A 1,153,433-nucleotide genomic window follows, 5' to 3' on the forward strand; every position below is an offset into this window, starting at 1 on the left:
AGATTCATTTAAAAAATCAAAACAACCATTGTTAAAATATATGTTGGGTTTTATTTTAGATCTTAATTTCAATTGAACATAAATAATAAACATTACACATTGTAAAGTTCCGGTTGCAGCACATCCAGGGAAAATCCGCGGTATTGTCCACTGTCGCTGGGGAAATGTTGTCTAATGGCAAGTACCGCACAGGCAGGTATTACTCTCCGAACGCGGTGTCCGAGCCTCCCGTGAAGCCACCAAGTGAAGCAACGATAGGCCACCACCTGTGAAAATGAAAGATGCAAACTGTATTAAAATGACGAAACCTTCTTATCACTGTCGATTCAGGTAAAAAATGTCATTCTGCTTTGAAAAAAAATCTATCTAGAAAATGCACAATATGGAACCAATTTACATGCATTCGAATGATATGTAGATGTAATTTTATATGTGGGAGACGACCATGACATAGTAGTGGCATCACTGACATCACAACCAGAGTATACTTACTCGTTACTCGGATTACGCGGACGAACAGTGCCGCGAAGTTCGTGCATAAGCACCATCATCATCCTCAACACGGTCCGTGAGAGGCAGGCTTCCCTGAACTCTGGCAGCTCGGTGATGCATTGCGGACTTGGCTCGCCTTCCGAAATGTAGGCCAAGCACCCAGAATTTTCACGGCAGCAGCAGTTCTCCTCCTCAGTTGGCATTAGCTCGCACCGATTGCACGTGCACCAGGTGGAGACGCCGTCCATGCGACATGGTCCAGGCTCTTCATCCGTTGACTGGTCCTCCCAACTGCCGTCCGAATCCCCATCGTTTTCGCGTGCTTGCCTTTCCAGTAGTTCTTCCTCGGTGTACTCGGGCTCGTACATATACGGCATTATTGTAGCCATTGTGTGGTAAAGAAAGTAAAATAATTTACAGAGATGGTACAGGTGTTCACAAGGCCTAGAAGCGGCGAAGGTAGCTGACCAGAGCACAGAAACGAGTCACAGAATACTCAAAGTAACACAGAGAGAGTAATGGAATCGAAAATCTGCTGCTGTGTGTTGTGAAACGGTGTGTTTATACTTATAGAGGAAAGAGGCGTCCTGCCATTTCCATGGCGACACTTCATTAGCTGAGGCGCAGCGATTGTTGACACGAAACGTGCTTTGGCGTTGGGAAATGGGCAGTACGCGTCTGCTGATGTCAGGCTCAGGGGCGGGGGATTTGATTTAGTGCCGCAAAAGCAGGTGAGCCAGGGCGATGGGGGGAAATGATAGGATTATTAGAAAATGGCGGCTGATTTCAAGTGCGTTAATGGACGAAAAGTCGGGTAAGGTCCATAGGAAAGTTTTCTACGATCTACCGATTTATGCTTAAAAACACATGGCCGAACTGTAGGGACAATAAAAAAAAAATCCCGGAACTATCCTTTAACACCCAGAATATCGACCTATGTGTCCTTTCACACAAAGTTCTGCATTCTCTGTGTTTCGTTTACAGGGGGTGGGTGTGCAGTGTTTTCAGCTAGTTTTGGCGCATTACTTGTTTTGATAAAAGTTCCTGTATTTTTATAGGACCTTAATTGTACATTGTTTTATTTTGGAACAATTACACTATAGCTGTTTGGGTTGCTACTGTTACCAGCTCACACCCCTCCTGAAGATAGAGCCTGCCCCCTGTCCATGTTGCCAAAAGAGGTGACGGCTGTGTACCTTTCAGCCCCAGGCTGTGCCTGTTCTATTATGAATGGGTTTAGTACTCGTGTGGAGCTGAGAAGGTGATTTAGCCACTACTCATCCTTGTACTCCTGTGAAGCAGCAGTAAATCTGTCAAGGTGTTCAAATTGGTCTTTTTTAATATCGGTGTGGATGGCTTCGCTGATACTTCTCAGAAAGGATAGAGTGTTTTTTGTGCCTGCTTTTTCAATGTCTACCTAAATTAGAAAGGTGATGGAAATGTGATAAGCGCTAAGGTGACTGCTGCACAATAAGTAGGTGAAGGAACCTCAGTACTGGTAGAAGATTATTTTTGGGTGACCTGAAGTGACTCAGATATTCACTAATTGATTGATTGATATTTTATTTCTATCGCGCTCGTACACGAGTGTTTCAGAGCGCGACAAGGCAAGGGAGGCGAACAGGGGAGAACAAAACAGCGATCGTACTAGGCCCAGTGACATTGAGAATGTGCAAGTGCATGGGAGAGGGGGGAGGGGAAAAGTGCATTGAAGGGGGAGAGGTGGAAAGTGCGAAGCAGAGGAGAAACAGATAAATAACAATAAATAAATAATAAAGGCAACAAACAGTGGTAATGCAGCCAGCAATTTGCAAGTGCTAGGTTTAAGGCAGCAGACAGGGTAGGTCTGATAAGTGCAGGAATAAAAAGGGGGGGCTGTATGAGTACAGATACAGACCCCAGTGCAAAGGGTGGCCCGGAGGCATTGTGGGAGGGTGGCAGGTTGAGCAGGTACCTGGGCCCAAAAGACAGAGGGTGGCCAGGTGCACGGTGTCAAGAGAGTAGCTGAAGGTATTTTGGACCCAGGCCCCAGAAAGCCTTGTGGACAATGCAGAGGGTTTTGCATTTAATCCTTGCATCCACTGGGAGCCAGTGGAGAGATTTCAGAGCTGGAGAGATACGATCCTAGGGCTTGAGGCCAAGGACAAGTCTTGCAGTCCTGTTCTGGATTAGTTGCAGAGGGCGTAGAGTAGAGGCAGGCAGATTTAGATAGAGGCTGTTACAATAGTCCAAGCTAGAGAGAACCAGAGTTTGAGATACCATGAGCTTCTGGGGGAAGGAGAGGAAAGGCAGAGTACCTCTGAGGAGGTGCAGTCAGAAATTTGACTTTTTAGAGACCTCAGAGATGTGGGCAGAGAAGGAAAGGGTGAAGTCAAAGATGACCCCAAGGTTCTTAGCCCCGCAGATGGGGGTAGGAGGAGGGCAAAGGGAGGCCGGCCAGTGAGTGAGGGGAAAGGATGATGAAGGTGTGCCGATGAGGAGGATCTCCATCTTGCTGGCATTCAGACAAAGATCATTGGTGGAACACCAATCTTGAATGGCAGTTAGGCAATCAGAGATGAGAGAGGGAGAGGAGGTGGCAGAGGGCACCGTGAAAATGAGTTGAGTGTCATCAGCATAGCACTGGAAATTTGAACAGAAAATGGCAATGCAGTGGGCAAGAGTTGCCAAGTTTCTGGTTCCACTGTTTGTGCCCAGAACCAATAATCTTGTCAATTAAAAGTTGTAAGGAGTGCTGTGGAATTTGCTCCTTGACCTTGGCATACCATTTACATTGATTTTATTATGGAGTTGCTGTTGTCTGAGTTTTGAATCTAAAGCTGGGTGAACTTTCTAAAAATGGATCCCCGGGCTCCAGCCAAACACCTAGGGAGATTCGGGCAGGCTTACAGGGTCCCCTGGGGTTTCCTTCCAGCCGGTATCTCCCCCAAATCTCCTTTAAGAAGCATAAATCTTTAGGGAAGTTTGGCAGAAGTTCGGACATGTTTGTTTGATTGTTGGAAAAAACAAATACCAAATAAATTAAAAAGCTTCAGAAAGGGAGAGAAAGTTTAGGGGAGAGGGAAGGGTTGAGGAAGGCCGGTTGGCGGTTGTGAAGAGGTAATTAAGTCCTGTGCATCTGTGAATGTTACCTAAGTAGGACCGTGCATTAAACTGTGCCGTTATATTAGTAGAAAAATGCATGTAATTTAGAGATCTATGTGTAACCTCAGATCACAGGTTTGAATCTAGGTAAGATGAACTCAGCCTTTCATCATTCTGAAGTTAATATCATTTGTAAAGTTAAAGTGGGGAACTGTATGATTGCATGTCAGTCTAATAACAATCAGGGAATATATGCTTGGAAAAACAGAGGATAATTATATCCTGGGGTGTTACGTAAGGTAACTGCTGTATCACACATCAACACTTCCTAGGGGTATATCAAAATGCATTCAACTCATTCAATTTCTGATAATAAGTGCTTACCCTATAGGTTTCCCTAGGCAGAAGCACACCATGTTCCTGGTGGGTGTACCTGACCTTAGGAGAGGGGTGTAGTAACGCCTGTCTAAAAGGGAAAGCGGGCGAGACTATCCCTGCTCCGACAATGTGTTTGTTCCCAAAGGTTGGGTGTGATTTAAAAAGGCAAGCGGTTGAACACGTTCTACTAATTCTCTCATGAAGATTCTCTGGAGGTATTTCCTAAATGTCAGAAACGGGATATCTTCCCGAGTCAACAAGCTTTACACCCCTCTCCTAGGGTCAGGTACACCCACCAGGAACAGGGTGTGATTGCATGTCAGACCAGCAGTCAGTCACATATCAGCCATGCCTGGGTCTGATTTCCATCATTCAGAGGTTGACATATTGATCATTATTGAGATTTATGATATTACAATATAGGGAATACATAATAGACACAGACCTCATAAAAAGCCTGTAGCGCTTGGGAAGAGTCAGTCATGCGTTGGGGTGCATGAAGTTTCATCCTACTGAATATGCTTCCATGATGACCATTGATGTTATTTATTTAATAATAGGGAGAGTGATTGCTGCAGTTCAGTGACCTCAGTTGCGCTGAAGCAGAGTCATTCACATGTCAAGCTTTCATGATGTAAAGTAAACTCTGGCATTCCTTAAAGGAATACCATTATGTGAGGTAGGATTGCAATGTTATGAGCTCTGTACCTGGGAAAAACACATAAAATATATTGCTTTGAATATGTGCATCATAAATGCAAAACTTCAGATTTTCTTTTTCATCGCCTTTGCATGTTTCGAGAAATAAGGGGCTGTTTCTGCACATTTCAAATTCCGAAATGGGATGCACATTAAAATGTTCAGAAAGCAGACACATTTCCCTTTGCCTCTATGGAACAAGTGGAAGGGAACTGCAATGCATGATAGGGTCATTTCCTATCCATTCCTGCATTTTAGTTTAAGTGTGGAACAGAAGCTGCATGTAGCGCTGCTGTCCCACTTACATTACTATCCCTTAAGAAGAATAGAAATGTTTATTTTTCTTCTTTCTTTACACAATTCTCAATGACTGGCCCTTTAAGGGCTCATCAAGATGAAATGCACTTTCAACATTCATGAGGGTGCAGGGAGTGGCATGCTTGCTCCTGACACTAATGTATGCAGAGGGGATCTGACCAGTGCGTTATATGCAGTGCAGCACAGCCCATTGGAAATGCACACGCCACCTTTGTGATTATGATGACCTGCACATTTCTTCAAGTAATACAAATAAAACGTGCTCCTCTGCACTTTTTTTGTTTACCTTCCTGATTACAAATTTGGAGGAATTACACCTGATAATACCGCCCGGTAGGACCACATGATTTCAAGTTATGCAGACCATACTGTTATGACCCATTGTGGAGTCCCATCTGGCTCACTGGAGGTCCCATAAGTACTGCATGCGACAATACTGCACCCAGTAATTACTGCATGTGGTACTGCTTTAGTGTGTCAGTAAAATCTGCCACACAAAACCAGCTAGAAAAATGAGTTCAAAAAATGACACTCATAATTTGGTGGAGTGGTAAAACGCCTGTAATGGCAATTACAAGTGCTATTTTAAAACAAAAAGATTACAATGTTTTGTTACCTGCAAACAAAGAACGAATTTTGATTTCTATATGAAAGAATTCGCCAGCTGCAAGCCATTAATCATTTACACACTTGCTTTCTTTGAGCATTCCAGGCAGGAAAGGCTCTGAACTTCTGACCTGTTTCATGAACTTGATACTTCATTTGCTTTGCAAATGGGCTGACCGGGGAAAGTCTGAATTTCCTCGACCCAAAGTTTATAGCAACATTTCATGAGCATATTATCTCTTAAATGTACGGCTTAACCCAAATCACCCGAATGTTGGTGATCTGGGGTTCAGCCAACATCATTCCACGCTTATTTGTAACACAATAATGGTCCTTCTGGAAAAAATGTCTAAAATAGTACATTTTACAATGTTGACGGGTTTTGCAGATGGCACTGGAAATGGGTCACATGTTTCATGCAGGTTTCTGCCCTGCCTGAGTTACTGTGCAAGGATATGCAGTGCAATGTTGGGTTTTAGAGGCTGATGTGCAGGTTTGAGGGCTGAATAATCATTATTATTATAATTGTTCATTCATAACACACCTACTGAGTGTTTCTAAGCACAGGATCAGGCTTCGAACCTGTGTTGCATTGCATTGTCTTGCTTCAAAGACAAACACGTTGCCCCTGAACTATCCTTCCACCATTCAACTCTTGATTCCTGCTTCCACCCACAGACGAATGGGAAGATCGAGAAGCTGAATCAGGTGCTAAAGCAATACTACTAATATGTTTTGACTACCAGCCTGTCCAAATGGAGTATTTGCTGTCCATAGCAGAGCTTGCTCATAATAATGCTTTACATTGGGTGACGTGGTAACATATCTTTCTTATTTCTATGTCTTACATCTCCTGGTTATGTCTGATGTTATTGCCCACAGATATTGATTTCTGCTTCTGAAATCAGCGAGGGTCTCACTGCCTGGCTCCGATGGGAAATCTAAAGGCTATGCGATCAGTGACAATCGTTGGTTGTCGGTCACATTTACACCCACTCAGCCTTTTCCTGTGAAACCTCACCTCACTGTTATGGTCCTTTTAGGGCCACTAGATTGAAAATCCTGTTTCATTTCATTTACAGATCTGTAGAACTTTAAACATTTAGACTATTTGTTTATGTCTTTCAGGATGAACCTTTTTGAGATGGGTTCTTTTGGATGTATACTGAGATCTTCAGCATTGGTTATGGAAGATGTGAATGAGGAATTTGATTGGAAAGGTTATCCTCCTGCTAGGGATATGTCTCAGAAGTCTGTTTATGTTCTTTTCTTCTTTGCTGAATCCTTGTTTCAATTAACAGTGTCCAACCTAACCAGACTCGGCAGATGGAGGGGCATACACTACAGTCATGCACAAGGGTTATCATGGTGGCCACTGGCTCAGGGGAGCCCGGCGGCTGCTTCAAGTAGATTCTCAAGTATGGCTATGTGGCTGGAGAAGTGTGTCACGTCAACAGATTCATGGGTTTGTGCTGCACGGCGCTGCGGTTTTCCCGCGCTGGCAGATCAGACTTGTGATATTCCAGGTTTGTATATCTTTCAAAAATGTATCATGTCTTAGATAAAGTTCCCTTGCAGTTGGATTTCGGGGAAAGCTGCTGCACACTTCCCTGAGGTCCAGTTTGAATCTGGAACTATATACGGGTGCCAGTCAGAACAACTCTAGCTGTTTCTACACCTTTTAATTGTTGTCTCTCCTGCATTGCAAAGCCACCGAGGGTCCTGTGATCGTGGACTGAATGACCTCTGCTTACTGGCATTTTTTCTGCATGGTGTTTTTCCCACCCAATAGGATTTCATCACTGGAGCATTTATAATAGATTTGTGTCTGGTCCAGACATGGGCCAATGGCATAAGGGAAAGAACCCCCATTTCAACACCCCAAGAGGAGCAAGCAGCAGACAGGCCCTTCTGTCCCGAAATTGACTGTATGTGGCTAGGAAAATGGCTGCTCCCTCCAGATTCTCAGTATTTCTCAGGTTACAACGGTAGGTCAGTGTTATTTTGATCATACTATTACTATTAGCCCTCTGTCCCCAGTATCGCTGAAAGGTAATGAGGATGTTAATATTACAAAAATCTGTGATGCTCAGCTATATCTAGGGCAGATGCAGGCTTAGGATGTCTGTGCAAGCTCTGCCCGCTAAGCACACAGTGTGGCTTCACCCCGGACATCCACAGCCCTGCCCACCTATGCCCAGTGGAGAACAACAACTATAGATGGCTGCAAACACACACTCACAAGAGATGACAGAACACACAAACGCACACACACACGAAGCAAAGGATGGCAGCACAGAAAGAGTCGCACACACAGCAACAATGGAATGCTGTACATATAACAATGACGGATGACAGCAAACACACACACACACAGCTGATGAAGGGCCACATATCTCCACCATCACATACACTCAGCACAGATGTGGCAGACCGGGAGCTAGATAAAACGACTCAACCATGCCAAGCGCCAAAACTAGCCAATTACATCTAGATTTGCATATGGTAATGGAGCAGGAAGCTGTCAGTTTTTAGGAAGGTAGCATGTTGACAACCACCAATACTGCACGCGGGTAATCCCAGCCCATAATATGGAGGAACTGGAAGATCTCACTTGGGGAAAAGGTGGATTGCACTGGAAATAGAACCCAAGAAGACAACAGTGTTATGCTAATAATGATAGTCCTCCTTACCAGACTCAGGGATCGTGGACACCTACCTACGGCTGCTCGCAGTCTGGTGGAGAGGAACTGAGGGGCAAGGGAAATATATCTCATAAAGGGAAGAGGAAAATGTGGCTCTGCATTCCAAAATGAAGAGTAAGAAGTGCGCTATAGGCATAGGCAGGGAACAGGTAAAACCTGGATCCAGATGAAAAGAACGAAGAGGAACAGCAGGTGGTAGCCTGGGTAGTCACCATACTTCTCAGAGGAGGAGGAGCCCTTTCTGTGTGGCCTGGTACGACTTCTCAGCAGGAGATGCCCGGATGAAGTTCAGAGAGTGGAGCGCTCTAACTGGCATGGTGGAGTGTCAAATGAGGAAGAGCCCTGTTCCAGGAAAGTGCTGGGCAAGAGAGTGAACTACACAACCCAAGAGTGATTGGAGGGGCCACAGGCTGGGCAAAATATGCAGAATAACTTACATGCCACCGAAAGTGCGGAGGAGAAGTCACTAAACTTCATAAAGCATTGAAAGCAACAGCCGGGTGAATGGCCCAAGCGTGATAGGGAATAGGGCTTAATTTCTCCAAAGAAAAGTCAGAAACCAAGGAGGAGTGAAAAGTTGGAATATCCAAATAACAGGATTCAGGGGCTGAGAGGCCAAGAACAAAGTCCCTAAAGAAAGGGAATATTCACAGGAAATACATCAACCAATACAGGCAGGAAGAACTGTTGTCGGCAACCATGTTCATGTTGCTCTTCTTATAAAGGAAAGGTCATCTTGACCCAGAATTGCTTCCTCTTTCTAGGTCTACCCAACTACTAAGTCGTCCCTGGGGGCCATTTTGAAAGGGAGAGCCCTGCGTGTTGTAGACCCAGGTATAGGTAGGTTCTTCTAAATCTCCCCCTCCTATCCATCTTCATTTATGCCAAAAACGCACTTATTTGCCTATTTTCTCAAAGACAGCTAGTTCCTTTTATTTTGGTTATTCATTGCGCACATACCCAGCTGTTGAAACAGTTTTGTGTTATACATCTGTAGGGATTACAGGCCTTCATTAGATGGCTATAGGGTAAACAGTTATTAGAACATAGCATTTATTGTTACTGGCATACCTTTAAGGGTAGCAGGGATAAGTTAACATTTATAATACGTGCCGAACATGCTGAAAGTGGGGCATACTGAGAGAGTGAGTTCATAGGATTTATCTTCTGGGTATGAAGAAAGTGCATCTTAAAGAGGACCGTTTTGATTTATTTTCTGAATTGTATGGGTTAGAGTGCGAGTCTGATGTTGATTGGTATTCTGGGATCATAGACTGAGAGTTCTATGTCCTTTCATGGACACCCGTTTTAACAACCGGTGTTTTGCCACAGGGTTTTTTCCGAAAAACTTCATTGACTTTTTAAAATTATTCTTGGATGTTCCCCCCCCCAAAACCCTTTAATTTAACTATTTTTTATTCCCTCTCCCAACCCTTTATTTGCCATTTCCCACCCTCCCCAAAAAAATTCAATGAAGTTTTTGGGAAAAAAACCCTGCGGCCAAACACCCGTCGTTAAAACGTGTGTCAATGGAAGGACGTGATACCAAACTGAGAACGCCTGCTTCCTTTTTTTGCATTTCTGTTGCTCTAGTCTGGCCAAATCCTGACTTCTGGTGATCAAATGGCAACCAGAGATGGTAACGTGGTTTGCTAGGTGTGAGCATGCATAGTGATTGCTTTGCATATGATGCAGCTGGTTTTGAAGCTGTGTTTGCAGAGACCTTTGATGAAAGGGGAAGACTTCTGGGGAATGCGTCTCATAGGTCGTACACTGGTGGTGAAAAGGTCAGTGATCAGGGTATTTCCTCCAGCTGAGTCAGATAGGATCAGGACTTGTATGGTGGATATAAAGTTGGTGTCTGGTAGGAATAGCTTGATTTTCAGAAAGATGTATAGTTGAAACCATAATGTCTGACTTTTCTTTGCCATGCGTGTTTTGAAGGAGAGGTTGCCAACTAAAGGTTTTGTGCAGGGTGTCAGCTGTGGCCTGAAGCCCTTAAGTTTCCTTGCTGACAGCTAGGTCTGGATGTGGAGGGTATTCAGTGTAGGCAAAGAACAGGGCTTCCATCTTGTTGGTTTTCAGTTTGACGGGGTGCTGGACATCCAGGTCTAGATGAAGGTGATACAGTCCTTGAGTTGATGGATGCCTTCGGTGGGGGTGGGGGGAATTTTTTGGTAGAATTGTGTATCTCTTGCGCTTTGTTGGATATGGGTGTTATGGATGGTGAGATGGGTGGCCAGGGGCTCCATGTAGAGACTGATAATCATGGGTGACAGGATGAATCATACTTAAGTTTGGCTTAAACTTCACTTACTTTCTAATGAGGGAGCTTCGCCTGCCCTCTTCCCATCCTCCATACATGCACACACCACTGCCTCCAGTGACTCTTAATAATGGCAAAAAGGTCTACTTGGCCCTGATAGACTTCTCCCATGCTTTCGACTCCATCGACCGAGAACCTCTGTGGACCAAGATGACAAACTGGGGCTGTCCGGAGAGCTTATTAGCCGCCATTAAAGAAATCCACACTGCAACAACCATTAGAGTGCGCCTTGACCAACGTGGAACTCTTACAGAAGAAATCAACACCTTTTGTGGAGTTAAACAAGGCTGCCCCCTGGCGGCAATCATATTTAATTTATTCCTCTCGGATATCGGCATTGCTATTGATAAGCCTCGATCCTTTTCCCCTAAAATACATGGCTCTGCTCTGAGCTGGATGTTGTACGCTGATGACCTAATCCTGCTAGACACTACTCCAATCGGCCTTCAGCGCAAAATGTATGCAGTAGAACGCTATGCGGATACCAACGGTCTGTACATCAACAACACAAAAAGTGAAATTCTGACGCTGCAAAACCTGCAAACGGGCAGTCACCGGAAAAGCAATACATTTTGTTGGCATTTAGGAAAAGAAAAACTAATTACGGTAGAAAGCACAAGATATCTCGGCATGCAAGTTAACACAAACGTAAATGACAGCCCTTGGGTGGAGATTGCGAAAACAAAATGCCGAAATTTTGCTTCCCAAGCCATGATCTTAAATAAAAGATATGGGAAGTTTTCGCTTAAGCCAGTGATATCCTTCTACCAACAGAAGGTTGTCCCAGCTCTCATATACGGAGCCGAAAATGCCTTTGGGTGTTCAGTGGAACTCTGGTCAACCCTAGAACACATCTTCTGGGTGAAAACCTTACACCTACCAAATAGCACTTCAACAGTGTGCTTACGATACGAGCTAGGCCTGATATCCATTGAGGCTCGTATTGCGTGGAACGCCCTGGCTCTATTTAGGAAAATCACGCTGCCTGACGCCGCTCCCCAATATAAAATATTGAGCAATCCTGGAAACGCGAACCCAGATGGGCTGTTAGGCATATGGTCAAAAAAATGTGAAGAGCTTTTGACCACGTACGAGACCAATATCAAAACGCTGCACGACAATCCATTGATGGTAAAGAAAATGATTTGGGAACTAGACTGTATTCAAACTAGCACAGACCGAAGGACTTCGAAAACAATGAGAGATGCCCCTAGTGAAGCAAGAGCGTTTAACAAACTGCAAAATGATGTGGTCTTATTCCCAGACAACAGGAGGAGGGTCACTTTCATGAGATTTCGCCTAAATCTGTTTAGAACAAAAGAACGAACAAAGAACTGGGCTGGAAAGGACAAGTCGGACACAGTATGCAGGTTCTGCAAAGCCTGCATTGAAACACTCAAACATCTTGTCCTATTCTGCCCTTTCCATAGATCCCTAAGAACTAAACACTTAGGCCAAATGTTAAATGAATACTCACTGAGGAGTGCTGAAGAATGGTGGCACTTGATGTTTACGGGCTCCAACACAAAACTGACAAGGGCGCTGACCTTACTTCTGCATGAGATTGAAAGTAGCCTTGAGTTATCTGACACCGCAGTACAGGGACCTCAGGGCAGTGCTTAACACTGTGTAAACTCTCAGATGAAGTACATTGGGACCTCCTCGATAAGGCTCCGCTAGTACCAACGGCTTGACCCTTGACAAAAGGATGGAACTTTATCTCATGCCTATCTCATGCTTATATGTTCTGCCTTGTCTAGTCTTGTCATGCTTTGTATTTACCATTGGACTCTGACAAACGATGTATTTTAAAGGTTTGTACAAACCAAAAAAAATAAAATAATAAAAGTAATGTTATTTTGTATATTTAATTAGTACTCCTCTTTAGTTTGAAGCACTTGTTCCATTAGGTTAATGTTACCTTTGTAGATCACCTGTTTTCTTATATACATTTTGTTTCTGTTTGTCTTCTTTTGCCCCTGGTAGATGTCCTAATGTTTTTATGCCCTCATAAACAGGCTCACTACTTGTTTTCATTGTTATGCTGTTGTACGGGCACCCTTTATGGGAAACCTTCGTCTATCTGTAAATGTGTAATTGTAAGTAATTTCTGATCAAAATTGACATTGCTGTTCTGCAAATAAATACAAATGCTTTGGCTGATCATGCTCCTCTTTTCAACAAAGACATTGTTGATTATGATGGATTTCATGATGGAGTGTGGAATGGAAGGATTGGGAAAAGGGTTAATGAATTGTTCAGATGAGGGTTGATGCACGGGCATCAGAGAGCCTTACTTACTTACTTACTGCTTCAGAAAGCCTTTCTTTCGTTGTCCGCTTTGGCTATAGTGTTCTGGTAGTAGGAGTCTTCTGCTGCAGTGATCTGTGGAAAGTCCAACGTTCTTTAAGTAGGTTTGGATCACATGGGGTTTTGGACATGCATGTGCCTTGTTCTCATACACTGCAGGTTACTCTTCTGCTGATGTTGGGCTGTTGCATGTACCTGGTAGTGGATGGGGACAGTTTTGTTATTGTTTTTCTTTTCCTGAGGCATATATGCTGGTTCTTAACTTCAGGGTGTTGTCAAGTGCTTCTGGTCGGGTGTTGCAGTCCTGGTTGAGGGATCCTGACAGGATTTTGGTGATTTTGATCTGGTCTTCTGCAACCCTTTCTGAAGGGAAGTCTTACAAATATTGTTATGGTTTGGTCGGTCAGGTTGATGTTCTGGACTGTTAAGTGATCTGACCAGTCAAGAGGTAGGAGTGAGTAATATTGGAGCTAAGAAAATAGACCACATGAGTCCCTTTAAAGGGGCTTGTGTGGTCGAAATCTTTAGCTGTGAAATGGCAATCGCAGTGCTCTTTGCCATGTTGTTTTACAGCATGGCAAAGAGCACTGTGAAAGCAGCTAAGGAAATAGACCACAGGAGTCCTTTAGGAACCTGTGTGGTCTATTTCCTTAGCTGCTTTCACAGTGCTCTTTGTTTCGTGTTGTACAACAACGCGGTAAACAGCACTGCGGTTACCAGGGACTCGTGTGGTCCAGTGATTAAGGGCTAGCCCCTTCAGCCACCCAGCTTGGGTTGGAGTCTCTGCCTGTGTTTTCTGGTGCTTCAATTATTGAAGTAAAATTTTATTAAGGCCTCGGAATTGAAGCCGGTTTGCGTGGTTAAAAGGGCTAACCATTCATCACTGGACAACAGGGTTCCATTTCCCAAAGCAGGCAAACACACCCTAAATAAACAGGATGGTCTTTACTCAGTCACACATTCACAGGACAGGCAGTCCTATGAATGTCATCCTAATGCAGTAAACAAATGATTTTCAGCAACATTATTTTGCTGAAAAGTGTTTGTTTGCTGTCTTAGAAATGTCATCCATAGGACTGCCTGCCCCGTGAACGTGTGTTTTAATGCCATGCTCTCTTCCAGGAACACGCTCAAGTTCCCAATAGGGGGGTTCTGCTTGATTACTGCTGCAGAGAATTTTTTTAAAGAAATATATATATATATATTTGTTAGTGTTTAGTTTACTACAAACTTTTCACTTTTATTCCAAACATCATATATTTCCATTAAAAAAATACTTTCCACATTACATACACTGTCCTTTCTTTGATACATTTTTCTCACAATTAATTAATGCTGATGGCTACCACTGTCCTTTTGTTTTTTTAAAGTCACTTCAGGGAATTTTACCAAAGCAGAAGTAATTCTCTGCTTTTGGCCCCCATACAGGAGCTCCCACCGTTTCTCAGCCTCTAAACCAACCCTTTCAAACATTTGTTCATAAAGCTGGATTGATTTTATGTCCTTCAAATTTGGCCAGAACAGAGTTAGATGTTTCAAGGTTTCCTTTTCGGAGCCACACAGGCTGCATTTATCATTTGCTTGTTCCCTTCCATACCTCGCCAGGGTGGTTCTGTTGTGGAGAACGTTCAGCCTGAATCTTAGAAACAAATCTCGCTGTTTGTTATTAGGGAATTTCTTTAGATAGCCTGGATTAACATTTAGTTGGCCATAGTTTATTTTGGAAAGAGTGTGCATGGCTCTCTTCTCTTCCGTTTCACGCCAGTCATCTGCCCACAGGATTCTTTTTGCTTGTGTTTGATTTTTGCATAAGGTTTCAATTGTTATCCCTCAGTTCTGGAGCATTAAGGTACACTGGAACCTCCACTGATTTAACGCCCAGTCATTCCTACCTGAGTTTTTTGATCTTAATCACTACAAATTGCGGCAGACAATTTAACAAACTTGCTTTCTAAATAAAGATAGTGCATTCAATGCTACTTTTACATATAGGGACAAAAGCCCCAATTCATGTTGAATGACTGCTGTCGGGATTGCTTTTGGGAGGTGTAGTTTGCGTTTCCAGAAGAAACCTTCCAAGTAATCCCACATTTCCCAAAGGAGACCAGGACAGTCCTCCGCACCATAGGTAAGCACCTGGTGACACCTTTTGAATATAGAAGGTTATAATTGGTTGAAGGGAACATTTCCTTTACAAACCTTCGATCAAGTGCCATGCCCTGGGCAGTTAGATGTTTAACTTTCCTCCTTAGGCAGTCAATCTAGGCATTTTCTCCTTTTGTTGCACTTAGCATGGCTCCGAGATATTTTACCTCGTGTGATGACCGTAAGCGTTTCCCATTTAATAACCAGGTTTCTTTTTGTTCTTGTTTCCTTTCCCTGCGCCAAGCACCATTATTTCAGTTTTAGAAGCATTCATTTTCAGGCCGTTTTTATCCAGATATTTCTCTAGCAGGCTTAATTTTCTCTGCAGTCCAATCATAGTTGAATCCAAAAGCACCAAGTTGTCTGTTTATAATAACCAGCCGAGAGCCATTGCATCGATCTTAGGTGGAAATGTCGTTTCTTCTTTCAGGTCCTTTTTCAAATCTTCAATAAAGAAGTTGAAAAGAGTAGGAGCAAGGGGACATCCTTGGTTCAAGCCATTTGATGAATCTATTTTGCTTGTTAGGTTCCCCTGCTGGTCCAGCTTGATCCGCATATTAGTCCCTGAATATAGATCTTTGATAGCTGTCAGCAAGCCATATGTGTATCCTTTTAATTTAAATTTCTGCCACAATAGATCACGATCAATGCTATCAAATGCTTGTTCCAAATCTATACAAGCCATATAGATTACCACTTTGTTATTGACAGCTCACAATTTAAGGAGACTAATTAACAGCAACCAACCTCTTTTACGAAGCCAGCCTGTCTACTGTCAAAGCTCCTTGTTGCCAGAATTAATTCATTCAAACGCTTTAGAAGAATCATTGCAAAGATTTTCCCTAAAACTTCGAGTCGGGTAATCGGTTTATAGTTCGTTGGTGACAAGCAGTCCCCTTTTTAAAATATCGGCACCACCATTGCTGCTTGCCATGATTTGGGGATTTTTCCTTTTTGCATTATTCTTCTGAAAAGAATTTGACAAAAGTCTGCCAATTAATCCGGGGCGGCTTTCAAGGTGGTGTTGGAGATGCCATCCGGCCCAGGTGTTCGCGACTGACTTGCTTTCTTTATAAGTGTTTGAATTTCTTCCCTTTCTAATTCAATGTTCCATCTTTGGGCTGATGGATCTTCTGAAGGGGCAAATATGTGAATTTGCTTCAGACAGATTCCCAAAATGCTCTGCCCATACTTCTTCTGGTATTGGATTTGATAAATATGGGCAAGCTGTTTTTCCTCTATCATTCAAGAGTTGCCATAGAGACTTGCTGTTATTATTGTTAAGGGCCTTTAACATGATTCCTGCATCTCTTTGGAGAATCATGGCTTTATGTTCTTTTAACAAGTTCTTATATTTTTGCCTCCTTTTTCGCATCAATTCCTTTTTATTGGATAGCACCAAGTTTTGCAGGTGTCCAAGATCCTTTCTGAGGAGCTTCTTTTGCAAGGTTACCTCCTTTATAAAATGGCTTTGAATTTTTCAAATTAAATTCTCTGTATGATGACAGGATTTTATCATACTTCACCCCTTCTGGTTCACAGTTTTGCCATATGAGTAGGTATTTTGTTATTGTGGGAATATCTTTAGGGAGTAGGCGCAGTCTATTTAGGCCTCCTTCCAATACCACATGCTCATTCCATTGTTGGGGGACTTTTTTGACCATTCCTGAGATCATCAATATTATAGGGTTGTGGTCACTATGAGGTACTCCTTTTTACGGTTAAGGAACTAATGTCAGGTAGAAGGTTTTCTGATGCAAAGAAGTAATCCAATGTTGCTTTCCGCGTTCCATTAGTCCAAGTTGCTGCCACAGGGATGTCACCCTTGATGTTTCTGTTAAGTAAATGGATACCTCTCAACTACATCTCATCCAGCTATTCACGACCACAACGGTTCTTTGGCCCCTTAGCTTCAATTTTTACTCCAGCTAACCCCTGTCCAGATAAAAAAACTATTTGGGGTTAAGGTCACGACAAATCACTAATCTTATTTTGGGATGGTCCAAATACATTTCCTCAATCCAGTCTGTCACTAGGTCTATGAAGGTTGCTTTCTCCCGGACATCTGGATTCCAATACAGGTTAAATAGAAGCAGGCAATCATCGTATTTCCGTGTCTTTGCTTTCATACACATGAGTAGAATCTGTATGTATGGATTTGGATTGACGTTCCGAGTTACGCTTAAATTACATCCATTACTTAACAGTAATAGTAGGCTGGAAGATGGTCTACCGGATTTTCCTCCTTTAGCCGGATTCATATACACTGAGTGACTTTCAAGGGTCAGTGGTTCTTTTAACCGGAATTCCTGGATGCATATTATGTCTAGTTTAGATATCTCCGGGGCCAAATCATTAAACAAATGCAAGTATCCTCGAGTGTTCCAAATCCCGATTTCCAGGCTTCTCGGATTTCCGAGCTTCTGGCTCTAATCCGAAGATCTTGCAGCTAGTGCTCCTGCCAGCCAACTCCATGATTGCTGATCTTGCAATGGTGAAGTTTTCTTTTAATCATGGGTCATTCTACTCTTTGGACTTATCTCCTTCTCCCTTCCTCGTACAGTAATTTTAACCTGGTTTAAGGCAAATGTTGCTTTATACTCAACTAATTTTCAAGTTGCCCTCTGCCACCTCCTCTCCCTCTCTCATCTCTGATTGCCTAACTGCCATTCAAGATTGGTGTGCCGCCAATGATCTTTGTCTGAATGCCAGAAAGACGGAGATCCTCCTCATCGGCACATCTTCACCATCCTTTCCCCTCACTCTCTGGCCGGCCTCCCTTGGCCCTCCTCCTATCCCCACCTGCGAGGCTAAGAACCTCGGGGTCATCTTTGACTCCACGCTTTCCTTCTCCGCCCACATCTCTGAGGTCTCTAAAAAGTCAAATTTCCGACTGCACCTCCTCAGAGGTACTCTGCCTTTCCTCTCCCTCCCCCAGAAGCTCATGGTATCTCAAGCTATTGTAACAGCCTCTTTCTAAATCTACCTGCCTCTACTCTCCGCCCTCTGCAACTAATCCAGAACAGGACTGCAAGACTTGTCCTTGGCCTCAAGCCCTGGGATCGTATCTCTCCAGCTCTGAAATCTCTCCACTGGCTCCCAGTGGATGCAAGGATTAAATTCAAAACCATCTGCATTGTCCACAAGTCTTTCTGGGGCCTGGGTCCAAAATACCTTCAACTATCCCTCCGTAAATACCTCCCCTCTCGAGCTCTTCGCTCCTCTACCTCCAACTCACTCAGGGTCAGTCGTTTTTCTAAGAAATGAGCTTGGGGTAGATCTCTGTCTTCGGCAGGGGCCTCCCTCTGGAACTGCCTCCCTGCCACTCTAAAACTTGAGGAGAACCATCTCCGGTTCCGGAAGCACCTCAAGACCTTCCTCTTTTCTTCTGCCTTCGCTCCCCCTCTCCCCTGCTGATCTGTTCTCTGTTGGCACCGTGCACCTGGCCACCCTCTGTCTTTTGGGCCCAGGTACCTGCTCATCCTGCCACCCTCCCGCACTGCCTCCAGGCCACCCCTTGCACTGGGGTCTGTATCTGTACCCATGCAGCTCCCCCTTTTTCTTCCTGCACTTATCAGACCTATCCTGTCTGCTGCCTTAAACCTAGCACTTGCAAATTGCTGGCTACATTACCACTGTTTGTTGCCTTTATTATTTATTTATTGTTATTTATCTGTTTCTCCTCTGCTTTGCACTTTTCACCTCTCACCCTTCCATGCACTTTTCCCATCCCCCCTCTCCCATGCACTTGCGCGTTCTCAATGTCACTGGGCCTAGTAAGATCGCCGTTTTGTTCTCCCCTGTTCCCCTCCCTTGCCTTGTTGCGCTCTGAAACACTTGTGTACGAGTGCGATAGAAATAAAATATCAATCAATCAATCAATAAGTCATCAGTAGGAGCAGATTTTCTATTTTGCTCATCTTTTCGGGTATCTGACTACTCTCCACCGCAAGGTTCATCTTTGCTTCTTTCAAATTGGCGGTTGTCGGGACGGTCTTCTCTGGCGTGCACTTCCTTTAAGTTTCACTTCTATTCAGTCAAATCCCAAAGCTCGCAGCTCATTATTTGAGTCAAGTAATAACGCAGTCAGGGCTACAGTGCTCATGAGTAAAGTTACTTCATCATTTACTCTTTCATCTGGAAAGTCTACGATCTTGATGTCCTCTGTGTTAACCACTCTTAGTTTTGGTATATGGTGTAGAAGGGTCATTATATTTGATCTGTTTAATATTAGACCGTCGGGTGCTCTCAAAATTCTTTCCAATGTGATTATTAGTCTCCGGTCCCATTTATAATCCACTCTGTTTATGCTCTTGGAGTCAATTCTCCTGAGGTCCATTTGACTGTCGCTTGATCGGACCCATTCTGTCTTCTTTGGTCGCGTCAAAAGGTGATCATAGTTTGACTTAGAAAGTAGTTCATTCATTATGGTTATCTGTTTTGGAGGACTTTTGTCCGAATCTTTGCTCAATCTTACTTTTTCTCTTCTTTCTGACAGGGTAAGGAAGGTAGGGAGGCTGTTAAGCTCCATTGGTGTGGAAGGGCTATATTCCTCAGGATCTTGGGAGGATATGACCTCGACTACCCTTAAGTATTCCTCCTGAGTTGATATTTCATCATCTTCATAGACCGATAGGTTCATCAAATCCATCACAATAGTTTCCGCTTCAACTTTTTGGATATTGAATGCTTGGACCTTGGGGGGAATCTCTACCTGCACATTTTGGTCCGTTGGCTCTGGCTTGCCTGCCTTTTCTCCTCTTTGCTCACCTCAAGTATGTTTTTCTGTGGTTTGGACCTTAACATTTTTCAAAAAACACTGTGAACCGCAGAGCATCCCCTGCCTTGATTTTTTCACATTTTTGGATTTCTTTATTTGTTTACCTGAATTACTTGTACTGGCCCCTATTCCATTACTTCTGACTTGGTCGAAGATAGAAAAAGGATTTCTACTGCTGGCTTTCAGATCGCACAACACGCCCCATTTCTCATTTTCAGAGTTCTCCATGATGTCCGACTGGTTGCAGTTTTTGTGGACTTGAACCCAAACCACTTTAACTGGAGGCCTCTGGTTGAAGGCTTTCAGATGTACATTTGTCCTGGTCCACTTCTTGAGCAACAAGCTCATGGCCCACGGTTTCCAGCACCCCCCACCCTTTCTCTTGCCATGTCTGAGGATCCACTAGCAATAATACCATCTTCATCGCATCCCTCTGCCTTCTTGTGAGGCCTTTTGTGATTTGGACCAGGAGGCAATTTCTGTTACTCCCTCCAAAAAGATATGCTTGTCTGTTTTCACGTCTTGCAGTAAGTCAATCAAAGATTTTAAAATGACACCCTCCATCTCTTTTTCCCTCCCTTTCTTCTCTTAAATAGATTCTATGCAGGATTCCACATAGATCATCTTTGAGTTCATCAATGCGATTAGTATTGTTTGGTCCTTGTAATTTTCTCTCAAATTCTCATATAGCTTTAGATAGGGTGCTAATGTTATAGTGACTGCTGAGAGAATTGAAGCTCGGAGATTAGTTGCCCAGATTGGTTGGTATTCTTGATACTCTTTCACTTGCTTTGTATTTTTACATTTCGGGGGGGGGGGGCCTTTTTGTTTATCGTCTGGGATTTCTGCTCCCAGTCAGAGGATTCCGTAGTCCCTGATTCAGAGGATTCTACTTCACTAATGGAGTCAGTGCTACACCTGTCCTTCTGCACTTGAGTATTCCTGAGGCAGGCAGGTTTACCATGGTCTAGCCTCTCTTTTAAGGGGCTAGTCTGTGAGTCTAGATTCTGGCAACCCCATAATCATGATTTTTCTGCTGGTATATATAAAGTGACTTCAAGTTCTTCTCGAGGGTCTGCCTTGAGGTGTTTCCCCTTCCTAGGGATGACATCCCGACATACTCTTGGTGCCAATTGTGGCATTTCTTTTGTGAAGCATGCTTTCTGCACAAAAGAGTGTTCAGGCTCCTCGGCTAAGGAACTCTTCTTGGGGCTAAATCTCGTGTCAACACACGGGACCCCCACGTCCGCATTTATGGCCTCCTGGTCTGGCATAGCGGGATCTTCACTCACGAACAGTCCTAGAAAAGGTCCCTCTTGAGATCCTTGTTTATGGGTACGAGCATCATGATATTGATCCTGTGAACAGTTCATTGCATGCAGCTCTGGGTTTATTCCAGCTCCAAGTGCAGACTCTGGGTTCTTTGATGAGTTGCCCTTGAGGGAACGAGCGTCTGTTTTAGAATTTGGTGAGAACAGTGTCTGCAGTGCCTGCAATTCCTCTTCAACTGGCTGCTCAGTTGAAGACACAAGATTGTTATTGGATTTGCCTTCTGTATCCAATTTGGAGGCCACAACTTGTAGTCGCTCTGAGACATCTGCTTGTGTTTCACTTCATCGAGTCCGGCAGAGAGAGAACGTATCTCGTTTTAACTGGACTTAAAACCATTGCACTACTCAAGACATCTTCATCAGAGGGGTCACCCCAAGATTTAACTGGGGTCTTACCTCCCTCCTGACTCTGCCAAATGGGTCTAGAGAGGTCTAGCATCCCTGAAGAATTCTTCCCGATTGGAAGAGTCGGCTGGGGTTCTGCACCTTGCACAGTTTTTGGCTTAAAATGCCATTTAAGTTTCCCTATATCGGAGATCGAATGACTTCTATTTTTGAATAGTAGAGCCACTATTTGTTCTTTGATTGTTTGGTTGTTTGCAGTAGGCTTCTTAACAGGAGCAACGTTGCTAAAAGCTTCTTGACAGGGAGAGCCTACTTTCACCAGTGGTGCGACCTTGGCTGCTTGGAGGCATTTGTTTTCCAGAAGTCCCAGTAGTTTAGAGGAGAGACTCCTCCTACCTCCAATCTGTTTACGGGATCTGCACTGCCCTGTGTTTTTCCCACGCAGAAGAAAGAGGTGATTTACAGACTTCCCCTTGAGTAATTGTACCATTTATATCTATGCCACTCGGATGAAGCAAGGAGGGGTTGCACGTGGGAGGCTGGTGGAACGTGGGGAGGTTCTGGGAGGCCACAGGGGCAGGAGCTGACTCTTAGAGGGAAGTTTTATTGGTTAGACGTACTTGCCGCCGGGTACGCCGAGTACCTCTCAGATCCTGCTCCGGCTCCATGCGTCTTCGTTCAGCTCCTCTCACTCTGCAAACACTCTGCAATGCTCTGCATCCGGAGTGGAGGTTTTATATGATTTTGAAGTCCAATAGAGAATGACGACAGACTTCTCTAAACGCCGCCACCACCACAGAAACAGAGAACTCCGGCAGACTCCAAACACTCTGCAAACACTCCCCCAGAGTATTGAATTAAAGAAACAGATTAACATTTTAACTGTACACTTCTTCCCCAGCTTCTCATGCACAGACCTCCAGCAACCTTGTACCCAGCCTGCACCTAAGGGTGGACACCTTGAGTAGCAAATTAAACACATTACCCACATCTGGGGCTCCCTTTTGGATACATATACCCCAAGTGCTCTCTCTTAATCTCCTCCTCTTCAGATCTACTTCCAACCCCATCCACATCCTTTCTACACTTTTCAGACTCTCCTTGAATGTCTTCTCCAAACACTTCTCGAATACACTCCTCCTCAAGATTCATTCCTATCTCCTCCTTAATAAATGATTTAACACACACCTCCACTTCTCCTCCTCTGTCACCTCCATCCTCCTCCTGACTATACTCGACTTCCTTCCAACCTCATTCATAATGCACCCGTCCTTCTTTTCCTTGATGTCATCTCCAACCTACTTTTTAATATTTTCCTCTTCTGTTCCCTCAATATCATCTCCAACTCCTTTCTTAACACCCCCCTCCTCTCTGCAATGGACACTCTCCTCTGTACACCATCCTTTCTCCCGTCTATAGCTCTCCCTCCATCTACCTCAGTCCTTCTAGTGTTCCTCCACAACCCTCCCTACTCGTTATCACCTCCTTACTCTCTATTACCTCCAATAGCTCTGAAAGACTCTCTCCAGCCTCCTTCTTCCTGTTCAAGCTACATCTACTCTCACCTACAGCCTCCTTCAGCGTTACTCAATTTCCAAACTTCCACTCTGCAGCTCCAATACTCCCTTCCACTGCTGTGCTGGGACCTGCTTTTTATTTTATCATGCTCAGTGGCACAGATGCTGGATAGTTCAGCCCCTCTGGAGAAAGACTTTAAAAAGGCAAGCTGCCATCTTGGTTCACAGTCCAGAATGTCCTCTCCATTAGATTTGTGGCAGCTGCTGTTCTCTCTCCAGGTCTGCTTCTGGAAGCTTCCTCTCTTAGGAAATCAAATGTGTCCGACTCCTGTAAACCCCAGGGGAAGAGGGGGTGCTAAGCCTTCCCCTTGTGAGGTTGGGAGCACGAATAACCTCTTTTCCTGCTTGTGGCTGGCTGGGGAGGTTCTCCTATGCATTCTACTGCAGGGAGGAGCTGTGCCTCTTTCTGTCCCTCCGAGATTAAACCAGGGAAGGGGTGCAGGTTCCTTGGAGGCACTCTGTAGGGGTTGGGGAGTACTCCTGTGGGGTACTCTGGCCTTGCTTGTCTTATTGCTAGGACAAAAGCAGTAAAAGTAACCTTCCAATCTGGTCCCAGTTTTCCTTCCAAATATAAGGGGATTGTATTGTCAAAGTTCTGATGAGCTGCGTAAGGGATGGGTTCTCTGATGTCATTTGACCCTAGAGACCTGTGTGGGAATTATCTAAAGGCCTTCTTCTCCTGGATCCGTAGATGACTCTCCAGAATATGGTCCAGGATGGCATCTCCAGGACCAGTGACCATGCAGTCACTTTGTCACAGTGATTGTCAGGATCCATGGCTACAACTCCTAATGTTGAGCTTGACACTGGGCAGCTACTTAAAGGAGGGTGAAACTACACTAACATCTGGTAGATACAGGTAGGAAGTCCCGAAGGGAGTTTAGAGAGCCATTGCTTTAGGGATACAATCAGTAGCCTAATCCAAGAAATAGACTCTAGGGGTTATCGAGCCATAGCACTAGTCAGGGTTACAGACAATGGGTTAGGGAGGGATCAATTTGGAAGTGAGAGAGGGGGACGTCCCTAGTGCTGACAAAAACGAAATAAAACCGCCTGAATCATCCTTGGGCGTCAAAGTGATTCTTGTGCCATCCGTGACAATTGTCACTTTCACTTAGGCATTCATTGCTTCTCCAGTAAGTGGATTTGTGGATACTGTAAGTGCAATAACAAATGTTTGCAAAGAGCTTCCTGAGCTTTAATATTTTAGTTAGTTCTATCCTAAGTAGCTTCTGAGTGGTACCCCACATTTAGTAATTCTGTATTAACCATCTTATTTTGGACATTCTGGCTATTAGTTTGTGTGCAATATTTATTTCTTTGCCCATGTTCTTAATGAATGCGGATTTCCTATATGACCTTAGGCACAATTGCCCTGCTAATAAACTATTTCTGGTGTCTCCTCTTGATAGAACACTTCATATATTGTTAGCATGGGTCAATTTCTATTGCAAGATTGTTGTCCGAGTGAGGTGATAGAGCATGCCATACTAGCTTCTGGAAATAAATACTAAAATGAATGATATTGGAATGAAACTACTGATGCATTAGAAACCCCCAGCTGCCCCAAGAAGCTCACCTCATGGATATTTGGCTACTCTACTGCTATCTGCGGAGCCAAATATCCAGTCTTCAATGTACACTTGTTTTCACAAAATGCTGAACCCAGGATTACTGATCAAAAGTTCCATTTAACATAGGGCTAATGCCTCAAAAAATCTGAGAAAAAAGGGGAATGAGATCAAATCAAAGAATAAAACGTCCTTGTGGTGACATTGCCATACAACCAGGGTTTTTGTATGAGGAGGAACACTTAGGGTGGTCAAAACTACTCTGTCCACAGAATGGATCATGCCCACCAAGAACTCTGGAATTTTGTTACACCAATCAGCTTTCTACAGGTTTTGTCCGTGTACCTATGTGATACCCCAGAGTCCAACAAGACAGAAGCTTCATGCATCTCTCCTCAAGAATAAAGTATTACCTTCCACATTACCAACCATTTAGATTTCAGCAAAACTACTGTGGCAGTCCTAATCTGATTTGTCGCCTGAATAAGATTGTGACATTTTAATAAAAACTGATGCTGTTAGACCGGGCATATCATTTAAAGATTTTATTGATACCATATTTTTTAGGTTGCATGGGTTGTGCGAACTGGCCTTACCACTTGCCCAACTTGCATAGTTGTGTTAGTCTCTTCACTCAGAAGATTTTGGTGACTGTATGCTAGTTTCCAATTGCTGATAGTTGGAGTTACAATATTTCTCTCTAGCTGTTTTTGGTTGACTTCAGACAGTAGACAGTGATTAGTTTCACAGTGTTCATCGCAACATCTACTGCGATCTTGAGCTTCAGTTCCCAGCAGATGTTTTAGAATCCTCTCTTTTTATCTTCCTCTGAAGTTGTTCTGAGACCTTGGACTTCAGCTCCCAGGAGATGATTGTTTCCCAGGCTACTCCTTCTCAGGGAAGTCTGGGAACAAATACTCCAGATCCCAGTGTGCAACTTTGATCTTTTCAGTCTCTTTCTTTGTGTGTTGTGGGGACATGAACCTGAGTTCCCTGTGTGTCAACTTGATTAATTTAGTCTCTTTTTTAACTGTGATGGGACTGCACATTTTAATTCTGAAAGAGTAATTTTTATTCACTTGAATGATTCTCCATAACATTCTTCTGGCCAACTTATTTGGAATACAGACTGTAGTTCGAACTATGCAATGGTTCTTCAGATGAATGATTCTCGCTCTAACATCTTCTTCTGAGGTATTGGGATTGTAGCCTTTGATTCCCACAATACAGCATTTGCCCACTTACTTTAAATAAGTAGACAACCTCATCCTTATATAGAATGGGAACATGGACTTTAATTCCTATAATGCAATATGTCTACGGTTGTAAAGCTTGAGACGATGCTAACCTCACAGACTGCGCTCAATCGTACATTTACCACATCTATGTGGCATTAGTTTGATAGAGTTTGGGATTTGGAAGATAAATAAGGAAATATGAGAGACACCTGGTAAGTGTTTAAAGAGTAAGGTTCCTGTATTTCAAATTCAACATAAAGGCAAAGGTATTATTTGCATACATTGCAATTTTGAACCAAAGAAAGGAGTGAAGAATCACGTTTTGGTAGTCAATAAATCATACATAGAAGGAACTTAGTCACACTTTACATATGTGCTAGATATGCATTCAAAAAAGAAGAAACTTGTTTTCGCCTCGCCGACACGTGTTTCAACCTATCTAGGTCGTCATCAGGGTGTAAAGTTAATAATGGTTGATACTGGTTGATACAATTCACATATTCAATCGACACTCTTTGTTGACAGAGAGAGTCTGGGGCGGGAACAGACACAGGCGGGGAGGGGTGGAGAAAACACAGGAGGAGACCATGTAATAGAAAAACACAAAAAAGAGAAAAGAAAAAAGTAATTAAGTATTAATGACTGGACAAGTAAATTCGACCATATAAGTTAACATTTTCAAAATTAACTGTATTTTTTTGAATTAGTATAATTCTTAATAGTCAACTGTAGGGCTTATATATAGCAAAGCACCGGCATTTGGCAATTTCCCAATGTGTTAATATTTAATATCCGCATAATGATAGAGAACACAGGGAATATTTAGTTTGTATTGGTCAAAACACCATAAATACAAGTTGCCGTGACTAAAAGGAAGAGTCTAAAAAGCCATGCTTATCGTGAGCGAATCTTGGAGAAAAGAAATAGTGTTAAGTTACCTTTGGTGCAGTTATGCCTAACGTCTTTAGATCATGTGCTTTCTTTTAGCGTCAATTTGTGAGTCACATTGGTAGTCCAGAATTAGTTGTTAACTGGAAATCAATTTCCTAAAGGGACAAGAAAGTTTGGTGTGAGTCTGAAAATTGCAAAGGTCCTCACTCTATTTCAAAATGCAAGATGTAAATGCTACAGCGAGTTTAGCTCTTTGATAAACGGTTTACTTGAAAAGTTACCTGAAAGATCAATGATTTTGTTGCACATAATTACAAGTGTCAACTTGGTTTCCCATTATATATTCATGCCGTATTCTGAAAAAATAACAAGTATAAGTGTGTGTAAGTTATAGGCATTAAGTTTATTTTGCCAGTTACGTGCGATTATGAGTGAAAGAGTGCCTGGTATATTTTTGGTCGGGGTTTACCGGCCGGAGTACAATCTTCTGAGCGTTCTCTTGCGCCATCGGGCCGAGACTGAAGCATCGGCGAATACTTGCCGTTGCTATAGCAGCTGTTTATGGTTGACTTCAGACAGTAGACAGTGATTTGTTTCACAGTGTTCATCGCAACATCTACTGCGATCTTGAGCTTCAGTTCCCAGCAGGTGTTTTAGAATCCTCTCTTTTTATCTTCCTCTGCAGTTGTTCTGAGACCTTAGACTTCAGCTCCCAGGAGATGATTGTTTCCCAGGCTACTCCTTCTCAGGGAAGTCTGGGAACAAATACTCCAGATCCCAGTGTGCAACTTTGATCTTTTCAGTCTCTTTCTCTGTGTGTTCTGGGGACATAAACCTGAGTTCCCTGTGTGTCAACTTGATTAATTTAGTCTCTTTTAACTGTGATGGGACTGCACATTTTAATTCTGAAAGCGTAATTTTTATTCACTTGAATGATTCTCCATAACATTCTTCTGGCCAACTTATTTGGAATGCAGACTGTAGTTCGAACTATGCAATGGCTCTTCAGATGAATGATTCTCGCTCTAACATCTTCTTCTGAGGTATTGGGATTGTAGCCTTTGATTCCCACAATACAGCATTTGCCCACTTACTTTAAATAGGCAGACAACCTCATCCTTATACAGAATAGGAACATGGACTTTAATTCCTATAATGCAATATGTCTACGGTTGTATTGACTTGACACAAAAAGCCAGAGGTTTTGGCAATATGGGCTTACTTTCAACCAATTAACTTTCTCCAGTTCATCTCCTTCAGAGATATTGGTCATATGGACTTCAGTTCCTAGTGGTTAATAGAAGTTTTGGAAATATGATCTTCAATTCCCATAATACAATGCTTCTCCAATGACTTTGATTGAACCTATCCCTCACTGCTAGCATGTAAAACTTCTCGTTTTGCAACATAATGATTCCCCAACCCTTCAGGCTAAATAACAAATATCAATGGCTGAGCTCCTCTGCATCTGGTTTTGCCCTCTGGTTATCCCCCACACAGCCAACCTTACTGTTCTTGTTTCGTTCAGGCAGAACAGCTCTTCAGCTCTCCTCAACACCACCACCAGCCCTCTCCACCATCTCATTTGCACCAAAACCTCTGTTTAGGTGAAACTCACTTGCCACCCTGTTGGCTTATCAGATGGGGTCTTTAGTTGGGTAGACTATTAACTATTACTGGACTCCGATTGGTGGCTCTGCACCCTGGCAGTCCACTGAATGCAGATGTGTGATTGCCTCTTCACCAGTCCTGCCTGCTTCAGTCTCGGGAATTGGCGAGCATGGCTCTACGAATGACATACTATTGCTCCATTTTGGCCTGCCTGCAGCTTAGCAGATTCAAGTTTGGTTCGGGCTTAATCTCCTGCTGCCTACTACTCACCCCCTTTCTCTGTCTCTGTGCCCCTTTGATTCTCCTGAGGTGCCATGGGCATCAGAACATCAAGTAAATGCTAGGAAAAAGACCTTTCTAAGGACACTTCTTCACAAGGTTAACCTCACCACCAATTCTGTTCTTCCTTATAAGAGATGAGTGACTTCATCTTCTAAAAGCCCCTGCGGGAAGAACCTGACACTCCTTTACCAAATGACCCTTTATGCCACAATGCAGACACAAAAACAGTTATTTTTATAGTATCGTCTCATGCTCCAAAAGGTTTCTAGGTACTTAGCCAATCTGCACTGGATCACTGTCATAAAGCACCAAAGTATTGACTGAAAAGGATACAGTACTCAAACGGATACAGATGGTAGGGTCTTCCGGATCCCTGTTCACACGATTTGATAGTTGTGAAGTCAAGTTTAGACCTTCCAAATGATACAACTCTCTGACTGATAAAACAGGCAGAGAGATGGATCACTGGAAAGGGCGTGGGTAAGGTATAGGAAGTCAGCCTAGAACAAAATAAAGTATCATAAGAAACTGCCCCAAATTGACTCTCTATGATAGAACAGTATTTGACATTAATTCACACACTGACCTTATGCCTAGGGCAGAAGAATCCAGCAGAAGTCTCTTGAGGAAATCCAGAAGTAGAACAAACGACAAGGAAGGGAAGATTAGTAAGGGAGACTTATCCCGAACGGAACGAGGCTCACGCTAGATACCGGGTTGATGCACCACAGGATAGCGTCCAAAGTACTGTTCACTATCACCTTCCAACAGTCCTTGAAAAGCTTCCTTCCCACGTAGAGAAAAGTATAGAAATGAATAAATCCCCCTGTTAATATCACAGGTGCAGGAGTTGGAAATAGCGCCCTTTTGTGGTATAAACAAAGTACACGCGGTTCTGAACAGCCGCGAAGAAAATAGTGTGCGCGTGGGGAATTACACGCGAATAGGATTCACGCAGTCTTGGAAGCAGGCTTGAAGACAGCGTGCGCTTGTGGAATTGCACGCGAACAGGATTCACGCAGTCCAGGCCAGCAGCGCTTGAAGACAACGTGTGCGTGTGGAATTTCACGCGAACAGGATTCACGCAGTCCAGGTCAGCCGCGCTTGAAGACAGCATGCGCTTGTGGATTTGCACGCGAACAGGATTCACGCAGCCCAGGCCAGCAGCGCTTGAAGACAACGTGCGCGTGTGGAATTACACGCGAACAGGATTCACGCAGTCCAGGCCAGCCGCGCTTGAAGATAGCGTGCGCTTGTGGATTTGCACGCGAACAGGATTCACGCAGCCCAGGCCAGCAGCGCTTGAAGACAACGTGTGCGTGTGGAATTACACGCGAACAGGATTCACGCAGTCCAGGCCAGCCGCGCTTGAAGATAGCGTGCGCTTGTGGATTTGCACGCGAACAGGATTCACGCAGCCCAGGCCAGCAGCACTTGAAGACAACGTGTGCGTGTGGAATTACACGCGAACAGGATTCACGCAGTCCAGGCCAGCCGCGCTTGGAGACAACGTGCGCTTGTGGATTTGCACGCTAACAGGATACACGCAGCCCAGGACAGCCGCGTTTGAAGACAACGTGCGCGTGTGGAATTACACGCGAACAAACAGCTCCAGGAATCAGCGTGTGGCGGAAAACACGCTATAGAAGGCCCAAGAAGCAGCTGAGGAAAACTGCAAGGACGCAGATCGGAGGTTCAGCTACACAACGCAAAATGATTCGATCAGAAGCAGCGAGTGAAGTTTCCACGCTACTTATATACGTAATGCCGTAGTTCACGTGACGAAGCAGAATACACGTGAATTTAGCGACGTGAAAAGTGCAGACGTTGTTTTCTCAGCAACGTATCGAACAACCGCCATTTGGAATAGAACGGTCTAGCTGTTCTATGAGCGTAAGAGGTAGAACCACGTCCAGCATGCATGACAGTGCCATCCCCCAAAGGGGCAACCTCTCCCCTTTTCGAGTGAAAACGCTTCAACAAAGCAGGAGCATGTATATTGGAAAGAGGTTCCCAGGACCTATCTTCGGGACCATAGCCCTTCCAATCCACCAGATAATACGGCCTACCAGAACGTAGCCTCATATCCAGTATGTCCTGTACCTCGTATTCATCTGAACCCCTCACAGAAATAGCAACAGGCCGTACAGGCAATCTGGTAGCTTCAGAACACGGCTTAACGAGTGACACGTGGAATACGGGATGCACTCGCCATCGTTGTGGTAAATCCAGACGGACAGCAGCCGGATTAATTACTTGGAGTACTGCATACGGACCAATGTATTTAGGCAACAATTTCTTTTTGCCTGGTATCCTCAAGTTCTTAGTGGACAACCATACTTTCATACCAGCTTTGTAGACAGGTGCAGGTACTCTATGAGCATCGGCATAGAACTTGTTGCGTCTTTTAGCTTGCTCCAATTGCTGCTTCACTTTCCTCTGTAGATTCTTAAGATCACGAAAAGTATGGCCTGCGGAAGGAGTATCCAAAGACAAACTGGAATCCAAAGGTATTGATCGGGGGTGTTGTCCATAAAGAGCATAGAAAGGTGAAGTGCCTATGGCACTATGATAGGAGTTGTTGTAGGCGAATTCTGCTGCCGGCAGGACCTTGAGCCAATCTGATTGAAACTGCAGACACAAACACCGCAGATATTGTTCCATAGTGCTATTGACTCTTTCGGTCTGTCTATCAGTTTGAGGGTGATAAGCACTGGACATTCTGTCATCAATCAGTAATGCTGAAGTTAGTGCTCTCCAAAAGCGTGACGCAAATTGTGAGCCCCTGTCCGTAATGATTACTGATGGTAGACCAAAGAAACGGAATATATGTCGAATGAATAGGTCAGCCAGAACAGCAGCTGTTGGTAAACCAATACAGGGAATATAAAGAGCCAATTTAGTGAAGTAATCCACTACAACCCATATGGTATCGTATTCCTGGTTTTGTGGGAGTTCCACCACAAAGTCCATAGATATCATGTCCCATGGTTTGTTAGGGACAGGTAGGGACTGGAGTAAGCCCACTGGTTTACCAGGAGTGTTTTTGCATTGGATGCATACAGAACAAGTTGATACATGATTTATGACATCTTTTGTCATGGATGGCCACCAGCACCATCTTTTAAGCAGCTCTAGTGTTTTCTTCTGTCCAGGATGTGCTGCGATCAAGGAATCATGATTCCACTTGAGGGCCTTATTCTGCGTCGAAAACGTTGGTAAGTAGAGCACTCCTTGTGTGAAAGGTAAACCGTTATGTACGTCTCGATTCATATCCTGGATAACTTGTGGATGATTTTTCACCCACTCCTGTACTTCGATTTTTAAGGATGGTTGAACAGAACAACTACATATTACATGATCTGCCAACAACTGATCTTGCACCTGTGCTTCTTCCTTCGCTTCCTCACCAATACGAGACAAAGCGTCCGACTTAACGTGTTCTCTGGCAGGACGATATGTGACCTGGAAATCGTATTGGGCAAAAAAGACATGCCATCTGGCCTGTCGAGCCGTAAGACATTTCATAGATTTGAATGCTTGAAGATTTCTATGGTCAGAGTACACCAACACCTGATGTTTGGCCCCAAGAAGATGATGTCGCCATTCTCGGAAAACATCCTTGATAGCCAGTAATTCCTGCTCAGTGACGGTGTAATTTTGTTCATATGGGGTAAGTTTGCGAGAGAAGAAAGCCACTGGGTGCTCCTCCTTGGTTTCTGTGCAAACTTGTGAGAGTACCGCTCCAGTAGCGACACTGGATGCATCCGCTTCAACGATAAACTGGCGATCTGGATCTGGATGTTGAAGCACGGGTGCAGTGGTAAATGCTTCCTTTAACATTTCGAATGATGCTTGGGCATTCTGGTTCCAACAGAAAGGAACTTTGTAACTAGTTAAAGCCGTCAAAGGAGCTACTGTTTTGGAGAAGGAACGAATAAACCTGCGATAAAAATTTGCAAAGCCTAGGAAAGACTGTAATGACTTGACATTGTGCGGAATAGGCCAATTCAATATGGCCTTCACTTTGGAACGACTCATTCGAGCACCTAGATTGGTAATGTCGTAACCCAGGAATTCCACTTCCTGTGAATGAAAGACGCATTTCTCGGCTTTCACAAAAAGAAGCTTCTCCCTGAGTCTTTGTAAGACTGTAGAAACGTGTTTGACGTGTTCTGAAAAAGATGATGAATAAATCAGAATATCATCCAAATAAATCACCACGAACTGGTCCATTATATCCCTGAAAATATTGTTCATGAAGAACTGAAAAGTAGCGGGAGCGTTGCACAGACCAAAAGGCATCACCAAATATTCGTAAAGACCATACCGTGTCTTGAAAGCGGTCTTCCATTCATCGCCCTCACGAATGCGAACTAAATTGTATGCTCCTCGCAAGTCCAATTTAGTGAAGTACCTGGAAGTACCTAATTGATCCAATAGAACGTTTATCAGCGGTAAAGGATATTGATTTTTTATGGTGATGTCGTTAAGTGCCCTGTAATCAATGCAAGGCCTTAGATCTCCCTCTTTCTTCGGAACAAAGAATAGAGGAGACGCAGCAGGTGATTGCGATGGCCGTATGAATCCCATCGCTAAGGCTTTATCGATGTATTCTTTCAACACAACGTCTTCTTTTGGAGTCAATGAATATAAACGACCTGTAGGAATTTTAGCTCCAGGAATAAATTCAATCGGACAGTCATACTGTCGATGTGGAGGCAATTGTTCTGCCTGGCCTTTATCAAAAACATCAGCGTACTCAGCGTATTCGCATGGTATGGTAGTATCGCTTTGATGTACCACACTAATAGTCGAAGCTCCCCCCATAGAGGCCAATATATGTGGATTGTTTGACACCTCCTGACTGGTAAAGCAATGTTCATTGCAAAAGATTGAAGGATAATGGAGCAATCCCGAAACCCAGTCAATGGCGGGATTATGAAGGGTTAACCAGGCAAGACCAAGTATTATTTCGTACTGCGGAGCAGCTATGACATCGAAGACGATTTCTTCCGAATGACTATTTGATAATGTCATCCGAACAGGTACCGTCTCCTGGGTTACCATACCAGAAGTCAAAACAGATCCGTCCACGGTATTAACCGTTTCAGGTTTGTTCTTGTTTACAAGGGGTATGGAACAATTCTTGGCATATGTGATGTCTATGTAATTGTTAGTGGCTCCGGAATCAACCATGGCCTTGGAAACCAATTCTCGGTCATCACAACATAACGTCACCTCAACAGCTATAGGTACGTGATTAGGAAAGGTACTGGAGTCCGATGAAACACTCGACACAGGGACTCCTGCTACTGTCGAGTTTTGGCGTTTCCGAACGCTTGACTGGTTTCTTAGGACATGTCGCTAATAAATGTTTGGATGAACCGCAATACATACATAAATGGTTCTTTCTTCGGTTCTCTCTTTCTGCATTGGACAACCGGCCTCTCACAGCGCCAATCTGCATTGGTTCAGGGTCGTTCGAGGGAACTGCCGGTGCCTCCGAACGAACCGATGCTTGTAAGAATGTTTTTTTCTCTCCTTTCCGAGCATTTCTTCGGGCATCGATTTGTAGAACCAAATCGAGCAACTCTGTGAATCCCGTAGGAACCACCGGAACCGTGGATAAGGCATCTTTCAGTTCTTCTGAAAGACCCTTGTAGAAAACAGCCGTTTTCTTGCCTTCAGGCCATTGAGTTTCGGCTGTTAGTTGATTGAATCGGGCAATGTAAGGCAAAAGGGGTTGACTGCCTTGTTGTAGATGAAGTAACTCCAGATCCATGGCTTGAGTAGCATAACGCATGTCAAAGACTTTACTCATAGCAGCCAAAAGATCATCACAGTCGTATAACAAAGGGCTATTTGTTTCCAACAAAGGGTTAGCCCAAGCAGCAGCTGTACCCCCTAAATGGGAAAGCACGAATGCTGCTTTTGTGGTTAGGTCAGGAAATGATGTAGGACGACAAAGAAAATGGAGTCGGCACCGATTAACGAAGGTTCTATAGGTTTTGGGGTCACCTGTGAACCGTTCCGGGGGAGCCAAGGGAAACTGAGTGGGCATAACCACATTAATAATTTCCCTGTGGGGGTGTCATAGTCCCAGATCCAGATGCAGTGGCCATTGGAACCTGTGCTCCCTGAGGACTAGCGTGCATGGCGTCTTGCATAACGTCCATACGGTGCCGTAACATGTCTTGTGCCGTAACCATTTCATTCCTCAAATCGCTGATCAACTGAGTCAAAACAGTTAAAGGATCCGTACCCTCCATGGCTTCTGATTCTGTCATAAAGCACCAAAGTATTGACTGAAAAGGATACGGTACTCAAAAGGATACAGATGGTAGGGTCTTCCGGATCCCTGTTCACACAATTTGATAGTTGTGAAGTCAAGTTTAGACCTTCCAAATGATACAACTCTCTGACTGATAAAACAGGCAGAGAGATGGATCACTGGAAAGGGCGTGGGTAAGGTATAGGAAGTCAGCCTAGAACAAAATAAAGTATCATAAGAAACTGCCCCAAATTGACTCTCTATGATAGAACAGTATTTGACATTAATTCACACACTGACCTTATGCCTAGGGCAGAAGAATCCAGCAGAAGTCTCTTGAGGAAATCCAGAAGTAGAACAAACGACAAGGAAGGGAAGATTAGTAAGGGAGACTTATCCCGAACGGAACGAGGCTCACGCTAGATACCGGGTTGATGCACCACAGGATAGCGTCCAAAGTACTGTTCACTATCAGCTTCCAACAGTCCTTGAAAAGCTTCCTTCCCACGTAGAGAAAAGTATAGAAATGAATAAATCCCCCTGTTAATATCACAGGTGCAGGAGTTGGAAATAGCGCCCTTTTGTGGTATAAACAAAGTACACGCGGTTCTGAACAGCCGCGAAGAAAATAGTGTGCGCGTGTGGAATTACACGCGAATAGGATTCACGCAGTCTTGGAAGCAGGCTTGAAGACAGCGTGCGCTTGTGGAATTGCACGCGAACAGGATTCACGCAGTCCAGGCCAGCAGCGCTTGAAGACAACGTGTGCGTGTGGAATTACACGCGAACAGGATTCACGCAGTCCAGGCCAGCCGCGCTTGAAGACAGCGTGCGCTTGTGGATTTGCACGCGAACAGGATTCACGCAGCCCAGGCCAGCAGCGCTTGAAGACAACGTGCGCGTGTGGAATTACACGCGAACAGGATTCACGCAGTCCAGGCCAGCCGCGCTTGAAGATAGCGTGCGCTTGTGGATTTGCACGCGAACAGGATTCACGCAGCCCAGGCCAGCAGCGCTTGAAGACAACGTGTGCGTGTGGAATTACACGCGAACAGGATTCACGCAGTCCAGGCCAGCCGCGCTTGAAGATAGTGTGCGCTTGTGGATTTGCACGCGAACAGGATTCACGCAGCCCAGGCCAGCAGCGCTTGAAGACAACGTGTGCGTGTGGAATTACACGCAAACAGGATTCACGCAGTCCAGGCCAGCCGCGCTTGGAGACAACGTGCGCTTGTGGATTTGCAGGCTAACAGGATACACGCAGCCCAGGACAGCCGCGTTTGAAGACAACGTGCGTGTGTGGAATTACACACGAACAAACAGCTCCAGGAATCAGCGTGTTGGAGAAAACACGCTATAGAAGGCCCAAGAAGCAGCTGAGGAAAACTGCAAGGACGCAGATCGGAGGTTCAGCTACACAACGCCAAAAGATTCGATCAGAAGCAGCGAGTGAATTTTCCACGCTACTTATATACGTAATGCCGTAGTTCACGTGACAAAGCAGAATACACGTGAATTTAGCGACGTGAAAAGTGCAGACGTCGTTTTCCCGGCAACGTATCGAACAACCGCCATTTGGAATAGAACGGTCTAGCTGTTCTATGAGCGTAAGAGGTAGAACCACGTCCAGCATGCATGACAATCACCTTCAGAAGATGAATTAGGTAGCCCTAACCTCAAATATGTCTTTCTCACTGCAGTCCTGTGTAGAAATAAAGATACTCTCCTATTCTTCTCCTTCCCCATCTCCCATTTTCACTCTTGTAGCAGGTAGTCAATCACTAGGACCAATTCAATAACTCCTTGAAATGTCATGGGTCGAACAAATGTTTTCATCTAATGTCTAACCTCTTCATTGACTGCACTATGGAACACAGCGTACTGTGTTCTATTTACTCTGTTGGTTTTCTCCACCTGGACCTTGTGAAGGAACACACATCTAGCAAAACAGTGCCCTAATGGCCTATTATTTATCCACAACTGAATCAAGAGCTGAAACCAAAAGCTATCCCAGGACAAAGAAATCCTGTCATGTTCCCAGTACTAACCCCAACCTTGGATCAATCGGAAGCAAAGTGATGTGGCAAAAATGCAACTGAACCAATCAGACATCAAGAAACTCTTTGGCCCTGCCTGGCTGCCCAAATAAATTTTCCAGCTGAGAAACAACCAATGGATTACCCTAACACACTCCTAAATGAGCATCAAATGAAACTCTAAAGCTTTCAATGTCATTCTTTACATTTTGGAAGGCTACCATCAAGATAGAAAAGGTGCCTGACAGTCCATGCCATTCGCCATTCCTGAAACAAAGAAATACAAGTGTTGCAAACTGTAAGCTTCTAGAGGCTCCTGTTTAACACCTTCCCCAATCATCACACGAGACATAATTTTGCCAAAGCTACTCTGCAAATTCGATACAAATGATGAAGCCTAAATATCGGCTAGAAGTTGTCTTCAACAGGGAAAAAAGCCCAATGGCAGATATGAGTTTGCTGTAAAATCCAGCAGGAGCCCGAGTTGAGTCATATGGAATCCACTGATGACGAGTTGGCATCACTTTGAAGAGACGAGGAGAAGAAGTGGAGTGCATTAACACGGATCAGCCATATTGGAGCAAGTGTGCACGAGGAACCAATGGGCATCATGGTGATGGAACTTGTGAAAAGTCAGTGAATATTGTAAGGAAGGCATGGTATCAAACAGTAAGACAGACACAAATGATCACAGTTCAAGGGTGTTTATTGAACTTCAACTGGGTTCGAAAAATGCATAATCTAATCCTAATTCTAATGATGGGAGCAAGCTACGAACATCAAATAATAATAACGCAGTCCTAGTCCAGTCTGTCAAAATAAAAGGGCCTATGCTAATAAACCTATTGCAAATCCTTACATCTAAATACAAATAGTGTGGGAAACAATGATATGCAAAAGTAAAGTGTTCAAGAAATGGTATGTCAGGATATTCAAGCCGTCGGCTTCCCTTCCCCACGTTTTCAGCACGAGGCAAGGAAGCGCACTCAAGCTTAGCACACTCCCTGGCTTCTCTAGCACGAGGATGCAGTTCAAGACTTCAACATCAGGGCCTTCTTTGCCTAAGTCTCTTTGTCATTCAAAGTCTCTTATTTCAGAGGGTCTGATGCAACATGACAAAACATTAAAGTTCCTTTCTTCTCAGGATTTTCACCTATACAAGTTTTCAGGTGATTTACTGTTCACCCCGGGTTTCCCTCCGCCGGGCGCAGACCCACTTTAACACAAAACCTTCAATTGGTCTCGCTCTGCTGGGCTCAGACCAAATTCAAGTATTTTTCCAAACTTTCTCTACTTCATCAAGATCAAACACCTTCGACTGTGAGCTGGATTTTGCTTGACCCGTCACAGGACCACTTCGATTCACATTTATTCCTTTTCTTTCAATTCGTCTCCCTCTTCCGGGCTCTGACCAAATGGTCTACGTTCGTCAGTTCTCAGCTGGATACTTTACAGAGACCTTCGATTGAGCACCCACACTGTGCTGGCCCACTCTGTCAAAACGATTGTAGCTTATTTTAAAGTTCAATCATTCGTCAGCAGTTCAACTTCACTTGCGTATCTTATCATATGCGTTTTAACAATGTTTGTTCCAGTGCTCGCCATACAATGTTGCTGCTTGCAACCTTGGCTTCAACACAGATGGTCTTGTATCAGTCTCCCCAATTCACTGGCTGCGTTAATTTCACTGAAGCGGCTTTGTTTTTGGAGCCAACAACGGTACCACAGCGGCGGGTGATTCTCCCTACCCTGGTTATTGACGCGGGAGGGCCCGGGTATCTCCAACACACAATGCAGGATTCTTCAGCCTGGTTTCCCCTCTTACGCTTTTTATTCTCTAAATCTCTGGAAAGTAACGGTTACCTGTTGAAAAGGTCAAGGGAATTTTCCTCCTTACGATCCCCTTCGGCTTTGCCGTCTTTCCTCTCTTGCTCAGCTGTTGTCTCGAAACTGTTATTTCCTCGCTGACAGCCTTATGTGCCTAGACTCAGTCTCATGATGTGTCCAGTACAGTCTCATGATGTGTCCTACTAAAGGTTTGTACAGACAACTTAGCCTACTTTACTCCCTGTGCCACCGCCCCTTATATTAGTAAATGTGCCTCATTATAAGTTTGCCGGACCCGTAACAACAGTACCGGTAAGCTTGCCGGTACTGTTGTTACCGGACCAACAAACTACGAGTTCTGCTTGCGGGTGCCTTCCCGCCCGCCAGGAGCAGAGCATGTCGGATGCACCGGCACCATTCTGAATCGTGCCGGTGCATCCGACCTCCCCATTCCCATTGAGCCCTATGGGGATCAAATGGGAATGGGGAGAATTTTTTTCCGGCGCACGCAAATGGGCATTACCGGGTCCGGCGGGACCGTGTTGACCCGGTAATTTCCCATTCGTGGGTGCCAGAAAAAAATCGCAAGTTTAGTGGCAGCCTGCTGGTTTTATTGGCAAGGCTACTGCCAAATTTGTAATGAGGCCCAATGTGTTTATTTAAAAACAGAAGATCAGTGACTATATGAACCCGAAAATGCATGAGATAAAATCATGGAAGAAGATACCCGAAAGTGCATTAACAAGATCATCACAAATTAGAGATACTCATTTAAAACAAGAATACAAAGGTAATAACGCAGTACGTTATGTTGTTGTTGCGTTCGAATTGCTTCGGCCCTCTCCTACCAATTAATCAAGGGCCGCAGTGACCTTTAATTAGACATGATAGCAGCACAAATCCTATTGCAACGCTACTCCTAAATAATGCATTAATGTTTAAGCAAGTATTGAAATTAAAGAATGGTTGGCTTGCACTGATGCCCCAGGGACCCACTGGAAGGTAAAGTGCGAATCTATGAGAGACGACCATAATTACCCAAGCGTTTCCTTCTCCGCTCCCGTGGGTTTAACCTCATATGCATTATAGTCGCAAATGGATGCTCTTTAAGCCGATGGATACTCTTTGGACCAGAGCCTCTGGGCTTTTCAAATAAAGCACACCATTGAATGAATACGCATTGCAAGCATGTCTAGACAAAGGTGCGGAATATATTTGATTTTGTTGATCTTCAAATATGTATTACCAAAAATCAATTCGTTCTTTCACTGACATTCATACGGAAGACAGCAAAAAGGAAAATAATGTAGCCTTATAGACAGAGGGATTGGTCATTAAAGAAATCTTGCCTGGAAATTGCGTGTTTGTTTCCCACACTGCTTTTGAAAACAGAATGTTCAGAATGCAGTCAATGCCAGTAGTTATTGACTACACTCGAAACATGCTGATTGGCTGAGAGGAGGTCAATAACAATGTCCATGTGCTAATAAGCATTACAAGTTCTCCATGCTCGGGGGCAGTTGCCCAGTCCATGTATAGCGGTTGCTAAATATGTGATAAGATGTAATGGCCCTAGACTGAACTATATATATATATATATATATATATATATATATATATATATATATATATATATATATATATATATATATATATATATATATATATGGCTTCTTCCTATAGACACCCCTTTATCATGATAATCTACAAATCCAAAAGCAGTTTATGGCAAAAGTTCCACAGCGCCATGTTACTGGAGACAGTGTTCTTTTGTAGCTCGCAACCCATAACTTTGGAGCTCTCCCATCCTTGAGCGTAGAGAGAGGGGGGTAAAGGCAATGGAACCGGGTCCTGCTGCAGGTTTGTGATGAGCTGGACCCCGCTGGCAGAGATGTTTGGGATAGTGAGCAGTGTTGCTAATTCATCCATCATCATCTTCCTTTCCACGCCTCCTGCTTGGAGGTTTGGAGCAGTGCCAGTCTGAGATCTTCCCCTGTGGTCGAAGTGAGCGCGAATTAATGGGAACTGATTTCCTGTGCGATTAGATTTCACTTTTTGTAGTTCCACTACTTTTTGCAACCATTTCCACAGTTCCAGAAGTATTCTTTTTGCAGTTAAAGCACACAAGGGGGGGTGAGGAGAGTCAGGGAGGGGAGTGGAGAAGAAGGGATTTCAAGGAGGAGCGGAAGGATGAGTAGGTGGGGGAGGAGCGGATGGAGAGAGGTAGGGAGTTCCAGTGGAGGGGGGCCAAGAGTTGGAAGGAGCGGAAGCGTGAGGCGGCACAAGGGGCAGGGTGAACTGTGAGAAGGTAGAGATCGGCGGACCGGAGAGAACGGGAGGGATGGTAAAATGAGAAGAGGGAAGAGAGATGGGGGGGCGAGGTCATGGAGAGATTTGTAGACAAGACAGAGGAATTGAAATTTCAGTTGTGAGAGGAAAGGAAGCCAGCCGAGTTGAGAGAGCGAGGTAGAGATAGAGTCACGAGGACCGAGAAGACATAGAGTACGAATGGAGGAGTGGTAGATGGATTTAAGGGGAGTCAGGTGAGAGGCAGGGAGACCAAAAAGAAGAGAGGAGCAGTAGAAAAGGCGGGAGAAAATAAGGGAGGAAATTAGGAGTTTAGAAGCGTGGAAGGTGAGGGAGGAGCGGATTTTGCGGATGTTGAACAGGTGGTGCCGACAGGCGCGAGAGGTTAGGGAGATATGGTTAGAAAAGAAAAGAGAGGAGTCGAGGTTGAGGCCAAGATTTCGGGCGTAGGACGAGATGGGGAGATTGGATGGGGGAAAGTGGATGAAGGGGGCGTGGGGAGAGAGTGTTAGGAGGGAAGAAAAGCACTTCAGTCTTGTCAGTGTTCAGGGAAATTCGAACATTATTGGGACATTATTGGCTTGCATTCACAATTCAGAATTTCCCTCCCACCGCAGGACTTGTCAAATGTGTTTTTTTTAAACATTTGAACTATTATGCATTGAAAAAGAGAGCATGGGTCTGTTGTACAACAATATGAAGTGTCGATAATGACAGAAACATCTAAATTGCAACCTCCTCACGCTTTTTTCAGAATGTCTTGAGTTTTCAGGAGGAAAACAGAAAGCCCTTATAGCACTTATATTTAAACGAAAATGTGTATTGACTATAGGGAACACAATAAAGAACAACCCATGAAGGCTTCCTGTCCCCAACCCACTCACTTATCTATCCGCCTGCCCCACCAGCACCCCCTGAACACATTTGTTGCGGTCCATGATCCCGCCCTCCCCCGCGCAGGCAGGGTCACAGTTCCACTACTTTCTAACCCTTGCTCAAAGGACTTTGGGTGGCACACTGTGCCAGGACAAGAGAAGCCCTGGGTAATGGGGCGCTGCTCTCTTTGAGAAGTCTGACACTGGACGACGTGCATTGGAAAGAATTCCTAGGAGACCTGCCAGGGCACACGGTAAATCCGCCGGGATACCGCCCACTGCAATTAGCGTTAACACAACTTGGTCCGGTGCTATTACCGCCGGATCACGGGTTGTGGTACCGCAGAAAATCCCCATTTATTTTTAGTCCATTGGACTCAACGGATCATTTTCAGCGCAATTATCACGGCAGTAATAGTGCTCCGTAATTGCGCCTAAACTCTGCAGAAAGTCAGGTTACTGCTGCATTTTTACCACTCCGCCCAACTCCTGATAAGGCTCCCAGTCTCCTGATGTCAGTAGGTCAGAGGCCAGTCATCCCTTCACTGGGCTCCCTCTCCAACTTGCAGGAGGAAAGGTTCCCTGACCTTAAGAGGTGGGAAAAGCGTGTGGGGGTTCTCCAACCCTCACCCCACCCTTCTCACCCTTCAAAATATTCTTTTTGCCACTGGAAAGGTAACCTCAGGGAGGGTCGTGGGATCTACAGAACGTAGGCCTGGTTTGTGGAGTGTCCTCTTTGCCCTCTGCCTCTGCGCGCTGCCCCAGTCATTTCTGACACAGCGGTTGGAGAGGTAGCCTCAGAGGTCACAAAGGAATCAAGCAGTGGCAGATACCACTGCGGCATCCCCCAACATGATGGCCCTGACCATGGTAGCACCCGGACAAGGAATAGACGCTGGGACCAAAAAGAATGCCCCACCTCTTTCGCTAGCAATGCAGGATGCTTTACCACAAAATAAGAAGTTCCTGTTGGAGACTTTTCCCGTTTAAAATGGTAACTTTTTAAAGCACAGTGCAACGATGGCCAACATCTGGATAGTGCATATATCGTCAAATATGCCCACATTGGCGCTCAAAACCAGTCCTCATTAGCCTAACAGAGGTGCACAACTGGTTTGGCTGGAGGGCTGGATCTACCACAGACGTCTCATACAGTGGACCGAAAGGGAGAGAGAAGGTGAGGGAGATGAGGAAAGGGGGACTGACTTTAGGACCAGGTTGTCATGCCTGCGCCGCTGGCGCACGCATTGGCAACCATCATGGACTACTTGGTACTCATTTATTCTCCTAATACTCCTTGAACAACTCCTTTTCACGCCTTGGTCTTTTATTTCCATTTGCTCAACTTTGGTTCTTTCTTATTTTATTCAATTAACTACATTTACCATAATGCACCTGGCTGCAGTCCTCAATTCCTGGCTATTCTCATTCATCGTTATTGGGACCACAATCCCCAGACGCCCTAGCAGCCAATGCTGCTTCCACCTGCTCAGGACCAGAGAGGGAGAAGGCAGATTGTCTTCAGGTGTGCTGCTACAGGTGCTGTCAATTAGCCTGCCTCAGAACAGGGCAGGGCTGTATATAAGCAGCTGCCTGCAGGAGCACAGTATCTCGCATCTTGAGATCTCCCCACTCTTGTTTGCCTTGACCCGCTGCTTTGTATGCTGTTCCTGTTGCTGCATTATCCTGTTTTGATCCAGTGCCCTTTCCGGGCTCCCTGCCCTGCAGCCTGCCTCACTCCGGCTGCCTATGGTCCTTGTCCTCTGGGCTCCCTGCCCTGCAGCCTGCCTCACTCCGGCTGCCTACGGTCCTTGTCCTCTGGGCTCCCTGCCCTGCAGCCTGCCTCACTCCGGCTGCCTACAGTCCTTGTCCTCTGGGCTCCCTGCCTACAGCCTGCCTTACTCCAGCTGCCTACAGCCCTTGTCCTCTGGGCTCCCTACCTTGCAGCTTGCAACCCTCTGCTGTCTCCAAGCCCTTGTCCTCTGGGATCCCTACCTTGCAGCCTGCACCTCTTCGCTGCCTACAGCCCTTGTCCTCTGGGCTCCTTTCTTGCTGCCAGCTACCTCCGCTGCCTACAGCCCGTGTCCTCTGGGCTCCTTCCTGGCAGCCTGTCTCCCTCCGCTGCCTACAGCCCGTGTCCTCTGGGCTCCTTCCTGGCAGCCTGTCTCCCTCCGCTGCCTACAGCCCTTGTCCTCTGGGCTCCCTGCCTTGCGGCTTGCTACACTCCTCTGCTTTACAGCCTGTATTACACTTAGCTACCTACGGCCCTGCTCCTCTGGGCTCCCTACCTCGCGGCCCTATTCTTTTGGGCTCTCTGTCTGTCGCCTACTACTAATCTCTCTCTGTCCTGTTCTTCTGGACTCCCTGCCTTGCAGCCTACTACAGACATGCGCAGTCCACTACAGTTTGCCTGCACCTAGTGCCACTCTTGATTGCAGACCTGCATCCCTTCTGTTTTCCTGACTGCTGCTCCCTTGTTCTCTTCCTAGAGTCCTCTGTACTCCACCTTAGGTTATCTACTTCAGTCTAACTGCCTTTCCTTCATTTCCTACTGCTAGATTGCTCATTGACTTCCTTTTCGCTGGATATTTCTGTTCTTGTCTTCTCATGTGTCTTATGTAATCCCTTTGTAGAGAGCTTGCCTGTTGGTTTCCGGCAGGCAACCTCTGCCCCTTCCCTTGTCGCGTTTTAAGTGTTACAGACACCCACTGCTGTTGTTCGCAGCCATGAGCATACAGCGTGGGCCTCTGTTATAGCAATCTGTGCAGAAGGCTGCAGTGTCCTAAGGTTCGTGGAACACTCTTTCCCATTTCAGCATACACCCCAAGAGGGAATCCAGTTTGTTTGTACCTTTGTATCTTTTGCCCCTTTTGGCTCACAGCTACTGTTTCCTATTCTTTCTTGTTGAACTTCCTGCTGTGTGTGCTTATCTGCTACCTTACCTCAGCACAGCCACCCAAACCCCACTTGGGTACCCTGTGCCACTCTTGACAGAGGGCCATTCCTGACACAGGTTGCACTTCATTTCAAACTTCATGTGAGGTGTAGAGCAACAAATAATGCCCTGAAAGGCCGCATCTGGCCCAAGGGTCGTATGTTGTGCACCACTGGCTTGTAAAGTCAGCGCACACTAACTGGTCTGGCCAGTCCTCACAAGCATTGCCCTGTAATCCAGTCCCACCATGGCGCATGAGAGGGACAGGCAGGGTTGGGTTTCTTTAAGAAGCAGATCAGCAAGACAGAATGGTGCACCATTTTGGTATGGTCTGCTGCAGGGACGAGGGCCTACTGGAATGGTACTTGCAGAAGCAGACAATATCAAAAGGATAGAAGTCGAAAAGCCCGGATGAGGTAATGGAGTTTTCAAGTATCGGGGTGAAGACAGTCAGTGACCTTAGCATGTGCATTCTAGAGGTATGGCATAGAGACCAAGGGCAGTATTATAATATGGCAAAATGTGTCTGAAATGGGATATTAAAGTATATGTTCGGCGGTGTGCTTTGTGGTCAACTTGAATTGTGTATGTACCGGCCACAACCAAATTCTGAGATTCATTTCTAAAAGAGGACAACGTGTGAAATGATTTTAATCAGGATTCTGTGGTGGGCGGAGGGGGGGGCTACACGATGGTCAATTGGAGGTTGGGAAAAGGGTCAGTTAGGACTATGTTTACATCTTTTAAGAGCTATGAGAGAGTATGTTGGGGCTATGTCCTGTTATGCCACCCGAAGGCTGTGCCTTGCAGTGCCAAGGAGGAACACAAGGGAAGGAAATAGGAACCAGGGGAGAAGGGTGTGCACCACCCAACAATAATAATGCAATAATAAAAGCTCCTTAGTCATCTTGAGTAGGTTCAACAAGAAAGCTTTATTCCAGTTAGACTTAACATGGTACGGATCGACCACTGGGTCCTATCACCCAGGCTGTGCCTCTCCAACTGACATCCCCTGGAACCTTCACGACAGGCATTCCTACACTCACAACCAAATATTCTCTCAGCCACACCAACATTCTCTCAAACATTCCCAAGCACCTGCATTCACACCAAGCACGATACAACAAATAAAATATGCTTTACAAATGCAACCTCCGCCACCCCACCTTTGCATGAATGCTGCAATCACGTGACCGAGGCAGCATCCATTTGGCATCTGGTCAGACCATTCCTGCCAGGCAAAGAAGGACTCGTCTTGTGGTAGGTTCAAATGCATTGGCACGTGCTGTGTGATTTCATTTGAGAGCCTAACGTTCACAAAACCAGGCATGGCCTATTCTACCCTTTGCTCAAAACTCCCTGTACTATACTGCCTTACTGGCCACCACTGGCTACTCACCCACACATCCTCTCTGTCCTACCCATTACACTCTCCCCAACCCTCAAATGTCCTGTAATTACCTAAGTAGTAGAGTTGCACAGTTACCTAATATTGTTAGATAAAGCCTAATTGTTATTCCAGTTACATAATTAAAATAATATTGTTACATAATATACTTTTATAGTCACCTAAGTAGGAAATGTTGCACAAGGAGTACGTTTCTTACCTGTAACTCCTGTTCTCCAGCATTGCTATCTTTCATAGATTCACACGTTCTGAATATTCCCTGTTGCCAGGCTGGGAATCCTCGGTTACTTTTTGATTCCACTTGCCTTTGGCAAGACTAACCTACATTTTGTAGCCTAACACCCTGTTATGGGTGTTTTTGGTGCCAACCAATGGGACCTCGAGTAGCTGTAGACTAGACCCTCCTCTTGCCCTCAGACGCTGACCCTGTGGTAATATATGTTCAATGGGTGCGAATGGAGGGCACATGTGAATCTATGAAAGATACCAATGCTGGAGAACAGGAGTTACAGGTAAGAAACATACTCCTTCTGCAGCATTGGATCTTTCATAGATTCACATGCTGTGAATAGACTATGTAGCAGTATAGAGCTACAGGAAGTGCATAAAGTTAAAAACACCACCTGCACACCTTACAGCAAATCCATAGGATCGTACATTATTGGAACAGGTGCTATAATACTGCTCTCCCTGCACGCACTTCTTCGGCATGCTGCTTCTCCAGGCAGTAGTGCCTTGTAAAAGTATCCAGCAATGACCAGGTGGCGACTTGACAGATGTCTACGATTGCTAACCCCGACCACCATGCAGCAGAATCGGCTGCTGCAGCTCTTTTGGAATGTGCATGTGGGGGAGCATGGAGGGGCTTCCCCGCTGACTTTGGGCAGAAGACAATAGCCGACGAGATCCACCTTGCTATGCTTTTCTTGAATAGGGCATTGCCTTATTTGCAGGCCATAAGCCACGAAAACGTTGCATAGATTTTCTGAAGTACTGCGGCTGTCAATGTAGTATTTCAACGCTCACTTGGGATTGAATGAGTGTAATGCCACTTCTGCCGGTGATGAGTGCTTGCTGAAGAAAACCGGTAAGGTAATTGTGGCATTCAATTGAAAATCAGTGGCGACTTTGGGGATGAATAGTGGGTTTGTCATGACAAGTACCCTGTCCTTTTGGAACCGCAGGTAGGGTTGATTGATTGCGAGGGCTTGCAGCTCCGACACACTCCTGGCTGATGTAACAGCCACCAGGAAGGCGACTTTTCATGACAGGTATCCTAGTGGTGCAGAGGCCATAGGTCAAACGGCTTCTTCATGAGCCCTGAGAGCACTGTGTTGACATTCCAGCGATATCCGTTTTACTGGTGGAAAACATCTGAAAAAGCCTTTGAGGAAATGCTTTATGAGTCTGCGTCCATAAAGAGAAATGTCTTTTTCCCGTCTGGTGTACCTAGAGATGGCTGCCAAATGCACTTTAAAAGAGTTCTGGGCCAGTCCCTGCTTGGCCAGACCTAGCAGGTATGGCAGTTCCTCCTATGGCGTCACCCGGAATGGCTTCCGCTCTCCCAAGTGTTGTTGTCGTTGGGCTTCACACCACTTGCAAAAATGCTACCACTTCAGGTGGTATGATTTGTTAGTGGCGGGGGCTCTCACCGCCGCTAGGACATGTCTACACTCCTGTGAATGCTCAGGCTTCTGAACTCTTTGAAGTCAGGAGCCACACCGTCAGGCAAAGTGATTGGAGATTGTGGTGCAGAATGTTCCCCTTGCCTTGTGTTATGATGTCTGGTCGCTTGCTGAGCCGGATGTATTTGTCCCTGGAGAGCTGGACCACATCGGAGTACCAGGTCTGGTGAGGCCAGTCTGGCGCAATGAGGATTACATTGCAAGTGTGGTGCTTGATTGTTTGTACTGTTCTGCACATGATCGGGAACTGTGGGAACACATATGCAAAGAGGCCGTCCCACCCCACAGAAAAGCGAACACGTTTCCCACTGAGACCTTTTGGGGCATCCTGCTGGCATACTTGGCACACTTTTTGTTGTGGATCATGGTGAATAGGTCCACTGTCAGTCGACCCTAGCAATGGAACAGTGATTACAACGTTGAAGAGTCAAGTTCCCATTCGTGGCTTTGGACATTTACCTGCTAAGGCTGTCCGCCATCTTATTCTGTATCACCAGAAGGTGGAATGCTGATCCCGTGGGCAATGGTCCAGTGCCATGTTAGTTGAGCTTCCTTGGACAATGTCCTGAACCTTGTTCCCTGTTGCTTTCGCAGATAATACATTGTGGTGGTGTTGTCTCTGAGGACTTTTTCTGTCTGGTTCTCTAGTATTGGGAGGAATAACTTGAGTGCACCCTAGACTGCTCTGAGTTTGAGTACATTTATATGCAGGGATGTCTCCCGGGGTTATCCATAGCCCCATGACGTGTAGTTGATCCATGTGAGCGCCCAACCCCTGGAGGCAGGCATTCGTAATCAGCATTTTGTCAGTTGTTGGATCCTGAAATGTTTTTCCCTTGCAACCACAGGCTTTGCTTGCCCACCACTGAAGCTGTGAACACATTTTCAGAGGGATGTTCACCTTGTCCCCCCATGATCCGGTGTTCTCTGACCAGTTTGCTGCCAGGAACTCTTGCAGTGGTCTCATATGCAGCCTGCAGTGCAGGACCAGCGGTATGCACGTCATCGTCCCGAGGGGTTGCATGCATTGTCGCACTGTTTTTATTTTGTTTGGCGTGAATGTCTTTAGCAGGGCCGCAAGGGTACCCACCCTGTCGCTGGTGGGACGCACCATGGGTTCCTGGGCGGAAAATTCTGCTTCCAGGAATATGAGCCTGCGGGATGGCTGTAAGAAGGATTTCTTGTAGTTGATGGTGAAGCCCAATGTTTGTAATTGGCCACTATCGCAACTATATAAGACTGTGTTCCCTGTCTGGATGGGGATCGCACCAGCTAGTAGTCTAAATAAGGATAGACGTGGTGTCCCTGTTTGCACAGACTGGCTGGCAACGGTTCGAGGCACTTTGTGACGGTGCAAGGAGCTGACTTTAGGCTGAATGGCAGGACTTTGAACTGGTAGTGTGATTTTCCAAACCCAATCCAGAGGTATTTCCGGTGCCCTGTATGGATGGGTACGTGAATATATGCGTCCGGGAGATCCAAGGATGTGAGGTAGTTGTGTTACATCAATTCTATCACTTGTTGTAACATGATCATAGTTAACTTTTGGCGCTTTATAAATTTGTTCAACCTCCTTTGGTCTAAAATGGGTCTCCATTTTCCGTCTGGTCTGCGGACGACGAAATACCGAGAGTATACTCCCTTTCCCCTTTGATCCATGGGTATTTTTTCTTTGGCCCTTTTTTGCTGCATGAGCTGTACTTCTCGTGGGAGTGTGGTGTTGTGCACCTAAGGTTGGTGGTTTGGGAGGGGGTGTTTGTTTGAACTCCATTAGGTGCCCGTATACTACCACTTCCAGCATCCATTTGTCTTTTGTTATTTCTCTCCAGTTTCAGGCAAACCTGGAGATCCTCCCTCCAAGGGCGCCGTGAGATGGATTGTTACTGTTGGGTTTTTCTGTGCTGTCTCCTTTGGAATCTGGAGGTCTGCTTTCAGTGGCTAAAGTATTTTGATTTGTGATAACCTGGTAAGTTCTTGCCTACCCATGGAAGTATTGACATCCCTTGTTGGATGAGGACATAGATGTTCTTCCGGCTGCTCCCCTGAACTGATGAAAAAATCGACGGTTCTGCAAGGATGTCAATGACCAGACACAGTCAGTGTCTGTTTTAATTGTTTTTAGAGCTTCGTCGATCTTGGTTCTGAACAGCTCATCACCCTCGAAGGGCATGTCCACTACCTTATGGTGGACATCAGGCCGGAAATCCGTGCATCAGAGCCACGCTTGCCTTCTTAGGACCACACTGTTGGCCACCTGTTTGAAACCTCTTGCCGCCAGGTCTACCGCCATATTGATCCCCAGGTTGGAGGACTCTTCACCTTCCTTCAGGATTGCCTTTGCCTCATTTTGCTTCTCCTCTGGGAGATGTTCTAGGATTGGAGCGAGTTTATGCCACATCTCTCTATCATATCTGGCTACGATGGCAAGTGTGTTGGCTGCTTTAACCGTCGTGGCTCCAATTGCTAGGATCTATTTACCGAAAGCGTCCTGTTTCCATGCTTCATTGTCCGGTGGTATTGTGCCTTTTTGTTTTCTGGATTTGGCCGTCATATCGTCAGGAGGACACTGATTTGCGGATTCTTCATCCTGGAGAAACTCCTGGGGGGAATCCGTGTCCCAATCATCGTACCTCCTCGGACTGGTTGACGAAGATCTGGTATTGCGTGGGTAAATGTATCTGTATCTGCTAAGTCCCTTACTTCTGGCACCAACCGTGCCAGTGGTGATTTGCTACGGCTCCTCTTGTGTGATGGAGAGGTCTGTGTCAGTGACATACTCCTGCCCCTGCGTACAGCAAGCAGCTGTAATTGCCAATGCTCTCACTGAACTCGGCTTCACTCAAAGAGTGATACAACCAACCCATGACAAAGGAAGAAAACTTGATTGGGTGGCAGATTACAACCGCAGTGCCTCTATCACGGCTATAATTCCACAGGTATGGACAGACCATTACCTCCTAGCATTCACTATAACAGCTAAAACTCCTACAACTAAAAACAACCTATCTGCCCCCCCATACTCACAAGGAATAAAAAGAATATTGCGAGTGATAAATTACTACCTCTAATATTACCAACACTTAACTCACTACCTGAGACCACTGATCCCACTACCCTAGTTAATTAATACAATAAAATTATGAGTAAAGCTCTAGACTCAATTGCCCCCCTAAAAATGAGAAAAAGCAAACCCACAACTCATCTGAACACCTGGTTCACCCCTCATCTCAAAACGCTAAGAATAGAAAAAAGGAAATGTGAAGTTACTTGGAGGCAACTACCCTCTGACAAGAATAAATGGATCCATGTGTTAATACCCCCCCAAAATATTGTGATACAAAAATATCACCATATTTTTGTGCCAATATTGACCCATGGACCCTGCGGGGGACACCCTCACATTATTTTAAAATGCACGGGGGACACGCTCACAACCCCTGCTCCCACAAATTATCCCCCCCCCAAAATATCACTATGGCAAGACAAACGGCCATATGTACGGCGATATTTTTGGTGGGGATATTTTGTAGGGCTACCGAATAGATCCAACCGTATTAATATTTCATCCCTCTAGAAGAAGGAAATACTTTTTGCTAAACAGGAAACATACAATAAGAGAATCCAGTAAGCTAACTCAATCATAAAGGAACTTTTCATAATCTTAAAAGAACTCGAAACCCCGATCCTTGTGCCAGACAATTGTGTGAAGGACAAAAATTGGTGTACGAATATACAAAAAGCCTTATCCAATAAAGTAGCTTCACTTCAGGACAGGATTGCTAATAAAAAAACGAACCAACCTCCCTAATATGATCCCTCTACCTAATAACCTCACGCAGGAACATAAACACATACTCTGCTTTAATTTCACCAAAGAAGCAATTCTCGAGGTTGAAAAAGTCATCCTCTCCCTCAAACCTTCAAATTGTCAAGGCGACAAATGTCCAGCCCAAATCATCAAAGATGCTGCCAGAGACCTATCACCATTCATATCTGAGTTAATTAACGCATCTTTCTCCTTGGGTACTAACCCAAGTAACCTAAAGGAGTCATGGGTACTCCCTCTTCTCAAAAAACAGTCACTAGATCCAACCATGCCCACCAACTACAGGCCTATCACCACAGTACCATTTCTGCTTAGAATTCTAGATAGGATAGCTTATCTCCAAATACAGGAGTACTTGGAACACAACCAACTACTAGGCATCCGTCAGTCAGGTCTCAGGCCCCAACACGGGACCAAAACGGCGCTGATAGATCTCAAGACCCAAATCAATGCACTTAGGGTCAAGGGGAAGTTGGCCCTACTACTTCCACTTGATCTCTCGGCTGCATTCGACTTGATGGAACATAAGGTCTTATGTAACCACCTGGACTCAGCAGCCCACTTCTCACAGGAGGCCATAGGATGGATCCAATCCTTCTTGAGTAATAGGACTATGTGAGTCTTCTCACCCTCAGCAGCTGCAGACCACATTCCCATTACTTGTGGAGTGCCACAGGGTTCATGTGTCTCACCCACTATGTATAACATATTCACTAAGCCCCTTTTCGATGATCTTGACCTTCTTGGTATCGCCTACAATAACTATGCAGATGATTCCCAGATTCTCAAACCACTTACTGGGGATTATGACAAGGATTTGGCCTTGGTGAATAGGATATACCTCATCATCCAGGCATGGGTGGCCATCCATGTTCTATGCCTGAATGGTGACAAAACTGAGCTCATCATCTTGGAAACCACCTGTAAACTAAATAAACTTGGCCACAAATACACCACCTTTAATATTGATGGCAATGCCATCAAAGTTGCCAAAGAGGAAAAAACTTTAGGTTTCTACCTAGACGACACCCTCACCTTTTCCCAAACAGATACATTGCATGGCTTCTGCCACTGCATACACATGCAGGCTAATTAGAGCCGGAAAACCATTCCTATCCAAGAACAGTTGTACCACTTTGGCCAGAGCTTTAATTTTTATTGAAACTGGACTACTGTAACTCCCTCTACGTGGGCGCCAATAAGTACATCATTAACAAAATTCAGATCCTCCAAAATAATGCCCTTGGAGCAGCTTTAGGTATTTCTAAAAAAGATCACATTTCAGAGATAAGGAGGGAGAATATCTAGCTCACCACCAGTGATAAAATCCTGCTTAAAACGGCCTCACTAATGTACAAATGCTTAAATAATGCTACTCCTCGCTATCTCATAGAGAGATTCAATAAAAAATCCTCCAATAGGCCAACAAGAACTGCCAACTCAAATTGCTGGATTGTACCAAGGTTTAAACTCACCAAAGCTGGAGGGAGTAGCTTCTCAATCAAAGCTGCACAGTTCTGGAATTCCCTAGAGCCTTCCTTAAGGGCGGATCAAACCTACCCGAACTTTAGACGCAACATCATCAACTGGATTAAAGAAAATGACCACTCATACAACTGGTTTCATTCCAGCACCTGCACTGTACATATTTATGCTATTCTATTGTATGACGACATTGCCTGTATAGTCTAGTCTGACCTTTTTACCACTGCATATATTGTCCTTGTTGTATATAATTATATCTATCACACAGCTGTGGAACCCTAAGCTGAAAGTATTCTTGTTCTTCTGCGCCCTGATACCCTCAGGTTTGGTGCGCATTACAAATAATAAAACAAACAAATAAACTGGTCAAAGAGCAAGGGGGGTCAGGGGGATGGAAAAATGAACATGGATTGTGACTGTCCCCTGGAGGACCTTGCTGCCCTTCCCCGTGAAGTAGACCTGGGCCTAGAAGGGGAGGACCTTGCTGATCTGCTAAGCGTAGTAGACCTGGGTCTGACCGGTGCCTGCTGTGGTACCACCGGTTGCGGTGGTGGTAAGGCCGGCATCACTGGTCTCATTAGAGCTGCATCAAGTTGGGTGATGACCCTCTGCTGGGAGGAGAGCACCTGCATGGATAATAGAGCATGTGGGTTGGTTAACAGTGTCCTTAATTCCCTTTGTTGGATTGGTAGGTGGGTGAGGCACGTAGGTGGGGCTGGGCCTGCTTCCTGTGGCGGACATGATGCCAGACCTGCGTCCTTTTGTGGCTGCCCAATTGTTAGGTTCCTTTCCTGAATATGACACCATGCCGTTTATGGTCTAGCTGGAGTCTCCTACTGAATTATCACTGACTGTTCTGAATCTGACTGCTGGCGCTGTGCCTCGAAGTCGGTATCACCCTCATGCTGTAATATCGCCTCTGGTATTACCTCGGAGTACTAGATAGGAGAGACATGGCCGATAAGTTGAGTGGGCTCTACTGGTTGAGTTGGTTTTACCTTCTGAGAAAGTTCCTGTCCCTCCGTCGACAGGCCTGCCGTCGATGGGGTCATTATCAACCGTGTCAGCGGCAGGCCCTACTTCCGTGGTTTCTGGGGCATGGGGGTATCTCTTTCCCTGTTGCCAAAGTTGTAGGCCGAAGTGACGTGACATTGCTTGTATGGTCTTTGTCCATGTTTTCTTTTCGTCAACGAGTCTGGTTTATGGAGTGTCATCGATGAGCCCATTTTGTGGAGTGTCTTGGATGAGCTGGACTTTTGGAGCGCAGTGGACGAGGCCAATTTGTGGAGCATTGTCGATGAGCTGGACTTTGTCCATGAGGTAGCCTTACGTGGCGCTGAGGAAGGGTCAGGTGCCTGGTGTTTCGTCGCTGTTGACGTCAACACCATGACTTTACGCAATGTTTGCCGCTCCTTCTCTGTGATGGTGGTCGGGGGTGCTTGTGCACCTTCCGCGCCTCGATGGCTTCCGTTAACACATGTTTAAGCACCTTCAGAATGGCCAATGATGAGGTACTTGTGCCTCTGACCGTGCGCCCCAGGTGATCTTTGCACCCCCCCGTCCACTGGCGGTGCCGCACCCTCTCTCACTGACATTGATTTATGTTTGTGCTTTCGTCCTTCTGTTGATTTGCCACCTTCTGCTGCCGACTTCCACCCCAGTGATAATTGGCCTTCTACAGGTGACAACGACCCGTTACGGCCCCTTCTGTCTTTCAGCTGCCGCTGACGGCTCATAGCCGTGGGCAATCCTGTGCTTCTTCTTCACCTGCCGTTCTTCCGATCTAGCCTTTTCCCTCGACTGTGATCATTTCCCTGCACGAGCGTCATGCTCTTGGTTGACCCATTGTCAGAGGGGTATTCAGGGTAGTTCCCCTCGTTGAGCCAGCAGACTACCCTTCTATTTCTATCTTTGAGCGTCTTGAGAGATAGTGCAGCTTTCAACAGTGTGGTGGGGGTAAAGGCAGTATATGCAATTGCAGTGCTTATCTCCCTCACATACATTTTTGAGGCCAAAAGTGGCAATGTTGTCATACAATACAATAACATAAATATGTACAGTGCAGGTGCTGGAATGAAACTGGTTGTATTAGTGGTCATTTTCTTTAATCCAGTTGATGATGGTGCTTCTAAAGTTCGGGTAGGTTTGATCCACCCTTAAGGAAGGGGGTAGCGAATTCCAGAGCTGTGCAGCTTTGACTGAGATGCTACTCCCTCCAGCTTTGGTGAGTTTAAACCTTGGTACAATCAGGCAATTTGAGTTGGCAGTTCTTGTTGGCCGATTGGAGGATTTTCTATTGAATCTCTCTATGCGATAGTGAGGAGCAGCATTATTTAAGCATTTGTGTGTAGTGAGGCCGTTTTAAGCAAGAATTTATCACTGGTGTGAGCCAGTTATTCTAAGAAGAGGTCTCCTTTTGCCCTCCATCTCCAGAAAAGTTCCTCACCTTGAAGAGTATATTTGATTTTGTGTAGAGAAAAGACTTCTTTTCTTTTGACATTTTTGCTTTGATGATTGTAACCTAAAATTCTGACTGTGGAAAACCAGAGGACTCCCTCAGCTGAACACGCAGTTAGAATCTGAGAGGAAGAGGAGGGACTATTCTACAGCTACTCGAGGTCCCATTGGTTGGGACCAAAAACACCCATAACGAGGGTGTTCGGCTTCAAAATATAGGTTCTTCTTGCCTAAGGCAAGGGGAATCAAAAAGTAACTAAGGATTCCCAGCCCGGTGACAGGGAATGTTCACAGCATGTGAATCGATGAAAGCTCCAATTTTGGGGAATTAAAATAATTACATAATATAGCAACATTGTATGATTTCACATTTAAAGTAGCATCAATGCCTGCAGCAGTGGGCTGTGCTGTGCCATAAACAGCGTGGCAGCTGAAGCCAAAATAGACCAGAGTGAAGCTAGGGCATCAGTGAAAGAAGTTGGCCGTTAATGGCAAAGCGAGCCTTCCCTTTGCAGGGATAATGTTATTAGCACAAGTGTGGAATAAAAGATGGGCAGCTCGTAGGTAGCCCCTCTTACATGTCAGTGACTGAAGGTGCTATGTATCACACTCAGCATGCAAGTGAATGTAGATATACACAAAAAACACTGAGCCTCAAGTACAGTGAACATTTCCTTTTAATCTCCTTTGTCTGCCCCGATACATCCCCTCCCTGTGTCGTCACCTCCTCCTTTCCTTTGGTTCCCTGATCATGGAAGAAGACAGAGGACTTTGCACTCCACCACCCCTACTTAAATAACAAATATTTTCAATTGATTGCCTTGGTTTTCATACAACTCGGATGGTCGACCTCTATTGAGAGGAGGAAAGTCTCTTTCATCACTGCAACTGTCCACAGAATGCCACTATAGTGTTGAACTATCGGTTTTGTGTTGTCTTTTATGTGTAACTTCATTTGACAGTCCTTCAATTTTCCAAGACCCAGAAATAGGGACTGAAATAATCTTATGATCATGTCCTTTGCACTTGATGTGTATGCTGTCATGAGGCGATATACAATATTGAACAGTTCCATTAGTAGTGCATCTTTGATGCTGAGAATACAGCCTTGTGGGACATTTGCTTCAATAGCATATATAATAGTGGCGTTTTTTTCTTTGTACAAGCAAGTTGTGGAAAACACACATTTGCACAGAAGTTCTGATCAAGAGCCGGCCCGTAAGGATAAATGTCTATGTCAGCTAGCTTTAGTTTCGAATGAGACAGGTAGAGATTTGTACACTGTTTCCCTGAAGGCATTTACAATTGGTCCAGTATCAAATAGAAATTCAAGAAGAGAATTTCCATGTACTTGCAGTAGGAGAACTGGACTGTGTTCAATGGGAGTAGGATTTCCTAATGCAAATACATAACCACATTTCCCCTCATCGCTGGATGAGGAGTCAGATTCTTGCTGCTGACAAGACGTGGCTTATAGATATTGCCCATTCCGATGTGATTGTTGGGCATGAGGTTCCAGTGACCTCTCTGTCTACATGGCATTGTGGTTTGTTTTGGTAAACGGGTTGCGGTGGTATAAGTGTGGGGTGGGTGTTTGTAGACTCTGAATTCAGATTTAAAATGGCTGTCTCTGCCACATGAATCACATGTGTTGCCTACCGGCGGGCAGACACCATTGTGAGGGACGATAACACGTATGCTTATGAGTGGTGTCTGAATTTTGAAGTGTGTTTAGTTGGCATCTCTGTGCTGTAGTAGTTGTTTGAGATAGTTTGATATTGTTGATAGTGTCAGCTTGCATATCAATTGCCATTGCGGTGCGGGCAATTGCCAATGTCTCTGCCCAAGTTTGAGTTTTTTGCAATAATTTCTTCATACATGTGGATGAATTCACATCCTCCAATTATTTGTGCTTGGATGGCCTCTTTGTTTGAGTAGTTTTCAAAGTCCCAATGTTTGAGACGTGTTTTAATCTCATGACAAAATGATCTGTTTCCCCTTTATTTTGTATGATAGAGTAAAATATGTGTCTTTCATAATTACATTTTTTAGAAGGGGTAAAATAACTCTAAAACATGTTTGTCATATCTTCTGACAGCTCGTATTATCTCATCTCGTAGACCCCTGACATCCATCGATACATCGAAATCCTTCATCCATCGAGCCTACCTGGGATCTAAATGGCTGGAGTCAGCAATTTCAAAATGCAGAAGAGCTCTGTAATTGGAGTGTCTCGAATGTGGACTCACACGTGCATGCTGAGGAGGGCATGGCATGCGTCGTTGAACAGACATCACCATCTGGCATCGTGAAATGAGGGCTCAGTATTTATTTTAAGCTGCTCAGAGGCAGTAGTACAAGTGAAGGCTGTAAACTTCACTTGTTTATGATAAATCAGTTTGTGTGTTGTGCACGCTTCTTGCATGTGAAAATGTTGCTTTGACAAATCATCAGTGATATCTTGTTGCAGAAGGTGTAGGGAACAGCGGTCTCACTTGATCTTGGTGTGGACGTGAAATAGGACTTCCGCTGGCGATTTAGAAGCGTACAGTATGCTTCACTGTGCGCGGATGTGGCTGTGCCAATTATCTTAATTATATAGACTTAATTGTTGCGTACAATGTTAATTATATGCCAACATCATTTAGGTTTGTATTTTTATGACTATTAATGATATTTGTCACATTTGTATATGTCTTGAAAATAAAAATTTGAAAAACTTAATTATGGCCTGAGGCACGACTTACTTTCTGGTGCGTGGGTGCGGTCTGCATGTATGACAGCATAACCACCAGGTGTGCCCGGCCCGAGGGCATAGCCAAAGTTGTGTGGGGCCTCCACAAGATGAGAACTGCTGCAGGCCTCTGTTTGATGAGAACCGCCGTGGGCATGCAAATGCATCTGGACTGGAGGGTGTGACAAGCATAGAGTGGGGCTGTTGCTTGATGAAAACACTGCTGCAGCCACACATGGGTGGATGTCTGCCTCTTTGCCAGTGTTATGTATAGCACTCAGCATGCAGGTTGATGCAGCTATACAAAAAAATCAGGCAGCCTCAAGTGTAGTGAACCTTTTCTTTTAATCTCCTCCTGCCCCATTACATCCCCTTCCTGTGCCCGCATCTCCACTATCTTTCCATCCCTAATCATGGAAGAAGAGGGAACATGTTACAAAAAGGGGCATGTCCTCGGAGGAAAGCGTGGATGGCGGTTAATGAGTTGAAAAAGTCGCAACATAGTAGTCTAAGTTAGGAGGCCATGCATAGTGGAAGGAGTCTGTTGAGCGGTAGATGAATACGTCATCCATAGCTACTGCCCCACCCCTGGCCCAACTTCACACAGGTGAGAAACGTTACTCACTAAAGCAGCCATACCACCCATATCCCAGACAGGTACAGCAGAATATCGACACAATCTAAACTAAAGATGGCGAGAATAAAGAAACTCACAATGAAACAACACATTTGCATACATTAGACACGAAGCAAATGTGCATACAACACAAAGAAGGGATACAATAGGTCAAATATGCATTTATACCCAAAGAATATTAACATTGCATCCATAAGCCATGAATAATACTAACATAAGCAATATATAAGCTGAATGCAACATGAATGAGACGCCTGTATAGCTCACTAACATAGAAACGTGACAGTAATGGGCAGCCAATGGAAGCCACAGTACACTTTTAAGCAAATGAAAGGACTCAAGGATTCACAAGAACTCAAAATGCTGAATTACAGAAATACAGACTCATGCAGAGCTCAGACAGCAGCTATGCAGGCCAAGCCAAGGTTACTGAGAAATTAGGGAGGGTTCAAGCGCTGCAGAAAAGGCATGAGATGATAATTCCCAGAACAAAAGAAGAATGCTCCTGTCTAACATATAGGAGAACTGGCCACTGTGAGCCAGGTTCAGGATAATTATAAGCCCAAAGAATATAGCGAAAGGATCAAAAGAGTCCCTAGTGGGAGAGAAAACAGTAACACTTGCACTAATATTAGCTACAATTCCAATAAATGCAGGATGAAATAAATTCCAAACGTGGTCTCATCACACGTGGCCCATAGATGAAGAACACTGTCTATTCATTACCACTGAATACAGACAGGACACCTCCCTTACTCCTCGCACATATTCCAAGACACGAGGTGCCACACAAGGCCAACTACAGAGGAATCCCCCTATCTCATGACCTATGAATAAGGAATGGCATATTTTTTAATTGAAAGGAAAGCAGTCCATGGACCTCTCTCCCCCTACACCGGTCTATCTCATGTCTTGACAGCCTGTCAATTGTTCAAGGCTGGTCAGTAGAATACCAACCAATCAGACCCTCTAATGCTAGGCCATCCAGTATGTGTTGTGCCAACCAATAGAGTTATGCAGAGATGATGTGTATTCACTATTATCAATTTAGAGGTGTTCTCAGGAGGAGCCATCAGTTTGTGATTATCCAATTAGAAATTAAACCCATATGCAAAGATGTTGTTTTGTATGGATGCTCTGAGAGCAACAACGTTTTTGCTTTTATGCTGTCCCTGCTTTATTTGGATGTTAATGGAGCTGGGTTTTGCCTTTCACTTTGTCTAGTTCTGTTAATTGAGTCCGAACTTTCTGACTCCTGATCCTCTGTGTCAGTTTGTGGTTTGCCCAGGCCATCTTAACAAGCCAGTCGAGAGACGAGAACGCAGACGTTCACCGGCTGTTCATGACTGTAGTCTGAGGCATCAGATTGTCTGGCACGTTCCCCAAAGGTGCTGACCGCTTTCCTTTCAAAGGTGCTATTAAAGTTATTTGCCTTGTTCCTCAGTATTTAAAGTACCAGGGTTGACATAGTTTATAATACCAATTTAATAAAGTGCATAGTTGGAGTAGCTGCATGGCTAACTTAGTTCCAAATACAGTGATTCTGTAGTTGCTATCGATTCACAGTGTAGCTGAAAGCAGACTCATCATAGCCCATTGAGTTCTACATTCTCACGCTCACCCGCAGAAAGGTAAGACATCGATATATGCTAGCACCTGTGTCACTCTTTCGCAAAAAAAAAGAGAAACGAAGCAACACTTCATGCCTGTACACCATGATAAGAACTGTGCTGGTGTCAGTCTTTATGAATAATTCTTTTACAATCCCCAATACCCAAAATAGCATGGAGGGCGTCTATTGCATGTAACCAGCACAGCAAGGCCAATCCATATTTACAGCTGCGATCGGAACATTAGTACCATTAACTCGGGTGATAGTATTTGGGAGATAAACATCTAAACGTGGTTTAGAATATCTACTTATATACCTACGTGAAAGTCTGCTTATTATGTATGATCGTTTACCGACTTGTTTCTTGAATCTCGCTTTGCAATGTACGTCTTTGATTAAAATCAACAATAAAATGTTTATTAAGCAACAGCAGTAACATCTTCAATATATCCATGAAAAGGCTGTAGTGGCAAAAAGTGGGGAAACACGCGTTTTTATTGTTACTGTAATCTGTAAACAAGTCATTTCCCGTGGCAATGATTACATCGCTTTCCCGCCAGGCACACGAGAAGATGGCCGTACGAAACCCAGCGTGAAAGTCTCGTGACTGAGTCTGCCTGGCTTTCATCATCTAAGTGATGGTTTCCAGGCCCATGCTTAAATGTAAATCCTTTACCTGTCTCTGCGGCTGCCGGGATTAGGAGCAAAATGGACGCGAATTAAAAGAGCTGCCAATCACGGCTAAAGCTTTCACTGCTGTGTCAGCACGGGCAGATTCACGCGCGAGCTGGGAGGTTGCCCTCTGTCGAGAAAGAAGAATATGTATTAATTACACTGGCAGGGAGCCTTCCTCCGCTGCCCGCACCGTTTCGAGCAGCACCATCCGTCTTCCTACTTAACGCGCACAAGCAAACGCTAAAGCACTCAGGGCAACTGTTTCCTTCAAAGCCAGCCTCGCTACGAAGAGGGTGTTTCTACGGAATGCACACAACCCACACCAGCACCTCTGACAGTCTGGGTGTACACGAGACACAGCATGAATCTTTTTCATAAGTAGAGGCCAGGGTGTGAGGCCTGCAAGAGGGGACAAGCATACAGGCCTGTTTCTTGGCCAGGGTGAAGCGGGCGACTGCCCGTGGCACAATTGCCCACCCTGGTGATGGCTCGAATTGCCCAGGGGGCGGATTTACCTTAGGGTGGGCACCATTGCCTTGGGATGTGCGCGATTGCTTGAGTAGAGTAGAGGCAGCAGGTACTGGCGCTGCCTCTGATGTGCTCACGTTATGTGCGTGCCCCGGGTCACCATGCTCGCAGCTTTTGTACCGCAGCTTGGGGGCATATAAGGGTGCCTGGTGTTTGTGGTGGCTTTTGGATGCCAGCAGCAGTGTTGCCATGTCTGTTTATAATAAGTGACTTTGGGCTTGTTTTTCACCAAAGTCGCTTATTTTTTTTCTGGTCGCTTGTAGCGGGTTTTGAACGCTTATAGTGTTAACTGGCCGCTTATTATTGCGCTTGTTTCCTCATAAGCACAACAATAAAACCAGTTCAGTTGCCCCTGCAGCTAAGACCAGCCCCCCACCCCCATCAGAATGGAGAGCATAAAAATGCTAATGATGGACCATTAGTCACTGAATGTTTTCGTGCCTGCCTTCTGATGGGAAGGGAGGTGCACTGGGGTGTGGGTAGTGGGTGTGCATTGTAGGCAGCTTTGCCTCTGCAGGTGTGCGTGTGTCTGAGAATTCGAGGTATAACGGAAGGGTCCTGGGGAATGCTGAGAGATGGGTCTTTGTGCGCAGCAGCTGCAGTCTCATAGTTGGGGGCAGTGCTTTAAGTGGGCCTGTCTCCAAAAGTGGAGCCCTGGCCGTGCCACAGCCACGACCGCAACCTGGACAGGACATTTGCCCGCCGCCATAATGAAGATAGGGCGGAGCAGCTGTGACTGAAAAAAGCGCCAGCCCAACGCTGTGGTTGGCACTTCTGCACTAAAAGCAAACTGTAACTTCCTCTGGTGACCCCGTGCAAGGGGTCACCAGAGGAAGTTACAGTCCTCAGCCACGACCCGTTTTTTTTATACATTTATTTATGCAATGTTTGTCAGATACATGGACCCTGATTATTTATTTATTCATGCAATGATTGTCGGATACCTGTTTATGACAAACATTGCATACATAAATATACAGGTATCCTACAAACATTGCATGAATAAATAAAGACCCCTATTAACAATGAAACTATCCTATAGGATGCAGAACGGCACCACCCAACTGCTTTCAGAGGGGAGCTGCAGGAACTGTGCCGAGTGTGGTTCAAGTAAAAGAAAACGTTGCTCATGGCGAACAGAAATCAGCAGGTTTTAGGAATGAGGTTGCAGGAGAAACCCTCGGTTTAAACCAGGATTTCCCTACAGATGATCTGCTCTTTCACCATTAGCAAGAGTCATTGCTCATCTGAACGATTCTTGCATAGTCCGCCTCTGCATGAGCTCAGATCGTGGTGCAGACTAACATTGCTGTTGCTAGTTTAGGTGCACAAATGCCTGGTAAGGTTTGCTCCTGTGTAAATGTTCTGCCGATCATCCTGTGTACTGAGCATTTGTGGTCATCAATATTAATGACATGTTTCGTTTCAGGCAATGTTAGTATACGTTGTGATAATTTGAAAATGCTATTTGTGTATTTGAGCATACATATGTACACTTATTAGACCTATTTCTGCATGTGCAAACAACATTTGCACTTTCACAAATGTTTTCTTATGCTGCCGTTATGGTTCTTTGCCATGCAAATTAACGCGCGACCGAACATATCATATAGAAATTGAAATATAGGAAGATTTTTAACATCATTAGAGTCAAAAAACCATGTACTCGGCCTTGATATAAGTCACAGGCCTCTATACTGATAATTTGAAGCGCTGTACATCTACCCTCTTTACTACATAGTGTCCTGCACCTGTTGAAACATATCAGATCCCCCTGTCGAAATCAAAGCCTACATAGTGGGCTACATACCTACATAGTGAAGTAACTCATCAAGCAGGCCCACATTGGGCAAAACAGTGTGTAGCACATTAATCGTACAAAAACACATTGGTTGGGTAGGAGTTACTGAACTGCAGGGTGTAGTTTGGAAGCAGAGAGCGCGCCGGGAGATGAGAGAGCGCAATTTAGTATTTCGCCCTGGCCACCAAATGGACTTGAAACTGCCCTGCAAGCATATTGGGTCTGGCGCTGCACACTCATTCCTTGACATTATGACAGCATGATGGCGGCACCTGCTGAGCCTAATTGTCAGTAAGTGCCAGCAATACCCAATGGCTGTTAGAAAATAGATGGTACACACTCGTTGTGATGCTGCTGTGCAGCAGCTCTGTGCTCCTGGTAAGGGATAATGTTGGCGTGTAAAGAAGTAATGTCAATAGGGAAAATCCAACCCCCAAACAAACTGCATGGAAGCGGAAGCAGATGCCAGCCAGAGAACCACGTCTGGCTGAAGTAAAGCGCCCCCATGGTCCTGTTATTGCTAGCTCACACTCGGGGCTCAAGTCGAGGGTACACGAGGGTGGACGGAGTCGCCCCACTTTTTTCAGAGGATGGACGCTGTCATGACATGATGGCGGACAGGGGGTTATGCCAAAAGGATGTATCCCAACAGGAAAAGGTGGTATTTAGGGGCAAGCAATCCTTAGATTGATACTTTTTGGCGCCTTTATCTCTGCATTCACCCGCCCAACCCTGCCGACAGGGTAATGTACAATACATGTTACTTATGTTTGTTTTGCAGTCTTGTTATCTGGAGGTTGGCCACAGTGGATTTGCTTGGTGTGTATCTTTGGAAAAGTAGCACTAACAGGAACCACAAGGATACTTCTCAGCCACCAGTTTTGAACATCGGCTACAATAGGTGCAAGAATTATGGGAATCCCTGGAATTACAGAGGAGGGTACTAGAAGGGGTGAAAGTCCTGTCCACCCCCAAACCTGTGTCTGTGGGTTATGATATGATATGATGTGGCATTTATAACGCGCCTACACGCAAGTGTTTCAAGGCGCGACGAGGCAAGGGAGGACAGGGACAACGATCTTACTAGGCCCAGTGACACTGAGATCGCGGAAGTGCAGGTTGTGAAAAGAATAAGACTGCGCAAACAAAAGCTACTAAGAAGAAATGGGAAGAGAATCGTGAGGAAGAAAATAGAATCAAGTGTGTGTGGATTCAGACCACAAATGTGTTGTGTTGACGCAAAGGGGAAGCGAAGGGGCAGGTAACAAGAAGAGGGAAAAAGGAGCAGGTAATTAATGAAGAAGTATTGCGGGTGAAACTACCAGTGGAAAGTGTACTTGTAATAAATTGGCTAAAGAAACGGAAGGTGGGATCAAGAAGATAGAACAATTAAAATGCCACAATCTAACATAAAGAAAGAGAAGTAAATATGATAGAAAAAGAAATGGAAGAAAATCTGACGTGGAATGTTAATGTGTGGAGAGGTACGGTTAGGAGGATTGATGGGGAGCCCCCCTAACCCCTGCAAGGAACAATCATGTGTTAGCAGGGGGGAAGAGTACCCATAGGCGGTGGTGTGATACAGGGCACCCGCATGTTAACTTCAGCTAAATAGGGCATGTCGCAGCAATTTTCCCTGCCGACTCAAACAACTAGTCAGTTTGCTTCCTTTAAGGGAAGCTGGTCAAGAGCCCCCGGCTGGAGGGGGTGGGACTCGGGAGGCCAGTGGTGCCGACTTGGAAAGTGGGAGGGGAAAAGTGGGAAAGTGATCATTAACAGTATTTTCACCATTGCAGGTGGGAACATTAGTGGCCTGTAGATGCCATACACCAGCAACTAAGGAGGTCCACAACTCTGGCAGCACATGGAAGAAAAAGAGAATCCACGAGAAGGCGACTTAAAAAACGAGAACCAAAACGTGTAGGCCAAGGAATACTTAGTAGCAGACAGAGGAGAAAGACTGAAGCTGTTCCAGTATTTAGACAGGGTCAGAGAATGAGCTGGCAAGAGAAAGGACAAGGTCGAGACAAGCAGGCACCGGTAAGGCTGAGCATGCTTGCCCTTTCATAATAGCCTCCATTGTCCCCAAGTATTCCTCTATCGCGCGCAGACAAACTCCCGAAGGAAGGTAAAGCAAAAGCTAGGGTACTCAAGGAGGCAGACTTCAACATGCTACAAAAAAGAATAACAAAACAGGTTAGAGTGGAGGCGAACACACCAGTAGCACAATAACCCAACATTGATGAACAAATACCTATAAAACTGTGCCAAAAAGCAGAAGAAGACTGTGACAGGGCCAACAATCTGTCCCCGTCAGGTAGGGATAGGGACCACTCTCAGCCTGGGACGGGACGCCTACCAGCTTCTATGCCAGAGCCAGTTCTGGGGTGTGGTATTTGGGAATGTCCCAGTTGCTATCCCTTCCCCCTGTGCATGGTTGTGTAGCCAATATACCACTGTCTATCACTCCATGCCTGCAGAGCACCCTTCAGCCAGTGTATTTCTCTTTGTCTTGTAGAATCAACATCAGCAGCAGCAATGGGGCAGCCAGCCACTACTCAGAGATAGACCAAGCTGAGTGAGCAAGAGGCAGAACAAACCACACACTCAGCCTAAGTAAAGCGAGCCGCTGCATGACCCACACATCACAGCGGGTTCGAGTGTGGAGTGTTCTAGCTAAATCCACCAATCATGAGACCACCTGTGCCCGCTACAAGCCACAGCGATTCAGGGGGCTGAGCACCTGGCAGGGGTGACATGACCAAAGACATTAAGCACACCTGCAGGCGGCCGGGAAGGGTCATCCTCATTAAGCCAGCCTCCGTAATCAGCCTGGCGACTCTAACATGAACCGGAACATTAACAGTTGCAGGCCACCATTGCTGTTGACCGGCAGTCGCATGGAAGAGAAAGGGGTGGCTTAGTACCCCTTTTAATGTTATTATGTTTGTAACACCTCCCCAGGGAAAAGTACAGACAGCGGTTGACCCAGGGGTCCAGGTGAGGGAGGGAGCGGATAGAGAGGGAAAATGGAGGATAAAAGGAAGCAGAGAAAACAGGAGGATGTGTGTTTTTCGGGTGAGGGCAAGGGAGGATCAGGAGTAGAAATAGACCAAGCGGACAAAGGACAGAGCATGGAGAAGAATTGTTGAAAGGGTGTGCAAGGAGAGGTATTTGTTAGGGGCAGAGAGTGGTACTTGGGCTTGAATGGGTGTGAAAGGTGTGAGTGAAAGTGGTAGAGGGAGAGTAGGGAGTGAAAGACAAGGTGACTGGTGGAGTGAAAGGATGATGACTGTGGGACGAGGCGTGGGTGGAGTTAGTAGCAGTCCTGTGGGGGAACGGAGTAGTAATAGTGTGGCGAGGGAACGTATAGCAGTGAGACGAGGAAAGAATAGAGGTAATGGGGCGAGGCAAGGGAAAGTAGTAGAGAGTAATATCGGAGGGTGGAGGTAGAGAGGCGGTAGTGACTAAAGAGTGAAACATCAGAGGGACACAGAAGAGGTTGTCATGGAGAGAGAGGAGAGACAGAGGGTGGAGGGGGAGGAACCAAAGTAGGAGCCGGTAAGGGAGAGTGGCAGCTAGAAATAGGGAGGGGAATAGTCGGGCATGTAAGAATAAGGTCAAGTAGGGCCTGAGTGTCTGAAAGGCAAAAGACCATAACCTACAGCATCTTGGAAACCGTAGAGCATGGACCACTTCGATTGTTCCCTGATGCAGCATTAGACACATAAGGAGTTCTGCCTTTAAGCCAGCACACGTAAATAAGATTTCTAAATAGTATGGATTACTGATCTCTAGCGACCATCCCAGGATTGAGGGACACCTGGATTATGGAGGGAACATAAGTCTCTAGACGAGAGCAGAGGAACAGCTTTTAGATACCCCCTTTACTACATAAACAATAAAAACCTTTGAATGCTCTTTGAGAGTTGATGCATTCTTCAGGCTTTCTGTGACAAGGCCCAATCCACAGAAAAGAAGAGAATGTAGGTAGAGATACTAGAAAATGGGTCGAAGGGAACCTGAAGGCATGCAGACAAAAGGCAACAGTGCACACGTTCCAAGCATGCCACCTAGGAGATGCACAGAAAGCCTGAGATGGCTAGGGTTCCTCCACCCGGAATACCTCTAGACTTTTGAAGATGGAGCAGTCAATGGTAAAAAGGCTGAAAGGAAGGTACACAGGCAGCTTTAGTCCCGGTATCTATGTTAATACCCTAAAAAAGGAAATAGCATCAAATCTGCATGCTTAAGGGACAGAGTTGGAAGAAATTATTTTGACATGAATAATTCACAGGAGGACAATATCCGAATTCAACCTCAACACAAAGTAAGGCTTTATAATCATCGATTAACAATAAGAGTCTAGCGGGCAATGGGCGGAATGGAGTCCTCTGGGATCTCAATAACTATATGGGAGACGATATATCAGCATTTCAATGACCCCATTTGCTACACGAGATTAAATCATGATTCCCACAGGTAGGATTTTAGGTAGTCTTTCCAATATGGCAGTCGTCTGGCTATTCCAGGGCCTGTTCATCCAGGATGAGGTTGCATTTTATGTGACAGGTTTCCAACTGTTACGACTTACTAGTTTTTACCCAAAAAGCATTAGTCTAACACCCGCCTACAAGATAGATCAATTTTCTTCCACATGGGAACACACTCTGAGAATATGTCTGCATTTAGAGTGCTTGGCATCTTTCCTTATGTTAGTAAATGTCCTTTCTTTGTGAACAACTCACAAGACTCTCTCATGCGACTGAATAATCTGATGTGGGAGGAAGAATTCACTGCCAGAACGATGAACTCCCAAGCATTATTCACTTCCATCAAACCTAAAAATGTGCCTAAATGCTTGGAGAAATGTTTTAATCAAGTACTTTTCGAGTTAGTTCAAACATTTTCGTACATTGGAAAATATTGATTTCATCGTTAATGATGACTGCTTACTCCTAAAAATAAGGAAGAGCGATTGTGGCCTGCTTCTTTGTAGATTTTAATGGCTACTGGAGGAAGTGATTGTCTGAACTCAAGAGAACAAACAGTGCACATATGATGCTGCGATTAAGGAGGTAAATTGATAAGGCGCATACCATAAGGCAGTGAAGCAGATAGGTTAGATTGTTATGAGAATTCTAAACATTTACCTTTCGACTTTGAAATGGGCGAGGGCTCTACACACATTGGGCCAGAGTCTGAAATAATAGCCCAAATGAAAGGAGCTCAGGTGATGCACTTGTTTCACTTGTGCTATTTTGAGAAATGCTCAGGTCACCTTAGTCAAAAAGGTGACCTCAGGATTACTGGAGGGGCTGGGCAATAGCAGAAACATGTACTGTACAGCACCCAGGCATACATTAGAGTAGGGCGCACACTCCCAACACTAATGTATCGGAGGATCCCAGAAACCATGTGCTTGCTGGGAGCGCATTTCACCGAGACGGGCCGCTAAAGGTCCCGTCTGGGTGAAATGGCTAAAAGAAAGCGTTCCATTCCATCCCCGTGAATCCCTGTGAATTCGGCACGCGATTAAAATGCTCAGAAAGGCAGCCACATTTGCACAAATGCATAAAGAGGCAAAAAGGGCATCTGAATGAGTGCATCCAAGATGATCTAATTAATCACCTCACATGTGAAATTTTCTTTGGGAGAGTCTAGAAAATTGCATTGAACGTTTGCCTGTATAATTACCTTTACAGGAAGAACACTGAAAAAAGTGCCTGTAGGCAGGTAAGGCTATCGCTTGATCATTTAGCAGAGTCCAAATTGAAACTTACTGTTTTTAAATAATGAAAATGTTTGTCGTAAAATTGAAAATGTCTACTGTTGTGTGTTTTATATACGTCTTATTGGATAAAACAAAAGGTAGAGTTGCATGTATTTTATTCATGAATATGTTATGTTAGACAAAACAAAAGGTTATGGCTGGAACATTTAGAATTAACGTTAACCTCTGGCCCAGATCTGGGCAACCCTCCAAACATCTGTTCTTCCCACAGAAAGGGGAAAGTCCATATGCAAATCAAGATTAGGGGCCGTTCTGTAATGGCTGTAAAAGCTGTTTACCCTAAAAAATAAGTTTCCAGAATACCAGGGAATTAAGCAATGGTGGGCAGGACACAAGTCTGTTAAAATGCAGACTACTTGATTAGTCAAAATGTGAACATTGCAAACATAAATGACATAATGACTCCAATTCAGAGGCCAGCAAGCAAAAACGATAGGTGTGCTCATAGCGCACAATATCTGATCTTGCCACCAGCGCTTCATGCATAGGTAGTAAATGCATTCTAAAGCCCATGAATTGCTTTCGCCATTTTAAATCTGGAAATGTTATGGCTGCTAGACGCCCATGCTTCTTTCTTCCCTGCAGATATCTCGGCGTAATTTACTGCGCGTGATTTATTCTCACATAGAAAGCCACTCTAATTCCAGAGTTCTTTCTTAGCGATGGAATCGTTGTTGATTAAAGTGGTAGGGGCCACACCCACCCTAACTAGGAGAAGCTTGCACTTGGTCATGAGCTTATTAACAACTTTGGCTGATAGTTGCTTATATAGATCTATATACAAAGATAGAGGTGCAGGATCCAATAATCTGACAGAGATCTGGACTAATTTTCAGGTCACAAAGGTTCTCAAACACTTATATAGGCGTGTTATAAATGCCATATCATATCAAGGTACTAGTTCCAATTCCTACCGAATGACCGAAATTGGGACACAAGTTGGCAGATATAGACTTCGTCTCCACAGTATCTTTCCAACCTATTCAGGGAATCTCCATCGACTAGACGGGTAAATTCCAGGCAGTATATAAGGGATTGTGCCACTTTTACTTTGTAGTACTTAATGATTGGGACCAAGGAAAAGGCACTGAACTTCATAGCGATCCTTTTCATCTGGGCTGCAAAAAGAGAGCCTTATATCTTAGTTCTGAATATTCTTTTGGTGCAGAAGGATGTTATAAGTCTTAAACCCTAAATACATTTGATGGCTTACTGTTTCCAGTTTAAAGTTGGAGATGTGGCAAGAAAAACCATGATTCCTCCTAGATCGCGTGAAGGGAATGAGTTTCCATTTTTGAATCTTAATAGTCAAATAATTATGACAGGTAAAATGCTCAAATATCTATATTGATCGCTGCAGACCAATAGGAGTAACGTCGGAGAACATTAGATCATCGGCATAAGCCAAACAGTCTATCGTCAATCGACCCAGCCTGGGCAGAGTGGGGAAGAACTAGCTGTTTTCAGCACCTCTCTCAGGTCAGTGTACTGATAGCATTATATTCTGGTACTAACATACAAGTCTGTTTATATAACAGAGCTAGTCTGTCTTCTTCGATCAATCAGGGGCCTTATGCAAGGCTGTGTGCTTGCTCCATATCTGTTTGACTTATAATATATAGGTTTTGGAGGGAGTCCCCATTTTTCCAACTTACCCTACAGAATTGCTCTGTTTACACCATCAAATGTTGCAGTCAGATCTATAAATACAGCATAGATAGGCATGCTTCCTTTAGTTCGAGTATGTCCTGCAGGACAAGGCTGTTTAGAGATGTACTTAGGTACTTAGAAAAACCCGCCTGGAGCATATTGTGGAGAATCCAATGGGATTTCCCCCAGGAACCTGGTCTGGGGCCCTTCCCATGTGGCATGGGGAAGGCAGACTCTCTATATTTCTGGCCCTGGGGGAGGTGTACTGCGGAAGGATCACATGGAGGAGAGGGGATCAAGCCAGGAGGACTGGGAGGAACAACTTTTTAACTTTACCTAAGCCCGTCATTCTGATGGCATTTTGGCAACTAAAAGAAGTGGAAAACACTAATTTCCTTAAAATGAACTACATGTCCCAGAATCTCTCAGGGACTGTGAAAAACAAGAGGGCTGAAGAGGCATGCAGAGTTAAAGAACAGGCAAGCAGGCGCAGGTCTAATACCCTTTACCAGATTCAGGCAATTAACACAAAGAGCCTGCCTTTGAAGCCAATTGCCCCACCTGAGAGGCAGTAGTAGCAGAAGAGGAAGCAGAGGAAGCGGAGTACAAGGCTGGCAGTTCACAAAGAAGTGTGATCACTTGAAGGATGCCGTCATGAAAGAAGAGCAGATTTCATATGCAGGTACTGAGTTGGTCCTGTGCTCACAAATCCTATTTGGCTGTGGCTGCATTGGAAAGGACTGGGAGAAGTTATCAATCTTTCCAGGTGTGCCTACTTGCTGGGAATGTAGAGCTGAAGTTGTGCAACTACCCGAGGACCGTATGCAGAAGCAAGCCGAGGGAAGCCGAAGGGAAGGACAGTCTCTGCGGTTGATGCTAGATCAGAGACACCTGTACTGCAAAGGGGTGTGGGTCCCAAGAATGTCTGAAGCAGTAGAAGCAGAAAGAAAGCTGGGAAGTGGAAGCAGCCCACAACCGTTGTGATTTTGTAGCCGGTGAGTTAAGCTCCGTACTCCAATTTACGAGAAATGCCTTGCCGGTAACTGTAATCAACTTAATTCACACTCGTATAGAAGTGGGAGCGAGTAAAAGTTGTTTGCTGATGTGGGAAGTCTTTACAACAAAGGAATTGTATCCAGCACAAGTATAGCACAAGATAAAGTGCTTACATATAAGAAAAGTCTTTTACATTTCCATTGTTTTACAAAAACCATTACTGGAGTGGTTGTGTGTCTCTTATTAAGAGGGAGAACATTAACAGTAATCACTCAGGCGGTAGAAGCTGTCTTTCCCAAATGGTTACAAGAAATACTTACATCAAAGAAAGGTTGCGTGAAAGTAATTGTGATTCCTAATTCACGCAGAAGCGGAACTCAATATAAATAAAAGGGAAAGCAAGTCTTTACGCTGAAATTCATCATCAAAGAGGGGTCGCGTGTACCTAATGTCTTTCTCTAATGAAACACGATTCTTGTAAAGCTCAGAACAAACACTAAGTAGTTGTAGAAGTTGCTGAAATCGTGAGAAGAGCAAGCATTACCCAAGCCAGTAGAGCAATCCTTTCTAAGGCAAAACAAGCCCTATTAAGAACTAAACACAAATGTTTTGAAGTTGTTGAAGCTGTTATAAATCTAGTGTCCTCTGATAAAAGGGTGACAAGGGTATCGAAGGCTGGAAGTGTGGCAATACAGTTTTGGGGTAACTATTGGAAACAACAAGGTCTGCATAAAGCTGGGGAAGGGAGCGGGGTACTTGTTAAAAGAACTGATCAACAAGCTGTGAAGCTGAGACTGTTGAACCTGAGAGAGATTTGGAAATGAGTCTCCACAGGTGGGTACCTGTGTTTCCCATATAGGTCACTTGTGGCATTTTAATTTATTGTCATGCATGACAAGTCACATGATGCATTTTAATGTATTGCATGGTTTATCGTCCCCCGCTGTATTTTTTTATCTTGTTCCCACCACAGGCACCGGTAACAGCTGCCCGTTTTACTGCCAGTGAATCACCTCTTCCTGAGGATCTCTTTCCCTCCGCAGTCCCTGCATGTGTACCCAGCTGTCCCCGTCCTGTGACCTCCTCTTCCCCTTTTTCTCACTTGGGCTTTCCTGCTCCCCCAAAGGGAGCCTGCCTATGCCCCCTCCTCCCTGGACTCATGAGAACAGCTGTGATCACGGAACAAAAGTGTGACCTGCTGTATGCACTCCCAAAGGAAAGAAACTCCCAAATTATTTGGAAACGTACAGATGAGGTGGACTTATACGAGTGGGTCCCCTTGGGCCGTTATCTAGTTTGCAGGGTTGGAGGTTATTCAGTATCAGGTCTAAGGCAAATGGCTGTTACAAATATACATTCCTATTTCGCAGGGGACCTTCCACCAGAAAAACAATTCAATACTACATTCATAAAGAACTTCAGATTCAATAATTCTTTTCAGAGTATAATTTCAATGAGACAAATATCATAAAGGAAAGAAGTGACTCTCCAGATCAGTGATAAGAACATCAACATATATACATAAGATTGAGTTTGTACAATAATAGATTGTGGTATATGTGTCACAAAACAATTTGTAACAGTATCAAACTTCAACAGTTTTTAATATTGATACAATCATTCATATCCTAATGGGCTCCACTCATGATGGCAGTAGTTGCCAACGCATTTCGGATTCTTCCTAATTCCTCCTTCAGGGCCAGGGAGCCTATTATTCCTTGCTCATGTGATTAGACTTAGCTGCCTGGATGTGACCCTGAAAAGGTAACAAACAGAGGCTAAATTCGGAGGGAGGATCAATAGATCATAAATCATCATAAATCATCCACCAAATCAAGTAATAAGAAACACAAAGGGACACAGCCATGCCACAACTGCCAGCACTGCAATAACATCATAACACGGAACAGTATTGCACATCCCCACTCCAGCAACGCCATTTGGTTAAAACACTCATGCACATGTGACTCGAAGAATGTTGTTTAGGCACTTAAATGGCCCTGCTGTTATTATCATGTAGGCATAACGACAAGAAAGGTCAAACTCCGATGGATGGAACATAAGTCAAATATCCGTACCAAGAACACTAAAGCTCCTGTATCAATGCACTTTATGGAAGCAAGGCATACAGTGGCCCAACTTAAATGTGTGATTCTGGAGAAAGTAGTACTAGGGAGCAGAGCAGGTGACCTGCATAGGAGGCTAGTGCAAAGAGAAGTTCTGTGGATTGACCTTTTGGACTCCATCTACCCTAGGGGCATGAATTGTGAATCAGGTTTTGTGTGTTTCGTTTGAATAACAAGAACTGATTGGGTTGGGAGTCACATGGTTATTGACAATTCTTATGAGAATGTGATTGGGTTCTACAGCTACTGGAAACTGGCAGATCTTTGAGCACAATGTAATTGCAATGTTACAAGCTGTGTTATTCACAATGTGATACTGTTTAATCTGTTAGCACTAGTATATGTGATTATAAACACAATATATGACAATCCAAGTGGTACCCTGCTGTATTGAGGGTGAGCCACTGTCTGTAGTTTAGAGATAAGATGCAAAGGTTAACGTTCTATATTTGTATTTGTTTATTTGTAAAGCGCAACCAGGCCCATGGGCAACCGGGCGCATCAACTTACATATAGGTTACAGAATGTTACAGTTACATACAGTAGATAAGGAAAATAAGTTGAGACCAGGCAGGAGGCTCAGGCTCAATTTACACAGAGTTATAGAAATAGCAGACAAGTCAGTAAAGATAAGCAAATAAATAAGTATGAGTACAGTAAAGAAGACTAAAAACAGGAATCTAAAGAAGTTAGACTGTCATTGTGTCCATGTCCTGAAGCCAGCGTTTAGTATTACGCTTGAATAAGTGGAAAGAGGGTTCAGATCTTAGTGACGCAGGGAGTGTGTTCCATAGCTTAGATGCCAGTACGGGGAAACTAGTACCTCCGGAATTATGGAGTTTGAATCTCGGTATGGACATTGTATTCATTTGGGCCACTCTAAGTGGTCTTGAGGACGTGTGTGAGGTGAGTTGGTTTGTAAGGTAGGCTAGAGCGAGGTTGGCCCTATCTTTGTGTGTTAGAGCAAGAGTTTTAAGTGATATTCTGTGCTGAACCGGGAGCCAGCGCAAGTTGCGTCTGGTCTCCGAGATATGTACTTTCTTCGGGATGTTAAGGGCAGCCATGATGGCGTTATTCTGAATTACTTGTAACTTTTTCATGGTTTTATTGGTCATACCTAAGTAGAGGGCGTTACAATAATTAATTTTGGACAGAACTAGCGTTCTAGCAAGTGTGATGCAATTAGGTGTGGTAATGAACGGTCTACAACCAGTAATGAGTTTGCATGTATATGTGGAAGCTGATGCAACTGCATTGATTTGTTTGGAGAAGGATAAGGTAGCGTCAAGGTAAATGCCTAGTGTTTAGGAATTGTTGGAGACGGTGATGGAGTTGCCATATATAGTAAATGATTTGAAGGCAGTGTTTAGTTTCTTAAGTTTGGCATGTGTACCAAGGATTAGCAGCTCAATTTTTTCGTCATTTAGACAAAAACCATGTTGCGCCATCCATGCTTGTATCACTGAATAGATTTCGTTGAGGGTTTTGCTGTCAGTTGCTCCAGAGATGGGAATGAGTATCTGGGTGTCGTCCGCATAGTTAGTATACCTAACACCCAGATGGTCAAGTATGTCGAATAGGGGCTTAGTAAAAACATTGTATAGCGTAGGAGACACACAAGAGCCTTGTGGAACCCCACAAGGTACCGGGGAGGGTTCAGCAGAGTCAGTAGAAGAGAAGACCCTCCTAGTTCTATTGGCCAGGAAGGAACTGATCCACAATGTGGCTGAGTCAGAGAAATGGACAGCGGATTCCAAATGGTGACAGCGTTTGGTGATCGACCAAATCAAACGCTGCTGACAGATCAAGCATTAAAAGGAGTGCTAGTTTACCATTGTCTTTTATTGCTTGAATTTGTGTGGTGAGATCTTTCAGGGCAGTTTCCGTACCGTGTCTAGATCGGAAACCTGATTGCCTCAGTCCCAATAGATTGTTAGATTCTAAGTACATCTGTATTTGCAGGTAAGCTGCTCTATCCAGTATTTTTAGTAAAAAAGCTACCGTTGTTATAGGCATTTAATTAGATGGGTTGGCAGGGTCAAGAGTTGGTTTTTTTGATAAGAGGAATGACCCAGGCATCTTTTAAATTGTTAGACACTATTCCAGTTTTGAATGAAGCATTGATAAGGTTGGTAATAAATAGCGCAAGGTCGTGTGCAGCTGCTTTGATGGTAGTGGCGGGGCAGACGTCACCTTGGCAATTGGATGATTTGAGTTTCCTAATAATATTTTCCACTTCCCAAGTTGACAGAGGTGAAAAGCTGAATGGTTTGCAGGTAGGCTCACATGTGGAGGTCTTGCTAGGAAATTGCTTGTAATTAGGGTCAGAGAGTAGCATGCATTTTTTTGCGTTAATTTTAGATTGTAGCAAGGCGATTTTATCCAGCAGAGCCTTCTGGATGTTAGTGCACCATACTGCATCAGTGATACATTTGTCAATAGGGGCGATAGGAGATTCTAGTTCTTTTAGTATCTTAAAGAGTTCTTTTGTGTTTGATTCCGCTTGCATGATCCTTATGTTGTAGGTGTTTTTTTAGCAAGTATAATGGCCTTTTTGTAGTTAGAGGAAGCTAAGGTCAGCTCATTCTTTTTAGTTACTGAAGGACACTTTTTCCAGTGTGCTTCTGCAGTTCTTTTAATTTTGCGCAATTCCCTAAGGTGCGGCGTGAACCATGAATTCAGATGACGTGGGGGTTTAGGTTTCCGCAATTTTAGAGGGGCGATGGAATTCAGTACTTTAAGTATTACTTGATTGTAAGTGTCCACAAGGACTGTGGGGTCAGACGTAGAAGTATTGTTAAGAAGAGGGAGTATTAAGGGAAGAAGTTTATAGGGCGTAATGTCTTTCTTATTCCTAGTGTAAGTGGCTGGTACAATGATTGGTGCAGGTCAAAGAGTAGTAGATTTGATGGAGAAAGTTATTTTGTGGTGATCGGACCAAATACATGGTTCGTTAGATAGCAGATCGATCGTGCAATTAAGGTTAGTAAGCCAGTCCAATGTTCTTCCTTTGATGTGAGTAGGCTTGTGAATGATGTGGGCGTGACCAAGGTCTGATAGGGTGTTGCCTAGGTAAATGGCATTAGTATTCAAGGAGTCATTAAATCCAAGGTTGAAATCCCCAAGTAGGATACTTTGTGAATTAAGTTTGGTATTGGTGGATATAAGGGACACAATGTCCTCAGTGAATGTGGATATAGGTCCTGGCGGTTGGTAGATAAGGTGCACTGTTGCTGTATGGTTGGGCGATAATGGAAGTTTGATGGACAGGGATTCAGCAGAGGAGATTTGGTAAATCCTGAATGACTCTGATGTCAATAGAGTTTTTGAAGATGAAGGCAAGGCCGCCTCCCTTCACCTGTTTAGTGTTTCTGTCACATCTAATTATAGCATAGTCATTAGGTATGGCGAGAGCCAGGGAGGGGCCAGATGCTGCATTTAGCCACGTTACCCAGGGGTGGAGAGACGCACCCATAACGCCCTATATTTTTCATAAATTGACAGGAATGGGGCACTCAGCTGATCTATGTCGGCAAGTTGCCCCTCCTCCTGTCCACACAAACCATTTCCAGCAAGCTCCCAGCTTGTCAATCTTTTTTAACTATTGCAGAGTACAGTGATTTACTGACATCAATTCATACGCCTTTGTAGTCTGTATTCTGTCCCGTCTCTGGGACATGTGCAAACGCACTGCGCATTCGAACGGTATCCTATGGCAACAAATATTACCCCACACCAAAATGGGCATGCAATGCCCGACTGTGCATGCCTATCCATTCCCCTAGCAACCACATAAACTCTTTGTCTACCGGCGACGCGTCTTATAGAAGGCTGGCACGGCTGCATCACCGCAACATGAAGGTGAGTCCATAGACGGCGATGACAACCTTACATTACTAGCATGAAAACGCCTTACACATGGACCTAAGAGAACCTATATTTGTGCTTATGATTATCATAACACAGTTTGGGCACATGAGTCAACAATTCAGACGCTGGTATGTTCATTAACTTATACTATGCCTAGCCTAACCGCATGACTTCCATGCAAATATTAATATGCTTAGTTATAGAACACCAGTTCGTATAAGCCCACCAGAAAGAGATGAAATGATTACGCACTATTGTACAGCATGACTATTGTGCAATACACCACCATTTTATATGACATGCTGGATACGGACAATTCTGAGATGAAATTATCACGCATGTTCCAACAGCACAGTTATTATGTCAAATACCACCTTTTTGCACAATGTGCTCGACATGGGCACTCGGGGGACGGGTGCACATCAGCACTAATCCACCATCTCAACCTGCCTTTCTTTCTATTTACAGAGGACGACACTTTTTCCGGTTTAATTTACCGCCAGAAGACCTTTACCTTTTCCGTCGAGTGTCGCCCAGGGAGTCATCTGTGAAGTTGCATTCCAGCAATGCAGCTGCTCAACACACAATAGCGAAACCACTTCCATTACCTAAACTGTATGGGACTGCAATACCCTGGATGCACCCTAAATGTTGACACGAGGAAACCTGGAGGTTAGTTTCCTTCGTCTCTTTATACAGAGTACACGTTGGTTATTACTCTTTATGATCCATTGACTCTTTCTCTGAACTGGGCCTTTATGTGTTACCTTCCAGGCACACATCACAGACGATAACACAAAGCACCTAAACTGTATGAGATTGGAATACAGTTGATGGACACTAGGCGTGTACTTAAGGAAGAGTGAAGGTTAGTTACCTTTGACACTTTGTACATATGGCTTATTACTCATTATGATCTATTGATCCTCCCTCTGAATTTAGCCTCTATATGTTACCTTCTCAGGTGCACATCCAGGTAGTTAAGTCTAATCAGATGAACAAGGAATAATAGGCTCCCAGACCCTGAAGAAGGATTTAGGAAGAATCTGAAACGCATTGGCAACTACTGCCATCATGAGTGGAGCCCATTAAGATATGAATGATTGTATCGATATTAGAAACTGTTGAAGTTTGATACTGTTACAAATCGTTGTGTGACACATATACCACAATCTATTATTGTACAAACTCAATCTTCTGTATATATGTTGATGTTCTTATCACTGATCTGGAGAGTCACTTTTTTCCTTTATGATATTGGTCTCATTGAAATTATACTCTGAAAAGAATGATTGAATCTGAAGTTCTTTATGAATGTAGTATTGAATTGTTTGGACTGGTGGAAGGTCCCCTGCGAAATATGAATGTATATTTGTAACAGCCATTTGCCTTAGACCTGATACTGAATAACCTCCAACCCTGCAAACTAGATAACGGCCCGAAGGGACCCACTCCACCTCATCTGTACGTTTCCAAATAATTTGGGAGTTTCTTTCCCTTGGGAGTGCATATTGGGATTACCTGCTGGCACACAGCAGGTTACACTTTTGTTCCTTTTTCACTGAGTCTCGGGTGGCCTTGAGACACCCTACCCCTTTGCACCTGAAATAACCATACGTTTGATCGACATTAAAAACCTACTCTTACACTGACTCTACATAGACGTCCACTTTCTTAATTTTATTTGAATGTTAGTAGTGCCCCCTGAACCCATTTTTCTATGTGTATCTGTAACAGCTGTGATCACCACAGAGGTGGATAAGGGGAGATCTTCCATCTCCTTCCTTTGCTGTTGTCCCTGGGTTTTTACCTACCTTTCATGTCCCTGTCCCCTTCTTCCTTAGTTCCTTCATTCCCCTTCCTTGTACAGCTGTGGAGGAGGGGGCTGTGCATCCACCATTGTGTCCATCCTGCGATGTTTGCCCACCTGTCATGCCCCTGCCCCCTTGTTTCCTTCATTCCCTTCCTGTGATAGCTGTGGAGGAGGGGGGCTGTGCCTGCAAGTGTCAGCCTACCCTTACGCCCACCCCCTGTTAATCTCTACCCTTTTTCCTGTCACTTGGACCCTGGGAAATATGTTGACCTCCTGAGAAACTCTTCTCCTCTGCTGTGGAGGGAGGAAGTGATAGCTGTGAAGGGGGACCTGTGCCTGCATGTGTCATCCTACACCCTGTCATAATCCCCGCCCCCTTACTCCTTGGACCCTGTGGGCGGGCTCTGCAGGAGTGGAGCAACAGCCTTATAAGTGAACAGAGAACCAGGGTGGGGTCCCTTTCTGGGCTGCACTGCTGGACGCGTGTGTGGCAGCAGGGGAGCTACAGAGACCCAAGCAGGTACACTTCTCCCAATCTGGCTTACTCCCTTTCCATCCCCTTGTGCCCCTTCCTGCCCTGCCTCTACCACACTGCCTCTCCCCCCTCTCTCTCTCTCTCTTTCTCTTTCTCTCTCTCTCTCTCTCTCTCGATTCCCTCACCCTCAATCTCCCCACTCTCTCACGGTCTCCCTCGCCCTCATTTCTCCTTCTGGGTGTGCCTAGGCTGTATGCCTCTCATCAATGCCCCTCATTGTGTCAGCAGACTCGCTTTGAAACACAATTTACTTGATGTATATGCGCCTTACAAATGCACAATGAAATAAAATAGTGTGTCTAACCTACTTTGCTGGCAATGAGCCTACTTCGCTGTCTGTAATAAATGTGTTTCCTGATTTCTAAAAAGACTTTTGGTGCCATCTTTTAGTTCTCACTTTCTTGGGGAGCCTGCCTGTTATTGCAAGAGGGGGAACCCAGACCTCATAAACAATGAACACCTCACCGGGGTCTGTTAATTCCCTGACCTAAAACTGTGGCTCTGCCTGGGGTCTCCTCCACACAGCCTTCCCCATTTTGGCCTGCCTTCCACTTCCACAGAGAGACACAGTCTAGAAGCCAAGACAGATTCTAGTGATATCTGTAAAACAGACAGAAGAGGCAAAGAGGCTGCCCTTTCTGATGGCATAGTAAAGAAGAGTGCCTTGCCTACCTGTAGAGGTTGAAGAGTCTGGTCTAAACTGCCTGATACATTCCCAAATATTCAAGTTGCAGCACAAACAACAAAACTGTGATTTTCTATAAAATTGTCAGAATACTGCATATGGAAACTAGTTGAAGTAGTAATAGACTGAGAAGCAAAGGCGCCTTCTTTCACAATACCATTCTCAGAAGGGAGTTGTCAAGGAGAAAGCAGCCCCCTTAGAAGAAGCATCCTAACAAGTTATATCCAAGACGTTGCAGAGGTTTCAAAAAAAGGACAGTTATTGAAACAGAAATGGTAAATATTTTTTAAACTTTGTCAACTGTACCTTGGAATTAGGTTATCCAGGGTTACCATTGGTGCTGTTTTCTTTGTGAAGATTGGAAGGGGAACTTTTCAACAAAGTAGAAACTGTTGCCAGTGGATTTTTGTTTAGGTGAATTTTTGTTTCTTTGGAACTTTTCAAGAACTGATTTAAAATGTTACTTTCTTTGGGAGAAATTGACTTTGGACATTCCTGGGGAACGAGATCTACTGAGGACAACTAGAAGTCATTCAAGTCACTGGTTGTTTGGTAATCTTTTTATGTTGTTGATGTTTTGGTTTGACTGTTTTGCTGTTTAGTGTGACGGCCAGTTTTGTGTATGCTAGGTTTTTCCCTTAGATTCTAGACTAGGTAAGGAATACCCTGATAGAGTAGGTTTTAGTTATTGATATTTTATTTCTATCGTGCTCGTACACAAGTGTTTCATTATGTAGTTAGGTTTTCATTGCATTTTCTGTTTAAAATAAAATGTCAATTACTGAGAAAACTACAAGCAGGTGTTCGCCTGTCATTACTGATCCTTCACAATATCCAATCTATGTTGTTTCTTCATGTTTGCCCATATCTCCATTTCATGGAGGACGAGGCTGTCAAATATCTTGATGCATGCATCTAACAGCCTGATTGGCCGATAATTACTGGGATTCAATCAATCTCGTTCTTACAAATTAATCCAATATAGGACGTGATCACTAATATATTAATGATGATAACATTAAATCCATCATGGGACAGAGATTTCGAATTGCATGCAGATATTTGAACAAATTAGCATTATTTATCGTGGGGAAACCAACACAATTTCTTTCTGTGTCGAGCTGTCAAGTATGTAAGATTAGAGGGGGGTGCTGTTGCGCGGCCAGCAAGATGGCTGCAACCGTGTGAGTTCTGTGTGAGCAACAGGATCCCTGGCAAGAAGCTACCAGTTACTGAGGCGTGATTAGCTGGAAATGTATGAAATAGCTATGAGGCTCATGGGCAGCACTAGCCCTGATGCCAAGCGGATTGCCCTTAGAAACACTGAGATCCAGAGTGAAGACTGCTGGGGCCTGATTGGAGCGGGCTGTGGCGACGCACTGGCAAATTTTGGGCGGCCTTTCTCATGGAGGCAGAGACTGTGGTTTGAAGGGAGCCCCGCAGCCGTGGACACTAGCACTCAGACAGTCGAGGACAGTGAGGAGGTGGGGGAGCTGATTGCAAATAAAGAGGCGGACATGCCGTAGCGGGCTGTGGCAGCACCCGCAGCTGCATAAACACTTCACCGAGCGGGAAGCTGTCAGCATCCCTCATAGCCGTGTAAAGTTGCAGTGGGCTGAGGAGGAGCCTGTCGCATTAAAGATACGTGAAGGAAGGCGGCGGCGCTATCCCCCCCTCAGGCTGCGCTTAAACTGCGGCCGAGGGTGACGGTGGCCTTTGTGTTGCAGGTGGCCTCATGGACACAACGGCAGGCCCAGTCAATGCCCGCCATATTATAGGTACCTTGGTCTAAGTGGGGGCGAGGCCACACACAGAACGGCCTGATCCGGATAACGTACACTGCGAGGTGCAGAGGAGACTAGAACAGTGCTGCTGTCCACAATAGAGGGCTGCAGAAATTGTTCACGGGGAACAGTTCAAAGGGACGTGAGTAGACCAGGACATATGTTGCATCAGCAATTGGACTGCACCAAGATGTTCTCCTCATTGAGGCGACCAGGACTCCAGCATGCAGGTTGGTGCTGGCCTGCGCTGTGTTGGACTAAAGTAATTGAATTGGTGGCTCTGCTGTTGCTCCCCCTCTCCCGTCCATGAGCTAATTGTAAGAGGCCTCTCCCCATCCCAGTGGTCCCCCCTCGCTTTGATACCGTAGCAAACAGCATATAAACAGTCAAGTGGAGGGACACAGTGCACCACAGGAGCGGCTACTGCGCTAGCTGCTCCACTGTCTCGCCCCTGAGACACAAACCTCTGCTGCGGGCACAGGCAGTGCTCTCTCACCATTGGGGGATGAATAGCCATTGGAAAGACTGCAGGATATAGGTGTGAGAAATATTTGCTAGTGGATTGCCACTTACCTGCTTCCTTCATCCACTCATTATCCTTGCTGCACTCATGGGGGCTAGGGGGTGAGCAGACCTATCGGGGATTGTACTGGCGGCCTTTGTTTTAAGCACGTCCATCAGGGAACATTGAAAAGAGCTGAGACCAGTGAGGCCTGCTGCAGGACCCTCGGTCGCGGTTAGTGCACGGTTGTAGAAGGTTGGTGGGCCCTCAGACAGGGGCTTGAACAAAGTCGGTGGCCATATTGGCCAGTGCACTAAATACTTGCTTATCCTAAAGACACTTGCTACTCAAACTGAGCGCTGAAGGGGCGGTCTGGACAGTGCAGTGCCATACCTAAAGGTATGGGCCCCAAGAAAAGTGCCACAATGGACAAGTTTACCAGACCCACATCAAGGCAAGGAGAGGTGGCGTGGGAAGGGCCAAGTAATGTGGGACAGACGGAGGCCGTGGATTCAGTGGCGCCTCTTCATCTGCATGGAGTCATGGCCATTATGCAGCAGGGATTTGCTTCCATTAATACCAAGCTAGATGGCATTACCATCAATGTCACTACGATCTGGGCGCAGCTTGAGACGGCAACTCACCGTATAACTGAAACAGAGACACAGATCAGCACAGTTGAGGACACTATAGTTATGTTGCAGGGGACCGTGACAGCAATGGCCAAAGATCTAGGCAGCGTAAAGATGAAGTGTGAGGATTTGGAGGCGAGATCAAGGCGCAATAATGTTTGAAATATAGGGGTCCTGGAGGATGCCCTGAAAGGCCCTATGGAGACGGCGACGGAAGGACTACTGAAAAATCTGCTGGGGGATCCTGGTTGGTCTCCAATGTTTGTAGTGGAGCGTACACATAGGGCGCTGATTGCAAAACCAAAACAGGTGGATTCCCCCGACCAATTATTGCACGCCCCATGAACTACTGAGACAGGGATATAGCACTGAGGGCTGCTCAAGACAAGCAGGGGGTGAGGCTGGGCTCCAGCGTAATCCATATATTCCCAGACTATACACTGGTGGTGCAGCAGGAGAGATGTTCATTTGTGGGGGTCAAAAAGCTATTGAAGGAAAGTTAAATCCCCTATACTATGCTGTACCTTGCCAGACTGCATCTACAACACAACAATAAAATGTTTCCCGAAGAGGCAGCATCATTTGTAGAGGCGAACATACCCTTGATGGATGGGCAGGCATCCGAGGAGACCTGATTCTGGACATCATAGGTGTTCCGCACCCAAACTATGTTAAGTTTGATGTGTTTATGGTAAAGTATGCTGAATCATTATATCCAAGACGAGACAATGTTGAAACAGGGATCTCGCTCACTATGGAAGCAGTCGCCTCCCATGCGAGTACACGTATCCTTTGAACAGGATTGGGGGGGTGGATGAGGGTACAGGGCAAAACATAGTCAAAGTTTGGGGTACTATGAGGAAGGGGGAGGACGGGTTGGGGGAGTTTGGGTGAAAGAGTTCAAAGAAGGCACAGAATAAACATGGCATATTATACCTTGGTCAAGGGATGGTGCAGAGTTGTGTGGGAGGTCTGGATGAGAGTGGTAAGAGATGGCAGGCCACAACCCAACTGATGTTACGTTATTGAGCTGGAATGTGCATGGTTTGGGCGTCCCCATGAAGATGCGCAAGGTGATGGCATACATAAATAGACGGGAGGCCAAACTTCTGTTTCTGCAGGAAACACACCTACTGGAACATCAGGCACTTAAGGTGGCCCCCGGCTGGAGCGATCAGCGTTATTATACTTCATACTCTACTAGAGCATGAGGGGTTATTATATTGGTGCATCAATCCTTGCCATTAACGCACTATGCAACTGAAAGTGATGACTTAATTTGTGATCGTTCATGGGAGATTGGGCAGTGTGGAAAATACTCTTGATGAATGTATATGCCCCGAATGTGGATGATCCAGAGTTTTATGAGGCTTTATTCCAGAAGGGCACCAGGTATCCTACTGCATTGGTAATTTGTGGCTGTGATTTCAATACAATATCGGATGAACACCTTGATCTCACATGCACCACACCCCGCAGTAAAATAAATGCAGCACGCAGCATACACACACATATAGAAGATTTGGGATTGAAAAACATTTGGTGGACACTCCATGCCATGCAACGTGCTTTTAAATTTTATTCTTCAGTATATGACATGCACTAACGTATCGATTACTGGCTGCCGTCCCAGAGATTAGTGAACTGGGCAACTGCTTGTTGCATACTGCCCAGGACACTGTCTGACCACTCCCCACTGTTGCTCTCATTGAGCATTCCTGAGGGCGCGCCCCAACGGCTGCAATGGTGGTTTAAGGCCATGTCTCTGACAGATCCAGTCTTCCGGGCCAGCATGCCACAACATATAGATAGTTACTTTGAAAACAATGAGGGATCAGTAAGCACACAGGTTATTCTTTGGCAGGCATTTAAAGTATACATGCGGGGGGTGGCAATGTCAACCGAATTCGGAGTACTACGGGATATCAGGACGAAGTTAAAAAGCCAGGAGTGTGAACTGGCAAGGCTACAGGCAGAGTATGCTGAGAACCCCTCACCACACACTAGTAAAGATATTAAAACACAACTTGACAAATATCGAGAGGCAGCAGACAATGAACTGCACTATTGTAACAGGCCAGCAGCAGCTTGCCGTTACGGGGACCAGGAGAGAGCCAGGAGACTACTGGCACAGACAGTTCATTTTGAAAGGGGCACTACCAATAGTCCATGCATAATAAGAATGGATGGTTAATAAAACGGAAGAAGTGAGCAAGGTGTTTATCATTTTTACAGAAACATATATTCACCCCAAATTGTGGCTACAGACAACGGGATAGATGACTATCTAGCCAAGATACCCACTACGCTCCTTTCGGCAGACGCTCGGGCTAAACTCGAGGAACCCATAACACTGAGTGAGATAAAAGAGGCCAGTAGAGGTTTTTTTAGTCTGGGAATAAAGACCTACCATCGTCTTGCCCCCCCTGGGCAACCATGCACCGGTCTTAGACAATTTTAGACAATCTCCTAGAGGGGTGTGGATCACTATATCCCCACTGCTCTCTTATCTTAGGGCCTTTGTGCCCTGTGTTACTCCCATCTTACGCCTAATAACACACACCTATCTTACTTCTATGGACACAAAAACATAAGACACAAAGAAAACACATGAATCGATTCATTTATAACAATAGAATACATTTATTTATGCACAGCAAAGCATGATGCAAACAATGCTAAAAACTCTAGCCAATATCGAATTTGCACCTTTTATGCTTCTGGTGCAAATCTACCATGCAATAACCACAAGCCTTTCAGGTTTCTAATGCAAGCCTGTGATTCTAATGCAGTCTAATACAAGCGTCAAACATCCAGCAATCCTCTCCTTCATGCAGAATCAATCCTCTCCAATCCACACCAATACACACCATACTTCATACTCACTCTCTTAAGAGAATCCCTGTCTGATTTCCCCTTCTCCCAAACCCAAAACTAAACTTTTTGTGTGAGTGTCTGTTCTAATCATGGGCGCAATTCTAGGGGGGACAGGGGTGCCTGTCCCCCAAACTACATGGCACACCATTCTGTCCCTAACCATTTGGCTCGGGCACCTCCTCTTCAGATGTCATGTCTTCCCCAAACCCATCAGCAAAGTTACCCCACTGGTTGTAATCAATCAGTTTATCTAGGCCATAAACCATACTTCCCATTTGCTTGTGCCTCTCTCTGTCTCCAGCTCTGTCTTTGTCAAGTCTCTCCTCTCCCGCTACTCTGCAATCAGTCAGTCAGCAGTGGCAGGCCCCTCAAGATCTGGTCACACAAACTGCGTCTGCCAAGCTCTGCCAAGCTCTCGGATTCTGATGCACCAAGACATCTCTCCCTCATTCTCAGAAAGCAGCTCCATCCAAAACTCCATCAGCAACTAACTCGAACAAACTCCATCTGTATCTAACCCCATTCTCCAACAGCAACTACCAGCAACTAGCAAGAACTAGGGGCAACTACAGCTCTCCTCTCTCTTCACCTCTGCTTATACTAATCCAATGACGCACCCACTCTCCATGGTTACTTACTTTCTCTAAGCTAAGAATGTCTCTTCCTCTGTCAGAATTTAACAAATGCCTGCCAGTCTGTGTTATGCGTGTTTCATGTTCTGGTCACTACGTGTTCTGTGTCAAAGTGACATTGGACATCATATCTCTGCCTTGGCCTTCTGTGTCTGCGGTGCAAAACACCATCTATTCCTCCATTTCACCATTCACTCCACTGTTGGCTCTGTCTGCATCACAAAATCCTCTCTCCGTGCCTGTGTTCAAAGCATCTCCTTGCCTGAAAAGTCTTCTCTCCTATCTCCCCATGTCGCACTCCCTCCCACCTTTCTGTCTCCACAAAGCACAGAGCTCAAGCTGATAAGGCTCCCTTCGCCTTCCACTCGGACAAGGGTTCGTGCTATCTGTCTGCCAAGCAAATGTTTACGAATTCCTTCTTTCAGTGTACCATAACATCTCCGCACAGAGCCCAGTGGCGCTTCTGTGTCTCCATCAGAAATGGCTTTATATGCCAGCTAAATGCTTTCTCTATTCTCAAATGTAGTGCCTAACACATTCAAACAATACCAAGCACTATCCTCAAAGCATAATGCAAATTCTAAGTGCACACTCAACATGCCTACATGTGTACATGTAACTACAAAACATAACAATGTGTCATTCTAAATGGCTCTACGTGACATTTTCAAATATGACAGTGTGTCATTCAAGGCCTCATTCACTCTCTCTAGTGCCTAGCACATTTCTCTCCTAATGGCAAGCGCTATAATGGAAACATATCATTCTAAAAGCATCTCTTTCAATCATCATATGGCAATAACTTTACTAAGCAAACCCTTCATATAACAGGGCCTATTTCTCTCTTTAAATGCATAATGCAAATAGCTAATGCATACAAAGTGGCAGTCTAATAACGTGGATAGTATAATGATGCTACTTCTTCATGTACTACTAAACAGGATGCAATAATGGATAACTAAACATGATGCAATAATTCCTAAAGGGATAATACTACATAATGGTTCTCTAACAATGGGTAATCATGGGTAATGGTTCTGTAACAAAGAGTACTGATTCTCTAATGATTCTCTAATGATAACAAATCCATTTTATCAGTTTCTACAGTTTACCAAGTGGGAAAGCCCCTGGTTCGGATGGTCTTGGTGCAGAATTTTACAAAGAATGTATAGATGTTCTCACTCCGCGGTTGTTATTGGTGTGGGCAGAGGCATTGGAAGCTGGGGTTCCTCTGGACTCAATGCATGAAGTGGTCATTACTCTGTTATTAAAGCCGGGGAAGCCCCCAGAAGACTCTGGATTGTATCGCCCATTGTCCTTAATAAACACTGATGCAAAAGTATTTGTGAAAATACTAGCTTCTAGACTCAATACGCTCATGGCCTACATGTTGCATGAGGACCAGGCGGGGTTTGTGCAGGGGAGGTCGAGAGCATCCAATATTCGCCAGTAATATGATATAATGTCGCAGAACCCGGACGATGTCGAGGGAGTTAATGTATCTCTCGACATGCAAAAAGCATTCGACAAGGTATATTGGCCCTTCATGTTCAGGGTTCAACACAACTATGGGTTCAGCCCAAATTTCGTTAAATGGGTGCACATTTTATATACATGTCCATAAGCTAGAGTGTGCATGAATGGGGTCTTCTCACTGATACTGGCACTGGCAGGTGGCACAAGGCAGGGTTGTCCGCTATCCCCTTTATTGTTTGTGTTGGTGATAGAGACCCTGGCAGATCTAATGAGATCTCGACATTCCCATGCCGGCATAAGCATCGCTGGGCAGGTAGAGCTCATAACACTCTACGCAGACGGCATCATGATGCATGTAGAGATCCTGAGAAATATCTGCAATGGATACTGGCTGTAGTTCATGAGTTTGGGAATATTCAGGACTATGTTTGAATAATACCAAGTCAGAAGTCTTTCCATTAAAGGACAACATAACTGCACCAAGAAATATGTTTGGATTAAAATGGGCACCTCATCATATAAAATACCTTTGGATCATAATGGCGCAATCGGCAAGCCTTGTTCAGTCCCTCAATTATGAGCTGGTGGTTCAAGCAATGTGTGCCAAATTGGAGCGGTGGAATCAATTCCCCATCTCTTTGATGTGACGGGTGGCACTAATAAAAATGATTATCTCGCACAAACCTTCTTATCTGTTTATTAACACACTGGTGTGGCCTGGTAGAGCCTTCTTTACTAAAATTACCAGAGCACGTTCATCATTCATATGGAAGGGACAGTTAGGGGTCAGCTGGAAACGCCTTACATTGCCATACAAGCGAGGAGCACTGGGAGCCTCTGACTTCGAGCTGTACTATTTAGCTGTTCAGGCATACTATGCAGCACACTGGGTGGAGGGGGTTCCTCAAGTGTCACATGTAGAATTGGAAAAACGGGGGAAGACAAAGGCAGCTCTGCTGCACAAACCTGCAGTAGGTGTAAGTGGGAATGTTAATCAGCTAGATTCTGTCAAAGTCACGCAGGAAGCATGGTCGAGACTAACTAAGCAACCCAGGAATACTGTACTATACACCGAGAGCATGCCCATTTGGGGCGCGCCCTTCCTGGGCCTGGCAAGAGATATGCTATGCTGGCGGCGCATTGGCACAAGGCGGGCATACTGAACATGAGTGACCTGTTCCACGAAGGAGTGTTTGTAACTTGGGACATGATAAAGGAGCATGTAGGGGACACCCCACTTCAGAAACTTCAATATTGTCTGCTCCGCACAGCCGTAGTGTCGATGTGATCTGCTTTTCCACAGGAGCCGATCTCCCCCCAGAGTCTTGATTATATATTATCCACAGGGGTAGTGAAGAAATCTGCTGCAGCACTGTACAAACTCGCTCAAATCTATTTCCAGGGCGGTACATACACCGGACGTCAAAGGCGACTGGGAAAGAGACCTGGGTGTCACCCTCACTGAAACACATTGGTTACAACTGTGTTGGCTGACAAAACAAATATTGTTCAACTCCAGATATAGGCTGATACATTTTAAGATCATGAACAGAGTACACCTTACCTCAGCCCGTTTAATGAAAATGTATCCAATATAGAGGGGCGATGCCCCAGGTTCATGAAGAGAGAAGCTGATATATTGCATATGTTGTGGTCATGCGGGGCATTGTCCCAATATTGGGAAAAGGTATGTCATGCGTTGGAAGATATGGTAGACCAGCCCATGACGTGGGATCATACGACATGTGTATAAGGATATGTGGGTAAAATTAATCCAGTGAAGCGTAAATTGGTAAATATGGGTCTGGTGTTGGCTAAAAGGGTGATACTGATGAGGTGGAAAAGTAAACTAGCCCCCACAGTTGGTGACTGGCCTGAAGACATGACTTGGGCAAATGATAAGGAAGATTTGTATGCTAGCTTGATGCCCCTTGCAAGACGCCCAAGAGACATATGGGGCGGCTTTCAACAATATCTGATGGATAAAAGTATGGAGGAGAAGTGTACTGTAAAATGGTATGCGAGTTCATCCTGCCATCAGGAATTTTATTGTAGCAATTCTATGCGCTATGTATTCTATGGAAAGGATGGTTTGCAATGTACTGTTATGTACAAGTTAAATAAAGTTTTTTTTAAAAGTATGTAAGTTTACCATTCTAAGACAAACACTTTTAAAATTCCTACAATCATTTGGAAACATCATGCTCATCTTTGATGTCCTGTGTGTTAGTCTTAGCATTGCACGGAGGTGGCGTCAGTTATGGTTGCTTAGCATACTATAATGCCCCTTTAACAACGTTTTTTGAGTGAATTTCATGGGTTTTTGTCAGTGCTACCTAACCATAATGTCCCTTTAACAAAGTTATTTCAGTGAATTTCATAGGTCTTTTTTAGTTCACCTTTAATCTGCTACAAGTTACTTATAATATACTCCCTCCCCCAATCCCCCAATGTGGCAGCTATGGAGTCCATGAACAGTGTGGTAGTCTGCAGACATTGGACAGCATTCTCAAGGCTCAGAATCATAGGGGTGACCCAAAAAAGATGTACCCATCAAGCAACAAACAGATGTATATAAAATCATCACAAATAATGTTTACAACACACAAATATACCTTGTACAAACACTTACTTTAAAAAATACAAATTCTTTTTTTTATTTATCACACATTACAATGGAATGCCCCAATCACAAACCATAACTGTACACTACATATAATCTCCTCACTAACACTCTGCATACAGACTGGGAAACACCAGGTACTTATTGGAAAAAATAATCTCACTAAATAGTAAGTTCATTGTATTTATTTCTCTATTATTAGCTTTCATTATATAAATATGTGTTATAAGACAGAAGCACTTTTTTTCTCACAGAAATGGCAAACACACTTGAGTGGTTATAGGAGAACTTCCCAAAAGAAGAAATGAGTGACGATACCATCTCTTACGGTATACAATACATATTTTAATGTAAACAAATAATGTAATTTGTACACACATTACTAAAATAATAATTTCTGTTTTTCTTACAGTACATAGTTTTCATAAAGAAACCACGCCACAATTTAATTATACACAATCTCAAGCATCACAAAGAGAAGTCCTATCCACAACTGTACATAAGCATATCATGACCTTGTCTAAAAAATTGGATGAACTAAGTAATGATTTTAAGGAACCTTTACAGTATGTCATTAAAATGTTCCCTATCACTGTCCTTCTTGCACCTGTCCCCCCTATCCACAGCAATCATCCCCAATCATCACTTTTTTAACATTTCAATCAAAGACACTTTTATGAAACCTCACTCCCTTCCTCCCCTCATGATTATTGTACAAAAGTTCCTAATTCTCACATTTATGTTTCCCATTACTATACCCCATCCCTTTCTTGAATAAATATATTTTTTATATTATAAATGTTTTGTATACTGTTGTGTGAAATATTTTGTATTTATTTTATTTTTAAACTCCCATTATGAGACCGCAGACACTATGATTGTCTGAGCGCACTCAAAATGGAGGTGCCCCCGGACAGGCAAACTGATGATGCACTTTTAATTAGTCCGCGGACACCATGCCTATTCTACAGACACCTAGCGCATGCACCCTGCGATTCCCGCCCGATGGGTGTCGACGGATGGCTGTCGGAGCTCCGGACCGCTGTAGACATCATCATGTGACCACACCCATGCGGCATGACCGGTGTGTCTGCGAACGGTGTCCGTGACTGTGAACATTTTAAAATTGCTTCTCCAGCCAATCTAGTGTGTTTCAAGCAGAAACCTTACCCTTCCACAGCTCCCAGACCCATTCTTTGTTGATCTGGCAACTTTGTACAACTTTTCAAGGCCTGTTTCCAACTCAGTAGTCTGCTGACAGTACGACTGCCCACGGACGGTTCCTCTCGAGGGACCAACCCATTAATTTTCCTCATTCTTAATGTGGATGTCCAGGAGAGAGCATTTGGAAAAAAACCTGCTCTACAGATTTTTGAAAACCTGCTGCAATGGCATCTACAATGGCCATCTCTGCTTCCCAACGACCCCCACCACCATCATCATCTGGAGGACCTGGAGAGGGGAACAGGCACGCTGATACAGAAGATGAGGATCAAGAGGAAGAAGAGGATGAGGTGGAGGAAGTCCCTTTCACCAGTACTCAGAGTGAGTCCTGGGTGTGGCAATTCTTCATGAACATTGGAAATGTCCCAAAGGCTTGCGCAAACAAGGTTTGATGCATTGAGTACAAAGTTGTACTCAGTCGTCGGAAACCTGGCTTGTATTCCTACGGGTCAACTTCCATGAGGCGCCACATCAAATTGACCCATCCGACTGCTCTGAGAAAGACGATACCTTTCTCAGGTAAGAGTAGGTTGCCTTCCTACACCCCATCATCTTCATCTGCTTCTGTTACCACAAAGGATACTCCTTTGGGGTAGAGCATCCCAACAGCGGCTTCACATCCCATACAGAATGCTGTTGACCCTTACCTTTCAAGGGTCATGGTGCTACGTTTGTATCTTTAAGGGGGAGCAGTTTCAGAGTGCTTTCAAGGCTGCAGTCAAGATGCATGAGAAACACTGACACCTACCTGATTAAAGCCCACCCAAAATCTTCCTCTCTCCTCCTGCCCCTTTGTCCCTATGGTTGGTGCCCCTTCCCTCCCCTACCTGCCCCCCCAAAAATACAAAATAAAAACAACACAAATAAAGGTTTATACTGTGGAAAATGGTTTTTTCATATGCTAAATTTGACTAATAAAATGTGAATATGTACTAAAGAGTGTCATCTCTTCTCACTGATCCAATCTTGGATGTTTCGGTATTCCACAATGCTCAGCATACACCTTCAACCAATGAACCCAGGGGTCCCCCAAAATCCAAACTCTCTGCCTGCTGAAAGACATTGCAATGGCCATGTTCAATCGTCTCACAACCTCTACTAACAAAACTCCTGCTACCCTCTCTTCCTGTACACCACACTCAGGAAGCCTGATTGGCTGATCCTCCGATGTCTGTGGATACCCACGACTGTCCACAGTCTCTGGAGTCCCCTTTCCATGCCAGGCAACCATAAAAGACCTGGATGCGGCAACGTGCCGTCCGCGGACTATTGCTGCATCCGTGAACATCTCAGCCACTCAAAGTGGTGAGAGGGGGAATTAAACACAATTTCAGTTATTTAATCTTTACAATTTTCTTACAGGAACTTTTTCAATGCATTCCTAACATTGTAAAGGAAAATTGCATTTCTGACATCTGTGAAATGAACTGCAACTTGACAATAAAAATTCACACCACCAGAACTTATATTGTCATTCTCAAAAGATGACATTCCTGCAGCATTTAAAAAAGCAGATACAGCTTTATTGACAAGCTGCATTGATTCTTCCATGTATGGACTGAAAATGTTTGTTGCACATCTCCATATCTGCCTCCGATTTATTTCAGAAAAATACTCTTGGCAGCAGGAAACAGTTCAATTAGGCTTTTAAAGAAATCCTTCAGGGCAACTTCAAATACACTGGAGTCACAAACCCCAAACTGTCCCCTCCACAATGCACAATGACAATGTCTTGACATTTAAAGGGAGCCATACTCTCACAGAATGAAAGCAAGCTAGCCCAGTTTAAGCCACAAACTGCATGCCACAAAACGTCCACTTCTGCCAATGCAATACTTCTAAAGATGCCATGATTTTCAGCATATACCTTAAATGACTGAATTGAAGAGTACTGCAAAATCAACACAGTCTGCCTTCTCAAACACATAGCCATAGCCATTTTCAGTGCTCTCACAACTCCTGCAAACAAAACTCCTACTACCCTCTCTTCCTGTACACCACACCCAGCAAACTTGATTGGCTAATCCCCACAGTCCTCTTTCTATGCCAGGCATCCACAAAAGACCCAAATGGGGTACGTGCCGTCCGAGGACTACCGCGGTGTTCGCGTACCCTACAGCACAGGGGCAGGCCTTCTAGCCTTTCCACTTCCATGTTCTCAACACTCCCTCATTGGCTGCTTTCAAAGAGTCACATATCCATCCACCAATCACATCCAAAACCTCTGCACCTAACCCTGTCATGTCGCTTCAATGCTTCAGATGTACACTTGAGCTCTCAGAGTACGCATCACCTGTTAATGAAAGGCATCTACATCAAAAACTACTGTGCAAATGTCCAAGATTTCTATTTCCAGATTCAACCAGATCTGCATCTAACAATACAGAGTACAGGTATGCTTATATTTAAAAATATGTATATATATATATTACATGGACGCGGTAGCGTCCATGTAGTTATGGTTAAGTTGGTGTTTCCATAGGAAGAGCATTTTTTTGGGTGGCTTATAACTTCGCTCCCTCTGGACGAATCCTCACCAAACTTTGCAAAAAAAGTATATGGCCCACTCTGAATTGTTTTTGCAAAGTTTGGAGAGGTTTGGTCCAGGCGGGGCAAAGTTATAGGGGGGGTCCCAAAACTTTTGTTTTTTCCCATAGAGATAATGGGAAAAAAACTTGCGCATGCCTACAGCCCAAACCGCTGGACGGATTTATACCAAATTTGCGGCAGGAGCGGGGGCTTGGTCCCGAAAGCGAGCTTTTGCAAATTTGGTGTAAATCCGTCCAGTAGTTTTTTTTTAAAATGACCAAAATGTAAGGCAAAAAAATTAGTGATATCTCTGTTCGCTCCGCGGACGGACTTCCTGGTTCGCTCCAAGGACAGTGCCCTGATTGGCTGAGCGGCTTGCGTGATGTCCGCGGACATGCGACGTGTTCGCTGATTGGACGGCGTGGTGCGTGAAGCGCGTCAGATTTTCTGTGGCGCCCGCCATCTTGCATTCGCGGACGACCGTGGACAGCACGGTGAAACTTGGATTAAAAATTGTATTTAGTGGAGTGTGTTGGTGTGTAAGAGTGTTTGGGGAGGGTGGGGGAGTATGAGATAGGTTCAATCTTCTGTTTTTTAATGTGCCAGACACTTTTGTTGTGTTCGATTTTTATGCGGACAACACGGCTGTTCTGAAATGTTCGTAAATAAACAGAATGGATTCGGTGTCAAGTTGAAAGTGTTCTAAGAAGACTTGTGGGGTCCTGGAATGTTCGCGGGGGTGTCCTGAAGACGTTGTCTGTATTGTTCGTTGTGAAGCTGAAAGTGTTCTAAGAACACTCGCGGTGTCCTGAAATGTTCGAAAATAAACAAAATGGGGGTCTTCTGAGGACGTTCTTCGTATTTTGTGCCTACTTAGCTGTATCCAATGAGGGAATGGCACAGAGAATGAAGTCGAAATGGTAGAAGGGCTGTCTAAGAGTTATGCGGTCTGCGGACAGGGCGTACTACATCCGGGTTTTTCCAGCAAATCCAGCATGGAAAGAAGACTGTAGGGATCAGCCAATCAGATGTTGAGGTTGTGGATTTGTGTTCAAAGAGACTGTGTGTAGTGAAGATGGCAGAAGTGGAGAAAGTCAGGGTGTTGTTGCTCGGAGATATGTTTGTGCATGGTTTACAACAGTATGCTCAATCCAGGCATGTTGCAAAGAATTTTGATGTTGAAGGAGTGGATGTGGTGTGGAGCACTGTGCCTGATTGCAATGTACAGGGAATTGTATAAGTTTGTGAAGATATGGGCAGGATCAACAGTCCCCATGTGGTAGTTTTGCACTATGGTGCTTTCCATTTGGGCTATGTCAGTGCCCCTACTTTGTTGGCAGATTTGGAACACTTGGTTCAAGCAGTGATGAACATCCTTCCAAATGCCAAAGTAATTTTTGCTGGATTAGTACCTAGGGCAATATGGCACAATAGTTCAGTTTTTTGTCCTCAGCAAAACAATGCTAGGTGTGTAATCAACCGAGGCATGTGTGCCTTCATGCTTAGAGCTGGTATGTTCTTCTGTAATAATGAGAATATTGATTCCAGTAATGCTGTTTATTTTAAAGAAGATGGCATTTCCTTATCTTTTATGGGAAATGCCATTCTATTTTGGAATGTAAGGGTTGCTTTGGAGAAGGTTATGTGAAGATTTTAGGAGTAAAGTAAGAAAAATAAAAAAATAAAAATACAAAATAACAGGTGTCTGTCAAGCATCTGCAAAAAAACCCCCAAAAAACGGCTCTTTTCAGAGCCAACCTCAAAGGGGAAATGGGGCACACTATTTAAATTTACATTCACCACGCTCAGATTTTCGATATGTCCGCGGACATGGCGGTAGTCCGCGGTCATCGAAATCACTAGCTAGGGGTTCAGTATGTTCTATGTTACATGTATATAAAGTCAGGGATATTATGGTTAAGTTGTGCTACTAAAAACATATGAAATTCAGTAAAAAAATGTTGTTAAAGGGACGTTATGGTTAAGTTGCGCTACTAAAAACCTATGTAATTCAGTGAAAAAACTTTGTTAAAAGGGACGTTATGGTTAAGTTGCGCTACTAAAAACCTATCAAATTCAGTAAAAAAACTTTGTTAAAGGGACGTTATGGTTCAAAGTAAAACCGAAAAACCCCTGAAATTCGGCAGTTATGGTAAGATAAGCAACCATAACTCGCGTCACCGTGCACTGCTAACACTAACACCCAGGACATCAAAGATGACATCACAAATGTCATCACTGATGACATCACATGTGCATTTACTTTTCATGAAAACTCTGTAGGAGGGATTCTTATAATGTTGACCACAAAGTGTGAAGGATCATTTGAATAAATATCATGAGCTAATTAGTGAATTAAGCAATGCATTGATATAAATAGCATTCTATTATGTATACTAAGCAACTCATGCAGAAACCTAGGCAGTGTGTGCAGTATACATGATGAAGGTGCAATATTCATAATCTAACATGTAATAAGTAGCTAATAAAACCCACTTAATACATAATTACACTTAATACAGACAAAACACAAAGAGACAACAACACATACAAATATGAGTATATACAGGGACAGAGAAGTAAGCAAAAAAGCAGAAGTAGTAGCAGAAAGAGTTCATAACCTAACTGATTATCTTTATGCAGAGAAATGATTGCTCTGTTTCAAAGGTGCTACTTACTGTATGTATGTGTATCAAATGATGTCAGTGAACCCTAAGGAAAGGAGTGTGAGTACAAAGTATACAAATATGAGCATATACAGGGAAGGTAGAGTAATAAAAATAAAACTATGAGAAAGTGCTGATAACTCTAATGATTATCTTCATGCACAGAAAGGATTGCTCTCTTTCAAGCCTATGTCTTCCGCTATATATATGTTTCATATGATATGACTTGACCCTAAATCTACAATTATAGTACCTTTTCAATTTTTACTTCCTGACTGTTACTGAAGAAAACTATGTGGCTTAGATATGTCAGTAAAGGAAAAAAAGGGAGAGCGAGCCATGTGATGTCATCAGTGATGTCATCAATGACATTTGTGATGTCATCTTTGATGTCCTGCCGAATTTCAGGGGTTTTTCGGTTTTACTTTGAACCATAACGTCACTTTAACAAAGTTTTTTTACTGAATTTGATAGGTTTTTAGTAGCGCAACTTAACCATAACGTCCCTTTTAACAAAGTTTTTTCACTGAATATATATATATAGAGGGTTCTTGCTACTTGCCCTGTAATAAGCTTCTCAATAAGCATAGTCTCTTTTTTACCCACTCTAGCAAATGCCATACATTGCAGCATTCATCACCTGCTCACACAAAGCAGCAAACAATTACAATGCTCTGCACTTCAACATGTTTATATTTACAATCATTGTGATGAAAGTTAAACCATGCATATGTGCATGCATAGAAGCACTGTGTCACTTTCTTTATAAAAGAAAACAAAAGCAGATAAAATAGATGTGCACACCATTTTTATTGGCACTCAGTGTGTGCCAGTTTAATATATTGACAGTACAGGTATACTTCATAACCTAACCCATTCCAATCTTCAGCTACTTATGCAGTCCACATTTATTCTCTACAATCTGGGACTTGTACTCCAACCTTTATAATGGGAAACGTGGAACTACAAATCCCAGAACGTAAACAGGACTATATAAACACCTACAGATTAGAATGCATCATGTTGGCAAGTATGCATATACTTCTAACATATTACACTTCCACACACCAACTGCCATTTAAATGTGCACCACAAATCTTTTCCATCAACATGTCTTCTCTTTTACAAAACAGAGCTTCTATAAATGCACATACGCATTTCTGAACTTTCATGAAAATGCTCCTAAAAGCAAACCTTTTTAACTGTCCACCAATGTTATTAACTGTTTTCCCTCACCACTCCTCCTTCCTTCATAAATAACAACCTTGCTAATTAAAAGTACTTCACCATTACCACATATCCCCACTAACCTTTTACAAATACAGGAAAGAAGCACATTATCGAAGACAAGAACTGAAAAAAATACCCTCCACATCCGACAAAGAAAGTAAATTTACGTACCATGTATATGTATGTAATTACAGCAGCACAGTTCCACTATATATTACCCCATACTACCATTTTCAAACCAACATTGCCTTCACTCTAAGCCATTATATTCCACAATTCACACTCTTCTTATTCCCATCTAAACACCACCATTGCAACACCCACTCTGTTCCTCAAAACAGCACAATGTCCGTACAGATTCCATCACACCACCATTCCCTTAATCACTAACCCAACACCATCACACCTCTGCAGACTCTTACCCTCACAACCTTCCCAACCACACCTAAAATACCACCTGACAATCAAACAGCACTCTATTCATCTCTACAATCACACCCACAAACCCATGCACCACACATGCATATACATTGCACAACTTTCCAAGCAAAATGTTCTCTTTCCCAACAGACAAAACACATGTCTACTAAAAAGCAGCTCTGTACAAAAGAAAGAAAAATTAGAGCAGATAAGAATACAACTACACCCTATAGTCATCCCCCTCTAAAACAATGTATAGAAAACATTAAAACAAAGCAGCTAGTTATCTCACTCAACAGACCTAAAGCAGCCACGACTAAAAAAGGTAAGGGCCCTCTTGCAAAAACTAAAAGTAGAAAAATATGTGCAAAGAAAAGCAGACCTACTAACAGACCTAACACTGTATCTACCAGTGTTAACGTAGTGTAAGGGGGGGCGTGGCTTGGAAGCCATGTGAAAGGACGTGCCTGTACGGGAGCTCCCGCTGATCCGTACATAATCCGACTGATACCGCGCAAGGACCACTGTGATTTGGCAGAAAGTGGGAAGACTGTGAACATGAAGTCCGGCTGCACGCGAGGACACATTTTTACACGGGTTCGTGGTGCGCACGTGTACTTAAGAGCCGAATGAAGCACTGGTGGCGAGATCACGATTGACGACAAAATGGCCGCCGCTTGACGAGGGGACAAAGGAGCGGTGGATTGGGACCACAGCATACGAGCGCCCTCACAGCGGAACGAAAGGGGCAGCGCGACCTGGTCCATCTGGGGGTGCGCCGTACAGCAGCGGTGCCTGAGGCTGTGGGGCGAGCTGGGACTCTCAACTGAGTCGTGGTGTATGGGCACGGTGCCTCCCTGGCCTGGACCGGAGCGCGGCCAGAAGGACGCTCCTGACTGGAGATATGTCGAGCAAACCTCTGAGGGCGAAGAATAAGCAGCCTACGCTCGACGAATACGCCAAGACGTCGCCCGGCCTGGAAGGTGCCAGGAGCAGGGATAAAGCTCAGACCAAGGAGATGGCCGCCGGGGGTGCGAACCAAGAGGTCCTCGCTGCGATCACGGACCTGAAGGCGACGTGGGAGACCAAGCTCCAACTTGCTGTGGTCGAATTGAAAACTGCGTTGGAACTACAGGTTGGGGCGGTGCAGGAGGACGTGAACCTCCTGAGGCAGGATGTACGAGCCCTTGCTGAGCGCACGGACACTCTGGAAAAGGAGATGGGCCCTACCGTGGCGGACTGCACTGCATGTAAGAGCGATATCCACGCCCTGGTGCAGCGGGTGGGTAACTTGGAAAGCAGGGCCGAAGAGGCGGAAGGACGCGCTCGGAGAAATAACGTTCGCATCGTGGGCCTGCCGGAGGGGGCTGAAGGCCAGAACCCCACGGAGTTTGTCGAGAACTTGCTGCTGCAGGAGATCACTGGGGGAGCCCTGTCGCAGGGGTTTGCGGTGGAGAGGGCGCATAGGGCCTTGAACAGAAGACCACCGCCGGGGAACCCACCTAGGCCTGTGATCGCCAAGATCCTTAACTATCGGGACCGGGAAAGGATCCTTGAGCACTTTCGTAAGGGGGTACCATACAGCGAGGAGAGGCGACCATCACTGCTTACCCCGACTACACCCTGCAAGTGCAGCGCAGTCGCATGAACTTTGGAGCGGTCAAGAGGCGATTGCGAGCAGCGGGGTATAAGTATATGTTGCTTTACCCGGCCAGATTGAAGATATTCTTTAAGACTAAGACACTGTTTTTTGACACTCCGGAGGAGGCCATGGAATGGCTCGATGCACAAAATTGTCCTCAAGAGCCAGATGAGCGGATGGCGGATGGAACGGGAAGAGATAAGTGACGCTGCGGGCCCGGTTGGGCGAGGAATATTGGGACTGGAATATAGTCGGTGGGACTCTGTTTATGGTAGTGTATGCGTCAGGACTTCGAAACATGGTCCATGTGTGCGGATACGGTAGTGTGGGAGGGGAGCCTCCGGGGACTGTTCTTTGTACCCCAGTTTGAGTTTAGGTTAGTCACGGTGTGTAGGGTGACACCCTGTCGGGTTCTCTACTTGGGTTCCAGAGAGAACCGAACACAGGGATGCCTGAGATCCAGGGATGGAGCTGGGCAGTTGGTTGGGGTAGGTGGGTGGGGTGGGTCAGTTTTTATATGAGCCTGGGAGAGAAACTGGGGATGGGGGCCCTTGCGGTAGGGGGGAGGCGAGTGGACCTGGGAGAGGGATGGGAGCTACTGATGCATCATGGGGGACCTTAGGATACTAACGTGGAACGTTAGAGGGCTTAACAGCTACCTTAAGCGTAATAAGGTCATGTTGTACTTAAAAAGACAAAAGATAGATATCACCTTGTTACAGGAGACACATCTGACACGGGATAAACTGGAACTGGTGGGGAGAAAGTGGAGAGGGACTGTAGTTGGATCTACATATTCTGCCTATGCTAGAGGTGTGCTGATTTGGGTTGCACCACATGTCCCGTTTAAGCTACTTGGGGAGGTTGTGGAGTCTGATGGGAGGCTGGTCATGGTAAGGGGGCTTGTGGAAAATAAAGTAGTGTGCGTTATAAATACCTATGCCCCCAACCGTGACACGGCGACATACTTCAGGACACTGACCACTAGACTGGGAGAGGGGATGGGGGGTCCTGTGATTTGGGGAGGGGATTTTAATTGTGTACTAGACCCCAAGGAGGACAGGTCAGATGACAGGGTGGACAGGCCCAGCCCGGCGGCTAGGGTACTGCAGGCGCTGTTGGTAGACCTTGGCCTGGCAGACGTGTGGAGGACGAGACACCCTGGCGTGAGGCAATATTCACATTACTCGGCCCCGCACCAGTTACACACAAGGCTGGATTACTTTTTCGCCACTCCGGACGTTGTCGCGGAGTGTGACCAGATAGACTACAGGGCGACAGTCCTTTCGGACCACTCGCCCCTGGTCATGCGTTGGCAGCTTTGTCCCCCACGTGCGCGTATTCCAACATGGCGCCTTAGGGCGGAAGCGCTCAGGGATCCAGTCTTCAGAGAGGAAGTGAGGGAGGAGATTGTTGCTTATTTTGAAGCGAACACAGGCAGCGTCAAGTCGGCTGGTACTTTGTGGGAGGCCTTTAAGGTTGTAATGAGGGGGGTTGCCATTGCTAAATCCAAAGGATTAATGGGAGGAGTCCTGGCAGATCTGCGTAGAGCCGAGATTGAGTTGGAGAGAGAGCTGGGGGAGGGGGGGACGGACATGGAGGAGGTCATTAATCTGCAACAGAGGTGCGCAGAACATTGGGACAGGCTTTGTAATCTGAATTACAGGAAGTACATTGAGAGGTTGCATGCCGGGGGAGACAAGACGGGCAGGCTTCTTGCTTGGCTGTATAAGAGCGAGACCCCAAGATCCCCGATCCGATCAGTTATCACTGAAAAGGGAGTGGAACAGGACACCCAGGAAGGGGTGAATGTAGCATTCGCAGAATATTATCAAGCATTATATGAGGACCGAGAGTGGGGAAGCCGGGAGGAGATAGAGGTAGTACTTGAAGATATAGGCCTGCCCAAGATAAGTGACGAAGAGCGAGAGGAGATGGATGCTCCGATCACTCTGGAGGAGCTGCAGGAGATTGTGCGGCAGCTGCCCACTTGTAAGGCCCCAGGCGCAGATGGGTTCCCCAGTGAATTTTATAAAGCGTATGGGGAGGAGGTGCTCCCGCCCATGCTGGAGATGTTTAATGAAGCGTTCGAGATGGGGCGGCTGCCGGAATCACTCAGGGAGGCGATTATAGTACCGCTCCCCAAACCCAATAAACCGGGGCATGATTGTGGCTCCTACCGGCCCCTGTCGATGCTGAACCAGGACAGCAAGATCCTGACAGCGGTCCTGGCGGCCAGAATGCGGAGGGTAATAGGCAAGCTGATCCATCCTGACCAGACGGGCTATGTCCCGAACAGGAATATCACTCACAATCACAGGCGCCTTCACAGGGTGGTGGAATGGGGGGGCAGTGAGGACAGCGAAATGGCAATAGTGGCGCTGGACGCGGTTAAAGCGTTCGACTCCGTCCGATGGCCATGGCTGCTGGCGGCTATGGGGCAGTTCGGACTGGGACCATGCTACATGAGGTGGGCCGAGCTATTATATAGTGCGCCTCTGGCTAGGGTCCGTACGGGTGCAGTAGTGTCAGACAGATGGCAGTTAGGCAGAGGTACCAGGCAGGGATGTCCTTGGTCCACAATGTTGTACATACTGGCCCTCGAACCCTTAGCAGTTTACCTCCGGCAGCAGTATGATCTGGTGGGCATAGAGGTGGGAGGAGAGTGCCATCTTATATCCCTGTATGCAGACGATATGCTGTTATACTTGAAATATCCGGAAGAGAATTTGCAGTATATCTTGGAGGTATTGGAGAGGTACGCCTGGTTGTCCGGCATAGCGGTTAACCCTCAGAAATCCGTATTATTCCCGCTGGGCAGTTATGTGGGGATACCGGCGGAGAGGTTGCCGGTGCTGCGGATTCCGTGGGCGACAAGCTCCTTCCGGTACTTGGGTATTGACGTGTATCACACGACCGAGGAAGAACATAAGTATAACACTGAACTAGCTGTGGGAAAGATTGAGAGGTGCATGAGGTTCTGGGAAAGATTGCCTTTAGCAATGATGGGTCGCGGAGCCATGCTTAAAATGGTTGTGCTGCCCAGGCTCCTGCATTACTTTAATAACATCCCGTATATGATACCTAGGAAGTTTTTCGCTAGGTTACATAGCGTGTGTAGGAATTTCCTGTGGCACGGCACGCGCAACAGGGTCGCATTATGGAAATTGCAGAACTCTTACGAGAAAGGTGGCGTGAAGCTGCCGAACTTTGAGGCCTATTATATCGCGGCGCAACTGCAATATGTGGCCAGGTGGCTTTCAGATAAAGAGACCCCCGAACATAGGCTGCTAGGGAGAGACTGTTCCCTCTTCTATCTGCGGGAGGTGATTTGGGTGACTGGCTCATGGATGAGAGAGCGTCCTAAGATGCTGGCCCTTGGCAGGAACATATGGCGGCGTGCCTGTCGGATGATGGGTGACCCCTCGCCGTGTATGCCGCAGTTCCCTCTGATCGCCCTGGCAAAGGAGGACGGGCAGCTGAGAACTATTATCCGGACGTATTGGGAGTCAGTGGGATTGATTACAATGGGCGACATCTGGCAGGATGGGACCCTGATGGAGTTCGATGAACTGGAGGCAGGGTCGGGACTACACAGGGGTCAATATGTAACATATCACAGGGTGGTCCGGGAGGTCCGGAGCACGTGGCCCGAATCTACTTTGGCCGATGAACCGGATGCCACGCTGGAGACGATGTATGACGCATCAGAGGGCGGACACGAGGTCTCTAGGTTGTATGAGATGTTGATGACAAAGGTCGGGAAGGATTTAGGGCACCTGAAACTGGAGTGGGAAGCGGAGATGGGGGCCCCGATGTCGGATGGGATGTGGGAGCGCGCCCTGGGGTACCACAAAAAGGTATCGAGGAACGCCAGGTTTAAGCAGATACAGCTCTATATTACGCACAGGGCATATATGGCCCCCCTTAGAATTTCCAAATTCCCAGGTAGTGGGCGCCAGGCGTGCCCCAAGTGTAACGAAGAGAATGCGGACATGATACATATGTTCTGGGCGTGCCCAGTGATTGCAACTTACTGGGGTGAAGTGGCGCGGAGGCTGGCAGGGAGGGGTATCACACTTAAGGTGGATTCGGCTTGGGCTTGTCTGCTGGGAGGGTATCCCAGGGCGCGTAAGCTTCGACATGTTGATAAACTTAAAGATCTGGCCTATGTGCTTGCCAAACGTAGGATAGCCATGGAGTGGAAGAAATGTCACAAGCCGCGAGTGGAGGTCTTGTGGCGGGATCTCCAAAAATGGGCGGATGCCGAAACGACAGCGTGGCAAGATGGCAGTATGGCAGGGGATGGGGAAGGAGCAGGCTCTCTCACGGCATGGAAGTTGTCGTTAGATGAGCTGTTTGGTGCGGGATTGGCCTCGGCTGGACTTGAGAGCGATGAGGCCCCACTGCACGGAACGGACACTGATGGCGAACACTCTACAGGCTCATAGGGGGGAGGGATGGGGATTGCAGTGCCTTACTTTTTGTTCGTTTGGTTTTGTTGTTTGAAGTGTTTTATTTATGTTTTATTGTAATGTTGTTTTGTTGAGATAAAATAAAAATATATTTTAAAAAAAAAAAACGTAGTGTAAGGAAGGAATGGTATTAAACAGTAAGACAGACATAAAAGATCACAGTTCAAAGGTGTTTATTGAACTTCAATTGGGTTTGAAAAATGCCTTTCTTATCCTAAATCTAAAGATGGGAGCAATCTACGACCATCAAATAATAATAACGGAGTACTAGTCGAGTCTGCCAAATAAAAGGGCCTATAATAATAAACCTATTTCCAGTCCTTACTTCTAAAAACAAATAGTGTGGCAAACAATGTTATGCAGCAGGTAAGTGTGACATGTCAGGATATTCAAGCCATTGGCTTCCCTTCCCCACGTTTTCAGCACTGGACAAGGTGGCACACTCGAGCTTAGCACACTCTCTGGCTTCTCTAGTACAAGGATGCAGTTCAAAGGCCTCAACATCAGGGCCTTCTGTGCCAAAGTCTCTTTGCCATTCAAAGTCTCTTACTTCAGAGGGCATGATTCAACACGACAAACATTAAAGTTCCTTTCTTCTTAGGATTTCACATACACAACTTCTCAGGTGATATTCTGTTCACAACGGGTTCCCCTCCACCGGGGTCGGACCCACTTTAACAGAAAACCTTCAATTGGTCTCCCTCTGCCGGGCGCAGACCAAATTTATCTACTTTTCCAAACATTCTTTACTTCACCATAATCGAAGACTTTCGACTCTGCGTAGGATTTTGCTCTACCCATCGCAGGACCACTTCAATTCTCTTCTTGATATAACCTTTTTCTCACTTTCACTTTTGTCACTTCTCAGTTGGATGCCTTACAGAGACCTTCGATTGAGCACCCATGTGGCACTCTGTCAAAGGTATTGTATCTTGCTTTTAAAGTTCAATCACTCATTAGCAGTACTTTACTTGCGTCTCTTATCACACGCATTTTAACAATGTTTGTTTCAGCGTTCGGCCCAGCGCTCGCCACACAATGTTGCTGCTTGCATCCTTCGCTTCAACACCGACCGGTCTTGTATCGGTCTCTCTAACTCATCGGCTGAGTTGATTTCACTGACGCCGCTTTGTCGCTGTAGCCAAGGACGGTACCACAGCAGCTGCTGCTTCTCCCCACCTTGATTATTGACGCAGGAGGGCCCTGGGTTCTCTGACACACAAATCATGATTCTTCAGCCTGGTTTCCAGGTTTTATGCTTTCTATTCTTGAGGTTTCTGGAAAGTAACGGTTCCTTGTCAAAAAGGTCACGGAAACTTCCCTCCTTGCGATCCCCTTCTGTTTTGCTGTCTTTCTTCTCTCAGTCAGCTGCTGTCTTGAAACTGCTGTTTCCTCATGTGCTTTGCCTTCCTCACAGTGTGCTCTTGTGCTCCGCCTTTTATCCATGTTATGAAACTTAACGGAAGTCAGGTGTGTGTGATGGTCAGTAATTGCCTGGCCTCGCTTGACTATTGTATTGGGAAACTTCAGGTATACTGCTCGGGTGTTAGTCTGTTTTCTCTCATAGAGGGCTGTCTGTGTGACAGTGTTCATGTTGTAAAAGGGGGGGTAGAGTTCCTAAATATCCTACTTGGTAACATGGGGTAAAGGTGTTATAGGGAAGGGGATACTGCGTCTCCCCATCCGGTGTCCCACTCCCACTCCCCGAAGACCCCTCACCCAGGTGATCCTCCCACACTGGTCTACCCCCAGGAACTGGATCCAAAAGCGATGGCTGTGTCCTGCCTACCTGGATGACAGATCCCCGAGGACTAGTGGGTGAGACACTTTCTAGTTTCTTACAGTAGTCACGGTAAAGCAATGCAAAAAATGTATGTTACAGAAAATGTTCCACCGTAGAGCTCTTCACAATCTAATAAAAACAGCTGAAAAGTCACGATTTACCCTTAAAAACAACTGCAGGAGACTAATCCTGCAAGCTCCAATTGACAGCGCTTTTCTACTAATGAGAAAATTGTTTATATTGATTTTAAACAGAATGAAACCACTAACTAAATTAATCAATACATTACAAAAAGTACTTCTAAACATGCGCAGTGTCAATATACAGACCGTTTCAAAATTCTGTGATGGTGAATGGATTCACACAAGCAGTGCAGAACCATATGTCAATGAAGAAGCTTATAAACAAGAACAACAAAAATCAATTACCATAGACAATAATGGTAAAGAGTATGAAATGGTGGAAGATAGCATTATGGCAAAAGAAACCCTTATAGAAAAAAGTCCCCAACAAGCTTTGAACCAAATGCTCCTTTCACCCAAACAAACCGTCCAGTGCACAAATGGACATGCAGCTCAATGTGTAATGCACTCCAACAATCCTTCAATTCTTTATGACAATTCCTCAATCACTATGTGAAACTAAAAGACAAAAGTAGAATGACAATTCATTAGCCTGCATTTTAGGAAATGCTTGCAAAAGCACTTTCCACCACTTCAAAATGTTAGCAACACACCATTCTACTATACGGAATCTTGTGCATCGACTATACTATGCAAAAGGTCTTGTTCTAGAACTGCAAAATTGAAATAACATTCTACTACATGGAACAATCAAGAACTGCTTCAAGAAATAGAACACATCCAACGTAAATACTTTGGAACTGTAGTTGACTTATAAAATTCTGTACCTTCAGAAAGCATTACCAAAAACCTTATAAACAACAACATCCTAATAAAGACATACAAAAAAGAAATAGCTAAGTTTCAAAACACATCTGCTGAAATACCAGACCAAATATGTGTCTGTTGTCGCAGAACGTTTTATAAAAAGAGCACAAAAATAGTAGATATAGCCTACAAAATAAAAGACAATGAAGAATCCCAATGATTCCAATTAGCTTTATATCTAACAGCAAAAACAACATACATAATAACTGACCCCTCAACAGTTTGCATGTACAAAACACAAAGCTTGACAATAAACAAATGCCATCATGTGCTATCACTAATAACTAAATAATATTCCCACTTCCGAAAGCTCTCCACCAACTTAACTTGTATGAGAGCATTACAATCCAAACAGTGCCTCATTTCCAGCTATGGTACACCTTCAACCGAAATCAGCCAAATTACCTCCATCCGAGTTACCAAAGGGTATCCCATGGCAAAGTAGTATATTTGCCATTAGATCTGAAAGAAAATATACAAACTCGAGGATTACAACGACCAATAGATCAATCTTTGATTGTACTAGTTAATGTTGTGCCAACAAAAGACAAAGGGCCTCATTACAAGTCAGGCGGAATGAGTTAACGGGGTCCGCTAATGGATGCGGACCCGTTATTCCCATTCTGCCTGATTACGAGGTCTCCTCGCGGGACCCGGTAAGGACGCCTGGATGCCTGGTTAAACCAGGCGTCCTTACCGGGTCCCGCGAGGGGACCAGGGAGCTAACAACGGACCGGTCATAATCGGCCAGTTGTTAGCTCCCTGTACCAATTCCCATTGAGCCCTATGTGGGCTCGAATGGTAATGGGGAAGGTCTGGGCCCGTTTTCCCTGAGGGAGGAATTACCGGGCCCACCTAACTCGGAATGGCCCGGTAATTCCCCATTCAGGGAACCCGGACCCGGTTTTGGCTACCGCCAAAGCCGTAATGAGGCCCAAAAACATTTGGCAAAAACTAGTCAACTTAAACAAAGTTAGACAAGCCCTATAATATCTCAAAGAAAACAATGAATACTACAAAGATATAAACATAGAGGAAAACTTAAGAGAAACCACCCAAATAATTCAAGACTCACCAGCAACTGGGCAATTTGGATGTGTAGATCCTGTAGATCCTGATACTGCAACCAACATTTTAGACCAGTATACAATTCACCCACTACACTCCAAAGACACCATTGATGATGCATTAGAAACATATCAAATGCATCAAGCCAAAGATCCCCAATGAGCACATGGGGAAAATGTGTAGAAGCACATTTGCAAACCAAAATAAAGACGAAATAGATATAAAAATATCAGGAGAACTCTGTTCTCTTGATCCTGTCAATGTATCAAGATACTTTCACCATCGCTTCATTGTTATGTTGTACTTTATCTGCAATTAAAACTACCCCTCTGCTCGGAGAAGTGCAACACTTTTGGAGAAAAGAAAATCAATCCACAGGAGCACCACACATAGACATGCTTTTGTGGATAAAAGATGCTCCTAAATCTGGCCATGATAGTTATGCCACTCTTTTACAATTTATAAAAAAATACATAACCAGCAACATCCCTTCAGAAACCCAGTGAGTGACCTACATACACAAATCGTACACTTCCAAAAACATAAGTGTGGCAAATACTGCTGATGTAGATATCAAAATAAAGGCAAATACTATACCAAATGTCGGTTTGGCTTCCCTAGACCAGTTTGCAAAAAAGGACAAGTAAATAACTTGATGTCTTCTGTTAGGCACAGCGTAAAAGGCAAATCCCCTAAAAATACATACAATATTAAAAGGGATGAAGCATCCAAGTACATCAATGATTACAATGCAATCATTGCCCTCTTGTGGAATGCAAGCATAGACATTCAATACATTGCAGACAAGTCCACTGCAGTTGCAAGATATGTCACAACCTATCTCACCAAAGCTGAGAAAACAGAGCTAAAAGACATCTGGGATGACACATCATTTGACAGAACACTATCACAAAAATTGTACGGCTTCTGTATAAAAATTCTCTTCCATAGATAATGTGGGTGCTACAAAGCTTTAGACCGTTTAACAGGTACAGCCTTATATGGCAAATCTGAACACAATGGCTTCATTATGAGGTGGAGGTAACCTGCTGGTGGGACCGGCGGGTTGCTGCCACCCTCGTAACACTGAATCTGGCACCTGACTTCCTGGTGCAACCAGGACATTACCAGGACATTAACTCCCCATTCCCATGGCATCCCATAGAACACTATGGGAGTGGGGAGACGGCAGCACTGGCACTGTTCCTAACGGTGCTGGTGCTTTCATGACAAGTCTGCCTACCGGGGCTGCTGTGCCCGGCAGGTCAGACCTGTCAGGCTCAGCGGTCCCGGCAGGCAGTCTCTTAGTGTGGTGGTCCAGAACCAAGGGTAACAGTAAGTTTACCGGCACCCTTGTTTCCGGACTGCCACACTTGTAATGAGGCCCATTGTCTGGCTGAACCTTGGACCAGCTTCATCCCGAAAGAGTACTAAAGAGTACTAAAATCCTACCAAGAGATACAAAACATAGCCACAAATAATCCCAACAGCCAGGACCTTTTAAAAAACAATTTAATTATCTGTATGACATTGCCCAAAACTACACCTACAAAAACAATGTCACACCAAATGAGACAACTGGCAAATATTCAGTCTCGTCTTGTGAAGGAAGTCTAGTGAAACTCATCAAGCCAAGTCGAATTAGTCATATAAAGTTATCATTTAAATCTCTACAACATAGAGAACTGTATTACATGGCCCTACTCCAACCTTTTAAACCTTGGGAAAAAGAAAAATAATTGTTAGGTGTCTATGACTCATTTGAAGCTGCATTCAAAGCAAATGAAAGCAGTATAACAAATGACAATTTCAAACAATACAAACAAATGTTGGACAATGAACGCTAACAAGAGGAAGAAATTGAAGCTCAACTAGACAAAGATACTCCTGAGGAAGCCAAGAACCACTTGGTGAACCACTCATTCTAAATGAAGCAGTAATAGACATGACCGAGGTAGAAAATACCATGCATCAATATAAACAATCTGAAGAAGACTTGTCAGTGCTCGAATCACAGCTAAATGATGAACAACTCACCATTTATCTAGAAGTCACTTCAAAAATTGAACATGGTTTTAAACATGAAATTGAAACCTGTATTAGTAAAAATGATAAACCTCTGCTCCTGTATGTAAGTGATGAAGTTGGTTCAGGTAAAGCATTCTTTTTTTAATGTTTTTATTTTTATTATTTGCTTTAGTTGAACATGCAACTTTTCAAATATGTACAATTACGACATTAAACATGTAGAATATAAGAATTAAACAATTAAGTACAGTATATCAGCAAATTCATGAAAGTACATTCAGGTGCATTTTCCTTCTATCTGATCATCTCAAACTGTAAGCACTTTGGCACGTAGGGAAAATGCATTTCTTCACACAATTATGCTTGATATCCAATTTCATTAAAAACCTGATTGTACTTATATTTAGAGATATATGTTTAGCACTAAAAATCATTATCCACATTTGGTGGGATGTCAATAGGTGATAGTCAGAAAGGAATTTATGAAAATGATTCCCACTTAATGTGCTTAACTTAGCACATTCGACCAGGAGATGTTCAAGTGTTTCAGGATGACTCGTGAATTTACAAAATCGACAGGTGGCTTTCGATCTATTGCGGGATCTTAATGCAACTGGTGCATTTGTAGGCCATAGATCGAAAGGTAGTTGCATTAGTTGGGTTCGGTATAGTTGATCATGGAACTTCTCCAAGTATCTTGGGATCTGAATTGGTATTTTTAGAATAAAGTGTCCAGTGGAATATTATCTATCAGAGTCTATGAATGTCCACTCGGGACACCTGAGGGGTGTTTTCTAAAAGAGTGCCTAATATTGGTATGAGAGAATCGCAAAACATGTCTTTGTTCATGCATTTGTTATATAACATTATGGCATGCACCAAAATATGATTGCTTTCATCAATATTAGTCCTAGTTCATATCGGACTATTTGGATAGGGAAGCTTTTAGGTATTGGCAGTATATTCTTCCAAAAGACTCCCTCTAAATAGCAGTCTGGGTGGTTTTCTGGTAGCTTAGTATGGGTACCATAGGTTACAGCAGGGATTACCTTTTCTTTGTAAAATTATATTATGGGCGAATAGGAACATTTTACATACTCCTTATGGACAAATTTTGCTTGCGAGCACATTGCTTGCATTTTATACTTTAGATCTTTTTGTATGGCAAGTCTACTTTATTATCGTTCGTATTTATGCCTAAATATTTGTACTCATGTATTATGTCAAGTTTCTGTGCTCCTATTGTTCATTTGAAGGAAGGTACGTTTTTTGTTCTACTATTGGATTTCAATCTCAAGATATTTGATTTATCGATGTTAATAGTGAGCATCTTTTCTGCTGCAAATTTCATTAGCCCCCGCAGCTGTCTCTGTAGCCCCATCGGCGTCTGGTCAACTATAAGTCATCAGCATAGAAGAGATGGTGGATTGGGTAACTATCGAGGTTGGGCAGAAAGGCTCTCATGTTTTGCAGGTGTTTATGCATGTCTCTAATGTAAAAGTTTAAGAGAGTTGCAGCCAATATACAGTCTTGTTTCAGGCCCTGGTAAGTAGGAATGGGCTGTGATAGTAAGCCTTCTTGATTCAATTTACCTTGTACAAAGGTGTTAGAATACAGTTGCTGTAGTACATGTAAGATGTACTTTGGGCATCTTGCTTCTATTAGTTTTTACCATAGGATTTTCCTAGATATTGAATCAAAAGCCTGTTTGAAGTCAATACACGCTAGGTATATAGGTTTTTTAGATATCCATACTTGATTTTTCAAGGCTGTTATGATTAGTAAATTGACCGCAGTGCCTACTCTAGCGACAAATCCAGATTGATGACGGTGTATCATTTTTGCTGCTTTGAGCCATTTTATTAGATCTTTCAGTATCAGTCTTGCAGAGATTTTCCCAGGGATGTCTAATAGGGTAATCGGGCAATAGTTGGATTGTAGGCTCTGATTTACCTTCTTAAATATTGGAATCAATATCGAATATGTCCATGTTTCTTGGATAAATCCTGTGCTTATCACTCTTTGAAATATTACATAGAGAATCGATGCTCATTCATGGGGATACGCTTTTAGATCGGCATTTGATAGGCTATCTGGCCCCGGGGCTTGTGATGCACTCAGTTTTTTTAATTTGGATCAGGATATCTGTATGATCAATTTATAGTTAGCTAAGCTTGTTTTTTTGTATGTTTGTCATAATGGGATTCACCGTAGGGTCAGCAAATAGATTTAAAAAATGGGTAGCCCATGTCTCTTCTGCTATTGTATTTAAAAGAAGCCACCACCTACTAGTATTAGTTTCTTCATTGAGGAGTTTCCATATGTTTGCTTAGTGTGAATCTTCGAGGCTATTTCTTTATATTCCTTGAAATTGGCAGGTTTTATGTCTTATTTCGGTTCTCATTTACGCTCTGGTGGTCTTAATCACAGGATCAACTGGGTATTTATGCCTAAAAGCAGGGGGAAATCAGGGGTAACGAGTCTCAACAAATAACAAGAGAGCGTGTGTATAGGCTTGTTGAGGATATAAAGCTACGGCATGTTTTTCTTTTTGTAAATTTGCTAGAAGATCTTTTAGTTTTGGAGCAGTCCATTTAATTCTATTTCGGCCTTCTGTCAATTGACATTCAGGTGTATAATATTGACTGATAGGAGAAGCTACTTGAGCCCATGTGCATTCTAATATGTTATGGTCACTGTGTGTCATAGGCACGATTGTAAAATGGTAAACAATGACTATAGCTTGAGATGATATAAAGACATAATCTAAAATTGCAGTTGACTGTTCTCTTTTCCATGTTGGTTGAGGTGGAAAGTCTCCTTCTACTGTCCCATTGAGGATGGTAAAATCTCTTTCTCACATTAAATGTAACCATCTCATTGCCTTCGTTTTTAGCATGATGCCGTTCTGTGGAATACATGATATGTTCAGATCTCCTGCAATTAATGTTTTGTATGAGTAGGTTTCATTTGCAATTAGAACTAACATCTGGTTTATGAAATCAAAACATTCATCATCATTCAACAAGGCAGGGTTCCAGTACAGTTTAAGAATGGCTATGTGGGAAGCCTGGGGGTCTAATGAATTTGGAAGTATCAGTTTTTCTAATTGAATGCAAGGATGAGGGGAATCCCATGGGGTTAGGCTACCATTTGTGTCTAATTTAAGGCTGATCAACAGACCAGCCATAGGTCTGCCTTTTGACTGTTTGATGGCAGCGATCCAAACGATGTTATAGTTCAGCCATATGGGTTGTATTGTTATCCAGGTCTCCTGTATTATGATTATATCATAAGATGACAATGGGTGGTTATTACTAGTATTCGTAAGATGTTTAAACCCCCTGGTGTTCCATACGGCCATCTTAACACTCAGTCGAATGGGATTTAGTTGGCATTAATGGCTTGAATTGTGATTAGTGTCTTTTATAGCTTTCTTAAGCTAGGTCCATGTCGTTTCCAGATCAGAATGGTTTGCTTTATCAAAATAAACTGTTTATGTTAGTTTACTTCTGCTGCCCTCAGAGTCCATAATTAGAGGCTCACGATTTTCTGAGGAGGGTTGTGTTTCTCTGTGAGATTTCAAGGAGGTATTTTCACTCTCGTATTTTTCACTGAGAGTTTGTGTCTCTCTCGTAACATCCCAGTTTTTGTTAATTGATAGTGTGAACCCTAGCTTTGCTAAGGTATTTCTTTCTGCCCAGATTGCTTCTTTAACAATTTGTAAGGGAATGGTTAATCTTCCTGTGTCCATTTTATGAGTTCTATCAAGGTAAACTGTTTTGGATGTCTTGTGACTCAATTAATTTGAAATTTGGGATTTTCTTGAAAATGGTTAGAAGAATTGCTCGATTTGGATAAGGGTCCCCTCTTTCTCTTTCATTCATTATTATGTTTAAAAGGTATCGTGACAATGTAAAGTTATTTCAGTCACCCTACTAGAATCTCCCTTAGGAGAGATGGTAAGATCAATATTTTTGGCGTTTTCTCCAGTATATGGACGTCTTCTCAGGTTCGGGCTTCGGTGTAATCTATCTTTTGGCGACCGGGAATGGTCTCTCAATTGTGTAATGGGTTTCTTCATGGGCTCATAGGTTACTTTATCCTTTCTTTGTTTGTCAAGTCCGATTTCCTTATTATTTGGAGTGATAGTTCGAGCCCTTTTTTTGTTCCATAGTAACAAAAAAACGCTGTTTTCCGGAGAACTCATTTCCAGATGAATAGAATATTTGGGTGTGCTAGATGGCAGGTCTGAGTGATCTTGTTTATGCCCAATATTTGGTAGGGAAGTGATAGAATAAGTTCGGTAGTTAATGAGATCTTAATTTTCTACTGTCATTTCTTCATCTCCCGCTAGTAGCGCAGTATCAGGCTCTTTGTTTAGGATAGTATCAGGGCGATTTGGATTGTTGATTCCAAGTTGTTCTTTGGAGACGGTTGTATACTAATTGACCTTTTCACAATTGACCTCGGGAGAATTGACCTCGGGGGAATTGACCTAATTTAGAAGGTCAATTAGGACATATATGCAGGGGGAAACCCCTGCAAACCTCCACCCAGTCCAAAACCCCCTGCAGCCCCCCACCCAATCCTCTTATATTATTTATAATCCAAAACCAACCCAATACATATATAAAATAACAAAAATAATATAAAGGTCAATTGTGCAGAAGGTAAATTAGGACCATTATAATTAGGTCAATGAGGACAAAAGGTCAATTGTAAAAGGTCAATTTGGGTAATACCTTGGAGACTCCTAAATTAAATGTGGTTCTCATATTCGTTACCCTTCGACTTGGCAGAGTTGTTAGAGCCTCTATGATTTTTTTTCGATTTACTCTTAGATGCTTTGTTTACTATTGATTGATTCTTGGATTTTTTCTTTTTAGTTTGGGTAACCAATTTCTTATTTCTTTCTTTACCATTTTGGTATTTGGAAAACTTTGTATATTGGCTCCTGAGAGTCGAGTATTTCTACTATATACATCTGTTGGGCTAAATCAGTTTGTACAGTATCATCCTTGATCATTTCTGATACAGGTTTTTCTTCTAACAGTGGACTCACCCCGATTTATTCCTTTGGATGCGAGTTTTGCAAATGGCTGTTATCAAATATGGATATAGGGTGAGATAATAATTTATCTTTAGAAGAGCTTACATTTTTCTGCGTTAATTCAGCAGCTATACAATCAATTTTGGCAGACAATAAATTTAACAGTATAGTATGTGCTTACATCTTTTTGTCCAAAGATTCATAAATGTTTGTTCATAGTATAGAGACCATTATTCATGGCTGTTAGAGTGGTCTCATGAATTGGAATCGGTAGTTGCTTTAACCCAAAGGATGTTCTCTGGGTGGGTTTCACGACAGACATCACTGAAGAAACAGAGGAAGTAGTAGAAGTATTTGGTGATTCCAGGTCTAGTATCAGCAAATTGGATACGTTTGTCATTTGCAGCCCTGATAATAGTTCTTGTTGTGTTTCGGGTATTGTGTCCTCTTTGTTATATTGCAGGGATACATCATCTTTCACAGGATTGTGCTGCACGAAACAGGTATCTAACATGACATTTGAGAGCCCTTGTTTATCAATTTTTCGTGCAGGAGGATTCAGTTGGGCACCGTTTTGGAGAACTCGAGAATATAGCGTAGGAAAGTTCGCGCTTACACAATCATTTATTTGTGTGTGACATGTCGCTGTATCTTCTGGTTGTTTTAGAGTTTGTGGTGTGTTCAGTTAAAGATCTGTTTCAATCAAGACCGCAGAGTCTCCTTGCATTGACTGAGCTAAAAGTTCTGCATCGGTAATATGATGTAAAGGCAGGTGATTTAGCAGGCAGGCAGATCCCTGTGTCTTTGATTGGTCTGTAATAGGAGGCACAGGAGAGTTTGCAGCTATGGCTTGCAGGGTCAGAACTTGATTTACTTCTGTAGTTTTATGATGCCAGAAATTTCTAATTCACAGGTTCAAAGATTTTGAACGCTTAAATTTTTTTCCGAAACAGCTTTAGGCTTTTTTTCGGGAGGTCACTTGCAGTGCTTGAATTGAAGTATAGACGGCCATGCTAATGTTTGTAAGGAGAGTGGCTTTCTTGACAGATCAAGATTAACTTTATTAACATGCAAGCACCAAGAAAAAAGGGCAAAGTGAGTAAGGAAATGTGCTTGAGTAGTGGGTCGGCTGGTCAGCTGAACAGCCAAAGAGCACTCTCGAGCACTCCAACAAAGTCTTGCTGAAAGAAGTGGGCAGAGCTTGCTTTGCCACACAGAAACGATGGATTAAAGTCACGGGTAAAATTATTTTTACGAATCTCGTCAAGGAGATACAAAGTATCCAATACAAAGCAGGAGCATGGTGAGAGAAAACCAAGCAGCTCAGCACGAACAGCACTCTTAAGCACTCCCACAAACATTCTTAATGAAAATAATCAGCACATTTCTACAACATGTAACAAACAACAGCCTTTCGAATGTAGTAACGGCCCCCATAGGTTTAGCTGCCTACAACATTGGAGGTGTATCTTTACACCGACTACTGCTCCACCCTGTAGAACACCAAAACAAATTAGAATACTTCAAATTATCTGCAGAAGTTGCTACTTAAGTACGCAGAATTCTTAAAGAAATGAAATTGCTCCTGATAGATTAAGTAACCATGGTTTCCAACCTCATGTTGGTTTTAATTCATCTCAGGATGCAAGTCCTAAAAACCAACTACGAAGAACTGTTTGGAGGAAAACATGTTATTGTTTTCGGAGACTTCCTACAGTTAACACCAGTGAAAGGTCAACCTATTTTCAAAACATTAGGACACAAACAATGGTGCAATACTCTCAGCAGCATTGGAAATGTAAATGTCTGGCAACAGTTTCACTACAGAGAAGGAACTCAAAACATGCGTCGGGGGTGTGGCTTGCCGCTCCGTTGATGCGGAGGCTCTGCTAATGGCCTCCACATGAAGCCTAGGACTGTAGCAGATTTCGGCGTCTCGTGCTGATTGTGATGGCTCATAAGACTGGGATAATGTGAGGGAAGCTGTCGTGGTCAGGCAGAGCGACATGGAGGGCTGGACTTTGCTCTGAGACCGAGTGGTCCACTGATTGCTGCGGGCCAGGGCTGCCACGGCGTACTCTCATCATCTAACTGCCCTGCCTCCTGTCGATCATCTACAGACGGGAGGCAGACAACTTCGCCAGAGGTATGGTCCGATCAGAGGCGAGTAAAGAGCTCACTCCTCTCTCTCCCCTGTTGCGCTCATCCTTGTGAGCGTCGGGGCTCAGCAACCAGAGGGACGAGCGAGGAGACCAAGGCCCGGAGCCTTTGAAGTGTGCTACCACTTCAACTACAGCAGAGCCTGTTCCTCTTTCTTTCCCCTTCGTGCTCCTCCACCCCCTGTTAGCGCTGGAGCACATTGTTGTGAGACACGAACAATGGGACCAAGGCCCAGAGGTCTGCAAGCAGAATACCTCCTCCAGTTTGATTAGCAGGGAGTTCAGCAGGACACCATGATACTGCTGCTGTGAGCGATGAGCGACTGTGACGCCTCCCTGCTTTAAATCCTGGATGATTGGGAGTCAGCAGAATATAACAGCAATCAGGTGAGTGGATTAGTTGCCCGCCCTCCATCAACAACAGACTGGCCTATTTCCTCTAGGCATGGGAAGCTATGTGGGGGAGTGGGCACGCAACATGTAACCTCCTCTTGGGGAAATGTTTGCTTGGTTCCGTCGACCAGATCCCTCGGAAACTGCTTAAATACACTCACCCACCTGCTTCCTGGGCCCTCTGTTCACTTTAGCTGTCTGGAACCCAGGGTGGAAGTGGCACCCCTTCAGACAAAGGGAAAAGCGCAGATCTGGCGAAGTCCCCGTCTCAGACCCAGGATCGCTCTACTGGTCAGTTGGCCACCAAGGAGGACATCCAATCCTTTATGTTGGACATTAAATCTGAGTTTCGGAATTGCATGTCTGAAATCACCACTAAATTAGTGCGATTGGATTAGAAAGTGGTGGAAGTGTAACATAGAATGGGGAAAACAGAGGATCATGGTCTGGACCACTCAAATACACTGATGATCATACAACAAAAGCTTCAAACCCTGCAGAGAAGGAGTGAGATGTTGGAATATAAGCAGAAGGGGGCGCTGTTGAGCAGCCTTAAAAATGGCTGCCTAGCTTCCTTGCTCCGTGCGACACCGGACAGAAACATAACCCTATAGCGGCTCTACCGACCCTCTGGTCGTGAAAATGTCAAATCTGGTTGCCGACAGTGCAGAGCATTATCGGATAAAGTCCTGGCGAGATTGGCAGTCCCTGAGCTGCGATCTGACCGGACAGTGACCCATGGCGGGAGCCCTCACGAGCCAACCCCCCACCATCAAATCGCCGTGGAGAGGTTAGCTCCTGGAGACTTGGAGTGGTGGCTGATCGGGCTGCGTAGGAGTGTGTGGGTCTGCCCCTTAGGCGCTGGGGGAACCTGGGGGCCGCCCAACCTTGTTGTCTGTCGAGGAGGTCCCCGCTGTGAGGGGACTGTATTTCCTCCCCACCGAAACCGCTCATAACTGCTGCCAGCCCTGGAACCCTGCTACACCCCACCGGCTCCACTGACAACCCTGTGTCCCGCTTCACACGGACATCCGACGCCATACCTTGTTCCTATCCCCAACTAGGAGACGCAGTGAGGAACCAGCCCGCGTTGCTGGCTGACCCCCAACTCTCTCTGCCATCTCCCACAGTGAACGCCTGGATCCAGCCACCAGCCCAACAGCAACCATCTGCGCTGTCCGTCAGAGCGGAGCAGTGAGACCCGCACTGCGGGCAGATCAGGGAGTGGGGTGACCTGAGCTCTATGCGGGAGTGCTGCATTTGGCATTTAACCGACGAAGCGCACTTAAGAGACCACATGTGCTTGTGACCGGTGGAGAACTGTGCACCTACTCCAGCTACACGCCAGAACATCTCAGTTGCCGGGGGCTGACATTATAACCCATGTGTTCCTGTGAAGACAAGGGGAACAGCAACAACACTAGGCCTCTTTTCCGGGGTGCGCCTCTCCCCACATGACACCACCTGATGCAGCGCCCTCACCGCTGACTCAGCGACTGCCTTCTACAGTCACTAACCAAGTAAGTGCTAGATGAAGGAGGCCCCCGGCCGATACTTCTCCCAGTGACAAGCCAGGAAGTGACAGCCATGGCTGGCCCTGGTGGCCCTCCACTCTCCTCTTAGCAACCAGCTGTACTGGCCTAACCAGCCCCCCTGTCCGGGAGGGGACTGCTACCCGACGTTGTAATCACCCGTGAGACACGCATACTGGGTGGGATGCCGTACTGATTACCTCCCTGCAACTCCATAGCCCCTGGTGGGGCATCCTTCTATCTGCTGCAACATTGGTGTGGTGGTGCCACTCACGTGCACTCACTGCTGCCCGGATCTGATCGGGAGTGCACATCATGGCCCTGCCTCACCACTGCCACAGAGCCCCACTGCTGCTCTGCCCATACTACACCTGGTGATCTCTGAATCCCTCTGAATCACGTGCTCTGCCTCCATGGGGCTCCCGGTTGTGCCGTAATTCACCAGCAAATAGAACGCTTAACTAAGGGCAGCTACTCACCTCGCTGCTGATCAGAGCTCACCATCTCAGGAAAGGGAACCTAAGCCTGACCCTGGGCTGTGACCTGCAAAAGAACACCATCCACATATCATGACCAAAGCTGCCCAGGGGGAAGGAAAACCGGGCCCATGGACAAGTTTACAAAGTCAACACCCAGACCTGAACAGGGGCAACCAGCGCTGGACCATGGCAATGCGCCCACACAAGCCCCAGCGTCCGCCCCGGACCTCACCAGCATGATGGAAGCAATGACCAAGAACTTTGCGGCCGTTCACGAAATATTAGATGATACCAACACCAATGTGGTGTCTATGCGGTCCCGACTGACCCATGAACGTGCCAGAATCACTGAAGCTGAAACCCGAATCGGGGCCACCAAAGTCGGTCTGTGCACACTTACAAACACGGTAAACGTCCTCACCCGATATATGAAGTTAGTTAAAGGCAAGTGCAATGATCTTGAGTCCCGCTCACGAAGGAACAATATACATATAGTCGGGGTACCTGAGGACGCACTTAAGGGGAGCATGGAGCGGGCCACCGAAACCCTGCTTAAAGATCTCCTGGGTAATCCCGACCTCTCCCTCTTCTTTGCGGTCGAGCGCACCCATCAGGCACTAGCCACACACCCCAAGCCTGGAGATTTTCCCAGGCCCATTATAGCAGAAATACTGAGTTACCGGGATAGAGACCACCTTCTTCAACTTGCCCGGGAAAAAAAAGAACTTAGGTTGGGCGCCCAGGTCATCAGAATTTTCCCTGACTTCTCAACCGGAGTACAACAGGAACGACTGCAGTTTCTGGGACTGAAGAAGCTGCTCAGGGAAAGAAACATTCCATACACAATGCTGTTGCCGGCACGCCTGAAACTTACCTTTAAGGAGAAACTTTACATTTTCACTGTCCCGGAGGAAGCAGTGAAATTCATTGAAGTGCAAATACCTCCTATCAAGCCTCCCGGAGACCAGATGGACGACATGTATGCGGATTAAGGATACCTAACTCACACCACTACATGAGTGTTTATTATTCTCTTTATTGGCATGAGCCCATAGTGGCATACGAAGGTTGTATCCGCCTCCCATATGCCGTTGTAATGGATGCAACACCTTGGATCCTGTTACGGTGGTTGCACTGCAACAACGTACCCCCCTTGCAACTGCAATCGTTATGTTGATGTTGGACCTACCGAGTTGGTGAGCCAAATTGGGGTAGGCTGACCGATAGTAGTATGGGGGGTGGGATGTATACACTGCTTGGTTGGGGAGGGCATTGAGGGAAGGGGAGCCCTTTGTTGGGGAAAGTAAACACGAAAACAGCAGAGGCAACACTGCAATACACATGATTTGTAAAGCAGAGATGAATGTGACAGACGCAATACCCAATGTACAAGCGCAAGAATGGTGGGATGTTCCTTAAAAAGCAGAATGACGATCAAACTAATGTCATGGAATACAAGGGGAGTAAGTAACTTCACCAAAGCATGCAGAATTACTTCATATGCACAATGACATGGGGTAAAAATACTCCACTTGCAGGAGACGCATGCTACGAAACATATAGCAGCGGGTTTTGCACCTTTCTGGGGGCCTCACTGGTACCTTCTCAACTCAGGCAAGGGGTGTTCTGACATTAATTCACAAATTGATCAGATCCACATTGAAAAAGTCTTACATAAACCCTGAAGGCAGATATATAATCCTATATTGCATAACTGCGGGCCAGGAATACCTGTTGGTGAACACATACTGCCATAATATCGCTACCCCTGAGTTCTTCGACAAAGTGGCCTCTATACTAATGGGATACATAGGAATTCAGATCATCTGCGGCAGGGACATGAACCTGATACTTGTCACTCTAGACAGGACAGGGTTGGCACTACTCATCGGTACACAATAGTTCATCACGGATTGATATGTTTCTGCTGTCTGGTACCCTGATTGCTAGAATTGAGAATACTGATATACTGGCTTGCACGCTATCAGATCACTCCCCGGTGACACTGTCAATTGTATTGGGACCGACACCGCCCGCCCACACCATCTGGCGCTTCAAATCGGAAGCACTACTAGATATATAGTGTTCAAAGCAGAGATTCGGTGCGATATTGAAACTTTTTTTTAGCTCAACACCTCACAGGACACGACCATGGGAATCAGGTGCGAGGCCTTTAAGGTATACATACGGGGCATGTCCATATACAGAGAAGCAGGCATACTCAAAGCGATCAGAAGTGATCTGCGACGGTCGGAAATCAAACTTAAGGAGCTGGAGATGGAATGCACGTCTGGATCGAGCCCTGACAAGCTTGCACAGATACGGGCGGAACTGGAGGTATTTGAATCCCACGCCCTAAGGGAAATCCGCTATTTCTTGTGGCCCCAAGCAGTGAGAAAATACGGTGAAGGGGAGAGACCAGGTAGAACTCTAGCTAAATTGCCCAATTTGGAGGGAGGGCAAACCCAAGTGGAATGCATAGCCGATGAACATGGCACCCTACAATGGACGGATTGTTGACAGATTCTTGAGGTATTTTCCAAATTTTACAGCACCCTGTATATATCAAACCAATCACATGATATGTACACCATCCAGGCCCTGCTTGATCAGATCCCCATGACCTCCATTAGCCCTCAGACCAGGAATGACCTTGATAGACCGATCACCCTGGATGAACTAGTGGAAGCCATAGCCGGGCTCCCGAAACGTTAAGGCCCCCGACCCAGATGGACTCATGCCTGAATTTAACCAAAAACATATATAGCGCCCCTAGCCCCGCGACTCCTAGAGGTCTGGAATGAGTCACTTTGTGACTCAACCCTCCCCCCTCCCTACGTGAGGCCCACGTTATAATTTTACTGAAACCTGGTAAATCAGGCACCGAGTGTGGATCATATAGACCCTTGTCACTCATGAATATAGATACTAAAATCTTTGCAAAGACATTGGCAAATAGATTCTTACCTCTCATGCCTCACCTGATAGATGATGACCAGGGAGGATTCGTTCCTGGGCGATCAACGTCCCTAAACATTAGAAGGCTTTTCAATGTGATGTCCAGAATTGACCAAAAGGCAGATGCAGTGGGGGTCACCTGGATGCTCAGAAAGCTTTCAACATGGTCTCCTGGCAGTACATGTGGGAAGTCTTGGACAAAATAGGTGTCAGAGCAGCAACAATTAGATACATCAAATTATTATACACAGGCCCCACAGCAAGTGTTCTAGTCAATGCCCAGAGATCCACCCCTTCACATTGAGCAGGGGCACCCGGCAGGGCTGTCCGTGCTCCCCAGTTCTCTTCGCACTAGTCATAGAACCCATGGCAGACTATGTTAGAGCCCGGCACGCCCAAAGGGGAATACGACTAAAAGATCAGCCTGAGATAATATCGCTACATGCAGACGATGTGCTTTTATAGATCAGAGACCTGTCCAAAAATCTAGACCCAATACTCAGAGACATAATCTGCATGGGCACCTTCTGGGGATTTACCATTAACTACAGTAAATCGGAAATATTCCCACTCACTGCATCAACCCAATGCCCCACATGTGAATACCCCTTGTGCTGGTTCCCAGAGGGGATTAGATACCTAGGGGTTAAAATATCCAGGAGAAGGTCCACCCTGCTGGCCGATGACTACCTTACCACAGAAAAATATGTTGAGATCAAACTCATTTGGTGGCACCCTCTCCTGATCGCTAAGGCAGGCAGATTGTCGCTAGTCAAAATTATCCTGGTCCCAAAGCACCAATATATCTTTGCGAATGTCCCTGCTGGCCGGGAAAACTATACTTTGAAAGGCTACACACCACCTGCGCACAATTCCCCTGGCATGCTGGGGAATTGCCATAGCATTTCGGTGCTGGACTGCCCATGTGGGCGGGACAAAGACTGATATGCAAATTGATATTTCCCATCTGTGAAAGGTACAGTGAGCAAAAAGCGTGTGCTGCAAACTCTCATCTCAGAACAGGTTATCATGCCATGTTGTTTCTAGAGAGGAGCACCTGCTACCTTGTTTGAAATATTTGCAAGGAACTTGGGGTTGGTCACCCTGAGGTATCTGGGGGCAGCCAGACGTGGATTCCCTGCTCACTGTGCTCAGAGAGGCACAGCTTCACCTCACTGATGAGGCCCAACAAGGCTGAAACACATGTATGGGGTTGCTGTTGGTCCTCTTGATCAGAGAGCAATAGCCATAGCATTTCGGTGCTGGACTGCCCATATGGGCGGGACAAAGACTGATATGCAAATGGGTATTTCCCATCTGTGAAAGGTACGGTGAGCAAGAAGCGTGTGCTGCTAACTCGCATCTCAGAACAGGTTATCATGCCATGTTCTTTCTGGAGAGGAGCGCCTGCTACCTTGTTTGAAATATTTGCAAGGAACTTGGGGTTGGTCACCCTGAGGTACCTGGGGACAACCAGACGTGGACTCCCTGCTCACTAAGCTCAGAGAGGCACAGCTTCACCTCACTGATGAGGCCCAACAAGGCTGAAACACGTGTATGGGGTTGCTGTTGGTACTCTTGTTCAGAGAGGAATTGCCATAGCATTTTGGTGCTGGACTGCCCATGTGGGCGGGACAAAGACTGATATGCAAATGGATATTTCCCATCTGTGAAAGGTACAGTGAGTAAAAAGCGTGTGCTGCAAACTCTCATCTCAGAACAGGTTATCATGCCATGTTCTTTCTGGAGCGGAGCGCCTGCTACCTTGTTTGAAATATTTGCAAGGAACTTGGGGTTGGTCACCCTGAGTTACCTGAGGACAACCAGACGTGGACTCCCTGCTCACTGTGCTCAGAGAGGCACAGCGTTGTCTCACCGATGAGGCCCAACAAGGCTGAAACAGGTGTATGGGGTTGCTGTTGGTACTCTTGATCAGAGAGCAATTGCCATAGCATTTCGGTGCTGGACTGCCCATGTGGGCGAGACAAAGACTGATATGCAACTGGATATTTCCCATCTGTGAAAGGTACAGTGAGCAAAAAGCGTGTGCTGCAAACTCTCATCCCAGAACAGGTTATCATGCCATGTTCTTTCTGGAGAGGAGTGCCTGCTATCTTGTTTGAAATATTTGTAAGGAACTTGGGGTTGGTCACCCTGAGTTACCTGGGGGCAACCAGACGTGGACTCCCTGCTCACTGTGCTCAGAGAGGCACAGCTTCACCTCACTGATGAGGCCCAACAAGGCTGAAACACGTGTATGGGGTTGCTGTTGGTACTCTTGTTCAGAGAGGAATTGCCATAGCATTTCGGTGCTGGACTGCCCATGTGGGCGGGACAAAGACTGATATGAAAATGGATATTTCCCATCTGTGAAAGGTACAGTGAGCAAAAAGTGTGTGCTGCAAAATCTCATCTCAGAACAAGTTATCATGCCATGTTCTTTCTGGAGAGGAGCGCCTGCTACCTTGTTTGAAATATTTGCAAGGAACTTTGGGTTGGTCACCCTGAGTTACCTGGGGGCAACCAGACGTGGACTCCCTGCTCAATGTGCTCAGAGAGGCACAGCTTTGTCTCACTGATGAGGCCCAACAGGGCTGAAACACGTGTATGGGGTTGCTGTTGGTACTCTTGTTCAGAGAGCAATTGCCATAGCATTTCGGTGCTGGACTGCCCATGTGGGCGAGACAAAGACTGATATGCAAATGGATATTTCCCATCTGTGAAAGGTACAGTGAGCAAAAAGCGTGTGCTGCAAACTCTCATCTCAGAACAGGTTATCATGCCATGCTCTTTCTGGAGAGGAGTGCCTGCTATCTTGTTTGAAATATTTGCAAGGAACTTGGGGTTGGCCACCCTGAGTTACCTGGATGCAACCAGACGTGGACTCCCTGCTCACTGTGCTCAGAGAGGCACAGCTTCGTCTCACTGATGAGGCCCAACAGGGCTGAAACACGTGTATGGGGTTGCTGTTGGTACTCTTGTTCAGAGAGGAATAGCCATAGCATTTCGGTGCTGGACTGCCCATGTGGGCGTGACAAAGACTGATATGCAAATGGATATTTCCCATCTGTGAAAGGTACAGTGAGCAAAAAGCATGTGCTGCAAACACTCATCTCAGAACAGGTTATCATGCCATGTTCTTTCTGGAGAGGAGCGCCTGCTACCTTGTTTGAAATATTTGCAAGGAATTTAGTGTTGGTCACCCTGAGTTACCTCGGGGCAACCAGTCGTGGACTCCCTGCTCACTGTGCTCAGAGAGGCACAGCTTCACCTCACTGATGAGGCCCAACAAGGCTGAAACACGTGTATGGGGTTGCTGTTGGTACTCTTGTTCAGAGAGGAATTGCCATAGCATTTCGGTGCTGGACTGCCCAAGTGGGCGAGACAAAGACTGATATGCAACTGGATATTTCCCATCTGTGAAAGGTACAGTGAGCAAAAAGCGTGTGCTGCAAAATCTCATCTCAGAACAGGTTATCATGCCATGTTCTTTCTGGAGAGGAGCGCCTGCTACCTTGTTTGAAATATTTGCAAGGAACTTGTGGTTGGTCACCCTGAGTTACCTGGGGGCAACCAGACGTGGACTCCCTGCTCACTGTGCTCAGAGAGGCACAGCTTCGTCTCACTGATGAGGCCCAACAGGGCTGAAACACGTGTATGGGGTTGCTGTTGGTACTCTTGTTCAGAGAGCAATTGCCATAGCATTTCGGTGCTGGACTGCCCATGTGGGCGAGACAAAGACTGATATGCAACTGGATATTTCCCATCTGTGAAAGGTAGAGTGAGCAAAAAGCGTGTGCTGCAAACTCTCATCTCAGAACAGGTTATCATGCCATGTTCTTTCTGGAGAGGAGCGCCTGCTACCTTGTTTGAAATATTTGCAAGGAACTTGGGGTTGGTCACCCTGAGGTACCTGGCGGCAACCAGACGTGGACTCCCTGCTCACTGTGCTCAGAGAGGCTCAGCGTTGTCTCACCGATGAGGCCCAACAAGGCTGAAACAGGTGTATGGGGTTGCTGTTGGCACTCTTGATCAGAGAGCAATTGCCATAGCATTTCGGTGCTGGACTGCCCATGTGGGCGAGACAAAGACTGATATGCAACTGGATATTTCCCATCTGTGAAAGGTACAGTGAGCAAAAAGCGTGTGCTGCAAATTCTCATCTCAGAACAGGTTATCATGCCATGTCCTTTCTGGAGAGGAGCGCCTGCTACCTTGTTTGAAATATTTGCAAGGAACTTGGGGTTGGTCACCCTGAGTTACCTGGGGGCAACCAGACGTGGACTCCCTGCTCACTGTGCTCAGAGAGGCACAGCTTCACCTCACTGATGAGGCCCAACAAGGCTGAAACACGTGTATGGGGTTGCTGTTGGTACTCTTGTTCAGAGAGGAATAGCCATAGCATTTCGGTGCTGGACTGCCCATGTGGGCGTGACAAAGACTGATATGCAAATGGGTATTTCCCATCTGTGAAAGGTACAGTGAGCAAAAAGCGTGTGCTGCAAACTCTCATCTCAGAACAGGTTATCATGCCATGTTCTTTCTGGAGAGGAGTGCCTGCTATCTTGTTTGAAATATTTGTAAGGAACTTGGGGTTGGTCACCCTGAGTTACCTGGGGACAACCAGACGTGGACTCCCTGCTCACTGTGCTCAGAGAGGCACAGCTTCACCTCACTGATGAGGCCCAACAAGGCTGAAACACGTGTATGGGATTGCTGTTGGTACTCTTGTTCAGAGAGGAATTGCCATAGCATTTCGGTGCTGGACTGCCCATGTGGGAGGGACAAAGACTGATATGCAAATGGATATTTCCCATCTGTGAAAGGTACAGTGAGCAAAAAGCGTTTGCTGCAAACTCTCATCTCAGAACAGGTTATCATGCCATGTTCTTTCTGGAGAGGAGCGCCTGCTACCTTGTTTGAAATATTTGCAAGGAACCTGGGTTTGGTCACCCTGAGTTACCTGGGGGCAACCAGACGTGGACTCTCTGCTCACTGTGCTCAGAGAGGCACAGCTTTGTCTCACCGATGAGGCCCAACAGGGCTGAAACACGTGTATGGGGTTGCTGTTGGTACTCTTGTTCAGAGAGCAATTGTCATAGCATTTCGGTGCTGGACTGCCCATGTGGGCGAGACAAAGACTGATATGAAAATGGATATTTCCCATCTGTGAAAGGTACAGTGAGCAAAAAGCGTGTGCTGCAAAATCTCATCTCAGAACAAGTTATCATGCCATGTTCTTTCTGGAGAGGAGCGCCTGCTACCTTGTTTGAAATATTTGCAAGGAACTTTGGGTTGGTCACCCTGAGTTACCTGGGGACAACCAGACGTGGACTCCCTGCTCAATGTGCTCAGAGAGGCACAGCTTTGTCTCACTGATGAGGCCCAACAGGGCTGAAACACGTGTATGGGGTTGCTGTTGGTACTCTTGTTCAGAGAGCAATTGCCATAGCATTTCGGTGCTGGACTGCCCATGTGGGCGAGACAAAGACTGATATGCAAATGGATATTTCCCATCTGTGAAAGGTACAGTGAGCAAAAAGCGTGTGCTGCAAACTCTCATCTCAGAACAGGTTATCATGCCATGCTCTTTCTGGAGAGGAGTGCCTGCTATCTTGTTTGAAATATTTGCAAGGAACTTGGGGTTGGCCACCCTGAGTTACCTGGATGCAACCAGACGTGGACTCCCTGCTCACTGTGCTCAGAGAGGCACAGCTTCGTCTCACTGATGAGGCCCAACAGGGCTGAAACACGTGTATGGGGTTGCTGTTGGTACTCTTGTTCAGAGAGGAATAGCCATAGCATTTCGGTGCTGGACTGCCCATGTGGGCGTGACAAAGACTGATATGCAAATGGATATTTCCCATCTGTGAAAGGTACAGTGAGCAAAAAGCATGTGCTGCAAACACTCATCTCAGAACAGGTTATCATGCCATGTTCTTTCTGGAGAGGAGCGCCTGCTACCTTGTTTGAAATATTTGCAAGGAATTTAGTGTTGGTCACCCTGAGTTACCTCGGGGCAACCAGTCGTGGACTCCCTGCTCACTGTGCTCAGAGAGGCACAGCTTCACCTCACTGATGAGGCCCAACAAGGCTGAAACACGTGTATGGGGTTGCTGTTGGTACTCTTGTTCAGAGAGGAATTGCCATAGCATTTCGGTGCTGGACTGCCCAAGTGGGCGAGACAAAGACTGATATGCAACTGGATATTTCCCATCTGTGAAAGGTACAGTGAGCAAAAAGCGTGTGCTGCAAAATCTCATCTCAGAACAGGTTATCATGCCATGTTCTTTCTGGAGAGGAGCGCCTGCTACCTTGTTTGAAATATTTGCAAGGAACTTGTGGTTGGTCACCCTGAGTTACCTGGGGGCAACCAGACGTGGAGTCCCTGCTCACTGTGCTCAGAGAGGCACAGCTTCGTCTCACTGATGAGGCCCAACAGGGCTGAAACACGTGTATGGGGTTGCTGTTGGTACTCTTGTTCAGAGAGCAATTGCCATAGCATTTCGGTGCTGGACTGCCCATGTGGGCGAGACAAAGACTGATATGCAACTGGATATTTCCCATCTGTGAAAGGTAGAGTGAGCAAAAAGCGTGTGCTGCAAACTCTCATCTCAGAACAGGTTATCATGCCATGTTCTTTCTGGAGAGGAGCGCCTGCTACCTTGTTTGAAATATTTGCAAGGAACTTGGGGTTGGTCACCCTGAGGTACCTGGCGGCAACCAGACGTGGACTCCCTGCTCACTGTGCTCAGAGAGGCTCAGCGTTGTCTCACCGATGAGGCCCAACAAGGCTGAAACAGGTGTATGGGGTTGCTGTTGGCACTCTTGATCAGAGAGCAATTGCCATAGCATTTCGGTGCTGGACTGCCCATGTGGGCGAGACAAAGACTGATATGCAACTGGATATTTCCCATCTGTGAAAGGTACAGTGAGCAAAAAGTGTGTGCTGCAAATTCTCATCTCAGAACAGGTTATCATGCCATGTCCTTTCTGGAGAGGAGCGCCTGCTACCTTGTTTGAAATATTTGCAAGGAACTTAGGGTTGGTCACCCTGAGTTACCTGGGGGCAACCAGACGTGGACTCCCTGCTCACTGTGCTCAGAGAGGCACAGCTTCACCTCACTGATGAGGCCCAACAAGGCTGAAACACGTGTATGGGGTTGCTGTTGGTACTCTTGTTCAGAGAGGAATAGCCATAGCATTTCGGTGCTGGACTGCCCATGTGGGCGTGACAAAGACTGATATGCAAATGGGTATTTCCCATCTGTGAAAGGTACAGTGAGCAAAAAGCGTGTGCTGCAAACTCTCATCTCAGAACAGGTTATCATGCCATGTTCTTTCTGGAGAGGAGTGCCTGCTATCTTGTTTGAAATATTTGTAAGGAACTTGGGGTTGGTCACCCTGGGTTACCTGGGGACAACCAGACGTGGACTCCCTGCTCACTGTGCTCAGAGAGGCACAGCTTCACCTCACTGATGAGGCCCAACAAGGCTGAAACACGTGTATGGGATTGCTGTTGGTACTCTTGTTCAGAGAGGAATTGCCATAGCATTTCGGTGCTGGACTGCCCATGTGGGAGGGACAAAGACTGATATGCAAATGGATATTTCCCATCTGTGAAAGGTACAGTGAGCAAAAAGCGTGTGCTGCAAACTCTCATCTCAGAACAGGTTATCATGCCATGTTCTTTCTGGAGAGGAGCGCCTGCTACCTTGTTTGAAATATTTGCAAGGAACTTGGGGTTGGTCACCCTGAGGTACCTGGCGGCAACCAGACGTGGACTCCCTGCTCACTGTGCTCAGAGAGGCTCAGCGTTGTCTCACCGATGAGGCCCAACAAGGCTGAAACAGGTGTATGGGGTTGCTGTTGGCACTCTTGATCAGAGAGCAATTGCCATAGCATTTCGGTGCTGGACTGCCCATGTGGGCGAGACAAAGACTGATATGCAACTGGATATTTCCCATCTGTGAAAGGTACTGTGAGCAAAAAGCGTGTGCTGCAAATTCTCATCTCAGAACAGGTTATCATGCCATGTCCTTTCTGGAGAGGAGCGCCTGCTACCTTGTTTGAAATATTTGCAAGGAACTTGGGGTTGGTCACCCTGAGTTACCTGGGGGCAACCAGACGTGGACTCCCTGCTCACTGTGCTCAGAGAGGCACAGCTTCACCTCACTGATGAGGCCCAACAAGGCTGAAACACGTGTATGGGGTTGCTGTTGGTACTCTTGTTCAGAGAGGAATAGCCATAGCATTTCGGTGCTGGACTGCCCATGTGGGCGTGACAAAGACTGATATGCAAATGGGTATTTCCCATCTGTGAAAGGTACAGTGAGCAAAAAGCGTGTGCTGCAAACTCTCATCTCAGAACAGGTTATCATGCCATGTTCTTTCTGGAGAGGAGTGCCTGCTATCTTGTTTGAAATATTTGTAAGGAACTTGGGGTTGGTCACCCTGAGTTACCTGGGGACAACCAGACGTGGACTCCCTGCTCACTGTGCTCAGAGAGGCACAGCTTCACCTCACTGATGAGGCCCAACAAGGCTGAAACACGTGTATGGGATTGCTGTTGGTACTCTTGTTCAGAGAGGAATTGCCATAGCATTTCGGTGCTGGACTGCCCATGTGGGAGGGACAAAGACTGATATGCAAATGGATATTTCCCATCTGTGAAAGGTACAGTGAGCAAAAAGCGTTTGCTGCAAACTCTCATCTCAGAACAGGTTATCATGCCATGTTCTTTCTGGAGAGGAGCGCCTGCTACCTTGTTTGAAATATTTGCAAGGAACCTGGGTTTGGTCACCCTGAGTTACCTGGGGGCAACCAGACGTGGACTCTCTGCTCACTGTGCTCAGAGAGGCACAGCTTTGTCTCACCGATGAGGCCCAACAGGGCTGAAACACGTGTATGGGGTTGCTGTTGGTACTCTTGTTCAGAGAGCAATTGTCATAGCATTTCGGTGCTGGACTGCCCATGTGGGCGAGACAAAGACTGATATGAAAATGGATATTTCCCATCTGTGAAAGGTACAGTGAGCAAAAAGCGTGTGCTGCAAAATCTCATCTCAGAACAAGTTATCATGCCATGTTCTTTCTGGAGAGGAGCGCCTGCTACCTTGTTTGAAATATTTGCAAGGAACTTTGGGTTGGTCACCCTGAGTTACCTGGGGACAACCAGACGTGGACTCCCTGCTCAATGTGCTCAGAGAGGCACAGCTTTGTCTCACTGATGAGGCCCAACAGGGCTGAAACACGTGTATGGGGTTGCTGTTGGTACTCTTGTTCAGAGAGCAATTGCCATAGCATTTCGGTGCTGGACTGCCCATGTGGGCGAGACAAAGACTGATATGCAAATGGATATTTCCCATCTGTGAAAGGTACAGTGAGCAAAAAGCGTGTGCTGCAAACTCTCATCTCAGAACAGGTTATCATGCCATGCTCTTTCTGGAGAGGAGTGCCTGCTATCTTGTTTGAAATATTTGCAAGGAACTTGGGGTTGGCCACCCTGAGTTACCTGGATGCAACCAGACGTGGACTCCCTGCTCACTGTGCTCAGAGAGGCACAGCTTCGTCTCACTGATGAGGCCCAACAGGGCTGAAACACGTGTATGGGGTTGCTGTTGGTACTCTTGTTCAGAGAGGAATAGCCATAGCATTTCGGTGCTGGACTGCCCATGTGGGCGTGACAAAGACTGATATGCAAATGGATATTTCCCATCTGTGAAAGGTACAGTGAGCAAAAAGCATGTGCTGCAAACACTCATCTCAGAACAGGTTATCATGCCATGTTCTTTCTGGAGAGGAGCGCCTGCTACCTTGTTTGAAATATTTGCAAGGAATTTAGTGTTGGTCACCCTGAGTTACCTCGGGGCAACCAGTCGTGGACTCCCTGCTCACTGTGCTCAGAGAGGCACAGCTTCACCTCACTGATGAGGCCCAACAAGGCTGAAACACGTGTATGGGGTTGCTGTTGGTACTCTTGTTCAGAGAGGAATTGCCATAGCATTTCGGTGCTGGACTGCCCAAGTGGGCGAGACAAAGACTGATATGCAACTGGATATTTCCCATCTGTGAAAGGTACAGTGAGCAAAAAGCGTGTGCTGCAAAATCTCATCTCAGAACAGGTTATCATGCCATGTTCTTTCTGGAGAGGAGCGCCTGCTACCTTGTTTGAAATATTTGCAAGGAACTTGTGGTTGGTCACCCTGAGTTACCTGGGGGCAACCAGACGTGGAGTCCCTGCTCACTGTGCTCAGAGAGGCACAGCTTCGTCTCACTGATGAGGCCCAACAGGGCTGAAACACGTGTATGGGGTTGCTGTTGGTACTCTTGTTCAGAGAGCAATTGCCATAGCATTTCGGTGCTGGACTGCCCATGTGGGCGAGACAAAGACTGATATGCAACTGGATATTTCCCATCTGTGAAAGGTAGAGTGAGCAAAAAGCGTGTGCTGCAAACTCTCATCTCAGAACAGGTTATCATGCCATGTTCTTTCTGGAGAGGAGCGCCTGCTACCTTGTTTGAAATATTTGCAAGGAACTTGGGGTTGGTCACCCTGAGGTACCTGGCGGCAACCAGACGTGGACTCCCTGCTCACTGTGCTCAGAGAGGCTCAGCGTTGTCTCACCGATGAGGCCCAACAAGGCTGAAACAGGTGTATGGGGTTGCTGTTGGCACTCTTGATCAGAGAGCAATTGCCATAGCATTTCGGTGCTGGACTGCCCATGTGGGCGAGACAAAGACTGATATGCAACTGGATATTTCCCATCTGTGAAAGGTACAGTGAGCAAAAAGTGTGTGCTGCAAATTCTCATCTCAGAACAGGTTATCATGCCATGTCCTTTCTGGAGAGGAGCGCCTGCTACCTTGTTTGAAATATTTGCAAGGAACTTAGGGTTGGTCACCCTGAGTTACCTGGGGGCAACCAGACGTGGACTCCCTGCTCACTGTGCTCAGAGAGGCACAGCTTCACCTCACTGATGAGGCCCAACAAGGCTGAAACACGTGTATGGGGTTGCTGTTGGTACTCTTGTTCAGAGAGGAATAGCCATAGCATTTCGGTGCTGGACTGCCCATGTGGGCGTGACAAAGACTGATATGCAAATGGGTATTTCCCATCTGTGAAAGGTACAGTGAGCAAAAAGCGTGTGCTGCAAACTCTCATCTCAGAACAGGTTATCATGCCATGTTCTTTCTGGAGAGGAGTGCCTGCTATCTTGTTTGAAATATTTGTAAGGAACTTGGGGTTGGTCACCCTGGGTTACCTGGGGACAACCAGACGTGGACTCCCTGCTCACTGTGCTCAGAGAGGCACAGCTTCACCTCACTGATGAGGCCCAACAAGGCTGAAACACGTGTATGGGATTGCTGTTGGTACTCTTGTTCAGAGAGGAATTGCCATAGCATTTCGGTGCTGGACTGCCCATGTGGGAGGGACAAAGACTGATATGCAAATGGATATTTCCCATCTGTGAAAGGTACAGTGAGCAAAAAGCGTTTGCTGCAAACTCTCATCTCAGAACAGGTTATCATGCCATGTTCTTTCTGGAGAGGAGCGCCTGCTACCTTGTTTGAAATATTTGCAAGGAACCTGGGTTTGGTCACCCTGAGTTACCTGGGGGCAACCAGACGTGGACTCTCTGCTCACTGTGCTCAGAGAGGCACAGCTTTGTCTCACCGATGAGGCCCAACAAGGCTGAAACACGCATATGGGGTTGCTGTTGGTACTCTTGATCAGAGAGCAATTGCCTTAGCATTTTGGTGCTGGACTGCCCATGTGGGCGAGAGAAAGACTGATATGCAACTGGATATTTCCCATCTGTGAAAGGTACAGTGAGCAAAAAGCGTGTGCTGCAAATTCTCATCTCAGAACAGGTTATCATGGCATGTTCTTTCTGGAGAGGAGCGCCTACTACCTTGTTTGAAATATTTGCAAGGAACTTGGGGTTGGTCACCCTGAGTTACCTGGGGGCAACCAGACGTGGACTCCCTGCTCACTGTGCTCAGAGAGGCACAGCTTCACCTCACTGATGAGGCCCAACAAGGCTGAAACACGTGTATGGGGTTGCTGTTGGTACTCTTGTTCAGAGAGGAATTGCCATAGCATTTCGGTGCTGGACTGCCCATGTGGGCGGTACAAAGACTGATATGGAAATGGATATTTCCCATCTGTGAAAGGTACAGTGAGCAAAAAGCGTGTGCTGCAAAATCTCATCTCAGAACAAGTTATCATGCCATGTTCTTTCTGGAGAGGAGCGCCTGCTACCTTGTTTGAAATATTTGCAAGGAACTTGGGGTTGGTCACCCTGAGTTACCTGGGGGCAACCACACGTGGACTCCCTGCTCACTGTGCTCAGAGAGGCACAGCTTCGTCTCACTGATGAGGCCCAACAGGGCTGAAACACGTGTATGGGGTTGCTGTTGGTACTCTTGTTCAGAGAGCAATTGCCATAGCATTTCGGTGCTGGACTGCCCATGTGGGCGAGACAAAGACTGATATGCAAATGGATATTTCCCATCTGTGAAAGGTACAGTGAGCAAAAAGCGTGTGCTGCAAACTCTCATCTCAGAACAGGTTATCATGCCATGTTCTTTCTGGAGAGGAGTGCCTGCTATCTTGTTTGAAATATTTGCAAGGAACTTGGGGTTGGCCACCCTGAGTTACCTGGATGCAACCAGACGTGGACTCCCTGCTCACTGTGCTCAGAGAGGCACAGCTTTGTCTCACTGATGAGGCCCAACAGGGCTGAAACACGTGTAGGGGTTGCTGTTGGTACTCTTGTTCAGAGAGGAATAGCCATAGCATTTCGGTGCTGGACTGCCCATGTGGGCGGGACAAAGACTGATATGCAAATGGATATTTCCCATCTGTGAAAGGTACAGTGAGCAAAAAGCATGTGCTGCAAACACTCATCTCAGAACAGGTTATCATGCCATGTTCTTTCTGGAGAGGAGTGCCTGCTACCTTGTTTGAAATATTTGCAAGGAATTTAGTGTTGGTCACCCTGAGTTACCTCGGGGCAACCAGACGTGGACTCCCTGCTCACTGTGCTCCGAGAGGCACAGCTTCACCTCACTGATGAGGCCCAACAAGGCTGAAACACGTGTATGGGGTTGCTGTTGGTACTCTTGTTCAGAGAGGAATTGCCATAGCATTTCGGTGCTGGACTGCCCAAGTGGGCGAGACAAAGACTGATATGCAACTGGATATTTCCCATCTGTGAAAGGTACAGTGAGCAAAAAGCGTGTGCTGCAAAATCTCATCTCAGAACAGGTTATCATGCCATGTTCTTTCTGGAGAGGAGCGCCTGCTACCTTGTTTGAAATATTTGCAAGGAACTTGTGGTTGGTCACCCTGAGTTACCTGGGGGCAACCAGATGTGGACTCCCTGCTCACTGTGCTCAGAGAGGCACAGCTTCGTCTCACTGATGAGGCCCAACAGGGCTGAAACACGTGTATGGGGTTGCTGTTGGTACTCTTGTTCAGAGAGCAATTGCCATAGCATTTCGGTGCTGGACTGCCCATGTGGGCGAGACAAAGACTGATATGCAACTGGATATTTCCCATCTGTGAAAGGTACAGTGAGCAAAAAGCGTGTGCTGCAAACTCTCATCTCAGAACAGGTTATCATGCCATGTTCTTTCTGGAGAGGAGCGCCTGCTACCTTGTTTGAAATATTTGCAAGGAACTTGGGGTTGGTCACCCTGAGTTACCTGGGGGCAACCAGATGTGGACTCCATGCTCACTGTGCTCAGAGAGGCACAGCTTCACCTCACTGATGAGGCCCAACAAGGCTGAAACACGTGTATGGGGTTGCTGTTGGTACTCTTGTTCAGAGAGGAATTGCCATAGCATTTCGGTGCTGGACTGCCCATGTGGGAGGGACAAAGACTGATATGCAAATGGATATTTCCCATCTGTGAAAGGTACAGTGAGCAAAAAGCGTTTGCTGCAAACTCTCATCTCAGAACAGGTTATCATGCCATGTTCTTTCTGGAGAGGAGCGCCTGCTACCTTGTTTGAAATATTTGCAAGGAACCTGGGTTTGGTCACCCTGAGTTACCTGGGGGCAACCAGACGTGGACTCTCTGCTCACTGTGCTCAGAGAGGCACAGCTTTGTCTCACCGATGAGGCCCAACAAGGCTGAAACACGCATATGGGGTTGCTGTTGGTACTCTTGATCAGAGAGCAATTGCCATAGCATTTTGGTGCTGGACTGCCCATGTGGGCGAGAGAAAGACTGATATGCAACTGGATATTTCCCATCTGTGAAAGGTACAGTGAGCAAAAAGCGTGTGCTGCAAATTCTCATCTCAGAACAGGTTATCATGGCATGTTCTTTCTGGAGAGGAGCGCCTACTACCTTGTTTGAAATATTTGCAAGGAACTTGGGGTTGGTCACCCTGAGTTACCTGGGGGCAACCAGACGTGGACTCCCTGCTCACTGTGCTCAGAGAGGCACAGCTTCACCTCACTGATGAGGCCCAACAAGGCTGAAACACGTGTATGGGGTTGCTGTTGGTACTCTTGTTCAGAGAGGAATTGCCATAGCATTTCGGTGCTGGACTGCCCATGTGGGCGGGACAAAGACTGATATGCAAATGGATATTTCCCATCTGTGAAAGGTACAGTGAGCAAAAAGCGTGTGCTGCAAAATCTCATCTCAGAACAAGTTATCATGCCATGTTCTTTCTGGAGAGGAGCGCCTGCTACCTTGTTTGAAATATTTGCAAGGAACTTGGGGTTGGTCACCCTGAGTTACCTGGGGGCAACCAGACGTGGACTCCCTGCTCACTGTGCTCAGAGAGGCACAGCTTCGTCTCACTGATGAGGCCCAACAGGGCTGAAACACGTGTATGGGGTTGCTGTTGGTACTCTTGTTCAGAGAGCAATTGCCATAGCATTTCGGTGCTGGACTGCCCATGTGGGCGAGACAAAGACTGATATGCAAATGGATATTTCCCATCTGTGAAAGGTACAGTGAGCAAAAAGCGTGTGCTGCAAACTCTCATCTCAGAACAGGTTATCATGCCATGTTCTTTCTGGAGAGGAGTGCCTGCTATCTTGTTTGAAATATTTGCAAGGAACTTGGGGTTGGCCACCCTGAGTTACCTGGATGCAACCAGACGTGGACTCCCTGCTCACTGTGCTCAGAGAGGCACAGCTTCGTCTCACTGATGAGGCCCAACAGGGCTGAAACACGTGTAGGGGTTGCTGTTGGTACTCTTGTTCAGAGAGGAATAGCCATAGCATTTCGGTGCTGGACTGCCCATGTGGGCGGGACAAAGACTGATATGCAAATGGATATTTCCCATCTGTGAAAGGCACAGTGAGCAAAAAGCATGTGCTGCAAACACTCATCTCAGAACAGGTTATCATGCCATGTTCTTTCTGGAGAGGAGCGCCTGCTACCTTGTTTGAAATATTTGCAAGGAATTTAGTGTTGGTCACCCTGAGTTACCTCGGGGCAACCAGACGTGGACTCCCTGCTCACTGTGCTCAGAGAGGCACAGCTTCACCTCACTGATGAGGCCCAACAAGGCTGAAACACGTGTATGGGGTTGCTGTTGGTACTCTTGTTCAGAGAGGAATTGCCATAGCATTTCGGTGCTGGACTGCCCAAGTGGGCGAGACAAAGACTGATATGCAACTGGATATTTCCCATCTGTGAAAGGTACAGTGAGCAAAAAGCGTGTGCTGCAAAATCTCATCTCAGAACAGGTTATCATGCCATGTTCTTTCTGGAGAGGAGCGCCTGCTACCTTGTTTGAAATATTTGCAAGGAACTTGTGGTTGGTCACCCTGAGTTACCTGGGGGCAACCAGATGTGGACTCCCTGCTCACTGTGCTCAGAGAGGCACAGCTTCGTCTCACTGATGAGGCCCAACAGGGCTGAAACACGTGTATGGGGTTGCTGTTGGTACTCTTGTTCAGAGAGCAATTGCCATAGCATTTCGGTGCTGGACTGCCCATGTGGGCGAGACAAAGACTGATATGCAACTGGATATTTCCCATCTGTGAAAGGTACAGTGAGCAAAAAGCGTGTGCTGCAAACTCTCATCTCAGAACAGGTTATCATGCCATGTTCTTTCTGGAGAGGAGCGCCTGCTACCTTGTTTGACATATTTGCAAGGAACTTGGGGTTGGTCACCCTGAGTTACCTGGGGGCAACCAGATGTGGACTCCATGCTCACTGTGCTCAGAGAGGCACAGCTTCACCTCACTGATGAGGCCCAACAAGGCTGAAACACGTGTATGGGGTTGCTGTTGGTACTCTTGTTCAGAGAGGAATTGCCATAGCATTTCGGTGCTGGACTGCCCATGTGGGAGGGACAAAGACTGATATGCAAATGGATATTTCCCATCTGTGAAAGGTACAGTGAGCAAAAAGCGTGTGCTGCAAAATCTCATCTCAGAACAGGTTATCATGCCATGTTCTTTCTGGAGAGGAGCGCCTGCTACCTTGTTTGAAATATTTGCAAGGAATTTAGTGTTGGTCACCCTGAGTTACCTCAAGGCAACCAGACGTGGACTCCCTGCTCACTGTGCTCAGAGAGGCACAGCTTCACCTCACTGATGAGGCCCAACAAGGCTGAAACACGTGTATGGGGTTGCTGTTGATACTCGTGTTCAGAGAGGAATTGCCATAGCATTTCGGTGCTGGTCTGCCCAAGTGGGCGAGACAAAGACTGATATGCAACTGGATATTTCCCATCTGTGAAAGGTACAGTGAGCAAAAAGCGTGTGCTGCAAAATCTCATCTCAGAACAGGTTATCATGCCATGTTCTTTCTGGAGAGGAGCGCCTGCTACCTTGTTTGAAATATTTGCAAGGAACTTGTGGTTGGTCACCCTGAGTTACCTGGGGGCAACCAGACGTGGACTCCCTGCTCACTGTGCTCAGAGAGGCACAGCTTCGTCTCACTGATGAGGCCCAACAGGGCTGAAACACGTGTATGGGGTTGCTGTTGGTACTCTTGTTCAGAGAGCAATTGCCATAGCATTTCGGTGCTGGACTGCCCATGTGGGCGATACAAAGACTGATATGCAACTGGATATTTCCCATCTGTGAAAGGTACAGTGAGCAAAAAGCGTGTGCTGCAAACTCTCATCTCAGAACAGGTTATCATGCCATGTTCTTTCTGGAGAGGAGCGCCTGCTACCTTGTTTGAAATATTTGCAAGGAACTTGGGGTTGGTCACCCTGAGTTACCTGGGGGCAACCACATGTGGACTCCGTGCTCACTGTGCTCAGAGAGGCACAGCTTCACCTCACTGATGAGGCCCAACAAGGCTGAAACACGTGTATGGGGTTGCTGTTGGTACTCTTGTTCAGAGAGGAATTGCCATAGCATTTCGGTGCTGGACTGCCCATGTGGGAGGGACAAAGACTGATATGCAAATGGATACTTCCCATCTGTGAAAGGTACAGTGAGCAAAAAGCGTGTGCTGCAAAATCTCATCTCAGAACAGGTTATCATGCCATGTTCTTTCTGGAGAGGAGCGCCTGCTACCTTGTTTGAAATATTTGCAAGGAACTTGGGCTTGGTCACCCTGAGTTACCTGGGGGCAACCAGACGTGGACTCCCTGCTCACTGTGCTCAGAGAGGCACAGCTTCGTCTCACTGATGAGGCCCAACAGGGCTGAAACACGTGTATGGGGTTGCTGTTGGTACTCTTGTTCAGAGAGCAATTGCCATAGCATTTCGGTGCTGGACTGCCCATGTGGGCGAGACAAAGACTGATATGCAACTGGATATTTCCCATCTGTGAAAGATACAGTGAGCAAAAAGCGTGTGCTGCAAACTCTCATCTCAGAACAGGTTATCATCCCATGTTCTTTCTGGAGAGGAGTGCCTGCTACCTTGTTTGAAATATTTGCAAGGAACTTGGGGTTGGTCACCCTGAGTTACCTGGGGGCAACCAGACGTGGACTCCCTGCTCACTGTGCTCAGAGAGGCACAGCTTCGTCTCACTGATGAGGCCCAACAGGGCTGAAACACGTGTATGGGGTTGCTGTTGGTACTCTTGTTCAGAGAGCAATTGCCATAGCATTTCGGTGCTGGACTGCCCATGTGGGTGAGACAAAGACTGATATGCAACTGGATATTTCCCATCTGTGAAAGATACAGTGAGCAAAAAGCGTGTGCTGCAAACTCTCATCTCAGAACAGGTTATCATCCCATGTTCTTTCTGGAGAGGAGTGCCTGCTACCTTGTTTGAAATATTTGCAAGGAACTTGGGGTTGGTCACCCTGAGTTACCTGGGGGCAACCAGACGTGGACTCCCTGCTCACTGTGCTCAGAGAGGCACAGCTTCACCTCACTGATGAGGCCCAACAAGGCTGAAACACGTGTATGAGGTTGCTGTTGGCACTCTTGTTCAGAGAGGAATTGCCATAGCATTTTGGTGCTGGACTGCCCATGTGGGTGGGACAAAGACTGATATGCAAATGGATATTTCCCAACTGTGAAAGGTACAGTGAGCAAAAAGCGTGTGCTGCAAAATCTCATCTCAGAACAGGTTATCATGCCATGTTCTTTCTGGAGAGGACCGCCTGCTACCTTGTTTGAAATGCTGGGGCAGTATGCAAAAAGTGGACGCATATGACTTTGCCCTATGAGAGAGATGGCTTCACTGCTCCCAAACTCCACTTATATTGGATAGCGGCGCAAGCTCAATATGCCTCGTACTGGTATGCTGACTCTTGGAACCCCCCTCACGTCAAACTGGAACAATTATCTGCATGCGACACTAACCTCAGAACGCTGATCTTTCACCACAGCTACAGAGACGACTCCCCACTGGACCCCACAGCTGCTACACTTTTAGCGCAGAACCAAATCCTACACCCGCGGACGGAAGCATGCCCTTACTATAAGTAGCTCATGATTTTCTGGCCTTGAACCAACACATAATGTAGCACTGATACAACATTGGCAGGGGCTGGGATATGAGTTGCTCACTGATATGTTCCCCAAGGGGAAATTCATTACGACTTACACATGGAGGGCTGGGCACACGGGTTCAGCGTTAGAACTCCTGCAATACTATAGACTCTGCGCATCCTTCCGCGCTATGTGGCCCTGCTGCACAGACGAACCCCCTGACACACCAGAGGTACACTATATTGCCAACTCCAGTCGATCTCGTGGGATAGTCTCCTCCTTATACAAGATACTATTAAAGAAACCCCCGGACCAACCTGCTAAAGCGTGCAAAACCTGGGTGAGGGAGCTGGACCTCGTGATCTCAGACCCCATATGGAAAAGTATGTGCTCCCATACACATAAGGTCTCCATCAGCTTTCAGTTCCGTTGCATGCAATACAAACTCTTGAATAGGTTGTACTACACACCTCACAGACCCAATGGTTTCTCCCACCACCCGACTCATAGCTGCCCACGGTGCAACGATGTGGAGGCTAATCACACACATTTGTTTTTAACCTGTACGAAACTCCAGGTTTCAGGAGTAGGATTCTGGAAGCACTCTCCGAGATTGTGGGAGCAGAGATAGATCCGAACCCTGTGGGTATCCTCTTTGGGCTGTGGGTCATTGTCAGAAATAAGAAAATGCTGGCTTTTGTGAACGTGAGTTGTATGGCTGCCAAGCAATGTGTCCTCCAACACTGGAAACGGTCCTGCCCGACAACATCCGCAATGTGGCTAACAGCACTAGCCTGTACTCAAACATGCGAGGAGGAATACCTGACCTTGCTGCCCCTGTGCTCTTGCCCAAAAAATATATGGTCTGAATTCCACACCTACCTGTCCAACCACTCTGACAACCATCCTCGACCACCTGAATAACACTGCAAGTTACCACTGTCTAACTCTAAGTATATAAACGAACAGTGACACTCTATGACATAATGTACTTCCTGTATCACCCAAATGGTCATGTAAAACGTGTCTGTCTGTATGCACTGTAAATGTAATCCAATCATGTATGCTGTAGACCTTTGCCAATAAATAAAAGTTTTAAACATTTTTTTAAAAAAAGGACTATAAGCAGAAGGACATAGAAAACAGGGCTCAAAGGAACAACTTGCACATTAGAGAAGAGTCCTTTTCGGTCTCGGACCAAGCCCTGGGTGAATATATGGGGGATTTTTTCATACGCTCTTGCCACGTCTTGACAAGTCAATATTCCTATTGGATCACACTCATAGATTGCGCACTCGCAGAGGTTCAGTGCCTGATTCTTATCCCAATGTTATTAATCGGATCCACTTTTTCACAACTAAGCACAACATTTTAGCAATGGGCCGTACCCAGGATGAATTGACGTTTCAAGGTTCTGCTCTTCAGATTTACCAAGATGTAGCGGCTGTCACAATTCAAAAACGTAGAGCTCTCCGGCCACTGACCTTATTTCTGTGGGATCAAAACATCAAATATCGCAGGCTATTTCCTACCTCCCTTCAGTTGACATTCAAAGGGACATTCATATCATTGCTAGCTTGGAGGATGCAGAAGGGATTCTGAGCCTTACCTGGCTCTCTGGCAGGAGGAGAAGGTGATAAACCAAAAATGCAGCTAACCGCCTGGTTGAGAGCCCACAAAGGCTGCAATCCAGGGAAACCCCCACCACACTCCTGAACCATGAGTAACGCTCCATCAGGAACCTCTCAGCATTTGTAAATTAGCAACGAATTGCAAGGAGACGCCGAGCAACGTTAAATCAATGGTGGGCTTCTTGCAGTTCATGCCTGGCCTCAAGTAAGATGTCACCTGAGGATTGTTGGGGGCGATTTACCATGCACGTTTGAGTTCTTTTTCGTGGTTTTGTTTTTTTGTTGGTTAGTTCAGTTAAAACCTCAGTTGGAACATGGTTTTGGATATTTTTTAACTCTGGAAGGTGACTGATGGTCACTTGGCCTCCCCCTTCCCATCTCTATGGAAGACACCATCCCGGGAGACTTTACATGACCTCATCAGAATTTGTCATGGCCATTGGGCAAGGGCCCAGGCCTTCATCACCCTCAGGGTCCAAATGGACGCAGTCCTGGTGCCTCTGGCACCAGGCTCATAGAAAAGTGTGCTTTGCACACTCTGTGCCTAAGGCACGTGCATCAGGGCACGTGCGTGGCCATAGAACATCATTGGGAGGCACGTCCAAGAATCCCTGGGAGGGGCAAGGTGGAGCCACAAGGCGGGGCCAAAGGGAGGGTCCAGAGCCAGCCTATTTAAGGCCAGCCCAACCACATGCCCCGGCTTTGCATTATTCTGCTTTGCAGCGTGACGCTTCCCGCTGTTCCTCGGCTCTGTTCCTGTTACTCCACCTCTGAAGCAAGCCAATGTTCAATAGGAGCACACCAATGTAATGATACTCTGTTAAATTCTTAAAACAACCTTAAATATATTCCGGGTGCTGGGGAGGTACAAGCCCTGACACGGAGCTCGTGCCAAACATAAACAAGAAAAAAGTGTCTATTTCTAAAGACACTCCTGTCCCCTGCACACCATTAAAGCTGATACAAAACCAGTCAAAACACTCTTTGAGTTTTTACAACACTGTAATCAAATTTTTAGATGAACAACACAAATAATTACTTCCAGTAACTTCTGGTTAAAATATAAATATAAAAATGTAATAGAAAGAAAGCAACGGCCAGCATGAAAAAATAATTTTTACAATGTTCTTGTGATGAGATGAAGATTCCAGCTCTACAAGTTTCGGGGGTCCACCCCTTCCTCAGGAGCAAAATGATCTGTAATCACATATATATATGCAGAGATATCCATCAGCCTATTTTCCAACAGTTTTTGGATGTACCTAAACAGTTCAATATCAGAATTATTATTAGACCAACATGCCCAAGATACCAGAATTTTTACAAGTGTATAAATGATGTTATAGTGCACCCTATATTCATGCATAGTGCAGCCAGACTTCCATATGGTGCGACTCCAAAAATAAGAACTAAAAGTGAAACCTGTGATTTCATTCAAAGAAACTAAACTATGGCAAGGTCAGTATGCTACCTGTTATGATGTACCTGTAGGGAGATCACAATCTGGAGAGTTAGATTGGCTGAAAATGCCAACCTCGCAGACTAGAATGTGTTCAAGATGGAAAAGGGCACCCACCAAGGGGAGTCCCCTGTGTTGTGTCAGATCTGAAGTAGTCCGTATTGATTACCATTTCTATACCCCCTTTCAGCCATCAAATAACCCCAAATGTCTTTTCCAAGCTGTCTGTTCACAGCGCTGTCTGTGGACTACCGTGGGGTCCGCAGATCACTACGACAACTGCCCGACCTTTTTCCACCTACAAAAATAGCCCCATATCATCTTTTTTCCACTCCCCCACCCTTCCCAGCCACTCTTTCGGCCATCAAATAACCCAAAATGTGTTTTCCAGGCGCTACCCCCACCGCACTGTCTGCGGACACCGGTGGCTGTCCGTGGATGCAACATGGCAGGGGCTTCCGAAATTCTGACGCACCTCGCGTTGTTCACCATCCAACCAGTGGCTGCGTGCGATGTCTGCGTAGGCCTGTCCCCGGTCTAAACAGGGAAGTGAGTCCACAGACCAAACCCAGATATCACTAATTTTTGTTAACTTTTTGGTCGTTCTATAAGAAACTACTGGTCAGCATGTACACCAAATTTACAAAAGCATGCTTTCAGCACCAATCTGCAGCAAATCTGGTGAAAATTCATCCAGAGGTTTGGACTGTAGGCATGAGCACATTTCTTTTTCCATTGCAACTATGGGGAAATCCACACATTTTGGGACCCCCCTATAACTTTGCCACCCTGTATGAAACCTCATCAAACTTCACAGAATCAATCACCAAACTTCACAGAATCAATCAGAGGGGGCCATATACTTTTTTTTACAAAGTGTGGTGTGGACCCGTCCAGAGAGGGCGAAGTTATAAGCCACCCAAAAGGTGATCTTCCTATGGGTTGAGCAACTTAACCATAACTGCAGGGGTGCTACTGCAGGCCCTGTAATATATATATTTTGTATTGTAAATGAATATCTGCATTTTGTCTATTTTCCTGCAAAATATTGGAGTGCAGCTTAATAACAGTGGCATTTTGCTCTGATTTCATGGTTTAAAAATACTATATGGAATCAAAATACCTTGTTTAATTAAAGCATTATACAGTGGCGTTATGAAGTGAAATTGCTGAAATATTGGGTGATTATCAATTATTGAGAATGATAAACATAGGATTATTTTTGTACGTTTTACCACAAAACTGGAGCTTTCAACTGAAAGCATTTCTTCTGTGTCTTTAATCTAATAGGAACTGTGTGGTTTGAACAGTAGATCCAAATTCACAAGTTGACTCACTTTTCGTTTAAGAAAGAGAAGTGACTCAGTCCTTCTATTGCTTATGACTAAGCCGGGGATACTAGAATGTCATGCTGGTCACTGTTAAAGGCACATGTGGGAAATCATAACTTAAGCTGTAACCCACCGCCTGCTGTGGTTCCTCACCATAACACCTGCAACTATGGCCCTTAAAAAAAAGAAAACAACAAAGAATCAGACTAGCTGTACCCAGCATATCAAGCACTGATCTAGGTCTGTCTTTCTCTCTATAAATATCTCCTCTCTCTCCCCATCTCTCTCGCTCTGTTTTTCACTCTCTCTCTCTGTCTTACTCTATAGGCCTCATAACGAGTTTGTCAGTACCGGCGGGTTATCTGCAAACTCGCCTTACCGTTACTGGCCCCTGATTTCCTGCTGGTATCGGGATGTTACGGGTGCCGGCAACGGTGGTACGTTCCCATTCCATGTAGTCCGACAGAACTCCATGGAATGGGTTAGCCCCAATCACTGGCACCAGTACTACCGGTGCCAGTGATTGGGGCAATTCTTTGCGGGTAGGCGCCTGAACTCCTGGCAGGTGAGGCCTGCCGGTAGGTCACTGTCCCTATCGCCAAACTCGGAGTGTGCCAGTCTGGTAAAAATGCTGGATCCGTTATTACCACCATTTGTTTCCCCATTTTTACCGGACCGGCACACTCGTAATGAGGCCCTATTTCTCTGTCTTGTAGTTAGATAATCAGGGGCGTGTTTGCTAGAACCACCCCAGCCGTTGCTGACAGACACAGACCAAAGAAAAATCAAGGCATCAATGCCACTATAAGGTGCCAAATATTTTCAGAATTTATATATTTTTCATATTGTCAGTTGTCCGTCTGATTTATTTGCAAATACCCATTTGGTTTGCAAATATGTTATTGGCAGTAACTGGCACACACCATTGAAGAGCAAGTCTGAGTTGTTTTGATGTCTACATCAAGCTCCGCAAAACATGCAGAGTGCATTCTGTTGTCCAAAACATACTCTGAGACCCTTAATTCCTAAAGTGTGCACTGATTCCTCTTTATTTATTGTGTGCTATCTGAAAGTATGTACAAAAGCTGACTTTTTCTCTTTGTAGCTTTGTCTTATGGTGTGCACTTTTTTTCTTTCAGCGGATGTGGAAACGTTGCCTGTATTTGGAATTACTATTAAAATCCCTGCTGCCATTGCATTTTAGGGGGAGACGATATGGTAAAGAGAAATCTCTGATGCTGAACATGAATTCTCCAGAACTGCTGCTAGTGGTGTAAGGAGAGGGTGAATGTTACGTGGATGAATAGATTGATGGAAGGATTTGTGAGTGAGTGGATATACGTTGTATGGGTGTATTGTTGAGTAAGGGTTTGAGGGATAAATACCAACTATATGGATGAATTGTGAGTGAGAGGGTGAATGTTTGGAATGAGTACATGGACTGATGAGTGAAAGGTTGAGGCATTTATGGATGGATTGGTGAGTGCTGAATGGATCGTGTCGTTAGTGAGTGAGTGAGTGAGTGATGGATGAATATGATGGGTTATTTATAACGTGCTTAATACCCAGAGGTTTCTAAGCGTGGACCGGGAATCGAACCTGTGTTGTTTCATGTCGTCTTGCTTCTAAGGAGAGCACATTACCCCTAAACTATCCTCCCGAGACAAATTAGTAAGAGATTCATTGTTGGTTGGATGCATTGGTGAAAGAATGGATGGATTCATTGATTAATTTGAAAGTTAGAGGATGTCTGCTAGCTAGATGGATTGGTGACAGAGTGTGTTTGTTGGATAGATGCATGGTTTGATGAGAGAGAGTATGAGGGTGGATGAGAGAAGTATGGATGGATGAGTGAGTGAGAGATAGAGTGATGGAGTGTGAGGCTGTGGGATGGATGTGATTCATAGATGTATAAATGGATCAATGGATGAATCAACGGATCAATCAATTGCTGAGAAAGTGTGCCAGAGGTGAGAGTTTGATGGTTGTATTGATGAGTGAGAGAGTGCATGTTGGATTGATGTCCCCCGCATGAGATGTCAATGTGGGGGAAAGCTGTAGCAAGTGTTACCCTAAGTAAATATATGGAGCAGAACAAAGTATATGCTGCTGTAGAATATTGAAAAGGACAGTGAAACTGTAATGGTGTGGCAGGGGAACAATTAGCAGTCACCTCGGTTACAAGCAAGAGGAACTGGGCCCTAGAAATCCACTGCCCCAAGAATGGAAGACCCAGTCATAGGGCAAGGTTCACTGTCTTTATTAGAAATTAAAATGACAGGGATCGCAACATGAACAATGCAACATTCTCCAAGTGCTCTCTCTCTCCAGGCTCCTGCCATTCCATTTTGTTGACTAGTGACGTCACAAAAACAAAGTTACATCTCAAAAACCTAACATGGGAGAGGATTGGTTAGTGAGGCGAACTACATATATGATCTATAAGGGATTAGTATGATCACTGGGTAAGCAGTATCTGGTGGCTCCTCCTGGGACCACCTCTATGTGTCACAAATACAAAGTTACTGGTTAGTATAAAGAGGATTGGCTGGTGAAACATAGTGGGCCACATTACAAGACTGCCGGTCTGGAAATAAGGGTGCCGGTAGCAACGTACCAGCACACTTTCTGGACCAGCAGACTACAACTCTGCTTTCCGAGGCCTCTGCGCCCGGCAGGTCTAACCTGCCAGGCGCAACCTGCCCGGAAAGCAGAGTTGTCATGGAAGCACTGGCACTGTTAGCAACAGTGCCAGTGCTTCCGATTCTTCATTCCCACAGGAATGGGGCCTAACATTTTCCGGCGCCTCACTTCCCGATCCACCAGGACTTGTAATGTCCCAGTAGCACCAGGAAGTCAGGTGCCAGAAAAGGTGTTGCAGGACTGGCGGAAACCGGCCGGTTGTACTGGTGGGTTACCGCCAACCTTGTAATGAGGCCCAGTGTGCGCTTAGCGTGGAAGTCAGTTAGCGATTGGACAGAAAGGGTCTTCTCAGCCTTGGTGCTTTGGAGAGTTACCATGTCGATCTCCTAGGCCCTGAGACAGAACATTCGGCTTTGAACCTGTATAACTATTATATCCTTCTGTCTTTGGTTCAATGAGAACATCTATCTATGTCTGCCTCAAATAAATAGGCTCTGTCTCATAGATTCAGGTCACGTGTGTAGGGACCACAAAATGGAGCTCTCCTGCTTACAATTAAGAGGAGTTTTGACTGTGTCCCTCGCAGGTGCCCTAGCTCTTGTGTTAACTGGAAACTATCCTTCCCTATTTGTCCTTGGCGACGCTGTGCATGATGTCTGCGCTGGAAGTCTTGGCTGCATGCTTCAGCAGAATCAGTCTGTCAGCCTTTCCCTGTATTCTGAAATTCGTCTTGCTTTTCCCATTCACCCCAATGTATCTATGGCTTCCATCTTTATTCGCATGGCTGTCCATGTTCGTTGCGATTAAGCTTAGCCAAGTTGTTCATATGAATTCTTAGGCATCTTGCAGTTTCCGCATAGCGAAATGTGTACATCTGTCAGTCCTCTATGTGAGTCATAAGCATTCACTTCGTGTCTATCAGCAATACAACTAAAGTGTTTGTGTAGCTTTGTGCAGGGATGCCTATGTGCTTTATATCTAACGTATCTATGAAACAATGTCAGTCATGATGTCATCGGCTTTCTTTGAGGTGGCAGTAAGTCGACTTGTTCAATCGATGACAGCTGTATCTCTTTAATACTGTCACCGAGGTATGGCCTAAATGGTTGTCTGAGCGAGTAGCACTTCTCACACCTGTGATACATCAACAATGAAGAGGAAGGGCCTAGAAGCGACATACATCTCTTGTTTTTTTGTCGCTGAGGCTGAGAATGGGAATGGAGTCAGGAGGGCCATGTTTGGGTCTCCCTCTTCATTCCCCCCCCTCTGGTCAACAAGTGGACCACACTCCCCAGATGACGCTCTCTATTTACGTGTAGTCTTGGGACCTAGACCTTTGTCCATCCTCCCAGATGTCCATGATACTGCACCTGCTCATCTAAACTCCAGGTCACATAGCTGCAATCTCCATCAGGGTTTGCACCATACCCATTTTCCCAATAGTTGCGTGGATCTGGGAGAAAAGAGAATGCTGTATCTGGCGGGAATAGAGGGCACTGCATCAAGTATGATTTCAACAAGTCAAGAGTCTGTGTCTCTCCATCTCTACGTACAACATATGTTCCTCCCTATCATCTTTTCAGTAGTCTTCTTGCACTATGCTATAGCTACTCTGATAACACAGAAGGCAAATAATACTAGTACTAAGGCAGCACCTTCAGTTCATTAGCCATCCATGATGGTATCCAGGAAAAGATGTATGTTAGCCAATCATTGTCATATCCTATTGGGTTTGAAGGTCTGAAAATGGCATGATTGCCTCTGTTACTGTTCCATTCTCTTCATCGTGGGAAGGCACATGCATACAGCAACAAACCCTGATCTTGGTGCAAATGCCTCCTTCCATAGCTGTGAGAAGGTCCAAGATGTATCTCTTCTGTAAGGTCAGCAAACAGACAGCTCTCAACTCTTTTTTGATGGCGTTAACCCCCTTGACGGTCGAGTTTATCATCAACAGTTCCCATCTGGTGATCTGGAGCCACTTGGCATACACATTGGTCTGGATTGCTGGAAAGAACATCTCTGTCCTACTGGATAATCTGTGTTCTAGTGGTATTGTGTCTAGTGCATCTTCCATCTTTGATGACACATAGTTTCCTCCCTTTAATCTTGTCAGCTCTACAGATCTCTTCTTCCTCTGGAGTGTATCCATTTTGGGGAATCCATCTACTTGTATGTCTTTTTGAGGCACTACTAATGTGGGTGTGTTCAGCTGTACTAAAGATCATGTCCCTCCCCAGTTTGGCGGTAGTTGCATGTATGCCTTGGATCCGCAGGCCCAGTAGTGATCCATTAGAACTGTGGTACTGACCCTCATGCCTGGTATGTTCGATATTCTTTTGCACCCTTTATTCTCTCCAACCTTTACTGGACCATCATTCTGGAAACACAAGGAAGCATTTTCGAGTGGTATGATTGGCATAGGACCTGCTTTGTTTTCCACCCAGGTGAGCAGTTTTGCCCTTGCTGCCCACTCCTTGAGGCAATCATCATTTTCCTTCTACAGCACTTCTACTGGAACTGTTGCGAGTGCATGTGCTTTGCTTCCTACCATTCCTTCCTTCCATCCTTCTCCTGTGAATATCTGTCCGTATACTAGTAGCTGTGGGCTCCTTTTGTTTCACTAATCTGGCTTTGCCTTTGTTTGGGCCATCAGGAACGTTCTTCATTGTCTTGTCAGAGCTCCAATAGTCACCTATCATTTCTTGAGTCTTGATGTAGCTGTGTTCATGCGGGAACATCTTCTGCGACATCCATTTTAGTGTAGCCCATCTGCCTTGGAACCAACCTCTTGTCATGCAGAGCGATAGGTGCATAAGGCATTGTGCTCTGGCTGTTTGGATTTATGTTGCAATCAACGTTCCTGAAGTACTCATGGCATAGGGGATGAGAGAGCACGCATAGCAGCTCTCCTTCACTGTCTCTTTCCCCACCTTGTTCATGTGCTTGTACCACATGTTGTTGGCCACGTGGGCCGAATAAGCTAGGTATGAATTCACATGCTCAAAATCTATATCTGCGCTGCCCCTGACTCTTTTCACTTCTTTGGCAGCATTAGTCATCCACCCAGATATGGCTTCAGTAAGGGCAGGAATCAGGGTTGTGTTAACAGTGTGTGGAAGTGGGAAAAATGGAGGGGGCCGTGTGGGAGATCCCAGTCTGGGCCACGGTTTTGGGCCAAGGAGTCAACCAGCCCAGTAGGGGTGCTGTGTGTACGCAGATGGACTGGGTCCCCCCTCTGTCAATAACAGGCAGGCTACACTGAAAAGTGGGAACGCAATGAAGGCACCAAAGTCTTTGTAGAAACAAGGTACATATTTATTACAGGAAGAGGAGTAAACTCATTGCCAGCAGGATACATTAGACACACTGGACACAGGTGATTGTCTGCACTGGTCTGCCGGCACAAGACAGGGCATTGATGGCAGGCATACTAGCTAGGCAAACCCACTGGCATAGAACCCAGGGGGCCGGGGAGTACCCTTGAATGCAAGGGGGGGGGAGACTGGACCACAAGGGAGAAAGGGAAGTAGAGATGGTGGGGGGAGAGAGAGGCAAGCACAGAGATACACTCAGGGAGAAAGACACACAGGGACGCAGACACATAGACACAGGGAGAGAGACATGCATGAGGAGGGAGAGGGAGACAGGGACAGAGACACAGGGAGAGGGGGACAGAGACACAGGGAGAGGAGAGGGACAGAAACACAGGGTTAGGGAGAGACACACAGAAACACAGGGAGAGGGAGAGAGACACAGACACGCAGGGAGAGGAGCACCCACACAGAGACAGAGAGAGAGACAGACAGACACCACACAGTTGGGGTAAGGCAGACAGGTGAAGGCAAGTCCCTGTTTATGCTCACGCCAGAAAGAATGCAACCCTCTAGGCAAAAAGGCCAAGAGATTGCTTGCAAGGATAACACAGTTTATTTGTACAAAATATAAAAGGTATCAGCAAAGAATTCTGCTGCTCGCGAACGTTCTGGCGAATGTTAGTACAATCAGAAGCTTAAAAGGCAGTACATCGTCATCACTATAAAGTAAAAACTAGCATCACTGGCTGGTGAGACCGTCTACATGGGTCTGCTCCACAGAAAATGCCAGGCTATGATTGGTTCTCTTTTCTGCCATCTGTCTGTTCCCACGTGGGCCAGCCGGGCTCATCTCTCCAAGAAGTGAAGGCCAGGATCCTCGTAAATTACAGTTTCTAGACTGCTATAATACACTAGGACTGCTACTACATCATTGTGGCATGCACCTGGGATGCTCCGGGCTGATGCCAGTGGGAAGGGAGGAAGGAAGAAACACAGTCACGCTAACCCACACATACTGTGCTTTGTTGATATCGCACCCCTCGCACCCAAGGCTTTCACTCTCATTTTTATCTCTAATTTATCCTTCCCAGTACCTCGTGTTACAAAGGATGTATTTATGCGAAGAGGTAAATCGGCCATACATGCTCAGATCTTTTATGGCCATTGGTTTTATGTCTGGGGCTGGGGTCACTCACTATCGTGGAATGCAGGTTTTTTGGACCAGGTCATTGGTGGGGGCCATTGCTCTGGGTAGGCTTGGTGGGGGTTAGAGGTCTGCTGATAGTTTGGCTGTGATGAATGGGCGCTGGGAGGAGCCTGGTGTTGTCTCATGGCCTTGCAGGGCACATTCCTCTCAGTGATCCTAAGTAATTGCAACAGTGAAGGGACAAGGGGAAGCTTCCGTGAGAACTGGCCGTGCAGACTCATCCCTTCTTAGTATCTCGGGGCCTATTCAGATTCTTCCATTGAGCTACAGTTGTACTGTGCGGCCATGCAGGGCTAAGCATCTACCATGACTACAAGATGGTGTTTCTTTCCATGTGTGCATCGAATCTATGCATCTATTATTCTTGCTTACATTATATCCGTGCTGAGTTTCTTAGCCCGGTTCCTTCCCCCATCGCACATTACACTGCTACTTATGGTATTCACTTCACTCTAAAGCGCCTAGGGGGAGGGATAGACTCATTTCCATTCCAACATTCCCAGGAGCCCTACTGGTGGAAAAATAGAACTGGTTGAGGAAAGGAGGGGAAGGATGGAGAGGGAATACAAGGGTACCTGTGGAATGTGCCTCCTGAGTTCTGCTGCCCCCCGTCAGCACAACACTGCCAGCTACCAAAGAGAGAAGAGAGCCCCAGTCCTCTCTCCACAGGTTTATATAAGGCTGTTGCTTCCGCCCACTCCAGGGTCAGCCCTCCACCCAGGCAAGGGTTTGTTTGGTTGTTGCCAGGGCACATTTTGTCACTCCAGTCTCCCTCACCCAGGTAAGTGTTTGTTTGGTTGTTACCAGGATTCTGTGTGATTCCCAGGTCAGGGGAGTTGAGCCCTGAGGGGAGGTTAATTGTAGGGTCAGGGGAGATGAAATTATAGAGTGCAGGGCTGTTGGGCCCAAAAGGGGAGGTTACTTGTTGGACAGGGGAATGGAGGTGGTTCCCAGAAAGGGTACATGAGGTCAGGGGCTAGCTTGGTGACTTGGCAGAGGGCAGGATAATTACAGGACATGGGAGAAGTGGCCTTCCACAGCCCCCCACCCATGATGGACACAACAAGTAGAACTCGTTTTGCAGTGTTCAGAGAGGCTTCATGCCAAGACAAAGGGGGGATAGAAAATATAGGGTGGGGAGAGTGGGAGGAAAGGTTAAAAGGGGTTCAAGGCGGCAACAGGTAGAACTGGTTCTTGGAGGGATTATGTCTTGGGTCCACAGCCCCCAAACACAGTGCAAGGAACACAGAGGAAAATACATTTGGGAAAAATAAAAGTCACCCAATACTTTGGAAAATGAAGTTGTGCGATACATTAAATACAAATGGGACATTAAAAGTCATGTACTGCATTGCAAATACAGAGGGACACAGAAACTGCCATTTCCACAAGGGACCAAAGCATGTGCATGTGACAATACAACCTGTTGTAGTGCAAAGAGGGCAAAGAATTAGAGACAACAGAAGACAAAAGATATCAACACAATAGACCTTGTCACAGCCTCCATTTTCTGTAATGCTGGATGATTTTTATATTGTCCATAAAGCCCATGAGACTATTTGAAAAAGTCATTACTGTTTTAGTGTGTTGGTCAAGCTCTTCTACAGTAATATTAAGCAAGTGCAGCAAAAAACAATCGCTCCCAGACAAGTCTAACCTTGGCACTATTGAGCAGATTGATGATAGGCGAGTCGCCTCAAATCAATATGGGACAAGTGTGCGCCACATAAAGAAGAAGAGGATAAAAGAATAACTTAGTAGGTATCATTTATCCAGATGTGGCTGTAAGTTTGGAAAAAGTGATTCTCAACGTTTGTGCATGTTAAGAATCATTAGCCAGAATCAGTCCAAATGTTCACAATGATTACCTAGTGTGAGGAAAAGATAGTGTGCCTCAGCTCTACAAACATGGGGTGTATCAGCCACTACTCACTGAAAATAGGCAAATACTCCCAAAATTTAAATAGGAAGGAAAAATACGCCCCAAGAAATGTGGATCCAACATCAGAGCTTTTGTCCCTGTTCCCCCACACAGTTCCATGGATATGTTTGGACCAGTAGTGCATGCCGTACCATAGGAAGAAACTATTATTATTGCTATCTGAGCCAAAGACGTAATAATTGATCTTTCAATCTGTATAGAGTAACTAGCTACAAAGAAATACTACAAAACATTTTGTTTTACAATAAAAATATATTTTTTTACTCACTTATAAAATACTCCTATTGGGAAAGGGACTTACTTTTTTATTCCCTAAAAAATCATTTTACTCTCAACTTTCAAAAATAGGGAGTAAAATGCTCCCACTTCAAATTCTTATCTGGAGCACTGGTGTGCCTAATCTAGATTTTCATTTTCTTCTTGTTTAGCTTTAGTCGCCGATCGCATCTGGATTCGCTGAGGTGTTTCTTCTCTTTCTTGTTCTTGCATCAAATCGTCTGCGTGTTGGGCCGAGGAGGTCCCACCTCTGCAGGGCTTGATGTCTCCAAGGTAATTCCAGCCCTTTTTCCCCATGAGTTTGACTGCCCTATTTGTGGCTTGTTCTGCGGAAAAGGGGCCCTCAAACCTGGGCTTGTACCAGCACCGGATGAAGTTACATAGATAAACTTGATCTCCTGGATAAAGAGGTGGTTTCTTGAGCAGTTCAGAGTCTGTTACTGGTGCATTATCTTCCTCATCCTTCTTCAACCTCCCCCACCGGGATTGAAGCTGTCGAGAGATAAAAGAAGCACTAGCTAGCATTGAAATGAGATACTTGCGCATTTCATCACCTAAGACAGTGGCTGTACTTTGGGCATCTGTCAACGCTCTAGTGGGAGGGGCAAGTGGGAGTGGCATGCGTCGTCCTTTCACCACCTCAGGTTAAATGGTGGTTGGACCAGGTTGATTGCGCAATGTGAACAAGGCCAGGGGTAGGCAATGTAACCATCCCTTTTTGAATGTTGCTTTTATTTTTTGCTATTTATTCCTTCAGCAAGCCATTGAGGCGTTCACAAATCCCATTCGCTTGTGGGTGAAAAGCACAGGAAAACGTATGCTTAATAGCCAGCAGGGCTGTGATGTGCTCAATGTTTCATTTACAAAATGAGGCCCATTGTCAGAACACAGGATCTCGCACAACCCCCATCGTGCAAGCACCTCTCTGATGAAGAATTTCGCTTCACTGGGGGCATCAGGGTGTGAGCATGAACCAGCTTCGATCAACGAGAAAAAGGGCATACAACCATGATCATATAGCGGTACCCTTGTCAGACTTGGATCATGGCTATATAGTCTACATGGAGATGTTGGAAAGGCCCAATAGGATGCGGTATTGCTCCTCACACAATGCGCAACATGTGACCTGCATTGTATTTTTTGCATACTATACAATTATCCATAAATGCGGCGATATACTCTGCCAGATTGGGACAGAACCAAACTTCCCCATAATGTGCAAGCAAGAACATTCTTACTTAGGTGAGTGGGGTAATGCAGCTTCGGGAGTGCAATCTGCAACAATATCGTCGGAATTACTGGCTTTCCTGTGCTCTCCTGTCACCATAATGCATCCGTAGGGAATATTGAACCTCGTCTCCTCACCCATAACTCCTTCTCTTCTAGTGGTGTTCTCCCCTAAAACTCTACTATTTGGGTAACGGGCAATGAACTATACCCTTCTCTCAGTAACATATTACGTACTCGTATGCGTGTGTTAGATGGGGAATCAAACTCATTTATTTCTGTGAAATATGCTGCTTGCTTAGCTTCTGTGTCAGTGGCTTAGTTATTGCGGGAGATTAAGTCCGCCCCCTTTTGTGTGCCTTGCACTTCACGACCGCTATAGCTGATGCGAGCTGGTGTGCGTCAAAAAGTCTAGCCAATAGGTCCGCGTGTTGCACTGGTGTGCCGTCAGCAAGTCAGACGAATCTCTTCCACAGTGACAGTCCGGCATGTACTGTGGCATCACGTAGGCGGAATCAGAATACATAGTAATTCCCTCATTCTCATGCGCTTCTAATGCCATTATAAGAGCCACTAAATCTGCCGCTTGCGCTGAAAAATGTGAAGCGAATCTCATGCTTGCTACTACTTCAACTGTCCCACGCTCGGCTTTAATTTTAATACTGCCGTCCCAGTATGTGTTTCTCCTGTCACCTGGTCTAAAGTTGATGACCCGTCAATAAAGAGTACTTCTCTTCCCTCAACAGCATTTTCTCCTACAGTCGTGTACATGGTCTCCCTCCTCTACTGGTTCAGCTATGAATGTCACTAGCACCTAACTATTGTTATTGCTGGATTCAAGATCACCACCTCGTATACGGATTCTCTCTGCATGGTCAATGTGCTCTTGGGTTTTTCAAGGATAGCGAAAAGGGCACGCGCCACGTAAAGTGCAGTACTACACCCCATTGTGATATTCACGGATTTCTCTACTGCAAATGCAGCAGCAGCCAATCCTTGTTTGCAAAGTTTTCCTTTCATAACTGCATCCAAATGTCCACTGTAATGTGCCATTGGTTTGTGCCCTGAAGTCATCTTCTGTGTGAGCACTGCTGTCATCACCACGCTCTTGGAGTGCGAGAACAAATAGAATTCTTAATTCTAATTGAGAATGGCTAACACTGGGACCATGCATATTGCCCCCTTCAATTCCCCAAATGCTTCAGATATCTCCTGTGTCCATGTCAGGTTACTGTTCCCCCTTTGGGCTTCCAAGAGCCTGCTTAAAAGGAGTCTCGTTTATGTGCTATAGTCGAACACCCAGGCCCTGCAATAATGACAGAGACCTAAGAATTGCTGCATCTCCCTTACCATTCTTTTTGTGGCGTACCAAAGATTGCATCCACACTTTCTGGGGTCACCTTCCTACCCTCCCGTGATATTAACTGTCCAATGTACACAGTCTCATCTTGGCAATACTGCAATTTTGCATTGTCCACCTTGTAACCTTTTTCGATAAGACTGTCAATAACTGCACTGAGTCTTTTCAACATTGTTCTTCTGATTTGCTGCAAACCAAGATATCGTCTACATACTAAATAACTGTGCTGTCCAAAAATATGTTCCCTAGGTCCATCTGGAGGACCCTATTGAATATAAAGGGTGATTAACAGTACCTATGAGGTAATCTTGTGTGTTTCCACTTTTTATTTTTATACAGAAAGTGTCACATCCTGTAATTCTTTGTGAAGTGGTATAGACAAGAACGCGTTCTTCAAATCTATGACAATGAAATGGCTAGCTTCCGGCAGAATTCTACATAGTATTGTTGCTGGATTGGGAACTGAAGGGAATTCTTGCAAGAATCTCTTGCTGTACTAACATGGAAATTGTCACATAAATGCCTTTGTCTGCCTCCCTGGACAAAGGGCATTGTTTTGCCATTGGTAAAATAGCCCCTGGCTTGAGTTTTATCTTGACAGCTCCTACCCCCTTTAGCAGACCAGCTTCATATGGGCTGTTGGTCCATAAGACACTCAGTACTCACACCAGGTCTTACTCAAGAAATGGCAATGGTGCCTTTTTCAGTAAGGCCATTCTCTGTGGCACTTCCCTATAATGGATTCTCACCCAATAGGTAATGCTTATAAAGAACACTGTCTCGAGGTCTGACCCGGTCGTCTCAGAATAGTTCTTCATATGTGAAGTCAATCAGTCTGTGCCGTTCTCCTACTGCAACTACTGTTCTCCATGCCCATCCTGTGTCATCAGTCCCATGCAGTACTACTCTCTTGTCCCTCACTATAGCAGTCTCCAATTCTAGTGGGAACACCTGCCCTTTCTTCTCATCCAAAACAGCCTTTGGTCTGAACGAAAATTAATTGGGTATACAAAGAAGTGTGTCCTGTATCGCTGGAAGCCATGCTAATAGTACTTCCACTCCAAATTGGAACAACTCGTGGTTCACTGGCACACTATCTGTACAATCTGCCCGCTATATACCTGAATGAGTGCTTGCACATTCACGTAGTGAATTCCTGGGGTCGAGCATTCTATCCCCTGATCAGTGAATGAGATGGTCATGTTAATTCGGCTCATCATATCCCTACCCATTATGTTGACTGGTGTCTGTCGAGAATATGACAACGATATACAATCATGTTGCCCTATGAAAATCTGAAGCTTGCCAGTGAAAGGAACCACGTCTGTAGCCCCAGAGAATCCCTGAGAATTCATGTCAATGCCTAACATCGGGTATCTCCCTTCCCTAATACAGGATCAGGTCGCCCCCGTATCTACGAGAAAAAACAATGTGTTGTCACCTATGGTCACACCTACCATGGTTCCTCGTTCGGGTCAGGTGTAATGGATAGGATTGAATACATCAGGTCTGTCCGTGGGCTGTCCCATTGTGGGTACAGAGTCATCCCTCTCCCCTTTGAAGGGGTTGTCTCCCACCACAGTCGCTCCCCCTAGTTTTCATACAGGGGTCTGCATCGTAGAGTTTGTGTGTCTTGTGGCCACCATATTCTGCTGCGCTTGTGCTTGCTGTGCTGGTTGTGGTGACTGAGTGTACTCCTTTTATTTATTTTATTTTTATTTTATTTAATATTTGTAGTGCGCCGGTAGCTCGCGAGCCTCGGGGCGCAGAGATAGGAACACGATAGACAGACAAACAGTAATGACGTACATCTGAGACGGGAGGGAACTACAGAGATTATTCCGGCTGGGGTTTGAACATGTAGAGTTTATTTGAAGATGTGGGTTTTTAGAGATTTGCGGAAACGGGTGTAGTTAGGCTCTATTCTTAGGTGGTCCGGGAGGTTGTTCCACAGGTTGGCTGCAAGAGTCGGAAAGGCTCTGCCTAGGCCGCTTTTAAGTTTATGTGGGGCTATAGCAATTTTGCCGAGTAGAGATGATCTCAATGTTCTGTTTGGGACGTATGACCTGATCTTCGTTTTTAGGTATGTTGGTGCCTTTCCGTGAATGCACTTATGAACAATGGTTAGGGTCTTAAAGTGCACCCTATCTTCGATTTTGAGCCAGTGTAGCTCCCTTCTGGAGTCGCTGATATGCTCTGTCCTAGATTTAAGTTTGACGGTTCTTACTGCGTTGTTCTGTACAACCTGGTAGCTTTGTATGCACCGTTTAGAGGCACCCAGGAGTAGGGCATTGCCATAATCGAGTCGTGATAGAATGGTAGCTCTAGCTATGGTCGCGCAATTGTCTTCTGATATGAAGGGTCTGATAGCTTTTATTAAGCGGAGGTGGTAGGCACAGTTTTTCTTAACGTATTGTGCTTGGGTCTCTGCCCCTAGAGATGCTTCAAGCTGCATACCGAGAGTTTTGACTTTGCCTAATACTGGAATGGGTGTGTCTTTGATCTGAAAGGATGCGTAGGATATGGGTAGCTTAGCTCGGGCGTATGATGAGCCAAAGATCATGAGCTCCGTTTTTTTCCCATTGAGGCACATCCAATTGGAGTCCATCCATTGCTCTACGTAGCTATAGATCATGTTGAGATGCTCACTGTCCTTTTGATAATCGCCACTTAGCTCAAATACCAGCTGCGTATCATCAGCGTAGTTGGTGAAATAGGTGTTGATATGGTCAAGAACTAGGCATAGGTACCTCAGGTAGATGTTAAACAGCAGTGGTGACATGCTAGCCCCTTGGGGGACTCCACATAGGATTTCTTTTTCCAATGAGAACTTGTCTCCCCAGTGCACCCTGGATATTCTATTTTTTAAGAATGACATTATCCAGCTTATGGCTTCATCAGAACAATTGGTAGACTTTTTCAGAGCAACCTGGAGTAGGTTGTGGTCCAGAAGGTCAAAAGCGGCACTGAGGTCGAGTAGAATAAGAAGGCCTGTCTTACCCTTGTCTATAATGCCGAGCATTTTGGTCTGGAGATCTAGCATGGCAGTTTCGGTGCTGTGGGCGGGTCGAAAACCAGATTGTTGTGGGTGAAGGGCGTTTGACTCCTCAACGTATGTCTGGAGTTGCATGGTGGCAATTTTGTCCATGATTTTGAGAATGAAATTGCAATTCGTTATGGGTCTAAGGTTGTTTGGGTCTCTTTGGTCCAGGTTGGGTTTTTTTACCAGGGGGGTTACTCTCACCTTTTTGATGACATCGGGCACTTTCTGGTCTCTAAAAGAGGCATTTATGATTTTTGTCAAGGTGGGGGCGAATATGTCAATGTTATCCAGTATTATTTTGGGTGGGATGATGTTCTCTGCACAAGTCGTAGGTTTCATTGTTGTCAGTACCTTGATCATGTCGCTACTGTTGATCTCTGTGAATTTAAAGGTTTCAGTACCTGGTGTTGACATCTCGACTGGCAGAGTCTCTGTCATTTGTTTGTTGGATAGTGAGTTAATGATTGAATCCCTGGCTTTAGCGATTTTATTGAAGAAGGCGGTCTGAGTAGAGTCGCATTCTTCTTGGGATGGTAGAAAAGGAGGGGTAATAGCTTTTGGTTTTTCTATAGATTTGAGAATTTTAAACAATTTGCTGGTGGAGTTGGCTGCTGTAGAGATCTGTTCATTATAGAAATTCTTTTTGGCCGTGATTATCATGTGTTTGTATTTTGTACACACTCCTGTGTCTGCGGTGTGCATACCATGGATTGGTGTGACTGTACTGGTGTACCTTGTGTTGGTGCCGATTGCAGTGCTTATGTCTGCGTCTCAGTGTGATCTTGGTCATAATAGTCTGGTTGTTCTGTCGGATAATTTGGCTGGTATGTCATCCCCCCATTCTGCTGCATTCCACCCCTGCTTCTGCACAGTCATGATATGTGACCCATTCTACTGCACGTCCAGCATTGTGGTGGACCCCCATCGGTCTCGGCTGTCCTCCGTTAAACCCGTCTCCACCCTGCTGCATTGGGTGTCCGAATCCTCTTCCCCGGGGCACTCCTCCCCATCCTCATGGGCAATAATTGGCGTCACCTCTTCCTGCAAAGCTTCCCCCGCTACCTGTGGATGGTTTTGTGCATTCTGAGTCACTACTCCCTCTCCACTCAACAACATTACCCCTTCCATTGTATACTTCTATAGCTTCTTCTGCACTAACTTCGCCCCTTCCTGCTTCCTCTCCTTGTGCTTCTTTCTCGCGGTCTCCTGCATCAATCAGCAATAATGTACTAAAATCAGCTGAATTTCTGACCCTGGCTTCGCTTCCATCGCCACCAATTTCTTCAGTTGATTCTGTACCTGCTTTGGTAACACTTGGATTAACATGTGATAAAAGATCACCACTGTTTTATCCCACATCTCTCTTGTCTCGAGATGCCAGCGTTCTTGTATCGCTTGAATATATTGAAGTGGGTCTTCGTCCTCATGCATTTTGCGTGCAATAATCATACTTATGTCAGATGTGCCTGGGCACCTTAGAACCTGCCATACTGATGCTCTGCAGTTATTGAACGGCGTACAATCATGTGCCGTGTTCTGTCCTGCCACTCCGGGATACCCTGCCCATTTTCAGACATTGTTTGTTACCTCCCCAAGAATGGCTGAGAGCAAGCTCTTCATGTCACCCTGCCAGTGTGGTCAATCTATCTAACTCATAAATCAATTTCCCCGCTCCTGCAGTCAACAAGGGTAACTTACACCTCAAATTATCCTTGTCCATCTGTTGCCTTGGTATATATTGTGGACGTCCGCCACCCTTTTCTAGCAACAGATACTGGGCCTCATTATGACCCTGGCGGAACGGGTTAAACGGCGCCGTATAAGGTGACGGTGCCGTTCAACCCGTTCCGCCACATTACGAGCTCCTCTCGCGGGACACGTTAAGCACACCTGGGAAAACCAGGCATGCTTACCGGGTCCTGCGAGGGGAAGAGGGAGCAAACAACGGCCCATCTCGTTATGGCCCGTTGTTTGCTCCCTCTCCCATTCCCATTCAGCCCTGTGGGGGCTGAATGGGAATGGGGAAGGACCGTGTCCAGGTCCTTGAGGGAGGAATTACCGGGCCATCCGAACTCAGAATGGCCCGGTAAGTCCACATTCCAAGAACCCGGACACGGATGCGATTTCGGCGGCAGCCATGCCGCCAATAGCGGCATGGCTACCGGCCGAACTCGTAATGAGGGCCACTGTGTCAATTGTACTCCCCTGTCATGTATCCCTACGTCTTTGGTAGTTGTGAGCGCTCTGATCATACCCACTCTTTTCTGTCCCAATGAGGCTCTGAGCCTCTGTGCAGATGGAGTAAATATGTGAGCTATCCCTGGGCTGGGACCCTCAGGGTGTCCTTTGGGTTCTCCCTTATTTTTCTACGTGTCTTCATGTCCTCCCCAAACTGTCTCTCTTTTGGGGCTTATTTGCCTTAAGGGTGGCAAGGCATCCTTCCTTTGTCATCGTAACTTGCCCCAAGGTCGTCGGCTGTCCCCATGGTCCCGATACTGTCCTTGCTGTCCTCTTCTCACTCTGACTCAAAACGAAGTCTCCTTAACATGCATTTCCCCTGTTGTTTCCCCATCACCTTGTCCCATGAATTACATTCCCCCCTCAATAGAAACCCCCCTATACTCATGCTTGTCTTCTGGGCAGATACAATATCACTCCTGCTCCTATAAAGTCCCCTATTCTTCTTTGTATTCCCTCTTCCTCCTTGGCATTTAGAGTGTTGGTCCCGTCATACTGTCTGCTACCTCCTTGAGGTGTCACTCTTTGCTTCCCTCTCTTTCCGTTCCTGTCAGCTATTCCTCTCTTCTTCCTCTCCGTGCCGGTGCTCTTTAACAAGTCTTTCAATTTACAAATTTCTCTTCTCTCTCTTCACTTGCAATTGCTCCTCTTTTTCTTCCTCCACTTTACTTATCGCTTTTTCCACCTTCTGCCTTTTTCTCTCTTTCCTCCCTTTCCTTTTCTTCCACCTTTTATTTTTCCCTTTTCAGCCGCTCTTGCTCCTCTTTCTCTTCCCTCTCTCTTCTCTTCACTTCCTCCATTATCTCTGCCCATTCTCTGTCCTCTTCCTCCATCTCCTTACCTTTCTGAGCTTCCTATTCTGTACTTCTATGCTTGTCTGTTGCCCTAGTGTCCAATTTGAGCAGCATTTGTTTTTCGATATCTCAATCCTACGTCCTCCACTTGCCCCTCGTCCCCTTCCACTGGCCCTTCTCCCCTTTCCTCTCCCCTGCACTTGCGCGATCTCAAAGTCACTGGGCCTAGTAAGATCGTTGTCTTGTCCCCCCTTGATCCCCTCCCTTGCCTTGTCGCGCCTTGAAGAACTTGTGTATAGGCACACAACAAATAAAATATATCATATCATAATATCTGTCCCCCACCCACGTGTTTGTCAGAACTGTCACTTCGTTATCCTCACTACATCCTGATATCCCTTTGTCATCTCCCCTCAGTTTCGCTTGCAGGTTGCTGCTCTCTTTGCGTTTGTCATTTATAGCCTCTATTCTCTTATTTGCCTGCTTCGCACCGCTAAGCTTGTCCTCACTGCTATACGCGGGTGGTGCATAGATGCGGTTGATATATCCTGCTTCTGCTTTTAATTCTTTCAAGTGGGAAAATCCATGGCTTTCTGTTGTGGGGTCTGTGCCTGTGATTTGAGAAGGAGAAGGAGGAGTCATGGGTGCTTGGCCCCCACATTGCGTTGGCTCAGCATCTACTCTCTCTTGGGTGGGTCCTCTTTGCCATCCTAAAACATTTTCCAACACTCCAATATAGCTAATCTGTTACTCAGTGTGTTCCCTTTATAGGTAGCATGTAGATACATGGTCACGTGTTGCAGCACATATTTGGAAAGACTGCTCTCCGGGGGCTATGGCTTTGCCATTTTGACCTCTGTATCGCAAGTCAATTCCGTGTTACACTTGCGTATTTTGTCTTGATATCATGGAAGGGACTTGCACAAATGTTGAAGGGGTGTGTCCCCCATGGTGGCACATTACCTTCTGACTGCCGATACTTACTTGACCTCAAATTGGGATTTTGACACGATTGAATACCTTGTCAATTTGTAAATGTCACAATTACCATCAATTTTCAGTTACATTCTCAAAAACCAAGACAATTCTCAAACCATTCCACCAGCCTCTCAGGCTCACCACCATCAGCAAGAGCGTGCACCACGCACTGCCCACACTGTGCTCTCCGCCCTTAAGGCCAAACCACAATTCTTCCTGTGCTCCTCAAGTCCAACCCAAATGGTATAACACTCTTTGATAATCACAGGGAATACTAAAATCATGTGGTCCTTCTTCTATATTGCCACATATAGGAATATATCTCAATGAGATAAACTAAGAAACCACCTTCCGCGACCTAAGCAAGTGCCTAGACATGGATTCATACATAAGTCATCTGTAAACCAAGCTCAATTGCCTAGAAAACAGGTATCCTTTTTATTGTGTTTTTCTTATTTCTCATCCACAAACTAAGCTAGCGCCTGGATAACAGGTATCATTTTTATCATATTTTGTCTTTTTCAACTGTAAGCTAAGCTGACTGCCTAAAAACAGGAATACTTTTATTGCAATTTCTGCGTACCGAAATGTATACATGTGTCAGTCCTCTAACAATGTGAGTCATAAGCATTTGCTTTTTGTCTATCAACAATAAAACTAAAGTATTTGTGTAGCTTCATGCAGGGATGCCTATGTGCTTCATATCTAATGTATCTATGTCATGATGTCAGCCATGACATCAGTGGCTTTCTTCGAGATGGCAGTCAGCTGTATCTCTTCAGTACTGTCATCCGGGTATGGTCCAAATGGTTGTCTGAGTGAATAGCGCTTTGAACACCTCCGATACATCAACGATGGTGGGGGGGGGCCTAGAAGGGATGCACATCTCTCGTTTCTTTGTCACTGGGCTGAGAGTGGGATGGGTATCTCCCTCTTCACAACCAATAAGAAGTCCTGGCAAAAAGGAATAGACCAGGCAGCTGACATTTGGGGAATGATACCTGGCAGGTTAGTATACCAGGTAATCTACAAAACCCCATAGAAGGATTCCTAGCAGAGGAGTATGCCTGGCAGTCCATCAAAGTTGTATAATGATTCTAAAATTGTGGGTGATACCTGGCAGGGGAGTATACCAGGGGATTTAAAAGGTCCATAAAAGAAGTCCATGAAAGAAGCCCTGGCCGCCAGATATACCAGGCATTTGAAACTGTATAAGAACTCTTAATGTTTTTGGGGGATACCTGGCAGCGAGGTATACCAGGGGATCTGAAGAGCCCATAAGAGGATTCCTGACAGAGGAGTATACCAGGCAATCCATCAAAGTTGTAAAGGAAATCTAACATTGTTGCAAGATACCTGGCAGGGAAGTATACCGGGGATCTGAGAAGCACATGAAAGAAGTCCTTGTAGGCAGGTACACCAGGCACTTGAAGTTGTATAAATATGCTTACATTTTGGGAATATACCTGGCAGGGGAGTATAACTGGAGATCTAAGAAGCCCATGATAGAATTTCTGGTAGAGAAGTACACCAGACACTCCTTCAAGGTTACAAGAACAGCTAAAGAAAGATTATTATGGAATGTATTATTTGAACAAGAACGTTCTGAATCCAGTATACAGACCCAAAGAAACTGTTGGATGAAGATGCATGTGTGTGCTACAAAGAAACTGTTGTTCAAAAGAACCACTTTTGCCATCCTACCTAATAATCCAGGGGAAGGGAACCACCCTCTGGATACAAGAATTTTCCTTTGGAAAACACTTTTGTTGGATTTATATTTTTTTATTTTCATGAAATTTGTTTACTAAACATCAAGTCAAAGAAAAGTCCTTGCGCCCGTAGTTGTTTGTATCTAGTGTGAGGGTCATATTGGAGTGTTTTAGACATAAGGATGATGTCTAAGTTATTAACTACTTGACACAGACTGATCTTTAGTTTTAGTTTCCTAGGTAGGTTTAGTTTCCTAGGTAGGGAAACTCTTCTTTCGGATAGGGCGAGAGGTGTTTTTCCAACCCATTTCTGTTTAATAAAATGTCTGACATTGAGAACATTACAACTTTGTGTCCGCCTCTCAAATCTGACCGCTCACACAACATAAAGGAATACAACCAAGGTTCTATAAAAATAGGATACTTTAGTTAAACTAGGAATACATACAACTACTAAAAACACTAATGATCCATCCCTATAAGATAATACACAGCGAAGGCGGACTTTTGAATAAAAGGGCACTCTGGGTTTGGATAGCCAGGCAAACAATGTCTGCAGCAAATAATTCAGTTAAAGGTATTGGCCCTCATTACGACCCTGGCGGAGTGGGTTTACGCCAGCGTTATTCGCGGCGGACCCGTCCGCCCTACTACGAGTTCCCGTAGCGCCATGGAACGTTTTCCGCCTGGTTTTTCCGGGCGGAGAAATCCATGGCGCTACGGGACCTTGATGTTAATTACGTCACCGTATTTTGCGGTGGCGCAATTAACGCCTTCCCCACTCCCATTATACCCTATGGGGCAAAAATGGGAATGGGGAAGGGTAAAATGGGGAATGGGGATTTACCGCCCCGCCAAGGTCGGCATGGGGCGGAAAATCCGCCAACCTCCATGGCGCTATCGGCAGCTTTCCGCCGTGCTCCGCGGTGCATTTAGCACCGCGATTTCCGCCAGGGTCGTAATGAGGGCCATTGTCTTAAAAAGGTAGGGAGTGGGGTCTGTTGGATATATTGACCTAACTCAGCAGTACTTCCCCACATCACCAAGCTGCACATCTACAGTCACCAGCAAAATGGCTGTGCTGGCTCCTGTGCGCACCATGGCACCAAAACTGCATTTTGCAGCAACAAAAAGATAGCTGCATCTTCTTGCCAAGCACATATTCGGCAGGATGGAACAAGGGGGCACACTGAGGGAGCTTAAACCGAATTTGAAGTGCAAGGGTGCACAGCTATTTCTAATTGTTAGTTTTTTAAGTAATGTATGTCCAACTTCCAGATATCAGTCAACCGACTTTCTCTGTCTCTAGTTATTATTTCAGGTGCAGACGGGCTAGCGTCACAAGGCCACTTGGGACATGGAAATTGTCAAAGAACAGAACTGTGTATTGCTACCCAGTAGGCCCAAATGCACTCCTAATGGGACCAGACGTCCCAACATAAACTTATTAATACTCGGAAGAACATTAGCCTCTAAGGGCTTATACTTTGTGCATAAACATTCATCAAGCCTTTAAATCAAGTAAAATACAAATGTTATTTTGTGTGCTTTTTCACGAGTCATCGGATAAATCATTAATGTATCGTAGCAAATAGATCCAGTCCCCAAACACAATAGTTAGAGAATCAATTCCTTTTTAATTCTCTAGTCTTGAAAATATTGAAAATATTGAAAATATCGAGATACAAATTCAAACAGAGTTGTCTTCTATGACAATGTATCTAAGCATCTATACATCAAACAAAAAATAGATGTGATAATATAAACATAATTATTTCTAGTGCATAGCCTCTTATAGGCAATTGTCTTTCGGAGCGGTTAACTCCCTCCAGGGAAACCCTTTAGGTATTGAACAAGTAACCAACGCGTTTCGGATCAAGGATCCATCTTCAGGGTAGGGGCTTCTCTGTTTCTATACATAGTAGAATACATGAAGTTGTAAATTCCTTAGTTCTGAATCTGTGGGGAATTTGAAAGGACAATCATTTCAATAATATTTTCGAATTGAGTAAGGCTAAATGTGAGATAAGGAAAGGCCAATGTTACTAACCTATCCCAGAGGGCTGAAAAAAGTCCAGAACTTGACCTATCATGGATAAAAGAGAGAAAGAGTAACCAGGGTAAGTATGTTGGGATGTAAAGAATACTGCTCGTATGGAAATAACGTAATGTAATCATCAGTAGCACCAAATACTTCTCTGAACTTACCCAGCCTTCAGATGTCATTCATAAGAGACCGGGGGCGGCCACATACAGTGCGGCAGAACTCCTGAAATGGATTAGTAGTTTTTGGATCTCAAAGCACCCTCGTGGGGATCAAGTTAGTTTCAATTTAAAATTTTATAATTTTATGTATATATATAATCTCGATCTGGCAGCGGACAGTAGTCCAAGCAGCGCCTGATCGTCAATGGGTAGTTGAGAGGGTAATGTCTCTACCAAAACGAACTCACAGAGCGACTCGCATACACTTTACAATTTGGCCAAGAAATAACAGGTCATACTCGGAAAACGGGTCGTAATCTCCACTCACCAGGAAGTCGAGCTTCTCTCTCTGTGCCGACTGCTAGACTGCGAGCAGCGTGGCCAAGGATAGCTTTTGACATTGTCACGGCAACCCCGCGCATGCGTGCCTAGTTCCCGGTCCTAGGCCATCTTGGTGTGGGCATTTTTCCGAAGCATCGGTTGTCATGGGGATTGTATCAACGTGTAATAGTACAATGCTGTCATACGGCCGAACTCTAAGCTACACGATCCTTGTGGTGAGCCGAGATCCCCAAATTTATATTAGTAGTGAAAGGGAAAATGATAAAAAAGGAGTGAGTGAGAGCTTGATGCGCGTGGGGGCGCAACCGCGGTCTGTAAGAATCCGCGGGGTGCCCCCACGTCGCATCATTCATGTAGCTTTAACTGGACAGTATTTCTAGAGGGTCGGATGCGGACCATAAGTCAGAGGTGTCGGGTATACTGATGTGTAAGCTACATCATAGCGCATGTTTATTGAATTTAGTCAGCAGTATAGACTCTACCTCTATGTTGTGTTACTTCCTCACTCTATATAGCTATACAGATGGTACTTTTGTAAAAATTAACGCAACAGATGGTACTTTTGTAAAAATTAAAAGACAGCAATAATAATTGCTGTTAAACAACATCATGTTTTACATCAAATGCACTACTGGGGAGCCATTATAATGGCGCCACTGACTAACCACATGTGTGTTACAGTCTTTGATCACCGTTTTACGGCAATATTCACATTAAGGCATAAGAATGTAATATCATCCAGACAGTGTACCCAAGTGCAGGCATCAATCATAATCAAATCAGAAACACAATGATTCAAGAGGATATGGTTACAAATCTGTGCAGTCATCAGCATGAACAACATTTATATCATGTATGATATACATTCCAGATTCACAAGAAACACATTAGGTCGAATTCAATGTTCATGCCTCGAGGGCTTAATGAGTCCAAAAGGTCGATCCATAGGATCTCTTGCTGTGATAGTTTACGCTGTATATCTCCCCCTCTGCGTCCTGCTGTTAATTGCTCTAAGATGACACATTTTAGCTGTGCCACAGTGTGACGTGCTTCTAAAAAATGGGCTGATACTGGTGATTTTTGATTTCTGGTGCGAATATTGGACAACTGATGCTTCGGAAAAATGCCCCCACCAAGATGGCCTACGACCGGGAACCAGGCACGCATGCGCGGGGTTGCCGTGACAATGTCAAAAGCTATCCGTGGCCGCGCTGCTCGCAGTATAGCAGTCGGCACAGAGAGAGAAACTCGACTTCCTGGTGAGTGGAGATTACGACCGGTTTTCCGAGTATAACCTGTTATTTCTTGGCCAAATTGTAAAGTGTATGCGAGTCGCTCTGTGAGCTCGTTTTGGTAGAGACATTACCCTCTCAACTACCCATTGGCGATCAGGCGCTGCTTAGACTACTGTCCGCTGCCAGATCGAGATTATATATATACATAAAATTATAAAAGTTCAAATTGAAACTAACTTGATCCCCACGAGGGTGCTTTGAGACCTAAAAACTACTAATCCATTTCAGGAGTTCTGCTGCACTGTACGTGGCCGCCCCCGGTCTCTTATGAATGACATCTGAAGACTGGGTGAGTTCAGAGACGTATTTGGTGCTACTGATGATTACATTACGTTATTTCCATACGAGCAGTATTCTTTACACTCCAACATACTTACCCTGGTTACTCTTTCTCTCTTTTATCCATGATAGGTCAAATTCTGGACTTTTTTCAGCCCTCTGGGATAGGTTAGTAACATTGGCCTTTCCTTATCTCACATTTAGCCTTACTCAATTCGAAAATATTATTGAAATGATTGTCCTTTCAAATTCCCCACAGATTCAGAACTAAGGAATTTACAACTTCATGTATTCTACTATGTATAGAAACAGAGAAGCCCCTACCCTGAAGATGGATCCTTGATCCGAAACGCGTTGGTTACTTGTTCAATACCTAAAGGGTTTCCCTGGAGGGAGTTAACCGCTCCAAAAGACAATTGCCTATAAGAGGCTATGCACTAGAAAGAATTATGTTTATATTATCACATCTATTTTTTGTTTGATGTATAGATGCTTAGATACATTGTCATAGAAGACAACTCTGTTTGAATTTGTATCTCGATATTTTCAATATTTTCAAGACTAGAGAATTAAAAAGGAATTGATCCTCTAACTATTGTGTTTGGGGACTGGATCTATTTGCTACGATACATTAATGATTTATCCGATGACTCGTGAAAAAGCACACAAAATAACATTCATATTTTACTTGATTTAAAGGCCCGATGAAGGTTTATGCACAAAGTATAAGCCCTTGGAGGCTAATGTTCTTCCGAGTATTAATAAGTTTATGTTGGGACGTCTGGTCCCATTAGGAGTGCATTTGGGCCTACTGGGTAGCAATACACAGTTCTGTTCTTTGACACTGAGGGAGCTTGCCAGTGTGTTCTTACATATACAAAAGAAATAGAGTGAAAATGCAGCGCTGCCTTGCTGCCACCCCAAAGTCCCCATTGAAAAGGGGGTATTTTACCTTAAAATGATGCTGCTCTGACAATATTTTTATCTGTTCTTCCTCAAACTACTGTTAGTAATAAGGCCCTGCCATGCCCATTCATATCCCCATTGTGCTTCAGCAAAACCAAGCATGACCCCTGAATGACAGGCTCTGTCAAACCAAATCTGAGAAAAATCAACAAAGAAACTCAATTTTCTGCCGCACAGGAAAAAGCTTCACTTTTAAGTTACAAAGTATCAAGGATCATTAATTCAAAGACACTCCATCTCTGGGGGATGTCAATTCCACTGCATAGGTGGTTCAAATAAACTACTGCCTAAAAGAAAATAACCATAGCTGCAAAACAGTGTGGGAATCCAGATGGAAAGTCAAAAAACGATTTTGAAAGCAAAGTGCTAGCAGCTTGCACCAGATGTGTAAAAATGGGCTTTGCAAACTAAAGGAGAAAAATGCTTGTTTGAGAGTACTAGGTTGAACACAAACTTCTTCCTGCCTAGCAATATGAAAGGGGATTGTACTGTGAAAATACAATGTATGAAATTGTTCTGTTCAGCAGATTTTCCTTCCAATTCCGAGCAAAGATAAATGGAATTAAATCAAACTTCAATGGCTACATGGGGGGAGGTATCAGCCAAAGACAGGTTTCTACTGAGAGGATGACAGAAACAAAAGGGGCCCTCTCAGTAGATAATAACACCCCAGTGATAATTACTAGGTTGGATAGAATCTGGTCTGGGCTGAACCCTCTGACAATGGAACTTCCAGGAAACGGATGTGCGAAGTGGATAAGGGGCAATCAAGCTGGGAAAACGCATCCTCCCTCTGGGGGAAGTGACAGTTGGTGGTAGCTGAAAAGGAAACATAATGGGCCAGTGTAGGACAAAGGATGACCATTTGTTTCAAAAGACTATTTTATTAAGAAACTTTGAAGATGGTTATCTTTGCAACAGGACTTGGCAAAAATATACAATTTTTGTAATTTAAAGGTGATTTTTGTGGCTTTCAAATAAGAGGTCTTGGCTGTCAATAGCATGTATGGGACACAAACGCAGAAGAATGTGAATCATGGGGCAAGGACACATGATGGAATGTTAAACATTAACAGAAATAGGCCCCATGATAGTATGTACACACGTGCAAAGTCACAGAATTTTAGGCCGAACATTTCACACTGAAAATGACCAAAGACTATTAAATGTACAAAACAATGTCTAACAGATTGCAGAGTTGGACTGCAATGGTCTGCATAAAATATGTAACCTGTTTATGTAATTTGCTAAGAGACTTCAACTGTATAAATGTACTATTTGTGGCAAAACCTATTTTAGCCAAAGTAACTGTGGGAGGTTTTTGAACATTGTAAAACTCACATCATAAATCTGACACCCTGCCCTTGAAATTCAACCAGCTGTGAGTGAGGCAGGGAATAGCACCCCTGACCAATCCAGTGGGTTAGAGGTGTGTTTAGCTAAGCCTGCCCAGCCATACACTTCTATGATGTCCCTATGCAATATAAATAAGAGTCCATGACAGGACTCTAGACACACTCTTCCTGAAGTTCCTGCGCTGCGTTCCTGATCTGCTCCGTTCTTCTTGCTGATCCCAACTACAAGGCCAAAGCATTGCTGACCCTACTCCAGAACCCACTGCAAAACCCAAGCATAGCTGATTTCCAATCTAGCAAGGCCAGCAATCCAGAATCAAATTTCCCATTAAAAAGGGGAAAGCTGTGGTACCTTTTGCATCCTGAAATCAGACCGGCTTGCTGCCACTAACTGCTTGTCCACTGACTGCATCCAGCGGTACCTGTGCCATCCAGTGACCCGAATTGCCCAACTGTTTGCTACCCGGTGACCAGACCTTGCCCAGCGGACTGTTGCCAGGCATGCCGCCGTGTGGTGACCATACCCTGTTGACTGTCCAAAAATCCCAAAACCAAAAAGTGGACTGTGGGTATAATCCCCACCCCATAGAAACACATAGCCTATCTTGTCTTGCCTTTGTCCTTTTTCCCCCTCGCTAAGTAGCCTATTTATACCATGGTAACTTATTAGAATTACACTTGTATCCTGTCCTTAATGTTTAAGTGCTAGCTCCATCTCTTTTCAATTTTGTCTGGTGTAAATTATAAGTCCTTAGTTATATTTGGAGTAATCAAACTAATTCCCATATATTTTATTGTTGAGGTTGAGCACTGGGGTGACAAGGTTGACCTCCCGAATCAACCTTGGAGCTTACTGTGTTCCTCCTTAATAATATAGCCTAGATCATTTAGTGTAAGTAACATTTTCCTTTCTTTCAAAACCGATTTTCTCACTTTTAACCGCTCCATTTTTCCTAAAAACGAACCTCACTCTACCTTCCAAATCTCTATCAATTCACTAGCTAGAGACCTACTTTCAACTCTATAGTGTCCCTGTGATATACCTCTATCCCCATCCCAAAACCGCACTAAAAAACGTGTGGGTAATTTAAAGCGGGACTTGAGAAAATTGCATGTTTTCCAACATGTCATTCGGCTGCAGCATGCTCTAAACTTTCCACTCGAATTGTATGCCTTTTGCTGATCCATTGCCTTGTGATTGCCAGTGGTATAACATACCTGCTATTGTGATAAAACATATGTGTATTGTAATTTAACCACACATTAATTAATTATTTGTAAATTTTGAGTGTTAGTTTATGCCTTTGGTAAGGGTTTAAATTCAGCTTTTGCCTCTTATTCTGTGAGGTCGGATTGTGATTCTGTTTTCTCCCTCTCATTCATGACTACCTGCTGCTTCTTTCTATCCACTCAGATTCTGATTATTTGTGGTTTGAGGAAACATTGCAGGGGGAAACCTTAACTTGGGTGCTATCGTTCATAAAATCAAAAAGTGCTCCTATTCAATTGTGCAGTGTATATGTTCTGGGAGAAGGTTAATTAAGTGCATTGCTTACATTTCTATTGTAATTATCACCCCATTGGTGATTGCTGCCCCATACTAAAAATGGTATGATTTCCTTTGAATTTTAAAAATAAATAAATTTTGTATTTTCACCAACCGGCCTGGTTCATGGTCCATTGCGACCCAGGGTATTTGAAAAAGGGTGTGTGATACGAGTTGTGTACCATCTCAAATTGAATTTGCATAAAATAAAGAGAAAGGTATCTCAGTTGTGCGCTACATCCTAGGCTGAGACCAAGGTGTGTGTCGCCTGATTGAAATCCTTAACAGGTCTTAAATGTAAGTAGGGTCATTTAAAGCAAGCATGGCGACAGAACCACTATCAGCACCTTTAATCTTGCACTGCATGCTTTTCGGCATTAACCTGCAGTCCTGGCACTTTTATTACCAAGCTGGGGTTCAGTCGGGCAGCGACATTGACAGGATTCAATGATGTTGTTCGAAAGAGGTGACATCTTGAGGTTCGAAGACACTGGGAAATGGCAGGTGGTGTTAAGTCGGCGGTGCAGTGAGACTCGGCAGCCTCTGAATCTGTGAGGCAAAGACTTGCCTTTGGTGGCAAGTGGGCTCAATTAGCTCAACATATCGTCATACTGCAGAGGCAACAGCTCAGGCCTAAATAAACTAGTAAACATTTGGCAGTGTCGAGTTGGGGACTATAAGACTCTGTGGGTCTCAGATGCAGAGGGATTGGGATTTCTGTGTCGAGCAAAACTCAGGTGCATGAGGAGGTCGAGCATCAAGGTCAAAAATGACTCTGGTGGTTTTCTTGCAGCAGATTCCATGGCATTCAAGGTGCCCAAACTGGTATTTACAGATTTTGGGTGGGACCTGCCCGCTCAGGCCCTACCCTGTTTACGCCACAGCTTACCAGCCAGGAAGGTTTTTATAGAGCACTTGCAGGGTTCTGTGGACTCAGGTGGGCAGGTTCCTGGGTACCAGTGGTCTCAGCTGCTGTCAGCCTTGTCCACCCAGCAGGTCACACCAAATCTTCATCAGGGATGGTTGGGTGAAAAGTTTTTCCCTTTTCTTGGAGGTCTCAGTCTTCACCTTTATTGCACCCTGGATGCTGATCAGAATCTTCTTTCCAATGGATATTATACCCAGAGTGCTTTGTCTGCAGGAAGTGGAGAGAGGGTACAGGACGTTTGGAAGCGCTAAGAGAATCTAAGCTGGTGGAAACCTTATATTGACGAGGTTTCTTTCCTGGCTATTCTAACTCCATCTTCTTCTCCTAGCTGCCTAAATCAAAATGTCTTTGCTAATTTCAACCCTGGTAAAGGAGTTCTCTGGCCTTGGAGAGTCTGCCATTTGAAGAACTGGACCTCTCCCTGCCCCTTAGGGCAGTTTTGTCTTCCTGAAAGGTGACAACCCTTTCCCCCAGAAGACAACCCCGTTTATTGGGGCAGAGCCCCAATGGTCGGTTTGGGAATAAAATGACTCCAAATGATTTTGGCCAGTATAATTGTGGATTCCCAGAGACCACCATGTCATATAGTGACCTGCTGCAGGTTCTGGGAGCACACAATTATTTAGGATCTGGCCTGTCCATTGTTAAAGGCAGATTCTGGCTGTGTTAACTTGGATTCCAGCAAGTTGCCGGCAAGAATGTACGTGTCATTTTGTATTCCCATGTTGTCAAATCCCTACTGCTCTGCAAGAGTAGAGGGATGAGTAGCGGCAAAACTGCCAACTCAGCCGCACACTGCTACTAAAACCAGCAGTAATCCCATTCATAAATGTGGAACAGGCACAGCCCGAAAGGTATACCATCTATGGCTCTCTTGGTAATGCGGGCCGAGGGCAGGCTATATCTTCAGGAAGCAAGTGAGCTGATAACAGTAGCAACCCAAAAAGTGTTAGCACAATGGTTCCAAAATAAAAGAATGTCCAATCAGGATTCTATACAAATAGGGGCTTTAATAAAACAAGGGATGCAATCAAACTTACTAAAAACCAACCCCTGTAAAAGAAACCCAAACAATGCAGACTTTAATGAGAAAGGCCACTCTGGATTGATAAGTATTAATGTGCAGACAAGAGACTTAGCAGCAATGTCAATTGTTCAAAGATATGCCTTTGGTGGGGACAGAAAATGGGCTCAAAGGTCTCTGGGGTCCTTCAAAGTGGACCAAGGGGACAGGCCCTCTTCAAATACCTTAATTATTTGTTTTGGGTGCTTTACAGCATTGGGCCAGGCTTCTAGGCACTTTCACTGTCGTCGACCCGATGTCAAGATGTTCGAGTTGTATGTTGTCACACTGGCAGGTTGGTGTTGAGTTGGTTCGAAGGTGCAGGCTCATGTTGGGTTGAGTCAACATTTGAGACAGTCAAAACGATGGCTTCCAGTGATTTGGGGTGGCAGAAGAGTCAACAGTGAGACAATGGCTCTGCTGGATTGAGTGTGCGTTCAAGATGGCCAATCAATGGCTTCCAGCAGATCTGGTCATCACTCAAGTCAGTTGCCCCCACGAGGTCTAGCCAATGATCGGGTTGATTGATGTGGTCTGCGACAAGGAGTTACATCAGTGCCTGGATGGGATGAAGTGCAGCAAGAGGTTCAAAGTGAGTAGAGTGGCAAAAAGAGCACCAAGTTCCTGTGGGAGCTTGAAGTGCGTCGAGCAAGGTTGAGCTGGCTTGCAGATGTCTTGAGGTGATAAAAAAGGGTCCAAGCTGCATTTTGACTTCTGGGTTATCGGGAGACCCAAAACAGGGTCTCCAGGACAAGGTGAGTCCTTCAGTTCTGCACTCCACTCCAGGAAATTGACTCACACCTATGGGTGGTCTTTCACCTTTGGCGGACAGGATCCTGATTCGAGTGAAGTCAGCAGAGAGGCCTTCGTCTACAACGGTTCGCCCCCACTGTTTCCTGGGGATAGCTAGGTGGCAGAGCTCTACTCTTCCTTTCATGCCTTCTGTCTTCACCTTTGGGGTAGAATGTTCCCCCAACAGATATCCATTGAAACCTTTTTCTTGTCTTGAGAGCCCAAACATAAATCAAAGATGGAGGGGTGCCCCACCTTACAAAGGCAAAATATCACAGGAGATTGATCCAAAGCAAGCCTGCTGTAATAGAGGTCCAGTCCGGGCAGTTTTTTACAAGTGCTTGTTGCCTTCAGAAATCATACCCCTAGAGCCTCATCCTGTAGAAAATCTGGGGGACAGGACTATGGCGAATCAACTTTCGGGGCACCAGTGGTCCAGGGATGAATATTGGTTTCTAAAACATCAATCAGCCCCACACCGCTAGTACACCGGAAGGTATCCAAACAGATTGGAAACACAAGTAAATTACAAACCTCCTTATCCAATTTTGGTAACATGGACAGAACGGCAGGCTTATCTCTGTAAGGTCGTGGATCGTTGGTTAGTTGCAACACAGCGAAAATACAATTCTTACGCAATGATAAAAGGGACAGTCCACTCAAGGTTGTATAAAAACATCTACTTTATTATTACAACAGACAGTTCTAGCACACTACAAAATACAACCCACCCTGTAAAGGAACAGAGGACAGGCAGTTTCACGAAGGAAAGGGATGAACTCTGGATACTGACAGGAGGGTAGTCGGTAAATCAATCAGTCTTGACTGTTCAAGGTTATTTGGTTTTAGCACCAAGGGAGCAAGGTGTCATAGATGTCACTAGGGGGACAGAACCACAATGCACCTGGTGCTTGAGATGATCTTGATGCTCGACAGCATCAAGTCAGTTCCAGGGTGCTTTGCAGCTCCTGCGACAGAGTTCAAGGCAGGAGACAGCTGTGGGTATCAGGAGGCAGGCAGTTCGGCAAGTGAGTCTCGACGGACGGCTGCAGGCTGGCCTACACGGCGCCTCAAGATCAAGAATCGCTGTCTCTGTGCAGGTTGGTGGATCTGGAATGCTGGTTGAGGGTCCGTGGATGGGTTTAGTGACTGCAGCCTGACAACAGTCAGTGGTGCAGGCAGTCGATGTTCGAGGGCTCGACTGTTTCAAAAATGTTCTTAAAAGATGGACGCCGGTTGATGCTTGTTTTGGCACTCCTCCAAGCTTTTTCGCAGGGCGTGTATCATCCTTTAAGGCAGACGGCCCAAAGCTGAGGAGAGTGTTTGCAGACAACGGCCTTGTCCTTTGTTCAGAGGCTCTCTGGCCCTTCCCACCTAGGAAGCCTGCTGACAGAACCTAGCAGGGCATGCTCTGTGCTGGCTGGGTATCGGTTCTGGGGCTGCTGGATGGGTCCTCTGAGTCCCGGTATCTCCCTCTGTTCCCTGGGAGATATTTAGAGGCGGGCTCTTGCTTCCCTCTTGGAATTCCTGGCCTTCCTTCACTGGCGGAGCTGTTAGGCAGACTGTACCTTCAGCCAGGGTCCAAATGAGTCCTTCTTCTTACTCCTTTCAAAGTCGTCCGATGATCTGCTAAGTGTGGGGCTCCGCCCTCTTTAAAGCCAAATGGGCTCCAGTGATTGGTGTAGGCTAAGTCTAAAGTAATGAACCAATCATGGGTCCCCACCAACAATCTTCTGTTATGCGTGAAGTCATAACCAGAGTGCTTTGCAACAGGAAAGGTAAGGGGTGGCAACATGTACTACTCATCTTCCTGTCTGTTGTGGATAAAGTGTTTCTCTGGTTAATTGAGCTATCGGTGACTCCTGATCAAAACACAGGTCTCCCTTCAAGCTTGTGGCGAGAACAGACTTTGTCTCCATCAAATCACATACTTCCTCCATCTGAAAGCGGGTTCCCTGCAGGGGTTGCCAACTGTAAACAGTTGTCCCAGACATGACATTCACTGCCCTTCATACAGAGGGGTGAGAGCTAGCTTCAAGCTGACACATTGCATATCAAAGAGGCGTTGGTGTTTCCTGTCACTTGTGTTAGTTCTGTGAGCAGGCCTCTTTGCAAGGCCTGTTTTCATTTAACTCTCAGCAGTATGCGCTGCCACCACACAGAACTTTGGCAATAGAACAGGGCATATCCATGGAGCTTTTCATATTTCAATTAGGCTGGCCATGGCCCAGAAAGGTGTTTCCTTCCCCTTTCAGAAATGCTTTGATGTACCCGTGGCTGACACATTCCAGCTAAATGTGACAGGGAGGACTGTACCTGTAGGCTGTGTCCCCGCAGAGTATTCTTTCTTTGTGTTTGTTGTGCGGCGAGCATAGGAAAATGTGTGTGGATTAGCCGCACACATTTTCTGATGTTGATCTCCCATCATTCATTTTAATTACAAAACATCAAAAAAGTCCAGGCGAGGGCACACCCCCCATGAGGATGCTCGAATTCCTCACAAGGACTTTCTAGGGAGCCCTAGCAAAAACCAAGCTGGTGGAACCCCTCTCTCAGCCTTTCTCTTTCCTCCAGCTACTCTAATTCTGCCCTTTCCCATGTCTGCTGACTTCAAAGGGAATCCATTGTTTAGCACTCTGGTTTGAGTTTGGCTTTGTTATGTCAGTATTACCTTTGAAGCGCTGACTCCCAGGAGATCTTCTGGTGAGGGTTCCTGGGCCCTGAGAAAGGAGTTGCCCTTTCTGCAAGAGGACGAAAGAGGCAGCTTCCTGTCCATTGTCCCACGTGGCAGCTGTGGAGACATCCAGACCAGACAGCTAATACACAGTGCCCTGCCATACATGGGCCCTGCTGACAGAGCTGACACTAGTATGAAATCAAATATCTGTGGCTGTCTATTTGTGACTAGCAGCCACAGGCCACAACGAGTCATGGCTTATATTTAAATGTTAACGTGCTACCAGGGTGAGTAGGTTACACAATTATTATACTTTGGGTCAGAGGTGCAGACAGTTCAAAAGCCACCTCTGCCGGCTTTCACTTTGTGCACCAGCAGCTGTCAGAAATGCACACCTGACCTTTAAACTTGCCCTGTGCCACTGTAGGGCCGGTGCTGAGGGTGTATCTCTGGAAATGTTTATGTTGGCACTATACCTTTGGCATGGAGCATTTATGAAAGGGCGTCTGTTTAGTAGACCTACCTTTCAGAAACAAAATTATCTTCATCATTTCAATTAATACAAATAAAAAGCTAGGGTTTGTACACACTCGCAAATGGCAGTCCGTCATACTTGCACTATGCTTTTCAGAATGGAGCATTATGAGAGGTGGGTCCTAAGCAGACCTCATTTTAAGGGACACATCAACAGGCATTAGTAATCAGGTAATTAATCAGGATATTAATTTTAAAAGAATTCTCAAGCTATTCCACCTTCTCAAATGACATTCCATCACATTCACCCAACATCCAGAGTAGGGTCTCCTCCTGTTGCGTAGCCTTCACGTAGGCTGGTGCTGTGAACCTTGCAGTGCGCCCTCATTGGTGGACCTGGTCATAGGATCTCTGCTGCTGCTGCTCTCTGCCAAGAAGAGATGACATGCTGGGGTCTCAGTCATGCCATCCTTTTTCTTCACTCCTGCAGTCCCTTTACTGTGTCACTTCATCTGCTCATTTCCGTTAGCGGGCTCCACCATGCATGGGCTTGGGAGGGCTAAGGCCCCTCCACTTTGATGCAGCAGGCATCACTCTGCTATGATGCCCAGTCCGGGCTCAGACGGCAAGACCTGTGACTTGTATCACCTCGGAGAGCAGCGTATTTACTTACGCAAACACACCGCTCGCTCTCCAAGGTGGGAAAACAGTAATTGAAGTGAATTTAGAGGCAGAGGACAAAAGCCAGCCCTGGGGATATTAGTAGACCCCCACCTCACGGCCCTATGTTGTAGCTAGCAGCTTAACTGCTGGCTCAACTTTTACTGGCTCATGCTTTCAATAATTAGCATTAACTAAAAAAAAGGTGTACTTGTGTGCATGTGGGGATTGTATGTGTGAAGATATGCGTGCATCCATGCGAGGGAGTGTGTACATGGGTGTATATATGCTAGGAGGGGTCTGCAAGTGCACTCATGAATGAATGCAGCGTGAATGGTGTACATGGGTGTGACTGTGCGTGTTAATACGAGAGCAGTGTAAATGTTCTGAGTGCTCATGTGAATGACAGATGGGGGGGGGGGTGGTGTGTGTGTGTGTGTGTGTGTATATATATATATATATATATATATATATATATATATATATATAAGCATGAACATTTTTTGACAAGAGCATGGCATGTTTTACTGCCCATTTCTGGGCAAAGGAAAGCCAACTTGAGTGCTATTATGTGATGGTGGGATTGGATTGGGTGGGGCAGAAGGGGCGGTACTACAGTAGGGCTGGCCTGGCTGGGACTTACTGTGCCTTGGAATGTTTCACTTGCATTAAAAGGCAAAGCCAACATGATGAGTGCGCAAATAGGGGAGGGCATGTTTCTTTATTTTGACTTGTCTTCTTTTTTTTACTGGTGTTAAGTCCAAAGGCAACATAAATATTCTTACAAGGGGAGATATAAAATGATGAGTGCAACATAAGTGTTTTTATATGGGGGGATTTGTGTAACGATAATATGCTATTTATATAGCGCTTTCGCCAATGCACTGTACTGAGAACATATTTACATAAAATGTATCACCCAACCGAAGTTTACACTCATTTAGCTAGCTTTGAAGCATGAAAGGCTGAGTTGGCCCTGCCAGGATTTGAACCTGCGAATCACACTCAGATCGCACCAATGAGCGCTCAGCCCGCTCAGCTATCTTACTGTCTAACCAGCAAGAGCATATTTTCTTATTGTGGCATTGCAATGTATTACTGGTGTTATGGGCAAAGGCAACATAAGTGTTTGTTCATTGGGGCAGGGGAATTTGTGCAGCCATCAAAGCGATGTTTTTTCACTGTGGCATGACATTTTTTACTGCCGTTAGGGAGCTAATACAACATGGTGAGAGTTCTTATATGCGGAGTGGGGGATTTGTGTAGCCAGCAAGGATATGTTTTCTTACTGTGGCATGGCTTTTTTCTACTGACATTAAGGCCAAGGCAACAGGAATACGTTCTGACATGGGAATACTGGCATGCATTGACAGAACCAGCATAAGCATGTTTTGTTCTAGTATTGGTACTGGCATTATGAACAAAGCAAACATGAGTGTGGAAATAGAGGCATATATAGATGGACCAGAATGGATATGTGTGGGCACAATCAATATGAAAATGCTTTTTACACTTGCAGAGTACTGGCACAGAGTGGGCAAAGGCATTATGAACATGCGCTTGAAATTGCTTCTGTGCGTTGTGGATGACTTGGCATCTAATGGACTTTTTATGTCTGACACTACAAAACTGATTATACACTGTGTGGCTTTTTACCTAATTTATCACAGAAAATGTACTGTAAAATGCACTATTTTGACACATTATTTAAAATCTTTTCTCAAGGGGACAACCCCCCTTGATTGGTTCGCCCTCCCTCACAAGGCTCTGTCACTCCTGGGCATTTGGCCGGGGGCAGAACAAGCACCCTTCCTTCTGTGGGCTCTTCTTAATGTGGGCCCTACTTCATTAGGACCAGGCCCCACTTGTGACACAATCCTGGCTGCGCCTCTGGTGAGTTGGGGTGAAGGATGCATCTAATGGGCCAAAGGCAGGCGTAACATCTACTCAGCCTCCTGGGTTTGTGGAGGGGGAGGTAGGATAGGGGGTGGGGGATGCATCAATAGCGCAATAGGTTTAATGGCCCCTCTCACTAACAGTTTTCAAAACTGCCATCCAGCCCCCCCAAAATGTCGAGGCTGGCTCCGCCCCTGGGTCTCCATACTGCTGGAATGAAGTGTGACATACAAAAGAGTATCCTGCTTCGGCCCAGCAGATCAGGGATGACAATCGGCAATGGAGGTGGGGCCGTCACATAGGGAGGGTACCATGGAAAGATGCGGTGAGAGGGGCACGGAAGAGGGGTGGTGGGACAGCGCAGAGAGATGGCGTCTGTGGGGCACCCACTCCAAAAAATGAGCAGGGGGAGATAGGATGAAAGAAAACAACTTGAGGAGGCTGCCTTGTGCAATTTTTCTTTCATAATAGCGACGTTTAGTCCTAGAGCCCTCATTTCATGATTGTTTTAAACCTTTGCAGACCCGCTAAAATTGGGTTCATGTAACCATTTACCAGAAGTGGCTCTGAAAACCATCTTAACACCATCTTCTGTTGTCACCTATTGCCACTTTTGGCAGCGTTTACTGCAGATGTGGTGACTTTGTAGGTCAGGACTAGGAGATTTGTAGTGACTTAGAATCTGCCCTTCACTCCCAATAACAAGCAGCGCTTATGACAGCTCATTCTCCATAACCAAGTAAATGCGCTTATGCACCCACTGTAATTCCCCTATGCTCCCACTACCCCTTGACAACTTTGAAGCAGCCTCAGTTTAGTGTTAAGCAATGTAATGCAATGTGAGCTTATACAGTGGCCATCCGCCAATAATGTTAGCCTCGCTGCGCGCTAAGGGCTACATCAGAAAACTAAGATTGAGGTTGCCTGCTTTTCTGCGCCTCTCTCTCCCCATCACAAGTAAAGGATGGTAGTAACAAAACATAAAGCTTCCGGTATCTTTTTCCTCACTCTCAAGAAATAGATGTTAGTGTTTTAATTTTAAAAAGCTTCCCATGTTACCATGTGGGCCCAGTTGATCCACCCCCGAATCCTCTAGTCCTGACAAAGTCCAAGATACAATGTGAGGATGCATCCCGCGAGATCTCTGGGCTCTGAGATCTTGCGAGAAGTGTGAACGAGGGACAGAAAAGCGTGAGACGCTGAGCGGGCAGAGAGGCAGACAGTCGTGCCCCAGCGCTCCTCCTGAGGTGAGGCCTGAAGCCTCCATTAAGCAGCCAGACACCCTGGTGCTGCTCCTTTACCATACAGAGCGTAATTCCATGGCTAATAGATGAAGCCTTGTGGGAGCTCTTGTACATAGTTCAGACATTGAGACAGAGACCGAGACTTCAGTGCTGTGAAGCCAACTGCACTGACCTCATAAGGACTAAATTGTGAGTACAGCTGTACTCTGTATTATTTAAGGTGCTCAATAAACCGCCTTACCACCATCCTGGTGTCCTGTGTTCACTGGGCCACCACATAATTGGCAACAATGACCAGTGACCAACCCACGCAGCAATCATGCAAGGCTCCATGCCTCCTCGTGCCTTCCTCTAGTCCCCAGGCAGGCCTGCCATTCCCTGGCAACAGTGGGAGCTATTATTTTCTACTTACTTTGAGGCTTTGGGAAGTACCGGCTATTCAGCAGCCAGGACAAAAAAACATGCTACTAAATGCCCTGGGTGTAGAAGAGCAATGCATTTTCGCGCGCTTAAAGACTGAGCTGGCTGTAGGTGATGCGGACAACGTGTACAAAGAGGCACTTTGTCACATCATAAAGCGTTTCTCCAACAAATAAAACGTGGTCCTACACAGGTTCAAATTCTATACAAGGAAGCAAGAAAGGAGTGAACCGGTTGACTACTATATCACCCACATGAGAGAGCTGGCGGCCCTGTGCGGATTTGGGGAAAATGTGGAGCAGGTAATTTGTGACATGTTAGTTGTACACACAAATTCCCGCAAAGTTCAGGACAAATTCATCCAGGAGAAGGAGCTGGGCCTGGAAGAGGCAACTCAGATAGCAAGAGCCGAGGAGGAAAAGTCAAGCAGATGCAAGGAAATGGGCGGGACTACCCCAGCTCCCAAAATGGCGCAAGTCCAGTGTAAAGTATACAAAGACAAACATTCTCGAGACTCCACCAAAGAGAGAGGACCCAAGTGGAGAGAGCCCCAGAAATGCTATAGGTGGGCCAGCACCAGGCACTTGGCCAATGATAAGGACTGCCCTGCCAGGAACAAAGAGTGCTCCAAGTGTAGGAGGTTTGGTCACGTTGCCTGCACCTAGAGAGAAAAGAAAGTTTCATACATCGAAGGTGACAGAGGTACAGGTGATGAGGAGGAAGCAGAAGACAGATCCACAGTGATCATGGCAAACTCGACTCGTGCCAGGAGGAAGAAACCCCATTGCATTGTGAAAGTAGACGGGAATGAAACCTGTGTAATGGTTGACTCGGGGTCAGATCTGACTACCCTCGCCATACAGACCTACAAAAATATGGTGGGTCGTAACTTGGCAGAGATCAGAAGCACCAAGCACATGCCCAGAGTCTTCAGAGGGGCCAAGGTGACCTCTTGGGATACATCAAGGCGAAACTTGAATTCAAGGACACTCACACCACGATGAAAGTTTTTTTTTGACTGAAGGCCCTGCAGTGCTGGGATAGGATGATCAGCATAAATTGAGTATTTGGTTGTACCCCAGCACTGCCGACCAAGTGTTTTTGTTCTGCTCAGGAGGAGCGTTGAACTTACGTAACGATTTTCCCGAGTTGTTCTCTGATGTGCCTGGGAAGGTAAAGAACTATGTCCACAAGATCCGGCTGAAGCCGCATAGCGGGCCAGTGAAGCACATAGTCAGACCTGTCCCAGCGACGGCGAGGTCGGCGTTGGATTCTCAACTCCGCAAGATGGTTAAATAGGGCACGATTGAGACTGCTGAATCCTCAGAATGGCTAATTCCCGTTGTCCTCATCAACAAAGAGTTCATCAAATGACTTAAGAATGTGCATTGACCTGCAAATCCTCAATTTAGATGTGGTCCCGGACAGTTTTCATCACACCGCTCGCAACATACCAGTATACCCGCATGACTTTTGGTTTGTCCTCAGCAGCATCGGCATTCCAGAGAATGATTAACTCTCTGCTCCATGGCATTGACAATGTATCTTATTTCCAGGACGATATCCTGGTGTATGCCAAGGACAAGAGGACCCATGATGGGGTGCTAAGACAAGTTTTCAACAACCTCCAAGATGCAGGACTCCGCCTGCGCTATGAAAAATATATATTTGTGGTGCAGGAAGTGGAGTAGCTGTGCTACCGGATCTCGAATGAAGGGGTGAGCCAAAAAAAAGACCTGCTACAAGCCATTGTTGACGCTCCAGCCCCGACCTTGAAGGATGAGCTTCGGTCATTTTTGGGACTCGCAGAGTATTATGCTAAATTTGTGGCCAGATATTCGGACACGACTTCTCCATTGAGGGAGCTGCTAAGGAAGGGAGCGGAGTACACATGGGACTCACAGCAAGTGGCTGCATTTAATGAAGTCAAAAAGAGGACCCTGCACGTCCCATGTTTGAAACCTTTCAACCCTGAATGGGAAACATATGTGACAACCGATGCCAGCGCCTACGGGCTGGGTGCCACACATAGTCGCCTTTGCATCCAACATGCTATGCGAGTCCAAAAATAATTGCTCCATGGTCGAGAAAGAGATGCTTGCGTGTGCATGGGCCGTGGAGTACTCCAGGTCATATGTATGGGGCAGCAAGTTTTGCCTGGTCACTGACCACAAGCCCTTGGTGCACATGTTCAGTCCCGGAGGGACAAAAACTGCAACGCAACGACCGGCTAGAAGAACGCCAAGGCAGACTGTGTGTCCAGATTACTTGATCACAAAATCCCAGGCACCACGTTCCTTGAGGATGAGTGCATTGTAGCATCCTTTGGGGACCTAAGGAATAGGGAATTCATGGAAATGAGCGAGTCCCATTGGAAGGATGAAATGAGGCAAGAAAATTCCCTGAGCAGAGTAGCGGAATGGGCTTGAAATGGGTGGCCAAGTGAGAGGGCGGGCCCGAAAGTGCCTACGCCCATTCTGAAAGGTCAATGAAGAAGTCTCAGAGATGGACGGTCTGGTGATGAGAGGGGATCAGGTAATTCCACAAAGAGGTCTGAGGAAAGTCAGACTATGCAGAGCCCATGCAGGTCATCTGAGCAGCAACATGACACGACGCAGAATATGGGATTCCTACTGGTGGCTGGGCATGGACCAAAAAGTAAGGACAATGATTGAGAGGTGCCACAAATGTGTCAACAGTGACAAAAGATTGAAAGTGAGGCAAGCACCCATGATTCCCACAGAAATTCCCTCAGGAGTGTGGCACAAATTAGGGTTGGACTTCATAGGCCCATTGAATGGCATGTCGATCGACTACAAGTATGGAGTGGTCATGGTGGACTATCTGTCCAAATGGTTGGAGGTAGAGTTTGTACCAGACATCACCAAAGCCATCGACGTCCTCAATGGAGGCTTTCAAAGAGAGGGTTTTCCCAAAGAAATTGTGACAGACAACAGAGTTCAGTTGGTCTCGAGAGACATGGAAAGGTTTCTCAAGAAGCACAAAATTCAGCAATTGAGAGCGAGTTCTACCACCCACAAGCAAACAATTTGGTGGAAAAAGCAAACGGTTCATCAAAGGAGCAATACACCTAACGAATGCAGTAGGGACGAACCCCTATAAAACTGTCAAAGAGGCGGTGGCAGCGCACACCGGCTAATCTCCAAAGCCATTACAGGAGTCTCAACGTTACAAATGTTAAGACTAAGAAGGGCTGCATCTACATTAGTACCCCCGTTGCTACACAAAGTTAGGCAGGACGATGACAATGACATGAGTGAAGTAGTGTGGAGAATACAGAAGAGCAAAGATGTCATGAAAGCAGATAGTGACGCATGGAGAGCCATACATTGTACTGAAGTCAATGAAGGGGATCTAGTAGAAATATGACTACCCCACAAGGATACCACAACTGGATCCAAGTATAACCAGGCCATTGAAGTCACCCGAAAAGACACCAATCACGTCTATACCCGCTACGGAAAAAGGTGGAGTCTAGAGCGGCCATAATCAAGAAGAAAATGCCATCAAGCCGCACTTCTACAGGAATAGGAGACACCAATTAAACGGGGGAATGTAGCGACGGTCTGGAGCTGCAAAGGAGGACGGAAGATAGGGAAGAAGAGAACCAAGATGAAAGTAGCATGATGAGCCCCCTGCCTTCAGCAAGAGAACACCAAGAAGTAACTCCAGCTGCCCAAGGCTCAGGTGAGACATCAGGCATGAACACGCCAACCCCAAAACCAGCGATCAGCCAGAATCATCCCCGATGAGAATAGAGAAGACCAACCAATTTGAGAGACTTTGTAATGCAGTGAGCAAACTTGTTCTAACGAAAGGAGGTATGTGAGGATGCATCCCGCGAGATCTCAGGCCTTTGAGATCTCGCGAGAAGCGCGAAGGAGGGACAGAAAAGCAGGAGATACAGAGCAGGCAGGGAGGCAAACAGTCGTGCCCAGTTCTCCTCCTGAGGTGAGGCCTGAAGCCTCCATTAAGCAGCCAGACAGCCTGGCGCTGCTCCTTTACCATACAGAGCGTAATTCCATGGCTAATAGATGAAGCCTCGTGGGAGCTCTTGTACATAGTTGAGACATTGAGACAGAGACTTCAGTGCAGTGACGCCAACTGCACTGAACTTATAAGGACTAAACTGTGAGTACAGCTATACTCAGGGCTCAAGTCGAGGGTACACGCGGGGGACGCAGTCCACCCACTTTATTCAGGGGGTGGATTCAGCCCCCCCACCTAAAATGGGAAACATTGATGACCTCTTTGAATTTATGAATTAAAGATGACCTCGGGGATCAAACCGCAGTCGCCAGGTTTGCAGGCCGGACACTTCACCACTGCACTATATAACCTGATGAAAAAGAACAACCAACTAAAGGTGAAATGTCGCATTCCAGTACTGCAAGTCCCAAGGAAAATATTTGAATTGGTTCTTGGAGTTTTAAAACATGCACAACTTTTAATATTTTCAAAAACACTATTAGAGGAAAATATCCTCTCTCGGTTGTGTGTGTATGTTGATTTTATGAAAGGCAAATTCCATTCGTCCTGTGCAATTTGGTGGTTATACAAAGCCAATTTAATGAAATGTGTATATTTCACCTTGATATGCAAATTTCTGGCGACATTGCATACAATACCTAATCCCCCGCACTATCGTGAGTGGGGGTTTAGATTCTATTAAAGACAAGGAGGCGAGTATTATGCCAACAATCTTTACTACTGACATAAATAGCAGCAAGAAAAAAAACATTTGTTTAACATTAACTTTTTTCATTTATAACGAGAAAAAAAACACAAAGTTGAAAGAACACATTGGAAAACTCCCAATCCAAGATGGGGCTAGCCCATAGTCCAACATCCAATCTGGATGAACCCACAACCATAAATGTCCTTTCCTCTAACGGCAACTCCTCTTCTGAAGCTGCAATGACGCTTGAACAGCAAAAATAACACCACCAGGAACCAAAGAAACAGTCCAGCTAACATCCAGGCGAGGTCTCCAAAGAACCTCAGTCGAAGAAGGCACCCAAGGTAATCAACCCGAAGCTGAAAAAAGGAGATAGATGTTAAAAACAACCTGGGTGGGTGGGTGTGATAATACTCGCCTCCTTGTCTTTAATAGAATCTAAACCCCCACTCACGATAGTGCAGGGGATTAGGTATTCTATGGCAGGACAAGGTGGCTCATATTATGCAAGTTTAAAGCCCTTGCATCACATTAAAAACCACATGATCAATCCGTTTATGATAAAAAGTTATAAAAGTAGATTCCCTGGACCAGTCAGCCGCTTTGAGAATGTGCTCCAACCCTGCCCCAAGGAGAGCGGTCTTAGAGGCCATGGCGCCTCTAACTGAATGAGCCCCGAAAAAGGAAATGTCAATACCAGATTCCTGCATTATCCACCTAACCCACCTAGCTAGGGAAGCAGAGGACACTGCCTTGTAAGGCCTACGATATGAAATAAGCAGCTGAGAGGTACCAAGGAAACGCAAATCCACAGTTCTATCTTCAAAACATTTCAACCAATGAACTGCACATAATTTAACATTTTCAGGAAATGCTGGATATGAAACAGAAGAAATCATATTTTTAGTTCTCCTAGTAATAAAAAAGGTTACTCCCTGTGGCGAGAAAATCTTATTGTCCACATCCAGTGCTCTAATATCCGACACCCTCTTAATAGAGACCAGGCACAAGAGCATTGTTAACTTTGAAAAAAGCTGTTGTAGGGATAAATCTTGATTATGAGGCCATGATATAAACAAATCCTGAACCTTAGTAACATCCCACAAAACTGAATACCTAGGTTTAGGGGGAACCTTAACCCTAATGGACTTAAGAGCCTTCCTGACCAAGAAATGTTTACCCACTGCTTCTCCCTTAACAAGAACATGGCCAGCGGAAATCGCTGACCTAAACCCATTAACCTTACCCTCCTTAAATAATTCTACCAGAAAGTTTACTACGTCTACTGGAGGAGCAAAAACGGGATTGAGGTGTCTAACCAAACACCAGCTAGCCCAGCGGCCCCATGCTGATGAATAGCCTGCCTTGGTGGAGGCTGCCCAGGAATCCCTGATGACCCCAATAGAGTCCTGCGAAAGACCTCTGAAGGACCAGGACGTGCTGAAATCTTCCAAACCATAAGGGAAAGATGTCCCTGCAGGACCAGGTTGTGAAGGAGACCCGCCGGGTCCGTCAGGAGGAGGGGATGAGATGTCAAGAGGCGAGGGAAGTCCACTGCCAGTTCTAGGAGAGCGTGAAACCAAACCGGAGAAGGCCAGAACGGGGTCACCATTACCAAGGAAGCTCGCTGTCTGCGTATTTGCACGAGAGCCCTGGCTATCATGGCGAAAGGAGGGAAGGCATAGGGAAGATGGACCGACCAATCTTGAAGAAACGCATCGGTGGCCAGGGCCCGAGTGTCTGGTCTTCAACTGTAAAAACTGGGAACCTGACAGTTGAGACGGGAGGCAAAGAGGTCCATGTGAATGGGACCCCAAAGAGATTGAATCAATGCAAACACCTTCCTGTCCAGCAACCAGTCGCTGCTGTCCAGAAGGTAACGGGAATTCCAATCTGCTACAGCACTGTTCGACCCCGGAAGGTACTCTGCCTGAAGCAGAATGTTTCTGTCTAGGCAATAGTGCCAGAACTCCCTTGCTAGATCCGCTAGAGCCTTCGAGCGGGTCCCCCTCATGTGGTTGATATATCGAACCGCTGACACATTGTCCATCCGAAGGAGGACACAGCAATTCCCCTGATCCTTTAGCAGGCTCTTGACAGCAAAGGAACCCGCCAGTAATTCTAGGCAATTTATATGAAGTAGAGACTCCTGTTTGGACCATTTCCCCCCCGTGGAAATGTGACCTACTCTGGCCCCCCAGCCGGATCTGCTGGCGTCTGACTCGAGAACCACATCCGGAGAAGGCCCAAAGATCGCCCTGCCATTCCAGGCGTTCATATGATTGAGCCACCACATTAGTTCCAATCTGGCTTCCGGATCCAGTTTTACCCTCTGAGCATAAGACAGGCTCCTCCGCAGGTGTCTTCCCTTGAGACGCTGAAGCGCCCTGTAATGCAGAGGGGCTGGGAAAATCACCTGAATAGATACTGATAACATCCCTACTGCCCTTGCTAACTGATGAAGGGAAACCACCCACAGCCTGAGAATGAGGTGAATTTCTTTCCGAATCTTCAAAAGTCTGGAGTCCGGGAGAAGAAGGATGCACTCTTTGGAATCGATATCGAAGCCCAGAAATTGGATGCATTGAGTAGGACAAACAACGGACTTCCTTGCATTTAGAACAAACCCTAGATCTTGTAACAGGGAGATTGTGAGATCCAACTGGTCCTGAAGGACTTGGAGATCCTGAGCTAAGAGGAGAATATCGTCCAGATAAATTATGCTCCTGGCCCCCTTCAACCTGAGAAAAGGCATCACCGGTTTTATTAGTTTGGTGAAACACCACGGGGCTGATGATAGGCCGAACGGGAGAGCGGCGAATTGCCAAAGGCGACCCCCCCAGTGAAACTGAAGGAACTCCTGATGAGGGGGAAACACAGGGACTACCAGATACGCATCCTTGAGATCCAACTTTACCATCCAATCCCCAGGAAGTAGAGTATCTGTCAGAAGATGAATACCCTCCATTTTGAAGTGATGGTAAACCACAAAGGCGTTGAGAGCCTTGAGGTTTATCACTGGACGGAAACCCTCCTCGGGCTTTGGGACCAGAAAAATCGTACTGAGGAACTGGGAAGCTCTGAATGTGGCCGGGACCACCGCACCCTTGAAAATCAGATCCTGAATCTCCGCATCCACCAGTTTTTGCTTTTCTTGATTGAACACCAGAGGTGGAGGGGGAAAGAGCTGACAAGGAGGGGAGTAGAACTCTATCTGAAACCCCCGCACTGTCTGTAAAACCCAAGGATCTGCTGTAAGATTTTTCCAATGCCGAAATAAATCGCACCAATCTGCCCCCCAAACCTATGTGGGAAGAAACCCTTACGAGACGATTCAATACCTGGAGCGGATCTCGCTCTACCGGAACCTCTGCCATTCCGACCTCTCCAATGGTTTCCTCTTTGGGGATAGGTCTGCGCACCTCTAGCAGAGGAGGAATGATGGGCCCCCCGAGAGGCGTATTGCTGAGGTCTGTCAGAGCCCCTGAAGGAGGAACGGCCAGAGGAGCGGGCTCTTCCTCTTCTGGCCCTGTCAAAAATTCGGGGTACAAAAACCTTTCTAATATTCGTCTGGGCCTTGTCCAAGGCTGTGAAAGTATGGACGTAAACTGACAGGTCCTTTATAAACTTGTCTCCAAAGAGGTCCCCTTGGGCTTTGGGACCAGCCTCCCCCTCCGCCATATCCTGAAGTTTGGGATCAATGCACCTTAATAGTGCCTTGCGCCTCTCCGTAGAAATACATGAGTTAGCATTGCCGAGCAGGCAAATTGAACGCTGAACCCAGCCTCTGAGTGCTTCAATATCAATTTGTGACTCATGAACAGCCGCTTCTTCTGCCAGTTCGAAAATTTGGGTCAAGGGCCCCAATGCATCCAGAAGTTTATCCTGACAGTCTTAAGAGCCCCATCCACCCCCTTTTTAGGATCCTTACCCCTTTGGGACAGAAAGATCACCATGGACTGATCAATACTGGGGGTTATCGCCACCTTATCCGGGATGACGGGACGGGGGCATTCTGAGCGCAACTTACTCCTATCCTCATTGGGGAGAGCCCTCCTAACCCAAAGATGAAGGAAAGAGGATACTGCCTCTGATGGGCGCCACTCCGCTGAGCGTGGATGTTGTATTAGGGAGGGGTCAAAGAACGGAACACCACTGCCATCTAACAACTGTTCCCCAACAGGTTGTGACATATCTGGCGCGGCTACTTTTCTTTTCCTCCTCTTAGGAGGGGAATCAGAATCCTCCGAGGACTCAGGGGATCACAACGGGGAAGAAACCACTACAATAGGGGCAGAAGTCTGGGACACCCCCTCACCAAATGTACGTTTGAGGGTCCTAACCGGGGAACCCGGAGAAAAAGAACTTAAAACCGGACTGGATTGCCCTTGCAAATGCTTGGTTTTTTAAGTGCACTTCCTGGGGGCTATCGAGGGTCCCTGCACAGGGCCCGGATGGAAATCAGAAATTTTATTTATTAGCCTGTCAAAGGCTGAGGCAAGGGTAGAATTTAAATTCCCCAGAGCCAAATCCATAGAATCTCTTATCGGTCTACAGAGTGAAGGAGGAGGAGCTACTGAAAGGTCCCCAAACCCCCTCATAACCCTCCTTCACTGGGCTTGTCTGTTTTCTTCGAAGCAACCCTGACCTGGGTACACGCATCCACATAAGGAACTCCATCAGATCCCTTTGTAGACTGCATTATGAAAAGGGAAATATGTAAGAAAAAAAATATATGAAAAAACACCCAGCCACACCCCGAACTGCACTGTGACTAAAAGGAAGGACCTAGCAGGTCTGACAAACCTCCACTTAAATTGTGTGGAACGCTATAATTTGTAAACACATATGCCAACTACCAACTGGTACTGGAACAACCTGTGTAAACAGGCACAATTCAAAAAATGAAGGCCAAGCCCTCACAAACGCGCGTGTGCCACACGGTACAAAGTGAGAGAAAACGACGTCAAGCAACGCCGAGCAGGCGAACGCTTCAACAAGAGCTTCTGTCACCAGAAGCGGGACCATGCCACTTTGTTTCAGAACGCTTGGAAGCGAGCGGAGGGGAAGCACATAAATAAATGCACGCGCGCCGAGCAGGCGCGAACAATGCCCTGCTGGAAGGAGGCGCGAGCAGCGCTTGGCGGCACACCCCTCGCCGAGCAGGCGAGGCTGGAAATTAATGTCAGGGGAAGGAGGGGCGGGAGGCGGGCAGGCCGTATAAAGGGGGCCGACTCAAGGCGTGACAGAGGCGAACGAGAGCCTCACGCCGAGCGCCTCCCAAACACAACAAAGAACGTTCGAACGAGCTAACGTTAAAAGTACAAAGCACTTAACAATAGGAAACAAGTAACACTGTAACACTAAACTCCTCCACATTAAAGAAAGGGGAGAGCGTATCAAGGACTTATCTTGTTGCGTCAGCAGCAAAGAAAGAGGAGTTGCCGTTAGAGGAAAGGACATTTATGGGTGTGGGTTCATCCTGATTGGATGTTGGACTATGGGCTAGCCCCATCTTTTTTCCAATGTGTTCTTTCAACTTTGTGTTTTTTTCTCGTTATAAATGAAAAAAGTTAATGTTAAACAAAAAAATGTTTTCTTGCTGCTATTTATGTCAGTAGTAAAGATTGTTGGCATAATATGAGCCTCCTTGTCGTGCCATAGAATTGCGTTTGCTGAGGAGTCCCACCACTTTAGTTTTTAGGACTTGACCCCTGGCTATACTCTGTATTATTCAAGGTGCTCAATAAACCACCTTGCCTCCATCATGGTGTCCTGTGTCCATTGGGCCACCACATACAACCTCTTAAGAATTATTTCTGGGGAAACTTTTTCTCCCCAACCTACCCTTGATCTCGGCAGAGATCTGTCGCAACCCGAAGTCAAAGTTTCAAACCCCAATGGGCCCGACTCACTCAGCTACTCAAATTTCCAGAGGGAAATACAACCCATAATCGCAGCGCTTTGAGGCGAGTGAAATCCGTCATGGACAGTTTTACTATACAAAATCGTGGTATTGTTATTATTTACCTATGCAAAAATAACAAGAAATACAATCCATGCCGTGCAGCCTTGCACACTGCGAGCGCGCGTGCCTCGGTGACTTTCTTGCAGGCAGCCACAGGCCTGAACGAGCGTTGAGATTGAGAGCAGGAGGCGGGTTGCGCTGGGGAGGGCGGCGCCCGAGAGGCCAGCGCTCCCATCCCCCGCACGGCCTCCCCTCTGCGGGGTCTGTGCGGAGGAGAGCAAGCCAGGCTGTGCTGGACGAGCGAACAACGCTAGGTGCCACAGAGGACGCCCCAGGGATCCCCTAGGGGCAGCACACGCAGCAGACAGAAAGAGGAGTAGGAAAGAGGGTACCCGAGTTCCGCTGCAGAGAGCAGAAGCACACGCGTGCCCTGGATGGTCGGTCCACAGCTCTGAAGGAGGGCGCGGGATTGTGGTGGGGGAGGAACAGCAAGAACACACCAATTCCTACCAGAGGGGAGCCGGGACAGCGCACCAGCTTTGAGGAGAGGAGCAGCAGGAAGGGTCTCCAGAGGCACACCGGCCCCGGATGGTCCCCAAAACGGCACGAGAGGCTTGGGCGCCCACCATGTAAGTCCTTTTCTTACACCACGCATTTTTGTCTTGGGCTATCGTGTGGGCACGGGTTTGAGAGGGGGCGGGGTCCCCTGGGTTGAGGGGCGGTGCAGGATTTGAGGGGGCAGATGGGCCCCCAGATCTGCAGTACATGTGTATCGGTAGGGGGCAGTACGGCTCCTTCCCGTGCTAACCCTTCTGATTTGCCACTGTGCAAGGGGCGCAGATAGTACTGTGCTGGTTTGTTTTCTCTGCATGCCCTATGCTGCGATGCATGATTGCCTGGGTGTTGTTCAGGAGTATTGCTGTGCTGTTTCTCGATGCTGTGCCCTGTGCAGGGGTGCTATGCAACCACATTGATGCTCCGCTAGGAGTCCGTGTGGTTGGCCCTGGGCACCCCCAGCAGCAGCGGTGCTCGGAGAGGCGGTCCTTGAGTCGCAGCAGCAGCTCTCTTGAGACCCAGGACTGGCCATTTTCTGTTTTTTTTTCCTTCTTTGTCTCAGCCCATCGCTTTCCGGTGTGGCCTGACGCCGCTCGTGACTCCCTTCCATTTATTAAAAGCAGAGGGGGGATCAGGGGGGCTCTCCGGAGCAGTGCCGAGCCCCCGTGAAGGATGGGCTTCGGGGAAGGGTTGCTTTTGGGACCCGAGGACTGGGTAGGCTGTCCTGAGCTGTCACCAGGGGCGGCCTGGCTACATCATAGCGGTGTGGGTGGCAGACAGAATGTGAACCCTGCTCTGATGAAAGGTCGGGCAAATTGGCGAGGGCATAAACAGGCAAACATATTCTTTTGTCATTTTGACTGCTCTGTTTAAAAAAAGTTCAAGTCAACGCGCTACGGAAGAGCAATGTAAACATATTCCGTTGTAATCCGCTCACATTTCTTAAACTACAAAACGAATATCCTCGAGACCCGCAGGACGCCTAGTAGCCAAGACACACTAAACCCGGCCGGAGTTCCAGATGGCCGAACGAGAGGAATTAGATTCCGTTTTAACACCTTTTTGGAAGTGCAAATCTAGAATGCGCACATCCTTGAATAAAATAAAAATAAAAATCTAAAAAATGAATCTAATCGCAAACTATCTAATTGCTGTCATTTTCTTTATAAGTAAAATTAAACTGAAACGGTAGAATTTCACCTGCTTAACCTAACCTCTTCCGTTTATTTTAAAAGCTTTAACTCCAAGTACCCTCCTACCCGTGCCTTGCGCCTATTCGGCAACAAGGGGTGGACTGGGAACTAAAAGAGGCCCTGGACATCATTTTCAAAGTGGCCCCATATTACACGTTTTCAGCAAGCCCAAAACCCTTTTCCTACGAGAAAATTTGGCAATAAAATAGGTTACCACAGAAAAGGGTCCCACGGTGCAGAGGCCTACCAGGAAATGTCCAGAGTTCCCTATGGGCCAGTCCACCCATGCCCCCCACCCCACAGTCAGAGCGCTTCTGGATGCTGTTTATCTAGATTTGTGTTCTACTATTTGAGCATTTTATATTTTGAGTCGTTACTCTGGGTTCTTTTCTGAGCTTCGAAACCAAAGTTAAAGCCACACTCTTTGGCAAAGGTTGCGAAGGGTGAACATCTCCTAATGACAGCCTCATAAATAACTACCAGTACCTCTCTTAGTCACGAGGTGGTTCCAACATACTGAAGATGGCACAGGTTACATCATTATTAAAAAAAAAAAAAAAGCTAACCACCTGGATGCGTAAATGCTGAGCAATTTCCTCCCTGCCACATCCACATTCCTTCTATGTTTAGGTACAGCCATAGGCTAAGGTGTAAGTCATGTTGGGATTTGTACCGCACACCGCGGGCATGTGAATGCCCCCCCGGTGGCACTTGAAGACTGTGGGTGGGTGTGTCTAGTTGGGAGAACAGTGGAGAAAGTGAGATTGCAGTGTTTTTTGTGTTGGTGGTGCAGATCCTAAGTGCCCTGAACTCTGCGCGTGTGACAGCTTTCTAGGGGTGATGTATTGGGAGAATCGAGGGCTTTGTGTCTAGAGGGGAAGCCTGGTGCTTGAAGTGTGGTTGTGTGTTGGCCGTGGGCTAGGTGTGTCAATTGGTTCTAGAGGTGTACAGTTAGGAGTCTGGCGAGAGGTTCTTCTAAGAGCCATGTGCGGGTGGCGATTTTTGAGTGTAGTTAGGTGGAGAAATCTAGGGTTTGGCGATCGGGTAAGGGGCTCGGCTAAAAATCTAGGGTTTGGCGATCGGGTAAGGGGCTCGGCTAAACGGGCATGTGGCAGAAACGCCAGTCGAGCTTTCTACCGGTGTGTAGTGAGATGGCGACACTCTGGTGCTGAGTAGGGCCCGCTACATGCTTGATGGCGTAGGTGCCTTATTGCTCGGGTATGATGTATAATTTTTATTTAGAGCTTTTTTTATCTTGGCGACTCATCCCACACTCTATTCTTCTTTGACACTCATACAGCATACTGTTGTCCCAGTGGCACTCAATCCTATTGCAATATATAGGAGGAAACGGGTTAGCCCTCCCCAATAAATGTCCTTTCCACACCTGTACATTATAGAATAATTGGAATCCCATGAGAAAGGCTAGTGTAGGTTGCAAGATCTTTTTAACATCCTCTGTTTTATGTACTGGGTGTGCTACGTGTGGATCTGATTATATAAAATGTGTTAAATTGTCTTTCAATATTTGTTTTACCAATATAAAAACACATCACACCGTACTAACCCTTGGGCAAAAATTGTGTTGTCTGTTTGTTAAATTGATGTCTAAAGATGTTATCTGTATTTATTTAGGAACAGTGTATGTTAATTTTTTAGAAAACTTTTTTTTATGAAAAGCAATGAATAAATATATATTTTGATAATAAAAAACGCTCTGTCAATGCTGGTGACTTGTGAATCATCTAGCGGCCGGTACTATGTGCTATTCTGAACTGTGTCAGTCCGAAAGGGAGGGGTAACCTGTTTACTTCGATATATTGCATTCCTTATATCTTCCTTTCTTGAAACGGTTCACCCGAGAACAAAAAATTGCCAAGTACCCATATATTATACAAATCAATACTATTGGGCATACAGCAAGGCATACATTAGTTTTCAAAAATTGATTAGCAGAGTTTGCTAAAAATGTTGTTGATTAGCAAACGCACCCATTTGATTAACAATGATGTTTTAATATTTTTAATGTCACTAGAAGTTATTTGCATCCAAAACATAAAACGAGCATCAATACAGCATTTTGTGTACCGCTGAATTAAGATATTAGTGAGACGATTCAGGGCCATGCAATTTCTTTAAAATTCCACTAGACCTGCAGGTTGAATGATTTAGTTCACCTACTCGACCTAAAAGAAATGCACTCAACCCTAATCAACGGGTGACAAAAAATGTAAATATGCATTCTGTAAAATGGTGCATGTCACCACAAACCCACTTTATGTTTGGCACAATACTGCCAGCTATGCTCAGTGAAACCCATTTGACATTTACTGCAAAAAGTAAATGTTACATTAACGTTTCAAACCTCCCCTGCAAATGGTACTCTCCTTCATAAAATCTACTTGACTATGCGAGTGGGCGACAGGACTTTGCAAGCTCTGGCTGAGTGTCTGTAAAATGTAAAAGGTTAGCTGCATCAATGGACACAAATAAAAGGCTCTGAAAACAGTTTGGCCAGCTCTCTCCTGCAGGTGCTAATATATAATGCAATCAATCATAGAGCAAAGTGAGCTCTGGAGGCTAACCACACTGTGTGGTACTGCAGTATATGTGTCGATGTACAGTCTGGATAGAATTCTGATCATTCTATTGTGTAAACATCTAGTTAGCCTTGAGTATTCATTATGTAAGAGGAAAGAAAGTAAGAGACAAGGAAGAGTAGATGGCATAGCATGCAGAGAACTGGTCAAACTAGGTAGAATATTGTAGTTGGCTGCCATCTCGCTTTCAGGGTAACTGGTATAAAACCGCTCATGCGCTGAGCACCTGTTGGCCAGATAAATGCCACCAGCAGGTCACAGAACTAGATTTGCCATTAAAAGCAGTTGGCTGTGTAATCATGTGCATTTTCAAAAGTGTTTACTCAATGCCATGCATCTTCCGCAGCTAAAAAAATCTAGTTGACATGAGATTTAGACACACTAACCGAAACTTTACTTTAAACCATGGAGACAAAGCAGTGTTTTACATAAGCAATACTGAAGTTATGCATCAACTTTTATTAGGAATGGAATTGCATGATTGTTTTTAATAAAGTTACATATACTGGTCTTTGCCAAAGAGGATATACTTAGCGTAATAAAAGTATCAATAAGATTACTTCTGGTTTTCAATCATTTGAAAAGAAAACGACAATCTTGCCTAGCACTCCCACACATCCCTTTGGCACTTATGAGTGAATGTGATCATTACCATTGCACTCTCTCTTCATTAGCCCCTTTTGAACTTAGTGAACAGAAAAGCGGGTGGCGAGAACCAGAGAGGAATTCAGGGCGAGCAGTGCTTTCATTGAACAGGGTAACTTAAATAGCTAACTTTGCTACACGAGTGTCAATTTAATTAGCAAACCAACAGAATTGCATAGCAAATTGCTATGCAACACTGCTTATTTTATGTCTTGATATGCTTTGGTAGTATCGAAGAGAGCATAAGGGAGAATATGGTGCCATCCATGGCCTACTGGGAGATTCGACAGAACTGTCCTGTTCTAAAAGGGCATCTTCCCAAGTGTGCACAGACCAGTAGGAAGGGAAGCTCTGGGAATTACTAGGAAAAATGTTGAGCCTGGGAGTGAAGGGTGAGGATGGGAATGGATGATGGCATTAAGAATGTGCCTGAGTGTTTAGGTGCATGATATCTTTGTGACCAGGGTGCTCCCCAACTGTCTACTGCTGCCCGCTCTTTGGAGACAGTGCTGCACAGTCTCTCTTTCACACATTTTGGGAATTCATATAATCCTCTGGCAGCGGTATGTTCGGCAGGGCCTAGGCAGGCTATATTGGAATCTTCTTAGTATAGGACTGGGTAGTACATAAGGTCCTTATGAACCCTCTCTATAGCACCATGGAATAAGGTCTTAAACTTCTGGGTATGTACTAGGTCTTTCAGGCCCTTGCTCCTGTGACCAAGCCCTTTTGTTCCCTTTATTATCAAGAAACCCCTGAAATCCATCTCCTTTGCTTAATGGAGCTATTTCCTGTGTAGTCTACTGCTACCCCATGCAAGTTAACCACATACACCATGTGCCCCTCCCATCTATGTACCACATTCTTCTGCTTTTCTTAGGTTGTGCTCCACAAATACCTACATTGAAATGTTCCTGGGTCTCCGGACTGGCCATTGCAGGGATCGAAATAAGATCTGATTAGCAGGAGCTCAAAGCAGCTTCTCCGTATCCGGCATCATACAGTAAGCAGGAGCTACCTCTGGGAGCCAGGAGTTATTATACAGTGTGCTGCAAATTTAACTCCAATGTGAGAAGCTAACTATAATTGTCAATTATATATGACCCATTATGGTTTAAATGTCTTCTGGGTATGTCCTAATGTTCATGTACATTCATAAATGCACAAGAGTTAATACCATGCATGGCACCACTTGGCCTGTGGGGCCAAATGTAGCTCCTGCTAGCTGTTGGTGAGACGCCGACCAGGCTCTCCACGGCTATAACCAGGAGCTGATAAGAGGGACCACTTCTACCACCAGCACCCTCCCCAGATCCCCCGTGGATAGAAGACGCGAGTTAGGCACAACCTGAAAGAAATGATCTAATGGGAGGTGGGCTACCACCTAGCGCTATAATGAACACATAACTGGATATCATTTAACCCCAACAGGTGAATTCTTGTTATTTGCAACACTAAGCAGGCCTTGGTCACCCTTCATATGCTCTTACTTGTATCGGCTCTACACAATCCCACATCTGAGGACTTACCCAGGCTCCCTTCTCACCCTCAGGAAAGTTACAAGGGGGACCTCCAGTGGCAGGCATTCATAGCAGAACCCCTTTCCAAAATACATCATGGTGTGGTCAACCCTTGCTTCCGAACAAACGGGTAGCTCTGAGGAGGGACCTCAAGTATTTGTGGGGCCTATGGTAGGCCATCTCGGACACACCTCTGCTATGATTATCTGAAAGCTACTCTTTTCATGACACTCCACAATGTACATGACCTTGTCCTCATATATGATATGGAACATATATATTATAGGGCGGCGGTTGCCGCCTTCTAGTTAAGGTGTGTAGTGAGTTCCAAAAGAAATTGAAATCATTAATTGCTAATAACTTTTTGACTCGTGCAAAGAATTTGGCTGAAGTTTTGCAGACAATTGTGTACACCCCTCGCCCCCAGACTGGAAAGTTTGGAAAAGATTGATTAAAATGTTAAAAAGTGATTTATAAACAAACAAAAAAAGCATGTTCGGCCTACTCCCAATTCATTTTTCCATAGACAATAGTCAATTTTTGTTGCAACGCACACTTCAAACCATTGGACCGATATGGACCAGGTCCGAAAGACAACTTGGGCATGAAGCGTTGACTCTCGATCTTTTTGTGGGTTCGGGTTATTCTGTCCTGTCGTTTTTAAAATGTTTGACGGAGAAGGGGGTACCTCCTTCTCCCATAATTATAGCTATATCCCTGTGATGCATTGCTGCATGAGGTTTTCAGAAATGGAAAAGCCCCCATCTGTTTTTTTTTTCGTTTTTTTTTTTCTCGATGTGAGCGATTACTGATGGTATACTCTCGGTTATCGGAAAAAGAAACACAGAACAATACCATTTGCAGAGCATAAAACAATCAAATGCCACTAGGCAAGAGGTGGGGGAAGGCAAGAGGACGCGAGGTGAGCTAGGGACAGAGTTTGCAGCTCAAATCTTAACTATACACTCCAGTATTGAAGGAATAACTGCGGCTATCCGACTTCACAGATGAAACTACGAGTGTTGGGGAGGGGGAATGGGAGAAGGCAGGGGAGGTGAGGAGTATGGGGGAGCAGGCACAGGTGAGGGGGACACCTGGTGAGTGCCTGTGAGGGCCAAAAAGCATTTATTTTCTTGCTGTTTTCCCCTCATAACTGTGGGTATAATGACTACAAGTAACCAAGGGTATCTGTAGTTCATTACAATATAACCGCGGTAATAGAAAGTAGTTATTAGAAGTATATATTTTTCCAGCTACAGAGACGTTGAGGGTGGGAGGCGGAAGGGGAGAGATCGATGGCACAGGCCACTGGCTTGGTCGCGTTTTGAACGGCTGAAAGCCTGATAGTGCCCTTACAAGCTGCGATTGATAGAGCCCTTCTGGGTGTCACTTCCCTGGGGTATGCATAAGGGTTATCCCTCGTTGCCGACACTGGTTCCTCCACATCAGCCACTTTCTGACAAAGGAGGATTTAAAGATTTTCAGTGGGCATTTGGAGTTTCAGCTCACTGCTGGCACTCCTGGCTGTATTTCTTTGTCTCCAATATAATGTATGCACCCAACGGGTGGCTCAGACGTTTTTCCGCTCTAAGCAATGGGGGCCACCAACCGTCATGTTGAAATGGGTCCGCACTCATCTTCAGCCAGGCCTAGGTAAAGAAACATAAGTATTATCAGGTGGCTCGACTGGCCTACATTGAATGTTGACCAGTCTTGCCAGTAATAGCACATATCTGGTGTACAGCCAGTCTGGATATACTTTCTGTGGCATTGTATTTTTTGCTGGCTGTGAGTCCTTGTATGGTAATACTGGCATATATTGGTGCAGCATGCATGGACATGTATGGGAACAGCCAGCATAATAAATGTGTTTATATTCGAATTTGTTGTGGGCAAAGGCAGCATGAAATGCAATGGGAAATACTCCTGTTCCCTATTTCATGACTTGCATCTGATGGGTATTTCCATGTACTACCCTACAAAACCAATTACAAACTCTATGGCTTTTTAACCCAATTTTTCAAGAAAGTGCTGTCAAATGCTAAATTTTAATTTATTCCAAAACAATTTAAGGGCAAGAAACCCTCTCAAGCAGCCATTGTTTGGCTTGGGCTCCCTCACTGTGCTCTGTCAATCCCACGTAATTGGCACAAACATTTAAGCCTCTCCAGTTCAAAAGTTCATCAGCCGCTGCTGAACATCAACTACCTGTCACTGTGCATGATGTGTGTTTTAATGCACACACAAGGAGAGGGCGCTACCTAATGCTGGCATCACGCACCACATGCCATTTTTTATATACATATATTATACCAAATAGCCTTTCGGCTTTGTATATACAACAATAACACAAACATTATAAATACACCTTCTTCCACATACAATCTTGCCATAACCATCACCTGATCATCAATCGTTGCACATAATTCTACAGATGATATACAATACAGTTGTCAAAATGCTAAAACCACCCTTTACAAAGATATCATCGTCATCAATTCATTACACATAAATCTACAGTTAATATACAATAAGCTATTAAAATCCTAAATTCAAAATGTTAAAAATGTCAACTACACGCAGGTAATAAGAAACCATAAAATAAATCGGGTTACAATCGTTTCCATCCATGGGCATTTTCCATAGGATTGTGCTATTACCAATATCAATTTGATTATTATATGATTTTAAAAATGTTGTCCGTAGCTCTTGCAGGCTTTCACAAACCAGCACTATGTGGTAGAGTGACTCACTGACATCGCAACCACACAAACGACAATTCCTGTCATTGTGACTTAAACCCAAACGAGCTCCTCCCTTCTCAAGAAGCTCTGTTTTGTTGAACTTAATTAATAAAAAATGACGAAAAGTTGTTGAGCTTGGATATGCCTTAATGTATTTGTGCACAGGTGTGCGGCTCAAGTAATATAGACAGTAATGGGCGCTGTGTGCAAGTGGGGCTACCTTAACAATATGGCATTCTCTGTGATACATTGCCAATTTCATTTTAAGCCAATGTTTTAAGAGAGTGTGTGAGAATGTTCTATTGGCTTGTTTCTCATTGTGTAACCATTTATTATGCATACGTTTTAACATGCCAAGTGTCCCCATATCAGAGTTGTTGTCTATGGTCTCAAAGGCACGCATATGCCATACAACAATAGTATCATTCCTTAGTTCAATTAAATTCTCATAGCTCATAACCGATCTACTTGTGTATTCGGCCTGTATACACTTAATATCAAATTCCGGATACAAATATTCCGCCGATCTAGTAGCTGGGAGCCACATAAGCTTCCGAAGTAACACTGCTTCGAATTGTACTAGCTGGGAGATGTATTGGTGACCCCCACATCTCAATGGATCGTATTTTTGCTGTGTACATTAGTAGTATGGCATGGGCTGAATAGCCAACATTCCTCCCTATGAATGCACTGATCGTGTTAGCTGATATCAGGCACTTGGTTTTTATGGCCACCCAGTGTTTATCCCAAGTTAACTTATTGCCAAGTACTATTCCCAGATACTTGTAATTATAGCCCTGTTCTAAAGGAGTATCATTCATGGTCCACACATGTGTTTTCGGATTTACTTTTGCCGGGAACGCCATTATTTTGCTTTTATCAACATTTATTTTAAGGCCGTTATCATTAGAGTAGGGGGCACCAAGGCATCGAACATATTCTGAAGGTCAGCTGGAGTGTACTCGAGCGGCATAGGCTAACCATCCTACTGAGGATGAACTTAATTTGACTGCGTAGGTGCCAAGATTCATAAACGCTTGGACTATGCCTGCCAAGTGTAGGTTAAACAGGGTTGCTGCCACTATGCATCCCTGTTTAACTCCACAACTAGCAGGTATGCTGGCAGACAACTTCCCCGCTGCATCCAAACGGATCCTTACTGAAGTGTTGGTCTAAAGCAGCGTCAGCATTTTAAGAAGTGCTTTTGGTATGTGCCAGGCACTCAGTTTCTGCCACAACCTCTTTCTTAGAACTGAATCAAATGCGGCTGAGAAATCAATTAGCGCGCAATCAACGTTCAGCTTCCTTCTTTGCCGCGCATATTCAATTGCAGAGGTCAGTGCTATTAAATTATGTGTGGTACTTGAATGCTTCCTAAAACCAATCTGGTTTGAAGGTAAGATATTATTGATGGTAATTCACTCATTTAATTCAATCAGCAGAACTCAAACAAAAGTTTTGGACGGAATGTCGAGCATTGCTAACATTCTGTAGTTTTTGGGATCGTTCCATGGACCTTTTTTTGTATAATCCTAGGATATGACTTAAGATTGTGGAATTTTACCATGCAAGCCCATTTGGCCAAACAATACATGCAAGGCAGCTGCCCAAAGATCAGGATCCCTTTGCAATAGTTTGTTACAAGCCCCATCTGGGCCCGCTGTTCTAGAACTGTTAAGTTGTTCAATTATAGTAGTAATGTCCCGGACAGACACGTTACATTCCCATACCTCCTCGGGTAGCTGGATGGAATTGGTGTTACATTCCAATTGACCCAGAGTTGCGTGAATGTGATCACATCACACTTCCTCAGATATACAATTTATCGTTGTATATCCTGGTTTGGCACTACGCATCACCTCCCAGATCCTGGAATTATCATTAGACTTGGCCCTGGAGGCGATGCGTTGCCATCGCTCAATTTCTCGCCCCTTTTTGATGCAGTGTGACCAACCGGCGAAACTGTTTTATCGATTTAACCTCAATGGTTATTTGTGCATCGTCGTGCTTTAACACCGAGCCATATATTACATCAGAAATGGCTCTGTGCATGGATTTTTTTTTTTTGCGGCACTAATGGCTTTATCAATATGCCTTTTATTAGGTAAATTTTTGTTATACCTTTCTAAAGTTGGTTTATAGCATCCGACTGGACACTACATGGTTTTTAATCTGCTCCATCATCTCGGGGAAGATTTAATCCACGATCCTGCTCGTGTCAACTTTTTCGGAGGGGCAAACTTCAATACATTTCAAGAGTGACAAGTTTGCGCACCTATTCGCTAGGTCTAAGTTCTGTGCATGCCACTGTATACGGTTTTTGCCATTGTTCACATAAATCTGACCATTTCTATCCCAATCTTGCTCAGGTCTATCAGTATTGGGGAGCAATAATAGTGTACACATAAGTAGATGATCACTCTCCTCGCTAATGGAGATGCCCATGGCATAGATGTATTCTTTACCTTTTGGAATGTACAAATATGTAGTCTAGGGTAGCGGCTGAGCGCCCTGCTACTCTAGTTGCAGCTATGTTAGAGTCTCTAGTTGTACTCCCATTTAACTTTACTAATATGTGTGCTAACAGCGTAGTATACCAATGTTCCCCATGTTTATTATTATCAAGGCTCCTACTAGGTGAGGATGCACCCTCCACCCTATTAGGGTCATAAATTGGTATTGAACTAATCTTGGCATTAAAGTCACCGCTTATCCACACCGGATATTTGTGGTTGTACTGTGTCAAAATCTTATCACCCACCTTGGTGTTATTTTTGGTATTTACCAGGCTTGGTGGGACATATATATTAACAATTATTATTGTGATTTGTAGTTGTGACATCTTTGCTACTAATATATGAGGTGTGGACTCTTTCAACATTGAGATTTGCCATGGTGATTTAACCGTAATGAATAACGCCCCCCCTTTTGGTCTGCCGCTAGGTCCTTGCGAAGCCAATTGCTGAACAGTTGTGTGACCATCAAATAGGACCTGACTAGATAGCCAGGTGTCCTGCGAGGCTACATTCAGAAAGTGGTCTAGTTCTGATACTGGTCCCTCCTCTGCAAATACATGATTGTGTCCTCGTGTATTCCCGGATGACATTAAGTTATCTCAGCACTGGCCTTCAGCAAAATGCTACTTGAAGGCCACTGGTCACCATTGCCAATGCCCTCGTCCAGATATTGCTTTCGCTGGGCCTTCATGGCATTGTGTTACACCAGGCAGGCATACCTAGTATAGCCTGAGAGTTCGCTTGTGTGGACCTTAGGACTGATGGATTAGTTGGGACTGCATCTCTCAGTGAGTTGGTGTGAGGGATTTCATGTCTTCGCTCAGTCGGGCACACATATTCGTGCATTTTAGAGGTTGCTTTCTAGTTACATGTGCTGTTGTAGACGGGCACATTTCTCTGGCTAATGGCTCAGGACGTACTTTGATCAGTGGAATTTGTGTTGGCTTACATGAATAACCCAGACGTAGGAGATCTTCTTCAAACATCATAACAAATGTTATAGTCGGTTCGGTTTTGAAACCTATGTTAGATGTGTAGGTGCCCGTGATTTCCTCTCGGTCAACTAACACTATGTCCCTGGATGTAATGGACTTTATAGGAACAATCAAATGCAAAATGAGCAACACTGCAGATCTCTTTAGCCGAGGCACGTGAACATCCTTGAAAATATATTTATGCATATGACAAAAAAGTTAGTCTGGAATGAACTTGTCATCGGTACAGAAACATAACTTTGCTCGCCTCCTGTTTGTGGTGGTGCCGCCGCTGGCCCAATGCAAAAAGTCATAAGGGGGCCTCTGCAAACTTATTGCCCCGAGCCTTACCCCACCTTGTGACAGCCCTGCCTCCAGTTCCTCGTCTGGCCTTAGGGTGGGCGGTACTCCCCATAGGAGTGCCTCAGCTCCGCCCACCCCGACCCCCGGTGGGCTGGTAATCCCCACAGGCCATCTCCACATTCAGGTCTCCATGCTCATACGGCCTGGCGCACCACCTTCACCCGCACCGCTCATGCGGCCTGGGCTGGTTATTTGCGCCAGGCATTCACCTGGCTGTTTTATAGCCTGGGTCTTGTCAACACACGAGGGGAACGCAGGTTTCGGGTCTGATTCCCCAGCACTCTTCACCTACTCCCGAAGTCCACGGCACTTTGGGGACAGGGCCCTTCGCTGGTGCCGGTGGCACGCGTGGTTCCCATCTTACCATCCCATCCACCCCCCGAGACGACTACATCCTTGATGGCTGCTCTTTTCTTGCTCCTCCCTAACTTTCTTATATTCTCCTGCTGCCCTTCAGTCCAGCAAGGCCAGTCCACCATCCCAGGGCAAGGGTGGCCAGTCCATTGTCCATAACCTTCACCATTTCATTGTGCAGAAATGGTAGGTCCTGCAGCTGTTATTAACAGTATAACCCTTTGCACAGTTAAATAACTATATTGAGAACATGATGACCAAGTGCGTGCCTTTTATTTTCCTATGCAGGTGTTATTAATATATTTAGCCTCCCTTGCATGCAGCGGGCCCCACTCGGCCAGAGGTTACATATGGAATTGTTTCATGATACCATGACGGTAAATGTAAGCGGTAACAGGACATGCAAGGGAAGTAGTTAAACAAAAAAAAACAGTGAAATGCGTGAGTTGGCTGCACATCAAAGGCGCGTGTGGGGAGAGTGCCCCGTTTGCAAAGAGCATGTTCACTGTCGCTGAAGTGAGCTGGTTAAGACCACCTCTTACCAAGCTGGGGGCTATTTGTGGTGCTCCCCTGGGTGCAGTGCAGCCTTTCCTCTGCCTCTTGGTTCATATTGATTGTATTCTTGGATTTTTTTTTCTTAGTACATAGTTCTTTCTGAGCAGATTTTTTTTAAATTTTATTGTTTTACTTGATTAACTTGTAATGCGTCTGGCTTTGAATCGGAAGTAGGCAGGCTCCTTGCATTGGCGCAGGCAGCACTACTGGTTTGGCGGGAACCGTATTGATTGGTTAATATAAACTGCACTTTGTTTGAGGCGGGCATCTCCGAGACTTCTTGAGCACTCAACGCAGCCGTTCACTTCCCTCTTGGTGTCAGCCTTGCCTGCCCCCCCCCCCCCCCTGCACCTTTTGGGGCGAGAAGCAAGTGCCAAGAAATGGGTGGGTGAGGCGCAGTTAGAATGTGGATTCCGCTCTGGGAGTGACGCTGCGCACTTGGCATAGTCTGCCGTGCCCGTGTTCAGTCTCGACAGGGAAGCAGCCCAGGCAGCCCCCCCCCCCCCCCCGTTTCGCCTCTTAAGTGCGCACTCTTTCATCATTGGTGGGCGGGGGCAGAGGTTTGAGAGTAGAATCGCAAGATGTGTGACGTGGAGGGGGAGCCGCACCCCATTTTCGTGATATGGGAGCCGGGTCGTGGACTGCTGCTAATGGGGAGCAGTGCCTGTGTGAGCTGTTGGGGTTCAGTGGCTCTGTGATTGGTAACTAGGTAGCATCTGTATTCCTGGTGGCGGCCTAGACGCTTCTCAGTTGGCAGCTGGAGATGGGGTGCTGGTGCCGCCTTGATGGTGGTTGCTCGGTCTGATGGGAAGCGGGTGGCGGGAAGGTGGCTGATTTGTTGTGGTAGAGGGGGGGCGTGGCCTCAGCAAGGATGGACTGGGAACCAAAAGAGGCCCTGGAAATTATTTTTAAAGTGTCCCCATATCAGCAAGCCCAACCCTTTTCCTAAATAAATGTTGAAATAAAATAGGTTACCAGACAACAGAGGCCCAGGGTGCAGAGGCCTACCGGGAAATCTCCAGACTTCCCTATAGACCAGTCCAGCCCTGGGCCTCAGGGTTGTGGTAGGGGTGCAGGGTCAGGGGTTGGTTGTGTAGAGACGTGGGATTTCAGCAGGATGATGGGGTGCAAGATTTAAGAGGAGGAGGAAGTCTGCGCTGGCATTCCCTCTAAAATGCCGCCTCTGTCTTGATGTTGTGGTTTCTTTACTCATCACTGACTGCAGTAATTAGTTTACGTGTGGAATCGCTCTTTGTGAATGAATAAGTTATGTGTGTTTATTGCGCGAGGCTAAGGAAGCACTTTGCCACACCTACACATGCCACAATTAAGACACAGTGCGCGCGTGAGCGCCCTTTCCTTTCTTTTCCCCTTCCCTCACTTCAATCACCCCGTCTATTGTAATTATAGGGCGTGCACCAATAGTCTGTCTTACGGCCAGTTTATTTTTTTATTTATATGTGTGTATCGCACTGGAGCCCACAGGCATCCGGGCGCAGAAGAAAAAGAAACAGAAGCCAGAGTCGAAAACGCAAAGACAGATTTCTTCAAAATGAAGACCCCGTTCAACGCGATTGAGCTGTTAGTTTGATGTCTAATGACATTTACTTTCTTGGCCATTTATAAAGCGATGCCTCCACTACCAAAAGATGGTGCAGTGTTGTAGAGATGTGTGTGGTGCTCCACGTGCCGAGCTGGCAACTGGCCACATGAACTTCCACGCCCCTTTGACCAGTGCTGGCCCTTTAGTGCGCAGCATTTAGCAGCCTAGAAATTGTAGCTTGTATTTTTAATTGGGAGGTGAAGCGAAACTACAAGTCCCAGTGTACAAAGTGATGCCGGCTACACAAGTAAGACTTGTTAAAGGGCTCTGAAAGACATCGGACTAGTTTTCCATGCCGTACTGGGGTGTGCAGTGTTCCATGGGGGTTTGCAGCATCCCTAGATGAGGGTGCACATTTTGCACATTATTTCACTTGGCTATGCGGTGTTTCTACAAGATGCACAGTAACCTCCACCGTATGTTCCGTTGGGTTGGATTGAGCCTGTCTTACTCATTTGTATTCTTCCAGCAGGAGTTAGGTCAGGGGTTAGTCTCGTGGTGTTGCCGGTATCCGAGCACTGCTGGGGGGTCCTATAGTGGTTGTATAGAATTGTGAGTAAGTGGATCCACGTTCCTATAGGGTTCCTATAGGGAGGGTGTGTGGTGGAGAGGGCGGTAAGCTACAGGGGAGTGTGTGAGGCATTGTGGGTAAAGGCATAGATAGGTGCACCGTGCGTGTGAGGAAAGACCAGAGGATCTGGTCTAGTCTGGGTTCTGAATGGTTGTCTGAGATCCCAGGCATGTATGGTGCCCCGTGTGACATGGCTGTCCACTCGGAACTGCCCACTTGGTCGTAGCCGTTTCAACGCCTTTGGTAAAACAACAATTTTACCACATTTTTCACCGTGTTTTTTTAGGGGAGGTCTTGTTGGGGTACTTTTAACAGATTTCTAGGCTGGTGGGGGTGCTGGAGAAGGGGTAGAGGACGTGGGAGGCGAAATTGGGGGTCATTGCAACATAAACACAATGATAGTGCACGGTACACATGTCCTTTAATATTATCACCACCGGAGTGGTCCCCTGGTGCTCTGGCGGCTCTGAAAGAGGAGGGGAGGTTGAGTTAGTGGGAGGAAGCTGGAAAAGTGCAAGAGAGCAGTGATGTGCTGTTGGTGGCCTCAGCCCGATGGGTCAGTTGGCTGGGCCTGGGGTGTTTGCGGCCGGTAGTCATCGTGTACTGTTGTGCGAGTCTGTGTGTTTGTTTTGTTGTTGCAATGTAGTGAAGTTTGTGCGGTTTGTTGTGCTGTAGGTTTTGGTTGTGTTTGGTTTGGAGTTTGAGAGGTGTATGCAGAAAGGGAAATTGTTAGTGGGGTTGGTTAGTTTGCATCTCTGTCCTGAATTGAGGCGCTCGGCTTGCGTAGTCTCCCCTGATGTGCCTCTGTCCTGATCTGGGTCCGTCTGGCATACAAGGTTCCTTACTCCTCTGGCCCCCACCTCTATCATGCCCTCTCAAATGTTGTGAAAAATGTGGCAAAATGACCCAGGCAATGAAATCCGTAGTATAGTTTTGCTCTGTTGCCAGTTCTCTTTGATGGATTTGGTGGGGGGGGGGGTGGGATGGAGGGTGCTGTTTCCTCATTAGGAATGTACAACGATCTATCGGGGTGGCGTGGAGTCTCTTACCCTCATAAATAGCAATGTTAGGTTTTGTCAGGATCTCCTAACTGGACAGTACTGCTTCCAGCTGAAGAGCCCTCGCATTGGAATGGTTGGGGCCCCTAAGAGACTTTCTCTGGGTGGCCTGACAGTTATCAACTCATTAAATGACCTGATGGTGTATTGGCGGGGGATGTGAAAACCATTAAGAGTGTTCATTTGGTGAATTCGTGGGCCATTGGGTCTCCTCTCATTGGGTAGGTTTGGCGCTAATGTTTTCTTTCATTGTAAGGATCACTGGCCCATACAGGCTATATTTTTTGAAGATTTGAGGGCCCGTGTCGGGGTCCCCTCATTCAGAGGATTCTGCGCCAGTGTTGCGCCCCTTTCATTTGGATGTTAGGGAGTCTTTGCTTTCCCCTAAGAGGGAGGGTTGGATGTTTGTAGGTGGTCACACACGTGGGGGGGGGGTCTGGAGAGGTGGGTTTGAAGGACCCTTGATGGCCTCCTCCATGGAAGCATGGGAGCGGTCTCGGAGTACCATCATCGGCACGCTTGGAACACGCCTGTAGGCCTCCCCTCCATTCGATTGGATTGGTCCACGCGCAGTTTGTCCACGGTTGCGTCCTATGGAGCGTTACCTCTAGGTCGGTGTGGCCAGTCCCGTACCCAGCCGTTCCCGATCCCTGGTGTCCAGGCAGGCCGGCCGGCCAGGCGGCGTCATCTGCTTGTTATTGGGAGGAGTGTCCTAAGGACGGGAGTGTGCGTGGCTGGGGCGCTCTGTTACATAAGATATTTTCATAGCACTGACAAATCTTTTTTTAGTCTACGCTTTGAATGGTGACTCAAGTGTGAACATGTTTTGTGGAAAGTGGAAACGCAGCTTTGTTTGCATCGGATCACGAGGCGTACGTGTAGGCATGTTCTATAAGATGTTGTTTGCTTTACGTTTTTATAGTTGAACTTTCAGTATTTACCTGGGATATTGTACATTTATCAGTGGACAGGGTCAGTCTACGGGGAACGCACCGAAAATAAATCCATATTTATCTAGCTATTGTAAGTATTTCTGCATGTTGTTTTTTAGCCCTTATTATGTAGGTGAATTTGGTAAAATGTAAATTACATTTTTTTTAAATTGTTTTGTTTTTTGTTCGTTTTTCTTACTCCTGGGTCAATGTTAATACAAATGTGGATTAACTGTCTATAAAAATATAAACCGCTGCCCCACACTGCTCGAGGGTGTATTTTCCTTCTCAGACTCCAGGAGGCCAGAGGGGGCTGACCGGGTAATTGGTTGGCCGCAGAGGGGGCTGGGGGAGGGTGGGTGGTCATGTTCATGGTCCTTCATAACTTCATAATCCCTTGTGCCTCGTGAGCTTCTTTGCTGTTTTGCTAGTGGAAGTCGCTGTCTATGATCTGGTATTTGCATTCAGAGGCCTGTGAGGGAACTCTGGGGCTGTCCATTGGTAGAAGCAAATTCAACACAAAATCGGGAAAAACCATTGCTTAGATGAGCAATTCCGGAACGAAAAAACCTGCGTGATGAGAGGTAAACATTGCTTGTTAAGCCAAATCACTATTTCACACCGTTTTGTGATTTTCGAACCATAAAACCATGTTAAAAACCTGTTTTAGAGGAAGGGGAAAAAAAAGAAAAAATCAAGTCCTGGGTAAATGGGGCGGGGATCATAATCTTAACTTTCTGAAGAATGGTTAATCATTTTAACTAATCTCAAATAATAATGGAAAAGAGCGGCCACAGAACAGCTTCTGTGATCCAGAATGAGAAATCTTTCTGCACAATAATGTAGTAGGACTTATATTAAGAGAGACTGCCCCCGGCGCAGAGGAAGAAGGGATCGCTGGGGCATCGCGCGCCCAAAGTAGGTTAGGAAGCGGATTAAGAGCCAGCCAAAGTTTATCAATGTGCGCTGCTGGCTTCGCGAGGACTGCCTTCAGTTGTCCCCGAGGTCATGGCCTGAAAGGCCACCCCAGTCATTGGGGCCCGGGGCTGAGGGATAAATAATTTGGATGGAGGTGCATGGTGGCTTTCCCGTTCAGATATTCCTGCCTTGGATTGGCTCGAGCAGCGTGCTTGGCAGTTCATTTGGACGGGGGTTTGAAGCACCTAGAGAATGTGAGACCCATTATTTGCTAGTGGATATGCCCGTTCGAGGGATCGTAATCTGAATAAATCTTCGGGGCAGTGTTTGCTCCAAAGTAGTGTATATCTGCCGCCCAGATGATCGAGCATGACCATTGCACAAAGCCCACCGCCTCGCGTGACTGCGATTTCAGTCCGATTTGATTTTATAGCTTGACCCCTCCTGAAAGGTATTCAGCTCTCGTGAAGTGTGTGGCATTGACTACCAGAGTCTCTGACCACGAAAGCAATGGGCTCTTTCTAGCCCAATTTATAGGGACATGACAGGAACAAGAAGCCTACAAAATTCCCATTCTGCCTCGCGACTCGGGAGGTTGTCTCAATAACCAGCACAAAGATTGAGGGCGACAAGGGGCACCAACTCTGAAGTGCGCCTCTTTGTAGAGGGCTGCATGCCTGGAAGCCACAATTGACACGAATTGCCATCGTGGAGTGTTGAAAATCATCCATTAAACATTTTGATATAACGGGCTCAAACCCATATTTAGACGGGGCTTTGCCCAGGTAATGCCAATTGAGGCGGTTGAATGCCTGCTTGGCATCAAGTGCAAGTGGGGATGTTGCGAAAGGGTTGGTATTTCTATGAGCCAATTCTACCATGTTTGTCACTTTCCTCATCTGATCGAAATTCTGCCATGTTATGAATGGTTCCAGTGATCTGGCTAGATCACAGGAGCATTATATGGTTGAGAGACAAAGCCAACATGTGTAGAAAATACGTACATTCGGAGTCATTAGGGTGATAGGAAGTGCTCTCTGTTGGATCTTCAGCCATGCATTGCACAATGGTGCCAGTGTTCACAGAATCCTCAAATAAGTCAGTGAGGTGTTTAGCTGGGGCGTTCTTTGAATGTTTTCTAGAACATAGCCATGATGCCATCTGGTCCCGGCAGGGACGGGCTGGGGCCTAAAACTGTCCCGGGCACCAATGAAAAAGTGTCCCAGAGTTGCAAATGGCAAATTTGGTATACAGTGATGTTAACGATTCAGCAATAACCAATGTCTTTTATAATGAACCCGAAATAAAGAAAACCACCGCATTTTCTGTATATTTGGGGGGATGGGCTAAGGGAATGAAACTGGTGGGAAGGAGGTTGGGGTGGGGTAGTAAAGCTAGGGAAAACGGGGGTATGGGGAACCCAAACAAATTTAAAAACAACAATCTATATTTTTTCGTTAATTATAATTTGTTCAAAAGGTTTTTGTTATTATTTGATTTGTTATGATCATAGGGAACCGGCAATTCATTCCTTTTGTGACAGACCGTTTGAGTAGTACCCAAGGGGGAGGCTTTTGATAAAGTGTGATGCAAATTGTGTATTTTAAAGAATATTTATTCAGTAGCACGGGTCAAAACTACTAGCCGCATGCTAAAGTAACTTATCAAAGTGGCCCACATGGACCACAAAAGGGGCCCACTTGTACCCAGAAAACTGGCCCACACTAGCATTTTGCGTTTTTGGTTTGGGCATTGCCCTATATGCCAGTCCGAGCCTGGGTGCAGTGGTGTTCTTGTTAGGAAAGACGCATATAGCGGCCTTGCCGTTTCTTGAGTAATCGGGGAGTCAAAGGTGCTCTTCAAGAGCCTTTGGCCTAACCGCTATAATGATGTACTCGTTTGGGATCCAACTTGCTACAAGCCACCCGGTGCTCTGGCTGCCTGAGCCCTTCTTTTTGTCCCCTGCTCCTCGCCCTCCCCCGCCCGAGCTGTGTACTGTGCGCTGTCTTCTGTGGGCAGCATTTCCTATGCGGCCTCTTTTGAAGGCGACACAGGAAATGCACACAGACCTACCTATGTATAATGTTGTTCATTTATAGGCTAACGATCCATCAGCTTGGTTTCCTTCACCAGAATGGGGCTGCAGCATTGTATGTATTTTTTATTTTTATTTTATTTCAGAGCGCACTACAGCCCACGGGCATCGAGGAGCTATGAGGATACGTAAGCATGCTTGATTCAGGGTTACAATAATGCGGCCCAACACAGAAATACTTAGTACAGAGTGCTTGGTTACAGTTATTGAGGACAGTTTCAGGCAAAAATAAAACTACATATGGAACAAGTGCATTGTCACACAAAGAGCCTAGTTTTGATGGTTTTCCTGAAGGTTGCATGGGAGTCAATCATCCTTATGTGATGGGGAGGGGAGTTCCACTAACTGGCAGCCATGTTTGGGAAGCTGGTACCACCCGCATGCACTCTGCGGGTAAGGGGTACAGTGATTCTGTTAGTATAGGCGGCTCTTGAGGGTCTGGATGGGGTGTGGAGGGCAATTCTTTGAGCTAGGTAGGGACGAGCAAGACCGTGAAGACATTTGTGCGTCAAGGCTAGTGTCTTGAAGGTAATTCTTTCCTTGACGGGGAGCCAGTGGACCTATCCCCTGACCTCAGAGATGTGGTCCCCTCTTGAGATGCCAGTTGCAGCCGTCCGAGCATTATTTTGGGACGGTTGAAGTTCGGCCAGATTTTTTTGGGAGGTGCAACAAAAAGGACATTGCAGTAATCCCGCCTTGACACAATTATCGCCCTAGCAGTGGTGAGGTGCAATGACTTTTCTCTGCTTGATCCACCAGATGGAGCCCCAGCTGGCTTCTAGCATCATTTAATTGGTGCAACACTTTGGGAGCGCCTGTTGGTCCCTCTTCCAGGTTTTTGATGGGTTGGTGAGTATTTTTACGGATGCCACCAAGCACCCAACTTAAGCTCTGATATGCGCTTTACGTGCACCCCAAACCTGGCCTTCTGCCTCTGTCATTTGTTGGAGAATATCTCTCGATCACCCCAAACATGATCTCCTGTAGAACTGGGTTTTTAGGCAGAGCATTATTTAAGTTCCATCCGAAATCTTGGCTCTGAAAACGGTTATAGAGACTAGGGCATGGTTCAAAGCCACGATGGGTTGGATCTCCTGTCAAGGCTGATTCTAAGATCTCCTGTGATACTAAGAAAAAAGCCAACATAGTATAACACTTTTGTGGACTGGAGAAGTTCCCAAAAAATATTTTGAAGAGTTGTATAAAAAGAGATGGGATATTGCATGGAAACATGTTTAAAAAACATTTGTTACACCTTTGTTATGTCAAAACGCAATGTTAACAAATGGCAATAGGCTGCGGGAAATGTGGAGGCATGTTGTGATTTGTTAAACATAGTGTTTGAGTGTGTTTTTTGTTTTATGTTTGTACTTTCAATTGACACTTTTTTGTTGTTGTACTTTTTTTGTGAACTCCATTTTTGTTGAGACCTGTATGCTGAATTACCAATCCTGGAGGGTTCTGGGAGAATGCACGGAAGTGGGGTGGGGGGTGGTGTAAGGCACGGAGGGTGCTCTTCAGAAGGTCCGTGACTGTAGGCCTGTTTGGGGTTTCCATCCCATTTAGGACATTAATTGGTCATGAAAGTGATTGAACAAATGAACGCCTATCTGGGGAGTGGTGCAAGTCATTTTCACTGCGATCATTCACAGATTTGAGGTTGTTGGTTGATTTAATGTTTGAGGTGAGTAGCTCATTTGCGGTGGTCATTTTTCTGATGATGTGGGATGGTAAACAGTCATAGGTTGTCGCGGTGACCGTCGCATTAGGGGACCATATTGATTGGGTCCACCATTTTATTTTAATGTGCGACGCAGGCTTTGCCAGTAAGTGTCCGAATTGAGTAAAGACCATTCTCGTTTTTGCCCTTCGATAATTCCAAAAGTCGGTTATTTACCTGTCATGACCTGGAAAAAGAGAAACTGCGCTTTTCCGAGTTTTTGGGAAGCTGGCTCAATCATTTGACTTGCCGGAGCCATCGGAAGGGATGTGCAGGGCCGCTCGCTGCACGCCACAGCAGGAGTGGTTCCTGAACTGGTGGATTTTCTGACTGGTGCCGGTTGGGTACTCTTGCACCCGAGAATAGATGGGTGGCGCCGGGACAGCCTTGGCTGGAGCATGATTCCCTAATATTGAAAGGGGGTCCCACAGATTCTTCAAGAGATGTCACCTGTGACTAGTGGAAGAAGAAATATTGGCGCGGCGTTCCCTTCTTCCCCCGCCCTATAGCTCTGTGCTTCCATGTGGTGTCATTGCATGGACAGAAGTCCCTAGAGACCATGTCACACTGCTCAACAGTTGTTCACTTCTGTTATCTAAAGAGGGCCCCGAAATGTGCACAACCCTTTGATGAAGGAGTATAAGGAATGGTGCGCTGTGCACATGTGCAGAAGTCGGGGGGGCAAGGGACTTTTAATGCCTGGCTATCAGCTCATAGCTTGACATGTGTACCCCAGGTCTAAGGGGTGGAAACCAGTCTGTGCTCAGGCTTTCGAATCAAATCCTCTTGGGATGGTCGACTCTTTTAAAGTGGAGTGCGACGTGGAGAATTGTATCCCTGCTCTTGGTCCAGATATTGTAGGTGGCAGAGGGTAGGTTTGTGGGCCAGCTTTAATCTACAGCTATCCTGGCATCCTGTGTCTTTCTAGAGTACTAATCCCCGGGGAGTGGCAGGGGGATACTATTTTGAGGTGAAAGCATTTTATTCCCGACTATTGGAAGTTGGGAGTAAAGAAGGATTTTTCAGTGGTACACAATAATCCTTACTATGGAATTTGAACACAAGTTCAAATGCATTTTCACTGTCAAAACATGGGAACATTTGCTGTAACGTGCTTTCTTTGTGTCCATAATTATCAAGCATGAAAACCTGCTTTTCAGATCAGATGACGCAATAGTAGAGCGCCCCTGTGCTGTCGGCGCTGCTCATGTCCCTGGTCTGAACATTACAGTGCAAGGAGGAACCAAGTGCCAGGCACCTGCAGAGCTGGCGCTCCCCGTTTTTATTTGGAGGGAGTGTTTGCCTCATTTTAGCGGGTAACACGGCCCATCCTGCCCTGCACCTGGAGGGCTTGCAATCCCTCACTTCTTTCACTGTAGGGGCCGCCTCACCATCCTCCTGCCCCAATCCCACATTTTCTTTATCACCCAACTCATACATATGGGATAGGCACGTGCGGGGGCCCCTGGCATGCACCATATTGTTTTCTAGTAGACCTGGGCAGATGTCTGCTTGCCCAGGACAAGTAGCCCCGGCTAGGACCTTTTGGCCAGTGAAGTATTCTGGGGACGGTTTCGGGGGATTAGAAAGCGAGTCCTCCATAACCAGCTGGCAAGTTGATCCTCTGTAGGTCAGGTCTGGTTGTCGGCCATTTTTGAGAAATGCATTGCTGCTCAAGATCTCTCCCTTTCTGGCATGTCCCTCGGGGTCTGTTGCATTGGTAGAGTAGAGTGCGTGTGTACTGCCATTGCTTCATATTCTGAAGCCCCTTCTCCTTCAGCTATGCTGCAATAGTAGTTCATAGATAGTAGATGCCTGCTGCACTTTTTATTTTGGCCTGGTGGCGTCAATAATTATGGGAGATCTTTTGACTTTAGGCACTGCATTGCTTCAAAAACAAATGATATGATAAGCCATTTATAAAGCGCCTGTACACAAGTGTTTCTAGGCGCGACTGTTTCATGTTACTTGTGTGACTTGCAGGTGTTTACTGCTGAGGCCTGTGAACTTGTTCCATTTTTCTATACATCCAGAGTGCCGTTGGGCTGGGCTAATGTACAATGTGTGAAAGGGAACGTGTGGGGCTTGCCTTTTCACGTTTTGTTAAATTGCCAATACACTTTGTGGCTCTTGTGTTTTGGGGCTTCTTTTGTCCTAGGGCCATGACCATTTATGATCGACTGATCCCAGAGAAGGGATCTTATTGGTTCCCGAGGTTCAGGAAGAAAAAGTTCTTTTAACCTTAATGATTGTCACCGATGCCAATCGTGTAATGAACCGGTGCCATACCAACCTGACAAACCATTTACATTCAAGTGCCACTCAACGGCCCTGTGCAACCCCTTTGCATCCTTAGCCCGGCCCGGTTCACCAGTGCTCCTAGTATATCTGCCCAGCAAGTATCTGCCTCGAGGTAGAGCGTAATATCTGCCCAGCAAGTATCTGCCTCGAGGCAGAGCGTAATATCTGCCCAGCAAGTATCTGCCTCGAGGCAGAGCGTAATGAGCTTCATCTTATACTCTGGATTTTCCACTCCCTCCTTAATTGTAATATCACCTTTCAGGGTTGGATTGACATGAATAGGTTATCACTTTAGTCTAGCCGTGTGGGTTTGGTTCATGGTCCCAATCTGAATTGAGTCTGGTCCATAAATGGGATACTCTGGCTTCTCCCTTAAGATTAACCAATTAATCACCAAATGTACCATTCGCCGGCTTCCCCACCTGCACGGGGAGATCTTCTCAATATTTTGCTCAGAGCGATGTCTAACACTGCATGTTCACTGGCCCTCCTTTCTCTGGATCTGGCCCGGATGAGGTATAGTTAAGTTGAAGCTAGCAGGATCTGCCGCTGGGCAATATCTATTGTTGGATATGTGGATGCTGGCACTGGAAATGTGAACTATGGCAATATGTTACTGGGTGGGAGAGGGGGCATCAGTCGGTGGGAGTGTAGATGTGGGGGATGTTTGCCTCTGGCATGGGGAGGCTGGTAATATTAATTACTGTGCGTTTGGTCGCTGTCAATATCACCAACTGGATTTGTTCATTATTGCTACTGGGCTTGGGGAAAGCCAGCAATATTGCGCCATGCTTGGGCAAGCTAATAACATATCACTGAGCATGTTGAAGCAAGGAACATGTTTTTGTGTGAGCTGGGGAGAACTTTCTCTTAGCATGTGACAGCTGTTTATCTCCGTCACTGTCCATGTGGAAACTGGCAATATATGTCCAAGGGGAAACCAGTAGTACACATCTACTAGTCGGTGTATGAAACGTTTCAAGAAGTAAATGACCTCTATCTATTAACCCACTCGAACCTGGCTTTTGTTGACCAACATAGTCAGTTGAACGTTTTGGTAGAATGCTTGATTTGACAATGGCTTCTTAAAATGTTTCTTGAGCGAAAGAGTCCTCTATGGCCTGATTTTCACACGTGCCTTGTGCTTTACAATCTGTTTTTGCTTCTATTTTGGATTTTTCTGTTTTTCTAATCTTGGGATTCATGGACTACCAATTGCGTGTTGTTTGGCTGATTATAGCGAAAAAGGAGCAAACTCTGGTCCTTTAGGGATTTTGCTCACTCAGTGATCCAGTTTCCACACTGTATAGGAGCTGTGCGTAACCTTGGCTACTGAGGAAGCTCTGCGGCGTGAGGGAGAATCTGGAATGTTACTACCACCTGGGTGTTTTGGACACGCCCTGCCTCTAGCCCACCCAGTTCCTAGACGTCTGAAGGATACCTCAATAAAATGAGCTCTGAAATGGATAAAATCGACCCCTTGTTTTGTGCCTAGCATTGGGAAATGCCCCAAACGGAGAAATTAAGTGATTGTTTGCAAGATCTCCTGGTTCTTCTGCCACGTTTTAGAAGGCACTTCGAACTAGCAGATGAAGCAAGCTTCAGATGAAATAACATTCTAGCGCAAAATAGGCACACAAAAGACTTAATGTGGAAGTTATTGCAATTGTGCATCGACGTGCAATAGAGTTTTGGTTCTTGTGAAAGGTCCAAGGCTAGTGAAGGTGATCCATTCTGAGGGCGAGGATTCTTGGAGTGTAGACTGCTGGAAGGATGTGTGGCACTCCAGATCATTTCTCTATGTGGCAGAGCTAGTGCGGCCGCCAGACACTGCTCCATATCTTGGGGGATGCATTAGGAAGGCGTTGGTTTGTTCAAGAGCAGTTGCAGCCTTGTGAAATGGGTGGGCTGCCCGCAAGGATGGGGTATAATTCAGTATTATCTATGCTGGTTTCAGGGCAATGACTAGGAGGACCGATGTCTGCCTCCCTGTTTACTGAGCATACCCAGATCGGAGCATGCTCGGCACCAAGGAGAGGGTACTGCGCGTGCTCCACACTCGGACTCTGATCGTCTAAATTACTCACAGGTACTGCCCCTTTTAAATGGAACCTAAAGGTTTGGACGCACAGCAACTGGTGTGTCTCACTAATGCTACCACCGACCCAAGCCTTCCACAGGTAGTATGTATAGCCTGGGAGGGCAAAGGCCAACCGTGTTGGGGGCCCCAATCCTTCCTATGGCTCCCGCTAGATGAAAGCATGTAGGTGCTAGCTTAATCACACATTCAACACTGGCTCAAGAGAATACCTGAAGTGTTGCCAGAGGAGTCCTCAACCTTGCTGTATTTATGGAAGTCCGATCTGGTTGGCCGGGAGCTATTGATGACCTTTTTAAGTATTCCAAGGAAGCAAGTGTTCTTCCATTAACCGACCATTCATAAGGATTGCGCTGCAGCGTCCGCGAGGCACACCCTCGAACAAACTTGGGCCTGGACTCTGCTGTAGTGGGATTCCACGTTGCGAGGCATATCCCGAGGCCGCGCCATACAAACGATCCCCGAAATGATCGTGCCCTCTTGCGTGTTGCTTCTGCTGCGCCGTGCTTCCTGTTGATCCCGGAAGCATTTGAGTGGGTGCTGACCTCCTGTTTCACAGTGAGCGGCTTCTCGGATGGAGGGTGGCTTGCTGCTACACCTCCAAATCTTCCGTGTCGCACTTCATAAAAGCAGTCGGGCTCCACTTCTCTAGGTTGGAGCACCCCATTCAGCCAGGCACTTTTTTTGGGACCATGGCTTTCAGTGAGGCTAAGCTCTTGATTGGAAAGCCTGTGGGAAGGTGAGGGCACCACCATACCTGCCCATCGATGGCAGTGTTCTTCCCGTGCATGCTATCTGTGATGGGCACCTCCTGTGCCTGAGGGTTGCCACCTTCCTCCTGTCCACCTGTGGGCCGCTTAGCATTCGTGTGCATAGTACTGCAAATGTAAATCATGTCACGTGAGTGGAGAACTCTGCATTCCCCATTTATTGATCCTATCTGGCGAGGACGAGTTCCCTGCGAAAACTGTTTAGACAACAAAACGCTCTTTCTTCAGAAAGACATTTTGTTGGAAACGCAGCAAGACCACCGACCCTCCATGTTTAGATGTTTACTTCAAAAGTAAACATCTAGAAAGCACATGATGCAAACTGCAGACGCAAGATAATGGCCTTAGCCCATCTTTAAAAAAAAACGGAATTCCACAGCTGTACAACAGGCCGCCTTATATTTTCAGTTCCCCAGTGCCCCCTTTTACAGGGTGTTGGTCCTAGAAGAGTTTTGCCCCAGGGTCCCTGGCACTTGGTGTGGAAGGCTGGCACAGAGCTTACTTTCCACCCAAACTGTAACTCCATCCAAATTGGGGAGAGCGGGATGTGTGTGTGTGTGTGTGATTTTGAACCCGATATATAGAAGGTTACAATTTCGATATGCAAGCTGCTAGCCAGGCAAGAAGAGCCACTCGCCCTCTGTTCTCTGCATAATAATTCTAATTAGCATTTATATAGCTACAAACCCTCGAGCACTGCTTAATATTACCCACGGTGTGTGATGCTCATATTTATCGACCTCGGAAGGATGAAAGGCTGACTTTGGCCCTACCGGGATTCGAACCTGCAACAGCAGGCACTGCACGGGTGTCAAAGCGAGCGCTCTACTCACTGTGCTATCTGACCAGCTATCATTTCTAAGTTCTCAAGAGTCCATTATCACTTGCCAGTGGCTAGTAGTGAGGGCGCGCTTTGAGGCCTGTTATACGTTACTGGCGCGTCTATCGCGCACCGCTGCCATGTGGATGGTCTCCAGGCCTGCAAGCAGGAGAGGCCAGTCACCCCAAGCAGATACTGGAGACTAAATTAGCTGTGGGTTATCTTCATTGCCGTGATTCCGGTGCTCAGGAGCTTCTGAGTCCCAGATAATGCAATCCACCCTAACTGGCTTCTTCAGATAAAGTGCAGGAAAAAGAAAATACTACCCAAGTACAAGTGCGTCGTCATCTGATGGCCCCTCCCATAGTTCAAACCCGCCCTGCCGTAGGTGTGAGGGGAGCCAGAGGTTGTCCACTAGTGATGAGGTGGCAGGCAACTAGCCTCTGCCACTAATGCACAAAGTAAGACAACATTCACTGGTCGCCAAGTATTCTTCTTCTCTAATTGGTGTCAAAATTATTTGAAGTCTTTCTTCTATGTGAACTCAACATGCGTTTCTCTGCGTTGAAAGTGTAAACCCAAGGTATGTCGTGGATAAAAGGTAAATTCAAATCCTTAGATGTGTAGTTGTGCAGGAGAGAACCTCTAGTATGGCCAGGGACTGGCCTGGCTGTGTCTGATGGCGGGGGCGATGGAGCAGTAGAAAGGTGAAAGCTCTAACGTGCCATGAAAGTATGAGGGTGTAGCCTGGGGTGGGGTTTCTGCTAATGGTTGTTGGCATGGCTTTGATCTTTGGCCTAAAGAGAAAAGGAAAAAAGTTAGAAGAGAAATTGGTTAAATCCAAGGCATAAGCCAGACCATGCAAGGGAACCACTGTAGAGGGAGCACTGTGATCACAGCCCCTTCTGCCCATGTCATGATTTGAAGTCGGGGATCCATGCCGGCACATGGGGGCGCAATGCCATAGCTCGTGGGAAGAAAGGGGCTCCTTCTGTCTTCTTGCAGAACCTGTGGGACCCCCACCCCCCGAAGCATGCTACTGCAAAGGCTGCCCCTCACCACCTACCCATTCTGCAGGAATGGGTAGGGCTTCAGCACCCTTAAGCCTCTGTGTCAGTGGCAGCGCTACACAAATGTAATAAAGTAAAGGACAAGAGAGTATTCAACCAGTACCAGTAAGAAAATACACCAATGCAGGAACCAATTCTCCAACGGCCAGGGCTTTAAGTGGGCCGGAGCCTGCCGGGGCTGGGCCCCGGCAGGCTCCGAAATTTCATTTGAGGCTAGGCGTGTCCCCTGCCAGGCAAGCCTATGCAAAATAAATGCAGATCAGCACCCTCTCCCGCATAGGGGAGAGGGTGCTAATCTCTACAAAAGGCTGCCTGGCAGGGGTGCCAGTAGCCCATTGAGCCGGGGCTCGTCAAGGGGGCGTAGCCTAACGGCCCATCAAGACCCCGTTGTTAGGCCACGCATCCTCGATGGGCCCCGGCTCGATTTGTAGTGCCACTTAAGGCACTGCCAACGGCATGCAGGGATCGCTCCTGCAACGGCATGCAGGGATCCTGCTCGTCTCCACCGACCGCTCCAGTCAGTCAAAATATGGAGGTAATCATGTAATGGTCGAACTCTTTGAAAGACATTTGTTTTGTAAAAAGCTATTGCGTTCTAATGATATATGAAAAGAAACGTCAACTAGAGTTTCGACTGTTAAATGTCCTTTAATTCAAAACACGTGGGCCAGTCTTCTTCGGGGTGTAAACAACAATTACAAGAGACCCTCGGCTTTATAAACTCATTTGTACATGTAGTGGTTACTGCCAGTAATGCAGTTGAAATGAGGAAACTTAATGGGGCTTGCCGCAGATGGTCAAGTGCACATTTGCACGAAAGGTGAGAAAGGAGGCGTAGTCCTTCTCAAACCCAAGCAACAATCCATCTACTTGCGCGCGTGATTTAGAGAGACCCGGATACGGCAAACCACAAACGGCAAGGAGCTAGTGGCGCGAGCAGGTTAGAAAGGATGCATGCCTTCGCAATCCGAAACCAAAACTCGGCCACTTGTTTTGAATTAATGGCCGTTTCACAGTCGAAACTCGAATTGGCATTTCAATTTTTTGGGAAAGTCGGTATCCAAGAGCGTCTTGCACTTGGCAGTGTGTGTTTGATCCCACTTATAGGCTTTCTTTAATTTTAGCGGGTTGCCTCCCGTTGTTTTTGGTGCCTGCAGCGCCAAACACTGAACACCCTGCCTTAAACCCCCACTCCTCTGGAGGCTGGTTTGGAGAAACCTCCAGGCCAGACTCGGTAATTCAGCATACAGGTTCCAATAAAACACCTACAAAGCCATTGAGTTCACAAAAAAAGTACACTAAAAAAAGTGTTGATTGAAAGCATGAACATAAAACAAAACACACATCCAAACAGTAGGTTCAACAAAGTATAACACTCCTCCATGTCTCCTGCGGCCTATTGCCATTTGTTAAAATGTAGTTTTCACATAACAAAGGGTTTTCAGAAATTTTTCAAAACATATTTCCATGCAATTTTCTACGTTAGGTTTTTGGTGGCGTAAATGGGGGAAAACAAAAAAATATAGTGAAGGGAGAAATGAGAAAGCGAGTACTGGCATCTTAAATGTGGTGCTTCCCCCTTAAGGGACGCGCACGTGGCGGCGTGACGTTGCCCACCGCCGCGTGCATTTTAAATAAAGGGGGCGTTCACGGCCGCGATAGTGCGACCGGGGAGCCCGAGCTGAACCGACGTGTGTTCCCGAGTCTGTGGGGTTGGGGGCTCACGGGAACTGCCTAATGGGTCACGGAGAGACCCCCAACAGTGGCGACGAGGTCGTGCGTTGCCCGGGCCCGGCGGTGATTTTAATTTCAATTTTTTATCCGGATCGGATTACTGCATGAAATTCGTTCCACGCTGTAGGCCGAGCAGACGCTACGCAGCGAGTGGCCATTTTGAATCCCAGGCAGGGGATACTCACGGGGCCCCCGTAAGGCCCGTGCAGGGCACCCATGCCTAATTTTTTGAACAATTGATAGCGGACAGCTGTACCTGCCCACACATGCCCAGATTTAGAATTTTGGCCGAGTTACGTCGAGTGAAGGCGAGGAAAGGGGGGAAAGATGCCAAGGCCTGCTTAACGCTTACACCTCCCTGGCTCAATTTTTGGGACTTCCATGCTGGATCACAGCATCGTGCAGCTGAGGACTTCCATCTTCATTGTCACCTTCATCATCATGCCCAGCTGCTGTGTATGAGGCACACTGTTGGTCTGGAGATCTTCTGCTACCCATCATCATCATCATCATCATCAGGTCTGAACTTGTGATTCCTGTGTGTGTCCGGACGGGTGCACTCCAAGGCCCCTGGTGGGGACTGTGTTGGTGGGGTGAGTTGCGGCTCCCAGTTCACGCTGGGGGTGCCTGTGCGCTCTAGCCCATGAGTGCGCCTGGCGACCAGGACGGTGGGCAGCACGCGGACCTACAGCAGCCTCAAGCCCAGCCTCAAGCCCAGCCCCAACCTGTGGGACAGCCTGTTGTGCAGCAGGCCCCTCCAGTCATGGCACAGATGCGGGCCCCTGCAGCGCTACAGCCTGTTCCGGAGTTCGATGTCTCGGGCTCCCCATCCAGTCTGGGGCCCAGGTGGGAGCAGTGGGTAGACCGTTTGGACATGTACTTCAGGGCCACCATGGAGACATATGACGACAGCAAACTGGTGACCCTGCTGTATGTGACTGGACCTGCAGTGCAAGAAATCTTTGAGTCCCTCCAGCCAGCTAACGCCTCCTATGCGGCGGCAAAGACTGCTCTTCAAGATCACTTCCTGCCTCTCGCCAATGCTGATTATGAAAGGTTCGTAATGCTGTCAGCACGGCAGAAGGAGGACGAGACGCTGGACACCTTCTATGGCCGTCTCAGGCGCCTGTCCTTGGCATGTGCCTGGGATGATGCGGAGGACATGATTAGGACTATGCTGATTCAGGCCTGTTCGTCAGGAAAACTGAGATGGCAGGTGCTGAAAGAACTAGGCACTACACTTGCCCGCATCCTTGAACTGGGGCGTTGCCATGTGGTGTTGGAGGCCTGGGCGTCCAGGATGGAAGCTGGGTCACGCCCGGTGAAGACGGAAGAGGTATGTGCCATGTGGCGGGGTGGCAGAGGTAATACCGAAGGGTTTGAACTAGTAGACCAATACAAGGATGACGGAGTACACAGGTAGTTTGAGCTTGGTTTACAATTCCCAAGCTTGTTTTATTTTATTCAAGCAAATATGCTCTATCTAAAAACAAATTAAACAGTTCTTATAACTCTATGGCCCATACTCTTTTTCATTCGTTCACATTCATACTTTACTCATCAGTCTCTCATTTCACACTTCATTCTTTGAAAAACTGGTCTGTATATAAAAAACAGTTAAACATCTGTTATCTCTCGATGTGATTACAATTCATTGTAAAACATCCCCACCAATTTGGGGTATCACAAAAGTCTGTGTTCTGTTATTCCCACAGCTCTCACGTCGACACGTGTTTCAGTTGCTCTCTGCGAGCATCACCATTAATACTCTCTCTGTACGGCAACCTTCTTCAGGACAAAACAACCCATTTTTCAGGCACATATATTGACATGGGCCACACCATCTATAAAAAGACATAAAACACTGCATGAGTATTGTGTATCCCGGTCACTCCTTTTCAAGTTATTTAATTGCATATTGATATGATATGCTCTATAATTTATAGAACAACCAACTCGCCTCCTATCCTGGGGAGTCAGGAGGGGCAGTTGGAATCTGGAGGATAATTGTCCTCTGATCTAAGGGGTTAAAAATTGTATCCATTACCTTATATTGTCCCCATTTCGCTAGATCGCAAAAGCCAACATTATTTTTGTAACTTTACAGATCATGATGGGTACCCATCGGTAGATGGGACCCGGGTTAAAAAGGGCTAAATCACTTACTCAAGGTAGCAAGAGCCACAGGTTCCAATGTGGGTTCGTGGAAGACATATTGTTCGGTAGACGAAATGTGTGTAAGGAAGGCTTATAATTCCAAAGCTTCCCTTCTTTCATCACCTTCCTTCTGGTTCATATAGTGGTTGGTAATTGAGTCTGTAGAAAATATACAAACAACTTTGTTGATTATATGAGTTCCACCTAACTTGATATTATTCAATATGGAGGTGTATTACTTCAGAGTGGGGTGGCAGAGGTGTCAGAAGACAAGGTACCAGTCTCCATGACGGGCGGGAGAGCTGGCGAGTTGTGCCAGAAGTGTGGATATGACTTGCCACACCCTGCTGAGTTCCCAGTGGCGGGGAGAACTTGCGGGAGGTGTGGTCTGGCGGATCACTATTCCCGCGTGTGTAAGGCGGCCTTGCCAGTGATGGTGCCCAGAGGCCCAGTTTGTTCGGGGTTCCTCCGTCAAAATCGCCCCCCCGAACGTGGCCCAGGTCGACCAGGGCGAAGAGGGTGCCCCCGCGGAAGAGGAGGAGGAGGAAGAGGAGGAGAACATCTTCTTCGTGTACAGTGTGGGGGCTATCCAGTCAAAGAACAGGCATCAACCAAGGTGTGTGGTAGAAGTGAACAAGTCGCCCGTCCTGGTGCTCGTGGACACGGGGGCATCGGTCAACGTGATGGCCCGTGGACACTACAATGCAATGGACACACCATCCAAACTGGTCAGTCCGAAGGCCCGCATCTTTGCTTTCGGTGGGTTGGAACCAATTCCCCTGGACGGCGCTTTGCCTACTCTGTATATCTTGAGGACATACATGACCTGCTGGATAAATACTCCGCTTTGTTCCAAGGAATTGGCCAAATGGCCGGTGACCCGGTGAGGCTGCACATTGACGAGTCTGTGCAGCCCATAGCCCTGAAACATCGGAGGGTGCCGTTCCAGAGCGAACGCTTTTCAGAACTAATGGGGGGGTATGGGGTCCAACATCGGAAGATCACCCCGCTCTGGCCGTGGGCCACGGTTAGGCTGAGAGGCTGATGAGAACTCTTAATAGGAATTTCCGGATAGCGCAAGGCCAGGGGCAGTGCCTGCAGAGAGCTCTCTACCAGTTCCTACGAGTCTATCGCACTACCCCCTCCCCCCACGCTTCCACGGGAGTCGCCCCAACCGAGGCCCTGTTCAAACGGTGCCCCAGAGGACTACTGCCCGAGGTGGGGGATAAAGAGCTCAGAGTGATCGATGATCAGCAGGTGGAGTTGGATCACCGGCTGCGGACGGAACAAGAGAATGCGAGGAGAGGACTCCGCCCACACTGACTGGAACCGGGAGATGAGGTGCTCATAAGGAACAGACACCCCCATGGAAAGCTCTCTATCCCATATGAACCTGAACCACTTGATGTAGTGGCCGTCAATGGGTCCATGGTGACTGCCTCGGACGGGAGGTCGGCCGTCACCCGGAACGCGAGTTTCTTTAAGAAGGTAGGTGACCCCAGAACTGAGCCTCCCCTCGAACCTGACAGGATGGAAGTACCGGACGAGGGCGGAGGCCATCTCCCCATGCCTGCATCCCCAGCCTGGGGAGTGCTGCCGGATGTAAGCGGGAGGTACCCCCAGAGGGCTGGGCGAGGGAGACCCGCTTACCTCAACTATTACGTGCTGGGACATGTTCCGTAATTGGCCCGTGGGCCCCTTGTGATAGTTATGGGGATCCAGGGTGGTTGTGAATAAAGGGGTGTTGGGGGAGTTTTTGCGATTGCACTGTTTGTTGTTGTTGTTGTTTGAGACTGTTAATACACTGTTGTTTGTCCTCATGGAAAAGGAGGAGTGTGGTGCTGCCCCCTTAAGGGACGCGCACGCGGCGGCGTGACGTTGCACGCCGCTGCATGCATTATAAATAAAGGGGGTGTTCCCGGCCGCGATAGTGCGACTGGGGAGCCCGAGCTGAACAGACGTGTGTGCCTGAGTCTGGGGTTGGGGGCTCACGGGAACTGCCTAATGGGTCACAGAGAGACCCCCAGCATTAAGTGGATGTGGTGGCATCGGCCCCCAAGGAACAGCATCCTCAGGGAATCTGCTCCAAGTTGCCATGGCTGTATATAGCGAGTATTGGCAAATCCAACAGTTTGGACATGTACGAACGGAATGGGCCTTTGCCAGGAATGCCATAATAGGTACTGCCTGCCCATAAAATGGTAACAGCTGAAAAATGGTGCACAAGTACCTGGGCATATGTCAGTTTCTAATATGTATACATTAGCTAAAGGGGTTGGTTTTGTCAATGCTTTTTTTTAACAGGACTTCAGTGCATGGAACAGATGGAAGGTCTTATACATCAAGTGGCTGAATGCACCTTTTGTTTAGACCTTTTTATTACACCTGGAGCTCATTTACAGCTGCAGTTTAGCCATTCATTTTCAGAAGACTGCTTAGAAGTAACACTGTCAAGCCCTATACAGCACAAAGTTTGATTTTACTGCGCAATCGAGCTACCTTAAACCCATCTCGGCGTTTGGGGATGTTTGGCATATAGTGGGAGGGAATGGCCATAGACATTAGCATGGCCATGGGAGGTCAATTGGTGGGTAAGTAGCCAAACGCCACCCTCAAACTTGTGTCCCTTCTCCTCGCATTTTTTGTCCCTCCTATCTGTACTCCAGTGCGAAAGTTTTGCGTCTAAAGGTGGAGCTGAAGCACCACCGAATAGCCAAAATTAAAAAATATGTAGGCGATTTGTGGGACAATGGCCACTTTGTAGGGCATGAAAATGCACCCTAGGGGCATTCGGAAGGTCAAAAAATACTTTGCATTGAAAGAAAAAGATTTTAACTGGAGATAAATGCGGACAGTACAAGAAAAGCTGATATCCCTATCAACATTGTTTTTTTTTAATGTTTTTGAATGCAGACCTGACCTGGGAAAATGGATCGCTCTACAGGGAGCAATTGTAGGGAATAGTAGGGCATGGGTACAGGGCAGGAGGGGAAAGTGTGTCCTGCGCGGCTGTGGGGGTTGGGGGGGGGGGCCTCCAGGGAATGCTTCTGGATTGTGAGTATTGCAAGTAGGAGTTTGGCCGCCACATGGGGTATGTGGGTGCCTAGGAGAGTGGAAGTGGCCTGTGGTGGAGTTTTTTTTAAAGTGATGAGTCTTTCGGACTATGCAGAATGATGAGGGTATAAGGGGCTAGCTTGATGTGGCATAGGGTGCTGTTCCACGTCCTGTGGGTATAGTTGAAGGCTTGAATTCTGAACGGTTCTTGGTTTGAAGTTAATAGTTCATGAAAGAGGTTGCAGGCTGGGTAGAATAACAATGGGATGATGTAGCCCCGTGCGTTCTAGGCTATGAACTGGGGCTAGAAATCCCTCCCCCAAACAAAATATTGGGACACAAAATGGCTACAATGATTTTCTGACATCGGACTGCCTTTATGCATTGAACTTTATTTTGTTCACAAGCTCTGAAAAGGTAAGTACAACATAGGTCATACAGAGCAGGATCTTGTTAACAATTCAGGAATAATTGAATAAAAGATGTCCACTCGGGGCAGTATTGGAAATTAAGATCTTTAGCTGGTGAACGCGTTGTTGTCTGGCATCATTGGTAATGCATTAATGCCACATAAGCAAGTATATTGGTTATTTGGGTGGCAAAGGGCCTGAACACAGAGCAAAGAATAGCCCAAGTCCCTCTTCGCTCTCATCCTCTGCTCACTGTACACTTTTAGACACTATGCACCCTCAGAACAATGCCACACGCCACACACTCAGGTAGAGCATGTCGTTGGCCAGACTTAGTTATGTCGCACCACACTCAGGGACGCAGTGCATAGACTCGGGCACAATATGTACACCCCTACAACCCATCTCCAGTCCCCCCCGTAGACCCCAAGTCATGTTAACCCCCACCTTGCTACATTGTGCACTTAGTTAGCCAGGCCCTGAGCTGCCTATGCTGCCCCCCATTAATGTGCAGTGTCTACGCAGCCCCAGCTGGACTCTGTGCACCCTTGACCCCACTGAGGGGGCTGTCGGGAAGGGAATGGAAAGGAGTGGAGCACAGGGGGAAGCTGTCGCTTCTCCGAGCTGTCTGTCCGGAGATCACAGCCTGCTTGGCTTTCAGTGCATCTCCTAAGGTGGCACAGCAAAGTCTAGTGAGTCATTGCTTGCCTCTGACCCCAGGGTCTTCAGCTCCGATCAACTGTAAAGACTGGAAAATGGAAGGAGTGTGGCAGTCTACGTGCAGTGATGTAGCAGGAACCTAGTAGCCAATCAAGGGGCCTGACTTCACCTCCACTTACTTGATGCCTGTCAAGATAGCTTCCTTATTGGAAAATCTCTAAGGATAGCCTTAGTCAATGCCTGTTTTTCCAGAGGTTCACCAAGTCCGGCCTCGGATCCCCTCTGTAGACTGCTGGGTGTGGTGGTGGTGCATCCCTGCGCGTTGGCACAGATGGAGGTTCTTCTGAGTCAGTCCGGAGGGTGGGCTCGGGGCTGGGAGTGGAGCAGCGATAAGAGGCGTAGTGTCTGCCCTCCACGCTATCTGCACTCAGTCCAGAGGCGTCCGCAGCAGATGTTACACCAACGAGCTGAAGAAGGACTATAAGATATTGTTATAAGGCTTTTTTGCCGTGCCAAATCGCCATCGTAGTAATATTAGAGCGCCTACGACTTTAGGGTTTTATTGCTGGCAATATACCTATGGTGTAATGGTTATATGTGATTTTTACCGACCGCCCCCACCCCAAGCACCCCGATTTCCCACCCTTCTAACGCCACCCCATCCCAACCCATTTTAACCCCACTGCCCTTTTTATAGAAGCATGCAAACTACTCTCCTGAACATCCGTGAAGACCTGCTCTCCAACCTTGACTCTAACCTTCCATCTGTCCTCATTATCCTTGATCTTTCTTCTACTTTTGACATGGTCAACCATGCCACCCTGCTCAAGCCCCTCTGTGATGACCTGGGAATAACTGATCAGGCCCTGGCCCGGCTGACCTCTTTTCTCATTGACTGACCCTCTCATGTCCAACTAGGCTCCTTCCTCTCGTCTATCTTTCTTTCTACCTGTGGTGTGCCCCATGGGTCTAACCCTCTCTCCCTGGCTGTTCAACCAATACCTGGCTCCTCTCGCCCACTGCATCGCTGCTCTGCTCCAACTTTCAGTGTTATGCGGATGACACCCAGCTCTCTTTCAGACTCCCCTCGGCCACCTCTACTGCTTCTCTCATTCATGACTGTCTCCAATTCAGGAGTAGTGTGCCGCTAATGATCTCTGCCTTAAGTAAGTCAGAGATCCTCCTCATCGGAACACCAGCTCCCTCCTTTCATCTCTCTCTGCCCGCCCCCTCCGGGTCCTCTTCCTGCTCCTACCTGTGAGGCTAAGAACCTTGGGGTCATCTCGACTCCACCCTCTCCTTCTCTCCTCACATTTCCGACGTCTCTAAGAAGTCAACCTAAAAGCTGCACCTCCTCAGACGTACTCTTCCCTTCCTCACTTTCCCCCAGAGGCTCACTGTCTCCAGAGCTCTGGTCCTCTCAAGGCTAGACTACTGCAACAGCCTCTTTCTAAATCTTCCTGCGTCCCTGCTCTGTCCTCTATCCAGAACAGGACTGCAAGGCTTGTCCTTGGCCTCAAGATGATGGATCGTATCTCCCCAGCTGTGAAATATCTTCATTGGCTTCCAGTGGTGGCAAGGATGAAGTTCCAGACCCTGTGCATTGTCCACAAGCCGTTCTGGGGCCTTGAACCGCACTACCTCCAACTCTTTCTTCCTTAGTATCTCCCTTCTCGAACTCTCCGCTCATCCACCTCAAACTCTCTGAGGGTTAGCCGCTTTTCCAAGCAAAGAGTTGGAGGTAGATCTCTTTCTTCGGCTGGGGCCTCCCATTGGAACAGCCTCCCTGCCTCTCAAACTTGAGCAGAACCACCTCTGGTTCCGGAAGCAAATCAAGACCTTCCTCTTCACTTGCCTTTTTTCTCTTCCAGCATTATCCTGCTGATGACTCGTCTGTTCCACGCTTTGGTCACCTGGTCACCCTCTGAAAGTGGGCCCAGGTCCCTGCCTGTCCAGATGCACCTCACACTGCCTCTTGGCCCCCACAGCACTTGTGGTCTGTATCTGTAACCCTACCGTCCCCTCTATCTGCACTTATGAGCCAACCGCTGGCTGCACCCTCAGATTACTGGGATTTAGCCATCTACTGGTTGCATTCTTTTACCTGCACTTCTCCACTCCCATCCCCATATTTTCACCTCTCCCCTCCCCTTTTTGCTCGATCTGAATGACACAAGGCCTACTAAGATCGTTGTTTTGTCCTCCCTTTGTTTCCCCCTCCTTGTCCTGTCGCGCCTAGAAACACTTGTGTACAAGCGCGTTATAAATGCCACATCGTATCATATCCATTTAATGTATGCTGTGTTTTTCGGTGTCATTGTCTGCGGTGAAATGTGCCACTCTGTAATGTTTTAGATGAATTGACTGGGTACCGTTCTAGTGTATTTTTGCCTGCCAATAAGTTCCAAAAAGTACCCCAGTCGACGGTGAGAACTACTTTTTTACTCCCAGCATCAAAAAAGTCAGAAATCGTATCTGGAGCTGTACCTGCAAACGTTGCATCTAGTGTTCTACCAAAAAGCAGTCGGGATGCAGAGATGTGGCCCGCTCTACACTCTCTGGTGCTCATCTTGATGAAGAATGGCCTGCACCAACTGGGTATGACTCGAGGCAAGGGTGATATGACCCACACCCCCACTTGCGAGTCAACCGCCCATTTAACGGCTAAACCTTCATTTTGGCATCGGCTAGGAAGCAGCCAAGATGTTTCTGTTCTGAGGTGTTGTTGGGATAACCCTGGCCCTTTTCCTGGGTTTCAGTCTTGCAGAATGAGCAGCTTTTGGGAAGTATCTGTGGACTCAAGTCGCATCAGGACACGGAGGCCCTTTGGATCCTGGAGAGGCGATTCATGGACCTCCGCCCACATGACTTGCTTTCTACGGCAGTTTTTGAGTAGTTTCATAAGGGTTGCAGGCCTGGGGCAAAGGTGATTGGTGCCGCGCATGCAAATCTAGACATGAGGTGTGTACCCATGATTCTTGTATCAATGGACCAAAAAGCATTCAAAGGAGGTGTCTCGCCTCATAGCCCAGTCGCTCCAGGATATATTTCTACTTTTTCTGGTAGGGCTTTAACTGAACCCTCCCGCCCCGTTTACAGCCGGTCTTATGTATGAGTAACAGTTTCAGAGGGGATCGTTACTCATTGACTGGAACACATCGAACTGTGGGGACGCGGTTGGCAATTTTTCTCCCGATGATTTCTCGAATCTTGTTATCAACGATGTGTCCACCTATGAAAACGTCGGGAACCTGCCGTATGAGATCGAGGCGGCAGAGGTTGGTGGGAGTCTTCTCCGGAGGGTTAGGTGGCTTTTTGTATGATAGGAACGGCACTCTTGGCGGCTGCCTTCCCCTTTCTGGGCTTCTTGAGTTTATGGCAGGGACTCGTGAGGAGTTATTCTGATGGCTAGGGTTATTGACGTCTGGGGCACTAGACTCCCATTTCCCTCTGTACTTGTGTACTCTCTTTTCCTTGGGTGAGTGCCAGGGTTTTGTTGGAAAAGGAAGCTTGTGATGACCACAGCTCTGCTTTCTGTGGTTTTGGGTTGGCTTAGTTAATGAGATCCTTTTTCCTGAGTGGTTGGTACACCGTCCTTTCATCGTGGGATGAAAGGACGCTGGGTTTTTCCACTGTTGTCATTTTAACGTGAAAACTCATCGAATTTTGTAGGGGGGTCAAAAAAAATATATAGATGGGGGTGTAGGTGTTCGGGGATAGTTAAATAATTAAAGGGGATGGAAATTGGGGGGGAAACCCCCAAAAATAAACAATAAATAAAAAACGATGATTTTTTCGCGTTGAAATATCAACAGAGAAAAACTCATCGTTGTTTCATCCTGCAATGAAATGACATAGAACCGGAGGATTCAGGGTCCTAGGTACGTTCACAGCTATCTTGTCAGAGCCCTGTGGCGTGATCGCTGTCGAAGGGTCTATACTAGCAACGTATGTGTGTGTACCCGGGGGTAGCCTGTATTGTGCTTGATTTATTTCTGTGGAGTTCCTCGGCACGGTGTTGGCGCTCCTCGTGACTGGCCATCGTGGCTTTGTAAAGCTGATAGCAGTTGATCTAAAGCGCGGGTGTCTTGATAGCGCAAGCATGAAATAGCGGGAGGGGAAGTGGGAACGAGGAGTGTGGCGACATCATCTGCCCTGTCGAATTGACTCGGGTTTCCGGTAGATAAAGGACTGTTGGATAAAAGTCAGCCGCTGCGCATAAAGAATAATGAAAACGCGCCTCGAGCTCGTGCGCTGTAATTACCTCATCTCCGATTGAGGCAGGGGGGGATGGAGGGAGGGAATTAATTTCTTCTGTGCGAACATCTCAAAGGTATATTGCAACAATACCAGTCGGGAAGCAATCGCCACTTCTATTTATTTTTTTATTTGTTGTTTATTCTGTTGCTCTCATGCATAATGTGCGTTCAGTCAGTCTTCATTGAGCCTTTAATTCCTCATAAATAGAAGCTAGGACCTCTGACCAGGCCTCACTCTTTGCATGGGTAATGGGGTTGGATACCTACGAGCATTGATCCCTGAACTTGGCAAGTTCAAATCCCGAGGCAGGGCCCACTTAGCGCTTTACCAGTTTGAAGTCGATAAATTATGTACCATTCAAAATAGGGTGGTAGCAGCTCGTTTTTTTATAGCGCTTAGAAGATGGAGGAGTCTGGCATGAAGAGCTATGTTTTTATTAATATTTTAACCGAACCCAAGAAGAAGAGACATTCTACATTTGATCTTCAGACAAATGGAACATTGGGAGCACAGAGCAAAGTCGCTCTCCTTCATTTGCCAAGGTCTGTGCGTGAAGCGAGTGCATGCCCGCCAAACTTCCACAATAATGTACCGGCAGAGCGTTGGCGCTAACCATGGCCCAATGCACAATGAATCTCTTTGGCTTGGTAGGCTGCTGTTCCAATCTTGCTTCAGCAATCTGTTTTTGTATGAACTGGATGTATGAGATGTACATTTTTGGACCAGTCAACAATTGGTCCCAATCTCGGCTTCCTGCCATGATGAGAGCCGTACTATCCTGGGCAAATCGCCTCGTCTCTTTCTACTTCAGTCCACCTTTGTGGCAATATTGGTGTGCATGAAACAGTGACAAAAATAAAAAAAAAAGTAAGCCAACGCCAAAGGCGTTCTGTATAGCGGCCGACTGCCACCAGTAGAACTTTGCAGCGCTGTAAATTCCAGCTGTCGCGCTTCTCCAAACTATGTGATCCTGGGCCAATTGCCACTGCTGCTAAAATTGGGACCCGCTGATTGCATGCAGTCTTGAGCTATGCCGAAGCCTCCTCACTCCGAGGGAATGGTTCTGAGCAGACAGCAGGCTGCAAGGTTTGGCACTTCTGGAGATATGACGCATTACACAATACAGACTGGTTACAATTGGGATATCTTCCCTCTACTTTGTAGAGTATGCTTATGGACACCACACCTCTTTTTCATCCCACTGGAAGCATTGCTCAGGCACATATATCAGCATTCCGCTGATAACCCTGCGCTAAACAAAAGAAGCAAATGAAAAAATGCAGGGACCGTTGCATTTGTTCGCATGTGCACTCTTCAAGGAATCCCCGTTGGATCATCAGAAGACAAACATAGAAAACAGACTGAAAAACCTCAGGTAGAGTGTAGATTGTGGTGAGTTTCCACAGCCTAATTTGCAGTTCGGTAGAGTTGGGGGCTACTGTTCTCCATGCTCCCCGAACTCCTTTCCTGGAATAGTTGTAACCAGGCATACATTAACCCGAGACCCTCCCACCACTGCACCCCAAATAAGACACGGACTGTCCTGTCCTGCCTTACTATTGAGGGCCCGGGAACACTGTGCTTCGAGAATCTGGAGGGCCACCACCAAACATCACTTAAACAAGTAGAAATGGCATTCTCAAGTCCCCGACAGTGACGGGGCATGCACTTCCATTCCTAGACTGGCGGCTCTTTCGTGAAGAGCTTCGCTTCTGTGCACAGGACAGCAGGCCTGTGTGGCTCTTGCGCCCTAGCCATGCTCATCGGTCCCCCTCCAGGGACCCCGCCCCGCACGTCGAGGTGCTGCAAGAGCAGGGGCGGGCGGGAGCGTCTCCAGGACAGGCAGCTGTCCCGATTCCACTCTGCATCGGGTTATAAGAGGCGCCCGTGCAAAGACTGTGCACGTGGAAGCCGAGCACACATACTGGTTGCTAGCACCCCACATGCACGCAGTTCTGTACCTGGAAGACAGAATCACTTGCCAATGGCGAGGGGAAAGCACTATTGCACAGGTAACGGGAACGCATGGAATGATGCTGGCGAGGACTGCCAACACAGGCATAGTTGCAAGAGGTACCATAGATCAAGAGTGCATCTTGACCGGTTGCAGTAAAGGTATCGCTACTTAACATCCTAGACCATGACTGCGAATCAGAAAACCGCTCATGCTTTGGATCAAATCTTTGCACACGTATTTATTTATTTAGCCATTTGTATAGCGCGCCTAACCTGTAGGCATCTGGGCGCTTATCTTTCAAGATTATGATCCTTACTTGGTTACATATGTACATAGTACAAGGGTTGTTATATATATATATATATATATATATATATATATATATATATATATATATATATATATATGCTATTAGTGTATCGATTAGTGATTTCTTGGATGCATATAAACATGGTACAGGTTGTTAGCTTATATATATGCACAGTGCAAGTTATTCGCACAGTAATTACATGGTTGCAAATAAGCAAGTCCTGACGATGCAGTTTTTAGCTTGCATTCAATTCGCAGATCAGCCAGCCTGGTAGTTATGCATTTCATTGCATACATAGATGAGGGGGGGGGGGTTTATTTGGGGTATTAATAACGGGGAGAAGTGGAGGGACTGCAGGGGTCTCCACCATGTTCGTTAAAGCTATTGGGGGGGCACTGGGAGGAGGGTGTTGAGGGCAGTCTGATGGCAGAACGAGCACTGCTCGTGCGGGCAGCGGGAAGAGGGCTGCGGCGCGTGTCGCAAGAGCCGTTGGAAATAGGCTGAGTAGCGTGGGTTCACTTTGCTTCTCTTACCAGATCCCTACCTAAGTAATAAATCACAGACAACTTATGTGTATGAAAAAGTTGTAGGCCGTAGGCATTTTATTTTCTTACAGAAAATACAACACAACAAAATAATTACACTGCCATATGCTTTTGGGCACATTGTGTCCAGTCCCGAAGTTGCCCAAAGCTCCTCCTGAGTCCTTGTTATCCCTGGGCCATCGTTCCTGGGCACATGCCGCCTAAGACGTGTCTTGGACCGTGAACCGAAAGAGTACTCGGCGTTCCTTCTTCTGCTTGCTCCTTCTTTTCTTGGACCATGTACCGAAAGAGTACTCAGCGTTCTTACTTCTGCCCGCTCCTTCTTTTTTGGACCGTGTACCGAGAGAGTACTCGGCGTACCGGCTCCTGCCTGCACCCCTCTTCTTCCGTTATTATTATAGGGTGGGTTGGGTGGCAAACGTTTTTCCTTCCCCTTCTCCAGGCACTAAGGGCCTACCCGAGAGAGGTGAGCTCTTACCTGATTTGTGCCGCCTCTCCTTTTCCAGGCTTACTTATACCCCCCCGGCCTTTTATTCCTTCCTGGGGCAGCCGGGTTACCCCCCTGACCCCTTGCTGTCACATTTCGCACCTTCCCAGGTGCTGTTTCCTGCCCTTCCTGGGCTTTTGCTTCTTGTGGCGCCGATCGGATGCCCCTCCCTACGCTTTCGCGCCGTTTTCCCCCACCCCGCGCCTAAACTCCCAGACCCTCTATCGTCGCGCATTTCATGCGGCCCGGGGCCTGGGTCATAGGCTGAGTAGTGTGGGTTCACTTTGCTTCTCTTACCAGATCCCTACCTAAGTAATAAATTACAGACCACTTATGTGTATGGAAAAGTTTTAGGCCGTAGGCATTTTATTTTCTTACAGAAAATACAACACAACAAAATAATTACACAGCCATATGCTTTTGGGCACATTGTGTCCAGTCCCGAAGTTGCCCAAGGCTCCTCCTGAGTCCTTGTTATCCCTGGGCCTTCGTTCCTGGGCACATGCCGCCACACCTGAGCGGGTGTTCTTTACGCCCGCTCAGGTCCCCCCCAAAAGCACCCTACCTACAACCTCGTTCTTGGAGTGCCCTAAAAATGTTGTCGGGGAAAAAAACCCCATCCCTTTCCTTGATATGTGTACCCCGTCCTGGTGAAACATGTCCGGGTTGCTCCGGTGTAGCCATGTCTTATGAAGTGCAGACCTGTGTTCCTGCAGTACTTTTCTACTGATTTATTTAGTTTCTTTCTGGCTATTTAAATTGCGTGCCTCTTCTGTGCCCCATACCAGACCCTTCTTGGTATTATTTCTGACATAAAAGATCTCGGTTTTACGCCAGCTGCGGGCTATGCTATGCAGCGGCTCGCAAATGTTCCTCTGTAATTTACCCCTATTTGTGTTCGCCAGTTCGTTCCCTCCGAGGTGTATAATCAGGTACTCGGGGGTGGGGGGGGGTCCCTGAAAACTATCCGGTCCGACAGCCAGTCGTGAATGTCTTCCCAGTGCATCCCCGGGAGGCCTCACCAAGATGTAATCGCTGCCGTCCCTATGCATTAATAGCTGCCCGTCGACCTCTTCTCGGGGGTCTAGCAATTCTTGTGTGATGCATCTGGGACAGTGGTCCTTCTCTCTCCTGCCATTTTGGTCTGCTGCTCTCCCCCGTTAGGTCTGTTTTATCTTTCTCTAGCATTATAGACATCCCCTTGTCTCCCATACTAACATCCCTCCTTGCCAGGCCGTCTCTTGCCACTGTATTGCTGGCCCACGACTCCCCTACCCTGAAAGCCCCGTAATATGCCAGCGCAAGGTGCTGCCCTGAACCGCGTGGCTTTACCCGTGCTGCTACGTGCCTCGTAATACTTTTAACCGAATTATCAACTTCCCAAAGCTCACCCGCCTTCTGTTACCTGGTTTCTCCCCCTCTAATTTAGCCCATCCTCTCATAGCATATTTTATTCTAGCACTGTCGGTTGGGTTCCGTATGCCCGACCCTTTTGTGGTGCGCCGCCGCCCATCTTTTTCCCCTTGGCAAATACCTCTTTAAGAATTTCACACATTTCTTCAATTGCAATTTTACCTCTTTTACCCTGCTTCCACCAACCAGCTTTTCCTTTTCTCCTTTGGAAAATGCCCATTCGAGACATTCACACCTTTATCCATAAAAATGTTTCCACCTCTTTTACAACACATCTTTTTACCACTTTTCTTTTTTCCTTTTGGCAAATGCCCCTTTGAGAAATCCACACCTTTTTTTCCAATTGAAGTTTTTTTCCACCTCTTTTCCAACTGTTTCCACCGACCCATTTTTTACATGCTCTTCGTACTGCTTACCCGTTTTGTACGTTAGGGCGTTCCTGGTCAGCTTGTCGATGACCCTTTCTTTTCTCCGTTTTTTCTCCCACTTCTTTTGAGTCGACCTTGTGGCCAACCGTGCTTTCCTTTCTAGTGCCTCCAACGTTACCCATGCCTTCCGCGGCGTGGGCGGTCTTTCCTTGCCGGCGTCCGGTCTTAGCTCCCTGAATTTTTCCCACTGCAAGCGTGAGATTGCATCAGCCGCCACATTTGCTTCCCCAGCGATATGCCTCTATATCGATATGCCTCTATATCTATATAGATATGCAATCTATTCATTCTTATGCTTTCCAGCGTGATTGCCCTCCTAAATTCCAACACTATTGTGCATGACGCACTTCCTTTATTTAACACGTGCACCACCGCCATGTTATCTGATCATACTGCTAACTCCCTGTTCCCTAGCTCTCCCCCCCCCATGCGCATAACGCGACCCATATCGGGAGAGGCTCTAGCAGCGTTATGTTTTTTACCCATTCCGCCACCTGCCATGTTTTGTGGCCACTCGCCTGCACACCATTGTTTCCCCACAAACCCAAGGCCACCTGCTGCATAGGTGAACAATACCCTTTTAACTTCCTCGTTCACCGATTATCGCCATATCACCGACCCATTGAAGTATTTCAGAAGTTCTGCCCACACTTCCGGATCTTTCTTGATTCCTCCCCCTAACCTGACTCTGTGGTGCTCCCTTTGTAGCACCTCTCGTTTTCAGCTCAATACTTCTCTGAAACACCCTCCCCTGTGACGTTCCGTTTCCCTGCCAGCGCTTGCAATCCTCTCATTGTCGCTAGCAGCTCTGCCATCTTGTCACCGGGATCCGAACCTTCCTTTGTTTGAGTCAATTTCTCTTCCTAGGGATTGGATAATCTGCGTTGGGCCCACCGTTGTCTCCTCCGCCAGAGGAAAACCCGACTCGCTTGGGCCGTTTCTTGATCTGTGTATTTCTGGAGCCACCTTTCCATCTCTCGATTATTTATTTATTTTTTTGATATTTTTTTTTTTTCCCCGGTGTGGCCCCCTTCCTGCCCCAGTTCTTATTTCCGCATTTCTGCCGCTTGGAGCTGCGGCCCTTGTGCATTCGGAGCTGCTGTGGTCACCCTTACATCTCTCGCACTTGTGGCTGAACTTGCACTTCCATCCCCAGCTACATGGTACCCCCTTTTCAAAACTCCTACATTGTCCTGGTTCTGCTCGCGTTGTCCCCGTGCTCCCACTGCCCCCCCCCCCCCCATGTGTTGTCGGGGGCAGGCTGCTCTGCCACCCTCTTTGTGACCCATAATTTCTGCTCCGCAAACTCTGGTCTCTATTTCTGTCATAGCTGGATTCGTACTTACTGCTATTGTATCTATAATCCGCTTTGTAATCCTTCTGCCAATACTGCCTTCCCTGCTGCCCCCCTGTGCTCCGCTCCTTGGAATCCCATTTCTCCTTTAGCACATTAAATATGTAGAGATTAAAGTTTTCTTCATCCCAACCCATATCCGGAAAGCAGTCCATCTCCTTTCTGAACTCGTGATCGTACTCCAGCCATGCGTCACCTCCAAACGCTGCGTGCACCTTCAGCACCCTCTGTTGATACCTGCCCTGTGCATCTTTACCCATGGTCGGCCTGCCATATTTCGTCATGAGTGGCCCCCCATTTTCTGCCGCTACCGCCGTCGGTGCTGCCCCCGGTGGTGTGTCCCCTGCCACTACGTTTGGCCCTCCCGGTGCACCTTGTGGTGCTGGGATTATTGGTGCCCCTTGCGGCACCGGGACTACTGGTGCCCCTTGTGGTGCCGGGACGGGGGTTTCCCTGGGTTCTACTGGTGCCCCTTGTAGTGCTGGGACCGGGGTTTCCCTGGGTTCTGCCCCTGCCCCTCTCTGTTTTTCCTTGCTCACCACTCCCCTGCATTTTACCCAAGCCCTTAGATGATCCCTTTCTTCGTCATCACTGCTTGCTTCAGTTGAGGAACTCCCCTGCTGCTCCTCCCTGGATCCCTTCCCCTGTCTGCTCTTCTTGTCATTGGTTCTGGGCGACTTAACCGAAACCTTGACGCAATTTTTTAACATTTTTACAATTTTATTCCCCACATTATTATTCACAGTATCTTTTTTCTTTTTCTTGGTCGGTGCCTCTGTCTGTTCCTCTGCTCTCTTCGACTCCGCTCTTCCACTCTTCTGTCCTTGCAGTACCTCGTCTTCTCCTTCGCTGCTGCTGGGCTCTATGAACAGCAGAGGTGACGTTGTCTTCGCCCTTTCTTCTTTCTGCATTATCTCCAGCACCCATTGTGCCCCATATTCCTTCTCTGCCTTTCTCGCCCATTCTGAGAATTCTTGGGCCCTTTTTGCTCTTCCTTCCGCCATCCTTCTCGTCTGAATTCTGTCAGCCACGCTTCCCGTTGACCACGGCGAAAGTCCTTTGTTCGTTCGCAGCTGGTACTTCTGGGTCGCTCCTGCTCCGGCACCGTTGGGCGACTCGTAGTCACTGTGTTTAGGACGAATTCCGAGAGGTGAGAAAATGCGTGAGCCCGCAAGAGCAAACATTTTCCTCCCCCTTCTCCAGGCACTAAGAGCCTACCCGAGAGAGGTGAGCTCTTACCTGGTTTGTGCCGCCTCTCCTTTTCCAGGCTTACTTATAGCCCCGGCCTTTTGTTCCTTCCTGGGGGCGGCCGGGTTACCCCCTGACCCCTTGCTGTTACATTTCGCACCTTCCCATGTGCTGTTTCCTGCCCTTCCTGGGCTTTTGTTTCTTTTGGCGCCGTTCGGACGCCCCTCCCTACGCTTTTGCGCCGTTTTCCCCCACCCCGCGCCTAAACTCCCAGACCCTCTATCGTCGCGCATTTCATGCGACCTGGGGCCTGGGTCAGTGGCGTTGGTCAGGTTGAGGAGGTGAGGGAGCTTCCCACCAGCAGTGTGTGCGTGGGATCTAGAAAGGTGCACATCTAGCCAGGAAGAGAGGGGGAGCTGTATATGGGAGGGGGGGGGGTGGAGGAGGAGCTCTGGGGAAGAATTATTTAAGAGGAGCGATTGGTGAGAAGTTCTTTTGAAGAGACTGGTCTTCAGGTTCTTCCTTAAGCGGGAGGATGAAGGGGGAAGGGAACCAAGACGGTGTAACTGCAGAAGCCAAGAAGATGACCCGGAAACGCAGCAGTCCCTATTTTTAGCAAAACTCTTCTCCTCTACATAAAAATAGTCTGCCTGGTTTGTGGGAACGTGTTGTTTTGCTGCGTCGCCCCGTTGCTTACATGTGCATTAAGTAGCTCTGAAAGGCGACCAGAGAAAGCATTCCAGCGGCCTGTGTTGCAGTGCAGGGCCAGGGATCATGCTGGATTTATCTTGGGGTGCGCCCGTTTTATCGGCTCTGCTTCTATAAATGGCGGCTTCTGGGATGCACCAGGATGTTTACTAAGGAAAAGAAGTGCTTTTCTGAAAGGGACACGTTTATCTTTGAGGCATAATGCTGTCAAGGCCGGAAAACCTCGCCCACCCGCCCGGCATCCTGGCGGAATGCCCTCAGTTTGAGGGATGCCAAGAGTGCTGCTTCTGGCAGCCGCACTTTCACACAGGGGGCAACTTTTCCCCAGCGTCAACAGGTAAACTCGCACCTTTTGTGCCCAGCACAGCAGACTTTGAAGGTTCGACAACTGGCATTGGAGAGCCAATGGTATGTTTTTTCTAAAATCATTTGTGGAACGTGTCCCCATTATTCGAACATTGACCTCTTCTGGCAGAGCATGTTGAGTGTTCTGAAGAGTTATCTTGCTTATTAAGGCACACAGCAATCTAAATGATGTGACATATTTGAACACAATGGAGAAAACATCTCCCGCCATGATCTGGAGTAAAGAAGCATTCCCTACAGTCATCAGAATGTCTCGTGGTGCCCCGTAATGAGGGATCTCACCTGAGAGGCAAGCCGAGAACACACATTCTGGCTTCACTGGTTCCAAGAAAAAGCTTATGTGGTCCTTCTGTTGGCGGTCTCTCGAATCCCAACCACCTTTGAACTTGGAAGTACTTACCAGGGACGGGAACAAGGGCGGACTAACCTGCTCCTTGCCTAGTCGTTTAACTGAAGACGGTGTGGGCATCCACGTCATCTGCAAGACCTATGAATTGTGCAGGACGAGAGACGGCCATATCCTGTTGGCTCTGGCTATAATTGTGGGCAGTCACTGCAGCGATTGCTTACATAGGTCCCAGTGGGCAACTTGCGCCCCTCCAGGTTAAGTTAATGAAATGCGAGTGCCCCTGCCCCCCTTGATCCAGTAGGGTACACCCCCCACATCAAACAAAAAAAAAACTTTTACTAAGAAACTGAAGGCAGGATCCGAATAGGAGTATCAAAGAACATGTATGTAACAACTTCATATGACAATCTAGGGGCAGAAAGAACAATGCGCTTTCTCTGATGGGTTACCAGGAAGCCCTGCAGCCCAACAGCGCAATATACTTTCCTCATCCAACCTTCCACGGCCTAGCGATAGGGCTTTAAATATCACAAGCTTGCTGGTCCTGTTGCCGTGGTCTCTTTACCATTGCTGCCTATTGAGCCCTGCCTCCCGCCGCTGTTTCATACCCAGGCTCTTCCGCAAAGCGGGCCGCAAAATGGGTCATAAGTGGCAGTCTGCAGGCCAAGGCGCCAAGGGGGTTGGTGGTTCTTGAAAATATGTTTGCCATATGTGTTTGAACTTTTGGGAGGCGAAACTAACAGTACTCTAAGTAATATACGCCTATTGTTCTGGTCCAGTTGCTGGGTTTTATATTTTATGTTCTATTTTATCCCTTATGGACCTAGAGGCTGCGGGGAGAATTTCTCTTTGATCTAGGCACACTTTGGCAACATGAGACCAGGTCTCAGAAATCAAGTATCCCAGGCTGACAACCTGGAACTAACAGTCCCCCAATATAATGGAGGCAAAAATGCCCATGCGCTTTTGGAGACCACTTTGCCGGGCAAAGTTCACTCGTGTACTCGTACCAAACCCTCAAGACGAGTTGTTGGTGGCCGCTTTAATTCACAGCTTAAGCAGAAAATCCTCTTCTCCAGGGGCGACTACGGCTCGGGCAAAATCTGTTGGAAAAGAAGTATCTACTCCGACCATTAAATGCTCTGGGATACCACTCACTTTGAAGAAATCCTGCTTGGCTCTCAAAACACCAAGCCAAAATACTACCTTTTCACCTATTGCTAGCCAGAGAGTTATTGACCATTATTTTTCAAGATCCATAGGCACCAGCACCGAAATTAAATCTGTAGCTCCAGTTAAAGGAATTGCCATGTTGGATCATTCTCTTATGAGGGACCAAGGTGCCACGGCAGGGATAGAAGACCTTACGCATCTCAGTATAATGGAATTTGCTGATCTAACCCTGAAGAACAACTTGAACTCTGGCTCTGCCCCGGAATGCAGGGTGGGCAGCGTAGCTCAATAAACCTGCGATGCCTCCCACCCAGGATCTCCAACTGAATTAACAAACACCATTGACAACTATTCTATTACAAATGAACCTGATGGCCATTGAGGTTGGACTCCTCAATTGCGGCAGCAGATTATTCCGGGGATGCAGCCATGCACCATACTCTCTGTGAGGTTGATGAGCGAATTCGACTAACCCACCAGACTGTCTCGGCACTCAACATGGTGGTAAGTTCCTTTGTGGCCCTATATGACAATATATGGAGTAAGTGGAAAGCTAAAACTCTAATACTATCGGAGGTAAATGTTAAAATTGACACCTTAGGATTTTTTGGCCAGCTTCAACCACTTGTGGATCACTTGACCAATAACAGGGGGGATTGTCTACCTACCCACAAAACTGGTCCTGTCTCCTCAGATCCCGCAGAGAGGGATGATCACTCTGTGGAAATGGTTTCGGTCTATATTCCGGCAGTCAATGCATGTAAGTCTTCTTATCCAGAGGAAGTTCCACTGACACTGCACACCATGAATAGGGATGGATCAGTCATTGATTTGACTAAAGAATCGCCTCCTCCCTCGAAACCATGCAATCACAGTGAGGTTGCTGAGGTACGAAACTCGCTAAGTGCCAATGGTAATATAAATAATTCGACCAAAGTAAAAACGGCTTAAATTGTGAAGAAAAGACCTCTGAACACCCAGAAAAAGACTCCAAGTACGCTGAGACTCTACTCCAATGGAGTAGCTTATAAAATGTCCCAACCTTCTGTCGTGTCTCCATTACTCGAAGAAATTACCACGCATGCAACAACTACTCCCAAGCTACCCACAATGGATTTTTCTACTAGGACGGTCTCTAATCCCCAGCCAAGCGATCCTAGCTTCCTTTTGTCATCATTGGCTACATCGCCTCTAAGATCAAGCATTGGACTTATGTGCGATCTACCAGTGAAGATTCTCCCTGCTTAGGCTGTTCATTCTGACTCTCCCTCTACCATTGGAGCTGAGACCTCATAAATACAGCCAGAGCTGGTTTCAACATTAAATGAACTGAATCAAGACATCACATTGTGAAGGATTGCGAATAATCCTGAGCAGCTGAATCACCTACCATATAGTGCCAAATATGCCACTGCGGGAGATGCCTGTCATCCTGTTCGGTTGGATACTTATTCCTGACCACCATCTCTTTCAAAAGATCAGGAGACTTTGTTGAACAAACTCGATTGCCTAGAGTCCTCTGTTTTCCAGCAGCCATCGAGTATTGGTGCTGGAGGAACTGTAAACTCTAATCAATCTACTGATTCAGGGGACAGTTTGTAGGGGGCAATTGCGTTCAAATCCGTATCCGACGATTGCCAACACAGGAGTGGTGCAAATGTTGGGGAGGTTACATATGTCAAAGGTACAACCTGGACCAAGTGTGGGTATGGACGGCTTGGAAAAGGTTAAACCCAAACGGTTTTGTATACTCTGACAGACCAGGGAGTCTGATGATCTCAGGGGCCCGAATGGCAGAATCCAGTTGGGAAGTAGGAAAGAATTGCGACCAAATGAGAGTGAATTTAACCTGAAAGTAACCAGTTTACTGGGCTCTGATGTCCCGGTGTGTCTAAACGGGACTAATATTCTATTGATCTTTTCCGGAAAACCCGCTCTGAGTTTATTATTTTTGAAAATCGATTTTATTAGGTTTCCTTTGTGCATTACGTGATTACATTATTACATTGCATTTATTAATGTAAGTTAACATATAGAAAAAAACAAACGCAACACACCCCTTACCCCTCCCTCCTTTTCCCTCCCCCCACCCCCTTTCAGTTCGAGCGTTCATAGCATAGGTAGTTACTTGCGCAACGCGCTCTCTTAGTGATAGAGGCGTCAGTGCATTGTGCGTGTGGCACGTCAAAGTCATGCTGATCAAACGGGTTCGGTTCACAACCGGGTCCTTGGGCCATGGTCCCGTGTCCTTGGGGAGGAGGGGGATCCCTCAGCTCAACCACCAGGTCCTAGACCACTCGGCCGTATTAGTCAAAAAAGGGGAGCCAGATTTCCTCGATGTTGGACTTGGACTCATCAAGCAGGTGTGTGAGGAACTCCATGTCGTAGATGGCTCTTACTTTGGTCACCCAGGTTTTTTCCCCTGGCATTTTCGGGTGTTTCCATTTCTGTGCCAGGCAGCATCTAGCTGCTACCAGCATCACCTGGAGCATGTGGTCTTGAGTGCTATCCCGGTCCTCCCCGTTGCTAATCCCGAAAAGGAGGAGCCAAGGACAGGAAGCCCGTTCGATCCCATCCACCCCTTTAATCCAGGCCCGCACCTTGTCCCAGTATTTCTGAACCACTGGGCATCCCCACCACATGTGGATATAGTCACCTCTTTCTGTCTTGCATTTCCAACAGTGTGGGTCATATCCTGGCCGCATTCTAGCTATCCTTTGCGGGGGGTAGTGCCATCTGTGTAGTATCTTGAGGGCCTGATGGCGATATTGGAGGGAGGATGTGGACCGATTAGCCCGTCTACACATCTCTGTCCATCTCCCATCGATTTCCTCGCCTAGGGCCCTACCCCATTGCGTGCGTGCCGGTGGTGGGTCTCGGGGGATAGAGAATTGAAAGAGCTTGTATAGGCGAGAGATTATCCCCTTGGAACCCTTTGCGGTCAAAAGGAGCTTTTCAAAGTCTGTGAGTTCCCTCCTGAGGGTATCGCCCCAAGATGGCTCGGTGACACCCTTGAGCTGAAGATAACGAAACGGGGAAAGCGTACCTATTCCCAGGGCTTCCTCGAGGTCCTTCAGGGGGAGGAAGGAGCCCCCCACCCACAATTGGCCGGTCCTACTAAGGCCCGCCTCGAACCACGTCTGGTAAGCTGCTGGTTCCGCTATTTTGGCCAGGAAAGGGGGGGCCCATATACAGCTCAAGGGGGAGGGCCATGTCGTGAGCCATCTGTAGTAACCTCCCTCTCTCCATAGAGACCACAATACTTTCAGGATCGGGTGGTTCAAGACGGTTCTAGGGATCGTACTCCTTGGGACCCAGAGCCATTCCTCTAGTGTGACGGGCGCCAGGGGCCTATTATCCATGGCTACCCACTGTTTTTTCGTTCCCGGTGTGAAGTGATCAACCAGGATCCTCAACTGGGATGCCCTATAGTACGTCTCGAGGTCGGGGTAGCCCACCCCCCCATCCTCCTTGGTCCTAGTCAATACCTCATACGAAATCCTGTGTTTTTTGCCCTGCCAGAGGAATCTAAGGAGGATTCGTTTTGTTTCATCAAAAAAGGCCTTAGGGACCTGCACCGGGAGCATTTGGAAGAGAAACAGGAATTTTGGGAGAATCACCATTTTTATGAGATTAAGGCGTGCCATTCATGAGAGACCCGTTCCCGCCCACCTTTCTATGTCTCTCCTGATTGCTGACCAGAGGGGGGGGAAGTTGACCCCATACAGGTCTTCAAGGTTACGTGTGATTTGGACTCCCAAGTAACGGAACCCCTCATCGTTCCGCTTGAAGGGGAGGCCCTCCACAAAGGCCACCTCTGTGTCCGGCAGGTTCCCTCCCATAAATGCCACCGATTTGTCCAGGTTGACTTTGTACCCCGATAGTTCTCCATACCTTGTGAGGCCCTGCAGTAGCCGAGGGATTGTATGGGACAGTCTGGTAACGTAGAGCAGGGCGTCGTCCGCAAAGAGGCAGATTTTGCAGTGCATATCCCCCATCTGCACACCACTGATGGCCATGTCATTGCGGATCGAGATTGCCCACGGTTCCATCACCAATGCGTAGATTAACGGGGACAGGGGGCATCCCTGCCTCGTACCACGTTCAAGGGGGAATTCTCTAGATTCAATCCCATTTGCCACTACTCTGGCCGAAGGGGAGGAGTAGAGCGCGGATATCCATCCCAACCACCTTGGCCCCATCCCCACCGACATGAGAACCTCCCTCATGAAAGCCCAACTGACCCTGTCAAAGGCCTTCTCCGCGTCGAGAGCCAGTAGGAGTGTGCCTTCGTTTCTGGCCTCAGTTGTGGCTAGTATATGAAGTGTTTTCCTTAGATTATCGGAACCCTGTCTATTAAGGACGAATCCCGCCTGGTCTGGATGTATCAGGCGTGGGAGGGAATTTTCCAGTCTGGAGGCCAGGATCCTAGCAAAAATCTTGGCGTCTACGTTGAGAAGTGAGATGGGTCTGTAGGACCCACAGACCGCCCGGTCCTTACCAGGTTTGGGTATGACAGTGATGAGGGCCTGTAAGAAAGTCGGTGGGATTGTGTCGTTGCCCCTAATTTGATTAAACAATTTAGTCAGGGGCTTCACTAGGGTGGATTGGGTCTGTTTATAAAAATCCGCTGTGTAGCCGTCAAGGCCTGGAGCCTTTCCGGCCTTCAGTCTCTTAATGGCTCCCTCCACCTCCTCCTCTAGGATTTCCCCCTCGAGGGCCTCTAAGTCTTGGTCGGTCAGTTTGGGGAGGGGATGTTCTGCCAGGTAGGAGGCAATATCCTCCTGTGATTCACCCACTTGCCTCGAATAGAGTTTGCTGTAGTAATCAGCAAAACATTCCGTCACTTCCTGCCGGTTCCCATGAATTCTGCCTTCCTCGTCGGCTAGCTGGGTAATCCCTCTCTCCGCTCTACACCCCCTCGACCTCTGTGCCAGTAGAGTGCCTACCCTGTTGCCCTGTTCATAGTATCTCTGTCTGGTATATCGCATCCTCTTAACCACCTCACCTATGAGAACCGTGTGGAGCTCCTGTCTTTTGCCCTGCATCTCGTCCAATAGTGCCCTCCGGTCCACCCCCGGGACGCCCAGTCTGGCCCGCAGGATCTGTAACTCCGCTCGGAGTCTGCTCTCGATCAGGCCCCTTTCCCTTTTACGCCTCGAGCCCTCCGCTATGAGGAGACCTCTGAAGGTGGCTTTCCCCGCTTCCCATACCGTGGACATGTCCGTCTCCCCGGTGTCGTTTTTCTCGAAGTAGGCCAGCATTTCTTGTTTCATGAAATCACGGAATACTGGATCCCTAAGGAGCGTGTCGTTACACCGCCATCGAGCCGATCTCGGGGCGATGGGCAGGGACCAGTTAGCTACCAGTAGTTCGTGGTCCGACCACGTTATGGTCTCGACCTTTGGTTGGGTTACCGCCCCATCCCCCTCCTCTGAGGCCAGCAGAAGGTCGATTCTGGTGTAGGTGCAGTGTGGGGGAGAAAAGAATGTGTAACCACCCTGGGCCGGGTACGCCCTGCGCCAAACGTCTACCCAGTAGTGATCCCTCAGGAGGTTTTGCAAAGCCAGGTTGTCCTTAGTGATCCCCTTGGGTGTCCCACCTCTAGCGGACCACCAATCCAATTGGGGGTCGGCTATGAGATTAAAATCCCCACCGAGAATCATGGCCCCCTCAGCCCATTCATCCATGACGCCAAAGATCCGTGTGAGGAACTCTACTTGACCCGAGTTGGGTGCGTATACAGTGGCAAAAGTGACTCGTTGCCCCTCGCAAAGCCCCTTAACGCCTAGGAATCGACCCCCAAATCCTCTCTTGGTTTCCACCCCCGTGAGTTGGAGAGCCCTTCCCAGGAGAATGCCCACCCCCTCCTTCTTGGAGGTCGGATGTGAAGCCCAGTAATTGCTGCCGATATCTTTCCCCTTGATTCTGGACTCTCTCCCACGCTTGTAATGTGTTTCCTGTAGGAATAGGACCGTCAAGTGTTGTTTACGGAACATATTACCCGTGAGGGACCTTTTATTTTGAGAGTTTAGACCCTTGACATTCAACGTGCCCACCTTCCCTTCAATCATTGTCATCATTCCGGGCGTGCATTTTGAACCCCTCGTGGTGATTGAATTTTAGAGCCCATTGCCAAGCGTATTCCTGTGGTTTGAACTGAATTTCCCCCTGAACCCCTCTAACTGCCCCGTTGTCCCTCCTACCCCCTTATTCCAAACCCCCCTCCCTGTGCCCTCCCTCCCCCCAGCCCTCCCTTGAAACATAAGGCGTCCGTCCACTTTCCCCAACATATGTTGGGGTTGGTCAACGAACCACCAAGGACTCTAACCCCAGCCCCGGGGTTTTCGTGTGTTTGGAGAGTCCCAGATCGCAAACTTGATTCAGGTCGGCCCCTTCAGGCCTTCGGTAGACATGGCCGAGATAGAATTCTGGGACCCGGAGCCTCCCCCCCCTGGCCACCAACCCATAACCTGAACCTCAGACATGGGGCAACACAAATAAACAGTTAACTTTTTAACAAAACGCTCTGCCGTCCCATAGTCCAGCGGGCTAAACACAGCGCCGCCGCGGCGTCCATTCAAGGCAGTTCGTGGGCCCAGGGCCTCCATCGCCCGCACCCCGAATCATCTCTCACCTCGTGATTTTCTCCACCTCCAATCGAACGCTATTATCATGAATTTGGGTGGTCTTCCAGGTTCGTCGACGGGTGTCTGGTTTTCCGAAACTTTCGGGCCCCCTTGACCTTAGATTTCCCGCTGTGATTTCTTAGTCTGTCGGGGCCCCGGGGGGGGTCCCGTGGTCCTCCCTCCTGGGCGCCCGAGTGGCCCGCCTGGTCGCTCACCAGATCCTCCGTGGCTCTCCGTATGTCTTCCTCCGACACCAGGTGGTGTTTCTCACCTAGCCACTCAAACTCCAGGTAGAAGGGGTGCCCCCACCGATATCGAACCCCTTTTCCCTGCAACCATCTTGTAAGTGTACCACATTTCCTCCTCATTGACAGGGTTAGGGCCGATAGATCTTGAAAGATGGATACCTTCGAGTCGCCGTACTGTATGATGCCAAGATGTCTCGCCTTCTCCAGGATTCTGACCTTGTCCCTGTAGTAGTGCAGCCGAACCAGGACCGAGCGTGGGCCTCTGCCTCCCCCCCTGCTCGGTGCACCCTGTCGAAGTTGATCGTCCCCACGCCCTCTGTTCCCAGGGCGATCCTCACGATGTCGTGCACTTTGCCTTCGAGACCTTGTGTGGACTCGCCCTCGGATTCCACCAGGCCAAAGATTCGAAGGTTGTTCCTCCTCTCCCTGTTCTCCATGTCATCAACCTTAAGCCGAAGCTCTTCTTCACGCCTTTCCATGTCTCGGAGTCTCATGTCCATTTGGGTTTCGAGGAGTGTTACTGAGAGTTGATTATTTTCGACACCCTCCACGCGGTCTTCTAGGGTGGTGACTTTGGTGGTGAGGTCGGCCAGTTTGGCCCCCATGTCTGTCCTCATCCCTCGTATCTCCTCCAGAATCGTTTGGATGTTGTTCTGGATAGCCCCCAGGTCTGGGGGTGGGGGAGTGGGGCTACCGGTGGCCATGGCACTTTCTTTGGCAACAAACTGGTATTTCTGCAGGTTTTCTTTCCAGTGCATGGAAGGTTCGTGCCGGCCACTTATCAGCGGGCGCCGCCTTTTCGTCGACTGGGGAGCCGGGAAGGGGTGGTTGAGTTGGTCCTTTAGTGGCGGGTTCCCGGCAAGTCAACTGGGGGGTCGCCAAGATCTTACAACGCTGTCGGTGTGTTCCACGCAGTCCTTGGTGCCCTTATTCCGGCCCCGTCGTTGCTCCACGGGTGAGTGGGTGGCCCTCAATAGATCGAGTTCTGAGGCCGTGGAGGGGGCTGGTGGACTTGGGCCTCCCTGTGACCGGGTGTGTCTCGTTAGGCGTGGGGCCCCCGAGCACCGCGGGCCATCTCGGCGAGTGTTGTGATGGTGGGGGGGCGTGCTCCCGCGTCGGCCCCCTCGCAGTACCGTAGCTCCCAGGACCGGCGGATGGTCCTCTCCAGGTCGGGCCGGGCGGCTTTCCTCGGGTCGGGGCCCTGGGTCAAGCGGTGGGCCGTGGAAGATGTCCAGGGGAGGAAGCGCCGTGGGCCCTCCTTCTCGGGCCTATTCGTGGGCGGCGCGGCTCGTGCTGCTTCCTGCGTTGCTCCGCGCCAGGTCGTGGGGGAGGGGCAGCTGATGCCGCCTCGGTCCGTGTAACTCCGCACAGGAGCGTCGGATCGGGACCAGAGTTGGGTCCAGGTGGGGGCTACAGGCTCCAACGTCTTTTGGTGGGGGTCGCGTAGCGCATGGGACCCTCGTTCCGCCGGTAAATCGCAGTTCACCCGGGGCTGGGTGCGGAGCTCGACGTTCAGGCGTCCATCCTGCCCGTGCCCCCTGGTGGCCTAGCCCGCTCTGAGTTTATTAACATCCCCCAACATAGAGCAGGTTGCTTTTCCTGACTGCAGTCACCCTGAAACTTCAATTATATATTTCAAATCTAATCTGGTGAGGTTTACTCTGGTAGGTTAAGCTTACAGACCCTTGGTTCTGATGTTAGCTATGTAAATCTGCACAAGGGGCATGGTGGAGGTCTCTGGATATTGGTTCAACCCACTCGATACGATGTAAGATCTGTGGTAAATTGTAATGATGTTGTTTATGGCAATAATGTAGATTGGCCCACACTCGCATCAACACCGTGGCAAAAATTGATCCATAGTCTGTGCTAGAGGTGTTTCCAGTGAGAAGAGAGACCCGGTTTTGAGTGTTAAATCATGGCATACTAGAGGGAGTTTCCATTAGTTCAACAATCCTGATGCTATGTGTCTGTTAAAAGAATCTAATTGCATCCCGTAACAAGAGACTTAGTTGACTACGTCCCCGGTACTGGATGGCTTCCAGGTGTTCAATCCAATCAAGTGGCCAAACCATCTAAGGGGGTAGACTATCGGGGACAGGGGGCTTCTAATTGCCGTTGATGTGTCTTTAGGGTTGACAGTTGTACCCTTTCCCGACCTTCCCTTTGGGGTGATGGCAATTTCACTCATGTCTGAGGATTTGCAGTTGAAACTGTTATTGCTTAATGTGTACTGGCATCAGGGGCGACCAACCTCAACTCCTTTCTAAGTCTGATTGTCGAGTTTATTCAAATGTGGTCAACTAATAATGATAATGGTAGGGTCATTGTGGCTGGGGATCTTAATGCAAACTGTTCTCTACAAGCTCCTGGAACTGATACCTTTGAAAAGCCAGTGGACATGCTCCGACGTAACTTGAAATTTTAATCAGGGAGGACTTGGTGTATGGCCTTAGAGGCGTTGGGGCTCTACCCATTAAATGGGCTAGATTTTGGTCAAGAATCTAACCTGCATGCATGGTTTAGAGGAGACAGTTCCTCGATTTTAGATTACATTTTTATCCATGCTTGAATTTTTGTTCCTTTTTTTTCTGTTTTTAAGAATGTTTGGAGAGATTCTGATTATCTTAAAAGCTGAATTTAATATTTGTATTAGTACCCAGGAACAGGCTAGATTGTCAAATTTAAGACCGCCTCTGGGAACGCGATAGGGTGGTCTGATTCCAATATTGCAATTCTAAACCAGACCCTGTGTTCTATCATTCGATCAACTCCACTTGATTGGAAACTAGAGGCTTTTAATGTGAACAACTTTGATTTTATGTCCGATCTGATGAATGGGGTAAGATTGAAGGGTTGGTTAATGTCAAGGCAGTTATGAGGAAAGAGATTAGGCAAATAAAGGCTCTGGCACTGGGCTTGAAGGGAAAATTGACTGCATCAGGCAAATAAAACCAAAATATAAAGAATTCTGTAAGCCAAGAAGAGCATATATAATGCAGAGTGATGCTGAAAGCGTACTCCGAATTCTGGTCACCTCCAATGTGGGTAGGTTCTGGTCTTTGACTAATTATCAAGATGTTGCTCTTATTACCTCCCAATTAGTGCTCTTTCTGAGCACCAATGGATTAAGTTCTTTCGGGACCTCTATGGCGATGCGCCCAAGACTAGAAATTTGTTTGGATATGTCCAATATGACAACTCTTGCATCCCTGCACTTGATATTGCAACTGTTAAAAATCTATTGAAAAGATTCAAGAAGTCTCGAGCCCCAGGCCCGAACGAGTTTACAAATACCTTTTAAGGCAGATCCCTCAAATTGGGCAAAAGCGCTATTCTTGCAATTTGGGAGCATTCTTAACATTGGAGCTGTGCCAGATTCATGGAGTAGTGCCCTCACCGTACACATTTTTAGGAGAGGCAGCAGGTCAGAACCAAAAAACTATCGCCCCATCTCTTTAATCGATGCCAATTGTAAGATCGTTGTTGTTGACCCACTTGGAGAATTGGGCTGCCTCTAACCATAGGTTAAATAAATTCCAGACCAGGGTCCATAAAGGCCATGCTACAAATATCGATGGACTAACCTTGAAACATCTTCAAGAAAAGGCCTGGTCAGATACTGCAGGGTGTACCTTTTTGGCATCAATGGACCTCTCTGGCTTTTGATCGAGTGGATCACCATAGATTGCGGGCTAAGTTAGCTGGGTGGGGACTTCCGCAGGGCCTCCTCCGCCTAATGATGGCCCGATACGAGAAGTCTGGTATTCGGATCCACTCGAACAAAGAAAGGGACCTATCTAGCAGGTTATGTACCTATGTGGGTCTAAGACAGGGCTGTGTTTTGGCCCTTTGGCTCTTTCACCAATATGTGTCTAATGTGGCCGAAGCGGGTCCAATTCCTCCTAGAATAGGTACATGAAAGTATCGTGGTTGACTTATGCAGACGACTTTCTGCCATTAGATAATTCTAAAGTTGGTCTGTAGAGACTTCTCAATTGCTTTTATAAAAATGCTATAGAGAACGGGCTCCTAATTAATCCCTCCTAAAACTAAGATCTTGGCTATGTCAAAGGGAAAACAACCAAAACGAGTCAAGTCTGGAATTTGGAAAACACAGTGATCAAGACAAGTCTTCGTGTCACTTATTTGGATTTTAATTTCAGTGCACAACCAGGCCTGAAGAATATTCGGGAAATTTTGCTTAAAAAAAGCCTATATGCTTCAGAACCAACTCTCTAAACTAGATCGTAAATTTGGGCGAGGCTCTATTAAACCGGCATTTATATTATATGAAGGCAATATGACCTGGAACTTTACAATGAGGCTATATTTAAACTATTGGATTTGATAGAGGCCAAGCTGTGGCCTAGAGTACTGAAAGTTCTGAATGCTATTCCTTTAGCAGCCATTAGGTTCGATTTGGGCACTACTTCATTAAGAGCTTGTGTTTAGTGGCGTATGGTACTCTTATTTGCTAAACTGACATCCCCCATCACTGATTCTTTATATGAGGTTCTGGGAGGGGTGCTTAATAGGAAAGCAAGCTCTGTAAATATCTTTTTAGTTTTTTTGTTCGTTTTGGCTACAAGTGTGAAATCATAATGTCAGAAATTTCGATGGACAAAAATATATTAATGGTTAACCTGACTAAAGTAAAGAGGGCCCTGTTTGATCAAGACTGGGTTAACACGATTGAATTGTTCCACTCTTACCAATTGATGAGCCACCTGTCCCATGAACATAAAAGACTGGGTACTTTGTCCTTCTTGCTGACACTGTACCCAAATCGTTGTTATGGATCTATTCTGCTGAAGTTTCGTTGGAACTTGCTCTGAACAAAGGAAATCTTACTTGGACGAAAGATCATTATTTAAAGTAATAGTGGTTGCAGATTCTGTAATGTATCTCATTGAAACTATTAAGGATTTAATGACAGCCGGTCAGATAGCTCAGCAAGTAAGAGCGCTTGCTTGGACATCTGTGCAGAGCCTGCTGACGTGAGCGCCACACACCATGGGTAATAATAAGCAGCACTCGCATACCTGAGGGTTCGTAGCACTATATAAAAGCTAAATTACTATTATTAAATTATTATTATTTGATGCTCGACTGCAATTCCTTATCTGATCTAAAAATACGTTTTTGGATAAACACCTAGTGAATCGCACTGTCTTGGCAGCTGAACTCTTCTGGAGGAGATGTTTAAATGTCCAGAGTGTTACGGAAGGCCTAGCGGTGGCTGCTTTTATTAAGAGTATGAATTTAAGGTAATGTTTACTGTGGTTCATTGAATGTATTCTTATGTATTTTATGTGGATTTATTATATTTGCTATGGATAATTGTTTTTGTTCTAGCTCTTTCTGATCAGTACTGTTGTTTGTACTATTTATCCTATCTGATTTTATGTTTCTATTTTTAAAGGTTTAAAAATATATATATATATATATATATATTAAAAAAATATATCTGCATATATCGCAAGCTAATCCAAAACATAATCCCTGCTCGATGCGGGGGGTGGGACTCTTGCAGATAGGGTTTCTAGAGGGCTCTACCAACCAAAAAGTATCTAGAGTGATGCTGCTGTGCCTAGGGTACCCTCATCACTGACTTCCAACTCCGTGCTCTATCTCACCCTCTAGTTGGGGCGAGGCGGCCTTTAAAAAAAAAAAAAAAAAAAAGTACCCTTAATAACATGTTATGGTGACGACATCCAGACCACAATGTTGTTTCTGTTCTCTTCTGGGGTGACACCAGGTGGCTATACCCCTTATTTCATTTCTAGTTAACAGCCCGGCCAAGACTATTATTAACCATTTGTCCACTTCGATCCCTTCTTGCACGCAACCCACAGGCGAGGATGATCTTCTCGTTCTTGGTGAAAAGATCCTTCTCTAAAGATCTTTTCACCAAAATACTGGTTTAGAACGGAGCGTTCTTTCTAAATGGTACTGTCACGCCCCTGCCGCGCACTAGTGCGTGCAGGTGGTGACGGGCACGTCGGGACCCGGAAGCGCTGGACGAGGAGAACGGGTAAATGTGTGGGTGCATGTGTGTTGGTGTGTGTGTGTTGTGTCTATGTATGTGTTTTGGTTTGGGGGAGGGGGCTTGGGGCTGAGAGATGGGGGTTTCGGGCGGCAAAACCCCTGCTTTAAGGGAAATCCTGCAGAATGGGGGTCAACAATGGAGGTTCAGGGGGTGAAATCCCCCTAATATTAACCCCCGCACAAAAAAAACACATTTTAAAGGTCTCAAGAAAAAAAGACCTTTACAATGCTGGTTTTCCAATCAATATAAAATCAGGCATTGTAAATGGGTCTTTTTCTCTTGAGACCTTAGGTCTTTTCAGATAGAACCGATCTTCTGACTCTCCTCCACTAAAAGGGAGGCCGCCACAGCAGTATCAGTCTTCCACCAGAAGAAGGCGCTCTATGCCCTCGCTTCTCAAATGGCATCCTACGCCTACTCCTCAACCTTATCCCTCGTCTCCATATACTGGCATGACTCGTGATCACGTCTCATTACTGTAAGCGCATACAGGGTGGTTCTTACTTTAAAAACATCCTAATTCAATGACAACACTGAAGGATGTTGAACAATTGTGACCTTGAAGTGGTGCCCTTCATTCATTCGTGCATTATGAAAAATGTGCTTGGGCACGTGGGATTATATCAGAACTACGAGATGGCAAGAGGGCCATTTTGCTGATTGAAACATACATGCAGGGGGCTCATTTTGTCATGAAAGGTGCACTGGAGCCCTGGATCCCTCTAACTGGTTTCCTTTTGCTTACTATCTAGTGGAGGCATTGGAAAGAAAGGGCCTCCATGGTGTAAAATGGTTATTCTTTTTGTTATTTTATTGTAAACTGAGCTGTGCTGCCATATGGATGGTCTCCAGGTGCCGGGCGGATCTGAAAGGGAGAGGGTGTGGGGCGGGGGGGTGTGTTTGGGGGGAAGTTGGGTTATTGGAGATACATTTTCTGTTGCGCTGACTCATCCAAACCAGAGGTACCCTGATCTCTGTGTGCAGGTCACTTGCCAACTATTACGGATCAAGCGCTTGGAGGCATGTGTGTCCAAGTATGGAGTCTTGTGTGGCCGTGGTGCTAGGATGCAATGGTGGGAGGTGGGGGCCTATGAGTTGGTCGTAGAGATGTAGTGTTGCGATGCTTGTTAAAAGGAGGGTTCAATTGGCATATGATGTATAACTTAGTTGGTATCCGGGTTGTGTGCTGAAATGTAGAATTGGAGCATGGTCGTGCAGGAAGCAGTCGGAGGAGACCTTGATGACTTGTGAAAATGCACGACTTGAGAATGCATGGAAAATACCTTGCAAACTATTGTGCTTCCCGTGCTCCTACCACTGGCCTCTTGCAGACGGTCAGATTTGATTTTCTCTCCCTCCCTCTCTCCCTTTTTCTCGCTCTCTCATAGATATATTCTGCGCTATGTACCGCAAGGATCTAGGGATTGCTAGATGAGGGACGGGAACAGTCGGGAGATTCCATTTGTTACAATAAGATAGGTGCTTAGACTTCTGGGAGGCCAGAAGGTGTGGTTCAGAGAACCACTTGCCGAAGATATGAACTCCCCCGGCACACATTTCAACTTCTGTAGTATGTGTTCAGACATCACTGGTATCTATTGGTTTTATGTGTATTTTATGACTTCTCTATGCGAGATGCAAACATGGAGGTCCATATTTGGGTTTGTGGTCCGCAGTGATGCAGGTTGGCTGATGTTACCATGCAATCTGTTCTTGTGATAGCTTGTTCAACCCTGGTGGGTTTGTAGTTGAGGGGTGCAATAGGTCTAGGCAAAGCTGCTGATGTGATTGGAATCCTGGAGCCCTTCAGAAGGTGGGGTTTTCTGCTGTGGTTTGGATCTAGTTTCCCTCTGGTGCAGGGGGGCACTATGAACCCTGAGTGCACTCTCAACTGCCCTCCCCCGTTACCACACGGTGTGAATCGGATTCAGTACCCTCGTGTAACTGTTGAGGGGAGTGACTTATCTCCTAGTTACTTCCTGACCGAAGGAAAGATACATAGCCATTTTTCTTCATACTTGTATACAGTGCGGGTCCTACCCAGAGTATCCCGGAGAGCACTTTACAAAGTTCACAAGAAGGATGTGAAAAGAATTTGTAATTTTTCAGAACAAGGTAGGAAGATTAGGCTAGATGAGCTTTAGCAGACCCATTGGCTCAGTAAATCTGTCCGAATTAGTCCCACGGAGCAAGTGTGCCTCAAAGATCATTGAAAGTTCAGGAAGCTGAGTTGGACCCCACTCTGCTGTGATTCCTGTTCCCAGGATTCAGCCTCCTTTCTAGGAAGGAAGATGGTGATCAGCCACTGCTGCGCGACCTCTATAAGCCTCTGCGGGGTGGCACGCGACCACACAACGGGGAGGTCTGTTCAAAGAGAGGATTTTACTTGCTAGGATAATACGTTGCTACTGTAGCAGCAGAGGCCGGAATCTTCATGTGGGTAACCAAGTTGGGAAGTGGTTTAGTAGATGCTTTCGGTTGAAGGTGTCCATCGAGTTGGAGAGTTGTGCGCCGTGGGTTTTAGGATCCAGATCTGATGTACTCGGAATGATGGCCTGTAGTCCCGCCACGTGTGCCCCCTTACAGCACACTTATTCCGTGGTCTCGGTGCAGATCACTCGCCCTGAACTCACTTTGCAGTAGAGCAGACTGGCCAAGAGTTTCAGGGCGAGGCCTCTAGGAATTGGGGGTTTGAGGCATAAAATGATGCTGTGTGCTCTGCTGCATAGCGAGTACAGCCTGAGCAGATTAAGGTAGATTGAATGCCGCGTCTTGTCAGGCTGGGACTAGCCCATGTGGCAATAAGGCAATGGTCCAGCCCAGCCGGCTAAGGCTAGTGTGGGGCCGGTTGAATTAATTAGTGCATCAATCGGCTGGTAGTTTTGACCAGCAGTATTGACACAGCATGTATTTGTCACAAATGTTACCAAAAACGTGCCTCTACGTGCTAGTCAAATGGATTTGTGGCAATAAAGTAGTGGAAAGCACTTCACTGCGGTGGGCCACTTTTTTAATGGTGTATGGACCTTTTTTTTGGTTCCAGTTTGACACAGAATCTTATGTTGCCCGCTCCACATCGCTGCAGCTCCCTCCACAGCGTCCCAGACTTCCCTGTAGTGTGGTGTGCATGGCGCTGCTCATGGAATAGCATAGGGGAGTATGCACTCTGTGTACTCTTGATGGAATCAGAACTAAAGTTCGTTTTTCTAGATCTTTCCGCCCCATGGAGCTGTGCAGGACATCAGAGGCCTACTTCCTCCTTGTCCTAGTGTGTAGGAAGACGTCGTTTTGCACTTGTTAGGGGCGACATCTGCCCCATGGTGTGAGTAACACGGAAGATCCCACGCGTTTGTTCATTTAGGGCCCAAGGTTGGCGTGTGGGATCTATAGCGCAGGTAGGGGGCCTCATTCTTCTGTGCGTTCCTGCATTGAGACGCATCTAGCTGGAAGTGCGTCACAGTTTTACACCCGCTGGGCCAAATCTCTGCAGATTAATGTGTTCCCCGTTATTACTCGGTGGGTCGTTTGGGACAGGAATGTAATTAAACGTGAGTCTGTTAGGGAATGTGAGAGTCGGAAATAGGACAAAGTATATAACAAAAAAAGCGAACGTGCCAATTTGCTCCCGTGGGTGGATCTATGCTATAAGTAGCACCGTGGGCACACGTCAGGGCACCCGCGTGTGTCCATGGCAACTGCTGCCTGGCTTTGCACCGCGAGGCCCTGGCGTCATCTCACGTGCACTTGTAAACGTTCTTCGACTGGTTTGAGGTTCTTGGAAAAAGCCATCGTGTCTCACAGCAGCACAGGAGGTTTAGTCGTTATGTCCACCAGTGTTTGGGTGTGTGCAGCAGTCCGTGTAGCGCTTCCATTGCACCGCAGACACGACGTGCAGCCACCCTGTACTTCCAGCACTACGCTCGCCACCAGCGCAGCTCCATCCTGACCGGCAGGGCTTCAGCTATTCCACTGCAAAAGTTCTGATCTCGATAGGATAGCTCAGGGGTCTCGGGAGGATAGCCCAGGGGCAACGTGCACTGCTCGCCTTGGAAGCAAGATGACACGGACCAACGCAGGTGCGATCCCCGGGTCCGCGTTTAGAAACCTCTGGGTATTAAGTGCGTTATAAATCACCAATCCTATCTCATAATGCAGCTCGTCATTGGCTTCCAGTCAGTAGTAACCCTGGAGTTTTGGCAGCTGGGACCAACATGTGACTACCCGGAAACGTCATGCTTGCTTTGCCACGCCCACTGGTTCTCCAGAACTGTGGCATCCAGTGCTGGAAATTGACAAAATGTACGGGGGGAATTCCACTCCCCACCCCTTTGTGTGGGGGGGGGATAATTAGGTGAGCAGGAGGCGGATTTTCTGGGGGGAGGGTGGGACTGAGGCTGGAGCCTGGTGTTGAATATTGTGGGTGGCCTGAAAACTGGCGTTCGGGCCTACATGGAACAGCTCTGTGTGGCAAGACAATTTAGCCCAATTCCTACTCCGGTGGCATTCATGCAGTTCTGCCAATGTATTCATAGGTTTACATTGGGGGTGAAATTTAATTTCTCTGGTTTAAAATAATCGGAGAACGCACCATATCGAAATAGAAATATCTTACAGCTAACTTTTGAAATAAAGATGTTTTTTTTTTTTTTTAATCCTGCATTTTGCAGAGCGGATGTGGTCTGGTCGGAGGCACAAGTAGTGGGATCTCTGGCGCCGGCCCAGGCCTCTTTTCCATTCTCTGCCACAAATGGGGGCGCTTGAATGCGGATTAACCCCAATATTAAATGCTGTGAACAAAAATGCGCAAGACGTGTATTTATATGCATGTTACTCTGGGGCCGTGCACAAGTGTTTGTGAAGACCGATCCGTGGGCTGGGCTTAAAACTCCTAAATGCGAGTGATTTCAGTACTGTGGTGGGGCGGGGCGAGCCGGACGACCGCCCGGGGTGCCACGCCCCTCAGGGTGCCATTAGCCCCCACCACGCCAACTCAGGGGAGTCTTTCAAATGCTCCCCCGAACTAGTGTGGTGGCAGAAGGCGTGTCCGGTGCCTGATTGTCATTGAATGCACCTGTGGTGGCGGGCTCATTCAATGACCATGAGGTGCTGACACGCCCTATGTATATTATTACCTCCTGGCCAGAGCAAGGAGGTAAAAAAAATTAAAATAAAAAAAGTGCCCCATCTTGGCCCTGCCCCCCTTCCGCCCCGCCCTCTGTTAACCAGGGGCGCACGGGGGCGAGGGGCGCCAATTCGCCCACGGCGCTGCTGCCCTTAAGGCCGGTCCTGGGCAGAGGGTGAGCATTCAGCACCGCAGAACACAAACAGATGGATGAGTGAGCGGATGGATGAACAGATGAATGAATGAGTGCACCGTAGCGGTGAAGATCATGCTTCTTGGAAATCTTTCCTCTGAAACCCTAGAGGTGGCCACTGAATAGAGATTCACGTGACCTGCTGGATGGATGAGAAATTGTGGGCATTCTAATGTTCCTATAAGGCTCTTTGCTTTTATGCAAAAAGGCCAGTCTTGGGTTCTATGGAGAGATGCTGTGTTGTGTGACCTGGGACCACAACACTCTACCCCTCACAGCCGCCTGTCCCCCAGCAGAAGAGCGTTCCCCACCAGTGTTTTTTTTTTTTTGTCCATTTCCGGTACTGCCTCACATCCTCAGTGCAGGTGTGGCATGCCAGTAGTTCTGGAGTGTATTGCAGAGCGTGGATTCTGCAGACAGCACCCGCGTGGAAGCCCCACAAGCATGGGTTAAGTGTGTATATAATTGTGCTCAATTTAGTTTCGGTTTGAGAACTTTCTAGAATGTTAGATGTGACGCACCTCTAATTTGCAGAGCATGGCTCTCGGTGCTTATGCATCTCCTTTCTTCAGTTTTCAGCTCATGAATTGAAGAAGCATATGCTTTAGTCTTTCTCGCCTGGTGTTTTGCAATTGGACGGGTTGGGTTGAGTCTCCCAAGATTGACCATTGTCTTTGTGAAAAGTCATGTGGTGATCTACACCAGAATCTGTCCTTCACAAGATACCATCGTTGGCCGCAGGAACAGACCTGTCTGCCAATGGCGTATGTGTGGGTGGGTATTAAGAGTGGTGGCTGTTCCTGTCCATGTTTTGCTTATGCACTCCTGCAAACAATTGATGTCCAGGGTGGATGTGACTACAGACAGTTATGTGCTCGAATGGATGGGGGTAATCTGCTTGGCCAACAAAGTCACATAGTGACTGCATGTTTAACTGTATTTGTGACGGTGGCAGGGTACGATATTGCCAGGAGCTATTTAGCAACTGGTTATAGCCAAGGGGAGTCCTCTGGCAAGTGGAGCCATAGAAACCCTGCTATGAAATGGAAACTGTGTATGTTGGAACATTTGGAGCATATTAGACAGTAAACAATGGGCACAAGTTTAGAGTTTGCATCTGGTGCAAAGTTAGATTTGCTGCACACCATGTACTAGCTCCTGGTTCCACCAGAGGTAGCTCCTGCCTAACTGGTTATGCCTGATACCCAGGGGGTCAACACATCTCAATCTCGACCCCCGTGTTGGGGACTCTTGGGGCTCCCTAAAGGAGATGGGGTATGGATACTTACCGAGAGAAGAGCAGATGAACTGAAGATGTTCCTACAGGAGAAAACGGCCCCAGTCCAGTGCTAGGCTCTGCAGAACGCCCTCGTTTGGAGACTGCTTGCAATGCCACTCCGGGGAGGAGGCTGCAGTCCAGGCGTTCTGGGTTTTCTCCGTCATTTGACGCTAGCTAATTTGGCAGGGTGTATGTGAGGTGTTACCATTACCCTGTCCCTAATGGGCGAGATTGGCAGATTGAGATAATCGGGTTTGATTCTCCCCCGCCCCCTGGAATGTAAGGTGAGGGGTGGGGCTGAAGCCCGATTAGCTCAATGGCGTTGCACGCCATACTTTTCTGTTAGTCAGAGAGGGGAAAGAAGGAAGCCTTTGCTGAAACAGGTGGCTGAAGTTTTACTGTGTTTGTGCAGAAACATGTATTTGCACAAACGCAGCAAAACATTAAAGCTGCTAGTTCCAAGAAAAGGCTTTCCTCACATCTCTGCCTAACAGAAATCAAATGGACAAAGCGGCCCGCTGCCCACGGATGTGTACGAACATTATATGTTCCTCCACATCGGAGGGGAAGGGGCTGGCGTGCACACTTGCTTCTTGTTAGGCAGAGACCCGAGGAAAGCCTTTTCTGAAACTAGCAGTGCATATTAGCTCATTGTGTATGTATGCCTGTGTGCAAGGAGTGTGTGTGTGTGTGTAATGTATATGTTAATGAGTGTATGATGTATGGGGGCTGGGTGTGCATGGAGCGAGTGTATGGTAAATGGGATGTTTAAATGGGTGAGTGAATGCGCGCCTATGTGTAATGCTGGGCTGCTACCATTTGATAGTCGGGCCCCATGCCAGACAACCCTTGCGGTAGAACAGAGTGGGCGGAGCCTCCAAGTTTGCCACATCTGTTTCTAAAGTAGCCCCTCCCATCACCAGTTAACACCCCCCTCAAAATATAGGTTTTCGTTGCACCCCTGCTCCCATACCTACACAAAAGCCCAGACTGTTGGCTTTGCCAAAGTTATTAAGGCTAGTTTATTTGCTTCAGTGTGATTGTAGAGGTGTGTGCCTTTTTCTTTGCTATTTGTTTTGAATGCCTTCTTTGACCGGTGGTAACTAACATCCAAGACTTTTGGGTTACTGACGGGGGCGAGTAGACGTTCTGGGGGGAGAGGGTGTGGGTAATGTCCCTTGATGGACAGGTCATTGGATCTTCTTTAGGGTGCAAAGTCTGTGCAGGAACCAGCTTGAGTAGGTTGGTGGCGGTATGGGGTGATGCCAGCTGATACCCCCCCCCGCCCCTGTCATTGTGCCGCACGTTCACTGGCACCATCAGCTACCCGGGTCAAAGCGACCGGCTCCAGGTGTAATGCTAGACCTGGCCCTGCTTTGTGTATTAAGGTGACTTCACACACCCACGGAGGTTCTTTGAAATCCTGTGCTCTCTTGGAAACCGTGTTTGTGCTGTGGCACTCTACACCGGCCACATGTGCATTGAATAGTTTGTCTGTTTGTATCCATTGTTGTACACCCTTATACACTGGAATGCCAATGTCCAGATATCTATGTAGGTTACATTTCCTATACCCCGCAATTGCTTAATTTTTAAGCACTCCCTGTTTTGACAGAAAGAGGACCGAGTAGGGTGACCACATAAACAAAAAAACGGACAGGCCATAGACACATAAGAAGGACTAAAGTAAACACAAATAAAACTGTTGGGGGGCTGAGGAGGGGGTGTGCTCACAAACACTTTCATTGGAGGAGTGCGGCCGGGCAAGGGGGAGGAAATGGGGGCGTGAATAAAGCATTCACACCCCCTTTCACGCAGGAAGATTCGCGCCGGACAATGTCAGGATTTCGAAATCGGGTCCCCGCAAAAACCGTGACCGTAGCCACCCACACTGGCAAACCTGGGATGGGGTATATAAAATAAAAACAATCACTGGACCCCTGGATGGAGGGCGACTTCCCGGGACGGTACCTGGAAAACCGGGACGTTTGGTCACCCTAGGACCGAGGCACTGGGCTAGGCTTCGTGCACCCAGGATCGCACACTTCGACCAGTTGAGTTAAGCAGGGATTAGAGCTCCAATCTTCCTAGGTGCCAAATTACCTGAAAGGAAGCGAGCGCAAACAAACAACGCTATTGTTATCAGTGTGTGTCTCTACCTGGTGGGGTTGGGTTCACATTGTGCGCTTCCACTGGAAACAAAACCAATTCACAAGGGAGGAATTAAGCATTAAAAGAGGGTTGCACACGTTCATTTTTTTACCCCATATTTTCCAGCCACACAGGACATTTCCCAAATGTGCGGAACCTTGTCCCGTCCTCTGAAGAACACATCTGCTCTGTCAGACTCCTCCTGTAGAGCAGACTCCAAAACACTCAACAGCAAATTCTGCTGGTAGGGCGGGAAGGTAACCCTCGCTGTCGTCAGCCACCCCCTCCAGTTTTTATATATGTATGTACGAGTAATTTAAGTGGAGACAAGATTTAAAGTATTCAGAAGCAATAAAGACGTAACCCATAGGTTTGGATTAAAAAAGGCTACCTATTTTTTGGTACGCTGGTCAACTAGTTGGAGGTCAGGGGGACCCTTTTGATTATTTACCTGTTGGCACCCATCACCAAAGTGGTGGTCACTTGAAGGGATGGCCGGGAGGCTGCATTCTGGGACGAGAGCTGCCTCCCCCTTTGCCTTGGCTGACCCACCCCTTTTTGGCTGTTCGAACCGGTGTCCTTGCCCATCCCGTAAAAAGAGCCAATCAAAGAGTGACACTGTCAGCCATCTTGTGACACCAAAAACCCACATGGTTTGAAAAGTAGAAAGTCTTGTTATGCCCTGGTGACCCATGCATTCATTCCTAATGTTCACAGTTGGGTGCACGCTCCACAGCCTTCCCAGTGGTTGAAGCCTTCCCCCCCCGACCCCCCTCACAGCAAAAAGCCCTCCTCTGGGAGGAAAGGAAAAGAGTGAAAGGATAATTCCCCCGAGGCCCCTTGCAACCAGAATCAAAGGCTGTGTTGTAAGACCCTGCGAAATGAGTGACTCCCTGAAGTATCTCAGTTGCCGTGGTGACATATCCGTGGAGACATTTCCAATGCCGTCCTTCATGATCCCCGCTCCCCCTCAGGTAGCCCAGCCACCGCTGCCTCCGGCGCTGCACCAATCGCCTCCGTCAGAGAGCTTCTCACTACGCTGCTGAACTGGTAGTCCTTCAACGCTGGCCCAGCCCTGGGAAACGGCAAACTCCAATCTCGTCTACCCCCAGCCTGTAGGTAGTTTCTTGGTGACTCGCACCAGACCCATACAGCTTCACCTGAGCCGTTCCCAGAGCCACCCTTGCTCCTCGTCCACACTCATCCGGTGTACCCAAGGCCAAGGCCTTAATGCCAGGGTCTAGGCGTCCCAGAGGGGAGGTCCTTGCACCCAAGGGTTTCTGCTCTGCTTGTTGCGGTCAAACCTGAATTAGCTGGTTAGACCGGCCTTGCCTGGAGCCTCCTTTGTGAGTATACTGGCCTTGCCCCTCCTCGTCAGACTTTTGTTGATACGTGAGGAGAAGTTAACTATATTAATTATTACCCCGCCCCACCCACCTAGACTCAACAGGCTGTGAGGATGGCTTGTTAGTACCTTCTCCTTCATTGGCATCTCTCGCACAACAAGCTGTACGCACTTCACCACACTGCAACAACACATAAGCCGCACCAACAGCACACGCAGACTGACAGATCCAACACTTGCACCAAAGCTCAGCACCCAGTGTCTACAGAGTTGAAGCTGCCAACAGTATACCACCCCTCTCACTATCCTACTCCCTCTTCACCTTACTGATCCTTCCCGCCTTCTCATTTACAGATCCACCAGAGCGCCTGGGGACCAATTCCGTTGGTGACGGTGCGCTATATAAGTACCTTTAACATAACATGAAATCTTATAGCCCATTCTTTCTTGCTCCACCCAACAATCCTACCACTGCACTAGCATACCATCTTCCTCATTTCTCCCCTTTACTGCCAGCTCACTCACCCTGGTGGCACCATAGAAAGCCAGAAGGAATGCCGACCGGAAAGGCAAGCTTCCGAAGCCATTTTCATACCCAACCCCAGCCCCGCTGGGGAAACCCATGATTTCTTGCAGGGCCTTCCCTGAAATCCCTTTCCTCCTATCTTCCAACATCAGACATCTTTATTAAATTAAAGTGGTTGGATAAAAGCCTTCCTGTCCCTAGCCTAAAGAGTTTCCCTGTCTAGGAAACTAAAACTGAAGATCAGTCGGTGTCTTGTCGTCAAAATTATGCAAACTGTCCTTCTGTCCAAAACATATCTGACCCGCATACTAGAAATTAATAATTAAAGGTGTAAAGTAAATTTCTGATTTTGATTTAGGAAAAGGTGTGTAAATACCAAATATAAAAAATTCAATGAACAATACTTGAATCCGGGAGGTGGTTCCCTTCCCCTGGATTAATTATTTCAGGTAGAATAGTGAAAGTGTCCTTTTCAGACAATAATTCCCAGCATAGCAAAACTGTCTTTCACCCAACACTTTCTCTTCAGGATGGCAAAACGTGTCTTTTTAAGAAGAACAAGAGTCTCTTTCATACAACAGCTTTCAAGGATGGCAAAGGTGTCTTTTCTACAGAGCAACTTCTTGAATGGCTTTTTTTTATACTCTCATGCCAGGTGGCTTTTCTCCCCATGTCTTTTCTTTTCATGTGTTTTATAGAGATTACCTGGTATACTCCCCTGCCAGGAATCCCTCCCTCCCCGCCCCCTGTGTAATGCAGATCCCCTGGTATGCTGTCATGCCGGGTATCTTCTTCGCAGAGGCTCACTGCCTGACGTGTTGCCTTCACCAGGACTTCCTGCAATGTTCTCTTTCAGTATAACACTGTTGTACTCCTTCACTGTTTATACTGCTTTGCCTTCACATTTCATACATGGAGACTTATACGTGTACTGTCTGTTAACTTCTTCACTGGTAGTTTTTTTCTTGTGGCTATGCTTGCTCCAATTTTCTCCAAATTGACATCTCCTATATGGAGACTTGTACAAATATTGCCTTTCAACTTCTTCATGAATGTTCGTTTGCTTGTGATATTTACTCCAACTTTCCCCACATTGACATCTCGTATATGAGGACTTGTGTAAATCTTTTCTTTCTAATTTACTTGGTCGGTATTCAAAACTCTTTTTTATTGTCTGAATGCTTGTTGTGCGCTCTGGGGTCCACACCACCTACAGGCAGACTCACCGATGTTGATGGCATTTCCGACTCGTGGCACACTGATGCAGCAACGTTTTCACTCTGCGAAGGCTTCTACTTCTCGGCAGACCCTCCTACAGTTCCCTCGCTGGCTCTGCGTTCACCCCCCACGCCCTGGCAGAACTGCAGCTGTTCGGAAGACCGCGTCCAGAACAGCCTCGCTGCTGTTGCCAGAGGTGCAGCAGTCCTCTCATAGCGCCTGCTGTGCTTCTCTCGGTCTCCCGCCTCTCCGGTAAATCAGGCTCACAAACGGCTGCTTGAAAGAGCCTGCCTCTCTTAGCGCCATCCGTTACTGTGCGTCTGCCTTCAGTTCTGCTTCCTGCTCCAGCCACTCTGCATCTCTCGCCTCTGCCTGTCAATGGAAGATGTTTCTCAGGTTTAAATGTCCTGCGCAACTGATTTCCACCATTCCAACTAGTCTGCATGTTTTGCTTAGGGTTTCCTTCAATCCACGTTAACTCCTTCTTCCTTTTCCTCGTCTCCGTATTTGAGGCTTTGTAGGAGTTTAAGTCCATATGAACTTTAGGTTTTTCAAAGCTGTATTGGTTTGGATCTTTGAATCAAAATGATCAGAGACAAGAGATGTTAACTAAGCATTGTGAGTAATGGTGTTCTGCTCAGAATGACAGTATGCTATTAGCACTCAAGATGTTATAGTGTTTACTTCAAATGGGGGGGGCATACCGTGTCTCTGCTAATGGGGTGATCACCTCAATATTCATCCCCTCCCACATGATCCTTCCTCATAATACCACCCCCGGGGTCAAGGTCAGGTAACGGCTGCTGTCCCCTGGCTATGGGAGAGGAGATCACGGAATCAGTGATAACGCTGTAGGATGCATCACATTTCTTAAATGCTCATTGAGTGAGTTTACCTGCGGGTATGATATTTGGTGGCTAAGGCTGAATTCACCTTTCTCCTTTGTGAAAGGGCATCTAACCCTCCCCAGTAGTCTCTCTTTTTCCATCTTCTGCCATAGTACAAACGGGCATTGCTTTGCTGACTTGAGATTATTGGCCTTCATTCCTTGCCACCAAGCCCCTCTAAATCCCTCTGCAAATCCCTTCATAGAAACGCTGCCGCTCTCTGATCATGCTACCCAACCATGGCATCCCTTAATGTTGGGAGATTCGCTGGAGTGGGTAGCTGCTCGTCCACCCCCTGCTGACTCACCCATGCTCTTCCTTCCACTTTACTGCTCTGCCCCAGCTCTTTCTTGAACCCTACAGGCGCTGTTGGGCTGCCGCTGGGTCTCCCACCTACATGTGTGTGAGAATCTTAGGAGTGCTCCCTCAAAGCAAACTCCACAAGACCAAACTTTAAGCAGATTCCCTTCATCCGAAAACCCTCTCCTATCTTGGGTCCCACAACCCGCTTCCTGTGCCTATACAAAAAGGGGTCCATCGCTTGCTGTCACAGGTCATTGTGAGTCTTGCCCCACCGATGAGAGAGGGTGCATTTCCTTGTGTTGGCCGAAGCATTGATCATACAAACACCACATGCCCTTCATGTGCCTGTTGTGCATGGTCTGTATCACTTCCTAATACTCCCAGGTCCGTCCAGGATATGATATGATAGGTTATTTATAACCCGCTTAATACCAAGAGGTTTCTAAGCACGGATCCGGGGATCGAACCTCTATTGCTCCATGTCGTCTTGCTTCCAAGGCGAGCACGTTGCCGCTGAGCTATCCTCCCGAGACAAGGGGTCCGATAATGTTCTTCCCTCCAGTTCTCAATTGTATGGTAAGGCATGCCAAGGGCGCTTCTTCCCCGGGTCGACCCACGTTTCACACATTTGGTAATGTGCCCTTTTCTCCCCTTAAAAAAACATAATTGCCACCAACTTGTCCATGAGCTATCTAGACACGTGGCTGGCATGATTTACTCCTCCTGGTGAACAAGCCCATGGCCGCCATCTTGTTGTATAGGGTTCGATAAAGTCCCATATTGTCCTCAGCCCTATCTGTGGCAGTGAACCCTGCCCTTGTCTGAAGGTGTCCACTGCGGGTGTCGGCCCTGCAACCTGCACGGCTGGTGATGCAGCCCCTGGCGGCAACTCTATTAGGCATGGGCACTGCTTGCAATCATGGGCGGGGGGGTGGGAGGAGCACCGCCTTCAACCCTGGGAGGGGAAGCGTAACCACTGCCTGCAACATTGGAAGGGGAGGTGCAAGCACTGCTTGAGAAACTGCAACAGAATGGGCCGGGACTTCTCCACCTTGCCCTCGCCAACAATTCCTTGCTCACCCTGTTCAGCTTCCTCCACTCGACCCCTGCCTTACTTCCAAGCTATTTTTCTCCCCTTATAACCTATAGCCACATTTTTGGCTGGAGGGTATCTTCCTGAACTCTTACATACATTAACTGCAACGTGCCACTCCCTGACCCTCCTGCTCCTCCTCACACTTACCCATGTTTATGACATCCTCCAACCTCCTTATACCCCTCCTCCTCCTCTCCCTTCTCTCTCCTCACGCCTACTATTCCTTTGTCTCCTGTTCTCTTCTCTTAAATGGAACACCCCCTTCTACCTCATCCTTCCTCACTCTTTCCTCCCCCGAACAGCAGTGGTAGTATGGCCTTCTTCCTCCTTGCATCCCCCCACCCCCCTCTGAAATCCCCCTCATTGCGCTCTTATCTATTTTCCATGCTTTACCCTCACTATCTAAGAAAAGGTAATTCCCGGTAGAGTGGGGGGGTCCATGCCTGCTTTCCCTCTTGCCACTCCCTGTTGCCCCTGTATGGCTAACCATTGTGCCGCCTGCTACTCCCCAGAGACTTCCCTAGGTGCCGGGCTCTTTTGGTTGCTTTTCCCAGGTGTTCCTATTTTTCCATACGCCCCTCTCTGTTCTTCTCCAGCTTTTGACACTTTTCTTGCGTCCCCCTGGCCTGCACAGACTCCACTTTCAGTTCAACCATCTCTTTTAAGAATAGTGCGTCTCTAAACGCCCCAAAGCGGACCCCCACCCCCTGGGACAGGAGAAGCGGTCTGCTGCTCAGACGGTTTTTTTTTTATCTCTATTTTGGAGGGACCATTTTCCTGTGGGGACAGAGCTAATAAACACCTATTCACTGCATTCTCACTGCTCGAGGTCGCAAAATCATTCCCAACAAACTGATCCCAACAGTTCTTACAATCAATACGGGCATAACAACCAGTCAATGAAAAAACAGGAATTTGAAGATAAACAATAGGAAATGTGGTGCCAGAACAGCAATTATCAAAATGCTGACTAATTCAGGAAAAACGACCAAGTGAACAGAAAAATGGTAAAATGCGGCCAAGACCTGTAAAATGCAGTAAACTCTGGTACATTGTGGTGAACTGCCAGGCAGTTTCCCTGACAATACCCCTCCCAATTCCCTGGTTCTGTAGTGTAGGGTGACCAGATTTAAAAAGTAAAAAACTGGGACAGGGCAACAAACATAAAAGTGGGACTATCTCTTTAAAGTGGTTGTCAAGACAATACACTTCAGTAGAGGTTGGAGGAGAAGGGGGGTTTAAGTGTTACTGTTCAAATCAACACATATTGTAATTAATTTATCGCAAACTAACACTATCTTAAGTTGTAAAATGCAACATTTCTTCTGTGCGAGATTGTGCATTCATTCCTGTCTGCCAGCTATGAAGACCGACTACCAAAAACCGGGACCACTGCAGTTTCCAATGGAAACATAATCTTGAGAAAGGGGGACAGGGCACCAAAAACCAGGACATTCCCAGAAAAACCAGGACATCTGGGCACCCTACTCTATTGGCACGCCCGCCCTCCTCCCACGTTTCACACACTGATCCCTCATGGCTTAGTGGTCCTGATTTTTACAGTTTTTGGCTGAAAAAGATAGAGCCTAGTCGAAAACACTGCAATCATCTGTTGACCGAAAAGGTCAGTACAATCACTGAATTTTAAGCCGCCCCTATACGTCGTTTTTGTTGCTCTCTACTTAAAGCGCACATCCCTTTCCGTTCAGTGGCGTGTGGTGCCATATCGGGGGCATAGCAGTTGTAGTCACAACAAATATGGGGCATGCCCCAGTGTAACATGTGACAATGTACAATAAGATCTTGGTGCTCCTCTGCTGAGGAAGAACATGGCCAAGAAACTGTTACGAGAGATGGTACCCTTCTCTGGAGGGTCTAGAACCATGTTTCAGCTCACTGTACCATTCACAGAGGAGAAATAACTATTTGCAGATGAGTTTGATCCCACCCACTTGAACAGTACAACACGGAAATGCTTATACATTTGAGGTTTCCCCCTAAATCGTTATGGGTCAACTTACTCATTGCTACTGTTCACTGTGCCTTTGAGAGCTCAACTTCAACTCACTGAGGAGGCCCCACAAGGCTGAAACACGTGTCTGGGGTTGCTGTTGGTACTCTTGTTCAGAGGAGAATTGCCTAGCATTTCTGTGCCAGACTGCTCATGTGGGTGGGACCAGACTGCTATGCAAATTAATGACCCACCCGAGTGGAAGGAATTCCATAGGACAGGTTATGATGACCTATGCTCATTTTCAGTAGAGGGGCTTCCACACTCTTGTACATGCTGTCATATGTAAAAATGGATAGGCGTTGCTCAAGTGAGAATAAGTCGAAAAACAAGTAATGTAAGCACATAATAGGAAATGCTAGTCCCTGTGTATATATATCCTATCACATTGCATGTCTCGTCGGTCCTTTGCATCATAGGATGTCTTGTGCTTCAACACTCCCGTTTGAAAGTATCAGGCCCTCTGAATTGCAGAGAAGGGCTAAAAAGGTGATAGAGGTGCTACCACCAGTTGGCAGCATGAAGTTGGATATTATTATTATTTAATCACCTTTCTGGGTTTAGTTTGGTCGCACTTCTGACAATTGACCATATTCAGAGTTTAACACTGGCAGAGGTGGCATTTCTGGAATACCTCCGCAGGTGTTCCAGAAGTACAACCTCCTCCAGTGGTATTTTTTTAAAACCTGTTTGCAGCCATTTACCCCTTCAGTGTGAAAGTGGAAATGGATAATGTACAGTAGTGGTTCAGACCATTACTGTACATTTTTCTGTGCACAAGCTGTATTCTAACCCTTCTATGCATGTCACTGTATTAAGGGACGTGCCTGCGCTTCACTTCTGTGCAATAAGAGTTGGCAAAAAATGTTACTTCTAAGATGCAGGTAAAAGTAGGCCTTTTCTGCTTAAAGGGAGAGTAAAATACCGTCGGCGGTATTGCCGTGAAACTAAAGGTGAAATGTCACTTTTCGGGACTGCACTCTCCAGGGAAAACATTGGCATTCATTCTTAAGGTTTAAAACATTTAACACTTTTAACATTTTCAAACCCTATTAGAAGAAAATAGCCTGTCTTGGTGTTTTTGTGTATGCTGATTTTATGAAAAGCAAATGCCCCTTTGTCCTGTGCAATTTGTATGGTTATGCAAAGCCAATAGAATTAAATTAGCATATTTCACCATGATATGCTAATTTCTGGTGTCACATCCCATCGTGTATCTTAATGATCCCCCCTACACTTTTTTTTCGTACTTGCCCCCTGATTGAAAGTTTTCCAAACTCTATTCCCAACTAACAGAATCCCAATGGGAATGCAGCGAGGACCCCCAATAGCAAGTCGAGGTAGTGATGTCCAGTGTAGAGGGTCCTGTGGCTAGGAATAAGAGGGCCAATGAGTGACCAGGGGCGTTGCTAGGGGGGGGCTAAGGGGGCTATAGCCCCTGATCTTTTGGTTGTAGCCCCTGATAGAATCTCAGGAGCTACAGCCAAAAGGCTAGCTAGCCCCCAGTCCCAACAGTTCCAACATCAGCTTAGCCCCGGGTCTTTTCCAGACCTAGCAACTCGCCTGTGAGTGACTAAGAGGTTTATAAGACTCTGATGCCAGGCATCGGCAGCTCTGCTGACCCACCACCCCCGCTCACTGGCTACACTAGTGAGGGTGTTCGTGGTTGACCTCACATGCTCACTTGCTTTATTGCGTGGACTTCTCAAGAACATACTGTACCTTTTACAGGTGCTCCCCGGAGTCAGTCCAACTCATTTGCTGCCCCCATGCGCAGCCTCTGTGCCCGGACTACAATGGCAGCTTTGTTCCCTCGGTTAGGAACGTTCGAGGTGCAGCAGCCGTTCTTCACAGGATCAACTTGCGGGACTGACCTTAGTGGGTAAACCCCTAATAATCCGCATTCATCTCTGCATAGAGAGGGCCCCGTGGGCGGGAAGGAACGATCCAGCCCACAGTGACATTGGACGAGGAAGGGCCGGGAGAACAGGATGACGTGTGACGCCGGTCCTCACAGATTGGACAGTGGGACGGCATTGCGCGTCATATAGATGAAACGCTCCTTTCTGAGGAGAATGCGGAAGGGGAAAGACGCAATGGCGGCACGGGCAGTGATTACGTTGTTAGAGGAGATTGCGGCTGCCATTGCGGTACTGCAGGCAGCCGGACAGAGGTGGGAGGGTAGAGGTAGAGGAGGCTGGGGTTGAAAAAAAAGAATGGCAAGTGAGGGAGATGGGCCAGAATAGCCACCCAATGGGGGGAGAGTCTAAGAGGGTGGCCCAAGAGGAGAGCTGCATCAGCAGGTGTAGCTGCAGCTTTGTAGGCGTGTAGTCGCCCAAAGAAACAAAGAAGGGTGGGGATGAGAGACAGAAGGTAGGACGGCGGATGGGGGAAGGCACCAGTGAGCACATTATAAAAAGTTCAAAAAAAGAGGTACAAACAAAATGAAGAAGGGAACATGAGCAAAATAAGTCGAAGTACATTGACATCAGGAGATGAATGTGTGGTCGAGAGTGAGGGAAAAAGGGGAGTGATGATGAGAAGAGGATGGGATTTGGAGGATCGAGGGGAGATAACGAAGTGAAGGTAAAATAAGGGGTGCAAGCGAAGTGTGAAGGTGCACGCGGGGACAAGAAGGAAAAGAAAGGGGTGGCAAACGAGAGGGAGGTATGGGCACAGGGTGCGGAGCGGCCTCAGGAGAGGGGGGCAGCAGAAGGTGAAGAGGGGTTAAGAGTGCAGAAGTTACCAACCATGGACAAAAAAATGGCTGGTATGGCCTGGGAAGAGGATGTTGGAGGAAGGGGACATGCATGCAACTAGGCAGTTAGAAAAAAAAGAGAGTTTGGGAAAAAGGAGGTGTGCTATAGTTTTACAGATAGAAAGGATCAAAGGGAGCAGGGGAAAATTACTGAGGTGGAAGGAATATGCGGTGACCAAAAGAGACCAGAAAGGATGGGGGGACGGATCTGAAGATTGGGCAAGGTCAGAAGAAGGAATGGTTTGGTCGCCAATGGGAAGAATGGAACATCAGGTTGAAAGGAGAGAGGGGTGGGAGATACCAGAGAACAGAGAGGAGTGCTAAAAGAAACAAGAGAGGAGCACGACAATCAGAAGGACTGGTACAGAAAAAAGAGAAAATAGACAGATGGAAGGGACGTCTGCTCAAAGGCCACGGTTGTGGGAGAGTCCCAGAATGACAGCTATGAAGAGAAGTTAAGAGAAAAGAATGGGCAGTAAAGATGATGAAAGAGGTGAATGACATATGGTCATGGTATGTAAAGGGAGTGGGGAGAGGAGCAGGAAGAAGAAGAGTAAATGGAAAAGAGAGGAGAGCAGGTGGAGTTCGTGGGATGCTCTTGTAATGGAAAAGCGCAAGAACATTGGTTGTGATGCTGAGAAAAGCGAGAAGAATCAAAGGGGGCCCGATGGTGAAAGTGTAATGGGTAAGGAGGGGAGGTTCGTTGATAATAGAGGAAGAATAGAAAAAAAGACGAATTCAAGGATGAGGAGTGTGGAGGGGCAGCAGGCAAAGGAAGAGTAGGAAAGAAAGAAGTAAAGGATGTAATAGAGGATAAGGAAGGGGCAGATGCGGATAAGAAAACTAAAAAACAGAGATGGCCATGTATGGGGGGGGTAGGCAAAGCCTCTAGTGTCGCACCTCACATTGGTTACAAAAGAACACATTTGGAGGGGAGACTTTGTTCAGATATTTAACTTGCTACTCAAAGAAGAAAGAGGTGTTGTTTTTTTGTACCTGACAATGGAAAAGGGTAAAAGTAGGACAGGCGTTCGCAGTATTGAGGAAAGGTCTAAAGAGAGTGGGGGTTGACGCCAAGCAGTTTGCTAGACACTCGATCCGTGTTGGAGCTGCATCGGGAGGCGAGGGGGTTGATTTGTGCTTGGGTGAAAAGAAGGTGAAATTGCTGGGGAGGTGGAAGTCGCGCAGGTTTGGATTGGATGTGAGGAACATGTAGTGGAATATGGTGACGGTGCCCCCCTTTTGCCATTAATCTAGTGGCAATGATGCCGAAGGAAGTGTGGATTTGTGGACAATCCATTGTTAAATGGGCCGGGAAACAAGCAGAGAAAACATAGAAAAATGGAAAACAGCTGGGAAGAGCCCACAGTGAGGTGGAACTTGAGCGGTCCGGGTGGTGGGTCTGAGGTGGGGACAGTTGATTCTGATGTTATTTGAATTAAGGGACAGAAGACGGATAGCAGATTTGTTGATCATTCATTTGGGGGGAAATGACCTGATACAATGCACCGGGCTAGAAATAATAAAAATGATGAAAAAAGAACTGAGGCTTATTAAGAGATTATATAATGGTAAGGAAGTGGTATGGGCACAATTGATGCCATGAAGAGTATGGAGGGGTGCTCGTAAACCCGCGGCCATTGATAAAGCAAGAAAATATAATGAACCGAGACGTGTTCGGTTTTTGCAGAGCGACAGGAATAGCGATGTTGGGACATGATGACATTAAGTTTGGGGAGCCAGTATACTTTAGACAGGACCGGGTGCACTTGTCATTTTTAGGAGCTGGAATATATTTGATGGATGTAGTGGATGGGTTTCTAAGAAAAAAGGGAAGTGGGGTTGGGGCAGCGGGACACCATCTGCGGAAGGTCACGCTTAGTGTCGGAATACAGTATCAATATGAAACGGTTAACAATAGCTGAAGTGGTTTTAAAGGTTATAATTGGAGAACAGAAAGGGATGAAAAATAAATGAAAAGAGAACAAATATACTTAGTCCTAGAGCGGGCAGGTATGAACAAGAGAAAGAAAAAAGCAGACAGAAGAGAGAAAGGGCAGGGAGTGATAAACAGTGGGGAATAAGAAGGGAGAGAAGAAAAGAAACGAAGCAGAAGGAAAGGGAGATGTAAAATCAATATAGGGGGGGGGGAGAGAAAGATAACAATGAAGAAGGGGATTTGTAATGGTAAGGAAAGTTAATATGTTAATGATTGTAAGGGGACCTGCCTTGAATAAAAGCGGCCTTTCAGCTAAAAGAAATGAAGTTCGTTTTTTATTCAGGAACCATTCGCGCACAAATATGACAACTTTGAGTACCTGGTGAATCCAGGTGTGAATGCACTTGTCTCAAGGTACAGGTGTGAACGCGCCCATCTTCAAGTGCAGACGTGAACGCAGGTATCCATATATACGTGCAAAAGCGTGCGTCTTCAGATGCAGGTGCGCAACATGTCTTGAGCTACGTCAGCACGTCTTCATTCTAAGGGAATTCAGTCACAGGCGCGAACACACAGGGGCGTGTCTCTGCACAAGAGGGGACGTAAATACGTCTGTGAACGGTCTCGTGTTTTAAAGGCTTGAGCTCGCTTCTCCCGGTATAGCTGTGAAAAGGTGAATTTCTTCAGTTAGTGGCCACACAAAGATCTCTTGGGCCAAGAGGAAGGCACATGCCTTCAGGTATAGACGTGAACACACAGAGCACCAAATAGTTTGAGTGGATAAAACTATGCATCGGGCTCTGGTCTTGCCACCAGAGGACCATGGGAGAGCCGAGTGCTTGATCCAGTCAGATGCTCTTTTTAGGCTTTTCTTTGTTTTCAAAGAAAGGCAGCATGAGGGAAGAGTTGCCTGCTTTAGGTGGCGGCCCATCCGAGTGCTGGGTGCTTCGGCTGAGGAGTTTCATGGCCCTTAGCTGGGGCATGTTTTTAGTGTGTGGAATTGATTGGCTGGCCTTCAATAACGTCCTGTTTTAATTATAAACTGGGACAGGCAACCACCATAGAAGGACTACAGCTACTACAGTTTAGTAGTGGGGGGAAAATTAATCGGGTGGGGGGGGGATTCGCCTGGTTATAAACTGTACGATTTTGCTGTGACTGTATGCTAAAAACAAAGGCGTATTCACTCTGATTGCCGTTCCATGCTTCGCCATGAGGCCATTCATCTCCAAAGCAGGCCGGGGCACAATCGGGCAAGCTTGCCCTTCATGGCAGAGATGCGTGCATTGACCCAAGTACAGCCGGTATGTAGGTTTGTTGGTAAATGAGTATTGTGCCTGCAGTCACAATGCTGGGGTTCTTCAGGTTGCCCCCCTTCCTCTACCAAAAACAGGGATGGGTTGTTAAACTTTTAGGACAGGGGACAGAATGCCCAATTCCGGGACAGACCTAGCAAAACCGGGATGTCTGGTCACCAAATTCATGGGACATATCAATGTCTTTTATTCAGCATTAGAGTGGGACTTTACTGTGCAATCTTTTGTGGGTGCCACATGAAATGAGCCGTGTGTACTGCAGTACCGTGCAGTGTCGTTGTCACTTTGCAGCAGAGCGCACTGAATAATAGAGGGACGGGTTGACGCTCTGCTTTACTTGTGCCCACTTTGAGCATCAATTATCACTCTTGTGGCTTGGTTGGCAGAGGGGTTCTGTGCACTGTTTTGCAAGCTGAAGACCGCCTCTCCATATATTAAAATGTTTTGGATGGGTTAAATCACTCAGTCCAGGAATCAAATGGTTCCTGCCTGTCCGGCATTTCTGTCTGACGGGCAGTCCAAGTCTTTTCGTGGCCGTTTTGGGACCCGCTCTCTGTATTTTTTCAGAGCCTCTGTAAGTGCCGGCCTCTGCTGTAGTCATTGCCTCTTCCGTGAACTCTGTCCCCATAAGGGTGTGATGCATAACTTTTTTTCATTGTCTTTACTGGAATTCCTAAAAGATGTGGAAATATGAGATCAGCGAGGCCTTGGTTTTCTATCCACACGCCCTAAGAGTTTAACTACAACCGGCTTGACCTTGACCATAGCGTAGATCAGGAGGATCCTATAAAGTTCTTTTTTGTTTGTTTTCCGAGCTAGCATTGTGATCTGTTTTTGGTGTTGCTAAGTTGCAGCCATGTTTGAATTTTACCCGGGCTTACCCAGGTGTTCTATTGAATGCTAGGCCCTCCGTGGGGGCACGCATCTTGGTACAGTTGTTCTACAGGCCCAGAGAGAGACGTGTGCACGTATCACGTTTTGAATGGCCGAGTCGGCCACATCCTCCATGGATCTGGTTGCCGTTTTGACCCTGGCCTAGCTTCAGTACTGAAGTACAGAGCCTTTTGCTACACTGTTTATTATTTCACCACTAGGTGGCACCTTAATGTGCAGGCTGGGACGAGTGTGACGCACGGGCGTTCCGACGATGTGGTTCTCTTTAGCAACGGTGGTTGCGGGAGTGAAAGCCTCCCTGCAGCAACCATGGTAGATTGCGGCGCGGGTTGAAACCTGGTAGGAGCTTCACCAACTGGGCGAATGCCCCCTAAATCAACTAGGCCCCAGGATTCGATCCAACTTACTTACCCTTGTTACTTTTAATGCGTTAAGTAAATAGAACATTTTGCAGCCTTTGGCTTTAAATTCAGTCTTTATTATTTTGCTTTCCTCCTCTTTTTTGCTTGTGTTTTAAATACTCAAATTATTTGCGTGCAGGAAAATATGCATCAGAAATAAGCTCCAGTGAATCCATGCAGTTGTAATTTGGTGTTTGTATGTATCCCCTCTTACTTCCACAATACATTTCTATTGCACGGGGTCTACTGTATTGATATTATGCAGTACGTAGAAACTGACCAAAACATTCTGCATTGAGCTTCACAAAGAACTGGGATGCCCAGTTCAAGCTCGCCCTCTCTTGCCTCTGCTGACAGCTGCAGGGTCCCGTGTGAAAGGGTGCAGGATGCACGCACCTTACACGTGCTCAGAGGACGTGTGGGGCGCTCTGCAGGAGGCTAACATCTCTCTGGGAGTGGTGCGCTCGCACCCCACAGCCACCAAAACACACAATTCAGATAAGAAATGAGAAAATAGCCCAAATGTAGCGCACATTTTAATAACGAAGTCTCCGTGAAGAGGCGCCATTGCGATTTATTACTTTTCCCGAAAACGACATTGGTTGTGAAGTTTTTCCAGTCCTGTTCATTTGTTCACTGGACAGGGTCATTTAACTCATCGAGAACGTTTTAATGTACGGAGACACTATCTTCAGATCGCAAAACACTGCACAGATCCCCTCTGCCAACTAAGCCGCCAGAGTAATAATTGCTGCTCCAAGTGGGCACAAGTAAAGCAGAGCGTCAACCCGTCCCTCTATGTCTCGGTGCGCTCTGCTGCGAAGTGACGATGACACAGCACCGTACTGCAGTACACGTGGATCATTGCCACCCTGAGTGTCACTGTTTCTGTGGCTATTTTTACTGTTGGTAATTGTCAGATATTCCCCACGTGATTAATAAGGGAAACGCTTTCTACTCAACCACTAAAAGACCACTAGCCAGAGGCCGGTCCACGTTTTTCGGCATCATTACTTACACCACAGCTGAAGAGGCAGTGCTCTTTGTGTGTCTTGATGTCATCCCGCCCCGCCGCTTCCCATGCACTTTACTGCACATTTGCATTCTTTCCTTCCCACCTCTGACTCTTAAACCAAAGCAAAGCATTCAGACCCGACCTAATTTAATCTGCTCCCCTTTAGTAATGTAAAGCTAGGACGCTAGGATGCTGAGCGCCGTGGCGGCGGTGAACGCAGAGGATTCTCATGCCAGGCTAGGATCGGGGCTGCCGTCTCTCTACACCGGCACCAATCGTCCAGTTTCAGGACCGGTTTGTTATACTGGACTTCGGGCTGGTGGTAACCAACATAGTCGGAGTAAGGAGCGGTTGGTGAGTAGAGGCGGGTTGTCCGTACGATTCCAGCGCCCTATTTGTCCCTGCCCATGCCTGATAGAGGGAGTATGCTACACTCTGAGTTGTTGGACTAAGTCATACCACAATGCCTTATACTAGGGCACATGCTTGTAAAGTTCCTGCCCCTCCTGTGACAGCTAGTGATTTAAAATCTGCTAAATTGTCTCCTCAGTTGGTAACTAGTCCAGGGTCTGGGGGTTGTGTCTTGTCGGACATCCACCTCCTGCCTGGGCATGAAACACCAAGGAATAGCCATCTATCATTGGTCCTCGCAAGGAGCTCAAGTAGAAGACAGTGTCTACAGGTAGAAATAGGTCAACATTGGGAGCAAGATAAGGGAGCGCTAAAGGCTATGTCTAGAGCGGAGGGGGGCGGGGGAGTACTCGAGGCCGAGCCCGTTGGCCAGAAGAATGATCCGAATATGGATAAAGTCCTTTTAGCAGACAGCCACCTGGTAAATTGCTCCCCTTTAGTGGTAGCATTGGATAAAGCTTTTCAATCCCCAACTTAGAGTATGGATAAGGGTATTGCTGAAGCCTTGGGGCAGCTACCCCCAGTGGAATTCCAAATCTGAAGTGGTGGTGAGCTATAGTGAGTATTGGAAAAATGTTAAGGGCAGGATCATTGTCGACCTCATCAAATGCCAGAGCAGGCGAGATTTCACCCGGTGGGTAGAATCTTTTGACCATACCGGGTTACAAGCGCCCACTGGAACGATGGACAATCCGTCTCAAACAGTTCAGATCATCACCCAGAATGCTTCATGTATGTTGAGTGTATCCTGCCTAACGAAGCAGATTATTATGAAGGTACCGGTGGGGAGGGTGGTGAAGGTAATGGCCCCCGGTCCTCTGCGATGGCTGAGATTCCTAAATTGTCAGTGAACTCGGGAAGTGTGGGAAAATCTCCACTGGGAAGAACTAGTGATCCCAAGACTCCTATTAGGAATTGGCAAGCCACCATGTTGGTTAAGGCAGTTTATAACAATATGTCGTGCATGCCCCGTGATTCAAGATTCAAACTTAAAGGGGTGTGTTATGGACGGTAGAAATTTCATATTAACCAATGTCAACAGACCTGCTCATTGGGAATCGAAACAGTCTTTAAGAAAAACAATGTACCACTGGCTGCAAGAAAGAACTGGATCCGAATGTGTTAGAAAGTAGGACATCAGATTTTTGCAAAGAACATAAATTAAGGATTGGACTACAGATAGTAATGTGGACTTCGTCCTTCTAGGCTGCGGGCAGAGCAATCTCCTGGCCTTTTTGTGTCGTTGCAAACATTTTCAGAACTGTCCTCTCACTTCCATTGTCAGAAATGTACTGGATGACATACGTTTTAATGGGTGTCAAAATGTTTTAAATGATTGTGTTTCTGTAAGTATTGTTCAGCTGTATGTTTGTTAGCGCCTACATGCCTCCGGATCAATCTGTGTGCTATATAAATAAAAAATGTAAATAAAGGCATTCCAGTTACAAATAGTCGCCAATGTTTTTCATTCACCTTGCTAATGGACATTTTACAGCTCTTATTCGCTAGCATCTGTGGTTACAGATGGTGTGGGGTAAGACTTAGAGTTGAGGTTTGGGGTGTGGCCAAAACCAGAGCTCTTAAATGTTGATTTAATATAGACTACAGAACAGTGTTTTTTCTGCGCAGCTGCAGTACTTTTGTTTCCCCACATGTACAATATAACATTAAAAGTTGATAACTATAGGACAAGGTGGGCACTGTTGTTCCTATCAACAGATTGGTGTTGCTGCATAGCTGAATATGGCACTGCTCAGTGTTAGCAAGCAGGCAGCCTTTTAATGATCACACAGATACAGGACACCAGTGACACGTTCCTGCGTATGCTTTTAAATCGATAGCTGGTAACCTTTTTGGATTGCATTGTTTCATTGACAAGCTAGGACAAAGGGCAGAAATGCAGAACATGGCAAGCATACACACAGAGTATTATGGAATGTAGGTGTATTGTAGAGGTAAAAAGGAACATTTTGGGAATGTCTTCCCAACCCTAATTCCCAGTGCCCCAAAAAAGAAAGAATCTAAAAAGGAGCAAGAGTTGGGATGCAATGGAAATGAAAAGACAAAACGCACTTGCAGAGGCAATGGGCTGTGCATGCTTTGGTGCGATGCTCTGTGTTTGTGGAGTGCATTGTGATTGTGATTCGTGGGGTGGTGTTCTACGCTCTGCTGGGCTTCACCTTCACAATGTTGGTGGTGAAGTGGCGAGTGCGTCGCCTCCGGTGGCAGGAAGCCAGTGGAGCTGGCTTTGACTCTCACCCACGCAGACACTTTTTTGAATAGGCCTTTTTCAAATGTCTTTTTGTTCTATGTCCTAAGCAATTACAATACAAAAAGAAAGAATACGCATGTTATTCACAGCTTACAATACTGTGTGTACAGCAGCAACAGCATGTACCATCGCAGCCTGGTTGGCTGAGGGGTTCTGTGCACTGGCATGCAACACGAGGGGGGAGAGGGGCTACTCTCTCTTTTTATAGAGATGCCCTGGGATGGCTTGAAATTATCATTCCAGTTCCAAATAGCACCTGTTTGTAGCTTTTTGTCAGCCAGCATCGTTTTTGACTTTTGAGTAAAAAAAATGAATCGCAATGATTTCTCTTCATTGCAACATCTTTATTGAAATGTGTGTTCCGGTTTGGGCAGCCATTTTTCCTTTCTTACAGTACCCTCTTTACATTTTAGGTTTTGCTGGCTGTTTTGGTGTAGATATTAACCTCATGCGGAGAGCTTAGTGCCTTTGTTCGCACCTTGCACCTTTTCACATGGGACCCAGTTGATTTCAGTTGAGAACGGCTGGGGGATGGGCGGTGAGCCTGGGCACCACAGCTGGAGCACTTAGAAGTGCAGCACACATTTTAACACATCTCCATATGTCACCATACACTCATGCCAGTTACTTTGCTAATGAACAAAGGCTGTACCAGGCACTCTGCAGGAGGCTCGCCTCTCCATATCAGAGGGGTGAATAGCAATACAGTCCCAAATCCCCCCTTGCTTCTGCACTCCCTAATGGCCAACACTGTGCACTCCAACCTCTCTTCCAAAGCTCATATCCTATTAAACTGCATGGTTGTGCAACTCCTCCCACTATCCACTACTTGCAATAGACAAGTTCTCCTTTTTAGTGTTCCCTGTCTACTAGCCTCGTTGCTATGTGCAACTCCCATGGCATAAACCCTGCAGCCGCTGCTAGTGTTGGTTGGTAGGGGGCGGGGGGTGTCGTCACTCTACACTCACTTTCCCAGCATGCCATCTGAAGCCTTTGTAACAGTACCTTCCGGTTGTGGCATATACCCCAACTATATTCCCACCTGCTATTGGATATCCTTTCTCCACTTGCTGTGGCTTTGTCTTCCTACGAGCTACTTTTGCACCCACTTACCCTGCCTATTATTGGGCACCTATTTCCGTGCACCTGATCAAATACTCTCATCCTTGCCCTCTGGCGCAGCATAGACTCCAACTTTAGCATGATCGTGCAGGTGTGATCTTGACGAAGCTAGAAGTAGCCTCGCATGAAATGGGTCAAGCAGTCAGAGTGGTGGATATGGGGCAGGGGGTGAGGCCATGGGTGCCTGGGCTCTAAAATTGTCATTTTTTATGCGGTTCACAACATTGTCGGGTACTCTGATCACTCTGTCCCATTAGGATAGAGGAAGGGAGGACCAAGGACTACTCCATTGAAAGGGCTGCTTTATTAAGCTCTTTTTTTTTTTGTTTTAAAAAAATAGCCAGAAATGCAGATTTCAAGTTGCCTCCAGCAAGTATGAACATAGAGCACATTAGTGTCCTGACAGGAATTTATTTTACAATGGAACACAATCCCCCGAACACTCTACTGTGCTCTGTGTTCAGACCTCCGCAGTCCTGTACAGAGCAGGGGGTGACTTTTCAGTATTTAATCAGGCATGAGACGTTTTCCAAGACCTGGCTTTTTGCTCAGGTATTGCTTTTTAGCTTCCCTGCATATTCTTGGACAAGCCGTGTTCTTTTCTCACTATAAATGCAGGAACCAAAGTAACAGCATGCAAAGCGATGGAAACCAAAGTGGCAGGCCATCTTACCCCTGACATGCGACGGGCAATTCAGGATCTCTGGAAACTCTCCTCCAACTTCTAGCCGTGCGATAAAGGTCCATGTGTTTATTCAATAAAGTGGGCAGTCCTTCAAAAAACGAAACCGATGTCATTTGGGAAGTATAAGTAAAGGGTTTGAATTTGTAATTCGGTCTGTTTTTTAGCTTCAATGTAAGCAGTCCTAGAATAGAGCAGTGTGGGATTGTCCCTGGGATGTGCCCGTGATACTGCCAATTACCCAAACATTCACTACTGTGCCTCTCAGTATCAGCAAAGAGATAAAAAAAAAATGCAACTTCCAGCTGAGCTGTGACTATGGCACTTGACACTCCCAGTGGCAGCTGTGATGCCAACCTAGGGGGTTTCGCCCCACCCACTCTTGCACCACCTGGCGATTCAACAAAAGTGGGTCAGAGGAATCTATGATCTCTGCATGCCCCAAAATATTGCTTTTGGAAATACCAAATGCAAAAATGAAGGCACGCAGTGATTACATATACATCTGTGCCATTGTACAATGGCACAATCCCGGCTGTGCAAGTGCGGGGGACACCCACGCAACCCCGAGTCCCCTTGTGCGATATAACAGGGATTCAGCATTCTCGTCTAATGCAAATGCCCAGCAAAATTGCATTTGTTTTTTTTTCCCTCCGGTATTTTGGTATGATACCGGTCAGAGTAGGGGCCACTTGTAGTCCTTTGCAATTTCCCCAGCATCTCTCAACAGCCCGATATATAGTGCCTGGTTGTTGCAGCGCCTATTTCTTTGACTTACACCTTTTTTGGAGGGTTGGGAATGTAACCCAGTTGGGAGATGTCATATGCAACACTTCCCTCCCAAATAATCCATAGATGAGTATATCTATTGGTGCAAAAATTCAAGTTGCAAGCTACTAAGCAGCCATTAAGAAGTCTCTCGCCATCTCAATTCTGTACACGTACACAGCATGCCATTTTTTTTACTTGCCATGAGTCGAGTATTTTCTGCAGTGGCTAGTGGCAATTGCAAAATGTGAAAAAACATTCACACAGGAGGTAGCTATCTGAAGTGCGATTTATCTATTTATTTATTTATTAACTGCTGCAGATTCCAGCGCAGAACTTGCTCCATAGTGTGGCTATCCCACAGGTAAAGTTAATTTCAAAATTCAGCTATCACATCCTTGCTTTGATTGGTAAGGACATCCCCTGGGAAGGTGCCTGGCATTTCTCTGCTCTGACCTCTACCACAGAGGACACGTTCGGTTTCATCCTAGTACCTTGTTTCTGCCTTTTGCTCTGGTGCATTTCTCATGTGCCATCACGGGCTCTCAACCCCCACCTGCTCACCCTAATTGCCTTTGCCCTTCTACGGCTCTTTGGGGGTACCGGGATCTGTTGTGCACCAAGCAGATTTGGCACCTTGAGGATCTGCCTGAACACCATGGTCCTCTATTACCAGACTGATCAGTACTGACCTAATCTTCAAGACTGTGGACTTGATCGCTAGGCAGTGGGCAGAAGCCTCCCCCCCCCCAACTCTCTTTCCTTAAAACTCCCAAAACCCTTCTGCAGAAACTGATATTCGCTTGCCTGGACTGCTGGGCCAGCCTTCTTCTATGCCTCCCCTCTACTCCGCCACACTAGACAAAGCATGCAAGTTTGCCACACGGGACACTCTGCAATCCTCCCCACTCTACAGCCACCTCTAAACACTTCTTGCTTGCCAGATGGTTTTCCATTGAAAAACAGTGCCTCTCTGAAGTTCTACTGCTAGTTTTCAAATCCCTGCATGCGCTTGCTTCCCCCGCTTACCTAACACCATCTCTTCCGCTACTCTCCTCCCTGCACCCACCATTCTAGTACACATTGATTTCCTGATCACTCTGGCCCTCATCCAGCTTATTCCTCCTCTTGCGGCCGGCATCACCGGAACACTCTTACTCTTCTTTTTAAAAACACTCCTACTATCCACTCCTTCGAATCTGCACAAAAGCTCCACCACTTTAACCAAGATGGAGCAACTCCACTTACTCCCACATTGCTCTCCTGCCCTGCAACTAACTCGCCTGTATGTATTCACCTGTGTCGCTTCAGTCCCTTGGGACTTGTGTACTATGTTCCATGCACTTCCAATCATTCCCGCCCCGGCCTGCTGATCAATACCTCACTCCCGTATGTGCTTGGTGGCAGGAACTGTCCTACAGGTCTCCAGGAAGAGAGGGTTGTGGAAACCCTGCAACCCTAACTCCTAGACTTTTCTGTTGGAGTGGGAAACAGCTGTCTGCCACCACGAAGCTGTGGGCCCCTATAGTTGGAACCCCGTTCCCACATGGATTCATGTACCATCTTTCCTGCTGGTTGCACTGCACAGCCGTTTTTCCCAGCATGCTACTGCGAAAGGCAGCTCCCATTCCCCCCAGCTGCTTCCTGTGCGCGTCCACCCTATTTTTGATTGCATTCCCCATATGCCGTCATGCACCTTTGACCCCCACCCCCCCACCGGATGTGCATTGCCTGCTGTTATGCCAATGTTTTCCTCCTGCCTGATGACCCATGCCGTTTTCTCCCGCCGTGCCCTTTTTCTGCTCCGCTGTTGTGCAATTGTTCTGCTTTATTTTCCCACGTGCAGCTGCCCTGCATAATTATAATTTTCCAGCTTGCTGGTAAGCATTACTTTCCAGCCTGCTGTGCCTATTTTCCCCTTGTGCTTCTCTCTGTTCTTTTTCCTGTGTGCGCGCGTCCCCCTGTTTCTTATGCACCGCAGTCCATGTGTTCAGAACGTGAACTGCGTAGCTGGAACTCGGCTGTCTAATTGCCAATCTTTTAGTGTTGGGCCGTGCTGTACTTGCGTGCCTTGCTTAAAGTGAGCCCTTTTTTTTATAAGCACTCCAGTCAGTCGCGTTCCTGACCCTGTGCACAGTAAACAGATGGTAATGAGTAACTGCTGGGGGAGGGGTGCTGTGACTTGGCGCAGGTCCAGTCACTGCCTACAGCTCAGAATGCTTGCCAAAATGTGGGAATGTCCAAGAGGGGGTTGTTTTGGAAAGAAAGAAGGAAAATGATGTCTTCGAAGGGATTGTGTCCTCCGACGTATTCCTTATCTTAGATAGAAATCCTTCAGCTTTGCTGGCCTCGGAAAATTTTTTCGCCAGAGGGCGCTGCGCGTCGATGATCGCCGAGTCGATGACCCTCGACGGCCTCCGTGCCGACGTCGACGTCATCCTGCCTATAAAGGCCGCGCGCAGCGTCCGTTGCTCAGTTCCGTTTTTCCGCGCTTCGTTGTGCCTCGGAACACCGTTGCTCAGTTCTCGTCAGATAACGTATATAATATTTAACCTCGATATCGATGGCATCCTCCTCCGACCCGACGACCCCTCGGTCCGGTTTCAAGAAGTGCCGAGACTGCGGGAAGAAAATGTCGTTGACGGACCCTCACAGGGTCTGTTTGTGGTGTCTGGGAATCACGCACCAGAGTTCGGAGTGTGAGGAATGCCTTTCCATGACGGCGAAAGCCTTGAAGGAGCGTAGGGGGAAGCTCGAGAGAGGTAGGTCAACTTTAACTTCCTCGAAAGCTTCTTCGGTAGAGTCGAGACGTTCGTCTCCTCACCATAAAAAACACTCTCGATCTAGATCACGAAGTGGCTCCCACCACTCGTCGACATCGAGACACTCGAAGAAGAGACGTAGGAGATCCCCTTCGTCATCTTCGTCGAGTTCTCCTGAGAGAGTTCATTGCCCCACAAAACGCAGCTCGCAAGCTGAGTGGGAGGAATTCAGGAAAAAGATGCTAAGCGTCTTCGAGAAAGCGGCCTCGTCCCCCTCGAAGACAGCTGAGGGTGATACCCCGGGTAAAAAACCCAAAAAATCTAAACGCCGCGAGTCGCAGTACCCGGCGGAAAAGTCAACCCGAAAGCGCCTCGAGCCATCGGGAGATAAAGCATCATCGACGCCATCGTCGAAAACTCCTTCGAAACAGAGGTCGGCGCCATCGACGCCGTTGTCGAAGGATTCATCGGCGCATCAGTCGATCGAGTCGACGCCGACGTCGACGCCGATATCGACGCCGGTGAAGGAAAGAACCACGGCTACTCCACAGCCAACGGTTAGACAAAAGACCTCCGACTCGACGCCGAGAACGTCGACGTCGTTCTCGAGCAGGACTCCGATCCTTTCGAGTTCCTCGAGGCCTAGTACACATTTCTCGACGCTTTTCACGGCGCCTTCGAGTACTTTCACGTCGGTGTCGACGACATCGACGTTTTCAAGGCCTGTGATGATGGCTCCTTCTGCATTGGAAATGGGGTTTATACCATTCCAAAAACCAAAGTATCCCCCTTTAACCTCGATTTTTGAGGAAAGGGAGGATTCAGACCAAGATGTTGATTTACAGAGGACCACATCACCAGAGCCAGAGACTTTCGCCTCTGAGGAAAGAAGATTAAAAAATCTTCAGGATGCACTTCAGGAAGCTAGTGGCTTGGACACTTCTCCTGAAGCAGAATTTATCAAACCAGACCCAGGAGAACATGCGGAGACTCCATATAGAGCTCTGATGTCTAGAATCATAGAATTTATGGGTTGGTCTGCACCTTCTCCTGCCTTTCAGCAGGATGACCTCACTGACATACTGGACAAGGGCCCACAGGAGGATCCTGTGGTTCCATTTCACTCTGCTCTACAGAGAAGGATTTTGACAAACTGGGAAACGCCGGAAATTATCCCGGCAGTAAATAAAAAACTGTCAACAAAATACAGGGTGGCTAGTTCTGACCCTGAATATTTGTCAAAACACCCTACTCCTGAGAGCTTAGTTGTACAGGCTGCAACCTCATCAGGCAGCACATCTGCATACCCCACTGCTCCGCAGGATAGGGATGACAAAAAGTATGATGCCATGGCTAAGAAGGTTTTTTCTGCCTGTAGCATGGCGTTAAAGTCTATTAACGCGACCTGTACGCTCGCTAGGTTCAGCCACACCCTTTGGGAGTGCGCTTCATCAGCGGCTGACTGCCTCCAAGAAGGAGAGGAAAGGGACGCATTTTTAAACATCATCAGGGATGGTAAAGATGCGATGTGCGAGACCCTACAAACTGGCCTAGATTCTGCTGACAGTATCAGCAGGGCCATGGCGGCAAGTACCACAATCCGCAGGCATGCGTGGTTGAGGAAGTCTGGTTTTGCCTCTGACGTGCAGACCAGGCTTTTGAATATGCCCTTTGACGGTTCTACCCTCTTTGGAAAGAAGGCGGATGACAGTTTGGAGAAACTGCAAACGTCCAAAGCAGCAGCCAAGTCATTGGGAGCTGCTATCCGTCAGAATACCTTTCGTCCTTCGGGATCATCGTGGAGAGGACGGTCCTTTCGTTACTATTCCTCATATGGAAAGGGCAGAGGACGACCGGCTCAAAGAGGCCAAGGAAGATTTACCCGTGGTGGACGGGGTAGGGGAAAGAAAGCCGCACCCGCAGGAGCAGGAGCCACTTTACCTTCGGCAACTGCATCAGCCGCTTCAAAACCACTCTGAGGTCTCCCCTCACAGAACACCAGTAGGGGGCAGGTTAACTCACCATCTGACGGAATGGCAGGCTATTACGTCAGATGCTTGGGCTCTGGAGACAGTGGCCCAAGGTTACTGCCTGCCCTTCCTACATATCCCTCAGAGTCATCCACCGGGGAACAACACTTTGAAGCTTCCAGATCCGCTCCTCTTGCAGGAGGTTTTAGACCTGCTAGAGAAAGGTGCCATAGAACTGGTACCTGTAGCGGAAAGGAACAAGGGTTGGTACTCCCCCTACTTCATAATACCGAAGAAGGACGGAGGACTGAGACCCATCTTAGACTTACGGGAATTGAACAAATTCCTCCGAAAGGACAAGTTCAAGATGGTGACTCTCTCTCAGATCCTTCAGGCACTCCAGCTTCAGGACTGGTTGGTATCTCTAGACCTCCAGGACGCTTATTTCCATGTGCCGATCCATCCCAGGCACAGGAGATACCTGAGGTTCGCAATTGGCAGCTCTCATTATCAATTTCGAGTTCTGCCATTTGGGCTAACCTCCGCCCCGAGGGTCTTTACCAAGCTAATGTCGGTTGTGGCTGCAAGTCTAAGGAGGGAAGGGATTCATGTCTACCCTTACCTAGACGATTGGTTGATCAGAGCTGTATCTTCGGAACAGGCTCAGAGACAACTAGATTATGTTTGCCACTTCCTTCACAAGCTGGGCTTCTCCCTCAATTTAAAGAAGTCACAGATGATACCATCACAGAGACTCCAATTCATTGGAGCAGTCCTGGACAGTTCCCTGGGAAGAGCCTTGCCACCAGAGGTGAGGGCTCGAGATATTCTGCAGATGGTCATCAGATTTCAGAATGCCCAATATCTCCCAGCCTACGACTTTCTGAGGTTGCTAGGCCTCATGGCATCCTGCATATTCCTCGTGCCGGAGGCTCGCCTGAGAATGAGATCCCTCCAGTGGGCACTGAGAACTCAGTGGTCACAGTTCTCAGGAAGGATGACAGATCTCCTTCGGATCCCGGTCAAAGTAGCCCGAGACCTTCAGTGGTGGGCCTGTCGGGAGAACATCCTGAAAGGAGAAATGTTTTGGCAACCATGGCCGGAGATAACAGTAGTCACGGATGCCTCACTCACGGGGTGGGGAGCTCACGCCAACGACTTGACCATCAGCGGTCGTTGGTCTCCATCGGAGTCCAGACTACATATCAACCTGTTGGAACTGAGAGCCATCAGACTAGCGCTGAAGGCTTTTCTGCCGTCTGTACGGGGAAGAAACGTCCTAATAATGACGGACAATACAGTGGCCATGCACTACCTCAACAAAAGAGGAGGCGTAGGCTCACTACCACTGTGCAGAGAGGCGATGCAGCTCTGGTTTTGGGCAATTCAGGAAGGAATCTCTCTATCGGCAATTCACCTAGCCGGAGAGAAGAACTTGACAGCGGACGCTCTGAGCAGGCAGAGCACAGTCTCTCACGAGTGGGAGATAGCTCAGGAAGTCCTTCAAGAGATCTTCGCCCTTTGGGGAACCCCTCAAGTGGATCTGTTCGCCACCAGTATCAACAGGAAGTGCGACAGATTTTGCTCAAGGGAATTTCCCCCGAGAGGAGCTCTAGGAGATGCGTTCGTAGTGGACTGGGAGTTCCCACTTCTGTACGCGTTCCCTCCGGTCCCTGTCATTCCTCAAATGATCAGGAGGTTGAGAAGGTTTCGGAAGACCATGATCCTAATTGCCCCGGATTGGGCCAGGAGAACGTGGTACCCGGACCTTCTAGACATGTCCATCTGCCCTCCAATTCGACTGCCATACAGAGAGGATCTTCTCTCGCAGAAGGAAGGTCAGGTTCTCCATCCAGCCATCAAGACCCTCAACCTTCACGCTTGGTGTCTGAAAGGTTGAGGTACAAGGATTGGGACCTTCCGGATGATGTTATGGAGGTGTTGCTTTCGGCCAGAAGGCCGGCAACTAAAACTCTATACCGCTGCCGTTGGAACAAATTTTGCAGCTGGTGCAGAGAAAAGAATATTGAACCCTTTTCTTGTGGTACACCTATGGTGTTGTCATTCTTACTTTACCTGGCTAATTCAGGCCTACAGGTTGGCACAATTAAGGGCTATCTCGCAGCGCTATCAATCTTTAAGCGCACTGCAGAGGAGCCTTCATACTTCAAAATTCCATTGGTAATACAATACCTAAAAGGATTAACTAATGTTTATCCCCCGAAACCTTTTCAAGTTCCCTTATGGGATTTAAACCTAATTTTAAACTTCCTAAAGGGTGCCCCTTTTGAACCACTACACTCTTGTTCATTGAAGCTTCTCACCCTCAAAACTGTTTTGCTAATAGCATTGACATCTGCTAGAAGGGTTAGCGAGTTGCAAGCCTTATCGTGTAAACCTCCACATACAATCTTTTACAAGGACAAAGTTGTTCTTCAGGTGAAGCCTAACTTCCTCCCGAAGGTAGTCTCGGAGTTTCACATCACTCAGAAGATTATATTACCTTCTTTCTACCCTCCTCCTCATCCGGGGAAGGAGGAAGAGAGACTGCACAGGCTGGACCCTAAGCGAGCCTTGAGCTTTTATATCAGCAGATTGGCTAAGATCAGACAAGCAGACCAACTCTTTGTAGGTTATGCAGGACATAAGTTGGGCCTTCCAATAACAAAACAAACCATCTCCAGATGGATTATTTTAGCCATTCTGGAGTGCTACAAATTGGCAGGAAAGGAGCCTCCTCAAAATCTAAGGGCTCATTCTACCAGGGGTATCGCAACATCCTCAGCCCTTCAAAGAGGGGTGCCAATTCGAGATATATGTGCGGCTGCCACATGGTCGTCCGCACATACATTTACCAAATTCTATAGCCTGGATTCCTCCTCTAGTCAAGAAACTAGATTCGGCAAGGCTGTGTTACACTCTGTCCATTCTGGAAGGGTAACATAACTTTTATTACTCCCGCCTCCAGTCACAATACCACTGCTATGGGAGTCTATCTAAGATAAGGAATACGTCGGAGGACACAATCCCTTCGAAGAACTAGTTACTCTTACCTTGTAACGTTCTTTCGATGGGATGTTCCTCCGACGTATTCCTTATCGACCCTCCCATCCATCCCCGCAGTATGACTTCCTGTGGGTTTGCAGCCTATGCTCCTTCAAGGTGATTAGTCTAATCCAAAAACATTACTGGGGACTACAAAACGGAACTGAGCAACGGACGCTGCGCGCGGCCTTTATAGGCAGGATGACGTCGACGTCGGCACGGAGGCCGTCGAGGGTCATCGACTCGGCGATCATCGACGCGCAGCGCCCTCTGGCGAAAAAATTTTCCGAGGCCAGCAAAGCTGAAGGATTTCTATCTAAGATAAGGAATACGTCGGAGGAACATCCCATCGAAAGAACGTTACAAGGTAAGAGTAACTAGTTCTTCTCACTGACTTGGATTGGAACAAGGGATAATGTGAACGTTACCGCCTGCCACCTTCACGTTGTAAAAAAAAACAAGGTAGTTGCAGAGTATATTGTAAGGAGTGAATTAATTGCTTTGGGAATTATGGCGCGTGGTAACTACAAGAGGGAGCGAATTAAAGATGCGCCGAACGGGAGCAAAAAACAACTTCTAGCGACTGCTCGTTAAACAGGTTTGCAGGAGTACCTCTAGAGAACCAGGCGGGGGTGGACTGGGAAGCAAAAGAGGCCCTGGAAATAATTTTCCAAGTGGCCCCATGTTAAACATTTTCAGCAAGTCCAAACCTTTTCCTATGATTACATTTGAAAATGCCACACAAAAGAGGCCCAGGGTACAGAGGCCCACCGGGAAATCTCTTATTTATTTAGTCCACCCCTGGAACCGGGCATAAACACAGGGTGCCATGAATCCAACTTCCACGCAAGATCGGGTCTATTAGTACCCCATGCTTTGGCCGTGCAGTTGCACGTACAGCAGGGATGTGCTAACTGGGAGTGCACTGGCGAACTGGGATGTATAGCCTAGAGGGTATACTGGTTTGAACAAGGCACTCCTCTGTCCTCTGCACCACCTGAATCAAATGGGCCCGAGATTCCATATCTCAAGGCTGTCTTTACTTTTATAGAAAGTGGTATACTCCACTCGTTACTCATCCTACTGTTCATGTGAGGTCTCAGATATTGCTATAGTCCGATCTGCCATAGAGCAAAAATCCAAGTTCAGGCCTTCAATCCATCCGCGCGTCCACCTGTGGTGATGTAAGGTGCTCTATCCACCATGTTATATATGGTGGGGTTGATTTCCTGTCCACCCCAGCCCTGACAAGGAGCTGCAGGTCTATCCCTGCTCAGTTGCAAGCTCACTGGTGCCTACTCCTGGAACCCAGGTTGGGCCTGATGGATATCCCTTATTCACGCACTTAGGACCGATCGTGCAATCTGACGCTTTCTGAGCTCCTTCATCTTGGTGCCTCCCTTTTTAATCGCCCTCCAATGTGGGGACACCACCTGGAGGAATGCCCTGGGCGCTCAGGGGGTACAGCAGCCACATACCCCTCCTTCCTACTTTAGAGCTTGCCTCAAAATTGTGGGGGCATTGTCCGGGAACTGTGAGGAATTCGACCATCCAGACGGGGAGTGTGCGCTCACCTGGGTTTTTTTGAAATGTTTAAAGAAATGGAATGTTGGTAGATAAACCTCTGGAAAATGTGCGGGGCTAATCCGCACACTTTTCCCAATGCTCGCTGCACAACAAACACGTAGTTAAGTTTACACTGGGGGAGACAGCCTACCGGCGCAGTCCTCCTGTCATGTTCAGCTGGAATGTGAAAGCCATGGGCATGATATAATATGATTGGTTATTTATAACGCACTTAATACCCAGAGGTTTCTAAGCACTGACCCGGGGATCAAACCTGTCTTGCTCCGTGTCTTGCTTCCAATGCGAGCACACTGCCTCTGAGCTATCCTCCCAAGACATAGCATCTCAAGAAGGGGGAAGGCAACACCTTCCTCCTGCCATGGGCAGCCTAGTTAAAATATCAAAGGCTCCATGGATCCGCGCTGCCTATTAATTTCTGTGTGGTGGCAGTGCATACTGAGGAGTTAAATGAAGCAGGCCTGCAAAGGGGCATGTTCACAGAACTAACAAAGGGCAGGAAACCCCAATTTAATGCAACAGTTCTCTGATGAAACCGGTAGGTTTGCAGGGGTTGCAGGTAAATTGCAGGGGGAGAATGTGTTCCTGTTAAAAACGTAGGATCTGAACATAGACGACCATGTGTTTTTTCGCTCAATGGCACAGCTACTGATCAATCAGGTGGGCGCTAGAATTATTTTGGGGGGAAGATTTCAATTGTATAATGGATACTAAGTTGTACATTTCCAGATAATTATCACAGGCCCTAGATCAGTTTCAGCTGGCTGACACATGGCACAGTCTACGTGGTGATAAGCCAGGTTTCTCCTTCTGTTCACAGGTGCAGAACACCTTTTCCCGCATAGACAAGATTTTTGTCAGCGATTCAGTGTTGTGCCGGGTCAGGCAGGCAGTCTTTTTAGATAGATCAATCTCTGATTATTCCCCCCATGGGGTGGTGTTGGACTGGGGTGGGGGAACCTACGCTTCTCTGTTATGGAGGATGCAGGCATCCGCACTGTAGGATGTTGCCTACAAAGGTGCGATTGAGGATGATATCCATTCCTTTTTTGCCACAAATAAAGACTGTTGATTCATGGGCTGCTGTGGGATGCCTTCAAGGTCACAATTCGGGGTGTATTAATGTCTACTTCATGGGGAGTCAGGGGGTGGGGGGTGCTAAGCAGGGAAATGTTCGAGGTCTAGAGAGAAATAGAGCTGCTTGATGCCAAGCAGCATGCAGATCCATCGATTGCTCTCAGATTGACGCAAGTGCAGGCTAAGCTGAATGTTGCAAATGAGATGCTGAATACATTTTGAATTTAGTGAGCACACCAGGTTCCAACATGAGTTTGGGGACAAAGCGGGTAAGCCACTGGCCTGGATGACAACCAGATCCAGAGATGGGGAAACCCATCAGCCATATAAATGAGCCTGGGTGTCTTACTTCCTATGACCCAGAGTATATCAACAAGACATTTATGGGGTATTAGCAGGCAATATTTGATGAAGGAGGTGGGGTCCCCTAGGGAGCCATTGCACATTTTTTAGAAGGGGTTGCGCTACCACACTTGTTGCCCATCGACAGCCAGCAGCTGGACGAGCCCATTGCAGAGCAAGAGATTAGGTGGGCAATATCGTGTCTGGGGATGGGCAAGGCCCCTGGACCCGACTGGTTCTATAGTACATTTGTCAGGCTCCTACTGTTGCAGATGTACCATGAAGTGTATGGCAAGGGTCCTCAACCGTCCAACCTCACCGAGGCCCAGATCATGCTCTTGTTGGAACCGGGCAAGTTGGAAACTCAACATTGGTCTTATAGGCTGCTCCCCCTTACAAACGCGGATGTAACAATTGTTAGTAAAGTCCTGGCTGGGAGATTAGCATGGGTGGTGCCGCAATTGGTTGCCGAAGACGAGGCGGGTTTCATACCTGGAAGGAACACGACCCAGAGTCTGCAAAGGCAGAGTGAACCCTGTCCCAGACGATTATGTTTAGCTAGTTTGGACGCTGAAAAAGCCTTTGACTCGATGAGTGGGGGTTTATGATGGCAATGCTGCAGAAGTTCGGGTTTGGGCTAGGGAATATGCAAATAGGGTTCTCTGCTGTATAGTGGCCCAGTGGCAAGACTACGGACCAATTATATTTCTCCCCCGATTTACATCGGCAGAGACAACCCCTGCGGTTTGCCCTTCACGTTGGAGCCACTGATGTGTAGCGTCGGGGAGGAATCTGCAGATGGGGGAGGGGGGATATTGGCAGCAAGCGTGTCACACTCCATTTCGTTGTATACCCACGAGATTTTGTTGTATATAAGGAATACAGGTAGCGCTGTCCCAAGACTGCTCAGTTTGATAAAGCACTTTGACCAAGTGTGTGGTTTCAAAATCAATTGGACTATGTCACTTCTGTACCCCCTTACTGATGCCAGATGGACGGGTCTAGATGGGCTTCTCCTGAAGGTCACCACCAAGTAATTTAAATATTTGGGAGTGATGATTAACGTTGATATCGGAACCTATGGGATTTCCTGCCACAGCTAGACAACCTAGTCTCTACTTGGTCTAACTTACCGCCGTCACTTGTGGGAAGAATCACTGCAGCCAAAATGGTGATTCTGCCGCGACTGCTGCACTGCGTGCAATCGCTTCCAACTGCTATACCCACAGTGTTATTTAAGAGACTAAACTCGATTTTATTGAAACTGCTGTGGGGGTTGCGGGTAAGACACCTAGGGTTGCTCTTGCTATGCTGAAGCTGCCTGTGGAGAGCGGCCGGCTGGTGGCTCTGGATTCTCTGAGTTATTACTATGCAGCGCAGCACGTGGTGAGTTGGCGGGTGGGATGGAGAGGTGGACCTGCCCACCAGAATGGTCCAAGAGCTGATAGGAGAGCGCTACTGTTGGAATGTGCTGTGGCTGGAGGCGGTGTCCGATGCAAAGCTACCGTTGCCAGTGAGAACAATTCACGAGATATGTGCCAAACTAAGCTTGTGCACTGGTGACAAACAGGTGATGGCGTATGAGATCCCGCTTTGGGGCAATCTAATATTCAAGGGTCCTCCAGACAGCAGCAGGCGCAGAAGCTGGGATCAGAAGGGCTGTAGGACGGTGGGAGATGTTTGATGAGGAAAAAGTGCTGTTCTATCAGCTGGCATATGGGGAGTTGCGGCAACTATGACAGCGGTCAGAGGGGCCTGGGAGGGGTTCCCCGATATGCCTGACGAGCACCCTTTTGTGACAGCAATCAAGAGATTAGTAGATTGCGGCAAGAGAGTCTCGGCCATGTATAAGGCTCTTCATGGACAGAGTGACCCCAGCATTGGGGGAGAGAGAGAGAGAGAGAGAGAGCAGTGGTAAAGGGATTTAGAAGTTGTAATGGACGACGCTATGTGTCTGCATGTAAAGGTAGTGTCAATGAACTCGAGGGTGAAGCTGATACAGTACAAGTATGTGCATAGACTCCATCTATTGCCAGCGCGCATCAGGAAGTTCGCCTCGGGCGACACTGTGGTTTTGCCGCAGGTGCGTCATCTGGGCAACAGCCTTTCTGCATATGGTATGGAAGTGACCTCCGATAAGAGTCTGGCAGAGTATTTTCTCAGTTTAGTGCGTTGTCTACTTGGGGTCTGGAGCATAGCCGTCTGGTGTGTATTTTGGGCAAAATCCTGAAGCGTAAGTGGGGGGGGGGGAGTCACCAGAAAATGTATTGCCCTAGGGCTGATCCTGTTCATCGCAGTGCACTGGAAGACTGCCAATTCCCCGGAGTATGTTGACTGGCAGTGATATGGCCATCTGCTGGGAGGGAGTATCACATACAGAGGGCAGTAAGAGTGGGAGCTGATGGTCAGCCCTCCAGGTGGGATGAATTCCTGAACCAGCTTCAACATCCTGCTGACCTGCACCCACTATGAATCTGTAACTTGCGCACTGAGGTCGAGGTGGGGGCTGTGTGCCTCTGGGGAGAGAGATATGGTATGTTTATAGGGCTACTGTTAGTGCAGTTTTGCAGGGCAGTAGATCAGCTCCTGGATGGTTCTGAGAAGGACAATTGGGACTGGGCTGTAAGAACTGCCTGGCACCCATGCAATTAAGGTGCAATGGCTTTGCTTTGGCTACGCTGTACTGGAATCAACTCGCCAGTTATTGTTTTATTTATTTATCTTTGTTTTCACCAATGAAATGAAATGATAAGATATAATTTTAAAAGAAAAGGTGGGAGAGAAGGGTCTAAGCATCCACTCGGGTTTCTTTCTTGGCTCCAAGCCCCCAACTGACACTTCTGGGACCTCCAGGCCCCCAGGGTTCCACACACACAAGTGTTTTCCTTTTGCACCTACCTGGGTTAGACTGGTTGCTGCTCTTTGTCTTCTTACTTACCTGGCCCAGGGTCCATCATGTTGGCGACGAGTTGATCCTTGAAGCGTACCCAGAGGAGGGGGAAGAGAGTTCTTTCTGAAGTGAACCAACCCAGAGAGGAGTGCAGGCCATGGGAAGCTGAGTAGTCCATGGATGGAGGAAGAATAGAAGGGGCCTTCATGGTGTTTTAAAAGTCTCCTGGAGAGGACCGCAGGAAGAGGAGAAAAGTGGCGAAACTAAGGTGCATCCGTTTCGAGCCACGGATGCTATTTCATCTAATTATTTTGACACTTTACAGTTATAATTAATCTTTCATTTAAGGACATTGTTTTATAAAAGTCATACATCTCATTGTTGGTTTACCTCGTAGTAATATGCAATTTTGTACAGCTTTTGAACATAAGGAACTATGCAATCCGCTATAGCAGCTGTTCTAACATTTATGATGGAAGAGCTTAACAGTAGTCTCTAAAATATCAACCAATGTCATGTCGCTTTTAACACCCACAGCTGGGGTATATAATGCAGATGTTAAAATATGTGACTAAGGTTTAAATTGTAAACTCTGAATAATGTGCTAATATGTAACAGCTTTCTCTCAGGGAGCCACACATCAGAGTAATTGTAGTACTCTGTATCGTCCAGTTTAGGTTCACCACAATCTTGACTAGCAGTAGTATCACACAAATTAGTATCTCACACATTGTTGATTTCAGACATCCTTACATCGGTTATGTGACTACATTCTGTGGTTTGCCACTTAAGGTTAGTAGAGATCACTTCCAAGGTTCATGTGCTGTACGAGGGTGCCCGTCTTTTGCGGGTGTCATTTTGCCCAAATATCTTTAGATTTCCCACAAAGTTGCCAACATTGGACTTTGATTTAATTGCTTTTCAACAGTTGTATTCTTATGGTTGACTTCCTTCTGTATTAAATCAAATGTCCCGTTCGTGCTCTCAATATGCGTGAATTCCTCTGTGCATGTAGTTTGTTTTGGCCCGATGCTTCGGTTTAGCTTTTAATTCTCCACCTCTGTTTACTTGCCAGAGTTGTTGTTCTTTTCTTTTTATTGACCAGACCTGTTTCATGTCCATCGTGATCAGTTTCCTAAGAGAAGAAAATCCCTTTAGCGTCTTGTGCCGTATTTACGGATAATTCTGCATCTTGCCTTTTAGTGTCTTCAGGGATATTTTCTATTCTGGTGGTCTCTCTCTCTCTCTGCTACTATGTTTATTCATACGAACAATCACCGATTTATTCAACAAACTATTGCAGTCTGATTGCCAAAGGAGTGTTCAATCGTTTGTAATTTGCGGGTTTTGCAAGCCATTCAAATACCAACATGTTTTTTGCTAGCAAATCCAGTATTTTAATATTTGCACAATCTTGCTGAGAAAGTCATGTGGCTGTAAGCACTTCTTTGATATTGACTACCACCGGGGCTGGCAAAATGTACTAGCCCACTAGCAGTGGCAAGTAGTTTTTACGAAGGGCGAGTACCATTTGAATGATACTCAACAATGCTTGCGAGTATGGGGATGTTAGAAACTTATTTTCCATTTACTGCAAACCCACTTTGTTTGCAGTAAATGGCAAATACAAGTTTCACTGTGCATGCTTGGCAGCATTGTACCAAATATGACACGTGCTTATGGTGACCTGCACCATTTTGCAAAAAGCACTGGCAAATATTTTGTCACCAGTCACCTTGCGGGCGAGTGCGTTTCTCTTAGGTTGAGCATGTAAACTAAGGAACTTGCCCTGCAGGTCTTGTGGGGTTTTTAAGAATGTGCAAGGTCGTTTACCACAGCTGCACCAAGGGCTCTGAACAATACATTTAGAGCTGCTACTTCCGAGTTAATAACTAATGGGCACAATATCGTATATTGAGATAGCGCACAGTGACTTACTCCACTGTTAGAGCTCTCACTTTTTCCTGTTGGGACACACTTTCTTGTTTAATTGCAAGCAAGTTAAAAGCACATCCACCTGCTCTCTCCAGATTAAAACGCGGCACAGAGAGCAGATTGCTATGGCTTGATCTTAAAAGCCTAGCGTGCTGTTTTACACTCAATCTCTGCTTAAGATAGACTCGATTTCTAAAAAATAATCAGGCACTTATGCGTGATGGTGAATAGCCCAAACTTTAGTCTCTTCCCTCGGGCAGCCAGTGCAGGGCCCTTCTGGCCACGGTAATGTGATCTGGGCGCTTTAAGCAAGCCACTGTCCTCACTGGGTTGTTCTGCACTACTTGCAACTTTGTGAGATTCATGTGGGAGGTCCTTGCAGGCTACCACAATAATCCAATCTTGCTCCCACAATTGCACGAGCCAGGATGGCAGTGTTACTTTCTGATATGTAAGGCCAATTCCGTCCCAATTATTACAGATAATATGCTGAAGAAGAAGTCCCAAAATTCACGTGATCTTTCATGGACAATGAAGAGTCAATATATACCTTGATTGGACAACCATGTTTGGAAAAACTCCATAAGATGCATTCACTTCTATGGACCACTATGGGGGCGGGCGGGTGAGTGACTGGACTCCTTGGATGGTGACACCCACCAAAAGCATGTGATTTGAGGGGTACGCATCACTGCAGTTGAATATAAATGCCATAATCCTCTACTGCAGGGGTCTGCAACCTTTAGCTCTCCAGATATTTTGGACCATAACTCCCATTGTCCTTAACCAGCATAGTCACTAGCCAGATATCGTGGGAATTGTAGTCCCAAACCTCTGGAGAGCCCAAGGTTGTAGAACCCATCTCTACCGTGAGGTCACAGCAGGAGGACGTCACACTTTGAAAATCCAAAACTTGCTGATGGTTTCCTATGCGAACCATACACAGCAGTTATGGTTTAAATGATACTTGTATTTACATACATTTGAATTCCTATCATGCAGGAAGTGTGTACAATGTAAATACATGCCATGAGCATTCAATCCTCTACTTGGCACAGCAAGTAGCATTATGTGACTACATGTGATGCAATAGAACCGAAATGAGGGAGTATGAGGTCTGCTTTGAGAAGTTATGCACACGGCGATCTTTCAGCAAATCAACAAGTTGCTTTCAGAGGTGGCATGCAAAGTTAGTCATTTGTTTCTGGTATATTCAAGAAAGTGTAGCACGAGACAGACCTTGCTGTAGTTTTTGGTCAGGTTCTCAAAGTACTCCCAAATCCCATCCCCTTTCTTGCATGTTTGTGCCACGGGGTTGATCCATGGGTGGCGCCAGGCATGGGCTTGGGAGGGCTAAAGCCTCTCCCCGCCACTTTGAGGCAGCAGGCATCGGTCTGCTGCAACGCCCTTCCCGGAATCAGATGGCAAAAATCGGTCACGTTTCTCACCTCAGAGTGCAGTGTATTTACTGAAGCAAATCTACTGCTCTCCGAGGTGAGAAAACAGTCATTGAAGTGAACATAGAGGAAATCAGTAGACGCCCCCAACCCCTACGTTGTAGCTAAAGGGCCTCATTACGAGGTTGGGGGCAACCTGCTGGTGCTAGCAGCGGGTTGGCGCTGACTTGGAAACACAGAAACCACGGCCTGACTTGCCAGTGCCACTGGGACATTACAAGTCCCGGCGGAGCGGGAAGTCAGGCGGGGGATTCTGTAAGACCCCATTCCCGTGAAGTCCCATAGGACTTGTAGTGTGGCGGTCCAGAAACAAGCCTGCCGTAAGCTTAACAGCACCCTTGTTTCCAGTCAGCCACACTCGTAATGAGGCCCAAAGTCTTCCCTTTTACATGGCCCATGCTATCAATAATTAGCATTTACTAAAAAAAAAAAAAAGGAAATTGTGTGCATGCAGGGTTTGTACGCATGTGTGCGAGGGAGTGTGTAAGTGTGTCTATGTTTGTATGAAAGGAGGTGTCTGCAAGTGCGCACATATGAATGAATGCAGTGTGAATGGTGAACATGAGTGTGACTGCCCGTGTTAATGCGAGAGCAGTGTAAATGTTCTGGATGCTTGTGTGAATGACAGATCAGCGGTGTGTGTGCGTGACAGGTGGGTGAATGTGTATGAATATGTCTATATCTCTGCGTGTATGTGTTTTTTATATGTGTGTATGAAAGCTAGGGCCTGGAGAGGTTCATTTGACATGAACATGTTTTAACAGGGGCATAGCATGTTTTACTGCAGTTTTTGGGCAAAGGAAGGCCAAATTCAGTTATGTGATGGTGGGGTTGGAGTTGGGGGGAGGTGTACTACAGTGGGGCTGGCCTGGCTGGGTCTTACTGTGGCATGGAATGCTGCACTCGCATGAAGGGCAAAACCAACATGATTAGTGTTCTTACATGGGGGAGGGCATGTTTCCTTATTTTAAAATGGCGTTCAGGTCAAAGGCAACATAAATATTCTTATATGGAGGAATATAACCTGATGAGCGCAACATAAGTGTTCTTTTATGGGGGATTTGTGTAATGATAATATGTTATTTATGTAGCACTGGACAGAGAACATATTTACATAAAATGTATCCCAAATCTTTGGGCTGATGCGTTATCATGTCTATTTCAAAACATACTTATCACTGGTGAACTGCCATCTTCATGGTCCTCTGCCCTGGTAATACCGATCTAAAAAAGAGGTGAGAACTTGTCCCATACATTACTGACCAATTGGAATCCAAGATGCAGAAAGCAAGGTATTTGCCTCAATACTACTGAATCATCTTGAGTTGTGGATTGCGGACTCTCAGATATTCGGCAAATGGCAAACGGGCTTCAGGCGCCACTTGGGGACGACTCTATATGGTCTAACGGTGAATTGCTTACAACACCTAGCTTGGGGACGGAAGAATTAATCAATTTTGTTGCTTCTCTCGATCTTAGCGCTGCGTTTGACGCAGTTGATCAAAACACACTCTGGCTCAAGCTTCAGGCATGGGGTATTCCTCCTGGTCTCCTCAGGCTCATTGTGGGACTTTACACCGATACCAATATAAAGGTTTGCCTCAATCACACTGGTGGTCTTTCTAGAACAATTCCCACTGCATGTTGGGTTATGCAGGGGTGCGTATTGGCCTCCTGCTCACTTAATTTTTGCTGGTGCCAATGATGGCTTAGAATCTGCTAGATTTGTTTCACCCAATTATCGCACAAGACCGCAATCCTTTGCCGATGATTTTTTATTATTTGATTGTACTGCAGTTAGACTTCAGCGCCTTATCACCTCTTTTGTTTGTTTTATAGAAGCTCACTCCTTGCGGGTTAATCCTGAAAAGACAAAAGTGATTCAGTTAAGCAACTTTAAGATTAAGAGCTCATATCGCTGGAAGATATGAGATGCAAAAACGTATATTGCAACTTCCATGACCTATCTAGGTTTTGTGATGAACTCAAAGCCTATACAGGAAACTTAAAGTGTTATAAGGATCGTGCTCATGCTGTTTCTTACCAATTAGCAAGGGGTCATCAAAAATGCTGCACATTCTCTCTGAAACCGGCGATAACATTTTATGAGGGCAAACTTGTGCCAAAGTTACTTTATGGCACTGAAACGTATCCTCCCAGTGTGATGAAATGTTTATCACCTCTTGAGGCACTCTTTTGGAGAACAACACTAAGACTCACGAATTCTCTGCCAATTGATGCCATAAGGTAGGAACTTGGTATTGTCTCATTACAAGCAAGAGCAGAATTGAGAAATCCTATCGTTATTCCGAAAGATTTTGTGTCCAACTCGGGGATCTTAGTAGATTCAAACAAAATCCTTCAGGTTGAACGGTGTCCCTGGATTTGTTCCATTCCAGAAAGATGTACTATTAATTTAGATGTCATCAATTGTTCCATTGAAGATTTGCTGCATAATCCACAGAAGATTAAATTATCCTTGTACAATCATGATTGGATTAAAATGATATATTCTATGCACTCTTACTCTTCGTTGAATCATTTGTTCACTGCCTATAAGTTGGGGATCTTAGCACCTATTTTTAAGCATTTACCCGGATAAACTAACCAGGGTATTTTTCTACGATTTCGATGGAACGTGTTGCTCACCAAACAAATTCTTACTAGATATGGTATTTTATCCTCCGAACAGGTTACATGTTGCTTCTGTCTAGCACCAGACTCATTTGAATCTTTTAGGGTAACTGAATGCATGCTTCTGGGGAGTTCTCAGCTGCTCTGGTTTGAAACATTTTTGTTAACAACTTCCCCTGTTGGAACTGAGCAATTATATCTTTCATGTTTGGCTGGGCGGACAACTTCCATTGTAATTTCCGTAGTAGGTTTTATAAAATCATTGAATCTACAAAACAACACTGTAAAATGATCCTTTAGATAATGAAATTCTAACTTTTTTCTTAAGATTTTAAGATGGGACTTAATCTGTATTCACATGAATGTTAATGTAATTTTATATGTGTTGTCCTATTTAGTGTATCATTATTAAAGGTTGAATGTTTTAACCACATAATAAAATAAAAATAATAAAATGTATCACCCAACCGAAGTTTGCCCTCATTTATCGAGCTTTGAGGATTCAAGGCTGAGTTGGCAATCACACTCTGATTGTAACATCAAGCACTCATCTAGCTGAGCTATATTGCTGGCTAGCTAGCAAGAGCATGTTTTCTTACAGTGGCAGTGCAGTTTATGACTGGTGTTAAGGCCAAAGGCAACATGAGTGTTCTTACATTGATGTGAGGGCATTTGTGTGGCATGACATTTTTTACTGCCGTTAGGGAGCAAATACAACATGAGTTCTTATATGGGGAGTGGGGGATTTGTGTAGGCAGCAAGGATATGTTTTCTTAACTGTAACATGGCTTTTTTTAACTGGCATTAAGGCAGAGCCAACAGGAGTATGTTCTTACATGGGGATACTGGCATGTATTGGCTGACCAGCAGAAGCATGTTTTGGTCTAGTATTGTTACTGGCATGATGGAGAAAGCAAATGGGAGTCTTTTCTTATGTGGGAATAGTGGCATATAGAAGTGCACCAGAATGGACATGTGTGGGTACAGTCAATATGAAAATGCTTTTTACACTTGCAGAGTACTGGCATAGAGTGGGCAAATGCATTATGAAAATGCTCCTGTGCATTGTGGATGACTTGGCATCTAATGGACTTTTTATGTCTTACCCTACAAACCCGAAACTGTGGCTTTTTGCTTAATTTTTCTTGGCAGGATAGCTCAGCGGCAACGTGCTTGCCTTGGAAGCAAGACAACGGGGAGCAACACAGGTTCGATCCCCGGGTCCGCGCTTAGAAACCTCTGGGTATTAAGCGTGTTATAAATAACCTATCATACATCACAGAAAATGTACTGTAAAATGCACTATTTTAACCCATTATTTAAAAACATTTCTCAATGAGACCACCCCCTTAATTGGTTCACCCTCCCTCACTAGGCTCTGTCACTCCTGGGCACTTGGCTGGGGGCAAAACAAGCGCCCTTTCTTCTGTGGGCTCTTCTTAATGTGGGCCCTACTACATTAGGACCAGGCCCCACTTGTGACACAATCCTGGCTGTGCCTCTGGTGAGTTGGGGTGAAGGATGCATCTAATGGGCCAAAGGCAGGCGTAATACCTACTCAGCCTCCTGGGCTTGGGGAGCGGGTCAAGGGGGATGGATCAATAGCGCAATAGGTTTAATGTCCCGTCTCACTAACACTTTCCAAAACTGCCATCCAGCTCCCCCAACCCCCAAATGTTAAGGCTGGCTCCGCCCATGGGTGGAGCACTCGGTGCGACAAGCCATCGAACAAGTAAATATGAAAATGTTCAAAGAAAAAATATATTGCATGCATCTTTTCTCGCATAAACGGGGTAACTGAACTAGGAAATTACAAAAACCCATAGCGGGTAGGGGGTCTCATCTGTACTGCTCGTTGTCATGTTGTATCGAGTAGTAGAAAAACGTTTATTTTCATAACCAAAAAAAGCGAACTCCTGTTTAATATGTTGAGATGAGCATAATAAGCGGGAGGTGGCCGTCAGTGACAGACCGACAGAAGCAGCTTTCAACTCGCGAAACGACCCCGTTTAACCCTTCCATGGCCCGATTGGTCAACAGGAACCTGTGTAGTAGCCCCTCCCTCCCACAGTAATAAAAGGGCCTACTTAAAATATTGTTTCTTCTGCTTTTTAGAGCTCCTCTGCAGGGCACAGTAGAATGTTTGCCAATGTGGTACATTCTCACAAATGTGGCTGGGGGGGCGGCTTCGGGGATAGTAAAATGGTCTGGCCGGCCGTGCTCCCGCATCCCCCTCCCGGATGATGTGAGTTGGGGGCGCCCTGGGGCGTGGCTTGGTTTAGCAGGTTGTGCCAGGGCAGGGAGGTGGGCAGCACGGGGCATGAGTCACTCAGATATGCGGCGGCTGCTCGCATGATCGTGCCCACACCCTGCGAGCTTGGCATGCCATACGCTGCGGCCTATTTATAGTGGACGCTCGCTTCCTTTTCCGGTCTGCTGTGTGACAGCGCTGGAGGCCTCCGCCCCCTCTGACCAAGTCATGGGCAAATGCGTGCGATCAAATGAGAACACAGACTACACATTCTCACCATGAGGGAAGACGCAGAGATTGTGCATGCCCCATATTAATTGCAACCAAATTGAAAAAGCATGATGGATGATCCGGGTGGATGGAACATGCCCCCGTGTGTTCGCCATCATCAGCATCCGGCCCGTCACCCTTTTACTTCTGGCCCTAAGCTGCTTGCAGCCACCTGTTTGCTGAAATGATGTTGTGGAGATGGACACACACGGTATCGACCCATTTGAACTGTTGATGACCGAGTGCAGTTGGAGGCACGTTCGAATGCTGTATGTACTCACGCGGGCACACCTCAGAGCTATGACATCACAAGAGAATGACGCCTGCATGGCTCGCCGCATGTCAGCCAGGCCTCAAGTCGAGGGTACGTTCGAGGGGACGGGTTCCCCCACTATTTTCAGAGGGCACGTTGCTATTGCTAATTTCTGGTGACGCATTCGATTAGAATGTTAATGCGTCACCCCACTTCTTCTTCTTTGTTCAGGACTTATCTCCTGGAGATCACACATAATCACCGTTTTGTCTGGTGCCAAAGACCGGCCCTTTTTCAGGGCTGCTGTCAACTTCTTACTTAGCAGCTGTGCTACACAAAGCGCCCACTGCCTCCCTGTGCGGTGCTATACAGTGGCCTACTACAGTGGTCCCACAGCATTGTTACCACACCTCTGCTGCCTAATGGACGTAGTTCAAGCATTAGGCGCCTGGAAAGCCAAACTTCATGGCCCAGGCAAAATGAGGGCCTTTAAGAAGTGATGCTGTGCAGCGCCAGCAAATTCCCAGGAATTCTGCCAACCCACCCCCCAATGGGGACAAGGCTTTTAGTAACCTTGGGGGCAGGCTTTAAACCTAAACTTAAAGCATCCCTACCCACCCCCAGTCTATGAAGCCATGGAGACCTGGCTGCACTGTTGGACGCTGTGCTGGAAGGGTGCAGTGTGTGATGGCATGTGCCGTGCCATTGCATGCCAGAAGCACGGTGAGTGGAGGGGTAGCGGAAGACCAGCTTGTCCGCCACTACATCTGAGGAAAGGGGCAGGCAAGAGGGCGGTCAGGAAGAGGCACGGGACCGAGGCAGCGCGACAGGCCCTTGAAGAGAGGGTTAGGCCTTGAAGGGGCACAGACATCATGGGCTTTCCGATTGGCCCAGCCAGGAAAGAATGTGAATTTGCGAGCGACTGCCTGGTATTGGGGACAGGAATCCCAGGCAAATCCGTGTTCCTGATTGGCCGAGCAAATCAGAACATTCTACAAAGGGTACAGCTATTACTTCTTACCTCTAATGCAAAGTCCTGCAATAAAAGGTTGCACCCTGGACTGATTTTGTGAGTGAGGGCACATTTTATTCAGTCTCTGAGTTGGGCAAGAACTGCCGTTTTTCAGCCGGAAGGGCTTCAACAGGTTGAATGGTTTATTATTGCTTGAGGGGAGCCATCTTTGGTGGGGCGTTGCTCTGCTTCCCAGAGAGGGGTTGGTCATGCTCTATTTCATATTGGTGGCTTATGATCTGGAATGCCTACATTGGAGTTCCAATCTGCAATTTGGTGAATCTCGTTCAGGGCCAAGGTGGGCTACCCCGCAGAGGTGTAGACCGGGTAGGGCCTGAGCGGGCATGGCTTACCCAAAATCTGTAAATGCCCACATTTATCAGCACTCTGGGCATTTACGGATGTTGATGTCACTCTGGTGGGCATAACTACATTAGCTTCTGGCTCCACTTCTTAGACAATCCTGGCTACGCCTCTGGTGCCTACCCAGCAGGTAGAAATGCACCATGGTCCTCTTCCTGTGCCTGGAGTGTCTCTGCTTCACAGTAGATACTAACCACTATGTCTTACAACTCTCACCAGACACATTGAAGGGATCAGTAAGCGGAAATTGACTTCTCCTGAAAGAGAGATCCTATACCCTGCCTGCATTGCCATGGGCGATGAGCCTATTGATATGCAAAATTCAGTCCATTTTCCGGGCCATCTACACTATATACAGTGGCCAAAGACTAGCCAGGAAAAAAGATTGCTTCCCTCAGTCAACCGGAGAGGTATTGATTTGATTAACTCTCGGACTGACTGACCAAAGTACTCTTCAGGGCTGCCCCAGTCTACACCTGCAGGCAGAGCGTTACATGCCCATAGAATCCCATCGGTGGTGGTGAGCACACATCTCGCTCAGCCACATGTAGGGGCTTGCAAAGCAGCTGTCCTTGCTGGAACATATTTCAGTCGCTAGAGCAGTGTAGCAGAAAACTGTAGCGGAGGGTTCTGATGAGGTGGACGCAGTGTCTGCGGTGCGACAGGAGGTAAGTGAAAGCCTTTTTATTTGCGACTATTCGGTTAAACACCACATATTAGCCCAAACTATCGCATTGGACCACAAGGAGGAGGCACTTGTGAGGGTGGGGACATTACCCACCCATGGCCATTCTAAACCCTATGGCCGTTGTAACCCATTACCTGCCCTTCCCCGTCCAAAACACATCCTCCTGTGATCTCTTTGAGCTAACTCGATCAAGCAGCAACTTTGGCCTGTCAGTGTTATTTCTAAGTAATCTGCTGAGAGGTAATGGCTTAATGCATCTGTAAATGCAATAGGGGTGTAATGAAACTGTCTAAACCAATTGTGCCTTCAGCCATTTGATTTATATCTGTTTCTTGCACTGAATTCTTCATAAAAACAAACATTGGCAAAGCTAACAGTTTTACCTTGTGTGTCAGCATTAGAAACGCATTTGCTAGGTACTACTATTTTAAAAAAGAAAAAAAAAGGGATGGCGACTGCACACAAACTGTAATCTAATTCAAAGCTTTTCAAAGAAATTGTCCTCACAATTCAAATACAATCTATCGCAGGTGCAAAGTTGACAGCAGGGACGCCCTCGCCCCTTGCGGCAATAAACGACATAGACGTCCAGAACTTAACTGCACACTGTCCAAACACAAGTCAAAAAAATGACGTCAGCCAGTTTAAGAAAAATCATAATAAGAACTGTTTTAATGCAACACATCTAAGAAACTTGGTTGTTCAAGATAAAGAAAAAAAAGTACAAATACTTAAGAACAATGATCACGAAATTCAGAGAAGAGGTTAAATGAAGTACTAATTTGTGCAGTAACGGATTACAAAAAGGTAAAACAATCATAAAACACCCTATCACCTATTGAACACCTTGATGTTGAGTACAATTTACAAAGCCCAGCGCGTTTCGGGAGGCAGTCCCATCTTCAGGAGTGTGTCCTTGTAATTGTAGTTCAAAACAAATCCATTACTAAACGTAATAATGTCAAAAACACTCATGGAATATACTTTGGGACCCAACTGCCAGAGCATATAAAGAAAGATACTAACCTCCTCTCTAAAGGCGTAAACACTGCTATTGCGTAGCTTAGCCTAGAACCGAATATATGAATTGCCCGATTCCAATACGACAGATCTAAAAGTCAACGTGAATCTGTTCTGGTGTGAGCCCCTGGTAGTCTTAAGTACACAATAATGACTTGTAAGCTATCCGTACCGCCTCTAAAAAGAATGTGAACCTTGGTCTAGGCCCTCATGCCACTGAATATCCATAGTAACTCTCACTGGCAAGAGTTCTCACTAGAACGTACCGATATGTTGTTAGTGTGTGCCGTCCTGTGGAAGAACCACAGTGAACAAAATCACTAACTGCGAGCTATGCAGCCCGAGATGTAAAAAAGAAAAGATTAAAAGAAAGAGTAAAGAGCCCTCCAGCGACATCAAAACGTAACCCGCGATTAAAAAACAGCCGGTCAAATTCACGTTAATTTATTAACGGAGTCTGCCGTTCGAACTTGGGCGAGTTGGTTTTGCAAAGTGAATATGACCATCCACACCCACTACCTCCCCCTTCCCACCCTCCTAGAATCTCTTTTGACTGGGTACACCATGCAGTAACATTAAACATTGTGTTGCATAGGGCCTGTCTGCACAGCTCGAAGTGGGCGGAAGCTATAGGGTACAATGTCTGTTTCTTTCAGTGTTAACAGTATAGATTTTTTTTTAAACTGTTTATTGACTTTTTGCACGTTAACAAAGCATTAGAATAGTAACAGCACAACATGAGGCCGGTGGCCTCTAAACCACCCACCCCTCCCAACTTCTTCCATAACTTAGTTTTTTTTGCACCCATATAACCTCGGTTTCGTTAAGGACCTAGGATTGCACCACTACTAACATCAAGTCCATGAACTTGTTCACATCGTCTGACCCCTTCCAGTAGCATCGGCGTTGGCAGGCACGAGAGGCGACCCGCTGACAGGAGCAGGAGTGAGGAGCGTACCCCTCGTTCTCCAGCATGGGGTCTGGCATGGATTCACATGCTCATGAATATTCCCCGTCGTCAGGCTGGGAATCCTCGGTAAAGAAAAAATCAGTATCAGTTTCGTTTCTGATCTGTCTTTCTTAGTAGTAACCAATCACTGATCTCTGGGTCATACTGCCCCAGCCAATGACTGCCCTCTCCCTAAGCCCCGCCTCTGGCAGCCATCCTCAGATTTTTACCACACGCTCAAGTGTTGGGAGTCCTCGTGTTTAGCTCTCGAGTTTTTTACTGCGTTTTCACATTTTTTCAGGAGAATTTCTCATTTTTTCGGTTTAATCGAGCCTCAAGCTCCACCGTTTCTACTTCCGATAACGGGGACCCGTTTCGTAAATTCTTCTACGCCCCCCCCAAGGGTGAAGTTTTCGTCGAGTTTACACTTCTTGGAGGATTCCGGAAGATCTGCGGCCTACCTCGACGGACCTGGCCCAGGACAAGGGGAGCTCGACGCCCGGATCCAAGCTGTTCAGGAACTGCCCTTGATGCGGATTATATAACGTTTTCAAGGAGGACGAGCATTCGCGATGTCTCTAATGCCTCCATGGGGACAAGACGCACGTGGAGAAGGACTGTGCGTTCTGCAAGAACCTTTCGGAACGGACCAAACAAGATCGTAGTTCCCGCCTCGCCACCTGGCTGGAGAAGGGCACAGCAAGTGAGAAGGCGAAGAAGAAGTCTGAGCGGGCTTCTAAGTCCTTTGAGGGCGCCCCGGCGACGGGGGCCCAACAGAAGGCCAAGCACTGCGAGTCCGCGGGCTCCGGGAGCGCCGAAAGGTCGGGCTCTTCGGTTGCCAAGCAGGGCTCTACTTCCCCCGTCACGTTTGACCACGAGCCAGCCGGGTAGGCCGCTGGAGCGGACCCGGTCGATCTCGAAGGGGGAGCGAGGCGCTGACCCTCCCCCTAAAGCAAAGGCCCAGGACGCACCTAAGGTGGTGAGGGCCTTGATCCACCCGGCTAAGGCCTCTACCGAAGTGGTTGCTGCGACCCTGGCGGAGCCGGCTGAGACTATGCCAATGGAAACGGCCTCTGGTCCCAGAGTATCCCTGCTGCCGCGGAGGGAATCCTCTTTCCAGCCCATCGCTAAGACCCCCGTGAAGCCCCTGGCTGAAAAAGGGGGGGGCGGTGGCCATTACAGACTCGGAATCAGCCTCTGAGGAGGAACTGGTGGAGACCGAGAAGGGCCTCAACTAAAGGTCCATAGGCCTCAACGAGAGGTTCATAAACCTCAACGAGAGGTTCGAGAAGGTTCGATCCTAGGGGACGGTCCCTGCTGACGTGATTGAAGATAGCAACGACGACGACGACGAACAGGGCCCAGTGGAGCCGCCATCCGGTCCGTCGCAGCCATTGCCCGAGCCCCAGGATAGCTCGGCGGCCATTTTGTTGACAATCCAATCCTTATGTACCGAGAGAAGGACGAGATTACCACGCATCCCGACGGAGGAGCCAGAACCAGGCCCGTCGGGAAGCCCTCCGAACAAGCGGAGGAGAGTCCACCCCGCTGCGCCCTTCGTGCCTGCGAGACCGGTGGACCCCTCATCCCCCTCGCCGGGAGAGGATACGGATACGGCGACTGGGACGGACGATGACGGCGGCGATGACACAGCAGACATCCCGTCGTCACCCCCCCCCCCCCCGCCCCTGCGGGCATCCCCAGCCGACGAGGTTGGCTCTTTCCACGCCCTGATAACCAGGGCATCCGAGCTCTTCCAGCTCTGCCCTGAGGAACAGAAAAAGGAGGGGTTTCTGTACCAACGACGAGAGGCTAAGAGGAAGACGGTCCTCGCGGTGCCTTTACTCGACATCTGGGACGAGGGGCTTGCTGTCCTCAAGAACCCTGGCACGACACCCGCCAAGATGGACAGGTACGAGAAGAAGTACCGAGTCCCCGATGCCGCCCCCTTGTGCCTCAGGGCCCAGCCCACGCTGGACTCGGTCGTCTCGGCAGCGGCTAAGAAGAAGGCAGCGGGCGCGGCGGCTTCAACTTTCACTTCCCCGCCGGACTGCGAGGGTAAGAAGTTGGACTCTATGGGACAACGAGTCATCTCATCGGCGGCGACGACGATTAAGGCGGCCAATGCCTTAGCGATCGTGGCCCGCTACGACAGGGAGCTCTGGTTCAAGATACCTCCGCTGCTAGATTTCCTACCTGATGACAAAAGGGTGTAGGCCCTAGAAATTCTGCAGGAAGGCGAGGTGGCGTTGGATCACGCCATAACGGTGGCAACGGACATTGCCGATACCGGATTTCACCAACTGGGCAACGGAGTTTGCCTCTGACGACGAGGATGGCTCAAGGCAACAGACTTTCGCCAGGACGTCCAGACCAGAGTGTTGGACATGCCGTTCGACGGCAACAACCTCTTTGGTGGATGAGTCTCTACAGGCCATCAAGACCGACTCGGAGATGGCCCGGGCCCTTGGGGTGCTTCAGCAGCGACGGCCCTTTCGGGGGCCCTGGAGGCAGACAGGGTGCCTCCAAAGGATCCAGCGGTGGCTCCTCCACCTACCGCCAGGCGGCCCGCTCCTCTTCCCAGGAGGCCTACAGAGGTCGCGGCAAACAAGGGGGTTCCCGCTGTCGTCGCCAAGGAGGCCAAGGCGGCAAGGCCGCTTCCAAGCAAGGCTGACCCGGCCGGGTTGTCGGGCCCCCACCGAAGCACCCCAGTGGGAGGCCGGCTGACGAAGTTTGTCAGAGTGTGGGAGTCCATCTCCACCGATCGTTGGGTGTTGGACACCCTGGCCAACGGACACTGGCTGGAATTCCTAAAGAAGTGCCCTCGCATTCCTCCTGTGGCCAGGAAGGAGAATCACGTCCCTCAACTGCTGTTGGAAGTAAAGGCGATGCTCAAGAAAGGTGCCATCGAGTTCGTCCCCAGGAGGCTCCGGGGCTCTGGAGTATACTCGAGGTACTTCCTCGTCAGAAAGAAGACAGGCGGTTGGCGCCCCATCCTGGACCTGCGTCGGTTAAACAAATACATCAAGGCGCAGAAATTCAGGATGGTCACCCTCCAGCACGTGCTGGGACAGCTGGAGGAAGGCGACTTCCTATCGTCATTGGACCTGGAGGATGCTTACTTCCACATCCCCCATTCTTAAAAGGCAAAGGAAGTTCCTCAGGTTCGTGGTTCAGGGACGCCACTACCAATTCGGAGCCCTACCGTTCGGATTTATGTCGGCACCCAGGGTTTTCACCAAGTGCCTGGCACCAGTGGCGGCGCAGCTGCGCCTGCAGGGGATCCACATCTACCCCTACCTGAACGACTGGCTAATCCGGGCAAGGTCAAGGGAACTCGCCGTCGATCATACGGCGAGGACCGTCCGGTTGCTCACGGAGCTGGGGTTCTCCATCAACTACCCCAAATCCCACCTGTTTCCATCGCAAGTAGCACTGTTTTTGGGGGTGAAGCTCGATACAGTGGAGCAATTGGCCTCCCCTTCAGAGGAGAGGACCAAGACCATCCTGGGCAAGGTGAGGCGCCTGTTAGCCACGGACGTGGCCAGGGTGAGGTCCATCAAGTCCCTTCTCGGGATGATGTCCTCATGCATCTCCCTTGTGCCCCTTTGCAAACTTCGGATGTGTCCGCTACAGGAGTTCCTCGACGCCCGCTGGTTTCAGGCGAGGGGCTGCTTCGAGGACAGGATCCCCCTCGACGAGGAGTTCCGTCGGGCGATCCTATGGTGGGGCACCCGGGCTCACCTCACGACGGGCACGGACTTTCAAACCCTGGCGTTGCAGGAGACAGTGACTACAGACACCTCTCTGGAGGGTTGGGGGGCCCACACCATAGATCTCCACGCAAGAGGCCTTTGGCTCCCGGAGGAGAGGTCTCTTCACATCAACATCTTGGAGCTCCGAGCAGTGTTCTGGACGCTCAAGTCGTTCAACCCGTCCCTCAAGGACAAAGTGCTGAGGATCTTCACCGACAACACCACCACGATGTTCTACATACGGAAGCAGGGGGGCACCAGATCCCCAGCCCTAGCCAAGGAGGTCCAGGATCAGTGGCACTGGGCCGTCGCCCAGGGGATGTTCCTGGTTCCCTTCCCCCTGGCAGGAATAAAAAACACCATCGCCGACTCACTCAGCAGGGAGCTGCGCTCGTGCCACGAGTGGGAACTGCACCAGGATCAAGTGGATCGACTCTTCCAACGATGGGGCAAACCCCAGATCGACCTGTTCGCGACGGCGACGAACTCCAAGTGCCAGAGGTTCGCCAGCAGGTTCCCACAGCCGAGGAGCATGGGCGATGCTTTCTCGTTCCCTTGGGACGGCCTGTTTCTACACGCGTTCCCTCCATTGCAATTGCTGCTCCGCCTCATCAACCAGCTCAAGAAGTCCAGGTGCAGGATGATCCTCGGCGCACCGGCGTGGACGAGGCAGGTCTGGTTCCCGGACCTTCTGGACTTGTCAACGTCCCCGCCAGTCAGGCTGCCGGCGGACGCGGATCTTCTCTCCAGAGAAGAAGGCGCCATTCTCCACCACGACCCACAGTCGCTGAACTTGCAGGCCTCGCTCCTGCAGCACTAGAGTTTGGAGGGTACGATATCCCGGCTGATTGCAGAGAGGTTCTTGCAAAGGCCAGGGCGTCCTCAACTCTTGAGAGAGTTACGGTCATAAATGGAAGAGGTTCTCTGTCTGGTGCCGTGCACAGAAGATTAACCCTCTGTGAATTACGGCCCCTCAAGTGTTGCCGTACCTGCTGTCGCTGGCCAAGGCTGGACTGGCTCACGCCTCCATAAAAATGCATCTGGCTGCCATCTCCCGATATACCAGGACGACAGGACGGGCGTCCTTGTGGTCTCATCGCCTGGTGAAGGAATTTATGAAGGGACTATTCCGATCATTCCCGCCGGTGAAGGCTCCTGCACCGGCATGGGAGCTTAATGTGGTGCTGACCAGGGTCATGGGGGCCCCATTCGAGCCTATGCATTCGGCGCCTTTGAAGTTCCTGTCATGGAAGACAGAGTTCCTCGTGGCCATCACCTCTGCACGACGAGTGGGAGAGATTCAGGCCCTAGCTTGCATGCCTCCATACTTGACTTTTCATGACACGAGGGTGGTGCTGAGGACGCACCCCTCCTTCATGCCCAAGGTGCCGTCGGACTTCCACCTCAACGAGCCCTTTGTGTTACCAGTTTTCTTTCCGTCGCCTTCGACGCCGGCCGAGAGGACTTTGCACTCGCTGGATGTAGCTAGAGCGCTGAAGTTCTACGTGGACCGCACAAAGAGTTTTCGGAAAACGTCACAACTGTTTGTGAACTTTGGGTCTGTGAATCAAGGGAAGGCTCTCTCGAAGACTTCCATTTCCAGATGGCTCTCCGGCTGCATCATGCATTGCCACCGGTTGGCAAACCGACCACTGCCCAGCCGTCCGAGAGCCCATTTGACCACGGCGTTCCTGTCTGGTGTGCCCCTGCTGGACATCTGCAGGGCTGCTACGTGGAGGTCGACGCACACCTTCACGAGATTCTACTGCGCCGATCGGGACTCCAGGGAGGAGTCCAGGGTCGGCCAAGCAGTGCTGCGCAACCTGTTCGCTTAAGGTGAGCCTGGTGAGGAGGTAAGAGATGCTTAATGTTGAGTTGTTGTATTGCTTAATGTTGAGCCTATTGCCACCTGCCGTGGTTGTGCATGTGTATACTGTTATGTATTCTTTTATTCATGAGCATGTGAATCCTTGCCAGACCCCATGCTGGAGAAGGAACAAGTTACTTACCTGTAACTGTTGTTCTCCAGCATGGGTCTGGCATGGATTCACATGCGAACCCTCCCACCTACCCCTCTGTGGCTCTTCATTTGGTCATACTGCCACTTGGCGTGCTACCAAATCTGAGGATGGCTGCCAGAGGCGGGGCTTAGGGAGAGGGCAGTCATTGGCTGGGGCAGTATGACCCAGAGATCAGTGATTGGTTACTACTAAGAAAGACCGATCAGAAACGAAACTGATACTGATTTTTTCTTTGCCGAGGATTCCCAGCCTGACGACGGGGAATATTCATGAGCATGTGAATCCATGCCAGACCCATGCTGGAGAACAACAGTTACAGGTAAGTAACTTGTTCCATCCCCGCCCGAGCGGGGGAGAATCTGAAGTCTCCTTCCTGGATATGTCGTTCCTAAAGGTCCCCCAATAGTCCATTGGTTTGCTGTTGAATGGAAGTGTTAGATTATATTGAGATTCTCTGCGTTCACAATACGACACAAGGTTGAGCCAGTGTTGAAACGTAGGTGCTGCATTTGCCCCCCATGTTCGTGCCACAAGAGCCCTGGCGACGGCGGAAGCCATACCAACCAGCCGTTTCTCACTATGGGATCCAGAGTCGACCAGGGCCAGCAGCCATACCTCAGGGTAGGACGGGGCAGGGGTGTCGAGCATGCTCGACATGGCTTCTATAATATTCAACCAGAAGGAATGGACGTGAGCGCTCTGCCAGGCACCATGAAAAAAGTCAGCTGGGGATAGGTCCCATCTCTTGCACATCGAGGATCTAAGAGGGAACAGTTTATGTAACTGGAGAGGGCTGACAGTATAGTTTTAAATTCAGCTAAACAATGGCAACTGTTGTAGAGGGCACAACATGCTGCAGTAAGATGGGTGGTGGGGGTGAGGAAGTTTGCTCCTATTTCAGGATTTCGTCGCTCCCAGCATTGGCTATCTGAGAGTGACAGAATTGACTTTAAAGTTCTCCGCCTCATATTTAAATGTTTCAATAATTTGGCCCGGCTTATCTGGCAGATAAAATTCACAGATACCTTCCGACCCGCTGGCTCAGGTCTGAGGACACGCTGTTACTGAGAATTCCACCAGCTTCCTGTGTCTCTAGTGGCAATCAGAGATTTGCAGTCTATGCACCCAAATCATGGAACAGACTTCCTTTGGAAATCCAGGCAGTGAAATCATTGTTTCAGTTCCAAAAAGGGTTAAAAACCCATTTAGTCAACTGAATCCATCTTTGAGTTTGGGGGGCTTTTTGGAATTCTTAGGACTCTGCTTGTTACCTGCGCTGTATGCTAGTATTCCTGTTTTTCTGTGGTTAATTCCTGATCCATCTGTGCCTAAATGCAATTAGGTTTGTCCGGTGTGCTGTGCAAATAAATCAAAATCAAATCAAAACAGTGTTGGGGTTGATTGGAGGAAAGGCAGGAACCAGTTGCAGGCTTGTTTTGGGTATGTTGAGGGTGGGTATGTCGTCGGTAGGGAGCATTGAGGGGAAAGGGAGGGGCAGAGAGGAGTAAATATCTACAACTAAAACAAAAAAAATACACTTTGTCCCCTGCCTGCCAGTGTTGGGTCCAAGCAATCTGGCTTAGTTGCAGTTGTAAATGATAATAAAAATGTCTTAACCAAGTGTGTCTTTAGCCACTTGATTTTTAAGAAATGTGTTGGTGCATCTGTTCCTTATATTGATGTCCTGTTAAAACAAGAATTGGCAAAGTCAACTGTTTTGGCGTGTATATAGTCATTAGAGATGCATTTGACAGATACTGATATGATCCCAAATATTACCACCATTTTCCAGCTGTTGCCCTTTTTTGGCCAGATAGTACCATTATGGCAGTGCCTGGCAATGTCTATTCTATACCTATGCAAAGACCCAAACTGTCAGCTTTGTCGGGGCTTGTACATCGCTCTCTTTGCAACTTGTGGCCAGGTTTGCACTATACCAAATCGTGTACGCTTCCCCGGAAAGCCTTTCTGTCTTTGTTGACATGGTTACCTAGACACAACATGCAATTTATAGATGGAGACACAGGGTTTGAAATTGAAATTTGGTGAGCAGGAGCTAAAACTATTTCCTGGGTATCAGGCATCACCCGTTTATGAAGGAGCTACCTCTGGGCTGACAGGAGCTAGTGCATAACCTGTAGAAAATCTAAGCGTCCCATCAGATGCAAATGTCAACATTTTGTCTTTTATGTATGATCTGTTGTGCTTTAAATGTGCTCTAGGTTGGTCCTAATGCTACTTTATAAACATTCTCAAATACACAAAGTTAGTGCCACATAGCTATGATTGTATGACACCACTTGGCATGTAGCTCCTGGTAGCTGTTGGTGGCGGTGTGAAGGTAACCAGGCCCTCCTAGGCTAGAAGCAGGAGCTAAACATCTCCCAGCAGTTTCGTTTCGTAGCCTGGAGGCGTATCTCCCAGCAGTTTCGTTTCGTAGCCTGGAGGCGTATCTCCCAGCAGTTTCGTAGCCTGGAGGCGTATCTCCCTGCAGTTTCGTTTCATAGCCTGGAGGCGTATCTCCCCGCAGTTTCGTTTCATAGCCTGGAGGTGCATCTCCCAGCAGTTTCGTTTCGTAGCCTTGAGGTGATGAAATGGACTCTCTTTAATAGTTAGGGGAAATCTTTTTGGAAGCTTTCGTCCTGCTCCCCTTTTTGAGTAGTCGCACTATACGAATGTGATTTATTTGAGATGGAAGTGCTGTCAGAACTGTGTTGTCCAGATGCATGCAAGCATTTAGTGGCCTGGTTTTCCATAAGGCTGGATGCAGCTGGGTGCAATTATGCTGTTTGTGACGGGGAGCAGTTGCCAATTATAGGCATTTAATCATTGGGCGATGTTTTTGAAGGATGTTGAGCAACCACCAGGCGAGATTCCTGCAGACCATTGTAATTTTAGTCTAAATATGTGAATCCGAGATGGATGCCATTTTGTGATTTCGCTTTCAACAGTAGGGCTAATGTTTCGTCCAAGCGAGATTCAGGGAATCTTCTTAAACCTGAATCGCTAGTGTTCCGCAAATGGAGAGAGCCTTGGGATTGTGGACTGATGTGACAAGGACAAAGATGTTCATTTGTCCATAAAGTATTAAGACAGGCAAATAAAGAGCAAGAAAAACATCAAATTGAAGTCCATTCTTTATACACAGTAAGAACCAGTGCTGGAAATTGGCAAAATGTACTGACGGACGCCTCTCACCCCATCACGCGCGAGGGGGTTGCAGTGGTGGGGGCTGTATTGTCAGTGGTGTGGGAAAGAATGAGGGGTGGAGTGAGGTGTTGAATGATGCGTGTGCCCTGAATATAAGATGTTGGCTTATTTGCATAAAAACAAGGTGCATTTTGGGAACAGAAGAATGACTACCAATTCATCAAATATGTCTGTAATAGTAATTCAAACCTGCATTGCTTCTGAGCATGCAGTGCACATAGGGTATGGTGCTCATGTTATCTGTTTGAATAATCGCCATGACAGTAAAATGTCTGCAAAGCATGAGACATATATACAGCTTTGAACCGTTTCTTTGTTTGAGTTTGGGCTGTCCTGATGAGCAAAGGACGACTTTCAGAGGCAGTTTGTGAAGGGCTTTGGTTATCAATGCTGGCATTGAGATTTGCACAAAGCTGAGATTCGTGGCAAGCTCCAAACACACACCGTGTAGGACATTTGTGCAGTCTGGTACAGAGAGCTTGCACAACTTGGGAGGGTGGTGGGGTTTGGACCTCAGGTCTATATGGAATGGTGCTCCGGCAGCCACGCTGTCTTGTTCCGGCCCAATTCCTTCCCTGGTAAGAGCGAGAGTCTGCAAAAAGTTGCAACAAATGGGTCTCAGTGTAGGAACATGGCTTTTTGATTGCAGGATGTGTCTGCTGGTTTGGTTGGTCGGCCATGGTTATGGAAATCAGACCGGGGGAAGCATGGCTGGAGAATTGACTTTTTGGATGACTTTCCCACCACTTAGGTGCTGTTAGTAATGACGTGGGAAGATCCTGTGGAGAGGAGATGAAATGACATACCTTGTATATAAGGTGCTGGTACCTGAAGTACCTCTTTGACTCGTTGCTTTGGATTGCTGTGGATTTGTGCTCCACGACGTTTTGCAACGGTACATATAATCACTTCTAGACGGCAGAAGAAGTTTATTTGCACTTCCTGTGACTTAATCACTGATATCGCATTTTTTTTCCTTTTTTGTTTTTAGTGTGTTTATAAGCTGTTATACGGCTTTATTTTACAAGCCCCGCCCTCTCGGCAGGAAACAGTTGAATTTGGCAAGGCGCGCGCACTAGCGCGCATGCACCAGGCGAAGTACCTGAAGTACCTCTTTGCCTCTTCGCCGCTGAGTCGTGGGGGAGCGGCGTGGAGGTCCTTTGGGTGCTCGCGCCTCGTCTTGTGTGTAGGGAATGCAATTACGATCCCAAAAGCCTATTTTGTTACAGCCGCTCAGGGCAATCCATATTGTGCAAAAGGAAGGCATGTCTGCGCACAATGGGCGCCCGTGTGTGGCCACTCCCATTTCCTCTATTAAAGCTAGAAAAATGCCGACAACAACAAATAAAACATTCAAAGACGCGGATATTCGTGCGTTTTACAAAGACATCACTAGAAGGTCGCGGGCACTTGATAAACCAGTGTGCTCTATGCATCTTGACAAGCTGCTGAGAAAATCATCTAAGGATAAGAGTGCAGCAAAAGTGGACAAAAAGGTGGGCATGGACCTAAAATGTGGCCTCATGCGGTGGGGGGAGAGGCGTAAGTTGCCCTCTTCTTCTATTTCTGTTGTCAATGTTTCAAATGAGTTGAGTGTATTAAATGCAAGCAATGATGAATTAATGTCAACTAATCGTCCATCGCCAAGTGATAGTATCATGCTAAAAGCGCTCCCCCCCCACTGCAAATATGAATAACACAGGAAAATCCAAAGAGACCAGCATACAGGATGTTCTGTAATTGACCTCGAGGATGAAGGGTCGGGGTTTTCGGGGCAGACTTTACCCGATAATTTGTCTGCTTCACCAGTCCTTTTTGAAACACCGGAGTCTAACTACACAAGCTCTCCCACATCAGTGTCTTTTGTACATCCTACCCCAAGGAGACCTATATCTCCGATAGGGCAAACACATATAGAGCAACCCGGTGTAAAAAATGAGAGATTGGTGGAAGCTACTTTGCAGGCTATGAACTTTGCTATACAAACTTTGGGCAAATTGTATGAAGCAATTGACATTACATTAGAGAAACAGACTGTTTTGATGGAACATATGCATGTTGGCAAAAAAACATTGGGATGGGTATTGTCATCAACTCTGACTCATTAGGCCCTCAAAAGGACAGGGAAGTCGACAGTAGCTTTACAAACGTCTACAATATCACAAATATTGGAGTCTGTTCTCCCACATATTGAAGGTATTATTGTGGAAACTCCAGTAAATGTGAGAGACTCGCCTGACACTGAATTATAAGTAAGCCTGCAACTAATGTGACTAACCTTGTAATTGCCACGCTCAAAAAAATCAGAGTGCTCCTAAATTGGTAGCAAACTCTCGCTCGAAACAATTTTTTAAGGCCATAACATTGCCAAAGAAAAGTATAAATGTGGCATCGCAAGCAATAAAAAAAAATATATAAACAGCAGATGCGAGTTAAAATTAACCAGGATCAGGCATTATGTCAGCCTATAGACTATGAACCTCTTGAGGCATTAATGAAGGAAGTCAATTGTTATGATGCTGGAAGTACACACAAAAAAAGTGAAGAGACAGCATTAGAGTCTGATAATGTCTTCAAAATTAATTTGGCGAACATGAGAAATGAAGAAGCCATTCAGGCATACAGACGGGAAATTAGAACGGCAGTTGATGCATATATGTCTGGACAATATGCACCAGCTCCCGCAGGGCCAAATAAGGGGACTACAAAAGGCTCATTGGTTCCAAGTAAACTGAATGAGCTTGAGGACAGGCCTGAGGTACAGCAAAAGGCTCCGAAAAATATTGATCATGTGCAATTTGGTGGGAGTAATACTCAAGTGCACTTTCCCTTAAGCCAATGTCCTCTAAGCTCCTCAGTAGCAGGAAATGACTTAAATTCCAGAGAAAGTTTGTATTCACAAGTAATATCTAGAGTTTCTGCTCCACGAGATTGTGACAAGGCAACAGAAATGATGGAGTTGATAGAGACAGTCTTAAAACAAATACAGGCGAAAACAAAAAATGAGTTACTGAAACACAACAATGGTAATAATCCGACATCCACCAAAGCAGCAGGGGAAAAAAAGACCGGCATTGTACTCCCTAATCTTGGCCTGTAGAACAGCAGCCCATAAACAATATGATCTAAATAGGAAATCTGTCATGACCATATTCTCAGAAATATCGCAGCTGGAGGACATCCAATCAGCTGATATTGAATATGTTGAATTTGTGAGAGATGAGAATCTCAACAGCGTGAGGTTGTGGTTAAATTCTCGGGTGGTGCAAAATCTGATTTGGTCAACTAAAGTACATTTATTCAATTTGGGATTTGAGCTTATAGTAGAAAACACCACTACAAACGCACCCTCAGATAGTGCTCAATCACAATTAGCAACACATTCAGGAAAGTATGCTGAGCGGGATAGACATGCTGAGATTCCAAAGGGCGGTATCTGCCAATGTAAATGTGCCCATGAACAACTGTAACTAAATCCTGTAGATTGGCAGGATCAGCTCACTCTGTTGAGTTGGAACACCAGAGGGTTTACTCACCTCCTTAATAATGACCCTAACCAACTCGGAATGCATGATTTAATTCTTTTACAAGAGACCTGGCTCATAGATTCGCCAGTGTGGAATGGCTTTGATATACATGTCAATGCTGCCTATAGACCTTCTTTGGGCAGACATTCTTCCGGTCTACTCACAGCCATAAAAATTCGTAAGAGAGTATCATCAGAACTATGGGCTTGCCCAAATAAGCATAAGCTTTTGGTCAAGGTCAAAGTTGAGGGAACTGGCTATGTGGTCCTTAACATCTATTGGAATGCGACCGCTATAGATGATGTTTTTTTTGATGATATAACATCAGTACTTGATTTGGTTGCCATGGACAATGCAGTCTCCCACTTAATAGTGGCTGGTGACTTAAATTTCAATCTTAACACCAAGAAAAACTTACCAGGTGGGGCCAGAGCATATAGATGGAATATGTTTACCAAATTGCGTCATTTACATATGCTAAATGACAGGTTTAAAGAAGATTCCCCCCCGAGGGCAACCTGGCACAATGGCCAATTGGAATCAATTATCGATTACATTTTCGTGAGTGACAATCTGCTCTCAAACGTCGAGAGTTTTGTGGTTCATGATGTTGAACAGAGTGATCACGGAATTCTAATAATGAAATGGAGCCAGAAAGAACTGAGAAAGTGTGTTCATATTGGTAAACAAAGTGGTGGTGAACCAGGGATTTAATAGACTCTGATGGTCGGAGGATACCTTATATAAATGTAATCAATATATGGTCAACTCGATACGGAAAAACCCTACTGATGTAGATAATATGGCCTTGCAATATAGCAACACTATGCAACTATTTCAGAACCCACAAGTGAATTCTCAGTCAAAAAGTAAACATAGACATAGTTTTGACTTGGTTACAAAACTAAAGAAGGCCGAAAAACGGGCTGCATTGTGACAAGCTTGTAGGTATCCCCCGGACATCAGAAGTCTACTTATAAAAAAAATCAAGATGAGATACAACAATTGGGCAAAATCTCATTGTGTGAAGTTGTATCAAAATGATGGTGCTGCTATGTTATCTATTTTGGCGACAAAGATTACTGCAAAAATGTGGTCTGTAATCAATTCTGCCACAGGGGCTTCACAAATTGCTGCTCAGGCAAATGCTGTGACGGAACAAGCCTGGGGACAGCATTTCCGTGAGCTATATTCAGTTCCTCAGGGTGAGAAATGTTTTGATGCGAATGTTCTGGATGACCAGTTTGTGATTGAGTTTGATCAAGAAGATATATCTCTATTAATAAAAACAGCATCTAATTCCAAAGCAGCTGGACCAGACGGCCTCTCAAACCATGTCTTAAAGCTCGACCCTGAGAGGTAGAAAAGCGTAATTGCCCAAAGTCCTTATTAATCCCTTTGATGTTATTGCATGTAGGGACAACAATGCAGGTACGACTAAACTATGAAGGTACACTCTCTACACCCATTTCGACCATGAGGGGACTGAAACAGGGGTGCCCTTTGGCCTCGAGTCTTTTTAATTTTTTCATATCTGATCTGGGAGATATTTTCATAAACATCTGTTGTGACCCCCCCCCCCAAAATTGGGTAACAGTAAAGTCAGTTATCTTCTTTATGCAGACGACTTGGTATTACTGTCACAAACACAATCGGGTCTACAACAAATGTTAAATAAATTGAATAAGTACACATTGGAAAATCATCTACAAATAAATCCAGCAAAATCTCAAATCTTAGTATGCCACAATTCTGTCAAGCGTGAGATAAAGACCTATACTTGGACAATTCAAGAGAACACACTTAAGGTGATAGAACAGTACAAATATTTGGGCATCATTTTTACCCAATCCACTAAAATGAAGATTGAAAACTGGGCACTACAATCGAAATTGCAGACTCTGACGTCGCAAACGAAGATCCTTGTTGCCAGATTTGGACAATTCTCACTCAAACATGCATTTTCCTTCTATAGAATGAATTATTATTATTATATGGAGTGGAAGCGGGAAAAGCACAAATGCAGTTATACTGGGATAAAATTGAGGCCAAATACTGGAGGCAAGTGCTACAGTTACCAAATTGCACTCCTCTGCCTATGATACGCTTTGAGTTGGGCGCAGTATCATTTTATGCGCAGGTTGTGTGGAAAATGTGTGCTTTTCTTAGGAAGAGTTTGTTAGGACTTAACACCACGAATGTATTGGGCATTGTAGCACAGTATTTGCTCTCCAATGTAACTGAATTTGCAAGAGATTGGTGTACATTACTATATCATGAAATGGCTGATGCCACAGTGAATATCGAGACATTGGTAACAAATCCAGATCTAGCAAAAAAAAAATAATATGACTGGATTAGGAATTTAGCAGCCTGTCAGTTGTATAAGGACTTTGACATCTTAGTCTTTGGGGCAAAAAAACTTAGCGTGATGGCTGAATACCTTATCAAATGTCCATCTCCTCACATACCACGGCAATTTATGAGATTTAGACTCAACTTATGGCACACACGAGAGATATTGCAGAGGAGAAATCAAATTACACCAAACCAAAATTACTGTCGGCATTGTGCAGATAAACCGCAAAGAGAAACCTTGAAACATTTCATCGTAGCATGTCCTGGCCTAAGTTTGCTTCGAGCGAAATGATTTCAAAATATTTTCCACTATCTGGAAATTAGTGTTCACAAGCCCCAGATTGGCTGTAAAGGTCGCGATTGTGCACTTTCTGGAAGTTGCAGTACCAGACTTTGAGCCAAAATAACAAAGGCATCAATAAGTTTAATGACATCATAGGTAATTAGGGAGGTGAATTTAGCCACTAGATGGCATTCACACAATGTGTATATTTTTTAAAGGATTCTTTTGGTTATGTTATGTCCTTTGTCGTTTTATTCATTTTGTGACACATGAATTCATGGTGATCAAGGTGGTCAAGTTGTGTGAATGCCTATGTTAATATTTGTGATAGTTGTCATGTGTTTTTTTAGTTCTTCTGTCAAAACGAAAAATTGAACAATTGGTGTGATGCTTTGTAGATAAATGTTGTATTTTTTTTAATCTTTTATTGCTGGTTGTAAACATTTGAAAATGTGTTTAACAACTAACCAAATTAAAAATATATAAGGTGCTGGTTGAAGGCTGCTGGTTAGGCTGGCTTCATACTTTGATTTTGCAGATTAGGAATCCAGAATAAATCTGCATATTTTTGCTGGTGATGGTCCCAGGCTGTGAAACACATTTCCTTGGAGTTTAAGGCAGAAATCAAACATCAGTCACTTTATAAAGAATAGCTATGCGGTTGTGCCCACTTCACTTATTGTTTAACAGCCTTACAGGGTTTGACACCCACTTTTACTCCGTAATCCATAAAAGTAAGGAAATACTAAAATGCTCCCAACAGAAAATGGTTAAAAGGCACATAACAATTTGCACTCTTTTATATTGCGCTTTCTGCCCAATCCCTCCAGCTTCTAGGCGTTGTAATAACCGGTGTTGTTATCCCTTTTTAATGGTACTGGATTATCCGAGCTTGGAAGGGTAGACTGTCTGCCCTGCCGCAGGATTTTAACTTGCAAAGTACAGGCCGCCTTGGCTTTAGAGACCAGCGCGTTGCGTTACTCGTGGGCTGTCCTCCCGGGCATCGAAGCCACCGACACAGCTCCAAGGGTGCAATCGGGGACAAAGAAAGTACTACCTCTATTTTTTTCGGCTCTGGAGAGGAACTTGAAGTTACAAATTCAAATTTTGAAATATGCTTGAATTGCTCGGTGCAAATACGTGTGTATATATAGATTAAATATACATTTTACATAAAATATATTTTACTCCCGCAAAAACACCCCCATTGGGAATGGGAAGCACTTTTCTTACCCTCTGTATAAGGGGTAAAATGCTTCCACTTGAAGATCTTATCTGGAGCCCTGACTAAAATGTTTCCTTTTTTTTTTTGTTGCCCATGACCTTCTGTCCCCAGAAGGATTAAGGAAGGCGAGATTGGTGGGACACTTGCTTGGAGACGGGAGGCGAGGTGAAGGGTGCAACTGTGGAGATTGGCGGGTGCTCTTAAGGGTTAAAGGTTCAACTATTGCTGTTGGCTGCAATATAAAGTTCCCAATCATTTATCTCGCAGCACAGGTCCTGAACCCTGCATCGACGACTAGCCTTGGGTAAATGCTTGTTCCCATGCCTTGCATCAATGATTGGATGCAGCTTATCATAGCTTAGAACCATAGCGGATGATATAGGCCTTAAGTTGAGTCGTGACATGAATGCCATAGTGTTTTTTTGTTTTTGTTGTGAGGACGTGTGTCACGGTGATCCTCTCGCATCCTGAGACGGCGTAGTGCTGGAGAGAGCATTGCGGAACAGCAGGCCTGTTCCAAGCATCTTAGAGTGGCGTGCATTGTGTTGCAGGGTTTCTCTTTTTCCGTTGTGGTGCAGCATCCTCGGTGTGGCCAGGCAGTGTGGGTCATTGCTGCCTGCAAGAGTAGTAGTGGGGGGTTGGTGGGCGAGTGCTTGGTGAGCACGGTACTTTAGCGATGAAGGAAAGGAGTTTGTCTTGGGTGGTGTTTGCCAATGCAGCCCTCTCATTGCTGTCAGACAGGTAAATCCTTTCCGCTTCCCTTCTCCCCATTTCATGTTTCCTGGACCTAGTTTCTACATTGGACCTAGGTGTCCGTTTGGTTGATTTGAGGGAGTACTCCAGCACTGCAGGGATTTTCTTTTTCAGGTTGCGTAGGCTTTTAGTCTTCTTGTAAATAGGCAGGTTTGAGAGCTTTTCTGGAGGAGGAGTGTTCTTGGGAGGATCAGATTCATATGGGTAGAGAGTTAGTCACCACAGGGTTCGAAATTGCCAGGAGCCGGGAGCTATTTAGCTCCTGGTTCTAGCCAAGGGGAGCCCGGTTAGCTTGAAACCAGCTGCTCCCAGGAACTGCTTTTGACGACCCAGGTGTCCTCCTTAGTTCGTAGTGCTCGATTTGTTTTATTTTTATTTTCTGGATGAAATTGAATGCCTTTGGCCTGGGTGATGAATGTATTTGGCTATACTGTAATGCTTTGAGAATCCTGTGTCTGACCGCTAGTCAGTGTAGGGCCAGAGTGCTGGTGTTATGTGTTCCGCCTCAGTCCATTCGCAGTAGTCGGGGGCGCCCAGTACGCTCTGGGGCTCGGGCACCCCCCGGGAAAGGCCGTCTGCATACAAGTCCCTATACTTTAAATGGGACATTTTTTTTCGGGTGCCGACACCCCCCCCCCGGTAAAACCTGAAGTCGGTGCCCCTGGCAGTAGTCATCTCACAGTAGCGTTTTGTACTCTCTGAAACAGTCTCAGGGCAAGTTCTAGATGTCCAAGGTAAGCACTGCTTGCATAGTGTATTATAAGTGTATATAAATGTAAACCTGTATCAACTGTCTTAATGTAGTGCTTAACGCCAAGATTGTACTTGCTTTTGTCTGTAACTATGCCGTGATACCTCAGGGTCTGGGTGTACAATAAATGTAATAAATAAATAGTACAGCCTTGAGAGAAGCAGTATGAGAGAGGCGCGCAGAGAGAGACAGTGGCACAGAGAGAGAGAGGGTGGCACAGAGGGTGGGCTTTGAGAGGCACAGCGACCAGGAGAGAGAAGCAGGGTGAAGCAGGGGCAGAGAGGACAGGAACGAGAAGCCAGGGGAAAGCAGGGGCCCGGAGAATGACGCAGGGGGAAGCAAAGGCAGAGAGTCCAGGAGACCCACTAGTGGAAAAATGCAGGTTGGGGAGGAAGGAAACCACGGGAGAAGGCCAGACAGGGGGAAGGGTTCCTGCTAGAAAGGCCCCTGCAGCCTCTGCCCCCAACCCACACGGTCAGTACAGCACACCACCACCAGCCAAAAAGAGAAGAAAACTGTCCTCTCTTCACAGGCTTATCACTCTCATGCACTCAGAGTCAGCCCCGAACCCAGGAACACATGTGCACATGTTTTTTTGGGCTGTTGCCAGGGACATATTTTTGTGTGGCTTCCAGGGGAAGGGAGCTGGGATTGCAGGGCTGGGCACACATTTTCAGGTAATTACAGGGTGAGGGACAATTGTCCTTCTAGAGCACACCGCCAACCATTCCCACAATAGGAGAAACTAGGTTCTGTGTGTTTCCCAGTTCAGGGGAGATGACAATTCTAGATTGAAGGGCAATTGAAGGAGAGATTTTTTGCAGGGTGTTGAACTGGTAGGGATGGTAGATGACTGGGGAATGGAGGAGGTTCCCAGAAATGGGCGCAAGAGGTCAGGTTGGCAGCTTTGTGACCTTACAGAGGCACAAGTGAAACTTGTTTTGCAGGGCTCAGTTTGGATTGGTGGCAGGACAAAGGGTAGATAGACATTATAGGGTGGGAGCAAGTGGGAAGAAGAGTAGAAAGGGACCGGTCCCAGGCTGAAGCTGAGCAACAGGTAGAACTGTTTCTTGGGGGGAATCATGGCTTGGGTCCACACACGGCCCCTCCCGCCCCCACACACACAGTGCAGGGGACACAGAGGAAAATACATTTCGGAAAAATAAGTCCCCCCAATACATTGGAAAAGGAAGTCGTGCAATACATTGGGTACCATTCGGAAATTAAAAGTCATGTAATGCATTGAAAATGGAAAAAATACAGGAAACCCACAGTAAACAGGAAGGGGTAGTGAAGCTTGCCATTTCCACATCAGATATAGTGTTTGTTTCCTTTGTACTTTGTCAAGTTTGTGTGTTTGTGTATGTGTGCAATCATGTGTAGGTGCATGCATGTGTTTTGGTGGCACTGAACCCATTGAGCTCTCTTATCAGGATTGTTAAGGTTTACTTGCAAAATGCAGGGCCACTCTACCGGCCTATATCCTGGGAGAGTCTCAATCAGATTCTTTAGCTCACTATCCATTTCACAGAAGAGAAATTTCCATTACACATCAGTCTTTTTCCTGCCCAATGGCAGTCCAGCGCCGAAATGCCAGGCAATTCTCTTCTGAACAAGAGTACCAACAGCAACCCTAGACATGTGTTTTGGCCTGGTTGGGCCTCGTCCGGGAGGTGGAGCTGTGCATCTCTAAGAATAGTGAGCAAGGGGTCCATGTTTGGATGACCTTAATAATTTAGGGTGAAAACCCAAAGCTACTTAATATGCACAAACAAGTGGGGGTCCTGGGAGTCCCTCTCTACCGGCCTATATCCCGGGAGAGTCTCAACCCGATTCTTTAGCTCACTATCCCTTTCACCAAAGAGAAATATCCATTACATATCAGGCTTTGTCCTTCCCAAGGGCAGTCCAGCATCGAAAGGCCAGGCAATTCTCTTCTTAACAAAAGTACAAACATGCAAAGATGCACCTAGATCTGCTGCAGAAAACTTAAACGCTGGGCTACCTCGCGGTATTGAAACTTGTGACCGGAGGTTGAACACAATTGTCTGGACAGACACATTGACTACTGAGGTATGTGTAAACCAGTAGGTCACTATTTTCAATCCCGGTGAAAAAAGCTCTGTGGGTTGGATACTTACTAACTGCAACGATTTGTGTACAATGTGCATGCCACAGGATTCAACCAGAAATAGAACCGACTACTTTGATCACCCACTGCAGAGATCTGTGCATAGCCTCGAGGTAACAGGTTAAAGTCCCAGAAAAATAGCATTACAATTCAATGCACCCACTTCACAGGTCTGCCTGCAATTGTGCAGTAAACCAAACCACAACATACGTGGAGGCGATTATGATGGCTGTGGAATGGTATGGGTTAAGAGCCTGAGAATGCAAAATTGCTAAAACGACACGGGGCGCCCGGAATATATAGGAAATATTTGGCGTGTTGGGAAGGACAAAACAGATTTTAAGCAATCCGAGGGCTTGAGTTTATCTGATGAAGTTTGTGTCAAGTCCTAGCTCTACATCGAGGGGAAACTGGGGAACACGCTTGGCAAAGGGTGATCACATACTAGGTTTTGGTGGTGGGTGGATGTTTGCAAATGGCAGCTGCCAGAGAAAGAACATCTAGCTCCTTCCTCTGAGCCTTGAAGAGTGTAGCACAGGTGGGCTGAGTAGGAAGCAACTGATAAGAATATGGCTTTCATGCCCCAGTGAGAGGGCAGACATGGCCGGTAATGGCCAGTGTGCCCGAGCCATATTAGGCTCGACTGAAGCGTCTTCAGGCTCACCCACTTATCCCTAGCATAGGACGGGAATTGCAGGGTGTAAAGACCCTTCAGTGCTGCTCTTTGGGCACACTGGTGCTTACGCAGTTGGCTTGCAGCCTGGAATATTCCTTCCCCGGTCCTCAGTGCTGTGAGGTGGCCTGGCCTTACTGTGGCATGAAGTGCTATACATAGCACAAACCCGGTTTACTTTGCATCTAAGGCCTTACATAACATTTTGACTAGGCTAATTATGTCAATCTCACTCCCTTGCCTTTTGTTACTTCTCACGCTTTACTGTTGGATTAGGCCGCCTTCTGAGTTGGCTTGATAATAGAATGGTGTTGGAAATAAGTTTCACATTCTGTTGGAACCTACCAGCCAATTCAGTAAAAAAGGGGGACCAGTCCTACTAGCGTCATAAGCAAATGTAATGGATGCTCATGTAAAGCCTTGTTATGCCTCGGTTTTACTCTTTAACCCACCCTACAAGTCATCCGCCGCCTACCACAGCAACTTCAACCCAAACCACCTTCGACTCGTTCAGACCAATATCGAGAGACACATTTCTCAACCTTCTCTCTGCCTGGAAACCATCCGGCTCCCCCCTTGACTCAATCCTCAAAGAAATATTCTCATCCACCTGCGCAGGAGAGTACGCAAGAACCAACCTAAACGACTCCCTCTCCTCGGGAATCTTCCCGGATGCCTTCAAACCTGCACATGTTAAACGTCTTTTTAAAAAAAACTTCCCTCGACCCCAAAAACTACTGCCCCATCTCAAACACCAGGTTCCTTGCTAAACTCATCGATCGAACCGCATACTCCCAACTTAATGCCTTTGTCGAATCCAACAATCTCCTAGACCCTGCACAATGAGGCTTCAGGACATGACACAGAACCAAAACCACTCTGACCTCAATCTGGGACGATCTTAAGATCACAGCAGACTCGGCGGGATGCGCTGCACTAATCCTTCTAGACCTCTCTGCTGCCTTTGATACAATCAACCATTCAATCCTCCTCGGTCGCCTCCACTCCCTAGGAATCCGTGGAAACGCTCTCAAATGGATAGCATCCTTCCTCACCAATAGAAAACAAATAACCCTCCTCTCCACCTTTGCTTCCGCCGCCCAGCCAGTCAATACGGGAGTTCCACAAGGAGCATGCCTATCAGCCCTCCTTTTCAACCTCTATATGTCCACCCTCCCAGGAATAATCCGCCCGCACAATATCCTGTGCTATAACTATGCCGATGACACCCAAATAATCCTAAAACTCCTCAACTCAAACTCCAACTGTCAGCCCGACCTCGCAGCTTGCCTCCTTGACATTGATTGTTGGATGACTACAAACAACCTCCTCCTAAACCCCACTAAAACCGAAATCATGGTGTGCGGCAACACAGAGCTTCTCCCACAACCTCTACCATGGTCCACATCCATGGGCAATCCACCCACCACCTCGACCACAGTAAAAAACCTTGGATGCACTGTCAACTCTGACCTAACCCTCTCCTGCCAAATCATCGTCTCTAAATCCTGCCACTAGCACCTCCAAAATTCTTAGGCGCATCTTTCCATACCTCTCCTTTCCGAACAGACTCGCCGCAGTCCAACCTATTGTAATGTCGAGATTAGACTATGCCAACTCCCTCTACCTTGGGTCCAAGCATACCACCTCATTAAATTACAAAGAGCACAAAACGCTGCAGTCAAAATGCTTCTAGCACTTGGCCCAAGAAACCACACCTCTCCAGCTCTCAGAACTCTCCACTGGCTCCCGGTTGCACAAAGGGCGACTTTCAAAACCTTGTGCATCTCCCACCGAGGAGTGCATACAACCGGCCCTTTATACCTACAGGACAAGCTTAAACCCTACCACCCACTGCACACACCAAGATCAAGCTCTTCTCTCCTTTTAGTGATACCAAACACCAACTCGGTCAGGTTAGGAGGATCCTCATTCTCAACCTTGGCCCCCACTCTATAGAACTCGCTTCCACCCCACATTCGACTAACTGTAGACTACCTGTCTTTCTGCAAATTCCCATAAGGAATCGACACTTAGAGCAAATGGAATGAATAGTCACAAACCTAAATCCAAGGGTGTTTGAACAAAGAAAATAAAAGAGCAAAGCGAGTCGATGGAACAGATAGAAAGACAAAAACGGATAATGTAACTTAAAATGGATAGAACGAGTGAAACTGATAAGAGTGAGTGAAATGGACGGAATCGATGGAACGGATCAAGTGGATGGAACGGATCGAGTGGATGGAACGGAGGAAGGGATAGAACGGATTAAATGAATGAAGCGGATAGTACGGATGGAGTGGATGGAACGGATGGAGTGAATGGAACGGATGAAGTAGATGGAATAGATTAGGTGAATGGGGGAAGTGGAGTCTGGCATGAAGGCTGATTGGAGTAGGAGCTGGAGATGGAACGGATGTAGTGGATGGAACAGGTGGAGTGGATGGAACGGACGGAGTGGATGGAACGGACAGAGTGGACGGAACAGGTGAATGGATGGATCGGATGGTGTGGATGGATCGAATGGTGTGGATGGATCGGATGGAGTGGATGGAACGGACGAAACTGATGAGTAGATGGAACAGATGGAGTGGATGGAACGGACGAAACAGATGAGTTGATGGAACCGATTGGCGTGTATGCCACGAATGGATCGGATGGTGCGGATAGATCAGATGGAGTGGGTGGAACGGATGAATTGATGGAGTGGATGGAATGGATGGAGTGTACAGAACAAATGGATCGGATAGTGCGAATGGATCAGAGGGTATGGATAGAACGGATGAGTGGATGTAATGGACGGAGTGTACGGAACGAATGGTGCGGATAGATCAGAGGGTATGGATGGAATGGATGGCGGACACTGCGGATGGTGTGGATGCTGCGGATCCTACAGGTGGCATGGATGCTACGGAAGATGTGGATGCTGCGGACGGTACGGATGATGCGGCTGATGGTACATATCCGTATCTCCTATATATGCTACGTACTTGTATCCCCATGTTATCTGTATCACATGTTTATCCTATCCATTCTGTCGCTTTATATACGCATGCCGCTATGCACGCCCCTCTGTCCTGATTTCGTACCTGTCGCAGGCGCTTTACTGACAACCACCATATCACGCTACTAGACTTACGCTCTCCTATACACCATCACTCAACTAAAACACAGCTAAACCATGATAAATTCGGGCTAGCTGTTCCCATACTAACATGACCCCACGAACACCTCATCCTAATAATACACAGCTAGCTGAGCACATTCTGGCTAGCTTGGGCGTCTCCAAAGGCCTAACGCAGCCAGAACTCAGTCTGGGTGTCCACTCTCCAGACTGAACACATCCAACTGATTTCCTCAGCCCCACACCTACCGCTAAGAAGCAGCTATCATGCAACAACCACACCAGCTGCACACATATCCAGTGCGCCCACCCACTATATAACACACTCTCTCTCTCTACTGACTCGAACGGCTTTTCCTGAGGGCGTTCAACCTAGCACCGCTTTGAGGTCATACCAATGATATATAAGGCGCTATATAAATGCCAAGTAACATAACATAACATAACGGGGTTGCTCTTTGCTATTGTTTTGTAAGCTGCTGCATGTGTGCTGGAGCTGAAATGCGTAGTAATCTATGATATCTGTATTTTAAATGCCCATATCTAAAATGATGGCGCAAGAATGCGCTCCAGAGCCTCACACACCCAAGGCTACTAAACCTCTAGCTTATGATACTAAACCTGCCCTGGTATCCCAAAGCGTGTATGTCACCTCGGGAAGGCAGTTCATATATAAAAGAGGAACATGCATTCATAGTAATGCAGGTGTTTAGCCCTGCCGATCTCCCTGCACGTGTCTGCAGACTCCTCTCCCGCGTTCCACCCATCTTACGTCCTCCTTGCTCACGCTATTCTTCCCAGCAGACTAAGGTTTGGCTACCCCAGGCAGGGGCGCCATACACCTCTGACGAGGATTCAGCGCTTCGAAACTGCCACAGTGAGGATGTGGCACAGTGCAAACGCATAGTAACATAAAATACCTTCGCAGCTGTGCCGCAGTCTCCTTGGCCCGATCCTCCTTCTTCTGGAACTCAGAAGTGCCCCCCAGTTATTATGCGGGAGCCTACTGCTACCGCAAAGGTCGATTACTGAGGTCATAACGATGCATTAAGGTTCGAGGCCCAGTAACGACTGTAGAGCATCACAATCTTCGTCTTCGTGCAGCTTAAGGGCAAATCTCCGATGTTTCCGGATGGAAAGGTCACAGTTCAGCGCTCGCAAGCCGTGGCCAACTCAACATCGCATACTTGAATACTGTTAAATTGGGTAACATGAAGGGCTTTTATTACAGCGCTTAGGAGCGCGAGGTTCTGCCATTAAGCACTTTACTACTACTTACTAATAGAATATGCATGGATTATTATTTTGCAGATCTGGTGACCCCTTTCTGCCAGGCATAGATGTAGGCAGGCCTGCGAGTTTTGCAGCTTTAAGGAATTCTTCTCTGAGCCCCCCACACTCTTTCAGATCTGGGACAGTGCCCTAAGCCCATGCTAATGGCAGCGCCACGAGGAATAAGTCCCAATAACGGAACTCTCTCATTTTGTTTGACTCCATACCAATATTGCTGGATTTTAGTGCAGTTACGCACCATATAGGCACAATCTACCTAGGGCAGTTAAATGTGAATTGGGAGTATTTTTGCTCACTCTGCGCTAACCGTTGAAGTGTTTTGGTGATGTGGACTTTCGCTGACCCAGGTACTATGAGGTATACCCAATCCTTAATGTGCAAACATTGGATTGTGCACCTTAGTAGGGCGTAGGTCCCTAAAGTAATGTATGTTGCTATGGGGGGGGTGGTCCCACTTTAACAGGGGCATCCGTGAAACCTCACGGTCCAGAGAATTAACCCTATTAAATCGTGCACATACAGAGCGCTCACTCATTCTGAGCAGCGCCGGTTCAAGGTGCGCTCAGAGGGTGCAGCCGCACAAGGGCGCACCCTCGGGTCAGAAAATAAAGGACGCATTGCCTCCAGTTCAATATCATGTAAACAGAGCCTTAAAGAAGTGATTCTTTAATAGACGCTATTTACATGACACCGAGCTGGTGGCAAGACGCCCTTAAAAACACTTTAAAAAACAGCAGAGGCTCCGTTCTGTTGTTCAGCCGAGTAACAGAACTGCACCCCTTGATGTTAGCCACTTGTGGTGGGTGGGCGGCAGGGACGTCATTTCACCAAAATGCCAGGGGTAGCGGAAGTGACATCACACGACCCTTGACCCCTGATGACATCACAGGAACTGATATCATTTGACCCCACCCCGAAGTGATATCGCAGGAAGCGATGGAACACGATCCTTTCACCCGTTGCCAAAACAGGAAGTGACATCACAGCATTGTACAGTACGAAAAATATGGTTACGATATCACTATAATGTGATGTACATTTCATGCAAGAATGGATCGCCATATGTGGCGTTAAGGTCAGTGTGTATAGGCCCATATTACCAAATTACTGTGAATGCAAGCAGACGTCCATTACCAAATGATAATGATGTGTTACTATATAGCACTTACACTTAAGCGCTTTATATAGAAAAAATATACACCCAATATCACCCAACCTGTCTTGGTACTCATTTATCGACCTCAGGAGGATTAAAGGCTGAGTTGAGGCGTTTAAGAACAGACTAAATCAGTGACTCAGCCCCTGGCTGAAGTGTGCCTGAAATAAACCTTTAGTGAGTTTAGCAATTATTGTACAGAATTCCAGAAAGACACATTATTTGGTTTCCTATTCTTTCTTATTTAGGGTCAGTGCTGAAAGTGTTAGACTTGTGGCACTCCTGTTCTTATTTGTCTTATTTTTTTTTTTTTTAAAGGGCCTGAACATGAGAGCCAGCCACTCCAGGACCATGCATTACAAAAAACGGGAAAAAAAAAAAAAAAAAAAAAGAATTGTTTTTTTTTATTTCTTTTTTTTTAACAGAGGTCGCAAGGGAGACCACAGAGGTCGCAAGGGAGACCTCAGAGGTCGCAGTTGCGACCTCTGGCGACCCCCAAATGACGTCCCTGGTGGGCGGGCGGGGAGGTGGGTGCGCACAATCTCGCACAGGGCGCTGGCAGACCTGAGGCCGACACTGATTCTGAGTGCTAGGATACTATAAGAGTAAATGTCCAGTGTTGATCAAGGCCACAGTTGGTCGAAACACTTGTCAGCATAGGGGCGCCCTTTAAAATGAATGCACTTTTCTACATTCTTTTACGTTTGGTGGTGCATTACTTTAAGGAACTGTGCCGTTCTCAGGTACACAATCCAATTTTTGATACCTGCGGCAGGTGTTATGTCTTTGGAACGCCGGCGGGAAGTGCGACACTGTTGCGTGTTGGCTAGATGACCGGACTCGGGTGAGTATTTCAAGTGGCTCCTTTATTGTTCCTGTTTCATGTACCATGCAGTGCACAGCAGAGGTCCTCTCCAGATCACCGGCACCTTCTCCCTCTCTCCCCCAAATGTCACTCATGGAACCCTCCGCACACACCGCGCTCTCACCATTGCATGGATGGCATCCATTGCAACATCACTCTTCCAGCTGCTCACCACTGCAGCATTGTTATCAGGGCTTTAAGTGGGGTAAGAAATCGAGGGGGGGCCCTCATTTGGGGGCGTCGCTTGTCGGATGGGCGTGGCCTTATAATGTACACAAACCATAGTAAGGTACGCAAACATTTTTAAGCTTACCTTAATATGGTTTGTGTAGTATGCAAGCCATCTTTTATAAACATATTTCTATGTTTGTGAATGATAGCTTGCATACTACACAAACCATACTAAGGTACGCACATAAATATATAAATGCTTACATTTATATATTTGTTTGCGTGCCTTACTATGGTTTGTGTACTTCAATATGGCTTGAAGAGTACATAAACCATAGTAAGGTAGGCACACAGATATATAGCATTTATATATTTGTGTGCGTACCTTATGGTTTGTGTACTTTCCAAGCCATCTTTGTTAAACATTTCTATGTTTATAAAAGATGGCTTGAATTGTGCACTTTTCAAGCCATCTTTTATAAACCTCGAAATATGTCGAGCAGTCGTCAGATTCACAAAGGTTTAAAGACACCTCAGCGACCTGGGGAATCAAAGGCTTAGTAACTTCCTCTGGTGACCCCCACACAAGGGGAGTCACCAGAGGCAGTTACAGTGACTGACAGAAGTGCCAGCCAGCTACAGCGACGCTGTGGCTGGCTGGCTGCCTGACCTAATGGCGGGCACATCTCCGGTCTCGGCTGCGCCCGCGACGAGATAATGCATTCTGCCAATGTTGTGGTGGGACCGGGGGGCCCCGGCAGGGCCCGGCTCAACCCCACTTTTAGGAGACTGCCGGGGACCAGCCCGGGCATCTTAAAGCACTGATTGTTATGTAATCCCTCCGTTTTTTTTTTTTTTTGGAAGTCACGGCCGTCGGATACTCCCTGTGAATTCCATTAGACTGTCTCATTTTCCAGGATACTTTTTGGGTGCTCAGAGATAATGTTCCCCCACTAATCACGAGTGAGAGCTGAGCCCAAGTCACCCAATCATGTATCCCTTAGTCTATCTAGTTTCCATCTCTTCTATTGGCGATCTGGGGAAACGTTTAATGGTGTCCCCTTCCAGTCATTGCACCATTTCTGAACTCCCTGTTGCTCCCCATAGCCTCAGTCTTAAAACAAAGCTCTTCTTTCGGCTGCATCTGATGATATGATATGATATGATAGGTTATTTATAATGCACTTAATACCCAGAGGTTTCTAAGCGCGGACCCGGGGATCGAACCCGTGGTGCTCCGTGTCGTCTTGATTCCAAGGCGAGCACGTTGCCCCCGAGCTATCCTCCCGTGACCCGCTTGGGGGGGCCGTGAGGAACAAATACATTACGTCACAAATATCTTCTGGCCTCTTAAACCTTCCCTCGCTGCACTGACCTTTGCACTCTGTAGTAATAGGAGCGTTTAGACAATATGGGCGTGGCTCACGATCGTTTGTCTTTATATTGTGGCGTTTCTTTAGCACCTTCGCCAAGGTGCTTTACAGAAATTACATGAATTTGGTCCAAAGTGTGGAAATGGGGGGAAAATGTAATGGCGCAGATAAGACCAGATCAAACATGTTGATGAAGAGCGAACAAAAAGGAAGCAACCACAGATAATGGAAGCGGGCCAAAGATGTGTTCGCGCGCAATAGAGCAAAAAGTTCTACACATAAAACCAGACAACAGGGAAAAGGCCTAGAAGCAGGTAAGTTTAAAATGCAGCTCATTAGGGCATCAAACCAAGGGAAGTGCTGCAAGTCACTGTGGCAGCTGCAGAGGCAAAAACAGCAGATGTCAAATAAAGTCAACAGCGCCTGCAGCAGAATAGACATGGAAGATGGGCAAAATGCCCGTGCAAACAGGTGGCTATAGTCCAGAATCCGAGGGCAGCAGGCGGTGCAATATGCAGGCTGTCTCCGGCACCGCCCAGGGAGCAGCCAGCCTTAACACTTTTGGGGGGGGGGGCTGGATGACCGTTTTGAAAACTGTTAGTGAGACGGGGCATTAAACCTATTGCGCTATTGATCCACCTCCCTTGCCCCGCTCCCCAAACCCAGGAGGCTGAGTAGATGTTACGCCTGCCTTTGGGACATTAGATGCATCCTTCACCCCAACTCACCAGAGGCGCAGCCAGGATTGTGTCACAAGTGGGGCCTGGTCCTAATGTAGTAGGGCCCACATTAAGAAGAGCCCACAGAAGGAAGGGAGCTTGTTCTGCCCCCAGCCAAGTGCCCAGGAGTGACAGAGCCTAGTGAGGGAGGGTGAACCAATCAAGTGGGGTTGTCCCCTTGAGAAAAGATTTTAAATAATGGATTAAAATAATGCATTTTACAGTACACTTTCTGTGATAAATTAGGTAAAAAGCCACGTAGTTTACAATTGGTTTTGTAGGGCCAAGACACGAAAAGTTATAAACTGCACTGGAGCAGTATGCTCTTCCTGGCTAGCCGGTAAGATAGCTCAACGGGATGAGCGCTCGCTGTTGCAATCTGAGTGTGATTCACAGGTACAAATCCTGGCAAGGCCCACTCAGCCTTTCTTTCTTCAAAGCCCGATAAATCAGTGCAAACTTCGGTTGGTTGACGCATTTTATGTAAATATGTTATCTGTACAGCGCTATGTAAATAACATATTATCATTTCACAACCCCCCCATAAAAGAACACTTATGTTGCACTCATCTCGTTATATCCCCCCATTTAAGAATATTTGTTGCCTTTGACCTTAACACCAGTAACAAAAAAAAGTCAAAATTAGGAAACCTGCCGTCCCCCATCTAAGAACACTCATGTTGGCTTTGCCCTTCTTGCGAGTACACCATTCCATGCCACAGTAAAACCCAGCCAGACCAGCCCCACTGTTGTACCCTCCCCTCCCCCACTCCAACCCCACCATCACATAATAAAACTGAAGTTGTCTTTCCTTTGCCCAAAAACTGTAGTAAAACATGCCACGATCCTGGCAAAAAAAGGTTCATGCTCCAAATCCCCACCCCAGGCCCTAGCTTTTATACATACACATGTACACATACATACAGAGATATAGACACATTCACCCACTAGTCATGCACCCACACACCTGATCTGTCATTCACTCGAGCGGACAGAACATTTACACTGCGCTCTCATTAACACACGCAGTCACACCCATGTACACCATTCAGACTGCATTCATTCATATGTGTGCACTTCCAGACACCTGCTCGCATACAAACATACACCCACGCATGCATATAATCCCTGTATGAACACAAATATGCTTTTTTGTTTGTTAATGCTAATTATTGAAAGCATGGGCCAGTAAAAGCTGAGACAGCAGTTATATAACATAATATGGGGACGGGGAGGGGGGCTACTGATAACCCCAGGGCAGGCTTTTGTCCTCTTACTCTATGTTCACTCAATGACTGTTTTCTCACCTCAGAGAGCGGTGCATTTGCTTAAGTAAATACACTACTCTCCGAGGTGAGAAACGTGACAGCTTCTTGCCATCGAGCCGTGCTGGGCTTCACAGCAAGCAGAGTGTGCCTGCTGCCTCAAAGTGGGAGGTCTGTGGGGGAAAGGGGGGGGGGTTTAGCCCTCCCAAGCCCATGCTCACAGGTGACAACCTCTTGGGGTAGACGCTAAAGCCAAGTCAAAAAGCCACAGAAAATCCACACATTAACAGAATCCAAGCATCAGAAGCTCCGAAACAAAACTTGCAAAGAAGATCGGCCAAGCGTTCAGTACAGTAACAAGCAAAAATAAAAGCACAGCACAGCCAGGGCCCAGGCGACGGACGAGGCCACCAAACTGAATCCACGGGCAGGGCCGGAGTGAAGCCTCTATACAGTGGGAAGAGTGTGACGAATCAACTTCCGGGGCACCAGTGGTCCAGGGATGCATTTTGTTTTCTAAAACATCAATCAGCCCCACACCTCTAGTGCACCGGAAGGGATCCGAACAAATTGGAATACATGTGAATTAGAAACCTCTTGTTCAATTTTGGTAACGTGGACGTAATGGTGGGCTTATCTCTGCAAGGTCACGGATGGTTAGTTCCAACACAGCAAAAATACAATTATTATCCAATGATAAAAGGCACTGTCCAGTCAAGGTTGTATAAAAATATCTATTTTATTTTTATTACAACAGACAGTTCTAGCACACTACAAAATACAACCTACCATATAAAGGAAAACAGAGGACAGACAGTTTCATGAAGGAAAGGGATGCACTCTGGATACGGACAGGATATTAGTGGGTAAAGAAACTGGTCTTAATTGCAAGGTTATTTGGTTTAAGCACCAAGGAAGCAAGGGGTTGTAAACGTTACTTGGGGCCTTTGGAGAAGGACCAGGGGGACAGAACCACAATGCACCTGTTGCTGGAGATGATCTTGATGCTCGACAGCGTCGAGTCAGTTCCAGGACGCTTTGCAACTCCTGCGACAGAGCTCAAGGTGGGAGACAGCTGTGGGTATCAAGCGGCAGGCATTTCGGCAAGTGAGGCTGGACGGACGGCTGCAGGCTGGCCTACACGGCGGCTTGGGGGTAAAAATCGTCTCTGTACTGGTTGGTGGATCTGGAACGATGGTTGAGGAGTCTTGGACTGCTTTAGTGACTGCAGCGTGACAACAGTCAGTGGTGCAGCTGGTTACGGCAAGGGCTCAACTGCCTCAAAAATGTCCTTAAAGGATGAATGCTGATTGATGCTTGTTGTGGCACTCCTAGCTTCTTCGTTGGGGTTGTATCATCCTTTAAGGCGGATGGCCCAAAGCTGAGGCGAGTGTTTGCAGGCAACAGCTTTGTCCTTTGGTCAGAGGCTCTCTGGCACTTCCAACCTAGGAAGCTTGCTGGCAGAACCTAGGTGGGCATGCTGTGTGCTGGCTGGGTACCAGTTTGGAGTTGCTGGACGCGTCCTTTGAGGTTGGTATCTCCCTATGTTCCCTGGGAGATGTTTAGGGGAGGGATCTTGCTACCCTCTTGGTAATCGTGGCCTTCCTTCTCTGGAAGAAGCTGTAAGGCAGACTGAACCTTCAGCCAGGGTCCAAGTGAGTCCTTCTTGATACTCCTTTCAAAGTCGTCTGATCTGCCAAAAGAGGGGCTCGTCCCTCTTTTAAAGCCAAATGGTCCCCATTGACTGGTGCAGGCTAAGCCTACCTTAATGAACCAATCCTGGGTCCCCACCAACAATCTTCTGTCGTGTGAAGTCGTAACCAGAGTGCTTTGCAACAGGAAAGTTAAGGGGTGACATGTACTACTAGGTTCCACCATTCTTCCTGTCTGGTGTGGATCAAAGTGTGTCTCAGGTTAATTAAGCTCTATGTGGCTCCTGATCAAAGCGCAGGTCTCCCTTGATGTTTGTGGCTAGAACAGACTTTTCCTCCATCAAATCACATACTACTTTCATCTGAAAGGGTGTCCCTCTGCAGGGGTTGCCTACTGTAAACAGTTGTCCCAAACATGCCATTCACTGCCCTTCATACAGAGGGGTGGGAGCTAGCTTCAAGTTGACATACTGCATATCAAAGAGGTGTTGGTTTCCTGTACCCGTTTGTCAGTTCTGTGATCAGGCCTCTTGCAGGCCTGTTTAAATGAACTCATCAGTGTGCACTGTCACCAGCAGAACTTAGACAATAGACAGGCCGGATCCATGGAGCCTTTGATATTTAATTAGGCTAGCCATTGCAAGAGAAAGATGTTGCCTTCCCCCTTCCTGAGATGCTTTGATGTACTTGTGGCTATCACATTCCAGCTGAACTTGACAGGAAGACTGCGCCTGTAGGCTGTGTCCACCCAGAGTACATGTGACTGCGTTTTTTGTGCAGCGAGCATAGGAAAGTGTGTGCGGTTTTAGCCCCACACATTTTCTGAGGTGGATCGCCCATCATTCAATTTCTTTAAAAAATATCAAAAAAGCCCAGGCTAGTGCACACCCGCTCTGCGGATGTTCTAATTCCACACAAAGAGACAACACCCAATCTCCCAAGGGCGACACAAGTAACAATGTCACCAACGTCACCAAACACAGTCCATACCAGCAGCTGGCGACACTCCAGCCACTATAAGCCTTTTCTCAGCACCCCAGTTTTCTTTCCCTACCTTAGTTCTGGGTTCTCACCCCAGCTGTCCTAAGCACTGAGTAAAGGGGTACCACTATCTACCCTTGTAATATTCTGGCAGCAACTTTCTAACTGCTCCAGTGCACACCTCCGTGCCATCTGGTCTTCGGGTGTTTCCTGGTTGTCCCATTGCTCTGTATCCAACACCTGCTTCAATGGGATGCCCACAAAGTATCATAGGCGTCTGCCGGGCTTCTTTGATTTCCGCTATAATCTCTGCACCATACCCCACCCATCTCAGAACCTCGGCCATCACTCGACACATGGGGACTGCCATGCTGAATGCTTTTCCCAGTGCTGTTGGCCATCGCTGCCCAGGCTGGATGCCCATCACCTGCTGCTTTCATCAAGCGCAAAGCCCAAGGAGTTCCTAATAAATACATGCACGCGCCCAAAATCAACTCACAAACCAAATCAACACCATTGGTCAAAAAGCCTGGGGTGCACCAAAATCGACAGCTGGTATTGACGTCCTGATGGCCTATAGCATTCTGATTGGCCGTATCTTCTAACCCCCGTCTGCTAGCTGCCCCTACCAATGACCAATCAACTCCCGCGGTTTCCTTTGCAGCTGACATCCTCACAGGCCCGTTCTCCTGGGGTTGGGCGGCTGCACTTCTTTTGTGCTTGCCTTTTAGTTAGGAGTCGCTTGCGACACCTATAAGCCGAAACTATTGCATTAGAGTAGACAGAAATGGCATATGAGGAGGAACACACAGCTTGTAGGTGGTTTTAGGCAATTTTTCCATCCACTGAATTCCCATGGCCATGCTAATCTCTATGGCCATTAACATCCAGTTTCTGTCCCTCCCTGCCCAGAATACCTCCTCATGGGAACTCTTTGAGCTTGCTTTGTGCCTGTCAGTGATTTTCAAAGCAGACTTAATTTTAAAGCTATTTGTACCGCACACCGTCGCCACTGCAGTTATATGCAGGCGCTCTGGCAGATCTGAAAAGGAGATTGTGAAAAAAGGGGAAGGGAAGGGAACAGGGGTTAGTAGGGTTAGTGGGCATAGGAAAGTGAGAGTTGCGATGTTCTGTTGGCCACTTCAGTTCGGTTTGGACCGTTTGCTGTGCTTAAGTGTGGTTTATGGGTCGTGCAAAATTCCCATGTGCTGCTGTGCCAGACTGTGTTGTTAGTCTGTTGTTGCAATGTGGTAAGGTGCGTGTGGATTGCTGTGCAGAGAGGTGATTGTGTGAGTTTGTATGAGAGGTGTATGCAGAAAATGAGGTTGTACGGTTGGGCTAGCAGGTTTTTAAATTTTTGATTGGTTTGTTGCCGCTTTATGCGTTTCTGTGCTAAACCTCTATGGTTTCCCTGTGTGTTTGGTGTTGTAGTTTCTCCGCCTAGTTGTCAAGCATGCTGAAAAGTGTGAGTTTTACTCTGTGTGACTCTAGGGTGCCAGACACCAGAGCTGAGCCCTGCACCAACCAGCTCACTCACAAGACCCAAGGGAGCCAGACACCAGAGCCCAGCCCTGCACCAATTTAAAAAAAAACACACACACACACACACACCTCTTCCTCAGTTGCAACACCACTCCCGACCCCCCTGCCTCAGCTGCAACACCACCCCCCACTTCCCTTCCTCAGCTGCAACGCCAGTGTGGAGCACTCAACCACAACCCCACATTACACCTGCAAGTCCCCACCTACAGGCAACCGACATCCAAGGCACTGTTCAACCAAACGCCAGACTTGGTTCCGGCAGATACCCGACTGGTTGCAGCTAATGTACCGTTGGACACGCGCATATTGCTGCCCAGCCACCCCAGCGGAAGTTGTGCGCTACTCCACACCTTAGACCTTGACGTATGTAGAAAATGGTCGATAGCTGCCAAGTGTCCCAATCGCATGTGTGAATTCTTAAGACGGTCCTGGTTTTCCATTTTGCATTGTGGGACTTTTCGTTTCCCTTTCCCCATTGCAAGTATGGCCCTGCGAGCCTCAGCACGCAAAGCAAACAGACAGCCCATGTTGAATGCGTCACAGCTGATGTTGGGCCACCAGGCCGCTATAAAAACATGCACTGTCAATGAGGACGTCATCAGCGCAAAATAGGGGGGTTCGCCCACACGGATGTGGAAATGTCGCCTGGGGTTGATTAGTGCTCCTCGTGCAAGTTGCTTTGACATGCCCCACCGAGAAGTCACTTTTTATTAAATTACTTGTGAGAGCTCACCCCCACCGTCCCCCCTAGCACAACATCATTTAACGTTGCATCCTCAACGGGCATCAGCATTTTTAAGGGCAGATTTTTCTAAGGCTCCTTCAGGCATTGCACCTTTTCTTGTGGTCCTGGGGAGTGTGAGGCCGTGTCACAGGTCGCGGGAATCAAGAGGGCCGGGGTGTGCCCGTGGCTCTGTTCTCGCTCAGAGCAGCGCGTGCCCATCCACCGGCATGGGCCTGCCATGTGTCGTGGCAGCCGCCCGTGCGCATAGCCCGCTTAGCCCTTAATGAGGTCACACTCGCCGGTGACCTACTTACACCTTGCTCAAGTGTTGCTCGGGGGAAGGTGAGGCTGACGCAGCCCGGCTGGGATTAGGGAGCCTTCGGCTGCTGCGGCGGCGTGTCTCTGGCCACGGCCACCCTACCTGTGTCTCCCCCACCCTGCGGCTATTCTGGGGTACTCTTGCGCCGTAAGCACCGCACGCGGCTCCTGGGGCAGCAGCTGCCCGCCTCACGCGGCCCCTGGGGCAGCGACCTGTATAACGTATGATTAGGCCAGTGGGACGACTCCTTGCGCCCCACTGAACATCCCCAACAGCGAATCCGCCAATGGCGGTTGAGGACCAGAAGCCACGCGCATTCTTGTCCGGTAGCCCTCGTGTGGCTGTATGGCAGTCAGGGCCAGTCCTAGGGTGTGTGGGGGCAAGTTAAGTGCGGGCACCTAGAATTTGCATGGGATGACATCACGTGAAGTGGCGTCGCGGGAAGCGACGGTTACTTGCCTGTACAGATCTTCATAATTTGAATATTGCCTCAGACTGGGAAAGAGCTTCTTGTGGGAAGGAAAAACTGCCATCATCCTTAAGACTCAGCGAAAAACCCTCGACTAGTGAAACCTAAGAGTTCCCTGCATGTTGATATCTTTAAAAGACCACTTGGAGCAGACTTGAAACCTGTAAGGTAGATGCAGGCCTAGTTGATCTTTTCACAAAATCCTAGTTACTTTCCTTAGGTGAACTCCTGCACATGCTCTAAAGCAGCCACTTTACCTTTTTTGTTTTGTAAATTGAAGTTTATTGATTTTAAACACAGTCAGTCACAGACTTGGTTCTACAAATCTCAGGCTGTACTTACTGGGGATTCTGCTGGAACACGGATTTAATTTGTTGTGTGTGGCACAGCATGTGCTGTAATGCGCCCTGCAACCAGGTGTATGCAATAGACAATGCTGCACAGGTCTGGACAGGGGAGTTGCTAGGTCTGGAAAAAACACGGGGCTACGCTGATGTCGGAACTGTTGGGACTCGGGGCTAGCTAGTCTGTAGCTCCTGAGATTCTATACGGGGCTACAACCAAAAGATCAGGGGCTATAGCTCCCTTAGTCCCCCCCCCCCCTAGTAACGCCCCTGGGTCTGGACAATCATACATGTGTAGTCCTCCTTAGCGGAGCTGCTCTGGCACCGAGTGTCTAAAAGAAACCCTGCATTATAGGCTCTTGCTCCTAGAAGCTGCACTTCTAGAAAGAACACATGCTGGAGTAACCACGCAAGCCTTTGATTGGGATCCAGAGAAATCCAACAACAAACACAGGAAAGAACCTCTGTTGCAAATGGGGCACGTGTTGCAATCATCTATACAGATGTTATTTTGTTATGTTATGTTACTTGGCATTTATGTAGCGCCTTATGTATCATTGGTATGACCTCAAAGCGCTGGTAAGTTGAACGTCCTCGGGAACTGCAGTTCAAGTCAGTAGAGAGAGAGGGTGTCGTAAGGTGCGTGGGCGCACCGGATATGTGTACAGCTGGTGTGCTTGTTGTATGATAGCTGCTTCTTAGCGCTAGGTGTGGTGCTGTGGAAATCAGTTGGATGTGTTCAGTCTGGAGGGTGGACACCCAGATTGAGTTCTGGCTGCATTAGGCCCGAGGAGACGCCAAAGCTAGCCAGAATGTGCTCAGCTAGCTGTGTTTTATTAGGATGATGAGGTGTTCGTGGGGTCATGTTAGTATGAGAACAGCTAGGCCGAATGTGTCATAGTATAGCTGTGTTCTAGTTGAATGATGGTGTATAGGAGAGAGTAAGCGTAGTAGTGTGATATGGTGGTTATCAGTAAAGCGCCTGCGACCAAGCACGAGAGCAGGACAGGGGGCGTACATAGGGGCATACGTATATAAAGCGACAGGATGGATACGGTAAACATGTGATACAGATAACAAGGGGATGCAGGTACATAGCATATACATAGCATAAATAGGAGATACAGAGATATATCCACTCCACCCACTCTGTCCTTTCCATCCACTCCATCCACTCTATACTTCATATAGAGAAACATGCTGCTAATGAAGAGTTCAAGAAATGTCCTCTTGTGTTTGCGACGTTAAAATATGTAGCACCCACAAGTGGATTCTTGCACCCCCCTGATTCTGCTCCCTTGGAACCACAGAAGCTGTGAATGCAATTTCATGAAGCAAGGTCAGAGAAAAGGAATAACGGAAGACAAGCATTGGCAGTGCCAATAGTTTGGGCTTTTGTGTAGGCCTGGGAAAATCCCTTGCCAGGCACTGCCACAGTGCTATTAACTGGCTATTGATGGTAGCAGGTGTAAAATGGTGTGAGTACATGGGCATATGATGGCAGTGCCTGGCAAATACTTATACACAAGCCAAAACTGTTGAATTAGCCAATGCTTGTTTTTAACAGAACTTCAGTGATTGACACGCATAGTGCTTATAGAGTGGCTGATGATGGACCTGGTTAAAACATTTTTATTACACCAGAAGGTTGGTTTACAACTGCAATTACATCATTAACTCTCAGAAGACTGGTTTTGAAAAAACACACTGGCAGGCACTTCCATTGCAAAGTTTGATGGCAAGGCTTGATTAAAGCGAGTTCCCACTAGGGGGCTGTTTTGGGCGGGCAAGGGCAGGAACTGGGTGGGAATGGCCCTAGGGATTAGCACGGCCACGGGACATCAATTGGTGGGCAAATAACCAAACACCTACAATCTGTGTGTCCCCCCTCAAATGCCATTTCTCTATATCTGTCCTCGAATGCAACAGTTTTGGCGCAATAGGCCAAACTAAAGATGGACACTGAAAAGAATGTGGGAAAAAGAACAGAGGCTAGACATTCATTGGGACCAAGCAACATGGGAACCCTGGGACCTTTTACTGGTAAGACGCAGGTCTTGAGGAGCTTTCACCCCTGGTATTCCTGGACTCAGCGAAGTTCTGCAGGCTACGAGCCCACCACATCCTCTGTGTGGTCTCGCCTCGAGGCTCCCTGGTTCCACTCTCATCGGCCGTTCTGCATGGCTCCTCCCCCGCTGGCCGGCCTTGCGTCAGGGAATTGCCTCCCCAACTACAGACTTCTGTGTTCTTATAGGAGTCTTGGTCCCCTTAAGGAACTTGCTTCTGATTATTTCATATTAAGTCTGAGGAGGGTTTAGCATGGGTGCTGGACAAACCAAAAGGCTTTGACCTTTACAACGTCTGTGGTCCCAATATAGGCAGAGAAAGGGGAGTCGCTCTTGGTGAGGTCCTGCTTGCCCAGACCCCTAGGGTGGGTCTTGCGGAGCAGGCTCACCTCCCTAGCCTCAATGGGGATGGCTCCCCCTGGGAAGAAGGGACGAATTTCCCAGATTTGTGACCCTTCCCATTGTTTACCTCTCTGTCCTTTGCCCATCCTTCCAACATCTCTAACCCCAATTCCCCTGCTAACTGTATATATTTATATACCTTTAACCAGCCCCCACAAAACGCAGTTTTGACCAACTTGCCACTCTACCTCTTACATACAAACCTACTCATTTTTCCGGAAAGACAATCTTGGCCGAGACCAACACACAAGGTTGAGTGCCATTGGTTTCCTAGAGTACAGTTATCTTCTGGAATCTGCGATGGTAGAGTGCCTCGCTCGTTATCCCTGGCACAGTGAATGAACGAGACGGGGTGCCTTACCCAGAATATTACGGTGCAGAGATCGAGTACAAAATCGTCATAGAACATTCCCCACACAAACCTTTACCAGATTTTCTATCCAGTCACCAATAGCCCCTGATCAACATTGAAATGAACTCTCCTGCTCACGGTTTCAAAAGGCCGAGACTAACACCCAAAGAACAAAATTCCCCCCCAAAATGCTATGCTGTTTTTTTTAGTGTCCACTGGTTCTCCCACCAACGACCGTGTAGGAACATATCAAAGCCCCATTGCATGGTCCATCAGGGAATCTCCTTTTGTTCAAACAACCATTCTTAGTTAATTATTCATTCTGTAGAAGTAGTTCAGTATTAGATTTACCTTCACAGGATGCTATGTTTTTGTGCATTTGTATAGCGCCTTATGTACCATTGGTAGGATCCCAAAGCGCTGTGGGTTGACCGCCCTCAGGGACAGTAGTCCAGGTCGGTGGAGAGAGTAGGGTAGTATATAGTGCTTGGGTGCACTCGTTATATGTGCAGCCAGTGCGGTGTGTAGCTGCATTTTAATGCTAGGCATAGCGCTGTGGCTGTGTGGGGTCAGTAGAGTGTGTGCATCAAGGCCGATGACCTTGGACTCTGCATTCTTGCGATGATGGTGCTTGTGTATGAGATGGTGTGCAGCAAGGCCGATGACCTTGGGCTCTGCATTCTTGCGATGATGGTGCTTGTGTATGAGATGGTGTACAGCAAGGCCGATGACCTTGGGCTCTGCATTCTTGCGATGATGGTGCTTGTGTATGAGATGGTGTGCAGCAAGGCCGATGACCTTGGGCTCTGCATTCTTGCGATGATGGTGCTTGTGTATGAGATGGTGTGCAGCAAGGCCGATGACCTTGGGCTCTGCATTCTTGCGATGATGGTGCTTGTGTATGAGATGGTGTGCAGCAAGGCCGATGACCTTGGGCTCTGCATTCTTGCGATGATGGTGCTTGTGTATGAGATGGTGTGCAGCAAGGCCGATGACCTTGGGCTCTGCATTCTTGCGATGATGGTGCTTGTGTATGAGATGGTGTGCAGCAAGGCCGATGACCTTGGGCTCTGCATTCTTGCGATGATGGTGCTAGTGTATGAGATTGTGGGCAACTAGGCCGATTTGTTCCGTGGGGCATAGCTGCGTTCTAAAGAACATACGCCAGTTCCACCCTGTCTCCCAGTCCTCGGTGAAAGCAGCCAGCTCATGAGATAATGGAACTATATGGCAAATGTTGCAACTTTTCTCTATCCATTGTGTGTGTCCATCTCTCCCTCCCCATGTGTACTTTTCTCAGACACCCTCCCTCTCCCAGGATCTATACTCTGTGTGCGTGGAGCCATTTCAGCACTATGTCCCACACTTGCGCATAGTCCAACACAATGCTCGTGGTCCATCCCTAGCCATTTTGCGGTCATTCCCCTTTATCATTTCAATTCTCAATTACCCGGACTGCAATTGGCCCCTAATGGTGCCACGGCTGGTGTGGAACACCTCTCTTAATGAAATGTGTGGACTATACAGCAAGGACACCCTGAGAATCCACCAAGTCAGTTGCCGCACCATTTCTGTAGTCATTGTTGGGGAGCCACCCATTGGTTGTAACCTCTCAGAAGGCCACTAACTTGAATACTTTTTGAAGCGGGGTCTCTCCTTTGCTGTCAATTTTTCACATGTTCCTGGCTCTTCCCGGGGTCCCCCAGTGTATAGCGCACTGAAGTTGTGCCACTAGGAACTCTTAGTAGAAGCCAGGTACTGGCATTCCTTTATTCACATATTTCGGATCATTGTGTCCATGACTAGCAGCTTCCGGATTAACCCTTTGCATATCTTTAACAAACTCTTCTTCAGAGTCTCTGCAAATAAGTCTAGCAATTTGGGGTAGAACTAACATCTTCGTCAAGGAACTCCTACCTGAAAGGGCAACGGGGAATCCGAGCCACTTTTCAAACCTTTCATTGAATCGCTCAAGATCTTTGAGCTTGTTATGACGGAATACTTGCCTCCAAAGACATTTAAATGTATTTGTCACTATCGGGGAGGGGGGGGGGAGACGGAGGAGGGGATCAAGAGAGCAGAAGGGTATCCTGTCTTCTTTCATACTATTTAGAATATACAGTATAGACTTTGTCCACTTGACTTTCAGATCAGACATTTCCCAAGCTGACCAAATGTTCTCAGAGTGGCTCCTCTACACATCCATCAGGGGATATCAGAATGGGCCACTTGCTCCATCCCCCCAGACCCCCAAAGCCTCATTGAAAGTCATGCCCAAACTGCCATCCCTTCCGATCCTTGGCCCCTGTTCTCCGTAACCTCACTCGGTGGTGGGGCAGCAGCCGGACCCCTGGCATCACCAGCATTTTACATGCATGATATAAGTGGATGAGCAGACTCTTGTCCCGCTATATTCATCAGAATCTACACATTTCCCCCCACCAACCTGCGACCTCCCCTCACAGAATTAAATCCAGTTTCCAACACTGTCTGCCACTTCAAAGTTCCCGCCACCTTATTGGGTGCTAAAGCCCCCCCCCCATCCCCTCTTTCAAGGCTCCAAGCTCGTGACCGTTCAACTCTCCTCCTTTCAGCAAAAACATTCTTGATTTTTAAAAACTTGATGCAACCTGAAGCGTAACTTCATTCTAAAAATCAACTAAAATGCTCAGAGGGCACCTGAAAAAGAGCAACAACTGGCCGCCGCTACATCAGAATAAATCTTCTAGTCACGTCGAACGCATAGAGCCCGAAGCGAACGAGCGCGCGTTCTTAATATCACAGATTGCCGGTTTAGCTGCACGGCACATCTCGCGCCAATCCAACTGCCGGATCAATAATAGGGTTAGCCGCTGCACAGCTCTCTTCCCTGGAGAAACCATTTACTGACAACCTTTTCAGCCACGATGGGTTGTGCTTTAATCTAAACATCCCTTTGGGCATCTGTGGGTACCACCACGCGCAGCAAATTATTGTAAGATCCACAGGGCAATATTAAAGATCACAGAATCGAGTCCTGCACTGCCCGCTGCATGCATTGCGCCAGAACTAATGCAAGAACTGCATAGTTTTGACCCTGAGATTTGGAACCTGGACTATGTTATTTGCCCCTCGCCACCCCTCAAACACTGCACGCCACCCCAAAAGATCCACAGATGTGCACAATTTTCCACTGCGCATACAAGTTCCTGTACTCTGCACAGCAAGGTGCAGCCGACACTGGACTGCAGTTGGGTTTGTGTCTAAGCCCCCAACAGCACATATCCTACCAGAGTGACCATAGGCCAGGACGGCCCATTTATCATAGTTTGATTCCACTGGGGTTTTGAAAGCCCCAATTTCCGGGTTCTGTATTGTCCTGGCAAACCCAGTCAAAGAATTGAGATTCGGCTCCAAGAATCTTTTGTGGGCAGAAAAAATATTGCACACGTGATGATTTTGGAATACATTTGGAAAGGTGAAAAAAACAATTGTTAAAACTGTAAGGATAAAACATGAATGGGTAATATGCACGCAAGTACAAAAACTCCAATTTTTCCTTAAATTCAGTCTGCATAATGAATCCCATGGACAGAATTTGCAAACACAGTCTAATTACAATCAATGCGCTGCCAGCGGCGAGGTCACGTGTGGTCCACCATAACCGTTAGTTAGTCAGACCGTGCTGTTTCAAAAGAGATTCACAACATGTTATGGGTCAACCTTGGGCAGAAAGCTAGGGTTTAGGGAGGGAGCATTCATGGACCCCTCACCAGCCTCTACGAACCAGTTCATCCTGACTCACCCACAGCGAATATGGACCAACATCACATTTGGCATCCCCAGTCTACGTTCAAGGATCTGGGCCTAATCTTCGAGCCTGGTGACCATCGCGTTGCAATCTTCAAGCAGATAGCACATGGCATTCTGATGGGCGGCCATTGCGTCAGTCCTAAGGGTCCTCACTATTCCTGAACTTTTCCAGTGATTTCTGTTGAAGTCCCCAACTACAAGACTCTATATCTCAAAAGCTACTAACTTGTAACTTGAAACATTTCCATTTCTGCTGAAGCCTATATAAAGAGTACATTTCCCATAAGGGTTCTTCCACGCCTCTCTCTGTGAGAGACTTGAGCCTTCACTACTATGCTAAGTCTTAGTGCGGAATTTCAGGCATATACAAAGCAGCGCTGCAAACTAGGCCTGGATAGCTCTCCCTGAACCCTAACCTTTGGGTCTAGGAAAATCCTTTTAAGGCGCGCACCGGGAGGCTCCAGCTTCATTATCTCGCTCTCCGCTAACGGCAGGGCTCTCTATGCCCGGCTGGAACCATGCTAAGTTTAGGCCCTGGACCGGGCAAAAGACACGTGGCCACGGTGTGTCATGCAAGGGACTAGCAGCACAGTTCATATGGGCATCACCCTCCCAATATCGTACTCCCTCAGCGGTTTCCCATGGAGCGCGGCTGGGTTCCAGCTATTTCACCCGAGTGGGTCTTGCCGCTGCATCCTAGATTGCAGGGACACTTTCCTTCTTTCCTTCAGAGTGGACTGCCGCAGTTAAGCAACAAGGCCCATCTGCCGTTTCTGTGCCCCTGCAAGCATCCGTCTTCCCTTCAGCCCCCCACTGCACTCCCTTTCCTCCATGTCCACTGGCACTGCTGTCACCTTTGCTGATTTCCTCTCTGTAGGGTATTACTGAACCTGCCCTCCCCTGACCGCTCCAGAGTCTCCCCTCTTGCCGCTCTGCATCGCTATCTGAAATGAAGTCACTCTCCTTCTCCAGCATGGGGTCTGGCATGGATTCACATGCTCATGAATATTCCCCGTCGTCAGGCTGGGAATCCTCGGTAAAGAAAAAATCAGTATCAGTTTCGTTTCTGATCTGTCTTTCGTAGTAGTAACCAATCACTGATCTCTGCGTCATACTGACCACAGCCAATGACTGCCATCTCCCTAAGCCCCGCCACTGGCAGCCATCTTCAGATTTTTACCGCGCGTTCAAGTGTTGGGAGTCCTCGTGCTTAGCTCTCGAGCTTTTGCTGCGTTTTCGCGCTTTTTCAGGTGAATTTTCACATTTTTTCGGTTAATCGAGCATCAAGCTCCACCGTTTCTACTCCCGTTAACGGGTACCCGTTGCGGGATTTTCTTACGCCCCTCAAGGGTGAAGATTTCGTCGAATCAACCTTTTGGAGGATTCCAGAAGATTTGCGGCCTACTTCGAGATGGCCCAGGAGAAGAAGAAAGGGTCCGAGCGGGCTTCTAAGTCCTGTGCGGGCGCCCCGGCGACGGGGGCCCAACACCAGGCCAAGCGCCGCGAGTCCGCTGGCTCCAGGAGCGCCAAAAGGTCGGGCTCTTCGGTCGCCAGGCAGGGCGCGCCTTCCCCGGCACCATCAACCACGAGCCAGCGCTCCGGTTCGGGGAAGAGGACGTCCGAGACCCCGGGTAAGTTTCGGGAGAAGCACCGTGCGATCTCGGGAGAGGGGTAGCGAGGCGTCGCCCCTCCCCCTAAGGAGAAGGCCCGGGACACACCTAAGGTGGTGAAGGCCCCTATCCAGCAGGCAAAGGCCTCTATCGAGGCGATCACGGTGACTCTGGCCAAGCCGGCAGAGACCCCGCCAGCAGAGACTGCCTCCGGGACTAGAGTTTCCCTTACGTCAAGGAGGGAATCCTCTTTTCAGCCCATCGTCATGGCCACCATGATGGAAGAAGCGAGGGGGGCACGGTAGCCTCCTCGAGCTCGGAGTCAGCCTCGGAGGAGGAACTGACCGAGGCCGTGAGGAATCTCGAAGTCCAATTCGAGAAGGTTCAATCCCGTAACGAAGATCCTCGGGAGATAACCGAGGAAAACGACGATGGCGAGGAAGAGCAGCCTTCCCTTCCGGCGCAGCCGGAACCTAGGCCTCAGGATAGCTCGGCGGCCATTTTCTCTGCGATCCAGTCCTTATGCTCTGAGATAAGGACGAGATTACCACGGCCCAGGCCGGAGGACCCGCAACCTGGCCTGTCGGGAAGTCCTCAGAACAAGCAACGGAGGACCCAACCCTCTCCTCCACTCGCCCTCGTAAGGCCTACAGTTCCCTCCTCATCCTCCCACGAGTCGGGAGATGACGGTGCAATGGGCTCGACGACAGGTTCTGAGGGTGACGGCGACGACGGAACGGGTCTCCCGTCTCCTGTCGCACGGGCCTCTCTGCCCGACGAGATTGGCTCATTCCACGCCATGATCGCCAGGGCGTCCGAATTGTTCCAGCTCTGCCCAGAGGAGCAGAAAAAGGAAGGTTTCCTCTATCAGCGCCGGGAGGCCAAGAGGAAGACTGTCATCGCGGTGCCTCTAATCGATGACATCTGGGAGGAGGGCCTGTCGGTACTCAAGAACCCCTCCACGGCACCAGCCAAACGGGACCGGTACGAGAAGAAGTACCGGGTCCCCGAGACCGCTCCCCTGTGCCTCAGGGCCCAGCCGACGCCAGACTCGGTCGTCTCGGAGGCGGCGAAGAAGAAAGCGGCGGGGTCAGGAGCCTCAACGTCGAATTCCCCTCCGGACGGCGAGGGAAATAAGTTGGACGCCATGGGGCGACGGGTCATTTAGTCGGCGGCGACGACGATCAAAGCGGCCAACGCCCTGGCGATCGTGGCCCGTTACGACAGGGAGCTCTGGTTTAAGCTGCCCCCCATATTGGACTTCCTACCAGACGACAAGAGGTCCGAGGCCCTGGAAATACTTCAAGAAGGCGAGGTGGGGTCGGACCACGCCATAACGGTGGCAACCGATATTGCCGATACCGGGTTCTGCCAGCTGGGCAACAGAGTTTGCCTACGACGACGGGGTTGGCTCCGGGCGACCGACTTCCATCAGGACGTCCAGACCAGGGTGTTGGACATGCCATTCGATGGCAGCAACTTGTTCGGGAAGGCGGTGGACAAATCCCTCCAAGCCATAAAAACGGACACGGAGACGGCCCGCGCCCTAGGAGCCCTTCAGCAACGGCGGCCCTTTCGGCGCTCCGGAGGCAGACAGGGGGCCTCCAAGGGATCCAGCGGTGGCTCATCGTCCTACCGCCAGGCGGCACGCTCCTCGTCTCAGGAGGCCTACAGGGGTCACGGCAAGCAGGGAGCGCCTCACCGCCGTCTGCAAGGTGGCCAGGGTGGCAAGGCCACCACCTCCAAGCAGGACTGAACCGGCAGTGGCCTCGGGCCCCCACCGAAGCACCCCGGTGGGAGGCCGGCTGACGAATTTCTTCTGCGTGTGGAAGTCCATCTCCACCGACCGTTGGGTGCTGGATACCCTGGCAAGAGGACACTCTATCGAATTCCTGAAGAAGTGCCCTCACGTTCCACCTGTGGCCAGGAAGGAAAATCACGTCCCGCAACTGCTGTTGGAAGTACGGGCGATGCTCAGGAAAGGCGCCATCGAGTTCGTCCCGAAGAGGCTCCGGGGCTCCGGGGTGTACTCAAGGTACTTCCTCGTCAGGAAAAAGACGGGCGGCTGGCACCCCATCCTGGACCTTCGTCGTTTGAACAAATACATCTGGTCACAAAAGTTCAGGATGGTCACCCTCCAGCACGTGCTGAGACAGCTGGAGGAAGGCGACTTTCTATCGTTGTTGGACCTGGAGGATGCATACTTCCACGTTCCCATCCTCAAAAGTCACCGAAAGTTCCTCCTGTTTGTCGTCCAGGGACGCCACTACCAATTCAGAGCACTGCCATTCGGATTGAAGTCGGCCCCCAGGGTCTTTACCAAGTGCCCAGCACCTGTGGCGGCGCGGCTGCGCCTGCAGGGGATTCACGTCTACCCCTACCTGGACGACTGGCTCATCCGCTCAAGGACGTGGGAACTCACCGTCGAACACACTGCGACGACCGTCCAGCTACTCACAGACCTGGGATTCGCCATAAATTACCCAAAGTCCCACCTGGTGCCGTCGCAGGTGGCCCTGTTTCTGGGAGCGAAGCTCGATACAGTGAGGCGCCTGGCGGCACCGTCGGAGCAACGGACGAAGACCATTCTGGGCAAAGTGCAGCACCTGCTAGCCACGGACGTGGCCAGGGTGAGGTCCATCAAGTCCCTCCTGGGGATGATGTCCTCTTGCATCTACCTGGTGCGCCTCTGCAGACTACGGATGCGCCCTCTTCAAGAATTTCTCGACGCCCGTTGGATGCAGGCGGCGGGCACCTTCGAAGACAGGGTCCCATGGTCCCCCTCAACGAGGTGTTCCGGCGGGCGATTCAGTGGTGGGGCGTTCGAGCGCACCTCACGGCGGGCAAGGACTTTCAGACGCCGGTGTACCAGGAGACGGTGACGACGGACGCCTCCCTGGAAGGTTGGGGCGCCCACACCGGAGATCTCCACGCAAGAGGCCTCTGGCTCCCGGAGGAGAAGCTCCTGCACATCAACATCCTGGAACTCTGAGCCGTGTTCTGGGCTCTCAAATCGTTCCTCCCGTCGCTCAAGGGCAAGGTGGTGCGGATCTTCACGGACAACACCACGACAATGTTTTACATACGGAAGCAGGGAGGCACCAGATCCCCAGCCCTATCCAAGGAGGCACAGGATCTGTGGCGCTGGGCGGTCGCCCCGGGGATGTTCCTGGTTCCCTTCCACCTGGCAGGAGAAAGAAACACCATCGCCGACTCGCTCAGCAGGGAGCTGCGCGCGTGTCACGAGTGGGAACTGCGCCAGGATCAGGTGCATCAACTCTTCCGACGATGGGGCAAACCCCAAATCGACCTGTTCGCAACAGCGACAAACTCGAAGTGCCAGAGGTTCACCAGCAGGTTTCCCCAGCCGAGAAGCATGGGCGATGCGTTCTCGTTCCCCTGGGACGGCCTATACCTGTATGCGTTCCCTCCGTTGCCTTTGCTGCTTCGACTAATCAACCAGCTCAAGAGGTCCCGGTGCAGGATGATCCTCGTCGCACCGGCGTGGCCGAAGGCAGATCTGGTTCCCGGACCTTCTGGACTTGTCAACGTCCCCTCCCATCAAGCTGTCGGCGGACGCGGATCTTCTCTCCAGAGAAGGAGGCGCCATCTTCCACCACGACCCGGCGTCGCTGTACCTGCAGGCTTGGCTCCTGCAGCGCTAGAGTTTGGAGGGTATGATATACTGGCCGACTGCAGAGAGGTTCTTGCAAAGGCCAGGGCGTCCTCGACTCTCAAATGCTACGGTCACAAGTGGAAGAGGTTCTCTATCTGGTGCCGAGCACAGAAGATCAACCCCCTACGGATTACGGCCCCTCAAGTGCTGCCGTACCTGCTATCGCTGGCAAAGGCTGGGCTAGTCCATGCCTCCATTAAGATTCATCTGGCGGCGATCTCCAGATATACCAGAACCACAGGACGGACGTCCCTGTGGTCCCATCGACTGGTAAAAGAGTTTATGAAAGGACTGTTCCGGTCGTTCCCGCCGGTGAAGGCCCCGGCCCCGGCGTGGGAACTTAACGTGGTGCTGGCCAGGCTCATGGGGCCCCCATTCGAGCCGATGCACTCCGCACCGATGAAGTTTGTGTCGTGGAAGACTGCATTCCTGGTGGCCATTACCTCCGCACGACGAGTGGGAGAGATCCAGGCCCTATGCTGCAAAGCACCGTACTTGACTTTCCATGCCTCGAGGGTGGTGCTTAGGACACACCCCTCCTTTATGCCCAAGGTGCCGTCGGACTTCCATTTTAACGAGCCCCTGGTGTTACCTGTTTTCTTCCCGTCTCCTTCGTCGCCGGCCGAGAGGACTTTGCACTCGCTGGATGTGGCTATAGCGCTGAAGTTCTATGTGGACCGCACAAAGAGTTTCCGGAGGACATCACAGCTATTCGTGAACTTTGGACCTGTGAATCAAGGGAAGGCTCTCTCGAAGTCTTCTATTTCCAGATGGCTCTCCGGCTGCCTCATGCACTGCCACTGGTTGGTTAACCGACCGCTGCCAGGCCGTCCGAGAGCTCATTCGACCAGAGCGATCGCTGCTACTACGGCGTTCCTATCTGGTGTGCCCCTGCTGGACATCTGCAGGGCTGCTACGTGGAGGTCGACGCTCACCTTCACGAGATTCTACTGCGTCGATCGGGATTCCAGGGAGGAGTCCAGGGTCGGCCAAGCAGTGCTGCGCAACCTGTTCGCTTAAGGTGAGCCTGGTGAGGGGGTCGGAGATGCTTAATGTTGAGTTTTGTATTGCTTAATGTTGAGCCTTTTGCCACCTCCCGTGGTTGTGCATGTGTGTACTGCTATGTATTCTTATATTCATGAGTGAATCCATGCCAGACCCCATGCTGGAGAAGGAACAAGTTACTTACCTGTAACTGTTGTTCTCCAGCATGGGTCTGGCATGGATTCACATGCGAACCCTCCCGCCTACCCCTCTGCGGCTCTTCACTTGGTCATACTGCCACTTCACGTGCTACCAAATCTGAAGATGGCTGCCAGAGGCGGGGCTTAGGGAGATGGCAGTCATTGGCTGTAGGGGTGTCACGGTGTTAGTTTTTTGACGGTACAATAACCTTCTTGCCAAATGACGGTATATCATGGTTATCGCGGTATAGTAGGAGGAGTTAACTAATTTTAACAAATATTTTCTAAAAGGTCATAAATAGTCAGATTTATCATCACAAACAAAACCAGGGCCAGAATTGGGCTTTTCCACATACTTTCCACTGAAATGCCACCCCTTGCTTCCACCAAACACAAACACACGTGTGGAGAGGAGGAGGGGGGGAGCCCTGCTGCGACTGGCAAAGCAAACTGAATAGCGTTTCTTAAGTGGTTATTTAGGCTTTTAGCTCCCCCACTGGCTACTGGTGAAGATGAACATGTTGCCATCTTGATTACCTACATGCCACAGATCAATGGAGTTTGATGGTAGTATATGTTCTCTCCCTCTCCCTCTAGTTTACCTCCGGGCCAAAAGGTGTTCAGTAATCACAGACATGTTACCCTTTGGTATGGCAGCAGGGAATACCCACATAGATTAGTACATTTCGCAGTGTGACTTATATGTAAATTCAATGATGGAACCAGGGACATCCCCATCTTCATATGTTTAGAAAACATTATCCATTATAAATATATAGACCCCAAAGCCGCCAACCCAAAGTCCCGGGAGGATAGCTCAGCGGCAACGTGCATGCCTTGGAAGCAAGACGGCACGAAGCAACACAGGTTCGATTTCCCTGGGTCAGCGCTTAGAAACCTCTGGGTGTTTAAGCGTGTTATAAATACACAAATTACACAACTAAATAAACAATTTCTTTAACACCGCCTTGATGCCCGCAGGCTGTGTGAGCGCTTTAAAAAAAAAGTAAACCCTTTTCCTTCTTGGCACTGTATTTATTCTTCCTATTGCTAACATATTGATTTTGTGTCAGGCACGTGTGGTTTATGGAATGGCATTAAAAACTGCTGAAACTACTTGGCAGACGGCACATCCAACAGTGCAAGACCAAGACTGTGCAGCACTTGCTAACTGCAGCCTTTCCAAATCAGATTGAAAAGCACACTTAACGGTATACCGGTATAAACAATGTGACGGTTATTATTGTTCAATTGAGTGGTTCACGGTATCTTTAACGGTATACCGTAATACCGTTACATCCCTAATTGGCTGTGGTCAGTATGACGCAGAGATCAGTGATTGGTTACTACTACGAAAGACAGATCAGAAACGAAACTGATACTGATTTTTTCTTTACCGAGGATTCCCAGCCTGACGACGGGGAATATATTCATGAGCATGTGAATCCATGCCAGACCCATGCTGGAGAACAACAGTTACAGGTAAGTAACTTGTTCCTTATTATTATGCTATTGAGCGCAGACCTGGCTTCGAGAAGCAATGGAGCGCTTTACAGAGGTATACACCAATACAGATGCACAGCGGAGCGTTTGATCGACTGGTTCATTTTGCTGCATGTTTCACTGCATTCTTTTATGGGTGGCAGGCACGCCGGAACCACTTGCCAACCCTGCGCGCCTTCCTCGCCTCCCCACTAGCCTGAAAGTCCATAGGAAGTTTACCCTAGCCCATCTTCCACCCTTTAAAATAAAAAAGGCCAGGAAAAAGGCGGCAAAACAGGCATTTCACCAAATGCAGTGCAATGGCAGCGATCCAGTGGGCGTGTCCCAAGCATGTTGGGTCAGATGCAGTGGACATAGAATTGAAGTTTACATCTCTTGCAGAGGTTAGATGTGGGGCCTGCTGTGTATTTAAGTAGCAGCTCCCTGTTGCATGATGGTTCCTACCCAAGAGCTGCTTTGAGGCGCTGCTCATCAAACCTTGATTTCGATTCGGGCTTTTTACACGCCATGGAAAAAAGGATTTTCGTTCTATTAATTTTTTATAAGTTACTTTTTTCTTAACTTGCACATGCACTCAGTAAGTAGTTGTGTGTTCTACCAATCACAGTAAACTCGCATATTTTCGTTAGCAGAGTTAGCGGCTGACAATGTGCACGCTTTTCTGTAACGATTGGAACTATTGGTAGCCATGTTGTTGCTTAACATCGCTATGGCAACACTGCAGCCTGCACAGACTCCTGCATGATGAAGACTCTACTGCTGCTGCAATGTCAAATCACGGGTGGGGGAATGCAGCTTGGAACCTATTGGCCCACAGTTGCAAATGGCTACTCATTCCTTTTGTAACACTGTTTAAATACTAACCAAAAAGGGAGTTTGGGGTTAAAATGTGGTGCAAAACGTGCATTTTAAAGAAATATGTATTCAGCGACATTGCTCAAGACTATTAGCTGCATAGTGAAGTAACTCATCAAACTGTTCCACATTGGCTAAAAAACGAGCCCACTTTCACCAAAAAAACTGGCTCACACCAGCATTTTGCATTTTTGGTTCAGCCATGGGCCTATTGCCCTGTAGGCTAGTCCGAGCCTGCTCTCTGCAATGCATGCAATCTGCCACTGTGTTCTCACCACGCCCCTTAGAACTCTACCCTGCTTCTAGCTGAAAGAAATCCAGCATGGAGACGGGCATCTTTTTCCAAGCTGCCGGCAGTTCTCCCACACACCAGCAAGGCGCTTTGCTTGCTGAGCAGCCGCCTCGGAACAAATCTACATGGACCATTCTGTGGGATCTACCTGTATCTATTTGACCCAGATACTTTCAGCTGGATTCATGTCTGCCCTTAATGCCCTTGACAAGCACACATGGATTCTCAGTCCCCAGCATATGTGTCTGCAGAATGTGTTGCCTGCACGCAACACTTTACGTGTAAAGTTAAGGCATAGCAGCATCTGGACCTTCCTGATCTCCAATCTTTTTAGCTCTGGCATCCTTATTTAAGAAGTCTCTACTACTTTGGGCCTGGCAAGCCAAGCCACGTTATTAATGAGTCTTTCTTCTATGTCCAGTAATTTGCTAATATGATAATCCCTGGACTTCCATGCCAACAGATATGTTACGAGTAAGACTTGTTTTTGCATGTTAGCCCTCCACATCTGTCTTTTATTGTTGAACGTTGGAGGTATTTCCTTTTGTGCATAAAGTATGCAAACGTTGACTCTTTTCCAAATATATTAAAGTGAGGGGGAAAAAAGTAATATGGTTTTACATTCTAAAATTAAACTCTAGCTCTATCAATTTGCTAATTGTAGCATCCGTTAAATGTACTTGTCCACATAAATAGGAAAGAAACCCAATTCTGTTTGAAATTGCCCATGTTGCTCCCGGAATCAAAGTTTGCTTGAAAATAATGGTGCTTTCAATTATTTATATTTTTCTGTCACATGGAATAGGCCTCCTTAAAGTACGTAGAATTTGATCATCTCTCTGTTACAGATGTCCAGGACTTATTATATCTGGAGGTGGGCATCCAATGGCTGTATTTGACTTGGATGATTTATAAATATCCTCATTTTTTAATGAAGAATAAAGCTACACATGGGACCTGTGCGCTGTAATAGATAACGTTTTGGTTAGATGTTCTTACTAGAGGGCGAATAATTCTAAGCAGTGAGCAGAACATAAGGTTATAAATTGTCATATTTTTGAGTGAAGAACATTTTGGGGAAGTGTGACGACTCTTAAAAAGCAGTGTTTTAAAATTCTGCTTGCTTTTCTCGAAGTGTTTCTGGTTCCATGTGTTAATATCCCCACAAAAATATTGGCATATTTCTGCGGCAATATTGAGGCATGGACCCTGCGGGGGACACCCCCGCAACCCCCACTCCAACAAATTATCCCCCCCAAAAATATTGCCTATGGCGAGACAGACGACCATATATGTGGCAATATTTTTGGTGGGGATAATATGTAAGGATACCGTGTTTCTTGTTTTCATTTGTTTTGGCTTTGCAAACGTAATCCTGTTAGTTGATCGTTGCCTTTACTGTGTCGGTATCAGTAGTACACATATTTATTTTATAAGCTTCACAAAAAATCGCCAACATTCTTTCAAATTCTGCCCACCCCAATCTTTTCCTTCATTCTCACAATCAAGACACATCCACATTCATGGGTGGTGGCCCTTTCTGCAGCTACGCACACACCTTACAGGCCCATTTAAGAACAACCCATTGCCATACCAGCCTTTTCTATAGATCTGTGTTCCCAGAACTCCATTCCTAGATGGTACAATTACTCTGGCGGTGCAGGCAGAAGCCGGAGTGTTGGGTTTAGGCAGCATTTGGTCATCGGTGCACTCTGTTCACTCTTCCACACCGCCTCAATTGCACGGGCAATGTTTGAATAGCCCATACATTTAGTGTGCATTGTCAAGTTTCTTATGGGCTTCCCTGAAGGCATAAAGGGTGGTGGAGCAGCAGAAAGTGTTCCCTGGCTACCTTTTACTGGGTTATTCCCTGAGGAGACTGGATCTGATCAAGTATCTGCGTGGCCGCCCCTGGAATGGATGCAACAGTCCTATCTTCTGGTGCCCCGCCTTCCAGTTTCTTTCTTGCCACTTCGGATCATTCTTTGGTTGATCATACATTGTTGCATGAATGTTCTCCATCTAATGAATGCAGAAACCTTCTTCGAGTGATCCGCCCCATCCCTGTCCTGGAAGCGTGCCAACCAAACCCACATTCTCTCCAGGGAAGCCGCATTCGGGGCCTTCTCGCACAGTTTGCATCTGTCCATTCCTACTTCTATTTTCCTTGAAAGCGCTCGATCTTCGCCACCTGACTGGAGACTGGTAACTGGGTTCCCCCATTTCTATGCCCAACATGAGTTATTTTGCCTCTCCTGTGCTCTCGTCTCCCTAACGGCCAAGTTCCTGGTGGTTGGCCACAGTAAAGGCTGGTTCAGTAGCAGCAAGCCACCTGCTATGGGTGCAGCGGTTGATGGCCCTGCCTCATCAGTCGTCCACTGGAGCCAGCACGCCCCATGTTGTCAGCTCTTCTACTCCATCTTGACCCGCGCCGCCTTGTTTTTGTTGTTGTATTGCAGCCACGCCGGGCCCCCGTAGTTTTTCATCAGCGCTTTCACTTTCCTTATCACAGCCGAGTATTAGAATAGTGTGTGTCCGCCATCCCTGATGGAAATCGCAGTGTACACTGCCATGGATGGGAAATGCTGAAGTTCAAGTCGCTATTGTCGCGAATCCCTCTTGCCTTAGTTTACCCACTCCTCCTTCTTTTCTTAAGATTGCTCTTTGAACCTTATATCTTGATGCAGCTATTTAACTATTACCACAATCTCTCTTTCCAGATGTTTTCCTTTGTGGCTGCATCACCTAGGTTTGTCGCTCTTTTGTGATGCAGTGTATGATATTCATTGGCTATTCACGTGTTTTCCCCATTGCTCCTTGACCTTCTTTGGTTGTTGTTTAGAAGCCAGTTGTGACCTTGCCTTCCATTCTGGCCTCTTTTCTGTCGATCTTCTGTTCCTCTGCAATCCTTGCGGCCGCTCTCCACTACACCTCATTCCTTTCCTTGCCCGCACCTTTGGCCATTATTCACGATGCTGCTTTGCACCCCTGGCTCCTCATGCCGCGACGAGCATCACAGCTTGTTCCCTTTTGCCTGTGTGATCCGCCGCTCATCTCTAGGTAACCCTTTTCTTTTCCCGCTCTTCTGTGTGACTCGCTCTGTACTTCCCTCATCGGGTTTCTGCTGCCTCATTGCTCTGCAGCATCAATGCTTTCACTCCTCTCGGTTCTTCTTTCTCTTTAGCCTTTCTCCACATAGCAACCACCCTCCTTGTTGAACCTCTTTTTTTTCTCTGTTTCTCCATTCCTGACCTCTCTCAAACCTGCATTCTCAGCAAACATCCTACATATTGAATGCCATCCTAATATGGAATTGCCTTCAAGGTCACCAACTTATCCCTGCAATAGAACTGGCTGTTTGCAGTCGTTCTAGGCTGAGGGCCCCTGAATTGGAGTCCTTTGGACACACTGATGCTCACAGTGTTGGCATTTAGCCTCAAACCCTCCCTTCCTGCGCCTTACGCAATGTGTCGTGCCATGGCTTAACTGCGCCGTAAAGCCTGATACAAACAACAAACCTTTCATAGCTGTATGTGGTGACACTCATGTAAGATACACAGCCCCCGGTGCAGGAACCCTGTGCTTTGTTGCAACCACCCTATTGCTTCCCACCGCACTCGTCCTGCAGCATGTGACCATGCAAGTCTGGCACTCTTAGAGCCAGCCCTCCCCCCCCGAAGTCTCTTCCCACTCTCTGTCCCCCTCATTCACCTTGCACACCGTCCACTCTGGGCTCTACCAATTCTGACAGTCTGCTTGGTAATGTCAGATGCATCCCCCTGGGGTCTGTCAGGTAACGGTAACAACTAATGCACAAACAAGCCTTCGACGCTCCGCGGCTATGCCGGGGCATATCTCGATCCCATCACACAAACACTCATTAGTTTCAATGCTTTCATGTAAGCACGAGAAATTGTCCACACTGGTAAATGATTGTTATGATATGATATGATGGGTTATTTATAACGCGCTGATTACCCAGAGGTTTCTAAGCGGGGATCAAACCTGTGTTGCTCCGTGTCGTCCTGCTTCCAAGGCGAGCATGTTGCCCCTGAGCTATCCTCACAGGATCATTGAGCATTTGCCCCTTTCTGATCAGCACTGTGCTTTCATAAGTATACACTGATTCCACAGGCATGCGCACTATCCCAAACTGCATCTCCACCCTCTCCTTCCCTTTTTTACCTGTACAGATCTTGTGTGTGTGTGTGTTTAATCCCCATGTGCTGCCTGTGCCCTCTTCCCTCCTCTGCCCTTTTCTATTCTCTCTCAGATGAGGCTCTGGGTAACCCTGACAGATACCTTTCACTGGAGTGCATTCCAGGGGTGCATTTGAATAGTCCAAGTGGCTAGCCACGAAACCTCCACATGACAGTGGCATGAAGTGGCAACCCCTACATGGCCACCTCATCCCCTTAGGAATAGCCGTACCCTTTAGCAAATACAACATCTAAGCATTTATCCTGAGATGATAACTAGGCAAGTTTTCCAAAAAAGAACTGTGGGGGTCGGGTGAGAAGAATGATTCTTTCTTAGTATTAGTAGCACCTCCACCATCTCCCCCTGCTAAGATGAGCCCAGCCAGAGCCCATCCAAGCTTCCTAAATGTATGTTCAACCAGAATTCTATTTACCGGTATCGGCTACATGCTAGTAAAGTGAAGAGGTATGCTTTAATTTCACAAGGTACATTTCCGGAATGGTGAAATTGGCTGTAAGAAGGAGTGGAACTCCGTGCCTGATAGTGCCCGCTCACTTTGACCTCTGCTGATGGGTAACAGGGAGCTGAGGCTCAGGAGTAGGTTGGGGACACTACTGGGCTAGCTAGCTAGGGTTTGGCCGATGGTCCTCCAGAAAAATTGCGCTTCAGAAAGACCAACTTTGCCAGTGCACAGCTCTCTTTTGCTCCGGTCCTTTCCCCCTTTGGGGCTGGGTATATGTTGTGCAGCCCTAGTACATGTCGATTTAAGATGAGCAGCTTCTCCACTCGCCGCCCCCTGCAGAGCAGCCCCAGCAGCCGGCCTTCCAAGCACCCATCATTCCTGGTTCCGATCCTTCGCACCTCGCCTCCCCACAATCTTTCATCCAAAAGATTCCAGGAGTAGCCCACAGTCTGACCATGGATGTAAGGTACCTGCCCTATTAGAAGCTCGCATGAACGGCAATCTCAATAACCAAACACCAGACAGGAAAGAAGTCTGGCACGTTGCCAGATCAACTTGTACTCATTAACCAGCAAGCAGCTCCTACCTCCACCGTGGTCACCTGGAATTCCTTCTTCGCCCTGCGCACACAAACTTCAAACAGGACGTACTGCGCGCCGTGTTTATCCAAATATTGGGAAACACCCATAGATCAACACCTCACTCTGAGTTAAGCTCCTGGATAAACTTCACAGGGCCCCCGGCCTGTCCCATCGCACACTTAAATCCTTAGCCAATTGCAAACACATGAATGGTCAGAGCACTGACCAACACTTCCGGTTGTCTCAACATTCGACACCCGTTCCCCTCATGAGCTCAGAACAGAACCATTCTCCTGATCACATGCAGCACACATAATCTTCCAATGCAACTTGACATCTTGTGCCACCCCGAGGTTCCACTTCATTCGCAGCCCTATCTGACGCACTTGCCACCTTACTTTTCCGTTACTTTTTTCTTTAGCACAGGTCCCTTCTTTGCACATCTCAGTGAAATGCTCAAGTTTGCACATAACCCCTGTTCCAAGTCACGCTATAACCTTAAACTCTCTTCACCTCGAAGCCATCTTTTCCTTGATAGCCCTGTACACCGTTCCTTTATTTTCCCCTCTTCAACTTTCATCCACATCGTTGTGCCCAAAAGCACTTGGACGCCATCTTTTAATGTGTGGCTTTTACCTACAACATTGACCTCTTCCCCCATCTCTCAACCTTTCCTATTGTCAAGGGTGTTGGTTAGTAGGTTTAGCTAGGTATGCGCTCAGCTTGCATATCTCTCTGCTACCTGCAGTCATTGGTTTAAATCTTTGAAGGCCTGATTAGGTAATTCCAGTGTGAAATATTGTAAAAGTATGTATAATTTTTTACTTTACTTTTGTGAAGGGAAACCCCTCATTTTTGCAACAGTTTAAAAATGCATGTCGTGTATTTGAATATAAAAGTGATTGCTTAACACAGTGTATGGGTGTATTGATTAGAAAGAACTCCAAAGACAATGTGAAGTGACGCCAATAAAACCAATGAGTTTTTGGCTGTTTTGCATATTAAAGCGATTTTGGCAAGATAAGAATGAACAAAGAGCTTTGTATATATGTCTGTGAGAGTTGTATGACTGAATCACAAAAAACCTAATGCAAGCTGGGTTTGGTATGGGTTTCCTTTTTCAATTTTTTTTTTAAACAAACATCACCCTAACAAAGCTTTTATAAATATCAAGCATATATATGTTAGGCCAGAAAAGACTTAAGCTGTCGGAGTGCAATGACTGCTAACGGCAGCAGTGTTGTGGATGAATCAGACTTCATAAAATTCTTTCTATTTAAAAAATGACATCCAGTGAATTGAAAGAATGTTTTATTAAAATGACGCTCCTCTTGCATTATGCCGCCCTAGGGATGGTCCTAGTCAGCCATTTTCTTTCTGCAAATGTCTCTATGTCCAGCAAGAACATGTTCTTTCCACAGATTTCACACATCTGACAAACTCGAAGCCGCATTTCTCACCGTATCTAATAACTTTGCAGACTATTCCTCTGTGACCGTACACCATGGCAAAATGGGATAAATTAAAGTAACCTCCCCCCCATGCAGTTTCTATAACATTTCGGGTAACATGTCACATGAAAAGGTCAAGGCACACACAAAAATCGCCATACAAGAAACGCTGCTCAACGTGTACGCTGACATAAAAGGACATTCCATGCTGAGCGGTAAAGGCTGCGGACAAGTACTCACAGATCAGACATAGTGTCAGTCTGAGCAAGGGACATATGTACATATTTGATAATTAAAGAATCTGGGTAGTTGCCCTGGATGAGCCGAACACACACACATCAATATATATGAAACAAATTAAAATATAATAATGTAATACCAAAACAAATCAAGTAAACATGAAATATAATAATCAATTCATGAATTGGATCAATTTCTCAAAACACACCTTGGCTGCCTTGTATCAAAAATGAAACATGAAAGAATACATTAGGAAAGAAAAGATAAAACACAAATAAAAATATTTAACAAAATCAAGAAAATGCAAAGGAACAAATTGATGAGAAAAAGAGGACAACAAAGTTCAAGATGTACACTGGGATGTAGAGTGTAACCAATAAGGAAATGACCTGTGTCTAATGCAATTTAGCTGTAGCCAGTATTGTTTTAAGAGAAACCTCTGTCAAAACGCAGCGGGTGGATGGGTGACACTAGAGATTGTATGTTGTCGATTGTATGTTGTCGACTGTACTTAAGGTTCGGGCCAATGAGGGGATCCTCATTTTAACAAAAAGTTGACCCAGCCCTCTTCAGGACGAGAGCCGGACAAGTTCAAGCAGCATACAACGGTGTGTGGGTCGATAGAAATCGTCTGTGGTTCCCAGCAACAGTAGAGTACTGGAGTTTTCGGTCTGTATTGAAGATAGAATCCCACCATCAAATCTGTCAATGTGGAAAAACAGCACTGCACCTGGGAGTATGCCAGAGAAACTCCTTATTGTAAAGAGTGGCACATTAAAGAGACACTGGCTGACGTGGGTCCCAGTTTCTCGGACGCTTGGCGGGGTGGCCTAGCGCTGCGGGGTGGCGCGGGCAGTGCAGCAGTACGAGTAACCAGTAAAACACATGATCATAATCCTTTTTCTGATGTGCAGCACTTGACCTCTTAATGACGCCCGCCACCTTTAGAAATTACAGATGACCTTACATCTTTGTTCTACACACAAAGGACGTGGTTTCAAGTTACGCTAGACCGACCCTTCTACTTTTGTGACCAACTATTGTAGCGGCGGCTTCTCCTGGCACAATACTATGGATTCAGCAAGGGGACCGTGACATGCATAGGAAGGCCTTGGGGGATACCCACCTAGTGGGGATGGCCACCAGACACAGACCCCAGAAAAGGAAAGGGCATCAGGGGACAGGCGGGATGAGGTAACGTAATGGGGAAATTATTGGGGTAACAACCAGGTGCAAAGGGCAGTTCTGGGAGGAGGTGGGGTAGGGGTCAAGGGCCAAATAAAAGGGAGGAAGTATGGGAAGATGATTGGGGCATGATGGGAATACAGGTGCAACTTGGGTGGCACAGTGCACCAATGAACACCAGCTCAGCGTAGCTCCTGCAGGTGGGGATCATCAATACAGATCAACTGCAAGTTAAGGCTCGCCAATCAAGCAGCTGAGGCACTTGAGCATCCACAAAAATGTGTGGCTTTGGAATTATTAGGGGAATGTTTGGTTGGTGTGTTCAAATATCAAGCGCAAGGTGGACAGGTGGGAGGTAATCGAGCGAGAAGGTTGCAGCGGCAAGAGTGGCATGTCTCCACTAAGCTCCAGCTGTTCTGGACAAACCTCACAGCCACATATTGGAAAGGGGGGATGAGGACCGGCCCGGCAGCAATCCTCATCGCCACTTCTAGTTGTCGCATTTCACCGACTGAAGAGTTGGGACAGCAGCGTTGCCGCGCCCGCCCCATCATCAGCAACCTTCCATTACTTGGTCCCGATCACCCAACTTCTTGACTATGCAAAATTTCAGTAGTAGCACACCATACACACCAGGATGGAGAGATATTTAGAACAATAAAGCCAAGGGGCAAGCATTTCTCGTTTTTTTTTTTACAAAGCTGTACTAGTTTATTTTGAGAAAACCCAAAATATTTTCAAGTCTAGAGGTGCGCAAAAGGCAAATTAGAGAGCCAATATATAAAGGAAAATACAAAACGATCAAAATCCGATCAAATGCCGGAACAGGCCCTGACCGTTGTTGGAATAAGATGCCGCTGGCATCACAAGTGTGTACCCGTGCCGCTGGAAAAAGCTGGCGATTCCTTAGAACTCACTGTTCTAGGAATTGACACTGCAAGGCACCTCATTAGATCCTCTTGCCTCCTTGATCAATAACCAGAGAGCCCGTTCGGCTAATGAGTATCTGCACTGGCAAAGCGTGCCTGAGTACCTCAATTGCAGCAAGAGATGGAATAGCCGGTGCAGGAAAAGCTGGGTGAGAAACAGTAGCCTATGACCAGGTAGGCTTGGGTTGTGTGGCATATTGCGGTCTAGCTAACAACGCTGGATGAAAACCTGCTTAGCATTGTGTCATCACCTATTTTGGTTGGTTGCATTTCTTGATGCCATGACTGATGTTGTCACAGTGTGGGACGAACAAGAACATGGCGAGCATGTTGCCTGCGGTATAGGCTGATGCTGGCAATGTGAGGAGGCCTTTGAAGTGTTGGGGTTCAAGGTGTGGCGATTCGGTTGGCCTGTTACTTACTGACTTGGGAAGGCTTTTCCTCCAATGCTCCATTACTACAGTCAGTCCATCGGTTGCTGGCAATCGCCTAACTCGCGAGGCTTTTTTCTCTCGTCTCTGTTCTACAGACATTAGGGAGCAGGTGCTATCATGTCTCAAACCTGTCAAATGCACTCCCTGTTGAGGGGCCAGAAGCAAGCTAGTTCCTCATTCAAATTCAAAACAGCGAATCCTACAGAGTGCAATCTTGGGGCAATGGGAACTTTGACGCACATTCAAATGCACCAATCAGCTCTTGCAATCCACCTTGCCACTATCTACATATTCACATGGGATTGAAATAAGGAGCTGAATAAGGCCAACCTAAGATGGCCAGCAAGCGCCGAGTTTGGTTCCTTCTTCCCTTCATATTTGTTTATGGAATACTTGTAATGATTTACCATCATCTCTTGCTTCTCCTCACAAACAACAATCCAGCAGCTTCGACTTTAAAACAAGTTTTTAAATGTTCTATTTAGAATCAACTAATAACAATACAAACGTGCCCTTTAGAATAACATAGCCGGGAGCAGAGCTCAGAAGCACAAAAGATGGCTGCTCTTTGCCATGGCTTTGATATTTGCTGCTGTCTGGGGGTGTATCGCCGGCTTCAGAGATGCGGCATCTCGCAGACCTGCCAAAGGTGCCATGAGTCACCCTGTCCGAGAACTGTGGAGCTGCGCATCTGCCTCTAGGCTGCTTGGTTTGATTGGATGTCACTGTTCAGCCGGGTGGTAGCGCTGTGGAGAGTGTGGGGAGAACGCCATGTTAATGAGGAGCAGGGTGGCTATTACTTTGAGGAACGGGGCTGGCCTGTTGCTCTGCTAAATAAAGCACCACTGCAAAACCAGCAGCGGCCCTCTATTTAATTAAGTGCCTAACCGAGTTAATCACTGCAATAGAGCACAGCCTTTCAAACGCTCTCCCATGCTGGTTGGACAGTGCTGCCCTATTGCAATAAAATGCTCCCCCCTCTCCTGCTGGGGCACCTGCAGCGCCTTCACCCACTACCCCAGGTCGGGGAGCCCTTGAAAGAATCTCCCCAGCTGGCGTGGCAGGCGGTCGCCCTGATGGCCGGGCCTAAAGCCGGCCCTGTTGGGGAAACTGTTGCAGCGCTATCTAGCAAACTCTGCGGCATAACCCCTACTACTGGGGGAATCTTGCTGATGCCTTTAAGTGGCTGAACCGGTTACCCATACTACACGTGCTGTGGCTCTCCTCACCTCCCCGAGGTTGCCCCTGACTGTGGCGAGATGAGAGCAGACACACCTGGAAGGGGATTTCTTTGAGCCCCGAGCTTGATCACTAAAGGGCAGGAAGGGCTCGGAGGCCATGGAAAAGCATACCGCTGGGTCTCCAATGGAACCCAGCAATGCCGGTGACCACTGGAGCCGAAGTGGGAAAACTGGCCATATCAAATGGTTTGTAACATTTGTTGAATCGAAATTGGAGTCTATGGAAGGTTACATTGAAAACAATGATGAAATGAAAAAAAGGTCAAATGACCAGCTGAGGCTTTTGGACACTACAATTGCACACACTGAAACTCGAATTTTAAAAGTAGGAGGCCTAGTGCCAATTGGCTTCTCGATGAAAAGACAGAGAACGCGTAAAACATCGGGAGGGCTGTGAATATCTATGTACTGAGGATCCCAGGGGAGATTGCTGAGTTGGTCCTTTGTGCTAAGCTGCAGGACTGGTTGGTACACATTTCATAATATGGATCTGCTTTCATCAAAGGGGCATTCCACCTTCGCTCCAGGCTGCGTATGCTGTTGGGTAAGCTATTAGTGCTGCAGTTGTGGTGATCCTTCGGGGCCGTGACGACTGATCTTCCGCAAAAGCACATGGAAGGACACAGGATCTTCTTTGTAGTTTTAGCTATTAACTATGTGCCACCTCTAAGCCGAAACTATTGAACTGTAGTACAACTAGGTGGGAGATGACATGTGAGAAGGGGCACGAAAGGTCTTCTTTTGGTTATTTATCCACCCATTGACTGCCCAAGGCCGTGCAAATCCCCGTGGCCATTGCCAACCACTACCTGCCCCACTCTCGGCCAAAACGCCACCTCCTGGGATTTCTTCGAGCTAACCCTATCAAGCAGTAACATCACAATTTGGCTTGCCCGTGTTATTTAAAAGCAATCTGCTGGAGTTTAAGGGCTTAGTTGTGGCTGTAAACCTGCTACTGTGTAATAAAATGGTCACAACCAAGTGTGTCTTCAGCCACTTGATTTATATCTGTACTTTGCATTGAAGTCCTGTTAATAATAATATTTTCAAAGCCAACCGCTTTGGCTTGTATCTAGGTATTGGGCATGTGCCAGGCATTTCTATCATATGCTCAGGTAATAACATCAATTTCTAGCTGTTACCACCATATGGCGATGTAGCACCATTGTGGCAGTACCTGGCAAATGTCAATCCCATGCAGACACAAAAGCCTGAACTGTTGGCTTTACCAATGGTCGTTTGCCCCAGACTTGAGTCCTGAATCCATGTGATTCAATGCAGGTGGTGCAGAAAACCTTGGGTGGTCTGCAGGTTTAGGCTACCATGGGATCACCTTCGAACTTAAGTGAAGAGAGGTGGGTTTCACACCACTGTTTCAGCAGTTAGGCCCCTGATGGAATGTGCTTTCTAATCTGCCGATTTCTGAGCACACCAGAAAAGTTAGCCAGGTTTGAGCATGTTTTTCTTTTTCGTGTATTTTTATATAGCCTTTATTGGCTTTTTGGTAATAATGTAGGGGGGGTGTAAAACAAAAGGCTGTGTAGCTCTCCTTACATCCCCACCCTGCTTTTTCCGCTTGTTACCAGCATTTTCCCATATACTTCCCTTACTGCAGTATTGAGTTTTCCCCAGCAGAGTGGGCGTAACACAAAATGCGTGGACCGCTCACGTGATCCCTGCTAACGGGACCGCCGTGCAAGCCCCTCAAAGGGCCGCAGGCTTCTCCAGATGCTGCCACGATGATGATGATGATGATGCTGCTCGCGCGCTGCACTTTGTGAAAGATATCTTTCACCTGGCGAAAGAGTCTGCAACCTGCGGCTCTCCAGATGTTTGACGGACTCCCATTATCCCTCACCATTGACCATACTAGCGAGGGCTGATGGGAATAGTAATCAAAAATATCTAGAAAGCCAAATGTTTCAGACCCTTACCTAGTGTGAAGCCAGCACCTGGCACCTAAACGTACTATCTGCCAGTGTGCGCGGACAGTAACATTATGATGCACATGCCGGTGGCAGATGCGGCTTTGGCTACCAGGGGGGAACGGTGTGCTCCAACGGAGAACTGGCATTGTAAACCAATCAAGGTCAGTGGTGGTAGGTGAATGTTTCTAGCGGAGGGGCATTCACATTTCCCACAAATAGCATACAGAAAGGGCCTCAAGTAAATGGGTTGAAGTGGTGAATTTTACAGCGCGCGCTTTCAAATATGGCCCAAAAGGCCACACAATTTAAAATGCAGTAGATTCTATACAACCAACAGAACACAGGAACATTTTACAATATTTTCATATTTGTGTCTGCAACTTATGCCAGTATTGCCATTGTAGCTCACGTTCATGCAGCTGTGCCCAAAACATATGCCAATATTCCCAGTGTAAATCAATGTGATGTTGCTGCCAGTCTACACCAGTATGGTCACTGTAAATCACTTTACCAATGCTGTGACTACAATCGGTGGAGTCACTAGGGTTGGCGACACCCAGTGCGGTAACTCATGGGGTCGCCCACCCTAGTGACGCCACTGCCAATGATCCACGACCTTGCAGAGATAAGCCTACCTTTCCATCCACGTTACCAAAATTGGACAAGGACGTTTATAATTTTCTTGTGTTTCCAAGGTGTGGGGCTGATTGATAGTTTAGAAACCGATATTCATCCCTGGACCACTGGTGTGCCATAAGTTGATTTGTCATACTCGCAATATTAGAATGTTTTTATTATAGTGCAAAATAAATGTATAGCTAAAATATGTTTTAACAACAATATATTTTCTTTAGAAGAATGGCAGGAAATGTTGCAGGTGTATCTGAGCTGTGGCAGTTTTTGCTGGCTAAACAGGGCTCGATTCTCACCAAATGGCAGTGAAAGTATTGCCAGGTTCATGACCTAACATTTACATATAGCGCGTTATGCCAGCTGCTTCTTCCTTCTAAACATAGTAAACATAAGTGCTAGTATTACCCGCTTTCATCATAACCCTGCAGGCTGACCACAGGAATCGTTAGTGAACGGTTGACTTTATGTCTTGCTGGCAGCATAACAATACACTTAGCTGAATACGTTTTAAGTTGGTGGGTGCCAGTCTTAGAGTGTCTCCCTTAACATTGATTAAAAAATGCACTGCTATGCACACCCTTATTCCAAATGTTGCTGCTAGGAAGGGATTCTCCTTTGCCCTGATCCCTTCCACCATGCCCCATTCTTGCAGATGTCACGTCCCGCCCCCAACATGTTCAACAAAATGGGTAGATCTGGTGGAATGGCATGGCACGCTTTCATGGCTGATGAGGTGGATTGGCCACAGTGAAAAGTGGCCACCATCCTTGTGCCAGGTAGAAGCAGTAGCTTGCAACTTGAGAACCCTTTCCCCAAAGGTTTGATCCTCTAATTCAATGAAAACGAGATGACTACTCGCTTCTTTAAACACAAGCCACATGTTTGCATATTTCTAATCTCCGTGTGCAGGTATTTCTGTGTGTGCATATTAAATATAATGAGGTATGTGTCGGGGTGAAAGGGACATAGCTAGATAGGGGTCCATCCCCACTCCCACTATAATAGTTTCCGAAAGCACGGCTAGACTGGCTGGCCTATAGCGAAATCATGAGTCTCGCAGAGGTGGGTAGAACTGAGGGCCATGTCATTCACATGTCTTCATATGAGCCTGTTAGTAACCCTGTTTCCTTATTATCTAGGCCGTTCTGCCCGAGTGTACAGTAATGTTGCATGTATGAAAGAGTGCAGGCCTCATGCTCCCCGTCTCGCATTATTACCGAGCACCTCCCTCCCCACCCCAACACAGAAACCCAAGCAGCATTCACGGACGTCCCTCGCTAGCCCAATACATTCATATTCTATCTTCTTTTCTGGCTTCCAGGTTACTGTGTTATTTTAGCTTCATTTCGGCCTGCAGTGCCTAATAGGCTGCACCTTTGAGCAATACAAACCCATTTTGCGTTTGTATTGCTCAAAGGTGCAGCCTACAGTGGTTTCACTAGGAGAGTGGGGAGGCGTACTCGACATCCCTGGTGTTGACCCATGTGAGGGGTGTTACCCGGTGCAGTCGCATCCCCCTAGTGATGCCACTGGCTACAATCTATGCCAGTATGGGTCACTAAATCACTTTCATAAAGCTGTAGCTACACTCTTTGCCAGTATGGGTCCCTTAAGCACTTTGATTAAGCTGTGGCCACAATCTATGCCAGCATAATCACTGTACATCACTTTCAAGACGCTGCTGCTGTAATCAAACAGAATTCCCAATACAGCAGCACTTTAATGTTGCACAAAAAAAGCCTGCATTGTCACTATAAATAACTTTCATGTTGCAGTTACCAAACACATGCATGTGTCGCTGTTGCACAGAGATGCACACATCCATCAACTCACTCATACAAATATGTATATGTGTGCAGACATTCAATATCTTTCTTTCACACACACACACACTTTCTTTGTTTGAACTTACCTTCAACTTCACATACTGCTGCTTTGGTGGTCTTCTCTCTGTCTCAATTGGACAATGACAGCACTTTGGAACAGGTTGAGTGACTAGGCGTGCAGGATCCAGCTTGGTTGCCTTGCAACCAGTGGGCAACATTACACAGGACCTGAATGACAGAAGGCATGTACGGCATGCAGTTCACGCAGGCAAGCCTTTTTTAAGTGGCATTGCTTTGCTGCCAGGGCAGCACAACAGGAGGCAGTGGTCAGGCTGCCTCCATTGCCACAGGACTTCCTGCGCCTCAAGCGCAGCCTGGGCCCCTGCCTGGGCCAGTGCAAGCTTTGAAATTTCCAGGAACTGAGAACTATTTATCACCTGCTTGTAGCCTGGAAGATCCTAGTTAGCTTGACATAAGTGTTATGTAGAGATACCCTGTGTATCATAGTAATGTTTAGAGTGTAAGAGGTTTGTGATGTCAAAGGGGTTCTATGATTCGAATGTTTATGCTTGAGGGGAGGCAGTTGACTTAGGAGACCTGAAGGGAAGGTTGGGGGTCTCTAGTGTGTAACATGAAACTACAATAAAGCCTGCTGTGTTACCCAACGTGCCTTCAGATTGCATCTTTATTTTGGCGATGAGGATCCCAAGGAACCCGAGACCCCTGGCCTTCATGAAATAAGGTGGGACTGCCTTTCCCATCTTCCCTGCACCACTGGCTGGAGAAGAGTGTCGATGCGTTTTGCCGATAGCTACATTGCTCTCACCGTGTCCTAGTACCGTGGGGCTTCTCTGGATAAAAAGGGAAGGAAGCTATCTGGAGTAGTGGCCCGGAATTTGCTTGATTTAAGGCCCAGCTGTCTGTATAAGTGGTCCCGTAATAGGACTACCAGGTGATCGCTACACGCAAGCCTACGTCATAGCTGCAGACTGAGCTGTGCAAAGTCCATGGAGCGCAGTGCTTGGCGGTGCCCCACAACCTTGGAGTCTGTGAATGAATGATACGCAGTGTGGCGGTCGAGTAAAGGACCCGGTGCAATAGGCGTGTCACTTGACAGCGCTACTTCGTCAACCGGAAGGCTTCCGAAAGGAACAGACGCTCAGGGAAGTAAAAGCTGCGCCGCCCCCTCCGTTGCATCCTGTCAGTGCGTGCTGCCCTAAGGAGGTTGGACAGAGACGCAGAGACTTTCGTTGCAGGCCATATATTGCCTAGGGCCCATTTGGGGAGGCGATTCTACAGGCAAGCATTATATGTTCTGTTTTATGCCTCAACACGGTCTGACAATTACTTTGTGATATAAGATTAGGACATCCCAGAGGGGGATTGGCTGGCATATTATAACTTCTGGAAATAGTGTACAGTGGTGTTAGGTGCCATGTCAGCAAGACTGTATATTGTCCCAAAACACAGTTTGTACTGCAGACATCTCTGGAGTGTAGTCTCCCATCGTGACAATGGCTGGTGTTCCGGGCCCTCAAACGTTTATACCAACTCCAGGACATCCTAAAATCAAATGGGGCCCCTGGAAGAAGGGTTTTCTACAATATATGAAGGCGGCATGTGGTAATGGCATGTCTAAAGAGCTCAAAGAATCCATGCTAATGCACTTCATAGGTTATGAGGGACAGAATCTTTGAGACATTACCAGATTGCAGAACTGGATGTGGAGGGTGGTGGTAACTATTTTGACATGGCTTTGCTGAAATTGGATAAGCACTTTGAAACAAAGATTAGTACAGTTCTAGAACACTATCATTTTGGTATGAGGGCACAACAGGAAGGGGAAACAGTGTAAGAGTGTATTACTGCTTTGAGACACCTGTCCTTGAATTGTAAATCTGGTGTGAAGTTAGACGAGCATATCCGAGATCAATGTATGCTTCGTTGCTCCAATGATAAGATCCGGGAAGAGAGATGGTTCAAGGATGACCCGGATCTAGAGGAAGTCATAGGTGTGGCAAAGAGAATAGAACATACCTTACAGTGTGTTGCCAAACTCACAGTCAAGGAAGCAAAACCACCTGTAGGGGAGGTTTTTGAGAGTGGTAGATCAAGAAGGATTTTCATAAAAACAAGAAGTCGTCCAAGGATAAAGGTGTGAAAGGTAAGGAAACTGAACATGACAGGGGTGGTAGTAATAATAAAGTAATGCAAAGAGAAGCTGGGATAAAAGGTACAAAGAGGGAGGAGCGTTTGTGCTTTCGATGTGGCAGCTCTAGGCATTTATCTACCTTTCCAATATGCCCAGGGAGGAGAACAATGTGTGGAAAATGTAGAAAGTGGGGACATTTTGAAAATTGCTGTCAAAATTATAATATAGGCGATGGCAGGAGAGTGATGTATGTTGAGGAAAGTAACAGAGCCTCGTCTGATGAGGATGATGATGGAGAAGTTGAGATAGTTACAGTCCACATGGTGAAATACAGGGAGCAAGATGATTGTGAACATCCCATTGCATGGATTGATGTGAATGGGCGATCAGTGAGAATGATGGCGGAGTCTTGCTCAAAAATTACATTGATGTCCCGAACTGTGTATGAAAATGTTGTGGGTGGCAAAGTTGAAGATCTGCTGCTGTCTGATTTAAAAAATCCCTAGTGGGTACAATGGCAGCAAAATAGAGGTACTGGGATGTTGCGTGGCTAACTTTAAATTCAAAGGTAGGGTAACCCATGGAAAGATATGTTACAAAGGGGGGAAACGCTTTTGGGATGGAGGGAGCAAAGGGGTTTAGGCATAAGGTTGGATCCCAACATGGCGGAACAAGTTCTTCATGTGGGAAGTAAAATGGGTTTGATTGAGAAATGTCCCGAAGTATTTACCAACAAAGTGGGTTGCCTTAAAGGAATGGTTCACAAGATTGAGCTGAAAAACAATAGTGTTCCAGTGTGTGCTAAGCTAAGATCAGTCCCTGTTTTGATGTGGAATGCCGTGCATGAGGAACTTGAAAAGTTGAAAAGTGCCGGAATCATTGAACCAGCCAAAGCAGTGGAATGGGTCTCGCCTTTGGTGGTTGTAAAGAAACCAAGTGGTGAGTTGAGGGTTTGTGTAGACCTAAGAGAACTAAACAAGTGCGTGATAGCTGATCGCCATCCACTACCCAAAATGGGGGAATTGTTGAGTCGAATTGGAAACGCCAAGTTCTTTACAAAATTGGATATAGCGAGCGCTTACCATCAAGTTGATTTGGATCGGGAATCGAGAAAGCGCACTGCATTTATTACATATGATGGTATATTTCCGTTCCGGCGCATGCCTTTTGGTTTAATATCTGCCTCACCTGTATTCCAGAAAGTAATGGATAAAATACTAAAGGGGATGGATAAGGTCTGGTGTTTCCAAGATGACAATTTAATATGTGGTGAAAGTGAGGATGAGCTGGAAAGAAATGTGGAAAGGGTGTTGGGAGTCTTCAAGGAACGTGGAATAACACTGCATGGAGAGAAGTGTGTATTTGCTACCAAGGTGGTGGAATATTTGGGAAACAAAATATCTGAGGAAGGGTTAAAGACTAAAAGAGAGTTGGTTGAAGGAATCAAGAGAATTCATTCTCCGAGAGATGAAGCTGAATTGAGATCTATAGTAGGGACAATAGAGTTCTACCATAGGTTCGTAGAAAATGATGCTGATGGAGTGAGGAAATTGAAGTCTCTACTAAAGAAGGGGTGAACTTTGAATGGATGATGAGTGTGAAAAAGAATTTGGGGATATAAAGAAAAGAATTGATATGTCTAAGGCGTTAGCCATGTTCGATGCGAGCAAGGAAACCATCCTGGCTGTGGATGCCAGTGATTCAGGTATAGGTGTTTTATCACAGGTGGGTTTTGAGGGAAATGAAGTTGTGGTAACCCATGCCTCTAGGATGTTGAGGGGTGCTGAACAGAATTATTCGGTGCTTGAAAAAGAGGCCCTGGCTTGTCATTGGGGCAGCGAAAAATTGAGAATTTTTTTGTGCGGTAAGGAGTTTATATGAACAGATCACAAACCACTTAAAGCAATCTTTGAAAGTAAAGGGTTGGACACGTTATCGAGGAAGGTTGATTGCTGGGTGACTAGACTGCAATGTCTTAAGTTTAAAATTGAAGTGATAACCGGCAAAAACAATGTTCAGGCGGATCATGTTTCGAGGTTAAGAGCATGCGACAAAACCAAAGACATAGATAGGATAAGTGAAAATACTGTGGATATGGTGTTTGTTACAAATGAAGGAGTGATATCCAAGGAGGAATGATTAAGGGCACTGGAAAGTGACAAAATATGGAGACGGATTGTTGGGTTTGTGTGGGATGGATGGCCTGAAAGAAAATTAAGTGCTGAAAAGAGGGCGTTGTGGGAAGTGAGATTGGAGTTGAGGTTGAAGGAAGGATTGGTGTATCGTTGGGATCGGCTGGTGGTACCTAATGGATTGAGGAGTAGGTTGATCGAGATAGGACACCAAGGTCATATTCGGATTTATAATACCAAAGAAATAATAAGGGTGGATTATTGGTGGCCAGGATTTGATCGGGATGTGGAAAGGGTGTTGGAAGGTGCGAAGAATTTACTAGGACGGGGAAAAACGTTCAGGCTATCTAGCAGCCGATAAATAAAGTGGAAGTACCTGGCAGTGTCTGGCAAGATTTGGCTATGGATATTCTTGGCCCATTGGATTTGGGGTGTGGGCGTGGAAGATTTGTGGTTGTGTTGATAGATACCTTTTTGCTATGGAGTGAGTTCAAGGTGGTAAGGGATGTGACGGATCAAAGTATGGTAGCATTTCTCCAGACCTTATTTGAGAGGGAGGGTTTACCCAGAACCATACTTACCGATAATGGTCCACAGTTTGTAGGAGGTATGTTCAGAGAATATCTGGAAAAATGTGGTATAATACACAAGCGTACAACGTTGTATCAGCCTCAGAGCAATGGAATGGTTGAGAGACTGAATCGAAGCATAATGGATGCTGTTAGGTTGGTGGGTGCGTGTGGCAGCGACAGAAAAGTGGCTGTGAAGGAGCATTTGTATTCCCTGCGTATGGCTCCCGATGTGGAAACGGGTGTCGGTGCTTTTGAACTCATGAGAGGTAGGAAAGCCAATACCGTGTTTTCTCCTGCATGGTTGGGGAGGACAAGGGAAACGGGTGGTGTTGTGGATGAGATCAGGAAAAAAATGGACGAACGGAAAGAGCGGTGGGTAAGAAAAAAACATGAAAAATTTCCAAGGAAAGCAAATATTGTAGAAGTTGGTGACATGGTTCGAGTGAAGAAGGGTGTGGTATCGAGAAAAGGGGATCTTTTGTATTCGGACCCCGTGCGGGTTGTGCAAGTGCTCAAAGGGGCTGTCAGGTTGGAAAGTGGACAGGTGTGGAACATGTCAAGGATTGCTAAATCTAGGATGTCTAGTGATATGGGTGTATGAAGATATCATGTGCAGTGTGAGTACAATGCTAGAAATGGTGTAACAGTGTAACAAGGTCAACATATATAATAGTGCCATGATTTTTTGATAGTTTAATACTTAAAATGGTTTGACAAGTTATATTTCGATATTGCCCTGTATTTTATTTTTTGTATTTACAATTTTTAGTCATATTTGAGTTTTGTTGGCAGAAGTTTATATGGCATGGTTGTATGAATGTTGTGTATTGTAAAAAAACAAATTGTTAAGGGAAGGGGATGTGTTATGTAGAGATACCCTGTGTATCATAGTAATGTTTAAAGTGTACGAGGTTTGTGATGTCAAAGGGGTTCTATGATTAGAATGTTTATGCTCGGGGGGGGGTGGGGCATCTGTCTTAGGAGACCTGAAGGGAAGGTTGGGGGTCTCTGGTTTGTAACCTGAAACTACAATAAAGCCTGCTGTGTTACCCATCGTGCCTTCAGAGTGCATCTTTACAATAAGGAGATGTATTTGACTCCCCTGGCCAACTGGAGCGATACCAACATACATATGTGGCATGCCTGGGTGTTTAGGATCATCTCTAAAGGGAGCATTTGAACACATCTAGAAGACATTTAAAACAAAATGGGTCATATATAGTGAAAAAGGGGTATAGTTGGCCTCTCATGTTGAAGTTCGATTTTCAGCTCGCTTGGTACTACCCCCTTGTTTCCCAGAGCTAGCTCCTGCTTCCTGGGTGGTGCAGGATACCCAAAATCTCTGTTTAGCCCCTGCTCAAGAAATCCTTATTTCGATCCTTGCAATGAATACGGTTTGTGTTCATTTTCTATTTGTAACGAGCTGTCATTGCCCATTGAGTTTTGCGGTGGGTTTGCCTCACAACCCACATAACCGTAAAGAACAGAAACATCGTTCGACCCACGCTCCTACCCTTGGCGAGACAGCAAGCCCATCTGCTGCGATTATTCTCTTAAGCATGTGCAGGGCAGCCAGCCAACATATTGCTAGCAGCTGGGCCCCCTCACTCCCGCCCAGAGCCTTGTGAGGCTCGCCACATCTTATTCATTGGTGGGGGCCAAGATGGACTCGGCAGCCTCGGAGCCATCACAAGGCCCTCTGTTCTGAAAGAGGAGAAATGCGTTGCCCCGTTATCCCAGGAGAGGACCCCCCATATACGCTCAGCTGTAGAGGGTACGACCCCCACAATCCTCCAATTCGGTATTATTGCGGGGCCCTGTCCACTTTCCCTCGGCTGCAGTGTGCAAGAGCAGTGTTTTGCCCCTGCAGAAGACGAGACGTTTTAACCGCCTATAAAATGGGCGGGGACAGGGTTCTGCTAGGGGCTGCCTCATGTTCCAGCTGCGGCTGCATCCTTCAGTCTCATTCGCTGTGCCAGAGCTCTGAAGACTTCATCCTGCGCAGTATACTAAGGCCCCACGTTTTTAGCCACGATTCAGAACGTAATTCTGGGGGGCAGCAGTAACCTACAAATCCCATCTTTAAAAACTGAATTCCAACATTGCACTGTACCCTTAAACCCGCTACGCTTTTCTATCGCTGAGGGAAAGCTGCTGTGTTAACGGTATGATTGCACATGTGCTGTGAGCAGTGGCGTCACTAGTAATCCGTATTTGAGGAGGAGGAGGAGGGGCAAACAAGGGTTGCACAAATACAACAAGGTGGGGCGTGGTGGTGGCACATCAAATAAGGGTCAACAAGGCAAACTGGTTTAAATATACCTACATTTTACCAAGCGGGTTACAACAATGTGACATTAAACGTGCTCAGAGAAGGTTTACGACAGTAAAAGTTTTGCAACAAGTTAATATACATATTAAAAATTGAACTCGTGTTCAACTGTTGCAAAATGCCCTTGCAGTCAGCAAAAGACTGTGTTATTTTAACTCAAGCAGGCACCCCTCCCATCACAGCTTCAAATAATGTGTAGTTAGAGGTGGTATTTAGCAGACGAGACATTGCTTCCAGCTCAGCTCTCAGTAATAGCCCGTCAAAAAGAGTCCGTTTAGCAGAAAAGATGACACTCGTACCTCAGTTTCAAGTGATAGTCAAGGACAGTCTGTTTAACAGATGAAATATCGCATAAAAGCGCTGAGTACAGAGGGCAAGGAGGCAACTCCTCATGTGTTTCTTTAGCAATCGTTGCAGGAATCTCACTTTGGCCACATGCATATTGTTCAGTTTCTGGCTATATAGCTCGTGGCGGATGGCGCATTTTTAAATAGGAGGGCCGTAAATATTTCCCCCAAATATTCCAGAGTGACTGAGCGCAGCCCGAAGCAATCAAGAGGGTTTAGGTTGGCGGGGGTTTCTAACTCTTAAAATAATGGCTAGAAATTGTGCATTTTAAAGCACACTATTAAAATAAAATAATTGGGCAAAAAGCTAATGCTATTGTTTTTGTAGGGTAACTCGTGAAAAAATTAGATGATGCAAGTCACCAACAGTGAACAGGACCATTTCCCAAACACATTATTTTCATGATACTGTTGGCCACAATATATGCCAATATGAAAGCATTTTCATGCTGGCTGTGCCCATACATTTCCATGCTGGCTGAACCAATATATGCCAGTGTCCCATATAAGAACATGCTCCTGTTTGCTTTGTGCACTTTGCACAGAATTGCCAGTAATTACACTATAAGAAAACATGTCCAAGCGTGTTCTGCCAATATATGGCAGTATCCACACACAAGAACTTGCTCCAATTGGGTTTACCATTAAAAGTGCCATGCCACTGTATGAAAACATGTCCAAACTGGCTGCATCAAAATGCAGAGTTTAGCCACTTGATAACACTTATCATGCTTGCTTTATTAAAGATGCACAACCCAAAATGTCATGCCTCAGTAAGAAGTGACTAGACTAGCTGCACCAAAATAGCAGTCTTTTGCTATTACTGTTGCACTGTATGACTACTCACCGATTCAACTACTGTATGTAACAAATGCGGTGATACCCTTGGGTTTGGGCGTTACACATGCCATAAATAAGTGCTTGGTTTATTAAAGATGCCCAATACAAAATGTCATGTCACAGTAGGAAATTGCTAAACTGGCTGCGTTAAAATGCTGGTCTAGCTACATAACTACACTTACCATGCTTGCTTTACTTTATCATAGATGCCCAGTAAAAAGTGCCTTGCCTGCCCTCGAGACGCACAATGGTATTTTTAGTAGGCATCTATCATAAATGGTCATTACAAAAATAACCTGCCTGCCCCCTGTGCCCCGTCCCCCAGTGAGTCGCACGGGGAGTGGGGTGCTGATTTTGCACTGTGGAGAGTGGGGTTGTGCCACTACACCCTCCCGCCAAAATCTGTTCCACAGCCCAGCACAAGCACACCCAGACCTGCACACAGCATTCACCTGCAGCATGCACTCGTTCATTCACATGCACACCATCATCAAACTCACTCATTATAAGCATACATGCATTCCTACACATTAAAATTACTTTCTGCCCCGTCCTGAAGTTTCCTCCCAGCGCTACAGCTCTTGCATAGCACAAACAGGAACCAGGAAGCAAAGAGAGCGAGAGCTTCCTGGTTCCTGAATCTACGCACCAGAACCGGACTGCTGACGAAGCACCCCGTTCGTATGTGTGGGGAGGAGCAGGAGCACCCCCTTGCACATACAAATATGCAGTTTTCCAGCCAGCATCCCCAATGGACGATGCAAGGTTGGGGGAAGCAAAACGCCCCTGGCTTTGCATGGCCAATTGGACATGCGCGGCTGCTAAACAAAACTGTCCAAGAGAAATATTGTTTCCCTTTGACAGTTCAAGCCAGCATAGGAGCACCCCATGAGTTGCAAAAAGCAGATAAGAGAGCACTCAGGGTTTTCACGAGGCTGGCCCCCTCCATAATGGGCGAGGGTGCCCTTGGGTCAGCGCCCCTCCCCCATTATGAGCAGCCACTAGTACACCATCAATGAAACTATCCACAGGGTCAGTGTGGCTGGAGAGGAAATACTGTTGACTTTGTCGAGCAGGATTTAATTACAAATGTGCTGTAAGTGACTCCAATCAAGCAATCCCACTAAGTCAGTGCCTTGTCTGGGATGCCCAAGGGAAGCCCTTATTTATGTATTTTTATGGCAATTTATAATCTGGATGATGAACCCTTGTATAACACCCCTCTCTTACAATCCCCCTTGACCCCACTGAGCCAAGAAGTAGGCTTGTTTTGCAAATTTAAAAGGTTTATTTGAAAAATTAAACAATATATATATATATATATCACACTTCTATAAATAAATTGATAATGGATAGTACACTTGTGAATATGAGCAGTAATCAGCAAGAGGTAATCCTACAGTAGCACAGTTCTTGGTTACTTATGAATAGGAACAGAAGAATGAGGTGGGAAAGAATGCTTTATATGGTTCAAGGAAACGCAATGATGTGTAAAGCTCACCTGATTCCCACGGAGGCGCTGGTCTTGGCAGGAAGGTGTCTGTGACTCGAAAAGTGATGTGCAGGACTCGATTGGCTTCTGGGGTCGAACCTCTTCGCACTGTGTGTCGAACTCGTAGGGTGAGGTTTCTGCAGGTGAAAAAATATGGGGGTTAATGGTCTGGGTTGTTGAATGTCCCACTCTCTCTCTCTTCCTAGCTTCTCCGTAGAGCCCCCAGGTCAACGTGCTCACCTTAGATAGGTGAATGCTGGACTCTCCATCTGCGTCTGATGCAGGGTGCCGTTGCCAGTTCCTTCACTGGTGAAACATACGCCTCTTGAACTCAGAGGATCGTTACCGTCGTTAACTGCACGAGCGGTGAGTTTCCAGACACCTTTTTAGTCTTTATAGTCTTAAGGTGCGTGGCACGTTAATATTGAACCGGACTCTGTATAATGCTTTTCCCTTTTGTCTTGCAGGACTCTTGAGATGGAAGATGGAGTGAGCACCTGGAAATGCGTAAGTAAATGCAAGCGCTCTAACTGTCTTTTTCCCTTCCAGCTTAATTCGTGCTGAAGAGACGCCGGAGTATTGGCAGGCGTTCTATTGGGACGAGCGCGATGGGCGTAAGTAAATACCTGACTAATGTCTCTTCTTTTGTCTTTCAGAAGTTGGGTTGCAGCGCCGGAGTCCGCGGAATGCCCGTAAGTAATAACAATGCTTTTGTCTTCACAGGCGGCGATGCAGCGTGAAGAATTCCGGAATTCGCGGAGTGCCGGTAAGTAATAACAATGCTTTTGTCTTCACAGGCGGAGGTGCAGCGTGAAGAAAAGGCTGCAGCCGATGGATCAGGTGAGTAAGCACTGCGAGTAAAGGTTGCCTTGCTAACCTGTTGTTTCTTCTCTTTGCAGGTGCTGCTGTTGACTGGATACAGGAATGGTAAGTTTAATTCTTGCAGGTTCAGGATCGAAAGAAGAAAGGCTGGAACAGACTCTGTAAGCGTTCTGCTGCAGATGCAGAATAACGCGAAGCACGTTTCATCTATCGGGTGTGGTTTAAATAGCCTTGGAGTGATGAGGCGTCTTCCTCCACGGCCCCGCCTAGGTAAGAAAAGAGTTCCAGTTCCAGAAGAGTTCCAGTGCTGTATCCAGGGAGTGGAGCTTGCCCCACCCAGGTAAGAAAGTAGTTCCTGTTCACAGAGGACTTCTAAGTGGCTGGTAAGTAAGCAGCATGGTCTGCTGCAGGTAAGTCCACCCAAGCATCTTCACACATATTATGAGCCCGGCGCTTCCAGTGCCGGGACCGATGGTTTTGATGAGCCTGGTGCCACCGGTGCCAGGACAAGGTCCAAAAGGTCCCAGTGAGGACCGGCTGGTGCCTAGGATTAGGGTTAGGGGCCTGCTTCCAAGGACGTTGGGCTGGTCCTGGCTCCTTGGAAGCAGTGATCATGACAGCACCCCCCCTCAAGGCCCCTCCTAAGCGTGTCTTCTCCAGCATGGGGTCTGGCATGGATTCACATGCTCATGAATATTCCCCGTCGTCAGGCTGGGAATCCTCGGTAAAGAAAAAACCAGTATCAGTTTCGTTTCTGATCTGTCTTTCGTAGTAATATCCAATCACTGGTCTCTGCGTCATACTGACCACAGCCAATGACTGCCCTCTACCTAAGCACCGCCTCTGGCAGCTATCTTCAGATTTTTACCGCACGTTCATGTGTTGGGATCCTCGTGCTATTGCTCTCGAGCGTTAGTGCTAATTTTTCACGTTTTTTTCTCAAAACTTTGTTTTTTCCGGTCAAAAGAGCCTCAAGCTCCACCGACTCTCCATCCGATCAACGGGGACCCGTGTCGGATTCGTCTGCGCCCCTCAAGGGTGAAGATTTCGTCGAGCTACGTTTTGGAGGACTCCAGAAGCTTCTCAGGCCCGGACATGGCCCAGGAGAAGGGAAGCTCGACGCCCGGAAAGCTGTTCAGGGTCTGCCCTGGATGCCAGCTGCAGAACGTCTTTAAGGAGGACGAACACTCCTTTTGTCTCTACTGCTTACATGAGGACAAGACGCACGTGGAGAAGGACTGTGCGTTTTGCGGCAATATGTCGGAGCGGACCATGAAGGACCGCCACTAACGCCTCGCCAACTGGCTGGAAGGGAAGAGCCCGTCAGGCGAGAAGAAGAGGAAGAAATCTGAGCGGTCTTCTAAGACCTTTGAGGACGCCCCGGCGACGGGGGTCCAACACAAGGCCAAGCACCGCGAGTCCGCTGGCACCGGGAGCGCCGAACGGTCGGGCTCTACGGGCGCCAGGCAGGGCGCACCCTCCCCGGCACCTTCAGCCACGAGCCAACGCTCTGGGTCGGGTAAGAGGAAGGGCGAGCACCCGGCGAAGCTCCTGGAGAGGCCCCGGTCGAGCTCGAAGGCCCCATCGGAGGGGGAGCGAGGCAGTGTCCCCCCCCCTCAAGGATAAGGCGGTGAGCGCACCTAAGGTGGTGAAGGCCTTAATCCATGCGGCCAAGCCCTCTATCGATACTGTCGCGGCGGCCCTGGCTCAGCCTGTGGAGGCTACACCAGTGGTGGCGACCTCGGGGCTCAGAGTCTCCCTGCCACCTCGGAGGGAGTCCTCTTTTGTGCCCATCGATAGGACCCCGTGAAATCCCCGGCGGGGAAGAAAAAGGGGGGGCAGGGCGTCGTCGTAGATTCAGCTTCAGAGGAAGAGCTGATCGAGGTCTTAAGCCACGGCCTTGGCGTGGAAGAAGACCGGCCCGTCGGGATGGAGCCCGACACAGGTGACGACGACAGCGTCGAGGGTGCCGACGGGGCCCCTGATCGCCCGTTGGATTCCCCTCTGCCAGTGCCGCAAGACCACTCGGCGGCCATTTTGTTGGCTATACAGTCCTTATGCTCAGAGATAAGGACGAGACTACCGTTGCCGACGGAGGAGCCTCTCCCGTCGGGGGATCCTGAACCGGGACCTTCGGGTGTTCCCCCTCCCAAGAAAAGAAGGATTCACCCTCAACCTCCTTTTCAGCCGTCGCGACCCGTCCAGCCCTCCTCCCCGTCCACCCGAGGGGATGATACGGGGACTGACACGGCAGCGACGGGTACGGACGACGAGGTATACGACGAGGATCTCCCGTCGTCACCTCCCACCAGGGCCTCTCCGCCCGACGAGATCGGATCGTTCCACTCCAGGATCGCCAGGGCATCCGAGCTTTTCCAACTCTGCCCTGAGGAGAGTTGGAAAAGCTCGAAAAGCTCGAGGCCAAGAGGAAGACGGTCCTCGCGGTGCCTCTACTGGACGACATTTGGGATGAGGGCCTCACCCTCCTCAAGAACCCTTCCACGACGCCAGCTAGAAGAGACCGGTACGAAAAGAAGTACCGGGTCCCGGACGCGGCCCCCCTGTGCCTCCGGGCGCAGCCTACCCCGGACTCCGTCGTCTCCGCGGCGGCCAGGAAGAAAGCGGGGGGGGGGTGTGGCCTCCACTTCGACTTCCCCACCGGACGGCGAGGGAAAGAAATTGGACGCTATGGGACGCAGGGTCATCTCGTCTGCAGCGACGACGATTAAAGCGGCCAACGCCTTGGCTATCGTGGCCCGCTACGACAGGGAGCTATGGTACAAACTGGCTCCCCTGCTGGACTTCCTACCGGACGACAAGAGGGCGGATGCCCTGGAGATCCTACAGGAAGGTGAGGTGGCGTCGGACCACGCCATCACTATTGCGACGGACATCGCCGACACTGGGTTTCGCCAGTTGGGCAACGGCGTGTGCCTTAGGCGGTGTGGATGGCTCAAGGCTACGGACTTCCGTCAAGACGTACAGACCAGAGTCGTGGACATGCCGTTCGATGGGAACAACCTGTTTGGGAAAACAGTGGACGATTCCCTTCAGGCCATTAAAGCGGACACTGAGACGGCCCGGGCCCTTGGTGTTGTACAGCAACGACGGACGCCCTTTCGGAGCAGCGGAGGCAAGGGCGCCTCCAAAGGTTCCGGCGGCGGTTTCTCTACCTACCGTCAAGCGGCCCGCTCGTCGTCTCAAGAGGCCTACAGAGGACGAGGCAAGTCTGGAGGACCCCGCCGTCGTCGCCAAGGAGGTCAAGGCGGCAAAGCCTCATCGAAACAGGATTGAACCGGCCGTGGGGTCGGGCCCCCACCGAAGCACCCCGGTGGGAGGCCGGCTGGCGAGCTTCGTCAGCGTGTGGGAGTCCATCTCCACCGACCGTTGGGTGCTGGACGCCTTGGCCCGGGGCCACCCGCTCGAGTTTCAAAGAAGGTGCCCGCGCGTCCCCCCCGTGGCCAGGAGAGAGCTTCACGTCCCTCAGCTTCTCCTGGAGGTAAAGGCGTTGCTCAGGAAGGGCGCCATCGAACTCGTCCCAAAGAGGCTTCGGGGCTCCGGAGTTTACTCGAGATACTTCCTCGTGAAGAAGAAGACGGGAGGATGGCGCCCCATCCTAGACCTGCGACGTCTGAACAAGTTCATCAAGGCACAGAAGTTCCGGATGGTCACCCTCCAGCACGTCCTGGGTCAGCTGGAGGAAGGAGACTTCCTGTCGTCGTTGGATTTGGAGGATGCCTACTTCCATATTCCCATCCTAAAGGGGCACCGAAAATTCCTCAGGTTTGTGGTCCAAGGGCGTCACTACCCGTTCAAAGCCCTCCCCTTCGGACTACGGTCGGCACCCAGGGTATTTACCAAGTGCCTTGCACCGGTGGCGGCGCAGCTGCGCCGCGAGGGGATCCACGTCTACCCTACCTGGACGACTGGCTCATCCGAGCCAAGACGAGGGAGCTCGCCGTGGAGCACACGGCAAGGACCGTCCAACTTCTCACGGACCTGGGATTCTCCGTGAACTACGCCAAGTCCCACCTGGTACCCGCGCAAAACGCACTGTTTCTGGGAGCGAAGCTCGACAGTGTCCCTTCTGGCCTCCCCGTCGGAGGAAAGGACCAGGTCCATCCTAGGCAAGGTATAGCGGATGTTGGTTTCCGACGCGGCCAAGGTGAGGTCCATCAAGTCCCTCCTCGGAATGATGTCCTCTTGCATCTACCTCATTCCCATGTGCAGGCTCCGGATGCGCCCGTTGCAGGAGTTCCTCGACGCGCGCTGGATCCAAACAACGGGCGGCTTCGAGGAGAGGATCACACTCGACGAGAGTTTCCGCCGAGCGGTCCGGTGGTGGGGCACCCGCGCGCATCTGACGGCGGGCATGGACTTCCAGACCCCAGACCACCAGGAGACAGTGATCACGGATGCCTCCCTGGAAGGGTGGGGAGCGCACACCGAAAATCTGCACGCGAGAGGCCTGTGGCTCCCGACGGAGAAGTCCCTCCATATCAACGTCCTGGAGCTCCGTGCAGTGTTCTGGGCCCTCAGGTCCTTCCTTCCGTCCCTCAAGGGCAAGGTGGTGAGGATCTTCACCGACAACACCACCACCATGTTTTACATCAGGAAACAGGGCGGAACCAAGTCCCCAGCACTGTCCAAGGAGGCGCAGGACCTGTGGCATTGGGCAGTCGCCCAAAGGATGTTTCTGGTGCCGTTTCATCTGGCAGGGATAAAAAACACCATCGCCGACTCACTCAGCAGGGAGCTGCGCTCGTGCCACGAGTGGGAACTACGGCAGGATCTAGTGGATCGCCTCTTCCGACGGTGGGGCACACCCCAGATCGACCTGTTCGCGACGGCGACGAACTCCAAGTGCCGGAGGTTCGCCAGCAGGTTTCCCCAGGCGAGGAGCATGGGCGATGCTTTCTCGTTCCCCTGGGAGGGCCTGTTCCTCTACGCGTTCCCTCCTTTGCCACTGCTAATCCGGCTCGTCAACCAGTTCAAGAGGTCACGGTGCAGGATGATCCTCGTCGCACCTGCGTGGCCGAGGCAGATATGGTTCCCGGACCTTCTTGACTTGTCAGCGTCCCCGCCAATCAAGCTGCCGGTGGACGCGGATCTACTCTCCAGGGAAGGAGGCGCCATCCTCCACCACGACCCGAAGTCGCTGAACTTGCAGGCCTGGCTCCTGCAGCGCTAGAGTTTGGAGGATACGACATACCGGCCGACTGCAGAGAGGTTCTTGCAAAGGCCAGGGCGTCCTCGACTCTTAAATGCTACGGACACAAATGGAAGAGGTTCTCTGTCTGGTGCCACGCACAGAAGATTAACCCTCTACGGATTATGGCTCCCCAGGTACTGCCGTACCTGCTGACGCTGGCCAAAGCTGGACTGGCACACGCGACCATCAAGATTCATCTTGCTGCGATCTCCCGATACACCAGAACCACGGGCCGGACGTCCCTGTGGTCTCATCGTCTGGTGAAAGAGTTCATGAAGGGACTGTTCAGATCGTTCCTGCCGGTGAAGGCGCCGGCCCCGGCGTGGGAGCTCAACGTGGTGCTGACCAAGCTCATGGGACCTCCGTTCGAGCCTCTGCACTCGGCCCCGTTGAAGTTTCTGTCGTGGAAAACAGCGTTTCTTGTGGCCATCACCTCCGCACGACGGGTGGGAGAGATCCAGGCCCTTTCCTGCAAGGCCCCGTACTTGACTTTTCACGACACGAGGGTAGTGCTCAGGACGCACCCCTCCTTCATGCCCAAGGTACCGTCGGACTTCCATCTCAACGAACCCTTGGTGTTGCCTGTGTTCTTCCCGTCTCCTTCGTCGCCGGCTGAGAGGACTTTGCACTCGCTGGATGTGGCTAGAGCGCTGAAGTTCTACGTGGACCGCACAAAGTGTTTTCGGAAGACGTCACAACTCTTTGTGAACTTTGGACCTGTCAATCAGGGGAAGGCTCTCTCGAAGGCTTCCATTTCCAGATGGCTCTCCGGCTGTATCATGTACTGTCATCGGTTGGCAAACCGACCGCTGCCTGGTCGTCCGAGAGCCCATTCCACCAGAGCGATCGCAGCTACCACGGCGTTCCTTTCTGGTGTGCCCCTGCTGGACATATGCAGGGCTGCTACGTGGAGGTCGACGCACACCTTCACGAAATTCTACTGCGTCGATCGGGATTCCAGGGAGGAGTCCAGGGTCGGCCAAGCAGTGCTGCGCAACCTGTTCGCCTAAGGTGAGCCTGGTGAGGAGGTAAGATGCTTAATGTTGAGTTTGATGTAATGCTTAATGTTGAGCCTTTGCCACCTCCCGTGGTTGTGCATGTGTATACTGCTATGTATTCTTTATTCATGAGCATGTGAATCCATGCCAGACCCCATGCTGGAGAAGGAACAAGTTACTTACCTGTAACTGTTGTTCTCCAGCATGGGTCTGGCATGGATTCACATGCAAACCCTCCCGCCTACCCCTCTGCGGCTCTTCACCTGGTCATACTGCCACTTCACGTGCTTTCAAATCTGAAGATGGCTGCCAGAGGCGGTGCTTAGGTAGAGGGCAGTCATTGGCTGTGGTCAGTATGACGCAGAGACCAGTGATTGGATATTACTATGAAAGACAGATCAGAAACGAAACTGATACTGGTTTTTTCTTTACCGAGGATTCCCAGCCTGACGACGGGGAATATTCATGAGCATGTGAATCCATGCCAGACCCATGCTGGAGAACAACAGTTACAGGTAAGTAACGTGTTCCTTCTCCGGGGTTTTGGCTTGTCGGGGTGATTCAGATGGAATTTCTTGACCAGACGAGGTGCGTGGACATATTCTGAGGGTTCCCAAGACCTTTCCTGGGGGCCGTATCCTTTCCAATCAACCAGATAATATAACTTAGATTTGGAGATTTTGGAGTCTAGGATGTTCTTTACTTCGAATTCAAGTTCTCCATCTACCAAAACAGGTTCTGGGAGTTCAGTCAATCGGGTTTCTGGTTGTACTGGTTTTAATAAGGAGACATGGAATACTGGATGTATTTTCATATGCGCAGGTAATTCCAATTTGACAGCCACCGGATTAACTATGGTAGAGATGAGGTAGGGTCCAAGGTATCTCGGGATGAAGGTGCGGGGTCCTTTTAGAGGCAGGTGCTTAGTGGATAACCAGACCTGATCTCCTACTGCGTAGTGAGGGGCCTCTTTACGGTGTCGATCTGCTCCTTTTTTTAATTGAGCTTTAGCTCTTTGCAGATGGAAAGTGGCTTCCTTAAAAGCACGGGTGATCTCCGAGTGCAAGTGATCCACAGCAGGTGTTTCGAATTCTTGGGGAGGATCCAGGTTAGAGGTTCTAGGATGGTGTCCGTATAATAGGAAGAAGGGAGTCTTTCCGGTTCCAGAATGAGTCGAATTGTTGTAAGCGTATTCAGCGATCCAAAGAATATCCTTCCAAGGGTTTTCAGTTTGTTGGAGCATGCAACGTAGATATTGCTCTAGAGTCTGATTTGTCCTCTCGGTTTGTCCGTCAGTTTGGGGATGGTGACTGGTTGAAAGTCTTACATCAATTTGGGCTAGACGACAGCAACTTCGCCAAAAGTGGGAGATGAATTGACTTCCCCTATCGGAGACTAAAACCGAGGGGAAACCGTGTAACCGAACGATGTTTTCTAAGAATTCTCGGGCCAATACTGAAGCTGAAGGTAGGCCCTTCAGAGGAATGAAGTGAGCCATCTTGGAGAATAGATGCACGACTACTGGAATGGTATTATACCCTGAGCATGGAGGTAAGTCTGTGATGAAATCCATGGACAGGGTATGCCATGGACAGGGAGGAATGTCTAGAGGGTGTAATAGGCCGGCTGGTTTCTCCTTCTGACTTTTATTCTGGGCACACACACCGCAGGAGATTACAAAGTCTCTAATATCCTTCTTCCATGATGGCCACCAGAAATGTCTTTTGATCTTTTCCATGGTTTTGGTAATGCTAGGGTGACCCTCCATTAGAGAGTCGTGATAACAGGAGATTACTTGTTTTTGTATTTTCTCACAGGGCAAGTACAATCGTCCTCGGAAATATGGTAGGTCTTGATCCACTGAGAATTCTTTTCCCTTTAATTGCCAGTCCTGCAAATTGGCCGGAGTTGGGAGTGATTTGACTGTAGTCTTGATGTCTTCAAAGGATTGAGCGCTGACCAAACCCAAAATCCTTTGTTCTGGGATTATGGGTATTGGTTCTGGATTGGTCAAATGTTCATCTACTCCCATCCGGGAGAGGACATCTGCTTTTCCGTTTTTACTGCCTGGTCGATAAGTAATTATAAAGTCAAACTCAGCCAGAAACAGAGCCCAGCGAAGCTGTCTGGAAGACTGAGCTTTGGCTGTCTTCAGATATTGTAAATTGCGGTGATCAGTCATTACGGTGACTGTGTGTCTGGCTCCCAAAAGATAATGCCGCCAGGCTTTAAAGGCCGATCAGATAGCTGAAAGTTCCTTGTCTGTAATTGAATAGTTGATCTCGGGAGCCGAGAATTTGCGGGACCAAAAGGCTACAGGATGTAATTGGTGTGTGACCGGATCTCTTTGTGATAAAACTGCCCCCATAGCAAGACTAGAAGCATCCGTTTCCACGATGTAGGGGAGTTCTGGGCGAGGATGTTTTAGAACAGGTGCAGAAATGAATTTAGCTTTTAAGTCCTGAAAAGCTTGTTCTGCTTCAGTAGACCACTCAAAACGTTTGTTCTTCTTTAACAGAGCGGTGATGGGCTGGACTATCCGAGAGAATTCAGGAATGAATCTGCGGTAAAAGTTAGCGAAGCCTAACATGCTTTGAACTCCTTTTACCGAGGTTGGTGATGGCCACTTGATGATTGCATCGACTTTCTTTGAATCCATATGGACTCCGTTAGGTGACGATATGAATCCCAGGAACTCAACTTCAGTTACGTTGAAAATGCATTTTTCAAGCTTAGCAAAAAGGTTATGTTGACGCAATCTCTCGAGAACCTTTTTAACGTGTCTCTGATGTTCTTCTTCAGATGATGAATAGACAAGGATGTCATCGATGTAGACAACAACACATACATCTATGAGTTCTCTAAGGACATCGTTCATAAAATACTGGAAAGCGGCAGGAGCGTTACAAAGTCCAAAGGGCATCACTTGATATTCAAATAGCCCATACTTGGTGCGGAAAGCCGTCTTCCATTCATCGCCCTCTTTTATTCGTACCAAGTGGTAGGCTCCTCTGAGATCCAACTTTGTATATATACATGCGTCTTTGACTTGGTCCAGGAGTTCAGGGATCAAAGGTAACGGGTATCTGTTTTTAACGGTGATTTGATTCAGGGCGCGGTAATCTATACAAGTCCTAAGGTCTCCTTCCTTTTTCGGAACGAAGAACAAAGCCGATGAAGCTGGAGATTTTGAAGGACGGATAAACCCGTTAGCTAGGTATTGGTCCAGATATTGTCTGAGGTGAAGATTCTCTGGCTCGGTGAGGGCATAAATCCTACTGCAAGGAGGAGTTGTTCCGGGTATCAGATCTATTTGACAGTCGTAAGACCTATGAGGAGGCAGGGTGTTAGCTTGATCCTTCCGAAAGACATCTTGGAATTCCTGGTATTCGGGAGGTAATTTGGGAACCTCAGAAGAGATTGCAGCCAGTGAAACATCAGGCCGAGGATAACAAGTGGTAAAACATTCTGGAAACTGAACCGTCTTTGCTCGCCAATCGATCTGAGGATTGTGCTTCTCTAACCAAGGGATTCCCAGAATGATCTGGAACTGAGGGGCCTTGATCACATCGAACACGATTTTCTCCCGGTGTCCATCTTGGCTCTCTAGCGTCACTTCTTGGGTGGCGTGCGTTACTGGTCCGGAGGCTATCTCCGTGCCATCCACTGTAGTAATGACGTCTTTTACTGCCTTATGGACAAGGGGTAGATTCATCCTTGATACCATTTCACGGTCCACATAATTACCGATTGCTCCGCTGTCGATATAAGCTTCAATTGCATGCAAACGATCCGGACGTTCAGGACTAATGAGGACCATGGGCACCATGAAATGCGAGGTCACGGGACAGATCTTAATGCTCGGCAAGAGGACCTCTACACTTGCCGGGCTAGGTCGTTTCCCTGCTGAGAACTTGTGGTACAGGTATCTGCGGCTCCTACTGCCTTCTTAGCTGGTTTCACTGGACAGTCTCGAAAAAAGTGCCCTGAGTTCCCGCAATAGAAGCATAATTGCAGCTGTCTTCTTCTTTCCCGCTCCTTTTGGGTTAAAGGACCTTTCATGCCCCCTATTTGCATGGGTTCCACAGTGTCAGCTCCCTTAGTAGAGGTCTGTGGTTTAGAAAACACTCGGGTATCAAATTTAGAACGATCAGCCTTCCTGTTCTGTAATCTGTGGTCCAATTGGACAACTAAGTCAATATAGTCTGAGCATTCTTGTGGAGGGTTCACAACTTGAGCTAACACATCCTTGAGCTCTCCACGCAGGCCTCTGTAGAAAAGCGTTATTCTCTTATCCTCGGGCCATTGAGTTTCCACTATAAGTCTGTTGAATGAGGCTATATAAGTCAAGAGGTCTTGATTACCCTGTCGTAATGAAAGAAGTTCATTGTCCAAGGCCTGCCCTTGTGCATGTCTTGCGAACAGTTTCTCCATGCTGGACTGGAAGGCCTGGAAATCATGTAAAACCGGATCATCCTGGGTGACTAAAGGGATCGACCAATCTGCGGCGCTGCCACTGAGATAAGAAAGCACGAAAGCCACCTTGGTCTGGTCTGTTGGGAATGCAGCTGGTCGACATAAGAAGTGTAGGCGGCACTGGTTGATGAACACTGCAAATTTCTTTGGGTCACCAGAAAAGCGTTCGGGCGGAGCCAAGGGCACATTACCGGGTAGATTGATTTGCACTGGATTTAAAGATGATGCAGAAGGATAACTTCCTCCTGGAGCGGGCAGAGGTGTCTGCCCTGCCTGCATTTGTAGCAATTGCCTAGCGAGGTCCTCTGTTCGCTCCTTTGAAATTATCAGTTCTCTTCTTAGAGAGTTTGTTTCCTGACGAGCTGCATGTACTTCTGCTTTTAATTCCCCGAGCAACTGGGCTAATTGATCAGTGTCTGAGGTTTCCATTGCGCCTGGGTAGGAGTTTTGCGGTGGGCTTCGCGTTCTGTAACGCTCACCTGATTCCCACGGAGGCGCTGGTCTTGGCAGGAAGGTGTCTGTGACTCGAAAAGTGATGTGCAGGACTCGATTGGCTTCTGGGGTCGAACCTCTTCGCACTGTGTGTCGAACTCGTAGGGTGAGGTTTCTGCAGGTGAAAAAATATGGGGGTTAATGGTCTAGGTTGTTGAATGTCCCTCTCTCTCTCTCTTCCTAGCTTCTCCGTAGAGCCCCCAGGTCAACGTGCTCCCCTTAGATAGGTGAATGCTGGACTCTCCATCTACGTCTGATGCAGGGTGCCGTTGCCAGTTCCTTCACTGGTGAAACATACACCTCTTGAACTCAGAGGATCGTTACCGTCGTTAACTGCACGAGCGGTGAGTTTCCAGACACCTTTTTAGTCTTTATAGTCTTTAGGTGCGTGGCACGTTAATATTGAACAGGACTCTGTATAATGCTTTTCCCTTTTGTCTTGCAGGACTCTTGAGATGGAAGATGGAGTGAGCACCTGGAAATGCTTAAGTAAATGCAAGCGCTCTAACTGTCTTTTTCCCTTGCAGCTTAATTCGTGCTGAAGAGACGCCGGAGTATTGGCAGGCGTTCTATTGCGACGAGCGCGATGGGCGTAAGTAAATACCTGACTAATGTCTCTTCTTTTGTCTTTCAGAAGTTGGGTTGCAGCGCCGGAGTCCGCGGAATGCCCGTAAGTAATAACAATGCTTTTGTCTTCACAGGCGGAGGTGCAGCGTGAAGAAAAGGCCGCAGCCGATGGATCAGGTGAGTAAGCACTGCGAGTAAAGGTTGCCTTGCTAACCTGTTGTTTCTTCTCTTTGCAGGTGCTGCTGTTGACTGGATACAGGAATGGTAAGTATAATTCTTGCAGGTTCAGGATCGAAAGAAGAAAGGCTGGAACAGACTCGGTGAGCGTTCTGCTGCAGATGCAGAATAACGCGAAGCACGTTTCATCTATCGGGTGTGGTTTAAATAGCCTTGGAGTGATGAGGCGTCTTCCTCCACGGCCCCGCCTAGGTAAGAAAAGAGTTCCAGTTCCAGAAGAGTTCCAGTGCTGTATCCAGGGAGTGGAGCTTGCCCCACCCAGGTAAGAAAGTAGTTCCTGTTCACAGAGGACTTCTAAGTGGCTGGTAAGTAAGCAGCATGGTCTGCTGCAGGTAAGTCCACCCAAGCATCTTCACACATATTATGAGCCCGGCGCTTCCAGTGCCGGGACCGATGGTTTTGATGAGCCTGGTGCCACCGGCGCCAGGACAAGGTCCAAAAGGTCCCAGTGGGGACCGGCTGGTGCCTAGGATTAGGGGCCTGCTTCCAAGGACGTTGGGCTGGCTGGCTCCTTGGAAGCAGTGATCATGACATGATGAATGAAATGCAGTACAGAAAATAACTTGATATGGCTTCAACAAAAGACAATGTAATCACTTTTCCTTGACAATTCACCCCCCCCCCCCCCTTATGCAATATAAGGAGATGGAAAGAAGACACACAGTTCTCAGGAATGCAATCAAATATAATTCAGTTCCCCCCTAGCAAGCTTAGAGGAAAACAGGTATGAGTTTTAACACAGGCAAGATACTTTGATGTGGTTGCAATTAAGTGAAAAATATGCTAAAAAGGCTTTTAATTCCCTATAAGGGAGTTCAGGGTGGGTGGTATATAGTTTAAATTAGTTCAGGCTCACTTTAGCAATGCTCTATGAGTAACTAGCAGGTTAAAACGAATTTTAGCAAAGGAAAGCAAGGAGCTGCTGATTTTTACACGTGGCTGAAATTGTGCAAAATGTCAAATCGCGGCAAATTTAATCACGTGCGTCGAGCGTAATTACGGAGGCCATATAAGGAGTAGCAAGTCGGTTCTAGGTTTGTTGGAAAGCCTAGAATCTTAGCTTTAAGATGAGTTAAAACTCGCTCCTAGCACAAACGGTTCCGGAGATACGGCCGATTTAGTCAAGGTAGTTTTTCGGATTTGAAATTTTAAAGGTCAGAATGACAGATGACAGTTTTCAGTTTTAAAGATGACAGAATGACACGATTCTAGGAGGCAGTTCTAATAGGCTAAAAAAAGTTTGGATTAGATTATTTTAAACTAAGAGATTGGTTTTGGCACAGTGAGTACTCACACTATATTTTTGAAATAAGCCGTCAAGGTCTGGTCAGGTTGGAGGGGACTTCCGGCGGGTGGTTCTGAAGTCCCGGCTATCTGGGTCAGCTCTGCTCTCTGGGTCTGTCAAGCACCGGTTCTGCTCACAACGGTCTGGTTTGTGGTTTTCTCTGGTTCCAGATACAGTACTGCTTTCTGGATACTGCTACAGGTTCTTGCAAAAGTTCTTGGCAAAAAATTCAAACAGCTCGCCCGGCTGTTGAATAGTTTGGTTGACAGGGTACGCTAGGCAAGGCGCTTGTGAGAGGCTTCTCTTGAGTTGTCTTACTGCCTCAGATTGTTCTGGACCCCATTCCCACTTGACCCCCCCTTCAAGAGATGAATCAGGGGTCTGGTGAAGTCTGCGTAGCCCTCAATGAACTTTCTGCTGTAATTAGTCAGTCCAAGGAGGCTCCTTAGTTCCCGCAGAGTTGTGGGATCCTTCAGTTTCTGGAGTGCTTCCACTTTCTTTTCCTGGGGACAGAGACCCTGAGGAGTAATCTCATGCCCCAAGAAATTAACACGGGTTCTACACCACTGTGCTTTCTGAAAGGAAAGTTTTGCTCCGGCGGCCCTCAACTGCGTCAGAACATAACGGATCTTCGCTATGTGTTCCTCCACAGATGAACTTTTGATGAGGACATCATCTACATAAGCCAGGTTACCCCTCGCACCCAGGTCGGGCATGGCCTTATGTAGGAAAATGTTGAATTCATTGCCGGAGTTGAGGTATCCGAAGGGAGCCGGGTCCATGTGTACTGCTGGTCCCCAAAGGTAAAAGCCAGTTTGTATTGGTCCTCCCTACTGACAGGCACGGTCCAGTATCCAATGGTCAGGTCTATTGCTGTGAATACCTGTGACCCCTGAATCTGGGCCAGCCCTTGGTCAATGTAGGGCAGAGGCCATCTGGAAGTATGGACCCGTTTGTTGAGCTCCCTAAGGTCGGCGCTGAGTCTCCACTGGCAGTTTGGCTTCAATATTCCCAGCACCGGATTATTGAAGGTGCTGTGTACTGGACGTATTATTCCCCGGGACTCAAGGTTCTTAATTATTTCAGTAAGGGACTCCATGGATGCGAGAGGCAAACGATATTGCTTCACAAACACTGGAGTCATTGCAGGGTCCGTGGGAATTGTTGTGGTGTGGATGTCGGTGCGACCACAGTCATATGAGTCTACCGCAAAGAGATCTTGGAAATCCAAGAAAACTTGTTTCAACTTTTGCTTCTGTTCCAGAGTCACGCAGGCATCAGCTAGGTTGACTCTCTCTTCCACCATCTGCCTGAAGCTTGGAAAGACTTCTGGTTTTGCTATCTCAGCGGCCTCCTCCAGCTGGGTGGAGAAGTCCCTGGTCAGAGTACTGATTTGGACTGGAGGCTTCAGGTGGGAAAGGCAGCCCTCATGGACCTGGAACATCACCTCATCCCTCCTGAAGTCACAAGTCACATCTTCCTTACCATAAGGGCAAGAAGTGTACACCAGGAAGTTCCCCCCATGCCGGGTGAAAATCCTGTCTGGTGTTGTATTGTCATCACTGTCACTGTCAAAACAGTCCTTGGGGATTTGTCCTAACAGTTCATTTCCTAAATCAATGGAGAAATGTCGGTCATCAACCGCCATTCCAATGATGGTGCCTGCGGCTAGAGTAATACTCTGTAAATCGCTGTTATCCACCCCTATTGGAATGGTGTCATGTTCTATGTTGACTAATGGTGTTGGGTTTACCCCTAACCCTTGCTGTTGGAGAGAAGCATTTAGATGAATATAAGCATCAGGATTTTTCAATTTTTGTCCTCTTTTAACTTTCACTTCCAGGGAGAATTGTCGGGTCCTTTCTGGGATGGTGACTTCCTCTTTAAGCTGAATGTAACGCCCACCTGGTTCCCACGGGGGCGCTGATCTAGTCTGGATTACTGCGGCCTCTTCTAGCGTGATGCGCAGGACCCTGAACATCGATTGGACAGGACCTCCTAATCGTGCTTCCTTGGCCCGTAGGAATATCCTTCTGCGATGAGAAAGGGGATTAACAGTCTGCAGAATGGTGTGCTAGCTCCCCCCTTCCCCCTCCGTTCCTCTCTATTCCTCCTAACCCGGTTTAAGCTCACCTTATGGTTTGGAAGGTTGAACTCTCCATCCTGCTTCTGGTGCAGGGGCGCGCGTTCGTCCAATTACTTCACTGTTTTTCAGAATTCCACTTGACTTTCCTGAGCGATGCGCCGTAAGTATGAAAGTTCAAAGTTCAAGTGAGGCCCCCTTTATGCTGTCTTTCTCACCTGTGATCTGTCCTTTATTTCAGGTGCAGAATGAAGGCGATGCGTCGAGGGGTTAACCTGCCGAGGTGAGTAGTAATGAGGGCGATCCCTCTAGATGTCCTTATCATTCCTCTGAAATGTCTCTAGTCCTTTCCCCATAGGGGCCGGGGTACGGTACCTGCCAACGGGGCGGCGCCGACCCGAAATGTGGAAGAAAAGACGGTAAGTATTATGGCTGTTAATCAGGCTTTCCTTCTGTGTGTCCTTCTGCTCACCTTTTGTTTCTTCCTCTCTCCCATAGGTGCAGAGATGTGGCATCCGATGCTGACAGCCGCGATGGAGCCAGGAGATGTCTCGAGGACAGGACAGGTGAGTGAAGCGTGGCGCTGCAGCGAGCAACGCAATGCTTTTAAATTGAAGTCTTCCTTCAGGGATGCTGGCGAGAAGATTCCGGATGCAGGTAAGAAACTTGAAATAATCCTTGGTTTTCACCTTTCTCTTCTCTTCTCTTCCTTCCTTGCAGGTCTTCCAGGTTCAAGACGGGCGTGGCTGTAGTCCAGGAGCAGGAGCAGACACGGTGAGCGTTAAGCTGCAGGAAGCAGAACAACGCGAAGCATGAGCTGCTGTCTGGGCGTGGCTTAAATAGCCTCCAAAGAAGTCCCAGGTATGTATCCTTCCCCAACTAGGTATGTATCCTTCCCTGGCCACGCCCAAGTGAAAAAATAGTCCCTATGAAAAAATAGTCCCTTTCAGGTCTCAGGGAGGCCTGAAGCGTGCAGCATGGTCTGCATCAGGTAAGTGCACAAAACACCTCCCTTTATGAGCCTGGCGCCTATGGCGCCAGGACTGATGTCCACCATTAGCCTGGCGCCAAAGGCGCCAGGACTGAGTCCAAAGAGTCCCTATAAGGGGCCGCTGGGCTTTTACCCGAGGGCATGATGCCTGCTTCCGGGGGTGCTGGGCCTGGCCTGATGCTCTGGGGGTAGGCATCATGACACTGAATTTCAACTGCATAAGGTAGCAATTGAGCTGACCTAAAGGCTTTTTCTTGATGATCAAAGCCCATGGGATTATCCGCTAATCGGGACCAAGCTTTGAAGTTTATTAGGTCCAAACTAATGGCGAAGCGATTGAGAATGTCACTGCCTAAGTAAAAGGCGGCAGGGACGTCTCGCACGACCCAACAATTGTGGACTATGCTCTTGTTGCCAATGGAGATTTTGAGCATAAACCTGCTTGGCAGGAGATGTTTGGAATTAGGTGCTTCCAGGTCCATTTCCCATTTGTCTATCAGTTTGAAGGTGGGAATGGCTGGATCTTTTGGGAGTTGGCGAAACATGGCTTCGCTGATGAAGCTCTTACCGTTGTTCACACACACTCGAGCGAGAACAGAGTCCTTCCCATCATTTAACTGAACAGGGATGAACAACTGCTCTCCAATTTGCTGAATATCAGCCAGGCTCTGAGCTGATTTCACATCTTTCTGGACTATAGGAGTGGGAGTTTCAGATTGTGGATTGGTATAGAATTTCAGAGTGTTTCCTTCCAGCGTGGAATACCACCTTAAACTGGAAGGAAGGTTGATTTTCAGAAATAGAGAGGACCCCCCATCACCAGTCTGTTGTCCTACTGCTATTACTGTCACGTCTGGAATTTGGTTGTTCTGGAAGTGAAATTCTACTTGGTCAGATATTTGTTCAACCATGTGGCAGGTGCCGTTTAAACTAACATGGTTGACACTCTGTTTTAATTTTATTGGTCGGCTAGTCTGGGTCCAGAGGACCTTGTTTACACAATCTATTAGGGGTGACAACCTTCTCAGGAGGTCGTTCCCTAGTAAACAAGGGGTGCCCTCTGGAGTCACTACTATGACCGGGTGTTTCAACCTGTGACGCCCAATTTTAATGTCCAAATCTGCCGTCCCCTCGACGGGAATTTCCTTCCCGTCAAAGTTCTGGAGTTGTCCAGGAAGAGAGGTGAGAGTAATACGATAATTCTCTCCCCTTCCTAAATTCAGTTCATCAAAGGCCCTTCTGGACAGAAGGGTAGCTTGAGATCCAGTGTCCACCAGCGCTGAAATTGTACCCTTCCCCTGTACTTGTACCGGGGCATATTATCTTCCCTCCTTCTCCTCAAGGGGGCACAGATAATGCACATTTTTGGACAACTGGTGGGCTAATTTTCTGGTTTTGGACATTGCGAGAAAAGAGATTTGGGCAGAATTCTGTGAAAAGCCTAGGGAATCTGAAAGAAAAAGTTGACAACTGGAAATGGTTTCGGGTTCTGGGCCGTCCCCCCCCCCCTTTTTGGAGGCAGTCATCAGGATGGGTTTGACCCTTGGGATTTTGGTATTGTTGGTTCTGGGATAGAATGATGGGCGGCGACAGCTCAATCCCCACATCTACCCAGTCTGTTGATTCGGTTTTAGGTTCCCCTGGTTCCGGTTCTGGGCCGCCCCTGCCTTTTTGGAAGCAGTCACCAGGATGGGTTTGAACCAGGGAAGTTTGGTTTTGTTGGTTCTGGGATAGGATGATGGGCGGTGACAGCTCAATCTCCACATCCACCCAGTCTGGATTGGAATCTCTTGGGACCCATTTTTCCTTGGGAGGAGTTCCCCCATCTCTGAAGGAGAAGATCCTTTTCCCAGCATCCTCTGAGGATCCCTCTCCCTCAAATTGGAAGACCTGTACCTCCTCCACAAAGTGGGTCTGTTTGGGTCCTTTGTTTCTCCTACCTCCTCTTTGCTCTTTGGGTGGCAGACTTTCAGGGGTAGGAGATTTTGTTTCCGGTTCTTGGTTTTCCAGGGGCTGTTTACAAGTTGGGAAGGAAGCTTCCTCCAAGGCTTTACACCCACCTTCCCCTTGTGCCTCCTACCTGGGAACCGGTGGGTTATCGGGGTGCTGCCCCCGTCATTGTTCTGGAGCACCAGGCCCAGAGTTTGGGTGGCATGCTCATCTGAGGGTTCTTTTGAGCCCTCAGTATGTGACCCAGATCTCGTGCCATATTTTGGACCTGGTGCTCAAGTTGTGAAACCCGCTCAGGCTGATACGGGGCTCTATTTTCTCCCCTGGGCTGATACCGGGAAGGGTAGCTATCCCTTCTCTGGTAATACCCCGGATTGGGAAGATTTGGGTACCCCTCCACCCTTGGCCTCCCCTCTCCCGGATTAGGTTGTCTGGGCTCAGGGAATTGGGGAAAGAAGGATGGATGATTTTGGGGCTGGAAATTGGGTGGATACCTGGGAAAAAAGTTCTGCCCAGGATTTGGTGAATTTCTGCCCTCCTGGGGGAAGTTAGGAGGGAAGTTCCCTGGGTCAGGTGCTTGGCTGGATCCCCCCCCCTTGGGCTGGAGGAGTCCACACATAACCCAGGATGGGTCCGTTACCCTTGTAGCGGAGACTTACATAATCAGGGGAGCGGGGGACCCCATTTGTGGGATTACCTCCTCGACTCCCTGTCTGTGACTGGCCAGAGGGCCTTCTGGGCTGTGAATTATTTGGTGCAGGCAGGTTTTTAGGCCCCCCCATCTCCAAATCTAAAACAGGGGCAACCTTTACATCTGCCACCTTGGCAGCAGCAGGGGTGCTGTTGGTTTTGGGGTTTTTCTGCACATTACTTTTATTTTCTATGGGCTTCTGCACCTCATAGATCCGGGTAGCCTGTTCAATGACCCAGTCTAGTGACCTCTTCTCGTGAAAATCTCTCACTAGCTGGGTCATGATGTATTTGGGCAAGGCATGGAAAAAAGTATTGACAAATTATCTGCTGTCCGTGTGCACCCTTCTGGTGGTCTGCGCAAAGGCATGCTTCAATTCTTGCACAAATTCTTGTGGGGCCTGATCCTCCCCGCATTGCAAATTGTAGGCTGCCTTGCGAGCCTCTTGAGGATTTCTGTGAACAGAAAAATGTTTCAAGATGGCCGCCCTATATGCGGACCATCTTGAATGGTTTTGGTCCTCCAGCACTGCAAAGAAACTGGAGTATTCTGGGGAGAATGTCCATTTGACGTACTGGATGCAGCTACTGCTGTCCTTCAAATCGAAAGTCTCCATCATTTGCTCATAGAGCTCCCTCCAAGTGTTCCCAAACAGAATACTTGGCGTTCTTATGATAAGGCGTGATGACACTCCTTATTGCCTTTATTTGTTTCAATGGGTCCTTAAGCAAGGCCCTTTTTGCCTTATTGGCCTTTTTTGTTCGGGTAACCCTGGTCCATTCATCCTCTGACTCCGAAGCACTGCTCCCAGAGGTGCCCGTCTGATCCTCCAGGTTTTCCCAGATTCTGCGAGCCTGGGAATGGCTGGCAGAATGTGGGGACCTGGTCTTCTGTGTCCTGTAACGCTCAGAGGAGTCTTCATATCCCTCCTTGCTGCCAGGATTTGATGGGTACCCCCCCACTGACCTAACTGGGCAGAGGTTTTCAGGATGCCCTTAATGGGCCTACTCTCCTGGGGTTCCCCACTAAATTGCACTGTGCTTGGGTGCCCATACCCGGATGCCCGCCCCTCCATTCCTGGGTGGTACTGGTCTATGAGCCCCATACTTTTGGCTGGATAGTAATCTGCCATCCCTGTGGCCATGTGCTCATGTGCGCCAGGGGACATGGGGGTGACAGAGTCCAGGGACTGAGAGAGATGAAGGCCTCCGGTACTAGGGCTCCTGAGGTTATGCTCAGGCGTTTCCCTTTCCCAGCGAAATTCATCTCTGTCAGCCCCTTCTCCGTGTTGCAATGCAAGAGCCTGCGCCTTCAGTTCCTCAGTTAAGGCCTTACTACACTCTATCAGTCTCTCCTGCATCGCTACCTGTTGCTGGAGCCTATCATTGTGCTGGCAGATAGCCTCATTCTCTCTCTGTGCCTCCTGATTGGTCCTGGAGTACTGGGCCAGTATTTGCTGAAGGAGGGCTACCTCCTGCGTCCCATCCCTACTGGCCTGCTCCTTTCTTGCCAGAGCCTCTTCCACCCTCCTGGTGTGCTCTAACAAGTTCTGATGCTCTTTTTGGAGGTCACCCAGCCCCTGGAGGGCCACGTGATTTTCTGCAGTTTTTCTTTTTAAATGGTAGACTTCCTGGCCTAAGGTGTCCCTTTCCTGACTAAGAGTCTGCATCTGTGCCGCCAGGTCGTCCCTTTGCCTTTGGAAGGCACCAGCTTTCTGGCGCTCCTGATCAAACTCTGCCTGGGTATCCAGGTCTTTCAGAATCAATTTATTGCTTTCCTCTTTCTCTCTGTCTAATCGAATTTGCAGGGTGGCTACCTGCTCTGTGCATGCCCTGTTGAAGTCCAGTTGTTGCTCCAGCTTTTTCTGGCTCTGCAGTAGGGAGTCCAAACCTTCTTGGTACTCCTTCTGCAAGGCCAAAAATCTGTTATCCTGGTCAGCCTTTTCCTGTTGCAGCATATCCATATCCTCCTTTATTTTAGTGATGTACTGTCTGCTGTCATTTTCGGACTCCTGGCTCCTGAGCAGCCTCTGCTCAGAAGAGTCCAGATCAGATTGGGCCTTCTCTAACGCAATCTGTCGCCTATTTGCCAGATCTTGGCCTTCAGCACATTTATCCTACATGGCTCCCATATATAGATACAAATATGTTGCTATCCTAACAATCTTATTGTGTTCATCTTTGGCCTTAGAAGCCATATATAGTTCACTCAGGGCCACATGTAAGGGTCCCTGATCTCTCCACATATCTGACCCAGTTGTAGTGACCTGTTGTGTGATCGCCTGCAACCCTACATTTTGGTCCTGCTCAGACCATTTACCTCTCACAAACAGTTCATGTAAGAGGTGCTCCCTAGCTATCTTCATGTCTACCAAGGTCGTCATTCTGGAATTTGAGTTCCTTCCTGACTTACCGAAGTTTGTATTTTATTTTGCAAAACAGACCGTTTCCTTAGAGCGTTCTTTTGAGGGGTGCTTTCACAGTGTAAAACAGCGTGGTGATCTAACCGGATATGTGTATCCGGTCAGTTGGCACACTGTATTAAGCTCCAAAAGTGGTAAATCTAACCCAGAATATCCCAGACGAGCCCCCACTCTTTAAGTGACTCCAATCAAGCAATCCCACTAAGTCAGTGCCTTGTCTGGGATGCCCAAGGGAAGCCCTTATTTATGTATTTTTATGGCAAGTTATAATCTGGATGATGAACCCTTGTATAACCCCCCTCTCTTAGAATCCCCCTTGACCCCACTGAGCCAAGAAGTAGGCTTGTTTTGCAAATTTAAAAGGTTTATTTGAAAAATTAAACAATATATATATATATATATCACACTTCTATAAATAAATTGATAATGGATAGTACACTTGTGAATATGAGCAGTAATCAGCAAGAGGTAATCCTACAGTAGCACAGTTCTTCGTTACTTATGAATAGGAACAGAAGAATGAGGTGGTAAAGAATGCTTTATATGGTTCAAGGAAACGCAATGATGAATGAAATGCAGTACAGAAAATAACTTGATATGGCTTCAACAAAAGACAATGTAATCACTTTTCCTTGACAATTCACTCCCCCACTTTATGCAATATAAGGAGATGGAAAGAAGACACACATTTCTCAGGAATGCAATCAAATATAATTCAGTTCCCCCCAGCAAGCTTAGAGGAAAACAGGTATGAGTTTTAACACAGGCAAGATACTTTGATGTGGTTGCAATTAAGTGAAAAATATGCTAAAAAGGCTTTTAATTCCCTATAGGGGGTTCAGGGTGGGTGATATCTAGTTTATATTAGTTCAGGTTCACTTTAGCAATGTTCTATGAGTAACTAGCAGGTTAAAACGAATTTTAGCAAAGGAAAGCAAGGAGCTGCTGATTTTTACACATGGCTGAAATTGTGCAAAATGTCAAATCGCGGCAAATGTAATCGCGTGCGTCGAGCGTAATTACGGAGGCCCTATAAGGAGTAGCAAGTCGGTTCTAGGTTTTTTGGAAAGCCTAGAATCTTAGCTTTAAGATGCCAGTTAAAACTTGCTCCTAGCACAAACGGTTCCGGAGATACAGCCGATTTAGTCAAGGTAGTTTTTCGGATTTGAAATTTTAAAGCTCAGAATGACAGATGACAGTTTTCAGTTTTAAAGATGACAGAATGACACGATTCTAGGAGGCAGTTCTAATAGGCTAAAATATTTTGGATTAGATTATTTTAAACTAAGAGATTGGTTTTGGCACAGTGAGTACTCACACTATATTTTTGAAATAAGCTGTCAAGGTCGGGTCAGGTTGGACGGGACTTCTGGCGGGTGGTTCTGAAGTCCCGGCTATCTGGGTCAGCTCTGCTCTCTGGGTCTGTCAAGCACCGGTTCTGCTCACAACGGTCTGGTTTGTGGTTCTCTCTGGTTCCGGATTCCGCACTGCTTTCTGCTTACTGCTACAGGTTCTTGCAAAAGTTCTTGGCAAAAAATTCAAACAGCTCGCCCGGTTGAATAGTTTGGTTGGTTTTGAGGCCTGCTGAAGAGGATTCAGCTTGTGAATTCAGGCCTGTGCTACAAATTCTGGAGTTAATTTCTGCTACAGGTTCTGGAGATTGATGGATTTGAAGTCTGGATCTCTGGATGTGAAGTCTGAAGTCTCCCGGCGAAGCGTCCCGCAAGAAAGTGGAAAGTGAATGTCCCCACCTGTCCTGCACTGCCTGCTTTTATGTGTTTAGAAAGTGGGTGTGTGCGTGGCATAACTGAGCCTGCCCCTCTCTACTTGTCATTGGCCCAATTCTCCCCTCTCCCATGATTGGGGGAAGGAAATGGATTGTCATCATGATGAGGTCTGTTTATGGGTCAGAGGATCCTCCTCTGGTCAATTTGCCCACAAATCTATATTTGATTCAAATACATATTTCCCAGACCTTACATGTACATATTACAGATGAATTAAGACAGGTCTCTGTTCAAGCCCCATGTTCCTGCGAGCTGGGATTCAGAAATGACAACATTTTGCGCTTTTTGGTCGGTTTACCAATATCGGACATTTACCAAAGATTACACAAATGTGCGCAAGGAGTATGGACATTAATTGATGAAGTGTCCGATTTTTAACATGCGGACATTTGGAGTAAGACCCTATTTTCCGCTAGCAACCCCCCCAGAATACACCACAGGGTCCTAACACCATTACTTATATAATTCTGACAAGTCCGTACTATGAATTATCCATCTTTTTTTTAAATTATGCTCTGGCCCAAAGGGGTGTGGTTTCCCCCAAGCACATGGAGTTTCTGGTTTATCCACTTCCCCCAAGCTCAGCTGGCTCTCACAGGCACTGCCCCTCCCAGTTTCTCCAAAGAGGAAGCCATTTTACGACCCCCCCAATATAACATTTGCCTGAGTCCAGGACAGGGCTTTGTTCAATTTCCTGCAGTCCCCAGGTGCTCCTCCCCTAACCCAATCAGAGAGGTGTCATCTCCTTTTGGCAGGGGCAGCAGGATGCAGCTAGGCCTGGGAAGAGTGGCTGAGCAGGTTTCTCCTGTCGGGGGTAGTTGTCAGGCAGAATTCAGCTAAATGTCACTTTAGTTCCAAGTTTTCTACATTCAAATCCAACTTACATGCAGCTATTTTTTTTATATATAAATTAAATAATTACTTCCTTCAAGTCATTTCAGAATATAGTTTTACATTGTATCCACCTCTTAGCAAGTCTTTCCTTGGCCTGGTTTGGGTTCATTTGTTCAGTTTTACACAAAAGTCTGGTGGTTTTAAAACGCTGGCTTTCTGATAGTGGTGAGCACCGGTATTGCCTCCATTTTTGACATTAAGAAAATGAATTCCCCACAGTTCTGGGTTGCTTTTGGCAATCAGGATTGCCATTCCCAATGGTTTCAGGCTACTGTGTGTGTAGCCCAATGGTGGTTTTAGGCAGTGCCCTCCTGTGCTCACAACATAGGCAAAAATGGGTGGCAGCCTATTCTTCATGTTTTCCCTGTGCACTCTCTGGGGAGTTCTGGCCATCATGATGTTTTCTATATAGAGCGAGCCTCCAACCCTCAGCCATTGAAATATATGAAGATATCGACACCACCACAGGTGTGGCCCTCCCCAGCTCCCTCGTACCCTGCTAACCTTCCACCTCTTTTCCCACTGAAATGCATGAAACAAGGCCACCAAAATGCCAGAAGTGAACTACAGAAGACTTCTTTACATTACACTAATGGTGCTTAAATGAGAGTACTGGGAAAGGGGTGTTCATTTACGCCAGAAAGACTTAAGCCATGTAGACTTATTTAAATTTGTCAGGAAGATATAATTGAAATCGATATTTGCACGTAATTGCACCAAAACAAATCTGATAACAGTAGAGCTACCCATTGCGCACGTAGGAATTCCAGATATAAAAGGTCTTCAATTTTGTCCCCCTCACCCTTTAAACACAGTCCTGAACCTTTAAGTTTAAAATGAATATTGACACTTCAAGATTAGAAAGGACTTACAAGAGACTTAAGTTCACACCACAGACTTTGTATGACATCTTACTGTTGATCTTTTGTTTTTTTCGCAGCTGTCATGACTCATCTTTAGCATTTATAGCATGTAATCTATTGGAAGAGTTACAAATATAACAGAACTGGATGGTGATGTACATATGTAGAAAACAACTGGCTGTTGGATGAGGCACAAGTAGGCTTCAGAGCCATAAGAGGAACGGAAAGTGTACTATCTATATGGGACGATCTGAAGACCAATGCAGACTCCAACGTCAACTAGGCACTAATACTACTCGATCTCTTCAGCCTTCGACACAGTCAACCAGGATACGCTCATCGAAGACTAGAAGATATTGGGATCCGCAACAGGGTATCCAGTCATAATTTCGAATACAATATATTCGAAAGTAAAAATGTTGAAAATATTTAGTCGAAAAACAAAAATGTCGACTTTTTTTCGACTTTTTTCGATTTTATGTGTTAATAATAAATATTTTATTAAACTTTTTTTTAAAAAATAATTAAAGGTATTTCCATGGGGGGTGGGGTGATGGGGAGGATGGGGGGGGTTGTGGATAGTGGTTTGGGATGGTTTTTTAAATAATTAATTAATTATTTAATATTATATTAAAGATTTTTTTAAAATAATTAAAGGTATATCTATGGGGGGTGGGGGGGATGGGGAGGAGGGGGGGGTTGGGGTAGGGGTTTGGGATGGGGGGGTTGGGGGGGGCCCCCCCATAATAAATGTTACTATCTGGGTAAAAAAAAAGTGTTTTGGGTTTTCAATTTTTTTTCGACATTTTTTTTTCGAAATTATGACTTTTCCTATTATATGTATGTTTTTTCGACTTTTTTACATTCGACATTTTTTTTTCGACATTTTTGCTATTCGACATTATGTTTTCGACTTTTTGACTATAAACCCTAAGCTCTACGCTGGCTAAAATCCTTCTCTATCTCTGCTACTCTTCAACATCCACATGACCCCCTGATCAACCTTATAAAAAACATGGCCTCACCTGCTATAACTATGCAGATAACACTCAAATCTATAAAATCAATGCTAGCGAAGAACAAAATCCAATACTCACAGACTGCCTCTCTTCTCTAAACCATTGGATGAGAACCAATAGCCTTAAACTTAACCCAGACAAAACCAAAATCATGATTGCATCCAACGACCAGCTTAACAGTCACATTCCATGGCCCACCGAGCTTGGAAACCCTCCAGAACTATCCAAAGTGGTCAAAAATCTTGGAATCCTAATGGATAACAAACTAACACTAGACCCATAAGTCAACGCAGTAGTAAAGAAATTCTTCTTCCACCTAAACACGATCGAGAAAATACTTCCTTACCTCTCCTTCACACACAGAACACTTGCCGTCTTCACTCTCGTCATGTCAAGAATAGACTATGCCAACAGCATCTACCTCGGAATGCCAGAATACCTCATGAGGAAGCTACCATGAAGTCAGAAAGCAGCAGTAAGACTACTCCTTAGACTCACTAGAAGAGAACACATTATCCCAGCACCAAGAACACAACATTGGCTACCAGTCAAAAAACGAATCTTCTTCAAAACTCTCAGCAGAACAATCAGAGGGATTCATGGCCAAGGAGTGGAATTCATACAGGAAAAATCACCATCTACGAACAAACTCTGACACTAAGATCCAGCAACGACATCCACCTCGAACCAAAACAATACGCAAAACTTAAATTTAGGGAACAGTGTTCTCCTGCGTAGCGGTGAAACTCTGGAACACAGTCCCAAAGTAAATACAAATGGCAGAAGATCACCTCCAATTAAAGAAGCTATTAAAAACATATCTCTTTAACATACTGAGCTGAAGAAATCATCAAAGAGAGAAACCCCACCACGGCAGGCTGGACTGCAAAGCAAGAAAACACTATGAAACCAGACCACCAGAGGAAAGATCGTATGCTAAATCCAAAAGAAACAAATTAAGCCAAAGGGTCAAACCAGAGGCATTGCTGAGGTGGCTATAGCCCCAGGTTTTTTTGGTTGTAGCCTCGGATAGAAGCCTAGGAGTACAACCAAAAAGCTAGCTAGCCCCGAGTCCCCACAGTCTCAACATTAGCGTAGCCCCAGACCTATTCCAGAAGTATTGAACTTTATGAGAAATTGTTGTGGTACATACCATGTGGATTCACACAATACATAGGAAGGTTCCTTGATGTTGGTTTAATCATTGTGTTGTCCACTGTCCCATGGTAGATTACATGTCTTCCCTATGGGGATATGGGTTCACTTAAAACAGCCTTTCTGTGTATGGGCTTGTGGTACAGTATTTCCAAAGCTGTACTGTTAGCCCAGGTAGACTAAAAAGGCAGTCTCTTACTGTTTTAAGGCTGGTGCTGAGATCAAGTACTGGCAATTCCTTTGAAAGACGAGAGCCCGCCGGGGGATATCCAGGTCTTCAAGAGCCAAACCCATTCCATAGTTTCAGGATACCCACACATCTATTTCAGTGCAGTGGTTCTAAATGGGAGTTCTTTGTAATCTGTTTCAGTTTTCTCTTAGGGACCATGGTTGGAGATGTTCATGCCGTGGACACACTTGACACCTCCTGCCAATGGATGTCTCCACTAAGGGGAAGGTTGATATTGAGTGTTTCAGGGCGTGACAAGGCAAGGGAGGGGAACATGGGAGAACAAAACAACGATCTTAAAAGGCCCAGCGACATTGAGAACACACAAGTGCATGGGAGGGGGGGTGCATGGAAAGGGGGAGAAGTGGAAAGTGCGGAGCAAAGGAGAAACAGATAAATAAATAATAATGAATAAATAATAAGGGCAACAAACAGTGATAGTGCAGCCGGCAAGTGTTGGGTTTAAGGCAGCAGACACGGTAGGTCTGAGTGCAGAAAAGGGGGCGGGGACACTGTATGGGTACAGATACAGACCCCAGTGCAAGGAGTGGCCTGGAGCAGTGCGGGAGGGTGAAAAGGTACCTGGGCCCGGAGGTCAGAGGGCGGCCAAGTGCACAATGCCAAGAGAGAACAGATCAGCGGAGGAGAGGGGGGGCGAAGGCAGAAGCAAAGAGGAAGGTCTTGAGGTGCTTCCGGAACCAGAGATGGAGCTCCTCAAGTTTTAGAGTGGCAGGGAGGCTGTTCCAGAGGGAGGCCCCAGCCAAAGACAGAGATGTACCCCGAGCTCAGTTGAGGCCAATCGAACCACTCAAGTGGACATACGTTTCCCCTCCTTGACCCACCTCCAAAAAGTCTGTCAGCAAAGTGAATAAATGGCTTTGACCAATTCATATAAAGCATATATTGTAAAGTTCCAACCCCATTCTGATGGCACATGACCTTCGTACAAAAACCTGGTACAGGTTAGTACTAGTGATTATTTAGGTTTACAAAATATTTTGCAGCCAAATTCAGGTTTGGGGGATAGAATGTGTCACTAGCCTACCCAAGGGCCTTCCCTGGGAGCTGCAAATTCACCTTTCCCCAAGAATTGGCAGGAAACTATATTCCCTCTCCAGCTCTGCATGGCGGTTTTGAGAAGCCTGGTCCCAGTGGCTCAACGATCATTGGGCAGATTGGACTTCAGCCACTCCCACCACCCTGAAATGCTGGGTTATGGTGACTTGACCTGGCTGACCTACAGAGCGTGGCAAGACCGGGTCGAGCACAGGCAAGAAACCGTGCTCATTTCCTCGATAGCACCTGGATTCTTAGGCATACGTTTTAGGCCATTGAAATCGCGATGGGGTGTTGGTACTTGCATGCCCGGGAAGTGGTTGGAAGGTTAGGGAGGGAGACAGCTCATTGTCCCTGCAGACTTTAAGTTTGGGGTTTCAGAGGTTGTATACTAATTGACCTTTTCACAATTGACCTCGGGAGAATTTACCTAATTTAGAAGGTCAATTAGGACACATATGCGGGGGGGGGACCCCCCGCAATCCCCAGCCAATCCAAAAACCCCTGCAACCCCCCACCCAATCACCTTACATTTATAATCCAAAACCAACCCAATACATATGTAAAATAACTAAAATAATATAAAGGTCAATTGTGCAGAAGGTCAATTAGGACCACTATAATTAGGTCAATTGTGCAAAAGGTCAGTTGTAAAAGGTCAATTTGGGTAATACCGTTTCAGACGTGGAGATAATGAACTGCTTGTAACATTGAAGCTTCAACAGAAGTCTCTTTAGAATGTGTAAAGAAGTTATAAACCCTCAAGCAAGTATGTTTTCCCCTCCCCACAGTCTCTGAAGTTAGCCCCTCTACCAACATTTGAAGGGTTGGCTTCTCCCACCCCCTCGCCCCCTGAATATTTCACCCAGTTGCACATCTGCCTGGCAAAAACGTAGACCGGTAAGGCCTGAGCAGGGAAGGGCCACACACACTCTAAATGCCTACTCAGCAGTGCGGTGTGGGCATTTACAGATGTTAATGTCACTGCAGTGGGCCCACTTGTTAGACAATCCTGGCTACGCCTCTGCTGCCTGGTGCCATGTTTAGACCGGTCTGTGACTAAGCCCCATAGGCCGAGCCTCAAAGTTGCCCCTGTAAATCCGTCAGCGGCTGACGGGCCGATCTACTTCAAATGAGCAGTGCCACTCCCCTTCATTGTCTACCCAAGACCAGGATGCAGGCAGTTGGCCAAAACTAGCGTGGGCCCCTGGGTTTACAATTATGTTGGCAAGATTTTATTACCCAGTAGGCACACTAGACGTGTTGCCAAAGTTAGGCCCCTCCCCGCCTTAGGTTTCAGCCGATATCGCTCTGTGTGGTGTTTTTCATAGCGCAGCACTGACTGGAGCCAGCAGAATATGAGGGGGCAGTAATAAACAGAAAATGCTTACACTTGCTGCAGAAAAGGGTGTACTGCAAACGATGGCATATAAAGAAAATATGTGAGGGTTTACTTTGATGTGCAGACTACCAAACTGATCTACTTGCAACCCATATACAAGGAGTCCAGGACTACTGCAGTGGCGAGTATGCACGATCCAAAAGCATATCAGCATAACATGACACACAAAATGTATTTCTGTACTGTCACTTCAGAACACAGTATGACACCATAGATTTCTGGAGCATTACACCAAAAGGGTTACCCAAAGTATGGATGCCTGGTGGGGCCAGAGGGTCCAGATCTGGGACTTTTGGTGATGCCACAGTCATTTTCTGGGCATCGCCCCAGCCTCTTGAGCCTTTCTGTGGCGTGCCTCGAAATGGAGACACTTCGGTCTTCCTGTAGACCCGCAGCACTCTGTGTCAAGTTAGAGGCGCGTGGCCCCAGCAGTAAGCGGCATTCTCTCCCGCGCTGCGTCCCCATACTGCTTTCACCACAGGAAATGAAAAGCAACGTTTGTACAGGCTAATTTTGCCCACCGCGGGTAGTCGTGCCTATTTCTAGGGGTAGAGGCTATCCTGTGTGGTCCTAGGCAGCTGTGAATCTAGCGGCAGCACTACACTGGGCCGGCATGAGGGACCTGGCAACACAGTCCGCAGAAGTATCGTTGGCAGTGCTGGAAATGGAAAACATTTGTTGGAATAGGGTGGGGCCATGGGAAGGAGAAGGTGGCCCCGACCTTGTTTCGTAACACAGTATCTTCCTAGAACCCAATACTAGCGATTTGCATAAAAGCAAAGAGGATTATGGGAACATCATAATGTCCTCAATTTTAAATGGTAAACACTTCTTCAGTAGGAAAGCCTTTTTTTATTAAGTTTTATTAACATTGAGTAAGAAGGCCTTCTAAGTGAATAATGTACTCTTCTGTTTTGATTGGTCACAATATTCACCCTAATAAAGAGATGTCTGTAAATTGCAGGACATCTATACTAATTTGGTGGCTGAGCTGAGTGGGAAGGCTTTGCTGGGAGGTAACGGGGTGAGAGGCAGGAGGAGGAGCAGTGTGAAGTTGGATTTTGTGAGGCAGGGGCGGTGGGAGGAGTTGTGAGTTTGTGAACTAAGTATTGATTGGTGGGTCTGGTGCACATCATCCTTTAGCATGGGGAAGTGCCTGCGTGCGTCCGCCCACGCATCCGATAATTAAGAACAAGACAGCTGCACCACTGCATGGGAGCATTTGGCAGTTTGTCTGCAGTGCCGAGCCTTCCACTAGTTGAAAAAGTGGTTGTGCGTGTAATGTAACGAGCGGACTGCTTTCAGATGGCACTTGTGCCGTCTCTTCTGCAAGTGGCCTGCTCGATACTCTGGGTGAGTCATGTGGGGACCCCTGGGTCTGGGGGACGGTGAGCGGCGCTCCGGCAAGAACGTTTTTTGCTGGAGCGCCGCTCCTTCTTGTTCCAGCCCATTCCCAAAATCGTTGGCGCTTTATCCTGCGTTTCTTCTATCAGAAAACAAAACTTGTTAGTTGCGCCCTCGAGTTGATTGGTCCAGGAAGCGAGCCGCCCTCGCCCTGCTGAGAACTGGGCTAGGGAACTGCTCTGGCAACCTCCTGTCTGGGGAAATCCGCATCAGCGGCCTCGTGGTCCCACCGAGGCGACATCATAAGAGCCTGGAGTCAGGCTGTTCCCGCTGGGCCTGATAACCTCTGCGTGACCTCGGGAGGAAGGTGGTGTGCCTGCCCTGCTGCCTGGCAAGATGTGGGACCGGAAAGAGAGTGAATGGCGACAACCCACTGTCCTTCCTGGCCCTATGTTCAGAGACACGCGTTTACTGAGATACCTCAGTGGGTCGTTGAACCTGCGGCTGAGATACACATGTATAGTCTGATGGTCACGAGTTACATTTTTAGTGGTTGTCTCCACCCTTTTCCCTTGCTCTCTCCACCGCGCATAACATGTGCACCATTGTTACATGTGCAGGGGATGCTTTTATTTACAGGCGCATGAAGCGGTGACGTCAAGACTGGAGTCCTAAAATATTTCCAAAAGGGGGGGGGGTGGGGGGGGAGTTCAGAGGCAGTGAACGTAAATGGAAAGAAATGAGCATGTTTCGTTTTTTTTATCTCAACTCAAGGAAGTGCACAGGGCAAAGATGCATTTGCCAAGATGTTTTCTTAAAATAGTACTGGCTAAATAGGAACGGTGCACACTGCTTGTCTTAAAACGTGTAAGAAAACATCCTGTACAGCAAAGATTCAATGGGCGTTTTATAATCCCATTTGCTTAGAGATTCTTAACTCATGCACAGTTTCGTGTGTCTCAACCACAGGGCCTGGGTTCGAAACCCGAAAACGGGTCTCTTGATAAGTGACGGCGGCACTTTTTAATTTCTTAAATTAATTATACACAGGGAGGACGGCGTCCACCCTTTGAAAAAAAGTGGGCGGACGCCGTCCATCCGCGTGTTTCCTCGACTGGAGCCCTGCGCCACGCGGTATTCTGTAAGAGTAGGTTGGTTATGGAATTTCCTGTCCATCACCCACACATGCTGTCTGTCCGGATGCGGCTCATCCTGCGCTTTCACCCCAGTTTCTGTCCGCAGTTATGATGATCATCCTTGTGACGAGTCATGAGAAAAAGACACGCCCCCTATTGCGACTGTTATTTAAAATATTTCAATGTATTTTCTTACTTAGTCCTGTTTTTGTTTTCATTTGCTTCAGTTCCAGAGGCTGGGCTGCGTCTGTACTGTTCTTATGCCTGGCTCCTTTTCTTTTTCCAAAGGTTTGGTTCACTGATCTTTTCTCATAAAGTGTCAACTCGGTGTTATTTAGACAAACGTGATAGTACTGTAGACGTGTCTGCCAGATTATTGCCACTCCAGTGAAAGCAGCTCCGAGGGTGACGTCATGGATATGAAACGCAGCTCCCAGTGTGATGTTACTGCAGCAATAGCGGCCCCTAGCGGGGTGTCCCGGCAGAGAGCCGCTGCCAGCAATAATATCACTGCACTAAGAGCAGCTCCCAGTCTGACGTCACTGCAGAGTGATCACGGGGTGGTATCCAGTAGAAATGACCGCATCTTATTTCTCCAATTTTGGGGAGATTTTTAAGAAATATTGGGGATTGGGGTGTGGGGGTAAGCGGAATAGTAAGGGTGGGGGGGGGGTATCCCCCCGCATTTTAACCGGAAAAAAAAGATGTAGTCTTTTCCGCATGCAAATTGTGAACGTATATCCACAGGGGTGGAGCCAACCCCAACATTTTAGGGTAGCTGGAAGTCAGTTGTATGAACTGTTAGTGAGATGGGGCATTAAACCTATTGAGCTATTGACCCCCCAAGCCCTGCTCCCCAAGCTCAGGAGGCTGAGTAGATGATATACCTGCCTTTGGCCGCATCTTTCATCCCAACTCACCAGAGGCATAGCCACGATTGTGTAGCAAGTGGGACCTGGAGCGAAGAGCCCACAGAAGGAAGGGCGCTTGTTCTGCCCCCGGCCAAATGCCCAGGAGTGACGGAGCCTAGTGAGGGAGGATGAGCTGATCATGAGGGTTGCCCCTTGAGAAAACTTTCAAGGTAACAGGTTAAAATAGTGCATTTTACAGTACAATTTCTGTGATAAATTAGGTAAAAAGCCACACAGTTTACCATCAGTTTTGTAGGGTAAGCGATAAAACGTGCATTAGATGCCAAGTCATCAACCATACACAGGAGCATTTTCAAACACATTTTCATAATGCTTTTGCCCACTATATGCCAGTACTTTGCAAGTGTAAAAAAGATTTTCAAATCGATTGTGCCCACACATGTCCATTCTCGTGCACCTAATACGCCACTATTCCCACATAGGAAAATACTCATGTTTGTGTCCATCATGTCAGTAACAATACTAGATCAAAGCATGCTTCTGCTGCTCAGACAAAACATGCCAGTATTCCCATGTAAGAACATACTCCTGTTGGCTTTGCCTTAATGCCAGTAAACTAAACAGCTGTGCCACAGTAAGAAAACATATCCTTGCTGGCTACACAAATCCCCCACTCCCCATATAAGAACTCTCATCATGTTGTATTTGTTCCTTAACGGCAGTAAAAAAAATCCCATGCCACAGTAAAAAAAAAAACATTGTCTTGCAGGCTGCACCAATGCCCCCACCCCAATGTAAGAACACCTGTGTTGCCTTTGGCTTTAACACCAGCAATAAGCTGCAATGCCACAGTAAGAAAACATGCTCTTGCTGGATAGCCGGTAATATAGCTCAGCGGACTGAGCGCTTGCTGTTGCAATCAGAGTTTGATTCGCAGGTTAAAATCCTGGCAAGGCCATCTCAACCATTCATACTACAAAGCTTGATAAAGGAGTGCAGACTTCGGTTGGGTGACGCATTTTATGTAAATATGTTCTTTGCACAGCGCTTTGGCGAAAGCACTATATAAATAGCATTTTATCATTATACAAATCCCCTCATATAAGAACACTTATGTTGCACTCATGTTATATCCCCCATATAAGAATATTTATGTCGCCTTTGACCTTTAACACCAGTAAAAATAAGCCAAGGTAAAATAAGGAAACATGCCCTCCCCCATGTAAGAAAACTAATCACGTTGGCTTTGCTCTTAATGCGAGTGCAGCATTCCCTATAACAATAAGAACCAGCCAGGCCAGCCCCACTGTAGTACCCTCCCCACCCCACCACTCCAACCCCACCATCACATTATAACACTCAAGTTGGCTTTCCTTTGCCCAAAAACGGTAGTAAAACATGCCATGATCCTGGCAGAAAATGTTCATGTTCCAATGCCCCTCCCCAGGCCCCAGCTTGTGTGTGTGTGTGTGTGTGTGTATATATATATATATAATATTCACACACCCACACAGCTGATCAGTCATTCACACGTGCACCCAGAACATTTACACTGCGCTCTTATTAACACTCGCAGTCACACCCATGTACACCATTCACACTGCATACATTCGTATATGTGCACACTTGCAAACACCTACTAGCATACACCCACTTGCACACTCCCTCGCATGCATGCACACATGCATGCATGCATGCATACATACAATCCATGCATGCACACAAATACACTTTTTTTAGTTAATGCTAATTATTGCTTAAACATGGGCCATGTAAAAGCTGAGACAGCAGTTAAGCCGTTAGCTACAGCATAGGGGTGTGAGGGGTCTACTGATATCCCCTGGGCAGGCTTTTGTCCTCTGCTTCTACGTTCACTTCACTTACTGTTTTCTCACCTCGGAGAGCTGTGTATTTGCTTACTAAAAAGTAAGTAAATACACCGCTCTCCGAGGAGAGAAATGTCATAGGTTCTTGCCGTCTGAGTACAGGCTGGGCCTCACAGCAGAGTGATGCCTGCTGCATCAAAGTGGGGGGGACTTTAGCCCTCCAAAGCCCATGCCTGGCTCCACCCATGAAAGAGAGCAGCTGCCAGCATAATAGCACTGTACTAAGAGTAGCTCCCACTCCATGAACGCTACCAAGTGTCATACTTGGATGGAATTGTGAATGTTGGCAGTTGCCACATGCGGACAGAGTTGTGGACGTTGGCACGCGCCGTGCCGGACGGAATTATGAATGATGGCAGATGCCGCGCCTGGACATAGTTGCGAGTGTTGGCATGTGCCATGCTTGGATGGGAATGTGAACGGCAGCCTGCGTGAATGACTGGATGGGATTGTTAATATCGACCATTGCCGGATCTAGATGGACGTGCAGAGATTCACGCGTCACACCCAGAAAGAACGTGGAAATTTAGCATATCACTTCTAGAAAGCGATGCCAATAACCAACCTACTAACAATTTCACCCCTCTGCATACACCTCTCAAACTCTAACCAAACACAACCACAACCCTATAGCACAACAAACCGCACAAACTTCACTACACCGCAACAACAAAACAAACCACACATGGACTTGCACAACAGCACACAACGCCTACCTATCGGAAAACACCCCAAGACCAGTGAACAGTGTTAACCGGGCTGAGGTTGCCAACAGCACACCACTGCTCTCTTGCACTTATCCCGCTCGTTCCCACTAACTCGCCCCCCTCCCTTTTCAGAGCCGCGAAAGCGCCAGGGGACCACTCCGGTGTTGATAGTGTGCGGTACAAATATCCTTTAACATTAACAGTGTGATGTCACTGCAGCAATAGCAGCAGCACTCAGTGCGATGTCACTGCAGAGAGAGCAGCTGCCAGCTTAATAGCACTGTAGTAAGAGTAGCTCCCAGTGCGATTTCACTGCAGCATTAGCAGCAACCAGTGCGGTGTCACTGCAGAGGGAGCAGCTGCCAGCATAATAGCACTGCAGCTGGCCAGTAGTGCAGCTTGAAGAGCCTGATGTGGCTGCGGTAAGCAATGCACAGCATACTGTCACTGCAATGAGGGCAGCTTTCAGTGAGATGGCAGCTGGGCTAAGGTCTGCTCTTGGTGTGATGTCACTGGCTTGCAAAGCTCAGCGTCATCGATATGGAATGAACCGAGCCCCTACATAGGTCGATGCCAGTGTAGCGGGGAGAGCTCCTAGTGCGATGTCAATGGAGTGAGCAGGGCGCCTATTGTGTCATTGCTACAAATGGAGAGCATCCCCAATAACACGGCCTTATGTCCTGCCGCCACTGTATCACTGCTCTGAAAGCATCGGCCAATGTTGGTGTGATGTCATTGCAGCAGTGCAGTGAGGGCAGCTTCCAGTGTGAAGGCCCCACAGTGGGAGCAGTTACTACTGAAACTGTCCATGACATCCCACTGTGTGCTGGTTCCTGCGAAGATCAGGGGATGCATCCCATCCCCTCACTGTAAAAAACGAAACCAAACTATTATCATTAAAAAGACAACCCAAAGAAAAAATCTTCTGCTTAGAAGAACGTCTAGGCCCATCATGTCTCCCCATCCTCCTACTGGCTTCAAAACTGTTGGTGCCCCTTAGCATCCAACTGTGGTGTTGTTTTTGCGCTACACTTCCTTCCCTCTGGCTATGCGACGGATCAACTTCCTGGGCACCAGTGGTCCAGGTATGAATCCCGGTTTCTAAACCATCAATCAGCCCCACACCTCTAGTACACCAGAAGGTATCCGAACAGATTGTAAACACAAGTAAATTATAAACCTCCTTGTCCAATGTTGATAACGTGGACGGAATGGCAGGCTTATCAATGCAAGGTTGTGGATTATTGGTTAGTTGCAACACAGCGAAATACAATTATTACCCAATGAAAAAAAAGGGACTGTCCAGTCAAGGTTGTATACAAATATCGACTTCATTATTATTACAGCAGACAGTTCTAGCACACTACAAAATAAAACCCACCCTGTAAAGGAACACATAGGACAGACAGTTTCACGAATGAAAGGGATGCACTCTGGAAACTGACAGGAGGGTAGTCGGTAAAGCAATCAGTCTTAACTGTTCATGGTTATTTAGTTTCAGCACCAAGGGAACAAGGGGTCGTAAATGACACTAGGGGCCCTTGTAGAAAGACTAGGGGGACAGAATCACAATGTACTTGGTGCTTGTGGTGATCTTGATGCTCGACAGCGTCAAGTCGGTCCCAGGACGCCCTGCAGATCCTGCGACAGTGTTCAAGACAGGAGACAAATGCGGGTATCAGGTGGCAGGCAGTTCGGCAAGCAAGGTGCGACGGATGGCTGCAGGCTGGCCTACACAAGTGGCTCGGGGTCAAGAATCGTTGTCCCTGTGCTGGTTGGCAGATCAGGAACGCTGGTTGACGTGTCTCGGACGACTTTAGTGACTGCAGCGTGACAACAGTCAGTGGTGCAGCTGGTCGCGGTTCGAGGGCTTGACTGCCTCAAAAATGTCCTTAAAAGATGGACGCTGGTTGATGCTTGTTATGGCACTCCTCCTAGCTTCTTCGCTGGGCATGTGTCATCCTTTAAGGCGACGGCCCAAATATGAGGAGAGCATTTGCAGGCAACTGCCTTGTCCTTTGTTCAGAGACTCTCTGGCACTTCCCATCTAGGAAGCTTCCTGGCAGACCCTAGCAGGGCACGCTGTGTGCTGGCTGGGTAGCAGTTCTGGAGCTGCTGGACGGGTCCTCCGAGTCCTGTATCTTCCTCTGTTTCCTGGGAGATGTTTAGGGGAGGGATTTTGTTTCCCTCTTGGAAATCCTGGCCTTCCTTCACTGGCAGAAGCTGTAAGGCAGACTGTACCTTCATCCAGGGTCCAAATGAGGCCTTCTTACTCCTTTGAGTTGCCGGGTGATCTGCTAAGAGAGGGGCTCAGCCCTCTTTTAAAGCCAAATGGTCTCCAGCGATTGGTGCAGGCAAAGCCTACCTTAATTAACCAATCCTGGGTCCCCACCAACAATCTTCTGTTATGTGTGAGGTCATAACCAGAGTGCTTTGCAAGAGGAAAGGTAGGGGGTGACAATATGTACTACTAAGTCCCACCCATCTTCCTGTCTGTTGTGGATCAAAGTGTCTCTCTCGTTAATTGAGTTTTCTGTGACTCCTGATCAAAGCGCAGGTCCCCCTCAAAGTTTTTGGCGAGAACAGACTTTTTTGGCCTTTATCAACTTGCATACTACTTCTCTCTGGAAGCAGTTGACCCAGACATGACATTTACTGCCCTTCATACAGAGGGGTGGGAACTAGCTTCAAGTTGACACATTGCATATCAAAAGAGGTGTTTGGGTTTCCTGTCCCCTTTTGTCAGTTCTACAATCAGGCCTATCGCAGGCCTGTTTCAATTAACTTCTCAGTATGCACTGCCACCAGTAGAAATTAGACAATAGAGAGGGCGGATCCATGTAGCCTTTGATATTTAAATTAGGCTGGGCATGGCCAGAGGAAGGTGTTGCCTTCCCCCTTCTTGAGATGCTTTGATGTACCCATGGCGGTGACATTCCAGCTGAACATGACCTGAGGACTGTGCCGGTAGGCTGAGTCCCCCAGAATACACTTGACTATGGGTTTGTTGCGCGTTGAGCATTGGGAAATGTGTGCAGATTAGCCCCACACATTTCCCGGAGGTTTACCTACCAACATTCCATTCCTTTAAGAAAATATATAAAAACAGCCCAGGCGAGTGCACACTCCCTATGCAGATGGTCGAATTCCTCACAAGGACGCAGAATGAAAGGTTTAAAGCTGTAGAAGGTGATGCATTTCGGAGATAAGGCTTTCCTCCACACAAGCTAACCGTGGTGAACCGTGAGGGCCATATTATGGTGCGATTCAGGCCTGATCACTCTGGTTTAGTGGCCTGCTACTGGCTGCAGGTTTTACCCTGCTCTTCAGGTACCAGTCCAGCTGGGGCGTGTGGCATTATCCAATTGTGGCAAGCCAATCTTGAGATTGTAAGAAAAAAAAGTGCTGTGTGGAAGGCCTTGAAATGATCTTAACCACTAACAATGCGCTTGTCAAACTTTCATACCATTTGCTTTTTAGCCTGCCTCCGCCATGGCAGAAGGGGAAGGCCATAGGCAAACCAGTTTGGTACTGCCACCCCAATGGTAGCAGTCCAGCCTAGAAGGGTAGGCCACGTCCCCTCTGCATGGAAACGCAAGCATCCCCAGCCATGCATTGGCCATGCTGGGCCTCATCAGTGATGTGCAGCTTGGTACCCTGTGGCACAGTGGGCAAAGAACCCACGTCTGGGCATAGCTTCTCTCACTTGGGGAGACCAACTATAAGAAAAAAAAAGGGGCTGGGTGGACGGTTTCTGAATTTTAACCATTGGCACTGCTCTGGGAGACCTTTCACACGATCGTGTGATCCGCCAGGAGCATGAGCAAGATGTGGGCCCTGCCACCCTGCTAGATGCTGGCCACCCTGCTAGATGCTGGCCGCCCTGGCTAGAGGTAAAGAGCTACACATGTGTCTTGCAAAGGTTGCACAGATTCCAGTTGTGTTACCAAGTGTGTGTGTGTGTGTGTGTGTGTGTGTGTGTGTGTAGTTAAGGGGATGGAGCAGAATTGGTAAGGGGACATGGAACATGAGTTTTGTTAAAGCAATCTGACCCAGCGCTACCAATAAGGCCAGGCAGTTATCCAAGGCGCCATCGGCGGAGGGATGCAAGGTTTGCACTAAAACATGGAATCTGAGCTCATTGTAAAGGAACTGGCGTGCCAAGATGGCGCCTTGATGTGGGCAGCATACATCCCTGCTCCAGTTCTTAAACCAATACTTTTTAAATGCAATGTTATCAACCACAAACCCGCAATGGGTCCCCCGAAGCACTGCAGCGGTATGGGGGAGACGGGGTGGGGGGGGGGGGAGTATGTCAGCCCATTTACAGAACAAAGGGCCCGGTGGGGCTTGGAAAGCTTAAGGTGGATCAGGCAACGCGGCCAGATGGGAGACATCCTAGGAGATTAAAGAAGTTTACGGTGGCCGTGGCAGCACAGCTGTCAGTCAGTCGCTAGGGCCCAGTTGTGGACCTTCTCCCACTTCACTAAAGACTGGGTAGGGAGGGGCTCAGTCAGCCTGTCACCAGGGAGGATAGTTCACGGTAGCAGACTTTCACATGGGTTGTGGGGATTGCTCCCATGGCTAGTTAGCTTCCAATGCATTTATGTACATACTGCTGAGGAGCTGGGAGCCACGTCCAGCCATCTTGCGGGCAATGCACAAATCTGCCATTGAGTTGATAACGTTGTGCATGTTCACAACATGTGCATCTTATAATACTGCGGGTTCCTCAACTGCAGTCCGTGCCTCCGTGGTTAGGTGTGTTCATAGACGCTGCCCGCGTCGCCTTCATTGCAGCGTCCCCATATTAGGTTGCTGAGTCCCACACCTAGTTCCATCAGTGCCAGCTCACCACATATTCACTGACCGCAAAGCGCACATCATCCCACACCCAAAATATACAATTGCTAAATATAAGGTTGGTCAACTCTGCCAAAAAAGTACAATGTGCCTGCAATACCAAATGTATAATATCCATCATGTACTGTCAGTCTGCATTAATGCAACGTACTGTGCATCCTGTATGTCCAGACCTCTGTAGCATGCAGTTTAAACATGTTATGATGACCACATTTGTGCAAAATGCACACGCAGTGTGAATGTAATATACCGCAGAGCCATAAACTGCAGTCAGTTGCTCAAGGGTTAGGTTGTCACGCAGATTGATGTTGTTCGCTTCACTTTTAGTGCTGTGTTTCCATGTTATTTGCCGAGCCCAATTGTAATTGTTTATTTGTATAGCGCTTATACACAAGTGAAGTGCTTCAAAGCGGTAAGAGAACAAGGGGATATCGATGCCAAGTTCCGTTGATGACAACAACCACACATTTTGCTGGCAAACCAATTGCAGAGCAGTCCACACGCAACACATAACATGGCTACATCTAAGGTTACAGCTCTAGTCATCTTTTCCAAAAGATCTCATTTGAATGTAGTATAAAATGTCTAGTAGCATGCAATGTCCTTTCCCTGTAAGACCATGTCTTGTTTATTTTGTATTTTCACACTATGGTCTGCAGAACTCCTTGACACCCTGAAATGCGTGGCGGTTGTGACAAAGGCAGTTAGGTTCTACACAACTGTAACACAACATACCTCTGAGGAAGAGCAAGCCGGCATTGACCAAGCCAGTAGGTCTGACTTTTCTTAATAATGAAAACTTTGTGTGGTGAGTATGTAGATCTATGTGTAGCTCTGCATGGTCGTGTGGGGGGCGCGGACAGTGCACTTGACGTTGTGTGTGCGTAATATGTGTTTGCAGAAGAGGTCGTGCTCTTAGTACTAATGTGACTTATGTTAGTGTAGTCATTGACTTAAATGGTCTGGCCAGTAAAGCGTCATTATTTGCACCTTTTTATGGCTGGTCTAGTGAAGTGCTGTTCGGTTAAGTGTTTGATTGTGTTTGTCCGTAAACGTGCTGTCTAGCGGTGCGGTGTTTATTGCATGTTGTTTCAAGGGACCCGCCCAGTGAACTCGTGTTTAGTGTACACTTGTTCAAATGGTTCTGTTCAGTAAAGTGCCAGACAGCCATGATCTCAAGGATTGACTGTGATCCCGTGTCGTCGTGCGCCAGAACAGCGGCAGTTCACTGGCGTGCGTGGTGGCGTGCATTCTTCTCAAATGCCTAGAGGCAAAGGGTAAAGTGTTATGAAGCTGGCTTGCGGTAATGGCGACGCGTGAGGGAGTGGAGCTTGCTGTAGGCCAGAGGACTAACAGCTGCTGGCGCTACACCCCAGTTCGGCTCGGCCAGTCCGGCGCAGGGATCTTTTGCTGCGAGCATGTTTCGGCGCGGCAGTGCACGGTGGCTTCAATCTTGTTCGTTTCACCTTCTCACTGACCGGGAGACAGAATGGGGAGCGTTATTTGGAGAGGGGTGACAGAGAGGGACCCGCTGAACTGTCAAGGACATCCTCCCTGTCAGTGCACAAACAATAGGAGGGCCGAGGCGGAGGCTGCTGAGCGGCAGAATCCCGTTACATCTGCAGAGAGAGTAAACATAATGTCTGTCTTCACTTTCTCACAAGTCCCATGTATGCCAACCTAATAAAACAACAAAAGGAATGAAAATGCATATTTATTTTTTTTACAATGCACTATTTCATACTGGGGACAGTTCCCGTTGCTTAAAGAGCCAGTCTTCCCGTTTCCATCCTGCCAGGTCTCCCGTTTCCCAGCCCATTTCGGTACGGCCACTTCGGCGCGGGCGATTACACTGACACTGTTTCAGTGAGAAATTGCGCCGAACTGGCCGTGCCAAACCGGCTCCTGCAGTGAACTGGCTGCACCAAAATGTCCTGCTCCGAACTGCTGGGCAGACATGTGCAGGCAAGAGCACCAAGGCGGGACTGCCGTCCATGAGGCAGTGGTAGGGGGATCTCAGTGATACACTGGCCTAAAATGGCTGCACCTTGTTGAGTTTGCACACTGCACAATTGGCTTACACCTGGGATTTGTGGTAGCACGTCGCCCTGTAGGTATGAGGGCCGCCCTGATGATCTATTACCCTCCGAGCAATGGGAAACATTGTGCATACTGCGTCCAAGACCACGCGGTTGTCCAATCCAAGATGCCATTCACTACGGAGACATTTTTTGAGCCTCCCACATGCCTTTTTTGTGCAGGAACATTTTAGAACGAGGTAGCATTGTGGACAATATTTGGACTAAGTCCTTTTGCCCTTTTTTGTGGGATTCTGCACCAAGCCCAAAACCACTGTAAAAAAAAAATAATTAAAACCAGCATTTAGAATGCCAATAGTTTTTGGACTTTTGTGTAGTGAAGAGAAAAACACTTGCCAGTCACAGCCATAGTGGTATTATCTGGGCATTGACAGTAGCAGGTGAGAAAATGGTGCCAGTTCCTGGGCATCTAATGGCAGTGCCCGGCAAATGCCCAATACATATACACAAGCCAACACTGTTGGCGTTTCCAATGCTTATTTTCAACAGAAATTCAGTGAAGGACAGACATGGTGCTTCTAAATCGAGTGGCTGAAGGCAGACCTGGTCAAGATTTTTTTTTACACCAGTAGCAGGTGTACAAACTCCAATTAAGTAATTAACTCAGGAGACTGCTTGGAAAAAAAACTGGCAGGCACTTTGAGTGAAACGTTTGATGGTGAGGCACTTAAGCTAGCTCAAAGAGTTCCCATTAGGGGGTGCTTTGGCCGGGGAGGGGCAGGAACTGGGTGGGAATGGTCACAGGGATTAGCATGGCTATTGGCAGAGAATGGTTGGGCAGTAACCAAACAACACCTACAAGCTGCGTCTTCCTCCTCCTATGCCATTTCTCTCCGTCTGAACTCTAACGCAATAGCTCAGGCTTCTAGGTTTCGCACACGCCCCCTAATAGCCCAAACTAAAAAGGAGACCTAATGTTTCCTAAATGGCCCACTTGCCACGAATGGACTGGAGATGGGGGCAGCGGGGACAGCTCTCTGTATAGCCGTATTTTACTCGTATCCAATGTTACCAATTGCCTTGAGCTCCAGTGTGCTTCAAAATACGCACTTTACTAAAGATTATCTAACAATTGCTTGGAAGAGAGCCTGCACCAATGTGTACGACTTCCAATTCTGTCTAGTCTTGACCACTGTTCCTGGCCCAGGGTGCTCGCAAATGTACCATTTGCCTGAACCCATCCCAAAATGTGTAAAGTTTTTTTTAAGTGCTGTTCAGTTTCAACTGTTAACAGCACAATGTGTTTTAAGGTGACCAATTTGAGACAACTTTCCCCAGAATATCTTGAAGGCAAATGTAACGCACCAGGCCTTTATATAATGCATCCGTACAACTGTAGTGGCCTCCTGCCGATATCCCGGAGTGGCTAGTTTCTGCATTGTGCCCTCTGCTGGGTTTCCAGGCCTTAGTCTGTGGTAAACTTTTCGTAAAGTCAGGTCCACTATTGAGTGATGCTAGGATAGCCCAACTACCCCCATAAAGTTGACTTTCAGTCTTATTGAAATGAGGCTAACGCGCTTAATACCCAGAGGTTTCTAAGTGCGGACCGGGGGGGCTCTGTGTCGTCTTGCTTTCAAGGCGAGCATGTTGCCCCCGAGCTATCCTCCCGAGACTAACATTAGCACCTGTATGCATTGTCACACTGTAGGAGCTATTTAAATAGTCTTAACAAGGAAGGATGGGGCTAATTGGGGGAATGTATAAATACATGTACTTGAATAATATGCAGGAAGGGGAAAACGAGGACTGAAACAGTGAAATATAAGGGAGGGGGAGGTGAATAGGAGCAAAAGTAGTAGTAATAAGAGATTTTCCTTCTGTGGCAATAAAGGGGTGGGGGGGGGAATGGAAATTTTGAAAAGTGAAAAGAAAAACGAATCCAAGCATTTGGTGAGATTGCTTGAAGCCAACATGGCGTGCATAGAACTGGGCAAATTGCGTGGCCTTGAATTAAGATGGCTTTCCTTAAAGTGTCCCAGATCTGCCTGGGAACTTCCCCTCCCACTTAGGGAGGCTCTGATCGAAAGCTTTCAAATAGTTATAACTACTGGCATTGCTCTAGACCTCTTCTGTTTAATTGTTTACGGTCCAGTCTTTGCCATTACCGAACGGGACAGCCCTTATGCAAATCACTTTCGGTCCTGCCACCAATCTGAGTAATGCAGCCCAAATTGATAGGCCATGACTCCCTCTGCTCGGCAGCACGAGCATCTTCCTGGGCCGCATCAGTGAGATTCAGCTTAACAGGGGGCAGAAACTCAAGTTGCAAGCACTTTGGAAGGAACTAAAGACCCTACCCTTCAGAGATCACTTGAGATCTGCTGCTCCTAGGTAGGGTGACCAGACGTCCCGTTTTTGCTAGGAAAGTCTGGGGAAATAACCCTCCATCCTGGGGTCCTGGGAGTTTTTCATTTTGGAAACCCTGTCCGGGGTTGGCATGGTTGGGTGGCTCTGGTCTCTGGTTTTTCTGGGACCCGATTTCGAAATCGGGTCCCAGCGCGACTCTTCGTGCGTGAATGGGGGCATGAAATGCTTTTCACACCCCCATTTCCTCCCACTTCCCCTCCCTGGCACTCTCCTCCAATGAGAGGAGTGTGCCGGTGAGCACACCCCCTCCCCGCCCCCAGAAACAGGCCAGCAACATGTACGTAGGACTACAGTGTTATTTGTATTTCTGTTAGTCCTACTTCTAGGGCCTGTCCCGTTTTTTTTTTTGTTATTTTAATCTGGTCACCCTACTCCTAGTTATATACCATCCCTGTAGTATGGGATATCCAAGCTACTAGATCTTGTAATCTCCCTTTCCACCGACCTCTGTTAACCCCAAATTACTTATACAGCGCTCCATTACTTCCAATCTAGACTTGGGCCGTAGAACCCCAAATACAATAAAATACGGTGACGCACTCGAGCAGGCCAACTAATGAAGAAGCTGGGGACTGTGGGAGCGGCCAAAGGGCCTCCCTAACCCTATGGATGTCCCGCAGCTTAAAGAAGCAATACCTGCATTTTCCACAGAAACCGGTTCTGAATGTGCTGTGATGGCAAATGACTTGAAATCGACCCGGTAGTTTAATGCAGTGTTGGCAAAAATACACAACACTGCAGCCTTAAAAAGGTTGCTGGACCACTCCAGTCACTACTCTCCTATGCAACTTCAGGGTTTCACTGATAGGCCTGGTGCCAATGAAAGGGCAGGGCGTCTTCAGAATGATTAATCATCTGTCCTGTGAGGCGGGCTCCGTCGCATTCCTCATTTGACAGCAGCGTGCCAGTGGAGTACAAGGCGCGAGGAAAAGTTGCCAAAGCAGTCGCTGCGTCCGCCTTCTGGTTGCGGTGCGAGCACCCGGGTAGAGGGCCTTCTGGTTGCGGTGCGAGCACCCGGGTAGAGGGGCTGCTGGATTTCTTGTGAAAAGCGTGACATCGGATTCCCGCCTCAAGGGATGAAGTAGGCTGTGTTTTTACCCTGCTCAGTGGTACATTTAGTGACCTGATAGACATAGAAGAAGGACCGTGTTAACTCTGCAGTAATTTAAACGCATGACTACAGTTTGCAGATAGATCTCTGAAGTGAGTGGTTACATGACTGAGCGACCTTTTACATGTGTGACTTGTAGCCGTGAAGGCGTCATTTGGTGTGCAGTGCTCAAGCTGGTTCTTATGTAAGAAAGCGCCAGCTAAATGGGTGTGCATTGTATTGGAGACACGCAGGTTCGGGGTCATGCTAAGGTTTACAGGGGACACGTTCTGCTATGTTGGAGGTTGGCGATTCCACTGGCAGCGGAGAGATGCGACGGGCCCATCACACACTGAGCTATTTTCGTCTTGGCTTATTGTTGGTATGGCCAGAAACTGCCAACGGTTACCAGAAAAACGCTTAGAGGACATGAAGGGGAATGCCCGCCTTTCACACCATTGTCAATGCCCAGTAGGAATGGCTGTAAATGCTGCGGCCCCTCCCTCCCCCCTGCCCTTCTGACTGGGGTTTGACTTGGTCTGAACTCTCCTACCCGCAGATTTCAAAAATAATGGCCAGGACAACTAACATAAAAGTAGGACTAGCTTTCGACAGTGGCTGTCCAGGCACTACACGTAGATGGTGCTTGGATGAGAAGGGTGTTTAAGTGTTACTTTTCGAATAAACACATATAATCAATTTATCACAAACTACCAGGATCTTAAATTGTAAAATGCAGCATTTCGTCCGTGCGACATTGTGCATTCCTGCCTGCCAGCCATGAAGACCTACTTCCAAAAACTGGGACCACTGAGCTTTCCAATGGAAAAAATAATCTTGAGAAAGGGGGACAGTGCACCCAATTCCGGGACAGTCCTGGCAAAACGGGCACATCTGGTTATCCTAGCCTCCCCACAAGTCTGTGTGGCTTGGTTAGAACGCCGAGTACCCCCCCCCCCCATGCCTCTCTCTCCCTACTCCAAAGGTTAGAGAGCAAGAGAAGTAGGTGGGGGCCCAGTGAGCACAGGTCCTCCCTACCCCTCACCCTGGGCCTTCTAAATCCTCATCATCACATGTTTAGAAAGCACACTGTTCACCACCAGAGTGCCATTTTAGAACTGTGGCCAGCATAGGGATGTACAAAGCGACGGCATGGTTACTGATTTAAGGGTGAGGTTTAGGTGGTCAAGGATAGATTGCGTTTACTTTAGGATTGAAGGATGGCGGGGAGTGGTCCCAGAGCTGGACAGTGAGGTTAGATAGAGAAGACAAGGATACGCAGAAGTGAGGAAGTTGAGCAGATTGAAGAAAGGCAGAGCTTTCTGAGTGGACAAGAACACCGAAGGTGGAAGAGGTGAGGGGGGGCTCCTGGTTTTTGAAGCCTCTGTGCAGCATGGAGAGTGATCTAAACTCAGACTGGTTGTTGCATGGACAACAGTGGAGTGCAGGGTCGGACTGGGGCGTAACGTTGTCTCGGACACCAACAAAAAAGTGGCCCACAGTTGCAACTGGGAATTCATTCCTTTTGTGACGCTGTTTGAATAGTACCCAGGGGGGAGGTTTTTTTTATCAAATGTGATGCAAATTGTACTTTTTGAAGAATGTTTATTCAGCAACACTCGTCACAACAATTGGCTGCATAGTGAAGTAACTAATCAAACTGGCCCACATTGGCCAAAAATGTGCCCCACTTTGATCAAAAAACGGGCCCCTTTGACCCAAAAAAACTGGCCCACACAAGCATTTTCCGTTTTTGGTTCGACAATTGGCCTGTTGTCCTATAAGCCAGTCTGAGCCTGGTGGAGTGTGGCGAAGGTGATCACATTTCTTGAGGACTGGAAGGAGAGGAGATAGTGGGTCTGGACGCATTAGAGCTTGCGGATGAGGGAGAAGCGGAGGCCAAGGTAGACACACTTACTATAGTCCAGTCTTGAGAAAATGAGGCAATTCCTCCAGGCGAAGCAGAGGCTGTATTTGAGCGAGTGAAGGTGAAAAAAGTTGGAAAGGACCACGTGTATCCAAGGGAGTGAGGGAGAGATCAGCGTGCAGTTTGAACCAGAAGCTAAGGCTATGTTTGTTCGGGAGGATCTCCGTTGTGTTGCTGTTGACTTTGAGCCGGTTATCATGTTTACAGTAATGGATCATGCAGAGATTCACATGTTCTGAGGTGGAATCCAGAACGTTGCCTCATGTGAACGGGGTCTCTGTCTTCGGCATATGAGAACCAGTACAGATGGATGTGGAAAAGGAGGGAAAAGAGAGGGAACATGCTTGGGCAATGACGCCATTCCGTAATTGGAAAGAGGGAAAAGCAAGGAAAAAGTGATGCCGGGGAATGTATATTGCCATCAGAGTAGAGGCATGGGCAGAAGACGGGAGAAGGAGGGCAAGGTGTTCACCAATTTCAAAAGCAGGCTTTTGTATATGTGGAGGTGTGCAAGGGAACTGGCTTCATCATCAACCAGCGTACGCAAGTTGTCCACAACCAAGGGGATCACAGATTCAGTTCCACGTGGGGGGCGCAAGCGGGACTGCTCGCATGGTAGGTGGTTGCCCTCAAAGTAAGAATGGAGTCTGGCGGAGGGGTCATTCTCTGTTCGAGTTTGGTCAGGAAGGGGAGAATCGAGGCGGTGTGTTGAAGGCAGGAGAGGGGGTAGCCTCGCATTGGGGGCCTTGAGAGTGGGGAGGATATCATTGTGAGTACCACACTTAATAGCAATAGCTAGCAATGGCGCGAGCCCCTCAGCGTTTGAGTACTACCCCGGGCAATGCCACTGCATATCCATTTAATAGCAATATCAGGAAGGCCATGTGATGAATACACGCGCACGTGAATGCAATTCCTGGAAAATGGTGCAGGTGTCTGGATATTTAACTAAAAAATCTGCCATATAAGGTGAATAGGCGGGCAGATGATCGCAATACAGAGTGCCTAACCCCACCCATACATTAGGACTCAGTAGATGTGTAGTTCACTTGAAGTGTAGCCTCCCCTAAACCTGAAACCACTGAAATCTTCTGGGCGGACCATCACCGATGGCGAAATAATATTGTCCAGTACCAGCAGATATAAGAAGTTCAGTATGAGCCATAAAACCTTATGAGACTCCTTACCATTGAAAAGCGAGCACAGCCTCATTGGGGAAAATCTAAACGAAATAATAAATGGTAGAGAGACGGAAGCCAAAAAGGCTATGGTCATCCAACATCCCACCAGACAACATGGCCTGTGTTGAGACATTCCAGGGGCAAAGGAGAAGCCATTTAAAGAGCCACACACATTCCTGCAAACGGGAACCTTGAACCACAAAACAAAACTGGGGAACTGTTTGCGATACTGAAGGAGTTATCAAACCTGTACCACACCAGTAACTCACTGGAAAAATGTTTAATTTATATATTATGAATATTGAGAGCATCCAGGAAACATAACATGAAATACGGCTCACAGGGTCTTGGTCATTCCAAAAAGCCACACCCTCTCAAGACTCTTCCAGCCTACGCCAGTGGCTGACGATATAAAAAAAAGGTAAGAAAAATGAAAGCCCCGAAGAACAATGGACAGTCCCTGCCCAGCTTTAATCATTAAAGTGCACATCTAGTGCCAGGCATAGCAGATGTGATCTGGGGCGATACTCGCACACCTAGAAAAGGCCACCATCCAAACACTCTTAAAGAAGAGTACAAAAGACCCAAAGGTCATGGCCAACCACAAACCTATAACAAATGTGCCTTCCTTGGCGAACATTCTAGAAAAACTAGCTGACGTCAAACTGCAAGAATGCAGTGAAGCCTTGCTCCTTCTACATGGTAGGAATCGTGCTTCTGGCCAAACAGGGGCCTAGAGGGCCACGTCCTGACATAGAAGACATTTAAAAAATAGTAGGCCAAAATGGGAACACCGTGCTCAACCTCTTGGCTCTGTTGGCAGCACACAACACGGTTGAGCACAAAGTCCTCCTAGATCGATTGCACAATCACTGGGGAATTCAGAGAAAATATACACTACACACGTGGGTGGCATAGTTTCATAGCAATATGTCTAGACACGTACAAATTGGACAATTCGTGAATAAATCCACCTTTCTGAGGAAAATCGCGCAACCATAGCAGGTGCCACGATACTATCCCGACTCGATTATTCTAGTGCACTCCTGCTAGGCGCAAGCAAGGGGTGCTTAACAGGGTGTCGGACTATTCAGAATAATGCTGTCCTAATAGTACAAGGAAAAACAAGGAGAGAGCACATTACAGAGGACAGAAAGGCCCTCCATTGGCTGGCCATAGAGGACAAGATACATTTTAAGACTCTGTTGTTCACAGATGGACTATTTGGACAGGCCCCAGCCTACATGAAAGAAATGATCACACCGTATGTACCAAAGGCGCTTATTAAGATCAGAGACATTAGGACAGATTACATGTCCTGCTTCCAAACTGTCCAACGGCCTGACCCGGCCATTTCCGGTGAAAGCGGCCCAGAGATGGAATAGCCTACAGACGCAGCTAAGACTAGAAACAAACCACACAACTTTCAGAAAAAGTCTGAAAACGAAGTCCGACCCCTAAATGACGTCCTTGAGAAAATCTTTGACAAAACCAGCGTAAAAGGTGATTGCGGCTTATTGCTCAAGTAAGTTGCATTATTGTTAAGCATCAGCGATTACAGCACTGCGCATCTAATGAAGCTTGTGATTGTAACCAGCATTTCTTATAGCATGAGAATGGTGCAAACAATGAAAGAAAGCGGAGCGAGGGTAGGCAAAGTGTGCGCATGCTATCTTGTGACCTAGGTTTCATGTTCTAAGAAAGGGGTCTACAACCTTGGCACTCGAGGAGTTTTGGACTGCGGCTCCCATGATCCCTTACCGTTGGCTATGCTGGCTAAAGCTGATGGGAGTTATAGTCCAAAACATAAGAAGAGCCAAAGGTTGCAGAAAGGGGTGTTGCTTGGTCTGGAAAAGGTCTGTGTCTTTGCTAATGTTGGGACTCGGGGCTAGCTACTCTTTTCTATGCAGCCCAGGCCCAGCATAGGAGGCAGCAGCGCCCTGGGCGAATTGGCGACCCCCCCCAATTCGCCCATGAGGTGGGGCGGGGGGTGTACAGGAGCGCCACATTTGTTTGGTCCCTCCCTACTCCGGCGCCTCGCAGAGGGTTAATCATTGGAATAGGACGCACATGCTAATGCATGAGCGCCCTATTCCAATGGCTCGGCGCCGGAGCAGGGAGGTAATCCTCATGTGAATGTGAATACCCTATTGTTGTCAAATGCGTCCCACCACCGTGGGAGCATCTAATAACAAAAGGGTGCCTGCCTCACCTTTTCTCTCAACGCCACCTCGGGGTAGCCCTTAAAAGACTTCACCGACCTGGCGTGGCGTGGTGCTAATGGCACCCTGGGGGGGGCATGGCGCCCCAGGCGTTCGCCCGGCCCGCCCCCCGTAAGGCTGGCTCTGATGTAGCCCCTGAGTTTCTATCCGGGGCTACAACCAAAAGACCTGGGGCTACAGCCCCCTCCGTCTCCCCCCCACCTAGCAACGCCGCTGGTTGTACACCACTACAGGGAGGGAGCCATACAGAGGCCTGGATCGCTTGTGGCTCATGTTGTACGTGCAGAGAGCTTGCATCCATTCAAATATGATATGTCTTTAATCAAACACAGAATTTAAAGGAAAACAATAGAATCAGGGCCTTAAGTGGGCCAGGGCCAGCCATTGCCGAGCCCCAGCAGTCTCCAGAAAGGTCTCCCGAGCCGGGGCCCACCCCCAACTATCCCTAGCCAGCTGACGCCTCATGCAGCTGTGTAAGAAGCTGCACGGTTACACACGCTGCCTGCAGGTGTCAGCACTTAGTTCGTGCCTTCTCTTTTTTTCTAAACCGAAGTACTGACAGGTGTAAGTGTGCAGTTCAGGCTGCCTGGTGTTTATGTACTCGAAACAGGAGGAGGGCAGGACTGGTCAGCTCTGAAACAAAAGGAGAGACTGGGCTCTCCAGCACTCCTACTGTTTCTAGTACATAGACACCAGCAGCAGGCAGACCTTTCATTCAAGGAGCCGTGGTTAAAGCCTGCCTGTTGGACTGCCTGCTGCGTGTGAGCTGGAGCACACTGGTATCACACCTTTTGGTGCGCTCAGCCCCTTCTTTTGTTTAAACAAAAGAAGGGGCTGAGCGCATCAAAGGTAATGATGCCAGTGTGTGCCAGCTCCACCTCTTTTACCAGTCGCCCCACCCTGTTAATCGAGGGGGGAACTCTCGTCAGGGCCGTGTCCCAAGGATACAACCCCTAACTATAGCCCCCCTCGATTTCCAATCCCGCTTAAAAGCACTGACTAGAATTATCAGGGTCCAGAATGAAAGTGAGCCTTAGACACTGACCACAAATAAAGTAACATGCAAAGATGTAGCACTTCTTCCATCGCGTGTCTGAGCGGCGTGGGCGGCAAGTGACCCCTTTAGAGAGGTTTAAGTGCACCGAGTACTGCCGGGTTTTCATGATCACGTGTTCCCGCCAGCGCACGGAATAGCAGTCTTTCTATTGAGATAAGTGAAATGGGGGAGGTAGGGCTCTCAAAGTGTTCTTTACTCCCACTCGCCCCGCCACAAAAGCGGCCCATTGTTTAAATGAAGAGCATTTTTAGGGCGAACACCAGGCCCTGTCAGTGTGCGGACTTCACTGAGGCCAGCTTCCAGAAAGTCCCCGTCTTCGCGTTCTCCGCCCTCCAGTCTGCTTCCTTCGTCATGCAATCAGTTTCTGGCCAGTTCTCTTCATCTGTCTGTCACTCGTATCCCCCCGTCCGCTCTCCTGCCCTGCAGCGCTCTTCCTTCACACCGCGGCCCCCTTCCTTTGCCGCCAATCACCTGCCTCCGCCCTTCTTAGACATGTTTGTCCAAGCGCCTCAGCCTCCTTCTGATTAATTTCCTGCCTCTTCGTTTAGTCTCCGCCTCCTTCTTTCCCCTCACTTCAGTCCCAATCCACCGCTACCCCCCCCACTACCACAAATGCACTTTATTTCTGCTGTGACTTGTTCCCTAATCAGTCCAAGATTAATTTTTGTTGCTCCCAGGCAATACCATTTTTATCCGGCAGGGGGAACCGTTGGCAAGTATACGGCGTCGATCCAGCTCATTTTCAGATGAAGAAAAAGAGACATTAAAACGGTGTTGTGTCGTACCTGCTATCCCTCTCTAATAGATTATCGTCTACATTTCGTTGTCTACCAAAAATAATAATAATAATAATCTCCTCCAGGAAAAGAACAGACGGGAGCGGCTGATCGGTCCCTCCGAGAAAGGAGCAGCAGTGACGCGCCTTGCGAAACCAGGGCCGCATTGAACTGTTCGTCCTCCAGCTTGTGAGCCACGGGACTCTGCTGCAGAAACTCGTGTTAGGGTTACTATTCAAGTACCACTTTACACCAGCTGCTTGCCAAAACGATTGCATTTGAGTCCAGCTAGGAGGTGGATCGGGTGCGATGTGAGGCGGGGCAGGATGTGAGGTGGGGTGCAGCGTTTGGATGTTTGCCTTTCTAACCACCCATTGATCACCCATCCATGACCATGTCAACGCCTTAGGCTATTCCCTCTCAGTATCTGCCTCAACCCACCCAAAACACATCCTCCTGGGAGCTCTGGGAGACCTCTCTTTTACACAACAAAATCAGACCTTGTGCTCCATGTGGACTACCAGTGTTATTTCTAAGCAGCCTGTGAGAATCAATGTCTTTATTGCCGCCGTAAAGGAGCTCGTGGTCTAATATATCCTAACCAAGTGTAGCTTCTGATACTTGATTTAGAAGCAGTGCCTGTGTCCTCGCATTTTTGCCGTGCACCAAAGTCCTGTTAAAAACGAGCATTGGCAAAGCAAACCGTTTTAGCTTGTATATCAGTGTTAGACATTTGGCAGGCACTGACATCATGTGCCCGGGTAATCACACCATGTGCCAACTGGTAGTACCATTGAGCCAACGCATAGCAAATACGTATGCCAGGCCTACACAAAAGCACCAAACTGTTGGCTTTGTCGATGCTTGGTTGTCGATGTTAGAAGCCTTTTTGAATGTTCTCAAAATGGACAAACTTCAGGCGCTCATTGCAGCGTCGTTCACAGAACCTAACAGCCCATGTTCCTCTCCCTACTCCCTGCCCTGCTCATCAACCCTCATACCCCCTCATTAGGCTGTTCCGTGAGCTGGGCCTGCACTTCTCCAAGTGCCCCTCCGCTGTGCCCCTGAGCCTGGTTTTGGTTGCAAAGAGCTCTTCCCTTACGCCACCTGTTATGTTACTGGGCTCGCGACCATGCACCCCTGCCACGTGGGTGGTCCGCGGGTGCTCTGGTGTCTGGGACAGGGCAGGATATTGGGATAGTGGCAACATGCAAGAGGGCTCTGCTGTGGTGATGCATGCAGGTCAGAAGTGTGCAGGCACTGCGTGCAGGGCTGCTTCTAGGCGGCCTGTCTCGAGGGCGAGGAGGCACGCGTGACCAAATGGGAGCCCGGTGTGTCTGCAGCGCTAGGGGGCATTGGCCGTGTTTGCTGTATGCAAGATGGTTGTAGTGGTGACGTGTGGAAGGAGGAGTTAAGAATCCACCCCTTTGCTGCCCCCCTTTTTGTATTCTCTTTCCTCCAGCAGTTAGTGATATGGGGACGCGTCAGTGTGCGCATCTTCTCAGCACAATCCTATACACCACAGACATGCCACTGCTAAAGACTCGCTCTACTAGAGCCCTGTAGCACCGACAGGGCCCCTGCCGCGCTGGGGTCAAGGAACCCCAAACGGGTTACTGCTGGTCTGCAGGACGTTCACGCTACCGAGGCCACGCATGGCCAACTAGACACTGCTAGCTCGTGCGGCAATGGCTGGAGCAAGCATGAGCAGTGTGGGGCAGGCAGGGGCGTCCTGGAGTAAGCCCGAGCAAGTATACACTGGAGAGGGGGAACAGGGGGCCCTGTAACACTGGGGGTCATGCTGGAGAAAGCATAGACTGGAGTGGGGAACAGGGGGGGGGGGTCTATAGCTGACAGGGTCATGCCGGAGAAAGCCCCCACTGCTCTAGGCGGGAGCTCACCTTGCCAGAGTCCGCTAGCGGGGACTTTGTACCACTGGAGCAAGCGCTCACTAAATTCCTGCGTCAGCTGATTTATGAACCCCCGACCTCTCAAAACGTAGCCAGGCCTTGGCTTTCATAGCACCTACCCAATCAATGCCCTACCGGGAGGTATCCCCCCCTCCCCCTGACCCCCCTGTATTCCAGTGCGCCGTAGGATCCGCAAGCCGGCTTTAGCCACAGCGCACGCGGCTGCTATTAGAACCACGCCAATACGCGCGCTCCACCCCAGTTACCCATGATGCATGGCGTCAGTATTATTAAAGACAAGCTGTGCGTTTGAAACCGCACATATTCGCGCTTCTGTATAATGATGGCCAGACCCCTCCTGGCAACCTACTTTTGTCTGCATTAGGTGCTTTTTATGACTTATTCACCAACCTAATGCTACCCACTTTCAGCAATAAGGTACATGTATGTACCCGAGGGACAGGTCACTACAAGCGTCAGAACTGTTGGCTTTAAAACCATTTTCGCGTTAAACACACGTGGGACGGCACCACACTCGCGTTATTCAGCCGCTGTCACTGCAAACACAACAGTGCACTCGTGGCTGAGTGCAGTCGCGCGCAGGAGAGCCATGGGTGAGCTACAGAAATATATATATATATATATATATATATATATATATATATATATATATATATATATATATATATATATATATTCTGCTGCTCTTCAAAAACCTTTTACCCCCGCATCATGTGTTTGGTTTCACCTTTCTCCTTTGTGTGGCCAGCGGGTTGAGCGCTTGCTGCTGCGATCTGTGTGTGATGTGCAGGTCTCAGGGTCGAATCCTGGCACGGCCAACTCAGCCCTTCATCCTTCTGAGGTCGACAAATGAGTACCAACTCCAACTCCGGTTGGGTGATATTGTATGTATATATGTTGTAAGTCAAGCGCTTAGGCGTAAGCACGATATAAATACACAGCATTATCATTAGATCTGTGTAAAATGTCTAATCTTGGATCTGCTGCTTCGGGTGAGGTTCTCGATTGGACAACATCTGTCATCCATAGGGAGTTGCACTGACGCACACCTCTGGAATCTTGAGGGAGACCGGTTTCTCGAGGTTGCTGCACCAACACGCCTCGGTTTCTGGATTATTCCATCGATGGTGTACGGAAAAGGTGTTGTCCAGTGTTGTTTTCATGGATTCTCCCTGGCGGCAGGGAGGAAATGATAAGGCTGTTTTTGAGAAGTTGCCAGTGGAGAGTTTCCAGCAGCAGAAATAGCCACAACCTGTTCTCGGCAGCGGAGCCCCCCGGTTCCAGAAAACTGCGACTTGTCGGCTGGTGGTGCAGGGACATGGAGGAGAAACGGGTTTACCCCTGGGGTGGCGGTGGATGAGCGAGCCCGTTCCCAGCTGAGGGTGGGTGAAGCAATGTTAATGTTAAGGTATTTATATAGCACACCGTCACCAACGGAGTTGGTCCCATGGCACTCTGGCGATCTGTAAACAAGGAGGGCGAGTATGGATCGTCGGGTGGAAGGGGGAGTAGGAGAGTGGGAGAGGTGGTGTGCTGTTGGCAGCTTCAGTTCGGTATACACTGTGCACTGAGCTTTGGTGCGAGTATCGGACCAGGCAAGACCTTGCGTGCTGTGGATGCTGTTTGTGTTGTTCGTTGGTGCAGTGTGGTAAAGTGCGTGCGGTTTGCTGGACGAGAGATGGTTGTGTGAATTTTTGGATGGGTCTGGTATGCAGAGGTTTGAAAGTTGGGTTAGTGGGATCTGTATCCTGGTTCTAAAACGTCTTGTTCCATTTGAGTTGTATTCCTGGGGTGCCCACCAGGTGCCAACCCTCTCGAGATTTTTAAGATTTGTGCTGGGTAGCCCCACTGATGACCCCTTCCTAGAGACAGCAATGCTTTTGGGGTGGGCGGCAGAAAGGTGGACATGCTCTAACCCCACACCGGTCAAAAGTGGCGGTATAGAGCATGGCTGGGGGCCAGGATGGCGAACTGTATGAGAGACTGTTGACAGGTGGGGGTCTGCCACTTGAGTTCACTCTGCGGCAACTGGAGTAAGTGCGCTGCCAGTCCTCAGCCGATGGATTACAGTATAGTGAGCGGGGGACACCCCCTGCAGCTCCCATAGTATGTACGCGTGTTCGCATGAGAAAAGTGCAAACTTTTGGTCGTTCACACCTTTCTCATGCGAACGTTCCGACCGCGGCCAAATCAGCCGCGGTCGGATCACTGGGATTCGCCTCATCAGAGGTGGCTGGGAAGGTGTTTAGTGTTCGGGGGTGGACTAAAGGTCATTTTTGATGTCTTCGTTGAAGAGCCAAGTTTGAGTGTTTTGCAGAATGACAAGAGTGAAGAGTCAGTCCTAAGCTCCGGGGGCATAGCATACCAGTAGTTGGCTGCGATGGCAGGGGGTATACAATGGGGACCTTAGAATTCCCAGAGGGCATAACAGAGCATGTTAGCCCAACTTGTCTGAACTGCTGCCATCGATGTCCCTTATAAGAAAAGACCCCCTCCCCCCTGCATCCTCTTCCATCACAGTCAGAAGGCCATGAATGTAGGTGGTCACTTGCCTTACTTTTGAGTAAGGCCCTTGAGAGGTAGAGTTCATGCTCCTTGCAGGTGATGGCCCTTAGTGTTCTACATCAGAGCCCAGTTAGGGCCCATTAAGAGCAATGCATGACTGCCATGGGGTGGGGGCTATGGATGCGCCCCCTTTGAAGACTGTAGATGAAGAACTTTTGAGAAATAGGAGGGCTCGTCCTGGGATGTAGGGGAGTCGTTTGATGGCTGCGGACGTGAGCAGACTCAGGGAAATGACGTGTCTTCATATTGGTCCGTGCCGGTACGCGTAAGACCTCACTGTAGAAACATAGAGTAGAAGTAAGGCAGCTGTGGGCTCGGGGGCATTAAGAAACCCTGCCACGCAGAGCAGAAATTGAGCCGGATTACCCCTGATCTAGAATGCAACACAAATGTCTACATGGATACTGGGCCCAGGGAAACCAAAAGTCCCTGCACAGTGATCAGCTGTTGGGCCACTGCTTGAAGGCTACTCTTTCCCCCTTTTTGTTTTGCATTTAAGCACATGAACATATGATCAATGGCTATTGGCTGTAGACACAGCAGTGAGTGGGTAAAGAGGAGTGGCTGTGCTCTGTGGCATTTACCTTAAGTGTTGCGAATGTTGGGTGATTAGAAAAAGGAGGGGTGCAATGTAGAATTCAGAGGTGATTTTTTTTAGTTTTATTTCAGCCCTGTTTTTTTAAAAAACACTTCTTTCCAAGCCTATTACTTGCTTGCCATGTCTCCACCCGCTACTTCAGGCACTATTGCTCCAGCCATTGCCCCCCTCAAGAGGAGATGGGTCCTCTAAGAACATTTTCTCCATTTCCAGCACTGCCCCCCCCCCACTCCCAGCCCACTGCGCCAAGGCGGTTCTCTGCATCCCTGCTGTGTCATACCGTTAGATCCCCCCACCCCTGACCCCTGCCTTTGAATGCAGTTCCATCTTCCCTGCCTTCACATGTTCCCTCATCCTTTGCATATCTCCCTGGTTTGAACCCCCACCTACCTGCAGGCCTTTCCTTCTCCTTAGTGCCCTGTTAGGCGTGTTGTCCCCTTTGCTCCACCCACTTATGTCTCCTCTTCTTCCACCTAGCTGCTGCCTCTCCATCTCTGGGGCTCTCTCCCTCTCCCCATCTCTCCCTCTGCCCCTCGCGCCCTCTGCCCCTCGCGCCCCCCCCCCCCTCTCGCCTGCTTCACTGTGTAATAGTGCCTGCATCCGCCATGGTCTTTCGCCTTCTTCCTTTTCCTGCCCATAGGTAACCCGCTTCCGTTGCCTGTGCTGGACTGCCGCCTGGAACGGCCAGGCCTTTGCCATGCTTGATGCCTAGTACTGCAACCCAGTGCCTTCTTGGGGTTCACTACGGCCTGTCTCGGGGGCGTCTGTCTGGTTGGAGTGGCTGTGCCTCGTGGGGTGACTATTGCCCGACTGTGCGGGTGTGTAGTGGGTTTGGGGGGGAGGGTGGTCCTAAATTACTGAATAGGAGTCGGGTTTAAGCGGGCTCAGCAATATACTTTTCTGATGTTTTATCTTCTAAACACTGAACATGCCGCTTACCGATCTCCAGCAACCCCCACTTGAGATCTTGATGCACCTATGTGTGAAATGGATGTGGGACGAAAAGGCAAAGGTCAGGATTCCCCAAACCATAGGGAAGAAACCCGAAGTTATAATAACTTTAAACGCACACAAAAATGCTGCTGTACCGTTCCTTTACTTTGTCTTTACATCCTTCCTTTCTCACAGTACACCAACAGTGTATAAACCTTTCTTATACAAAGGGGAAAATCACAAGACACTATATACAAATCCTATCACTATACCAATGCAGCTGAGTAAATTAAAAAATAATTGAAAGCACTAAAAAGAGTAGTTGTAAAATATAAAAAGTTTCATAAAATACAGTCCTTAGAAATATGTAAAAAGAGTCTTTATACTGTGCACTGTAATTAGATATGTTAGGGAGATTTTTCCGTGTTATGCCAAATCCCCTTTACCTGTGAGACCCCCATCACTTTTTTCTCGACTTCTGGATCTTTTTCTATTTCTCCCGAATGAGGGGAGCCTTTTTCCCCTCATTTTGCTCTGACCATGGGACCCTGCTCATTTTGTTTTTACTTTGTTTTGTGGAGCCTTGCTTTCCTCCATACTTTTTAAATGCATCTGTGTTTCACTTTTGCCGCACACAGCACCTTTTGTGCAGAGTTGCTGGGAGCCCTTTGGGCTCTTCTTTTTATATTCTTTTATTTTCCTTAGGAACTACTGTTCGAATGGTAAACGGGGATTTTTTTAATCTTTCTTAGCTTTTCCTTTTGTGAGGTCAGCGCACACCACCCTATGTGGAATGCAGAGGGATTACCTTGTATCCCCTTTCTCCCTGCTCCTGTAACATTTCAGTTACAGTGACACGCATACACTTATGACTGGTGGCAGTGCACGTGTTCAACCAACCTTTGTACACTTTTTACTCTCAGGCTGTCTACACAGCTGCAGTTATGCACAGATGGGTCACAATTGACCCTAAATGATGTCTCCTTTCTTTTATCGCCATTTCTTGTGTTCATGTCCTTTCTTGGTCCCAGGGCTTTAAGTGGGCCGGGGCCTGGCGGGGCCGGGCCCCGCCAGTCTCCAAAAAGTGGGACTGAGCCGGGGCCCTGCCGGGGCCCCCGTCCCACCACACACAACATTGGCGGATGCATTATCCCGTCGCGGCAGCAGCCGCGACGGGATATGCGCCTGCCATGAAGTCAGGCGATCTGACAGAAGTGGCAGCCAGCCACAGCAATGCTGTGCCTGGCTGCCACTTCTGTAAATCATAGTAACTGCCTCTGGTGACCTCTCGCGCGAGGGGTCACCAGAGGCAGTTACTGTCCCTTTGTTTCCCCAGGTCGCCGAGGCGTCTTTAACCCTCGGCGAACCTGGGGATTCCTTGATATTTTTCGAGGTTTATGAAAGATGGCTTGAAAAGTACACAATTCAAGCCATCTTTTATAAAGCTTTGACTACGGACAATTTTGTCCGTAGTCAAAGCTTTATAAAAGATGGCTTGAATTGTGTACTTTCAAAGCCATCTTTTATAAAACCGAAATGTTTTTTTAAAAAAATGGCCTGAAAAGTAGGCAAACCGTAAGGTATGCACACACACATATATATGCATGTTATATATCTGTGTGCGTACCTTACTATGGTTTGTGTTCTTTGCAAGCCATCTTTTCTAAACATAGAAATACATATTTCTATGTTTAGAAAAGATGGCTTGCAAAGTACACAAACCATAGTAAGGTACGCACACAGATATATAACATGCATATATATGTGTGTGCATACCTTACGATTTGCGTACGTTTTAGGCCACGCCCCCCACAAGCCACGCCCCCAAATGAGGGCCCCCCCTCGATTTCTTACCCCACTTAAAGCCCTGCTTGGTCCTTCTACCATTCGGGGTGGGGGAAGTGTGGGGGTCCTGGTTTGAGTTTTGTCTTCGGTGGTAATCCTTTGTGTAGCCCGCCAAGGCTCCACTGTGTCTGCAAGGATAGGAAACCGGGGAGGATCCCGAAACTCTGCTCTCCCTTTTCTTCTGGTGTGTCTGAGAGAAACCAGTTTCCACTGGGGGAGTGGGGGGGTGCTGGCTGTCCTCACTGGACAGCCACCTGCCCCTTTCTGTAAACTGCAAAGAGAGATTGCAGAGGGATGGGTATGAATTCTTGATAAAAGCCGAGAATCCTGAGGCAGAACACAAGTCGACCACTGGAACAGAAGAACCGAAGAAGACGGCCAGAGACGCCTGCAGCCCCTTCCAGCAACCACAAAAAGACAGCCGCTATCCTGACCCCGTTTTCGAGCTTCAAAGAGGACAACTTCTTCATTTTGGCTGGTGGGACTAAATCAGCCATAAGACAACCTGCAAGACGTGCCATCCCACGACGTGCTGCGACCTTTCCCGACTGAAAACCGCCAATACCCTCGGACCTCCGAGTATATTGCTGTGCATAGTTTGTGGAAAGGCGCCAAAACTGCAGACTTTCTTTGGAGCACGAAGAATCCTTAGCTGGGAGTCCTTTCACTAGACTTCTGCTGCAACATTCCTTCCAGAGTCCTTTTTTTCGTCACCACAACCAAGGAACAGGAGATCCATCGCTGCTGCACCGGGAAAGAATCAAGCTGCATCTTCTTCACCACTCCTCTGGTACTGTGGGACTCATTGTAGTACATACCTTCAGTCATTCCGATGCTCCTTTGCTGCTGGAGTGCTGATTCCAGTGTTTGGGTGGTCGCCCATAGGGATGCTTTCCCAAGGTCCATGTAACCTTTCTGACCAACAACAGTCCTTACTATTACGCCCCGTCCCCTTTCCTCCATACTGCATGGGCGTCCCTTCCTAGGGATGGGAGACGGAACCTTGTTCCCCTGAAAAACCCTTCTTCCCCTTTAAATTTAGAGGCGCGCGGGGGTGCTGACTTTGAAGAACTCATACCTAGATAGGGATGGGCTGATAATGGATAAGGTCTCTGAAATGTCTTTAAAAGGACTGACCGGATATTGTTGGTGTGGCATAACCTTTTTATTCCTACAACAGAACATTTGCTATAATAAGTGATTTTACTAACCTTTGAACTGTGTTCAATTACATGTATAATTCTAAACATATGGTTTACTCACCTGAAGTATTGCTTCGATTTTATATTGTTACTTATTTTGTTATCGTACTAACCTGAGATTTAACTTTAACCATATGTGAATATAAAATAAATAACTATTTTTTTTTTTCCAACAACATTTTATTGATTTTTACAAGATGGGATATTACATGCAGCAACGCAATACAGGTCAATATGAGCATTAATTAAAGCCTTTATAGTCTATTTCGAGTCGTAGAGTGGAGGAGCAAGTGGGTGGTTCCTGGATTTGGCAGTTGGGCGGGCGAGAACTGAGTGACTGTTCCCCTATGTTCTGGAGTGTTCGGGGACTGGTCGGGGGTTAGTAGAGGGGGCTGCATTGGAGCCATCTGGTGAGTGGCGGCCTCCTGGTGAGGGTTGGGTATTTGGCCACGTAGTCAAGGAAGGGGTCCCATATATTTAGGGTTCTATTTAAGGAGTCAGAGCGGATTGCAGTGATTTTTTTCTGATACTGTAATCTCCCAGCATTTGGCCCACCATAGGGCAATTGAGGGGCCACTTTTGTCTTTCCATTATCGAGCCATTGCGATCTTCGCGGCCAGCAGTAGATGGTTGCAGAGGCGGGAGATATGGCCTGAAATTGGGAATGCTCCATCGCCGGTTTCGCCCAGAAGGACGATGCCTGGGTCCCATGGAATTGAGAGGCCAGTTATTTCCTTAATGTGCTTCAGCACTTCTTTCCAATATATTTCTGCCTTTGGGCATGTCAATACTAAGTGGTAGAGGGAACCGGGGGTTTGACAGCCTCGCCAGCATGAAGCGGGAAAATCCGGGTTGGCTTTATTGATTTGTGTGGGGGTGATGTAGTATCTGAAGCACAGCTTGTAGCCTCCTTCTTTATTCGTGACGCATTGCGAGCTTTTATGTAGTCTAGTCCAAATTTGCTCCCAGCTTTCTACTGCTATTTCCCGGCCAATATCCTTTTCCCATTCCGTCATATATCTTTCTTTCTTTGCTGGGTCCGATCTGTCGAGGAGTCGGTATATGGTGGATATTCTACCTTTGTTGGTCGGGGATGTTAGCGTGAGTTTCAGGGCTGTTGGCTCTCTTGAGCATTTGTCCCGAGTCCTTCTGTGGGACATCCAATGCCTAATTTGCGAGTATCGGAATCTTTCCCGTTCACCCACTCCGAATTTTGTTTTACACCTCTCGAAGGTGATGGGGGAGCCCTCTTCCATGAAGTCGCTAGTTTTTGCCAGGCCCCCTGCTATCCATGCGTGGAAGTCTCGAGGCGGGTTACCAGTGGAGAAGTCTGGGTTGTTCCAGATGGGAGATATGGGTCCCAGGTAGCTGCGAAGTCCCCATTTCCGCGCTGCGGTTTTCCAGCAATGGGTTGTGGTAGTCGTGGCCGATAGTGGCCCTGAGTTGGGTTGTGGTTTTAGTGTTGGCAGGTGTGGGAGATCCTGTAGTGGGACCGGGCACCAGGATTCTTCGATTTGACGCCATAATGGTGGGTCTGCTTCTTGCACCCAGGCGAAAGCATGGGATAGTTGAGCCGCTAGTGAGTATCTGGCCAGGTCAGGGACTCCCATTCCACCTAGGGGTTTGCTTTTCATCATGATTCGTTTATTGATCCTGGGCCTCTTCCCTCCCCAGACAAATTCCATTAATTTCTTCTGTAGTGCTCGTATGGCCGGGGGTGGGATTTGCAGTGGTAGGGATGCACATTGATATAACCATCTGGGTATTAGGTTCATTTTCACGGCTGAGATTCGACCGAACCATGAGATTTCTTGTTGTTTCCATCTTTTGAGATCGTTTTGCAGCGCCCTGAGTAATTGTGGGATGTTTTTTGAGTATAGGCGCGTTGGATTTCCGGTGATCTGTACTCCGAGGTATTCTATGGCATCTTTGGCCCAGGGAATCGGTGAGAGTGGGGCGAGCGCGGCCTCGTCTAGGTGAGATAGATTGATGGGGAGTGCTGAAGATTTTGTTAGGTTGACTTTAAATCCTGACATGTTGCCGAATGTCTTAATCTCTTTCCATAGGGTCCCCAGGGAGGCTGGGAGGTCTGTCATCGTTAACATCACGTCGTCAGCATAGACTGCAATTTTAAACTGGCGGTTTCCCACCTGGATGCCTTTTATGGTTTCGCTTCGTCTGATTCTGGCGGCGAAGGGCTCCATGGATAGGGCGAAGACCAGGGGTGAGAGCGGGCAGCCCTGTCTAGTGCCTCTAGTGATACGGATTTGGTCGGATCTCGTGCCATTAACTTGGAGTTGTGTAGTGGGGTTTTGATAGTTGGCCATGACCCATGCTGTAAAGTTAGGGCCGAAGCCAAAGCGTTGGAGGACTTCGTGTATGTATCCCCAGTCCACTTGATCAAAGGCTTTGTGGGCATCTAGTGAAATTACAGCCATTTTTGTTTTGGATTTGTGAGCACCTTCAATTAGATTTAGTACTCGCCGTATGTTGTCGTGGGTCCCTCTGCCAGGGATGAATCCTGTTTGGTCACGGTCGATTAGGCTTGGGAGAGTTGGGCCCAGTCTTCTGGCTAGCACTTTGGCAAAGATTTTCCTGTCATTGTTCAGGAGCGATATGGGCCGATAGGAATCTGGCAGTTCGGGGTCTTTTCCGGGTTTGTGCAGCAGGATCGTGATTGATTCAGCCATGGATTTAGTGACGGTTTTCGTAGATAGGAAGGAATTGAATAGGGTAGTTAGTTGTGGGGCTAGGACTCTGGCGAATCTTTTGTAAAAGGTTGTGGTTAGGCCGTCTGGGCCTGGTGCGGAGGGTTTGAGAGCTTTGATGGCTTCGATAATTTCTTCTTCGATGAGGGCCTCCAGGTGCTCCAGGTGGTCGGTATTGCGGGGCCGTAGTGTGTTTAAGTATTCTGGTAGGTCTTTTAGATTTAACGGAACGCTGGACATTATAGAAGTATGGTATCTCAGTAGTTCGCTTATTTTCTCCGATTGGGAGAAGAGCAGTTTTCAATTTCCCCCTCGTAATTTGAGTATGTTGTTCCGACTACGGAGCGCTCTTAGCTTCTGTACTAATATTCTATTTGCTTTATTTCCTTTGGCGTAGTAAAATTGCTTTGTGTACGCTAAGGATTTGGCTGTTCGGTCGGCGCAGTGCATTTCCAAGGCTGTTTTTGCCTTCCTCAGGGCTCGCTCGGTTTTCCTTGAGTATTGCTTTTTTAGCTGTGACTCATGGAGGGCTACTTCCTTTTCTAGTTTGGAGGAGGCTATGTTTGATATTCTTCGCTGCTCCGCTCCGGCCCCTATTAATACGCCCCTAACTACCGCCTTCATTGCGTCCCAAATTATGCTGATGGGAGATGTTTGTGTGGTGTTCTCTTCAAAGTATTTTATCAATGAGTCTTCAACTTCGGCCCTTATACTCATGTCTAGGAGGAGTGAGTCATTCAGTTTCCATTACCTTTGAGGGGGGGATTTCTGGCCTGAGCTGGCTACATTGACATATATCGGGGAGTGGTCAGAGATCATGCGTGTGTGGATATCTGTGTTGGTGACACAGGGGACGAGGATGCCGGGGATTAAAATTAGGTCAATTCTTGAGTATCCCTTATGAACGTTGGAGAAATGTGTATAATCTCTTGTGGCGTTGTTTTGTTTTCTCCATGCATCTACTGTCTCTGTTTCTCTGAACAGTTTAAGTAAGGCGAGGGCCTGTGTGTAATCATTGTTCGTGGCGGGAAGAGATTTGTCTAGCAATGGGTTGGGGATGGTATTGAAATCTCCGCCGATGAATAGTTGGCCTTCACTGAAGGATAGGATTGTTGGTAAAATGTTGTTTAAGAACTTGCTTTGGGCGGTATTGGGGCTGTAAATTGAGGCTAACGTGATGGGAAGTTCTTCGAAGATGCCTTTGAGAAGCAGGTAACGGCCTTCTGGGTCTCTTCTTATTGTGATGTTGAGGAGAGGAATTTTGTCGCTGAGCAGGATTGCCACCCCCCTTTTCTTTGAGCCAGAAGTGGCGAAGAAGGACTGTTTGTATCTCTTGAATTTTATGCAGCGTTCATCCTCTGCGAGTAGATGTGTTTCTTGCAGTAGGACAATGTCTCCGGCCAGTTGTCCCAGGCGGTGTTCCACCGATCTGCGTTTTCTTGGAGAGTTCATCTCCTGTATATTCCAGGAGAGAAATCTTAACTCGTTTATGTTGGTCATCTCTGGCGACGTGGCGATGACGATGCATCATGGGATTTATCCCTGGGCTGCTCTGTGGGATTTGAGTAAGGCCTGTTGAGTGTAATGAGTTGTGGGCTTGTTTTCGTATGTTGTTGCATGTTGTATTGCGGAGTCTTTGAATGGCTCTGGGGACGGTGAATAACCGTGCTGCGTGAAGCATTCTTGTAAGTTTCCGAACTTTTCCTGTATCTTTTACTTTTTTCCCAACATTAAACTGGTAGATGGAACTTCTACCTACTGCCACTGGGGAACTTGTGGCACCAATGCGCTCGTTGTGGCCAACTGGGCCGTCGAGACGAACCGGGTGCAAGCTCGTCAAAAGACCTGCCTCTGTGTGTGAGCGTATGAGTTGCTTGCGATGATATCAGAGGGTCTTCATGCTTCGTTTGGTCTTGGGAGACCACTGCTTGAGGAAACCATTGTTTCATGGACCGGGGAGATGCCGCTGTGTGCTCAGCCCCTGTCGCCGTCTTTTTTCCGGGGGCCTCTGAGTCTGCGCCGTCTGTTGGACTTGGACCATGACCCTCCTGGGGAATCGTCTCGGGGAGGGTGAGCTGGTTCTTCCGGCACAGCGCTGGGGTCGGCCCTGCTTATGCCCATGAGTTTCTCCGCCTCTCTCAATGACTGTATTTGTCTCTGCGTTCCGTCCCATTTGAATTTCACTGAAGTGGGAAAACCCCAGTGGTATGGGATTTTCTTTTCTTGTAGCCAGGGCCGCATTGCTTTCCGTTTCAGGAGTGTTGCGCTCGCCAGGTCTTGATACAGGGAGATCGTAGACCCTCTGAAGGTGATCTGTCTCATTTGCCTTGCTTCACGCATAATGTCCTCTTTTATCTGAAAGAAGTGTATTCTAGCCAATACATCCGGGGGAGAATGGAAGTTTTCCTTGGAGTAGTTCTGTGCACCCGGTCCAATTCTAGGGGGGAAGCGTCTGGGAGGGTGATGATGAATCGAAAAAGATCTGATATGTAAGCTTTCAGGTCTGGTTCCGGAATAGTGGTTGGGATGCCTCGGACTCTGATGTTGTTCCTCCTTGATCGATTTTCAAAATCCTCCTGTTTTGCCTCCAGGATGTTACATCTTGCTTCGAGGGCAGCTATCCGGTCCTTGTTATGTTCATCTTCGAATCTTTGGTCACAGACTTCGGCTTCGATTTCGGCGGTCCGATGTTCCACTTCCCCCATTCTTTTGTCAAGTGTGTTTATTTTCTTAGTGATTTCCTCAGAACTTTTTTGGATTTCCCTGGTTAGGGCTACCAATAGGTCTTGCAGGTCCGCTTTGGTTGCAGCTTGAGGCGAAATGGGCTCTGTTTCTGCGGCTGGTGGAGTGCTATTTTTCATAGTATCCTCCGGTGGGTCGGCTTTCTTAGCTCTTTCGATAGCAGCAGACGACATGAGGGTGATAATGTCAGATTGTTTAGGTGCCTTCCCGCTTTTAGACATTGTCGTGAGGGATTGAGGAAAGTGATGGTGCCTCAGAGTTAGTGAGGTGCTGAGAGCTAAATGTTGTTCGGGAGATTTTAGGGCCGGGTCTCCGAGTTTGAGCCAGTGGGGAGAAAGAACTGGGTTTGGAGGCGTGAAGGCGCAACAAACGGAATGGGGGCTGCGTCGGAATCCCAGGTGGATCAGGAGAGATTTGGATATATGGGATCACGGAGAGTCAGGCCAGCGGGTCCGTGGAGCTTCAATCTGCCACCCCCCAGTGCGAGTAGATTGTCCTCCCTCACTCCCCCCGACTCCTCACCTCCTGACTCCGGTGCTGGGGTGCTGTGCGGCTGTAGTGAACACTTGCGGCCAGGAGCAGCCTGCGGAGCTGTTGGGGGGACCAACCCCAGCAGGACTGTGGAATGATGCAGGAGGGGGGCCGGTGTCATGGGGAGCAGGAAGCAGTTGGCCTGGATGTGGTTGATGTGGTGGCTGGGGGGAGGCGAGCCAAGGCGTGTTCCGGTGTTGTTGTGGGAGGGTTGGGGGGGCAGGGGCCCCGTTGCTGCGGTGCTGCGGTGAGCGGGCTCTGGCGGAGGTCCTCAAGATGGGCGCCGGGCTTGGAAGTGCCGGAGCTGCAGGAGTGGCGGATCGGGTCCTAGGGCCGCTGAGTTAGTCCAAAAGGGTGGCGCTGTGGTGAGCCGGGAGTCCCACCGGGGGTGCCCCCGTTTATGTAGTGCTCTGATGAGGGCGAGGGAGGCCCGGGAGTCGGGGCCTCAGTGGATCTGATGGAGGGATTGGAACGTGAACCCCCCTGGCGGGCTTGATAGCCGGCCGAAGTGCGGGCCCTCGAGCTCCGGTGGTGAGGAGGAAAGCTGGTGGCCTCCTGCAGCGGGCTGAATGTGTGGGGGCCGGCTGGCCATGCGGTGAGCGGCACCGCTTGATTCCGGGCACAGGAGGGAAGGGGGCTGTCCAGCGGCTGCGTCCCGGCCAACGGGCGAGAAAGAAGGGATAATTGTACCTGCTTCAGGCGTGTGCGGGGCTCGCTCTCTTCGGATTCAGATGCCGTGGGTTCGTTGGTGCCGTTAGGAGCTTGGAGGGTGCCTGTGGTTGTGCGTGTGCAGGTCCTCGGCGCGGAGCAAGGCAGATCCGCTCCACACCAGGGCTCGGACGAGCAGATGGCGTCCCGGCAGGCGAAGAGGGATAAGGGTTGGCGCCTTCGTTTCCTCGGGCGCAACTCTGCTTCAGGCAGTGCTTAATAGGGAGGTTGAGAGATGGGTCCAGGGGCAGTGTGATACCACAGCAGGCGACGAGCAAGCGGACACCGGATCATCACGGACGGGTGCCGATCGGCAGGGCTTCTGTGTTCGTTCCGCCCCCTCCTGGGTAGGCTCTGGCTCTCACTGTTGCGGCGGCCATTTTACCACCGAGTGGGCCCCGGGGCTGTTGAAAGGTCTCCCTCGGCCGTTTCGGCATGAAACCGGGACCCACGCGGTCGGTGGGTGCTGGGGAGGTTCCCCCACCGGTGGCTTCAATCCCGGGGAAAAACGGAGGCTGGAAACGGGGCTTTTGTGGAAAGGCGCTTTGGGCCAGACGGGAGAACTCAGGAAGTCATTCCAGACGAGTCGGCTCCAGGCCACGCCCCCCCCAATAAACAACTATTTTACTATAACTACCAGTGTGTAAGAGTTTCTTTGGGCCTATGTATTTACTGGGTTCATTGTACTTACCTACAGCTAACCCCCCTATGCCCCCACTTCTCCTAAAATAAGCCTGGCTTCTCTGCCATACTACCAGAGCCTTGAGTAGTACAGAGTTGTACTAGAAATTGGTATAGTTTTATACAGTCTTACCACGGGTAGACTTTAGGACAACTCGCCTAACAATATACAAAATTCTTACTTCTGCTGCAGTTCTTGAATTTTCTGCTTCCAGATGGTCAGCAGGCAGGCAGACTGGGCAGCAGCAATGTGTGGAGGGGCCCAAAGTCCTTGAAAGCTGGGATGCGTATGCTAGAAGCAGCTGACGGCAGCGTAGTGGGAGTCCCTTTAGTTTTTTATTGAAGATCGGGCTGCTTATGCCAGGTACAGCCTGGCATTAATTGCAGCGTGTGGGGGGGGGCGCAATCTATTCCTTAATCCTGCGGTGCTGTTGATGGACGCGGTCTGGGAGTCACTGAGGCCCACCTTGGTAGGGGGCAGGCCTAATCTATGTATAGAGCGCTCACCTTCCTTGGTGGGGAGCGCCACATGTTGAAGGAGCAGCCCAGGCAGGGCAGCAGTGAGTTTTGGGTGCACCCCGAGCGTCGGTGAGCCAGGCTGCTGTAGTGAAGCACAGAAGGTTGCCTCTTAGGCAACGGGCGCCGCGTAACACGGGTGGCTGTGAGCACAGGCATGATCACCAGGTAATCTTTTGTCAGCACAGTGCTCAGTGGAGCGCCTCTCCCACAATTTGATGTGAGGGCTAGGATTCAACTGTCAGCCTGCGCTGCGAGCAACATTCTTTTTTTTTTCCGTGTATGAAGGGTCTCCCACCCAGGTTCATGCACCCAGAAATCCTTCTTTTTTTTCTTTTCTCTCTATTCCTTCTCTTTGATATGTTCATGTTAAAGGATATGTGTACCGTGCACTATCACCACCGGAGTGGTCCCCTGGCGCTCTGGTGGCCCTGAAAGAAAAGAGGGGTGGGGGAGTTAGTGGGGATGAGCTCTAGAAGCACCAGAGAGCAGTGATGTGATGTTGGTGGCCTCAGCCCGGTGGGTCTGTTGGCTGGGCTTGGGGTGTTTTACGGTCGGTAGTTGTCGTGTGCTGTTGTGCGGGTCTATGCGTGCTTTGTTTTGTTGTTGCAGTGTTGAAGTTTGTGCGGATTGCTGTGCTGTAAGTTTGTGATTGTGTTTGGTTAGAATTTGAGAGGTGTATGCAGAGGGTGAAGTTATTAGAGTGCTGGCATTCATAACGCGCCTATACACAAGTGTTTCAAGGCGTGTATAGAGGTGACTATTGTATGACGTGCATGTCCCCTGCTTAGTGGAGTGATTATTCGTTTGCTGATGTGGGTACGCCATATGGCGTGGGCAGTACCCATTAAAGGTGATTTTGTGTTTTTGAATGTATGTGTATGTCGACTATAGAGCGGTAGCGGGGGGTGGGGGCAGGGCAGACAGGGCTTGTGCCAGGCCGGGTCTAATGGCTGGCTCAAAGCTGACCCGAGTGTCAAGCCACTGTCTTGCCAAAGCCCGGAAATACGGTACATTTTTGTCTCCCCTGCTTTCACTACATAAACATTCCAGTGCGTTGTCTCCCAATCCTGCACGAATCCTTGTACAATCCTAGCAAATCGCCAAAACCCCAAACCATTGCAGGGGTGGGTGGGCGGTTGCCATCGGCTCACTGCCTGGCCTTCCAAACAAGAGAACGGACAAACAAAATAGCTGCTTCAAACTGTCAGTCCTGAGGCCCCCCATGCAGCGCTGGGTTGGGCTTGCAGTTTAGAGGGTGAAGATTCCGCGAGCACCATGCTGGCATTGCCCATCCGTGTCCCAGGCAAACCGGAAGATAATTTCGGGGATTGTTGTCCCAGACAAAAGCCCCTAATTGGTGCTTAATTGGCAAATCCATGCAAATACAAAAAAAATAATGAGAAATGACGTAATTTATTTGACCAAAAATAGTAGGTGATATATGTATGGTAAACAATAGGTGGGGGTGGGGTAAGGATATAAGTTAGGGGTAGTGGAGTTGTACAAAAAGAAAGTTAAAAAAGCAAAAAGTAATTTTTGCCTTTTCGGTCAAAAAAAGGTAATTTCTCAATTTGTATTTTTTTTCTCGAAAACATCACAGGTGTTGCTTAATTGATGCTAGCGCAAAGAAAGTGGCGTCCCTAGCCCCTGGTTTTAAACTCTACTGTTTTTTTTGGGAACTTCATATTTTCTTGATATTTTCCTTGAGGTCAGTCTGCATACCTGTTCCAGAGCTGCTGATATTGCCATTTGTCTTGAAAGTGGAGTTAGCAGACCCAGGGGTGTTTTTAGGCTCACTGTGCTTTGCATTTGGGTACTTGGAGTATTCCCTTCAGGAAGGGGACCTTAGAACTTCAGTCATAGATGTTTTGCTTACCCTGATGTTTCTTTGGTATATGTGTATTTGTTGGTTAAGTTATTCGTGTAAAGCGCACTATTATTTTAGCCCATGGAAGCCAAACTTGACACATGTCTGTGCCGAGAAGATTTGTGGTCAAGTGCCTGGGCTATTGACTCAAATCCCTGCTTCACTGCTTAACTGGATTGTGTGATCCTGGCCAAATCATATTATTTGCCAGGGGTGGAGGTTCCTTTAAGTGCTTTAATTCACAATGTCCCCTTTTCAAGCACAACCTCAGTCATGGTTTGTGTATCGCGTTACTCTCTGTTTAGGGGTGTTAATATAGCCTTGGAGATCGAGGGAAGTGTCTTGTAAGTTGGGGAAGGGTCATTATCCCAAGCTATAATGACCCCTCCCAAGGTTCATAAGGCTATTCGCACATAATGGTAGTTGCAATACATGTTTTGGAGCTTTGGTGCTCAAGTAAAAAACTGATTTTTTTTTAATGGGGAAGTAAATTGACAAAGTGGGTAAGAAAATTAGTGTGGTTTTATTTTGTATTATTTAAATATCGCGTTTTCCTTCATACGTTAAGCATTTCATTTGCACACTCAGTTAAACTATAGCAAGTTCACCGTGAGCATCCATAAAGGGGTTGTGTAAAAGTAACCTGTCTCTATCGGAAAGTGAAAGCATTTCCCCATGTTTCAGCTTTCTTGATGGTGTGCTGAACAAGATGTTGCAGTGTAAAAAAAGGTTCTCTTACAGAGGAATTGTGCTGGTCAAAGACATCTTGCCAGTAAACTGAATTATCATTTCCCTGTCTGTGTTTGAAGTGAGGACATTGAGAGTAGTCAATACCAGTGGTTATTGACTGCAATCTGAACATTCCGATTGGCTGAGAGGAGGTCAATAACGATTTCCATGTGCTAATGGGTGCTAATTTACTGCACACCAGTGTCTCTTGCCATGCGCATGATAGCTTCTTGCGGTGTATCATCCCGTTGTGCCCCCGAGTATGAAGGACCAATGTTACTCCATGTGACGCCATTCTTGGTGATGTCACTTTGGGTGCATGTGCAAGTTGTGGGGTCCACACATCTTACGCAACACGTGGCTTCTGTTGAGAAGGTGTCTTTTCGGGCCCGTTTTCAAGCCTGAGATTACACCATGAGGGTGATGGTGTTGATTTGGGGTAACCGTTTGCTGTTGGTAATAATTCTGCAAGGCTGATGGGCGTAGCCCTGCCTATTTCAAGCAGTAGCGGTGGGCAATGCTATGTGGTCTGGCTAAGGCTCTCCTCCATAGCGAGTTATTGTACCTCCTCCCCCACTCCCATTGGAGCACTGTGTATAGGGGGTACCGGCACTTGTCGAGAGTGGTAAATTGACATTCTTTTTCTCCATTGAAGCCCCGTGTAAAGCGCTCCTGATAGCGGTGCCAACCTAGCGGGTATCTTGCTGTGCCCCCCGCCTGAGTATGCCTTCAACCTATTGGTTAGAATCATGTCATGACCAACTTAACCAATCTTCTGGCTCAAAAAAAAATATTGGAGGAGTGACTGGCCACGTGGTCTAAACTTCCCTTTTACCCCAGTGAGAGCGGGCATCATTGAGCAGACACGTGGGCTGCGAGTAGAACCGTTCTGTCATGCATCAGCATGTGGGCTATGCTTCTGATGTTACACTGACAGTATTCCTCCGCAGGGTTGCGGTAAGCTCTTGTGATAGGGAAGTGTCTATGCTTCTCTGCAAGGCAGCTATAATTCCGTTTCTACCTCCCAGAAGCCGCTAGCCCAATTCTGTTTCTACCTCTCAGAAGCCGCTAGCCCATAGAGGCCGTTCCTTTGAGACTGGAGTAGGGCGGGGCCATGCTTCTCTGGAAGGCAGCTATACTTCTGCTTCTACCTCTCAGAAGTATCTAGGTCATAGAGGCCGTTCCTTTGAGACTGGAGTAGGGCGGGGCCATGCTTCTCTGGAAGGCAGCTATACTTCTGTTTCTACCTCTCAGAAGTCTCTAGGTCATAGAGGCCGTTCCTTTGAGACTGGAGTAGGGCGGGGCCATGCTTCTCTGGAAGGCAGCTATACTTCTGTTTCTACCTCTCAGAAGTCTCTAGGTCATAGAGGCCGTTCCTTTGAGACTGGAGTAGGGCGGGGCCATGCTTCTCTGGAAGGCAGCTATACTTCTGCTTCTACCTCTCAGAAGCCGCTAGCCCATAGAGGCCGTTCCTTTGAGACTGGAGTAGGGCGGGGCCATGCTTCTCTGGAAGGCAGCTATACTTCTGCTTCTACCTCTCAGAAGTCTTTAGGTCATAGAGGCCGTTCCTTTGAGACTTGAGTAGGGCGGGGCAGAGTCACTCACAATTTGGCTAAGCCTATGTGGCTTACATAATCCCAGCTCCTCTGAATTTTGAGCTGTGCTGACCTGTTGCGCAAAAAGCGCAGTGGCTTCATGGGCCTGCTCCGCAAAGTAATTGTTCCACCTCAAAGGATGCTTGTATGTAAGCCGAGGCCACGGGTTCGAATAACGTTTGACCTCTGAACTTGACTGGAATACCTATTTTTATTTTAAACCATTAAGTCGACATTACCAAACGCTTTAATGGAACAATCACCATATATGTCGACAGTGGAGCTGTACTCAAATTCAGACAGGAGCAGGACTTCTCAGTACAGCTGCTATGTTTCTATTCAAACAGTACTGGCCCTTCCTACAGTCCCGCACCTAACACACCTTCTGGATGAAGGTGTTGCATTATGGGGTCTGTCCCTGCACTAAGGCCATAGTCTGTCTGCTGGGTCTGTCTCTGCAATGATCCCTCCTTCTAGTTGGGACTGTACGGTTGTTATGATCATGTGTTTTGCTTCCCTATTTAAGCAATATACCCCGTGCAGCGGGGGGGTATTACTGAGTCCGGTAATACCCGGGGGCCCATAGTTATAGGCCCGAGTGAAGCGAGGGCCTGATCGAATGCCCCGGGGCATTACCAGACTCGGTAAAGCCCCCGCCGCAAGAGGCATATTGCAATTAGTACCTGGTCCGCAAGAGCGGGGTACTAAAAGCATTTTTTTTCTGCCCCGAAACGCTTCAGCGTTTCGGGACAGAAAAAAAAATTATAAAGAAAATGGCCGCCGGGAAAGGGAAAACAGTCAGTTTTCCCTTTCCATGGCAGCCTTCGGGAGCGGATGAGCTGGGAACAGAAGTGTTCCCAGCGCGTTCGCTCTTGAAAAAGGAGAAATCAGAAGGTAAGTGGGGTTAGGAGTGCGGGGAGGAAAAATAAAACATACCTGAGTCCGCGGCAGGGGGCAATGGCAGCTTCTCAGCCATGTTGGGCCTCGCAGCGTGGAATCCCGGCCGAGGGTTTCCCGGCCAGGTAACGACCCGGTGACAGACAATCAGAATGTGTTTTACATTCTGGTTGACTCTCGCTGGGTACTGATATTAAAAAAAAGTTTGCAGGTTTCGGTCTGTCCTTTTTAATGAATAGAATCACCTGGAAACAATTAGGCAGAATGGTTGGCTCTGCCCTGAACACTTCTCCAGTTTGATGTGCTCTTTCCTTTCGTAGGGCCCCTCCTGTAAAAAAAGAAAAGATTTGCTGCAAGGTTGTCTGTCCTTGTCCTGAGCACCTCCCTTAGAGGAAGAGATGCCCCAGTGTTGGATTTGTTTCTGTACTGAGCACCTCTACTGGATATAGAGGTGCTGCAAGGTTGTCCCTGTACCGTTCTGGTTCTGGGCGCATTATTGGATGAAGAGGTTCTTTTTGACAGGATCTCTCCATGCATTTTGCTCCTCTACTATAATTGTACTTTGTATTTCATGCATCAATTGATAAATTGTGAATAGTTCACGAGTTAAGTGGTGGCCTCTCACATGGGACCAGGCTGCACTTCACAGGTTTAAATCACACAGCAGGTCCGACTCAGCCTTTCATCCTTCAGAGATCCATAAATTGAATACCTTTCAAATGTGGCAATAGTAACACTAGTTTTTACAGCGCTTGGAAGCAGAAGAAATCCAGCATGATGCGCTATATAAAAAAAAGGATTTTTTTCATTATAAAGAGCATAGTGTCTAATGCAGAAACTCCTCACAAAAGGTCACTGCGTAGGTCGGAGCAGTGCTCTGATCATGTAACTTGCTTGGGAGTGGATTAGTCCTTTTAGATTGCATCCTAGTTGGAAATGGGGCTCAAAGGAACAACACAATGTGAGCAAAACAATCAATCAGTGTTACAATCTATTTGTGTTTAGGGGTAGCAGGGTTCGAAATAGCTGGGAGCTATGCAGCTCCTGCAGCTACCCATGGAGAGCCTGGTTAGCTTAAAACCAACAGTTACCAGGACCTACTTTTGGCCCCGCTGGCCAACTGGTGCCTTACAAGCATGCATATGTGACATTAACGTTGAGTGTATGAGAATGTAAATACAAAATAATGAGGACACATCTGGGACACATGTATTTATTGTTCGCTTGTAAGGCGCTTATTTAAATGTGACGGGTCATTCAAAATGGGAACAAAATGTAAAGCGTTGATATCATGTGGAAGTCAGATGTGCTCCTGCCTATCGCGTGATGCCTGACACAAAGGAGCTGGGTTTAGCTCCTGTTCTTAATTTTCGAACCCTGGGTAGTAAGAAGGATATGATGAGCAGGAGTTAATCGTAGCTATTGGGTATTGCACATGACTTAGTAAGCAGGAGCTACCTCTGGGGGGGGGGGCTGTCAGGAGCTGGAACATAGTGTGCCACAAATCTTCCTTCTGCATGAGATGCACACTAGAACCCTTTGTCCATTTTATATACAGCCCATATATATATATATATATATATATATATATATATATGTGTCCCGTTGCTCCTTTGTACGTGGGAGTCTAAAGTAGCTCCTGGTAGCTGTTGATGTCAAGCTTACCAGGCTCCTCTAAGCTGCAATTAAGAGCTAAATCGTTCCCAACTCCTGGCAAGTGCGTCGCCTGACGGAAAATGTATAAAGTCAAAACCTAGCTGGGTAGCATCAGAGTGCTGTCCATAGGGGACACACCCAGGGGCTTAGACATATGTACATTGTAGACATAATACGGAGCGGCTGCTAACGTTTTATAGAGAGGGGAGTGGTATGGCCATCACAGCGGTTGAGGGTGAGACTGGAGGGCGCTGGGCTTCCTTCAAAGGAGTTATGTCATTGTTTAAGGCAATATTTCAATGAAGTAATGTAGGTAATGTTTTTGAGGTTGAGGGGCCAGTGAGTTCCCATAGTAGGGACCAAGGATGGTGAAGGAGCAAGAGGATGTACAGGATGGGTGGGAAATTGAGAGATTGGGGATTATATCCAAAGCCATCAACCTCAGAATCCCATCCTACCATCACAACAAACTGAAACCCACTACTCTCACATAAACCCCAGACAAGCAAGGACAAATACAGTACACATTCTATGACAAGACTGGAGGCGAGCATTATGCTTCATCTTCATTTATTTCTACTCTTCAGCAGTTCAACAAAACACATAAAAACCATGAAAAAGTGTAAACGTCACTTTTCTCTTTTTCTTTTTTTTTTTTTTTTTTTTTTTTCCAAGAACTACAACATCCCTGAGTCTCGGTAGTCCATGCCCTTTCCACCAGTCACAACCCACTTCCTGTGCTCGGGTTCCTCCTCTTCTTTTACTGCTCTTCAAGCAGATAAGTACAATTTCTTCCCTCTCCGCATGTCAGTGAATGTATTGACCGGGTTTGAATGGGAGACTAATATTAAAGATAGTTAAGACACGGTATGTGTGGTAAAGAGAGGAGGCGCCGATATAGCGCATAAAAAAAAAAAAGAAAAAATGTTTATATACTGAGTAACTGTAATAGTTTTCATAATGTATGCGCGTAATTTATAGAACAGGCGACGTGTTAACGTAGAAGCTTGGGGCGCTTATGACGGCACGAGGATTACGCGGGAGAATTCCCGAAGGGTTTATCAGGCAGGAGTCTGTTCGTCAGGCGGACGGCCCCGTGTCGTAATTTCGGCACGCTGGGGGTTTAGTCAGCCTCGCGAACCACACAGCACAGGCCTCGCCGGCATCCGAGAGCAGGCGCATAGACGGAGCCAGCTCCCGCGAAGCACGTAGCGCGGCCAGAATGCTCCCCAGGCAGCCCCCACCCGCGGGTGGGCGGAGCTACCGCAGAGAGCACGACGATCTTGAGCGTTAGCCCCCACCCGCGGGTGGGAGGAGTTAGACGCGTAGGACACGAGTTTCAAAACGTCGCATTGAGGCGCCGTTATCTGCAGAGCACACCGGCATCAGTACGCTCGTGCGAGCAGGTCGTCATTAGTGATCGCAATTAAGAGACCTTTTCATAATCAGCGGTCATAACGAACGCAAGCGCCGTGTTTCCTAAGGAGCAAGTAGAGAGACAGCAGGCCACGTGATAAGGAGCGGCAGAGGTCAGGAGGCTGCTGGGCTCTTACACTGCTAATTAGCAGAGGATTGGCGCGACAGAGAAGAGGGCTTCACAGGAGCCACAAAGCGATTACGTCTAGGTGCAGCCACTGAAAGAAAAAAAAAAGGGAGTGCAAAGAGTAAAACGACTTTACTGACTCCGAATCATCAAGAGGGACAGTGGGCGTGCTAAGACACCTGGCTCAGGTATTTTAGGCACAAGCACAAGAATGTCAGAATTTGAGTGGAGCGAGGAGGAGCAGTCTCAGGACCTCGCGGCCAGCTTTAAGAAAGTGCTAGGAAGCTCCCTTATTGATGCAGTGGCAGAGGGCGTCAGACCCCTACAGGAGAGGCTGGAGACGCTGGAGACTATGCTTTCACAGCCTAGTAGCAGCACCGAAGACTGGAAGCGCACGCCCGCGGATCCCGTGAAAGAGGGACACAAGGGGAGTATACTAGCCCTCAAGAGGAAATCCTCTGACGACCCCCGGGGCTTTTTGGAAGGGGCAGAAGATAAGGCCCCAGAGGTGCCTGACGCGTTCGCGAAGCTGAAAGAAGCGTATCTGCAACGGCAGGCAGTGCCACACCTCATGACCCCCACTCCAGGGGATGAAAATATAGGAGATGACCCTGACTCGTAAGATGAGAAGGATGACTACCAGGCCTCGCAAGAAGACGAGGAGGTAGAGGATGAAGACTGGGCGAAACCCAGTGGGGGTAAGAGAGCTCGAAAGGAGAAGCACCTTCTGGAGCCGCAGGAGGACATGTTTGACCCAGATAGTATACGGAATCCGAGGTCCTCCGAGTGGCAACCGTCCCCCCGAGTAGCACAATACATGGCAGCAAGATTACGCAAGCCTCTAGACAAGGAGGTGAGACAACGACTGCGAGCAGAGTGCCCGCTTCCGGTTCTTCCGGGAAAAGTAGCGGAAGCTCCCGAGCTCGATCCGAAGATGCTGACATTCGTGTCGAAAACAAGTAAAGACCCACGCAAGGGTATTGACAGGTCCTGGAAAAGCTGCCAGGAAAAAGTACTCGACTTAGCAGGCCCTCTCGCAAAAATCATGGACCTAGCGGAGAGAGCAAGGGATTCGGGGGAAGAGGTTGACCCCGAGGCTCTCGCAGGATGGGCGCAGAGAGCAGTCTGCCTTCTTGGGAATGCGAATTGTGCCATTGCTTCGGAGAGAAGGAAGGGTCTCTTACTCAAAATTGATTCTAAGCTCAGCAATCTTTCATCGTATGAGGCGGGAGAAGGGGCCCAGGGCCTCCTGTTCGGGGAGACTTTCGGGAAGGAGATGGGCCGATTCGTAGGGACATACGCTTCTCTCGAGAAGGCCCAAGCATCGATTCGCAAAATATTCCCGAGTAGAGTTTTTGGAGGGACCGGCCGCTCCAGAGGCCGTGCAGCCGGTCGTACTCAAGGAAGAAGGCCTCAGAACCCCAGAGCTCAATACTGGGAGAACAGGGGCCAGGATACATTCTTGCCGTCCAGAGGGAGATTCCCGAGAGGCCGCAGGTCCAGAGGGTCAGGACGAGGTCAAGGGTTTACGCCAGGTGAGAGCGGTTCGGTATCCTCCTGTAGGAGGGAGGACGCGCATGTTTTTAGAGAATTGGCGCAAGCTTTCAAGCAATTCCTGGATATTGCAGATCGTCAGTGGTCTGAGACTAGATTTCATAGAGACTCCAGTGCAGCGGAGCAGGCCACAGAGTCAGAGGCTAGCGCAAGCGGAACAAGCACTCCTAGACAGCGAGATAGCGCAGTTAGTTCGCAAGCAGGCAATAGAGAGATGCGCGACCACACCCAAGTTCGTGAGCAATATGTTCCTGGTGCACAGGAAAGAGAAGGTACGCCCGGTTATGAACCTCAAAGAGCTGAACTGTTGGATCATATATCGCCACTTCAAGATGGAGGGCATACATCAGCTCAGAGACTCAGTAAGAGAAGCAGACTGGCTGACGCGCCTAGATCTAAAGGACGGGTATCTCACGGTACCCGTACTCAAGGAGTACAGGCCATATCTAGCTTTCCGCTGGCACGGACAGTTCTGGCAATTCAGGACAATGCCATTCGGACTCGCCTCGGCTCCCTGGGCTTTTACGAAGCTGATGAAACCAGTAGCGGCAGCGATCAGAGAGAAGGGCGTCAGGCTGATCATTTATCTGGACGACCTTTTACTCCTAGCAGAAGACCGAGAAGTGCTGGTATACCAAACGAGATGAGTACAAGACCTTCTAGTCTCCCTAGGATTTCTAGTGAATACAGAGAAATCGGACACCATACCGGCTCAGAGGTTAGACTTCCTGGGGTTTGTACTAGACACAAAGAAAGCAACCCTGGAGCTGCCAGCTCGGAAAATGAAAGACATAAAGAGGGAGATCAGATTATGCCTAGAGAAACAACTGATATCTCTCAGGACATTGGCAAGGATAGTGGGGCTATTAGCAGCATCTATTCAGGCCATATTCCCAGGGCCCCTGCACTACCGGGCGCTACAGAGGTTGAAGATAAAACAGCTACAGCAGGGTCTGAAGTATCACCAACAAGTACCTCTAGATCAAGACTCCATTACAGAACTAGAATGGTGGTTGAAGAATATGGACGCCTGGAATGGGCGAGCCATATTCGGAGACAAGCCAGATCTGATAATAGAATCAGACGCCAGCCGGAAGGGCTGGGGGGCCAGATGTGGGACCCTACAGACTGGGGGCAAATGGAGCGAAGAGGAGCTCCGTCTACACATAAACTGCCTGGAGCTACTGGCAGGATCGTTCGCGATCAAGGCCTTCACAAGAGGAAGAGTGAAATCTTGTGTGCTGCTGAAGATGGACAACATTTCTGCAGTAAGGTACATAAACCACCTAGGCGGTACAAGGTCCAAGTTGCTAGCAGAGCTAGCGAAGGACTTCTGGCATTTCTGTCTACAGTCAGAGACGTCAGTGACAGCAGAGTACCTGCCAGGCTCACTGAATGTAGTAGCAGACTGGAACTCTCGTTACCTGATAGACTCCAGCGATTGGAGACTGGACCCAGCAGTGTTTCAGAGGCTGGACAGGAGATGGGGACCGCTACGTATGGATCTTTTCGCCTCTCGGCTCAACGCACAGACGAGCCTCTATTACAGCTGGAGGCTGGATCCGGAAGCGCAAGGAACAGATGCGTTCCTGCAGGAGTGGACAGGAGGTCCACATTACGCTTTCCCCCCCTTTGCGATGTTGAACAGAGTTCTAGCGAAGTGTCGGAGGGAGAGAGCGGAACTGGTGTTGGTTGCACCATTGTGGAAGTCACAAGTGTGGTTTCCAACGCTGATGGAGCTAGTAGCGGACGTACCTAGAGTACTCCCTGAAGGAGAGCGATTGATCACGGACCCAGCTGGGTTGTGTCATCCTCTGAGAGCGAGAGGGACACTCCCGCTAGTCACGTGCAGGATATCAGGAGACGCTGGGCCCTGCCAGGAATTTCGGCGCAGGCAGCTCAGCTTATCGCAGAATCCTGGGCTCCTTCCACTAGGAGGAGCTATGACGCAGCTTGGGCAAAATGGACAAGCTGGTGCAAGAACAGAGGTGTTCATCCTGTTTCAGCACCTGTAGTGGAAATTCTAAATTTCTTAGCGATTTTACTGCAGAACGGAAGAGCTTTCCGTACGATAGGAGTATACAGATCAGCCATATCGGCGGGACATATGCCAATAGAAGGAGTGCCAGCAGGAGAGCACCCCGCAGTAGTCAGACTCGTTAGAGGGGCGAAATTCAGAGTGCCACCTGTGCCCAGATATAACACAACATGGGACGTGGTGACAGTATTACGATTATTATCAGATTGGCCAACAGATAAATACCTTACCCTTAAACAACTATCTGGTAAACTAGCTATGCTATTATGTCTAATCTCATGCAAACGAGTGTCAGACGTTAAAGCTCTAGAGGTTAACAGGCAAGCTTTCGGACCGGAAGGAGTCACATTCTCCATAGCCAGGAGAACTAAAACATGCACCTCCACAGTGCATTATCCGTATTTTCCGAAAAATTCGAAATGGTGCGTAGCACGATGTATTAAAGAATACGAGAGTAGAACAGCAGAGAATAGAGCAGCAAATATTACCCAGTTGTTAATAGCGCGCAGGAAACCCTATCACGCAGTAGCATCAGCTACCATAGCCAGATGGGTAAAGGAGATCATGCATGCAGCTGGTGTGAATGTGGACACGTATGGAGCTCATTCAGTGAGAGGTGCAATGGCATCGTCAGCCGCGAGAGCGGGAGTGCCCGTGAGTGAAATAATGCTAGCAGCAGACTGGTCAAGCGATCGTACATTTAAAGAATTTTACTTTAAACCAACAGAGAGTCTGGCTAGTACAGTGTTGGGGAAGCTTTGAACAAGCATAACGCTCGCCTCCATTCTTGTCATAGAATGTAGATTACCCCTGCTATCTGCGCAGGGAGTATTAATTCTATTAAAGACTAAGGAGGCGAGCATTAAATTCCCTCCTGAGTAATGTACTATACAAAATGTCGATGCATTATATGAGTGAGAACACTACAGGCGCACCACCCTAAGATTTTCTATTTATGTTTTCATAGGGGAAGATCAGAAGAATAGCTGAAGGCAGTGCCGTAGCTGAGAGTATTGGGAGACCGGGAGTGCACCGGCAGTGGAGTTTAAGAGTTCAGAAGAGCCTCCGCACCGTTGGCGAGGATTAGTTAATGGACTTGAGCGACTATCAGAGCGAGTAAAAGCAGAGGAGGAGCCCGAGCACAGGAAGTGGGTTGTGACTGGTGGAAAGGGCATGGACCACCGAGACTCAGGGATGTTGTAGTTCTTGAAAAAAAAAAAAAAGAAAAAGAGAAAAGTGACGTTTACACTTTTTCATGGTTTTTATGTGTTTTGTTGAACTGCTGAAGAGTAGAAATAAATGAAGATGAAGCATAATGCTCGCCTCCTTAGTCTTTAATAGAATTAATACTCCCTGCGCAGATAGCAGGGGTAATCTACATTCCACTCTACAAACTATGCACACAAACACGCATTCACCAGGGGGCGCCCAAGGCCTGGAACAGCCTACCACTTCACGTCTGCACAACACCCCCCATCACCGCCATCCAAAAAACCCTCAAAACATACCTCTTTCCCCACACCTAATTCAGCCTCAGTGCCTCCCCTGACATTGCCCGTTTTTTTTTTATCTCCACCTCTTTAATTTGACATACTTTGCTGATAGTGGGAGCAGCTTTTGGACCTCGCATGCCATCCAATAGGATTTTATTTGCTATTCATGTCTCAGCTCCACACACACACGCGCACGCACACCCCCATTCATATGTTGAGGCATTGAGCGACATGTTTACAGATGCTCAATCAGGAGTCTTTCGACTGGTTATGCACCTGTATGAATTAGAAGTAAAACATGTTCAGTGCGCTTTCCACTTGGAGGGGCGTAGGGGGGGGGGCATTTCCACTTTGTGATTTCTGTGCAACCGGTTTTTGGATGATAACAGAATGGAGTCATTGGCGCGAGGGGGCGTGGAATGAAGTGCTGGAAGGTTTCCTTTTCTCATTTACATTTCGGACTGGATGTCTGCCTAGTACATGTGCGCTTGGCAATAGGAAGGGCCTTGGAACGTCTGTCTTTGGCTCATTATGGGTTTAGCCTCTGTGGGTGCTACTTGGAACCTGCGATCCTGGGTTCTCCGTCTGGGGTCTTTTGTAGGGGCTCCTGGAGGCAGCACGCTTGGTGCGACCGTTCTTACAGAGAAAATGTCCGGGTGGGTGGCCCATCCTTGCGGTATGCGGGCAGTGTGGCCTCTGCGCTAGGTCGTCAAGGGAACTGCATGCCCAAATGTTTGCTTAGGTGTTTTCTCTAGAAGCTGGCCCTCGGGCACGCTGCAAGCAAGGTCACATCTGACCCGCACTCCTAAAACTCCTTGCTATGTCCCCCCCCCCCTTCCCTGGACTCTCCTGCGCTCCAGGGCCTGCCTGCTTCTGCTGCATCTCCCCGGTGCCCTCTCTATTTCCTCAGGCCTCCGGTAAGAGGAGCCAAAGTGACCGGCAAGGCCCCTTCCTTCCTGCCTCCCCCTCTGGCCTTCTCGCTGCCTGATGCTCCCCTCCCCGCTCCGCTCCACGCCTGCCTGCCTGCCCCCCTTCTCTTCCTGCAGCGCTGGGTTTTTCTCTTCAGTTTGACTCACGGCTCGGGAAGCCGCAGCAAGCGGTGATGTTAGGATCTCGGCAGCGGGGACCGAGAGCGGGCAGTGACTGTGCTCCCGGCCTGGCACAACCCAAGCAGTGGCTCCATCCATGGGAGCCCAAGCCAGCGCTGCGGCCCACTGCACGGCGGGCAACGCTTCACGACCACTGACGTCAACGCAAGATTGACAGGCGCCCTCTAGACCCAGGGAACGGTGGCCTTCGACGACCAGTATGGCCCGGGGAAGCCCCTGACCAGAGAGGAGGGTCTGGGAAAGGTGGCAACCCACGAGGGAGTAAGACCCAGCTAGGGTGACTTCTCCCCTGCCAAGAGTGGTAGCCTACGAAGGGAATGAGACGGCACAATATTGTGTTCTGCTGCCAGCTTGTTTAGTGCTCCATAATACTGGCAGGCAGCCTCAAACTGCTGAGGTGGAGCAAGAGAGAGGGAGGTGTCCAAGGACAAGGTGACCAGCGAGGTCCAGAGAAAAGGTGACTGTCCCTTGCTGGCCACCATCGGAACCCCGCATCTTCAGCATGACATGCCATCTGCAAGGTAAGTCCCCACTTTGTGGTTATTTTGAATGATGGAATGAGGCTGCTCCTTGGTGCCTGTATCATGGGAAAGTGTGGATGGCCCGGGCACGCCTATGTAGCAATGAGGTGGTTTAATTAGTCCTTTGCTCTCACGGTAGCTTGTGCTGCTGTTCTCGTGATGCCGCACAGTTCCTTCAGATGGGCCTTTGGCTGGGGTGGTGGTCCTGTGTGGCCTTTTACCAGTTCTGATTGCAGTGAGACTCTCGCGCAACAGGAGTTATGAAACGGGATGTCTTTTTGCTCCCTGTCTTCTCGCTTTCCTCCCTACCCCAATGGATCCTCTCCAGGGGACACTCCCAAGAACCCCCGTCCATTTCCCCATCTACCAGCTCACATGATCAGGGGAAACCTGGAACCCAACTGCCCCTCACCCTCTGCCCCACTCCCCCGTCTCGCTGCCCAACTTCACTCCCCAGTCTCCACGCCCCCTCTCTGACTGAACACTCCCCACCCCATAATTAGTCACCAACTCCTCCTTCAGTGGCCCGGCCTGTCCCCTTTCGCGCTCCATGACTTTTCATACTGGATTACATGTGAAACGTCCTCTACGCAATACATGGCGCGTACGGTGGTGGTGGTAACTGTTTCTCCCGTTTTAACTGTTCTAAATGGTGAGGTGGAGTCTTGCCTGTTGAAGCAGCTGCTGGGCCTGCTCAAACAGTGCCACGGACATCCCTCGTTGGGGCCTTGATATGTGCCAGTGGCTATTGGGCATCTTGCATCACTGGCATATGAGGGATTGGCTTTCGGGTTTTACGGTAGCATAGTCTCCTTTTCCAGTGTTACCACATGTGGGAAGGTCCTTTGACACCGGCGGTAGCTTGTGGCCCTGTTGCAGTTTGGGCGGCAGCTGCTGCTGCTGTTGGTCGGGTGGTGCCATACTGGAGGCAAGTTCCTCTGCTCTGGCTGTAGCATTGGAACCTGGTACGTTGCTCCCATGCAGTGCTTCAGCTCTGCGAGTAACTATTGCCCCTGTCTTGGCAATGCTGTCTGGTGTGGTGGGTTGGTCTTTTGCTTCTGGCTGCAGTTATTGATCCACCCTGCCCCCTTGCAGGTCGTGCTCCTTGTCTGTGGCTATGGTGGTAAGGGCTAGGCCTGCTCAACCTGTGTCGCGCAGTGGGCGGGTTCTTCAGATCTGGCAGAAGATGCTTCTCCCGCCCCAGTCATGCTTTGAGGTGCTCCCCATTGGACTCTCTTCTTTGGTTGTAGATCCTGCGCCTGTTGTCTCGCTGCCATATGGTGATGTGGGGCTTAGCCTCCCCCCGGAAGCGGACATACCTTGTGTCAGCAGTGCTGCATGGTTCACAAAGGTCCAGCTTGGTTGACAAAGTCCAGAGAATCTTTCCGGGTGCTCCCGGGGTGCTCGCTTAAACAGCACCCTATTATATATTGGATTTTTTGGGCAGAACCCTGTGATGTTTATGCAGTACCCTGATATCAGTGGATGAACCATGGCACATTGAGCAAGTGGTCTAGATCTCGATGAGGTAGCAATTATGATTCCTTTATTTTTAGGCGCAAGACATCTGATGCATAATCCCAATGCTGCGTAGGAGCAGTGATGGGTGTGCCTCTCCTAGCACACCCGTGTTACATTGACTCTCAATGTCCTGCAGAACTTCTCATGTGGTACAAACTGTTATTTGCCACGCATCCAACCTCGATAGTGGTCACACGCTTTTCAAAATGGACGCCAAATGCATTTCGTGCTGCAGAAAATGACTCCTGGGCACTGTGTCAAACCATGTGCTATTGAATCACTTCAGGAGCCTCACATTAGAGCTGTATCTAAAACATGTAGACTCAAAATGCATGTAAAATGTGAAAACAATGAACCTCATGGTCCTAGAATTCTAAACCTTTCTGAGCAGAAACCCTGATTTGAAAACGTTTCCTAGGTCACTATATTGTCTGGTAATGGGAGGGGGTGGCCTTAACCGCTTGGTGAAGTAGTAGCACCAGTTGCTGAGTGTGTGTTGTTGAGTGGAACAGGCTACAGCAGTGTGAATCATTAAGACTTTAGTTGGCAACTGATTGGATCCTTCAGTCAGCTGCAAGGCAGAAAATGGCAACCCCACAATTCAATGTGTACTCGTGGGGTTCGGATTACAGTAGGCTGGAGTAGTAGCAAAAAATGCGATGGTTGAAATAAACTGGCGATTGAGAGGGGGCGGCGCCTGGTGTCCAAGCGACCTTCAGAAAGTCACGCAAATTAAAGTGGCAAGATTCAATTTAATATAATTTACCAGGGACCAAAGGTTTATCTCGGGCGCCCCTAAAGTGGCGTTCCTCGCTTCCCATAGGCCAGATAATGGTCTTGCTGTGGCATGATGTGTCTTTGAATGGGGGTGAAGTCTCCCGCTTCTGGAATCTCCCAGATGTTGGAATCCTGATCCTCGTCTGGTCTGTCTGTATTCCAGGAGCTCTGCGTCCTCAGGCAGAGCGCCCCCTCTAACCAAATGATCAGTGTGGGAACTATGTCACTCTTCTATTTAAAAAATGTAATCTGATTACAGCTGCTTGCAGAACATCCTTTGATGTGAGCAGTGCAGTGCCTCGCCAATCTAGGCTTTAAGTGGGCCGGGGCTCAGCTTGGAAGGGGTTGAAAGTCGCTCTTACGAGCACGGCCGAGACTCATTGCCCCATTTCAGTTCATCTCAGACTGTGCAACACACCATTTTCACAGTTCTCTTGTCTCACTTTCTATGTGTTTATCGCTCTTTGTCTCATTCTCTCATTCTGTCCATTTCTATGCGTCTCCTTCCCCACACTCCCACTCTAGTAATGTTGTTGCGCTCCCTTTAATGTCCTGTGCAAGTCGTAATTTTGTCTGAGCCTGGCCTTCAGCGCATGCAAAATCTCAGTAGAACGGTTTACTATTAAGTTATCAACTTTACATTTCATTCGGTTAGCCTAATGCAGCCATCTCCCAAAGATGCTCATCAATGAAAGACTGATTTGGTCCTGTTTTGACTCCAGTTTTGTGATGTATAAATGGTGGCAGGCTTTGAGAGCTCCCAGTGTTTACAGGCAATGCACAGTGAAATTAATCATTTGCCATGGACCCCACACTTTGTTTAGGCAGTGAATCTGGGATTCTTTCTGGGAAACCTCCAGTTTGTTGCTATGCATTGTGTTAAGAAAATGTTAATGGCCATATAAAATGGAACTTTCTTTTTTGTGTGTCCAACTATCAAGCTTCATGGATGTACATTTATCTTTAACGGGGGACTTTTATTATGGCTCGCTTTCATTGTCTATGGATAAGGAATTTTGTAGGAAATGGTGAGATGTGTGTTTTTTTTTTGTACAAAATGTTTATCACAATTCCAATTACTTAAACATTTGCATAACAGAAAAGTCACTGCGTTGATGAATTAATTGCCCAAACTCAATCTATGCTCCATATGAGAAACTCTCAGGGGACCCCTTGAGTAACAGGTGCAGCATAATTAGCGAAATGGTGTTGCTTTGCTGCTTTGCTGGAGGCTCTGGTGCTCGATGCTTTTTGGTTGCAAGGTGGGCGCTGCAGGAGACATTATGGACGCTGTAGGCTGGGGGAGAGAGGAGAAGGAGGCAAGCACAGGTTTTAACAGCAAAGGCTGCAGGAGCTGTTTAATTGCAACCCGCTTTAATAAAAGGCGTCGGTTTTATCTCGTGCTTGAGTGGGTACTGCCTTTTTGACCTTAAAGAGTGCGGATACTAATTTTCTCAAAAAATCAGAAGTACGGGTGCTGCGGCCCACTTAAAGCACTGGCGGCGACTGTGATGGTTCCTAGTGGTCGAGCCTAAACCCTTTCCCAGTATGGGAGCAGCTCTGCCCGATGGGGAACTTCAACCCCACAGTACCTGTGGGGTTGGCGCATGCCCCCGCTGCCAGTCACCTTTCAGCAGTTGCCCCCCCACCCGGAGGCCTGCCACCCGCGGACAGGCTTAGGATCTGAAGGTGTACAGGCCTCGGAGCCGGTTACCTATGGGAGTCTGCGTGTAACGCCGACGCCAGTGACCTGCATCTGACCTCTGCAGTGTTTGTTTTGCTAGTGCCAAACGCCACCGGTCACTGCTGCAAACAGCCCTGGCAAAACCAACATTTTGTATTTTTTTTTTTTTATTTTTTTTTTTAAGGCCGACGTTTTCCGCCTATTCATATATTTTTTTGAACATTCCATTTAGCATTTTCTACAAGCCTTCTCAATAACATTTGGCAACCGTTCTTTGCCTTATCCTTATACCAAACAAATAGCAGATTACTAAGAGTCTGTACCTCTCCTATGCAATAGAGGAAAAGCGAGGCACGGTAAGTTCTTTGCTTCAAGGGGAAGTGCTGGGCTGCTGCATTGCCTAGAAATGAGGGCAGGTCACTTTTGTGTACCAGAAACTGCTTGATGGAGGCATTGCCTTTCCATCTGATGCGTCTGCGGGCAGACCTGGGTGTTCTAAATCCCCACAAGGTAACAGAATTTAGATAAGGAGAAGCGAAATGGCTGCAAGTAATTCATGACCTTCCGGACTGCTGTTTTGCAGACACATTTCTGTTTTAAGTCACCTTGACGTGTCAACAGCGTAGATGACGAGCCTGCTTTGCTACTGGTCACACAGTACTGGCGTCTGTATTTCCCCGACGTGTCAGTTGACTTTGTACTGGTCTGCTCTGTAGAGCACACATGCATCCTGTAATGAATTGACTTTCCTGGGCAATGTTTTTGGTTTTGGCTTATTGATTGGTACAGAAAGTATATCTGGAATTGTCCTATTTTGACAGTTCTGGAAGGATATATGTATATGGTGTCCAATCCTGACTGGTGTTCGGAGTTTGCCCTGCTGCCATACCCAGGGTGCTTTGTCAGCAGGAAGTGGGGAGAGGACATACAACGTGTGGGAGCCCTGGGAGAATCCAAGATGGTGGAACCCTTCAGTGGACTGGTGCTTCTCTCTTGGCTACTCTAATTCTGTTCTCTCACCTGCCTGCACTAATTTAAGGCTCTGTGAATTACCACCTGGGGGAGAGCTTTCCATGTACCCAACAGGGCTTGCCTTTGAAGCAGTGGTTGCTAGTTTACCCCCTGGTTTCCTGCTTTATGGCGAAGGTGATGGGCTTCCCCAGTGAGATCAAAATAATGGTTTCCTATGCTGAGCCCAAATGGCTGTTTTGGGTGGAACCCAGTGCCCAGCTTCTGATAAACATAAGGCCTTGGCAGTGGGAAGTAGTGACAACCAAACTGAAAATAATGACACCAATTGGATTGGGCAGTATAATTGTAGATTTCCAGAGACTACCATGTCAAAAGCAGACATGGCTGATTTTTAGAGTTTCATCAGCCACAATGCTCTGAGAGCGGACAATGATATTATTTAGGATCAGGATGGTTGAAGGCTGACCCCTGACTTGTGTGACCTTGGGTACCATCCCGTTGTTGGTGAGAATTCAGACATCACTTTGCAACCGCCATGTTTCCGAACCACAAGGCAGCTGCTGAGAGGTGTCAGTAGACCAGCCTAGCAGAGTTACGTGCTTGCACTATTCTTTTCAGCATGGTGCATTATGAAAGTGGGGCCTGACTAGCCGACTTCACTTTCAGAGACTGATTTACCTACATCATTCTATTTTATAAATAAAGCACCGGCTATTCCGCCCTCACAGATGGCATTTTGTCACACAGCGTCCAACCTTTCTCTGTGAGGTACCGAGATGAAGAAAACAGGACTGCGTCGCAATCCGTGATGCAATATCACGTGGCTGGTCAATACTTTCATACTCATCCGGGGGAAGGTGCAAGCTGATTCTTCAAAGAAAATGCACCGCACGCCGCCACGTCATCCGCTTTTTTCAATGCATTACCTCTCCCACCCCTTTCGCTCAATTTTCCGACTTTGCTTCAATGAAGTGGAAGTCGTTACTTTATTTATTAATTAAAATGATTCATGATCTTGTTCTCTGTAAAGTTCAGTTATTTCAAGTTTCTCTTATTACGACGTAGAAAGGAAATGATATGGGGAAGCAATCAGGGACACGTTTGAAGGTGCCCACAGTGTTCCTGAGCCCTAATCATCTTGATGGAAAACCGAGTTGTGGCATGCACAAGCATTCGGCTCGATTCCTGCTGGCAGCAACACGATGCGCTGTGCGTAGTCTACAGCTCTTTCTTGCCTTTAACGTAAGGAATATATTAAGTATTCACAGCTGATGAGTTCGCTCCTGGGTCTCGGGCATCACCCAGTAGCCAGCCACTAGTGTGGGGGAGCCAAGAGCGAGTACACAGCACACCGCAAATCTAACTTTCACATGAGTTGCAGACTGAGTTTTTGCTCATTTTTTATGCGCCGTTATATTTAAACTTGTCCTAATGAATCTTGAATTACATTCTAAACCACTCAAAGCTAATGTGTCATATGCATGTGTGTAAGGCACCAGCTGTTGGTTTTAAGCTAACCAGGCTCTACTAGGGTAGAAGTAAGGGCTAAACAGCTCACAGGATTGGCATTTCTCCTTGGCCTCTTACCCTCGATTTTCCCCATTTTGTTGTCCGCAGTGTTCCCTGAGATGCTATTTTTATATGCTGGTACATTACAAGAGGCCAATAAAATGTACACAAAAAAGACAAAATGAAAAAATCTATTTGAAAAATGCACCACAAATATGGGCGAGCGGCATGAAGCAGAAGGTCCAGCTAAACTGCTGGTTTCCTTGCCCGCCTTGCAGTCACAACCTCCATCTGCACAGCAGTTCGGACTATAACATGAACATAACCCTGGCGATCCCAACCTAGCCAAACCCCTCCACTTTACACATTATAGACATGGAGACCATCAAACAGGCTCGGAGAGACATGGTGTACTGATATAGACTAGACCACGGTGACGCATGCATGGGGCCTTGATTTAAGCCACCTGCTACATCGGCTATTGCATTTTCATTTTTTTGTGCTTTTTTATCTGCCTTTATTACATTTCAGCCAAAGCGCTGTACGTAATTGATGAGATTGTGCAATTTAAGAAATGATGAACAACACAATTGCAAATCTAGAACAGAGAAAAGAGCAAGACACAGAATCAACCATGAAGCCAGAAACGATAAGATGATCCGGTTAACTGTTAGGGTGCAGGCTTAGCACACAAATTCAGCTAGGCAAATTGGAATTAAAATAAGTAAAATACAAGGGGAGAAACTAAGCATGAAAGAAGGTGGGAAGAAGATGGACATGGCATCATAATAGCAATATCAGGAACCAGTTGAGGGGTCAGTAAAGGAAGTCCAAGCAGCCGTAAAGCTTTGACAAGGAAAGCAGAATTTTCCACAGGGAGGGCCAACACCCAACATCAGTGCCTGCGGCACTATCACCGCCAATCCAGACCCACTGCCAGTCCCCAGAGTCTGAAAAAGTCTAAGGGCGGCTGCAAGAACACCAGTCCGAACCCAGATGCCATGAAGTGCTGCTATACCCACGCTGCCATTAAGTCCAAGTGGCAAGGCAGCACAGACCACGCCTTCCAAACCCAGGAGAGAAGGGGAAGGCCCACCAGCCAGCATCGGACATCGCCAGCCCGCCAACAGCAGTGAGGGAGAAGATGGTCCCTAAAGCAGCAAGCCACCAGCGGCACGTCTGTGCACGGCTTACAGTGCCACGGCCCGCCAGGGAACGTGGCACAACATCCACGGCTGCCAGGTGCAGGCAAGGCCCACACTACCATGCCAACTGCCCCGCCATGGCCAAGGCTGGAAGTGCCATTCCCTGCAGCCGACTGCTCTAGCCTCAGCAAGAAGGGGCTGCATCAACACAGATGCCCACCACCCGCCGGCAGCAGCAGCCGCCTCCACGTACACCGCCTCATCTCGCCCCGCCTTCAGCCCACCAGTTCGCCAGCGACGCTGCCCCTATTCACTTGATGTTCTTTCAAGAGCTGCAGGAGAGCGGGCCAGTCTTTCAGTTGTCAATGATTGTCTCGAATGTGGCCAACTCTTCCCATGGAGGGCGTGTGCTGCAGATTGGATACCAAGAACGTAAAGGGCCATTACAATAATTAAAAAAATCAGTTCAATACAGAAAATGCATTTGTCAACCAAGACTAATTGAATTTGCAAAGCATGTGTAGCAATTTTTGTAAACTACTTTATGCTTGGAATGCATAAGCATTTATTTGCCTAAAAAATATTCCCACTGGAAATATCAGTGTTTTGCTCCCTAAAAGAGCATTTTCGCCCAATTTCCAATAAAATAGGGTTGGAAGTTGGGCGAAAATGCTTTTTTAGGGAGCAAAATAATGATTACATTTCCAATAGGAATATCTTTTTCGGCAAAGAAAAATAAAATTGAATTTAAAAACATGTTTGTAATACATACTTCTTTGCACCTAGTAAAGATCATAAGGTGCATTTTTACCTTAAAGTTCCTCTTCAGGTAAGACAAGAATAATAGAACAGCTACTTCTTCGCAGGCAGCACTGATCCAAACGTATCCCTAGAGCTGTGTGGGTGGAAGAAAGTTGGGGGGAGGGGTCGGGTGGGGGCTATGTGTAAGTTGTTTCTTATTTCGCGCTGCCGCTGCCGGTAGTATACCGCTTACGTTATGGTTGGGAGTATTTGCCCGTTTTTAGGGAGTGCAAGTGTCTGGTACACCCCTATTCGGAGGGCTGTCACAAACCAAATATGCTCCTGCATCTCCCGGGCAACTCTACTCGGTTATTTGGACGCGGGATGACGTTTTCTAATGGCCCCTTGCATTATGGTACAGTGGGTAACGCCCAAGTAGAGATGTATTTCTTCTGGGAAAACTATATGCACTGTCAGGGCCGTGTCATTAATTGCAAATTACGGCAATTCCTTCATGCTTACGGATTCTCATCCAGTTTCACTTACTCAAAAGGCGTGATCTCCTCTGCGGAGCATGCGGGGAACCTCCCCGCTGTAATGGCCTCCCTCGGATCATCCCGCCAGCCCCCACAAGCAGCATTCCAACCAACCACAAGTGTTTCCTCTGCGATTCGATCACATCTCCCCGCCAGCCCGTTCCATCGCGGCCGGTGGAACATGGAGGCCTTTGCTTAATGCCATTTTTCTCCATGAAATTCGACATTTCCTTTGAAGTGTTTGCGCTCCATTATCTGCGATTAATTCAGATTGACAGTTCTCCCGCAGCCACAGGACGATCTCAATGAAACATATTTCTGTAGTTTTGACCCCGCACTGCACACACGTGTACTTTTCAGACTTCACCGTTAAGCCACCCACTAGCACTGTTTCTTATTAAGGCGTTGCTGCCTGTGCCGCAGGGGGGGGCTTAAAGTAGCCGAGGTACCCGTGAACTTTCAGAAATGTCAGCTGCACCCTCGAAAGAGGGGCTAAATGGCGTGTGGATTGGATCGCTCTTGGTACATTCTATTAGCACAGTCCGTGCTCCACAGCCGGTCCCCCCCCCTACCCCCCCCCCTCCCTCCTTCCCGGCCGCCGCTTGCACTCTCTAATCCTCCTCCTAAATCGCAAATGTTCCTCAGGGATTGTTTGAGCGCCAAATGCCTTCTCCTTTGCGTCACGCACTCTGAGGGCATCAACATAATGGCGATCCTTTCATATTCCAACGTGACGTTTCTTCGTTTTTACGCAAACACGTCCTGAGTCGTCATGTAAAATGTGTTCCCTCACTAGTGGCAAAATACCTGAATTCTCTGCTGCCCCTAATGCCCCTGGGCTCCTACACTCTGCATCACGCACAGCTTGTTTGCTTTCTCAGCAATGATCGCCAGGGCCCTACCCTGGTCTAGACAGACAACCCCCTTTTGAATACTCACCAGAAACCTTAACTATTACATAATCAGGTACTTAACCATCCCCTTGCTTAGTGCCCACTCTAGCCAACCAGGGCACACACTTGTGTTTGATTTCTTTTACCAGCTCCACAGTGGAGAGAGGTGTCCGATAATTAGGCAGACATCTCTCAATCCTTCACAGCAACCTTCCAGTCTGATCCGCTCGCTACTTTTGTTTGCATGCAAGTACTATGCCTAGCCTGTCATTTAAGGATGGTAACATATATTTTACATTTTATCTCAGTGGCGTTTGTTCTTCCATCTCCTCGAATATCATTATCGGTCTGAATGATTTTGGGAGAGGCCTCTCCTAGAAAAACTAAAATCACAACTCCACTTCCAAGTAACATTCTGTCACTACCACCCGCAGTCCTACACTGTGTTCAAACCGTGCCTTTAATCAGGAACATTTAAGATGCCTTCTGGTGCGACCTCAATCTAGGTGGCCACCTTAGGCGGAGCTTAAATAGAATGGAATTGTCCTGCAGGGCACAGCTCCTCACTCTTCTGTGAGGAATTCTGGTTTCGTTCGGAACAGTTTTGCAGACCTAGTACATTTGTTTTCCAATATGTGTTTGTTTTCCAGAAGTCAGTGTTTGCATTCACACTGTAAGGTCAGTGGCACTAAAACTCCATATCTGCTGCCCCTTTGACAAAATGCCGTGAGCCTCTTTTCTAGGAACATGAGCACCCAGGAGAGTCTACAATCACATTTTAGCTTCCTGTGCCGTTTCAGATGAGAAATTTGCATTGGTATAGCTCTCTGTCCTGCCCACTAGGACAGTCCAACATCGAAATGCCAGGACATTCTCCTCTCAACTAGAGTACCCCAGACGAATCTATGTGATTACTGCGCTGACGGAAATGTTGACGCCAATTACGGTGGGGCGCAGTGATCAGATAGATCACTTTGCCGCCCGCATCTCCCGGCCTGTATTCCCTTACCCGCTCCCCCCACTTACCTTTACGGCGGACACCCGCTCTGCTTGGGCGCAGTAATGGGGGTCGGCAAAAGGAAATGTACCAAAGTCACCGTAACTGCTTAGTCGCAGTTACGTGGTCGACATTTTGGTACAGTGCCCCCAGACAAGTGATTCTGCCTTGTTGGGCATCATCGTTGAGATACAGTTAAGAGTAAGCATCCATGTCTAACACACCACGCATTTAAACGTTTTCCAAAAGTGAGAGCCATCTACGGAGAGAACGTGGCCAAATGACCTTTTCTGTGTGATGGACCATGTTGATAATTGTCTTCATGGCCTAGCAGGGCCAGAGTACTCCGATATGTACTGTTTATTTAAAGGAGACCTGACTATATGCCTCGCAACACAAGCATGTCTGCTTCTCATGCTCTCACAGAATGATAATTCTACCAACATTCTACATTCCATCAGCACAGAGGAGTGGGGGAGCAGCCAATTATATTGCTCGGAATGCCTGTCTTCTGAGGAAGCAGTTTCCTGTTCTACTGCTCCACGCGGACCGTCTCTGCCTCCCCGGCAGTACACCTCACTGCATGGCCCCACCGCCAGGGGCGTGCTAGGGGGGCGCAAAGGGGGCTATAGCCCCTGATCTTTTGGTTGTAGCCCCGGATAGAATCTCAGGAGCTACAGCCAAAAGACTAGCTAGCCCCCAGTCCCAACAGTTCCGACATCAGCCTAGCCCCGGGTCTTTTCCAGACCTAGCAACTCCCCTGCCCACCGCTGAGACATGCCATCTGCTCTGGGACTCTATCAGCATTTTGCCATTTACACTGTGTCCATCTTGAATGTAGTTTTTCTTTTTGACAGAAGAAATGACCCACAATCAGTTTCTTTTTTCAACGATAAAAGCCAGTAGTACCATGGGCAGTATGCCGGTTTGACTTTAGCAATACTCCACGCTACTGTTCTCAGGCCTGTTCACTCGGGCTGCAGGCCTTTACCACAAGGTTCAGCCCACCACAGTGTAGAGTATCGCTAATCCTTGACCACGAAGTTTACACTGAACGCTCCATTATCTCATCGGCCTTTACACTACTCCTTCTCCACCCACAGAGAAAAACAGAAGCACAGAACCAAAGGAATAGTTTGTCCCTGAACAATGTCCATGCGACTGATAGGCCCTACTGTATTGCCTCTCCTTTTGAGCTCCTCTTCCTGTTGCCCTTTTTTACGCACCATTAGATTGCATCATTGTTTCTGAAGATGTTTGCCTGGAATGTTGATCACCTGGTTGTGTTTTTTCGATCATTGGTATTAATTGCATTGTTAAGCTCTTCTGCACACTTATTGGTTCAGAAAATCTAGACAACCCCCTTTTGCATACTCATCAGAAACCTTAATTATTTCATAGTCGGGCACTTAACCATCCCCTTGCTTAGTGCCCACTCTAGCCAACCAGGGCACACACTTGTGTTTGATTTCTTTTACCAGCTCCACAGTGGAGAGAGGTGTCCGATAATTAGGCAGACATCTCTCAATCCTTCACAGCAATCTTCCAGTCTGATCCGCTCGCTACTTTTGTTTGTATGCAAGTACTATGCCTAGCCTGTCATTTAAGGGCGGTGGCATATATTTTACATTTAATCTCAGTGCCGTTTGTTCTTCCATCTCCTCGAATGTCATTATCCACCAGATAGGGTCTGCTTACCATCTTTTCAGCTTCTGCCCTCTCTATTTGTGGCTTTGAACTTTTGGTTGAAACATGTACCCTGGGTAGCAGGCATAATACCTCTTGGTCTTTTTTGTAGCTTTAGTTAATGATTTGCTTGATTAAATGTGATGTGTTTTTTTTTTAATTGTGGATTCGTTTCTATATATAATATTGTTTCTGGTTAGAATGCTTGTTGGAATTGTGTTTTCCTAAAACCGAAAAAAACCCTCTTTTGTATGCTCATCAGGAGCCTTAATTATTTGTGTTCCATTTTCCTGCACCAGTTGTGTTGATCGTTCTTCATACTGCAACAAATCCAAACCAAAGTACCCCAGGGCGCATGGGCTTGTCTGAGAGTTGGTCTAGTGTGACCCCCACACAGATCCAGACCTTAGTCTAGGGAACGAAAAGGAGCAGGGGAAAGATGGGGGGTGGGGGGGATTGGAAAGGGAGGATACGTGCCACAGACAAAAGGAGGTAGAAATGAAGGGCAAGAATACATGACCGTTACCTTATACAAAATCCACCAACCCGATGTACCGCTCATCCTCGGTATGGATCGCACAACCCACAGCACTGCCAACATTTTCAAAGACTTTCTATACCTCGTATCACTTACATAGTCAGCAATTGCACCTTGTATTTAGGGGAGAATAGTACCTTTATTTTAGAAAGAGGGGCATATTTTAAGTGCCCCAATTGAACTTAAATTCCCACTTTCAACTAAAATACAGAAAATTGGGCGTTTTATGCGAAGCAGACATACAATATACCATTTCTCTAAAGTGGTGAATGAATGTTTGTCATTTCTCTCCTTAATTGTTCCCTCTAGTGCAAAGTTAATATACCAAAATGTATGTATGTTTTTATCGATTCCCGCCTCGCTGTAGTAAACTTTCTTCATGGCATCTGAAGGAGCTACCAGTTTTACAGAAGGCCATTTTGCTTAATTTCAATGTTTTGTTGTGCTTATGAACAGAGTACGAGGAATTCTATACGTTGACATTGACCTGCTGATGTACGCGCTAGACCAGCGATTCCTTGGTGAAAGTGAGATAGCGCTATTGCACGATAAGTGTTTAATAACATTGCGTGAGAGAGGAAATTTCCTGGTATGATAGGCGAGCCTCCTAGCTATTGCAGTCCGGCAAAGGGAGGAGTTGGCAAGAGCAATAGCAGATACTCCCAGAACAACTTGTTAAAGAACCAGGATAGCTCTTTTCTGGTCTCCTAGAGAATTGTGTACCCTACTTAAGAAACATTTACACAGTATGTGAGCAAACAGGGAATTGGTTACCATGTTCAGAAGCTTGGTGTAAAAGTCCCTGGGCACCTAGGAATACACTGCGTAGGAGGGTTAGAGTTGCACTGATGCAAATTCAAAAGAGGAACGAGAAATATTCTTCCCATTACTGTGAAAAAGGAGCGTACCCGCTAAATTAAAATTGGTCCGCTCAAGTAGGTTTTTCATAAGAGTTAACATGCAATGTAGGTCTATGGCGGCTAAGGACCACGGACCGTTTCCATTAGCCATAGCACACAAAACATCTTTAATATTTCAGTGTTTTTTCTCATATTTCTGCTAGTACTTTTCATGCCCCATGTAAAATAAGGCAAGCATTTTGTTTTTTAATTGTGATCATGTACAAACTCTCCATCCTAGCCTTTTAAAATGTATGCTAATACATCGCTTCTGGAACCATCTATATTTCTGCCATAATTTGTGGTTCACACACGGTTTATATTGAACACACTTCTCCAATTTTTCTGATTAAAATATCCATGTGTGATCAGGGGCGTTAGGACACTTTTTCTGAAGTCCAATTAAGGGCTTAGTAAAACCATTCAACTGAGGCACTACAAGACTCCACTCTTAGTAGAAGGCTGTACCACCTGAGTTCAGGGTAGCGTAGACTGAGCAGCCAGGCTTATCTGCGGAGGGAGAAAGGGATGTAGAATCAGTACAATGAAATTGTAATACAAATGGTACAAAGAAACACTGACGCACTATTTATTGTAAAAAAAAATGTTTTGTTTAAATAGAAGTAGGAACAATTTATGAAAAAACAGATCGACTACCCCTCTCTTTAAGTCCTGTATGGGTCACAGGTGAAGATCAAGGTTAACCTATACACTATATTAGTAAGGTTATCGCCTTTTTGGGAAAAATTGCAAAAAAATGCAACTAAGTACAAAAAATTCTATCTTTTTAATAGTCATAAAAATACCTAAAAAACATTACAAACTTAACAAGACGTAACAAACTTAATACATTTTCAATCAAACCATTTAGTCATCATTCATCTATTCTAACAGGGGAATACTACAACTTAAACAGCATTATGCATAACAGTAAATCAAGATATGCATTAGTGACAGGGGAAAAAAACCATTAGATTTTCCCTTTAGCAGTCGACATATGTTTCGGCCCCTTGTAGTGTACCACCTCTGTCAACAGTGATCACTAAGATGAATATTGGGCCATCTTCAGGACAAATGGTTACTTTGTGGTAGATTATTCTTGTTCCCCATTGGGCACACTAGCACATCTAAAAGGATAAATATACATGTATTAATGTATGAAAAAGAAATAGAAAAGAAAGTGAAATAGAAAAGGAAGAGTTGCAATTCCCAACTGGATTGGATCAAGGCGATGGCTAGGTTACACTGTTCTAGACACACACACTAAACCCACCTATGGTCCATAGACTGAAGTTAGGACTATTGAGCTTGGTCAGACTCTCGGATGTGGCCAGATGTTGCCATCTCTGGTCTTGGTTCCTATAATTAATTAGAAACGACAATTTCTTAGTGTTATGTTCCTGCTACTACAGGCTATTTGTTGAGTAAACTAAATTGACTTACAGATTAGCAACTTCTGTGGCTTTAATTTCGAGGTTGAACTTTGTATTTCTGGATTTCACTCGGTACCATTCATTGGCAGGACATGAACAGTTATTCTGGTGGTTATAGTGCTGCCTAAATCAAAGGAGAAAAGAAACTCGCTGTTGAATAGATATATTACAGCGTGTAAGGATAGTTGTCATTCTTTTTTAGCTTTATTGTTAGTGTGGTTATTTAAACGTGGACTGTAGGCCACGGGTTGTTATCAATTTCTAAAAGCCTGTGATTTAATATAATCGGCTTTTAATTTTCTCAAGCGGCAGTCAAAGCGCCTTTTGCATGATGGCTTGTGAAAATCTGTAGCCAAAAAGATGCATGACGTGGCTGTGGTTGATTGTTCTATTTTCTGAAGTTATTTTAAATGTACTGCTGTCATGAATTACAAAAGTGGGCAATGTGCAAGCATTTTAGCACCGTGTTCACCGCCTTGCAACCTGCAGCTTGACTTTTACATGTTTATTTAAAACGCACGTGTTTCTATGACCTACTGTAATCATTGCCGTTAATGTCAGATTTTACGAGCAAGCTTATCAGTCATTGTGATCACTGTGCCATGCTGACAGTGCGGTTGAGGCTTGTATAATTTAAACCCCTAAGTTGATTGAAGCTGTTCTAACGCTTACCTTGATCTATGTTGTTTGTGTTCGAGTGAAAGCTGGAAGTCTGCGAAACCGGCAAGAGCTCGTTCTGCAGAGTAATGGTGTGTTTTTGAATCGAGTCACGTGATATGACAAACAAAGGCCATATTTTGTATTATTGCATATCAAGTGCTAGACAATGAAGGCTGGGCTGTGTTCTGCATAATAAAAGGAGTCGGTAATCTCGAACACAGTAGCACTAAAAAGACCACCAATACAAAGAAGCACTCCTTCTCCCGACACACTATTGTAAGACCGACAACACAATCTATAGGTCTCACTTTTTGAAATTAAAGGAAAGAGGGCCATGCAAGTGCAAAAATATTGTAAAATTAACCCAATTCAACCACGGTACAACCGGGTAATATAATAGGTATTTTTTAATATATGATGCCTGCAGCTGTTATAAATCACTTGGGTATATATTATATTTCCAGGTGCAACATTACAAAAGATGTCACTCATACGGCCGTTTTTCTATTTGCAATAATACAAAATATGGCCTTTGACTACAAGTTCCAGCAGCCCTATAGTCACGTCCTAATGGCTACAAATGTTAGGCAAGCACGGGTCTCATATCACGTGACTCGATTCAAAAACACACCATTACTCTGCAGAACGAGCTCTTGCCGGTTTCGCAGACTTCCAGCTTTCACTCGAACACAAACAACATAGATCAAGGTAAGCGTTAGAACAGCTTCAATCAACTTAGGGGTTTAAATTATACAAGCCTCAACCGCACTGTCAGCATGGCACAGTGATCACAATGACTGATAAGCTTGCTCGTAAAATCTGACATTAACGGCAATGATTACAGCAGGTCATAGAAACACGTGCGTTTTAAATAAACATGTAAAAGTCAAGCTGCAGGTTGCAAGGCGGTGAACACGGTGCTAAAATGCTTGCACATTGCCCACTTTTGTAATTCATGACAGCAGTACATTTAAAATAACTTCAGAAAATAGAACAATCAACCACAGCCACGTCATGCATCTTTTTGGCTACAGATTTTCACAAGCCATCATGCAAAAGGCGCTTTGACTGCCGCTTGAGAAAATTAAAAGCCGATTATATTAAATCACAGGCTTTTAGAAATTGATAATAACCCGTGGCCTACAGTCCACGTTTAAATAACCACACTAACAATAAAGCTAAAAAAGAATGACAACTATCCTTACACGCTGTAATATATCTATTCAACATCGAGTTTCTTTTCTCCTTTGATTTAGGCAGCACTATAACCACCAGAATAACTGTTCATGTCCTGCCAATGAATGGTACCGAGTGAAATCCAGAAATACAAAGTTCAACCTCGAAATTAAAGCCACAGAAGTTGCTAATCTGTAAGTCAATTTAGTTTACTCAACAAATAGCCTGTAGTAGCAGGAACATAACACTAAGAAATTGTCGTTTCTAATTAATTATAGGAACCAAGACCAGAGATGGCAACATCTGGCCACATCCGAGAGTCTGACCAAGCTCAATAGTCCTAACTTCAGTCTATGGACCATAGGTGGGTTTAGTGTGTGTGTCTAGAACAGTGTAACCTAGCCATCGCCTTGATCCAATCCAGTTGGGAATTGCAACTCTTCCTTTTCTATTTCACTTTCTTTTCTATTTCTTTTTCATACATTAATACATGTATATTTATCCTTTTAGATGTGCTAGTGTGCCCAATGGGGAACAAGAATAATCTACCACAAAGTAACCATTTGTCCTGAAGATGGCCCAATATTCATCTTAGTGATCACTGTTGACAGAGGTGGTACACTACAAGGGGCCGAAACATATGTCGACTGCTAAAGGGAAAATCTAATGGTTTTTTTCCCCTGTCACTAATGCATATCTTGATTTACTGTTATGCATAATGCTGTTTAAGTTGTAGTATTCCCCTGTTAGAATAGATGAATGATGACTAAATGGTTTGATTGAAAATGTATTAAGTTTGTTACGTCTTGTTAAGTTTGTAATGTTTTTTAGGTATTTTTATGACTATTAAAAAGATAGAATTTTTTGTACTTGCATTTTTTTGCAATTTTTCCCAAAAAGGCGATAACCTTACTAATATAGTGTATAGGTTAACCTTGATCTTCACCTGTGACCCATACAGGACTTAAAGAGAGGGGTAGTCGATCTGTTTTTTCATAAATTTTTCCGTCATAGAGAATCCCTTCTTACAGTTTTGACCCCCCGTAAACAAAAAATAGGGATTACCCATTTTTACATACCTAAATAGAAGTAGGTCCAGATAAATCTTGGGGGAAATAAGTACTATCACATTATATAACCACCATTATAAAAACACAACACTATGCTTCAAGGTGCACAGACCAAAGCATATAACCTTATTTGCAAGACCTAACAGTATGATATATGATAGGTTATTTTTAACACGCTTAATACCCAGAGGTTTCTAAGCGCAGACCCGGGGATCGAACCTGTGTTGCTGCGTGTCGCCTTGCTTCCAAGGTGAGCACGTTGCCACTGAGCTATCTTCCTGAGACGATGGGGAGTTCTAGCGAAGTCAATCCTTTTCGTACACGTTCAGTATAGGTGACACTTATTCTTGGAGTAAAAACCAATGGTTACTTTCCGATTACATTCAGTAATTCAAGGGTAGTAGAACCTACCAGTTGTACCCTGACGCTCAGCAACAAATCACATAATCAGTCAACTGGAATATACATTTTGTGAATAGTGGAACACTTATTCTAGGTACAGTTAAAAAAAACGATGACTGCTTTTGTGATAACACACAGTTATACTACGGAAGTAAAACCTAACAATGTAATATTCAATTACAGGTGCTTTTGAGATCAGTGAAACACATATTGAGACAAGCAGTAACTCTTGTAACTTATTTTTGGATGGCACACAGCTAACCCAAGGTAAGTACAACCCATATACTTTTTCAAGGAGCTATCAGCAACTTTGGGCAGGTATAAACCTAAGACTCTTTTTGTGCAGGTCTAAAACAGACCATGGAAAGCAAAACCCAATGTTACACTTTATGAATGACTCAGTTATTCTAGGTTGGTAAAACCTAATGCAGACTTATTCTGGACAGGCTAACAGCAAGTCAGGGGAAGCAAGACCCAGTTGGGGGACACTCCTACAATTATCCTACCAGGAATAATAAAGTTAAACCAAAAGCATTACTTTTGGGAAGACGCACAAGCAATCACAGGTGAATAATATACCCTTACGTCTACCTTCTGTTAGAGTGGCAAAACGGTTTCTAAGGAAAGAAAGATGTTACATATTTTTGAGAATAGTGCAACTCAATAAAGGTAAGAACTTTTTGTAACTGTTCACTCTGAGTTACTTGTAAAAGAGTTGGTTGGTAACTGTATGTAACTTTTTTAAACACGTATTCTCTTTTCTAGGCAACAGGCCCACTCCTTTAAAAGTCTTTCCGTTATTCTTGGAGCATGGGTGTTCTCAGTGGCAGAAGGAGGCGGTCACTAGGATCTAGTGTCCAACAGGCAGTGTCAGGATAGGTTCTTAATTAGCGAAAGTCAGAGTTCCTAAGGAAGATTATTCAAACAGATGAGTATTTTACTTCAAGTTAGTTGAGGGTCCAGGGGCTTCACAGAAGACACGCTAGGAGGATTCCAGCAGTGAGCATGGGTGAACTGGACAAGAGGCCTCCCAATCGCAGAAAACACCCCAGAACTGCACAGGAATCACAAGAGACTTAAGGTAAGTAAATACCCAAGCCAGCACAGTACCTCAGGACAGAAGATTTTGCAGCAGGAGGATTTCAGGATCTGCAGCCAAAAACCCGGTCAGTGGATTCCTTGTGGTGACTGAAAACAGGACCTTGGAAGGGACTTTGCAGGAGGGATCAACGGGAAAAGTTCTAGGCAAGGTTTTCCTTGCAGCTGGGTGCGGCTTTGTCGATTTGGTGCCTTTTTCAGGAGCACAGAAGACCACCTAATATCCCTAGTCAGATTCTCGTTGTTACAAAGGTCCAGCACTCTGGGAGGGGACTTTTCGGACTTGATTGATTTGTGTCTCCGGAGATCCAGCAGGATGCCCACGAAGTTTCAGTGAGATTCGGAATTCGGAAGACCGTGCACTGCACAATGGCTCAAAATCCCAGGGTATAGGGGTACTGCAGCCCTGCAAGGTCGCAGCACAGCATGGGATCTCACAAAATGCAGGTTTTCTTGAGTCTAGTGGGTCTCACCAGTCTCTGGGTTGGAGTCCCCAGGTGGTCGATTGGAAGGAAGGGCTACAGCAGGCTCAGGTTACACAGCAGGCTCTACGGTCGCTGTAAATCGTCTCAGACGCTTTTCCTTCATCATCCTCTTCGGTTTTGGTTCCAGTGGTCGACTTGTCTTCAGCTTCCAGGTTCGGAGTATTTAAAAGGAACTACAGCACAACCTCTGCATTTTACAACAATGGGCAGTTTGGTGGTCCAATCAAGACAGCCAGCCCTCCACTGGGATGTTTCCCCATTGAGGTAAGGAGGATGACAAAGGGCTGTGCGGTTTTGGATTCCTTCCTCGCTTCCTGCCTTCATAGGCAGACTGCAGCCGAGGCACAAATGAATTTCCCACCCTGGATGTCAGGGGAAGGAAGAAGGAAGGATAAGAAACACTAAAATGGCAAACAAAAACAAGACTGGGGCCATTTTGGTAAAATGTATTTTGGTTCCTTTACTGCAGCTGCCAACACAGCCTGCAGTAAAGGTGCACTGAATTAGTAAAAGGTATCGCTGCCGCCTGCCATTGAAGGTAAGCTTGTCCCTGTAACAGAATTGTTACAGTTTTAGTGCGAAAGGAGATACATTGTATCTCCCCAGCACTCCACAGAAGGTGGAGTGTGCTGGTTTCACCAAATAAAATGCAAAAGGGATCCAACTTGGGAACTGTAGTTCTCTCAAGGTTAGCCAGAGAAAGTTAAAAGGGGAGCCCATAGGACCACCCAGCAACACAAGTTATCAAAGAGGATAACTTTAAAAAGACACTATGGCGAGTCTAACAAATGTCACCCATAAAAGAGTAAAAGATTCTGTGAGTGTGGAAAAAGATTGCCACTCACTGAGGTATAAGGAAAAATAATCCACCAGTAAAGCAAAAAGTTCTGGGATTGACACAGGTCAGGAGGATTTGCCATTACTATGAAATTCTCGCCTCTGCAGTTCTCAACATGTACACAGCACCCCGTCTCTTCGTCGTGAGTGCTAATTCTGAAGCTCGTTTGCGTTTGTGTTCCCATTTCTCATCATGTGTACTGTAACATGGTGCCTCCCTCCCTCGATGATGTAGCTTTGTCTCAAAATCACTTCTTACCTTTATAGTAGCACCACCATTCCCCTCCCAGCTTAATACCAGAAGCATACAATTTGATTTTTTCAACTGTTAAATACACAATTTACGGCCTGCAGTACCCCACCAAGCATGGCCTGTGGCCAATGCACAGCTGGGGAAGAAAACCCCCTCTGGCCTTGCCTGGTCTTTTGGGCATGTGTAGCCTCTGCTTTTCTGGCGCTGGTCTGGGGCAAGGGTATATCTCCCTCATCTCAGGCCATCCAGGGATAGGCCTCACAGGAACCAACCATCCCCACCCCTTAGACCAGCCTGATGGGAATGAGCGTGTAGTGGGTCTCAATCAGGAGACGGACAAGAAGGCATGGTTTTCAAAAGATTTATTTATTCTTCTGATTCAAAAGACCTAATTGTTGCCTAACTCTGTGATACTAAGCTTTTCTCTATAACTCCTCGTCCTCCTTGACCTCTCGGCTGTATTCAACACTGTCGAACACCGCATCCTTCTCTCCCTCCTTGTTGACAGGATGGATTCTCTGGCATTGTCCTGAAATGGTTTACCTTCTACCTCTCCGGCAGACACCCGACTCAAATTAACCTGCTGTGTTCTAACCGACTCCAGGTCTCCTGCAGTGTCCCCCAAAGCTCCATCCACTCACCAATCCTTTTTAACCTTTACATGGAACCTTTGGGCACTCTCCTCAAAGATCTCAATATAGACATCCACCAATATGTGGATGATACTTAGTTGTATATGAGAGTGAATAGCATGCAGGACATCATTCGTCTCCGCCATTACCTAGCCATGATTATGTCCTGGATGTCGACTACCTACCTCAAACTAAGCCCACCCAAGACTGAATTCATCCTCATCAGTCCACCCGCTAAAAACAACTTGTCCAACAATGGCTGAATGATATGCGCCTAGAAGGATTTGATCCACAACTCTCATACTCCGCAAAATCCTTAGACTTCACCATTGACCACTTAGCCAAGAAGGACCAAATAGCCTGGCTCAGAATCTCTACCCTTTGAAAAATCAAACCCTTGTGCCCTCCGCAGGACTTCCCGACCATAGTTCAGGCCCTTGTGGTCTCACACATTGAAGAGGGAAATGCTCTCCTGACAGGGCTCCCAGCTGCTAACTCAGCTCTCCTAAAAGCAGTCCACCACGCTGCAGCACTTCTTATTACAGGAGCACAGAAATTTGACCGAATTACCCCCAGCCTAAGCGAACTACATTGGCTTCCACTCCAAGCCAGGATACTGTTCAAGACTGCATGTATCATCTACAAAGCAGTCACGAGTAGCACCCAAGCATACCTGGCAGCTAAGCTCCACATATCTGGTGGCACACGCTCCTCGCGCAGCAAATCGACCAACCGGCTTGAATTGCAACTCGTCCTCAAAGAGAGGACCTGCAAACAATCCTTCTCTTGTCATACACCCACCCTCTGGAACTATCTCTGGGCTCGGAATGCCCCTACATTTCTCCAATTTTGCATATCTCTGAAAACATGGCTCTTTCAACAACACCTGACCAAGGACTCATTCAAATGGACGCACATACCGGCACACAGACCTCACAGTTCTGCACTACTGTTAAAAGATGGCAGCACAAATGTAGGCTACTCACACTCTGCACAGCGCTCTGCTGCTCTGGAGCTAGGTCCACGCTTTAAGCAATTAAAAAATACAATAAATCTCAGGCTTTGTCTTGTTGGCAACTGAGAGACTGTGAACCGCATGTCTACTTGCAAGAGACTTGACGCTTACCTTGTTGTTAGCAGTATCTAAGCTGACCCTCCCATGGTTCTGTCTTCTCTCACCATGTTCTAGCAGATGAAACTGTGATCTTGGGCTGTGCTCAGGAAAGGGAATGGCTGAGCAGCCACTTCAAGAATAGTAGGAAGTTGTTTTGTTTCCCGCTACCGGAGGGTTAAGTGGGTTATTATAATGTATAATATTATTAGGAATTCATAGCAATCACTGACCTCGGGGAAGCCTAGAGGGCTGGGGAAGTGTCACTCATGCATTAGGGGTACATTAAGTTGCATCCTGCTCAGTTTGGGTAGGCGCAGACTCTTCCCTTTCCCTTAACCTTTCTTCTCCCATCCTGAAGCATTTCAACTTATTATGTGCGTTCTTCTGAAAGAATCAGTCGAACCTGCTCAAACTTCCCCTAAACTTCCCAGAAGATGTAGGACTCTTAAAGGAGATTCAGGCCTGAAGAAAAATCTGTGGGAACCCACAAGTCAGCTCAAATCTCACTAGGAGATTCTGTGAAGCCTGCGGATTGGGAGGAGTCTGCTGAGACTGGGGAAGTGGGGTTAGGAAGAGGAAATTGAGTCCTGTGCATCTGTGCATGTTATCCAAGTAGGACAGCACATTAAAATCGTCAGTAGATTAATGTACCCACAACAATGCAAAATAAATAAATAAATACATGAGCACTATTGGGGTTATTTATTTAATAATGGGGAGAATCCATTGCTGCATGCCAGTGAGCTCAGAAAGGTCAGTAGGACTGAGGCAGAGTCAGTCACATATCAAGAATTCATTGTGTAGACTCTGGTGCTGCTTCAAGGAATTCCATTTAGTCAGGTAGCATTGCAGTGTTATGATCTCTGCACCTGGGTGCACATTGTGTGCCCTGATCTAGAGTAAGATGCGGATTCTCAAAAACGTTGGTGCAAGTGATGAGATGCACTTGTGCCCACAAAATGTGTGCCCTATTCACAAAGTTCCTTTGAATGTGGACATCTATGATGCCCACATTTAGGTTCCTCTTTTCATCCCTTTGCACATTTGCACAAAAAGGGTGTTTCCGCACATTGTATTTCTCATCCTGAATTCAGAAAGTGGAATGCCCATTAAAATGTGCAGAAAACAAGCGTGCTCTTGTACCTCTATGGAACAGGTGCATGGGGACTGCAATGCACGACAGGGTATTTTCTGACTTTTTCATGCATTTTTTTTAAAGTGTTGAACAGCCACGGCCTGAACGGCTGCTGTCCCACTTAGATTACAATCCCTCACAAACGCTTTTTCTAAACACATTTCACAAGGGCCTGTAATGATGACATTTACTCAAAGCATCCACCTGGGCCGTACATGGTCTGGATGCCAGTGTTTACAAGGGGGGTGGCCATTCCATAATTTGTGCTACAACACAGGCTCCTGGAAATGTGCAGGCCACCCTTGTGAAAAATGTGATCTGTGCATTTCTCAAAGTAATGCAGATAAAAAAATGCATCCTCTGCCCATTTTCATTGGCATTACTTAGTTGCAAATGTTGCACTTTTTAAATTATTTTTTTGTTTCTACACTAGGGAAACAGCCAGCTGCAAGCCATTAGACATTTGGACACCTTTCTTTCTTTGAACAGGAACGGTTCTGAATTTCTGACCGATTCCATTAACTTTATTCTTGGTTTGCTTTGAACATGTGCTGGCAGGAAAAGGACTGACCTCTTCTTCAACCCAGTGTTTACAGCAACATTTCATCAGCATAAGTGTCATGAGCTTCACCCGCATCCTGTCGCCTGAATCTCTGAAAAGACTGAACCCAAATCGCCGAAATGCGGTGAAAATGTAGGTGTTCAAAGGTTCATCTGAATGTATTCGCCCGGCGCTATCCCAGCCACATCCCAAGCTACGGATGCTTCATTCATTTGCAGAACCTGGCAGGGGGTTAACACGTTGCCGTGATATAAAATCGCACTGCGCATTTCTGTCTGTAAGCATGATGAGCTAATACTGGTGCAAAGGATCACATTTGGCAGAATGCACTTGGCCGCATTTAATGTAGAGGTTTCAACAAGGCAACATGTTCCATATTGCACACTGCCTCACTCAAGCAAAACACGCCTCCGCCGTGCTATTTTACCCACAATATACCTGCCCCAGAAAAAGCACGTCCCAGTGTGTACTTTGAATGACCAGGTGAGTGTAAGGGACCCGAATACCTGTCTGAAAATGCCCCATTTCCCAGTCAATAAAAATGCCCCCACATGACGGTTGTCTTGTGCCAAGCATGTACAGAAGCTGGTGGAAACTGCCAGAGCCCTTCAACCGTTAAGCTTACCGGGCAGAGAGCACCGCTTTGGCATTAATTATTAATGAGCACCTGGAGACTGCCCCTGGGTGGTAGTGGTGCGCGGTATAAACCAACATAACATTAAGAAGTCTATTCCCATCTGGAGGGGCCTCCGAAGTCTGGCTGAGAGCTACAACTCTGTGTGGCCGGATCTAAAAATGAGCTGCCCATTTGTTTTCGTAATTGAATAGGTTACAGACATTTCCAAGCGCTCAGAACTAAAACGTGTTCAGTCCCAGGAACCAGGTCGCATTTGATGTAAGCATCCACGTCATATAGTAGTCGTCTCTGCATTGTCTCGCTTTCCTGCATGGGCCTTGGGTCTTATGTATTCCCCGGTGTCCCGGGGGGCGGCAGGCAAACACACGGTCACATTCGCACACACGCACAAGGAGACGCGGGACACGCTGCTGGTCTCTGCGCGTCCCGGCGCGAACACCCGCACGGGCGCGGTTTATTCTCTCTGCGCATGCGTGGCCGAGAACGAGGCCCACGCATGCGCGATAGTGGCGCTGGGACGTCACATCCCTTCCTTTTTCCCAACAACAGAACAGAACCAAACTCTGGTGCAAAGCATGCTTACAGTGGAACATAACAGTAACCAACCGTGGTGAGCCCGTGATCCCAAACGTAACTCACCCTTCGCTCAGTCCCCTGAGTCCATGACATAGTCTTTAAGATGGGCTGGAGGCCTCCGACTCCCCCGCACTGGATATCTCGACGTGACCGTTGGCAACACCCGGTCAGCCTCCGTGGTGGAGCCAGGATCCGATGAGGGGACGCGGTCCTAGCCTTCTGATGTTCCTTCCTGGCTCGAGGAGTCATTCGCTACCTGCGGGTCCGCCGGGACATCCACTTTCTTGAAAAAGGATCTATTTTGGGTAACGGTACCCCGTTCACTGGCTGCGGTCACCATCGTGCCCTTCACGTGAGTCACTGTCCATGGACGTGGTTCAAACGGTAAGGACAACTTTCCTTCTGGATGTCTATTCTTTACTAGTACGGAATCTCCAACTCTTACTTCTTTTTCTTGCAGTCCTCTACGTTCACTCTCCTTCTGGTTGTGTACCGCTCTGTCCTCACGAACTTTACCGTCGTCGATGATCCCCGGCCTCCTGCCTTCCAATTCTGGAAGCATCCCTCTCGGGCACCGCCCAAAGAGCGCCTCAGCTGGGGCAACCCCTGTGGACTGATGGGGGGTTGAGCGATACACACGAAGGAATTCCCCCACTCTTTGGACCAGATCCTCGCCCCTGCTGGCCGAGATCCGCGTTACCTTGTTGAGCGTTCTCATCATCCTTTCGGCTTCGCCGTTGGCTCGCGGCCATAGCGGGGAAACTCTCCTGTGTTTTATTCCCCTCTCGTAGATACTGCGCAAACTGGCTGCCGGTGAACGGTGGCCCATTGTCCGAGCAGATGATCTCCGGGAATCCATGTGCCGCAAACATCTTGTCCAATGCCTCCGTGGTGAACTCGGTCGCCGTCGATTCAACCACCTCTACTTCCGGGTACCGTGACCATTGGTCGACAGCCACCAGAAAGTATCGTCCACGGCCTGTCGACCCAAAGTCCACATGGACTGTACCCCATGGCTTTTCGCTGCGCTCCATCGAACTGATGGGTGGCGCTTTGTCACCCGGTGTTGCCGCCTGGCAGGCCAGACACCTCTTCACGAAGCTTTCCACTTTCCCTTCCAGATCGGGAAACCAGACTTTTGCCCTTAACCTGGCCTTCGTCTTGACGACGCCCTGGTGTCCAATGTGCGCCAGCTCCAGCACGCGTATCCTGAGTCCCCTCGGAATGATGATTTGCTGCCCCCTGAGAAGCAGTCCATCCTCGGAAATCGACAACTCGTCTCTCACCCTCCAGAGCGCCTGCAAGTCCTTCTGTGCTTCCTCCTGGCGCCTTGAGTTGTTCCGTAGCACTTCTCTCCAGTCCCCGCTCCTCACTGCTGCCTTGATGATGCGGAAGACTTCATCATTGGAGGACTCCGTCGCAACGGCGAGCCTCGAGAGCGCCATGGGAAGTGCATTTTCTACCACTTGACACAGCAGACCCTTACAGTCCACTTCTCCATGTTCCACTTCGGCATTCTCTTTGCTCGGGTGACGCGACAAATAGTCTGCGGGGTTGTTGGTTCCGGGTCTATACACAAGCTTTACCCCATATTCGATTAGAGCCAGCATCCACCTCTCGATCCGGGGCGGCGGTTTGGATGAAGCTCCCGCCAGTATCGGCAACAGAGGCTTGTGGTCAGTGACCACCACGACTGGCTTGCCCAAAATGTACAGGCGGAAATGCCGGCTCCCCCATAGGATGGCCAGAGCTTCCCTTTCGATCTGAGAATATCTCATCTCAGTAGTGGAGAGCACTTTGCTGGCGTAGGCAATGGGTCTCATCTCGCCGTGCTCATCGGGTTGCAGTAACACCGCACCTACCCCCACAGGGCTGGCGTCTACCACCACTTCCGACTCCACGGCCGGGTTGAAGTACGACATGGTGTCTGTGTCTGACAGAGCATTCTTGAGGGCCTGAAACGCCTCTTGTTCTCGGGATTCCCATTTCCATACCGCGTCATTTCGTGTCAGCGCCCTGAGAGGCTCCGCTATCGACGCTAACCCCTTGATAAACCGCCCACAATAAGTCACCATTCCTAGGAAGCTCCTTACTTCCGTGGGGGATTGTGGAGCTGCCGCCTCCTTTATGTCTCTGACTTTTGCTGGGTCCGGTGACACGCCTGCAGCCTGAAAAATGAAACCGAAGAATCCTATCCGGTCTTTGAAAAATTCGCATTTCTGGCGATGTAGAGTGAGACCCAGTTCTTTCAACCTCCTCAACGTACCTTCCAACCTTCTTAGGTGCTCCGTCTCTGAATCTGCGAATACTAAAATGTCATCACTCATATTTATGACGCCTGGAAGGCCGGCCAGCGCCCCCCTTATGGTGTTCTGAAAGACCTCAGCCGCCGATGAGACGCCAAAGCTTAGTCGCTTAAACTGGTAGAGGCCTTCGTGGGTGGTGAAGGTTGTAATAAATCTGGAGTCCGGGTGAAGTTCCAATTGGTGATAGCCGGCTCGTAAGTCCAGCTTTGAGAACACCCGTGCCCCTTGGAGTTCCCCCACAATGTCATCAAGTGTCGGTGTTAAGTGCCTCTCCCTCTTAATCGCAGCATTGGGGAGGCGCATGTCAACACAGATCCTTACCGCTCCTGGCTGTTTAGGTTTGGGAGCGACCACTATAGGCGATACCCAGGGTGTGGGCCCCTCCACCCTTTCAATTATGTCCATGCTGATGAGCGACCTCAGTTCTTCCTCAACCTTCTCCCTGAGATGAAACGGGATTCTCCTATGCTTGAGGGCCACTTGTCTAATGGTGTCGTCGATGTGTAGCCTTATCGGGGGCGCTTTCAACTTCCCGACTCCTTCAAAAATGTCCGCATACTTGTCGAGTAAGCCCACAATGTCTACTTGATACACCTCCCATGCAAAATGCACCAAATCGAGGGCTTCAGACGCGGCACAGCTGAGTAACGAATGGGGGCTCACGTCTGTGACAAAGAACCGCGCTCTGATGACCCTGTCCCCCTTCGCAACTGGTGTGATAAACACCCCTTTGATAGGCAGCGGGGCATCCCCACCAAAAGTGAATATCTTTGCTGCCGAGCTGTCCAGTGGGGGCGGACCTGGTAGCTTCTGATAGTGGTCCTCCGCCAGCACACATACCGATGCGCCCGTATCAATCAGGACCTGAGTCGGCACCCCTTGAATGTCCACCATGCATTTCGGTTGTCTTTTCTTCTTAGCCGCTGAGGCCAGGTTTGAGATGAAGAACACCTCTTCTTCGTCCTCATCCTCCTCTTCTTCGGCCAGCTGCAGTTGCTGCAGTTCTTGTTCCAGTGCCGCAATGCTCCTTAGCCTTCTGGTCCCACTGTTCCTGCCTCGTGCGGGGCCTCTCGGCACCGGAATGGGAACTGGAGCGCGACACATCCGGGCGTAGTGCCCTGGCTTACCGCACCGGCCGCACGACCTCGACACGGCTGGGCATTCCTCTGCGTGGGGCAGGTCATACCCGCAAGCCGGACACATTGACCCTGACTCGGGAGGCTGACGCGACTCTTGCCTTTTTTGTCCCCACTTGTCCTTTGTTCCGGGTCGTCTACTTATGGCAAATGCATCTTCGGACGCGCTTGGATGCCTTGCTGCATCCATCTTGGCTCCTCTCACGTCCGCCAGCTCATGTATTCTGCCACTATCTAGGATCTGCAGCAAAGTCCACCCCGGTTCCCTTAGCACTTGCCTTCTTAATTTTCCAGAGTTGCAGCCTTGGATGTGTTGGTTCCGTATCATTAACTCGTCATTGTCCCACCGACACGTGGTGGCCATCGATCTCAACCTGGCGCAGAACTGATCAAGGGATTCACCTTCTTTCTGCTTCTCGCCACAAAAGAGGAACCTCTCGTAGTCAACATTTGAGAGAGGAATGAAGTGGTTCTCCAGCGCAGTTTTAACAGTATTGTACGTCACCACCTGCAGGTTGCATGATTCAAAAATACGTAAGACGTCCAACCCCGCAGAGTATAGCAGCGTGGCCCTCTTCGCATTATCATCGCTAATGCCAGTTGCAGTAAAGTACATCTCAAGTTTCTTAATCCATAGCAACCACCTCGGCCCCAGCTTGGATGGGGGGCCAGACACATCAAACTCTTGCATTGGCAGCAGAGACCCTTGTTGTGGCCTGACTGCACCTGCCGCAGTTCCTTCCTCCCCCTCGCTTTCTGCCATAATTACAGGTCGCACAGGCACCTCCTGGTGTTATAGAGGCCGCAACCTTACTTGGGGATCTCGAATCTGCTGCCCGATGGATGTCCACTATGTCTCCTCACTTCTTTCTTCCCAGGAGGCGTCAGCGTTTGGGAGGGGGAAGGAGAAAAGAGTCGTCCCCGTGTGCTGGGGACAACCAACGTTCCAAAATTTTTCGCTAATCAGCTGTGCAGCGGCGCACGAGCGCCTATTCAGGCCGCTACCGCTGCACGTGTCTCGTGGGATCCGCGTCGGGTCTGTGACACGCTGCGACACAGGAGCACTGCCGATCGCACTCTCTCGCAGCTGCCGTGCGTACGTGCACAATGTTGCCGTGGCGATCGTCCCGCCTTGTCGCCAGTTGTTATGTATTCCCCGGGGTCCCGGGGGGCGGCAGGCAAACACACGGTCACATTCGCACACACGCACAAGGAGACGCGGGACACGCTGCTGGTCTCTGCGCGTCCCGGCGCGAACTCCCGCACGGGCGCGGTTTATTCTCTCTGCGCATGCGTGGCTGAGAACGAGGCCCACGCATGCGTGATAGTGGCGCTGGGACGTCACAGGTCTGGCGGCTTTGCAGAATTGTAGGCACTGCCATATTGATGTCAATCTGCCAACCTAAGTTGTGACCCATGAGGCACTAGGCGAGGATGACTAGTTTAGTGTTGGCAGTGATAGTCTGGAAGAGGGTGGACACGAACATGCATGGTATGGCGCCATCGTGGCCTGCGAGCACTGTGTGACGAGCGGCGTCATGCAAATCAATGAGACGGTGACTCAGTGGGCAGCCAGGCGTGTCTTCTAGCTGCAGAGCCGGAAGTGGCTATTATGCTGCCTGGAGCTGCTCCGGCAATTGTCTCGATTTCCGGAAGGCGCCTCTGCCCACGGCTGACTTGCGGCAGGGTCGGGCGAGCCGTCTAGTTATGCTCCGTGCAAGCCTGCTTTTCTGGGAAAGACGATGCGAGACCCCCTTGTTTTAGCTGCTCGTGTAGGATTGTGGGCACATGTGGTTAGATGTAATGCCGATGGTAGGATCAAAGGCGTTGTTTAGCCCCTTATGTCCATGGGGGCACCGCGTCTTTCACGGAGTGTTCTCTAATCACCCACGTGACACGATAAGGGATGGGGAAAGAATAATGTTTTCAAACTGTGTATTACTGTGTTTACTTAAAATGAGATCTTTCTTTCCGGAAACCTTGCTTGCTGACAAGGTGGGTGAAACATCACAATAATCTATGAATGCTTTAGAGCTGAGTTGCCCATGCAAGGTCTACAACCTTTGAGATGTTTTGGACTACGGCTCCCAGATACATCACTATTGATAATGCAGGCTAGGGTTGATGGGAGTTGTAGTCTAAAACTTGTGGAGCGCTTTCTGGAGAAACCTCTGCAGACCGGTGACCCTGAGCCAAAATACCGGGGGGGGGGGCGGTGGTGGGGAGGGGCACAAGTACATGTTTGAAAATTACATTGACACAGGTGTTCATGGTTTTAAATACGTTAACCTTCTCGGTTAGACCAGTGAGATTTAACCAGTTGGCTTTTGGTGGATGACTTGATCCTCACAGGTCTTTTGAAATGGCATTTTGAGTGGCGCTTCAGTATATTATTTTAGCGGGAAAGTATTGTTCTGCATGGCGAAGGCACCTGTTAATGGAGAAATGTGACATAAGCAACAGTGAATAAAAAGGTTGCTGCAACGTTTTTAAAGTTTGTGAAGCATAGTCCTGGGTTTAAGGTTTAAAAGTTGCATCCCTAAAAAACTGAAGTATGATTATTTGGAAATGACCCTGAAGCCACTGAGGCATGTGCTGATAGACTGTTCATACATGTGAAATAGGGCGCGGTCTGGGGTACAATGGTGCAATGATATGATATGATAGGGTTTTTATAACACGCTTAATAGCCAGATGTTTCTAAGCATGGACCCGGGGATCGAACCTGTGGTGCTCCATGTTGTCTTGCTGCCAAGGCGAGCACGTTGCCCCTGAGCTATCCGCCCGAGAATGAAGAATGGCCTAAATTGAAGATGATTGATGAGTTAGTTGCTAACACGCGGGGAAGCAGATCCCTCATGAATGTCAGTGAAATCTTTCCAATTGATTATAGGAACGTTTTAAATACAAAGAAGCCTCTATGTGTTGCAGCTGATGGTGCAACATAAGAGAAGCAGGCCAACCCACCGAGGTCTTTTTCCCCTGTGAATATAGCAAGGGCAGCCCACACCCCCTTGTCTACAAGAGGATAAAATGTGTAACCCCCTTTCTTAAAAATTAAGTGCAGAAACTGATATCACAATCTCACCCGCTCTCTGAAGGAGATTCTAAAATTCGGGCAGCTTCATGGGGAGAAAACTGCAGGCAGTGGGCAGTAAGAAGCCAGAAGAGGCTGGGCGCCCATCTTGGTTTTCACTAATATACTCTGCCTCACGATGCCCAACCTCCGGAGTGTCACAGGAAGGAAGTGGCCACATCCAGTCTCAGTGCAGCGCTCCCTTAAAGTCACAGTTGCAACCTATTGCTTTGGAGAGTTTTTGAAGGAGAGGTAGGAGCAGCATGGAGAAGAGTTGCAAAATCACAGGGTTGGTAAAATCTTAGAGGGATAGAGGGAGGTGGGAAAAGTAGTTGTTGATGTTTGAAGGGTGGAAAGGATTGGAGGAGGGATTATAATCTGGCAAGAAGGGGGATTGTGGAGGACAATTGTCGAGGAGGTTATGAGAGTTAAGGAGGAAGTGTGAAAGTTATCGGAGAAGGTCATAGAATTCGAGGTGCAGGTGACAGCATCAAGGAGATGGTCAGGAGGTTTTTGGAGTGGGTGGGCAAGTTTGAGGATGCTGGAGAATTTCAAAGGAGGTGGGAGGATTGACGGAGGAGGCTGGAAAGCAGCAGAAAGGAGGCGTGTAACCTCAGAAGATGGTGAAGATAAGGAAGTGAGGCATTGGACGGTGGAACAGAGTCCTAGAGGAGGAGCAAGGCATTGACGACATCACTGAATTGAAAGGAGTTGGTAGGATGGAGATTAGTTGGAGGTGATGAAGAGCAGCCAGAGAGTGTGAAGTACTTTAGGAGTAGGGGGAAAATATCAGTGGGAGCAAACCCCTAGGGAAAGGGACTGAGTTAGCCATGGTGAAGCCCAGTGTGATGATAGGTCAAAACATAGTCAAGTAGTGCCACTACACTGAGAGTACCTTCAAATCTACCGAGGTAGAGTTTATACTCGACAAGGGAAGAGGTGTGGTGTGGTGTGGTGAGGAGGCAGGCAGCACCAGCTGAGGTGTCGGGGGGGGGGGGGGGGCATGGGAGGTGGAGAGGGGACCAGGGGGCCACACTCTGCTGAAGCAAAGACTGCACTTCAGGTGAACCCAGTGGCCCTCTGGACCATACATTCCATACCCGATAAATTAGCTTGATGTCATCCCATACAGTAGTTGTGATTTACCATTTACCCTCAAAGCCAAAGGCCATCATTTGTGTTCTCAAGACGACAAACTCCCTTGAACTATCTCTTTGAGTCTGTCTCGTCTGTTGGTCCTGATGCCTGCCCTAGCAGGAGATGCAATTTGCTAAATCGGCTTCCAGTGCCATTGTTGGATATTTCTGATGCTACGAAGGTGTGTGTTTACAGTTGTTTAGCACGCCCTGCACAGCAACGCCTTTCTTGATGCCGACCACAAACAGTAAGTGCAGAAACTGGAGCAGTTTATGCTAGGTTTTGGAAGCGAGGCTTAGGCTACGCCACGTTTCCTTCAGGTTTGATTAATGTGGAATATTAAGTTGGAAAAGAAATTGACACATACGGATGTAAAGTGGGGTATGTGCAGCACCTCTTTCCTTAACTTTGGTATTTAATGAGCCTGGACAGCGCAATGAGTGGAGGTGGAAATGGGTCATCAACGAAATGAGGTCATTCAAAATAAGGATGTGTAACTTAATTCAACTTAAAATCCGATCAAAGATTATTTTCATGTACTATGCTTGCAAGGCGGAGCTCTCAACCTTCTTTTTTCTGTTAAATAATTGTATTAAAATGTTTTAAGTATAATGTATAGGTAAAAACAATAGGCTAATTATAGCATACAATTAAGCAGATATTATATAAAACATCAAGTCTATGAGAACAAGAACTATAAACTTTAACCATGAATCAATAGATACATATACTTATTGAATTGAAGTGAATTGATATGGAATATGATAAAAGCAAGTAATAAGACTCACAGGGCCGGGCGGTGGAGGGACGACAAAAAAGACATAGTAAAAGAAACAGTGGGCAGGGGGAGGTAAGCATATGGGACTGAAGAACAATTATTACTTTTGATCCATTTGCTATTAAATTTAGAAAGGACTCCATTAGAGATGGCATTCTTTTAATCATGTATAAAGTTTAACTAAAAGAGGGGCTCGAGGGCAATAATAACTAAAATATTCTGTGATCTCCACAGATTGTAAAAATACCTCCGATTTAAAATGGCTGTAATCATATTTTGTGTGGAAATGGTCTTTTATCCTGAAAACATTGACTGGTTTTAGCCCTGTAAGACCGGACTTGGTGACCCTTGAAGCAAGGCCCTGTTTCAGTACTCTGCTGCTGCACCTTCGGTAATATAGGAGAATGATGAGATTATAATGCAAGCAAGCAGAGCTGATGGAATATAATGAGTGCGATTGGCTACGAAGGAGGAGTATGTGACTGTGATATTTGATCATTGGAAACTTGGCAGCATGCAGTGTAAAATCCAAGGATCGATTGGGAAAGATCGATCCAAATAAGAATAAGATTTTTGAAACCTCAGTGTTAGCAGTGGGAATGCGGTTCAGATTGGTGTCATGGGGCATTCTGTTTAGATGAGGCACTAACATATTACAGTCATAAAAAAATAAAGTTATGCAACCCGGGTTTTAAATAGCTTTGTACTACAAATAATTAGCCCACTTGGGTCACTGTGATTGTGAAACTGTTTTTGTTTTGGTGTAATGGTTTGTATAGTAATGACATGATTGTGGGAAACAATACATTATTAAATTGAAGGAAACGTTTTGCATGGCATTGCGGTCGGGAGTGATCATCTTTGACTCGGTGATGATCTTTGCTCTGCATTTCTCTTAGGGGGGGGGGGGTCTGCTGGGGTGTTCTCTAGATTCCACACTGGGCTGGGCTCCAGCAGAGGGGATCTCTCTTCTGGATTTTCCTTGGCATTGCGGTCAGTCAGCAGTGATCCTCTTTACCTTGCATTTCTCCTAGTAGGTGGGGGGGGATCTACTGGGATGATCTTTAGATTGCACACTGGCCTGGGCTTCAGCAGTGCTGACCTCTCCTCGGGATTTTGCTTAGCATTGCTGTAAGGAGTGATGATCTTTGCTCTGCATTTCTTTTAGCACAGGGCAGGGTCTGCTGGGATGCTCTTTAGATTGCACACTGGCCTGGGCTTCAGCAGTGCTGACCTCTCCTCGGGATTTTGCTTAGCATTGCTGTAAGGAGTGATGATCTTTGCTCTGCATTTCTTTTAGCACAGGGCAGGGTCTGCTGGGATGCTCTTTAGATTGCACACTGGCCTGGGCTTCAGCAGTGCTGACCTCTCTTCGGGATTTTGCTTAGCATTGCTGTAAGGAGTGATGATCTTTGCTCTGCATTTCTTTTAGCACGGGGCAGGGTCTGCTGGGATGCTCTTTAGATTGCACACTGGCCTGGGCTTCAGCAGTGCTGACCTCTCTTCTGGATTTTGCTTAGCATTGCTGTCAGCAGTTATCATAGCTGCCCTGTGTTTCCCGTACCTGTGCAGCATGGAGTACCTGCCCCATGTCACTTTAGCAATGCAGCTAGCAGCGAATTAGGGTTCTGCTGAGACCTCCCCTCCTACGGGAAGAAATCACTGTCTGACCCCACATTGGTCATATCTCTGACAGTAAGAGCTACTACTAATCGAGTTGACATGCCGCGTTTCCGTTAATTTCCATGAGCTGAACAGATACCACTGCTGTAACAATTTACCGCTTGCAGTAAGAATACTGCTTGCCATCATTTGCTTACATGTCATGGCCTAGTTGGAGGGAACCAGGTCTGAGCCCACGTTTCTTCAGCTACTGCTCATGTTTGGGTGAGATCCGTGACCCGAGGAGGGCAGGGGAGGGTGTACGACAGTCCGGTCCTAAAGGCATGGGTGGTTGGTCTTTGGTAACCTTTCATGGCTTTTCTTTGTCTGCATGTTTAATTCTAGCACCGCAATTGCAGGCTCGTATGCCTTCTCTGGAATGTGTGTGTGCAGGGAAATGCGCAGGGGCCTGTAGAGAGTGAGGCAGTGGGCATGGACTGCGTGCCAGTCCCTGACCCATTAGTGGGGGCTCTGAAATTCCTTTTCAAGCTTTTTGCAGGCTAGACCTGTGGCATCATTAAACTGGGCGGATCATCACAGTGAGGATAAGTGTGTGTTTAGTGTACCGTCCGAGCATTCCCACAGCTTACGCCTGTTGGTGATCCTTCTGCAAGGCGCCCTACATGTTGTCTGCGACGGCGATGGTTCTGAACCCCGTAATTTGAATTCAGTATTTGTATGGCACATGTTCTAGCTCGCGCCTAGAAACACTGTGTACAGGCGCGCTAGAAAAGCCATATATCGTATATCACTTTGCCCTCTCCACTAACTATAGTTATAATTGGCTCTTGGCAAATAAGAAACGGCGTGCCTGTCTGTATGCTTAGAATTGAATTGGTGAGGACTTTTTTTATAGCTGGCTAGTAGGTTGCAACTTGAAATGTAAGTGCATATATAATCTGCAGTCTGTTTGTTTGAGGCTAAGTTTCATGTTGTAACACAAGAAAATCCCAAAGGGGAAAAAAGGAGTTCACATGGAAGAGTACTGTATTAGTTTGAGTACTCAGTTATGGAGAATAGAGGCGAAAAAGAGAAGGAAGCCCAGTCATAAATATTCACATTTTCAATAGAAATTTATTGCCATTATAAAATTGCATAATAAACAAACATCAAAACCACAATAAAATAGATGAATTAAATTTTAGTATAATCTACTTATCAAATCTAATACTTTAAACCATTCAATCGCAATTTAATTGCCACAATTCATAACCTCGTATAACTCGAGGTAAAATATCACTATCTCATTTTAGAATTTCATTCAAATAGTGGAAATGCTGTAGAAAAAGCGAATAGTTAACAATTGGATAAGGTACTAAATACAACCAAGTGCTAAGTACCAAGTTGTTAACAAAGGAATAAGGTACTGGAAGCAAAAAAGTGCTAGGTGCCTACTGTGCATACATGATCTTCAATACTATGCATACATGATCTTCAAATATCATAACAGTTTCGGCGAAATCAACCTATCTGGCTCAGTTAAACGAGCCAGTATTCGCCTTCTTCAGGGCGCACTAAATATTGCCAATATAAACCTGGAACATACTAATGCTTAAATTTGTGTCTATCATTCAGTAGTTCTCACAGGTAAACCTTTGTGCAATTCATGAGGGCTTGATTGTAGATCTAGAAGTCTGTTAGAGACTTTGACCCTTAATAAAACACATTAAAACAGACAAAATAGAAAAAACAAAGAAACTTTATGTTAAAATACAGAATATAATGAGTGAGCCTCCTAATATTCAATGCCTCAAGCCATAAAGATAAAACCTGGGGATATATATATTCACCTAAGTTGGTCCAAATGTGGTGCCGAAAAAATGTGTTAATTTCGATCCGCCACCCAAGCAGGACTGATGATGCAAATGAATTTACATCTGAAAAGACAAAAATAGGAAGCTAAGAGAGATATCCCAAGATTATCTCAAACTTCAATTGCTAAAGCACAGTGTCCCCTGTCTCCACAGCGAGCAGATCTGGGTATTGCCCCTTCTATTACTAACCTTAAAATTTTGGATAATTCAAACTATGGTCATAACCGCAATAGACTCAATTGTGGTGAATGTTCCAAATCCAAGATTCTTGGACGGTGTGGGGTCAAGCCGGAAGGAGAGGCCAACAAATACAGGACCATAGGTTCCTAAGTGAAAGATATGGAACAAGTTTGCATTTTAGTGATTGCAAAACATTAAATGCAGCGGTTAAAAAGCATTTTAAGAAGAAAAGCAAACTGTATCAATATTGGTTTTTTAAACAGCCGGCGTACATTCACGCCGTCCTATGTGGTCTCCTCGACTAAATATATAAAAATACACGCGGGACTCAAGACATGAATAGTACTTCATGCATGCCCTGTGTCCCGTTGGTACTGTAATGGAGACTAAGTTCGCCTCGGAAAGGGGAGAACCTATGAATGTATACACAAATACCAAAATTCTCACCCGGAACGAGCCTTCACTCTCGTCTCTAGAAGCAGCCGCCTGGGATGCACGCCGTCCGGTGTTGCATCCGTGGCCGTGTTTATAAACACATGCGGTGCTGGAAGCAGAAATAGGACTGTATGTGTGCTCTTAGTCCCATGAACACTAAAAAAGGACTAGGGGCGGCCTCGCAACGAAGAGAAACAGCGAGTGTATGCTAACAAATGTAGCATACTCGGAATAAGCCAGTGATGTTACATAATGGGGCTATATTTAAAAGACCGGCGTGAAAAGACACGATTGGGTGTTATAACCGCGGCTTTGTTCATCAATACACGCGGACGACCCCCTAATCAAGATAAAAATGCCTGCATCAATTTTAGGTTACTTTAGTACTCAGAAGGGACTTAATCTCTAAAATACAAAAACAAAGGCACGGTTGGCTGGTATGGATATGTTAAATAATCATGAGCGAAAACAAATAAGAGAACGCCTACAAGGCTCTAATAAAGAAATATTTATTTATGTTACATGTTAAGGTATACAGTGGAGCCATTCTTCTTGGCGGTTTAATCCTGTCTCATAGCTATTGGTGTTATACATCCACCATTGTTCCCTTTGCGCCAATCGGACTGCTGTGTTGTTAACATCCGTGCCGTAGACTTTTTCCAAGACGCACCATTTCAAACTGTTCAGATCATGATTGTTTTCAACAAAATGCGACACTAAAGGAGCAGACACAATTTTGTTTCGAATTTTAGATTTATGTTCACCAATTCTAATTTTGATAGGCCTGGATGTTCTGCCAATGTACGTTAAGGCACAGGGGCAGATAATTCCATAAATAACATTTTTAGTGTTACACGTGGTGTGATGGTTAAGGTTCCAATTTTTACCATTAATCACTACAGAAGTTCCAGTGACTGTGGAAGCACATTGATTGCAAAAACCACATGAAAAATGACCTTGGATGGGTTTACCACCCCACAATCCTGTCACCGTATTTGATTTAGGTCCAGTGCTCGACCTGTCAGCTTTAGTGAGCCAACTTTTAAGGTTCTTGCCTTTTTTGAATGCAAAAATAGGTTTTGCAAGGCCTGGATTGTTTAATTGGAGCAAATGCCAATGTTTCATAATGCTTTGTTTGATCTTGTGGTGAAAGGTGTTAAAAGTTATGGCACAAACTAGCCGCTCCTTAGTGATGTCTTCCCGAGAATGTTTCTCAAGGAGGATATCTCGATGTTGAAATCTGGCTCTTTTACGAGCCTGACGAAGTAAATATTTAGGGTAGCCTCGCTGGTGCAGTCTATCTTCAATAATGTTCGCCTGTATCTTAGTCTTCAATTTTGGTACAATTCCGTCTAGCCCTAAGGAACTGACTATATGGAATGCTCTTGCGCAATGATTCGGGATGGAAACTATCAAATCTTAAAATAGTATTTCGATCCGTTTCTTTTCGACACAAGTCGACGGTAATGTGGCCCTCAGAATTCTTGATTAATAGGTCCAGAAATGGCAAAGAGGTACTGTTGGCTGACATAGTAAATTTAAGGTTCGTATCCATCGCATTTAGCCATGGAAGAAATAAAAGGAGATCTGCCTTTGTTTTGTCCCAAATTATAATTATATCATCGATATAACGTTTATACAATTTAATAGCGTCTCTGTAGGGGTTAATATCTGACAAGATACACCGGTTTTCAAAATTCCACATAAAAAGTGTGGCGTAATTGGGGGCAAAGGCTGCCCCCATCGCTGTTCCTTTCACTTGTAGATAATAGGTAGACTTGAAACGGAAATAGTTGCGTGAAAGAGCTATCTCCAGTAAATCTATTAATATTTCAGTTGGGACTACTTGAATACCTGGCCGTAAGTCCAAAAAGTCTTTCATTACTTTTAAAGATTCCATTTGTGGTATATTAGAGTATAATGACTCCACATCTAGAGTCATAAGTATGTCGGAATCATGATTGAAAGGAAAACCCTCAAGATGTTTAATAGCATCAGTGGTGTCAGCCAGGTATGTTTCAGTAGAGGCCGCCAATGGCTTAAGGAAATAGTCTAGAAATTGACCAATGGGTTCTAATATAGATCCGCATAATGACACTATGGGGCGTCCCGGCGGATTAAGAAGATCCTTGTGTATTTTGGGAAGTACATAGATAAGCGGAGTCCTGGTTCCCTTAATAGTAAGGAAACGAAATTCCTTATCATTGATGGCTCCACTTTCTAATGCTCGTTGGGCAATAACTGCAATTTGGGCTCTAATGCTCTCTGTGGAATCACTCGGAAGTTTCCTGTATATAGCTGAATTATCAAGCTGGCGCAGAATTTCATTGTCATATTGAATAGAATCCATGACAACAATTCCGCCACCCTTGTCTGCCTGCTTTATAATTATCGAGGTGTCTGACTTGAGTTTTTGAAGGCTGGCCCAATCTTGTCTACCAAAGTTGAAACAAGGACCCCTGCTATGTTTGTAAGGGGTACTATAGCAGGAGTTAAAATCTTTAAGGACCGCCTTTTCAAATACCGCTGTCTCGTCAGAGACCATTTGTAAAGTAGGAGTGAAGGTCGATTTACATTTCAAAGTGGTATGGAGGCCATCGTCATCATTGTCATGGGTCTGATTCCCAAAAAAATCACGCAATCGTATTTTACGAAATAGACCGCGTAATTCTATCTCTACCTCCATTTTGGAGGGGTTTCTCATGGGTACAAACGAGAAACCCTTCTCCAAAATTCGAGTCTCATGTTCACTAAGTTGTCTCTTAGAAATGTTATATACTGCCGATGGTGGGGCTACCTGCGGTATGCCCTTCTCCTGGTTTCGAAATAGTTTTGTAATGGGGGCGCCCCTTGTGCCGGGGGCGGAAAAGGGAGGTTGGGTGGAGGAAAAGGAGTGTCTGGGCCTTGGGGCCAGATCTGCTCGCTGTGGAGACGGGGGACACTGTGCTTTAGCAATTGAAGTTTGAGATAATCTTGGGATATCTCTCTTAGCTTCCTATTTTTGTCTTTTCAGATGTAAATTCATTTGCATCATCAGTCCTGCTTGGGTGGCGGATCGAAATTAACACATTTTTTCGGCACCACATTTGGACCAACTTAGGTGAATATATATATATATATATCCCCAGGTTTTATCTTTATGGCTTGAGGCATTGAATATTAGGAGGCTCACTCATTATATTCTGTATTTTAACATAAAGTTTCTTTGTTTTTTCTATTTTGTCTGTTTTAATGTGTTTTATTAAGGGTCAACGTCTCTAACAGACTTCTAGATCTACAATCAAGCCCTCATGAATTGCACAAAGGTTTACCTGTGAGAACTACTGAATGATAGACACAAATTTAAGCATTAGTATGTTCCAGGTTTATATTGGCAATATTTAGTGCGCCCTGAAGAAGGCGAATACTGGCTCGTTTAACTGAGCTAGATAGGTTGATTTCGCCGAAACTGTTTTGATATTTGAAGATCATGTATGCATAGTATTGAAGATCATGTATGCACAGTAGGCACCTAGCACTTTTTTGCTTCCAGTACCTTATTCCTTTGTTAACAACTTGGTACTTAGCACTTGGTTGTATTTAGTACCTTATCCAATTGTTAACTATTCGCTTTTTCTACAGCATTTCCACTATTTGAATGAAATTCTAAAATGAGATAGTGATATTTTACCTCGAGTTATACGAGGTTATGAATTGTGGCAATTAAATTGCGATTGAATGGTTTAAAGTATTAGATTTGATAAGTAGATTATACTAAAATTTAATTCATCTATTTTATTGTGGTTTTGATGTTTGCTTATTATGCAATTTTATAATGGCAATAAATTTCTATTGAAAATGTGAATATTTATGACTGGGCTTCCTTCTCTTTTTCGCCTCTATTCTCCATAACTGAGTACTCAAACTAATACAGTACTCTTCCATGTGAACTCCTTTTTTCCCCTTTGGGATTTTCTTGTGTTACATTGTTGTTCCCCAGTTCCATGGTTTAGGGGTTACCCATCCGCTGTGATGTAAGTTTCATGTTGTGTCTGAGTTGAAAGGCATCTGCAGTTCCTGGCTGCCACGCCCACAAGGTATGAACCTCACAGGGAGAGCACTTTATCATCTGAAAGCTTAAAGCTCTGTTACATTAACTTTGTTCCTTTTATTGTTTGCGTTCAGAGTGTCAGCATAACTAAAGTGGCACAGGGGCGGGCTGGAGGAATGTTCACACCCCAGCTGAGCGCACTTGTCACAGGGCTGTGCTGGGTTAAGCAGACGGCTAGACAGTCCCCGAGGGCACTCGTGCCACTCCTGCCACACACTGTACCCCTTCTGCCATCTTGCTCGCTAGAAGCTAAGACAGGTTAGAATGAGAGAATGACAGCAATGGCGGTCTCTGGGACACCTCCACAAGACCCCCCCCTTCCACTTGGTCTCCCTTCAGAATGGAAGATTGAGGGCCGGAAAATGTGCTTCTCTTGAAGTGGCTTCCCTGCCAGTTTGAGGGCTCTCCGCTTTGGCAATGGGTGCAGCGATGGCAGACTCCACCTGCATCTACCCCCAGGCCTCGGTCGCTGGACACCAGTGGCGCCTGATGGCCACAATGTCTTGAAACTGAACCTGAAGTTGACTTTGAGTCGGCTGTGAGCTCTAGCTCCCTAGCTGAGGGGCACACCCGAGGGTGGCACCCTGACCCTATTTTCCTTGGGCAATTCTGGCAGAGGCCGGGAGACTCTGCTGCCTCTGGGTACCCTGTCCCCGATGCTGCAGGTTCCTCTTTGGATCCTTCAGACTCCTTACCAGAATTGCGGTGCCCCTACGAGGAGGAATGCCTCATACAGACTCCAAAGGATGCCTCGCTGTAAGTGTCCCCCTCTTTGCCTATGCTGAGCACTCCAGGCACCATCCATCGCTACTCCAAGATTCAATTCTTAGTGCTTCTTGGTTGATTGTGAACTTGGCCATCACCTAGAATTCCTTTGTATTGGTGTCGGGAACTGATGCACCCAGGCCCTGGCATATAACCTGTACCCCCGTCGGGACACAGAGGACCTTGATAGACCACTCACTGGAAAAGGTGCAGCAACTCACTACTACAAGGCTCCGTCCGCCATCGCTGTCCAGCATGCGTAGTTCTAGACAGCCTAATCATAGCCTCCAGCCCGACCAAGGCCAACCGCCTTGCAGAATTCTCCTAACTTTCCTACCCTGCTGTACGTCAACGGTTTGGAGGTAAATGGAACCAGCCAGTCAGCATTTACCACGGGTACTGGGACGCGGGGTAGTTGAAATGAGGACTGGTCACCATCCATGCGTTATCAGGTAAAGTAGAAGAGCACCAGGAAATCAGGTAACATGAGAATTGAGTTGGCCAGTGGTCTTAGGCAAACGCAGAAATCTGTATAATTGCCTTTACAAAATGTAAATGTTCTTTCCTGACATGCACAGGTGGTGTTGAAGGGCAATTGGTGCTATGCAAGGGTTCTACTGGACACCTGGCAACCCATTTCCAGCTGTCCCAGTAAGAGCAAGTGGGTTGAAGAAGCTGAAGTTATCCATTATATTAATAGTTCAAATGTGTGTCACACAGGCATACTTGGGAACTATTGTCACCCACCTTCTACTCGGTGCACGCTGCTGCATTCTCCCTGTGTATTGCACCCCACCCCCGACCCGTGTACCTCCAGTCGCTGCACACTGTTCTCTGCCAGAAAGACCAGCCTACATCAGGGTGCCGCGTCATTACATTGCCTCACAGCTTCCTTGCATGATATGCGCCACTACTGAGACGTCGCCATGGCCACTTAAGATGGATGCTCTGCCCTCAAGCACACTACTCCCAACTAAGCCATTCACACACAGCAATTGAACAACTCTCTCAACAGACATCAAACAGAATGCAACGCCACCACAATGCGCTGCACTCGCCCAGGGCTGGCCTTAAGGGCAGCAGCGCCCTGGGCGAATTGGCGCTCTCCCCTCGCTCTTTCCGCACGCCCCTGGTTAACAGTTGGCAGGGCGGAAGGGGGGGCGGGGCCAGGATGGGCCACTTTATTAATTTAAACCTTGCTCCGGCGAGGAGGTAATGATATGAATAGGGTGCGTCAGCACCCTGTTGTCATTAAATGAGCCCGCTGCTGCGGCTGCATTCAATGACAATGAGGCGCCTGCCACGCCTTCTGCCCTTGAAAGACTCCCCCGAGTTGACGTGGTGGGGACTTGTGGCGCCACGAGCAGTCACCTGGCTCTCCACCCCCCTCCCCCCCCAAGACCGGTTCTGCACTCACCTTACATGTGCCAGTTCTAGACCAATCCATCCTAGCACCGCAAGCCTGCAAGTCTCTCCTCTGGACACACATGCCTCCATGCTCTCGACACAGCACCTAGAAGCAGACCCACGCACACAGCTCGTGTTGCGTCCGGTCTCCACACATCAACACAACAGCAAAGCAATCTTGCGTTTTCCCTCGCTCCCAATCTTGCGTTTTCCCTCGCTCCCCGCTAGCCCAACCCAGTCCCCTCTCTTTCAGATGCTCCAGACTGCCTGGAGACCAGCCACATGGCCAAGGTCCGTGGGATTCCAATGACGTAACATAATTCGAAATCGGCTCATTACCTTGCACATGCACACAGATTTGCAGAAGAAACCGAAAGGGTCAGTCTTGGGTGTAGACCTCCCCGCCCCTTCCATTCGCTGAATTTAGCTGCATGGCTCCTGGGGTTAGACATGTGCAGATTACCCCCACGTAACCCCCGCCCCCCGCACCCCAGAATGCTGCATGCACAGTTAGTAAAATGAGAACAACATGAAATAAACGTATTGCTCGTCCAAATGGAAAGAGCTTGCCAAATGGCCGCCTCCGGGGATCCCACATCATTGCAAATGATGCTTAATTGTGCATGTTCTATCTGCCGGAAAAGGGCTTGGCTTAAGCTACTGTCAGAATGCACCTAGCAACATCACACAAGAAAACAACCAGTTTCTCGAATTTCAGTAACTAGGGAAGTCTTAGTGGGTTTATAAAGACAACTACCAACAACGATCTTCTTGGTTCAGCCTGGCTCCTAAGGTGGGGCATTCATTTGGTGCTCTTGTGGGCAATGGGCATCTCCTTTTACCCACTGCATAGATGTCCTTACGAAGCGTGTATGGCAAGCTGCTGCCTTGACAGCGACTGCTTTCTGGGGTTCACTAAGTGAGGTGCAATCAGTGTCGATAGAAGAGCATTTAAAGCCATTCCGTAAACATAATCATGGTATGGTAATCTCTATAAACACTGCGCCTTGCTTCGGTGGCGGCGGCGCACTGATCATAGAGAGAACTTCATTCAAAAAAACATGCAGATCTCTGAACTCGGTGTAATATTTTCTCAGCAAATTTTGCGACCTTTCTGTAGATATATACTGCCAAATTTGCAGAAGGGAGCAGCGAGTGTGTGGTCGATCAGGCAGCTGATTAACATGTTCTCGAAGAAGCAGTCTTTTTAAAAAATAAATAAATATATATATATATATATATATATATATATATATATATATATATATATATATATATATATATATATATATATATATATATATATATATTGGAATGACCCAACCTTCCAGCCCTGCGCAGTCTTTGGACAGCTTTGGAAACTAAAATGTGCACTCCAGGGATCTGAGGGCCCAGCACTCCAGCAGCGGGGATGCTTAGGATCTACTCTAGTCCAGCAAGGAGGAGTCTATTGAAATGCCACCAGGCAGGATTTCATCTGATCACCACGCTCGCCCTTATCTCTTTTCAAACCTGAAATCTGTCTCCATGGAAACACTGGGGCACTTTTTTGGACTGCACACCTAGCTTCCAGAATTAAAAATAACCTATGGAAGACATCTTAATTTGGTAGACCAAGAAACCTTTTCTCACCCTGAGAATAGAGACCGTCTTGAACCAAAAAGAGCCATTTCGGGATCTAGATGAAACAAAATGCCCATGGCTAGTAAACATCAGTCGGTAGTGTAACAACCATTAAGAAGGGGCAAGCTCTGTGATGCAATGGCTACTGCTATGCAGGAGGGTGGGGAGGAGTAGTGAAAAAAACTCCTACTCTGCCCCACACTGCTGCTAACCCAGCAGTGATCCCAATCCTAAAGGTGAAACTGGCAATGTCCGGCAGGAGAACCTCCATCACTCTTGTGGTAATGTGGGCCGAGGGCAGGCTGCACTCTTCAGGAGAGATGTGAGCTAGCACAGAAGCAGTCCAACAAACAATAGTACTGTGATACCAAAATATAGAGGGCCAACCAAGCTTCTATAATAATGGGACACTTTAATGAAACTAAAAATGCAAACACACTAATCAAAAACACTACAATTCCCAGGCCTGAGGGAGAAGATGCAGAATATACTGACTTTGTGACCAAAGGGGGCCCTGTGTGTCTGAAGACAGGGCGTCACAGGCAATACTTTAAGGAACAAATTCAAGGTCAATGGATGTGTCTTTTAAAAGGTTAGATAGTGGGGTCTTTCTAGTCCCTAGAGCTCTTTAAGGCAAGCCAGGTGAACAGAACCGCTTCAGGTTCCTTTTAATCAGCTCATTTTTGGAGCTCAACAGCGGCGAGCCAAGCTTCCAGGTGCTTTTCAGTGTGTCGATTCAAGAGATATTTCAAGTCGGTTGTTCCCGATTGCAGGCATCGGGACAGTAGTCAGCTCGAGATCGTCCAGTGAAATGGTGCAGTCCTGTAGCAGTGATAGGCTCTAAATGGGGAAGAACAGGTAGACAGACGATGGCCGAGTCGGTGCCTTGGGTCGGTTGAGTCATCTCAAAGGGTTCCAATGATGTGATGCTGTTCTTCAGTGGCAATTGGCTCAGATAGATGGAGCGCAGCCAGGCAATGGGTCAGGTTGATGGCTTGAAAACAGTTTCAAATCCCTGAGTGCCAAAGGCAGCTTTGGGTGATTGCAGCAGCTTAAAAAGCACCTCGAGCAGTTGAGCCGACTTGAAAACTGATGAAAGAGGGCAAATGGTGCCCAGAGCTGGTCTTGACTTCTGGTTGCTGGTGGAACAAGTCCAGGGGAAAGGAGGATCCTTGTTCTGAACCCCCTGCCAGGGAAGTTTCCAGAGAGCACTTGCAGGGGCTCTCGCCTTCAGTGAGCTGGTTGCTGGCTGCCAGTGATCTCGGCTTGCAGTAGATCTTTTTAATTCATCAGATCACCCCAGATTGTCCTCTGGGATCGTTGAAGGAAAGGGCTTACACCTCTCATGGCAGTCTTTAGCTCTGCCTCAATGGAAGAAGACTTTGGTGCAGACTTTCACCCCCAACAAAGTATAGAAGAAATGCTTCTTATGTAGCCCAAAGATGATTCAACCGACTGGGTGGTCGCACCCCCTCCAATAGGCAATATGCCACAGTGGATTTTTCTCCTAAAATACTTCTGTAGGGGGTCCAATCCTGGCTGCTTTGCTCAGAGTTGTCTGCCGGATGTCAGTCCCACATGTGCTTTGCAGGAAGTGGGGAGGGGGACACTGGACGTGTGGGAGCTCTGGCATAATTCAATGACTCTTAGACTACTCCTACTCTGCCCCCCACCCTCCTGTCTGCTCTATATCAGAGTTTCTAGTAATTGGTACCTGGGTGTGAGTTCTCCATTGCCCTGGCAGGGCTTTCCTTTGAAAAGGTGTTTCTGAGAGTTCCTGTCCTCTGGCAAAGGTGACAATCCTTCCCAGAAAGATCAAAAGTGGGATTCCTGGGCCAGGCCCCAATGGTGGTTTTGAGTGAAACCCTGTTCAGAAGCTGATGACACCCAAGGTCCTGTCACTGAAATGAGTCGCTAGCAACCGAGCTGACAATAATGACATCAGTAGATTTTGGCTATTATAATTGCAGATTCCCAGAGTCCACTATGTCAAAATTAGACTTATGTTTAGGTTTGAATCTGGCCCCAGGCTCTAGGAGCACACATTTGTATATGTTTGCATCAGAGTGGCCAACGGTTAAAGCCAATCCCTGGCTGTTGGAACATTGGTGTCCATTAAGCTGTTGGCAAGAATGCGCGTCACTCTGTGCTTCTCATGTTTCCACTATAATGCTGCTGCTTAAGGGTGTGAGTAGACCGGCTTGGCAGAGATGCACGTTTGCGCTATACTTTTGAGAACTGGACATTATGAAAGTGGGGTCTGATTAGCAGGCCTCACTTTCAGAGGCAGATTCTCCCATGCTATTTTATATTAAAAATAAAAAAAGCTCAGGTTCTTCCGCCCTCACAGATCTGTCACAAACTCCCAGATTTTATTCCTCTGCTAAATCACCAAACTAAATATTGCTCAAAACCAAGCTTTTCCTCACACACAAATCCTTGTCACTAGAGTTCTCTCCTCTGGATATAGGGCCCCTGGCATATTGTTTAAAGGATACTTACTAAGCCTTCAGTAGCCTGGCATCTTTACAATCTAATGAAAGTAATTCAGCTCAATCTTAGATTATGCAAAGCCTTTGTTCCTTCCCCATTAATGGCCAGCGTCCGTCCAGATGGACACAGTCAACCAGGATATCCTCCCTCAGTGAATATATAATGCTACCGGTGCTCTGCCAAGATCAGTCTTCTGACAAAAGTGGCAAGACAGAAGGTGCTCCCGGGGGCACTGTTCATACATAAAACCCGCAATAACTCTCCAGATACATTTGTTCTTCTGCAGGCATCCTTCAATACTATATTACACGAAGATTTTCCCACAGGGGATAGCGAACTCTGGCTATGGTGTGGCACGGAGGATGCAGGGTTCCTTTCTAAGTCTACATTAAGAGCAGCCTCTGCTTGCATCGCACGCAGGCAACATACTGTATGGAAGCTAAGTAAAGGCTTGCAGAAACCTAGGATTGGCTTCCATCACAGCCAGTGGTCTGATGTCTGCCTGCGCTGGGCACAACAGCCCCTTTTATATAGAATGCACATATACCGAAACTTTTCTTTTATAACGAAAAATGTTGGCCGGTCCCCTCCCCCGATGCATCATTTACCCACCTCAAAAATCCCACCCCCACCGTTTTCCAAAAAGATTTAACCCTGTACCCCACCCAGGCATATATTATCAATATGTGTTTTCGTTTTATATAAAAGTTTCGGTATAAAAGCATGTCTTCATAAAAGATTCTTTATAAAGACTGCATACCCAGCGTTGTGAGTGAGCCTGCACTGGATTAAGACCCACAGAGCATCGTAACCATAGAAGTACTGTGTGTGGTGTTAAGGATTGGGTGTGTTGTTGGGAGGCTTGTGGCTGTGGTTGGATGGATGTGGTGCTGGCTCATCGGAGGGGATAACATTTAGAATGTCACTTATTAATGCTTGGACATAAGCTTCTGCCGCTGTTTGAGCCTCTTTTCGAATGCACCACAGACGTTTTAACTTGGACAATTATTGTAGAAGTCCTCCCATGCCCCCCCCTGGACCACCTGATGAATTGGGTTATGGTCCTACTGTGGACATCTTTAGAATTCTAGAGAGCCCCGTAACTTGTATCATAATGTGACCAGGATCCCCTGTTACAGGTTGGAGACTATTCCAGTAGGAAAGAGAAAACGAGAACTGGGGGTGAAAACAAGCACGGGAGCCGGGATAATGGTAACGAGCGGGCAGCAGGGACCGTAGAACAATCCCGACCCAATTCTCCCCCCTTCTACCCTGGTACGCCACAAGTCCCATACGCCCCCTTCTCTGCAGGTAGTGGTGAAAACGGTTGGATCAGTTTTCTGTCCGACAATCGGGAGGACTGGACTTACCTCGTGCAGCAAAGCAGTATCCCTTGCTCAGGGCCTACCTACCCTAACGGCTTCTCTTCTGCTCGGCCGGTGCATGGCTCGCCGGATTGCTCCTTGGAGGACCACTCTCTTTCCCAGTCTCAGCTGAGCTCCGTTTTTAAACTCCTGCATTGGATAGTGGAATTGCTTTGGGCCAATCGCATACCGTGAGAAGCTGCAGCTTCTCCAGAGTGATTCTTGGACTCCTCGTCATCTTTCTCTCAGTACTCCAAATAGTGCCATATGCCGCATGCTTGGTATTCTCTGATGTTTAAGTTTTGTGAAGCATATTAAGTCTCCCAATACTTGAAATAGTGACATAGAGCCATCTGCAGCATACTTTGCATTCTCTGATGTTTTGATCTTGTCTAGTGCATTAGTTTGGCTAAGTTGACAATAGCACCTATTGGCCTTATCAAAAGAGAGTGAAGGAGGATTTGGAGTTGGAGAGGGTTTAGGTGTATTGACGTGGAAATGCTGTGTTCTCTAGTATGATCGTCCCTAGTCCCATAAGGGGTTTCCACCCCCATGTGACCCTCCCTCGGTGCACCACCCCCAGGGGGGGGCTATTGTACTGTGGACGCACCACCCTGGCCCCATGGGAAAGGATCCCCCCACCCCCCTCAGGCGAATAGGGACGACATCCTCAGATTCATCAGTTTAAAAAGTCATTCACCTTAACTTGGAGTCAATGTGGTAAATCTTAAAAAACTTCAAAACTGCAATTCAAACATTCACAACCTGACTCTCCAGCCAGTTCAAGGTTCAAGTGCAGTTAGAAAACAATCAAAAAGAAATGGGTTACATTTGCAACTGAAATAGAAACACTGCCACACATACCACTGTAGTGCTAATCCAAATACACTTTCCATTTTTTCTGAAGCGCTTCATGCAGAGTTTGCCCAACTTGGAAGCACCGTTTTCCTTATTACCCTCAACTGATGGTCAGTTTACCAACCTCTGAAGGTTTACACGGTCCAGCCACCCTTTGATCATGGCCTTAGATATAGATTTTAGCGTTGTACACTGACCTCTGCACATTTGTATCACAAGGGTATTATGTGTAGAAGCACTAGTTCTGCGAAATGAGGACATTTACATTATTCACGAAGCAAAAACTATTCTGATGTCAGACCCTAAAACACATAATAGAAGCCATGTTTGCTTTACCAAGTAATTGACCAGATTTATTTTTGCTCTTAAAAATTAAAATATGTACAGAAGAGATCAAAGTTGCGGAACCGTGTAACAGAATAATGAAAGGCATATCGAGTGACCTATCCTCCTGTAAAAATAACATCCCCTTGTGTAACCTGGTTTATGATATGATATGGCATTTATAACGCACCTGTACACAAGTAAAGCAGCTGTACCGCGGCTAGGAATTAGTACCCAAATACTTTGTTGTTCTTGTGTTGAATTCCTTCTTATTACAGTTTGCATAATTCCTACTATGTAGCCATCTTCTGATTCCAGGAGCAGAGTTGGCCTACATGTCTGGGTGCGTCACTATCACTGCTTTATCCGTCCTATCTGTGAGGAGTCTGCACAGCAAATGCAGTTAGCTGTTCCTGTTCTGTGTGGGTGGTGCTCCCACTGCCGTGGTTATGGTGTTGCTAATGTATGTGATGTGAATGGAGCTTGGATAGCCGAGGCCCATGCTGGGAATGTTCTTTGAGGCTCATCATGTACCTGTTCAGTGTGGGGGGGGGCTTGTCCTGCTCCATCCCATGCAGCCCTCTATGTGAGGGGAACTGATACTGTTGTGACCCACGACTTGTCTGTTCTATGTATGGTCATCTTGCACTGTTGAGGCCCACGACGTACCTGCTCTGTGTGAGGAAGGCATGATGTACTGAGGGACATGACATACTTCTGCCGCATTAGGAGGCGAGTGTGCCTTCCTGAACCCTACATTTCACCTGTTCCATGTGATGGAGCTCCTACTGCGGAGACCCGTTCCTTGTGTGTTCTAATTGTGGGGATCGTCTACCCTGGCTTTACCTGTCACCTGTCCGCTTCACCTGTTCTACATGATGAAAGCTTGCATCGCTGTTGTCCTGATGCGCCGTTTCGGTTTGTGTGGGGGAGGCTTCATGGCTTGTTCTGTGAGCGCCAAGCCATCCAAAGCTTATGCTGCTTGTGTGCCTACTTCCTGCATGCGAGGGAAGCTCGCAGTGTTGGGGGCTCATTGTTTCCACCTGCAGGAGGGTGCTTGTGCTACTGCGCACTGTGCTGTATCTGGTAATTGTGAGAAACCTACTTTTCGATTACAAAGAGGACTGCTGCATGATAATGATTTAAAATACACTTTACATTTTTTTCCTGCATCGGCTGGATGTCTCATACTTTTTACTCTCTTGCAAAAGAGAACATTTCTTTTCACTCCCTTGAAATAGCATTTACTCTCAACATTTAAAAATACGTAGTAAAATACCCCCACCTCAAAAACGTATCAGAAGCACTGTGTGGATGCACTTTCTTTGTAATTGCTGTGTCACTTGGGTCTGGGATTCTTCTTGGGGGGGTAAGTCGCTGGGCCTTGCTCAAGTGAAGGCAATAGTTTATTTCTTCAAATCCTTTGAGGGTAACTTGTCCTAGCTCTCAGTGTTCTGTTTGAGTGGCCGACTAGCCAGTCAATTGATTGCTCACTCTTTGAAACAATTGGGCGGCCACTTCCTTGTGCAAGATGGCCAACAGATGTGCTGCTGTAAATGATCCCCTCCCAGATTACCTGACATCACTGATTCAACATCCTAAAGTGGGCACACAATTTATTGCGGGAGGAATCAATGTTTTTGCTTCAATGTAGGTTTCTCTCGTTTATTTTTCCCTTTCTATGGGGGCGCATACTTCATGCACCCCTTTTTGCCTCAGACCAAAATCAGCGTTTACAGTCCCCATTGAGATGTCCTGTGCTACTTCCGGAAGATCTTCGTCTCGGCTTCATGCCTGCATGGCCCGTTTCTCCTCTCCAAAGCTGGCATGAGGTTCTTGGTTAGAGATTGGCATTGTGTAGGCTGGTCAGTCCGGCACGATGCCATAAGCTGGGGATTGCGGTTCAAATGATCCCTGGTGCCACTTGGCTGTTGGGACTTTGGCTGGAGAAAAGATGCTCCAGCAGCATCCAGAGTGGGCCTCTCTGAAGGTATTGATTGGGGTATTTTATGATGGATTTCCTTTGGTACTGCGTCCACCAATGAAGATCACTGGATGTTACTTAATACCACAGATAGCAGTGATCTCTGCTCTGGATGTTCCCCGGTAGTGCGGTCAGCAATGATGTGCTCTGCTCTGCAGGTTCCCTGGTAGTGCAGTCGGCACTGGTGATCTATGGCCTGGATGCTCCCTGGTAGTGCGGTCAGCAATGATGAACTATGCTCTGTTGGTTCCCTGGTAGTGCAGTCAGCAATGATGAGCTCTGCTCTGTAAGTTTCCTGGTAGTACAGTCAGCAATGATGAACTCTGCTCTGTAGGTTCCCTGGTAGTGCAGTCAGCAATGATGAGCTCTGCTCTGTAGGTTCCCTGGTAGTCCAGTCAGCAATGATGTGCTCTGCTCTGTAGGTTCCCTGGTAGTCCAGTCAGCAATGATGTGCTCTGCTCTGTAGGTTCCCTGGTAGTGCAGTCAGCAATGATGAGCTCTGCTCTGTAGGTTCCCTGTTAGTGCAGTCAGCAATGATGAGCTCTGCTCTGTAAGATACCCTGGTAGTGCGATCAGCAATGATGAGCTCTGCTCTGTAGGTTCCCTAGTAGTGTGGTCTGTAGTGGTGATTTCTGCTCTGAATGTTACATGTGCGTTGTATGCCCCATGGTATAGTGCAGTCGGCACTGATGAGCTGTGGCCTGGATGCACCCTGGTAGTGTGGTCAACAATGATGAGCTCTAAAGGTTACCTGGTAGTTTGGGCTTTAGTAGTGGTCCCTACTCTGGATGTCACCTAGTAGTGTGGTCAGTGGTGATGAGCTTTGCTCTGTATGTTGGCTATTAGTGCGGTCAGCAGGGATGATCCCTGCTCTTAAGGTCCCCTGGTAGTGCGGTCAGCAGTGATGCCGCGTGATTTGGAGTTGGGCATTCAGTGGTCTATTCCTGCTTGTCTTTGACCGTGCTGGCAGCAGTGAGGGCCGTGGCAGGCTGGTTCGCAGCGTTCATCTCTGGATGCTCTGTAACCGTGCGAGCAGCTGGGATTATCTCGACTGTGTTGATCATGTTCACTGTAAATCGCGGTGCTCTCGCGATGCCGCTTGGTGCTTGGGTGGTGTGTGCTGCAGGACCAGGCGATTGCTCCCTCTCCCTCCAAACCCCCCCTCCATTCTAGCCCCCCCCACCGCATGGACTCTCATTACTTCGTCGCAGATGATAACCTCGGAGGAGCCCCCTCCCTTCAGTACCAGCCTCAAGCTGTCTGTGAAATGCCAGGAATGTGCAGCCTCGGGTGCTGGCAGGCTGGGGGAGGCTCCTTCCTCGTGCTGTTGCTGGCTGCCTGGCGCTTGGTTAGAATTGCATCAGATGGAGCCTGGGAGAGGATGGCATCGTTATGCTGGAGGCTGTCCGGAGCAACTGGTTGGAAGGATGTCTCATTCACTGCTGCTGTTTTCAAGGAGCAAGTAAGTTAGCTCTGTGAGTTAATGTGCCTGCTGCTGAGGTCAGTGAGGGGGGCACGTGCCACCCTCTCCATCCTTCTGGTGTAATGCAGGAACCATCACTGTGCTGGCTCACTGTTGCTGTAGTTAATTTACCTGTTGTGTTTCAGAAGGTAGGCACTGCTGCCACCCTGGATGTGCAGGCTGTCTGTGTGTCTGGGAAGCTTGCCCTGCTGCCACCAGTACTGTCCCTGGTCTCTGGTTGAGGAAAGCCTTTCACTGAGGCTTCCTGTGTATGAGGGTGCCCAGATCAGCCTTCTGGCAAAGTGGCCAGAACATGGAGGCCACGTTAGGGAAACCACAGCTAGGTGAGGTAAGTGGCCTTGCATAGTCCCCTTCTTCCATAAGGGTGGCCTCGCTGTGTGTGGCTCTGTAAAAAATGTTAATGTTAAAGGTATTTATATCGCGCACCGTAACCAACGGAGTTGGTCCCCAGGCGCTCTGGCGGATCTGTAAGAAGAGGGTGGGTGGGGGTTAGGTTAGTCGGTGAAGAGGGAGTAGGTGAGTGAGAAGAGTGGTGTGCTGTGGGCGGCTTCAGTTCGGTTTCCACTGTGCGCTGAGCTTTGGTGTAAGTATCGGATCAGAGTGAGTCCTCGTGTGCTGGTTTGTGTTTGTTGCGGTGTGGTGAAGTGTGTGCGGTTTGCTGGGCGAGAAATGGTTGTGTGGGTTTTTGGGTTAATTAGGTATGCAGAGATTTGAAGTTGGGTTATTGGGTTATATGTCCTGGTTCTAGCCAATCTTGTTCTATTTAAATATCATTCCTCTGGGTACGCTTGTAATTTAGGGATACTAAATGAAAAGGCGGGTGGGTGTGCTAGCAGGACAGATGGAAAAGCAAGGGCAAAATCCTGTTGAATTGATGTGCGTAAGTTAGAAGCACACCTGTTCCCAGTATGTATTCTCTTTGTGCGGGGAGCATTCGCTGGAACCGGTTGGCTGTTGAGGTGGCCCCAGGATTGAAAAAGCAGCGATAGGTGCAGTGGGGCTGCTGATAGCAAATGTACAGGGAGTTGTGTGTTTGCTAGACCATGTGGGTCATTTGTTGGGGAGTAAGTGTGGTGCAATGGTGAGAGATTTTAGTAGTGAGGCATTGGCGAGGGAGGACAGTTGGGAAAGGGGAGAAACAAGAGGAGGCATGGGCTTCAGCGACTCATTTGATTGTAGTGGTAGAGTCCTTCCTTGGTTTCGGAGATTGTGGTCTGGGTTGGAGAGTTGTAAGAGAGCAGATGGGCATTTGAACTGGTACCGCCTGATGGCTTGCAGTGGTTCCCTTCACTGGATCTACACCTTACCAGCTTATTATTAATATTGATTTGTTGGATATAGCGCCTACTGATCTTGAAGAGAGGTGGTGAAGTTCTGTTTAGGTATGTATGCAGGAATGTGGTACTATAAGCCGAAGGTCCATCAGTCCAGATTCCATTGTAGAGGTTTTTTTCTTGGCGGTGTAGGCATCTACTGCCTGTAAGATCGGGGTACCAGGATTGGGTTCTGTTGTGTTGAGTTGATCTTGGTTTATTGATGTTTATCCAGTTGAGTGAGTTGAAGAGCAATGGGTTTATTTTCCTGAATGTCCAGTGGTGGTCATCCATGCAGAGGTGCTTAGGTAGGGAGTGCCAACGTTTGGTGGTTGGTAGGGAGAATGACCTGGCCTGTTGAACCTAGTGACTACGACTAGAGGGGTGTTGGTCAACCTTAGGATCCTAAATGCTGCACAGTAGTAACATTTCCCTGTAAAGGAGACTGGGCCGTTTCCATGGTAAGCGCAGTGGGTTTTGACATTCATTTCTTGATGAGGGGCCAGTGGTGCGTGCATAGTGCAGGGGTGGTGTGTTCATACCTTTTTATCCTCATCAGTAGTAGCCTAGCTGCCGGGTATAGGCCTTGTCGTGGTTTCAACATGAGGTATTTCCAGAGTCCAAGATGGAGGCCGTTTCCGTAGTTCAGTCTTGTTCGCACTAGTGATATCACGATTCTAGCGTGAGGCTACTGTCCATTGTACTCTCCGGGGTGTCTTGCAATGGAGGATGACACTGCATAAAGGCAGTCTCAGCAGGACATGGGATTGTGATGGTGTTTGAAGGAGTCGCACTGCAAAGCATGGGTACTCTTTTGGTAAGGTGGGCTTTAGTCTGTTGGGTCTTCGTTTGCAAGGGATCTCTTTGGGTCTGGCAACATCAATGAGCTATTGTACTTGAGTTTATAAATTGTTTGCTTCATTTCTGTGGTTGTAACAGGTGAGGCAAGAGTGTGGCGAGGTCTAGTAGGCATGTCATATAAATGTTGAAAAAAGAGGCAACAGTGTGGGTCTTTGGGATACTTCACAGGTTGGGGGTCGCGGTTGAGATTTGTAAGGAGCCATGCTGGTAGCTTCGGTTACGAAGGTGATCCCGCCTAGTCACTTTGTATTCCAATGTCTTCCGCTCCCTTTCTTGTGGCTAATGATGTCAAAGTTTGCCAAGATAGTGTGCTCTCCGATTTTTCATCCGTGTTCTAGAGAAATGAACTACCGCCCTTCAAATGCGTTTGACATGTGACAGGAATAACTTCTATAAAACACCAGGCTTTACATAGCTCATTTGTTGCAGATGGGCCCTTAGTGGTCCACACTATTCTTTCTAGGGGGGTTCCTTTATAATTCTGTATTATGAGAGTGCTCACAGCTTGCATCAGTGCCTGGCATTCTCACAGTACTCCATTGAAGAGTCGCATGGTTTATCATACTGGAATTGGCTGCAATCAGCGAAGCTTGAGCAGTGAACAGCGACTCCGACAGCCAAGTACTGTAGTAGACCATCTCCTAGCCAGGGGAAGGCAGCTTCTACCCGATCCTGACCCTGGGGGTGGTATTATGTGGGAGGAGTCTTCTATCAGGGGGAAGTGGTGACCTCTTCAACTCATGATTCCCCTACGCTCCCTGAAGTATTAACGGCATACTGTAAAGTAGAACGCACCAATGTAACTGCTGTGCAATCTATTCTGGGCTTCCATATCCATAATGCTTGTGGTACTGAGACAAGGAAGATGAACTCAAGAGTTGCTAGTGATCCCAGATACCATTGAACAGAATGTATGGTCTAGTTGTTGTAAAACAAGAACTTGAGCAGGACTTTTAAACCCAGGAATGAGCTTCAGGTGAGGAGAGGTGTGAAAAGCGTAGTAGAGGCAGAAGCAGTACGGAGTCCTAGAATTGCAGCAGAAAGCAGAGTGCCAGCTAAAGTGGGGAGAGAAGGCGTTTGACATTGCAGAGTACGCACAGCATGAAGCAGCACTGTGAACGGCAACGAGAGAAGAAGCCCAGCCGTATGGAAAACATGTACCCAAATCGACATGTGCTGCATAGTTGAGCAGGAAGATGCAGAGTTCCAACAGAGCTGGCAGAGGTCCGGAGAAGAGGTGGGCAGACCGCTGAAGTTGCGCGCAAGCCGGCAACAGAGTAGACCGAGTGCAGGAACTCTGTGGCAGAAGCAGAAAACAGACCGGTGAGTTGACCTAAAGTTAAAATTGTCCCTGGGGCCCCTGAGCAGGACATTTGGCAGAGGTTGATACTTTTTAATATCGAGCTAATGAAGTGAAAAGGTAAAAAGGGCGCGATTCCCCTTTGCATTACAAACAGCCAAGAGGCTGTGAAGGAGTAGCGCAATTCTCCTTTCTTAAGTGTCCAGTGGGGAAACTTGTAAACCACATTGCCAACAGACAGACTATTAAAAGAAGCAGCCATTGTTCAGCCCTCCTCACATTGGGATACCAGTTTGGAGAATCTTGGAACAAATATTGCCATTGAAACCATTAGTGTGGGAGTTTTCGTCCTGGCAGGCGAATAAGCTAGGAAAGGGATCAATAGTAGATAGTCCTGGCAGGCGAGTATAACAGGATAGAAGATGATGTTTTGAAGAGGTGTGGTTGTGGCAAGAAGGTGTGATGGAAAGAACTTGTTAAACATATTATTATTCTGACAAACTTACATCACCAAAGGTAGTTGCTGGGCTGTCCTGACAAAGGTATTCCATTTGAACAGTAAGTGTGATATTCTGAAAATTGCTTTGCATCTTGAGGAAAACAATTGCCTTGGTTTATGAACTTATGTTTTATGAGATACATTTGCCTTACCAAGAAGTATATTGTGGAGAACAACAACTGCTTTGAGTTTTGAACAAGTGTTTATGAAAGACACTTTTACTTTGCCAAGTGGAAGGTTGCATTGGAAAGAAAGGATCTTTTGTGTTAAACTGAACAGAACTTTGTTGAAACAGAACTTTCCCAAGAGTAATCCTGTATGGATCCAGGGGAAGGGAACCTAACCCTGGTCACAAGGAGTACTCTAAAACCTATACGTTTGCACTTTTACATTGTTGTGTCGAATTGAAGACAGCCAAATATTCTGTGTTATTTTGTTGTATGTTTTAGTGAGAGGGTCAGAGACTTTTGGAATGTAGGTCAACTTCCTTTAGGTTAGTTTGCTAGGTAGGAACATCCTCGTTAGGATAGGGAAAGATGGGCTTTTATTGCAGCCTTTTTATTTTAATAAATGGCAAACGTTGAAAGAACGATACCTTGGTGTCGGTCTTGCATTCCTGACCCCTCACAGGTGGCCTTGACTTTTATCTTTTTGACAGGCGGAAATAGGGCAGGTTTTCCCTGCTGCGCCACCACATTATCCTCGAGCAAAAGTATTTGAAAAGAAAAAATGGGCAAGGGCAGAAGACAAGTGACAAGCAACATGTGGATAGAGAAAAAGGAGCGAGGAACGCAGGTGTTAATGCCAGCCTCGGGGAACGTAAACCTGCTACACAGACAAGATGGGCGACATACATCAGCCCTCCAGCAATATGAGCAATAAAATGTGATAGGTTTTGGCCATCAAAAGGCAAGTCCATTTGATCCCTCAGTTAACAAGGTCCTTTAGCAAACCAAAGCCAGCATGGTTCCAGCAATGTTAGCAAGTACCAGTCAGACTGCACATATCTTCAGACATATTTTCAATCAAATCAAGCTGTTCACCTTCAACGCAAGATAACTTTGTTTTTGCTGAAACACATTATGGTCGCCTCTGCGCCCTTCTCTGCTCTACATTTAAAGAAAGAAACTACCAAAACCAACAATGCCCTCTTAGTGCCATCATCGTCATTGAGTCTTCATGGCTTCATAGTCAGATAGTTGCTTCCTATTGACCTTGGAGATCACCCAGTTGTATGGTGGTGAAGGTGCAGCCCAATGGTTATCTATTTACAAACATTACTGTATGCAGTAATGCCTATTTTTCTTCACACTCCTATTCAGCCCTGCTGCTAAAGGAGGTTCAAGTAATATCCCTGTGTGCAACGCAACATGTCCCTCTGGATACCGCCAGTTATTGCCTAGTAAAGGATAGAGTCAGTAGGCAACCTATCGGCGCTCTCGGTTGAAATTGTTTCTCCTGCAGGAGAAATTCATGATGGCCATATTAACTTTCATCCTCCTGGCAGTAAAGCAGGCTGATTGCAGGGTCATGATGAACCTGCAGGTGACATGCTTGCAAATTCCTGCCGGCAAGTTCCTCAGTCAGTACCTGAGATTGTGTGAACTTCTACTATAAAACACTCGTTCTGCCCCGGTACCCGTGCCCACTGCGTTTCACGCTGGTATTCACTCCATTTGAGGCCTTTCTCACTGCCAAAAGGCACCCATCCATTGTTATTCAAATGATTATTTGGCTCTGGCGATCTCAGAATTTGGACTCAACCGTCCTCATCATTGCTCTCCAACTTTGAGATGTAGATTTCTTAGTGAATGTTTCAAAGTCTTCTCTCTTTGCGAGGATTTGCTTCATTATAGCTGTTTTGGGCAATGCTGGGGCCCTAATTTACCTCCACCCGAACAAATCGCTGTTAAGGTTTGATTTAACACTATCCATCCGGCCGGTGTCCAGTTAAAGGATCGAATGCCAAAGGATCGACTCAAAAGAATCGAATACAAAAGGGGTCGACATTTTTTTTTTTTTTTTAATATTTTATTTTTTTGGTTGTTTTGGAAAAAAAGTGGTTTTTACCACAAAAAAGGGGGTTTGAAATGAAAAAAATAAAAATAAAAATTCGACCCTTTTGGATTCGATCCTTTTGAATCGATCCTTTTACCAGTCGATCCTTTATTTTCGATCCTTTGACCTACAACCCGGTCTATAGAAGACAGCTTGATAGTTGCAGAGATTGCTGGACTACAATAACTGTGTATTTTCCCCATACAACCCTTAAAATTAGGTTGACACAATTTCACCAATCGGAACACGAGTACCAGCTGGATGACGAGCGACACAGTCTCCTCTTCTCCCTACTGAGCTGGTGACCTTCTCCACTCTAACTTTGGGTGTGCGGCCCTTTTCCTCAGAAACCTCAGAGCCAATGCACTCTTCTGATTAACGTTGGGCATAGGGGGCAAAGACTCATCAAGGGACACAATAGATCGATCTTCAGTTGAATTATGAAAATGTCAAGTTGCAAGCAATTATCCTGGCATAAAAAGTCTTTCGCCCCCTTAGGTTTCCACAAGCACAGCATTTTTTACTCGCCAAGAGTCACTTATCACTAGCCAATGTTAACTACTGGGTGCAAATTGTTGGCCATGAAAATGGGAACTGAACCAGTGGGTGCATCATGGCTTCCAAGCCTGTAGCTTCCCATCAGTAGGTCGGGTTTGCTTCCAGGCAGAATGTGAGATGCCCTTTCACCACCTGCTGTATGTGCAGAGGCCAACCAATCGATGCTTTAGGATCACTTGGCCCGGGGACTTCCACTGCGCTTTTGCCTCAATCCTGTGATGGAGTTCTTTCAATGCACATCACCAAATGATGTTCTTCAGAAGTAGCGGGTTCCAGCGATTCTTTCCTAGTTGAGCAGACCCCATCCCAGGTCCACCACGCGTCCCACCCATTAAGTAGCTTTTCATGGCAACTTGCCTTCACACACGTAAACGGGCATACAGATCAAATCAAAGTATTGGCAACTGGGAAACATTCAACTATGGGGTCTTGGTCAAAGAGGCATGTCTGCTCTTCTGTTCAGTTCATATAATCTTGTCTGCCAACAAGTACTTTGCAGAATCCTTCCCATTTTAAAATGGTCTACAACACCATCTGGTTGTCCTCCTTCCTTTGTTCCTCACCGCTGTGGCCTCTGCTTGGCCCTCGCCCACCTTATGCAGAAGCCACTCAAACCATGCCTCCTGGCAAAACTGTGCTCTTTTTCTGGATGGTGAGCCTTCCCGGTGTTAAAACCATCGGCCATATATACAAGATAACCCTAGGCCTTTCTGCATTAGGGCTGTACACAACCTTATACAAGTTTTAGATGTTGTGTGTGTACCGCATATGTGTTGCTTGCCTAACCAAGAAATCCAGAGGCAAAGGTACCCTGCTCCCCGAATCAGCGACATGGGTCACCCACTGAACAGAACTACCATATTCTCAAAACTTGAACAGAACAAGTTGTGTTGCCATTTGGAGCTGAAACTCTCCTCTGGATATATAACTTTTGCAACACATCTCGGTCCTTTCCAATATAAAAGATTGAGCTTTGGGGTCTCCTCCACAGTATCTTGCTAGAAGAAGTGCTTAAAGTGAGCACATGAGGAAACGCAAGCGCGGCTGCATGGCACGGAAGGGGCGTGCTTGACAGGAGCAGGGGCGAGATATGAACGTTGCAACAAGGCCAGATGGTCATGCCAGTGGCTTAACATGTATCAGATATGCGGTGGTTTTTGGGGATGGCATGCTACGCTGCTCGCTACAGTCACGCCTCTATTACTCCACCACTTCACACTCTCAACCAATAGGATCAGAAATTCATTTGGACAAATAAATGTCAACATGCACTAGTAATAAGCAGTGAATTTCCAGTGGTTTCTGCGTGGCCTACTTAATACGGGTGCATACATGTCCAGTAGGCAAGGGGTGCTAGTCTTGTCCAGCATAGGCCGTGCCCAGACACACCCCAAAATATAGTTTTAGATCCCAGTAGTAGCATGAGTGATACAGAGAAAAATATTCACAATCGGACAAGGAACGCTTGGCGATTGTTTGGGTGATGAGCAAACCCTGCATTACGTCAGATCGGAGGGTAGTAGGTGACACAAGCCCGGTGGCGGTTACTTGGAGAACATTGCAATTCAATGGAGGGGCGCCCGTCAGAAGTAATGTTTGGCAGAGCTGTAAGAACTTTAATGACGCACATCATAAATGCCTCAGGACTGTGAGGGACACACAGGCACACAGGGGGAAAAAAAGAGGCAGGACGGAAAAGTGAAATGAAAAGGTTTGTAGAATTGTCATGGAAGGGCTTGACTTCCACAATTTCAAAAAAGGGGCCTTGGTATTAGTGAAACAAGACCGGGCTAGCTTTTGACCTTCGACATCTAAGGATCACCACGGTGAAAGGGCCTATAATGTGATGTAGGATCAACAGATCACACGAGAGATTAATGACATTAATGTTACTATTATGTATTTTCCTGATGATTTATGATTGTGATTGTTTATTATATATTTATAATATGTCGAAAGTTTATTTATAAACTGTATCACATTAAATAAATAAATTAATGTATCATTGAACAAGATGTATTAACCTGGTCAGGATATAGGGGATTCATGCCAGAAGCGTTCAGGGTTTCCAACTAAAACAATAAAGAGAACTTGGACTAAACATGTTACTTCAGGGTTGCAGTTTTAGAGGTTGCTCCAAAGGGTGCAAGGGTTAACCTAAGGGTCTCTGTGATATAGCACAGGAACTAATTTGGGGGTTGCTAGGTGTTGCAACTATGACCCCTGGCAAACCCTGTTCGCCCCCCTGGCACTGCCCCTGTGAACCCTGGGGGGGGGGTGGGGAGGGGGCGCGCTCAGATTTCAACAGTAAATCATTTCTTGGATGGCTCTGGCTCCTGTGCTCTGCTGCGCATGACAGGAACCAGAACTGGCTCCTTGCATGTGTGCTGGAGCATGGGAGCCAGAGGCATGCCTGCAGAGGAGGGGCAACGGATTCTGGTATGTAAGGAAATGTATTTTTAAATGTAAAAGTTAATGATTGTGTGTGTATTGGGTAATGTACGTGTGTGTATACATCACACTGGAATGCGCTTCCCACATACCTTAGGATGATTGACTCTCATTAAGCCTTCCGTAAAGCTATTAAAACAAGGCTATTTGTCTAACTGTTCGACTCTGTACCGGCTCTTACATGCACATCACGCCGTACTGTGGCAGGATGCTAGCACCATTTAAGAACGATTGCTACCTTTATGTCATATACTTGTGCTAGCAATGATCACTGCTTTTATTTCCAATGTATTTGCAACCAAGAGACCTTACTGTTTTCCTATGTAACCCTTGAATCAAGCTTACTTACAAATTCCTGTAACAGCGCCTCGATGCCTCTGGGCTGTTAGTGTGCTGTATAAATACAAATAAATAAATGTAATGTGTGTGAATGAGTGCATGATGTTTGGGTGGCTGTGCGTGCTTGAATGAGTGAATGGTGAATGAGTGCATGCGTAAATGAGCAAGTAGTGTGTGAATGTGTATGCTTGTGTTACCGGCAATCTTTATTACTCCTAGTCCCACTCTTCCTTGACCCAGTACTTGCCTATACTATAAAGCCCCTTGCCTCATACATAAGTACTGGGACGAGGAAGAAGGACATTGAGGTAATACTGGGCCGAGGGGTTAATTTTGGGGGTTGGTGGAGGAGATTAGGAGTGAGAGGGGGCATGTGAGAATGGTGGGGCAGTTAATACCCAAAGGTCATCAATGATCAAGCAGGCATGATGTGTACTAGTGGCTAGACTGGCATTTTTGGTACAGCCTGTCAAGTCATTTGTTACTGTGGCATGATATTTTTGCTGGGCATAGTGAGGGTGCAGAAGTAAGATCTGACACAGAGGGATAATGGTGATTATCTCGCCCTAACTCTAAGAGGGGTTTCCCTGCCTCAACTGAAATAACTAGTGTCAGAATTTCGAAAGTAAAAGATCACACCTCTACTCACTCTCTGTAGGGGAACCCTCATTGCACTGTATGATATGTTTGTATGATGGGTAACTAGTAAACATCCTTTGTAAACCTCTACATTCTACATTGTAATGTTTGTGCGCCTCACTGTATCCTTGTAACTAAAACACTTTCTTGCAACAGCGCCTCGATGCCTCTGGGCTGCTAGTGCGCTTTACAAATATAAAAAATACATGTCCGAATCCTAACTCTGTCCCACCCATCTTAGTTTAAACAAAAAGTAAAAGTTTGGTCTTTCCAGTCCAAAGGGAGTGGTATTCTTCTCTTGGACAAAAGACAGTTCTGGAATCTTCAAAACTTGACCAATTGAGGAATATCTCCCTTCCCTGGCCTGGTTCAGACTGTTGAGGGAAATCCCATCCCCTCGTTCGGCCTTCTCGGTTTCCTTTTCTGTCCCTGGGTCTCTGACCCCGATTGGTAGACTGGGTTCCTGTTCACAAGACACAATTTGCACACACAAAAGGAGCTTGGATGGGTTTCCAAACTGGTGGGCAGACCTGGCACTGCAACAAAGAACAGCAGCCTGGATGCTCTCCCAAGCTGTAGTGTCACATACAGACTTGATTTACTCGCCTGCCAAGTATTGCAGGTAGTGTCTGTCAGTTTCACAGTTCTTTTTATATGGGTGCGGGTCCGAGACTTTAGTTTTCCACTTTGTAGGCTGGTTCACGCTCCTGCCAAGCCTTAGTACGAGCCCATGTCCAATCAACTGTTTCTCCCACGGTTGCATGGTCCTAGACCCTCCTTTCCTAGCCTCTCAGCTCCTGCCACCACCTCATTAGGCTTTCAGCACCTCACCGGTCACCCTCATACCTTACTGCGTGGTCTGCGCGAGTGGTGGCTCCTCTGGAGCAGCTGGGCTCTGTCACGAGGCTCCGGTGGCATTCGGGAGCCTCTCACTCTGCGGCGGCTCTGCAGTCTTTTTGGCATTCCTGGCAGTGCGGTTCCTTCTCTGTGCACTCCCTGGGTCTCAGGGATGCCCAGAGTTTCTGCCCGCCTTCTGGCCATGTGGTCTTCGCATCCTGGAGCAGCCCCAGACCCTCTCTCTTTCCGTTCTCAGCATCCTGGTCAGCTTCCACATTCACTTCCAGTGCGTGCTTGCTCTTGCGGTTCTACCAGGGAGGGCTTGACACTTTGTCAAGTCCTTCTTTACTTTTAACGTAGCTTCTCTATTCGGCTCTTGAGAACCACTCGAATGCACAAAGTGGTTCTGGTAAATATTCTGTCCTGCTCAGCGCCCCCTCCTCGTCCCAGTTCTGAGTGAGGCATGATGTTGTAACTCACTAGAGATCTTCCTCGTCTCAGTACGCTCTACTTCTCCTGGTCTACAAAAGTACATGTTATATGAGGGTAGGGGTGGAGAGGGAGGTGGGGTTATAGTAGGGAAGGGGTCTAGGGTCAGGTGATTGACAGGGCTACTGCATTGTCCCGATATGGTCATCACTGGTCCCAAAGGGGGTTTCCCCTCCCATGAGATCCACCCATTGAGTAACACCCCCAGGGGGGACTAATGGGTAGCGTCTGCACCACCCCCCCTTCGGAAGTAGTGACAACGTCTTGCAATTCGTCACATAATCTATAATAAAGTAAGCTTGATAAGTGTTATTTCCTGTATAGCGTGGCATTTGGGTGCAGCTATTATAGCCTTTTGTTATTATGTGGCTAGACTAGCATTTGGGTAAAGCTAGTCTTGCAATGTCTTACTGTGGCTTGACATTGTGTACTGGGTATCTCTGATAAAGCAATCATGATATGTGTAATTACCTGGCTAGACTGGCATTTGGGTGCAGCCCGTCTAGCCTTTCGGGAAGGAAGGATAGCTCAGGGGCTATGTGTTTGTCTTGGAAGCTAGATAACGCAGCACAACACAGGTTTGAATCCTGATCCCGCACTCAGAAATCACTTATTGGTATTAACCGTATTATAAATGAACAATTATAATTTTCTTATTGTGGCATGGTATATCTTTCTGGGCCTCTATGATAAAGTAAGCATGATAGGTGTTATTACGTGGTTAGATTGGCCTTTTGATGCAACCCATCTAGGTATGTCTTACTGTGGCATGGCATGTTTTACTGTGCATCATCCAGGCTACAGGAAACATGATAAGTGTTATTACGTGTCTTATCGTAGATTGTGCAGCCAGTTTTGACCTGTTTTCTTATAGTGGTATTGCATTTTTAATAGCAAAGCAGTAAGATATCTCAGTGGGTTGAGCGCTCGCTGCTGCGATCTGTGTGATCAGCAGGTTGCAGGACCTAATCCACTACTCAGCCTTTTATTCTTCTGAGGTTGATAAATGAGTACCAATTTCGGTTGGCATGATAATTGTATTTAAATATGTGCTATGTATAGTGCTTTGGGTAAAGCACTATATAAATAAATCATTATCATGAGTCAAACTATTAATGCTCCTGTGCCTTGTTGGTGACTTGCATCTATTGTATTTTTGGATACTCTAATATCCCTGCCAGTGGCAATGTAGGGGCTCCACGTATCATATAATGACAATACCCCGACATGCAGCTATAACTGGCAGATCTATGGCAGTGCCTCGGCCTATGTTGATTCTATTGTGTGTAACCCTGTCCTATCATGTCAACATCCATGGTATATGACGGCAGCACCCTTGATAAAATGTGATTGGTATCTAAAATATTCTTGCCTGCTTTAGTACCTATTTGGTATTTGAAAAATGGTACATTTATGTACTTTTTTTAATGTTTGCACGCTACTTCTGGTGATGTCACCAGGGTTAAAGAGGAACTGATGCCATGCAGGTTAATATTCATGGGACGTCACTTCTTGTGATGTTATCGGGTGTGTAATGTCACTTGCACTACCCCAGGCATTTTGGTGAATCGGCATCCCTGATATAGCACCCATGCTCGCTTCTTGACTTCACCTACCAGAGTACTTCTCCCCTCTTGCCTTAGGGTGCGCGTCAGGCTGAGATATAGTACTTCTCCCCTCTTGCCTTAGGGTGCGCGTCAGGCTGAGATATAGTACTTCTCCCCTCTTGCCTTAGGGTGCGCGTCAGGCTGAGATATAGTACTTCTCCCCTCTTGCTTTAGGGTGCGCGTCAGGCTGAGATATTTTCACACCACAGCCACGGCTTGTGCACCCCGATCAAGTGCTAATACCTTTCACACATCTACCAGCACGTATCTCTTCCCCCTTTGCCTAGAGCTTGTGATGGGCTATGATCGTGTTACCCTCTAGACAGGGGTCACCCATCTGGGCTAATGTCTCCTCTTTTCTCTTGTTTTGGCTGTTGACAGCATCCCAGGGAGCTTTATGGTCGCCCCCTCTGCTTGGTCTAGTCTCGGCCATTCTCTGGGAAACACACCCCTGAACAGGCTCTTAGACTAGACTGGCTTGCCAACCCAGCCCTATTCCTCTCTAGCTCCTTCTCTCCTCTGTCATTGCTCCCGGTCAGTGACCATCTCTGCAGTGTCCTGTGCTCTTTTGTCTGTGTCCAATCTCAAATCTAAAACATTCTTCCCCTTCTCTCTTGCCTCCTTTTCTGTGATTGTCTATTTCCCCTCTTCAGTTCTCTGTCCACTTTATTTCCTACTCTAATAATGCATGTTCCGTATTACCCAAATTGACCTTTCACAATTGACCTTTTGCACAACTGACCTAATTATAGTGGTCCTAATTTACCTTCTGCACAATTGACCTTTATATTATTTTAGTTATTTTATATATGTATTGGGTTGGTTTTGGATTATAAATAACGTAAGGGGATTGGGTGGGGGATTTCAGGGGGTTTTGGATTAGGTGGGGGTTGCGTGGGGTTTCCCCCCCACATATATGTCCTAATTGACCTTCCAAATTAGGTAAATTCTCCTGAGGTCAATTGTGAAAAGGTCAATTAGTATACAACCCGTGTTCCCAGTTCTGTGGCTGCTTATTAGCCTCCTGTTGGTAGAATTTGTTAATTGGGTGTTGCGTGGTGGCAGTCAAAGGCGGGAGTAGTGTGTCAGGCATGCAGCTCCGTAGCGTGCGCCAGAGGCCCTGCTCGGACTGGGGGAATGCTGCCTGTCTTCCTCGCATCGCATGGAAGAAGTGGACTTCTGGCTATGGAGCATTGACTGTGGCCTGCCTGGCTGCACCAGTACACATACCCCCGGCTGTAGAATTGATTCTTATATCTACTATTGGGGGCCAAACTATTAGATGGTCTGAGGGGTGGGTGGAATGAATGGACCCATATCCAGGAATATGCCCGTGGGCTGGATAAAGACAGACTTGCTAAACCCCTATGTACTATAGAGACTGTGCAGCAGCTACCCCTCTTAATAGAGACAGAGTGGCGTTGGATTGGGATGGTGGCACACACTCCCGCCTTAATGTTGCATGAGCGGGACTGGAGAATGTATTGGAGGGGCTCTGGGCATTCCTCCAGGTCGCTCTTCACACAGCGACTGGGTATCCCTGCTCCTCAATTCCTCTCTCTGCACAAATGAGCGCTACCACCTGTGATTTTATTGCAGTGCTCAGGGCGCAAAGAGAATGAAAAATAAGGACTCCACTCTTGATTTTAAGCAGGTGGATGGCCTGCATGACATACCACCTGACACTCGGATGTCTGACGAAGAATGTTCTGGTTAAAGAGAGCCGTTCAACGACTCAAGCCCAGAGCGAGGGTATGGTTGAACCAAGATCTGGTCATATTCACACTTGCTAACCGGCTTGTATGGTGGATTTAAAAGAAACGTAATAAGACAGAGTACTGTCTTTGAAATCTCAGGGGAGGTGGCCGGTTTTCTCCACATCGTGTGGACAGAATTATGCTAAAAAAGAAAGTGACCGGCAATGTCCGGGGTTTGTGGGCGGGCGAGAACGGAAAAACACAGGAGCAGTGTTTGTTGTCCCTAATCGTGTGCCGGTGGGGGTCACTTTACAGGACTCCTAAAATGCAGGAAACTGACCCATGTCCACAAGGACGGCGTCAGGGCCTTTCAACTTTTTTTTTAAATGAAATGGTTCGGTGGGAGGGCAGCAACCACACCCATATTGCCACTCAGCAGAACTGTAACACGGCAATATATTCCTTTTTCTATTTTCATTTGGGGTTTAAAATTTGCACTTAGCAGCACTCGCATTACAAGCTGCTTTTTCGCAAGTCGAGTCCTTCAGGCCGTCAATTCTAACGGGATACACAGAAGTGTTATCACCTCAGCCTTCTAACACTGATTCCTCCACAGCCTCAGTCACTTGCTGACAAAGAAGGGTGTATAGCTCTTCAGTGGGCATTTAATGTTTAAGACACCGCACGCTTGCCGTCTCGTGGTAATTGGCGGCCATTAACCGTATCTTTGTTGCCATTGCAGTGCATGTACCACTTGGGAGCATCTGGCTGGTTTTGCTCTGAGCAGGGGCCCCCTCCCCCTCGCACATCTTCAGCCGGGCCTGCGTGTCCAAAAGCACAAACGTGCAAAAAGGTCGCATTGCATGCAATGTTTGTCCTTTCCCAAACGGAGTGGAAATGTGAAGAGTAAAAAACAGCCTTTATTCTTCACTTTTTTGGTCCGTTTTGGAAAAAAATGTAAATGCCGCCTGCAAATAACGCTTTGCATTCAGCATTTACAACGGATTCCCTATGGAATAAGTCTGCGTATAGCAGGTGCAAAAATCAAGCCAATTCCATAGGAGTCCTGAGGCTTTCTGCCAGCATGAAAATACATGCTGGCAGAAAACCCTAGTGCAGTTAGGAGGCGGGGCGGTAGAGCAGCCTTGAAACGTATATCCTGTTCCGTGCCCCACTCTAACCACCTGGGGGGTTTCAAGTAACCTGAGGGCCAAGTGCTGTTTAAACGGCATTTGCCAGACCCTCCAGCTTATAGCGATTTTGCGATCCTGCAAAATGCCACGAAAACTGCCGTTTTGCGCAAAATGTCACAAAAACTGCCGTTTTGCGCAAAAACAGCATCTTTAAAAATATATATATATATTTTAAGTAATCTGCAAAAATTACTGTTTAAAAAAAAAATGATACTCAGGGTGCCAGGTTCTCAACTTTTTTTTACACAAGAAATGAAATGCGCTAACACATCTCATCACTTGCGCCCCAAAAAAGTGCAGCCCAATCCACAAGGGACACATGAATGGGCACATTTTATATGTGCGCCCATTCATATGGCCTTTTTCACCTCCTTGATCATATAAAGTGGCGTTACTGTCAATTTAAAAGTGCATCCCTCATTTCCAAACAAGATGCACTTATAAATGTGCAGAAATTGTAAGCAACCCTACGCGCACGGGATGTGGGGCTGCCACTGCATGACAGGGTCTTTCCTGACCCTGTCATGCATTTCTTTAAAGGTATGAACCGCTGCCGTGTCGCTTGCATTTCTGTTCGTCAAACAGGATAAAAATGCATTTTTTGGGTCGCATTTTACAGCGACAGGCACCTGGAGGGCCTGTCCCTGTGAAAGGCGCTGGGAGCTTGCAGAACACTGTCGGGAGAGCAATTCTATTCAAAGTACTGCCCATTTTGATGACAAAAATCTATGGAATGTTACAATTTGACCTATTTCGTGCACTACTATTCGTTTGATTTTTATAAATACTGAACATTTGTTGGGGGGGTGTCACCCGCTCCCCATGTTCAGTATTTTTGGTGTAGGTGGTTGCAGAAGGGTTTTCCCCTTTTTCCTTAAAATTGGAGGCGGGGACAGAAAAAAAGAAAATGATGAAAAAGGGACCCTGCGGAGTCGGATCCGACACGCGTTAGAGGGACGGATCTGGCACCGCAGAGTTGCAGGGGAAGCAGCAGCGACCAAGCAGTTAAGTAGGGGAGGGGATGGGGTGGTGGTGAAAGGTACATTTTGGGTTGTTTGGCTGAAGTGCAAATCAATTTGCAGCAAAATTGACTACGGTCAACAACCCAGAACACCATTCAAGGCAGCTGGCCAGTGCACAATTTGTGCTGCAGCTCAAGCCTGTGGAAATGCGCCGGTCACTTTTGAGAATAGGGTGACCTGCTCATTTCCAAAAATGGGTTGTCTGGAAATAGCATATCCTCTGTTCTTTTTTTTAAATGCCCCATTATTTGAGGAACTGGGACAAAATCTACATTTAAAAAAATTTAAAAAAATGGTTACACAATGAGAGAGAGGGAGAGTGATGGGTGAGATGTGAAGTGATAGGCAAGAAAGCAGAGGGAGAGCAGTGGGTCAGAGGAGGAAGCGCTGCACAAGAGAGCAGAGGAAGCAGTGATGCGGTGGGCCATAAGTCTGAGAGCGAGCAGAGGTACAGAAAGTAGAGGGAGCGTGTGGTCAGTGAGCCAGAAAGCAGAGAGGAAGCAGTTGGCCAGAAAGAGGCAGTGAGCTGCAGACTGGGAAAAAGGGTAAGGGAAGAGTGCGATAGAATGGGAGAAAGGATGCAAGATGCAGAAGCAGCACAAAGGAATGAAGGACTGTATATTGCGGGAGGAATTGTAGAGTGTAAGGTGTCAGTTGGGAGTATGATTTGGAGTGTGGCAGGAGCTGGGCAGTGCAAATTGTGACTTGACAGTGTGACATAGCATGTGAGTATTTGTATGACAGATTGAGAGGTTAAGGAATGTAATTTGTGATGGAGAGTTGGTGAGATGTGTGTTGGCGAGAGAGGTGTGTGGGTGTTTGGGGGATTGGAGAACATAGAAGGGGAATATTTTCAGCATTACAATTGATAATGATCAATTTAGTTTATACTATTAAATAGGCATGAACATTAAACCAGAAATGTAGCCAAATCAAACACTGTTCTGCCAAGCCAGAGACATCTGGGACTCTTACTATTAAATTAATACAAAAGATACATAATAATGATACCCTGGCTCTCTTGTAGCCTTGCACTCTGCCTATTTCCTGCAATGTGGCAATCTTACTCCCTCCAATTAATACAAAATGTCCTGCAAAAATGCTGCAATAAATAAAGGTTTGTGCCGCAGAATTTGCCATTTCATGCTGCAAAATTTGCCATTTCATGCCGCACAATCCTGGAAGGTCTGATTTGCCTGACTTTAATGATATGGGGGTTGGGAAAAGGCCACCCGTGTCATTCATTAGCCCATCTGTCTTTCAGCATTATTTTCAGAGCTGGTCATTTATTGGGATCCCGCCAATCATCTTCGTGGGGCTCTGGGGCCAGGTGAGCGGTTCATCTGCCAATTCCTCCATACAGCTCAGGAGCGTCATCAGGTCACGTGGGCCTGTGTTTACCATATGTGGACCGTACCGATAACTGGCATATGATGGCAGTATCAACCTTATTTGTTAGTTTTGTTTTATTCGTATTTATATAGCGCACAACAGCCCGAGGACATCGTGGCACTTGTTACAGTACAAAGCTTAGTTACTTAGTTACATGGTCATTAGCAATATATATACAGGTTGCAATATAGTTACATAGTCCTTAGAAGTACATATACAGGTTACAATATAGTTATATTACATTTGTGTTATATTACAATATACATAGCAGAAGTAGAGGAGGCAGTCCTCCACTTGCTAGTTGAGGAGAGTGGCATTGAGGTTGTTGCGGAAGACAGAGATGGAAGTTTCAGCTCTAAGGGTGGCAGGGAGTGAATTCCAGAGTTTTGGTGCAATATAGGAGAAGCCTAGACCTCCCGCTGTGGCTCTCTTTATGCGTGGTATGTGTAGCTGGTTGGTGTACTGAGCTCTGGTGGGGCGAGTGGATGTGGTCCTTGATATTGCTTCAGATAGGTATGCTGGAGCGGTTTTGTTGATGCACCTGTGAGTGATGGTGAGGATTTTCATAGTAATACGGTCTTAGACATGGAGCCACCGTGCTTCACGTCTGGCGTGGCCTATATGGTCTCTTCTAGGGATGCTCATGGCGGCTTTGAGGGCATTATTTTGTGTGGTTTGTAGTCTGTGAATGTGTTTGGCGGAGGTGCCAACTAGGAGGGCGTTGCAATAATCGAGTTTGGCTCCTATAGTTGCTCTAGCTATGGCCAAGCTGCTGGGGCTGGATAAGTAGGGTTTATTGGCATTGATGAGTTTGGTGCTGAATGCTGATGCAGAGGGTATGGCTCTGACTTGTTTGTTCATCGATAGATTTGCATCAATGTGAACACTTAGAGTCTTGACAGAGGATGATACGGAGATGGTTGAGTTGTCTATGTTGAAGTTGTTGTATCAGGGGCTTAGTTTTGATAATGTGTTTGTCTGGCCCAGGATGAGAATTTCAGTCTTCTCCCCATTAAGACAGAGGCCATTGATTGCCATCCAAGCTTGGATAGTGGCATAGATGTTGTGAAGGGCTGTGGCGTCTTGGTGATAGAATCCAGATAGGGGTAAAAGTACTTGAGTGTCATCTGCATATTTTTTTATGCAACACCCATGGAGTCAAGTAGGTCGAAGAGGGGTTTTGTGAAGAGGTTATAGAGGGTTGGGGCTGTACAAGATCCTTGGGGGACACCGCAGTTTATAGTGGTAGGATCTGCGTTAGCTGTGTCGGAGTAGACCTTCATGGCTCTTCCTTCAAGGAAGGAAGTGATCCAGGATGCTGCTTGATTAGAGAAATGGGCTTCATGGGTGAGGTGGGTGGTGAGTGTTTGGTGATCTACCAGGTCAAAAGCAGCTGATAGATTGAGGAGGAGGAGCAAGGCAGGTTTGCCTTTGTCCATGATCTGTTAGATTTGATTTTTTAGGTCTAATAAGGCGGATTCTGTTCCATGCCCGACACGGAAGCCAGATTTTCTTTTGGCTAGTATGGCGTTAGCTTCTATGTATGATTGGATCTGGATGTGAGCTGCTTTGTCCAGGATTTTTAGGAGGAACGGGACTGTCGTTATCGGTCTATAGTTGTTGGGTTGCGCTGGGTCAAGTGTGGCTTTTTTTTTTTTTTAGAAGTGGCCGCACCCAGGGTTCCATGAGATTGTTTGGGACAGTTCCTGTTTGGAAAGATTAGTTAATCGAGGCAGTAATCAGGGGTGCTAGGTCATTGGCGCATTCCTAGATGATTTTGGGAGGGCAAATGTCTGCTTTGCAGAGGGATGGTTTGAGGTTTTTGATGAGATTAAGGTCTCAGGTTCAGTGATGTTTCTGAAGGAGAATTGAGCGTGATTGAGATTACTACGCTTGTCTTGTGTGAGGCGGTTGGTTTTTTGGTTTGGGAGGGCTTTGCAGTGGTTTTGGATTTTGTTCTGGAGGAGTTTTATTTTGTTGAGCATGGCGGACTAAATGCTGGCACACCAGGCTTTGTATTTAGTTATCTCATCAGCGGTAGCCGGAGGAGTGACTAATTTATTAAAGATTGTGAATAGTTCTTTAGCTTGGGAGTTGGCCTTTGAGATCCTATCATTGAAGGAGTTGGATTTTGCTGCTAAAATGGATTTTTTATATTGGAGGGCTATTTGTTTGAAGAGGCTCTTATTTAGATCACTCGGATCCGTTTGCCAGTTTTTAAGCGACTGGCGCTTTTGAGCTCGGAGGGTTTGGAGAACCAAGAGTTGCAGTGAAATATTTTTTTTCCCTTCTTGCTTTCAAGTGGGGCTATAGAGTTTATGGCATTGATGAGAGTATCATTGAAGATAGCTGATAGTGTACCGGCATATGAAGGCAATGTGTCGTGCTGAGTTGGACCCCTGTCACGTCGTATGACCCCACCCGTGAAGGCAGCATGTGTCATTAGATTACCCGTAGACTGGCGATTCAGAGGGAAGGAAATGTTTGGAAGCTATGCAGTGGTGTTTTTGGTGGGGCAGTGTGCGCCTCTGTTTGGAACTGCGTCGTTATCTTTCTCCTCAGTTGAGGGCCTTGCTAGGGTGGGGCGGGGTCCCTCAGCGCAGAGCCCCATCACAATGAGCCTTGCTTATGAGGAGGAAATGATCTTTCTTCCTGAAACGCACCCAGCCTGCTGAGGGAGCCGGAAAAATCCCTCCCCAAAAAAACATGCGTGTTTACATGAATGAAAAATCTTTTTTTTTTTTGTTAAAGTACGTTCCTCTATCCAAAACCATTGCGAATCCTACCAATTGTTATAGACAAAGGAAATGTGCGTGCACAACACACCCTGCGGTAACTGCATGCTATTTGCTACTTGTTAGGAGAAAATGTGCCTTGTACGTGTGTGTTCAGGTCTGTGCCTCCATTGCCAAGAGCGCACCATGGTGAAGCTGGGGTGGCATTCGCCCCCTCGCAGGGTGGAGGGCTGGAACCGTTGGCACCCACATTATGCGCAGTCCTAATCACGTACTGCTATTTCACGTCATTTTCTCTTTTCCAAAACCATCTTGGCCAAAAAAAGTTAGTCCACCCCAGAAAAAAGGGACGAAGACAAAAAAAGCGGCACAATGAAGACGGCTGTGGCACTGCATTGAAAAGTGAGCCTAGAGTACATTTTTTATTTATTTGAATTTATAAACTGCACAAATCGGGCAGGGGGCATCGTGGCGCTGTTACAGCAGTGCTTATGTGAAAGGAGCCGTCTGTGGTTCCTGGATACAATTAGACCATATCCAGACAGGTGAGAAATCAAGTGATGTAAGACGAAAAGTAAAGAAGACAGGGGTTGGTGGGAGGTGCAGGGAATGCAGTCAATACCGTCAGTGAGAAAGAGTTGCACGGCCAAGAGCTAGCAAGGCCAGGAGACCTCCCAAGTATGCAAGGTGGGTGACTAAACAAAGACCCGCATAACAACAACTACAGAATCCATTCAAAAGTAAAATTATTTCAGTTCCGTTTATTTGCTGGTTTTTGTATCACTTCGGGGCTGCAAAATGTGTTTGCATTAAATGTCAAATAAGTTTCTAACATGCAAACGGTACTTGCCCTTCATAAGATCTCCTTGCCAATACATGTGGCCAAGTAGATTGTGCGGCCTCTGTTTGGCATCAATGGATACACTGGGAAACCCATGTACGTATTTAGTGGTAATCCAGTTGTGCACCACTGCCCATCCCATGCGAGGGGCGCCGGGCTGCGTGCATTGGTGGGAAGTAGGAAGTGTGCTTCGGCCTCCCTCCCTTTTGCGGGCAGAGAAGGGCATTGCACTTGTTTCAAAATGTTTGCACTGCATGCTCACGCACCCTTCTTTGGTTTCTGATGGTATTCAATGCTGGCCACAGGATTCTGTGCATTCTGCTAATTTGTACACGTGAGAGGCATATTAAATGTTACTCTGTATTTTTACCAACTTGCACACAAACATGGCCCCTTCACTATGTCACAGTGTGAAGTGATCATAAGCCATCAGTGTAGCGCTTAGCCTGCTGGATCTCGCGATGTGATTGTGTTCTTTCTGGGATCACCTTTTCCGACCCCTACGGGACACGGGGAGGGGTGGAATGACTGTGCCTCTATAGGCACAGGCTGTTCTGTGCCCGAGGCTGCCTGGGCTTATCCTTCTTTTTTGTTTCTTCTCAGGGAGCTCCCCCAGGACACACTCCACGATGTCTCTCTCGGTCAGGCCTCAGCGCCGGATTCTCTCCACGTCCATCAATAGAAGCCACTCGTTTGGCGGAGTCAACTCCTCCAGGGAAAAGCCCTACAGGTGAGTTCCTCTGGAATCTGCAACAGTGTATGGCAGGGGGTTCTCCCCTGGCATGCCATCTGGCTGAGTGTGCCATAAATGCATCTTCTGGGAATCGTGGAAGCTGTGGTATGTGACTGGCTGGTTTGAGATTGCGTCAGGCAGCTTGGAGGGTGTCGTAATAGTGCAAGAGTGCAAAGGGGAGGGGATACGGTTTTTCAGCAAATGGAATGTTTGGAACAGGATATCTTTTTTAGGTGCGGCGGATGAGGGCCCAGCATTGGGTTTTGGGGGGGTTTCAGGGGGCAATGTGAACATTTGAGGGAATGCTTGAGGCTGGAGCAGTGTAAGGATTTAGGGACTGCAGGGCTGAGTAGAAGGCAGAGCCTTTGGAGTACCCGAGGAGGCGGGACCGCTGAGACTCTTGAATGGTTTACACACATGGCTGCAGGACCTGAGGGCTGTGCAGAGTAAGGGCCACACATGCAGGAGGGCATTTGAGACTGGGGAGAAACAATGGCTAGCGGCATTTAAGGATTGGGGGCATGCAGGCCACTGTGGTCTGAGGGTGTATGCATTCTTAGTTGGGGGCATCAGCTTTTTAATTTAGACCTGCGTCCACTAGCAAATTTAACTGAGGCGTCTGGCATACGTTTTTATACATACGCCGTCGACGCACAACTCATTTTCAAACTAAATGCCCTGGTATCAGATCCTCCTGCCAAATTAAAATCTTGCCTAGCTGAGATCGACTGTTCAATGTCCCAAAATTGTTTGCAGCTTATTGTTTGCATCATTGAGATTATGATGATGGATCCCCCCCCCCCTTACGCTCACTCTGTCTGGCATGCTGACTTCTGGCCCGATTCTCGTCCCACCCCTGGTACCTCGGTTAAGAGTTTAGGGGTTAAACTCCTTCCGTCTGAAGGCAGAGAAGGGAAGATTGCAGCAGTTTGTAGCTTGGGTTTCTGCAAATTGAGACTTCCCGAAAAGTGTTGCTGTTTGTGCTGCCGCAGCTCTGCGCGAAAGTGGCCAGTTTCGATTGTGGGTGTGCTAAACTACTGCAACGGCATCTGCCAGAATTCCTGGTCCATCGACTCCAAATCCTGCAAAATGCAATGCCACTGCGCGCTTGACACTGAATGCTTCGAATCGGTCCTCCCATGCTCTTTTCCTGGCCAAACTTCATTGGCTTCCTGATAAAAGCCGGATAAAGTTGAAGGCACTCTGTATTACACATCCTTCTTTTTTCCACACTGGGCCTTCGGTCTGACAAGCCATCTCCCCACATGGTCTCTGCGGTCATCTTCTGCCAACCTGCTGGAAGTGCCTCGTTTTTATGAAGTCTGAGCTGGAGGGCGCTCCTTCTCGGTATTAGCCCTGACATTATGGAACTCCCTTCCGGCTTTCCTGAGGGAGATCCCGGACCATCTGTGCTTCTCTGGCTTTTTTCTTATTTGATGGTCAGCGCCGAGATGCCTTTTCGGCCTTGGCTTGCGCTAAATAAATAGTGTTAGATTACAGAGAATGGAAGCCGACGCCTGGTGGTATCTGAGTCTTGGGGTATGCAGAGGTTGGTGGAATTCTGAGGATATCAGAAACATTGGGACTTGCTGGTCTGAGTGACATGCAGACACCTGTGCCAGGCAGCGATGGAGGGATTTTTATTCTTGGCACTGAAGGGCGTGCTGGGCATGCGCAAAAATGTTTTCTTTTCAGTTTAAACACCCTCTTAAGCTCGGAAGCTAATATTAGCCCTCCTTCCTGTGCCACTGCTCTGCTGGTATCACTAAGCAAATATACCTGCAGAGAGCAGGGGCAGGCTTTTTTGTGGCCTTTATTTTGTTGAGAGTATTTGTACTCCTAATTCTTTTTCTATTCAGAGTATTGGCCCGTTTGTAGCGAGTGAAAGTGGCGGGTTATCTGTACGGCTGGGAAATATTTTTCAGTGATCCATGTTTTGGGGAAAATGTTTTGTTTGAGGGAAGATTTTGATGAAATGGTGACCCCTTGCATTCTCTAAGTGGCAAATATTTTTCAGTGATCCATGTTTTGGGGAAAATGTTTTGTTTGATGGAAGATTTTGATGAAATGGTGACCCCTTGCATTCTCTAAGTGGCAAATATTTTACAGTGATCCATGCTTTGGGGAAAATGTTTTTGTTTGGTGTAGGCATTTGCAGGGCGGGGTGCCAATGAAGGTGGGGAGACCCGAGTATGGATTGAATCCCCAGCTAGTGGGGTGTACGGGGTATTGAGTTATTTGAGCCATGCACAGACCCTTTTCATAGCACACAGAGCAACAGACGGCCAGGGAGAGGAATTCATATAGGAAAAAATTGCAATCTACAGACCAAAACGAACACTCGGATCCAGCAATGGCATACGCCTCGAACCAAAGCAATATGTGAAAAGGAAATATGGCGGATCAGGGTTCTCTTGCACGTCAGCGAAACTTTCAAACTCAACCCCCAAGGAGCTGCGACCAACAGAATCACACCTTAAATTCAGAAAACGACTTAAAACCTGGCTCTTTAACTCACATGACTAAACAGGAAGTGCTACTGAGAAAAAAACCTGACTGCGAAAATGGGAAAGCTGCCACAAACAATTCTAAAACCAAATCGAATGAAAATGAACTGGAATGGCCCAACGAAAGGAAAGCATTTTTATCAACAAAAAACAAAATAAGGATTTCATCCTAATCAAAACAATGCAACTTTGAATTAACCCTACTAAAAACCTTAAACGCTCCTACAAACTTGCTGTTTAACCACCAAATGCAACACACACATACCCCTACCACAGCACAAACTGGAAATCACACAGCAAATTGCACCACCATCCTTCCATAATCTCACTCAACCCAACACACATAATCCCCAGCACTACGCGACCGACACACAAAACAATCTCATATAGACCCACACACCAAAACGACAACTAACCCATACCATGCAGAAGCAAACCCAACACACAGTGGCCAGTTTTTCCTTTCTGAAGCTACCAACAGCACAGCATAAAGCTCTCTTGCGCTATCACTCTCCGTCCCCCTAACTAACTCTCCCCAGCCTCCCTTCTTTTTCAGCTCCCCCATAGACTGTGAAAATGGCATTGGTGCCGGGAGGAATCTCAATAACATAACATAACATCACATAACACATTTGAGGATTGGTGAATATTTGATGATTGGTGAATGCATAGCAATGGGAGGGATTCAAGGCAGGTGGGGGTACCGGTCTGGGCCATGCATGGTGAGGGTCATACGGGAAAGGAAGTCATTTGAGACTGTGAGTCTAACTATGTTTTAAATATAAACCACTACTCCCTCCATGTATTCCCATATTTCTCAAGTCTAAAGGAGATTCCTTACATATAAACAGTCGGCAGGCGCACAACATATCAGTGAGGAGCTTTACCAGTTCTTTTGGCCCAAGCCCTATAAGAACCTGTTACAATGTTAAGCCACAGCCCCGGAGAAAAGCTTTCACTAGAGCCCTGCAAAAGAAGCTTTGGATTTGAACTCCTGAGCTGTTGTCGTGAAGCCATGTCATCCAGACCATGTGCCATTAATGTCAGTACAGTCCCGCATAGGCGCATATCTCCATATGTTCACCATAAACTTCCAGTACTTTTATTTTTCATTAAAACCAAAGAAAAGCGTGTCTAGATAAACCGAAGCGGAAAGGTCCATGTTGCAGTCCAGAGGCATATTGACTTCAGAGCAAAGGCATAGCCTCCAAAACTATGCTTTTTGTCGTAAAGGTGAGTAACTCAGTCAGCGATCAGCGGTGTTGCTATGGAAGCTCCATGCCCCCTGTGTACCAAGACTGTCGGTACACAATTTACCTGAATTGGAAAATTACTTCTTGCTACAGAACACACGCCGAAATGTTCAACTCATTAACATGACAGTAAGTACACTTATAGTGCATAATCAGCAACAAGCACACCCTTGGCTTTAGGTAGGAGCCCTGCAGCCTACCACACAAGGCCATAGGTTCCAAACTCAGAAGAAACGCCAGATGTCGTGCTGCCACATAAAGTCGCTGCATCAAATTCCTGAGAAGGATCCTCCGTATCCACTGAGTTGCCAAGGCCGTGCTCATCGACCGTTGGCACCCTGTATGCAATGTTGGATGGCCCAACCATTCATGATGCAGGAATTCTGGGTAGTTTTCTCTGGGAGTGGCTAGAATGTCTGCCTTCTTGTGGCCAGTCATACCTATGTCTTCCCTCTCCATGCCTCCACATGGCGCAACTCGCAGTCCTTAGCCGTCTTCGTCTCCCTCTGCTGTCCTGGTCCTGCGGCTTCACTCTTGCCTGAGCCTCAACGCTGCCTCGGCGTACTGCACCCATCCCTTCCTGATTTCCACGCGCCGCTCATTAGTCTTCCCATGATCTGCCCCTGTGCCCTTGAGCATGCACCTCTCTTACCATAGTTTCCTCCAAAAATCTCCGAGCTGCGTTATCATGCTATTGTGGCCTGTTTGTGTGTTTCCTCCTCGCTCTTCGGCACAGTCTCAAGCCAGGTGGTACACGCCTTAGCACTGGTGGGCCTGGCAATGGCGGTAGGTTCCACCAGCCCTGCATAAGGGCCATTGTTAATTATCTCGTCTGACTGCCTCGACTGACTGCGGTCTGAAACCGGCTTTCTGACATAGGACACAGAAATCCAATGCGTCAACAGGAAACCTAACAAAAATCGTAACACTGATAGCCATCATCGTCATCACACCATAAGACTGCAAAGGTTTCCGACACATTGCAGCCCTTCATCCAGGATTCATCACTCATTAGAAAAATCTGTTACACACTCTGAGATCCATCAACTGCGGGTAGCATTGTCTTCAGTGACATTGCTTCCTGTTTCCTTAATGTCAGGCGAGCTGAGGGAAACATGCCTCACCGAAAGCGGTGATGAAAGTAGTTCTGGGCATGGAGTTTGTGTCAGAGCACACAAGGCTGTCTCTCACAAGTTGAAAACAAAAATACACATTACAAGTCCTGAGTGACGCCAGTGGCTGCACAAGAGACTCTCACTCGGTGACAAAAGAAAAATCAACCATTCAACCATCGCTCCAGCAGAATTCCGCTGAGGTGATATGACCCCAGGCAGCGGGCAAACCCTGTTGGTAACAGCCCACCACCCAAGTTAGCACGGGTGGTGGTGTCGTTACTAAGCAAAACAAAAGAGATGATGGCTGGAAGGTTTAGAATTAATCTTAGTTCTGGCATTGCTCTGGGCAACCCTCCAGACCATCTTTCTTTGCCTGCAAAGCCACTACTAAAGGGGAAAAGACCATATGCAAATAAGGCGTGGTCCCACCTCAAAAGGGACAGTCCAACCCAAACTGCTTGGTCACATCCCTTCTGCACGAGACCACAAGCATCCCTGTACTTATCCCAGCCTCATTGGGCCTAGTCAGTGAGGAGTAGCTTGGTTCTCTAGCCCCAAAAGACACAGAACCCACTTCTGGGCATACCCGTCAAACTCACTGTGACTAAGCTAAACAAAAGAGGTGATGGCTGGAAGGATTAGAATTAATCTTAACCTCTGGCATCGCTCTGGGCAACCTCCAATGGCGGTGCATTCCTGACAGGGTCATCACGCTGTCTAGGGTCATAATGTTAATTAGCAACCACATAAGGGACTACACGGATGCTAATGGCGAAACCATTCCTTTACAAGAAAGATACAGTGACCCCAGACCTACTTTCCCCTACCAGCAAGGTTTCAATGTGATATAAAATTGTCCCAGAGATGTTGCCATACAAATTATCCCGCTATCAGCCCTGGCGCCCACGCTGTCCCTTAAATCAATCATCCCCACAGATAAAGCAGCAACAGCGAGGAAGGTACTAAGGGAACCTGGTGCAGCTGTAGAAGCTATGAAGTTCATTGGCGCACTTGCCCTGCAACTATCTGCCATGAACACACATCGTACCCAGACCCTTCCAAGTATGCCTGTGTAACAAGCTGAAACCACCAAATGCAACCTTTCAAATCCATTCAACGGTCGCCAATTTCCAATCTTCCGTTTGTAAGCAAGATGGTGGAAAGGGAGGTAACAAAACAACTCTGAGAAAACCTGGCAAATCGGGTTTCAGACATGGGAGGGCATCGACATCCTCGAAGACCCCCTATCTGCCCGATGGATAAAGAGGGCCCAGCCCTCTAAATGCAATGGCACAATTCAATCCAGCTTCCACCTCCTCCAGGAAGGCAGACTCTCTGTAGTGTAAGTAGGAGTTAGCGTGCGGCTGTACCTTTCTGGCTGCAGGAAACCCCTTTGGGGCGAACAGCTCACACCTTGTGCATATGGTAATCCATTACAGCCCCTCCCTCCCCTGTGTGGGACCGCCCTTAACATATGGCTGAATAAAGCATGGCGGTTTGTGCACTGGTTCCATCCTTTATCTGTGGCACAGAGCTTTGTAAGGAAATCGTCCAGAGACCTTTGCCTAGTAAGAGGCCAGAAAAGCTGTAAACTCCATATTTCAGTGTTATTGGAATGCCCCCTCACCAAAATCCCTTCCTCTGTCACTGCCAGCATGCTTTTCTTCACCTTCCTCCAGCTGCAACCCCCCCCCCCCCCCCACCTTAGGCCAAGGTGCTGCACTTTTGAGGGCGCCTCATGCCACCTTCTATCATCACTGCTCCTCAATTCATTGTGAATAACCTCCTGCAGGGTTGCAGCATCACACTGATACCAAGTCCTGGGGTGCCACAAAACTTGGTGAGTTGTGGCTATTGAGGGCGGATGGAATGCTAGCGCATGACAAACACCTCATAAACGCCTTGCCCTGGCCCGACTGCCAAAATGCCCAGCAGGTCTCTGAGCACAGCATCTGTTCATGCCGGGGTAAGGATGGAGGCATCCCTCGCCCTGCTATAACCAGCACACTAAGGAATGGGAAAAGGGTGACTTATGCCCTCAAATTTCAAGCAGCCCTTTCTATGAAGCAAACGTTCTTGTATCATACAACCGTTAGCATGTACAACCCCCGCCACAGGCCTAGCCAGGTCAACACTAACCGAATCATGACTAAGCTCTCCTCTTTAGCCCCATCACACTTGTCATGCATTAGCAGCTAAGCAGAGCTAAAGCACTGCAGTCCATCAGATATGTGGCTCTTCCCTGTGAGTAATACACTCCCATGTTTCACCGCCGAACACACACCAATCAGAATGACGCACAGGAACCAGGTTCTTCAGACTGGGACTCATCTGCACCACAGGTTTTCCATCTGCCTCTTCCACTGTCCCACCAGCCCCCATTCTTATAGAGCTACACACAGGGGCCCCAATAATGGCACAAGTGTGCTGTACAAGGCCACTTGCATTATATTACTGAACATCAATACTCATCCGGTTATAAACCGCCTAAAGAAACTCGAGGGAAGGATGGAAAGCCCTGACAATCGAATGCACAACAGTAGTTTTGTGGACCCGCCCACCTGCCTTTGCACGTGATCTGGGATCTGCTGCTGGGGGTGAAGTTGATGACCCGATTGGTCCAGCAGTAGTTGTGTTCGTGTGAAAAATAAATGTGCACAATTTGAGTCAAAAATTAAAAGTGGGCAGATATTAAAGCCAGGATGATTCATGGATCCCAAAAATAGTTTGTTTTGGCCTTCAAGGTTCCGTCCGGCCTGTTATGAAGAACATAACAGAATCATGATGCAATGGCGAATATGCGTTTTTCTGCTTGTGCCGCTTGCACAAAATGCACCTCTCAAGCAGGGGAGGCTCTCGCTGCAGTCAGTCCTCCACGCAGGAGCAGGAGCAGGAGCTAGAAAGGGGCTTTAAAACCGATCGTACACATCGCTTTACAGCGTGCCTGCTCAGCTGGAGTCCAAGTGATGCGATTACCTTCAAAGAGCCTATCACGCGAAATGGAGAGATGTAGAAGCGAACTCAAAAAGGAACAGTGAAGGTGGTTGCTAAAGGTTTTAGTTTCTGCTGAGCATGCATGCCCCAAAAACGCCAGACTCAAATGTGTGCGCCCCCCATGACTGTCCACTAACCCAACTTATTGAGTCAAATCAACTGCAATTCCAACTTTATGGAGACGACACCCAAATGCACTCACGCTGGGAAGACACAAAATAATACCACTGACTGCTTGTCCCAAGTCCATCTTGGTATAAACGGACGTTGGTTTGTGCCTTGAAAATAGTGCACGGTTTCTTGGGTGCTATGCCAAAGGCCGCCCCTTTCTGCTAATTTTTCCTACCTGGCTGGGTGACACCCTTGAGCCCTCATCCCTAGTATGAACTCCGAGCATCCCTTCTTCAACTCAGAACTTGCCTTGCATATTCCTATGCCCCTTCTGCCCTGGCCTCCCTGCCCTTTCTAATTATACCTCCCCACTCGTCTTCCCCTCATAGTGCCCCCTTCACTAAAACGCCAGCCCTCAGCAACCCTATCCTTGCAAAAACAGCTCCAACTTCCTTCCTTTCTCCCCATTGTTCTCCATATAACAAGTCATAGCCGTGTCTAGGTGCAGGCCAGGTGTGAGGGCCTTAGTCTTTTTAATTGAAAAGTTTCAGAACGGCCTTTGGCCCTGTGACACTGGCAACAAAACCATAATCACTTCCGTATATGGTAATTTAGGGTTTCAGCACCTCCCTGGCCACCTTTCTTTGTTCTGTAGTGCAGAACCCAATACACTAGTCCCGCTATAATCTGCAGCTACTCACCCCTATCCCTTTTGCATTGCTTAATTGAAGATATTGTCACTGAATGAAGCTTGGGGGTGGGGCTTATGGTGTGCGCATGTTCCCCGAGGAACCACCAGTCTTCACAAACTAAAGGCAGTGTCACTTTAAATGTTTACTTGCTGGCCAAAAGTCAGGCTTCTTTTAAAAGGTGGTAACTTACCACAGACGTGTGTTACCCTGCTTCCAGCCCTGAGGTGTTGGGGGAGTAAATCTAATTGGAGATTGGGACATTTATGGTGGGGCTCAGGTTGTGCAGCCTCTGTGATAAAACCAGTGACATTATCCATTGGAATGTTCTTAAGGAGACGTCTCCATCCCACTCCAGGCATCATGCAGCAGCGCTCTCCAATGGGCGTTCCCAGCTGAAGGGAAATGGGCCCCAAAACATCATTTTGAAATGGACCCCGATGGATCTTTACCCGGGCGCGACCGTGTGTTCTTTATATCAAAGGCGTGCCCCCTCATTCCACGCTGTTCGGAACACTAATGTGGTGGGGGTGGGGGGCGTTGGTGGCTACTTGGCCGCGGCTCGTTACATCATCCGCCCCCCCCCCCCACCTTCCAGTCCTACACACACTGCGCGACGCGCCGTGGGTGGGGTGCACGGAGGCCTCCCCTCCTCCACAGCGTGTGTTATGATTTTCGCAAGAATGCTATGTGCGGGGACTGGAGCTGAGTCAGGCGTTGCTCTGTTCCCAGCAGAGCGGCAAAGGGAGATAAACGGTTGCTCCTGCTTTGCTTACACGAGCAGAAAGAAGCGCTGCCTCATAACACTTAGCCCCCCTCCCCCGCCCGCTGAGGCGGACTCCACGCGTAGGGATCAGTGGCGGCGTCTTCCCGCGCAGGCCGCAGTGCCTTTCTTAGACCCATCAGGCAGGGCCCTCTTTTTTAATGACCAGGTAATACCACAGCAGGGATTCTCAGTGGAAATTGTATTTCGATTTAAATGCAGCGTCCCAAACGCACAGACAACAATTATTAAAGCGAGTTACACGTCACAGCCACACGAATGAGAGACCCATTTCCTCACGCATGTTAAATGTTAAAGGTATTTGTACCGCGCACCGTCACCAACGGAATTGGTCCGCAGGCGCTCTGGCGGATCTGTAAATGATAAAGGTGGGATGGGTTAGTAAGGTGAAGCGGGAGTAGGATAGTGAGAGGAGTGGTGTTCTGTTGGCAGCTTCAACTCGGTATACACCAGATGCTGAGCTTTGGTGCTGGTATCGGTCTGTGATAGACCGCGTGTGCTGTTGGTCCAGTTTGTGTTGCAGTGTTGTGAAGTCCGTGCGGCTTGTGCGAGAGATGGTTGTGTGAGTTTGAGTGAGATAAGTATGCAGAGTTTGAGCTTATATTGGTTAGTGGATTACCTGACCTTTCGCATGCTAGCATTGCAGTTCTGTCCCAGTGTGGCACCAGCTGGTCCCCATAACTCTATACGGATGCGGCGCGGGCCAATGTCCAGAATTCTATCTGGGTGTGGGCAAGCCAACAATTCACAGTCCCGTCCAAATGTGGCGCAAGCTAGCGTCCTGAAATCTGTCCAGGTGTGGGCATGCTAACATTCGCAACCCCATCAGGATGCTGCGCTGGCTGGTGTTCACAATTCCAAGTGTGGCACACGCCAACACTCAAGTTTCATCCAGGCGCGGGCTTGTTATCCTTCAATTAATCCCATCTAGATATGACGTGTGTGTGTGCTAGACGCGTTCTCTAACCTATGGTCCCACGTGCTGGACTAGTGCGTGCTTGATGAACCGACGGCTTTCTTGAGTGTTGGGATAAAAGGAAACGTGGTGCCCTTTTTTAGTCGCCCATCCCGGGGCTGTAGCTCTCCAAGAGGCCCCCTTCCTCTCACCTTACATGCCCGAGCCCCTGCCTATCTCTCTGCCGCTTGGTTGGCAGGTATTGCAATCCAGGTGGCCTCTGATTGGCCGATCTGGTCATGTGCCATCTACACACTACCTGCCCTCCTTGTCATCCATGGACACAGTGAAGGGCGTCCAAGCGACGTGCAAGAGCTATTTGGTCCGGTTAGGGCCAACTAGTGCCCAAGGCCCCAGTTTCTGCCCATTCCCTTCTCCATCCAGTTTATCTGCAACAGACTGCATTGTCAGTGTACATCTCCATTGCATGTGCACTACTTGATCTGCGCTCATGGTCCTTCTGGGTAGTCCCCTGGATGTACTCATTGTGCGATGCTTCTAAATGTGTTTGCGGCAGGCCCTGTGATTTAAAATACTACTTTGCACGTTGCCTCTTTTCTTCGCCCCAGGCCATGTAATTTGAAAGTGTACTTTACACCAGGACTCGTTGGTCACTGTAGGCCCACCACTTTCCGGCAGCCTTACATTGACAACGTACCCCCCTACACTCGTTCCTCTCTGCGTCCTCATCCATCCATGCACGCCTCACTACTCTTTCTTCTACTTCATCCTTCTAGCCACCTCCCGCTATTCCTTGGCCTCTCAACCACTCTTTACAGACTCTCTACCCATGCAGCTAATGTCTTCCTCCCCGTGCTCTTCCTCCTCTCATCTTGTCCCAGTCTTTCGGCTCACCTACAGGAGGTCTCCAGGCTCACCAAATCCCCTGCTTATCTACCCTAAAGTTCTCCCACTCTCCTCCGCCTTCTTCCACTTCTCTCAGGCTCTCGAATTTTACTAATCCATTTAAGATGAAGCATTATTCACCATCCGTCACCGATTCTCATACCCCTTCTCTGGCAGCCATGGGCATCCCTGAGACTTTTCCCTCCCTTGCCCAGGCATCACTAGACCCCAAGATTGCCACTAGAGATGGATGACCCCAACTATCTCAAATCTGACTTACTGATTGTGGTGCCCTGAAAGCAAACACATCTTCCCGGAATCTCTTTGAGCTAGCTTTATCAACCCTTACCATTAAACTGTGTGCTCAAAGGGCCTGCAAGTGTTTTTTCAAACCACTCTTCTGAGAGTTAATGACTTAATTGGAGTTGTCAGCACGCTACTGGTGTGATAAAATGTCTACACCAGTTCTGGCTTCAGCCACTCGATTTATAAGCACTCTGCATGTCATTCACTGAAGTCTGGTTAAAAACAAGGATTAGCAAAGCCATCAGTTTTGGCTTATCTGTAAATACTAGACATTTGCCAGGCACTGAAATTAAATGCCCAGGCATTCACGCCATTTGCAGATGCTACCATTGATTGCCAGTTAATACCACTACAGCAGTGGCTGTTAGATCAATTTTCAGTGCCTACACAAAAGCAAAAACTGGTGCCATTGTCAGTGCTTGTTCTTTATTTCTAAAGTTTCAGGTCGAAACACTCTGTACCTGAAATAAATAAATACTAATCCTACGTTTTCTGATGTTGCGATTTACACCTGTAATTATTTGGGACGAGGAATTTGATCAGAGCTGAATTAGTATTTTTATTAGGCATTAAATATCTTTGTTCTTATTTTTGCAGGGCCAAGTCCAATGTCATAACTGACTTGTTTTTTAAAGTTTTTTGTTATGGTATTAACAATTTGTAAGAATATACAGGATAATGGGCACAATCCTAGAACAACCGTTTCAATGCAGAGCAAGAAAATAAAAATAAAAACTCGCACCCATATACATATTCAGGCCCCCCCCCCCCCTCAAAGTAACTGACTTAAGTGGCACTTTCGACTGACACTTTTTGTCCATTGCAAAGCAGTTCCAGTTTTGGCCGATTTGTGAACTGAGTAATCAAAGAATTTGCTCAGGAAAAACACACACTGTGGGCAATTCTCGAAAAATATTTGGATGCAGAAAGCCCCTTGCATCCTGTCCTTAGCCCACTTATAGCCCTGGGGTGGGGCAGGGCCGCTCGGTCCACTAGGCTCCAGGCAGCAACTGTAGAGTCATGGATTTGATGGCGTGGGCTGCGTTGCTTTGTTTTTCGTTTACTCGGTCGTAGTATTTAGTTTTGGCGGGGATTGTGATGTGTAGGTTAATGTAGGGTGACCAGATGTCACTGTCCCGCAATTGGGGCCTCTGTCCCGAGAGTTTTTATGTTTTAAAAACCCTGTCCCGGTTTTGGGCAAGGGGGCTGTGGGGAAAGGGCGTGTGTGACAGTCCTGTTATTTTTTTTAACACAAACAATTATCAACTATATAAACAGTATTAGATGTTAAGTATGTCCTCATTTTAGGATGGGTTCGAACCCCCAATGTTCCAGGTACAAGTCTTATGCATTAACTGCTTGCACCACAGAGACAGGCTGAGAGGAAAGCACATAACAAAGGTGCTTTTGCTCTGTTTTTTTGCTATTAATATTTACATGTGTTTTTTTAGTGCGTTATAGTTGAGATGCTCAACATTTTGACACTAAATACCAATAACAGTCAAGTTCGTTGTTCAAATATAACATTAAAATATATAACTCAATCAGTATCATGCATGGAATTTACGTGCTTTTATCAACACTCAAAGCTGCACAATGTGTATGCATATACTGTGGGAATGGAGGCCGGGGTTGGGTGGGGAGTCCTTCTTTTATGTTGTTGGCTGTCCCGGTTTTTTGTCTTGAAAATCTGGCCATCCTAAGCTTAATGCCTAGTTGGTGGTTTGCTTTGTGTATACTTCTGATGTAATTCTCTGCTTTGTGTATGTTTGTGCTGTTGCCCTGTGCTTTCTGTCATGTGTGCTTTGTGTATGCTTCTGGCCTGTATAACCCTAACCCCTTGCTTAATCTGGGGTTAGTAAAGGGGTGTGAAGCTAGATTTTCTGGAGGGCTGAATGTACTACTTAAGTCCCATACAGTGTGCTGAACGCCCCCGGAGTGAGCCGGATGGTATGGGCGTTTGATTTAGAGAACACGGTCAATTTCCAAATCTACCAAAAATCAGTGCGAATTTGTTTGAAAAACAGCATACTTTTTATTAATTACTCTTTAACTATAACACATGATGCATTGTCTTTTAATGCATTACCACTTCGATTTATTTGTATTTTAGGACCGAAATCGTGTTTTTAAATAGCAACACACACCTGACATACTAGAAATAGTGACTAACTGACAGTAGGCCAGGCAACTCCTCATCATTCATCCCATGGGACTTGGAGGGCCGTGAATAATGTCCTGAAGGGTCCCACCGGGATAGTAGTTGCTCTGTTGTGTGCGTTTTCCGCCTCAGGGCTTCTGTTGGCAAGCAGGGGCTAAATGGCTTTCCTCTTTACCTGTCACATGAGTGCCCTTTTGTTGGCCATCTGCTGTGACTGCCATGGTCCATTCTTCACAGCAGGGGGCATAGTTGCCAGTGCCTGCATGCAACAGGGGAAGGACCCGGATGCGAGTGACACTTATGCGAGCAAATATTTTTTTATTGTAAAAATATTTATTAAAAACTTCAATTTTACATTTACCTTTATCCTATCACATTGTCTTTACCAAGACTCAACCAAAACATGTATGCATCGCAAAATAAAAGTTGAAACGACAACAAAAGTAAAACATCAAGATAGTGAACACAGATCACCGACTATGTCGACTAATTGTGAATTTGTTGTGTCATAAGTCTCCAGCATCAGAGTGACTGCGTGTTATTATTTTGCAGTTATATAGTCGAAGAAATCAATTACGGCACATATTAACATGTAATCCTCCCTGAAATCAGACACTGCCACCATTCGTCCATATTGCCGTTTTGTGGAGCAAATCTGCCAGGGAAATGGGTTCTTAAGATTGCCAGATCTTTGCATTTGGTGCCCAAATGTTTGACCGACTCCACCTCCCTTTTACAGCAGCAGCACTGTATGTCTCCTGTTTCTGATAGATGTTTTAGAACCAACAATTCCTTTGTTACATACAGATTTAATCTTAGTCGCAAAAATGGATCCCTGTGGTATCTGGATGGAAATTTTACAAGCTACTTCCAGAAAATATTCAGTGCTTTTGCTTCCCCTTTAAGATTTAAGGCTGTCGCATATTCGCGTCTTTTGTTTTGTGGAGCGATCCAATCACTAGCTAAGAGTTTTTTCTTTGCTGCACACAGATTTTTTTTGAAGAGTTTCTTAATCAATATTTACTGCAGCTAATTGAGCTTGTATTTTTGTGGACAGGCTTTGAAGTAACCCTCTGTCAGGTTTGTCCCCTTGGGGGGCTAAGAGCTGATATGATGATGCTGTGGGCACTAACATCATTTTTCTCCACATCGTGATTGACTTCCAGAGGACTATAGAATATAAGGATTGAAGGACAAGTTCATATCTTATTGATGTAATGGGTTCGCTGCGTTGGAGTTGCAAAACTTTCCGCCAGAATTGTCCTTCTAGTGCTTCCCAGGTGACACGCTCGATATTAAATCTGGCTTCACTGCCAAATGTTATTGTCGCCATCATCTTTTGGCGATAAAACATGATTATTGGTTTCGCAGTGAATTTCCAGTAGGTAGCATGTATTTTCATGCCTTCTAAGGCTAGATTTTTAATTCTGGTTTTAAGGTCCTGGGTCCATGGCCATTCTCGCACTGTTTTATTAAACATGATACCCAGATATCTGATGGAATTAACCTTTTTCAGTTGTGCTCCCTCTATGTAGCACTTGAATTGTCTGCCTTTTTTGCCCATCTTTATGCCAAAAGCCATGATTTTTAATTTGGCAACATTTATTTGTAAGTTGTTATTTTAAAGAAAAATCGCCACGTCCCTTAATAATAGCCTCTGGAGGCCGATTTGAGTTGTGCCCATCAGCACAAGATCATCAGCGTATATGGCCCATTGAATTTGGTGGTTGTTTATTCTTGGTGGAAATGAGATGCTGTTCTTAAAGGCCATTTGCCAGTCCGCAATGTAGAGTTTAAATAGTAATGCAGCAAGTGGGCAGCCTTGCTTAACTCCAATCTCTGTATTGATCCTGGCAGAGAGGTCTCCCTCCGCATTGAGTCTCACTCTTATGGAGGTGTTTGTACGAAGTGCCTTTATTGCCTGTAGCAAGTCTTGTGGGCAATTCCAATGTTCTAATTTTCCCATAGTATGTCTCGGTTTACATTGTCAAATGCTTGACGTAGATCAATGAAGCACAGGAATACATTTTTCCCATCCTTGATGGCTGCCAGCTTCAACAATTTGTCCCGGGAGGATAGCTCAGCGGCAACGTGCTCGCCTTGGAAGCAAGATGACACGGAGCAACACGGGTTCGATCCCTGGGTCCGCGCTTAGAAACCTCTGGATATTAAGCGCGTTATAAATAACCTATCATATCATATCAATTATCGCGAGGTTGAGTTCAACTCCGACACCTTTGGTGAATCCCGTTTGCCTGGGGTCCACTATTCCTGCCTCCTCTGCCCATTTTGCTAGTTGTTTTTGAAGAAAGGAGGCAAATAGCTTGGCTATCACGTCAAGCAAGGCAATCAGCCGGTAGTTGTTTGGATCACATCGGTCTCCCTTTTTGTATATAGGCACCACTACTGCCGATTGCCAAGATGACGGAATGGTCGCCGAAGCACTTATCAGTTTAAACAGGATTTGGATGAATATTGCACACTCTTCTTTGTTCTTTTTGAGGATTAGGTTGCTTAACACACCAGGTCCAGTGGCACCTGAATTCTTCAATTTACTTATTGCTTCCAAGATTTCAGATAGACTTGTTTCTACTGACCAAGCTATCCTCTCTTTACAGTAGTTAGTATCTTCTCTCGAGGTGCAAGCTTTAAAGACAACTAAATAATGTTGTTACCGTTTGTCTGCACTGATACTATTTGTCAGATGCACCTGTTGTGATAATGAACCTTCGTTCAGAAGGGTCCATGTGTCTCTGGAGTCCTTAGCAAAAATAGATTTCAACATGATCTCACCTCGCTCTTGGTCTCGAAGCATGTTTAATGCAATTAACCAATTCCACTATCTTTGTCAGCGTTTTTTGATTGCATTCCCTAAATTCTGTCTTTGATTGATATTAACAATTTGATATCCTTTCTCATTTTTTTTTCTGCTGCTTTTGCTTGCTGAAACAATATTTAGCAACTTGATGTTCAACGATGAAACCTCTTTTTGTTGTTTGGAATTGTAATAAAAGTGACATAGTTGACTGCTTTGCCTACTTCATCATTGAGCACTGCTAAGTCGTTGCATAATAATTCTGTGTCTCGTCTGTTGAGCCGCAAACGACTTAATCCTTGATTTATTTGCACGTTGCTCTTGTGACTACTTAGCGGCTGATGCATTTCAGTTGACCAGGTTAGTTTAAGGGTGTCATGGTCACTGTTTGACATCCTTATTACTTCAAGTGATTTTATTATTGAAATCAAGTTTTTTGAAGCCCAAAAGTAGTCAATTGTCTTGTGACTACCATCTCTATACCACATCGGACGGGCAGGAATGTTGCCTGGCATGGTCCTGTTCAGCATCTCGTATGTTTCTAGATGCCATTTCTTCATCCCAGCAACGCTGTCGTTCCGCGTTTTTACCAGGAGAATTTGAATGACGTGTTTTCCTCGCCCCATTTTGGTCAAACCAACAAAGGTTCAGATTGCCGCAGATAATTGTTAAATCCTAATATGTACCAATACATTAGTCAATTATCGATGTGACTGAGGAAACAAATTTCTTCGTCGAGATCATTGCCAGGTTCCTACATAGGTTTATAATAGAGAGGTACCTTGATTTACAGCACCTCCTTCTGACTGATTTAATAACAGTGAATTGAACAAACAAATTAGAGTTTGAGGATTTTCTAATTTTCCAGTTTGAGTTGTGCTTAATCAACACTGTTTACTGTATGTACATATATCGAATAACTGCTAGATTAGATGTTTTTTCTGATACTTCTGTAATCAATGTAACCTATTTATCAAGCTGTATGACTTCTTACTGCCTGTGCCCTGATACCTTCGGGTCTGGCGCGCATAATACATTTTAAACAAACAAAGTCGGTAGACCTGAAAAAGGGCGCCCTAATTGACCTTTTCCTGCAGCTTTTAATAGGGTTATATACCCATCGCAAATCGGTGATTCTCATAACCAGGACTCCCGGAGACAAATTGGGCTACATCTTTTGTCGAATCCACCTTCGCAGCAAGCTAATGGTGCAAGCGCTTTCTGCTAGGGCTGTGACAGATAGTGGGGTCAGAAGAGAATTCTCCCAGGCGATTGGGCGACAGGATCCTGATTGGCTTGGAGGTTTCTGGTAAGGGCAGCACAGATAATGTCCAAGCACTGAGGGGGTTTCCTTGTAAAACTGCCGGGGCGCTCTCCTCTTAGTGTGGCCGGAGCCCCTAAAGCATACGAAGCCAGAGTGCACTCTTTCTGAGTTTGTGTGCTTACTGGCAAGTAGGAACACTTCACCTCAGTAAAATGGCTCCTGACAAAGTTTGGTACCAGTTGTCAGTATCAGGAGTACCCTGACTTTATGGTGGACTGTGAGAGATACATTTGTTGCTTGGCATTTTTTTTCTTGAGTTTGCATGCTGTGGTCAATAAATACCCCTACAAATTTGTTTTGAGCCAGAAAAAGCCCTTTGCAACTGTGCCTCAGCAGACTTCACGTTTGTTGCAAAGTGGCAAACTCTGAAGATAGTCTGTTTGGGTGTCTAGCGCCTTGCCTTTGAGTTCCAGTATGTTTGGGTGTCTAGCGCCTTGCCTTTGAGTACCAGTCTGTTTGGGTGTCTAGAGCCTTACCTTTGATTCCCAGTCTGCTTGGGCGTCTAGCGCCTTGCCTTTGATTCCCAGTCTGCTTGGGCGTCTAGCGCCTTGCCTTTGAGTACCAGTCTGCTTGGGCGTCTAGCGCCTTGCCTTTGAGTACCAGTCTGTTTGGGCGTCTAGCGCCTTGCCTTTGATTCCCAGTCTGTTTGGGCGTCTAGCGCCTTACCTTTGATTCCCAGTCTGCTTGGGCGTCTAGCGCCTTGCCTTTCAGTCCTTCAGTACTTCTTTATTCAGTATGCCTGAGCAGGTGCCCTGTATAATTGTAGTTCTTATATCTAAAGTGTTAGATCAGTGTGTTGTACAGCGTGCCATAGCTGTGCTGTGTTCTCTTTTTGGTGTTCCCCGTCTGAGCTCTAAATAACCTCGCTCTTTTTTGTGACAGCGGCTTTGGGGGGTCCATGTTCAGGGAGTTTGTGGTGTGACAAGAGTATCGCAATCCAGCGCTTTTCCCCAGGAGTGCCTTTAAAGTTACTCTGGGTTAAGGGTGGCGTGTGGGTTGGCAGTACGCTGTGTACTGGCTTCACTGGAGTGTCATCCAGGTGCTTAGGCTAACCTAGAGCCATGGAGCCTTCCCCCTTTCCTAGCTGTTTTCCTGAATGGCGAGTTTCCTGGTAGGATTATGCGGGGTGAATGACTGTAGTAGTGCAGGACCAAGATTGCCTGCATCTGATTGCACTTATGAGGGTTGAAATCAGCCCATTTGCCCCACCTAATAACGAAATGTGATGATAATGAAATTAAACCCAAGGCTGGTTTCAGGTAGCCTTATCCTCGGGTTTAGTTCTGCTAGTTTAAAAATAGTTAAATGCAAAAATGGTGCCCTTGGGATCTTCCACCAGTTAGGGCTCTTGCAGCAGGACAATAGAGTTTGCAGTTATACTGGGTATATTGGGGTTCCCTTCCACAAGCTCTGACCCCTCTGGTTCCTTTCCCCAAGTCTAGGCCTCTCTCTTTTCAACAATGTCTCTCATAGTTTCCTTTGGGCCTCTCAGGGTTCCTTTCCCCAAGCCTTGGCCCCTCTTGCCTCAAAAAGTTCACTTAAAAGTTCAAAAACACAAATCACCAAAAGTTCACTTTGTCAGGATTCTCTTTCCAAAGCACAGTTCTTTCTTGTGACCATTCAACAGCCTTTTCTGCACTTTGGAGGGTTTCGCTCCTACTTCATTCTTTGTAGCTCCACCTTTTTCCACATTCTATCAAGTGGCACTGTACACCTCTTAGGTCAACACCGGGGCAGTATCACAGACTTTTTGAGAGTGCAGGGCTTTTGCTCCTCCCCATGCGCGACCACTCTGATACCTGACCCCTCTCCTTACACTCGTGGTCTTCCTTCTGGCACCCTTTTCCCCTCTGTTCCTCTTCAACACTTTTCTGTTTTGCCGTGCCTCTTGCACGCTTCCATAACCTCGCTTTGCCTCTTGCACTCTCTCTGTACCATGCTGTGCCTTTTGCACACTTTTCTGTTTTCTTCGTGCTGCCTGCATGTTGCACATCTTTTCCTTCTTTCTTTTGGACGACTCTCACTCTTTTATTTTTGTTCTTCTCAACTCACTGTTTCTGCTTTTTCAGCTTTATCTGCTTTTGGGCGGCTTGCGCACCTTTTTCCTCTTGCTTTCTCTCACTTTTTGATTATCATGCCGCTTGCACCTGTTACTGCTTCCACTCCAGCCACCCGCACGCAACTGAGTCTCCCTCTTACTTTCATGAAACTCACTTTATGTAGACACGGCTCCCTCTCCACGCTGCAACCCCTTTGACACAGCTGGTCAGCGTCCTGGCATCCCGTTCTCCTTCGGGCCATCGGGCTCCTCCTGCTGCAGCCTCCTGTTCCCTGGCTTCCACGATCCATCTAGCAACCCAGCCCGCTCTTTCACTCTGGCAGAACTCCACTTTTTTATAAAGTAATTGAGGGTCAGTTGGAGTCCGGTATGTATGGTTAGTGTCAAATGCCTGCCCCTGCCTGACTCTATTAAAGGGACAGCATAGTGGTGTAGTGTAGGTCGCTCAGTCATCTTCTTCTGCACAGTACATTTCCTATAAGTGATCTTTCTAACTCCCAGCTGCCTCTTCCTCGTCCCGGTACATGTTGGAAATGGGGAGGAAGAGATGGGATGAGACTGAAAATGCCCCATAAAGGCTGAGGGAGAGTGTGTTGAGGTACAATTGGGAAAGGGGGAATACCATGTCTTGCCTTTAGGCATTCTTCTCTCAAGCTTCGCGACCCTACACTCGGGTGATCCTTCATTGCTTGTCCACCCCCAGGGCCTGAATCCAAAAGCAATGGCCCTTCCCTCGCCACGTGAATGGAATATCCCGGGGGAGTAGGTAGGAGAATAGCTTCCGGTTTCTCACAATGCATGGTTCGGTGTGTTCAACCTTCTTGGTCATTTGTACAGTATTTCATCTGGTAAGGGTGGGATAGAGTGAAACCTTTTTATTTTTATTAGTAAAATTATGCAGGTCATTCTGTTTCTAAAAGGGAGGTCTGCTAATCAGACCCCCCCCCCTTTCATCATATTCCATGCCAAAATGACAGGTAAAGGAGTTCTAGCAATTATGAGCTAGCATAGTAGGGGGGTCGGGGAGGTACCACATCTTCCACAGGAAGTTGTTCCAGGTCTTGACAAACAATGCCTCCTTAATGCATTACTTCAACAAAACAGTTAACCTGGATTCTCTACTTCTGTGCCACCAGGCCAGGTGCAACTGGTTGCGCCCTGAGAGTGTCGGTTTTCTTCTTGGTGGCCCATCTGGCAGGGAAGAATGTCTTTCTCCATAACGAGCAAGTAAGGCATGGTATTTAGTGCTCCTGGCCATTCAGTTTTTCTTCCAGAGAGGCTTCCTTTTAGGCAGAATATTCTGTTTATCCAAATCTAGCCATCCTACACCCTTTCTGAATGGCTATAAGGTTACCAAATTTGGATCGTATTGAATATGTACTGGATGTTATCAACCCATATGCACTCTGCAAAGGCATTTTTAGATTGTAAATGGAAACGGTTTCCGGGGATCGAAATTATGATTGGATAAGCAGGCGGTAATAGCAGCTCCTGGGTATCTGGCATTAACCAGAGACCAGCAGCTACCACTGTGGAACAAGGAGCTAGTACACAGCATGCGCAAATCTAGCTTACATAAGATGCAAACATAGCATTCTGTCCATTATTTATGCCCCTTTAAGCTTTACATGTCATATACATGTGTCCTAATGCTTATTTATATATCGTCCAAAACGCACACAGTTAAATTCACATTGGTGTGATTATGCTGCATCAGTTGGCCTGGGGAACCAAAAGTAGCTCCTGTAACCGTTAATGTGACGATAACTAGGCTCTTCTATGCTACAAGCCAGAGCTAAACAGCTCCCCGCTCCCCTCAGTTTTAAACCCAGCAGTTTTCCAGTTAGTGTCAAGGGTATCAATCCATTGTGCCTTCCGGATATGTTGGTGCTTTTTTATTTCTCATTCAATATTGTAATAATAAAGGCCATACAGCTGTGGAGAGGTGCTGCAAAGTGCAGTGGAGGAGCATTACAGATAGGATAGAAAAAGTTACCAACCCCAAAGGAGTGATGGGTATTTAAGGGAGGAACGGGAAGTGTGATTTTCTTTTTCAGGTGAGGTGCAAGGTGGAATATGACCAAGAGGCCTGCAGGAGGAAATGAGCGGCATCTTGTTCAGGCGATTGTTGGCGCAGGTACTCTATTGGCATAGGAATGAGAGTGGTTCTGCAGTTTGAGTGTGCGTGTTTGTGTGGCAAGCGAGTTGAGGAAGTTGGCCTAAAGAGGGAATGTGAAGTGGTTGGTAAAGAAGGGTGTTTGTGTGGCTTGAAGGGAGGGGTGTAGTAGTGGGAGGAGGAGTGTGAAGGGGAGCAGTAGCAGAGAGAGGAACAAGTGAAGTGAGAGGAGTGGTTACATCAAAGAGTGGAGGCAAGGTGTAGGAGGAGTGAAACATCTGAGGGACGGAGAACTGGTGGGAGGCGTACGTTGGAGGGAGTGGTAGTTCGAGAGAAGAAGAAGAGGTTAGTGGGTGTGATTGACCTAGGCTGAATAACACAGAGCAAGTGCAAGGCTCTATCACAAATCTGATTAGACTACTAACCTTTGGTTACAGTCGGCACAGCTAGGAAGTCCCGGAGGGAGATTAGATAGCCTGCAATTTAGGAAGTCATCTGGAGTCGAAGTCATTTACTAGACAGTAGAGGTTACCATTCGGTAACACTAACCCAGGGTTACGGTCGCCCGGAACTGGGCAGGAGGGTTGTGTGCAGAGAAGAGACAGAGGGACGGCCCTCGGCCCCACAACCAAAACAAAAACCCTTCGACTGTCTCAAAGACTCAGATGTGTTAATGTGCTGTGTGTGACATCAACCATCAGGCTATATGCTCCACTTGTTTAATATTGCCAAACAATTGTCATAGGTCCCTGAACAGGAGCATAAACATTTTCCCATAAAATGCATTTCTCATCCATCACTAAATCAAGTATTTAATGGGAGTGGAGACTTGGCTCACCAGGCTTCAGCCACAGTCAATTCATCTAGCTTCCATTGGTACACTAAATAAGCAATGTTGGGCATTCTTAAATGAACAACCTTGGTCGTTGCTCATTTCACTCACTGTTGTTAACCAGTTCGGATTGTATACGGGCAGCTCATGGATTATGCTGTTTCTGGTTACTACGCAGTTGAATATGAAAACATTACCCACAAAGATGATTCCTTGAGGGCACTGATGAGCGAATAGCTTATATATGCATACCCCTTACTGCACTGCAGGCAGTCTACCGAGTTCACCCCCCCCCCTCCATTAATGTAGCCTATTTGGTTGTAATACAGATCGGTAAACGCACCGGGGGACTGGGGATGGCTACCAAGCCCTGTACGTAATCCCACAACGTTTTCAAACAACCGTAGTACAGGTAAAATCGATACAGGTATAATCGACTAATGATGATTTAACAAATCTTTTCATACATTCTAATATGAACCTCCATCCAAACTGAGTCCTCAGCGAGATGGTAATCCCTACATTTCGGTGGTGAGCCGCCTCTCTAGGGTGAGGGGACAGAGGGAGACGAACCTTATTGCTCAGAACGGTTAATTAAAAAGGCACAAGAACACTTTGCGCTGTGTCCAATGCACTACGTTCCAACAAGGACGTTAATTCCTTGTATTATCCTCCTTTCTTGAACTTCAACAGTAATTGAAAAATACCATCAACTATAAAGGAGTGCATTTGTCTTGTGCACATATTGTCAGCCTCTCTCTGTCCCCTCACCTTAGATAGGCGGCTGACCACCGAAATCTAGGGATTACCATATATTGTCATGCAGATCAAACATAGTTTTATACACCTGTAATCTGAAATGTGAGGGCTTCAATGTAGTTCTCAGTAATAAGCATCTGAAGATATTGCCCATTTATTTGATCGGCTGGCAATGGCATCTTCTAACGTGCTACTAAATACATAATATACATGTTACCAGAGAGCTGCTCCAGAGTGGAGTCCATATTTAGCAATTCCAGCAGCCAGGCAGTTTCTAAAGTGGTTGCTCAATGGCTTGCCGCTGGAGGGCTTTGTCAGGCAGGAGTGAGGCCCTCCTTTATTCTGCAAGGGCATCTGCTAGTAGCTCTTCCACGCCATTCACAAATGGCAGCGGTTTCAGTGCCATGCTCCAGGCTGGGTGCTTGGCTTCTGTGTAGCTATCCCGAGTGTATCCGCATGACCATCATGGTTTGTTGGATGAATTTGTTGCCCCTCGGAAAGACCAGGTCAGTAGGAAATGGACCATCTCGCGATGGACGGTCCTGCGCATAAACACCTGCAATAAGCTGGCGAAAGAGGAGTTTCTTGAAGACATCCGAGTCCATTTGGCCTGGAGTGGGGCAGCTATTACCATCTTGCAGACCGGTGTTTCATGTTCTGGCCGGCCTTCATGCTAATCTCTGCACAGCTTACCAAGCCTCAATGCCTGGACTACCCAGCAGCGCAGGCCCGTGTCGCATGTTACAGTAGTGCCCCCTCTAGGACCAGTGCTTGTAATGTGATACCCATGTCCAGGATGATGGGACCTTTCTGCTAATCGTTCAAAATGTGAGGAATCTGTGAAAGGTGTCCGTTTCCCTATCGGAAGAAAAATTGACCTTTTGTAACTTTATTTTTGATGGGTGTGGGCTTCCTTCCCCAGATTTCTTCTTTATTATTTTTATGGTATTTATTGAGCGCAGATGTAGCCTTGAGAAGCAACGGAGCACTGTACAGCGCTACACAACAGTACAGATACACAACGGAGTGCTTTACAGGGGTATACAACAGAACAGATACACAACGGAGTGCTTTACAGAGGTATACAACAGTACAGATGCACAACGGGGCGTCTTGCAGAAGTAACAGAACAGCTATACAGCGGGGCGATAGGATACAGTGGGGCACAGAGGAGGGTCGTGATGGACTACGTGTTGAGGAGGAGGATTTGTTGTTTTTTGTTGAAGAGGATTTCTTCCACTTTTAACTCCTCCCTCACTGACCACACCCTGACCCACTTCACCAATTCCGCCCCCGTCCCCCTGCTTCACCCCATCTATAACCAGAAGGAAGTTGAAACCTTACTACGCCTGCTGCCCTCATTGCGTTCTTCCCCTCCATGATCCTAAAACGCCCCATTGCTTCCCGAAGCTAGGTCCGCGCTCAATAAATAACCTAATAATAGCCATTGAAGTGCTCGCTCCCCTCCAATCACAGACTTTTCCCGCCCGCTCCTTCAACCGCTCCGGCCCACACTCTCCACTGCATATGACTCGCCAGCAAGTCATCGGCTGAGGAGGCGCATGCGTCTGGTGCACAGGTCACGCCGCCTACAAAGATTCACTTCCTACTCGCAGTACTGCTCCTGCTGCTGAAGGGATCTGCTGTCCTTCCTCATCCCACCGGTCGCACCCGCAAAGCCTGTCCATTCCACGGCATGCTTTCGCCCCCAAAAAGAATGCACCACGCCCTCCTCTCTTTCAGCCTTCTGCTTCTCTTCTAAAATCACTGAAACATGCAACTACTTTTCCTCCCTTCTATCTCTCCCACAGACTCCCTCATTCCGCTCCCCTCCCGTCTACCCACCCTTTCCTCATTGTCTTGTCTCCCAACGACACTCTTACCCACCCTGCGCTCTACCAACCCATACTACACTCCCACTGACCCCTCTGCACCCTAAACTATCAAGGAGCCAGCGCCTCTCCCCTCTTTTCACCTTTTCACCCTCTTCAACCTCTCTCTCAACTAGCTTTTTCTAATCTGCTAAAAGATGGCAAGTCTTACCCATAATTTAAAATAAAGCACTGCCAATCCCAAAATGTCCTCATTCTACAGACCTGTCTCTCTCCTACCACATCGCTAAAAACTGCATGGCCAACTCTCTCAGGGTTCACAGACTCCTCGACGCCCTCCAAAATGGACTGCAGCACAAGCATTCCACGCAGACGGTACCAATGTTCATTGCTATGCCTTCGACTCTGGCCCATCCCGCCCTCTGCCACACTCTTTCCACCTGTTGCCTGTACACCCTCATAGCTTGCAGACTGCGCATTGAGCTCTAGGCCCCCTCTGCCCCCAAAACCGCTCCATACAGGCTTCATCCAAGCATTCGTCCTAGCCAGTGCTCCAGATGAGATTTGGAAGTGGGAGTATTTTACTCACTATTTTTTAAAAACATGAGTCCCGTTTCCCATGGGAGTATAGTATTTTTTTAACATGTAAAAATAGAAATATTTTTGTGCAAAATACTTCTTTGCACCAAATTCATGCACATTAATATACATTTGACCTCTTACATAATTTAGTTGTTTCTTCCTGTGGTAATGCGTGAACTGCTGGTCCAAACACATCCATGGATCTGTTTGTGTGAAAGCAGGGGCACAAGTACTTATGTGTCCATTTGCCATTTTTTATTGATAGTAGTTGTACTCCCTGTTTTTATTTTTTGAAGTATTTGCCTATTTTTAGGGAGTAAAACTGGCCGATACACCCCTTATCTGTAGGGCTGGTCCTAGCTCCCCACCCAGTCTATTCACCGTATACACCTGCTCCCTGGCCTTACCTATTTCTTCCTTTGGCCAAGTTATTTGGCTTGAGATGCATGACTGGCAATGGGTTTTCCTCGCTGGCCGACACACCCCTTATCTGTAGGGCTGGTCCTAGCTCCCAACCCCGTCTCTTCAACGTCTACGCCTGCTCCCTGGCCTTACCTATTTCTTCCTTTGGCCAAGTTATTTGGCTTGAGATGCATGACTGGCAATGGGTTTTCCTTGCTTGGAAGGCGGCCTACTTAGAGCCATAGTTTCATGAGAAACGCTGCCTCATCTTGCAGCAGGTTTGATTTTCGTTCCACTGCTTGGTCACAACGGTTCAGTAACCATAGATCGTCGGTTAACCATTGGGTGTCATGGGTTTAGATGGTTCAACCGTTCATTTACTAAGAGGGCCCTCCTTTACCAGTGCAAGGATCTGTTGTCCATGCTCAATTGCTGTTAACGCTTGCAGAAGGGTGTCGGCTTCCATCTTGTTTAGGTTCCTAGCCAATGTAGAGGAATACCCTTGGTTGTGTGCTTTGACATTCTTGTTTGGTCTGATGGTTATCTGGAATATAATGGCATGGAACGACCACAGTTGACGAAATACGATGGCGCGTGGGGAAACTGAAAATTGATGGATAGAATGTTCGGGCCAAGCCTGATTCGCACAGGGTCTTTCCTCTTTTAGGTTGGCATGGCAGGTTGAAAAACGATATCCTGGAGGGCTGCCCAGAGCTGTTGCCATTGGTTGATATCCCTTTATAACCTTCCAAACATCAAAATGTAGTGTTGCATTTATCGTATACGCCCAAGCGTGCATCCCAAGTCTGCTGTGCATAGAGTACCACGCTGCACTTCACTGATGATGCCCAATCAGGCCTGGGGTTACCCATGCAAACGGATAGCGCCATCGCATTTTGGGCTGAACCGCCCTTTCCCTTTTTGGGTCGGTCCGAGACAGATTTCCTTGTGGTCCTTTCCTTTCTGCAATGGAATGGCAGGCTAGAGATGATGGTCCGAGCATTTGCTAGGAGCAATTGCCAGAGGCTAAGATGCATTCAGAATCCCGCTTTGCAGAATAATAGGTTTATCCTGTGTTCTATAACGTGTGCAGAGTTTTGACCCTTGGGAGAAGCCCTATACATCCCAGTAATGATCTCTTAAACGTTTGCTATCAAAAAATGAGTCTGCCCTGACATTCAAGACTCTCCCATGTGTTGAGATGGTGATCAGCATTTGGGGGAGGTGGGCCATCAGCGAGGGGCTTGGTAGACTAGTAGAGAAGTGACTAAGGCTGGTCGACTGGTGACATGTTTAACAAGCAGGTGTCTCCTTGCAAGAGATGGGGGGGGGGGGGGGGGATGAGGTCTGCCTTTCCCTTCCACCATGACTCCCATTTGTCAGTAGGAGGATTTCATTGGGATTCAGTAGGTCCTGGAATGCGAGTTATCCCGAATCGGCCCAGGTGTCTGTAAAGGCAGAACGTGGGAAGACGTCATCGTTAATGACGATGATGATGTCCATGGGGCGGACTTTCCATAGAGCAGATGGACTTGTCTAGTAGGGCTTCGAGAAGGCGCTAGGATATCGAAGCGATGAGCTGATGCATACGTGGGTTTTGTGGAATACACACATGAGCCTCTGTGACGGTGAGAAGATTACAGAGGGCGATGGTTTCTGATGAGTGGTGAGGCCAACTCTATTGTGCATTACTCTGTGGTTTGGGATTCTCTGTTCCTCTGCAGTTGGGTGCTTCTCGTGCAGTCTGTGACTTTATTTGGTCATTTGGTGTTTACGCCCTATGGAGGAGTCGATGGGTGTGCTCTTACGTGCCGTGCTACTCGCTGTGATGTCACTGTGCTTGCTCGGCCTTTACTCTTTGGTTTGGGTATTTGCCCATTCTATATGTACTGTATTTCCCTGTGTATATCTTCATCGGTGCTGCTATGTTTTGTACACGTTCATGGGGTGACTCTGTACAGCTGAGTTCTTGTTTTACTCTCATCTTGTTGTGCTTTGTGTGTACTTTGCATGCTCGTTGGTTTATGCTTGGGCTGTGTGTTGCTCTGTACACTGAACAAAGATAACCGTACGGCAAGGTCCATACTGGGTTCTATGTGATAATTCCACATTTTGAAGAACACATACAAAAAAGACTGATTTATTTCGGCCGATTTGTGTGGTCTTCAAAAGGCCGAATTATCACATTCTACTGCCCCCCCCCCAGCTAAACCCACCCAAGAAGGTGATCCCACCTAACCCCACACTCCCCCAGGCCCCCTCCCACGCTGTTTCCTTCCTTAGAATTCAGGGGAGTTCCCTCCCTCAACGCCTCCGTTCCCCGCCCATAGCATTCACCCTCACCACGTACACACCCAGAGACATGCAAACAGTCTCATTTGCCCTCTCCCTGCCCCCTCCCTCCCCAGATGCAATGCAAGAGGGGAGCACAGATGTAGTGGTACACCCAACCCAAAACGATTTTTATAAATTGAGGGACAGATGCAAAGCAAGAGCCTCTGTCTCTCAATTTATAAATATCGTTTTGGGTTGAGTGTACCTCTACATCTGTGCACCCCTCTTGTCAAGAGGTGTGCACAGATGTACAAATACACCCAACCCAAAACTATTTTTAGAAATTGAGGCACGCACTTGCTTTGCATCTGTGCCTCAATTTCTAAAAATCGTTTTGGGTTGAGTGTACCTCTACATCTGTGCACCCCTTTTACCAAGAGGGGTGCACAGACGTACAAATACATCCAACCTAAAACGTTTTTTAGAAATTGAGGGACAGATGCAAAGCAAGAGCCTCTTGCTTTGCATGTGTCCCTCAATTCTGAACATTGTTTTTTTCCCCCGGCTTTTACCCGGGCCGCCAGAGAGACACAGTATGGGTAGAACAAATGGCCATCCATACTGCGTCTCTTCTCTGCGGCCCGGTGGGGGCGGGGGGACTCAGCCCCGACTTCATTCTGCCGGCGGGTGCACGGGCCCCGGAGCTCCCGCGTACTCGGCTCCCCTGCTGTGCATGTTAATTCTTTTCTTCTCTGCGTGTTCTTGTGGTGTGATGTGATGTGCTGGTTGGCTTTGTTTATGCTGGTAGTTCCTCTGTTCCGGTTGTGCTTGTGCATGCTCATTGCTGTTTGTACTCTTTGTGAACTTTTCTGTTACTCTGTTAATACTCCTGCAGTTACTCTGTGCATTGTGTTTCTTCAGTTTACACACGGCACCTATTTCGCTACTGTGAATGCTGTGCTTCGTGTACCATAATAGTTGACTATTCTATTGCCCCCCCGCAGATTTTGAAAGTTGTAAAAACCTTGGAAGTTGGTACCAACTACCCTTTATTGGCATAAGTGGCAAATGCAATTCTGAGCCACTTATGTTCGGGAATAGAGGGGAGTCCCCACAAAAGTCAGTAGGGCGGACCAGGGGGTATAGCTTTGCTCTAAGAGCCAAACATAGCTGAGTCAGTAAAAAACCCATACCCGACATCCTCACTCCCCACACACACCCTGTACCACAGAACCAGTTCTTGGCAGCAGTGGTACAGTGAGATAAGAATGATTGGCCCAGGATCACACACTTTATTTAAGAGATGGTGTGGTATGAGCCCATTCTGCACTTTATACATGTGTTGGGCCTTAACCACTGGCTAATACAAATGTGCTTTGTTGCATAGAGGACTTGTATTATTATTATTATTGTGTTGTGGTTTACAAAAAAAGTTCACATTTTACAACCTCTAGACACATGAAAGAAAAACAAAAAATGTATATAGCATTGCACAACCATACATAAAGTAAAGTACATGAATAACTAATACATTTAAAATGTCATATTGCAGATTACTTAAAATTAAACATAAAACCTAAATTCAACGCTCAAGAGTCAATGCTCACAGAAAACCTCAAGAAATGGATAGAGGACAAGTACTAATGGGTTTTTTTTGCCCCATATAAGGCGTGACCTAAAACATATCCCCCAAAAAATCGGAGCCTTCGAGGCGGTTTCCTTAAAGTGGTGCTTCCTAATGTTGCTGAAGTGGGGGCAGGCGGTAACGGGGTTTCCAAGGACCTTTACAGAAACGATGGTCTTTATAGAGAGGACTTTGAAAGTTCACAATCCACATTATACACCAACCTGACAAATATGTAGTTTGTATTTCGTGCAAAGAGTAGGATTGTAGATGTATTTTCACCACCGCGGATGGAGAATTATTATAATAGTTCTTTTATAATTGCAAGTACAAGCAATGTCGGTCTAAAAAAAAAATCAATGTTTGGTTTTACAAATATACTTTCAAGATTGATGCACGCATCAACAAATACAACTTCACTTGCTTGTAGTCATGGCAACTTTTCATTGTGCATGATGTAAAGAAAAGGTGAGATGCCGCAAAAAAGCAACGCCTTTTTTGTTCCTGTGAAACCAGTAGGTGGCGTGGCAATAAACCTAGATTATTTAAAAAGGAGGACATTTATTTTGTGGCTTGTTTTCATCGTCAAATGGGCCGTTCGAGTTCATACCAGCTAAAGTCCTCCCTTGGGCACCGATTGACATCCTGCTCAGCGCTCTCCTAGCGGGCACATACGGGGCTTCTCCCTATTGAAATGCGCTGCTGGTAACGGAGATGGCTGAAAGGGGTCTGCACTGCCCCCTGCCAGCAAGGCTCCCGTAGGCTTCAGCCCTGATCTCCCCGACTCCTCCCAGCGTGAAGGTTGCACGCTGGCTCCCTTGGAGCGAGACTGTGCTGGGGGTGGGATGTTGCTCGACCCCATCCAGGCAAGATTTATTTTTTCTGTTCATTTTACAAACAGGCAGGGAGGAGCCGGCACGATCTCTTTAGGGAAAATACTTTTTCTTTATAGGGTTTGCCAAACGCCCCCGCCCCTAGGACTATAAAATAGCTATAACTTGGCTGCACAATGTTTGCAAAACGCAGAGTTAAAACCTCCGAGTCTTAAGCGCATTCACGTCGCCTGTACGGGGGTGCCGCTGCAGTGGCTGCATTGAGAACGGGGTGGCGTTGCGCGCTCTCTGGCCTGACCCGCTATTCCCGCACCGACATCTCTGCCGTGCCGGAGGTCTGCTCTGCTTCTGCCTTCACCACACGTCTGTGGGACACGCGTGCCAGAGCAACGTGCAGGCAGGAGGGGAGTATCCAAGTGGGGGTGGGGTCGACCCACGAAAAACGTCCTCCCACCTTCCCCCCAAAAGGCAGTGCGCGCGATTTCATACAGCCCCATTCACGCCCCAGCACTCCATTTTTCTTTGGTAACATTAGTGGCAGGTTGCGTTTTAACTCGTATAAGAAAACAATAAGACTGCAGAATCCTTACAGATGCAGGAAACTCATCTAGTAAGAGCTCTGTCCATGATCGGTGGGGCAAAATGCATGCAAATCTCTTAATTTGCATGTGGCTTGCACCAACAAAAGTACATCAAGGAGCATCATCGGTCTTTGATACTTGGTGGCACCAAGGAAGTGACTTTAGAATAAGATGCCATAAGTAAGCCCAGTGGTAAATAACTGTGTGGTACATAATACCTAACATTGCACTATTACTATACATGGAGCAATGATATAGTCAGTAGGCTTTTTTTTTTAAAAGCATGATATATTAACATAAGCTATGAAGTATACCACGCACAGAGCTGCAGACAGTGATTTGCCCAGGATCACACACTTTGGTTAAATGGACAAAATGGGATGTGGACAATTTAAGCAACTGAAAACATCTTCCCGGGTTTAGTTGATATTAAGGTTTTGCTTTGCGTTTCATGTGCTTAAATAATACTTTATATCAATGCCTGGGAAGCAAAGCACATTACATAAAAAAACTAGCCTTCAATAATACACTATATACATCATCATAGAAATATGTTGAGCATTAAGAGTATGCGTTTAGTTTTATTCTCCCCATCCTGCATGCAAAGTCCCAAAAGCATCCTGCAGATTAAGATGAGCCTAACAAACCCCCCTTGGGTTTTAAAGCCATAGTAATGATTGCATAATGCATGCAGCATTATGCACACTTCTCACCCTCATTCACATGTCTTAAGGGACAACAGTCCCCGCTAATAATCCCCCCTTCAATCTCTAATGACCCCCATTCTAATGCTCTGTACCAGGACAGTGAGGGCGCTGAGCAGGGTATGGTGCTCAGCACCCTCAATGTCCTGCCCGCAGGACACCTTGGTACTGAACTGGAGAGGTGTCCCACTGCCAATTGTCCCGGCCTGGCTGTAAAAGAGCCCCCACCCCTCGGTACACCACTGAGTGTAGGCCTCTTCCCCCCTGTTTTTTCAGCTTATTCTGTGTGGCATGCAAGGTCATTTTTTAAAGTTTTTGTTTAGTAAGCATTGGCAAACCCGGTGCGTTTGGCATGTGTGCATTGCGTTGCCAGGTACTGACCTCACATGCGGAGGTTCTCACACTATTTAGCAGCTATTTTTACTAGGTCCTTTGTGGAGTGCGTGCCGTGCCCAACAATGATCAATGGAGCGCTGTTCCACATAGAAACACTTATGCACAAAGAGCACAATGGGCTGCCTAATACAATAAAAGCCAATATTCATTAAAATGCCACTCGCCCATCCTTAAATGAACACAACTAGCAGCAAAGCCACAAACCGAAGAAACAGAGTCAGTAAGAATTCAATCTAACGTTCACTCAGAGAATTTACAGGTTTTTAAATGTTTCCTAAACATAATCGCGGACTAGTGCAATAGGGAGACTGTTCCAGAAAGTGGGGCCTGAGCAAAGAAGGCCTGCCTTTGAGTCTGAGTTTGTCCGTCTCTGGGCCATCGTGTGAATGGGTAGTAGTCATATCTCTGGGGAAGGTCCCCTGCCTTTGAGTCTGAGTTTGGCTGTCTCTGGGCCATCGTGTGAGTCCTGTCTCTGGGGAAGGTCGCCTGCCTTTGAGTCTGAGTTTGGCCGTCTCTGGGCCATCGTGTGAGTGGGTAGTAGTCATATCTCTGGGGAAGGTCCCCTGCCTTTGAGTCTGAGTTTGGCTGTCTCTGGGCCATCGTGTGAGTCCTGTCTCTGGGGAAGGTCGCCTGCCTTTGAGTCTGAGTTTGGCCGTCTCTGGGCCATCGTGTGAGTGGGTAGTAGTCATGTCTCTGGGGAAGGTCCCCTGCCTTTGAGTCTGAGTTTGGCTGTCTCTGGGCCATCGTGTGAGTGGGTAGTAGTCCTGTCTCTGGGGAAGGTCGCCTGCCTTTGAGTCTGAGTTTGGCCGTCTGGGCCATCGTGTGAGTGGGTAGTAGTCATGTCTCTGGGGAAGGTCCCCTGCCTTTGAGTCTGAGTTTGGCTGTCTCTGGGCCATCGTGTGAGTGGGTAGGGGTCATGTCTCAGGGGCTGCCATCAGATGCTCCCTCCATGTGCAATCGATTATCATCATTTGTCTAATTACTCACCACTTTCCAGCGGTTGCCATCTTGTGCCAATATGCTACCATCATTCTCCAGGTACTGCCAAGGTATGGCCAAGGTAAGTTGCCAAGGTATGGCCAAGGTAAGTTCATCATTTGGCAAATCACGAATCCAGGGTGCCATTATATTGTAAGGTACTTGTTTCATGCCATTATATACGCAATGTACGCACGCCATATGCCTGTTTTTGCCATAAGATGCCTGTCTACAGAGCCCATATGTCAGGTATCGCAATCACTTGCCTCTGCCAACTCTTGTCATCAAATCGCAAGACGCTAACATAATGTGCTCCTGTACAGTACTTGCACCGTATGGCGGGTATTGGCATTATTAACCAGGGATGGTCATCCTCCGCCACCTCGCATGCTCTTTGTGCTAAATGTCATGTGTCGCTGACTTGTGTCTCCAGCAGGCAACTGCCCGTGTTCAGCACCCCCACCGTGTCACGGAAGACTGGCTCCAGGGTCAGTAGGATGTTCTCCATGTCGCACAAGTCCCCCCCACCCAAGGTGCCGCAGCCCGACCGACTGGATGAGGTGTACGAAGCACTCAAGAGGGGCTTGGGGTAAGAAGCTCCTGTGTGTACAACTGGCAGCGCGTAAGGGGCTCATCCCCCTCTCACCTCCCAAGCTCTTTGCAATGCCCTTGCCGCTCACTTTATCTCTAAAGCCCAGGACATCTTGTCCACCCTCTCCTCCGCTCCCCCTCCTCTCCCCACTGTCTCTGCTTGCTGTCCCTCCTCTAGCTACCCCCACCCTCTTTCTCCTCCTTCCCTTTTTTTTCCCCGATGAGGTTGCTAGACAAGTCCGATCTATGAAAGCCTCATCAAAACGAGTCCATCCCTGCTCCTCTAAAACCATTAAGGACCACAGTGATACCCTTTCCGATTTCTGCAACCTCTCCTTTGCCTCTGGATCTTTCCCCTCCCCCTGAAGCACTCCATTGTGCATCCTCTGCTCAAGAAACCCACAGCCGATCCTTCTTGTCCGGCTAACTATCGCCCAATTTCCATTACTCCCTTTTTTGGGTAAACTGGAAAAGCTGGCCATCTCTCAGCTAAACCTTCATTCCAATGCTGTTGGCTCTCTCCATGACCACCAATCAGGCTTCAGAGCTGCCAGAAGCACGGAAACTGCTCTCCTGAACATCCGTGAAGATCTGCTCTCCAACCCTGACTCTAACATTCCCTCTGTCCTCATCCTACTTGATCTCTCCTCTGACTTTGACACGGTCAACCACACCACCCTGCTCAACCGTCTCCGTGACAACCTGGGTATCACTAATCAGGCTCTGGCCTGGCTGACCCCTTTCCTTTCTGATCGACCCTCCCAGGTACAACTTGGGTCCTTCCTTTCATCAATCTCCCTCTCTACCTGTGGTGTTCCCCAGGGGTCTAACCTTTTGCCCTGGCTTTTCAACCAATACCTGGCAGCTCTCACCTACTGCATTTCCATTTTCTGCTCAAACTTCCGGTGCTATGCTGATGACACTCGACTCATTTTCAGGCTGCCCTCGGCCACCTCCTCTCCCTCATTTCTGATTGCCTAATTGCCATTCAAAATTGGGGTACTGCCAACGATCTTTGTCTAAATGCCAACACGACTGAGATCCTCTTCATCGGTACACCTTCACAATCCTTTCCCCTTACTCTCCGGCCGACCTCCCTTGGCCCTCCTCCTACCCCCACTTGCGAGGCCAAGAACCTAGGGGTCATCTTTGACTCCACACTTTCCTTCTCCGCACACATCTCTGACGTCTCTAAAAAGTCAAACTTCTTACTCCACCTCCTCAGAGGCACTCTGCCTTTCCTCTCCTTCCCCCAGAAGCTCACTGTCTCTCAAGCTCTGGTTCTCTCCAGGTTGGACTACCGTAACGGCCTCTTTCTAAATCTACCTGCCTCCACTCTCCGCCCTCTACAACTAATCCAGAACAGGACTGTGAGACCTGTCCTTGGCCTCAAGCCCTGGGATCGTATCTCTCCAGCTCTGAAATCACTTCATTGGCTCCAAGTGGATGCAAGGATTACATTTAAAACCCTCTGCATTGTCCATACAGCTTTCTGGGGCCTGGGTCCAAAATACCTTCAACTATCCCTCCACAAATACCTCCCCTCTCAAGTCCTTCGCTTCTCTACCTCTAACTCCTTCAGGATCAGTCGTTTTTCTAAGAAACAAGCTGGGGGCAGATCTGTCTTCGGCTGGGGCCTCCCTTTGGAAGAGCCTACCAGCCACCTTGAAACTTGAGGAGAACCATCTCTGGTTCCGGGAGCACCTCAAGACCTTCCTCTTCGCTTCCGCCTTTGCCCCTCTTCTCCCCTGCTGACCTGTTTTTCACTCTTGGCACTGTGCGCCTGGACACCCTCTGTCCTTCAGGCCCAGTTACCTGCCTACCCTGCCTCCCTCCTGCACTGCCTCCGGGCCTCCCATTGCACTGGGTTCTGTATCTGTACCCATACAGTCCCCACTCTTCCTCTGCACTTATCAAATATATCCTATCTGACTAATCTTGCACTTGCCATTTGCTGGCTCCACTACCACTTTTTCATTGCCTCTATTTATTCATTTATTTAACTTATTCTTTTCTCTCCTCTGTTCTGCACTTTCCACTTCTCCCACTTCCACGCACTTTCCCCCTTTTCCCTTCTCCATGCACTTGCGTGTTCTTAATGTCACTGGGCCTAGTAAGATTGTTGGTTCTCCCTTGTTCCCCTCCCTTTGCTTGGTCGCGCTCTGAAACACTTGTATACGAGCACAATATAAATAAAATATGTCATGTCATATACAAAAGCAAGGTTGCATGGAACCTAATGGAAAAAAGCTGTTTTTTACTCGGGCGTTCATGGGTGGTTGGTTTCTCTAGATGTGATCTTCTGCGGTAGGTTAGTCACTCAGAGTAAGGCCTTCCTGGGAGTTTAGTTGCTCAACAAGTGACTGGTCGGTTTGACTATGCTCAGCATCAGTGTGACAAAGGTGAATTTTCCCCTGGCCTCTAAGGCAGGGCCTGAAACCGGTCCCAGTGGTTAAGTGCATGGTAGCGACAGCAGGTAGGGCAATGTGAAAATGAAGGCCAGGTCCCAGGCAGAGACGGCCTTGGTGGGGGTGGGCCGGGCGACCGCCCAGGGCGCCACCTCCCCCAAGGCGCCATATGCCCCCACCACGCCAGGTCGGGCTAGTCTTTTAAGGGTTCCCCCGAGCTAGCGTAGTGGCAGAAGGAGCGGCAGGCGCCTCATTGTCATTGAATGCCCTTAATGCCGACCCTGGTCCCAAGATTGTTTGGCACCATTTCCGGCCCTTTCCCCTTTCGTAGTCTGTGCTTTCCTAGGAACTTTATAAGTAATACGCAGGCAAACTATCAAAAAGAGAAAATGATGTGCAGAGAAGATGCTGCGAGAGGCTAGAAAGGCAGGCAGAGATTAGTCGATCAGAGGGTCACAAATGCACGTCACTGCCATTAGTCCCCATGCCCCTCCCACTCGCATTCAGTAGTCGCTGCCTGCCACGTGTTCACATGCGCACTTGTTATCTCTTCCTGGTAGAGAACTCTGCTTGCGCCTGTAGCCGTGAAGTTGTAATTTCCGGTTAAGCGTTGACAAGTCGCAAGCATTCCCATGACGTATTCAAGGATGCCAGCCCTTCCCCAAACCCTGTCATGACTGGGCTGTGGGCAACCACACTGCAGATGCCTGTGCTGAGTAGTTGCCAGTACTTGGTGAAGGATGGCTCCTCAGATTAAGGTCACCGAAGGGGAGTGGCTTCGCAGACTAGAACCACTGTGAGCGGAGGAGGGTTCATCATGGGGGCTGTGGGGGTGGTTAAGTTCCTCTTTTTTGGCACATCAGTCTGGTGACTCTTAGCAGGTTTTGGGAAAGAAGCACAGATGGTGTAGTCCTTTTTTACTTTAAAGGCTTCAAAACACTACTCCACTGTCAGTCTTGACTGATCATGGCACACTCCACTTTTGCTTTGGAGATACCAACCCTTTCCTAGTTAAATCATAGTGCAGTCCTTTTTTAATTGTAGTCGTATAGATCTCGCAGTAAATGGAGGAAAGAGAGGGCTGAGGGCCAGTTATGGGAATAACTAAAAACGGGAAAAATGGAGGAGGGGTTAAGAAAACTAAAGGAGGAGGTGAGAGATACATCTGGAGAGAAAGTAAAAAATAAGTATTCTTTCCACTTTGTGCTCTCAATAACCTACAGTCCACTTTGTCCTAAAGACTGATCTCTTTCAAGCCTTGATGTGACAAATAATTGAACTGACTTCTGCCTTCCACAGGCGCCCAGGGTGCACCTGTCGTGATGAGAGCTGGTTACATGTTTTTAAGGGTGCTTAACTATTGTCGCAAATGTGGTGGTAGTTGGGATCGCTGCGCTGTTAATCTCTCGCAAAGTTTATTTTGGGGTCTTATCTTGATTTTAAATATGGAGCTGCCTAGAGCATTAACCCAAGACAAATCACCTGTGTAGACGTGTAAAGTATTAGAGGAAAAATTAAATAAACATGGGGACATTCAATCATGTTTTAATCTTTGGCCATCATGCTGAATTCAGAAAAACCCCTGAAGTGAGTGTCCATAGCGTTAATCTTACTCGGATCCCAGGAATTTAGGGATGCTTATTGCATGAATTGTGAACACGATGCATTCTATTTTGAAAAAAGTGCCCCTGAAGAAGCAAATTATTTTGGCCTAATCCCCTAGAGTAGTGTGAAACACATGGTGGCCTACTTTTTTTTCACTAGGCAAGGGAAACCAGGGGTAGAATCCATACTCGGCCTAGAGTTGTAACACACATTCTAAGATTATATGTAACAGTATATGGTTTTGAATAGGATTCCTTTTATGGACATACCTTTAGAAGTCTGGTTCTGAATTCAGTGTGACGAGAATAGATTAAAGCAAAAGCACACAGAGAATGTTTCTCTTTTTCTTCCAACCATCGTCTCACTTTGTCAAACTTCATGTTGTGTACATGGCCTTGAAGGCCTTAATGGCAGAGCACCATGCCATCTGTCTGGCAAGCCATGATGATTGCAGGAAGCTTCTCATGCTACTCTCTAAGAAAGACTAGGTTGAAATATGTCCGCCTTTGTCTAAAAGCATTTCCCTTTGTTTTTCTACAGGGCCTACTTGGAGGTCCACCAGCTCGAGCTAGACAAACTTTCCACCCAGATCCGCGAATCCAAAAGGAATTCCAGACTGGTAAGTTTGGTTGGTTCTGTAACGGAACTCGATGCTCTTTGCCATAACACTTGATCAGCGTTGGTCCTTTGTATCATAAGCTTTATGATGAGGAATCCATTGGGAACGTCTACACCCCAGTTGTTCGAATAAAGAGCTACCTGCGACTTAATGAATTCAAGTGTTAGTATAAGAAGTCTCATACCAAGGGCTGAGATAAGAAGCCCATTGTAACTCATCAACTCCTGGTTTATGACAGATGACCCTATGACCTTCACACACCAATTGTTAGGATGGGCTGCACACTAGGGCCTCAGGAACACAAGTGCTGGAAGTACTTGAATGATGAGATTGCATTGCATTTCATATCCTAACACCTGGTTGCGTGATGTTTCATGTTGCTGATTATCCAACCAATTGCGTTTTTAGAATCCTGCGATGCTTCTAGAGCCAATTGTATCTCCAAGATAATCCTTCTCCTAACGCATTAGGTGTCGAACGTACACAGTGCAAAACGCCTGGTGGTCAGAGATCCTAGGTTTGACTTACTGATCTGACCCAGAGGGTCCAGAGTGCTGCTTAGATGTGAATTATTGAGGGCCCCCTGTGCTCCTTGGCCTACCAGTTGGGATGCAAATGACCAGATGGTGTTTCATATCCTAAGTGCTGGGATAAGGGACATGTTGAACCACGGCACTCTGTTATGGTGAGATGCAGTAGTTTTCATAAGGCTCCTTGCTGAATGCTTGCCAGGGTTTCTGATGTTCCATGGAGTTGAACATCTGGGGTCAGAGTTTGTAGCATTTGCTTATACACGGGGTGTGGGTGGTAGTGGGAGGTGCTTTGCTTCTATTGATTTTGGGAGCCAGGCTTTCAATGTGGTTGGTATGTATAGTCTCCTATTCTCCAAACTGATAGGATCACCTTGCTGCAGAACAGTGTTACTTGAACATTCCTTCTCCATCTAGCAAGTGTAAGGGTGCAGAAGGAGGAGACCACAGGTGGCATGGTTGTTGGCATAAACCTTTTTATGCCAGAAATACAGAGAAAACCTAACACTCCTTTCTCTGAGGGGTTTCCCAACCTCCACTAAAATATGTAAATCAAGAATCCACGTCCTGTGTCAAAAACACTTAAACTAAACTAAAGATGTAGTGGGTCTTCTTGGTCCAGAAGAATGGCTCCCTTCTTCTGGACAACGGATCACAGTTCCAATTGGTAGGTGGGATCTTTACCTGAGGGAATGACTCCCCTCCCCACGTCTCAATCCCTTTCCAAGGCACTAAATAAAGTTGCGGGTTGTAATGCTAAAAAGTAGTAAAGTTCTCCATTCAAACTCAAAAGGTAAAGTTCCGGTTCAAATATCAACATTCCTTATTGCCCGTTGTTTCTTCACTACTGGATTCCTGGAGAATGCCTCCCTTCTCCAGGTATCTTGCTCTGTGTTTGCACAATGCCAGGGGGATGACTTCCTTCCCCATGCCTTTTCTCAGGCTTACTTCACAGTTCACAACACCAGGGGGAATGACTCCCTTCCCCTGGCCTTTCTCAGGCTTCCTTCACAGGACCAGGGGGCAATACAAGTTCACTTACTGCTATTTGACCTTTATATTTGTGAACCCCCTAAACCTTTTGCTTTTGTTTCAGGCTTCTGTCCTGACTTTGTGTCAGTAGAGCACATCCTTCAGCTGCACTCCAATGGGCTGTCCCCTCATCGTTACAGGGAAACTGACATGTCCTTCAGGTAGTCTGTACTGAAAAACGTTGTTTCTCTTAGTCGTACGAATTAGTTGCCACTTTTGGCAACTGTATTTCAGTGTGCAAAGTACATTACTGTAACGCGCACTGGGGCCCTTACGTTTCTCGGGCCTTATACATCCCTTAAGGATTTTTTGGCAACTGGACAATGTGCCTAGAAGTAGACGGGTGGCAGCAGAAGCTTTTTCATGTGTTTTTGCCTTTCTTTATCGAGCCATATGGTTCATAACTGTGGCTAGTGTCCATCATGGCCGTGCCACAAGGTCTTTTGTCTTCTTTTTTGGCCATTTTGTCGGTTGGCCTTTGTCCTGGTGTTTGTGACCCCCAGGGGGCAGAGGGGGAGGGTTTCCTTATTTGGGCATGCATTCACCTGTGAAAGCCGGCACCTTTTTGTTGGCTAATTTTATTTTATTGTTTTTTTTATAACGCGCTTAACCCCGGAGTTCGGTTTCTAAGTGCGGATCCGGGATTCAAACCTATGTTGCCCTGCGTGGGCTTGCTTCCAAGACCAGGGCATTGCCCGGGTGCTGTCCTCCTGTGCATGTTACATGTGTAGGTACACATGAAGTGGGCTGGGACTGTCTGGTCTCAATCCACACTACTGGTCGCAGGATGTCTGGTGTGCACAAGAGCATGAGAGCCGCAATGATCCCTGATTGGACCACTGCTGGCATGCATGAGTGGGGCAGACCTCATCATTGGCCAGCTGAGTGCAAGCACTCACTGGACTTTGGGATATGAGGAGGGGGGGCCTGAGTGCAGACCTGCACACCACCCATACAAATCGACCTATACACAGAGCCAAGTATCCAGAGAAGTAAAGCAGTTCCAAGGACTGTCCAAAACCGCACAGAGAAGGTTTGGCACCCTGAGACCGTTGTTGTCCCTGTAGAGCTCTGCTTTGCTCTTGATCTCATAAGACCTGCAAAGATGCTTCAACCCATTGGAGTGGTGGGACCAATCACACTCAAAGCCTCCTTGTTGCCCTGCAAACAAACCTTCTCAGAAGTGTCCCTGGGCCCTCCAGTGGACTGACCAGCTTGTACCTATGCACCTGCGTTGGAGCGTTGCTACATCGAGTTTTGCCTCGAGCTGTGGGGAAATCCTAGTTCACACTTGCCAAATTAACCCAGCTGCTTTGGGCCGTGAGAGACGAGCGTGCGTCAGACCACGAGACTTGGGTGCCCCTGCATCACTGTGTGACAGTCATTGCTGGTGACATTCCTGCATTTTTTCAAGTGTCCTGAGACCAGCTTTTCTTTGTCCTGCATTCATGACGAGAGATCCAGCTCCAGTTGTAAATCGAACTCTCATCTGCACCCAAGGCGCTTGTGCACTTTGAAGCTCAACCAAGGGGATTTCGTACTCCAGGCAACCATCTCCAAGCCTGCCAAGTTTGGACCCGGAGTGAGCTAAGGGCGGTGAGTAATCATACCACTTACCGGTGGCACCTAGTTCATCCAACCCGTTTTTACGCACAGAGGATCCCATCTGGTCCTTGCATTGTCTTGGGTGGCTCTTAGTTACTAAAGCCGTCCGAAGGTTGAGGACAGCGTTGTTCTCTGCAGCAGCTCCTCCTCTGACTCTCGGAACCACATTTTCACACTGCAGAATCCTCATGCTAAGTTTTCCTTCCCATTGAATATTGTCCTTTGTTAGCTTTATCACAGAGCGCTTTTACGTACAAACTTGACACTAAGCACAGGGATCCAATCGTCAGGTTTTGGTGGGAAACCGCACTTTACCGCTTTGACCGAAAAGGGATTGTATATATGTTTTCCATAGTGTGTGTTTAAGTAGTGATATTACTGTGTTTGCTATTATTCACTTATCTTTTTTCTGGGCCTAATAAATTGTATATTTTTGATATACTACTGTCTAAGGGTAATTCTTGTCCTACTGTGTGTGCTCATCCAAGACCTCAGATCACCCCCACTACTCCTGAGGCTTGGCCTTGGCTGCCCTGTAAGCTACCTTGAATTGTCCTGCCTAACTTTGCAGAAGTGTTCCCTGTTTCACTAGCTAGGGTGGCCTCCAAAACATCTGTTCAACAGAGCAAAGTTTAGAAATCCCTTCTAACATCTCCCTTCCCCTGGCCTTTTCTCAGGCTTACTTGACAATACCTGGGGTAATGACTCCCTTCCCCTGACTTCTTTCTATGATTTGTAAACTTCTCCCCAACATAGACCTGGCTCACAGTCTTGTGGCTGCGGGTCCTAGAGCCATAGGATGCTTTACTGATAGTACAGCAGACCTGGTTCACTAAACTGCCAGTTACTGCGGCTATGAAGATGACTGAACTTTCCTTCTTGTGGGAGCGGATCCCAGACCTGCATTGCTTCACATATTATTTTCTCAGTCTTTTTCCCAAGCTATTTTCTCAGCTCTGCTTCCCATGGTATCTCCACCCTTCTTATCTGGGCCACTAGCCTTTCTTCTGTCCCCACTGGCCTGTCTGTGTTGGCCCCTACCTCCAGGGAGCGTTGCTGTGGGCTCCAGTTGGTCCTGGAACTCACCTTTAGTCCTGGTATGCCTTCCGCCGACGTTGTTCCAGCCACGGCGGCTCTGCAGCTGCGGGATCCCTCTCTGCTGCTCTAACGTTTGGTCCTTCTTCCTCCGTCAGGTATGTCTGCTGCTTTCCCGTAGGGAAAAGGGTCTTTCCACTTCTGACCCATGAGAGACGCTTCACCTTCTCACCTCGCATCCTGGTCTGCCTGGCTTCTCTCTCGCCGCACTGCAGACTTGCCCACGACTCCTCCAGGGAGGGCTGAACTTCTTCTCCTGTTTGCTCTCTTCTATTCTGAATGTGACTTGACCAATAGGAACTCAGGAACCACTAGACTGTTCACTAGTGGTTCCAGGAGTGCTCTTCATGCTTCCTCATTGCCTCCTCGTCTCAGTACCTGTCCTATAGTCCGCAGAACTAGACTTTTCCTTGTCCCAGTATTTATACTATAATTCTCCCTTGGATTGACTAGGTTGTTCCTTGTCCCGGTACTTATGACTTTGGCTACATAACAGATGTAGATGCTGTTACAAGACAAGGGTGGGGGTAGGTGATAAGGATTGGAGTGGAGTATACTGCATTCTCTTTGCATAGTCATCCCTGCTCCCACGGGGGAGGATCCCTCCCCATTAGATCCTTCCGCTGAGTACCACCCCCACGGCGACTATCGGATAGCGGACTCGCTTCCCTGGCCTCATGGGAGGGGGCTCCTCCTCAGGGAGAAGTGACGACATTGACAGATTCGTCACACAAGATAGAATTTTGGAAAAGGAGACTTGGCAGGCATGCTCTGTTGTACATTTTGCTGCACATGCAGCCATAAGATGTCTGTATTTCAGTCCTTCAGCTTCTCACAGCTGGATGTTCCTTGCGTAGCTTCAGTCAGGGCATATTAATTGTTCATATTGCCAAGCAATTGGCTAATGAGTTCATCTTTTTTTTTTATACAGGCCTCTAACAAAAATGTGTCACCGGGAGGTGACTTTTGATTAGACCCATTGACCCTGCATAAGTAAAAGTTCCCCGCACATGCTCAGAACAACCCTAAACAAATTATCTTCATCGTGTCCCTGATGTTGGTTTTCTGCAGAGACGTGTTGTGAAGCCAGTAATGCAACACTCAGCCATGTCTTTGTTATTCTCCTGCAAAGAAACTCTACATCCAACATCCTGTACAGACCTGCTCTGTCAATATGCAGGTCTTCTACCACAAGGCTTCATCTACTAACCCTGACCTTTAGACAAAGCAATAGGAACAGGACCACACTTATCGTCAGGATCTGCTCTCTGTCCAAAAGCAGGTGCTAATATACATAGCCCCATTGCTGGTCACAGGTTCTGCTCGCCTCTTGCTTGGAGTCTCATGACAGTGTCTGTCCAAATCCTCTAACACTTGCAATCAAGCCCCTGACATTCTTGTTAGGAGTCAACCTATAGGGTCTCATTCATGATGCTGTGAATCAAAGATCACCTACTAGTCTAACACTGGAATAGCCTTCAGGGTGTTTTTTACTCCTATTGCCACAGGTAGCATTATTGCAGTGGTCTCAAACAGGAGTCCCAGCATTGGACTATGAGCCGTCTTCAAGAACAGTTTAAATGTGGTTGGTTTGGGTCTGAGAACCATGATAAGGGACATTTAAAAGTGGCATCTGCACTCCACACAGTATACCAGGGGATCTGAAGAACCCATAAAAGTATTCCTGGCAAAGAAGTCTACCAACCGAAGTTGTAGAGGAAAGTTTACTACTCTACGAAATGCCTGGCAGGGAAGTATACCAGGGAATCTGAGAAGGACATGAAAGAAGTCCGGGTAGGTAGATGCACCAGGCATTTTGTGTTGTACAAAATCTTTTAACACTGTGGCAAGATACCTGGCAGGGGATTATACCAGGAGATCTAAAGAGCTCACAAGAGGATTCCTGGTAAAGGAGGAGACCAGGCAAGACCCCTCTCTGAGCTCCCTCCCACCCCCGAAACATTTGCTAGTTTTAAATCTTTTAGTATAATAGGTAGGGCACAAACCCCCTTTCCTAGCTTTTCTGAGACCAGGACTCTTTCTTTGGAGGGGCGAGGGGAGTTTTCCCTTGTTAAGAGCATTGGCTCTAGACCAAGTCATCCCATTTCTCAAGCAAGAAGCGAAACAATTTCAGAATCTCTTTGGGTCTGATCAAATCCAGGATCTTTGAGTCAGATTGCCACCCGATGTGTCACTACAACAGGTCCTCTTTTTGGAGATAGGGAGGAGTACTCGCTGTTACCCTGGGGTTAAGCAGGACATCACTTGCACTAAACACAGGGCTATGCCAGACAAGCTCTCCTGTGTTTTCTCCTAGCCCATTGCATGGTCCTTCATTGTGTCCGCACTCTTGAGCAAAATCAAACATCCTGTCTCCTCTGCATTCTCTGCCATGTATAAATAAAGAATGCCTCTATTCTACTGCATCAGAGACATCTGATACGGTCATGGTTTTCATATAGGAGTGGCACGATGGCAACACGTTTTATTGTTCATGTTTGTTATAACATATAGAAACCGAATCCAGTAATACTTTACATTCATTGGTATTTATAATCTTTATTACAATAAGAAATCTGAGATTGTTTTAACCTATAGAAAATCCCATATTACATTGTGCCAGCACGTGCTTCACACTGCAACGCACTCATCGGGGCTCTGCTTATAACCTAATGGGAAGATGTGCCCCATGTTCGGCCATCTACATGTCTGAGAGAGTGCAAGATGCCAGTACGGTTTCCACTTGCTGTTCGGATGTATAAACTGCCTGCTGGCTCAAAATAATTGGGAGTTGTCACAGATGGCTGAAGGAATACTCTGAGTCTCAGAGATGGTTGAAGGGTTTTTATTTTATTTTTCAGGGGCCAAATGACTCACCCTTTCTACAGAATATTGACCTACTACTGATGAAGTTCTCACTTATGCTAGAAGGGACAATGCAAAGGCAAAAAAGTCCTTCTCTTTCTAATTTCCCACAGGATCTTCCTAGACTGACCCTACACTATCCAGTAGTTCGCTGTCCAAAAAGGGATGTTGGGTTTTGCCTTTCAGGCACTTTGTCCCCCTTGGCCTTCTTTATTCTACGCACATGTACTCCACTCCCTCTCAGTTTCCCTCTTACTACTCTCCTCCCTCCCACTCAACCCGCCTCCTTTTCTACTCCTTACATCTTACTTGGTCCATCCAATGTCTCTTACACTTTGTGTTTTGCCTCCACCTTTCAATGTTACTACTTCCTTCATGGTACTTCTACTCCCTCCACAGCACTACAACTCCCTCTTCCACACTACCACTCCACACAACCTTCTACTCAGTCACCCTCCTTTCACTCACACAATCACATCACATTCACTCCCCCGCCTAAACCTACTTGCCAGCTTTTCACGCAGACTCGGAATGCACAAACTACCACTTGCACGCCCTAACCAATGCCTCACCTTTTCCAATAATCACCACTCCAATGCCCTTTTTCCTGCTGCTCTTTTGGTCCGCCTCCTCCTCCTCTGACCTCACCTGAGCAACCTACAACTTCCTGGATTTACTTATATCCCCCTCCCTACCCCTTAACCTCTATCCCCTCTGGTTGGCCTGCTCTCCCGAGCAAATCTGGCCTTGCCTCTCCTGCCTGTTAGGTGTTAAATACAACAATGTCTTTGTAAAGTGTCTTTAGCCCCTCCCCCTTTCTCAGGACAGAGCCGACACGGAACAGCAATGGCAGTTGTACGAAGTTCGTGTTTGGGGTATTTGTCCAAACCCCAAGTTAAGTCCAGTGTTTGGTTGGGGGTGTTTTATTTCATGACCCTGTTAATCTGGGTAGCCACCCCAGTCTCATTATTGGGCGTGCTGGGGCTGACGTGCAGCTTCCGTATCTGCTGCATAGGAGCCCTGGCTCTGTTGCTTCCTCTCCCGTGGTGCTGCCTGTACACTGCTCACGTAGGATTTCTGACGGGAAAGCCACCGTCCGGCTCTCTTCAGATGAGCACACTCTCTCCCTGACGGAGTGTTCAGAAGACTTTGCATGAGATGCTGATGTTCTCTGTCTTGTGGGTGCTTTCCTTCCGTACCTATTTTTCTTTAGAAGGAAAAGGGAAAACATGGCCAGCATTTGGATTCATTGGCATGGGGTGATGCGAATTGGTACTGCACATATATGTAAGGGACAGGAATTGGGACACCACTGGGGTAGGGCTAGCTCAGGATTTCTTCCTGGTAGACCTTCCAACCCAGGCTGAGGGGGGTTTCCAAACCCCTTGAGAAGGCCAGGTTACTGACCTTGTCACAGGGTACACAATTTAAGTTGAAAGCTACAAGCCAGACATAAAAAGTAACTTTCCACCTGAATCCTCTACATGCACACAGCATGCCATTGTATACTTGTATACTTGCCAAGAGCCAATTATCACTCACCAAAGGCCTGATTATGGATTTCCTATGATTTCAATCTCTGCAGACTTCTTAGTCCAATAACGACAATTGGTACAAATGATCATCAAGCATTACTGAATTCAGTTTCGAGGGGATTGGGGCCTCCGACGTATTCCAGATCTATGACAGGTAATCACCACAGCTGTGCTGCTGTCAGGACGAGGTGGGGGGGTCTGTACTTCCGCTCTCTATATGGCAGAGGAAAGGCACAGAGGACCCCAGCCGAGATTCTCTGATATGGTAACGCTGGTCGAGCAATCAAGGCCTAGCTTCTCAGGAGGTGATGCGGGCTGGTTCTTAAGTACAGTGTATCCCCAAGCCCCCACAAAGGAATGTCCACACACTGTATTACTGAAAACACAGTCTTTATATAATTAATATTCAAAGGTTATGTACACTTATCACAATAACGCACTTTGTGCTCCGGAAAATCAACAATGGTAAATATCTACAATTCTACAGTGGTACCACTAATATTCGATTAGAGTGCATTCAACAAGGCTGTGAAAATGCCACACGGATCAATAGCAATGAAACCAGCAATAGAGAGAAGAGAGAAAGCAGACGGATGAAACAATAGGCAGACGACTGGTCCTCGCTACTGGACACAGCTCTGAGGGGAGATCCCCCCCACCTGGGCAACCTGTAAAATAACGATATATAAAACAAGCCCAGTCCATATATTGTTCAAGAGTCTCGTTCTCTCCCACAATGTTTTACCCCCCCAATGTACCTGGTGGAGTAGAGTTCGTCGGCGAGGCGTCGACCGATCCTTCTGGAGTGACTCCCTTTAAGGCAGGAGCCACGGATCGTCGAGAGGCGTCGCGGACTCGGGGTTCGGTGTCGGGGAATCGGCGGCCCTTCTTGAATGTCGCCCCTTTCAAGCGGGAGACACGGGGCGCCGAACGTCCGACCGTGAACCGGGTAGAACGACGTCGATGAGGCAGCAGGCTTTGATCCGAGCGGTGCTCGTCGACGACAGAGCGTTGGCGTCCTGCAAGGAAGAGGCGTGCGGGGCACCTCGGTGACGATAGTTCTGGACCGCAAAGAGATGAGGAAGAACTGTGGCCCAGCAAGGGCGTCGAGTCGTCGGCGTCTCTGCGGTCTTTGGGTTGCGGGAAACCCACCGGTGGATACTCCTCGGCGCGTCGACGGTCAGGCCTTCTCCCACAGGAGACGGCACGGCGATGCAGACGAGAGCGTCCGTTGATCAAGTTAAAGTTCTTAGGCAAACGGGAGCACGGCGGCTCCGGTCGGCGACGGCGGTTGTCGACAGTGGCGGACAACAGTCCGGGTGCTTCGCTTTGGGATTCCTCAGCAGTCCCCGTATCGGGTCGGCAGCCTGTCGTAGGTCTGTCTACCAGGGAGCGTTGGCAAAGGTCAGCTGTGCACGATGGTCCCTCGTAGCTCGGGAAGAGGGCGCCTTACCAGGTCCTCTCTGGGTCAATCCTTGGAGACACAGCAGCCTTTAGATCGTGAAGGAGAGCCACGGCAATCCTTTTCTTCCAGCAGGGCCTCAAGGTCAAGCGTCAGTTACTCCAGTTACTCGTCGTAGTGGACTTCAGCTTCTGAACAATTTCCAGTGGTGAGAGGTCCCCAGATATACTATTTGGTCTCTCATCCACACTGCTGGCACACACTCAGCAGCCAATCGTACAGAAGGGCATTCATGCAGTCGGTCAGCCAATCAGGCACGCAGGGCATTCAGGCCACTCTTCTCCCGCTCAGACACTCACAACAAGGAATGTGGATTGAGACAAGTACTCAGCCATTCAACTCTACATACTGCATTCAGTCCAGTTTCGGGCAGGGCTGTCTCAGTCTTTGTCTCTCATGGCAGAAACCAGACAGCCACAACACGGAGTGCATATTGGTCACACTCCCCATTCACCCAGGTCCCACCCACAGGCGGTACCCACAACATACAGTCAGCGGGAAGGCTCCAGTAAGTCTAGCTGGGCCTTCACAACAACACCATATACGGAACTTCCACCCAACAGCCAGTCAGGGGGAAGGGACAGTCAGGGCTTCCCAGGACTTTGGGAAAACAAGGTATCAGGCGATAGAAGGCAAGAGGCCACCGGGGCCATCTTGTTTCCTATCAGGAATCAACTGATTCCAATGGCAGGGCCGGGGTACCCTAAAATGGCGGATACCCAGCGCACCTGTCAAATTCAGCATGTAGCTGCCACCAGCCCATACCCAGCTCTGTGGGCCACCCACGGGTGCCCAAAAACATACACTAGGGGCACAGGGTTGCACCCCTACCCATGGGTGCCATAAGGGTATCCCATGGGTCTGTTCACCAAACCAAAAGAGAGAGCTGCACCGCCAGGAGTCCCGCATGGACTTCTGCGCGGAAAACACGACAGAACACACGATAAGCACAGAAAAAGGACAAGGATACGGAGGCCCTGTCCCTCCGATGCATTTCCAGCATCACAGTCGCCCCCCCCAGACTGAGGTTAGGGTGCCTAATCTCCCACGGGATAGACACCCTCATCCAGACGGTCAACATACCTTCTGGAAAGGCCATCTGCATTATCGTGACTCTTCCCTGGTCTGTGCTCTATGGTGAAGTCTAGCCCTTGCAGGCTAATGGACCACCTGAGCAGTTTCGGATTTTCACCCTTCATCTGCATAAGCCATTTCAGGGGCTTATGATCTGTTTGGACCTTGAAGGTGGACCCCGTAAGGTAGGGCCTAAAACGCCTAAGGCTCCAAACTATACTAAAACATTCCTTTTCAACAGTAGCCCACCTAAGTTCTCTACCCTTGAGTTGTCTACTGATGAATATGATAGGATGTTCTCTCCCTTTGTCATCTAACTGGGACAAGACAGCTCCAATTCCGGTGTCGCAGGCATCCGTCTGGATGATAAAGGGTCGGCTGTAGTCAGGTGCACACAACACGGGTGCCCTGCACAGACTTTCTTTCAAGCCATCAAAGGCCCTCTGACAGTCTTCAGTCCAATTAACCTTCCTAGGCTGTTTGGGTGAAGTCAGAGCTGTCAGTGGTGCGGCTATGGTCCCATAGTCCGCCATGAAATTGCGATAATACCCAGTGAGGCCCAAAAAGGCTCTCACCTGGGTTTGAGTAGTGGGAGTCTCCCAGCTCTGTACGTCCTGTACCTTACTGGAAAGAGGCTGGATTTGACCCCCTCCTACCTCATGACCAAGATAGGTAACTTTCCCCTGAGCTATCTGGCACTTGGTAGCCTTGATAGTGAGGTTAGCCCTTTTCAAGGCCTGCAACACTTTATCCAGGTGTGTCAAATGCGCTTCCCAGGTGGAACTGTAGACGGCAATGTCGTCTAGATAGGCCACACAAAAGGCCTCCAGCCCACTGAGCGCATGATTGACCAACCTCTGGAAAGTGGCAGGGGCATTCTTCAACCCAAAAGGCATGACCCTAAACTGGTAGAGTCCCTCTGGTGTGGAGAATGCCGTCTTTTCCTTGGCATGGTCCGTCAGAGCTATTTGCCAATAGCCTGAGGTGAGGTCAAAGGTGCTCACAAACTTGGCAGCACCTATGGTGTCCACGAGCTCATCAGCCCTGGGCAATGGGTGCGCGTCAGTTTTGGTGACGGCATTGACTCCTCGGTAGTCCACACAGAACCTCCAATCTTTGGTACCCGCCTGGGAACTTGCCTTGGGGACAAGGACCACTGGACTGGACCAGGGACTGGTTGAGGGTTCAATTACACCCAGATCCAACATCTTGGCGACCTCAGCCTGGATGTGGGTCTTAACGGTATCTGACATACGGTAGCACCTGCTTTTGACAGGTACACTGTCACCAGTGTCAATTTCGTGCTTACACCACGGTGTAAGGCCCGGTGTCAGTGAAAACAGAGAGGCATACTGCTGGAGCAAAGCCCTGCAGGCCCTCTGCTGCTCTGTTGTCAAATGGGGAGAGAGCTGTACTCCCTCCACTGAGCCGTCCTGAGGGTTGCTATGCAGCAAATCAGGAAGGGGCTCACTCTCATCCTCTTCTTGCCCTGAAGCTAGCAAGAGACATGAGACCTCTGCTCGCCTGTGGAAAGGCTTGAGCCTGTTGACATGGAATACCTGGGGGGCTACCCCAGAGGCTCCCATGTCAACCAGATAATTGACTTCGCCCATCTTGGAGATGATCCTGAAGGGTCCAGTCCACTTGTCTGCCAAAGCTCTAGGCTTGGTAGGCTCCATCACAAGGATTTCCTGTCCCGGAGTCCAATCCACTTGCGACGCTTTAAGGTCATGCCAATACTTATTCAATTCCTGGCTGGCCTTGAGATTTGCTGTTGCCTGACCCATCATCTGTGTCATCCTCCGTCTGAGGCCTAACACATAGTCCCCCACTTGCTTGGCGGGACCTGGAGGTGTGGCTTCCAAGCCTTCTCGGATCAAGGCGAGGGGCCCCCTCACGGGATGTCCAAAGAGTAACTCAAAGGGGCTGAAACCAACACCCTCTTGAGGTACCTCTCTGTAAGCAAACAGCAGGCATGGCAGGAGGAGATCCCATTTCCTCCGTAGGGGCTCTTCCAAAGCACCTAGCATGCCCTTGAGAGTTTTGTTAAACCTCTCAACCAGACCATTGGTCTGGGGGTGGTAAGAGGTGGAGAACTTGTAGGTTACCCCGCACTCTTTCCACATGGTTTTCATGTAACTCGACATGAAGTTGGATCCTCGGTCAGAGACAACCTCCTTGGGGAATCCAACACGGGTGAAAATGCCCAGGAGAGCCCGGGCCACCACCTTGGCAGTAATAGTCCGAAGGGGTATAGCCTCAGGGTACCTGGTGGCATGATCAACCAAGACCAGGATGAACCGATGTCCACCTGAAGTGGGAGGGTCAAGGGGACCGACGATGTCGATGCCCACCCTCTCAAATGGTGTGCCAACCACTGGTAATGGCTGCAGTGGGGCAATGACCCTGCCTCCAGTCTTGCCAGACAACTGACAAGTGGGGCAGGTCCTGCAGTGGGACTCCACCTCTACTCCCATCCGTGGCCAGTAGAAATGGGCAGAGAGCCTCTGCTTAGTCTTCTTGGTCCCAAGATGACCAGCCAAGGGCATCTCATGCGCCAACTGCAGAAGGAAGGGCCCGTAAACCTGGGGTACCACCAACCTCTTGCGGGCACCAGGTTCAGGCTTAGTGGGCTCGCTAACAAGGAGCTCACCCTCCCAATAAATCTTGAAGGTCCTAGGCACTTCACCTTGTGCCTGGGACAGGGCCTGTTTCCTCAGACCCTCGAGAGAGTGGCACTCTCTCTGTCCCTTACAGAAGTCTGCCCGGGAGGGTCCCCCTTCAGCTAACAAGCATTGAAGGTCGGGATGATCCTCCGGGTTGAGAACCTCTCCCACAGGAGAGTCTTCTGCCTCTTCTCCCAAAGGAGTTGAGTTTGGGTTTTCCACTGGACCCAGCCCGTCCGGAGCATGGATCCCAATGGGTGCAGCAGGAAGAGAAGGTGCTCCCTCCACAGAGGTGGCCTTCTTGGTCTTCCGCCTTCTTGCCTTAGGCCTCGCCTTTGGCTCGGGTACCTGACTCACAGCCAGACCCGGTGTCACCTGTGACCTAGTGACCGCAGCAGCAGTCATGGGAAGACCATCCGAGATCAACCCCAACTCTACTAGATCATTACCTAACAGAATGTTAGCAGGGACATTGTCCTGAACCAGGACAGGAAGCTTTGCTGTCTTGTCTCCAATCATGAGTGTGACTAAGGCTACAGGCGATAATTTGGGAGGCCCACCAGCTAACCTGGTGGTTCTCAGAGGAGCACTTACATAGTCCTCTGGCTTGAGCAGGGTCCTGTCCACCACTGTCATGCTTGCCCCAGTGTCTCTCAAACCAGTAGAAGGCTGGCCATTCAAGAGGACACTTCTCAAAAACCTACGGGTGTTCTGCGGGATAGTCGCCAGTACTTCTGCGTACTGGTCCCAGGCCCCAAGGGACACTAAGGAAATCTCTACTGGAGCACCAAATGTGATTCCGGTAGAGGAGGGGAGGACGGTGGCCTCCACCTCAGACACGGGGTAAGGGTAGGTCAGGCTGACAGCCTGTACTCCAAGTGCCTTACCTTTACACTTGGAGTCACCCCTTCGGTGATCCAGAGCCCCACAATCCCAACAAGTGCTAGGAGTGCGAGGTACGGTACTGGAACCACTGGGAGCCTGCTTTGCAGCAGGTGGACCACTACTCTTATTCCCACCCACAGAGGACTTATCCCCACTAGATTTTTGGTTCTTAGGAGAGGAAGGTTTTGTTTTATTCGACTGTGACTGCTTGGGGGACTCCTCAGCTTTCTGAGAGGCCCCCTTCTCTTTATCCTTGTCCTTCCCACTGGAGTCCTTAGGGGACACCCGGTGGGAGACCCACTTGTCAGCCAACCTAGCCAGCTTAAAGGGATCCAAAATGTTCTGGTCAGCAACATACTGACGCAGCTCTGGCGAACAGGCTTCAGAAAAATGCTCAAAAAACAACAGGTGGGATAATTCAGCAAATGTTTTCACCTTGTACCCATCAATCCACCCCATCATGTTCATGTGCGCAGCACTCACCCAGTCAACCCAAGACACATTCTCTCGCTTCTTAAAATCCCTGAACCTTTTAAGATATTGGGTAGGTGTCTTGCCAAACTTGGCAATTAAAGCAGACTTCATACACTCATACTGACCCCTTTCTTCCACACTCAGCTTCAGAATACAGTCATATCCAGTTTGAGGTACTCTACTTAACAAACACTTAGCCCAATCTCTTTTATCAACATCATGAATCGCACAAGCCATTTCAAACGCTTCAATCCATTGGAGGATATCTGAACCCTCCAAAAACACACCAACCAAATCTTTCATAAACTTGGTGGCTGGGGACCTGCCACTCTCAATTGGTCTAGCTGAAGTCTCCACTCGAGCTTTCTCTAACTGGATTCTCTGACATTCAGTGTCCTTATCTTTGAGCGCAAGATCCCTATTCTTGAGTTCCACTTGCTGTGCCAGGTCCTCTTTCTTAAGTTCAGCATCGATTTCCAACTTGCGATATTCAAAGGCTAACTTCATCCTTAATAACTCAAGTTCCATGGAATTGCTGGGGTTCGGAACAGAGGCAGCAGGAATGGCGGCATTCCCAGAAACAGATTCAGCGACAACCCCAGGGGCAGAGTCCTCACTGGTTGCATCCCCCCCTTCATCAAGAGTTTCACCATCAGTCTGGTAGTCCACCAGGGCAGCTATCAGCTCAGCCCTAGACTTATCCACAAAGTCTAACTCCCTGGCTTCACAAGCACTCTGGAGAGCCTCTAAGCTCATCCGAGTCAATTTACCATTCGCAATGGTCTCCATTGCTTGTAATGCAGTTATTTGGAACACACCTAAACCTTAATTCAATAAAGTGCAGATATTTTGTAAGTGGCACGGTTATACACTGATTCTTAAAACCATAAGCATCCCACCGCTGCCACCAAGCTTGTCAGGACGAGGTGGGGGGGTCTGTACTTCCGCTCTCTATATGGCAGAGGAAAGGCACAGAGGACCCCAGCCGAGATTCTCTGATATGGTAACGCTGGTCGAGCAATCAAGGCCTAGCTTCTCAGGAGGTGATGCGGGCTGGTTCTTAAGTACAGTGTATCCCCAAGCCCCCACAAAGGAATGTCCACACACTGTATTACTGAAAACACAGTCTTTATATAATTAATATTCAAAGGTTATGTACACTTATCACAATAACGCACTTTGTGCTCCGGAAAATCAACAATGGTAAATATCTACAATTCTACAGTGGTACCACTAATATTCGATTAGAGTGCATTCAACAAGGCTGTGAAAATGCCACACGGATCAATAGCAATGAAACCAGCAATAGAGAGAAGAGAGAAAGCAGACGGATGAAACAATAGGCAGACGACTGGTCCTCGCTACTGGACACAGCTCTGAGGGGAGATCCCCCCCACCTGGGCAACCTGTAAAATAACGATATATAAAACAAGCCCAGTCCATATATTGTTCAAGAGTCTCGTTCTCTCCCACAATGTTTTACCCCCCCAATGTACCTGGTGGAGTAGAGTTCGTCGGCGAGGCGTCGACCGATCCTTCTGGATCCTTTCAAGCCGGAGACACGGGGCGCCGAACCTCCGCCCGTGAACCGGGTAGAACGACGTCGATGAGGCAGCAGGCTTTGATCCGAGCGGTACTCGTCGACGACAGAGCGTTGGCGTCCTGCAAGGAAGAGGCGTGCGGGGCACCTCGGTGACGATAGTTCTGGACCGCAAAGAGATGAGGAAGAACTGTGGCCCAGCAAGGGCGTCGAGTCGTCGGCGTCTCTGCGGTCTTTGGGTGGCGGGAAACCCACCGGTGGATACTCCTCGGCGCGTCGACGGTCAGGCCTTCTCCCACAGGAGACGGCACGGCGATGCAGACGAGAGCGTCCGTTGATCAAGTTAAAGTTCTTAGGCAAACGGGAGCACGGCGGCTCCGGTCGGCGACGGCGGTCGCCGACAGTGGCGGACAACAGTCCGGGTGCTTCGCTTTGGGATTCCTCAGCAGTCCCCGTATCGGGTCGGCAGCCTGTCGTAGGTCTGTCTACCAGGGAGCGTTGGCAAAGGTCAGCTGTGCACGATGGTCCCTCGTAGCTCGGGAAGAGGGCGCCTTACCAGGTCCTCTCTGGGTCAGTCCTTGGAGACACAGCAGCCTTTAGATCGTGAAGGAGAGCCACGGCAATCCTTTTCTTCCAGCAGGGCCTCAAGGTCAAGCGTCAGTTACTCCAGTTACTCGTCGTAGTGGACTTCAGCTTCTGAACAATTTCCAGTGGTGAGAGGTCCCCAGATATACTATTTGGTCTCTCATCCACACTGCTGGCACACACTCAGCAGCCAATCGTACAGAAGGGCATTCATGCAGTCGGTCAGCCAATCAGGCACGCAGGGCATTCAGGCCACTCTTCTCCCGCTCAGACACTCACAACAAGGAATGTGGATTGAGACAAGTACTCAGCCATTCAACTCTACATACTGCATTCAGTCCAGTTTCGGGCAGGGCTGTCTCAGTCTTTGTCTCTCATGGCAGAAACCAGACAGCCACAACACGGAGTGCATATTGGTCACACTCCCCATTCACCCAGGTCCCACCCACAGGCGGTACCCACAACATACAGTCAGCGGGAAGGCTCCAGTAAGTCTAGCTGGGCCTTCACAACAACACCATATACGGAACTTCCACCCAACAGCCAGTCAGGGGGAAGGGACAGAGTCAGGGCTTCCCAGGACTTTGGGAAAACAAGGTATCAGGCGATAGAAGGCAAGAGGCCACCGGGGCCATCTTGTTTCCTATCAGGAATCAACTGATTCCAATGGCAGGGCCGGGGTACCCTAAAATGGCGGATACCCAGCGCACCTGTCAAATTCAGCATGTAGCTGCCACCAGCCCATACCCAGCTCTGTGGACCACCCACGGGTGCCCAAAAACATACACTAGGGGCACAGGGTTGCACCCCTACCCATGGGTGCCATAAGGGTATCCCATGGGTCTGTTCACCAAACCAAAAGAGAGAGCTGCACCGCCAGGAGTCCCGCATGGACTTCTGCGCGGAAAACACGACAGAACACACGATAAGCACAGAAAAAGGACAAGGATACGGAGGCCCTGTCCCTCCGATGCATTTCCAGCATCACAGCTGCTTCGGAAAAGTTTCGGCTTCCTGCGTCGATACGCTGTCCTCGAGGGCCTCCGTCGAGCCGACATCACCGGATGCTATAAGTAGGACGCACGACGCTCGTAGCCTCAGTTCGTTTTTTCCGCAAAAGTGTTCGCTTCGGAGATTTCCATGGTGTTTTGGTCGTCTTATACCCCGCGGCCGGGTTTCAAGAAGTGTCGGGACTGCGGTTCCAAGACGACGCCTGCCTCTGGTGCCTTGGTGAGGACCACGCCACGGACGATTGTGATGATTGCCAGGTGGTAACTTCAAAGGCCTTGCGCGAGCATAAGAAGAAGCTTTCTGTCGGTAAGGTGTCCAAGCCCCGGAAGTCGAAATCCACTGGGCTTTCGACTGACGATTCGAGGGGCGAGACTCTGCATCGTTGGCATAAGTCCAAGGGGTCTCGGCGCCAGAGCGGGTCCTGCCATTCCTCTGCCTCTTCGAGGCACTTACGGAAGCGCCGTCATCGGACGCCTTCCCCGTCCTCGTCCGAGGACTCCGCCCGTCGGCGGCTTGCTTGTCCCACCAAGCATTCCACTCCTGCGGAATGGGATTCATTCCGTAAGGAGATGATGGCGATTTTTCAGTCGCAGGGCTCCGTTCCGTCTGTGCCGTCGAAAGGCACCAGCAGGGAACTTGCTAGAGACACTGTTCGCACGCCTTCGGGCTCGAGCAGTCATTGCGATCACCGGGAACCTTAGAGTTCCCGGTCGGACAAGGTGGATTGCTCTAGCCATGCCCGCTCAAGTCCCGGTCCTCGACGCCATCAAGACTGTCGGAGCCTGTGAGGTCTTCGAAGAAGACGTCGGCGCCGAGGCTGTCGAAGGACATGCTCGGGGCTCCGCCCTCAAGGCCTGTGCCGGAGCAGTCAGCGCCACGCTCGATGTCGACGCCGATTCCCTCGACGCCTTTCGAGGAGGATTTTTCAGAGGTGCCCCAGAGACGGGTGGAAACCCTGAGGAAGGCTCTGGCCAAGTCCAAACACGTTCCCTCATCCAGGGATTTATTCCAGCCTCTTGACTATATTTCTGAGGTGGATGAAGGGTCTGATGGTGGTATGGTTTCTGAGGAGGTTCCTGATGACCTATTATCATAGCCAGTTAGAAGACCTGCGTCAGTCGTTGCACAACACCAGTGCTCTGGACACCTCCCCGAAGGTTGTGTTTGGCAGGCCTAAGCCGGGTACGCATGCTGAATCCTCATACCGGCGCCTCATGTCGAGGGTCACGGAATACTTGGGGTGGTCTGGGCCACCAGGAGATTTTCTGCAGGATGACCTGACAGACATCTTGGACCAAGGTCCACCAACTGACCCGGCACTGCCATTCCATATGGCCTTGCAAAGAAGGGTGGCTGCGGCTTGGACTGCTCCGGAGAGTCTCCCGGCAGTGGGCAAGTCTTTGCCGAAAAAATACCGTCCTGCCAGTAGCGACCCCATCTACTTGACTACGCACCCCACTCCGGAGAGTTTGGTGGTGCAGGCGGCTACAGCCACCGCAAAACAGGCGTCGTACCCTACCATCCCTCCTGATAGGGACAGCAAACGTTTTGATGGCTGGGCAAAGAAAGTGTTTTCTTCAGGGGTTATGGCTTTACAAGCAGCCAACTCTGTGTGTGCCTTAGCACGTTTCACTCATACTCTGTGGAATTGTCTCTCTTTGGCGGCTAAACATATTCCCGAAGGGGAGGAACGTGATGGCTTTCTTGCTCTTGTTCAGGATGGCAAGGATGCCATGTGTGAATCCGTTCAGTCGGGTCTGGACGTGGCAGATTGTGTCAGCCGGAACATGGCAGTGAGCACCGTAATGCGCAGATTTGCATGGTTGCGGAAGTCGGGGTTTGCTACTGATGTGCAAGCCCGGCTTCTCAACATGCTCTTTGGTGGTGAACATCTTTTTGGCAGCAAGGCTGACGAGAGCCTTGAGAGGTTGCCGACCTCCAAAGCTGCAGCAAAGTCATTGAGCGCTGCAGTTCACCAACCTCCTCCTTTTCGTCCTAGGGGACAGCAATGGAGGGGAGGTTCCTTTCGGTACTACTCTTCCTTTGGTAGATCGATAGGGGCTGCAAGTCAAAGGGGCCACCGTAGGAGTGCCAGAGGTGGAAAACAAGGTACTCGAGGTGCCAGAGCCGCTCGTGCAGTTACCTCTTTACCCTCAGGCACTGCAGCAGCCGCTTCAGCTCAGTCATGAGGCCATGTCCCATGGTTCGCCGGTTGGGGGGAAGGCTGGCACAGCATCTTGTAGAATGGCATGCCGTTACTTCAGATGTGTTGGTTCTAGAGATCATAGCCCACGACTACTGTCTTCCTTTCCGGCAGAGGCCTCACAACAATCCACCAGGGAATCTCTCTTTGAAGAGTCTGGATCCGCTCCTTGCGCAGGAAATCAAATCCCTGCTGGAGAAAGGTGCCATCGAACTGGTGCCTGTAGCGGAGAGGAATAAGGGATGGTATTCCCCTTATTTTTTTATTTCGAAGAAAGACAGGGGATTGAGACCCATCATGGACTTGCATGGTTTGAACAAGCTCCTCAGGAAGGACAAGTTCAAGATGGTTACTCTCTCTCAAGTCCTCCAGGCCCTTCAACTTCAGGACTGGTTGGTGTCTCTCGACCTCAAGGACGTTTACTTTCATGTGCCGATCCATCCCAAGCACAAGAAGTACCCGAGGTTCGCGGTTGACGACTCGCACTTTCAGTTTCGGGTCCTGCCGTTTGGATTGACCTCCGCCCGAGGGTTTTCACCAAGCTCCTGGTGGTGGCAGCGTATCTCAGGAAAGGGGGGATTCATATCTACCCCTATCTAGACGATTGGTTGATCAGGGCGCGCTCTCCTGAGCAAGTCCTGGATCATCTGTCCGTCACCTGCCACTACCTTCACAAGCTGGGCTTCTCCCTCAACTTAAAGAAGTCCCACTTGAAGCCAACTCAGCGCCTCCAGTACATCAGAGCAGTGCTCGACACGTCCCTGGGGCAGTATTTCCCTCCCCAGGTGAGGGCTCATCACATTCTGCAGATGGTGCACATGTTTCTTGAGGTTGCTGAGCCTCATGGCATCCTGCATTCTTCTGGTGCCAGAGGCCAGGTTGCGGATGAGATCTCTGCAATGGGCCCTCAAGATGCAGTGGTCGCAGTCCTCCAGCAGGATGTCGGACCCTGTTCAGGTGCCGTCCTCGGTCACCCAGGACCTTCTGTGGTGGGCCGTCGAAGGCAATCTGATGAAGGGGGCTCCTTTTTGGCTACCCTGGCCGGAGGTGACGATCGTGACGGACGCATCCCTCACGGGATGGGGAACTCATGCCAACGAGTTGACAGTCAGTGGTCGTTGGTCTCCGTCGGAGTCCAGACTCCATATCAATCTGTTGGAGCTGAGGGCCGTCAGGCTTGCCCTGAAGGCTTTTCTGCCGACTGTGCGAGGCAAGAATGTCCTGATTCTGACGGACAACACAGTGGCCATGCACTACCTCAACAAAAAGGGGGGACAGGCTCACTTCCTCTGTGCAGGGAGGCGATGCAGCTCTGGTTCTGGGCCATCCAGCAGCAGGAAATTTCGATCTCGTCAGTTCATCTGGCCGGAGACGAAAACGAGACGGCGGGTGCTCTGAGTAGGCAGAGCGTGATCTCTCACGAGTGGGAGCTGGCTCAGGAGATTCTCCTGGAGATCTTCGCCCTTTGGGGGACCCCACAAGTGGCTCTCTTCACCTCCAGTGTCGACCGGAAGTGCGATAGGTTCTGCTCGCGGGAATTTCCTCCACGAGGAGCCTTAGGGGACGCGTTCATGGTGGAGTGGCCCTTCCCACTGCTGTACGCGTTTCCTCCAGTCCCCGTCATCCCGCAAGTGCTGCAGAGGTTACAGAGGTTCGGTTCCCGGATGATCCTCATTGCTCCGGCATGGGCCGGAGAACGTGGTACCCGGACCTTCTCGACTTGTCCATATGCCCTCCGCGCCGTCTTCCCTACCGAGACGATCTGCTCTCACGGGAGGGGGGGTCTGGTTCTCCATCCAACAAAGTCCCTGTACCGTTGCCGTTGGAGAAAGTTCTGCGACTGGTGCATGGTTAGGAATGTGGATCCTTTTTCATGTGACATTCCTATGGTTCTGTCTTTTTTGCTTTCGTTAGCCCACAAGGGCCTGCAAGTGGGTACCATTAAAGGTTACCTGGCAGCGCTGTCCATATTTAAGCGCTCGTCTGAGGAGTGTTCTTATTCCAAAATTCCTTTAATTTCTCAGTTTCTGAAAGGGCTCACTAATGTGTTTCCACCGTCACCTTTCCAGGTGCCCGGTTGGCATTTGAACCTTGTTCTAAAATTACTAATGGGTGCTTCGTTTGAGCCATTACACTCTTGTACTTTGAGACTGTTAACCCTTAAAACTGTATTTTTAGTTGTGGTTACTTCCGCTCGCAGAGTGAGTGAGTTGCAGGCACTTTCTGTTAAGCCACCCTTCATGGTGTTTCATAAGGACAGGGTTGTCCTTAGGGTTCGTCCTTCCTTTCTTCCGAAAGTGGTGTCAGAATTTCATTTAAGCTAGAAGGTCATTCTTCTGGCATTTTATCCTCCTCCACATCCTGGTAAGGAAGAGGAGAGGCTCCATAGGTTGGATCCTAGGAGAGCTTTAAGTTTCTACATTTCACGCATGTCCCGGGTCAGAGTGGAGGATCAGCTCTTTATAGGTTACGCTGGAAGGCGTTTGGGACAAGCTGTTACTAAGCAGGCTTTGTCTAGATGGATTATCTTGGCAATTTCTTAATGTTACCGCTTGGAGGGTAAGGACCCTCCGTTAGGCTTACGGGCCCATTCTACTAGGGGTATGGCTGCCTCTACTGCCCTGAGAATCGCTGCCTGCAGGCAGAAATCACCGTGCAGGAACGCATTCAGGCGTGTCATGATGACGCTCGTATTTCACGGATATTAGACTTGAAGCTTAACACTAGTTTCGGGATAACGCTTTCCAGCACTGTCACCAGCGTTACACATAATTTTAATGTGCATACGCCCTGAGGACGGCCCAGAGAGGGCCGAAACACGTGTTGGCGTGTAGTGTTGTTTCTTTTTGTGAATAAAATACTCACTATATAACCCACGTGAGAGTGGCATTGGACTAACTACTTGTACAAGGCAAACCTTAGACCACTATTCTGATTGGGGAGCGCAGACTGGCAGGCCTCTTTTACCTGCCCTGCAGAGGGGTGTTCCTATTCGTAACATCTGTGAAGCAGCCACATGGGCTTCGGTCCATATTTTGTAAGACACTACTCCCTAGATTCTATCCATGGGCAGGATCTGGCCCTTTGGCAAGGCGGTCCTTTACTTTGCAATTTAATTGGGCATTCTAAATTTCTATATTCTAAATTCTTTTCCCTCCTCCATATGTTGGTACTGCTTTGGGAGTCTGTCATAGATACAGAATACGTCGGAGGACCCAATCCCCTCGAAGAACAAGTTACTTTCTTACCTGGTAACGTTCTTTCGATGGGATGGTCCAACGTATTCCATATCGCTCCCTCCATACCTGCCCCACTAAAGAATTTCTTATGCGATTGCAGCTTACATTTCCGCAAGGCTTTCTGTGGTCATACTGGCAGAAGATTGGTGCTACACGTTCTGGGAAAAAACTATAACTGAGGCTACTGGCGTCGTGCGTCCTACTTATAACATCCAGTGACGTCGGCTCGAGGACAGCGTATCGACGTCATGGACGTAGGACACAGATGCCGAAGATTTTCCGAAGCAGCACAGCTGTGGCGATTACCTATCATAGATATGGAATACGTCCTCGGACCATCCCATCGAAATAACGTTACCAGGTAAGAAAGTAACTTGTTCTTCTCTATTCTACAACAAATGTGAACTCTCTAAATCTGATTGCGAAAGTGCCACACCTATACTCAAATGTGTGTCAATTATGTTAGGCATGATGGCACCCATGTTCTGAACCTTTCCTATTCCACAATTACCCCAAAGAAATGTTCACCTGCTGTGTGCACGGCTCTGCAACATGTGGTGCTCCAGATGTTTTGCACTGTGACTCCCATGTTCCTTCACTATTTACTAAGCGGACTAAGGCTGATGGGATTTTTAGTCCATTACATCTGGAGAGCAAAAGGTTGCAGACCCCTGGTCTATCCACCTACAGCATATGGCAATGACTTGCAGATTTAGCCTGAGATATTCTCACATAGCGATGGGAGTGGAATTTCTGGCCATTGTTAAGGAAGTAAAACAGGCAGGCTTGTTCCTAATGAGCCCAGCCCTAGAGCATGTAGGGATATAGTCTAGTGCAGGGGTCTGCAACGTTGGCCTCTCCGGATGTGTTGGACTACACCTCCCATAAGCACCAGCCAACATTGTCAATGGTAGGGGATCATGGGAGTCATAGTCCAAAACCTCTGGAGAACCAAATGCTGCAGACCCCTGATCTAGAGCAATACATTTGAGGGTAGTCCTGTCCAGGGAAGTCCCCTCTCCAGGTCCTTCCTATTTGATAATTGATAAGAGAAGGTTCTAGACCTCTCTTCATTTGGAAGTCTCAACCAATAATTGGCTGACCAAATACAGTTCTGTTGTTCAGACTGCAAACTACCTGGATGTCCCCATAACAAAAGGTTCCACTTCTTCTTTTCATTGATCTAGTGCACATCCTTCAAAGATCAGGCAGGTCAATGCAGGAATGTTCAGGATTAGGGAAAATTATTAGACACGCCCTTGGTCCTTAGTGGCCAGATAAGAAGCACCTAAAGTCCTCAAGGAGTTGATACTCTTCCAAAATACAAGCATATGAATTGAACGTTGTCCACTGTGAATTAGGGAGCATTCTTCAGCCAAACCCCATGCATGCCTGGATAACAATCCCACAATAACCATGGGTCTTGCTCTGGGTATTTAATGTTTCAAGAATCCTCCCCTACCACCTCAAATCAGTATGCACCCATTATACCCATCCAGTATCTGCACAATGTCTCCATGAGTTTCAGAGGCATTCCTAATTAGGGGCGTTAGAGCAGCTCCAATGCAATGCTGAAATTTGAGTTATTCTTCACACTTTTCTGCACAGAAGAAAAGGGGTTTTCAACCTTGGACAGTCAAGCAGTTCCCTTGTTTCAAGCTGGTTTGCCTACCCTTCCTCCCCTCTTGGAGTTGAAGGCACATAGACATTTTACACCTCCCTTCCTTACCTTTCATCTCTTTACTCATGCATACACTTCATGCTCCCTCAGAAACAAAACAGTCTGAGGGACCACAACACGTGAAGGGCCAGGGGTACAGTACACGTCACACAAGGGATAGGATTACAAATGGGCACAGTCGACGCCCCTTTTCGAACTTTGTAAACAAGTCACACATTACTCTGCACCTACCACTAGATGTTGGCCTAGGCAAGCATGTGAATCTAAGCAGATACAAGCATCTGAAAGACTATTACGGTGAGTAATGTATGTTATATGCACTAGGGGTGGGTGATACATCGAGCATCATGGCAGTTAGTAACGGTCCTAGTCACTCAGCTACCCTGTGTTATAGATGGAGTACTGTTTCGGATCGGGCTCAAATTCCTTCATGATGGTATATGACTATGTGCCTGCCACGTGTCTTTACCTGCCTGCCAGTGTTTATTTAACAAAAGCAATGCTATTTATGTCGTACAGTCTCGGTTGTGCCTGTTGATAAGATTTCATGACATTACAGAGGAAAATTAATCAATTTCCACTAACCTTGGTTCTCATCCATTAAAGTTCATCGAATTGGGCATGCAACTTATCTGCCAGATCCAAACACACATGATAGATTTGTTGACGTTTCATCAACATTTTCATGTCCAAAATTATTTGTAAAAAATGTTGCACTGCGATTTACATAGAAGCAAATTAATCACATTTGTGCTGCATATCTCTGCTGGTAAACATTTCAAGTTGCAAGCTACTAGCCAGGCATACAAAGTCGCTCACCCCCTCAGTTCACCACATGCAGAGCACACCATTTCTTAGTCACAAAGACGTGCCAATGGCTAGTGGCAAGTGCAAATGTAAAGCCCGATTTATCTGGAAATTGCGAGCTTGGATATTCTATAATTGGGCACACGCCTAGCCTTTATTCTGCATGGTGGAAAATATTGAAAATATCAGTCAGACTTGACATACTCCCATCTTAAGATACCCATACAGCCGTACCTGCAGATTTGGGCCTGAGGGACCAAACAAAATGATTGAATGTACCTCCCCAAACAAATGAGTAGCTCCCAACACTTTAGAACGCACACAAACCCCCACACTACAACACACACACCCACCCCGGATCACAAACTCACCTGTGCATTATGCAATTTGCACAATTATCAGATCCAAAGAAATAGGTTATCAGCAGGAGAAAGCATTTTTTTAAGACCCTTACGCTAACTACCTACCAAAAGTAAGTCTAGAAACATTGTGAACGTGAGCTTTAAGGTTTAACTTATTATTAAACATTAACCATAAAATGCAACCCAGCATTGCTGAAACTTTACAGCACCAATGTATTTTTGATTATTGTTAATATCTTAATTGCGTTTTGTTTCTATATTTCTGTTGTATATGACCTTGTTTGTACTCTGCTGGTCTTGCCTTTTTTAAATTATTATTTGTGAGGTGGAGTTAAGTTGCCATTTATGTTAGTTTTATTCTATGTTTAATACTAGATTAAACCTTAACGTTCACCGTTTCCAACACACACACACCCACCCGGCCACCCCTGTACCCTTCTGTGCCAGCGGTACCTGCAACGCCATAACCCAGTTGGTCTGAAACGGCTTCATCGCCCCCTGGTGGTTGTGGAAAGTTGTCTGGGTCCAATCTTGGCCTGAGCTTTTTTAAAAGATGTGGAATCTCTGTTGTAGGGGCCCGGAGATTGTATCCATTAGAAACCACATTAGTGAAGGTAATTATTTCTTCTACGCTTTGGATCAGAGGACCTATAAGGGACTTCTGTCTCAGTTTGAGACCTCCCCGACAAACGTAGGATTCCGTCTCACATTTTTAGTTGATAAATGAAACTGGACGGTCATTTACTCGACTTGGGGGTAAAAGCTTGTGGTGTGTAGGGCCTGCGAAACAGCCTTCTCTTGCGTAGTTTAATAAACGTCTGAAAAATCATTTACTTCAATCTGTTTGTCCTGGATCTGTCATGTGAATTAAGAACTTTTACTTGCTGGCTTTCTATTCCATTTACTCATTTTTGTATGTACTGCGATTGTAATTGTTGTCAAGCGCTTAGGATAAAAGCTCTTGGTCTTTGGTCTAAATTGCAGAAATGAAGCTGCCCAAATGCTCTTTTAAACATGATTGTGGATTTTCATTCAGACATGACCATTAGGGTCCGGCTGAATGCTCAGGGCACACTCTCAACGGCCTTTGAAACTACTAGAGGCTTGAAACGGAGGTGCACCCTGGCCCCCCTTCTGTTTATTCTCTTTACCTCCGACATCAGCGGAATCTTTGAAAACATCCGAAGTTTCTCGCCTCGCCTATCTACATTAAATCTAGACTACTTATTCTATGGCGATGATTTGGTACTTTTTGATTGCACTCCAATCGGCCTCCAGCGGAAGCTGGATGCATTGGCGGCTTACGCAAGTCTTAACAAATTAACCATCAATTTGAATAAATCAAAGGTTTTGGTGCTACAGCCTGGCATGAGACAAAAATACAGGCATTTCCGTTAGTGTCTCAACAGGGAGGCCTTGGAAAATGTCCCGACTTTTTTGTATTACTGGGTACTAGATTGCAGGCACTGCAGAACACTGCAGAACTCCAGAGTAATTTATCCTGAAAGGTGAAAATGTTGGAGTCCCAGGCAGCTGCAATGAACCGAAAAAGTTGCTATTTTTCACTAGCCCCTGTCCTGGAATATTATAAATCGAAGGTTGTCCCCTCCCTGCTATATGGCAGTGAAAACCAGGGACTTCCAGTAGTAACGTGCTGGGAGATGCTTGAGGGTACCTTCTGGAGGAAAGTCCTGCTGCTTCCAAACAGTGTCCCTGCGGCGGTGATCCGCTATGAAGTATACCTTCCCTCTATTAAGTATCATCTTCTGTCTAAAATTCTCACAGTATTGAAAAACATCTTGTGTGCTGAGCAAGGTTCTATTTGGTGGGAATTGAGGTTGCTCCTAGACTCAAAAAAACTGGCTTGTTTCAATAAATGGGAATGGACATGTTCCGGTACTCCCCTTTGAAAACCAGGACTACATTAAAAGAAAGAGACTGGATCCTGACAATTGGAAAAGTAAGATCATACAAGCATTTTAAAGATATGCTCATTGATGTCCGGCCTGTCGGTAGGCCGCCTACCAATATATATAATTCCCTGAGCCCGATAAGAATGCCTATGAGGCTGAGACTCCATTTTTACCAACAAAAGAAATTGAGGGCGCTAAAGCCGGGATCTTGTGGGAGTCAAGGTCCTGTCATTACTGCTCTGAGCAGGGCTAGGTTGAGTCATTGCAGCATTTGCTGCTATACTGTGGGGCTCTAAATGACGGGCGTCATCATTATTTTGACCATTCGGTCGGCCAATCATCTATTGGAGGAGTAGGTGTGGTGTGACAGCGAGATATGGGCTCTCAATATACTAACCATTGGCTGACGGCAGCAATACTTTTCTTCAAAGAGATGTTGGCACCAATGTAAATGGTTTGCTTTTAGATGGATTGTGATTTCCATTCTAAGTTATTTTTCTTATATTTTATGATTCTGGGTAAATGTAATGAATTTTGCTGCTCCTGTTAATATTGATTGGTAAAATGAAGTGTTATGTAATTAGGACGATTTGTTTAAATTGAGTTATGCTATGTAATTAAGATGATTTGTTTTAATGAAGGTTGTTAAAGGTTATTTTATAACAATAAAAAATAAATAAAAAAAGCTCAATATAAGCACCATTAAATAAATAAGTTCAAAAAACTAAACCCTTGTGGAGGGGTAAAGCGAGTGGCCAGTGCCTCTTAACCTGTGGGAAGATGCCCTCTTCGCCCCTCAAGTGCACGGGGGTAGTCCTCCACAGGGACCGTGGTGAGATGGCGGGGCACTGGGGTGGTTGTAATGGGGAGGACGTGGGGGGATATTGCTCCCAGAGATGTTGATGCAATGCTGGAGTGCCGAGGTGGTTGTGATGAGTCTAACCTCCTCTTCTTCTTTCTTTGCAGGGCTTTCTGTATGACTTGGACAAGGTAAGACTCCTCATGTAGGGTTGCTGTGTGGATGCCGGTTCTTAAACTCAGTGGTGTGCACTGCCGCCCCGCGAGGTAATGGCGGGGTGCATGGTATTTGGTAAATGTGGCATGGAGTGGAGTCAATGAAAACTAGTGAATGAGAGGAAAGGAGAAGAAGACTCCATAGACATGGAGGGAGCAGAGATTAGGAGAAGAGCAAATGATAAAGGGTTAAACAAAGAGATGGGGGGTGGCCATAGGAAACAAAAGGGCATTGAGCAGAATGGGGGCACTGGGCATATACAGGGGAGGGTGGTTTGTGAAAGGATGAACGGGGAAGGGGAGCAGAGGTGGGTTTGGCACTGTGCATAGAGTTCACGCGGTGCACACACGATCCGCCCTCGGTTATTCAACAGAGGATGCCAGCACCTTTAGGGTGGCAGAGGGGCCATGCCCAGGCTCGTACACTAAACTCTCAATCCAACCAGGTATGTTGGTAAATAGGAATTGCAGAATAATTAAATAAAAGGGTGGATCTTTAAGGAAACCTATTTATTTATTTATTCGCATTTGTATAGCGCACTTGCAGCCCATGGGCATCGAGGCGCTGTTACAAGTAGGTGTTGGATTCTTAATTCAGCAGATATGCATGAGACCGGAGGTCTTATGGATACACAATTACAGGCATAGTTGCAGGTGAAGCATGATATTCATAATACAGTGACAGAATGCCGTCAGGTACGTTTCATACAAAGAGCTTGGTTTTAACAGCTTTGCGGAAGGCTTGGTGGGATTCAATCATTCTGATGTGGGGTGGCAGTGCGTTCCAGTGGGTGGCGACCCGAGTGGGAAACCTAGAGGATGGTGGAGTGATAAGAGGGTATGCTGTTTAGGGGAGCACACCGTGGGGTTTGGATTGAGGAACCATTAAGGGAAGGGTGCGTGCAGGGTAGAGGCTATTTATTACCCATTATGAGTTATTAGTGGAAACAGAAAAGAGTAACACTTGCAAGACAGCACAGGGTTCACAAGTCATTTGAATAAGGGAGCTCCTGACTAGATTAGGCTCTGCCCAGTGCAACGGGCACACACTAAGCAGGCTACTGTGGCACTGATGCCCAAACTCCCACTCCCAAAGGTGCACAAAACCCTGTGCCAACCTCGTTCCCCCATCCCCCATTGTACAAAGTCATCAAGTACATTGGACCGCACGATGCAGCTAATTTGTGCTCTGTCTTGTTTTCATAGTTGTCCCACAATCCCCAATCTCCTGAATGTGCATGGGCTTGAACGTCTTGTAGGTCATCTAAAGATGTCCTATGGCCCTGATTGGTTATTGAGAGCTCGTGCAGGTAGAAAGCACCACTGGTAGCGCACACTCCGCTGTGAGCCATAGGCATGGGAAGTACAATTGCAATCTCTCATACCATATATTTTCCTTTTTTATAGCAAGTAAAATCCATTGAACGGTTCCTGCGCCGGCTAGAGTTTCATGCCAGTAAGGTAAGTGGACACCAGGTTCTGTGGTTGATTCACTTCCTGTCATCAAGCAAAGTGTGCCAGATCTCCCACTCCCTCGCCGGTGTGCACCCACCTGCTAGCCGCTATGCCTGCTGTTATGCCACTGTCGTCTCAGTCCTCACTCCTCAGTCCTCAGTCCTCACTCTAACACCGCCTGCCTCCGGACAAAGTCCCTCCCCACCTTCTCTTCATTAGGTGAGTCCCTCTCCTGCCCTCTGACCTTAGTGTAAGTCCCTGCTTCACTGTATGTCCCTGCGGTACCTTCCTCTTGTCACCATCTGTCCTTAATGGGATTCCCCACTTCACCATTTATTTTTTCCTGGCATGTCCGCCGCCATTTGTAAACTGGGCTGATTCCCTCACCTAACTCTTAGTAACTAGGGAGGCTACCTCTCATCCCCCTGTATACCTAGGGCGTGTCCCTCCCCCGCTCTTGGTTGCACAGGAGGGGCCTTCCTTTTCAACGTTTGTACCTGGTGTGAGTCGCTCCCTTCCCCCAACCTTTACCACTGGCCTGAGCTCCTCCCACCCCTTGTCTGTAGACTGGGCCACTTCCTCCCCCACCACTTGCCTATGGTCTGAGCCCCTCGCTCACTCCAGCCCTGGTCCCTAAGCTGAGCCCCTTCTCCCATCCAAGAATCTGTCCCTGGGCTGGGCTGAGTCTCTTTCCCTCAGCCAATGTTCCTGGAATGGCGCAGCTGTCTGGCAAAGGAATACGGGGTGGCATATGAAAGATGGCATTGGGGTTTAGGCAAGTTAAGGGTGTTGCCGTTTGTTCATTGGTTTGGTGATGTTTTGCTCATAGTTTAGGATGTCCACGACATAAAGCTAATCAGTTCTGCACACTCTTGATGCTTCAGAAGGAATTACCAGTTGCATGTTTCCATGATCTCTCCGGTACATCTGCATAATGCTGGAAATGACTGTCCACTGTACTGTGCCAGGCAGATCTTAGAACTCGTGCCCCTTCACCTGGCCAGGCAGTTGTGAATCTGAGAGGGAGGAAAGGAGGGAGTGAGGGAGGGAGGGATGGATGGATGGATGGAGGGAGGGAGGGAGGGAGGGAGTCCTGATCCCTCCATTCACTATTCAGCCCATCTCCATGGGATCTGCTGCCATTGGTCCTTCAAGGTGCCACTCATTCGTGCTTGGATTCCTTCATGCCAAAAGAGATCACACAGACACACGTTCCATGTTATGCAAGCACTGAGTGAGCTCAACACTTATCAGTTAAACTATAGTGCTATACATGATTATTGTGACCTGGATAAAATTGTGATCGCCTTTATTTACCAAAAGTTATTCTGCAAAATGAACGAATGAGCACCTATGGGATGTTTTAATTTTGAACACCATGGCATTTTCGATGTATATTAATCCCATGTGGACATTGATGCAGCCCGGTGTAAATGCGTCCATGCCGAAAAATGTGTTTATTTGTGTAGCACCATATATATGTCATGTAATTCTGCGGTTACGGTACAGCTCAGCGCGAAGTTCTCCAAACGCGGTGTAAGAGGATTCAATTCAACACTACAGCTAAGTCAATGCCTAGTCTGGGATACTGAATGGAAACCCTTATTGATATATCTTTATGTCCAGTTCATGCATTCTGGATGACTACCCCTATATAACACCCCTCTCTTGGAATCCTCCTGACCCCACTGAGCCAAGAAGTAGTTCTGTTTTGCAAGTTTAAAGGTTTATTTGATAATTTAAACAATGTATATATATATATATCACGCTTTATAATAAATTAATAATTGAATATCACACTTAATCTGATCAGTAATCAATAATGGATAGTCTGGCACTAGCACACTTCTTTATAATCAATGATGAGTGGTTATAGGATGGATAAGATAGCAACAATACTTTATGGTTTCAAATGGATGCAAGGTGGAATGAAAATGCAGTACAGGAAATACTCAATATGATTTCAACCAACAATGTAATCACTTTTCTCTGGCAATCCCCTCTCCCCTTTATGCAATGCAAGGAAATGGAAGGAAAGCACACAGTTCTCAGAAATGTAATCAAATGTGATTCAGTTCACCCCAGCAAGCTTGGACTACAGAAGTTTAAAACACAGGCCCAAAATGCTTTTATATGTGCTGGCAATGACGTGAAAAATATACTAAAATGCTTTTAATTCCCTCTAGGAGGTTCAGGGTGAGTGGGATATGCTTTGAATAAGTTCAGGATCACTCTAGCAGTGATAGTTTTTATGAGGCAGACGATTTTTCTCAGAGGAAAGCAAAAGCAGCTATCTTTTTGCAAGTGGAGAAATTTTCAAATCGCGGCAAAATTTGCGAATGCGCCGGGCGCGATTACAGAGGAACTACAAGGACTATCACTATCAGCTTCCAGATGAAAGTTACTGCAAGTCTCTAGGACAAACGGTCACGGAGATATGAGCGATTAAATAAAGGTCGTTTTTCAGATTTGAAATTTTAAAGTTCAAAAAGACAAGTGCAGCTTGCAACTAGAAAATGACAGGTGACAGCTTTACAAATGACAGGTGACGGTTAGGAGGCAGTTCTACTTAGATTAAGATTGAATTATATTATTTTAACTAAGAGATTGGTTCTGCACAGTTCTGCTAGGTACTCACACTATATTTTTGAATTAGGCCTCGCCACGGATCTGGTCAGGTTTTGGACTGGACTCCGGTCTCTGCACTTCACAGTGATCTGGGTCAGCTCTCTCTGGTTCTGCTAACAGTGGTCTGGTCTGGGTCTGCTCTCTCTCTAGATTCTGGAGATTGATGGATTTGAAGTCTGGATCTTTCTGCACAGCTTTCTCTAGAGATTGATGGAGGTAAAGTATGGATTTTCCGGCAGAGCTTCCAGCTGCAAATGGATTTGAAGGTCCCTATCTGTCCTGCCTGTCTGCTTTTATGTGTTTTGAAAATGGGTGGAGAGGGCAGCTTCCTAGGCCCTACCCCTCTCCCCTTGTCATTGGCCACTTCATCCGCTTCCACTTGATTGGGGGAATGAAATGAAGTGTCATCATGATGAGGTCTGTTTATGGTACAGAGAACCCACCCCTGTCAACTTACACACAATCTATATTTTGATCCAAAAGGCATATTTGCACAGGTACACATTTGTTTAAAATTACATGCACCCCTCATGCATTACAGGAGGTATACCCTGTTCAAACTCTGCTCTTCCTGGGGGCTTGCATTCAGAAATGGTAATATTTTGCACTTTTTAACTGGTTTGCAATATCGGACATTACCCCAAATTTACACACATGTGCGCAAGGAGTATGGACATTAATTGATGAAGTGTCAGATTTTTCACATGCACACATTTTGAGTAATATCCTCTTTTCCGCTAAAACCCCCCTGAACATACCACCGGGTCCTAACACGTCTTAAAATGTGGGCAGAAAAATCACAAGAATTATGGTGTCATTTAAATAATTTTCACAAGTCCGTACTATGAGTTATTCATCTTTTTAGAGTTATGTTCTGGCCCCAAAGGGGTGTGGTTTCCCCCCAGCACAAGGTTGAATTTCTGGTTTTTCCAGTTCTGCCAAGCCAGCTTGCTCTCACAGGCAGTGCTCCTCCCCTGTCCTTCCAGGAGGAAGCTCCATTTACGACATCTGCAATAAACCATCTGCCTGGGTGAAGGGGTTGCATTGTTCAGAGCTCCTGTATTCTGTGGGGGCTCCCCTTAATTCAATTATCAGAGAGATGGCATATCCTTAGTGTGGCCAGCAAAAGGCAGATAGGCCTGGGAACACAGCTGTGACTCAAGTTTCACTCCTGATGGGGGTAGTTGCCAGGCAAAATTGGAATCTCTTTAAGCCAGTTTTTAGCTACATGTCATTTCTGTTCCCCAGTTTCTGCATTCAAATAAAACTAAACATTTTTACATATGCAGCTAGAATGCTGATTCTAAGTTTAAAACTATGACATTTAAACAATTGCAACCTATGTGACACTCAAAAGTAGGTCACTCATTTCTTTTAAACATTTAGATTTTTTAGTGTCTTTCAGTCCAAATTTACTTAAACTGCTGAAATCCACAGCTCAGCCAGTCTTGTTCCAGTCACTTCAGAATATAACTTTACTTTGGGTTCATTTATTCAGTTTTACACAAAAAAGTAAAATCTGGTGTTGTTTTAAAATGCCGGCTTTTTGATAGTGGTGAGTACTGGTACTGCACCCCTTTTTGGGATTTAAGAAAATGAATTCCCAACAGTTATGGGTTTGCTTTTGGCAATCAGCATTGCCATTCCCAATGGTTTCAGACTACTGTGTGGGTAGTCCAATGGTGGTTTTAGGCAGTGTCCTTCTGTGCCCATAACATCGGCAAAAATGAGTGGCAGCCTATTCTTCATGCATTTCCCTGTGCATTTTCTGGGAAGCTCTGGCCATCATGATGTTTTCCATGTCAATACTGCACAGTTTTGAGGTAGGGCTTGGATGCGTGGATAAAAACATCCCACAGCGGAGCCTGGGGACATCTGTGGTTAGTAGAACACGGGAAGGGAAGAAGCGTGAATCCTGACCTACTGATGTCTGGAGAAAAGATGAGAGGGGTTAGGCTTTGATGAACGCTCTGTGTGGCCACCTGGTGCATCTTAGTTGATTAATGTACAGAGGGGAAGGTGAAAGAAGGAGCGTGAAAGTTAGGTTTGTTGGTGGAAGGGGAGGTAGGTAGGCTTATCAAGGTTATGTCAAGGATGGTAAACCCCTAGCGACCATATAAGGGTCAGTCTGTCCCGAGTTCCTGAAGGTGACCTTGTGGTTTCCACACAATTGTATCAGACATTGATTGGCTTCCTGTTGAATGGTGATTATCGGGTACTCACAGTTGTTTCTCCCCTTTATGGGTGAGAGTATTTAGCATTTAGGTATTGGTGGGGGCTGATTAGATTAGGACCTATAGTTAATGACAGATCACCGTTTGGGTGGGCTGTATGGCGATGAGCCATGTAGCCCCACTTCCTATATAGATAATCGCAGATCTTTCATGCTTTTTTGTGCTTTTTGTGTGTGTCTGAGACTCTTAATATAATTGTGAAGTGGGTGGGATATCTGGTTTATGTACGTGTTGACGGTTTCCTTTTTCAAGCTGTTGGATGTGTCCTGGGCTTGGGGTGCCGTGTACTGAGCATAGAATGAGCAGTACCAAAAGGGCGTTGATACTTAATTTTGATCTGAAGCTCTTGCTTAGAGGGAGGTGGAATGTTTGTATTTAACTGGTATAAATGGCGTGTCTGGGCTCTGGTTTGTTTTTTGTCACGTACACTTTGATATTTGTAGCTTGCACTGCATGCGTTTGTGTTGGGAGGATGTGTAGCCACGTCAGGTGGCCCTCCTGTATGGGAAGATGGATAGGCATGTTGTCCCAGTGGTTGGTGGCCACCAGGTGTTTTGGTACAAGTGAGCGCTGGTTATTGGCATACAAACCCGTTGGTGGGGCGTATGGTGGCGGCAGTGACGCACATAGTTGCCACATCGGATGACTACGGAGTGCCAGTTCCTAGATGCTTCTTTGTTCTTGTTTATGTATATTTGGGCCTTGTGCTATCATTGGAAGGTTAGTGGGATATCTGTTTTTATTGTTGTCGATGGCCCGTGCCCACATTTGAGGGGTTATCCGAGGCGCGTGTGTCGGGTATTAACCATAGCGTACGCCGTGCTAGAAGGAATTCAAGTTTATTTGTTGAATACCTGACCACCTTCTCATCTGGAGTTTCATGGCCCATTGGGCTGTTTACCAATAAAGATGCGGTTTCTGGGCTCGTGTCTATTTATCCCGTCTCCGTGGTGATGTTCTTAGATGTCTCTGCAAATGTTAGTGCTTGAAGGATGCATCTGTGTATTCAGTCATTCCAGGGGGTTTACTGTCTTTTCATGAGAAGCTTTTATACTGCACCCATCACTACCGTAGTGGTCTTACCGTGTCAGGGCTGGTGTAGAAAGTGGCGCATTGTGCCCCTTTCAACAGTAACCAGATCTTGGTCTGTTGAGGAAAGAAAAAGGCACAGGTGAAAGCGAGTGAAAAGTGAGCGTAAGGCAGTGGTAGAAGTTGAAAAAAGGCACTAGTAGTACTCTGGCTGCATCCAAAAAGGAGGGAGTGGGATGGCCGGGCAGATGGGGGTGTGGGTGCTGGGGGGTGGGAGGGAAAAGTGCGGGTAAGGGGGACCAGGATCACTAACCTTGGCTGAACAGTGAAGCAGGGATTTTAATCTGCAGATTTGACCACACCCCTTCCAAGCTTTACTCGGTACAAATAGTTTGGATTTCAAGGCCTACAGTAGTAATGTCTTAGAGTTTACTTACAAAAAACACACATTTCATAATAAAGCCACATGTCAACATCTAAATCCTTACAGCAACAAAGAATATCACTGTGGCTTTATTTTCACATCCTGAATGGCAATCTGTAAGTCCCAGAATGCAAGATAATGCCAACCTGAAACATCTAGTTAACCCCACTGTACGTTCAGTGATTTAAAACATGTGATAAAAGAAGTTGTGTAATAAACTCAGATAGATATGGAGATTAATTTCAACAAACCTCCAGCTCATTGCTATTCATGATGTTGAAAACATTTGATTAGGGACATAAAGCAACTTTATTTTTTTGCATTTCCAGATAGTACTCATCATGGATATAAACAAAGCTTTAAATAGGTGCTTTGTGTCACTCACTTTAACTATCACAGGTGCTTTGTGACCTCTTTGAGTTGGAAATGTTCCACCGTGCATACGAAAGGCTCTGCCACTGATAAAAGAAATGTGTTTGCAACCTCAGCACCTTAACGACCTACAGAGTGTAAAGAACTCATAGTGGCTACATTAAAGACCGACACAAGTGATCACGGTTCAAGGGTATTTATCAAACTGCAAAGGTAGGTTGGAAAAATGCCTAATCTAAACCTAAATCTAAGATGGGAGCAAGCTTCCACCATCAAATAATAATAAGGGAGTCCTAGTGGTGTTGTGTCAAATAAAAGGGCCTATACTAAGAAAATCTATTGCCAATCCTTACGCTAAATACAAAAGAATTGTTGGATAATGTTCTCAAGAAAGAAGGAAGTGTTCACAAACAATAAGTCAGGATGCAGTACTTGAGGTCTCCCTTCCCCACATTTTCAGCACGGGACAAGGTGGGACTTTGGCGCACAGCACACACTCGAGATTTCGCAGCACCAGCTAACAGTTCCGCTCTCAGCAATCGGGGCCTTCGGGGGTTAAGTCTCTTTTTCTACCAAAAAGTCTCTGGCCTCTGTAGACCTCATGTATCAAAATAATAAACAAAGAGTTCCTTTTTCACATATACGTTGGGTGATGTCTTTTCCACCCCAGGGTCGCCCTCGTCCGGGCTTGGACCCTTCTCAATTGTTAGCCTCCGTCCGACAGGTTCACTATGGCTTTCGACACAACCCTCTTTTGGTTCTTCATAAATCTTAATGTATTTTTCAACAGTACTCTGTGGACATCCCTCGGCCGGGTTCACTCTTGTCAACGCACTGTATTTTGGGACTTAAGATTTCACCCCCTTTTATCAGCATCCCTCTTCCAGGTTCAATCTTGCACTCTTGTCGATCGTGCCTTTCTCATTCAATTCTTACGGTGCGAGATTCACTTCCCTTAACTTCACAATCCTCTGTCGGTCAAAGACTTTCGACTGTACAAAGGATTTTATAAGACCTCTGTATGTCCACTTTGACCCCCTTCTCGCCTTTCCCAAGGCCTTCTGGTTATCATAGTTTAAACAATCGGGTAATCGGCCAGAGTTTCCTGAGTGAGCACCCACGTGGTGCCGGACCCCTCTTTTGCTGGTTTTCCCCCCTTTCTCATTAGTAGTCATTTTAAGCTTTCACAGTTCAATTAGCCGTTTGCTACTTTTCGTACAACACAGTTCGGTTTCTTAACGACTCTCCCATTGACTCACCGGCTGTGATGAACTGCATGGCTTTCTTTCTCTTTGGAGTCAAGGTTGGTACCATGGAAACAAGCGTCTCAACCCAGTTTATCAGCGGAATAGGGTCTTGTGTACCGTTGACATCTTCTGCAACACACTGTTTGTTGTTCAGTCTTAGGATTCCTTCTGCAGAGATTCCACTGGCTTTGGTCAAAAGGGCAAGGACGCTTCTCTCCTTGATACCCTCTCGGTCTTTCTGAACTGCTGTGCTGTGTTAGCTTCCTGGACGTGCGGTCTGCCTTGCTCATAGTGTGCTCTCGTGCTCCACCTTTTATCCCTCTGGGGAAGGGAAAGGGTCGTCTGGTGTGTGCGGTTCTGGTCAATTGCCTGACTTTGCCTGACCCTGGTGTTGGGACATGTCAGGTAAATGGCTTGAGTGTTAGTCCTTCTTAATATGCGAAAATGTTTGTGTATCCTACGTGTGGGGAAAAGTTGTCATGCGAAGGGGGATACCGCGTCTCAACCGTCGGTGTCCCACTTGCACTCCCAGAGGACCCCCCATCCAGGGAATTCTTCATCACTGGTCGACCCCCAGGAACTGGATCCAATAACGATGGCCATGTCCTGGCCACCTGGATGACAGAACCCCAGGGACTAGTCAGGGAGACACCTTCAGATTTCTCACTTGGGAAACTGACAGTGCGTCCTGAGAGGATTCTATAACTGGCTCGGGAGAAAGAAAAAGCGTCCAAACGCGTGTCTTGAGCCTTTTACCTAAGGTACTTTCTGTAAAAAACAAACAAACTTGTGGTAAGCGTACCAATAATTTAATTTATATTACACTTCCCTATCTGGTATAAGAATAGAAAATAGACTAGTAGCTGCAGTTATACAAAGGGGTTGACGGAGAGGGTGTGTGATTGCTTCTATATGTACAATACTTATTATATGCTATAGATATCCTTTTCTAAAGTTAAATCAATGAACCTCATGTTGAAGCTTGGTTCGCGTTGGACGCATTCATTTTTCGAAAATATAGGACATCATTTTAATTTTGGCATATTATTGTGCATCACTCTTCCTGAATTGCCCTAGTCGGTACACAACTAACATCCTTACTGGCGTATTCACCCTTTTAGAAGCAGAGTGGGCTTTTTATCAACTCCCTGCATTTGATGCTGCTAACTGGGAGAGGGGTTGCTCGGTTCTGAGTCAAGGGAGAAATGGTGCAAAAGTCTATGTAATAACCTTCACTGACAATCTTCATAAAAGTTACAAAATGCTTAATTCTGCTACGCCGTCAGGAAGTGCACAATGCAGACGTCAGCTGGCAGACTGGAGCACACAAGGCAAATGTAGTCCTGATTTAGAGGGAATGTTGGACATGCAAGCTACGGGGGTAGGAACCTTGACCCACAGGCTACCTACGACACAGTTCTTGCATATGTTGAACGTACTGCAGGGGAGTCGGAATGGTTTGCGTGACTTCATGTAAGGTCACCACTGTTCCTTCCACAAAAAGGCATCACCAACTTGTGGTCTTCCCAAGCAATCAATCAAAATAAGACCATCAAGCTTTTATCCAAGCAGCTTTCACCCCAAAAGAAGGAAGATGCATTAGAATGATCTTTTGAATCTCAACAGCCTTTTACAATAATCTCAACCACAGATGCCACCTGGCCTTGATAAAACCCCAGGAACTAAAGCCATCAAACGTCCCATTTGGCAGTAGCCAGACTTGCTTGTCATCATTTCTAATGCAGCAGGCTGCAGTCCTCTTTACACGAATGCATAGAGGGACTGAGAATCTTTTTTCCTTAACTTTTCTGATTAACACCTAATGTACCTGTTCTCGGTGCAAAGGTCTTAGCAGTATTCGTTCACTTCACCGTTGCATTTACCTTGTAGTCAATGTTGGTCACTGTCTCGTCAACATCTGCAGCCATCAATCAATGAAATAACTTGTTTGACAGCAGGAAATGTACCACAACTGCCTTTGGAAATTCTGATAAAAAATGATTTCGGGTAAGTTTATCTTGGAGATGCAGCTTTGTCCACCTCTTTCCAGTCCTTTCGCATTTCCTCACGAACATTGTGGAAACTCAGAAGGGGTCGGATTGGCAGTGGAAGGGGTGGCATTTTCACTCAGATTTATTTAACAAAAGAGAAAGGAGCCTAACGCTCCCTATAACTAGAGGGTTTGCCCTACCTAAATGAATAATAACTTGGGTGTTCGCCGTCAGGGTGGATGTCAAAGTAAAGAGTCCGTCCTCTGTCCTATTCTCACCCTACCACTAATCAAAAAGGTTTTGACAAAGTGAAATAACGCCAGGAGAATTACTCCCTTCTCCTGGTTCAAGAGGATCAACTGCAGGGCTGCCTTCTAACAGTCTTGTGTAAATGTTTGTGACAACAATGCTGTGGCCAGGAGAATAACTCACTTTTCCTCGTCAACTAGGTCAACCTTTGGGCTGACTTCTGACAATCATTTGAAATAGCTTCTGATTCAACAAAGTGAAAAACCCAAGAGAATTTCGCCCTTCTCCCAGTTAAACTGTATTTGCTGTAGAGGCTGTTTTAGGACAGTCTCTAGTAACAGACTTTAAAAGTCTTTGTAACTCCTCCCAGGGACTTTCTCTGGTTTGACCCCCGATCCAACAGTTCTTCCTTTTTAACACGATATAAACTCCCAAGCTTCCCTGGTCTTCTCTTTGAGTAACTAAACCATGGAGGTCATTCCTGAAGTGTCCTTGGTTTCTTCCACTATCCTTTATAGCACTGTCTGCAGAGAGACCACTCTTGTAGCTTCTTTGATTCTGAATGTCTCTCTTCTGATTATTGTGATGAGGGAGATTACTCCGGAGACATTTTTCACTGTTGAGGGCTTTCTTTTGATTCCTCTGAGGATGACTATTATTCTTGATACTCTCCTCACTTTTGGTAACTTTGGCACTGTTACAGGGACGAGGGAGACTACTCGTGATGCGCTCTTTACTGGTGGTGTCTTTAATACAGTGACTATGATGAGGGAGATTACGCCCAATGTAATCTTCACTTGGCGTGTCTTTAGCAGTGTTAATGTGATGAGGGAAATGTATCCCGATACAATAGTCACCCTCTCCTAGGCCCCTACCGTAGCTCCAGTTACCTTCTGTTTGCTGGGGCCACATCGCTGGTACTTCCTGGGGAGTTGGGTTGGCTCATTCCCTTAGGCGGTTCCCTGTAACTCTCTTCTCGCTCCACTGTGCTGCTGCGGCTGTGCAGGGTCTGCGGCCTCTCTGTATCAGCATTGTTGCAGGACCACACAGTCCACCTCCCTGAGGTCATGTCACTGTTGACCTTTCTCTAGCTTCTGCTCAGGTCATGCCTCCCTCTGGCTTTAAAGGATTCCTCAGACCTTTCTGCGGCGTCCGCTCGACTGCAGGATTCCTTCTACTTCAGGCTTCTTCGTTCCCAGGTTCAAACTTCCAAGAGTTGACACGCTTCCCGTTGGCTTCCCCCTTCAAGGAGTCCTTCCTTGCTTTTTATGTCCTGAAGCTGGGCCGTCCCAAGCTCGACTGCAGGCTTCCTTCTACTTCAGGCTTCTTCGTTCCCAGGTTCAAACTTCCAAGAGTTAACAAGCTTCCCGTTGGCTTCCCCCTTCAAGGAGTCCTTCCTTGCTTTTTATGTCCTGAAGCTGGGCCGTCCCAAGCTCGACTGCAGGCTTCCTTCTACTTCAGGCTTCTTCGTTCCCAGGTTCAAACTTCCAAGAGTTGACAAACTTCCCGTTGGCTTCCCCCTTCAAGGAGTCCTTCCTTGCTTTTTATGTCCTGAAGCTGGGCCGTCCCAAGCAGAGTGCAACTGTCTTTTCTTTCTGTCTCTGAAGTGCTCTTAATGCCTCCCCAGGGCCACTTCTTCCTAGAACTGTCTGGAACTGTCAAGAGTAATTTGCATAACTCCTTCAGTCTTCTTCCTCGTCTTGATTGACTCCACCAAGACGATACAATGTTTCTACTTTCAACCTTGGCTTCAGCACAGACCGGTCTGGTGTTACTGGGATTTGAATCCTATATAAGGAAAGGGGGGTGTATTACAATAACAGACAGTAGGCTTCTCGGATTGTTTTTTGGAAGACCTAGGGGATTGCATGGTCTCAAAGCTAAGGGGGTTAGCGAGCTCCCTCAAAGATTGGGCATCCTTGACCCGGTGAGTGGAGTCTCTCCCTGTGAGCGCCTGCATTCTGCCACCCCTAGGGGGGATTGTTGCATAGCGAGCTCACCTCCCTAAACTCACAGGTGAATCGTCATAACATCCTGATGCAAAGGTAAGGGTGCTGCAATTGGTTCCTTTTATTTACAGATTATTTCTTTCTCATTGATACCCATAAACCCCATAATTCCACAGGCCACACAGAAGCATAAAACTATTGTATCCAGGCCAGTCACATGACCAAGACTCTGAAGCATTTGCAAAGAACACTAGCATGCACAGCGCTCTTCGTCCTCACCTACACACATGCCCATCTTGGTGCTGGAGCGACCCACCATCCCCCAGACAAGGCTGAACTGGAGAACCATTGGGTCCTGACCAGCCACGTGTGGGAGGTCCCGCCTCATATTGTTTCCACCAGAGCGTCTAGCCTTTTGGGCAGTCCGGTAATGGGCAGTTAGGCAAAGGCTATATTGTCACCTAGCTCGCCCTATAACAGCATAGCCACCACCACCTTCACCTATGCCCTATTGTTGGCCCACTTTACATCAGAGTAAAGTGTTTCTTTTTTGGGTACTACTGGCCTTCTTTAAAGTCATGGTTGTGTTGCCCTTTTTATGCTATTTCCGGTCACCATTGTCCCCATTCAATCTGTTGTTGATCACTACTGGCTGGCATATTTACTGTATTGCTTGTAAAGACTCCACTACCAGTGCATCCCATTGACTGGTCTCAACCAGCTTACTGTCTGCAATACCCACCATCTGCTCTTAGAATGGGACCCTCCAAATGCGAATTTCACGCAGGCCCTATCTACACACTGCTACCACGTCTCACCTCTCCTCAATTCTGTCCTTCGTATCTCAAAGGCATTCTGGCCGCTGCCCCTCACATACTCCAACTGTATGTACTCCACTTGTCTGCCCCTTGACGCAATCCTCCCTGCTGTAAGGAAGGCATGGTATCAACAGTAAGACGGACAAAAGTGACGACAGTTTTTAAGGGTGTTTATTGAACCTCAAATGGAAGGGTTTGAAAAACACCCATCTAATCCTAAATCTAAAGATGGACGCAAGCTACTACCACCAGATAATGATAACGCAGTCCTAGTGATGCCTTGTCAAAATAAAATTGCCTATACTAAAAAATACCTTACCTTTCAATACAAATGGTGTGGGAAATAATGTTATGTAAAAGAAAAGTGTTCAAGAAATGATAAGTTGGGATGTTCAGGCCGTTGGCATCCCTTCCCCACGTTTTCAGCACGGGACAAGGTAGTACACTCGAGCTTAGCACAGTCTCTAGGTTCTTTGGCACGAGGGTGCAGTTCAAAGTTTAACATCAGGGCCTTCTGTGCCAAAGTCTCTTTGCCTTTCAAAGTATCTTCTTTAAGAGGGCTTGATGCGATAAACCATAAGTTCTTCTCTTCTTGGAATTTCACATGTAATTCAACTTCTCCGGTGATTGACTATACATCTCGTATCCCCCTCACCTGGACTCAGACCCCTTTAATACAAACTTCGTAGAGTTTTCATGTGTCCAATTTCTTGGGTTATTCACTATTCACCTCGGATCCCCCTCAGCCGGGCTCAGATCCAGTTTAACACAGTGCTCAATTAGTCTCCCTCTGCCGGGCTCGCACCAATTTAACTCTTACTCGTATTTTATCCCAAAAGCTTTTAATTGATCTCCCTCGTTGGGGCTCAGACCAACTTAATTCACTTTGTCTTTAACTTGTTCAATTGATCTCCCTCGTTCGGGCTCAGACCAGCTTTCTCTTTTTTGTCATCTATTCCTTTGGGGGTGTCAACATCAAAGACTTTAGATTGTGCGTGGGATTTAGCTTGACCCGTCGCAGGACCACTTCTATGCACAGTTCTTTGCCACTCTTTCTCCTTTCTCCACTCTTAGTTGGATACCTTACAGGGACCTTCGAATGAGCTCACACGCTGTGCCGGACCACTCTGTCAAAGGTATCGTATCTTGGTTTCAAAGTTCAATCACTCTGTTATTCAACTTCACTTGCGTTGGTTATCGCATGCATTTTAACACACTGTTCATTTCAGCCCTCACCATACAATGTTTCTGCTTTGAACCTTGGCTTCAGCACAGACTGGTCTGATATCAGTCTCCCCAACTCACTGGCCGTGTTGATTTCACTGGCACTGCTTTGTTGTAGAAGCCAAGGACAGTACCACAGCGGCAGGCGATTCTCCCCTCCTTGATTATCAACGCAGGAGAACTTGGGTACCTCTAACACACAATTCAGGATTCTTCAGCCTGGTTCCTGGTCTTAAGCTTTCCACTCTCGAGGGTTCGTGATAGTAAGGGTTCCTCGTGGAAAAGGTCAAGGACACTTCCCTCCTTGCAATCCCCTTCTCTTTTGCTGTCTTTCTCCTAGCATTAAACTGCCATCTTGGAACTGCTGCTTCCTCGTGTGTTTTACTTTGCCCAGGGTGTGCTCTCGTGCTCTGCCTTTTATCCGCCGGGGCCTTGCACCAGATGCATAAGCGTCAACCTCAGAGATCACTCTGGTAGGCGTGAGCCCTCCGCCAGCCAGTAGTCAAAACACCCTGACTCACGGCCTCGGAGCGAGCTCCGGTAGGCTAGACAGCCTCGACACCTGTGCCGGTAGCTGTGTTGGAACGTGCCAAGGACAGACTCTTGCAGGTGGCACTCGACGATCCCTTACCCCATTGGGTCAGAGAAGAGGATAAACTTGGATTCAAAATGGCGAGAGGCACGTGCAGAGCTTGCCAGACCAGCAGCCATCTTGGATCCAGTTCAGGGCCCACCCATGCTTTCCCCCAATGAATGGGCTTTGCAAGATTATCCCAGTCCCCTTCCCTCTGTAAGCGGCAGCAGATTGTACGGTACAGGCATCTGGTCTCCTCAGGGATACATCTACCCATCACATCCTTACTGCTACACGCCCCAGGTGCCTCAACGCTTTGGCCAAGAGCAGAGGGCCAGTGCCTTGGAGGGCCGGGCCCCAAGCACCCGGCGGCTTGCAAGGACTGCTTCTTTGAGCACATCCTCTTTCTTTTGTGTTCCCCTCAGATGAAGGGGCTCTTGAAGGATATCGTGAAGGTCGTCATCTTGGGGTTGGCGCCGGCCAGGCCCACTTCTCTGGGTACTCCACCCGTTCCTCTAGCACTGCCGGTTCCAGTGCCAGTCCCTCCACCTGGCCAGGCCCTACTGGTTGTTCAGACCCCTCCACCTCCTCCTGTACCACCAACACCTCCTCCTAAACAGCCGTTGGACCTGTCGTCGGTGCTGGACTTAGGGGGGGCCCTGTTGCCTTGTGGAAAAGACCCCTTTAATACTTCTGTGTTACAGGGCCCGGCTTCCCTTCGGTCTGTGAAGGGGTGGGGGGGGGGCGATGAGGGGCATGACGCCCAGGAAGATGAAGCCTTGGCATCCGTTAAGGCCTTTCTTGACCACCTTCAGGACCTGGCGGAGTCTCTGGGGGTTCCTTTGCCCACAGATGCCCCCCAGGAGTCGGGAGTGCTAGCAGAGGTCTTGAGTAAGCGCGAAAGTGCAAAAAGAAATTGCACACCCTATATTATAAATAAATTGTTAGTCTAAGTTAAAGAAATTCTAAGCTCCAATGGCTTGTTCAGTCGTTAAATACTCTTTAAGGGAGCGGGGGAGAAAACCAACCACCTCGGTATCAAAGGTAAGTAATATAATGGAAAAAACATGGAATTCCTATTGATAATAGGAACTCCCGTCCCCTGCACACCTCTTGATATTGGAATAAAGATCCAACCAAAATTTAAATAAATGTCACAATTTTTCACTAGTTTGTTTTTAGAAAGGCTAAATTCGTAAGTCAATTTTTTGTAATTCTTAATTAGAAAGCAAGTTTCAATATACACAGTGTTGTACAACAATTATTTTATCCATATGATATTTTTAGTGCTTATTTCTAAACCAAAATCAGAGTTCAATTCACTCAGGGTTACATAAAATACAAAACATTCTTGATATGGACCTCTACGCGTTTCGAGAGTGTGCCTCGCTTCTTCAGGAGCAATAACTATTTCATTAAACACAGTATTTCCTAATAATATTGATAATTCAACAATACTCTAAATAGAAATTTCAACAAATGATTTCTCTTCCAAACACAAAACAGTGTTTTTCTTATTCTTTAGGACTTCAAATGTCCATTTCGATGTGGAATGATGGAAGCGTCATCTTATGAGACAGTTCTCATATGTTCTGAAAATAATAATAGTGATATGTGTATTAGATAATGGTTAGATCCAATCGTCACTATGGTGTTAGAAGGGTAAGTATCCTTGTTCCTACCTGTGTATTGTTGTCAAGGCCTGTGTGTTTCCAGATTCTGTAATACACCGTGTGTCGTCGTGTTTATCCACCGTAATGCCTAGTCAGCTTACATTCTATATAAAGTATATATGTGTCAGGCTATAATAAAAAGCTTTTCCAATTCTACAAGTTTAGATTCAAAAGTCAGTGTGTTACCTGTGTGATGCAGCAGTATCGGGTAATAGCTATGTTAACAGTCCCAGCACAGAAGTAGATTCCCGTTAGTTCTCGAAAAACTTACACGAAGAATAAGGAGTGCAAGTGTTTTGAATGATCAACTAAGTATCAGTCATTTTTAGATACTGGTCCATCCACATTCTTACCTATGTCAGTGATTTCCTCGCCTCAAAAGATATGTCCTTCAGCCTTCTCGCGGGTAACACTGTTCACTCGCTACCTATGGTTATTTAAAGTCATGTGACGTGAGATTTAATGTCATGTGACATATCTCTGTCACGTGATGTCCTAGACTTCTGGGAGTTGTAGTACCCACGGACCTGCAAAAGACATTTAATCTCTCACTTTGTTCCACACTTTGTCCCACACTAAAGCTCGTGTGGTTTAATCAACGCGGGTGGTATAAAACATCTAACTGTTGGGAATAATAATGTTCAACGAGTGGTGTCTCAACACATATTAATTGTTCGTACTGTTTTGTTGCAGCGATGTGCATAATATATGCAGGTTATTAAGCTCCAGACTGTCTTTCCATTATTCCACATCATTTCACCTTGATTATTACTTATACAACAATATGAAAACAAATATAAAGGCAGGTATATTAAACAAATATTGACAACAAGGGAAAATTCAAGGGAACATCAATCAACGTTTGCTAATCATATCACTATTTCGTTGTTGTTTTTCATAAGAATACATTCAGAGAATACTCTTCGTTCATGCCTCTAGGTTCTAAGGCATCTAATTTGTGTACCCAGAACATTTCTCTACGGGATAGGATTTGTTGTAGGTTCCCTCCTCTGGCTGGTCGTGTAATGACTTCAAGAACAACAAATTTGAGTTGCGAAATTGTGTGTTTGTGATCTCTAAAATGTCTTGTAACCGGTGACTTCAGATTTCCTGTTCTTATGTTCGACTTCTGTTCCGAGATACGGTCTTTCACCCGTCTCAGCGTCTGACCAACATAATATTTGCCACATGGGCAAATTAGTCCATATATTACACATTTGTTCTCGCAGGTGGCAAAGTGTCATCCGCTGTCACGGCCATTGCCATAATTGGCGGTTGTATCCGCGTTGGAGCTGGAGACATAGAGGTAGAGTGTTTTAGTCCTTTCTCTGTGTTGTTGTCACCAGTCCCTGTTACGTGATGCAGCGCCGCTGGAAGTATTTAAACTCCCCGCCTCCGGGTAGTCGCTGCGTTGCATCCCACTTTGGACACTTCCTGTTTCCGGGTTTTCTCGCTCCGATCCTCTGCCGATCTGCCAGAGGGTTTCCTGTTTGTTCCTGTGTTTTTACTGTTCCCTTCCTCGGAACGCCTCCATTTCCTTACGCTACTCTGGGCGGTTCTCCGGTGTGCCTATTTTCTATTTCTCTTTCTCTTCTTATTTCCGGGAATCCTTCCCGTTTCTCTCTTTCTGTCAGCTACAAGAAACCGTCAACTCGGTCAAATCAGGTGAGGAGAGTGTGCTTGTGGGGGAGAAAGAGTTTGAATTGCACCACTCATCACAAAGTGTTGTAAGTTGATCTTCTGACCTGTGTATGGATGTCTGATTATTGGACCTTTCTGGACATTGTTACACTGGCTACAGTTTAAACATGGAAATGTTCCTTTTTTTAATTTCAACAATAACCGTTGTTGTGTTGTACTTGTTCTCGCTGCCCTTACCAGTGAGTCCCGTAAATTTCTCCCTCTTGTATAGGCCATTAGCGGTGGTTTTGGGAACAGAGTTGTGGGTCCAATCTAGTAATTTTCCAATTTTTATGTAATGTCCTTTTAATTTGTGTACTTTTGGAGGAGTATTGTGACAGGTAGATCAGTGGAGGATTATCCTTGTCTTGTTTAGTTTTTGAATCAGAAGATCTGATCTGTTCTTTAATTGGCACTTCTCTTTAGCTTCTGTTAGAATTCTTTCCGCGAATCCTCTATCTTCAAATTGTAGAATCAATTCACTCTCTGCTTCCGCATATGTATTTTCATTTGAAACAATCCGTTTAATTCTTTGCAGTTGACTTAGAGTTAAATTGTTTTTAAGATGTTGAGGGTGATGGCTCGTGAAGAATAAACTGTTATTCACATCCGTGGGTTTCTTGTAAACCGTTGTTTGCAATTTCCCATTTTCTGGGTAGATCTTTGTATCTAGGAAATGTACTGCCGGTGTTCCAATTTCAAGGGTAAACTTAATATGGCTGTTACATGAATTCAGGTATACAATGAAACTTCCCACTTCTTCTGTTGAGCCTCTCCATATTGCAAAAACGTCATCAATATAACGTCGCCACATTATCAGTTTGTCTGACCATCTTGGATTTTCTAGAACATGCTGAGTTTCAAAATAAAACATAAAAGTGTTTGCATATGCCGGGGCCATGGCTGCCTCCATTGAAGTTCCAGATATCTGTAAATAATATTGACCTTGAAATCTGAAGTAATTGTTATAAAGAATCATCTTGGCAAGTTGAATAGCAAAAGTTTTATTGGATGGAAAAAAATCTTGTTGAAGTAACAGCCATTCTAGAGCTTCCAGTCCTTCTTCATGCTGGATTGATGTGTACAGAGATTGTACGTCAGGTGTGAACAGTATCCAATTTTCTTCAACTTGATCTAGCATGTTCAAAATATTCAATAGGTGAGTGGTATCCCTTAGATAAGTTGACCTTACTTGAATAATTGGTTGGAGTAATTTATCCAGGTACCTAGACAGTGGATCAAAAACACTTTGTCGCTGCCACAATCGGCCTGAATGGAGGATTTGTTCGATTTTTGTGAACTTTAGGTAATCCGTAGAATACTGGAAGAATTGGATTTTTATTCAATAGAAAATCCTTGGTTTTCTCTGTGATCCACTTTCCTTCTGCTGCTTCATTCACCACTTCTTCAATCATACGTTGGATCTCTTTTGTCGGATCATGCTCAAGAGTCATGTAAGTGTTAGTATCTTCGAGTAAGGACAGACAGCCTTGTTTGTATAAGTCGGCATCCATTAGACTATTGCGCCCCCCCTTGTCAGCTGGTTTAATCTCAATCGTCCTATCATTTGCTAATTCTTGAAGTATTCTATGTTGATGTTTCTGAAGGTTTTGTTGTCTAACTTCTGCAAATTTCATCGACCTCAGATCTTTCTTCATTTTCATCTCGAACAAATCTAATGTCGAATTTCTAACATTAGGGATGAAACTACTTTTGGGCTTCATTTCTAATGTGTCAAATGATGTTGATCTCTCTTGCATTGGTGGTATAGAATCAAAAAATAATTTCAATTTCACTTTCCTTATTAGTTTAAATAAGTTCACTTCCTCATTAAACAGATTTGTTTGATTTGTTGGTACAAAGGATAAACCTAAACTGAGCAGGTCCAGTTGTTGTTTATTGAAAACTTTGGTCGAAATATTTATGGTCAGGTTCGAGTTTTCTTTTTGCTCCTTAGCTTTCGTCCTTCCTCTTCGCGCTCGCCGTCTTCTAAAAAATTAGGAGCGTCTAGTTGGACTTCTTCAATCTGGGGTGTTGGAGTTGTTCCTGTCGGGGTAACTCCTGATGTTGATGGTAATGGTTGTGTAGATATTGATTCTCTTCCCTCACTTGATACGTCACTTGATGGATCTGTGCTTTTACTTCCTCTTCTCGATGTTTTGTGTGGAGGTGTTGTTTGTTTTGAATTTTTAAATTGCTGATTCTGCTGATGGTAATGTTCTTGCCACGTGTATACTATGTCCCTTGAATAAGCCAATGTATCTCTGCAGTATTTTCGTATCTTCCTCTGTTCTATGTCTTTCTTATGAGTCTAGTTTCTCATTCGTAAAGGCCAAAACATTCTTCAATTCATCTACAGAGGTTAACAAAACTAGTTGATCTTTCAATTCTGCTATTTCTGTATCTAATTTAGATAATGATGATGCTAGTTCTTCAATTGTAAGAAGAATTAGGTCCAGTGAGCATTTATTTAAAATGCGTTCCCATCTAGCCACAAAGTCGCTGTTGTCCTTGCAGGGTGTTGGCTTAAGATAAATTCGTAGTCCTCTCTGTATTTTTTGTGATTTATAATATTCAGTTAGGGTTGTAGTTTCTGAGCTATTTCTCTCCTAATGAGTTTTTCTAGGTTATTGATGATTCTATCTGGTTTGTCCTGAGTTGCCGTTGGTTTCCCTGTACTTTTTATTAAGCCCAATATCCGTACAGCTTCCTCTTCTGTAAATGCTAAAGTTTTTGCATGTGGCAATATTATGTTGGTCAGATGCTGAGACGGGTGAAAGACCATATCTCGGAACATAAGTCTAACATAAGAACAGGAAATCTGAAGTCACCGGTTACAAGACATTTTGGAGATCACAAACACACAATTTCGCAACTCAAATTTGTTGTTCTTGAAGTCATTACACGCCAGAGGAGGGAACCTACAACAAATCCTATCCCGTAGAGAAATGTTCTGGGTACACAAATTAGATGCCTTAGAACCTAGAGGCATGAACGAAGAGTATTCTCTGAATGTATTCTTATGAAAAACAACAACGAAATAGTGATATGATTAGCAAACGTTGATTGATGTTCCCTTGTTATCAATATTTGTTTATTATACCTGCCTTTATATTCGTTTTCATATTGTTGTATAAGTAATAATCAAGGTGAAATGATGTGGAATAATGGAAAGAGAGTCTGGAGCTTAATAACCTACGTATATTATGCACATCGCTGCAACAAAACAGTACGAACAGTTAATATGTGTTGAGACACCACTCGTTGAACATTATTATTCCCAACAGTTAGATGTTTTATACCACCCGCGTTGATTAAACCACACGAGCTTTAGTGTGGGACAAAGTGTGGAACAAAGTGAGAGATTAAATGTCTTTTAACCATTTAAGTCTTTGTAGGTCCCTGGGTCGTGGGTACTACAACTCCCAGAAGTCTAGGACATCACGTGACGGAGATATGTCACATGACATTAAATCTCACGTCACATGACCTTAAATAACCATAGGTAGCGAGTGAACCGTGTTACCCGTGAGAAGGCTGTAGGACATATCTTTTGGGGCAAGGAAATCACTGATGTATTTTTTGAGGCGAGGAAATCACTGGCATAGGTAAGAATGTGGATGGACCAGTATCTAAAAATGACTGATACTTAGTTGATCATTCAAAACACTTACACTCGTTATTCTTAGTGTAGATTTTTCGAGAACTAACGGGAATCGACTTCTGTGCTGGGACTGTTAACATCGCTATTACCCGATACTGCTGCATCACATAGGTAACACACTGACTTTTGAATCTAGACTTGTAGAATTGGAAAAGCGTTTTATTATAGCCTGACACATATTATTATACCTTATATAGAATGTAAGCTGACTAGGCATTACGGTGGATAAACACGACGACACACAGTGTATTACAGAATCTGGAAACACACAGGCCTTGACAACAATACACAGGTAGGAACAAGGATACTTACCCTTCTAACACCATAGTGACGATTGGATCTAACCATTATCTAATACACATATCCCTATTATTATTTTCAGAACATTTGAGAACTGTCTCATAAGATGACGCTTCCATCATTCCACATCGAAATGGACATTTGAAGTCCTAAAGAATAAGAAAAACACTGTTGTTTTGTGTTTGGAAGAGAAATCATTTGTTGAAATTTCTATTTAGAGTATTGTTGAATTATCAATATTAATAGGAAATACTGTGTTTAATGAGATAGTTATTGCTCCTGAAGAAGAGAGGCACACTCTCGAAACGCGTAGAGCTCCATATCAAGAAGGTTTTGTATTTTATGTAACCCTGAGTGAATTGAACTCTGATTTTGGTTTAAAAATAAGCACTAAAAATATCATATGGATAAAATAATTTTTGTACAACACTGTATATTGAAACTTGCTTTCTAATTAAGAATTACAAAAAATTGACTTACGAATTTAGCTGTTCTAAAAACATAAACTAGTGAAAAATTGTGACGTTTATTTAAATTTTGGTTGGATCTTTATTCCAATATCAAGAGGGGAGCAGGGGACGGGAGTTCCTATTATCAATAGGAATTCCATGTTTTTTCATCGTCTTCAGTAAGCGCACTATGATCTGGTCTGGCATTCGTCTCCAGAAAGATGTCCTGCAGGTGGCGAGAAGAGTCTGGGAGAAGCCCAGGGCCAATGCCCAGATGAACAAAAAGTTGGACAGCAGGTCCAGGCTGACGGACGGGGAGCCAATCTTCCTGGCCTCCCACTCGCAGCCTCATTCTTCAGTGATGGCGGTGGCCTCCTTGTATTCTAAACCATCGTCTTCATTATCTTCCTCCACAGGATCCACCTCATGTTGTCTTTACAAGGAGGACAAAGTGCTCAAGTCTTTGGGAAAGCACTGTTATTCCATCTCAGGACTGTATGTGTGGCAAGCCAATGCTGACACCCTCTTGGCTGCGGCTAACCAGAAGCTGTGGCGGGAGCTCAGGGAATTTTTCCCCGGCTGGACAAGCAAGGCTCCTTCAAGGCCTGTCTTGTAGATGCCTGGGCCATTGCACAGGACCTCATGGAGTCTTCGGTCTCCCAAATCAACACAGCCAGCAGAGGGCTGTGCCTTAGTATTGAGATGAGAAGGACGGTGTGGATGCACGCCACTAAGTTTTCACCTGACGTGCAGGAGCGAATCCTGGATCTGCCCTTCGAGGGCGTCGACCTTTTCCATTCGTCAACTGATGACGAGTTGACAAAGAAAACCTCCACTCAAACCGCCAAGTCCTTGACCATCCTGACAAAACCTGGACAGAAATCCTTCACTCAGTCGCAGGGCAGGACTGAGTTCAAGCCCAGCGCTTTCTCCGGCTTCAAGGGATTCCGGGACTGCGGTACACAGAGGCCTGACGGGTCACCCAGCGACAACAGGAAGAAGCAGCAGAGGGCATTTCGTGGGTTTTTCTGCTCCTCCCTCCTCTGCCCCCACCTCTGATGCCAAGAAGCAGTGACGTCAAGGTCGTGGAAACAGAGCTCGCCTGTGGGGGGCCGTTTGGCTCTGTTGCAGGACACCAGCATCTTTTCAGCAACCTCTTCCATCCTCTCCTCTTTGTCAGATTAGGTGACCTGCTCTTTTATGGGAGGTCCTTTTGCTCTTGGAGATGCAGGCGATGGAACCGGTTCCTCCTTTAGAGAGGGCTTGGCATACTATTCCAGGATTTTTGCAGTACTCCAGAACAACCAGGCTGGCCTGAGGGTTGTTCTGGACCTGGTCATTTCTAAATCTGTCTTTACCGCTGGAACGCTTCAAGATTATTACTCCCAGGCATGTAGCCGAGTGTCTGTATGCAAGGGAGTGGACGTGTTCCCTAGACATCATGGATGCGTCCCTGCATGTACCCATCTACCAACCGCATCGGAAGTTTCTGCGGTTCACGATTATGTTGTACCACTTTCAGTACAGGGTGCTGTGCTTCAGGCTGAACTTGGCCCCTCGTGTCTTCACGAAGTGATGAACGCAATGGCAGGCCTTCTACGCTTGGAGGGCCATCATCTGTACACTTAATTGGACGACTGGCTGGTAAGGGCGGGGTCACCCATACGGGTGGTGCACTCTGATATCCTTCATCAGCTGGGGTTCTCCCTCAACCAGAGGAATTCACAGTTGTGCCCATCTCAGGGACTGGTCTTCCTAGGGGTGCGTCGGAACACTACCATTCAGACGGTGCTCCCTACGCCTGAGACGCTCCGTCCCTCTGCGAGGCGGTGGGGCACTTTCTGTCCAACTCATCCACCTCGGCATGGTAGTTCCAGCACATTCTGGGCCTTATGGCCCCCTGCGTGCTAACTGTACAGCACACTCGCCTCAAGATGAGGCACCTCCAGCTCCACCTTGCAGCCAATTGGGATCAGGAGACGGGATCTCAGTTTGACAGGGTCCAAATGCCATTGCTCTTACTGCCCGATCTTTGCTGGTGGCTGATGGATGGCAGTGTTTCAGTGGGAGCCCCCTTCACCTGACCGGAGCCTACCCTGGTGGTGACGGATTCCTTCCTTTCAGTCTGGGGGGTCTACTCTGGAGGGCTAAGCGATTCATGGCGCATGGTCCAGGACAGAAGCCCTCCTGCATATCAATCTGCTCGAGCTCCTGGCAGTGAGCCTGACCCTCAAGGTGTAAGAAAGGGTGAGTCCCAATTTTTTGTTAAAGGGGGATTGAGCTTAAATAGGGACTAATTTGTGAAGTAACAAACAGAAAGCAAAACTCAATTACCCCTCTTTTAGTCCACCTAACATGTGGGTCAGGGACAAGGAGAGCAAAATGATAGATTATCTATTTTTTCTATCTAGAGGTCACATAAAACACATATTATTGTACTAAGGATAAACAAAGTATAAACACATATTTTAATAATGTATTCAATTAAAAAACATACAAATGTATATAGTTAGTGCTTTCCACAAGACACTTACAAATATTTAAAGCAGGTTAGAATCACACAAAAATTAAAAAGTCCAGCAAAAACACATATTTTACTCGTAGTGTCTAAAGTTAGTAAAGTGACAGGTATAGTAAATCACCTTGACAAATTAATTTTCAAAGCATTAATTGTCTTGTTATATTCGGGGGAACATGCTTGAAATGCACAGCACGGGAGTTTTAATGCTGTATAAAGACACATAGATTTTCGTGTCTAGATGTCTACATATGTTTCGGCACAGGATTTACATGAACACCATCCCTGGTGTTCTGCTGTTATAGTTCTAGCCCTCTTCAGGAGGAAATCTTGTTCTTCAGAAGTGACAAAAAAGTTCAACAAAATCCCCGGATTTTGCACACTTTCCAATTCTTTTTATGCTCTTGTGGTTGGACTCAAGTTTTAGTTGATGTAACGAAGGAAGTGGGAACACGCTTCCTTTTGCATGTATAGTGTAATACAACAGACTGATTCTGTGATATTTTAGCAGACTTTACACGATTTTTCTCTGCCATCATGTCATTTGTCTTGTTGTTCTCAGCAGGGAAACTCTTTTTTTCTCTCTAGACCTGCAATTTCTTTAGTCCGTTTTTGTTCAATTCGGCACTGGGTCGCTAAGCAGTTTCACGTTGGGCCGGTGCACAATTTTGCGAGTCCAAAAACTTGAGTCCAACCACAAGAGCATAAAAAGCATTGGAAAGTGTGAAAAATCCAGGGATTTTGTTGAACTTTTTTGTCACTTCTGAAAAACAAGATTTCGTCCTGAAGAGGGATAGAACTATAACAGCAGAACACCAGGGATGGTGTTCATGTAAATCCTGTGCCGAAACATATGTAGACATCTAGAAACGAAAATCTGTGTCTTTATACAGCATTAAAACTCCTGTGCTGTGCATTTCAAGCATGTTCCCCCGAATATAAGAAGACAATTAATGCTTTGAAAATTAATTTGTCAAGGTGATTGACTATACCTGTCACTTTACTAACTTTAGACACTACGAGTAAAATATGTGTTTTTGCTGGACTTTTAAATTTTTGTGTGATTCTAACCTGCTTTAAATAATTGTAGGTGTCTTGTGGAAAGAACCAACTATATACATTTGTATGTTTTTTAATTGAATTCATTATTAAAATATGTGTTTATACTTTGTTTATCCTTAGTACAATAATATGTGTTTTCTCCAGCATGGGGTCTGGCATGGATTCACATGCTCATGAATATTCCCCGTCGTCAGGCCGGGAATCCTCGGTATAGAAAAAATCAGTATCAGTTTCGTTTCTGATCTGTCTTTCTCAGTAGTAACCAATCACTGGTCTCTGGGTCATACTGCCCCCAGCCAATGACTGCCCTCTCCCTAAGCCCCGCCCCTGGCAGCCATCTTCAGATTTTTACCGCACGTTCAAGTGTTGGGAGTCCTCGTGCTTAGCTCTCGAGCTTTTGCTGCATTTTGGTGCTTTTTCAGGAGATTTTCTCATTTTTTCGGTTAAATAGAGCCTCAAGCTCCACCGTTTCTACTTCCGATCAACGGAGATCCGTTTCGGACTTTCCACGCCCCTCAAGGGTGAAGATTTCATCGAGTTACGCTTTTGGAGGATTCCAGAAGTTCCAAGGCCTACCCCGGACATGGCCCAGGAAAAAGGGAGCTCGACGCCCGGGAAGCTATTCAGGACCTGCCCTGGATGCCAGCTTCAGAACGTTTTCAAGGAGGACGAGCATTCGTTATGCCTCTACTGTCTCCATGAGGACAAGACGCACAAGGAAAAGGACTGTGCGTTTTGTGGAAACATGTCGAAGCGGACCATGAAGGATCGCCACCTCCGTCTCGCCAACTGGCTGGAAGGTAAGAGCCCGCCAGGCGAGAAAAAGAAGAAGTCCGAGCGGTCTTCTAAGTCCTGTGAGGGTGCTCCAGCGACGGGGGCCCAACAAAAGGCTAAGCACCGCGAGTCCGTGGGCACCGGGAGCGCCGAACGGTCGGGCTCCTTAGCTGCCTGGCAGGGCGCACCCTCCCCGGCGCCATCGACCACGAGCCAACGCTCTGGCTCGGGTAAGGGGAAGTCTGAGAACCCGGCGAAGCTTCTGGAGAGGCCCCAGTCGATCTCGAAGATTCCGGCAGAGGGGGAGCGAGGCTCGGACCCTCCCCCCCAAGGTGAAGGCCCCAGGCATACAGAAGGTGACGTTGGCCTTAATTCACCCTGCTAAGACCTCGATTGAGGATGTCGCCGCGGCCCTGGCTCAGCCTGTGGAGGCTACGCCAGTGGAGGCGCCCTCAGGTACCAGAGTCTCCCTGCCACCGCAGAGGGAGTCGTCTTTCAGGCCCATCGAGAAGACCCCCACGAAGTCCTCGTTGGAAAGGAGGGGTGGGGGTGGTGGCCGTCGTGGATACGGACAGGACCTCTGAAGAGGAGCTCATCTAAGTTGTGGAGGAGACCCAGCCCATCGGGAGGAATCCCGACGAGGGCGACGACGAGGGCGACGGTGACGCAGACGAGGCTCCTCAAGAGCCCTCGCTCCCATCGTTTCCGGCGCCGCAGGACACCTCGGCGGCCATTTTGTCAGCCATCCAGTCCTTAGGCTCGGAGATAAGGACTAGGTTGCCCCTTCACCCGACGGGCGTGCCTGAGCCAGACCCGACGGAGGAACCGGAGCCAGGACCTTTGGGGAGCCCACCACTTAAGAGGAGGAGGACGCATCCTAGGCCTCCTCTCCTGCCTCTGCGGCCTTCTCTGCCTTCCCCCCAGTCCACTACCCACGGGGACGATACAGGCATGGACACGACTACGACGGGTATGGATGACGACGGAGGCGACGACGGGACGTGTCCTGCGTCGCCCCCTGCCCGGGCGTCCCCGCCCGTCGAGATTGGATCCTTCCATGCAATGATCTCCAGGGCATCCGAGCTCTTCCAGCTCTGCCCCGAGGAAAAAAAGGAGGGGTTCCTTTACCAGCGGCGCGAGGCTAAAAGGAAGACGGTCCTCGCCGTACCGCTTCTTGATGACATCTGGGATGAGGGGCTCGCCCTCCTCAAGAACCTTGCCACGGCTCCTGCGAAGAGGGACCGGTACGAGAAGAAGTACCGGGTCCCCGACGCTGCCCCCTTGTGCCTTAGGGCGCAACCTACCCCGGACTCGGTCGTTTCGGCGGCGGCCAAGAAGAAAGCGGGGGGGGCATCGGCCTCGACTTCAACCTCCCCTCCGGACGGCGAGGGTAGGAAGCTGGTTGCGATGGGACGACGGGTCATCTCATCTGCAGCGACGACCATCAAGGCGGCCAACGCCCTGACCATCGTAGCCCGCTACGACAGGGAGTTGTGGTTCAAGATCGCCCCTCTGTTGGACTTCCTTCTGGATGCCAAGAGGGCTGAGGCCCTGGAAATCTTGCAGGAAGGTGAGATTGCCTCGGACCACGCCATTACGGTGGCTACGGACATCGCCGACACCGGTTTCCATCAGTTGGGCAACGGCGTTTGCCTGAGACGACGAGGATGGCTCAAGGCGACGGATTTCCGCCAGGACGTGCAGACCAAGGTTTTGGACATGCCCTTCGATGAGAACAACCTTTTTGGCAAGGCGGTTGATGAATCCCTTCAGGCGATCAAGGCGGACACAGAGACGGCCCGTGCACTGGGTGTGCTCCAACAGCGACGGCCGTCCTTTCGGAGCTCCGGAGGCAGACAGGGTGCCTCCAAGGGAGCCGGCAGCAGCTCCTTCACTTACCGTCAAGCGGCAAGGTCTTCGTCGTAAGAGGCCTACAGGGGACGCGGCAAGTCAGGTGGATCCCGCCGTCGTTGCCAAGGTGGTCAAGGAGGCAAAGCGGCCTCCAAGCAAGATTGAACCGTCCGTCGGGTGGGCCCCCGCCGAAGCACCCCGGTGGGAGGCCGGCTGACGAAGTTCGTCGGCGTGTGGGAGTCCATCTCCACCGACCGTTGGGTGCTGGATGCCCTGGCCCTGGGGCACGCCCTCGAGTTCCAGAAGAGGTGCCCCCGCATTCCTCCCGTGGCCAGGAAGGAAAATCACATCCCTCAACTGCTGTTGGAAGTACGGGCGATGCTCAGGAAAGGTGCCATCAAGCTCTTCCCGAAGAGGCTTCGGGGCTCCGGAGTTTACTCAAGATACTTCCTCGTGAGGAAGAAGACAGGAGGATGGCGTCCCATCCTGGACCTGCGACGACTAAACAAATACATCAAGGCACAGAAGTTCCAGATGGTCACCCTCCAGCACGTGCTGGGACAGCTGGAGGAGGGCGATTTCCTGTCGTCGTTGGACTTGGAGGATGCTTACTTCCACATCTCTATTCTAAAGAGGCACCGAAAGTTCCTCAGGTTCGTGGTCAAAGGGCGGCACTACCAGTTCAAGGCCCTCCCGTTCGGATTAAAATCGGCACCCAGGGTGTTCACCAAGTGCCTAGCACCGGTGGCGGCGCGGCTGCGCCTGCAGGGGATCCACGCCTACCCCTACCTGGACGACTGGCTCATGCGGGCAAGGACAAGGGAGCTCGCCGTGGAACACACTGCGAAGTCCGTCCAGCTGCTCACGGACCTGGGGTTCTCCATCAACTTTCCAAAATTCCACCTGGTCCCGTCGCAAGTCGCTCTGTTTCTGGGAGCACAGCTCGACACAGTGGCGCGGCGGGCTTCACCGTCGGAGGAAAGGATAAGGACCATCCTAGGAAAGGTGCAACGTCTACTGGCCACTGACGTCGCCAGAGTGAGGTCTATCAAGTCCCTCCTCGGAATGATGTCCTCCTGCATTTATCTGGTGCCCCACTGCAGACTTCAGATGCGGCCCTTGCAAGAATTCCTCAACGCCCACTGGATCCAGACGACGGGCAGCTTCGAGGACAGGATCCCACTCGACGAAGCGTTCTGTCAGGCGATACGGGGGTGGGGTATCCGCGCTCATCTGACAGCGGGAACAGGCTTCCTAGCCCCGGCCCACCATGTGACGGTCACAACGGATGCCTCCCTGGAAGGTTGGGGAGCGCACACCGGGGGTCTCCACGCAAGAGGCCTTTGGTGCTCTGAGGAGAAGACTCTCCACATCAACATCTTGGAGCTCCGCGCAGTGTTCTGGGCCCTCAGGTCCTTCCTTCCGTCCCTCAAGGGCAAGGTGGTGAGGATCTTCACCGACAACACCACCACGATGTTTTACATTCGGAAGCCGGGCGGAACCAGATCCCCTGCCCTGTCCAAGGAAGCCCAGGATCTGTGGCATTGGGCCGTCGCCCAAGGGATGTTTCTGGTACCCTTTCATCTGGCAGGGATAAAAAACACCATTGCCGACTCACTCAGCAGGGAGCTGCGCTCGTGCCACGAGTGGAAACTGCACCAGGATCAAGTGGACCGACTCTTCCGACGATGGGGCGAACCCCAGATCGATCTCTTTGCAACGGCGGCGAATTCCAAGTGCCGGAGGTTCGCCAGCAGGTTTCCCCAACCGAGGAGCATGGGTGATGCTTTCTCATTCCCCTGGGACGGCCTGTTCCTTTATGCATTGCCGCCGTTGCCGTTGCTACTCCGGCTCATCAACCAGCTCAAGAGGTCCCGGTGCAGGATGATCCTCGTCGCACCGGCGTGGCCGAGGCAGATCTGGTTCCCGGACCTTCTGGACTTGTCAGCGTCCACACCAGTCAAGCTGCCGACAGACGCGGATCTTCTCTCCAGAGAAGGAGGCGCCATTCTTCATCACGAACCAGAGTCGCTGAACTTGCAGGCCTGGCTCCTGCAGCACTAGAGTTTGGAGGATACGACATCCCGGCCGACTGCAGAGAGGTTCTTGCAAAGGCCAGGGCATCCTCAACTCTCAAGTGCTACGGACACAAATGGAAGAGGTTCTCTGTCTGGTGCCGTGCACAGAAGATTAACCCTCTGCGGATTACGGCCCCTCAAGTATTGCCGTACCTACTGTCTTTGGCCAAGGCTGGCCTATCTCACGCTTCCATCAAGGTACATCTGGCTGCCATCTCGCGTTACACCAGAACTACAGGACGGGCGTCCTTGTGGTCTCATCGTCTGGTGAAGGAATTTATGAAAGGACTGTTCCGATCATTCCCGGCGTGGGAGCTCAACCTGGTGCTAACTAGGCTCATGGGGGCCCCATTCGAGCCTATGCATTTAGTGCCGTTGAAGTTTCTGTCGTGGAAGACAGCATTCCTCGTGGCCATCACCTCTGCACGACGAGTGGGAGAGATCCAGGCCCTGTCTTGCAAGCCTCCATATTTGACTTTTCACGACACGAGGGTGGTGCTGAGGACGCACCCCTCTTTCATGCCCAAGGTGCCGTCGGACTTCCACCTCAACGATCCCTTGGTGGTGTCAGTTTCCTTCCCGTCGCCTTTGTCGCCGGCTGAGAGGGCTCTGCACTCGCTGGATGTGGCTAGAGCGCTGAAGTTCTACGTGGACCGCACAAAGAATTTTCGGAAGACATCACAGCTGTTTGTGAACTTTGGAACTGTGAATCAAGGGAAGGCTCTCTCGAAGGCTTCCATTTCCAGATGGCTCTCCGGCTGCATCAAGCACTGTCACTGGTTGGCAAACCGACCGTTGCCAGGCCGTACGAGGGCCCATTCGACCAGAGCGATCGCTGCTACTACGGCGTTCCTGTCTGGTGTGCCCCGGCTCGACATCTGCAGGGCTGCTACGTGGAGGTCGACGCACACCTTCTCGAGATTCTACTGCGTCGACCGGTATTCCAGGGAGGAGTCCAGAGTCGGCCAGGCAGTGCTGCGCAACCTGTTCGCCTAAGGTGAGCCTGGTGAGGAGGTAAGAGTTGCTTAATGTTGAGTTGTTGTATTGCTTGATATTGAGCCTTGTGCCACCTCCCGTGGTTGTGCATGTGTATACTGCTATGTATTCTTATATTCATGAGCATGTGAATCCATGCCAGACCCCATGCTGGAGAAGGAACAAGTTACTTACCTGTAACTGTTGTTCTCCAGCATGGGTCTGGCATGGATTCACATGCGAACCCTCCCGCCTACCCCTCTGCGGCTCTTCACTTGGTCATGCTGCCACTTCACGTGCTACCAAATCTGAGGATGGCTGCCAGGGGCGGGGCTTAGGGAGAGGGCAGTCATTGGCTGGGGGCAGTATGACCCAGAGACCAGTGATTGGTTACTACTGAGAAAGACAGATCAGAAACGAAACTGATACTGATTTTTTCTATACCGAGGATTCCCGGCCTGACGACGGGGAATATTCATGAGCATGTGAATCCATGCCAGACCCATGCTGGAGAACAACAGTTACAGGTAAGTAACTTGTTCCTTATGTGACCTCTAGATAGAAAAAAATAGATAATCTATCATTTTGCTCTCCTTGTCCCTGACCCACATGTTAGGTGGACTAAAAGAGGGGTAATTGAGTTTTGCTTTCTGTTTGTTACTGACCCTCAAGGTGTTTTTGCCCCTCACCAGGGACAGATCTTTTCTGGTCAGGACGGACAAATCTACTATGATGTTTTACATGAACAAGCAGGGTGGCACCCTTCCTCTTCTTGGAGGCGGTATCGATCTGGGAATGGGCCCTGATGGAGGGATTTGGATTTCAGCAGTCCACCTTCCGGGGGATAGCAATGCAGAAGCGGACCAGCTGAGCCGCTTGGGGTTCAACACCTAGTGGGAGTTGCACACCATCCTGGTTCGTGACCAGCTGACTATTCAACATGCTTAATTTTCGGGTGACAACTGGGACATTGTTCAGCTGGCCAGTATAAGAGTAAATGGACTAGGTTCTGCCATTGGGCTCTTGACTGGGGTCTGGACCCTGTCACCTGTCCTCTAGATGACGTACTGGCTTTTTCAGCACACCTGGCTCGTTCTGGGGTTCATGTGGATACTTGCCACACTTACTTGGCAGCAATTGGGGCTTAGAAGAATTCCCCTGATCATGTGTTTTCTGCGGCCAACCTTAAGGGGTTGTCTAGGCTTTTTCCACCGGTGCATAGGCTGCACATGGTCCTGAACCTCAATGTGCTTCTGGCAACTTTGCTGCGCAAGCCTTTCGAGCCTATGTCTTCTGTGGACATTCATTTGGTGACACTAAAGATGGTTTTTCTGGTGACTCTCACCTCTGTGCACAGGGTTGGTGAGCTGCAGGCATCGTCCTTGTGCAAGCCCTTCACAACGTTTCTCAACGACACGGTCATCTTGCGCACTCACCCAAACTTCTTGCCCAAGTTGGCCTCTCCATTTCATCTGAATCAGGAGGTCTGCCTGCCGGTTTTCTTCCCGAACCCGCAATCAGATGCAGAGATGGCCCTGCATTCCTTGGACCTTAAGAGGGTCCTCAAGTTTGATCTCTCTCGGACGAAATACTTCGGGAAGTCTGAGGCATTGTTTGTGACTTTTGGTAGCTCCTCCACCAGCTCTCAGGCTTCCAAGGCTTTCATCACCCGTTGTAGGGTCCAGGCCATTTCGGAGGCGTACAAGGCCATGGTCAGACCTGTCCCTGAGGAGATTCCTGCCCATCTGTTCAGAGCCAAGGCCATTGTCGTCACGTTTCAGAGACCTGCTTCTTTGGATGTCATCAGCAAGGCGGCTATTTGAGCCACTCCGTCGGCCTTCTGTAAGCACTACTGCCTTGAGACCAGCTCCAGGCGCGATGCTAAATTTGGTCAGGCGGTTCTGAAGAACCTTTTTGTTGCAAGCTAGATATGAGGCTGGTTATCATGGCTCCACCCTATGTTCTTGTTGGGTGGAATCACCCACAAGGATGGAGGAAAGGGGACGGAACGTATGTGTAATTAAAGTTACTCACCGTAGTGACTACAGTACTCATAATCCTTAGTCCCCTTTCCTCCATATGTCCCACCCGCCTTCCCCTGCAAGTATGCCAATGGCTAAAATGTAATGGGCGTAGCCAGGTATCTAAGCATCCGAGGTGTTCTATGTTGCCATATGTGAGGCACCGGAGGGTGGGGCTTCGGCGGGGTGTTTCCGAGGCTGCGCCCCTGTGCGCTATACTATATTTAAAGGCGAAGCTCAATGTTTTGCTGCCAAAGGTTCCAGGACCGTCCCCATGTTGGGGGACGCCCACAAGGATGAAGGAGAGGAGACTAAGGATTATGAGTAGCCACTAAGGTGAATAACTTTAATTTGCACCATTTATGGCTAGGACCAAGCATGCAGCATTCGGTGTAACACAGGAAGACATCCATCTTATCATGCCTGCTTTTCAACCTGTATTAACAACTCTTTGCTGCATTGATATGGAGATGTGACGATTTCTTTCTAAATTAGGCAGATGACATGTAGATTTTAGTCAAGCTTTCCTGCAACTGCCAATATAGGGCCAATCGACTTAAGCTGTAAGTGATGACCGTAAAAATGTTGGATGTTGGGAAATTGTGGGGAACTGAATGGTGGGAAAACGGAAATGTTAGTCACCTCTGCAGATCAAAGTCCCTGGAATTCCCTGTAAAACCAGGCTGGATTGCATCCTCCCAGATTCCTTCCCCCCCCCACCACCACACCCACTGCCAGCATCTCAAGTAAGAAAAAAACAACCTCTCACTTAAACGTTGTTTGTCCACCCTGGCCAAGTCCTGTTTTTTTCTCTCTTCGAACTTTCAGGTATCTTCTCCTACTGTTGTTTCTTGATCAGATTTTAGCCACAAATGCTTTTCTTTTACCCAGATTTGATTGTGCCATTAGAATTTTCCTTGGCCGCTGTGTTGCTTTCATGCACTAAATTCTGTGGAAATCGTTCCTATGTGAATTCCAAGACTCCAGCCTTGACCTCCTGTCATATTTCACTAGATCATCTTCCTGTCGCTTAAATTATTGATTTTTTTTTTAAGTGCCTTTGTTTGTTTCATAATGCTGCCACTAATCATTAATTCTAGATCAATTACTCTTGCCTGCAGGATTTCCCTGTATCATTCTTGACAAAATATCTCCCTCTCCCCCTACTCCCCCCCCCCCCCTCCGTACATCCCCTTACCAGTTATTCAGCCATTCAGTAATTCCTGAATCGGCGAGATAAGTTATTTTAGCCTGACAGCCAACTTGTGGAATAAATATCTGTCCACTTGGGGACCTAACCATTTAAGTTTTAAAATACCTGACTCCTCTCTAAGCTATGCTTGCTCTAACTGTACAGCCCTCTCTACACTTCCTCTGTCCCTCTCCTTACTGGCAATATACCCTCCAGCCCCCAGGCCAATGTCTGTGCTCTGAACATTGACATATACACTCCCACTCCTAATGAGAAGACTTCGATTTAGAACAACACCCTCCAGTTTCTTGTCTATACAAAGAGAGATAAACTAAACCATTTGTAGAGTGGGTTAATTGGGTCTTGATACCTGTGACGAATCAACTAACAGGGCACCAGTGGTCCAGGGATGAATGTCGGTTTCTAAACCATCAATCGGACCCACACCTCTAGTACACCAGAAGGGATACGAACAGATTGGAAGCACAAGTCAATTATAAACGCTCTTGTCCAATTTTGGTAACTTGGATGGAACAGCAAGCTGCTTATGATAAAAGGGACTGCCCAAGGTTGTATAAAAATATCTACTTTATTATTATCACAACAGACAGTTTTAGCACACTACAAAATGCAACCCATCCTGTAAAGGAATGCAGAGGACAGACCATTTCAAAGAAGGAAAAGGGATGTACTCTGGCTACTGACAGGCGTGTAGTCGGTATAGTAATTAATCGTAATAGTTCAAGGATACTTGGTTTCAACACAAAGGGAGCAATGGGTCGTAAAATGTCACTAGGGGCCTTCGGAGAAGGACCAGATGGATAGTACCACAATGTACCTTGTGCTGTAGAAGTTCTTGGTGCTCGACTGCGTCAAGACGATCTCAGGGCGCTTTGCAGCGTCTGCAACAGAGTTCAAGATGGGAGGCATCTCTGGGTATCAAGCGGCAGGCAGTCGGCAAGCAAAGCTGGACGGACTGCTACAGGTTGGCCTACACAGCAGCTCAGTGTCAGGAATTGTTGTCTCAGTGCTGGTCAGTGGTTCTGAAGCACTGGTCAAGACATCTCAGATGGCTTTAACGACTGCAGCGTAACAACAGTCAGCAGTGCAGTCAGTTGCAGCTCGAAGGGCTCGACTGGCTTGAAAATGTCCTTTAAGGCAGATGTCGGTAGATGCTTGTCGATGCACTCCTCCTAGCTTCTTCACTGGGCTTGTGTCAGCCTTTAAGGCAGATGTCCCAAAGCTGCGGCGAGTGTTGTCCTTGATTTGGTTCCGAGACTATCTGGCACTTCCCACCTAAGAAGCTTGCTGCAGAGCCTAGCAGTGTACGCTATCCGCTGGCTGGGTACCGGTTCTGGAGCTACTAAAGGGTCCTCTGGATTCGGTATCTCTGTTCCCTGGAAGATGTTTAGGGGAGGGATCTTGCTTCCCTCTTGGAGCTCCTGGTCTTCCTTAACTGGTAGAAGATGTAATGCAGACTGTACCCTCAGCCAGGGTCCAATGCTGAGTTATTTCGGTTACTCATCGCTAAGTCTTCAGATGATCTGCCCAAAATAGGGGCTCAGCCCTTTTTTAAAGCCAAACGAACCACAGGGATTGGTCTAGGTTACGCCTACCTTAATGAATTAATCCTGGGCCCCCACCGACAATCTCCTGTATGCATGAGGTCATAACCAGAGTGCTTTGCAACAGAAAGGGTAAAGGGGTGAAAACACATAAAACTAAGTCCCACACATCTTCCTGTCTTTTGTGAATCAAAGGGTCTCTCTGGTTAATGGAGCTCTGTGGTTCCTGATTAAGCGACAGTTCACCCTTGAAGCTCCAGCGAGATCACATACTTGTACCTTCTGAAGGGGGTCCCCCTGTGGGGATGACTACTGTAATGCACGCAGTCCCAGACATGACATTTCACTGTCGAAGCGATATTGAGGGCGGGAGCTGGCTTCCGGTTGACACAGTGCTTGTTGTTGGGGTTTCCTGCCTCCTTTGTTAGCCTCTACAGCCAGGCCCCATGTGAGCCTGTTTTGAAGTACTCTATTAGTTATGTTATGTTATGTTATGTTAAAGGTACTTATATAGCGCACCGTCACCAACGGAATTGGGCGCTCTGGCAGATCTGTAAACAAGAAGGAGGGTGGGTAGGGTTAGTCAGGAGGAGTGGAGTAGGAGAGGGGGAGAGGTGGTGTGCTGTTGGCGGCTTCAGCTTGGTATACACAGAGTGCTGGGTTTTGGTGCAAGTATCGGATCAGGTGAGGCCTCGTGTGCTGTAGGTGCTGTCTATGTGTTGATGCAGCGTGGTAAAGTGCGTGCAGATTGCTGGGAGAGAAATGGTTGTGTGAGTTGTGTGGGTTAAGTATGCAGAAAATTGAGGGTTGGGTTAGTGGGGTCTGTATCCTGGTTCAGGTACTTCTGGTTCCATTTGAGCTGTATCCCTGTGGGTGGGGTTGTTGCTGGTTCCTTATGGGCTGTCTCGCTGTGGTGGTGCTGCGCGTATCCCGCTGCGTCATAGGGAGTATTGTATGAGGTGATGGGTGTGTCTGAACCATTTCTTTGGGTGTGGAACTGGGTTGGTACTATCTATTCTCTTGTTATCTAGTGTGACGCTGGTCAGTGGAAGCTTTGAATGGTTCAGGGTCAGAATGCTGTTGAGACATCCTAGTGCGACCGTCTGTTAGCCTGTGTATTCTGTCGTTAGTTTCCTCCTGTCATGACTACCTTTCATTTCTTCAGTTTTCGTGGGATTACTTCCTTAGGGCTAATGCTTAGTTGTAGTTTGTGTGTGATGGCGCATTGTACTTCCCGCTGTATCTTGATGAGCGTTGTGTAAAGTGGGTGCTTATTCTGTTTCTCACCCTCTGGGTTGGGGCTAATGGTAGTTGGTTTCCTGTTCCCTGGCTGTCTGCTTTGATTAGGTCAGTTGGGAATGGCTATAGTTTAGGATAAGCGTCATATTGATGGGTTTTCCTGATGTTTCTGTCTTCGTCTTGCTAAGTATTACGTCTTTGGTCCTAATACTGCTGTCTCTCGGTTAGTCGTTTGGTATGTCCTGGGATTTTCCCTTAGGGTTTTTCTGTAGATTGCTTGGAGTGAATCAGATTCTGTCTCTTCATTCATCGATGTTTTAGTTTCGTGTGTGCCTCTGTGGCCGGTCTTTCTAGTTATTACGTGAAGAGCCAAGTTTTGAGTAATTTCATGAATAGTAAGTGGTTTCTTGTGTTATGTATGTGCTTTGGAAGGTCGTTCCAGGTTTTCGGTGCTTGGTGAGAGAAGGAAGATCCTCCAAGTTTTTTTGTTGTTGTAGGGTTTTGGTTCCAGGCGGATGTCAATGCTTGATCTGAGCGTTCTTGTTGGTTGATGTAGACGCAGTTCGTCTCTCGGGAACTCTGTGCCTTGGTTGTGTACTGCTCTGTGCGTGATGCACATTGTTTTGAATTTTATTTGTTGTTTTATTGATAGCCAATGTAGTGTTTTCAGTGCTGGCGTGGTGTGTTCTCTTCGGGGTAGTTTCAGAAGCAGTCTGGCTGCCGCATTTTGTATGCGTTGTGTTTTTTTTTTAAAGTCGTTCAGACATACCCAAGTATAGGCTGTTGGCATAGTCTACTGTGGACATGACGAGGGCGATGATGGTGGTTGCTTTATTGGCGAATGATAGGAATGGTAGGATCCTCTTTGCCGCTCGCAGGAAGAATAATCATTTCTTGAGAAGAGCGTTTACTTGTGACTCTAGCGTCCGATTGTTGTCCATCAGGACCCCCAGGTTTTTTACAATCGGCGAGGGTGCTGGGGTTAGTATGTTAATTATGTTAATCGCTGCCACCATCTACAGGGCTAAACAAAATGACAGGGCAGATCCGTGGAGCCTTTGTTAATTAGGCTGGCCATGACAGGAAGAAGGTTTTGGCCTCCCCCTTCTGAGATGACAGGGTTCACTCCTGGCTGTCATATTGTGGAAATTGCAGTATCTATATGTGTGTTGTTGTTTACTGTGGGTTGTCATTTTACCACTGTATTGCGTGACTTGTATTTTTACCAAATGTATTTTCCTCTGTGTCCCCTGCACTGTGTGGGGGCATTGTGGACCCAAGCCATGATCCCTCCAATAACCAGTTCTACCTGTTGCTCAGCCCGCTGCAGCCTGGAACTCGTTTCAACTCTTCCTCCCACTTGCCCCACCCTATCATTTCTATCTCCCCTTTGTTCTGTCATGAAGCCTGTCCGAGTCCTGCAAATAGAGTTCCACTTGTTGTGTCCATCATGGGTGTGGGGGCTCTGGAAATCCGCTTGTCCAACACCCAGCAATTTTCCTTTGGCCCCAACTACCTTGCACTCTGTAATTTCCATCTCCCATTTGTCCTGTCCTCCCCGAGCCCTGCAAAACAAGTTCCAATTGTGCCCATCATGGAGGTGGGCGGGATCTGGCAGGACACTTGTGCTACACTGTGTAATGACCTGAGAATGAAGGCCCACCTGCCCCTGTAATTTCATTTCCCCTCACCTGGAAATCACACAAAATCTAGTTTCCCCCATTGTGGGAATGGATGGGGGCGGCTCTAGAAGGGCACTTGTCCTACCTGAAAATGTGTACCAAGCCCTGCGATCCCATCTCCCCTCTCCTGTAAACCATACAAACAATGTGTCCCTGGCAACCACATGTTGTGTTCGGCCTTATATAAGCCTGTGGAGAAAGGATTGTGGCTCTCTCTTTCTTGGGTGTTGGCAGTGGTGTGCTGACAGGGGTGTCAGCAGAACTCGGGAGGCCCCATCCAGGGGTAACCTTGTCTTCCCTCTCCATCCTCCTCAACCTGCTCTATATTTCCATCATTGGGGCTCTTGGCTGTCTGCCACCCCCTTGTCTCTCCCCGTGTCTCTGTGCCTGTCCCCCTCTCATTGTGCCTGTGCCTTTCCCCCCTCTCCTTGTGCCCCTATCTCTCCCTCTCCGTGTGCCCCTGTGTCTCTCTCTCCCCCTCTGTCTGTCTCCCTGTGCCCCTGTCGCTCTCTTGTCTCTCTCTCTCTCTCTGCCCCTGCCTCTCCATCCCTTTAAGCCCCCTACTCCAACGCCCTCTCCAACCCTTCCCTTTCTCTGTTGGTTCACCCCTCCGCCCCACCCCCTAACCCCTGCATCCAAAGGTACTCCCCAGGCCCTGAGTTCCATGCCAGTGTGTGTGCCTAGCTAGTCCAATGTGTCTAATGTATCCTGCTGGTAATGAGTTTACGCCTCTTCCTGTAATAAATCTGTTCCTGGTTTCTACAAAGACTTTGGTGCATTCATTGTATTCCAACTTTTCAGTGTAACCTGCCTGTTAGAGCCAGAGGTGGGGGACCCAGTCCAACTGCGTACACAACGCACCCCCACCAGGTCTGTTGACTCCCTGGTCCAAAACTGTTGCCCTCTCTGGGGTCTCCCTCACGGCCCCCCCCTTTTTGGCCTGCCTCACACTTCCACAATATCCCAACTAAATATGTCGAGGGGGGGGGGGGACTGCGCCTGTAGGCTCTGTCCACCCAGAGTACATGGGTTTATGGGTATTTTGTGCAGTGAGCATAGGAAAATGTGTGCGGATTAGCCCCACACATTTTCCAGAGGTTGATCTACCATCATTCAAATTCATTTAAAATTTAAAAAAAGCTCAGATGAGTGCACACCCACTGTGCGGATGGTCGAATTCCTCACAATACCCACCTGTTTGGGGGTGGGGGGTGGATTTGAAGTTGCATTATAGTTGTAGAGGCAAGAGCAATTTCATGTCTCATGTAGGACTTGCCCTCATTTAGTGAACATTTTGACAAGGAAGAGGGACATAGGTGATTGTGACTGGGTGCAGTCGGGCACTTTACCCCCTTCAGTTGGTGGGATGACAAGTGCAACTCAAGGATGTCCCATCTTCCTGCGCTCTGTATAACATGCAATCCCGGAAACTTACAAAGGGGCGATCAGCAGCCCCAGCAGAAAATGGAGTTACCATTGCTGAGCATGGCACATGTGACCAGCCCTTACACCAATCTTGTTTGATGGAGTTAGTGATAGTATTAGCGACCTAGCAAAGGATGCCACCTCTTCACTGCCCGCCCGTTTGTCAAATGGCACCAGGCAGCGGTCTTCATATCCATGTGGTGGGGGTCTGTAACTGCTACTTCTTGACAACTAACATGGTCATCCTTCCCCTGGGCTGGTCGTGGGCCTCCTCTATCTCACCCCTCCCCATTTCACCTCTCCCCCTTTTTATCCCATTCCCTGTTCCTCCTTCCCCACTTATCCCTGCCACATCTGTGCTTCCCTCATGCTCCTCCACCACCGAGTACCGGTTCTAGCACCTTCCCAATGGCCGCCGCCCCACCTTCCAGGTGCCTACCCACTCTTGGGTTGGCTTCCTTTTTCCAAACCTGCATCTGTCTCTGCGCTAATAGTCTGTTACTCTTTCCGCTGATTAATGTTACCATTACCCCCATCACGTACTAAACTGTAAAGCCACTAGAACAAATAAATACAAATACAAATGCTAAATGCATGCCAATGCTATGTACACAGTTTGCAATGGGGACCCGGCACCGCCCTGCAGCCAGTTTCCTGCAGCTGTTGTACAGGGAAAGCGTCAGGGCCCCGCAGACCGCCGTGTATGAATGTCCTGTTTATCAGATCTCACATCAGGGAGGACAGGATGCGGCTAGACTGAGAGACCAACTTTGTTTACAGCCCGCGAGACTTTCCCATTAGAGCTGGGGTGGGCTCAGGCTTAGAGCGAAAACAGTTTGCGGCACATGTGGGGTGCATACATTATAATGTAGACAAATACAGCCGAGGGTTAATACCCGCCAATTATCACGAGGCCAGCAGGGAGCGGAACCGCTAAATGGCCACTGACTGTCAATCGGTTCCTCCACATCAGTCCCTTGCCGACAACGAAGTATCTATAGCTATTTAGTGGGATTTAGTGTTTCAGCTTCCTGCTGGCTGTTCCCCTCGTGATAATCGACGGCTATACGCTCCCGGGTGTTTTCTTTACTTTAAATGTGCACTTTGAAGCGCTGGCTTGCGTTACAAGCGTGTTTGCTGAGGGCTCCAGCAAATAAAGCGCGCATTTAAAACGCCAGAACGAAAATAATGTAGAAATGAATCTGTTGCCGTATTATAAGACTGCTGATTGGCAACACTGGGGCCGTTGCTGGAGGACCCGTTGAGGCTGCAGGTACCTTTCATTTAAAAGGCCCTAACGCTTTTTGTCCCTCGGTGGGTTGCTGGGATAATGGCTGAGGGTCTGGGGAGCTGGGGTATGCTGGGAACTTGGATGCTGGGGGTTCTTGTGTGTAGATTCTCATGAGGCGCTAGCTGCCTCGGTCTCTAGGTGAAAACAACTCACTCTGCACTGTGTGTTCTCCTGCAGCGTTCACTGTGTCCTTTTCCCTTCAAAGGCGCCATTGCATGCGTCGTTCTTTATTGCCCATGATTGGGTTTCAGATAGATCAGTCTGAAACCTAGGTTAGGGTACAGCCGGCATCCGCTCATCTGGCAAGGAGAAAATACTCGGGTAAGATACCGAATGTCAGGGTTTTTGACCGTATTGTGTACAAAGCATGGATCATTGACTTGTGTGTGTACAGTTTCACATGACGGAGTTACATGGCATCACAGTTACATCCCCAGTGGATTGGCAACTGCCCGCGTAAGCTACCTCCCGAGGCCTTCGTGAGCAGAAGCGTTGCATTCAAAGGTAAAAGAGGACCTCCTCTTCTGTACTTATGAGATTTGTGCGGCCCTTCCCGCCTGCAGAGGTTTTATCTGCTGCGTCATCGGGCCTGGAGAGATGTCTGCGCGGCCCCGGCCAGTACAGGGGCGTATGTCCAGGAAAGAATGATAGTTGCTTCTGGGTCACCGTGGGGTCTCGTCGTTCTACTTTAAACTCTTAACTTTCGGGTTCTTCCCAGGCAGCCCAGCCCTTCACGAATTAGAACCGCTTCCAAAAACATCCGGAGTGGGAATTAAAGGCGGCGCCTGGGAAGAAAGCCAGCAACTTGGGGATTTCACTTTGTCTTCTCCGAGAGAGCAAGACGGTAACTCTGGCCCCTGGGGTCTACCACTGCTGTATGAGAAAGAGGAGCCCAGGTAGGGTTTAAGTGGCCCCATCTGGGCTTCCTAACGTTATGTCCCAAGTGAGCTCTTGAGTCCGGGCTGTGCCGACCGAATTTCCCCACCTAAACATTCAATGAAAGGCGGATGAGTGGCAAGCCTCTTCCTCATCACTTCCTATTTATGTGGCCATGTTTGTGGTAAAGATGTACACACATTACAAGTCACGTTATTTTGGTTACTGCATATAGGTGTATTTAGGACACACAAAAATGAATCCTGTGTAATTTCTTTCTCAAAGCAATGCACTGCTCTGATAATGTGGGAGCCGATCGACCCCCCCCCCCCACCCCACCAGGGAAGTTTCTAGCCAACTTTATGCCCAAGGCGAAATATCAGAATGCACTCTGCCCACCCCCCTCCGACTGGCACACGTCACTCCCATACTACACCTCTGTGTCGTGCGACAAAAGCCCTCCTCAATATGAATAAATAATTGCTATATGAATGAAGCTGGTTTCATTACATTGTAATTCAAGTACTTTACAGAATAATTATTTTCTGATAGAAGGTTATCATTCCAAGATGGACAGTCTTGGACACTCTTATTGTACTCTTTCAAAATACCTCTATGAGAGTGGAAAAGGGGACAAATAACACTAATGAAGATTGCCAAAGCGCATAGCGCAGGAAGTCTTGATTCTATTAAAGACACGGAGGCGAGCATTATGCTTTATCTTCTTTAATTCTGCCTAACAGCTTTTTAAATCTTCATATTTTTATAGTATAGATCTTCCTTTTTTTTTTATAAGGGTGCCCAACTGGCACAAAAAATAAACAACAAAAATACAGTAGAAACCAAACAGACTATCAACTACATCCCCCATGAGTCTCTGGCTCTCTGGTAGTCCTAGCCTCAATCCTGTCCTCTAATGAGGTGTCATCCTCTAGTATAAGTGTCCCTCAGACTGGGTGCTTTCCTCTTCTTTAGTCTGTCTTTGAACTTCTTAACTTTAACAATAGTCTAGTAACAGTCTCATAAATTGAACTTGCCGTCTTCTCTATTCTGTGTGATTCTTAAATCCTCCCAGCTGATCTGCTAGGTGGTTATTCTCGAGGATTCTTCTGCTCCTCCCCTATATGAAAAGAAATCACAAGTGTAAGGGGTGGGAATTCGCTGCAAAACACAAGATAGATATACATTCAACGCCAATGGCTTCTGATATAATGCATAAACAGCTAAACTCCTGTATAGCTCTCTTGTCAGGAATAAAAACCTTGTTACTTACAACCGAATTCCTTATGGGAGGGATAATGCTCGCCTCAGTGTCTTTAATAGAATCAAGACTTCCTGTGCTATGCGCTTTGGCAATCTTAATTCTATGACAAGACCGGAGGCGAGCATTATGCTTGTTCAAAGCTTTGTATTACTGCTGCTGCAATATTCAGTACTGGCTTAAAATAGAAAGTTCTGAAAACTGAATCACTGGGCCAGTCTTCTGCCTTCATGATCTCCTGCAGCGGAACTTCTGCTGCAAAAGCTCCCGAAGCCATGGCTCCTCTGGTCGAGTGAGCCCCGAATACAGAAATATCTATACCTGCCATGTCCATTATCTCTTTCACCCATCTTGCGATAGTAGCTGGGGCCACTGCTCTATATGGTTTTCTGTGCGCTATTAGGAGCTGCGTTACATTTCTAGGCCTTATGTCCGCTGTCGCTGCCTCATATGCCTTTATGCATTGCGCTACGCAGAGCTTGCTATTGTCGGGGAAATAGGGATAGGTAATAATTCTTGAGTTGGTTTTAGTACGCTGCGCTATGTTAAACGCCACTCCCTCCGGATAAAAAATCATCCCATCTATCTCCAGGGCTCTGACATCTGAAACCTTCTACAAGAAACCAGGCATAGCAATGTGGCCCGTTTTCCTGAGATCTGTCTGCTTGATAAGAGGGCATTTTCTGGCCATTGATCAGATAGATGTAGTATCTTATTAACAACCCAGAGGGATGAGTATCTCGGCCTTGGAGGCTTGCTTGCCTTTATCCCTTTTAGGAGTCTGGTGACCGCAGGGTGCTTTCCTACTGGGACCCCGTCTACTAAATCGTGCCCTGCAGAAAGGGCTGACCAGTAAACTCCCACTGATCTGAAGGCATTCCCACCGGAGGTCAGTGATGCAAAAAAGTTTACCACCTGCACTATAGGGGCTGAAATGGGAGAAACACTCCTCCCCCTGCACCATGCATCCCAGGCCTGCAATGCATAATTCTAACTCCGTATTGTGGATGGGGCCCATGAGACCTTGATAAGTTCAGTAGCTTCCTCTGAAAGTCCTGGCAAGCACCATCTGTGCCTGAAATTCTGCAGGCTAAGAGGGTCAGCATCTGATTCTGAATTAGAGGGTGAGGAGCTCCTGCTGGATCCAATAGGAGAGTCTGTCTGTGAGAAATCCTCTGGGGGAAATCTGTGGAAAGTTCCATCAGAACTGGAAACGAAGCTTGCGATCTCCATTCCGGTGTCACTATGACAATCTCTGCCTTGTCTCTGCGCACCTTTGCTAGTGCCCTCGCCAGCAGCGCGAAGGGGGGTAAAGGCGTAACGCGTGTAATTTCCCCCCAGCAGTGTAGGAAGGCGTCTGTGCCCAGAGCATCTGGGTCCAGCCTCCAACTGAGGTATCTGGGTAGTTGTGAATTCAGCCTGGAGGCAAAGAGATCTGTATGTAGAGGTCCCCATCTCTGCTGTTGTTTGTCGAAGGATGACCTGTGAAGACTCCAGTCGCTGGAGTCTACCAGGTATCGGGAGTTCCAGTCTGCCACTGTATTCCACACTCCCGGAAGGTATTCTGCTCTGACTTCTATCTGTCTCTCTAGACAGGAGTGCCAGAAGTCTTTGGCTAGCTCCGCCAGCATCTTGGATCTCGTGCCTCCCAGCTTGTTGATATACCCGACAGCTGAAATGTTGTCCGTCCGCAAGAGGATGCAGCATTTCGCTCTGTCCTTCATAAATGCTCTGACTGCAAAGGAGCCCGCAAGGAGCTCCAGGCAGTTGATGTGCAGGTCGAGCTCTTCCTGAGACCATTTCCCTCCTGTCTCTGTGTGCCCGCACCTGGCTCCCCATCCTGATCTGCTGGCGTCCGACTCTATGGTGAGCTCTGGAAGATCTCCGAATATGGCTCGACCGTTCCAAGCTTCCATATTGTGGAGCCACCATCTGAGTTCTGCTCTGCTGTCCTTGTCCAAGGGTACTAATCGATGATATCTCCAACCCTTCTGTAGGTACCTGATCTTGAGCCTCTGGAGGGCTCGATAATGTAGAGGCCCCAGGAAGATCGCCTGAATGGAGGCTGCTAGGAGTCCCACTATCCTGGCTAGATTCTGAAGCGATATAACCGGCTTCCTCAGGGCCATCCGCAGGTCCTTCTTTATTGCTCTTATTTTGGCTGCCGGGAGCTCTAACGTGGCCTTCTTGGTGTCTATTGTGAAGCCTAGAAATTCTATTCATCCAGATGGAGTGAGTACTGATTTCTCTGTGCTGATAGGAAATCCCAACCCCGATATGAGAGATGTTGCCCATTGAATCTGGCTCTGTAATCTCTCCTTGTCCTCTGCCATGAGAAGGATGTCGTCTAGGTAGATGATAATCCGTATCCCCTGGCTCCTCAGGGCTGTCGCTAGAGGCCTCAAAAGCTTGGTAAAGGCCCAGGGTGCTGAGGTGAGACCAAAGGGCAGAGTTTCGAATTGCCAAATCTCCCCCTCGAACTGCAAGTAGTGTCGAAACTGGAGTGCTATGGGTATTGTGAGGTAGGCGTCCTTCAAATCTAAACGCGCTAACCAATTGTTTTTCCTGAGAAGGTCTGAGAGCAGATGGATTCCTTCCATCTTGAAATGCCTGTATCTCAACCAGCTGTTTAGCTCCTTCAGGTTGATAACAGGACGTACTTTGCCCTTTCGATGTACAAGAAACCTGTTGCTGAGGAAACCTATACAATGCGGCCGAGCTCTCTCTATGGCCTGTTTGCACGCTAGTTCCTGAATCTTTATTTCCAGTAGGTTCTTTTCTGCTAACGAGATATGCATGAGCTGTGGGGCTGCTAGCTGATCTGGCTGTGCAATAAAATCTAGGTGAAAACCCTGCGCTGTCTGTAACACCCAAGCGTCTGATGAAAGCTCGCGCCAATTGTGCATGAAAAGCAGGGTTCTCTCGCCTACTGGTGGGTATGCGACTGGCTTCTCTCTCACCTGTTGTGGTGTTCTGTCTGTAGTATCCTCTGCCTCGGCGTCCCCTGAATCCTCTACTTCTATTGGGAAAGTAGTCTTGCTGCCGGGATTCCCAGTACTGGGCTCTCGGGCCCTAGGGTCTCCTGTTGGAGTTGTATCGGCCGGTCGATCGACCTCTATAACGGCCGGCCCCTGCAAAAACCCGACTGGGAAATACTTTTCTTATGGAAGACTGGGCTTTCTCGAGCGCTGTGTAAGTTCCCACAAACTTATTAATTTCCTTGACAAAAGTATCGACAAACAATGGGCCCAGCGCTCCCTCACCAGCTTCGTATGATGCTAGGTCTCCCAGTTTACTATCAATCTTTAATAGCATCGATCTCCTTCTCTCTGCAGAGATTGCGCTATTTGCGTTGCCGAGCAGGCAGACGGCCCTCTGGGCCCAGCCTGCTAGAACTGAGGGGTCCACCGGCTCCCCCGTGTCCCTGGCCCTCTCCGCCAGGTCCAATATTTTAGCAATGGGTCCTGTAAGGTCAAGAATCTTGTCTTGACATGACCTTCATACTCTATCCATGCCCCTCCGAGCATCCTTGTTGGCTTTCGTAACAAAAGTCAGCATCTTTGGATCCATTTCTGGGTCTCTGCAACTTTGCCTGAGAGTTCAGGTCTTGGGCATTCCGCTCTGAGGTGAAATCTGGTCTCCTTCTACAGTGGTCTCCTGATCTTCAGTGACATATGGATTGCCACTCTCAGAGATGGAGTCCACTCTGTGGATCGGGGGTGTCTGATTGTCTCAGGCTCAAACATGTCTGACATGTCCTCATCTGGGGAACTCTCCACTAAACTGGCTTTGCTTACTGGCTCTCGGCTGTCCTCCTTATCGAGGTTGTCAGCCTCCTCCTGTCCTTCCTCTTGGTCGAATTCTTCCGAGGAAGAGAGCGCTTCCCCTATATTATCAGCACCTGGGGTAGGGGGTAAGAGGCTGGACACAGCTGATGTTTTTGATAAAAAAGCGTCTTTAAGTCTCTTGAACGCATCAGCCGCCTCCTGGGGCCTTTCATTCATCCCCATATCCGGGCGGGTGGGGGGGTAGAAGAGTGCATTCTCTTCCGGGGCAGCTTTACACCCCCTTGAGGTATTTTCTAGAGGCTGTCTAGTGGAGGTACCCTCACCTGCGTCATCCTGCTTACCAGCTCTGGTGCCCAATATCTCCTCCAGGACCTGTAGTCTGTCCTGTATAGGCTGCACTCCCTGAGCCACAGCTTTTACGAGAGTCTCCCATCACTCTCTTAAAGCTTTGTGAGAGATCAATCTCCTCCTCCAGGAACTCGGGCTCCTGGTCACTATAATCACACCAGTACTCTTCTGGTCTGTCAGAGGCCATCTCTGTAAATTAAGTAAGGGAGGTGCAGCTGCAGGCTTGTAGCTCTGCTGTAATGACCTGTATATCTTGCAAAGTCAGGTCTAGCATTTCCTCGTAATCACGGTCAAACTTATCATACAAATTCATTTAAAAAAAAAAAAAACCCGTAATCCAGGTTCAGCCTCTGTGCCTCTGAGGAAACGCTGCAAAATCGTGAGGAGAATGCTCTTGTTGGCCGCGTTTATGGCTCCGACGCGGCAATATGCTTTTTGTTTGTTTACGAGTGGAACGAAATTGGGAAGACGTTCCTGTCAGGCCAGCGAGTTCTCTCTGGCTGCAGTAACGTCCGCGCCCGTTTGTAAAACTCTCCGGCCCTAGAGCAAGCAAGATCGCCTGCGGGCCTGGTTTGTACTGTAAAAGAAAAACCGAAATGCTGCCTGTTGATATAGATTTACATATTTATAATTTAAATATATACAGCCTACGCTGCTTATTCTACAACACTAGCGTGCTCGCCGTGCTTTTCGCATCCATTACGCTGCACATTAGGAACGCTTTCATGTTATTTGTCAATAAATCAGAAATGAGAGTAAAGGGGTACTTAGCTGTCGAAAGCAGCAAAAAGGAAGAGGAAAGCACCCAGTCTGAGGGACACTTATACTAGAGGAGGACACCTCATTGGAGGACAGGATTGAGGCTAGGACTACCAGAGAGCCAGAGACTCATGGGGGATGTAGTTGATACGGTCTGTTTGGTTTCTACTGTAGTTTTGTTGTTTCTTTATTTTTTGTGCCAGTTGGGCGCCTTTTAAAAAAAAAAAAGGAAGATATATATTATACAAATATGAAGATTTAAAAAGCTGTTGTTAAGCAGAATTAAAGAAGATAAAGCATAATGCTCGCCTCCGGTCTTGTCAGAGAATGAGGATTCCTGGATGCTTTGGATTAAATCACTGGGCATTTCAGGACTATAACCGGGATCAAAGAGCTCTACATTTGATAAACAAGTCTGTGATAAAAGGATTGTATGTGTGAATTTCTAAATTCATAACCGATGCATGGCTTGGTGCTCACATCACGGTTCACAATACTCGCCCCAACATTAAAATATTTGTAACCAGGAACCATACATGCTCATTTGGACAGCTTAAGTTATTGGATGTGATTATACAATGGTTGCAACATCAGCCACTCAAATGGGGTACACAGGCTTTTTTGCTTCTTGTTTCTGAAGAATTCTAAATGAGGAGGGGCTGGGCCTCAGTGTGGGCATGCCCAACCCAATACAGAAACATCTTTATGGAATTATATATCTACCACCTGTCACTATGCCCAACTTTAACGAAGAAATCACAAACCAGCTTAATATGATCAAAGGACCCAATACCGCCACTCTACTCTTAGGAGACTTCAATCGGTGGCAGGGGGACCCGAAAGACAGAGAGGCCATTAAATTGGAGAAATTCCTGAACAACATAGACTATCAAGTAATGAATACCGCTCCCACCATGGACAATGGCCATCTACTTGACTGGGTTGTTACCAACAACCTCATATCCCAAGATTACAAAACTGACCCATGTATATGGTCGGACCACTACAGTGTGACCTTTCATATCCATCCCCCTGCACAAAGGCCCAAACCTCCCAACCTTCCTATCAAAAAAACACTGCGGAACTATAAAAACATCAACGAAGAGCACCTGATGCAATGCCTACATGCTCTTGAAATAGAGGGAAAAAATGAGGATACATGCGAAATCACCCTATCCAACCTACTCGGCCATCTACAGACACTAGTGGACCGTGAAGCCCCACTCCAAACCAAAACCTCTAGACCTAAAAAAATAAAACAAGAATGGTTCACAGAGGAACTTCTCGAACAGAAGAAGCTCAAAAGGATTAGGGAAAATGAATGGAGAAAAAAACCCACAGTGGAAAACAAATCTCTCTGGAAAACCAAGGAGAAAATCTACAAAGGGATGATAATCGAGGCTAAGAAAAACTACTACGATAAACAGATCTCAGTAGCAGCTAACTCCACCAGCAAACTTTTCAACATATTAAAATCTATAGACAAGCCAAAGAGCTTAATCCCTGCCTTTTCGCCCACCCAAGAAGAATGCAACGCAACTCAGATCGCATTCTAAATTTAAAATTAACAAGGCTAGGGACATCATAGCCAAATCCCAAGCAGCCTCTAAGTCCTCCACTAAAAATATCCCAGAGGAACGTGTACACCAGACGACTCAATTCAAGTTCCATCCCATCACTACCAATGGCATGATAAAAACCCTAGCATCCATGAAACCCACCACGTGCGCGGAAAACATACTCCCGGCCAACCTGATCCTAGACCATCCAGCTATCTTTGCTCAAGTTCTAACCAAAGTAATAAACACATCATTTCGTGATCAAAATGTACCTAAAAGCATAAAAAGGGTAACAGTTACACCCCTTGTAAAAAAACCTAATCTAGATCAAAGGGACCCAAACAACTTAAGACCCATAACTAACTGCAATTTCATACTTAAAATTATGGACAAAATTGCCACCACGCAACTTCAGGAACATGTAGAAAGCTTTAACCTCCTCCACCATCAACAGTCAGGATTTCGACCAGCACATAGCACAGAAACAGCCATGCTAGACCTACAAACTAAGATGCTTAACATTATTGATCAGGGAAAAGCTGGACTGCTGATACTTTTAGATCTGAGCGCGGCTTTTGACTTACTAGACCACAACTTACTTAAGTCAGCTCTAAAAGAAACAGCAAACTGCTCAGACGAAGCAATAAGTTGGATCATGTCCTTCTTACAAAATAGAACATCTAGAGTACATTGGGGAAATCTATTTTCAATAGAAAAAGAAATTACTTGCGGAGTCCCCCAGGGCGCTAGCATGTCCCCACTCCTGTTCAACATATACCTTAGATTCCTATGTATAGTCCTCGATAACATCGACACGTTCTTTACCAACTATGCTGACGACACTCACTTGGTAATAGAACTAAGTGGAGACCATCAAAAGGACAATAAAAAACTTGACTCAGTGTACAATGCAGTGGAAAAATGGATGGACCAAAATTGGATGTGTCTAAATGGCAATAAAACCGAGCTTATGGTCTTCGGTTCCAACTTGGTCAGATCCAAGCTCCACCCTGCATATACCACCTTTACCATCAAAAACACTCCAATACAAGTCCTTAACAAGGTTAAAACTTTGGGGATGATGTTAGAAGCATCCCTAGGATCCGAGGCTCAATCCCTCTATGTGAAAAAAACATGCTCCTATCACCTCCGCTTATTGAAAGCCATTAGACCCTATCTATCGGAGGAAAACAGTGCCACGATCGCAAGAGCCACAATTCTATCTCGCCTCGACTATGGCAACGCGTTAATTTTAGGTTCTAACAAAAACTGTTACCACAGCTACCAAGTCCTGCAAAATAATGCAGTAAGAATCATCAGACAAATTCCTAGGAACCAACACATTAGCGAAGCTAGGAAAGAACTACATTGGTTGAAAATTGAAGAAAGAGTCCAATTTAAGTCGCTCACGCTTACACACAGATGTATATATGGCAAAGCTCCAGCTTACTTGAGAAGTAAAATCATCCCATATAAGCCTTCCAGAGAGCTAAGATCAGCCGAACAAGGTCTGATTAAGAAAGCTCCATTCAGACTCAAAAACGGAGCGGGCAAATCCTTCCCTGTCACAGTAGCAGGCCTCTGGAACAACCTTCCGGGCCAGATAAGGATGGAAGCCAACTACCAACGTTTTCGTAAACAATTGAAAACTTACATCTTTAAGTAAAGCATATAAATTTTTTTCTGGCCCAGTTTCATATACTACATTTCGAGGGGATTGGGTCCTCCGACGTATTCCATATCTATGACAGTAATCACCACAGCTGTGCTGCTTCGGAAACTTTTTCGGCGTCTGCGTCCTGCGTCGATGACGTCGATGCGCCGCCGTCGAGGACCTCCTCCGACGTCCGACGTCATCCGATGTGATAAGTAGGACGCACGACGCCAGTAGCCTCAGTTCCGTTTTTTCCGCGAACGTGTTGCTTCGTGTTTCTCGGTTCTAGCCTCGACTCTTTGGAGTTCTGTTCTTTCTGGTTCTTCGAGCCTGTTCGTTTGTGAATATTCCTTCGCAGCGATGTCTTCCACTTCGTCTTCAACCCCGCGTCCGGGCTTCAAGAAGTGCGGGGTGTGTGGGTCCAAGATGTCGGTGACTGACTCGCACGACGCCTGCCTCTGGTGCCTCGGGGAGGCCCACGACACGGATGACTGTGTCGACTGCCTGTCGCTCACTTCCAAGGCCTTACGCGAACGTAAGAAGAAATTGTCGGTAGGTCGGGTGTCCAAGCCCCGGAAGTCGAAGTCGGCGGGGCTTTCGACGGATGATTCGAGGGGTGACTCTCCGCGTCTTCGTCGGAGGTCTCGTCGGTCTTCTTCTAGGAGTCGGTCTCGCCACTCCTCTGCCTCTTCGAGGCGTTCTCGGAAGCGCCGTCACCGGTCGCCTTCCAGGTCCTCTTCCGAGGACTCTGCCCGGCACGTCGGTTATCCCACCAGCCGTGCGACGCCGGAGGAATGGGCTTCCTTCGGGAAGAAAATGTTGGCGATTCTTGAGTCGCAGGGTACTCAACCGTCCGCGCCCCCGAGTGGGGTCGGCCGTGTGAGGTCGAGAGACGCCGCTCGCAAGAGTGGTCGGCACGAGTCACGGGAGAGGTCCCGTTCGGACAAGGAGGCTCGTTCTCGCCGTACCCGTTCCAGGTCCCGGTCCTCGACGCGATCGAGACCGTGTGCACCTGTGATGTCTTCGAGGAAGACATCGACGTCTGAGGCGTCGAGGGCGTCGACAGGCTTTCTCGAGGCTCCGGCTCCGAGGAAGTCGTCGAAGCCGTCGACGTTCAGGTCGTCGAGGGACACGCTCGGGGCTCCGGCTTCGAGGGCTGTGCGACGCCGCCGATATTGGAGGCGCTGCATCTGACGTCGACGCCGATTTCCTCGACGTCGACGCCGATCCTCTCGGCGCCGTTGCCGGTTTTCTCGACGGCGGCGCCGATTCGCTCGACGCCATCGACGCCTTTCGTGTCGGAGGTGCCCCGTGTCTCGGGTGTACCCCCTAGGAAGGCTCTGGCTAAGAGCAGGCACTCTCAGGTGCCTTTCCACCTCTTGGATTATATTTCGGAGGCGGATGAGGATTCGGTTGGCCTGGTTCCTGATCAGGTGCCGGATGACATTGTCTCGGGCCATAGTCAATTTGACGATTTGAGGCAGTCGCTGCATGATGCTAGTGGTCTGGACACCTCTCCGGAGGTGGAATTTGGTCGGCCTGAGCCTGGCTCCCATGCCGATTCCTCATACCGGCGCCTTATGGCTAGGGTGTCTGAGTATCTGGGATGGTCTGCTCCCCCAGGGGAGTTTGTGCAGGATGATCTGACGGACATCCTTGATGTTGGTCCCCCATCTGACCCGGTTCTGCCATTCCATATGGCTTTACAGCGTAGGGTGGCGGCGGCTTGGACTGCTCCGGAGAGTCTCCCGGCAGTGGGCAGATCCTTGTCGCGGAAATACCGTCCAGCCAGTGGCGACCCCTGCTACTTGACCAGGCACCCCACTCCGGAAAGTTTGGTGGTGCAGGCGGCCACGGCCCCGGCAAAGCAGGCGTCGTACCCTACCATCCCTCCTGATAGGGACGACAAACGTTTTGATGGCTGGGCGAAGAAGGTGTTTTCTTCTGGTGGTATGGCGCTTCAGGCGGCCAACTCCATTTGTGCCTTGTCACGTTTCACGCACACTCTGTGGAACTGTGTTGCGTTAGCGGCTGAACATATTCCCGAAGGGGACGAACGGGTTGGTTTCCTTGCTTTGGTCCAGGATGGTAAGGATGCCATGTGTGAGTCCGTTCAGTCGGGTTTGGACTTAGCTGAATGCGTCAGTAGGTCCATGGCGGCGAGCACCGTGATACGCAGGTTTGCGTGGTTGCGGAAGTCGGGGTTTGCTCCTGATGTGCAGTCCCGGCTCCTCAACATGCCCTTTGATGGTGAACATCTTTTTGGCAGCAAGGCTGACGAGAGCCTTGAGAGGTTGCAGACCTCAAAAGCTGCAGCGAAGTCGTTGGGCGCTGCAGTTCGCCAACCTCCGCCTTTTCGTCCTAGGGGACAGCAGTGGAGGGGTGGCTCCTTTCGCTATTACTCGTCCTTTGGTAGAGCGAGAGGAGCTGGCAGTCAAAGGGGCCAACGCAGGGGTACCAGAGGTGGACGACAGGGTACCCGTGGTGCCAAGGCCGCTCGGGCAGTTGCCTCTTTGCCCTCAGGTAACGCCGCAGCCGCTCCTACTCAGTCATGAGGCCTTGTCCCATGGTTCGCCGGTTGGGGGAAGGCTGGCGCAGCATCTTGTAGAGTGGCGTGCCGTTACTTCGGATGTGTGGGTTCTGGAGATCATAACCCACGGCTACTGTCTTCCCTTTCGGCACAGGCCTCGCGACAATCCACCGGGGAACCTCTCTTTGAAGTGTCCGGATCCGCTCCTTGCGCAGGAAATTCAAGCCCTGCTGGAGAAAGGCGCCATAGAACTGGTGCCTGTAGCGGAGAGGAACAAGGGATGGTATTCCCCTTATTTTTTGATTTCCAAGAAAGACGGGGGATTGAGACCCATCATGGACTTGCGCGGTTTGAACAAACTCCTCAGGAAGGACAAGTTCAAGATGGTTACTCTCTCTCAAGTCCTCCAGGCCCTTCAGCTTCAGGACTGGTTGGTGTCACTCGACCTCAAGGATGCTTACTTCCATGTGCCGATCCATCCCAAGCACAAGAAGTACCTGAGGTTCGCGGTTGGCGACTCGCACTTTCAGTTTCGGGTCCTGCCGTTCGGTTTGACCTCCGCCCCGAGGGTTTTCACCAAGCTCATGGTGGTGGTGGCAGCGCATCTCAGGCAAGGGGGGATTCACGTCTACCCCTACCTGGACGATTGGTTGATCAGGGGGAGCTCTCCCGAGCAGGTCCTGGATCATCTGTCCGTCGCCTGCCACTCCCTTCACAGGCTGGGCTTCTCCCTCAATTTAAAGAAGTCCCATTTGACGCCAACGCAGAGGCTCCAGTACATCGGAGCAGTGCTCGACACTTCCCTGGGGCAGTGTTTTCCTCCCCAGGTGAGGGCTCTTCACATTCAGCAGATGGTGCGCAAGTTTCAGCATGCCCAGACGCTCCCAGCGTTCGAGTTCTTGAGGTTGCTCGGCCTCATGGCATCCTGCATTCTTCTGGTGCCAGAGGCTCGCCTGCGAATGAGATCTTTGCAGTGGGCACTCAAGATGCAATGGTCGCAGTCCTCCGGCAGGATGTCGGACCCGATTCAGGTGCCGCCCTCGGTCGCCCGGGACCTTCTGTGGTGGGCCGTCGAAGGCAACTTGATGAAGGGGGCTCCGTTTTGGCTTCCCTGGCCGGAGGTGACGATCGTGTCGGATGCATCCCTCACGGGATGGGGAGCTCATGCCAACGGGCTGACAGTCAGCGGTCGTTGGTCTCCGTCGGAGTCCAGACTCCATATCAATCTGTTGGAGCTGAGGGCCGTCAGGCTAGCCCTGAAGGCTTTTCTGCCGACTGTGCGAGGGAAGAGTGTCCTGATCCTGACGGACAACACGGTGGCCATGCACTACCTCAACAAAAAGGGGGGGGCAGGGTCACTTCCTCTGTGCAGGGAGGCGATGCAGCTCGAGTTCTGGGCCATCCAGCAGGAAGTTTCGATCTCGGCAGTTCATCTGGCCGGAGTCGAGAACGTGACGGCGGACGCTCTGAGCAGGCAGAGCACGATCTCTCACGAGTGGGAGTTGGCTCAGGAGATTCTCCTGGAGATCTTCGCCCTTTGGGGGACCCCTCAAGTGGATCTCTTTGCCTCCAGTGTCAACCGGAAGTGCGAAAGGTTTTGCTCGCGGGAATTTCCTCCGAAAGGAGCCTTAGGAGACGCGTTCGTGGTGGAGTGGTCGTTCCCGCTGCTGTACGCGTTTCCTCCGGTCCCCGTCATCCCGCAAGTGCTGCGGAGGTTACGGAAGTTCGGTTCCCGGATGATCCTCATTGCTCCGGCGTGGGCTCGGAGGACGTGGTACCCGGACCTTCTCGACTTGTCCATCTGCCCTCCACGTCGTCTTCCCTACCGAGACGATCTGCTCTCACGGGAGGGGGGTCAGGTTCTCCATCCAGAGGTCGGATCCCTCAACCTTCACGCTTGGCTTCTGAAAGGTTGAGGTTTAAGGATTGGGACCTCCCTGAAGACGTGATGGAGGTGTTGCTTTCGGCCCGAAGGCCCGCAACTAAGTCTCTGTACCGTTGCCGTTGGCGTAAGTTCTGCGACTGGTGCAGAGTTCTGAATGTGGATCCTTTTGCATGTGACATCCCCATGGTTCTGTCCTTTTTGCTTTCTTTGGCCCACAGGGGCTTGCAAGTGGGTACCGTTAAGGGTTACCTGGCGGCGCTGTCCATCTTTAAGCGCTCATCTGAAGAATGTTCTTACTTTAAAATCCCTTTAATTTCACAGTTTCTGAAAGGGCTCACTAATGTGTTCCCTCCGTCGCCTTTCCTGGTGCCCGGTTGGGATTTGAACCTTGTTCTTAGGTTTCTTATGGGTGCTCCGTTTGAGCCGTTACATTCTTGCCCTTTGAGGCTGTTGACTTTGAAAACTGTGTTTTTAGTTGCGGTTACTTCCGCTCGCAGAGTGAGTGAGTTACAGGCACTTTCTGTTAAGCCACCCTTCACTGTATTTCACAAGGACAGGGTTGTCCTTCGAGTTCGTCCTTCTTTTCTTCTGAAGGTAGTGACGGAATTTCATTTGGCCCAGAAGATTGTTCTTCCGGCATTCTATCCTCCTCCGCATCCTGGTAAGGAAGAGGAGAGGCTCCATAGGCTTGATCCTAGGAGAGCTTTGAGCTTTTATGTTTCTCGCATGTCCCGGGTCAGAGTGGACGATCAACTCTTTATTGGTTACGCTGGTAAGCGCTTGGGGCAAGCTGTGACGAAACAGACTTTGTCCCGCTGGATTATTTTGGCCATCTCGGAGTGTTACCGCTTGGCGGGCAAGGACCCTCCGGCTGGCTTGCGGGCCCATTCTACCAGGGGCTTGGCTGCATCTACTGCCCTGCAGAGGGGTGTTCCTATTCGCAACATCTGTGATGCTGCCACCTGGGCTTCAGTGCATACATTTGTGCGGCATTATTCCCTCGATTCCATCAGAGGGCAGGATCTGGCCTTTGGCAAGGCGGTCCTTTGCTCTGCTATTTGATTGGCTATTCTAAATTTTGTTTCTAAATTCTTTCCCTCCTCCTTGATTTGGTACTGCTTTGGGAGTCTGTCATAGATATGGAATACGTCGGAGGACCCAATCCCCTCGAAGAACAAGTTACTTTCTTACCTGGTAACGTTCTTTCGATGGGATGGTCCGACGACGTATTCCATATCGCTCCCGCCCTGCCTTCCCCGCTGCAGAATTTCTGTTGCGTTTGCAGCTTACGTTCCGCAAGGCTTTGTGTCGGACTGGCAGTTGACTATTGTCACACGTTCTGGGGGAAAAAACTACAACTGAGGCTACTGGCGTCGTGCGTCCTACTTATCACATCGGATGACGTCGGACGTCGGAGGAGGTCCTCGACGGCGGCGCATCGACGTCATCGACGCAGGACGCAGACGCCGAAAAAGTTTCCGAAGCAGCACAGCTGTGGTGATTACTGTCATAGATATGGAATACGTCGTCGGACCATCCCATCGAAAGAACGTTACCAGGTAAGAAAGTAACTTGTTCATCTGTCTTGTGCTTCATGTCAGTTATCCGTCACTTGTCTCTCGTGTCCCTGTCTCTGCGCCCCGAAGCTTATGAGCTACCGGCGCAATATAAATAAATAAAATAAAATAAAATATCAACAGACAGGACAGGATACCGTACAAGAGAGACCCAGTAAACAATGCACAGATATGCCACACAGAAAGGATTGTACCTCTTACAAACGTTAGCCTTACTATTAATAAACTGATGAAGCCTTTTGAACGAAACGGGCTTAAAATGCATGGTAGAGGTTCCACAGTTCCTCATCCACTACCTCCTCACTATTACGCAGGCCTCTGGTTATTTCTGCAAAAAAGAGCAGGCCCATGCTTGATCTAACAGAGCTGGCCTTAGCATCTCTTTTAGTGCTGGCCTGCAGCTAGTGAACAACATGGTGTGGCAATGTACAAAGGGCATTTGGCCTACTGGATGTACAATTTTAAGCAGGCAACTTCTTTGATTGCTTTATGTGTATGTGTGGGCACACTATGGTATGCTCATCAGAGCCACATACACAAAACGTTCCAGTGTGCTATTGTATGGACATTGGACACATCAGACAAAAACAGGCATATATGCTGTTACATACGGCAGCGCCACATAGACACCATTAACCAACAGGGTGGTGGTTTGTGCAGCGCACACAATATTGCTGCACAAATCACTGCATTGATTTGCCATGCACGGTCTGCATGGTGACACTGCTTTCCTAATCAAGGTGCCAAGTCACATTGAGGTGCCATCTGGTGTGCGCGCTAGACAAGTGGTTGGCTTCTTCAGAAAAGTAAATGACCATTGATGCTGAAGACCTTTGATGATGAGCGGATGAGTTTAGTCCATGTCCCAAAGCAGCCACTAGAATACTTAAGCAAGAAAATGACAACCTTCCCAGGGATGCGCCATATGGAACTAAAAAATAACATTAAACGTTTTGGTGTGTCAAAGAGACATGAAAAAATAGTTTAAAACTTTTTCTGTGTGGCACGTTTCTCTTTGAAGAATGCATATGTTTGGTCACCTAACTAATACTTGTGCTGGCCTTGTGAATAAAAATGCCCCATTTTCAGTTCTTAACACTGACATTAAGCACATACTGTGTAAAAACTATGGCTTGTTAACTGAGCCATCACTTATAAATTGCCCCTCTTGAAAGGCTGTCAGCACAAAGAATGAGGGGCACAAGGTGTGTGACTCCGAAGCATCTCACATGCAGCGTTTGGAACATGCATTCCTTTATTTGCATATTCTGAACGCATCCCAGTCATCTACAAGTCGGCAGAGAGCAGCCAACCGCAATTGCTGAGGGGCGCTCACCGGCACAGCAGGCTGCTTAATCTGTTGTCCTGCAAAATCAGACTCAGCTTTCTGGGTGGACCCCTTACTGTGCCCCCTCCTGAGCTATTTAGCTCTGCGCCTCAGGCCGTCGCCCGTTCCGCCAGGGCCAAGAAACTAGGCTGCTCCCCCAACAGCAATGACCTCTCATTCTGCACCATAGGAACTTATCAGTGTGTGGTTTTGCATCCATAGGATTTGATTTCATTTCAGTTATTTGCGTGCTAATTCCTCAGATGAGAAAACAGAACAGAGACTGTATCTGGGCACAGATATAATTAGAGATAAAACATGAGACCTAATATTGGAAAGATTTAGAGAACGAGATGGGTTTTAAGCTTCTTCCCGAAATACAGGAAAAGAGTCAAGGAGGCAGAGGAATCAAGGCACGAGGACTGAATACAGAAAAGCATCCATCACCACGATGGACAAAGCGGGATGTAGGTACCAACAGCAGATTTTGATTTGACGATTGTAAGGGTCGTGCTGGGAGATAAGGGCTGATCTTGGAAACAAGGTCGGTTGGGTCCAGGCCTTGCAGGTACTTAAAGACAAGACGGAGGATCTTGAAAAGGATCCTCTGTTGCACTGGTAACTAGTGAAGTGATCTTCGGTAAAGGGACACAGAGGCAGGGCTAGAGAGATTAAAAAGAAGTCTGGCCGCTGCCTTTTGGGCAATTTGAAGACGATGGATTTGACTTGCTGGGATCCCGGCAAGGATGACATTGCAATAATCAAGTTTGGAATTTGTCAATACACCAACGAGGAAGAATGAGTCGCAGGAGACTAAGCCTCAAGCCCAGGGACTGTATCTCTCCAGCCCTCAAATCTCTCCACTGGCTCCCAGTGGCCACAAGGATCAAATTCAAGACCCTCTGCATCATCCACAAGGCTTTCTGGGGCCATGCTATCTCCAACTTTCCCTCCGTAAACACTCCCCTGCTAGAGCCCTCTGCTCCTCTAACTCCAACTCTCTGCTTGTCAAGCGCTTCTCCAAGCAGAGAGTGGGGGGCAGGTCTGTCTGTTCGGATGATGCCTCCCTTTGAAACGGCCTCCCTGCCCCTCTGTCTAGTAGCACCACAATTGTCTATTTTCTATTTTTGACAATGTTATTTACTCCCCTTGTTCCGTCCCTGCTTTGCCTTGTGGCGCCTGGAAACACCATTCTGTTGTATAGGTGCCTAACAAATGCTCAATAAATAAATAAGCCGATAGTATATCGACCTTAGTATCTCGCTAACCTGCAAATTACAATTCAGATTTGACTGCCAAATGCAACCGCAATTTCTTTACTTCGTAAAAGAAAACAGTCAGATCAGATGGAGCAGGGCATGAAGGGGGCTGATGTGGTTCTGCCAAAAGGTGCTTGGGACAAGTAGAGTGACTTCTGTTTTTGAAAGATTGAGTTGCAATGTGTTTACCAACATCCAGCTTTTAATAGCTTCAGCACAGTCTAAAATCTGATTGATGGAGTCTAAAGATTTATTGACCCTGACTTATATCTGTGTGTCATTAGCATATGATTGATAACAGTGGCCGAAGTTGGAGAGGCTACTCCATAGAGGTCAAATACATTTTTTTTAAAACAAAGGTGGCAGAGAGGAGCCCCACGGAACACCACATGGGACAGGGAGAGAGCTGGAGTAGTAGGCTCGCATTTTCACCTTTGGGGTCCGTTCAGCTAAAAAGGATTTAAAGCATTTTACAGCATCTCACGACACTAAGCAAAACCTTGGTCAGTCTGGAAATGAGTGTTTCAAAATCGACTGTGTCGCAAGCCGCCGATAGGTCGAGCAGGTATAGCAGACTAGGATATGGCAAACCTGCCTGCAGACAATCTATCATTCCACGGAGGAAGGAAGCTGATGAGATGAGCAGAATAATAGGTGTCTTAAACATAGAAATATTGGCTAAAATGAGAAGGACGCAAAGTTTTTTTTGTGGAAAAGAACGGGTCAGATGATGTTTCAGTGGAGTGTGTATGGGAGGCATTTAAATGCTGCGTGAGGAGTATGCTGATTGGCCTCTTGAGCAAAAGGAAACAAGAAAGGGAGAATGAAGCAGTTAAATTGAGAGAGCAAAAGTGTAAGGCGTGACATCAAATGGTTGTCTGAAATTCACCACGTGCAAAAAGAACGTGTCATTGGATCCTGCAAAGGAGCAAAGCATACAAAGGTATTGAGAAAAGCATCCACAACATTCAAAAAGTACATATACTGTCACACAAGGGCAGAGTGCATCTTATTGAAGTTTTGTAACATTTCCTTGCAGCACAGGGAATGAATGTACAACAAGAAGATTCACAGCCTCAATGTTTAATCAGACTTGGGGTCCGAACTCATGACCCTGCATTTTAAAATGGAATGCCCTATCCATAGAGCTACACAAATTCTCAGTCGAACTCCCCTGACAAGGGTGGTCTCTCTGTGTATTAATGCCACAGTAGACGAGAAATATAGTGCACTTTTAGTAGGCAAACAAAGGGACAGAAGATCAGAGAACTCTGGGTAGTAAGATGCACGTCCCATTGAAATTGAGACCACGCCCTATTGACACAGCTTTTCTCGGTGAACTTGGAGAGACGTCAGCCACAAGGCATCATGCAGCAAGCCACTCACCACACACCTGAAGTGTAACCAGGTTACTAAGACTTGGGTAGGAATTATTAATATTTCACTTATCAAGTAACAATATGGAAAAAAGGACAGATCTTGGAAAGACCAGAGCCTTAAATCGCATGTGACAGAGGGGCTCCGTAATTATTGGATTCAACACCAGGATATGAAAGAACCACCATAGAATGTTGTCCCATATTTCAAGGGGACGACACCAAACTTGAGAGATGGTCCTTAGGAACTGCCCCGTGTAACATAAAGGTAGTGGGGAAACATACACATCCGTATATACGAAATGGAAAGAAACCGCATGCCTGTGAGAGACAAAAAGACTTGGCAGACAAATTTGCAGGGTAATGAGTGTCCCAATACCAGGGAATTGGCATCCTTGCGTGCTGTTGAACAGACCTGCTTCTGAAAACCTGAATAGAAACATTGTGCACAAATTGCAGAGAAAATTATAGCAACTACGTCGGACTCATGTTTGAGAAACTAGGGTATTGAAACCACAAGACTGACATTTTAAATCTCGTGGAGCCTGAACCCACGACCTCCAGCTACTAGTCTCAGGCTTTTAAAAAGGCCCAGACCTGGCATAGTTAACCACCCGATAATACGGAGAGGAAACTGCACTCAATAACTGGAAAGAAACACTCCTACACAACAGGCATTCCCCAATGTCCACCAAGAATGACATAATTTCTGTCCCGGCAGAGATATCATGCATAACACCAATACCTGGTGGATGGTCAAATCAACGAAGAAAAGAATGGTCCGTCCTTTCAAAAGAGTGCGCATGGAAGTAATGGAGACCGTGCATAGAAGCTTTTTAGGAACAATTTAGCAGCTATACGCTGAAACATGACAAAAGAAACCCTGCATCCTGCCCAGTATTACCATATCCGAGCTACTTTCCTTCATCCTGAATTGAGATCCAATACGTATCGAAGATCACAGCGGCGAGTCCACTTTCCCAAGGTGATCCGAAAAGAAAGCGGCTTGTCTCAGGAATACACGCTCAGAAATATCTATCTCATTGAAGCACCTCTCAGCCAGCACTGCAGGCCCTGCAGTCTGAACACTCTGACATCCTAGCCATGTCCATTCCACCCAAACAAGCCCCACCTGCCTCTTCTGGAAGGGGATGGGAGAGGGAAGAGAACCTGTGCTGAAAATTTTGACACTAAGATGACCTTCCACCCTCTTACCCCAAACGTAAATCCCCGAAAGGTAAGAGGGGATGGCGAGTATATTGGAACACCACCCCTCATCCAACACCCTACCCACCTCTATACCCCATAGACCCTAACACGTTATCTGGTACCCCTGTGTACTTGTGGAGGGCCAGTAACATAAGATCCACAGGGACGAGAGGGATTAGGGAATACCTAAGGATGACTCCCTCGATAATGACTTGGACCAGAAGGAGGCGCGGAACAATGAAGAACCATAATGAGAACTTCCATAGGCGTTCTAGTTGACAGTGCCCATTGAGAATAAAGAGGAAGGAAGGGCTTACGTGTCAGTCGAGCCCTCCCTGGAGCAACCATGAGCGACAGAGGAAGCGGTTCTGCAGAGTACAGAGCAGAGACCATTGGTCAGGACACAAGCGAGGGAGCCATGACGTTCCTGTTAGGTCCAGTGAGGAAGGACCAAACAGAAGACTGGCAAACCAAAGGTCCAGGCAAGCGAAGAGCCTGGACAGTGCTCGCAAGTGCATATGCGCACGCCGAGGGAAGCTGCATGCTGCAGAGCTGCCGCAGACCACCAGAGAATGAGAGACACCAGGGAGAGGCCAAAGTCCAGAGAATCCCAGGCCTACCAGAGAGCCAGCAAGAACCCGAAAGGTACCAGGGTTGCAAGGACGGTTGGTGAGAGCGGCAGGTAGTCGTGGAGGACTCCAAACACACTGAGCAGGGGCGAGGAGGGAAACCTTGGGAAAGCAGCATACCCTTGGGTCTGGGGCCCACCAAAGAAGAGCCAGAGAAACCAGAAACCCTCTTCTACAGGGCAGTACCTGGCAGGAAAGTGAACCAGGTCTGCCTGAAGTAAGCCATAGAGGAACAAGGGTCTGGGACTGTACTCCCCCCGCCTCCCCCCCAAATAGAAGACCCATCCGAAGACATCTTTGTGGCAGTACTTGGCAGGAGCGTGAACCAGGTCTGCCAAAACCAAGTATGAGAGAAAACCAAGGCAAGGCAATCTTTCCCTAAGGTTTTGTGAACTATGGCAACCAACTGTAAGAGAAGCCAGGGGAAAGGGATTCATTCCCCCTGGTGTTGTGAAATGTGGTAAAACAAGTGGAAGAAAGACCAGGGGAAGGGTGACATTCCCACCTGGCTTTGTTGAAGCCTGAAACCGAGATACCAGGAGAAGGGAGGCATTCTCCCGGTAACCAAGATAGACCAGGGGAAGGGAGTCATTCCCCATGGTTGTGTTGAACTGTTGAATCAAAATACTCAGATAAGGGAGTCATTCTCCTAGTCATCAAAACTGAAAAGACTTTCTGATACAGACCGTTAGAAGATGGGCAGTATATTTGCCAAGGAGAACTGCTTGAACACTTAACCTTTGTTGAAAGACCATTTTGACCCAGGGAAGGAAACCATTCCCCTGGGATGAAGCCAGCAACTGGCAACAAATGTGTGTCCCTAGTGCAGAAGAAGGGAGTCATTCTTCTGGACTAAGAAGGCCTACTTTGTCTTAAGTTTAGTATTAATTGTAAGGGACAGAAGTAGGGTTTTTGACACAGGGCGGTGGACTGTTGATTTACACGGACATTCTGTCAGAACCCTTAGGGTTTTAGTTGAGGCTGGGAAACCCCTCTTAGAGGTAGCAAAAGTTAGATTTTATTTTTTATTTTCTGGCTAAATAAGTCTCTAACAATCACAATGCCACCTGTGTGCCATTCTTCTCATTCTGCACCCTTACACAATGTGCAGGTTAGTCGATTCCCTTTGTTGTGGACCGTTGTCTGGCAAGCTAACTGAATGCAGTCATCTTGTGTACTAGCCTTTGAGAGGGGGTGAGCGCCATGGGAGAACATAGTGGCCTAAAAAGTGCTTGTGCCACTCAGATTCAATGAATCAATTTCCTCGGGTGCCGACGGTGGTCATGGTTGCCTGGTTGTGCGCGCCCTGCTAGTACTCTACCTGATATGGATGGTGCTGGTGCATCCACCTCTCTATGCTCACAGGTGGCATGGATGCTGCATTGTGGAAAATGCAGGTGAGTAGCTTGTGGCCGCAGGGAGAACAGATGAGCTGTGAGATACTAATGAAAATGTGGCATTTACACACTATTGCAAGTGGTTCTTTTTGTGTTTGGCAGTATTGGTGCCAGTGTGTGGCATGCATACACAATTGTGGCAACCTGTCCTACACTGGCCCTCCCTCTGAGTGAGACTTGTTTCGAGATCTGCCCGGCTGGCATCAATAACAACCTCAGTCTGGTTAGCCAGTTAAAAGGATGATAAAGGTGACATGACCTGTGAGCACTTTAAATCGAATGGCAAAAACTCTGTTCGTTTTTTGTCCACCTCCCTGCAGCATGTTCCTTTTTGTTCGGTTGCGTAGTCGTCCAGTGATGATTGCCAACTGCAGTATGTGACGCGGCTGGATTTTTGACATCATGTACTATTGCCAGGTCTGGTTAGACACTGTCCTCTAAGAACAAATAGCCAGAAAACCAAACGGCTGCAGATTATTGAAAACAGTCACTTGCCTTTTTGAGCGTGAGCCCACCCTCATGCAGTTGAGTGATGATAGTAGATGAGTATGGTATTCATCAACATATGGGCAGAGGGCAATATACCATTGCAGACATTTAGGACTCTTTGCAACCCTTAGAGGACTCCCCAACTCTATTTTTTAAACCTTGCCAGCTAACCACATTCTGAAGCTGTCTTCTTGGGCCAATGTGGATGGAGAAAGCGATTCTTTTGCAGCAGGCTGAGTTGCGTTCAAGTTGACAATATCCATTAGGATCTGTCAGGATGTTTTCCGGATGGCTTTGTTTGGATCCCTGATGTCTACACACATTATAATCTCTCCAGGGTGCTTAGACTTGTGACTTGGGATCCACTGTCCCTGAATTACCACCATTCCAGAACTATGTTGTAAATGTACCCATCCTATTTTGAGGCATGTGAAGTGCTCTGTTGCTCCTGAGCTAGGTTTGTGGTTTGCATAAAATGCAAAGGCTTCTGCAGGATAATGGGTGAGACCCTCCTTTATGTACTGGTGGAGTTTTATTGTTTATTACGATGGGTAGATGTATAGTTTTTGTGTTCGAGTTTTCCAAACCCTGTCAATAGTCCTGGGAAATTCATGACGACTTTCGCCATTACCAGATGACTGTCTGTTATTATGTGTACCAGATGAGTTGTTTTCCATTGGCGGAACCGATAAGGATTTAATGAACACAGTCTGCCATGGAAACATTGGTTTCCGTACCAAATCTTCATCTTTAGTTATGGTCCTTGCTGATGCTCCTATCTCATAGCAGTTCCCCATGCCCTTTGTTATCACAGCTTCCAACTCCTTCCTACCTCTTGCCCTGTCAGTATTCCTCATTCCCTCAAATGACTCGTCTGCCATTAGTCTGGCCTTGTAGCGCTGTGGGATTTATAAACAAGGCTGTAATACCAATTTTGGTTTCAGAGGGCTCGTAGCACAACATTTAACAAGTGGCAGAGTATACATACATTGCAGATCTATATACAGTTCACAGCAGAACAAACGTCCCATAACATTAACGAGCAAATAACATGCCATACAGGGGCATGCATAGCACACACACAAACACATGACAAAGGATACCAAGACCCAACAATATACTTGAATGCTATCTCCGAATATAACAACTCAACAATGCATGACCTAGCATAACAATGTTGCACAATGACTTAACCTCTCTTTTAACAGTGTGGGGCTGTTAACCCTGCCCCCTACTGTGTGGGCCTGGATTTTATAATTTGATGTGCAGGTTGCCCCCCCCCCATCCTAGGTGGGCTCTTAACTCATGTGCTGGTCACCCAACTTCTGGTAAGCCCCAGCGGAAGGCATTCCATGCAACCCACTTCCAGCAAGTCTGCAATGGTAAATGAAGGGGGTGAAAAATGTCCTCTCTCGGGAAAGTAAGTGCTTGGCTTGTTCTCACTCTGTGAAGGAGGCAGGCTGTAGTGACCTACAAATAAGCTGCACTCATGCTCTCCTTGGCCACTTTGCTCACCACCTGGATGTCCTGAGAAAATACACCCCACCTGTTCATCCTAGTAAATTAGGACTTGCCTTCTAGGGGAAGAGCCAAGCAAGCACCACAGCATTTGGGAGCTAGGTGTCAGAGTGGCAGAGATTCAAGGCTTTTACCCCGCTGTAAACCCATTTCCATCATAAATGAAGGAGTTTGTGAATAGAAGCCTGATGGCTGTCAGAAAGCATGTGCTGGCGTCAGGGACAAAGAGCCGCATCGTACTATGTTTGTGGGAAGGAACCAGGATTTACAGTACTGTGTGCCTGAAACGCATCCCTGTGCTGCACAGGTTCATGCATTGAGTTACTGTGAGGCCCAGGGTGATGTCTTCTCAGAAAAAAAAGTAGTTTGATGCGCCCTATATCTACCACCATCAGGGTCAGTTTAACACGCCATTATTGCCTTGACAAAGACCGAGTGTCGAAACACGTGTTGGCTAAAACATTTTGTCAAGTGTAAAACAATAAACCAAGCTTTTTGTTGACAAATCAATACGATTATTGTAATCGCAATTACTACTAAGGCTAACGCGAACAACTAGAACCAATCTGCCAGTATAAAACATGTTAACAGTCCACTAAGAGTGACCTTCTCTTGTATAGAGGGTTATGAAAGGATGGTTGATGGGAATTTTGATCGTCCGCCCTTGCAAAGAATGGTCCAAGACTGGTCATGGATACCTGGAGCCATAGACCTGTCACGCAACAAATAGGGTGAGGAGGTTCAGGCTTGTGGGGATGTGATGGTTGGCTGTTGGAACACGCAGGCTTGGCCTCGCCTCTCCAACTCTGCCGTTCACCCCGGAGGGTCGCTGTCATCCTTGAAATATAATGCAGTCTTCACTTGTGGAATCTGGCCTTCTCTGTGTGTCTTTCGCGAACCTTCAGAGGCAACGACCTACAGTAGAGAACCCTTTGGGTTTTCGGCCTGCTGCTCTCATCCCTTGGTCCGTTGCTCTGCTCCAGTAGGTGTGCCTTTGTCCCGGAAGTTCTGCTCGTACTCGTGTTCTGCCTTGCTCAATGTGTGTCTTTAGGTATTGCCTTTAATTCGTGTGCGGAGGGCTAATTGGTATTAGGTGTAGGCACTTAGTGTAAAGTGCCTGACTTTGCCTGACCAAATTAACGGGACATCTCCAGTACGATGTGAGCGAGTTAGTCTGGTTACTTCTAGTTACCCTCTTCCTCGGTCCAGTGTTTGTGTAAAAGGGGGGTGGTGGGGGAGTTGGGACTTCGGAAAATCCTACCAAATAGGATGGGTTAGATGAACAAAAAAGAGGGGAATACAATGTCTCACCATCAGCTGTCTCACCCCTACTCCCCGAAGACCCCTCACCCAGGTGATCCTCCCGCACTGGTCCAACCCCCCCCCAACCCCTACGAAATTGATCCAAAAGCGCGATGGCCGTGTCCTGGCCACCTGGATAACAGGTCCCTGCGGACTAGCGTTGGTTTCTCACAGTATGCTCTAATCAGATTAATAATTGGTTTTGATACTGTATGAGTTACATGTGTGTATGGTCCAGCTAACCCTGGCAACAGTTTAACATTTATTTTACTTAAATTGAACCTGTCTCTGCTTACTTTTGATGACTTTAATAATGTGATTGTTCATTTTTATGAACAGTAAATGCAATGCTACTTTTAAAACGTGCAAGGCCCATACAAAATTCTCATGTTGAATCTCTGAATTGAGAGTTGATTGTTTCATGGCAAATGGCGCATGCTCCGAATTTAGAATTCACTTTTCACTCACTTCTATGTGACACATTAACACCTATCCATCATATTTGGGTCACTAAATCCCTTGCAGGTGCTGTGATTGATTCCCTCTTTGAATATATTGTATTATCTGATAATGAACCTGTTACATCTCTAGGTTTGTATAATAAGGTTAATCGCTCTAGCAGATGGACGTTTAACAATACCCTGTCTGTAAAGAAAAATGTATACAGTCTGTCAGAGCTTGTTCTACACAGTTTTGTTGACGCTAACAAGGAAAATGATACGTCTTTAGTTAATAATTGAGGTTGTTATAAAGTGGTGCTTAGAGGCCACATAATTCTTCGTCACCAAAAGCAAAATAGATTCTAGAAGGATGTCCGATTCTATGCTGATACAGCCCAAGTCTGTAAAGAGCTTATAACAAAATACTTCAAGCACCTGGTTAAACTGTTAAATCCTTTACTTATTGAAAATTTTGTATAAATCACTGTATGAAAAGAGTGTGGACTACTATTTTCTATTGATAAAACCATCCAAGAAGTAGTCACAATTATTATACAGTGGTTTATACATCTGAAAATGATATATACAGCCATAACTTTGGGGAATTCTTTCTCTAGAGTGTTACCTTTAAACTCATTTGACGACTAACATTAATATTACTGACGCCCACAAATTCATTAAAGACCTTAAAAAGGGTAAGGCACAGGGTCTTGAAGTGTTCTTTTCCAATTACTATGCCTGTTTTCCGCCGAATTTAGCAACTAAACAACAATTTCTCTCTCTTTTTTCTTAGGATATAAGATATTCAGGTGTGTTTTCAGAAGCCACGATTATCGATTTTCCTAACCCTGGTAAAGGTAGTGAACTACCTATACCTTTCTGGCCAATCTCTTTGATAAGCTATCAAAGAGAGTGGGCCAAATTCTAGCTAAACATATTGATTCCTTTCTCCCCCGTTTAATCAGACTGCACCACACTGGTTATGTTAAGGTATGTGTCTCATCTGCCGATTTTAGATTTGTTTATATTCTTAAATTTGCCAGTAAGTCACCCAACAGTCTTGCAGCCATAGCTTTTGTGACCAATCCCAGGGAATCGTCACTGCTTCCATAGGGGGAGTCCCTTTCCATGAGGCCAGGGCAGTGAGGCTGCTACTTGTTAGTTCCCTTGGGGGTGGTACTCAGTGGGAGGATCTCTTGGGGAGGGAAACCCCCTGTGGGACCAGTGGTGACTACTGTGGGAGAACGCAGTATTCATCTAACACCTACACCTCTCCTTCACTCCCACTCTCTTGACCCCTACCCTCCTATCCCATATACTTCTATAGCATGCAAGAAGTAGAAAGAACTGAGACGAGAAAGAATATGGATGACTATCATGAAGATCCAAGCCAAGAAACTGGTACGAAGAAGAGGCGCAGATCTGCAGGGCTCACTCAGATGAACCTATCTAAATGGTCTAGTCTTCAGCCACATCCTTTACTGGATACCAACATAGAAAATGACAACTGACTCACCCTAAGGTCGGATGCTTTGGAGGGTTACTGCAAGAGGGACCGATGCTTGGTGAGGAGAGCAGCAGGAGCAAGTGCGGAGGTGCTGATGGGGCGGTCTCAACCGGACAAGCTGGGCAAACCAAGAGGCTGGCTGGAGAGACTGCCAGCGGCACAGCATTGCAGGACCACGTGGTCCGGCTGGGAGGGACACACCGAACAGAAGCCACAGAGGCGCTGCGGCAAGCCGAGAGGAGCCCCAGAGAGCCGGCTAAGCAGAGAAAGACATGGGGAAGCCTACAACGGACCAGAGGGCTGCAACGAAGACCCTAAAGGAATTTTGGCGACCGAGTCTATGGTTGGGGTGGTGGGGTTCCCCAGGGTACAGGAAACCCTAAAACTCACAGTGTATGGAAAATGGGGGAAAGAGGATAACCCCTACGGGACACAAACGTTATCAGCATACGGTAACAAAGGTAATAGGGTTTGGGACCCTTACAAGAAAAAGGTTGTATTACTTAACAAGAATACCTAATCATCTTTGTGACAGGACTTGGAGGGAAGGTGACCCAGCGCTGTCAAATAAGTGAGGGGAAAGCGAAGAGAAATGTGAGACTAAGATACACAAAAGCAGTACTTAGCAGGAAAGTAAGCCAAGTCTGCATGTGAGATCAAGGGACTGTGAAGAAAACTGAGAGTAAAATATATGGAGACAGTACTTGGCGGAGAAGTAAACCAAGTCTGTGTTTGGGACTAAGAGACCTGATGGAGAAGGGAACCAGGCTGTTTGGAGAAGCAACCAAACCCCTCTTATTTGTCGCAGTACTGGTAGAAGGAAAGCAGGTCTTACCAACCAGGGTCAGGGACCCACCACAGCTTGGAGGAGCATCCAAGACGCTCTTCTTTGTCACAGTGTCAGGTGGAAAGAAACCCGGTCTACCAACCAGGGCCTGTGGCCCCCTAGAGACTGAGAAGAAGCCTGAGAAAGGCCAGTTAGTGAAGGCAGATATTCCCCTACCAATTGTTGAACTGTGTTCTAAATCTGGCGAAGGGAGACCATTCGCCCAGCAGTTGATGAACTGCAGCAGAAGCCTGGGGAAATCTGGAAAAGGGAGACATTCCCCCAACACATGAGAAACTTGCAAACCAAGAACTGCCTTTCTGTCTAGGGAAAGGGAGTCCTTCCTCTGGACTAGGAAGATCTCCTTTTTTTATTTAGTTTAAAATAGTGTGAGGGACAGAGCTAGGATTCTGACATAGGACTGTGGACTCTTGCTTTTTGACATTGTGACTGTGGCATTAGTGATTTTGGTTGAGGCAGGGAAACCCCTCCTTAGAGCTAGGGCAAGATTGGGTTTTATTTTTTCACTTGAATAAAAGTCTATGCCAACCACGATGACCCCTCCATGTCAGAGTCTTACTTCTGCACCCTTACACTTTATACTTGGAAAAAAGCTTTTGACCATGCAGAGCAGGACTTTTTTTAATCCTTCTTTTTGCGCGGGTTTGGCTCCATCTTGTTTTTCCTTATAAAGCTAAGCTTTTAATTCCAGACTATCAGTTTTCTTTAATGGCCAATTTTCCTCCTGTTTCCCATTATCAAGAGTCACTAGACAAGGGTGTCCGTTGTCTCCAGTCCTATTTGTTTTTGCCATGGAACCCGTCTTAGAACTCCTTAGATTAAAAGTTATTCTTCCCGCTGCTAAGTGTAATAAAGCTGAAGTTAATTTGGAAGAGTATGTGAGTAATGTCTTATGTTTTTTAAAACCTGGTGCTCATATTAGTAACCTTCTAAACTCTGTGCTCTTTTTTCATCTGTTTATGAATATAAGTTGAATAAAAATTCTTCCCCTGAATAGATTGTCTTAAATATGGGGATCGAAACTCAGAAATTAAGTGGTTTACTGATAGCATTAAATGTTTACATGTCCTCAAAACTTGATTTATTAAGAAAACTATCAGGCTTAGTTCAAGGGCATTAATTCCAAGATCATGAGAAGATACCAGATCATTAGCCCCTTTTTAACATGGTTGAGAAATGTCATCACTTCTAGTATTATATTTCTTAAATATGCTACCACTCTCATTCCCTTTATCATCATTCAAAAGGATTGATTCCGTATTATTGAAATTTCTTTGGCAGAAAAAGAAAGCTAGAGTTGGACTTTTAACCTTGAGCATAATGTAGACAACAGATGTTCAATTCCCGAATTCTAGGCTATATGATGCTGTATTAATCCTTAAAGAAGCACAACTGTTTCACACGGAGTGATATTTGCCGTCCCCTGACATGGCTTATGCTCCAGAGAGAAATGATCTCTTTCCTCTCTGTACTGCTAATCTATTGCATGAAACTAATCATTCCAATATTCAAGTCCTTAAAACTATTAGAATGATTACTTCTCACCTCACAAATTTTCATTGTCTGCATGTTCGGACATCCTACTGTCAATGTGCAATAAATATGGAGTAATAAACGCATTCAAAGTGACAAGAAGTAATTGCTTTTGTTAAAGAAAATCCATCTGTATCTATTTTCTTTTTTTATTCTGCCTTGATGAAGTTACAGGTAAACTTACACTTCCCCCTTCTTCACTCCCTATAATACATTAGTAGATGCGATTTTGGAAACCCTAGCTTCGCTACTGGTTATTGAGAATTCTCTTGACTATGCTAGAATACAAGATATGAACCTGACTAATGTGTTTTACTCATTGTTGATTGATAAGAGAATCTGACATGTGAAATGGTCTTGTAATGGATTGGGAAACAAACTTCAGAATGAACTGGGATGGGTAGACGTGGCGCTGCATCTAGAAGAAGGTTTGATTAATATCAACCTTTGCTAGCCATACCAAGTCTTTTTCATTTCCATCACGGAGAGTTTTAAATTGTTTAGTGCTGACTCGTCAAATAATAAAAGTGGTCCATTTCTTTTGGAACTGGGCACATTCACTCAAATGTTTTAGAATTGTAAATTTGTGAATATATTCTGGAATGAAGTATGGTCGATATAACAATCTATTTTTGATGCTAGGTCTTCCTTCTGGACTTCTCCCTTTTGTGATCATTCAGGTACTCTGTTCGATTCTGTAATCATTGCGATGCAAACGATGGTAGCTAATTGGAAAATGGCTTCATAAAATTAATATCAGAGCTTGGTGGAATGGTGTATGCAATATTCCTAGTCGTCTAGCTAAACATGAAACTGGTGTAAATTCATTAACGTTTTGTTTACTTCTAAATCCATTTCGTTAATGTATATGATCAAGTGTCCCAATCAAATTTGACAAGTCTCTAAACCACCTTGAAATTCCTTAATTGTATACTGTTGCACATTGTTGATTGTCTTTACTTTTAAATGTTTTATGTTCTATTTTTCAAGGTGATTTGCTTCATACAATCACCCTGTGCTTACTGCTCTACCATATGTAACCTTAGAGTTGCATTGTCTAAACTTTTATTGCTGCCCCTTCTTTCCACCTGTCTACTCTTCCCCGTATTTTTTACACGCATGTTTCTGTTTCAACTCTTTATTTACGTTCAGTGTCGTAAATGTTCCTTCACCCTTCTTATTCGGTTATTGTTTTCTTGCTTTGCACTCTATTACTCTTCTAAATATAGTATTTGGTTTATATCCAAATATGTAATTATTCCATAGTTCTTTGAATAACTTGCAGTTCTTTACAACATGACACAATTAAAGACCATGGGGTTTATTTAAAGGCCAAGAGATTCATCCCCATTCAAGACGTATGTTTGTTTCTAAACTTAAAGAATCTCTTATGCCTGTGTGTTATGGTACCTTGTGGTCAAAAGAACCCCAAAACAGAGCATTTATTCAAGTAGAAAACTCTGTGGATATGTACCGAAAAGTATTTTAATTTTTTTTTTGTAAAGAAATTGATCAATTATTCATACATCAGAATGATAAAGTGCAACACAAAATTTCATGTAATTCTTTCCCTAAAAGTTTTTTCTATTCTGATATTCTATTTCTATGTCAACTTCTTAATTGCTGCAGTCAGGTATATGGAGGCGACACCCTGTTTGTTTTACAGAGTTGTAATACCGAGCATGTTTCGTTCTGTCTTTATAATTCTAGATTTCATGAGAACTTCTTCAGGGGGAAAAAACACTTAACTCAGCAGTTGATAGGTTCTAACGTTCTTTAAAGTCTTGAAAAAATGTCAAGATTTTAAGGATCTTCTTGACCCCGTAAGAGTAAGGCTGTTTCTGTCGTTCTTCGGTTGAGTAGAAGTGTCTTCTATGTAGACATCCAATTTGTTGTCTTACGGCGCTTTGTGACCTGAAGGAATCACTTTGTTAACTGAAAGAATCACAATTCTTCTTCGTGCACCACCGGAATGCGTGCGTGTTAGTCTACTCGTAATGGATCTAGGCTTATCCAGTATTGCCTTATTATCATGGATTTCTCCGTACTTTGCTGGTTTAAAAGGTATTCACAACGCTTGTATCGCTTGTTTTCTCTCGCGTGTAGGAGCATCTGATATGTGAAAGAACGTTATTCTGCCCAGTGTAGTACTTGCAGTTCTTTGTTTGTATAATGCTCGAAGTAGAACTACACTTATCACGGATAATTTGTATGTCTTTAATATGGACATTATTAGCCGTTAATTTGTCCTGTTAAATCTCTTAAACAGATTTGGACTGGAATGTTAATAATGTTGTTTTCTTAAATCTTAATTGAATATTTCTAATATCTCCTAATTCTAACATGTTTATTGTATTCTGGATTGCATAACCAGTTCCTATTTATACTTGAATTTGTAATTGTGTTACACCTTGAATTAACTCAACAAAAGTAAGTAAAATAAAAAATACAAGTGTAGTCTGGTATCTGGGGCCCCGTCACTCGTGTAACAATACGACAATAACCTCTGAAATGGTGCATACAATGATAAGATTAAGTTTAGTATGTAACAATAACATTTGGACCGTTATTATTTTTATTATTATGGTGTCTGAGTGCAAGCTTAACTTCGGGAAGCAACAGAGCACTTTACAATTGTAGGGTGAAGAACACGCTGAGGGGAGCTGAGAAACAACAAGGGAGCTAACAGTGGAGGGAGGAAGGGTGGGCATTTTGGCAGCTATGGATCTACAAGCAACCAGTTGAGGAGAGGAACCAGTGGGGAGAAGATACCCAGTCGCAGGTAGGGCGGGGAGTGGAGGGTGTGCAGACCTAGCTGTTATGTCTCCACCAAAAGGCATGTGGTGCAATAATTATTTGATAATAAATGGGGTCAGCGCCTCCTTCCTCAAGGATTCTTGAGCCCAGACTAGGTTTGACTATCACGGCGATGCTGTGCAGCATTGTGTGTTGCAGAAGTGTAACTGTACAGTGCTGCACTTAACCCACTGAAACGCTCAGTAATGCACAGATGTGTCACGTTGTCTGTTTCAGGTGATATAAATACACGTCACACCTACTTCCTCGTGCCGTCACCAGGCTGGATGGCTGATGATGCAAAACGGGGCCAGATTTAAATGTCTCCTCCTGGTTAACAAATCCATCCACTGTGAGGCACCACCGTTTTCATCCTCCTCTGTCCAACTCTACAAGCCTTCTCGTAATCTCCGCTCTGCCTCCTTGACTAACTTTGTGACACCTCACCCTCCCTGATCTGCCTCTTGCTTCTGCTCTTTCCTCTCTCATTGCTCCACTTGCATGGATTTCTCTTCCCCTGGATAGCCGAGAAACAGACCACACTGATTTGTTCAAAACCAAATTAAAAGCCTACCTCCTCCTCTGCCTTCTAGCTTAATTTTTTTATCGCCTCTAAACCTGCCTCTGCCCCTCACTTCCTCTGCCTCCATTCTAGCACTTTACCCATCATGGCCACATCCAGAGCACAGCTGGCCGTAAGGCCTACCTGCATTTAAAAGGGTCCAATGATGGTTGTCCTTAATCTATGTATGTCTACTCATGTATTGTCCCCGGTGACTGTTCCATTTACTCCCCTCCACAACCTCGTCAGAATGTCCCTCAAACTCACCCCATTGCAAGCTCACCACTTCCAGTCAAATCTGATTCCTTATCTATTTTACGTTCTTTTGTGATCAAAAGAGCATTGTTCCTCCCTGTGTATAAATAAATATTTTACATATTTTTCTGGGCAAATACATTTTTGTATTTCTGCAAAATAAATGTAGACCTTCAAGAAGTAGACGGCAAGGGGGATACAAATCGGTCACAGAAGAGCTTTTTGCTTCTGGCTTGACCTTTTTTAGCTGGCCCCGAAGTGCTACTGCTGAGACGTGTAGCAAGCAGCAGCCCAGAGCCCCGGCTGGCAGGGGCGCGGGGTCATTGGTGCAACTGCGTTAGTGCCCGCCAATTGTGACGCCTGAGTCCCCTCCCGCCGGTGCTGCCCCAGCCTTCAATCAATGCGAGCTCTACGTCCTCTTTTGTCACATTCGAGCCCATTAAGTGTCTTAATTAGCGGGACGCGTTCAAGTCCTTTCCACTGCGCTGTTTTCGTGCACAGCGTGCAGCTGGCTGAGCCAGAGCAGATATGTGTTCCCTCGGCTAGAACAAAGAGGAGTGGACTGTCAGAGTTAATGAGTCAGAGAAGAGTCAGAGAAAAGGCGGATGCGTGTGGAACATCGGGGGTGAGAGCGGGCAGGTGACATACTTGTCAACCCGACATACTTGTCAACCCTACTGATTTAGGCAGTAGGCTACTGCTTTTAAAGCAGTGCTACCGCCTACAGATATGGGTGACATATCCTACTGCTTTTTACAGAGGCAGGTAATTTATGTGACTCAAAGACAGGCTGCTTGAGACCGGCCCAGGGCAAAGCATGCAACACATTAGTTAGGCTGTCTGTGCGGTGGGTGTGGGTAAGTGATTACTTTGAGTGATGGGCTCATCCCAATCTAGTGGCTTGACAGCTACATGACTCTGCTGTTCACTCTGGCCAGGACAGGCCTTACGTGAACCACCAGTGAAGGCAGGTGGCAGAGTGTACCACCATCAGACTGAGCAGGGTATCAGTCTCCCTGTTGTTCAGTTATTTATCCTGCACTGCAGGAGTAAATATGTACTCCCTGGGCTGCTGCTGCTGCTACAGAGCACTGAAAAACGTTGCCCACCAGCTCTGTGTGATTACCTTCTGTGAAGTTAGGTAATTGAATGTGGGGTTAACTTACCATTCATAATTATACATTTTAAACATTTGAACATCTTTCCATGTTGTGCTGTTTCATATGTTGCTCATTTTAGAACGCTCCAGTGGTGCCAACAATGTATGTTTTCTATTTTCCTGTGATGTAATTGTTATGCAAAGTATTATTTTTGAAACTTCAAAAATCTTACATCTTTTTGGCCACAAAATGTTGGCAAGTATGAGGTGACTTGGGAAAAGCATGGCGTTTCTGAGGAGAAAGTCCGAATGTGAATACTATGTTGCTATTTGACGTGCACCTGTGTATTTACGGGTCAGTTTCCAAATGGAGCATCATTTTGGTCTGTTTTGCTGGTTAGCGAAGGTCCCCTTTGTAGGCCCCAGTGTGCTGTCCCCTGCTGCGCATGCAGTCGTGTAACTGCTCCCTGTGAAATCGGAGTTGCTGATCTCCGCCTGGCATTTTGTCTAGAAGTGCTTACCAAAAATCTAAGAAATGCAAAAGTAAAATGCCTAAGTTCCCTCAGAAGGCAGAATTTGAACTCCGGCAGCCTTTTTTTATCTTTATGCGGTTTGTTTACAGTGTAGCTGGCCAGGTCACGGGTGAAGCGCTCGCCTCTGACAGGATGGGAGCCTGTCCTTTTCAAGAGTTAATCCCAACAGCGCCTACTCATGAAACTGAGCAATAACGGATACTGTTGCACAACTTAAAAACTGGAGAAATTAGGCATGAAGCAAGAGATCAAAACCGGATTTTATGTGTATTGTGCTACATATCAAGACTGATGGAACCAGAGGACAGAGAAGCTTTAGTCTTGTGTCTGGATGAGTCGCCTGCCTGACCTCACATGTGGATCTGTGTGGTCACCAAGGGTGGCCTGATGCTACCACAGCCAGGGCGGCCGTGCATAGCCTGGGGACTGTGTGGGGAGGATTTCCCCCTCCATGCAAGGTGCGGGAGGCAGGGGCCTGGGAGACTGGGGCGGCGGGTGCCCAGCATGCTGAATAGAGAGACTGTGAAGTTAGCTCTCGTTACAGGATGTTCCTCACTTTTGCCGAATGGCAGCAACTTTACCGAATGGATTTTTGCAGAATTTCTTACCTCCAATTTTTTAACCACAGATGGTAAGTGTGTGTTGCGGGCTATGGTAGCGTGGGAATTCCCCCCTGCTTTCTGGAATAATAAAGAGATAAAGTCTGCAAAAAATCTGCAGAGTTGGCATTCAGCAAAAGAAATTGGGCAAAGCCTAACAGATCCGGTTATAGTGGTGTCGAAGGAGGAGGTTTTGAGAGAAGTTACGGAGGTGTTTGGGGCGAGAGAGGCTGAGACTGTGGTTAGAGTAACTACAGAGTAGGGGTGAAGAGTTCAATCATGAATGTAGCGGTGCCTACGGAAAAGGTGATGAATAGCGGGGATACGATTAACGGCGATCATAGGTGAGTGGTGAAGCAGAGTATCACTAGGAGTAGGGAGGAGGAAAGGAAGACCGGGGGAGCATAGAGGAGCAGGAGGACGACACCGAGAGAGGATGTACAGGTCCAAAGCAAAGAATTGATGAGGTGCAAGCGAAGCACAAGGTGACGGGCAGGAAGGCACACAAGAAGGTCCCCCACGCATGAGCTCATGGTGGAACATTGCTGAGGAGCGAGGGTTTGGGTTGGGGGGGCTGCAGAACCAGAACTCGGAGGGAGAGCGTCCTAGAGAAAACCCTGTAAACACCTCAGAGTGGCCTCTGTGTCTGTCTACCCGTGGCTCCAGGCCTTCGTTTAAGGGCCGCTCCACTGTGACATCAAATACGCAAACTTCCATCAAGCTCCAGTACAGACTCCGAAACCTGAGAGGAGCATGCACACCCAGCCCCCCCTCACACCTTTCTTCATACGCTAGCAAATCCCCACTGAGATTACCATATACTGAGCCATCATTATGGCAGGAATGTGTAGATCGTGAACAACATTTTTGTTTGAATACTTTAATACTTTGACACTGAGCACCTTCCTTCCCACTCTCCAATCCACACCTCCTTTCCATTTGGCTTTGCTTGTTAAAGCCGCCACAAGAACTGAAAGAACTTTCACTTTGGACTTTTGACCCTCCCGGGACACCCTTCCGTTTACTTCCGTGCACAACCATCCAGACCCCGCTTCAGTTACTTTTGTGTGGATTCTTGGCCCTGAAGGAATTGCTTTGATTTGTGCACATCAAAATACTAATTAGGCGGTCTTGGGAAACGTGTGATCCTTACATGCTCTGTGACATTGGTGACCCTCTAAATATCCCCGCCCAGGTCACCAAGCTCCCATTCCCTGGCCATCTTGCAGGATCTTAACCGCATACCTGTGATTTTATATGACGCCTCATTATTGCAACTATGCAGGGGACGCATCTGTCCCACTGGCCTCCATGAGTTGTAGAAAAATCTTGAAGCATTTTTTTTCCAAGTTTGGTTCCACCTCTCACACACCATGTTAGAAGGATTTCAGGGAGTTTGATGAACTCAGACTGTTGTCCACATACACTTCATAATTCCCTGCTGGCTGTAGTCCTCACCCCATTCAGAAACTACTCCCAGACGCTGCCTATTAGTACCCCTTAAAGTTACTGCTCCAATTTGCCTCGTGTTCTGTTCCTCAAAGTTTAATATGGTTGTGTCGTTGCTAAGCTAGTGCAACACCAGACCATATGCCCATGTTGCACCTGCTGGCAGGCAATTACAGACCTCTTGCTTGCAGTGTGAGTTGTAGGCTTTAATTTGGGCATCATTATCCCGATATTCACAGGCCCCGCCCCTCCACCCGTGCCCTGCCAACTTCCACCTGTTAAGGAAGATTGTCTTTCTGAAACTTTCCTGCCCGTCATAGTTTCCTATGGAACCCCTTTCTTTTTGCTCTGTTTGATCCTTTCCTGACTTTTGAAGGCAAGTGAAACCTTCAGCTTCCCTTCTCTTGCCTTTTGCTCGCTTGTTATGGGGAAACTGATCAGTCCTTTAGACTATTAGTACTGGGAAACTATTTCCCATTTGAATTCTTGTATTTTAACATTGCACACAGCATCTTACAGTACAGTGCAGTGCAATGGGGATACTTTTGTCTCACCCTATCTTTTTACACAGAGGATTGTTGGTCACTTTTATATGTGCCTAAAGGCAAGCTGGTGGCAGCAGTTACATTGTTACCGGTTTTGCATTATGTTCAGTGTGCACATTTACATTTACCGCTAGTGCCCTAAAATGGCTGTGCCACAGGATGTGTCCTTTGGCCATATTGTAGGTTGGCCTTCTTCCTGTCTTCTCAGATCCGGAGTGTCCTTTTTAAGGTCATGCACTTGCCCAGGAGTGATCCTTTGTGTATGTGTGTGATCCAGGAAAGGGGCTGGGACTGTCCAGTCCGGGTCTAAACCCTTGGTGCAAGAACGTCTGCTTCTATGGCAGATGTAAAACCAGTAGATGTCACTGATTGGACAGCTACTGGCTGTTTGGTGGGCTTGGTCTTGGTTTCAGCTCTGATTTTGGATAAAAGGAGGACCTCTGCAGCTATTATCCAGATCTACGTTGGAGCCAAGAATCCCTTGAAACAGAGCATACCACTGAATATCTGAAGAAGACTCCTGCAGTGGCCCAGCATTTCATCCAGTGTCCTGCCCGGAGATGCCCTGCTCCTCTGCCTGTTCTGTGAAGACCCTCATTGGTGCTTCAGCCCTTGGACTAGTGGGACCAACTAGTATCAATGCCTTCTCAAGGATCCAGCCCTTTCTAGTCTCCGGAAGTGTCCCTGGACAACCCGGTGGTCTGACCAGCTCTCTCTTGGGCTAATTTACCAGAAGCGTCACTGATTTGTTTTCGAGTCCAGAACTTTGGTGGTTGCCAGCTTGTGCCACAGGTTGCTTTCTCCCACAAATTCTAGCTTCCTACCTTCAAGGAAACCTGTCCTGGAGCAGTTGCTCGTACCACGACTGGAAAGCTGCTTGTCATTGTCTGCAAACGTTGAATGTCACTTGAACTCGCCTTCCTACATCTTCTGAAGTATTTCAAGGAGGCCTGCATTTCTTCGTTAACGGGGGTTGCATTTTGCATTTGCACCCGAGGAATCTGCTACTTGTGGGCATCTCTCACCTGGACAAAGGGCGGAACAACAAGCCCTCAGCAATCCCCAGATGATCCAGCGTGACATCTTTGAAAATCAGATTCTTGGGGGGAGGTGGGGATTGTAAGTAAGAAAAAGTGTGCATCTCATAACATTGAGGAAAAATCCCTTTTCCTCCTGTCTCCCCTCCACTCATCTTTGGTCGTCAAACCTGACACTGCCGCACTGGGTTAGCCTTGGGTCTGGAAGGAAGGAGAGAACTTGCCTATCTTTTGGTAAATTGTTGTGGAACTTTTAAATAGTTTGAAACTTATCATCACCACAAGCCCGTTGCATCCTTCTTACAGTGAATACGGACTTGTGAGAAACATTGTGTTGAACCGTGTGACTGTTGGACAAAGGCCCCACTCATCTTAGGGTTTGGACGTCTAAAGTTAGGATGCTGTTCTTGTGCTTGTTTCCCATCATTTACTGCGTCTGCATGACTTACCTGCATGGTTTCACCTGCATTGTTTGAGTTATTTCATGAAGTATAATAGGTGAACATACTGGTGATTGTATGTATTTGTATTTATAGAGTATTGTTATAGTACTGCATGCAAGGTTCATTTTTCAGTGTGTTTTAAAGGCCTTAAATAACTACTTTCATAGCTGACTGTCTAAATTGAATTAGTGTGTGCTAGTCTGTATGGACAGAGGGCTTCTGACCCACTCACACTGTCGTGAGACTAAGCCTTGACTGCTCATCCACGTACCTTCATTAGGTCATGGGTAACCTCTCAGACCTCCCCTTCCATCACAACTACGGTGGCCTTTGGAAATCTGTCCACCAGGTCAGATTCTAGAAATCCCTCTTTACACCATCCCCAGGGACCAGCCCAACAGATAAAAGGTGTATCGACCACTTTTACTGCCTAAAAATAGGCAAATGCTGCCGAAAAATAAAGAGGGAGTAAAAATACTCACAAAAAAAAGGTAGGAAACCAACACATAGGTGCTTGTCATTCTGCTTTCCCCAACAGAGCTTCATGGATATGTTTGGGCCAGTAGTATACATGGTTCTACAGGAAGATAATACTATTATTGCTGCCTGATGCTGTGAGGTAAGACATGGGGCCTCATTACGACTTTGGCGGTAGCCATGCCGCAATTGGTGGCATGGCTGCTGCCAAAATCGGGTGCGGGTCCGGGTTCCCTGAATGGGGAATGACCGGGCCATTCCAAGTTCGGAGGGCCCGGTAATTCCTCCCTCCAGGAACCCGGGCCTTCCCCATTCCCATTTGAGCCCCATTCCCATTTGAGCCCCAATAGGGCTCAATGGGAATGGGAGAGGGAGCAAACAATGGGCCGATTACGAGCAGCCTGTTGTTTGCTCCCTCCCTTCGCGGGACCCGGTAAGGACGCCTGGTTTGACCTGGCGTTCCTTACCGGGTCCCACAAGGGGAGCTTGTAATGAGGCAGAACGGGTTTAACGGGTCCGCCTCCTTTAGCAGAGCCCGTTAACCCGTTCCGCCTCGGTTGTAATGAGGCCCATAATCTTTTAATGTAAGGATAGAGGAGCAAACCTTGTTTCTAATGGTGCTGGACTTTGTTCGCATCCTTGGTTACGGATTGATTTAAGGGAGTTCAAAAAATCCTTAGTTTGTTCCAAGTTTCTTGATTCTTTGTTTAATGTATAATTCTTTTTGTGCACAAAAGTGCTCGTAGTTAACAAGCACGTATAGTGCAAGTCATATGTGGAAAAAGCCCAATCTTTTAATGTGCGTGAATACATACGTGCAAATAAATATTTATTAGAAGAAAAATTTGTTTTACAGTTAAAACATTTTGACTCGCGTATAAAAATACTCCCGTTGGGAATGTGACTTACATTTTTACCCGCATAAAAATAATTTCACTTCCAACTTTAAAAAATGGGGAGTAAAATACTCCCAATTCAAAATCTTCTCTGGAGCGCTGCCGGGGAGTTTTAGCACATGCTAACACTTGAAGGTTCCCTACTGCCAGGCCACCAAAGAGTGTAAAATTGGAGACCAAACCCACTTTAAAATGCAGCATGTGGCAGTTCTGGAGGATAGAAAGCAGGAAACCCAAGGTAAATTCTCCCCCTACCTCTCCTCTCTCCTCTCATTCTATTCTCCCTCTCACCCCTCCGATCTGCTGATCTTTTCCTACTCACTGTTCCCCCGCCTCCCTGTGCCCCTTCTCGTTTCCAATCCGTTCAGCTCCTTGCCCCCTATACTGGAACTCTCTACCTCTCTCTATCCGCTCCATTTCTTCATACCCCTCCTTCCGTTCTTCCTTGAAATCTCATCTTCTTCACCCCCGCCCTGTTAACCTCATTACTTCCCTCTTCCTCTGTTCTGTTTCTCTTTTACAGTCCTAGGTAAATTGTTCTATATATTGTTTTTGATGGTTTGTCTCATGTTTTGCATTTATGCTTCCAATTTATTCTATGTATCCAGTTGTGATGTAAAGCGCTTTGGATTAAAGCGCTCTATAAATGTAATAAATACAAATGAATGCTGAGCAAAGGCAATTGGTGGGTGATCAGGCAGGATATCTGCTGATCGTGCTTCACTCCTGGCAAGTTACCTGATGTTGCACCTCTTTTGCATTTGCCAATGTGCACCGCAGCCCACTCAGACGCTTTCTCTTTCGGTCCTAGATTGACGAGCTCTATGAGGCCTACTGTATCCAGCGCCGGCTTCGAGACGGTGCCCACAACATGGTAAAGGCCTATACTGCCTCCCCGGGGAGCAAGGAGGCCCGAGAGAGCCAGGCGGAGGCAGGCAAGGGATACAAGGAGTACACTGAGGTAAGGCTGAGCAAGGGATGGGAGGAGGGAAGAGGCAAGCAGTGCTATACACCGCTATGCTATGGAAGCCATACAGGGCACACGTGGAGTGGAAGGTGGGTAAGGGAGGCAAGGAGTACACCACGCTAGCTAAGTCGGAGTGTGTCAAGGCTAGCCAGTGCAAGTGGATGCATGGAGTAGGTCTTTGTAAGACTGACACTGGCCTGCCATTGGGTGGCAGACGCCCATTTTCTGTAGTTGCACTTAATGGTGCTTGAGGGACCTTCCTTGACCCCCCCCTCCCCTAGAGAAGCACCATAGGCTGGGAGAACTTTGCTTACTAGTTCATATGTGTCCTGGGCAATTGGGTGGGATACACCTCTCCTGTGCACCCCTCATTCAGGGTGGCTTACTCCTATATTCACCCCGAAGTCTTCGGGCATCCTGATTCCCAGTGCCACAGAAACTTCCTCCCCGAACTTCCCCAGTGGAAGACTTGCTTGGTCTTTTAACCCGCCCCCCTTGAGGCACTATATTGAACCCCAAAGTTCCCTGGGCAGCGGCAGAGCACTAGCAAGAAACAGGCCTGCCCCCCCCCCCGTGTGGGCAGGAAAACCAAATGTAACAAAACATAGGTGTAAAATGTGGACGTTTTTTATGTGTCGCATAGGGCGTGAAGCCACTTGGGATTCTTATGGTTGTGTGCACCCTGGCGCTTGATAATGTTCGTCACACGCCCTTCCTTGTTTGCTTCTGTTTCTGCCGCAGAACATGTGCGCGCTGGAGAGTGACCTGGAGACGCAGCTGGGGGAATTCCACGTGAAAATGAAAGGTAAGAAAGACGGTGTTTAGGTAACTGAAGTAATGTCCACGGTGGAGAAACTGCGCAGCGCTTCATGGAATCCCTGCCCCGGCCCTGGAGTGGCCCAGAGCCTCGGCGGGCCTTTGCCAGGGCGAACCTTATTCCTTCGTGTAGAAGCAGCACCCGTTTTAAAGGCACTATGATTACTAGGGCAAACGCCGGTTTAAATGAAAAAGGCGCGCGAAATGTAGCATACGGGCACCCTCGGGATGTTGCTTCACTGTGCTCGGGTGCCAAGATATCTTTTCAACCCAAATGCACGTGCACCGTCATGAATGTGCGTGCGTGGGACTGCCCTTTCTTGCTCCTCCCGCACGGATGCTGAAAGTGACATGTGTCGCCTGGTTAGTTTAGGCTGTGAAGCGGCAGCAGCGTGTTCGCGCGGGAAATGTCGCCGCCTCGTAAAATAAAATACATAATGCATTGTTATGAGTCGGGGAGGCGTTACCAAGATAAACATGCACAGAATACATAACACAGATGTTACAAGTGTGCGCTTTGCTGTTGCCAGGGTGATGTCTGGTTTGTGTTCCGCAGCTGTTTCTTTTCTGCGTAGACCCGCAGCCTTGTATTTCCTGCCACCTTGTGGCTAGATCAGGAATAATCCCATCGCAGGTCTCGCACACAACTGGCACAAGCGAACATGCACGACGTGTTCATGGTCCATACGTTATTTATGGGACTGTGGATACATCAAATAAGGTTTATCTAGAGGTGTTAAGTTACTGCGTTTGAGCGCTTCCTTTCTACTAGGTTTAAATGTCGTGACTACCAGGGGAGCCGATTTATGAATTTCGGGGGGGGGGGGGAGCGGGGGGCAAATACAGGAAGTGACATCACTGGCAGTTATATGACTGCAAATTTGCATGTAGTCGCCAACTTGGTGCAACGGCGCGTGGGGGTGGGGGCGCGCGCAGCGCAGAACAGTGGAAACATTGGCTAGCATGTACTGCATATACTAAAGTCAAGTAAGATGGAGATTCAAGCCTTCCAGTTGCATTCCGGTAAGCCATCACTGCCCCTACTCCACCCCAGGCTTGCACCCATGCTATCACCAAACATTCCCGCCCACCCCCTTACCATGGCCCACCTAACGGGACTGACATGCACCCCGGGCTTGCACCCATGCTATCACCAAACATTCCCGCCCACAGTCCTTACCATGGCCCACCTAACAGGACTGACATGCACCCCGGGCTTGCACCCATGCTATCGCCAAACATTCCCGCCCACCCCCTAACCATGGCCCACCTAACAGGACTGACATGCACCCCGGGCTTGCACCCATGCTATCGCCAAACATCCCGCCCACCCCCTTACCATGGCCCACCTAACAGGACTGACATGCACCCCAGGCTTGCACCCATTTGAAAAATAAATTAAAAGAACACATTACATTTAAATACATATCTACAATACATACAAGATAATACAAACACAAATACATTTAATTTCATAGGACTCATTTAATATCTTAAAGAGAATCTATGCATAGGTGCCTTAAAGTTTCATAGGACTCACTTCATAGACCTGATCTACATATTCTTTTCATCTTAATCATACCCTGCCAGGCCCCCACCTCTTCCCCGGTGTGCAAAAGATTGCAGTGGACTCGTATGAAGACGCTACATAGAGAGGCAGCTGGCCAGCAGCAGGCAAGACTTTCCAGCACTCCACAGGCGAGGGACATTCTATTAAAGTGACATAACTTTGATATTATTCATAGATGAGTATTTCACTTATATCTCTCTCATCCATGAGTAATATAAACCACCCTGCTCAGCATGTGCCCTTGAAGGGTGGACGGGGAATGCTCAGCGCAAATGTTAATTCCGTTTCATGCTCTTTCTCGGCCTCCAAATGGCTGTAAAATGCCCGGGAGGGTGAAAGTAAACACACCCGACTTTTGCACCTTACTTTTGCACTTGGGGGCTTCGGTAAAGGCCCAAATGTTTGCAGAATTAGATTGGCGGTCACCCTGGCCTAGTTGCAAACTGAGCCACGCCCTGGCCCAACAGGAGATTGGCCAACTCACTGTGCCCAACTCCATGCTGGAAACACCCTGTGCCATTACTTGGTATAACAACACCTTCTGCCAGCACCAGACTGAGCAACATTTTGCCCAGTAACAGACTGAACAACTCCCTGTCCCAAACAGACTGAACAGCAGCCTGTGCCCAGCACAACAAAGGGCATGGAGGTATGCCCAGAAGCAGGTTGAGCCGCGCCATGCGAGTCTCTCTCTCTCGCCCCCCTCTCCCTCTTCATTTCCCTCTCCATCTCCCCTTCCCTCTCCCTCTCACCTCTTTCTCCCCTCACCCTCCCACCTCCCTCACCCTCCCTTTCCCCCTTCCTGTTCCTCTCCCCCTCTCCCTCTTCCCCTGTCCCTCTTCCCTCTCCCCTTTCTCCTCATCCCTCTCGCTCTCCACTTCCTCCTCCCTCTCCCTCTACCCCTTCCCTCTCCCTCCCTCACCCCTCTTTCACTCCCTCTCTCCCCTTCACTCTTTCTCCCTCTCCCCCGCTCCCTCCCGCCTACCCCTTCCTCACCCTCCTGCTCCCTTTCCCCCTTCCTGTTCCTCTCCCCTTTCTCCTCATCCCTCTCCCCCTCTCTCTCCCTCTCCACCTCTCTCTCCCTCTCCACTTCCTCCTTCCTCCCCCTCTACAGTCCCTTTTATCATTGGGCAATAATTGTATTTTTGCTGTGTTGCAACTAATCAACGATCCGCGACCTTGCACAGATAAGCCTGCCATTCAGTCCACGTTACCTAAATTGGACAAGGAGGTGTATAATATACTTGTGTTTCCAATCTGTTTGGATCCATTCTGGTTTACTAGAGGTGTGGGGCCGATTGATTATTAGAAACCGATATTCATCCCTGGACCACTGGTGCCCCGGAAGTTGATTTGCCACAAGGGAACTCTGGAGATTTCCTGGTAGGCCGCAGCACTCTGGACCTCTCTTGTTTTGCATTTCCAAATTTTCCCATAGGAAAAGGGTGGGGCTTGTTGAAAATGTGTGATATGGGGCCATTTTGAAAATTATTTCCAGTTCCTCTTTTGTTTCCCATTCCACCCCTGCTTGGAGGCACAATTTGCAGATTATTTGTCATAGGAACTTTAAAAAAATGTTAACATATATTTTTCATTATGATCAATATTTTAAACAATAACATTTTTGAGTGAAGGTGCGATGGGAGGTCCGTAAATGAAGAATAGTAATAACTATACATGCATAACTCATTTGTCTGGGCTCTGGATAAACACATCTTGGCTGGCTTGGTTTTCAAGATGGCGGACAATTTTAAACGCACAGTGGGGCGATTTTCTTTTCACAGGAAAAGAAAAACATTGCACACATTTTAAAGTTCAAAACGCGGAAAGGAAAGCCTAATTTCAGCGCCAAATTGATTTCTAGCCATCATTAGACCAATATTTGTAAAATAAATAAGTGAACAAAAAGGTGCAACACAACTATCAACTTAACAATTGAGTTAAGCACTCAATGCGGGTTTGAATCCCAGGGAGCTCACACAGGCGTGCACCTTTCTTTCAATACATTGGTGTGCACACTGTCTAAAAGTCATATGTACAAAATATGCATTGATAAACGCACCCATACTGAGCTGCTGCTGTTTGTGACCTCGGTCATGTTGTAATCGCAGACTCTCAAAGTCCGGTCCACAAAAGACGGGCATTTTTAAGCGGTTGCCTGAAAAGCTTTGATTTTGGCCGATTTTAAAAAAATCAGGGACATAAGCGAAGCCAGCTGTCCAGAAGATATAACTAAATAAAACATTAGGTAGACCATTCTTTTTGTTGTCATCATAAACTGCTAATCGAAGCATTCGTTTTAAAATCCCTCCCAGAGTGGTTAGAACTCCCTTGCATGATACTGCTTTGCTGTGCACTGTAGCAGCGAGCACGCCGTTCCCCTTAAACAAGAGGGCCTGGCTTAATCCGACATTCTCACGCTTTTACCCGGTGGAAGAGGATTGATGCAGTATTGATGGAAAGGGCCATTGTTGCTGCATCACTTCTCTCCGGCCCTGGGGGCTCAGCCCCGACTTGATTTTACGGGCGGGGGCGGGCCCGGAGCCCCCCGTACCCAGCGCCCCTGGTGACTACATGTAATCCGAGGGAGACAAACCAGACCGCTGATCCAGCGCGCTGGATTTTAGGCAATTACTCCCAAGTGTCTGCACTTTGTTGATTAATGGATTTAACCTATTTTCAGTTTAAGGTTTGCAAAAATGCATTCGATTTCCCACATCACACCACGAGCGATGAACCTTGAGAGCAATTCCCACTCCCCTCCAAAATAGCGATGCATGTTCATTTTTGTTCGGATTTTTTTTTTCCAGTCATGAGGCAGAAAGGCGCGTGCGTTTGTCCATGACTGTAACAAAATCGCTAAGGTTGTGGCGCCCCTGGTATTCTAAACTCGTTTGCCCTTGTAATTGGCATCTTTCAGTGAAAGGTTGCCCTCACTCAAGCCAGTGCTGCCGAATTGAGGCTTTCAGCTTTATGCCACGTTGCACTCAGGCGGCCATAATCTCCCCACAGAGCTCCCGTGTGACACTGGCACGGCCATCTTTCCACGCCAGGCCATAATCTCCCCATAGAGCTCCCGTGTGACACTGGCACGGCGATCTTTCCGCGCCAGGCCATAATCTCCCCCTAGAGCTCCAGTGTGACACTGGCACGGCCATCTTTCCGCGCCAGGCCATAATCTCCCCCTAGAGCTCCAGTGTGACACTGGCACGGCCATCTTTCCGCGCCAGGCCATAATCTCCCCATAGAGCTCCCGTGTGACACTGGCACGGTCATCTTTCCGCGCCAGGCCATAATCTCCCCATAGAGCTCCCGTGTGACACTGGCACGGCCACCTTTCCGCGCCAGGCCATAATCTCCCCACAGAGCTCCCGTGTGACACTGGCACGGCCATCTTTCCGCGCCAGGCCACAATCTCCCCATAGAGCTCCCGTGTGACACTGGCACGGCCATCTTTCTGCTTCAGGCCATAATCTCCCCATAGAGCTCCCGTGTGACACTGGCACGGCCATCTTTCCGCGCCAGGCCATAATCTCCCCATAGAGCTCCCGTGTGACACTGGCACGGCGATCTTTCCGCGCCAAGCCATAATCTCCCCATAGAGCTCCCGTGTGACACTGGCACGGCCATCTTTCCGCGCCAGGCCATAATCTCCCCATAGAGCTCCCGTGTGACACTGGCACGGCCATCTTTCCGCGCCAGGCCATAATCTCCCCATAGAGCTCCCGTGTGACACTGGCACGGCCATCTTTCCGCGCCAGGCCATAATCTCCCCACAGAGCTCCCGTGTGACACTGGCACGGCCATCTTTCCGCGCCAGGCCATAATCTCCCCATAGAGCTCCCGTGTGACACTGGCACGGCCATCTTTCCGTGCCAGGCCATAATCTCCCCATAGAGCTCCCGTGTGACACTGGCACGGCCATCTTTCTGCTTCAGGCCATAATCTCCCCATAGAGCTCCCGTGTGACACTGGCACGGCTATCTTTCCGCGCCAGGCCATAATCTCCCCATAGAGCTCCTGTGTGACACTGGCACGGCCATCTTTCTGCGCCAGGCCATAATCTCCCCATAGAGCTCCCGTGTGACACGGGCACGGCCATCTTTCCGCGCCAGGCCATAATCTCCCCATAGAGCTCCCGTGTGACACTGGCACGGCCATCTTTCCGCGCCAGGCCATAATCTCCCCACAGAGCTCCCGTGTGACACTGGCACGGCCATCTTTCCGCGCCAGGCCATAATCTCCCCACAGAGCTCCCGTGTGACACTGGCACGGCGATCTTTCCGCGCCAAGCCATAATCTCCCCATAGAGCTCCCGTGTGACACTGGCACGGCCATCTTTCCGCGCCAGGCCCTAATCTCCCCATAGAGCTCCCGTGTGACACTGGCACGGCCATATTTCCGCGCCAGGCCATAATCTCCCCATAGAGCTCCCGTGTGACACTGGCACGGCCATCTTTCTGCGCCAGGCCATAATCTCCCCACAGAGCTCCCGTGTGACACTGGCACGGCCATCTTTCCGCGCCAGGCCATAATCTCCCCATAGAGCTCCCGTGTGACACTGGCACGGCCATCTTTACGCGCCAGGCCATAATCTCCCCATAGAGCTCCCGTGTGACACTGGCACGGCCATCTTTCTGCGCCAGGCCATAATCTCCAGAGAGTGACCGTGCATTGGCTGGTCGTCGACTTTAAAAGTGACCGGCTCCACAGGAAGGTCAAACAGCAGACGTGGCTCGTGGTATCTGTGCTGATTTAGCCCAGCCCACTTGTAATGGCCCAGAAAGCAATCTAGTGATCAGCATTTTTGCTGACTTGAAAGTTTGCAAAGACCCATAGTTGGAATCTCCGCTCAAATCCCGGAATCTCCAAACCACCCCCATGGATGCCACAGAGCCGCACTCTGCGTCCAGTGAAGCAATAAGTGTCTCCTTGCTGAACCTTTTCCCCTTGCTGAGCAAGTGACCTGTTTTTTTTCCTAAAGTTATGGAAAGCTTTATAATCTTGAATAAAAACCCTTCCTGATCAGAGTCGAGTGGGCAGGAAGAACTCGTGGAAGCGATTGGTGGGGTCTTAAAGAAAAGGTTTGCATTGAGATATAGAAATGCAATAGGTGCGCATGCGATGCCCCTTCCTCCAGCCCTTTGCCTGCTTTCGGATTGAGAGTGAGAACGTCCTCCGAAATGGCGGCGCGGTCTATGCCATAAACTTTACACATGTAAAGAGGTCACATAAGTGACTCTACTGGGATGCGCCAAAGGTCTTCTGCTTGTCCGTCTTCAGATCTGCTCGTACCAGGTATCTGGAAATAGCATGATAAAGGTCAGATCTCTGGAATTGAGATATCCCTCGGATAGACTGTGTTTACAAGTACTTGCCTGTCTTTGTCTGGATAGTGGCCTCCCCAAGTGTGTGGCTACTTGCAAAAACGCATGAAACCTATTTAGTTTAGTGTTGCCCATAGGAAAACTGATCCATCTTTCCCCCTTAAATATTAGCTATGTCCCTCCTCTTTACTGTCCTCCTTGAAGAAATTCCTCTGTGCTGCTAAAGATTTCTGTAGCTGTTGGTTTGCATGTGTGGCCAATGACCATAAGACTCTGCCTGCCCATCTAGTTTGTGATCCGACCTTTGTTCCCTCTGTAAAGAATCTTGGTGCTCTCCGAGATTTTATTTTGCCATAAACATAGCACAGGAGCAACGCACTGGCCTTGGAAGCAAGACCACACAGAGCAACAGAGGTTCGAATCCCGGATCCGTGCCGAATTCGGTACGGTATTAGGCGCGTTTAAAAAAAAAAAAAAAAAGAAATAAATTAAATAAGTCTTTAAAGATATGTGCACTACACCCCATGACCCCTGTAAACACATCACTGGCATTATTTTAACAAGGTACGCTTGCCAAGGGACACCCTGGTGTACATGTGATCTATAAAATCACCGGGCATAAACATTTCGTTGAGTTAATTCTGTTCACAAACCATTTAGTTCCTGTCCTCTGGATCTCAACAAATACCTAGAAAGACTCCATACTTTGTCAGGAGTCCCGACTACCTGGGGCAGCAGTGCGTCAAACGTTGGGTCTCTTCCCGTTGAAGGGGGCAAGGCACCATACCTAGGAGGACGCGAATGCCACATCTTCAAACAAATTTGCACGGTCACGTGTTGCTGGAGTGCAGTCTGGTTCCCTGAGGTGTTCTCCGCGTGACCTACACGTTGGGTTTCTGTGAAATAGATGCGCGTTTTAGGAAATAAACACGGAGTGGGCGCGCACTCGCACTGTGTGTTTTCTTTGTGGAGTCTGCCACATGCTGCTCCTCGGGGTTCCATGTCGAAATGTCCCCGGAAAAAGGCAGTCATGACAAAAAGTCGCCGGGAAAAGGACGCGGCGAACACCCCCGCAATCCCTGCTCACTTTCTTCCATACATGGAACTCTGCGACTTTGTGTGACCACGGCCTTAATCCTGCGACTTTTTGTAATGGCTGCCTTTTTTTTCAGGAAATATTTCACTGGATACGGTACTAGGGAGAGGCGCACTGTGCACTCTGCCCCCTCCAGACACAAATGATCGGTGTGCCCCCTGTTCCACAAAGAAGAGACGTAGCTAGCTGGAGGAAGAAAAGAGCCCCCCCGCCCCCCGAACATGTGATAGGGACAGGGATAGATCTCGAGAGTGGGAGAGGTAAACAAGAGAGACGACAGCGAGTGTCGGAGAACAGGAGCGAGAGACAGACACAGAATGGGGTAAAGTCAGAAGAAAGAGAACAGTGGGTGAGCAGAAAGTACAACAGAACTGGAGCGGGAGCTCTGCTGTCTAGAGAACTAGGGAGAGAGTGAGTTACACCTGCAAGTCCGCTAACCCTTTCCCCAGCTCAAAAAGCAATGCTGAGGCAAAGAATCAAAATGCTCAAGTGGCTCAGAAGCGTCAACGCGCGAAGCTTCAGGGTTGCACATGTGCAGATGGGTCACGGCTCTTTTGAAATGGTCATAGGGCACCACATGACCTCTGGTCTTGCTCCTCGGTGCCGGTGGCCAGCAGTTGCCAGGCCTTTAGGGTAGTCCAGCGTGGCAGCTGTCTTTACCTCTGCCACATTGTTGCTGTCCATGCTCTCCCTGGCTGATGCTATCTGAACACTGGGTGTGCTTATCTATGATTTGCGCTTTCATGTCCCTGTGACAAAGTCCCCTGTATGAGCCTTTAGGTAAGAGGTGGGGGAGCCATGAGGCCAGGTGGCTCTGCCGTCTAAAGGGACGCTGTACATTTGGCAGCGAAGGGAGGGTCCTCTCCTTCCCCTACCATGGCCCGGGGGCTTGTCACAGTACACCAAAATGCCCCCCGTCCCTTTAATGGAAGCCTCTAAAGCGGCAGGAGACACTGAGCCCTTAACAGCCCTTTGGTGTAATGAAACCCAAAAGACACTCCATGTGCAGTTATGAGGAAGGCACTACTGAGGCGAGATTATGGAATAACAGGACTTCTGGGAGAGTAGGGATCCCAAAATCCCATTTCTAAAAGGGAGCACTGTACAGAGTCTGGGAACAGGAGAAAACCTTTTTTTTTTCAATAGACCAGTGCCACGCATGTGCAGGAGAGCCTTCCAAAAGGGTGAACAGCCTATATACATGCTTGGATTGCATTACTGAGAGGGAATGGTTGGGGCGAGAAAGGTGTGCAGCAGTAGGAATTGGCCAATCTTATTACACAGCATCAGATCAAGTTCAGCACGGGATTCGGTCTCGCGAGAATAGCTCAGGGGCAATGTTCTTGTCTTGAAAGCAAGAAGACGTGGAGCAACACAGGTTCCATCCCCGGGTCTGCGTTTAGAAACCTCATGGTATTAAGCGTGGTATAAAATAGCCCATTACAATTACATAACCTATTACAATTGTCAGTGGTTGAGGGCATGGCTGGACGACTACAAATAATGCTGGGTACTGGCGGAGAGTGTTGGGTTCAGAAGGAGGATGAGGTTTGTGGAGCTGAGAGAAAGAAAGGTGGCTGGATATAGGAGGCCAGAGGGCACCAGAGAAGATTGGAGGTTGAGGTGGTGGTAAGCAAAGAGCTGCTGAGGAACCAGGATGAGGCAAGGCGTGGAGAAGAGGAAGAATATCAGGCAGAGTGAGTCGACTAGCGAGAGTAGGGGAAAGAAACCCAGGCACATCAAATGCCCGACGGAAGGGAGTTGTAGAAGGGTGGAGGAATGTCGAGGAGGGGAGAGAGGAGTAGAAGATATCCCCATAGATTTGTGACTGTTTTGACCCCTCAAGGAAGTAGATGAGGACAGGGTATTTGGGACCTAGAGCCAGAACCCTGAAATGGGAGCAAAAATAACATTGCCTGACCCGGCCTATAGACCAGAACAGGCTGGGCTTTAGCTTGGCAGTACACGGTCATATCCTGGCCATGTAGAGCCCTGTACCTTCTGCTGCTGTTGAGGCCTGATCTGCAGGCGCGCATGTGGCCACGAGACACAGACTATGGTCTCTCCAGCAGCCCACAATGAGAAGCAGATGATCACCCCAACAGAAAAACGAGAAGGATGTGAACCAGGGCGGCACTGCCGAATTGAGGACTTTGCAAATGTATAGACTTTGTTATTTGAATTTTTCAAGGCAGAGCTAGTCTGATACTGAGAGTACTAAAACTTTGCTGCGCCCCAGAGAAACCATCCCAGAGTTGTATCCCTGTTGCTTCAGATTGAAGGAAACTGGGAGCAGAGGAGAGGCCGTGGAGCATTAGTTTCCATTTACTTTATTAATGCTTTCTTACTGCTACCTTGAATAAGTAGGCAGGTAAACCTTTATTTTGTCTTTGTGGTGTTGATCCTCTCTGCCTCATGACAGTCCCTCGCTGTTCTCCCTTTCATCCTTTAAGCATCAATACAAAACCAACCCTGATATCTAATTGCTCATTGTGTCTGTTGAAGGGCTTAACATTCCTGTGGCTGTGTGTGGAGAAAAGAGGCTGCTGTTTTGAGCAGGAACAATACAACAAAGTGAGCTGAAAAGCTATCTGAGAAAGTGAGCTACAACGCTGCTGTAGTGAGTGAGCTGAAAAGCTACCTTAGCGAATGAGCTGAAAAGCTACCGGAGCGAGTGAGCTGAAAAGCTACCGGAGCGAGTGAGCTGAAAATCTACCAGAGAGAGTGAGCTGAAAATCTACCGGAGAGAGTGAGCTGTAGCACTATTGGTGAGGGAGCTGGAGTGGGTCTGAAGAACGAGCTTTAACGGTTTTGGAGAGAATGCTGGAGTACTACTGCAATGTATGCAGTAATGGTACTGAAATACCTGCAAAGAATAATGTAAATGTTGCTGGAAGGTGCAGTCTATGCTGTCCTGCAAAGCATGCTAAACCGATGCTCATGTGCCACTCTCTAACTGTGGTTCTCTTCCAGGTTTGGCAGGTTTCGCCAGATTGTGTGCTGGAGACCAATACGAGGTTAGTTCTACCGGGGGAAGGGAAGCAATGAAGATGGCGAGAACAGAGACTAGACAATGAGGCTCTGGGCAGTGGGGGGTGAAAAGAGGACATTGGTTGGAGCGAAGCACCACAAGAGTTAAGTGAGCATTGGTGTGGAAGAGAGACCGTGATGGAGGAAGGGGACAAGTCACAGAGAAGGGGGTGGAAACAGAGGGGAAAGTTGATGGGTGGATAGCACAGGAAATGGAGAAAATTGTAAAGAATGGAGATGCGGTAGAGATGGTACACGGACCGAGAACAAGGTAGATATGAGGATGAAAGGCTACAATAAGGGCTTGAGGAAGAGGACTAGGTCTGTTGAGATGAACAACTGGCCTTACAAAGTAGCAGCTAGTGCTCAGGAGTGGGAAAGAGGGAGGGTGGGGGCAAAGAGAACAGGACCCCACAAGAGAAGGTTCGAGTTTGGGGCTTGGGGTCAAGGGATTAAGAGTTTTTAAATGGGAGAAGAAAGGGACATCTCCGTTGGTCAAAGTAAGATGCATTACATTTAAATGGCACAAAAGACTATTCTGTCACCCACAGTGTCTTATGGCATGACATCCCAGGGAAGAAGTAATACAAAGAAAATAACCCACTACTGAAAACATGTAGCAAATTGGCTATGGTTAGCAGGTAGTTTCAAGTGCTAAATGTTTAGTTCAGGATTCATATACCTTTCTTCCTGTCTGACTGCTGGTATGTAGGGCCATTTATCCAAAAGCTTGACGACTTTCACGCACAGATATGACAACGGGCCCCTGCCTGTTGCAAAGTCTTAACTGTGTTCTCTTGCTTTGCTTTTAGATCTTCATGAAGTATGGGCGTCAGCGCTGGAAACTGAAAGGGCGCATCGAGGGAAATGGCAAGCAAGTGTGGGACAGTGAAGAAATGCTCTTTCAGCCACTCATAACGGAGTTTCTGTCAATCAAGGTACTGCCTACAGTGAAGGGGAGAACTTCTTCTTTGATTCTGTGCTCTCCGCGGTCATTGAAGCGGCGATTGCCAAAGCAGGGCGTGTGGAATCTTGTAGCAACGAAAAACATTACTCTTCTCCAAAAGTTGGAGGTGTGCAGAAAGGAAGTAGAGGAGAACCTTACTCCTACCCCAAGCTTTTGAGGTAAAAGCCGATTAGAACGGTTCTCTTCCTCATAGCGATAAATGATTGTGACACAAAAGAAGAGGAGACAAAGAAATACAGGCCTTTGGGATACAAGTGCTGCAGTAACTGTGCCATCCTCAAGGGATGAATTTCTGATAGATGGTTTGGGAGGCGGTCCTCTCAAATTCATGAGAGTTGAAATGCAATGGAAAGGGTTGGAAAACAATGTTACACGGTGAGATACATTTGGCAACTTTAGAGTGATGGCAGAACAGGGTAGTCACCACTTTCCATACTCTCCATTGTTTCAAGGCTGCAGGACATACTTTGTATCTGATCACTTTGGTGACCCAGGAAGGAGAAGCCAACATAGAGGAGTCATGTTGGTGGTTATAGACTTTTATTCAAATTATAAGATGGTTGGGAAATGCCTCGCTGTTCCTCGCTGGTTTTCCCTACCTCAACAAAAACTAAGGGTCTGGCCGATGTCAAGATGTCCAAAGCAAAATATTCTGTGTCCGAAATCCTGTTCTGGCCCTCATATTCTAAAAGTAACTCTTAAGGTGCTAAGGATAATAATGCCTTTGGCTTGAAAAGTGCACATGTATTCAAGTTCAACAAAACTTGCAACTCCAACGAAAGGCTTCCACTTATATGGTGTGCACAGTTCCTGGAAATGTCTCCCTTCCCCAGGTATCTTTCCAGCAAAACAAAAAGTTCCAAAAATATAACCGTTCTTTGTAGCTCAAGAAGATAGCCCCCTCTTCCTGATATTTGCAATTTTACTTCAGACTTCACTCCGGCTGGTACACACTCCTGTCAGGATTTTCTTACAAAGTTCACTCAATTCACAATCCCCAAGGGCATGCTGTTTCCTTAGGTTTTTCTGTCTCACGAAACACATAGTGTACTCCCTTGGCAGGTTCTTTTGTCACAATTTGGGTGGGAGTCCCAGTGTTGCAAATGTCTGGTTTTCAAAGATTCTCAAGTCTCTTAATTTTAGGTGTGAGTCTTAGATTCATATTAAACTGTAGGCCTCAGCCTTTGCCATGCTTTTATTATCCTGTTTGTCCCTTAATCACTTCTACAGGGCTTGCCGCCCTGCCCACGGTGCGCGGCACTCGCCATGAAGCGCCCCGGCATCCCACTTTCTCCAGCTGAGCTCACTGGTTATTTGCAGCAGCTTTGGCGTCCTTTGCGAGCTTCGGTGGTTGCTGCAACACTCTGGTAGAACGGGATAGTGTCCTGTCCTTTCTCTGCTCTTTGCCTGGCTTCTGAAGTCCAGAGGCAGTGTTCCACTGTCACTGCCTGTACAACGTGAGGGCCCTGGTTCTCCCAATTCTCCTCAGCGGGTCCGGCAGATCTTCCGCGTTGCACTGCACCCGGTCTGGACCTCTTTTTTCTGCGGGTGTCTCATGCATCCGGGCTCTCGCCGAGCCATTTCTCCTTTCAACAGGAGCCGCCCGATTCCGTCTGTGGCTACATCAGCTGTTGGGGATTTAAAAATCCCGCCACAGTGGCACTCCATCCAAAAAGTAGAGCAGAGTGTCGGCTTCTATGCTCTAGTGATCTTCATAACTCCATTCCTCCTCCTCGTCCTAGTATCCTTAAAGGCCAAATATATGAAATTGATGGTCAATCTTTGTCATTACAAGATATTGTGGGATGCCATCAGCAAGTCTTGTGGGAGGTGAAGGAAGTTACCACAATATGCCATTAAGGCATGCGGAATGGAGGGGACCTAACTAAAAGGGTCAGAGGGATAGAATGTCTCATCTGATGATGCCAATCTCTCCCCATGAGGGTCTCCTCTCCTCATGTGGTCCTCCCTCACGTAGCTACCCCCGGGGTCAGGATCAGGTAGTGGCTGCCGTCCCCTGGCCACATGAGAGGCTAGCTCCAGGAAAGGCGTGATGACATCATCAGATTAATCACATTACACACGTATTTGTTCACATTCACGATTTTCTTGCTGTGTCTTTCATCCTACTGGTTTCCACTTGGAGTTTTACATTGGCCAAGGCCAGGCGCCTGCTGGGTTTAAGATTCTGTCTTGGGACAGGACCCTGCTGGGGGCACCCGACCACAGTCTTTCAGTAAAATTAAAGTTGACACTCTCCTTGTCCCACAGGCTGATCAGAATACGTAATAATTGCAAACCATGCAGCAATACAAATTATACTATGGACATCCCTTAAAGAAACAGGCTTAGCATGGACACGCTTCCAGTAAAAAACCTCTGCCACTGAGCGGGCGCATGACGGGGTGGTCCAGGAGATCCCCCATGTACTGTCTTAGGGCCCAGCTTCATGCTGCAGGTGGTGGCACCTGGCCCATGTGAAGCACCCCATTGAACAATCTCTGTGGCAGGCATGGGACTTTGTCGCACTCCATACCTCCTTCTGGAGCCACACAGATGCAGGCACTTGCTTTTGAATCTGGAATTGGTCATCTCCTTGTTGCTACTCTCCCTTATCCCAAAATGTCTTACTGGTTTCTTGCACCACTTTGGACCGTTCTGGGCCTACGCCGAGCCTAATCACACCACCCCTCAAGTTCTAAGTAGAGGCTCTGGGTCTGTCTTGGAGACCTCTTCCTGCAACAGCCATGAATCCTGCGTCCCACCCACAACATATCCTCCCTCCCTCTCTGACACTAGAGACCCTCTTGGTCACAGAGGCGACTGCCTGCCCCTTCGTCAGGCATTCTTTTGAAACCCTTCCAAAAGCACCTTCCCTGCAACAGATGATCGACTTTCGCAGGTGGCATGCACACATGGTTTTCGTTCTGCAGAGGATTTTACTCAAGTGTGCAATGCAGAGTATAGATTGGAACAATGTAAATTAAATAACTTGATTAATGGACATTTCACATCTGTATTTCAGGGGCCATAGAATGTGCAAATGGCAGGGTGTATTTGCGTGGTCCCTTGCTTAACTGAAAATCCCCTTCTCTCTACAGGTGACAGAGCTCAAGAGTCTGGCTAACCATGTCGTGGTGGGCAGTGTCTCCTGTGAAACCAAGGATCTCTTTGCTGCACTTCCTCAGGTTGTCGCTGTGGACATCAATGACTTGGGGACCATCAAGCTTAGCCTGGAGGTGAATTGGAAGTAAGTAATTACTGATGTAAAGACAACAGGGTATATGTAACCGTGCCTTCCCTCTGTAGCAGATCCAAACTGTGCTCTTACCACCTTTCCAGGTGTTTACTCCTACAAACACCTGCAATTCTTGTCTTTTCCCACCCTGCAACAACTGCCACTATTTTTCTCCAAAGTTTTATTTTTGTTCAGCCATTTTGAGCCCTCTCCTGCTCCATGTTTGGCTTCCCCACTGCATTTAAGAACTCATGTCAGTTCATTTGATAATAAACGAATCAGCTACCTACCTTCTCCCCTTGCCCTCTCCTTTCCCTGCATAGTGTAGGCACTCTTCTTTAAGCAGCTGTTCCCCAATTTAATCCAGGAATTGTGCAGGTAAAAAGGGTGAGGATAGTCATTCACTAAATAATAAAATTGAGCCAACCAGTCCAAAACTGTACGCGCAGTAATTTTCCTTCTAGGAATGATGGCATCATGCGTAGTCCTCATTCCGTTTGCACTCCTGCGCATGTGTCGTCCGCAGGAGTGGCTATCCAGTGTTACAGGGTCAGGGACGTGACCCAGCCAAGAGGTGTGATGGTGACCACTCTCAAACAGGGGCAGGAGGCCTACTAGGGACTTGGCCAGAGTCAGCCTGTAGGTACATTGTTGATTTTTATGCCAAATATCCTCCACCTGTGAAACCCCAGCACCTTTTGCTGGGCTCCTGGATTTTTTTGTCTGTTCTTCTGAGTGAGTGGGAGACTTTTTCACACTCAGTCATTCTTTTGCTCCGACTATGGGAACCCTTTTTCATTATTTATGTACTTTATTTTATGGAGTCATGCTTTCCTCCATTTCCACGGCATATGTAATTTACCTTTGTAGCACACAGCACTTTTTGTGCAGTGTTGCTGGGAGCCCTTTGGGCTTCCCATTTTATTTTATTTTATTTTCCTTGTGGGAACTAATGTTCCCAATGATAGGGGGATACTTAGTATCCTTCTTACCCTTTCTTTTGTGCAAACTTATGTGGAGTGCTGAAGGGTTACACTGTATCCTCTTTCTCACTGCTCCTGTAATGTTTTGGTTACAGCGCCAAGCTAATCTGAATGGCTGGTGGCAGTTAAAATATTCTACCTACCTTTGTGTATTTTACCTACCCTGGCTATGTTAACAGTCACAGTAAAGTACAGGATGGTCACCATTGACCCAAAATAGTGGCTTTTCCTTTCTTGGTCCTTCGTCTGCCGGGCTCGGTGGGGAGGTCCTGGTTTGACTTTTGTCTTCAGCAGGAATCCTTTGTGAAGCCCGCCCGAGGCTCCATAGTGTCTGTGAGGACAGGAAGCTGGGGAGGAGCCAGATACTCTGCTGGTCTTTGTCTTCTGGCATGCCTGCCTGGAACCAGTTCCAAATGGGAGGCTGACTGTCCTGAAAGGATATACAACGCAACAAGAGTGACAGGCCACCCCTCTTCTCCTGTAGAGTTTTTTTTTTTTGCAACTTAAGAAAACCATGCAGAAAAAAATGGATGACTGCAAATGGACCTCTAACTCTTTGTTTGGGCAAAACCACAATGTGTTCATTTCTCACATTGATTATGAAAATAGTTTTCGGTCCACGGTACACACCAATATATCTAATATACAATAACAATCATCCAAAACTACTTAAAGTGCAAACATATTATAGTGTGGGCTTACTTTTGAAGTGCGTTTGTGCAATACAGTACATTTCCAAGGGTTATTTCTCTTTTTTCATTCGTTTTGATACTGTGTGTAACCAGGAACCTTTCCATCATGGTTACATTTTAATGAAGATAAGTCTTTTTACACTGTGGTTTACTCACCTGAATTATTGCATTGGTTTTCTGTTGTGTTTATTAGCTTTGAAATAGTACTTGCCTATCTGAAGATTTATCTTTGCCTTGTGTGTATATGAAATAAAGAACTGTTTTGATATAACTCCAAGTGTGTAAATGTTTCTTTGGGTCTATGTATATTCTTTCCCATTCTATCTAGGACCACACATACCAGGATTCCTAGCAGTGGAAACTGGACCGGCAGCTCACCTGATAGAGGCAGCAACACACAAATCAGTATGCATCTGCCGGGCATATTAAACCAGCAATCCAGACTTTCTGTTTCAATTGAAAACAAACTTTGAAATTGACCATACTTTTAGCAGGCCGCCTTTACCAGAAACTGACACCTCCTGTGTACAAAAAGGGGGCAGACCGTAACGGCTGTAACATCTTCTCACGCCTGTAACCCTGTCGCTGGGGAAAAGGATGCCAGTAGTTGGCACGGGAACCCAGTTGAGATGGGGGAACCAATGGAAGGAAAGGGGCAAGATAAAAAGGGGCAGATGGTGTGACAGTCTGTTATGGTACCCACTGGTGACGTTGTGGGCAGGCGGGATGGCCATACTACATTTGTATGTGTATTTTATGAGATTTTATATAGCACTTTTTACCAAAGCACTTCACAGAGAACAGTCAGCAGTACATCATAAGGTGGTGTTCAACATCAACCAGTAACAGATGACTGACGTAAATGAATTTTTAAGGAAGAGCGAAACAGAGAATAGGAGGTATTGGAGCGGAGAGATGGAGAAAGGAGGTTCCAGTGAAGGGGGGCAAGAAGTTGGAAAGATCAAAAGCGGGATTGCGCAAAGGTGGCACGAGGAACATTAAGTCGGAAAAGTCGAGCATAACGGAGTCCATGCAGTAACACCTCGGCTGTTCCCCGGGGAACTTACCTGTGTGCCGGTTGGCTCCTGCAGCATCTGCCGGTCCCGGCCTGGGGGTAGCCATGTCCTTTCTTTTGCGCATGTACGGTGGACCATAGTATTGGTTCTATGCATGCGCAATTCGAGATGATTGAGCAGTTGCCGCAGCAACGTATCCCGAGGCTCAGCTTCATGCCACTTCCTTCAAAAGTGAAGCAGCCCTTCAGGACAGTGCGTGGCAAACTTGTCTGTTCCCTGGGAAGTTTTGCTGTCCTATTATTCCTTGCACCCTTCCTGCCCGGTTTATCTGTCCCATGACCTTCCCTAATCCTGTTCTCTATTTATTCTCTCCTGGCCTTTCCTTGAGCCCCTCTCTGCTTTCTAATTCCTCGTCACCTGTGCTCCAAGCTTGCATTCTTCCTCACCACGTTAATTTGTGGGTGTGACCTTCTGTTCTGTGATGTTGGGTGACTTGCCCCGCACACCGCCCGTATTGGATTGAAGGTGTTCCTTTAAGCGCTTGTCTGGGAATTGGAAGGCCTCCATCCTGTCTGCCTTCAGACCGGCAGACACCAGAACGTTTTTTCCAGGATCCTGGACTGAGCAAGAAGCCGCCTAGTAGGTACTAAGACTCAGCAGCTTGACACAGTGTGCGTTCTGCAGGTTAGGCCAACGGAGGAGTAGTCAGACCAACAGATCATCCGGGGAAGGACTTTGCAGAAGAGCGCGGAGGAAGATTACAGAGATTGTGTGCACAGTGAGGTATTAATTGGTGAGAGAAAGTGGAACTTGGATGTGACTGTGCGTGCAAGGTAAGTGTCACAGAAGCTGGAGGGGTGTAAACCTTCCCCGGATTACACCCGTGCCAGCAGAAGACAACCACTCTTTGTCCTGCGAAAAGGTAAAGGTGTACTTCACAACTCTAAGTTTGATGCTGTCTTAAAGATTATCACGTTTATCAAGAACAACCAATTCCAAGATTTGATGCAGTATGGTAATCCAGGAAATGCACTGCAAGCAACATTAGTAAATGAACACTATTTTGGATACAAAACCCTTTTTCTCAACCACCTTCTTATGCTTTTATCACTTTCTCTTTTAGTACAGCTATGTGCAGATTTGACCTTCTGTGATGCGTGTGTGTGAGTTACACTGGTTGTGATCAATGTAAATTTAGAATGGGATGGACTTGCCTGCTGCATTTTACTTTTTGTTGTCTTCTGTGAGGAACCGGAGGACGTCCTCACTTACTTCTCCCCGATATCCTCTGCTCAAGTGGCCAGGGAAGGGCCATCACTTTTGGATTGGGGGTGGATATACGAGGGAGGATCATCTGGGTAGAGGAGACTTGCCGATTGGAATGGGGAAGTCCTTGGGGCGAGACACAGTATCCCCCTTTTCCATTCAATGGTGAACCTTCAATCCCAGCATCCTTTGTGGGATATTGTCATCATTTCCCTTTCCTTCTATCCAGGATGATCCTGGAAAATGCCATCAAGGTAGCGACAGTAGGAAGAATAGGAGGATGTCTTTAGGCAAAGCGTGGTATCCCCCTTTCGCTCGTGTTAGCAAACCTTGCTATCCCCCTACCTTTCTAAGTTGGTGCCAGTCACTTCCTTTTATTTTCCCCTCAATCACACCACTACAGTACTCGGACGAGGAAGAAGTGACTAGGAGTTGTGCACACGGACATTCAGTTACACCTTTCTGATACTGAGACGAGGAAGAGGCCTGGAACTATTGCAGAGTTCAGGCATGTCCCAAGAACATAAGTAATTGGAGTCAGGCAATTGAGTTGAAGGGCTCAACCTGTTAACAGATCGAAGGTGCATAAAAGGAGGAGCCACCAGTGGGGAAGGTGAGACCAGCAGCAGAGAAGCCAGGCTGGGTGTTAAAGGCCTGAGAGGGTAGAAATCCTACTGACGAGGATCCTGCCTGGAGGCCAGGACACCGGCAAGTATCATGGGGAGACTGCAATGCTGTGGCTCGAGTGGGCTGTGAGAGGGTCAAAGCTGTCCTTGGTCGGGTGCTCACAGCCGGAGCTGTGGTGCACAGAATAGTCACCAGTGCTGTAGGCCGAGGGTAGCGTCTGCGAGTGATGGGCAAAGCTACAAGTAACCCACACCGAGATTTCCGAAAGGCGAGCGTTGCACGCAAAGCTACAGAGATGTGTGCGATTAGCCAAGTACGAAGAGAGAAGCAGCCCGGAAGAGCCATCAAGGACCGGTGAGTGCATCAGAGGGAACACTCGTACCGGGGCACTCCTGGGGCTACTGCAGGGCAGGTGTGACTGCTGGATGGACGGACGGAAATATATGTGTAATTGAAAGTGAACCCAAAGTAAGGGGTTTTATTGAATAATCAGAATAAGTTGAACTATAAGTGAAAGAACGTGAATCAAGCATTATTGAATACCAAACTAATGGAAAGCGTTGATGAGCCTACGAATGGAACTATATGATATGTATGATAAGTCATTTGTAGCGAGCTTGTACACATGTTTCTAGGCGCGACAAGACAAGGGAGGGTACGGAGGGAAGACGAGACAAACGATCTTACTAGGCCATGCATCATTCAGATCGTGCAAGTGCAGTAGTACAAAGAGCAGGGGAAGGGGACTGACGAAAACACAAATGGAAGCGATTCAAGATATGATGCAGAGCCCAAAGGATCTTCCTCGCACCTCCACAACTTCTACCATACCTGCCATTGCTGGCCAAGTCGGGCCTGGCTCATGCATCCATCAAGGTACATTTTGCTGCCATTTCCTGATGCACGTTGTTTTGGTCACACAGGCTAGTCAAGGAGTTCTAAAGGGCCTCTTCAGAGCGTTTCCGCTTGTCAAGGCTCCTGCCCTTGCAAACTCAACATGGTGCTTACAAGGCTCTTGGGGGCCTTCTTTCGAACCTTTGCACCAAGCTTCTCTGAAGTCTCTCTCATGGAAGACTGCTTTCCTGGTGGCCATCGCGTCGGCCAGGCGGTTCAGGGAGATCAGGCCTTATCCTGCAAACACCCACTCCTATCCTTCCATACTACATAGTTGTGCTGCGAACACATCCATCCTTCATCCCAAAGGTCCCTTCTGAATTCCACCTTAAAGAACATTTGGTGCTTCCAGTCTATTTTCCGAATCCTTCCCCACCCGCTGAAAGGTTGCTAGCCGTTGCTTGTGCTGTAAAGTTCTATGTGGCACGCACAAAGGCTTTCAGGAAGACGTCTCAACTCTTTGTTAGTTTTAGTCCTGTGACTCATGGGACGGCTCTATCCAAAGCCTCCACATCCAGGTGGCTCTCTGGCTGAATCATGCACTGTCACCGCCTGGCCAACAGACCCCTTCAAAGCTGGCCGAGAGCCATCAGTGCTACAACAGCGTTTCTCTCTGGGGTCCCCCTGCTGGACATTTGCAGGGCTGCTATGTGGAGGTCAACGCACACCGTCACGAGATTCTACTATGTCAACAGGGACTCCAGGGAGGAGTCCAGAGTCGGTCAAGCAATGCTGCGCAACCGGTTTGTTTGAGGTGAGTCTGTTCCAGGGGTAAGTGTATTGCGCTGTTGATCCTTGCCACCACTTGTGGTTGTGTATATGTACTGCTGTGTAATCCTATTCATGAACATGGGAATCCATGCCAGTCCCCATGCTGGAGAAGGAACAAGTTACTTACCTCTAACTTGTTCTCCAGCATGGGTCTGGCATGGACTCACATACGACACTCCCACCTTCTACGCTGTGGCTCTTCAGGGTTGATACTGGCACCTCGTGTGCTTTGAACCTGGAGATGGCCTCCAGGAGAGGGGCTTAGAGAGACGATCGCCATTGGATGGGTGCAGTATGACCCAGCATACAGTGATTGGTTATTGCTAGAAAGGCAGTTTTGAGTTTTTCTTAAAGCACAACTGCTTTCTATTTTACTGAGGATTCCTAATTTGACGACAGGGAATATTCATGAGCATGTGAATCGATGCCAGACCCATGCTGAAGAACAACAGTTACAGGTAAGTAACTTGTTCCTTCTTATATCGTCTTTGCCCTCTACTCTCACTCTCTCCCATCTAACACATCCTCTCTGGCTACTATGACTCATTCTAACTCCCACTCTCCCAACAAACATTCCACTCTCGCACGCTTGGTAGCACACTCTCGCATACACTATAATACTATTTTCCAGTATCTCAGGCGGGCGGATACGCCGGCGGCCACTGACGAAGGCCAGACAAAGGCCCCGTTTGCCGCTGTTCGCCCCTGGATGCTGCGGACCTGCGGCCAACCACGAACATCTACCGTTACCATTTGAGTCCTCACTCCCTCAAGCTCAATACTCCCACACCGATTGATCACCTTTGCTACTCCGGAACGCTATGGTGTGCACCGGGGTCAGCGCAGGAGCTCCCCCACCACAATCCATGCTGTTGATGCAGCACAGACACACCTCTGCCCTTAGGGTAAGCCTGCGGGCTATATCTGTGATATGTTTATGTTAACACTGCAGCTCGCCTGCACCCGCTCCAATACTTCATTGGGATATACAAGGCCTCCCACTCGTAAATGGCGCTGTAAGCTCCTAATTACAAGCATAGCTACTGTATTTAACCTCTGCACTATCCCTAGTTGTGCATGCCATTTCTACTATGCCACCTACAGTGCCTTAGTCATACCACCAGCTATCCAACAACTGTATATCTACCTATGCTAGCCATTCAATGCTCTGCCAATCCTATGCCAAAACACACTCTGGTAAATGTGCCTAGCCTGTGCCTTTATCCCATCTCAGAAACTTGCTTCCAGCCCTTCTACAAAGAAGGTATCTATGCTTGTGTTAGCATTTCTGACTTTTGTACTTAGCCAATGTTGCACCCTTTACAAATACTGCATCTAGACTACTCCCGTATTTGCATTTTGAACTCTGCATTCAGCCACACAGTTTAGACCAGATCTAGTTAGCACACCAACACAGAATTTGATACAGGCTCCCACGCCTACAGCACTCATACCAACAATGCACACACCCCTGTGCATCCTGCTCCCCACCTCCTATACAACAAGTATCATACACATCCTGCTCCTAGTACTAGCAACGTACCAATACCACACCACTCACTACAACACCATGTCACTACCTCTCAACCACAGTAACAAACCCTGGCCAACTGACTGCCACCTACAACGCCAGACACAAAACACTCTACCTGGCAATACCCTAGAGAGGAACAGCAGACTCTGCTCAAGACTTGCAAACCTCTATAAACCACTAGCTAGAACCCTGGCATCCTCCAACAAACGAACAACAAAACACTGGCCCACTCCAACCACCACCAACAGCCCCCTCCAAGACCAAAACTACAGCTAGTCCCACCATACCAAAGATAAACAAACCTAGTATCAAGGGCGGCCTAATAAACTTTAGATCGCTAATTGCACACGCCACAGAGATAGCAGACATCATCCACTCTGAACAGCTAGACCTCCTAGCAGTCACCGAATCTTGGCTGCACGCCGCAGCAGGACCCGCCCTCTCACTGGCCATACCAAACAGATATACCATATTGCGATCAGACAGAACCGATACTCTGGGTGGAGGCATTGCACTCATAATGAGAAACAATCTACCTTGCAGACTAGTGCCATCCCCGGTCAGCAACTCATGTGAGCTCATGACTGCCAAACTAAACATAAATAACACCCAGACTCTCACAATATACTTGGTCTATAGACCTCCAGGCCCCATTGGGACCTTTGAAGATGACATATCAAATATCATCTCGAATAATCTAAAAAACTCCTCTCGTCCTACTACTAGGCGACTTGAACTTAGGTTATAACGACCCCAAAGACACATATGCATCTAATGTGGCTAGTATCCTAGCGGAACAAGGGTTTACCCAAAGAGTGCTCACCCCCTCACACAACAAAGGCAGAACCCTGGACTGGGTAGCAGACTACAACTGCAACACCACGATAGCCTCCCTATCCCCCCAGATCTGGACAGATCACCACCTCATAACCTTTACCCTAACTACCGCCAAACCCACCCTGGCACCCACACCTCTAGCTCTGTCCATTCCTACCCGGAACAAAAAAAACATCACCTGCGACAAACTGCTACCCCTCATCCTCCCTACACTCAACGCTATCCCGGAAAACCTGGACCCCGAAGCTATGGTTAAGGAATTTAACCACATGATGACCACATCTCTAGACTCTATTGCACCACTCAAACTTAGACAAAGCAAACCCAAAGCCCATCTCAATTCATGGTACACCCCATACCTAAAATCATTGCGCAAACAAAAAAGGCATTGTGAAACATCCTGGCGAGCACAACCTTCTGACGAAAACAAAGCCAACCTCCGCTCCATCACAGCCCTATACAAAAAATAAATCATCCTAGCTAAATGCGAAACTTACAACGCTAGAATTGCCCAAGCCAACTCTAGCACAAAAGAACTCTTTGTCATCCTCAAAGAGCTAGAAGCACCCATCCCGGTGCCAGACAACTGCATCAAAGACCAACTCTGGTGCTCCAACATACAGCAAGCTCTAGCCAACAAAGTCACTACCCTTCAAACAAAAATTGCCAAGAAAAAAGCCACACTCGCCGGCAACAAACCCATAAGCATCAACCTAGAGCAACCAAGTAACTCTACCAATCACCCCAGATTTAAGTTTTCCAAAGTCACCATAAAAGAAACAGAAAGTACCATACTATCTCTCAAACCCACCAACTGTCAAGGCGACCTATGCCCCGCTCAACATCTAAAGGACGCAGCCAGAGATTTGGCCCCCTTTATCACAAAACTTATCAACTCATCCTTCTACACCAATACCATCCCATCCAACCTCAAAGAATCTTGGTTGCTTCCTCTACTGAAAAAGCAGTACCTAGACCCACTAATACCCACCAATTACCGCCCGATTACTACAGTGCCTTTTCTCTTAAAGATCTTAGATAAAATGGCATACTCCCAGATACAAAAATACTTGGAAACCAACTCTCTACTAGGAACTAGGCAATCAGGCTTCCGGCCCCAACATGGGACAGAAACAGCCCTCATAGACCTCAAGTCACAGATATATGAACTCCGGGATGAAGGGAAATCAGCCCTCCTTCTACTCCTGGATCGATCAGCTGACTTCGACCTGGTCGACCACAAGGTCCTATGCAGCCACCTGGACTCGGCAGCTCACTTCTCCAAAGAAGCCATAGCATGGATACAATCATTCCTAACCAACAGGACTATGAGAGTCTTCTCTCCTGTGGCAGCAGCCAACCCCATCCCCATAACTTGAGGAGTGCCCCAGGGATCCTGCGTCTCACCCACCCTCTACAATATCTTTACCAAGCCCCTTTTCGATAATCTGGACCTTCTGGGTGTCACCTACACTAACTATGCAGATGACACTCAGATTCTCCTACCGCTTACTGGTGATTACGACAAGGATTTGGCCTTGGTGAACAGGATATATCTCATCATCCAGGCATGGATGGCCACCCACGGTCTATGCCTGAATGATGACAAAACAGAGATCATCATCCTGGGCACTCCCTCAACCCTCAAAAAACTCAGCCCCGAATATTCTGCATTCAACATAGACAATAATATTATCACTGTCGCCAAGGAGGTTAAAACTCTGGGTTTCTATCTGGACTCCACTCTCTCCTTCAACAAGCAGGTCAATGCCTTGGCCTCGACCACGGCATATACATGCAAGTTGATTAGAGCAGGCAAGGCCTTCCTGTCACAGGATGGTTGCATCACCCTAGCCAGAGCCCTCATCTTATCCAGGCTGGACTACTGCAACGCTCTATACATAGGAGCCAATAAACAAACCATCAAAAAAATCCAACTCCTACAAAATAATGCGCTGCGAGCAGCCCTAGGAATCCCCAAGAGAGAACATATCTCTAATACCAGAAGAGCCAACAACTGGCTCTCCACGCATGATAAAATAAAACTAAAAACTGCCTCCCTCACCCACAAATGTTTGAACAATGCAGCACTCCGTTACCTATCCGACAGATTCACTCTGAAGCCTACCACAAGAATCGCCAGACTCGCCAACACCAACTACCTCTGGGTCCCCAGATACAAGCTTGCCAAAATCGGAGGCAGCAGCTTCCAGGTCAAGGCAGCACTCGTATGAAACTCGTTACCATCCCCTCTAAGAATCGATCAAACCTATCACAAGTTCCGCCAGAGCATCACTAGCTGGCTCAAAGATGCCGACATTTAGGCATATACCTTGCTGACTTTGCCCGGCACCTCTCTCCACACTGCATGCACCAACCGCACCAACTACTTTGTAAAATATGCATGCCTTCAATGTACCTGCCTGTATATATCGTAACTTTATTGTGCTCACATGTAACCAATCGGCACCTGCACACAAATGTATTTCACATGTTGTAACCAAGCTTTGAATAGCCTTATGCCTTGCGCCTGAATACCCTCGGGTCTGGAGCGCATTACAAATAATAAACTAAACTAAACTCCTGAAATTCTCCAATGCTCCGCTCCAACTTCCGCCCTTCAACTCGTATCTCTGTGGACCATCTCTCATCCTGACCCACCTGAACACACTTCATCAGTGCTTGTGGGCGCAGGTCTTTTATACCCTTATCCTTAACCTTCTCCTTCATTACCTCGTCCCCCTTCCCGTTGGTCCCGACATCTGACCGTCTGGCCAAACTATCCCTACACTTTCACCAGGGGCAAGGTTAGACTAGCGCATCGTTTTTGAAGCTCCACTTGGCCCTGCCATCTTTTTCTCCCTGCATCCAACTCTGTTACTCTCTTGCCAAGAGAACATTGCCCTTTAAGCCCAGAGCACACTCAACTCGAGGTATTGGGGCAACTTTAGACTTCATAGCAAACATGCCTCTAGACACCATTTGCAAGGCTGCCACTTAGAGTTCAGTACACACCTTCACCCAACATTACTGTTTGGACACAAATTCTCGGCCTATGCAAATATGCAAAACATGTGAATCTAAGCAGATACAAGCATCAGAAATAAGATTACGGTGAGTAATGTATCCCATATATATATATATCAAAACAGTTGTGTTGTTGTATATAATCCACAGAGAGTTTATTTAATAAATGTAACTTAACCTGGCAAGATGCAAAATCTTATACTTAACTTTGCAACTTTGGGAACTACGCACAAAACCCCAGGTGAAATGTAAACCTGAATTATGTAGTAGCCCCAAGATTAGAGTGACAATAATAGATTTTGAGCTGAGAATGAGCCAAGATCCCCCTGTCATTGTTTGAAAATGTTTCTAATCTCTCTCACGCTCAAATTTTAACACCTTCATTGCATGCCTGCAGTATAACTCGCTGCTTCTTTGTTTTCACTTCCATGTATGGGTTTGCTTTCATGACACCCATCCTTGCACATCTCTGCTGCTTCAAATATATCTGTGGTCCATTTTCCCCGATGGTGAAGACTTTCTTTGCCACCATAACTTCCTTTGTTTGTTCCCTGAGATCTGCATATTGATGAAATGTAACTATTAATTTACAGCCCATTCGACAAAGATGACCAGTCATCCAGCGCCAGCACCGTCAACAAGTCATCCACCGTCAACAAACGATTTTCCACCTATAACCAGAGCCCTCCCGATACGCCATCATTGCGGGAGCAGGCCTTCTATGTAAGTGCTAATGGCTACTCTGCCCAGACGTGTTTCAAGATTGAAGGGAAGACTGAGAAAAGGTAGAACTTAAAAAAGGTTGAAGCCCAAACCATGCTATGTGCCCATGAGGGGCACAGTGAAAGAAAACAATTTGCAAGGAAGAATACAAGCATTTTGCTTTAGAAAAACTTCATAGTAATTCAAACTTTCACAAACAATAAAACACTGAGCTCTCACCTCCCCATGCCTTAATTGTTGGGCACTGCCCTTGTATCTCACTTTGCCCTAAGTGTGGTACACTTCCCTCCCAATTCAACATGCCATGTGTGGGACACTGTCCTGGTTCTTCTGTCCTGCATGGCCAGGACAACTGCCTTCATACATCAATCATTCTTGATTTCGGTGCACCTCCATCACAGAACACTTTGCCCTGAATATGGAACTTTGCCCTTCCACCTCGATAAGTGTCTTTCGGAACACTACCTGACACCTAGGTCTGTCCTGGCTCCTCCCTCGGTGCACAGTGCACTGTACTGAAACTCTTCTCTTATGGTGTGTTTCATTCTTCAAGGTATTTGGATTTGGGGGGGTGTTTTAGTGTCTGTGGGACTGTTTATTCTTGGTGTCTGTATGCTGCAGCATGTGCTTTTTTTGTCCATGTGGTGTCTTTGAAGGGCATGTGTTGCCTTTCCTTGTTAGGCCTATGTGGTAGCTTGTAGCTGAACATTTTGTAGAGAAAATACTACTAGGAAAATATTATGAGCTCCTTATGATGTGGATAAGTTAAGATGTACATAGGAAAATAGTACAATTTGGCTTTATATTCATCTGAGCCATTCAAATCCCACCATAGGTCAAAAATATAATTTTACTTTCATGCCAAAACGTATTTCAATTACTAAAATTACCCGTACATTACTCAAACTGTTTAAAACAAATAAGTGTAAAAAGGTAAATTCAGTTAACTGAAACAAGTGATCTGCCATGCTATTTGCCGTTACGTTTACTTGGTGTACAAGATCGACTTTACTTGCCTTTGTTTTTCATTTATGCAGGGGTCAAGTCCTAAAAATTAAAGTGGGGGGATGTGACGTCGCCAGAAATTCGCATATCAATGTGCAATGTGCACATTTCATTACACTGGCTTTGCATAACCACCAGAAATTGCCCAGGACAAATGGCATTTTCCTTTCATAAAATCAAAAAACACACACCCACTCCCACACCCACGAGAGGATATTTTCTTGTAATAGTGGTTTTGAAAACGTTAAAAGGTGTGCATGTTTTAAACTACAAGAACCAATACAAATGTTTTCCCTGGGACTTGCAGTATAGAAATGGGCCATTTTACCTTTGGTTGTTTGTTTTTCGTCAGGTTACATAGTGCCGTGGTTAAGTGCCCCGCCTACAAACCTGTGCTTTGATCCCCGTGGTCTGCTTTAATACATAAAGTCACAGACGACATTCAATGTTTCTCATTTTAGCTGGGGGAACCGAGTTCACCCTCTGAAAAAAGTGGGTGGACTCCGTCCCCCCGCGTGTACACTCGACTTGAGTCCCGCATTTATGTATTGCTGACTTTACTAATTGTAGTGCATTTTGGAGTTCAGTTGAGGAGTACAATTTCTAGCATCACATTTTTCAATTTAAAACCAAAGTTCATTACAATTCCTAAAATAGTGGTCACACGTCTTCATTTGTTCAAAAGATGTATTGCTAAAGGTTGCCACACAATGTGAAGGGGGGGAGGGGCGATTTGAAATCTGCTACATTTTGGTGAGTGTGTGGAGAATTGAGAAAAGGAGTATTTATCACAACGCTTGCTGTTTTGACAAAAAGGATGTCTTGGTGTTGCCATTGTGCTGCTAACAGCTGTGCGTATCCAGAATTGTATGCGTTCATCTAACAGTTTAAAATTGTGACAATCAATTTCGGGTTTATCTGTAATCAGGCACTACTTTAACACTGTCTAGAAACCCACAATAGACCACCTTTCAGATGCTGTTTTTCACTGTGTCTTTTGGTCCAGTATCCAACAGCAGGGCTGTAGAGTCAGTTTGGTGACACTAGACTTATTTGGCATACTCAGAATTATGAATGTGAATGATGCATACCGTCTGGCTGCGTAAGTTCCCCAGAAAATTCTAAACAGTTAACGGGCATTGGTGTGCTGTGCTGTTTGAGGTGGACAGCTGCTGCCATTGCAAGGCATTTGGTAATAGATTTCCTGTGGTCGTCACCATAGAAGATATTATGTGTCACAGACCATTCACACAGAGCCCGTTCTGACGAAGGACCATCTGGTCCAAAATGGATTGGCCAAGTGCTCCTCTGTCTCTCTGTAAATTGAATGGCGTACCTTATGAAGAAAAGATTAATACATGTTAAAACTATGATTGTTGTGTGATGGTGTACTACGTGTCGTCACTTCTCCTCAAGGGGGAGCCCTTTTCCATGATGCCAGGGAGGTGAGGCCGCTACCCGATAGTCGCCCTAGGGGTGGCATAATACGGGAGGATCTCATGGGGAGATACTCCCTCCCACCCCTCGGGAGGGCGACGACCATCTAGGGTACAGCCCTTTTGAGAACATCAGACCCCCACACACTCTAGCCTCTCCTTCGTCTACTAACCTCTTTGTAGAAAGTAGACCTATGTACTGTTGTAGAATAGACTACCTCAAGGTGCTGGAAAATACTGAAACAAAGAAGAACATCATCAGGAAGATGGCTAATCCAATATGAGAAACCTAGGGGTATTCTCCCATTAAGACCCGGGAGTCTTCTATTCAGGTGGCCAGGGGAGGGCCATCTCTCGTGGATCCCAACCCTTGGGGTGGATGAGCGAGAGAGGATCACCTAGGTAGGGGAATCCAGGGTCGCCCTTGTGGGAATGCCCCATCAGAATACTGCGTCTCGCCCGGGGCAACAGAAATAGAGAAGGAAGTCCCGGATGCCTTCATGGGATATGTTGATTCCCGTCGCCTTAATTCAGTTTTAATTTTCCCTAAATCTAATCCCGTCGTTAAACTGCCCAAGGTAGGAGAGAAAAAGAAACCAATTAAAACCAAACCAGGAGTCTGATGGCAAGATCCGTTCATCCACTACCAATTTAAACCCCAGAGAATACCATCAAAACCCAGGCTTGTATAATAAACCACCAGGAATATGGAAGGGGACACCCATCCCCTTGAGAGAAAACCAGGCTAAAGGATTTCCATATGTCCATGATCGGTTTCCTAATAGAATAGTGGGAAATAGATCTACCCTCCAAAACGGTTCCATTACCCCCTCCCCATTTATAACAAATACTGGGACGAAGAAGAGGCAACCGGGAGTAAAGATTACCCATAGGAATAACATAGGGAGTATAAGGGAAACCGGTTATAGAAAGAACTTGAGCTGTCCCATTGATAGTCAGGTACTTACCAATTATCATTCCACCTGACTCCACTTGACTACTTTCCCAACTGTAAAAGGTGTGGTTCTACACAGGTTTTTGAGCGTGCAGGGGATGATGTTTGGACCAGAGACGCCACGGTGCAGAGAGCAGCAGGATCTACGGGCCAGAGGAGAAAGGCGTGCCGAGACGCTAGCCCGGTGTTTCCGAGGGGCTGCAGCATGGCTAGCGAACTGTTTCTCCAAAGAGCCTAAGCGATGCAGGCTGCTACTAGTGGTCGGAACATAGCTCGTTCCTTTGGGACCTGTGCTGGCCCACAGGGTGTGTGAGGGCCAGATGGTGAGACCCTGACCTCAGGCCCACATAATCTGAAGGGACTGCTCGTCACTACGCTGCTGCCTGGGTGAGTCTTGTGAAAGTAAAAGAGAGAGAGAGAGAGAGAGAGATAGAGACAGACTCTGGAGCATGCAGCTGATTGAAACCGAGCGGGCGAATGAAAATGCATAAAGCAGCACAGATCAGAAAGAAGAAATGTTAGGCAAGATTGTGTGCAATACCCTTTAGGAGACTACAGCAACCATGACCTCTTGGCAATAGGAACCCAACCTTTGGTATAAGTCTGTACTACACAGGTTGGTAGTGTGGCTCAGCAGCCAGGCTTATCTCAAGAGGGGTCATTGTGAGCAGTAGGGTTTTTACACAAAGATTCACAGTGACAAGTATTCAAATAAACTCTTATACTCAAGATTTCTTGATTAAACAATTATTAATTTAACGGTCAGTTCAATAAGCCTTCTTCAGAAGGGAGCAATATAAAAGCAACACACAAATGCACTTCACAATACACACTCTTCGTTTCTCTAAATCAGCAAGTACCCATTTGGGATGGCACACAGATGTTTCCTACACCTGACGTGACTTAAATAACTAGGACACTGTGGACATTAATATATCACGGGTACATTTAGAGCAATACTGAGTTGGTGTCAAAGGAAAGGGTTTGGGAATAAAACAAAGGTAAAATAAATATTCTGAAGCAGGTAAGTACTTTTTAACCCTCCAATGCAAAGTAAATTAACCCTTTCCTAGAGGAAAGGCAAAACACAAAGTCAGATGTAAGAAGGGACTTTCAGGGAGCCAGGCCAGCCAAAGTCAGTTTAGCAAAAGTCTATGTGAACTGAAGCACTTCTTGCAGGTAAATAAAAGTCTTGCACAATGTTTTAGAAGTCTTTGTAGGAAAATAAAATCACTGTAGGGCCGCAAGCGGGAGGCTTGTGAGGGGCAAAGCTGCAAGCAACTATGCAAAAACGACCAAGACAAGTCTCATTTGAGAACCAGCAAGGCTACACAACGAGGTAAATCCGCTTAGTTTTACAGTGCCTTTGGTTAGAAGAAATTGGTTCCAGCTTGCTTCTGTTCCTGTGTAGGTCTGCAGATCCTGTTCCTGGGCCTCAGTCGTCGGGCCAAGAGGGAGGACGTCTGGGGACTCCAGCACTACAAATTGAAGGGCAGCGGCAGCAATGGGCAAACTTCAAATCAGCGACACTTCGCGGTTTCAGCTCCTCGCGTCTCTAGCAAATAGCAACAACACGGTTCTCGGATACCATGTCAGACCTTCCTCACATCTGGGGTCCAGCACTCTTTTGAGGTGGCAGAGGCTTGGTCAGTCCTTCCTCCTGGAAGTCCAGAGGATCTTCCTGGAGCTCGGGTCCGACTTAGACACTCACTGGATTCTGGTGTTCCTCTCCCTGGCACTTCGGTTACTGCAGAAGCAATGGAAGTACAGCTAGCTCTGAGAGGATTTCCAGATGAGCTAGTCTTGGGGTCGATTGGTCCCACCAATCCAAGGAGAGAAGTGGTCCTTTGCAGGTCTTCTCTAGTCGAGGCGAATTCGAAGCTTCAGCACAGCAGCAGGGCTTCACCAGGCAAACCAGCGGTCCAGCAGTTGCAGCAGGCATCTCTTCCATGTTCTTCCTTGGATTCCTTCGTCCAGTGGTCGCCTCTGCCGTCCAAGCCAAAAGCCTCGCCATTTATGCAGATTTCTCCCATTCTTTCGAAGCTTAGCTGTCAATCACACAGCAGGCTGGCTGTCCTCAGAGGACAGCCCTCCAGAAAATCCCCCTTGGGTGCATTCCTGTAACCAAGGAGACTAAGCACGGGCAGTTTTGGGCACCTCCACCACTTTGCCAGACATGCTGGAGCCAGAGGCAGGCTTCACTCATGAATCCCGCCAAAGGCAAAACAAATAAAGGGACCAAACCTGGTTTGGCGTGCATAGTGAATCTCAAGAAAGACCTTTCCAACAAGAAATGCCAAAAAAAGACGACCGGGGCCATTTTGACAAAATGGGCACCCATGGGTGCCTTACTGCAGCTGTGATTGCAGCACACGGTAAAAACACACAATGGTAGTTAAAAGTAAACCACTGCCACCTGCCATTAATTTTATAAAGGGTAATATAAAAATGTTACATGAGAAACTAGACAAAGGGGATACTAAGTATCCCCACCAGCAGCCTATTGTAAGATAGTGTGTGCTGGGTCTAGAAAGTTACAAACATAAGTAAAGTCAATTTCACTTCACGGCTCTTGGATACAGTAGTTTTACCAAGAGAAGGGATTTAAACCTTTGGGACATCTAAGAGACTTCCCTGTGCCACTGCAATGAAGGTGCTGTGTGTCAGTGTAAAAATGATGCCTATGGAGTTTGTCAGACTACACAGTCAAAAGAAACACAGACACCAAATCACAGAAAAATACATGATAGAGTGGGAAAAAGGTCTCACTCTCTCCAGGTTAGAAATTAAAAGTCCTAAAGTCCAGCAAAAAGAGCTGGGGGTCTCTAAGGTGGAAGGGAATTATCACATTTCTGAGAATTCTCCCTAACCGGAAAGAAATGTGAAGAAACCAGTGAAGCTATATAGACTGAAAGAGGAATGAAGAAAGGGAAAGTAAAAGAAAGCCAGATAGCAGAATGCGCAAAGTGATAGAACTTTGAATAAAGAGGGCGCAAGCGACCTGAAGCTAGAGAAGGGTGCAAGCGACCCAGTAGAGTGGGTAGAGAGTGCACGTTTGCATGAGAAAGCTGGAAAAGGTGCCACTGGGCATAAGAAAGAAGTCAGCAGAGTAGCGGCAGAGTAGCAGTCTCAGGCAGTGACTGCAGGCTACTCTTTTCTTCAGTCCGTTTACTGTGTTTGTTCCTGACCACCTGACCACCATTCAAAAGCTCCCTGACACCGCGGAGCGGCCGCGGAGCGGCCGCGGAGTAGCGGCAGAGTAGCAGTCTCAGGCAGTCTCAGGCAGTCTCAGGCAGTCTCAGGCAGTCTATGGCAGCCATGGACGCCGGGGACGCTACTCTGACTTCTTCACTAACTACTACTTTATGTGATAAAGACTCTCAGCAAAGGAGTTCAAGGTCCCGTACACGAGCTGAAGTGGGCCGAAAAACTGCCTTCAAACCCAGAGAAAAGCCCGCTATATTCAAAGCAGACCAAACCAACTGCTACAGCAACGACACAGAGTCCTGCTATGAGCCAAGTATCAACAATATCGACGCCTGGGAGTAGCAGAAGCTTCTGTCCGAAAACAACTTGGTCAAAAGAGGAGGCGACGGCAAAAAATACACTCCCAGTACTGGGAACCCAGCACACTGATCTGTGCACCAACGACAAAGAGTGGCGGGGAGTGGACATCTTCCCCGTACGCCAAAATCTGGTCCAAACAACTTCAAACTCACCTGGGTGACCCGCGGCTCTGCTGGAGATCCCGGGCGGCGTCTCCCACGGGCTAGGCCCTGTCCTGTTAACCGCGAACGCTCCGCCGCCTGTCGGAAGACGGACGGCGTCGAGCTCGGCGGTGATGGGGGGAGCCAGTCCGGGGGAGCAAAGCCGCTGATTGGGAAAAGCCGCGGGCTAAGGCGCCGGCGGACCTAGTGGAACTCCCGAGGGTGGGGCTCTCGGAACAGGAACCCACGGAGAAGGTCATGGACCACGGTGTAGTCTTGCCAGTAGTGGCCATCCTGAAGGGCCCCCTGGTGGATGATCGGTGTGAGACAATGACGGAAAATGCACAGGGTGAACTTTTGCAGAAAGCTCCCTGCCTATATGACCAACTGGCAGGCAAACCGGCAAGGGTGGCCGTGGAAATCCATCCGCTCCCTCCTAGCACGCCGACCACAGCAGGGTCAGCAGACACAGTTACATCAAAAGCCAATGAGACCATGGGCAACACGAGCCACCCAAACGGCGGCCCGTCATCAAAATCACCGGACATACAACCTGATGAAGGACCGTGCTGTAAAAAACTGAAAACCACACTGAAAACGAAAAAACAAACTTTGACAAATACATCATCGACAAGTGCACCAACACTCCCAGGCAAGTCTAAAGGACTTGATTCCAACAATGAGGGAAAACAGAGACCAAAAAGGACAATAAGGCGATCTATAGACAGTACAAAAACAAAAAGCCAACAAGCAACTAACATCTTTTCGCCTCAAAGTGTGGCAGACTTTTTTGTGAATCACAGAAAAAGAAAGTTCGAAAACATATGTGAAATAAGTGACAGCGAGATGCTGGAAGTGGTGCACAGCTCAGAAGATTTACAATCTGGGACTCCAGCCCAGGTGCCAGACCTGGGCGGACCCAGCATAGAAAATCACACAAATCTACCTTCCAGTGCTATGGATGAGAAAGAAGAAGTTGAACCCAATGTTTCGCCCACAGACGAACGGCAGAGGGCGGAGACTCCATCAATTACAACCGCAAAACCTGTTGTTGACAAAATACAAAACACTGATTATAATGATGAAGCAAGACCCAAATATTTTATGGAGAGTGGGGAACCAGAGGACTGGTTCCCTTCAGTCGAAGATGCAAACCAAATGGCAAATGACTTAAATCTATCTGCAATAACAACGCCAAGCAGGGACAAAGGAAAAACCCTCGGACAAAACCATTCGCCCGAGAAATCACCAGTAAAAAGACCGGATATGGTGACGCTTATGGCAGCGCTGGCGGTCGCAATGGCCCCCTTTACCAAGCTTTATGAAGCCATAAATGATTCATTAAAAGACAATTGCTCTCTACTGACAACAATGCATGCAAAGCTTGCATATTTGGAAGGGTATGTCACTGCGGTGGACCACGAAAAAAACAAGGCTGGTACACGACGTCCTTGGCCGATGGTGCCAGAAGGAATGAAAAAGACCTCTATATCGGCAAGCATCGAAAAGGGGTCTCAAACCGTGCTTTACGTCCCAAAAAAAATTCAATCCCCCCCCAAGTCGACGGAGGAGGCGGACTTGCTCATAATCGAGCAAACTTCACCAGTCCAACTGCCAACTAAATGGTCAAAGTCTACAAGTACACATCTGCGAGACAATCCACAAAAGAAAGATGACGCCGTCAGTGGACACAGACCAAAGAAGGCCCAAAACATCGCATCTGGAAAAAAAAGTCCCCAAACTAGTGAATAACTCAAAGAACTCACAAACGAAGAATATGGAAGCAGTTAACAACAAAGACTTCTCCATTTTTGCTGATCGCAAGTTGCCAACAACACCATTTGAAACTAAGGGAAAGCAACTGGTATTCTGCCTACCAGTGCAGGAAAAGAGCTTCAAAGATAGGAGGAAGAACTATGGTGATGGTGCGTGCCCAAATGCAAATTTAAATTGCTCAACTCCAATAATCCCAGAGGCTGCTTTGACCCCAACTGGCACGAATCAAATGGAGACTTCCAAAGTCTCTAACACTTCAAAATCTACAGAAGATCTTCTGATGGAAGAAGTTCTCGAAAACTTGAATCAATCTTGCGAACCTCCTTCCCTAGAACTTAGAGACATCAATGGAAAAAGGGACAAAAGGAGTCCACAAAGCGGAATCCCGATTGGAGCAAGGATCAAAATAAGTAAGAGGTAAACATCTATCTCTACCATCGAAGGATCATTGTAAGAAGATTAATCGCTCTGTTACCCGGAGTCCTGTCAAACAGGACGAGAAGGGGTGTAAGACCCCGAGTCAAGGTCTGCAAAAACCACACTCTACAAAAGCTAGTGATCTAGAAAATCGGCGGGGAGAGAAATATCTCCCATCCACATCCGGAAATGAGGCTCAGCACCAAGACAGACACAAGAACCATCTATGGCGAGAAGATCGGACAGCAAATAGAAATGGAAAAAGACAAGAAAGAGAAGATAAAGGACGATGGGTACCACTTAAAATGCGATCTAGAGATCTGCCTGCTTTCAAAATTGAACAAATCGGCCTCTGCCACAACTATGTCATCCTGAATAGAAGAACTGTGATGGAGTTGCTACATAGCATACCGAAACTAAGACCAGTGGAATCGAGAGATTTGCAAATAGTGGAGCCGATTCATGAAGGCCGCTGCGCAACTGCCTATCTATTTATCTCCTCAAAATCTTTCAAACAGAGGCTGCGCGACTCCTTGAAAGACTTCCTAAAAATAGGCTATGACATAAGTGAATTTGGTGACGAGAGAAGAGCTAAATGGGATGACCCAACTTACCCCAGTCCTAACTCCTCAAACGATAGATCCCCTGAGGCTAGGAGACAAAAACACCTTCAAGAGAACCGTAATACGGAATATCAAGAAGCATGGGCGAACAAATCGACGAGAAACTCGCCAAAGCGAAGACTTCATAAAGAAATTACCAGAAAACTAGATGCACGGGGTAAACCTTCAATGAATAATAAAGAAAGTGACGAGGTGGAAGTGACAAAATATGACAGAAAACCGGCTGGGCCATCATTGCAGACTAAAAGAACGAGTTCACAGAAGGTGCAACCGGAACAAAAAGGCAACGAAGACGAGGAAAAATCAAATCCTTTGCAAAAGATGTGGGCATGGCTCCCGAAAGCTCTTGGCCTCCAAGAAAAATAGCAATCCATTGTCAACAAGAACTCTGGCGACGACGACTCGAAAAGAGGCCCAACTACAAATCTAGCTAAACTCTGCTCATGGAATACTCGGGGATTTATGCACCTTACAGTACGGGGTGACGTGAACTTTGCCTCTTTCGATATCATGTGTTTTCAAGAGACATGGCTTACCACAAAACCCATCTTAGATGGTTTCGAAATAGCCTTTGCAACAGCTAAAAAGGGACCGAAAGGCCGACCCTCCTCGGGCTTGATAACTGCAGTTAGAATGGGCAATGGAATGAAAATGATTAGAATCCTGACACTTTCCTTCCTGATGATTTCAGTACAAGTAAAATGGAAGTACTGGGACGCACTATATAACATCTGTCTCGGCAACAGCAATAATCATAAACTTGTACTGGAACCCAGAAGCCATCTCAAACAAGGACTTTCTAGATATGGTCGAACAAGAAATCGACAAAGCATACATTGTACACTCTGAAGTCCATTTATATGTTTGTGGCGACCTGAACGCAGTATGCGGAAAGAAACCGACGAGAACCAAAGCTGAAGCAAGGGGTGCAGCTTGGTCAGTACTGATGAAATCTAAAGATCTGTTCAATGTGGCCGCCACTTTCGGGAATTCAGCTCAGTATCCAACATGGGAAGGTCATGGTTCGGAGTCAACAATAGATTACATCTACGCCTCATCGGCCCTACTGTCTATCATTTCATCTATCGACGTGGTTAAAACCAAGGCGAGCGACCATAACCTTCTATGCCTGTCCTGGCCATCCATTTCAACTGAAAAAATAGCCTCAGCCCCAAAGCTTGTAACAAATGCAAATGGAACTCGGCTTGCATTGAGCCTAAACAGTGTCATCTCTCTGACAAATAACTACTCCAAGCTAAAGCTTCAAGAGCACGTCTCTATCCTTCCCGACTACAGTGATCTTCTGAACGTCTTCAAGAAACCGAGTTTGAAGAATAGAACATCAACGAACAAATCAATCCATACTTACGACCAAACCTTGGTCGAGAAAAGACGTCAACTCAGGAAGGCTAAGAGAAGTTTTGTGAAAATTAGATCTGACTCTAACAAACAACTTTGGATCAACGAGCTAAAAGCTTACAAGTCATGGCTGCAAGACCATCGTCTCGCCATGTATCAAAAAGATTCGGAAGTCATGTTGCGAAGTGTGTCAACCAAAAACCCAAGAGTATTCTGGGCCCTGATAAACGCAACGGAACGGATCAATTCAGACGTCTTAATCAATGGCATTGCAGAGGCTAAATGGACAGAGTTCTTCGCAAACCTTTTCTTCGATCCTAAGGTTGGCACCGAAACTGCACAGGTCCAAAGCACAGAACCCTGGGTGGAGCTTCACGACCTTGAAGACATAATGTACATTCTGAAAAAATTGAAAAATTCCAGGGCCCCTGGGCCCAACGGTCTGACAAATAGGCACCGGAAAGAACATCCTGAGGCATGGCCTAACTTCATATGTGCGGTCCTCCGAAGATTGACAGTTGCAAGGGCTCTACCGAAATCTTGGACCACCGCAGTTGTGGTACCTATTTACAAGAGAGGGGCGAGAGACGACCCTAAACATTTTCGGCCTATTGCCCTGTTGAACGTAATTGGCAAGGTGTACGGTTCTTTACTTCTACAACACTTCCAAAGGTGGGCTAAAGACGCACCCTGTGAAGACCCCCTTCAATTTGGCTTCAAAAAGAATGTGGGAACAACAATTAACATTCTAACGGTCAACATCTTAAAATACAAAAGCCAGGCGGGCGGCATCCGTACCTACATGGCTTTTATCGACCTAAGACAAGCCTTTGACCAAGTTAACAGAGCGAGGCTCTGGGCAAAGTTAAGGTCTTGGAATTGCCCGGCGTCTATTCTACATCCAATTATAGCACTACACACGGACACAAGGATCCAAGTGAGGCTTGACAACCAAGGCGCACTTTCGGAGGAGATCCCAACCAATCAGGGAGTTAAGCAGGGCTGCCCGTTGGCCCCGGCATTATTTCTGAGCTTCATTGGTGACTACAAAGAATCAGAAGCAAAGGTCAGATCATTCCCTCTGCATATTGGCCAAATGAAAATCTCGAGAATTATATATGCGGATGACATCATCATCACAGATCAAACAGCAATAGGCCTGCAGAGACAACTTAACAACTTCGCTGAATACATCAAGGCAAATGGTCTTGAAATAAACAAGCCCAAGACCAAAATCATGTTCTTCGGGAAAGGCAAAAGCGACTCATATGCATGGTCTTTGGAAGGTGAACACATCGGCACAGTCACAGAATTTAAATATCTGGGCATTGTGGTGGACAACTCGCCAAGGGAGATTGCAATGCAAAAACATCTGCTGTCAAAAATAAAGAACTTAATATCGCAGGCTAAAGCGCTAGATAGAAAATACGGTCGCTTCTCCCTCATACCAATTGTGGACTTTTACAAGGCCAAGGTAGTTCCCACACTGATCTACGGAGCTGAAGCAATGCTGGGGTTACCACACACCATCTGGACGAAACTTGAAAGCCAATACTGGAGAGAGGTCCTAAATCTACCAAACTCAACTCCATTGGTTTTGATCAGACGTGAAATGAGCCAACTCTCGCTTGCCTCGATAGTGGAAAGAAACAGCTTGATGTTTAGGAAATTATTGCTGGAAAATCACCCTGAGCTTTTGGAAGCTATAAAAATAGAGGCAGAAGGAGGGCGCCTGTCTGTCCTGAACAGATGGTACAGAGACCAAGAAGAAAAATTAGACTCTATTCAATGTTCCAAAAAGGAGTTGACGGACAATCCGATGAAAATCCAAAATAAATTAAACGAGCTTGACTGGATACTTACTTTGGACCAGGCCGCTTCGTACAAGTTAACCTCGCACCCGCCACAGACGTTCCACAAACTACACGAATTACAAGCGTACATTAAAAGATATCCAAACCGCAAGCTGAGGAATACTTTTATAAGAGCCCGCCTCAACTTACTCCATACGAACGAAATCTTGATGATACGAGGCCTGGCGAGCACAAACGTTTAGAGATTTTGCAATGACCCGGCTATGGTGGAAACGACCAAACACCTATTGTTAAGATGCCCAGAAGTAGAGGCTATAAGAGGTCCATACTTGAAGGAGATATTATCTGCAGCCCACACTTTCGATGTAGAGACTTGGTGGGCGAGGCTAATTGGAGGCGGACGAACTACTTGGGTCACTGCCACAGCAAAAATTTTGGATACAATTCTGTCAACTATAGAAAAACGACCATAGGTAAACAATATTCAAATGGAAAGGATTGAAACGCAAAAACTTTTAAAAACCCTTTGGGTTAAACAAAGTATAAAAAAAAAAAAAGAAGTCAGGAAAACATAGAGGGGCTCGGCTTGGTCACGTTTGGGAGGAGTAGTCTTGGAAAGCCTCTTTTGCTACAAATTTCAAAGAACTTTAAAGGATTGTACATGAAAGAAAGGTACATCCTGACCAATTTAACTTGTATTTGAAAGAAAGGTACATCCTGACTTATTGAACTTGTATCTGAAAAAAGGTTCACCCTGACGAATTGAACTTGCATTTGAAACTTGGTAGAGGGGCATAAGCTTGGGTAAGGGAACCCTGAGAAGCCTAACAGCTGGACTTGTATTTGAAACGTAAGAGCGGCCTGAGTTTAGGGAAGGAGAGCCCGGGAAGGAGAGAGGGCTCAAAGCTGAATTTGTATCTGAACTTAGAAGGGGCCTAGGCTTGGGGAAGTGAACCCTAAGAGGCCTGTCAAAATGGATTGGGGAAGTGAACCCCAAGACATTAAGAACATTGCCATTGTTTGAACTATGAAGGTCCTATGAGCAGTCCTTTTTTTGTTTTTGTTTTTGAGTAAACTCGATCTTTTGAAGATGGCCAACCTACAAACTGGTGAGAAGACCACCGGAAACCAACCCTGGTTTTGCATTTTTGTTGAACCACTACTTTTTACTTTTATGAGACTTCCTAACACATTTTTGTTAAAGAGTGAGAGCAAGCATAGGTTTAGACACAGACACAGTTTTATTTTGGATTTCAAGACTTCGACAGCCCTTAGAAAGCTTAGTTAAAGTTAAGGGAACCGTCCCTTTAGTGTTAGGGCCAGTTAGGCATTCCACCAACCCAAGAACTTTAGTAAAATAAAGGTTTTGAAACGATTATCCTTGAGTCTTTGTCTCTTGATACCATGCTTTTCTCACACCAAGTACCAGGACGAGGTGGAACATGGGAACAATGCAGAGCAATACCAAGAAGGAACTGCAGAGATATAGATTTCTGCAGAGGCGTGGTTCCTTTTATGCCATAAGACCTATCGGGGAGACACAGCCAACCAGGACACTTCAGCATGAAGCCCGGGAAGCATGAAGGAGATGCAGGGAAGGCCAGGACTGAGCCGAGAGCAGTCCACTCCCGGACTCAAGAGGATAACGGATGTGTTTTCCCAACGGCGGTCAGATGGTAACTGGAGGCTGGCAGACGGTGACGCGAACGCAGGAGGCAGTCTCCTTACCATTGCTCAAGGGTCAGGCAGGAGATCTGCAAGGTGAAGGCACCGAAACAGAGAGATTCCTATGAAGCATGTGGAGTCTGAGAAAGACACCAGGAAGAACCGCCCACGCATCCCGGGAACAGGCAAGGTAACTGGAGAGGCGCAGTGACCGGTAGGGGGTGGGAGTTACAGGAGGCAAAAGCCCTGTACGGACATAATAGCAAGACTATCCCACTTGTGTCAGTACATGGCAGGCGAGGCAGCCAAGGGGACATATTGAGAAGGGGAGAGAAACAAAGGTCGGGACCCAAACCAAGAGAATCATACGAGTCATCTTCCTCATGGCAGTACTTAGCAGGGAAGTGAACCAAGTTGGCCCAACCAAAGAAGAAAAGAACCAAGGGTCGGGGACCCAAGCCAAGAGAATGGTAGAAGTCATCTTCCTTGTGGCAGTACTTGGCAGGGGATGTGAGCCAAGTTGGCCAAACTTAAGAATAAGAGAAACTAGGGTCTGGGACCCAAACCAAGAGAGTGATACGAGTCATCTTCCTCGTGGCAGTACTTGACAGGGAAGTCGGCCAAGTGGACCAAACCAAAGAAGAAGCAGACAAGGTGAAGGGAGTATTTCCTCTTTGTTATAAGAGATTTTGTCATTCCCGATAGAAGGGACTCCTGGTAACTCTGAGTAGGAGGAAGGTCCAACTGATGTAGGGAAGGGAGTAATTCCCCCAGGCAATTTTGATACTGAACACCAGGAGAAAGGAGGTATTGTCCTGGCCAACCAAGGAAACATTGTGTGGAACTTAACATTGCTTAAAACTTTGTGACCTGGGGAAAGGAGTCATTCCTCCTTGTTATAAGAGGTTGTTTTGTCGTTACCGGGGAGAAGGGAGTCATTCTCCTGGTAACTCTGCCTAGAATGCTATTTCGGGACCTAACGGCAGGAGAAGTGAGGAATTCTCCTGGCCCACCAAGGAATATTTGTGTGGAACTTTACATTGCTTTGAACATTTTGGCCTGGGGAAGTGAGTCATGCCCCCAGGCTATTTGAGACTGAAGGAGACATGAGGCATTCTCCTGGCCCACAAGGGAAACAGTGTGTGGAACTTTGACCCTACCCCAGGAGAAAGGAGGCATTCTCCTGGGACCAGAACAGTACGGTTTTATTCTTTAGTATATGGTGTAAGGGATAGAAGTAAGGTGTTCTTGACACAGGACTGTGGACTCTTTGACTTTAATAGACATCCTGACGGACACCTTGATATAGGGAAACCTAGGTTTCTTTCTTCCTTTATTACTCAAGAAAGGTTGCTAGCCCCAAACATGCCACCTTTGTGTCAGAGTCCTTCTTCACCCTTACAGGTGTCATAAGAGAATACATTGTATGAGAAGTTCATCAATTTATAGCCTTTTGTTGCTTAAGTGTGCAACCAGTTTTGAGGACATTTTCCTTTTATTTTATTTTTTATTAAGTCCTCAAACGCAGGTATGTCTTCAAGAATAGATTTATTTCATTATAACAATATACAGCAGCATCCCCAGCCTCTTCAGTTTCCAGCCCTTTCAACTTCTTCATTCTCTTTCAGTCCAATACATTATATCCTCTCACTCTCCAAGCTCCATTAGAACTGTTCCTTCTTTAGATTTCACTGAGCTGCTTAGATATGCACACACTTATTTGTTACACTAACCATTTCCAAAATACATCTATAACAATTTGGCTTGCCTTTGCAAAAACCAGCCGAAATTATCTTGACACATCCTCACCACCTTCTACTTCTTCTCCCACCGAAAACTCTAGGAACCTTTGCCACTCTTTCCTTAATCCAAACCTAGCCATTCTACAGGCTCACAGAATCCCACAAATCATCTTCTGATACCATTTCTCTTGATGACTTGGACCATGCTTTCTGCACATTTCTACCTAACTTCATCCTTACCACTGATTCTCTGGGCATGTTAATGACTCGTAGAAAATGCAGTCTATCATGCCGTTTCATAGCCTCTACACTCTTCCTCCTCGCTCTTCCTCCTCACTCTGCCCTTAATCTCATCTTCATCCACATCCGCCACCCTTGCTCTTTTACACCATCCTGGGCACAACCTTATGTTAAGCTTCTAGTGCCTCAACCTTTCAAATTGAGATGTTCCAATCATGTCATGAGGAGCCAACCTACACTGAAATACTCTCCCCATCACAGCAGTACAGTAGTCAAGCCTAGAGAGAACCAGGGCCCGGGTAACATTGAGTCTCTGGGGGAAAGTGAGAAAAGGGAGAATTCCTTTGAGATGGAAGAACTGAAAGTAGGACTTCTTAGTGTGAGGGAGGAAGGAGAGCGAGAAATCGAAGATGACTCCAAGGTTTCTTGCTTCAGAAGAAGGAGCAGGGGGAGAGCCCAAGGAGGAAGGCCACAGTGAAAGGAAGGGGGAGGGAGCAGGGGACCCAATGGGGGAGGATCTCAGTTTTACTGGCGTTGAGGCACAGCTTGTTGTAGTTGCCCCAGGACTGGATGGCAGATAGTCAGTCCGGGATGATGGAGGGTGCAAGAGGGTCAGCAGGAAGTCTGAAAAAAGCTATGTCTGACCACAACACTGTAAGTTGGAGGAGAATGAGGAGATGAGGCGTGCACGCTGGGCAAGGTAGATGCTAAAGAGCCAAGGGGAGAGGATATAACCCTGGGGGACCACAGGTGGAGGAGGATGTAGGCGAGGAGAAGGTGCCCACAATGACTTTGGAGGAGCGGTCAGTTAGGAAGGACGTCAGCCAGTCCAGTGCCCGTTCCAAGATACCAAGGGTATCATGTATGAAGATGGAATTGTTGACTTTGTCAAAGGCAGAGGAGAGATTGAGAACGATGAGGACAGCAACGGAGTTGGAGTCCAGAGATGCAAGCAGTTCTTCACAGGTGTTCAGAACAGCAGGTTCTGGATGCTCTGAACCCAGATTGATGGTTGTGGAGACAGCCAACAAGTTCGGTGTGCAAGTTAAGTTGGGGCATTTCAAGCAGCTTCCACAGGAAGGGGGTGATGGGAATAGGGTGATAGTTGGTAGGGCAGGTAGGGTCAGCTGATGGTTTTTTCAGGAGTGGGCACACAAGGGAGTGCTTAAGGGCGGAGGGGAAAGATCCAGTGACAAAAGAATGATTTCAGAAATCAGCGAGTGCAGGGGCTAGAGTCAATGTTATCCTTGATGGTCCTGGAAGAGCAAGGGGATACCTGTTTAGAAGAGACCTTCATGGAGCGGACAACTCTGGTAACATCTTAAGGTGTAACGGGGGGCGAAGAAGGAGGAGGCTGGGAGGTTATGGGGGTGTGGGATGGGTTGGGAGGGTGGTGTAAGGAAGGCATGGTATCAACAGTAAAACAGACACAAGTGACCACAGTTTAAGGGTGTTTATTATACTTTAAAAAAGGGTATGTTAAACGCCTATCTAGTCCTAAATCTACAAGCGCGAGCAAGCTACAACAATCAAATAATAACGCAGTCCTAGTTGTGTCTTGTCAAAATAAAAGGGCCCATACTAAAAAAAACTATCGCCAATCCTTACCTCTAAATACAAATAATGTGGGGAATAATGTTATGAAAAGGAAAAGTGTTCAAAATGATATGTCAGGATGTTCAGGCCGTTGGCCTCCCTTCCTCACGTTTTCAGCTTGGGACAAGGTGGTTCACTCGAGCGTAGCACAGTCTCTGACTTCTTTAGCACAAGGATATAGTTCAATCATTAGCATCAGGGCCTTCGGTGCGCAAGTCTCTTTGCTTCTCAAAGTCTCTTCACTCAGAGGGCCTGATGCAACCAAATAAACAATGTTATTTTCCTCTTTAGATTTTCACAAGTATTTACTTTGGGTGATTCACTATTCATCCCGGATGCCCCTCAGCCGGGCTTAGATCCCTTTAGTACAATGTCCGTCGCCTTGGATCCCCCCTCATCCAGGCTCAGATTCCTTTAACACAAAGTTCGTAGGATATTCTTGTTCGGGTGGCTCACGGTTCACCCGGATCCCCCTCAGCCGAGCTCAGATTCCTTTTTGACACCATTTGTCTCCCTCGGCCGGGCTCGTATCAATTTCAATTTACTTCAATTATCGAAGAATTCCGAATGTGCACAGGGTTTGGCTTCACCCATTGCAGGACCACTTTGATTTCACAATTCCTTTTATTTTAACATTTGTCACCTTTTAGTTGGATACCTAACGGAGACTTTCGAAATGAGCACCCACGTGGTGCAGGACCACTCTGTCTACAGTATCGTATCTGGGCTTCAAAGTTCAGTCATTCATCTGTTGTTTTAATTATATTTGCGTTGCTTGCCACATACGCTTCATACACTGTTCTCTTCAGTTTTCTTTATACAGTGTTGCTGCTTGCAACCTTGGTTTCCAGACAGACCGGTCTGGTATCCGTCTCCCCAACTCACTGGTTGTGGTGACTTCACTGGTGCTGCTTTGTTATAGGAGCCAAAGACAGTATAATGGCGGCAAATGATTCTCCCCGCCTTCCCACACCAATGCAGGATTCTTCAGATTTGATTCCTGGTCTTACGTTTCCTATTCTTGAAGGCTCATGAAAAATAGTCTTTCGGTGAAAAGGTCACAGGCACTTCCCTCCTTGCAATCCTCTCCGGTTTTGCCGTCTTCTGCCTTGTATTAAACTGCCATCTCGGAGCTGCTGTGTCCTCGTGTGCTTTGCCTTGCTCAGAGTGTGCTTTCGTGCTCTGCCTTTTATCCATGTGGGGGAAGTGTGATGGCAGTCAGGTGTGTGTAATGATCAATAACTGCCTGACCGTGCCTGACCATTGTATTGGGACACGTCAGGTGTACGACTTGGGTGTTAATCTGTTTTCACTCACAGTGAGCTGTCCGTGAGAAAGTGTGTGTGTGTTGGGAACGGGGATTGAGTTCCTAAGTATCCTACCTGGTAGGATGGGGTAAAGGTGTTACAGGGAAGGGGATACTGCATCTTGCCATCCAGTGTCCAATTTCCACTCCCTGAAGACCCCTCATCCAGGTGATTTTCCCGCACTGGTCCACCCCCAGGAACTGGATCCAAAAGCGATGGCTGTGGATCCGCGGGCACTAGCGGATGAGACATCTTCCGGTTTCTCATAGTGGGTAGCAAGGATGTTTAGGATGTCCTGAGTTTTGGTGGTGAAATGAGTGGCCAGTGCGTTGCAGAGGGCATGGGATGGAGAAGGGGAGGGAGGAGACTGCAGAAGGGTTGTTTAGTTCCCTGCAGATCATGAAAAGTTCAGCCGTATTGTTGAATGCACCGGAAACCTGTGCCTATGTGTGTGCTCCTTTTCCTGGCATGGATAAGAGAGTCTGTATTGCATTTGGAGCAGGCTGCAGGACAGTTTGTCAGAGGATGACCCTGAGGTTTGTCACTTCCGTTCTGCCGCCCTGCACTTCCGTTTCAGGGTCGCAAGTTTGGAGTCGTACCAGGTGTTATACTTAGAGGCAGGTTTCTTGCGGATCCTCATAACTGGGGCCAAATAGTTGGCTGAAGTATGCTGTGGGCAATCCTATTGGTATATTAGTCAATAAATATAGGAACCATGGTAACACTACCATTTTGACCAGGGCTATCCTACCAATCGGTGACAGCCGAAGACTACAGCATTTCTGTGTCGTAATCCAAAAATCTGGACAAGAATGTTGTGCCAGTAGCTGTTCTTTGCCCTTTGCAAGTTCAAAACCTAGGTAGTGCTTGTGCTCATAATGCCATAGCAGGCTGGCAATTTCCGAATGCTGTCCCTGTACCTCTGTAAGAGGAAATGGGGTTGATTTAGATTTTAGAGGCATTCATTTGCAATCCTGTGAGGTCACCAAGGCTTTTTTGGCTTGCATTATGGGAGGAAGATTTAAGCAAGGTAGTTGTATCAACAGCATTACGTCGTTGGCAAACGGGAATAGGAGCAACCTGTGTGTGTAGAATTGGAGGCCCCTGAGTATATGATTCTCACTGAGGTAAATCGCCAGTGGTTCAAGCGCCTAGCGCAAACCATAGTAGCAACAGCAGGCATCCCTCCCGGGTGCCTCTGCAGAGGTGGATTGGCCACAACAGCTGTCCGCTAATGAGGATTCTGGCTAGGGGCTGTGTGTATAGAAGTTGCACCAGCTTAAGCTAGGCGGGCGGGATCCCCATCTTGTACAGCACTGCCAAAAGGTATTGCCATTCAACGGTGTCGAAAGCCTTCTCTACATCGAGCAGGACTGCTGTCGGTTGACTATCTGGGTCCACAAAGTATATGAGCCCAAACATCCTCCTTAGGTTATATGAAACCGACCTTGCAGAGTGAACCTCGCCTGGTCAGTCTCAACACAGTGAGGTATCGGGCAACAGCCGATTGGTCAGAACGCTAGCAAGAAGTCTATTGTCTACATTTATGAGGGAAATTGGAGGATATGAGGAGCAAGCATGGGGGTCATTGTCAGGCTTAAGGAGAGGGTTAATGGTTGCCTCCTTGGTATTATCAGGGAGGACCCCGCGTTCTAAGGCTTTGCTGTACATGTGTAGTAGTTGAGGAGCCAGAAGGTCTTATAAAAGTCTTATAAAAGCTGGAGGTGAGGCCAGCAGGGTCTGGTGTTTTATCCCCGGGTAACTGTGATATGGCCTGCCGTACCTCCTGCTCAGTCAGTGGCGAGCACAATGCCTCTGCCTGCTCAGCTGTGAGACAGAAACATTTTTCTAAAAATTGATGGATTTGCTCTCTGAACCTCATCAGTTTGGATGAGTAAAGCACAAGTAAGAACATTTTTTATATGCAAGTCCGAATATTTGGCTTCATCGTTGTCATCCCGTGCCATTTGTATGGAGGAAGGCTTTCGATCTAATTTCAGCAGTCAAGCAAGGGTACTACTTGGCCTCTGCCCCTCCCCATACTTCTGGCCTGATGCTGCCGGGACACGAAGGCTGCTTCCTGAAATGTCTGTAGTGCATCTTTGGAATATCTAAGTAAAACCAGGACATTGCTTCTCTCCTCCTCTTGTTCCAGGTCCTTCAGAGTTGACTCCAATTTATTGAGTTCAGTCCCGATTACCTTTAGGATCCCGCCTCTTTAGCTATGTTCAACCCCCTAATATAGCACTTGAAGGTCTCCCACTGGTAGGCTTGTTTGGTCACTGTGCCAGTATACACCTCAAAATACTGCACTATTTCAACCCGTAGTTCCTCACCGAATGCGTTATCTGTGAAGTTCTCGAACTTGCAGCGCCAGGCGCTCATGTGGGGCTTCTTGATTGGGACCACCTGATCCATGGAATCTGAGTCCTAGTCACTATAAATCTAAAAGGTGGGTTGGTTCTTAGTTTACAAATAAAGTGTGAATGATCATGCATGCATTTCATGTGCTGGTTATCAGTATAGATATGTTCTTGAGTGTGCTCACTCTTCACTCTCCCTCCGGAGTTGTTGGTGTATCTCGAATTGTTTTAGCTATAATAAGTAGACACACTTTAATTCATTTCAAAATATGGTGAGTCCATATTTAACTTTAATTACTTCTTCATTAGTATATGCCTGACTTCTCAGTGCCCAAATCAGTTTTGCCAATGCATTTCGGAGAGAAGTCCATCGTCTGGGCTTTTAGGCATTATCCAGCCATCATCATAAATCAATATCCCACATGTTAAGGTACATATAATCATAATGGACCGATAATCAACATATCATAAAGTGTTCAATAATATGAAAATTAACAAGCAGAAAATAGGAAGCATGGTAAAACCCCAACCACAAAAAAAATTAAGAAATAAGAAATAAATACGATTTTCACATACCAGTCATTCGAGATACACCAACAATCCCGGAGGGAGAGTGAAGAGTGAGCACACTCAGGAACAGATTTAGGTCTGTTTCCTTCTTTTCGATCTATATTCAGTAACCTTGTGCCAAGGAAACAGGGTGTGCTCCCATCAACAATTTTTATTTTTGCTACAATTTCAATTTTCGAATATTATCAAGAACTGTGCCCACCCTACTCCTGTCTTTTGATCATATCAGTATAGATATACTATGCTGTGCCTGAAATCTTTAGAGGTTGTTTGTTTGGTCTCACAGTAGGTCTCAAAAACCCAACAGAACTTTGGCAAAGACATTGTTTGTGATCTTTTTTTTTTGGCAATAATTTGAGGGGTCGGGTATCGAAAAAAAAATAGCCCAGAGATTTCGCCACCTTTAGTACAGACTTGCTGCACAATATATTAGTAACTTCTTTTAGTTTTTTACTCCTCCCTGACCGCATTCCTGTGGGCATGCCCAATCGCTGAACGCTACCCTCTAGGCAGATGGAGGTGATTGGAGTGACCAATTCACCTGAGCACATTCGTTTATTTTGAATGGTGACGTCAGATCTTGAAGTCTCTTAGTGAGCAGATTTCTCAGGTTGTTCCACGCCTTCTCAAAACGTTCTCCTGCTCATTCTCTTCTCAATCCCCCTCTCACAGTTCTCACCCTTCCTTTACGTCATCTCATCACCATGTATCTCTTCCCATCCCATACCCATACACACACACACCCTACATCTCGCACAACCAAACCCTCTCACCAAGCACTTCTTTGCACGTCATTCTTTCTTCTTTTAGACATACCTCTTTCACCATCGTACTTCTTCTTACCACTGCCTTTCCCATTCTCCTCCCTCATTTATCTACCTTTGTTTTTAATCCCCATATCTCTTGTAGCTTACCTCCCACCTCAACATTTCAAACGTTGCTGCCTAGGCTTCCTCCCCCCAGCTTCCTTTCCTTATCTTATCTCATTTTTCTCCAAGTACTCTCTACTGGCCTTTTAAATTTAACCATTTTCATTCCAAGTCTACCTTTCAATCCATTTTACCCTTCTGTTTTATTTTCCTAATTTCCCTCCAACATCTGGATCTCCCACTTTATCTCCTACATGTATCTCCACATGTTGTTTTACCTTTCTTGAGTTCCTGTTTTCCTCCCCTCTCTCCATGTATATGTTTAGAACTGCTCCCCAATCTCTACCTTCCTGCTATTGCTTCCATTTCCAGCTCATCCCACTCACCTTCTCTCCACTCTTGTTCTGCTTCAGACCATGCATTTCACCTCTTGTCCACCTAGCTGTGGCTACCCTCCTCCAACCACTTCTCTACAGCTTTCTCTGCTGTAGCTTATCTGCTGTTTATTTGTTCTAATTGTTTCTCACTCGCCCTTTTTTTCCTTTGTTATTCTTTTTCCTCACCCTCTTGGTCTCTTTTCTCTCACTCTTTCTACCCCCCTGCTCTTTCTTATTTCACATTATTTACTTTCCTTATTTCAATCGAAACCATTATTTAATTATATGGGTCACTACCTGTCACCCTCCCCCGACTACTTTCATTCCCCACCTGTAGAGGAGCAGTTTTTATTTGGGTTATATTTTTTAATCAAGGGGCATGGAAGTGCTGCAAGACTTTAAAGTGGAATGAGTTCAGTGTTAACAGTTGCTAATTTATGTGAGGTGTTGAGCCCTCCCAAGACTGTGATCAGGTGCAGAATTAGCTGCAACATGAGGGGAGCTGATACAGTCCTCTTCTGCGGTCAATGTCCTCTTAGCCCTCATTGGTTGCTGGTCAATGTCCTCCTAGCCCTCATTGGTTGCCGAGCAGCATCCCTTCTGCATCCAGTAATATTACTTTAATTGCCTGCCGCTTAGAAACACTTTGATTTAAATGCCAGATAAAATAACCATTTGCTGATCAGATTATCCAAACAGCGATTTTACACAGGGTCCGAACTTTTCCCTTTCCAACATCCAAGTCTTGGACAAGTGCTCTGAAATTGCCTCAGTGCAACTTAGAGTGCTCAATAAAAAAACGAAATAAATTATCAAGAACTCTGCCATCCTCACTTTTTGGTAGACTATTTGACCCTGGAACACAAGATGGCTGTTTTTCTAACTCCAAGAGCAGTATTTCTGCAGACAGTGAAGGCCAATTTGTCCGTCATCCTGTTCCACTATCCTGACCCTTGGACATCCTCTGCAAAACAGTGGGCAGGCCACTTTGTGTTCTTCACTGCAGCAGATCTGATGCTTGAATTTGCAAAGCTCTTTTAAAGAATGTGTTTGGCTAAGCTTGCTATCGTTTGATTACCCCACTTTGACTGCCATGGGTGTTCCCCTAGTACAAATACTCTGGGTGCTGTTGGGAGAATTATACCAGTAGGGAAGTGTGTTTTGGGACAGTCCAGAATTTGCATACTTGGTGTCCACCAGTCGCAGATCTTGGTTAGAGGAGCAGCGGTACCATCTGAGTGTTAGCATTCACCGTTGGGACCTCACATTGCCCCGCAGCTGGTGCAAGACTCTTCTCTTACACAGTGAGTTGTTATACCTTCCCACTCTTGATGTGTTGATGGGTGTTGTCCGTTGCATAAGTAGTTCCCACTACCTCACCCTACTCGGACCTTTCTCCTGCCCGCTAAGCATGATTACCCTTCTCCGTTTCTGCCCCATTCATGCCCCAGCAGCGACCTGCTATGATGAACCGTGGTTGGTCATTACTGGACCTCTTCCAGGAGACGGTTATTGACAGACTGTCTCGGAGTTGCTCATGCAGTGATGTCGCCTCAGTCCAGCTCAGAAGACTGGAGCCAGATGACTATGTAAGTTGGCTGTAGTTTAGCTGTATAGCTCCTATCCCCTGGTACCTTTTAGTTTGTCGTAGAGCAGGACCCATGATCTACCTACTGCTTGGCACCATTTTCTCAATTACTTGTATGTGACCACTAGACAGCCATTTTAAGGTGTGCGCCATTAAGGAAGAGACTCTGTGATACGAGGCAGTATCAGAGGCCTGAGAATACACTGTCTCTGTCCAGCAGATACAGGTTGCAGTGATCTGACCTGGCATTAGAGTCTGGCCCTGCAGAGCTGCTGACTGTCGGAGACTTCGGCACTTCATTCCGGGTTCTATGACCAGCCCAAAATATCTCTACATTCTCAGTACCCCACAACACATGCGATACAGGCCCAGAGTGAACAGTGTGTTGCCTTGTTCGGTGGGATAAACGCAGGGGTGGACCGGCCTGCTGGGAGCTCTGGTGATTTCCTGGTGGGCCTCTGCACCCCGGGGCCTCTTTTGTGTGGGTACGCAGGTTGTCTGCTCCTCTAATCCTCTCTCCCATGCACCAAGTCCACCTTTCTTCCCATCTCTTCTCTTCCTCCACATCCCTTGGAAGTAAAGAATTTGTCATAAAGCTTACAGAGTGTTATTCTTCGCTCTTAGCAAATGTTGTATGCCTTTTTTTTGCCATGCCTAACTTCTTTTTGTATCCCGAAGTAAGATAAATGTGCTTTAAAATTAACTATTTAGATCCTGTGTTTACAAATTTGTGTGCGAGATCCCCCTGACCCCAACCTTCACCCCGAAATATAATTAGAAGGGTTGGGCTGGCTCACACAGCATAGGACTACTTTTCCAGGACCACTTTGGGTCCCCTGTCCCTGAGAGAAGGCTGTCCACCAGATGGATGCGGCAGCACCTTGTCTTTCCTCTTCCTTGCATCTTCCTTCTGATCATGTGCCCGCGCCTCTACTCGCTTATAGGCACCTCCTCACGCTATTGTCTTCCTTCCTGGGATCAGATTTGATAGGTTGCCAAGTTGACACTTTGTTTAAAAAAACCTCTATTGTATCTTGTTTTATTTACTGTACACCAATCTATTTGCTTAACATGTTATAAATAATGTAATTAAATGTATAAATAATTCCTCTTATCCAATTTTTGGTGCCGTGTTTAATGGTGTCTCTGAATGCAAGGGTGCAGTGTTTTCACTCAATTAAATGTCAGTCAGGTATTGGATTCTATAGAGTTAAGAGATGTTTTCGGATAATATTCAGGAAATCTGTGTAACAGGTGAAATATTAGCGTTCCCTCAACAAAAACATGTTAATCGTATGTGCTGTTTATTTCCAAAGGAGGATGATGCACGCATTAAAATAAAACCTCTGCATCAAAGCCCTAAAACCACTGTATTCCCATGTGTGTGTACATCTGAATGTAGACCTGTTTTCCCTAGGCAATGAGATATCTCAAGCTAGTCTTGCTGCCAAGGTCTTGGTTTTACCTTCAGGTCACTGGATCTGCCTTTGTTGCTAAATTCCTAAAAATGAATACTGTTGAGTTGGTTAATAGCAATACTTTTGAAAGGGCAAAAACCTGATTGCTTTTATAAAAAGAATATCAGCAGTATTTCTTTCACTGTCCTCTGCTTACATATTTTCTTCATCCACAATTCGACATGCATTCAATAGCATCTCAGATACAGTGTGGCGTGGTTATGGCCTTAAACAAGAAAGCAATCCTATACATTCTCCATGCGTCCCCTACCCTCAATGTCAATGAAAGCAGGTTGTTTGAAGTGGTTCTTCATCATAACCTTAAACATTATGTGCACTAGGGCATGCCTCGCAACTCAAAATGGAGTTTGTGGTCAAAGATCAGATTGAAAAACCAAAGACGGTCAACCCTTTCTGTCTTTTTCTAATAAGTATAGTGTATTACATCATCATCATTTATTTTATTTGAAACCATCCAATTAAAGATCCTGTGTGCCTCTGGGTTGCATATATCCAGCTGTATCCTTGTATCCGCACAGCATATTGCATGTTTTTCACAGCAGATAGTTTCAGGTTGAAGTTAATAACATTCTCAAGTACTCAATATTTGTATTACTATTCCCCATAAAATGCATGAGGATTTAAAGCATCTTCTTTAATGTCATGCAGTCGAGTGGTCAGTATTTGTCTTTTAATTAAATACAAATCAAAAATGATGTTTCTCAAATAGTCAATGGCATTATCTTAGCTTGTTTCCGTTGTGTTCTCCTTTCATACATGTAGTGGAGCAGTTATGGTAATTGAAGTTATTCAGAAGCTGTCTCTTTTTTGTTTTCTTGTTTGACAATTCTGTCCAGAGCTGAAATTCCAGCCTTGCTGACGAGTGTAATGAACTAATCATGCCTTATTTTGTTTCTATTGATCATTTCCTTAAACAGATCAGTTCTACCTAAATTCATTATTATGCAGCTAAAAAACATTTATTTACAAAGATAAAACTAAATGTATTAGCTATTCAAATCCAGGTAAACACCAAAATAACCATTAAGAAACTGGTCCTCATCTTAACATTTATGCTAAACATGTATGTTTGCTTATGCTTGGTATTTTCAGGCGTGTTTCTCTGCCTGCCATTATAATAAATGTTGATGAAGGACTATTTGTTAGAATTCTGAGTCAAGTGAGGGTTCCATCTCTAGAACATCTCCAGTGAACACTTTTTTTAGTTTCTTTTTTTAATTAACCAGGATAGACTACTCATTATACCACATCTAAGTTCCATAGGGGAACTCCATCTTAATGTGCAATGCTTCTAATTATTATAACTGATATGATAATCAAATTCACCAGGAGTAGGTCTATTGATCAAACCATTTCTGCTCACACCATTGAAGTTAGATATTTTTTGTGCTCGAATTGTTGTTGAAAAATGTATATGGTGAGTTGGGCTTAGCCAATATTGGGGGAGGGCACAACATACAGGGTCATTGGGGTAGGTGGGAGTGGTCTCCCTCCACTTTCTATAAAAAAAAGATTTGAACAAAAAAAGGCAAGCTAAAATGGTTTGAGCAAAAGAAAGAAGTCCAGATACATCCAATTCACCAATGTAGAGCTAAGCATTTTCCCGTTGTCTATTATTAACTTCTCTTACCAAACGTTTTACATTTTTTAACCACAAACATCATTTGAAATGGGATTTTTGTGATGGTAAAGGTTTAACCTAAAATATTCTTAACCAATTGACATATTGGAGATGTGCCATAGCATGACACACACAGCAATCCGGAATACTGTAATGAGGGTCTCCTTCGCACCAGACATGTGTGCACCATAATAGTTTAATGAGAGGGGCACAGGTGGTATTCTGTTGGCTCATGTGCGCACAGGCCTCTGAAATTTCTTACAAAGATCAAGGACCCCCCCCCCTCCTTTGAGGCTCTCGGATCACTCACACACACCTTGTTCCACCCAAAGCCAGTGACACTCCCTGGAAATGTTAATGTTGTGGACCAAAGATATAGAAATGCAGGTTAGACAGATAAGCCTCGAGACAGGTATGCGTGGGACTCAAAATTAAAATGGATAAAATGAGAAGCCCTTTGGTTATTGTCTATTAAGCTTTACCTTAATAAATACTGAGTGACAAAGTATAACAAATGATAAGGAAGTTGGTGCAAGCCTGTTAAGGAAGGTAACCTGGGTAAGAAATGCCAACATCGATCTGTCAATATAAGCTCCATCAAACTATTTTGAGGTTTGTGTCTGCATCTCGGATTGCAGTCTTCCAGACACTGATCTATTTGTGTTTTTTCTAGAACATGATCCGACGGCAGGATGACCAGGAGAACGGTGCGGCCTGGTCCATCTCTTCAGAGTCTTCTGACGATTCTTCTAGCCCTCAACTTTCGTCCAGTGGCCGCCACTCACAAAAGACAATCGTGCAGCCTGAAATACAGTCTGTGCCCCCCGCCATTGAGATTGCATTTGCTCAGCCGGAAGATGATTCTGCAGCCTGTGACGATCTGCTCACCCAGGCAGCAGATGATGGACAGGAACCACTAGCAAAGAAAGAGGTTAAGCGGGAAGTGGTAGCCAACGGACATGTACCCTACTCACGGACACTCAGCCATATCAGCGAGGTCAGTCTCGACGCTGCCATAGTGGACTCCAAAGAAGGGAAGATCTCTGAGGCTGCAGCCTGCATCACACCTCCACATGTGGTGGAGGATCTGAACAGCAAGGCTGTCAGTATGTCAGAGGCACCCTTACAGGCCCAAACTGTGGGCATCATTCAAAGTACTGTAAAACCTCAAACTTCTCAGGGTGTGGATTCTGCCATTGAACCTTTGTCCTCTGAACTGGATGACTGGGGGCCTTTGAAGGATGAGGTTCCAGTACAGACATGTGAGACCGCCACAGCAAGAACAATCTGTGTAACAGAGGCCCTGGCCTTTGAAAAACAGGGGACTTTGGAGTCGCATAGACTCATTGCCAATGTAGAAGCCCCCTCACCAGAGAGGCAGGACTTGGAGATGGCATCTCATACACATGCCACAGAGGACATCTGGTTGGCTGAGGCAGAGAAACCAGGGGTGGTGGTTTCTCACAGACCGGTCTCTAGTGCAGTCGCTTGTGTGGGAAAGAAACAGGCCTTGCTGTCATCTCATGGACAAAATTCCACTGCAGCAACTCCACTGAGTGAAAAACCAGAGGATGTTTTGCTCCAGGGACCATGCCCCGTCACAGAAACCCCTACAGTTTCAAAACCGGCACCAGTGACCTCTTATGAACAAGCTTTCACTGCAGACCAATCTGTAGCAGAGAATCAGAAAGCAGTTGTGCCACACAGAGAAATCACTTCTGCAGAGGGCCCCGTAGGTGGGAGCCATGCCTTGGTGGGATCGCACGTGCTAATCTCCAGACAAGAGGTCCTCTCGTCAGGGAAGGAGTGTGTGTTGCCTTATGAACAATCTGACACTTCAGAGGAGTCTGTGGCTGTTCCGCCAGAGGTGACTTCGAAAGTGGGAAACCAGCAAGAATCCAAAGAGTCTGGCACGTCTCGGCAAACAAGTGGTTTGAATCCGGTTGCATTGGCTGAAAGTCCCGGGGTTATGGCAGAGCATGCAGCTGCTAGCTCCCCAGTGGTGAAAGGGAGGCCAGTGGATGTGGGTTTGGAGGAGGCCATCAACACCTTGGATTCTGCTCTCGAGGACTACAGAGGGCAGTTCCCTGAGCTGCAGACTCTGGAGCAAGAGGTCAAACATTTACAGGAGATTCTCATGGTAAGCCAACAAAGTCTGGGATGAAGGGGGTGTGCATTGAGACGCAGATCTAGTTTATACTGTGAAGCGATTTGCCTTTAATCTCTCATGAGGTGCAAGGTTCAGAGGGAAGACCCCCTTTTACTCCTGTACTAGCAGTCTATGTTTTGAGCACGAAACACTCATGCAGTGCGAGGCAACTTTTGGGAGATGTATCACTTGCACACTTAAAGGATATCTGTTTGTGAGGATGACTATTGCACCACTGTGTGGTACACAAATGGTGCACTTCGAGGCTAGCTACGGTGGGTGAAAACATGCACTGTATGGGTTTGGTAAATCTATGAGACGCTGATAACTCATGTACTGACACAATAGCTGTTCTGAAGAGAAACATGCATTTGAGCTAATTTGAGAGTATGATCACCCGTTCACAATGCGGCTAGCGATCCAACATGGCCCATTCACACATAGGACTGAGAGGCTTCATGTGGGACCAAATCACTCATGTCTGCCAAAACGAGCTATGGGGCAATGGTGCTGCATAATAAATTATTGGTTTGCATACTTTTGATTCAAATAGTCTAAAACCTATTTAATCAATACTCTGTGGTTGTTGGATCAGCGGGTGTCCCGCAGTCCTCCTTGATTCGGCTTCAGCTGCGCTGTCACTCACATGGTGCAAGAGGTGGCTCCTGTTCACTCTTTTTCGAAATTCACTTTGATGATGCACATTGAGATGGTTTTTCAGCATTTTGATCAATGGCTTGATGCATTCATGTTTTTGTTGTTTTTTTCTTCTTTGGTCTAGAGAATTCCCATATTTTAAGCATTATATTTGATATTCTTCATTATTGTACGCCTCAAAGAAGTTCATTTCAAAATGTGTGTGTGTGTGTGCCGATTGTTTGCTTTTTCACTCCATAGTCTTGCAGAAAGTTCTTGCTCAATGAACCATTAGGTTTGCACATGGGATCCAACTGATGAGTAAGATGCTACAGGCCATCAGGATAATACCACAATAGAAGGGATTGAATGCACAATCTTGTGTTGCAAAGAAGGTAATGATGCCCTCCAAAAGAGCAAGCTTGAGATGAACACATCTGCAATAATGGAAGCATGGCATGTGTATATATATATTGTCTGTCCTGAAAAACACAGCAGCAGATGCACCTGCCATTTTGTGGTTTTTGGTTTTCATAAAAACAGAACCTTCATCTCCCTTGGAATGATCCTGTGGGAGGCAGATTACAGCAGTACCAGTTTGAAAAGCTTGGCGCCAGCTAGGATAGAGGCAGATGTTGGAGTGTTACCAAAAATCAATCAAGCCTTCTTCTAGATCAGTTGATGTACCTGCATTTTTTTCTTTACTGTGCCATTCAAAAGGGGTTGGGGGGCTTCTTTCCACATGATAGGTAAGATATCACTACATTGATAAATGGGCCTCTTCACGAGTATTAGTGTTACTGCAATTCGGTCCAGCACAATTTGTGAGTTGCAGTGGCGCTGTTCATCCCCATTTATTATGAGTCCATAGGCCTCTATGGGACTCTTCAGCGCTATTACTGCTGACAGTAATCGAGCCGGCGGTAATAGCACCGAAAATGGGCGGAAAGATGGAGATTTACCTCCAGCTAAGAGCTGAAGGTAAATCTCCATCTTCCCGCCCAAACTCTGGATTGGGCGGAGCTGTAATGCGGTGGTAATAGCGTTACCGCTGCACACAACCCGTGATGAGGCCCTATAGACTGATGCTGAATACAGTAGTACTGTTACATTGGGAGTTCTATTCAATCCAACCCAGCTCAAACCCACTCAAGATTCCACCCTAACACATGCTTAAAGTGGGAGTTATGTCTTTTATTAAAAGGGTGGCCTTGAAGCCACTGTATCTTAGTCAAGGAATGCCCCCCCCCCCCCCCCCACCTCCCGATATAGTCTGATTCCAAATAGGCAGCAGAATATATTCTGTCAAGGTGGTAGTCCTACCTTTTTGTTTGATTACTCACTATTTAATTTATATGGTCCGTATTTGAAGAGGTTCAGTATAGCCTTTATGTATATATAACCCCTGATGTCTGCAATCTTTGCACAGCTTTAATCACTGGATCGAAAAAAGGCACTACTTCCACCACACCCCCTCTTGCCATCTGTGAGAAACGCAAGGTAACAACAGTGAGACAGACACAAGTGATCACAGTTCCAGGGTGTTCATTTAACTGTATGAAGGGTAGAAAAAACTCCTAATCTAAACCTAAATCTAAGATGGGGAGCAAGCGCTGACCATCAAATGATGGTGTTGTGTCAGCCAATAAGTGCCTATACTAAGAAACCCATTGCCAAACCTCACAACTAATACAAAAAGGGTGTGGGATAGTTTTTAGGAAAAGAAAGAAGTGTTTGTAAATTATATGTCAGGAAGCGGTAGCCTGGGGACTCCCTTCCCCACGTTTTATGCATGGGGTAAACTGGGAGTCTGGAGCACAGCACACACTTTTCCAGCAAGAGTTGACAGTTCCAATAGCAGCAATCAGGACTGTTGATGACCAAGTCTCGTTCCTCTTGAAAGTCTCTTGCCTTCGAGGGTCTGATGTATTAAAAAATAAATAAATAAATAAAAAGGATCTCTTTGCAGTTCACATCGGGTGATGGTTTCATCCTTGGGTCCCCTCTTCTGGGGATGACCCTTCAAAAACTGTTCCTCTTCTGAATGGGTTTTGGGTGATGACTTCACCCGTGGATCTCCCTCCATCGGGCTCAGACCCGTCTCGACTGTTGGCCTTCCTACGTCGGGTGATCACGACTCACCCCTGTGTCTGCCTCTTCTGGGCTGACCCTTCTTTGGCAAGCGAGACAGTGTACGTCTCCTGTCTTACAGTGTCTCTTGGTTTCTCCCTCTGTCTTCCTTGGATTCCAAAACGACCAGCAGGACAGTGTACTTCTCCTGTACCCTCTTTATCGTCTCAATGTCTTTTCAAACAGTTCATAGTGGACATTTCTTGCCTTGGTGACGCACTGTTTCTCGGGACTTAAGACTTTGCCCCTCGATTGTTAGCACCCCTCTTCTGGGTTCACTCTTGCCAACTTCACATTCACTTCCACTTGTAATGTTCACAGGATTTACTTTCTCCTTTTACTTTCACCATGCAGGATTCACTTCCCGTACAAGTATTTTATTAGACCTCCAGTATGACCACTTTGACTTCTTCTCGCGGCTCACCTACGACCTTCTGGTTTTTGTAGTTTCATTCACTCAAACAGGGTTTGACCAGAGTCTCTCAGAGACTCTGGTCAAACCCACGTGGTGTTGCTTCCCTCTGCAGCTGGTCTCCCTCAATACTTTTACAGTTCTTTCACAGTTCCTTTAAATATTCAAACTTGCCACTTTGCGTTTCTCATTCAACAGAGCCCGGTTCCCATCGTTTCTCCCCACAACTCAGCGGCTGTGATGAACTGCTTGGCTTTTCGGCTTTTCTGGAGTCAAGGCCGGTACCACGATAGCAGGAGTTTCCCTTGCTTCCGATTATCAGCGTCGACACTCTCCGTGTACCGTTGACATCTGTTGCAAGATACTTGTGCTATTGTTCACGGTCTTAGGTTTTCTTCGACAAAGGTTCTGCGGGTCTGGGATGAAAAGGGCAAGGTCACTTCTCTCCTCGCCACCCTCTCGCTTTATGCCACCTTTCTCCTTCTCTTGTGCTGCCGCCTCTCATTAGCCGTCTCGTTTTGCTGTCTTCCGTGCTCGCCTTGCTCGTACTGCGCTCGCTTACTCCACCTTTTATCCCTGTGGGGAAAAGGAAGGGTTGTCGGGTGTGTGTGATTTCAGTCAATTGCCTGACTTTGCCTGACCCCCTCAGGTACACAGGTTTATTACAAGTCTGTTGTCTCTTATGTGAAAAAGTATTTGTGTCGGAAAAGGCGGAGGTTGGAGTGTCAGAGTATCTTGCGGTACGGGATAGGGAAGGTTGATGCAATGGTCGAGAATCGACGGGATGTAGAACAGAACACAGGTAATTGTGAGAACAGTAGTGTTTTGTCATATTAGAGTGGGTGTTCGGAAGATGACAATCAGAGGGACAGGATTGGTAGGGTTTGCGGGGTAAACGGGAATAGCTGGGATCTCCGCATTTTCATTGGCCGGCAGACCTTCCATGGTGCCTACCTCCATTGGACTGGTGGACCTATCCAATTTCATGCCCTCCATTGCTGCAGTCGTCCTCCTGGAGCTCTGAAGATTGATCGACTTGTAGCTGGGATACACAATCCGAAAAGGGGATTGCTCCTGTTGCAGATCCTTTGCGTAGCCTGGTGCTGTTCAGATGATGTGGTTGAATTTACAGAGTCCTTTGAGTGTGGTGCAGCCTGCAGGACACATCTCAGGGGTGCCAGGGTAGCTGTCAGAAGGCCTTCCAGAAGGGCATTGCCACCATCCATGTGCGATAAAACCAAGACTTAGACAGCAGATCTAAAATTGATTTCTTGGATGGGTGGACCTGGCAGAGCTACGGGCAGAGGAATGTTTGTAGAGTAATTCCTTCAAGGGTCCAAGACGAGGAAGGGAACAGGTTTTTCCCAAGTAACAAAAGTCGATGCACATGTTTGTTCTACTCTTTTGCATGACACGGTAGAACCTATGTTTTCTGGACAACTACCCCAGGCACATGTGGCTTGTTTTGAGCATCCTTTGCCCCATGAAGCAAGCCAACGACCTTGTACATAGAATAACAAACACATATCAGCAGGAACTGCAAAGTAATTGGAGCATCTGGGTTCCACAATTGTAGGGCAATAAACCTTTCATTGAGAATGCTGGTTACTTCTCTCGGAGAGCTGGCAAATCTGACAGACACAGTGGAAGTTTACCCTCAGGGAAGAATATGGAGCAGAGTAGATGGAGTAGACCAGACAGATCTGAAAAAGAAAATGTGAGCGAAAAACCCTGTAGAACAGAGGCCTAGAAGGGGCAGAAGCAATAAACTCTAAGGGAGACTCAAGCAAGAGTGAAACCCTGAGGAATCAGCATCCAGTTCTCTGGACGCATACCCAACGCTCCCTGGATCAAGTAAGATCTGGAGATGAGTGCCCAAGCGGTGGCAAGACCTGCTTTTGTTTATTCAGACTATCCCATGCCTCACACTCTGTAGCAATTGGTGTACACAGGGATAGTGAGAACATTTGCCAACGCAACTCCTTCCTCCTTTAGTTAATATGGTCAAAAAGCCACCCAAAATGGTAGCTCATGTAAACACCACACCCAAGTGGAGCCTATACACACACAGCACCCTTGGATATAGAAGGAACCCTGAGTGTGCACTCTTTAAACATATGTTAGAGTGCTGCCTCTATCTAGTCCTGGGTGGGGTTAACCATGAAGAAAAAGGAGATAGAGGCAGTGTCTGGTAGGGTGGATTACTGAAGGTTTGGGTAGCCTTTGGTAATTAAAATACATTTTAATCATCATAAATTATAACCTCAAAACATCATACATTAAATTTCCTAAAAACCGTTAAAACAACACCTGAATTGTAGTGGTTCAATGAAACATATATAAACTGCCAATTTCGTGGCCAGGGTATCTCGAACAACCTTCAATTATAACATTTGTTGACCTCTGGTTTTTATATCATTTCAATAAAACCTTGAGTTTGTGCATAACATTTGATGGTTAGTTGCATCCATTTTAGACAGCATTTCCATTATACAGTATCACTTCTCAACATGTTTCTGTTCATATAGGCGATCAATCCAGAACATTCATCAGGAGTGGGACCCTGGTAGTAACTAGCGTACAAACTATGCTAGTTTGTTGGTTGTTTAAGTCGGTGTGTTGCATCGTCCAAACCCTATCGGACAAAACAAAAACAAAGGCTGGAATGAGTGTCTATTACTCTTGATACCAGTAAAGCTCTAACACTGAATATATCACCTATTCAGGATTAATTGGATTACCTGTATTGGTGATTTGTAGAGGGCGATCCCGTTCATCTGAACGCAGGGAGGAGATAAAGTTTGTCCTTCCTTCTACCTAGTTAATAGAAAAGCATAGTGCAATTATGCTTGTGATTATCACTAAAAACTATTACCAAAATACTTTTCACTGTGGCATGCACAGGCACGCAGTCCCTCTTTAGTGGGTTGGACCTCACAATTGCTATCCCTGAGTGAGCAGTCTAGTGTGGGGACTTCAAGAGTGGAATCACGTCTCTGGAGGTCCAGCAGGAGGCCACCAAAGTTTCAGCTCGATTCGGAAGACTGTGTACCGCATAATGGCTCGAGGTCCCCAGGGTATTGGTGTATTGCAGCCATGCAAGGTCACAGCATGTCGTGGAATGGCTCAAAATGCAGGTCTTCTTGAGTCTAGTGGATCAGACCAGGCTCTGGGTCATGGTCGTCATTTTCGGAGTGCCCAGGTCGCTTGGAAGGAAGGGTGACAGCAGGCTCTGGTTACACAGCAGGCTCTCTGTCGCTGGAAATCTCAGCCACGGTTTCTTCAGCTTCCTGGATCAGACTTTATACAGGAACCCAGCCAATCAAACAGATATGCAACATTCAAACCTGAGGGAGGTGGCCGTTCTTTCAGGACAGCCAGCCTCCCACTTGGAACTGGCTTCTCGCAGGCAGGCTGGAATATAAAGGGCTGCAGAGTTTTAGACTCCTCCCTCGTTTCCTGCCTTCAGAGACACCCTGGAGCCTTCAAGGCTTGACCGAGGTCTCCCAGCCGAAGATAACATTGACACAATGGATTTTCCCACCCTGGAGGCCAGGGGAAGGACTAAGAAAGGATAAGAAATACTAAAATGGCAAGAAAAGAAGACGAGCCATTTTGATAAAATGGGCACCCTTGGGTGCCTTTACTGCAGCTGTGGAAACAGCCCATGGTAAAGGTACACTGAATTAGGAAAAAGGTTCAATGCCACCAGCCATTAAGTTTAAACATGTCACTGTAACAGAAATGTTACAGTGCTGGTGAGAAAGGGATACATTGTATCTCCCCAGCAATCCACATAAGGTGGGAGGTGCTGATTTCACCCAACATGTAGACGGGATAACACTATCCGTTCTACCCTTGAGAACTGTAGTTCTCACAATGTTAGCCAGAGAGAGTAAAAGGAGAGCCCAAAGGGCAACCTTGTAACAATAGGTATATACCAAAAATGTGTTAGATGATAAAATTAAAAGGACACTACATTGAGTCTTAAAAATGACACTCATTAAAAGAGTAAACGGATCTATGAGTGTGGAAAAAGGTTCCCACGCTGAGATATAGGGAAAAAAATCCACCAGTCCAGCAAAAGGTTCTGAGGTCACACAAGTGAGGGAGATTTAGCACTAAACTTAAAATCCTACCTAACAACCCCCTCAGTTAAGGATCTTTCCATTCACTCCTGTTTTGCAGCCAGTCTGTCTAGTCCTTACTCTCAACTCCTAACATCTAACCTGGGGCTATACAAGGGCTACTTCACAGGTTTTCCCCCTCATGAAATGTGTGCCAGCGAGACAGAAAGCCAAACCATTCAGTAACAATCTGTATAGTATGTTGTATGTTGGGAGCTCTCTCTCCACTGGGATATGGTGCGGGAGCAGGATCTTCGTGATGGAAACCCCCTTAGTCCTCTGACCAGAACCCACCTTTACTCGCTGCAAACACCTTCTCTGTCACAGGGACCCGACCGTCTCTGCTGCCAAATTGTGCAAGTTACAGTTGTTTCATTGGTCCTACCATTCACTATTGGTCCTCCCCTTATACATACTTTAATTATAGCCTCACTGTTCCCTGGGCGTATGGGCACTGTTGCTAGTGCAGGCAAGCTGACTAATGAAATACCAGTGATGTTATATCCAGATCGTTGGAGAACAGGAAAGCTAACCTTCTGTCACCCAGCCCAGAGTGACACTAAGCATGCATTGGCAATGCCAACAGTTTGGGCTTTTGGTAAGGCATGGGAAAAGCACTTCCCAAGCACTGCTATAGTAGTATTAACTGGCTATTGATGGTAGCAGGTGCAAAATGGTGCGAGTACCTGGCCATCTAATAGCAGTGCCTGGAAAATGCCTAATACATACATAAGCCAAAACTATTGGCTATACCAATGCTCGTTTTTAACAGAACTTGAGTGAAGGACACACATAGTGCTTATAAATAGAGGGGCTGAAGTCAGACCTGGTTAAGACTATTTTATGAACCCGCTAGCAGGTTTACAGCTACAATTAAGTCATTAACTCTCAGAAGACTGCTTTGAAAAAACAGTGCCAAGTTTGATGGTAAGGCTTGATTAAAGGGAGCTGAAAAGAGTTCCTATGAGGAGGTGTGTTGGGCAGGGAAGGGCCTGCACTGGGTGGAAATGGTTATAGTGTAGCATGGTCATGGCCATGGGCAGTCAATGGGTGGGCAAATAACCAAACAACTTCAAGCTTTGTGTCCCTCGTCATATGCCATTTCCTCCCTACCTCTACTCTAATGCAATATTTTCAGCTTTTAGGTGGATCTGCTACCTAATAGCCCAAACTAAAAAACCTGTAAAGGCTTAGCAAAAGCTGGCTATGGTTAAAGTGTAAATGACCAAGGGGCCAGATTCATTTGTGTGAAGAGGGCGAAATGACTGAGTTTAATAACAAATTCGTGTTGGCCCAAAGTTGTAAATAGTGTAGAATGACACGCCTTTCCACGCCAGTTTGTTTTGCAGTGTAAACTTGTTATGTGTTCATTTGCTATACACAGTTGCAACCTCTAGTAGATTGATCAGCAGTTGTAAACAAATGAGTGGGTGTTGTCTGTGTCATGTATCTCATTAGACCTTCCTGTGTGTATGGCAAAAGAAAATCCACAATGCCACATGTGTAAGAGTCATTTCAGATTATTTTTGTTGCCGCTGTGTTCGGTCAAGTGAAAAGAAAAAGGTTTGGGTGTCTTTGCCAGACTTAAAGGTAGGACTCTGATAACATCCGAGAAACACTGGAGACAAACTCATGGGTTTTTTATGATATTGTAGTAGTCCTTTATATAGCGCCTTTTCCCATTTGTATGGCCTCAAAGTGCTTTGTGATAGGAACACACTTGGGGATCGAAGTCCAGGCATGGGCAAATTCTAAGGGGAGGCTTAAGATGCATGCGTGAATTTGGGCAAGATTAGGATTTAGGAGCCCTGGCTAGGCTCCGGTAAGCAACACAAGAGTTCAGGCACGTGTGTGGGTGCCTATGGACGTCACGACAGACCGCTAGTGCAGGAGACTCGATATGTACCCAGCTAGAACAAATTTGTCGTAGCTTGTCGCTGTATTCTTATGGTAGAGGTGTTGTGGTTTGTTGGGACTTCGGCAGGTTGTGTATCTTATTACGAATTTAGAGGTTCCTTTTAGAGTTGGACTTGTTTTTCCAATGCAGAAGAGTCTCTGGTGGAAAAAAAACATGATGCAACATGTGCAGCGTGTGGAGGTCTGTTGAAAGGACACTACAATCTGAAAGTCATTACATGGTCATATTGCATCCTACTGATGTTTTTGCTTAGAAGCTTTCAGTGAACAAGGGAGCCGCTGAGGCAGAACATTTGATGATGAAAGAGGAGTGTTCAGTCAACTGAGAAACCCAAACAGGAGTGGAATTGAGAGCGGAGATCTCCAAAAATCCATAACACAGTCTCCGCTGAAGCTTAACTTACTGGATCAGCCCTAAATCACATGAGCCAACATGGTTAGTGACCTGGGGCTACGAAAGAGTAGGAGATGGTCTCATTCTAGTTGTTGCTCTTCAAATTCCTCTTCCTAAACACAGTGCATCTATGCACTGGTCCCATCATTTTAAGACTCGTGAGCTTGCATCCGGAAAAAGGCATGGAAAATGCTGCAACCTGGAAAGGCTCAGCTGACGCCTACTCAGGGAACTGCTAGAATCCGTCCATCTTGTGGAGGAGGATGATGTGGAAGGTTAACAGATCACATGACACTGAAGTTGATTTCCAGCTTTTTTATTGTGGTTGTCAAGACGAGTATAGGGTTATTGCCTATGGGCACCTTGGGGTTATATACAGATGAAGAGTGTTCTTGCTATGGAACAGGTGTAGGCTACGAATAAACTATAGTGAGCCAGAAGCTTATACTAGTGTCTCCTCTGTGCTCGTGTTGGTAGGGTAGGGACAAATATTCCCAGATGCAGTCCTGGTCAGGATGGTGAAACGGGATAACCTGACATTCGTTGCTTTAAAAATTAAATGGGTGTGTCTGTTTTGGAATAATCTAAGAAAAAGGTGTACAAAAAGGTGTCGGAGGGAGACAAACTATAGTGCGTTTGGGTATCCTTTGTCACAGATGGCCTCAAGAATGCAGCAACTCTCAAGACAGTTCAAGGGTTTTTATTAAAATGTTTGAGTAGGGTCTCCCTCTCTCATATCTCCCTTGAGCTGTTCCCTTCCTAGCCCAGGCATCTCTGAATCCAAGGTGGTTATTACTGTTCAGTAACGCCTACTATCTAAAACTCGGCTGGGTAATGGTGAGGGGCCAAAGGGAATCGCCTTATCTCTCTCACTACCTCTGGGGATTCCTAGGTAGATCCTAACCTGCAGAAGTCCTGGGTAATGTGGCGAACCAGAAGTAATACTCGGACCAGAGGACATAGTTCAACGAAAAGCCTTTATTCAACTAAAAGAAAATGCCTCACTATCCCTATTACTAAAAGGGTGTCCCCTTCCTAACAATCAAAAGCTAAGGTGCTCATCAGGATGTCAAATAACTATAAATTAGTCCTCCGTCCTAACATGCCCATCTAACTGAATCTACCACTAGATGAAAAAGGAAACGAAATGAGACAAAGTGTTCTTGTCACTGGAGGTTGTCAAGGCCTCCTAGCTGAACCCCTCTCCGGCAGAAAATATTAAAAAATCAAATGTTCGTCCCGGGCCTTGGTCACCATAGAGGCTTTCAAAAAGAAGAAATCAGAAAGTTCAAAATTCAAGACTGCCTGTTCCTCTCATTACAAAATCACTCGGTTCATGAAAGGTTTTAAGTGGTCAAAAAGGATTGATCAGTTCAACAAAGGTGTGAATGCTTGGATCCAATGGGATACGTGACCTATGCCCATCCAACAATTCTGTATCTTGAGGCACAACACGCTCACTCAAGCCTTCACACTCCGGGGTAGCGTGGCCGTTAGATTTTTTAAGTCACTTTTATGGCTTTCTTGGCCTTCAGTATTGGTATGAGTATTTCCATCCTTTGGGACACCTCAGCCCTTCTGCAGGCGGTGTCCAGTCATACTTTCGAAAAAATAGTTTTGACATACAAAAGTTCTGAATACAAAGGTTTGAGTGAAAAAGTTTCGAATGCATTTTGTTTTCATGTTTTAGGTTTTATTTTAGTTTTGTATAGATTTTTTTTTTAAAAGGAAACTGGGGGTTAAGGTGGTGTACACCCCCCCCCCCCGAATTACAAAAAGCCCCCAAAAAATGCATTTGAAACTTTTTTCCTGTGCTTTTGTGTAGGAACTTTAACTGTCGAAACTATCACTATGAACCCTGCAGGCTATTTACAGGTTTTCTAACCCCTGGGAGTTTCTTGTCTATCTTGGTAGGGGTTTGCATACCTTCCACCTCATGGGACGTTTTCGTATCACTCTTGACCCTTCGATCTTCACTCAGGTTTTTCACAGGATCACTAGACGGGCCTGGGTTTCCCCGCAGCAATCAACCGCCCGCCTCCACTCACCCTGTGTGGCCTGCACACCTGCTCTCTCACAGTGCTTCCTATAGGGAGGGTGGTGAAGCTGGTATTGGCAGCGTTTGTCTGTGTCTGGCGCATTGGTGTCTCTTGTCATGGCGACCTTCTCTGGCTGTTCGGTTACAGTGGCTTTCGCTCCTTCTGTGATTCGCTGCATGTGGGCTGTATGGCGTTCGCCCCCCAGCGTATCTGGATTCGGCAATGTTTCACAGGCTCTGGACCCACTACGTTTGCTCTGTGGTCTTGCCTCCAAGCGGTCTTCGTTCCACACTCTAGTGGCAGTGGCCGCTCTGTACGGCTCCTCCCTGCCGTTCCTCTTTGCATCAGGGAATCTCCTCCTTTAGGTGAGGGCTTTGTTGTTTTTAGGCAACGTATAGTTGATTACATGATATTGAGTCTGCAGTGAGGTCAGCAGTGGTGTCAGACAAACAAAAAGGCCCCTATATAGGCAGCGAATACACATTTCACAGGGGTTTTCATTACAACTTGGGGGAGTCCTCGTCCCAATAGAGGGAGTCACTTCCAGTGACGCCCTGCTTGCCCAAACCCCGAGGGAGGTCTTGCAGAGTGGGCTCACCTCTGTAGTCTCAATGGGAGTGGCTCACCCTTGGGGAGAAGGGACACATTTCCTGGATTCTTCACAGTAAAGTCAATTTTTGATCTTGCTTTATTTGGTATAGGTGAGGAAACATGTATTTCATTAGCATTAATGTTTTCATTGTAGCACTTGGAAAAAAGGTTCTTGGCCATGAAACGTATAGCACTTTAGGAGAAACTAGAGCATGAGTAATTGAACTTGTTTTTATACTTGAAATACATGTCAGTCTGAAAGAAATGTTGGAGAGCTACGTACTGCCTGTGTGGGTGTAAAAGGCACTAATAGAACCCCCATTTCTTAATGTTGACTCGCAGAGCACCTGCCCTTAGCTGCTGGTCTACAAACCCGTTGAGTCAAGAGGCCATTCTGTGAGGTGGGGTGAACTGCCTAGCCCTGCCCTATTGATCGCCATATGCGCATTAACCAGTGGCTACGATCAGTCCGAGACCATGCGCATGGGGGTGGGATAACAAGTTGTAGCTAGCACTGTGGCCTGGAGTGCTATCCCTGGTGTGTTTTGATTGAATGGGAGTGACTGGAGGTTCAAATTCTGCACCGTGACTGCCACAAAAATCACAGGAGTCGCTCTCCTGTGTGCCAAAGTGAACCTTTTGGGGGTTAGATAGCTGTGATCCGTCTGGGCGACCTGACTTCACTGCTTGCATAGCACTGAAAGGTCCAAAAACCTCATCATTCTGGGTCTTTGGGAGGTGCTCCCTTCTCTTTGTTGGACACCACTGTGCATGTTCCGTCTGGCATCTTGAGTGCCAAGGAGCTGCTAAACTGTAGTGGCGCCCACCTTCATTGCTGTATGTGGGGCGGTAATATGTGAATGCTGTAGTGATCTGGAGCAGCTTACTGGGAACAGTGAAGTACCTGCTTGGTCCCGGATCTGCCCTCATTATTCCTATGCTACCCATCCCTATTACCTAGATAAGTATGCCTTGCTCCTGATGCCGACAACAAATATAGGAGGCGTAAGGGAAATCTTACCCCCAAAAAGCGACCCCTCAATTAGGTTAAATAACCTTTAACAACAAACAACAACGCTTGGGGGCCGACCACTCCATTACATAGGGAATGAAGTCATCCAAATAGCTGGTTTAAAGAGCTCAGAGACTCTAACAACACTAAATGCAATAATCACTTTAAAACAATTTTTATTAATATCAGTACACAAATATAAAAACACAATGTTCAAAAAATGATAGAAGACCGCAATTAAATGTATGCAAAAAGTAAGCAGACCGTATCTATGTTGGAAGCATTCAAATTGCAACCTTTGTCTTTTTATCAGAAGTAAAGTATCTGGTGCTGTGCAAAAAGGTTAAGACAATTTTATTGATTTATTTATTTTATTGATTTGTTACACGCCCAGACCCTGGGGTATCTCAGCGTGGTTACAGACAGCTTGGCATTGCACATACATTTATACAGTGTACAGAGTTTAAAGAGACAAAAAAACATGCGATACATTCATAGACAATTTACACTCGTATTAGAGGCTAAAGCGGATTAGCATGATGATCTGCTAATATTGGTTAAATAACCACATTTTTAGCATCTTCTTAAAGCCAGGGAGAGAGGTCTCTTTTTTGATGAGGAGGGGGAGGGTGTTCCAATGTTTGGGTTCTAGCACAGGGAAGCTGCTGCCACCCGCTTTGGTGGTTTTGTAACGCGGAGGCACTAGAGAAGATTGTCATTAGATCTCAGTGTTCTAATAGATTCTTTTCTCTGTAAGGCATTGTTGAGGTAGATGGGGGGGGGGGGGGGGCTTTTTTAGCTAGACATTTATGAGTGATGCAAAGTGTTTTAAAGATAATTCTAGCTTTGATGGGTAGCCAGTGGGCATCCTTCCTAGTCTTGGTGATGTGATCGAACTTTTATATCCCCAATGCTGCCCTTAGGACTTTGTTTTACATGAGCTGCAATTTGGTGAGTTTGGATATGGATAAAACACATCAAGCACTCCATTCATACTATTACTATAACAATCGTACCAATTCATACATCATAAAAAAAACATGTTTCTTTCCATTATTTCAACGTATTAGTGTTCACAGGAAATTCATCAGGGGCTGCCTGATAACAACACATTGCACTGTTATCTATTTAAAATACACAAACAATCAAATCTATCAATAGATTTCTACTGGTTGTGTTGCTCAAGAAAAAACACAGTTTTTGCTGTAGTACTATTTCTTAAAGCACGCCAATCTTATGTTCTCGACCAGCATTAGGGACCATCCCCTGTAACAGAACAGACATTGGTATTATTTTCCATATATCCTATGTTAACACAAATGTTAACCTTAGCTTCAACTCTACCATTGAGCTGAAACCGAAGTATTCCCATTACTTCAATTATTATTGGTCGCTCACAGTCTCATGGCACCACCAAGACAAAAAAAAAAGCCTTGAGAATATTACATGCTCTACAGTAGAGTTTGAAACACTGTTAAAACCAAACCAGGTTATCACCATCTTAGCCCGCCTTGCACTACATGACATCTTGTTCTCTCGCTTTTAACGTTTCTTAGAGTCTATTAGAATATTTTGGAGTAGACTTACCACTTCTTAGCATGTGAATCTCCAAGATTTCATAATAATCACTATTGCTGTGTGGGGTCCATGTACCGTTCGAACATCACTGTCCAATTCAATGATTATTTTTAACTGGAGTGAACATTCTAAGAAACAACCAAAACCAATATTTAACCATATGTCATACTCTTACATCCCGTCCCCTTTCCTCCATACTGTATGGGCGTCCCTTGCGAGGGACGGGAGACAGAACCTTTTTTACCAGAAAAACCTTCTTCCCCTTTAAATTTAGAGGCGCGCACGGGTGCGGCCCAGGGAGCATGCGCTGCCCTGACTCTGTCCTCCAGCACCACACCTTAGTCCCCTTTCCTGCGTCGACCGGAATGGGCTGAATTCACCAGCGCTCCTTGGTTTGGCTTCGGCCATGTAATTCCACATGCGGATACTTCTTCTTCTTCTTCTTCTGCCTTTTGTCTTTTGTCTTTTACTTGATTACAGATACTTGGTCCTCGGGCGTCACGCTCCTCCCCGGCGCATGTCGACAGCCAACAGGTTTAGCAGGTGCCCAGCCTGTTATGGGCTCTTTCCAACTTCAGACCCCCACACTGTCTGCCTACGTTGCCTTGGCCCAGACCACGGTTGGCAAACTTGTTCAGCGTGCAACGCACTGTCCTCCAGGTCTCTGAAGAACAGACTAGCCAGGTGGAGGGAGCTCTTCCAGAAGTCGCCTCCAGGGGACCTGAAGAACTTCGTTCAGCATCGATCCAGGCTCAAGGTAGGGCCTCTATTTTCAATTGCACCCCGCAAGGGAGACTCCTTCCCAGGGACTCGCCCGCGCGGGAGGGACCGATCAGGTCCTTTTACCGACACGCACACTGAGGCTGCTGCAGCTACCGGCTTAACGGCTGAGGGATCCACGGATCCTCCCGGTGAAAGTGTCGAGAAACCAGAAGGTTCTTTTACCGGGTCTTCACCCTAGGGGCTCTGCCCTTTTACTGCATTATGTCCGAGGGGCCACGCCCTGATACCGGTGCTTCGGCCTAGGGGTGCCTAAACGCAGCTCTACCGGCCCTCGGGCCGAGGGTTCAACACCTACCGGGTCTAGGCCTGAGGAGCAGGGTAGGTCTCATGATCCACACTCAAGCGTCCTGGAGGAGGCTGGGTCCAGTGAGCCGAGCAACACAACGCAAGCACATGGAAGGCAGCTCAACAAGATGGCCGCTGAGCAGGACATCGGCACCCGTCTGAGGCCATTCCAGGAATTCGGCGAAGAACGCGTTTCGAGGTGGGACTGGCATCAACCAGGTACGTGGCCTATGGCCTACCCTTCATTTGCGCAGGGCAGCTTCCCCGTTCGTCCTTATGGGCAGAGTCTGCACTGGCCCCAGCAGCCTTCCACGACTCCGTCTATATTGTCTACCACCTCTTCAGAGTCTGAGGACAGCTTCTTCTTGAAGTTACTTGGGTTTATGAAATCGCCCCAGATGGGGCATATCCTGAGGGACGCCGTCAGGAAGTCCTCCCTACGATGCTAGCAGCACCACAAATGCCTTCGCCGACGCCCCAGGCCCCGGCGCAGCCTCCACCGCTAACTCCGGCCCCTCAGCCCCTTGTCCCGGCGGCTCCACAGCCCCTGCCATGGCCTCCGGCTCCAGTCTCCGTACCTCAGCCTCCGGCTCCTAACACTTCTCCTCCTCTGGTGCAGGATCTCCCTGATTCCCAGGATACGGACGAGGTGGAGGACCCGGACACTCCCTCGTTGTTGGACGCGAAATGCAGGCAGATGGAGGGGAATACACTTGCTCTCCGCCCATCCTCAGCAACACTGCTCGGTGATTGCTGCAGTGTCAGTTTACTCCAAACCGCAGTCGTCCTCCTCTTCCTCATCTGCGGCGCTGCTAGGCAAGGAGAAGACCTTGGAGGCGTACAGGAAGAAGCTGTATTCCAACGCCTCCTTGCATATTCGTCAGGCGAACGCTGATGCCATGCTGGCAGCCGCTAACCAGAGATAATGGCAGGAGATTGTGGACTTCCTCCCAGAACTCCCCATGCAGAGCCAAGCACGTTTTTAAGGCGGGGCTTGCTCAGGCCAAGCTGGTGGCTCAGGACATGAGAAGGACGACCTGGCTCCGGGCAACGAAGTTCAATCCGGATGTCCAGGAACGCATATTAGACCTGCCGTTCGAGGGGAGCGACCTCTTTCACTCCACCATGGACGAGGAGCTGGACAAGAAGAAAAACAGCTCCCAAACGGCCAAGTCTTTATCCATTTTGACAAAGACCACGCCCAAATCATACACCCAGTCACAGCAGTGTTCCGACAAGGGCTGCACGTACGGAGGGTTCCGAGGCTTCCAGGAACGTAGGTCCAGGCAGGCGGAACGCTTGCCGACTCCACATCGGCACAAACAAAAAAAAGGGGGCGGGGAGTAAGGGCTTTTTCCAGTCTCCCTCCTCCGCAACAGCCTCATAGGGAAAGAAGACATGCCACGCCCCTTCGGATCCACGTGTCTCCGGTGGGGGGCAGGCTTGCTCTCCACGCACATTTTTGGCACCAGAAGTTCGCGGACCCCTGGATCCTCTCAGTAGTCTCCACGGGGTACCGGCTACCCATCCCTGCCTCTCCGCCCTCTTCCCCTCCTCCCCTCCACTCCCTCAAGTTGAGACAGCAACTATTTTGGCAGAGATTCGGTCGCTCGTTCTGAGCCAGGCCGTGGAGGAAGTCCCAGCCTCCCAGCGAGGCTTGAGCTTCTGCTCCAGGATTTTCTCTGTTCAGAAAAAGAACCAGGCCGGCCTGAGAGTTGTGCTGGACCTTTCCACCCCCAACCTCGCCTTCCCCCTACAAAAATTCAAGATGGTTACGCCAGCTTTTATTGCGGAGACACTGTGCCGGGGAGACTGGATGTGCTCCCTGGATCGGAAGGACGCCTATCTACACGTCCCGATTTGGCAGCCCCATCATTCCTTCCTCAGGTTCAGGATCATGGGCTACCATTTCCAGTACAAGGACCTTCCTTTTGGCCTCAACTCAGCCCCCAGGGTCTTTACCAGGCTCATGAATTTTGGTGGCTGCCCTCCTCCGGGCTCAGGGCCTCCACATCTATCCATACCTAGATGACTGGCTCGTCAGGGCTACATGTCCGGAAGCGGTTCACCACTCTTACCGGGCTCTTATGAACACACTGCACGATTTGGGCATCTCGCTCAATCTCAAGAAATCCCAGCTGCAGCCCATGCAGACTCTGACTTTCTTGTGCCTTATGTGGGACTCGTGCCGAGAAAGTGTTTCCATCGGAGGACAAGATCACAGCCATCAAGAGGGCCACTACTCACTTCCTCAGCAGAGAGGTGACCTCGGCCTGGTGGCACCAACATCTCCTGGGTCGCTTGGCTGCGGTCCAACTAGCCGTCCCCCACACGAGACTCGGGATGAGGAGGATTCAGCTGCACTTCGCAGCATCATGGAACCAGGAGCGGGGGCTCTCAATCAGAGTTGATCATAGTTCCTCCATTGCTCCACCCGGACCTCACATGGCTTCCAACCCCGCAAGTCACCATTACCAGGGACTCCTCGCTTGAGGGCTGGGGAGCCACCCTGGGCGATCTCTCGGTCCACGGCACTTGGACCCGACAGGAGCAGGAGTACCACATCAATCGGCTGGAGCTGAAAGCCATCTGGCTAGCGCTCGGAGCTTTCCTTCCACTGCTCAGGTGCAAGGTCGTCCTCATCCAGACGGACCACTCGACCAGCATGTTCTACGTCAACAAGCAGGGAGGCATCAGATCCCCCCCACCGTGCTGATGGGCAATCAGCATGTGGGAGTGGGCCCTGGAAAACGACATCTACCTCACGGCAGTCCACCTTCCGGGGGAATCCAACCTGGAGGCGGACAGGCTAAGCAGCTTGGGAGCGGACAACTACGAGTGGCAGCTAAATTACCTCATTATTCAGGAGATCTTCAGCAGATCGGTCCCCCCCAGGCGGATCTCATCGCCACCTGGCACAACAAGAAGTGCCCTCAGTTCGCCTCCTGGCAAGGTCAGGGCCCTGGCTCCCTGAGTGACGCATTCCAGATTCAGTGGAACGGTAGGACAGCGTATGCCTTTCTGCCCACTCTGCTGATTCACAGAGTTATCTCCAAGATCAAGGAGTCTGACCGGCTCAACAACATTCTAGTAGCTCCATGTTGACCGGCCAGGCCATGGTTCTCGGAGTTGATCAGCCTCGTGGAGATGCCACAAATTCACCTTTCGACAGGCCCAGCACATCTGCTGGCGCAGCAGGGGGGCAGGGTCATCCACCCCGCAGAAACTAGCCCTCACAGTGTGGTTCCTGAGCAGGTAACGCTAGGGCATCTCCGCCTCTCCCAGGCAAATCTGGAGATCATGCAGGGCTAAAGGAGCAGGGCTACCAGGGCCCAGTATAAAAGTAAATGGACTAGGTTCTGCCACTGCTCAGACTCCAAGCAGATCGACCCCCTGGCATATACTTTGGACGACGTTCTCTCCTTCTCGGCACACCTCGCACACTCTGGTGTGCAGGTGGATACCTGCCGCTCTTACCTCGCAGCCATCAGGGCTTTTAGGTACTCGGAGGAGGGAGTCTTCTCCTCCTCCAATCCGATTGTCAAGAGACATTTGACGCGGTAAGCAAGACTCTACCATCCCATCAAGAGACCACACCCTGTGCCGGACCTTAACATAGTCTTCGGCGCCCTGGTGCACAAGCCATTTGAACCAATGGAGTCAATGGACATCAGACTGGTCACCATTAAGATGGCCTTACTAGTCGGCCTCACCTCGGCTCGCAGAGTCAGCGAGATCCAGGCGCTGGTCGCCTCGGAATCATATACTACCTTTCACAAGGAAAAGGTGGTCCTTTGGACACTCCTGGTTTTTCTACCTAAGGTACCGGCAGCGTTCCACCTACATTTTTCGCTGATCCTAAGGACGAGGCACAGAGAGTTCTGCACTGCCTGGATGTCAGGCGTGCCTTGAAATTCTACCTGGACAGGACGAAGAGCTTCTGCAAGACAGATGCCCTATTTGTCATGGTCGGAGGTGCAAGACCAGGCTTTCAGGCCTCCATATCCCGCTGGATGGTCTCGGCCATCAAGGAAGTTTACGAGGGCCAGCACAAGCCGCTCCCGGCTAACATGCACGCCCACACAGTTAGGGCCAAGGCAACGGCCATCGCATTCCAGCACCATGTCCCTTGGCAAGTTATAAGCAGGGCGGCCACGTGGGCCACTCCCTCGGCTTTCTGCAAGCATTACTGTTTGGAACCTATTTGCTTAAGGAGGGCATCCTCTGCACCCTGGGGTTAAATTCAGTTGTAATCACCATACAGTATGGAGGAAAGGGGACGGGACGTAAGAGTAATTATAAGTTACTCACTGTGGTGACTAACATACTCTTAGTCCATAGTCCCCTTTCCTCCATACGTCCCACCATCCTCCCCCCTAATAATACTGGTGTCATTAGGCAATGTTCAATCTATTGTCGATGCGTCAATGGGGACTGAGGTGTGGCGCCGGAGGGCGGAGTCAGGGCAGCGCATGCTCCCTGGGTCGCACCCCTGCGCTCCTCTAAATTTAAAGGGTAAGAAGGTTTTTCTGGTGAAAAAGGTTCCGTCTCCCGTTCCTCGCAAGGGACGCCCATAAAGTATGGAGGAAAAGGGACTATGGACTAAGAGTACGTTAGTCACTTATAATTACTTATGTTATGTTACTTTTATTTATAAAGCGCACGATCGTCCAAGGGCATCTTGGCGCTAAAGGCAACAGAGGGTCAGCAGCAGAGGAAGAGCCTAAAAGAGCAATGTTTTCAACAAGCGAGAAAACATGAGATGGTCAGCAGTAGCTCGTAAAATGATTGGCAGCTGGTTCCAAGACCTCGCTGCCACTAGAGAAAAAGCGCGTATTGGGAGAACTTTTCCTGAAGATATTCTGCTCCCTGTTTATAGAAGGCCAGGTGGACGATCCACAGAGACTTAAACAGAATTTGCTTCTTCACCGAGAGCCAGTGCAGCTGTCTGAGCAAAGGGGTCATATGAGCCCAGGGAGTGGGGGGCGAAGAATAGCTCTAGGTGCGGCATTCTGAAGCAACTGAAGTCTGTTTATCAAGTAGGCCGGTTGGCTAAGGTAAAGCGAATTGCAGTAGTCTGCCGCACTAAGAACCAGTGTGGCGACTACTGGGGCATGAAATTGAGGAGGAATGAAAGGGAAAACCTTCCTTAGCACTCCAAGTTTAAAATGGCTGCCTTTACTGATGGCTGCAACCTGATCAGCCCTCAGAAGGGAACCCCCAGATTTTTCACAGTGGTAGATGGTAACAGGAACGGGCCAAGGGACGTAGGCCAGAAGTCCGGGGTCCAGTAGTGCCCACTACCAGGACCTCTGTCTTAGTTCCGTTGAGTTTAAGCGAGTTGAATGCCATCCATGCTCCCAAGTCCTCAAGGCATCTCTGCAGCCTGGAGGCAGTCTCTGCATGGGTAAGATCCAGACGGACCAACAACGGAGTATCGTCGGCATAGGAGTAGTATTTAAAACCATGAGCGCGGATTAGAAGAAGGAGACATCTGATATATAGATTAAAGAATATGGGTGAAAGTGCTGATCCCTGAGGGACTCTACAGAAACCGATTGGGAGCGATCAGCCAAAAAGGATGAGAACCAACTAAGAACTTGGCCAGATATCCCAACATCCGATAGACGGGAGATCAAGATGGTATGATCAACCATGTCAAATGCTGCGGATAGATCCAATAAAAGTACCGCTCCCACTCCGCCATGGTCGACTAGGCGGGCAAGATCGTCCAATACAGAATTTAAGACCGACTCGGTACCCCTCCCTGGCCAAAAGCCAGATTGAAAGATATTGAAACATCCAGAAGATTCTAAAAAAGAGGACAGCAGAGGTGTGAGACAAGAGACTCCATAACCTTCATAAGGACAGGGAGAAGGGAAATGGGTCGGAAATTTTCCATCAACCCAGGGTCCAGTGTGGGTTTTTTCAACAGAGGCAACACCAGAGCGTGTTTCAATGGACTAGGAATAGAACCCTCTAGAAATTAGGCATTAACTGCGGCAGTAATATAAGAAATAACTACGCCAGAAATATCCTTGAGCACAATGAGCGGTATGGGATCTGTAGGAGAAGCTGATTTAAGGCGCTGAATAGCCCCTTGAATATCAGAGTCGGAAAACATGGGAAATCAAGACCAGGCACAGCTGGGCATACCAGAAGCAGGAGAGATCATGGGGGGTGAGGATTGACTAGCCAACATTCTGATGCCGCTGCAAATAGTTTCAATTTTGGTATGGAAAAATGACGAAAGTGAATCACAGAGGGCTTGAGATGGCGTGATAGAAGAACCAGTAGAATTAGGGGTAGACAAAGAGTGGACAAGTTCAAATAAGGCTTCGGGCTTATTGACTGCAGATTGTACCTTCTGGCTGAAGGTTTTTTTTGCCTCGCTAATCGCTTTATGATAGACAGCATGATGCGAAAAGCACGTTCATCCATTTGAAGATAGCCCGCGCGCCGCTTCCTCTCTGCTCGTCTGCAGTTGAGTTTAAGAGCTCTGAGATCATCCGAGAACCAGGGCTCAGAGATATCATTTCTTATCTTACAGAGCCTAAGTGCGGCCAGTGAATCAGAAACTACTAAGAAGGACTCTCCTAGGGTGCCTAATGAGCAGGGACTGTGAAGAGTAAGCTGGGACTGGAGAGCAGCCGCCAGATCCAGATTGTTTACTTTGCGCCAGTTACGCTTGAGGATGGCTGGTTTGATAGGATGAGGCTTACAATCATGCTGATTTGATCGAGAAAGAAATTAAGAAGCGATCAGACCAGAGAAGAGGAAGAGATCAAGATCGCAGAACGTCGATAGTTTAACTTGTTTGTTTACCATTCAGGTTCTCAAAAAATCCCTGTGGTCACAGGTCAGATTTCTAACGCCAATCTGTTCCTTTGCCGATTATTCGATGCAATCACACCCATAGTGGTACCGCATCTCGAGAAATCGATCTAGACTCGACCCTGTAAGCAACATAAAAAATGTTGCCTGTTAGATCAATTTGTGACCAAAGTTAGCCATATCGGAAACTGCAAGGTTTTTGCCAAAGTACCGGTTGTATCTTACTTGTCTAATGGAGTTGTCAAACTAAACCTCCACACTGCGGCCAAATTGGCACAATTTTGTTCAGCTCTGCTCTCTGCAGCCAAAACAGTAGATTTTCCCATGGTCAGGTTTTCCAAAATGCGCGCACACAGAAATGTGTTGCCGCGTAGCTGCAGTGTCCCATTTACTTTTATCCACTGCCGAATCTCGGCTTGTGCTCCGAGGACATAAAGTAACAGATACTTGCGTTATTTTGTGTTCTGTTCTAAAAACAGTATTTCCTATTGTGCTTGCGTAGCTCACTTACCAGATTAGCATCTGTTTCTAATTCACCAGGTCCCCGTCGCTACTCACCTGCCATGCAACGTATGGGCAGGCGCCTATTTATGTCTACAACCTTACGTAGGGCGGGGAAATGTCTCTCCCACAGTTGATCGACGCCAACATTGCATACAGCTGGACCAGTACGTTGTTTTCTTTCTTTTTTCTTTTTTTCGTGGATCCTCTTCTAATTACCGGGATAGGAAATTCCTTTGTCGAGAGATGGTATGCCCATAGTGGGTGATGGAGAAGGTCATTCATACACATACCTACTTAAAGCTGTGTTACGTGGGGCGATTCCAATTTAAATGAGCCAATCGGGCGATTCCAATTTAAATGAGCCAATCAATTTTGTCATTTAAACCATTTTGTGCACATTTTGTCAAAAATATCAGCTGTTGCTCTTTTCTAAACAGGTTGAACTTATCTCTATTTCTATCTGTGCTGGAGTTGATTTTGTAGGTAATAGACCATTTTTAAATCTTCAGGAGAGTGTAATTTTTCATTCCAGTGGTCTACCATTGGTGCATTCAATGTCTGGTTCTTCAAACAGCTCTTCTGTTCACCTATTCGCAATTTAATTTTCCTCTCAGTTTTGCCAATGTACTTTTTGTTGCAGGGGCACCTGATAATGTATATACCACCATTGATGAGTTACAATTGGTGTGTTGTTTTTGTTTCATGGAGAATGTAACCCAGTGTCGATCTCTGTACTTCTAGAGGTATACTGACAATAGGTGCAGTGTCCACATGGATAATGTCCGACTTTTTCTGGCATCCCCCATTGCTGTGGCAATGTCCTCTGTTTTTGTGGTTTGATGCGAACATCATTGTGAGTTAGGTGGTCCTTTACATTTTTGTTTCTCCTGAAAGCTGTAACAGGTCTTGGTACATGCTGTGCACTTTTCGCCAAAATGGACCCGTTTTTCAAAATGATCTTCTTAATTGGATTTGAATTGTGGCTGAACGTCTTTACAAACAAGAGTATGTGATCTTTTTCTTTATACGTTACTCGTTCCTTGTACTCTAATAAGGCCTCTCTATGGTTGTACTTAGCCCTTTTGAGGGCTTGGCCAGTAATTTCATTCGGATACACTCTTTGATGCAGCCGTTGTTCCATTCTACAGGCTTCATTAATGAAATCAGATTTTTTTTTTTGTACTGTTTCTCTTTAACCGCAGGAATTGTCCCAGTGGGAGATTGTGTCTCAGATGTTTTGGATGAAAGCTTGTATAGTGCAACATAGCGTTTCTGTCAGTTGGTTTATTGTATAGTTTTACAAAAATGGTTTTAGACCCCGGATCTACTGAGATCGCAATGTTCAGGAAGTTCAATGCTTCTGTTCTGTAATTGGAAGTAAATTTCAAGAACCTATCCTGGTCATTGATCCAATGGCAACGTTTCTGTAGGTCAGTAGTTGTCCCATTCCAGATGACAAAAATATCATTGATGTAACGCTCCAAGCTTGTATGTTCTTCGCATATGGGTTGTTTATTATATGCATTATTTTGCTGCGTTCAAAAGCCTCCATATAGAGAAGGGGTTGACTCATCCCTACACTAGGCTTGTCCAGTATTAGTTTCCTAATAACCTTTTGGAACCCAAATAAATCATGGCATCAGCAAGAGTTGAGAGTGGCAATATGGAGAAGGTTGCCAACCTTGAAAGTCTTCCGGGGAGGGGTACAAATCAGAGGTACGCCCTGCGGATGTGTAGAAGGAGCCTGAGGGGGGGGGGGGGGGGGCAGTAGAGGAAGGAGGACAGGGCAAGGTAGCCAAGGAGTAGGCAGAGGGGGGGGGGGCAAGGAAGCCAAAGAAGGGACAGCAGGAGAAGAAAGGAAATTGATGAAGTGCAGGAAGCCTCTATCAAAGAGAAGGTTGGCCTGAGGGCCTTGGACCAAGGCAGTGGCATTCAGGTCAGTGTTAATGATGACCGTAGAGGAGTGGAAGGGGGTCAGGAGGGACTCCCACCGGGTGCCACCATTAATAGGAAAAGAAGAGAAAGGAGAGAGCACAGAGACCATATGAAGAGTCCATAGGTCTGGCGAGGGGAAGGAAAAAGAGGATGTCGGTGAGGGTCTTCATGACTGGCGTTAAATCACAAGCTAAACACAAAAAACGAAGTCGGGGTCTTGGGCTACTATTAGTGCAGCTTCTATCTGGGTTATTTCCACTCATGGCCTGTTCCAAGAATAAATGTGTACAGGCAAAGCAAGGGGTCGTTTTACTGCAAGGCAAGCATACTATGGTCGAGCTCCCAAAATGACATGATTATAGAAATAATGTTCACTCATTTTGCAGAGTGCCTAAAATTTTGGTCACAATTTTCCACAGTTTGTGGTGTCTTTAGCCAAGCAGTAACATGGCTTTATTTTGGTTTGTAAGCTGTCCAATCACTTTGCTTATATAAAGTGACACCTCCCTCCGGCCATCCCACCTTCCGTCTCTCCGCCATCCCTCCTGCTGCCTATGTGTGGTTCATTGCTAAAGCATTTTAAAGGTGCGCTTGTGTCAATGCTAAGTGTGCTTCAACGATACATGTGTTTTTGTGCTCAAGTCTATCATTGTTTCAATGCTGCATGCGCCTCAATGCTGTGTGTCTTTCAAAGGTACATTTGTCTCATGAAATGTAACTTGTTGCCCTATGCTAATGTTATATTTGTGTTTCTGGGGATTTCAAGCAATGCTACTTTTTTCCCCCTTTTCCTTTTTATGTATCATGAGCTAGGCGCATTACATTGTATCTACACATTCAGTTCACATGTATTACATCATTTGTCAGGATAAAAGTGAATACCTTGAGTGCGGCTGATCTGATTTTTGAATGTTCTTTTTACATGAACAAACACAGAACAAGAGCTATGTGTGTGTGTCAAAAATCAAAGTGGGCAATTTCGTTATGCGTTCCAACAGCTGGACCATTGAGGGTCTGTGAAAAATTCAAGCCAAAAAACACCCTTCTGTCTACATTTTCTTCATGGACACCCTCATGGAACTTCACCAAATTTGGTACGAATGTACGGATTGCACCATGTCAATTGCATGGCAAATATGTTGAACTTCCATGGTCCGTGTCAAAAGTTAGAGGAGAGTGTTTTTCTCTCATTTTCCTATTTAAAGTGTTGTGACAATGGTACTGCTCTTCAGGAGTACAGGGATGAGTAGTGGCCAATTCATCTACCAGCCCCACACAACTACTAAACCAGCACTAATCCCAATCATAAAGGTGAAACAGGAACAGCCCATCAGGTATACCCCCTTTGCCTCTTTTGATAGCATGGGCTGAGGGTGTGGTTATCTTCAGGATTCAGGAGGGGTGTGAGCTGTAAAGGTGCAGAAGTACAAGTCTGACATAGAGGTGGCATATTTGTTGGCAAAGACTTTATTAAAAGTAAAAAAAAGGAAAACCTATCTTGCCCTATTTCTAAGAGGCATTTCCCTCCCTCAACAAAACGACTAGGGACTCTGTCAAGATGTCCGTAAATGTAAAATGTCCACCATCCTGTGTCCATCACCTATTTACATCCCTTACACCCTAAATCAACTAAGGAAAACGGGGTCTTCTTGATTCAGAAAGGAGGCTGCTCTCATTCTGGATTCCAACTTAAATGTTCATTTCTTGGAGAGCACACATAGCCTGTGTTTCTGTAATGTATAAGTATATTTATTTAACATCCTGACCGACCCTTTAGTTTATTGTTTCTAGGTAGAGCAATTCCTCTTAGCCACAGGGAAAGATAGGTATTTTCCAACTTGTTATATTTTAAATAAACGTTTATAGACCAAAACATGCCACCACTCTGTCCGTCTCTTACCTCTGCACCCTCAGTGTCAAAAGCACAACCTCCGGTTCTTTTGCAGCTCAAAGTGCATCAAGCACTATCAAACCAGCTCAAATGTGTCCTGAGGTGATGAAAAAGGGTTCAAGATGCTTCTGGACCTGCGAGTTGCTGGGAGGCCCAATCCAGGGTGTCCAGGAACAAGGTAATTCCTTAGTTCTGCACTTTCACCCCAGTAGGTTGTCTGGCCTCCACTGAGCAGGATCAGCAGAGAGGCCTTAGGCCACAGTTTTTTCACCCTCACTGTTCTCTGGGGATGGTTAGTGAACATAGTTTGCTTCTGCCTTGGATGCCTTCTGTCTTCACCTCTATGGCAGATGGATTTGGAATAGACTGTATTTCCAGCAGAGGCCCAGTGAATGCTTCTTTTTGTAGGAGTCCAAAGGTGAATCAACTAAGGAGAGGGGCCCACCCCTTATAAAGGCAACATGTCACATAGGATTGGTCCAAAGCAAGTCTGATGTAAGGGATCCAATCCAGGCTGTTGTAACAAGGGTCCTTTGCCTTCTGGTATCATACCCAGAGTACACTGTCTGAAGAAAATGGGATGGGCAGGAAGGATGTTGAAACTTATAAGGTGGAACCCCCACTCTCTACCTCTCTACTTTGGCTACTCTTGACTCTGCCCCCTTCCCATGTCAGTGGACTTCAAAAGGACCCCAATGGTTAGCACCCTGTTGTGTGTCTTTATGTCAGTGTTGCCTTTGAAGCACTGATTCCCAGGGATCCTCGTGGTGGGGGGGGGAGGGGCTTGCTGTGCCCTGGGAAGGCGGTGTGGTCTTCCTCCAGTAGGAAACAAAAGATGGCTTCCTGGCCATTATCCCATATGGCTGTTGTGGCGACACCCAGGCCAGACTGCCAATACACATTACTGTCATAGCTCAGCACTGCTCGCAAAGTGGACTAGTGTGATATCAAATTGCTGTGACTGTATAATTGTGTAGTGGTAGTAGCCAGTACAAAATTAAAATACCACTTCTGCTTGCTGGAACTTTGTGTTGTAGTAGCTGTCAGGAATGCCCATGAGACATTTGAACCTGCCCTGCTGCCACTGCAGACTGGCACAGAAAAGTCACATGAATCCAGTATGCTTTTGCCATAGAGCTTTGTCAAAGGAGGGTCCTTGTTAGCAGACCTCCCTTTAAAACGTAGAATTACCTACATTCATTTCATGAAAATTACAAAGGCTTGGGCTATTCCGCCGTCAGCAGATGGCATTCTGTCACAAGTGTCTTGTGAGTTTGATTACAGAGTCACAACTGTTATTGGGGTTTCCATACACCCTCAAAAACACGCTTTCAGGGCACAACTCGAAAGCCCATTTCAATTATTGACATTTTTGGCACACAGCTATCCTTTACTTTGAACTGGTGCACATCTCAAGACATTGAACATCTGATCAGCCAAACTTGAGATGTTCCTGAAAAAGAATGAGTCTATATATTCGTACATGCGCATACTGACTGCTTGATACAATATAATCTGCCTAGCATAGGACACATCACACGAAAGGAGGGAAACAAAGTGGTATTGCTCAGAATCCCCAGAACAAAAAGCATAACCTTAGCAACAGAATGAGCCCTCATCACTCTCATCCACTGTTACCACATGAAAGAAAAGGGAAAGAAACTTAGCATTTTATTGTGAAACAAATTCAGTTTTGAAACACACATATTATTCAAGGAAGAATGTATTGAGTGTTCTAGGAGTAATGTAGAGCGGGAAGGATGGGGTACTGGATGGATGGGGGAGGATGGAGTACTGGGTGGATGGTAATGTAGATGAATGTATGTGGATGAATGGATGTGCATGCAGATGGATAGATTATGACTGTTCTGCATATAACGCATGCATGCACACAACTGAGTGAGCTGCAACTAAAATATAGGGCATATAAGACAGTAACACAATTGATATGCAAATTTGCAGATGATGCATGTGCAAACGAATACAATACACACAGGAGAGATACAACCACACGTTTGAGGATGACGCATGCACAGACACACACCATCACAGCCCTGTAGGGCCATAATAAACATACACACGCAAAACAAACCGCATACACCCTCACATTTTTGTGTTATTCATGCATACATATATGCTGTAAGCCCATACTACACACATAATACATAACTACTATTCACACATGCGATTGGGGATGACTGTTGACATGGATTTTCAGAACCAGCCTTGTGGGAGGGTTCTGAGAGACCTTCCAAGTTATGGAACAGGGCAATTAACCCTCGTCTAGCCAAACTCAATCAAGGTTGTGTATCAGAGCAGTAAGGCGTAGACTTCAGGAAATATGTGGTGGTGTAGTGGTACAGTGAGACACACGCAGAGCATGTGCATAACTCAAATTAGACAACATTAAAAAACATATTATTTTATCAGGCCTTATCACACTCTATACAATATCAGTTAAGTAGCTATTAACGAAAGCAAACCTGTGTACATATATACTTAAACATATCTCACTAGAGATCACCCACACTTTACCCTAAAATAATAGAATGTAGACAATTAAGTGAGTTATAACTGTAGAAAAGCAATGGAACCAGTTACCATACCTCACAAGTTCCGAGGTAAATACACGTTGAAGGGATTCGGAAGTCTTTTTTTTGTTTTTTTTTTTAAATCTTTATTTACACAACATCCAGCATAAATCACAGGACAATCAATGTATAACATATAAAACAGTGCAAATTACAAAAGAAAATCACAACATTTTACACAAAACTATGTACAAGGCGAGATATACAATACACTAAACCCCAATAAATCAAATATATCTCCCAATTACCCTCCCACCCAACAGCTACAATGCCAAGTCAAAACAAGTGTAAAAATGTACCCCATATTTTCTCAAATAAACCTAGTTTACCAAGTCTCCTGTATATCACTCTCTCCATATTTGCCAATTGATGCATCTCAGACAACCACGTCTCAATATTCAATGTCAAAGAATTCTTCCAGTTTATCAAGATAATTTTCTTACCAGTCATCGCCCCTCGGAACAACCACTTCTTCTCACGCTGATTGAGACCATCCAAAGACTCATCACACCCCAATATGACCACACTAAAGTCCAATACAAGGAGACCAACAATCACCTCATCCCCGTCCGATCTCACCCCAGAATAGTCTCACCAGATGGGGAAGTCTTGTAGAATCGAAGAACAAGCATTGGCAACATTTTCCAGTAAGAAGAAAACAAATGTACGTTCAGTAAATATGGGGTACTCTTAGTTCCTTCCCTCCAGGGGCAAGGGATACTCTTTTAATTCCGTCCCTCCAAGGTAAGCCCAAGAGGGATCCTTGGCCTGACCTCCACCAATTACAAACAAGCAAGGAATATTTAGGATGAGGACTGTATGCCCCTAAAACACTATGCTGTAAAGGGGGTGTGGGAATAGGTAGGCAAGCTTCCCCCCTTACTCTGATTCACTGAGACTCCACTCCTAGGCTCCTCTAATTCGCTCAGCCCACTTAGCTCCGTTGATGTTTCCGTTGCAGTGTGTTTAGGGTCAATAGGTGCATTGGTAGTTTTCGGGTTCAGAATTGAATAGGCTAGTCAGCAGTTCCACGCTTCGGGAAAACTGGTCATGATACCTTGAAGCTGGATGACCCAGGCACCTCGAGACAACCACCACCACAGGTTCCACAATGACAGGGGACCGCCATGACTCAACTGAGATGGGTAGCAGCTATGAAACCCTGATCAGGATGCAGCAAGCAACACACATGGCGGCAACAAACACTCTGCTACAAAATGGCCCCTCTTACTGTTGGAGGTCAGCAGCTACAGGAGGATTGGTTTTGGGCTACAAGCTGGCAACCTGCAAAGTTACAAGCCAAAACTCGGAACAGGGCCTGATGCACTTAAGATGCCTTGAATGAAGCTGCTCAGCCAACACAATGGTTCTTTGACTCTTCCAAAGGGCTTTGAGGGCAGGATCTTCATGCAGGGGTTTCGGAATGGTTGGTTCCACTAGCCTAAGGGCTGAAGCACCGACAAGAGTCTTCAGGAGGTCGACACAGAGAGATTGGGTTTCACCAGGACTTGGCTGGAGGTGTTCCAACAGTCATCCGCAGACTGTAATTGTTGATAGTAGTGTAGGCTTCAGCAAAAATATGATAAACGGCTTCAGAACTCCCCCGTTCATCTCAAATTTGAGCGAGGATCTCTCCCAGGCAACCCACCAATGGTAAGGATCTGCACCATTCAAAATTGGCACGGGCTATCCAATCATTGACAGCCGCTTTCCCCACATCTGCCCAGCAACAGACATACCCCTGGTCAGTGAGTGCTTTGGGACTAGAAAGACCCAGCCCCTATATTGGCCAGAAGCTCGCACAGTCTCTTTGCCCAAGAAATGGCTTAGAATATATGACACTTCCTCACCTGAGAAGGCAGGACGAAGGCCAAGGAACAGAATGGCCAATTGTCTTGCAAAAAACATGTGGCACATCCATTTTAAATATATGGTAGTCGAAATGGCTATATGCGCCAAATGGAAAAGTGGATACATCAAAAATGGGAAACGTGTTAGAGAAATATCCGCTGCCACAAGCTTGTGCGTGTACCTATGGGCCCCCGGGACCATTACCTTAATAGGCGGTAATGGCCCGCTGTCTGGGGGCTTATTGCCTCATTAAAACAAGGAATCTCGTAAAGGAGGACAGGGCCCATGTAAAGTTAGGGACCTATCGGTGCCTTCAAAATAGATGAGATGAGCGAGGAAAGTAAAGCAAACGACAGGGTCCAAATCATAGCAAAATGTTGGGGGGGGGAGGGGGCCCAATTGATTTCAATGGAAGAAAAGATGTAAAAAAGCAAATCTTTCCTAATAATGATACACAACAGACGTTGGAAAACAATACCATTAACACATATACACATAGACCATCACCACATTTTAGGGTCGCCAGGTAACACTAAGCATGTAATGCAGGAACAGTATTTACACCAATATTATCACCTGATGAATGCTTAAAGACATACGATGCACATAAAACATAAGTCATTCACACACGCATTTGTTCATGAGACACGCGCAGACACGTACTGTACATAAGACAACCATTAACAAGTGCTTTTGCGATTGATGCATGCACGGACCCACATCAGCACGCTACTGGGCCACGATTAACAAATTATGCACATAATACATAAACACCATTGCCGTGTATTTACTGAGCATGAATGCATGGACACCCACTTCGCGATACCACACAAGTCTGAAAAAGAACCATTCGCACACCAATGCCACGCAAATAACAAGCACAAAAAACGTGCCAAAAAACACGTTTTTAAAAATAGTTACTACCTATGAAAAGGCGGAGTCTAGTAAGGTTGGGAATGCCAACATTAAGGTACAAAAACAGTGTCCAAATTAAACTATTTCCCTTACACAAACTTCATCGCACAACGATATACACCTTAACTCGCACGCTGTCCAGTCATTTGGTCGAAAGACAAATGGTCGACGGAATTTGGTCGAAAGCCAAACGGGCAAATTTTTTTTTATTATTTATATATATATTTTTTAGGTTTTCGTTTAGGGAAAGAAAGGGTTTTTTAGAAAAAAAAGGGGGTTGGGGGGGACCCCCCCCCCAAAAAAAAGGTGGAAATAGAGAAAAAAAAATTCGACCATTTGTCTTTCGACCAAATGGTGTCGACCATTTGTCCTGTCAACCTTTTTTGTTCGACCAAATGACTGGTAACCAACTCGCACTACACTCACTTTGAATTGTAGGTAACTTACATATAAGCTGTCGTTGAAATGAGTTTGTGAAGCAGAAGTCCATTGTGAGTTAAGGTTCACTTTGTAGCGTGATGGACTTTGTATTGGGGAAAACGTTCATTTGGACGGCGTTTCTAAATTAATGTTGGAATTTTCATATTTTATAGACTTCAAATTTGTATTTTTGATACTGCATGTTTCTACTGATTTCTGCTTATGTTGTACACACACATACATTATCTGCTGTCTGCATTTGTTACTGGCTGTTTAGAAAAAACAAACAGGACTATAACCCGGCCCCTCAGTGATGTGGGCCGAGCCCCAAAAAGTAATTTGATGAGGCACCGTCTTCCGAAAATGTTACCTTTCCAGTTATATTCATGGAGAAGTGGTTCCCACATATTGTTTTTTTAACATGTTATTCATGAAAAGAATTGTGATCTAAATGAATTGTGGTTGGTATCATGGTCGATGCTGGATGTCTCTGGAGCTTCGATGACTAGAAACCTTTAAGCATGCACAAGCAAAACATGTTTGCAATAACTCATACTTTGCCGAGCGATCGAAGAACATTTTTCAGAATGGAAAGCTTGGAACTGGTCATACAAAGGCGAGGAGGGGCATGTAGAACATCACCACAAGACCCTGAGTATGTCCGGGGTCAGCAGGGTGCATATTCCACGATTGGCGCCACAATTACAGAGAGGAGAGGACTGTATGTGTCTACGAAAAGACCACTCTTATATGTAAGATGAGAGGCTACATGCATTTGGCATGATAGCATCTACTGTGACAGCCCGGATACTTAAAACGTCAAACCCTAAGTTGGGGAGGGTAAACAGACTAAATGAATATGATCCTTGCTTTACCTAAAGACTGGTAGAAGGAGGCAGCGGATTTAGAAGCTAAAATCTGTGTCCATGCCACACTTCGCTTGATGTTGGGGGCAGTGTTTCACTACAAATTTAGACCAGTACGGTCATTTGAGCAGGCTGCAAAGGGGGCACTCTCCACTAGCCTTTGGCTAGTGGTAATTGGTTCTTTGTGGGTAAGAAAGGGTGTGCTTTGTGTATGTGTATAATTGAGGTGACGATTGACCTTTTATGGCTGGCTAGTTGCTTGAGGTCCTCTTTCGTTAATCATTCCTCGTTATTGGCATGAATTGCAAGTTCATGTTAAACATATCCTTTGATTGTAAATTTGCGTTGGCAAACGAGTAGAGGAATTATGCATACAATTACAGATTGGACTAAGGCATCAAAGGTGATGGGACTTGGCAGTGCAAAAAGCCTTAGTTGGCCCCAATGCAAAATTACAGTTGCTCAGCTATGCCATATTTCATGTGGTATATGCTGAAAATGCTTAGTGGAGGTTGCAGTGAACGTGTTTCAGAAGTTGTCCGCTTAGCTCGGTAGTGTAGGCGCGAGATGCTAGCAAGTGTAACTTGTGCTAAATAATTATGTTTATGATCTGTATTCCCACAGCAGAAGCAAGGAATCTTCCGGAGCCGCACCTCTAGCATCAGCCTGACCGTGGAGCACGCCCTAGAGAGCTTCGACTTCCTCAACGCCACTTCTGATATGGACGACTCAGAGTGTTCAGAAGAGGAGGGCACAGAGAGGTGAGTAAATCGTCATCCGCTCCAGCAGTGAGGAAGGCCTGACTACCATCAACATCTTCTAGTGTGTTCCGCTAACTGATTTTTCCCCAATATCTTTTATTTGTGTATGGTACTTTGCAGAATGATGCATATTCTTAAGGGCACATTTTAAGGAAGGTTAGAAAATGTATTTTTCCCTTACACCTGCCTTTTCCCCTTTCGTTGTTATGTGCCTTGTATCCACAATTATCCCTGTACTGTTTCTTTTGCATTTAAGGTTTGTCTCAAAAGCATATTTTTGCTTTTTCTGTTTAATGTCGTTTATTTATATAATTACCTGCAATTTCTCCTATGTATTTTCCTTTTTTCTGATTATGGAAAGTGTGTATGCCAGTTAAAGGAAATTAAATATTCAAACGTAAACAAAAAAACATTTTTAAATTCCTATTTGTTTCATTTCTTCAGTAATGGTCTTCGATGGACACTTTTATTGGTGACTGCTCTGCCGTTGCAATAAATACTGACCATCACAGACATTCTCTAGCAGCGGCGCTCAATCCTGATGTGCAGCACTGCTGCTACATACGTGACAGGATTATTTGCAGATATCAGTTGAAGAGTAACCTTTGCCACCCTGCTTTTCCACTATTTTCACTTAATGTTCTTCAGGAAATAACCGCCTCGCCCAAGTTTTATCTTACTTCTCAGTGCAATAACTTGCTGTTGAGGGTTCTCAATAAAGAAATTTGATGGAGATGGTGGTTGCTGTGTTAGTAGGGATCCAGTCGCAGACTATGGAGCTGGTTCTTTTTAGTGCGGGTTTGATCTGATTGAAAGGAGTGTGAGGTATCATTCCATTAATGTCTCTCTCAAATGAAAAACAAGTTTTACATTGGCTCAAGTGTCAGATGGTGGAAAAATGAGATCAACAACTGGCTTGAGTGGCAACAATAAGTTATGGTAAAAGGAGTATTGTAGATCTGTGCTGGCTGTTACACACTGTGATACCTTTATGATCATCTCCCGATTCTAAAAAATAAAAACATAATGGAACAGTTAGTTTTTGGCCACAGAATGAAGTGGGTACAGTGTTTCTGATCCTCCTTTCGGCTGTGTGGCCGGTGTAGAGTCACTGTGCATGCTCTGACCTTCCCTCATACAAATTAACATGCAACAAAATCCGGCACGGAAGTTTGTGTTCACATCAAACTGAGCGTACATGCATCCTGCCCTAAACATATATGCTGTGAGGCAATACAACCACCAGAAAGAAGAAATGCTGCTGCTGAAAAAAAATATTAAAGTTCTCGCAGTTCAGACAGTGCTCAGTGCTATCTTCCGAACCCAGGTCCCTTCCCCATGCTGAGAGAAGACAGACTTTTCCCATGCCAGCAGCGTTTCAGAACAAGGTTGAGGGCAGATTTTTGGAAAAGAATAGAGTCCATGCTCTGAGGTACAGTGTCCTTTGTAGCACAGGGTCCAAGCTAATTCTTAGCCCTGGGGTTATAACGGGGCTCCACTGGGCTGAGCCCCTGACCCTTCACGTCTGGGTGAAGTGGAGGACATGTTCCCAGGCTTATAGAAGGCAGCACTACTTCAGGAGCAGGAGAGGGCCTCTCCTTCTTGGTATGGGTGGCGTGAATTTAGGACTTTACATCTTGCTTCTTCAGAGCAGATTCTGTGGTCACAAGGACAGTAAATGGTCCCTTCCACCTACGCTGGAGACAATTTTCATGGGCAAAGTACTTGAGCATAAACACGTCTCCCTACGGCAGTGTAGTTTTTGCTGGCCTGGCACAGGTTGTGCCCCACTAACCTGGCAGTATATCTGTCTCATGACTGAAGTAAAGTGTTTGAAATATGACAGAACTGAATGAACAGTAAGTGCCAAAGGCAACCTGTTTACAGAGGGAGGAGCTCCAGCCTGCAGGGGCATTGCTCTTTCCATCAGGATCTCAAATGGAGTGAGTCCAGCAAAGCGGCTGGGCATTCCTGTACATGAGGGCGCAAGGGGCAGCGCATCTGGCCAACTTAGTCCTGTCTGTGCGCTCACTTTTGCCAGCTTTGTGGTCTGCATGATGCATGCAGCTTCTGGTCAATTCCTAGGGCCTAACACATGTAAGTCATTACCTGTTTGGCAGAATGTGGGCCTCTTGTCACTGAAAGGACAGAGGCCACTCCCCGCCTTGAACATATTTCCCTAAGTAATCTTCTGGTCACTGTGATAGCGTCATGGAAAGGCCTCCCCATATCCGCTTAACATGTCAACAAGGACCAGAACATACCAGTACTTAGCCATTGGTGGCAGTGTTGTGAAATCCATTTGGATCTCATACCAGGGTCCAACAGGGGACTGGTGAGCAGAGCCAGAGGCAACCTTCGCTGACTTCCCAATGTTCTAAAACTGGCAGATGTGACACTGCTGGCCAAAGCATTTCACTCTCTCTCCAACCCCAGGGGTGAACCAGGTACTCCTTATATAGCTAGTGATTGCATCGCTACCCACATGTGCGGTGTATGCCAAGTGAATCAGGTATGCCTTGCCAATGGTTGGAGCAACTAATATCCCCTCCGGGCAAGTGCCAGACACCTGATTCATCCTGGGTGCAACCTAGCTTCTTAACTTGCTCTGGCTCTTCGGTTGTCCGTAGGGCAGTCTGCAGTGTGTGTAGCAATGTTGTCAGTTCTGCTAAAGGATCTTGTACTGGCACATTGTGGAGAATGAGAACTGTTTATTGTGTCCTCTCAGGGGTGCTTTGGGTGGCCGGTTAAGCCAGTGACATGGGAAGCGTTCCTGATTGGGGTCCCAGCCGAACTGAGATATCCCTTTTTCAGCCAGATCGCGGCAAATTCTAGGCACACGCCTAGTGTATACCTACTATCAGTCTAGATATTAACCTGCTTTTCTGACATCAGTGTGCATGCTCTGGTGAGAGCTACAGACCCTGCGACTTGAGCAGAACAAGGGGGTCGGGGCACATATGCTCTGCTTCTAGGTCAGTGACAGTGGTGTTCACTTCATCCCAGGACAAAATGGCATAATTGTATATGAGAGCCCCATTAGACATTCACTGTAGGGTGGACTTGTCCACAAATAGTGTATGAGCCCCTGGGATTGGAGTGCCAGACAGGTCAGGGCGGATGGAACCTACTGTTGGACTACATGGAGGCAGTCATGTTCTTTGAGGTACTCATCACACGCTGGCACTAGGGAGGCAATGTTGAAATCGGGAGCCCTCTTTACAGTGATGTTACTGTTGAAAAGTGCCTCTTCATATCTCACTTTGCGGGCTGGAGAAAGATGTTAGCTCCTGCTTTGTGTCAAGAGAGCATGCACTGAGTGGGGTACACTAACGAGAAGCTCAAAGTCCAGGACAATATTCATACTCTTCCGAACCAGGGACACAGAACTTGCAACACACTGCATACAAGGAGGTAGGGCAGCGACAGGATCAAGCAGACTGCTGTAGTAGGCCAGAGGACACATTGCACCACAATGATCTTGAAGCATGACCCCTGAAGCTATTCCTTTACTCTCATGACAGTAGAGGATGACGTGTTGGAAGTAGTCCGGTAAGCCCAATGCAGGTTCAATGCACAGGGCTGCTTTTACACATTCAATGGCTTCCTTCTGCAAAGGGGTCCAGCTGATACGACAGGATAGCCTCCGGCATTGGTCTGACTAAGATGGCATAATCACGGATCCACTGCCGGTAGTAGCCAACCATAACTAGGTAGGCGTTCAGTTCACTCTGAGTCCCATGGGGTGGTAGGGCTGAGATATCATTCACTCTTTCCGGATCCAGGGACCTCCAACCCTTGCTGATGATATGGCCCAGATACTTCACCTCAGTTTTGTAGAACTGCAGCTTCACCTTTGATGCCTTGTTCCCCCTGCTAGCCAGCTCACTGAACCATGGCAAGAGTGCACAGTTCCTCTCGTATAAGCATATAACCAGATCATCCATGTAGATCAAAAGCTTGCTGGAGCCAGGCAGCACTATCTCCGAGAGGTCCTGCTGCAGAATTTGGGAGAACAACGTAGGGGCATGGATATACTCCATTGGCATTCTTTTCCAAATCTGGACGCTCTTAAAGGAAAAGGCGGTCAGATGCCAGGAGCCCGGATGCAGAGGGACACTGAAGAAGGCACTGAGAAAGATCTATGACACTCAACTGGGAAGCAGCCACAGGGATGGCAGCTACGAGTGTAGCAGATTGTGGGTGGCTGCTGTCAGGTGTTCCACTATAACGTTGATGGGTCTGAAGACCTGAACCAGGCGATTAGGTGTTAAAATTGTGCTTCTGCACTGCCATGATGGCGGTTTTAGCAGGGGGCCGTGCCACAGCCTGTCTTAACAAGGCGTTAATGACCGGAAACAGTCCCTTTTCAGCATCCGGCTTCATAGGGTACTGGGAAATCTGCGGTAGGGAGGACCCAGGGATCACCTCAACACGCAGGGGCTGAGTGGATTTCATCAGCTTGCTTCCATGCTCTGGGTGGCCCAGAGGGTGTCTGGTACTGCTGCCAGCATCTGCTCATTGTGAGGCGTAGGAGACTGACCAGGAGAGGTCCTTTTGTGGGCCATAGACTTCTATTAAGTAACTCAAGAAAACCTATCTCTACCTTCATCTAAGGGGCTTGCCCTGCCTCAAACTATGAAAACCTTAGGGAGCTCTCAGAATGTTCGTCAAATTGAAATGTTCTCCATCAGAAATCAACCAAACTAACCCTAATACTATTAACATAAGCCTTTGACTAAAGTGAAATGTGTGTTTCCTTCACCGGGAGAATGAGTTCCTTCTCCTGGTTTTTTGCTTCAATCTTATAATAGAAGTAACTCCTTTAATGTCCCATCAAAAGGGGCGAGGGGAAAGACTCCCTTCTCCTGGTCCTCCTATAAACGTTCTCCACAGTGGTCTTTAAGCACTAGTGCAGAAAACGTGGATTAGTCTCTTTAACGCCTTGCAAGAAGTAGAAAAACTCATAGCCTTTGTTGGCTTCTATTTAATATTCGGATTATGGATATCTTTTCCAGGGTACCCTGTACCTTTCTTGTATGTCTTTCTAAAGTCTACTTGAGCAGTGGTATTAGGTGGACCACTGCAACGAGGGAGAGCGCTCCCGATGCACTCTGCTTGGGCAGTGGTATTGGGCTGGCCACTGCGACGAGGGAGATGCCTCCAGATGCACACTACTTGAGTTGGGCCTCTTCCCGGTCCCCTCCCGGTCTTCCTGCCGTTCCCGATACCTGTGGTGCCTCCTTGGGGATACGACTCTGGTTCTTCAAGGGGTCGCAAAGGCCTCTCCTCCTCCTCCTCCTTACTTCCTGCGCGGCTCCATGGCAGGCTGGTGGTCTCGGCTTCGTTTCTGCACCTGGCGGTCCACCTTCCAATGGTCACGCCACCACCAAGGGAGTCTGTTCTCTGCCGCTCCCAGGACGCTCCAGCAATGTCCTTTTATTTTGGTCTCCGTCCTTGAGAAACACAACTGCTTCAGCTGCAGTCTTCAAAGTTTGAACTTCATGGGCTTTGTTCGCGTAGTCCTGGCTTCCGCAATGAGATCTCTGTAGTCCCTTCTCGCTTTCTACTTTATAATGTTGACTCCGCCCTGGCATAATGTCAACACCATCTTGGCAAGTCTCTTTGGCATTCTTAATGCCTCCAGTGAGCCACCTCATTACAGTACTTGGATGGCTTTTCACATGGGTATTGTATATGCTTCTCCGTTCAGTCATGGCTTTACAATAACACATGGTTCCACTATCAATGGTTGTAGAAAAGTGTGACCATGAGGGTAGGGTGTTAGGGAGGCTTTTCCCCAGGTGGACATCCTTAACCCCCTTCCTATGAGATCCTCCCACATATTACCACCCATAGGAGGGCTACTGGGTAGCAGCCTCGCCTCCCTAGCCTCATAGGAAACAGCTCCCCTCTGGGGAGAAGTGACTAGACCAGGTGAACGGTCACATCATCCACCTTCATCAAACCCATGGCAGAGAAAAAGCAGGGCAGATGTTTCTAAATGCCTCTGTTTGGGCTCTGGGTTTGCAGACCGCCATGAAGAACTCATCAGTATTGTCTGGGATACAGAGAGCGCATCAACCCTTTTTATAAAGGATCCCTGCACCCACTTTTCCCAGGAAATCCATCCCCAGCAGATGTTCAGGGGACGATTCACTCATCAAGAAGGTGGTACTAGTCAAGGGACCCAGCAGATCCCTAGTGGACAAAGTGACGGGCACCTCCGAGTGGATGCCCTTTACTCATACAGCTGTGACAGTCCGGCCCGAAACTGGGGCATCCGGGAACTCCCCCAGCCTCGGTGTGTTGAAGGGTGGCTCCTGTGTCCACCAGCATTCTGAGCCACTTGTTACCTACCTGGGCTGTCATAAAGGGCCACTGGATGGGAAGGAGTTGCGGTGCCAGGGTAATTCTTCTAGGTCCAATTCCTGTCAAGCTTGAGGGCACTGGAAGAGACTCAGACCTGGCTGCTGGGGCCAGGGTTGCAAGGCGTTGTCAGAAGAGGCACCCTGGTAATTCAGGCTACTGGCTGGGGTCAAGCCAGATTGAGTGTTCTGATCTGAGGGTCTGAAAGGGACCAGGCGGGTATGGTGCAGGTCGCTGTGTTTGGCCTTGAGAAGACACGGCTGCAGCCTGTCTCATGCTCAATCTGCTGAGGACAGTTGTACTTCCTGTGGCCCTGTTCCTTATGATAGGTGCACTGGTCCTGATGTACGAGGGTACCATGGGATGGGGACCGGGATGGGGCTGGATACTGGCTGGGGGATAGGTTGAGGCATGTACTGAGAGTTTGGATAGCCCCAGTATTGGGGGTTCAGAGTGGGCATCTGGGAGAGGTGAATGATACCTCCTCGCCTCTCCCTCTCCAGCTTAATCCATGCTGGCCTTTAGAAGCCCCATACTGGTCCCCATAGGGTGCGCGCATCCTCTGGAGGGCAGTGTCATGCAGGTCTGTGGATGCAGTTATAGCAGCAGCCGTATCAGCCTGCTTCTGCAGTGTCAAGCTTAAGCTGCATGATTTTCTCTTTAGTTTCTTCCTGCTCCTTCCTTTTCTGGCTGCAGTGTAGTGCCTTGCTTGGGCCATGATGCTGCAATCGGACATGTTGTCCCACCCCACACACATTTGCTTGAGGTCTGTGCTGACCTTTGGCGGTAGACCCTCTACAAAACTGGGTGACGATCAGGAGCCTTGTTGTCTTTACAGGGTCATCCATCCCAGAGTATTGCTTGAAGACCTGCTTTACCCTCTCGAGATACTCGGCCACATCCTCATTTTTATGCTGCTTACATGATTTGATACTTTAAAAATTGTTGACTGCAGGGTAGAGTTCTGCTATGACTTTGGAATTTCTTCTCACCTCCGGGACAGGGCAGGATTAGCTAGAGTCACTCTGTCATCTTCTGTCTTCCCAGGCAGATTTTGAAGGTCCATTTCAATGGTCCAGTTAGCTCTGGTCATAATGGTAGCCAACTGGTCTGATGACAGGTATTGTCCTCAGCAACTGGCGCATGCCATTCAGGTAGGTAAGCGTCATAGGTGGCTATCACATCACTCAGTAACACCACATATTCCTGAGGGTTCTTCCTAATGTTGAACTGTCCTTTTAGGCTGAGTATCTCTTCTGGGGACCAGGGCTGGTGCACCATAGCTAAGGTGAACCCCTTAGGGGCAGCCACAGTACTCATGGGTGCTACCACCACCCTACTTCTCCTCCTCCTCCTCCTCCTCCTCCTCCTCCTCTGACGAGGAAGAAGAGTCAGTGTCAGAATCCCTGGCCTTGTCAAACAGGCAATTAATAAAATCGGCCTCCCTTAATTTGGAGAAAGCCAGGGCTTGTAAATTCTTCACTAACCTTCGATCCCCTGCCCTCTTGGGGTACTGCTCAATGGCAGGTATTTCCACCTCATACTTTTTGATTATTGCTCTGGTCCTCCTAGTTTCTACGCAAGGGGCAAAGAGGTCTGACCTGTGCGCCTCTAACATCTGAAGGGCTTGCTCCTGTTTAGCGGATGGCACTAGGGGTAATGCAGGGGCCATGGAAGAAGGGACCTGGTCAGTAGACCTGGTAGCCACAGCCTGGCTCGCCAGCTCAGGGGCCTCAGGAGCGGGGAATACTACAGGAGGTGCAGCGGGGTCAGACAGTACATGGCCCGGGGGATACGTACAAGGGGCAGGGACTGGGAGGAAGCAGAATAGCTGGGTGGAGGAGCAAGTGCAGAAAATTCTAGGACATCCTCTGGGGCAGAAGAGTATTGGGGGTAACACTAGGAACAGACCTATAGGGATCACACCTATAACTTGGGTCATTTCTCATCTTCTCTAGATTATGCTGTTCTAGCTTTTTCGTGCAGGTCCCTTGTTGTTTCAGCCACTTCTTCCTAGCCACAGACACACATTGCTGAGGGCCATATGGGAATCAAGGCGGTGGGGGTAGGGGTTGTGGGGGGGTTGGCTCACTCCCTGGCTTGCAGAATTCCCCATTCTGACAGGCAAAAAGGGGTCGCACACAAACTTACATTTCTTGACAAGTTTCTCAGGACAAATACTAAAATACTGCAGGGCGCAGGTCAGCACCACCAAACCCTACTATGCTAGTCTATCAACCAGGTTGATTCTAGCGCACTCACAATCGCTCACAGGCACTTACAGATGCTCACTCACAAGCGCTCAACTAGGGAAGGGGTTGGGTGCTAAACTGTTCCAGGACAGGGGGCACAGTAATGCCAAGCTACTGGTCCACTTCCAAAAAGAGTGTTGGGTACCATTCCCAGGCGTCACTGGAAAACTACTTGGATTCAAGCAGGTCAGGCACTCTAGCACAAGAGAGTTCCAGGCAAAGACGATCTCTAGAGGCCCACTCTCATGGTCCTAAAGAAATACACGGCTCACACAACCAGTATATGGGCACAATCAAAGAGGGTGAGGTTGGGCCCTCTACTAGCCTTGTTCACTCCTATTGAGTGTCTAGGAGATTAGTTTGGTATAGACTAGGTGACCCCCGGTACTAGTAAACTGAATTAAGTGAAAGTTGGAGTACTCTAAAACGAGGCTCCATACATACCGGTCCCTTAATTGAGCAATGAGCTACAGTTATCCTTGTTCACCCTCCAGTATGGGCCTAGAAGGTGAGTTTGTTATAGTGTTGGGGTTGAGATCTGGAGGCTATGGCTAGTTGGGTAGATTATCCGTAAAGGTACACCCTTCAATTTGACAGTAAAATTGTGTGAGGTTGTGTGGGTGTGCAGGTCCTCCTCTCACTAGCACATCACCACGTGGGAGTGGGACCTGGTTTGACTGGATGGGTACACTGACCTACCCTCAATGTTACCATGACCCTCAGACACTAGGAGCCCCCCCCCCACACAAGCTACACGCTGGGAATGTCTGTGTGTGTGTGTGACTGGTGCTTGAGTTCTTACCTTACTACTTGATACGGCAGTCAGGCATCTTGGAGGGCAAGTACACCTCTTATCTTAGACTGGTAGGCTGTGGTCCGTAGCTTCTGAAAAAGGGGAAAGTTAGAATTCACGTGGATATAAATGGATGTTGCTGAATGCAGGCAATGCGGGGTGCAAAAACAGGGTTTGGTTCAGTCAGAGAAGGTGCAGACGTTGAGGTGCTCTTCACATAATCAGGGACCTAGGACAGGTTCTAGATCCAAGTCACGGCACCAGAAAACGGTGGACTTGGCTGGCAGGCTAAAATGGGAATGAGAGAGGCCATGTGGGAAAGCCCAGGCAGAGCCACAGCTTTGGGCCAGGGATTAACAGATCCAGTGAGGATGTGTTGTGTATGCAGGCGGACTGGGTCCCCCCTCTGGCAATAACGGGCAGTAAATGCACCAAATTCTTTGTTCAGGTATTTATTATTGGCAAAGAAGCAAACTTATTCCTGGCAAGATACGTTAGACACACTGAGCATGGATGGTTGTCTGGACTAGGCTGCAGCCACAAGGCTCCGCATCAATGGCAGGAATACAGACTAGGGCCACCCACTGTCATGGGTCCCGGGGCCTGCGGAGTACCCTTGGATGAAGGGGCGGGGAGGAGAGATGGGACCCTGAGAGGAGAAGAGAAGGGTTGAGCAGGAAAAGCTGAGTGGGTAAGGCTGCTGGGGGCTGTGTGGGAGAGAAAAGAAAGAATGGGGAGTGATGGGAGAGATGGAGTGTGGAGCAAGGAGGAAAAATAGCCAGTGGATGGTAGTGGGTGATGTGAGAGAAGGGGCTTGTAGAAAGGGTGAGGGCTGAGAGAAGGGGGAAAGAAAGAGGGAGAAAGAGGAGCAAGAAATACAGAGATGAGGAAAGCGAGAGGAGGTGGAGAGAGAGAGAGAGAAAGATAAAGAGAGCGAGAGAGAGAGGAAGAGACAGAGAAGAACAGGGGCAAAGACGACCAGTGGAAAAATAGGGCAGGTAGGGGAGAAAGAGGAACAAGAGGAGGGAAAGAGGGTGAGGGTAGACAGGGAAAAGGACACCTGCTAATGGGCCTCCTCAGCTTCTCTGCCACCACCCACACGTTCAGCACAGCACTGCAGGCAACCAAGAAAGAGCCCCAGGTCCTCTTCCCCACATGCTTAGACTTTTGCTCCCCCTTCTGAGCCCACCCACAACTACCCCCATGATGAACACAACAGATGGAATTGGTTTCTGGCTGTTCCCAATGCTCAAGGAGGCTTAATGGCAGAAAGGGAGAGGGAAATCACAGGGTGCAGGCCAAGTGGGCAAACACGTCCCACACCCATGATGGACACAACAGGTGGAACTGGTTTCTTCCCAGTGCTCAAGGATGCTTGGTGACAGCAAGCGGAAGGGAATTCCCATGGTGTAGTACAGGTGGGCAAATATAGGCCTGGCCAGGTCCTCTCTACAAAGGTATAACCCCCCACCCACCCCCATGATGAACACAGCTGTTCCCAGGGTCCAAGGAGGCTTTGTGACAGGAAGGGTGGTGGGCAAACACAGGCAGGGGCAGCACAATGTTACCGGGGAGGAGATGAAGTTCCCAGGAAGAGATGAAAGATCACGCCCCCCCCGGCTGCAGATTACGCTGGTTGTAAAAGCTGGCAACTGTTTCCTGGGCTGGCAACAGGTTTAGTTTTATGTGGAGGTTGGCTGGGCTAGGGAGGGAATGGAGTCACTTTTTCTGGGCAGGCGCATGGCTGGAGTTCCACACACCCCACAATATACAGTCACATACAGTCCAGTCGCATACAGTGCAAGATGAAAAATACATTTGGGAAAATGAAAAATCCAGAAAGTCTACAGTAAACAGCAAGTGACATACATGTGAAACCCAAGTGAAGGCTGTCAGGGGTCCACACATAGAGGCTGCCATTTCCACACTTGGTTGATGTAAGGGTTCCCCTCTCATATATAAATAACATTTATCCGAGGCTTGGCTGCCCTTTTGCTTTACAAACATTCTGCAGGCCCACTTCTATCATCACATTGTCACTTCATACCAATCTACTATTTGTGAAAACATTACATTAAGGGATTCCTTCTCATTTGTACATTCTAGATTCTGTTTGGTGTAAGCTGGTTAGGAATACATTCTTGTTTTTATGCCTTTCAAGGGACAGGGCCTATAATTATTTCAGTGGCCAATTGCTGAATCCCAGGAGTCAGTGGGATTGCGGTATGATATGATAGGTTATTTATAATGCGCTTAATACCCAGAGGTTTCTAAGCGCGGACCCAGGGATCGAACCTGCAAAGATCATCTCTGTCCTCTCCTGAGCAATTGTTTGACCATGCAGTTCTCTTTAGGGGGCTACAAGACTGGGATACCATGTCTAAGTCCAAATCTTTAAGCACAGTGATGGTCCTCGACACATTTGGCCATGAAATACACAAAGAATCTTCAAACCAAAGATGTAAAAAGCATATGCCCCCACTTAAATGAACACCTCACTTTTCCAATTCAAATGAACAAAGTGCTCACCTTTTTTACTGTATGTTTTCCTTTGTAGTTTTGGGGTGCTTTCTGTAGAAGGGTTTACTTAATAAACCGCAGTAGTCCAGCTCAGCTACACTTTCTTTCCTCAAGCAGAGCTATTGTAAAACACTACTGAGTGGTAGCACAGATCATATAATTTGGAAACAACTTGTTTAAAATGTGCCAGTTCAGCTCCTTTTAGGAGCGCTTAAATCTCTATATTGTTTGTTGGTCATCTCCCGAATAGTGACAAAAGTGATATTTCTGCCATTAGGTGTTGTTTATCAAAGACTCGTCCTTTAGCAAAGGGACTGCTAGTTTGGTATAAACATGACAGATGGAGATTGAGTAATGTTTTACCATTGTTGAACTCTGAGGTGTCTTCTGGGTAAAAAGCCCCCAGCACTAAAACAAGTTAGTACAGTCTCTTTAGGAGCTGGAAAGTCTGTGGGTTGCTTTTGTCCTAAGACCTATTCTATAAGGTGCTTTACGTTCAGAGAAGGGACTCTTAGGTATTATAGATTTGGAAAATGGATGGAAATGAAAATAAGAAATGGATGCATGCCAGAGACCATGCATTATTTTAATAACATTTGGACATATCACTTTTTGTTTAATGACAGAAAGGTGAGCACCCTGCGGCCTGACACGGGAGAGACGGCTTCAGCGGACACTAGCCGAGTGACAGTGGAAGATGCTGGTGTTGGCAGTGGCTCAGAAGGTAGCTCTGACCCGTGGACCTCTGGGAATGAATTTCTGGATGGCGCTCTGGTCCTTCACTTAAACAACTGCAACAGGCTGCTCCTTGTAAGTTTAATAAAAAGCCAAGGTTTTTGGCGGTTTGGTAAAAAACCTGTGGCATATCGTTCCCAGGGAGCTGTCAGTAAACGCATGTGGCTGTGGCTGTGAAAGTGGGATGCCTGTATCGTAGCAGTACCATTCATTCTATTACCTGTGAGCTGACAGAGTCTCTCCTGTTTCAGCGACTGGGCACTTTCGGACCGCTGCGCTGCCGCGAGATGTATGCACTGGACAAGCTGATGAGGGAAGCTCAGATCATGGAGATTATCTGTCGATTGACAAAGGAGAAATCTGGAACAGCAGTCTCCGCAGAGGAAGGTAAGCAAGGAACCTTTCATCATGAGAATATGATGGTAGGAGGTGGGTGTGTTTTACTAAGCAGTCTTATTATGACCCCTAATTTCCTTCCACCTTCTTCTAGTTACTTGACCATCTGCTGTGCGGGTTGATGGTTTTCATTTACCGGGGGGGATATATCTATGATTAAAGAACTGTGCATAATTGTCTCACATTGGTCATTTGATTCCTACTAGTACACAAGTTATCAGTTTACAATGTTAATTCTCGGAGTGATTTGGATTGTAACAGTAACAATAAGCCACAGAAGAGCGCCTCCGATCAGAGAACCAAATCACACAATTAACTCGGAGGTAAAGTTGGATCTTAGGAGTACAACTGTGGGAATTGAAATCTTGTAGCACAACGCCGAACAGTTCATTCCAGCTGTGGACTTTTTGAGTAGGTGTGTTGGGATGGCAATATCATTAGCACAGCTAGTGGGGGCCATTGAGAGATTGCCAATAAACCGCCGGTAGAACTTGTGGCTTACCGGCAATCTCGGCTTACTGTTTCTGCCACCCGATATCCCGGTATTACCAGGATATTACGGGTGGCTGGCTAACGGTAAGTTTCCATTCACGTGGAGTGCAGTAGGACTCCATGGGATCCGAACCACTGAAGCACTGGCACCATTGTTAACGGTGCCGGTGCTTCAGTGAATTATCTGCTGGTAGGGGCCTGAACTACTAGCAGGTCAGGTCTGCTGGTAATTCACTGCCCCTACCGGCAGACTCATATGCCGGTCTGGAACAGGTGCCAGTACACGTTGTTACCGGCACCTTTTTCCAGACCAGCATACTTGTAATAAAGCACAGTGTCTCTTTGGGGTGCTATGTGACCTAAAGCCTAGAACCTGAGTTATTAACCTCTTAGTGTCACACTAGGGGTTATCAAGCTTCTGCTGAGGAAGGGTGCATGTGGTGTTGAATATAGTGCCTGATTCGCAAGGATTTGCACTGGAGAAAATAGTGAGATTTCATGTGCAGCTCAGGCTTGCTCCTGCTACTTTATACCTGATTCACAAAGCCTAAAACTGGAGCAAACCTGGAACTGCTTTGAGATGAACATGTGAAAATGTGATTAATAAAGATTTACTCAAGCGCATGGCTGAAATATTGCAGGCAGCCCCGGTTTGCTCTATTTTTATGCCTTCTGTATCAGATATATACACCAGCAAGAGAGATGCTCCTGGCATCTCCCGGTTTCCTCATTACAAAGCTTTGTGAGTCAGGCCATTAGTGTTTTGGTTGTGGCAGGTGAGCTTTTTCTGCACAGGTAAAGCTTCTGCCATGCCCAACCAGTGTTACCCACGTTTGTTTCAAAATAAATCCGGCTAGCAAAGCCAGGGCTTTTTGTAGGTATCGTTATAGATAAGGTATAAAAGAGAAGGCCAGGACATGTTACACATGTTACCTAAAGCTTTTTGATGGCCATTTATGATTGGATTGATTACATTTATCAATTTAATCTGTCTTATTACATTACATTATGGTTAATGTTAGACAGCTTAGGTTAGGGTTGTGGCCCATGTTCAGTTTCATGCTGCTAACATTTGTAAGCTGCCAATCAAGACCAATTGTAAATGGCCCTCATAAACCACAAATAAGTACTCCCTTTCTCCCCCCGTTTGAATTGCTTCCAAGGGCAACATGTGAACGTCTGTTTCATTAATGTGATTTCCTTTGGGGCTGCAGGTTCCAGGCATTGAGCAAATTATTCTCTTCCTTTGTCCTGTCCTGACAGTGACAACACTTCCTGTGGTCAGTTTCATTGGGTAGCTAAGATAACTGTATGGCATGCTTTCCTGTAGGGAGCAGCAGAAAACTTGGGAGAATGTAGGGTGACTCCTTTTTGTTGTTCATTTAGTTGGAGAGCGCTTAAGTCTGCAGGTGTCGAAGCGCTTCCACATATAAGACAGTAAAAGGACCAACAAGACACAAAAAAGAACAGCAGAACAAGGAGCCAGTCCTCCGGAGTCAGACCTGGAAGGGGACATGAAAATTATGTTAAACTAGCAGGTGTACCCGTGCTTCGCGCGGTAATTGCCACTTCAGTCCTTGTTTGAAGTTCATTCAATGAGCAAATGTAAATGATGATGTTGCATGGTTTTTTGTTACCCGAATAACAACACAATCGGTTCCAGCTGCTTTAAGTTGGAGCATTGAGACTGCGCAGCAACATTATTGGTGTCGCTATCTACAGCCGAGGCAGCAGCAACCTCAACATAAGTGGTTTACGTATAGGGCTGAAGCGTGTAAGCTTGAAGTGCCGTACCCACATACGTGTGCGGTAAAAGCATGTACGCTTCATACTGTTGAGATGGCATACATTCGTCAACTTCCATGGAAAGGAAGTTCCTGTAATTATCATGAGAGATTTGTCATGATGTGACGGACAGCGTCATTGCGGACACTGTTGAAGAGACATGCACCGTTTCCTGTCACCCGCATCACTTCATAAGCACAGTTTTGTGTCACCTGCATGACTTCAGAAATATGGCAGCTAGAATTCGGATAGTGTGGAAAGTTTAGGAACAATGAACTGCTGAGGTTTACGTAGAACTACGACAGAAGTACGGTGCGAAGAACCATATGTCCGGGGTAAGAATTGCAGACAGCTTTTTGACATTGTCTACACCATGGAACCTACCCACATGCCAAATGTCAGGTTTGTAGAATGTTGGGAAGTATGCTGAACATTTTGAACGGGCACACACATAGCCACACATTTCCTTTTGATGTATATATAGAGATGTTCTCTAAAGAGATGTTTTCAGATGTTTTTTTTAAAAGTCAAAAAATGAGGGTGAAGACCCAAGCACTTTGGTAGCATGTTCCACAAAACTGAGGCTGAAGTTTGGAAAGATCTGCCACCAGCGCAACTGCACTTGTAGCGTTTATTAGTTAGTAGTTGGTTTATTATTTAGTACTTGTCTGCTTAAGCGGATGCAGCTAGATGGTTTATAGGGTCGTAATAGAGCCTTATGGTATGAAGGGACATCACCATGCACCATTTATGAATAATGATCATGGTTTTGAACTTTATTCTTTGAGCAACTGGCAACCAGTGCAGGCTTTTCAACGTAGGAGTGATACAAGATCTTCTGGGGATATTGGCCACAATCCAAGGGGCCGCATTCTGTAACACGTGGAGCCTAGCAGTCTCATATGTCGGTCCTCCAGCAAGCAAAGCATTGCCATAATCAAGTTTGCTCCAACATTGGAGTCAGAAATAAATGGTTGTATCTGACCAAGCAAACAAAGATAATAATGACTGAAATGAACAGTGTCGGAGGCATCCATATTCATCTGACTATTGAGATAGATACCCAGGGATTTAGCTTTCCTCAGGGATGGTGTGAGTGTTTATAGACATAGTCGCAGGAATTGCAAGGTTTCTCGATGGTATCAGTGGCCGCCAGCAAAAGTAGTTCTGTTTTATGATCGACCAAGCACAATCAGTTGCCTCTCACCCATAAGCTGATGACATTAAAGGTGGTGTTAATGTGACTCGTGTCTCTGACAATATCGCCTGATAGCATTAACAACAACTGGGTATCACAAGCATAATTTTGAAACTGGACCTCACTGTTATGCAGAAGATTATGAAGGGGTTTTATGTATAAATCGAAAAGAAGAGGAGACATGCACGCACCTGGGGGACTCCCTGCGTAATCTTGTGGGAATGAGATGAGTACTGGTCCAACACCACTGAGGCAGACCTTCCCCATAATAAGGAACTGATCCAGCTGATGGCAAGGTGGTCAGGGGAAGTCCTGTGTAAGCCAAGCCGTGACAATAAAATATCATGATCGAGCACATCAATTGCCACTGAAAGGTCCAGGAAACCTCAACAAACCAGCTTTGCCCTCATCTAGAATATCAAATATGCCGAACTGGATGTCCAACATAGAAGTTTCTTAACTATGTGCTGGTTGAAAACCTGACTGGTGAGTAATCAGCGCTTTGGCGTAAAGCGCTTTATAAATAAAATAAACATAATAAACATAAACCAGTAGGTTATGAATGGTGACAATGAGCGGCAGTGCTAAGTAATCCATTTTGTCCAAGATTTCTAGAAGGAAACTGATCGGAAGGCTCCAAAGAAACCTTTTTTAGGATGGGGAGTAACAGGTCTTTCGAGGGGATTGGGTCCTCCGACGTATTCCATATCTATGACAGTAATCACCACAGCTGTGCTGCTTCGGAAACTTTTTCGGCGTCTGCGTCCTGCGTCGATGACGTCGATGCGCCGCCGTCGAGGACCTCCTCCGACGTCCGACGTCATCCGATGTGATAAGTAGGACGCACGACGCCAGTAGCCTCAGTTCCGTTTTTTCCGCGAACGTGTTGCTTCGTGTTTCTCGGTTCTAGCCTCGACTCTTTGGAGTTCTGTTCTTTCTGGTTCTTCGAGCCTGTTCGTTTGTGAATATTCCTTCGCAGCGATGTCTTCCACTTCGTCTTCAACCCTGCGTCCGGGCTTCAAGAAGTGCGGGGTGTGTGGGTCCAAGATGTCGGTGACTGACTCGCACGACGCCTGCCTCTGGTGCCTCGGGGAGGCCCACGACACGGATGACTGTGTCGACTGCCTGTCGCTCACTTCCAAGGCCTTACGCGAACGTAAGAAGAAATTGTCGGTAGGTCGGGTGTCCAAGCCCCGGAAGTCGAAGTCGGCGGGGCTTTCGACGGATGATTCGAGGGGTGACTCTCCGCGTCATCGTCGGAGGTCTCGTCGGTCTTCTTCTAGGAGTCGGTCTCGCCACTCCTCTGCCTCTTCGAGGCGTTCTCGGAAGCGCCGTCACCGGTCGCCTTCCAGGTCCTCTTCCGAGGACTCTGCCCGGCACGTCGGTTATCCCACCAGCCGTGCGACGCCGGAGGAATGGGCTTCCTTCGGGAAGAAAATGTTGGCGATTCTTGAGTCGAAGGGTACTCAACCGTCCGCGCCCCCGAGTGGGGTCGGCCGTGTGAGGTCGAGAGACGCCGCTCGCAAGAGTGGTCGGCACGAGTCACGGGAGAGGTCCCGTTCGGACAAGGAGGCTCGTTCTCGCCGTACCCGTTCCAGGTCCCGGTCCTCGACGCGATCGAGACCGTGTGCACCTGTGATGTCTTCGAGGAAGACATCGACGTCTGAGGCGTCGAGGGCGTCGACAGGCTTTCTCGAGGCTCCGGCTCCGAGGAAGTCGTCGAAGCCGTCGACGTTCAGGTCGTCGAGGGACACGCTCGGGGCTCCGGCTTCGAGGGCTGTGTCGACGGCGCCGATATTGGAGGCGCTGCATCTGACGTCGACGCCGATTTCCTCGACGCCGATCCTCTCGGCGCCGTTGCCGGTTTTCTCGACGGCGGCGCCGATTCGCTCGACGCCATCGACGCCTTTCGTGTCGGAGGTGCCCCGTGTCTCGGGTGTACCCCCTAGGAAGGCTCTGGCTAAGAGCAGGCACTCTCAGGTGCCTTTCCACCACTTGGATTATATTTCGGAGGCGGATGAGGATTCGGTTGGCCTGGTTCCTGGTCAGGTGCCGGATGACATTGTCTCGGGCCATAGTCAATTTGACGAATTGAGGCAGTCGCTGCATGATGCTAGTGGTCTGGACACCTCTCCGGAGGTGGAATTTGGTCGGCCTGAGCCTGGCTCCCATGCCGATTCCTCATACCGGCGCCTTATGGCTAGGGTGTCTGAGTATCTGGGATGGTCTGCTCCCCCAGGGGAGTTTGTGCAGGATGATCTGACGGACATCCTTGATGTTGGTCCCCCATCTGACCCGGTTCTGCCATTCCATATGGCTTTACAGCGTAGGGTGGCGGCGGCTTGGACTGCTCCGGAGAGTCTCCCGGCAGTGGGCAGATCCTTGTCGCGGAAATACCGTCCAGCCAGTGGCGACCCCTGCTACTTGACCAGGCACCCCACTCCGGAAAGTTTGGTGGTGCAGGCGGCCACGGCCCCGGCAAAGCAGGCGTCGTACCCTACCATCCCTCCTGATAGGGACGACAAACGTTTTGATGGCTGGGCGAAGAAGGTGTTTTCTTCTGGTGGTATGGCGCTTCAGGCGGCCAACTCCATTTGTGCCTTGTCACGTTTCACGCACACTCTGTGGAACTGTGTTGCGTTAGCGGCTGAACATATTCCCGAAGGGGACGAACGGGATGGTTTCCTTGCTTTGGTCCAGGATGGTAAGGATGCCATGTGTGAGTCCGTTCAGTCGGGTTTGGACTTAGCTGAATGCGTCAGTAGGTCCATGGCGGCGAGCACCGTGATACGCAGGTTTGCGTGGTTGCGGAAGTCGGGGTTTGCTCCTGATGTGCAGTCCCGGCTCCTCAACATGCCCTTTGATGGTGAACATCTTTTTGGCAGCAAGGCTGACGAGAGCCTTGAGAGGTTGCAGACCTCAAAAGCTGCAGCGAAGTCGTTGGGCGCTGCAGTTCGCCAACCTCCGCCTTTTCGTCCTAGGGGACAGCAGTGGAGGGGTGGCTCCTTTCGCTATTACTCGTCCTTTGGTAGAGCGAGAGGAGCTGGCAGTCAAAGGGGCCAACGCAGGGGTACCAGAGGTGGACGACAGGGTACCCGTGGTGCCAAGGCCGCTCGGGCAGTTGCCTCTTTGCCCTCGGGTAACGCCGCAGCCGCTCCTACTCAGTCATGAGGCCTTGTCCCATGGTTCGCCGGTTGGGGGAAGGCTGGCGCAGCATCTTGTAGAGTGGCGTGCCATTACTTCGGATGTGTGGGTTCTGGAGATCATAACCCACGGCTACTGTCTTCCCTTTCGGCACAGGCCTCGCGACAATCCACCGGGGAACCTCTCTTTGAAGTGTCCGGATCCGCTCCTTGCGCAGGAAATTCAAGCCCTGCTGGAGAAAGGCGCCATAGAACTGGTGCCTGTAGCGGAGAGGAACAAGGGATGGTATTCCCCTTATTTTTTGATTTCCAAGAAAGACGGGGGATTGAGACCCATCATGGACTTGCGCGGTTTGAACAAACTCCTCAGGAAGGACAAGTTCAAGATGGTTACTCTCTCTCAAGTCCTCCAGGCCCTTCAGCTTCAGGACTGGTTGGTGTCACTCGACCTCAAGGATGCTTACTTCCATGTGCCGATCCATCCCAAGCACAAGAAGTACCTGAGGTTCGCGGTTGGCGACTCGCACTTTCAGTTTCGGGTCCTGCCGTTCGGTTTGACCTCCGCCCCGAGGGTTTTCACCAAGCTCATGGTGGTGGTGGCAGCGCATCTCAGGCAAGGGGGGATTCACGTCTACCCCTACCTGGACGATTGGTTGATCAGGGGGAGCTCTCCCGAGCAGGTCCTGGATCATCTGTCCGTCGCCTGCCACTCCCTTCACAGGCTGGGCTTCTCCCTCAATTTAAAGAAGTCCCATTTGACGCCAACGCAGAGGCTCCAGTACATCGGAGCAGTGCTCGACACTTCCCTGGGGCAGTGTTTTCCTCCCCAGGTGAGGGCTCTTCACATTCAGCAGATGGTGCGCAAGTTTCAGCATGCCCAGACGCTCCCAGCGTTCGAGTTCTTGAGGTTGCTCGGCCTCATGGCGTCCTGCATTCTTCTGGTGCCAGAGGCTCGCCTGCGAATGAGATCTTTGCAGTGGGCACTCAAGATGCAATGGTCGCAGTCCTCCGGCAGGATGTCGGACCCGATTCAGGTGCCGCCCTCGGTCGCCCGGGACCTTCTGTGGTGGGCCGTCGAAGGCAACTTGATGAAGGGGGCTCCGTTTTGGCTTCCCTGGCCGGAGGTGACGATCGTGTCGGATGCATCCCTCACGGGATGGGGAGCTCATGCCAACGGGCTGACAGTCAGCGGTCGTTGGTCTCCGTCGGAGTCCAGACTCCATATCAATCTGTTGGAGCTGAGGGCCGTCAGGCTAGCCCTGAGGGCTTTTCTGCCGACTGTGCGAGGGAAGAATGTCCTGATCCTGACGGACAACACAGTGGCCATGCACTACCTCAACAAAAAGGGGGGGGCAGGGTCACTTCCTCTGTGCAGGGAGGCGATGCAGCTCGAGTTCTGGGCCATCCAGCAGGAAGTTTCGATCTCGGCAGTTCATCTGGCCGGAGTCGAGAACGTGACGGCGGACGCTCTGAGCAGGCAGTGCACGATCTCTCACGAGTGGGAGTTGGCTCAGGAGATTCTCCTGGAGATCTTCGCCCTTTGGGGGACCCCTCAAGTGGATCTCTTTGCCTCCAGTGTCAACCGGAAGTGCGAAAGGTTTTGCTCGCGGGAATTTCCTCCAAAAGGAGCCTTAGGAGACGCGTTTGTGGTGGAGTGGTCGTTCCCGCTGCTGTACGCGTTTCCTCCGGTCCCCGTCATCCCGCAAGTGCTGCGGAGGTTACGGAAGTTCGGTTCCCGGATGATCCTCATTGCTCCGGCGTGGGCTCGGAGGACGTGGTACCCGGACCTTCTCGACTTGTCCATCTGCCCTCCGCGTCGTCTTCCCTACCGAGACGATCTGCTCTCACGGGAGGGGGGTCAGGTTCTCCATCCAGAGGTCGGATCCCTCAACCTTCACGCTTGGCTTCTGAAAGGTTGAGGTATAAGGATTGGGACCTCCCTGAAGACGTGATGGAGGTGTTGCTTTCGGCCCGAAGGCCCGCAACTAAGTCTCTGTACCGTTGCCGTTGGCGTAAGTTCTGCGACTGGTGCAGAGTTCTGAATGTGGATCCTTTTGCATGTGACATCCCCATGGTTCTGTCCTTTTTGCTTTCTTTGGCCCACAGGGGCTTGCAAGTGGGTACCGTTAAGGGTTACCTGGCGGCGCTGTCCATCTTTAAGCGCTCATCTGAAGAATGTTCTTACTTTAAAATCCCTTTAATTTCACAGTTTCTGAAAGGGCTCACTAATGTGTTCCCTCCGTCGCCTTTCCTGGTGCCCGGTTGGGATTTGAACCTTGTTCTTAGGTTTCTTATGGGTGCTCCGTTTGAGCCGTTACATTCTTGCCCTTTGAGGCTGTTGACTTTGAAAACTGTGTTTTTAGTTGCGGTTACTTCCGCTCGCAGAGTGAGTGAGTTACAGGCACTTTCTGTTAAGCCACCCTTCACTGTATTTCACAAGGACAGGGTTGTCCTTCGAGTTCGTCCTTCTTTTCTTCCGAAGGTAGTGTCGGAATTTCATTTGGCCCAGAAGATTGTTCTTCCGGCATTCTATCCTCCTCCGCATCCTGGTAAGGAAGAGGAGAGGCTCCATAGGCTTGATCCTAGGAGAGCTTTGAGCTTTTATGTTTCTCGCATGTCCCGGGTCAGAGTGGACGATCAACTCTTTATTGGTTACGCTGGTAAGCGCTTGGGGCAAGCTGTGACGAAACAGACTTTGTCCCGCTGGATTATTTTGGCCATCTCGGAGTGTTACCGCTTGGCGGGCAAGGACCCTCCGGCTGGCTTGCGGGCCCATTCTACCAGGGGCTTGGCTGCATCTACTGCCCTGCAGAGGGGTGTTCCTATTCGCAACATCTGTGATGCTGCCACCTGGGCTTCAGTGCATACATTTGTGCGGCATTATTCCCTCGATTCCATCAGAGGGCAGGATCTGGCCTTTGGCAAGGCGGTCCTTTGCTCTGCTATTTGATTGGCTATTCTAAATTTTGTTTCTAAATTCTTTCCCTCCTCCTTGATTTGGTACTGCTTTGGGAGTCTGTCATAGATATGGAATACGTCGGAGGACCCAATCCCCTCGAAGAACAAGTTACTTTCTTACCTGGTAACGTTCTTTCGATGGGATGGTCCGACGACGTATTCCATATCGCTCCCGCCCTGCCTTCCCCGCTGCAGAATTTCTGTTGCGTTTGCAGCTTACGTTCCGCAAGGCTTTGTGTCGGACTGGCAGTTGACTATTGTCACACGTTCTGGGGGAAAAAACTACAACTGAGGCTACTGGCGTCGTGCGTCCTACTTATCACATCGGATGACGTCGGACGTCGGAGGAGGTCCTCGACGGCGGCGCATCGACGTCATCGACGCAGGACGCAGACGCCGAAAAAGTTTCCGAAGCAGCACAGCTGTGGTGATTACTGTCATAGATATGGAATACGTCGTCGGACCATCCCATCGAAAGAACGTTACCAGGTAAGAAAGTAACTTGTTCTTTTCTACTAATCAGTAGAAAAAGTCTCATTGACTATTGCGGTGATGGCTTGCACCAAAAATGGGGCACATTCTTTAATGACTTTACCATGACATACATAATTGGCACAATTACTAGCTTTAAGCTCTTGGATAACTTTAGAGACTTCTTCAGTGGACACGGGTTTGGGGGGGAAAGTAAACTGGAATATAGTTTTCAGTGGCTCTCAAACGCAGAGAAGAGAGCCCTGAGGGGTTAGATGGAACCTTCGATGACTGTTTGGAGGGTCATTTAGCCCTGATTTTGTTGATTTTTTTGGATCGAAGTATACCATATATTTTTTGCGCCAGTCAGACGAAACATTATCATCATTAAACCTGTCAGAGTAAGGCAGTTGGTCTGGCAGGATTATGTTCTGAGGAGAAAGTGAAACAGGTTCAAGGGGCTAGTGAATTTGGTGGGGGTTCACTCAATTATGTCCCTAGAGTATTCTAAACTCCATGGGATCCCTGCCCCTAGCTATGAGAAGGCCCCCACAGCATGCACCTGCAGGGGTTCCAAAACTGCATTTGCATAACTTTCGGTATCTGAGTGCCCCTCAAGAGGGGGAAGGTCTCTGTGCTAGACAATGCAAGGCCCCTGGCAAGCTTTGGGCAATGATGATCAGGGAGATTGGCTGACTTCTTATCACTGACCAGGTCGACAACTGGTGTTATCTGGAGGAAGGAGGGCAGGGGTGGGGGCAATGGTTTGTCACCTAGAGGATTCAGAGTTTTAGCAAACTCCACTATCCAAGTGCATATTCTTCCCACAAAATAATAGAGCCGAGTGTCTAGCGACATGGCTAATAGAGTATCAAGGAGTCGCTTGTTTGAAACTTGTGAATTCCAGATTGAGCGTTTGCTTTAGTGTTACTGGGGGTTAAATACCCAGTGACTGCTTGTTTTGTCTGCCCGTCTGGTGCATCTCACCGGTACTCAAGGAAGAGGAGGATGGGGGTAAAGTGTTTCCCTCAGGCAGTTTTAGTTTGCTATAGAGTGCCACACCAGTACTCTGATGCAGAAGGAAAATAATTTGTTGTGTTGTGGAAACAGGTGTTCAATTGTGCCACGGCAACTAGGATGCCACATTTAGCAGGTGATGGGTGCGCATTCCCAAGTGAGACCCACGTTCAAGTGCTTGTTGAAGTGAAGCGCTATTGGTTTCAAGGCACTATTCCATAGTTAGTAAATTGTGTGTCTCCAATCTTCCCCACCAACCTGTATTCTTAACATGGTGGGAGGTATTAGATTCCCAGATCTGAAGGAATTCCGGAGACAGGGATACCATTAGAGAGACCCAGGTCCTTTGTATTCTGTCACAAACCCTTTACTACAAGGCTGAGGCTTTCTGGTATATTTTCCCTGGTGTTCACCCAAGGCTTGGTTTAATACAGCCTTGCTGGAGGTCTGTGGGGGTGGAGGGGTTTTGCCAACCAACCGTTTCATGCACGCCAAAAAACGATTATGCCAATCAAGTGTTTATTTTATGGGGCTATTATTACTGTTGACTTGGATCCATTGGTGCAACACATTCACACAAGTGCATGCACATTTACATATGTATCGTTTCCTAGTATCCTGAATCGGGTCTTTTATGGATGGAAGTTTGGTCTCTTTGCATATGTTCACAACACAGTCATAAACTACTCATTGCAAATGCCTGAAATCATAATCGGTAGTGTCACAGAACGTATTCCGAGTCAAGACAGGAAGCATCACCCTGGGCAGAGTTAAGTGGTTGTATTGGGCAATCACTCGATGTATTCAGCCTTCTCATCCATGCAGGACCGCTTGGGCCAGGCAAAATGTTGTTTTCTGTCCACTCGCAAACTCTGTTCAGTGACTGTCGCTGAAGCACTTTGGAGCCAGTGGTGCTTTGTAATGCCTCCCCATGACAGTGTCCACCTTGGAGGTATTCTCTGCTCACTATGGGTAGTATAGGCCATTTCCTGACTTTAATGGCTTGTTCCGGTGGTAATTGTCCTGCATGATGGTGTGGCGCATGTTACATTTGGGGTTGTGGGGGATGAGGATATGTGAATACATCAGTCCTGCAGAAGCGTTCCTTGCCATATGGGATCTTGTAAGAAGAATGTACGGGTGCAGTGAGACCATTTTATTTCTCCCTCCTGTACCTAGTTGTCCAGTTTTCAACCAACAAAGAGGGCTTCCTGTCATTCTGGAGCCGCTGCATAGAGTCCCCTAACATCTACACTACCACTGTCGAGAGGTTCCTGTCCGCGTTCATGGCACACTATGCCACACAGGTGAATGAGCGCCACCAAGGGCTGGCAGAGCCAGGTATGTGATATCTAATGAACAGACGAGGTGAGCTTGGTGCAGCACGTTTCATTTACACCAGCACAAGTATTGTCTTTTCAGGGCTTATGCTGGCTGCAAATAAAGTCTAGTAAGGACAGTAAAGGGGTTGTCAGGTTGCTATTCTAAGAGAGGGGAAGGGCAGGGTTCATTACTGGGGACTGGAGTATAGCCATGGGTGCACTTTGTGCAGGGATAGGGGGGCGGGGGGAGTGTAACGCAAGCCAGTATTGGTTGTAGGCAAAAGGCCTAGGGGGCAGACTAGTAGGGGTGTAACTCCTTACAGTACTGGCGGCATAGTTTCGAGCAAATCATGCATGATAATGTGGGGCCTGTTGCCTGTTTTCTTGGCTTATTGAATTAGCCAGGTCTGCATAGCTTGTGACTCACATGCCAACTTGCTGTTTTACTTTTGACGCCTTTTTTCTAGCTTGTGTTTAACTTGTTTGTTTAAATATCACTTGCTCATTGAAGGGCCCAGATCTATTTTGCCTCTGGTATGGCTGTTTCTGTTCAGTTTTCCTATTGATGGCCTGACCCGGGATTGAGTGTAACTGGCATGGTTAGGGCCTTGTACTGGTATGTTAACCTGACTGGTGTATGGCTGGCATGTTGACTTGCAATTTGTATTTGTAGGAGCCTGGCTCTTTATGGAGTGCGATTCATGTGTCGCCTTTCTATGAGGGAGTGTCACTCTGGCAAGTTTCTTTCATGTTGACAACATTTTGCCTGTTAGATGGACTGGCTTCAGCTGCCTTGTAGCTTTTCATATAGATATGCTGATTGTCTTTGAGTGGGACTGGTATTGTGGTTCAACTGTTAACATGCCGTTTTACTTCTTCTTCACAGTGTTTGTGAATCTGGCAGAAGATGTCCTTGACAGACGGCTGCCCAGGAGAGCACGCAGTGGACATTCTGGTCACATGACCCTGTTTCAGTACTGGAGCCACTTTGAGTCACTTGACGTCACAGTGTTGGACTCCTACATCCAAGAAATGGCAGAGGAAGGTAACTGGCATGTGTTTTTTTCTGATCTCACTAGTGCGTGCCACAGAGAGAAATTCGCTGTGCATCCATGACCATGGCACACAGAGTAAGTTTATTGATAGGGATGATGTGGACATATTCATGGCTTGTACAAAAAAGGTAGCAGGCGCCCCTCTCTCGAAAGAACAAGGCATGATAACCTGTTCAGTGGTTATTAACCACATTGAGAGTTCGCAGCCATTGCTTTTTGCTCACTGTACCTTCACAGATGGGAAATATCCATTTGCACATCAGTCTTTGTCCCGCCCACAAGGGCAGTCCAGCACCAAAATGCTATGGCAATTCCTCTCTGAACAAGAGTACCATCAGCAACCCCATACACGTGTTTCAGCCTTGTTGGGCATCATCAGTGAGGTGAAGCTGAGCCTCTCTAAGCACAGTGAGCAGGGAGTCCACGTCTGGTTGCCCCCATTTAACCTAGGGTGACCAACCCCAAGTTCCTTTCAAAAATACAAAAAAGGTAGCAGGCGCCCCTCTCTCGAAAGAACAAGGCATGATAACCTGTTCAGTGGTTATTAACCACATTGAGAGTTCACAGCCATTGCTTTTTGCTCACTGTACCTTCACAGATGGGAAATATCCATTTGCACATCAGTCTTTGTCCCGCCCACAAGGGCAGTCCAGCACCGAAATGCTATGGCAATTCCTCTCTGAACAAGAGTACCATCAGCAACCCCATACACGTGTTTCAGCCTTTCAGATTGGAATTGCCATTGTATTTCGGTGCTGGACTGCCCCTGGGCAGGACAAAGACTGATATGCAAATGGATATTTCCCATCTGTGAAAGGCACAGTGAGTAAAAGCAGTGGCTGCGAACTCTCAAGTGGTTAATAACCACTGAACAGGTTATCATGTCTGTTCTTGCGAGAGAGGGGCGCCCGCTACCTTTGTAAAAATATTCATGGCTTGTGTAGAATTTGTATTGGCTGTGAGTGATCACTGTCAAAGGCTGAGAAATGTAGAGGACTGGGGGACAAATAGGTTGCCCACAACTATGATTTATTATCACATATAGAAAGTGGGGCAGATCTAGTAGGGAGATGTGCTTCCAAAACTGGGATACATCTCAATACAACAGTGCAGAGGTTGAAGGAAAACACAATCACATGAGGGGTAGTCATATACTAATCTCTTTTATGGATGTTGCCCTGAGTCCAAGTTCCCTAGTTTAAAAAGTTCAGGTTCCATGTATTATCACCTTGAATGGTTTAGGAACCGGGGCCATTCTGTTGTGGTCTGTCGCAGAAGCTGTCCCTCCTGGACTTTGTAGATTGCGTCCAGATGATAGTAGATTTCTTTGCCTTTGTCTGTGGTGGAGTTTGATGCTGCAGTCATTATTTTCATGCCCCATCCAAGGGTGGTAGGCAGGTTCCATGGCTAGCCTCATGCTCAGGTGTATGGCAAGCGCCCACCACAGGCTGTGGTATCCTTCATTTATCTTTAGACATCCCAACATCTTGCTCATTCCAATTTAGCAACAGGCATGGATGTATAGGTGTAGGCAAAGAATTGTCCTTTTTATTTTGAGGAAACAATAAGTCACGGAAATCATGCCTCCTTGTTGATCTCCTGATTCTCACCTCACACTACCAATGTGAGTACCTACCTTGGGGACCTGATAAGGATGATTATTCAGGATACTCCCCCCTAGGTGTACCCCTGGTCTGTGGTTGAGATTCCTGGGAGCAGTGTCCTAACCGCATTTTCACATAGACTTCCATTGGGGGGAGTCCTGTTCTGCAACTTCTTCTGGGGTCCATCTTCCAACCTATGCAACCCTTCTTTGGGGTCTCCTGTTGCCTTCCCTGGGGTTGATCATCGCAGCCTCTGCACCTGTGAGGTAGAGAAGACTTGCCTCCAGTAGTGTGGATGGGCCTTTAACTTTTCCCATTTCTTCCCATGGAACTGTGAATTGGCACTGGAGTGACTCTGGGTTACTAACCTGCCCTTGGGCATTTTTCCTGAATCCCCTTTTGGCTCAGTGATCTCTGGACCAAGTTTCATCATTTCAGTACTTACTTGTGATTTTCTGTCTGTTTTTAAAGTCATCCCTTTTATTTATGCAATGGTAATTTTATTTATGCAATGGTAAATGTGTGTATTTTTCCATGAAGCTTAGTAGGAAGGTAACTGTTACTAAAATGTTTGATTCTTGGAAGCTTTTGCTATAGTTTACTAGGGTTTCATCCTCTCTGTGGCTAATGTGCATTAGTGGTGGGAAACCGGGCTCTAGGAAGTATAACCTTATGGTGAATTTTGGTTTGGGCCTTAGATAGTAAATCTATTTTGTCTGAGGATAAAGTTGTATTTTCTCTTTCTATCCTACACCCTACCGCATGTGGTAGGTGCTGACTATGAGGTCTAGGACCTGTGACAATTCATAGGATCTCATCACTTCTCCCCAGAGGGGAGCCATTGCCTCCTAGAGCGGGGGTGAGGCTGCTACCCATTAGTCTGCCTGGGGTTGGTAAAAAGTGGGCGGACCTCATGGAGAGAGAGACTCCCCTCGTGGGGATACAGACTCCCATCCTGCTAAAGACATCCCTAAAGCCTGGTGTTCAGAAGCCATGGCCCTGTTGACTCCTTTTTCCTCCCAACCTGAAACTACTACTGTGTGTTATTGTGAAGTCTCTACTATCTCACCTGTAAGACTGAGATGAAGAAGAACCAAAGAAACATACAGAACAACAGTAGAAGGGATATCCAAAGTACTGTGACTAGGTGGCCACCAGGAGGCATGAAGATAACTTCAGAGGCATTGACGACAAACATTGACGTACGCTGAAGCGGTTCCGGCAATATAAAGTAAAGACTGACGAAGGACTAGCTGTGTTCAGGAGCAGCAAGGGAAGCTGGCCTCTGTCCTGCAAGGCCTGGGCAATTCAAACCGTCACTTCCCAAAACATCCAGAGACTGTCTGTCTCTGAGGAGGAAGAAGCAAGGAGCCTCACAAGCCAGAGCAAACCCGTCATGCTGCAGAAGCAAGGAGAATCCAGCGGTGACATGGCCTCTCTGACGTGGACCGTGTGGTCCATAAAACATGCAGAGACTGCCGCAACAGCGACTTCATAGAACCGCACAGACCGAAGAGGAAAACGGGTATACACTCAGAATCCATGCAGAACCTACGGCGACCTGAGATCCGGGTAGAACCAGTGAAGATACACGTAACGGGAGTCGCAGGAAAGCTGGGTGGGGTCCAGGGAGCCCAAGAGTCAAGTATTCATCTGGAGTGATTTCCCTCATCATAGTAGTCATACCCAGAGACAGAGTCAATTATTCCTTGGTGTGAGAGCTCTCATCACAGTGGTGACACAAAAAACCATACATCTTAAGAGTGCCTTGACATTGAACTCCCTCGTCACAGTGGAAAACCCAACACCTGTGAAAGATATCAAAAGGGCCAAGAACTGTCGGAGTAATCTCCCGAATAGTCAATATACAAAGAGTCCTGACAAAGTGCCAACAAGATGAAGAGTTCATAAAGCCTGAATTCTGTTGTTCGCAAATCCTTGGGAGGACATAAAGAGACTTCTAAAGACTTGTACAAAGGACTATTAAGGAACAGTCTCCAAAACTCTTCCAGATAGACCAGGAGAAGGGAGTTATTCTCCTGGTCCAGGTGAATTTGGTAAATCAGACTGCTGTTAAGTCAGCTTAATACTGGATGGTTTCATCAAGAGAAGGGAGCCATTCTCATGGTGGCTTTGATAAGAAATTCATTAGATCCTATTTGGTTTAATTCTTACTGGCAGGGATAACGTAGTTGGCTTGGACCAGAGGACGGTTTATTGTTTTTTTACTTGCATCCGGATGAGCACCGGTGTTCTGTATTAAGGTAGGGAAATCCTCTCTAGAACTAGGGAGAGGCTGGTTATTTTCTTTATTTGAACGAAAGTCTATAGCCTAAATGATAACACCTTGCCAGCCTCCTTGCTCCATCACGCCACAGACTTTCCACATGTAGTAGGCTTGGGATGTGTCTTTAGGACACTGCACTTGGGTGTGCAGACTACTGGGTGCTTAGTGTAAGGGAGAATTTTCATTTAAGTGCTAAATTCCACCCACCTTAGAGACCCCCCAACTCTTTTGCTGGATTTAGGACTTTTTTAATTTTAACTCCTCAGTGAGTGGGACCTTTTTCTCACTCTCATGTGTTTTTACCTGATTGGGATCTTTGTGTTTTCACTGTTTTGGAGTCTTGATAAACTCCAAAGGCATCAGCTTTTTGTATGGTGATGCACAGCACCTTCAGTGCAGTGTCACGGACAAATCCTTTAGACTTCTCATAAGGTTTAAATACCTTTTCTTGTGTGAACTACAGTTCCCAAGAATAGTAAAGTGAAATTTACTTCACTTACCTTTTCTCTTTGTAGATTCAGCGCACATCATCTTATATGGAGTACTGGGGGTTACCTATTGGCCTCTTATCCTACTTTACGGTGTAACATTTTTCTGTTACCCTCATTACTTTAAATGGCTGGTTTAATTTTTCCTACCATTGGGCTTTTCTACCGCAGGCTGAACCCTCAGCTGCAGTACAGCACCCATGCGTGACCATTTTGTCAAAAATGGCCCCAGTCTTCTTTTTTCACCATTGTCTGTGAAGTCTTTCCTGGCTTTTACTCTGTTCGTTGAGACAGGTTTGAGCCCTTTGTTTGTCTTGCCTCTGGCGGGTTTTAGCACTGAAGCCCGCCCCTGGCTCCAGTGTGTCTTTAAGGACAGGATGTGAGGGGGGGTCCCGAAACTCCCCTGTCCTTTGTCTCTAGGAATTCCTGAATGAAACTAGTCCTGATTGGCTGGATGTATGTCCTTTTAGGACAGCCACCCTGTTGTGTGATTGACAGCCTAGGCTGTGCATGAATGGGAAAAACCTGCTTATAAGGCGAGGGTTTTTGGACTACAGGCAGTCGACCACTGGAGAAAACCTGACGAAGAAACCGTGAACGAAGCTTGCTGCAACCTCCTGGACCTTTGAATTGCCCGGTGCTACTGTGCTGACCTCCTTTTTTACCTCGACAGAGAAGCTCCGGGTGGAACAGCTTCTCCCCTTGGGTTAGTGGGACCAACTAACCCCGAGACAAACTCACTGGACTACCATCCCCGACTTAATGTGCCATTCCATTGCTGCGGGAGCCCAATGCCAAGTGTCGAGTGCAACGTCTGCCGCGGAACGAATCCGGCTAAAAGCTCCAGGAGCCTCCTAAGGACCCTACAGAAGCAGGACCTCCAGATCCATAGTCCCCTCACCAGAGTGCAGGACAGAGGGAGCAAAGATAGTCCAACCGGTGTCCGAGATCCGCATCAGTGCTGTTTGCTAAGCGCTGAAACCGCAAAGTGCTGCTGAACCGAAAAGAGAATGTAGTTGCCGGTGACTTCCCGGTACGGCCGCAGAAGCCCTCGAGCCATCCTCCTTGTCCCCACGACTGAGGCTCAGGAACCAGGGTCTGCACCGCTGTAGCAAGACGGAATCCAGCTGAACCACTCTTCTTCTAACCAGAGGTACTGTTAAGGCTTGAGGAACTTACCTTATTGACTGTAGCCACGCTTTTCTCACTTGAGAATTGCATTGGCTTACCTTTATCGAGTTGACTTCAACTCTCTTCCCACAGGCTTTACAGCTTGTGTCCCTACAGTGATTTTTATGAAACTCTCTAACTTTGTGCAAGACTTTTATCTAATAAGTGCTTCAGATCCATATACTGTGTCCCAAATGACTTTGCCTGTCCTGGCTCCCTGAAGCCATGCTTCTACTCCATTGACTTTGATGTTGTTTCTCCCTCATAGGTGGTAGCTTGTTGTATGTTATGTTACTTTGTATTTATATAGCGCCTTATGTACCATTGGTATGGTCTCGAGGTACTGGTAGGTTGAACGCCCTCGGGAACCGAAGTTCAAGTCAGTAGAGAGAGTCAAAGGTGCATGTGAGCACCGGATAGGTGTGCAGCTGGTGTGGCATTTGTGTATTAGCTGCTTCTTAGCGGTAGGTGTGGTGGTTGAGAGATCAGGAGTATGTGTTCGTTCTGGCAGGTTTTTATCCAGACCGATTCTGGCTGCGTTAAGCCTGAGGGGAACCCCTAGGCTGGAGGGTGTGTAACCAGCAGTGTTTAGAGTGATGTGGAGTATGAGGCAGATGATGGTATGAGAACAGCTATACCGAATGGTGTCATAGTATCGCTGTGTTCTAGTTGAGTGGTGGTGTAAAGAAGAGAGTAAGCGTGGAGGTGTGATATGGTGGTTTAGATTTTGTGTTTGAGATCGGGCCCCTCCGATAGTTCCATGTACTCCATTCGTTCTCGTTTCTCCTGGGTCATCCATTTCACCTGGTTCACCGATTCCACCCAGTTTATTCGTTCCACTCACATACTACACTTGTTCCAACCCCATACTTCCATACTTCCTTCGTTCTAATTACATTTTTCATTTAATCGATCCACTTGTCACGACCCTCAGCCCTGATCCCCACTGGCAAGCCCATTGGCCAGGTGGAATCAGGGCTCGGATCACCAATAAGGCCTGACATCCACTTCTCAGGCCCTCTTGGGGCCAGTCCTGGCGCCTTTGGCACCAGGCTCATCAGTAAGGAAAGAGGAACTACTTTATTTAGGCTTTCAGCCAACATGGAGGCATCCACATAGCTTGATTCCTAGAACCAAGCTATGCGGTCTAGTGTTTTGGGTGTGGTGGCCTAGGGACTACTTTACCTGGACTACTTTACAGTGGCCATTTAAACCACACCCGAACAAGACAACATGCTTCGCGTTACTTTGCTTCTAGCAACGTGACGCTTACCGTGTCCAGCTTTCTCACGAGCCTGGTGAATTCCGGACCTGCAGAAAAACCAAGAACATAGTTAGCAGCAGAATCTTACCTGCATTCATCATCCTTCGCTGCTCGCAGCTCCTGGGCAGCTCTGTTGGTGGAGTTCACCGCCCGGATCGAAGGACCTGAGAAAAGGAGAAAGACATCATTAAAGGAGGTAGTGGAGACATTACAACCACAAAGCGCTTAAAGACTTACCTGGTTGGTTGCTTTTCGGCCGGCATAGCTCCGGAACTCCATCTGCGCTGGGAACTCACCGCGACCTACGAAAAGAGAAAAGCACAGGTCAGTGAGGACAAGACATTGCTGCGCTACGCAAAGCACCTCCTTACCGCATCATAGCGCTATTGCGCGCTATCATCTTCCGGTGAGAACCTGCATATCCAGTTCTCCAAGCGGACACTCCACGCTCGTAGGGAGATAAAAAAAAGAGACATTTAGAACAGAGAAAAGGCATGCAAGAATTACGACGCCATCAATTGCAATAAGACCTACCTGAAAGACACTACAAGGGCAGCAGTCAGTGAAGTAACTGGACCCCCCGCGCCCACAAAAGACAACGCGCCCCTGCCCAGAGAGCAGGACGGAGAGCCCACTGATTCCGACAACCAGGTTAGAAGAGAACCTGGAGGGGCTGGAAACACAAGGGAGGTGGGAGAAAACTTACCTTGGTAGCCCAGTCCTAATATAGTCTTCATTTCCAGGCGAAATCCCATCGACACCGAGACCACTCCAGGGAATCATTGGGAAGGGCACCAACAACCAACTGGCTGGGTGGCGTCCCCGTGGATACCAGGTGAACGTAACACCACTTCACCCATTCCATCCACATACTTCAATCGTTCTATTCAAAATATTTGACCCATTTTGTCCACACACTTCACCCGTTCCTTCCTCATACTTTACTCGTCTCATCTATATACATTGCCCGTTCTTCTAGATCCATTCTCCGTTTCTGCCACCCACTACCCGTTTCCTCCCTTAACTATATCCATTCCTTCCAACCACTTCATCCGTTCATCCACATACATCACCCGTTTGCTCCACGCTCTACACCTACTCCATGCTCTCTGCCCGCTCCGCACTCAGCATTCGCTCCCTGCTCCGCCCCCTAAACCAGCTCCGCCCCCTACACCAGCTCCGCCCTCTACACCCGTTCCGCGCTCAATACCCGCTGCACACTCTACATATGCTCCGCACCCACACTATACTCTATCTGCTCAACACCCTACAATGGCTGAACACCACCGCACACTACATCCGCTCAACATCCTACGTTTGTTCGAGACCATCACGCCCTACATCCTCTCAACACCTTAAATCTATTTGACAGCATACATCCGCTCCTCTCTATTAACCACTCATACAACATACCTTCGCACCACAACCTACATCTGCACTACGTTCTTATCTGTTCCAGGCTCTCATCCACTCGATGCCCTCATTCATTTTGCGCACCCTTCCGCTCCACGCACCCTTCCGCTCCACGCACCCTTCCGCTCCACGCACCCTTCCGCTCCACGCACACATCTGTTCTACGCACTGATCCGCTCTATACACTCATCGGCTCCACATACACGTCCGTTCTACGCACTCGTCCACACTGCGCACTCATCCGCTCTACGTACTCATCCGCTGAATGCATCCATCCGCTCTACACACTCATCCACTCTACACACTCATATGTTCTGCCACTTATCCGCTCTACACACTCATCTGCTCAACGCATTCATCCGCTCAGCGCACTCATCTGCTCTACGCGCTTCATCCAGTCTGCCGACTTTATCCGCTCAACTCACTTCATTCATTTATCCTGCATTATCGGTTCAGCCCATGTCATTTGTCATACGCACTCCATCGGTTCTGTGCTCTCCATCTGTCTCATGCACTACACCCATCACATGTACTCAAATCGTATATTCTGTACTTTCCATTTATGCCATGCACTCATACATTCCATGCCATCTGTCAGTGTACTCATCAGTCTCCTGTATTCATCTTTTATCCTCTTATTATTCATTTCGTCCATTTGTAATCATTACATCCATTTCATTAATTTGAACTGCATTACTGTTTTCGTACGCTTTATTCTTTTTATCCACTTCACTGCTTTGCTCTAATTTACTCATTCTATTCTGTTTGTCCTTTTAGTTTACGTTAGAGGTCATTTTGTCAATTATTTGCTTGGATCTTGATGTTGTAATGTTATTTGTCTTGTTAGTATTAAGATCTATCAGTTTTTTCATTCATTTATTTATTCTTTTTTGTGAGATGCTTTCATTGAGATGCTGTTATTCAGATTGAGTTGGTTTGAGTACGGGGTCGGTTTTTAGGGGAAGAGCCAAGTTTTCAGTAATTTGCGGAAAGACCTGAGGTCTTCAGTGAGGCGGATGTGGGGTGGGAGTGTGTTCCACAGCGTGGGGGCCAAGGCTGAGAATGATGATCCGCCTAGCCTGACTGAGTTTGTTTTAGAGTCACTTGAGGAGAACCATCTCCGGTTCCGGAAGCACCTCAAAACCTTCCTCTTTGCCTCTGCTTTCTCTCCCCCTCTCCCCTGCTAAAATTACTGAAACTTTACTGAATCTGCAACTGGGCCACTCACCGTTCTCGGTCCTTGGCCCAGCCACTCTCCCCTGTAGTGCCTCCCTGGCAACCCCTGCACTGCGGGACTGTGTCTGTATCCCTACAGCCCCCCTTCCCAGCACTTGTCTACACTTACCTCGCACTTGCCACCAGCTGGCCCTTGTTATTTATCCTGTATGCTATAACCCTGTACTGCACTTTTCCCTCTACCTTCCCCCCCCTGCACTTTTCCCTTTCCCTCTACCCTTGCACTTGCGCGATCTGAATGACACCTGGCCTAGTAGGATCGTTGTCTGTCTCCCCTTGTTCCCCCTTGCCCCCGCCTCGAAACACTTGTGTATAGGCGCGTTACAAATGCCATATCATATCATTAGGTATGACTAGGAGGCCTACTGAGCTTGATCTTAGAGTATGTGGAGGGTGATAGGGTTTTAGTTTGTCTTGAATATATTGAGGTCCAGTTTTATGCAGTGCTCAGTGAGAAATGCATAAGATTTTGAAGGTCACCCTTCGGGCGACTGGAAGCCAGTGCCGAGTTTTGAGGGCTGAGGAGATGTGGTCTCTCGGGCCGAGCGCTATTAGCAGTTTGGCTGCCGCGTTTTGTGCTCTTTGTAGTTCATTCAGTTGGTATGCGTGAACTCCGAGGTAGAGGGGGTGAGCGTAGTCCAGTCTTGATATAACAATTGATTGGACCGCAAAGAGTCTGTTGGGAAATGAGAGGTATGGAAAGATGCGCCTAAGAGGTTTAAGGTGGTAGTGGCAGGACTTTGAGACGTTGTTGACTTGGCGCGAGAGTGTTAGGTCAGAGTCTAGGGTGCATCCAAGGTTTTTTACTGAAATAGAGGGAGTAGGTGAGTTGCCTGTGGCAGATGGCCAGGGTATTGGATGTGGAAGAAGTTCGGAGTTGCCACATACCATGATTTTGGTTTTGGTGGGGTTTAACAGGAGGTGGTTTGTGGTCATCCAGAGCTCTGTCGAGGAGGCAGGCAGCGAGGTCAGGTCGGCAGTTGGGCTTTGAGTTCAGGATTTTTAGAATTAGTTGAGTGTCATCAGCGTAGTTGTAACACAGGATGTTGTGTGTATGAATTATTCGTGGCAGGGTGGCCATGTAGAGATTGAACAGGAGGGCTTGGGAGGAGTAGGTGGAGAGCAGCGTTATTTGGTACCTATCTTTGAGGAACAAAGCTATCCATTTGAGAGCGGTTCCACGAATTCCTAGGGAGTGGAGGCGGTCAAGGAGGATTGAGTGATTGATTGTGTCGAAGGCGGCGGATAGGTCAAGAAGGATTAACTCGGCGCATCCCGCGGAGTCAGCCGTGTTTTTAAGGTCATCCCAGATTGAGGTTAGGGTGGTTTCAGTTCCGTGTCGGGCTCTGAAACCTGATTGTGCGGGGTCTAGGAGATTGTTGGCTTAGACAAAGGCATTTAATTGGGAGTAGGCGGTTCGGTCGATGAGTTTGGCAAGGAACCTGGTGTTTGAGATGGGGCGGTAGTTTTTGGGCTCGAGAGGATCGAGGGAAGGTTATTTTATTAGAGGTTTGACATGAAACGTTTTTAATGCGTCAGGAAAAATTCCAGAGGAAAGGGAGTCATATATGATGTATCTTGCGTGTTCTCCTGCGCAGGTTTAAGCGAAAAAATGTCTTTGAGGGTTGTGGCCAGGCAAGGGTCTAGCGGAGAGCCGGCTGGTTTGCGGGCAGAGAGAAGTTTGAGAAATTCATTGGGGGATATTGGACTAAAGGAGTCGAATGTTGGTTGGGTATTGGTCAGAGGTGGTGGGTTTGGCAGTATGGGGGATGGATTGCCTGGTGGGTGTAGGAGTGTTAGTTTGTTGGTTAGAGCATTTGTTCTTTCGAGTGCTGTGGTGTAAAAGTGGAGAGAGAGTGAGTCGCACAGTGATTGTGAGGGGGACGAGACGGTGGTAGTGCATGATGGTTTGGTGAATTCGGTGATGATTTTGTGAAGTTCTTTGCTGGGGTTTTTACAGTTTAGGATTCGGGAGTTGTAATGGGCTTTTTTTGCTTTCCGGATTTCGGCCTTGTACTGATGAAGGTGCCGGGCCAAGATGGATCTGCTCAGGGGGGTTTCGTCTTTCCGCCATTTGTGTTCTAGGTATTTACACAGTTGTTTAGTGGTCTTCAGTTCAGGTGTGAACCATCTAGGGAACAGGCCCCGGCGTGCTGATGGTTTGCACGAGGGTGTGAGCCGCATTAGTGAGGTGTTGAGCCATGAGTCAAAGGCATCGGGGGTTAGTTGATTATTGGGTTGGCAGTATACTGGTACTGCTGGGAAAGGATTATCTAGACTTCATTGAAGGAGTTTAGTTGTCCTCACATTTACAGATAAACTGTTTCGACCTTTTTATTTACCTAACCTTTCCTTTCTGCAAACTCAGAATCCACAAAGTATACTAGTGTCATATAAATGCCATTACTGTCCTTGTAGTTGAAGTCACCTCAGGGTGTAGCTGTAAAGATTATCCACTAACTTGTTTTTGATTCTGGAAAGTAATTTTGAAGTATATTTGAATTGTCTTTTTAAAGAATGCTTATTTAAAACTGAAGTTAAATAAATAACTATTTATAACTGTAACCTTGAGTGTAAGTGTTACTTGGTTACTTGTATTTACGAATTTCAATTGTACAGCTCACATTTACCCCTTTTGAGATCGGCCTGGCTGCTCAGTCAAGCTACCACCTTGTTTAGTACAGACCTATACCAAAAGGTGGGTTACCTAACACCAAGCAGATACGTGTTGTGTAGTCTCACACAGTGTGACTGCACCAATTCTCTAACACTTACCTACTTGCTAGGGTTTATGGTTTCCTGCTCCTGTGGTTTTATGTTGGGTGGTCACCTATGATAAGAGGGACCACATATTGGCACTGGGGTTAGTAGAGCAGTGGTCGAAGTGGGCGGGAGCGGTGCTCCTCTACTTTCTAAAATTGTTTTACTGTTGCTATACTTTTATTTTAAAATAAAAGTGTAGAAAGAAGTTGAAACTTGTATTTCATTGCACTGCACAGAATGTTGCCTTAAACAGCAGGCACATTTGCTTACAGGTTTATCTGCTTTTAATACTGTGTATTACTACTCAAAGTACTATTATTTGATAGATTTTACATGAGTAACTGTAATGAAGGGTTTCTTTTTCAGTATACCAGTGTGGTGTATTTTCTAGATTAGATTGTGTGGACTAATTGTGCATCAGTGCAACTACTACCCCTAACTGAGTTGAGTTTTGTCGCTCTGAACACGCTACACACGTTTGAGAGGTTTAACTTCCCTTTCTTATCAGGTGTTTTAGCCTCCTACGTGGGGTTGGTTGTTGTAGCGTCCTCAACATAGGGTGGTACAATAACTGCCTTAATAGTCACCTACACAAACGTGCGCTTGGACAGTGATTTAACAGTGAAATATTGCCGTCTTCCTACATGAGACCTCTGCTTCCGATACCTGTGGTCTGGTCACTACCATAATGTATAAATATCGAGACACAGGTAAGCCAGCCAACGTCACCTGTCCTAGACTTCATGAAAGCTCATTTTTGGAAGACCGGAATGACAAAATAGAAGACCAAATACTTGAACAACGAAGCAAGTTGTATGGGGAGGAAAAACAAAAAGGTTAATTATTTAACTCATTCTCATCTGATTTGAACATGAATGAAGTTCACTCTGAGCACACAGAAGTTGAATACTGGGGTGCCAAAATAATCTGTATAAGGCTCCATCCGATTCATCGTTGTTATCATGAACATTTAGAGCCTTTTGTTGACCCCACAGGGGTCTTGAAACCCAGGTTTGAGAAATTCAGATGTTGAGAAGAGTAAAGATGTGGCAGATAGTAAAATATCTGTGGGTTATGAATATAGTAGAGGGAGAAAACAGACATGCCAGCGATATTTAAAGGACTGGCATATACATATGGCAGACAATAAGGTGATATTTTAGCTGCCCTATTGTCTCGAAACAACCTGTCGTGAAACATGCCTTGGGGAGGTATTCAGATTTATACCGAAAGTTTAGGAGAAATATGCAGGAACTTTGAGGACAGCTGGTATCGATTTAATGAATTGTTCATCTAAAATGTGTTATTAGTTGTGTGGTATTATATGGTTTTAGTCTCCCCGTCCTTACTCGCATGTCTACCTTTTCTGCATTATCCATGTCACCCAGATAGAAGTAAAATGTTCATATATGCAGTATTGTGTGTTATGAATGTGTCACATAGGTGTAGATTAAGTGAAGACTTATGTTCATTATTTGATGACCTATGTTTCCTCTTGCTTTTATGTACCTCTCTTTGGGGGCTTGTGCTGAATGCAAACTATGTACCCATGTCTATATATTAAATTAAATTAAAAGCTCTTAAAAAAAAAAATCTTGTTATGTACAAGGATGTTCCTTTCTACACAAACGGTACTAAAAGCCTGGAAAAACTTCCCAGCAGGGGTTGTGGAGGAACATTTAGAAATAAAATTGTAAAATGCTTAGGACAGACAAAATGTCATAGTGTGATTTCAAAAATGAAGTTACTGGAGCCAATGAATGGCCAGACTAGATTGGAGTGATGGTTTATACATGCCACTGGTATCTGTGTATAACATTTCTTAAGAAGACTAATGTATCTACTTATCTTTCTCGCTGCAGTCCTGTTTGTGCAGAACCTAAACTCTGATGACCAGGATGTGGTGCTGAAGGCTCTGAAGCGAGTGCCCGAAAGCCGGATTCAGAGAGAGGGGCTCAAGGCCCTGAGTCTCTTGCTGACCAATGGAAACAGCAAGGTTATTGCGGCCGTGTCTACACTCCTGAGGAGCTCTGCAGAGAACCTCAAGTTCAGAGAAAGGGTAAGTGCTCTGCTGCAGAAATGCCTCTCTACCTTTAAGATCCTCCTCATATCTGGCATTGTTTTCTAGCACTGTTCCAGTCCCCAGAAACCATGTTCTTTCCTGTCAGTTGCTCTGGGTGGAAGGATAGCATTAGCAAAAATGGCAATCCTCTCAAAGTTGTGCTATTTGTTGACCTATATGTGAAATTCCCCTATCCCCCACTATAATCCTTCTTTCAGAGATGTAAATGAATACTTGCAAAGCTACTATGAGTTCCCAAAATCTCTGGCAAAGCCCTTCACACTCTATGCCTTAGATTTTAGGAGTCCACCCTAGTTATGGTGAACCGCGAGACTGACAGTTTACCCAATCAAGTTAATGTGTAGAACAGTCATGGCTTAGCCTCAGAGTGTGTGAGCCGTACTTTCCAAAGTACCCCATTAAACCATTTAAGGGGAGTGGGGGTTGCGGGGGTGTCCCCCGCTCACCTTAAATGGGACAAATGGTATAGTGGGTCCGGGGTGTCCCCTGTATCCTTTAGATGGATTGCGGTGGCAAAACCACTGCCTTTTTGCCGCGATATTTTGTGTCCACAGCCATTTTTGCCACGATTTTAACACATGGAACCTTGCCAACATGACCCATTCCAATCTGTAGGTGCTTATCCAGTCCTGGTTTTTACCTTTGCATTCTGGGACTTTTAGTTCCATCTTTCCCATTATGATACTCAGACTACAAGTCCCAGAATGCAAAGAAAAACCCAGGACTGGATTAGCACCAACAAATTGGAATGGGTCATATTGACAAGCATGTGAGCATTGTCAGGGGCCCCAATCAGTCCCCATATAGCAACACACAATAATTCAGCTTAGACAGTCAGTTATAAAAGGTTTAAATTACCTGTAACTATTGTTCTCCCGCATGGGTCTGGCATGGATTCAAATGCTCATGAATATTCCCTGTCGTCAGACTCTGAATCCTCTGTAAAAGAAAAAACTTTCACTTTAAAAATGCATTTCTCCTCTAAACCAATCATTGTCCTCTGGGTCATACTGCCCCCACCCAATGGCAGTCCTCTCCCAAAGCCCTGCCTCTGGCAGCCATCTTCAGATTTGGTAAGCACGTAAAGTGGCAGTATGACCAGCCACAAAGGGGCCAGAGAGAGGGTTCACATGTGAATCCATGCTAGGGAACAATAGTTACAGGTAAGTAACTTAAACATTCTCCAGCATGGCATCTGGCATGGATTCACATACTCATGAATAACAAATACACAGCAGTACTCATTGCACAACCACGGGAGGTGGTAAGGCTCAACAGAAGCAATTAACACTTACCCCTGGAATAGACTCACCTCAAGAACAGACAAATTAGTAGACAAGCTGGGTGCTTCCAAGTATCTTCGCACTTTTGATCTCATCATCTCACTGCTGGGTATTGGCAAATTTCCCTTGCAGAAGTTGCCAAGGAGAAGACTGCATTCTCCACCCCAGAATGGCTTTACCAGTTCAGGGTATTGTCATTTGGACTAAAGAATGCACCTGCCACATTCAACCATGTTTCTGAATTGGTTGGATTAATTCCGAATTTCATATCTGGATGATATAGCAGTCTTCAGCCCTACTTGGGGAGAACATGAGACACCCAGGGATAGTGTTGCAGGCTCTTCAGCAGGCCCACCTGATCATAAATGCCAGCAAGTGTCAAATTGGTCAGGTCTACCTTGGGCATGTAGAGGTAGAATTTTGCCTCTTTTCCGTAAGGTACACGCAGTACAAGACTGGTCTACTCCCACAATCCAAACCAAAGTGAGGGCCTTCCTGGGCATCACTGGGTATTAAAGGAACTTCATGGCAGACTATGGTGCCATAGCTTCCCCCTGACTGCCCTCACCACTCCAAAGAAACCCTATAAGATCTCTTGGACTGAGGATTATGAGAAGGACTCACTGTGCCTGGCCCCTGTCCTCGGGGCCCCTGACTACTGTAAATATTCTATTGTGCAGATAGAGGCCTCTCACACTGGGATGGGTGCATTTCTTTCACAGCTAGATGAGAAAGGCAGGGAACACCCTATTGATTTCATCAGTCACCAGCATAAGAACAGAGCTAAGGTGGTCCGCAGTAGAAAGGGAATGTTTTTCCATAGTGTGGGCCCTTCGGAAGCTGAGGCCCTACCTCTTTGCGACCCATTTCACTGTGCAGAATGAAGATATGTCCTTAAAGTGGCTGTTGTACATGAAGGATAAGAATCCTAAATTGCTCAGATGGTCCAGTAGCCTCCAAGGCTTTGACTTCACTATTAAGCACAGGCCAGGTGACCAACATAGTAATGCTGATGGGTTGTCCAGAGTGTTTAACCGACCTGAACATGAGACTCATCCAGGGGTGCATTAGTTCCCCCTCTCCTTAGTCTGGGAGGGGTGAGTGTTAGGGGAAAATGTCTGTAAAAGCAACTTTCCCTCTATACTTGTGGACCCCCCCAAACGTTTTGCTTTTGTTAAAGTATCCTGACCTGACTTTTGCCAGTGGAACACAGCCCTGAGCTGCGCTCCCCTGGGCTTTGGCTCATTGTTACGGGGGAAAATGACACTGCTTCATTCAGGCCGTCAGCACCGAGAACCTTTTTTCTCTTAGTCTTTCGACTTTGTTGCCACTTTGGTAACATTTTATCATTGCACAAAGTACATTACTGTACCTCGTAAATGGAGCCCTTGCTTTTTGGAGCCCTATTCATCGAATAAGGTTTTTTTGGTGACTGGACAATGTACATAGGAATGAATTGGTGGCAGCAGAAGCTTTTTGTGTGTTTTGATAACTTCTTACCAAGCCATACTGCGCTTACTGCGTTTGGCTCATGACTGTGGCTACTGTCCATCATGGCTGTGCCACGAGGTCTTTTGTCTATTCCTTTGGCCATTTTGTCCGTTGGCCTTCTCCCTGGTCTTCGTGACCCGGGACTTCCTTATTTGGGCATGCATTTGCCTGTGAAAGCTGCTTCTTTTGTGGGCTACTGCAGGTCACCTGTGTCTGTACCCAGGAAGAGAATTGGGACTGTCTGGTCGCAATCCACACTACTCGTGCCAGGATGTCTGGTCTGCACGAGAACTTAAGAGCCCCAGTGGTGCCTGATTGGACCCCTTCTGGCGTGCATGAGTAGGGCAGATCTTGTCATTGGCCTGTTGGGTGTGAGCACTCGCCAAACTTGTGGGTATGAGGAGGGGTCCTGAATGCGGACCAGCAGATCAGCAACAGGTCCAAATGAACCTGTGAACGAAGCCAAGTATCCTGAAGAGCTGAGCAGAACAAAGGACTATTCAGAGACGTTCTGAAGAAGGTTGGCACCCTGAGCCTGGTGTTGTCCCAGTAGAGCCCTGCTTTGCCCTCAATCTCAGAAGACCTGCAAAGGTTTTTTCGAACCTTTGGAGTGGTGAGAATAATCACTCTCGACGCCTCCTGGCTGCCCTGCAATAGTACTTGTTAGGAAGTGTCCCTGGGCCATCCAGCGGACTGTCAGCTCAATTCTTGGCGCCCGGGCAGGAGCATCGCTGCATCGACTTTTACCTCGAAAAGGTAGGGAGTCCTACCTTGCACTTCAAAGCACCTTTTTGCCCAATTTCGTTGTCCAAGCTGCTATGGGCTGCGAGAGAGAGGGTTGCGGTAGACTATGACTATTGGGTGTCACTGTGCATAGAGACCAGATGCATCAGTGTTTTCTTTGCTCTTCAACGAATTCGAGAGATTCGAGAGATACAGCTCCTGTTGTGACTCCCTTCTTCTGGACAATGGATTGTAGTTCAATTGTAGTTGATATCTTTACCTGAGGGATTGACTCCCTTCCCAAGGTCTCAATCCTTTTCCAAGATATAAAACAAAGTTCCAAGTTTATAGGACAAAAAGCAGCAAAACTCTTAGTTCAACTCAAAAGGGTACTGGCCACTAGGGGTGGGGCAGAGACGAACATGGTCCCTGCGTGAGCTCCGCCACCACGGCCCCGTTAAGTTGATTGAGCCCCCACTTGAAGCTCCCTCCCCCCCGCCTTGGATGCAATCGAGTGACAGACACAGGAAGGTCCCCCTCGTCCTCTGACTGAAATCCCGAAGAAAATCGGATCAGAATTCGTCCTGAAACCACCCCTGAAATACGAGCCCCCCTCGGCCCAGCAAAGCTTCAGGAAACTTTCACATGCGGTGCTACACAGAGCGACTGCCGAACCGGAAAACAGGCCCTGAAGTGGCCCTCGCAGCACAAATAACACAAGATCTTCCAAAGAGAGAGCAAGCAGAGGAAGGATTCTTTCTCATACGCACGGTGCCCAGCGTTTTGAAGACCGCAACTGTCATGATCACTGCTTCCAAGGAGCTAGGACCAGCCCAACGTCCTTGGAAGCAGGCCCCTAACCTTCATCCTAGGCACCAGCCGGTCCCCACTGGGACCTTTTGGACCTTGTCCTGGCGCCGGTGGCACCAGGCTCATCAAAGTCACTGGTCCCGGCACTTGAAGCGCCGGGCTCATAATTTGTATAAAGATGCTTGGGTGGACTTACCTGCAGCAGACCATGCTGCTTACTTACCAGCCACATAGAAATCCTCTGTGAGCCGGGACTACTTTCTTACCTGGGTGGGGCAAGCTCCACTCCCTGGATACAACACTGGAACTCTTCTGGAACAGGAACTCTTTTCTTACTAGGGCGAGGCCGTGGAGGAAGACGCCTCATCACTCCAAGGCTATTTAAACCACACCCGATTGATGAAACGTGCTTCGCGTTATTCTGCATCTGCAGCAGAACGCTCACCGTGTCTGTTCCAGTTTTCTTCTTTCCGATCCTGAACCTGCAAGAACAAATGCTTACCATTCCTGTATCCAGCCTTCAGTAGCACCTGCAAAGACAAGAAATAACAGGTTAGCACGGCAACCTTCACGCGCAGCGCTTTCCTTACCTGGATCCATCGGCAGCTACCATCTCTTCACGCTGCTCCTCCGCCTGCACTCTGGGAATTCCGGTTTTCTTCAACGCTGCAATCCTGCACCTGAAAGACAAAAGAAGAGACATTAGACAGGTATTTTACTTACGCGCCATCGCCCCCGCCACCATAGGGCGCCTGCAAATACTCCGGCCTTTACTTACGCATTTCCAAGCGCGTCATTTCAAGACTCTGGCTCGAACTTCGGCTTTCTTCACACCATCTTCTACCTCAAGAGCCCTGCAAGACAAATAGAAAAAGCATTATACAGAGCCCTGTTCCACATTAACGTGCCCACGCACCTAAAGACTGTAAGGACTTAAAAGGTGTCCGGAAACTCACCGCTCCTGCAGTTAACGACGGTAGCAATCCTCTGATGTCAAGAGGCCTACGTTTCATCCAGTGAAGGAACTGGCAACGGCACCCTGCACCAGACGCAGATGGAGAGTCCAGCATTCACCTATCTAAGGTGAGCACGTTGACCTTGGGGCTCCACGGAAAAGCGAGGAAGGGAAAGGGAGAGAGATACCCGACAACCCCAGATCATTAACCTCATATTCTTTCACCTGCAGATATCTCACTCTTAGAGTAAGACACACAGTACGAAGAGGCTCAGCCCCGGAAGCCAATCGAGTCCTGCACTTCACTTTTCGAGTCACAGACACCATCCTGCCAAGACCGGCGCCTCCGTGGGAATCAGGTGAGCGTTACAGAACGCGAAGCCCACCGCAAAACTCCTACCCAGGCGCAATGGAAACCTCGGATACTGATCAATTGGCCCAGTTGCTTGGGGAACTAAGAGCAGAAGTACATGCAGCTCGTCAGGAAACAAACGCTCTAAAAAGAGAGCTGATAATATCCAAGGAGCGAACAGAGGACCTCACTAGACAATTGCTACGAACACAGGCAGGACAAACACCTTTGCCCGCTCCAGGAGGAAATTATCCTTCAGCATCTTCCTCAAATCCAGTGCAAATCAATCTACCCGGTAATGTGCCCTTGGCTCCGCCCGAACGCTTTTCTGGTGACCCAAAGAGATTTGCAGTGTTCATTAACCAGTGCCGCCTACACTTCTTATGTAGACCAGCTGCCTTCCCAACAGATCAGGCCAAGGTGGCTTTTGTGCTTTCTTATCTCAGTGGCAGTGCCGCAGATTGGTCGATCCCTTTAGTCACTCAGGATGATCCGGTTCTTCATGATTTCCAGGCCTTCCAGTCCAGCATGGAGAAACTGTTCGCAAGACATGCACAAGGGCTGGCCTTGGACAATGAACTCCTTTCGTTACGACAGGGTAATCAAGACCTCTTGACTTACATTGCCTCATTCAACAGACTTATAGTGGAAACTCAATGGCCTGAGGATAAAAGAATAACGCTTTTCTACAGAGGCCTGCGTGGAGAGCTCAAGGATGTGTTAGCTCAAGTTGTGAATCCTCCACAAGAATGCTCAGACTATATTGACTTAGTTGTTCAATTGGACCACAGATTACAGAACAGAAAGGCTGATCGTTCCAAATTTGATACCCAAGTTTTTTCTAAACCGCAGACCTCTACTAGGGGAGCTGACACCGTGGAACCCATGCAAATAGGGGGCATGAAAGGACCTTTAACCCAAAAAGAGCGAGAAAGGAGAAGACAGCTGCAATTATGCCTCTATTGCGGAAACTCGGGGCACTTTCTTCGAGACTGTCCAGTGAAACCAGCTAAGAAGGCTGTAGGAGCCGCAGATACCTGTACCACAAATTCTGAGCAGGGAAACGACCTAGCCCGACAAGTGTAGAGGTCCTCTTGCCGAGCGTTAAAATCTGTTCCATGACCTCGCATTTCGTGGTGCCTATGGTCCTCATTAGCCCTGAACGTCCGGATCGTTTGCATGCAATTGAAGCTTACATCGACAGCGGAGCAATCGGTAATTATGTGGACCGTGAAATGGTATCAAGGATGAATCTACCTCTTGTCCCTAAGGCAGTAAAAGACGTCATTACTACAGTGGATGGCACGGAGATAGCCTCCGGACCAGTAACTCACGCCACCCAAGAAGTGACGTTAGTGAGCCAAGAGGGACACCGGGAGAAAATCGTGTTCGATGTGATCAAGGCCCCTCAGTTCCAGATCATTCTGGGAATTCCTTGGTTAGAGAAGCACAATCCTCAGATCGATTGGCGAGCAAAGACGGTTCAGTTTCCAGAATGTATCTCCACTTGTTATCCTCGGCCTGATGTTTCACTGGCGGCAATCTCTTCTGAGGTTCCCAAACTACCTCCCGAATACCAGAAATTCCAAGACGTCTTTCGGAAGGACCAAGCTAACACCCTGCCTCCTCATAGGTCGTACGACTGTCAAATAGATCTGATACCCGGAACAACTCCTCCTTGCAGTAGGATTTATGCCCTCACCGAGCCAGAGAATCTTCACCTCAGACAATATCTGGACCAATACCTAGCTAACGGATTTATCCGTCCTTCAAAATCTCCAGCTTCCTCGGCTTTGTTCTTCGTTCCGAAAAAGGAAGGAGACCTTAGGACTTGTATAGATTACCGCTCCCTGAATCAAATCACTGTTAAAAACAGATACCCGTTACCTTTGATCCCTGAACTCCTGGACCAAGTCAAAGACGCATGTATATATACAAAGTTGGATCTCAGAGGAGCCTACCACTTGGTACGAATAAAAGAGGGCGATGAATGGAAGACGGCCTTCCGCACCAAGTATGGGCTGTTTGAATATCAAGTTATGCCCTTTGGACTATGCAACGCTCCTGCCGCCTTCCAGTATTTTATGAATGATGTCCTTAGAGAACTCATAGATGTGTGTGTTGTTGTCTACATTGATGACATCCTCGTCTATTCATCATCTGAAGAGGAACATCAGAAGCACGTTAAAGAGGTCCTCGAGAGATTACGTCAACATAACCTTTTTGCTAAGCTTGAAAAATGCGTTTTCAACGTAACTGAAGTTGAGTTCCTGGGATTCATATTGTCACCAAACAGAGTCCATATGGATTCAAAGAAAGTCGATGCAATCATCAAGTGGCCTTCACCAACCTCTGTAAAAGGAGTTCAAAGCATGTTAGGCTTCGCTAACTTTTACCGCAGGTTCATTCCTGAATTCTCTCAAATAGTTCAGCCCATCACCGCTCTATTAAAGAAAAACAAACGTTTTGAGTGGTCTACTGAGGCGGAACAAGCTTTTCAGGACTTAAAAGCTAGATTCATCTCTGCACCTGTTCTAAAACACCCTCGCCCAGAACTCCCCTACATCGTAGAAACAGATGCTTCTAGCCTTGCTATGGGGGCAGTTTTATCACAAAGAGATCCGGTCACACACCAATAACATCCTGTAGCCTTTTGGTCCCGCAAATTCTCGGCTCCCGAGATCAACTATTCAATTACAGACGAGGAACTTTTAGCTATCAGATCAGCCTTTAAAGCCTGGCGGCATTATCTTTTGGGAGCCAGACACACAGTCACCGTAATGACAGATCACCGCAACTTACAATATCTCAATATCTGAAGACGGCCAAAGCTCAGTCTTCCAGGCAGCTCCGCTGGGCTCTGTTTTTGGCTGAGTTTGACTTTATAATTACTTATCGACCAGGCAGTAAAAACGGAAAAGCAGATGCCCTCTCCCGGATGGGAATAGATGAACACTTGACCAATCCTGAACCAATACCCATAATCCCGGACCAAAGGATTTTGGGCTTGGTCAGCACTCAATCCTTTGAAGACATCAAGATAACAGTCAAATCACTCCTAACTCCGGCAGAATTACAGGACTGGCAATTCAAGGGGAAGGATTTCTCAGTGGACCAAGACCTACCTTATTTCCGAGGACGATTGTACTTGCCCTGTGAGAAAATACAAAAACAGGTAATCTCCTGTTATCACGACTCATTAATGGAGGATCACCCTGGCATTACCAAAACCATGGAAAAGGTCAAAAGACATTTCTGGTGGCCATCATGGAAGAAGGATATTAGAGACTTTGTAATCTCCTGCGGTGTGTGTGCTCAGAATAAAAGTCAGAAGGAGAAACCAGCCGGCCTCTTACACCCACTGGACATCCCTCCCTGTCCATGGCATACCCTGTCCATGGATTTCATCACGGATTTACCTCCATGCTCAGGGTATAATACCATTTTAGTAGTCGTGGATCTATTCTCCAAGATGGCTCACTTCATTCCCCTGAAGGGCCTACCTTCAGCTTCAGTATTAGCCCGAGAATTCTTAGAAAACATCGTTTGGTTACACGGTTTTCCCTCGGTTTTGGTTTCCGATAGGGGAAGTCAATTCATCTCCCACTTTTGGCGAAGTTGCTGTCGCTTAGCCCAAATTGATGTGAGACTTTCAACCAGTCACCATCCCCAAACTGACGGACAAACCGAGAGGACAAATCAAACTCTAGAGCAATATTTACGTTGCATGCTCCAACAGACTGAAAACCCTTGGAAGGATATCCTTTGGATCGCTGAATACGCTTATAACAATTCGACCCATTCTGGAACCGGGAAGACTCCCTTCTTCCTATTATACGGAAACCATCCTAGGACCTCTAACCTGGATCCTCCCCAAGAATTCGAAACACCTGCTGTGGATCACTTGCACTCGGTGATCACTCGTACTTTTAAAGAAGCCACTGCCCATCTGCAAAGAGCTAAAGCTCTATACAAGAAAGGAGCGGATCAACACCGTAAAGAGGCCCCTCACTACGCAGTGGGAGATCAGGTCTGGTTATCCACTAAGCACCTGCCTCTAAAAGGACCCCGCACCTTCATCCCGAGATACTTAGGACCCTTTCTCATCTCTGCCATAATTAATCCGGTGGCTGTCAAATTGGAATTGCCTTCGCATATGAAAATACATCCAGTATTCCATGTCTCCTTACTAAAAGCAGTACAACCAGAAACCCGATTGACCGAACTCCCAGAACCTGTTCTAGTGGATGGAGAACTTGAGTTCGAAGTAAAGAACATCCTAGACTCCAAAATCTCCAAATCTAAATTATATTACCTGCTTGATTGGAAAGGATACGGCCCCCAGGAAAGGTCTTGGGAACCCTCAGAACATGTCCACGCACCTCGTCTGGTCAAGAAATTCCATCTGAATCACCCCGACAAGCCAAAACCCCCGGAGAAGACACGCTTAGGAGGGGCCTTGAGGGGGGGGTGCTGTCATGATCACTGCTTCCAAGGAGCTAGGACCAGCCCAACGTCCTTGGAAGCAGGCCCCTAACCTTCATCCTAGGCACCAGCCGGTCCCCACTGGGACCTTCTGGACCTTGCCCTGGCGCCGGTGGCACCAGGCTCATCAAAGTCACTGGTCCCGGCACTGGAAGCGCCGGGCTCATAATTTGTATAAAGATACTTGGGTGGACTTACCTGCAGCAGACCATGCTGCTTACTTACCAGCCACATAGAAATCCTCTGTGAGCCGGGACTACTTTCTTACCTGGGTGGGGCAAGCTCCACTCCCTGGATACAACACTGGAACTCTTCTGGAACAGGAACTCTTTTCTTACTAGGGCGAGGCCGTGGAGGAAGACGCCTCATCACTCCAAGGCTATTTAAACCACACCCGATTGATGAAACGTGCTTCGCGTTATTCTGCATCTGCAGCAGAACGCTCACCGTGTCTGTTCCAGTTTTCTTCTTTCCGATCCTGAACCTGCAAGAACAAACGCTTACCATTCCTGTATCCAGCCTTCAGTAGCACCTGCAAAGACGAGAAACAACAGGTTAGCAAGGCAACCTTCACGCGCAGCGCTTTCCTTACCTGGATCCATCGGCAGCTACCATCTCTTCACGCTGCTCCTCCGCCTGCACTCCGGGAATTCCGGTTTTCTTCAACGCTGCAATCCTGCACCTGAAAGACAAAAGAAGAGACATTAGACAGGTATTTTACTTACGCGCCATCGCGCCCGCCACCATAGGGCGCCTGCAAATACTCCGGCCTTTACTTACGCATTTCCAAGCGCGTCAATTCAAGACTCTGGCTCGAACTTCGGCTTTCTTCACACCATCTTCTACCTCAAGAGCCCTGCAAGACAAATAGAAAAAGCATTATACAGAGCCCTGTTCCACATTAACGTGCCCACGCACCTAAAGACTGTAAGGACTTAAAAGGTGTCCGGAAACTCACCGCTCGTGCAGTTAACGACGGTAGCAATCCTCTGATGTCAAGAGGCCTACGTTTCATCCAGTGAAGGAACTGGCAACGGCACCCTGCACCAGACGCAGATGGAGAGTCCAGCATTCACCTATCTAAGGTGAGCACGTTGACGTTGGGGCTCCACGGAAAAGCGAGGAAGGGAAAGGGAGAGAGATACCCGACAACCCCAGATCATTAACCCCATATTCTTTCACCTGCAGATATCTCACTCTTCGAGTTAGACACACAGTACGAAGAGGCTCAGCCCCGGAAGCCAATCGAGTCCTGCACTTCACTTTTCGAGTCACAGACACCATCCTGCCAAGACCGGCGCCTCCGTGGGAATCAGGTGAGCGTTACAGCAACCTGCCTCGAACGTACCAGAAAACCAAAGGAAGCCCAGCTCTTTCTGGGTGCATCTCCTTTGAGGCAGCGACTCAGAAGTAGAGCCTTTGGATAACGCGGCGGGCCGGACACCCCACAGGCCCCTCTCCGCTGGTAGGAAAGCGAACACTAAATATTTTTGCTTGTACTTGACTGGAACTTGCACCTCCATCGAACGATGTAGGCCGCGAAACAGGGAGATTAAACGCGCACTGACACTGTGAAAACGGGTGGCAACCCCGACAACGCCCAGAGTCCCATATCGGAGTAACCTCACGACGAATCGAAGGGAACGAAAAAGTACACAGTGGAGTACCCGACAAATAGAATGCTCCCTCTTTGGACATAGTAAAGCCCCGCTCCACTCCATTACCGAGCTTTGCCATAAACCTCCTGTGGACGTGAAACATAAATTGGCCCCGTTTGCCTACACCTCTATTCCCGCAGCTTCCGAAACTAACATGGCAACCAGTGAAACCACAGAGAATGAACTCGCCGCCACAAAAGGAGACATTGCGGCCCTACTGGGAGAAATTAAAAACATGAGCGCCAATATAGGAAGCAAGATAGATAAACTCACGCAAAGACTGGACAAAATGGAGGATAGACTTGAACGAGTGGAGAACAACCAGGCATCTATAGATACCTTAGAAGCACAACTTGATCACAGGATGACGGAATTGGAACAATGGGAAGAAGATTTTAAGCTCAAGTTGGACGATTTTGAAAACAGAGAGACGGAACAACATGCATATCTTTGGAATTCCGGAGAAAGCGGGAGAGACTGAAGCAGATCTGAAGGAAATACTCCATGATATCATCAAACTTTTGCTCGCAGATGATGCCATTGATGAGCCCCTAACGGAACAAATTCATAGGGCTGGTTGGCGCCCCAGGCGGAACGAGGTCGGTCCTTACCCGATTCCATCGCTTTCAAGACGAGGCCCGAGTACTCGAGAAGGCCAGGAAAAGCGACACTATTACGTTGGATAGTGCCCATATTACAATATACCAAGACCTCTCTGCGCTGACACTTGCCCTCAGGCGGATGTGCGGGCCTCTCACGAAACATCTAAAAGGGAAAAACATTCGATATAGATGGGGATACCCCTTCTCTCTCTCATTTGAATACGATGGAACCAAATTCAGACTATGAACCGGAAAAGACATCAGGTGAAGGTGAAGGAAGTAACCATGACGAACCCAAAAGAGAAGATTGAGAATGGCGAACCCAGGGCCCCAGAAGGAAGCAGGTGAAGGGATCAAGGAAATACAGGAGAGGTAACCTCTCCTCAGAGGCAGACAACTGATCAGCTGCAGCCCTGGTAAAATAGAACTCAAATGTAAACTTTTTGTGGAAGATGCGACAGGAAAAGTTGTCAAATCATGGACATCCCGCAAGTTGCAACATGAGACTTTGGGGGGACACTAAGAGGGCTCAATTGAAACTGTAATATCACAACAGATTAAGGGGTGTGACGTAACGGTCCCCACAGGTGGTTCGACGTAGATCTGGTGCAGTTAACCGGGCTCGATCGAACACCATCGACAGGAGATAGGAGGAAGGAGGGGGGGAGATAGAGGGAGGCGGGGGAAAAGGAGGGTTGAAGCAACGTTCATGGAAACTCGAAGCAGTCACAGCAGCGTACAATTTATAATGAAACTATACTGCCGGTCATGCAGTAGGAGCCATCCTCTCAGTAAAATGTTTAATAGCGTTAAAGACTAACTCAAGAGGGAGGGACTCTCTGCGGGTAGGGACACTTAATGTGAAGGGGCTCAATTCTCCAACGAAACGATCACTCGTGACCAGAGTATTTCAGAGGTCTAAGATGGACATCCTACTGTTACAGGAGACAAAATACGTGAAGGGTGAAGAACGGAGAGTCCTAGGAAAGCGTGTTGGAACAGTATTCTGGGGCTCGGGCCCACTTAAAAAGGGAGGTGTAGGTATTCTGGTCAGAAAAGGATTACAGTTTGTCGAGATGAAAACATGGTCAGATGCAGAAGGTCGAGCATTAGTGGTTACTGGCAATTTAGGCAAGGTGAATATAACGATCGCAACATTATACTCCCCGAATGCAGGACAAAATAGATTCCTTCGCAAAGTAATGCCCAAAATACTTTTAGAAGCCACAGGCCACATTATCCTTGGGGGCGATTTCAACCAGTGGGCGGACCCACTCAAAGATAGAAAGCCGGGGAATCCGGACGTTCGATGTCGGAGTAGAGATGATCCAACTGAGATGGCAAAGATGATGGAAATATATAATATGATAGATGTATGGAGGAACATGCACCCCAATGCACAAGATTATACATTCTTTCCCGCCCCCCACAATACATACACTCGTATTGATTACATATACCTGTCCAGAGAACTCGCCAACACCACAATACATACAGAAATAACCCCGATCACATGGTCTGACCATGATCTGGTGCTGGCTGAAATCCAATGGGAAAACTTACCAACTAAGGGGGGAAAATGGCGCTGCAAAGAGAGTCTTTGGAAGGACGCAGCCTTCAAGGCTGAAATGGAGACTGAAATCACTGAATTCCTCAAGACAAACGACACTAGTGAAGTCCCCAGGCAGACAGTGTGGGAAGCGCGGAAAGCCACTTGGAGAGGGATCTTAATAAGGGAAGGGTCAACAAAAAAAGGGAACAAAATATAATTGAGCACAGATTAAGATCCGAAATTTGTCAACTAGAAGGTGACATCAAAAAGGGCGGGGGAATTGACCATCTAAAAATCAAAGAGGCAAAGGGTAAGAGGGAAGAATTGAAATCACTGGAACATGAACAAATAGTCCGCAAACTCAGAATGTTGAAACAAACCTTCTATGAAAAGGGGGATAAGGCGATGCACTAATGGCTGCTAGGCTCCGAAGGCAGAGCGGAAAGTGGTGGAGATCGTCGAAGATGACCCTAAAATAACGCACACTCACCCCACCATTCCCGAATGCTTTGCTAACTTTTATGAGAGCCTATATTCCTCAGAAACAAACCACAACCAATCAGAAACACTCATACCTGTCCCTGATCAATATGCCCAAAATACTGAGACTATATTCAGAACAGCTGGAATCCCCTATATCTGAACAAGAAGTCCAAGATGCAATAAAGAGATTAACCTTGGGCAAATCCCCGGGGGAGGATGGCTATATGGCGGGATTCTATAAAAAGTTAAGCACAAAACTCACGCAATTTATGACCGAACTCTTTAATGAAGTAATAAAAAACTGGGAACGCCCCTGATTCCTTCACCGGTGCACTGATTACAGTGATTCCTAAGGAAGGGAGGGACCCCAAAAAATGTGGATCATATCGCCCAAGTTCCCTGCTCAACCTAGACGCAAAAATATACACGAGGGTCCTAGCTGCGAGGTTGGAAACATTAATGCCACAGCTAATACATTCTGACCAGGTTGGGTTTATATTAGGGAGACAGGGAGCAGATACAATGCGTAAGACCCTTCATCTTCTCCACACATCACAGACATTAAGTAATGACCCAGTCCTCTTTTCGATTGACGCAGAAAAATCCTTTGACAGGGTAGAATGGGGATTTCTGAAAGCAGTGCTACGTAAAATAGGTATAGGCCCAATATTTAGAAGAACAATACACTCAATGGACACGGCTCCCAAAGCATCTATTTTTGTGAATGGAGAATACTCCAGATTGTTTAACCTGGGACGTGGAACCTGTCAGGGATACCCCCTCTCTACTATACTTTTTGCACTCTCCCTAGAGCCCCTTGCACAAGCCATGCGAACAGACCCCATGCTAGAAGGTATTCTTCTAGGAACGGCGGAAAATATAAAGCAGCTCTCTACGCTGATGACATACTCCTGCATATCACTAACCCCATGACATCCATCCCCCGAGCACTATCAATGCTAGAGGAATATGGTCGGCTCTCAGGGTTCAAAAGAAATAAAAATAAATAGGTACTCTTTCCCTTATAAGGACAAAAAGAAGAAAATGAGGTAAAATTCTCCACACTAGGTCTTAAGATTGAACATACTAGATTACAATACCTGGGTATACAGATTACCAGATGTATAGACGATCTTTACGAAGCAAACTTTCCCCCTCTCCTTCAAATGTTTCGTGCAGACCTAACTAGATGGAACAAACTGACGATATATTGGCTGGGACGACTTAGCGCCATCAAAATGGTATGCCTCCCCCGATTTCTATATCATTTCCAAATGTTACCCATTAAGATGCCGAGAAGCTTTTTTACAGAAACCAAGAAAACCATTGTTAAATTCCTCTGGCAAGGGAAGAAAGTGAGAATCCCGTATGATACCCTAACACTCCCAAAAGATAAAGGTGGGGTAGGACTCCCAGATCTACGAAAATACTATGAAGCATCCCAACTCTGGGTACTGATCCCTCATTTACGTAACCGCAAAGCCATCCAGTGGGTTCAAATGGACAACCATTACCTGTCACCTGCCACAATATCTGAATGGCTGTGGTCTCCCAGGAAAAGGCTTCATATTAGAACCAAAGGCCACCCAATTTTGAGTGTCATATGGGACATCTGAAAAAAGGGCACAAACATGCATAAAATCACCACATGGCCATCCCCCCTAAGCCACTTATGGTCTCGTGGTATCAATAACCACATCCCTAATGTAGAACGATTTCAATCATGGTACAAGGCAGGCTTGGAGAGAGTGGGGCAATTACAAAGAAAAGACTCATTTATAACATTACCAGACTTGACGGAAGCTCTGGGAATAGGCCCTCTGTCCACATTCCAATATATACAAATAAAAGGTATCCTAACGAAACCAATATGGAAGCCCAAACTAATGAGACCTCACTACCCTTGAGAAGATATTGGCACTGTATAAAGAGTTGATTATTGTGGGTGGAGGGTCCACAGAAACGCTCAAAGGCCGATGGGAAAGAGACCTAGGCGAACAGATTAGCATAGACACGTGGGAAACAATATGTGACGCAGCCACCCACACATCTATTTCAAATCAGTACAAGCTACACGCTATCAAGCTCTTACACAGATGGCAGTATGACCCTGTCCGGCTTTCCAAAATGTTTCAAACAGCTAACCCAAAATGTTGGCGAGGGTGTGGGGAAAACACAGATTATTGGCACGTGTGGTGGGGATGCGCCCAGATAAAGATTTTTTGGGATGAAGTCCTGGGATGGATCAAGGACATAGATGGCATATCCCGGGTGGCTAACCTCTACCTTATACTGTTTAGTCTCGAGAGGGACGAGGAAGACTGGAATAAGATTAGAGGCCTAGCGCCTCAGCTGTTATTAGCTGCCCGAGCAACACTTGTAATGAAATGGAAATCCAAATCCACCCCCACCAAGAATGAATGGATTAATGTTGCCACCAATATATGTATAATGGAACTGATTACTGCATCATTGCATGGGAAGTCATCACAGTGTGAGGCCATATGGATGGACTACAAGAATGAACACCTCCCTAACGGGCTGTTCCGTTGACCAGCCAGCCAAAATCTACAACTACAATGTACACGAGGCGGCTAGGTGATCAAAGCGAAGAAATGCAACAGCCTCACGGACAATTGTCCTGAAACAAATCCATACATTTTGAAAACATTTAAAAAGACTGTGACCCTTTAAAAGAACACGCCAAGACGACCAAGAGCTTTGTTGTTCGACCTGTAGGGGAGAGGGGGGAGGGAAAATGGGAGTGGGGAAAAAGTCATGTAAGACTACAATAGCTGGATGGAAGAAACATGTAAAAATTATTCTGTAGCATTATTGGAATTCCTGTTTTCGCTATGTAATTGTGTTCTGTAATGTGACTTTCAATTTAAAAATGTTTATAAAACCACATTTACAAAAAAGAAAGAAAAGGGTAAAGTTCTAATTCTTAAGTTGGATCTTTATCTGAGGGAATGCCTCCCTTCCCCAGGTCTCGATCCCTTTCTGAGACACACAACAATGTTCCAGATTAACGTTTCAACTCAAATATCAACATTCCTTATTGCCCATAGTTTTCTTCACTTTTAGATTCCTGGGGAATGCCTCCCTTCTCCAGGTACCTTGCTCTCAGTATTTTCACAATACGAGGGGGAATTACTCCCTTCCCCTGGCCTCCTCTCAGGCAGACTTTATAGTTCACAATACCAGGGGAATGACTCTCTTCCCCTGCCCTTTTTCCAGACTTACTTTGCAATTCACTATGCCAAGGGGGATGTCGCCCTTCCCCTGGCCTTTTCGCATGATTGGTTTGCAGTTCACAATGTCAGGGGGCCTGACGCCCTTCCCCTGGTCTTTTATCAGGTTTGGTTTGTAGTTCACAATGCTAAAGGGATCTCAGATCCTCCTTTCCTCCTCTTTGGCTTGGCCCTCTCCTGGTACACTCTCCTGCTAAGCATTGCCATGAGGAAGACATCTCAACCTGGCTCACTCTCTTGCCAATCTAATCACAAGGAATATACCCTGTGTCTGTGAGTCCCAGACACTGCTTTCTCTTCATTTCGTTCTGACCAACTTGGCTACCTTTCTCACCAAGTACTGTCACGATGTACAAGTACTTGCACATGTTTTCTTCTTCTTTAATCTAAGAGAAATATGTCTCACGCCCATGACTTATCCGTCTGCCTCCCTTTGTGCTTCGCAGCTATTCCTCAAATAGCATCCTTGATCCCAGGCCTACACAGACTCTTCGTTTTGCACACAAAGTTAATTCTCCAACATCTCCTGACTCTGCAACCCTGGTCTGTTTCCGAGGTAGCTGGAATGAATTCTTACACGAGCTGTCGTCCATTTTCTTGTCATGGCCGTCCTTGCCACATTGCTTTTTCCTCTATAGCAAGCCTATATGTCTCCTCTATCTTGCGTTGCTGCGTATTTACACTTATTGCTCAGCAATTTACTTTATCTTCGTTTGAATACATGATTAATTTATCATTTTGTACATATTTATCTTGTCACTTCAGTTACATTGTCACTCTTAAGTATTTTCATATCGTTTCAGTATGTCCTCGTATATATCTTGTTCAAGACATCACTCTGCCCTGATCAGATTTCTCTCATCACTACATGATTTCCAATGGTGCGTGCTGACATTCTTCCACACAATATCCTTCCACTCTCTGTGCGAGGGTACATTTGAAACGGTTGTCTGAGTGCACATCGTCTCTTCTACACTCGATGCGGTATAGGCAGAACACACAGAGTCCCATATAAAGCTCTTCTCCTTCTGTTCCAGTATGATGGCGGTGAGGGGCGGGAGTTAGGGATAATCTGTCCACCCGCTCCTCTACAGCGTATTGAGTGAAGTTGAGCACTGAACTCACCTGCTTAGATCAGGGTCGTTTTTGTTAGGTCCATAGACTGTCTCGATTGTTAGGCGGAATAGTGCATATATTTCACTTCCGCTTGAAATCTCTCGTCAGGGCTCATGCTCCTATGTAGTGCCATGTCATATTATGAGTCACTGTAAGGCATCTGGCCTGCCCAACATTGGCATCACAGTGCCAGATGCCTATCATTTAACCAGGTGAACAAAATCATCTCATGTTGAGAGAAGATCTATCGTTTTGTATTGTCCCCCTAAATTGATAGGGGCAGTGTTTTGTTCCTCAGTGCACAGGTAGTGTTTCATTTGGGTAACGCCCAACAATGGGAAGACATTCATTTTTCTTGATCATGAAAGCAGGAAGCCACCGTTAGGAGGAATTGTGTGTAATAATTTGCTGATTGTGAGGGAAGATACCTGTTAAATCATTTCCGGAGGAAGAGTGGTGTTTGGAACTAGAAGCTCTACATGAGAAGCAGAACGCTGTAAATTGAACTTTGACTCCATTTTGCTATTGGCAGCTTTGGAGGGTAAGAAGGAGGAGGCAGGCTAGGGTAATAATGAGAAAATGCCTGACTTTCCCTAATCTAAGGGTTTACCTACCTAATACAACTAAAACTTTGGTGCTCGTTGTCAGTCCAAAGCAAATGTCTGTCCTCCGACCAATACTAGTCTGCGCTGACCCTACCACTTATAATAAACAACTAAAGACAAGGGTTGCTTTCTAGCAAGTTTCTGTCAATACAGGATCGTCATATAGCTTCTAGCTATCTCTTGTACCAGGTCTTTTAGTTCTCTTAGGAGACTTCTTCGTGCCCCTTTATCTGGTTCTCAAATTCCTCTCGCTAGGTGTTCTGACACCTGAATGTCCCTTTACTCTGTTCCTCTCCATTGGAGTTGACAGTCTTTCTCTGATACCGGTTTCATCAATAGTATATCTCTTCTTTATATCACTTGTACTCTTCTGATTGTTTCTTCACTAAGATCCCCATGATGTACCCAGTGACCAGTCTCACGCTTCTTGTCGTGTAACCCCTCTTTAGGATAGTTATACTGTATCCAGGCAAGATCCTCACTCTTCTTGACATTTGGCCATTCACTGGGATGAGAAGGAGGAGTCCCTGAATAAGTATTCCCTATCTAATACTGGATTCCTCACTGGGAGTAAGCTGAGCCCATGATGGATCGTCTCTCTTCTCGGTATGTGGTCTCTCACTGAGACGAGTATGATTACTCCACTTGTTATATTCGTTTTTCTACGTATTATTTGTTCTTTCACTGGGATGAGAAGGCTTGGCCCAGCAAAGAGTCTCACTGTTCTTAGTTTGTAGTCTCTCACTGAGACAACTACGATTACTCCAGTCTTTATATTAGTTTTTCTGTTTAGTATTTGTTCTTTCACTGGGACGTGGAGGCTGGGCCCAGGAAAGACTCACTCTTACTAGTATATGGTCTCTCACTGAGAGGAGTACGATTACTCCAATTGTTCTATTTGTTGCATAAACTCTGTTCCCCGGGTCTCCCGCTCTCCCCGTTATTGTAGTGAGGCTGCATCACCAAGTCGCCGTTCTCCCTCTGTCCTCCATGGTTGGTCAGTACTTCACCTCTGCTCACCTCCTCCAACACACTTCGGCGTCTCTGTGTGGTATCGGCGATGAAGGTATTTATTTTTTCCTCCCTTTTATGCCTTCACTTCTCTCTTTCAGTTATCTTCTGTGCTTTTCCTTTATTTGACAGACTCTCAGGGGTCTGTCCTTTGTGCTTCATCTCAGGCAGGGCGGTGTTGGAGCTCCTCTCTTGCCCTTCTCGAGTGTCCCTCCTGGGTCTATCACCAAGCTCACTGACTCTCTCCAGCCTGTCTCTTGGTCTGTGCACCTCACCTACCTCCTTTCTCCAACTGCTTGCTGGCTTGCATAGCAGAGTTCTTCCCGAGTTACCAGCTTCCCTCTGCCAGCTGGTTCAAAACTCCCGGGTCTCTATCTCTATGGCTCTTGCTCCTCCCACTTTTATTATGCTGTTCTGGGGCTTCCCCAGCTTCTCGTGGGGAGTCCTTTCTTTGTTTTTGATTTATACTCATTATGACTTCTTTGATTTTCTGTGTGCCAGTACTTAAGATACTTGTTCTTTATAACTCCTTGATTTCTCCTTGTCACAGTATCAGACAGGTAATTGTATTTCGTTCTGCCAACTGATATGCTCGTGATGGGTTTTCAAGTGAAATGAAAAGGGAGATCCTCCTCGAATCGGGAGTCCTTGTCACCATGGGGGAAGTCACTCCATGTGAGCTCCTGCTTGCTGCCACCTCCAGGAGGAATATTGCGTAGTTGGCTCACCTCCCTAACCTCACAAGGAAAGGCTCCCCCCTGGGGAGAAGTGACTGAATCCCGCAATTCATCACACAGCTTTTGCAGTGTAGTCAATTAGCAAGTAATTTCATTGTGTTTGTCCACCTATGTGGCAGACTATAAGCATCTAGAATTATGTACATGTTACAGACGACACCCAGATATAAACTGTTGCAGGAGTCAAGGCAGAAAGATGAGATTGTTTTATTATTAAACCGGATCAGTGACCCATTTGTAAGTCCCTGAAAATGAGCAAACCTGATTGTTTAACTTGAATTTCCATAATGCAGCTCAACCCCATTATTTCATTTGCTCTCACCCATCCCCCATCGTTCCCTGCCCCACCTTTTTGGTATCGTTTCCCTTTTTCCAGCCTAAATTAACTAATTTTTCCCTCCCAATCATATACATGGATGGTCGGCATGGAAATTCGTGTACTTAGGGTTGTCTGAGTGAGGTTCTCACATTTGGATTGGTTTCATATTGCATGCCAAAACAACAGTACAGAATGATTGTATCATTTACCCCTCATAACTGTGAAGAAAGGGCTTTCATCTTAGAGAGGGTAGGGGCTACTTTTTATGCCACTTGAGCATTTTCAGTTAGTTTGCACCTCTTTTGATGGGCAACAATCTGCCAGTCTTTTTTTCTTCTCATATTGACATTGCAGGGAATATCAAAGCATGGTATCTTCCTACTGTTCTCAGCGGTTCATCGTAATTACATTGCTTGCCATTGGTGGACTTGGCAGTCCGAATGCTGTTGATTTTTACAGAATACTGCTTGTGTTCTTTTGTGGCAGCTTGGTTGCTGTCTGCTCCCGCAATGCCTGTTGTGACAGGCATAAACTGTGTCGTTCTTCCTCTGCCCCACACTAATGGGGTGCATCAAGGCTAAAGTCTGTGCTCCATTTAGTGTCAAATGTTGGTCTTGGAAATCTGTTTGACTGGTCATTATTCATGTAGGTGTGGGGTAAAGTCGGGCTTGGGTTCACAGTCCATAAAGTTCACCCAAGCAATCTGTTGCCACTTTTCTTGTGCTTGTTGATGGACTTCTTGTACGATGAAGATATTTGGTGCATACATGTCCTTAGTGCAGGAGTGGGGAAGCATCGGCCCTCGGAGATGTATTTCGTTTTGGGTTATTAATGCATGATATTTATGATAGGACCCAAACCGCTGTGCTGATAATGGAAAGTATATATGAGCAACCATGTGTCTGTCCTCCCTGCAAGTTACATTTGCCTTTTAACAAGAAATGTGTCTTGCTGGGCAGCGATACTGTCCAAACCTTTAAAAAAAGAAAGGTGAACATTTAATTGCAGGCCGAGTGGCAATTGTAATGGCATTTGCCATTGAGAAAGGCTTCCTTGAACTTAATTCTCATCTGCCTCCCTCCCAAAACAGGTATCCCGCACTCCTAGGATAGTTGATGTCTGAACAGTGGTTGTCCTTTGAGCCATGTTCACATTTCTTGTGAATTGCTGACATCAGATCTGCATGTTGAACTTTCTGGATAGTAGTTAAACTTGGACCTGCCTATTTGTCTGCATGGCATTATAGGGGCTCTGTGACCTCCTTTTTAAAAAAAATGTTGTATTGCGCGATTGGTTTACAAAATAAACATTACACAAAGAACAACAAAAACCAATCGCCAATACATTTCAATCTATACGACACATGGCAATAAAATCAATACAAAGTTAATAACAATGCAATCCTATCATTACAACAATTCATTAATTCAATACAATCTAAACGAACCTAAAATCGCTCGGACAACCCAGTGTCCTTTAAGAAACACAGCGGAGCTAAAATTAGAGACATGGAGCTAGTGTTGTAACACTGTTGCAAAGCGCGCCACTCAATACAACATCCGTGGAGTGAACAGATCGTCCAAAATGGTATACACGCTTCACATTAAAATACACACATTTCAATACCAGATATTTAAATGTTTCGGCTTCAAAGGAGCAACATCTGCAACTAAGAGAGTCAGTGCCCGCTTTATTCCATAAATAGATTATCCTGAGTTTAAAGTTCAAGCGAAAGCGCGTATAAGTCGCTCTAGCAGTCGTGTAAGGAAAGCGTTGAAGATATAACAGCATTGCCCCCCGTTGCTTATGACAAAACAGCAGTTCGCTTATATTTAGAGAGGAGTCCGGGTATCACACCAATAGTGTTTCATTTTATTAAAATTAAGGGTGCGTAAAGCCGCCATTTCTTAAATCAAGTTTCGTCCCCACAAAGCCAGTCCTGTAGCCGAAACTTCTACAAAAGGATTACTAGTGCCACACGCCTGCTCTCCAAAAACTGCAAACAACGTTAATGGAGGGGAAACCAAAACTGCCTCTCCATGGGTGAAAGTTAAACTGGAACAAGGAAGAGTGTACACGTCTCCAGGCCATAAAGAAGAGCGGGAAGTACTTTGCCAGCATAGTATTTCCGAACTGTTAAAATTGTGAACTTTCCACATTTATTTAAAAAGTGCCTCATTTGAAAACACAGAGCACTGGCTTTGGTTTTTATCATATCAAATAGTGTTTGCTTATTAGGATGAGACATAAGTTTAAAACCCAATTATGGTAATTTCTCAACACTTTGCAATTTCTGGTTCGCTAAATACCAGCTTCTTTCTTGCCGCCTCCTACGGTCTGAAAACGGTAGAGTTTCATCTTTCTTTCATTAGCACTCTAGCTGGCGGAGCCAGCCAATCAGGTGGTTATGTGAAAGCCCGCATTCCATGCTGCCTGACGGCTAGCTTCCCCAGTTGCCATCTTCCCTCTGTCCCCCCCAACTTACCTTACTTAGCCACACCTTCCCCTCTGCCCCCGACGGCCTTTATTCCCTCTCCATTGTGGCCATCTTGGAACAGTATTTTCGTGCTGTGAATGGAACACCGCGATGCGCCCAGTTCACAGAGCAAAAATAATTGTAAATTAGCCCTGTCCCAGGCCATGGGGCGGGTGCTATAATGGCCTTATGTACCCCGTTCCACGGGCATCGCCGGAGGGTAACTGCCCGGGGCCCATGTTACTTTCCCTTGTGTGCAGTGCTAATTGGTTTAGAAAGGTGATCCAACATGTTTAACTCTTAATGTGGCATTCTGATGAGAATACTCTAGATGCAGTGGGGGGGAGGGGGAGGATGTTCCACTGTTTCAACTTCCACCAGAGGCGCTCGTGCTTAACTGTGTTCAAGGTCAAAGATAGGTCAATACTAGCGATGTAAATATCAGGCTGGTCCTTAATAACCAACAGATGGAACATACCTATGAGTGCCCGATGGGCAACAGTTCCAACCCCCATCCTGAAGTCTACCTGAAATGGTTCTAGGATATCATTTTCTTCTACCCATAACATTGGATCCCTTGGAACCAATGATGCTAATGTTTTTTGATTGGCATCTAACAGGGCAAATGGGCGGTAATTGCAGGTGTCCAATTTATTCTGTTTTGTAAAAAAAAAAAAAAAAAGTACGTGCGCGCAATGCCAGGTTGAGGGGAATTTCTGTACTGCAAGAATATTCTTGAATAATATACACAGGTAGGATGCCCACCTCGCCGGGTCAGATTTTGAAAATCTTCTCACATAGCCCACCCGGACCAGGGGCCGGGAGTCCTTTTTTAAATTATCATCTGGACATCCTCTTCATCAAAAGAGAGGGTCCAAGGGACCGGCACAAGGTGCACACGCGTTTTATTAGAAATGCAGCTGAATAGTGCTGTAAAATGGGACACCCACTCTAATTCAGATATCGGATTGGTCTGGGCATACTGTTGGGCTCTCTTGTGCGCATTAATAATCTGCCAGTAATCAATGCTGGTTTCCTCAATAACGCATTCAAGCATTTTTTTCACCATTATGTTGGAACAAAATACCTTTGACTTGATTCACTTTTGTTTTATACCATTGCTAACCGTGTCCTCCATGCCCAACCAAGCAGTACTTTCCCTTTTGCCGACCAGCCAGGACCTCGGTTCACCAGATATCTTGTACGCTTTCACCTTTGAGCCCACCTCTTCCACAATGTCATTGTAAGTTAGCGCCCCAGGTCTCTGTTAAACAATCCCATGAACAGGTCACTTGTCACATAAAGGGTAATTTTTGTTATTTTTATTAAATGATTTCGTTTTTTACAAACTTTTCATTCATTCATCCAAATTAATTTCTGTTCCAAAAAGCAAGAAAGAAAAGAGAAAAATATCAGAATATAAAATAAAAGACGTACTCGAGCTATCAAACCGTCCCATCAGATGGCAGTGTTATGGCTGTCGTAGTGTTAGCTCGTGCATTTAGCTAGATGCAGGTCGAGCCAATAATTTCCCTCCACAGTTGCACAACTCTGAATATAAGACTTTTGGGTCCTCCCAATCATCGAAGTGTCCCATCGATCTTCCGGGGATACAGAGGATGCAGATGCATAACAGTTATTTCCTTGTGTGTGTGTGTGTGTGTGTGTGTGCGCGCTGCAGCTGAAGATAACAGTATATGTCGCTCTTTCAGTGTGCACAGCCGATCACTGGCATTGTGCATGTTCGTGATCTCAACAAGTGCAGTTATATGAAAATGCTTTTGGGCCAATACAGTTGGATTGATCTTGTTTGCATTTCCTTTGCATTAAATCGTGCAGGCTTTGGTATGCTTCTTGGAACAGCTCGAGGATGAGGAGGTGCCGACACGTGTTGCTGGCTGTGCGGCCCTGGGATGTGTCAAGGTAAGCACCTACTAGACTGAGGTCTGTCCATAGAAGCGTGTGAGTTGTGACGGACTGAGGCAGTAGCACATTGAGCGCAGCATGTGGATGACGCGCACCCTCTCCAGTTCCAGCACCTTGCAGGGCGTTGTCCTGATGCATGAATTGGAAAACAGCCCATCTCTTGCACATGCCGAACACCAACGCTCTATCTAAAATCTTTTATTTACATCAGTCCTGCGAAAGAGAACTATGTTGGTAGTAACATTGACATACAACTAGTGTTAGAGAGAAGGGGGCAAAATTGCATGAGGTATGTTTTTTTTGTGCTTTTTTTTTAACTCCTGACTTTTTACAGTGAAGTTAAGCGCACTTGTGCTCATTTCTATGGGGAAGCTGACTAGTCCTTAAGGCTGTTAGTACTGGGAAACGGATTCCCTTTTTTAGATGCATGTTATCTATTATTTTGGTAACTTTTTATCATTGCACAGTGCATTGAACAATGCTGTGCAATGGGGTTATTTTTTTATGACCGTAGACTACACTCAAAGGGGTTTTTGGTTACTTTTGGATGTGCCTAAAGACATATTTTGTAATACTTTTCGTTAGGCCATGTGTGTTTGTTCTCAGGAGGTGGTCTGGGCTGGGACTGTCTGCTCCCAATCCACATACTGGTGCCTGCATGTCTGGTGTGCATGCTTGCATGAGATCCACAGTGGTCCTTGATTGGAACACTGCTGGTGTGCATGACTGGGGCAGGCCTTGCCATTGGAGGGCCTAGTTTGGACATTCACCTGACTTTCAATAAGAAGGAGTCCTGCAGCCATGCCTCCGAGATCCTGGAAGGAGCCCTCTATCCTGCATTGCTGACGACGAGTGAAGAGACCATGGACGCCTCCAAAGTAGGCCTGGTGACCAACTTCTGCAGCTGTCCTGGAAGAGCCTTGTCTGACAAGACATCTTTAGAAGTCCTTTATTGGAGTTCCAATCCTGGGAGCGGAGAGAACATTCATTCCAGACATCTGCTTGGTGTCGTGTGAACTAGAGCCTTCGGAAGTGCATCTGAGCCAATCTGTAGCTGACCAGCTCAAGGTTTGGGCTACCGTGCTGCAGACGTTGCAGTTATGCGTTTTGGCCTGGAACTTTGGGGATCCACAGCTCATCCAAGAGAGGTCACCTCTGCGAAATGTTGGTGGTTCAACATCCAAGGGACCCGAGATGCAATGCTGACTTTGACCGCAACAACTGTGTCCTCTCCTTCCACCCTATAACGGAGACAGTCGCTAGAAACTGCTTCCCCCTTCGAGTCATATGCCGAGAGGAGGCCTGCACCCGACTGGGCTGCATTCTTCAACTGGAACAAATTGCACCAGCATCAAACCTGGTCCAGAAAAAACAGCAGGAAACGCGGCTTTGTCGACCCTCTAAAGACCTGCTAAATCCCAAGAGAAACCAGAGTATGGGGTGAGTTAGTTATACTTACCTGAACCCCCCCCCCTCGCTCCCCATTGAAAAGTTGTCCTCACTTTTAAAACTTGTATTGTAGTCTGGCTTTGCCGTTGCTTGTTTGTGCAAGCACTCTGAAAGTTGGAGATAGTTTCATTCACTAGAATAGACACTTAACTGACTTCTGGAACTGTTTTCCCATCCACAAGACTCTGCTCCTAACTTTTTCCAGCCTTACAAAACTACCTGGAAATGTGTGGACTTTCAGGGCACAAGGCCCCAGTCAACTTAGTGTTGGTTAAGGTTAGGGTTGTTACTCTTGTGGATTGCCATTAAAAATCTTACCATACCTTGCCTTTCAGTATTGTGGGGTGGGGGTATTGTGGTTTTATTGCACTGGCTACTGGGATTGTAGATATGTATTTTACCATTAGTTTGTGTGCTAGTGCTACCTGCTTATGGTCATTTTTATAGTGTTTGCTTGGCCATAAATATAGTGTTTTTAGAACTACTGGTTTAATTGTAGTCTTTGATTACTTACCTTGTGGACACATTGTGTACCCTTGACCAGGCTCACCCCTTCTTGAGACTTAGCCTTGACCACTCACCATTGCTACTTTGAACAGATTTGGCTACAGCTCCCAGAGTTGTTTGTCACTAACTAGGTTGGTCTCCTATATAACTGTCCACCTGGCCACAGTATAGAAATCTAGTCCTAACAGTATGTCTGAATTCTCAACATCGTCTCACAGATTAATCAGCTATGAAAATACCATGGGGGTGCAGAGGAAGCTTTGAATAGCCTAGGTTGGATGGTGAGTGACAGCAGAATCGTTCTACTCAATGAAAAGAGGCCATTTATATTCCTGAAAGCAAAAAGCTGTACACATTGGGGAAGGGGTAAGTGCGAGACCCATGTAGAAGCACTTCCTTTTAACTCTGGAGATCAGCAGCCCATTTTCCCTCTTTGTCTCTGCCCCTAGACCCTGACCTCGCCTGAACAGGGCCCCAGTGGCCACTGAAAGGGAACTCACACTAATACTGACTCAAAGAGGTTTTGAGGAGCAGAGAGTTGCCCTGTTCGATTGACCACTGTTCTGGAAGTGAAGCGGTACAGGCCCTCCAAGATGGTGCCCACAGCTGTACACAATCCTAAATCATAGGAGGGCGCAGCGTGTTGTGGACCACAGTCATTGGTGGATGTGGCATGTAGAGCTTTGGCACCCCATCTTCTGCTTACCTGATTGGAGGATCATTGGAGTCACCAGACCCTGGTGCTGGATCAGTACTGAGTGGGATATCTGGGAACAGAGCACCACTCTACCCACAGCGCCAGTTTTGTTTGCTATAAGCTGGGGCATCCGATTCTGCTGATCAGGCATGAAGGGACTCGTGCAGTGGCAGAGGTACAAGAGGTCATCACCCTGTGACAGATAGATCAGATAACCTGTGGTGAGACCTATCCTGCCAAGGCTGCCCTTCCTTGGAGGCTTTCCCAAATGAGCTATAAGTGGATAAAGTGAACCGCTGCTGGCCCTGGCTGTCTGGTCGTTGGGGCAAGGAATCTGTCCCTCGCCACCATTAGAGGTCACATCTAAGTCAATAGACGCAAGTAGAATTGGTCAGGGTCTTAACTGAATTATTACTGCTGGCATGCTTCACTCTCCTCCTGTCATCACTTGGAGATGGCAACAATATCATATTCATGTTTCATGGCGAAGGAAAAAAATGTGAAGCACAATACTAGACCGGTTCATGAGGCTCCATGATCTTTTAAAACAGGGGATGTTATGTTATTGGAATGTGTTAAGCGCTCGGTCACCTGAAGGTATAATGGTGCTGGAGGAGAGAGACGGAGCAAGAGCGGAGGGACAGCTGCGTCAGAATTACTAGAACAGGTAGGTTTTTAATGTTCAAACAATTTTCAAAGTAGGCGAGATGAGGCAACCGAAAAAGCACGTCCTCCGATGCTGGAGCGAAGGGAAAGGGGGAACAATTAAACCCGCCGCTGCAGATCATAATAGCCACCAAGAGCAACCTGTAAATGTTGTTCCTGAAGCTGAAAGTTGATGTTCGGGGAAGCATTAACAAACTACCTCCAGCATTGTAAAGAGAAGACTAGGGGTAGTGAGATGACCATGCGCTATTTGATACCGCTATTGGTTATTGTTAAAGGAAATTAGTGAGGATTGGATCTGCAGCATCCACACACTTCCACTGGACCCCCTAGAAGGAACCAGGACAGGTAAATTGTATTAGGATTGAAGGTGAATCAGATGCGCTGATCCTGAGTAATCAGGTTTGACATAAATCAATAATGCTGGTAAAAAGAAAGAATGCTTCTTGGACTTCAAATCTTGAAACGATGTAAGTCTTTATCATGAAATCAAATGAAAGAATCTTGGAAATCAGCCGACACGTGTTTCGACCCTCACGGTCGTTGTCAAGGCTGTATGATTAGCAATACATAAACTCAAAATTAAAGTGAATACATAGACATGGTTGGTAAGAAAAAATATTCCAAAATGGGAAAGCAAAAGCGTTGTTACATAAAATCAAGAAAAATGATGTCGGAAACATTGTCGTACCATGATTCACTAGTGTAGATGAAACGAGCAGGTTCATGATGAAAGTAAACCACCAGATGGAAACATAGAGAGTAAAGTGAATACTTTGTTGCATTGACTTAATGGTCACAGAGATGTATAAAATTGACCAATTTTAAGTAAATGTATTGGCACGATTGAGACCCCAGATTCCCATACTGGTCAGAAGGAGAAGTAGTTGGGTCACCCATGCTAGAAAGATACTTTGAGTGAAAGAATGAAGAACAAAACCGGGTAATTATGAAGTGAAAAGGCATGTATAGCATGCCATGTGATGAGATGCTGCTGATGCAGAGCTGGGAGAAGAATAGTTGACTGAAGAAATGACAGCGTCACCTAGAGAATTGAATAGCATGGGGTTGAAATGCACTGAATTTGACGCTGTATGTGAAAATAATTGCCATGTGTTAGTATCTAAGGGACAGGAAATAGTCTACTTACCCTATGTGTTGAATCACAGAAAAGTTGAAGTGCAGCATAAATGCTAGGCAAGTTGTCAGTCTTTGTGCTAAAATAGCCAACAAAAAAGAAAAGATTAATCTGTTTAGGTTTAGTCAGTCTGCCATTGGGCAAAATATGCTGAGAGTTTAATTTAAATAAAGTGCAGGCTCAGCTTGTTGTAAATCAATTAGGTAATAGGGGGCAAGAGTATGCACTCATAGGAAAAACATGAAGTCTGAAATTACCTGTACTGTCTGTATTAAAGGGGTCCAATCCCCATGTGTTGACGGCGTGACAAGTGCGTCCTCCTCTGAGAACTGAATAAAATTGGAGGTCTGGTTTTTTAGAGCCTATTCTTCAGCGTTCATCCATGATTCCCATAGCCGCATCCTGGCACTTCGGCACTGTACATCCTTCTTGGTAACTCCCTTCCATTGCCTCAATGTGAGGGTGTCTTCTGAATGGCTGTCGGAGTGCATATCGTCTGTCATACAATCAAGGCGGTATGGACATGTCGCATGAACCTGAGCATGGGTTCCCAATTGTAGTCTGCTACTCCAATAGGACGGTTGTGAGGGGGTGGGGACTAAAGAAGAGGCATTCATCTGCATGGTATTCACCCATTCCTTGCCCTAATCCATCCTACCCACCCTCTTTGTTCCTGGGATATTGTCACCCAAGCCCCATCCTGCCCCTTAACCTTCCCTCACCAAAAGGGAAGATAAAAGCTTGTGGCTATCTAGAGATACCAAACCTTGTCCAGCTCTTAACACTAACCTTGTCTCTCCTTCCTCAAAACCCAGAAGAAATACTAGGAACTCACATTTTTCCTCCCAGATATCCTGCTCTAATAAACAAGGGGATTTATCATCACTCCCTCACCTTAATGGGCCCCAACAAGTCCCCACATCTAGTACTGAAAAGAGGATGAGACAAGTTCAGGCTTCCTCAGTCTGTCTGGGGTATTTCCAATCTCATTCTATCTCCCCCCCCCCATTTCCAACTAATACTTGGATGAAGAAGAGGCAACAGAGAGTAGTGAGGGTTACCTATGGAAAAACCATTGAGAAACAGGGGAAAGACTACTACCAACTACCATTGAATTGTCCCACTAATAGAGTAAGAAGGGTGGTTCTGCCAGAAGCATGGAGCTAGCAGGAATTGCGGATGGGACCAGGAGAGCCAAGGAGCAGGGAGCTGCAGTAGGAGAAGCCTGGAGAGTCCGAGGGGAGGGCGTATCGAGACGCTGGCCCGGCGGGTTTCAGGGGCTGCGGCGTGTCTGGCAAGCCATGTCTCCCGTAAGCCGGAGTGAGGCAGACTGCGACCTGCTGGCAGTGTCCGGAAAGATGCTTGTTCCCTTGGGACGTGTGCCGGCCCAAGGGTGCCTGAGGGGCAGGTGGCGAGACCCTGACCTCGACCCAATGTATCCTAAGGAGAACGCTTGCCAGCGCTGCGCTACCCAGTGAGTTTCGTGAAAGTGAAGAGAGAAACTCTGGAACATGTGGGAGGCTGGAGCGAGAGTGGAAACTGACAAAATTTACAAGCAGCACAAAAGTAGAGAAAGCAGAAAGCAAGAGAGAAGGCATAAAGGAAGATACGCTAACGGCGCGGAAATAAAGACAGATGAGGAAAGTGAACTTTAAAAAATAGAAGTAAAAGGAAACAGAGAAAAAGGGTGCAAGCCACCCAAAAGCAAGGAACGGGTGCGAGCGACCCTAAATAGAGAGAGGGTGCGAGCAACCCGAAAGCAAGAGAGGGGTGCAAGTGACCCGAAAGCAACAGAAAGATGCAAGTGTGCACAACAAAGTGAGAAGTCTGTAAAGAGCACAACCAAAAGAAAGCAAAGCAAGAAGAAGGTGCAAGTGTGCACAGTAAAACAGGAAGAGTGTAAAAGAAGTACAGATGAAGTAAAAAGAGGTGCAAGAAAAAAGGAAAGTGCAAGAGGCACGACAAAGAGAAAAGAGTATGCAAGTGTGCACATCAAAAGGAAAGAAAGGTGAAAGAGAAGAAAATCAACCAGAGTGGAAAGGGCATAGGAGAGAAAGGTTCCAGAAGAGAGATGCAGAGTACAAAGGGAGGGGAAGTCTCTGACACTACCCCATGAAGAGAACTGTGTGTTGAAAAGGTGCATCCAGACAAAGTGAACTTTTGTCCGAAACTAGAGGGGCCTACGCTTGGGGAAGGAAACCCGAAGAGGCCCACAAGTGACATTGCTGAACTTTGAGATGAAAGGCCTAGACTTGGGGAAGGGAACTCTGAGAGGCCTAACAAGAGCTGTGCAAGAGACAAGAGCTTTGTAAAGAGAGGCCTAGACTTGGCAAAGGGAACCCTGAGATACCTGACCAGAACTGCGTAATTATTGTTTGGAACCAACCCCAGGAGACCCAAAGCCATTGTGAACTTTATTGACGTGCTACAAGAGCCCTCTGTGGAAGGTTGCAAGGGCAACCCCTTTTGAGTTGAACTATTTTTGAACTGGCAGAACTACACCCATTGGTAAGATTACCTGAAACCAGCTGTAGTTTATTTTTCATTTTTAACCACTATTTTCCTTTAAGAAGACTGCCGGTCACATTTGATTTAAGAGTGAGGGCAAGCATAGGTTTGGACACAGACAATCTTTGGTTTTACGGACATCGACGCTCTTAGAAGCATCAGTTAAGGGAACACTCCCTTTAGAGTTGGGGCCAGTTAGTTATTACACCAACCCCGGAACTTTACTTTTGAGTCTGTGTCTCTCTTGATATCATGCCTGTCTTAAGTTTCTAAAAAGCAGTGGCCGAAGTGTACAAAAGGAAGTAGTGGAACTATGTTCCCTACAGGCCTGTTCTTGCTGCCCACACACCTCATCGCCACACCCCCTCCCACGCACCATACAAACCCCTAAACAAATGCTCCTGCTGTTTAAGGGAACATTCAATACAGTGCAGTGAATGGCAAGTTTCAACTTTTTCCCACGCTTTTATTTTAAAACAAAACCATTCCGGGGCAGTTTCTTTTTAAAATAAAAGTATTGGAACAGTAAAACTTCATTAAAAAAAGTAGAGGAGCACTGCTCCCGCCCACTTCGACCACTGCCAAAAAGAATAAGTTAATCATCCAAAAACGAATACTATCTGAAACTGTCACTTATAGAAACAAAAATAAGGGCAGGAGAATGACTCCCTTCTCCTGCTGGGTGCTTTCCGCACGTGTCTTCTTATTTGCAAAGAACTTCTTATTAATATACACTTTTTAAATGGTTGTTGACAACTCTTCTTATCAGTTCATGTAAATCTTTCCTCAGCTTGGTATATTTACTTTACACTGCCTCAGATTGACTTAGATTGATTTATCATAAAGGCTACATTGGCCTTCAGTTCATCATACTCTTTCTTTCTTTTTTTAATTTAAAATGGTCTTTGCAAAAACAAATAACAGAGAACCAGTACACTAATGATATAATAAACAATCAAAATACATGAAACATCAATTAACCCCTCACCCCCAATCATAGACCTTGAAAAAGCAAGATAATCAAGAAGTAGAAACCGAGGGAAAAAAAGGCACAAACAAACGTTGTTAGTCAATATGAATGAAAACAATAGCTTATCTTATCTTCCCGGTCCCTACCACATTACTCCATACTGCAAATTACTATAAATCACTTTCCAGTAACCACTCCATATATTCTCAAACATTTTGCTCCTCCTTTGCTGCTGCATAACAACTTTCTCAATATTGTATTTACAGTAAATTTCCTGCAACCACATAGCCTTATTTGGAAAAGTTGTAGATCTCCAATTTCATAGAATTATCTTTTTTGCGATCATCGAAGCTCTAAAGAATCCACATCACCTTATGGTATGACAACCTTTCCAGATCAGTGTCCTCGACTAAAATCATTGGTCCAAAGTTATATTCTCTGTCCACAATTAGGACCTTATTCATAACACTTGTTACATTGTTCCAATACGTTTTGACCTTCTGTCAATCCCATAACACATGCTCAAGTGTTCCAGTCGACCGACCACATATATATATTTCTAGAGATTGTCTTCCATCATGCCACTTTCATTTCTTCCTGAAGACGGCCTGACCACTGTTCAAGAGTTTATACATTGGTGAGGCCATATGCTCCTGACTTCTCAAACTGACGATTTCTTTCTTTGTTTCTTTCTTTATTTCTCTATTTCTCTCTCTTTCTCTCTCTTTCTCTCTTTCCTCCCAGTCTTCTGCTTTTGACAAAGGATTTGATTTCCTCTTTTCCCAGTGTAGAGATATACCTGCTTTATTATTCACTCGTTTGGTTATCTCTTATTCACCTTCTGTCATTGAAATTATTCAGATTTGTTAATGTTGGTTCTAATCTCTTCTCGCTTTCATTGAGATCATTCTTGATTAATATTTCACTTTCATTCACTTCCCTTCTAGGGAATGTTATTATTCTTTTTCTCACGTTATCACAGTTAGATTTGGCCCTTACAGAGAATGTTATTATTCTCTTGCTCAAGTTATCACAGTTCAGATTCATCAAGTTTGCTTTCACGTTTCTCTCATTCGTACTGAGACAAGCTTTCTGGTTCATATGATTGTTGGTTGGCTTCTCGGGCCTACTATGTCCTTTTACCTTCCTTATCAGGGAACGTCTCTGGGGTTATCACTGATCTTGCCCCTGTTATGTGCCTCCAACGCCCTGTCGAGCCATTCTCCTTGGTGTTCTTGTTAGGCAGTCCTCACTTTTCCTCTCGGCTTCTCTGTATTTCATTGGGGAGCTTCGTTGCTTGAAGCAGCTTCCCATGGCAGTATCAGCACTGTTATGAGAGCAGGCTGCCCACCACGACTCTCTTGGGGTCGCTCCACCACCAAATCTCAAGCCCCACTTGGCTTGGCTTATCTCAGGCTCTTGGCTATTGTTAGGCATGATTCCTCTTTATTGCACCTTTTCTTCCATTTCCATGGACCTGCAAACTTTTTGCTTTTATTTTTGTATCAGACCTGTTTTTTTTACAGTGCAGTGAAGCATTAGGCTTCACTGATTTGGCTTTTGCTTATCTGTTATGGGGAAACTGACATATGCTTCAGTACTGGAAAACATTGTTTCCCATAGTCTAGTTACTTTGTTACTACTTTTAGCAACTTGTTACCACTTGTGGTAGTTATCATTCTACAATGCATCTTACAATGCAGTACAATGTGGTACACTATTTGTTTTGCCCTAGACTAACACTTACAGGATGTTTGGTTACCCTAGGTGTGTTAAATGGACTAGCTGGTGGCAGCAGTGACTTTTTAGAATTTTTTCGTGCATTTTGTTGTAGGCTTACTGCGTTTGGTTACTAACTGTGGCTAGTGGTGAACCCTGACCATTCCCCCAAAAAGATTCGCTAGTCCTTTGGCCATCTTGTCTTTTAGCCTTCTTCCTGGCCTGTGGGGCCAAGAAAATCCTTATATGGACTTTCAGTGCCCGGGAAAGCAGAGGCTTTTGGCAGCTACTGGAGGGCTATGTGTGTTTGCCATCAGGAAGTGGGCTGGGACTGTCTGGTCCCAATCCACAAACTGGTGCCAGTGTGACTGAGTGGTATGCATGAGTTTTGCCACCAATGGGCCTGATTGAACCACTGCTGTGGTGTGTGGGGGTCAGATATGTCATTGGCTAGTGGGAGCTGCTGCTCTTACCTGGCTTTTATGATAATAAGAGGACCCTTGCACCCACTCTAGAGAGATCCTGGAAGAAACTAAAGGAGCCAAGACTCCTGTCCATCTACAAGACTTGGGAGGAGACAGTGGACACATCGGAAGGCGTCTTGGCGACCAACATCTGCTACTGCACTGGTAGAGACCTGTCCCGTGGAAGATCTCCAGCAGTGGAGCTGCAACCCTTGGAGTGGACGGAACATCCATTCTTGACGTCAGCTTGGAGTCCAACAAAGAAGAGTCTTTGGAAGTACCCAAGGACCACCCTTGTTGCTAGCCAGCTCTGAGTTTGGGCTACCGTGCTGCAGACGTCGCCATTCTGAGTTGAGGCCTGGAACTCGGCGGATCTTCAGCTTGTGCAACAAGACTTACCTCTGCGAAATTTTGTGGTCCTCGCATCAAGAGGTCCTGAGATAGGAGGTAAAGTCTGGCCCCAGCAAGTGAATCCCTTTGCTTTGCCGTGCATCGGTGCCGTTCGCCCAAAACTGCTTCCCTGTCTCTATTCCTGTCCTGAGAGGGGCCTTGCAAATAGTTCTGCTGCATTCTTCAACTGGGAGATCTTGCACCAGCAATAGACACCGACCAGAGAGCTGCTTGAACCTGCAACCCCTGAGAATCAAGGGTTGAGGCTGATGGTGGGAAAAGTGACCTTGGACCTTCTTCGATCGATCTGCCAAGTCCTGTGAAAAATCAGAGTATAGGGGGTGAGTTGTAGCAATACTTAGCAGAACCACTTTACTCACTTTTAAATGTTTGGTAACTTTTAGAAACTTTTAGATTTCTTTGGCTTTGCCACTGCTTGTTCACACAACTCCGAAAATTGGGAACACGTTAGCTGTTTTAACTCATCCCCTGACACTTGGAACTGTTCACTGAACCCCAGAGACCCTACCTTAATTTTTTTCCAGCTTCACAAAACTGTATGGAACTTTGCTGAACTTTTGGGTACAAAGCCACATGCATCTTAGGGATGGACCTCTGAAGTTAGGATTGAATCTCTGTGGACTAGCAGTGCTAATACGAATCCCTACTTTCCTTTTCAGGGGTTTGATATGCATTTTGCCCTACTCCAGTAGTTGTAGATATGTATCTAATTTGTAGTATTGAGTAATATTACCTGTTAGTAGTCATGTATCACTGTGTTATTTGGCCATAGGTAAAGAAGTATTTTTATACCTGTTTGTCAAAGTGTGTTCCTTGACTATTTCACTGTGTGTGCTCATTGTGGACCCCTTACAAGCTGACCGCCTCTTGAGACTTAGCCTAGACCACTCGCCTTGCTACCTTGAACTGGTTTGTTTACAGCTCCCAGAGTTGTGCCTGTCACAATACTAGGTTGGCCTTCTATACATCTGTCGACCAGGCCAGAGTATAGAAAATCAGTCCAAACAGCTAAGCTGGTCTCTCCGCGTTCCATGTGCTGTGTCCCAGCAACTTCGGATTTCGCGGGCTGTGCATCTGTCACAACACCGCTCGTTCTGCAGCATCGTGCTTACCTTCCATGGAGGGCCTGCTGGGGCTTCCAGGACTGGCTCCTCCCGGGCCCATCACGACACAAACCTGGCTCTCGATCCCCATTCATGGCAGGGCTTTTTCAGGCAGCATGACGCCCTTGACCGCAAGTCACAATTTCTTCCCTGCCCTGTGGGAAGTTGACGCTGTTGGATCCTCGTACTCTTTGCCTGTTTCTTTCCTTGGATCCTGTTTCTTGATCCTTCCTTTGTCCTTCCTTCTGGACCCTCCTACTACTCTGGTGTTCTCTCCATTCTCTTGCTGCTGCCTGCAACTCTGATTTCACCATTTTCACCTGGGCATCCATGTCAGTGCTTGCAATGTTCCAACAACACGTTAACCTGTGGATGACCTCTTTACACTGTGGTGTTGGATGAGAATTCCCTGTCTCCGGCTGTGTTTAATCCACAGACTGGGGACCGAGGGTGATTTTCCTTGGCATCATGACCGGATGGGGTACCGGAGCCGGGCCTGACCTGGACCGTAGGAGATGAAGGACCACAGGTACGAGGGATTACCGGGCGGCGCAACTTGACAGCATTCTGCTGCGGCTCCGCCTCCCTGGTTCACGTTCGCAGGGGACCTCCTCTGCTTTGACAGATGTTCCTCTTTTTCCTCGCGTCCCTCTTTTCTCTCTCTACCTGACAAGTGCTCGTCTTTTAATCCACGCGTCACAGTGAATTGGTTTATTTTGTCTAAAGAGACAGTTTCTCTTCTGGTTAATAGCAGTGGTCGAAGTGAGCAGGAGCGGTCAGGAGCGGCGCTCATCTACTTTTTAAATTACCTTTTACAGCTCCTATACTTTTATTTTAAAATGAAACCGTTACGGAATGGTTTAGTTTTAAAATAAAAGTGTAGGAAGAAGTTGAAACTTGCACTTCAGTGCACTGCACTGAACATTCCCTTAAACAGCAGGTGCAAGTGTCTGGGTGTGTGTATTGTGTGTGGGAGGGGGTGTGGTCATGGTGTTTGCGGGGAGCTAGGGCAGGCCAGCAGGGAACATAGTTCCACTACTTCTTTTCATTCACTTCGACCACTGGATAATAGCATGTTAGCTTCTTCTTCAGCCCAATCTTGGTACTTATTATTTGATAGGTTTGACAGTCACATATATTGCCATCATGTTTCTTGTTCCAGGAAGTTCCTCACAGGAATGGGAGTCTTTGACACTAATGGGGAGTCTCTCCCGTAAGGTCCCACTAGCCTCGACTCCTAAGGAGGGTGTCCCGGAGCGGGCTCACCTTCCTAGCCTCACAGATGGGTGAGGGTCTCCCCCTTGGGGGAAAAGATGAATTTCCTCAATTCGTCACAGCACACAAAACAATAAGGAACATTGGTATTGTTAATGGATTCCTTTCTCCCACAGATTCCTCATCTTCTTCAGGGACATTTTCCCCACCAGGAGGCATAGGGCTGCTCTGCATCATCTCCATCCAACGCCTATGTGCCCTGCGCCGGACATGACGTTGTGGCTAGTACATACTGAGGCGCTGCACCCTGTGACCCCTCAGACTACGGATCTTCCTCGTTCAGGCTCGGATCCTCTTGATATCTCAATGTTTACATTTGGTCTCCCTCGTTCTGGCTCGGACCATGGACCTCCCTCGTTCGGACTTGGATCCTCTTTTTACCAAAATCGAAGACTTTTGATTTTTCGATGGGTTTTGCTTAAACTGTCCCAGGACCACTTCAATTCACTTGACACAATTGTTTTCATCCATCTTCTACTTTCATTTCATTGGCGGGATACCTTACAATGACCTTCGATTGAGCACATTCACACATACAGCCTGCTCTGGGAGAAAACAGACTTGCACCCGAGCATTGTACCTGGCATGTCCCGCTACTATGGTCAGGTGAAGTCCAGCAATTACTGACAATCACTCACACCTGACTTCTATTAAACTTCCCCACATGGATGAAAGGCGCACCTCGAGAGCACACTCTGAGCGAGGCAAAGCACACGAAGGAACAGCAGTTTTCGAGTTGGCAACTGAATGAGGGGAGAAAGACGGCAAACCCAGAAGGGTTCGTAAGAAGGGAAATATCCTTGACTTTTTCAGCCAGACGCCATAACTTTCAGGAAACCTTCAAGACAGAAAGCATAAGGCCAGGAAATCCAGACTAAAGAATCCTGCATTGTGTGTCGAAGATACAGAGGGCCCTCTCGCGTAACTAACCAAGGCAGGGGGAGAAGCAGCAGCAGCAGCCGCTGTGGTATCGTCATTGGCTCCAAGAACAAAAGTGCCAGAGAGATCAACACAGCCGGTGAGTTGGGGAGACTGTTGCAAAACCGCTCTGTGTTGAAGTCAAGGTTGCAAGCAGCAACAATGTATAATGAGCGCTGGAATGAACATGGTTGAAAGCGTGTGATGAAAGACGCAAGTAAAGCTAAACTGCTGATGAATGTTTGAAATTAAGAAGGCAAGATACGATACCATTGACAGAGTGGTCCAGCACCGTGAATGTGCTCAATCGAAGATCATTGTAAGGTATCCCGCCAATGAAATGAAAGTAGAAGATGGGTGAAAACAATTGTTTCAAATGAATCAAAGTGGTCCTGCGACAGTTTAAGCAAAACCCATCACACATCCAAAAGTCTTTGATTTTGGTAAAAAGAGGATCCGTGCCCGAACGAGGGAGACCAAATGTAAACATTGAGATATCAAGCGGATCCGAGCCCGAACGAGGAAGGTACATGGTCCGAGCGAGACCAAATGTAAACATTTATTATCATTGTTCAAATATAAATACCAATAATAACAGAACACCACTAACCTGATCAGATGACAGCAAGTTTATGACAATGAGAAATCCCCCTGAAAGCCCGCCACCTGATGTTATAAAGAGCGGAGGAAAGCACAACTCCCAGGGAAACCCTCTGGGAAAGAAAACCCTAGTACAGGAATGGGGTGCGATGTTTCTTTGGAACTTCTATCCCTCGAATCTTGTCAGATGAGTCTTGGTAGAAGCAGTGAATTAATACTCCCTAACAGTTTACCAAAGAGAAATAAATTGATGGATAAGTATATAGAAACGTAATGCTACTTTTAATCCAGAGAAAGAAATGTTTCATACTTCTCATAGAAGAGTTACTGTTTCTGGTGCTGGATCAAAGAAGTCCTGTAAAGTTCTGTAGTGCGTAATAGAAAGAATAGTGAGTAAGAGATACAACCAAAAGGGAGAGAATCAGAGATGACAGTAATACAAGTACCTACGTGAAATGGCATTGAAAGGTCTTGGACATTTTGTAGGCGAGGATGCAACTCCGGATGTGCAACTTTCTATAAGGAACGGTGAACAAAGTGAATGACTTCTCTTAAGTAACTTTTACTCGTAACAGAAGAGAAAAGATTGTGTATCAGTACGTCCTGTACTCCCTACCTGATCTGCTATTAAGATGGGACAACCCGGCAACTACAGAGAATGATCCGAAGGGCGAGGAAAGGCAGGAGATCCAACCGGTAACTCGCGTAGGAAGAACCGCGGCTGATGAGGGGAGGAGTTTCCCAAAACAGGTCTGAATCTGATCTGGCGAAGCAAAGGCAAAGGGTGGATCTGTAGGAAAGGATCTAACAATACGCACAACAGGTAAGAAAAAAGAAATCTACAGCAGGTAGGTATTCAGAAGAATACGTGTAGTTAGGTACAGTAAGAACCTAGAGTCAAACTTACGGAGCGTCTCTCTGAAGAGTAGCGACGTATTGTGTTCTCACGTTCCGGCTTTAAAATACAGTCACATGAACACTTGAACGCGGAAGCCCAGAGCAGGCTGAGTCTGTCGAAGCAAACTGGAACAGGCTCGTTTGGCGGCCATTTTAGGAAGGCTAAAAAAGGTAGCATAACAGGATCTATTCTGATGCCAAATAGACCAACGCCTGTAGTGATTCATAACAACATTGAGATATCAAGAAGATCCGAGCCGGAACGAGGGAGGTCTGTGGTCTGAGCCCGAACGAGGGAGAGAAAGTGTGAACATTGTGATAAAAGGTCTAGGCCTGAAGAGGGAAACCCACAATGAACATTAAACGAGGACTTGTGCATGTAACATCCTGATAGGAATGGAACTTTGAGACTTTGTTTGTTACGACAGTCCCTGTGCGTTAAGACACTGTTATTGCAAACAATGCTTTGGCAGAATGCTCGAAGGTCTGTGCTTTGAACTGAATCCTTGTGGCCGAGAAGCCAGAGTGTGTGCAAAGTTCGAACGTGCCACCTTGCCCCATGCTGAAAACATGGGGAAGAGGAGCCAACTGCTCAACCGTCCTGACATATTATTTCTTGAACACTTTTTTTTTTGCATACACCATTGTCCCACACCCTTTTTTGTATTTAGAAGTAAGGATTGGCAATAGGTTTGTTAGTATAGGCCCTTTTATTTGACAGAGACTTGAATAGGACTGCGTTATTGTTATTTGATGGTCGTAGCTTGCTCCCAACCTTAGATTTAGGTTTAGATAGGCGTTCAACCAACCCATTTGAAGTTCAATAAACACTCTTGAACTGTGATTACTTGTGTCTGTGTTCACTGTTTGATACCATGCCTTCCTTACAGTACCCATTTATACATATAGACCACTGTGTCACTTGGAGTACTTTTTTCAACTTCGAGTTGCTTAATATGTCATTCTCTAATAAACAGTATATATTTTTAAGTATACATGTGTAGACTAGTTTCTCAGGTTACCTATTGGAACAAACTGTTCCTGTCCACCATCGTTATGCCCTCCCCTTAGTGAAGCCAAGACTTTTCTGCTACTCCGAACAACAGTGGGAGTTTGGACTATCCTTTATGGCAGATAGCTTCCTGGCTCTCACCAGAGGGTTGTGTAAAAATCTCTTAACAGACAGCGTGTTAAGGGGTTTGAGAGGAGCCATTTGCAAAGCACATTTTGGAAGAGGTGAGAGTGGTTGAGGGTTGGACGAGTGTTGTAAAATGTGCAAAAAAAGAGAGGGGGCACAGGCGCTAGGGAATATGGGACATGCAGCAACAGAAGTGCCAGAAGTTTGAGACGGTGAGTAGATACAATTATGGCATTTGGTGAAAGGAGTGACAATAGTGACAGAAGATTTAAAGGATATGTGCAAGAGGCGATAACGTTATGGTATGTGGTGAAGAGGAAAAGATAAGGAGCAGATTGATAATAATGCAGGGGAGATGTAAATATGAAGAGGGAAATGATTTGCAACCTATGGACTCATAAGGGTGAAGGAGGATCTGTGTGGTAAAGACTAACAAGGTGGCAAAGGCTAACTAGATGTATGACTCTTTATATATGCAACCTTTAGCTAATCTTTTGTATTGTGTGTAAGTTGGTAGGTATTTAGGTGTGGGGGTACTCCGATATCATGTTTTTTTGTTCATTTTTTCCTTTTAGGCTAAGGAAAGCATTGAGCAACTGCTCTACCTGTGCCAAACGGATAAGGAAGAGGTGCGCTGCGCTGCCAAACACAGCCTCATGCTCTTCGGTGAGTACCTACTAAACCTCACCCTCTACTGCCCTGCTTAGCAAAACCAGAGGTCCTTCCTGTGAGCACATTTAGAGGAGAAAGCTAGGTGCTGGGGGGGTCACAATATGGAGCGTACTGTTGAAGCTGTTGTATCAAAACTCCTGAAGAAGTGCAAATCCAAGCCTGTGTTTGTGTTGTCTACAGAGTGTGTCCATCCTATTTTGCTGTCCCAAAATATTTTGTTCTAACTAAACTTATCCTGACCTCAGTGTACAGATTAAAGACTAGTACTCTTCATTTAAGAGAATCAAAATCATATGCAGTTAGCAGGCCCTGTAAGCAATAATGCTCTAGTGTACCTCAGAAAAAAAGTATTTCTTCAGAAAGAGTGCAAAAGAGAGATGGGGTTTATGCCACCTTAAAGAAAGTGTGCCTGGTACTTAAGTGGGTGCATCAGAAGCTGCAAGCCTATCACTGTCACCTATGTTATCATCCCGACCGCACCCAACATCCTGAAAAGAAGATTGGCAATACTAACATTTTTGGTGGTTGACTTATGATTGTGGAGGTGCTTTATGAGGCCAAAGGATAGAGCAGCGATGCGCCACTGCTCTCCATGCAATCCAAGTAAACGGGCAGCTTGGATTGCTGCTCATTCCTTTGGCCTCTGAGCCAGTTTGCATCAAGCAAGTACTGGAGTGCTTTCCTTCAATTAACCTTTATTAGGGGAACAGACCTCAGTGACACCACTTGACTGAGGTGAAAAGTGACTTCATGAATGTTGAAAAGGAGGACTGGAGGACTATGTCCAAATTGCTATGGATGTGTATCCACAAAAGCCATATTCCCCTCTCTCTCCACGCCATTGCACTTCTTCTGGTTCTCAATAGGTTGCGCTGAAACACCACCTATATGTTGCAACAGAAAAAGTCTACTAGCAAACATTTTTGGTAAGGTTTAATCTTGGGTCATAGATTAATCTATTTTTTAAACCCCTGGCGCTACATCCTGATACAATTTTTGTCATCAGGAGCTGAATATGAAAATATATACATACATTTGTACATGTTGCACACTTGGCGACCATAAGAGTTAACGCTGTATCTTATGTTGTATCTATATTGTACTGTACATTTTAGCACTTTGCACTATACAGATCTATAGCGTATTGAAGCGTGCATTCATCCATTCATGATGCTGGCTTAGAACAGAAGGCTCTGAAGCCTTCCTGCTAGATTTGTTTTCTCTTTGAGAGAAATTGTTTTCAATTTCTGAAGGCTCACAAAAGGAGCATTAACAATACTAACTAGTTTTAATCACTCCAGTGCATACTTGATGACTGTCAAAGGATTATTTTTGTTGGCCTTGGAGACTGCACACGCGATTCAATCATGTGACTAAGCAACGTGGCGCTTGCATAGGGAGAAGCCTGAAACAAGGGCGTGGTTTTATTTATATATAAAGAAGAGATTATATAAATACATTGCTAAAAGATGCATTTTCAAAACAAAGGAAGGTGCTTAAAATAAACAAATGAGGTTTTCTTTAGAACAAAGAAAGTTGTTATGAGGTTAAAACATCCATCTGCCTTTCAAAGAGATTAAATTTAAATAAAAGTGCTGCTTTTATGGTATTTATTTTTTCTACATTTCGATCTATATTTATACATGTTTATTTTCTTGTCATTCTATCTGAATTCATATGCATTGTTTTTGCTCTATAAAATAATTGCATTGTAAATACTATTTTTCAACATTTATTAAAATAACAAATTGGCAGAGTGCTTGCTATGTGTCGCAAACAGAGCTGGGCTACTGAACATCAAGGCAAATTCCATTTTCCTCTTTAATACAGCCTGATTTCTTTTGCTTAAAACAAATAGCAAACACATAGAAATGGACATCTCCAAATCAAAGAAAGGTTAATTCACATTTCTATTACAAATTGTGACACTTTCAAACAGACCACATTTAATTACACACACATCCAACACAAATATTTGCTAAAAAATGAACACCAATACTATCACACAAATGGAAAAACTGGGACAGAACTGTCGGAAGCGGCCACTCTGCTCTTGCTGTGTTCTGTTGCAGCTCTGTGGTGCGGCTTGACGGTCCCAGGCGTTTCTAGTTGCTTTCCTCTAGCTCTTTGCAGTGGCGAGCAGAAGCGGCAGAGAGAGCTGGTCATGGCTGCAGTAATGTGTGCTTTGAGTGCTGTATTGTGAGGGGAGGAGTTCGGGGGATTTTGAGAGTCTGCAGGTGTTAGGGGCGGGGAGTTTGGAGCCTCGAATCCGAGGAGGAGTGGAAGCCGGTCCTGGTAGTGGTCAGGTAACACTGCGTTCTGCACTCCTTGCCACCCTACGTCCCTCCCTCTTTCTCTTACTGACCCGGCCTGGCTGTGAAGTGCAGTGAGTACACAACAGTACCCTGCAGTAGAAAACATCATTAAAGTCTTGAAACTAGAACTGCCTCTGCCTTGAAAATGCCACTGCCAGCGCGAATGCACGCGCGAAGGCAGCAAGTGTTGGTGGACCAGTTTTGCAGTTCTGCGGCTAAGGTGGTGTGCACACCCGTGAGTATTACAACTCGCCGATTCATTTTACTGTGTCACAATTGTTTCCTCTACTATGACATTATGCCTAAACCCGATCCACACACCTATGGTCTACGTAGCGCAGTTCAGTGTAAGGGGGGAAACGTCCCAGAAACCCAGCTGGGGGGGTAAGCGTGAGTTGGGTAGTCCTCCCTGCCCCAAGAAAGACAAAAAGGACTCTACGGGGACGCAGGGCACAACGCAACATATAATTACCATTTTCATGGGAGCGCCACGTACTGATACTAGTGAAGGCCTATCACAGATGCCAGCCACCAACTATCAAGTGGTAGTGGATACACTGGATCCCGTTACTACAGCGATGGATCTTTCACCCGATTTTTCAAATATAGACAACAACGGGTCCTAATTGAGTCATTGTCTGAATATGCGCCGCAACTCTTTGGGCCATGAAAAACCGGACTATAACAACGTGATTGGTTCGCCACTTTCTAATACACTGGACTTGGAAGCTTTGCTTTCCACTTCCAAATTTTCTTCCAGTGAAGAGGACTCGTGTGATGAAGCCCCTTAAGTTGACCTCGAAACGCGGGGGAATCCCACTACAGCAAAAGATGCTACTTTGGTAAAGACCAGTAAACTTGACAACCTGGAGTCTAAAACAGAGGCCTTATTCCAACTTTGTGCCAGAATAGCTGAAGATCAAAGGATTGTTAGATCTCTGTTGGGAAAAATCCTTGAGGCACTGCAAGCACCGTGAGAGGTGGGGGGGGGGAGGTAGCAGCCAAAGTTGGCAAGAGTCAAATCACCCAGTGAATACACCCAGTGAATACGATCAAATCTCATCAACTTAATTAAAAACCTGTAACTTCAATGGCTGAAGTCATCACCATTGCATCAGAAGAGGTGGGTTCCACTAGTCCAATATCGGGAAAATTGGTTTCAAGTGCAAGGTCATCGAATATTGGGGACTAGGTTCCAGCGCAGACAGACTTCCTTAGAGTATGTGCAGTCAATGATGAATTCAGCGCCCTCTCAGGAGTTTATCGATCAGCTAGAAGCTAAGGCGAAGTTGGGGAAAAATAAATCTAGTGCCTCGAAGCTAAAAAGGCTTGTGACAGAGGGCTTGACATCGACTGAACCTATATCGAACTCAAATCCTCCGGCTTCTGCTCCTTCTGGTTCCCACTTTGTCATTAATGAGTTACCAAATGGTGAAGTAAGGAGGGGTCATGCTACAAGGGCTTTTGGATAATTGGGCGACTTCTAGAGTCGCTCAATCTGCTCCATTGACAGCCCCAGTTCACCAGGTAAATACAACACATATCCCCAGTGACTCTTAAAATCCTTTGCCCGCACTGCATGCACCTGTGACAGACCATTCCAGGCCGATTTCTTTGGCTGAGAGGGACAGAGCACAAGGTTGTGCTGACCTGTGCACTCCCTCTGTTCCCCGGTATAACCTGGTCTCAGAGACGTCTAAAGACTCAAATATAAATAATGCCACTACTACAGACTTTTCATGTTACGTAGGCATTCAACACGTTAAATTGGTTGAAACATCGCTGACCTGCAGTGGCCCTTTTTTAAACAGAAAAAGGCTCTTAAGACTAATGCACAGTATTCCAGACCTTGCCATCATTACGAGCAAAGCATCTTTAGAGCTGCCTCATTACTCAAGTGTGTCAAACTGGGTGGTTGTTTCCTTGTATTCATCAATTGATATCGAACAGATGTGAAAATGTGCTCTTGCTTTTGCGGACCTGGGCTACAAGCTATCGGTTTTCTGCCCATCGGCCTTGAGTCAGCAATTATGGAGACAGGGGGCTATGGGCGTTCATGCTCCACAAACTTTAGAGTATGTGACTTCTGGTTACAGAGCAACGGCTACAAGACTGGAGGGTCACTGGTCATATGTGCATCCCACACACTGAATTCTTGCGTCGCCTTCCACTGCCCTATTAAGGATTGTGTCCTAGAACACTAGAAGGTTCAACACTTTTGTTAGTAACCAGTGAGGCTTAGCTTGTTTGACAGGGGCTGAGGTTTTTACTTTGCAGGAAACCTGGATGACGTTCTCATTTGATTTAGAGGGGTACAGTATGGTCCATAATCTGGCTGCTCCAGTTACAAAGGGTTCCCCAAAAGGGGGTCTTTGCATTGGAGCAAAAGTTGGTTATGATTTTGTGATAAGCCGATGCACAAAAAACTTAGCCCGTAACGCTGTCCAAATCCCCATGGGGCCCAGAGCAACTTTTGCTGATAACTATGTACGACCCACCGGGAGGTCATTCAACCAAGACGCTTATTTGTGCAGTTGTTGAAACTTTGAGGACATGGTGTGAAAGTCATCCTTGTTGGGGTGTAATACTTACTGAGAATTTTAATGTAGATTGTACGGAAGCATCAATGGTGCAAGCAAGGGGGAGTTGTGGTCTGGAGGCCCGGTCAAGGTGCTTGGCTTGGCATTCTACTCTTCTGGAATTCGACCTGGAAATGGTTGTTGTTGGTTCTGGGGTTCCAGTGGTGACCTGGTCAAATGAGACATATAAAAGTTGCATCAACTTTATTTTTGCAAATTCTGTTAGTGGGTTCCATTGACCTAAGTGATAATGCAGCTCTTAGCATTGAATGTCAGGCAAGTTAATTCTAGGGGTAACAGACTTTGCTGGTCTACCATTAACATCAGTTATTTAAATGTTCATCTCAGATCCTGCATGAAGACTCAAGTAGATGTCCTTAGTTATGACTGGGACCTGAAATGCTTGTTCGACAGATATAATGTACATGCTAGGAAACTTGTCACTAGGTATACAAAAGTAAGAGGGGCTGGATATCCTTTTGATGTGGCAATAGATAAAAGGGAATAACTATTGTAGTCTATTCTTCGTGATATAGTAAAAAATGACTTAATTCCCATTAGCAAGAATAAATGCCTTAAAGGGACAGCTAGAGCCGCCTATAAAAACTGGTTTGCGTGCATATAAGCATAAAGAAAATGCTTGCAACTGGAGAACCATTGATCGAATACTTAAGACTCACGACACCAAAAACCTTTGGTTCCTCTTAAGAAACCTTAGCACTTTCAACTCTGACCGTTTGGTGTGTGGCATCTCCGAAAAGACTTGGGCCTCGCATATTACCAAAACCTGCTGCTTGACCTCTGAGCTTAAACATCCTGTGGTAAGAACTACCAAGATTGGCACAGAAGTCTGGCATTAGGGTGCGTGGCTAACTTGCCATGGAGTAGGACGGGCCAGGGGAGAGGTGCTCCGGAGATCCGACGATGATCCTTGCAACATGCACAAAAGATTGAACAGCCGCCACAGATTTGGAAGTATTGGAGCATGAATGTTGGCCCCTGCTGCAGCCACAGGATCTAAGGAATCGGACTACACAATATAGGTAAAATTAACATTGAAGAGTTTGGCGGCCTTGCTACAATGTGTTCAAGATTGCGGACAACAAAGGAGATGCGGTCGCGGCGTTGAAAACAGATGTGCGGACCTGAGCGTACGGCGGATGTACTAGCGTTGTTCCTGGTAGCCATGAGGACCCTGGAGCCTGAAGTGGGGAGCTTGGTTTGCCGACGGGATGCAGAGCTGAAATGTGGAGCCCGAGGTGCCGGACGGAGACGGATTGAAGAGGACCGGCATCGGGAGGTTGCGCGGCCCCCCTCTTTCCACACGAGACCATTGAGTGAGCTGCCCGAGTGAAACGAGCTGTGGAGATGGGGAGCGGCAAGACGGGAGACGGAGAGAGCGTGCGGGCAGCCCGTGTGTACAGCGGTGGCCAGGCCCATGAGAACGTAGGACAGGGGCCCGGGGACTGGGCCCTGAGCGTTCCGCTGTGCGCAGAAGCGCCTGTGTGAGCAGAATTGCTGAATGGGGGCTCACACTGACAAGGACACCAGGAGGCTAACAAGAATGGAAGGGAGAACAGAGAGGCCCAATGAGAATTCCTCCCACGATGTGAGGAGGGGAATAATATAACATTATAAATGACATTTGAAACGAAAATAACCTCAAACAAGGGACCGGAAGCACTTTCCACTTAAAAATCAGTCCACACCAGACGAAGCGCCCAGTGCCCTACTGAACACTGTGTTGCTGCTGCGAATAAACACAGGGGCTGAGACAGGGCGAAAGGTGGAGGCCCCCAGCCGTGCCTGTGACATTGCTCACATTTTAAAGAACGAGGCATAAAGCTGGGCTGGATGGCAGCTGGCAGGTGTGCTGCCTCAGTGACCAGGTATAGGGGGCACATAATATAAAGAGGCGACAAGTCTGATTGCCCCAAGGAGTTCGACAAGGAGCCATAGTAAACAGCAGAGCCATCCAAAACGTGGGAGGACATAACCCACTTGAAAACATGGCACAACACACAAGGACCTATGCAGATTACGCCGAGAGGAACAGCCCAGGCCTGGAGTGACACACCAATGCCACAGCGTGTTTAGGAACAGACTTGCAAAATCGTAGCCGAGGTGAGCCTGGACAAGTGACCAAACGCACAAGAGGACGGGGAGAGTGGTCAAGGGTAAAAGCAAGCAGTCCACGATGGATGCGTTTGCCAAGATACAGCAGTCGCCAGCGGCTTCAACGCATACTGGCGCAACTGCGCCCACTGAAAGTCCCCCGGGGGCCGAGAATCACCAAATACTAACAGCCATAACGGAGCTAAGAGACTCATGGGGGATTGCAATGGCAGATCTGCGGACCTCCCTAGAGGCAAAGATAGATGCAGTGGGAATAGAAGTCAATTTGCTGCGCCAGGACTTCAGGGTGCTAGCAGACAGAACAAGCAGCTTGGAGAGCGCGGTCAAAACCAACACTGACACCAGCACTGCAAATGCAAAAGAGATCCACACACTGTAATGGCAAGTGGCCAACTTGGAGAACCGTGCGGAGGAGGCCGAAGGGAGAGCGAGACGGAACAATATTCGCGTGGTCGGTTTGCCGAAGGGGGAGGAAGGCCAGGACCCTACGGACTATGTAGAAAATATGATCCTACAGGAAATAGGGGCTGATAAACTGTCGCAAGGCTTCACGGTGGAGAGAGCGCACAGAGCCCTCATAAGAAAACCGAAGCCCGGAGCCCCCCCCCGTGCAATAATCGCTAAAATATTAAACTATAAAGACCGCAAGAAGATTTTGGAATATTTTCGTAAAGGTGGAACAATTGACAGAGCCGCGGCTAGCAGAACAGCATATCCAGACTACACAATGCTGGTCCAGAGGCAACGATTCAGCTACGTGGCGGTGAAAAGAAGGCTGCGGATGGCCAACATCAAATACATGCTACTGTACCCTGCTAGATTGAAAGTGTTGTACAAAAGTGGAATGTTCTTTTTTTACACCCCGGGGGAAGCGGCTGCATGGTTGGATTTGCAGGGCTGCCCGGAATAAGAGGCTGCACAGGCCCAGAAGGAGCACGATAAGTGATTGGAGTGTTGTTTGCATATTGATATCTGGCATTGCGGGGTACTCCATTGGAGATTTGTTTAAGGCATTGATAAACAGATGAGGATAGGTAGGGTCAACTGGACTAAGAGTACACTGATTTGTTGTTGTGTGGCAGACTGGGATATAGAATACTGAGCGCATGAGCAAAATGCATAGTATGCCATGGTTGATCCGCAACAAACGGAAGCGGCAGGACGCTGGCACCTTACACCCCAAGAAATAATAGAAGCGGTGGGATAGCCATTAGGGCAACCTCACCCTACTGAGCTTCGAGTATAGGCTATTGCCAGAAAGAGCTAGATGCGGGGGTGCCTGAGATCCAGGGATGGAGCTGGGCAACAGTTTGGGGGGGTGCAGTTGGGGGAGTGATGTTGGGGACGGGAGTTGGGGGGGGAATGGGGAGTTTGGGGTGTTTTTGGTTAATGGGAGTTTAAAATGGGAAACAAGCCTATACAGATTGGATTGGAACTTAGAGTTAGACTGCACCTGTGGGAGGAGGAATGGAACTCGTATAGGCCATGGGAGACCTTAAAATAGTTACATGGAACGTGCGGGGGCTTAACAGTTATTTGAAGAGGAACAAAGTTATGTTGTACCTGCGCAGGCAAAAAATAGATATTGCATTGCTGCGGGAAACCCACCTCACTCGGGAGAGAATGGACACGATTGCTGGGAAATGGAAGGGAGTGCTGGTGGGCTCATCATACTGTGCTTATGCGAGGGGAGTGCTTATTTGGGTGGCACCACATGTCCCCTTTCAGCGATTACCGGTGATAGCTGAGACAGACGGGAGGAAGGTTATACTGAGGGGACTGGTGGAAAATAGGGAAATAAGTATAGTCAATACGTACGCCCCAAACCAGAACACAGCGGCATACATTAGAACACTGTGTACTAATCTGAGCGCATGTGAAGGAAGCGCGGTGATCTAGGGAGGAACTTCAACTGCGTACTGAACCTGAGGGTAGATAGATCGGATGGGAAGATAGATAGCCCAGCCCCTGCTGCCAAGGCATTACAGACATTGCTGAATGACCTCTGTTTGGAGGATGCATGGAGAGTGAGACACCCCCAGGAAAGGCAATACTCACATTATTCTGCCCCACAGCAGTTATCCACGAGGTTGGATTATGTCTTTACTTCACCTGAAATGATAGCGGAGATTACACAAATAGAGTACAAAGCTAGAGTCCTTTCGGACCACTCACCCCTGATTCTTGAATGGCAATACTGCCCCCCGAGAGCAAGGATCCCGACATGGTGCCTACAAGCTGAAGCATTGAGAGACCCCTTCTTTAGGGAGGACTTCAGGGAGGAGATTGTACATTATTTTGAAATAAATACTGGTAGTGTAGACTCGGCGGGAACACTATGGGAGGCCTTTAAAGTTGTGATGAAAGGAGTAGCCACAGCAAAATTGAAAGGTCTACAAGGTGGGATTTTAGCCGAACTACAGGAGACGGAGGGGAAACTAGAAGAGGCCTCGAGGGGCGAAGATGATACAGCAGAGCAGGTAGAATTGACACTCAGATTACAGCAAAAATGTGCAGAATATTGGGACAGCTTGTGTAACCTCAATTATAAAAAATATGTATAGAGACAGCATGCGGAAGGTGATAAACCGGGGAGACTTCTGGCGTGGTTATATAAGAGCGATACCCCCAAAGTTACAATCAGGACTATAGAGAGAGAAGATGGTAGCGTAGTAGACACCCAGGAGGAAGTTAATCAAGCATTTGTGGACTATTATAAGGTATTATATGGGGACGATGGCGAGAGTAGTCGCGCTAAGATGGGAGAAATGCTGGAGGACATAGGGCTGCCCAAGATAAGTGAGGAGGAAAGAGAGGAACTAGATGCCCCGATTACCTTAGAAGAATTAGGGGAGGTGGTGAGGCAGTTGCCTACTTGCAAAACCCCAGGGACAGACGGACTTCCAAGTTAGTCTTATAAAGTATACATGGAGGAGGTCCTTCCGCCACTGTTAGGAATATTAAATGAAGTTTTTGAGACAGGAAGCTTACCAGAGTCACTAAGAGAGGCCATCATAATACCGCTCCCCAAACCTAACAAGCCTGGGAGCAGCTTCATTTCCTATAGACCCTTTTCGATGCTAAATCAAGACTGCAAGATATTGACGGCTGTCTTAGCAAATAGACTGAAGAAGGTCATTGGCAAACTAATTCACCCGGATCAAACGGGCTATGTCCCAAATAGAAATATTACCAATAACCATAGAACACTTCAAAGAATGATTGAGTGCGGCAGCGAAAGTGATGATGAAATGGCAATTGTGTCCTTGGACGCAATTAAGGCCTTTGACTCAGTTAAATGGCCACGGCTGCTTGCGGTCCTGGAGCACTACGGGTTAGGGCCTGGATATCTAAGGTGGGTAAAAATATTGTACAGCGAACCCCTGGCTAGAGTCAAGACAGAATCTGTGATATCGGGAAAGTGGCAGCTTAGCAGGGGAACCAGGCAAGGATGTCCATGGTCTCCAATGCTCTACATACTGGCCCTGGAACCTCTAGCAATATATTTGCGACAGCAATATGACATCATAGGCATCGAGGTTAAAGAGGAGTGACATCTGATCTCCCTATACACGGATGACATGCTAGTGTACTTGCGATACCCAGAAGAAAATCTCCAGTACATTCTAGAAGTCATGCAGAGATTTGTTGCGTTGTCCGGTATAGCGGTGAACCCCCGGAAATCCGGCATGTTCCCATTAGTGGGGTACATAGGGATCCCATTGGAGCGATTGCCTGTATTGCAAGTACCATGGGCAGTCAGCACATTTCGGTACCTGGGGATAAATATATACCACACTGTGGAAGAGGAGCATAGGTGCAATACGGAAGTAGCCATTAAAAAAATTGAGAAGTGCATGCAATTCTGGGCGAAGCTACCTTTAGCAATGATGGGGCGGGGAGCAATGCTAATGATGGTGGTTCTGCCAAGGCTTCTACACTACTTTGGGAATATACCGTACCCGATTCCTAGGAAATTCTTCACCAAACTGAATAGCATGGTTAAGGATTTTTTGTGGCATGGCACGCGAAATAGTGGCGTTATGGAAGCTACAGAACTTCCATGACAAAGGAGGGATAAAATTGCCCAATTATGAGGTGTATTACGTGGCAGGCCAGTTACAATATGTTGCCAAATGGCTCTCTGATGAGGAGACCTCGGAATTTAGGCTGTTAGGGCGCGATTGTGCACCATTTTATCTGAAAGAAATGATGTGGGTACCCAGGGCGGAAATGATGGGGCGCCCTAAAATGATGCTACTAGGGTGGATGATGTGGCGTAGGGCATGCCAGATGATGGAGAATCCGTCCCCATGGTCTCCGCAGATAGCATTGGTTGTATTAACAGGGACAGATGTGCAGCTACGAATGATACTTAGGAACCACTGGGAACCGGTTAGGGTGGCAACAATGGGTGACATTTGGCGGGAGGGCTCTAGTGTTACTTTTGAGGGGCTGCGGGAAGAAACTGGGTTGCATGAGGGCCAGTATATTACATATTATAGAATGGTACAGAGAATTAAAAGAATATGGCCAGAAACTCTGCTAGAGGAGGAATCAGATGCCACCATAGATATGATATACAACATAGCTGAAGGGGGCCATGAGATCTCCAGAATATATGAAATGCTGATGTTTAAAGTGGGGGAAGGAGGTCACGCAGTTGAGACTAGATTGGGAAACGGAAGTTGGAGCTCCGATGGAGGATGGGATGTGGGAGCGGGCGCAGGGGTATCATAAGAAGGTATCTAGAAATGCGAGACTGAAACAGATTCAACTGTATATAACGCATAGGGCATATATGACACCTTGGAGGATATCGAGGTTTGAGAACGCAGGAAGGCAAGCATGCCCCAAGTGTGATGAGGAGAACGCGGGCATGGTGCATATGTTCTGGTCCTGCCCGGTCATAGAACGCTTCTGGAGGGAAGTGAAAGGGAAACTGGAAAAAAAGGGGGTCAAGATTGTAGTGGACAGTGTGGGCTTGTCTGTGGGGGGGTTCCCAAGTTCACAGAAACTCAAGCATGTGAGTAAACTGAAGGATCTGGCATATGTGCTTGCAAAAAGGAGAATTGCCATGGGATGGAAGACATGCCACATGCAAATATGGAGGCTTTGTGGAGAGCCTTACCATGGTTTCCGCTTCCGCCCATTTTTGTATGGCAAGAAGCGAGCAGCACAGGGTGGGGGAGGAGGAGACTGAGTCCCCGATGGCCTGGAAATCATTGATAGCCGAGCTGTTTGGGTCAATAGGTGACCCAGCAGAACCTTTAGATAGGGAGACCGTACCACAGGATGCGGGAACAGAATGAGTAACGTAATAGGCTTGTAAAGGGGGGTGGAATAAGGGAAGCAGTAGCTAGCAGTTAAAGTATAATGAAACTGTTGAAATATGCACTGCTTGTTTGGTTTGTATTGTTTGGTTGTGTTTATAAATCAATAAAAACGTTTTTAAAAAAAAAGGTCTGGCATGATGTTAAAGAGGCAGACATAGTTACAATAATTGTGAAGTTAAAATCATCAAGGGCCCTGGGTCCCGATGGCCTATGTAACGCTGTCCTTAAGAATGATCCCTGCTATTGGGCTGGTCTGTTACGGACCTTGTTTTTACAGGTATGTGAGACTGGTGTATATCCTTCAATGGGACTCGAATCAATATTGATTCCTGTTTATAAGAAAGGGCCCCAAACAGACCCCTGTAATTACCGGTAACTGGCCATGTTGGACAGTAGTTCAGAGATATTCTCTAGAATCCTGTTTGAGCTTCTCTCCACGTGGTCTCAAACAAAGTCCATATTAAACTACACGCAGATGGGTTTTAGGAAAGGGCGCGGCACAAGCCACGCCATATGGGTACTTGCTAATTTCAGACACCAATCTTTATTTGTGGTTTGTGGATTACAGCTCCACGTTTGATACAGTAGATGGGGTTAGATTGTGGGAAAAATTCTCTGCATGGGGCATAGGTTCTTCGCTGCTATATTTTATTAGGCTGTTGCATGAGGATACTACTGTGAGGGTGAGGCTGACACAGGATGGCGAGTTTACAAGATCCATTTCCACAACTGTTGGCCTCAAACAGGGTTGTGGTCTTGCCGACATCACTATACAATCTTTATGTGGCTGACTTTGCTTCAGCCCTAGAGGCTGTACAAAGTATTCCACCTAGTTATGGATGCGAGAAGTTACGCTGTTTGACGTATGTAGATGATACCGTTATATTTGACTGCACTCCATTGGGCCTTCAGCGTTCATTGAACGCGCTGGCGGAATACGCCAAACCTAGCGGTCTCTGTGTCAATACAGGCAAAACTAAAATCCTGACCATTGGCAATGGTGCCTATCTGGGGAAGAGGTTTACTTGGCATTTGGGAGGTTGTAGCTTGGAACAAGTTGAGACCTATAAATATCTTGGTATGCACATTTCACACAATTTGAATTGTTCCTGCTATGAAGCAACGGTTTCTTCCATGGCATGGACCAAATGGTTAACTCTGAAAAATGTGATAGACAGGGAGGGCGAGCTTTGGAGGAAAATATGTCTGCATACAGGCTATCTACAGACCCTGGCATCCTGTATGCTTTGAAACATTGCCACTAGGATCAGTAACCTGGTTTAAGAATTTGGAGACCAAGCTTCTTACATCATTGCTTTGCCTTCCTAAATCTGTACCAGTTGAAGCCCTGTGTTTAGAACGGGGACTTCCTTCTTTGCACGTACTCTGAGTATTGTCTGTCTGTAAACTGTGGGGTACCATCTGTTTCAGTGAAAATGGTTGACTCTTAAATCGAGCTAACGATCACTCACAATATTGTGGGCGCACCATTTGGTTTTCAGAAATGCAAAAACTTGTTCTAAAGCATTGTAGGAATTATAGGCATGAAAACCTTGCCCGGTTCATTGGGAGAAGTTAAAGAGAACGCATACCTGTGAGAAACCTGTAAACGAACTAGGCACCATACCTCTTAGGGCTGGACTGGTAAAGAAAATGTTATTGTACTTGCGACTGGTTCCCATCATTCTATTGAAACTAAATTACTTGTCTGCATTAATTGATTACGTTATTTCAGGACCTGTATTAAGTGAACCTAATAGTGATTGTATATATTTGTATTATAGAGTGTTGTGTGATAATAATACGTGCTAGTTTCATTTTTCAATGTGTTCAAAGGGCCTAAATAAATAACAGTATTTTTATAATTGACTAAGCTGAATTATTGTGTGCCATTCTGTGTGGATTCATTGCGGGCCCCTTACCACACTTGCACTCGCCTGAGACTAAGCCTCGACTTCTCTCCATTGCAACCTTGATTGGGTTTTGGCTAAACTCTGTTCACTATAACTAGGGTGGTCTTTACACCGGGTAAGATCTAGAAATCCGTCTTAACATGTGTTAATGCCAAATTTAGTACATGATCCATGGATTATAGGAGATAGTGTGACAGATGATCCCTAAAGTCTGTGTTTGTGTTTTTACAAGATTTTCTTGAACGAGTCTCAGGATAGCGGAAGAATGCAAGCATATTAATCTATGGTGCTAAAACAATATTATGGTTAAGTAACTTCTAATTTCTCATTGTTTGTCATAGAGAGCATGTGGTACTTCTCCCTCACTGACCCAGTCTCTCTGTTGCAGGAGAGGATGGCAAAGTGGCATACCGGCACCTGGAAGATTCTATGGACAGCTTGCCTCGGATTTTTGCTCCTGGTGCCATGGCGAGCACAGCATTCTGAAGTTCAACTGGTTCAAGAAGATGTGTGCTCATGCCATGAGTTTAGAAAGCCAACACTAAACTGTTACTGAATCATGCTACAGTATTAATCTCCCTTCCATCTGTTGGTGGCGTCTGTACAGAACCGTTAAGTCTCTCTGGGAGGAAGAGGATGGCAGGTTTCCTTGATGTGAGCGGGGGCCATTTTAATCTGGGTCTCCCATACCCACTCACCACTTTGAAACCTCCAACCAAAAAGCACAGCCACCTGTCCCCTTAGGGGCATACAAAGCTTTAATTCCTTTTTATTTGCAGCTTTGCCACTGTTCTGTTGAAGTGGTTCACTTGTTGAAGTCACTGATGTTGGTCCGCCGAACATGGCATGAATTCCCTCAAAAACACACTACAGTGTTGTTGCATTCCTTCTTCCTGTTGTGTATAAGCAATGACTAATGCTCTCCTTCCAGTGCCAGGAAGTAAGAGGCGGATCCAAAGAGGATATTGACACACTTCGCCTAGACTGTGAGGCTCAATAGGATATTGACACGCGTTGCTTAGATTGTGAGGCTCACCTATCTACTGATTGATGAAGAGGACTTTGCACGGCCCTCATAGTTTTCCCCCTGGCACTATTCCTACCCTCAGCAGCTTCACCTCAGAAGGCGGACTACAGGATAAAATATTAAGAGTACTAGTCAATACCTGAATGGACCAAATAAACTGGCCCCATTTACTCATGCTCCCAGCTGAATGGTGACTAGATGCATAAGGTGCACACTAAACCTTTACAGGCACTCTTTTCATTTGGGCTGAAAATCATGCTGTCAGTGGGAATGGAAGTCACTGAGCTGTGCAATCAACACTTTATATATTCCACTGCTTCACTTTGCGATACTCTTAGCTCTAAAGTGTTCTGTTTATCTTCAATGTGTCAATAACCCTGCTTGCCCCAACCAGAAGGGATCTCTTGAGGGGTGGAGGGGGCAGTGAGGTATGATCCTCACAGAGACGTTCAGTATTGGAGAAATAAATCCCAGTGAATACATTTCCAACTATCTTTATTTAACCTCTGGAAAAAAGATTTTATTCCTACAGTTTTTGGATCACTTTTTAAAAATTATTTTAGTATTATTTAATTATGTTTTTATATGGCAAAGTTACACATGTAAAAAGAAAAATGGCCATCTTTAACATCCATGTTTCCCAAATAGTTCACCAAATAAATAAGAAAAACTTTGTTCTGCTATGACTATTGGCGATAGCTTCCTCTGCACCTGCCGCAACCCTATTATCTTTCACCTGTTCATACAAGGAGGAGCTGTTGGCAGGGGTCGCAGTCTTATAAAGATGTCTGTAACCTTTGACTCCCCACATGTTTTAGACTAAAACTCCTATATTGTGAGTTCTACTCCAAAACATCTGGGGAGCCAAAGGTTGCAGACCTCTGTCCTAGTAAAACATATACATCCATACAGCAAGTACCAATACAAAAGGTCAGCCAACCAGCCAGATCCATTCCATACGTTGTTTCAGCCAGTGGTTAATTGGAACACAATTGGTTGCAAAAGCATCAAAATGAAAAGTCTTTAGTTGTAGGCCAGTGGTCAGCATATGATTCCATGTACTCTATTTGTTGATTGTTATATGCTTACTTGTTGCACCTTTCTTTATGTTTAATAGCAAAATCCGTGTTCAGATAATGCATTTGTGTTTGCACCATAATGTTGTCAATGATTATTTTTTAATGTAATCCCTATGTCACACCACAGTGCAATAATGTATCACTTCTCTTGCATTCAAAAAAAGTCTAGTAACGTTAGCCAAGAAATCCTTTCTTAAATGTGCAGACGCCATTTTATGTGCCCTACTGCCTAGAAGCGTAGAAACCTTTACCTGTTTCAGTATACAACCCCTAGCCAGAAAAGTAAAAGTAATGTATTTAATAGGGGCCTTCAAACTGCTTAAAGTAGCAGGAATATCTGCAAATACCCACCAAGCCGCATAATAACGTTTTGCGGCTGTATCTCTCTACTTTAAAAAGTGTACTCTCTGGCCCTTATTTGGTTTCAGTACCCGTGTCCCCATGTAGTTCTGGTTCTTATCTTTGAAAAAACAATATGTTGTCTCTGCGTGGAAATCTCAGGTATTCAAAGCAGAACACACTTGGAGGCCTGTTGTTGATATCGGGTTATAGTATTGCACTGAGAAAGTGAAGCAGAGTGAGAAATATGCGAGTGCATTTCCAAATCATTTTCCACCGGCTTCCCTATGACTGAGTCACTAATTCCTGCATAGATGTCTGACTGGTGGATGGTGAAGCCAGGAACGTTGGCACTGTGGCTTGGGGAGCACGGTTCTCGCTTCCAGGATTACCCTACTTTGTACATCTCTGGGGAGTATGACCTACTGGGCATTATTTAAGAGTAACTTGTGTGCACAGCTATTGATACACAAGCCTTGAAACCACTGCAAAAACGAATGCAATCATGATAGTGCAATTGTGAATTTCAGGTGTGAGGATTTGGTGGTGCAGTTTTATTTGTATTAAAAAAAAAAAAGTTTTTCCATTTTTTTTAATGGCTGATGTGTGCCTTTTAAAGAAAGTCTGCTGTCTTCTCTTCGAAAGGGAGATTCACTCAGTGGCACCCCTCTGACTGAGAATTTGAGTGCTGTGATAAAATGTCAACGACTGACTCTTAGGTCTATTAGTGATAATCTATGATGTCAAGGATGCCTCTTTTCCACCACCCTTATACTTGAAATGCTGATTTGGTTTCCGTTCAGGATAGTTGTATTGTGTCCTGTTGTCAACGAGGTAGGCTAGCATGCAGTACATTTTATGCTTCGAGGCATTCGCGCGCAGGCATTGGAGCTGGCCGCAATGAAACATTTAGCTGAATTCAGCAGGCATAGGCAGCTTGAGCCCTTTTTTTGCATCGGGCTAGAAACGGGCTCTGGAGGGTCACTCGACGCGCTGACCTCTCGTGACGTTGCACACAGTGACATCATACTGCATGGTTGTAATTTTGCCTGAGCGGGTAAAATTCGGGTAGCCGATCCCTTCAGGAGCATAACGTGATCCTGACCTGTAAAGTGCCATGTTATACATGTTTTCCACTGAAAAAATCCAAGCGACTAATTACCCATAGTGAATTTCTGACCTTTAGTGGCCTCTCATTATCCAAGCAACTATTTCACGTGTCACGTTGCCCATGGTGCCATATTTAGGTATTTGCATCTGCCGAAAGAAAAAAGACAAGTTGGCTGCTGGTGCGGATGCATTTGGAAGGTATTTCATCCTTGACATGTGCCCATGGTGGTGATGTAGTAGCTGATTGTACTTGGTGGACCATCATATATTCTGGTATAAAACTGTGTACACGTGTCACTGCGGGCGGCTCCTGATGGCCATGGGGTTGACAGTTACTCATTTCAACCAATGCAGCTAAATTGTTTATCGAACCGTGTAAAACACTCCTGAAACACCAAAAGAAAAATGAAAATATATATAAAAAGATGGCAACAAATTTGGCAACATTAAAATACAGCTTATAGTGGCCTCTAGTCTGTTTCACACATCAAGCGTTCTTAATTCTTCTCAGCAGTAGCCACTTGCATATCCGGTATCGTACTACCCTAAAGAAAGGTTAGGAGTCTCTGCTTAAAAAACAGTTATTTTTTAAAGTGGATTAAATATCAGCTTTTTAGAGAGAGGGAAAACTGCCATGAAAAGCAATTCAGATTCCGCATTGGCACTATAATAGGTACATTTACAATTGTATGACTCATTCTCAGGCCACTTTGCACATACTATAGCCAGTGTCAATTTATTCATTCTAAAATGTATGTGAATTTCTGTAATCCAGGCATCAAGGGGCCATTAGACATGGTTCTCCATATCTAGTTGACGTTTACTTGTTTCAAGTTAAAAAACAAACTATTGGTGTTATGTTTTACTTTCACTGGTAGGTGAACAGTAACCGAATTTTGATTTGACGTCCTACGCACCCTGGAGACACGTCCTCACCTCCAGACCCATCAGCCCCACCCCTTTTCACATTCTGTTCTGCAGTTCAGGGAAGAGCCAACAAAGTTCTCTATTTTGAAAGATGTTCCACCTGCTTCTGTGTTGTTGTTGTTGTTGTTGTTGTTTTGTGGGTACAGCTTGTGCGGAAGCTTCCAAGTGCCTACGTTGACCACCCATGGCCACTCTGCCCTGCATATCCTCACTCCCATTTGGGGAGCACACAACTGTTACATGTTTAATAATTGTATAATTTTATATGCCTGTTTTTACACTGCGTTTTTAAAATGTTTTTAAAACCACATTATCACAAAAACATGTGATGTGGGCGCTTTGGTATTATTATTTTTATTCACCAGTTGTTGCTTAAAAAAAAAGAGAAATGGAGCATATCCATTTCTATAATGGTATATAATGTAATTAAGAGTATTGTAAAATTTTGATTTTAAATGAGAATAAAGATAAAAATCACACGTACTTGATTGATTTTTATTTTTTAACCTAGATGCCTGCTGGCTGGGCTGCATAAAAGCAGTGAGTACGTGAATTTAGGTGAACTTGACCAAAATATACTGGCTTCTGAGGCACTACAGGTTATTTGTCCCCTCATGAACAACTTGGGAATATATTGTGTGACGATCCACTAGATGTCATCACTTCTCCCGAGGCGAACCTGCTCTCATGAGGCTACGGCGGTCTGGCTGCTAGGCCCCTTGGGGGATGGTATAATTCAGGAGAATCTCATGGGGATATGGAGAGAGACTCCCATCTGGGGATAAGGATGACCATCTAGTGCACAGCCCTTATGAGAACATCACCCCCCCCCCCACATACTCTAGCCCCTTCTTCTTCTACTCATCTCTTTGTAGACAGTAGTCCTATGTACTGTTAAAATGCAGAATACAAAAGGTTCTTGAAAGGACTGAGAGGAAGAACAGAAGAAACCTAGGTAATCCAAGTACTGGGACGAGATGGCCCTGCGGAGCAATAAAAATGGAACCTGGGAAAGAGATGAAGGACTTATATAATGGGACCAGACACTGCTGGCAACATTGTATAAAGATCGGCAATGGACTACACACTTGGTCTCGGAAAGCCACGGAAGACTGCAGGTGTGCTATGCATCGAACGCGGGAGATTCAAACATGTGCAATAGTACAGATAAGACGAGTGACACACAAGGTCATGCCCTCGGCAGTACACAAACGAGAAAGGACACATAGAATAAGGAAACTGTAATAGTTTGCTGCAGCGCCATGATTTGTTTGTGAAATATTACACAAGTAGGATAGAGTTGGTTTTTGCCACACTGTAGGGAAGTAGTGTTACAATATAGGGAAGGTTAGGTTGCTGAATACACAGAGGTAATGTAGTAAATGGCGGCATGCATAGCTAGGTAGGGTACATATGTAAATATTGAACATGACAAGAGGATTGTCATTTTGAGTAAGCAAGGCCCTTCAGGATTCGTAGTTAAAATACACAGCACTGGAGGCTAAATTGCTGAATAGAGATTGTGTTGCTTCACAATGCTGTTCGAAAAGGTTGAGGATACCAAGGTTGAGAAAGGAGGGAGGACAGGATCGGGAGCTGAAACATGCTTAAATTGGCTTTCCCAGCGTTTCAAACTGGATATGCAACAATTAGTTTCTGTTGATGGCAGAGAAAAACACACAAAGCTTTGATCGCCAGGCATTGACAAAGATATTATAGCAAGATGAACACACAGCGCCCCCCATGGTACAAGAGGTTTAGTGTGCACACAGAGAGCACAGTAGTAAGACAAATAAATGAGAGAAGTAGGCCTTGCACATTGACCCTGCACCACAATATTATATCATGCACCTGCAAGCAACAGTGTGTGCCGCAAGGGACGACATGATAAACTGTCCAAGGTTAGCAAACTGAGAGATTGGGGCCCGGCATGAGACAGAGAGATGTGAGTACATTTGTCATTTCTGCCCACTGCAAGGTTTCAATCTTGTCCTCTGCACATTCAAATATAATTGGGTTGTTGTGTAGAAGTGCAACACCCAAGGCTGTACGAGTAACAACTGGCCAATGGTGTGCCATTTTTGTAATAGTGTCAGCACATTTTTTATTTAATTTATTTATTGGCTATTTATAATGCGGCTATAGAGCAAAGGGTAGGGGTGGATGAAGAAAACAAACAGCAAAAAATGGTGCTCCTAGGCCTTGTCATTCAGATCATGCAAGTGCAGTAACAAGAAGTGCGCGGGGAGATGGGAGGGAGGGAGTGCTGATCAGAGCAGAATGCACTAATGCTAAAAAGGGAAAGGAAGTGCAAGTAGGAGTAGCCAGCGCGCAATAGCGGGGGGGCATGGGTTAAGCAAGTGCTAGGGGGAGGCCAGGTGGACAAGTGCCAGTGGACTGCAGAGAGTGCAGGGGAAAAGAAGGTCCATGGGTTAAGTGCAAGGAACGGGTTGGATGGGCTCAATGGGTGCAGGTCCAGCCAGGCAAGGGCAGGGAGAGGGAGCTCGGTAGGGCAAGTGCAAGTAAAGGGGGGAGGAGGAGGTCAGGGGAGACTAAGTGCAGAGCTAGACTGGTCGTGGAGGGCCTGGTGCCATGTATGGATCTAAAGGAACCAGTCAGCCAGTCCAAAAGAGGTAGAGTGGGACATTAGCAGGGAAACTAACAGAAAAGGGGGGGGTGATCGGTCCAAATAATGACTCCCTTCTTCTGGATGTCTTGAGGGGGCGGGTTGGGTCTCTTCGGCAAGCACAAATTTACCCTACAGCAGGCATAGACTTTTCTATCTGGAGGTACTCTAAATCCCAGAATACACTGTTCACTTTTCCAACTAACACTAAAGATGGTTTCTAATCCTTTCTATAGGAGTGTATGCTTTACAAAACAAAATTCTCTACGCCAGGGGGAATGCCTCCCTTCGCTTGGCCTTTCTCAGTCTCTAAAAAAGGTGCAACACAAAGTTCTCAACGCCAGTCTTCTTAACATATTTCACAACGCCAGTCTTCTTATCCTTCACAACGCCAGTCTTCTTATCCTTCACAACGCCAGTCTTCTTAACATATTTCCCAATGCCAGGGGAATCACTCTTCCCCTGGCCTCTCTACGCCTTTACAAAGCCAAGAGGATGCCTCTCTTCTCTTGGCCTCTTCACAGTGTCCTTAATATCACACCAGGGGGGATACTTCTCTTCTCCTGGGTCCCAGACCTCTGCTTCTCTCTCTTTCTGCTGGGGCAAAATTGGTTAACTTCCCTGCCAAGTATGGTCCTTAGTAAATTGCTCTGTGGTTTCTCATCTTCTCATGAGTGGGTCCCAGACCCCTCCTCTATGCTCTGGTACTTGGAGCCCTCTTCTACCAAGTACCACCACAAGGAAGATGCCTTGTGTGGTTCTAACATAGTGCTGGGTCCCAGACCCCTCTTCTTTGCATGCAGGTACTTGAAGCCCTCTTCTCCCAAGTACCACCACGAAGAAGATGACTCATGTTGTTCTCACATAGTGGTGGGTCCCAGACACCCTCTTATTTGCCTTTGGATACTTGGAGCCCTTTCCTCCCAAGTACCGCAACAAGGAAGATGACTTGTGTTGCTTTCGTTTGGTGGGTTTTTTGGTGGTCGTTTGGTGGGTCTCTGCCAGCTCCCCTTCTGGTCCTTCCACTCTGGACTGTTCCTTGTCCTTCCAGCTTCCCTCTTGGCATCCTGGTCTGCTTCCTTCTACCTTCCTGCACTGTGCTGGCTCTTGTAGCTCCTCCAGGGAGGATTTGTTATGCTCACCTGGTTCCCCCAGGGGCGTCGATCAGAACGGACAGCTGCAGTCTCCACCAATGTGATGCGTAGTGAAGAGATGACAGTCTGGACTGGCCCGCCTAATCTTGTCTGCTGGACTCGTAGAAGTATTCTCCTGCAAGTGGAGAAAGGGATTGAGCCACCCGTGGACTTTAGTGATGGCCCCCCAATAGTTCATCTTTCTCCCCACTAATCACCTCCTATATTCCCTTTTGGTAACCTCACCTTATGTTTTTAAATGATGAGCTCTCCATCTGCATGGCATGCAGGGGCGAGTAGATACCAGTTACTTCACTGGGTTGAAGGTACTGGAGGAGTTCCAGAGGAATATTGACTCCAGTGTCTATAAAGTTCAAAGAGTTCAATATGTCCGATGTTCACTCTTGTTCCATTCCCTCGTTAGGTTGCAGCTGGGTCCAAAATAATTTTGCCTGGAGGCAGCTGATGGCGTTCAGGTAAGAGTCTGTATTACCAAACACTGTCCGGTAAAAGTTGCATGAGTTTAACTTGCTGTTTTCTCTCCCTTTATAGGTGCGGCATAGGAAGATGCGGCGAATTAAAGAATAATACCTCTGGTGGTAAAGCAGGTAAGCCTATGGTGGCAAAGGGATTGTCCTTGTTGGTTTTCTCGGCTCACCTTGTTATTCCTTTTGTTTTCCCCCCAGGTGCTGGGTTTCGACGAAGAAAATTATGGAGGCAGCGCCGAGTCGAAAGATGCGGTGGACTGGTGAGTATAACGCGGTGCTGCTGCTGGCGAAGCGACGCGTGCTGAAATAATGTCCTTTCCAGGCTTGGAGATGTGCTGGGTCCAGAATCAGGTAAGGAATCAAATAATGTCTGTGATCTAGCCTCTTCTCCTCTCTTTGCCTTTTGTCTAGGAGCTCCGGATTCGAGGCGGGCGTGGCAGAAGACTGGATGCTGACTTGGAGACACGGTGAGCGTCACGCTGCTGGATGCAGAATAACGCAAAGCATGGGCTTCTGTTTGGGCGTGGTTTAAATAGCCTGCAAAGTAGTTCCAGGTAAGAAGTTCCCCAGAACCACACCCGAGTCAAAAATAGTCCTTGTAATAAAATAGTCCCATCCAGGCCTCACGTTGGCTTGGACTCATTTGCAGCATGGTCTGCATAAGGTAAGTAAAGTCTATGAGCCTGGCGCCTATGGCGCCAGGACTGATTGCTATGATGAGCCTGGCACCTAAGGCGCCAGGACTGAATCCAAACAGCCCACAGCCGGGGCTGTAGGGGTTTTAATGAGTATCTGGATGCCTGCTCCCGGGGCTGATGGACTCGATCCGGATGCCCGGGGGTAGGCATCGTGACAGGATTAGACAACTGTTTCCTGAGTCTCACTTCCTTTTGTACTCTACATTGACCAATGAGCAGCTGCCAACAACTAGACCTCTCATTATGGTCCCTAGGAGTACTCTTTATGGCTCTGCACCTCCTCCTCATCTCAGTACTTTTAATCTGCATTTTCCCCTAAGAGTCAATGGAGGTAGGTCTTATTCGTCTCAGTACTTCTACCCTTGAACTCCCTTGGTTTGTTTGTGCTCTTCATAGTCCCAGTACTTTCTAGGGAAATGGTAGGGTGACCACTCATGACCCTATTAAGGAATGGGTTTTTGTTGTTTTTGTAAAGGTTGTAGGAAGGGGGTCTAGGGTCAGGTGATTGGCAGGGATACCGCATTCTCCCAATACGGTCATTACTGGTCCCAGAGGGGGTTTCATCTCCCATTAGATCCACCCACTGAAAACCACCCCCAGAGGGACTATCGGGTAAGAGCCTCACCTCCGTGAGCACATTGGAAGGGGGTCCACCTATGGATTCATCACACAATGTATTGTTTGGTTTATAACCCCTGATGTAACTGAAGTTTTTTTGAGAATGTCTTGTACCTTCTACCGTCCAAATTACTTTATGAATAAAGTAATTAAAGCTGATTCTTCGTGCACTTTGGTCTGCTGTATTATTTTTAGATAAATTCGTGTTTGGGAACGTGAATTCACTTGGAGACCCCAGCAAGATTTCCAGAGTCCTCGGAGGGTCGAAGGCTCCTAGCTGCACCCGTTGGACAGTGGTGTTGGCCCGTTGAGACCGGAGTCTGTGTGCACAAACATGGAGGTTGCCAGGTGCTGGGTTCTGCGAGGGGAGGGCAGGCAGTTGAGGGAGGTACGACATTGGGGGACCTCAGAAAATTACAGAACATGTCTACCCATGCACAAAGAATAACCGCATTGTGTGTGTGTATATATATTTCTGAGGCTTGTGGAATCTGCTTAGATCACATGCTGTGCATAGGCCGACATCTAGTGGAAGCTGCGGAGTATTAGTTTGTTTTTCGAAACTCGAAAATGGGCGTCGACACAGGCGTGCCAGTAATACTATCCCTAGTGTGACGTCCACTGTACCCAAGATCCCTCACGCGTCTAGGATCCTCAGATTGTTTTTTTCCGCCATACTGGTCGGAAGCATCTTGCGGAGTCCCCTGGCCTTAGCCTTACTTTTGCTAATTATTGAAGTTTAAAATTATTTACTGACATCCTTCCCCACCCAAACGTCGACCCTCGACACTCGACGACGGCTGGAGAAGACATCGACCGTCGGCTGCTGCACGACGGATCTGGGCCTCGGAAGGCCGCTGGCCTCGGCCCGGGCCTAGTAGGCCGCTGGCCTCGGCCCTGCAAGTAGGGAGAGTGGGGGGTGGTACATACTCTTCACTCTTGGTATATAGGTACACCTTATATATTTCCAACACTTACCAGCCCGCTGCCTCAAGGTGCGTATGGAGGGTACCCCTTTCCAATTCTGCCCCAAGTGCAACCGCAAATACCCTTGGGTCGACAGGCACGCCACGTGCAATCTCTGCTTGCCGAGGGACCACCCCGAAGCGAACTGCAGAGCGTGTAGTAGGTTTAAGCCTAAGACACTTAAGGACCGTTCGACAAAGCGTTGGGCCCACCACGCCAGACAGGCGGCCATGGCAGCGGAGGGCGCCTTCAGCGATGGCAGCGACGCCGTACTTTCGGACGGCGAGGGCATTACGGCGTCGAAAGACTGCCGAGCGCAGGTCCCCGACCTCGGAAGGTTGTCCGGCAGGGCGGCTATGGGGAAGACCCCCGGCGACGCAAGCGCTACACACCCTACACACACTAAGCACACTAAGTCCAACCGAACCTCGACGACGTCGACTTCTCGGAAAGAGGCACAGATAGAACGGTCCAACTCGGTGTCCTCTGGGCGCTCTCGATCGAGATCGCCTCATGACGCAAGGCAATCATCCACTCTTGCCAAGAGTGCCTCGCTCCCTAGATTAACGGAAGTTCGATCGTCGGAAGACGAAGACGACTTCCACCCCCAGGCCGCGCTCCAGGAGACCGAGGCCGCAGTTAACACCAGCGAGGCCCCACGCTGGAAACACACAGATACCTCTCCCGAACCTCGACGCCAGCCGTCGAAAGTCTCTGGGGCCTCCAAGGGGCAGGGAAAACATTTTTCCACGCACGGGGAGGGGGGGAAACAGCGGAAAGCACAGCCTTCCACTCCTGTAAGACCATCCTTCCACCCTAAGCAGACAGACAAACACAAATCTACTGGGACATCAACATCCAGCATGGGTACCCTTGATAAGTCCTCTAAGTTGCCTACTAAAGTCATACCCTGTTCCAAAGAATGGTCCAGTGAAGACATAGACAGGGTCATGTCAAGGATGTCTTCCTTAGCTGATTTTTATGACAAAAACCCAGAACATTTCCTTTCGTATGACCCTCAAGGGGCCACACCCTCAGGCTCCTCTGATCCTATCCCCCTAAGTAAAAAGGCCCGGTTCGAAAGACCTGAACCCTTCGAGGTACAGCCTTACTCTACTCCATACTCGACTCCACACCCCAGATACCAAGGACAGCCTTTCCCTGAAGGGGACCAGGAGTTTAACATTATGGAGGAACAAACCGGGACTGAATACTATGCGGATGATGAGGACCTGGAGGAGGTAGAAGATGAGCAGGAAATTTACAGAGTAGATTCCCCGGTAGAGAGCGAAGCCCCAGTTACCGACTCGCCAGTTGATAACCAGCCCCTCCTTAATGAAGTTCTCGCTCGCGCAGCAGAACATTTTCACATCGACACCCACGGTGTACAGGAGGAAAGGGACTTCGCAGAAGAGTTGGTGGGAGAGAGGAGGCCGGTCGCTCAGACCATCCCTATCCTTAAATCCATCCAACGTAGAATAGATCCATCCCTGGTGAATCCTAACCTCACCAGAGCCGTCAACCCCAGAGTCGAAAAACTTTTTCGGGCAGCCCAGTCTGACTCTCTTTATATAAGAGAACATCTGAAACCAGACTCCCTAGTGGTTACCAACACTCGGAAGAGGGCTGGGACACCCTTATCGTCGTCAGAAGCTCCTCCCGACAAGGAGAGCAAAAAACTGTATGGGTTTGGCAGGAAGGTAGCCTCAACGTCCGCCTACCAAGCAAGGATTGCAAACTCCACCACCCTGTTGGCAAGTTACAACTGCCATCAATGGGAAGAGGTCGCGGCGCTCATAGCCTCTGCTCCTGAACCGTTAAAGGGCCAGTTGGCTCGGATCTCGGCAGAAGGGAGAGCCGTGTCTGGTTGCATATTAAAAGCAACTTTCGACACCGCGGACAACGCAGGAAGATTGATAGCGGAAGGTACTGTTATCAAGAGACATGCGTGGTTACGGCAGTCGGGGTTCAAAACAGAAACCCAGGCTTCATTAATAGACAAAGCCGGTGGAACCCGATCTATTGTTTGGGAAAGCGGTCGAAGACGCACTTAAGAATGCCAAGGACGAATACGAGACTCTCAAATCCCTTGGCCAGCTTACCAACAAACCCCCTAACCAGAGGGGGAACAGTAATTTTCGTCGCCCACGCGGCCAAAATTCACAAAGAGGCAACTATGCCCAAGGACACGGTACACAATGGAACAACAACCAGCAGTCTACCCAAAGTTACGGCAGGGGTAACAAGAGAGGTCGTGGAAGAGGCAGAGGCAGCCCCAACAAGGGAGGTGGCACGCCTCCACCAAAGCAGTGACGCTCAGTTCAGGGTCCCTTCTCACGCAACCCCAGTAGGGGGACGCATTTCCAACTTCACCCAGGCTTGGGAAGGGATCACCTCAGACAGATGGGTGCTGTCAACAGTGTCCACAGGATATTGTATAGAATTACTGCAGCGTCCCCAGAACCACCCTCCACGACAAAGAATACACTCCTTAGAACATCAGAAGATCCTTCTCGAGGAGATCGCCATTCTGCTAGAAAAGGACGCGATAGAACTCGTCCCAGGACACCAGGTAAACAAGGGTATCTATTCAACTTACTTCCTTGTGCCAAAGAAAGATTTGACAATGCGCCCAGTATTGGACTTACGGCCTGCCAACAAGTATGTCAAGCCCCAAAAATTCCGTATGACCACGCTACAAGAGGTAATCCCCCTCCTAAAAAAGGGGGATTACATGGCAACCTTGGATATGAAAGATGCTTATTTTCATATTTCCATGCTCCCAGCGCACAGAAAATACTTGCGCTTCAAGGTAGACAGTCGCCACTACCAATTCAAGGTACTGCCCTTCGGAATAGCTTCAGCACCAAGGGTATTCACCAAGGTACTGGCGGTGGCAGCTGCACACCTACGCAGGGAGGCAATCCCAGTGTACCCTTATCTGGACGACTGGCTCATAACGGGGGAAACCCCAGGAATTTGCAGGTCAAACATTCAGAGGACTATCGACCTCCTCCACGAATTAGGCTTCTCTATCAACGAGAAGAAGTCAAGTCTGGTGCCAAGCACCTCAAAACAGTTCCTAGGAGCAGTCCTAGATACTCAGAAAGGATTGACCTTCCCTTCGGAAGAGAGAATTCGAAATATACTACTGCAAATTCCACATTATCAGTCAGGTCAACAAATAACGGTACGCAAAGCAATGCGGTTACTGGGCATGATGGCGTCATGCATTTACCTGGTCCCCCACGCGCGTCTGCGCATGCGTCCCATGCAGGAATGGTTGGCGAAACAGTGGTCTCAGGCAAGTGGTCAGTGGGACGATCTAGTGGTCGTTTCGCCAACACTCGTACAGAGCTTACACTGGTGGACAAGAGAGAATCTCGCAAGGGGAAAACCCTTTTACGATCCCGAAGTACAGGCAGTGGTGACTACAGATGCATGCCTGACTGGGTGGGGAGCTCACCATCTCCACCACACAGCTCAGGGTCTCTGGTCTCACTCAGTAGCCAAGAACCACATCAACCTGCTAGAGCTTCTGGCAGTATTCCGAGCGCTTCGGGCGTTCGAGCCCCATCTGCTAAACTTGTCGGTGCAAATCCGGACGGACAGCACGACAGCCATGTTCTATCTGAACAAACAAGGAGGGACTCGTTCGCCAAATCTGTCCAAGCTTGCCCAGAAAATCTGGATATGGGCACTCAGACGGAACATCTTCCTGTCATCACAACATGTTCCAGGGGAGCTCAATTCCCTAGCGGATGCCCTAAGCAGAGACTCCCTCCCAGAAGAACACGAATGGGTCCTTCACAGAGATATCGTAGAAGATCTCTTCTCTCAGTGGGGTTTCCCCACTATAGACCTATTCGCCACAAGCGAAAACAAACAATGCCCAGGATTTGCATCCAGGTTCCCCCAGCCAGACTCCCAAGGGAACGCCCTGTGGATGAACTGGTCAGGGATGTTTGCGTACGCTTTTCCACCAACTCCTCTCATCAGGAAGGTGGTGTACAAGATGAACAAGGAATCGATGACGCTCATCCTAGTTGCTCCCATGTGGGCGAGACAACCATGGTTTCCACACCTACGCAGGATGGCGGTGTGCGAGCCCATCAAACTCCCAGCCTGGTACAACCTACTGTCCCAGCAACAAGGTCAAACAGTGCACCAGAAACCCAACTCAATGAACCTGGCAGCATGGCTCCTGAGGTCATAGAGTTTGGGCATCTCAATTTACCACAGAGGTGTATGGACATCCTAAAAGAATCCAGGAAACCAAACACAAGGCACTGTTACTTTGACAAGTGGAAGAGATTCGTTATTTGGTGCCAGAATAAACAAATCAACCCAGTTGATTGCACTCCTTCCAACGTTATAACATACATGCTCCACCTGCTGGACGCAGGGTTGGTTTTTAACTCTCTGAAGGTACACCTGGCAGCCCTCTCGGCTTACACCACATCCCATAACAAAGTATTGTGGTGGAAAGTACCAGTAGTTAAAGCCTTCATGGAAGGAGTAAAGAGACTTCACCCTCCTATTTCGAACCCACCGCCAGGATGGGACCTCAATGTGGTGCTAGCTAAGCTCATGGGCCCCCCTTTCGAACCCATGCATAAAAGTAGTCTCAAACACCTGACTTATAAAACGGCCTTCTTAGTAGCCATTACCTCTATAAGAAGGGTCAGTGAAATTCAGGCTCTGTCAGTGCAGGATCCTTTCTTTACTATCCACAAAGACAAACTGGTTTTACGCACACACCCTAGGTTCTCACCTAAATTTATATCTAAGTTCCATGTAAACCAGTCCATCGAGCTTCCGGCTTTCTTCCAGAACCCGCAAAGCTCAGCTGAGGTGAAACTACACACCCTTGATGTGCGTAGGGCGGTCCTCTACTATGTAAATAAAACCAAACCGCTAAGGAAAACAGATCAACTGTTTGTCTCCGTAGCTACAGGCAGAGAGGGGGATCGCGTCTCTAAAGGCGCAATCTCGAAGTGGATTATCAACTGTATACAGCTGTGTTACTCTCTTTCGGAAAAAACTCTGCCTTTTACGCCAAGGGCCCATTCTACTAGAGGCATTGGGGCCACTCTGGCTTTCATTGCAAATGTTCCCCTCGACACCATTTGCAAAGCAGCTACTTGGAGCTCTATTCACACTTTTACTCAGCATTACTGCATTGACACTCATTCCAAGGCAGATACACAAGTGGGACAAGCGGTTCTAAGACACCTGTTTGCTCATGACCCTTCTCACATCCCACCTCCTTCTTCTGGTACTGCTCGCTAATCTATGCACAGCATGTGATCTAAGCAGATTCCACATGCCTCAGAAGGGATACATTACTCACCGTAATCGTATTTCTGATGCTTGTATCTGCTTAGATTCACATGCGACCCACCCTTCCTCCCCTCCGAGAGAAGGCGCATGATTGCTTGTAGTCTTACCTTTCTGTCTATCTGCTTGGATTATCTGTACTCACGCTACTCCTCATGCTTCCTCATGTCAGAAAAAAAATACAATCTGAGGATCCTAGACGCGTGAGGGATCTTGGGTACAGTGGACGTCACACTAGGGATAGTATTACTGGCACGCCTGTGTCGACGCCCATTTTCGAGTTTCGAAAAACAAACTGTAATACTCCGCAGCTTCCACTAGATGTCGGCCTATGCACAGCATGTGAATCTAAGCAGATACAAGCATCAGAAATACGATTACGGTGAGTAATGTATCATATATATATATATATATATATATATATATATATATATATATTAGTTGTTTATTTACATTTTTAGAAGAAGAGGAAATATATTTTTGGTGAACTAGGGAGTAATATCTCGGTGATCTAACGACGCCATATGGCTGCAGAGTAGAAGTTTTATAAAGAAATACTGAAGAAGAGGATACTCCTCATATAATGAGGGAATACAGCATTGCGTAGTTTAGAATTTGTATATAAAGTGGATACATCCCAGAGGGGGAAGTGCATGCTGTGTAGAATAGGGGTCAGATGAGGACCTGGTTTTTGGTTTTCAAAGGTATTTCTTTTATTGATTGTGTTGATATCGTGTTGGTCCGGTGAAAGGGATGTTGCATGGTTATTGCTGTAAATAATAGTGCTTAGTGCTTTTTAAAATGTTGTGATAACCCAAGGAGGAGGGGTTCGGTAGTTGAGTGGTGAAATGTAGTAGTTTTAGAAAAATATTTTGGAGTATGGTGGTGTAGGATTTTGTGTTGTGAATAAAAAGGAGATGGATGTTTTGTGAGGGTGTGATGATGAGTATGGAAGTGTGAGTTGAATTTGTTGGATAAGCGCTTTGGGTATAGAATAAAAATGGGAGGCGCAATTTGTTTTAAGGTGAAAAGGGCATAAGTTGGAAGACACTGCTGGAACGGTGTCCATTATAATTGGTAAGTAAAAAATGTAATCTGATGGACTTGGCCACATGTGTAAGTCACTCCCCCAATATCAGGACAAAGTAGTAAAATACAACACAGATTGGGTGGGTGAGACAGGGGGTAAAATGTTTAGTCCATGGCCCATAGAGGGAACACACACGAAGGAGGTGCACATGTATACGCATTTGACTGCCACGTAAAAGGGGAAAAAATGGGTTCAGCATTCTCGAACTCTGGAAAATGTTTGAGGAAGAGGTGGGAAAAAAGTGCAATAGCAGTGAAAAGAAGCACAATGAAAGGCGCGTGATGCCTACGGCTCCTCCTCCATAATGCTCTCCAGTATCAACCGTACCTGGACAGTACCCTTTATTGCCAGCTTCAGGATATACCAATTTGCAGTTTATAGCCCCTGATGAAGACAATGACAGAGTGACAGGACAAGTAAAGGAAGGCGCAAGAAGTGCGCTGGCAATACAGCAAGAGAGCGAGGCACGGCAAAGTTTAGATGCGCGATTGCGAGGGACGCAAGAAGATTTAGAGCGAGCAGGAATGGGGAGGGGAAATGGACAAGTAACAAATGTAGCTCCAGATAAGTGGAGAGCAGAACACATTACTTTCAAAATAGACAGCCGAGCCCCAAGTTAGATTACCAGAGGCAACAAATGCACAGAGGAGGAGGAAGACTTCACCGGGTATGCCAGACAGAGCGGGTCAGCAATCGGAGTGGAGGGAGGTTGCCCCGAGCGTGGGATGGCCTACCAGCATTTCTTAGGATTCAGTACATGGGGAGGAAGAAAATGGGGAAGAAGAATTTGACTATCCCGAGGAAGGTGAACAGCAAATGGACGAGAAGGAGTTACCAGGGCCCTCCTTCCCAGCGCCCCCCAGTAAATGCGAGGAGAGAATCATTATAATAGAGACAGACTTCAACAACTACTAGGCCACATGGCTGTGGTAACGGGAAAACGAGCAGGGAACATATCCACACGCAGAAAGCAGGGTACACAATTTCCCTTATTACAGAAGGGCACAGGAATGGCTTAGTCTTGTGGCCCTAGACAGATGAGGATAATTTATTAAATAAGTTACTGTCCCTCACAGCAGGTGCAGGTAAGTGGATTCATGAATTAGGAAAAAAACTGCAGAGATTACTTTAGCTGTAGGTGACATGAAAAGTTTATTTGCTTCAATATTGGGAGATCAGGCAGATGATCTTTGGAGGAGAGCAGGATATGCAGGAGTAACAGCAAATGGTAACCATCATGACGTATCGCCATTTAATAACTGTAGGGTGAATATGTGGAACGCATTAAGGGTGATGTACCCAGACACAAGTGCCATTATGACGCAGAAAATACAAATAGATGAGGACCCTACACAATACATTCAGGAGATGAAGGAAAAGTGGCACTTAGAAACAAGAGAAGCATGGGACAAGAATGTTCCTGTGTTTTACCATATTATATGCCAGGGTCTTCCCAAAGACGTGGAGGTGCAATTACAAAAAGTGGTGTGGATTGAGAGGAAACAGTGGCCTGAAATACAATTGCAGATTGTCCATATTTTTAGGTTGAAATGAGAAGGAAAGGAAGAAAGTAGAAGAGAGGGAAAGAGGAGAAGCTAAGTTGGTGCAAAAGAAATTGGCAAACGTTGTGGTAGAGGGGGCCGTGATTACAAATGTGGGGGAAGAACAATATGAGCAGTTACCAGCAAGCAGGACCAATGGGATATAATGTAGGTGTTACGCTCACCTGGTTCCCATGGGGGTGTCGACTGGAACTGGGCCGCTGTTATTTCCACTAGCGTGACGTGTAGCGCCGAGATGGCCCGCTCAGCCTAGTTTGTCTGGCTCGCAAGAATATTCTTCTGCAAAGGAGAAGAGGAATTAACCACCCGTGGAATTGAGTGTCAACCCACCTTCCCCACTCCCGTTGTCTTCCCACAGATCACTCTTGATGTTCCCTCCTTAGTCTCACCTGATGGTTTGGAAGGATGAGCTCTCCATCCTGCATCGACTGCAGGGGCGCGTGATTGACCAGTTACTTCACTGGCATAGAGGAATTGGTGAGTTCCAGTATTGGCTCTAAAGTCCAATTGTTCATAAGAGTTCAAATGTCTGCTCTTCACTCTGTCTGATTCCTTGCAGGTTGCCGATTAATCCACTCGAAGATTTCCAAATGGCACTCGGTAAGATTCAGGTAAGTCTATTGTGGTTTTCCCCTTAGGGGCCGGGGTACGGCGATGAAGCAGAGTTGACTGCGCCTACCCGAGATGAGGTGAGTACCTTCCGTGGTAAATCAGGTAAGTCTTTGGGGGTAGCTTGTATAGCCTTAGAGAGTCCCCTTGCTCACCTTGCTGTCTTTGTCTCCTTAGGTGTCGCAGGGCGGCCGCGAGAGGGAGAGAGTGTGATGGAATGCTGAAGTACCGCCAAGCAGGTGAGTTAGCGCGGCGCCGTAGGAATGCGAAGCGATGCTTCAAAGACTTCTGTCTTTCAGTTCCGTGGCGAAATGGATCAGGATTCAGGTAAGGATTAAGGTTAAAACTCCTGTTCTAACCTTTATCCTTCTTTTCTTCTTGTTTCAGGAGTCCCAGGACTGAAGCGGGCGTGGCTGAAGGCTGGAGCTGCTGAAAACACAGTGAGCGTTGCGCTGCAGCAAGCAGAATAACGCGAAGCACGTATGGCTGTCCGGGCGTGGTTTAAATAGCCTTGGAAGAAGATCCAGGTAAGTATTCTTCCACAGCCCCACCCAAGTAAAAAAAATAGTCCCTTCAGTAAAATAGTCCCTCCTAAGCCTCATTTGGCTTGAGTCTTCATGCAGCATGGTCTGCCTCAGGTGAGTATGCAGCATGGTCTGCTTCAGGTAAGTTATCAATAATGAGCCTGGCGCCCATGGCGCCAGGACTGACTTTATCTTTGAGCCTGGCGCCATAGGCGCCAGGGCTGTACCCAAACAGCCCCTAACTGGGGCTTTTGGGCATGCTCCAAGTGGCATGATGCCTGCTGCCGGGGCTGCTGAGCCTGGTCTGGTCTTCCGGGGGCAGGCATCATGACAGTAGGGAGGGCAGAACAGATGTATTACCAAAGAGGAAGTGGGAACTCACAAAGGGGTAGGGGAAATGGATTTGGCCATGCATTCAGAGGAAAATTTGATGGATTCAGAGCTAGTTTTGGGGGCTTTAAGAATTTTGGAGGACAATGCTGGACATGTGGAATGACGGGACATTTTACAAGAAGGTGTAGGAATAGAGGAATGACACCATATGGATTAGCACCTCATGGCCACAGAGGTAGGGTCCCTCCTGGCCTTGACCACTCAACTCCTCCTCCTTGAAGACCTCAACATCCACCTGGATGCTTCCTGTCCCTCCTCTGGACTCGTTCGCAACCTCTGTGATTCTCTTTCTCTCTCTATTCTTCCCTCTGGTCCGACTCACTCTGCAGGGCACACCTTGGATGTTCTGATCTCCTCAGACCTCGCCCTCTCCAACTCTCTCACCACTCCTCTCTCCTGGAGTGACCACTTTCTCCTCTCATCTCTCTCTCTCTCTCTCTCTCTACCCCTCAGGCCGAGCCCATCCCTGCAATGCTACGCACCTTCTCAATCATCCGACCCATGCAGCATGTGTCAGCTTAGGCTTTCACCGCCATTTTCTCTCCCCCTCCTGCACCTCTGGCTGGCTCAAATCCTGACACATCCTGACACAGCCCTTTCCAACCTCCATTCTTCTATCTCTGATACTCTTGATGTACTCCCTCGCTCCAGCCTTGGACGATTTCTGCAACCACCCTTGAGCCACTGGAACCTTCCCTTTGCCCTGAAGCACTCTCTTGTGTACCCTCTTCTTAAGAAACCCTCAGCCGACCCCATCCGTCTGGCTAACTATCGCTCAATCTCCATTACTCCTTTTCTTTTTTTTCTTGGGAGGATAGCTCAGGGTTAACATGCACGCCTTGGAAGCAAGACGACATGGCGCAACCCAGGTTCGATCCCCGGGTCAGTGATTAGAAATCACTGGGTATTAAGCACGTTATAAATAACATATCATATCATTCTGGGAAAACTCCTGGAAAAGCTGGCGATCTCCCAGCTTCACTTTCACACTGAATCTGTTGGTTGTCTCCATGGCCATCAGTCTGGTGTCAGAGCGGCCAGAAGCACAGAAACGGTTCTCCTGAACATCGTGAAGACCTGCTCTCAAACATTGATACTAACCACCCTTCTGTCCTCCTCCTACTCGACCTCTCTTCTGCTTTTGATACTGTCATCCATGCCAACCTGCTCAACCGGCTCCGTGATTATGGGATATATTGACCCACTCAACAGTATTTCCCCACATCACCAAGCTGCATTTGCGCAGAAACAGCAAAACGGTTGCGCTGGCTCCTGTGAGCACTATGGCCTCAAAACTGCGTTTTTGCAGCAACAAAAAGATGGCTGCACCTTCTTGCCAAGCACACAGGGGCAAGATGGAACAAGGGGACACACTAAGGGAGCGTGCCAGTGTGTTCTTACCTGTACAAAAGAAATGGAGTGAAAAGGCAGCACTGCTTTGCTGATAGCCCAAGATCTCCATTATAAAGGAAACTTTTCACCTTTAAAAAATACTGCTGATGCTATTTCCATCTGTTCCTCCTTAAATCACTGGGATTAATAAGGCCCTGCCTTGCCCAGTCTCTCATTGTGCCTTAGCACAATCAAGCATGATTTCTGAATGAAAGGCCCTGGCGAACCAACTCTAAGATAAATCAACAAGGAACTTCACTTTTTACTCGCACAGGAAAACGCGTTAATTTCTTTACAAATATATCAAAGCTCAGTAGTTCAAAAGAGACTCCAGCTATATGAGCCATGTTAGTTTCAAGGCATCTGTGCTTCAAATAAAACACTGCCTACAAGAAAATAACTATGGCTGCGAGGCAATATTGGGAAGTCAGATGACAAAATCGAATTTGAAAGGAAAGACTAGCAGTTTTCAACACATGTGTAAAAATGGGCTTTTGCAAAACTAAAGGAGAAAAGGGCCCGGTTAAAAAGTAAACTGTTGAAGGAAAGCCTGCCATTACCTAGCAATGTGAAGGGGTTTGTGGCTGATGACAATACATACATGGGCTATTTTATTCCACAGGTTTGTTTTAATTCAGGACCAAATATCAGAAAATAAAGGTTTAAAATGCCTTGGCTGGATGTGCAAGCTGTCAAAAACAGGTTATTCCGGTTGGCAGAGTTAAAGCTTCCCCCTAGGGAGGGAGCCACATCATAAACTTCCAGGACACGAAAGGGATCGTTGCTGGCTTGAAAGACTTTGAATCGACCAGGACAAAGAAAGTTCACACGCTCGTCAGACATTAGTCTGTGCTCCTGGCTGGGACAATAGAAGTCCTTGGACACTAACCTGTGAAGTGAAGGGGGCCACAAAATCTTCAATCAAACTGGGAACCCCCACCCCACACAGGGATGAAGTAACAATTGATGGCAGCTGAAATAAAAAATGGGCCAGAGACAAAGGACTGCCATTTGCTTCCAAAGACTATTTTATAAATAAACTTTAAAGACTTTTTATCTCTGCAGCAAGAATTTGTAAACATATGAAAATGTTATAGTTTAAATTTGATTTTTTTGAGCTTTCATTGAAGACCTGGTAGAATTCACTGACACTTTGGGGGCAGAAATGCCAAAGTATTATGGATTATAAGAAAAGTATCCATGTTGAAAATGCAAGGTTTTGTACATACATCCCTTATGGTCATCCACACCCATGTATAAAGTCAGGGAATTTTAGGCTGAATATTTCACACTGAAAATGACCAAAAAAGTATAAAAGGACAAAACAATGTCTCACAGATTGCAGGATTGGACGGTTGAGCTCTACACAATATATGTAACCTGATTATGTCATTTATTAAGGTGTCACACCTGTACAAATGTGTACATTCTAGTATGACAGATTTTTGGCAAAAAGGTCTGTGGGAAGTCTTTTTACATCATAAAATGCAACCGCCTGAACTGAGTCGCATCCCAGGCGAGGCAACCAACATTGATTGTCCAATCCAGTTGTTTAGAGGCGGGTTTAGCTAACCCAGCAATATAGTCTATGATGTCACTGTGTATTATAAATAACAGTCCCTGACAAGACTCTGGACACAGGCACTCTTCCTGACGTTGCTGCGTTCCTGTTCATCCATCCAGATTCCAGATCCCAACTACAATGCCAACCAAACAACTGCACTCCAAATCAGTGTGTTTCACTCGTTTTTATTAAAAACAGTTTGGGTAATTTCAGGCAGGAATTGCAAAATTGCAAAGTTTCCAACGTGTCATTTTGCTGCAATCTGTTTTAAACTTTCCACTCATTTTCGAAATGTATGCTTTTGGTAATCCATTCTTTGTGATTGTTAGTGTCTTTGCATTGTTGCTTTAGTGAGGAATTATATTTGCTTCAAGGTTTTTAACACACATTTTATATTTAATTGGTCCATTTCCGATTGTCATTTCATAACATTGCAAGGGGTTTAAAATCAGTTTTTCTCTTATTTGGGGAGTGCAGGTCAGATCTGGATTCCATTTAGTTTTTCCCATTCCTGGTTACCTGCTGCTTCTGTTTATCCACTCAGAATTGATTATTTGTGGGTTGAGGGAACATTGCATGGGGAAATTCTAATTTGGGTGCTATCTTTCCTAAACCAAAAAGTGCTCCTATTCTGCTCTGCTGTGTCTATGTTCCACTAGCAGGTTAAACCCAGTGCATTGCTCACATTCTCATTGTAATTATCACCCCATTGGTGATTGCTGCCCCATATTGAAAAGTGTATGATTTCTTTTGAATTTTAAAATAAACAAATATTGTATTTTACCAACCAGCCTGGTTCATGGTCCATTGTGACCCGGGGTATTTGAAAAGGGTGTGTGATATGAGTGGTGTACCATCTCAATATTGAATCTATATAAAGAGATAAGCATTTCAGCCGTGCGCTGCATACTAGGCCAAGACCATGGTGTGTGTCGCCTGATTGAAATCCTTAACATATTTGGGGGCTCATCCGGGATTGAGTTTGGTTACTACCCATGGCAGTCTAACATAGCAGAATAACCTGCAAGGTAGTAATACTTTTTGTGGTGGGAGTAATGGGTTACACTGTACAATCGCCTCCCCAAAACAAATACTCGAAGTATCAGGCCTGTGTCTAAAAGTAAAACTAAAATCAACCCCAAAATAGACAGGCAATAGAATACAGGTTACGCTTATATAAATAAATTAATAAAGAAAGAACATGTCCAAAATGACCGTAGTATAAATCAATATGGCTAGGGAGCACCTTCAGCACAAGCTATTTGGTGAATGGCCAGAACAGGATGAAAGGTTCTGGCTACAAGAAACAACACAAGTCATCGCCATGAACCTGGATACATGGCAGGACGGTGGCCTATTAAACCAAGATTTGACTGAATTATATGACTCCAAAAATTAAAGAGGAGCAAATTAAAATTACCAGAATCATGGCCTACATGTATCTCCACATGCGAGTGATGCGGGAAAGGCATGAGGAAATTGAAACTCTAGCGCAGAATAAATATGAACTATTAAATAAAATCCAGATTGGTTTAAATTTAGCAGAACAAACATTACAAAAGAGCCACAAGTTGGAGGTAGAATCTGCAAACTGCATCATACAATTAAAAGAAGATTTGTCTCTCCAACAGCGAAATAATGCAGATCAAGAGACCTGATTAGAGGCATTGAAAGAGGAGTGGAGGGAAAAGGTTGACTCTCTTTAAGAGAGTCAACAGAAGTTAAATCAACAAATAAATTATAATAGAGCCTGCGCAGAGCAGATAGTTACCCTACAAGATCAGATGGAGAAATTGGAAGAGGAAAATAATAAATTATGAGAGACCTCCACTCTCAAGCAGAATTTGATCAAGAGTGCCAGAAATCCAATACCATCAAGAAACAAAGGGATGAACTGGCTGAACAGGGGACACTCTAAATCAGGAGAAAGACGCCCTAGGCCAGGAAGTAAGCAAATTAAAAATAGAGTTACAGGGAAGTGAGTTAGCCCTCCAGAAACGAAATGACCTCAAAACAGAGTATGGGAATCTACTGGAGCATGCTAGACGGGTTGAAGGTGCTCTGGAAGAGAACACACAGACCAAAGATGCAAAAACTCAGGAGGTGAGTCTCCTGCAACAGAAATTCTCATTATTCCCAAACCCTGCAGGAAGCGCAGAGAGACAATGAGGCCCTCTGTGAAAAGAATGATGGGCTCCACAAACAAGTGGCAGCGCAAGAGCAGGTCATAGAGGCCAGTAAAGCCTTGATAGCTGAGCAAAAGGCTAAAATCTTTGCTTATTATAAAGAAGTAGGGGCTGAGAAGGAGAAACTTGCGAGGTTAGAGAAAGAGGGTGCTAAATTTAATCCTAACTGGAAGGACCCCAAACAAGTAGAGAGGGACAGGGTAACCCCTGATCATAGTATAAGGATCTCTGTACTAAGGGACTCAAACCCATTTAATACTGTGAACACTGCCAACTTCATGTCTACCGGTTCACATGAGCCGGAATCCATGAGGCCGGCAGAATTCAATAGGTTTAGCATGATGGAACTGACAGATCAGCGCCCCCCAGAAATGTATGGACGGGCGTCCCTGTATAGATATACATTATAGATATCAAATATTAAGGGTGATGTCTCTGACAAGGAAGTCCCCTATGAGGGGAGGGTCAGGGTATTAGATCCACAGAAATACTACCTTCCAAGAGACCAGTTGGTTCAATTTGATGAAAAACCGAATTAAATGAGGCCCAAAAAGAGCATCCTGAAGACCTCTACCCAATTAGGGTAGTGGGTGGGGGGGATACTCTGCCAACCCTTGGAGGAGGTAAGAGTCAGAAGACTACTCTCCTGAGCACCACATGGATAGAGAAACTAGGCCCCTCATTCTGTGAGCCCCTCTCAAGCTCACAGAATCAGGGAGTGCCTAGATGATCATGAGGGGACCTCAAGTAGTAGCGCCTCTGAGTCTAAGGGCGAGTGGACTTGGGTGACTAAGCCAAAGAAGGCAAACAAACTCAAGATAGTTATGACAAAAGACCCCATTAGGCAGATTAAGGCCATTAGGAGTTTCATAACCCCATACCATAAAAACGCAAAAAATTCTGTCTGGGAACTCTTGGAGCTCTATGAGCAGATGATGGACACTTTTCATCTGAAAGCCAACCAGAGCTGCATAGAGTATGTAAAATTGACCCTCTCCCCTGAACACTCCAGCTTCTTTGCTAGACTGGAGGACCAGAACCATTCAAAATGGTCCACCTACAGGGCGGCCATCTTGAAACACTTTTCCGCCAACAGAAACCCCCAAGAGGCTCGCAAAGCGACCTTCAATCTGCAGTGCGGGGAAGTTCAGGCCCCACAAGAATTTGTGCAGGAGCTCAAAAGCACCTTTGCATAAACCACTAGGAAGGCGTGCACGGATAGTAGGGAGTTTGTAACAACCTTTTTTCATGCACTCCCAAAGTATATTATGACCCAGCTGGTGACGGATTTCCATGACAAAAGATCTCTGGACTGGGTCATAGAGCAGGCGACCCACATTTATGAGGTCTAAAAACCTGCAGAAAATAAAAATCTTAACAAAAACACCAAACCAGCCAACTCCTGTGCTGCTGCTAAGGTGGCGGAGGTGAAGGTTGCCCCCATGTTAGACCTAGAGATGGGGGGGCCTAAAATATACCTGCACAAAATCAGCAAAATCGAAGACCCAGAAGGCCTTCAGGCCAATCACAAACAGATGGCAGTCAGGGAGGTAATCTCACAAATGGGCCCCTAACTCCCCTGGTTATATCAGCCCCCGATACAAGGGCAACCGACCAATCTTGGGGTAAGTATGGACTCTCCCAGCCCCAGGGGGGGGAGCCAATCAGGTAAGTACTGCCTTGGGAAACTTCCCTCCTAACTTCCCCAGGAGGGCAGGAATTCCCCGAATGATGGGTTAAGTTTCTTCCCCCAATACTCACAAAACCCCAACCTGCAGGACAACCCTCCTTTCATTCCCTGATTTCAGGAACCCAGACAACCCAATCCGGGACAGGGGAGGCCAAGGGTGGAGGGTTACCAAAATTCACAATATCCAGGGTACTTCGGGAGAAGGGATAGTCACCCTTCCCGTGATCCACCTAGGGTTGAACAGAGACCCCCGTACCAGCCGGAATGGGTGTCCCAAGCCAGGTCCAAAACCTTACCCAGGATCTGGGCCGCATGTTGAGGGCTCAACAGAACCCTCAGATGAACATGACGGCTCAGAATCCCACAAACCAACGGTCTGGTACCCCAGAACAATGATGGGGCGAGAACCCTGACAACTCACCGGTTCCAGAGGAGGAGGCACGGGGGGAAGGGAGGTGTAAAGCCCTAGAGCAGGTGTCTTCAAACTTTTTTGGCCGGGCCCCCCCAAAAGTGCCAGATGGACAGTATGTAGAAATCGCTATGAACTTTTGCGTGCCGTCACTGCACCCTACTCCCAGTACAGACCCTGGGCTCTCCCCACCCTACTACCACCACTATCCCAGTGCTGCCGCCCATTCTGCTACCAACACAGTCCCATAACACAAGCATACACACATCCATACACATTTAAATAAAAAATAAATCGCCATAAACTTACCTCGCGTGGTTGCTAAAATGCCCCGCTCCAGGTTGCTCTGCCCGTATGTGCGAGGAGGTACAGTAGCACCCCCTCGCACATACATACATGCAGTGCCCCAGCTAACATTTCCAATGAGGTATGCAAGGCTGGCGAAGCAAAACACCCCCACCGTTGCATGGCTCAATGATCATGTGCGCCTGGGGAAATGAACTGTCAAAGGCAAACAGAGTTTCCCCTTTGACAGTTCAGCCAGCCCAGGAGCACTCCCTTCACTGGGCTGGCTCCTCGGCTCCTCCATAATGGGTAAGGTGGCCAGTGGGTGGACGCCCCCTCACCCATTATGGATGAGCCGGCAGGCTTGGACTGGCCTATAGGGCAATAGGGCGATGATCGTACCAAAAATGCAAAATGCTAGTGTAGGCCAGTAAAAATGGGCCACTTTTTTGACAATTGTTGCTGAATAAATATTCTTTAAATATCACCATTTGTTTACATTTGAACAAAAAACAACCCTTTGGGTACTATTCAAACAGTCTGTGACTAAACACTGAATATCCATTTGCAAATGCTGGCCATTTTTTCATTGGTGCCTAAGACCGTTGTAGGGCCCAGTCTGACCATGTGAGCTGCCCCTTCCCATTTCCTCCAATCTAAAAAAAAATGTGTTTTTTTTTTTTTTAAACATTTCCTGCTGGCCTCTGGCGCTCCCCCTGGGAGGTGGTCGCGTTCCCCTGGAGGGGCGTGCCCCACAGTTTGAAGACCTGTGCCCTAGAGGAAGCTTCCTTCCTCACTCGTGAAAAGCCCCTGGACACCCAGGAACCGGAACCAAAATCTCCTGCCCCCGAAAATCTGCAACCCAAGGAACAGAGAGGCTGGGTAGGGGAAAGCCGAATCAAATCAACTTTTCAAATACAAAATGCATAAAAATATACAAAATTATGATTATTTACTTTTAACATAACTAAAGATAAAATCACAAGACTAAACTTCATCATATGACAATACATACTAAAACAAACAAATGTATACTTTTTTTCAATTGACCTTTCATCATTACACAAAAGATAACTAGGTACGTAATTAATCCTGGTTTGGGCATCAAAAGTATCAGATTCATGTGGGATCCAAGTTTAGAGAAGACAAGAAGTTTACGGTTGCAATTTGTAATGGTAGATAGCATGATCCCAAAATTAATGACCAACTAGAATATGAATCTGTTAAGCACAAATATTTGCAATATCTTGAGTAATGTATTTCTCGTGCAGAACGTAATGCACTTCATTCTGTAATAAGATGTTTTAATGTTTCACGAGTGTCCATCACTAGGCAAAAACGGCAGAAGTTCTTAGCTGAGGCCAAAAGTTTTTGTTTAGCTTGTATGTCTGTTATTCCATAAATTAAAACGTAATCTTAGGATACCAATACGAACTTTGAGTGAAGGACATTGTACCAAAAAGGGGGGCAGAATACGTAGTTTATGTGGAAAACGACATCCCTCTATATCATGGTACAAAAGGCATAATAACCTAGTGGTTATCGAATCTGACTCAAACAATTTTGATTTGGCTTTGTCTGGATTATATAATAGTAATTCTAGTGAGATGTCTGCCGCATTTAACACATGATAGACCTTCGAGAGTCATAATTTAATAACTGAATGGCTGGTCGCAAACATATATTTAGACAAAGTACTTAACAGAACATTTAAACTAGTCAAAACCAAAGATTTCCTGAAAAGCGAACATATGCGCCAGTTATACACAGCCTAAAAGGAAACCAAGCCCAATTCATACCTTATCCAGGCGGCGGGTATACAATTGGGTAGGTGCAAAATGTGCCGCCAGTATTTTGCTTCCCATTTTGAAATTTGAAAAGGCGAATTGACATTTAGTGTTTCTAGGCCATATACGAGAGCCGGTATTGTTTTCATATTCCAGAAATACCATGCTGGCATGATTGAGAATTTCCCGTATTTCTACATATGTATTCTGGCTTGTGAAATAAATGAGGTGAGCCTTATTTCTAATCGAGCTATATGGCCTATTGCTTGATAGGAACCCTCAAACAGTATGCCAAGATATGTGTATTGAGGCACCATTTTTATGGGAGACTGGTTGAAGGTCCAAACATAGGATAGTGGTCCAACACACCTCGGTGAATAGGCAACAATTTGTGTTTTACTTATGTTAATTTTTAACTAATTTTTTTGGGTGTATTTATGAAAAGCATCTAGAAGACTCTGCAGACCTAGTTGTGTTTTAGAAATGAGCACCAAGTCATCTGCATACATAAGTGTTTGGATAGATTGATTGTTAAGTTTTGGGGAATCCGACACAACGTTGCTCAAATCAAATCTGACATCCTGAATGAAATAATTGAAAATTGCAGAGGCTAGTAAGCATCCTTGTTTTAAGCCCTGTCAGGTGCTGATCCGATCTGTCAATAAACCATCCAGAGAGAGACAAACTCGAATAGAAGTTTGTGAATGCAACGAATGGATGACATCATATAATGTTGCAAGATGATGATCTTTACGAAAGTTTGACAACAGGATTAATTGACTCACCGAGTCGAAGGCAGCATTTAGATTGACAAATGCAAAAAAAACCTGCTGTTTATGCATATGACATTGCATTTTGATGGAATTAAGTGCAAAGAGATTTATGGCTGTGCCCATGCCCGCAACGAATCCTGTCTGATGCGGATCCTGTAGTTGGCATTGTAGAGTCCATGCATTAAATTCAGAGAGGATCAATTTAGAAAAAACTTTGCCTGGCGCATTCAATAAGGCGATGGGTCGATAATTAGCGCACACTACGGTCACCCTTCTGAAAAATGGGAATAATTATAGAGGTTTTCCATGATGATGGGATGGACCGTGTCTTCAATATATCATAAACGATTTTATATAAGATGCTTGCCCATTCATCAGGATGAGTTTTAAACATGAAATTTGATAGTCCATCTGGACCCATCCCCTTAGAAGAGCTAGCCTGCCTGATAATAGTATGAATAGTCTCTTCAGACATCTATAGATGCCATGAAGAACAAGATGAATATGTATAGACTATTTTTGCAAAAGCTGGATCAGCATACAAAGAAGAAAAATGAGTGATCCAGTCTGATTCATGAACACCGTTAATTTGTGCATCTCCCTGGAGGTTGCACCTTCGGTCGTTCAACAATTGCCACATTACTTCACTGTCTTGTTGAAGTTGTAATGCTTTCCGACTCCTTAACCAATTTTTGTAATGGCATTTAGCCGTTTTCAGGTGCTGTCAACACAGGGGGTCTTGTGATAGTGCTAGTTTTTCCTTTCGTTTTTTAAACTCTAGTTTAACTCGGTGAGTTTCTGCATCAAAAGTATGCAGATGTCGAATAAGATTATGATGTGGGATGGTAATAGTCTCCATGAATGGTTTTACTGTGTTCCCTGTTGCCTCTGCCTGAAAAGCTGGTTTTTCTCTAGTTTTTGAACAATCCCATGAAATATGTGCAACCAAGAGTCTGTGATCACTATGGGATTGGTCACAATAGTAAATATTTTAACATTTTGAAACAGTTGGGGAATCATATATATATATATATACATATATATATATAATCAATAGTACTTGTACTCATCCCATGATGCCACGTGTAGTTAGAGGGTACATCCCCATCGACAGAACCATTAAGCATATAGAAGTTACAATCTTTGATGACATTGATCCAGCTCTGTGCATCATGGATATTACCAGTCAGATTCCAGCAGTCCAAATTAAGATCGCCCACAATGATTGTGTGGGGGATTGTGTGATTCAACAATATCATGTCCAAAATTATGATTAAGCCATCATAATAAATGTCATTGGACATTGTAGCAGTGTTTCGAAAGATGTTAACTAATGCTATCACCTGGGTATTACTAATAATTTGGACTAGTTGTATCTGAGCACCAACAGATGACCATGACTTGACATTAAAGCCACTCAAGATGTTCACAGCTACAAGAAGACCTGAAGATGGTCTGCCTCCACTAGGGATAGCTGGAAGCAAAGTGATGTCATATCCATCCCATAGAGGGGGAGTGAAAAGCCAGGTTTCTTGTAGTGCTATCACATGATGGATGATTGTAAATGAGAATGGCCTCTAGTGTTCCAGCTGGCAATTTTCAAGCTGGGAGGGGCATCCAACGTTAATGGTTAATGCTGTTGATTGGAAACACATTGGGTATCATGACTGGTTCTAGACACTCCTTGGTAAATATTCGGTTTCAGAATGGGATTTTTGGTTTTGGGTGGGGCGCATTCCGGGTCCTCTCAAACAACTGCATCCTGCATCGCCAAATGGAGTCCCAAACTAGTCCAGAAGGGATCCATAATCGCACTACTGAGCATGTGAGATCAGAGACAAATTCTATTTGGTTGATGTCCTGTGTCGTCAAATTACGCAACTCCAAAGAGATTCAACACGTTCTGGCGATTCAGCTCGTAGACAGGGAAATTCCCATCTTTGCATTTCAAGATGAATCTATGAAAGTTTGCTCGGCGTGGATGCAGATGATGTGAGGCTGATTGCAAGTTATGTGTCCGTGGCTGCCATTTTAATTTTGAAGGATTTGGACTTGTGCTGTGATATGCACGATTCAATTCCTCCTGCGCATGGTGCTCCGTATATAAAGGAGTATAAGGAATATTACTGCTGAAGCCAGCCACAGGGGTTGGAAGATTAGGTTGCAGTCTTTTTTGTAAATCAGAAGAGGTTGAGAGAACTTTAGCCATGTTTGTGGCTAGATATTCATCCACTCTCTGTTTAAAGTTCTCAAACACGTCTTTGGCGGTAAAATAGCATCTATTGTATTTGCATGAGCTTGCAGACAAAAAGCAGCAGATTGCTTGGTGGCAGGCTCAGTAATAGTCAAAGGAAACTGTGCAATTAAAGGCTGGGTTGGCATGGTTAACGAACTCTGAGCAGTGGGAGCTGCTATTAGTTCAGTTGGCACGGCAGGAATGGGGCAGTGCAGAGCAGCCTTTTGGTTATTTAGTAGGGCTTTGCGGTTCTCTACATCCTTATTTCGTTGTATGGATAATAATAATTGTGATAAAAGCGAAAGAGAGTCACCTACTAGCTCTTTACTAAATGAGTTTAGGGTGGCTGGGGGCACCATTGGTAATGTTGTAGGAGGCGAAGGTACTGGTATTGAGACAGGTGCCTGCTCAATTATAGCTGTCACTTTGGTATGCGACTCAGCCGTTTTGCTCAGTGCTTTAAAAAAGGAGTTGTTTTTTTAGTGTTTTACATTTGCCATATTTTTTGTTTTTTTCAACTGAGAAAGTGACTTCTTTTGTGCAACTTTAGGATTTCTGCCTTTAAGCACATCTAAGTGACTTAAACCTTGGCCCGATGGTCCCTCAGGTATTGGTATCAATTTTACTTGTTCTGTCTCATTCGAAATGACCTGGGGCGGATAAGCAGTGGATGCATTCTTTAGCTCAGGAATAGTGGTAGAACACATGCTGGTAATTGGACGTATAATACCAGAAATCAGGGGTAGAGCACAAGAGCTTGTAGCTATCTCCTGATTGGAGGTAGATACTTGTCTGATAGTCTTGAGAGAATCCTGTACCTCAATGACTTCCCCCAAATTACCCAAAGCATGAGATTCATTAGACAGAAGAGCATTCCTAAATTGTGAAGAGTAATGCACTGATAACCACTTCAACAATTCATCAAATTGTTTTGACTGGTGCAAAATATTTGTGTCAAGTGACTCAAAAAGCTTACACAAACTCATGATAGTCATACTAATAGCTGTTAGGGCAGGTTTAGTCATAGTTGAGTGTTGGAAAAAAGTATCAGATGGTACTGCTTTTGTTGGTATTGGTGTAGGTAAGACAAAAGAATGTAACATCGAATTACAAAGGTCTGCCTGAGACTGGAGGTGAGTTGCATCATCCTCACCAACGTGAAAAGCCTCGGCATGTCAGTCGTTTTCCCTACATAATATTGATGAATCACATTGGCTTGCATGAATAGACAAACCAGATTGCTCATGAGATAGAGGCGGGAAGTTGATTGGGGATATGGCAATACATGAAGATGAAATAGGCGCTGGCAATGTTTAGTAGATGCTAATATCGTATTATCAGAGAGTGGTTGGGGATTTACTCTTGCACTCTTTACTGACGCATTGTTAGCCTCAGGAATACAAGATATATTATTGCTAACAATGTGGGAAGATGACATAGATGATATAGAAACGATGGATTCATTCACATGCTCGTCAAAAGTGAATTTGGATTTGGGGCAGGCAGACACACAAGTTGGGGCCATGGAAATTGCAGAATAGAATTTTTGCGGGGGAACTTCAGATTCAGCCTGACTGAGTTGTTTGGACAGTGATGATAGATGTGGGATGTTAAACGGCATATTTGTCGTTATTAATACAAGTTGCACTAAACAGGCCACAACATTAAGTGTTTACAAGTTATCCAGTAAAACAGTTTGAGCAAAATGTGCACTAAATGCACACACAATAGGTAATTAAGAATACACTAAATGCGTCTTACTTTCTGACAATATCAACTCACAGGAGAGCAGCTCAAACTAGGTGCTAATTGCAAAACACACACTCGTTTGGCCCACCACCAAGTGGACAAGCAGTACTCTCCCGGTACTCCCACGAGTGTGCGCGCATGCTTGCTCGTAATATGGGAGTTTAGAGATGACGTTGGGAGTGGGCTTTGCAGTCCTGAGGAAAAGCACAAAGATCGTAATCAGTAAAGAGCTTGGTGGGCAAGAGGGGGCAATAGGGGCCCAATCACAATAGTCCACAGTCACAGTCCCCTCCAAAATCCTTGCAACAGGCACTGGCAGTGTAAACAGCAGGACGATTCCAGCAACAGCAGCAGAGTGTGTAGCGGACAAGCGGTACTCTCCCGGTACTCCCAGAGAAATAAAGAACTCAAAAAGGCCCATGGGAAGGCCCATGGGAAGAATCCTTCGAGAATTCTGGGAAAAAGATCTCCTTCAGGTACGGGGGAGAACTCCTCCAAAAGAAAAATGGGTCCCAAGAGATCTTAATGAAGACTGGGTGGGTGTGGGAACTGAGTCGGAATCGCCTATCCTTGAACCCCAGAATGAGCGTCCAGGAAACCCAATAGTAACAGAGGGATCTCAAACCTCACAAACCAATTCTGTTGACTGCCTCCAAAAGGGGGTGTGGGGCAGCTCAGAATCAGAAAAACGGAAGCCCCAAACTCCCCAAATATCCAACTGTAAAAATGTTCTTTCAGATCCCCAAACTCCCACAATTATGCCCAAACTACCCCTGTGTCGGAGCCAAAAATAAGGAAATTGACCACCAAGCTTGCCCAAAATGCACATTACATGTGCCCATTGGAGGAGAAAGAAGGTAGATTTTATGCCCCGGCCCAGGTGCAAGGGCAGTGTACAGTGGACACTGGATCCCAAACCACTCTTCTGTCAAAAAGGGCCTTTGATCAACTAAATTCACGAAGGCGGAGAGATACCAGATCCCTTTCATCCCTCTTCCTGAACAACTCCAGAACTTCGATGGGAATGAAATTCCTGTCAAGGGTACTGCGGATTTGGAAATAAAAATTGGGCGCCATAAGGTGAAACACCCGGTCATAATCGTGACTCCAGAGGGCACACCCTGTCTACTGGGGAATGGCATCCTATGCAGGCTGTCCCCCCGAATAGACTGTGAACAAGGTCCTCTGGATTTAGACTAACAGGCCAATAAAATTGAAACAGAGTCTCAACCATGTTAGTTTAAACAGCAGATCCCACATGGTTGAACAAACACCTGATCATATTGAGTTCCATTTCCAGAACAATCAAATACCTGATGTGACAGTAATTGCTGTAGGGCAACAAACTGGTGATGGGAACTCCTCTCCATTCCTGAAAATCAACCTTCCTTCCAGTCTTTAGTGGCATTCCACACTCGAAGGAAATAATTTGAAATTATATACCAATTCACAATCTGAAAATCCCATTCCCATAGCCAAGAGTGATGACAAACCAGCTCAAAGTTTAGCTGACACTCAGAAAATTAGAGAACAGTTGATCATCCCTATTCAGTTAAATGAGGGGAAGGAGTCTGTTCTCGCTCGAGTATGCGTCAACAATGGTAAAAGCTTCCTCAGCAAAGCCATGTTCCAACAGCTCCCAAAAGATCCTGCCATTACCACATTTAAATTGATCAATAAGTAGGAAATGGGCCTGGAAACTCCCAATTCCAAACAACTCCTGCCTAGCTGGTGTATACTCAAAATGTATATTGGAAACAAAAGCATAGTACATAATTGTTGGGTCGTGTGAGATGTCCCTGATGCATTTTATTTAGGCAGTGACATTCTCAATCGTTTTGCCATTAGTGTAGACCTGATAAATTACAAAGCCTTGTCCCGACTAGGGGGAAATCCCATGGACTTTGATGATTCTGAAAAAGCATTTCGATTGCTGCCGTATGCAGTTGAAGTTCAAATTGGAGAGGAGGTCACCATCTCAGGACGGACATGACTATTCCCACTTGAATTAAAAATTAAGAGGACAGAACCTGCAAAATCCTGACGCATATGTACACCTCAACACCCATCTCCAACAGCAGGGGTTGGGGTTAAACCCAACACCATTAGTCAAGGTAGAACACAACACCATTCCAATATTGATGGATAACAGCGACCTTAGGAGTATCACTTTGGGCGCAGGCACCATTATTGAAATGGCGGTTGATGACCAACATTTTTCCATGGATCTAGGTAATGAACTGATAGGCCCAATCCCCAATGACTGCTTTGACAGTGATAGTGACAATGACTTAGCACCAGAGAGGATCTTCACCCGGCAAGGGGGAAATTTCCTGGTGTACTCTTCCTGCCCTTACGGTGCGGAAGAGGTGTCCTGTGACATCAAGCAGGATGAGGTGATCTTCCAGGTCCACGATGACAGCCTCTCCTACTTGAAACCCGCTGTCCGGGTAAATACAGTAACCTGGGACTTCGCCGCCAAGCTGGAGGAGGCAGCTGAGATAGCAAAACCGGAAGTCTTTCCAGGCTTCAGACAAATGGTTGAAGAGCGGGTCAACCTAGGTGATGCCTGTGAGAATCCGGAGCAAGAGCAAAAGTTGAAACAGGTGTTCTTAGATTTTCAAGATCTCTTTGCGGTGGACTCGTATGACTGTGGTCGCACTGAAATCCATGCAACAACAATTCCCACAGACCCTGGAATGACTCCAGTGTTTGTGAAGCAATACCGCTTGCCTCAAGCATCATGGAGTCCCTCACAGAAATTATCAAAAACCTTGAGTCCCGTGGGATAATTCGTCCAATCCCCAGCACCATTAATAATGCGGTGCTGGGAATTTTAAAACCCAACGGCCAGTGGAGACTCTGTGCTGACCTGAGGGAGCTGAATAAACGGGTCCATATGTCCCGATGGCTTCTCCCCTACATTGACCAGGGGCTGGCCCAGATCCAGGGGTCAAAGGTATACACTGCCATTAACCTGACCAATGGGTACTGGACCGTGCCTGTCAGTAGGGAGGACCAATACAAGCTGGCCTTCACCTTCGGGGGCAGCAGTACACCTGGACCCGGACAGCCTTCGGATACATCAATTCCGGCAACAAATTCAACATCGACCTACATAAGGCCATGCACGACTTGGGTGAAAGGGTATCAGGTAATATTATCCCATATATATGGTCGCCGTAAATAATATCGCCAGGAAAAAGTCATGGCAATATTATTTGGGTGACCATATATATGGGGACAGGGGTTGCGGGGGTGTCCCCCTTTCCCCATGAAGAAAAAAAAAGGTTTGGGAGTTGCGGGGGTGTCCCCCGCATGTTCCATGTAATAATGTCCCCACAAAAAACTGCCATTTTTCGGCGATTCTTTTTGCATGGCGATATTTTTGCAGGGGACATTATTACATGGAACCGGTGAAAGGGGTAACCTGGTCTATGTGGATGATGTCCTAATAAAAAGCTCAACTGTGGAGGTACACATAGCGGAAATCCGTTATGTTCTGACAGAGTTAAGGGTTGCTAGAGCAAAACTATCCTTCCAAAAGGCACACTAGTGCAGAACCCATGTCAACTTCTTGGGGCATAAATTAACTCCTGAGGGTCTCTGTCCCCAGGAGAAGAAAGTGGAAGCACGCCTAAAACTGAAAGACCCCACAACTCTGCATGAGCTAAGGAGCCTCCTTGGACTGACTAATTACAGTAGGAAGTTCATTGAGATTTACGCAGAGATCACAAGACCCTTGATCCATCTGTTGAAGGGGGGGTCAAGTGGGAGTGGGGTCCAGAACAAGCAGAGGCCGTAAAGCAACTCAAAAGAAGCCTCTCACAAGCACCTTGTCTAGCTTACCCTGTCAAAAACAAGACATTCTTCTTGGAGACAGGGTTCTCAAATTCATGCTTGACAGCAGTATTATATCAAAAGCATGACAAAGTCAATAAAGTCATCTCCTATGCAAGCAAGACTTTATTCTCTGTGGAGGAAAAATTCAACGATTGTGAGAAGGCACTCCTGGCAATGGTGTGGGCTTTAAAAAAATACCACCCGTTCATCCAGGGGGAACACATCATAGTGGAGACTCCCCACCAGCCTTTGCAATACCTCCAAATTGACAGAATCCGGGCCGGAAATGTGAGGAATTCCAGAATTACTTCCTGGATTCTGTCAATGCAAGGCTTTCCTGTGGAGGTCCGATATGGCCAAAATAAGAGTCCCCTAGCGCAAGGTCTGGCTGACTTGCATGATTGTGCCAGAGAAAACTATCTTGAGGACGAAAATCTCAAAACCCAGGACAACATGGAGGCGTACCTGAATTCCCTGCACAAAGTCTGTGAAGAAGACAAGTGCGAGGGAATGCCCACAGTTTGTGGACGGGTGCTCCTACCATGTTGATAACGGGGAAAAGGAACTGGTGACCGACGTTGGGAATGCCTGGGTGGATGATGCCCCGCAACCCTCTGCTGGGTACAAAATCGGTCGCCGCAGTATTCGGGTGACAGAGTTGATGGCAGTTCATCAAGCCATCCTCACTGCCGTCCAACACCAACTCCACAAACTGGTCATAATCACTGATCCGGAACGGGTTCGTGGAGCACCTGGTTAATTGGAAAACCAGAGGCATGCTATGTGCTAACAACAAACCACTTAAACATGACAAGCTCATCCAAAATATGGATGAGCTGGTCACCTCTAGTGGGATGACCATCTATTGGAAGATGATCAAGGGTCATTCCAGAATAGAGGGACCAGACAAAACTGGAACTGACCTAGCTGATCAGCTGGCCAAAACCGGAGCCATCCAGGGGTATCTCCTTGAGATCGAGTCGCTGTTGGGGGAAATCCAGGTCACTGGGCCTCATTCCGAGTATGGAGGTAGTCATGGCGCTATTTGCGCCATGACTACCTTCCATACCGGTACCGACTTCAATGGGGACTTACTGGTCCATTCCGACCCTGGCTCGATGGGAATGGGGAAGTAGCTAATAACGGTACCGCAATTTGCAGAACCGTTATTAGCTCTGAAGTCCCTTAACGGGTCCCATCCATAACCCCTGGTCAGACCAGGCGTTAAGGGAGGGACCCGCTAAAGGACCTCGGAATAGGGTGCAAAGGGTTTACCGGCACCAGTGTCCTTACCGGTGCCGGTAATCCCTTTGCGCCCAACTCGGAATGAGGCCCACTGCTATCACTAGGTCGCAGACAAATGCTCACAATGAACTCTCAACTGCCCAGTGGAGTAAGGAGACCCCAGATGCTGATTTAATCACAGCACAAAGAGGGGATCCGATTATTGGTAAATTTTATCAACAATTGAGGACCCTGAGAACTTTCCCCTGATGGACACTGATTACATTGGGAAAGAGGACCTCATGAAATGTCAAAAAATGTTCCGAATCCAAGACGGTTTGTTGGTAAGGCGATCCATATCTGGCTGTGACCAGTGGGTGGTCCCTACCTCATTCCGAAACCTGATGCTAAGTCACGCCCATGATGCGGCCACAGCCGGTCACCAGGGGTTTCAGACCACTTTAGAACTATTGCGAGAGGTTGCACACTGGCCACACATGGGGCAGGACCTCGACCAATACTTGAAGGGGTGTCTTGTGTGTGCACAATTTCAGCCAACAGCACTCACACACCGAGCTCCCCTCCAGAAGAGGGGGATGACACTGCCTTGGTCAGATTTACAAGTAGATTTCATCTTGCCTGTGATTCATTCCTCTAGGGGGAACAAGTACATGTTAACCGTAACATGCTTGTTTACCAAATGGGTGGAATGTCTCCCAGCCCCAAATTGCAAAGCAGAAACGGCAGCTGCCCTGATGATCAATCACGTCTTCTCGCGTTTTAGCCTATCCCAAAGGATTGAGTCAGACCGAAGCAGTCACTTCACCAGCGAAGTGATGACAAAGATGTGGGAGATACTTGGGGTAAAAAGAAACTTCGCATAGCATACCGCTGTCCTCTAGTGGTGGAGTTGAGGTACAATAAAACCATTGTGAGCATTCTAAAAATGTTTGTGGCGAATTCTGGGCCAAGTTGGGACATCCGATTACTGCTTGTCCTAATGGACATCAAATCTACGCCTTCTTCTGCAACAAAGATATCTGCATTTGAGCTGATGACTGGACGAAGGATGGTGCTACCTCAGCAACTGCTCTATAAAACACAAGAGCAGACACTGATCAACTCCTCCACAACTCATGAGTATGTTGAGAATCCAAGAAAACAACTTCAACATGCTTTTGTGTATGCTCAGCAGAATCTAGAAAGATCTGCAGAGGGCATGAAGACTCAGTATGATCTAATAAATGACCAAAAAGGAATACCAAGTAGGATACAGGGTCTACCTGTACGATTTCCAAGGGAACCAGACCAAAGAGCGTACATTTTTACCCAGCTGGCAAGGACCTTTTGAAATTGTAGATAAAATGTCACCTGTCGCCTACAGAATCCACATCCACAAAGGCGATTTGACAGAAGAGAAATGGGTCCATATTAATCAGCTAAAGAGTTGTCACCCTAGGCTCACTATGCAACTAATTGAGGAGCCCAGAGAGAATCAAATAGAGGAGACATCTGAAACATGAGAATAAGAAAAAGAAGAACCAGAAGGGAACAGATAGAGTTCTGGGTGTAATTATGTAACAGGGAGTATTTTTCTTCATTATCAATTGTCATAATTGAAGGCCTGTGTATCCCACTGCTGTCAACCCGATTGGAGGGCAGTTAGTGGGAAATGGTAGTAACCGGTTTGTGTCCTCTTTCATAGATTTGTACTGGTTGCAACTTCATACCAAGGAGGACCTCCTCGGGGACCTGGAAAGTAGAAACCCAAGGAAGTCCGGGGTTGTCACTCAACACCATAAAGGAAGATACAAGAGAAAGCTGGGGGTGTCGTTCCACATTCCAACCAGAGACAGCGAGAGGAGCGCGACGTTCCACTCTGTGATGGACAAAGGACTCATACCTGACTGATCCTGCTTTGTCCCATGGATAAATCCCACTTGCCCGATTCTCCCTAGACTTGAAATGTTAGAAGAGTCGGGGGTGGGGATATGTGGGATATATTGACCCACTCAACAGTATTTTCCCACATCACCAAGCTGCATTTGCGCAGAAACAGCAAAACGCTGCGCTGGCTCCTATGAGCGCTATGGCCTCAAAACTGCATTTTTGCAGCAACAAAAAGATGGCTGCACCTTCTTGCCAAGCACACAGGGGCAAGGTGGAACAAGGGGACACACTAAGGAAGCGTGCCAGTGTGTTCTTACCTGTAGAAAAGAAAGACAGCACTGCTTTGCAAAAAATCCAAGATCTCCATTATAAAAGAAACCTTTCACCTTTAAAATAATACTGCTGATGGTATTTCCATCTGTTCTTAATTAAATCACTGTGATTAATAAGGCCCTGCCTGGCCCAGTCTCTCATTGTGGCTTAGCAAAACCAGGCATGATTTCTGAATGAAAGGCCTTGTCAAACCAACTCTGAGAGAAAGCAAGAAGGAACTTCACTTTTTACTCGCATGGGAAAACACGTTAATTTCTTTACAAATGTATCAACGCTCAGTAGTTCAAAAGAAACTCCAGCTATATGAGCCATGTCAGTTCTAAGGCATCTGTGCTTCAAATAAAACACTGCCTAGAAGAAAATAACTACGGCTGCGAGGCAATATTGGGAAGTCAGATGGCAAAATCGAATTTGAAAGGAAATGTAGCAGCTTTCAACACATGTGTAGACATTGGCTTTTGCAAAACTAAAGGAGAAAAAGGCACGGTTAAAAAGTAAACTGTTGAAAGAAAGCCTGTCATTACCAAGCAATGTGAAGGGGTTTGTGGCTGGTGAAAATACATACATGTGCTATTTTATTCCACGGGTTTGTTTTAATTCGGACCAAATATCAGAAAATAAAGGTTTAAACCGCCTTGGCTGGATTTGCAAGCTGTCAAAAACAGGTTATTCCGGTTGGCAGAGTTAAAGCTTCTCCCTAGGAAGGGAGCAACACCATAAACTTCCAGGACACAAAAGTGATAATTGCTGGCTTGAAAAACATTGAATGGCCAAGGCAGAGAAAGTGCACACGCTCGTCAGACATTTGTCTCTGCTCCAGGCTGGGACAATAGAAGTCCTGGAACACTAACCTGTGAAGTGAAGGGGGCCATAACACCTTCAATCAAACTGGCAACCCCCACCTCACACAGGGCTGAAGGGACAGTTGATGGCAGCTGAAAAAGAAAGAAAATGGGCCATTGACAAAGGACTGCCATTTGGTTCCAAAGACTATTTTATAAATAAACGTTAAATACTTTTTATCTCTGCAGAAAGAATTTGTAAAAATATTAACATTTTATAGTTTAAATTTGATTTTATAAGGTTACATTGAAGACATGGTAGAATTCACTGAAACTTTGGGGACAGAAATGGCAAAGTATTATGGATTACAAGAAAAGTATCCATGTTGCAAATGCGAAGTTTTGTACATGCATCCCTTATGATCATCCACACCCATGTATAAAGTCAGAATTTTAGGCCGAATATTTCACACTGAAAATGACCAAAAAAGTATAAAAGGACAAACTAATGTCTCACAGATTGCAGGATTGGACGGATGTGCTCTACACAAAATATGTAACCTAATTATGCCATTTATTAAGGTGCCACAACTGTACAAATGTGTACATTCTGGTATGACAGATTTTTGGCAAAAAGGTCTTTGGGAAGTCTTTTTACATCACTCCCAGAGGAGGCAACCAACATTGATTGTCCAATCCAGTTGTTTAGAGGCGGGTTTAGCTAAAGCGGCCCAGCAATATAGTCTATGATGTCACTATGCATTATAAATAAGAGTCCCTGACAAGGCTCTGGACACAGCACTATTCCTGAGGTTCCTGCGCTGCGTTCCTGTTCCATCCATCCAGATTCCAGATCCCAACTACAAGACCAAAGCATTGCTGTCCCTACTCCAGGGCCCACTGCAAAACCCAAGCAGTGCGGATCCTATTCCCAGCAAAGCCTCAATTCTGAAATCCCACTAAAATTCCCAAATAACCAAAGGGGAAAGCTGCAGTGTTTTTGGGAAGCATCCTGATACCACTAACTGCATGCCTGCTGAATTCCTGCCATCCAGCTGATCTTTAGTATCCAGTGACCAGAATTGCCAGTCCAGAAGTGCCATCCGGTAACCAGAACTGCCCAGCTGTTTGCCAGGCGTGCTGCTGTGTAGTGACCAGAACCATTGACGGTCCACAAATCCCAAAACTAAACAGTGGACTGTGAGTATAATCGTCACCCCATAGAAACCCATAACATATCTTGTCTTTGTCCTTATCCCACTCTCTAAGCCATCCTATCCTTATACTGATAACTTGCTAAAGCTGTCAGAATTATCCCTGCAACATTACCCTTGATTTCTAGTGCTAGCGCCATCTCTTTAGTAATTTTGTCTTGTGTAATCCTAAACCATTAGTCCTATTTCGAGTGATCGGACTGGTTTCCACCAAGGTTGGGCGCTGGGGTGACGGGGTTGAAATCGCGAATCAACCCTGGCTCTTATTGTGTCCATCTTTGGTGGCCTAGCCTGAATACTCTAGTGTAAAGTAAAACTGTTTTTGTCACAACTGATTTCCTTTCCTATTTCACGGCTCCATTTTACTCAAAGCGCATCTTTTTATATCTTGAATAACTCGCCCAATTTACCAGCTAGAGACCTAGTTTCACTTCTAGAATACCCTTGGGTTATACATCTACACCCACACTAAAAACAGTTTGAGTAATTTCAAGCGGGAATTGCAAAATTGCAAAGTTTGCAACGTGTCATTTTGCTGCAATCTGTTTTAAACTTTCCAATCATTTTCGAAATGTATGCTTTTGGTAATCCTTTCTTTGTGATTGTTAGTGTCTTTGCATTGTTGCTTTAGTGAGGAATTATATTTGCTTCAAGGTTTCTAACACACATTCCTTATTTATTTGTCCATTTCTGAGTGTCATTTCATAACATTGCAAGGGGTTTAAAATCCATTTTTCTTTCGTATTTGGGGAGGGAAGGTCACATTTTGATTCCGTTTCCCGTTTCTTATTCCTGATTACTTGCTGCTTCTGTTTATCCGCTCAGAATTGATTATTTGAGGGTTGAGGGGACATTTCAGGGGGAAATTCTAATTTGGGTGCTATCTTTCCTAAACCAAAAAGTGCTCCTATTTCACTGTGCTGTGTCTATGTTCCACTAGCAGGTTAAACCCAGTGCATTGCTCACATTCTGATTTTAATTATCACCCCATTGGTTATTGCTGCCCCATATTAGAAAGTCTGATTTCTTTTGAATTTTAAAATAAACAAATATTGTATTTTACCAACCAGCCTGGTTCATAGTCCATTGTGACCCAGGGTATTTGAAAAGGGGGTGTGATATGAGTGGTGTACCATCTCAATATTTAATCTATATAAAGAGATAAGCATTTCAGCCCTGCGCTGCATACTAAGCCGAGACCAAGGGGGGGGGGGGGTGGGGGGGGGGGGGTGGGGGGGGTGGGGGGTGTGTGTGTGTGTGTGTGTGTGTGTGTGTGTGTGTGTGTGTGTGTGTGTGTGTGTGTGTGTGTGTGTGTGTGTGTGTGTGTGTGTGTGTGTGTGTGTGTGTGTGTGTGTGTGTGTGTGTGTGTGTGTGTGTGTGTGTGTGTGTGTGTGTGTGTGTGTGTGTGTGTGTGTGTGTGTGTGTGTGTGTGTGTGTGTGTGTGTGTGTGTGTGTGTGTGTGTGTGTGTGTGTGTGTGTGTGTGTGTGAGTGTGAGTGACCTGATTGAAATCCTTAACATGGTAACCTCGGTATCACTGATCAGGCCCTAGCCTCGGTGACCTCCTTTCTCTGACGGACCCTCCCAGATCCAACTTGGGTCCTTCCTCTCCATCTCTCTCTCTACCTGTGGTGTTCCCTGGGGGTCTAATCTTTCTCCCTGGCTGTTCAACCAACACCTGGCACCTCTTGCCCACCACGTAGCTGCTATCTGTGCTAACTTTCAGGGCTATGCAGATGACACTCAGCTCGCTTTCAGGCTCCCCTCACCCGACTCTTCTCCCTCTCTCATTCCAGATTTCTGCCGCCAATGCCACTGAGACAGAGATTCTCCTCATCGACTCACAAGCACCTTCCTTTCCTGTCACCCGCTGGCCGCCCACTCTGGGCCCCCTTCCTGCTCCCTCCTGTGAGGCTAAGAACCTCAGGGTCATCTTTGACTACACACTCTCCTTCTTCCCTCACATCTCAGACGTCTCTAAGAAGTCAAACTCTAAGAAGCTGCACCTCCTCAGATGTATTCTTCCTTTCCTCACTTCCCCAAGAAGCTCACTGTCGCTAGAGCTCTGGTTCTCTCTAGGCTGCACTACTGCAACATCCTCTTTCTAAATCTAGCTGCCTCTACTCTCCGTACTCTACAAATCATCCAGAACAGGACTACAAGACTTGTCCTTGGCCGCAAGCCCAGGGATCATATCTCTCCAGCTCCGAAATCTCTCCATTGGCTCCCAGTGGTGGGAAGTATCAAGTTCACTGCATTGTCCACACGGCTTTCTGGGGGCTTTCTGGGGGCTCGGACCGCAATACCTCCAACTTTCTCTACAGAAATATCTTCCTATTCAAGCTCTTTGCTCCTCCACCTCCAACTTCTTGAGGGTCAGTCGCTTCTCCAAGCAACGAGTTGGCAGCAGATCTTTCTTCGGCTGGTGCCTCCCTCTAGAACAGCCTCCCTGCCTCTCTGAAACTTGAGCAGAACCATCACTGGTTCTGGAAGCACCTCAAGACATACCTTCCTCTTTGCTTCTGCCTTCCTTCTCTCTTCCTCTCCCATGCTGATCTCCTGTCTGATACTTGCACAGGTCACCTGACTACCTTCTGAACTCGGGCCCAGGTCACTACCCGTCCAGCTGCACACCCGCACGCCTCATGGCCCCACCCTCTCCCCCTGCACTTGTGGTCTGTATCTGTAACCCTACAGAACCCCTTTCCTGCACTTATTTGACACCTGTTGTTTGCACTTCTAACACCCGCACTTGCCACCTGTTGGCTGTACCACTTGTAATTCCTTGTCCTGACCTTGTCGATTCCCCACCCGCCTCATCTGGTACTTCTCCCCTCCTCGCTCCCTTGCACATACACGATCTCGATGTCACTAGGCTTAGTAAGATCGTTGTTTTTGTCCTCCTTTTGTTTCCCTTGCCTTGTCACGCCTTGAAACACGGGTATATAGGCACATTACTTTTAATTATACACGGCAACACACATTTCCAAATGTAGCAGTAAAACCACAGCCCCAAATTCAGCAACAACATCCAAATTCCTTGCAGATACAAGCACAGCAAACACAACAGTGGGACAAGAATGTAATACCAGTGGGTGCCCTACCGCATTTTGGTGGGTTTACTGTTACAGGAGGGGCCCCCTTTCCATCTACAGGTACAAGTATGTACCCACAATAGGGTCACCCACAGAAGGTTCTGAAATGTCCCGTACTATCAGTAACTCCATATCCAGAAGAGGAACCGTGGATAGGAGTGGTAATGGGAAACTGGACATTCTCTTTCTTAGATACAGGGGTGACTCGATCTCGTGTGTGGGGGGGTGGTCCATTGCCAGACATGATCATGAACACACAGTGATTGTCTGGGGCTATGATGTTGTTTCCTTTCACAGAAGATTTACAGGTCAAAGTAGGAACACACACGATGCTAGAACCCTTGTTATATTCACGAACATACACCAGTGAACATATTAGGCATAGATTTGATGAGCAAATTGAACATGACCATTTAGTTCACGGAAAATGGTATAGTGTCTTCTACACCATGTATTCACTATATGCATGCCAAAACATTCATACAGGCATTTTATGGCCAAAGAGTTTTTGTTCAGACCCAAAGTACCAACAGACATCGAACATGGGACAGGGATTATAGTGCTCTTAGAAGCGGCAGCGGTAAGGGATGACCGAGTAATACTGCATGGGATAGACGAATAAGGCATTGACTGGTGTGTAGTTTTAACAATGGATCCAGTATTGCTATTGACTGACTAACAACTATTTCAGGAGGATGACAATGAATTAATGCTTGAGTTATGTATTCCATGTCAATTAAAAGTAGAATGCAGATTCCAAGATGGCTGCCAACAGGGGGAGAACGTGCCGAGTGAGGCGGTCTAAAGGTGTTAAAGAAGCAATATTGTCCTCTCCCCCCGAGCATTGAGACCCCCCCCCCCCACGTGGCAGGGCACTCTTTGGTGTACACCTTAATTCGTGGGTGCGAGAGGTAGCAGGGCAGAGGAGGTGGCTTATGCCCCTCATGGCAGCTGCGTGAGACTGCTCGCTGACCGCAGTGTTCAATGTGGACCCGGCTGGGGGCAGCCTGTGGAGCTAAACCTGGGGTTAGCTGCTGCGGTCTTGTGGCCCTGAATTGGTGCTACCTTCAGAAGCCTGGTGATTGTGGAGGTGGGAGGCTCTGACTCACCCATCCAAGGAGAGTTCAGCCCGGCTGGGGAGCGGTGAAGGAGTGACACAGGAGGTGGTCAGTGTGGGTAACCAGGAAGGCCCTGCCCACCATCACCAACTGCTAGCAAGTGACCTGAGGCAGTCCATGCCACTAGCTGGGTGCCTTCAGCGATCTGGGGTGAGCAGCTGACCGCAGAGAGCCCCGGCCCGACTGAGTTATCGGTAGCCCACGGTATGGTCAACCGACATCTCCTGACTAGGGTGCGGCTGACAGGCAGCATCCATTTAGAAGGTCTGCACGACAGGAGGCGCCTGAACTGCAGGGAGATCGCTGGCGCATTTATCTTTATGGCACCCGGCTGGGTGGGACAACAGGTAGGCGGCCCGGCGCATACTGAACCCCCTCCCTCGTATCATTGGTGCCATAGGGCTGCAGTCAGAAGCAGTTAACCCCTGGTTGGAAGTGTATAGCAGTGGGGGGTCTCCAAATCCACCCAACCCCCCTGCAGTGAAGAGGGAGAAGCCGCCCCCTGGATTTGAGGGGCTGGCCAGGGACAGAAGCAGCACCTGATGCGGATGGTGGTGTGGGGAAAGAGAGAGTTCCCAGGGGGCGCCAGGACAAAGTTGGGACCCTAATATTTGGCCCCAGCCACACAGGGAGAGGAAGCTATAATCAATGGACTATGGATACTGAAGAAACACCACCATCACTCGCACCCGCCGTCCACAAGGAATAAAAAGGATGCTTGTAAGGAATACAAGGCAGACAGGTTGGGCTGCAGAGGCTCGAACACAACTTAGAGTAGTGCCTGTGTGATGGCGGGTGAGAAAGGGTTCAGGGTACGGCCAGGGCAATACTGCAGCTCTCACAGTTGGCCCCAGTAACAAGTTGAGGAGAGCATTTCCTCCACCCACCACAAACTACGAGGAAGGTATAGGTAGGGGACTGAGGACACTGAATGAATAATATAGTCACCTGTGTGGGATACCCGCCACCTACAAGGACCATGAATCAGACTCTGGTTAGGTGACAGAGGCCCGATCAAAGACTCAACGAACAGAGCACAGGGTGAAAAGAGGGTGCCCCTGTAGCGCCCATGCCTAGAGGGAAACGGAACGAGACCCCAGCACGTCCAGCAAAGGCTCAGCAGGGAACAGACGGTACTCTTAGCCAGTGATGGCGCCTGGACAAGCCATAGTACCATAAGCCCCCATTGCCCCTGGACATGATGACGGGAGAGGGCTCTTTGCCATCACTGGTCCCCGTGGCAGTTAATAAGGAAGACCTAGTGCAATACCTAGGTGACCTTCAGACACGGATCATATGCTCTTTCCAGGAAAAATGTTCTACCCTGAGGTCGGACCTAAAGTGTGCGGTACAGGTGTTCAAAGGAGAGCTCACAAATCTAGGGGAGAGAGTGGACACAAACTAACAAGCAATCCAAGAACTTTCGGACGACTTCAGGAAAGCAGGGAAGGTCCTAGAACATCTATTATGGCTATCACACAATTTAGATCTTCAGTGCAAAGATCTTGAGAACAGGTCCCAGCGCTCAAACATACACCTAAAAAAATGTCCCAGAAGAAGTCAAAGATCTAGACCTAAGGGCGATGGTCCAAGCATTCTTTGCTGATCCGCTTCTGGAGGTCCCCTCTGATGGGGAATGTCTGGATAGGAAACGCAGCGAGGGCCCGCAGCGGAGGGAGCCGGGAGCCTGCCCAAGGCTGTCCTGGCCGCCTTTGCGTCCTACGCCCACAAAAAGGACATTTTAATATCATATCAGCAGCAGGACTTGGCACATTCCACATTGCTGAAAACAAGATTGATGAGCCCAGTACTTACAATTCAAAACCAGGAAAAGATCTGATACTAGTGGACTTTCCCGTTTTGGCTGTTGTTTACATGGAAGGGGAGGCAGTGCTGAGTGACAACGTGCGGGGCAGGCCTAAATGCGGTCGCACCACGGGAATCGGATGATTTGCCAACCCCAGAGGAAACGGGACCAAGCTCCCAGGGGAGACGGCAATGGGAATGGTCGAGGACACGCAGCCAGAGGCGTGATGTGGAGGACTAGTGCAGCAAGGACCAGCTGACCTTAATCATCGGAGGCGCTGGAATGTAAAGGGTGTGGAAAAGAGGGGTCTGCTACTTGGGAGCTCCTTGAAAACCAGATCAGTAGAATAGCTAGGGAATTAAATGGGGGGAAGGAGGAGGGAGGAGAGCACAGAGGGTTTGGGGGCTCAAGATGGTAGGACGACTCTTGGTCTCCATGGCGAAGAGCAGTTGTAACTCCCATCAGTTCTTAGAACCACGTTGTTTTCCAGCTCATGGCCAGGGTTTGCCCCCTGGGGTGTTTCAAGGAGCCATGGACCAGCCTGGATGGTGGTTGTTGGGGGAGTTGGGGAGTTTGGGGAACCAAGGGGGCAGGGAGGCAGAACCACAGTACACTTCGACTCGACAGCAAAGATGGGGAGGAGGGATGGGGGGAGGCATACAGCGAAAATGGTGGGGCGCCGGGGAGGTAGGGGTGGCTCTTGGGGCGCTAAAGGGCTAGGGTCCATGGGGGAATTGGAGGGGATGGTGCAGGGAGGGTGGGACACATTCAAAATCATCACATATAACATAAGGGGATTAAATTCCCCAGTGAAATGGTTTAAGGCCGATAATGTCTTGAGGTGTGAGAAACATGACTTTCTCACTCTTCAAGAAACCCATATTAGAAAGAGTGACAGGCATAGATTCCGGCTACACACCTATCATCAGGCAAATGCAAAAGATAAGACAGCGGGGGTGATGATTGTGTAAAACAATATATGGTGATTCTTGACACAACAGAGGACTGACACGGCTGGAACGTCTTCATTAAGTTTAGAATCAACGCAGACACTTTTACATTGGCGACGGTATACATGCCAAATTCTGGGCAGGACGGGTTTCTTCGAGCGACTTTGGCCGAACTAGAGTAGATAGGTGAGGGCAATATTATGCTCACAGGGGACTTCAACATATCCTGGGTTTCTGGGGTTGACAGTAGTGGAACGAGACAGGCCGTACATGGCACCCCCTCTCAAAGGAAGGCTCAAGGACAGGCTTGATGGACTGGGACTGGTGGACGTGTGGCATGCATGTAGAGGCTCAGAAGTAGGATTCACGTTCCACTCCCACATGCATAGATCGCAGTCCCTCGTCGACTATGTATGGGCGTCCGTGCAACTAGTGGGGAGAATGCAGGAGCTATCCTTCGTTCCATAGCTCTTTCTGATCATGCCCTGCTGGAAGTGACGGTTTATCTTCCTTAGGGCCCTCAGGGGCTCTGGCAGTGGTCCCTACCGGAGTGGCTTCTCAGGGACACTGTACAGGCGAAGACAGTGAGGGAGAAGATCAGTAATTACTTCTGCGACAAGTCGATGTCTGACACCTCTCTGTTGAAGCCTTGCTCCCGGGCCGTATTCACTCAGACCAGTTGGGATTTATCAAATCCCGACAGACCTTCAACAATACTCTGCGAGTGTGCCACTTGGTCGAGAAGGTCTCGAGGCATGGGATGCCTGCGGTCTTACTTGCCTTAGATGCTGAGAAAGTGGTTGACTGGGTGGAATGGTCATTCCTTTTTCACACTATGGCACGCATGGGGTTCAGGGGAACATTCCTTTGTAGGGTCCAAGCAAACTACCAGTCTCCTAGTCTGCGATTGTCAATCAACAGGCAACATTTGCACCCCGTTTGCCTAGAGAGGGGAACTAAACGGGGCTGTCAACTTTCACTCCTGCTTTATGCAATTTATCTTGAGCCATTCTTGCAGTGCCTGAGGGAATCGGCCACAGTGAGGGGTATCCCATTTGGAGGAGAATACCATAAAGTCATGGCCTTCGCTGATGACATGCTTCTAGCCCTCTGCCACCCGGCAGCCTCTCTGATGGCAGTAGAGGCAGAGATCGAGACCTTTGGCAGGCGGCTGGGCCTTAAGGTCAATGTGGACAAGTCTGAGGTGCAGAACCTCTCCTTGTCAGGCGATGCCCTAGAGGAGGCGCAGGGGAGCACTCTGTTTCAATGGGCAAAGGGGGAAGCAAAATGCCTAGGGGTTTACATAACAAACTCCTTGGCTTCGCTGTATGAGGGTGAATTACCAGCACCTGATCCGTACCTTAAAGACAGACTTTGAGAACTGGAATCCCATTTACATTACCTGGATGTGGTGGATGGCCTTGATTAAGATGGTTGCCCTCACACTGCTCCTGTACATTTTTCAGGCCTTGCCAGTCTCCCTTCCCCAAAGTCTCTTGCGCACGTTGAATAAATTAATCTCTGCATTTATCTGGAAGAACAAAAAAAACGAGGATAGCACTGAATGTACTCATGGCCCCGAAAACCAAGAGGGGGGGCTGGTGGTTCAGAATTTCCCCCACTACTTCCAGGCATCCCAACTGAAGGTAAAAAGGCAGTAGTTCTCAGGGGAGTACAAGAAGCAATGGGCGTGTATGGAACAGGCGGACATCATAGCCCCTCTAGCGGAGGTTCTGTGGCTGGCCAAACCAAATTAACCTGCCAGTATGCAAGCCTTGCAGATCTCGGCTCTAGTACGGAAGGTGTGGGATACTTTAGTGACCTGACGGGGATCTCGACTATTCCAGGCTGTCTTCCACTTGGAGACTTGATGCACGGACAAGAGATCAAATCCTTCGAGCAGTCCAAACCGCATTTTGGCCTGCAAGAAGGGGATAGATTTCAGTACTATCAGCTGCACCACTGGGCGACACATCCAATCGATAAAACAGTGGTAAATAGACAGCTCACCAAATTTGAGTTCTTTATCACGACCCAATCCAGCTCTATATAAACTTATCTCTGAGAGTTTAGGGAAGGGTGTCTGGCCCTACATGGGGATTTGGGAGGGAATACTGGGTTGGCCAATCACCCTAGAAGAGTGGGACTTCCTATAGGGTAACATTCCCAGACTAACCTGGTCGATACAATTGAGGGAAGCGTGGTATGAAATGCTCCTACAATGGCATTACACCCTGGTGAAAATCCAGATGATGTACCCGAGGTATCACCAAATTGCTGGAGGGAGTACAAGGGGAGAGGCGATTGGGGCCATATTTGGTGGACCTGCCTGGACCTAAACCACTTCTGGTAGCAAGTACAAACCTCAATCAAAGAAATTATGAATCACAATCTGTCCCTGGGGATGGAAATGTGCACTGTTACATGTTTGCAAAATTCCAATAAAGATAATTTCTTTTTTTTAAAGTAGAATGAAGAGAGGTCCCCCAGAGTATATTATCGGCCAAAGAATTGTCACTGCATTTTCAGGAAGATTTTTAGAAAGTATCAAAAGAGGGATGGACCAGCAATCCCCATGATGTAGGACTCCTTAAAAGTATAGGAACGGTCAGAATTACACTGATGAAAGGGGCAATATTAGCCTGAGTAAGACAATAGCCCATGTCAAGAGAAGCAGATGCGCTGTTGTAGCAGGGTGTTATAATAACATCAGAATCCCTATGTAACATGGCTGTGTACCCAGTGAAAAAATCCAAGCGAGGATCGTGGAGATTCATTCATGAGTTACGTCTTTTGAATAATATTGTGGAGGCAGAGTTTCCATTGTTCCTAACCCAGCTATGGTTTTGTGTAGCATACTGCCATGCGTTGTACAGTTATTGATCTTAAAAATGCTTTATTTTCCATTCCATTGCATGCAGACTCTCAATAGCTCACTGTGGGCAAAGATTCCAACACACAAGATTACCTTGTGTGTTTAACAGGGTATTGCAAATAGATTTTGATAACATACAGACACAAAGCACAATCATACAGTATGTTGACGACCTACAGGTGCGCATTACCACAGAGGAGCAAAGAAGGCAATATTCAGTATTCCTTCTAAAATTACTAGCAGAAAAGGGATACATAGTGGACAAGGAGAAAATGCATATTACCATAAAGAAGACATTTAGTTAGGACAAAATATATCAGAAGGGTGACACCAGAAAAAGCATAAGCATTGCACAACATGCCCCAACCAACCACATTAAAGGAAATGCAACCGTTTTTGGAATGGTTCAATTATTGCCAATCGTGGGTCTTCCAGTATACCACATACTTCAGACCCCCTGTTGCAAGCATTAAAGGAAGCACAGAAAGAGGAAGGTACCATTAAGTCAACACGAGAAATGATAGAAGCATTTGATGAGTTGAGAAATGCGATCACTATCTCCCCAGTTTTAGCAATGCCAAATTATGAAGAAGTTATTTTTATTTTTCTATTCAAATGAGTATGTGATGAAAGCTGTCCTCACACAGAAAACTTTGTTGGGCTACAAGCCCCTAGATATTACATTGGGGTTTTGGATCCAATAATGAAGGGACATCTCCCGTGTGAACAAGCATTGGCTGCAGCAGTCTTTGCTGTTGAGAAATTAGCAACGATATCGATGGGTTGTGTCGTGACATTGTATATAGAGCAGACCCTGTTCGCAATTGTGCAAAAGCCAAAATCCGCACTCAGGGCACAGTGAGCGCCTGGATACGAAGTGATAATATCCAACCCTGCAATTAACGTTGTAAGGTACCACACAGTGAATCCGGCAACCTTCACTGCCAAACCAGTAGACAAAGGCGATTATGTATGTGACTGCTCCCGGTTAAGGAAAATAAACTTGAGGGGGGGAGAAATTGGGTTTGTGGATGGTTCATCAATGAACGATCAGAGCACTGCATTAAGACATACAGGAGTATCATTTGTACACAGTGAAGATGGAGAACTTGAGGTAGTGGCAAGTTAAAGAATACTGCCACATTACTCTGTGCAAGCGGCAGAACTAGTGACATTGATAACAGCATTAGAAATGTATGTTGACAGAAAGGTGATGATCTACTCTGATTCAGCGTACGTATTGTCGATAGTACATTGAGGACCATCTTGCTGGAAAAGAAGGTGGTTTCAGCGATCAGACAGCACGCCAGTGTAGCATGCCGAATTGTTAAGATTGATTAATGCACTGTCAGTGCCTACAACATTAGAGCTACTAGCATTATTGAGCGATGAAAGGGTAAATAAGACACAAATAACTGAACCCTATAATGCATTTCCACTAATACAGATAAGAGTTACAGGGACGTGCAGCATAGCAAGAGCAAGAACTGTGGACAAGGGGGGGCAGCTCATTGTCTCCCACCGACTTATAGAGGCAGCCTGTCCTGGCCTTAGAATTATTGACTGTAGCATTAGAACAATTACATTACCTCGTGCATGCGTCTAGAGAGTATTAAATTAAGAATTGGTAAATTCCCAATTTGCATGAGCATGTTCAAAATGTTGTCAATTATGTAGTGTACCAGCAATTTGCTACAAGTCATACATGGAGGATGGCGAAAGTAACATTACCCCGCCTTCTGGGCCATTTTGGCATCTTCATATTGATTATGTTGATATGATGCAAACATGTAACGGCAATCATTATATGATCGTTGTTGTCTTTCCCTTTGAAAGCTGGATAGGGACAGGCCCTTGTGCTCATCCAGATGCAAAATCAGCAGCAAAAAAATCCTCATTCAAGGTATTCCCTAGGTGGAGAGTGTGTGAAGTGTTGCGATCAGATAATGGGCACACTTCACCAACAGTTTGTTCAGATATAACCTCATTATTGGGCATAAAGCAGAAATTGTAGGCATGGTAGAGCATCTAAATGGCTTGCTAAAAGAACATATTGCTAAATTAAGAAGCATGCTAAACAGAAATTGTCTCTACTGTTTGCCTCTGGCGCTTTTTGTCTTTCACAGTCAGCCAGGTTCAGATCACCACCTCACAAGCACAAGTTGGTTACTGGCAAAAGAATTAATGTGCCCTTGTTACTGCACCTGCCCTGTCTGATGCCCAGAGTTCCGCTGTTATATTACGAGATTAATTTTACACATATTTGACTCCCATAACTGTAGCCTTGACATGTATTTCCTGCCAGGTAAAGCTCTGATAGGGGAGGACCGGCCGCAACCAATAACAGATGAAAAGAGCTCACTTACACAGCAGCATTGATACCACTGCCTTATCAATTATACTCAGGTAATATTGTTTTTGTGCACAATTTCGTGCACAAGTGGATCACACTGCGTTTTACAGGACTGCACATTGTGCAGTGGGCCACTGAATCAGCTGTAAAGATACGTGACCGCAAGGGATGGCTTCACCTAGGAGACATCTAGAAGCGCTACAGCAGTGCCCCCTTGCCCAATGATGCATAGCAAGGAGAAGAGTAAGAGGATCCTATCAGGACGTGTGCACTAACCTGTGAAATCCAGAAGGCTGTGCCGCAATTGGAGAAAGTAGAAGCAATCCCCTTAACCATCCAACCCCTGCAAGAGACAGGTAGTCGTATGGTCCAGTTGAAAACTTCTGTTCAATGGAGGAAAAAACCCTGAGCGCTGGGATGAGGAAAGCTGTTAGGTTGCGCTTCAGATTGCCAAGGACTGCTGATCAAAGCAGGAGCCGACAACAATCACAAGAAGGCTGCGCTCACGGTTGCCAAGGATTGCTGTTCCGAGCGGGAGCCGACAACAAACAGGAGACGGCTGCACTCCAGGTTGCCATGGACTGCTAATCCGAATGGGAGCCGACAACAAGCTGAAGAATTCCAATCGAAGAGGCAGGTAGGGAGAGGAGCAAAGATCCAAAACCAGCTGAGCCTGGCAGGACGGAAAGAAGAGCCATGCACGCAGGTTCAAGACAAGTACGAACAGGAAGCCAGGGAAGAACAAGGCAGGAGGAAAGGGTCAGGAAATGAGAGAAGCAAGGAGGCAGCGGGCAAAAGGAGCCAGAGGAAAACTAGCATGGTACAGAACTGTAGCAACGGGCCCTCCTACCCTGCCGGTTCCCCTTTCTCCTTTGTTGCATGTCCTGTGATAGGCACTGCTAAGTACTTTGGGCTGCAGTGGTACTGCTGTACTGCTCCACTACCGATGTTGACCCAGGATGATTCAGGTTCCATCTTGGGGGAAGTCCAATGTGATAACATGATGTTTCCATCTGTTCCAGAGGTTCCATGAGGGATGATGAATCCTGATAGTATGCTCCCCTCATTGAGGGTTGGGACCTGGTTTCCAGGGATGGCTCTTGTGAAACTTGTTGACCAACACTGGGCCATGTACAGTGGAGGCACTCTCCCAAGTTCGTTCAGCAGGACTGTATCCCAACCAATCGATGACGTACTGTAAGCGCCCCTGTTATAATGAGAATCACATATCTCTTTCACCTCATAGTCCGGTCTGTGTTCGGTATCCACTGGTGGAGATGTAATTCTTCCTTTTCTGCTAAACCAGTCTTTGACGTGGTGTTTGAGTTGGGAAACCTGGAAGACCGGACGGATTCTGGAACCTGATACTGGCAGTGCAAGGCGATAAGCCACAGGTCCTATGGAAGAAAGAATCCTAAAGGGACCGAAATAGCTTGGAGAGAGTTTAGATTGAGTCAACTGTCTTGGCAGAAATTTAGAGGCAAGACAGACTTCATCTCCAACCTGAAAAACTGGTTATTTCGTTCTTCTCAGATCCCCATATCGCTTAGTGTAGGATCTAGTGTTGGCGAGCGTAGACAAGGCCTGAAAATGTGCAGTGTTGATGTCAGCCACTAGAGCGGTCATGGAAAGAAGATTGGAGGGTGAAAGGGTCCCAGAGGGAAGGCTTGCTGGGTGAAAACCATAAGTGCAATAGAAAGGGCTCGTGGAAATGGAGGAATGTAAACCATTGCTGTAAGCAAATTCAGCCAGTGGTAAGATGTTGCTCCAATTGGTGGCAGAGTAAGAGACAAAACTGAGGTACTGTTGCAGAGTCTGATTCAGATCTTCGGTTTGGCCTTTAGATTGAGGGTGATATCCTGAAGTGAGCGATCTTTTGATTCCCAGGATCTTGCATACTTCCTTCCAGTATCTAGATGTGAATTGAGAACCGCAGTCTGAGAATATGGATTCTTGTAGGCCATGTAACTGGAACACCGATTGAAGGAAGTGTTCTGCCATCTGGACTGCTGAAGGTACTTGTGGTAAGGGGCTGAAATGGGCGAGTTTGGTCATGGAGCCCACTACCACCATTATTGTTGTGTAACGGTGTTAGACAATGGAAGTTCCACAATAAAATCCATTGAAATGTGCTGTCAGGGTTTGGTTGGTTAAATCGGCTGGGTTAATAGCCCGAAGTGATGATGGTGTGGAACCTTTGTTTGAAGACAAGTGGTGCAGGCGGCAATGTAAACATGTACATCCTGGGACATATGGGGCCACCAGAAGAGGCAAGAGAGAAACTCCTGAGTAGCTTGGTTGCCTAGATGGCCTGCAATGGGAGAGTCATGGCCCATGCGAAGCATTCAGTCCTTAGGGACCCCGTGGGTATAAACAATTGTTGGTCGTGGTGTAGATCTCCTTCTTGGGTTAACTGATGAGTTTGAATTTCTGCAAGCAGGCTTGAAAGACTTGACGCAGTGGCTCTCCGCACTGACTGTAAAGAATCAGCTACATAGCCTAGGAAGGAAGCGTTGGGAAACATCTTTTCAGGTACAAAGGGGTGATGGCAATGCTCTTTGATGCGAGATAAAGTGAGTGCCATTAAGTTGTTCTTGCCAGGAAGCAAGGTAAACTGGATGCGGTAGGGAGAGAAAAAATACACTGAGCAAGCCTGACGGCTGTTCTGGGTTTCAGTGGTTTGAAGGATCTGGAGGTTGCAATGATCTGTTCTCAATTCAATGAGGTATTGTGATTCTAGAAGCAAATGTCTCCATTCCTTAAAGGCTTTTTTTTTTAATTGCCAGTAGTTCTTTTTCCAGGACTGTGTAATGGGATTCTGAAACGGTTAGAGTTTTGGAAAGGTAACCAACAGAGCATTCATAGCCATTCTTGTTCTTTTGCTTGAGGACCGTGCCAATGGCTTGATTGGAAGTATCGGTTTCAACAATAAATGGTTGTAGTTGATCCAGTAGCTGCAATCCTGGGGAGGTGGGAAAGTCCTTCTTCAGATCCTCAAAGGAAGCTTGAGCTTTGGAGTTCCAAGTATACCTCTTTCCCTTCTTAAGTAGGGTTGTGAGGGGACGGATCCGTCGAGAGAAATGGGGGATGAATTTTTGGTAAAAGTTGGTGAAACCTAAGAATCTCTGAATGCCCTTTACAAAGATGCATGGTGTCCAATCAAATATGGGTAGTACCTTGGAGGGGTCCATCGTGGTTCCATTACCTGACGAGAGGTATCCTAGCTGTGGGATTTCTGTCTGATGGAACGAGCACTTGGAAAGTTTGTCGTAGAGATGATTGTTCCTAAAACGCGGTAACACCTCCTGTACATGTTGAACATGTTCGGACATGGATTGGGAGAAGATCAATATGTTGTCCAAATAGACGACTACAGAATGGAGGAGTAGATCACAGAATACGTGGTCCATGAAGCGCTGGAAGACAGCCGGGATGTTAGAAAGGTCAAAGGGCATTACACAGTGTTCAAAATGTCCAAATGGAGTACGGAAGTCTGTCTTCCATTCATCGCCTTGGTGAATGCGGATGAGATGGTAAGCACCTCTGAGGTCTAGTTTGGTGCACCATTTAGTTCCTTGGACGGCCGCTAACATGTCCAAAATGAGTGGCATGGGGGTACTTATCTGGCACTGTGATATTATCTAACCCTCTGTAGTCTATACACAGCCTTAATTCTTTGTTGTCTTTTTTAGGAATGAAGAATGGCACTCCTGCAAGGGATCTAATAAGACCATTCTGAAGTTTGGTTGTAGGTATTCTTTAAGGGCTTCCTTCTCGGGTCTTGACAAAACATACATTCTTCCAAACAGGATGGGTTTTCCAGGATGTAGAGGAATGGTGCAGTCATCTCGCCTATGGGGAGGCAGTTCTTTGTATTCTTGTTCTTCAAATAAGTCCTGAAACTCAGCATATTGGTCTGGTAATATATGGAGAGAGTCCACAATAAGAGACTATAGGGCAGTTTCATGGTTTAATGTGGAGAAAGAAGACCAACTGATCCCTGATTCAGACAGTAGGTAACACATAGTTCAGAACCCAAAAATAGAGACCCTGCAGACCAGTTTATGGAAGGATTATGGACTCTTAACCAGGGTAATCCCAAAATAACTGGAAAATGCGCTGCCTTGATGAGATCGGAACAGATTGTTTCAAGATGAGATACTATGGCTATAGTTACTGGTTCAGTTTGCTCTGTGATGAGGCCAGAAGACAAGGGAGTACCGTCAACTCCCACGACCGGGAGTGAAGTGGCCTTTCTTTCCACGGGGAATCTTGTGTTGCAGGGCCCATTGATCATCCAAAAAATTGCCTGCTGCTCCACAGTCCACCAGAGTGGGTACATGATCGAAACGGTTTCCTTTGTAATTGAATGGAGACTGCAATTACTACCATTGATTGGTCATTGCTCTTGGTATGGTTCTGGTGGCGATCCAAATCCCTTCCTGTGTGGGATGTATTTACCCATGCATCCGAGCACTACCTCAAAACTGTGCAGTACTGACATGAAAACATCATGATGGCCAGAGCTTCCCAGAAAATGCACAGGGAAGTGCATGAAGAATAGGCTGCCACCCATTTTTGCCGATGTTATGGGCACAGAAGGACACTGCCTAAAACCACCATTGGACTACCCACACAGTAGTCTGAAACCATTGGGAATGGCAATGCTGATTGCCAAAAGCAAACCCATAACTGTGGAGAATTCAATTTCTTAAATCCCAAAAAGGGGTGCAGTACCAGTACTCACCACTATCCAAAAGCCGGCGTTTTAAAACCACCAGATTTTACTTTTTTGTAGAAAACTGAATAGATGAACCCAAAGCAAGCCAAAGAAAGACTTACTGAGAGGTGGATACAATGTAAAGTTATATTCTGAAGTGACTTGAAGGTTTATAACAAGACTGGTTGAGCTGTGGATTTCAGCAATTTAAGTAAATTTGCACTGAAAGACACTACAAATCTAAATGTTTAAAAGAAATGAGTGACCTACTTTGAGTGTCACATAGGTTGCAATTGTTTAAATGTCATAGTTTTAAACTTAGAATCAGCATTCTAGCTGCATATGTAAAAATGTTTAGTTTTATTTGAATGCAGAAACTGGGGAACAAAAAGTGACATTTTATCTGAAACTGGCTTAAAGAGATTCCAATTCTGCCTGGCAACTACCCCCATCAGGAGTGAAACTTGAGTCACAGCTGTGTTCCCAGGCCTAGCTGCCCTTTTGCTGCTCACACCAAAAGGGATATGACACTTCCCTGATTGAATTACCTGGGCTCTGCAGGAAATTGAACAAAGCCCTGTCCTGACTCAGGCAAATGTTTTATTGGCAGGAGTCGTAAATGGAGCTTCCTCTTGGCAGAAGCTGGGAGGGGCAGGGTCTCTGAGCTTGCCAGAAACTGGAAAGACTGGTTTCTGTACCATGTGACATGAAAAGACACACCTCTATAGCCAGAATATGGTTTTAGAAAAAGATGAATAACTCATAGAGCGGACATGTGAAAATTGTATAAATGACACCATAATTCTTGTGATTTTTCTGCCCACATTTTAAGAGGTTTTTCGAACCGGTGGCATGTTCAGGGGGGTTTTAGCGGAAAAGAGGATATTACTCAAAATGTGTGCATGTGAAAAATCTGACACTTCATCAACTAATGTCCATACTCCTTGCGCACATGTGTGTAAATTTGGGTCAATGTCCGGAATTGCAAAATCAGTTAAAAAGTGAAATATGTGCCATTTCTGAATGCAAGCCCCCAGGAAGAGCAAAGTTTGGACAGGGTATATCTCCTGTGATATGTGATGTGTGCATGTAATTTTAAACCAATGTTTACCTGTGCAAATATGTCTTTTGTTATCAAATATAGAATGTGTGCAATTTGACTGGGGAGTGTCCTCTCTGCAAGGCTGTAAAATGACATCACTCTGACACAACTTAGCTCCCCCAATCAAATGAGAAATGGAAGTTTGACCAATTAGAAGCTGAGAGAGAGGTAGGGTCAGTGATGCTAGAACACACCCACATTCTAAACACATAAAAGCAGACAGACAGGACAGATAGGGACTTTCAAATCCATTTGCAGCTGGAAGCTCTGCCGGGAAAATCCATATTTACCTCCATCAAACCTCCAGAGAGACAAACTAGAGACTTCAAATCCATCAATCTCCAGAATCCAGAAGCAGTGCTGTACCCAGAGAGAGAGCAGAGCTGACCCAGACCCATGTTAGCAGTTCCAGAGACCAGACCGCTGTGCGGAGAGACCGTCCGTGGCGAGTGAAGAAAACCTGACCAGATCCGTGACGAGGCCCATTTAATTCAAGAATATAGTGTGAGTACATAGTAAAACTGTACCAAACCAAAGCTCTTAGTTTAAATTCATCTAATTCAATCTATTTAACCTAAGTAGAACTGCCTGATAACTCCAAATCTGTCACCTGTCATTCTAGCTGCAAAATCTGTCACTTGTCATTTTGAGCTTTTAAAATTTCAAATCTGAAAAACAACCTTTACAAAATCGCTCATATCTCCGCGACCGTTTGTCTTAGAGACGTGCAGTAACTTCAATTTGGAAGCTGAGATCCTAGGCTTTCCTAGGACCCCAAAACGATAGTGATAGTCCTTGTAGTTCCTCTGTAATCGCGCCAGACGCATCCGCGAATTTTGCTGCGATTTGAAAATTTCTCCACTTGCAAAAAGATAGCTGCTTTTGCTTTCCTCTGAAAAAAAATCGTTTGCCTCATAAAAACTATCCCTGAATCATTGCTAGTGTGAGCCTGGACTAATATTAACTAGATACCACTCACCCTGAACTTCTAGAGGGAATTAAAAGCATTTTAACATATTTTCACTCCATTGCCAGCACATATCAAAGCATTTTGCCTGTGTTTTCAACGTCTGTAGTCTAAGTTGCTGGGGTTAACTGAATCACATTTAATTGCATTTCTGAGAACTGTGTGCTTCCCTCCATTTCCTTGCATTGCATAAAAAGGGGGGGTGAATTGTCCAAGAAAGTGATTACATTGTCTTTTGCTGAAATCCTATCAAGTTATTTTCTGTACTGCATTTCATTCCACATTGCATTCATTTGAAACCATAAAAGTATTGTTGCTATCTTATCCATTTCATGTCAACTCCTTAGTGATTATAAAGAAGTGGGCTAGTGCCAGATTCTCCGTTGTTAATCTTTATCATATCAGATTAAGTGTGCTATTCAATTATTAATTTATTATAAAGCGTGATATAATATATATTGTTTAAATTATCAAATAAACCTTTAAACTTGCAAAACAGAACTACTTCTTGGCTCAGTGGGGTCAGGGGGATTCCAAGGGAGGGGTGTTATATAGGGGTAGTCATCCAGAACACATGAACTGGACATAAAGATATATCAATAAGGGTTTTCATTCAGTATTCTAGACTAGGCGTTGACTTAGCTGTAGTGCTGAATTGAATCCTCTTACACCTGTATCATGGTCCCCTTTATGATAGGGAGGGGGTGTTTACCGATTGCCTAGGAGGAGCTATGGGAAAATCCCATACTAAGTGAGTGTTTGCAGCACAGTACATACATAAGCCAAAAGTCTTAGATGATTATGCTTTTTTGTAGTGAGTGGCCCTCTAACCGTTCCAACTTGAATTGGTTCATCCTCAGGAAAAATCTTGGGAAGGGGTTTTCCTCCTTCAGTTGTCCTTCTTGAGACCCACACTTTCCTTTGTTCGGCATATCTTTCTTGAAGACTGTAATCTATTTGGATGACCATGGTGATCATCTCTGCCTCTCTGGAAACCTCATCCTTCAATTTTTTGGCAAAGCCCCGACAGAACAGAGTTAGCAAGGCATTGTCTGGCCAGACTGTGCCCCCAGCCAATTGTTTGAACTGGGTGATGTAGGCTAAGGTGTCTAATGAACCCTGTTTCAAATCAAGCAATTGTTCTTGGGCTGCGACTGATTTCTTGGCGTCCAAACATAGCATGTAAGCATGCCACAAACCCAGGATAGCAATTAAACATCGCATTATTTGATGTGACAATGAGGGTAGCCCAGGCTAGAGCACCCCATATAAATTAGAAATCATAAGCCCTACCTTAGCTCTGTCCGTGGGGAAATAATTTGGCTTGAAAGTAAACTGAATAGTGCAGGCATCCTAGTATTCCTTAAGTTTTCGAGGGTTCCCATCATATTTACCCCCTAGGAGGGGATCTAGGGGCATTTCAGGTGCCATAGGGGGCTGGCCCACTACTTGTCATAATGCTGCATTTTCATTTTACAATGTTTGTACTTCAGTTGTTCGAAACTGAACAGCAGCCACCAGTTGTTGTATTTGATCCATCTCCGTTGATAGGCTTTGCTATCTAGCAGGACGCGTGCACTAACCTGTGAAATCCGGAAGGCCATGCCACAATTGGAGAAAGTAGAAGCAATCCCCTTAAACATCTGACCCCTGGATGAGACACGCGGTTGTGCGGTCCAGGGGAAAACCTCTGTTCATTGGAAAAAAAAACCCTGAGCGCTGGTATGAGGAAAGCTGTTAGGTTGCCCTCCAGGTTGCCAAGGACTGCTGATCCAAGAGGGTGCCAACAACAAGCAGGAGACAGCTGCGCTACAGGTTGCCAAGTCCTAGCTGAAGAATTCCAATCGAAGAGGCAGGTAGGGAGATGAGCAAAGATCCGAAACCAGCCGAGCCTGGCAGGACGGGAAGAAGAACCAGGCAAGCAGGTCCAATACAAGTAAGAACAGAAAGCCATGGAAGACCAAAGAAGGAGGAAAGGGGCAGGAAGCGAGCGAAGCAAGGAGGCAGCAGGCAAAAAGAGCAACAGGAAAAACTAGCATGTACAGAAGTGTAGCAATGCGCCGTCCTACCTTGTCGGTTCCCTGTTCTCCTTTGTTGTAGGTCTCATGATAGGCGCCGCTGAGTACTGTGGGCTGCAGTGGTATTGCTGTACTGTTCCTCTACCCATATTGACACGGGATGATTCAGGCACCATCTTGGGGGAAGTCCAATGTGATAACATAGATGTTTCCATCTGTTCCAGAGGGTCCATGAGGAACAATGAATCCTGACAGATCAATGTTGAACATTCCTTTGTCACTTTGTACGCCCAGTGACCCACACGCTCAGTTTCTGTTTTTACACAATATACAAGACGTCACTTAGCAATGACTATATTATTATAGATCGTAATGTGTGTAGTAATTTTCCTGTTTTCTCTTTCATTTCTTTGGATTGGATATGCAAGAAATATAATAAAGGGGGGAGTAGTAGAAACATATGGAGTAGAAAATAGTAGTAGAAGTATAAGCGTAAAAAGAGAAATATTAAACAAAGAATTAATACTAAGAAATAAGTAGGATGTTTTTAGTTTGGAAATTGATAACATATAGGACGGCCATATGCAAGAAGTGGGTAGGGAGAGATCGAATGAGAGTTGCTATGTTTGCTCTCTTTCATCACACCACAGGTACCCCCAGGCTGTTTGTAACGCAGGAAGTACCAACACACACTGCAAAATGTGAGGACTATTTCAGGGACATTGGACCTGTGCTAAATGAATAGAAAGAGATGATTCTCCTTTTACAGTTGATTTTGTTAAGCAAAAAAGGATGGCGCACAGATTGGGATCAAGAATATCACCATTTATTATACACTGCAAGGACCACATAGAGATGAAGTAACATACAGAACACAAGATCTCAAAAAATGCACAAATGCCACAGGAGCAGTAATACTGTGGTGCTGGACAAGGCCACAGCTACACATATTTCGAATGGTGTTCACAAAAGGAGGGTGGGTAGAAGGAATAACGGGATGCAGTGCAGAGGTGATGGTTGGATTGGCCAATGAAACAGTTGCATTTCTTAATGGTACGTGTTGAGCTGACTGGAAGAAATATGTTAAGTTAATCACCTGGGTGGATGTGAAATCAGAACCCATGCACATACAAAGACGTGTACGCCCTACCTTATGATTCAGATGCAATGGAACGGTGCAAATAGGAAATAACACAGGGTTTAAACGTATCATGGACCTGCCAGGTATGCGACTGGGCACCGCAGTATTGATGGACCATTATTGGTTATGTGGCACATGGGCATACACGCATCTCCCACCAAATTGGAATGGTATTTGTTTTCTTACCACTCTGCACTCACCGGCATTGTTGGTGCCTCAGAGCCACAACGTGGCAATAAACAAACATCTGGCTGTAATGTATGTGCCCATAAAGAAAATAGCTCTTAGAAGTTTGGGGTTACAAAGGAGCAAAGGGAGAATTACTTCTCACAGTCATCAGTGGATAGATTATCAGCAATCCCAACCAAATACTGACTGTTCAGCAAAGCAGCTGTATTTTCTATGTCCCTGCTGGCCCCTGTTATACAGGATGCAGCACATTCAAAGTGGCTTCAAATTACTAGGTGGGAGTTATTGCAGCTAGCAAATGCCATAGAGAAATACGGGCAGCCAGACTGACTGCTCTCTAAAATAGGTATGTGTTGGAATGCCTCACTGCTAAAGGGGTTTGTGCACAGCTAGGGGCCAGTTGCTGTATGCTAATACCAGCAAATGAAGATAACAGCAGTGTGACAGGTGCCATATCGGCCCTGCACACATTACATACTAATATGGAGAAGGAGAATAGCAAAGTAGTATATGAGGACTGGTACCACCGGATGTTCTTATGGGTGCCAACCTGGTTGAGGAAAATATTTAAAGTAATAGTGTCTCCTTATTGTATTATTGCTAGGCCTCTGTGTTCTACAGATAAGATTGGGATATTGTAAAGTAGTAGGGGAAAAAAGAAGTACAAACACACATGATGTCTTTTTACACTTGCTACTTTAGGAGGTGCTGCTCTCCCGGTGCACACTGGAATGCAAACAGATGTTTCCCTTGGCACAGAAAAAATTACAATGGTCCCAATAGCAATACCCATTGGACCTCCTGGAACTAGGTTTGCACCCCCTTTTGATCCCAAGAACTAGATTCAACATTGGGTGAACTATGAAGGAGCTGGTGACTGCTGCTTTATGACTTGCAACCCAGAAGAATATGTAAAACGAGGCGGCAGCTTGAGGGGGGTCTGTAGAGCTTGGCTTCCAAATGACGGATATGACAGGATGAAAGAAAGAGGGTTTTGGGTCCCTAAATCTACCAGAGGGGATGTACTGGAACTGATAAGGCCACTGGCGCAGAAGGTCACGCCCCCGGCAGTCCCCAAACGAGAAAGGACATGTAGAATAAGAAAAAAGAAATAGTTAGCTGCAGCCGCCATGATTATTTAGCGAAATATAACGCAAGTAGGATGGAGTTCATTTTTGCCACACTGTAGGGAATATTGTTACAATATAGGGAAGGTTTGGTTGCTGAATACACAAAGAGGGAATGTAGTAAATGGCGGCAAACATTGCTAGGTAGGGTACCTAAGAGAATATTGAAAATGGCAAGAGGATTTCCACTTTGACTAAGCAAGGCCTTGCATGAATCGTAGTTAAAATACACAGCATTGGAAGTTACATTGCTGAATAGATTGCTCCAGTATGGCGTCTGGCTTGATTACACATGCTCATGAATATTCCCAGTTGTCAGGCTGGGAAGCCTCAATAAAAGAAAAAAACGGTTTCACTTTCACTTTAAAACTGTATTTCTCCTCTCAACCAATCACTGCCCTCTGGGTCATACTGCCCCCATCCAATGACAGTCCTCTCCCTTCGCTCCCCTGGTGGCCATCTTCAGATTTTTACTGCACACTTCAGTGTTGGGAGTTTTTTTCACATTTTTGCCCAAAATTGTTCGAATTTTGACTGATTTCTGCTTGATCATCTTCGGTGAAGGACAGAGGCTGGCAGTGGGGATCTGCTACTGGTGAAGATCTTCATCTACCGGTGGATCGCCATTGAAGTTTGAAGAAGGTCCAGCCTTGGGCCTACTTTGCGCCTTTCAGCCATGACTGAAGAGAAGGAAAGTCCAAGCCTCTTCAAACTCTCCGTGAAGTATGGATTTAGAAACCTCTTTGGGAAGATTGGCATCAGAAATGCTTATATTGCCTGCCTCTGGACCACAATGTGGAGGGATGCAAGGTGTGCCGTTGTTTCTCAAAGAAAATCAAAAAAGACTGCAACAGCAGACTGTCAGCATGGCTCAAGTCGAGCAAGGCCACTGACTCAGCTGTGGGGCAGGGTCAAGCCTCATCTAAGACCAGCTGGTCTGAGGAGTGAACTCCCTCAAGGAGGAGGTCTAGAAACTTTAAGGACTCCCTGGTTGTGGGGATCCAAGAGAAGGCCAAGCTCTGCAACAGTAGCACCACCGGGATCACCACTAATGCGGGTCCTGAGTCGGGCAGAAGGCGATCTCCATCACGGTCTGCTTCCACAATGAGCCTACTGACGAAAGGGGCCTCTTCGATGAGAAAGTCCCTAACCCCGTCCATACTCTGTGTGTCTACGGATAAGCTGACGAGGGAGAAGTCCGGAGAGGACTCGGCGAAGCTGGCTAAGACCTTGCAGCATGCCAGGTCACTGACAGCACTGTAAATGACAGCACCGACAAGCACATCATCGATGAAGTCAATGACGTCCACAGCGACATAGTTGAAGGAGAGTGGGTTCGCGAAGGAAGTGTTGACCGCTCTACGTGTGTCCTTACCCCCGAAGCGAGATACAGCTGCAGAGGCAGCGATGAAGATGGTGGCCACTCCAGGGTCAAGGACAGACCCGGCGGCCGCACAGACTGAGCAACCTCCTGAGAAGGAGGGATGGACAGTCCGCCCAGTGAACCTTCCCTGGCTTGTGGACCAGCGGGCAACTCTGGACAGGCTGGAGCAGATCTACTCGAGTACCGATGAGGACAATGATCTGCAGAATGATTGCTATACGGATCACGAAGGGTCCCCTGCTAGCAAGAGGAGGCATGTCAGCCCAGACCCTGCACTGCTGGCTCTGTTCACCCCTAGACCCTGAGACGTGTCACTGGGCATTTTGACGACCCTGCACATACTGGTCACTGAAATCCAGCAGAGGATGCCTCCAGGACCTACGCCTCCAGGGGATCCGCAGGAGCCTCCAAAGCTAAGCTCACCTCCACGAAAGAGAAAGGGGGCGCTGGTCCTCGCCATCATCCGACTCCACCACCACCACCTTGTCACGAAAAGACCCCACCCGGAGCTCCAGCCCATCACAGACACTGCTAACACAGCTATGGGCACCGACGAGGACGACGACTTCATCGCAGCGGACGAGGAACCGCTGCACGAAGACGAGCCCCATAAGGCCTCCCCCACCCAACAAAATTGGATCTTTTCACTTCGTCATGTCAATGGCCTCTGAACTTATTCAGTTAATTCCCAGAGGAGATCAAGAAAGGAGGCTTCCTGTACCAACAGTGCGAGTCGAGAAGAAAGACCATCATGTCTGTTCCCTTTCTGGACGACATTTGGGAGGAAGGACTGGCTCTAATGAGAAACCCAAGTATGGCCCTGACCAAATAGGAAAGGTTTGAGAAGTAGTACAGGGTGCCACATTCAGCCCCCAGATGCTTAAGGTCTCTGCCCTTGCCTGATTCGGTGGTCTCGGCCTCAGCCAGGAAGTACGCGGCAAACCCGTCTTCAGCAGCCATGATACCTCAGGAGGATAATTTATACAGGTCTCTGACATCAAGGCAGCTAATGCCCTAGCCATTTTGTCCCAAGGTGACTGGGAACTATGGTTTAATTTGGGTCCTATTCTGGACTTACTGCCCGAAGACAAGAAGTTTGAGGCACTAGAACTCTATCAGGAAGGGTAGGTAGCCCCGGATCACGCCATCAAGGTGGCAATAGACATCACGGACATGGGTTTCCGCCAGAAGGGGAACAGGGTGTCCCTGCTTCTCCAAGGTTGGTTGAAGGCAGCAAACTTTTGCTCGAACGTGCAGATGAAGATGCTGGATATGCCGTTCGATGGGGGAACCTCTTCAGAAAGGCCGTCAACGAGTCTTTGCCAGCAATAAAGACTGACATGGAAATGGCACACTCCCTGAGAACTTTGTAGTAGCAACAGCCATCATCCTTTCGCTCTTCCAGAGGAAAACCAGGAAGATCCTCCAAGGGTTATAGTACACCGTACAGACAACCTTTACGCTCCTCCACTCAAGCGTACAGGGTGTCAGAATTCTCCTTCAATGGCCTGACCCCGTAGTGTAGAAGAAGAATTCTTCCCACTAATGTCTCTCTCTGGATGTTGAAAATGACATACAGAGGGACCAATTAATTAAAAGATGGGATTCCCATGAGACACCAAGCTGCAAGGGAAAACAAAACAAGTCACGGGTTAACACTTCGTAAATGAACGCTAAGCAATAATTGGTTAAAGGACAAGACTGACCTGTGCTAATCTATCACAGAGTTACTAAAAACCAGGGATCAGGGTGCACAGGTTGAATGGTATCAGACGTGGGCCTGTGAAGTGCAGACAGACAATGTCAATAAGATCAAATAGTGTACAGGAAATCAAACTAGGTCACAGATTGATAAGAGTACAAGTCTTACCATGTAGAATCTATGAAGGTCAGAAAGCGAAAGTATCAAAAAGAAACATCCAGATTAGTACCAAATCTTATCCGCCGGCACAAGGACGCCTAATGTCCAAACACAACTAAGCCGAAGAAACGCGGATGCCTAATGATCCCAGCACACAACAGAAGTCTCTAGTCCGTGTGCCTTGGGAGTTGGAGTCCAATCTAGTAGTTTGCGTTCTTCTTCGGGGAAGCTTGTTTGCGTAGCGGGTGTGGTGGTGAGTGCAACCGGAACCTCACTTGAAAGTCCAGTAGTCTGGTAGATGTTTAGCAATGGGGACGTGAGAAAAGGCAGTCCATAAACGTTCCGTGGTTGACGTGGAGGTGGGCAAAATGGTACCAAGGGAACAACTGTGGCGGTCCAAGGTGAGCAATCCGGGTCAATGCGATACTTAAATACAGACAAGAGCAGAGGCGAGACAGGTCCAAACAACATAGCAAGGTCGATTCCGGAAGCCAGCAGGGTCGATTCCGGAAGCCGAGTAGAATCCCAAGGTTGACCAAATCAGACAAGGAGCAGGCAAAAGGCAAGTTGATGAAACAAAGCAAGAGATCGGCAACATAAACATAGATACACAAGTAACATACTTTTGTTTTTTCAGAAGCAGTGGGCTAGTGCAGAGACGGGACTAATAAGGGGTAGGTCACATGACCCGTTCAAGTCACGCACTCGGACACTTTGCTCTTCCCATATACAAAGGACGCCACTGTTTCCATGGTAGCCTCCAGCTACCGCAGAAATGCGTCTTCCAACTGCGTGCACGTTAGAAGCAGGATTGTGCGGGTAAGCTCTGCAATTAAGCTGCTGGTTTCTTAGGCGAGTAGTGGATGTTATTCTAGGTCCCAATTTAGCCACAATGTGGTTCATACCTTTAGTCATGACAGTTCCCTCCCTCAAAGGGACACACCCTCCGGGAGGACCAAAACTCGGCAACCAACCGAGGAGCATGAATGTTAACATCCGGCTCCCAGGTTCTGTCTTCAGGGCCGTAGCCCTTCCAATCCACATAGTACAACCAGACTCCTCTGGAGACTTTAGTGTTTAAGATCCTGTTCACCTCATACTCACCCTCACCTTGTACAAGAACCGGAGGAGGGCGAGAAAGAAGCCTGGTGGTGGGATGAAAGAGTTTCAGGAGAGATACATGGAAGACTGGGTGCACCCTCCACTTCACAGGGAGATCAAGCCGCACCGCCACTGGGTTGATTAGAGCTGATATCACATAAGGGCCAAGAAAGCGCGGACGAAGAGCCCTACGCCCAGGGATGTGCAGGTTCCTGGTGGACAATGACACTTTCATTCCTACTGAATAGACTGGAGCAGGAGCCTTATGAACGTCAGCGTAGTATTTGGTGCGTTCCTCCATCAGATGCTGTTTAAGGCCCTTGTGCAAGTCAACCAAATTGATGACACAAGATTTTGCTGCCGGGTTATTAGATGGCAAGGTAAGATAAAATGGCAAAGATCTAGGATGTCGTCCATAGAGGCGAAGAACAGGGAGGAATGGGTTGAAGAATGAAGGGAGTTATTGTATGCAAATTCTGCCATGCTAAATACGGAGACCCATGACTCCTGGTACTGTAGGGTGAGACATCTCATGTATTGCTCCAGCATGCAATTCAATCGTTCCGTTTGGCCATCGGGTTGAGGATGGTAGGAGCTGGAGTACCAGTCGTCTATGCCAAACGAAGCAGTGAGAGACTGCCAAAAATGTGAAGTAAACTGGGACCCTCTGTCAGTGATGATAATTAGGGGAAGACCAAAGAACCAGAACACGTTCTTTAGAGACAAATCTGCTAGAAAGGTTTTCTTGATAACGGGCAAACCTTTGCTGTGGTCTCACAGGCTCATTAAGGAGTTCCTCAAGGTACTCTTCAGGATTTTCCCTCTGGTGAAGGCACCTGCCCCGGCTTGGGGGCTCAATGTTGTGCAAACTAAGCACATTGGAGCGCCCTTCCAACCTATGCATCAGGCCGCGCTCAAGTTTCTCTTGTGGAAGACGGCTTTCCTCGTGGCTATCACCTCAGCCAGGCGGGTCAGGGAGATTCAGGTCCTGTCTTGCAAGCAGCCTTACTTGTCTTTCCACGCTTCAAAGGTGCTACTGAGTACACACCCCACCTTTATGCCAAAGGTACCATCAGAATTCCACCTCAACTAACCTTTGGTGTTACCTGTCTTCTTTACGAATCCGTCATCGACAGCAGAGAGGGTGTTGCATTCGCTGGACGTTGCTCATGCCTTGAAGTTCTAAGTGGCACAAACAAAGAATTTTAAGAAGACTTCTCAGTTGTTCGTCAACTTTGGACCTGTAAATCAAGGAAAGGCCTTGTTGAAGGCTTCCATCTCCAGCTGGCTCTCCGGCTGCATCATGCACTGTCATTGACTGGCTAGCAGGCTGCTGATAGGCCGGCCCAGAGCCCACTCCACCAGAGCCATTGCAGCAACGACAACGTTTCTCTCTAGTGTGCCCCTGCTCGACATCTGCAGGACTGCTATGTGGAGGTCCACACATACATTCACAAGGTTCTACTGCATTGACAGGGATTCCAGGGAGGAGTCCCGAGTCGGCCAAGCAGTGCTACGCAACTTTTTTGTTTGAGGTGAGTCTGTTCCAGAGGTGAGTGTGATTCCTTCTGTTGCGCCTTGCCACCTCCTGTGGTTGTGTATATGCACTGCTGTTTAATTGTTATTCATGAGCATATGAATCCCCATGCTGGAGAAGGTTTAAGTTACTTACCTGTAACTATTGTTCTCCAGCATGGGTCTGGCATGGATTCACATGCAAACCCTCACACCTTCCCCTCTGTGACTCTTCTTGGTTCATACTGTCACTTTACATGCTTACCAAATCTGAAGATGGCCACCAGGGGTGGAGCTAAGGGAGAGTACTGTCATTGGATGGGGACAGTATGACCCAGAGGACAGTGATTGGTTTAGAGGAGAAATACAGTTTTAAAGTGAAAGTGAAACTGTATTTTCTTTTACCAAGGATTCACAGCCTGACGACAGGGAATATTCATGAGCATGTAAATCCATGCCAGACCCATGCTGAAGAACAATAGTTACAGGTAAGTAACTTAAACCATTTTGTTGGTTCATGACGGTGTTCAGAAGGCTGAGGATGCCAAGGTTGAGAAAGGAGGGAGGACGCGATAGGGAGCTGAAACTGCATAAATTGGCCTTCCCAGGATTTCAGCCGAGATATGCAACAATTAATTTCTGTTTATGGCAGAGTAAAACAGGCAAAGCTTTGATCGCAGGTGCACACAGTAACATTGGCAAAGATCTTATAGCAAGATGAACGCACAGCATCCCCTCATGGTAGAAGAGGTTTTAGTGTGCACACAGAGCACACAGTAGCAAGATGAATAAATGCGAGAAGTAGGCTTTGTACATTGGCCCTGCACCACGATAAAGTAACAATTCTAATTCAATGACATCATGCACCTGCAAGCAACAGTATGTTCTGCGAGGGAAGATTTCACAAACTGTCCAGGAGAAGGGGCAGACACCTTAAAAACCTTCTCCCCCTCCTCACTGCAGTGGTGGAATGAAGCCTGTTGACCACCAGGGAAGGGTCAAGTACCCCAAGTACCATAAAGAGAACTTGAGAGGCAGAGTCCCTTTTCTTAGCTATGCCTATCTTTTAGAAGAGGTGTGTTTCGATTTGGAACCTGAGGGACTTGGCACAGGAGGGTAGCTTGGGTGTGAAGCCCTCAGGGTTCATGGTTGATAGGCAGGTCCGTATGTCTGGGTGTTCGGTGTTGTTGGTGAGGAGTAGGAATTTGGTCTTGGAGGGGTTGAGCTTCATCAGCAAGAGGCAGCTTTTGAGCCTGTGGACCTCAGAACAACCAAACGGGTGTACGAGGTAGGTGGTTCGATTGACCTCCTATACATTTCAAAGAAATCAAGTCAAAGAGCAGGCATTTTTACATTCTTGTCGAGATGATTTTGACATCATTGATAAGATCGCTCCTGTCATCTAAGATCTGCACCCCAAAAGGAGATCTCATTGAAGAAAAATTGGTCCACATCAATCAACTGAAAAGCAGTCACCCTCGACCAGCTTTGGGAATGACTGAGGAGCCAACAGAAGTTGGGGCAGAAGAAAATCCTGAAGAATAAAACAATCCTGAAGAATAAAACATAGAGAACAGAAAAAGAAAAGGAATAACGAAAGAATTAACAAGTAGGTGGCAAAATTAGAGTGAAAGAGGACGACTGAATGAAAAAGTTTGTCCATAACAGTGTAAGGATAAATAATAAAATTAGAACTATAGAATGTAAGTTTTCCCTAAAAACTGTCTCTCTTTGTGTTACTAAACAAGCCTTCCTACACCCTCTCTTTAGTACACTAACAAGAACATTCTTTCCAGGGCCTGAGCGATAGGGAAGGATCCTCCCAATGTAAACCTGTAGAGGGGAAAAGATCTAGAAAAGAAAACACAATGGAAGAAAGACTTATCCAAGGTCGACCAGAAATAGAAACATTTCCCTTTCCTTCTTCTTTTGCTGCGTCAAGGAGTACGAGCAAGGGGGCAGGATTTCTGATGGGAAATCTATGTGAAGGAAAAGGATGCAAAGAAAGAAAAGCACTACAAACATGTGAGCTGCATCCTGTATGCAGCATCTGAAATGATACATGCAAGGAAAATGTGTGATGTTAGCAGCCCAGCTGCAACAGTATATGTCCAAAGTATACGACAAGGCCAAGAAAATAAGTTCTACCAGTTACCCGAAAGTATCCAGCAATCTTTTGAAATGGAAAAACAGTCCAATCTTGGATGAAAATCACAGCATTGTATTGGAAAGGTAAAAAACAACTTGGGCCCTGCATTGTGTTTGTTTTCCTCTAAATGATTAAGAATGGGTTTTGCGAAACCTACAGATGTTGAAAATGTTGACCTTTGATGGGGTTTGTATAATGTTGCTGTGTTCTGTGGAAGTTTAAAAGCAAGGGAAAAGAAAATTACTGTTAAAGCTACATTTTGTGAATTAAACCTGCTTTTGAGCTGGACATCCAAATGGCCTTCAACCTCTAACAAGCTACAGGACATGGGAAATGCTTTCCGAGGAGAAAATTGTGAACACTGGATTTTGAAACTCAAATTTAAAAGTTTGACTTGCCTGGAGCTGCTTCTAAGTATGCAGGTTTTGGGTAATAAAAACAAATGCTTCCACTTACAGCTTCCAGCTGCCACAGGGCATAGACAGATGTGTTATATGTACACTGAATTTGCTCTGGGAAGCGGTCTGTAGAGGCCCTCACTCAAGTTATCAAATGCCCACCCATCTTTCAGGGGGAAGGAAAGTCGCACCGGAGAAGACTGGGAGTATGACAGAAGTGATAGAAAGTGGCTTTAAATACTCAAGGGTATATACTAAGAGGCAGAACCCCGTACACAATATGGAATTCTGGTAATTATTTATAAGGGAGAAGGGTGTTCCAATTGACTGTATTCTAAAACGATTTTCAGCTGATCTTTCTGGTACAAATTAATGCTGTTTCATTTATGAGTTGTTCATTGAGCATTCATGCTTACCAGAGGTGAGGTGGAGGCTAGACAAGGTGTAAGTAATTCCATGTCTACAAACATAAATTGTGAATGTCAATTATTGACATGCAATTTCAATTTCATGTTAATGTATTAGACAAGAACAAAAAATAAAATGAAAATAATATATTTACATAGACATTTATATATTCACACGCTTAATAGAAAAATATTTTGTTAAAAAATAAATATGAATAATCAAATTTTATTAGTCAACATTGGTCAGACTCCATTAGTCAGCATTGATAACTATGATTGTTACATGATTCCTGGTCAACATAGCAACAAATGAATAAAGAAAGACGTTTAGGCAGACACTATTTAGGCGCCTTTGTCAGGACCAACCATTAGTGTGTCATTTCATGTTTAGACACATACACATTTAGTGTGATGTCAATTTTGGAACATTGTCCAGTCACAAAAATTGACAAAATAGATTAGAAAAATTATACATACCTCTAGGGGCAGTGGTGTCTGCTCTATAAAGGTTCAACCCAATGGATTCTGGGGACATTCACTCACTGACCGATTGATGGGAAGAAGGAGAGAAAGGAGAATTGAAAACCACAGGAAAGAAAATGGAATAGATTGCTTTCCTTTGGACCCATGTTTAATTATTAACAGAGCACTTTAAGTGACTCCCACCTGATGTTAAAGATCCAGGCCTAATTCCGTGTAAGGCATGCTCAAAACAGAAAGAAGGGAAACAGACTGTGGAGGGAAGTTGACCCCATCTTGCTGACTGATGCCCACCTATTACTGAAAGGGAGCATTCAACCAGTCCTTAAGAGGGCGCCCAACTCTATGAGACAGCTCAAAATAAATCCTATGTCAGTATAATATGAAAGGGAAATAATCCTGAAGGCAGCAATACTCTTAATGGAAATATATGAAACTCCCCCTCTGTCATTTGTAAGTACTGAGGGGTGGATGTATATCCACTGGGCCTCATTAAGAGGCTGACGGCCGCAGAATGAACGGTGCCAGTAAGGGACAGGCACGTTCATTCCGGGCCGCCACATTACGAGGTCTGCAGCGGGTCCCGCTCTAGACGCCTGACCAGACCAGACGTGCAGAGCGGGACCCGCTAGCAGTGCAGGATGCTCGTTGTTAGTATCCTCCCCATTCCCATTGAGCCCTTTTGGGGCTCAATGGGAATGGGAACGTACCAGGTCTGGGTCCCGCGAAAGGGAATTACCGGGCCCTCCAAGGTCAGAATGGCCCGGTAAATCCCCTTTTGCGGGACCCGGATACGAGTTTGGGGGTAGCGATGCCGCTAAAAACGGCATGGCTACCTCCAAACTCGTAATGAGGCCCATTGACTGTACATCCTGAGAAGTGAGGGACAATTTCAGAAGTGTATGCGCTTCTGGAACTATAGATTTGATAGAATAGGGTCGGAGTGAAGAAGATCTGGATCCCTGGTGGCCTGCTCTATCCCTGCATTCATAGGCTGTGACCTGGGGCCATACTGACATTCCAGGCCTGGAGTTACAGGAGGGAAACCAATGGCAAATTGGGGCTAAGGGGTGTGGATCAGCGATGGCTGTAACATAAGGAAGGCCAGCAGATAAAGAAATATGATCTGTGGCTGTGAAAACTTCATCAGCAGGAAGAAAGGAACCCTCAGTTGTGTATCTAACACCAACATGTCATGTTCATTATGAGATCATTATGAGATCCCTTGGAATGTGGAGGTGATTGATATGCAAAAGTACCGGCATTATGCTGCAATTACGGTATTGTATTTTAGTAGGAATTTATATAGCGCCTTTTCCCATTTGTATGCCTCAAAGCGATTTCTGTCAGGAAGCCCAGGTATGGGAAGGCTCTGAGGAGGTTTAAGATGTGTGTGTGCATCTGGCCAGGATTAGGATTTAGGAGGGCTGGCTAGTCTCCAGTAAGCAACCCAAGAGGTCAGGCACATGGGCGGGTGCTGGGGAAGGCCACGGCAGAGCGCAAGTGCAGGAGACTTGCTATGTATTTTTTTTTATAACATGTTTTTATTAATCGATTCACATCATCAAGTTATCCAATGACATTGGTACAGTCGCCTGGTATTCGGACATCGTACTCAGAGCTCCAAAACATACACATAATTACATAGGAACACAAGGGAGCAGATGTTAACTCAGTACAGCTGACATTGTATTCATACCAGAGGCCCCACAGATGCAGATGATCATGTGCTCCCACCCCCACCAAGTCCACTTCAGGTTGGAGCCGTATTTAGAGTCGACAAATAAGCCTTGAAGGGCCCCCATATATCCCTGGGTTTATTCTGGGCCCGCAGAGGGCTGCATAGTCTCTGTCCATGTTATTCAACCAGATTAAGTCCGCTAGCCACCTGGAGGCCCCAAGCGGATTTGCATTAGTCCACCTCATCAGGATACACCTCCTGGCCACTATCATACAGGTCATAAGGAGCTTACGATATCGCTTCGGCACCCCGGGCGCCCATCCAAACATACCACCCATTAGTGTACATGGAACAGCAAGACCCAGCATATCCGACATAGTTTTCATTACCTCCTCCCAAAAGGGTCTTAGTTGTACGCACCCCTAGAGCATGTGCGTGAATTCTGCTGGCTCACTGGGACACCTAGGGCACCTGGCCGACCTCGACTTATCATATTTATGGACCCGAGCTGGGGTGCTATATGCCCTGTGGAGCGTTTTAAGTTGCAATAGTTGCAACCTCGAGCTAAGGGCCCACGTGTGTGTAACCCCGCACAGAACCCTCTATTGCTTTGCGCTATATGACTCCCATGCGTCTTCCTCCCACCTCCGCCTGTCTCTGGGGGGTTTGTGCTGCGTATCGGCCAGGATAAGCTTGTAAATAGAGGACAGCACTCCACGACAACCGGAGGAGTTCCTAATGTAATGTAGGAGCAGGGTAGTGTCCGGCATGGCAGGGAAACTCGGTTACCATTCTCTAATCGCAGCTTTCATTCTAAGATACTGGAGTCTCCGCCGGAGGCCACCCCCCATCCTGTTGGAAAATATCTCTTGTGACATAAACACCCCATCAGGGTACACATCCTCGCTCAAACCCCGCACCTTCCCAGTGCCGAGCCAGGGCAACATCGCACGTCGGCTTTAGGACCTCTGTGCCACAGGGAAATACCCGGGTCAAAGGGATGCCCCACCAAGAGCCTTTTCAGGGCTCTCTTCCATGCATGCACCGTGCATGCCACTGGGTCGATCCCGCATCTATCCGCCACATTACCCAAGATCAATACCCCCTGTACGGAATACGGCCTAACCGACCTCCGCTCTATACGCTGAAGGCGAGCGTCCCCAGATAGCACGATCCTCCCCACAATGAGAGACAATAATGGACTCTCCAAAGATGGGAATAAGGCGAAGACAAAGTGCGGGTGAGCTTAATGGGAGTTTATATAAGTCAAAAATAGGGCATGCAAAGGACTCTGCAAACTCTGAGAGCGCTCTGTCTTACACTAGCAAAGACAGGCGTATATATTTACAAAATGCGTCATAAGAACCTACACACTATAGGGGGCACATGTTTGTGGGGATTGGGTGGCGACGACTAACTATAGGTGCAGCTGTGAAGTGTTACGCCGTGGTTGGTGGACGTCACGGGGTGCCAACGTGGGGCGGGTAGGCCAGCTGGGCTCATCCGGGCGGTGCTGCGGTGCCAGGCGTGGCCAGTGTCAGTGAGGAACGTCTTCCTTGGCTTTCTGCCCTAATGGCCACGCACACCCCATTCATTCAATACCGCAATATTATCTTTCCCTGTAAATTCTACAATAGGTTATTCTACAGGTTAATGCAACACAGGAGGAATGCACCTAGAGCGGGGTCCTTTGGTGATACATCAATACATGGTTACCATCATCCTGTTGGCTGGGTATCATAGGTCACGAGGTTGGGTCTCAGGGCAAGGGGTGAGCTGTCCAACTTTTGGTGTCTCGTTGGAAGTCATTATGAATGGGTTCCTACAGTGTTGCTATAATATTGGGTGTCCTAATTTTACAGGTGCCATTAACCTGGGTTGAGCTGGTGGGTCGTGGAGCCTAAGAAAGGGCACCTTTTGGCCTGCGTTTATGGCCGGGGTTTACTGCTGGGTTGTAAATAATTCAGGTGGCTGGTCACGACCATGGGAGCTGCGGGGGAACGTGAATGCTTGAAGCGGCTCCAGCCGAATTGGGGGAGGTGAGGCAGAGCAGCCCGGGCCTCTCTCTTTCATCTGGCAGGCTTCACTGGGGAGGGAGGGGAAGTGGCCTTGGATATGCCCACAATGGTATTTTCCTCGTGTGTTTGCAGGTTATACAAAAAGACATAATAATTCATATACTGTGCAATACTCATTGAGCTTTTTCTTCAAAGCTTACATGTCTACATCGTTAGTGCCTTTACATGGCCATTTCAAATGTGTTACCTATACCAATGTTGCTATTGTTAACTATATGTTAAGCATTTAACAACCATGACACTCTATGCATGCACGATAAGCGAGGTAGTATTAAGGTTGGTGGAGCACGCAGGAACAACTGGCCAATGAGACTGATGGCAGTGACACATGGTGAGCTTGAACATTCGAATACATTCTATGCGTTTTCTTACATAATTTACATGAGCTCCCAATGCGGTTGCAGTTGTTTTCCGTTGCACTCTAGCAGCATTAGTTCAGTTATGGCAAAGGGCCTTGGAGTACATTCTTCTGGGAGAAACATATAACATAAAACCCGGGACACTTCTACCATTTGCGCATAGCTACGGGGATATGGGCATTTCAACCAGAATGCCACATGAACACACATCCTGCCATCTTCATGGACTTTACATATTTTATCAAAAAGGTCATGTAGAGAAGAGTTTCGTCACAAGCAGTTTGCATATTAGTATTTGGGGTCTCTACTTTTGTCGGGGGACCATTTTACAGTTCTTTTCCACCCTGGCCCTGCTGGCCGGGTCATACTGAGGACAGTGATACACTGCGGAAGGTGAATGTTACAGTGTTTGTTTCTAGCACTAGCTCATGTCCGTCTGTTCGTGGGAACGGGCTCTCAGCGGATCTGCCAGGGAGCTGCGGCCGCAGGGACAAGTGAGAACTCTCCAAGGGTGGGGGCCATGCTGTGGCGCACAGGGGCTCATGTCATTCTGGTTTCACAAAATGGTTTCCAGGGCCTAGCTTAATACAGCATGTTTGGTCAATGTGTCAGCCAGTGGTCCACCCGCCACCTGGGCCCTGGTGGCAGGGGGACCCCCGACAAGCCATGGACTCCACAAGGGGGGGGACTGCAGGGGAGGGGGGTCTCTAGGACACAAACCCTTGGCCTACTATAGCGGCACATTGGATGCAGTAATGCAAGGCCACTTCGCGTGCGAGCAGTCTCTCGCTGCCGCTGCGTTCGCCATTGAGAAAAGTGCCACAATAGTAATGGGGGTGCCTTGTCACGTTGTTTGTGGAACACTCATTGTTCGCAATACTGGAAAGATCAAAAAGTACACTGACTACACAGCGAGCAACTGCCTATGAGATAATATTGTCCAGCGCCAATATTCACGTAGTGAGGTGCAGGACAGTAAACCCAGCAACATTCATCACAGAACCGTGCACACTAGAAGACATGCAAGAACACAATTGTGCAACATACACAGGAGAAACAGGGGAGGGCAGGGTGGTGTGTGAAAATGCCCTGAGCGAGGGAGAGGTGTACTTTGTAGATGGGTCAGCGTCAATTGACATGGACACAGGAGAGAAACATGTGGGACTAGCAGTAGTGAGGCTAGAAGAAGGTGAGTATGAAGTATTAGTACAATATTGCCTTCCGTCCCATTTCTCAGCCTGAGCAGCAGAACTTATCACCCTAATAGAAGCATTACATGCAGCTAAGGGATGTGCAGTGACGATATACACAGATTCAGCTTACATGACGACCACCGTACACGGAGGTCTAGCCCGGTGGGGGCGGAGAAGGTTTCGAAGGGCGGATGGGACCCCAGTGCAACATGCCGAACTGTTGAAGGAATTGATTGAGGCCCTGAAAGGCCCAACAATGGTAGCAATAGTGAAATGCCAAGCACATACGTCTAACACCGACATTGTGTCTTTGGGAAACGCGGCAGCAGACGCTGCTGCCAAGGAGGCCTCGTATTTCGAAAGACATGGAGCAGGTGAGTACCTATTGCAGCACCAGACAAGCGAAGAACTTCCAGAAGGATACAATGCCACACCATATTGCAAATACTAGAGCTGCAGGAAAGTGCAAGTAAAGAAGAAAAACTATTGTGGAAAAAGAGGGGTTGCAACCAATCAGCAACAGATTTATTGTGGCGCCAGAATAACTCAGGAAAAGTAGTGATGCCCATCAAACTGTTAGAAATAGCATTCCAGCAGTTACACTTTCCAGCGCACAATACTAAACAACACATTGCGGCAGAGATACAGGAAGATTGGTTTGTGCCATGTCTACAGGAACACATATCTAGGTTGACAATGGAGTGCACGACTTGCCAAATATATAACTCTAGGATGACCCTACGGACACTCAGGGGGATAATTCCAAAACCAACAGGGCCCTTCAGAGAACTACATATTGATTATGCAGACATGGGGAAGAGGTGTAATGGGGCAGGCTACATGATAGTGGTTGTATGTCCATTCTCCAGGTGGGTGAAAGCGGGTCCATGTGCATGCCCTGATGCTAAGAGTGCTGCAAAGTTCCTAGTGAGGGAAGTGTTCCCACGCTGGGGAATCTGTGACGTAATTCGTTCAGACAACGGCACTCATTTTGTGAACGAACTCTTCAAGGAAGTGACTACATTATTAGGAATAAAACATAAACTCTCGTCGATTTATCATCCTAAAAGCAACGGCGTTGTCGAGAAGATGAACAGCCTGTTAAAAGGAAGATTGTCTAAATTGTGTTTTTCGTTAAAGAAAAACTGGATCTACTGCTTACCCCTTGCACTGTTTTAGCTGAGGAATCAGCCGAGCAAGGATCACCATCTGTCCCCGCACAAAATCGTTACAGGGAGGAGGATGCACACAGCACATTCCCCACTGCGCCAACACTCAGATGCACACAGAAGTGCCACAATATTAGGAGATGAATTCACAGAATACCTGAAGAAGCTAACTAAGGCAGTGCGTGCAATCTCAAGGCAGCTCTCACCACCATTTACCAGGGAGGAAGGGAACACAACAGTGTCCTTTATGGAACAGGACACACAAGGACAATTATTGCCAGGAGAGTTCATTTATGTCCGAAGCTTTGTGCGCCGGTGGAATGCCCCAAGGTTCCATGGGCAATATGAAGTAGTGTTTTGTACACCCACAGCTGTAAAGGTGAAGGGACCTTTCTATAACTTCCTGGTACATACAGTGGCAACAAAAATGTTTACATGCACGTACTTAATGCACTTTTATATTTCAAACAGGAACTACCATGGCAACAAAAGGGCAGCCTGCAACGAATAGATTGATTAAATGTAAAGATGCTTTAGCTGAAAGGTGTAGATATTCGTATGAGTGTGGATTGTCTGTATGCATTACATTATTTTTTACAATACTGTTTGGCTTGGCTACCTATTGGTTTATAGCGTTCATCTCTATCGAGATGAACGAGGGGGGAGGGAATAACGGGAATAATGTAACAAATCAAACTACAACTGCAAATACTAAAGAAGGTGATTTTTTGGTGTGGGACGGATCTAAACTTGTATGGGGATATAACACTAAACCGCCCAATGCAGCTACCTCGCGAAATGAAAGAATGCAGGATAAAATGCAGGATAGCACAACTTCCCCGCCAAATGTCTCCGATTACAATGCTCACAGTTTAAATGGTCGCAACCCTTCTGTTAAATCATGGCTGTACAACACTCCCACCAGCGTGCCGGCACATGCAACCACCCCTACAACAGAGAACACACTACCTGATAGAATAAAGAAAGAGAATGAAGAGAGGGCAGTAAGATACACAGCATTATATGAATGGGAAAGGGGGGCGGAGGGAAGAAAGGGGGGTTTAGACTGTTCCTCGCCCGTGAAGCCGGGAGATATCTTAGAAATAATAGGAGGAAAAGGGAGGTGGGAAGGAGAAAATACGAGTATTACGGGTTGGGACTGGACAAAATGGAAGACCCACGACACCCCCACCAGACAAATAAATGGTATGCCGACATGAGTGCAACTGCAAAACAAACAACAAATGAGAGTTGCTATGACTGCTCCCTTATTCCCCATGCTTCAGGTACACCCAAAGTATTGCTACCAAAAGAGTTGCCTATTGTGGATGCCCAATGTCTCTGTCATCTCACGTTGTGCAGAATTAAGAACACCTTCCAGGCACAGGTAACTTTTAAAATGCTGCAAAACGAGAAGACCTGTTACCCGAAAGCGGAAGGAGTGATATGTTTGGAAGAACCATTTTTTATAATAAAAGGGACATTATTCTTGGAAAATAAGTGGAAAGATGAAGAAATAATGTGCAAAGCTGAGGCGCTGTGAGGTGTGGCACCAGAGAAACTGCAGTGGATAGAAAAAACATGTACACCAGTATGGAAAGAGCACATCTCCAAATTGACCTGGGTGACTGCCATTGAAAAGCCATTTAAACTACAGAAAGAAATGACTATGAACTGTGTTTCAAGGGAGACGGGAAAACTATCATGGGGTTAAACAAAAACTGCAACAAGACCCTCACAATCCCGGACATGAGAAAAGGAACAGTGGCCCTCATGGACACTTATTGGGTATGTGACAACCAGGCATACCTGCACCTCCCACAATCATGGAGCGGCACCTGCTCATTGGCCACCCTACATTCTGCGCTAATGGTGATACCGGAGAGCCACATTGATGGGAGCAAGAAAATGCGAGAGATTCCTCAGAAGTATGAGGCACAACCAAGTGCAGGTGAGGGGGGGTCTCTTGGACCTATCCTCCCATACAACGCACATGGGGGACATGTGGCGCACTCGGCATCCAGTATTGGGAAAACGACAATTGAGCCGCCAGATAATACGCTTCAATATCTGGCGCACATATCCCCCCTCCTCCCAAGGCAATGTCAACCCATCCCACCAAATCCGCAGGGGTTTTGGGTGCCAGGCCAGCTTGACCAGCTGGGTACGCACCTTGCGGAAGAAGTCAACCCCCAGCCAAACCAGGATGTTTTGAAATATGTAAAGCAGCTTGGGCACCACCACCATTTTAGCAAGAGCTACCCTACACATAAGCGATAACGGGAGTCTACACCATTTGTCTACCTTCTTCGTGGGGTCTGCAAGTAATCCATGTGGTTATCCCTAAGTAGTGATTGGGCCCCTCTGCTAACCTTTATTCCCAGATATGTAACGGCCGTTTGCTCCCATCCAAACCCTTCGGTATTGCTCGGGCGCGCGGTAGCGAGAGTGAGAGGGAATAGCGTAGACTTGGACAGATTCAGCAAGAGTCCGGAGGCCACTCCAAAGTCTGATTTCTCGTGTCAACAGGCCCAGGTTAACCTCCTGGGTCAGGAGCAGAATGGCATCATCGGCATACAATGAAATGAGTTCTTGCACCCCCACCCCATGGATATGCCCCTATGGCCGTGATATCTCCCAAGCCTACATGCCACGACTTTGATTGCTAATGCAAATAACAAGGGGGAAAGGGGACACCCTTGCCCCGTGCCCCTTCCAAGTCTGAACGAGCCTGAATATGTGCTTCCAATGCTAATCCTGGCCCCTGAGCCCGCGTATACCAATTTTACAGCTCTTAGGAAGTATTCTGGGACCCCCACCTGGGACAGGACTTCAAATAGGTAATCCCATTCGGCCAAATCAAATGCTTTCTCCATGTCCAATAATGCCGCGGCCGCTTGCCTGGATGGATCAATTTGGCCGAGAATTGCAAAGAGTGTCCTAAAATTTAAATCAGTCGACTTCCCTGGAATGAATCCGGATTGGTCTCCATGGATTATCTGTGTGATGTACGTGAGCAGACGATCTGCCAGTACCTTGGTGAAGATTTTTGTGTCTAAGTTTAGCAAAGCTATCGGCCGATAGGACGAGCACTCCAGCTGGTCCTTGCCCGGCTTAATGATTAAGGTGACCACTGCTTCCCTCATAGTAGGGGGCTACTGTCCCACTACCAAGCCCTCCTCCCATACTCCCAGCATCTGATGCACCACCCGAGGGCCCCACTCTTTCTAGAACTCTGCCGTTATGCCGTCTGATCCGGGCGCCTTGGATGACGGGAGATCCCGCACTGCCCGCAAAATGTCCTCCACCACAATGGGAGCTGCCAGTGGCTATGACGCCTCTGCGCTGAGCCGAGGAAGAGCCGCCCCTCGAACATACTCAGCGAGAGCCACTCCTGAAAGAGTGCCCCTCAATGCATACAAGGCTTCATAGTAACCACAGAAAGACTCCGCAATTTCGCAGGGTTTCACAACTATCCCCCCTCCAGATGCCCTCACAGCTGTGATTTCCATATGTCCACGCTCAAACCGCACTAGCGCCGACAGCTGTCTACCTGGCCTCACCTCCTCCCCGTATTTGCGCGCCATTGCATGCCTCGCAATGTATCTCACTGCCTGGTCCGCAAGTTCGTGGAACCTTTTCTTCAATTTCAGAACCCCCAACTCTGTAGACAGGCATCCACCCCTTAACACCAGGAGACTCGCTATGTACCTAGCTAGACCAAATCTGTCATAGGTTGTCGCTGTATTCTAATGGCAGAGGTGTTGAGGCAAGTATGGTGTTTCAGTGCGAAATGGTTATGTGACCAGCTGGACTGAATTTGTCCCAGTCAAAGCTGCATTCTAGATGGATTAGCTGGGCCTGCGCGGCAGATGTCCACTGAAGTGATGCGTTTATGCATACTTTAAGCTCTGAGCTTATCTTTGATGTTGGTGTGTCATCCTATCTTCTGTAGGGAAGAAAAGGCCAGCTACTTTCGTACACTTTTCTAGACACTATGGACAGGCTACCCTTAAGTCTACCAAAATGCAATAGACTGGTTGTCCTAGAACATCTTCTAGGTGGGACACAGTCTGGCTACCCTAGAAACTAGGCAAATGGGATTCTCTGAGCGGAATAGACAGGTTACCTTTATATTCTTACTACACATCTCTCAAGAACTACAAACGTTAACCAGAGGAGTCTACTAAGTGCAGTATCAAGGATACCTGCATATAACGTCTGTGCGTTACAATGGCTAACCTAAGCATTTATAAGAGCAATGAAGGGTTACCGACCTATACGTTTGGGCATCACCAGAGGGCTAAACATTATAACGGGTAAATGCTCTAAGTGTAACACATGTGTTAGCTTGCATGTACTTTCTACTGGTTGCAATGCCAGGCTACCCACATAACTATGTACAACCCAATGACTGTCCTTACAGGTATTGTAAGTGTATACACATGCTAATATCAAGAAGCTGTCGGGTCCAGTAGCAAGGCCCCCAGAGCAGTTGCAAGCTATCCTGACAGATCTTTAAGCACATCTTTTTGGTGCAATTTACAGTCTGCAACATATTTCCTATCCCCAGAAATCCAATTAAGCGCAACTAATTTCCAAACATCAAAATCCATTCAAGTGTGGCACCTTCCTACCGCCAACAATCCATCTAAGTGCGTCACCTTTCCCACTGCCAACAATCCATCTAAGTGCGTCACCTTTCCTACTTCCAAAAATCTATCCGTGTGTCACCTTTCCTACCACCAACAATCCATCTAAGTGCAACTAATTTCCAAACCTCAAAGTCCCTTTTCCTACCCCCAACAATCCATCTACGTGCAACATCTTTCCTACCCTCAAGAAATCCATCGAACTGTGTCACATTTCCTACCCTGGAAATGCACATAGATTTAGAGGAACAAGCAGAATGACAAATGTGGATTCCGTCCTGGTCATGGCACGGAATCAGCACTGCTAGACCATAAGAATCCGCTTGACGAGATCACGGATGGTGGAAAACCTCCACTCCTCCTAGACCTCTCAGCAGCCTTTGATCTTGTTGATCACAAGATCCTCTGCCATCACCTCACCACTGCAGCCAATTTCTCGCCTCAAGCCACCAAATGTATCACTTCCTTCCTTGCCGACAGAGTTGTTGCGGATAACGCTAATAGACCTCCATCGCCAATCTCATGTGAAGTACCAGAAGGCTTGTGCACCTCCCCCACTCCCTATAACATTTTTACTAAGCCTCTCTTTGACTTTCTGGACGCTCGTGGCATTTTCTACACAAACTACGCCAACAACACACAAATTCTTCTCCTTCTCTCAGGTGGCTACACCAATCACTCTGATGTACTATTCAAAATCTACCACACTATTCAGGCATGGATGGCCTCCCACCTACTCTGCATGAACAACGTAAAGACAGAAATCCTCCTTGTGGGATCCCCTCCCGTGCTAAAAACCTTGACCATCGTTACATCTCTTTCACCATTGACGGCATCTTGGTCCCAGTAAAAAAATTGGGAGACTACCTTGATGCATCCCTCTCCCTAACTCGCCATGTGAATGCCATTGCATCTTTTTCGGTCCATACCACTAAAAGCATCAATGCCTGCAGGCCATTCCTCTCAGCCGATAGCTGCCTCACTATTGCCCATGCTACCATCGGATCGAGATTAGACTATTGCAACATTCTCTTTGTAGACACCTCAAAGCAGAACAGCCACAAAATGCAGGTCATCCAGAACAATGCGCTTTGTGCCGCCCTCAACATACCATGGTGAGATCATGTCTCTGCTGTGAGAAGAGCCACTCACTTGCTCCCATTATGAGAGTGCATTACATTTAAAACACTATCAATCCACAAGTGCCTCTCTAACTCTGCCCCTACCTACCTCCCTCAGAAATTTACAAAAGTACATTCAATGAGACCGACTAGATCTGCCTATGCCAACCGCCTCATCATTCCAAGATTTAGATGGGCCAGAGCAGGTGGCTTCAGCTTCCCTGTCCTGGCAGCAAAACATTGGAACTCACTTCCTCTGGGCCTGCGATCTGAAAAATCTTATTGGGCCTTCCGCAGACATTTAAAAACATGGCTTTTCACCTAGGGTCTGCGTATATGACCAGTCTCTGGACTCTCCCACGTTGCTACTTCATCTGTCTGTTGTTGAATGATCACACTGTTAATGTCTACTGTAACGCAACTAGCGCCTAGATGCCATTGGTCTTAAAGCGCTGCTATAAATGTAAAAATAAATAAATAAATAAATGTGCCTAGATTAACAACTCACAGTAGCTGGAAATTGCACCTAGATTTGAAAGCACACAGCTCTGGAGGATGGATTTGACCGACACACCAGTTACTTCAAAGCCGACGGTTCCGCACAGAGTGGCGTGCTGAGTGTGGACAGTTGAAAGCAGCACATTGTTTACAGAGCCTTAGGATTGTCGGTGTCTTTTCCTGGAGGACGGATTTGACTGACACACCAGTTACTTCAAAGCCGACGGTTCCGCACAGAGTGGCGTGCTGAGTGTGGACAGTTGGAGGCAGTTAGAGTCGGGGCAACTAGTCTCTTCTTCCACTGTGGTGCGAACAATATCACACTCGTGCCTGTCTGAACACAAAAGGTATCTTTGCGGTTGGGGTACAACCAATGTATGACTTGAGGAGTAAGTCTGTCCTGAAGGACTGCATTATGATTCCACCTACACAATCTTTAACAGATCCTTAACTTGAGACGGAAACAGTCTTCGAGTATCACCCTGATATGCAACCGGCCACCCAGGACTCTGTTACTGTGTCCATTCCTATAAATTTAGATAGAGGATCGCTGCATGAGGTGCCTGCCCTGCCGCTTGCAACTGGCAGTTCTGCCATCTTGGCGACATCCCCTAAGTGTCGTAAAGTTAGTAACTGGCACAGTGGTACCTAACAGGCAGGAAAACAAGCCTAGTGCTAGCAAAGTGGCAAAAGAAAAGCTTTGTTGCACATGAAAATAACTGACTTTTATCCAACTGTAGGTACAAGTACAGAATTACATACACCGCTTAAGACTTTGCCGGCCTCTCAGGGTGAAAAGAACTTCATCAATGATGGTAGTTTGTTAGATTTGGAGCTATATAACGATAACTTGAAAGCCTCTCTTATCGAATGTGCTGAGTTAAACAAAAATGTGGGTAGATCGCCTATCAGTGACATCTTTGGCGGACTTTCCTACATTCATGACTGAACATAGCACCTCACAGGAAATAGATTAATTAATGACAGCCAGCTCCATCACACCATACTCTAAGAGATATGGAAGATAAGATAAAGTTATCAGCACCGTCCATTTCAGCACTTAACATGGTTTTATGTTCTTTTGTGAGCCTTTATGATAACATCAGTGCGGAAATGAAGTCACATACTCTGACCTTAAGTGAAATAAAGCGAAACCTCGAATTACTCAAAACTAATATTAGGTGCATTGATTTGAAATTAGGCTCCAAACAGCTATAAACTGCTTCTGAACCGTAATTGTCTCGTGCTATGGAGCGAGATTGTGGCGTTGCTAATGAGAAAAAAATGATTAAGGCACAACTATTCAGTCTTTAACCTCTGTGTTTGTCTCTATCCCCACTGTGTTGTCACCACATAAAAACGCAACGAAAAAGTAAAAATATTTGGACAATGCAAGATCAAACCATCCAAGCTCACGAAAATGACTTTGAAATGTACACCTAACCGAATAAGGGGTTAACTGACTGGGAGGCTAATCAGATTGATGGAGCAATAGGTGAATTGCCCCCAGGAATGAAACAATGCAGTAATAAAGGACAAAAGAAATGCAGCAAGCAAAGGGGGCTGAACACATCAGAAGAGGCTCAGAGGAATCATCCAATACACAATGTTATAGGTGCTTATTCACCCAAAGTGATCCCCCTAACTCGGTGGGATGCTTCTACTGGCACACAAGGTACTTCTGAGAAGGTATGTTGCACAATGGAATGTCAGACTGATCAATTGACAAATAATCTGCAACTAAAGGATCTACTACCTCGCGAAAACCCAAGTATTAACTTTCGTGTGCGTATAATCAATAGCAGTAGTAGGGCATCTTGTGAGAATAACCCTGCGAGCAACACCTTGTGCACCCAGCGCATCAACTGCTGTTAGAATTTGGTTCGCAATCTAGTAATAGTATTGCACTAAATTGCTCAAATGTTCTTGGACTCTTTCATGAATTCCTGTATCTCCACCTTTTAACATCTACAGATATAGAATTAGTTTATTTTATTGACTCTGTACGGACAGATGTGGTTTTATTACATATACTGTCTAAAGTAGTGATCAAAATGCTATTAGATAAACCTTGATTGCTTAGGCAAATGGGTTATGATTTAACAGTATTTCATGGAGATAAGACGTGCGCTGAAGATTTGTTGAGACCGAGGCAACCATTTATAAGGATGGATGGAGGGGCGAAGCACTTGATATCAGGTGCTATGAGGAATTTTCGCTGGGACGCTCGGTTGAATTAACAAATCCAATTTCTCATGTTGGATGGAACCAAGCGGACTGGTCATGGCATGCTCAAACCTTTACAAAAGAGTTTAGGAGGCAAGAAGATATGGGAACTGGTCTGTAATGAAGAATGTTATTTGTCTAACATGAGATTGCTGTCTTGGAAGTCAAGGAGTTTCAACACTTTTCTTAATAACAAGTCGCTTTCCCAGGAATTCAGTGTATATAATACACTTCTGCTACAAGAAGTGTGGCTTACGATGCCACTGATCTTGGATGGTTACGTCATAGCACAACATCTTGCCACACCTTCCAGTGGTGCAGTGCCAACAGTTGGAGGGTGGGGCGGTTTAATCGCAGCCATCAAAAAATATGATCTTAACAAATGTGAAATTGTTTCAAACTCCCATTTATATCATTTTGGCTGTGAAGGTGATGTTTGAAAAGACATCTACCCACCATTTGATTCTAATATTGTACATTTATTGGAACCCTTTGACCTTAAAGATATATCACTTTATTTCAGTGATGGCCCACATTATCGATACCTATATGGAAGAGCCAAAATGTAGAAATATCATTGTATCTGGCGATTTTAATACTGACTGCAAAGCAGCCTGGAAACACAACATTTGGGTTCAGATGGGACGCAGTGTCGTCATAAAACTCAGCTTGAATCTGGTGAAAATGAATCAATTACTTTGAATTGTGGGACATGCAAATGGCAATGCGAAAGGTGACATATCAAGCAATCCTACATGGCGTAATAATAATAAGGCAACATGCATTGATTATGTATTCTTAACACCATCATTGTTTAACCTATGTGAAAAATTAGAGATCCTGGAGACACATCTGAGTGATCATGATTGCTTACCTATAATTTTCAAGTTCGTATTTAAGAGTAAAATTAATAAGGGTTTAATGAATTGTGTAGATTGTCAAATAAGAAACAGGATTGCAATGAAAATACATAATTCAAGTGTTTTTAATAGATAAATTAGGCGTCTATTTGACATATCATGGGAAGAAAAAACACATGCATTAAGTGCTGAACGTGTTTTCACCTTCGTTATTAATAATATTAAACAGGTAACTAAATACAATGAACAGGCCCAAGCAGAAAATTCATCATTTTGATCCAGAAGTACAAGGGAAAAAACGGCCTCTAAGAGCAAGCCTGAAGCTTGTAAGAAAAGCATCAATCTGACAGGCAGATAGGGTTGATAAAACGCATACAGTGCGACAGCAGTATACAAATTGGCACATAGCTTAATGTCACACGTTGCTGCAGAATGATGGGAACAGATGCTCAGAATTATTACAACAAAAAGTGCATGTAATTGCTGGAGTTTAATTAATGGGATGCACTGTACACAGTATGAACTACAATGCAGTCCTATTTCGGAGAAGGTATGGGATACTTACTTTTCAAATCTTTAAAAGTGTTCAGAAATAACAGTTCTAAATTCCTTACAAATGGGAAATTGTGTTTGACATAGAAGATGTCGAGCATTTAATAAAAAATGCATCAAACTCTAGAGCAATCAATGGTCTAAGCAATTATATTCACAAAAATTATGTGAAGCTGTAGGCTATTTCCCTTTACGTGTTATTTCAAGACATCATTGTCACTAAGACCACTCCCAAATCTGGGAATGTATCAATTGATATCCCTATATATAAGAAGAGTGACCGGTTAAACCCAGCCAACTCCCGACCCATAGCCCTACTCAATGCAGAGAGTACGATCTTTGCATCTCTAATTCTCACAGAATTAGAACAATGGGTGGAATCCACAGGGAAGTTTAAGAACTATCAAACTGGATTCAGGAAGGGCTTGGGGATGACCTTAAATGGTTTTATTATGAACAGGCTCCACCAAAAAAGCTTGGAGTGGTGAGGGTGCCTCTATATACATTGCATGCATTGACTTTTCACAGACATTTGACGCTGTACACAGAGATGACCTATGGGGGAAGTTGAATGCATGAAAAATCCTGAAGTCGATTCTGGCAACCCTAGTCTGGATTTGGGCACATGTTTACAGATAAGGCTGGACAGGCAGGGAGCCCTTACAAAAGAACTTCCAGCACATATAGGATTGACGCAGGGATGTGTTCTGGCCCCCTGCCTGTTCAACCTTTAGCTCTCTGATTTGGGGGAATGCCTTGCCGAGGCTTCCTTTGTACCGCCATGATTACATGAACTTAAATTGCTGCAGATGACGTAATATTTCTGGACTGCACACAATTGGGTTTGCAGCACTTGCTGAATGCCACATTTAGCTATGCTGCAAGCAATGACTTAGTGATCAACCCTACGAAGACAGAAATCATATGATTCTATACAAATATTAAGAAATCATATGGATTAACTGGAATGTAGGGTAAATGCCACTTGCACCGGTTACCAATATGGTCTACTTGGGGTTCATCTTGGACATGTGTCCAAATAGAGGTTTGGTCATGAAAAGAATGATGCAAAAAGCAATTGCGATGGTTTTGCAAATGAGGAAAATCAACAGAAAATGTGGGAGATTTGCAGTGATTCACTTTTATCAGGCGAAAGTGATTCCAGCACTGAGGTATAGTCACGAAATTAACTATTTGGCAAGGGTATTGGACATTGAAAAGATTGAAAGTATAATTTAGAGAAAAAAAACTACGCCTCCCCAACTATAGACTGATGGTTGCCATTCAATATGAATTGGGACTAATATCAATTAATGGCTTGTTAAAATGGACAATGTTAACCTTTTATAAGGCTATTTTAACTATGGCTAAGAATTCTATTGATTTGAAAGAAAGCTTGCAGGGGGGAAGGGGGCAGGTCCATTTCAAATGTCATGTCCCTAAGTGAAACCATACTGGAAACCATACAGCTAACTGCTGAGTCCTTAATACAGCTAACTGCTGAATCCTTAATACAGCTAACTGCTGAGTCCTTAATACAGCTAACTGCTGAGTCCTTAATACAGCTAACTGCTGAATCCTTAATACAGCTAACTGCTGAGTCCTTAATACAGCTAACTGCTGAATCCTTAATACAGCTAACTGCTGAGTCCTTAATACAGCTAACTGCTGAATCCTTAATACAGCTAACTGCTGGATCCTTAATACAGCTAACTGCTGAATCCTTAATACAGCTAACTGCTGAATCCTTAATACAGCTAACTGCTGAATCCTTAAGCGCTAACCCAATGTAAATTAAAATGGCTCTCTTACAGAAAGATTGATGCTATTACCATTGAGGGGACGCATTCCTACTCCGTACATAAAAGCTTCTCACGGATTGACAAACCCATTGGCATATTTTTTAGATGGAATTATATCAAATATATTCCTAACGCATACTGGAGAAACCAGTTTTTAAGATTCTGTTTAAATGTGATTCCAACTGCCAAAATCGAATATTTGTCATACAACAATCCAGATTGTAAAAATTATTGTGACCTCTGCAAACAACACGATTGTGTTCAAAACCTATAATGTGTCCAACTTTGCAAAATCTGAGATTGTCATTGTTTGGCAAATTTGTAGATAATGAATTGTGGCTTTGACGATGGGTTCTGGGGGGCGTCTGTCCAGTGGAAATGAGGTCGTATTGACAATAGCTCTAGTGAAATGTTTGCATCGCATCACCCTGATCGAGATTAATTGGTAAAAAAACGTTTTAATATTTAAATGATAATGCACCAGTTAAGGCATGTAGCAACTTTATTAACTTGATTTGGATCATTGTCAGGACATTTTACATTGATATTTCTATAACCATAATATGTTGTGTTGAATATGTAATCAAATGAAATAAGTCAAATTATGATGATTTTAAAAATGATTTCTTCCTTTCGTATGGCTTTTTAACTTTTTGAATATAATGTTTTTCTTTTTATGTAATGTTTGTATATTTGTGTAATTGCATATGTGTAAGGTTTACAAGGGTAAACCATTTCACAATAAATAAAATTTTAATCAAATGTTAATAAACTTAATTCGTGAGGTTGGTTTCTCTGGCGGAATTACCAGTCACATTATTTTGATGCCATTTTGGTTTATAAAAATGTTTGTTATTACACACAAGCTTGTTTCTTTCTTCAGCATGTGAGGGTGAAACTCAAAATATAAAATCTGCTGAACTTATTCAGGCTCTATTTTTAAAATTCCTTGAATGGGATGTCCCCCAAAATGGTATAAACATGGATTAATAAATTGGCTAGACGCCCTAATTTACTTGATAACAAACTGTATAGGGTTGTGAAGGAGAGATGTAAAAAGTACTACGCTTTGAAAAGATAAACTACCAATCTTATGAAACTATCGGCATGTGCCTACATGTTGATGGACCCCGTGCTGTTTGTCCTGAAACTGGAGCACCGCCTGGAGGCCCGCGCCTCCCCTCCCCTCGCTCGGAGCAAGACTAAGGAAGAGGATTTAATATCCGGCGGGTTGCCCTTGCATTGAAGCCTGCTGTGTCAATGGTTGCCACTTGCTGTTTCGGCTGTTTGGTCTGGAGGGGTCTGAGGAGCGTTTTGACATCTAGGCCCCCCGTGAAACACCCAAGATCTGCAGCTTTGGTCACTGACGCGACAACATAGAAAGTGGGTGGCTGGTGTAACCTGGAGGGATAGCCACTGCAGCAGGATTGCAACTGGTGAAAAGCTGCATAGAACAACAAACATCTTAAGGTAAACGTTGTTGTATCTGTCTCCTGCAGCAAGAGGCGCAGAGGAGAACCTTGTGCTGTTGCTTTTCATGTCTGGCTATACAGGAGTGGTTGGGAACTACAACCGCAGGAAGCAACGAAGCGGTGAACTTTTGCGCTGGTGCAGGGAGTTGCACAAGGGATGCCCTGCTAGCTGTCAAAGCATTCCTAGCAGAAGTGTATGTTCAGTACTGAGCCTGGGAGACCTATGCTCTGAGACTTACACTAAGAATTATTTACGTAGGCCTGTGCAACCCAACCGTGCTGGGTTTGGGATTCGGACTATGGGTGCCCCTCAAACTGTTGGGTGTTCCCTGCACGGGAAGTAATGCATGGGTCAAAACAACAGTGCACCACTTGTCTGAAACTGTTATAGTTCTCTCTTTATTGAATTGACTCAGAATAAACAAATTACTGCTTAACTCACTACTAATTGGTATGTTGGCAACTAGTAGAAGTGGCGTTGCCACTTACATCAAGAAGAGGATTTGTTGCATTTGACACTCCTTTATCCATCTTATTCTGTAACTAGGCAGGGAATTGTAATTGTTGTGACAAAATCAGTATCTAACTTCGCCATGAGGAGATAGGAACCCCTCTAAGCCTGGCGGGGTGGGAGAAGGCTTAGCAGGGTTGAAGTTGGAGCCAATCTCACCCCAGAGGAGGGCAGTGGCTTATGAGAGGGACCCAATTTCTGTCCTCTTCCCAAGTGTCTGCTTGTATACCAACAGTACCAACTTACATCACCCCATACATCTTGAGAGCAATGCTGGACAGTTTTTCGCCTTTTTTGTAAATGAGAAATGAGGCAGCCAAAGTATGGAACGTCCGCCCGCAAGGCTGCATCCCACCACTGCCCCTGCTAGACGCCTACAGGCTGAGCTTCAGAACTAGAAGGCAAAGAGAGAGTAGGCGAAGGAGGAAATGGTGAGCCAGAGCAGCCACTGGACCTGTGACGCACTATTCACGAACACCAGCGCATGCATAGCACTAACTGCTGCACCAGACCTAACAAAGCCACGACAAGATGGAACTGATGCGGACTGGCTTTCGCTGGACTATTTTGCATCTACTTTGGGGATTACCGCTGTGGCCGCCTAACATGAACATGAACTGGGACACTCTGCAACAGGGGCCGCCATTGCTGCAGCGCAGCAGCCCTGCATGGGGAAATGGGTGGGGGCTTTGCCCACTATTTGTAAAGGGGTCAAAAAAGAGCAGGGAGAGGAAACAGGAGGGTGTGGGTTGTTTTCAGAGGAGGAGTAGGTGGCGGACCAAGAGTCCAGCAGGAGGAAGGACGATGGACTGGAGTGTGGAGGCCATTTAGATAGTTTAAATATTGGTTGAGAGCAGGTGGTACTGTGTGGTGAGTGTGCATGTAAGGTGGGTGAGTGGGCATGTTAAAAGGCGTGTAGAGGGTAAGTGGAAGGGGTTTGTGATAGTGAAAGGAAGGTGACTGAGTAGAAGGTGTTAATGTTAATGGTTATTTGTACCCCTGGCGACTCTGAAAAGGGAGGAGGGGGGGGGGGTGAGTTTAGTGGGAATAAGCTGGAAAAGTGCAAGAGAGCAGTGATGTGCTGTTGGCAGCCTCAGCCGGTGGGTCAGTTGGCTGGGCTTGGGTTGGAGTAGCAGTGTGGAGGAGGGAGCAGTAGTGTGAGGGAAAGAGTAGTAACATTGAAGGGTGGAGGCAGGTAATAGTAGTAGAAGAGCGAGACCGAGAGAGAGGAGAAAGAGGTAGAGAGAAGAGACAGTGGGTGGAGTTGGACTCAGGAGAGTAGCGAGCAGAGGATAGCAGACATGTGTAAGGGAACATGGGAGTGTAAGAGGAAGGAGACCCAGTTGGGAAGCGTGTCTGAAAGGCACAATCCTAAAAACCTCTTTAGGTACAACATGAATATTGCAGGACCAGCCTAGAAATTCCCAGAGTGTGATTAGATAGTGAAGGCGGTTGCCTTTGTTCCCTCATTTACAGTTATCTAGAGAATAGAGAGTAGGGGTTAATAATCACTATATAACAACCTGGAGAGAGTGTGCAGAGCAGGGTGGAAAAAGCTACATATAGACGAGCAAGTGGAGGGTGGCCTTAGTGCCTTGCAGAGAAACTCAATTAAAAAAAACCTTGAACCTTCTGTGGGAGTTGGAGTGTTCTTCCAGCTGTGGCGATGCACATCAATTGAGGGTCACCCGAGGTGTCAGCTGCTACCCCTGTCCTTGAGCTTGGTGCCCCTGGAAATGTTGCTTGTGACCCCCGGCACACCGCTAAATAGACTGCATGGAGGTTTTGCTAAGAGGAGTGCAGTGTCATACTTGCCAACATTCTGTGACCAAAAAGATGTAGGATTTTTCAAGTTTCAAAAATAATAATTCACATAACAATGACATCACAGGAAAATACTAAATATACATTGTTGGCACCCGTGAAGCATTCTAAAATACACAACCCATCAAACAGCACAACATGGAAAGATGTTCAAATGTTAAAAATGTATAATTCTGAATGGTAAGTTAACACCAAATTCAATTACACAGAAGGTAATCACACAGAGCTGGCAAGCAACATTTGCCGCTGCTCCGAAGCAGCAGCCTGGGCAATACATATGTATTTCTGCAGTGCAAGTTGAACACTGAATGACCTGGAGACTGATACCCCCCTCAGTCTGATGGGCAGATGTGGCGCTCTGCCACTTGCCTTCACTGGTGGTTCACCGAAGGGTTGTTCCAGCAAGAGTGCAGGACAGAGTCAGTGGATTGGTCTGAGCCCAATCAAAGTAATCACCTACCAGCCCACTGTACAGACAGACTTATTAATGTGTTGCATGCTTCCTGCAGCCTGCCTTAGAGTCACATACTTGCCAACCCTACAGATTTAGGCAGTAGGCTACTGCTTTTTAAGCAGTCCTACTGCCTACAGATTTGGGTGACAGATCCTACTGCTTTTTACAGTGGCAGGTAATGTATGTGACTCTAAGGCAGGCTGCAGGAAGCATGCAATACATTAATAAGTCTGTCTGTACAGTGGGCTGGTAGGTGATTACTTTGATTGGGCTCAGACCAATCCACTGACTCTGTCCTGCACTCTTGCTGGAACAACCCTTCGGTGAACCACCAGTGAAGGAAGGCAAGTGGCAGAGCGCCACATCTGCCCATCAGACTGAGGGGGGTATCAGTCTCCAGGTCATTCAGTGTTCAACTTGCACTGCAGAAATACATATGTATTGCCCAGGCTGCTGCTTCGGAGCAGCGGCAAACGTTGCTTGCCAGCTCTGTGTGATTACCTTCTGTGTAATTGAATTTGGTGTTAACTTACCATTCAGAATTATACATTTTTAACATTTGAACATCTTTCCATGTTGTGCTGTTTGATGGGTTGTGTATTTTAGAATGCTTCACGGGTGCCAACAATGTATATTTAGTATTTTCCTGTGATGTCATTGTTATGTGAATTATTATTTTTGAAACTTGAAAAATCCTACATCTTTTTGGTCACAGAATGTTGGCAAGTATGGAGTCACATACATTACCTGCCACTGTAAAAAGCAGTAGGATCTGTCACCCAAATCTGTAGGGTTGGCAAGTATGCAGTGTGAGAAGCGATTCCCCTTGTTTTCATCACAGCAGCGTGAATCTCGTAGAGCAGATCGGTAATTTTTGTAACCGTTATTTTGTTAGCCAGATCGACCTGTCTGTGTGGCCCCTTTTTGCAGGCTGCCAGCAGCCACGCTTCAATCAATGTCATGTGTTTGCCACTATTCTTTTATTGCAAGTTGTATCACCGTAAGCAGACACGAAGTGAGCTAGAGTGGTTGTTCTGGGATGTGACCGTCGTTTCCGAATGCAGACAGCGAACGCGATATTGTTCACGTTTTAATGGTCTGCGTGCTGCAAAAGAACTGGAATGAACCTACAGAAAATAGCAAATGTGTCGTGCAGCAATGGCGTCAAAAGTCTGGCTCCGCCGGGAATGTGTATCGTTCGGGGGGGGGGGGGGGGAGGTGCCAAGATGTCTCTGCTCCCCTTCTGTGTCTCTTGCTCGCTTTTGGAGCGGCCGGCCACAGGGCAGTGATTGGGCAGAGTGGCCAGAGACGGGACTGCTTCTCGAAATTTCTGACAGACCGCTTCGAGGCAAGTGACGCAATCACTGAACTGACAGTGAAAGTAGGTAGGAGGGAGGTCAAAGGATCAACGGGAAGGGTAGTGTAGCCAAGTCTGGGAGTGGAGTGCCCACATACGGCCACCAAAACATCACTGCAGACGCAAAAAAATATATACAAGCAAAAACCTCCGTTTATAAGAAATTCACAACACTCATTGAGTGTCATTTGTTCTTCCAGCAAGCGCCGCGAAAAGGATCTATGTGTCAATGCACATGTGCGTTCCTGGGATGTGGGTTCGCTTTTATGGAAATGTTCACATTAAAGGAGCATGCTTTGTCGCTGGCCCTTTCCAAAGGGAAATGTACGAGATCCTAATGTTTATTTTAGACTTCATCGGTGGGGAATGAAATGTTTAAAGTATTACACGAGCAGATACTTCTTCCACTTCGAACACATAACTTGTTATTGAAAATGTGATGTGAAATGGCAGCTACTAATCACTTAAAAGATGTAATTTTCCTACAGATAAGGAGCTCTTGGCCTTACAAAGGGGAAGCACTTGTGATTTAAACGTATGCTGCAATACTCGTGCAAACAGGAAGTGATAACGTGCAAATGCAGCTTCCGTATCTTCACAATGTAAACGAGAAAGCACATGCAGAAAAAATCCGGACTTCATGGAGTCAAAATAAACTACATACACAAGAGACACATTTTAAAGAAAGGGAACGTTCACATTACTCAACTGATAAACATCAGCTAGGCTCCTTGATTATTCTGAATAATGAAAGAACCCCTGCATTTGTCCATTTTGCTTTTATTGCCAATTATTCCTTTGCGCATGCTTCCGGCTGCGCTTTATTACTTCCCAGCTATAAATTGGCATGACACAGTGTTTCAAATGGCAAACTTGGCCGCAGTTTTATTTCCATAACAACAGAATTATTGTACACATTTGTGAACTTCAGTCTGCAAGTGTGGCGCTTGCTCCGTGCTGGATTTCCCTTGCTTCCCCCTATACTTTTGTATAGTAGGCCCCCAACTCCCCCGACCCTTTGTAGCTGAGCCTATCCTGCCCGTGCAGGTGTCCGTGGATGGGGAGAGTGCCATTTCTTTTTGGGGGAAGCTGAGCCTTATTCGTTACCATCAGACGCCCCCGCCGTTTAGGCCCCCAAGAGGCGCTGGTCCGGAAGAGCGAAGACCCATTCCAGTTTCCTTCTGACTCATCCAGAGTCTATCATTTGTGCTTGGTTGCCCAAACACCGCCACGCCACTAAGTGGCTCCCCTTCTTCCTGTCTCCCTTTCACAACTCCAGCAATTTGGTGCAAATGTTCCAGAAAAAGAGCTCCATCCCTTTTGTGGACAAGTGCACCCCATCCTTCAGAAAGTACTCGGGAGCCTTCCCGTTCATCAGGCCATGCCTGATTTGATGTAAGCCTCTGCCCCTGCAGAACTTTGCAATGGCCCCATTCAGCTTCCTTCTCGATTTTTCAACTGCTGAATGGTTCTCGGCCCCCCTCCATTGCGCCCTGGGAATTACTTCTGACCATATGATCTCAGTTTCGCCCAACTGTGCCGAGATCTCCTGCAATGAGCTCGTAATGTCCCTCAACAAAACCCCCCTCCCCAGGCTGGTCAGGTCGTTCCCTCCCAAGTGTATCACCAACACCTCAGGCTTCTGCTGCCTACTCAGCAATTTCCACAACAGCCCCTTTAGCTGAGCCCACTTCATCCCTGGCACCCCGTGCCAGTCAATCCTGAACTCGCCAGCTGTCAGCTCCTCCTGCTGCTGAGTCCAGCTCGCCTTGGCCCTTGAGACAAACGAGTGCCCCACCACCCACATGGTGCGCTTCCTCCTTCCTTGTACTGCTGGGAAATGAGAATTGGAGGGAACGGCATGGTTAACTCACATTTTTTCCGGCCTGATATACCTTTTGTAGCACCCTGAAGACCATCTCCCCAACCTCATGATGTCTTCCGCCCCCAAGCCCCCGGCTGCCACAGAGGTGGCGGCCCCTATTCGAAATGAGAGTGCCCCAAAGCGCTCCTCTGTCAACCCTATCTTTGCCAGGCCCCGGCCCATCACTTTTTTAAACTGGAAACGGCTTAGTGCGGACCCGTCCCTGTGCAAGAGCCACGGTGCCTCTGCCACCGATGGCTGCCGCTGCTGAAGGAAGTTGGCCACCGCCACCACTGGGCATACTCTGCTTGTTTGGATGGCTTGCAGTGTTAATGCTGCCCCTTTCCCTTTCTGATCAGTTTTTGACCTTCTCACATAGATGACCACCTGGGCGCTGTTCACCTGAACATCCCTTAACCGTAAAAACCCTTTCCCTTTGCCATCTTTATTCTCCGGCACCAGCTCGCTGACCCTGAGAGCCACAAAAAATGCCACCGTAAAGGCAGCCGTGAACAGTACCCTCTCAGCCTCGCCATTACACACTGTGTCCAGACATTTAATTAGCCCATGCAGCTTTATAATATCAATTGGCCGCCTCTCATCTGGTTTTGGTACCGTTTGCTTTGCCCAGCCTCTCAATGCCAGCGTGATGTAGTGTTCCTTGGTAGGATCCTGCTCCCCCCTCAGCTTGGCGTAATGTGCTATGGCCGCTAGGTGGTACCATACCCATGCCCGGGTCTTCCCTGTCTGCCAGCACCAGCCCACAAAGGCCCGTACCGGGTTTTCCCCCTGGTCGCCTGGCAGCACTTCTTCTCGGAATTGCGTAAAACGTTCCCAACATGCCCTGTACCTCTTAGCTGTACCTGGCGCCAGTGCTGTCTCTACCAAGGAGCTCAAATCGCCCCAATTATCCCCCACCACTGCTCCTGGAACATGGCCATTTCTTTCCTTGCTTCGGGGCAGCTTTCCCGGAACCTGTCCCACTGTAAACGAGACAGAGAATCAGCGGCCGTATTTTTTATACCGGGAATGTGCCGTGCCCTGACTTCAATGTTCAAACTGAACAGACTTCTGATGAGTTCCCTGAGCAGCCTTAGCACCCTTAGATTGCTGGGTGACCCCGTGTTGATAATTTGGACCACTGCCAAATTATCCGACCATAGGGCAACTTTTTTGTTCTCCAAGAGTTCCCCCCACAGCTTGAATGCCACTACTATGGGAAATAGCTCCAACAGGGTAATGCCCTTTGTGATCCCCCCCTGTGCCATTCCAGTGGCCATGCTTTGCCACACCACCTGTCCCTCAGGATTGCGCCAAAACCCAGGGACCCAGAGGAATCGGTAAAAAGTTTGAGCCACTGACTGCTCGCCCAGTCCTCTCTCCAGATTGCCACCCCAGTAGACTCCGTTAAGAAGGTGTCCCACATCCTGAGATCCTCCTTCACCTCCGTTCCCAACCGGTCGTGCTGAGAGGGGTGTTGCAACCCTACTGTTTTCAGCTCCACACTTCTGGCAAATGCCCTGCCCAATGGTATTACTCTACCCGCAAAATTGAGGTTTCCTGCCAGCGACTGCAATTCCCGCAGGGTTGCTTTGTTTTTCCCCAACAGGCCTCGTATCATGACCTGCAGTTTCTGTACCTTGTCCTGTGGGATCCTGCACTCGCCCTTTATTGAATCAATCTCAATCCCCAGAAATGTCAATGTAGTGGCTGGACCCATAGTCTTCCCTGGTGCCAACGGCACCCCCAACTGTCCCATCATCCCCTGGAACCCCTCCATCAGGGCGCTGCATTCCTCTGTCCCCTTCTTACCAATGAAGAGGAAATCATCCAGGTAATGCAATATTTCCCCCTTCTTCCTTTTTAGCCTTACTGCAAATTCCAAGAAGGTGCTAAACACCTCAAAATAAGCGCATGAAATAGCGCAGCCCATTGGCAGACACCTGTCGTAATAGTAGTTGCTGCCCACCCTGAAACCCAACAAATGGTGACTGTCCTTGTGGATAGGTAACAACCGAAATGCTGACTCTATGTCTGCTTTCCCCAACAGAACCCCTTCTCCAGCTGCTTTTACCATTTGCACCACATCCTCTAGGGAAGCGTACTGTACCCGGCACAATTCTTCTGGTATGACATCAATCACTGACTGGCCTTCGGGAAAAGAAAGATGGTCTATCAGGCAGAACTGGCCCTCCTCCTTCTTTGGTACCAACTGCAGTGGAGATACCACCAAGTTGTCCATGGGCGGAGCATGGAATGGGCCTGCCACTCTTTCTAAGCGCACTTCTTTTTCCACCTTCCTCTGTACCACCTCTGGTCTCTCTAACGCAGACCGTAGGTTGGCCACCTCTTTCCCGCCCTGGCTACCTGCCTCAGGGATCTGAAAACCCCACCTGAACCCTTGCCACAACAACTTCGCGTCAGCCTTATTGTTGTACATATTCAGAAAAGGAGTCATGGCAAGGAGGTTAACCGGCGTGGGTAAATTCCATTTAATCACAACCTTGTCATTTACCGTTTCCCCCCCCATGCATTGCTTTGCCGGTACTTCAATCACTACTTGCTTTCTCTTTTGGTTTGCTACTGTCTTTCTGTCTGGCCTCGCCTGAAGTGGCTGTGCCAGGACCGGCGCCGCCTCCCCTTTGGTGCTTGTATCTGCATGCTTTCCCATATGAACAGTACCCCTCTGCAAACCTCCAGCAGTTCTCTTGCTCACCCTGGAGGGCTGCTGCCTGATACACCCAGGAGAAGGGCCCGCAAAAGAACCCCCTCCCCCGTTGTGTGTACCCCCCTCTGCCCCTCCCTGCCCGGGGCTTCTCCCCTTGAGCTTTGTCTTCCGGCTCTCTGGCGGGTACCACTTTATCGATGTATCCCCCGACATCCAATTCGTGCCATGACATTGCTGGCCATATTTGCATTTTCAGCCTGAAACCCCGGTCATATTCCAACCACCCCTTGCCGCCATATTTTTGGTACAAGACATGCACATACTGCTCATAAGCTATCATTGCTAGCGCATCCTGAGGAAACCTTTCCAACATCACTGACATGTACATCCTATATGCTTTGAGCCAATTGTTAATGGAGTGCTCCACCTTGGTGCTCTCCCTCTTCCTCTTTTCCTTTTCCTTCTCGGACAGTTCCTTCAGCCCTCCTCCCACAGGCACAATCCCCAATAAATCGAAGATTTCTATAAATTCTTTCCTCCACAACCTCTCCTTGACCGCCCAAGGGATATGCCATACTAATGAATTCACTGTTGCCCGCATTGGTGCAAACCCCGGCATTGGTCGACCATACTGAGTTGTCTGCCCCCAAACTCCCCCTGGCCCACCGCCGCTTGGGCCTGCTGCTGGAAGCTGCGCTGCGCTCAGACCCCCTGGCAAGACCGCCCCAGGCCCCAGCCCCCATCCACTCTGGCCCGCTTGCGCACTTGCTGGGACCACTGGTGCCGGTGGTTGCGCTATCCCAATGGTGTTAGGTGCCCCCGGCCCTTGACTCCACCACTCCAATCCCCTTGGTGCCCCCGCTGTGATGGCCGTCTGTGACTGCTGACTGCCCCCCCCCAGGTGGTCCCACGCTCAGCAGACCGACTGATAGAAATCCCCCGCGTGGGGTCCCGCTCTTCTGAGGCAATTGACTTATCCCTCCTACTTGAGACCATATCTGACCCATGTTTCCACCCAGTGACTCCCCAAACCCCTAGGCCGTCCCCTGCTGAGTCAATGTCCCCACACTATTCACCATCCCATCCATCACACTGGCATTAGTAAATACATTTGGCAATTTGGCACTTGCCCATTTTTTCCCCATGTTTGCATGCATTCCATCACCATACCTTTTACCATCTCCAGGGATGTGGCTCCTTCCCCAGCTACATCCACCGTTCTGGTTGCAGGCATGCTGGGTGGCCTCACACGGTTTCCTGGAGCCTCAGCAGGTGTAGGAGCCATTAAGGCCACATCCTCCTGCGCCCCCCCCTTCTGTCGTGGTCTCTTGGTGCTGTTGGCCTGTTCCTTGCTCGCTTTGGCCTTTGCCGTCAATATCCTCTTTCTCTTTTTCACTTGCACTTCCTCTTCCTCGTCATCTCCTGCGTCGTGAATCTCCACTTCCGCCACCATTGCCTCACCGACGCTGTCCTGGAACAACAGTGGTGAGTTATCCATCACCTGGCTGTTTCCAAGCCGTTCCTGCCCTAGTTGGGCCACCATTGTCGTCATCCAATCTGGCCCATGAGTAGCAGCTGCTACCCTGGCCATCTCCAAAAAGGCTGCCAGGTCCATTGTTTATGAAAACACTGCTGGGCCAACTGCCTGTTCCTTTCCCCCTTCCGGACGCCTGCTGCTGTTCCCCGTGGTTTCCTGTCTTTATTTTGCCCCTTGGTGTCCTTCTGCCGTTTGCCTGCTTACCCTAACCACCTGCCGGCTGATTTAAACACCAGTTCGAGCTGTGGGCGTCACAGCGTCAGGCACGCGCAGTGCGGCGTGCCAGCGCCCGCCTGCCTGCTTTCTCCCTCCTTCCGCTATCTACCTTGTTTCCCGGTGTGCAGCGCTGCTGCAATGGGCCACGTCCTCGATCGCAGAAGCCCGCTCGGAGTGTCTGCCTTCTTTTGTGCGGTACCGCGTCAGCAGTGCGTGTGCCGGCACCTGCGGTCAGGGCTTTCCCGCCGCTCTGCCTGCTCTCTCAGGTAGTCCGGGCCTCTGAACGGGGGCTTCCCCACCGTGCCTGCGTCTCCTTTCTGGGCTCTCCCGCTGCTCCGCTTGCTCCCTCGGGCAGTCCAGGCCTTTGCACGGGGCTGCAGCTTCCCCCCGTACCAGTGCCTTCTTTCCTCGCCGGCGCTCTTCCGGTCTCGTGACGAGGTTCGCCGCTCTCGTTGCTGACGCCAGACCTTGCAGTTCACGCTCATCCTCTTCTCTGTGTTGGTGTGCGCTCTGTCACGGTCGCCAGTCCTCCGTCCAGCGAGTTCCCTCCAGCAACTACGGCAACCTCACGTCAAAACAAAATCCTTCCTCTGCTACGGCGAGTCAGCAGGGTCCCACTGCAGGAGCGAGATGTTTCTGCAGTCGGACCCTGCTGCTTATAAGGCGGCTCGCCCCACCCCCTTCCTTTGTTTAGCCCTTCGCGGGCTTTTGGGTTGTTTTGGCGCCTTGGCGCCGTTCCGCCCCCTGTCCTCCCCTTTCCCAGGGGGAGGGTAACGGGTTGTAGGAGGACATGACCCTGCAGCAGTTAAAATGCTGCATCCTCCATTTTGCTTCTGGTCTTTCTCGTCGTCAGCGACACATCGCCCTATTCTCCAGTGGCGTGATAACCAATCAACATTTAACACTATTTCTATGCAGAAAGAGGCCACATCATTGACGAAATGCAAAGCATTACATGGGTGCATAGGTTTGTTAGTTGATAAAAAGCCAATTAGTCCATTATTCGTCTGGGGAATAAGAATGTAGGTGTACATTGCCAAAATAGGGGGTGGATGCCCAGTGGCCACGCACCCTGCTCGACACCCCCCAGTTTCCCCCAGTGCCTTTTACATGAACAGAGGGGCATGTTCACCTGTCCAAGCCGCTCATGCAGCATGTGGCTCATAGGAGCATCAGTGAATATACATGCAGCAGGGTGGTGCTACCCCTCTTTATATATAATATGCGTTCCTCAGTCTCTCTTACCCTTGGGGCGTTTTCCCCTCCAAGGTGTGGGCGTTTCCACACTTCTCAGGGCCGATTCTCATCATGGCGCAGTGAACGTGCTAAATAGCGTGATTCACTGCGTCATTTCTTGATGCCCAGGCACCACTGCTATTCTGAAGTGGGCCTGGACGTCATCGCAAATAATCCGCCTGTTTCTAATGGAAACAGGCGGATTGCAGAATCTCGGCAGCATTTTCGTTAAATAACGAGGGAATCGTTATTTAACGAAAATGCTGCCGATACACCAAAGTGAGCAGCTTCAACATTGCAGGATGTTGAAGCTGCTTACTTTGGTGTGTAGGAAAGTGTTCATATACACACCCGTGCGGTGTACACAAACACTTTCATTTACACCAAAGCCAGCAGCTTCAACCTTGCAGGATGCAACGTTGAAGCTTCTCGCTTTAAATGAAAGTGTTCATTTACACCGGTGTATATGAACACTTTTATTTACACCAAAGCCAGCAGCTTCAACGTTGCGTTGAAGCTGCTCGCTTTAAATGAAAGTGTTCATATACAGCACACGGGTGTGTATATGAACACTTTCCTACACACCAAAGTAAGCAACTTCAACATCCTGCAATGTTGAAGCTGCTCACTTTGGTGTATCAGCAGCATTTTCGTTAAATAACGATTCCCTTGTTATTTAACGAAAATGCTGCCGAGATTCTGCAATCCGCCTGTTTCCATTAGAAACAGGCGGATTATTTGCGATGACGCCCAGGCCCACTTCAGAATAGCAGTGATGCCTGGGCGTCAAGAAATGACACAGTGAATCACGCTATTTAGCACGTTCACTGCGCCATGATGAGAATCGGGCCTTGAGAAGTGCGGAAACGCCCACACCTTGGAGGGGAAACGTTTCATATACACTTGTGTGTTGTATATGAACACTTCCACGTACACCAAAGCAAGCAGCTTCAACGTTGCAGCAACATTGAAGCTTCTTGCTTTGGTGTACATGAAAGTGTCCATATAAAACACGGGTGTATATGGACACTTCCATTTACACCAAACAAGGCTTCTTGTGGCACTCCTCCAGTTTAACAGCACCAAAAGGGTACAGTATATGTGCGTAAGTTTAGCGCACATATTAAACTGGCGGAGTGCCACAAGAATAGGCTTCCAAAAATCCAGTTTGCAAATGTGGCGGTTGCTAGGTTGGTTTCCAACCCATCCTAGCAACCCCCACATGTATTCCGAAAGTAGCGCATTCATTCCGACTTCGGAAGAATGTGCCACCTTCAGAATAGGTCTTAAGTACCGAAAAGGTCGTTAACCCTTTTAACATCCTTTTCGGTATTTAACACCTTGATGAGAATCGGGTCCTCAGTGTCTTATAGTTTGCTCATCCAAGTTATATTCCCAATTATTTACTTAGTAGGCTCTTTTTTCTTTCTGTGCGCCTCATATTCTCTCCTCCTCCCAACTTTCAGCCCCACCAATGTCACTTGTTGAAGCGGCCCCAAATGTTTTGCCATAGGCGTCCCCCAAATTATCGCCCCTTTATGTATTTCCTCTGGGTTGCACGCTCTCCACACTAACTCCCACTGTAGAGAAATGATTACTTATGCTTGCATTTTTCCAAATTTGCCAGCAGCTTCCAAGACTCATATCAAGATATCAATACTGCCGCTTGGACCTGATCTCCACCCCCCTCCTCCACCCACCATTGGCAATATATCTTCAGTCTGGGGGGGGTGCACCAGTGGTTTATAGGCTCTAATGTTCTCAGACACTTAAATATTCATATTGCACCCAAAGCGCTTGCCTTACCGGAAGTCTTCTGTCCACGTTCCCACTGGTGCTGTAGAAGCTTTATCCCAGTCCGGCAGCATCCGAAGTCGGGAACACCTCTTGACACTTCTCACCACCTTGCGGCTCACCTCTCACCTCTGGCGCTCGACTTTTTCACCAGGACCATAAGCCTGGAAGTGCTTCAGTGTGGTGGAGCCATGTAGGGTGTTGTGACAGGTGACAGCAATGACAGTGCCAACAATGATGAGGCCAAACAAGAGGTAGGGTGGAAAAACGTTGGCCACAAGCTTTATTATATGATGAGCTGTAGTGGAAAGAAAACCAACCAACCAAACATAATGATAATATCACACAAATATTTTGGGGAACAAGGGATCAGGTGAGCGGGGGCCCTACTTCCAAGTAGGGCCAACTCGAGGCTGATCCCTGCTGCCTTTCATACAAAAGCTTGTGACGTTTGGTGGACCCAGAGTGTGAGCTGTGTCTGTTGTCTCCTTTTTGATTTTGCAGCTTACTTTCCTCTTCATACATTTTGTCTTTTCCATGTCTGTGGGAGAGGTATGTGCGCTTTGGGGCATGTGCGCTTTGGGGCATGTGCATACCTGCTTATCGCTCTGGTGTCCCACTTGTGATGTGGCCTCCTCAGGGGTTTTTAGCAATATTTTACCTCTGAAGTGAATTCTGGAGCATTTGGTTGCCTTCACTAGTCTTCAGTTTAGGGGCAGTGCCCTTCCCTTGGTCTCGTTGTGGTGAGGCGCTATTACTTTCTGACTCTGGTGGGTTCTTGTGTTTCCACCTGCAGCCAACTTGATTCCTCAGTGGTGGGTTCTTGTGTTTCCACCGGCAGCCAACCTGATTCCTCAGAGGTGGGTTCTTGTGTTTCCACCTGCAGCCAACCCGATTCCTCAGCGGTGGGTTCTTGTGTTTCCACCTGCAGCCAACCCGATTACTCAGAGGTGGGTTCTTGTGTTTCCACCTGCAGCCAACCCGATTCCTCAACGGTGGGTTCTTGTGTTTCCACCTGCAGCCAACCTGATTCCTCAGCGGTGGGTTCTTGTGTTTTCACCTGCAGCCAACCTGATTCCTTAGCAGTGGGTTCTTATGTTTTCACCTGCAGCCAGCCTGATTCATCAGAGGTGGGTTCTTGTGTTTCCACTTGCAGCCAACCTGATCTGGGTTTGGGGCTGGTGCCCTTCCATGCTTACAGGGTGAAGTGCCATTCTCTTGGCTCATGATCCACTTGTGTTTGAAATCCCCTATGTGTTGTTATTGCATTCTTTCTCCTCAGGGGTGGGTTCTTTGAGCCATTGAGTTTGAAAATTGTTATAATTTGACAATTGTTTGCAGGCGTTTTAGCCTTTATGTATACGAATTTGGTGTTTTAATTGGCATTTTTTAGCTCATGAACCACTTGTGTTTGAACCCCCTATGCGTTATTGTTGCATTGTTTCTCCTCGGGGTGGGTTCTTTGAGCCTGTGTATTAATAACTGACCATTTTCAAGGTGTTTTAGCCTTTCGTCGTTCACCTAGCTCATGATCCACTTGTGTTTGAACCCCCTATCCGTTGTTATTGCATTGTTTCTCCTCGGTGGGTTCTTTGAGTCATTGCATTTGTATATTATTATCATGTGACCATTTTTTGAAGGCGTTTTTGCCTTTGTGTATCCCAATTTGGTGTTAAATTGGCGTTTTACTTTGCTCATGATCCACTTGTGTTTCAAAAAAACCCTATGCAGTATTATTGAATTGATTCTCTTCGGGGGAGGGTTCTTCGAGCCTTACTAGGATTTTTCCCTGCTCATGATCCACTTGTGTTTTGAAACCCCCTAAACTCTTTTATTGGATTGTTTTTCAATGGGGGTGGGTTCTTAGAGCCTTACTAGGATTTGTCCCTGCTCACGATCCACTTGTGTTTTGAACCCTCTAAGTGCTTTTATTGGATTGTTTTTCAACGGGGGTGGGTTCTTAGAGCCTTACTAGGATTTGTCCCTGCTCACGATCCACTTGTGTTTTGAACCCTCTAAGCGCTTTTATTGGATTGTTTTTCAACGGGGGTGGGTTCTTAGAGCCTTACTAGGATTTGTCCCTGCTCACGATCCACTTGTGTTTTGAACCCTCTAAGTGCTTTTATTGGATTGTTTTTCAACGGGGGTGGGTTCTTTGAGCCTTACTAGGATTCTTCCCTGCTCACGATCCACTTGTGTTTTGAACACCCTATGCGCTTTTATTGGATTGTTTTTCAACGGGGTGGGTTCTTAGAGCCATACTAGGATTTTTCCCTGCTCATGATCCACTTGTGTTTAGAAACCCCCTAAGCGCTTTTATTGGATTGTTTTTCCTCGGGGTGGGTTCTTTGAGCCTAATTGGATTTTTCTCTGCTCATGATTCACTTGTGTTTTGAACCCCCTAAGCGCTTTTATTGGATTGTTTTTCCTCGGGGGTGGGTTCTATGAGCCCTGGTTTTCATAAATGAACTCACTTTCCCTTGGGGGTTGAAAGCCATTTGTGGCCTTTGTGTTTTTTAAAAAAATATAATTTGACCTTATTTGAAGGCGTTTTAGCCTTTCGACTTACTTAGCTCATGATCCACTTGTGTTTGAAAACCCCAATGTGTTGTTATTGCATTGTTTCTGCACTGTTTCTCCTCGGGGGTGGGGTCTTTGAGCCTGAGTTTTAATATTGAATTCACGTTCCCTTGAACGTGTTTATCTTGATTCTAGGCCTTTGAATTTGTATATTATTATTGCTTGACCATTTTGAGGGCTTTGTGAGGCGTTAGCCTTCTTGTTATTTTATGCTTTACCTCCTTGCTGATGGATAACTGGGCTTCTGCTTACCTCAGACTTTATCTAAAGTTTGGCAACCCGCCCCTTAGGTATGGATATTTACCTGACTCCATTGGGGCATTATACTGCTCTTCCGCTTCCTTCCACTTTTGCTTTGTCAACCTGCCCATGTGGTTTGGTTATTTCGATTAAAACCAGATACTCATCTACTGGGCTCAGCATACATACAACTCTACATCAAGTTAGGCACTCTGCCCAAGTCGTTTGTCTATTTGCTTGATTCCTTTGCTGTACATGATAACTTTTTTCTTTGCATGTTCCTGTGAACCTTTGTTTCTTAGCTAGGTCCCTACCTGATCTTAACATTTAATCGGCTTCGCACAAGCATTTGCCTTTTATGGCAATTTTGTGTTTTTCCCTCCCTGTAGGTGGAGTGCTGGGCTGCGGCTATCTACAACTCACCTCGGGTTGGGCAACCTGCTCCTGTGGTTTATGTTATTTAATTATATCCCGTGAGGGCTATTATACTTACTTTCTTTGAAGTGGCCAACAGCGGCATCAGTGCTAATGGATGCTTACCACTTATACTAGAACAGTAAGGACTGTGGTAACTTGGTTCTTCAAGCATTCTTGTGCACTAATGCCTAGGATTGTTGCCAGCTCTTTAAACTGTTAGTTTTAAGTTTCTCATTGGTGCCTGTCCTGTTGTCCACTATTCACTAGTTGGTAGTGTATCTACCAATGGGTGGAAGGGAGGGTTTTTTACTTACTGTCGCCCATCTGTCGCAGGGCGGAGGCAGAGGCAGTGCTTCTGCCATACTGCTGTGCCAGGGAAACGAAGCCGGGGGGCTGCCTACCCTCCTCCAGATATAGGCCAGAATTGGCCTGAGGGCAGGCAGCCCTCTTTTCCTTTGAAGCATCAACTGGCCCCTGTCTCCCATCCGCCCGGGCGGGAGCGGGCCTTTGATGTGGGTGTCAGGGGCAAGGATTGCCTGTCGTCCCCTGCCACCTCTCTTCCGTGGCAGGCGCACGGCTGTCTGGGTCACCATTGTAGTGGTGACCGGGCCGCCCGCCCTAGCACCTGCATGCTAATGGGGCGAGCACCTACAAGGTAGGTCCCACACAAACCCACCTCCCAGTTTATGCCCTCGGGCCTCCCATGCGGAAGGGCCCATGTTTATAAGCCTGGAAGTGTTTTAGGGTGGGGGAGCCATGCAGGGTGTTGTGACAGGTGACAGTAATGACAGTGCCAAAAATGATGAGGCCAAACAAGAGGTAGGGTGGAAAAACTTTGGCCACAAGCTTTATTATATGATGAGCTGTAGTGGAAAGAAAACCAACAAACCAAACATAATGATAATATCACACAAATATTTTGGGGAACAAGGTATCAGGTGAGCGGGGGCCCTAATTCCACATAGGGCCAACTCAAGGCTGATCCTTGCCGCCACCCTTAGGGGGTTTACGGCCCCTCAGGTCCCCACAAAATATATCCCGTGTAGCTCCTTATACTGCCAGAGGACCGCCAAGTTGTATTTCCTCCTTGTTGTGTATAAATGCTGTTTCGGCTTACCTGGCCCCTGGCCCCTGTCCGAAACTTGCGGGCCCACTGTTTGGATGAAATAGCACTTCTGTCGGAACCCCCTGGGTATTATTACTACCTGAACTACCTTTGTATTCCATCGGTCCCTTTGCTGTGGGGTGCGGGATGGAGATAACCCCCCGCCCCAGGGACCACTGCTGTCATGCCTGGCTATGGTTATACCTCCTACGGTTTCAGTGGGTTGTGCACGTGGGGATCTCCTGCGCCTGTCTGCCAGATCCGCCTCTTTGGTACAGCGTGTGTCTCATGCCAGTCTTTTTGTGCACTTTAGCCTCCTTTAGCAGCCCTCACTAGTCAATGTTTCTATGTAATTTCTTTTCAAATCGACCTCCTGCAAGGCTTACACCATGACTATTATTTCTGTGCCTTTTTTGCGGCATTAGTAGGTGGTAGGTCTGAAGCACTGGCTTTCTTTTTCTGACCAATTACTTTTTGTCTTTTATTCCTGCCTGCTTAGAGGAGCGCCTTTTTGTTTATTTTATTCCTATTCTTTTTACACGCTGGATTATGGATTCTTGGTTTACTGACTTCCCCGTACTCACCTTTAATCAAGCCCGCTGTACGCGTGATATGGTCATTTTGACAACACGTAATTATGCTATTGGCCTGCATCTTTTAGTGGCACACTACTCTGTGTTTGCACCTCCGGCTCTGTTATTCAGGGCTGCTTAACTTTACCTTAACGCGGGAAGCAGGGCAAGCTGCGTTAACTCCATGTTCCTAAATACAAACGTGGTGCCTTACCTCGCCCCACCCATAGATGGGAATCTGTACTTGGTTCAAGAACTACCCTCTATTCCTGAAGGATTCGGGGCAGTGGGGTGTTCCTTGTTCTGCTCTTTTGCATGGCCTCTTACAAGCTGTTTGCTACCTGTTGTAATTTCTTCGCTTCCTATTGGCATTTTGCCACTTTGGCCATTGTCTCTTTTAGGCTTTGGAGGCAGTTTACTCTCCTTATTTCTTTTTATTAATTCAATCTGCTTGTGGTGTTTTGCCACCATCGCCATAACCTCTTTTTGAGGCATAGGGGCTGCTTTCGCTGACCCCCATGTTGGCCCCTCAATGATTTCTGTTGGGGGCGCCGATTCCGCAGTCCGGGGACCTGCTGCCCTCCTCAAAGGCCCCCACCCACTTATGAATCATTCAGCTGGTATACAGGTGACTTTGGGGGGGGGGGGGGTTAGAGTAGAAAATCTATCCTGGAACTCAGTAAATTTTATTGCTCTCTGTCGTCTTGCTTCCAATGCGAGTGCTTGTTCTGGCTACCCATGGGGGTGCGTTGCCCCCAAGGGTCGTATTCAGGAGGAAAATGCATGTTCCTTTTGACCCTGGGGGGTCCTGATTTTGTCAACTCAGCTCAGTCATAACTCCCAGCCCAACATGACGGGTAAGGTCTGTATCTAAGTCTTTTTGCGCAACCCTCGGTCGTAGCTTCCCCTTGGGCAGTGCAGCTGACAATTGCATTCCTTAGAGATCTTTCTGACGACAATGAAAGAAAAATTTTACATCTTTGTCTTATTGCGTGCCGTATACTTGCTGGGGTAGGAAGTGTCACCCTGGCTTTTTAGGACTCCCGCTAGGTTAGTACCCCGGTATGATAGTTTACCACAAAGCAGCACTCAAATGGCCCCGGGAGGGTAGGCCGCCTAGGCCTGCAGTTGTTAGAGTGGCAGTTTTCAAAAAGGGGAGTTATCCTTGCTGACGTCTTGCAATGTCGCATACGCCCTATGCCAATAAAAAACTGCCTTCGTATGTTGGCGGTGCCTGGTCTGGCTGCCTCAAATACTTAGCGGGGGCATCCTAACGCCATTCACCCCCCCCCCACTGCACACCCAACCAACCCCTAGTCCTGGTGTCGGGGGAAGACCCTACAAAAGGGTAGGATCGTCACACGAGCGATCACTTCCCCCGGTTCCTGCTCCCGCCACGTGTGCTCCAAGAAGAAGCGTGGATTTTGTTTTATCTCTTTGACGCTCCTCGCCAACGTTGCCGATGTGTTCGTGTGCCAGTGCGAAGAAGGATGCGGTCCAGGGCGGGTCGTTCCTGCGGTTCCAGTGAAGGAGTTGACCAGTTCCGGGAAGAAGGGGAAGGTGTCCCGGGTCGGTGTTCACTGTGGGCCGAGTTCCAGTCGATTCAAGTGGTGTGCCTGGTCTGGCTGCCTCAAATACTATCCCCCGAGACACTTGGCCTGCTTAAACAAATGCCCCCTGGATTTAAGAGCTGGGGTGAGTCTGCCTGCTCTAGATACCATGGCCACTCGCAGTGCAGCTCGCAACTGGCCCAAGGGGAGTGGGATAGCATGCTACTCTATGCGCAGGCGTTGTATCACTGTACATATTGTTCTTTCGTAGACTTACTCACAGTTCCCTCGGGAGCTGTGGGCCGAGTCAGCAAGCTGTCCGTTGCGGGTTTCTCGGCCGGTGTCTGTTGCCGCCTGTGCGCTCTCCGCCCTCAGGAGAGCAGAGCGCCTCGTTGTGTATCCACAAAGCGTTTATTCTTGCTTTGTAGTGGGGCCGGGGTACCGTGGGCTAGTTTCCCGTTAGCCCCACCGCTGTTTGGATTTTCCACTTTTATTGCTCCCCATCCTTGTGGCTCTGTGTCGACCTGCCTCCAATGAAGCCGGCGCCGCTGCCTATCTGTGAAAAACTCTGCGGGTGCAGAGAGCAGGAATGCCCGCTGTCCTGTGGAGGACGGGTGGGCTGGGTGGGGGGACATCAGTATCAACAGCAGTCTGATCCGGGGGATTATTTTCCCCAAAAAAGGCACGAGTGGTAGGTTGTATTCTTTCCCCCTTGCAGGTCGTCCTGGTGCACTGTAAAGGAACCTCCTTTAGACTGCTGTTTTCGTCTTTGATCATTGCAGCTCCGTGACTCTTCATTCCCTTGTCCTCTATCTTGTTGGGGGCTGCTCCGGATCACCGGGCAGCCCCATACTCATGTCGGGAGCACCCGACGGGATCCACAGGGGCGGCGATCACGCCGCGGACACAAAGGGTGGGGGTCATCCCACCCGATCGGAATCACCGGATCACCGCACATGGCCGGGTGGCAACCACCGCGGCCGCGGCTCTGGGGGCACCCGGGCCGGGGTCGCCTCCCCAACCTGCCGCACATGGTTGGGGGACCCACAGGGACAGCGTTGCCCGGCACAATGCAACATCTCTGGCTCTCACCCGCTTGTGTCAGGAGGGTTGGGAAAGAGTCACTGCCTTCCCAGCGTGACATTTCCTTGTATGGCGTCCCAGTTTGCAAGGAGTTGCAGGAAGACCTTGGAACGTGCACTCCCAGCGTTTCCGCCGTCTTGGGGCTAAAAGCTCATGGTTTTGCCCTTGTGTCAGGGATGGCCGTGCCCAGCCAGATCTTTCTTTCATCTTGGGTTTGTTCTCTGCTGTGCAGGGGTGCGAGGGGACATATGTGGGGGCTGGGACAGAGTCAGCGTCGGTCCCCTTCGTGGCTCCTGTTCTGTTTGTAGTTTATCTGCTCGCTCTTGCAAGCCTGGGTCAAGGTTAGATGAGGATCGCGCTCCTCCGGCGTTAGCATCTGCTCCCTGCAGGTCCACAGCTGCAGCCAATGCTGACCTCGCCCCTGTCAGTCCGACTACTTTCATATGGCCATTATTCTCTTTTTATTTCTTGTCCGCTTGCAGTCCTATGTGCTGCGCCGAGCGAGGGCCGGGTGGGCTGGGGCAGTGTCTGCATCTTTGGTGCCGGAGCTGGGTGTGCTGGGGCCTTCTGTCTGCCTTTTTCAGCTTCTTACTGTCACTCATCTGTCACAGGACGGAGGCGGTGCTCCTGCCATACTGCTGTGCCAGGGAAATGAAGACGGGGCGCTGCCTGCCCTCCTCCAGATAGATATAGGCCAGAATTGGCTTGAGGGCAGGCAGCCCCCTTTCCCTTTGAAGCATCAACTGGCCCATGTCTCCCATCCCCCCGGGTGGGAGCAGGGCCTTTGATGTGGGTGTCAGGGGCAGGGACTGCCTGTCGTCACCTGCCCCTGCCACCTCTCTTCCGTGGCGGGCACCCGGCTGTCTGGGTCACCATTGTAGTGGTGCTCGGGCCGCCCGCCCTAGCACCTGCTTGCCAATAGGGCGAGCACCTACACGGTGCTGCCCCGGAAGGTCCCACACAAACCCACCTACCAGCTTATGCACTCGGGCCTCCCATGCGGGAGGGCCCATGTTTAAATGGCAGCACGCTCCGTTCTCCCCACACGCTGGAACTTTCACGCGTGCTGGGGAAGGGAAATGGACAAAGTTCACTGCAGCTTTCCGCTTCGACCCTTAGTCATGGGGGTCTTGCGCTGTCTCCCAGCCTGCCTCCAATCCTTGAAGGCAGGCTTGCTTCATCAACTAGGAGCAGAGCTAAGGACTGTACGTCCTTGCCGACTAACGGCCATCTTGGAAACTCCTGTGGTTGTTTGTTTTGATAATATGTAAGTGTTAAGGTGTATTGTATTAAGCTAATACACTTTAATACACTTTTTAGTTAAAAACAGTGTTGAAGAGGGCTCATATGAATTGCGGCATCTGCAGTGGCACTGTGTGTGGCTTCTGCAGATTGATGACGAAACAATAGCTTGTGAACAATTTGCTTGTATTGGATACACCATATGCAGTAGCTTTTCATGCTAAACCCTGACTTAGTCTGTCATTGAGTTTGAGGAAGGTTGAGATGCCCTTCTCAATAAGATGTCCTGGCAATGGAGCTAACATCTTATTGAACACACTTGATTGGACAATAGCATAAAGAAGGATGATAAATGTCATCTTTATGTCACCATCACTTTGACTACTTTCCTCTGGAACAAGATGAATTTTATGGCATCCTGGAACTTGAATGCATTTGCCTGAGTATCAATTTGGGGAAAACAAAGGTTATGAGATACACAAAAAAGAGAGTATCACGTGTATCACTTAAGGTAGGGCTGGAGGATATTACCTACGTTCCCCAATATCGGTACTTGGGCATAGATTTTGAAACAACTGGCGACTATGTGGCCTGTAAACAGGGGCGGGTAATTAGAGCGGCTCAATTGACGGCCCTGTTTCACAGGTTCACCATTAAGCAGTGTGGATTTACGCTATGGGGTATTCGGCAGCTGTACATACAAGCCTTCTCCCCGGCCATAATCTATGGCTTAGAATCTCTATCGGAGATGGATCTAGGCTGGCTACAGGTAATCGAAGGAAAATTCTGGCGTAGTATTCTTGGCCTTGCCCCTTGTATACCGATGGCTATAATAAGACTAGAATTGGGCTTGATTTCTCTAAAGGCACTTGTACTGAAGAAGCGAGCATCAATCTATTTAAAAATGACTCGAGATACCAGTAATGGTTTATTAACAGCTGTCCATCAAGAAATAGCCAGGGAGAAATCGAGTACCACAACAATTGACCAAATGACTAAACTGTATTCTGACATTGGGTGGCAAAACAAGGAGGGGGGCTACTCAGAGAGAGCTCAAAGGGCTCTGTGTAAACGTATTGACCTCTGGGACTGGATTGAAAACTTTGAGCATCTAGGGAAGCTGAGAAGCTATAAATTCGTCCAACATAGACTCTACGAATTTAAGAAACCACAGAGATATCTTGATATATGTCCATCAGTTAGACTTAGACGGTTTATCCTGTTGCTCAGACTGGATCAATTGCCTACGCTAACGGTCACGGGAAGAAAGGCCAAGATAGCAACTGCTTTGCGAACATGCCGTTTATGTAAAGTTCTAGATTTGTTGGAAACGGCAAAGCATCTTCTAACGGAATGCACTGAGATGGCCAGCACATTCAAACCCCTGTTGGACAAATATGTTTTCAACAATGAGTATATTAAGGATGATCTTTTTTGGAACCATTGTATCAATTCTAACAGTATGCGTTTGTTGACAGCATTGTATACTATCTGGCTGAGGATTGAAGTCAGGCTGGACATAACACTCTAAATAATTGTAGGGAACGAACAATTGTATTTCAATATATGTATTATAGATAACTGTATGGTCAATATTGGACTCATGAAGATGATATTTTATCTTTGTTTATTTTATTGTATATTTTAATGTTATGCTAATTTTATGAAATTTATTTCTTATCCTTTGTGTAAAGTTTATAATTTAAACTACATCACAATAAATAAATAAATAAATAAAATGAATGCATTTGAAAACGATGTCAAGAGGTTCTACTTACTAGACCTCATGTTTTGGCCCACTTCTCTAACATCGCCTTGTTGAGAAACATCTACTCCAATGATCTTGTGTAGTGGACTTAATTTGTGTTTGGGCTTTTGTTATCCGAATCGGAGTCAATGCTTATTATGGGTTATGATCTCTTTGATGGAGACAAACAAGTTACTTCCCTGTGGTAACGTTCTTTTGACTGGATGTTCCTCCCACGTATGCCTCATTTTTGATATATCGAAGTCTGCTTGCAGTTTGCTTCAGAATTTATTTTTCATAGGTTCGAGCATCGTGCAGTGTCGAGTCATGATCTTCAACGCCCTCCATAGCGTCCCTCACTGTGACATTGATACTGCTATATGAAGGATGTGCAGTTTTTTTTTTCTTTTGATGCTGTGTCATAGGAGGAGACCACCGCCCCATTGCGAGAAAGGAAGGTGTACAACATGGACATTCTAGGCAAGCAAGAGGGGATGGATGGGAGGGCGATGAGGAATACGTGGGAGCAACATCCAGTCAAAAGAACGTTGCCACAGGTAAGTAACTTGTTCTTCAAATGGATTGTGTCCTCTGTGAGAAACCCAACAGTGTTTCCCTGACTAGTCCCCGGGTATCTGTCCTCCAGGTGGCCAGGACACAGACATCGCTATTGGATCCAGTTCCTTGGGGTGGACCAGTGAGGGAGGATCACCTGGATAGGGGGTCCTCGGGAGTGGAAGTTGAACACCAACGGGTGAGACACAGTATCCCCCTTCTTATAACATGTTTCCCCATCCGCGTGGGTGCTCACTCGAGAAACTCTGGGGGCGATTACCCGATTGTTGAAACTACTATTACCAGAAGGCCATGGAAAAGGAGAGAAGAAGGTCAAAGTGGTCATACGGTGGTCTAGTCAAAGGATCCAAGGGTTAAAAAGCATCACCCAACATACATAGAGAAAGGAACTTTTGTTGTAAGGCAAGATACTTTTTACAGAGCAAGAGAATTGGCCATCGAAAATCCTGATAGCTGAAAATGGAACTGTCGTCTCGTGCTTGGAAAGCTCCAGTGTGTGCTGTGCTCCAGAGTCCCGCCTTGTCCTGTGCTCAAAACGCGGGGAAGGGAGACCACGACTACCGCATCCTGATTTATTATTTGTAAGCACTTCTTCTTTTCTTATAAACCCTATCCCACACTCTTTTGTATTTAGCGTAAGGATTGGCAATATGTTTTTGTTAGTATAGGCCTTTTTATTCGACAAGACGCCACTAGGACTGCCTTATTTTTGATTTGATGGTTGTAGCTTGCTCCCATCTTTAAAAAAATAATGTATCTTTCTTTATTAACAAACGGAAAAACATCACATAATATTTAGCATTATAGGCAGGATTTTACAGGAACATAAGCAAAGTGTCACTTGGACCATTACTGGGAGGCAGGAGGGAGGATTCAGCAGGGGCAATCCCGGATGAGCCCCAATCAGGTCTTGTCGACAGGAGGGAGTAGCAAATAGTGCATTCAGGAGTTCCTGTGTCCGCCACTGGCGGCTCATGTAAGAGGTATGGCATGAGTGGTCCCCAGATGTTTCTCGCATGTGAGTTAATTGGTTGCATTAGTTCTCAGTGTTCCTCCGTATCGTTGGCCCACATCATATCCCTTAACCAATGAGCCTTGATGGGAACATTTGTGGCCTCACCCATCGTAATAATATGCATCGTCTAGCAAGTAGCATGCATAATTTAACATATTTACTAATTCTGCACATGGGGGATTAAATATATAAAACAGACTGGTGTCATGAATCTGCCATGGACGAGATGGAACCGTTGGAAGTTTCTCTAAGTTTCGACACACTTTAATTGGAATAGGTTTAATGGTCCAGTGTTCCCCGTAATATGGCCGCCGCCATGTATTTATCAGCACGAGTGCGTAGCACATGTGCGTTGCAACCCTCGTTTCCTCCTGGGCCAGACGCTACGGAGTTCGCTCTTGCTTTCAGCTCTGCTCTTCCTTGTTCTCCCCTTTGTGTGCCGGCACCCCCGGTACAAGCTGCTTTCTCTCCCTTTTCCTTGCATGCTCACGCGCGGTCTTGGTCTCTCTCCTTCAGCGTCTCGCAGCTGCCTTGGTTTCACTTATCCTATCTCCGCTTACCCATACTGGCTGTAGCTGCTTTGTTGGGCGACTGTGTCTTGCTGTTGCTACAGTACTGCTCCTTCTTCTCCCTCATTGGATTGGAGTGCTCTCCTTCATTCCGTTGGCACTCCCATACTCAAACTGCCTTTTTGCTTACACTGTACTGGGCTAACTCTGGTGCATTCTGGAACCTGAATTGCTGTGACTGCTCGGAGCAGGAACCATTACCTCTTGGAATCCCTGTTTGGTTCTTCAGATCTCTGGGGCACGTTTACCTGGAAAACAGGAGTTAGCTCTACTTACCTGCATCAGTTCACCAATACCAGCGTTTTTCTGCCTAACAGCCTTTCCCTGGACAGCTGCCTAACAGCCTTTCCCTGGACAGGGGTCAGCTCCCCATGATCCCCACTGCCTGGCAGTTTGCTCATAAGGCAAAGTGGCCTTTAGGGGAGCTTGCCCCTACCTCTTCCAAAAGAAAAAGGTCAAGAAGACAACCACCCAAAGAAGGAAAAAGAAGAACGAGACCCCATACGCAACCTCAGAAGACACAGGTGAGGAGACCGAGGAGGAGGTGTGCATGGTGACACATGATACAGCTGTAGATTCTGAGAACAGGACAGTGGGGTGGGATGAATGTTTCAAACCATCATTTCTGACATAGTAGCGCACACTTCACCCATGAATGGTCGCAATTTAGGGCAGTCCCACAGCATATGGAAGTATTCGGCATCAGGACAATTGCCTCGAGGGCATGCCGCAGTTCCCTCCCCAGAGAACAGGTGTAGTCTAGCTGGCGTGTAGTGGAACCTATTTAACACTTTCAGTTGAATCAATTGGAATTTAGAGTTGTATGAGACTGTGTGTGTCTGTGCGCACATGTTTGACCAAAGGTCGCCCGTTAAGTCAATCTGCAGGTCGGCTGCACACTTAGAGCATGCACTATACTGTGGTGTAGCCAGGCGATTTGGTATCGTTTGATATAGGGATGACACCAGGCCCCAGTTTCTACCTTTGAACAAAACATATTCTACCAATGTGTCATCACCAGGTTCCACCGGAAAGTCAACCCACCTCCTTTTACATGCCTTGCATAGGCCCGCATACTGTAACCACTGTGACAATGAACGGTCTGCAAGCATTGGGGGTGTCCGGTCAAAGATTTTAATCCAAAAGGATCGAATGTCATAGGGTCGAGTCAATTTGACCTAAAACAAAAGGGTCGCATTTTTTTTTTAAAATATATTTTTTTGGGGGTTTCCGTTTTGGAAAAAAAAGTAGTTTTTTACCACAAAAACAGGGGTGTGGGGGCGGACCCCCCCAAAAAAAAAATGTTAAAAAAAACAACAACAAAAAATCGACCCTTTTGTTTTAGGTCCTTTTTTGATTCGATTCTTTTGTCATTCGATACTTTGCATTCGAATCTTTGACCTATAACCAGCATTGGGGTGTCTCTCGGCAGAATAAAATTGCCTTCTGAGTATAAGTTCCCTACTGTATGGAATCCATGTCACGCCGAAAGCTTGCGTGAACCGGGGTCTATTGATGGCAAGCAGGGTACACAGTCCCATAAGGGGAGGTTTCTATGGTACGGGGTAGACAAGCCAACTATTTTCCATATTTTGCGCCAAGCGAAGCTAGCATAGTGGTGCTAGCAGGGTAAAATCTGCAGTTATCTGCAAAGTGGGTGAGGAAAATCAGTGAACACAGGTCTTTGTCTCCTGCTGAGTGTTTCTCCAAGCGTTTATGGGAAAGCGGGTAGTTCCTCAGAGTACCAGGAGGTGGCGAAGTGTGCTTGAGCAGCTATCCAATACAAGCGGAAGCCTGGAGCAGCAAACCCTCCTTTGTCGTAAGGTTGCATCAGTGTGCCCCATTTCAGGTGCACTGCCCCAGAGTGCCATACATATTTGCATATGTCGGTTTCCAAGTCCTCGAAGAATGTCTGTCCTGGCCACATAGGAATATTAATAAACAAGTATAGTAATTTAGGAAGCACTGTCATTTTAAGGAGCTCTATTTTGCCAGCAATCGTGATAGGGAGATTGGCCCATCTTCTAAGTTTATCCCGCAGTAGTGTATTGTACACATTATCATTATATTCATATAGTTCAGGGCAGTGTCTGGCAATGGCAACCCCCAAGTAACCTTTGGTCGAGGGGCCCCACATGAATCCTTGTAAGTCAGGGGACTGGACAGTGGCATCTGTGAGGGGGAACAGTTCTGACTTATTACAGTTGACTTTAAGGCCCAATAGTTCACAAACGTTAGAGACATCAGACATTATGGGCTCTAGATGGATAGAGGGGTTCCCTCACATATTGTATCCTGTCATCTGCATATAGGGAAATCATTTCAGGTACCCCGGTCTTCCTTATACCAAAGTGCCTATATTTATGGCGTATTCGATCTGCGAATGGCTCAATGACAATTTGCAAATATAAATGGTGACAGCGGGCACAGATAGTGTCCCATTGGTGTTAACCCTGGTGGTCGGGGATGTGTATAGGAGTCGAAGAGAGGCGAGGAACTCTGGTCTGAACCCACATTTCGTCAGCACGGCGTAAATGAACTTCCAGAGTCGAACACTTTTTGGACATCCAAAGCGGCCGCGACCGCCTGGGTTTCCAGGTCTATTCGGGCCAGTATATTAAAGAGGCGTCTTAGATTTAATGGCGTGGACCTCCCAGGGACGAATCCAGATTGGTCCGGGTGAATGATGCGCGACATGAATGGCATCAGTTGTGTGGCCATAGTTTTTGCTAATATTTTAATATCTGTATTTATTAGGGAGAGGGGCCTGTAGGAGCTGCACTGTTCTGCTGGTTTGTCAGGCTTGAGTAGGATTGTGATAATGTATTTACGCATAGTGGTAGGTAGTATCTGCGATTTAAGGGATTCCTGCCATAACAGCAGTAGATGTGGGGCAACGTGGGTCTTGTATCATTTGTAGAACTCGGCCGCCAGGCCATTAGCGTCAGGGACTTTCCCAGAAGGTAGGTGTTCGATAGCCTGGTGTATATCAGTCAGGGAGATTGACTGATCTATAAAGGTTCTAGCTTCTTGAGACAGTTGACTAAGTGGCAGTGCATCTAGACACTCGTCAATGTCTTCTCATGTGCGTGTATCCGCATTGGTGTAAAGGCCCATGTAGAATTCAGCGAACACTGGGTTGACATCTGTCAGCATGTGCACCAGGTTACCTGAAGCATCAATGATCACTGGAATACACTTGCTGCCCCTCTCCTGTCAAGCTATATGGGCAAGCAGTTTACCTGGCCTATCGACCTCACCGTACTGCGCCACCATAGGAACATTGAAGAACGTCACCTCTCGTTCTGCATGTGCTTTAAAGGTATCTAGTGTCTCCTTTATTTGCGCAAATGTGACATGGGGGGGTGGCTGTGAGGCCACTCTCCAGTTCTTTTAGTTTGTTCTCACTGTTTTCAATGTCTCGTATCGTCTTGAGTGCACTAAACTCGGTAGACATTGCAATCCCACTTATAAATACTTTGAAGGTTTCCCAAAGTGTGCTACTTAGCTTTACTGAGCCCACATTGGTCTCGAAAAACAGATTCACATGGTCATCTATAGTAGATGCGAACGCCACGTCCAGTAGCGCCTGTGGATGCCCATTGGAAAAAGGTCTCCGTCAACTAGGAAAAGAAGGTCTTCCTCACACATCTCTTCCATGATGCCCTGCACTGGTGGTCAGTGCTGACAAACCTCACCCAAAGATCACCTTTTCAACCGTCGGTCTATCCAATCACGGTCACAACTGATGTATCCTTGGCGGGCAAGGGGGGCCATAACAGCAGCTACCACACCAGAGCCCTTTGAACACATGACAATAAATTGTTGCACATCAACGTCATGGAATAAAGCAGTGTTCTGGTGCACTGAAATCCTTTTGCCTCTATCTCCAGCGGAAGGTTCTTTGATGTTCACCGAAAACAAGACTACCATGTTTTATATATAAAAACAGGGTGGCACACGAGCGCACGTTCTCTCGGCGGAAGTACAATACCTTTGGAAATGGGTGCAGGCACAAAGGATTTTCCTGTTCCCCTTCCATCAGCTGGAAATATGCAATTCATTGGCTGACTCCCTCTGCAAATAACTACACTCCTGCCACGAGTGGGAAGTCCTAAGCGATCAAGTTCTGCACATGGGGTGTTCCAGAGAAAGATCTCTTGGCCAACAAGGAAAACATGAAATGCCAAGCATTCGCCAGCAGATTTCTCCCCAAGCCTGGAGCCTGGGAGATGCCTTCACATTCCCGTGGACCAAGAAGTTCCTTCACACATTCCCTCAATTTCCACTCATCCCAAGGGGTCCTATGTGCTTTCAGACCACATCAGGGCAAATTAAAGTTAGTGACGCTGGCCTGACTGAAACAGTTCTGGTCTTTGGAACTGCTCAGTCTCTAATCGTTCCCTGCACATCAGTCTTCAATTTTCTTTCCAGGGACAAGGGAGTGATCCTACACCATGACCCACCCTCCTTCAATCTCATGGCCTTGCCACAGTTCCACAGAGACATTCTTGCTAAGGCTTGTGCGCCTTCTACAGTCTCTTGCTATAATAGCAATGGGAAGTGCTTCACGACTTGGTGCACCACCAATAATGTTGATCCTTTCATATTCCAAGCTCAAGACATTCTACCTTACCTACTGACAGTGTCATTGGCCTGTGGTGGTCTTGCAAATTCCTCTATTAAAGTCCATTTAGCTGCGTTTTCACTATTTACTTACTTACTTGCCTTTGTGTTATGCTCTCAAAGACTTGTTAAGGAATTCCTCAAGGCACTCTTCTATGCCTTCCTGCCACTGCAAGTGCTCCTGCTTGGGAGTTAAATATTGATCTTTCCGAGTTAATGCAGCCTCCCTTTGATCCCTTGAAAGTTCTATTATGGACTGCCTTTTTGGACGTCATCACCTCTACCAGAAAAGTGGGAGGGATCAAAGTTTTATCCTGCAAGTCACCATATCCTGTATTCCACCAGTCCAATGTCCTTCTACAAACTAATAGTCATCCCATCTTAATGAGGAAAGACTCTTAATTTTATCGTTTTTTGTTCTTTTTTCTTTCTGCTTGGTGGAGAACTTTTCTGGGGGTTGATTCCCTGTGTTTGTGTGATATACATGGTGAATTTAGAAAAGCTATTCCAGATGAATGTTCAATATTAAGCATCATGCTGAACAGAAACATGTAGAGTGTGATATGATATCAATTTTAATCACAGGTTCAATTCTCAATTTCAGTGGAATTAATCAATATAGAAATGGTTTGATCCATAGACAGTGGTAGAAAGAATAATTGACTGTGTATAAGTGTGTGGACTGCACATAACTTTGAAGAATTGAAAGTTGCAATAATGTATTTCCAAGGATACATCGCAGTTGGAAAAATATGAATTGTATGCAGGGTTCGAAATTGAGGGGACAGGGAGCTATTTAGCTCCTGCATGTAATCTAGAAGTGCCAGGTTACCTTGACAGCAACAGATACCAGGAGCTACTTTTGGGCCAACCAGGCCAACGGATGGTGAACAAACACACCAATGTTGATATAACTGTGTGCATTTGGGACAATCTAAAAATAAACATTAGGACGCAAATCTATACACCATTTAAAGCATATGGGTTGTGACGAATACAAGGATCCTGTCACTATCTTCCCATCAACCAGCATTATTCTGGTGTTTAATACACCACATGATCAAAGGAGTGTACCCTTGATTATCAATTCCTTTGTACCAGAACAACTGCGATACCCATGCAGACCAACATCAATGAGAGGAATGTGTGCTACTGGGACTAGGAGGCCCTATACGGAGCTGCTAGGAGCTGGCCAGTAGTGCTCTAGTGGTTGTCCCGCTTTAGGAGATGCGCATGGATAAGAAGGGAAGTTGAAAATGGACAAAAGAGAAGTACTAGCAGTTGTGGCCGTAGTAGGAGTACCAGTGGAAGTTGGAGACCGAGAAGGCGTGGAAATAAGAGAACAGGAAGCCGACAGAAGAAGCAAAGAACCAGTGAGCAAACAAATGCTCAGATACAAGCAGGGGGAGGAAACCCCTGTTTGTGTACAAACCAGGGTAGGAGTGCTGGACTAGAAATCAACGGAAGTTGCAGAGGCAAAAGATTGTCTGCTCCACAAGCCCCGACCCGAACAGAAGAAGAGAGGAGGAACCAGAAAAGGGTTTGGTGTACCAAAGGATGGGATATGATAACCTGAGATGAGGTCCCGACATTGGCTTTACCAACTGGTGTGCTTTTCGCCTCGTCGGGACATGGCAGGGACCAGTCATTGTACAGCCTCAATACGGAGCGATTGTTGAACCAGGAGGCTGACTCTGAGAGCTGGGTAGCGGTACACAAAGCAATTCCTTCACAGAGAGAAGGACAGCTGCAGGATGCCTTGATCACCGGCAGCAACAGCGTAATAAAGGACCTGTAAATAGGGGCTAGAGCGGGAGACGTGTTCGCCGTTACACTGTCAGCTGGTGTGAGTGGAGAAATGAAGCATAAAGCCGCTGCAGGGTCTGCACGAGCAGGACAGACAGGTAAGCTCTGTGTGAGGAAGGGGTGGTTGCACAATAAAGGTAATGCCAAGGCAAACCTCATTGGAGCGGGGAGCCGAGAATCTGTAATAGGAAATGGTGAAGCTTTCCAGTATTTCATTTGTAACCACTTCATTTAAAAGCGTTAACCAATCCTTGGCAGGAGGGTGAAGCCACGCTGGGTGCGACTGAAGAGGAGGTTAACAATACTCTTCCTTATTAAAGGAAGAATAAGAACCAGACAATGAAAGGAATTATTTATTGTCCAGAAAAACAGACACGTTAAACTTTTACCTGTTCAACCTCTTCTCAGTTATTTTGTGAAATACATAATTGATAACACTCGGTACGAGGGCAGACCTAGTGTGGGAGGAAAGTCCAGGGAAGAAGATTGTCCTCCTGCCATTATAAAACCCCTTTGCCAAGTAGTGGGTGAACCAACCTTTAAATACATTACGTTAATAGTAGGAAAGCCGACCCAAGGAAAGACCTGGGAAGAGGATTGTCCCCCTGGCAAAAGAAGACACCATTTATAAGGAAGAAAAGCACTTCTCACAGAGTTACGGAACCGACATGTGATAGAATCTTACTTGTAATGCTGGGTAACTTCAATATTGAGCACGTTTTGGACGTTACTTTTCACATTGGTACCTTGTGCAAAGGACATGGGAAAGGCTGCATACAGGCAACCGAGGAACGTATTATTTTCCCTCCTAGTCGTTTTTGCAGCATTTGAGTGTGAGCGTTAGAATAGTCTTTTGGACACAGAACAGTGAACTCTCATTTGACATCCTGACGACCATCTCATCAGTTAGTTTTGTTGAGGCAGGGAAACCCCTCATAGATTTTTCCAACCCCTTTTCTTATTTAAATAAAAGCAACTGTGATGCTAACAACCCTGTGTCTGTCTCCCTACTTCTGGTACCTCACATGGTTCATAAATCTACAAAATGATAGGTTTGCATCTTATGCGGAAGTTAATGTTTGCGGAAAAACTATGTACTAACTCCTCGTTCCCCACTGGTAGCTCCTGGTCTCTGGTTAATGCTGGATACACAAGAGCTGCTATTAGCTCCTGCTTATCCAATCTCAATTTTGAGTCCTGGTATGTGATCATATTGTTTTAACTTGTAGATGTTTTTTAAAAAAAATGTATAATGATAATTCATAAATTGGTTTATTTTTTATAGAACTAGCCATGATGATTGAAACCGTGAGAACCTAGGGTATGAAGAACTGATTTATTATTAGCCATTTGTTCATTTGTTGAAACTACCCGCAGTGACACAAACTACCTGTGATTATCTGTTTTTTGTTTGTCACTGTATAGTAAATCTGAGTAACTGTATCACAGGTTTAAATATTCTTAGAACCCTCTCTTTGTAGATGTTTTAGAAACAAATCATCACCACTTGCTTCTAAGGACTTCCCATACAGCACTACAAGTCATAAAAGGAGAAATGCGTATACGCTGCTGGGCAGTGAACAACTTCAGAACTTACCAGCAGGGAAGACAATTCAGTTTATGGGCAGATCATACACCTCAGGTGAACATAGTAGGACCTAGAAGCACAGGGAGTCAGACACCCAAACTGGCAAATTAGTCCCCAAAATGCAAGACAACTATGGAATAGAACATATCCCAGGAGAGCAGAACAGGCAAACATATTATCTCCCTAGTGTGTCAGTCACAGGCCAACAAATTCAAACATACCTAAAGAAGGGTGCATTAGTGATTACAGCAGCAGATCTGAACTCACAGCTAAAAAGTGCAATATTCATGCATGAATGGGTAAAAAGTAAGATTCATGGAAGTATTGACCACCCACCCCACCACAGGAGTACTTCAGATGAGTGTTTAGAGCCCATATACAACCAGAATATATGTCCAAGGCAACTGACAAAGCTTAGAAAATATGCCCTTCCAGTTACTTGAAAGTATCCAGCAACATGTTATTAAAAGGAAAACAGTACAATCTGCTATGTAAAAGCACAGCATGTTACAGAAAGGTAAAACTTGAATTGGGTCGGTATTCTTTCTGTTTATTTCCTTACAGGACTAAAAATCAGTATCAGAAAATTAAAGCTACAGAGTATAAATAGTAAATAATTGGCAGGCAATCGATTGCAAAGAATGTTATGTTGCGCTGTTTAAAGTGCCAATTACATTGGGGATATCTGGGGAATAATATTACTTTTAAAGGCTGCATTTGTCCACAACAGCTATTGAAGGGGGCGGCTTGCTTAAAGGAAAGGTATCCCAGAAGATGGGCTATAAAAACTTTGACAGTGCTTGGATCTTTGTTCACAGAGACATGGTCTAGGTAATAAAAACAAAGCAATCCCATTTACAGCGTCCATTTGCCACAGGTTCTGTGCAAGAACTCCTTTAAAATACAACTAATATGCTCTGGGAAGGGGCCTGCTGTGGTCTGCTCTACACATAATCAGATCTTGCCATTAGCCATGTCTTTTGCAGCGGGAGGAGATTCACTCCTTTGAAGACTTGGTGCCTCATTAGGAGTGTGCCGGTCCGGTACCAACGGTGGCGGTAAGCCTACTGGCACTGTTGTTACCGGACCGGCACACTCTGAGACTGCGGGTATGTGCCGCCCGACCGGGTTTGACCTGGCAGGCGGGAAGGCACCCGCCCGCAGACTTTCACGGAAGCACCATCACCGTTATTAATGGTGTCGGTGCTTCCGTCATCCCATTCTATTGAGTCCTATGGGAATGAGGCTTAACGATTTTCCGCCGCCTGACTTCCAGGAACACCGGGGTCATAATCCCCTGGTGTTTCCGTAAAGCCAGGCACCGGAAAAATTCACAAGTCTGGTGACAGCCTGCCGGTTTTACCGGCACTGCTTCTCCCGGACATGTAATGAGGCCAGACTCCGTGGCTGTAATAATTCAAGGGGGCAGAGCTGTATAAATTGTAATTGGTTATTTATAACGCGCTTAATACCCAGAGGTTTCTAAGCGCGGACCCGGGGATCGAACCTGTGTTGCTCAACGTCGTCTTGCTTCAAAAGACGAGCACATTGCACTTGAGCTATCCTCCCGAGACTCAACATGTGGCTATGAGAAACAACGCACTAGTTAAAATGACATTTGGAATCTAAGTTTTGTAATAACATAACATTTGATCGAAAGGTCAAAGACAGTTACTTTTATTACAATTATTCAGGGTGAAAAGCTCTATCGGCCTAATCTAAAACAATATGTTTAATTATGCAAATGGGGATATTTTTACACAGAAAGACACGTTTTAGTGATTCATATATCCTTGCGTCCGTGCCCCATAGGCCATTATTCTGAGATGGAAAAATAAGGTTTGTATAAAAGTATCTGAAGAAGAAATTTAATAATCTGTAACACACACATCACATGTTGTGCAGAGATGAGAATTGCATGATTGGATTCACCTGAGTGAGAGCAATCTAATGAACTGATAAGTAACATGATGACATGTGAGGAATATGATGTTTTAGAAGGTTACAGTTGTTTATTGTAGAAATATGCACAATGACATCTCGTCAAGTGGGAGGGAAACTGGGTTTAGAAGTTACTCCCACCAGACATCCTTCTTCATGAATACATTAAATTGTCCACTGAGTATGAGTGGTTCAGTGTGATGTCAATTTCAGAACATTATCCAATCACATACACTGACCAATTAGGTTACAACAATTATACCCAGCTATAAAGGGAGGGATTTCTAATCTATAAAAACTCCAAACCCATAGATTCTGGGAACTCATTTGCACATTCACTGACTAACTGGCTGACTGGTGGATGGGAAGAATCAGCGAAAGGAGAATGAAATAGATTACTTGTTTTGGACCCATTATGGATTATAAGCAGAGCACTGTAAGTGAGGCCTCCCTGGAATTTATACCACAGGCCTTCTTCATTGGATAAGACAGCATACAAGCCCTTTACAGAAGGAGGCTGTGGCGGGAAGTTGACCCCATCTAGTTGATTGATGCCCACCTGTAACCAGATGGGGAGAATTGAATCGGTCCCTAACAGGGTGCCCACCTGTCTGTGAGACATAAAGAAATGCCTATGTAAGCATAATATTATGGAGAAGTAATTCTGAGGAGAGCAATACACTAATGGGGAATATATTAAATCCTAGCCCTTTTTATTTGTGAAATTCTGAGGGGTTAGAGGTATATACATTTGCTATATACCCTGAGAAAATGTGTAAATATTTCAGAAGTGTATGTGCTTCTGGAATTAGATTTAACAAAATCAATCAGAATGGCATATATGCGGGTAGTTAACTGCTCCTCCCCTGAGCAATGATCAAGCACAGATTGGGAGCCAACATAATATCTGACTTTGTACATGCCTAGACAAATAATGCCATTGAAGTTATTTCCTTGTTACATCAACAAGAAGAGTCAGGTTACTGGTGTTGGTCCACTCAAGAAAAAGGGGTAAAAGAGTTAACTGCCAGTAATTTTTCCACCTTTAGGGTGTTAATTGGAAATGACAAATATACACCTTTATACATTAATGCAATCGAAATACCACTCAAGGGAAACTAAGAAACACATACTTTAAACATACATTTCCTTTTTTGCAAGTAGTTTAAATGCAGGAGTGCTAAGCAGCCGGGTTTAAATTGAGTTTCTGGAAAGCTGTTTGAGATACTCTATTGGGTAGAGGGGGAGGTGTTTATGTCAATTCCAAATAAGTAGAAAAATGTCTTTTTTATCAAATGAAAACTTTATTCTGAACTGTCATGCAATTTTCAATCAATGGTGGATGTGCGCTCAGCGTAAACCAAATGTGTATATGTAGTGATGTGTGTGAGACAAAAGTCTCTATTCCTTTAAACGTAGCATTGAAAATTGGGGTGACTAGTGTATTGATCATTCTTTGTCACCATTTGTTATGCTCACCTGGCTCCCACAGGGGCGTCGATCGGACCCGGACAGCTGCGACCTCCTCCAACATGAAGCGTAGTGCAGAGATGATCGACTGGACTGGACCGCCTAATCTCGTCTGCTTGACCCGTAGAAGTATTCTCCTGCAAGTGGAGAAAGGGATTTAGCCACCCGTGGATTCTAGTAATGGCACCCCACTGTTCTCCCCACTAATCACCACCGATATTCACTTTCAGTAAGCTCACCTTAGGTTTTTAAATGATGAGCTCTCCATCCTGCGTGGAATGCAACGGCGCGTAGATACCAGTTACTTCACTGGTTTGTTCCGGATGAATATTGACTCCGAGGTTCCAGACGAGAACCCGCAAGTATAAAGTTCAAAGAGTTCAATATGTCCGATGTTCACTCTTGTACATTCCTTTATTGTGTTGCAGCTGGATCCAAGGGAAGATTGTCTTGTGGCAGCTGATGGTGTTCAGGTAAGAGTCTGTATTACCCAACACTGTCCGGTAAAAGATGCGTGTATTTAAATTGCTGGTTTCTCTCTCCTTACAGGTGCGGCGTAAGAAGTTGCGGTTTGTTACAGAATAATGCCTCCGGTTGTTAATCAGGTAAGTCTATGGTGGAGAGGTTGTATTTGTTGGCTCTCTCGGCTCACCTTATGTTTCTTTTGTCCCATAGATGGTGGAATTCGGCGAAGAAAATCATGGAGGCTGCGCCGGATCAAAAAATGCTGTGAGGACTGGTGAGTATGGCGTGGCGCTGCAGCTAGTGATGCAACGCGTGTAGAATAATGTCCTTTTCAAGTTCGAAGACGTGATGGATCCGGAATTCAGGTAAGGATTGAAATAATATCTGTATTCTAAACTTTCCTTCTTCTTTCTTCTATTGCCTTATTTTTGATTTGATGGTTGTAGCTTGCTCCCATCTTTAAAAAAATAATGTATCTTTCTTTATTAACAAACGGAAAAACATCACATAATATTTAGCATTATAGGCAGGATTTTACAGGAACATAAGCAAAGTGTCACTTGGACCATTACTGGGAGGCAGGAGGGAGGATTCAGCAGGGGCAATCCCGGATGAGCCCCAATCAGGTCTTGTCGACAGGAGGGAGTAGCAAATAGTGCATTCAGGAGTTCCTGTGTCCGCCACTGGCGGCTCATGTAAGAGGTATGGCATGAGTGGTCCCCAGATGTTTCTCGCATGTGAGTTAATTGGTTGCATTAGTTCTCAGTGTTCCTCCGTATCGTTGGCCCACATCATATCCCTTAACCAATGAGCCTTGATGGGAACATTTGTGGCCTCACCCATCGTAATAATATGCATCGTCTAGCAAGTAGCATGCATAATTTAACATATTTACTAATTCTGCACATGGGGGATTAAATATATAAAACAGACTGGTGTCATGAATCTGCCATGGACGAGATGGAACCGTTGGAAGTTTCTCTAAGTTTCGACACACTTTAATTGGAATAGGTTTAATGGTCCAGTGTTCCCCGTAATATGGCCGCCGCCATGTATTTATCAGCACGAGTGCGTAGCACATGTGCGTTGCAACCCTCGTTTCCTCCTGGGCCAGACGCTACGGAGTTCGCTCTTGCTTTCAGCTCTGCTCTTCCTTGTTCTCCCCTTTGTGTGCCGGCACCCCCGGTACAAGCTGCTTTCTCTCCCTTTTCCTTGCATGCTCACGCGCGGTCTTGGTCTCTCTCCTTCAGCGTCTCGCAGCTGCCTTGGTTTCACTTATCCTATCTCCGCTTACCCATACTGGCTGTAGCTGCTTTGTTGGGCGACTGTGTCTTGCTGTTGCTACAGTACTGCTCCTTCTTCTCCCTCATTGGATTGGAGTGCTCTCCTTCATTCCGTTGGCACTCCCATACTCAAACTGCCTTTTTGCTTACACTGTACTGGGCTAACTCTGGTGCATTCTGGAACCTGAATTGCTGTGACTGCTCGGAGCAGGAACCATTACCTCTTGGAATCCCTGTTTGGTTCTTCAGATCTCTGGGGCACGTTTACCTGGAAAACAGGAGTTAGCTCTACTTACCTGCATCAGTTCACCAATACCAGCGTTTTTCTGCCTAACAGCCTTTCCCTGGACAGCTGCCTAACAGCCTTTCCCTGGACAGGGGTCAGCTCCCCATGATCCCCACTGCCTGGCAGTTTGCTCATAAGGCAAAGTGGCCTTTAGGGGAGCTTGCCCCTACCTCTTCCAAAAGAAAAAGGTCAAGAAGACAACCACCCAAAGAAGGAAAAAGAAGAACGAGACCCCATACGCAACCTCAGAAGACACAGGTGAGGAGACCGAGGAGGAGGTGTGCATGGTGACACATGATACAGCTGTAGATTCTGAGAACAGGACAGTGGGGTGGGATGAATGTTTCAAACCATCATTTCTGACATAGTAGCGCACACTTCACCCATGAATGGTCGCAATTTAGGGCAGTCCCACAGCATATGGAAGTATTCGGCATCAGGACAATTGCCTCGAGGGCATGCCGCAGTTCCCTCCCCAGAGAACAGGTGTAGTCTAGCTGGCGTGTAGTGGAACCTATTTAACACTTTCAGTTGAATCAATTGGAATTTAGAGTTGTATGAGACTGTGTGTGTCTGTGCGCACATGTTTGACCAAAGGTCGCCCGTTAAGTCAATCTGCAGGTCGGCTGCACACTTAGAGCATGCACTATACTGTGGTGTAGCCAGGCGATTTGGTATCGTTTGATATAGGGATGACACCAGGCCCCAGTTTCTACCTTTGAACAAAACATATTCTACCAATGTGTCATCACCAGGTTCCACCGGAAAGTCAACCCACCTCCTTTTACATGCCTTGCATAGGCCCGCATACTGTAACCACTGTGACAATGAACGGTCTGCAAGCATTGGGGGTGTCCGGTCAAAGATTTTAATCCAAAAGGATCGAATGTCATAGGGTCGAGTCAATTTGACCTAAAACAAAAGGGTCGCATTTTTTTTTTAAAATATATTTTTTTGGGGGTTTCCGTTTTGGAAAAAAAAGTAGTTTTTTACCACAAAAACAGGGGTGTGGGGGCGGACCCCCCCAAAAAAAAAATGTTAAAAAAAACAACAACAAAAAATCGACCCTTTTGTTTTAGGTCCTTTTTTGATTCGATTCTTTTGTCATTCGATACTTTGCATTCGAATCTTTGACCTATAACCAGCATTGGGGTGTCTCTCGGCAGAATAAAATTGCCTTCTGAGTATAAGTTCCCTAGTGTATGGAATCCATGTCACGCCGAAAGCTTGCGTGAACCGGGGTCTATTGATGGCAAGCAGGGTACACAGTCCCATAAGGGGAGGTTTCTATGGTACGGGGTAGACAAGCCAACTATTTTCCATATTTTGCGCCAAGCGAAGCTAGCATAGTGGTGCTAGCAGGGTAAAATCTGCAGTTATCTGCAAAGTGGGTGAGGAAAATCAGTGAGCACAGGTCTTTGTCTCCTGCTGAGTGTTTCTCCAAGCGTTTATGGGAAAGGGGGTAGTTCCTCAGAGTACCAGGAGGTGGCGAAGTGTGCTTGAGCAGCTATCCAATACAAGCGGAAGCCTGGAGCAGCAAACCCTCCTTTGTCGTAAGGTTGCATCAGTGTGCCCCATTTCAGGTGCACTGCCCCAGAGTGCCATACATATTTGCATATGTCGGTTTCCAAGTCCTCGAAGAATGTCTGTCCTGGCCACATAGGAATATTAATAAACAAGTATAGTAATTTAGGAAGCACTGTCATTTTAAGGAGCTCTATTTTGCCAGCAATCGTGATAGGGAGATTGGCCCATCTTCTAAGTTTATCCCGCAGTAGTGTATTGTACACATTATCATTATATTCATATAGTTCAGGGCAGTGTCTGGCAATGGCAACCCCCAAGTAACCTTTGGTCGAGGGGCCCCACATGAATCCTTGTAAGTCAGGGGACTGGACAGTGGCATCTGTGAGGGGGAACAGTTCTGACTTATTACAGTTGACTTTAAGGCCCAATAGTTCACAAACGTTAGAGACATCAGACATTATGGGCTCTAGATGGATAGAGGGGTTCCCTCACATATTGTATCCTGTCATCTGCATATAGGGAAATCATTTCAGGTACCCCGGTCTTCCTTATACCAAAGTGCCTATATTTATGGCGTATTCGATCTGCGAATGGCTCAATGACAATTTGCAAATATAAATGGTGACAGCGGGCACAGATAGTGTCCCATTGGTGTTAACCCTGGTGGTCGGGGATGTGTATAGGAGTCGAAGAGAGGCGAGGAACTCTGGTCTGAACCCACATTTCGTCAGCACGGCGTAAATGAACTTCCAGAGTCGAACACTTTTTGGACATCCAAAGCGGCCGCGACCGCCTGGGTTTCCAGGTCTATTCGGGCCAGTATATTAAAGAGGCGTCTTAGATTTAATGGCGTGGACCTCCCAGGGACGAATCCAGATTGGTCCGGGTGAATGATGCGCGACATGAATGGCATCAGTTGTGTGGCCATAGTTTTTGCTAATATTTTAATATCTGTATTTATTAGGGAGAGGGGCCTGTAGGAGCTGCACTGTTCTGCTGGTTTGTCAGGCTTGAGTAGGATTGTGATAATGTATTTACGCATAGTGGTAGGTAGTATCTGCGATTTAAGGGATTCCTGCCATAACAGCAGTAGATGTGGGGCAACGTGGGTCTTGTATCATTTGTAGAACTCGGCCGCCAGGCCATTAGCGTCAGGGACTTTCCCAGAAGGTAGGTGTTCGATAGCCTGGTGTATATCAGTCAGGGAGATTGACTGATCTATAAAGGTTCTAGCTTCTTGAGACAGTTGACTAAGTGGCAGTGCATCTAGACACTCGTCAATGTCTTCTCATGTGCGTGTATCCGCATTGGTGTAAAGGCCCATGTAGAATTCAGCGAACACTGGGTTGACATCTGTCAGCATGTGCACCAGGTTACCTGAAGCATCAATGATCACTGGAATACACTTGCTGCCCCTCTCCTGTCAAGCTATATGGGCAAGCAGTTTACCTGGCCTATCGACCTCACCGTACTGCGCCACCATAGGAACATTGAAGAACGTCACCTCTCGTTCTGCATGTGCTTTAAAGGTATCTAGTGTCTCCTTTATTTGCGCAAATGTGACATGGGGGGGTGGCTGTGAGGCCACTCTCCAGTTCTTTTAGTTTGTTCTCACTGTTTTCAATGTCTCGTATCGTCTTGAGTGCACTAAACTCGGTAGACATTGCAATCCCACTTATAAATACTTTGAAGGTTTCCCAAAGTGTGCTACTTAGCTTTACTGAGCCCACATTGGTCTCGAAAAACAGTTTCACATGGTCATCTATAGTAGATGCGAACGCCACGTCCAGTAGCGCCTGTGGATGCCCATTGGAAAAAGGTCTCCGTCAACTAGGAAAAGAAGGTCTTCCTCACACATCTCTTCCATGATGCCCTGCACTGGTGGTCAGTGCTGACAAACCTCACCCAAAGATCACCTTTTCAACCGTCGGTCTATCCAATCACGGTCACAACTGATGTATCCTTGGCGGGCAAGGGGGGCCATAACAGCAGCTACCACACCAGAGCCCTTTGAACACATGACAATAAATTGTTGCACATCAACGTCATGGAATAAAGCAGTGTTCTGGTGCACTGAAATCCTTTTGCCTCTATCTCCAGCGGAAGGTTCTTTGATGTTCACCGAAAACAAGACTACCATGTTTTATATATAAAAACAGGGTGGCACACGAGCGCACGTTCTCTCGGCGGAAGTACAATACCTTTGGAAATGGGTGCAGGCACAAAGGATTTTCCTGTTCCCCTTCCATCAGCTGGAAATATGCAATTCATTGGCTGACTCCCTCTGCAAATAACTACACTCCTGCCACGAGTGGGAAGTCCTAAGCGATCAAGTTCTGCACATGGGGTGTTCCAGAGAAAGATCTCTTGGCCAACAAGGAAAACATGAAATGCCAAGCATTCGCCAGCAGATTTCTCCCCAAGCCTGGAGCCTGGGAGATGCCTTCACATTCCCGTGGACCAAGAAGTTCCTTCACACATTCCCTCAATTTCCACTCATCCCAAGGGGTCCTATGTGCTTTCAGACCACATCAGGGCAAATTAAAGTTAGTGACGCTGGCCTGACTGAAACAGTTCTGGTCTTTGGAACTGCTCAGTCTCTAATCGTTCCCTGCACATCAGTCTTCAATTTTCTTTCCAGGGACAAGGGAGTGATCCTACACCATGACCCACCCTCCTTCAATCTCATGGCCTTGCCACAGTTCCACAGAGACATTCTTGCTAAGGCTTGTGCGCCTTCTACAGTCTCTTGCTATAATAGCAATGGGAAGTGCTTCACGACTTGGTGCACCACCAATAATGTTGATCCTTTCATATTCCAAGCTCAAGACATTCTACCTTACCTACTGACAGTGTCATTGGCCTGTGGTGGTCTTGCAAATTCCTCTATTAAAGTCCATTTAGCTGCGTTTTCACTATTTACTTACTTACTTGCCTTTGTGTTATGCTCTCAAAGACTTGTTAAGGAATTCCTCAAGGCACTCTTCTATGCCTTCCTGCCACTGCAAGTGCTCCTGCTTGGGAGTTAAATATTGATCTTTCCGAGTTAATGCAGCCTCCCTTTGATCCCTTGAAAGTTCTATTATGGACTGCCTTTTTGGACGTCATCACCTCTACCAGAAAAGTGGGAGGGATCAAAGTTTTATCCTGCAAGTCACCATATCCTGTATTCCACCAGTCCAATGTCCTTCTACAAACTAATAGTCATCCCATCTTAATGAGGAAAGACTCTTAATTTTATCGTTTTTTGTTCTTTTTTCTTTCTGCTTGGTGGAGAACTTTTCTGGGGGTTGATTCCCTGTGTTTGTGTGATATACATGGTGAATTTAGAAAAGCTATTCCAGATGAATGTTCAATATTAAGCATCATGCTGAACAGAAACATGTAGAGTGTGATATGATATCAATTTTAATCACAGGTTCAATTCTCAATTTCAGTGGAATTAATCAATATAGAAATGGTTTGATCCATAGACAGTGGTAGAAAGAATAATTGACTGTGTATAAGTGTGTGGACTGCACATAACTTTGAAGAATTGAAAGTTGCAATAATGTATTTCCAAGGATACATCGCAGTTGGAAAAATATGAATTGTATGCAGGGTTCGAAATTGAGGGGACAGGGAGCTATTTAGCTCCTGCATGTAATCTAGAAGTGCCAGGTTACCTTGACAGCAACAGATACCAGGAGCTACTTTTGGGCCAACCAGGCCAACGGATGGTGAACAAACACACCAATGTTGATATAACTGTGTGCATTTGGGACAATCTAAAAATAAACATTAGGACGCAAATCTATACACCATTTAAAGCATATGGGTTGTGACGAATACAAGGATCCTGTCACTATCTTCCCATCAACCAGCATTATTCTGGTGTTTAATACACCACATGATCAAAGGAGTGTACCCTTGATTATCAATTCCTTTGTACCAGAACAACTGCGATACCCATGCAGACCAACATCAATGAGAGGAATGTGTGCTACTGGGACTAGGAGGCCCTATACGGAGCTGCTAGGAGCTGGCCAGTAGTGCTCTAGTGGTTGTCCCGCTTTAGGAGATGCGCATGGATAAGAAGGGAAGTTGAAAATGGACAAAAGAGAAGTACTAGCAGTTGTGGCCGTAGTAGGAGTACCAGTGGAAGTTGGAGACCGAGAAGGCGTGGAAATAAGAGAACAGGAAGCCGACAGAAGAAGCAAAGAACCAGTGAGCAAACAAATGCTCAGATACAAGCAGGGGGAGGAAACCCCTGTTTGTGTACAAACCAGGGTAGGAGTGCTGGACTAGAAATCAACGGAAGTTGCAGAGGCAAAAGATTGTCTGCTCCACAAGCCCCGACCCGAACAGAAGAAGAGAGGAGGAACCAGAAAAGGGTTTGGTGTACCAAAGGATGGGATATGAGAACCTGAGATGAGGTCCCGACATTGGCTTTACCAACTGGTGTGCTTTTCGCCTCGTCGGGACATGGCAGGGACCAGTCATTGTACAGCCTCAATACGGAGCGATTGTTGAACCAGGAGGCTGACTCTGAGAGCTGGGTAGCGGTACACAAAGCAATTCCTTCACAGAGAGAAGGACAGCTGCAGGATGCCTTGATCACCGGCAGCAACAGCGTAATAAAGGACCTGTAAATAGGGGCTAGAGCGGGAGACGTGTTCGCCGTTACACTGTCAGCTGGTGTGAGTGGAGAAATGAAGCATAAAGCCGCTGCAGGGTCTGCACGAGCAGGACAGACAGGTAAGCTCTGTGTGAGGAAGGGGTGGTTACACAATAAAGGTAATGCCAAGGCAAACCTCACTGGAGCGGGGAGCCGAGAATCTGTAATAGGAAATGGTGAAGCTTTCCAGTATTTCATTTGTAACCACTTCATTTAAAAGCGTTAACCAATCCTTGGCAGGAGGGTGAAGCCACGCTGGGTGCGACTGAAGAGGAGGCTAACAATACTCTTCCTTATTAAAGGAAGAATAAGAACCAGACAATGAAAGGAATTATTTATTGTCCAGAAAAACAGACACGTTAAACTTTTACCTGTTCAACCTCTTCTCAGTTATTTTGTGAAATACATAATTGATAACACTCGGTACGAGGGCAGACCTAGTGTGGGAGGAAAGTCCAGGGAAGAAGATTGTCCTCCTGCCATTATAAAACCCCTTTGCCAAGTAGTGGGTGAACCAACCTTTAAATACATTACGTTAATAGTAGGAAAGCCGACCCAAGGAAAGACCTGGGAAGAGGATTGTCCCCCTGGCAAAAGAAGACACCATTTATAAGGAAGAAAAGCACTTCTCACAGAGTTACGGAACCGACATGTGATAGAATCTTACTTGTAATGCTGGGTAACTTCAATATTGAGCACGTTTTGGACGTTACTTTTCACATTGGTACCTTGTGCAAAGGACATGGGAAAGGCTGCATACAGGCAACCGAGGAACGTATTATTTTCCCTCCTAGTCGTTTTTGCAGCATTTGAGTGTGAGCGTTAGAATAGTCTTTTGGACACAGAACAGTGAACTCTCATTTGACATCCTGACGACCATCTCATCAGTTAGTTTTGTTGAGGCAGGGAAACCCCTCATAGATTTTTCCAACCCCTTTTCTTATTTAAATAAAAGCAACTGTGATGCTAACAACCCTGTGTCTGTCTCCCTACTTCTGGTACCTCACATGGTTCATAAATCTACAAAATGATAGGTTTGCATCTTATGCGGAAGTTAATGTTTGCGGAAAAACTATGTACTAACTCCTCGTTCCCCACTGGTAGCTCCTGGTCTCCGGTTAAAGCCGGATACACAAGAGCTGCTATTAGCTCCTGCTTATCCAATCTAAATTTTGAGTCCTGGTATGTGATCATATTGTTTTAACTTGTAGATGTTTTTTAAAAAAAATGTATAATGATAATTCATAAATTGGTTTATTTTTTATAGAACTAGCCATGATGATTGAAACCGTGAGAACCTAGGGTATGAAGAACTGATTTATTATTAGCCATTTGTTCATTTGTTGAAACTACCCGCAGTGACACAAACTACCTGTGATTATCTGTTTTTTGTTTGTCACTGTATAGTAAATCTGAGTAACTGTATCACAGGTTTAAATATTCTTAGAACCCTCTCTTTGTAGATGTTTTAGAAACAAATCATCACCACTTGCTTCTAAGGACTTCCCATACAGCACTACAAGTCATAAAAGGAGAAATGCGTATACGCTGCTGGGCAGTGAACAACTTCAGAACTTACCAGCAGGGAAGACAATTCAGTTTATGGGCAGATCATACACCTCAGGTGAACATAGTAGGACCTAGAAGCACAGGGAGTCAGACACCCAAACTGGCAAATTAGTCCCCAAAATGCAAGACAACTATGGAATAGAACATATCCCAGGAGAGCAGAACAGGCAAACATATTATCTCCCTAGTGTGTCAGTCACAGGCCAACAAATTCAAACATACCTAAAGAAGGGTGCATTAGTGATTACAGCAGCAGATCTGAACTCACAGCTAAAAAGTGCAATATTCATGCATGAATGGGTAAAAAGTAAGATTCATGGAAGTATTGACCACCCACCCCACCACAGGAGTACTTCAGATGAGTGTTTAGAGCCCATATACAACCAGAATATATGTCCAAGGCAACTGACAAAGCTTAGAAAATATGCCCTTCCAGTTACTTGAAAGTATCCAGCAACATGTTATTAAAAGGAAAACAGTACAATCTGCTATGTAAAAGCACAGCATGTTACAGAAAGGTAAAACTTGAATTGGGTCGGTATTCTTTCTGTTTATTTCCTTACAGGACTAAAAATCAGTATCAGAAAATTAAAGCTACAGAGTATAAATAGTAAATAATTGGCAGGCAATCGATTGCAAAGAATGTTATGTTGCGCTGTTTAAAGTGCCAATTACATTGGGGATATCTGGGGAATAATATTACTTTTAAAGGCTGCATTTGTCCACAACAGCTATTGAAGGGGGCGGCTTGCTTAAAGGAAAGGTATCCCAGAAGATGGGCTATAAAAACTTTGACAGTGCTTGGATCTTTGTTCACAGAGACATGGTCTAGGTAATAAAAACAAAGCAATCCCATTTACAGCGTCCATTTGCCACAGGTTCTGTGCAAGAACTCCTTTAAAATACAACTAATATGCTCTGGGAAGGGGCCTGCTGTGGTCTGCTCTACACATAATCAGATCTTGCCATTAGCCATGTCTTTTGCAGCGGGAGGAGATTCACTCCTTTGAAGACTTGGTGCCTCATTAGGAGTGTGCCGGTCCGGTACCAACGGTGGCGGTAAGCCTACTGGCACTGTTGTTACCGGACCGGCACACTCTGAGACTGCGGGTATGTGCCGCCCGACCGGGTTTGACCTGGCAGGCGGGAAGGCACCCGCCCGCAGACTTTCACGGAAGCACCATCACCGTTATTAATGGTGTCGGTGCTTCCGTCATCCCATTCTATTGAGTCCTATGGGAATGAGGCTTAACGATTTTCCGCCGCCTGACTTCCAGGAACACCGGGGTCATAATCCCCTGGTGTTTCCGTAAAGCCAGGCACCGGAAAAATTCACAAGTCTGGTGACAGCCTGCCGGTTTTACCGGCACTGCTTCTCCCGGACATGTAATGAGGCCAGACTCCGTGGCTGTAATAATTCAAGGGGGCAGAGCTGTATAAATTGTAATTGGTTATTTATAACGCGCTTAATACCCAGAGGTTTCTAAGCGCGGACCCGGGGATCGAACCTGTGTTGCTCAACGTCGTCTTGCTTCAAAAGACGAGCACATTGCACTTGAGCTATCCTCCCGAGACTCAACATGTGGCTATGAGAAACAACGCACTAGTTAAAATGACATTTGGAATCTAAGTTTTGTAATAACATAACATTTGATCGAAAGGTCAAAGACAGTTACTTTTATTACAATTATTCAGGGTGAAAAGCTCTATCGGCCTAATCTAAAACAATATGTTTAATTATGCAAATGGGGATATTTTTACACAGAAAGACACGTTTTAGTGATTCATATATCCTTGCGTCCGTGCCCCATAGGCCATTATTCTGAGATGGAAAAATAAGGTTTGTATAAAAGTATCTGAAGAAGAAATTTAATAATCTGTAACACACACATCACATGTTGTGCAGAGATGAGAATTGCATGATTGGATTCACCTGAGTGAGAGCAATCTAATGAACTGATAAGTAACATGATGACATGTGAGGAATATGATGTTTTAGAAGGTTACAGTTGTTTATTGTAGAAATATGCACAATGACATCTCGTCAAGTGGGAGGGAAACTGGGTTTAGAAGTTACTCCCACCAGACATCCTTCTTCATGAATACATTAAATTGTCCACTGAGTATGAGTGGTTCAGTGTGATGTCAATTTCAGAACATTATCCAATCACATACACTGACCAATTAGGTTACAACAATTATACCCAGCTATAAAGGGAGGGATTTCTAATCTATAAAAACTCCAAACCCATAGATTCTGGGAACTCATTTGCACATTCACTGACTAACTGGCTGACTGGTGGATGGGAAGAATCAGCGAAAGGAGAATGAAATAGATTACTTGTTTTGGACCCATTATGGATTATAAGCAGAGCACTGTAAGTGAGGCCTCCCTGGAATTTATACCACAGGCCTTCTTCATTGGATAAGACAGCATACAAGCCCTTTACAGAAGGAGGCTGTGGCGGGAAGTTGACCCCATCTAGTTGATTGATGCCCACCTGTAACCAGATGGGGAGAATTGAATCGGTCCCTAACAGGGTGCCCACCTGTCTGTGAGACATAAAGAAATGCCTATGTAAGCATAATATTATGGAGAAGTAATTCTGAGGAGAGCAATACACTAATGGGGAATATATTAAATCCTAGCCCTTTTTATTTGTGAAATTCTGAGGGGTTAGAGGTATATACATTTGCTATATACCCTGAGAAAATGTGTAAATATTTCAGAAGTGTATGTGCTTCTGGAATTAGATTTAACAAAATCAATCAGAATGGCATATATGCGGGTAGTTAACTGCTCCTCCCCTGAGCAATGATCAAGCACAGATTGGGAGCCAACATAATATCTGACTTTGTACATGCCTAGACAAATAATGCCATTGAAGTTATTTCCTTGTTACATCAACAAGAAGAGTCAGGTTACTGGTGTTGGTCCACTCAAGAAAAAGGGGTAAAAGAGTTAACTGCCAGTAATTTTTCCACCTTTAGGGTGTTAATTGGAAATGACAAATATACACCTTTATACATTAATGCAATCGAAATACCACTCAAGGGAAACTAAGAAACACATACTTTAAACATACATTTCCTTTTTTGCAAGTAGTTTAAATGCAGGAGTGCTAAGCAGCCGGGTTTAAATTGAGTTTCTGGAAAGCTGTTTGAGATACTCTATTGGGTAGAGGGGGAGGTGTTTATGTCAATTCCAAATAAGTAGAAAAATGTCTTTTTTATCAAATGAAAACTTTATTCTGAACTGTCATGCAATTTTCAATCAATGGTGGATGTGCGCTCAGCGTAAACCAAATGTGTATATGTAGTGATGTGTGTGAGACAAAAGTCTCTATTCCTTTAAACGTAGCATTGAAAATTGGGGTGACTAGTGTATTGATCATTCTTTGTCACCATTTGTTATGCTCACCTGGCTCCCACAGGGGCGTCGATCGGACCCGGACAGCTGCGACCTCCTCCAACATGAAGCGTAGTGCAGAGATGATCGACTGGACTGGACCGCCTAATCTCGTCTGCTTGACCCGTAGAAGTATTCTCCTGCAAGTGGAGAAAGGGATTTAGCCACCCGTGGATTCTAGTAATGGCACCCCACTGTTCTCCCCACTAATCACCACCGATATTCACTTTCAGTAAGCTCACCTTAGGTTTTTAAATGATGAGCTCTCCATCCTGCGTGGAATGCAACGGCGCGTAGATACCAGTTACTTCACTGGTTTGTTCCGGATGAATATTGACTCCGAGGTTCCAGACGAGAACCCGCAAGTATAAAGTTCAAAGAGTTCAATATGTCCGATGTTCACTCTTGTACATTCCTTTATTGTGTTGCAGCTGGATCCAAGGGAAGATTGTCTTGTGGCAGCTGATGGTGTTCAGGTAAGAGTCTGTATTACCCAACACTGTCCGGTAAAAGATGCGTGTATTTAAATTGCTGGTTTCTCTCTCCTTACAGGTGCGGCGTAAGAAGTTGCGGTTTGTTACAGAATAATGCCTCCGGTTGTTAATCAGGTAAGTCTATGGTGGAGAGGTTGTATTTGTTGGCTCTCTCGGCTCACCTTATGTTTCTTTTGTCCCATAGATGGTGGAATTCGGCGAAGAAAATCATGGAGGCTGCACCGGATCAAAAAATGCTGTGAGGACTGGTGAGTATGGCGTGGCGCTGCAGCTAGTGATGCAACGCGTGTAGAATAATGTCCTTTTCAAGTTCGAAGACGTGATGGATCCGGAATTCAGGTAAGGATTGAAATAATATCTGTATTCTAAACTTTCCTTCTTCTTTCTTCTATTGCTAGGAGCTCTGGATTCGAGATGGGCGTGGCTGAAGACTGGATGTTGACTGCAGGCACGGTGAGCGTTACGCTGCTGGATGCAGAATAACGCGAAGCATGTGCTGCTGTTCGGGCGTGGTTTAAATAGCCTCCAAAGTAGTTCCAGGTAAGAAGTCCCTAGAACCACACCCGAGTAAAAAAAAAATAGTCCCTGTAGTAAAATAGTCCCATCCAGGCCTCACGTTGGCTTGGATTCATTTGCAGCATGGTCTGCATGAGGTAAGTAAAGTCTATGAGCCTGGCGCCTATGGCAGCAGGACTGAATTCTATTATGAGCCTGGCGCCTAAGGCGCCAGGACTGAACCCAGACAGCCCCCAGCCGGGGCTGCTGGGGTTTTATTAAATATCTGAATGCCTGCTCCCGGGGCTGATGGGCTTGATCCAGATGCCCGGGGGTAGGCATCATGACACCATTGTCATTGGAATTACATAGATGTATCATTTGTTTGTATTTAAATTGATTCATTTATTTATTATTGTATTAATAAATAGACCATCTGTGCACCTCTGCGTGTTTCTTGTCCCGAAAGAGGAAGGAGGCTGTAGGGTTATCAATATAGTTGAATTGGAAGCCCCAGGTTCATAAAAATAACTTTATTAAATCATTAGAAATTGTGCGCGCTCAATTTGGGGCGGGTGGCAAATTCCTCCAAATTAGATGTCGCCCGATTAAAACATCCTACAACACTGGAGGTCACACTGAGATTTGATTTCTGGGATCATTAGTATAATTGCAACCAAAACTTTTTTACTCAAGTTGTCCCCAAACGTGGTGGGAAGCTTTATGTTGCATGGAATTGCATGGCGCTGATACAACAGTATCATAAGAAGATAGAGTGTGCACAAAAGTCTAGAAATAAACCAGTGGTGTTGAATATTTTAAGGTTTGAATTTGGAGTTGTGACAGTGCTAACATGGGAGTAAGAAAAGTCTGAATTTTTCTGTTTATTTACAATTGTGGAGGGGTAGATTGCTACATTTTAAACATAGAATGCCTGATATTGAAATGTCTGTGGTTAAAGCCTATCCCTTTCAAAGTAAAATTTGAAAGTGGGTTGGACAGCCACAGATATTGAAATATGGAAGACAGAAATTATGGAACGTGCAACCTCTATGAGTTCAGATAGTTGAGATGAAAAAGGCTCATATAAATTAGTCTCTACAGAGGCTATTTATGACTTCAACAGTAAAGGAAGAACATTTTAAACTAATATGCCTCTATGCAGATCTGTATTTTTGCCTTCAATTGGACTAGAGCAGGTTAGTAGACAGGGATGTTCAGGTTAAACAGTGCCAAGAAGTGGCTCAGGAAAATCTGAGGAGCTGCTGAGCACCAAGAAATTGTGTAACGACAAACTAGAAGACACTTTGCAGCTGCAAGAAACAATGAAAGGTAGCCGGGTTTCTGTATTGCAGCAGCAAAATGTCATTAATCAAATGCAAGCAGAAATCAAAACATTTGATAAACTACAGAAGCAAGTAACACAGTTTTAGAGTCTCCAATACACTTATAATCAGCATATGGAGCATTGGCGGCTAGTGAGTTTTAAAGCTGGTGGGGCGTAAAGTTCCCAGGTGGAATTTTGGAGCGAGCGTGCAAGCCCATATCACCCAAATGGTGTAGGGGGGTTCTCCCCCGCAAAACCTTTTAACGGCCTCCAAAATGTGATATTTACTGTCCAAAACCCACCGAAATATGACATAAAAAGCATTAGGTTTTACATACTAATGGTGGTACATTATTCTTATCTGTGCAAGTGTGATGGTGTATTTTACAGTTGCTTGTATTGAGAATAGCTGGTACTATGATGTATGCATAAAGAAATTCATCATTATATAGTCAGTAATGATGGAAAACTATCATTTTTGTCATGCTGTTACTGGCATTCATATGCATTCATTCTCTCACTTCTCATGCCTTTTCTACTCCTACTACTCCTCCTATACTCTGTGGCCCGGTCCTCTATTTCTCAGGCCTATTCCATTCCTAGCCCTCCCCTTCTCTATAACCCCTGTCCTCTACCTCGCAGACATCTTCCACTCCTAAGCCCCCCCTCCTCTGTACCCCTGTCCTTTACCTCCTAGCCCTCTTTACCCCGTCCTCTTTCACCTGGCTCTGAAGTAGCCCATAAGGTGGGCGCAGCTGCACTCAACAAAAGCACTTAAATAATTCAAAGATGTGTTGGAAACAGATATAGCTGCTTCAAACTGTGCTTTTGCTTTAACAAACACTTTTGCAATTTGATTCACAGTTTTCTTAAAATGAGAAAAAGTGTTGATATAATGCATTTTCCTAACCAAGACACCATTTCATCAAAAAATGAACCTCAAACTTGCGTTGCATTTCTCGTCTTCAAATGAATCGATGTAAGCAATCGCCTCCCAGTCCCAACCCTAACCCAGGAAACCATGAACCCCCATTTGTCCGCATCAACAAAATCTGGGTTCATCCCTTCATAAGAAAGAGGGGCTGACAGGGGAGGAGCGGTAAGCAAACCCTTCACAAACTACATCCTCCACAAAAGATCATAAATAGGTAATCTATATAAAATGTGTTTCAAGTCAACAGGGGCTCTGACTGTTCTGTCGAGCACAACAGACAACACTAGCTATGTCTGCCAAGAACTTATTAGATACAGTTCAAATAAGCAAGAAACATGTGTTCCCAATAGTTTCCCTCTGTCTGGTAGGGCTATTGCACTAAACTGCATTAAATTATACTGGCTATTACTGTAGATGGTACATAATGATCTAGGATCTGGGGCAAATTAGATAGCGTTTCTTGCACTTCCTAGGGGGTTCAGTAACAGCGCATGGTTTGCCTCACTTCCGGCATAGCTGCAGCAGTGGCGGGAAAGGTGCGACTCGAGTTGCTTGGCGGGATTCGGGAAGGACCACCCTGCCTATGTGTCCGGCATTGCTGGTCATTCAAATCCCTCAACATTCTACATGCACCATGCCATGGAAACACAGGGCAGTTTTCATAAGCAAGCCGCTTTAGGTCCCGCGGGCGCCCCTTTTAAGACCTGCTCTTAAAATATAAGATTGTGTAATACTCATTTTACCTACTCCCAAGTGAATTCGTCAGGGTTCAACAAGTGTGTTAGCGAACAAATGCACTTTCAACCCGCTACCTTCTCATTTTGCACGAACTCACACCAGCAGCTTTCAGTGACTGTTATATTCCTCCATGCCCAATCCGCCTCCCTGAAAATTGACTATTGCCAAAAATAACCCAGCCCTTTGTACTATTTCCCATCTCCAGAAGGGCACCTGATGGTAACTGCATGCATTGCTTTGCCAAAAGCTGGACACGTTATACTGCAAAAGTCTCTCACGTTAAATAGCAAAGCAGGATCCTCACAGACAACAACCGTACCCTTTCAACTCAGTCTGCCCTATGTAAGCCGCCGTCACTGATATGGAGGTCAAAAATAAGCTTCAGGGAAAAGAATGACCAATCTGCACGTATTGATGTCCTGTTGAACAACAGTGTGATACTGAAACAACACATTGTGGAATAAAAGCAAGAAAATAAACACATTCTGAAAGAAGTTGAGTTCCAAATGCTATTTGAGCAAATTAATCATAATGTTATTGTCATAAAACAACAGAGAGATCAGCTCACATAAGAATGTGATGCCCTAATTTACAAGAACAAGGCATAAAATAAGCAGTGTTGCACAGCAATTTGCTATGCAATTCTGTAGGTTTGCTAATCAAATTGACACGTGTGTAGCAAAACTAGCTATTTAAGTTGCCATGTTCAATCAAAGCACATCTAGCCCTGCTTCCTCTCTTGCCATTGTTCTCTCTTCACTCTTTTCTATGTTCACTTCAAGTGCTAATGGAGAGAAAGTGCAGCAGTAATGTTGTCCTCCACTCTTAAGGACCAACAGCCTGTGTGGGAGTGCTAGGAAGAATTGCATTTTTCTTTTTCAAATAATTGCAAACCAGAAGTAAATTGGGATGATACTTTTAGAGATACTTTTATAACTATATCCTGTCTGGCAGAGACCAATATGTGTTAACTTTATTGTTTTTAAAGGCAGTCATGCATTTCCATTCCTAAACATGTAAGTTGTTACAATAGGCATAATTACAGTATTGACACTGTAAAACACTGCATCATCTCCATGTTTTACAGTCAAGTTTAGGTCAGTGCATCTAAATCTCATAGTGTCAACTATGTTCCATTTTATTGATGAAGATGCATCATAGTGACGAGTGAACACTTCTGAAAATGTACATGATCACACGATCATATGCCTTTGATGGCAAACCTAATTCTGTAACTTGCTGGTTGCATACATCTGTGCAATTTGTGCTCAACCCATGAGCTGATCCCATACTCATTGACATTCTATGTTATCACCCTGTTGCTTTATACCAGCTACCCTGAAAGTGAGATGACCACAAACTACAATATTCCACCTAGTTTTTCCAGTTCTACTTGCTAAGCCATCCACTATGCATAGTCTCTTACTTTCTTTCCTCTTCCATAATGAATACACAATGCTAACTAGATGTTTACACAAAGTAGTGATCAAAAGTTCCATCCAGTTGGTACATCTACAGATCTACAGCAATACCATACACTGTAGTTAGCTTCCAGAGCTCGCTTTGCTTTATAATTATGATTGCATTATATATTGGCACCTGCTGGAGGCTATCAGACTCGGAAGATTCTTCCCTCCCTTCCTCCTCACCTTGTTCTTCTGTAGAGCTGTCTTGTGGGTCAGTCTTCTTTCTTCTCCTGATTTTCTTCTTTTTTCCTCCTTTCTTATCCTTCTTCTTCTCGTGCAAATAAGGGCGAGCTCCTCTGGAGGCCACGTTGTCGGGTTGTAAGACACCGGACACTGAGGATTCCCTGGAAGCAAGCTCCAAAACAGGGAAAAAGCCTACTGGCAGAAAAAACCCTGTATAATCCCAATAGCCTGATGAGTGGTATGTCCGGAATAGAAGGAAATCTTCTTGTAATGCAGAGTAGAAGGAACCAAGGTATAACCACTCTGAGGTCGTACTAACGAGATCTCAGTGGTTCAGAAATACTGAGAAGGCCTTTTTGGAAGGTTTCAATGTAGGAGAGAGAGACGAGGTAAGTAGCAGTAGTAATAAGGAGAGAGAGAGAGAGCAATCCCAAAGCACCGGTCACTGTATACCGTACCTGGAAGGCGAAGAGACCAGAAAGAAAAGGGGGAAGCTAAGGGAGCCGGGACAAGACCCGGAGACTGCAAGAACAGAAAAAGGAGAAGGAGAAGTACCCAAAAATGACGGGATGACAGGGGTGAACCAGCATGAAAGAAATGAGCGAGAGACGGTGAGCAAGAGGAACGCCGTACCGAGGCAGAAGCCACAAGAAGGCAGAAAGCACAGAGCGTTAGCTCCAAGGCAGAAACACTCACTAGCGTCTAACCAATGTGGGACAAAGGTTGCAACGCACCGGAACACCGCACAGGAGGCAGGATAAACTTGTGGTGGCCATCTTGGAAAACACTAGACCGTTCAATGAAGAATGGCAGAAAATGTAATTGGTATTTCAATGGTGCCTCCAGCGGTTCCATAGTTTCCAGGAGGGAAGCATGACAGTATAACCCTTCTTCCTCGAAGGACCCCCCGGTTTGCCGGGATGGAGTCTATGGAACCTTCTGATGAGCAACGGAGCATGTATGTGTCTTCTCGGTTACCAGGTACGCTCTGCTTCTGAGTAGCACTTCCAGTGTACTAAGTATTGTAGTACTCTTCGTCGATAACGGGAATAAATGAGGCGAGAGACTTCGTACTCTTCAGGATCTGAAGGAGTAGAGAATCTTCGTCTTTGGATCTCCGGCCATAGGGATCGGATTGATGAGCCTTGAGCAACCAAGAATGGAAGACAGGGTGTATCCTCTTCATTCTTGGGGATAGGCGGAGATGAAATACTACCGGATTAACCCTGGCAGAGATGGGAAAAGGTCCAATGTATCTGGGAGCAAATTTTCCCAAGCGTACCCACCGAGGTAGGTATTTGGTAGCTAACCAAACTCGAGTGCCCTCTTTCCACAGAGGATTAGGCAGTCTTTTCTTGTCCGCCCAAGTCTTGTAGCCTTTTCTGCTCTCTTCCAAAGTCTCCAAGGCTTGTTTATGGGTACTTCTGATGGTGTCCAAAAGTTGTTCAATGAAAGGCAGCATTGAATGGGTTGTTGCTGCGAGTGGGATGTGACAAGGATGATACCCGTATGTACACAAAAAAGGGCTCATCTTTATGGCTGTATGTTTAGTGTTATTGTAGGCGAATTCTGCCATGCGGAGGAAATCGCTCCAGTCGTCTTGTTTCTGGCTACAAAAACATCTGAGGTACTGCTCTAGAGTGGAATTCAGTCTTACTGTCTGCCTGTTACTTTGAGGGTGATGCCCTGAGAAAAAGGGCCTGTTGAATGACCATCTGCCGACAGACAGAGGCCCAGAACATGGAGGTAAACTGGGAACCCCGGTCCGACACAATGGTTTCCTGAAGCCCGTGTAACCGGACGCTATCCCTCAAAAACACAGTTGCCGTCTCAGGGGCTGACGGAATACCATGTAAGGGGGTGAAATGAGCTGACTTGCTTAAGGTATCCGCTGTCACCATAATGGCAGTGTGTCCCTTTGACGGAGGAAGATCCACGATAAAAATCTGTGGAAATGTGTACCCGGAGTTGTGAAGGAGCTTGTTCTTGTTGTAATAGACTGATCGGTCTGGAGGAAAGGTATTTGCTAGATGCACAGGTGGGACATGTAGATACGTAGGTCCTAATGTCTCGGTCACAGTTTGGCCACCTGAAGTGTTGGGATAGAAGCTCTTTAGTAGCCTTCTAGCCCTTATGTCCCACCAATAGGATATGATGACACCAGGAGATGGCTAAAGTTAGTAATCTTTCAGTCGGGAGGTACAAGGCATGTTCTTTGAAGTAAAGTCCCTTCCTCTCCTCCAGTTGATGACTTGGGGTGTTGGGTATGGTGTTCTGGGTTAGACTGGATCTTACATCCTATAGGAACATGTTAGCGACTGCTATGAACTCCTTACCAGCTAACAACAGCTCATGGCCTTGGTAGAGTCCTGAATCTTCCCCAAGACTGCGTGAAAGAGCGCCAGCCAGGACATTTTCCTTCCCTGGTATGTAAGTAATCTCGAAATCATATTGGGGAAAAAATAGGCCCAGCGAGCATGTCGTGCGTCCCTGCACTTCTCTGTTGGAGTATGCGTAGATTGCTTTGGACGGTGCGAACCGTGAAGCGATGTACAGCTCCCTGTAGTAAATGACGCCACTCCTCACAAGCTTGCCGTATTGTGAGTAATTCTTTTTCGATAACAGAATAGTTCTGTTCACTATGTGAGAGAGTTTTAGAAAGATAATCGACGGGATGTTCTATTCTGTCCTTACCCTTCTACAGAAGTGCAGCACCAATGGCTCCTCCGGAAGCATCTGCTTCAATTACAAAGGACTGGGTCTGATCCGGTTGAATCAAAACGGGGGCTGTGGTGAAGGCCTGTTGAGAGTGTGTAAGACTTGGTTTGCTTCCTGGTTCCAGTGGAACGGTATGCCTTTCTTCAACAGAGGTAATGCGGAGCACTAGGTCAGAGAATCCTGAGATAATGGCTGATACAAATTGCATAACCCTAGGAAACGTTGAATGTCTTTCATGTTTCTGAGGGCCGGCCATTGCATGCTCGCCTTGATTTTCCCTGGATCCAGCCGGATGCCATCTTTCGAAAGGATAAATCTCAGGTTGGATACTGATGACACGTCGAACAGGCATTTCTCTGGCTTGGCGTAAAGATGGTTCTTGTGCAGTCTTTCTAAGACTTCGGGAACATGTTTGTGATGCTCCGAGAGGGAGGAGGAGAAGACCAGAATGTTATCAAGGTAGACGACGACAGTGGAAAACAAAATATCAGAAAATAATTTGTCCATAAACCACTGGAACACAGCGGGGCATTGGCAAGTTCAAACGGCATCACGCGGTACTCAAAATGCCCCACAGGTGTACGAAAAGCCATTTTCCAATCATCCCCAGATCAGATGCGTAGCAAATGATAAGCTCCCCTTAGATCCAGCTTAGTGAAGATGGATGAACCCTGAACGGCCTCAAGAATCTCCTTGATCAGGGGCATAGGGTACCGGTCCTTGATGGTGACTTGATTGAGACCGCAGTAGTCTATGCAAGGCCTGAGTTCAGGAGAGCCTTTTTTTGGAATGAAGCACAGCGAGGCCCCTGCTGGGGACCTGGATTCACGAATGAGTCCATGTTGGAGATTCATGTCGAATTATTCCTTCAGGGCCTTGTGCTCGGTAATAGATAGGGGATACATTCTCCCGAAAGGAATGGAAGCATACGGGATGGTCTCAATGGTACAGTCTTCCTTCCGGTGAGGAGGAGGGAGGGTATGTGGTTTTTTGTCTTCCAAGGCTTCCAAGTAATCCTGGTAGTGTCTAGGTACCAGATGGATCACTAATGCAGACAAGTATCACTCTCTGTTTGCCAGTAGAGTGGGGTCTTGGTGTTCCAAACAGTTTTGTAGGCAATGTTGGGAATGAAACAGAATGGTGTTGGCTGAACAATCTATGGCCGGATTGTGGTGGCGTAGCCAGGGGATTCCCAAGATGACAGGGAAGTGAGCAGCCCTGATTAGGCCGAAAACCACTTCTTCCTGGTGTTGGAACATAGTAACCTGAAGAGTTTTGGTCTCGCCTATAATGGAACTAGAAGACAATGGAGACCCATGCACCCCTTGCACAGGTATAGACTGGGATTTAGTTCTTATGGGTAGGCCATTTTCTCTTGCCCATGTGATGTCCACAACATTTCCCACCGCCCCGCAATCAAGCATGGCCAGCACCTCTCAAGTAGCTGAGGAGCCGAAAGATAATCACACTTAAAAGACCATTAATCTGTTGTCTTCCTTGGTGTTGGGACACAGAGTGTTGGTGCACGGATTCAAGGCAGTGCCCCTCGACCTATCCCTGATTTAGGTTCGGGGTGTAGCATTTCCCTGTCAGCGCAGTGGTAATTCTGGACAATTCCTCAGAAGATGTTTCTGGGACCCGCAATACATACAAAGACCTTGATCTTTTTGTCTCTTGCGTTCCTCTGCTGTTAGTGGACCATTTGCTGCTCTGATTTGGATGGGTTTGTCACCCAGCGGATTGGTTGAATGTTCACCATGCGAGGATGGGTTGGCCAAAGGAAAGGGTACAGGTCTGGACCTTCTTCTTTCCTGTCGTCTTTCGCAAGTCGGAATTCGATCTGCAAAGACAGCGTCACCAGCTCCTGAAAACATTGGGGTCATGCAGTATGAGCCAGCTCGTCCATGATGTCATCGTGGAGGCCTCTGCGAAAGAGAGTCTGTTGGGCAGAATCGGGCCATCCTGAGTTGGCCGCCAATCACAGGAAAGCTGAGACATAGGTCTGGACATCTTGAGTTCCTTGTCTGAGGTCCAGTATGGCTTCATAGGAGGAAAATTGTACTTCAGGACGTTCAATCCTGGACCGGAACAATTGAGTGAACAACGTGTAATCATTGGTTGACGGATCCACCTGAGTAATCAATAGGGTAGCCCAGGCCAAGGCATTTCCCACTAAATTCGCAACAAGGAAGCCTACACGGGCTCGGTCAGACTCGTATGCTCTGGGGCGGAAAGTCTAGTACATCAAGCATGCATCTAGGAATTCCTTAAGGTTCTTTGGATTCCTGTTATACTTCCCGATGGGTAAGGGTTGACGGAGGCAGGTCTCCTCAGCCATCATCACAAACAACTAACTGTTGCCTTAAGGCGACATTCTCAGAACAGAGGATCTGGACTTCTGCTGTCAATCCCTGTATGGCTGCCACCAGCTCTTGGTACTGTGCCAGGGAAGCCATGGGGGGGATCTTGGCATTGCAAGCTATCAGACTCAGAAGATTCTTCCCTCCCTTCCTCTTCACCTTGTTCTCTGTAGAGCTGTCTTGGGGGTCAGTCTTCTTTTTTCTCCTGCGTTTCTTCTTTTCTCCTCCTTGTCCTTCTTCTTCTCGTGCAAATAAGGGCGAGGTCCTCTGGAGGCCACGTTGTCGGACTGTAAAACACCTGACACAGAGGATTCCCTGGGAGCAAGCCCCAAAACAGGGAAAAGCCTTGTGGCAGAAAAAACCCTGTTTATCCCGGTAGCCTGATGAGTGGTATGTCGTAATAGAAGGAAATCTTCTTGTAATGCAGAGTAGAAGGAACCAAGGTATTAGCACTGTGAGGTCGTACTAACGAGATCTCTGTGGTTCAGAAACACTGAGAAGGGCTTATCGGAAGGTTTCAATGTAGGAGAGAGAGAGACGAGGTAAGTAGCAGTAGTAATAACGAGAGAGAGAGCAATCCCAAAGCACCGGTCACTGTACACCATACCTGGAAGGTGGAGAGACCAGAAAGAAAAGGGGGAAGCCAAGGGAGCCGGAACGAGACCCGGAGACTGCAAGAACAGAAAAAGGAGAAAGAGAAGAATAGATATGAGAACCGCCAAAGTCGCCCGAGAAGCCCAGGGAGAACAAATGGGTTAACGGGTCACAGGAAAGCAAATGCTGTTTTGAAGTGATAACGCGTAAAAGCGCAATTTAACATATTAAAGAAACTGACACAGATTAGAACATTGTTAAGAAAGGGGCCAAGAAAAAACTGAAGGTATTCTCCTACCTACTCCCCCAGGATCTTCCATTCAGGTGGCCAGGGAAGGGCCATCACTTTTGGATCCTAACCCTGGGGGTGGACAAGCGAAGGAGGATCACCTAAGTGGAGGGTCGCAGGGTATTCGGAGGAGAATGCCTAAAGGTGAGAATTGGTACTCCCCCTTTCTCAATTATACATCAGCACACTCTCCCTCAGCCTTTATGGGGTATTTTCAGTCTTATCCCATCTCTTCCTCCCCCTTTCCAACATGTACTGGGACGAGGAAGAGGCAACTGGGAGTTAGAAAGATTACCCATAGGAACAGTACTGTGCAGAAGATGATGACTGAGCGGCCTACACTACACCACTAGGCTATCCCTTTAATAGAGTTAGACATTTGACACTAACCGTACACATGACACCAATTGACCCACAGTTAAGGCATGATAGGTGGAGTTCTGCCAGAGTAAATGAGCGAGCTGGGGCTGCTGCCAGGATTGCGGAAGCCAGGGAACAGGAGGCAGCAGCAGGAGGAGCCAGGAGGATCCGGAGGAGAACAGGATGCAGGACGCTGACCCGGTGTGTCAGAGGGGTTGCAGTGTGGCAAGGGAGCCGTGTCTCCATGGAGCCGGATTGGGGAAAGCTATGACCTGTTGGGCAGGCCAGTGCTCGTTCCCCTGGGACATGTGCAGGTCACAGTGGTGTCTGAGGGGCAGGGGGGTGAGACCCTGACCTCAACACACACACATCCTGAAGAAACTGCCTGCCAGCGCCTTTCTACTCTGTAAGTTTCATGAGAGAGAAACTCAGTAGCATGCGGGTGGCTGGAGCAGGAGCAGTAGAAGTTGCAACCGGCACGATAATTAAAAAGCGAGAGAAAGTAAGAGAAAAAAGGTGCGCGAGCAGCGCGAAAACAGAAAAAGCAGAAACAGTGAGTTGGGAAGAACAGAAAGAAAAGAGAGGGTGCACGCGACCCGAAAGAAAGAAGTAAAAAGTGAGAAAGGTGCGGGCAGTACAAAGAAAACAGGCAAGAGTGCAAGAGGCACGACAAGGCAAAGAAAATGTGCAAGAGGCACAGCAAGGTAAAAGAAGTGTGCGAGAGGCACAGCAAAACAGAAAAGTGTACAAGAGGCACGGAAAGGCAGAAGGTGCCAGAAAAGTGTGCAAGAGCACAGAAAAGACAAAAGGTGAAACAGGAAAGCGTGTAAGAGGCACGGAGGGGAAAAGGTGCCAGAAGGAAGACAACAAGTGTAAGGAGAGGGGTCAAGTATCAGAGTGGTCACACATGGGGAGGAGCAAAAGCCCAGCGTTCTTGAAAGTCTCTGATTCTGCCCCGGTGTTGACCAAAGGAGATGTACAGTGCCACTTTATAGAAGGTGGGAAAAGGGGGAGCTACACTGAGAGCGAGGTGGGAGCGAAATGCTCCTAAGTGAAGGAAAGCCTGTTGAACCCTCGCAAGAAAGAACTGTGCTTTGAGAGGGGCATCCCTACAAGGTGAACCTTTGGTGTTTTGTGTTTGTGAACTTTTAAGTTAACATTTTGAGGCAAGAGGGGCCTAGGCTTGGGGAATGGAACCCTGCGAGGCCTAAAAGGAACTGTGACTCTTCATTCTGGGAACCACAGAGGTCAGAGCTTGGGGAAGGGAACCTCAAGAGACCCAGAGACATTGTACACTATATTGTCCTGCTGCAAGAGCCCTACCTGGAATATCCCACGGACACCACTTTTTCATTGAACTATTTTTAAACGGACAGAACTAAACAGGATGGTAAGGATACCTGAAAACAGCCTTGGTTTGCAATTCTTTTTGCACCACCATTTTGCTTTAAGAATACCTAACATCACATTTGTTTTTAAGAATGAGGGAAAGAATAGCTTTGATACAGACAGTCTTTGGTTTTGGACTTATTGACATCGACGTCCCTAAGAAGCATTAGTTGAGGGAATAACGCCATTAGAGTTAGGACCAGTTAGGCATTACACCAACCCTACAAAGTTTTATAAATGAGGTTTTCGAACTGTTACTTTTGAGCCTGTGTATCTCTTGATACCATGCCTGCCTCACAGGGCGGTGACCCAGTATTTCAAAGAAGGAATGAGTACATTTGCAAACAGTGTTAAAGGTGGGCCAGAGAATGCCAGAGCTTGAGTGGAAAATATGATACACATGTGAATAGTGTTGAGAGCGGGTCAGAGACCCAACACTTGAAAAGAGGAATTAAAACAGAAACAAACTTTGTCAAAATAGTGTCAGTAACCCAATATTGGAAAATCATTGTCACATGAATGAAAGAAAGAGAGAATGGAGAAAGGAAAGGTCCTGGCAGGTTATTGAACCAGGCAGACAGTGAGTCTGGGGCTCACACCAAAGTGAGGAAGGCAACAGAAAGTGAAGTGATATCCTGTCAGAAGAGTAATCCAGAAGTGAGAAAAGGAAGTGAAGTAATATCCTGGCAGGAGAGTAAACCAGGAGTGTGAAAAGGAACTGACGAGATATCATTCAACCCATTCAAGTCATTAAACAATTGATTTTAAAACAACTCAATGACCCAATTTACAAACACGGTCTTCTTTTCTTCTTTTCAAAGGACAACCCTTACTTGATGGGACTTGTCTGTCCGATTACTTACTCTTACCTAACAGTAAAGTCAACTTGGCGATACAATATCTCCCCCTCGTTGGTCCCTTTGGGATAAAGCCCTGATTGAAGGGATATCTCGCTCGCTGTTTGGTGGTCCAACAATATAAGAAGTTCCCATACAGAGAGACAGAGGGAATTTCAAGAAAAATTTGAAAAAGAGATCCTTTTATCCCCACTGTCTAACACATTAGAAAACCCTTGTGGAGAAAAAAAGTGGGCATCAGGGAGTAGACATGGCCAACATGGAGACTTTGCTGGAGTGCCTTGTTGCCTACCCAAACCCAGGTCGAAAACAGGTGTCAAGAGGGATTAGAGCAGTGATCTTCAAACCTTTTTGGCCTGGGCCGCCCCTGAGAAATATTTGGACAGGCAGGGCCCCCCGAAAATGCCAAATGGACAGTATGTACAAATGGCTATGAACTATTGCGCGCCGTCACCGCATCCTACTCCCAGTATAGTCCCTGGGCTCCCCCACTTGCTCCCATCAAAGTTGCTGGGCTCCCTCATCCCACTCCTACCCAGTCCCTGGGCACTCCCCACCCCATCACAGACCCTGGGCTCTTCCCACCCTGCTCCCACCACTATCCCTGTGCTCCCGCCCATCCTGCTCCCACCACAGTCCCTGGGTCCCCCCACCCCTGTTCCCAATACAGTCCGAGGGTCAGTGGGAGCTGGTGAATTTATTAAGTGGAGGGGCATAAATGTTTCCCACAAAAATGCCATAGTGACAAACCGCAGCGAGGGAGCCCGAACCAGTCTAGGGAGGTTTTGGGGGGTTTCCCTGTGAATTATTTTTAAATAATGGGTTAACATGTTGCATTTTAGAGTATACTTTAAAAATAAAATGGGTAAAATGCCAAACAGTTTGCAATTGGGACTGGGGGGCCAAGGGAGAAAGCATGGTATTTTTGACTGGACATATATGATAGATATCCAGTAAAAAATAATACCATCCCTGTCCCTTGGGATCCACAGCGCCTCAGAAGGAGAGCTGATTTTGGCAGGAGGGTAGGGGGATTGTGCAACAAAGACATTTTTAAAATGCCTTTGTTGTACAACCCTCCTTCCCCCACCCCCAATCGCTCTATCATTCATACAAGCACCCATCACAATACACACACTCATAACACAAGCATACACGCATCCATACACATATTTTAATAAAAAATAAATGAACAAAAACGTACCTTCTGCAGGGGCCTGCGCATGGGTGCTGAAATGCCCCTCTCCAGGTTGCTTTGTCAGTATGTGCGAGAAGGCGCAGGAGCTCCCTCTATCACATACTGACATGCAGTGCCCCAGCCAGCATTTCCAATGAGCTATGCAAGGCTGGCGAAGCAAAACGCCCCAGTGTTGCATGGCTCAGTGAGCATGTGCGGCTGGGGAACTGAACTGTCAAAGGGAACAGTGTTTCCCTTTGACAGTTCAGCCAGCCCAGGAGCACTCCCTCAGCTGGAAAAAGCAGCCGAGGGAGTGCTCACTGTTTCACTGGGCTGGCTCCTCGGCTACTCCATAATGGGTGAGGGGACCACTGGGTGGACCCCCCCTCGCCCATTATGGATGAGCCGCTAGGCTCAGACTGGCCTATAGGGCAATGCCCATACCAAAAATACTAATGTAGGCCAGTCAAAATAGGCAACTTTTCTGGCCTATGTGGGCCAGCTTGATGAGTTAATTCACTATGCAGCTAGTAGCTTTGACCATTGTTGCTGAATACATATTCTTTAAATATCACAATGTGCTTACATTTTAACAAACAACACCCCCTTGGATACTATTCAAACAGTCTGTGACTAAAGGAATGAATATTTATTTGCAACTGCGGGCCACTTTTCCATTGGTGCGCGAGACGGTTTTATGGTCCAGTCTGACCATGTGAGTCGCACTGCCCTTTTCCTACAATCTAAAAAAATCTATATATAATTATTTCATTTTTTTTACATTTCATGCTGGGCTCTCGCGCCCCACCTGGGTGTGGCCGGGCCCCCCGAGGGGGCCGCGCCCCACAGTTTGAAGACCTGTGGATCAGAGTGACTCATCTAGGCCCAGCAACGACCAGTTCTCCCTCATGGGGTTTTACAAGCCCATAATGACGGGGAGAATTTTGGAATTTATTTTCTTAACTTCGAAAGAGTATCCCAACGGTTCTATGGGGGTGATGACGTGAAGACCTGCTATCTGGGCCTCTTGCTAAAAGGGGAATTGCTAACATCATACCCATTTCTAAATCCCCTTGGGACAAACTCGTTTGATGAGATAAAGAAGGGATTGTTACAAAAAGTAGTACAGTAGAAAAAAAAGTAGTCAGCCTGAACGTTTCTATAGGCAAACGTTCAGAGAGACATGCCTGAACCCACGAGAGACACCAGTGGAACTAGGAATGAAGGTGAAGAACACACTGGCCCTCTGCTTAGGGAAATAAACCTCCCGAAAGTTCTTGAAGCATTAGCCCTGGAACAATTTATTAATAGCTTGCCCTCTTTTTTACAAAGCAGTCATGCAGTTAAATAGACTCAATATGGCTACCGCCATAGAAACAATCCAGAATTTTGCTGAAGCAAATAAACATGTAAGAATAATGCACAGGCGGGATGAGCAAAGAAAAGATCCAAGGGGCTTACCCTACATTCTATCATCTAGGAGAGAGAGAAATTACTAACGTTCAGGTGGGGTTTAAGACAGGAAACAGGGAGTTGGAAAAAAAGAAGAGAGGAGAAAAATATTCCCCTCCAAAGGAAAGAATAGACCTGAGAACGGAGGAAGGGAAGTGTGTAAATACCCCAATGGTTATATGTTTCTCTTGTTGCCAAAAAGGACATATCGCCCGGCAGAACCAATGCAAATTGGGTGAATGGCAGGAGAAGAATGTGGAGGGTGGAATAACACCAAAGGAGAACAGGTGGAAATTACAAATAATTTATATTGTGATGTTGTCCCTTTCAAGATCCACAAACCAGCTGTAGTGAACGGAAGACGTGTGTTGGCAATGGTGGACTCAGGAGTAAACAAACAACCGTGATGTCAGACATACTACACACTGACGAATTAAAAAGAAAGTATTCAGTGAAAGTTACCTGTGTTTCTGGTGACAAAGAAATATATCATAAAACTCCTGTAGTCATACAAATGCAGGGACAAACCACCAATTTAAGTTACACCATCATCCCTGGCCTACCAGAGGAAACCATAATAGGCACAGACTTTCCGAACTTCAAAAACATGACTGAAAATATAAATAAATCCCCAACTGGTTATTCCCCCCTAGATTCATGGGAAGATGGAGAGTTCACATACAGCAAAGATTCCTGGGACTGGAACAGTAGTATCAAGGGATCCAGTTCCACTCCCTGAGGGAGGAGGGGGGGGGCACTACCCTTTTAAGGGGAAGGGTATATGACATTGGTGCGCGAGACGGTTTTATGGTCCAGTCTGACCATGTGAGTCGCACTGCCCTTTTCCTACAATCTAAAAAAATATATATATAATTATTTCATTTTTTTTACATTTCATGCTGGGCTCTCGCGCCCCACCTGGGTGTGGCCGGGCCCCCCGAGGGGGCCGCGCCCCACAGTTTGAAGACCTGTGGATCAGAGTGACTCATCTAGGCCCAGCAACGACCAGTTCTCCCTCATGGGGTTTTACAAGCCCATAATGACGGGGAGAATTTTGGAATTTATTTTCTTAACTTCGAAAGAGTATCCCAACGGTTCTATGGGGGTGATGACGTGAAGACCTGCTATCTGGGCCTCTTGCTAAAAGGGGAATTGCTAACATCATACCCATTTCTAAATCCCCTTGGGACAAACTCGTTTGATGAGATAAAGAAGGGATTGTTACAAAAAGTAGTACAGTAGAAAAAAAAGTAGTCAGCCTGAACGTTTCTATAGGCAAACGTTCAGAGAGACATGCCTGAACCCACGAGAGACACCAGTGGAACTAGGAATGAAGGTGAAGAACACACTGGCCCTCTGCTTAGGGAAATAAACCTCCCGAAAGTTCTTGAAGCATTAGCCCTGGAACAATTTATTAATAGCTTGCCCTCTTTTTTACAAAGCAGTCATGCAGTTAAATAGACTCAATATGGCTACCGCCATAGAAACAATCCAGAATTTTGCTGAAGCAAATAAACATGTAAGAATAATGCACAGGCGGGATGAGCAAAGAAAAGATCCAAGGGGCTTACCCTACATTCTATCATCTAGGAGAGAGAGAAATTACTAACGTTCAGGTGGGGTTTAAGACAGGAAACAGGGAGTTGGAAAAAAAGAAGAGAGGAGAAAAATATTCCCCTCCAAAGGAAAGAATAGACCTGAGAACGGAGGAAGGGAAGTGTGTAAATACCCCAATGGTTATATGTTTCTCTTGTTGCCAAAAAGGACATATCGCCCGGCAGAACCAATGCAAATTGGGTGAATGGCAGGAGAAGAATGTGGAGGGTGGAATAACACCAAAGGAGAACAGGTGGAAATTACAAATAATTTATATTGTGATGTTGTCCCTTTCAAGATCCACAAACCAGCTGTAGTGAACGGAAGACGTGTGTTGGCAATGGTGGACTCAGGAGTAAACAAACAACCGTGATGTCAGACATACTACACACTGACGAATTAAAAAGAAAGTATTCAGTGAAAGTTACCTGTGTTTCTGGTGACAAAGAAATATATCATAAAACTCCTGTAGTCATACAAATGCAGGGACAAACCACCAATTTAAGTTACACCATCATCCCTGGCCTACCAGAGGAAACCATAATAGGCACAGACTTTCCGAACTTCAAAAACATGACTGAAAATATAAATAAATCCCCAACTGGTTATTCCCCCCTAGATTCATGGGAAGATGGAGAGTTCACATACAGCAAAGATTCCTGGGACTGGAACAGTAGTATCAAGGGATCCAGTTCCACTCCCTGAGGGAGGAGGGGGGGGCACTACCCTTTTAAGGGGAAGGGTATATGACGAATCTAACAATATCGTCACACATTTTACAGAGGGAAGCTTCTCTTACATGGCCAGGGAAAGGCAGAAGCTACTAACTTTACAGTCATAAATCCACATGACACCCATGTACATTTACAACACACCTGTATGGCCTAGACCAGAAGCGGTAAGCCAACGCCGCTTTCTAGTTTTTTGGAAAATATGGACCAATGCCGGGAAGTTTAAAACTGCTGCAGCTAACCTGGCACCGGCCACTGTCTCAGAGTGGATATGGGTCCGGAGAGACAGATTGCTCAGAAGGCTCCGGAACCATCCAATACTGGGCACATTATGGGGGATATGGAGGGAAGGAGTGGATATGAGAGGAATAACCACATAGCCAACTCCTCTGAGCCATATAGGGGCTCCGGGAGTCCGTGAGGAGATCCCTAATCTCAATCACTTCCAGACATGGTTCGAGGCAGGACTCGGAAGGGTGGGGCAGCTCTGGAGAGGGGGGGGCACTTCCTTATGATCCCCGAGCCCGAGGAATCTTTGGGGATACACCTAATATCAGTTTTCTCCTTAAGGGGGTCCTCACAAGGAGAGAATGGAAAGAGAGGATACAGCTGGACTCTACCCCGTTTGAGAAATTACTTGATACTACGACAGAAACCAAATATTTAATCTTGGCCATGCACAAAGTACTGATAGAGGCAGGGAAGGGGACCACGGCTCGAATGAGGGAACGGTGGGAGCGGGACTTGGAATTAGTCTTAGATGCGGAATTATGGACAAAGATCTGCAGAGGGGCCTCCCAGACATCCATAGTGGCTCAGTACAAGTTGCATGCCATCAAACTTCTCCACAGGTGGCAGTATGACCCTGATAGGCTATCTAAAAGGTTTCAGTCGACTAGTCCCATGTGCTGTCGTCAATGTGGGGGAGAGGACCAACTACTGGCATATGTGGTGGAGGTGCCCCCGGATGAAGGTAGATTGGGATGAGGTCCCAGGTGGATTAAGCAGGTTGATGGGATGACCCGGGAGGTATCACCCCTCCTAATCCTATTTGGCTTGGAAAACTGTGACGGTGAGACGAAAAGGTTAACTGGAATAGCGGCTCTGCTCCTCCTGGTGGCGAGGGCCTGCTTGGTGATTAGGTGGAATGCTGAATCTCTTCCGAGTAAGAAAGAATGTAATGGAGAGAATCACAGCATCCCTCCCCTTGAAAGCTGCACAATACGAAACACTGTGGAATTACTTTCTGAATGAATATATTGACACTACCTCACATGAACCATCTGAAGGGACATGAAAGTTGATCTACCCTTCCATGTACAACTACAAATACATTGTAATGCCCATACCGGAGAGGTCTGCCGCCTGAAGGCCATCAGAAAACGATACCATTTCCACAATCGTTACAGAGTGGACAGTTACTAACTCTGAATGTGCTCACCAAGATCATGCACGCTAGTATAGAGGACACGAACAAGGAAACAAGCCTATTAACGTGAGGGGACAATGTTCCAGGGGAAGTTAGGAGGGTGTGAGGGGGGAAAAACAAAAACTTTGTTTAATGAGTTCATGTTGTTATGTTGGAGGGATGGGATGGGAGGGTTGCGGGTTTTCAATCTTGGTATGTTTCAATTAAAATGCAAGTGTTGTATATTGTGTTTTTCAAAACCTAATAAAATAAATTGGAAAAAAAACCTGCCACAGCTAACAGGGATCTGAGAGGGAGGCAGAGTCAGAAGCTATTCGTTACTTGTTCTGACACCGGTTGGGACGCCGGAGATGAGATGGTTGTAAGAAGCAGCACAGAGGCTGACACGAAGGAAGTACAGGGACACTGAGCCGAAAGAAGCTTACCGCTTGATGACCGTGGGCCGCAGGAGCCAGCCGCAATGAAGAAAAGCAAAGTGGGAGCCGATGGGCTGATGGACGCACGCCTAGTCAGCGGCCCGGTAGAGAAACAGAAGAGGCATGAGGACCGCCAAAGTCGCCCAGTAAGCCCATGGAGAATGAATGGGTTACTGTGGTGCAGGATGGCAAATGATGTTCACAATGATAATACGGGAGAGCCCAATTGAACATATTAAAGAAACTGACATGGATGAGTACAATGTTAAGAAAGGGGCGGTGACCCAGTATTTCAAAGAAGGGATTAATACATATGCAAACAGTATTAAAGGTGGGTCAGAGACCCCATGCTTGAGTGGAAGATTTGATACACATGTGAATAGTGTTGAGAGAGGGTCAGAGACCTAACACTTGAAAAGAGGAATGAAAACAGAAACAAACTTTGTCAAAAGAGGGTCAGTTACCCAATATTGGAAATACATTGTCACGTGGATGAAAGAGAGTGAATGGAGAAAGTGAACCAGGCAGGCAGAGAGTCTTACGCACACCCAAGAGAGGAAGACAAAAGTAAGTGAAGTGATATCCTGGCAGAAGAGTAAACCAGCAGAGAGAAAAGGATGTGAAGTGATATCCTGGCTGGAGAGTAAATCTGGAGAGAACCACAGAAGTGAAGTGATATCCTTGCAGGAGAGAGAAAAGGGAACACCACGATATCCTGACAGGAGAGTGAACCAGGAGTGAGAAGAAAAGTGAAATGATATCCTGGCAGGAGAGTATACCAGGGATAGAAAGAGGCTTGAGTATGAGAATTTTAATATTGTAAATAAATGTGCGCATAAGGGAAACCTACGGGAAAAGTCAAGCTCTTTGAGTAAAGTTGAATTCTGGTAAGTGTAACAAATGGAGGAATTAGAAAGGGAGGACCTATCACCCTGGTGTGAATTGGAAAGATGTTAAAGCAGTGTTCTTTAAACTGTGGTGCGTGTCCCTCTGGTGGGGAATTGCACCATGCCTGGGTGGGCACGAATATCACAGATTGAAGAACAATTAAAAGCTGATCATCATTTATCGGCAGTGGCACAGCAATGCAAAAGCAGGTGCTGCCTTTGCATTCAGCCTTTCAGAAAGATGCTACTTTCACGATGTTAACACAGTAGGATTCTTCCATGCTGTGTTACCTTCTTGAAAGGAGCACCTCACAAAGGTAGAATGCAAAGGCAGTGCTTGCTGCAACACAGCCAACAAACACTGATCGGCTGTTAACGGACTTTGTTGTGTCAAACGCTGCCTTTCAGAAAAGTGTTACTTTCAAGGAGTAAACTCGGCATGGGCGCGTCCATGCTGTGTTCACTTCATAAAGGGAGCACTTGGTTGAAAGCCACAACACAGCCATTTTGGCAAGCGCTGACTTTGCATTTTACCTTTCAGTAAGATGCTACTTTCAAGAAGTAAACTCGGCGTGGAATTTTGCATGCTGTGTTCACTTCATGAAAGGAGCGCTGATTGAAAGGCAGATGGCAAAGCCAACGCTTGCCCCAATGCAGGCCCTCTGTGTTGTGACAAGCACTGCCTTTGCATTATGCCTTTCAGCATGGAGCTACTTTGATATGATATGATATGGCTTTTGTAACGCGCCTATACACAAGTGTTTCAAGGCGCGACGAGGCAGGGAGGGGGAGCAGGGGGAGGACAGACAACGATCCTACTAGGCCAGGTGTCATTCAGACCGCGCAAGTGCAGGGGTAGGGGGAAGGGAAATGTGCAGTACAAGGTAAGTAGAGTAGAAATAAATAGATAAATAAATAAATAGGGCCAGCTGGAGGCAAGTGCAAGGTAAGTGCAGACAAGTGCTGGTAGGGGGGGGCTGTAGGGATACAGAGACAGTCCCGCAGTGCAGGGGTTGCCAGGGAGGCAGTGCAAGTGGAGAGTGGCTGGGCCCAGGACCGAGGTCGGTGAGAGTGGCCAAGTTTCAGATTCAGTGCAGAATTTAGTGAAGAATTTAGCAGGGGAGAGGGAGAGAGAAAGCAGAAGCAAAGAGGAAGGTTTTGAGGTGCTTCCGGAACCGGAGATGGTTCTCCTCAAGTTTCAGGGAGGCAGGAAGGCTGTTCCAGAGGGAGGCTCCTGCCGCGGAGAGAGATCTACCCCCAGCTCGTTGCTTCGAGAAGCGGCTGACCCTGAGGGAGTTCGAGACGGATGAGCGAAGGGCTCGGGAAGGAAGATATTTAGGAAGAGAGAGTTGCAGGTATTTAGGCCCCAGGCCCCAGAAGGCCTTGTGGACAATGCAGAGGGTTTTGAACTTAATCCTCGCAGCCACTGGGAGCCAGTGTAGAGATTTCAGTCCTGGAGAGATATGGTCCCTGGGCTTGAGGCCAAGGACAAGTCTCGCAGTTCTGTTCTGGATGAGTTGCAGAGGGCGGAGAGTGGAGGCAGGCAGATTAAGATAGAGACTGTTACAGTAGTCCAGCTTCGAGAGAACCAGGGCTCGGGAGACAGTGAGCTTCTGGGGGAAGGAGAGGAAAGGAAGAATTCCTCTAAGGAGGATCATGGATGAGGTCAACAGAAACAGGAAAGGTGGAAGGGACAGAATGAGGGAAAGAATAGGAGGCAGAGACAGAAGAGGAGGGTGCGGTTTAGACAGCTTAGGAATGGGAGTTCGTCAGAATTGAAGGGTAGGAGACAGAGCAGAAGGGAGTGAGAAAGAAAAAGAGGCAGGAGAGACAACATAAGAGGAAAGGGAGGGAGACAAAGTGCCAGAATGTAAAGGAAATCATACAGACTTGGGGGAGAGGGGCTGTGTGAAAGAGGAGGTGAGTGGGACAGAAGGAATTGAGAGGGATACATTAAAGGGGTGAGAGAGGGCAGAAGATTGAAAGATGAGAGAATGTGGAAATTAGAGCATAAGATTGAACATTCATAACAATAAGAGAAGGGACAGAACAGGAAAAGGAACACGCAGAATAGGAGAGAAACCAAGAGACAGAAAGCAAGGGAACGAAGAGAGAATTGGAAGCAGAGCCGAGAGAGGGAGAGCAGAAACCAAAGTAGGGAGAGAAAGAGAAAACACAAATCAAGAATGATATGAAGTCAAGAGACAGATTTAAAGAGCCAACAGACCAAATGGGTGCAGGGCTAGAGAAATATGAGACAGACCTGGAGAAAGAGGAAAGATGGAATGGGAGGGTTGAAGGGGAAGTACAATAGGCAGTGGGAAGTGTGTAAGAAGGAGCAATAAGAAACTGAATTCGAGGGGATAAGAAGGAAGGGGATTTTGCAAGTGCTAAAGTGACAGAACAAGAGAATGGCAGTGAAGCCCAGAGAGAAAGAAGGGAGACGGAATAGGTGCTGTAAAGAAAGAAGGGGAAATAGCAGAAAGTTAAGGATGGGAGAGAACGTGTAAGGAAGAGGTGTGATACGGAAGGGATTAATAGAGAAGAAGGCAGTGACAAGAATTTTAAAAAGTGATAATGCAAGGGAGTCTGCTGCTGAGTTATACTGTGTAAACCCCACCCATAGTAGTTAAGAGTTGTATGCTGCCAATGACCACAATGCCCTGAGAGAGCAGGGGGGTCAGACTTGAAAACATTTCCGCAAGGGGGGGCTTGGGATAAAAATGTTTGAAGACCACTGTGTAAAATTATTGCATGTGGAAAACAAAAGAAGTTAAGGAAAATAAGTATTTTCCTCACTACTGTTAAACTATAAGAACTGGAGGACCTCAGAGGAGAAGCTGTCATCCAAGAAACTGAGGAGTGAAATATTGGGAGAAGAGCGAAACATAGGGGAGGAACTCCCTGCGTTTTGGTGAAGCAGTGGGACATTATTGATTTATATCCCAAAGTGCTCGATAAACAGTGAAGGAACAGAGAAACCATACGGAAAGGGAGGCCCCCTTTCTCTATTAGAACATGTATTTATTTTCTGCACCTTAAGAACTTTGAAAGGAAGCTACAATTACATATCTTACTAGAACCCCTTTTTGCATGTTATACTGAGTGTAGAGTGTAAGGGTCAGTTTAGGATTTCTGGACCCAGGATGGAGGATGTGTTTTTGTTTGACATCCTGACACAGACGTTCCTTTGTTTTTTTGAGGTAAGGAAACCCCTCTTAGGATTAAGGACAGATAGGTTTCCACCAACCCTTCTTATTTTCATCTTATCAATAAAACACCAAATTTGCATTGAAAAGGATTACTGTGTCTGAGTCTTACTATTGATCACTTATCTACCTAAAACCTCCCGATATGCATGCTGAGGGACGTAATATGCCTGACCCTTCTAGAGAACAAGGAGCAGCAAGGTGTCTGACATCCCCTCTCCCAAATATTTCTGATCAAGAAGTAGAGCACTTCTTGATCCTGCCAAGAATGGCGTTTTTAAAATTCTCTTCCGAACAGGGAGAGTGGGAGGATTCTTCTAGGTTATCCAGGAGAAGACAAAGTGTTTACTTTCAGCCTTCAAAAGAAGAAACGCACAATTATCCGACCAATAAAAAAGGAACCTGGGAAAATAACCCAGAGAAAAGAACAAAAAGATAAGCCTGTGTTCCTTGCATCTAGAAGGCATTCCCGAAATCAATACATTAGGGAGGGTCCAGATGACAACAGCGAATGGGGTTCCAGTAGTAGCTCTGACTCTGAGGGAGAGTGTACTCAGCTTCATAGACATGAGAAAGGCAGATACCAAAAGAGTTTCATCAAGGACCTCATGAAACAAATAAAAGCCATCAAAAGTTTTATAAACCCCCCTCATCACAAAACCACAAAATATTCTGTGCAGGAACATCTACAATTCTATGAACAATGGATGTACTCATTCAGAATAAAGAGTGGCCAAAAAAACAATGAGTCTGCAAAATGGGCATTCTCTACTGAGTCGTCCAGCTTCTTTGCAGGGCTGGCTGGCAAAACGACCATAATTTGTCTTCCTATAAGGCAGCCATTTGAAAACACTTCTCTGCACACTTAAACCCCCAAGAGGCACTTAAAGCTGAATGAAATATGGTGTGTGGCGAGGACCAATCACCAAGAGAATTTGCCCAAGAGTTGAAGTGTGCATTCACAGACATCTTGGCGGGTAAATACCAACAGTATGGAGGTCATTACCATATTTTTCCACACAGTTCCAAAGTACATGGTCACCCAATGAGTGGAGGACTTGGATGATTTGTGAAGTCTCAAATGGGTGATTTCACAAGCTACAAGGATTTACGATGTCCAAAGCCTACAAAATACAAAAACATCCCCAAAACTCCCAAACAACCTAAAACCCTGCCCCTGTGAAAGTAGTGCAGTTAAAGAGCGCTCCCCCTTTCGATCTGGAGTTGGGGGGGTGGAGGGGGCTGTGGGGTTGAAGAATGTTCCTCCAACTACCAAATAGAATGGCCGACAGAGGAGGATCTCTACCCAGTCCTAATCAAACAATGTGCAACCCATGTTCCGAAATGTAGACCCAATGGAAACCAGTAGATATATAAGTCTGTAATACATGGGTCCGAGGCTCACTGTGGGTTACAGATGCACTACCCCGAAACAGGGCAGTTTGCGCAGGAAATCCTAATCAGAATTTGTTGCAAGAAAGAAATCTAACACCCCCTCCAAATTCAAATTCCCAAAACCAACTTTTCTCCTCCTCCAGGACAACGGATTCCAGAATCAAGGGGCGTGGAGATCCAGAAATGAAGGTTACGCAGTACATGTGTTACTCTGCCAGGAGGGATAGTTATCCTTCTAGGGAGCAGAAAAGATATTAACAAAGACCTCTGTATGGTTCTGAGGGAGGAGAACATATCTCAAATAGAGCAACAGGTAAAGCAATTGACAGAACATTGGACAAATGTTAAGGGCCCAACAGAACCCTGAGACTGGCAGCATTCCCCAAAATGCCCCAACGTCCGGGTCAGTTGCCCAGGCGGACAATGACAAGAGGCAAACTGCCCCATTAAGAGTGTCCTAGAGCAAGAAGAAAAAGGTGCTATGGAGGAAAAGATATGCCAAGCCTTTGAAGAAGCATCCTTTCTAAATCACGAATAGACTCCTGAATTTAATAAAGAAATGCAGGAAATGAGTAACAACAACACTTTCCACTAGGAACTAGAACCAAAAGAACAGAAAAAATAGTGTAAGGAAAAGAAAAAATAGAATAGTCACCATTGAGACAGAGGAGAACACAGAAAACCCTGAAAGGAAAATCTTTTCTTTCAGAGATGTTGGGCCTCATTGCGAGGATGGCAGTAAACCGCCGGTGCCACCGGCGGTTTGCCACCATCCTTGTAACACTGAATCAGCCGCCTGACTTCCCAGTGCTACTGGGACATTACAAGACACGGTGGAGCGGGAAGCCAGACGGCGGATTTGGTAAGTCCCCATTCACATGGAATCCCATAGGACTCCAAAGGAATGGATTCACAGAAGCACCGGAACCGTTGTTAACGGTGCAAGTGCTTCCGTGACAACTCTGCTTTCCATGGCTGTTGCGCCCGGCAGGTCAGACCTGTCGGTCGCAACAGCCCCAGAAGGCAGAGTTGTAGTGTGGTGGTCCAGAAACTGTGCCGGTACGGCGCGACTGGCACCCTTATTTCCAGACCGCCAACTTAGAATGTGGCCTGTTGTGACACCTCCTGAAGAAAAGTGGGTCAAAATAGAAGACCCGGAATCTGATGCTATCGAAACGGAGAACAAAAAGTGTGAGAAAACCCCTAGATACAAAAGCCAATCTGAAAAAAGAGAAACTATAAACCCAGAAAGTCCCTAAACAGTATAGTTACTCTAACATAACAAGTGTATTTGTACAGCACACATTCACCCCAAGAGGGGCATCTTGGTGCGATTGACAGATAACAGATGTTTATTGTTACCCAACTTAATGGTACTCTCCCACCTAAAGTATTCTGAAGATTGTCCTCTGAAAAGTGAGGACAGCAAAAGGTCTGTGGAAAGGGGGCTACACCTACTGTATATTTTATCTTCAAATGCGTTCTTATCCCAGAGCCAACTCACGTGAACTTGATCAAAAGAACTAAGTGCATACATGGTGGTGACTCAAGGTCAAGCTTAAGAAATAAATGACTGAGAAAATTCATGCAGAACTGTCCAATAACTCACACTTTTTTTGTGAAGTATAGTCTAAAGAAGGTAGATTCATGCTCCGGTTCGGATTCAAGGTCAATGTGATTCATCAGCTTTGGTAGATACAAGGTCACACGTGACCTTCATATCCAAACAAACCACTGACCAAATTAACCTACGAAGGAAAGATAGTCATAAAATTCCTCTCAAACCTCTTCTAGGATAACTCCAGAACTTTGACAGAAAAGATATTTCCATCAATGGGATGGTGCAATGGAGATCAAAATTTGACGACACCATCTGAAACACCTGATGATCGTCATGACTGCAGAGGGCACACTCTTGTTTTCTGGGGAATGATGTTCTTCAGAGGCTGTCCCCTCTGATTGATTGCGAGAACCAAGTTCTCTGGACCCAAACAAATCATCCCATCAACGCAAAGAGGAGTTCTTATTAAGTCAGCCTGAATGGCACTTGTCACTTGATTGAAAAATACCCCAGCAAGATAGATTTTCACTTTCAGGACAATGAGGGTCCCGATATCACCATTATCTCAGTAGGATACTAGAACCGTGAGGGGACCTCATCCCAACTCCTAAAGATTAATCGCCCTTTCAAAAAGTGGTGTTCCATGTTAGAAGAGGATACCTTGAAGTTCTAAACTCTGGAGGAACTCAAAGAAATCCAATGTTCTCCTGAAAAGAGTCCAGAAAATTATATTCACAATTGGACCAACATTCAGAGAAAGGGCAAACACACATTGTTCTCCATTTAGATAAATGGAGGGAAAGATCCTGTGCTCAGCAGAGTCTTTCTAAACCATGTAACAAGCTTCATGAGCAATGCACTGTTTTGGCAACTTCAAAAGTATCAGACCAATTCCTGCTTTAACTTGACAAATGGGAAGTTGGCCTGGAAAACCAAGATTTCAAACAAACTACCTACCAGGTGCATGTTAAAAAATTCAATATGTGATAAAACTATTGATTATAATTGCTGGATCGATAGAGATATCACTTCTGAATTGTTTCTGGGTAGTGACATTCTCCATTGTTTTGCAATTGATTTGTATTTTATTTATAATAATGTTTGGTCAGAACGGGAGGGGATGGGCTTTGACAATGTTGAGAAAGCATTTCAGTCAGCTCGACTGTTGCCTTATGCTGTTGAATTCCAAGCAAAAGAAGAGATTAGTATCCTAGGACAGGTGTGACAATTTACAGTACCAATCAAAATAAATAAAGGCCTACTCATGATGAATCAGGAAGCTTTTATAAATTTGAACCATACCCTCCACAACAAGTTATTGGACAGTTCTGCATGAATTTTCTTAGTCATTTATTTCCTTGCACAGACACCTAAATTGGAATGGCGGTCAACTCCCAATACTATTATAATGATCAAGAAAATGAGGATCTTCCCTCTGGTAAAACACTGGGCTCAGACGGTATAGTTGCTGAGTTCTTTAAGGAATATAAATATACTCTTGCACCACTTCTTTTGCAGGTATGTGTGAAGAGTCAGAAATGTGAGGCGGACAAGTAGAGTTTTCGCACAAGTAGCCATTTTATTAAATAATAAGGGTGAGAAAAACACCTCTCTTTATCTAAACTAATGAAGATTTCCCTACCTCTTAAACTAAGACTAAAGGAAAACACTCTTAAAAAAGGTTTCTGTGCCTCACACTTATACATACAACAAATTCATACAGATATCATATGGCCAATCAAACTCAACGATATAAGAGCTCTATTCAAACATAAACTTTGTAAACATGTATCCTTGTAACCTTGGTCGGATACCCCTTTCCCAAGATTAATGCATGATTTTCCAGATCAAAGTTCCAATCAAGAAAGTTCTTTTCAATATCTAAATTTTGCTCCAAATGCAATACAAAGTTCTCTTCACTCCATAAGTCTTTCCCTTAGCACTTGGATATGCTAAACAAGATGTATCGCTCATTAAATATGATTGTTCAAGGTTTCCACGAACTCCTGCTCAATAAACCAAAAAGACGTTGTCTTCACACTTCTAGTCAGTTTTCAATATACCTTCCCTTCTTTGTAAAACAACCACTTTCAGATTTCTTTTTTATAAACAATAAGGTTTTGTCAGGAGGGTTTTTCCACAGTTCAAATCATAACACATTAGTGTACTTGCCAATTTATTTCCAACACAATCTTCCACCACAATACAGTACTTCAATGTCTTATTGCTTTCCTGGTATTATTATTATTATTATCCTCCTCCTCCTCCTCCTCCCCCCCCTTTGTGGTGAGATATGCTTCAAACTTTAGAAAATTCTTTGACTTTCAACAACATTGAGATTCATTACTTCTTTCACAAGGGCATAATACACAATGATGCTGTTTATTCCACTGATTTGTTTGCCACATGCAATGCAGGTCACGTTCCTCTCCCCCTTGATAATTGCTGCAAGGAGGGCTTCTCTCCTGGCACCTTTGAGTTCTTTCTACTGCACCAGTTAACTGCTGGTTAGGTCTCTTGTTCAAGTATCTCTCTATAGGAAAGCGCGTTTCCCTTTTATTTATTATAGACCTTCTTTGGCTTAGGCAATGCTGGTTGTCGTGTTCAAGTATTGCCCCCTCTTTACTTTGGCAATGATGGTTACAGTCTTTTTTAGTTTTAACAGTTTTATTAGTTTTCCAACATGTCAACCATACAGCTCAATAAACCATTGTACATATTAACTCTCGCGTACGGTTTCATGTTGCATTTTCTCCCTCCCCATCCCCCAACTCCCCCGGCCTGCAACACACTTCGATCTTCCTCTGCCCGCTCCTACAGACGTTTCCTCCGCTACTCCACCTTGAAAGGCTATTTTCTCTCAGGCTTTCCCAGTCTGACACGGATAGTGTCGGTACTAGTTGTCTCCAGGCGACCAACGTGTCTGCTTCCGCCTTCCCTCCTCTGCCTGCTGCCTCGTGCCATACCGTTGTTTCGGCATTCGCCCATTTCTTAAGATCTTGCCACCAGACCTGTGCCAGCGGTCTCCTACACACTTTCCAGCTCATTGCTATTCTACATTTAGTTAGTATATACGCCAGGTCCTGGAGTTTGCTCACGTGTTTAGCTCTATGACGCTTGGGGATCCCCCCAACAGGCACGCCCAAGGGGAGCTCACGTCCAAGTTTATCTCTTTTTCTACCATGAAGTGGGCCACTTCCCTCCAAAAATCTCCTATTTCGGGGCATGACTAAAACATGTGTACTATTCCTGCATTCACTTCCCCACATTTCGGACATGTCTGTGAACCTGCATGTTTAAACTTAGCTATTTTCTTAGGGGTCATGTATGCTCTGTGGGTGACGTATAACTAAATCTGTTGCAACCGCGCATTTCTCAATACCCTTTTATGGTATCCCTGCACTCTGACCCACAGCCCATCTTCCATTGGTTCCCCCACATCCTTCTCCCAGTTTAGTCTTGTCTGGACTACCTCTTTCACAACCTTAGGCATCAGCAACTCATATATACGGGAGACCTTGTGGCCTCTTTCAGACATGTCATAAAATGTTTCTATGACTGCCTCAGGCTGTTGGGCCAACACCGCTTTGGGACACGTGCTTTTGATAATCCTCACCAGCCTAGAATATGTGATATGCTGTCCATGATGTAACCCTGTGTCCTCCACCAATTGTCCAGTCCTGTCTTCCCGGTCTGCAGGAGATGCTGAGCCCCACAGATCCCTCAAGAACCTTGGACCCCCAACTAATTTAAAACCCAGCTGAGAAACCAACACTCCCAAGGGAAAAGGGGAAGTGGAGAAAATAAAAAACGACAGACGTCTACTTCTGGTGGACTGCAATCTGTAAGGGAAACATTAAGATTAGTCAATAACATACACTTCTATCTCTCTTCTTCTTAGATATCAATCATCAATATAACAACCATACCTTTCTAACCTCCTTTAATAACTTGGAGGTAGTTCTAATACTTCTTTTGCCAAAGAAATATACTTTGTTTAACCAATTTAGTTATTGATTTCTTAAAGAAGGAAGACATTATTTAACAGTCACTGTTCCATTCCAGCTTAGAAAGTATATATTAAAGAAAGTCTTGTTGTGCAAACAGAAACAAGTATTCCTCAATTCAGCAACTTCTCTATTCAGATCTTTAACATATCTGTGTATCGTTCTTGAAACAGACTAACGCGCCTGTGTGCAGATTTCAATACGACATTTAAAGTGTTCATTCACTTAGGGGCACTGCATTTAGTCTTGTTGATTTATTCTGCTCACATGCACAAAGATGTGTTGGAAGTGGGCTGTAGTATTACTCCTGCGCACTTACTTTAGACTGTCTTCCTTTAATTGTTCTACATTTAAGTGTCTATTTCATGGGCGCTGAATTTCTTTCAATATGAACCTCCGTTCCTAAACAGCAGCACTAATCCTGTTCGCGCATGCGTGGAACAAAATCTTTCATGCGCGCTAAGTTTCTTTCAATAGGAATCTCCATTCCTGAACAGCAGCACTAATCCTGTTCGCGCATGCGTAGAACAAAATCTTTACATGGAGTCTCTGTTCCGTGCTGAAGAAATACTTCATTTAATATTTTAGTAGACCTTAAAAAATAAAAGTGGTCAGCATATCAAAGTCAAATTTCCGAACCCCGATTCCAGAGGAAACAGACAGAATCGAGTCACGGAAGAGTTTCCACTGTGCCACTAATCTCTTGCGCATGCGCAAGTGAAAAACACGGCGTCTCCGAAACACTACCTGAAAACAACTGCGCAATAACGTAGAAATCTCAAACACTAATCCTCACTACGAGGAATGAGATCTACGCTACGCCTCTGCTGCAGTGCCAAAATAAATACACCTTCAATTTTAAGTATTCCAAATGGTGAACACTGTAAGTCTCTGAAGGTGACTTTTAAACAAAACAATTAACAAATTACTCACAGTTGAGTTAAGTTCCAAAGGCTTCTCCAAAGATAACTCTAAATACCTAACTAGCTAAATACTTAAATTAATAAACTGAAGTTGAATTTTCATCACTCCTATTTCAAATGCGCAACGCTCCCACCAATTGAACAGCTGAGCTTGTCCCACGCAGATCTCTCTCTCAATCTGCTTCAATCAAAGTTTTCTTGTCTTGAATGTATCAAAAGGCCTAAACTCAGGAACTCAACTATAACAGGACTCTCTTACTTGAAGATGAACAATGAAAGGCAGTTAGGAATTCTGAGAGAGATCTGAAGTTCATGAACCCACCAATCAGGGACCAGCACCTCATCCTCCTCCATGTTGGCTTGGGAAGCTCTCTCTCTGATCAATAGAGGTTAAGTAAAATAAACCAAAAAGCATTTCAAACACCAAATCATTTGAATCTGATTTTAATTATCAAGTTCACACTCTTTTGCACTCCAATCCAAGAAACACTCTCCCAAACCAATTCCCCCTTTCCAACCTTACACCTACTACCATAGAATCAGACCTGAAAGTACCCCCTCCTCAGGCCATGTCCCCAGGGCCAGGTTTATTTTGATTCTTCCTATAGAATTTTGACACTTATCTTTTAGCATGAATATCTGACTCCCACTCCCAAGTTCTTTCCTCAGGCCCAAATCCCTTCCAATCAATAAAGTATTGAATCTTTCCCCTGACCTTCCTAGAATCAATAATTTGTTTAACCTCAAACTCTTCAGAATTGGTTTCTAACACAATAGGTTTAGGAACCGGCCTCATCCTGATTTCCTTAGACACTGGCTTCAATAAACTTACATGGACAACTGGGTGTATCTTTAAGTTTGAATTCAACTTGAGTTTTACTGAAACTGGCCCCACAACTTCCTCAATCTCAAATGGCCCCACAGATTTTGGCAAACATTTTTGTTTTCCTTTCAATTTGATATTTTTTGCTGATAACCATACTAAATTTCCTTTAGAATAATTAGGACTCTTTCTTCTTTTAACATCTGCAAACCTTTTAAAATCTGCCTTACTCTTATGCAACATTTCTTTTGCTTTAGACCAACTAATCTGAATAATCTCAAATGTATTCTCCACCGCTGGACAGGTCTCATTAACTTCCACATCTTCACATAAGAAGCGTGGATTATAACCTCTTCCACAAAAGAAAGGAGACATAGAAGTGGAATGTTTAGGAGAGTTATTATATGCAAACTCCGCCGTCCACAACAAATCAACCCACTCTGCTTCTCCTTCAACAAAATATCGTAAATATTTCTCAACCTCCTGGTTAATTCTTTCTACTTGACCATTGGCCTCTGGATGATAACCTGATGTCAACTTAACTTTCAAACCCAGTTTCTTACACAATTCACCCCAAACCTTGATACAAACTGAGGAACTTTATCTGAAACAACTTGACTATGCACCCCATGCAATCGTACTATCGCCTGGATGAACTTCTGGGCTAACACTGAAGCTGTAACTCCCCCTTTCATAGAACTGAAATGACTTTATTTTGAAAAAAAATCAACTACAACCAAGATTGTAGAAAATTCTCTATCCTTTGGCAGGTATACAATAAAATCTATAGAGACTGTATGCCAGGGCCGAGGAGGAACAGGTAAAGGTTCAAGTAGTCCAGCAGGCCTACCAGTCTCACTTTTAGATTTAGCACAGATTTCACAAGTTTTTACATAGTTCAAAACTTTATTCTTAACGTTTTCCCACCAGAAATGTCGCAAAACTAGATCCAAAGTCTTATGGAACCCGGGATGTCCTGCCAAATCTGAATCATGACAATCTTGTAAAATTCTTTTCCTAAGGCTTTCACTTGGGAGATGCAACTTATTCCCAAAGTAAGGTAAACCATTCCAAGTGGATCTCTTTTTGTTCAAACATGCCCACTCTTCCATTTGCTGAGGATTAAGAGACAACTTAATTGACTCTTGTAGAGTTTCTTTTTCAACTGTGTTTGCTGAAATAAAATGTTCTTCAGAAATTACTGGTTCAGGATGTAATTCTAACTCTTTCTCACAACCAAAAATGTGTCTGGATAAAGCATCTGCTTTCCCATTTAATTTTCCAGGTCTGTACGTAACCACGAAATCAAACTCTACAAAAGAATAATGACCATTGTAATTGTCTTGGAGTAAGAGTCTTAGCTGACTTTAAAAACAGCAGATTCCAATGATCATTGAGAACAGTTACAGGATATCGGGCTCTCATCAAATAATGACGCCACACTTGGAAAGCAGCTTTGATCGCTAACAACTCCTTATCCATGATGGTATAATTACTTTCAGCAACAGAAAACGTCTTAGAAAAATATGCTATTGGATGAAGCTGACCTGTATCTTTATGTCTTTGCGATAAAATACCTCCCACTGCAAAGTTGGAAGTATCTGCTTCAACAAAGAAAGGTTGTGCCGGATCTGGATGCAAAAGGATTGGACCTGAAATAAACCTGTTCTTTAAGATGTTAAAAGCCTCTTCCGTTTCCTGGTTCCAGAGAAAAGGTACGCCCTTCTTCAGAAGTTTAGTAATGGGAGGAATAATTGAAGAAAAATCTTTAATAAACCTCCTGTAGAAATTAGCGAAACCTAAGAAACTCTGCACCTCCTTGATCTTAGTAGGAGCCGGCCAATTCTTCACAGCTCTATCCTTCTTTTGATCCATTTCTAGACCTTGAGGGGAAATTACAAATCCCAAAAATTCCACAACCTCAGTATTTTCTAGACTTGCAAAAAGATGATGATCTTGTAATTTCTTTAAAACTTGCCTGCCATGTTGTCGATGATGTTCCAAATCATGCAAAAAAAATTAAAATGTCATCAATATAAACTACTACGAAAAGATCTAAAAATTCTCTTAAAACATCATTGATAAAAAAATTGAAAAGCCGTCGGGCATTACATAATCCAAATGGCATAACTTGGTATTCAAATAAACCAAACCGGGTTTTGAAAGCAGTTTTCCACTCGTACGCCTCTCTGACCTGGACCAAATGGCAAGCTCCCCTCAGATCTAATTTAGTAAAAATGGTTCAACTTTGCACCTGATCCAACGTTTCTGGAATTAATGGTAAAGGATAGCGATTCTTCACAGTGACTTTATTTAAAGACTGATAATCAATACATGCCCTAAGTTTCCCCTCCTTCTTGGGCACAAAGAACAATGGAGAAGCCGCCGGAGACTGAGAGTGCCTGATAAACCCTTTCTTGAGATCTTCTTCTATGTATTTCTTCAAATAATCGTTCTCCTTTTCGGTCAAGGCATGCACTCTGCTACTTGGTAAAATTGCTCCATCCACCAGATCAATTTTGCAATCATATGATCTGTGTGAGGGTAACTCCCCAGCCTCAATTTCATCAAAAACTCTGGTAAATTCCTTATAACATTCAGGTAAAAAACCCATCACTGCTCCAATAGAATGTTCACTAAATCCACCTTTAGCTAAGGCCATAAACCAACCATCTTCTGACCTCCTATTCCTGATTTCTTGCTTACAATTGAAACAATGTTCTTTACAAATTTCTGATTGGAAATCTAGAACTCTCCTTCCCCAATCTATTGTAGGATTGTGACTAGTTAACCATGGCATTCCCAAAATGATTTGTAATTGAGGTGCATCAATGAGCTCAAAAACTATCTATTCCGAATGATCTTTAACCAGTGTTATGAACAAAGGAACTGTTTCATGTGTGATGGGACCTGACGTTAGCTGACAGTCATCAACAGCTCTTACCTGCTCTAAAGCCAACATCTCAACCAATGGAATTCCCATAGACCGGGCCAACCCCCAATCCATGAAGTTTCCCGTAGCTCCTGTATCTATCATAGCTGGCCCAGAACCCCATCCAAAAATAAGGATACGTTGCCTGTTATGTGAGGAACCGCAGCTTGCAGGGTATTCGCCACCTGTTGAGCCCGTAAACCACCTTATTGACCTCTTTTGGAAGTGTATGGGCAGTTCCCCCAAACCAATTCCCAAACCAATTCCCCCTTTCCAACCTGACACCTACTACCATAGAATCAGACCTGACACCAATGTATCAAACTCCGAAACCTTCCCATATCGCCACAAATCCCCCATTGTCAGTATGCCTACCGGTTCCCACTTCCTTCTATTGTTCGGCCTCATTTGCTCATCTACTCCTTCTAGCGCCACTAGCGGAATCTGTGGGTAATACAGGGACGGATACACCATTAACTGGCAAGCTCTACGCCACGTCTTCTTTTCCAGGTCTAACAATCTACAATCTCCCATCCTATGTTGTTTTGGCAACCACATCCTCTCATTCAAGAAATAGGGGGTGCTTTCGGCACTCAACAGTTTAGACTTGAGTGTTTGATCTTCCGATAGGCATCTTGCTACATATTGGAGTTGGCTAGCCAGATAATATACTTCAAAGTTTGGCAATCTAATGCCTCCTTGCTCATACGAGTTTTGTAGCTTCCATAATGCTATTCTATTCCTGGAATTATGCCAAATAAAACTCCTGCATATTCTCTGTAGTTTTGAAAAGAATCGTTTGGGTATTGTATGTGGGATGTTAGCAAAATAGTGTAATAGCCTGGGCAGTACCACCATCTTTAATAATGCCACTCTTCCCATCATAGTCAAAGGTAGCTTGGCCCAAAATAATTTTTTTTTTCTATTTTAGATACCTACTTCAAAGTGTTTTGCCTATGTTCATCTTCGGTATTATGATATACATCTATACCCAGGTATCTAAACATCTCAGTCTCCCACTTTATCTGTAATACCGGCAGTTTGTGTTGTGGCATTCCTATGCATCTCCCCAGGGAGAATATGCTGGATATTTTTGTGTTAACTGTTATGCCAGACAACATCGCATACCGCTCCATAACCTCCAGAATGTACTGTAGATTCTCTGCTGGGTACCTCCGGTACAACAGCATGTCATCTGCATACATCGATATCAAATGTTGCCCTCCCTTAGTGCTGATTCCTACTTCCCCATATTTCTGCCTTAAATACGCCTCTAAGGGTTCTAATGCTGGGATGAAAAGCATCCGGGACCACAGGCATCCCTGTCTAGTGCCTTTGCTCAGTCGCCATTGTTCTGAAATGATTGTGCCCGTTGTGACTCGCGCCAATGGCTCACTGTATGATAATCAGACCCCTCTCAGATATACGGGCCCAATTCTGTATTCTTCCAAAACCACCAATAGCCAGGGCCATTTTACAGAGTCGAAGGCTTTCACAGCATCCAGTGAGATTATTGCCACCTCTTGGGAACTCCCCCAGACATAATCTATAACATGATGGAGTCTCCGCAGGTTGTCGGATATATTCCTACGTGGGACATACTCTGTTTGGTCTGAGTGCATGAGTTTGTTTATGACCGGCCTTAATCTATTCACCATCACTGCTGTCAGGATGTTACTGTCCTGATTGAGCAGCGAGAGCGGTCTCTAGGACCCGCACTCCGTGTCCGGTTTGTTGGGTTTAAGGAGCATAATAATGATCGGCTCCCGTAGAGACCCGGGCAATGTGCCTGTACTAAACGCCTCATTGAGCATTGCTAGCAGTGGGGGGAGTCTTTCTGTCTTATAAGCTTTATAGAATTCACTCTGGAGTCCGTCTGCGACTGGGGCCTTGCTGGTGGGCAGTAGCTTGATTACTTGTTCTAGCTCCTCTAACGTTATTGGGACCTCTAGGTTCTCTCTTTCTGCCTCCTCACATTTGGGGAGTGTGATCTCTGTTAATGCTTCCAGTACGTCTATCTCTTCTCCTTCAGCGGAGTCTGCATATAGTCTCATATAGTATTCAAAAAAGCATTTGTTCACTCCTTCCTGGGTTTCTCGTATCTAACCATCCATCCCTTGCATTGCTTTAATTGTTTGTCTAGGGGTCTCGCTTTTGTATAACCAGGCTAGTAATCTGCCTGGCTTGTCACCTTCAACATGCTGCCTCTCAACATATTTCCTATAACTTAGGTTGCTTAGCATCTACCAGTGATCCCTGCATTCTTGTTGTAATTGGTTTATGGTCTTGGCCTCCTCTGGGGATCCCATGCCCTCTGGCATCCTCACTACTACCTTAAATGCCTCCCACAATGTCCCAGCCGAATTTACACTACCTGTATTATGTTTGAAAATACTCTTGTATCTCCTTTCTCAGGTCCTCTCTGAACACTGCGTCTTTCAATGATTTGGCACCGAGTCTCCATGACGGTATTCTAGCTCTGGGTGGTAGAATCTGCCACGTTACCACCAGCAGGGCATGGTCTGAGAGGACCATAGCTTTGTATTCTGCTTGTGTTGCTTCTTTTGTTAACTCTGTTTCAATAAATATATAATCTAGCCTTGTGTACAGGTTCTTTGTGGAAGAGTAGTGCGAGTATTCCCTATCCTGTGGGTGGTGCAGCCTCCATACATCTACTAGCTGAAAAGCTTTTAACAGGGTGCTTAGGGCCCTTGCTGCTGGGGTCGGTTGTGTGACCTTTTCGTCTGACCTATCCATCACCGGATCCAGGGTACAGTTAAAGCCCCCCACTCCCACACCACTGCCCTGTCCATATACAGACTTATCTTGGTATATAGGGTTCTAAAGTAGGCTGTAGTATCTTGATTCAGGGCATAAACGTTGCTGATACACACTTCTTTATTTTCCACCAGCTCCCTTATCAATACCATCCTACCATCTTTATTAAAGATGGTGGACTGTAGTAGCTTGAACGGGACATGTGGCGCTTTCCATGTTATGACCCCTCTAGCGTACGCTCAATATGTTGCTCCCAGGGTTATCCCTTTCCATTTCCTTGTTATCACATCCTGCTTTTCCTTGGTCAGATGAGTTTCCTGCAGCAATGCAATATCTATTTTCTGTCTCTTCAAGTACATCATAACCCTATTATGTTTAATGTAGTTATTGAGCCCCCTCACATTCTAAGTTGCTATCTTCATTTCGCCCATCCTATCCATTTTCTGCTCCTCCCATCTCTGCCCCCACCCGCCTCATCTCACTTTCTGGCTTGTGTCTGTAGACTTGTCCCCCTTTTACTTCCCCAACTCCCCCGTCCTCCTCTAATTACCCCAACTCCCTCCCCTCCCTCCACCCCAACTATCCCCAACTGTTGCCCAGCTCCATCCCTGGATCTCAGGCTACTCCGCATCTTGTCCCTTTCTCAGTCACTGCCAATACTCTGAGCTCAGCAGGAGGATACCACTCTACCAGTATCCTAACTAAACTACGCGTGTTTCCTAATGCTGCGTGCCACGAAGCAGCACCTGTGCTCCTTAGCTCTGCCTACAAGGGAGCAGCACCAGTGTCTCCTGAATTTTGCTGACAGTATACTGCACAGATAATTGAGTACTTAAACGTCTATGTGAACACGTTATACAAGTTTCATCTTATTCTGTGTTGTGCTCTTGCCCCAAAGTCACTATCATTAAACTAAACATTACATAGCAGCAATCGCTCTGTCCGAGAGTATGTCATAGAGGAAATACAGGTTCACTTATCCTTTCCGCTCTCCGTCCAGTCATCCGCTCCAGCTGAGCAGTTCATCGTGTCCATCCATTTTGTCGCATTCTCAGGAGTCTCAAAAAACCACTTTGCCTTTATGCAGGACCTTCAGTTTTTGTCATGACCCTTGCCCCTGGCCCTAACTGGCAAGTCAGCCTTCCTTTTAGGGCCGGGTCAAAGGCCTTAAAACCTCATCCAAGACTCTCTTGGAGTCAGTCCTGGCCCCTTTGGCGCCAGGCTCATAACCATCATGAAGACCAACATTCGAATGGGACTATTCACTTGGGTCTATTTAACTTGGGGGGGTTCAGCCAACATGGAGGCACACACATAGCTCAAGGAACTGAGCTATGCGGTCTAGTCTTTTGGGTGTGGCAGGCCTGGGACTACTTTACCTGGACTACTTTGGGTGTGGCAGGCCTGGGACTAATTTACCTGGACTACTTTACCTGAGACTATTTAAACCACACCCAAACAGCAGAACATGCTTTGCGTTATTCTGCTGTGGGCAGTGTAACGCTCACCGTGTCCAGTTCTTTGATGCCAGCTTACCTGAAACCAAGGACCTGCAGAGAAAGAAAGAACACTATGAAACTTACCTGGAACAGTATCCTGTCTTCAATCCATCGGCGACTTCAGTTCCACTCACCGCTAGATACGAACTCCATCATCCGGCACCGCATGCATCCTGGAATACCATAACCTGGAAAGAGGAGAAAGAAAGACAGCATTAGTAAGCGTTTACTCAAGTTTCCTCCCAAATGAAGAAAGCCACACAATTCTTACCTGGGCAGTCATCTCCTCGTCAGTATTATTGCTGGAACATTACGGCGCTCAGCGAGGAACATCGCAACCTGCAAGGAGAGAAAAGACACAGGTTAGCAATATAAAAGGCGAAACAGCGTCACGCATCGCGCATTACTCACCGGACAGCATCGCGCACACCGCGCTTTCACCTATCGGCCCATGCTCATCTTCAAACTGCATGACAACACTAAAATACCTTTCCTTACCTAAAAGGAAAGAAGCAAGACATTATTATTCGAACTAAGAGGAACATAAAGACTGTAAAGCAGCAAACCTACGAAGTCGCTGCAGGCCTGGATTCCCACAGGGGGGCTTGCACCAGTGAAGTAACTTGGTGGCTGCTCGCCCCCCACATCTAGGCTGCCCTGCCACGAGGAGCAGGACGGAGAATCCACCTTTTACAATATTAAGGTGAGGAGAGGGCCCAAGGGGGAGGAAGGAGTTGAGGTCAAGGGAGGTGGGAAAACATAAAGACAATCTGGTATTGAATCCAGCTCTCCTATATTGCAGACCCATCTTTAACCAGAGGCCTTACCAAGGGACCGGGAGAGGGTTCGAGAGTGCAAATCATCCAACTAGGGCTGGGTGGCGTCCCCGTGGATACCAGGTGAGCGTAACAGTTTTGCTAGGTACAGCAGCATGTATTTTAAGTCAGACTTGTGCAACCTTCTTTTAACCGACATATAGCTCAGGCATTGCCTCTGCACCAGGAAAGTGTAATTTGGGTACACCATAATGGTCACTGACGCTCTGCTTATCGTTCCACCCTTGCGAAAGTGCTCCAGAATCCTTTCCCTGTCTTTATAGTTCAATATCATGCCAATGATTGGCCGGGGAGGGGCTCCTGGTGGCAGCTTCCAGGTTTGGGCTCTATGCGCTCTTTCCACTGTGAACCCCTGGGTGAGTGACTCACCGTCTATTTATCGCAACAGCATGTTTTTGATATAATTTGCCGGGTCTGCACTTTCCTCTCCTTTCCGGGGGCCCCACAATGCGTATATTATTCCTGCGTGCTCTTCCTTCCACCTCTTCTGCCCTGTTCGCCAGGTTGCGCACTTGTTGTTGCAATGTGGAGACTTACTTGGCATTAGCAGTGCAAGTACTCATGTTGGCTTTTACTTCTTTTTCCAGCCTCCTGTGATTCGGCCAACGCCATAACATTTTGTCTCAGGAGATTAACGTCCACACTCATGGCGTCAATCTTGAACTCTAATGATGATTTCAGCTCTGCGATGGCGGCGTCAATTTTGGTCTCCTACGAGGACTTCAACTCTGCAATGGATTCTAGGATCTGTTGATCCTCCCGTATTGGGGCTACTTCTCACTGTGTGTCTTGCCCCATGGTTTTTGCGCCTTCGCCCTGCTTGAGTTCTTTTGGTGAAACTGTCTATTGATGACTGTCTCCCCTTGGATTTAATCAGTCTTGACGCCATTTTCCTTTCCTGTATTGCCCAGATCAGTCCGTCGTCACCGGCAGCGTAACCACTCTAACTTCTAGGTGCTACTGGGGAACACCCCAAGAATTACCCGGCGTGGTCTTCTACTACCTCCCGTGAGCGGATTTGACCAGACCCAGTCCTCTTGTGTCAGAGTAGCATCGTGAGTCAGCGGGAGCCCACTTTCTTACAGCAATCCTCCTTATCACCCTGTCTTCTAGCTTCCACTTGTGAGGTTCTACTACCATCTCTCGCTATTTCCAGTCATGTAGCAGAGTCGCCTGTGTTCGCTTATCTGTCAGGGCCAGCAGCTTCCCAGAGGGGCAGCCCGGTTCAGCCACAGTACGGCAATTATTGCACACACAGTGCTCTATGGTGTTCCACTACAGCACCACACCACAGTGTTTGTCCCCGTTCGGGTCTCCTAACATATGTCTGTATTTCAGCCCTACGTCTGCCACAAAGTGTGTCCTCAAGCTTATTTACTGTTCTTTCAGTAGGGGAGCGTTCCATTGCAAGGACCTCCCTTGCAGCTGTTGCCCGTGGGTCTGCTGTTTTTGTTCTGTGTCACAGCCCTTTGTTGTGCAGACATTGAGTGCCCACACACTGTGGAATATCCTCAAGCCGTAGTTTTGTCCGTTTTGTTTTGCCTGGGGCTTCAGGTACTTCCATTGCCATGCAACAGTGCTGTAGTATATAGCAACTTTGTGTCTTTTATACCCCAGATATCCGATGTCGTCTCAGCTGCTTTCTTCTGGGCACAGGCTGCGCCTACTTGGCTTGGTTGCTGATATGGTGTGGAGGGATCTACTTATCCCTCATGCATGTATTGAGCTACGCATGACTCGGCTCCGCCTCTGCCAGTCTGTGGGCCCCTTGCGATCCCGGGTTCTGGTAGCTGACTTTCCATTTGCTGTGGTTGGTGTAACACGACACCCCCACCATCCAGGTCCCGATCCTCACTTTTGTTCCCAGTCACACAGACAGACAGCGTAACTCTGTAAGCTTCTTCATGTCTTTTTATGCTGAAGCGTGTCTAAACTCTCCTCCGGGGGTTACTTGTTTAGTAGCTGCAGGTGCCCGGCTGCCCCTGCAATCTGATTATGCCAGAATGCTGCGTCAATACTGTGGGCCCTTTGCTGCAGGGGCGCAAGCCGCTGTGCTGTTCAGTGTCTCCCGGCAGTGCATACATCCATCAGAGCAGCGGAAGACAGTGTGCCCGCTCCTTCTGGTTTCTGTGCTTCGCTCCCAGCCAGCTTCGTTTGCCTCTGTCTCTTTCGCGTTGCGGTCACATTCAGTCTGCAGTATCGCTCACCTGCGTTTTACTTTGTCTACCAGTGGCCGCCATTTTGTTTGAATCACAGCAGGACCGTACTGCTTTTCTTTTACCTGTAACTCCTGTTCCTCTCATCTGTTCTGCTCAAAGATGCAATCTCAGGATGCCTCGCATATTCGTACAGCAGTGGGTTTGTTCATACGTCGAGCACGTTGTTCTAGTTATATGCATGCAGGATCTTTCAGGATCAGCAGGAGCCTCAGTGAAACACGACTTATCCCATGGCTGTTAAGCCACGCCCCCGGTTACAATCTTGTTAAAATATTGCCCCCTCTTTACTTTGGTAATGATGGTTACAATCTTGTTCAACTATTGTCTCCTCTTTACTTTGGCAATGATGTTTTTTTTAACCCTTATTTAACATAACAGCAGACATGTTACATCACGACAAGTCATATACAAAGTGTGACTTGGAGGTGTAAAATCGTAAACACTGAGGCAAAATGAGTCGTCAGAGCCATAAAACATCACCCAAACACCCATCATGAAACATCCCGACCATTCCTGCGTCCTAGGGCCTGTCCCCCTCATGGGTTCGCAAGATATAAGCCCGAAAAGGGACCCCATATCTTTCGGCCGGCTACTAGGCACCACCGTTGCTATGTAGCCCTCCTCCCTTTCATTAGTGTAGGTCAATCTCTGAGCCACCCAACCGCCCTGGGGGCAATTCTCAATTTCCAATATTTCAGGATACATTTCTTAGCAAACATACAAGCTAAATTAAAGAATCTGTGTATCTTCACATTGACATTTCCTATATCTCCCAGGAGATACTTAGGAGGGGAAAGTGCCGGGGGTATCTGAGTCATGTCATACAGTATTCCCGCTACTTCCTGCCAAAATTGTGCAATCACGGGGCATCCCCAGTACATAAGGAAGGAGTTGGCTTCCGCACTACCACACTTCATGCATTCACTAGATTCATTCAGGGCAAACTTAGAAATTCGTGCCGGGGTGCAATGTAAATGGTTCAATATCTTTAATTGTATCAGCCTAAATATTACGTTAAGCAAGACCTCCTTCAGGTGACTCCATCATGCCCAACGATCATCTTGTACAACTATGTTCAGTTCTTTCTCCCATTTCCACCTGGCCATATTAACCCCTCATGTGCCAAGGTGCCAAGGACCAAGTATCTCGTCCTTGACATTACCATTGCAGTGCAAGGACGAGATACCTAGTTGCATCGATGAACTGTATTATTGTAATTGGGTAGCTTGGTGTTAGCTTCTACTCGATTGGCGCTGGTGTTAAGAATATACAGTCTTGTCCCCACTCAACTGAGTAAGTAGGTAGAATCCACACAATTCATTGTTTAGCATTCATTATTTATTTGCCTTTGTCTTTATCTTGATAAGTTGCTTAACTGTCCACCGTACAGTTAAATGTCAAGGTGTGTTAACTCTGTTGTTCATGTGGTGCCGACACATGTTTCGACCGTGAAAGTCTTTATCAAGGCTACCAAGGTTTGATGTAGTTCAAAAATATCATATTGTATAATCATAATTGGTGGAACGTGCAGAGTGGTAGATAGTGATGTGTTGTGTTCATTTATAGTGTGATATAGTGCAGGTCGTGACATGATGCATTACATTGGTTGATCCAAGTTTGTACATTTCCGCATAGAAAAATCATTATTCAAAATTATGACACAACATTCATTCAGTTTGAATGAATTAAGATCAAGTCAGGGGGGGGAAAAAGAAAATAATCCAAAGGGGAGAAAAAGTTGATGGACAGGTATTAGTATGTTTGCTAGATACGTAGATAAGCCAGTTTCCTGTGTTAGAGGGTGGCATGGGGGTGAGCTCACCTGGTTAATCTAAGTCCTTAAATGGGTCGGAGTTTGGAGTGAAGAGAGATCTCTTGGTGCCCAATGATGTCCTTGGGTGTGTGGGGAGCAGGGTTTTTAGGTCAGGGCTCCTTGTAGTCATCATAGGTTGATATTATTGTAATTGATTCATATACCTATGTCAAACATTGGAACATGACAAGTCATCCAACATTTCTAGCTTTTATGAGGGGAAAAAGTGCTATGCCGTGTTTAGTATGTATGCAAATATTATGCACCACGAGATGTTTTTTACAATTTGACCCATTATGTTAAGAATTGGGACACTGGTCCATTCAGAGCATTGCCCAGGACTTACGTTGTGGCCTTTTGGGCAGATGGTGTCGCACCAATATGCACTCTTAAACATCAGAAATCAGGGAGCAGAGCGCAGCTTTTTCTTGAAGTAACGTTACCAATTATCAGCCCACGTAACTGTTTTTGTAACTTCATGATAGTGGGCTAGCTATAATGAGCTAAGCGAGGCGGCACGGCTAGATGTATAGAGGTACTAAGGGTTATACAAGATCGCCACTTTAATTACACTAAAAATGTATTTTGAGGTTTTCAATTGCTTACTATATCGTTTCATGCCACTAGATATGGGTTTGTGGGTAGCCGCACTGTTTATTGTATTGCATTTGAGTCTATTCGAGTGCATAGGACGTAGAAAGAGACTCACCCAAGATGGTGGACGGCGTTAGTCAACAACCGCTGTATCGTATAGCACTACAACGGTTCAGTTAACCTTGAATCTATGTAATTAAGTTTGTTGCACGGTTTCTCCTTTTCTGTCACGACCCACCAGTCTTGGCAATTATGGAATATGTTTCACTTGAGACGCCATTATTGATTCGTCACGTTTTCTTTTGAACGTGCTCAGCGGTCTAGTTCTTTTCCAACATGGCCGCCGCCAGTCCGAGTTATCTCCAGTCGGGACCGGCGCTCGGTGCGTTTCAACCCCTTTACTCTGTGCTTCGGGTTTACGCTGCCGTATCATTTCCGCTTGGCTCTGCTGAGCACGTTCTGTCCTTCTTCCCGCTTACCTTCCCTTCTCCGCATTCTCCGCGCCTTTGGTGCGTTCTGTTTCCCTTCTCTTTTCCTTTCACCTGGCGCTCTCTGCCTCTCTTTTTCCTTCTGGTTCTCTCTTATCTCTTCCCTCCGTCTCCCATGTGTTTTCTGTTTTGGTTCTCCTCCCTCCTTGAGTTACAGTCCCTCGCTGGATCCTCCTTAGTTCTTCCCTTCGGATTGTTGTCAGTCTTCGGAGCCATACCACTGCAGACACCTCCAGGATCTCTCCTTCCATCCACGGCAAAGACTCACAGGGGTTTTTTGTGCCTTACCAGCTTTTTCCCCCTTTTGCCTATTCTGGCAGCCTCGCCACCGGAATACTTATTAAGTGTTCACGGTGGCGAGTTCCTGGGGTGGACCCTATCTGCATGACAAAAAGGACTATCGTCGAAGACGCAAGACCACCACAAGTTCTGCCGACACAGGTGAGGAGTCGGGACATCGAGCTTGATAGTTTGAAACGCCAAGAGACTCCCATCCTCAGTATGGCCACTCTAGAACAATTGAAAGAAGTGGCAGCTGCTGAACAGACCCTGACTTTGGAAGTGCAGAATCTCAAGACCGAATTCGAAAACTTCCGTCAGCAGGCAATCGGAAGAGAGAGTCTCCCACCTGAACTACCCCCTATGCCCCTTTCTGTGGGCAAATATGATGGAGCACCCAAGAGATTTAAGGAATTCCTGGATGCCTGTTCCATTCACTTCACTTTTCGTCCTCATACCTACACTACTGGCCATGCCCGGGTCGGGTTTTCGATTTCAAATCTTTCCGGCAATGCCTCAGCATGGGCCACACCCTTGGTTAACCGGAACGATCCGGTCTTGCAGGACTACAACGCCTTTCTTACCTTGATGATACAAACGTTCGAACGCCCAGAGATTAGTTATAGTGCTTGTGAAGACCTTTTGGACGTTCAACAGGGGTCGTCGTATTTGATCTCATACATCACCCAGTTTAAGCGTTTGGCTACGGAGGGGGGATGACCTGAACATGCCCAGTACGCCATTTTTCGACACGGGCTGCGAGAAGCTCTGAAAGGCGAACTGGCCCGCATACCTCGGCTTTCCACTCTTTCGGATTAATATTCGACAGCCCTACAGATTGATTTCCGTATGGGGGGAAGACGGTCGGAGAGAAAGAAGGGGAAGGCCTCCTTTTCTTTTTCAGCTCCCGCTGTTCCCAAGCCTTCCAAAGATGAGCCAATGCAAATCGGTACCACAGGAGCACCACTCACACCAGAGGTACGAAAAAGAAGAAGAGATGGAGGTCTCTGTCTCTACTGTGGTTCTTTGACTCACCTCCTGAGGGACTGCCCGGATGTACCCCTGAGGTGGTCGGGAAACGAACGGCCTCGGACCTAGAAGGGACGGGTATCCGAGTTTTGTTGAAGAGTCCCTATGTCTCAGCTACTGTAACCAGACATGAAGAAAGAGAAGACACGCGCCTCATGGTTGTAGCCTTACAGATTCAACTGAAGGACAAACGCATTGACTCGTTAGCCTTGATTGACTGTGGTGCTGCTGGCAATTTCATGCATACCATATGGGCCGAAAAGATTGGAATCCAGCTACTGGAAAAAAAGGAAGATCAGAAGGTGGAAGGTGTTGACGGGATCCTTCTTAGTTCAGGGCCAATTACACATACTACTACTTCTTTGCAAGTTGACGTTATGCAACATTCTGAAGTTCTCGTGTTTGACATCAACAGAGAGGCTCATTTTCCTATCATCCTAGGTATTTCGTGGCTACGAAAGCACAACCCTTCTATCGATTTGTCCAACAATATCCTCGATTTCCAGTCTTCATACTGCAAACAGCATTGTGTGGCCGAGCCAAGACATCAAAAGGTTACTACTATGGCTGGTCTCTCCCCTCTCTCCATACATTGCTTACCACCTGAGATGAAGGAGTTCCAATCGGTTTTTGCTGACCACAAGATCTTGGAATTACCGCTTCATCGTCCAGAAGATTGTTCCATTGATCTAGTACCCAATGCTTTGGTTCCTTTCAGCAGGATGCTCTCCTTGTCCTTAGTGGAGAAAGATGCCCTTCTAAGTTATCTGGACATTCACCTGGAGAATGGTCTTATTCGGCCCTCTCGATCTCCAGCTGGGGCCTCGCTATTCTTTGTTCCTAAACGGGACTCCCACGAGTTAAGACCATGCATCGACTACCGAGGACTCAACAAGGTAACTGTCAGGGATCGCTACCCCATGCCCCTCATCGCTGACATCCTGGAAGCCGTGCATGGGCTGCTGTTTTTTTCAAACTCGACTTAAGGAGTGCCTATCATCTACTCAGAATAAGAGAGGGAGACGAATGGAAAACGGCTTTCCGCACTCCTTTCAGTTATTTTGAGTACCGAGTTATGCCGTTTGGGTTGGTCAACGCTCCGTCCATCTTTCAGCGCTTTATGGATCACTTGTTTTCCGAACTGTTATTCCATTCAGTTATCGTCTATCTCGACGATATCCTTCTTTTCCCAGCCTCCAATAGTGAACATTCTAACCACCTTCGAGCTGTGCTTACACGCCTGCAAAATAACAAACTGTTGCTGAAACCGGAAAAAAGCTCTTTTGCTGTCTTCACCGTTCCCTACCTAGGATTCATCCTTTCAAGGGAAGGCATAATGATGGATCCGCGCAAGGTGGAGGCTGTCACCAACTGGCCAAACCCTACTTCAGTGAAAGACATTCAGAGGTTTTTGGGGTTTGCTAACTTTTACTGAAAGTTTGTACCTCACTTCTCTGAAATCATGTTACCACTGACGGAACTGCTGAAGAAATCTAGTGCTCCGTTCTATTGGACCGATGAGGCCAATAAGGCTTTCTTACATCTTAAGGAGATGTTCACAATGGCTCCCATTCTCCGTCAACCTGATCCGACAAAGAAGTTTATCATTGAGTCCGATGCCTCCACCAGAGCTATTGGGGCCGTGTTGTTGCAAGAATTCGAAGGAAAGGAACATCCCATAGGTTATATATCTAAGACACTCACTCCTAGCAAATGTAACTACTCAGTTATCGAGAAGGAACTCCTGGCCATAAAGCGGCCCTGTGAAGAATGGAGACATCTCCTCCAGGGCAATCCCTACCCCTATGTGATGCGCATGGATCATAAGAACCTTAAGACTTTGCCGCAAATGGACTGCGTAAATTCCAGACAGGTCAGATGGGCGCATTTTTTTTCCCAATATAATTTTGAAATCACCTACTTTCCGGGTACTCTGAACGTGTTGGCAGATGCTCTTTCACGGAGGATACTCCTGCATCTACTTCGGACCTGCTTCCAGATCCGCTATTTCCCAGGAACCGAATCATTCTGCATGCATCTTCTTTTCTCAACGAGGTGGAAGAGGCCACTATAGCCTTCCAAGAAACTATCCCTAAACATCTACTCTCCAAGATTGAAAGAAGAAAGGGATTGATATTCATCAAGAAGAGACTCTTTATTCTCATTCAAACTCTTCGATCTAAGGTCCTTTCTTGGTTCCATGAACACATCTCGGCAGGTCACAGATGTGTAAAGGGCACCACAGAACTAATTTCTCGTTCTTTTTATTGGCCCTCTATGTCCTCCGACATCAGGGAATACGTGGACTCCTGCACTGTCTGCGCCAGAAACAAATACCGAACCCAACGTCCTATCGGTCTACTAGAACAAGCGTCACCCCCCTCCAGACTGTGGAGTCACGTATCTACCGATTTTATTGTGGAACTACCCATCTCCGAGGTTTGCACGTGCATAATGGTCACAGTTGACTACTTTACTAAGTTAGCCCATTTTTCCCCTTTGGCAAGTCTTCTATCCGCTTCTGAAACTGCCAGAATATTTGTACAGGACATTTATCGGCTATACGGACTACCCGACAAGGTGGTATCGGATCGAGGGAGTCAATTTACATCCCGATTTTGGACCGCCCTGTGTGCCAGGTTGGGGATTGAAAGAGCTTTATCCTCTGGTTTCCACCCTCAAACTAATGGCCAGACTGAACGGCTTAACAACACCCTCGAACAATATCTTCAATGTTATGTCAACTCACAACAGGACAATTGGGTAACTCTCCTGCCCACGGCGGAATTCTCGTATAATAACTCTGTCCACTCAGCCACTTTTTTTGTACCTATGGTCTGCACCCTCGCAGCTTACTGCCTTTTCATTCCACTCCTTCGAACATACCGTGCCTTGAGACCCTTCTGACCACCATCTCGGAAGCCCACCATCTGCCTCTGAGGAATCTCAAGGACACCCAACATTCCGTCAAGAAGCAGGCTGACTGCAAGTGTCTGCTTGGTCTCCCTCTGACAGTAGGAGACAGGGTTTGGCTCTCCACCAAGTACTTACCTAGATGGGTACATCCATCCAAACTCTCTCCCAGATATATTGGTCCTTATAAGATCTCTGCACGCATCAACCCAGTGGCTTTTCGGCTGAAGTTGCCTCCGAGCCTCAGTCGGGTTCATCCTGTCTTCCACTCATCGTTACTCCGCCAGACCAATTCCAGCATAACCTCTAAACCTATGCCTGTCAAATCCTCTGATCAGAAGAGCCCTGAAGATGAATATGAGGTTTCTCAGATCTGAGACTCTCGATTTCGCAAAGGCCGGGTGCAATATTTGGTACATTGGAAGGGATACCCTACCTCTGAAGATTCCTGGGAGCCCAGCTCTAATGTTCATGCCCCACGTCTGGTCCGGAAGTTTCATCGCACTCATCCGGGCAAACCTGGTGACCCAGGAGATAGAGGGGGGCATACTGTCACGACCCACCAGTCTTGGCGATTATGGAATAGGTTTCGCTTGAGACGCCATTATTGATCCGTCACGTTTTCTTTTGAACGTGCTCAGCGGTCTAGTTCTTTTCCAACATGGCCGGCCCAGTCCGAGTTATCTCCAGTCGGGACCGGCGCTCGGTGCATTTCAACCCCTTTACTCTGTGCTTCGGGTTTACGCTGCCGTATCATTTCCGCTTGGCTCTGCTGAGCACTTTCTGTCCTTCTTCCCGCTTACCTTCCCTTCTCCGCATTCTCCGCGCCTTCGGTGCGTTCTGTTTCCCTTCTCTTTTCCTTTCGCCTGGCGCTCTCCGCCTCTCTTTTTCCTTCTGGTTCTCTCTTACCTCTTCCCTCCGTCTCCCATGTGTTTTCTGTTTTGGTTCTCCTCCCTCCTTGAGTTACGGTCCCTCGCTGGATCCTCCTTCGTTCTTCCCTTCGGATTGTTGTCAGTCTTCGGAGCCATACCACTGCAGACACCTCCAGGATCTCTCCTTCCATCCACGGCAAAGACTCCCAGGGGTTTTTTGTGCCTTACCAGCTTTTTCCCCCTTTTGCCTATTCTGGCAGCCTCGCCACCGGAATACTTATTAAGAAGTGTTCACGGTGGCGAGTTCCTGGGGTGGACCCTATCTGCATGACAAAAAGGACTATCGTCGAAGACGCAAGACCATCACAAGTTCCGCCGACACAGGTGAGGAGTCGGGGGAGGCGCTTTCCGACATCAAGCTTGATATTTTCTCTCTTTTGATGGAATCTTGGCTGTGTCACTTTGGATCACAACAATGGCTAATGGGTACTTGATTGCAACCGTATGAATAATGTCGGGTCTGCGCCAAGTACAGATAGTGAATATTAAGTGCAGCGAAGTGACAGACAGGTAATTACACATTTCCAAATAATTTAATGGCACATTAGAGGTTAATGAGTTGATATTGGCAAGATACAGAATTGCTCATTCAATACTTTCTTGACAGGTGGTTTTTGAATTGATCTTTTGGGAACACATATGTAAGTTTGCGGTCGTAGTTATAATAAGAGTCACCTAATTATATGACTAATGGAATGTAGTATTGAGTTCAGACGTGACAAATATATAATTTCTTTTTTTAGTGACATATGAGAATCCCATAAATTGCTAGTTAATTATAATTTTCCTTAATTGGGAGGCAGAGGTGGTGTGACACACTGTGCAATTGACCACATACGTATATAAGTCCACTATATTCATATTTGAATCCGACTAACTTGTTGTTCATATTATTATTTTTTTCCCCTCCCTTAATTTTCTCTCTTCCCCTTTCTTTTTTTGGCACATGTATGTTGTGCATTATTGCATTTTTACACAAATTCTATTGGTTTTTGGTTCATGGATTTTCTTCGTCAATGGACTGTCACATATGGGAATCATGGTTTGTAAATACCTTTGTTGAACATTGTGTTTTTTTGCCTTTGGTGTTCATTTGATTGTTCATGATTGTTACCAATGAATTCACAAACTTTATGATACTAATTGTCTCAGCCTCAGAAGAAGAGCCAAGTCTCGAAACACGTGTCAGGCTGATCTTGCAATGTATTAAAATATTTGCATTTGTGCATAAAACCTATCATGTTTGGTGCAGTGTGATTGTACAACTTTACAAATTCCTCGTCCCTTTGTGCACTTCACTTTGTGCGATTACTGCAAAGCAATAATCCAAAGTGTAATCCAACCCTCACGCTATGTGAGGAGGAGGTTCCTCCTCATGGCCCGGTGGTTGGATTTCTTTCAGTTTCGCGTGAGCGTGCGTAATGCAGGCTGACGTGATAATGAAAGTAAATTTCACTGCGGAAGCCATTTTCGGCTGCCGCGGTGAAAAGAGAAGGTGAGTGTCCACCTTCCTCTCCCTCGATCTCCAGCATTATTGAGCCGTTGAGATCGAGGGAGTTGTCGTTGGAAAGGGGAGACTCTCCCCTTTCCAACAACACCTTCCTTGAAGCATTGCTGGGCGCAGATCGGGCGCAGATCGCTCGATCCGCGCCCAGCAATGCCACTAGACCACCATGGATCTGTTTGTCTTTTTGTGAAGTGGGGGGTAGGGGAGTGACGGTGCCGCTTACTATCTGGGGGCAGATGGGCACACTAATGTGCCCTTACCGGTGCCAGTAATCCCTTACCGCCTACCGCATAATGAGGCCCAATTTAATACAATTAAAAATCAGGTGCTGCTAGGCCGCCACTCAGACGGTTCTGCCAGGCGCTCCCACTTCATTTGTGATGCCCCCGTGCCCAACGCAGTTTGTAGAAAGAATTTTGCCAAGGCCATATGGGGATGTTGCTGAAATAATACAACAGTTTAGGGACTACCACCATCTTGAGTAATGAAAGCCTACCATACATTGGAATCTTTGACCACAGTTGTTGCTTAACCGCTAGAGCTTCAATGTATATCTCATGATTATCCGCAACCAATGATCGATCCGAGCGCGATACGAACACACCTAAGTACTTGAATCTATGTGGAACCCACCTAAACCCAGCAAGACAGCTTGGCATGGGGGTGATATCTGTTCCGATTTTGCCTCATTTATTTGATACCCGGAGAAATGTGTGAAGCTATGTACCTCCTCCATCATAGGTGCTAAATTCTGTTCCGGATCATGGACGTATAACAGCGTATCATCTGTGTATAAAGATATGACCTGGGGACGGTCAGCTATACGGATACCCTTGTGACCATGTCTATCTCGCATCCTAGCTCGCATCCTACGAGCTAAGGGTTCTATTGTTAAGGCAATCATCAATGGGGAGAATGGGGCGTCATTTTACTGGGGATAAGGGTGTTTGTCCCCGCCAACTTTCATGGCACTCCATTTTATCCCCATTCATTTGGCTGGGGCACCTTTTCCTCAGATGTCATGTCCCCCCCCAACATTTTCAGCAAAGTTACTCCACTGCATCCTTGCCTCGTCCCCCATCCCAGTTTAAAAGCGGATGACCGTATATCATTCATGCGCACTTTTGCAGATGGCTCCTCATATAGCAAACAAACAAATTATATAAAGGGGTTCCTGAGTCGCATGAGACGCAGGACAGCAAAGAGGAACTTCCTGGAGATCAAATGAAAAGCCTTTTCTGCGTCCAGCGAGGCAACGGCTGCAGCCACGCCCAGATCTATCTGAGAAATAACACAAAAAAGCCTGCATAAGTTCCATGCTGTAGATCGCTCTGGAATGAACCCAGACTGGTCCGCATGGACCAATATTGACATGTATGGAAGCAAGCGTGTTGCTAGGACCTTGACGAAAACCTTAGTATCCAAATTAATAAGCGATACTGGTCTGTATGAGGCCATGCCAGTCACCGGTCTACTTGGTTTTAACAAAACTGTGATTACAGTCTCAGATAATGTGGACGGTAATCAGCCAATCTTTAGGGATTCCTCCCATACCTGTAATAGCCTGGCCCCCAATACCTGTCACATTTCTTTATACAGTTGGATACCGGGAGCTTTTTCTCATACTAATGCCATAATCTCTTCAGTAATTTCCTCAAGGATTACTGGTTGATTTAGTACCATCTGTGCTTCGTTAGAGAGCCCGGGGAGCACTATGCCCTCCAGCTATTGGGTTAAGTCCTCATCTGTGCATGCATCTGTATTAGCATACAAGGCCTCAGAGTATTGCCGGAATTCATCATTGATCTCTTCAGGTGTAGTAAACATTGTACCTGCCTGCGTTTTAAAACCAGTAATATATTGTATTCCCTTTTCACCTCGAACCACCCTAGCTAAGAATAGTCCTGGTCTTTCAGTTTCCCCATACTGCGGCGCTTGGATAGGTTGGACCATAAGACAGACTTCCCTGTCCGCCAGCTCCCTAAACTTCAGCAGGTTCCCCTTAATCAGTCTCAGAAGCGATCTGTCATGTGAGGTGCCATAGTCATTTTCGAGGTGCTGTAAGTCTGTCTCTACCTCGCACAATCCCTTCTAACCCCTCTTAGGGCACCGTAGGTCGTGGAGATCAATTCTCCCCTCAGCCACACCTTAAAGGTCTCCCATACTATGGAGTAGTGAGGCACTGACCCTTCAATCCTCTGAAAAAAGTCCTCAATCTTATCACGCAATCCTGAGATCAGGTCCGCATCAAGGAGACATGCAGAGGGCATCCTCCATAATGGACGGGGGACACTAGATCTCCCCCATCTTATTGTCAACAATATTGGTGAATGGTCAGGAATGGTTCTCGGGCAAATCACGTAATCTAACACCAGTGCCATCTAACTTGCCGAAAGCAACCAATAATCAATCCTCGACAGGGCATCATGGACAGATGAGTAATATGTAAACTCGCGCACCCCAGGGTTACGGTCTCTCCACACATCCACGACCTCCATGTGTATCATAATTTGGTGTACCATAGATCCTGCCCCTGTGAAATCTCGTTGGGAGTCTCTTTATCTGTCTAGCAAACAGTCTAGCATGGTATTAAAATCCCTCCCGAGATTATCGAGGCGGTATCCCCAACCAATAAAACCTCCAGTACACTACCGTAAAATTCTGGGCCATCGATATTAGGGCCATACGTGTTCACCAGTACCACATTCACACCAGAGATCTTCCCCTACAGAATGACATATTGGCCCTGAGGGTCAATGCAGCGCTTATACTCCTGGAAGCATAATGCGTGATGTATCATAGTAAGCACCCTGTAGCTTGTGTTGAATAGTCAGTGTAACCCCTTTGACTTTAACCCCACCCGGGCGCAAATTGCCCGTTGATCATTCTCTGTGCATGGGTTTCTTGCAACATCACTATCTTTGGGCCATGACGATATATATATATGCAAGGACCTTCCTTGCCTTGATAGGGTTATTAAGTCCACAGATGTTTCATGTTAGAAAGGAGATTCTCTCACCCATTGGCCGTGTCTACTGCAACTAAAATACGTATCACACCCTCCATGTTCGTAGATGTATTGTCGTATCCGTCCAGTGACATGGCTGCTGATTTTGAAACCTAAACATTTCCACTTCTCTCCTACCCAACAAACCCCACACCCTAATGCCCTCATTACCACCACTTACAAATACAACTTTGAGCATTGTCAACCCCATTAACGTTTGGTAAACATGTACGTCATTGACCCCAACTCGACTGACATCCTCCCCACCACCCTCATCATCACGCTGTGAACATTGACTCCTAACCTGCAGCTGGTTGCAGTACATGCAGTCGGTGCCAATTACACTAGTGTTGTATAACCTTGTACAATCCTACGGTAGGAGAACTTCAGTCGATTTCAGCATTGGTCCGTCATTGATGAATTACATTGTATCGGAATGGTCGCGTGTAGCAAGAAACACGTTTACGAAGGTCTCTGAACATTGAATAGCTCAATTAAAGGGAAACAAACAACTATATCTGTTAACAATACGAGGGGAAATACTTTGTATCAGAGTGGTCGCGTATGGCAAGAAACACGTTATCAACACTCTCTGCACGTTGTACTATGCATTTAAAGTGAAACTAACAATTATTGAACTCAATATGCAAGGAAAACAAACCCTAAACTAGAGGTTTACTTATTGAACACCAAATTGACTTACAGACTTGATACTAAAACGAATTAAATATGTGACATCTAAAGGATCAAACAAAGTTGAAATCCATACAAATCATCACATATTGAAGTGCTATAAACCAATCACTTCATGCTGCAACATAATAAGAGGTGAAAAGAACAGGCAACCAAAGGATACTGAAGCCTGACTTACAAGGACATTTTCAAAATGTGGGAAAGCTGCTTTTGAACTATATATTTGAAGACACGATCAAACTATAGAAGATAAGGATATTTTGTGTTTCTTTTGGAATTGTTGCCTTTGGAACTTGGGAAAGGTTACCCTAAGTCCTGAATACAAGACTTTCATTTCAAGGTCATTTAAATTGTGTGATTTGGAACTTGGGAAAGGGAAACCCGAGTGCTAGCTTGGGGGAAGGAAACCCACAGACCTGAAGAGACTATTATATCCTAATTCTCAGAAAGGGAATTTTGAGACTTTACTTTGTTAAACTGTTTTATACTTGGGAAAAGGTACTGCAAGAGAGCTGCAAGCTGGAACAAGCTCAGGACTTTGTGTTGAACAGTGTTTTCTTTTTGGTTGCTGACATCCCTACACATTGTATAGTTATAGTTGTGAGGGCACAGACAGATTCCTAAATTGAACTCTTTGACTCAGACTTTCCATAGTTTTATTTAGGTAGGGAAATCCCACCTTAGTATAGGACAAGTTAGGTCTTTTTCCATCCTGACATTTAAGTTAATAAACTTTGTTATTTTGAATCCGGAATCTGTTATATTTGTCCTTCTTCATGATGCCTTCACAGTACCTAGAGCATTATGGGACTTGAAGTCCCTAATGATTTTGAGTTATTTTATCCTTATTTAATTCACTTTGTTTAAAGGCTTTATAAAAATATACCTTTAGGAGAGGATTTTGAAGGAATCACTGGTTGGTTCTTGGTTTTATAGCTCACATCCAACAGAGAATCATAAGTATCAGAAATTAGTGTATTGATTCTCTGATTTGTATACAGATCATTGTCATGTTGACTATAAGGGTTTTCACCTCGGACACCTTGGATGATTTTAAGATGGGAAGCCTTACGATGACAACAGGCCATTAGGTATTCCGGTATTAGGGAAACCTCACCCGCCAAAGAAGATAAATACTGCGTCCCTGCTAACGGTGTCACTCTATTCCCTTGGTGGCCTTTTCCTACCAGGTGATCCACCTAGCTAATACCACCGTCAGGGTTAGGATGAGGTAGTGGCTGACTTCTCCAGGCCACCATGGAAGGAGACTTTAGTTTGGGATTCTGTGAGGACTCTGCAGGATTCATCACATATGGAATGACTCCATGCAGCGTGGCACATTACCCCCACATTGCGCAAAGCCATTAGAACTGTCATGTTAAAACCAAACAAGCCACCTGACAGTATGGGCTCCTAGCGCCCGTTGTCCATTATCAATACGGATGCACAAATATTTGCCAAAATTCTGGCAGGCATTTTGATGCCACACATGATACACCCGGACCAAGCAGTCTTTGTCCCCTCAAGGTCAATAGCCCTCAACCAGTCTCTTTGGCATCCTTTCACACATTAACCCTCAAGCAAATGCAGTGGCGGCGACACTGGACGCAGAGAAAGCGTTTGATTCGGGGTCCTGGGCATTTTATTTTCTGTATTACACTCGTACCGACTGGGGCCTTTCTTCATAGAATGTGTTCACATATTATATACCAACCAACCCTCTGGCTAGGATACGGGTTAATGGAGTTGTATTTCCCACTGTATCGTTAGGATGAGGCATGAGATAGGGTTTCCCCTTATCCCTACTCCTTTTCGCGTTATGTATCAAACCTCTGGCTGAGCTCATTGGAACTGTAGAGGAGGAGCCAAATGCCTCTACCAGGAGTCCAGCCCTATTCTGCCTATATGTTGGAAGCCAGAAATTGCGACATGCGCAACGCCGATAATCATACCTATACCGCTAAAGATCTTCGAAACAAGGTATCTGTTGAGAAAGCTCTATAAGATGTACCCACAGAGAGATGACAGTGGGCCTCATTACGAGGTAGGTGATAAGGGATTACCGGCACCGGTAAGGACACCGGTGCTGGTAATCCCTTACCACCCTATTCCGAGGTCCCTTAACGGGTCCCTTCCTTAACGTCTGGTTTTACCAGGCGTTATGGAAGGGACCCGTTAAGGGACTTCAGAGCTAATACCGGTACCGCAAATTGCGGTACCGTTATTAGCTCCATCCCCATTCCCATTGGGTCCTATGGGGGCTCGAATGGGGAGTGGTTCCTCCAAGGTTGGAATGACCCTGTAAGTCCCTATTGCGGTAACCCGGACCCGGAATAGGGTAAGGGGGTAGCCATGGCGCTAATAGCGCCATGGCTACTTCCTACCTCGTAATGAGGCCCAGTGTCTTAGGGGAGATCCCTGAAGAAGTGTGAAGCAGTGAATAAGAGAGGTTGGTGATGTCACAAGAAATGAGAGTGATGTACGGAGAAGAATGATCAGAGAAGAGAATGCATAGACCTTATGGAATATGACGAAATAAGGAATGGAGTAACCTTTCATGTGCGAAATGAAGATTGCACTTGCGAAGAACACTGATGAAAATATCAGTATTTTTTAGAACTGTACAGATTCTGCAACGCAAGTAGACTAAGTAATCATGAAGGCTGGCTATACGTAGTGAATAGACTGCAGGCAGTGCCGCCAAAATAAATATAAATATATATATATATGTATATATATATATATAGATAGAGAGAGAGAGAGAGAGAGAGAGAGAGAGAGAGAGACACACACACTGGATATTCCATGTCACAACTTTAGTAAGCCAGGAGCCTTGAAAGAGAAGGTCTGAAAGTGTGGTGCAGTAGAGAAGTAGAGAAAAACAGCTGAAAATCAAGGAAGGCCCGAGAAGGCTGTCTGGCCCAGTGTCAAGGGTTGGGACAGCCAAGAACTGGTTATCTATTCAAGGAGATACAAAGAACATGAGAAGCAAGGCAAGCTCCTGTTAAGGTGGTACGGAAAAGTATGAGTGCCAAGTTTTATTAATTTAATATCATTAAATACGAAGAAGGAGCTCAAACACGGTCTCTCGTCACATGGGATGGATGGGAAATGGGAAAGCTGCATCGAGACTTGGAGATAAGAACGTGCTTGCACTCCCTTCTATTCTCAGGAGCAGTGATACTCTACAAGGCCAAGTTCAAAGACAATTTGAATGGCAGATGGCATGAATGATGATGGATGATGGGCTAATTGGGTTGGAAGGCATGGTCCAGTCCACCCACAAGCACCTGGGCTATCCCCCCTCCCTGCCTCGTCGCGCCTTGAAACACTTGTGTATAGGCGCGTTACAAATGCCATATCATATCATATCAGCTTGTGTGCTGCTAGCAAGTTGAATATCCCAGAAAGGTACAAGCGTGCCAACCAATTGTAGAGGGCCATGTATTGAAGACCCGTATAGTTTGAGAGCCAATGGTGTGTCGTGTATCGAACAAATATTGAGGATCACTTGCACAAGGGTTTGGAAAAGAGGTTAGCTATTTTAGAGCTTTGGAAGATGTACTAAGAGGAGAGAGAGGATCCACCGCTTGAAGAGTGGATGCTTACCCAGTGTACGGGGGAAGGTGTTGAGCCTTCTGCTCACCTTACCTCGCCATAAGTGAATGGCAAAAGTACAGAAGATGTGGGATTGTATCCGTTAAAGGAACTGAAAGCGATGACAGGATATAGTAACCCGATATATGAACCGCCTGCTTATAGCAGTGACGATAGTCCAGAAGAGATCAAAAGAAAGGAGGAGATCTTTAAGATCGTGCAGAACAAAGATTAGAAAGTGAGTCATCAAATATGGCAACAGACACAGAACGAGAGATTAAGCGGTGGAAAGGAGAGACGGATATAGCTGACGAGTTAACACTTGTACAGAACGATTGGATGGGAGGACATATATTGCTCAGGCTTGATGGGAAAAGTATCGAGGAAGATAGGTAAAGGGAAGATCAAGACGAACAAGACAGGAAAGATATGGAACGAGAAAAGAGGTTGAAAGAGGATGAACACAAGAGAAAAAGCAGACAGAGGCGAGAACAGATGTATCAGGAAGAGCAGTAAAAGAAGGAAGAAAGGGCAGAGGAGCAAAGAAAAAACAGGCATAGAGCAATCGAAGAACGAAATAGGCAAGAGAAGAGAAGAGGAAGAAGCATAGAAATTAAGGGATGAAAGAATACAGAGGTGAAGGGAAGAGGAAGACCTTAGAGCGAATGAAAGGAGAGAGGAGAAAAGACAAGAAGAGGAAAGAGTTTGATGGGAAGCGAGAAAGCAAAGAAAATTAGACAAAGAATTGGAACGAAGAAGTAGACGGTAGCAAATTGGGAAGCAGAGGGAAGGGAGATCGATCCCTGGTCTTCCAATCACGAAGCAAAGAAAGAGACTTGTTTAGTCTCGAGCATAGAGCGTTGTTCTTAGACAGGCTGACCTTAGATAAGGGTTAAGGGGATGAGAGCCATACTAGCTGGGGGTTAGATATGTCAGACGAAGAGAGAGAACCCTTCCGTGGAGAGGGGGGAGGAAGTGGATGCGGCTCGAGTTATGTCTGCAGACAGACAAGGAAGTAAGATGGTCTGATTTAGAGCAATCTAAGGATAGGACGCCAGATCCTGTAGCATATCCAGAGCGTCCTAGAGGGCGATCGTGTAGTGTAAAGGGAGAGTCTCTGCCACATGTGAGCAGGCTGAGGTCATTGCCAGGTAGAAGGCGATCAGGAGCCATTGTTCCCACTATGGATAGGCAGACAATGGGAGCCAATTGTGGATTAGGATTCATAAAAATACCCTTATTGGAGAAAGGAGGGGCCAGACAGCAGTATATTTCGTGGCCGCAAATGGATAAGGATATTTTAAGATGCAAACTTCCTCGTTTAACAACGGGTGCAGGGAAATTGACTTATGAATTAGAGAAAATGACAGAGGAAAATACTCTGGCAATAGAGGACATTAAGGGTCTCCTAGCAGCCATTCTGTCACTCACCGACTATCCGGGAGATGCAGCCCAACACCGATCAACCTTCTTCCTGACCTTTTCAATTTGATTGAAGAGCCTGGGTTATTCCTTAACCCAGGCCTCCTCACTGATACTGGAGGGAAATACCTGGACGAACGCTGGAACTCTGTGCATTCTTCTGCACTGAAGAGAGGAACAGCGCTGCTGACCATATGAAGGTGACTCGTAGCTGAGCTGCCCGAACTCAAACCCCCGAGGCTCCGGGATGAAGCAAAAGAAATCAATGGAAAGCAGGGTTGTCAACGTGTTGGCAAACCGAAGACAAAATCAGCAGACAGGCGGCAATCCAATGGGAAGAAAAATGTTCGTCAACATGAGAACAAATGGAGGAAAAAAATCAGCAGACAGGCGGTAATCCAATGGGAAGCAGAATGTTCGTCACTGTGCTAGTAGACCAAAACAGAATCAGGAGGCAAAGACGGATTGGTAAGGCAGACTGGAATTCGTCAGGAGAGAGATCAATGAATCCAAGGTAAAGTAGCGCTACTGTAGAAGTGAATTCAATCAGGAGCACCCGAGAATGGGTCAGGACGTTATTTGGATTTTCATGCAAGACGCCACTTGTTGCATCCACTAGCTGACCCCACACTGCATGGTTTGATCCAATGCATGAGATGGCTGCGGCTCATCGCCAGGGTAACTGACAATGCTGAATGAACGGGGCTGCCAAATGGTGACGGAAAGACAGAACCCTACAGGGGGAGGAGCGAGGAGGCTGAGAACAGGCACCAGAACCCCCATGCACATCAGTATCCACCCCCAAAGGCGGAGCAACCCCCCTGGAGGCATGAAAGGCATGCAGCAATGTGGGAGTGTTTATGTTGGATAAAGGCTCCCAGGTCCTATGCTCGGGACCGTATCCCTTCCAGTCCACGAGGTAAAAGGGGACACCCTTTTTCATGTGGAGTTCCAGAATAGCCACCCCCTCATACTCCTCGTCCCCATCCACCATAACCGGGGATGAACGTACGGGAAGGTGTGTCCAGGGTTGACAGGGTTTGAGCAGGGAAACGTGGAATACTGGATGTATCTTCCAGGAGGCAGGTAGAGCAAGACAAACCACCACAAGGGTGATAAGCACCACCACGGTATAAGGACCAAAGAAACATGGGATGAGTTACCGCTTAGCAGGGATGCAGAGGTTGCGGGTGGACAGCCAAACCCACATGCCTCCTGATATTTAGGCGCAGCTGAAAGCTTAGCCCGCTCCTGAGCCCTCTGCAGATGAGATCGGATGCCCTTATGCCGGGAAGCTAGTCCCTCGGCACAGGCCAAAGCGGGAGGGTTACTGGTAGGAGGAATAGGCACGAGTGGCAGAGAGCAGGGATGAAAACCACACAATGCATAGAACGGGGAAACTCCCGTAGCTATGTGCAATGAGTTATTGTACGCAAACTCAGCCAAATGTAGTACATCCAGCCATGACTTTTGGAACTGAAGACATAAGCATCGAAGATACTGTTCCAAGGATGCGTTTAGGCTTTCTGTCTCGCCTCTGTTTGTGGATGGTGAGAAGTAGAGAATCTGTCATCACTCGCGAAAGAGGCACTAAGGGCCCTCCAGAAGTGGGAAGTAAATTGAGTGTCCCTGTCAGTGTCCGATACAGTGATCAAGGGAAGTCTGTAGTACTGATAGATGTTTTTGAGGAACAGCCCTGCCAGTACCGGGGTGGTCGGGAGACCCGCACAAGGAATGAAGCTCGCCATTTTAGTGAAGTAATCCACCACCACTCATACTGTATCAAACCCCCGTATGTTTGGTAATTCCACAATGAAGTCCATCGAAATCATGTGCCAGGGTTTGTACGGTATGGGTAGTGGTTGCAGGTGTGCCATGAGAGGATTTGGACTGGGCACAGATAGCACACAGGGCGATATGATCAATGACATCCCAGGACATCAAAGGCCACCAGGGCAACCGACGTAGGAGTTCTAGCATATTCTGCTGGCCAGGATGAGCCGCAACCAAGGAATTGTGCGACCAGTTTATAGTCCGGGATCAAGCCTCTCCAGGCAGAATGTACAGTTTTCCCTGGATATAGGGAAGACCCAAGACTAGGTCCAAGTTCATGTTAGCAACCTCCTCCGGGTTATCCAAGACCCATTCCTGCAAGAGTTTTTTCAGAGGAGGCAGAGGAGTGCAAGCTCAGGCAACCCGGTAACGGGAAAGAAAGGCCAGTTGAAGACGGCTCAGAACATGAACGTGATAACACATTGGTACCCGCATAGGAGTGAGCTGGGCAATAGGTTATCTGGAAGTTAAACAGGGAGAAAAACAGATGCCAGCAAGCTTGTCTGGCGGAGATGCACTTCATAGTCCAAAATTCCAACAAACTGCGATGATCGGAATACACTGTCACTTCATGTCGTGCACCCAGTAAGAGAAAGCATCCTTTGGGGCCAATAATTTGCATTCCGTTACTGTATAATTGTCATGGTCATTAAGTCAGGGGCACAGGCATGCAGGGGTCGCAAGCACAGGAGACCTGAGTGGACACTGTCCTGGTGCCTTTGGCGCCAGGCTCATGAACAAAGGTAAACAAGAACATCCATTTAACACCAAAAAGCTTTTATTATGGGCATAGCACTTCAGATGCATTAACCTTGAACATTCCATCCATTAAGCAGGATGCATTAACCTTGAACATTCCATCCATTAAGCAGCCCCAAGTGTATTCTTGGGTGTGGCTGCTAATGGATTGCCTTCGCACGTGCTCACTCTCTAGGAGTGGCAGGGTGTGGCTAGTAAGCCGGCCCTAATGGGCATGCCCACGATCTCAGCTATATAAACTGCCCCAATCCTCAAGACAGACGCTTTGCATTATTGTGCACTTGCAAGGAGCGTAACGCTCACCGTCACCTGAGGACAGACATACCTTTGAAGATCCTGCTTCCAGGACATCCTGCTTCCTGCCAGCATACTTACCAAGTGGGTGAAACTGTTCTCACCTGTACATCTCTTTGGCGAACCAAGTATTCTTCTTTACACTTTCCGGAATGCCGAAATCTTCATCTTGGCACCGCAGCACAACACGCTCCATCATCGAAAGCAGCGCCTGCAAGGAAAAACAGAAGACAAGGTTAGACATCGAAAAAAACAGTCAGTTTAAGGTTGCGCTTCGCCATACTTCACGCTTTTCCTTAAACCATCACTTACCTGCTGTCGAACATTGCGGTAGCATCCATCTTCCATCCGGCCGCGTCTCGCGTCTCACAGCTGCATTGAGGCTGCATTTCCATCTAAGGGAAGAAAACAGAAGAGAGACATTATTGCGGGCATAAACAGGAGAAACATATAAAGACATTAAACAGAACGAACAGCATCACAAGAGGCTGTCCAGTCATTTGGTCGACTACAAACTGGTCGACTGCAATTTGGTCGACGTCATTTGGTCGAAAACCAAATGGTCGAATTTTTTTTTTTTTAATTTATATATGTGTTTTGTAGGTTTTCGTGTAGAAAAAAAAAAAAAAAGAAAAAAAGAAAAAAAGGGGGATGGGGGGGGACCCCCCCCCCAAAAAAAACCAAAAAAAGGGGTAAAAATAAAAAATAAAAAAATTCGACCATTTGCGACCAGTTGTCCAGTCGACCAATTGTTTTCGACCAAATGACTGGCAACCGCACAAGAGTTCATGAAAGACTTACCAATCATAAGGTCAAGCATAGTCGCAGCTGTTCTGCCGGATCCTGAGGAGGAGCTGGAGCTCCCCCTCCACCACAGGAGCAGTGGACTGATGAGAAATGCTTCCGACGGGCACCCATTTCATCGCCAGGCTGCCTGCCTAATTAGCAACCATTCTACGAAGCAGGACATCCGCCGCCAACATTTGCTTAGAAAATCAAGCCTGCAATACATAATTGCCCGTCTCCATTTGGATGGCCCTTTCAGCCCCCTCGCCCGCCAAACAGATCCGTTTTACCCATGATCTGTGCTAGCCTCCATCAGCACCCACGAGGAACATGCCATTACAAAATGGCCGACCAAGGAATCAGAGTGCCTGCTTGCACTTCCCAGCTCTGAGGAGGGACAACAGACCCCCTCACCTCACCTTATTGGCTCCCTGCGTTCACTTGAGCAGCCCATTGTGAGCTGGCAGGCTCAAGCTGGCTCCACACGAAGGCACCCATACAAAGGCACATCACCTGTCGTGTGCCTGTCTGGGGCCGTATGGGCTCTGCGCACCCAGCGCTGCCGCCGTCATATGGGTAAGTCATACCTGCCCTATTACACCCCTTGAACTGTTAAAATTGTGCCCGCACTGCTAAACATCACTGCCGTCACCTCCCCACTTAATGCATAAACACATGGTATAACGCATTGATTTCACTGTCTAAGACTGCAGACTGCAGACTGCTCAAATCACGCGTCCGGATCTCTGAGGCACCATAACCTGACGCTCTAACACTTCGCCATTGTACATGATGCATTCAACTTGGATCACAACCCTCTAATTATTATTATTGCTACTGCCTATCTGCACTTCGCGAAACTACTGCCATTCTCCCGTCTGTGATTGCAATGCATCTGGTGCCTGCACAGTGCTTTTCATGACCGACCTCTCTTACGAGATGATAAACATGCCACTGTACTCCATGTGCTGTATCCACTGAATCACTGTTTAACTGTTAACTATGGACCTCCACACTGATGAATCTAACAACTGCCCCTACTATTGCTGTATGTTTAACACTCACAGGTGACCACAGCATTTAGCTGAACCATCACTGCTTTACTAATCACATGCACTCATAGCCTCACTGTGTCTGCCACACTTAGACGTACCTTCATTGTTTTAAATAATTACATGCACCTCAATATACTACTGTTACTAGGCTACACTGACTAGCCTAGAAGTGCCCTGCGCCTACAATTGCATTTAGCCTATCTGTGTTTTTGCATTGACCAGCCAAGAAGTGCCCTGCGCCTACAATTGCATTTAGCCCATCTGTGTTTTTGCATTGACCAGCCAAGAAGTGCCCTGCGCCTACAATTGCATTTAGCCTATCTGTGTCTTTGCATTGACTAGCCTAAAAGTGCCCTGTTCCCACAATTGCATTTAGCCTATCTGTGTCTTTGCATTGACTAGCCTAGAAGTGCCCTGTGCCTACAATTGCATTTAGCCTATCTGTGTTTTTGCATTGACCATCCAAGAAGTGCCCTGCGCCTACTATTGCGTTTAGCCTATCTGTGCTTTTGCATTGATTAGCCAAGAAGTGCCCTGCGTCTACAATTGCATTTAGCCTATCTGTGTTTTTGCATTGACCAGCCAAGAAGTGCCCTGTGCCTACAATTGCATTTAGCCCATGTGTGTCTTGCATTGACTAGCTTAGATGTGATCTAACCATAACTAGCATCTGATAGGTATAGCACAAAGTCCTGCCCCCCCTTCATCTACACTAAATTAATTACATAGATGTTAGTATGACCCCAGCATAGTGCTACAATGTTTTCTGCCTACTTGACTAAACCAGCCCTGATGACACTACTTACCTGTGCTATTATAACCATTATGGCCACTGCCACTATAACAAACCCCCCTAAGGATAGAAACTTGAGACTTAGGTCTAGACTGTCTCCTATCTATGAACCTTATAGAAACTCCCCTAACAACGCCAATAATCAAACTATTACCAGGTCTAAGAACCCCCCCTCCACACCACCGCAAACTACCAATACCAATGACCAAACTCCCCCCCAAAATCACACCTCCCGAGATACCCTATATCACAAAACTTCGCCAATTGCCAACTCTGACAATACCCTAATGCTAACAGGGTCCCTTATAAACTCTAGATCAGTGGTAGCCCATGCTACTGAAATTGCAGATATCTTAAACAATGATAATCTCGATCTACTGCCCATATCTGAGACCTGGCTACATGAGGCCGCAGTACCAACTCTCATATTAGCAGTACCTGATAACTACCAAATCATTAGAGTGGACCGGCCTAATGCCAGAGGTGGTGGCCTAGCCATCATTTTCAAAATAATCCACCCTATCAGACTTGCCACCTCAGCTCCCTTCACATCCTGTGAAGTACTCACCGCCAAATTGCCCCTCTCCAACAACCGTACTCTAACTATCCACTTGATATATAGACCCCCTGGGCCTCTAGGCACCTTCGAAGACAACCTAACTAGTCTTCTACCTGACAATACCAAAGATCACTCTCAAACACTACTGTTGGGAGATTTCAATCTAGGCTTTAATGATACTGACAACAAACATGCTGAATCAATTGCAACTTTACTAAATGACCACAGCCTTACGCAAAAAGTCCTCTCACCAACGCATATCAAAGAAAGGACCCTTGACTGGGTATCCGACCTAAACTGCAAAATCAATATCACCGATATTGTCCCACAATCTTGGACAGATCATCACTTAATAAATTTCTCTGCCACTTTAGACCTCCTCAGCCCCAAACCTAATAACATGGCACCGCCTCTCCCCACCAGAAGTAAGAAAGATATTACTACTGAAACACGTATCCCTCTTCTGCTCCCTGCCATCTCTGGAATGGAAAATAACAACAACCCTGACACATTGGTAAATACCTTCAACAATGCTATGACTAAGGCACTGGACATGATTGCTCCTGTTAAACTGCGCAAAGCTAGGGAAGTAGCGCACCTGAATGCCTGGTTCACCCCCCAACTTAAATCCTTAAGATTACAAAAAAGGAAACTCCAGTCTATTTGGCACCACTCCCCTTCTGAAAATAACAAAAATAACGGAATTTGCAAAAATGTACAAAAAAGAAATAACCAAAGCCAAAAAGAACACCTTCAATTACAGGATCGAGAAAGCTAAATCCAACACTAAAGAATTATTCTCCATCCTCCGAGAACTAGAATCCTCAATCCAACCGATAGACAATGCCCCAAAGGATAAAGCATGGTGTGCTAACATACAAAATGCTCTATCGAACAAAATCGTGTCCCTACAATGTAAAATTGCTAAAAAAAGCCTCACTACCACTCTCTGACCAACAAACTAGTCAACCCCCGGTGACTAGGATAACCACACCCTTTAGATTCAAAACCATTTCCATAGCTGAAACAGAAAAAAAAATACTCTCCCTCAAACCTTCCAATTGTAAAGGCGATACGTGCCCAGCACAGATAATAAAGGATGCAGCTAGGAACCTAGCCCCTTTTATCTCCAAATTGATAAACTCTTCATTTAAAACCAATACAGTACCGGCCAACCTTAAAGAATCTTGGGTTCTACCACTACTTAAAAAACAAACTCTGGACCCCACCATCCCTACCAATTACAGACCCATCACCAGTGTGCCATTTCTTCTTAAAATTTTAGATAGAGCTGCCTACATACGAATTCAGGACTATCTGGAGGCCAACTACCTACTCGGCTCACGACAATCGGGCTTCCGCCCTCTCCATGGCACTGAAACAGCGCTGCTAGACCTTAAGACACAAATTGAAGAACTAAAGGATAATGGAAAAATAGCTTTGCTACTCCTACTGGACCTGTCAGCAGCGTTCGACTTGGTGGACCATGTAGTGTTATGCAACCACCTCCAATCTGCCGCCAACTTCACTAATGATGCAACAGCCTGGGTCCAATCCTTCTTAGCCAACAGGACAATGAGAGTCTTTTCTACTTCAGCCTCTGCTGACCCTATCAAAATAACCTGCGGGGTCCCACAAGGTTCCTGCGTATCCCCCACTATGTATAATATCTTCACCAAGCCTCTGTTTGACAAGTTGGATAGACTGGGTGTCACCTACACTAACTATGCAGATGACACACAGATCCTCATACCCCTTTCGGGCAACTTTGAGGCAGACTCAGCTTTGGTGAACAAAATATACACCCTCATTCAGGCATGGATGGCATCCCATGGCCTCTGCCTGAATGACGAAAAAACGGAGCTACTAATCTTAGGCTCTGAAGCTAATATCCAAAAACCCAGCCCAAACTACACATCCTTTAACATTGATAACAATCCCATCAAGGTGATGTCTGTAGTTAAAACCTTAGGATACTACTTGGACTCCTCTCTCACTCTCAAAAAGCAAGTTAACTCCCTCGCCTCATCTACAACGTACACTTGCAAACTCATCAGAGCCTCCAGATCATACCTTTCGAGAGCGAGCTGCACCACATTAGCCAATGCTCTTATTATGTCAAGATTAGAATACTGTAATGCCCTGTACTCAGGAGCCAATAAATATATTACAGACAAAATCCAAAGACTGCAGAATAACGCCCTGAGGGCAACATTGAACATCCCCCACAGAGAGCATATTACTGAATTCAGGAAAGAGGTAAACTGGTTGAAAATAACGGACAGAATTCTCCTCAAAACAGCTTCCCTCACCTCCAAATGCCTGAACAACCTAGCACCTCCATACGTAATGGATAAAATTACTAGGAGAACAGCCACCCGCCCTACGAGATCCGCCAACTCATTTATGTTGGAGATCCCTAGGTTCAAATTTTCAAAAGCAGGAGGAACTAGTTTCCCTGTTAAAGCTGCACAATGTTGGAACAAATTACCAGTTGACCTCAGGCTAGAACAACCTTACCCCAAATTTAGACATAAAATACTGAACTGGCTACACACCAATGACACCTAACTGACGAACCACACCCCTATCTCTCTAGCCCCTACACAACCTTGTTTCCACCAACTACACTATAGTCTGGTTAACAGCAGGTCGCCTGCTCCGTCATATCTGCATGCAATATGGATATATGATAATGTAGACATGTAAGGTTGTATATACATATATATATATATATATATGTAGGTGTGCATATACTGATATTCATGACAATGCCTCCTTGACTTACCAAGACCACTGCTTTGTATTTAATGTATCCTGTATCTGTATCTTGCTCCTACTGCAATCACTGCTCTATGTATTGCTACCTTTGCACTCTAAGTTTTAAGACTTCTTGTTTCTGTTGCGCCCATCTACCTAAGGGCTTGGTGCACATTACCAAACAAATAAACAAACAAACAAACAAGCTGGACTGGACTAATCCTTATCAGGGATCAGTGAAGGAACTAGATCCCGTTCGACGAGCCCCTGCCAGAAGTAGCAGGACGGAGAGCTTATCTTCCATAATTCACAGGTGAGCTTTATGGGCCGGCGTATGCTCACAGAAACTGAACTTTGGGCTGAAGGGTTCGAGAGGTACAACAATCGCAGATTGGCGCACTCACACACTCTTATCTCCACGCAGGAGCAGTATCACCACGTACCACCGGTCACAGCTTTTCTACTGAGGGAGAGGCCTGTAAGGGATGATTCAAGTTCAGGGAGGGCTGCAACTGTGCCCCAACACCTCCGCAGAGACCAAGTGACCGTAATAATAATTCCTCTCGTAGGAAGATAGTTTCCTTGAGTAATAGTCCACAGGGGGATTTACATTCGAACCAGGACACTGCTGGGAGAGGATGGCCCCAACGGCAAAGCTAGAGGCATCAGCTTCAACCAAGAACGGGAGCTCCGGGTCGGGATGTTTTAGTATAGGAGCTGAAACAAAGTCTTTTTTCAGGGCCTGGAACGCCTTCTGTGCTTCGGGAGACCACAGAAAGGCGCATTTGGCACTGGTTAGACCGGTCAAAAGGGCAACCACAGCCGAGAACAAAATTAATGAATCAGCGATAAAAATTTGCGAAGCCAAGAAAAAACTGTAATGATTTGCGGGAATCTGGAACGGGCCAATCAAGAATAGCCTTCTCCATGGAGTGACACATCCTAATCCCTTGGGGAGTCAGGTCATAACCAAGCAACTCCACTACCGTGGAATGAAAAAATGCATTTTTCACCCTTTACGTAAAGTTGATGTTCCCTTAGCCATTGCAAAACAGTCTTGTCATGTGACACATGGGTGTCGTAAGAGGGTGAATAGATCAATATATCATCCAGGTACATGACCACAAATTGATCCATGATATCACTGAAAAAATCATCCATAAAAAACCGAAAAGTAGCGGGGGAAGCCGAACGGCATTACTAACTACTCAAATAAGCCGTATCTGGTTTTAAAGGCGGTTTTCCACTCATCCCCTCATTTTATATGGACCAGGTTATAAGCACCCCGGAAGTCAAGTTTGGTGTTAATGGCCGAGAAACCCAGTCGATCAAGCAAGACTGAGATGAGTGGCATGGGATATTGATTTTTTATTGTCACTGCGTTCAGTGCGCGGTAATCGATACAGGGCCTTAAATCACCTTCCTTCTTCAGAACGAAAAATGAAGGTGAGGCAGCAGGAGACCTAGAAGAGCGGATGAAACCCATTGAAAGCGCCTTGTCTATATATTCTTTGGGGACCTCATCTTCGGGAAGAGTAAAGGAGTTCACCCTGCCTGAAGGGATCTTGGCCCCAGGAACGAGGTTAATCGGTCAGTCGTAAGTCCGATGAGGGGATAGGTTTCCACTTTGGCTTTATCAAACACATCCAGGAATGAGGTGTATTCTGAAGGAATGGACACCTTCAGATGAAAGGATACCGAGCCGATGCAGGGCACCGCTGCAACGAGGGCCTGGGCTGGTGTGTAAGGGCGAATAGTGTGGTCTCAAAAACAGTTAGCACTGCAAAAGGTGGAAGGGAACCCCACGGTTTGCGAAACCCAATCTATTTCCAGATTGTGCAAACACAGCCAAGGAAGGCCCAGAATAACCTTGAACTGTGGTGCTGTGATTAAATCGAACACAAGGTCGTCTTCATGGCCGTCCTCAACACGCATTTGTAGTACAGTGGTTTGAAGTGTCACAGGGCCTGATACCAATGCCGTACAATCCACAGCGTTAACCATTTCAGGACAGGATTTAGCCTTGGTGGGAATACCGATGTGATGAGCGTAGTTCAGGTCCATATAGTTCCCTGTCGCACCGGAATCAATCACCACATCAGCATAAAATGGTGCACCAGGAGCGGCCTCCAATGATTCAGACAAGTAAAAAGGAGAAAAACAGGAGTCCACTGGAAAAGCTCCCCGTGTAGGGACCCCTTCTACTGCTGGGACCTGGCGTTTCCCGTCTTCCGCACAGGTTTTTAGGGCACTCATTCAAGAGGTGCTCCGAAGAGCCGCAATACATGCATAAGTTGTGTGTCCGCCTGTGCTCCCAGTGAGCTGGCGTTAAGCGACCACGGACGGCACCCACCTGCATGGGTTTTGGTGTGGGTAAGGAAGGGAGTGACGTATCGGGGGTAGCGACAGACTGCAGGCTTTCTCTCACCTTGTCTTTCCGCAAGCCGAGCATCTATCTGGAGTACATGTTCCAGTAACTCATGAAAACCAGAACCCCCATGCACAACACATTCCTGGGAAAAGAGCTGATGACATTTGGACGAGAGCATGCTACTCAAGTATCATGGCACAGAACACAGGGCATAATGGAGAACCATTTAATAATTGTAGAGCATATGTCTGGAGAGCTCTCAGGATGCAGTATCCTGACACATCAGACATGGGTGCAATTATGACACACAAGATGAAAGAATACAAGGATCTGCTTGCTTACATTCAGAACATTCAGGTACGCTGAGAGTCATGGGGAAAAACAATGGCAGTATTTTACCACATGTTATGTCAGGGGTTGCCCGATAAGGTACAGAGGCAACTCAAGAAACTAGTGGGAATGGAAGCAAAGCCATGGGCAGAGATACCGTTGACTATAGTGCATCAATGCTGGCTGTTACAGGAGAAAAATAGGAAGAAGGAAGATGCCAGAAAACTTGAGGAAGCCAAGTTAGTTCAGAGAAAACTGTCAAAATATGCCATAGAAGGGGCAGTATTGACAAGTGGAGAAGGACTGAGAATACAGCAAACAGTGTGCTCATCACAGGCAAATAATCAGCGCCAGATGGGCCAATGAGGGAATGGATTTGTGCCATGAGTCGGAGGAATGGGCTACAGAGGAAGAGGTGGTTTTCAGAATAATCAAAACGGTTTTCAAAATATGCAGAATGATAATCAGAATATGCAAGGAGGATTTGACCAAGGGGGACTAGTCAGAAGGGCTCCTCCTGTATGTTGAACATGTGGGCTGACAGGGCACATTGCAAGTTTATGTGGGAGTAAAGGCTATGTACAGAATGGGCAATTCTTTAGAGGCGGGACAGCTTATTCTCCAGCATATAGCTCACAAGCCAGGGATGGGTTTGCCCAAGATCAGTCAGTGCATCAGTTACAAGTGCTGCAAATGCAACATGCATTACAGCCACAGCAAGCACCATTGAATCCACCGCAAGAGCAGTCGCAGCATGCACCCATGCAGATACAGCAGAATGCACACACGGGACAATTACTGACACCTAGAATAGGGGGTGTCACTGTGGTGGGAGGAAGTCCTTTCACAGGTACAGGGGTATGCATGTATCCACAATAGGACAGCTCACAGGGCAACTTGATGTGTTCAGTACTATCAGTGACACCAGGCCCCCAGGAAGAACCATGGGTTGATGTGACGATAGGCGGCAAATCTTTTTCTTTTCTAGTAGACACTGGGGCTATTCGTTCATGTATACGAGAGGGAAAATACCCAATGTCGAGAATTGCCATGAAGGGATTCTCTGGAGCTACGAGTTGAGTTGCTTTTACTGACGAATTACCAGTCTCCATAGGAGAGTGTGGCATGTCTGTTCCATTATTGTATTCAAGGCAGACACCAGTTAACATTCTAGGACGAGATTTAATGACAAAGCTTAACATGCCGATTTCTTTAACTGATGAAGGCATAGTGTGCTGTACTCCAGGGATACATTATATGAACGTGGGTGGGTTTATATTGGCATTTACAGGGCAGTTGGCTCTGCAAGGAATGCCATTAGAGCCAGAGGTTTTTCTTATGGGGTACGCATTCTGTTGACATGGCTTAGTGGGAAAGATTATGAGACTACCCAATGAATTCTTGTTCAGGCCCCAGATACCTATAGACGAAGAGGGGAGGCAGACTATTCCCCTAAAGTTAAATGCAGCCATAGTACGAGGGGAAATGGCAATGCCCGAAGGAACAGATGATCAGGGCAGGCCATGGAGAACAGTGATTGCCGTTGGGGAAGGGTGTAGACTTACTGACATCACTGACGATGATATGTTTAGAGATGATCCAACAGATAATGAAGTAATATTCAAGATGAGTATGACATATTGGATTAGGATAGAGAAAAGAGAGATCAGACAGCAAATGGTGATAGTGTGGCAGCGTCCAGCATTTTTTGATGAAGATTTGGAAAAGGTGCCAAGCGATTTATGCACTACAGGCCCCTAGGACGTAGGCCTATTGAAGGGGATAGGCGAGGTTAAGATAAAGTTGAAGCCAGGACCAATTTTACCTCGAGCAAGACAGGAATCCATGTCTTGAGAGACGGATGAAGGGATTTTTAAGACCATTTCAGCACTGATAGAACAAGGTATTCTGGTACTGCGAGAATCATCCTGCAAAACTGCAGTGTACCCTATCAAGAAATCAATGGGGGGGTTGTGGAAATTCATACAAGACATGAGACCGATTAACCAGATTGTAGAGGCAGAGTTTCCTTTAGTTCCTAATCCAGCGACAATACTATGCAGTATCCCAGTAGAAATGCAATTTTTTACAGTGATTGACTTGAAAAATGTGTTTTTCTCAATTCTATTGCACAAGGACTCACAAGACTTGACTTCTTTTTCATTTCGCCAGACTCGTCTGAAACATACTCAAGGATACTGTAAGTCCCCGTCTATCTTTAATAGGGTCCTCCAGGTGGACCTAGGCAATATTGATTTGAACAGCATTGTGATACAGTACGTAGATGACATTCTGATTTGTAGCATTACAGAAAATGAGTGCAGGCAAGACTCAATCCAGTTAATGACTATCCTAGCAGACAAGGGATATAAGGTAGACAAAGAAAAGTTACAGTATTGTCAAGAAGATGTGTTGTACATAGGCCAGTTGATCTCACATGAGGGAAAGAGGGACCCACCTGAGAGAGCTGAGGCGAACATGAAAACAGCAAAACCGCTCACGATAAAGCAAATGCAGCAATTATTGGGACTATGCAATTATGTTATAGCACAGGTGTTTGATTATAGTTTGTACACAAGACCTCTTTTGCAAGCTCTAAACAAAGCACAGGTAAACAATGAGAAAATAGAATGGTCTGAGGAAATGGAGGGAGGGTTTGAAGAATTGAAGAAAGCAATTTGTACAGCTCCCGTTTTAGGAATTCCCAATTATGCTGAGGAGTTCTTTTTATTTTCACACACAAATGGGACATTTATGACAGCAGTACTTACACAGAGGACTACACTAGGTTATAAACCTCTGGCATATTACAGTGGGATTCTGTATCCAGTTATGAAGGGGCACTTTCCTTGCAAACAGTCACTGGTGGCAGCCGCGTTCGCAATTGAGAAATCTACCAGTATTGTAATGGGGTGTCCTAGATGCTCTTTGGGGAACATGCTTTGTTTGCCATTTTGGAGAAATCTAAGGGTACATTGACATCTCAGAGAGCTTCTGCATATGAGGTGATCATATCGAATGCAGTGATTAAAATAGTCAAATGTTAAATTGTGAACCCTGCCACGTTTGTAGCTGAGCCTGTGGCAGAGTGTGAGCATGTGCATAATTGCACGAACTACGAGGAGTTCTACCACGACATCCCGCACGTAAAGGAAAAGGCGCTAGCAGGGGGGGAGAATATCTTTATTGATGGTTCTTCGAAAATTGATCAAACTAGTGGGGCAAGGCAGTCTGGCGCAGCTGTAGTGAGACATAGAGCAAACAGCGTATTTGAGGTTGTAGCGAGTGCAACACAACCGTATCACTTTTCAGCACAAGCAGCAGAATTCGTGGTGCTTATTGTCACGCTCAAAAATCATGCAGGATAGGAAGTGATGGTGTACAGTGACTCCGCCTATGAGACGGCAACCATGCATGCGGGATTATCCCATTGGAAAAGGAGGGGCTACCCCGAGTGGATGGCACTCCAGTGCAGCACGCAGCATTATTCGACAGGCTTATTAAGGCACTATAACTCCCAGTAGCTATAGCGATAGTTAAATGCGGAGCACATACTAAGCAAACTGATTTTATTTCTCGCGGGAACAAAGCCGTGGATGTAGAGGCCAAAAGGGTTGCATATTCACCAGATATTTCAAGTTTTGATACTCCATGTGTAAAGGAAAAAGTAGTCATGATTATGGTAGTAAATGAAGGGTTTTATCATTTACCAAGAACCCAGTTGATGGAAATGCAGGGCGGTGCACCACAGGAAGAGCAAGAAATTTGGAAACGAGGGGGTGTTCTTTATCCCCATCAGAAGCATTATGGCAACAAAATAGCACTGGAAAGCTGGTGATGCCAGTAGCATTGTTAAAGGTAGCGCTTGAACAGCTGCACTACCCTGTGCATGTAACTAGGGAAAACCTTGCAGCAATTATTGCAGAGGACTGATTCGTACCGAACTTGTTAGAACAGGTTGCATTTTATGTAGTAAATTGCATCGTATGTCAAAGGTTTACTGCTGGGCATACACTGCGAATTATAAGAGGAGTGATTCCTCGACCAAATGGTCCTTTTCAGAATTTACATATTGACTATGTTGATATGCTGCAAGTATGTAGTGGATACAGGTATATGATAGTGGTGGTGTGTCCCTTCTCCAGGTGGATTGAAGCAGGTCCTTGTAAACACCCTGATGCCACTTGCGCAGCAATGTTTTTAGTACAAGAAGTCTTTCCAAGATGGGGAGTGTGTGAGGTGCTGAGATCCGATAATTGGCCCCATTTTGTTAATGATGTATTTGAACAGATTAGTCTATTATTGAATATTAAGATCAGGTTTTCTTCTGCTTATCACCCACAAGTGAATGGAATATGGGAGAGACTCAATGGTCTCCTTAGAGAGAGGATCGCAAAGCTTAAATTGACACTGAAGAAGGGATGGCTGTATTGCTTACCCCTAGCCTTGTATGCATTAAGTAATCAGCCTGGGTCAGACCACCACCTCACACCCCACAATTTAGTGACAAGGAGACTAATGAGAACACCTTTGTCTCCTCCATCGAGGAGCTGAAGCGATGCCCAGAAGTCTGCAGAAATGTTAGGAAATGAGTTACGTGCGTATTTGACATGTATCTCTGTCATTTCAGATCAACTCAAGCTGCGGGGGGGTCGGTGTCAGGACACAGATGAAGACCATTCAGCAACTGGAATTTCTGAACTACTACTTGTACCTAGACTTTTTGTTGGAGACACAATATTAATTCTGAACTTTACCAGAAAGTGGCATGAGCCTCAATTAAGTGGACCTTACATAGTGGAGTACGTTACTCCCTCAGCAGTGAAAGTACAAGGAAGATGTGCTTGGATCCATTTGAATGGCATGAAGCTATACAGTGGTAAGATCGTCACACCCCAAATGATCGATTCGGAAGCAAGACAAGGAGAAGAAGTTCAGCACGTGCAGACCCGATCAATGACGAGGAAGAAGGACGCTAAGGTTGCTGATTAAATAAATTCAAGTGTGCATTTGGACTGTGGCTCGCCCGGACACTCTTTATAGATATTATAGCAGGAGAGCAAACTCAGTTCTTGAGCTGCAGGAATCTTTGAAAAATGTACTTTAGAAACGTGTTGACATATTGTGGATATGTTTGAGCGGCAACATCTGATAAGAGATTGGAAGCGTTAACAATACGCAGATTCTTTTCATACAACGTCATTGTTTGGTTGAATCTATGGTTCTGACAAACGATGATGCCATATGATCCTTCCTGTTCTTTTCATATTTATTCTCAGAGCTTATCCTGTTCTTGTTGGGCGTAGTGTCAGCATACCTACTTTTCTGCATGATCCTAAAAATGGCCCGCGATAAGGAGGCTACTTGTGGCGATAGTTGAACATATCCAGCAGCTACCAGATTTACCAGAATTGCCTGATTAAAAATGTTTTTTTTCCTTCCTTAAAGCAGTACTCGGGCACAATGAGGAATTTTGAAAATGGTACAGTTTTGGAAAGTGAGCAAACACAACGAAGTTCAAAATGGCATAAATGGCTGGGATTAACATGTTGGTCCATGATATATTTATGTGCCACCATACTTTGTGTCTTTCTGTTCCTCAGGTTTAGTCTTCCTTATTATCTTGATGCTCCTGTTTGAGATAAAGACTACTATGATTCTTCCCACTCCAGTGACTCACGTAGAATTGTCTGTTACTGAAAGGCCAAGATCTTTTGTGATTTTCCCCTACTCCAGTAGCTCGTGTAGGGTTGCCTATTGCTATGACAAATGTTCCTATGGTTACCCCTGTAGGGAGGACCATTACTGGTATGCTTCTTGAATATTATGCAAACACTGTCTTTTTTTTCGAAAGGGAGACACAAGAGAAGCACAAGGGAAGATGATAATCAATTACATTATTATCTAGACATTACAGCACACTTTAGTAATAACAGGTGGTATCAACACATGAAAAAGGTAGGAGAGAGAAAGTCCAAAGAGTTTCTCTGTTTGTGCTCTCATACCTTATGCTATGGGGACTTTCAACATATTCATAGCTATAGAAGTAGCAGTCCAGAAAGCTCATTGCCTGAAACACCTTGCACTCTGCCAGATGAGAGGTCAGTTTCAGGGTCAAACAACATTCTTGGTATGGGTGACTGAGGAGAAGTCTCCAAGAGAAGATGACTATGTGCAAGATTTAAAGACAAGAGAGAAATCAGAGACAAATAATCAAGTGATAACATATGAACAGCCTGGAATGAATGGAGCAGGAGTCAAAAGAGAAGAAAACAAAATGCTCAATTGTCAAGGTAAGAAACACGAAGAAATACAAAGATGCAAGGAGAGAGATCAGCTGCAAATCAAAGGAACAGTGCTGACTGCAGATAGCTGGGCGGAAGGCCCGATTGTGTGCAAAGCACCAGCACTAACCGGACGACCTGAAGCAATTGTGTAGCATGCAGAGAATGAATGCAAGCATCCTTGGCCGAAAATTGTGAAATTGCTGTCATGGGTCGATAATAAAGGAGGACGATTGCAGATACTACCTCTAGCAAATGCATCCATGTGTTTCAGAAACAATGGCACGAGAAAGGTTGGAATGAATCAGCAGTGTGGCCACATTTTCGATATATAAGGCAAGAAGGATGGAACAGTAGTGTTAATGGACCACTACTGGGCCTGTGGATCCAGAGCTTATATGAAGTTGGCCAACGATTGGGGAGGGATGTGCTCCATAGTACTTATTCATGTTCCAGCATTAGTGATTCCAAAGAGTGACCGGAACATTGGAGAGTTACCGAAAGCAGATGCTCATATGAGGAAGAGGAGATCATTTGGATTTCTCAATCGGACAAAAAGGGAGAATTACTTTTCAGCTAAATCGATAGAAGCCTTCGATTCTATTCCATGTGAACACATGTTGTTCAGTCAGACTGCTGTAGTATTCACGACTATCTTTATGCCAGGGATCCAGACGATGGTGGATGCAAAGTGTTTGCAAATCACTCGCTGGAAGCTCCTGCAGAAGATCAACACTACCATGAAGGGATTCAACGCGATCAAGGAAGAATTCAGAGCCATAGACTGATGACTCTCCAGAACAGGTATGTCCCGGACATGATTACGGCAATGGATGGAGGTGTTTGTGCCAATATTGGGGAATCATGTTGCACATTAATACCTTCTCACAATGATGAAAATGGGACCTTGACAGAGGCCATAACGTTGCTAACGAACTTGCATAACAAGATTGAAGATTAGACAGAAGATATTGCAGATGATAGCTGGTTTGCATCAATCTTCTCATGGGTTCCGCAATGTATGGCGAATATCTTCAAGTTTCTCGGAGCATTATTGGTGATGATCATGTTTGAATTCTGTGTGATCAGGATAATAATCGCACAGTGTAAGAAGACAGCAAAGGAAGCAGTAGGAATGAACGTCATGATCGATGTTGAGTCTGGGTTTCGACCCAAGGAACTGACAGATGAAGAGATCAGAAAATATATAGAAGCAAGCATTCTAGCACCTGAGGGAACGAAGTTCCTGTATCCGTGAAACCACAAGAACTATATGGGACGATGGATTTACTGCAGCCCAAATGGACAATGTAGTCACATGACCTGGAGTGTTGATGACCATGTAAAACCAGCAGGATCGCTAAAAGGAGTAATGAACATATGGACTCCAAACAAGCACTTTTTCAAAAAAGGATGTCTAGATCTGAACACTGATGGGAGAGTGGTCTATGAATCAACCAGAGGGGGGAGTGTAGAGGAGGAGCCAAATGCCTCTACCAGGAGTCCCACCCCTATTCTGCCTATATGTTGGAATCCGGAAATTGTGACTGTTAGGAAACATTTCTTAATTGTGGGTAATTTTCCTTCAATGTGGCAACCCCTAAACTTTTTGCTGTTGTTTTTCACCATGATCTAGACTTTGCCAGAGAAGTGCAGCCTTCTGCCGCACTCCTCTGGGCTTTCGCTCCATTCTTACAGGGAAACTGACATGCCCTTAAAACAGTCAGTACCGGGAAACGTTGTTTTCCGTAGTTTCTTTATCATGTTGCAGCTTTCGTGCAACATGACACAAGAGGGCACTGTAAGCTAAATTACTGCTCTCTTGGGTCTATAGTCTTCTACAGGCCCTAGATAGATACTATGCTTGGATTGTAAATGATCGGTGCAAGTGAATCACGGACGGGAATGGTGGCAGCAATCGTTTCTTGTGTTTTTGAGCTCCTTTTGGCATTATAAGCGCGTTTCTCGCGCTTAGCCCAAAATAGTGGCCTGGCCACGAGGCTCCTTTGTCCTGTCCGCTGAACGTCTTGCTCCCTTCACCTTCCCCAGGTCGAGCCGACCCAGGGCCTTCCTTATTTGGGCATGTACTTTCCCACGAAACACAGATGCTTTCGCGGGCTTCTACAGGCCTTGTGTGTGCCTCCAGGATGTGGGCTGGGATGTCTGGTCCCAATACACATCCTGGGTGCCAGAGAGTCTAGTGTGGTATGAATGCCTGGGAACACCGTGGTCCGTGATAGGTCCACGTATGGTGTGAGTGTTTGATGAGCGGATCTCCCATTGGGTCCCCTCCGTTTTGGCGCGAAGGGAACCGTGGATAAGAGGGGGCTGGAAATGCCACTACCATGTCGATCTCCTGAGTTCTCACGAACAAAGGGATACAGGAACCAAGTATCCTGCAACCACGAGGCTGAACCGAGGAATCGCTGGTGACCCGCTGAAGGACTGCTCCTCTGCACTGCTGTCGCTTTGTGAAACCCTTTTTACCTCTGATCGAACCAGAAGGCCTGTACTGGTACTTCGACCCTTGGAATAGCGGGAACAGCTATTCTCGGCATCTTCACCATCTCCTGCACGTAAGCCTTCGGAAGTGTCTCTGGGCCATCCAGCAGACTGACCAGCCTACCCAGGAGTCTTGCTCTGTAACCGGCGTCAGGTTGTGTTGTATTTCGAGTCCTTGTCACTCTCACACGATTCGTACACTTGGCATTCCCAGGTCTGAAGTGAGTAGTGTACATTTGGCTGAGATACACACGGCCGATCCGTTGCTCTGCTGTGGTAACTGTGCGGGTTCACTGCGTTTGGGACGCCCTCAACTCAACTCTGCTGCTGCAGAATCTACACGACGACGAGACGTCCCCTGCTCCCCTGAACCTGCCAGCACTGAAACTAACACGGAGAAGCCTGGTCTGCTTGCATCGGGGACCGGTGAGTAGCATAGCTAGGAACTGGTCGCCCTCCTGCAGGAGCCCATAGCTTTTCCCCGCTGTGTCAAACAGCACGCCTTTCCGTACTCGCGCTCTGCTTCTGTCCACAGTGGAGGCTGCGCTTGAGTCACGGAACTTTGTTCATCTTCTTTTGTGCACCGAACTGAACTGCCTGATTCCCTCGAAGAGACTCCCCTTTTTGCCCGTTGGCACCAGCGTGTGCAGGTACTTTTGAGCACAAGGCTCCACTCTTCGTAGGGCTTGGACTTCCTCTTAGTTAGGTGCCTCTTAAGGCGGACTGGGTCTAATGATTATTTCGCACTGCCTGTTTTCCTCCCCTTCTAGGTGGACTACACATTTCGTGCATCTAATTCTTTAGACTCGTTTGTATTCGTATATATATTGTATTGGTTTGGTATGTGTTGGTTTACTAGAGTTTTATTGTGATTTCTCGCTACGGTCATTGTTGCAAAGGCCTGGGAATAAATGTGTATATATTTTTAATATAACACCTGTTTGGAGTAATTTGTAAGTGTCCTTGCTTTGTGTGCTCATTGCGGGCTTTCAGTCACCCTCACCCCTCTTGAGACCTAGTCTTGACCGCCGCGATCGCTACCCTGATTGGTCTGGCTTGTCCAGAGGTTACCCTGTTCCAAGTAATTAGGTTGGCCTTCTGAACCTCTGCGCCTCCAGTACAGAGTTCAGAAATCCGTCTTAACAGTGACATGCACAACGCTGATAATGATACCCATGCTGCGAAAGATCTTCGAAACAAGGTATCCATTGAAAAAGCCCTATAAAATGTACCCGCAGAAAGATGGCAGTCTCTTAGGGGAGATCCCTGAAGAAGTATGAAGCAGTGAACAAGCAAGGTTGGTGTTGTCACAAGAAATGAGAGTGACGCACGGAGAAGGATGATCAGAGAAGAGAACGCATAGCCCTTATGGAATCTGATGGCGATATAAGGAATGGGGTAACCTTTCTTGTGAGAAATGAAGGTTGCACTTGTGAAGAACACTGATGAAAATATAAGTCATTTTATAACTGTACAGATGCTGCAACGCAGGTAGACTAAGTAATCATGAAGGCTGGCTAAAAATAGTGAATAGACTGCAGGCGGTGCCGCTGACATATTTATAATATATATATAGTCTGGATATTCAATGTCGCAACTTTAGTAAGGCAGGACCCGTGAAAGAGAAGGGCTGAAAGTGTGGCGCAGTAGAGAAAAACAGCTGAAAATCAAGGAAGGATCAAGAAGGCTGTCTGGCCCAGTGTCAAGGGTTGGGGTAGCCAAGAACTGGTTATCTATTCAAGGACATAAAAGAACGTGAGAAGCGAGGGAAGCTCCTGTTACGCTGCGATGGAAGCACTGTGAGTGCCAAGTTTTATTAATTTAATATCATTAAATACGAAGAAGGAGCTCAAAGACGGTCTCCTGTCACATGGGATGGATGGAAATAGAAAATGGGCAAGCTGCATCGAGCCTCGAAGATAAGAACATGATTGCACTCCCTTTCTATTCTCAGGAGCAGTGATACTCTGCAAGGCCAAGTTCAGGGACAATTTGAATGGCAGACAGCATGAGTGATGATGGATGATGGGCTGATTGGGTGGGGAGGAATGGTCAAGTCCACCCATAAGCACCTGGGGTACCAGCTTGCCTGCTAGCAAGTCGAATAATCCAGAAGGGTACAAGCGTGCCAACCAATTGTAGAGGGCCATGTATTGAAGAGCCCTATAGTTTGAGAGCCAATGGTGTGTCGGGTATCTAACAAATATTGAGGATGACTTGCACATGGGGTGGGCATGAGTTGTCCACCTGACTATAGAGTCCAATCACAATCCAATCCCCTACAGAAAGTATTCTTAGATGTTCCCCGTAGACCTATCACAATCCCAAGTAGGTTTTCTTAGTTTGCCACGTAGTATGACGTCATGAATGACGAGTTTTCACTATAAAAGCATTATTTTTTATGAAACATGTTGAGATTATGCTGTGAGTCGTCCGTTGATGTCCGTTGTACTCCCTGCTTTAGACAATTGAAAATAAAACAGATTTTGTTTGCCAACTTCCTGAGTCGGTCTTGTTCTTGCTGTACGAGTTATTCTGCACCGCCATCCGTGTAATAACATGCTTCCTCATTTAAAAGGACCTCAGGGTTCAGAACAAAGCATGGACGAGGCTTGCACATTTCTGACCCCCAGATATAATATCTTTATATGCAGATGATGCCCTGCTGTATGTTCTGTGACCCAGAAGTGTACTTGCGTTTTATTCTTGAAGACATTCAGGCCTGCTATCAATATTCTGGATACAGTCTAAATTGGTTAAAATCAGAACTGTCCCCTCTAACTGCCAACACAAGCCCCCCCCCAGCGATTTATTGGGATTTCTATGGGCTCCCGAGTCAATTACATACTTAGGGATAGGAGTATCGACTTCCACTAGGTCCCTCTACACCAACAATCTTGCTGCTTAGCTCCAAGTCTTCACTGAAAAAATGAGCTTCTGGACTAGACTACCTCTTTAACTACATGGCCACCTATCCCTTCTGAAAATGATTGTGGTGCTGAAGCTCCTATACTACTTTACCAACATACCCATTTGGCCTGGCAGAACCTTTATTAGCATAATTTGGTTATTGGCATCGAAATTCCTTTGGGGCTAGGGAGTAGCCAGATTATCATGTGAGGACATGGTCAAACCATATGATTAAGGAGGCCTGATGGCCCCAGATTCTGAACTAATCTTATTTAGTTGGGCAAGCATATTTTGAGGCACACTGGTGTGCAACATCCCCACCCCACCTTCATGTAGCAATAGAAAGATTTGGTGCTAAGCCATTGAACCTACGCTCTTTTATATTTGGAGAGAAGTATTACGATGCCTACACGTTTGATCCGGAACGAACAATGGTGAGTGCCGGGCTAGATTATTTAAGTGACTTTGGATAGATGCTCCATATCGTGGGAGGGCTCCATTATGGGACTTTCCCAATATTTTACCTACCCAAGGTAGGAGTGTTCTAATTACATGGGACACAGAGGGCAATCTTACAATGGGAGATATGTTCCTGGAGGTGCGGGGGGGGGGGATTTGTTACTATGCCAGAACTCACTTCTAAATGGGAAATAGCCCTTCCATACTACTTCAATACATCCGCATGAGTACATCTTTCTGGAAAAAATGGCTGTTGTTTCCCACAGAGCCTGAGACACATTCATTGATCGACACCATCATACAGGACACGATCTGTCAGTGGTTGGTATCAATTTTATACAGAAAAGTGCAACAAGCCTCTGCAGCGACATCGCACATTTGTACTATAATGGATCCAATGGAGTCATCACGGATTCCCCAGTGGTAACCGCCTCCCATGTGACCAGGGTATGGCAGCCACTACCTGATCCTGACCCTGGGGCACGGCTATATGGAGGAGGATCACATGGGAGGAAATAGCCGCCAGGGAGATGTCATGGTTTCATTGGATGAGGCGCAGTATCTCCTATTTTCCCATGAGGAAGACCCCCTGTTACCCAATACCCTAATGGCCTATTGCCATGTATCTGTTTTAAAGAACAGAAAGAAACCTTTTCCCACCACCCATTAGACCAAACTCCCATCCATAACTTGAAAGGGTAAAAGCGCCAAGAAAACGCTTTTCAGTACTAACTTTCCTTCATGTAGAACCGATTTTCCATATGGAATCACTGAGAAAGATTCTCCAAGTACTTTGCGACAGGAACCATCAATGGACTTCAATTCCCACAACCACATAGGTACTGAGATGAGGAGGATGAAGGCATTGACGCAGAGCAGCAGGTGTGTCAAACTCAATGAGCGTGCTAGTTGTTTGGCAAAAGCCCCTGTATGTGGGGCCTTTAAACATGGTAACCGAACTATGAGAGAGAGCTCAGGAGAAAACGTGGCATCTCCATTGAAGGGGTGCGGAAGCTGGAGGCACAAGTCAGTGTGGCGGAGAGAAGGAGCTTGTCAGGAGAAAAGGAAAGTTAAGGTGGTGCGAGCAAGGCATGCCGTGGAGACGCCAGGAACCGCAAGAGGATTCCTGGGCATCTGGCAGCTGGGAAAAGCTGCGTTATCCTTACCGGGACCTAAAGGGAAGCAGGTGTGCAGGAGCGGAGCCGCAGGAGAAGCTGGAGAGACGTCAGAGCTGCCCAGAGTGGGGAGCACGCAGCAAAGGTACACTGTGTTAGTGCAAGCAAGACTGAAAATGCTACATAGAACTGGTGAGTCAGCCCAAGCAAGGATGGGGACCCTGGGGCGTTTCGTAGACTGCACCAAAGACAATTTGAACATAATGAAGTTCTGAAAAGTGTGAAAAACCTAAGGGCTTTTCCCACCTTACTCCCTGGGAATCTCCTAATCCCAACCCTGAGGGCGAACTTGCGAGGGAGGAGTACCTAGGTGGAGGGTCCTCAGAGGTGGGATTGAGGTGGGAGTGCCTAAAGGTGAGACATGTTATCCCCGCTTTTCTGACAGTAATCTACTCAACTTTCCTTCCCTTTTAGTGGGACACTACAATTCCCATTAATTTCCCCACTTAGCTGCCAAAGGACTGGGACAAAGAAGAACATGTTGCGAGTCATGAGGATTACCCATAGGGATCAATGGGCAATTCTCCATGTTGTCCCTTTAATAAAGCCAGGCAGAGTCAGACATGGCTAGGCAACTTCTCCCATCTGACTCCAATTGACTTTCCCACCAAGTACAAAAGGTGGAGCACACAGGCACACGCTGAGCGAGCTGGGGATAGAAAGAGGACCTGGAGAGTCAAGATGCAGGAGGGAGCAGAGGAAGCTGCCTGGAGAGTCTGGAAGAGAAAGGAGGGGTGAGGCGCTGGCCCGGTGTCTGGGAGGGGTTGCAGCGTGGCTAGGGAGCCGTGTCTCCAAAGAGCCGGAGAAGACAGACTGCAGCCTGCTGGTTGTGTCCACAGGAGTGCTCGTTTCCCCTGGGCATGGGAATGGAAGCCTAGATGTCAGAGGGGCAATGAGGAAGACCCGACCCAACGCTGAGAGCAGCGGTAACCAGCAGACGATAATGCGGCAACCAGTGAGTTTTGTGAAACCCAGTTCACGTCTGAAACAAAGCTTTAGAGAAAGCCTTTTGTTGCAAATTAAAGGAGCGGAGTGCGAGCAGCACTATTGTAGTCAGGAACGGAAGGGAAGCTATGCAAAAGCCTTGAATGTAAAGTTCCATAGCCTAAGGAAGAGAGTCATTATGGGAACTGTAGTTTAAAGACGGTGCAAGCGGCCACAGGACAAGAAAAAGACTTTGTAAGCAGCTTTCTAAAGTGAAGGTGAGCTGTGTGAAGTTTGAAATAGAAAGGAAAGAGAAAGCCTAAAAAGGGGAGCTGTGCAAGAAAGGGAAAAGCGAGCTAAAAATCCCAAGTGAGTCCATCTCTGGAAATGAAATGCGATTAATATTTTTGAAAGCTAAGAAAGTGAACCTAAGGGTCTGGGACCTGTATGAAAAACACAAGAGGGCGTGGGACCCACGTCTGAGAATTCAGGGGTCTGGGACCCATAGTGGAACTACAGAGTGCCAGAGGAATGACCCAGAGCACCAGGGGCATGCCTCAAGTGAAATGTAAGATAGGTATCATAGTGGTCCCACACAGGGCTGAGAAATACTGTGTGTTTGTCAAAGGTCTCTGATATGAAGATTTGTTGCAAGGGATTGAAAGGTTGGGGAAGGGAACCCCAATGTTGAACAAGTGATAACCAAGTGAAAGGAACTGAAGAGTGTGATCTTGAAACTTCCTGGAGAAGGGTAACAAGAAGGGCTCGTCTTATCTAAGAAGAGTCTATGGAGAAAGAAAGCCTCTTCTTACCGAAAGGAACTTTGTAAAGGGGACTTTAAACCTTGAGATGAGGAGCCGTTGAAACATTACTAAGCTGCTGGGGAAGAAAATCCACTGTGAATTCTGTTGTGACGTTCTTTGAGAAAGAAACCAATTGAGAACTGTGATGTAATGTGAAATTTAGAAGTCCGGAAAAGACTTGAATGAATAGCAACTTTTTTTTTTAAAACCTTGAATATGATCTGTCCCAATACATGGAACTGTGATTGACCCAAGTGGCTGAATCTTGGAGAAGGGAGCTGGGGGACAGCTCCATTGTTTTTCTGACATCCTGTTGGTGAACTGTTTAAGTCTATGAAACATTATGAAATCCTAAGTAGCTTACGCTCCAGTGCCATCCTGTTATTACTTTGACTTGCACTTTTACTTTGATCCAATCCCATACACATTATTGTATTAGAGCAAGCACAGGTTTGACACAGATAGCTTTATTATTTTGACTGGCAGACTGTGGACTATCTTTGACTTTAGTTTGATGGTCGAGACTACTCCCATTGTAAAGATGGGCAGGTTTGGCAGTCTCCAACCCCATTTCTATTCAATAAAGGTTATGAAAACGTACATCACTTGTGTTTGTGTCTACTTGTGATACCATGCCTTTCTCACAAAAGTGAAACAATAAGGAGATTGTTTGCAAATCCAAAGGGCGGAGTGCCAAACCGAACCCCACCAACACATGAGTGGTGAAGTGCAGATGTGGTGGCCCGGGATCTATGCAGATGTGAAGAATTGTATACTCTCTTGCTCCCTATGTCAGAAGACCAGTTTCCAAATTCCTCCTCCAGCTCCTTTACAACCTTTGACAATCACTGATATATCTTTTTCATGCATAGTCATGGATATAGTTGGACCCCTTGAGCCATCATAATTGGGAAACCGATACATACTGATGATATTAGATTATGCAACCCGTTATCCTGAAGCCTTTCCTTTATTCTGAAGCATTTAATTACATTTTTCTCGAGAGTTGGGTTTCCAAAGGAGAGTTTGACAGCACAAGGATGTACCTTTCTGAGTAAACCCATGTCAGAAGTACAGGAAATTCTTAGATTAAAACACTGCGTACTTCTACATATCACCCTCAGACTGATGGCTTAGTGAAATGGTTCAACAAGACTTGAAAACACATTTAAAAGAAACTGGTTGAAGCTGATGCCAAAAACTATGATGTTATGACACTATGGGCCCTTTTGCCATTAGAAAGACGCCACAATCGTCAACAGGATTCTCCCCATTTGAGCTCTGATATGAGAGGGAACCACAAGGTGTCCTTGATATGTTGCGTGAGACCTGGGAGGAACACGAAAAGACAGTTTTACCTCTTTCTCAAAGAGCCCAGAGACTAAAAGAACATATGGCTGCAGTTAGAGCCATAGTACAAGCCAACATGATTAAGACCCAAGAACACCAGAAAGGCTATCCTGATAGAAAAGCTGTATTAAGATAATTTTCTATTGGGCAAAAGGTTCTGTTTCTCCTTCCTTCACCTAAGAACAAAATGCTCTCTAAGTGGCATGGCCCTTACGAGATAATAGAGCAGATAGGGTCTCGCAACCAGACAGAAAGATCATGACTCACATCTATCAATTGAATCTTCTGTTACCTTGAGGCCAAGGACAATCCTTGTGGTCCTGTTCAGGATGAGTTGTAGAGGGTGAAGAGTAGAGTTAGGCAGACTGAGAAAGAGGCTGTTGCAGTAGTCTAGCCCTGTGAGAACCAGGGCTCTGGAAACAATGAGCTCCTAAGGGTAGGTGATGTAATATCCTCTCTTTATTGTTATGGTTGTGAAAGAGAGCCTTGTCCCCTTTCTGTTGTTGCAATGTTGTGGGCTGCGCCCCACGTGATGCTAAATGCATGGTTATTGCATGCGCACCCGTTCGTGCCTGGAGATTAAAGAAGCATGAATTGTGAGAAGCAGACACCGACATATACCCATATGGCACCAACAAACCCCTTGATTGTAAAGGAATGTGTACAGGCACATGCACGTATAAAGAGAAGAGCCTAAATGTCAAGATATACATAGTCAAAGGAGAAGTGCCTGGAGGAAGCATTCTCAGTTTTTGGTCAGCCATCCAGTTCGGTCTAATCCATGTAAGGTACCAGAACATGTCTGCATACATGTCCAGCCCAAAGGAAATGATAAAGAAAATGTTCCCGACATTCGTCAGCAGACTTGGGAAACTTAAAGGCAAACAAGTCAAGCTACATATAAACACTCAAGTGCGACCGACGGCCCAACATTATCGGGGCATACCCCTTAAAATTCAAAGACATGTGGAGGACGAGATTCAGTCCTTGCTAGAACAAGACATCATTGAGTAAGCATCAGGACCCACACCTTGGGTCTTTCCCATAGTGCCCGTGCCAAAGAAGGAAACAACACCAGCATTTGCATCTGTGTAGAGAGCCCCCAGGGTGGCGATAGAAAGAGAGCGACACCTAGCACCCCGAATGACTGACATGAACTTGCTGCATGGGGCAAAGGAATTTTCAAAACTCGATTTAAACAAAGGCTACCATCAGCTAGAGCTGCATCCAGATTCCAGATATAAAACAACATTCTCTACATACCTGGGGTCTTCGGGTATAAGCGACTAAGCTTCGGCGTATGTATCATCTGCCGCGGAAATTTTCCAAAACGAGATACATCTAGGGATCAAGCATATTCCTCACTGTTTGAACTACAGCAATTACATTTTGATCTTTGGGCCATTCAAAAGGCGCACAGCGACACGCTCAGGAGGGTGTGCAGGACAATAGAAGAAGCAAACTTGACATTTAATGCTGACAAATGTGAGCTCAGCAAAACGACGCTCAAATGTTTTTACGGACTACAACCAAACCCAGACAAAGTAAAAGCCCTACTGGAAGCCCCTAAACTAAGCTCAACATCTGCAGTCAGGTTATTCCTGGGAATGGTGAGCTACTGCACCAGATACATTCAGGACTTTGCTTGGTTCAGCACGCCCCTCAGACTACTCACTGGGGAAGGCCAAGAATTCTACTGGTCAACTGAATGCGATGAAGCATTTCAGGAGATCAAGGAATGCATTGCATCTGCATCATGTATGGCATACTATGACCCTGAACATAACACTGAAGTGACGGTAGACGCCAGCTCTGTAGGTTTAGGGGCGATCTTAGCACAAACAAAACCAGGTGCCCTATCTAATTCAGCAAGATGCATAGCAGCGTATGCGAGTCGCAGCCTCTGCAACGGAACGTGCATAATCACAAACAGAAAGAGAGTCTTGCTGTCGTATCGGCATGTGAACACTACCACCTGTTCCTATATGGACGTCCATTTACCATCATCACGGATCACCAAGCCCTCACAACCATTTATGGCAAACCAATGGCCAAAATGCATCCACGTATTGCAAGGTGGCGACTCTGGTTGCAAGAATACTCATTCAACATCATACACCACCCAGGAAAGGACAACAATCCTGCGGACTTCCTATCTCGATATCCCTTACCAGCCACAGACGAGAGACAATCCATCAAGGCCAACCAATACATAAACTACCTAGTGAGCAGTGCACTACCCAAGTCCGTTATGAGAGGACAACTGCTAAAAGGCCTGAATTATGACCAGCTACTCGGGAAGATACAGAAGTGCTTGACATCAGGTCAGTGCCACCTCAACAACAGACACGGCCCGCAACTATCTGCAGCTGATGAGAAACATTTCCAAACATTCTGACTCATAAGACGCACGCTATCCATCTCCCTGTAAGGACTGCTGCTAAAAAAGAAAAAACAGATTGGTGCCTCTGCAAGTCTTCAAGATCAAATACTGGTGTTAAAACACACGGGACACAGAGGAATTGTGTCCACAAAAAGACAACTCAGAACCAAAGTATGGTTCCTAAGATGGATGAGAGAGTGGAGCAGGTACTGGGAAAATGCGTGGCATGCAAGGCAGTCGCTCCCCGCACATTCCCGAGCCTCTCAAGATGACAACGATGCCACTACAGGTATGGGACAAGGACACTGTCGACATGTTTGGCCCACTCGCCAACGTAAATATGCACTCGTAATTGTCAACGAGATGTCCAGATTCCCAGAAGTGCACCAGATTCATTCCACCAGTGCTCAGGCAGTAATACCGGCGTTGGACAAAACATTTGCTGACTATGGGATTCCCTCCATAGTGAAGTCCGACAATGGACTACCTTTTAGCAGACATGATTTCGCCATATTTGCAGAACTCCTTGGCTTCCAGCATCTCAAGATCACTCCATTGTGGCCACAAGCAAATGTAACAGTGGAGAGATTCATAGGCAACCTAAAGTGCACCCTGCAAGTCTGCTCAATCACCAAAGTAACCTTCATGCAGGCCATCTGCACATTGCTTTGGGATTATAGAAACACACCACACAGCTACACAGGGATTATGTCCCTCAGCATTTATGTTTGGGCGCGTGGTAAGAACCACTTTGCCTCACAACCCAGGCAGCTCTCTCTCCAGTGAATGTACAGACATGGCCCGGTCCAGAGATCGTGAGAGCAAGCACAAGATGAAGGAATATGCTGATCGCCGGTGAAGAGCAAAGCCCAGCAACTTCCAGATAGGAGACCAAGTACTGGTGCGTCAGACACAAGAATCCAAAGAGGTCCCTGCTTTCAGGCCAGAACCCATGCCAGTGACTCACGTCCATGGGACCATGATAACAGCGGGTAGTCCCACTAGTACTATCACGCAGAACTCCTCTTTCTTTCGATCTTTTGAAGGCGAAGCACGCCATGATAATAGCGATCCAACAGTCAGTGGTGACTCGTCGGAAGTAGACTATCAGGAAAGTGAGGTGGACGCTGATGACAGCGAGCGTGATATGGCAGAAAAACCCTGTGTGCGAAGCCCTTCGAAAAGGGTAGTTCGCAAGCCATCTCGGTGGATCGAAGAAAGGAACTGAGGACCTTAAGTTCTTTGCTAAGCAAGGGGGAGATGTAATGTCCTCTCTTTCTTGTCATGGTTGTGAAAGAGGGCCTTGTCCCCTTTCTGTTGTTGCAATGTTGTGGGCTGCGCCCCACATTATGCTAAAGGCGTGGTTACCACCTGCGCGCCAGTTCGCGCCTGGAGATTAAAGAAGAAGCATTGATATAATTTGTCTCTGTGCTTTATTACTTCGCACCTCATGTGTACTTGGCCACTTTGCATTGCTGTCAGCAGAAACAGGTGAGAAAAGGGAGAATTCCTCTAAGGAGGTGTGGTTGGAAATGGGCCTTTCTGGCAAGGTCTGTGATTTGTGGAGAGGAGGAGAGAGTGGAGTCGAAGATGACTCCGAGGTTTTCTAACCCATAAGAGGGTGAGAGCAGAAGGCCTAGATAGACCTGCCAGAGTGAGAGGGGAAAAGCGCGAGTAGGGGTTCCAATGAAATGGATCTCAGTTTTACTGGCATTAAGGCAGAAATCATTAAAGGCGCACCATGCCTGAATAGCGGATAGACAGTCAGGGATGAGTGAGGAGGAGGAAGCCGAGGGTAGCCTGAAAGAGAGCTGCGTGTCGTCCACATAACAGTGAAAATTAGAGGAAAAGGTAGAGATCAGGAGGGCCAAAGGGGCAAGGTAGACAATGAAAAGCCATCCAGGGGAGACAATAGAGTCCTGGGGAACACCACATGTGGAGAGAGAGGAAGGACCTAAGTTTGAACCTGGTAAGGTCGGTTCAAGAGGAAAGAGGACAGTCATGCCAGAGAGTGATCCGTGATGCCCAGGGTATCACGGAAACGAGCGATCAGGATATTGTGGTTCACTGTGTCAAAAGCAAAGGATAAGTCATGGAAAATGAGGACAGAGGGAGAACTAGAGGCAAGGTTAGAGAGAAGATCTTCAAGGGTGTTTAGGAGAGCAGTTTCCGTGCCTCTGGCTGCTCTGATGCCATACTGATGGTCATGGAGACAACCAACAGTTTCGGTGTGGAGCGTTAGCTGGGAGATATCCAACTTCTCCAGGAGGTTGCCCAAGAAAGGAGTGGTAGAGATCGGACGATAGTTTGCCGGAATTGAGGGGTCCACAGAAGGCTTTTTTAGTAAGGGGTGCACAAGGGAATGCTTGAGAGGAGAGGGCAAACTCCAATGGCGAAAGAGTGATTGCAGAAATCGGCCAAGGCCGGAGCGAGAGAAACAATGATGTCCTTAATGTTTTTGGAGGAGCAGGGGTTCACCTGTTTGGATAAAACTTTCATAGACCAGATTTGTCTCGGAACATCATCAAGTGTGAAAGGAGAGAGGGAGGATAGAAGGGGGGGAAGCCAAGTAGGGCCTGATGGAGGTAGAGGGTGAGAGAGTAGAAGAGGCGGGAGTGCGGACAAGATGTCTTGGGTTTTAGTACTGAAATGAGTGCCAGGGCCGTACAGGGCATCCAACGTGTGCCCGGCAGAGTGAGTCAGATCACAGAGTAGAATGGAAAGGGACAGAGAGTCACATAGGTTGCGGAAGAGGCCAGAGGAGTCTGGAGAGTCCATGTGGATGTTGAGATCCCGAAGGAGGAGAAGCTGGGAGGTAGAGGAAAGGAGAGAAGAAGTGAGGTCAGTCCATTCAGAGAGGAAAAGAGTAGCCTGGCCAGGTGGCCTGTAGCAGGTGACCAGGGTCAGAGAGAATCCAGGAGAGATAGAGAGCCTGCATACCAGGAATTCAAAGGAGGAGTAGGTTTGAGTCGGGATGATGGAGAGAGGAATACACTAAGGAAAGATCAGGCCCACTCCACCTACGGGCCTGTTGGGCCAGGACGCGGAGAGGATCTTGTAGCCCTCAGGGAGGAGTGTGTCAAAACTTGTGACAGAGCTGGCCTGAACCCTGTCTCGGTAAGAGCGAGTAAATCTAGGTTCAGGAGTTCAAGGAGGTGGCAGATATCAGAGGAGTGTCTGACAGCAAAGTAAGAGTTGAGAGTAGCAATGTGGAGCATGTTACCACTTTTGAAAGACTTCCGTGGAGGGGTACAGGGAAGAGAGGTACCCATCGGAAGTGGCAAAGGAGCTTGAGAGGTAAAGGGAGGAGGAGGCAGTGGAGCCAAAGAGGTAGTCGATGGCAAGGGAGCCAGAGAGGTGGAGTCCGAGGGTTGCAAGGGAGCCAGGAGAGAGGTAGCGGCAAGGGGGCCACAGAGGTGGGGGACGGAGGTGGCAATGGAGCCAGAGGAGAAGCAAATGGCAATGGAGTCAGAGCGGCGGTGACTGAGGTGCCAGAGAGGTAGTAGATAGCAGAGGGGCCAGGACGGTAGAGGAAGGAGGTGGAAGCAGAGCCAGAGAGGTGGTAGGCGGCAGAGAGAAAGATTCACCAAGTACTTTGCATCAGGAACCATCAATGGACTTTAATTCCCACAACCACCTAAGTACTGAGACGAGGGGGATGAAGCAATTGATGCAGAGCAGCAGGAGCGTCAAACTCAACGAGCAGGCTAGTTGTTTGGCCAAAGTCCCTGTGCGCGGGACCTTTAAAAATGGTAACTGGACTATGAGAGAGAGCTCAGGAGAAGACGTGCCATCCCCATTGAAGGTGTGCCGAAGCTGGAGGCACGAGCCAGTGTGGGGGAGCGAGGGAGCTCACCAGCAGAGAAGGAAAGTAACGTGGTGTGTGTGAGGCAGGCTGTGGAGAGGCCAGGAACGGCAAGAAAATTCCTGGTCATCTAGCAGCTGGGAGAAGCCGTGTAATCCTTACCAGGTGCTGCCGTGAAGCAGGTGTGCAAGAGCGTAGCCGCTGGAGAAGCCGGAGAGATGTTAGAGCCGCCCAGAGTGGGAAGCAAGCGGCAAAGGTACTGTGTATTCCCAGTCTTAGACCCCTTGAATCCTCTGCGCAGTTGGCCAGGGAATTGTCATCGCTATTGGATCTCAAACCTGGGGGCGGAGATGCAATGGACGATGAACTGGGTGGAAGAGCCTTGGGTACTGGGAGCGGGGTGCCCTTGGCCGAGACATGGTATCCCCCTTTCCCTAGTGACAACCAACCCAACCCTTCCCCAACCTTTATAGGTTGCCCTCATTTCTCCACAATTGTCACTTGACAGTACTGGGACGAAGAAGAGGCAACTAAGAGCAATTAATACTATGCTCTTTTACAACTCTAGTACTGGGAAGAGGAAGATGCCTGCTAAGAGTAGTGAAGGTCAGGCATGTCCCTTTAATATGAGTCAGGCAGGGATGAATACTCATTCACACCTGCAGCCTGTCAAGGGCTGGAGGTGTATAAATGGAGCCCAACCCAGTGGCAGAGGGAGTCGACAGGAGAAGGACCAGGAGGTTGGTGCAGGCAGACAGGTCTGGACCACATGGAGTGGGGGTGGGGACTCCTTGGAGCAGATTAGGAAAGCGGAAGGGAGCCATGCAGAAAGGCTGCCCTGTTCCATTCCCCTGTGGTGAAGGACCACCCCAGGAGCGTCTGAGGGGCTGGTCCTAGAACCCCAACACAAAAGGAAGAAGACTGTGTGATCCGCATTGCAGCACAAGCATTCAAAGTGACCAGCGAGTTTCTAGTGCTCGAGAAACCCAGTGCATGTGTGTGAACTGACGTTTTTGCTGAATTACATTGTATTGGAGAGGTCAAGTGTAGCAAGAAACATGTTTTCGAAGGTCTCCGAACATTGCATAGCTCAATTAAAGGGAAACCAACTATATCTGTTAACAATACAACGAAGGGGAATAATTGTATAAGAATGTTCGCTTGTGGCATAGAACACATTTTTGAAAGTCTCTGAACACTGAGCCATTCAATGAAAGTACAACAAACAGTTACAATTGTTGAATAATAAGGGAATATCTTGCACCAGAGTGGTCGCGTGTGGCAAGAAGCACGTTCTCAAAGGTCTCTACACGTTGTAGTATGTATTTAAAGTGAAACAACCCATTATTGAACTCTATATGAAGGGAAAATAAACCCTAAACCAGAGGTTTAATTAGTGAACACTGAATTGACTTAAAGAATTTGCTGTTAAACAGAACCAAGACTTTGCTAATAAACAGAATTAAACAGTTGAAATCTAAAGGAGGAAAGAAAGTTGAAATCCATAAAAAACCTCACCTATTGAAGTGCTATAAACCAATCACTGTATGCTGCACTATAAGAGGTGAAAAGAACAGGCAACCAAAGGATACTGAAGCCCAATTTACAATGACATTTTCAAAATGTGGGAAAGCTACAAACGTATTTGAACTATACATATGAAGACACAATCAAGAAGAATAGAAGATAAGGACATTTTGTGTTTCTTTTGGAATTGTAGCCTTTGGAACTTGGAGAGGGGAGTCCTGCTAGAAACCTTTCCTTTCAAGCTCATTTAAATTGTGTGATTTGGAACTTGGGGAAGGGAAACCTGAGTCCTAGCTTGGGGAAGGAAACCCAAAGACATCAAGAGACAATTACATTCTAATTCACAGAAAGGGAATTTTGAGTCTTTACTTTGTTGAACTGGTTCATACTTGGGGGAGGGAGCTGCAAGAGAACTGCGAGCTGGAAGAAGCTCAGGACTTAGTGTTGAACACCGTTTTCTTTTTGGTTGCTGACATCGCTACATATTGTATAGTTATGGTTGTGAGGGCAAGCATAGGATTTGGACACAGACAGATTCCTAAATTGAGCTCTTTGACTAAGACCTTTCTTCATTTTATTTGGGTGCGGAAATCCCACCTTAGTACAGTGGCCTTTTTCCATCATGACATTTAAGTTAATAAACTTGGTTATTTTGAATTTGGAATCTGTTGTCTGCGTCCATCTTCATGATGCCTTCACAATCCGCTGCGTAAGCATGAACAAGACTGAAGATGCTTCCTAGAGCTGCTGAGTCAGCTCAAGCAAGGTGAGGAGGCCGGGGCATTTCAGCAACCGCGCCAAAGATAATTTGAACATTACAAAGTTAAGAAAAGTGAAACACTAAGAAGATTGTTTGCGAGGCAAACGGATGGATTGCCAACCGGAACCCCATCAACAAATGAGTACATGAAGTGCAGATGTGGGGAAAGTTTAAAAGAACAGTGAAATATGTAGATATACCAAGATGAGAAAGGTATATGCTGCTTGGATGTAAAGAGGAACTATAATATATGAAAAGTCCTGGCAAGCATACGTCAGGCAATTGAAAGTACAAGAGAAGTCCTGGCAAAAGTGTACACAAGGCAGTTGTGAGTGCAAGAGAAGTCCTGGCAGGAGACTACACTAGGCATTTGGAAGTGCATGCATACTCCTGGCAGGGGAGTATACTCTGCAAATTGCAAACCTACAAGGAGTATTAAGCAAAGACAGTGTTTGTTAAAGAAGGAACTTTTGCTAAAGAAGACACTTTTGTTAAAGAAGGACTTACAAGGCTAAACAGCTTTCTACCTAACAGGATTGTTGTGGGCCATGAAAGACACAAATAACTGTTAGACCAAGAGACATTTGTGATCCCAGCCAAGAATCCATGGGAATCATATCACCCTCTTGAACTAAGGTCTTTTTCATCTTGGATAACATTTACGTTGGAGCTATTTTATTTTTTATTTAAGAACACTTTTTGCAAATACCAAGTTAAAGACATTTCCCTTCTCACTTTATTACTTTGTTAGTAGTGTGAGGGTCAGGATAGAACTTTTTGGACACATGGATGGATTTTGATTTCTGACATCCTGACAACGACCGATATTTCGCGTTTTTGTTTTTTAGGTAGGGAAACTCCTCTAAGAGCAGGGTCACAGAGGCATTTTCCCAGCCTTTTAAGTAAATAAAAGTCCTTAACTAAAAATGTAAGTCCTCATTCACACCTAGTCTACAAATGGTCTCTGATGAAACAGCCATCTTTGAGAAAGTGGTACTTAGGGACTTTAATTCCATCTACAATTCCCCTAATGAAACTTGTCAAGGGCCCCGTTTCAATTTTACAAAACAAGAATGGGCCAGCTTCCAAGATCTTAAGCAAGATCCAGCTATCA

General features: G+C 46.8%; 1 protein-coding gene across 6 annotated transcripts; it reads left to right on the plus strand.

The window, feature by feature from the left end:
• Positions 1–197,729: 197,729 nt before the first annotated feature.
• Positions 197,730–911,425, plus strand: RIPOR1 (RHO family interacting cell polarization regulator 1). Of its 6 annotated transcripts, XM_069604491.1 has the most exons (23): positions 197,747–197,857; positions 438,389–438,499; positions 559,731–559,857; positions 594,126–594,281; positions 598,837–598,915; positions 628,446–628,469; positions 629,901–629,954; positions 714,699–714,848; positions 715,596–715,659; positions 726,637–726,680; positions 727,506–727,631; positions 730,762–730,910; positions 743,139–743,268; positions 772,450–773,916; positions 808,261–808,397; positions 820,958–821,141; positions 821,318–821,453; positions 833,706–833,867; positions 834,735–834,893; positions 848,991–849,187; positions 874,963–875,046; positions 892,085–892,175; positions 906,849–911,425. In XM_069604491.1, the coding sequence occupies exons 3-23, from the start codon at positions 559,757–559,759 to the stop codon at positions 906,944–906,946; spliced, it is 3,792 nt and encodes a 1,263-aa protein (XP_069460592.1). In that variant the 5' UTR covers positions 197,747–197,857; positions 438,389–438,499; positions 559,731–559,756; the 3' UTR covers positions 906,947–911,425. The 6 variants fall into 6 exon arrangements, with proteins under 6 accessions (XP_069460591.1, XP_069460592.1, XP_069460594.1 ...); XM_069604490.1 differs by lacking the exon at positions 438,389–438,499 and having other exon boundaries at positions 197,730–197,857; XM_069604493.1 differs by lacking the exons at positions 197,747–197,857; positions 438,389–438,499 and adding an exon at positions 453,518–453,761.
• Positions 911,426–1,153,433: the final 242,008 nt, after the last annotated feature.

Source organism: Ambystoma mexicanum, chromosome 1p (genome assembly GCF_040938575.1).
Source record: "Ambystoma mexicanum isolate Mex_15411 chromosome 1p, UKY_AmexF1_1, whole genome shotgun sequence".
Classification (NCBI taxonomy): Eukaryota; Metazoa; Chordata; class Amphibia; order Caudata; family Ambystomatidae; genus Ambystoma; species Ambystoma mexicanum.

Bases quoted from the DNA above. Each gene is read 5' to 3' on its own strand.
- RIPOR1 (XM_069604484.1), top strand. From the start codon at position 537,206: ATGCTGGAGGCTGTCCGGAGCAACTGGTTGGAAGGATGTCTCATTCAC. The intron at 559,858-594,125 runs GTGAGTTCCTCT...TTGTGTCTCCAG, and splicing joins TCCAGGGAAAAGCCCTACAG to CAGGCAACTGCCCGTGTTCA. The intron at 808,398-820,957 runs GTGAGTAAATCG...GTTTAATGACAG, and splicing joins GAAGAGGAGGGCACAGAGAG to AAAGGTGAGCACCCTGCGGC.